Raw genomic sequence first — 956,010 nt, 5'->3', positions numbered from 1 at the left:
GCCAGCCTGGGGTTGATGCACGCATATAGAGGCGGTGGCTGAGGCGCCTCGTCGAGGCTCAGCCGCTGTTGGCGTAGATACAGAAAATCACAGCATCTCCAACAATTTCCTTTCCGAATGTGGCTTGCAACAGACACTAATGACGAGGCGCCCATGCGAGGAGAAAATCAGTCTCGGGGTAAGCCGGAGCTACCAACCCATTGTAGCAGTAACTGACTAGGCGAATTGTCACGTCACTTTGGCGCCGTCACAAACTTTGTTAACTGCAAGCTGGCATAGTGTAAGGCTTTCAGCTGACGCCACGTATCGCGGCCCAACCCCAGTCGTGCTACCCTCACTCAAACTTGAACTTCTTGATACCCATCTTCAAGAGCCTGAAGTCTCCTTCCCTTTCTATTCCTCCATCACTTCACCTGCCCTCGTCGAAATGAGCACAGAGATGTCTCAATCAACCATCGGGGCGCCGGTTAGCCCTCAAACTCACAATGTTGAGGATGACTACGGGATTACGGATCCCGCCCGCTTCGACATTGATCTGTACGAAAATTCACCCCTGTTTCTCTACACTCGTCTCGTCAGTTACATATTGCTAACAGTTAAGTGATTATGATGCATGGACTAAAAACTATATTGTGGATTTTGAAAAGAACAGTTTATGGCATCAAACATGCATCCAACAGATCACCGCAAAAGAAAATGAACTGAATTCCCTTGGTAATTGATGCCCTGGCTTTCACCCTTGATATCGCTTTTATTAATGGGACTTCAGATGTACAAAGTTTATTCCTACATGAAAAAGAGGCCATGGAGCTCGATGCATCGAATGTAAGAAATGTTTCCCGACCTAGATACCTACAGGAAGATGAGTCCTAATTGACCAGTAGGGGGCAAATGCCAATACTTTCGAGCTTGTGTAAATCCCTTTGCATTTCGTTCCACTAAAGACCGTGCCACTAATCACATCTTTTGGCAGCTCCATATCCCGTATTTTACAAAAAGAAGGGGAAGAAAAACAGCTACCCTTGAAGGAGTTTGGCTTGCTTCGCGTCAGCCCCAGAGTCCTCAGGCACCTCGCGTCAACGTACCACGTCCCGAGTGCCTTTCTTGCATCTGTCTCTCGCCCGGGTGCTGTTTTTGGATCGGTTTTCCGACGTCAGTCCAAGCACGAGTGGGACTATTGGTGTCTACTCCCCTGCAGAGCCGCAATTGAGACGTTAACAACGCCACTCAAAGTACCATTCGAACATCAGATGAACCCATTCAACCACATACTTTTCGAAAGCCAAAAGGTGACTATCATGAGCCATACAGTTGCTCTCTACATCAGCCGGGACTGCAAGACCAGGAGGTTGCGCGTCTTTGTTGTGGACACGGCCAGTCAATTGGGGAGGCCCGTGATTCAACCGCCTCTAGCCCAGGTCCAGAACGCTCTGAAGCGAAGATCCAGCAAGGACCTAGACAACAGTCCATGCTTTGTTCTGCTCGTTTACATCGCTTTCATACTACGATGGTGGAACATCGTGTTGTTTGACTTCGACCGCGAACTGATCCGCCATGTACGTATTTCTTGATGCCTTTGATCAGTGGATTGACATGCTGCAGGAAATAATGATCCAAAAAGAGATTGCGAACGAGACAGAAGGGTTTCTCGACACGAGCAAACTTCTCAACGCGGACCTACACACCATGGCTGCCCACCTCCACCGTTACAAGACCGAGCTCCAACGTGTCGACCTAGTCCTCTCTGATCTTCGCAAACACCGTAAGGAGATGACGTACAAGCCGAAACCATTGCCCAGGGGTGGAGTAGAAGGTAAAAAGCAGGAAGATGAAAAAGATGAGGAAGGGGAAGAATTCCCACCCATAGATCGAGAGCTGCAGAAAATTGAGCACTTGTCGTCGAAATTAACAGCGGTATCCAACTTCTCAGACGAGATGGAGAAGAAGGTGCAGAACATCCTGGCCCTGGTAAGTCCACACTTTACTTGTTTTATCCACCGCGCTGACTTTCTCATTTAGCTCTTCAACCAAATCCAAGCCATCAACGACAAGACGTTGCAAGCCATTCTCAGCGCTTCCCAACAAGAGAACCGGATCTCGCAAAGATTATCATTGGCTTCTCACATGCTGTCGAGGAGCATGAAGAGAGACAGCATCGCCATGAAGACGGTCAGTCCCTCACAGATCCACACAATATTGCTCACTAAGATCAATGTCCCGTGTAGATTGCCATCATGACCCTAGTGTTTCTCCCAGGCGCCACATTCGCGGTACAAAGACCTGTCTTTAGTCGTATCGTCGTCTTAGGAACTAACCAACAAGATTTAGGCCGTTTTCGCGATGCCATTCTTTACTGAGAACAAATACCTATCTTCACTGTCCCAAGTCTGGATTTGGGTTATTCTCACTGTTATTTGTACCGCTTTCGCGTTCGGTGGGTATGTCCACGTCGTAAAGCGTGGGGAATCGACTCTTGGCGATCCTGAGGATGATAACGACACCACCGTATCGTCCGCGGGTACCACTGCTTCGAATGCACCATCAGCGGTCGGCAACGGCGAGAACACATCTTCTAATAGCAACAAGCAACACTGGTGGCAACGAGTCTCTCAGAGAGCATCCCAAGGCGGTATTGGACTGAGAGCTCGTAGGGGATCGTAGCGGTGATTTGGATTACCTGCTGAAGAGGGCAGTAGCTGTATCTGGGTATATTAATATCTACAAGACTGGTGTTAGAAGTTTAATGTCCTGAGCGCTCCCTCATTATCATGGTGTCTTCGGAAGACCTTATCACACACCATACCCGTCGCTATCAGCATCCACCTAAGTTGTGTCCAACCCAGTCCAACCCAATCCAGGCGCCAACTATCGTTAGAGGCGTCAAGGTCCTGCCCCGGAATGGGAGAAATACACAAAGCAATAAGACATTGCTCTGGGATGGCCTCCCTTCTCAGTCATGGTCATCGTCATCGTCATCCATCTCGGCATAGACGCGGCCAGAATCGTAATTAGTCCAACTACCATCACCCCCCTTCAACTTGCCGCTCTTCAGCCAGCAGTTGCCATATTGTGTCGTCGACCCGTTCATTCCTATCCTGAAGAACACGCTGTCGCAAATGGTGTCGTTGTTCTTCGTCATTTCCGCACATGCGCCTATGCAGTCCTCGAAGTAGTAGGCCCAGATGGACACAATGTCGTTAATGTTTCCGTCTCCTGTGTCGGGCGCATTCACGCCGCAGTATGTGCTGAATCGATAACCGTTTGTTGTCCTCACTGTCCCGTTGGCCCCGTTCTTGGGGCAGTTCAAAGTGAGGTTGGCGACTTGTGCGGCTGGTATCGGGGCATAATTGATGCCAACAGCGTCGTCGGTGCTGTTTGACTGGCTGCATTCACTTGTTTCGGTCGGGGTCGGAGCCTCTGAATTGTCTGAACTATCCGAGCTGCAAGAGACAGGTTTCAGTATAATGTCCTCCAAATGAGACGAGGAACCGATGCTCACCTTTTGCAGTTTGCCAGAGCTCCTCCCAAACCCCCTCCAACTGCTCCTCCGACAATAACAGCCGTAACAAGCGCGACGAGTAAACCAAAGCCAAGTACGCTCAAGCCGAAGGGAACCTTTTGCTGTGGCGTTGCTGCTTGGTTTCCAGCATTGTAGGGTTCATCCTTTGCTGCGACCGCCGTGTACTGATGCTGGTTGTACGCCTCCGGGGCACTAGCTGCCTCTCGATCGTAGTCTACCTGGAGACCCTCGGCGTCTCGTGTCGACGCCATCACCGAATCGCGATATGGCGGCGGGTTTGAATAGCGGGTAGCCGGAGACTCCAATGAGCCCATCCGAAGGAAGCAGATAAACGAGAACGCTGGGGGCCAGCGTCTGGGAGGATCGACTTGAAAAGGACAAAACTTGCCTGGGCGGGAAGTGGGAGTCGATCGGCAAAGTAATATGGGCCTTTTCACCCTTGTATGTCGTACGTGTTGGTCAGAATCATTCGTCTCAGCTTGATGCAGTGAGACTTGGGTATTTCCGGCTGCGCACCCAATCAGAAAACGATTCATGCTCTGATCACCACCAAAAGTACGGAGACTCCCTAAATAATATGGACGATCAACCTTGCAGTTGCCCGTGCGAGAGTGCTGCGCCGAGCTTCAATGGCCAACCACTCCGCAAATTCAATGATGCCTGACCAACCATCGGCACAATTTACACGTCAGTGCACCAAAAGTGCCTCGATTGTGCAGGGTTCAAAGCCTTGGTTCCCTTCGGCACCTAAAATGGGTGATATCGCGCGCTATGCCTGGACTGTCCCAATCTCCTTGCTGTCCTGGGCGGGAATCTAAACCAGCTACGGTTAGTCTCCTCTGCAACCTTGCATGTATGATAATGCAGTAACAGTCCAATACTAAGATTCTGGTGGAGTGTGATAGGGCTCTAACAGAACAGGGCTGAGCAGGAGGGGCGCACGTCGGTTCACTGGGCTGAGACCCATGCTGCGTCGCGGTCCATCCCAAACTTGGCTTGTAGGGCAATACGTTGCGATGCCCGAGCCATCCTGAAATTCGTGTTGCATTATATCCTCGCTCGTAAGTGGGATCTCGGTCACCTCAAAGGTTGCTGTGATTGACTTACTCCCTGTGAGTACTAGCAATACAGGCAATTACTTGATGAATAGGCTTCATAGCTATCAGGGATTGTATTCTTACAATTCTCAGTTCAGGATGCTGAGATCTCTGGTGTGGTGTTTGTCTTGGTCGCCACACAGAGTGTCGATTCCCAGCACATCACGTTGGATCATCCACCAATTAGATTTCTCATGCACCAGATGCGAAACAGTATCAGCTTACGTTTACAATGCTGGATCTCTCAGTTTTTCTTGCTGAAATACCTACACAAATACCGAAAAGGTTCTCGCTACCCTAGAGGTACAGACGTTGCGAAAGGAATAGACAACATCGGCGCTGACTTGTCTACCCTAAAACCGTCATTATAGCACTTCTAGTATTTTCCAACTGTCTGTTTAATACATGGTTGTATGTCATAGGCTTCCAAACGAGGGATTGTGCGGACCGGCGTGCCGTACCTGTTCTGTCTATGGCGAAATAGCACGCCTGGGGGTCTTTCGGTAGGAAACATTACGGTTGTCGACGGTTGAACCAGATAGTTAATGGATTAACTGCATCGGTATATACCAAGGTATTTAACTTTTGTCGTCTACGATATTGATGCAACTTTCACTATAGTTGTAGTGAGGGCGTTTCTCTCAGCACCAAAACATGACGTCATCACAATGTTGAACAATAAGGCCTAAGCAGCTCATATAATCTCGTTGACGCCTGCTAGAGGCCGAATAAATTGAGGTCCTACTAGGGAAAGAAACGGAACTGTCACAGGTTGAACTGCGACTAAGAGTCAGGCCAAAGATCAAGGTTCCCGACCTCGATCCTTCTGCTCATGCCGGTTAAGCGGCTTCAGCCCCCACAACTCGCCCACTCTAACAACAGAATTTCTCCTGCCCCTCTGTAACTCCTGTTCCTTCTCCACGACCATTTCCGTCTCTGTTGGTAGTGATCTCGGGATACACCTTGATGTACTCGGAGTAGCTGGGGAACCCATTCTCAGTGTCGGGAAGCGTGACTTCATTGCTGACAACACCAACGAGCAGGCCCGCGAGGTCATCTCGACGACGCCTGAGTCTCTGACCGTTTTGATCAACGACCTCCCAGTGGAGATTCTTCGTAAGATACGCCTTGACGTCCTCTTCCTCAAGACTGGGCAGCTGCCCGGCAAAGTAGCGTTCAGCTAGAGCAATCGTGAGGGGGATCTGACCACTGATCTCAAGACCGGCGGCCTGGTCCTCCTTGCACTTGCCGCACGAGGTCTCTTCATCCTGGCCAAAGGGAGAAAAGGTTCCGACATGATACGGCGATACGACGTAGAGGGTAGTCGGCTCCTCCTCCGGCACATCGCCAAGGAAGACGTGGACCCCATACTGGCCCGCGAGGGCGTGCTTTACCGCCTTGATGTTGACGAGCCACTCCAGGTAAGTTTGGCCTTTGACTAGGTCGGCCACGGAGCGCTCTTTGGGGACGCTGACCTTGGGAACCTCTAGATCCAGAAGAACCGACTGCAGCTGTGCTGCAACGGCAGGCTTCGCTGCATGAGCGAGAGACAGTGCAGTCAATGCGGTATTGGGCGCCTCGACTTTTTGGACCTGCTTGAGCCTCGTGGCGCGCTCCCTCAGCGTAACATCTGGCTTCTCATTTCCTCCCCTCGTGGCCACGACCATGTTTGCCAGTGACCCGGATGGATAGAGGGAACGAAGCTTGTCCTTGATGTTCGCACGGTAAAGGGCAAGATCAGCGAAATTCCAGTGCTGGGTTTCTGGGTACGCGTAGCCAAACGTTGCCGTATCCCGGACCTGGCTGGATTTCCAAAACCTATCCGGGCCAGGGACAGTCTTGTCTGCCGTCCTGTAGAATGGCAAGAGGGGTGTTTGGTTTCCCTCTTTGCCCCCGGTGGGCACGGCCCAGTTTCCATCCCCTGCTATCTGGTTTGTGACCCAGGCGTCCTCTTTGTCCGGATTCTCACGCAGGCCCTGCCAGATAGCGAGAAGGCGGTCGATGTTCCTTTGTAAACATCAGTCTTGTGGCCCTTGAGGTGCATCGCATGATACTTACGTGTGATGGAGCCAGAAGATGGGATCAAAAGCTGAGTAGGAGGTTCTTCCCATATGGCCAGATCTGTCGCCAGTACCGCCGCTGAGAACGTGGACGGTGTTGTGGACATCTTCGAAACTTCCGAAGCCGCGGCCTTTCCTCACGGTCTCGTCTTGTCCCTTGCCCGGCTGCACAACCCTAGAGGGGACCTTGTTCAGACTTACCTGCTCGAAAAGCTCGTAGGATTGGAGAAGGTAAACCACTCGCTCGCGAAGGTTGACCTCCATTCTCAAGCCGTCGTCGACTCCCTTGGTATATGGCGTGATGGACTCGATGAGGAGATCTCGCTTGCTCAGCGCTGACTCTTCCTCCTCGGATTTGCCGCGTTGATGATAGCGAGTAGTTGTTGACAACCTGTCGACCTACGTAGTATCCGAATGTCAGGTTAATCCAAATGCGTTTGACGTGGTTCCTTGGCTTACCTTGATATTCTCCTGAGTGCCTGGTTGAAACTTGTATGAATACAAGGGGTTGGGGATTTCGACGAGTTTGCCCGCCGGGAAGTTGTACTCCTTCCTCAGGCTATCTGGCATCCTGACTTGAACGACCTTGGAGCTAGAAGCTTCGGTGGGAAACACTGGGAGGTCTGGACGGGCCCAATCTGGTAATAATAGTGTTAGTTAAATAGGTTCAGTTTGAACAGTGCTCGAAAGAGTACCAACCCCAAAATGGCATCCGGAATGCCTCAGCGGCGGCCACATACTTCTGTTGGCCTTCTTCCGGGGTGAACTGCTTCGCCACGTGCATCATGGCATCCCGGAGGACAGACTAAAGCGATCGATTAGAAATTAACTACACCGTTAGGTGTATAAAATATTTACCTCAAAGAGGGCCAAGTAGGGTCGATGCCAGGTAAGGAATAGAATAGAGGAATGGGTGCAGAATCCTCCGAATCCATCCTCTCTAGTCCTTTGCCTCTCCAGTTTGAGGAGCTCGGGGTCATTTTCAGGCCATCCCTTGTAGGGCAGACCATGAATTCCTAGGCACTATCAGCTGCTATACATGCATGGGACACAAGGGATCCTTACCAGCGATCTGGAAGTACGACAGCAGCCTGTCCTGAGGAACTAGTTGGAACTGCCAGAGACCAAGCAGGTAGAGGTTCCACGCGTCCTCATTCTTCTTGAACTCTCGCAGTTCTTGGCGGATTCCGGACTTCTGCCCAGGCTTGACATCAATGCCTTTGACCACATAGGGCTCATTTGGACTAGGCTGGGGAGGGTTGAAGGGCGGCATCTTGAGAATACTGAGGGATGCCTTGAACTAAAAATTGCAGGAGAAAAATTGCAGCTGAGTATGGTAGGCTATCAAGCACAGCAAGGGGACAGCATTCCTCTTATAGGGTTTCTTCCCCTCAGCAATATGAAGAACATCAGCTCTGGTGTGCCTCAAAGTTCAGGTGTGCCATTGTTTAGCTAGGAAAAGAGGCTGTGGCGACACTAGTGAACAGCACGCAGCCTGCCCATTGGTGATGTTCGAGGCGTCTGCTTGGAGGCTGAAGACAAGTACATAATGTGACGGATGGCTTTTCTTGGCAGATACTATGTCGCGGACTGAATGGCAGCGGAGACTAGCTCTCATAACTGTCACCTGTGATACGGCCGTGTGTCTCAGAACTGCCACCACCAGTCTGCGATCTAGACCGCGGTCTAGCGTCAGCCTACTTGTGTGATATCTGAGCACTCCAGCCCTGCCGTATCGTCTGAATATATTTGCGAGGAGCTATAGATCTATAAATATTGATCCTGGCCATCAACTGGCCATGGGGTCGGCTATGGTGGGCAGGGCCCCATGAACCAATACTGCGCACCTGGACAGGCAAGCCGAAGGTATGGAAGAGCTCTTGAGAGCCGTAGCTCCTAGTAAGTTCTGTTGAGCCAAGAGGAGAAGCAACTGCGGGGTAATGCTGATGAATGCTCAAGACAAACGCCAATCGAAACACGCATGTGATGTGATGTCTCATCAGAGGGTGAATTGCAGGACTTCCCGTGCTGTGCCGCAGCAATCACCAATATTTCAAGCAGTAGTCTCTGGTCTAGGCTATTTTGAAGCGCTGTGGCGGCTGAGTGGCTGACTGAGATGCTCTGAAAGAGAGAAAAGCCGCAGCCTTAACATCTTAAATGGCGGGCCATGACGGCGATCTGACAGATCTTACCAGTCTCGGCCGGGTATGGAGGGTCTTTGACCTTCCCTTCGGCTGGCCAAGGGTCTTTAACTGTGGCCAGATGCAGAAATAAGCTACAGATGCAGGCAGCCTAAAGAAAGATTGGAGAGCTTGTTGTCTGCGTGGAGTGCAACAATGCTCAAACCGTTTGATCTCGCGTCCCTTCCGATATTCAGTGTGCTCCAAGTACAAAAAAGTGCCTTTATTTCTTCACCACTATTGACGCGTGCTTGTCCATGTAAATACGTTGGGAAAATGTCGGGGCTGACCAAGTGATCGGCGCGCCGATGAGTCAAATGTCTCAAAGCCACAACGGGCCCTGTAGAATCGCGAGCCGGTGATGCACGCAGCAGACGCAGCGTTGTACGAACAGTAACGGCTCATCCCTGAGGCACAATGTACTCCTCTTTCTCTCTGTGGTGGATTTGCATCTGTACTGTCCTGATGGCTGACAAGCCCCCACGCCGAATCCTGGGTGCCAGGAAGCACTGTGTACATACGTTTGCACGTCTCAAGGGAGACAAGGAGACCGGAAAACAGGTCACGGAGGCTGAGCCGTCACCTGCAAGAACGCACCTCCACCTCACTTGGATTCACTGTCTTAGTGTCAAGATAAGAATCGTGGAAACATGTTGGATTGGACAGATTGCAGTCTCATCACTCGTCAGCGAGTTGAAATCAACTTCGCGTGGTAAACAACTCAGTACTTAGGTGTCGAGGACTGCGTCCCAAGTCCTAACACATACTGGTGTTAATAGCTATCTTTGATTTTGGGTTATTCGGCGTCGGGTGATGTATTTATTTATTGTTTCTGCCTGTTGTAGTTCCCTGAGGAACATGTTGCTGGGAGAACATGATCAGCGGGGTCCAGGAGTTCCCATATGAGGGAAGACATTCAGTAGTGTTGGTGAAGTTGCAAGACGAGTGTATGTGTTGCGGCCAGTGAAGCACCAAGCGACTGTGATGGAACACGGCGTTGAGAATGGTGCGACAAGCGATCGCTCGGCGGTCGTCCGGCCGCCTAACCAGGATCTAATAGGGGTCAGAAAGGTCCCTACTTATGTTATAGGCCCGTTTCAAGTACCAGCTTTGGAAAGATATTCAGTTCCACGGAGTCTGCTTGTACCGGGATGAGCATAGGCGGCACAGGAATGGCAGGACTAAGACTAGCGATGTAACAGTGGAAACACCGGAGCTATCAGTCAGTATCTTGATAGATGAGTGACTCCAGTGTGTTCGGTATGAAGGACCAGCCCCGCGATAGCAATGAATATATTGTACTGTGGGCCAGATGTAGAAATGTGAAAATAATTAGATAATCTAAAGAAATATTACGGGTTGGCCTCCAAAATGATCCACGAAGACGGCACTCGGCTATCCCCAGCACGGCTTCATCGGTTAGAGCCGTCAACGGCAAGGCCTTATTGCAGATCACGTCTACTAAGCTGGACAATTGCTGGAATATGGAGCCTAGGTATACTTCAAATGGGCAACCTTTGGACTGGCTAAGTTACGGGAACCTCTGTGATCGTCTTCTCTTAGCTCTTGTCTCTACACGAGTTTGTATTGACAGGCAATGCACGCATACCCAAACGCCATATTCGAAATCCTTGAAATGACTGATCGAGCCACCCTGATCATGACCTCGGAGTCGTTGCTCGCTACCTCGGCTCGCTTAAATACAAAGGTGCTGTCAAGGTATCGTATTGGATCATCCGCGACGTTGACTGACTCAACACCACGGAGAAGGCGTCCACCCCGTGATTCACTAGCTCACTGTCAAAGCGCTAGAAATTGGTGCGGAACGCCACCACGAAGAAGGGGAAAAGGCCCGATAGTAGTTAGTCTCGGCCCGCCGAGCACGGCATTGCCCGAGAAGAGAAGCATATCCGTCCCAACACAATGGGAGGTTCCCAGTTTTTGGGTCCAGATTCTTTCCCCTTGCTTGCCCCTGACCATGCGCAGATCATTGACCTTGCAGGAATAACGTCGATCAAACGTGTCTGCATTGCCATGTGGCCCTCCGCAATGGCATTCGTTATTAGCACGTACCCATCCACACCACCTCAAACCACACCTCCTCACGCCAAGGTATTAGTATCCGTAATAATAACGGCCTTGGGAACTAGATTGGCAATTGTCGCACCAACTGAGATACAATAGCGCAAGGGGGCTTTGACCCTGATTCAAGACTGTGTAGACTTTTCTCCCCGGCGCCAGACCGTTCCTGGTGCTCCTCCGCCATGTGGCAAACCAAAATCTCGGTGGGTCTTCCGAGCGTGTCAAAAACATGGTTATAAACGTGTCTGCCCGATGTCAGTTCCATGTGCTTAAGCTTTCTCCTTTTGGAGGTTTCTTTGCTTTCTTTCTTTCATTCTGTGAGGAGACGTTGATCATTGCACCATGGCGTCTACCAGTGACATCAAGATCGCCTCGCTGGCAGCCGGCTTTACGATCGGCTTCGGCTTGTTGACGGTCTGGGAAGCCATCAAGCAGACACGACGAAACCGCAATCCCCTGCGAAGCGCCTACATCTACATGCTTTGGGGAGAAATCGCCGCCAACCTTATCATTGCCATCATCGGCTGGATCTTTCTGGATGGTATAATATCTCCGACGTAAGATCTCCTACGCCATTGGCTATTCAAGATGACAGCACTGACCATTCTATAGCGTCCCGGTCCTCTTTTTCATCTTGTTCTTCTGGGTCTTTGAGGTCCAGCTGCTCTTGCAAATCATCGTCAACCGAATCTCCATCATCGCCGAGCATCGATCTACAATCTTTAAACTCAAATGGGGCACTGCGCTCATCATTACCTGCATCAACATTGCCGTCTTTTGTATCTGGATACCCGCACACACGGTTCCCCCAGCAAGTCAACTGTACGTATATCGCTTAAGACAACTACTTGGTTAAGGTGCTGATTGTTGCAGCATTGTTCGTATCAATGAGTACTGGGACCGAGTCTCCAAAGTCCTCATCCTGCTGGTTGACGCCGGACTTAACTGGTACTTCCTCCGAACTGTCAAGAAGCGCCTTCTTCAGCAACATCGTCTGAAGAAGTACGAGCCTCTCGTCGGCTTCAACGCAAAGCTCATGATTGTTTCCATTGCCATGGATGTAAGTGACCAATGTTTATACTGGTCGCACACCTACTGATGTGTACCTACAGGGCATGCTCATCGGACTCATGTCATTACCGAACCAAGTCGTCTACATCCAATTCCATCCTGTCGCATACATGGTCAAGCTCAACATTGAAATGTCAATGGCCTCGCTCATCACTCGTCTCGCCCGCGGTGAAAACGCCGACGATTACTACCCCTCGATGTCACACTCCAACCACGGCACGAGCGGACATGATCCCAGCAACAACCGAACGGGAAACAACCCTTGGCTCACGGAAATGGCGTTCAAATGACGAATAGGTCCAAGGTGGTTGCTGGAGATTCTGACGAAGAGGCCGGAGGCCCTATCAGCCGAGCTGGTCCTGGGTCTGGCATTCATCGACGAACGGATATTGAAGTCAAGGTGGAGGCCGATACGAAGACATATAAAGTCAGACGAGATGGAGGAAGAGGACGAGGATCGGGGAGGGTTGAGGATGAGCTGCCACTGACCTCGGATACTGGGCATCCCAGGCAGGTCATTCAGATTCAGGAGACCAGTCGTGATCCTTCCATGACAAGCACTGATTCGGGACCTTGATCAAGAAAATAAGATAGCCTCATACAACGTAATAATAATAATCGAACCATACAAACATGCATATCCATGCAACGGATACCGGCGATAGCAATAACATCGGACAACCCCGCGTGAGGCTGTTAACCCCGCATGTCAACTTGCCATTGACAAGGCGTGCCAAGAATTGACTCACAAGAGCATCTTCAAGCCCCCAATAACACCAGGCTGCAGCTGGTTATATAAACCTTATAGTTATCTCTTAGCCTGGCCATTGTGATTGTCAGTTGACCCTATCCATTAAACCCTATCGTGAACCATGGCCGGCGCCTCCACCATCACCATCGAACCGGGATACCGTCCCGGTTTCCTCGCCAGGTGCCTCGAGATGCACATAGCCTTCTACCATCCATCTGTCCATTGGGGTCTCGCCTTTGAAACATCACTCGCCAAAGACTTTGCCGGAATCATCGAGAGACTCGAGAAAAATCCACGCAATCAAGTCTGGGCAGCCGTCGAAACCCCTCCGCCAGATATGAACCCTGGCGTCTTTACCCAACGCATAGTAGGGACTCTTCTTGTCGACTCAGAAAGCTTGAAGACTACAGGGGCAGCACAGATACGTGGATTCATCGTGGATGAGCGAGTTCGTGGTCTGGGGATCGGAAAGAAACTTTTGGCGGCGGCGATGGAGTTTATTGACAGCAACAAGTTTGACAAGGCCACACTCTATACGAGTGATACCCAGGACACAGCGGTTTATCTGTACAAGAAAGCTGGGTTCGTGGTTGAGCTGGACGAAGAGAAGATAGTGTGGGAGAAGCCGTTGAGGGTGCTGCAGCTCACCTGGAAGCGGCCGCAGGTGGCGGACCGGGAGACCAATGGTGTTTCTGAGGGCAAAAACAGCTAACCCTGGATCTATCATGGCTGAATGAGACCCTTGATTTCATCTTGTATGTGCTTATCTTCTGCAACTGGCCCAATCTGGACATAGATACCCTGTGGGCCTGTGATGAGCCTTGAAAGCCGTCAGAAGTTTTGACAGGTCACAGGTGCCAAACAGATTGCAACGGTGTAAAGAAAGTCACATCGCTCACTACCTATTTGATTGCAAAACGCTGTCGTGCTTAACACTCAGCGACTGCGCGCCTCGGCGATAGCATGTGAGGAAGATATTCACCGCCAAGAGCCGTTGATGTTGTGCTTTGACCGTTTCGATCGGCTGTCCATCCCGGGACAAATCTCCCGGTGAGATGCAAAAACCATGGTTCGCATCAAAAAATATGCCGATCCCGGTCTGGATTGCAGGGTCGGACAGATGTCATCATGTCATAACTCACACGCGGGGTTGGCAAAGGGTGTGCTCGGTCTGGCGGTGGCGCCATTCTTCGCCGTTTAACTCGTCGACTCTTATCTTAGCACTGAGGGTTGACATCACAGAGGCTTTTTTGGATGGGTTTCATATCAAGCTCAACGTTGGGGATAATGGGGATTTTGGGGGTATTTATAGCGAGTTTGCTCTGTTACTGTGCTTATCAAACTTTCTACAATCCTCGTCTTTCTTCGCCAGGAGCCCTCTTTCCTACAGCTGTAATGCCTGACTCTACCTCTTCGGCTGTCGATATCGATGGCGGCTCCAGAGGCCGCCGTCACTCGATTCTATCCGACTTCCTCCCCGGCAGTTTGACCTTCCCTTCATCGTTTGTGGCTACAGCTCCAAGCGTCCAAGAAATCTTGAGCCGAGATATTGAGGACTGCTCTTCTGACGAAGAAGAAGAAGAGGACGAAGAAGCTCATGTTGCCGCTGACGAGTCTGATTCGAGACACGTTGACTCCGCCGACGTCCAGCTCGCATTCCATCCCAACGGCGTCGCATACGGCTGCGGCTTTTCTACTATCCCGCTTCCTGGCATAGATCTTCCAGTTCCCAACCCGCACGAGCAAGATGAATCCCTGCAAGCCGAAATCGACTTGCTACGTGACAACGACATCCTCCCTCCCAAACACCCTCGTGCGCGAAGAGCCAGTGTCGTCGAGCGTGCCTACCGAACTGTCTTTAGCACGAGAGTACAAGATCATCATGCTGCTGCCGAAGAGCCCACTGAGGAGACTCGGCTACTGCCTGAAGTGACAGCAGGCTTCGAGAACGGGCTTGCGACGCCGCCTCCTGACGAAATACATAAAAAATGGGAGCAAGCTGTGGCTGCACATGATATCGAGACCACCTGGCAGCGTGAGGCTAAGACGCTGGTACAATATGCGGCGCCGTTGATCGCAACGTTCTTGCTACACTACTCGGTTACTGTGGCCAGTGTGCTTACAGTCGGTCGCCTTGGAATGGAAGAGCTTGCAGCAGTAAACCGTGAGTATCAGCACCGAACATTCCTCGGATCAGACAGCTAAAAACAACTAGTGGCCACGATGACGGCTAGCATCACTTATTACGTCCCCGTGCAAGGCCTAGCAACTTGCCTGGATACCCTTTGCGCCCAAGCTTATGGATCTGGCCACAAGCATCTCGTGGGTGTCCAGGCGCAGCGCATGACCTGGCTCCTTTGGATTCTAATGCTCCCCATTGCCGTGGTGTGGTGGTTCTCGGAGCCAATCCTTTCAGCTCTTGTTGGCAAGGGACAAACAGCAACACTTGCCGCTCTCTATCTGCGAGTCTTGATCGCCGGTATGCCTGGAGTCGCGGCATTTGAGAGTGCAAAGCGTTTTGTGCAGTCGCAAGGTCTCTTCCATGCGACGACTTACACACTGCTAATCGGCGCTCCATTGAGTTTCCTGCAAAACTGGTTGTTCGTCTTTAGAGCTGGCTGGGGTTTTGCTGGAGCTGCAACGGCTATGGCAGTCACTCAAAACTTGCTGCCAATTCTAGTCATTTTTTACGTCATGCTGTTTGAAGGCGGGCAATGCTGGAAAGGGTTCAGCTTGAAGGCATTCAGCAACTGGGGTAAGTTTAGCTCGACTTCGATAACTCGGCGACTTGGAACTAACAAGACGCTCCAAAAACAGGCCCAATGATAAGGCTAGCCCTCCCTGGCATGATCATGATAGAAGCTCAGTTTTCCGTCTTGGAGATCTTAACCATCGCCGCTGGTCGTTTTGGAACTGCTCAACTGGCAGCACAGAGCGTCCTTGTTACCGTGACATCGACGTCATTCAACATACCGTTTCCGTTGGCCATTGCAACATCTACTCGAGTTGCCAATCTGATTGGAGCGCATCTGAGTGATGCTGCCCGTACAACTGCAAGAGTGGTACGTCTCTATCTCATCCCTCACAAGTCCAGAACTAACATGCCGCTGTAGGCCATTGTTGCGGCCTGCGTAGTTGGACTCTTCAACCTGACAATATTCGTGACTCTTCGCAGACAACTGCCACGGATCTTCACAGAAGATGAAGAGGTCGTTGATATTGCCTCACAGGTCATCCTCGTCTGCGCATTAATGCAAATTTTCGATGCCATGGCCGCTGTATCGCACGGTCTTCTCCGAGGAATCGGCCACCAAGCAATCGGAGGTTACGCCAACTTGTTCTCCTACTATCTTGTGGCATTACCTATCGCATTGGGAACAAGTTTTGGTCTCGGCTGGAAGCTAGCTGGTCTCTGGGTCGGATTGACCGTCGGCCTTGCCGTGTGAGTTGAGACAAACCATGCAATAGGTCACCTCACTAACCACAGCTTCTAGTGTCTCTGGAATCGAAACTCTATATCTATACCTGACTGATTGGGAGACTGCTGTGGCTCAAGCTGAAGCTCGAATGAGATCAGAGACACGGAGGATGTCGGTGGTTGCATGAGTGCCACTGCTTATTAACCTGGGGCCTAAAGAAGTTAAGCCATCTAACTTCTAGATGTGGCGTTTTGTGGCAGTGAAAGCAGAGAAATTACATTTCGAGCAGAATAATCATCATCACTGTACTGGCTAGAGAAGGTTCTTCGTGCCATGGTAGAAGGTCCATCTTGGGCGTCACCTCATCGCCATCCAACTTTATCGAATCACAATGGTCTCAACCTGCTTCCCTTCCTTTTCCGCTAGCTGCTGAACCTGCTTTGCAGATTCCAGCCCTTGAACGAAGCAAGTTCCAACAAACTTATAATACTCACCTACCTTCCTGAGTACGGCGGGACAACGCAAGCCGTTCACCACACACACCACATCGCCGGGTTGGACGTAGAGAGGAAATATGCCAACGTATCTGCGACTCGTCTCCGCCAGTCTCTGCACCTTCTTGAAGCAGTTTTGGAGGAGTCCATGCGATGCTTCATTTACTTTGTTCATATCAAGCTTAGGCAGCCGCAGGTTAGAACACGATCGGTTGTTTCTGCAGCTCTCGGAGTACTCACCGGGACGCCCCTTAACAAACAATCTAGATATTCAATCTTTGGATCAGGTTTTCTCGCATCGATGTTGACTGATTCCTCATGGACCCTGCGCTTGTAGCATGCTGCGATCCACCAAACGAAGCCCATGAGGTCCGGAATGGAAAGCGCCGGTTCACCTTCCTGGATATTTGATTCGAAATTAAGTAGTGAGTGCAACACAGCTAGTGGATGACATCCAGTAACGTATTTCTGGCGGCTGGCTGCAATGTCCACAACCCAAGGGAATACCCCTTGCGGCCCATACCAAGCCTCACCATCACTAAAATCTCGTCGCTCGGGGCCCAATTCTTGAATTTTATCGAGAATCAAGACTGTGACCAGCATATCAGACCCAGTAAACGAAACCTTCTCGGAAGATGGGAGAAACAACTCCTCGAAATGGCTGAGGCGAGAGGAAAGGATGGGCGACCCTTTCCCCGTCCTTTTCCCTATCCCCGGAAAGTTGGGGGCCCAGGATCGCGTATCAGGGTATTCGTACCACCCGTGGCCTACACCAGCAAAGGCGAGAAGGTCTAGCTCGCCAGATGTTGTGCCGAGTGTGCCCTCTCGAGATGCCCTTACATACTCGACCATAAAGTCGCGACACACCATCCCCACAGACGTATTGGAGCTGTAATCCGGCACCAGGTCTAGGCAGCTCAGGCTTAGAAACCCGTAGAAATAGTCCTTGGGATTACTCGTCGATAGGTTGCAAGCCATGCCCCAATGTGATTCCAGGCTGATCTTTCCATCCCGCGCTTTCAAACATGGTAGTATGGGATGACCCGCAGCACGTCGTGCCTCAAACATGGGATCTAGCATTCCATAGATACGACGGGAGGCGAATTTGGGTAAGTTCCCATCTCACTCGTTCTATGACCCAGGGCCTGACAATGGTAGTGTCGTCCATCAACCACTGGGCCCAGCGTGTGAGTTGAGCGAGAGAGGCCAGAGATACAGAGCGAGTACCGCAAGCAAAGATGGGCTTTTTTGCAAGAGCTACCTCTTGAAATACCCATATGCGAGTCCAGTATGGTAATCGGAACGCATAGGGGAGGTCTTCTATGTTGTGTTTGCTATCGCAGAGTCTCTCATAGAATGAAGGATAGTTGGCAAGCCACGCCGAATTACCGCTCTCTGGAGCCGGAACCCGTCTTTTACTCAGCTCTTGAAGAGGCTTTTGATATGAAGCTAACACATCACTTGCACCGGGGTTGTCGGTGGTCGCCGTCTCGTTGAGGTCTATATCGGCATCCTCAGACCTTGTCAGGTTCGGTGCACTGGCAAGATCGGAACTTTTAGAGTCTTTCTGCAGACTAAGATCGTGAAGGGTATCTTGGGGGATTCTCATCGTCGTCTAAAAATGGGCATTCTCGGGCTATAACTTCGATCCAGTCCATACCGCGGTGAATCTTGTCATTCGGCGGCCTGAGCCAGCAAATCACAATTTCCGCTTGCGAGTAAATGTCCTTCATAAAAGGAACTTGATGGTTCTTCTCGTTGGGGTCATCTTGATTGATACAGAGCGCGTCTGCCCACAGTCTAGGGGCCACATTGGAACCCTCTAGGTGCTTGGGAGCATGCTCCAGCGCCGATGCGAGATTAGTCGTCACATTGACGCGTTCGCCGTTGACGAGTACGGTTCTGGTGATTGCAGGGTCACCCCAGACGTAGGACAAGGCGCTATATGCCGGCTCATCTTCAAGGCTGACGACTTCGAGCCTGCAGACAATTTCAGGCTTGGTTGAAGTGATTTGGAGCAGTCGAATCTGGCGACCGCTCATGTGAAGATTGGCGTACAGCGAAGACTTTTGAGGTGCAGAAGTCGGCGACGACATGTTGCGCTGCATGGCTGGGTGAGTGTCAAGGCCCTGGTTAGCTCGGGGTTTTACGGACCAGATTAAAATGTCGGTCGTCTCTTAACGGCTGTCGGCACATGGGTTCCGGTGCTTAAAGAACGACCTCGTCGTCCAAGTTTGAGAAGGTTACCGGGTTGAAGTTGGTGGTTATGAAGCTGGGTGACATCAAATACCACGACAACTGCACGAATGCCTGAGGCAGAGCACTCACCAAAAGTGTAGAAATGAGGCTGAGCCGTCGACAGGCTGGCTGACAGGCATCCCTGTGGGCTGACAGCCGGCTCCCTGGCCAAGTGAACAAGTATTGCAAAGCACGAAATTGTAAAGAGTAGGTTTTGCCCGTCGAGAGGATGGACATTGGTTATAGAATACCTACCGACTCGACCCATGTCCCTTTTGTCTTGTCTTTGCTTTCCATCAACGATGTGTCGAAAAGAGGCTATCAGCCACAACAGCAGTCCCTTGTCACTTGTTTGTACTCATGTGCTAACTCACACATTACAGAAATAGAAAGGTGCCAACCGATTACACATTCTGTGAGAAGAAACAATATGCCTTGACATGCTCGCTCAGAAAAAAATCGCCTTCTAATATGCTGATGCGCGCTCCATGCAATTCTAAACATAATTAGGAAAGCTTTCATCAACCAGCTCATGGAACCCCAGCGCTGCATCGTTCGGGTTCTCCTCGAAATTATTCCCTTCTCCCATTCCCCCTTCTAAACATGTCAGACAAGCCACGATGAGCTGAGACAGCGAAGTGCCCATCCTTGATGGAACTTCCTCCCTTGCCAGTTTGACCATGACTTTCTGGGCCAGGACCGCAGCCGTCAGTTTCCTAAACAACCTGGCTGGATCCATGGTGCTTGATGTTAGGCCACCGACTTCCGTCGCAGTGTCTCTGTAACGCTGTGATATTTCGGGGGGGTCTTTGGAGCTGACAAAGGATTCCCACAGAGCTATCTCTAGAAGAGTGACCCCCAAGCTGTATATATCGTGCCCGAGGTTGTATCGAGCCTGGGGCTCAAGACTTTGTCGTTGGGGGTGTCTATAAATATTCTCAACCCAATCGTTGACGCCCCGTCGGCTTGAGAGGTCGTCGAAAGAGCGAAGCATGTACCAGTCTGTCAGAAACGGCACCCCCAGCTCTTCGCAACCAAACCCATTCGCGGTCTGGGTGTTGATACTGTTTCGAAAGAGGAGGATGTTTTCGGGTCGGATATTCTTGTGAACAAAGTTGGACGTATGAACAGAGAGAGCGGCACGGCAAAGTTCATGACACAACTCTAGCCTGCTCTCGAGAGGGTACGGGATTCTCTTTCCGTTATCAGTAGTGCCGATTATCTGATTCAACGGCCGAGGATCGTGAAGATAAGATGGGATGCGAAAAAGCAGCTCAATGCCATTCTTTTGTCGGTAACCGATACATGCCAAAATTCCTCTATCGCATTTCGCCCTGCTGAGTCTCGAGGCCACACGTGCCACCGATATTTCATCAATGGGGAGAGGGCGTCTTTCAACGAGAATATCGATGGTGCTAATGCCACCGCCGTGATTCTTGAACTCTCCCTTCCCCACAAAAAGACGGCGAGAGTTAGGAACCGGCGATAAATGTTCACCATCGCCTTTGCTGAAAATCATGAGCTGGTCGCTTGAAAGCAAAAGATCTCGATGAGTAAGACTCTTTTCCTTTTCAATCAGCTCAATCAGTTGTACGAAATCTTCTTGCCAGCGATGAAACTTCTTCGCCGCCCTCGTAACTCTTCTCTCTCCAACCGTTGAGAAATAGAACCTCTTTAGCGACCCATCTTTGTCGTAAAGTCTCTCGATAGCCGCAGAAGTCTCCACCACACTCTCTTGAAGTCGCTGTAGGTAGTCGTGCAAGCTGTCTTTGAACTTTGGGTTCAGGTCCTCGAGCCGGCTAGCCCACTCGGCAAGGCTAACATCGAGGGTCAATTTGCCCTGGCCAAGGTCTCTTGCAAAAACAGAGATCTCTTGCACTATCTTTGGGGCGTTTTTGTACTTTCTCCCCATATCTGCGAGGTAGTCGAGGCTCTTGGTGACAGTCTTGGCGAACTCAGGAATGGCGATGCCGACGCCAACGGCTGAGAGGATGAGTTCGGCCATACTGTCCTCTAGCGGTTCGCAAATGACAATCTTAAGTTGGGAATTGTGGCCAGCCTGAAGAAAGGAAAAGAGTGAGTAGGAGGCCTTTTGGGGGCGAAGTAATGGCCGCGTCAGAGCTCGTTGAGGGGAATTCAGCCCAAGACAGCCAAACCGCGAAGGATCAGTGGTCACATGACCTGGAGATGTGAGGGGGCAATGCTCAAGGCAGACTACCTACAACCCCTGGTGATCATTAGGTAACTGTAATGAATTGTAAAAATCCCAGGGATAACTATCCTTTCTCTTAACTTTAAAAGCTTACCTCTCGCCAATCACGGATGTGGCTAATTGAAGTGAAAAGTGTCGCGTTTCGCGTCTGCGCCACTTCGTCACTGTTCATAGCCACTACCTCAGGGTGCTACCCTAGAGCAGCCCATCATCGACAGAATTGCCGCATCTTAGGCAATTACATGCGACAAGATTTTCTAAAGAATGAATGCATATGTTAATCGTGATTTCCTGTAAAGGTCCTGCTATTTTTAGGTCCTGAAATTATCACAGACGCGTCCTGTTGATGGGACGTTAGAACTAGAGATCTATGCACGCTCCAAAAACTTCTGAACTCACTGCTACCAATCCCGTAGTTCTCATCACGTGTATAGTCACGTGTAAATCAACACCCTATCGCCTAAACTTCGCCTTATCAAGCCCACGCAGCTAAAGGCTATCTCGTGATAGCCTCACTATGGCGCCAATTACGGCACCAATTGAGCCCTCAACTATGGGGTCAATTACAACATCATTTATAGCAAATTTTAGGTCTTAGCTGAACTCGCAGGATGGCATTATTCATTATATGGCATCAAGGCAATTACTTGTTATTTCGACTTCCAAATCTTCCACCCCGACTCCTTCATCTTGGTAACAGGCTCCAATATCCGTATCGCCTCTTCAGATCTTGGTTCTTGTTTGGCAATGTCAAGAGCCGTCAACCCAAACAGATCCCGCTCATTAGGATCAGCGCCATACTCCAGCAACGCCTCAAGAACTTCTTTATCCCCAGCCGCCGCCGCACTATGCAGAGGTGCTCGCCTGCCGTCCCAAATATCTGTCCTCGCGCCGTTTTCAAGGAGAAGTCGTGCTGCCCCTTGGCGCGAGTATGTTGATGCTATGTGGAGGGCTGTCCCTCCTTCGAGCCAGTTGGAATTGACGTCTGCGTTGTGCTTGAGGAGCAGCTGGATGCCATCTAGCCAGCCGATGTTGACGCAGTAGGACAGGGGGTTGCGGAACTTGGTGCATATGCCACTCTTCTTGCCGTTGTTGACGGTGGGAGGGTACACGTTTGGATCAGCTCCATTCTGAAGGAGGATATCCATGAGATGCTCGTTCTGCTGGATAATTGCAAAGTGCAACGCCGTCTTTTCCGCATTTGCGGTGGCAGGGTTGATGTCTACTTTCTGCTGGATGAGAAACGTCGCAGCCTCGATGTGTCCTGCGTCGACCGCCAGCAAGAGAGGTGTCATCTGCTCCTTGTTTGTTGATGCAATGTCTGCTCCGTAAAAGTGTAGGACTTGCATGACCACCACATGGTCTCTGAAGGCTGCGAGATGCATAGGCGTTGATCCAGTTTCGGGTTGCACAGCGTCGAGTTTCGCACCTTTCTGGATCAACAGTTCAGCTACCGAGTCGTATCCATGCAACGCGGCAGTGTGCAACGGTGTGTTGCCATTGTTGTTCGTCCCAGTAATGTCGGCGCCTTCCTCTAAGAGAACCTCCGCGATCTCCCTAAAGCCATAGAGGGCAGCGATTTGCAGCGCGTCGTCACCATCCTTGTCGCGAGCGTGTAGGTCGGCCTTGTGCTCCAGAAGAGCCTTGACAATAGACTTCCAGCCGTGGGAGGTAGCAGCTCGGAGGGCGTTCCAGTCTTCACCGTCGCAAGCCTCTACATCAGCACCATACTGGAGGAGTATGTTGATCGTTTCGAGCAAGACCTCTTCAGACTCCTCGACTGCGGAAAGTGTCTCAAGAAGGGGAGTAGACTTGTCGTTGCTGCACTGGTTCGGGTTGGCTCCCGCTTTCAGCAATGCTTCCATGACCTCGAGTTCACGTTCGCTCGTGGCGTGAAACAAGGCTGTCGATCCATCCTGGCTAGAAACTTCGTCGACGGTGGCACCAGCTTCGACCAACGCCTCAACCACGGCCAAATGACCGTTTTCCGCGGCAAGCGAGATAGGACTGTTGCCCTCGTTAGACTTTTTGTTCAAGTCTGCTTTCGATTGAATCAAGACGTTCACAACCTCGAGCTCCCCTGTTGATGCCGCAAAGTGAAGAGCGGACCAGTCATCCTCGTCCCCTCGATCAACTGCAGCCCCATGGGACAAAAGCGTTTCCACAACGTCGATAAACCCATCCTCGGCAGCTATGTGTAGCGCTGTCCTTTGGGTGCCGTCACATGTCTCTTGATCAACGTCTGCATTGGTCTCGGAAAGCAGCTGACGCACGAACTCCCCATGTCCATTGAGCGCGGCAGCATGGATGGGCAGATATCCATCTGATCCTTCAAAATCGATGGTCCAACCGCAGATGCCCGTCAGAGGCCGGATGTAGTCGGTGAGACCTTGATTGGCAGCCTGTCTCAGGGCCTTGGCTAGCTCGTCGCGTCCGCTTCTAATGGTGTTCGGCTCCGAGTTTGACCGTTGCACCATACTCTTGCCATATCGCCTCTTTGTCTGTGACTCCCAAAAGTCTGCTAACCGCTGAAGTAGGTTGAGGTTTTTGTGTGCCACCGCCGCCGCCACAGTCTTGTCAAAATCGGCCGGGATCATCGTGCTTGAGCTCTCCAGCATATTCTCGACCATAGTCAGGCTGCTTTTCCCATCGCAAGTCGAGTCATCCGTGTCCTCAGCTTTCGGACCATCATCGCGGGGTATATCATCTGGCGTTATTTCGATCCGGGGTACTGAAGGGGCATGTCGTGAGTCGTCTAGCTTCCCAAGGAGGGCACCAGTCACCCTCACGAGTCCCTTCACAGCCGCGATATTCAGCGCGGTAATTGTGGAACCGTCTTGCATCGTCCAAGTAGTTTGAGCTCCTAGGTAGACGAGCTCCGCGGCTAGCCCCTCAAATCCTCTGTTGAGCGCGAGTAAGAGCGGCGTGGTCTGGGATTGTTTCGATGCCCTGTCATTGTCTGCGCCTTTGCTGACCAGGAGGTGGAAGGCGGCTGACTGATGACAAGAGAGGGCGACATGCAACGGCGTGAAACCATAATCGTCGTGTGTGGGCTCGTTAATGTTTGCTCCGGCCGCAAGCAATGCTTCCAACGCTTCCGTTGCTCCTCGAGCCGCAGCGATGTGAATTGCCGTCAGCATCCAGGGCGGCTGATCATTCTCTATCTGTCCCGTTTCAAAGTTGTGGTACACCTTTGATGTCCAAAGCATGGTTTCCTTCCCTCTCTGGAGGAGTTCCCGAACAACACTAACGTTGTCAGTAGCGACAGCGTCATGCAGCGCAGGCCATCCGAGGTCATTAAGGGCCGTAACATCAGCCCCATGTTCCAGAATCAGGAGAGCAACCTCGGGGTTTCTATAGGCAGCCTCATGAAGAGGCGTCGAGATGGTAGGGTGCCCTTCTCCCTTTGGCTTGGGCAGCTTGAATGCCCGCGAGGTCAGGTCGGCGAATGTCGATATCACGAGACTGACACAGGCTGCGCTTCCTCCAACGATTGCGAAGTAGAGCACCCAGCTCTTCGAGTCCATGTCCAGGTCCGTCATTTTCTCCAACAGGAACTCAAGGTGCTCTCGTTTGCCGTTTGCCGCAGCAATGTCCAGGGCATTCATGTTGTCGGTCGCTCTGCGATGTGCCGAGTCAACCGCAGCTGGGTATAACTTGAATAGCTCCTCCACCGCGTTCACCGTGCAATGCACGATGGCATTGTGAACCACGGTTTCGTTCACATCTGCCAGTGTAGTAATTTCAGCGCCGTGCTCTTGCAGCAACTTGAAACGAGCTTCATGGTCACCATCAGCTGCGGCAGCAAAGTCCAAGGCGGTGCATCCTTTCTTGTTGCGAACACTCACGTCAACACCTGCTTGGAGCAACATCTTCATGACGCTAATACTGCCTTGAATGGAAGCGTGCATTATCGAAGTGCTGCCCTCATCGTCTAGTGCATGGACATCTGCTCCGTGATTGAGAAGTATCTCAGTCATCTTTTCGTTGGAAGGTGAACCTTGCCACACGGAATAGTCGAGAGGGGTACATTGACGGTTGTCTCGGGCATTGACGTCGGCACCGTCTTTTACGAGGAACTCAACTGCCCGTTCTTTCGTCTTGTCATCGGCCGAGGACTCGGCCACCAGATGCAATGCAGTGCATCCATCGTCGTCGGTGGCTTTAGTGTTAACCCCTTTGTCCATGAGTAGCTTCATGGCCTCGAGATCACCGTTGGCAGCCGCTAGCAGGAATGGCGATCGGCCTTCGAAACCCGGGAACTCTCTCGCAATGTCCCGGTCTAGAAGCTTTCGTAGGATGGTATGGTGCTTGGAAAAGGCCGCGTCGCTGAGAACTCGCTGAAGGGGAAGCTCTTGGTCCTTGGCTCGATTGCTCTCTGGGCTATTATCGATGCAATCAAGAAGGATAATCTTGATCGCTTCTTCTCTTGTCCAGGACATCGCGTTTAGAGCAATCGGCATTCCGTTTGCCGCCAACCGTGCTCCAACGCCTCGTTCGATGAGGAGCCTGATGATGTTCTCCGACAGTCCCATCTTGACGGTGAGGATAAGAGGATTGAGAACGTCAGCCCCGAAAGTCAGTGAGGGATCGGCGCCAGCTTCTAGCAGCTTCTTGATCATCCACTCATCGCCCAGTATCGACGCGATCATCAGGGCGCTGATCTTGAGCTTTGGAGTGGTGTTGAAGATCGCTGCAGCGTTCATGTCAGCGCCGGAGTTGACGAGAAGATCCAGGACGCCTCGGTTACGCTGTAGAGTGGCATGGTGTACAGGCGTCATGAGGAGATCAAGGGCCTGCTCTCCATCCGGATGCCTTATTCCTAGAGAGGACATGAGGCCGAGGATCTTGTTGTACGCCTCGAAGTTGTTTTGCGTGAGGCGGTCGATTTGATGCCCACTCTGGTCCCGGAACCACACCTTTGATTCGATAGACGGCCCCTGTCCGATGAGGAGCCTCACCACGTTCCAAAGACCGTGTCTGATGGCCCATCTGAATGCAACTTCGGTCGAGAAAGAAGGACTTGAGGCATCGAATCCGCCGAGTTGGAGGAGAGTCACGATGCCATGTTGGCGAGCTGCTAGTGCTTCATTCTTGTGACTTGGCTGGTTCAACACCTGCATTCCACCCTTGTCTTTCATTGGCCAGGCAAATGTTTTCCCAAGAGACTCTGCAAAGGGCCTGCTGTCGATCCAGAAGTTCTGCTGGCTTGAGATCTGAACATGGACGACGGGTCTCGCGGAGAACTCTGAGAAAGACCTGACACCTTCGAAGAGTTGTTGGTCAAGCAGTCCGATGGTTGAAGGATTGGCCGTTAGCGACTCGACCATCTCTCCTGGTGTCGTTGCTCTGTTACCGCAACATCGCGACGCCCATTGGAACAATTCGCGCGCATCAGGTCGGTGGGAAGGTTCTCTGGATAGGCATCGCCCGATGAAGCCTCGTACACTGTCGGAGTACACGGCCGGTATTCGCTGGAAGTCTGCCTTGATACTATTCAGGAGTAATTCGAGGGTGCAAAGTTCGTATACGATGCCTGTGTGAGTTAGCAATGACTCTGTGGCGTTGGGGAGTCATGGCATACATCCGAGAGAATAGACGTCGGAGTGCTTAGTCCACTTGACCCGACCGGTGGCCTCGTTCTCGACAATCTCCTAACTTGGTTTAGAATCTGAGGGTCATCCTTGGCAGAAGAGGTCACTAACCGGTGCAAGGTATGGTCGCGTACCAGCAAACGTAGACAGAGTATGCTCCAGGTCCATAAATTTGGCAAGACCAAAGTCACCAAGCTTGACCACGAGAGGACCGTCGGTGGAAGAGATGAGAACTAACGTCGAATGTTATCAATGCTCTTCGCGTCGTCAAGGGAGTTGAATAAGGCCTACCATTTGCAGGCTTCAGATCGCGATGTAGAACTGTGCGAAAATTGGGAGTCATGGACGAGTCCATCTCTCCTCCAGTTGGATTCCATCCAAAGTGGCAATACGTCAGTGCCGATGTTAGCTGGAGGATGATGCTCCATAGCGCGGGTTCTGGGAGGTAGGAGTCTGGCTCCTTGCTGTATCTCAATCAGCGATCGAGGGCAATGGGTTAGCAGGCCGTCGGATCGAACCTCCGTGCCCTTATCCAGTCTTTCAGATTCCCTCCGCGACAGAGCTCCATATATATCTTGGCCTCCTGGTCGGTTCGTTCAAAGTCGACATACTCGACAATGTTGGGATGGTGCAGGACTCGAAGGACTTCGTACTCGTGTTTGGCATCGTTGACGGACGGATCGTGGGGACTCTGGACGACGGTAATGACTTTACAGGCGAATTCCTTTGGAAGAGGTTAGTGATGGCTTGCCGGGCTAGGCTAGGCTGCCGTGTCTCACCTTCTGGTCCATCCGCCTCTCGACCTTCTTCACAACACCAAACCTCCCCCTCCCGATCGTCTCGATCTCATCGTACTTGCACGAGGTCGCATAGTCTGCCATCGGGGCAAGCTCTCGAGGTCTTGACATTTGCTGATTGCCTCGAGGGTCAGCATGTCGTTATTAGGTAGCGACATTGTCAGGCTGGGAGGGGTAGACCTCGAATTGCCATCCTCACACAGCCACGACAGCCTCGTTTCCCTTGCGCGCTGGGCATTCTCGGCGGTTAAACGGAGCGTATCTTGTATTTTCCGGGCTGGGCAAGGTTGATTCTGCATCGCTTCGCCATTTTGAGGTAGGATTGGGATGCTGGCTGGGTTGAAAACGAGGTCACAAGTGTGGGGTTGGCGGGTTGAGTTGGGGGCCGTTTAATACAGCTTCGTTCGCGCCTGCCGTTACCCTGTTTTAGCTGTGTGATTGCATATCGGGGATAAGAAAATGATGCTCCTATTACCGAACGACTCATCTAATTGAGAATCATCTCAAGATTAACTTTCCATGATCGCCTTTTCCCCCAGCTAATGCTCCATCTGCCCGCCCAAGCTACCATCCCAGCCCCTTGATACAGCCCTCATCTCCAACTTCGCCCGGTGGCTGGTATCCCTGCCCTGCATCTCAGCCCATGTACCATTGGCCCCCAAGCGGATAACGATGCCGATCGTTCCCTGTCGCACGACGTCTCATTGGCATACAAGCTCAGGGATCATGTCTCTCTGTGTGGCCGAAGGGGCGTGCGCGAATTATTTCTACTTCCATCATCCCCACGCGAGCGGACCGCATAAGTGACCGTGGATATTCACCTTCTTTCAATGGAAATCATGACATCACAGGTTCCGGCTCTTACAACAACCTTTACGCCTGCCAAGACATGTTCGCAGTATTACAAGTATAGGTATACGGGCGACGAGGTCTAATGCACCGACAAGGATGGTGAGCCCAGCGCATGCACGTACATGCAGCTGGGACCTTCGCAGAGCGAGGCGGACTGCTTCCCTAGTAGCTTAGAACTGGGTTCAACCTTTTATTACTCCCCCCGGTATATGTCCCAACGGATATCAAATTGCGTGTAGTTCGACTTCGGGGCGTGAGACAAGAGCCACATGCTGTCCAAGGTGCGAACGCATGGTTGTGGTTTGGAGAAGATGGTGCTAACAGACCCAGCTCATTCTCTTGCCAAACCGAGACAGGTTGGCCTTGGTATAGTACTGATCTCTGCACCATCGTGATCCCGGATACAGTCGAAGTCATTTATTCCGTGTCTACCGTCGGTGGGGATTGGGAAAAGTCAACATCCAAAGGAGCTGCAGCCAACGCCATAGGAATTCCTATCCGGTGGCATTCCTCCGATTTTGCGTCCACCACGTCCGAGACCTCAGCGGCTGAGGCCTCTGGGACTTCTGGAACTTCCGAAGCCGGTACTACAGAAACTGGCAGTGCGACTGAAACCTCTTCTCCGTCAGGTGGTGGGGGATTAAGCACTGGAGCGAAGGCAGGCATTGGTGTCGGCGTTGGAGTTGCGGCTTTGGCTGGACTTGCTGCCTTGTTATGGTTTGTGCTTCGAGCGAGGAGGGCCAAGCAGGCCAATGCTGCAGCTGGAGGAGAAGGGTTGAAGGGGCCTCAGCAGCAACAGCAAGCATGGGAGCTTGATAGCTACCAGCCTATACCGCCAGCAGAGCTACCATCCGAAAGTGCGGGTCATGGAGGAAACCGGGCATAATGGGGAACCCCTCGAAGTCGGATCTATTTCAAGGTTAATGATATCCATGGAAAGGAAGAAGCAGGAAAAGAGCTAGGTAAGAAGGAATTGGAACCCTTTGAGGTTTAAGCGAGGGCGTCAGGAGAGCATATACATACACGAACTATTTTATTCCTACTCTATGATGCCGAGTTCTCTCCACTACCTGGAGCATCCCTTAGATGGCGACTGCGAAAGCATGACAGCCAGTCATCGTTGTCGGCAATGGTTTGATCCCAAGGATCCACCGAGTCAAACATGATCCTCCTCGCCTCTTCTTGAAACATCCTGTCCGTTGGAATGATGCCGAGCTTCATCTTTTCTTGGGCGTAGCGGCCGAGATGTAGGGCTAGAACATCGGGGTACATAATTGAAGGTGTGCTCTCGTGGATGCCATCTAATGAACCTTGCTGGGTGCTGGACTGAGGGGATGGTTCCGAGCCACTCATTGCCATAGCACCTCCATCGTCCCACTGTCCTAAGCTCTGCTGAGTTGCATGCTTAATCTGGGACAGGTGATCCTTGGTGCCTGGATCAGTGCTGGAGAACGGTACTAGAGCTCGAGACTCGGCTGCGATGAGATACGGCGGGATAGCGTTGGTGACCTGGGCGGCAATCGAAGGTTCAAAACAATGCTCTCCCTTCCAGCTATCCATAGTTGCTCCAGCACGGAAATGCTTCGTCAGGTGATCAACACGCTCTTGCCAAGTATGCAGTTGGATACTGCAAAAGCCACATCTCGATGACACAGGTGGTCCCTCAACCTTCCACGAGTCGATGATGGGCATTGTCTGAACGTGATGGACAAGCCTCAGATGCTGAACAAGATGGTCCTTGCGACTGAAGAAGTGAGTTGAATCCGAATTCTGACAGCTCTCATGATTGTGGGAACTGAGATGCTCTGGCGTCGGATCAAGAAGGCTGCAATAAGCACAATGACTTCTCCCTGTGTTGGGAGACACAACTGTTCCCCCAAAGGGGGTACACCGCCAACCTTGAAGGTTAAGATGAAGCGATTTTTCGTGTCTTGCCCAGTCATACTTGCTCTTGAAGGAATCACAGCAGAAGGTGCAAGGAAAGACTCTCTTCCCCGATTCTTTGCCCTTTGCGGCCGGCGTTCTCGTTCGTTTTGTAACTCGCCCGCGGGATGAATTTCGGTGCGTTACCGAGCTGGCGGATGCAGCGGAAGCTGAAGAGCAGCTTGTTCCGCTTCCAAAACTGACTGTCGAGGCAGCTCGACTGCCAAAATGTTGGCTGCCGGGGCTTCCAGCCGAAGAGCGACTCCGCAGTGGTGTCTTTTCCAGTGCATCGACTATGGCGGATAGGGATGCTGGCTCGACCTCTGGTGGCGAGTCTTGCCATCTTTGCATAGGATCCAAACCACTATCTGTTGACTTGTTTAGGGTGGGTATTGCTATCGGCTCGGTGGAGGTTTGGGGTTGTTGACGGAGATATCGACTCCTTCGTCGTGGAAGGCCAGGTTGCTGATACGAGTTGACATAGGTTGAGTGTCGTGTTGATCTTCCAGATCTTCCCCTGCTTTCTGACCGTGAGGGATCTCGCACGAGGCTTGTGGATGATAGGGCGGGATCCAACGGTTGGAAGTCGAGGGATAGATCCTGGGACACTGTAGGTGGAAGGGTTCCTGGAACGGACGGAGAAACCAAGTTTGTGATATTCTGAGTCAACAAGCTTGTGTTTGATGGCTGTCGATCCGGATAGGACGGTTGTAGGGGAAGGAAGTGGTTCTGCTTATCAGCACCAAGGGGGTATTTGTTGAGCTCTGTTGCCAGCCCAAGCCTCGCAAAGTCCAACTCGGAGAACCTCATAACTGATCATGCACATTAGTATTAATGACTTGAAACTCGAAAACGCTTCTTACTATCGCCCTCGATATCGTCTGCGAGTGGACGCCCTGCAGCTGCAGTGTCATCATCGTTTGGCGCCATTGTGGACCTACCGGTTTCTCGAAGGACAAAAGGCTTCTAGATGGTTTCCAGAGCAGTTCGTGTCGCAAGAAGCCGACTCGCCCTCACTCATGATCTTGGGAAATGAAAAAGTGGATGGGCCATGGGTGCTTTGAAGAGGGAGGCGACCAACGAGTTTGCGTTTCCCGGGATCGGAGTCGGCTCACTCCACCCTGCTATTCCGTAAAGGGGCTAGTTGGAAGCATGTAAATGGCATGCGAAGGGCGGCCAATAACTAAGCTTGAATGTCCTTCCTGTGATTAGACTTTCATGAGATGGAGTTTGTTGATTCATAATCACAGGGGGCTAGTTTATTCTACACGAAATAGGAGGTCCTTTGAACGAACTGCGTAAGGATGTCTACGGTTTCTAAGATCTAGTTCCACCTCTACTTCTACCGGCGCCATATCAAAGCTTCACCTTGCCAGCCGGTCCTGAAGGTTTAACCCTGTCGGCCCAATGCTCATCGATCGTGATTTGCTCCCGTCTCTTCTTTCCGTTCCAGAATTTCTCGAATTCTTCCTTCTCTCGTCTCCATCTCTCCATCTCGCCTCCAAGAAATGTCGCGATGGAGTCTGCGCACTCTTGAACCTTTTCCATGGCTACAAGGTGCCCGCAGTCAAGAACCACCTCTTTGACTCGGCCGGCAGCAGCGCCACCACTTCCTCCGACGCCTGTGCCCGTTCGTGACATCTTTGCTTCGCGCTGTTCTAAAGGTGACAGTTCTGACTCTTCTCCAAATATGTACAGTGTGCTGGGGCGCAGTTCGGGGAGACGGCGGAAGACTTGGAGTGGTTCGGGACGGTAGAACGGGTAACCGGGGTATTCATGATCAGCAACTGGATCTTGGTCCCTGTACTCCTCCCCAGGGATACCCCGATATGTCGGTCTAAGAAACATGAACAATTCCTGGTGTTTCGAGGTCATGAGGGTAACTCGCTTGTCAAGCTCTGCCCCTTCTGAAGGGTAAAGCTCTGTTGGGGCTTGCCGAAGACCATGCTTAATCCAGAGATCAAGAACACGAGGATCCCATGACTGGAAAAACTTGCTTCCTCTGAACCGCTCTGCCGCGGCTTCTCTGGATGGCCAAAGGTCTCGCCGAGGGGTTGAGGCCATTGCCGGAGGGATGCTTCCGTTGGGTGCCTGAATGACAGGGTCAATCAGGACTAGGGACCTAAGTAGACGTGGGTGGTTGAGAGAGAGGAGGGACCTGCAGACGTGGTCAGAAGATATCGATGGAATAAGAAGTGGTCACTTACAGCTGGGTGCCGCCCATGCTGTGGCCTATTCCCACAATTGGGTGAGGTATAGAGTCTTGCTTCTGGTTGATCAGATTCATCAGATCTCTGGCATGATCCGACCAACTAGCTGCGAACAGTTAGTGTTAAGCTTGCTTGGGCGAGAGGTACTCACGATCATTTCCGAGTATTCTCTCATTGATAACACCCGATTGGCCTTGATTCCACACATCCGCTATCCAAATCGACCGGATGCGCAAGCCATTCTGGGCTGATCGCTGGTAGACTTCATCCCAAAGCGGTTCGTATAGTTCCTATCGCCAATTAGAGATAGTCTGTTATCAATTCCATGGGATTTACCTTGGGAAAGCCATTGGCATGAGCTCCAATGATGGTGACGTCACCCGGCTGTGGATCCGGGTTGTCGAGAGGAATGTACTGCTTCACAGCGAGCTTTGGGGTGTCAGAATCGCCATGAGCTGTTGCTGCGACATGCTCTCTTGTGTGGCAGGCGTTGACCGTATGCTCGACAACTCGGTAGAATGAAGACATTCGGACTGATGGATTTCGCTTTCCAAGTTGTGCAAATGGACTGGGACTGAGACTCTTCCACTGCCGTGCAAATTGGCGATGTGTTCTGATCATGGCTGATGGGAGAATGAGAGAGGGGATGGATGGTGTCTTATTGCGATTCTTAGGCCCGGGAATGAAGCAAGTTATACCAACCATCATCTTAAATCCGACCTCGGCGTTTTTGATGATCCCGAGTCTCATGCAAACGGGCCCGCCGCAAACCGACCCCATCTCAAATGCCTCGGCTGAAAGTCGCAGTTTCTCCAATATCTCCAATCAAATGTGATGTTGTTATGATATTACACCAAATGTCTATGTGTCTATCTTTACCCCATTTTCCCTTGCCCAACCATTGCTTTTTTTTTTTTTTTACTGGTAATTCTTTGCCAACTCTTCATCGCCCTGTCGATGCAGTATCTGCCTTACAAGATCATCATTGATTGGTGTTGGCACACCGACCTCTCTTCCCCTTCGACACCAATACCCATTGATGAACTCTATCTCCGTCTTCTGGCCTCGCCGTAAATCCACAACCATTGAGCAAGTTGTCTCTGCCGTTTTCTGGATGATGCCATTCACGGTCGCTTCCAGTCTGTCCACTGAGAATCGCTCTAGTACGCCAGGCACCCCGCGCAATTCAGGAAGCGCGTAGACAACTCGGGATATCTCGGTGAGGATGGCTCGGCGTGTCTCGGGAATGGTGAACAGGAACCCGTTCTTGGCATCGTTGAGGGCGCATAGAGGGTTGCAGAAGGCGTTGACCGTAAGCTTTTCCAACTGGATCTGGAAAGCGTCGAGGAATGCGTACGAGGTGGCGTTGAGTCGTGGCACCAGCGGTAGAGCTTCTAGAAGGTATGGGGCAGGGCCTGTGTTCTCCACGATCTTGCCGCTTCTAGGAACCAAGCCCAGGGATGTCGCTGCAAATCCCGTGTGAACAATGTCGAATGGAGAGTTGAGTGTGACACCATGTGAAGTGACACCTGTGATGTAACTCGGCCGTGTTTCCCCGTCCGTAAAGACATACTTGTTCACATCTTCAATCATGCCGGATCCGTTTTGGAGGAACAAGACGTATGAAGACGCATTGAGTCTGTGCTTGAGGGGCCTCAAAGCTGATGCCGTCTGAGTGGCTTTTGTTGAAACGATGAGGTTGTCGATAACGTCGTCCGTAGGAGAAGAATCTAGCTGTGTCGATTGATGCTGATGCCATTTCCCATCTTTTAGTACTTCGAGATCATATTTGCCGTGGTCAACAATTTTACCTTCTCTCGTCTCCAATGTTATCTTGCTTCCACCTGCAATAAAGTTGTCGACGAGAGAGGCTCGATGAAGCAAGAGCGTGACTGATGGTGTAAGAGGATATGGAACCTCGGCGAGTGAGTGTGCGGCAAATGTGCCAATACTCCCCAGCCCAAGGACATGGACGCGAGGTTGTCTAGCCTTGACAGTCATGGTTCTTGTCCAAGTAAAGTGTTTTGGTGTACAATTGTGAAGCCCACGCAATGAGATTCGCCTATTCCAGGCCATGATCAACACTTCTCTTTAAATCCAGGACCTGGTAAACATTGCAAGATTTAATAAACATGCGCATGAAAAAATGTCAAGTGAAAGGCGTCCCTGAATCGCACAGCTGCTGGCAGGTTCGCGGCGAGTCCGGCCCCATCGCAACACGCCTTACGCCCATGGCTATGGAGCACAAGGCGTGATTCTGGAATCTCGAGGTCTATATGGTTGTGAATAGTAATCAGTAGAAATGCACAAATGGTCTCATTTCTAACTCTCTCTGTGGTTATGGCGGTCACGACAAACAGGCTGAGATGGCGTATGCGGTGCTCGACTTGTAATAGGAAAACAATTACAATTCACGCCTGTGATTCTAGAAGCCTTACTAGACCTGGCTGCAACTGTTCGACATTCACTGTGGATTCACGGCAGAGAGCTAATCTCGGCATCTGATAGGCGCGGGCGTAGGGCGCGAGGCGTAGGGCGTAGGGCGCGAAAATAGCATTTCTCGGCCCCAGATCGGAACCGAGATTTCGGGCCTGGCGCCGCGCTGTGAGATCTCTGCCGAGGCAAAAAGGGGGGTTGTGATAACACATGGCGATTCCTGCCTGCCAATGAGGTCTTTCACGGATGTCCTCTCATCGACCCTTCACGATACCGTAGTTGGAAATATGGCAGTGTGTCCTGAGTGTTGGGAGATATGTGAGTGTTTACTTTGAAGATGCGAACGTGTATCTATTCTATTCCTCTTTGTCTTCCTTTACGCAATCTACCTGAATTATCGAATGCGACAGTCCCCCGCTAGAGCTCTTCTCAACAACCATGGCCGATAGCTGGTTCCCGTACACACACCCCGAGTCAAGTCCAAACGCATACCGTTGTCCCTTGACCGTCTCGCCGCCTTCAGCCGTCTTGACTTGAATATCTATCTCGGGCTCAACCTGAAGCCCAACCTTGGCGTCATGGCCGTACACAACGATGCTCCTTTCTTGGGGAGCTTGGATCGAGTTTTGGGCTCGACTCCAAGCGACGCACCACCAATCGCCCTCACGACTTTCGAGGGGCCACCCGACGAGTCCATCTCGATAACGACCAGTGTACCCGCGTCCCTCGTTGAGTGATTCGTCTAGCTTCTTCCATTCGGCCTTGATGGCCTCATCTGTTGTCTTCCGCAGGGCAATCTGTCTGCGGATGCGAGATCGAACCCCCTTGGTGACATCAGCTCGAATCTCTTCCACATCAGCGCCTGGATCAGGGTACACGAGGCCACGCATATTCATAACCGCCCAGTGATCTTGTTTCTCCAATGGTATATAAGGTACAAGACCAGCGTGCGCAATGAGGAGTGTTCCAGCATTCCAAGGCGCGGTGACACCGCCATTCAAAGGGATGCGGAGGATCAATGGCAGGGAGGATATCCAAGAGATTTGCTCCTCAGTCAACAAAGCCACTGTTGCAAAGTCCTTGTCGGCGCTGTACCTCTTGAGGCTTTGGGGATCGTGAGGCTGGGTAGAAATTTCCTCCTTCGCAGGTGAAGCAGTCTTCTCACCAGACGTAGCCTCTTCGACGGGCTTCTCAATCTCAATCTTCAAAGTCGGGTCCCTCTTCAAAGCCGCATGAGCCGCGAGAACCCTGTCCTCGTTGTTCCCCCTCACGGCACTGGCGCCCAGATCCATGGCCAGTTGGACAACCCCTGCACTGTCGGGACCCTTGTTGACCAAGTCGCCGACAAAGATGAGATGATCGCCATTGCCTCTGTCAAACTTGACTTTTTCGAGTAACTTCTTGAGTTCTGAGAGGTGGCCGTGAACGTCGCCAACGATGATGAGCCTTTTCGCAGGAGGCTCATGCTCCGGGTTTGCTGAGGGGATATATGTGTCGTCTAGGTCCATAACGACTCTAGATATGAGATGCCATGATGATCCATGACTCTCTTCGGAGTTTAGAGCCGGTGTTGAGTGTTCCATTGGGAGAGACACTGCTGTGTTTGAGACTGTTGGATAAGGGAAAAAAGCCTCAGTGAAGCTGGACAAATCAGCTTGTCGCCTTTGTCATGGCCTCCACATTAGCTTCTGCGACAGCGCCACCAAAATGGCGACATAAACTGCTGCCTAGTGAGTTTGGGAGGGTACCATGAGTGGCTAGACTTTAATGCAAACATAGATATAGGAAAGAAAACCATGGGTGTGCCAAATATTCCCAACGGCAAGGGTCTTAGCGAGGGGTATTAAGGGAGTATGCTGGGCCAGTTGCCCCGAAGGATTAGCCCCTAACAAGAGCACCAAAGGCCGTAACTAGATAAGAACAGTATCCTGCTCTTTATCTTCACCAATGCGAAAAGGCGTGGGGACTTGGATCTTCCCGTCCGCGCTGTTGGAATACAAAAAGGTGTCAATCCGTCTCCAACGCTCCTCTCCCCCAGGACTTCCAGCAGCTGGCACCACCACCAACCCTGCATAATTCCACTGCGTCTCAACATTCTCATCACGGTCATCATCCTGCGTAATAGGTATCTGATATTCCTTGATCGTCTTTCCGCCACTTCTGGAGGCCGTGAATATGGACAAAACCATGACCGAGTCAGTCGGGAGCTGAGAGCCTGGCAGGATGGAGCCGTCGTCGTGGGAATACAACATAGAGTGCTTAGGCCCTAGCTTTCCGCAGTCTTGGAAGGGATGGTTTCCGTTTGAGGACAGCCTGATCTCATTCCCAACCCACTCCAGTTTGCTTGCAACCTTTCGCGTTCTGAGAACCAACCTCATCCCTTCAAACTTATGAAGCAGTGCTTCTGGGCCGTGGAGGTGATGCCAGGAAAGTACTTGAGCCCTATAGACGACAAACCGAGATTCCATGGCCATTGATGTACATATCGAGAAGCCAACCGAATCGGCCGCTAAGCGTGACTCCTGAGGGAGGGTAGCGATTGAGAACCAAGACCAGGATGGGGCTGCTAGCCTTTGCTGCTCGGATAGTTTCCTATTCCTCTCGTGTGAGAGAGCTTCGGGTCGACGAACAATCCAGAGAAGTTCAAATTCTGCAAATTCTTTCCAGATCCCAGCGAGATACGTCATGTTGGTCTGCCCTTGGATCGCTCTGGCGATACCGGCAAAGGCAATGGCCCGGTCTGTCTCGTAGGTCAGGTTTTCGGTGCGATAGTCCTTAACTAGACGAGTCCATTGGGTCTCAAAGTCACTAGGAAAGTCCCTTGTTCCGGCACCAGATGCGGCGAAGAGGGCGTGTGTCTGCATTTTGGATTCTGGGTTGCGCTTCGCTTGGCTGTACAGCTCGTCGTCAAAAGTCTCACATCATTCTCAGATCAGCCGAGAATGTCCATAGTAGATGTTTCGTGGGCAAAGAAGTCGCTCTTGAAATACCCACGCCCGTGATAGTATGGGCCATTCTTCTTTGTGCGATGTTGGTGACCAGTACTCCCTTAAGAACCCTGGAAAGTATTGAACCACCAGCTCAGCGGGACCTGGATCATCTTTTGAGGTCTGAGGATGTGACAGACGCAACTTGCAAGGAAGATCGACTCTCGGATCTCGTAGATGCTGTCCTCGATCACTTGATGGGGGACAAATATAGGAGATGTTGCAGCTTGTGCGTCCGTAAACACTGGCCATCTTGACAGCCTCTTTCTCCCAGTCCTCCGAAGAGTCCTGGATGATACACATTGACTCAATCTATATATATCGAAACCCCAACGCTCTGGCCACTTGGATAGCATCTAGGTACTTCCCAGGCAGCTGGTCCTCTGGTATCCGGAGCTTGAACTCTTCCAAAGAGGCTTCCTTGAGACGAAGGCATGCTGTAGGGTCTGGACCCCACATGTGACTGAGTGTTACGTACTCAAAGTTTGGTATGTTTTGAACCGAGCACTCGAGTCTGACTTTTGAGTTATGTATATCAAGGACTCGTGAGGGTCGCTGGTTTTGTGGAGCGACTAGATCAGAAAACCTGCGACAATTGTCGTGATTTTTGGTGCAATTGTGAAACCAAGATCTGATCTGTTCTAGCTTCGAGTCGTGCTTTGATGAGACAGAGTTACTTGACATGCCGAGAGTTACTGGGTTTAACTTTGGGGCTAGGAATCACTGTTAGGGCTGACTGAATTGACGAGATTCATTGAGCCAACTCACAATTGGAAGGGTATATGTAAAGATTGACGTCTCCAGAGCCCCTCATCTTATTGTTGGATCCCTTACCAGTGCGTCTATTACCTCGCAGAGCTGGAATATCCATCACAATCACCCCTTCATCACCGCTAAGCTTCACGATCAGCATTCGAGGTCTCTATAAGGCTAGGGAAAGTTTACATGGCAGGCGGAACGACTTTCCAGCAGCGGACCCGGAGGCTTTGCGGCTCATCCCACATTCTGCGTTCAATCTCCCAGTTTCTTGCTGTGAGTTTCACCTCGATCATGCCACCAGAAGCAAGAGACCTCTTTGTTGAACATAGCAGATGACCTCCTGCGCGATCCCATACTAGAGCGCAGAAGTGACAGCCACCGAGGTAGCCTGCCCGAAGCTGGTCCACAGAGCAGAAGGGCGTGGCCTCAGACGTTGAGAATCTAATTTCACTGCCTCGCGACAACTTCTTTAGGAGAACAGAACGATGGACGAATTGTTGGCAAGTACGGCAAAGCTGGTGGAGTGCCAAGACCGTGTCTTCTGCTACTGTGTGCTCATATCGCGGCTGGGGATTGGCGGGGGTCATTGTTATCCGGTGATGTATCGAGATGTGAAACAATACATACAAGAATGTCCTGTCAGCGTCAAATGCATGGAGTTCTTACAGAGAGACCACATGTGAAGGAGTGAAAGGGCTGGAAGAGTCTCAATTCTGGGGCGGAGGCTGACAGAGGACCAACGAAAGCCAGTCAGGTGACTCCATGGATGAAGAGCGCTGATCATTCGCAGGACATTACCCTGAAACCTTTCCATTTGCAATACCTTTGGTGTGTTAAGTAAATAAATAGCCTTATACGTTCTGGTTTTGTTGTGCCACTCCAAACCGCCCATACACCTTTTGATTCATTTATGTCAGAACCCAAGTTCAACTCAACTCCATAACCTATCCAACAGATTTCCCCCTTCCTTCTCGGCTAAACAGCATCGTATCACTGCTGTGATAAATGATTTTCCTCGTTTATCCTCGTTTGTCTGTATATGAGGCGCTAAAATGTCTTCCCCGCAACTTCAACGTCTTGGGAAGTGAGTCGGCATCCGACTCGGGATATTACTCTAGGGTGTGATTACATGTCCGTCGGACTTCTCCACTCCGTGCTACCATCTTAAACCCAGGCCCTCCTTTTTTGTTGACAGGTCCCATCTCACCTTTATTGTTGACATCCCCTGCCCAGTTTACTCGTAACTCAATCTCTACACGGTTGGGATTCGGATTATAAATATCATCGCCGAACGCGCTCTTATTAATCGACGCCAGCAATTAAGCAAGCTGATGATCGATACGAAAATGTCGTTAACATGCACCGCCCCTGTTCTTTCTACCCAGATATCCTCTCCTTCGACCACTTTCGTGCCACTCCCTCCCAAAGACGTCGTTCTCAGCCTCAGAACAGGCAAGATACGAAATCTCGGAACCGCCAAGATCCGCTCTGCCATCATCAAGCACCCGCGAGAAGGAAAAGTTCTGCTCAACACCTTAGGATTCGATGGGGATGAGCAAGCCCACGATACGCACGGAGGCCCAGACAAGGCTGTTATGCAGTACTGCTCCCGTCATTACGAAACGTGGAATGAGGAAGCCCCCGGTCGAGCGCATCTGTTTCAAATTGGAGGATTCGGAGAAAACATTTCGTCGGCGCACATGGGCGAACACAATGTCTGCATTGGCGACACATTTCGTCTTGGAAGCGAGGTCATTCTCCAGGTCTCGCTACCTCGACAGCCGTGTTTCAAGCTCAACCACCGATTTCAGTACAAGAAAGCCTCCAGCTCGTCTCAAAACAGTGGACGGACCGGCTGGTATTACCGCGTTATTAGACCTGGGCATGTTGAAGTGGGCGACGAGTTGGAACTGGAAAAGCGTATCAACCCAACATGGTCGGTTTCTCGAGTCCAGAAGATATTATACCATGACACGAACAACAGAGAGGCGCTGCTCGAGCTCTGCCAGCTTCCAGGACTTGCAGAGGAGCTTGTCCGCCTCTTTATCTCACGGCTTACAAAGGGGGTTGAAGACATGAGTGGTCGCCTAGGCGCTATTCCCGTGGAATGGCGGCCGTTTAAGCTCATTGAAAAGACAGCCCTTACATCAAGAATATGCAAGTTCGTATTTGCGGAGGTGGACAAGGATCCAAACCAAGACGTCTCTTTGCCCCCGTTTCCCCATGTGCGGCTCAAGTTTGGACCCGACTTTTGCTACACCCGAGCATACTCGGTCGTGTCAGGCGACTTGGGGACATTTGAGCTGGGCATAGCCCACGCAGACAATTCTCGGGGAGGGTCTCGTTTCTTGCATCAAGAAGCCAAGGTTGGCGATGTTTTCGAGGTGGCCAGTGGTAAATCATCATCAAAACTCGACTCCACACAAGACCTTCGGGCAACAAGGCACATCTTTATCATTGGTGGTATCGGAATCACCGCTTTCGTGTTGACGATCAAGTCGCTTTTGGATGCCTCGGCCTCGCTGGAAATACACTACGCCGTACGCAGTCGACGCGACGCCGCCTATCTGGATCAGCTACCTAGCCACTACACAACGGTCTATGCCAAAGACGAAGGTCGACGACTGAATTTGGATACAGCTATTCCGACATGGAGTGAAGGCCATTTGCCCGTCAAGATTTATTCATGCGGGCCGAATTCATTGCTCAGGGCTCTGAAGCATCGCACGACGGCATTGGGCTACCCTAGCACTGCTTTACACCTTGAATCATTCGACGGGCCTGAAGAAGGTCCCATGGAACCATTCGAAGTTAAAATCAACTCAACCAAGCAAATCTTGCCCGTTCCAGCAAAAAAGTCATTACTGGACGTCTTGAAGGAGGCAGGCTTCGACATCGAATCATCATGCCATGTTGGAAATTGCGGAACATGTATGGTGGACCTGGTCGAAGGAGACGTTGACCATCGAGGAGTCGCGCTTGATGACGAGCAGAAGAATAGTTTCATGCTGAGCTGCGTGAGTCGTGGAAGAGGGAGAATCGTTATCGACTGTGATTAGTAACGGAGTAGCTTTAGCGCCCCCGTTATCTGGAAATCCTTTCCCTTTTCGGGATGCGTCCAGGATGTCAACAAAAAACAAGAGTCGAGCGGGTCCTTGCGTCAACATTTATTTCGTCCAATCCTCAGATCTCACCCTCGTCAACGTTTTCCCTTCTTACCAAAATTTCCCTTCTTCTGAGCGCCATGGCCAAACGCGGACGACCATGCCTTCAACTCTCAGTTAGCGACAGACTCGAACGAAGACGAGCACAGCTTGCTCGCTCTCAACGCAAATCGAGAGCGCGAAGACGAGACCCTGGAGGTTGTCGCTCCTCAAGTTCTCTACCGCCTTCATCACGCCAATGCGTTTCTCCGCATGAGATATTGCCGTCTTTCTCAGAAGATCCCACAACTGGCATCGCAGCCCCTACAGCGGGTACATGGCAACAGCCTGGCGCTGAATCTCCAGCCATGAATCCACAGCCTCCTGAGTCTCATCGAGACGACTTCTCGTGGACGGAGGCTGTGCTTGATAACTCACCGGCAAGTCCCGATTTAACGATCCTGGAAAGATCAGAGGCTCATCCTTTAAGCAGAGTACTAGAGTCGCCCGAGTACGAGTGTCACACGCCCCTTGAACTCGACACAGCGGATCCCTCAGTCTTTCTTCCAAACTTGGACGACTCTGAATATCCGAGTTGCTCTATGCTACCAGGATCGGATAGCGTATTTCCCGCTATGCTCGACAACAGTTTCTGCACATCAGTCAGCACCTCCACAAACGCCAAGGAAGCCACACTCCTACCTTGGTTGGTCCCCGAAGGGAATCCTCCCAACTCATTGCCGTATCCAGAGACGGGTTTGGACCCCCTCTTTACCACTACCCAGGGCGAAAACCACCACATCTCTCCGGAGCAGAGCTACCACACGGCGCAAGGATCTCACAGGGGCGACCTTATCAGCGACAACTGGGCGTCTTCACCTTTCATTCCGTCATCAGGTAGCTTCGCCTTTGGTGCCCCCCTATGGGAGGGGCAGGAATGGGACACGATCTTGCAATCTACTGCCCGTCCCTTTGCCATGCGAAGAGGCTTCGACGATTGCCGTACTGTCCGACTCATATTGACATTTGCCGTTTGACGAGGTCAGTTTCCAGGCCACAGTAGACTCGCTGCATTCCTTGCTAACAACTCTTTTCTAAGCAGGGGATATCCTTTTACTTGGTCAAGGCAACATGGATGGGAAGCCATGCAATGAACAGGACGGTCCATACGAAGAGAAGAGACGTTTTCCATTCTGATGAAGACGTGGAGGATAAGTTTACCGCGACATTGAGCTATTATGAACATTACTAAGACTCTTTCCGGAATCATATATTTCCTTTCAACATGCGAGAACCAGGGTGTATAAGCCTACACTTTGATTAACCCGGGATCGTTATATGCGTTTTCCACTCTACTGCAAAACTACCCCGCAACCGTACCGTCGATTTACCCAAAGGCATCCACAGATCTCACCTCAGCCTGCCTACCGAGGCCTGATCAACGCCTCTCTGAAAAGTTCCCAAGAGTATAGCCATCAAAAATAGCAACACGTACTTGCTCATCTCTTAAGGGGCCGACCTCACTGATGGAGCGGCCAAGTCCCCTGCCTGAGACGACCAGTGAGCATCTTTGCGCCCAATGCGCGTCTCTCGACCTCAACGCCTTACTACAGTCAGGGACCGACCGGCGTGAAGATGATCGACCATGGCTGGGAAGCACGATGGGTTTTGCCTGTCCTCTTTGCCAGTTTCTGGTGACAATAGCACCTGTCAGACATTCGTCTCCGCCGCCAGGTCCGGGGACCAAGATTGAGTACCGTTTCACCACACGACCATTTCACCTCGCACTCCTCTGGTTGTTCGGACTTACTCTCCCAAAAGCCTACCTATATCACTTCAAACTTTTGGGAGTCCGCACGGATGAGTCCTATTACCCTGACTGCTACATCCTCCCGGTTGGCCAAACCTCGCAAGATCCCAAGCAGCCTGCTCTTCGAAAAATCGAACCTGCTTCGATTGATTTTTCCATCTTGCGAAACTGGCTTCTTCACTGCCAGACTCACCACTCAGCCTCATGCGCACCCCTGGGTCAAGTCATCTTACAAGAGATTCGTGACTTGAAGCTGATAGACTGCCAAACGAGACAGGTCGTAAAAGCACCTAGAGAAGCCACCTATGCGGCTCTTAGCTACGTGTGGGGAAAATACCATGCCGCCGAGGTGACAGTCTTTAACCGGTCCTCTTTGCCGGAAACACTGCCAAGAACCATTGAAGACGCGATACAAGTGGTGCTACGACTTGATCTCCAATACTTATGGGTTGACAAGTATTGCATCGACCAGTCCAGTGAGACCGAGTTGGCACAGCAAATCTCCACAATGGACTTGACCTATAATGCTGCGTTTTGCACCATCGTAGCAGCCTGCGGAGAGGATGCCTCCTTCGGCCTGCCTGGAGTTGGTTTGACAAGGAGGCTAGAGCAACCCGCGATCCATCTGAACGGACAGGTTTGGGTGTCAAGCCTCAGGGACCCTGGGCCTATGATCAAGACGTCGACGTGGGCTAGTAGAGCCTGGACCTACCAAGAGGGGCTGTTTTCTAGACGGCGTTTGATCTTCACTGAGGAACAGGTCTATTTCGAGTGTAACAGAAGCAAGCGTGTGGAGACAGCGAGCTATGACTTCAACGAGATGGAGTTCGAGCCAATGACCCATCTTAGCGCGATATTCAACGGCGGGATATCCAGTAGCAGTTTCGAGGACGGGATACACGGCAACCTGGATAAGCACATCGAGGCATATACCCGACGGACATTGTCGTTTCAAAAGGACATTATAAATGCTCTCAGCGGCGTTTTCCGAATATTTTCGTGCATGCCGACTCCGACCCGTCACTTTTGGGGTGTTCCCATGGACTACAACTTGCACGGTGACTCTTGCTGGCCAACCAACAATGCCGTCATCGAGCCGGAGCCTTCCCACCGGTTCGAGGGTTATGTTGACGCTGCTTTCGCCCGCGGCCTCTGTTGGTTCCTGGACATGCCTTGTCCTCGGAGGCCGGGATTCCCTAGCTGGTCCTGGAGTGGTTGGATAGGGCCACTGGCACCCCACGCTTGGGGCTTGTTGGGTTACTTCAGGGATAGCGAAGTCAAGATTTGGCTGCAGAGGGCCAATGGGGAGTATGAGAGGCTGAGCGAGTCAGTCGTTGGCAGCATTAGCAAGCGTGGCCCAAGATATACCGGCTACACTCCGATGCTTCGCATAGAGGCATGGGTGATCGAAACAAGCCTCACATATATCGCTGATGGCCCCAGAGACGTCTATTTCCCCCCTTAGGAATGAATCCTGATCCACTGTACTTCGTCTCCATCGAGGCGCCGTCAGCGGGGGGCATTCACAGCACACTTCGATGGCCTGTCGTGCTCTCGGTGCAAGTGGAGGAGGGTGATGAATTGCATGGAGAGCTCTGCCGAGGAACTTTCACTTGCGTACTATTGAGCAAGGAGTCGGATTTTGGGCTTCTCGTACGCAGGCAGGCGCAGGGAATCATGGAGAGGATAGGGCATGTGAGCATTTATCGGTCACTTTTTGATGATATGGAGGATGATGATATGGAGGATGATAATGCGGAGGATGATGATGTTCAACTTGAATTCAACATGCTTGATATCTTTCCCCTAACCAGGCGCACAATCCTTCTAGGCTAGGAAAATGGGATAAGATCAACGTCTAAAGGATGGGTTCAATGAGGCTAAGCTAATCAGTCAAGCATCAACGCCTCCCGACTCAATGTCAAACATGTGGCCGTCAATAAGACTAAATAGTCACAACTAATAGGTTAAGAAATAAATATTATTTAAATTAAAGGGAAAATAACCCAAAAGAACTGAGGCTCGTGTGAAGTTCCCCACAAATTCCCGATTCCTTGCAGGGGTTTCTCTGCCAAATAGCGTACAGCGTACTCTTCAGCTAGAGAAGCACCGGTCGGAGTACCCGGCCAGGAAGAAGTGTAAACGCGTCGATGCGGAGAAGCAACAAGGCTCTACAGTTCCCGCGCCCAATCTATCATATGTCCGTACGTTTTAGCTGCATTCAAATGTGTGTTGAGGTTGTAACTAGTACCGGGAACCACGCGGGCCTCACTTGTCTCTGGGTTCACGTTGATGAAGATATTTCGTAGGGTGGCCTCGACAGGGTTGCCTTTGCCACTGCAAGAGAAAACACAGACGCTGTAGTAATTTTTACCAGTCAAGACCATGACAGGGCCCGTAAGTGCTTCCAGTACCGTTACGTTGCCAGCTACAGCCGCGTCCGGGGTGATGAGCATCTCGCCCAATGTGGTAGTCTGCAGAGAAGCGATGCTGGCTTAGAAGACTAGAAAGCCAGTGAAGTTAGCAAAATCTTGCTTGAACGACTCCCTCTGCTGGAGGGTCTGTTTCCTCTCGTCTCTTGAGGTCACTCACCGGCCGGATCAAAATTCGGATACTTGAAGAAGACAAGGTGAATGCCCTCTGGGTACCGTGACATGACATAATCATCAGGTAGATGGCTGAAACGGGGATCGTCTTGGGCTCGCTCATATCCGGCGTCTTGTAATGTGAAGTGCACGAAAGAAACCTACGACTTGGAAGCGGCCAACAGTGGCCAAAAGTCTTGAGAATTATCTAAGCTTGTCTCTTCATGTATAAAGGATTCCATCACCACCCTTCCTGAGCCCGTCCAACTCAGTATCAACGCAACAATCCATACATCACGCCAATACTTCTTCTTTCTCCGGAACTATTCACTTTCATCATGCCTGGAAGACTTGAGATAACCCCCAGCACCAAGCGAGAAAGACCTTCTCATGGAACGCTTGAAACTTCGACTTTCATCAACGCAAACAACCCGTAAGACCTTCATGCCTCTGACTCGCCTTGAATGTTTCACCCCACTTCGCTAACGTCGTGGCTTATCAGCACTCTGGTGGGTTTGTGGGACCTCAATGACCCATCCCTCTCAGACACTGAATCTGCACCCATTAGACTTCGGTTGTCTGGGCCATCTGAGAGCCTTGTCCCAGAAGGTGATCACCGAGTGAAGGCTTCGGACGGGAAGTTCAACCCACCTGGACAATACAAATGTAAGTTGGAAAGGCTTTGTAACAAACCCCGGCTGACTCAACTATAGCAATATGCAAGCTCTTTATGGGCTATGAAAATAGTACTGACGAATACATTGGCACTGGCTGGCTCTTGAGCGACGATATCGTTGTAACTGCTGGCCACTATCTATATGAATGGAGATACAAGAGCGGCTTTCTCAAGTATATCAAATGCTACTTTGATTACAAAGGAAAGGGCTCGGCGCAGTCGTAATTTTATGGTGTTACAGCCGCTGCTCCTGCTGAGTACCTCAAATGTGAATCTTTAGTTCACGACGTCGGCTTTGTAAGACAACCATACCCTATTGTCACGGGCCCAAGTGGACTTACATTAAACGTCACAGATTCGACTCAACGAGAAGGTCAAAGGTATACAGCCTCTTAGCTACTCATTCACTCCCATTGCAGCTACAGCTCAGCTTGGCGTTGTTGGGTTTCCCGGAGATCTGGATTACGGAGAACGGCTCTATGAAGACTGGGCCGAGGTGAACATCGACCTGGAAATGACAGGCACGCTCCTGTCATACTTCATTGATACAACCCCAGGTAAGTATTGAATGCATGTCGCGACATGTTTCTTTATTGACTGCCATAGGTCAATCCGGAGCCCCGGTCCTACGTAAGCTATCGCATGGCAAGGTTGACGTCAGTAAGTGAAATTAACATGACAAAAACTGCTCGGTTACCTCGACTGACGGCTTTGGACTAGTTGGAGTTCATATCTCTGGCGGATACCCCAACGTCGGATCCGTCATCGGACGTTGTGGAAACAGTTTCGATGAGTACATTCTTGCAATGGATGTAAAGGGCAAAATCACCAAGTCATCATCTGTCACTGTCTCCCCTGCCAAAGGGCTCGTACCAGGATTTCAGCTGTTTATCCCCTCTATATTCTCTAAGATTAAAGAGATTATGAATGACAAGCAAGTGAAGCAAGGCATGGAACTTCTTGAAGGAAATATTTTGGACGTTAATATCCCAGCAAAGTGACATTATCCAGAAGGAGAAACTTTATACTTACATGGTATTGTTCAACACAATGCTATACATTGAGGGACTGAACTAAATCATTCACCATGATTAGATGCTACGGTTTTTAGGATCTACTGTGGGTGCTGTTGAGATTGTTATTCTTAGGTATTTTTTGCTCTTTCGAGCTATAATACTGTCTTTGCCATCTCAAACATTACTCATTATTATTCCATATTAATCCTTTGACTTGTAACACAACCCCAAGACTGACAAGCTAACCCCACTTGAACTGTGCCATCCTCTCGTCACTATAATCCTCAAACCTCTCCCCATCCACAAACTGATAAATCGTGGCATCCTTGACCATCATAGTAAGCGCCATACAATCCACATTCGAAACCTTGCCCTGCTTATGCAACCTCTTCAAGAGCTGAAGTAGCCTCTCATCAGCCTCTTTCATTTCCGGTGTCTCAAGCCAATTCTTATCACTATAAAAACTGGCCTCCTTATCTGGAAGAGGAACCACATTCATAGCTGCCACGATACTGCTTGGTTCCTGCTTGGGGTCCCGTACGACCATCAGACGAGTGTCGTTGTCTAATGTCTCTGTGCCGTCGGGGAGAATAGTAGGGAACGGACCCTCGTCCGAGACTTGGCAGTTGGGAAAGTTGACCTCGAGGATCATTCTTGCTGTCATTGGCCCAATAAGCATAGCCTGAGCTCTGAGCTCCTCGGGGGATTTTCTCATGGCTTTTTCTGTTATGTGCTGCTTGATGGCTTGGAACTGGCTCTCCGAGCCCATCAGCTCATGCTTCGGTCGAACTTCGACAGCCAAGTTGAAATCTCGTTCAAGACTCTTATCCGTCATGGGATCTATAGTGGGAGAAGCTGCTGCGAGGCCTGCTGGTGTTCCTAGTTCGCTCGGAGGAGGGAGGGCTCTGGTCCTGGCTGTAAGGCCAATGGGATCGCCGACAAATTTGAAGAGGGACTCATCAGTGCCCATGTACACACGAATAGTGCAGCGATCCAGGACACCCTTCGCATGTAGACGTTTGGCATACTCATGGACAGCCTTCTCACCAGCCTCCATCGTCGAGGTTTTGGCGTAGTCGCCAATCTTTGGCCAAGTGATATCCTTGTTGATACCGATGATCAAGGAAATTCTGACAATACCACCGGGCTCCTTGGTCGGATCAGCTTTCCTGACCAGCGTCACCGTATCAGACGGCTCAATCTCTGTACCCGGGAACGGAGGCGGTGTGGCCGTAAACGACACCTCTTCAACACTCTCTGTCATCTTGTCATAGACCCTTGTGACGAGCAATCTCGTCGGTTCCTGATACATCTGTCCATTCGGGAGTCTGAGCGGCAATGGTCCTTCGTCCCAGACCGTACTTCCCTCCCAGCCATTACTGCAATCTCTCACAGTTTGTCTAAACCAATGCGGTGCAAAGAGTCCTCGGAAGGCATGGGGCGCCTTCTTGGTGTCTTTCACGATGCCGTTCATTGCTTGGATGAGCTCTTTTGGTCTATGGATGGGACGACGGTCGATGGTTGGTGGTTTTGGTGTGGCGTCGAAGCGGCAAGTGATAAGGTCTGCGCCGATGAAGATGTGGATGAGGGCGTGGCTGACGTTGGTGTCCTTTGCTCTCATGATGGCGACGCGAGAGAGCATCTCGTGCTTTGCGCCTCTCATCTCGGGGCTGTCGAGCTCGGCGCCTGGGATGAGCCAAGGTTGTTGATCTTGGGTGTCTTTCTCAGTCATCTCAGTTTCGCTGGAAGTTGCTGGCTTGGTGGGTGGCTTCGCGATCATCAGAGCAAACGCATGAACAATCCCGCTATAGCACGCGTCAAGGACGAGGAAAGTGCTTGTAGGATGCTTGCACCTGTCATCGCCTGAACAAACACCTGCACCGGTACAAACATGTGTCTCTCCCATATCTTCAATCGTTCCAACATCGTCGCATTCAGGATACATCTCGGCGAGATGTCGACGAGCGCCATGGAACATGAATTCCTTGTACACCCTCAAGAAGTCATCGTGACGTCCAGCTTCAATCGCTTGCTTTTCATTCGCGCAGAACCACTCAGTCCAGGCTTCGTCCTGTTCCCATGTGACTTCAGGAAGGACGATGCTACCGAGGTCTATTTCTTGTTGAGGTTGTTTCTTTGCTGGGCGAGGAGCTCGCGAGTCGTCGCCGACTGGAGTTGAGGAACCACAACCCATGACGAAAATTGGTATAAACGAGAGACTTGAAGTTTGGGATAATTGAAAGAACAATCTATGAAGCAAAAAGCCGGGCATTCTGCGATATATATCTAGCCTTGAATGACCTTCCATTTCTCTTACCGGGTGACTCACTAGAGTCACTACGCCGCAGAGACCAGAAAAGGTAACGTAACGTCCGATGTTGGCTCAGCCCTGGCCGTATTTCAGTGCCTGTGCCCCAGTTTTGCCGCAAATCCTACAAGGGTTCAAGTCTAGAACCCCAAGTTTCACCAATGAGCATGCACTCTGATCAATAAATAACACCGAATAAGCTCCATGCAACGTCGAGCAAAGAAATTCGTGTTGTTCTAGGATGGTCAGACCGCCCTGTATTTGAATATGCGCTGAGATAGAGCATGTTCGTTATCTGTCGGGGCTGTGCATTTCGAGCCCCTGACAACGCGACAGATGACACCCCCTGCTGACTTGTCGTGTCGTCCTTAATCCAACATACTACTAAATGATCGGATTTCAATGCATTGATCAGGCCAGGCCCTTTTTTATGGACGACCTTGCCGTGTCAGCTCCCTAGATGTTTAAGATGCTGCGATGCTTGGTGTCTGTCCGCCTACCCTTGAGACGCCCAGAAGATCGTCAAGATTTACTTACGTTGCTGATCAAATCACTAAATAATTTAAGAAAAGAATAATTACGTTCCTCCAAACATTTCGAGCTTCAAATCGTGCAACTACCTTTTGCTTGGCTTGGCATGCTATTCCGAGTTATCATCCCGTGTCCTCAGTGTCCCATTGACACTTTCACGAGCTTTAAATCATATATATCAGATCTCCAACATGTAAAGCTACAAAACCAGTACCCAGCCGTCCAGAGCGCATTTACAGGGTCTAGTGAGACATGGAGCTCTGTTGAAAGTCTATGCGAGGCTTGCCTTACTATAAGCCTCGGCTGCTGCTACCATACGACGATCGTGGGGGCAGAAAGCTTGGCCAAAAACTGAGTAAATGAGAGCTGAATCGCCTTCTCAGAGCATTCCGAGACTACGCTGTCTTTTATTAACTAATTCCTGTTTAATTTTGACGACGCCTCTTCCAGCTCCAAAGAGCCCAACGCAGCTCTCGGTGTGTACAGAGCGTCAAGTCTTAGTGCGCCGAAGCTCCAGCAAGAGCTCATTCCCTTCTGTGATATTTGCTCTGTCACAATGTAGTGGGATGTTCAACTTGTGAGTATTTAGACTTCTCGCACACTGCTCAAGCATGCCTAGCTTTTTTTGTAGTATAGATCAACTGCTCGCCACGAGCTGTGGTGAAACCCCCGTCGGATGAGGTCCAGACCGAGGTGGAGAGCTTTGACTATTGGCCACCTGCATGTCGGTGGCTAGCTGATGGCCTAGTCGCGGCCCGCCGCGTGCACATCTTTGTCTCGGATGACGAATGCGATGGCTGCGATAGGTGCAACGGCCGCTCATCTAGATTCGATAGTGTTAGTTTTATTAAAGCCGGCCTTGTAAAACAAAAGTATATATATTGAAGGATATCTTTATGTTCTTCTATCAATTTTCAACTTTCTGCCGAAACCTGCACTCTATTGTCGCCATGGCAGACCCCTCCCAATTCAGCGATCCTTTTTGGAGCCCTCTATCAGATCCTTCTTATGAGCTCGCATCATCCTCTGTCTCGTACAAAACGTCCTTGTGGAACCTTGTCCGCAATCGCTTTTCTCGCCTGGCCACATCAGACGTGGCCTCGCCCAAAGGCGCGGTCTCGCACGCCAACTCTTCTTTGTCATCTTCGGATCAAACAGTCGGAGTTAATTTCAGGATCGGAGGGCTAGGCACTATCTCTGTCAAATCCGAGCTGCCTGAACAGAACCTGACATTCACCATCCACCCCGAGAACCCCGACACGCAGCCCACTCTCAAGCTTGAAATCACCAGAGACGACTGCATTTTGAAGAAGCGGGAGAATGACTCTGATGTGTATGAGCGCATCCCTGAATGTCTCAACCTTGACCCAGAGGAGAGGGACAGGTCCAAGTACTTCAACCAAGTCATGTTCCTTAAAGGCAAAACATCTGCCCTTCTCGATGTGTCGTCATCGGACAAGACAACCTACTGGGTCTCGGTGGACCGGAGCAATGCCCGAATTCGATATGGGCAGCATCTTACCAACAACTCAATGACGTTCATGGAGGTTCTATTTGACCCAGAGAAGGCCGGCTGGATGGATCACCTTGCTTCAACGAAGGTATCCCGGGATAACAATGTGAGACAGCGGACCTTGTTAGACTCGCATCCAGGAAGCTAACCCGCTTTACTCAGCCCCTCCCTTCCAACGACGTTAACTTCAACGAGACGCCAGTGACAACGGATTTCCCTCCCCTGGTGGTACCACAGGACCAGATCACGTTGAAGCAGCTCGAGGAGTCCTCAGCTATGACCTGGGCCAACCTGCCTGAAGGCTGCCAGAAGCTGTATCACAACATTTCTGGTCCCAACATCACAGTCCAGTCGCCCTCGTTCCCTCAGCTGCCCGAGGCCATCAATCAGAGCTGCAAAGACCCCAACAAGGTGTGCGGTCAGATTCTGAAAGAGAAGGCGGAGAAGGGCGATTTTAAGGACCCTCTAGAGACCTATCTCCGCATAACTGTCGGTGACAACCTGGTATGTCCTCGCAATATGCCGTCCAATCACCCGACTTTAGCTGACATCCAGGCAGGCCAACTCCCCCGGCATTCCTTATGTGATGGAGATCTGGCCCCCTGGCCACTCTTCGCCTATTCATCAGCATGGTAACGCCTCGGCCATCATCAGGGTCCTGTACGGCAGCATCGATGTGACATGGTTTGACGCTCTAAAGACGAACCGCATGCCCAAAGAAATCAACAACCCGGTACGCCTATCAGAGGGCAACATGACATGGTTAGGGGAGAAACAGTACCAGATTCACCAGCTCAAGAACAACTCCGATAAGGTGTGCATCACCCTCCAGTGCTACCAGTTTGAGAAGCACGACATCATCCACGACGAGGCCTTTCACTGGATAGACAAGCACCTCCATATCAACCGTTTTGTCCCCGACAGCGATATGGCTTACGGGCTCTTTGTCCAGAAGATGAAGGAGGAGTGGGACGCGGAGAATCCGAAGGCCGCGGAGCACCGTATCAACTCAACACATTGGGTAGCGGTTGCGGGCTTTTGCACCATTGCTTGCCTCTCTTACGCAAGGTACGGCAGCTTTCTTAAGAAGCTAGTCACCTAATGTTGTATGTATGCTTCTAGGAATAAGAGTAGTACTTTTACATCGCCAATAAGCATCCTCTTGACAGGTATTGAGTCGATACGGTAACTTTCCCAGAGGTGGACCTAAGATCGGCGGGCTTTGTATGTAGGCGCTGCAAGGTCTCGTCGACTAGGTATGGCGTTCTGCTCATGTTACAACTTGGACAAGAAAGGCCGCGGTTAGAAAGGAGGTGGTTAATGGTGCTGTGCGGAGTTGGATGGGTTCCAGTATTGGGGGATAAGGGGACCCTTAATAATGACAACTGGTCCAAGTACGTCCTTGTCCCTCAAGCCTTTCGCGGGTTTACCCATCTTCCAACAGCCTCATCATCTGTTGATTTTGATAAAACCAATCCCCCAATTCCACACTCGATAGATCCATCTCCCTGCCAAAGTCATCAGGCCTGTCATTCATATGATCATGAGAGGTATCTTTCGTCATTCCCGACTGCTTTGTCCCAACCAACGCAGAAGGTGACGCCTCCACAGTTTCCATTCCGAGTCCGGTCGCGGTACAGCTGGCTGATGGATGTTGTTGATATATCTTGGCCTTGGCCTCGATGTATTTCGCGGCGACATCATATAATGATCTGAATATCGGGAGTTGTTTACGACAGGCGGCCGAGTAGCGTGGAATGGCAGAAGCTAGTTCGAGTGCTCCAACAAAACGTGCTAGAAGTTGGAGGTCAGAGGACTCGCATGTCTCAACAATGTTGCAGAATAGAATGTTGAAAGGTATGAATGGCGAGAGCAAGAGCGACGTGTTGATCCAGAAGTCGAGGATAAGATATTCGGATGGCTGGTCTGCAATGAGGGAGATGCAGGTTGCATGCTCTTGGAGGGCGATCCTCGCAGCCGAGATGCACTCTGGGCATGAGGAACTAGAATTATCTTCTGGTGGTATGCTCTTGTAGATGGAAGCCAGGATAGAGTAATCGCAGACTACGTTGGCGTGTCTGAGAAAGTCGAGCACCATGGGTTCGATCAACTGGGCTGGAGGTTCTGGATGCATCTGCGACTTGTTAGTTGGAGTAGGTAGAAAATCTTTTGACTGCCGATGCACCAGTAGAAGGCAAGGATCTAGAAGGATTGATGGTCTACTTACGTCAGAGACGGCTCTTGAAGCTATTCTTTGCTCGATTTTGGTGGACAGGACTTTTGCACGGGACCTCCGAACAGAAACAGGCTGCACAAGAGCGCTAGGACTAAAAAGCTCGTCAAAGACAAGGCCAAACAATCTGCATAGTTCTACGCCGTCCGGTAGACTGTTGAACCAGTCTGGAGAAGTCCTCTGCTCTCTCAATGGCTGAGGGATAGTAATGTCGTGGTCCCGGATAGTTGAACATCTACCCAGACGGAGTGTGATGGACTTTTCTAGGCAGTAGAGCCCCCAGAAAAGACGAGTCTTGTATTGCCTCTCCTCTGAAACTTCAGAGTTCATTGCAGTACTGGTATTCATGCCCATCGCCTGGGCAAGGAGTGAAGCCTTTGACACGAAGGCCCACCCCGCATTTGGCTTGTTCATCTGCAAGCAATACATGGCCTATCCAATGGACTATCAGCCAACATTCTTTCGAGCCGCGGGTTCGAGGGCTAAAGCATGCTTACCGCTACATACATTGCATGCACGTAATCCACCGTGGCAGGTGCATGGAACGAAAGGTTCGACAGAACAATCTCAAGGCTGTTCTTACAGACAGATGCCTGCGCGGCATAGTCATGTTTTGTGCTGATGTCTATTGAGACGCCAGAACACTCATAAAACAGCCAATAGAGACCCAGGTGAACAATGATCAACTCAGCATCGGTCATCGGTCCTGGAGAACATGCCTTGACCACGTACTCGGTGAAATGGCCAAGAGACTTGAATTGGAGAAGAAAATGGGATTGGACTCTCGAGTTCTCTGGACGCAGGTTAGCCGTCAAATGCAGGTGGAGCACGTAGGTTTGGACATACCCTTAGCCAGTCTCAAGCAGGCCATGATTTTTCCGGTCGGGGGAAGCGGGAGATCTCTAATCGTGTAGCCTGGCGGGAGAGTCTTGGAGAAGGGGTTTGAGGCGTCGTACGAGTTGTTGCGCCGCTGTTGAGCTTCAACAATGTCTCCCAAGGACTTGAGTGCGGACGTCATCTCGGATGCAACGGGTGAAAAAATGTCATGAGCTAGAACAGCTTGGAGAAATTTAGTAGCGAAGACGGCTTGGGAGAACAGAGAAGGCTCGATTGCATCCGCCTCAGTAAGCACCTGGCGAGCCCCCCTTTCGTGTGCTTGAAAGTTGGTTTGGGGGAGTTGGGTCAACGCAGGTTGGGGCCAATGGCTCGGTGGTGGGTGAGGCCTGCTTGTTGAAATGGTTTCACCGATGCTAAGATGAGTAGGACTAAATCGACTCATCATTTCGGTCAAGTCGTCAATCTTTTGATTAATTTCATCCATCCTACTCTCGCTGGCAGGACAAGTTAGTGGTCGAGTGAATGGTCTGGGGGCATAGTCAAACACACTAGACGCTGGAAATCATGACCCGCTGTCGCTTTGCCCTCGGCTTCTGGCCCAAGTCGTAGGTGCACTGCAACTTTGCCTTGATACAGTGGGCGCACGGGTGGAGGCGATCGCATTTGATCTGGTGAAAGGCATGTTAGCTACGACACCGGGATCCTGATTGCTGAAGTATTGATCGAACCTTTCGCCTACGACAACGGTCACACTGGGATGCTGTTAATGATGCTCAGGACAACCATAATGGAACGATATTGGGGAGTATACAGCTAGTCTTTCTGTCGCGGAAGTCTCATGTCTATCTCTCCCGTCATGTGGGCCCTGCTCTTCATCAACAAAGGGGCTGTCGCTGTCAACTTGGGTGGTGTCTTCGACGGTGGGAATACCACCGCTGTAGGCGGGAGTGAAGGTCGCCATTTCGTCACGAGTGGATCAACCAGTGGTATCGAAGATCCAAAGCAGGCTTCTTCCCTCGATGACAGTCGTTGGAAATAAAGGAGAACCATGGAAGACCCATGGCGCCTAATCCAGAAGTTAGAGAAAACGGCTTATCACGTGCATGCGGATCGAAGAACGTGCGCTCCGCTCCGAAAAATGACGGAGTTACGGAGCTCCGCATCCCGCTCCGGACGCAGCGACGGAGGCTCTTGGCGTCCGCTTACCCTGGATTTGCGGCCGGACAGCTCCCTCCGTAAGGAGTCTTGCCCACCTCTAACACTTCTCGCGTTTGTCGCATTTAAGATGGATTTTAACTTCTTCTTGCTTCTCCTCGTCAGGCCCTATTCGTGCCTCCCCTTCTAATCTCTCCTTTATTCTTTTGATCTTTTATTCTGTCACTCATTCGCAAATCGAAACAATGGCAGTTTCTGAGAAGGCTGATCATGGGCAATCCACCCAAGACGCCTCTCTTGTAATACCCCAGGGTACTTCCACCGACGATGCGCCCCCTTCTAAAGAGCCGTCGGGCTTCAAAAGTTTCCTGGTTAGTATGGCCCTTCAACAACGTTTAGCGTATGGTTTGCTGATCTCGACTGCGACGCTAGAGAGTCTTCCAATACGGTTCCCCGACGATATATCTTCTCCAATCGATCGCGATACTCGCAGCTATTGCATCTGGTGTTGGCCTGGCCATGGTCAATGTCGTCATGGGGCGATTTATCACTCTTCTCGGCGATGTCTCGGTTTCAGGCACATCTAATGGATTCATAGATACCGTCAGCACCACTGCGTGAGTTGATCCCAGACTTCCTGCACTTCTAGGACAGAACAACCTAACAAGATGGATAGGTTGTACTTTGTCTACATCGGCATTGTGCGGTTCGTGTGCACCTATCTCTATTCTTCCCTCATGACCTACAACGCCTACCATTTCGTGAGGAATATTCAAAGAACCTATCTACGAGCCGCTTTCAGCCAGGAGATTGGTTTTTACGACACTGGGTCTTCTGGTACCAACTCTGCTGGGTCAGTTTCCATGCAGGCCACCACCAACGGCAAGCTCATCCAGAGTGGCATCGCAGAGAAGCTGGGCCTCTTCATTCAGGCAATTTCGACGTTCGTGGCTGCTTTTGTTATTGCCTTTATCAGCCAATGGAAACTCACCTTCATCATCATCTGCATCGTCCCTACCATCCTCATCGTCGTTGGCGGTGTCTCCATTTTCGACGCCTTCATCAACAACGACCTCTTTCGACTGTACGGCCAAGCGGGAAGTTATGCCGAGAATGTGCTTGGCGCTACACGCACCATCCACGCTTTCAGCTTACAGGAGAGGGTTGTTGGCAAGTATTACTCCTTCTTACAGGAAGCATACAACCGAGGCATGAAGAAGAACAAGCTTTACGGCGTCATGTTTGGCGGGCAATATTTTGTCATTTATGCCGGAATGGGTCTTGCGTTCTGGCAAGGCTTCGCCATGATGGATAGGGGCGAGGTTCAGGACTTGGGTACAGTGTTCACGTAAGACGTTCCCCTGTACATCGGCGACTCTCATCTAATGCATTTTCTAGGGTCTTGCTCTCGGTCGTTATCGCAGCAACAACGATGATGTCCCTGGCGCCTCATACTGTTGCCTTTGGTCGTGCAGCTACTGCGTCGGTGGAACTCTTCAAGCTGATTGACAGAGAATCCGAAATAAATGCCTTTGACGATTCGGGGGTGAAGCCGGAACAAATCACAGGGACCCTCACCATGGAAGATGTGTCTTTCTGCTACCCCACGCGCCCAGAGGTAACTGTTTTGGACAAGTTCTGCTTAACAGTTCCGGCGGGCAAGGTTACGGCTCTTGTGGTAAGTGATTACTCCCCAGCTCATAGATGCCAGATGAACACATGCTCACAACGTCAAGGGACCCAGCGGCTCAGGGAAAAGTACCATCATCGGTATACTTGAGCGATGGTACAGCACATCCGCCGGCAGTGTCAAGTTGGACGGCCGAGAACTCAAGGACGTGAATCTGAGATGGCTTCGGACCAATGTCCGTCTCGTGCAACAGGTGAGGAGGCATCATGGATTTCTCAATGGTCTGGGAAAGGGCGAAGGCAGTGGCTAACCTTGACATGTCCAGGAACCCGTCCTTTTCAACGGCACCGTTTTCGATAACATCTCCAACGGTTTAGTCGGCACCCAGTGGGAATTCGACACACGCGAAGAGCAAATGGAGCGAGTTCAACACGCAGCCAAGCTCGCATTCGCACACGACTTTATTGTTGACCTCCCCGGCGGCTATGATGCTCGAATCGGTGAGCACGGAGGCCTCTTGTCAGGTGGTCAGAAACAGAGGATTGCGATTGCGCGAAGTATCATTTCCGAACCAAAGGTTCTTCTCCTTGATGAGGCTACTAGCGCTCTTGATCCCCACGCCGAAGGCATCGTGCAGCAAGCTTTGGATCGCGCAGCACGAGATCGCACGACCATCGTCATTGCACATAAGCTTGCCACAATTCGAAACGCTGATAACATCGTGGTTCTCTCACAGGGGAAAATCGCTGAACAAGGGCGACATGAGGAGCTACTTGCCATCGACGGGGTGTATGCCAACTTGGTCAAGGCCCAAGACTTGGCTCCAGTTGATGGTAAGGGAGAAGTCCTCGGCAGCTCCTCTGATGATGATGAATCGACAGAGTTGGTGCTGGAACCCAGCAGGACCCTCAAGAAGCTGCAAACTGCCGAGGCAGAGAAGCTCTTGCTCCTGAGAGATCGAGAAGACTACGAAAAGAGCCCCAAGAGCGGACTCATCCGAAATATCGCTAGGCTTGTGAGGTCGACCCCACAGCTGGTGCCTTGGTACATACTGTCACTCTGCACATGCATCGGAGGAGGTATGATGACTGTGTTCTGTCCCCAGAACTGAGAGTTTGGTGCTAACGGGATCTTAATTAGGCGCTGTCTATCCTGGCCAGACCCTTCTCATAGGTAGAATTGTGAACCTCTTGGGGTCTGATGACGTGACGAAGGAAGCCAACTTCATCTCTCTCATGTTTTTCGTTTTGGCTATTGGTTGCCTTGCCGTGTACTTCGCCATGGGATGGACAACCAATATTGTTGCGCAGGTAAGTGGCCTTTAGTCTATTTTTTTCAAGCCCAGTACAGTCCCTTTGCTAACCTCTTTGCAACACCCAGACGCTCAACACCTTGATACGAAAGGATATGCTCGAGGCGTTTCTCCGACAAGATCTCCGTTTCTTCGACCGCCCCGAGAACACTGTCGGTGCCTTGAACAGCCGTCTCGATGCACATCCGCAGTCTATCTTGGAGCTGATGGGGATCAACATATCCTTTGTTCTGGTATCTGCTATTAGCGTGTTGGCCTGCAGCATTCTGTCCTTGATTGTCGCCTGGAAGGTCGGCATCGTCGGCGTCTTTGCCGGAGTTCCGCCACTTGTCTTTGCAGGATGGGCCAGAATCCGGCTGGAAACCAGAATGGACGGAAAGATGAACACGGCCTTTTCTCAAAGCGCTTCCATCGCGTCCGAGACCATCATGGCCATAAGGACCGTCTCTTCTTTGGCAATCGAAGGTAAAATCCTTGACCGGTATACTGATGAGCTCGATGGTGCCATTCGTCGCTGCACACCATTCCTAGTCCACATGATGGTTTGGTTTTCCCTCACGCAATGCATGGAGCACTTTGTGCTTGCACTTGGATTCTGGTAAGTTTGAACCTCCAAGCCAACCGGTATCAGCCGTTTGGTCTCTGGCTTTTGCATCCAGCTAACTGAATCAGGTGGGGATCTAAGCTCGTGAATGATGGAGAGATCAATTTTTACCAGTTCATGGTTGCGTTTATGGGCGTCTTCTTTTCTGCCTCGGCGGCAGGTACAATGTTCAGCTTTGCAAGCAGTAAGCATGACTAGGACATGGTCTCGGTTGAGTTTCAATCCCGCTAATGACTCTTCTTCAGGTTTCACCAAGGCGAATGAGGCCGTGAACTACTACTTTTGGCTTTCGGGGCTGCAGCCAACGGTCGACGAACGACAGAATCCAGACAAGGAGCCTGCTAATGCTTGCTCGACCTATGGCTTGGACAATGTTCAGTTCTCGTACCCTTTGGCTCCGGATAACAGAGTTTTGAAAGGGGTGTCAATGACGGCAAGTCTCTCTTACACGGCCCAAAACGAGGCTTCAGCCTATACCATTACTTACATGATGACAGATTGAGCGAGGCGAGTTTGTAGCTTTTGTGGGTGCGTCCGGCTGCGGAAAAAGCACCATGATTTCCCTCCTAGAGCGTTTCTATGATCCGACGAGCGGGACCATCAAAATCGACTCAACTCCGCTCACCGACATCAACCCAGTCTCCTATCGTCAACATGTTTCACTAGTCCAGCAAGAGCCGGCTCTCTTCCCCGGGTCCATCCGCGACAACATCTCACAAGGCGCGGCATCCAACTCGGTCTCAGATGCTGATATTGAAGAAGCATGTCGCGCCGCTAACGCATGGGACTTTATCTCCTCACTTCCAGAGGGACTCAATACTCCTTGCGGTACGAGGGGAAGTCAGCTTTCTGGAGGCCAAAGACAGCGTATCGCAATCGCCAGGGCGTTGATCCGAAAACCTCATGTCATTCTACTAGACGAGGCAACAAGCGCCCTGGATACCGAGTCGGAACGTGTCGTCCAGGCAGCTCTGATGGAGGCTGCGACTGGGGATAGGATCACCATCGCCGTTGCACACCGTCTATCGACTATCCGACAGGCAACGCGGATCTACGTCTTCTATGACGGAAGGGTTTCCGAGGTAGGCTCCCACGAGGAGCTTATTCGGCAGAATGGGCTGTACGCCAAGATGTGCGAAGCCCAAAAGTTGGATCGTGGGGTATAGGGCGTAAACATAGAGGTGGGCAAGCAGTAAGAAACAAGTATTTTGCTATTACAATTAGTCTATAGAGTTTTCTTTCTCAGGTATTTACTTTTATTAATTCTTTTACCATCAAGATGCCATCACATTCAGTGCACATCACCGTTAGTGACGTATCCTTCCTGGAGTGATACTGCCGGTTGTGGGTAGAGGAGCTGTCGGGTGTCGTGACCAGTCTGCTGCAATGACGACGGTTCTGATAACCAGACAACTTCGTCGGGCCGGGCCGGGACACGTGACGCCTGGTTGATGGAGTCATATACAGCTGGGGTAAGAAGTAGTTGGGGTAGAAAGCACGCGGGCCTAACGTTTTGATTTCTAATAATTCTGATTATAGTGATTTGTCAACTGACCGCGCCTAGGTAGGTATGGATCTTAGTAGCCGAACTCGGCATCTCAACTCAGGTCCCATAAACAACATCGTCAAGATGTCAAACATATCAAGCGTAACTTCTTCCGTCCCCGGGGTGTTATTGATACTATTTGACCGAGCGGATGTGTTCACGTCTTTTCAGGACAAGTATCTCATAGACCATCACGCCGTATCATTGAACGAGCAACCATGGGTGTCCCGGAAACTTTACAATGGCAAACACGTCAGGATGGCCTGGAAAATCTCGTGTTAGCCAGAGCTCCCATCTCTTCTCTTCGAGAAGGGGAAGTCCTTGTGGAAATCAGAGCCGTGTCGCTCAACTATCGCGATCTTGAAGGTCTGGCAAGCTTCTGACACTACCCGAAAATAACTGACGCACTTCTCAGTTGCCCAAGGGCTGTATAGTCATCACAAGGCTATTGCATCTGGTCAGCCTGATGCGCTGGTCCCCTGTTCCGATATGTGCGGTGTCGTTGTTGCGGTTGGCGAAGGAGTCGCATGGAACATCGGTGACCGCGTCGTTTCAACGTGGAACCAGGGACACTTTACCGGAAGGATCAACCCCGATATCATGAAGACGGGTCTCGGCCTGCCACTGGACGGAGTTCTACAGACCCATCGAGTCTTCCCGGCAGATGCTCTTCTAAAGGCGCCGAAGTACATGTCAGATGAAGAAGCGTCTTGCTTGACGATCGCCGCCGTCACAGCTTGGATGGCAATCAATCAGTTTCGGCCCCTTGGTCAGCCGGGAGGAAAGGGAGACATCGTTCTTCTACAGGGCACAGGTGGAGTGAGCATCAGCGGCTTGCAGATCGCACATGCAGCGGGTGCTACCAGTGAGTATTACGCCTTGAGAACCCCGTCCCGCATCCTGACAGCATTGCAGCGATAACCACGTCATCTTCTGACTCCAAACTGGCACGGGCAAAGGCTCTCGGAGCGGATCATGTCATCAACTACAGGGATATACCCAGCTGGGACGAAGAGGTGATGCGAATCACGAACGGTCACGGAGCCGACATCATCTTCGAGACTGGTGGTGCCAAGACTGTCCGAAATTCCTTCAACTCTGTCGCATACGGCGGCATGATTGCGTGCATTGGCTATGTTTCTGGGAAACAAGATGACGCCGACGACAGAACCAACATCAACGTTCTGGCGCTGTCGCGGACCGTTACTCTCAAAGGGATCATCAATGGGCCAAAGGATCGCTTTGAAGAAATGCTTCGATTTTACGAGCAGCATGAGATCCATCCTGTCATCGATCGCGTCTTTCGTTTTGAGGAGGGTAGAGATGCCTTTGCTTATCTTGAAGGAGGCTCCCATTTTGGCAAAGTTGTCATTAAGGTGAAGAGCTCGATCAAGAGTGGGCAATGATTCAACGATAGACAACAATGGAGTAAAAATCTTGAGCTGATTCTTGACAACTTGCATAAGACTCGTAAAGGACATAGATAGTGAACCCCCTATAGGGGCGGCGCGTACGTAAATTTTGAGGCCAGTTAATGACATACACGAAGTAATCCTTTCGAGCAAGGGGAATCCTAGGCAGCCGATGAGCACCTTTGACGTTAGAATGACTTTTGAAATTTCATTGTGCAAACTCCTTCAAACCAGGTCCGGCGGTGTTTTATGATCAAGTTTCATGAGGTGGCAAGGTTAGTGTAAGCAAAGAACTCGGCTACTCGTCAAATCTTAAGAAGCCGATTTAGCTAGTGGTGACCCCAACATGTTTAGTCAGTCTGATGGACCAGGACCGGGACACCCGAGGGTGTGAGTCTCCAAGATTTGTCAACCAAGAGAAACAGAAATGAAATGGATCGGGGTCGATAACTAGGATGGGTAAAGATGGTGATCGGCTTGACTACCCAAGCGCTCATAGAGCTATATAGATAGCCCGTCAGTGGAAAATGCATCAAGAGAGTATCCCACACATGTTCACCTTGTGTCAAGTAATTCCTCCATTCCAATAACTTCATTTCAATCACTCACAATGTCGCCGACATCCAAGCTCTTTCAGCCAATTCGGCTAGGCAAGATGAAGCTACAGCACCGGATCGTCATGGCCCCATTGACTCGATTCCGAGCGGATGAGGATCAAGTTCCCCTTCCGCAATGCCTCGAGTACTACATCCAAAGAGCTAGCTCTCCCGGCACCCTGATTATTACCGAAGCAACCTCCATCTCCCCGCGTCATTCTGCAGGGCCACATGCCCCCGGCATATGGTCGAAGGCCCAGATCGAAAGCTGGAGGAAGATCACCGATGAAGTTCACGCGAAGGGGTGCTCCATGTACTGTCAGATCTTTGCTCCTGGTCGCGCGGGCCACAAGGAGGAATATCCTCTATACAGCTCCAGTGCTGTACCCATGACCCATGGCGACTCAGACGCGGTTCCCCAAGAGATGACCGAGTTTGAGATCTGGGATTGTATCGCTGATTTCAAAACGGCTGCCCAGAATGCCATCAAGGCCGGTTTCGACGGCGTAGAGCTGCACGGGGCAAATGGATACCTCATCGATCAGTTCAGCCAGAACACGTGCAACATCCGAACCGACCGTTGGGGAGGGTCTGTCGAGAACAGGTCCAGATTCGTGCTCGAAGCTACGAAGGCCGTGGTCAACGCAATCGGACCAGATCGGGTTGCTGTTAGGCTCAGCCCCTGGAGCACGTTCCAGTCCATGAAGATGGACGTAGAGCTAGCAACTCGGCAGTTTTCCCACATCATTCGGGGACTCAAAGAGCTGCGCCTCTCTTATCTCCACCTGATCGAGTCACGGGTCGTCAACAACATGGACTGCGAGAAGAAGGAGGGCCTGGAATTTGCATTTGACATATGGGGCAACCAGTCTCCCATCTTGGTTGCTGGCGGATTCAACAGTGAGTCTGCAAGGGAGGCGGTGGACCAGGAATACCGATATCACGATACTCTGGTTGTGTTTGGGAGATATTTCGTCTCAACACCTGACTTGGTATTCAGAATCCGGGAGGGCATAGAGATGAATCCATACGACCGCTCGACCTTTTACACGCCTGTAGAGACTAAGGGATACACCGACTACCCCTTCAGCGAGGAATTCTTGGGCAAGGCATTGGTGTAACTAGAGAGACACGGATCTAGGGCAAGCTTGGGTGAAACGGACCACGGGGTGATTATGTAGATAGCACAATCTGCTACAAATGCCTATGAAAGCCGCCTTAGTAACCGCCTACCTGACGTAACCGTCTACCCGACACAACAACACCATGACGAAAGGTGCAGATTACGCAGCTCACGCTCAAGACTGGTGAATAGAAAGATAAATCCAGGTTCTTACAACGTATTACAGCATTGAGTTTAAATGCTGACATGCGTTTATCATTGTGTTCTTTGATATTTGCCCGGCGGAGACGTCATTAATACCAACAACAATTAATCCATGTTCCAGATGCCGTTGGGTGATATGCTTGGCAGGCTTTAAAAACCAGCTACCGACTCAACACGTCCGCCTATTTTCCCTCTCTCAGCTTCAGCCCTGCTTCAGCAGGTAGAATAGCACCTTGCTCTGGAGGATGCTTTGCCTTGAAATCATCGCACACCTGCTCCATGGTCATGAATTCAACACCTTCGAACGTCTTGAACCACTCAATCAACCTTGTAGACGGTTAGCCCGTGTCCTAGTAAGAAAGGTTATGGTAGGCTTACCGTTCATGCATCAGGGCGACATGGGGGCGACCAGATACATCAGGATGAATACTAATAGGGAAGACGAAATCATCGTACTCCCGATAGTAGTACTCAAAGTGGTCTTTCCAGATAGCTTCGACGTCCCTTGGGTTGACATATCCATGACTGTTGGGGGCGGACTTGATGAACATCATAGGAGGAAGGTCATCAATGTACCAGCTCCCCGGAATCTCAACCAACCCGGTCGGCTTTCCCTTGACGAACGGCTTCATCCAGGTTTCAGCCTTCTGGGAGTAATCGATCTTGGTATAGGTATCGCCAATTGTAGGGTAGTAGCATTGGCAATCGTGGTGCCCGAGGCTGTGGTCGTACTCAATGCCGTACTCTAGCAGCAGCTGAGTTCCCTCAAAGCTAGTCTCCCACCTTGGTCAATGTTAGAGATTGGTCTGCGGTGCGAATTCTTCGGGTATAAACTTACCAAGGTGCCACCATGCCACGCGGGGGCTTTCCAGTGAACTCGGTCATCAGCCGGTAACTCTTATCAAGGACGTCTCGCTGCTGCTCGACGCTCATGGCGTTGGGGTTCTCATGAGTGTAGCCGTGCAGTCCAAATTCATGACCGGCGTCTAGAACCATCTTCATGTGTTCCGGGAAGGTCTCAAGGGAATGGCCAGGGACAAACCAAGTGGTCTTGATGTCGTATTTGGCGAACACCTTGAGCATCCGCTCTACACCGACAGTACCGCCAAACCAGCCTGTGGTAGTTCAAAAGATCATGTTAACACTGTGCTGAGCGGTTTTCGAAGGCAGGAACAAAGATTTTGCTGCTCACATACCTCGAGCAATGTCGCCAGCTGAGTCTTGGCCGCCGTAGGAACCGATCCAGCCAGAGATGGCGTCGACATCGACTCCGTAGGTGATGATGGCTCGCTTCTTGCCCATGGTGACTTGTTAACAGTTGTGTGAATGATGATGACAGGGGCTAATGAAAGCTTTGAGTCCGGAGGAAATAGAAATTCTCTACGTAGGATAAGATTTTGAGTCCCAAGACGACCGAGGCCTTCATATACATTCCTACCCTGTGACCTCGGGAGGGGTTCCGTTCCCAGATCTAGAACCCCGCGATAAGGCCAAACCACCTCCACGGGGATGACCCCGCATCTGTCAAAGAATCAGGGTCGTTTGGGGCCTCAAGTTGATGTCATGGAGGTTGTCGGTTTGAGTGGCGTCTATGCGAACGTAGACAAGCTCTCAGCTTGCAGCAACATGATTGGCCAAAGACAAGGAGTAGCCGACTCACCTCACCAACCAAATCGGCTATCTCTTCAACGTCGAATCGGCATTTGGATCGGCCCGCGATCTCACCTCCAAGTCTCCAAGAGGTCGGGGTATCGACTGAAAGTCTCCAAGTACTTTTTGATCTGCTAGAGATAACTTGCATTAGACCAAGGACGTGTTCCGTGGTCTCTGCGTCCAAATACAGAATCTTTACCCCGAAGGGATCAGCCTCGCTTGCAGTGTGCCTCGTGGTCAAGGTGACGTCATTTTGAAGGTCCAGGGTAGCTGGAAAGAAACCATCCCAGCGTCCTAAGGACCTAGATTTCATAACAATCTGGCTACAGGAATGACCATTCGTATACAAAGTATATTATTGAAATATGACACTGCCTTACTCTTCACGATTGAAGTGCCCATCACGGCAGAAATTGCAGCGCCATCTATGGGCCCAATAGCAGCATTTAGGCCTATGCCATTGAAAAGCTTTCTTTATCGCATAAAAGACCTCCCATCATGGAATTAAGACAGAGTTGAGCAAACATTTGAACGCTTCTGCGTATTATAAAGTCCTAATGCCTCATCACGAGGAAGTTTTTTGATTAATGATTGATTAATGTGGAAGCTAGAGATGGAAAAGCTAGATTCGCCTTCGACAAAGAGAGGATCAATTTCGAAGTAAACCGTCGCCCTCACCATGTCCGGATGAAGCTAGAGATGCGTATATGGTTTTGCTTCTAATAGGAAGTACCGTATACTTGCCAATCAGAGGGTGTACAAGTTAGGTGAACCAGGTCCCGTCCAGCTATCAAGCAGCTTCCTGTTATCCCGACGCAACACCCACTTCATCAAACAGCAGCCTACAATACTGGCCCCGGAGAATGCAATCATGAGTATCATAGCTGTGGTATATCTGGGCGACTCATGGGGTAAAAAGAAATAAGGACTCCAGATGTTACCGAATTGACCAGTCAGGTTAATAATCGCGGTAGCACAGGCTCTCTTCTCCGGGGTCTGGCTCGTAGATGATGCCGCCCAACTGTAAACAATTGCGTTGGCGGCAAAGCATCCCGAGATGTATAGGAATGATGCAAAATAGCGAACGGGAAGGTTGAGGACCGAGACTGAGATGATGAAACCGACGATGGCGACTCCCATCGGGGCGCTGATATGCCAGCCGCGCTCACCTCGGACATCGCTGGAGTAGGCGACAGCAAAGGAAGCGATTGCCCCGACAAAGTAGGGAGGGCATGTACAAAGGAGAGTGATTGTGCGACTGCCAAGGCCGAAGCCTTTGACAATAGTAGGGTAGAAGTTGTTGAAGCCGTAGGCAGTATGGTTGCTGGAGAGAATGAAAGCCTGAGGTGGAAAGGTGTTATTTGAAGTCACGCGTAGAGAAGACGAGACAAGATACTCACAAATACCCAAACGCGAAAATCCATCGCTGCGGTCCTCAGCCCATGCCATATGGACCTGTTAGACTCCTGGTTGGAAACCTGGTCCCGAGCAATTCTCTCCACAGCCAACTGTCGCTCGTCGTCACTGAGCAACCAAATGGCCGAACCGGACTTGGAGGAGGGAAAGTCTGGCAGGATAAAGATGGCCAGGACACCAATGAAGAAAGTAGCGACACCTTCGAGGAGGAACAGCCATCGCCAGCCACTCAAACCTCGGGCACCGGACAGACCAGCAAAGATACCCGCAGCCAGCAAGCCGGAGAAGGCAGTTGCCAAGACAAGACCAGAGTATAAGACTGCTGTACGGAGAGCAAGTTCCTTTTTCGTATACCAGCAGGAGAGTAGATAGAAGGCACCAGGGAAGAAAGGTGCTTCGCAAACCCCAAGGAAGAACCGCACCGCAACGAGGCCCTCGAAGTTATGGGTAGTGGCAGTAGCTGCAGAGATGCAGGACCAGGCGCAGATCCAGAATGGCATGAAAAGTGAGGGTCTGACGCGAGTGAGGATCATGTTACTGGGCAGCTGACCAAGCATGTACCTGTCTAAGAAGTCAGTCAAGAGCTGGGTTAGCTCACTGGAAGCGAGTTGCATACCCGACATTGAGGATGGAAACAGCAATGTTGAACTGATTTCCTTTGAGACCGAGGTCATTCTCGAATGAGTCCAACTTGGCTTGTCTTGACACTGCAAGTTAGCTTTTGGCCATCTTGTGCGGTCAAGATGACACCAACGCAATATTGTTTCGGTCCAGATAGTTGAACAGATACAAAACCCAGACCATAGGCATGAGTGTCATATCCAGCTTCCTAACAAGCCGTTTTTCTCTGGCCTTCCAAGCGTCATCGATGGGCGGGTATTCAGGATCAGTCTTATTATCCACGTTCGCCATGTCGATGTGCTCGATTTGGTCCTCTTTCTGGTCAGGAGACATTGTTTCTTAAGATGGGTAACACTTGGAGCAGGATCTTCGAACGATGATGTTGAGGGAGTAAGAACTTGCAGAGATAGGCTGTGGTTCATAGAGAGATGGGCTGGTAATGGCAGACGCGCAGTTATATAATTTGTAGAGCTAATTGGCAATTATGACATTGATACAGCCATTGAATCCATTCCATTCTTCCGAGCAACAGGAAAATCCGGGGTAAGGTCCTCACCCCACAACTTCCCCAGATTCCATTCCCCTTTTCCCAGAGCCTCTCCCTGGGTCTCGACTCGGCGCATGTGAAGATTAGAGAGGAGCCAAAGCTAATAGTTGGAGAGAAGGGCTTCCCCAAGATGTGACTGGCTCGTTGGGTAAATCATCCTCGGTAAAGATTGTGTTTCTGTTGGAGGTGGCACCGGCGTGTTGGAGAGCTAGGCTGCCTTAGGCAAGATTGGCAAGGACCAAGTGAAGCTTGGTCGCCGAGACATCTCACCGTCTGGTCGCGCTGCAGTTTGTAGGATGTTAAGCGTGGTACCTTCTTGGAAACGGCCGGGGGCTCAATTCCTAGATGAAGTAATGTAATGGGCCATTTTCATCTTCTTGGCAGTTTAGTCCTGTAGGAGTTTTATGAAAGAGCATTCAGGACAGTCCTAGGCATTTGAACAAGACACGAGGGAACGTAAATCTTGTGAAACGGGCAACGTAACACCATCAAGACATCAATGTTAACTACCTAAGCAATACGGCCATCACAGTACAGGATCCTCGCCGCCCAGCCACTTGTAAATGACCTTGGAATCCCTGCCTTGGAACCTAACATCCTTGGCAGCATCACTAAACGCATCTAGCATGGGATGGCCCAAGACCGTCTTCGTGCCCAAGTCGTCGGCAGCCTTGACACCGAGCTCCAGCACCCCGAGGCAAAGCTCAAGCGAGAACCCACCTGCGTAGCCTTTGCTTGCCGCGTTTCCAGGGGTCAGGCCTGGGACAGGATTGTTGATCTTGGAGTTGAAGTTCATGCCTGAACTGGCGTTGATAACACTGTCGAGTCGCTTGACGTCTAGGCCGCTGCGGATGCCGATGTTGTAGGTCTCGGCGGTGGCCAGGGCCGTCAGCGAAGAGAGATAGTTGTTGAGGAGCTTTGTCTTAAGACCGGAGCCGAGCTTGCCACAGTGAAATATGGAGTCGTCCTTACCCATGAGGCGGCAGATCTCCAAGACTCGTGGCCAGATTGCATCGTCGCATCCAACCATGAAGGAGAGTGCTCCTTTTTCAGCCCCCATCGCGCCACCCTGTGAACTGTAAGGATCAGGATGCAAAGTCATAATTCCATATAGCTTACCGAGCAGGGTGCATCCACAAAATCTCCCCAGCCTCCATCAATGACCTTCTGAGCCACCTCAGCCGAAACACCGGCGTCAATAGTGCTGAGCTCCAGAAAGAGTATGCTGTGGCCTGGCCTCCGTTCTCCAGCCAAAAGCCCCCTATCCTCGTGTAAAAACACATCACGCACGTGGGGGGCTTGCGGGACCGATGTCATGATTACGTCCTGAAAAGTGTGTTAGGTATTATGGGTAGTTCTCATATAGAGCTGGGTCGTGATGGACGTACTGCCAATTCGGCGACTTCCTTGGGCGAGGAGGCTGCTCGGACACCTGTGCCATTGTGTTCGTCGATGAACCTTTGTACCGCTTCCTGGTTCACGTCGTATACCACGAGCAGGGACGAGTCGGGAATACGCAGACGGATATTCTTGGCCATCCCGTGGCCCATCTGGCCGAGGCCTGCAGTTCGATGTGAGTAAAAGAAATGTGTCTTGATTTAGTTGTATAGGCCTTCTTACCAATAAAGCCGTAAGTTGTCTGCGAAATGCTACCCATGTTGAAGAGATGAGAGTCCAAGGGAGTAAAATTGAGATGTGAAGATTGTCTTCTAGCGGTCTAACTAGAAGCGGACCAGGGTTTGGTCAGAGTATTTAATCATTAGGATCCTGATGTTGGATTGACACTCCATCCTTGACCACGCCAATGCTCTAGACATGCCAACCTCGGGCAGTCTTGGAGCCGGGGTACGCTTGATGGAATGCATTAGGCTGAGCGCGATGGCACTCACGTAGCAGCAATGAACGTACAATAACCCCAGTGGGTCTGCATGAGGTAGCATTTTGGAGAGTGCTTTCGCCAGACAAGAAGTCGAGGCTGTGGAGGGTAACTGTTATGCATGGTTGTGGAGGTTGGAGAGAGTTGGAGTTGCCACACCCGACACGGCCCGCTTCTCCACGCGGTAGGGATCTTGGAGAGATTGTCGTGGTGACCTCAATGCCGGGCAAATCTCCAAGTGTCGAGGAAACACGAAAAACATATCCGTTTGCCAAAATGTTAGTATTTAAAGACTCTGATGTCGTAATATTCCGTTATCGTCATCACATCATCACTCAACCACTACCTTTGGATCCTCCCTCCTCTACAAGTCGCCATTGGACTCAACCTTGAGCTTTTCAACTTCAACAGAGCAACATCTACCTTTTCCTATTCTAACTCCATAATTTCACAATGGCGGGACAAAGCAACCGAGCCGAGCTCCAAAAGGGCCTCTATGAAGTTGGCATGCCCATCCGCCGCTCCGTCCTCAGCGACGCATACGTCGACAAAGCCCTGAAGAATGGCAGCACCGAATTCGCCAAGGCCATGCAAGAATTCACCACAGCCTTCTGCTGGGGCGCAGTTTGGGATCGTCCCGGCCTGGACCGCAAGCAGCGCTCGCTCATCAACCTCTCCATGCTGGCCGCCACCGGCAAGGTCCACGAGCTTGCCGTCCACACCCGGGGCGCTGTTAACAACGGCGTGTCGGCAACCGAGATTCGGGAGGTGCTTGTGCAGGTCTGCATTTACATGGGTGTTCCAGCCGGAATGGAGGCTTTCAAGGCGGCGGAGAAGGTTCTGATTACGATGGAGAGCGAGGGTGCCACTATCAAGCCATGAGCGCCTTGATTTTGAAGTCAGTATGGCATGGGAGATGGTGTCGGGCTACATGGAACAATGGATGGATAGCATAGCATATCGTAAGCGTGCTAAGACGCGGATTGATTTATGTTGACCTGTTTAGTATAGACTCGACCTATTGCCCCAAGGATAGCTTGCACCAATCGCCTGTGTGAATGTGTGAATCTGTATTGCTGCCAGTGGGCAGTATTCATAAGAGACTATTAGGCATAATGCGGTAGCCACCTCATGGCATCATTAAACACTACACTCGCCAGAGGTTGGTATGGATATTCTTCATCTCGAGGACCGCACCGAATACTCGCCCCCTCCCATGTAGTATTAGAAAAGGAACCACTGCAGTACACCGTGTACGCGCACTAAAACTGGTACGAAAGACAGGCCGGCCCGTAACCTTCCCATCTTCATGTCATTGTATCTGCATACAGAGTCAATATCCTCGCCATCCTCGGCATGATACCCCACACCGTCGTCGTCCCAGTATCAAGCAGCTCGGCCCATCTCATCAGGACCAGCGCGGAGAGTGGCCTCGAAACCTCGCCCCTTGCATGTTCGCCACTCGCCCCCGTTAGCTGCTTCAGCAAGCGAAGAACCTTTTGCTCATCTAAAGACAAGTCTTGAATACACGAGACTGATTGCGCCCACTTGGACAGAAACAAGGCACACTCAAAGTAGCTCAGCGAATGTTGCACGCTCCAAAACCAAAAGCTTGTGCGCGCCACAACCTGGAATCCCAGTTGAGTAGGCGTTCGGAGGGCAAGACAGGCTTGCAACGCTGCCCGCGTGGTCGCCGATCCACGGCTGGGGGGCCGCGTGGACCTAATCAACTTGACAACCTGCTCTTCAGAGCATACCCCGAAGCTCCTTCTCACGTGGGAGAAGTCCGAGGCAAGTCGGATGTATGCAATTCGAGATATTGCGGTACTGTTGAAGAGCATAGGCTCCCGCGGGTCATCAGGTGGCGACCCCAAGCTTGAAATGTGCTTGAAGATTTGCTGCCACCGGCTTAGGAGCTTGGCAAACTCGTCTCGCGTCGACAATTCTTCGGTCCCGTTAGGTATCTGGGCTCGATGAGAGAGGATAATCTTCTGGAGCAGGAAGGATATGACCAGGTGGCAGGCAAAGGTGCCGATGTTTGGCGGAACAGGGGACGACTCATCGGCGAGTTGGTCGATAATAGACCCCATAGTCTGAGATTCTGTGCAATCTGTAGAGCGCTGGCATGCTTGTATCCACTTTTCTTCAGCCTTGTAGTCCCATTTGTCTTCTTTCGACGGCAGCTCGTGTTCCTTTTCGTATAGAAAGGGCGAAGGCACATCGTAAGCTACGTTCAACAGAGTCATCAAGGTAAAAATGCACCCCGTTACCCTATTTCATAACTTAGTGAAGTCTAGCAAAGCCACGGAGGGTCTTGTTTTTACCTCTTCAATGTTTCTAGTTGAAGCCATTCTCTCCAAGATGGATTTGCTGGAAGCCCGATTCCTTGCATCCTGGCCCACTCCCGCCGCAACAAAATCGTCATTGGGCCGTAGTATTGGAGTGCTTTGTCGAGGTCATCGGGTTCACCACCCCAAGCAGCAAATGCTGTCAAGACCATCATGCCCTGCAGTTTCGGCAACCCGCCACCTGAGGCAGGCATCAGTGCCGTCGCGAACTCGAACAAGTCTCGGGCTGTTGACCCCTCCAGGCTGTACAGAGCGCCATTGGCACATACGCCAAAGATGAGAAATGCGGGGGCTTCGCTAGGTGTCCAGGTTGGCTGGTGGAATAACGGCTGGTGACGGTTGAAGCTGTCAAAGTAACGATCGATGTAGCTGCAGAGAACATCTCTGCCTACCAGCACGTAACCCGGCTTCAATCTTTGCGCTTCTTGTTGGAGATGGAGCCAGCAGGCTTCCGTGATGGCGAGCTCGGCGCCGGCAAGTGAGTTGCCCGGTGAGGCATCATCAAGGGGTTGCAGCTCAGGAGACGGCGGGAGAGAGAATAGAGATTGTCTGCTGAGCTGAACAGTTCCAACGCCGGGGCCAAATTGCACACCGGGCCCCCAATCACACGAAGGGAAGGCAGCAAAGTTAAACTGGTCCAGTGCGTTTGGACCGAGTTCGTCAAGAGTCTGGAGCCATTGCACCTCGTCGGGCATGAAGGAGTCCTGGATTGACACATTTGTCCCAAACAATGATGACGAGGAGTCTTGCGGGTGATGGCTCAGCCACTGCTGGTCCTGGCCATGGTTAGAACCTTCTTTCCTGCTTAATATGACGGCAATTTCAATGCTCACCGGTAGATTTATAGTTGGCTGAATCTGGGAATGACTTGACGGGGACTCATCTTCTGGCGAAGCCATGTCCTGTCTTTGCATGCCATCTCCGGCTCTTCTCGTCGCCCTCTCGTTGCCCTTTGGCGGCCGTCCACGTTGGTGCGCCTTCCACTCATGTCTTCGCAAAAGATCCCTCCTGGAGAAAGCTTGGGTGCACAAGTCGCAGCCATATGGCTTTTCTTTCGTGTCTAACTGTAGCATTAGCATGGCAGGATGACAAGGTGAGGGAATCGCGTCGTACGGGTCCGCTCGTGGCGTACAAGATGCTCGGCTCGGCCAAATTCTCGGGAGCAGTGCGAGCACCTGTGAACAGGGGCAACAGTGGTCATCCTAGTGGAGGTCGGCGCAAGGTCAAGTAGAGATGCAGCGAGGTTTGAGTGTCATATTTATTCATACGCGGGGTGATACTTTTGACCGAATATGAGTGCCTCAGGCATACGTTTTTCAATTCTTCCCCTGGCAATGACTGACACCAAATAGTTCGAATTAGCCGTGTAGATTCCATCCAGTCGATAGCTCATATTGACGCGCAGATAAACTATGGACTCTTTTTCACGGAAAACGCAACTGGATGGAGATTTGTTCCCTACCTGATGTCTTGTTGCGATTGTCTGAAGCCAGTTTGGTCGCCTACTAACTCACCATATAGGCTAATGCCGCCTCACCTAAGCTACAATCCGTGAACCCTCTGGCCCGTCACAAACTATCGCCAGCTCTTAGCTCCTTGATGCTAGAATTCTAATCCAGGAAATAACTTTCAATATAATATCAATGCGGTATTCCTCATTCTATAATCCAAATGTGATACTCTTGACCTGGGTCGGTGTTAACTCAGTCCGCTTTTGTTCAAGTGGTGGTGGATAAGGAGTCTTACCTCAAGAAATTCTTCAATTCCCAATTTGGAGCCCTAGTAGCGAGTCTTGTTAGAAATTTCTGCCAGGCATGGGGAAAAAATCCGGCAATGGCTTTTCCAGCTGGGAAACTCACCTCTCGACCTTGTCCGCTCTCCTTGACGCCACCGAACGGCGAGGCGACATTGCTAATAAGCCCAGTGTTGACTCCGACCTGTGAGATGCGCACAGTCATGGTTAGCTGGGGACTCATGATGCACAGGGGACAAACTCACCATGCCCACCTCCAGAGCCTCGGCGACTCGCCACGCACGAGCAATGTCCTGAGTGAAAAAGTAACCCGCGAGACCAACTGAAGGAGCATTCGCAAGCTTGATGACTTCTTCCTCATTTTCAAACTTGAAAAGAGGCAAAAGGGGTCCGAATGTCTCCTCAGTCGCACATATCGAGTCCGCGGCCACGTCGACCAAAACTGTCGGCTCGAAGAACGTTGCTCCAAGTTTGGTCGCTCGAGATCCTCCCGTCAATACTCTCGCCCCTCGTGCCACGGCGTCGCGGACATGCATGTCGACCTTCTCCACGGCAGCCTCGGTGATGAGGGGTCCAAGAGTGATCTCTGGGTCATGTCCAGCCCCGAGCCTGAGCTGGTTGACCCTGGTAACGAGCGTAGCCGCCAGCTTGTCGTATATCCCGGAGTGAACATAAACACGGTTGGCACACACGCACGTCTGCCCTGAGAGGCGAAACTTGCTCGCCATAATGCCCTCGACGGCCTTTTCGCAGTCTGCGTCGTCAAAGACAATAACTGCAGCATTTCCACCAAGCTCCAGGCTGACCCTCTTCATGGTGCCGGTGCATTGTGCGGCAAGCACCTTGCCCACTGCCGTAGAGCCAGTAAAGGAGAACTTCCTAATGTCTGGATGCTGGGTCAAGACCTTGCCAACCTGCACCGTGTGTCTCCTGGTCGTCACAATGTTTAAAGATCCTGCTGGAAACCCCGCCTGGTGGGCAAGATGAGCCAGAGCAATTGCGCTCAGAGGTGTCTCGGGTGCCGGCTTTATCACACATGGACACCCCGCTGCGAGAGCTGCAGCGACCTTCCTTGTCACCATGGCGGCTGGGAAGTTCCATGGTGTCACGATGCCAACGACACCCACCGGTTGTTTGATGGTGACGATACGGCTATTGTGATTCGAGGATTGGTAGACCTGAAATATCTGAGCTTCCTTACTCGTCCGAACGAGTTTTGAGTCCGCTTACCGCTCCATCAAATCTCTCTGCTTCACCAGAGAACCAGTCGATAAAGTCGCTGGCGTATTTCACTTCTCCTTTCGCTTCTGCCAGAGGCTTCCCATTTTCACTAGTGATGATGTTGGCAAGATCACCGGCTGCCGCCTGAACCTGATCAAACCACTTCCTCAGCAGCCGGCTTCTATCCTTGGCAGTCAATAGGGCCAGCTTCTTCTGAGCCTCTTTTGCAGCGTCCACTGCATGCTCACATTGTCGCGAGTCTAGATCAGGGACATATGCCACGGGCTTTGACGCGGCCGGATCTGGATCGTATCAGCAGGGCTCACATCAGCGTTGTTTATATCACGTACCATAGACGACAAAGCATTGATCCTGGGTAACCGTCAACCAACCTCCCTCTATAAAGGTCGAGTTGGGTACGACAAGTGACTGTTCTTGGAATAATGTCATTATGGTTTAGTGAGGATGTAGAAGTGAAATTTCATCCAGGGCCGTCCTTTGCGATTACCTACTGTCCCCAAGATTCCGCTGTCTATATATTTCTATGGCCTTAGTGGCCTAGGCCGCTGCGTTCTCTCCACTCTCCTATATCCAGTGCTTGGTCAATATGCAATCTTGATCCAGGTTGACATCGAGCGGCTGTCCCTGTGCCTCGGCTATTTCATCGTTGGAGATGTCGTGGAGAGTTGGTGTCAGCGGGTCTCTCCAACTCCTCTCCACAACCTCCACAACTCCGACCTGCCTCCAACGCATGTTCTCCCTATGGCCTCTTCGTACTCTCTTACCTGTCATTCCATAGCCATCACACCATACCCTGGCCCTCCATTGCACCACATACCTCGGAAACGTCTACTTTCGCTCTCCATTAGGCCTTCACCCAAGAACGACGAGCCGTCATGTCCGACTCACCAAGGCAACCGTTCTCGTTTCCACGGGTGTCTTTACTCCCGAGCGGGTTTCTCACACTCCCCGAGCACTTCTTCTGCGCCGACCAGCGAGATAAATCTATCCGAAATACCGTTCCATCCATGTCATTTCTGATCCATCATCTCAGTCCAGACTTTAAGCTGGTCTTCGACCTCGGCATGCGGAGGAACCTGGATGAATACCCTGCAGACATTCAACCTCACCTATCCACACGATTACCGATCCACACATTTCCAGATGCCAGTGAATCCTTGCGACGAGGTGGTTTGACTCCATCCAGCATCAACGCTGTTATTCTTAGCCACGTTCACTACGATCATGTGGGCACGCCTAGTGACTTCGAGAAGGCGCATTTCATCGTCGGATCTGGGACCCAGGATCTTCTACAACATGGGATGAACTATCATTCCGCCGCCAAGTTTGAAAAAGATCTTCTCCCAATCGGTCGCGTGATTGAACTACAAGGACCTCGGCGCCCAGGTTCAGAGAGCGATGGTGGATCTGCTCGGCCAGCAAATCCACGACTTGCTCAACTGGTGCCCGGTGTTTCTCATGACTGGAAACCACTTGGACCATTCGAGAACGCAATAGACCTCTTCGGCGATGGCCTCATCTTCATAGTTGATAGCCCTGGCCATCTCATTGGGCACACAAATCTTCTCGTACGCGTTGCAGAGGATCAATACGTGTATCTTGCTGGAGATGCGTGCCATCATCCAAGAATTTTGGACGGCCTGACAGAGATGTCTGAATGGGTTGAGAATGGTATGAATGTTTGCATACATATGGATAAAGCGCTTGCAGCCGAAACAGTACAAAAGATTAGACAAATTCGCGACGAGGGGTTGGGAAGCGTTCCCAAGGTCGAGGTTATCTTGGCGCATGACGGCGAATGGTTCGATCAGCACAAGGATGCCATCTTCCCTGGGTGCTTTACGGCTTGATTTTATACCAGGGCTCTCAGGTTAGGTAGATTATTAACCAATATCATTCTATAAAAGCTACGTGGATTTTCAGCTACTTTTGTGTTGTTCAGTGAATCGGCGTTATGCCTCGGCTATTGGCCATCTCCAATGCATGGAGTGACGCACGCCCTCACCAGAAAGCCTAACTATTTAAGACAGTGGCCATCCCAACCCATTCGCTGGGGCTGTTTCTCCACTCCATCTCCAAACACCAAAATCGTCCACGGCCTATCGCAATGTCGAAACCACGAGCTGTCGTCAAGGCCCTCGATCATCTCGTCCTAACCTGTACCGATGTAGGCGCCACGGCCAGCTGGTACTCCAAACATCTCGGCATGAGGGTTGAAACATTCAGGCCACCATCTGACCCTACCGTTGCGAGGACTGCGTTAAAGTTCGGAATCCAAAAGATCAATCTCCATCAGAAAGGGAAAGAATTTGAGCCAAAAGCAGAGACTGCGCTGCCTGGCACCGCGGATCTTTGCTTTGTTGTCGACGACAGCGTGAAGCTCGATGACCTGCTCAAGAGTTTCGGAAATGAAGGGATCGAGGTTCTCGAAGGGGGACGGATTGTGGCTCGGACAGGGGCCCAAGGGCCAATACAGAGCCTTTACGTTCGTGACCCAGACGGAAATTTGATCGAGTAAGTTGCGTCTCTTCGAGTACCATGGCGATTGCTCATATAAACGTCGCAGGCTGTCATCCTATGCCAATCGGGAAACCGACCAAGTCTAGGTGCCTAGGAACCCTACATAGACGGGCACGTCAAGACAATACATAGTTTTTGGTCGGTCGCCACAATAATCTTCCCAATAGTGCCTTCTTCTTCTTTGTTTTTGAATGAGAAAGAAATGCAACACTCTCTGCCTGATCCGCCTGAGACTCGGTGCCAAGACCACGTCATCAAAACCCTGAAACAAACAAATATGGCAGGCCTGTGCATCCCCGGCGGCAAGCACGCTCCCCAAGCCCCTATAAAAGCCCTCCCCACCCCCGGGCCACTATCAGAGCCAACCAACCTCATCTCCGACAGCGCGTCCATCACCATGTGTGCCCAAAAAGCGTTTTCTGAATGGCCTGGATTTTCCACATGGACTAGGTTCAAAGCTTCCGATCCTCTTGACGACACCATCTTTGAGCCGCTTTGTAGCTGGAGTGGCCATATCAACACCCCAGCCTACGGGCGCATTACAGACTCAGACTCTCCCCAAGACTACGTCCTGGCTGTTGGCTGGAACTCGCCCACGGCCTATGAGGAATTCAAATCATCCCCTCAGTATCAACAGTTGATGGATAACCTGGGAGTCCATATCACACATACCCAGGATATCATCTTCACCAATAAAATGTTCGGACGCGGATTTACCCCCAACACCGAGATTTTCACTGCCTACTGGCCTGCCTCGCTCTCCCTCGAGACTCAGCAAGAGGTGAAGAAATCAAAGATGCTCGTCCATACCGGGATACCCAACCCGCGCTGTTATTCAAAGGCTCCGGTCTTTGGATGGATCGATGAGCTGCAGACCTGGAATGAAGAAAAGGTACTGGCAAGCGTGTGGTGTCATCATTGGAAGAGCAAGGAACTGGAGGATAAGTTTAAAAGCACCGAGAAGAGGATTGTTTATGTGGGCAGTGATCTCGTCTATCCGCTCGCTGTAGATGATTTCGAGCGACACCTGAAAGATCTCGGCGCTCTCGGTTGGGAATCGGTTCATGTGGATTTTGTGCCACTCAACATGATATACGACGACGACATAACGCGAAGTCACAGGCGTGAAAGGAGGAGACTTAAAGATGTAACTAGCGGAATGGGTACTCTTTGAAGCATCATGGACTACGCAACTTTACGTTGCCCTGAGGTTCCTCCATGATATTCATCTCCTCGGACTCAGTACCCTCCAAGATGTTGAATATACCTATATTCTCCACAACTAGGATTGCCTAAGCTTGGACTTGGTGCTGGCCCAGGTGTAATCTGGGAACCGGGTCCCAAGGTAGCATGCCAGTGCAAATAGGGTCCATGACTCGGGATTCGCGATTGCCTGCTCCTGCGTGATAGCCGCGCCATCCGCGAGGACATCCGACCCGACGATCTCGCCCAGTAAATCTAAAGACACAATGTCAGTGCTCTCTTCGACACCCTGAATGCTCGAGACCAAACTCACATGCCGTGTCTGGCGTGTTCTCGTTCTCCAACGCAAAGTGGAACATTTCGTGGAGAAACGTCAAGGCCTCAACGGTATATTCCTCCATCGACACGCCTTCCGCCGTCACATCAGGAAACTGAAACATGTTTGGGTAGCGAGCAGCATTCCCCCCAGTTTTGGGGACAAAAGGTGAGGGTGTTTGGCTGCAGGTTGTCGTCGGTGGCGCCCATGTTGGTCTTCTGCTTGCCGCGACCCTTGGAACAGTAGTCGCCCGGCTCATCATAGCGGAAGGCCTTCAAGTCGTCGCACCAGAACGGGACTGGGGGCCTCGTGTTAGACTTTTTGCTGCGGAATACGGCATGCTGAAGAGGGAACACATACCAAAGGGCTGGGGCATCTTCGCTCTTTCAGTCTTGGACGCCTTGTCTCTCTTCTTCTTGACTTCCAAGTAGTTGACCTCGTATATATCTGCATAGACCTTCCTCATCTGCCTTTTGTCCGGATCCTCGGCGCCTGTGCCTTCGATCAAAGCTGTGGCAGTCCATTTCATCTCTGCGTCACGAGATGTCAGCGTGTAAGAGACAAGAGTAAGGGGAAATGGGGGGGCTTACCAGCTTGAAAGGTGCTGTCACAAAAGATCCACGGCTTGTCGTCTCCATCTTCGCCCTCCGACTCATCGTCGATGGCGTCGCGCACCTTTTTCAAGTTGGCTAACGTTTGGGGGTTAGCCTTTGCTCCCACAGGAAGGTAACACTTCGAGACATACCAATCATGGTGTCAACAGTAGAGTCGAAAGAGTCGTCAGCCGCATCGACCTTGAAAAAAGTCCATAGGTGCTTTTGACTGTCGGAATTCGTGACACCATTAGCTTTGGAGGTTCTGGCATTCCTCAGAACTTGGTCTGCAGCGCCAGCGAGAACGCGCCCGTCATTCCACCACTGAACTACGTCGTAGTCATCACAGCCACCCTTCTCAGTGCCCGTCTTTATGTGGAAGACGTCGTCGATGGTGCCCGCGCGCGCAGAAATGGTACCCTGAATGGTTGGGGAGACGAAAGCGAGAAGAATAGTTAGCCTCGCCAGCCAAGGGGCCAACGAGGGCGAGAACTTGAACGACATGCTGGCGGATGCAGCAACCGTCAATGGCATCAAGAGAGGGAATGAATAAGGGGAACGAATGAATGATGGTGGACAGAGACAGTGAGCCTGAAAGCCCCTCATATAACATCAAGCATTGGACCAGATGGCGCATCGGTGATAATAAAGCATAGAGCCAATGCCCGACTGTCATTTTATCCGCGTAATTAGGAATTAGGAGTATGTACATAACATGAAACCCCCAAAAGGATCAGGATCAGCACCGCCTTGGCCATTGTCTGACCATCTGGTCACCAGAATAGAGCGGGTGCATACTCGCGGAGCTTCTGAGTTCAGTTGAAAGGAATATCTGTTTCACATAGATCTGGAGATGGGAAACAAAAGAGGAGACTCGACAGGGGATGGAGATTAGCGCATGTGGCTATACGGATCGGATCGAAGCACCACCGCAGCACCGTTGCATTTATTAAATATAACTGACACGAGACGTCAGCCAAGAAAGTCACACAACAATATCGGGACTCAATCTCCGCTCGTGTAGCATCGATAACCAATGATCTGCTGCAGTGGGCTGTGCTGGCATCGGCCCGCCTCCGCACGGGTATTCCCTCCGTCTGATATGCAGCTCCTGTTTCAACATGAATTAATTGCGCGTTGGTCCATCAGATGAACGTGGGCAGGATCATGTTGCGTCTCCCTGGCCCGGCAGATCATAGCATAGCCACGGGTGAAGGGCTTTGGCCAGCCGCCTATAGTTCTGTCTCAACAGTTATATACATCTACTAGCAGGACGCCGTCTTGACAGATCGGACAGCAGCTCATGTTAGGAGCATCCCTTCTTTTCTCTGACAATAGCTTGCTGGCTCTCCATTCGTTCACGTCATTATCGCTCCTTCATGATACATCCTCCTGGGCCATCTGCTTGCCAACATGAGGGTTTCCACCGTCGGCCCAATCCTGCTCTTCCTTAGCAGCCACTTGGTTTCGGCGTCGAAATATGGCCATGAGCCGGACTGCCAGGCTGGATTATGTCTCTGCGGCCATCAATGCCAAGCTCTTGAGCAAGATCAAACTTGTTGCCCAAAGAGGGGGAGACATCCTCAACACATCTGTGGCCCCGGTACGTTGCCATCCGTCTGCATATGTGGACTATTGCTAACTCTTTCGCTTCAGGCAGGGAGTGCTGTGGCGCAGGTTGCTGCCGTGAGGGATGGGGCTGCGGACACAATGAAATGTGCTACCCGCGGGTTACTCGCACTTCTTCGCGGCGGCCCAACTGCATCCCTACTATCATCACGATAGTCAAGCCTACCCCTGAACATCCTACCACTGATTCCGAGATATCCGGCACTCTTACTACAGCCTTGAGTGCTTCTGGCCATTCCTCCGGGAATCATGCCTCTACTTCCGAGAGACCAGGAGAGCCCACCGGGGTTGTCTCGGGAGGCGGTTCCTCTGATGGAATCTCTAGCACTGCTGGTGCATCAACCGCGTCCAATGGCGACAACGACTCGACTACCCCCGCCGGCACCACCGCCTCGGGTGAGACCAACCATGATACAGGATCGGTTACCCCCACAGTGATTACCAACTCAGACGGAGAAGTGCCGACAGTTTCCCACCACGAGAACACCGAGTCAGCTGTTCCTACAGTCGTCACTGGTTCTGATGGTGTCGTTTCAACCATCGTGCCACCTGACAGTACCGTCTCGGACTTTCCCACCGTCATTACCCACTCTGGCGGCCAGTCATCGATTGTTTCCATTCCCGATAGCACCGAGTCAAATACTATTGGCCCATCCATCATTACGAGTTCGGATGGTCAAGTCTCGACTATCCTTCCTACTACTGGGGACATCGATACAGCTGTTCCAACTGTTGTTACGAACTCAGACGGCCAACTCTCGACCGTTTCCGATGGCAACGATATCACTTCCGCTGTTCCAACCGTTGTTACCAACTCGGATGGCCAGGTTTCAACCGTCTCTCCCACCACTGAGGATACCGACACATCTGTCCCAACTGTTATTACCAACTCGGACGGCGAAGTCTCGACGATTTCTGGTGGGAACGTCGTCACCTCAGCTGTTCCAACAGTTGTCACCAACTCAGATGGCCAAGTCTCAACCATCCTTCCGACAACTGAGGATATCGATTCGACTGTCCCGACCGTTGTTACGGGATCTGACGGCGAGACGTCAACCATTGGCTCTCAGGCTGCGACTGACTCAGACGTAACCGTCCCCACGGTGATTACAGAGTCTGACGGGCAAGTGTCTACCATTGTCCCTCCAGAGACAGAGATTGGCTCGACTGGCTCAGATGGCCAAGTGTCGACGGCCGAAACTGATTCAGCCACCTTGTCTGGTATTGAAACTACCAACTCAGATGGCCAAATATCAACGATTTTCCCTACTAAATCTACCGTATCAGATGAGAGCTCTTCCACCTTCGCTGGCAGCTCAGATGCCCAAGAAACGGGCACCACTGCCCAGGAAACTACCGAGACCGGAACTGTTGGGGATGAGACTTCCGCCACTGAAGCTACTGAAATTCAAACTGCAAGCGACAGCTCTTCTCTCCCTACCGGTACTTCCGATGCAACTGAAGCCACATCCACTCCGCAGGAAACTACCGCAACTGAGACCGCTGGGGAAGAGTCTTCTGCAACTGACGCCACGCAAACTCCCGGGACCGAGACAACAAGTGAGAAGTCTTCTCTTGCCACTGATGGCTCCGACACAACCGAACCTACGTCTACTGCTCAGGAGTCAACCGTAACTGCGACCACTGCACCCGATACAAGTGACTTGACCACCACCGAGTCCACAGGAAGCGATGCAGAGACTACTGCAGCTGAGACTACGGAGTCAGGCGCTTCAGATACTGAGACCACCGAACGGGAAACGACAAATAGCCCCAGCACAGTTCAGTCTACAGAAAGCAATGCTGAGACCACCGGACCTGGCACTACTACATCTGAGGCTACCGAGTCTGACAATCCTGCTACCGAGACCACAGACGCTGAGACTACAAGCAACCCTGTTACATCCCAATCTACAGAAAGTAGCGATGCATCCTCGGAAGAGACTGTGGGATCGGAGACAAGTGCTGAGACCAAGACCGGATCCGATACCACGGCTCCCACGACGCCCACCTCACAGACGGATTCCGACGAAACCACCACTAACCCAGGCGACGCGACAACTCAAACTGAGCCAGAGCAAACAGAGTCAGAGGGCCAACCCACAACAGGGGATAGCCAGGTCACATCCCGTGATGGTGATGGCAATTCATCTCCATCGACGCAGACGACCCCTCCTCCAACTACCACAACCGATGACAATGTTGTCATCCCAGTGACAACCTCAGTCGATGAACCTAAGCCGACAGATGATGGTTTCGTCATCCCCTGCAACCTGTGGTTCTTCAACATCTGTATCGGACCCATCTTTGGGTGGAAGATGATCCGTCCGCCTGGCATTTATCCGCCGTAAGAGCCTTCTTCTTGCTGGTTAGGTACTTTTGCTAATAACATCCCAGGGGTCCCCCACCATCGATCTCCATCCCCCCGGGACTTGGTATCGAAATCAACATCAAAGGGAATCTCCCGGACTGGCCAGAATTCACGTAAGTCACACATAAGACAAACACGCATGAGGGCCTCGGATGCTAATACGTCGCCTCTAGTATTGGGGAAGACAACAATCCAACCTTCTCTGAGGAACCCACAGATTGCGAGACCGAATCAGCCGAGTTATGCATGACGAGCACCTCCTACAGCGTTTCTGTCGATGCTACGACGACCAGCACTGTGACGAGCCAGGTTACCGCCATGTGCGGAACCGTTTACGGCTGCAACGTCCAAGGCGCTACTGAAAGCTTGACGGAAACAGAGATAAGCACTGCCTCGCATTCCCCAACAGTCACCCCGTTCCATCCCATGGAACAGTGGCCAGACATGGTAGAGAGCCAAGAAGCTATCGACGCGGCGGCCGATCATGCCCAATCCGAACTTGACTCGATCTTTGGCACCAGAACAACTGACGCCCCAACCTCATCTGCATCGTGCCCCATCATGGCGACTTTGGACGCCGGACAAGGAGACGACGGACTCCAGCGATGCCGGACTGTCTGCGAGCTCGAGCAGTTCAAGCCATTCAAGATGTACCCCAGGAAGCTAAACGACGTGATGACATCCACCTTTTGCAACGGCAGTACAGTGCCGATCAACGGGACTGCGAATCGAGAATTCATTTTCAGCGACACAAGTTCCGTGACGGTGCAAGTTTTCACGTCCTCTAGCCAAGACGGCTGCAAACCACAGGCCGAATTCACGCTAGACGACTACTGCCGCACATCTCTAGGGCTCTTGACTGAGTGTGACTCAGACAGCAGTGTTAGCGGAGGTGGTATATTTTTGGACAAGTCTGAATACGGGTGTCTTGTGTGGAGTATCGGTGCTAACAACAGCTCGGACCCGGACTTAGCTATTCCAAGGACCAATATTACGGATATCGCCAACGGGGCTGGGTCGAGCAAGAGGGCAGTGGCCAGGTCTATCGACTTGTGGTCTATGGGCTAAACAGGACTGAGAGCTAGCATGTCCGTCTCTGGGCCGAGGAGTTAGCCTCGATAAGAGGTATTATAGACTACAAAGTAGCTGAACATGTCGGTCAATGTTAACGCTATATGAAAGAGGGATCACACCTGACAAGGCAAGTCGCTCGGAACTATCGTGAGGGTAAAGATCAAGCCATCTCACCACCTACTGATTGCTCGTGGGCTTGCAAGCTAGGACCGGAATTGGGTTATCATGGCTTCCATACCTGGGTCGGTTACGGTCCGGCATTAGGATCTATAAATCGAGTATGGAAGCTATAATCTAGTTAGGCCAGAGCCTCGATACCCCTGTAACTGCCTTGAAACTGAGCATGAAGCCCGCTTCACTCCTTTCAAAGTCATGCCGTGACCGTTGCAGGCCATGGCTGAGGTGGTAGCATCATACGATGGAGTATTGCATCTTCCCCGCGCTCGCAAACGTTTCGAGAATCAGGGATAGGGCAATGGATAGAATTCAGTCCTTAAGATTGAATGAGAACCGCATTTATTCTTTCTTATCGCGAATAACTTCTCCCACAGACACCCATCTTCGCAATCTGACCCAATGTCCCCAAGAGTATCCTCTCTTCCCTAAAGCACCCGTAGTTCAGCCTGCTGCCATCCATCATAAATCGGCGGGCATGTATCATCCTCCTCATCGACCAAGTCCCCAAGTTCCACATCGTCGTTCTTGACTGTCTTCTTCGGATTCTCTTGGTACAGGTGGACTAATTCCTTTATAAGGCCGATCTGAATCTTGACAAGAGAGTAGCCTGCACAAAGTACGAAAGCCCAGCCCAGTAGCATAATAATCAGCATCGGAGTGTAGACCAAGAATGATAGCACCCGAGGTTCCCACACTGGAAAGGTCATTTGGAGGTAGAAGATGCTGAGGCGCCATGCTGTGACGAGAACCGCGCCGCCCTGGTAAAAGACCAAAATGTTCATGAGAAAGCAAATTTTTATTGCCAATGCAATCCATAGTCGGGACTTCAAGTGTCGCTGCATCCAACAGGGAGCTTGTGGTTTGCGCTGATGGTCAGAGTTGGATGTGGAGAGTGTTGAATTCGCCGCGTTGGTGAGTGATTCTTGTCTAGATCTCATGAGACAGCCAAGCTGACCGCCGCAAAAGATAGCATCGATGATGATTATGACTCCAATGATCCAGAAACTCTCCTCAGCTAGGCTTGAAAATACGCATGTGCCGAAATCGGGGAAGTAGCGGCTCCGGTTGAATTCCTCCCAAGTCCAGTTCATTTGGTCGGCGGACGTATTACACGCCAGAGGAAGGCGGTTCAGGAATTCCAGCGACATTGTGAGATTGGTGTCTCCCGCGTAAGGTTCTTGCTGACTTTCGAAATCCGTGTTTGGTTTGTGAGAGATTGCTTGATGACAGGCGAAACTGGGGGCGTCGTGAGCTTTTATGGCTGACAGATTCGCGTTTTGAGTTGTTGAATTTGTTTTGATTCAGGCTCTGTTAGCTTTTTGATGATATGCAAGTGGTGAACTCTTTTTTGTTACCTAGCAGGATCACTTCAAACGTTGTGTGGCCGTTGTAATTGACCGAAAGTTTCATGTTTAAGTGATTGCTCGAATGACTAGTTCGATCTCTTTTGTTAAAAGTATTGCATCCCATACCAGCCTTCTTATGTGCTAGCTACCGCTGATAGCGGTAAGTGCTCAATTTGAAGAGGCAAGCTGTTGTATCCGATCGCTCGCAGAGTCTTCAGTCGTGTCCCAAGCACGTCGCGTATGTGTTGCCTGTCAGGTGGCTCTACCCTATGCATTAAGTTCGTGTCATGCAGACGTTGAACTTACGGCATCGCCGTCACCAAAGGGAGAAAATAAAAACAAAGGCTTATTCGTGCGAGATCTACCTTTCACACTTTGTATTAGGCGAGGTTGCACAACTGGTGGTCTCATTCGCATCGTTGGTCACTTACACCCAGGCGTCTAGACGACTGTGCTTTACCAATGACTAGTGAATTAATTCTGATATTTCGATATCCACGATTGTTTGCCTGCTATCTTTTCACTCTTCATTCAGCATGATCAACACGGTGCCTGTCAGGTTCATCTACCTCGCGAATCAAGGCAGAGGTCAGGAAGAAGCTAGGTATGCCTTGCTCAGCTTAGACGCCGAACTTGATGCTGGCTACAACATTTTTTCGCGTGGCCCACATAACCCCGTAGATTTAAAGACTTCATGAATTCCGACGACAAAAATACGGTTCTGGATGTGTATCATCCCCTCGAAATGCATAAGGTGTATTTTAGGTATTGTGCGCCAATTGCCCGCCGTATCTATGCGTTCGCTGGGGAACCAAAGTGAGCGCCTTTGGCTGTGTTAATAGTCATGTTGCTGTTCAGCTATGAGAAATTGTTAATACTTTGCATTAGGCTAATTTATCTAAGGAAGCTTACACCTCTTATCTTTTTCTATGCTCATTGAATCATTCTTTATCAACACCTAAATGCACCTTACGCATTTCAAGGGGATGAGGGCAACTATCAGCGAGCGGAGTGTTCGGCATCTGGGTTCCGCCCCCTCCATGGTCCAGTATTATCAATCAGACCAAAAGTTGGCGCACACTCCAGGAACAAATCAATTCGTGGAAAAGTCATCCTCCCCGCAAGTAATAAGCCTCAATCCCAGCCATCTTGTCATCACCGCCCCGGTAAAGATGGGATCTCTATGGCGAGATTCCTTGGCATCAGGTGCTTTGTCAGACGCCTTTGCCCTAAAGGAGAAGTGACCTTTGCTCAATGGAGAAGCCGGAGTTTTGAGCCTCAAGCGACTCATCATCATTCAGACGACAGTAGAGTAGAATTTGCTTATAAAAACGGGCGTATCCCGTCCAAGGGCTTTGGCAATCTCAACAGGGTCATCCTTCTCCAAACTAAAACTCCAACTTCAAGATGCGAGCATTTCAGTTTGCCCTCTCCGCTCTCGCCTTCCCGGCAGCCCTAGGAGCGATAAACGACTTTGACACCTGGGAACATGGCCGCATTGCCTTGAACGACGTCAGCATACACTTTCGATATGCTGGCTCTGGTCCACCAGTTCTGCTCGTTCATGGAAACCCTCAGCATAGCTTGACATGGCAGTTCATCGGTCCTATTCTCGCCCAGAATTACACAGTTATTGCCCCCGACAACCGGGGCGCCGGAGATTCGAGCATTCCCCCCGACGGAAACTACAGTGCGGCAGCATCAGCTGCTGACCTCAAGGGCGTTTTGGATTTTCTGAATGTCTCTTCGGCCTACGTTTTTGCGCACGACAAAGGCGTCGGCATGGCCACGGCCCTCGCCATCCAGCACCCAAGCTTGGTCAAGAGACTTGTCCTCGCCGAATATCCCCTCCCAGGATTCGGATATGAACAGAGCTCCAATCCGGCGCCCTATTGGGATCTTTATCAGAACTGGCAACTTGCCTTCTTCCAGGTCCCCGACTTGGCAGAGTTTCTCATGTCGGGCAAAGAGAAGCAGTTTCTGGAATGGTACTTTTTCCACGGCAGCTACTCTGGCCCTGCAAGCTTTAGTGAGGATACGGTGAACAGATACACTTCAAGTATCTCAAAGCCAGGATTCCTCAAAGCAATGCTTGGCCCTTTCTCAAGCGCGACTGTGTACCAAGACTCTCAGTTTTTCCAGTGAAAGCTGAATGGAAGCCGTCTTAGGGTGCCTCTTCTCGGAATGGGAGGTGAAGCAAGTCTGGGAATTAGATCTATTCTTCGTCAATCTTTCGAACCAATTTCCTCAAATCTTGAGCTCGACATTATTCCGAAAGCTGGTCATTGGATCGGTAAGTTCTTGGTAACTCGCTGGCTCCGTACTTATTCTAACCATGCCAACAGCCGATGAGAACCCAAGGTGGACTGCACTCCGTGTCGCCAAGTTTTTTGAAGAGGACAATTCGACACTGGCTAGCATTGACTTGTCATATTTGGAGGATCTGGTGACGCTTGATGTTGGATTCTTTGGTACACGAAGAAACTTTGCTCTTGGCCAACAGTAGTGAAACGGCGGCTGTGGGTCAAGGCCTGTGAGAATGGATTTGAGTCGAGCGCAACGGCTACCCCGATTGACCGGCCATGCGAAAATAGTTCCAAGAGCTAGGCTGCGGCTCAATAACTTTAATAGTTCCACGTGTTTTAATCCTTACTCAAATCGTGACTTATCGCCGCGCACGTATTGACGGGGCAGTGCAGATCCCAGCCCAGGACTAACACGAGGGCTGGGAGGCCAATTTCGCAACCAAGATTACGCGTCTCGGGGATCGCCGAGCGCTGAGCCACTTGTCATTTTATATTTTAAGCATATTTTCTGCAGACGTTGAAAATGTTGAGGCTCCCAATTTAATTCTGTTACCACGTTCCACCAAAAGTCACAAGAGCAAAGCCAATATTCCAGTTTCTCTCGATACTTTTGGCGTGCATTACAACAGCCAAACGCGTGACAACAGACGCGTACGCGAGTCCAAACTCTAAATCACGACAATGTGTCTCCCAAACTTTTTCTCAAGAAAACAAAAAGACGACAAAGAAGAGACAGAACCACAACCATCACCAGCCGAGCCCACAGGCCGCAGAACAGCCGAGGCCACCGCTCGTCTAAGCAACAGCAAATTCAGAACCGACGCCAGCCCAAGGCCGTCATCTGATGACCGACTTGGCCCGGGCTACGCACCAGGCGGGTACGCCTCTTCGCCATCGGGAGGTGATGGGTCGAATGGGGGGTTATATGGTGGTATCCATGGAGGAGTGTATTCGGGTGTAAATGGAGGACCAAATGGCGGCGTGTCGGGAGGTGTATATGGAGGCGTCTATGGCGGACCGAGTGGAGGAGCGTTGGGAACGGCGGCGGGAGGAGGGTATGGGACATCACCTGGAGGAACATCGTATCTGTAAATTTCAGCGTGAATTATTTGTGATAGATACCAGAAACTGCCGAGGGTTTTTTTTTTCCCCTCATGAAAGGGTTATTGCAGTCCCTTTTACGAGATGACAGAAACGATCGATAGACCTAACTACCGGCTCCACGGGCATCAAAGATCTACTCAACTCAGTCCTTCAAGTGTTGCAAAATCCAGTCCACCTCGTCCTCCGCCGTTTCAAGGATATGCTCCGGCTCATACTGAGCTTTCCAGCCAATCTTATTTCCATGAGCGGCAGTAAAAGTGCATCTGGATGAGTCATGTCAGTTTAATCATTACCATCAGTGTCAAAGGATCACGACTCACTTTCCCCCAAGCTGCACGGCAACAAAATCCCTGGAGCATTTGAGAGCGGTAGCCATGCCGTTCAAAGCCTCATCATCCGCATCCCGGACCGTCTCGTCGTCAACCAGGCCCCGCTTAGCGAGAGCCTTTGCGAATTGGGAGTAGATGTGGTCCCAAGCGACGCTCCCCGAAGATGCAAGGTAGTATCCTCCCTTTCCGTGGCCGATATCATTGTTCTCTAGAATTCCGCGGAGAATCTCGATGTATAGGTTGGTATTGTCAGCTACGTGACAGACAGGCCAGGTCTAATTGTTCAGATTAGCTCAGTCATAGCACACTAGTTGGTGGGATCATACAGGAAGGCCTTGATCCGTTCGATACACTTGCCGCATTGCCTTAGCTGCCTTGACAATGGCCACGATCTGAATGGAGATCGGATTACCAAAGCCTCGACCTTTACCGTCTATATACACGAATATGATCAGTCAATATATCTCAAAACACTTCATGGGGAGAACATACAAACGATGCAGGGTACAAATATATAGCTGCGGACTTGGTTGGCTTCAGCCAGGTCAATGATTTTCTTGTTAACTTCAACCACCTGTGACTGCATGAGTATGATAAATGAAGACAGCATTAGAGACCAAAGACTAACTGGTTTAAACGCGTCAACATTTGCGCGCTGGGCCGCCTGGATGTCATAGAGACTTGCGTCATCATCAAGCAGTGCACGATCTGTAGGAGCGCCGGCATGACTCGAGAACAGCTTAGCACCAGAGGTCTATCGAGCCATGTCAGTCCCTTATCCTTCAAACAAACAACATTTCGCTCACATGCAACAAATGAACCTCGGAGCCAGTCTTCTTCTTAACTTCACCAAGAGCCTTGATAAATAGCTCCTGAGAAACAGAAGACGTAGCGTCGATCAGGAAGAAAACGATGGTGATTTCGTTCTCTAGAACTGCACCACGAACAGAAGCCTCGTCTTTGACGTCAAAGATCAACGGCTTTGCGCCATGCTGCTCCACAGCCTTGGCTTGCTCCGGGGTGCGAACGAGAGCGTAAAGTGTTCCATATGGTGGCAAATTTGCGTCAGAGAGACCTGCGAGGAGATCTCCTCCGAGATAGCCGGAGGCGCCAGTTATAAGAATGTTGTGAGGCATTGTTATCGCTCGTGCGTTTGGTTTGACGAGATACTTGGCAAGGGCCTGTTCAGTGCTAAATAGGAGGCCAATCAGTTGGGATCCATCACCTGGTGGTTTGTAAGCAAGTCTCGGTCGGATTTAAGGACCGAAAGATACGTTATTAATCCCTCCCCCGTCAATTATTCTCCGCTCCTAGTTATTCATTTTAACGTTATCTCAAGAGCCGGGTTTTAAGTCTATGACGTGAGTGCCTAGTTAGGTGCCAGAAAAAAGGTCAGACCAAATCACGAGTGAGGTGGGAGTTGTCAGCACCCCCGGCCCAGCAAAATACAAGACGGGATCTCATGGTACTTTTCTAACTACCTTGGTTGAACATCCTCTTAAATTCTAAACAGAGGTCTTCACAGTATTGGTAATCCTGAAACGATACAAGAACACGACTGCCGAGTCGGCTCCGAAACGGGCCGCGGTCGGCATACATGGGAATTCCAGAGAACAGAGCCGAGTCTGTTTGCAACTATCTACCTATATACGACCAAGGATGCGATGGGATCTATGATGAGTTTCACTCGCATTCTTCAACCACATCTCACTATTAGTGAGCTCAACTAAATAATGGTTACAATAATGCTCCTTGATTTGTGCCCATTACCTGGCAGCATCAAACACCAGCAGCTCCAACAAGGCTTGCATATCTCAGCGAGTTGAGAGTCGCCGCGTACTGATCCTGCGCAGGCGATAGCGTCACAATAATAGTAGAACTCCCCGTGGCAATAAAATGCTCCCGAAGCACCATCGTCAAAGTCGAAGATCTGAACGGGATCCTGTTTGACCCCTTGGACCAAGCCCTCATCACCTCCTTCAATGCTAGCAAGTCGCTGTTGATTTGCCGGCCCTCTTGGCGTTCTTGGGGACTCTGCTTCAAGGTTCGCATTCGAGCGGCATTGTCTTCCGAGTACTCGGCGCCGGCGAGATCAACAAATACCATCTTCGCACCCAAACACGGAGAGGGGCTGGATTTGAGGATCGCTTGGACCTGCTCTTCCGCGGCTGCGACACGACCCTCAAATAGGGCCTTCTCATCCTCGACTGCTCTGATGCGAGCTTCATCCTTCTGGTAGTCGGGGTTGGGTGCCCACCCTCCCTCCTTCGTCTGGATGACGCTCTTCATATCCTCCTCGATGCTGACGTCTATGGCGCGCTTTCCCACGGGCACAAGCTCGGACTGGCGATCGACCAAAGCCATTCTCGCATCAATCAAGGACTGACTGACAATCTCCAGTTCCAGCACAGCGTGAGTCCTGGAGCTTTGGTCGTGCACGCTCGAAGAGCCTGTTGCACGTTGACCAAGGGCGTGGACAAGCTCTTGTTGGAAGGTCTCGAATTTCCAGCATGGCCGCTGAACAATGGGTTGAACCCGGACTTTGCCTCCTTCTAGCATCTCGGTCTCGCCGCGGATGTGGACTTTCCCGTCAGGACCTTGTCTAACGTGGCATTCAGACCTGTTGTTAAGAAGATCAAAGGCTGACTTCTGGCGCAGTTCAAACAAACTGAATCCGATACCTAGCTCTTGCCCATCGTTCCCCGTCTGAAGGTGCTCGATCTCTGCAAATAGTTGCTTGGCGGCAGCGAGACACAGCCCAAGCTCCTGGCTGTGCTCAAAATCGTAACCGAGAATGGTGTGTGTTTTTCCACTACCCGAATGTCCATACGCGAAGAAGCTGCAGTTTTCACCAACGAGAACCTTGGAGATGTTGGGCACCACAACAGTATTGTATACCTCGGAGTTGTGGTCTTCGGGACCAAAGATGGTATGGAACGCGGAGGGACTCGTCCATGGGCGATCTTTGGACGATGCTTGAGGTTTGATAGAGACAGAGTAAAGCCCTTTGGAGTCTGGCTGTTTGCTGTGCCGCATCTCGCCCGACTTGGTCTCATCTGATGCGAGTGGCCGCCATCGTGCAAACACGTTGATGGATTTAGCCTTGGGGGAGGTGGTGGTCATGTTGGGAAGCCGGTAAAGAAGACCGTGAGGAGGATGATTTTGAGTATTCAAGTGAGAGGAGTCCAACATGTCGCGGAAAACAGCTTTATATAACAATAAATCAGTCCATCCCCCTTGATTTACCTCTAAAATATTCTAGGCAGCTGTTTAATCCCTTGGAAACCAAAATACGGCAACTCGTAAACATCCAAAAGAGGAAAGGTTTAAGAGAGCGGTGAAATAGTTAATCCGAAATTACGGCTTGACTAATCCCCCCAAAGAGGTTCTGATTCGCCATCACACAAGTCGTCCAGGCTCACTCTCCACGGACACATAACCATCACCCAAAATGCCAACTCCCAACCTCTTGTGTCTTCCTTTGCCTGGCTCCTCCTGAACCACTAGGACGTAGAACTTTTTCTGACCGGGTTTTGTATCACCAGCCCCAACGACGACACAGTGCTTGAACTCGATGCGGTCTTTCATGTCGAACCATAGTGTCCCAATCTTTTCGCTTCCATCGGAGACAGAATAGCCACCACCTCGCTTGGCTTCTCCTAGTTGGCAATTTTCGAATCGCCGGACTTTGACGTTTAGTTCTTTCCCATCTTGAGCGAATCCAAGGTCCGCGTCGCGAGGTATCCTCAGCTCGTAATCATACATGATGATGAACTCGATGCTTCCGTCGTACGCCATCCAAGACCATGACGGCACGGCCCGTTGTCCAAAGTCGGTCGGGGGCGTCAGTTCCTCGGCAGTTCGCTTCCACAAGAGGAGACTACCCAGAAAGCAGCGAATAACGCCATATCTTACCTCTGTGTCGAGTTCATGGCTGATGCGGTTGAGCAGGCTTAATATTGCCGTGTCTCTGTCGGACTTGTATGTGAGCCCGGCTAATGAGTATTCCCGAAAAAAGGACTGCATAAAATCAAGAGCGCGAAAATATGATGCGTCCTTGAGTCGCGCTGGGAAGTAGGGGTCACGAATAAATGTGTCTTTGTAGATCGGCCTAGAGTCATGTCAACCTGACTTCATCCTCGGCTCGGTATTCTCATTGCAAACTCACGGGCTCAGCTTTGAAAACTACTGGCAGCGGATTCCACCGCCACATTCCCAATACGTATGCCCAGGTCTTTCATTCGAAACCCCCGACGTAAAATGAATGATTCGCCGTGATAACACGCGTTCCTGGAGGACCCAGGCTCTCTGCATCAAGGGCGCCTCACTGACTTCTGAATCAAACAAACATTCGCAATCCATGCTTTCTGGGTTGATTTTATCCCAGAGTCCTGACTCCAGGAAACCGTCCTTCCACCCTTTGGCCGAGTTTGCGGCGATGGTGCAGTAGGCGTTGGCAAAGACGTGTTCCCTCTTCCCAGCTTCGCTCTGCCAGTCACCGTCGGGCCCTTGGATGATACAGAGGGCATCAACCCAAATGTATTGCTTCCCGAGCTCTCGCGTTACCATAATCACGTCCTGAAACGTCTTGGGCAGGTCATCACAACAGAATCCGTCCAAGCGATGGTGATAATTTTGGGGAGTGGTACAGAAGTGCTTCCATTCTTCTTCCGTCGGCTTACCCCGGCAGTGAGACACTACAACATAGTCTTTTTCGTCGTCCAGTTCTTCGACGAGCCTCAAGTTGGGGTGGTCTCCAACGTAGATGGCTCTCGTCGGCCAGAATCCGCGCCCAGATTGTCGCAATCGGCACTCGTCATGGCTTTCGTCGCAATTCAGAAGCCACGTTCGGCGGACTCGAAAGTACAGATATCGAGCTTCGAAGTCTAGCGGATTGGCATCAGCCAGGACTCTCTTTGCAATTTCATCATCACTGTAATGCTCCCAATCTTCGAGACCCCGCGGGAGAGGAAAGGATGGCCATGTTGTTGGTAAGTTCGCGCTGAACCGCTCAGACTTCGACATGTCCCGAGGGAAGCGCAGCATCAGCTCCAACTCGAAGTCGTGGTCAACGCCGTGAGAATGTAGCTCCATCATCTCCGAATTGACTTCTGAAGTGCGACCTGTCAATGGTGTGGTTGCTGAGCGTCAGCTTTAGCGGGGTTGAGTTGAAAATATCGCAATTGATATCAGATCTCGCATTCCATATTACTAATGAAGGGTCTCTCTCCAACTAACTCGTCCCAAATTATCAAGCCATAGCATATCTTTGGGTCGTTCGCGGCAAGGCCAGTGCCACCAGTCCCACTAAGGATGCGAGCAATATTTACCTCTATCTGCTCTCAATGCAACTCCTCACAGCCACATTTCCCACCCAGGGCCCAGGAATGCAGAAACGAGATTTAATAGATATTCTCCAGCGTCCTTGATTTGCCATAACCTTCGTCCCGCTTGTAGAAGAATAGCATAGCGACCTAGAATGGCGATCGCTTCAGGGACGCGCTGTTCCAGAAGGCCGATAAAGCCCTCGGGTAGTAAGATGGGCCAGACAAATATCATCCGAAGGCCGAATTTGTTCCTCTCCGGGGATTCAAGATCATCTAAGGCGCCCTCTATCATCCGCAGGGCTTTGTCGCATGCAAGCTTGCCATCTGCGTCAAGTCGAGTTGCCTGGGATATCAGTGACTCGAGGTGTGGGCGAAGGGGACCTGGGTCGTGAAAACCAAGAGGATCGATTCCCTTTGTTATCAGAGAGCCAATCTTCGAGTTAAGGAGAGGCTCCCACTCATACGCTGCCATTACCGCTTTTGTACCCCGGTGAACGCGCATACCTTGTATAAAGCGGTCGACAAACTGGTCGAACTCAAGATCACGGCTGACAAGCGTATCAACGAGAATATGGCGGCCAAGAATAGAGGAAAATAGGAGCTTTTGCACAGATTCATCTTGGGCAGCATTAGTGTTGAATAGTTGGATGGCCTTCGTTTGCAACTCAAAGGCCAGGTCAAGATACCAGGCTGCCTTATCTGGACGGATTGCTGATAGGTGCCGAGCCGATAGTGCCAACACCTCAAGCATCAGGTACTCGGCATTGAGAGCTGCTTCTAGAACCAACTTGGTCGCATCATGGTCTTCTTCAAGTTCTGGAACGTAGATGGCGAAAGAGAAATGAACCAGAAGCTCTAGTTGATGCATATTGAGGTTGGCTACGCCAGCGCCTGGACTGAGGCCCAGGGTGGCCAGTGGGGGGAGCCTTGATGCAACATCCTGGTCCTAGGGTCCAATTGTCAGCTAAAGACACAAGAGAGTGACAAGCGGGCGCGATGCCCACTCTTGGCAAGCTTGACAAGGGAAACGTCACCTACCGAGGCGTTGGGCTTGCGGTACTCGCATTTCCGCCGGGCACTAATGCAGTTTGCGCAGATAGGTCTTCCCTCATCACACTAGATGCATGTGTCAAAAGATGTATCAAAAGATTGTATGGAAGTTAACGAACCCGGATGTGTCGTCGCTTGCATTCGAGGCAGCCTTTTCGAGACTTTTTGTGTCGGCAGCGTTGCATGACTGGACCTTGGAAAAAACACCCCGGTTGATTTCTCTGCTATTGTGGCTGAGATGGCCTCGTCACTGATAACAAGAAAAAACAGACCAGTCAAGTTATGGAGCTCTCGGATCTGAACGATGTTTCGGTTTCGGTTTCGGTTTCTAGACGGATGGCTCGGCTAGGAGACGTGTATGCGAAGGATAAGGGGAAATCGACTCGTATTTGAGGCAGCCTAAACAGGCCCCATCTTGCAACGATCCACCCGTAAAAAATACGGGTGGGTCCTTCGATCTGAGCTCGGATGTGAGTGAGCTCAGAACTCCGGGGCTTTCATCCTTTTTGTGCAAATTCCTCAGCTTGCAAAGCAGAAAGCTTGACAATATCCGGGTGAGCCGGCATCTGATAGTTAATAATAGTGCGTATTTGATCGTATAGAGGGCTTCAAGTACGAGAGATCGTGCATTGGTGCTCTCAGGCTTGGTCTTCCGTAGCTCTAAACCAGGGGTCTCGTTCTGCCAAATCGCCGCGACTGGCACCCGCTTGAAGGTCTTTAAATACTTAACCTTGGCATCTTCTTACCTAAATGCCAATTCTTAATCATCTCTACCCCTGTCTTTCTCTACTGCCCTCTTTCTTTTTGTCTTGTAATTAACATCCCCACCATGACAGAGTTCAAGTTATACCACTACGATCCCTCCTTCATCGCCGCAGTGATCTTCATAGCTCTCTTTTCCGTCTCCGCACTCGGCCACCTTTACCAGCTCGCTCGGTCGAAGACCTTCTTCTTTATCCCGTTCTTTATTGGATGTGTCTGTTAGTGGCCCAGGCACCCGTCCCCAACTGACAAGCTAACCTCATCGCCAAAAGTCGAAGCAATCGGTTATGCCGGACGTGCGATATCGGCGAAGCAAACTCCCGACTGGGCTGTCATGCCGTATGCGATGCAGAGTCTTTTGCTACTACTCGGTCCGACCATGCTCGCGGCATCCATATACATGACGCTTGGACGCCTCATCGTGTTCCTTGACGCCGACTTCTACTCGCTGGTACCGATCCAGAACTTGACAAAGGTGTTTGTGATCGGCGACGTCATTTCTTTCCTGGCACAATCTGGAGGTATATATAATTGCTTCGTATCTGTTCTTAGTGGCCGTGCTAAGCATGCCTAGGTGGTGGCATGTTATCCCAGGCCAAATCCGCCGCAGATCAGAAGAGAGGCCAGAACATCATCATTTTCGGCCTCGCAGTTCAGCTCTACTTCTTCGCGTTCTTCATCACCGTCCTCCACGTCTTCCACCGCCGCATCAACAAAACCCCGACCCGGAAAAGCCTATCTGTCACGACTCCGTGGAAGCGACTCATCCTCGTCCTCTACGTGGCGAGCGGCTTTATCATGGTCCGATCGATCTTCCGCATTATCGAGTATATCACGGGCGCAAATGGGCCGCTCCAATCGACCGAAATATACATCTACGTCTTTGATGCCGCATTGATGTGTATTACTACGGCGCTCTTTAATGTCTTTCATCCAGGGCGTGTGATCTTGCCTTCCAAAGGCCCTGAGATCCTTGACACCTATGACGACTCGTCAAGCATCCCCCTACAGCCTACCACAGAAAGAATCCACCAAGTTACCGAAACGCTGCCATCCCCACCCATTCAGTATCAGCGCCGCTCTACTGCGTCATCGACGCCAGTTCAATATCATCGACAGAGCCATACACAATCTTCTCCCCTTCAGTATCACCGCCAGTCTCAACGCTCTTTCACCCCGATGCATCAACAAACCCAGGCCTATAGAAGCGTGAACTCATCAATGGGCTCAATGTCTGACTTGAACAGAATGACGGGAGGGTATAATCCTTATCCTAGTAATTAGGCGGGATTCGCTGAAGTAGAGACAAGAGGTAGAGAATGAAACAGAGAAGACGATAGACATAACATCGGAGGAGTAGAGACGAGAATCTTTGGGTCTTACCTATAATATCAGAATTAATAATAACTATTATCTGTTGATAATTATATATTTTGTTGTGACTAATGGCCTCTTTTGGAGACGTCGTTGATGACAAGGAGAAATCATAAGTGTCCAGGGTAAGTTAACATGGAAGGACACAATATTTGTCAAACTGCCTCAGTAATTTGAATTCGAAGCCCGGTTTAAGATAATAGTAAATACTTCATTTCTATCAATTCAGATGGGCTCTCGCTTCAATGTTTGAGTTTACCGCGCCCTTGGTTCATCAGTCTCGGACTCACAATCTCGGGAGCCCTCGGACTAGGATTCATCATTGTTTTTTGAGTTGGTCAGATTGATGCTTATGAGTGAAATAAGCTTCATGGAGGAATTAGGGCTGAGATCATGGCAGCCCTCTCAACTATTTAAACAACCATGTGAGCACTTCACCAATGCCCGTGACATGATCTGCACCAATGCGAGCAATGATGAAACACTTTGAAGCTTATTTATAGGACATGTAACAGTCCTAAGCACGAATAGGTTAGGTTGAGGCGCAAATCGACAGGGTTTAGCATCCTTCATCCTTCATTGGAGTCCGAGTCCGAGCTTAGCCACCCTAGGCTGACTGCTAAAGTGTCCAGGAAAGTCTCCGACAATCATAAAACATCGGCATTTGATCTCTTGGCGGATTCTTGCTCTTTTCAAGAAATCCCCGAAGCCATACAATTTCGTCTTCATGGTTCGTTTCCCATGTTGAAAGTCTTCAAACTCATGTCATGGAGGGCCTGGGGCTCAGAACTGTTGGCAGTTCTGGGCTCCAGCGCGTCCCTCGTCGCCATGGTGGTGCTCCTATCCAAATTTGACGGCAAAGCTCCCTTCACCTGGAACAGTATCACCCTAAACGCTGTCGTCTCAATTCTATCATTAGCGATCAAGACTAGTCTAGTCTTTGTGATTGCCGAATGCATAGCTCAGTGGAAGTGGATCCTTTTCGCCAGGGGACCACGTTTGCTTGTCGATTTTGATCGCATCGACTCGGCTACCCGTGGCCCGCTGGGTAGTATCAAGGTGCTTCTTGGCACAAGGGGCGCGTGAGTCATGAGAGCAACTGCCTGGCTTTCCATGTATACGAACTGACTTTGGCCTGCGACTCACAGCTTGGCGGTTCAGTTTGGCGCCATCTTGACCCTCCTAGCTATCATTCTTGATCCTCTGGCGCAGCAGCTGGTACAGCTTCAACAAAGCGTGGTGTTTGCACCGAAAGCTTTTGGAGAGCCTGGACTATCCGCTCTCGCATCTCGGACAAGCGTTTACGAGGTGGGAAGCTCGATGAGGGTTCAGGTTGGGAATGTTACCTACCAGACAACTCAACTACCTCTGTCGATGCAGGCATCAATCTTGAACGGCTTTTCTCGATCACCCTGGGAGGCTGCGCAAGAGGCCCTCTTTCAATGCCCGACAAGCAACTGTACCTGGGACCAGTTCGCTACGCTTGGTGTTTGCTACAGGTGCGAGGACCTTAGCTCCAAACTGAAGCGTGTTGGTGGCTTTGGAGAGACACTTCTCACCATACATGACGTGAGCTACGGTACCAAGAGTGTCAATGCGACCGCCTTTGCTTTACCCAATGGCCACTTCATCACCAATGTTGACGGGTGCCCACTTCACGACTATCTGTGGAACCGTTGTGTGAATGAGCAGTCGCTGGGGATCTACTCTGAGAAAAGATATGCTCTGACCTCTTTCGGCACTGGCAACCCAAATAAGACAAACTCTATGAAGGATATCGACACATTGATCTGGTCAATGAGCTTTATCTACCCAGACGTCAAGTATCTCAACAACGCATCACTCGACACGACGTCAGATGGAGATTTAGACAAGGGGCTCTACTGGCCGAATATTCCCATGAAAGCCGAAGAGTGCTCCCTTTACTACTGTATCAAGATGGTAGACTCTGAGGTTCAGGGAAATCAGCTCTTTGAGAACATCACCGAGGCAGATGGTTGGATCCGGGACCCCGAGTCATGGGAACGACGCAACAACGACGAACTGACAAAGATAAACACGCCGCCAGATGATGAGATCGACAGCTTGGAGTTTAACCTCTGGTACTCGGCTGCGTATTACTCAGATCTTAAGCTCAGAGGCCTAGGAAACTTGTCCACGGAACCGATGAGCGTTTCGTCGGACACGGTGATGGCGCTGAGTCATCACATGCAGGACCTCTTATTAGGAAACTGGACAAACACCACTGACATCAGGAAGAGCATACAGGAGAAACTGGGCAAAGGCGCTGTTGGGTTTAATGGAGTCTCGCATGGTCCCAACGGCAAGGAACTCACCGTGGAAGCTGAGCCGCCGGGAATCGGAGGCTTATGGACCTGGACGAGTACGAACATCACGAGGAGATTCGATGCCCTTGCGACGAGTATGACAAACGAGATGCGAAGAAACCCCAATCCTAGGCTCGACAATGTCGAAGGGCAAGACCAGGATCGGTACGAAGGAAAGCTGAGTTTCGAGGGCAATGTCGGCACGGACAAGGTGCTATACGACATCCAATGGCCTTGGGTAGCCCTTCATGGGGTGATGCTCGTCTGTGTCTTGATCCTGTTGATTATCACGGCAAGAAGCGCTGGAGACCCGGACTTGACGCCACTGGCGCGTAGTAGTACGCTCGCTACTATTCGCCAGGGACACCGAATCGGAGGTATTCTGGAAGACGCAGATACGATGGAGCGCATGGAGAAGGCGGCACGGAGATCCTATGTCAAGATCAGTAACGGGAAGGAAGATCAGGGCATGACGTGTAGGATTATGCGCGGAGAGGCGACGCGGGCTGCTTCGGACCAGGGAGAGAGTCAGTATTTGACGAGCATCGAGATGGAAAACAGGTCTCAGAAGTGAGGCTATCGTTGCAAGTTGAGGCGACTGGAGTTACGCATAACGTATAGAAGATATTAGAAGTGAACAGCGCAATGTTTTTCTTTGCTGAGGCACTTCTTTTTCTGAAAAGGAATCTGGCTTTCGTATTCGTAGTTCGATTGTTGATAGCTACGCATAATTTTGGCGTAAAGGATTGCTCTGTTTGTTCTGGGTTGATGGTTGGTGTGAGAGGACGGTCCTTGTCGCAAAGATCTCAACTACTGGCACAGTAAAAGTGGGCTCCTGGGCGGTGTTGTCTACAGTATCCACCTCTCAAAGACACCAAGCACTGCGCAACCTTGAATGCTTCAAATAGGCAGTTTACCGATGAGGGATCTGTCCGATCAGAGTGGGATGGAAACCATGAGATGGGTCTGGATGTCGTCTAAGGGACGGCTCCCCTCGTCCGGGGGGTCGGAGATACAAAAGTCAAGGTGGGCGTATTCTTGTACCGCGAATAGCCGCAGTCTCGTGCAATTACCAATGCCTAGGCAGGTACGGGATGGGAGGATTCGAGTTTGGATGGGTCGGTGATCATAGTCCCAAGGGTTCCGGAGGAATTAGATATCTCTGGTTACGTTGCATCGACAAATAGCGTAAGCTGATCCCCAACTAGGAAGCCAGAAAAGGCACGGGCCAATGCCGTTTGCCCAGTGACTAGGTTCTCCTCAAAGCACTCAATCTATAGCCCCGATGGCATCATCTGGGCGGACCCGTGCCCTCTCTATTTGGTGGATTCGAGCGCTCTTGGCCCTGTATTTTTCACCCATTGAGGCTCTAGGCAGCATTATATCTCACCTTGTTGTCGGGCCTTTTGTCTTGGGGTTCTTCATGGAGAGGCGATACAAAGCGCGTGGGAGTCGTGGTCTAGCGAGATGAACTTGGCAAAGGATTCAGGCAGAGTGACGCCTCCAACATGTGATCCTTCCATCACAGCGTGTATTCTGGCCAATCGGTGTCATGACAAACCCGATATCTCCTGTTGTGGAGAGAAAAGGCGGGTGAACCCCGTGGAGTCGAGGGCTTCAAACGGTCGGAGGGGAGCCGGTTTACGAGTCGGGTTCTGAGCCGGTCACAAAACAAGGAATATGCTTAATTTAAGGCATTTTAGACTTAATCAACAAGGCTGTCCCCACAAAGCGTCAAACTCGTACTTTATCGCAATGTGTGTGATGCAGCCACGGTGACCTCACCACGACTCCCCACGAATGCGGCTCAATCTAAACTCCAAAGAGCGAAGGAAAAGAAGCCCTGCTTCTAGAAAAGAAACCATTCCTCGTCGGTTTGTCGGGGCGTGTCTCTTTCGTAGGTGCTCATCCCCGGCCTGGGGACTCCTTGTCATGTAACACTAGCTTTGGCGTCATGGCTAGTATCCATGACGTGCTTCGTACAAGGTCGCTCAGACTGGAAGGTCGCTTGCCATCACGCAATCAGGAACCAATCTTGGTATTTCGGTATAGTAAGGCCCGATGCTTGGCAGATCGACGTCTAGTGCCAACAGTCTAGCAGGGAGGTACGTTACACAGGTCGTATTAAAGCCATGGCCGTCTGTCTGTTCATTGCCTGTGATCAGCATCCCATCGTCCATTTGCTTTCCTGCAATCCCCTGCTAGAATGGGCCTCTCACTTGGCTGGCGAGCAAAGCCAGAGGCTAAACCAGCCGTAACTACGGCTGGCGAGAGTGACCTCAACTACACGTCCGACAGCTCAGACCCAGCCCTTCTCCGTGATGGAAACCTCGCCTTTACTCGAGTGCAGGGTGGAAACGACTCGAAGCCGTCATACCAAGAGGCGATTGGAGCCCCTGTCGAGTCCAATTCTCCGCTGGGCTATCACGTCGGATGGATCACCATCATCTTCCTCAATGTCAACCAGATGGTTGGATCTGGAATTTTTTCATCTCGTGAGTAGCTGTCATATCCACTCAATGAATGAGCCGCTAATCCTTTCGTCTAGCTGGAACCATTCTGAACAAAACCGGATCGATTGGCCTGGCCCTGATTTACTGGTTCATTGGCTTCCTCATGGCCCTCGCGGGCTTTGGTGTTTACCTCGAGTTTGCGAGTTACTTCCCTAACCGATCAGGATCAGAAGTGGTATATCTCGAGCAAGCATATCCACGACCAAAGCATTTCTTCCCAATTGCTTTTGCTGTGCAATCTGTCATCCTGTCCTTTAGCAGCAGCAACGCTATCGGTAAGCATGAGATGGAGGTTGGCCTTGGCTTTCTTTGCTGACAATAACGTCTTTCAGTCCTCTCTCGATATGTATGGAGAATTGCTGGCAAGGTGCCGTCTGACTGGCAGATGAAGGGGGTGGCCATTGCTGCTTACTCTCTTGCTGTAATCTGTATGAACTCACCCTCGCGATGAGTGACTGTATACTAACTCTCCTAGGCGTCATTGCCCACAACAAGTACTCCCTATGGGCCACCAACTTCATTGGCTTCCTCAAGATCATTACCCTTGTCTTGTCAGTATGAGCTCTGGTAAAGTCATACATTTTCTAACATCTTCTAGCATATCCATCACCGGTCTGGTCATTCTTGGTGGCAATGTTTCCAGCATCCCTGACCCCAAGGCCAACTTCCGTGACTCCTTTGCGGGTACCACCGATAACGGCAACGACCTTTCAACAGCCCTGGTAAACATTGTCTTCTCATACAGCGGCTACGCCAACGCGTTCAACGTGGTCAACGAGATCAAGAGGCCCATCCCAACCATCAAGAAACACGGTTTTCTATCCCTGCTTGTGGTCGCAATTCTCTACATGCTTTGCAACATTGCATACTTTGCAGCTGGTATGTCATTTCATAGATCAAAAGATCACTATGTTAACAAAATCTTGGACAGTCCCTAAGAAGGAGTTTGCGGAGTCTGACGAAATCGCCGCCGGCGTCTTCTTCACCACCGTCTTCGGAACTGGCGGTGCTGAGACTGCCTTGAATGTTCTTGTGTTGCTCAGCGCCTTTGGCAATCTGTTGGCCGTTCTGATTGGACAGTCTAGAATGATTCGTGAAATCGGACGGTGAGTTTTGATGGTCTCGAGTAGGCTACCAGTACTGACTGTGCGTAGACAAGGAGTGTTGCCTTTCACCACTTTCTGGGTCTCAACAAAGCCATTCGGAACGCCTCTAGGACCGTACCTCCTGAAGTGGGGGATGACCTTTATCATGATCGTTGCGCCTCCAGCGGGCGACGCATTCCAGTTTGGTAAGTCTAAGTGATTGTTGCTGGGTGTTGTTCAATAAGGCGCCCACCCATGTGTGTGCCCAACGATAATGATTTTCGTCTAACTTTGCTCTAGTTGTCAGTTTGAAGACGTATCCTGATGGTCTCTTCCATCTGGCCCTGGGTATTGGATTGTACCTTGTCCGACGTCATAACAAACGTGTCGGCAGAGGACGCCGAGACTTCAAGGTCTGGGACGTCCTCTTGATCTTCTTCATCCTCATCCAGGTCTTCATCATCGCCATGCCCTGGTGGCCACCGAAGGGCGGCCCTTACGCTGGTGAAGTGAGCTTCTGGTACGCGACTTATTGCGTGGTCGGTATTGCAATGTGCGTTGCCCCTTCCTCAGCTCGGATTCGCTCTCTTACTGACGAATTGTTTAGTATGATTACATGCTACCTCTACTACGTTGTCTGGATCTACTTGATCCCCAAGTGGAAGGGCTATGCTATTCGAACGGAAGTTTTGGAAGTCGACCAGAACGGCGCTAACACGCACCGCTTGGTCAAGGTTCCTCTCGCAGAGGTGGACAGATGGGACTCTGAACATGATGACGCTGGCAATCTCAGACAGAGGCACGTTGGGAGTCCTGTACAAGAATCGGTGACGACCGAGGAGAAGGTCTGATGCCACGGTCGGACTCATGTGCAAATGCACCACACAGTAACAGAGATGGTTTGCATTTGAAATGGCACCTAGCATATTTAGTCTCCCTAACAAAGCTCGAGGCGTGTACGAGACACTCAAATACCAACTTGTCATTGTTGTGGGATGCGACTTGAGACAGGTGTGATCGATACCGCGATATCCATTTTCATCGATGCAGATCGTCGAATATATTGCCAATAAGTTCAGACTTTGAGTTATACACGTCAACTTTCGCCGGACCCGATCGAGGGAGATAACTAACGCCTTGTCTAACCCCAGTCCAACATCCGCTGCGATTCGGACGGGCCGGGATGTGTGATCGACGCTTCAACTCCGTCATGCAGGCCTTGTGTGGGGGCATCGCCGCAAGTCGCGCATTCTCGCCTATCCTCAGGATCCCGTGTCGCAATATTTCGAGGTCTAGGAGCCTACTTCGGGTAACCATTGCGAAGATTATATTTATACGGTGACAGAAAGACTGATAGCGGGGCCGTTTATCCGGCGGTGACGGAGCGAGGCCGTCCTCGCGACGGAGGGTTCGGAGGTTTTGTCGTCGATCAAACCCCGTTTTGAGCGGAGACGAGATAAGCATGAATCAGCCACCTGCGTAACCGGTTGGGATGATGTACACTGTATTTATTCCAGAGGTTCAACACATTCCATCTTGCAAGAGACAAAGGGCAACTCATCAACATGGCAACGACGTTTGACATCTCGCCCGAGTGGAGGGCAAGTCAACTTCATTTTTACTACCGCCAACTCTTTATCACGCCCCCATTGGTTTCACGTCGCGATGCAGATCTAAGTGGAAAGACGGCCATAGTCACAGGCTCCAACACCGGGCTAGGACTAGAAATAGCACGCCAGCTTCTCGACCTGGGCTGCAAAGTCATCCTTGCGGTACGAGATGAAGTTAAGGGCGAAAGGGCCCTCCAAGAGCTCATAAATGGCTGCGATCTCCCATCAGGTTTTGTCGAAGTCTGGAAACTCGACATGTTATCCTACGAATCCATCATGACCTTTACAAAGCGCGCCGAAAACTTGCAGCATCTCGATATCGCCATTCTCAACGCCGGGGTACAGAAAGCAGAGGAATCATTCACGGCAAACGGTTTTGAGGAAGGCTTTCAAGTAAACGTCCTGTCCACTATGCTCCTGACAATATTGTTGCTGCCTATCATCAAGGGAAAGAGAACCGGAAGCAGTCCTGGCCAGATTTGCATTCTATCATCCGACATGGCCGCGTGGTCCAAGTTCGAAGAAAGAAACACAACTCCTGCCCTTGGATGAGTTAGTATGGGCAATTCGAGGTGTGAAGGTTAATATAGGTGGTTACCAATAGTCCGTCGTGTTGGAGCTCTGGTAGGTCCGTCCTTGTATCTTTCGATACTCATAAATGCTTGGGGGGGCTGATGCCGTGGATGAGTAGGTGCTGGTCTCAAGGTCAGTTCATACTCTCCTACCATACAACAGGGCTTTTGGACCTCTCCACATCATCACCGGTGTCATTGCCATCCCGACCAGTGACCTCGGGGTCCTACACGGATTAGCACATGCCGAGGCTGCACTGGATGCCCACGAGCCAGGTGCATACAATGGCAATACCCTGGCGGGTCTGTTCCTCGTTGCTCATTTCGGATAGTATTTCCGTACGCTCTGGAACAGCAATGGAGATGGAAAAACCACGCACAATACGACCGAGATGTCTGGTGAGCCATATAACCACGTCATGCTCCGTATAACCCCTCAGCCAAGGCTCTACGCGAAGAACCGGCCTCATTTGTGTTCAATAGCAAGGATAAAGTCATGTAACCCAGCAACTTTCTAATGGCTCTGGTTGGTTGAATGCAATGCTACCCTAATCGATGACTTGATTTGTCGCTCTCTTCGACATACAGAGCACCTTCCCCCTTGAGAGCACGCAGATGTCGGATCTCTTCCGTCGCGCAAGTTTCCTAAATCACGGTTAATAAAGGCGATCGATGCGTTTACTCCCGTGACGGCGATACCCCTTAGCGAACTGGGCATTATGCGCTGCGTCGACCTCTGAAACTTGTGCCGATGCTGACTATACCCGACATGCCCGACTTAAGACATTTATAGGTTGTTGATAGTATCCCTTACGCCCGCGAACGAAAGCTCATCAAGAGTTTCCTCATAGAGCTGCTTCGCAAAACGCAAGCCTTCACTCTTATATACAATAGGCGCCATTCTGGGAAGAGTAAGTTAGGTAAAGCAAGGCAAGACAATAAAGTAAATGTGGCAGAAACTCACGGCTGAACTTTAGCATCTTCGATATACTGTCCATGGCCCTGGTCACCGAGGGTGGTGACCGCGTTCACAATTGTGCGAGCTCCAACGGAGCATGTCCGACTGAACAAGAAGGAATAGATGTTGAAAGCAAAGCGTAGTGTGCCCTGAAACTCCCGCGAAAGCTGTGAGTCGCCACAAAGTCCGGGATTCGCGCAAGAGACGGTGGCCTCGGACGGAGAAACATGCTTAGAGAGCTCAGACAGAAACAGCTGTCCGAGAAGCTTTGTTGTGCAATAGCGATCCATCAAATCCCATTTAGGCATCTTTTGCTTAAACGCCGATAGAAGACCTAATGACGAAAAGCATGTTGAGGCATTTGACGTAGCGCAAGTCTCACTGAGCTGTTCACACAGGTCGATCCGTTAACTATTGTGTAGGCACGAGTGGCTCACCATGATGTTGGACGACAAATTGTATGCTGTTCCACTCGGCGACAACCCACAGGTGAGAAAGGTTCATGCCGAGACATGCATGTTCTGATCGTCAAGTAGCGCATCTTGGATGTCGGAACGGGAACCGGAATATGGGCCATGTCAGTCTCACCCTACCCTGATCCAGAGCCCGATTGACCGATCAGTGATATGGCAGACAAGTTCCCATCTGCCGAGGTCATCGGCGTTGACATTTCACCTACTCAGCCTTCCTGGACGCCTCCGAATGTCAAGTTTCAGGTCGACGATGCTCAGCTGGAGTGGACCTTTGAGCCTGCCTCGTTCGACTTTATCCATGTTCGCTATATGCATGGTGCCTTTGATGACTAGCCGAAGCTGTATAGGCAAATGTTCAAGTTTCTGAAGCCTGGTGGTTGGTTCCAGCATATCGAGCCCAATATCCACTTGAAGTGTGAGAACCCCAAGTCGGTGGCTGAGAACGAGTGAGTACCTGTGTGAAAGAGTGTAAATAACCGAGCTCACTTCTTCAGAACCTTCAAGCAATGGGCCGAGCTCTTCTTCGATGCCGGCGACAAGATCGGCCGGACCTTTCGCGTCACCGATGGCATTATGGAGGAGTCGGCCCGAGACGCAGGGTTCGAAGACATTGTACACAAGATCATCACGATTCCTCTCAGCGGCTGGCCAAAGGAGGAGAGGCTCAAGAAGGAAGGCCAATTCGTTGGGTTGTATATGGACCTGAGCTTGGATGGCTTTGCTCTGTACCCGATTGGACAGATCCTTGGCTGGAGTCGCGAGAAGGTGGACGATATTGTGTCCAAAATGCGGGCCATTATCCGAAATCCGAAGCACCTTGGCAGCGGAGACATGTGAGTGCACCGGGGCTGTGACTAAGGGCAGTACTAACCTGACATCTGGTAGGCACATGGTGTATGGCCGAAAGCCACTCAAGACGGATGAGTGAGAGGCGCCGGAAGACTCGGATTGAGGGAGATATGGGTCGCGGGGTGGCAGGGTAGATTGCCTCTTTCACTGAAATTCCCAGTTTCTACTTCGATCAAGATCTCTCTTTTGCATTGCTATGTATCTGATCTCTTTGAACTACTTCCTGCAAGCTAAGCCAGAGCCAACCCAGCTCGCAGATGGTGGATACGGGTAGTATTTAACAATTGGAAGCTTCCAATTAAGCCTTTCCTTGCTCCCTGTTGTCGTTGACCAGCGCAACCTCGGCGACATACGACTTGAACTTGCGAGCAGGAACGCGGTTCTCGAACATCTCCTGGACCTCGGCGTAGTTGCGGCCCTTGAGTTCGGGAAGGCAGAAGTAGAGGTAGACGCACATGGGCACTGAGAGACCGAAGAAGACGAAACAGACCTTGCCGCCGAGGTTGGCCTGGTCGGTGTTGATGAGGTAGGGCATGACCTGGGAGACGAGGCAGGAGAAAGCGGTCGAGACCATGATGTTGATACTGTAGGTCTTTTGTCGGAGTTGGACACTGGGACATGTTAGTTTTGCTTCGTTGGGTAGATGGAGAGATTTTTACCTAGCGGTTTCACCACCGACACTGTAGGCGACAGCACCCAGGGTGGCCTGGTATAGGAAACCCCAGATGACCATGAAGGCGACAGTCGCGGACAGACTGGGACCAGAGCCAATCGTGCTGATTCCACCGATTACGAGCAAGAGAGCCGTCATGACGAAACATCCACCAACGATCAGAGGTCGTCGTCCCAAGCGATCGATGAGCGGCCAAGAGCACATGTTTCCAACGAGCTGAATAGCATAGGCGATTTGACCGATGGCCAGAGGATCGTTGACACCGGCGAGACGGAAGTAGTATCTGTTAATTATCAGCCGAAGTCTCAACAGCTGGTTAGTGGGTACTCACGTAAGATAACCGTTGATGAAACCAATGCCAATGAACTGCTGAGAGAGGTACACCATGATAATAATGGTGGTTCGTCGCAGGTTAGTGCCCTGGAAACACTCAAGCCACTTGCTGTTCTCCTGCGCCTTCTTGGCCTCCTCCTCCTTAGCAATGGCAACGGTCGCAATAGCCATAGCAGCATCCACATCAAATCCATCACCGTTGAATCGTCGGAAAGCCTTGGCGGCATCATCGCGGCGGCCCTTGATGATAAGCCATGTAGGAGACTCGGGAAGGAAGAAGAGGTTGAGGAGAAGAAGTCCGGGGGGGATGACCTGTGTGATCAAGGGAATACGCCAGGCCATGTCCGAGGGATCCTTCTTGCAGGCAAAGACGACGAGCGAGTTGAGCCATTGGCCAAGAGTGATCATGGTGTTCTAGATTTGTTAGTACCACACATAGAACACTTGGCACTTGGCATTCTCGAGAATACTTACCAGCAGAGCCAAGCATAAACCTCGCATCTTGATAGGCGCAAGCTCAGCAACGAAAACAGGACCCAGCGAATGACCCAGACCAAATCCAAATGTCGAAACAACCTTGCCAGCAAACAACATCAGGATAGACTTGCTAAAGTACTGGACAATGATTCCTCCGAGGCAGATGACACAGGCAACGATGATGGTCTTCTTTCGACCGATAAAGTCGCTGACAATACCAGTCACAAAGGCAGAGGTGAAGATTCCAACGGTGGCGGCCGCGTTGAGAATTTGCTGGTCGTGAGCGGCGACAACCCAAGTCTCACCAGCTTGGTATCCGAACTTTTTGGCGAAAGGAGTAACGGCGAGGAGTTTTCCTGTCATGGACATTTCATAGCCAAAGTTGACGGGAAGAAGGTAGATGATCAAGCCTTGGCGGTCAGTTTTGATGAATGACAGGCGTTTCTGGTGAAGGTCACTTACAGAACATCAGGACGCGTCGGTTCTCCCAAAAGTCATGCCAGACGAGGTTCTCGTTGGCCCTGCTGGGAGGCAGAGCCGCAACCGCGCTCTTGGGCATCTCCTCCAGCTGGATGGCCTCTGGGGCCTTTGGCTCAATGTCTTTACTCATGGTTGATGCTGCCGTTGCTCAGATGAAGATGCAACCTTGGATGATGATGGCATCAACATCGACGCGCAGATCTTGGTGATATATAAAAAAAAACATGCAAAGTCAAACTTAACCCCAGATCTTCCCCGCAAGTAAGAAGCCGACTCCTGGTAAGCTTGTTTTCGGGATGCGGAGAGAGCAGGTTTTGCCTTCCGATTGGGTTCTCACCTCTCGCCTTCAGCCCCTGGAAGGGAGCGGGTCTCGGTTCGTCCAATGCGAGGTTTTCGTCTCCAACTGTTGGAGTGAATCTAGAAGCTTGAAGCACCCTTCGTGTTGGCCCTAGTCATGAACCTGGATCTGAAACTCCTAGTCGGGCAAACCTAAGCGCTTTTGCTGCTACCCTTGCACAAGCGAGCCACAGACCATTCCTATATCTTGCTAGCACGTGGATCCCGAACCTTGACCTTTCGGGGCAGACGCTATTTGTGCGTTCCGGATTGCCTGATGGGTTCCGAACATTCAAAAAGGCATCTTCTCCTCCGCCAGCTCGTCCTGATTTATCACACCACGTGCGGAGAAGTCTTCACCAACCCCATGACCGTAGCTACCCCCCGCAACTTAAGAGTTCCTTTCCCCATGGGCAGCTATGTCCGTTCAATCGGGTCACTCTTAGTCAGGCAAAGAGACCTGCGTCGGTCAAGCTGACCCTGGCGTACCTGGAAAAGCGGCAGTTAACCTCGGCAAATGGGGCGAGCAAGGTTAAGCAAAGTCAACGTGATGCGACAAAGACCACCACTGGATGGAGAACCGATCGATACTACGCTCATATTGAATATGACGTCCTTGGAAACCTGTAGCGCCTTCTCCGCAAATTCAAGTCGAGTGTTATGGCGAGAATGGCTAGCATGCTCCATCAATGATCTTCAGCATCACGCATTTGCCCGGGGATACTCGGCTACATTAATCCGCAATCCTAGTTATACTCGGATTTCCAGGATTGTAACCGCGGAATATGGAGACAATAGGGTGCATGTCATGAAGCTATAAAGTAGCGGGATCCGACTGTTTGGAACTGGGAGCTGCATCCTCACACCGGGGTAGTTACACGATGGCTTCTCTTCTGAAACTTGTCACGGCGGCCCTTGTGCTTGCCGAGAGTACCGTTGGTGCTGCTACCAGGCAACCGCCCACAGTGCAGGTCAAGAACGGTACCTATGAGGGCAAATACGTCGCTTCATATAACCAGGATCTCTTCCTCGGTGTTCCCTTTGCCCAGCCTCCCGTGGGGTCTCTTCGTTTCCAGAACCCCCAGCCCTTGAACACAACCTTCAAGACCAGGAAGGCAACCGAGTATGCTGATTCTTGTGTCGGATACGGAGTAAGTCATCATCACCATAGCCATTAGTGAAATATTTACTGACATCTTACAGAACAGCCCTGCTTGGCCTCATACCCTCGGCGAGGACTGCCTGACCCTGAACATTGTCCGCCCGGCAAAGTCAGGACGTGGCAAGAATGACAAGCCGCTGCCCGTCGGTGTCTTCATCCACGGTGGAGGTTGGTCGATGGACTATAGTGCCAATGGCGTCTACAACCTGAGCTTCATTGTGGAGGAGTCTGTGAAGATGGGAAAGCCTTTCCTTGCTGTCTCTGTCGACTGTAGGTGTTCTGACCAGTTTCCAGTAGCTTGATGGCTAATTCTTGGCAGACCGACTCTCTTTCTGGGGCTTCATGGCCAGCAAGGACATCACGGACGCCGGTATCGCCAACCTCGGTCTGAAGGACCAGCGCATTGCCCTGCACTGGATCAAGGAGAACATTGCTGCCTTTGGCGGCGACGTTGACAAGATCACCATCTGGGGCGAGAGTGCAGGGGGTGGTAACGTCGGCTATCAGGCCACTGCTTTCGGAGGAAAGGATGAGGGCCTTTTCCGTGGAATCATTGCCCAGTCAGGGGCTGATGGAACGGACATGAAGAACTTGACTAACCCCCAGAAGCGCTACGACACCATCGTCAAGGCCGTCGGATGCGACAAGAAGAAGGATAAGATTGCCTGCCTGCGAGATGTTCCTTTCGACAAGCTCAACGCGACTAGCGCCCTCGTTCCCGGTAACTTTTACCCCGTTGTTGATGGAGATTTCATTCCCGACTACTCGTCAACGCTTCTTGAGGAGGGCAAGTTCACCAAGGTGCCCATCCTTCTTGGCACCAACGCCGACGAAGGCACGCTATTCGGAAACTGGGGCCTCAACACCGACGAGGAGGTCAGAAACCTCATCGCATCAGCCGGTCCGGATGCTAAGACCATCGACATCCTTATGGCTCTGTACCCCAACGTTGATGCGCTCGGTCTGCCCGCTGCGTATCGCGTGAGGCCCGATGGCCCTGTCGGAGCCCAGTTCAAGCGTGTCGTTGCTCTGCAGACTGATCAGCTCTTCACTTCGTGGAGGCGCTTGAGGACTGACGCTTGGTCCAAGTATGGAGCTACTGCGTACTCGTACTTGTTCGAGTCGCCCAACACCCAGAACTGTAAGTGATAGCCAAGAGTGCTCGCTGCTCCAAGCTGACAACATTCCTGTAGTTGAGTTCTTCGGTACTCCTCACTTCACCGAGATTGGCTACGTCTTTTACAACAGGATCGGCCTCGGCTATGCCAAGGGTCAGAGCCCTCTGACTGGTGCCTCCAAGGAGGTTCTCCAGCTGGCCAAACTCGTCACTCGCATGTGGATCAGTTTCATCAACGATCTCGACCCCAACAGCCACGGCAGTAAGATAGCATCTCCAAATCTCCCAGTTGAAACAATTTAGCTAACCAACCAAGTCCGCGGTGTTGAGAAATGGCCTGTGTACAAGGCGGGCGGTGGCTACGGAGAGAACTTTTACTTCAACCCCAATGGCTCCAGTGTGCAGCCTGACACTTTCAGACTTGCGCAAACAACCTTTATGAACTCTGTTACGAGGGAGCAGTATGGACGGTAGAGCTACTAGGCGCAGCAAGCTCTTGTTGACAACTTGATATGACTTCTATGATCGGCCTTGTGTAGCATACATCTTGGCTTTTTTCTTCATGACAGAATAGATTTGCTCACCTTTCATGATTCAGTACCCGTATCGACCCTAATAGACTCTTATGATATCCATATCGTGCTTTGTAGTTGAATCTCTTCTTTCATGGGGTGTTCTTGGTGAGGTTTTAGGAGTCTCGCATCTCTTGAGAGTTTTCAACATTGCCAGCACTTATCTACACCAAGATGAACTCACCAGTGTGAAAACATCGCAGGAATAAAAACGTTCATAACTTCTATTACTCAAGTCCTATGAAAGGCCATTAAGCGTATAATTCAAGAGATGCCAAGTTATACGGCCAGCCAAAGACCCATCTGGCATCTCCGTGACGCAAGAGGCCAATCCGACGGTAAGCGATACGACAAGCAGGGTCCTATCACAGCTGACAATACGACCCTATCACGTTTCCTGCCGACAACACACGGACTATCCAATGTGCACATATCATGGCACTATTGGCAGACATCTGCAAGCCTCAGCCATGTGGCGTCGGTCCAAGTGACAGCGGGTGCATGACCACTCTTGCATCGAAGATCAATCAGAAGACTGGAAAATCATACGATATCGGTCAATGACATGGCTGGGCAACAGTCATTTGGCCTTGATTTATGGCCTCTTATCGCTTTACACGTAGCCTTTCTTATGCTGCTCTGCCTTAAAATGTCAGTGCATCTCTGGATGTTGAAGCAGGGAGCTATTGAACTCTAATGACGACCATTTATCGATGACCGATCTACGCAGTCCGAGTCTTCAATTTCCTCACCGATATTCTGTCTGTGGTAACATCCACCTTCGTTGGGTAGGCACCTTTGCAGTCGGCCCAGCAGCATCAGCCCCGATTGACAAAGGTGCGATACGGAGAACATGGCCCGCCTCAGCCCTAAAGCCGATATGATGACGCAACCCATTTGAGGAAGGCGAAAAGACGGCGAGTAAACTTAAAGTCCAGAAATGGAATTCACGTGAAGAAAAGCCGTTATTCTCGTCCATTTCGAGAAATCCCGAGGGCTGATGGATGGCTGATGGATGGCTGATGTCTGTTCGCGCGCTCGGACGGACAGCTGTCTTGCTGCAACCTTTACGAGGCTCGATGGAAAGTCATTGCTTGTCACCAGTACCTCGAGGGACATGGAAGGCCTGACTTCTTCTAGGTCTTGTTTTTCCTTGATTAAGGTTTTTACCGAGGCAAACAATCTCTTATTAGCCGTGGCTGGTTCTATCGGTGAAATGGGCCGAGTCCAATATGAGCCTGGCATGACTGGCTCTCATCTTTTCTTGAAATCCCACTTACGATTATCCTTCTAATCTTTTTTACTCTCTCTATTCTAATACAGCTGAAGAGAATATTGAAGTCATCAGCAAGGAGTGCGGTTTTGGGTATAATATGAGCATGACTTGAGTCCAACGTGGCGAAACAAACTTCCGGCATCGCAACTTCAAAGACGACCTCGTGTAGAGCTAGAAACACGAAAAGTTTCCTTCGAGGCTCATTTACATAATTCTTCCGACCACAGGGCTTCATCTCGCGATGTGAGGAGACAACGCTCAATTTAAGGGCGCCTTTGACGACATGCCCCACTGAAGCAACCCCACTCGATGCATCAAGACGAGGATATAAAGATAACCGAGCAAGCTTCAAAATAGCCTCGTTCATCAGCAAGAAGATCACATCAACGCACTCACCATGGCGCTTTACATCCGACAGCTTAGCATCAACGACCTCGAACGGTCTCTCGTCGTCGAGACGGCAGCATTCCCTCCCGCAGAGGCGGCCACTCGTGAAAAGGTAGCGCTCGACCGATGACGTGTAGAGTCCTTCACCAACCGTGTTCTAGATCGAGTACCGCTTGACCGTCTGTCCCGAGCTCTGTGTCGGTCTTTTCCTTCGCTCTGGAGCAGAGTTACCCGCTCAAGCCCCTCAGGACATCCCCATCATCACCGAGGGTGCTTCAGACGAGGATGTCCTGATTGGACACGTCATTTCCACAATGTCGACAAACAAGCCTGTGCGAGACGAGGACATGGCTTGCCCACCCGAGTGGAAGACCAACCCGCAAGCCGACTACGAGGTTGGTCATAAAAAGAATGGCACGACGATTGCACTGCACGCACTTGCGGTCTCGCCCAAGTACCAGAGGTCTGGTTTTGGTAAGGCGCTCATGACGGCGTATATCGGCCAGATGAAGAAGGCTGGCAGGGCTGAGAGAATCTCGATTCTCACCTATGACCGCCTTGTGCCTTACTACCAGAAGCTCGGGTTCGAACACTACGGAAAGAGTGAATCGGAATATGCCGGAGTGGCCTGGCATGATCTGGTAAGTACACGCCCAGAACGATTCTTCCAAATGTCGCTAAGGGCCATAGTCATACGTTTTCTAATCCAAATTCCTACCTGTATCAAATGGAAAGATTCTGATGCGGATATGTCTCGGCAACAGGAATGTGGATGGGCTGATTTGACCGAGGTTGATGGAGAGACTAGATATGGGTTTTGGTTTCTGGAACAAATAAACGTGTGAAACATTCCATGTATGGATGAAGCCGGGAAAGGGGCTATACATAGAAGCGAACTCAACGTTGATACTCTCGAGTTCAGCATCAAGATTCGAGCCGGTCAGTTGTGAAAAGGGAACAAGCCCGAGTGCTCAACCGCAAGTGCCTAGCCTTTTTGACCAAGCAGCAGGTGATATAGATTTATTTCCAGTGAAATTTCCGTCCATGGGTCGCCGTCACTTTTGATTCGTTCAAGCAGCATGACACAAAGTCTCTTTTCACGTGGGCCAGTGATGATTGACACGGTAATGTGCCATCAAGGTAGCCGCACAATGACGACACACATGGGCCCCCAGTGGCGAAATAACAAGCAAAGCGATGACGAGGCAGGCTGCTAAATGGGGGCATGTGACACATGTTTGCTGTTAAAACAAACTTCTTGCGGGGCTCGAGGAACGACACCTTTGTCCGTTCCCACTAAACCAGGACAGTATATTCGCCCAACCATTGCCGGCACAATGGGATTCGAAGACAAAGTAGACTCGGAGGTGGGTTTGCATGGCATCTCCCATCACCTGAATGGTTCTAACCTCCCAAAGGCCGCGCGGGCGGCTAACGCCAAATCGTCGCACCTCCTCGCAATGTACGGAAAGAAACCAGCCAAGAACCTCTTGCATCACCAACTAGACGTAAGTACCTTTTGAACAATCTTCCTTTGTCCACGATGAGAAATGAGCTCGACTAATCTAATTTCGATGGTAGGAAAGAAAATACTTTGACTCGGGAGACTTTGCGCTATCGCAAGCTCACCGATCATCCGACATTGGCAGCGTCTCGACCGGCAGTCAACATCCACAACGGGAGGATATATCCCAGCCTAGATCCTTCGTGCCAAGCTCTAGCAATGTCGACGAGAGCGCTAACCAACGTCGGCAGGATGACAACAGCGGTCGCGAGATGGACAAGGAGAGCCAGCTCCATGGTATATTGTACCCCGAGCATGACATGTCAGGGCTAACCAAGAAAGAATCCTCGGTAACCGCTCAAGAGAAGCCGAGAGATGAACATGGCTAGTAACCTCCGAGTAATGGGTTTCTGGCCGGATATTTTTCAGGCCAAGTGTCGTGCTTATTGTGCAACGAGAGTTTATGTGCATTTGAATCAGTACTAAGGGTTGGAATTAGGGCGGCACGGGGGAATGAATCAAAAGTGCCAAAGATTGCTACGGAATGAGGGACCAACCGAGATAGAACTGTCATTGAAACATCCAAGGCTACCATGCAAGTGGGCCCCGAACCATCAGTTCTAGACAAGTCAGCCGGGTTTACAGGCGAACCAGTGATGCGAGGCTTGAGAAAAATGGCCAGGAGGAAGCTATGAACCCCCATCTGAATCATCACGAATGGGACGCTTTATTGATGGCGCTTGTCAAGAAGGCCCGGTCTCGGCCTTTTCCACTCCATCAGCCGTGTTCTAGCGTCCACTTGCCTCGCCAACCAACATGGACTGTGGGGGACCAAGTCTTGGGTCCGACTGCCTCCAAGCAAGGCATCGTGAAGCAGCACATTGCATTTCCAAGGCAGAGGCCATGTTCAATATCCATATGAGGTAATGCGTCGAATCTATTATACTCCGAGGAAGTATAGACAATTAAGGTTATTTGCCCGAACGCAACGTCGCTTGATTTTCCTAGTGTTATCGCATCGGGGACTCGGGACACGGTTCCGACGGGACGCGCCGTGCCGCTTCGAAATCAAGGCTGTTGAAGATAATGCTATGCAGCAAAGAGATAAATGCTACCTACGCCATCAGGGCAGATGGCCTCGTGCAATACCACCTTCCATTCAGCCGTATATCTCCGCGGCTTCTTCTTTAAGCAATGGTCAGTGCAACTCCTGGTTACGACCAGATACAGGTTATGGCCAAAGTTTGTTAAGACCTTCCCAACAGGGACCCTTCCGATGCCACGGTCCCTGGTGACGCGTTGCATCAAACACCAACGGAACGAGCATGCACCTTGAACCTGGGCATTGACGTGACATTCAGACAGAGATATCCCGTCAACCCCCACTCAAAAAGCCCATTACTCATTGTGTGACCGAACAAAAGATCCTTTCAAGTATCAAAAACAAGACCGAAATAGGCTACTTGGACTTCCACTCGGGTGTCCTCTTTTCAAGAAACGCCCTCACACCCTCTTCCTTATCAGCCGTGCTAAACGCAGTGTAATACAAGCTCCTCTCAAAGTCGTGATCACATCCAAGATCATCCGCTAGGTACCGTGTCAGCGCCAGAATATCAAACAAGGGAGGGGACCGGGTGCTGTGCCGGGTACTCGCATTTGCATATCGCCTCCTTGGCAAAGGACAGAGCCGTGGGGCTCAGCGCGGCGAGGCTCTTTGCCGTCTCGAGTACGTTGTGCAACACGCTCCCGCTGTCGTAGATGTCGGCAATTAGTCCAGCGGAACGGGCCTCGTCTGCCGAGATGGGCCTCCCGAGGAGGATCATCTGCATTGCCTATAGTGGAAAAATATCAGCTTCCCGTCCCGGAGCCAAGAGATGCAGTGCCAAAATACCTTGAACTTGCCCACGGCGTTGGTCAGTCGTTGGGTGCCTCCGGCGCCAGGGATGAGACCAATCGTGACCTCCGGCAGACCGAAGCGGCTATCTCGAGCGGCAAAGATGAGGTCGCACTGTGACGGTGGTGGGCATTGTCAGCAAGCATCATTCGTGTCTCTCTGCATGTCTTGGGTTGGGACGACGCCTCAACGTCAGGGTTCAGCTGTCAGCTGTCATGGGGGGCTCAGATCACGACTCACCATCAAAGCGACCTCGAAGCCTCCGCCGAGCTGTCAATCATCAGTACGTGGTACTCCACATTAGATCCGAGGCTAGTCTCTTTGTTCTGTCTGTTGAACAAAAGATCTGCTCTCGAAAAAGGGTATTTGCCACTCACCGCCATTCCCTCAACTGCCGCAATGACGGGCTTCCGCACGGATCTCATGCCCGTGCATAGATCCTCCAGATATCGACGACCCCGCGCGGCCTCCGCATCGAGAGCCGAGATCTCGCTGATGTCGGCTCCCGCTACTCGCACGTCAGTCAGCTATCGCAAGTGCCGGGGTGGTGGTACCCCTGGTGTGTGGAGCAGGGCATGGCATGGCATGGCAGTGTAGATGTGCATGGGTGGGATGTGGGCTCTTTACCGCAAAAGAAACTTTTGCTGCCAGTGACAACAATGACTCGCACGCCACTATCCCGGGATGCTTCCTGCAGCTGTTCCAGAAACACGGTAATCAGCTGCTGGGAGAGGGCGTTGCGCTTGGTTGGCCGGTTAAAGGCGAGGACTCTGACTCCGTCAACCGGAGTTGAAGCAATGACCAGATCTTCGCTCATTGTGTAAAACAAAGGTGTAGTAATCACAGACAGACAAGAACTTGGCGCAATCGACTTGAAAGGTCGGGTCCATCCTGGGCGGTGTTGGCTCAAATAGTCGCGTACGCCAATAACGCGGTTTAGCTGCGTCGATCAATGTGGATATGGGCCGCGCAGCGCAGGCTCAACTGAGACACCTGAAATGATTGTTCGGCCAACAAGACTCGCAGGCGTGCTCGGAAGGGAAAGTGTGTCTCGGTTCGCTGAATTGAGGCATTTCTGATTAAGCGGTGGTTGGGGGTGCGTGGATCATCAAATCTGCACAACCCGCGTCGGGCAATTGTCGATGCAAATCGTTTCTTTTTCGGCCGTCGACGTCGTGTCGATCTTCGGGCCTGTCAATCCGTCGGCTCGGTGTCAGTTCAAGCGGTGATGCGAACCATTTACAGAAGCTCAGAAGATCCTTGTACTTACGGTTGGCGGTATGCTTTTGGCCGTCAGTTCAGAAGATGTCAAAGTTGAAAGATGAAAAGACGCGCAACTTGCAAGGTTGATCCTGCTTATATGGGCTCCAACTTCCAAGCCATAATTCCCACTCGACAACCCAACAAACAGTCAACAAAACCTCAGCTTGCATCTCCCTCCCCGAGAACCCCACTGAGACAAACCACACCCCTGCCATCCCTCGGCTCATGTGAGATTCTGCAGCTGCCGGAGCACGATCCTGCAGTTCCCGGTCTGCTGGAGAATGCTTGGCAACCCTTGTATCCGCGGTCATGGAACCGTCTCTGGCCTATGTGGGTGTCGTCTTGCAGGGGGGTTCCACAAAGCGGGCGACCTATACACACACACATCTTGGGAGGCTTCCATGTTCAGGTACTTGTCGGGAACAATGCTCAGCCATCGAATGATTTTCCACAGCCATCCGCATTGTCATGTGGCATACCCTCCAAGCTAGTTAGTGCCCTCGACGCTATTTGGCCCGCGTGCGCTTTAGCCTGGCGTAGACGTCTCCCCCTCCAACACCACTTACCCGATCAAGGCGGAGCAAAGGTCCCCTTTCGGTCATCAGTTTTCACAAATCTCGATACCAACAAGCCCAAAAAAAAAGACGCATATCCTCCCCCGGGGGGGCGGCTGGAGCTGAGACTCGGACCGCGTGCAGCTGACTGGTCCAACGGCCTGGCCCTCTTTTCCCAACAGTGTGTGCCAAGTTCATGGCGGGAGGCTGGCGGGAGGGAAGGGACACATCAAGAAGCGGAGAGGCCTGGCTATTTAAGGAACGGGCTTCTTGTGGTGTAGGGACATGAGCACTCGATTAATTTTAAATCATCAACACCAATCTCCTCCTCCTCGACCTGCACGTCGAGCAATTTGAGTTTCTTTGATTATTACCCGGCGTCGATCATCATCTTGTTGTATGAGCACTTCATCAAAAGTCCCACCCCCAGCTAGCATGGAGCCATCTATGCCCTCAGTATCTCTCGGCTCGGCCGTACCCATCTCGTTTACGAGAGGTACCTCGAGCAGGCCTAGCTTTTCAACCATCACCGAAGCCTTCTACCACCATGCCTCCTCACAGCCCACAGCAGTCGCGGCCCGAGACCTGTCGGTCGAACCTCCTGCAGAGATCAGCTATGCAGAGTTGGCTCAACGCAGTGTCAGGTTAGCCCGACGGCTTCAGAACCTTGGAGTTGTTCCTGGGGATAGGGTGCCGCTTGTTGTGAAACGTGGTGTTGGCATGCTTGTTGGTATCGTCTCCATCCTGTCATGCGGAGCTCAGTACGTTCCTCTAGATGGATCTGTTGTGGCAGACGAGACACTACAGTTTGTCTTGAAGCAAGCCGGTGGTCGCACCGCTTTGGCTTTGAAATCAACTGCCCATCGTATACTCGATGCTGGAGTCAACAATGTCGTTGTCATTGACGACATGGACGAAGTTGAGCAAGACGCCACAAGTCTCGAGGACTTCAAGCCCTTGAGTAACCCAGATGACGGATGTTACGTGATCTACACATCAGGTATAGTTTGGCATATCTCATCCAGAGGTGCTTGGTTGCTGACGAGATGTAGGCACTACAGGGACACCCAAAGGGGTAGACGTCACCCACCGCAACATAACAAACCTCGTATGCCAGTCACCTGGAAACCTGGGCATCTCTACTGGAGTATGTGTAGGTCAAGTACTGAATGTCAGCTTTGATATGGGCAAGTAATTCAAATCAAACTTGGGTGAGGGTTGGTGGCTAACTTGGGTGAAGCTGCTTGGGAAACCCTTGGCTGTCTGTCAAACGGCGGCACGCTCATCATGCGTGGCTCTGACTGGTCAAAGGCATTGAAACAAGTAAGCATTCTCCCGTCTTTTACTGCTCAGCAATCACTAATCCATGTGTAGATTGAGGTCTTGATTTGCACACCCAGTATCTTGGCCAAATACAACCCCTCAGACTACCCAAACCTCAAGGTGGCAGCCACCGCGGGTGAGCCCTCTAGCCAAAAGTATGTTCTACCTTTTGCATCAAGATTCTTCGTCTAACTGGTCTTTAGACTTGCCGACCTCTGGGCATCTCACCTAAAATACTTCAACTGCTATGGCCCAACTGAGACAACAATTGTCAACACCATGCAACCTCACCAAGCCGGACAACCTCTCTCCATCGGAAGGCCAACACCAGGAAACAGCGTCTACATCCTCGATGAATTCCTTTCTCCTGTTGCGGTTGGCGAGGTTGGCGTTGTCTGGGCTGGAGGTGCAGGTGTTGCCCGCGGCTATGTAGATTTGCCAGAGAAGACGGTTGAGAGATTCAGACTAGACCCGTTCGCTCAAGACGGGTAAGTCTTCACAAGTCTGCCTCTTGATGCATCTACTAACACACCTTGATAGTTCCAACATGTACAACACTGGAGACCTTTGCCAGTGGAACCACGACGGAACCCTCCACATCCTCGGCCGCGTCGACGACCAAGTAAAAGTAAAGGTGTGTACCTATAACCAACCAACCAAACAACCAATACTAACCACCAACAGGGCTTCCGCGTTGAGCTAGACGGCGTCGTTGCAAGCCTCAACTCATGTCCTGCAGTGGATTCTGCATCCGCCCTCCTCATCGACGGCGAGATACACGCCTTCCTCACGCCCCTCGGCTGCCCTCTTCCAGAAGTTCAGAGCCACTTGAAGAGTCGCCAACCTTACTACGCCATGCCGACAAAGTACCACTTCTTTGAGACACTGCCCATGACGCAGAATGGAAAGATCGACAAAACGGCGCTGAGGTTGACGGCATCGTCTCCCGTCAAGCACATGTCAACAGACAAAAAGACTTCCTTTGGTCTTGTTCGCGCTCCTCAGCCCGTTCATTTGGGCCATTCTCGGTCCGACTCTTCAACGTCAAGTGCCACGCAGTTCAGCACATTCTCCGACTCATCCGATGCCACTCTTATCGATGAGCATCAGGTCGATCTCGAGAAAGCTCTCCCTGAAAAGAACTATGGCAAGCACACACGCGGTCTTCGCTATAGAGCTCTCATCATCTACCGCCGCCTCTTCTCCCTAGTTGGCCTGTTCAACATCTCGGCAGCCATCGCCCTGATCCTCACCGGAATCAGCCGAGAGTGGCTGGGCAACATCACGGCGATCAACCTGGCGACTGCTGTTCTCGTCCGCCAAGAATTCGTCATCAACGTTCTCTACACGATCACCTGCAGCGTGCCCAAGTCTTGGCCCCTCTGGATCAGGTCTCGCTGCGCCAAGATCTATCATCTTGGAGGTGTCCACTCTGGTGCGGCTGTCAGTGCTGGGGCGTGGCTGTTGGCGTCCAACATTGCCGATATCGCCTGTATGTATGGAAGCTGTGCCAACTGGGGTACGCAGTCGATTGAGTCCAAGACCATCTCGTGGGTCCTCTCTGCGCTGTTCGTTGCCATGATCGCGCTTGCGTGGCCCTCGATCCGGAAGCGCCACCACGATCTGTTTGAGAAGACGCATCGATTTGCTGGTTGGACCATGCTTGCTCTTTTCTGGGCTCAAACTGTTCTCGTTACCCGAGACAGCGCACCAGCTGGTACCTCTTTGGGTCAAGCTTGTGTTCGATCGGTGCCATTCTGGCTCCTGGCTGTAGCTACCGCGAGTGTCGCCTCTTCTTGGATGTTCCTCCGTAAAGTCCCTGTTCAAGCCGAGGTTCTTTCCAACCACGCCATCAGACTGCACTTTGACTACACGGTTCCCGTCAATGGATCATTCACTCGACTGTCATACAAGCCTCTGATGGAGTGGCACTCGTTCGCCACTATTCCCGCTCCCGAAGCCGTCAACGGCAGGCCGAAGGGCTATTCGCTCATCGTTAGTAACGCTGGCGACTGGACCAAATCGACCATTCAAAACGGCCCCTCCCATATTTGGACTCGCGGCGTGCCAACCTGCGGTGTCATGCGTATCGCCACCCTCTTCAACCGAGTCGTTCTCATCGCAACCGGTTCAGGCATCGGACCCGTGCTTGGACACATCCAAAACCCTAGCTGCGCAACACAACTTATCTGGTCCACCAAGCAACCAGAAGAGACATTCGGCAAAGCTCTCTGCCAAACAATCAGCGACCGAATTCCGAACGCAGTAGTCCACGACACCAAGAAATCCGGCCGTCCGGATCTGGTCAAAATGGGCTACAACCTAGCCAAGAGCTTCCAAGCCGAGGCCGTCATCATCATCGCAAACGAGAAGATTACGAAGAAGGTAGTGTATGGTTTGGAGACGAGAGGCATTCCTGCTTATGGCGCAATTTGGGATAGTTGAGCATATTTTTTGAAGTGTAAATGTCCTGTACTTGTTAGAGCATGAAGCATGAGGGACTGGAGTTTTGGGGGTTAATGACGCTTTGAGAAGCCGGAATGAGAATTGATTCATGATTTATGGTTATTTGATACCTTTTGACTCGAACTCTGGAATTGATGATTTGGAATACCCTCACACGCGTTATCTCATAGGCTAGCTGTTAAACTCTGTCAAGACCTGTCAGATTAAGTTTCAAACTCTGATCGCGGTTCCGGCTGTGCGGTAACTTTCCACCCATGTCACAATGCTACCAAAAGGGTCCGGGTGTGTAAATCAAAGGTAGACGCCCTGGGTGGAGAGTTTAACTTTGATGCAGCGGGTGGTGTGCTGCTTCAACGTTTGTCAGGGTACATGAACTGCTCCGGTAAAACATGTCTCAAAGAGCGCATGAAGCCTCGGACCGCCCCTGCAGGAGTTTATGCGCAATTAACAAGACTACAACTGTTGATCCAGTATAGAAACCATCAAGATATCTAGCTATCTGTCGAGGTTGTAGCAGGTCGGGTTGCCAAGATAGTGGTGATAGTCCATATCGTGCCGCGGAAAATTATACCAACCACCAACCTTCATCACGACCCAAGAGACGCCGGATCCTGATGAATATCCAACATCCCAATCATCAAGCCGTGTTTTTTTCCAAGGTCTGCGCATTTTTCCTCGGTCTTTCCCCGCCAGATAACCATTTTGTTGGCGGCCGTTGTATCACGACGCTTGAAGTTGGCGCATCCAGCAGATTCACGACAACACTGAGGAGACATAGACCATCATTGATAAAGCATTCGTGATAGGTACCTCACATAAATGTGTAAAATGTGTCAAATGTGCCTTCAAAGTTACCGTTGTCAGGTGAAATGACTTTTCAGCTTGTCAGCGGGCAGCGCACAAATCCTCATGCCCGTGATGGCTGTACTCTCATGAAGTAACCCAGAGCATGCTAGAGATCTGTTTGCGGGAATTTCATCATTATTTCACATACGCTTGCCATTGCACCGCTCTCAAAAAGCCTATTTTCTTCCCTAAGTATTCCAGTACCACCAATGGCCATGCCGCTGACTCTGCGGTTGAAATGCTCTGATAGGGTTAAGTGTACATGGAACATTTCTCGGCGATTATAACTACGCCTTTCGATTGTGTATTTTGGTAAAATCTTGTATTTAAAGGAGCACTAATAGCCTAAATGCTATTCTGAATCATTGGCAAAATAAAGGCTCCTGACGAAGCATACTGACTCGGTTCGTGTGAAGATCGGGAACGAGACAACCCACGCTACAGTGCAGAACCACTACAATTCCCTTCTGGAGCACGAAATTTAGACAAAATGGGGCTATCTATAACTTGAATTTTAAGAACGTTATCCCACTGGATTTGAGTCCCCTGGAACCCATCGCGAGGCTCTCGAGCGGACGCTTCTTGATGGTCTAGGGTGGCACGATGGTGCTACTTGGTGGTTGTGTCATCTTTGGCATGTCCTGGGGGACTCAGCCTTGGCTGGGGTAGCAAATAACGTGTTGCACTGTTAAACGAGTATCAACTGCGCAGTAAAACTACACCTCGAGTGATATCTCTCACCGACGTCACCATCACGAGCTCCTTTGTTCACGCTGTGTTTGATCACGGAATCTCACGTGACTCGGAGACGGTCGGAAATGAAGTCTCCACACCGCGGCGACTTTTTCAAAAGTCTCCGCTCCGCGGTCCGGCACGGCACACGCACGACTGGAACCCGCACTGCCTACCGACCTGACCTGACGTCGCTGGAGGGCCTGGGGATATCCTGACATTATCAGCCTTTCTACCTTGATGGCCAACCTTAGAACCCGCCTTGTAGCGGCCTTCTCAGCTGCGTGACATGGACCCCCGCACAAATACCGACAAGTCCCGCCATCGTGCCTGTGACCCCTGCAGTCAGTTCATGTCCCCCCACGAATTTTCCCCCGGGCTCGCAGACTAACAGGGCTCCCAATAGGGAAGCGCAAAGTGAGGTGTTCGCGACACATTCCGCTGTGTGAGAGATGTTCGCACTTTGGATTGGAATGCGAGTATTCGCCTGTTAGGACAATGGGGAGACCTCGTGTGCGGCAGCCTCGTCACGATGTCAACTCTACTACTGCTTCGATGCCGAACGATCTCATCAACATGAGCACCTTTGACCAGCCAATGGGTGACATCTTTGGAGACTTTACTGCTCAGCTGCCGCCTTTCAACATGGACTTTGGCGGTGGTCGAAACAGTTCACCTGGGCACGATTTCTTTCAGTCCCGACCGATAGACGAGGACGAGGCTCCTACTTCACCGCAAGATCATCAAAGCCCTTGCTTGCTTCATCATGGGCCAGGAAAGTGTGGGCAAAAGAGCCCAGATCGCGACACGACTCCCAGCCTCTCAACAAAGAAATGCAGTTGCGTCGAGTTGGTGAATCAGCACTTCTCTTCAGTTGAAGATTCCCTTGAGACATTCCAGGTTCTCAAGGTTCTACAACAATCAATACAGTCGGCAAAGTCCATCCTAGAGTGCAACACCTGTTTCGGATCGTGGGATACGAACCCCGGGACGTCTAGAAACGTCTACCTTCTCGGCTCATTAATGTCAAGCATCAGCTCTTCATACGGCGACTTTTTCCTCCACCAGAAACGCATCGCCGCCGAGTCAACGAGCAGTGGTAAACCTATCAAAGTCCTACTTGGCCAGCCACCAGATGAGGCCGCCACGGTGGAATTGGCCCTTGATGGTCAAAGCTATGGGGACTTCATACGGGCAAGCCTGAGACAGGAGCTGGGCCGTCTTCTGAAGTTGAGCGATGCGTTTGCGGAAAGACAGACTCGGTTACACAACCAAGGCCACGAAGGGTGCGAGCCGGGGAAGGACTGTACAAACGTAGAGTTTGTGCCTGACGAAAAACATCCGGCAGAGGTGTGTCCTAGAGATGTAGACATTACCGAGGTCTTTTCGTGCTTCCGCACAGTTGACCAGGTGCGGGCCGTTATGATGGAGACGCAGAAGATCATATCAGCATAACAACAGCGAGGGTGTCGGCGTTTAGCTCTTGAAGCATTTATGGTAGCGTGAAATATTGTTGGCACAATAAACGAGGGAATGGAATCCGGTTCTGAATCGTTCGCGAATTATGCTTCACCTACGCTCCAACCAGTCTCTCTATGACTATCGCATCTGATAGATGCCTTTACGTGCCTCAACACTGATAATCTCTGCTGGAAGGAACATGCGCATCTAAATGTGTATTGTATTGTAGTCCTCAAGACATGTCTACACCGCCTATCTGAGCTACTAGCACCACCTGCCCCTCTCCACTCGCTCAATATCCTGATCAAATGTCCTTGACCTTGGTCTTGAGGTTCAACAAAAACATGGATACAGCAGCCAGGATCACAGGAATAACACTGACCATCTCGCCCAGACCAGCATACGCGGGCGGGATGCGGAACTTGACCCAAGCGCCACTGGCCATGGTGACGGCGAGGACGTTGTACACACCAGACCAGATGAAGTTGAAAGCCATCCTGTTGAAAGACGCCTGACTGACATTGAGCAGGAAAGGAATCCCCTCAAGGCCATTCATGAGAACCACATCAGCCGCACCCTGGGTGACGTCGCTGCTGGTCAGTCCGCCGCCCATCTGAACGCCGACGTTGGCCTGAGCAACAGCTACAGCATCGTTGGTTCCATCGCCGCAGAAGACGACATACTTGGACTTGTCTTCCATGAGAGCGGCGACATAGTCACGCTTCTTAGGCGGGGTGCGTTCACCGACGGCATTTTCCGGGGGGATGCCAACTGTGGCTGCGACGGACTTGACAGCCATGGTCTGATCACCGGACACGAGGTGAACGGCAATGTTGCGGGCTTTGAGATTGGCGATGACGCGGATGGCTTCAGGGCGGATTTGCACCTTGAGACCAAAGACGATGAGAGGGATGGAGTCTCGGGTGATCACCAGGGTAGTGAGGCCAGCTTGCTGAAGACGAACCACCTCTGGCACATTGTCGGTGCCAGTCCATCGAGAATTTCCAGCTTGGAGTCTGGATCCTTTGTAGTCGGCCTCGATACCGGCACCCGGAACAACCCGAATATTGGACACATCAGTCATGCCCTTGACGCTCTGCTCACTCAAATGTTTCTCGACTGCAGCCGACACAGGGTGCTTGCCTCCTGCGACGAGGGCCTTTGCCAGACCAATAATCTCATCTTGATCTGTTCCAAGGATCACTTGCTCAACGACACCAAGTTCACCCTCGGTGATGGTACCAGTCTTGTCGAAAACGACGTCGGTGGTCTTTCGAGCACGCTCAGTCGTCTCGGCAGATTTGATGATGACACCGCCCCGGGCCGCAATACCGCCGGCGACAACTAGGACCATGGGGACTGCGAGACCGAGGGCACAAGGACATGCGACAGCGAGTGTGGCCACGGCATACGTGATGGCGTTTCCGATGGTCTTTCCTCCGCTGTAGCCACGGACCTCGATGCCGACAGCGACCCAAATGACGAGGGTGATGGCAGCGACGACGGCCATGGTTGGGACGAACCAGCTGGCGACCTTGTTGGCGAGATCTTGAAGCTTGGGCTTGGAGTTGGCAGCCTCTTCGACAAGCTGGGCAATGTCGGTGACAGTGTTCTTTCCAGGAAGACGAGTGAGCTGAGCGACGACAGTACCATCTCCATTGACGGTGCCTGCAATCAAGTCGTCTCCCTTCTTCTTGAGGACAGGCAGGGACTCTCCAGTGAGCATAGATTCGTCGACTTCGGTCTGTCCCGAAACGACAAATCCATCGGTAGGAACACGCGAATGCGGAAGAACCTTGAACTGGTCACCGTACTGAAGCAGTCGAGCGTCAATTTCGCGATCACCATCTTTAGCGACAAGGACAGCGGTGTTGTTCTGCTTGGATCGCAACGAGACGGCAGCGACGGCTTGGACTCTTGCAAAGGCAGCAATGAGGCGTCCGACGAGAATCAAGGTGACCAGCATGGTGCTTGTCTCAAAGAACTCGTCTTCATCCAGTGGCTTGCCGGCCATCTTGAAGCTAAAAGCGATGACAGAGTAGATGTACGCTGCGCTGATGCTCATGACGACAAGCATGTCCATCTCGACAGCGCGGCTGTACCAAAGGGCGCTAATAGCTGGACGGTAGAACTCGGGGATAGCGATGATCTGGACTAGGGTTCCGAGCACAAGACCGATAATTCCCTTAGTCTTGCCGTCAACTAGACCCTCGTCCCAGGAGACAACTGCAACAGGGATGGTGAGGGCAGCTGCCAGGGCAGTCTTTGTGAGTTGGTCCCAAAGTCGGCGACGACTGTTCTCAAGTTGAGGGTCGCCACGGGGTTGGGCAAGCCCTTGACATTGGCCCTCGAGTGAGGCGAAGAGATCGCGGGCACCAATGACAGTTGGCTCGTAGGAGAGACGGACGGTTGACTTGTCGAGAACTTGGACGTCCGTCACGCCTCGAGGTGGCTCATCCACCAATCTCTTCCCCTCCGCTGAAGAGACCAAGACATCGACGAAATAGTTGCCGCCAACCACCTTGCTTAGAGTGAAACCACTAGCCGTCGTGGCAAAACGAATAACTTCATCCGCATCCGTGATGGAAGTGTCGACATTAAACTCTCCATTCCCCATGACAAAGTTGACACGAGCTCGAGAGACACCAGTCATAGACCCAAACACACGCATCAACTTGTCAGCACAAGTAGTGCAATCCATGCCACTGACCAAGAAATTGACAGTCTCAGCACCATCCGCCTTTTCCGGGTCGCTAGCTTTGACGCCGCTACCGGAAGGCTTGAAGGTCGGGATCACGGGGCGTGGCTTGTGCTTGTGACCGGCATGCTTCTTCTTCGGGGTGGGCTTGTGGCTCTTGCAGCAGGTATCAGCGTCGCGGTCGATTACGCTTCGGCAGATGCAGCGGAGCTGTTCGAGATAGCTGCTGTACTGGTCGAAGGCGGCTTGGAGGTGGGTGTTGCAGGCAGCTCCGGTTCTGTGGCCGGTCGTGTCGTGTTCGTGCGGATGATTAGAGGATTCTAGACTTGAGTTAGCCCACACCCTGAGATGATACGGATGGGTAGGAGGATATGGACTCACTGTCGTGGCTTGGATCACCTTCGCAAGCCTTTGCACACTCGTGTGCTGCTACGTTTTGGATGCACTTTTCTAGAGGGACGTGTTAGAGGTGACACGGTGGAGTTATAGGTGGCACAGCTTACCATCACAGCGCTCTTCAGAGCCGCAGCAAGTAGAAGCTGTGGACATGACGCTGGCGCAGTCAGAGTCGTCACAGCACCCAGCGTGGCCATGATCGTCGTTGTGAGACTCATGGTCGTGATCATCACCACAGCATCCATCGTGGGCATGGCCATCATGATCGTCATGGTCATCGTGATCGGAATGGTGACCATGATCATCACCGCAGCATCCCGAGTGCTCGTGACTGTCATTGTGCTCTGCAGGAGGCGAGACAGGGGATGGCTTATCCCCATTAGGGTTTGAACAACACGATGCACCCATTGTTACGCTCAAAGATGCGAGATGAATAAAAGAGAATAGCCTGTACTTAAGATACCACTGATAAGATACAATAGAGGAGAGAATTTCATCCAGACTGTCCACGTTTCTTATATAACCCACAAAGGGGCTGTTTGCTTCAGGGCGGTGTTTATCAATCTGTAAAGTCGCCGCGCGCCGCGGCCCCGCTACAAGCGACAACAACTCTCCGCTCCGCGCAACTTGTCGGTGAAGCTCCGCTCAAAGGATACGCAAACCAAACAAAAAAAATCGATTAATTACCGGGTATCTGGAATAATCCCGCGACGCGGACCTGGCTTCAGGGTATTTGTCTTAGATATCCGCGTTCCTCGGCGACATTACGTCAAGTGTTGGCTTCGTCGTTATGATAGGAATTCCTCGGCCGTATTAGACAGATTTGACGGATGGAAAAGAAGAGCTAGATTAGTGAGCTCGTCTTTTGATAGATCGGATATCGGCAGATCCAGAAGCCAGAAGCCGGGTTGGAATGGCCGATAGTGGCAGGATCAGCCGGAGAGTGTTTGCCGCGGAGAGCAAACAATGAGCTCAAACTGCCAGGTTGTGCGAGAAGGCTAGAAAGCTAAGGATCTTGAGAATTGCTTGGTACAAGGCATCACTGTTTGGCTGCTTGAGGTGGCGTAAAACATGTGTCATGTGAAGTTTAAGTAAACAAGTGCATGATATGACAGCCCAGCGAGACAGAGCCTGACCAGGGTTGGAAACGTGAGATTGGGAGACAACAAATCCATCACCACAAAAGAATTGGCTACTTTCGTCTCTTTATAACCTAAAGCCTGAGAACTGTTGGTCTTGTTGGCGGGCGTGTGACTTCAAGTTCTTTTTGCTAAAAGGTGATCAATCATTTTCCTCAAAGAGCACAGCTTTATGAAATCATGCATGGCGCTCAATAGTCAAGCTGGGGGCAGTCAAAGGGAAGAGAAGAGACTCAAAAGAAAAGAGAAGAGGTTGGATAAGTAGAAGAGAAAGAAGCTAAGCTTTCCCTATCCCTGTGAAGGCGACAGAGTTGTCAACATGACAGCCTTGTAGTAAAAGCTAGGCTAAGAAAAGTCACGTCCCGTTGGCTGCTGCTGTGACATCTTCATATAAGCGTTCCTGGTCGCCACTCTTCCCTTCTTACCCCAAACAAGCAATACCGCAGGAAGGAGGAGCACCACAAAGCAGACGACAGAGATGAAGATGTGCAGCCCCTGAAGGCCCATGGCTTTAGTCCATGGGGTGAGGGCGAACAAAACCACCACGGCGAGGACGTTGCGAACAAAGACGACACCAACCAACGCATTTCCGACAATCTATGGCTCATGTCAGATTCTCTGTCTGGGCTCTGAGGGGCTGAGTACCTACATCGTGGTAGCAGTCCATTGAGTAGGAGAGTGCAACGTCGCCGGCAACTGTGAGACCAAATGCAAACATGCCGAGGCCGACGGCAAGGACAGGCCATGAAGCTCCCTAGGTCGTAGAATAAGCCACTGAGTAGTAACATGACCGTTGGGAGTTGAGACTTACACTGTTTAGCCCTAGGCCGAATGTGAGAATGCCGGCCGGGGTAATGATGGCCATCGGAAGAGCAAGCCAGAGACGCATCTCGGGTTCGTAGATACCGTTGTTCCGCTTGGCTAGCCACACAATAGACTTGTCGTTGAGGTATCCGCCAAAAAAGACTCCGGGGAGCGAGCCGACGAACGGGGCGAGGTTCATCAACCCTACGCCGACCGCAGTGAAGTTGTAGGGCGGAAGAAACAGGTAGGTTGACTGCGTAGAGATCAAAATGGCAAACCACGCCAAGAGGGTACCAAATGTGGCAGCCGTGTAAGCAACTGCAGGGAAGGTGAACAGGACCACCACGGGCTGGTAGAAGTCGTGTAGCATGGAGCCATCAGTTTTGGTGACCCACGCAAGGCGCTCGCGGTACGACTTTTTGCGAGGCTGAGAGTCCAGCTGAACAGCAGAGCTAACCTGCTGCAGTTGGGCCTGCTTATCTCGAGAGGTGTCTGTCGACTCGTTTCTCTCGCCTTGGTCAGGGTCAACCTCGTGTGAGCCTGTAAGAACACGAGTAAACTTGGTTTCCTCAAAGAACAGAAGAATCAAGACAAGGTTGATCCCGAAGAGTATAACACACCACCACCACATCCATCGCCATCCTTGGCTCTCGACGATGTATCCCGAGGCCACGGGTCCAAGGTAGGCGCCGGTGAAGGTGGAGAAGAGGTACCATCCGTTCATGGATGCGTGATCGTGAACGAAGAAAAGGTCGGCGATGGTCATCTGGGCAATGGTCTCGCTTATGGCGCCCCCGAGTCCGGAAATCAGGTTGCTTCCGTATGAATCCCCTATGTTCTTTGTCGTTGCAAACCAGATGCAGCCGACAAACTGCAGCAGTGCGCTGAACAGGTAGACTGGACGCCGTCCATACTTGTAGGCGAAAGGAATGAAGAGAATGCAGCCCACAGCCAAACCGGCATAGTTGACAGCGGCGGATCCATTGAGCTGATCAACTGAGAATCTCAGTTCCCCCTGCATTTGCTCCCAAGCTGTGAATCCAATGTCCAGCTGAACAAAGGTGAGCAGGACATATAGAGACACTAGGGCGAAGTTGACGGCCTTCCGTAGCGTACTCCAGTTCAAGGGGTCATTCGGGTCGTCTGTCGGAGTTGGATGCAGGATCGCGCCGTTGATGAGTTCATCGCCTCGTAAATAGTTAGCTGATGGATCGAGAGAGCGCGCTGAGAATAGGGTGCTCACGATCTGCTATGATTACCGTTCCCGGAGCCCAGAAGTCAGGGTTCTGGTCGGGTTGACTCGAGGGCGCCATGGTGATGAACAGTTCAGTGTTGCTTGACGAAGTGCTTTCGCCCATCATCTATGGTTCTGGGAGAAGCAATTGATCCAGAGCCGCCATTCATCTGCAATATTAATATTTCGAGGGCCTCAAACAATCGCAGGGTCTGCAACAATCGCGAGCCGGCGGATTACGTAGATAGCATATCAGGGGGTTACGAAGTGTGACCTCCACGACCGGTAGTTTGAGAGATTACTTATCAGCTCGCTTCAGCCTGGCCAATCACACGCCAAAGAATAGGCCGGCCGGCTTGACAACGTTACCCCAGACTAACCATCCCATCTAATCGTCCGTGGATTCTTGCCGCGCGAAATTCGATCTTGCGGGGTAAAAGAGCACTTTTCCGAAAGCAGCTAATATTTTGCAATCGCGGTGCAGAGCGAGCCGGTAGATTTTGGTAGATACCGTGAAATGGCTTGTCGCTTGTAATGCCCATTTGTGGTTAGCTTTTGTGGTCGTAGAGGGCATTCCCAATGCTGAACGAAGCAACACACAACTTAAGAGTAAGCGGCCAACAGTATCGGCATTTGTTGCTATATCGTAGCAATCTCAATCATGGTCGTCATCAACTCCCCCCAGCCATCTGAAGCTCGACGCCTCGGTGAGATTTACGTCTCATCAATGGCCGACAACCCCGTTGTTGTTGTCCAATTTCCCACACCCGAACGTCGACAAGAATTGCGAGCCTACTTTACAATCTCTATTGAACATTCTATACAAAAAGGTTCCGACACGACATTGGTTGCCAGAAACGACGATGGGCAGATTCTCAGCTTCATCCATTGGGATGTGATTGACCCTGATACCGCCCATCAAGAGGCTGAAGAATCGAGCATTCCACCGAAGGCTGATCCTACCGCCAGCGATAGTGTTTCTTTTAACAGCGAGGCCCTTAGCTGGCAATCGAATTACCTTGCTATCGCGGAGGAAGCCCGGGTCAAAACCATGGCTCAACGACTGTACATCCGTAAGAATATGCCCAGGTTTGGTACGGAAGCTCTCCAACTAATGAACATTTAGATCTGGTCTACGTTTCCACGGATCCCAATCACCAAGGCCATGGCGCTGCTAGTAGACTTCTGAATCGTCTGATGGAGGTGGCCGTGTCCAAGAGGTTACCCATCTGGCTTGAGAGCACAATGAATGCGGTGTCATTTTATGAAAGGAAAGGCTGGAAAAAAGTGTGCAAGATTTGTACACCGGCGCCTGGAAATGCTGGAGAGTTTCATGGAGGTGTGTATGAAGAACAAGGTATGCTATGGGAGGCCCCTTCGGCTTGAGAAGGCAGTCCCATATCAATTAATTAGCTGGCAACAATGGAAATTCATCATGTCTACACTCTTACCTAGTTGCCTATCGTGCCATTTCTCGTTAATGCATCAATGCTGTACTGTTGGAACGCATGTGACTATGTTATTGCGCCCAGTGAAGAGAGATGCCGCCACTGGCCAAAGCCAGATGATCCGGCTGTGCTGTTCTGACTCTCGCCGATTATGAATGCCCAGCCTTGCCTCGGCATTCACTCGTTTTATGTTATTTGCTGTATTATTGGGGCAGTAAGGTCGTAAAAAGGTGATTCCGATGAAAACAGTTGTTACGAATAGAGCTATGGCACAGATACAAGCAATAAATTGTTTTTTCTTTTTCAAACATACTAGCCCAAACAACAAGTATAAAACATCCCCAGAGTGAAACAGTCAACTTCTCTCAAATCTTGGCAGAGGCGTCGACAAACGTCTCCTGGAACAAGGCCACCGAAGCGTCCAAAGTGCAAGACTTAAGCCTCTCCGAAGTGAGGAGGTAAGACTTGGGGAACCACGAAGGCACTTCCTCACCCAAGGCCATTCTAGCAACAGCCTGGCCAGTCAACCAACACTTGTCCATACCGTGGCCATTGAACCCGGCTGCTATCCACTCGTTGGAGGCCCGCCCCGTGTCGGATTGCCCAAGATTCCCAACCATAGGCAACCAGTCCGTTGTGAAGCCCATGATTCCAGACCAGACCATCTTCGTGCGAGCATCATCAGCGCCTGAATACATCTTTGGGATGATAGATGAGATGTTATCCTTGGCAGATGTCGCAACCTTAGAGTCATCACTTGTCAACAAGTTCTCGACTTCTTGACTCTCCCCCTATGTAAATATCCCCAGTCAAGGTGTTTTGCTGAGCATAATAGAGTCCAGTTGTGAGGCGCTTCGTCTCGGGATCATAGCGGCTTTGGTGCATCTGTGTCCACGAGTATCGGTCGCCGACTCGAGGGAAAGCAGTCCCAGGATCTTGCACCGACATTGTACCTCTCAATGGGTAGAGCTTACCAGTCAGGCTTGGTAGTAGATGAGACGCATAGCCATTCGTACAGTGGATAACTGTTTTGGCCTTGATGGGTCCTCGTGTTGTCTGCAGTAGGTATCCAGGTTCATCCAGGGATGTGCCTTGATAGGAAACTGAAGTGACGGCCGTATTCGTCTCGAGGGAGAATCTACCGTGATGCAAGTCTAGTAGACGCTTCTGAAGAATAGTGACCAGTCGATAAGGCCAGAGGGCGCATGCGCCTTCCTGAGTAAAGCAGGCAATGCCATCACGATACATGTATTCGTTCTGTCAAGCGAGAACACGAGTTAGCTTCTGATTAAACGTTTTTCATAAGCCTGCTCTCATCAGGCAGCGTACCTTGATGATGTCTTGATCCTCTGTCATGCCGTATTTGAGGATGGTATCGGGTATCGTAGCTTGCAGTAACTCCAGGGAACGTTTGGCCTCCTCCAGGGATTTTTTATCCATCACAACATCCGTGGCATTGACTTCACGGAGCTGTATAAACTCACGCTCCTCTGGTTCAAGCTGGCTCACCAGTCCCTTGAGCTCTGTGATATTAGCCTCACTAAAGCGCAAAATCCTTGTAGCTTCCTCGACCCCCAGGGCATTGACGAGATCCTCGAATCGCCCACAGGTGTCGGAAACAAGGTGGCCACCATTGCGGCCAGTGGCACCGCTGCAGGCATTTCGAGCCTCCAAGATAGTTATGCGTAGCCCGGCGGCAGAGGGGTGGTTCAGCATCGTATGGGCGACACTTGTACCAGTGATACCCGACCCGATGATGGCAACATCAGTGACTGGAGGAAGAGTGGCCGATTGAGCTTTTGCAATGCCGGCAGGAGGATATTGCCACGCAGACGAGGTGGGGTTCTCTGAAGGCAGACTAGCAGGAAGGCTGATGCGGTCCCTGACCTGCTGGGCGAAGGCTATGAGAATCTCATTAGAGGTGGAATCTAGAATGGTACTCTGAAGCTTACACTGTGGTGCCATTGGCGTCAGTTGTAAGTGTGTGTGTAGTTTTGATGGTAGAAAATGAGTGATTGTTAGTCTACCAATGTATTGCAAGCAATCATCAGGTGCACAAATACTTAAGTATCCATAAATGCAATACCTCAGCAGCCCAGCCGGCCTATTTTGGTTGGTGGGCGATCAGTGCCGGCTTCAACGAGCTACTGCAGCAGCTAAGCCCATCCGGGGCGTTAGATTGCACGGAATCATGGGTTATTATCGTTCCTTGCCATGCGGCGTGACGCATCGGACCCCGCAGATCCCGCTCCATCTCTTGGCAAACCTAAGCTCGCTTGGGTGTTGGCAAACAAGATCCTGTCAGAAGAGCATCGACCAGGAGGTCGCTAGAGGTGTCTGGATGACCGAGGCAGGCTTGATTGGCAACAAGTTGATAGGTGCTCGACCGGCGGATAAAAATAATGCACCACCGGCGTATTTTCTAGGTTATTATTCACCAGCTAATCTTGTGGCTGCCATCCGTCAGAAATGTGACGCGAAACCTGCGAGGCACTTTTCTCGGTGCAGGAGATAGTCTTCGTTCAAGGTTTCAACCTCCCTCTAGACGCTAGCATTTCTGGACTTCATGTCTTTGAATGAGTTCCATCCTGACGCCATAACTAAGAGACTAAAGTATAACTAATTCTCGCCGTGGTATATGTTCATGCCAGCCAGGGATGAATTGTAAATGATGAATCTTGGCCAGTCCGAGTCTTTCAAAACTGTCATGTTGCTGGCTCGATCTTCCCAAGACCATGAATCCAAGCCTCCCGTTGACAAAGGAGGTCACCAAAAAACACCAAACCGTCCCAGAGACTGGAAGTTGGAGGTGATGCTTATTGGTGTTGGACCTCTGCAGAGTCGTAAAAATTTCCCCGTTGTTCAGTTGGAAAGATGCTGCTTCTAGAGGCACGTCAGGGAAGAACCTCCAGGTCGCTGAGTCCATCAGTGGCCCTAATAGTGAGAATGGGGCATTCAATCCCTGGCTGGTCTCTGAAGCGAGGCTAGCTTCAAGGGTTGCTTCGAAGCAAAGACTTTCTGCTCTTATGTACCCAGATGCGGCCCTTTCGGGGTCATTGGCGCGTGGCCCTTCAAACCGCGCGTCGAGTATCCTCGCGTCGAAACGTAGTGACGGAGTCACTGGTTCGGAAATAATGGACGACGACTCTATCGATGCCCAGGACCATGACGGAGCACGATACCTATCCGGAAGGCAGCCCTGCTCTGGTTGCCCGGCGCTAGACTTGCACATCCACAGAAGACCACGGTGTAAATCGTGTTTCCATAGGCCAGCAAGATATACATCTCCCGTCCTCAATCTAACTTCTTCAGCGATGGCTGACAAAGCCGGTAGCTTATCGTCTTGTTTAGTAAGTTTCAGTTTCGTGTACGCCGGGACGAGGGCCTGATGCCACCACTCGTATATCGCCGATGTCTCGTGTTCTTTGTGTGCAGCGGGCTGCGAATTGGAATTGTTGGCAGCTATTCGAAAGAAGTCTCTCCGATAGGTTATCTGTGTGTCTTCCGGAGGCGAATGCCCAGTTTCCGTGAATGTCGACGCGTTGCAGTCCCATCTTAGCTCTGCTGAGCCAAACGACAAAATCCTCGGGGAAAGCAACCGTTCTTGCAGCACCCAGCCTCGTGTGTATAGTGGCTCGCGAAATTCAGCGTGTCGACCACTACCTGCTTCCTCTGAAACCTCTCGAACCATCAGGCCTGCAGGGAGGCCTGGTATTGGAGGTAAATCCCGAACGCTGGTAGTCTCCTTGGGACCAAGGAAGCCGGACTGATCGTCCATAGCTGAAGCCGCAGCGATAGTGAGAAACGACTTATTGTAGTTATCACCCATTTTCGCCAATTCCAGCTCCCAGTCCGACCTGAAAATCTGAAGTCAGCCCAGTGATCTGAAGGATGAGTAGATCAATCTTGCTGTACCTCTTGTCTTGTATAATGCACAACGAGTCTATCCAGAGGAACCTGATCCTCAGGTTTCGTGTGATCAAAATTGCATCCTGGAATGTTTTCGGAAGCGATGTCCAAGGGATTTCAGCTCGCAGATTTTGGATGTTCTCAGATGTGGTCACGAAGTGTTGAGATGTTCCCCAGCAGTGGCTGAGCGTTATGTAGTGGGCTCTTTCGCCATGAGGCTCGTAAAGTCTTGGTGGGTAGCCGACTTCGATGACGCGGGATGGAAGATATGAACCTGCCAGTCCTTGATGCGAGCAAGTTGGGTGTTGGTTCTTGCAGCGGAATATCCACTCACGGATTCGCTGAATGCATTCGTCTTGCCTCGTATCTAGGATTCTAGTGGGTTAAAATGCTAGGGCCCCTACCCGTTGAACCTGGTACCCATGGTTTACAGTGGCATCGATTGGGCCCTCCAGCATCCAAGAATTATCTCTTTCAGTTCGTGTCAGCGTGTCGTGATCTACATAATAATGGCCCCCAGTAAAACTTCTACCACGTTATGCACGCCTCTTCGCCTCCACGACTGAATAGGAGTGTGAAATGTACCTTGCAAGCAAAATGTGAATACTTTCGACGGTGCTCCAGAACTGAGTGAATATCAGAATCGAAGGGTAAACTGGCGTTGATCCAAGGTTGGAACAGCAATAGTCATGACGCGAAACTTGTCATCCTCAACGTCGACTTGAAGAGCCACTAGGCTCTCTCGGAGCAGCCTGCAAATTGTGCGGCCCTTCTTAGCTTTCGTGTTGATGCTGGAGATTTCCCGAGAGTCCTCGAAATAGTCTCTCCGCCAGTACTTTGGAATGAGTCGCATCAGGCGATGGTTACACCAGTTACAGATGTTGCTCATTGGATAGGATTTAATGGATACAGCTTCGTCGGTGGGCCAGGGAAACGTTTGGCAAGAAGAAGTTCTGGAAATAAGAGCATCCTCGACATTCCGTATTATTCTCATCCGCATGGAATTGATGCCCGAAGGAGCCTAACGTGGTTGAGGAGGCTGTAACCATGGGTTAGACACATGTTTGTAGTTATGCTCCAGTTGCCGAGCAGTAGTTCACAAGGATATTTTCAGAGAAAATCATTTCCATCCCTATAAGCTACATTGACCACTAACATATCTGGACAGAAAGAGGGACTCTCCCCGCCGAGATGTTGGTGGAGAATACGGACCAACTCATGAGCCGAGTCGGGTTAACTCGTCCTCCTAGAAGTGAGGAGAAGGTGGAAACGGAAGAGTGCAAAGCTATTGATTGGTTTTCCACCATGGAGATATCGGATATAAACTCCATGATGGTATGATCAACCATGCCCTGAGTGATATAATAGAACCTGAGTGTGCCACAGAGGACCTGGCATGGCCATGAAACACGTCTTTCACTATCCCTCTCAATGTCGACTATTTTCCTTCACAACTTCGCGACATCGCCATTTGGTGAAAAAGTTCGGCTCATTCTAGGGCTAAAATCACTACAATGGAAATCCGTGGATGCCGAACTGGTCATGCCCAAGCCGAATCTCACTGCGCTAACTGGAGGATACCGCAAAAACACCGGTTATGCAAATTGGAGCAGATATCTACTGCGATTCCAGATTAATTGCCGATGAACTAGAAGAGCGGTGCTCTCACCCAACTATATATCCAGGTGGCAACCGAGGCTTGTGCGTCGCCTTGTCAGAGTGGTCTGACAGGCCTCTGCACATCTCGAGTTCTGGTCTCGCCATTGGAGTCAATAAACGAGACTTTCCTACGAATCTAATGGCCGATCGAAAAAAGTTCTTTGAAGGATTCATGGATATAAAAAAGATTGAAGCCGAAATACCGCATTTGAAGAGTCAACTACGAGCACACGCCGCATTGATCGAAGAGCAGCTCTCGGATGGGCGTCGCTTCTGGCTGGGTGAAGAGCCAAGTCTCGCCGACTTCCACGCCTACGTCGAGATTTGGACAGTTCGAGCATTTGTCCCATCCGTGACCGAAATCTTACGTGGATTCTGCAAGATAGAGGAATGGGAGAACAGAGTCAAGCAAATCGGCCATGGCGAAATGAGTCTTGCTACTGTGGAGGAAGCCCATGAAGTCGCGCAAGTGAGCACAGGCTTGCCAGGACGGGGAGTCGAGGTTGACAATTTACTTGGGCTCTCAAAAGACGACTTGGTCACTGTGATCCCCGATGACTATGGTAAAGAGCCTGTGGTTGGGCGTTTAGTGACTCTGTCACTGCGCGAGGTTGCGGTGGAGAGGGACGATGCCCTGGTTGGTAAAGTGACGGTTCATTTCCCAAGGATTGGGTATCGTATTATCAAGGCATAGCTAAAGCAAATTTTGAGCTTGGGTTAACCTGCTAGCTAGAGAAATGGTGCATGGTAGCCGTATCCTCTACGAGTAGTTTGGGACAAGTCCGTAGAAAATCCTCAATGTTCAGTTCAATGACTCAAAGTGTAGGCTCTCCCCAGGACTTCTGCCATGCAACCTCCCATTCTCCCTTGACTTCGTCCAGCCATTCCTGGAAAGAGAGCTCTCTTTTCTGTCCACCCTTGATAACCATCTTGCCGTCTCTCGTTCCACCCCAGTCGTCGCCACGGGCTGATACATACATGTGCTCGGGTCGACATGGAGGTTGCAGTACGATAGCATCTATCTGTTCATCAGTGGTCTTGCTGGATCTCAAACATTCTTTGTTGTCGTAGCAGCTCTTGCATGCGAATGTGTTAGTACAATAACAACACAGATAAACGGCCTCAGTCTCGACATCCCCGCCGACATGCTTCTCGCAGTAGCTGCAAGTCACGGGGGACTGAGTTTCTCCCGTAAATAGCTGGTCATCGATGACGTAGAACTGGCAGGAGGCCGCAATCTCTGCGTGCTTCTTTAGCCCAGGCACCAAGCACAAGACCTTGGCAAGGACCTGGAAGCTTGGCGCGTCGTTATCCTGGTGCTCGTCCGTCAATGTTGTGACGCATCCTCTAAAGGTCTGATCGGCGCCCTCGAAGAAGCTCAAAGCTGGACTGAGCTTGCGTCGCATGATAGACAACGGGATGCTGATCTGGGACTGGTAAGGCTCAAAGTCGGCCTGCAGCCCCTGCAACTGAGACATCAGGCCTTCCATCTTGTCCAGGGCAGCCTGCTTCTTGGCCAGAGTATCTTTCAACTCGGCAGCTTCTTGTTTTTCTTTCTCAGAACCCAAGAACTGCTCCAAAAACATGTCTGCCAGCCGCCACCCAATGCGAATCGTAGTATCGACGCTACCAGCAACCTTGACTCGGAGGGCTCGACGGAGAATCTCCTCCGCTTCCTCTGCTGCATCCGCTTGGAACCCTGCCCACGCGAAGCGCACGTAATCAGCCCACCAGATCGACAACATCTGTGCCGAAGAATCCTCCCCTTCGATCAGGCGGTTGACGGCCTCGGCGTAAGTCTTTTTAACATTCTCAGCGGCTGACTTGCCCTGTTTCTTGGCTGCTTTGTGGATTCGCCGGTGTGTTTCTGCCATGAAGCCCTTAACGAGCTGGGCGTGTCCCACAAGATCCAGGAGTTGAAGAACGTTCTCAGGTCCGTTCTGGCCTTTGCTTAACTCATAAATCAGCTCATCGAAAAAGGCAATTGTGGTCTCCTCTTCGCTCTTTTTGGCAGTCTCGACAGCTTTCTTGGCGCTCTCCAGAGCACGCTTGTCATCCCGGAGGAGTGCTTCGACCTTGGCCTTCAACCAATAGGTCCGTATCATATTCCGGCCCTCCTCCTTCGTCCCAAGCGCCGTGACGAATGCCACTCGGGCAGCCTCGAGATATCCCTTCTTCTCCAACTCCTTTTCCGGGAGGGAATTAGCACCGGCCTCGACCGCCAAATCGGTCTTGTCTTCTGACATTCCATAACATATTCGCCCAATCCGATTGTAAACGTCAAACCTAAGCTTAGCCTCTTTGCTTCCCAAGGAAAAAGAGTTTCCGCTTTCCATGAGTTGCTGCAAACTTGTTTCGTAGTCACCGATGCTAGTCTTGGGCGTTGTGTCTGATTCGCCGTCTCGCGCTCTCATGGCCCCGTCGTAGGCATTTTTGAAGACATTGAAGACTGCCCTGCCATGTCCATCCTGTCCCTCAATGATCTTGGCCGCGTTGAGAGCCTCTGCCAACGCTGGCTCATAGAGCCCGTCATACCGCAGTGCCATCGCGATGGCAACACTGGCTGTGGCAGCCTTCAGCCTCTCACTCTCGTCGTCCCGCCCTCTCAGCCTTGCTCTCAATCCTTCTCCCACTTCAAGGATTGCTTCTGTGCGTGCTTCAGGCTCGGAGTGCTGGGGGTAGGGTCCCCGCCCTTGCGACATGTAGGTATCTCGATCGCGCAACGCTTGGTGGGCGAATCGGAATGAGTTGTATGCGCTGCTCGGGAACTGCGCCGCTCCCCAATTGTCGTTATGGCGCGCCGCCAACTGTTCGAGGATGCTGCAGTGGGGCTCTGGGTCATCCCTCTCTGGCTCTATCGCGTTGAGCCAGTCTCGAGGTCCTTCAGACAGGAAGGTCAAGTCACTCTCGTCTACTAAACGCAGCCAGTACGAGAGTATCTTCAATGTTCCACGGATCTCATCGAAGTTTGTTCCTAGCAGAGATTGGCATTTCCCCCAATCTACTTCGGGTACATTGACCTCCAGAATCTTCAATGCACCATTCTCGTTGCTGAAGACGTGAGCTATTCCTCGTACCACGGTCTTTGCAACAATAGCAGCCGGTCGACTCTTCTCGTTGGTTGGAACTTCGGGTCTTGAGAACGTGACGCGTTGCGGTCCCGACACCTCGTGCTCTGAAACCGGTGCGCGTTGTGACCTCCTCACTGGACCTTTCCGGGGGGGACTGATGTGGTCGGCAACACTAGTTCGAGCCGAAGTCTTCTGATTGCGGGAGATTGGCGCGATTGCTCGACGGCTCGTCGCGAGGCCCGCCATGATGCTGCGCGGTGGTGTAATCGCCATGATGCTTCGCGGTGGTGCCATTTCTGGCATCATTTGGTGGGAATCCATTGTAGAATCAACATGCAAGTATTGCGATGAAGCTGCCCGTAAAAACTTGAACCAAAGTGTGGCAGCTTGATACACAAGCTGCTCATGGTTCTTGTCCTTCTGTTCCCTGACATCGGTCTCTTCAGTAAGAACATGAGAGAGCATCTTGAACATGAGGACATTAGCCGGAAGACTAGCCCATGTTGTTGTTGGCCAGTATGCCTGAAGCGCAGGATGTCGGAACTGAATCAAGTCGTCGTCGCCCGCTTGACCACCATTTTGACCGTGTCTGGACATAGGGGCTGACCGGGAAAGAAGGCTAGATATTCAATCAGCATAAGCACTTCCACGCGAGCTGCTGGATGATGTGGTTGACTTACAGGGACAAGTTGCCGGCGAGTTCTACTTGAAGCCTATTCCCAGCTGCAAGGCCGACTCCATCACGGGACTTGGTTTCCCCCTTTTCTTTGCTGCCCTCCTCCGCGTCCGTGGTGATATTCCATTGGGAAACCAATTTTAGCAATGCTTTTGCTGTACCCAGGCACAGTGGTTGGTCATTGCAAAGAGCCAGCCAGGTGAAGAGACAGTGAAGCTGAGTCTGTTCTTGCTCATTTCGATGATCGATGCATTCATGAAAGAGGTCCCCGTATATCTCCACATGATTCGTTTTGAGTGTGTTCAATGGAGACAAGTCACTGCCGCCAAGGACGTTGAATCGTCGAAGGGCATAATCCACATACAAGTAGGCTGTGGAAGTGATTGTCAGCACCGGCATAATGAGTTGGGTCATCGGCTTTTTACTTACTGGTCGCTTTCTCACACACGCCATTGACTAGGCTTTCTCGTGTTTCGGGTGCAAGGTCATTCAATGGGGACAGGTTCATGGCGAGATGCTTGGTGAAGCTACGTAGGTCGTGGTTTTCAGCATTTGTGTTACCGGCCCCCAGAACAATCTTCGACTCTTCCGGAATGTTGATCTCCATATTTGAGCTTGTGGTAAGGACGAGACTGATTCTCAACTTTCTCTTTTTGATACTTGTCTGGAACTTCAGCAGATGGTCCTTTGACTCAGAAATGTCGACATCGTCAAGAACTAGGAACAGCCAGGGTTGATGTGAGTTGCCCTCGGATGGTTTAAATCTGGCCACAAAGTGATCGTCCCATGTTGGGTTGGTACTCTCTCCTCGAGACTTCTGCGCAAGACAGTGATCCATGGCCCACCTGCGATACGCGGCGTCTTGTTCGACGATTTGTACAACGCAGCAACGAATCATGTCGTCGATAGAGTTCCTGCCCCCAAACTCTTGGCCGAAACAAAAGTAGGCAACTGATATGCCCGCAGCTTCGGTATGAGTTCCGCTCTTGTTGATGGGAAGTTGTTGCTTGGAGGTCTTGAGGTGCTCAAAGATAAAGGAAGACAGCATGCTTCTCCCGGTGTGACGGCCACCTTGCAGGAGGAGAAACTGAGAGGTTCCATCAAGGAGGGTGTGATAGGCCTGTTGGTGATGAATCCACTCGCAGGTGCCGGGGAGACGCGAAGATAGCATCCGGGTCAGCCGTCTCTGGTGCATGCTTTCCGTGTCTCCAATGTTGAATGATGCCCTGAGGGTTCTCAGAACGTTTGATTGATAGCTCGCGTGATCCACCGTGACGGCATCCGAAATCTGCTTGCTGGCATCTTCTGTCTTGGGTTTGTGACGTATCTCGTGAGAGAAAGTGCTAAAGTCTCGCCTGAAACTCCCAATTTGCAGCTGCAGGTCAACGATATTCGTGCCAAGTCCGTCAATCTGCCCGACTATGTGATGGGTATCGTCGATGACCAAGTCCACCGAGGCGCGTAGGTCGGCGACGTTTTTATTAATGTCGACCGAAATGCCCAAAGTGCAGTACAATGCCGCCTGGTCAAGTCGAGTGAGCTGTTCTTGAAACAAGGCATGCGCGTCGGACAAGGGCGTTGATGGCTTGGCGAGCTCCTTGAAGAAGTTCATGAACTTGCCCCGGCCGACAAAGATCTGAGCGTCAACAATAAATCCGAGAAGCCTGTCAAACACATCAACGAGCTGCTGACCAAATTGGGGTCCATCTGGCAGTCTTCCCTCAAGCACTGACAGACGCCTGAAGAAGTTTGCTGTGACTTCAAAGAACTTTTTGATCTCGTCAAGTTGACCCGACACTTTCTGCGTGGCACTCAAAACAAAGACCAAAGCCTCCGCGATGATCGGCGCCGGCGCGAACACACTACCTGCGATGGCGCCGATGGTGCTCGCGGTACGAAGAATGACCTCGGCCGCCCCCTTTGCAACCTTGAGCGTGACTTGAATAGGACCCTTGATGCGATCCGAGAAATGTCCAAGTGAGTCGCGCTCCTTTTCGAACTCGGCAGTCAGCCGGTTCAAGGTGGCCTGCATGGTGGTACTGTTCCATGGCGTGTTCATGGCCTTGGATTGATCGAGTTTGAACTTGATCCCGACTTTTTGGTTGTGTTTGGCCACTGCCGCAGTCCAAAGTGTGCCTATATCGGTGCGCCATGCCGAGTCCATGGCCGGATCGATCGCTTGGGAGTTGGACATGTTGAAGCTCACAAAAGCACGGTTTGGTGAAAGTGGTAGGATTCGAAGAACTGCTCACTGACCCGGCAGGTAGTGGCAGGCTAAGGCGTATTTAAAGGGAGATCTCCGTCACATGCTGACTTTCTCACGGATCTTCCATGTAGATGGCGATGTGGATGGAGATCTACGCGCCGGAATGCGGCGGGTCGAGCCGAACCAGAGTGGCGGCGCTGCGGGCGCATCAACACGATCGGGGCATCGAACCAATGCAGCTGTTTACAGACTGGCCCCTCATAGAAGTGCCTGACGTACATGAAGCTCTCTTAGTCCTCGCCCTGTCTTCATTTCACACACTGTCCTTGGAAAGATTACAGGCGCTGAGCTCCATCCTCATAAACTCTCCCAACAGGCAATCCCACTCTCGCTGAGCAGTGCCTCCTGTTAGACACAAGATTAACTTTCCACTATTTAAGCCCATGGCAACAGCCGTTCTAGGCCCCAGTGTCTAGCGCCATTAGGCTCAATAGTGCCAATACTGTACTGTAACTGCGCTTAGTGTCATTGTGGCTGGGCTTGCTTTAGAGGCTTCACTAACATTCGCAGATCTACCTAATAGTTCGAAAATTTGACGGGATTCGGGCCTGTTTGCTCAATGTGTCCCAAAACAGCTTGTCGATAAGGCACTCTAGCATGGAAACCGGTCTGGGGCGTTGCACTATGTGGTGCCACTCAATTGGCAATTGTCGACTTAGCCCAACCCTCCACAGGTAGGCTTGCGGAGACAACCCCTGTTTGCCTGCTGTGTTAAGTCGCAAAGCCGATCGTATCATTTTCGATGCCCATTGCTCCTCAATATAAAGCTAGAGAATAACCATAGATGAGTCCCAGATTGGCATTTCCTTGCTTCCTCATCATTCTTATCTACAATAATGACAAGAAGCCATCAGCCAGAACAGCAAAAGACACAATGGCATCAAAACCCAATCGTAAAACACCGTAAACATTGCTTCCTTAGGTGTGGTGTTTTGAAAAATTGGAATTTCAGGCCTGTGGAATTGTGTTTTTTGTCATTGTAGTTTTTGTAACTGTGCTCTATTAGGCTAGCCGTTAAGAAGGGGACAATCAAACTTACCCGAGGGCATTTGGCCCATTAGGAGCTCGCCAAATGTGCAAATCGGTGGTGGCTGTACAGCAACCCCCATTTCCGGCGACAGCCTTGCTTTCAAGCCAACGGCAATTAAAATGTCGGTTGGGGGCTTCCTCGGTGGCCTCGGGCGCATCCTCTCTTGTGTCACCCTCTTTTACAGCTCTTGGTACCAGCAATCAGTCGAGCCAAATGAGTGGCACGTCATATCTTGATTTCGTCAGGTTTCGAGCCAAGGCCAACCCATGTATCTCCGGCTTCTATGAACACCTCCAGGGTGAATCTCACGCCGCAAGCAAGATCGTATACCTCGATTATCCCCACAATGAGCCATCTCAGTTTGAGCCGACGCCAGTTGCCGCGGTAGAGGACGACCTTTCCCACGTCGTTAATGGAATCACGCCGTATACAACGCGGTTTCTTTTCGTCGAGAACATTAATTCCATGGTGATCAGCAAGCTGGGAGAGTCCCTGGATATTGACCCCATCTTCTTCGCCGACTACATTCATTCTCGTGGAGAACATCTGCCAAAAGCAGTGTCGCCGCCTTCGCTCGCAACTCTGCCGTCTCTGATCGCTACAAGAAGCCACATCCACCTTCATCATTATCAATTTGTGTCTTTAAAAATCACTGGCGGACGCTTTAGTACTTCACAGATGTTTAAAACAGACTCCAATGTTCCTCGAAACGTCCGGTTGCTGGCGCCTATCTCAGGCACCCAGCTTGCTAGGGTTCGGGCATGTTGCTCTTTCATGATCAAGACTGTCAACAGTTCTCGCATCTGTGAGTATATTCTTCTAACTTAAGCAACGGGCTGCTTAATATTCTAACCAGAAAAGGTTTGTTTCTAGTCGATCCCCCCATCAACTCCGTCAAAATCCTAGAGACTACGTCAAACAAGTCGTACGAGGCGCTGGTTTTGCATGGTGGATTTGAAGACTTTCAGTCACCACCGCTGTTCTCTTCCTTTATCCACGGTAAAATAAGCCGCTCAGTCAACAAAAGCTCGATCCTGGATTGCATCATCCGCTATCTTCAAACGCAACCGCCACCTGGATTTCTTTCAAGGTCACCTAGCATTCTAAGCGTAGGATATTACCCAATACGCATTGTCCTTGCCGAATGGAACTTCTACACGCACTTGATCTGTCGAATGCAGTACTCCATCCGGAACAAACGCCGACTGTGCGACGAGGACATTGTTGATCTCCAACGCTGGCGACGGCGCAGCAAGAAGAATCAACAACGATTGGATACACTGGCAGAAGTCATCATCTATCACATGGACCACGAAGACGACAAGGAACCCTGGATGGATATCCTCAAGGACACCAACTGGCTCCGGGCACAACTACAAGACTACTGCCAATCCTTTGAGCAGATAGTCACGGTGTCCACGTCATTAGTGCAACTACTGGACTCTCGGCAATCTATCCTCGAGGCGGTCAATATGAGACGCTTGACCTATATTGCACTGGTCTTCATGCCATTAGCCTGGGTTGCCAGTCTCTTCAGCATGTCTGATGCGTACTCGCCTGGTCATGAGCTCTTTTGGGTTTACTTCGCAACCTCATTGCCACTGCTGGCCATTGTCCTTCTTCTTTCCGCTCTTCCGTACGACCAGATACGCAGAGCATTGAGACATGCTTCGGAGAGAAGGGGAAGGATTGAAGATATACGCAAAATGTCTCGGCTCCCACTAGGTGCGGTATAATACACATGTAAACTCGATTCTTAGAATGTGTGCTTTAGAATCTTTTAGAAATCTGAACTTCTGCAATGCTTGCCCTTCACACATGTTCAGCTCTGACTTCCTTCAGCCTTGCCCAAGAGCCTTAGGAGTTAGTTGAGAAGTGACATTCTTTCCGACGAGAATCTAAGGGCTAGTAGCTTAGTAGTCTCCACTGCTACCTAGGTAGCTAAGGTGGTTAAAGTTCTGTCCAAACTTAAATCACACGACGTTCTTTTACCCTTGTTTATTTTCTGTCAATATCCACCACTGAGCCCACCGATTTCCTGGCACCATCCGACACATATAGCACCCACTCTTCCCAAGTACTGTGCCATTCAAGAGGCAAACTCTAGCCAGCCATGAGGAGCTCTGATGGTTGTTGGACCTGTCGCCTCCGCCGAAAAAAATGTGATGAGATCCGGCCTGTATGCGACACCTGTTCGGCTCTCAACATCACCTGTTACTACACGGAAGACAAACCGGAATGGATGGATGGCGGCCCAAGACAAGAAGAAATGGCAGAGAGGTTGCGAAAGGACGTCAAAGAGCAAGCCCATCGTCGCCGTCCAGTCCGAGAACGCTTGCTGCATACGTCTCTACCACAAATACCACCTCGAGACATTAGCAATGCACAATCGCATTCCCAGCCATTAAAAGAAGCCAAATTATGTCCTGAGGTGACTCCTGAGCCTCAACGGGGAACCGACTGCATCCTCACCGCGGGCAATCTTAACAACACTATAACCTTCAGCAGGCCTGACACTTTCCTCCTTACCTTCTATCTCGATAACCTACTCCCTTTCTTGTTCCCCTTCTACAATCCTTTGCTACTCGAAGGTGGGAAAGCATGGATATTGGAAATGATGATAAGCAGCCCAGTGGTACGACAAGCAACCCGGTGCCAGAGTTCATACTTCTTCTCTCTTGCACAAGGGCAAGATGCAGATTGGAAGACTGTTCTTGAACAAACAAGGGATGCTTTTAGCATGCTAGGAAGGTCCCTGCAAGTCATCCAGGGTTCCAATATCATGGAGCATGTCCATGGGGCTATTCGTATCCTAGCGGGCATTATGCAGCTCCAACGGTACGAGACTTCTCTTCTGAGCTTTGACAACTGTCAGGCGCACCTTAACGGAGCCGTGGCTCTTTTCAAGCAACTGCTCGACAACGTTGGATCATCTGATCGCCGGTCAAACTTCTCCGTGGTACTCAGTCGCCTGGGACCATCGTCACAAATTGCAGAAAGGCTTGAGGTACCAAGCGCCGAACAATCCGCATTTCGCTTTTCTTCAGCTCTCCTGCTTTTTGACGATATCGTTGCCAGCACGGTGCTTCAGCAGAAACCAAAGCTTTACGAATACCACCAAAGTCTTCTCGATGAAGTGGACGAGGCTGGCCCTGCGGTTGACTTGGCGACTGTTGTCGGCTGTCAAAACTCGGTACTCGCCCAGATGGGAGAAATTGCTTCGCTGGACGCATGGAAGCAAGATTGCAAAAGAGCAGGGAATCTTGATATGATGGAAATGGTTCGTATCGCCAAGGCGATCAAAACCTCCTTGGAAACCCAACTTATTGGGCTCGAAGCGAACGAAACCAAAGGTACAGACAAACGTCAAATGCAATTCAATGTTCTCACGGGGTATGACGAGCAACAGTCAAAGACACGAGCTGCCCAGAGCTCCCTCGTCACCAAGGTCTGGGCCCACGGAGCGCTTATCTACCTGTCTGTCGTTGTATCCGGCTGGCAGCCAGCGAGTGTCGAGATACGCCACAACGTCGAAGGCATACTCAAACTTGTCGAGAGCCCAATTTTACCACGGGCTTTGCTGCGCACAATGGTATGGCCATTCTGCGTCGCAGGCTGCCTCGCCGAGCCAGCACAAGAGCGTCGTTTCCGAGCGATCGTCGAGGAACTGCAGCCACCAAGAGTTTTTGGCACTGTCTGCAAGGCACTCGAACTAATGGAAAGGGTCTGGGGAGATGGACATGATACGGGGCGCGATCTGGCCACGTGTTTCAAAGGTCATGGTGATTTAGTGTTGCTTGTTTAACGAGAAGTCTGCGGATTCTCTAGAAGGATTCAAGGAGAGTAGTTTATCTGGTTTTATGCTCCAATTGAAATCTTTCTCTAGGCCTCCGCACATCAGTTGAATCCAACGTACCCCTTGTTCTTTACAAACGTCGCCTGGGACGGGATATCCCCCTCCTGTCTCGCCAACTGAGCGTAGAATTCGGCGTGCGCGGTACCATCCACATCCTTTCCGACAATCTTGCCATCTTCGGTACGTTCGTCGGCATAAAAGAATCTAGATATCCAAGCATTAGAGGCAATCAAAGGTTTACCTTGTGCGGGACTACATACCGGAGACCTCGAGCCTTGTAGAGGATATCGGCAGCCCCAATCCAATACGCCGAGGCTGACTTGCCAACTCCAAGATCCAGCATCATTGCAACAGGGAAAACAGAGACGTTCAAGATGTTGCCCGTGTAGATGAAGGGCTTCTTGCTCTCGTCGGGCAACGTCTCCCACCCAGCCACGGCCTGCTGCGCCGCGACATAGGGGCTCACAGTGTTGACGTTCAAGTCAGCCACAAAGCTCTCAACTGGAATTGAAAAAGCAGAGTCTTTATCCGGCGGGTACGTATATGCCGGGGCGTTGTAGACAACGACGCTAGGAGCAGCATGAAACTCGGCTTCGACGGCGTCAAAGATGGCTGGGATGGAGTCGGGCTTGCCCAAGTCTGCCTTGAGTGAGAGGAAACCTTTTTCGTTCTTGGTGTCTGTGCCACTGCGACTTGCAATGGCGACTTTGTATCCGTCGAGGGCGAACTGGTCGGCAACAGAGGCGCCGATTCTAGGGCCGGCTCCGAGGATGAGAAGGACAGGGTTGGTAGCCATTGTTGTTTCTTGGAAGTAGGATAGAGGTTTATGTGCGAGACGAGATGTGAAGATGCGAGACGAATGCTTTTTTGGAGAAAGGGGCCATCTACTTATAGCCCGAAACGTGGATATGTCGATATACCAACCCGTGAAACCAAGCAGAGTGCCCATGGACTCCACAAACCGCGCGGGAACTCACCTCCCAATCAAGAAATTCGAGGTGCCAGCATGGGAGAACCGTGGCTCACCAAGGGAGCGTAGCACTAGACGAATTCACAACCCCAAAACAACATGGATCCAAACATGGCCGCTCGCAAGTCCATACGAGACCCATAACCCGCGCGGGAAAGCTCAGAGCATGGATCACATCCAGTGAAACTGACATCCGGATGATCCGAACTAGCCATCCCCACAAAGCGCGCGGGAAAGGCATTCGGGTGTTGAATACGACCGGGATAGAATCGCCTCGTACTGGCTATCATCCAACTGGACAAGTCGTCGTCATGCGAAAATTCGTAAGCTTTTTATTCCATCCGGGAGAAGCGTTAAGTTGCGGTTCATAAATTCTGGACAGCTTTTTCCTGATTCAAGTCTAGCCATACCACTGTTTTACCCTTGCCAGCTCATTCCGTACTCTTCAGCATTGATCTCCCGCCAATGGCTTTTTCTGTTCCCTTCCTCTACCACTTCCACCCTTGTTCAGATAACAGCGGTCAAGCTAGCACCATGACGTCTCTCTTATCGTTCCAGAAACCAGCTCGCACACCGGTCTACTTCCTCGGAATCGGTGGACCCAACTTCATGGAAGAGACAGATCACCCTGCTTATTCCCAACTTGTTACCGTCGGCAGGGAGATTACGACCAAAGTCAAGCAGAAAGCAGTTGTCGTCTTTTCTGCTCACTGGCAAGCTGGGCCATCTACAATTCAGGTCAATGCTGCTGAAGAGACAGATCTGATCTATGATTTCTACGGATTTCCGCCTCACTACTACAAATACGACTATCATAACAAGGGGAGTCCTGAACTTGCTGAAAAGATCATGGCAAAGTTACACGATGCTGATATTGATGTCGAGAGAGTCGAGAGAGGCCTTGATCATGGAGTCTGGGCGGGGTTCATAGTTGGTGGGTAGTCTCCTAACTCTTCTGTGACTGTTCTTACTAACAGAGCAGCTTTTAATCCCATCAAAAACCCATTGAATATCCCAATCATTCAAGTCTCGCTCTTTGGAAACGAGGATTGGAATCAGCATTACCGCATGGGACAAGCCCTTGAAAGTCTCCGGGATGAAGGAGTTCTCATCATTGGTGCTGGAATGGCAGTTCACAACCTGCGTGACTACAGGGCGATGAGAGCATCTGGGAGGACCATGCCGTAAGTCAAGTCATGAGCAATATAACACACTGCTAACCAAGTTCAGGTACGCGTATAGCTTTGACGAGGCGCTCAAAGACGCTGTTACGTCGGATCCAGATGAGAGGCGGGCAACCATGTCAGCCTTGATAAGAAGCAGCGAAGCCAGAGAGGCACATCCAACGCTGGAGCATATTCTTCCCCTGTATGTTGCTGCAGGCGCTGCAGGGTCAGACCGAGGTGAAAGAATCTGGACTTTGCCAGAGAGGAGTTTGAGTTGGGCACAATATCGCTTTGGAGCCGTTGAGTAGAGTAGAACTTTGTTCAGCATGCATGTATCGTTTATTCAATGTTTGTCACTTCTTGACTGACTGGCTGCTCTTGTTTCACCTCTTCTTCATCCTCCTTTGCCTCCGCCACAGGTGTAATCCATTTATTTTGCATTGCCACCATCCACTCCAGATCCCTAAAGTGCTGATCTGCCGGCTGATACCGCCACTCGTCCTCTTCCTTTTTCCAGATCCGATTTGGCAGATACGTCTGCAGTGAATAATACGTATCGCGATGTAGAGGAAACTCGTAGCTCGGAGGCCCATCTCGGGCACAAAAGGCGTCAGTCTCAGCCGCAACATCATCATCGTCGAGGCCAAAGCCCGCCTCTCCATCCTTGGACGTGTACCGTCGGATCCCAAAGACAGTGGACTGCAGATGCCGCTGCAGGAGGAGAGCGTACCAAAGTGGAGACTTGAGTGCCCTTCGGACAACATTTGCGTGCTTTTCGACGAGTTCCGCGTTCCATTCCGGGTTCTGGCCACGCGGGATCATTGGGATAGGTTTTCTGTGTGCGATGGCCGAGTTTATCCAGTGTGAAAGGTCGACAATAAGGCAGAGATTATTCCAAGCCAAGACGCACGTCAGACACGAGCAGAGTATTGACGCATCGTGGCTTGCAATGTGCGCATATGGCTTGCGATGAATGGTGAGAAGCTTCTGGCGGCGCTCACTCAACATGACGTCGTGATATTTGCGGTCAACCGTGTCCAGAAAGACGGGTCTCGGAAAGCACCGCGCAAGGACAGAGTACCGATAAGAGATGATGGATCTTGCGATAGACGGGTCGTGCTGCTCAACAAATGCCTTTGCTGAGTGGCAAGTCTGCTGATATGAGATGATATCCGAGGGTCGCAAATGGGTCAGAATCTCGATGATGAGCTCTGGGTAGAGAGACAGCAGATGAGGCTTGGCAGCTTTTTTCTTGGTTTTGCGCTCTAGTTTCTTCTTTTGACGATCTGTCTTTTTGGAACGAAGCGTAAGAGCCTCTGTGTTGTCGATCAAGACCTCGTCATCCGAGTCATAGTCCGTAGCGGGGGGTTTCATTATGTCGTGTTGGGTTGTTCGCTCACCAGGACAGGAGAGCGTTAAGAATGTCGCTACCAGTGGCTCATTCGTCTGCAGTAATGGTATCGAGTTGATATCAGTGCTACAGGTCGCAGGCTCTTTAAATTTTGGTGTTGATGACGAAATTGAGATGCTTGTCGGTGCCTTGGTGTATCGTTTCTGCCCCGTCTCACCGCCCTCCGAGGAGCACCTCATGCAGGCTGGATTGGACCTTGAATGGAAGCCACTATTCGTATGGTACTAATAGTTGCGTTTCCAACTTGCAAACACGTTGCTTGAGGTATCAGATTAGAGCATGGACTGCTTACAACAGACCGATTGAGTATCGCACGAGCTACCAAATGGCCCAAGTTGAACAAGAGATTTGTGCTGGCCAAGAAACCAAATTAAAGGGCCATGACCCTGTAATTAAATCTTCGTCGCCGAAGTGACTCAACACCGCATCCTTCAACTGAACAAACCCACAAAACCAACTTCAGCCAATAAACACCACTTTATCGAGTGCACAGACAAGGCAGTTTGGCGCGTCAGCTCAACCATATAACACGACCAAAACATCATCACCAATCTCATTCAAGCACACTCACTTGCTACCTTGGTCACATCACCATCACAATGACTACTCAACGCAACACCAAGACCCCTGCGTCTCTTGAAACACTACCAGATGAGCTCCTACAACCCATCCTCCAAACACTCTGTCCCCATTGCTACGCGACCCGCGACTACCAGCATAGGAGAGCCCGCGAAGACGGCTTAGAGTCTCTCACCCTCACCTCAAAGCGCCTACGCTCCATCGCCTTACCCATCATGCTTCATATCCCCGAAGATCACATGTCGAATGAACGCCTTCACAAGCTCCTCGACATTGACCCAAGCCTGGGGGGTTACATCAGAGAGTGGGAGCTGCCGCACTACTCACGCGACGAAGAGATTTTGAACCCTGCGGTGGAAACTACCCGCAAACTACTAGCCACAGCTGGTCAGGACTTTGACTTGGTGCAAGCTCAGAACGAGGGCCTGAGCCTTGAACACTCTCTCGTGGCTGAACTATTCATGTCGCGGGCTCCCAAGATAGAAAAGTTGACCCTTGAGAGATTCGACTACAACGATTGGCCAGGAGCAGACCTCAAGTATCTCGCCCGACGCCTGGGAAAACTTGGCGATGGCACAGGCTTCGAAAATGTCCGCCACCTGAGCGTGACGCGACCATGCAGGACAACCACCTCCCTAACCGATGACCACGTCATGGCCCTGTTAGGCGTCATGCCAAAGCTAGAGCAACTAAACTTGGACTCAATAATCGGCTTTCCAGAATACGAGCGCTTCGATATCAACCCCATCAAGCCTGCTCTACGCAACCTCACAACGCTGCGACTCCAATGGTGCACGTTCGAGGGCACTACTCCAAACTCCCACTACGGCGACCTCTGTGAGATGCTTAAGCATACTCCAAGCTTAAAGTCGTTTTCCTTCTCTGCAAATCCCTCTTCTGGTGCCCCTGGATTCGTCGACCACGATGTTTCCATCAAGGACTTTCTCCTAGGACTGCAGCCAGTGGCGAGTCACCTGAAGCATCTCGAGCTGGACTTTTCAGATACATGGTGTGAGACCGAGGAAGTCAAGGCGCCAATGCTAGCCAGTTTCACGGCTTTACAGTCGTTTTACGTCAGTCTAGAGGGCATCTGCCAGTGCGATCCGCGTTACGGGAACGTCAAAGAGCCCACCGTTCCGCCCTGCACAGCAGACATCATCCCTCCCTCAGTCAAACATCTCAACCTCATCTTGCAGAAATCAGACACGACAGGATGCTCAAGATGCATCATAGGTATCGGAAAAAAGGTGGCGGAGGGGGTCTTAAGAATCTCGAGACGGTCAAGATTGTTTACACAGGTTGGAAACCGCAGAGTTTCGATGAGCCGTATAATAGTGATAGGTACGACGAGGCGGTTCAGAACCTGCAGGACTGGCATGAAGCGTTTGAAGAAAGCCGGGCGTCTCTCCGCTTCAAAAGCAGCATTTACGATTGGATGCGATATCACAAGGGGGATGAGTTGGCGTGGATGGAGGGGACGATTGAGGAAGACGACTACGACTGGTAGACGTATCATTTCTTGGGAGATTTCTGTGCCGAGAAGCTTTCTTCCAGTATTTCTCCCCTGGCAAATCTCCGCACTTCTTATCTCGTTGGTAAAGGTAAAGTGTTCTTCCTTGTCATCAATGACGGCCTTAAAGAGGCCAACAGCCACAACAGCATAAGACACTTGTCAATACATGACGCCAGGCGCAAAATGCCAAGGAAAAAAGCAAGCAAGTTTTTAAAACTACATCAGCATTATTAAATTTAATGCTACTCTTTCCCGTTGCTCCTCATGATGAATGTCAACTGTTCTTTCCTATGATTCCATATGCAATAGTGCATCAATGCTAAATCCTGACTCCTAGACGCTATCAACACTCAATCAGGGCGGCTACGCAGAGCGGGGAAGCGGAATTGCAGGCGCCGAAAGTGCATTTGTGACGAAGAGGGGTCCAGTAACAATTATCAGTCAGCGACAGATGCAGGCCCTGTCACAGCACTGGGCGACGTGGCGGTATTTGAGGTCATGGCCAAGCATCAATACCCCTCAATTGAACCGGGCTGTGCAGTCTTTGAGGCCAGCTGGGCCCCATTGAGATTTCAGAGGCAGGCGTTGGCAGAGCAAGTCAGTTGAAGTGGTAAAAGACACAAGCAAGTAAATCGACGATATCAGTTGATTCCAGCAACTATCTGTTTTTTACTCCCACTTCCCTCAGTATTGCCAATCGAGAAGCGGGTTAGCGAGAATAGAGAAACAAGACAAGTTAAACCAGCATTCATGGCTGGACGACCAACTTTTCCGTATACCTCTCCTACCGAGGTATTCAAACATACCAAACCTATTCCCACAAGTTCGTGCCACCGTTTTCGGCGTTTCGCGCGTCCTCCGAGTCCATGGAGGGCGACATCATAGGGGAGTCGTTGGCTTCGACGTAGTTGGTGACAGAGTATTCTCCCAAACATGTTCTGATGGGGAATCGGCAGTAGCCTTTGCCACCTCGGTGACGGCAATCAGCCTTTTGGCAGACGTGCCCGTATACGCAGTTAGCCTTTCGGCACCCGCCTCGTCTAGAGCACGGGACTGAGCGCGCGAGGCACTCGAGGGCCGGTTTGAGCTCATCAGCGATTGGGGTGTGGTCGTACTCGCAGGCGTCATTGTCGCAGGCGTCAAACAGCTGCTTATTGTTGCAGAATCTCTTCTCGGCAGATAACGCCTTGAGCTTTTTGATAGAGTCGCCGGAAGGCGTGGGCAAGAAGGCGTCGAGACGTTCGTCGACATAGTTGACAGCGACAAAGCCTTCTGGGATATCTTCCTTCCTAGGCAGTGATTCGATATTGACCTTGGAGAGGGAGTTGCTGGAGCCACGGCGCCAGTCACTGTTGAGGTTTCTATCTGGCTTTGGGCCATTACCGATAGAAGGGGACGGGGTGCTGTTCTGGCTCGTATGAGACGGAGTTTTGGTGTCGATATGGGCGAGCCTACAGCTGTTTCCATATCTGCATTTGCCGAGGTTGTAAAACTGACAGACGGCATCGTTGCTGGCGGAACCTCCGTTAGACAGGTTCGTAGATGCCAGGTTGAGTTTAGTGGATGAGTTGTTGAGCTTGCTCTGAGACGGAGCAGCGTACGTGAGGGGATTCTGGCGGAAGACGCCGTGGAGATCTTCAATGTTCATACCGAGCTTCTCAAACTCCTTGTGGAAGAGCAAGCTTGGGGTGCGGATCAGGGTAAACCTATCTTGGTTACCCCTAAAGGGAGTAAGGTCGGAGACATAGCCCACGTCGTGGCAGGCGGCAAAGTAGATGTGCTTGCACTGGGCATTGTCGGCGTAGAGGCGGAGGATGGCCTTGAGCTTGAAGTCGGCATTTTCTTTTAGTTCACCGGCGTCGATAAAGTCGGCCAGGCCATAAGATCTGTTGAAGCCTGCGACAAAGGACGCGAGGGAACGCTTTTCGGCGCCGCAAAGCCCGTTCTTACAAAGAGACTTGGACAAGCCCACGAGATTAGCGTAGACGCGCACCATGACCTCGCAGCTCTCGAGTCCCTTGCGGCGGAGGCTGCTTTTAACGCTGTCGATAAGTTGTTTGGCGGCTCTGCTACCTCCCTCCTCTCCCGAGCCGACAAAGTGGTCGTCAAATATATAGCCGTCTCCGTCGATGACGACGAGGGCAAAGGGATTGCGCTCCTGGCCACGAGCAAGCTGTTTGTATCGCTCTCTCCCCTCTCGTTCCTCTTCGTAATCGCTCTTCAGACGGCGGTAGTTGTCAATAAGGACCTGATACTGGTCCAGGATCTCGGAGAGGACATCGTTGCTCCGATACGCGGCAAGCTTCTCAGCCGCCTTGTCGATTGTCTCATCAGGAAGCATGGTCGCGACAAAGGGCACTTGGCGATCGGCCCCGCATCGCCGATTGATGGTCTCACAATCTGGACGAGATGAGATGAATACTATCGCAAGTATGTGCCGGAAATGGTATGTGCCGCCGATGACTCTCTGCTAGAAACACTCAGAAAGAGAGACAGGATGACGCTGCTCGTCGCTGCTGAGCTGATGCAGAGTGCGGGACAAAGACAAAGAGTGCCTGACAGAATGAGGCGACAATAGCAGAGCCTGCCTGATGAAGCTGACTCACCCTGTCACGTGCTAATGCCCAGCACTCAGAGTCAGAGGGGAACGCCGTGCCCTGATCAAGCTCTGTGTGACAAACTGATGTACAAAAAGCAAAGAGCGCAAGAAAAATGCCACGTATTTCTATTCAGCAAATGAAAAGCCAAAAGGGCTTGGCTTGATGTTACGCGGAGGGGGCGGTGCCTCTGCCCAAACAAAGCGCTTGTTCACCAACTCCGCACTGTACGTGCCAACCTCACGCGATCGGGCTACCCGAGAGCAAACGGTGTTTCGCAAACGGCTTCATCGTTTGATCGTAGATTGAGTAAAATGGTAGTGGGAATAAATCCGCAATGTTTTTTGGGGGGGTTTTTTTTTTTCAGTTTATCATGAGATACTGTCCCTTTGGGGCTCATGCCACACACAGAGGGGATGAAAATTGTTGTCCGATGTGTGATTGTGAGATTAAGTCTAACGTTTTTGTTACTTGTCCTCATCTTCGACAATTGAGCTCACACTGAATGAACTTTCGAGCCTTGTTCCTTACATTTCAGGCTCGAACCTTCTCACACCATCAGTAAGATGAAAGAGACGAGATCGTTTTTCGCGCTTTCTATATTAGCATGCGTCGTGCTTCACTAAACAACCCCGCGCGTTTTCATGTGAAAGACCCCGCACCTTGATCAAAGTCACCCACGTGCTTCCCCTTTCGCCAAGTTAGAATTCGGCGATTGATGTTGCTAGAGTTCAATCGTCGAGGCGATAAGAATGATTGGCCAAGGTAGAGGAAATAGGTTGAGTCAACAATCCCCTGCTTCGACAGGCGACCGAGCGATCCTACGTGGTAGGTACAAGGACTTGCTGCTTCGCCCCAAACAGCCAGGACCAGAGTGTTGAGGGAAGGCTTCTCGGTCCATCCCCACAAACTAATACTGCTAGGATTATAGTTCAGGAGACCATCGATCCCAACATCTCAGTATCTACTTTGACGTCCAAGTCAAGGCCCCAAAGATCCTGGTCCGAGCGTGGGTTCAACCGTCCCGACGATCTCGGCAGTGGGACCGAGATGGTGGATACGACATGAACCAGCCCAACCTGTTTAGAGTTGAGACCCTGGAACTACCTATGTAACATTAATAATCTATATACCCTGGTTCTAGAAATGTCAAAGGGCGGCTCTCCCACGCCTTTCCAGTGGAGTTGTGCTTACGTTTTGTTTCCACCAAAACTTGAGGCACTTCCGAGCTCGCAAGGGCGTCCACTTCTCCTTACGCCCTACTGAGTGGAGTAGTTTCGGTGGGCAGATCGGAAGATGGACCAGGAACAAAGGTCCATGGAAATTTTTGTTGTATCCACTGGCGGCTGAATGCGCTTTGCATAGGGTGTTACTGACGACAGTTGCGCGCTGGGTGTGAAGCAGTCATCCAGGATAGATACATCAACCAGCCACTGGTACCTGATGTTGAGTCTCGAGAGGCAGAGGAAGGTTTAGATCTTGCTGTCGCAAAAAGAAGATACTTCCTGCTTGTCCTTTTCGCTCTAGCATTGTCGGTTATACGATTCGGGAGTGCAATGTTGCGCAATTCCTCTCGGTAATTACTGAACCCCCATCTATCCACCAGATCTCGGCGATTCGATCAGCTGCTCCATTTTCTGGACAGTAATGGCATGTTTACGAAAGAATTGACTCCACGTTGCAAACGAGAGATGATATTTCGGTTTTATCTTCACTTTCCGGCCCGTTGTTCGCTGTCGTCCCTCTTCCGTTGCCAAGTGAAGGGCGCGTTCCATCCAACCGAGCTACCTTAGTATTCGAAGACCCTGCATCATGCTAGAGCGTTAATGATGCCTAAAATAGTGTGACAGAACCTAATTAATCAACCCTGTTGATTCATCAGCTCTCCTTTCCCTCGTGTCAATGTCAGGGCGCACTCGATTAGAAAAAACTGGGCGATAAGTCTGCGGCCGGCCATCGGCTTTTCCAACCAATCAAATCGTGCCATTCAATCCGCCGCGCTGTGGCTTCGGCCAGAACCACCAATGAGAGGGGTAGTGACCTTGGCGTCTTGGATGGGGTCATGTGTTGGCCCAGAGGGTGACGGAAGATGTGACGGAAGAATGATCAGCTAATGCGAGGGCATCTTTACCCTTCCCTCTTCATTAAAAAGGGCCGGTATCGCTGTTCTACCGTAAAGTTCAAGGTCCCTAGAATTTGTTTTCATCTTTACTGGACGTCAAACGGTCTCTTTCTCGTCTCTACGAGCTTATCAGTTGCCGAAGCCATGTCGCCTCACGCTCTCGCCAAGCCTCGGGGGAGGAGTTGGGTGCCCTCTCTGGTGAAGACGGATTCTCCCATCGAAATCAGCGTCAATCGACACTTCGAATCCAAGGTCTACACATCCGGTTCATCTGTCACTGGAAGTGTAACCATCACTCCCCCAACGGATCTATCCTTTGAGTCCCTCGAGGTTGTGTTCACCGGCTCTACTTCGACTGTGGTTCAGATGCTTCAGCGGGAGGCACCTCGCGCCACACACACCTTCTTGGAGCTCAAGATGCCAATTCCCGAGGACTCACTTCCTGAATCTGGAGTTCTCCTGGCTGGATTGCCTTACACGATCCCATTCTCCTTTGTGATTCCTTATCAGCTTCCTAGCGCGTCCTGCAAGAACAGAAACCCGGTGATCAGGGATCGACATCTCCAACCGCCCCCCACAATTGGATCTTGGGAGCACGACGACCTCTCCATACATTCGATCACAATCGACTACGCCGTGAAAGCGAAAATAACCTTGAAAGACAAGCTTGGCAAGAAAGGCAAGCCGGAAACGATCCAGGCTCGCCATCCTGTCAAGGTCATGCCCTTCTTCCCCCGAACAACCGCCTCTTCACATTCACCCCGCAAACCCCAATTACCAGCTATCGCAAGAGAAGTTAGTACGAAAAGACTTACTCTCAGCCAAAATTGGTCACCTGAGGGTCACAGCTGTCCAGCCAGATCCTGTAGTGCTCTCCGCCGATAAGCTTCAACCGTCGGAAGCCTCCGTGGCCGTTGAGCTAGAGTTCTGGCCAGCATCGTCAAAAGCGACACCGCCCGAAGTCTACGCCAAGGCTGCATCTCTGCAGGCATCGACCCATTATTCCACAGGGCACATCAACTTCCTGCCGGATCAGCACAAGCACCCTGTGGGAATGCCCAATCCGATTTTGACCTACTTCATCGACGATGCGATTGTGCTGGACAAACAGGAGAAGTTGGAATGGGAACAGCATCCATCGTCGGGAGAGAATTCCCGAAGAGGCTCCGAATACTCCAACGACAGCCAGGAATCAGCTGGGGCATCGAGCAGTCGATCAAGACGGAGTTCCCGAAGCGACGACATCATCAAGACGGCATCTATCAAACACAAAGCCACGCTCAAGGTCCCATTTGAACTCTCTGGTCCCGACAAGAAGGTCCTTCTTCCGACGTTCTTTTCGTGTCTTGTGTCTCGAACCTATACAATCCGGATTATTTTGACTACCGGGCCTCATGGGTCAAGCCTTGCCCTGACCCTCCCTCTCCAGATAGCAGTTGAGGGCTGCAATTCACCACAATTAGATGGAATTCCTCATTATGTAAGTAAAGAAGCATCACAGTCGAGGCTCATGGAAACTAATGCCGCGACCAGACACAAATCGATGGTGAGCAGGATGTTGGTGACTACATTCTTCCACCTTATGAAGTCGACCTGTAGCGAATACAATTCCTTTGTTTCTTTATGGCGGAATGATAATCGGATACGACATTTGGGATTTTTGATAGGAAAGGTTCTGGAAGAGAGATGATGGATGCAACGGAACAGTCATGACTTGGACGCCTCGATACCCTGCTTGCTGTTTGAAGTTATTAGCTTGATACCTTGCATATTTGGTTCGTTTCATAGGCGCTCAGTGTAGTAAGGCAATGATGTTACTTTATCAACTCGCTGTTTTTCCTGATTGATCAAACAACTACCGTGTTATGTCGTGGTGGGCTTGGTACCAACGTTTTTGTTAAACCATCTTTGCTACTGTGCCAAGCATCTTTCTGCGAATGGGGATTTGATAGGTTAGGAGTACTGAATATCAAGGAGCTACTGGATATATTTTTCGCATATTCTAACAGAAACGTTGGATCTGTATTCTACCTCACGTACCATGCGCTGATGGCGTACTTAAAGAGCTCTCGCTATCCCCTTCTCTTGGAGAGTCCTTGGCATTTGCCCTCTTGTCCGCCAATAGAGCTGCGACAATGAAGAGAGTACCAGTAATAGTCACCACCCCAGCCCATATTTGCGCCCCCAAAAAACTTCCCTTCATGTTCTCAATCATTCCGCCTGCGGTGGGCGGCCCTGCCAGCGTGCAAAAGCCAAGCACCGAAAACACCATGCCAAACCTCGTTCCCATCTTTGATGGATCCTTCGTCAGCGATGCCAAAGCCCCAACAAAAATTCCCTGAGTGCCCCCTGTGGCTATTCCGTATATCACAACCCAAGCGTACATTCCACCAAGTGACTTGACCGAGATCCAGATAAAGAGCATGCACGCCAAGAATGTGCTTGATACCACGAGTGTTGGAAGTGGGCCAAACCACCTGTCGGATAAGAAGCCCAGCAGAGGGCGTGAGGGTATTCCGACGGCATTGATGATCACCAGCAGGTTGGCGGCTGTAACGCCGGATACGCCAATCTTGGAGGTCGCGTACGTGTTGACGTAGAAGAAGGCAAAGTAAAGAGGCCAGAAGATAAAGAACATGCCGATTGTGAAGAAGGAGTATGGTGGCTCCAAGAATGCACGCAGTTCCATTAGGGGGCCGGATTTTCGTGGTGGTAGACGGGGTTTGAGTAGACTGATGATGATGATGGAGAAGAAGAGGGCGATGAAGGCTTGGACACGAACGGCCCATGCGAACCCTGTTGATAGTTAGTCAATGATGAGATGCCAAATCGGCTGGAGGAAAAAACCTACCAATCTTGGTCTGCAGGTTCTGCACCACTAAAGGAAACACGATGCTTCCAACCCCGCTTCCGGAAGCCGAGGTGGTTAAAGCCAAGGCCCGTTTCTTCTGAAAGTAAGAGCTGATGACAGCTACCGTAGGCATGTACATCAGACCCATGCCTAGACCAGTGCATAACCCCTGCGCGAGGAAGATTTGCCAATATGTCGTTGCGAGACTCGTCATGAATGTTCCAAGGACCCCCATGAAGCAGCCAAGTAGGACCGTCTGCTGAGCCAACCCAGCGTCGGCCGACCTGCCAGAGAGCACTCCCACGAAGAATGTCAAAAAGACTTGTATCGAACCGACCCATGAGACTTGAGATGGGGGAAAGTCGAATTCTGTGGTGTAGTAAAGCTGGTATACGCCGAAGGATGCCGAATATCCCCAAGTGAGGGCGTTGATGAGACATCCAGCAACGACCTGGAGCCAAGCTTGAGTGCCGCCATCAGGGGCAAGGCCTGGATCGGATTTGATCTTGTGAAATATCATGCTGGTTCGACAGATGGGGGCTAAATGTGTAAACACTCAGGTCGAAGAGGGGTTTGAGTATTTAAGTAGAGGACGGTGATAACGAAGCCACCATCATCGTTAGGTAGCTTCTGGCATCGTTAAGTTTCCGACGCTATCGATTTGACGCCCTTCGATTGTCAATCACTCGTTGATTCTATGAGCATTCGGCTTTCTTGACCAATCAGCGGCTTACCGGCCGTACTTCTCAGAATTCCCGAGTCGCTCTCGGATTTGAAACCCAATGGAGTTCAAGGTCCTGCCGAGCAGTCCCAGGCCTTCTGGGCTCTGGGGGATGCCAGATTTCTATGACTTGCATGAATATTTAGTGGCAAGTGACTCGGAAGTCATAGTCAATCCCAAGTGCTGCATTTGACACTATTGCATCGCCAGGCTTGGTGCTCGAGCAGACCCAGAGACGGTGCGGGGAACTATGCCACCCAGCAGCGCTGATAAGATATCTCAGCTCACATAATGGGTAATTGAGACAGGTTCACTTAACAATTGCACAAAAGAGCGTGGACCAGAAAGTCCTGATCATTAGACGGGTAGATAAACCCGTGTTGTTATGTCCCCAGGTAAGCCATGGTTTCCTCCATGTCTCTGCCCAGCTGATGTCCCATAAGTTGTATGACACGATGATGTCTTCGGAACACTACCTGAAAAAATGAACATATATATTCACTGTAGCAAACGGATCATTTATAGCAAGCTGCCTCAGGATTCTTTCCACGTGACCTGTTGAGTGGTTGCACCAACTCCCTGGCTCACAACAAAGAACGCTTTTCAAAGCATCAACTTCCCACTCTCCTTCTCGCCCACGCCTATCTGCTTCCATGATCATTCATCATGACCGAGATAATGCGTCTTAAGAACGTTGGCCTCTCTCCAGATAGCATCTGGGGTGATAAAACCGAAACGGTTGTCTACGCCCAAGTCCTCAAGCTCCACTCTGGGAGGGCGGCCATTTTCCGCTTCTACAGGAATCCCCGACAATCGCCGAAATCACTGGCAAACCGTGTTGTCAGCTGCTACCACGATATAAACGTTCAGGACGACACATTGAGCTTTCGAGATCGAGCCGCTATGCGAAGTGCCATCTGGTCCTCTATCGCTACCGTTTGGCACCGCTGTGTCAAGGACCCCAACTTCTTTGCGCCTGGCACCGTTATCGACCTCTCCTCTGATGATAACGAAGGACTTATTTGGTGTGTTTATCGGTCACCTCTCTTCGATGGATACCTTGGCCTCCTTAGACATATCCAGCGAAGCGACCTGGTACCCCCCGACAACTCTGCTCGTACCATCGACCTCACTCAGATCTATTTAAGCAAGCCCATGGGCGGCAGGGGATGCAACAAGCGAGCCCACGTCCAAGACATTGGGCACTCAATCGCTTTATTTTTCAAAGGTATTGACTTTGCGACTTATTTAAAACTCCATGATGATGACAACGAGTTTATTCGTGCCGTGGTGGAAACCTGGCGGCGATCAAGCAAATTAGTTGCCGGCATGCCAGGACATCCCTACTTTCAACAACCCCCCAAGATCCTGGTCTCAATTCGCGACTCGAAGGGTAACGAAGTGCTCATGGGTCACTTGTCAACCTTCTGCGATCAAGGCGACCTGGCTTTAGTAATCGAAAAAGAGAATTCAGGCAAGACACAGATTTCGCTACAGGAGAAAGCCAGATGGTGCTACGAAATGTCTCGAGCGGTCGCACACACGCACCGCTTTCTGCATACCTTCCACATGGACATCCACCCTGGAAACTTTCTTGTTCGTCCATGGGGAGGGCTAGTTCTCATTGATTGGGAGCAAAGCGGCGCGTCCGCGGCCACGCTTGCCCCGGAGGCGGACGGAACTTGGGATGTCAAGGAGGAGGCTACGGATGAACGCACTCGACTGGTGTACACCAAGTACACTGGCCCACCGCGTTGCAACATGCCTAAAGGGAGCGGGCCAGCGACCTTCCATGCATGGAATGTGTTTCCGGAATGGCAGGCCAACTTTCCCAGAGCTACAGAGCTAGCTGAAGTGTTTTCTCTGGGAAGAACCATGTGGATGCTCTTGACGCAGACTGTCAGCGGGTTTGACGAGGTCAAGCACCCCAACGATGCTCGAGTAACTTGGGATGGCGAGAACAACATACCTTCTCGCTGGATCGACATGGTCGAGCGATGCATGGAAAAGGACCCGAACGAACGCCCTGACTTGGAGGATCTTGTGAAGTTCTGGACGGATGAGAAATCGCTCCTGGATGGGAAACCCTAGAGAGTAAGGCACTGGCAGATACGCGAAGAGAAATAGCTGGCGAGGGATTGAGAATACAAATACCTTAGAGACCTCGCAAGATTATACCTCAGATACTATCGCGCTGGATCTTCTGGAGCATAGTCCCTTCTTATCGAACCATACCCTGGTCAACGAGCATATTTGAAACACCATACTCTGCAATATTTCAAAACAAGTACTTCTGTCAGTATGTACATGCTACTGTTTGATACAGTTGCAACTTTCACCCCCTACTGCCAGTGTCCCGACGATTCACTCGAACCCAACTCGTTGGAAGCGGCCGCCACGGGTGCCACAATCTGTTTCTTTGGCACAAGCCAGAACTCGATGTTCAACCCATTCTTCACCATCCATATTTCCTTGAGCTCTTGGGATATGACCTCGGTCCTCCCTTGTTCGGTGGTATAGTTCGTTGCAGGGTGATAATTGTAGTTGGAGGCGTAAGTTTCCAGAAACTCCACCAGTCTTGCCATGGGGATCGAGTTAGAGACAACAACGATGACTTTTCGCCACCGGTGGTCGAAGCTCTCCGATTTCACAAATTCCAGGAATCTGAGAATGGCTTCTTGCTTGGCGCACATGACGGTTCGAGGGAGGTGAGAGTCCAGAGTCCCAGAGAGGTTGTGGCGTGACGTTGGTGCAAACGTCACGGTCCAAGAGAGTGGAGCCGTTGATGGACCTGTTGATCGAGGACGAGCTCCGTTAATGAAGACGACTAGAGAGTGAGGGTATGTCTCAATTATTTTGGATGTATAGTTGACATTCCGGAGCTGAGTGATTTGCTCGTTTTCGTTGGGTACGGTCATTTCGCTTACGCGGAGCTCTTGAGATGTCTCGAGGCAAACGGGTAGGAAAATGTGTCGCTTCTCCCCCTGCAGGTCCACCTAGTACCGGCCGGGCTTTGGGTGGTCGTCGATTTCGATGGGATGGGGAGGATTCGACATTGTTCGTTGCTCGTGATGGTTGATAATGTCGGAATAAACTGCGCGTTGGGACCCTGCAAAGACTGATGGATGATGATGTGTTGAACCAAGATGGAGGATTGCAAAGATGTGAAGAGAAGAGAGAAAGGAGGAGTTGGGCGCCCAACAGAGGATGGGCGAAGTGAAGGCGCGGTCATTGGTGAAAGATTTCTACGATGTGAAGGTGCGTGGGATGCCACACGGCGGCAAGAACGAAGGAACCAGACCGGCTGGACTCAATTCGCACACCGAGGGCATTAGCAGGCATTTCGAATCATGAAATCGAGTTGAACCGTTCGTTCTCCATGTCTAGAGGGAAGGTTGGAAGATCTCCAACGCAACACCTCGATTAACCTGACAAGGAAACTGTATCACACGTGTTTCGAACATCATTTGGAGCTCGATAGATGGCGAAAGAGATTTGAGTCCTAACAAGAAATGTGACTGTTTTTGGAGTTGCTAAGTAAACAAGATGTTCTTCATGAAGCATGAATGAGAGAGTCGCGAATTCGTGGCTTATTCCCAAAGGTATGGATGGCATGCTGAACAGCTCCCAGGGCCATAAATTCAAGAATTTACGAAACATGGTCGGTGTTTGTAGGTTTAAAGCCGGAGAGTCCGGATCCCATCCAACGAAGATTTGGTGTTGGGTAGCAATGGAGGTTGCGAGTTGGAGACTCACTTATTAGATTTGAGTCGCAGGATTATCATTCACACAACTATATAGGTAATCGATATTTTGATAGCCTCGCCAACGTTGAATGGTGAAGGATTCGCAGACCTGCAAAAACAGAAGGCCCCAGCGCCACGTTTCAAATCACCCGCCAGCACAGCCGCCTATCAAACCCTCAAAAAACGCCTCCGGGCTCTCCAAAACCCCGACTCTGGGGTAAGCAGAGTGGAGGGCTCGTCTCCAATCAGCCAGTAGGACCCTTGTAGCCATGTACGGCGTCGGGATTATGCCTTGCACGTGTGGAACTAGCGGTTCCAGCTGAAATGCGTGGACCGGTCTAGACCCTCCACCACTGGGAGCGGCATATTTATCTGTGAATTCCTTCTTGAGGAGTCGTGGCATTGTGTTCTGCTCTGACTTGGCAGTGACGGTCGGTTATACGGCTCTGTCGCTGGAGGTTACTGAGTCTAGTCACTTTCGAGCGGATAGCTTCCGGTCGACACAATGTCGAATCAACCCCAGTACAACTACTATCCGCCTCCTCCGGGACAGGAGGCTGGTCAGCCACCTCAATCAGCTCCATATGCTCCCCAACAGCATCCCGCGGGCTATGGACAACCCTACCAGCCGTCGCCCTATGGACAGACACCTGCCCCGGGCCAACAGCTTGGTCAGGTTCCTCAGCCAGCCCCGTATAACCCTCAACAGCACCCAGGAGTCCCCGGACAGCCCCTGCCATATGGACAGACACCTACCCCAGGGCATCAGCTTGGCCAACCTCCTCAACCGTCCTCGTACAGTCCTCAGCAGCACTCCGGTGTTCCTGGGCAGCCCCTACCATACGGACAGGCACCTCCGGCGCAAGTAACTCAGCAGCCTACAGGCCCCGTCTACTCTGCCCCGCCGTCCACCCCGGCGGCTATCCAGTCCACTGCCAAATCATTTTACAAAGTGGGCAAGGGTCTTCTCGGCGATCTTGCGAGCAACATCAAGAACAAGTACCCGGGCGGCGCTCCTGGTGCCTCCTCTTCAGCTTCGGCCCCGAGTGCACCTCCTTCCGCCGGCACGTACTCAGCTCCTCGTCCGGTTTCTACCTATCAACAGCAGCAAGGTCATATCAGCGCACCTCCGCAACCCCAGACCTACAACCCGCCTTCAAAGAAGCCTTCTCGCACTTACTATCATCCACCAACTCCACCTAATCAGCACACTTCTCTTCCAGGGACCGCCCAAGTGCCTCCGGCAGCTCAGCAGTCGTACAACCCGGGGCCAGCCTATGTGGCTGGTCCTTTGGTTCAGTCGCCTCCAGATACCTCCTCTCCATACCAGCAGTTGCAGCATCACAACAGCTTCCCTTTTCCACATGGCACGGCGGTCCAGTCACCGGTTCAATCGCCACCTGGTGCTGTTCCCGATCAGGGACATGTTGCCGGGCAGACTCCTCATCCTGGACAGCCATATCAACCATCGTATACTGCGCCGCCAACTCAGTATGCCAGTCCCGCTCCGATTCATCCATCTCCATCTGCGCCTCCTCAGTATCAGCAACAACCGGCTTCCCAGCAGGGCGGCTATACGAGCCCACAGCAGCCAATTGTTCAGTCGCCAGTGACTACATCATCGCCTCATGGTGTTCCCCCTTATGGTCAACCCACTGCGACACAACAACCTACCCAACCAGTCTATCAACCGCAGTCACCAGCCTACCCAGCCCCCCCGGTTGGGTTGGCGTCACCCGCTGAACAGGGAAACCCTCATGCTCCCTATAGCCCGCAGGCCGTTCCGCAGCCGCCGCAAGCCCCAGGAATCCCACATCAGCAGGCAACTCCAGGTACTCCAGGTCATCATGCACAAGCTAGTGTCAGCCAAGTGGCTCCTCACGATGCTCAATACCCTCCCCAGGCAATCCCACCGCCATATCAGACTCCAGCACCGTTGCCTCAACAGACCCCGACGGCGTTGCCCCAGGAAGCTAGTCCCCATCCACCTCCAGCTCAACAACCCGCGGTTCCCTCCCCAGCACAAAACCACTACTATCCTGCTCATCAAGATCCAGCGGCACAGGCCCAGGCTCAAGCCACGCAGCCTGCACAACACACCAGCCCGGCTGCTAACCAGCATCACTACTACCCACCTCCGCCGCATGGAGGTCCTCCAGGCTCGACTCCGATTCCAGGTGCCCCTGGGCCGATATCAGCGACAACGGTAGAACCTAACTCTCAGGTCTACGGTGCCCCTGTCTATGATCCAGCCTCCCAGACACCGCAAACACCAAGCAGTCAACCAGCTCACCAGACTAATCCAGCAACGAATCAGCATCAATATTACCCTCCTCCACCTCCCGGCAATGGAGCTCCTGTGCCAGAGCAAGCTGCGAACACGCAACATGTTGGCCAAGGCACTCCTGCTTCGAACTACTACCCTCATTCTCCTCCGCCAATCGGTGGAGATCAGCCTGGTGCTGCCTCTACTCCAGTGGCTTCTGTTCCTGTTCCAGCTCCTGCACCACCGAACGATTTTGGAGCTAGCAACCAGCAGAGCGCGCAGCCTGTCCCGCAAGCTGCTCCTTCGCAGAACCATGAGCACGAACAATACTTCCAACCTGTCCCTCGCCCACCGCCTCAGCCGATTGAGAACCGACAAGAACATGAACAGTATTTTCAACCTGTTCCTCGACCGGCGCCTCAGCCGATTGAGAACCGACAAGAACATGAACAGTATTTTCAACCTGTTCCCCGGCCGGCGCCTCAAGCTATTGAGAACAGACAGGAGCACGAGCAATACTTTCAGCCTGTCCCTCGTCCACAACCCGAAGCTCCTGCTTCACGGACCGAACATGAACAGTACTTTGCGCCTGCTCCTCGTCCGCCCATCCCATCAGCGGAACCGCCTGCGGCCACCACGACGGTGCCAGGCTCAACCGCTCCAGCAGGTCAATACTACGCTCCACCACCTGGGCAGCCATCGTATGTTCAACCAGAGACGGGAGTGCCTCCTCCACCTCAATATGCCCCTCAGCATGACCCTGTTGCTGCACTGTCGAATCAAATGAACGCCCTCAACGTTCAAGGAGGGCAGCAGTACCCAGCAACACAATATGGTGGACACACGCCTTCTCAAGAACTTCCACGAGGGCCACCGGCTTATCAAGCCACCGGTCCTGACTGGCAGGTGATGCCATACTGCCCCGAGAACAGAGTTGTGGGATACTCGCTCGACTGGTACCGCCTCCCAGATGTTCCCGAGTTTTTCGTTTGCACCAGATGCCATGCCGATCACATCACAGCAACGCATCTTGCAGGTCAGTTCGAGAGAGTCAAGCAACCTGATGGTTCTGCGTCTAGTTGTGGCTTCTACGTCCCTCGTGTGAAGGAGGTCCTCTGGCCACAGGCTCTTCAGAGTAATGATCTGAGCGCCCTCCGTGCTTACATGAAGAAGCGTCAAGAGGTAATTGCCTGCAAGGGGAAAGCCCAAGTTACCGGTGCCGAAGGGCTCAAGTGGTACCAAATGGCACAGAACGAGATCAACGGCTTCGTTACGTGTGAAGCCTGTTACGAGGATCACGTTGTGGGGACACCCTTTGAGCGTCAATTTTCACCTTCTCGGCCTCATCCACAAGAAGAGAAGTGGACGTGCGACATGGCCATCCCATACGTCCAGAAAATGGTGACACAAACGGCAAAGCAGAATGACTGGCAAGGCTTTGTAGCCGCCGCCAAGAAGCGACTCGAGCTTCCAGTTTGCGAGGGCGAGGTTGTCGAGGCCAACAGTCGCACTTGGTACCTCCCACGCCGCAAGATCAAAGACATGTACGTCTGTGAGGCGTGCTACATGGACAAACTGGCTTTGACGAGGTTCAGCGGCGAGTTTGAGCCTTATCAGCGACCAGCTGGATTTGACGGCTTCCTGGCACAACTCGGCGAACGATGGACCTGTGATTTTGCAGACAACAAGATTTCTATGCAGTTTGCTCTGGAGGGGGCGATCTACCAGCGCAACTTTGACGTCCTCTGGAACGCTGCTAATGCCATTCTCAGTCTTGTTCCTTGTACTAAGCATGGTATTATACGGGGCAAGTGGTGGACTGTGGCAGGCGGATGTCCTGACCTGAATATCTGCGAAGCGTGCTACAACGCTATCTTAATACCTGCAGGCGTCGGTCACTTTTTTGAGCAGGCGGAGCGAGACCAGACCATCGACATTGTGTGCAACTTTTGTCCTTCAGGCTCGCGCTTTGGCGTGTTCCTTCTGAAGTTTGCTGAGGCCCTTGACAAGGGAGTTTTCAGTTATTACTCGGACTACGTCAAGAAGTGGGCTAGTGTGCCTGTATGCCCTGGTATCAAGCATAGAGAGAAGGGAAGATGGTGGGGATATGGCGAGGCCCTCTTCTGTCCGGATTGCTACCTGAGCTTCGTGGCCGATACACCCCTGGCAGACTCTCTTCCCGTCAAGGATGTGTACGATGAGCGAGCCCTCGTCTGTCAGATTTGGTCACCGAGAATGCGCAAGATGTGGCTCGAAGTCTGCGCAGCTGGACCCCCTGGCTCTCCAGAATCCGAAGCAGCGCTGAACGAGTTCAGAGCATTCGGCACCAAGCGCATGGAAGTCTACAACGCAACGGTCCCCCAGATCCAGTTTATCCAGGGCATGAAGATGCTCAAGATGCAAAACGCCATGCACCAGGGCCAGTTGAGTCTCATGTACCAAGGCATGAACTCCATGGCAGCTATCTCGGGAACAACGGATGGGTATCTACATGGGAACAGCTCTCTTGGGTATTATGAGACTGAGCACGGTGCAACGGCTGCGCAGATGATGAACAATATGCATGCTGGTATGGCGGATGCGAATAGCGGGGGTGATTGGATGCAGATTGCGAGGTTGCAGGCGATGTGGATGGAGGTGGAGTGATGAAAGGGAGAACACGAGATGATGAGTTTATGTTGGGATTGTCTTGCTTGTCTGTTAGAATCTATTTTGTAGCGTACAATTTCTCATTCTGTCACGTTGGACTTGTGTCCCCCCTATGCTTAGTCCCTTGTAAACACGGGCATGGTATCGAGGGGGCACTCCACAGACACCGTCTTGCCTCGAGGGGGCTTCGTAAACTGTCCCATCTGCACCCTTCCACCGAATGCCCTCACCAGTAAACTGTCCCATCTGCACCCTACACCGAATCCCCTCACCAGGAAGATCACATCCCTGTCTTCTGGGTGGGTAAGGATCGGTGCTACCAGATACTTGGGCCCATACATGTACTGATCCTCAAGAGTCCAACACTTACCGTCCCCTGGGAAGTCATAGAAGCAAGGACGCATCAGAGGATCACCATTTTCATGAGCAGACTTCATCAAACCCCTCGTGTACTCCCTCAGCTCTTCACGGATGTTGAGGTATTTCTTGCAGATCCCGTACACCTCTTCACCGTAAGACCAAACCTCGTTAGGACCACCAGAGAGACAGAAGCTTCCTCCTGTGGTGCCCAGTCTCGGCTGCTTGGGTTCTCTGTCTCCATGTAGTCTCATAACTGGGCAAAAAGTTCCCCACTGGAACCATCGGACAAAAAGTTCTCGGAATGCTGGCTCATCGGGATCACCACCGTGGAACCCGCCAATATCAGTAGTAAACCAGGCCAAGCCGGCAATACCCATGTTCAGCCCAGCAGCCAACTGGTTACGTAGACTGCCCCAGCTCGACGCAATATCCCCAGACCAAACAAGGGCACCAAACTTTTGACTTCCAGCCCAAGCACATCGAAGCAGGTTAACGATGTTCTCTTGACCGGCTTCCTTCTGGCCTTCGTAGAAGCCCTTAGCGTAGTCGTAGGGGTAGATGTTGCCAATGGACAAGTTAGGCCCAGCTGCATAGCGGTAAATGTCAAAGTCGTAGACAGTATACTCGGGCTCGGCTTCATCGAGCCAGAACACCTTGATACCCTTGTCGTAGTAGTTGCGCTTCACTGCGTCCCAGACGAACTGTCTTGCTTCGGGGTTGGTAGCGTCATAGTGAATGGCATATCCGCGACCTTCCATGGCTGCCCGAATACCCCTGTCTTGTCGAATGAGAAGACCTCGTCGAAGCATATCGTCGTAGTTCTCCGAGTCTTTCTCTACGGTGGGCCAGATGGAGACCATGAGTTCGATGTTCAAGGCCTTTAGCTCGGCAACCATGGCATCTGTCTACTGTCAGCGAAAGACCACGTCATGAGATAGATACAAGTACTCACCAGGGTCAGGCCAAAACGTAGGGTCAAACTTCCAGTCTCCCTGGTTTGGCCAGTGGAAATAGTCGCACACAATGAGGTCAATCGGCAACTCTCGTCTCTTGTACTCGCGTGCGACCTCGAGTAGCTCCTCTTGAGTCTGGTAACGAAGCTTGCACTGCCAGAATCCGAGTCCATACTCAGGCATCATCGGCACTCGGCCAGTAACTCCCGTGTAGGCCTGGATGATCTCAGCAGGCGTGTCACCAGCGACAACCCAGTAATCCAGCATGTCGGTCGAGTATGCCTCAAAAGTTGTTGTGAGCTTACTGAAGACGGCTCGGCCAACTCCTGGGTTGTTCCAGAGGAATCCGTACCCGAGACTTGAGAGTGCAAAAGGGACAGTCGCTTGCGAATTCCGTTGCGCAAGCTCCAGATCCGCACCCTTCAAGTTAAGGAACGGTTGTTGGTACTGACCCATGCCGTAGATGCGCTCATCGGGGTCTTGGGACTCGAAACGCATGGTCAAGTGGTAGTCGGGAGATCCCAGACGAGGCTTCCACTCGCGAGCTTGGATTCTGAGAGAACTGCATTTCGGGTCGAGAATGTCTAGGCGATGACGGGCGAATTCTTCCAGAAGGACCTTGCCCGTCTTGGTGTTTGATATGACAATCTTGCCACGGCGGCTGATGTCGGCCTTGATCTTGCCGTTGGTGATCGAGGCCGAGTTGCCTTGAATGTCAATGACTGGGGTTGACGTCGACGGCTTCTCAGTCAGAGCCCATTCTCTCTCAGGTAGAGTGGCTAGACATGTCGCCCGGATTCGAAGAGAGTCAGGACCCCATGGCTCAATGTAGAGGATCTCGGCGTCGAAGCGGAACCCGAGCCGACGGTTGCTTTCATTGGTGAAGGCAGGGTCGGGTCTGGTGCCGTACTCTTGGTTGCCGGCAGTGGAAGAAGCCATGGCCAGGGTATAGTAACAAGGGTTGAAACTGCTGGTGTAATGATGCTAGAAAGGGATGGCAATCTTCTCGAACGGGAATATCCAGGGAAAGGTTTAATACCACCAAGAAATGGACCGAGTCATGATATGAACCAATAGCAAATGGGCCATAATATTAGGCAGAATGTCCCTGAAGATCGACATTGCAGTTCGGAAGCGGTCCAAACAGAGATCGATACGAAGCTTCCCCCAGCTTATGTTATCAGCTGACCACGACTCGGATGGGATAGAAGAGGGGTTATGCGGGGGAAGTGATACGATTGATACCCGATGCTACCAGCCAAGACGATCGGTCGAAGGAAGGCAAGCGATGGATGATTGTAAGTTGAGGTTAGGGTCCGTTTCTCGGAGTCCAAACATGCTAAATCATGTTTTTAGCGTTTCTTCGTCATCAAAAACGTTAACGAGGCTTGCTGCACCTTCGGCCGACCGCCCCTTGTAAGGGGTTGGCTATTTTGCATCCCGCGAATTGACGGTCAAGTTGCGTGGGGGTTACGAGAGGAGGCTCGCTTACCTTTAGTCTTTACAAGAGTCATTTAGCCTTAATACAATAGTGTAAGTCCTAGTCAAACACAAATGTGACTGCGTAGCTGTGGGGGTGGCATATCGGGAACTGAACGCAATGAGGGCCTTGTCCAGATGCTTCCAAGTATGTTGCCTATTACGTACAGTTGACGTGTACAACTGTCAAGTCTTGGTCAAGCTGAAGCGGCTTTCAGAAATAGCCCCCCTGGTATTCCATCGGAAGATTATCCGGTATGGCCTTGGCATCCACACCTTCGAGGCGGAGGCTCCGCCTCGGCTCTCTCGACTGACCAGGGTCGACCTTAACCCCGGATCGGCACCCTTAAACTTAATCAGACTAGCTAAATTCCAGCAAAAGTTGGGGATCCAAGGTCAGACGCAGCTTGCAAGAGCCGAGGGTATCGTGTATGTCCGGGCACCGTACCCATATAAGTACATAGCCCAGATCCCGAACAGTAACACAAGCAGATATCATCCATCAGCCGGACTACCTAAATCTTTACTCCAGTCATGAATCCAACCACTAGTAAAGACGATGCTGTCGACCACCAGCTCGAGCATCATGACGATGACAACCCCAAGGCCCAGCTGCACTCGCTGGAGGAGGCTCAGGCTGCGTCAGCTGCGGAGCATTCCACCACCCTGCGGCAGGCTCTGCGTGAGAACTGGAAAGCAGTCTTGTGGTCTGCTGTGATCTCGCTGACTATCGTTATGGAGGGCTATGACCAGAGGTTTGTCTACTCAGCAGCGGTTTTGACTGTGCTAACCTCTCCTTGTTAGTCTCATGTCAAACTTCTTCGGTTATCCAACCTTTCAGCGCAAGTTCGGTTCATACGTAAGGACCCTTCCATACTACCATTTTTCTTTAACTAACTAGTGGTTTAGTATCCGGAACAAGATACTTGGCAACTCACCGGAGCTTGGCAAGCCGGTCTTCAGAACGGCACCAACTCCTGTGTGGTGATCGGAGGCTTCATCAACGGGGTGGGCATCCGCTCGCTACGGCTACAAGAGAGTGCTTCAAATCTCACTCGCCCTTATGACTGGCTTCATTTTCATCTCTTTCTTCGCCGTCCGCATTGAGATGCTCCTCGTTGGCCAAATGCTTTGCGGCCTTACCTGGGGGTGTCTATGCGACCAGTGGGCCGGCCTATGCCTCCGAGGTGGCTCCCCTTGCTCTGCGAGGTCATTTGACCGTCTACGTCAACCTCTGCTGGGCCATGGGTCAGTTCCTTTCAGCTGGTGTCCTCAAGGGTATGCTTGCGTATACATCAGAGTGGTCCTGGCGCGTCCCCATTGCTATCCAGTGGATGTGGCCTCTTCCCATTATCATTGCTGTCACGTTGGCTCCTGAGTCTCCTTGGTGGCTCACTAAGCGAGGCCGGTACGAAGATGCCGAAATGTCTCTGATGCGGCTCTCTAACCGATCTCGTCTTGACTGCCGAGCTACTGTCTCTCAGATGCGCCATACGATTCAGCTTGAGTCCGATATTCAATCTGACTCGAGCTATCTCGACTGCTTCCGAGGCGCGAATCTGCGACGAACCGAGATCTGCATGATTGTCTTTGCCGGCCAGCAACTATCGGGCGCTGTGTTTGCTTATACGCCGACCTACTTTTTCATTCAGGCCGGTATCAGCACCGACAATGCTTTCAAGATTGCTATTGGTAGCACAGCAATGGCTTTCCTTGGAACTTGTGTCTCTTGGATCTGGCTTTCTTACTTTGGCCGACGAGTGTTGTATACACTGGGCATCACCCTCACAAGCTGCTGCCTCATTATTGTGGGTATATGCTCAGCCGCATCATCTACCTCAGGCGCCCAATGGGCTCAAGTCTCGTTCGTGTTGGTCTGGAAGCTCGCCTACTCCATGACGGTCGGCCCCATCTGCTACGCCATCATCTCCGAGACATCCGCGGTGCGCTTGCGACCCCAGACTGTGGTAATTGCAAGGAACACGTACGCCATGGCCCAGATTGTGGCCAACGTTCTCAATCCCTACATGCTCAACCCCATCGAGTGGAACTGGAAGGGCAAGGCGGGTTTCTTTTGGGCGGGAACTTCGGCCATTACTGCCATCTGGTCATACTTCCGGCTTCCCGAGACAAAGGGGCGGACGTACGAGGAACTTGATATTCTGTTTGAGAAGCGGGTCAATGCGAGGAAGTTCAAGGAGACATCTGTGGACGCGTATGGTCTGGAGCACTGAAGTGAGGGTGACATCAACATGGTTGATACAGTACTGAGGCCTATATCTTGCTTCTCGATCCGGAGCATCTATCTAGCGAACCAAGCAGCCTTGTGCGAATGCATGTGTTAATTCTCCGCATCATTCTAGTTCTTCACTATCCACTTTCCAGGCGTTCTATCCTGAGTTTTCACCAAGGTCCCTCTGGTCTTGAGAAGTTGACAAGAGTGCAGACTTCGGTATTCCAAACTCTCAAAGCCTTCTGTCAGGAAATTTCCCTTAACCATTGTTTTGCCTTCTTCAATTAGCATCCATAGATCACAAATATTCGCATGAGATCTTCTCACATTTAACAGTCTCGAACCAGTCCAAGACCAGTTCCATCGGCGCAGGCAACACACTTCTGCTTTCCGTTGACGCAGGGATCACAGAAGAAGCCATCGCGAGTGCAGTCGAGCTGAGGGGCGGGGGCTGCTGTGACAACGGCGGCAAGGCCAAGGGCAATGATGGCGAAGAACTTCATGATGATAGATGAGCGTGAATGATAGTTGGAAGAGGGTGTTTAGGAGATTGTTTGCTGTTGTTCCTCTACAGCCTTTCTTCACGCCCAGCTTGCTTTTATATCTCTAGAGACAAGCAACCCGCGTATAGAGTCCAGTACTCAACTTCCATTCTTGTCAACGGAGCATCATCTTGATCCAAACTGAAAGCGGCTCCGCTCGAGGTGGCATTCATGATGCTATGCTGCATTGCCGATCTGTATAGATACAGATTCAGATACTGTCATGAGCATAACGAGCAAGTAGTTACCTTGACACAATGGTAGATCTAGATGTCTTCCACCAAAAGGGCCTGGGTAGCATGCGAGTTTCCGCATTGGGCATATCGGCCGGTGCATCCGAGATGACGAGATAATGCTATTGCTGGAATTTTTGAGGCCACTTCGGAAGTCGGCTTCGGATAAGTTGATAACTCATGAAATATGTCAACACGGAAAAACGACTGACTTTTGACTTGTCATTCATACACATACGGAGCGATAGCCCGGGAAGACTTAAAAACGCACCAGTAAGGATCTTGCGAGGGTTTTGCTCGTCAGTTCTCTCAGCTGCAGACGGATAATGCCCCTCCATCTTGTCACGGAAGACTGCCGAGTGGTCACCATTTCGGCGCTTGTCAAGGCAAGGTTGGCTGCATGGTTGACTTATCCGTATTGAAGCCCATTTCATCTATAGGGACTGCAACAACGTTCGATATCCTAACTTCTTTATTGCCAAGTCTCAGGACCAACTACAAATCTAGTTATCCACAGGCTGAACAATAGCACCTGCGCGTCCCTGATCAAGCCCATTCAGAGCACTCATATCCTCATCATCAAGATCAAACCCAAACACGTCCGCATTCGCCTTGATACGTCCAGGATTGTCGCTCTTTGGCAAAGGAATCCACTTCTTCTCAAGACAGAACCGGATCAGAACCTGGCTTGGAGTGACGCCGTGCTTCTCGGCAATGTCCACGAGGGTCTTGTCATCGGCCTTGGTGTTTCGCACGAGAGGGCAGTATGCCTCTACGACGATGCCTTTCTTTTCACAGTATTCGACAATCTCTTTCTGCTGCATCCAAGGGTGTAGCTGGGTGAAAAGTTAGCACAGCCATCTCTTCTAAATAAGAACACTCACCTCGATCTGGTTCGCATGAGGCGGCCACACTTCAGCATATTCCTTGAGCTCCTCGATGTGTTTGATGCCAAAATTGCTCACACCAATACTCTTGGCCTTTCCCTCTTTGTAAAGCCTCTCAAGAGCTTGCCACATCTCCTTTCTCGCAGCTGCACCACCATTGGGGCTGTGAACCAGAAACAAGTCCACGTAGCCAGTGTCTGGATCGAGCAACTTGACGCTCTCCGCGCACTGCGCGTAGCTCTTGTCAACAGAGCCGCCGGGACTCAGGATCTTGGTAGTGAGATAAATTTCTTTGCGGTCAAGACCTGACTTCTTGACAGCTAGGCCAACCTCCTTCTCGTTACCGTAGTACTGTGCCGTGTCGATGTGGCGATAGCCACATTCCAATGCAGTGAGGCATGATTGGATGCACACATCGGTTGGGGATCTGTAGACACCGAACCCAAGCTGTGGAATCTTGAGCGAGTTATTCAGCGAGAGAGTGTCGGAAATCGATCGTTTGGCCATTTTGTCACTCGATTGTGTCACAAGGTTTGAAGGAGAAAGTTGTGAGCGTCAGCGCTCGGCAGTGGCAGTGTGAGCTATTTTCCAAATGTCGGCTGTTATCTCCGATGTATGAAGAGGGGTAGTTATCGTGCTACATGAACTGAGATTTGGCTTGTTGTTTTCCATGCAGTGTTACTAATTGAACAATGACGAGCGCGAGGCGCGTCGTGAAGCGCCAGTAAGAATCGAGGGAGCCGAGTCAATGAGCCGAGTCAATGACGTTTCAACTCTCTCTTCCCATCGTCCTCTCTCCATGCATACGCGATGGCGGAGTCAATGATATCATATCATTCCTAGACAACATAGTTCACCCACTAGTTGCTTTTCGGAGAAAAGGCTTTGAAGCCAAAGACTTCTAGACAGATTATTGTTTCCTATCCGCCTCTAAATATTGGATCTTTACAATCACCGTCATTATGGCTCACGTTGAACCCAACTACTTCACCTGCACACTTGGGGAGGCTTTGAAGCTGAAACAACAAGCCGTTGGCCCAGTGCAGTCGTATAAGACGGTGATTGACTTGATCGACACGCAAGCGAGGAATAATCCCGAATCTCCAGCTCTTGGGTTTGCATCGCTTGACGATGAAGAATCTACCCGCAATCGTGAGGTCCACGGCTGAGGTCCACAGCACCGTTGGATTTACTCACTAACATCGGCAGTATTTCCCCGTGTCGTCTCATTCCAAGAACTTCGCGAACTATCGAAGTGCGCTGAGCGAGCATTATCCCGCTGGGTGACCTCATCCAAAGATGCCGGCTCAACAGTCGGATTACTCTGCACCAGCAGTTTCGACTTTGTGTTCACTTGGTTGGGTCTTGCGCGCTCGGGATATTCGGTTTTGCTATTGGCGTAGGTCAATCCATGCGGATACTCTCGACGGAAATCTAACAGCCCTTGGTAGGCCACAACTCGAGCCCCAGGGAATCCAACATCTTTGCGAGACTTTGGGCGTCACCAAGATATTCACCGACATGGCGCATCGAGATAGAGCTTCCGCAGTCTCTAGCATCGACTTCTTGAGGACCTTATCATGCCAGGAACTTCTCGGATCTGGGCTTTCAAAGGAACCTCAGCGACGGTCCGGGAAACCTACAGACTCTGAGTTGCCTGGAGCCACCAAGGTCCCCGACATTGCCTACATATTCCATACTTCAGGCACTTCATCTGGCCTTCCAAAGCCCATTCCTCAAAGCCAGTTTGGCGTCGTTGGGGCGCTGCCGATCTTCCCAGGCGAGAATAAGCCTGCCACCTTCTCAACCACGCCACTCTATCACGGAGGCTTGGCGGATTGTATGAGAGCCTGGACGAGCGGGGCAATGATTTGGTTCTTTCCCGAAGGGCAAGCTCCTATCACGGGAGCTAACATCTTGAAAGCCATCAACTTTGCTTGCAACAAAGACGTCTCCCCCGTCAAATACTTTTCGTCAGTGCCGTACGTCCTTCAGATGCTTGCTGAGGAAGCCCAAGGGATTCAAGTCCTGAAATCCATGGATCTGGTTGGTGTGGGGGGTGCCGCTCTACCTACTGCCGTGGGTGACAAACTCGTCGATGCAGGGGTGAATCTCCTGTCGCGAATGGGAAGCGCCGAGTGTGGGTTCCTCATGTGCTCGCATCGAGACTACGCCAAGAATAAGGAGTGGCAGTACCTCAGAGTCATCAACGACACTCAAATTTTGGAACTTGAGCCTCGAGAAAACGGGCTGTCAGAACTTGTAGTGAAGCCCGAATGGCCCTTCAAAGTCAAGACAAACCGCGAGGATGGCTCCTACGCTACCTCGGATCTTTTCGAGCCCCATCCTTCCAAACCAAATGTGTGGCGATATCACAGCAGAGCTGATGCTCAGATCACACTTGCAAATGGCAAAAAGTTTGATCCCTCGCCAATGGAAGGCAGCATCTTAACCTCGACGAACATGTTAAAAGACGTGCTCATATTCGGGAGCGGAAGAGACTACGCCGGTGCTCTCTTGTTCCCTGTTTCAAACAAGGTTTCTCAAAAGAAAATCATTGACTCTATCTGGCCACATATCGATCAGATGAACAGCGCCAGCCAAAGTCACGCCCGTATCACCAAGCCTATGCTCTTGGTCGTTCCCGTTCACGACGGAGAACAACCTCTTGAAAAAAGCAGCAAAGGCACGATCCTCCGACGCCAAGCCGAGGAGAGATATGCCAAGGAGATTGAGCTGTCGTACAAACTAAGCTCGAGTCGATCAGCTTTCAGTCAGGTCGTAGACGAACAGCTAGCGGAAACAGTTTCGGACTGCTTTTTGCGAGTTCTGGGTCGCAAACCTGATCCTGATCAAGATCTCTATCGTCAAGGCGTCGACTCTATTGCCTGCATCCAGATACGAAAGCTCATCGAGTCGAATTGTCTGTCTCCGGGAATGACCCTTCCCATGAATGTTATTTACGACCAAGGTACCATCACCGCACTGGTAGAGTACTTGAGACGTGTTCGGGGAGGGCACAACATCGAGGAGCGAAACGGAGAAGAAGCGCAACTACAGTCCATGCATCAGCTTGCTGAAAAGTACAGCGATTTTGGAGATATCGAGACACAGCCTCGCATATGGCAAGGCAATGCTGTCGTCCTTACAGGGGCCACTGGCTTTCTGGGAGCTCATATCCTCCATCTCCTTCGGGGAGATGCCCGAGCCAACAAAGTCTACTGCCTTCTCAGGGCTGAATCCCCACAGTCTGCCCATGAAAGAGTCTCCAAGGCCCTTACCGACCGCGGCATGCCTGGCTTGGAGAACTTCGAAGAGTCGGAGACACCTGACGACAAGATTGTTTGCCTCCCGTGCGATCTAGCGAGTGGGGATCTTGGGCTGTCAGAAGAGCAAAGAGAACGCATCATGGATGAAACTGCCATTGTCATCCACTCAGCTTGGGCAGTCAACTTCAATCTCCAGCTCAACTCATTCGAAGATCAGATTGCCGCAACGCAGAACTTGCTCAAGCTAGCAGCGGTAGCTCAGGCACGCTTGATATTCGTCAGTTCAACAGCGGCTGTCAGCAGTTCGACTTCTACTCCTATCCCGGAGAAGATCTCTCAAGACCCCTCTCAAGCCTCGCCGATGGGTTACTCTCGTTCAAAGTGGGTTGCTGAACAGGTTTGCGAGTCTGCAAATAAACAATTCACGAGTGACGGAGACGATCTCGCCACGGTTGTTCGTATCGGTCAGCTGTGCAGCAATGATGTTGGTATTTGGAACGCAAGCGAAGCGTATCCTCTCTTGCTGTCAACTGCACGAGTAGCTGGGTTCTTGCCCGACATTTCACATGAGATGCTCAATTGGCTACCTGTGGAAGAGGCTGCTCAGTCAGTGATGGATATTGCCTTTTCCAGTCATGTTATGAAGCCAGAGAACGGCGAATCACTGTCAGCCACGGAAACCCGGGTCTATCACGTTCTGAACCCACACGCCAACCCCTCTTGGAGTCAGATGCTGAAATGGATATCAGACGGTGAAAAAGAACTTAGCTTTCAGATCGTGCCTCCCCGAGAGTGGATGAGCCGGTTGGAAGAAGCGCTGAAGGGAAAGGAGGGCAATCATCCATCTCAAGTTCTATTAGGGCTGTGGAAGCAGAACTATTGCCGAGATGAGGGTCATGAGTGCAAGGTAGGGGGACCCCCGCGAAGTCCTGTATTTGACCTGTCTCGCACCCAGCAAGTCTCCGCGGCAATGCGCGAGGTGAAGCCATTGGACCGTGAGCGAGTTCTGAAGACGTGGAAGTGGGTGTGCGAGGCGATCAAGCCCGAGAGGTAGTCGACTTAGATGACACGAGAAAAGATGAGGTTGATGAAAACTATTGCTCTGGTATTTCATTGCTATAAATGCGAGGTTTTGGACTAGTATTTCCCTTGAAAACAATTTGATATCAATGCCGCAACACATCCCAACACATGACAGATCGCAGCCCTAACAAACTCAAGAAACTCCACCCAGACATACCCTCAAGCAGTTCCATCATCCCAAGGCTCAACCTTCATCTTGAGTGGAAGATGAAGCAAACGATGTCCCGACTCATTCGGGGCAGGGAGTTTTCCACCCCGAATATTCATCTGCAGCGACTGGTGAAGCAGTCTTGGAGCGGCCAGGCTCGCATCTCGCTCATTCCGCAGAGCGACAAACTCGTCTGAGGTGATGCCGTCCTTGACGTGCTTGTTTTGCTCTCTGTGCTGTTGAACTGTCATGAACGGCACGGGAGCGCCTCTCTCTTCTGGGGGGTAGTCGTGGCCTGTCCAGATCTTGACGTGGCTGGGCATGGAGAGGAGTTTTCTTCCTGATTCATACAGGTCACTTGCACTGCCGCCGGGGAAGTCGCAGCGGGCTGTGCCAATGTCTGCGTGAAAGATCGAATCACCACAGAAGACGTTGTCTAGCTGTTTGTTAGTCGGTGCATGCCAAGCTCACTGCATCGGTACTCACCTCCAATCTTGTAGCCCAAGTGGTCGGGGGTGTGGCCAGGCAAGTGAATAGCCATCGCCTTCAAGTTGCCAATATCAAACGTTTCGTCATCATCAAAGAACTTGTCAAAGACACACTCATACTCCTTGGCTAGGACTCCATATCCCTTGCCGAACCTCGCCTGCACCTGATCGATGCGCTTCCCAATACCGATGAGAGGCTTGTGCCCTTGCGATTGGGTGAGGCGCTTCTGAAGGTACGCAGCTGCAGTGATGTGGTCGGCATGGGCATGTGTCTCGAGGATCCTCTCAACCTTGTAGCCCTTGTCCTTGACCAGGGATAGAATCAAGTCGGCGGTTTTGGTGGTGATGGCCTGAGTAACGGGGTCATAGTCCAACACTGGATCGATAATGACGGCGGTGAGGGTAGATGGGTCAGCGACCACGTACTGCCATGTCCCTGTGACGGTTTCAAACAGGTCATGGACTGTTGGTTCACCGACGGCACTAGCCTGAGTCGTGTAGGACGCATGACCTTGAGTGGCAGTCCGGGACATGGTCGCTTGGGTAGCCATTATTGGTCTTCTGTAGGGTATTTGGCGCGTGATTGTTGTTGATGTTGTCAATGGCCGAGAAGCAATTGCCGTCTTTGCCACTTGTTGATGAAAAGGGCGAATGTGTCTGACTGAACCGTTCAAAATGGATGCTCTTGGAGCTGTGAGTGGAGTCAAAGGTCGGAAGGACTTCATGGTGTCTTTAATGTCGCGATGGTCGTTGATTGATTAACAATTGAAGGGCGATCAAGAATGTTTATTTGCAATCAAGTTCAGGTGGCGATTGATTGACGATGATGTTTTGCGGCTGTTGGCGGCTCGGGTCGTCGGGGACCTGTCATCAGCTCGCCGACCACCCGGGGGAGGGATAGCCGACCTAGGATGCCCGTGATTGGACACATACGTCATTGTGATGGGTAGGGGGTTTTGAACCTCTTACGATTCTAAAGAGTGTCTGAGATTGCATTGATCTTGGTAATACGGGCTTTCTGGACATTCCGGCCTTTTCCGCGTTTGACACTGCAGGGTAGTTGTCGGGCTTTGAAGAGATTGATGCTCAGCTGAAGAACCGTTGAATGCAGTGGCGTGATGGCTTAATTGTGAAACGATTCATTATCTTGCTTTGCAATGTTCCTTTGTGGGAAGGGGAAGACGAGGAGGGTATCTGTCATGGCCGTGATAATTGCATGCATTGGTCGCCGCAAGCTGTCAAATGGCTGTAGATTACACTCGACCAATAAGATTACGATCCGTCAGCGGTTGAGCGTCCCGAGAACAGACCCTGCACAGTCACCGACAGCCTCTCGGTGAGCGCCCCTCGGTGAGTTCTCTCCACGGATCTCGTCTCAGGGTCCAAACCCAATCAACACAGCAACGACTCATTCACCCTCACGAGCCAATGACTCCCTCTCGCTCCAGCGGAAGACGCCGCCCAAGAGGCCAGAATCATCAAGACCGGACCATCGGCGAACAACCCCTGGCATCACGCCATCGCTGAAGTTTTTCCCGCAACAACTAGCCCGCAATCGGCGACCAACCGTCACCGCGCTTTTGATAATCCGGCCCGACAACTCCCCGAAACGGCTAGCCGGGCACCTCGGGTGGGTACGTACCTTGAATTGATAATCCCGGCTCCACTCGACCCTTTTTAGCTGCCTCTTCTTGTCGATTTTCTTTGATCACCAACAACCTCATTCTCAACTCACAGACAGCCCACGATGCTCCGGAGTCGCGTGACATTGGCAGCCCGTACTGCTGGGCGATCTTTCGTCCTTGCTGATGCCCGCCGGGGTTTTGCTACTGCCGCCTCGACTGACGCTCCCGCTCCCAAAGCCGCTGCTCCCAAGGCCAACGCCGCTGCTGCGCCAGTCGCTCCCGCGAGCAGGGACCACAAGGTTGTGGTCATTGGTGCTGGTTCTGCTGGTATCTCCATCAGCCATCAGCTTCTCCGGACCGGCAAGTTCGCCCAGGACGACATTGCCGTTGTTGATCCCGCCCAATGGCATCACTACCAGCCTGGATGGACCCTGGTCGGCGCCGGTCTCAAGAACAAGGAGGAGCTGAAGAGCTCGCTCAATGAGCTTGTCGACCCCAAGTTCAAGTTCTACAACGTCAGCGTTGAGGGCCTCGCCCCCGAGGAGAACTCTGTCAAGCTCGCCAACGGCAAGAAGATCAGCTATGATCACCTTGTCGTGGCCCCCGGCATCAAGATCAACTACGACAGCATCAAGGGTCTGCCTGAGGCCCTTGCTGCCCGAGATTCTCCCGTCACCTCCATCTACGGTTATGAAACTTGCGACAAGGTTTTCCCCGCCATTCAGCGTCTGCAGAAGGGCAACGCCATCTTCACCCAGCCTGCTGGCGTCATCAAGTGCGCTGGTGCTCCTCAAAAGGCCATGTGGCTCGCTCTGGACCACTGGAAGCAGACGGATCTGTACAACCCCGAGGACGTCTCCAAGTCGCCTATCAAGATCAGCTTCGCTACCGGCCTCCCCACCATGTTCGGCGTTCCCAAGTACAGCGCTGCGCTTGAGAAGCTCCGCGTGGAGCGAGGTGTTGAGGGTCTGTTCCAGCACGATCTCGTTGCTATTGAGGGCAACAAGGCCATCTTTGCCCGTCCCGACGGTCAGGAGAATGTGACCAAGCAGTTCGACTTTTTGCACGTTGTCCCCAAGATGGGCCCTCATGCTTTCGTCAAGAACAGCGCTCTCGCTAACGAGGCTGGTTATGTCGATGTTGACGACAACACCACCCGCCACAAGAAGTTCGCCAACGTCTGGTCCGCTGGTGATGCTTCTAGCCTGCCCACCTCCAAGACGGCTGCTGCCGTCACTTCTGAGGCTCCCGTCTTGGTCAGCAACCTGCTGCGAGCTATGGAGGGCAAGGAGCCTGAGCCTGCGTACGACGGCTACACCTCTTGCCCTCTGCCGACAGAGTACGGCAAGTTGATGCTGGCCGAGTTCAAGTACGGAGGTGTTCCCAAGGAGACGTTTGGAGATCTGCTTGGCATCGACCAGGCCGTTCCCCGCCGCTCTTTCTACTACCTGAAGAAGGACTTCTTCCCGTGGGTGTATTTCAAGTATATGGTCAAGGGACAATGGGGCGGACCTAAGGGCTGGATCAACTAGAGAAAAGTCTGGGATAGCGTGTACATTACTGCATAGAAATATATCACGGAGTTGGAATACATGAAGTAGTGAGCCATGATGGTCGTGAATCGCAGAGCCTCATTAAGAGTATTTAAATGTCTTGGCTCGGGGAATGGTGAACACATTTTCTACGTACTGCACAAACGCCTTGTGACCGAAAGTCAGCCTCAATATCTGCAAGGTCGCCGAAACCATCTGACTCACCTTGCCCATATATGGTCGCCGACCCCAACATCGGGAATCGGCGGGCTGAAAAGGGCTTTTGGACGGCCACCGGGATGATATAATGCCTGTCTCCCGTCGGTCACCACCATTCTATCTCGCCGAAGACTGACGCGTCGAATGATATCAAGTCTTTGGGTTGCCTTGTGACGCAAGGGCAAGGTCTAATCAGTCCATCTTTTGTCACTGCTGACTTTTGACATCTCACCCAAGATCCGAGACCCAATCGCGGTCGTTCTGGTTATCGTCGTTCTTTTCGGGGTATTCGAGTTGCCTGATTCCTGCGGCAGGATGAGCAGCGCGGCAGTGTCAAGCGAGACGGCAGTTGGAGTTTCGGCGTCGAAGATGGAACGGAAGAAGAACAGCCCTATTCGGTACCCCTTCTGGTTTGGCGGGAGTGCGACCAGCATGGCTGCATGTGTCACGCACCCCCTGGATCTTGGTATGTTGCAATGCTCCTTGTCTATTTTTGGTGCTGATCCTCTTTAGTCAAGGTAAAATCAGAACAAATAGTATAATTATGATTGATGCTAAGGAAGGAATAGGTCCGACTACAGACCCGAGGGCCTGGAGAGCCAAAGAGTATGTTTACGACTTTCACCAAGATCATCAAGACAGAAGGGCCCCTTGGCGTCTACAGTGGAATATCTGCTTCTCTGCTCCGACAGATGACATACTCCACAGTTCGCTTCGGTATCTACGAAGAGATGAAGCAGCAAGTGGGTAATGACGCAAGCTTCCTCTCGCTCATCGCAATGGCCACATCGTCTGGGTTCGTTGGGGGTATTGCAGGCAATTTTGCAGATGTCCTCAACGTTCGAATGCAAAATGACGTGGCGCTTCCAGTCCACCAGCGACGGAACTACAAGCATGCCGTAAATGGAGCTGTACGGATGGCTAGAGAAGAAGGGCTGGCAAGCTACTTTCGAGGATGGCTTCCTAACAGCAGTCGCGCGGCGCTCACAACAGCCAGTCAACTAGCAACCTATGACGTTGCAAAGCGGCTGCTCATAGAACACACGCCCCTGGGAGACACGCTGACGACACAATTATCGGCGTCGTTTATCGCTGGGCTGACGGCTGCTACTGTGACGAGCCCGATTGACGTCATCAAGACAAGGGTCATGTCTTCGACGAGTGATGTTGGAGTTTGGCAGATGGTGAAGAGTATATCTCGAAGTGATGGCCCTGCGTGGGTATTCAAGGGATGGGTCCCCAGCTTTCTGCGTCAGGGGCCGTGAGTATCTTCAGCCTAGTTTGAGTTGAGTGGAGTGCTAACTTCTTTAGGCACACTATTTGCATCTTTTTCTTCTTGGAGATGCATCGGAAGGCTTATAGAAGACTAAAGGGGGTTGATGAGAGCAGTGTGTGAGAGAGGGCTATGTTCCTATCTCTTGTAGGTGTTGTACGATAGATTAGGTGTGCTTTCACCAACGGTAGTATCCGTTATCTTGTGCCGGGAATTCAGAGATGCAAGAATTCTGAAAAGATTTGTTGTCTTAAGAGTATATAACACCGAGGTGTCGATCAATTGCAGTGCTTCATTAACGGTATCTAGCATCCGCATAGAGGTATCCAATGTCATTCATTATCCGTCATGATGGAATTACTCGTAACTCCTCCACAGCTGGAGACATATCCAGCAGACCATTCCAAAGCACACAAAGGTGCCTGTTTATAGAACATAACGGAAGTTGGGGTTCTCCTTGTCAGTCAGATCCTCAAAGGCGTGAACCATGCGGTCATCGGCGGCTTCACGAACACCAGCGGCGGCCATCTCGTCACGTCGCTTGTTCTCGCGGCTGAGGTGCCAGCGGAAGTAGATGAGGATGATGACGAGGGCGGCGTAGCAGCCGAGGTGGGTGGCGAAAGCAGTGTGGTACTTGGGGGCTTCCCTGGCCTGTTGGCTAGTTAGTAGATATTCAATGATTCCGTGTTCAGAGCAACTTACGAGGAAGACCTGGCTACCAGCGGCGTTGCCAGCACTCCACCAGATGAAGTTGTTGGCAATGACAAAGGTCTTCTTAGTCTGGCCAGCGACGTTACGGGACATCATGCTCAGACCCAGGGTCTGGGCAGACCAGAAAGAGAGGGTGATGTAGTAGCAGATGAGGAGACCAACAGAGGTACTAAAGTTCTTGTTCGGAACAGTCTATTTCACAGGTTAGTATCGAAGTGAGACTATTCAAGGGCGCTTAACTTACCATAATCAGGATTGTGCCGATGAAAGAAGGTACGACAAAGCCCAGCATGATGTAAATGTTCTGGTTGAACTTCTTGACGAGCCAAACGGAACCAAGCAGAACAATGATGATGTAGAAACCAAGAACCATGGCAAGGAGCTGGGTCTGAAGGGTAGAAAAGTTGAACGCCCCCTTGATGATAACGTTGGCAAAGGCACCGAGTCCACTGGTGGGGAAAGTGGTACAGAACTGGATACCAGCATAGCACCAGGTCTGAGGATCCTTGAGAGCCTCGATGGCCTGCTCCTTCTTGAAGGTCTTGTTCTGGATACCGGTCTGGTTATCTCGCACACGCTCGATCATCAGACGCTTATCCTCCTCGCTGAAGCACTTGGCTCGCATAGGAGAATCGGGCATCCACCAACCGACGAAAATGCCGAAGATGAGGGAAACAATGGCATAAGACAGGAACAGCCACTGCCAGTTCTTCAGAGGTCCAGAGCTGATCAGCGTGAAGCAGTAGGCGAGGAGACCGCCGACGATCTGCTGGGCGCCGTTCATCATGTACCAGTATGTCACGCGGGAGGCCTGTTCTTCGCGGCGGTACCACATTCCTGAGAGGACGACGAAGGCGGGTTGACAGGCGGACTCGAAGATACCGAGGAGGGTGCGGACCGTGATGATGCCGGCCATGCTGCTCGTGGCGGCGTGGCAGCCGAGGACGATGGACCAGGCGATGATGCTGAAGGAGAGGTACTTGGCTACGGGGACTCGAGCGATGATGTAGTTCTGGTTGTTGTGAGTAAGAGGGTGGATGCGGTTGAGGTTAAGATTCTTACCTGGGGGTATTCGACAAAGAGGATACCGATGTACACACAGGTTGTGAGCCAGGGCCAGTGGGGACCAGGCTTTCTGGTGATTGTTAGAAGTTGACGTATAGATTTGGACATGTTTACTTACCCATCAGGCAGAGCCATTCCTACATCCGCAGGCATGTTCATGATGGAACTATCAACAGTCAATTTCGAACCACTCATTCTTCGGCACAACAACATACGCAAACGACAAAGTTCCCTTGTCGATAGCCTGCAAGAAGTAGGTCATTATCATGACCAGCAGCACACGCTTGTCAATCATCTTGCGCAGACGAGTGCTCTCCTCAGGGGAGATGTGGATGGCCTCGCCTCCAGCATACTTGGCCAACTCCTTGTCGATCTTGTGGTACTGGGTCTGGTCACCCTTGGACACATCCTCAGCAAGAGAGGCCTTGCGCTCAATGTCCTCCTTGTGCGTGGAGGCGGCCTTGGGCACGCCCTCGGTCTCAGGAACGTTGGACATGATGAAAAGACAGTTTGGAGAAGGTGTGAAGAGGAGCTGGGGGAAGAGAGAGGGGAGCGGTCGGGTTACCTTTTAACTTGGTCTCCTCCCCTCTCGGAGCCTGTCCATGTTGGGTTTCTCCAATGGAGTCGCGAAACCCTTGTTCCCTCGAATGGGGTGACATTCCGTGGCAGATTAAGTGTGATGGGGCTCCACTCGTTCACGAGCCCTCTTTTTTTTGTGTCCCCACGGGGGAAAGGTGATTAGACCGAGTCAGACTCGTCTGGGGGCGGGGACGGTGAGGAGAGAAGTTCTGGGGTATCTACAGAGGTTATCAGATGGTTTTGGGTCAACATCTCGGGGAGGGGATTATTATTCGGTGGCGATAATGATTTGCTTATCTGAATAGCATCATTCGAGGTAGCAACAACGCCATGTTCATCTGCATGAACGGTCCGACGCTTGTCAACCGTTGGCGTTCTCTCTCATCTCTCCCTTCTCCGCCCAAAAAAAACGAGGTCACCACACCAACACCCCCAACCCCCAACTCGGGGTTGATTCCTTGGCTGGGGAGTAGGTGCCTTAGCCGCTCGACTAAGGACCTGCTCTCCGCTCATTTCGGCGCATAGCCCACCGAATGCTATGGGCTCGGGGCCCCAGGTTCTCACTTTGCGGGGGGTGGTGCACACTCGGTGAGACATGGACCGAGGTACCTGTTTTTTCCACCAGAGAAAGGGAGGGTCATCCCCCGGTTCAAATGCGACCCCGTTTGGCGGAATCAGGCAGTCTTTTGTGCGGATCTGGATAGTAGGCCCGACGGGATGTTCGTATGATTTGGGTTGCAGTTGATGGGTAGCATGCATGACAGGATGGGTCGATCAAGACTTTTGTTTGTCAATGTCTTGATATGCAAACGTGTTCCCAGGTTTCTTTCTTGCGACATTCGACCGTCCAGACCACCACGATCGAACTACGACGCGTCGAGACCCGATAGAAGCCATCGAAATATATCTGCACGGTTGCTACCAGCATCGAACGAACGAGCCCAGCGATGCGAATACACGAAGTTAAGCCATATCCAACTGTATTCCTGCTGTGAGTCGCGACAAGTGTCGCTCGTTGTCGTATATCGTTTGTCGTCTCCAAAACGCCACGATCGGAAAATACTGAGGCTCCCGCGCTTGGCGATGCGGCGTCTGCATCCAGACCAACGAGATCAATGCATCAAGGCCAGGATACTCCAAATTCTCATAATTTTGAAGGCCAAGATGTCGGAGCGGCGCGAAGCCACCAAAGGATGCGATTCCCCAAGGCCAAGATTGGGGAACGCCTTGGCGGCGTGCACCACCAAGACTACTTTCTTACGCCCTCATTTTCCGTGCTATTCCTATTCTTCTCATTTGGGAAGCTCTCCGCTTTGGAGACGCATCTGCGCGTTTGGCAGCGATAGCCTTGGTTGCAAAACACGATTTCCATGCATTATGGCCCTACCGTTAAGCTTAAATCAAGATTGTGGGGATAATATGGATGCTGAGAAAATCGCGCATTGGCCCTTTTATTTGAGACGCTGTAATCTAACGCGATTACTTTGCTCTGAACTTTGAGAAAACAAACGTGAGTCGATGTCCTGCGTAGTCAAAGGCGCGTTCGAGTGCCAAGTATTCGCCAAACCCCAAAGCCAAGAATCGCGTTTTCGGCGTGTGTTTTGGCTGGGGCTCTAGGGTAGCTGATACTCTCTAATTAAAAGACGCGTTTGTGAAATTACCTTCAGAAGGAATTGAGCCAAGAGACTACGGGGATAGGCGGAAATAGCTAGGTCTGGTTTTTCACGTGTGCTCTTCTGTTACTGGATGGCATTTCTTTGTTAGGTGATAATATGCCCACATATAAATGTGACTGTGCTAACACGAGGGTATCCTCAGCAAGAACCTGAGATTTGTCCCATTTATTATGCTTCGACCACACTTAAAGTGGGCGCAGGCCGACAGTGACAATTGACAACGTCAACCATCCTATGCCGTAAAGGCCTGGATAGCCTCAAGCAAAATGGCGGCAGTCTCATCAGGCTTGCTTAAAAAAGGCGAATGACTGCTCGCAATCTCCCGATACGTAATATCTCCCCCTCATCCCTAGCCTTTTGCGTAAACATCTTCTGAACCTCAGTCGGATGCGACCTATCCTCGGTCGTCGCGAGATACCAGACAGGCACCTCCTTCCAGCCAGGATATCCATATTCGGCACCTGTAGTAAAGGCCTTGAGTGACTGCGGTTGGATTTTGTCGACCCAGTATTTTCCTTCCTCCTCGGGGAGGTCGTGGTAGAAGAGTTCTCTCGGGTCGACTGTGAGCGGCGCGAGGCCCTTCTCGTAGTCGGCGTCCCAGATGGGTGGTGGCTTACCACCGAGGGCGTCAAGGAAGGTGACGCCGCCGACCGCGAAGCCAGTGGCGATCATGAAGAATCCGATGACACGTCCAGTCGCTTCATCCTTGGGCTTGGCGGTGAAGCCCTTGAGGGCACTGGCTCCGACGGCGCCGCCGTAAGAGTGGACTACAACAACTACGTTGCGTCCTTGGGTCGTCTCTGCCCGGATTGCGCCTTGGATCGCATTGACATCGTCTCCAAAGGTGGCCTCGGTGTTGGAGGAGACAGTGGGGAGGGCCACAGGAACACATTTGAAGTCCTGGGCTTCCATGGCCGAGACAATCTTGTGCCAGCACTCAGGAAGATGCCATGCTCCGGGGACAAAAACGAGAGTTGGTTTCTGGGACATGATGTTGTAAAAGTAGAATATGGCTGTGAGATGTATCGAGAACTGTGTAATGATGAGTGAGTCTCTGAAAAGGTGGCTTGGACATTTATTTATATGCATAAAATCTGACACGAGCCTGTCGATCTAATTCCTAAAGTCTGACGCCGCGGACCCTTAACCGGGCCTTTTTCGTCAGTTGTGAACTAATAACTATCAACCTCCGACGACTATCGCCAACTCTTGGGTTGGATGGCGGAGTTGTGCTCGTTTATTCTTCTGAAAAAGGTTTAGCTCCGAGACTTTGACCTTTCTGCGAGTCACCAGACGGGCTGACGCTTACTCGGCCCCACACGGAGCTGAGGGCGGCTGTGTTAGTTAGTGGAGGTGGGTGAGCTCCAGTGAAGAAATAGCGCACTAACATATACGGACATAATTTAAAGTGTGACTCTGCTAGTGAATAATCCCAAAACCCTGGTCAGCCACGGATCCATCCATCCCGTTAACAGCCGTCCTAGTCAACGGGACACCAAAAACGAGGCTTCCCGTCCCGACCTTGTCCAACATTCCAAATGCTACAAAGTCCGTCGTTCCTCAGCCCATTGATCCCTGAACTCTACGCGCAATGACCGAGTCTGGAAAAGAGATGAACACAAGCACCAGGTGCCGAAAGCCGCACACGCGGAGCCGAGCCGGATGTCTCACGTGCAGGAAGCGTCGCGTTCGATGCGACGGGGGCCAGCCAATCTGGTGAGTCGATGGACAAGAATGGCTAGGAATATGGCCCCGTTAAGTCCGCTCCGCTAACGAGGAGGCAGCACAAAGTGTACCAAGTCAAGAAGGGCTTGTGAGTATGGCTCAGACCTGCCGCTCCGAGACCGCCGGGCGGAATGGCTCCCTGGTGAGCACCAACCGTGGACGGTGGATACGCAAGTTGCATTGAATCCTGGATCATCCATTTCCAATTCTATGGATCCATTTGACTGTCTGGGACTTGACATGTCATACAAGTCAAGGCAACTTCTGCATTACTGTAAGCGACTGCCGCGCACTTTACCCATGCAGTACTAACCCCTTCAAAGTCCGCTACGCGAAAGGCTGCACTGACATGCTCTCAAACACAACGGGAAAAGACCCGTATGCTCTTCTAGTCCCTCTTTAGTCATCGAGTTACTAATCGCTCCCGTGTGTAGCTTTTCTCTACTCTCCATCCACCCCGACGCGCTCAGGGACACCCTACTCGTTGCCGGATTACACTACGCCTGGACTGTTGGAGATATCCACACTTACCAATCCACACTCCTATTCCACAAAGTCGCGACGATTCGTATTTTGAACCAATGGCTTCGGAATATCAACCAACCAGGTCTCATGACTTTCGTCAGACATGTCTCCATTCTGTGCTTTGTCGAGGTATGTCATACATCTGCTACCTGATGTCCGATATTGACCATTTCGTAGGGCTGCCATGGTAATGTAGCGGCGGCAGAAACTCACCTCAAAGGACTGGTTAACGCTGTGGACCTACTAAGCCCAAGTGATGGCAACTTTCCCAACAGCTTGAGTGTCGGGGAAGAGCTTGCCAATCGATATCTCATCTTGTTAGTCTTCCAAATCACGTCCCTGCGTATTTACTCACATCACCCAACAGTACACACTACTCTTTCCAGGGATTCAAGGCAAGAATCGTCAGCAGCGCTGCCCTGCAAAAGATATTCACCCAAGAAAACGTGGCAGAGTTTTCCGACTTTTTGTCCTTGGTCTATGACTGGCGAGAGCAAAGGATTGGCAATCTAGAGAAGAGATTAGGCGCCATGAGAATGATGCCCTTCTTCTTCGCTGTCCTGCCCCCTGACGCCAAATTTTACGACATTGATGCATCGCCCATGGTGGAATGCCTCAAGAGCCTCACGGCTACGATACTGTTCACCAGCGATGACAACACGGCTTATGACCCGAGTTGGGAGTGGATTGAGGGATCTGAATCGAGGTTACTCTATGAGACAGTCAAAGCACACTTTGCCTCCCTTTCAGAACCGCAAGATGAGGATCCCCCAGAGACCCCTAGACTCAGCACCTCGTGGTCCAGCATGTGCGTCGCTACTGGTCTCTACCTGCACAGCGCCTTGGGAATCTGGTATGCTGGAGAGTCATTGGAACCACGCATGTTCCGCCGCTTCCTGTCCATTCTGATGCGCGACGTCGACCGAAATGTCCACCAGATACGATCACCTAGCTTGTCTGATCTGTGGTTCTGGAAAACTTTTCTCGGAGCTTACAGTATAGCAAAGCTTCAATCATGTGCTCTTCAAAAGGACGTGGGTGAGTTTGAGAGGTGTTTTGACAGATTGATCGGTACTTGGAGTCGAGTGTGTGGCGTCGATAAGTGGGAGGACGCACAGGCGAGGTTGGTTAACATTACCTGGCCTTTGGGACAATCTCAGGATTTGGCGGAAAAGGTATGGAAGAAGGCCACTCAGTGATGGTAGAAAAATCGGTTCTTGTATGATATTGATGCTTGAGGAGACGACACTATGTACACTAGGAGAGATTATTCCACTACACCTTGCGCCCTCAGGGGCATTTCACACCATTTCCCCCAGACATGTTCCTATTGATACTGTGCAAGCATCAACGACTTACTCCAAAACCACCCGAATAAACCAATAATATCATGTCATGTGACATATCCATGCATGCCGTGGCTGCCTGACGAGGCTTGAGTACAACCCCGCTGCTGTGCCCCAGCCGCAGGCCTTTCATCAACTATCAACTCAGCGCAAGATAACCTGCGCCATCATGTCCCGGGCTCAGATCATCCCTCATATCTATCTGCTATGCCTCGACCAACAATGCAGCACCGCCTTCCAAGAGGCTAGTCAACAACTTGAGCTTGGCTCCCCAACTCAAGTGTCTATCCTCAACTGCGAGCTCACGGGAGTGCCATCCATAGTTCAATTCGATACCATCGTATCTCCTGCAAATTCATATGGCCAACTAGATGGTGGCTTCGATGATGCCATCTCCCTTACCTTCTCACCTGGCGACGACTATATGGCGCTTACTCGTGCAGCTCAGGAACAGCTGTATGATGAATGGCGAGGCTTTGCGCCCCCGGAACCTGCACCATAGTTCGGATCCCGGAAGCCTTCCGTCAGCGATCGATGAACGTCTGGGGCACAAAATTCTTGGCGCTCTGCCCTACGATGCGTGTCCCCATGGACGTTAGGTGGGATAGAGAGATTGTCTACGACGCTGTGTGGAGCTTGCTCTGCGCCATTGACAAGCACAATCGTGCAGCATCCGATAACGACAAGATCTCAAGGATACTCATGACTCCCATGGCGACGGGCACAGGCCTCGTCACTCCAGAGAGATGGGCGGAGCAGACAATCTTGGCGATTAAGCATTTTCGCGAAGCGGTAGAGAACCCGCAGAAATGGAGTGCGATGGAGTGGCCTGACATCTTTGAGGTTGGAGATGACATCGAAGACACGTGGAATTATGATGATGAGGACAATCGCACGCCTGAATATCAGGTTCATGGTCAGTAGGTACTTCAAGTCGATGGTACAACGCTCTTAACGGGCGCTAGCTACCAGTTGACCGGCACCGTATCGGTCATTAGGCGGTGTGCTATGCATCATTGGGTTTATTGTGTTGAAAACCGTGTTTTTGATGATATCGGGTTGTTGAGATAGAGTCAGCGGCTAAGGTTAGACTTCCCGTCTCTGCACAGAGAACCCTGATATCCTATGATTGTCATCTAAAGCCTCTCGCGAATTTTGCGCCCACTGAAAAAATCGAATGCTGAATGCGAATCTGATGTGAGGTAAGTGGCTCCTGACCACCTAGGCTGTTGAAATGCTTCTAGACCACGGACATAGATACCCCTTACAATAATACCAGGTCAGAATCTGTCTTGAAACACGTAATAGACAGTCTTGGCATCATTTCTCAAGCCCGGGGCCCTCTTTCGCCATGATGGAAAACTTTATATGATGGAGACTCGACAAGGGCCGGCCCCATTTGTAGAGTCCACTTTACAAGCACGCAATTAAGCTCCGAGATGTCGATTCTGAGACAGAGAGGGAATTTTGGCACGGTTTTTCGGCAGATAGTTTTCTATGGGAAACAACTCCGCACCATAGGGAGGACAAGGGGAGGTATATGTGGTAAGATAGGGGCATGTCCGCAGGCAGTGGGCAGTAGCTTGCAGTGGAATCGGAAGCACACTCGACTTGAGAAGATCATTACGAATCCCATGCAGAAGATGTACATCATCCAAGGATCTCATTCCGGCAATCTTCCCGCTCAGACCCATCAGTTCTTGCAGATATTATGCCCCAGCGTGGAGCACCATCGGGACATCCGTTACTAAATAACAACCTGCACCCATGGTAGAGCCCCATACCTGATCTCCCCTTGGAGGATAAACGTGGTCACCTTCTGTTTATAGACTTGTGCCAAGGTAGCATGTTCCACGTAGTTGCTTCTGCGCCCGAGAAAGGGCCGCGAAGAAGGCTTAATGACTGGGTGGCGCGTTGTTTATATAGCCAGACACACGCAGCTCGAGGAGGGGCGTTCTCCCAGCATCAAAAAATCTGCGTCAAAAGATGGCTGCTGTCACGGAAAAGCCCGCCTCGGGCGATGCTGCGGTGTTGACGGAGAGACAGGATGATTCTTCAAATCGGCCGTCGACGAGCGGGTCTGTTACTGATCGAGCAAACTTGCTGGGAGCTACTGCTGAGGAATTTCTTGAGGCTGAGGAGTATGGACGGACGATTGATCTCGACGAAGCGAAGAGGGTGAGTTGTTTTGTCACGTCGAGATCTCAGATCTAACCTAAGCAGCGCGCCGAGACGTTGCTTTACTTTCACGAACATGATCCCAACTTCAACACGGACTCCATCATTCGCCTTCAAGCATTTGTTCAGAAGGAAGATCTCTTTGAGAACCCCGAAAAGCACCATGACCTTATCACAGACATCAAGACTGAGGTTGCCCTCCTGACCATGAACTCGCCCTACGCCGAAGTTCGCGCTGTCGTCAGTAACAAGGACGACCCATCAGCACCCGCTGGCACGATACGGGCCTGGATTATTGGCCTATTCTTTGTCGTCGTGCAGAGCTTCGTCAACCAGCTCTTCTCGGTTCGACAGCCATCCATCAGGCTTCAAGCCCCGGTTATCCAGCTTCTTTCGTATCCTCTGGGGAAGGCCTGGGAGAAGTGGGTGCCCACCGGGCAGTTTACCTTGTTTGGCTCGACACACATGTTGAACCCAGGCCGTTTTAACCAGAAGGAACACATGCTGATCTCGATTATGGCCAATGTCGCATCAAGCTTGCCTCACTCACGATACATCATCTTCACGACTTGGTTGAAGAAGTACTTTGACATGCCCTTTGCAGCAGACTTTGGATTCCAAGTCTGCCTCTCGGTTGGTTCCGTTCTTGGCCTACCTCGAGTTACCTGCTGACCATTATAGCTGTCGATGAACTTGCTCGGTTTCGGACTCGCGGGACTTGCTCGGCGATTCTTGGTTTATCCATCGTTTTGCATCTGGCCTCGTTCGCTGGCCACCGTTGCACTCAACCAGAGTCTTCATAATGGTACGGGGCACCTCATTATCTCTGGACTACAGCTATTGACTATCCACAGAGAGTAACACAGTAGCGCGAGGCCCCTTCAACAGGAATTACAGCATGACCCGGTACAAGTTCTTCCTCATGTCATTCGGCGCTATGTTTGTCTGGTTCTGGTTCCCTGAGCACATCGCCTCTGCTCTCTCGCTGTTCAATTGGCTGGCATGGATCGCACCCGACAACTTCACTCTCGCGGCGATCACTGGCGTCAAGAAGGGTCTCGGCCTCAACCCGTTCCCTACCTTTGACTGGAACGTCGCTACTTATAACGTCGACCCCTTGCTAGTCCCGTTTCACGTCACCTTCAACATGTTTATCGGCTGTGTCCTGGGTGGAATCACCATTGCGGGAATGTACTGGACAAACACATTCAACACAGGATATCTGCCCATCAACACGAACACCATGTTTGACCACACTGGAGCCAAGTACAACGTTTCGTCGATCCTCGATGAGAACGGACTGTTGGACGAGAGCAAGTATCAGGCTTACAGCCAAGTCTACATCGCCGCCTCTTCAATCACCTATTAGTTAGTTCTTCTGATGCTTTTGAGGAACTTTGAACTGACTTGGCGTAGTATTTATTTCTTTGCTGTCTACAGTGCTGTTATTTCTTATGCGGCTCTGTATCACTGGAACGACATCAAGATGGGCTTCAAGTCTCTGTTGGGGAGCATGAAGAAAAGCGGGAGGGTCGATGACTTTAAGGATATTCACACGAGGCTCATGGAGAGTTATACCGAGGTTCCAGAGTGGTGGTACTTGATTCTGAACGTGAGTTTCTATTTTGTGTTTCTGGATCCAGCTAACAGGTTTCATAGGTCGTTGGAATTGTCCTCGGTATCATCGCTGTGGCAGCTTGGCCTACAAACACAAGTGTGGGAACAGTCTTCTTTGGAATAGCACTTGCCATTCTCTTCACCATCCCCACTGGTATCATCTTTGCGACCACTGGCATCGAAGTCGAGTACAATGTGCTTGCCGAGTTCATTGGAGGAGCGTGGCAACCAGGCAATGCCTTGGCGGTAGGCTATCCCAGGCGTCAATACAACAACAGGACTGACTCTGTTTAGATGAACTTTTTCAAAGGCTTCGGCTATGTGACTGTCGCTCACGCCCTGGACTTTGCCAATGATCTCAAGCTTGGCCACTATCTCAAGATTCCCCAGCGACAGACATTCTGGTGCCAGACCGTTGCGAGTGAGTAACTGATCTACACTGTAGCTCATAATTTAACCTCTTCGATAGCTATCGTATCCGCCTTTGTCTGTACCGGTGTCATGAACTTTCAGATCACCAGCATCCCTGACATTTGCGAGAGTAACCAAAAGGACAAGTTCAGCTGCCCAGGCGTCGAGAGCTACTTTACTGCTGCCGTCCTTTTTGGTTCCCTCGCACCCCGCAGAGTGTTTGGATCAGGAGCTCAGTATACTGCTCTGCTCGCTGCTTTCCCCGTCGGCCTGGCTTTCCCCATCATCTACTACTACGCCACTCGCAAACTCCCCAAGAAGCACTGGCTTACCAAGATCCACCCCGTCGTCATCTTCAGCGGTGGTCACGTTTGGTCGCCTTACAACTTGGCATACATGTGGCCCGCAGTCATTCCAGGCTGGTTGTCCTGGGTCGTCATCCGCAAGAGGTATCTTACGTTTTGGTCCAAGTACAACTATGTGCTCTCAGCTGCTTGGCAGACAGGAATTGCGCTCGCGGCTCTTGTGATCTTCTTTGCAGTGAGCTATCACGGTGCGGATATCAACTGGATTGGAAACAGTGCGGACAGTGGTTGTGAGGTTGACGCTTGCACTCGACTCAAGGTGCCCGAGGGTGAGTTCTTCGGGCCACAACCGGGGACTTTTGCGGGATAGATAGCTTTCGGGCTTGAGATTTGAAGTGCTCTATAGCTGTTGGGAGTGATTGGATAGTTTCAATAACGAGCCTGAATACCAAAAAGTTCGGAAATGAAACTGCAACACGCTGAAATGTCTTCCCGCTTCGAGAGCTAACCTCCTGCCGCTCTAAGCCAAACTGACACCGAGGTCGAATGAATGTGCCTGGGCCCTTTCTCGGATTTCAGTGTCTCCGAGATAAGGACACGGAAACGTGGATGAATGAGATAGGAGGCCATCGGTAGAAGACTCTAGTAGGGATTTAAAGACGTCCAATGATATCTCAGAGACCACAGCCTGATTATTCTCTCCACCAAAGTGCAGTATGCACTGCTGACAATGTGACAGGCGTTCGAGTCGCTTAAAACTCAACCAATGGTCACTCAGAGAGCGCAGCCTGATCAGTATTGCTGACCATGAACAATCATGAACCTCATCGTGGCCCCAGGTCTGTAGGTCTCTCTTGTTATGTCCCCTTGTCATTCTGTTTATTACAACAGTATCTTATATACTTTGATAGTTATGCAGTGATACCACTCCGCAATTGTGGCCCCCAATCTCGTTGTTGGTCTCGCTCAACTCCGTTGGTTGACTCGGGTCCTCCGCTGCAGCATCCCTGGGGTGGCGTATTTTCAGCTCTGGGCAGTCAGAGAATGTGATTTTGATATATGATAGGGCATCGCTTGCTGAGAGTCTGTCCCCCCTCTACTTCTCTCTTGTCGTCCTTCCTGCAATTCTATTGTAATCCAGACTTGCCGACAATTGTATCCTACACAAAGTTTTCAACGGGGTTTCTACGAGGCATCTTTGGCCATGGGTCCCCATTCGATTATCCAACTCGCCAAGAATGGTGATGTTGAGCAATTGAAGGAGCAGCTCCTTGGAGAGGTCGACCTGAATCTGCGGGATGGGCTGTACGGCCAAACTGCGTTATCATGGGCATCCGAGAATGGCCACTTAGAAGTGGTCAAAATTCTTCTTGGAAAACACGCCAAGATCGATATCGCGGATGGTGGCGGCCTACTACCATTGTACTGGGCCTGCAGCAGTGAGCACAATGAGATCGCCAGGCTTCTCCTCAACTCAACCACCAAGCCGGAAGACATACTGCATCGCGACGGGTATGGGCGGTCAGCTCTGTCTTATGCCGCCATGTGTGGTGCGGAAGATGTTATTCAGCGTCTTCTCTCTACCCCGAACATCGAAATAGATTCACGAGACGAAGAGGGGCTGACTCCCCTGATGTTTGCGGTCTCCCATGGGCATGAGGAAGCTAGCACACTCCTGCTGAATGCTAACGCGAACCCATCTCTCAAAGATGAAGAGGGCCGAACCGCCCTATATCATGCCGCTTCAAAAGGTCATGTAGCCGCAATGTAAATTCTCCTCAAGACAAACCCAGATCTTATTCGCTCTAATGGTGAGTAAGTGACTCCTCTTGGATACGTCATTGATACCAACAACTAGCTTCTAAATCAGATGATCCCGAGATGATGGTTGCTGCTGCCTTTGCCGTGGCAGCGAGCGGCATTGATGACAGCTGGAAAGCCCTTCCGAACAGGAGCCAGTATCTGGCAGCTCAGGACAGTGCAGGCCTTACTGCCCTTCACCACGCAGCAAACTTTGGCCTCTTGGATGCAGCGAGGCGCTTGGTCGAAGATGGCAGTAAGGTCAACGCTCTTGACGGGACGGACAGAAGCCCACTCATTCTGGCGTCTATCTCTGGTTCCCTACCGACTGTCAAGTTTCTCTTGGATAAAGGAGCAGATTTAAACTTGCGAGATGGCACCTACAAGCAAACACCACTTATGTTTGCAGTAGAGTACGGCCGTGAAGATGTTGTGCAGTATCTATGCACTCGCGACGATGTGGAAGTGAACGCCATCGCAACCGGTTGGAACGAATACACGGCCTTGATTTTTGCAGCTGTCTGGGGGCATTCTGAGATTATGAAGAGCCTTCTCAAGCATGAACCGGATCTCGAAAAGGTGGACTCTGAGTCTGGACGATCTGCCCTCGCTTGGGTCACCAGGGATGGGAATATCAACGCAGCAAAGCTTTTGATCCAGGCTGGTGCCAACCTCTACTCATCTGACCACCATGGACGAACCCCTGTTCTTCATGCAGCAATGAGCAGCATCGAGATGCTCAAAGTGTGTATTGAAGAGCCAACAGGGCCGGGTATTGCAGACACCGAGCCTATACCGCGGGCACGTGCAATAGAAATGGGTTTGCGTTATGCTTGCGAGGTCGACAGCCAAGATATCCTTGACTTCATTCTTAGGTCTGGTAAATATCTCAACGCGCAGGATGGACATCAGAGGAATGTGTTGTCTCTTGCATCAGAGCACGGCAACAAGACTGAGATGGAGAAGTTGTGCAAAAAGGACCTTGACTTCAACCTGAGAGACAAAAACGGACGTACCCCACTATCCTGGGCTGCAGCAGATGGCGGAAAAGAATGTGTGAGCTTGCTGTTGGAACGGGATGCCATTCCAGACCGCGCCGACAACAACCGCAGGACACCTCTGTCTTGGGCTTCGGGAAGCGGTCAAGCCGGAGGCGTTGCACTCTTGCTGGAGAAGGGGGCCCAAAATGATTCCAAGGACATATCCAAGAGGACACCTCTGTCCTGGGCGGCAGCAAACGGCAGTAAAGAATGCGTCAGCTTGCTGTTGAAGGAGGGTGCCGATCCTGACCACCCCGACAACAGCCGCAGGACACCTCTCTCCTGGGCTGCTGGCGAGGGGCACCTCTTAGTCGTCAAACACTTGCTCGCCTACAGAGTGGACAAGGAAGCGCCGGCTTCAACTGCAACCAGGGATGACATCAAAGCTATGCCAGAGTCAGTCATTGGCAAGGAGTCCCGACCTGCTCAGGACGCGGCAATTCGATCCACAGCGAAGACCACCAAAGGAAAAGTTCAAACAATCGAGGTCAACTCCCTGGACACCAAGTCGTGGACGCCGCTATTTCATGCGGCATACAACGGACACAAGAATGTCGTCGACATCTTGCTTACACACGGCGCTGACCCGACGATCACATTTATGGGAGACGGTGGCAACGGCACAATAGTTGAACACTTAATTCACATGAAGCAGAGCCTTGAACGAGATGTTACAACAGGCTCGGCCTCGACCGTTGATGAGTCGAAACCTGAGCCGGCAGCGCTTGATGCTGTGCTGCAGACTTTGATCTCATCCGAGTCGCTGCGGACGGGGCCCTTGGAGGAGGCTGTGGCGGTAGACAGCCAGTTCTCGGTGACGGTGGTAAAAATCCCCAAAACAGAGGAGAGCGACATGGTATTCGCAATGCTTCCAGTCGATACGGTACTGCGACAAGGCTTGCCCAAACATTTGAGCGACGATGACTCGTGCCGGTGGCTGCATCTTCCTGCCAACAACGTGAGTCTCTTCTGACCTTGAATACCGCACTGGGCCAAACTGACACCTACTGCAGATGGCGTGGGTCGAGGTATGCATCTGATTTAACCAGCTGTCGTAAATAAAAGCAAGCTAACTTCTTCCTGCAAGGCTCTCATGGCAAGACACTTCGAATCAGCCGGAGAAGAGGAGAAATGGAAACGAAACATCGTCCTGAAGCCGAAACTCTGGTCCGGACAACAGCACACGTCTTGGGACAAGACTTACCATGCCCGATTCATGCGCCCAGCCTGCCATTCATTTGCCCTTTGTGCGTCGGAAATTTTGTTGCAAGTCATGATCCTTCGTGCTAACAGGATGTCCTAGCGAAATCAAGAGCCAAGGCGGACTCATTACGATCGAAACCTCATTCCAAAGGGGTTGTATTATTCGTAAGTCACATGTGGTTCTTCCACCCTATGTCCTCTGATGCATGAGAATAGATGCCCTATCTACACTGGGATTTGGAGGATGAAATCCAGAAGTTGAAGAAGATTCTGAGGAAGAAGTATGGCTTTCGCAAAGCTCCAGAGACAATGAAAGCGCAGGATGCAAAAGAAATGATCAAAAAGCCAGGTCTCAACGGAACCGAGAAGCTTTACTGGATGTATTTGGACCAGAAAAGTCCACTGCACGTTCGCAGGACTCTCGACCAATTTTACTACCACACGTTGCCAAACACTGACGAGCGAGACAGAGACCAGACAGTCCTTCGGCACTTCAGAAAGCAAAAGCCTTCGGAAGAAGATTTCAGGCCGGTTCTGACCATGGTTGATCAACTGTGGATGTGGGTGCTCCCAGAAATTGGGCGATCGCCTCCCACCGTCATCACCGCGTTCCCACAGAGGTGCAACAGAATGACTTCGTCAACGTCCAAGAACATGACTGTGCTGATAGCCAACATCATTGAGAGGGCTCGAGAGTTGGCGGTCAGAACACATGGGGAACTGGCAGAGGTGATTGCTAGCGAGTGCTCCAGGATCTACCTTGATGCCACGAGCGACCGCAAACCACCAATCCAGTTTCTGGAGATCTACAACACCTCAATAGGAGAGATTGTGAGCACCGTATTCTTACCAAGCAGCCATCATACTAATAGTATCATTCTTCAGACCGACCGAGAGACGGAGCGGTTTAAGGATTTTCAGCAAAACATCAGGTCGAAGGAGACCACTGGAGTCAAAACGCCACAGGAACGCGATCCAGAGGCTCTGAAAAAGATGATCGACATCGAGAACGACATTGAGGATCTTCGCCAGATCAAGGATATTAGGGAGGAGCTCAGTATCATGTCCTCCCTGTTTCATGTTCAGAAGGAGGTCCTTGAGGTCATGGACCAAGCGATCAGAGACGAGATCGATCCAGTCCATCGGCATCCGCATCTATTTCCGGATTTTTCTGACTCAACGCCATCCCTTTCGAGCTCGGGCTCACCCGCATTTGATGCCAAAGAACGAGCATCCCAGTCACACATGCTCATGGCAGTCAACCGAAATATCGAAACCGTGCAGAGACTAGAAGAATATGCAGAGCGAGCAGCTACAGCGGTCTTTACCCCCGTTCCCATACCCATGTGTGCCGGACTAATGTGTTACCGACAAACAGATCCAACAACTACTCGACCTGAAGAACAAGCAAGCGACCCTTTTGCAGGAGCAGCTGGCTCGAAAGCTCACCGTCCAGACCGGCAAGCAGGGAAATACGATCATGTGGTTTACCGTTGCGACAATAGTGTTTGTAAGTTAAATCCCGTCTGGCGGCAATGGAGTATGGCCACTAAGTGCTTCCCAGCTACCGCTCTCTTTCATGGCCTCATTTCTAGCTCTTGAGGTATCAGAGTTCCCTTGGTCAAATGAAAAGCTGTCGCTGTCATTTGTGCTCGAAATTCTCTGTAAGTAGTTTTCCCTTGAGCACCGATACAGCTATGGTGACTCTTAAAGCACTCGACACCAACGGAGACTAACTGATCACGTAGTTACCGTGTCGGTGGTTGTTTGTGTTCCCGCAGTGACCTTGGCTTTCCATTTGGACAGCGTAAAGGCCGCGTTCAGATATGTCCATAACAATATCAGGTTGGGATATATACCTCAACTTGTGGTGGCGCTGAAACGGAAACACAACCGCTTTTTGGAAGAAATGAAGGATGCGCGTTCTAGGGGACATGAAAAAAACCCAGTTTGACATGAAGAAAAAAAGGAGACAAGAGGGGGGGTTATTATAGGAGGATTAAACCAGGGATGATATTGTCGGAACCCATCCTTGTATGTGACTTCAATCTCTGTATCGCTTGTGTTGTTCTACCTGAGGCTACCGTCACCTTCCTTTACAGGTAGCAACGTGGTCTTCGTAATTGACCAGTCTACTGGAGCCTGCTCTGATCAATTAGACATTATCCCACCGGCCTTCAGAGAATCATGGTTTGCTTTGCGGTTGCCTCCTTGAAACTCAAGACCCTCCCTTGTCCTTCTGCTCCTTGGCTAGTCGGCATAGCGGACACATCTCGCTCTTGTTGCTCTTCTGTACATAGTCTATCTTCCCACATGAGCCCATCACTTTGAATTTGCCCTTTGCTTGGCGCACCTTAGCGCACACGTCGTGGTCTGTTGTTTTCTTGTGGGGATAGTCACACTGTTTGCAAGTGTATTGGGTGACTGTTTCTGTGCACATCTCGGCAATGCTTGTCTTTTTTTCGTTAGTTGATTTGGGACACTTAGAAATCTTGGGTGTGGAGGTTTTAGGAGATTTGGGCGCTAAAGGAGTGGTTGAGTTGTGCTGGAGGAGGTCTACTTATAGTTGAGATGAAAAGTAGTCACGGCTGTTGTTTACGTGGTGGTAATGAACTAGGGCTCCATTAGTTGAATGAGTAATTGTCGTAGAAGACGGGATTATACCATGGAGGGTATTCAATGTTTGTAGAAGAGTTGAAACCTCAACCTGAATCACTAATGGTTTACATTCTGACATTTGTGTCGGCCTATGTCACGCTAAATAAACTTTCTAATCGACGGTGACACAGCTGGGGAGACTTCTTGGTTTAACCTTTTCGCCCTGGGTATATGTTGGAACTTCAGCCCATGTTCATGGTCTACTAATTGTGCAACACCATGATTTACTTTGCGGCTGGCTTAAATTCAGCACTCAAGGTCCTTGCTTTCCCTCCTTTACCATTACAGATCATCCATATAGAATATTCCCTCCTCAGCGGGCATCCCCTTTTCCTCCTCTTCGCGTTGACATCTCTTGCACAAGCCATAGTGCGTAGATGAGATGGTAGGTTGCCACCTAGTACACGAGCGAAAAACCCGAGTCCGTGAGAGCACCTCTTCGCACAACTCATGGGATTGATCCCACCGATAGACAACCTGACATCGGTTGCACCTGTAACCATCGTAAGTCTTTTTGCACATCGTGGCGTAGTATGGCTTCCTAATTGTTTTCAGTTGTCTTGGTTGCTTTTGACTGTTGAAAGGTGAGGCGAGTGGCGACTTGAGCACTGGGGAAGTCCTCGGGAGGTCTTATTTATAGTTGTAATGGAAAGTACATCACGGCCGGAGTTACTGCTGTGGAGTAGATATAGTGTGTGGTTGGAAATTAGGGATGACTTGGACCTGGGACTGTGGTACAGCCTTGCTTCGCAGTTCATTCGGAAGGGTATATGGAACTATGAATTCATTTGAAGTGATGGTATAGTCCAGGAGTTGGAAATCAGTGTCCTTGCTGTTATGCGTGGCTTTCTCGGTGATTCAGCTTACCAAGGTGTTGTCCATACGAATCACCCGCCCAAATGGCCTACGCCGACTTGCTAGTGGACGAACATGCTTGAAGTAGCGAGGACTATCAACCACCTGAGCTTAAGTTCATGTGGGCCAGTCTCTCAATGGATATGAGAGCCAACTGGGCTTGTAGAAGCTTCTGGCCATCTATAGCTTCACACACAGTTGTGAATAACAACAGAACAGCCTCAACCATGTTCCCGGTCTTTACACAGCCTGCTGCAACGATCAAGTCATTCCTCTATTCACGTACGAGGATCGCCGGACCCATCAGACCCCCTTCAAGCCCGAAAAAGATTTTCACGTAAAAAGCACACGGAGTAGGTGTCATGATCCAAGTGGCCTCGCGACTCTGAAGCTGATGTTGAAGATGGTCATGGTAACGGCGGGCTTCGCGACTGTACCCGTGGCCGTCTGTACAGGCTCTTGTCCCTTAGTCGCGGTGAGGAGGCAAGCTATGGTGGTGAGTCAGGTCACATTAGAAACAGACATTTAAGAGATGAGGCTTACGGCATTCAGTAGGTAGCTGGGCACGCTTTTGGCGCAATTCACACTTGCTGCCTATGACACGTCTATCATCGCGCTCAGGAGGTGACCAAGGGTCAGTCCTTGTCTTCGTCTCGGTTCTGTAGGACAGTTAGCCAGGGCAGTGAAAGTATGACGGCTTCTCTAGAACAAGTCAGGTGAGACCATAGCCGCAAGGAACATATGAGGAAAGCAACATATTGTGGGATCTCGCAAGGTCAGGACTCTTGATAGACTCAGGAATCAATTCCCCATATATCGTCTTGCGGCTATCAATGGCAGCACTTCTACCACCATCGACTCGCATCGTTCCCATGTCTAGTATCGCATCTCCATTGGTCCAGGAAGTTATGACCGTTGGCCTGGTATGAATATTCTGGAAGTTGACTTCATCTAGCCCAATTGTTCCAAAAGATCGTTTTTTTATTCCATTGAGCGCCTTATAGGTTGGCAACTCATCAGTCTTGATCTCTAACAACCCCCAACAACAAAGTGTCTGTAAAATTGGTTGTCCATGAATATTGCCTCCAAACCTCCTATTCTCTCTACCAAAGGTCATCGCTGGTTGAGGGAGTCGACAGCTCAGCCCTCTTTGCGCTCCTTGTCGAGGCCATGGCTTGAAAAAGAAGGGGGAAATCTGTGCAAGATGGCTGGACGTGCCAAGTCGATTAAAAATTATGATGGTCGATCGCTGCTGATCTTAGCCACGAACGCAATTGTCAACGTTACCTTTCGACACCTAGACGTGTCTTGCAGCAATGCACGCCTGTCTGTCTCACAATCCCAGCTTTCCCACTAAGACAACTTCTAGGCCAGGGGATCAGAGTGTAACGTTTGAAATCAGAATTTTACATGCATTTGATCGCTTTAATTATGGAATTCTATCACATGCACCCTCGGTATGGAGTTGACCCTCATTCACATGGCAGTGACATGGGTATACCCTCACGCTTGACTTACCCTACAACAGCGGCTGTGTCCATATTTTCTGGAAACTAGGTGCGATGAAGACGAGCCAAAGCCTGATTCTAGTGCTCACAATACTTTATTGGAGAGAAATAGATTGTAATTGGACGCTATGCTTCACTGTGTACTTGGCTCTGCACCACTCCCTACTCCTCAGTGCTATCACTCTGCCAGCAGTCAGTCTCCCACGGCTTTATAGATTTCCCTTCCACATAATCACCACCAGCAGGCCTCCACATCTGCCAAAAGGTCATGGGCTGTAGCTCCTTCTCAATCTCCATCCACTCCTCGCCGGGTTCTGCCTTGGTAGGCTGCAGCCGGTTGACGTTGACGACCGTGAAGCCATGCTTTTTATAAACGGGCACGCCAAGCTCGGTCGCGTCGAGCCACATCTCGACGCCCATCTTGTCGGCCTTTTTCTTGCCCCAGTTGAGGATCATGTCGGCGACGCCTTGACGGCGATAGTCTGGATGCGTATAGAGGATGTTGAGGTCTTCTAGGGTTAGCAAAGGTGCAGATCGATAGCCAGTATAACTTACAAACTTGTGGTCGCGCTCCCATCTTACTTCTCGGTAGGTCAAACTGCTCTAGGCATCTGCTGACATACTCTCTCCTCTCCCCTTCAGGGTGCCAGTCGGCATCTTCATGGGCGTTATAGTCTTCAAACGGGTTGGTCGGGCATATCTTCCAAAGACAAGCACCAACAATGGTGCCGTCGTCATCCACAACCTTGCCCCAGTAGCTTGTTGAATCAGTGTCGTGCCATACCAGCTGACGAGCAGTCGATTCCTTGAGTGACTCTTCCCTGGCAGAAGGTCCGTCACCGAGAAGAGGGCAGAAGAGTCGGAAGAAGGGTTGATAGGGCTTCTCGTAGGAGGCCCATTGGCACTCAATGACTTGATCAAAGTCGCTGGCAAGATCGACTTCAAGCAGCTTGAAGGTCATGACCGATAATTCTACTTCTTTTCACAAACAAAAATGCCCAACACAGCATCAAAGGTGGCGATTTTGGGGCGAAGAGAGGGTTGCAGCGCTGATATGAGGTGAGGCACAGATGGCTCGAGAACACACCCACCAAAACCGAGAACCTGGAAACCACACCACCACCACATTCATCACAGAGCCCCAACAAGGTCGTCCGTTTGCGCCAATTTCTCCGTTCGCTAGTGACGATGCCGGACGCCACCGAACGGCAGGGATGTGATCAGGGTGATGCGGCGCCACACCGCACGGGATAATGCTCCTAGATATGCAGGAGAAACTTCATTCACCCTTATCACTGTGACGAATTGTGACTGTCAACTCGCCTTTTTTCCCCGGTGTCTGTTGCTGATGAGATCTTGCGAAGCGAAGGATCCTTCAGCTCCTTGCGAGTCGGGCCTTCAAACTGTTATGGAAGGTGATTGCACGGACACTGTTCGGGTCGATCTACCGACAGTGCCGCTGCGGAAGTTACCTGTTGGTCCTGGACATCCCTGTTTGGATGGGGTTGCAGATTTGCAGGGGTGTCAGACCTGTGAACAGCGTGATTCTGTGCCTCAGGGCATCATTGGTCTACCATGCGTGATTATGGCCTCTTTTTTTGTTTCTTTCTTTCTCGAAAATGCTTTTTCTGATATCAAACGTCTCGGATGCTACTATAACTGTGAGTCCAACCACGTCCAACACCTGAGAAGCCTTGTATCAGGATCAGCACAAGATTTCCTAAAGCGGGTTGCAATACATGGGCCGTCCAGCCACTCAGTTCCGGTAACTCCATCTGGGCTGTTTTAAGATCTCGCAGGGGTCGAGAATGAGCTGAGGCCTTCATTCTGTGAGGACAGGGCTTGGGACGCCGAATAGGACACTACAGGGAGTCAATAAGACCCTTAGCAGAGCTGAAATCCCGCGCTTCGACTTTGGCTCTTTTTCTTTTCCTTCCAATTCAGTGTGTCGGAGGACCCGGGGGGACTTCACATGACGAGTGGGAGATGCAAGCCGTAAGACGAATCTATAGGCCATGAATCTGTGCCGCTTTTTCCAAGATGTGACCGTGTTTCGCCTGCAGTGATCCCTTTTCTTAATTGCCTTTTTTCCCTCTCAAGTGTCGGCGCTGTCATTCTTTTTCGTTTCTTCGTTTTCTCCTTTTTTACGCCATGTTACTGTTGCCGCTGGATCGCCCAACATGAGTTCTACGCAGAGAGTCATTACCGACTCCAACAAGTCTCCCCTGGTCCAGGTTTTGACCATGATGTTTCTGGTCGTTGCCATTCTCTCGTGTTTTGTGCGCATGGGGACAAAGATCCACATGATCAAGGCGCTGAGGGTCGATGATATTCTCACCATTGTCGCAACTGTGAGTAGACCAGTCTTGGGCTCGGCGTTCGTGGCTCACTCTGTGTTTTCCAGGTTCTCTCAGTTGCCCAGTCTGCTGTCGTCTTTGTCGCATGCGACCATGGCCTTGGAAAACACTTTGACACATTGAGCACTGACGATGTCGACGTATTCTTCAAGGTAAACGCCCCCATCGTGACCTCTCTTGCGCCACTGACCAAGTTTGCGACCGTAGACACAATATGCCATCAACGCCATGCTGATTGCCTCACTCTTCTGCTGCAAGCTCTCAGGCACAATGAGTCTCCGCATAATGGGTCAAAAGAGCCAAAAATGGATCTTTATCACCTGCGAGGCTGTTGTCGGCCTCTGGGGTCTCACTGCCCTCATCGTCAGCTTCTTCCAGTGCAGCCTTCCTACTCCCTGGCTGTACGACGACGACGAAAAGTGCATTAACCGTACTGCTTTCTGGACTTATTACTCCATTGCCAACATCATCACTGATCTTGCTATTGTGGTGGTCATGTGCGAGAATGTCATGAAGATCCGCACATCACTGTCCAAGAAGATATTGGTGATGAGTGTCTTTGGCAGCCGCATCCTGTAAGTCTCACCCTGCATCTGCCAGGTGCCTTGAGCCAGAGTACTGACATCGACATTCAGTGTCACACCTGCTATTGCTGTCCAGATCTACTACACCAACAAGGCCATCGCTTCAACAGACTTTTCCTTCTCCATCTGGCAAGCCGCCATCACCATCCAGCTGGTCCAATGCCTCGCCATCCTCACAGTCTGCGTCCCCAACTTCAAGCCCTTCCTCGACAGCCTAGAGTCGGGCCAGATCCGGATCGACGATCTCCGCCGGCAGGGTAAGTCGAGCAGCAACGGCTACCCAACCAACCGGGCGGGATACGCGGGCTACAAGTCAGCCGAGAACAGCGCTATGGGCAGCCGATCACGAACGGCAAAGGAACCCCCCACGACCCAATCGCAAGCAAGTCAAGTCTTTGAGATGGTTGACCTGCCCAAGCACAGAAACAAGGCGGCTGGGGATGCGACGTGGGATGGGCAGAGTCGAACGAGTCACTCGAGCCAGACGATTCTGATTCACCAGACTTGGCAGGTGGACGTGGAGAACATGCATGAGAGAGCAATGGAGCGGGACTAAAAAAGACACCGAATTTTCTTTTCTTTTCTCTTCCCCTGAGGGGAGGAGTGTGGCGCTTTAGGGTTTCATAGATGCGTAGACGACAAGAAAAAAGCAATTAAACATGCGGGATGGTCTGAATTTCCCGACTTTGTCACCTTAAAATCGTCTTCTTTTCATGTGAAGCCAAGGTATATTCTGCAGGAGGCTAAAACGGTCTCCACTGTGAAGACGAACCTGCGGGATGCTCTCCCGCAAAAGACAGGGGGTCACTGAGGGGCGACTCCATTTTGTTGGTGGTCATGGCGGGCATGAAGCAAATGCGAGTGTCTTGCGTGTACATTGCATCAGGTAAGACAAGAAAGGACAAGCAGGATGAGAAGGATGAAACACATCCTGTCCCGTCTGGTGTGATGTGGCAAGAGACGACAAGTCAAATCTGGCACTGCCTCGTGGCGTCTCTCTTCACCGTGATCACAGCTGAATCCTCTCTACGCGAGCTTATTCACAGTCGATCTTGTTCTATTCAACCAAATTGCGCAGATGATAGCTTCCATGCGTGGTCCATTCAGATCGCCCCCAGCGCCCATGCAAAAGTTCCCTCCGCCGTAACCGAGGAGTGCAATTCAAGAAAAAGAAAGTAATGACAACGGTCCCCCCATGCTCGCAAAAAACGGTCCTGACCTTCCATCTTCAGGTTGTCACTTTATTCTCGGTACACGGCTTGCTAGGGTCCCCCCCTGACCTGGAAAATTCCCCTTGAGCAAGTGCGCCAAGATGCGACCGGGCGCATCGGGGCAGGATCCGGTTACGTTAAAGACTGCGTCTGGATGTTATAGGTAGCATTCTACTTTCTGCGGCTGCATGCCTTGGTTGTCTACCGTTGACATTGCATCCAACGTGCATTCTTGATTACTTTTTTTTCTGGGAGCTTTTTGTTGCCTACTTACCTGTTCCCTTTCTTTTCTCCTCCTCAATTCTTTTCCCCATTCCTTTGGTGTTTCTGCTTGATTGTGCCGCACCACCACCGCAAACATGGGTAGCGATAACTCGTCCACCTACGAAATGGGCAATTCGGCGGCCGTCAAGGCCAGCAACGCTCAAGTCGCCGTTGAAGCTGAGCCTAATTCTTCGTCTCGATCAACGAGCACATACGGCGATAATGATCACTTGGCCCGACTGGGAAAGAAGCCAGTCCTCAAGGTACACCAACCCCCTTCGACACTTCAAGCATCCATACTGACGAGATACAACAGCGCAACTTTGGTTTCATGTCCATTCTCGGTTTTAGCTGCACCATCCTCATCACCTGGGAAGCCGTCACCGTCCTCTTCGCCCAAGGCCTCAACAATGGTGGCACGGCCGGCGTCATCTACAGCTTCCTCATCGTCTGGATCGGCAACTTTAGCGTCTTCTCCACAATGTGCGAGCTGGTCTCGATGGCGCCCACGGCTGGAGCGCAGTATCATTGGGTTGCAATGTTGGCGCCGCGATCTTGCGCCAAGTTCCTCAGCTACCTGACTGGAATGTTGACTGTTGGCGGTTGGCAGGGCTCGGTCGCTTCAAGCGCGCTGCTGACAGGCAACATGATCTTGGGTCTCACCTCTCTGAATGATGATGGCTTTCAGCCCAAGCTGTGGCAGGGAACGCTGCTGTTCTGGGCCATCTTTATCTTTGCTGTGTTCATCAACACTCTTGCCAGCTCGGCGCTGCCTAAGTTTGAGGGTCTCATCTTGATCCTTCACGTCTTGGGGTTCTTTGCCATATTGATTCCCCTCGTCACTCTGGGCCCCCATGGAGATGCCAAGGAAATCTTTACAACTTTCATCAACAACGGTGCCTGGCCATCTCAGGGATTGTCCTTCATGGTTGGAATGATGGGCAATGTCTTTGCCTTTGTTGGTACCGACGCCGCGTTTCACGTATGATCCGCCACTTCCATGTTTGTAGCCACTACTAACCCTTGCCTAGATGTCTGAAGAGACCGTCAACCCATCTGTCGTTGTCCCCACCTCCATCCTCCTCAGTCTCGTCATCAACGGCGCCTGCGGTTTCGCCATGATCATCGCCATGGTCTTTTGCATGGGTAACTTCGACGAGGCCATTGCCTCTGGTCCTGGAATGCTGGGCTTCCCTCATATGTCCATCTTTAAGCAGGCCACCAACTCCACCGCCGGAGCCACTGTCATGGCTAGCATCATCATGATCCTCGGAGCTTGCGCAACTGTGGGCATGCTGGCTTCGACTTCTCGCGTCTTCTGGTCCTTTGCGCGTGATCGTGGTCTCCCCTTTTGGCGCGTCCTCTCGACGGTTGATGAGCGTACTACTGTTCCCGTCTGGGCTGTCGCTGTTACTACAGGCATCGCGATCCTTCTGTCCCTCATCAACATTGGATCTCCCGTTGCCTTTCAGAACGTCACCTCCCTATCTATCTCCTGCCTCTACGCCTCCTACCTCATCGCCGCCGTTCTGCTCCTCTATCGTCGCATGACGAAGGGCTTCACTATGCCTTCTGGCTCAGACCTTCCAGCCCTGGCAAACACTGCTGGAGCTGAACTGGTCTGGGGCCCCTTCCATCTCCCCGGCGTCTTCGGCATTGCCAACAACATCTTTAGCATCTGCTATCTGGTCGTCATTGGCTTCTTCAGCTTCTGGCCCCCGATGATCAACCCCACTGTCGACATGATGAACTATAGTGTTCTTGTCACTGGCTTTGTTGCCATCTTCAGCGTTGTCTACTACTTTGTCCGGGGACGAAAGGAGTACAACGGTCCCATCGTGGAGACTTAGAGATCATATGGTGCTGTCTCACGAAAAGCGAACTTGTTTTTGAGCGATGCCCCCACGGGCTTGTTACCATATTGTAGAGGGCGGCTACCATTCATTCTACCGCTTTGTACAATACTTGATGAAAAGGCGTTTTAGAAACATAGTAATCCACGTTCTCTTCTTGCTCTACAGCCCCAAGTTATCTGTGCGTGAACCTTCAGAGCTATCTGGTCCATACTACTATCGAGATGGAACCTTGTAGTCTAGGAGCGCCAGAGCTTCCAGATATTGCGCAGAACAGTCTTAATCTGCTCGCGACCATCCCAGATTGGATAAAATCCCACTGCAAGCAATGTCCACCACAGCCATATGAGAGACACGACGGTCCACGCAGTGAAGAACTATAGAAATGTTAGACACTGTAAAGAGAAGACAAAAGGGGAGACGCACTGTTTTGCTGAAGACGTAATTCGCAGCATACATGGGAAGTGGCCAGAGAACCCAATGACCGAGGAACGTAGCAATAGCCCACCAAAGAGCATACCTTGCCCATCGACGTTGGGTATCATCCTGTGGAATCTCAATCGTGCTGCTGCTCGTAACTGACTTGTCTTGGGAGGATTGCTGCTGCTCATTCTCGTCCGAGTCAATGACTAGCTTCTCCTCTTTGAAGTCGTTCCAGTCGTAGTTCTCGGGGCGGATCAGCGAGATGATGATGCTATACAGCATGGGACTGAACAGTGAGGCAACCGTGCCGTACATGCAGGGCAGAGTTCCTCCGGTTGATGCGACTGATACCTCTCCAGAGAAGGCGTACGCAGTGCCGAGCCAAACTCCGAGTCCTGTTCCCATGCCTAAGAAGGCAGAAGTGATGACAGCAGTCTTGCATTGTTTGCGCCAGGTGATGGTGAAGATGACGGGAATGACACCAGGACATGTGAGAACACCTATAAAAGGTTAGTAGTTAAACTCGACTGGGCTTGGGGTTACTTACCCAGCATGTAAAGTGTCCACCCCATATCAACACCGATGTAGTGAAACATGGCCGTGAAGGCAGCTGCCACGACACCAAACAGCACGACTCCAATGTGTCCCCAGCGGATCACCTGCTCGTTACTGGACTCCCTGTTGAAGTAAACGCGATAGATGTCAAAGGTCAAGATGGAAGAGACGGCGATGATTTGTGCGGACAATGTGGATGTGACAGCCATGAAGGTCATCAGGAGAACTGCAACGGCACCTCCTTTACCAGCGACAGCGACGGCAACGTAAGGCAAAGCAAGACCATTCGTTACCTCGGTGGCTGTCATGGCCTATAAAGACTGTTAGATCTCACGTGGAGAGAAAACGATGGATTGCTTACCCTCGGGTATGTCGGGAAAATGGGCAAGGCTTCAAGCCCGAGCGAAGCCATTCCGACCACTGTGCCAAGACACCAGGGAACGCTGAAGTAAGAGATACCTCCAACGACGTATCCAGGCACAACAGCTTTAGGCGATGCAGCAAAAGCCTTCAAAAAGTAACCCGTATCCATCTGAAAAGAAAGGTCAGCTTCTGCCTCCTCCCCTGACAAGGCAGACTTACGACTACTGCTCCAAAGTTGGAGACGAGAAGAATGATGGCGAAAAAGATGCCTTGCTGGGATGTCATGGTGAGAAGGGAGCCTCTGTAGTTGCCTTCGATGACATGTGACTCTTGTGCAGCAACAACAAGATCGTAAAGGCCACCGATAGATCCCACGTATTCGGAAGTAATAACCTTGGCCGTGAGCCAGCAGCACAGAATGAGGATAATAAAGGTGTGGATATAATCGGTTAGGAAACTATGATCGTCAGGTTAGTCATTATTAAGAGGGAACTGTCCAGGGTCCACCTACGTAGCTTTGATGCCTCCAACAAGTGTATACAGAACCACACCAAGCGGTAGCAAGAATGTTGAAGCCATGATGTGCATTCCAGTTCTGGTTCAAGTTGTTAGCTTCGGGTAGCTTTGAACGAGGCTCAAGAGACGCTTACAGAAACGAAATGGCAGCAGATGCGCCCAGAATCATGTTGATGGTGTTGAGGAGGTTGTTGACCACCGCCAGAAAGGTGAAACTGAGATGAGCCACGGTGCCTAGAAAAGGGTCAACTGAGAGAAACCTAATCAAGTTTGCTGGACATACCATATCGAATCCGAATGACTTCCAGGATCGTGTGCGCTTCAGGAATGCGGCTCTTGCACACGACACCGAGGTACCCAAAGAAAACGATGATAGTCGAGCATCCCGCACCATACCAAAAGGCACCGCTTATACCATAGCTATAAGTAACAAAGACACAGCTAAGCAATGCTGTGCTCCAGAGCCAGGACTGCCCATGGTTAGATATCTTGACGCCGCGAGACGGAAATTCGACGTACAGATACAACAGCCGATGCGACAAGGCCGGTTCGGACTCGACGGTTGGCAACCATAAACCTGCAATCAAATATTCAGCATGAAGATTTATTGGGTGATGGTGGCGCGTCATACGTCTCGGCTTTGGAGTTATCTTCGTGGAGAGTCTTCTTCAGAATAGCCGTCACTCCGATCATGCCTATCTGGTTAGCTCGCGCCCGATACAACTCTGGTAAAAAGAAAAGAAACGAACCAAAAGCAAAAGCAAGTCCAGCTGCCACCACGACGCCATATCCAACCGATTGCGGGAGTGGGGATGGGATTTCGGGACTCTCGTCCGAGCGATGACTGAGCGCCATCTTGACTTTGCTTGACTTCAAGGAATGAAGATGCGATATAGAATCCAAGTAAGGAGCACCATAATGTTGATCGAGCAGAAAATCCCCTCCTTATAGTGTTTCACGGGGGTCGCACACGGACACCGTTAATGAGGTAGTGCTCACATCAAAGACAGATGACGAGATCGCACCCTTGCAGTCATTTCTGCGACACGGTAGAACCGAGACATGATGAGGCTATTATAATTCAGAATGTCGTCAAACAAGAGATCCAATGAGATATAATTGCAATCACATCTATATCCTGAAAAGACAGCCATCATCCCTTTTATTGAAGATAGCGAAATCTGGGGTTTCGACAGGGGCCGCGTCTTGGCTTCCAAATGCAGTTTAACGCCGATCGCACCATCGCCAACTTTCCCGGACTACCGGGTTAAAGAGAACTTCCCCCCTGCCTGCCTGCCTCTTCGAGTTTGCATGCCTCCTCGTGGCAAAGAAACCTTTCGATTTACGGCTATGCAGGACGGCGGCGCCCACGCGCCAAACTCGTGTCGGACGTGCCGGCAGAGGCGGGTCAAGTGTGACAGGCTTCTTCCGACGTGTCAGCGATGTGCGGACCTCAAGTTGCGGTGTTTGGGGTATGAGCGGAGGAAGAGGTTGGTGTGGACGAACAGTATGGCCAGCAGAGGCAAGATGATGGGGAAGGCCACATTCGACACAGCTGATGAATTCAGCAAAAGGTCTGACTCTGAAGTCCGTTTACTATTCCCAGAGCCACGGTCAGGCGAACATGGTGAGCGAGAGGCGCGTCCCTCCCCTGTGTCAGTATCCTGGTCGCTTGTCGAACCTGGGCTGCAAGACCTGTCACAAGATTGCCGGCAGTACATACGCTACTGTGAGTTCCCTCCACTCCCCCTTTCGCTCGCTGAACTGACGAGTCAGTCGATCTCGAGCTGTCAAAAGAATGCGTCGTGTACAACAATCCGTCAGCGAACCCCTTCCTCGCACTGATGCCTCTTATGCCTGGTAGTCACGCCTTGTCCCACATTATGGTCTCGATATCGGCCTTCCACTTTACGCATCGGATCGTGATTAATCACATTCAAACCCCTTCGGGCAGCAGCAGGTTTCCCACCCAAGTCTCGGAGGATTGGTACTCGCCGGAAGACCATACCTGGCAAAAGAACCAGCCCAACTATGGCAACTCACTCAGCACGGCCTTCTCGCACAAGCAAAAAGCCCTTGAGTATTTAAAACACGAACTGCAAGTCCACCCGGAGAGAAACAGCGACGCGGTTATTGCAGCAGTCATCCTCTTTATCTGCTTAGATGTGGTCGAGTTTGGGGGCCGAGGGTGGAAACATCATCTGCGCGGTGCTGAAGAAATGATTCGGAGCCGCAAGTCAGCATCAAGAGGAGACTTGGACTCCGCTAGGTGGCTCACGTACTTTGACACAGCGTGCACGACGTAAGAGAATGGCCCTGATTGATCGTTTCTTTGCTAATTTGTATGGCAGATTTGGAATCATGGGATCGACACTGGCGCCAGCAAACCTCTCCAGCCGACCACCAGCCTGTTTGGACCCTTCATTCCTACAGACTCTTCGACACTCTGAACACCAAACTTGGGTTGGCTGTCCGGCTGAACTTCTCTATTTGCTCTCGGTTATTGATTCGATACGCTCAGTCCATCACTCAGTCCCCGAACGAGAAGATACGATTGCCAGCCTCTGCAGCTGCCTTGGCGCCTTTTCGCCCTCAACATGGGCCAAGGATTTCCCAGATCAACAACACTACCAGTCACGATACCACCTTGCCTGCACCTATAAGGCAGCGATTGAGGTTTATGCTTCTCATGTCATCGGAACATCCTCCGAAGACCAATATCTATCTGAATCCTACATCCTCGATACAACGCAACGTGGAATAGCCCACATGCTCTCGATACCACCACACGACTTTCATATCAAGAGTTTAGTCTGGCCGGCGTTTGTTCTTGGGGCAGAAACCGAGCGTTCAGATCTTAGACAAGCAGTGAGGGCGACTTTTCGACATATCTGGGTATCATCGTGCTGCTATAATGCAAGAAATGCAGCGAGGATGCTGGATAAGATATGGGCTTGGGGCGGCGATGGAAGCGGGGACAAGTCGTGGTTGGAGTTTGTTCGGGAGAGGGAAGAAAGCTGGTTGTTCCTGTAGATAGTTAGCGTTGTGAGACATGCAGTTGGCGGAGAGGTGTCACCACTCAGAGGAAGAAGTCACATGGTTGACGGCTCAAGTCTTGGAGACGAGTGGAGGCTTAGCCGAGCGGTAGCGGGCCGGTGAAGATAGATAAGAAAACAAAAAGGTAGACCATGAAACTCTTCCTTTTCTAAATCCTTCTGACGGCCACAGCTGAACTATCTCTCGAGCGGCTTTGATTCCGGCATGTGCGGCCCAGCAGGACAACCAGCCAAGCCAATACCTTGAAGATAACCAAGCGAGGATCCTTACCGAGAAAAGTAGCTATCGCGCAGTTTAAAAACCCGTATCGTCACGCTTATCCGTGTCTGGAAGTTTGGCGTCGACGGACCAATCATCGATAATTGCGCCATCACCATGACCAAATGTGGATATTTTGCGAGACGCGGAACGTTGAGGAGGGGTTGGAGGGGGAACGTGGAGGAGATGTCACCCACGAGATCAGATCTGCCTCTGGGGTTCAAATACCGTCTCCTCGGCTTCAATTGTTGGTTCTGATCACACCATTTTCATCTTCATTTTAAGTTTCCGCCCTAGAGGCCCTATTGTTACATCATGTCTAGCCCTCCTCCCCATCCTCTTTGCCCCCTCTCCGCCTCCGAGATCCAAGCTAGTGCACGCCTAGTGCAGGGTGCGTGGCCGGCATCGGTATCTTTGAGATTCAAGGTCATCACCCTCAGCGAGCCTCCAAAGCAGCAATTGGCGCCGTACCTGGCAGCCCTTGAAAAGGGATCGCCTTCTCCGCTCGATCGCCGAGCTTTTGTCGCATATTATATCCGCAAGACTGTAAGATTGCCCACCGCCGATTTCTGGATAGGTACTAAACGTTTTAGGACATTTTTCATGAAGCCGTTGTCAACTTGACAACTGGGACCGTCGAGAGCAATGTTAGGCTCGGGCCCCATCTGCATGGTAATGCGGACTATGATGAGGCCCAAATGATCGAAAAGGTCGCTCTGGAGGATCCCAAGGTGCTGGCCGAGCTTGAAAAGCTCAAGCTACCAGAAGGCACTGTCGTGTGCGCCGATCCTTGGATCTATGGTGAGAAAATCCATAACAGAAGCCTGACATGTACTTACAACAACAACAGGATCTGATGGTATCGACGATGACCAGAGAATGTATCAGGTTTTCCTGTACATGCGGGATCCGGCCAACTCTTCAGAGCCCGACTCGAACCACTACGCATTCCCACTGCCCATCTCTCCAGTCATTGAATGCACAGAGTACAAGGTGGTTCGAATCGACACCATGCCCACTGGCGCAGACAATACTATCAAGCCTCCTGCTCCGTATCAACCAACGCCTGCCAACGAGTACATCCCAGAGGCCCAGGAACTACGAAAGGACCTCAAGCCTCTCCGTGTCCTGCAGCCTGAGGGTGCCAGTTTCACTGTGACACCCGTAGGCGAAACCGGACATGTTTTGCAGTGGCAGAAGTGGAATTTCTTTATCGGTCAGTTGTCGCACACGCTGGAAAGTTCATGTTGAGTACTCACATTATCTAGGCTTCAACCAGCGTGAGGGCATGGTGCTATACAACGTCAAATATGACGGTCGTCCTCTGTTCTACCGACTCTCTCTCTCCGACATGACCGTACCCTATGCTGATCCACGACACCCCTTCCATAAAAAGTCAGCCTTTGATCTCGGCGATGTCGGAGCTGGTACCACAGCAAACAACCTCCAACTAGGCTGTGATTGCCTGGGCAGCATCCAGTATCTCAGCGGCGTCATCTGCGACGACAAGGGTGAGCCCGTACCCAAAGAGAACTGCATCTGCATCCATGAGCAAGATGCCGGCATTGGTTGGAAGCATGTCAACTACCGAACTGGTCGATCTGCTGTTGTCCGGTCCCGTGAGCTCGTTCTTCAGTCCATCATCACAGTCTCCAACTACGAGTACATTCTCATGTTCATCTTCAACCAAGCTGGAGAATTGACATACGAAGTACGAGCTACAGGCATCTTGTCGACGCAGCCACTCGATCACGAGTTGAACAAGACCGGTGTGTCCTTTGGAACGGTTGTGCACCCTGGTGTGCTTGCTTGCCTTCATCAGCACATCTTCTCCCTGCGCATCGACCCTATGATTGATGGACATACAAATCAGCTTGTGTATTCGGAAACTCACAAAATGCCACGAGACCCCAACTGGAATGCTCACGGCATCGGCTATGAGCTTGTGGAAAAACCTGTTGAAAAGACGGCAGGACTTGACCTCGACTTTGAGCAAAACCGAACCTTCAAGATCACCAATCCCAACTCACTGAACCCCATCAATGGCAAGCCAGTGGGCTACAAGATCATGGCGCCCCCATTCCAAAAGCTGATGAGCGACAACGAGAGCTTCAACTTCCGCCGCGCCGAGTTCGCAGACCACAACATCTACGTCACCACCCACCGCGACCGGGAGCTGTTTGCGGGCGGCTGGTACACGAACCAGTCACGGGGTGGCACAGGCGTACGCAGCTGGGCAGAGAGGAGCGAGACACTAACCCCAGAGTCTGACATTGTTCTCTGGGTGCAGTTCGGCATCAACCATGTGCCGAGGATTGAGGACTTTCCCGTCATGCCGGTTGAGATTCTCAAGGTGCATCTCAAGCCTGTCAACTTCTTTACCAAGAACCCTGCGTTGGATGTGCCGCCGAGTGAGCAGGGTTTCAACCAGAGCACGCTGATTGAGTCGAAGAAGGCTGCAGAGGGTACAGATGCAGGATGTGGGTGCGAGTCAACAGTCTCTTCCAAGTTGTAATTTGAATAGACCGTCAAGATATGCTCTGCTTCAAAAGTTATATTAGTAGTACTACTTCCCTACCTCTGTAGTTACCACGCTGTGTGATGCATTTCTGTGTCGGACCTGACCGGCACTGACAGCTGCCAACCAACACCAACCTCAGATGATGTTGGTAACGCGTTGGCTCTACCAACAAAACATAGTTGAAACAAGCGTTAACCATGTTTCTTTATCCACTTCATGTCCTGTAATAAGACCTGGTACACCGACTCTTTGACATGGCTATCTACCTACTTCATGATAGCTACCTGCCGGCGAACCCCTCTGTCGCTCGTTCTCTCACCCTAAGTTGCTTGACAATCCCCCCCCCCCCCCGGATCAAGATGGTTCAAACCCGGCCCCAATCGAACAACGACGTCGCAGGCTTTTGCAACCTGCCGCCAGAGCTTCTAGCGCCCATTATTCAAACGTTCTGCTTCCACTGTCGCGGAGAACCCGATGCACCTTACCCTAAGGCAAAGTACGTGCAAGAGGCAAACCAGTGGCCACACACAACTTTAGACCGCGATGATCGCAAAACCCTCAACTCTCTCTGCCTCGTTTCAAAGCGAATTAGAAACATAGCACAAGACATCATGTATCATGATGTCCGCCTCGAGCGGATTGACGACGACTTTATGCTCCCTGCAGATCGACGCCTCCCCTCTCTTCCACAGACGGTCGTATCACGCCCAGACCTTGCTCGGATGGTCAAGAACCTCCGCGTACACCGCCACTACAAAGTAGAGGTTCACGTCGACAGCATCCGAGAGATTTACCACATGGCTTCTGAAGCTTTGGGTCTCACCCTCCTGGACATCTGGGAGCGGATGAAGGATGATGCGGGAGAAACCTGGTCTGACTCTATGACCCCCTTCCTCCTTGGGAAGATGGACCACATTCACCGATACCAGATGGAAACGTTTAGTGGCTTTTTTATGGCTGGAGAGCTTGTCACTATGCTGCTTGCCCTATTGCCCAATCTGGAGCATGCAAATCTGGACATACACAAGCCTCCAACGCCAGAAGCCTTGAGGGCTCTGGGTGTCACCCGCTTGCCCTTGCGAGCATTCACCACTGAAGGTCAAGACCGCCTGATCAAGTTGGCAAAGAATCTTGATACTTTGACATTCACAAAAGAGACAAATCTCATAATTCCAGCAAGAGTCAAAACGGTCTGGATCCACCACCAAGAAGGAACTGTCAGGATCGAACACTACCTCCGGAGATGCAAGGCCATCACATCCTTTTCGTGGCAGACATCAAGCACCAGGGTATTTTGCTATGAGTGTGGGATATTCGATGTCGAGGTCAGCGAGATAATAGCACTCCTCCACAAGACTCGCAGAACCTTGAGGTCCCTCTATCTTGACATCCGCTTCCCTTACTACCAGTACCCGATTAAAACGGAAAAGCCGGTCGGTAGCCTCAAGCAGTTCACGGTTTTGGAACATCTTCTTCTCTGCACACATTCGGTGTGCCCAACGACAGGGCCGACAAGAGACATGCCTAGCGACCAGGCGTTGGTCGACATCCTCCCTTCAAGTCTGGCTAGGCTTAGTCTTGTGACTCCTCGTGGTAAAATAGATGTGAAGGTCAAATCGGCCTTGTTTGAATTGGCACATTACCTCGAGCACAACAAAGTTCAACTCCCCAACCTGAAGTGCATACGATGCGACTCCAAAGAGATATTTGAGGGCGACGATGGCGCCATAGCAAGCGCATTTAGGCAGGTTGACGTTAACATTGTATATAAGGAGTTCCCTAGATTTGACTGGAGCTACGAGACGGACCCTGATGCTGGTTATTTACCTGTAATCAGGTGCCATACGTGTGAGGAGTACGAGGCTGCTAGGGCACGTAGAGGTAGGCATTGAGGTGATACATGAGGTAGTCGAGGTGCGTTTGGAATTTTATGGACATATGTATCTATGGACATCTAACAGCTAGATCTGGGGGGCGAGAATAGAGTCAAAAACGTTGGCTTGACCTCAGCTTACTTCGGTGCCAATTTATCGTCACTAGTTCAGGGCCTCGCGACAGGAAACAACGACTTGAGACTGTTCCAACTTCTAGAAACTGCCATGTCTGCTATATCTACGCCTTCTTGCTGTGCTTCTTGATTAGATCTGCTGCATACTCCGCTACTGCGTACACCGTAGCCTGGGTATGCGCCGCAGGAAGCAAAGGCATGACACTCGCATCCACGACCCAAAGTCCCTCAACACCATACACCCGGAGATTTGTGTCAACCACACCTCCCCACTCTCGCGGCATCATAGCAGCCGTTCCAACAGGGTGGTCCAAACTGGGACTAAGGAATGTCTTTCGCATGGCGGTCTGAATCTCAACCTCATCTTGGAGAGCCAGTCCGGGAGAGACCTCGACAGGTTCAAGGGAGGCGACGCTCTCTGCGGCCATGAATTGACGGGCTTTGGTGAGAGCGCGCATCACGATGTGCATGTCGACTGGGTTGGCGGCTGTGTTGAAGTCGATGAGTGGCGAGATAGAAGGGTCGGCGTTGGTGGTGTTGATGAAGATAGTGCCGCGGGATAGAGGCTTCTGAAGAGCAACCGGTACGACAATCGCACCGCTGAAGACTATTTCAAGAATTCCAGCTTCAGGGTTGCGGAACTGCGACTGCAAGACTCGACGCTGCTCGAGGAAACCCTTGACGAGAGAGGGATTCTCGGCGTAGATGGCAGGTAGGTGATCTAGCGGTTCTTGTTCTGCGAGACTATCGGCAATCGCCTCGAAGTCCGGATCAAGGTCTTGAAGGGATGAGAAAGAGATGTAGTTTCCCCACGCGTGCGAGAAAGGGCCGGTCTTGTTGGCGACGTATTCCTCCCACGCGGCGTCATAGAAGTCAGGGTCGTCCATAAGGTCACGAGTCGGAACGCTCTTGTTGTTAACTTGATTAAGTCAGTTAGCCGTCATCGGTTCAAGAAAGCGGTCGCGTTCACGTACACTCATAAATCATGTTAAAGGTTGGATGGTCCTGGAAGTTGGCCCCAACTCCAGGTGCATCGACAACAACGTCAATGTCAAGCGAGTCGAGGAGCTTCTGAGGCCCAATACCACTGAGCTGCAGAATTCGAGGGGTGTTGATAGCTCCCGCGGCGAGAATGACGTTCTTGGACGAGATGCACCTTGATGGTCCCCCATCGCGACTAGCAATCTCGACGCCTGTCGTGACGTTGCCGCTGAACTTGATACCAGCCCCGTAATGTCGGACCAGCAGATGGAGATTCGGGCGATGGCTGGCTGGTTGGTAATAGGCCGTCTCTGCGCTTGATCGTGTTGCTTCCTTACCACCCGAGTTTTGGGGGATCCAAGCCAAGCCGACGTTCTTTCCATCAGCGCCATCGCGTAGGATATCTGCGTCGAGATCTTCGGTCCATGCTTCCGCTTGCATAGCTGCAAGAGAAGAATCAGCCATCTGGACCATAATTTTTCCAAGGCAACTCACCTGCTCCTGGCCATTGCCAGGATGGATATCCAACTTTGATCGGGCCATGTCCATATGATTCGGGAGTCCATGTATAACCATACTTCTCAACGTACTTCTCGGCCGGAGGCGAGAACCTCGACGACTTGCGAAAATACTTGAGCAGACTCTTCCATCCCCAGCCGGGATTTCCCAGCTCTTCCCAGGAATCGTAGTCTATCGAAGAGCCGCGGTCCCAAGCCATGCCGTTGATGGTCGAACTTCCTCCCACTACGCTTCCGAGACGCATCCTGCTGGTGCGACCGTCCAAATGCACCTGAGGGACGGACGTCATGTTATAAAGCCGAGGTGTTTGATCCAAGGTGGTAAAGTATGGCACCGTAACGTTGATGGTGTTGGCAAAGTCGCCATACTCGACGACCAAAACAGTTTCTGTGATCTCTCGTCAGCCCTTCCTGACAACAGCTGCGGGGGTAACCTCACTGCTCGGGTCTTCACTCAGCCTGTTGGCAACTACCAATCCGCTTGTCCCACCACCAACAACAAGATAGTCATATTGATCCAGGACAGACTCCATACTGTGCTGGGCATGATGCTCTGGCTTCTTCAGACCCGACACGGATCCAAAAAGAAGCATCAGCCGCAGCAGCCCCGTCGTCGAAAAGAGTGAAGTCATGGTGTCGTGGAGGAGGCGATAGAGTTTAGCTTAGACGGATCGGCCATGGTGTATCCCTGCGTCGGCTTTTATGCTTATGAATCTCTCTCGGATCGCCCTGTCTCGAAGAAAAATACCGCCAGACCCCGCACGGAGGGGGGAGTGTTCCAGTTAAGATTGCTCGTGTATGCATCACGGCATCCCGCTGTGAGACATGCAGGTCGCATCGGGACAGGGGTTGAACTTGGCGTGACTCCATCATTCAAGCTGCTGTCGATAGAGGATGTGCGAAATCGCTTCCAGAGGATCCGCTTGAGGTATATAACATTGCATATGTGTGATTCAGATGCAAGGAGTGTATGCTAACTACAGATCGGACCACTTGCGTCATGCAGCCCCGTCTTCTTTCAGCTGCCGAGTCTGTGAAACATGGATCACATGGTAAGATTGCAAGGTTTTGAGCTCCGCACTGGAGCTCCCTAGGGTATGTGAACTTGGCACGGGAGAATAGACCTCGGCTATCAAATGACATAGTATCGTCCTACTCGCTATGTGGTTGTTAATAATGTAAACGGCTGGGTTTGCAACTACACCTTCGTCATAACATAGTATCCTCAATTTGGATAGTCATGTAGATCCTGATCGCATGTAATATTTGCCCGCCTTGATATCAGTGCAGAGATGACAATCCAAGTAACACTAGCAGTAAGTGGCCCGAGTGTTTCCATATTAGAATTGAGGATAATTCTGCTTTTATCAACACCCGGGTTGATGGGCGAAAGGTTCTATACGCAGAGGGCATCTACATCGGCTACAGATGGTACAAGAGGACTAATTGATCGGTACTATTCCCCTTCTCCCATGGTTTTTTCTACATGACGTTTGGGCTGAGCGACCTCGCTGTCATTGACGAGGGCCATAATAAGAATCCTGTCGTGGCCGTCGGTGTGAAGAATGCGGTGTGAAGAATGCAGGAGACCTGGGCAACGCTGGGGTAGTACAAGTTCACGTATTGCACGGGTCGTAGATTACCCAACAATCACCGGAGGAACTACAGGGATTCACTGAGGTTCAGACCGCCAGCGTTCAGACTGTCACAGCGCGCGTTGAAATCGAGAAGAACTATGCCACCGGCATTTGTGATCCATTGGAGGGGCCTTTGCTGATGTAGAAGGGCACGTAAAATTTTCCACTTGGTTAAAGCAGCCATAATATTATTCTTGAAGGCATGTTTGAGATGTCAAACTCGAGGTGGTGGAAGGGATCTAGCTTATCTATTTTTCCAAGAAAGAGGAAGGATGATGGAAGCTGAGATTTATGAGACAGGACACCCTTAAAGAATAGAGAGACGGAACAGCGCATTTAGTTCCAAGTATGAGAGAATACCCATCCCTTTTCTACACTGGGCTCATGAACAGGCTCGCCCACTCTAGACCGACAAGGAATGGGGTTGGAGGGATGTCAGCATGGCACCACCTAGGCATTGTTGAAGACAAATTCATCGTGACTAAGATTCCACCCTTGATTAACCCGAGCCGACGGCATCGGTAGGATTATCATCTCGCCCGGGGTCAAACTCCGCAAGAAGGCGGCCCCGCATGCGGACATTGACGGCGCGGATCTCGGCCGCCCGCCGGCGCCCGCGGGTTGCCGGACTACACTTAACAATTAGAGTTGACACTCAGAAGACTATATAAGCTGTAACGATTCTCAAAATCTCTTAATACGAAAACACCATCATCAATCGTATTACCACCATCAATTCTATTACCATCGTCTCACTTCAACGCCACCAACCAACATGACTCTCCGCATCACCGTCCTCCCCGCCTCAAGCAAGGCCGGAAAAGAGACCATCCGCAACTTGCTCGAATCAGATGCCAAGCCCTTGATTCACGGTATCTACCGCGATCTTTCCAAGGTTCCTGCTGAGTTTGCAAACCATGAACGGTTCGAGGCTACCCAGGGCGACGTGGCAGGCGGAACAGGGCTCGACTTTTCTCCCTCTGATGCCCTCTTTTACGTTCCACCACCGACCTACGATGGAACCGATCAGGGAGAGTGGGGTATCAAAACCGCGACCAATGTCAAGGAGGCCCTTGGGAAAGCCCCTAATGTTAAGAAACTGCTCTTGTTCTCTTCCATGGGTGCCCAGTACGACCATGGCATCGTAAGTCTCATTTGATAACACCATGTCTTTAACCAACCAGCCTAACAATATCACAGGGTCTCTTGCGCTTGAACCACATTTCGGATAACATCCTCAAGGGCTCGGTGCCCGAGGTCGTCATTGTCAAGCCGGGATACTTCCAGGAAAACTGGTCTCATGCCTTTGAGACGATTCAAGCGGAGCCGCCTGTCATCTACTCCGTGATCACACCTCTGGACCACAAGATTCCTATGGTAACACTACCTTTGAGCAAAAGCTTCTGAGAAGTCCAAGCACACTAACATTGTATTCTAGGTGAGCATCAGAGATATCGGCCGAGCCTGCGCAGACGCCCTGCTCGCCGCGCCCAAGGACGCCAGCCCATACTACTTTGACCTCTATGGCCCAAGACACTACAGCGCACTCGATGTCAAGGAAGCAGTCGAAGAAATCACAGGCAAAAAGGTTGAGGTCGTACCTATTGAGAAAGACAATCTTGCAGAGTTCTTTGCTCGGGAGATCCCAAGCGCTCATATCGAGGACTTTGTTGGGATGACTACTTCTGCTCTCCCCGGTGGCATCATGGCGGGAGATTTTGGCACCAATGAGAGGACTGTTCAAGGAAAGGTTGAGCTAGTCGAGGCGTTGCGGCCCTTGTATACTCAGTAGATATTCCTCGGTGTCTTCGGGCAGGCAAGGGGTACTGCGCACATTGGCTTTGCAGATCAGTGTGTCTAAATAGCTAGTTGTCTCATTTTTCCACGCAACTTTCATCCAAGGCGAACCTTTCTCCACATCCTAAGACACTCTTGCAAATCCATCGAAACCGTGCCCTCCACAGCCGTTGACGTGTCCCTAATCAGGGCAACCAACAGTGTCGCGTTCGCGAACCCAGGCTTATCATCTTGAACGGCTTGATAGTCCGACTGCCTCATACCTCCAACATCACCCCAAGCCTTCCACAAGTCCAACATTCGGAAGATGTTGGAGGCAAACTCTCCATCGAGGACCATTCTGTGCAGCATGAAGCCCACAACGTCCTTGAGTGTCAATGAGGCGTCCCAGTGCCCGTTAGCCTTGAGCCACTGGAGAGAGTGCTCGGCGACGAGCTTTGTATCCCATTTGGGACTTTGAAGTGCCTCCATCATGCGTTGGTCGCGCCGTTGTTGGTCAGCCCTCATTTTGTCACGCACTAGTTGTTGTCAGTGAGATTCAGAGGCAAGCGAAGGGCCAAGTACTTACTATCATGCATGCTTTGCTCCGTCTCTTTGCGCATCCTCTCCCGCACAGCTACCTCCCGTTGAGCAGGAGCCATTCGCGCCTCCGCAGCCATCGCCGCACGTCGTTCCTGGCTCCTCCTCGCAAACTGGTCAATCGATGCCCCGTAATCATTGTGCTTCGTCGCCCAATCTGGTGTCTCGGATTCATCAACCATGCCCAAAACCACAAGAACTCCGCACGGTACCGTCTCTTTTCTGGCGAAGTAGAGTATCTCATCTGGAATCTTGTAGTTCCAGAGAATAGTTTGGCTCGAGGTTCCAAAAGCCGTAGCCGCACTGGCAAACCACACTCCATCTGACTTTACGGGATGAATGCGCAGGTGGTCGACGTACAAGCTGTCGAGGTTGAAGTTGCTCTGGTTTCCGTAATGCGTTTGCTCGGTTAAGGCCGTGACAATTCCGGACATGGCAATCTGACAGGTGATGGCCTTCTTCGATTGAGACGAGTTCTCTTGGTGAATTGAATCCAACTCGATCGAGTCCATTCCCTTGTCCGGTTTTTCTGGCTTGGCGAGTCCTTCCTCTGATCCTCGTCGTGACGAGCCTGCGGCCTCAGAGCTTGCACCTTGATCTGGAACTTCTTGTTTCTGGGGCGGAGCCGGTAGTCTCACCCAGTATGGTGGCAGATTAGAGTAATCCCTCGTGATCCATGAGCTCGACCACGCCACGGCTAAGGAAAGGTTACCATCCGAGTCATTTGAGAGGGCGACTGTAAGGGCGTCCTCCCGGCCATCTGGAGACATCATGAGAGAGCACCCTACCGGGGTCCAAAGTCCTGTCGAACGAAGCAATTTCCAGCCATGGGGGTTGGGGACAGCTCCCAAGTCCAGCAGATAACAAACCAGTTCATCAAACGAAACCTCAACCTGAGGCTGACGAACTTGATCTGCATACTCGACGCGCTGAGTCTTCATCCCGATGGAATGAGTTTTCCAGTTGAAGGTGGTCCAGCTACCGCCGGGTATGGAACTGGGATGTCTTGAAAGAGTCCAGTACTCGGAGCGGTCCTGGAACCTGTCCAGCGGCATAACGGCATATCGAGGTAATTCAATCTCGATGACACGATTGACAATGTCACTTCTTGTGAGCGCAGTCAAGCGACTACGCCGGAGCATGCGCTTTATGCGCGACAGAGAGACAAGAGTCGCGAACGTGTTGTACAGAATAGGAAGCACTTTAACACGTTAGCCCGGAAGTCTTGGCAGTCACTGGTGCGGAAGAATGGTACCTCCCAAAACTGCCAACGGCACGCCGATGTACGTGATGATATCAGTTGGTGAGTGGCCATTGTCGGCCATCTTGGCGACCTCAAATTGAAGCAATACAGAGAAAACAAAAAGGGGCTTCAGCGCGTTCAAAGAGCTGAAACGCGAATAGTGGCTAGTCCGGATTTGGGAATGGCTTCAGCTTGCGACGGGGCTAATGCAGCCACGCCTCGATATAACAGTAGCGTTCGGAAACGGCCAATTTCAACTCCGGGCTCTCATGGTTGAATCAACCTGTTGTAAGATGACAATTGACCACAGACCAAGATGAAAAATTACCTATTCAGGGTCCATGAGAGGTGCCGTTTGCGATGCATCGTATCCTGTACCAAAATTTGCAGGGATATATCATGGTTGCGGCAACAAATGCCACAAATCACACACCAGGCCACCACACAAACAATATACAAACTGGGATCGGGTGTTTGAGTAACGGAAGAGAGTCAGGTGCTATAGTAGAAACGAGCCTTCATTTCCAGGTTATAGCTGAGCTCAGATATTCTCTAATTACTTGCTGCAGCTTTCCCCCAGATCCTTCAACCACCCTATAGCCCTCCGCCTCTGAACCTGTATCCAATCATCGGCAGCATGATGCGACTGTGGCCAGGGCTATGGTTGATCGGTCCTCTTTCGGAATTTGCACCGAGGCCTCTCGACGCCGGGATCCAGAAGATCGAATCAAGGGTCAAGGTATCAATGCAAGCATCGCAACACCCACAGGGGACATCAAGTCACGATAAATGAGCAGTATTTCCCCGCTTCCTTCTTCCAAGCCTGATAATTGAACGCACATTGACCACTCAGCCATTATTGTGAAAAGCCACATTAAACCATGCATGAAAAAATTGTAACGTCGGTGAACTAAATCAAGCAATAGAGGCTAACAACACGCAGGCTGTGGACCCCGACTTTGAGTCAGCCCTTGAAGTGGTACTATCTCCAAGACGCCCAGAGTCAATATGGAGCTGATCGATAACAGCCTCTCGAAGAGCCTTCTACTTCATCGCTCCGCTCGAGTCTTCTCCAGTTTCAGCAAGAAAATGGTCGCACTTATCATCGCTTGAGTGAAGGCAGTAGGTACTTGAATCCTTGCAGGAAACTTTGCTAAAGCCGCAAAGAATATGCCTTCCCCAACGACGACGTAAGCTCCCCTCAGTAATACAAGGCCGACACTAATGTTCGCAGGCTGAAAACGATAGACTAGGTGCAAAACTTCTCACCGTAGCATGATTTCCACTGACAGTAGACAGACTTGCAGGACAACCTGTACTTGATCACACTCAACGGGAAGAGAGCTCTCAACCCGGGAGCCGAGACCGCCAGGCGGGTCTTGGATATGGGAACTGGCACTGGACTCTGGGCTCTAGAATTTGGCAGGCTAAATATTTTGATGTTTATTCGCAACTGCTAACACTATTGCAGCTGATCAGCACCCAGAAGCTCAGGTAATCCACCACACTTACCCTTGTTTACATCATTAACCTAACAGTGGCACATATCATTGGAGTTGATCTAAGTCCCATCCAACCCGCATTGTCCGTATGATAACTCCCTCAATTTGGCTGTAAGCTGACGCTATTTAGCCTTCCACCGAACTGCGCGTTCGAGATTGACGATCTCGAAAAAGAATGGACCTGGAAAACACCCTTTGACTTTATCTTCTGCCGTATGATGACAGGCAGCTTTGCCGACCCCGAAGCAATGGCCAAAAAGGCTTTTGAGTAAATCTTTCCATTTTCGTATCACGCATCCTTAAAAGCACACTGACACAAAATAGTGGTTTGAGCGCACAAGGCTGGTATGAAATTCAAGACATCCAACTCCCTGTCTTTTGCGATGATGGAACTCTGGATCCCAAAACATCACCCAACATGAAATGGCAGGAGGGCCTCATTGATGCATCCAAAAAGCTCGGACGACCCCTTGATCCTCTGATCAGTACAAAACCATTCTCGAGTGCACAGGCTTCCGGAATGTCCACGAGACCATCTTTAGATGGCCCACCAACAGTTGGCCCAAGGATAGAAAGCTCAAGGAACTTGGAAAGTGGAATCTGGTCAACTCTGATGCTGGATTGGAAGGTGTGAGCCTTGCCTTGTTCACCCGCGTGCTGTCGTGGAGCAAAGAAGATGTCATGGCCCTCTGTGCCGATGTGAGGAGGGAGCTAAGAAATCCCAAGGTTCACGGGTATTGGAAGATGTGGGTTTAAATTCTTCAAGTCCTTATATGTGCTAACAATCCGTAGTTATGTCGTATATGGCCAAAAGCCTCAAAGCGGGGGTGCAGAGTCGGTGATCCGCCTGGAGCATAGAGAAACGAATTGATCCGACACCTGCTTTCCATCCATCAATGCAGCCATCAAGTTATGCAGAACTCGGAGCCTAGAGCATGCAAATAGGTATAAGATTCCGGCTCTAGGGCTTGAAAGCAAACAACAGCGTGAAAATCGGTGCACTTGAGGGCAACAAATATCACCAAGTTGATAGCAACTGGCTATTGCACTGTATTTCCCGCCTTTGAATCATGTACACAGCTCACACGGTTGCCATTTGAAACAATCGTATTAATAAACTGTAAATCGGGATATACCCCTCAAAGAGTCCCATCACAGCTCTGCAACAGTCGGGCCACCGCGCGGTGTCCTCTCACCATGGCCCAATAGTATGCTGTCTTGCGACCCTCAACCATTTCGTTGATACGGATGCCCTCTGTCCCCAGTAACATCTCCACAATCTCAATGTGTCCGTTCTTTGCGGCATTCACAAGTGGCACGGTCCTTTCCTTTCGGATTTCTTGGCCGCCTTGAACCTCGGCGTTGGGATCAGCGCCGTAGTCAAGAAGAAGTCGAACCATAGTCTGGTTCCCCTGCTCCGCAGCAATCGCGAGCGGTTCTCTCAGTGAGATGTTCCCTTGCGTGGCTCTGGGGCTTATGTCGGCGCCGTTATCAAGGAGGAGCCTGACAACTGCCTCTTGGCCCCTTTCCACAAAGGACAACAGCAGGGTCCATCCCTTGGGGGTTGCGGCGTTGATGTCGCATCTCCCTGAAATGAGAGCACGCATCGATTCTTCGAGTTGAAAATGTGCCGTGAGATATAATGCCTTGGATTCGGGCCAGTTGAGATATTCGTTTAAAGCTGTGCAACAAGTCTTGGCCTTGGCTTCATTGCGGAGAAATCTCATGACCGAACCTTGGTCGATGGTGGAGGCTGCTTGAATGTGGTGTCCCCAGTTATTGGCGGCATAGTCGTAGAAGCCATATCGCTGGTCGGACTGACGTATTGGAAGGTCTGGCTCCATGTTATCGAACAAGAGGTAGTTGAGGCAAGTCTCTGCCAAGTGGTCCTCCGTGTAAATGAGATATTGACTTCCCTCATCTTTGAAGTACTCGGCAACCGTGAAATGTGCTAGTCGAACTGTTTTGTCTTGACCGGTCAATGTCGGTTCCATGGTGAGGAGCCCGGCCGTAAGCGAAGCAATCAGAGAATCAAAGGGTATAGACTCTGCTTCTAGGTCATTATCTTCGGGGTTGAGAGCAAGTGCAATGAGTAGCTCGCTTAAGAGGAGCGGTCGACGCGCCCTAACGACCCAGCTTAATGTTTTCAACGCAAGGTCCTTGTCTTCTTCTGGCTGCCTGTTGATTCGCTCCATGGCACCCTCATAGAGGCTGTTGATCTTGCTTGGTCGAGGCAAATTATTCAGGGTTTTCCTGACGTCTCGTATGTTTGTCTGCCTCCCAAGTTGATCGACATGAAGATGTGCGAGTAGGAACCTGTTGTCAAGTAAGCCCAGAGCAAGAAGGGCGGTGTTTACAGAGAGACCAACATTCCTTGAGCTTTCTCTGTCAGAGTCTCAATAATCGTGTCGGCGAGGTCTCTTTGGCTCTCCCGTAGGACCCTTGCACATCTGAAGCTGTTATCAGAGATGCGGGACCTCACTAAAGCGCGAATATCTGAAGCCAGTGCATTGATGTTGATGGAACCGCATCCATTGAGATGATCCCGAATCGTATCATTCCCCCTCGACGTCACGAAGAGTCTCATGCGACCATTCGTGTTGTCTTGTCGTTCAACTTGCCGTAACCGGTCAATGAACTCCATGTTGAGGGAACCATCATCCTCTTCTCCAACATGTTCGTCGAGACCATCAACAATGATGAAGGTCTTGCTGAAAGAGGCGACAAGTTGCGAAAACAGAGTGGAATACTCATCCAGAGATGGAAAGGTTTCCTTTTTTGCGTGCTTGTCGTAAAGGTCCTTGACCTCTTTTGGCAAGACCTGTTTTTGCCTAGCGAGCTGTTTGACGAGACTGGAGAGTAGGTTGCTCGGGGTCTGGTTGAGCCGGTCTTTGTAGTCGCAATATACGAAAGCTACGCCGATTGTAGCATCGTTGAACTGCCGCCGTAGATGATCAATGACAACTGAGCTGGAATCTATTAGTTCTGTACAAACGTAGAGTTGAATCTCTACCTTATAACTGTCTTTCCGGCTCCGGCTAACCCATATGTTAGTACTCGTCACTCGGCACAAAATGAAAGAACTTCAACATACGCATTCCAGGACACCAAAGTGCCGAAGTCGTATTGGACTGACTGTCTCGCCACTGCTTGAATTCATCCTTATCCAGGAACCACTGTCCTGTATTGGGATGGCGCTTGGTGAGGACAGCTCGGTGTGTGTCCTCAAAGCTCAGACCAGATAGCCAGGCCAGCACTTCTTTATTCTCTTCGCTTTGGCGCCAGTCTCGCTGCTCCTCCCGTGTTGCCTTGACGTCATTATACGTCGCAGCTTGAAAGTTGATTGAGACCATTTTGTTCAAGATCTCGCATCGGCGGTGAAGATCCTCAATCTTGTCTCGTGTCGCTTTGGCGTTAAATGCTCCTTTGATGCGTTGCCATCCAACGCGGTGGCCTTTTTCGCACTGCCTTAAGACTCTGAGGAGATCTTCGAGTCCTGCCTTGCACGACGATACCATTTCCGCCGTGTTTGTGCTGGGGTCAGCGATGCCAGGATGGGAGAGATTCACTGCTCGACGACCCAGGAAGGCATCGTACAAGTCATCATGAATGAGGATGTTGATATGTGTTACCGATAGCACGGCTTTGAGGCCCTGGAGTTCGGTGATGAGTGCTCTTGTATCCTCAGGTACGTCTTTCCAGTCGCGGCCAAAGTCAACGGCAAGCTGAATGAACTGGGCTGCGACGCCTAGAAGGCCAATGACGCTGAACGGTTCGGCCATGATGCGGGATGAAAGGATGCTGAACGCTGGCAAACATGACTTCTACGGGTAACCCGAAGAGCAGTTATTCTTATTTGTGTCTCATAAAGAGCGATCACAAGACACAGCATGGGCGTTTGCATTCCGTGGTCCGCCATGGCTTGGTCTGAGGCGTTGAGAAGGTTACCGACAGAACCGAGCAATGCCTCGCTGCTGCTGCTGGTCAGGATGTGTCGGAAGGAGAACTGAGGCGCATGTCGCCAAAGGATCTGGAAGGATTCTAGCTCCTCGTAGGATACGAACTCTCGCAACAGGCAGCATGGGTTGAAAAGCCGAACTCCAATCAACTCCAGGATGATTGACAGCTGAAGCCAATAATTCGATAAGACGCAAGACAAGTGGCTGTTCTCATTGGTGTTTGTGCTCTCCATAGCCCAGTCTCGATCAATAGTCCGCCCCGTTGGCGGACGGTCTATTCCCATCAAGGAACGCTATCAAGCCACAATCTTGGCCCAGAAGCAAACACGACACGTTTCACGGCATGGTTGTTGAGGTAGCCTCGGCACTTTTTGTTGAGGGCTGAAATTCCTTTTCTCGGTTGGCTATTTATCTCGAAAACTTGACTTTTTATACTATTGCGTGTGGCTGTAGAGAACTCGAAAAATGGCGTATCACGACCTCACCAAAGCCGTGCGGCTTTCAGGCCCCATCGACACGTCCCTCCCCTACGACGTTTTAACCGTCGCAGGCAAAACCATCCTCATCACCGGCGGCTCCCTCGGTCTGGGAGCCAACTTTGCCCGCCATTGGGCATCTCACGGCGCAAACTTGATGATTGGCGACATCAACGATGAAGCAGGTCACAAGCTCATCGCCGAGCTGCGGACAAAGTACCCAAAGGCTAGCCATCACTTCTTCCACTGCGATGTGACGGATTGGGACTCGCAAGTGGCGTTTTTCAAGGCTGCAGCGGCGGCTTCGCCTCATGGAGGGATTGATGTCGTGGTGGCTAATGCTGGCATCGTCGACCCCAAGTCCAATCGCAGATTTGAGAACCCAGAGGCCATCCCCACGGATCCAGATGCGCCTTACAAGCCCAGCACCAAGATTCTGGATGTCAACATCACGGGAGCCATGTACACGGCAAATCTCGCTCTGTTCTGGCTGCCTAGAAATGGATCCGACAAGGTCAACTCTGATGAAAAGCCTGAGGCTGATGGACGCGACCGATGCCTGCTTTTCTTGGGCTCTTACGCCGGTGTTTGGCATCTCTGCGGCCAGTCACACTACACAGCCTCAAAACACGCCATCACCGGTTTATTCCGCGCAATGAGAGGCACAGCCTGGAAGCACGGTGTCCGAGTGACAATGCTGTGTCCCTACTTTGTCAGCGAGTCGAGCATGTTCCCTCTCGGCGCAGAAGCAGCTTTCCTCACTGGCACCGCCGGACCCGCCCAACACGCCGACGTTCTGGACGCTGCGACAAGACTGATTGCGGATGAGTCCATCGTTGGAAGGGCACTGCTCATTGGACCCAAGGTGGCCATCGACGATCCCGATGTGGACGACGCCAAGAAGGACGAGAGGGCTGTTTGGGACTGCTATGCCGAGGACTACACGGATTCGGAGGCTTTTGTCTGGCGATGGGTTCGTGCTATGAATGCCGTTGAGAAGAGCCGAGGATGGCTTGGGCTTTTCTGGGATGTTTTTGGTGTCATTGTGAGAGGTTCTAAGAAGAAGACCAGCTGAGATTGCGGGACAATGAGCGTAAAAACGACGCGAAAATGGAGTCACATGTGGGAAATTAAAAGCAGATGATGCAAGCATTGGGATGGGATGTTTGAGGTCACGAAGATTTGAACAAGGATATGACGGAACATTCATTTCTTTAGATGAACTTCCGTACGAGAAGCCAGACTCCAACTACCTAGTTCAAAGATGGAAGACGTTGTAGTCCAGCATACAACTCCCTACGCAATCGTGGCCATATCTAGCTTGACAACTAAATAGTCCAGTCGAGCGATATAGCGCAGTTTCCACTTAAGAAACAAAGCGGAAATCAAGCCGCTTGCTTCCCTGGTCAGTCGACGTCTCAAGATACCGGATCTTTTCCTCCGTCGTCATGCTATTCCACTTCTTCTCCTTCTGCTTATTCCTCCAGGTATAATAAACCTTGACGAGTATGTAGAGGACAATGTTCAGACAGTTGATGCCGATGAGAACCCGGTTTCCACGGCGATACTCTGGCCTGTCGTCTTCTCTATAGATGTTGGAACCGATGATTGATTGTAGCTGAACGGACATGTTGTAGAGCGAGGCTGACAGGGCTCGTGTGCGGACCGAGTTGGAGTTGTGTGAGCACCAGGCTGTCTGGAGGGGGTGAGGGTTCGGATATGAGAGGAGCACCGTCACCAGGGCGTACATGGCCCATTTGTTCATGTCGGCAGGCAGGACAGCTAGGGCTACTATGCACGGGAGGAACCAAAGCTGCGTGAAGAGTCCGATGAGAGCCCTCTGCCCAATCTTGCCAGAGATGTAGGTGACCAGCAACATCTGGGGTTATATGTTAGCTAATCGAAGGGAAAGAAAAACATGCCTAGCATTGAGACGCAGGGGAAAGGACATCCGTAACTCACATTGATGGTCGTCCCCAACTGTGCCGGAATAGTCAACAGGTTGGTGCTGAGCGTGTCAAAGCCAATCTGACGCAACGTGAGGGTCAAGTACTGAGCCGGTGGCATAGACGGCAAGACAAATGTCAGACCCAAGAAGTACATGGGCCAGAGGTCAAAGTCGCAAAGAGAATCCCAGAACAACTTAAAGGTGATGGGCTGTCTGTTGTGCATATCGCCCTTGGATGGGTCGTCGCGAAGGATGCGGTTCACGAGGATCTTTTCTTCGCGCTCGTTGAACCAGCCGTCTTTGCGCCATGGTCTCTTTGTTTGGGTTACCGAGGGTACCATCATGAAGATGGACCCAAAAGCAATTACAAAGTTGAGCAGGCCCTCCGTGAGGAAGAGCCATCTCCAGCCCGAGTAGCCGTGGACACCTCTCAACCTGAGAACACCATAGGCGAGCAAGGGAGCAACGACGCTGCTCAGACGTGTAGCCGTCCAGAGGATAGCCATTCGAATAGGAAGTTCCGTTGCCTTGAAGAAGTACGAGAGGTAGAGGACCAGGTCTGGGATGAAGCCTCCCTGGAGAAGACCCATCAAGGCACGGCAAGCGAGGAAGGACGAGCGGCCGCTGAGCCAGAACTGGCAGATGGCTACCATGGACCAAGACAGCATCAGGGTAGGGATCCATTTTTCGGGGCCGACTTTCTTGCTGACGAGCTGGGATGGGATTTCGGCGAGAAGGAATGTCACTCTGAAGAGGGTAACACCAAGGTTGTAGTCTGGTGAAGCGTCAATGTTAGCACCATCCTATGAAGAATGGTGAAAAGGGGGAAGAGAACGTACCATTGGTATCCAGCTTCAGGTCATCAAGAAAGTTGTCTGCATTGGCCTGTCCCAAGCTGGCCTGGTCCATGTTCAAAGCCATGAATGCAACCCAGGCCCAAAACGTAACCCTCAAGTCCAGCTTCTTGACAAGAGGCTACAGACACAATATGTTAGCAGTGTGCTCAGGGCATCTCTTGTAAGTACTTACAGTCTCCTCGCCCCACGTCCAAGTAAACATTGGGTCAAACCGGTGAAGGTTCTCATACTTGGGATGCGGCTGGAAGTGCGGGGCTTGCTGAGGGTCGTCAAAGACACTGGGCTGAGTAGCAATGTCATCGGGGTTCTGTTTCTCGGCGCCCCGATTAAACAAGCTGAACAGGGTAGTCTGAGTCGTCTCGCCCTGGGGCCGGTCGAGCGAGACGATGGCCGCCCTCTCCTTGGCGTCGACGTCTTCTTTCTCGTCTCTTGGATCTGCCATGATGGATGCTGCGGGGGTTGATGCAGAGTTGAGTTGCAGGATGCACCTGAGAAAGAGGGGATGCAGTCACCTTTATCAGATCGTCGGTGCGAGTTCCGAAAAGAATCGTGTGTGTCACTAGCGCTATTCAGACTTGAAGCGAGCTTGATGATCCCCTCTTGTCAAGGGGGCCTTATTGGTGCTCTTGACCCCAATACGAGGGTCACCCTGCACCAACGGTTTTTCTCATACTTGGCTCAGTCGGCTCCGCAGTTCATGCCTGGAAGAGTTTGCGCCAAGCAGTCGGGCATGAATTACTGGTGGAGAGTAGAGAATGGGACTCGGCCCATACTGCTTTATGCTTAATCGACATAAGCTTGACGATGGTGTTGAACTGCGATTCCGACTTGGCGAGCATCAAGAGTGATGGCGCGGACACTGCCAAGAGTCCGGTGAAGAGATTCTAGAGACCATTTTCTAGATCCCACATGACCATCAAACACTTCAAGTAATGATCAACAAAGCTTGAGCCATTTAATGCTACCATGTCTCTTCGGTAGCTTGGCCCGAACTAGTGGATACCTTTACCCTCGATGATAAACTGTCGGCTATGGCATTGGGGACATGGATGGATGCCGAGTTCACCTACGGCAGAGCCAATCTTAACCCGCTTAGTCAAGAATTCCCCACGAGCCAAGACAAAGAGGCCCACGTGGGGGTGGCATGTCTTGATCTTATCTGATCTTGATTTGTCGATGCCGCGGCATTACTTCCCACTTGGACCCTTATAAATGGTAAGGCTGGTTTTTAACCGGAGTGGGTGACAAAGTTCCATGGCCTTGGCTCTCGTATCATTAACCTTGAATCCTGGGTTGGGCGATTCTAGACTCGGTTAAGTCCCATGCCTGGTTGAAGAAACTCGAATTATTACCGCAAGTGGTTTGACCGATATCGGGGCCGACAAGCGTCTTTAGTCGGTTTTCCGCGGGCATGCTTCTATATCATTGTCTCTAAGGTTTTTATTCTGCTGTTAGCAATCTCGCGCAATGACCGTCGATCATCGTACGAACCGCCCGCAGCGGATTCTTGTTGCTGGAGGTGGTTTTGCCGGTCTAAGTTTCATTGGGAACCTACTCGACTTGTGTCAAGGACGGAAAGCCCGCTTCGACCTCGGCAAGGCTACTAGTGATGATGATAACGGCAGAAGAGTCGATGTGTCCATCACAATAGTCGACGAGAGAGATGGATACTGTAAGATTGCGAGGCTTCCTAGGCGATCTTTGGACTGATCTTGTAAAAGTTCATACCATTGGGGCACCGCTTGCCATGGTCAGTGAAGAGTACAGCCAAAAAGTATGGACAGAGTACTCAGCCCTAGAGATCCTGCAACATCCAAGTGTAAAGTACATTCAAGGCAAACTTGCTTCTGTTTCGCCAGAGTCGAAAGAGGCTGTGATCCTTCCATTCAACAGCGAGACTCCATCTACAGTTTGCTACGATTTCTTTGTCGCAGCCACAGGGCTTCGTAGAGCTTGGCCGGTTGTCCCCCAAGCTTTGACAAAGTCTGAATTTCTAGCCGATGTGAAGAGGCAGGTGAAGGCTATCCAGGATGCTAAGGATGGAGCGGTGGTGATCGGTGGCGGTAAGTTTTGAAGGCTGTCGTTCTAAAATATGTGATGCATCTTCTAATATCTTGTCCTCTGGAAAACAGGCGCCGTGGGAGTTGAGATTGCAGCCGAGATTCTGCACACCCACCCTGATACCAAAGTCTCGTTGCTTCATGGTGGACAAACCCTCTTGGCCTCGGAGCCATTGCCAGCGAACTTGAAGAGTTTGATTCTTCAAGCACTCCGCGACCAAGGTGTCAATGTGATGCTCGGGAAGAGAGCCAAGACGGTCAAGTCTCGAAGCGAAGGCAGAAACAAGTATGTCGTGGAATTGGCTGATGGTGACGAGATCACGGCAGGCCATGTCGTTTGGGCAACTTCCAACCCAATTCCATCTACAGAATATCTTCCGTCACGTTGGCTATATCAGAGTGGTTACGTGAGAGTGACCACTACGTGAGTTCTTTTCTCTGATATCAACAGCTCCCGCTGACTTGTATTAGGCTAAACATCAAGGATGGCGACTCAACTGTGGCACAGCATTTTGCTGTCGGAGATATTGTCTCTTTTGAGGGCATCCGACGCTGCAGTCCCGCAATGCAGATGGGGTATTTTGCCGCTGTCAACATATATGAGCAGATGACAGCAGACAAGCCCGACTTGAAACACTTTGAAGGTTTCCCTGAAATGTTCCGATATGCATTCGGTAACCAGGCGGTACTCTGGAGCCCTGGTGAAGAAATCGTCTTTGGCGAGGAGCCCCGGCGGGCTGTGTTTGAAGATGATTTGTGTTTGAGGAGTAAGTTTAGCAGGATTCGATCCCCTCACCGCTTTTGCTGACGTTGTAAATAGAATGCTGGAACTACATGGGCCTGGGTAACGTGAGATGAACTAAGTATACATTTTGCGAGACAGACGAGAAAATCTTGGCGGCATGACGAAGGATAAGCACTAGCATTCCTCAAGGTTTACCCTGCGTACGTGAGATTTGGTATTTAATGACTTTCTTCGGGTCGTCGCTTCATTTCTCCTTCCAACCCAATAAATTTGTCAAAATGCGCTTCATCACCGACGACAAACCGCGTCAAGATCAGGGCAAAGAAGTGCCGCTCATGGTCATCGGAGCTGGCCTCCCTCGAGCGGCGACATCATCCTTACAAGCAGCCCTCGAAAAGATCGGTTTCGCACCATGTCTTCACATGGCAGAAGTCATTCCTCATGTGGATCGTATGCAGCTCCTTCTGGAGGCAGTGCGCGAAAAGGACACACAGGTTCGCCACAAAATGCTACGCCAACTCATCCATGGACATTATGCCATTTGCGATCTTCCCGTAGTGTTCTTCACTCCCGACCTTATGGACATGTACCCCGACGTCAAGATCGTCTTGAACGGACGACCTGACCCTGACGTTTGGGCACGCAGCGCCGCCGACAGCTTCAGGTTCATCTTTTCGCCATGGTTTAAGTGGACGGGACTGCTATGGACGACAGACAGGATCTGGTACCAACTCAACCGAGAATCGGAGAAATATTGCCAGGAACTTTTCGGCGACGGCGACATCTTCACTGGCAGGTGTTACAGAGAGTACTACGACATGGTGAGAGCCGAGGCGAAGAAGCGAGGGAAAGAGGTGCTCGAGTTCAAGGCTGAGGATGGCTATGAGCCGTTGTGCAAGTTTTTGGGAAAGGATGTCCCGGAGGAGCCGTTCCCAAAGTTGAACGAGAAGAAAACTTTCCAGATTGTTCAGGCTATTCTCATTGCAAGAGGTTTACTTGCTTGGTCGGCTTTGGGTGTTGGATGCTGGGGTGCTTGGAAACTGGCCGATCACTTCCTGCGGTGATATACGCATTGTCTTGTCTGTATCCCAAAAATGAGTATGTAATAACAAGTTACGTATCTATGCAAGGTTTCTTTCTCTGTGGATTATTTGCTTGAGCCAGCATGGCGTGCCAACAACTCTCAATTTACGGAGTAGTTCACTTGGATGAAACTCTAGGCCTGCAAACCCCTGTTAATACTCGCAGCTGCCTAGGGCAAGCACTAATCAACCAACGCGTGTTGGTCAGAGCTCTGTTGGTCAGTTAAAGCCCATAAATAGTTCTTATTCCCACTTCTCACGGTCAGCAAAACTCTTCTCCTCTTCATCTCTTTCAGCTGGTTCAATATGGCCTCCTCCGAGCCGACATCTTTTCTACATCTCCCCCCAGAGATCCGCAACCTCGTCTACGATCTGGCCTTCAACCCCAATGTCAAAACCAACATTCTAGACCCGGCGCATTCTGGATACACCAGAGACGTCAGCACTTTGCTCTACGTTCACCCAGTCATCTCTGCCGATCTCAGACAACGCACTTATGGTGGCGATTTCTCCCTGGTACTCCCGATTCAAGAACCTAGCGAGTGGGTGAAGGGACGAGGACTCGATAGCGAAAAACTCGAGACATGTCTTAACAACCTACCCGATGTGATGAAGAAGAAATGCGAGAGGCTCATTGTTGAGGCATCGCAGTCAGATGAAGTAGAAGACGATGACTACGAATTTTGGGATAGTGAGGATTTCCCTAGTTACCTCATCCCACTACTCCTACAGATTAAGGAAGGAATACCGGCATTAAAGAAGATCAAATTTATATTTTGGTTTGGAGAATGGAGTGCACCAGTGGACGTCTGGAAGAAATCACTTCGACTCCTCTCGCGACGATGGAACAAAAAGACCCCGAGCCAAAATGGGAAAGAAAACCGGGACAAGGGCCTCACTTCCAAGTGTTCCAGAGCCAAGCCATCGATTGAGATGCAGTTCAACCTCTTTGACTATTACGATCAGGATGGGGGCGACGGTGGAGCAAATGAATATCTGATGTGGTATTGCTTTGCTGGTCACGAGAGGTCTGGATCCGGGGATGAGGGCGGATCTGATTTGGACGACGACGAAGATGGTGACGGCAAGAACATTGGCGATGGCAAGAGTCAGGGCAGCGATGAGAGTATGAGTGAAGATGAAAACGAGGACGAGGACTACAACGATGATGAAGCGACCGCCAAGTCTCTAGGCTTGAAATTCACCTTCAGAGCCATGGACTTGCACTGGGACGACCACGTCAACGGCAACTTTGAGGGCAAGGAATTTGACCCTAATGTCTGGGACGACGGTTACTTCCATACCATGAGCCCCAAGGAAAGGGACAGGGCTGCTCACAAGTACTGGCACGTCACTGAGACGTGCAAACCCCTCTTTATTAAGAAGGCGGGCGGTCCATTGTCATGAGTATGGCGTTTCCCATAGACTACCTGATCTAGATTAGATTAGTCAGAATTGAAGCCATATTCGCTGGATGTGAGCAACGCAACGCCTTGAGATCCTTACAGTTTAACTGCACCAGCGCAGTGCAATTACCAAGAAAGTATACAATACCTAAATACTCCGGCTAAGTCCAAATCAATTACTATTTCTCAGCCGTGATGGTTTGCCTGCCCCTCGTTCAAAAATGGCGAACTGTAGGCGAACCACCAGCAAGGCAAAGGTGGCGGTCACTCAGCCCCCCTCTCTGCCTTCCGACCCATACATCCTGCCAATACCTGCTCACCCAGTGATAATGGAATATGCAGGCGTGACGTGGCCAGTAGCTCACGATCCTCAAGCTCGTAGCCTGACTTTGCCCATTTCAAACACTCTCCACCTGCCCATCGAAACTCAGACAGTTCAAATTTCTGCATCTATCGTCATGTCGGACCAGAGAGTCACCTCACTTACTACAGAGGGCCGCCCCGGCGAGGCTCCTCATACCAGGAGACCCCTCCAGCAGTCGCTTGCTGAGGGCCCAACGAGTGCTAGAACGCTGAGACGCAATCCACCGCCCACCCAAGGAATATTTGCGACTCCGGAAAACGATGCTTTCTATAAATTGTACTCCTACAGCAACTTGGACTCGACACAGCAAGATATTAGATTGATCCATGTCTTCAAAGACGAGCACTGTGATCTGATTCAGTGAGAGTTCCTCCCACAGTCAAGCCTTCAAAAAGCCCGTCGGAGCTACCACACTATCTCTTATTGTGCAGGCAACCCGTCGAAGACGAAGCCCATCCTCTTGCAAGGTATCAAGTTCAACGTATTCGCCAACTTGAACCATGCTCTTGAGAACACTCTAGCGGCTTGGAAGTCCAATTATGGAGGGAAATGCATCCTCTGGGTGGATCAAATATGCATCAATCAAAAGAGAGACGCTGAACGATCGCACCAAGTCGGCTTCATGCGTGATATCTACAGCTACTCCCTAGGAACCTTTATATCGCTTTCAACAGCCGATAAAGATAACACTGTTCCGAATGGATTGAGCTGGTTGAAGGAACTTGAAGAAGCCCATCAATCGTGTTGGTGGGCGAACAAGGACAGGTTCCCTAAATTCGACAAGTCCGGCCCTCCATATTCTATCACCGAGCATATAGTGCGACAGAATCTTTCGGATCCTACTTTCATGAAAGGTTGGGCTTCCTTCTACGACCTCGTTCAGAGCCCATGGTGGAGACGTGCCTGGATTCACCAAGAATTCATATGCTCATTCGATGTCATCTTCATGTACCACGACAGCACTATTTCCTACGAGGACACTTCGTTTCTCTTATTTTTCTGTCAAGTTTTGCAAGACCTTCAAATCGACAACTATCTCTTCCGCTTCATCGCGAGAACGCGAGAGAAAACTGGAGTGACGAGGGGTGAAGGAGAGCGCTTGATGGAAGTGTGCAAGAGAAACAAGTGTGCGATAGACTCGCTCAAAGCCATACAGCTGCTACTAAATAGTAGGAAGACGTGGAGGGGTGACGAAGATCTAAAGAAGATCTTGGTAGGAGCTCGACACTGCAGAAGCTCTGATCCCAGAGATCGAGTCTTCGCTTTCCTAGGACTCGCACACCCTGGATATGGTATCAAACCCAACTATAGCAAGTCCAACACCCTCGATGCTACCCTTATACATACTGCCAAGAAAATCCTCGAGTTTGACCTACACTTGGAGATGCTGGCATTCGCCATCAGGGTGACCAAGAGAAGGGCGCGCACATTACCGTCATGGGTGCCAGATTGGGCATCAACTAAGATTTTGGACGATGGCAACTTTGCACCGCTTCAAGGGTCGGACGAAGATTTCCGGTATGACGCCATCCGTTTATCAGCTATCCATGTTTCTATTCGTGGTAATTATGCCGTCCTGAGCGTCCAGGGTCTACAGATAGATACCTTAGACCAACATCTTCAGCGAGGGAGCCCACCGTTTTACGACTGGGAGTTTGCAACAGCCCAGGGCCATTCAGTCAGATGCAGAAGCGTTGCGCAACAAGGAGACGAGCTCTGGATGATCATGGGTTCAAAGTGGCCTTTGATTCTTCGGCGATGTGATAGAGGATACATGGTGGTGAGTGAGGCCGAGAATACTAGGTTTCAGTGGCCGGCGGGGATGATAGACTTTGATCAGATTCTTAGCGGGATGAGAAACGACTCCGAAAGAGTGCACACCATCGACCTGTATTGAACCAGGTGGTAAGTAGGAGTTGATAGACCAAATTTTATAAAATTGACAGCCCAGAATTATTGTATACTCATTTTTAACAGTCAGGGACGAGCCAGAACCCGTATCTAACTCCGTCTACTCAATGTGCAGCGCAACTAAGCCGATTTTGCAACTCGCTCCACCAACAACCCACCACCGAGATGGATCACAACATCTCAACAACAGCGTAATTGGTTTAGTGGTAAAATTCTCCGTTGCCATTCGAGTAACGTCGGATACTATAAATAATATTAAAATGTTTTTTTTTTTGTAATTTCTTTTAAAAAAATTAAAAAGTTTTTTATATATACTTTATGGCATCCCCGCTGAAGCGGGGATACCATAAAGAGCCCTGGGTTCGATTCCCAGATTACGCATCAACTGACTCGTTTGAGGCGTGGTGATGTTTTCTTTTTGGTGTTGTGAAGTTCGGTGATGGTGTCGTTGAGATGGCGTCGACGTGTTTTTGTTTTTGGCGTTGTAAGCACCGATTCTATCTTAATTGGGCAATTAAATGGAAGATGTTAGTCACCTAACGAACTATCAGCCTAGTCTTACCACGTTTTCTTTGTCTTGAATCAAATGTCCATGTCTTCGTTAGCAGCTGTCTTCTAGCTAGGAACCTCAACCCAGCCAGCACCTACAGTCGCCTTGACCTCTCACACCTCAAAATGAAGTCGACCAGAGAAAAATATCCAAAGGATTGAGCAGGACCTTTCCAATCGTGTGTCTTCATACCTACCACCGATCAAGGATTCCATCACTAGCGCATGCACATCTCAGCTCCGCCTCCATCCTCACCATTCAATGTATGGCAAGTGCTTCTTTATAGCATGGGAGCCAATATCGACAGACCTTTCACGTCAAAATTGTGTTCTATAGACTTCACTGAGCTGATGCATGTTCAGAATGAGCTGTTGGATGAGCTCAAGCCGTCTCTTCTTTCAACTACCTCAGCTTGTTTTTTTCTGCTGGTCAAGAAGGACCAAAGTCTCATAACTAGGTACGCCTGGGGAAAGATTGTCATGTGCTCTTGACTACACGTGCGAGTTGCATGACATCTCCAAGAGTGTCTTCAAGTCTCTGATTCTTCCCGGGCCCACCTACGTCTATGTCTTTCCAATAGTTTCAGGTGCGGCCCAGGCATCAAGGAGAAACAGAATCGAGAGAGGTCAGCTGCTGTATAGTAGACCACGGATACAAGGGGCCTGCAAGCGAGGTGCTGTTGGTCATGGCATCGAGCGAACCTGAATCCCAAAAATGTTTCATAGAACTGTTTATCCGTGGACACGGAGTGAGATGTTAGTTAAGTCCTTTGGGTAGTGATTTCCGGTTTCCGAGTGGGGGTCATTGATGTTCCTAAGATCAAGACATGAGACCATCTTCACCCCAGCTGGTCAGTGTCTTTCAGCTCCGGCCATTAAAGACAGCGTTTGTTGATATGAATGTTTCCATCACTTCAAACCCCATCATACGAGTATTCCCAGATAACGGTCTGACAATCTTCAGCTCCTGCGGGTCCTGCCTCGCTCCCGTTCTCCCTTGAACCCCCTTTGAAGTGGAAACAGACGTTCAACCGCAAAAGGCGTCATTGCTCGATATCCTGGGTACTCCCCCTCAAAACGTGCGATTCGCGCAAGCGAGGAGCGGAGGCGTTTGGATCTACTTCCCTGTTCCCAGCGTCACGCCACTATCAGGGCTGGACCCTGTAGATCCTGCGGCCGACGCGTTTGGTGAGCCGGCCCGCGACGCTTGGGGCAGTCAGTCACGCTCGGGGCAGCCGAACTAGACTCCTTTCTCGGAAGCCTGTTTGGTGGGTTGTTGACGACGATTTTTGTTTGTTAGTGGCGAGACTGTGGGTGGTGAAGCCATGGCGTTGATCGTCAGTTTCTCCGTCGGCACATTGCCAATAGACTCGGTATTCTTGGCGGGAGATCTCCCTATCTCACTGCTAGCGTGTCCGCTAAGATTGCCGGCTTGGTGACTCTGGGCAAACTCCAAAGTCTCAAGATATCAACCATCTAACACAGTCTACACACATGCACCCTAGCCAGGGAACAGATACTCCTACCCTCGACCATCAGATTGCATGCGACGTGATTCCCCTTTGTGGTGTTCATCCAACCTTGAAAAGACGATATTCCAGCTACAAGCACCATCCTTGCTCTGTTAACATGGTCACAGCTTTGTTATCCCACCAGGATTTCAGATTCAGCCTGCGACCGGGGGTAGAGATACGAAAAATGGCAATAAGCCCACTGTGGAAACGAAATGGGCACATCAAGGGTTCTTTAAAAAGCCGCAATCTGCGCTGTGCAGCATATCACACTGGCCTGACATGTGCATGAACAAAATGACGCGAATGCAAACTGCAGGAGCAAATCGTTCAAGGACGTAAAACTGCATTCAGGGTCCATTCCAGGATCTATCTATGATACGCGTATTCTAATAAGTGTACCGGAAGAACTTGTTCTCCTTATCGGTCATGGTCGACCAGACCTCCGGGGACATGTACGAATCCTCCAGGCCCTTGCTGCGGTCGTCGCGTCTCTTGTTGGCCCAGACGTAGTACAGGAATAGACAGAATGTGGTCACGGCGCAGCCAGCCTGGGTTCCCATGACTGCGAGCTTGGCAGGGCGGAAGTCGGGAGCATCCTTGGCTTGGAACGTCTGGGGTCCGATGATGTTTCCGAGCGAGAATGAACCGCTGACGATGGCGGCGGCAAAGGCTCGCTTGGTAGCACCACCAAAGTTGGCAGCAGTCCACTGTTTGTCGTTAGTGAAAGCGGTGGTCGGATGCTCAGGAAAACTCACGTTGTAGAAGATGGTCAAGGGAGCGACGACGGCGTTGACGAGGTAAATGCCCACGAGGCATCCGGCCTTGTTGGTGGCAGGGAGGAAAGACATCAAGGCGCCACCGATGATGCTAGAAAATTGTTAGCAGATGCTCAGAGGTTCCCCCAGAGTAACTCACGCAGGGATGATGCAGGCGATGATCCATGCCCAGCGGTGGGACTGCTTCCGGATTCCAATTCCGACACCAAGGGTAAAGAAAATGCTGACGACACCAGAAGGCATGTTCATGAGAGCGGCCTTCTTGGGGTTGTAGCCCAGGTTGCGGATCAGAGTGGAAGAGTAAGTGGTGACAACACCGCTCGAGACTGAGAGCTAAAATCAAAGGTTAGCAAGGTGCAGGATCCAAATGCTGACAACAATCTTACCAAGACGACAGAGACGAGCATGAGATACAGCTGAGGATCACAAAGAGCCTCAACAATCTCCTTGGGACGGAACTTGCGGTTCTCGATACCAGTCTGGTTGACACTGACGTGCTTGAGCAGGGCGACCTTCTCGCCAGGAGTCAACCACTTGGCCTTCATGGGTGTGTCGGGCAGGAGCAAGAAGGTGCAGAGACCGATGAGCACAGTGATGCAACCTAGAGTCACAAACATGATGCGCCAGCCAGCAAGAGAAGCGCCGGGGCCAATGTGCTGGAAGCCAAACGACACGGCACCTCCGATGATCTGACCCAGGCCCAAACCGAGATACCAGAAGGAGAACCGAGGAGCCTGCTCAGACTTGGTGTACCACTGGCTGCTGATGAGCATCAAGGAAGGACCGATGGTGGCCTCGAAGATACCGAGAAAGACTCGCGATACGAGGAGTGTGGTGTAGTTGTGAGCGGCGGCACCACAGGCGGTAGCGACGCCCCATAGGATGACATTGGCACCAAGCCACTTGGCAGCGGGAAGAACCTGCAGAAAGTAGACTTGATCTCGTTAATCGCTTATCCTCTTGGAAGAACTTGGCACTCACTGTTGGGGACCTCAAAGCACAGCAGTCCGACAAACAGGAACGTGGCGACGTTGGAGAACTCGTTGCCCTTGAGACCAAGATCTTTGTTCATTCCCATGACGGCCGAATACTGGAGAATGCAGTGTTAGATTACGCACATGCACGTCTCATCATGGACAGGGGTGTGTGTGTACTGACATTGAGGATGACCTTGTCGAGGAACTGCATCGTGTAGCAGCAGAACATCAGAGGCACGATATGCCAATCGATCTTGCGCCTCAGGCGGTCGATATCGACGGGCTCACTGTTGGCCGCCACCTCTCGATGGTCGTCGAGGAACTTCCACGCGCCGTCGACATTGCTCGCGCTGCTCTCGGACCCGTGCGATGAGTGGGTGACGTAGACGTCCTTCTGCTGATCCTCCAGGGAAGACATGTTTGACGCGTGGGACAAGGGGGAGTAGACAAAGGAATTTGTGATGTTGAAGCGCATAAAATAGAGGGAAAGAGCTAAACGACCAGCGGTTATTAAGTATATATATCCAGTACAAAGGAGGAAATGAAGTAGAGTGAGAGGAAACAAGTCTAAGCCCGAACGACCCGTCGACCGAAGAAATAAGAAAAAAGTGGCACAAGCGAGGAGGGAAACGTCCAGGAACAGTTCGATACGAGAGGCGAGCAGAGACGAGCTTGCAGCAGAGAAAAACGCCACTCACTCGACTCGACCTGAAACCCTTGAACTGGGCAGTGGTCCCCAGCTCATGCACATGCAGCTCCATACCCCATGCTACATTATGTGATTGCCACAACGGGCATCTACTGGTAATCTAGATATTCCTCCGGATTCTCACTGGGGTGATAACGCCCGTCGACACACATCCCTGGACCGGGGATTCTCGTCAAACATCCCTGCCGCATGGGACCAGATACGGTCCGTCTTTTGCCTCCCCCTGCAAAGATCTGTTGGTTCTATCCGACCTGGTCCCTGCGCGAGACATGCAAGCCGGTGATGTCTGCAGTACGAGTCTGTTGGTTCTGTCGCGCGGGAAAGGTCCGTCCTCGGTCACATCATGTATCGCACGGTAACGAATAAGGTGGCCAGGTCAAGAGTCTCTGCATGATCCGAGACCGCCTTCGAGAAGGAAAGGGGGTTATTTTTCTTTTTCTGGGTCTCATATCAAGACGGAGGAAGTGTAGAGAGAAGAGAGTTCGTCTACCGAGAAGGGTCATGGGTAGGGGGGTCAATCTCTCGCCTCATATTGGACCATGGCGAGCTTCAGAGTCGCTCCATTGACAGGTCAGGGTTAATCGACTCCTTAATCCTTTAGAGTAGAGACCTCAAAAAATATGTCTTTGTTAAATTGATGTCCCAAACCAACATGTCTCTCTAAATAACTTGACCACCGTATGCCACCTTCTTCGACTCGACAATGGGCTGGGTTCTTCACGCCACAGAGGAAGCCGAGCGCGTCTCGGAATGGCGCAAGATCATTGCCATCTGCGTGGCTCTGGGGGTGATTGCCAGCGCAGTGGTCATATCGCGTCTGTATATCCGGTACAAGAACCGTGGTCTTGCCAGCGATGACTGGGTGTCGTTGGTGTCCATGGTGTTTTCCATCATCTACTCCGCCATGTGCATTGCGCGTATGTATCTCGATTCCTTTGGGATTGTGGCTTAGACTCTGCTAATGGATATAAATACATAGAGACGAGGTACGGTCTGGGACTTCCTCTTCGTCTTCGCCCGAAGAAGGACCTCGTCACGTATACGCGCATCAACTATGCTGGAAGACCATTCTACCAGCTGGGCATCAGCTTCTTCAAGATAGCCCTCTTGATCAGCTACCTTCGTCTACTCAACGGCACAGACCACAGCAGGTACAGAGCAGTCGTGTGGTTCACCATCGTGGCCGTCTTCCTGTCGCACTTTGCTTGTACCCTCGTCCTCATCTTTGCATGCAAGCCGGTAAGTCAGCCACGTCAACAGCCAAGATGTGAGGCTCATCGTCACTGCCACAGGTCGCCAAGTCATGGAATCCGTCCATGGATGGATCGTGTCTGGCTCCTGGCCCGTCATTCACAGGCTACGCAGTCGTCACCATCGTCGCTGATATTGTCGTCGCCGTGCTACCGGTCCCCGTCTTGTGGAAGCTGGAGATACGACTCTCCAAGAAGCTTGGTCTGATTGGCATTTTCGGTCTAGGAATCTTCACCACGGTATGCGGCATCATGCGATACACGCAGATCGATCGCATCACGGACCCAAACGATGGAAATTCGACCATGTTGGTGCTCTGGGGCACCATCGAATTCAACGTCGGCGTAAGCATCACCACAACACATCGCAGTGCTTCTACTGACCATCTCCAGAACATGGTGTCGTCTCTACCATTTCTTGCGCCCATCTTTCTCAAAAAGGCTCGCCAGTATCGCTCCAAGCACTCTGACGAATACAACACACCCAACACAAAGAGTCGCAGCCATCACGGCTTCAAGAGCAGTAACGCATACAAGCTCAAAGATATGAGCCACGGGCGAAACACGACCGTATTCACGTCAGCGGCGAATAAATCGCGCAGTGGGAGCGAGGAGAACATCCTGCAGGGGTCCAACGGCATCATGAAGTCTGTCACATACACTGTCGAGATGGGGACGGGCGGAGCGGGCAAGGATACCAGCACCAGCAACAGCGTAGGATCAACCTACACGTAGAGATGACAGGTGACAGCTTCTCATTCGGGCAGCGGGCCGGGGTTGCTACCATGTTTCCTTTTTCCTTCCCAAGGCATGAGCGTTTCGATTAGATAAATGTACGACGTGTAATTACTGGACTAGCCAGGAATATAGAGGCAGAACCAACAGATAAACCGTTGAAGACAGGGATAAAGGCCCTTGCTCCGGGACTTCGACGTCGCATTCCACGACCCTTGAAGGCCACCTCTGCGGGTAGCCCACATTTCACTGGGCACTAGCAAGCACGCAAGCTATTCTTATGTCACCGAGCCGGAGCGAAAAAGTCCGTGTGTTGGTTCTGGGGAAAAGATGGCTCGCTACCGCAAAGTGGCCTGAGAGTTGACGAGAGTGGTGTGAATCTGCATGCAATCATGTATAGCCACGCGGAGCCCCCCTCAAGATCAATGCCTGCGGAGCAGATGGTAAAAACTCGAGTTGTTTCCGATCTATTAATGTCGATCAAACAAAGCTCGCCACACAAAAACAGCACACCATGACTTCCTCACCACAGCCCGTGCTCATCATCGGCGCCGGCATCAGTGGCCTGCTCCTCGCCCAGCACCTCCGCCAGCAGGGCATCCCCAGCCGCGTCTTTGAGCGAGACGCTGATCTCGCCACCCGCGGCGCCGGCTGGGGCCTGACGTTGCACTGGTCCCTCCCGGCGCTGAGATCGCTGCTGCCCGGCAACCTGGTCGACCGTCTCCCGGAGGCCTATGTTGATCGATCGGCTGTCGCCGAGGGTCTTTCTTCGAGCTTTCCCTTCTTCGACATTAGCACCGGAGAGCTCAAGGCCTCGACTCCCAAGGCCCCCGAGTCGGACCGCATCCGTGTCACTCGGGAGGGTCTGCGGAACATCTTGGCGACGGACATCGAGATTGAGGTATTTACCCACCATCGACCCTGTCGTAGTAGAATAACCTCATTTTGACGCCCTAGTTCTGCGTATAGTGGGAGAAACAGCTCGCTCTATTGTCATACGGCCCTGACTCTGTTACCGCCACGTTTGAGGATGGCGAGTCGGCCACGGGACGGCTTCTCGTCGCCTGCGATGGCGCTCAGTCCGTCGTCCGCCATACCCTCTTCCCGGACAACGCGGAAACACATAAAATTCCCGTCCGCATGTTGGGAGTGAAACTTGACCTACTAGCGGAGCAGACCAATTCACTCCGGGAGCTAGATCCCTTCTTCATGCAGGGTACCTCGTCCGCAAATGATTCCTTCGTATACGTTAGCCGTAAGTTTGTGTACCCTCATTCAGTCGCCGTGATTTTGACGAAACAGTGCTCGATACACCGGGTAACCATGGTGACGTCTTCCACCCATACGTCTACCAGATGTGCGTGTCTTGGCCTTATCGCGAGGGCTTCCTCGACAACCCAGCACCCACCGAGATCCCACCCACAGATGATGAAAAGCTCAAGTTCATAAGACGCCTCGCCGAGACATGGGCTGAGCCTTTCCGAACTCTTGCTCTCAGCGTTCCTGAAGATGCGGAGCTCAAGCCTCTCGCTCCTCAGGACTTTCCTCCGCCACAAGGTCTCCGTACGACCGGTCGAGCAGTTCTGATGGGAGACGCCATCCACGCTATGGCCATGTGTAAGTTTGTCCGACTCATTCTCACTGTTGTGATGTCTGACATGCATAGATCGTGGTGAGGGTGCAAACCACGTCATCCTTGATGTCGCCGACTTTGTAGAGAAGGTACTACCAGCTCTGAAGGAGAACAAGGGTATCGAAGACTTGAGGTCGGCATTAAACGAGTATGAGGATGCTGTTGTGAAAAGAACACGTCCTGGTGTGTTGGCTTCCCGTCAAGCCTGCCTAGACGCACATGAATGGGGACGAATCAACAACACAAGTCCGCTGCTCACAAGGAGAGAGCCCCAACTCGAGCTTCCCGCGGGCTATTAAATACTTTAGACAGTTTAAAGATATCCACGCAATTTAACTCTTGACGCCCATTCCGGACATGATCTACTCGCATCAGCCCAGTGTTGGTTCCACGACGTTTAAAGTGCAGCACGGTCATCAGGGGCCGGGGTTCGGTTCCATACACCCTCTTCCGTAACTATGGGTGTAGAGGTATGTGACAGGTAATACGGCGTAGTTCGTCTAGAAGTGCCGGTAGTTCTACCGGCAGATATGCGGTTGTTCCCGCTTTGTTGGTGATATCTAGCAACTGCCGGAAGGGTCCCATGACCACCCAGGCACACCCACCTGAACCTTGTCCCAGGTCTACTCTCTACAGGTTCAACACTGCATTAATATTCCGGCACTTTTACGTCGTAATTATTCTGTAGTCGGTAATGATCATCGAGCTAAAGGCGGACAACGTGGTCTGGATTTCAAGCTCAGACTAGTGAGACACATTGACATGGATCACACAACCTACGCAACAGAATTTGGCTTGAAGAAGGGAGATTTCGCCATGTCTCATTAGAGTCGGTGACACACGATGGATAAAGTCGATCCTAAATATCACAATATACCACACGTCATTGAAAGAAAGGCACGATGTGCCGCAAACACCCATCCGTTGGGTCGTCATGGTGGTTTTCGAAATATCCAAACAGAATGCACCCTCCTATAGTATTTCAACGCGTGAAATTTCACAACCAAATAAATGCCATGTTAGGTAGTTCGCGGGCGAGCCGCTCAGTTGGGTGTTTTTGGCGCGCAAGGATGCTGCCTTTGGCGAGCCGTTCCTTAAGGCCTACCTTGTCATATCTCGATTTAATATACATGGTTGACAGATTCCCGGGCTCGAAGATCGCTACACAGTACTGTTAATGCAAGGATAAAAAAATATTTACTGTCTATGGCTCTGATCGTTTCTTGTTTGCAGTCAGTTGAGTCCGAAACCCGCACATGGCTCAAGTTGACAAGGCGAAAATGGCATGGACAGCTTAGTCTCGGGAGTAAAACGACAACACATTCTCTTGAGGCGCATAGCCTTACAACTTACTACTCTTTCAAGTATCGCCCCCTTCTTTCACGTTGGAGTGTCCATGGTCTTCGCCTCAGCAACCCGGTAGTCACGTGTTTTACACCCGGGATGCTCCAGCACCCAGAGACTTCATTTACCCTGTAGGCCTGAATGTTGATCGGTGTTTCAGCACGCACAGTAGGAAATAGTACCAGATTGTCTGAGTAAGAGAAGCAATAAAATATTCTCTATGGTATTTCCTAATTATTCTTACAAACGATAATTGTGAACATGGTTGTCAGTGAACCAGCCGGAATTCCAACTGGGTCTGTAAGATTCGCGAGTGAGCAGCTGGAAAAATGGGTGACGGATAGGGTTTAAACAGATAAGCCTAAAAGCAAAGCCTTCTGATGGCTTATCTGCTATCAGAGTAACATCTCCAGTTTTCCCCACGAAAGTGACCAATCATGAGCAAGCAAGTGGGACCCAGCTACAGCCAATCATAAGCCAGAGGGGAATCGAACCCACCCGTGGACGGGATTGTGAATTTGGACGCGTCGTGGGGTGGCAACGCGACATTGGACTTGGTGATGCACTGGGAGCATCATCTCGACACCGCTCGGACACCGATCGCCTGCCCCACAGGACTTGAAAGTCCGTCGGCACTCATTTATATCTTGCTCCATCGGATGCCAATCACGCCCTCCCTCCGTCAAGACGCGACGCGCTGGATCAGGTGCCTTGGTGGACTCGGCGAGTCTGGGGGAACAGCACCGGCTCGGAAATATTAGAACGTTGCATTAGCAGGTGTGGAATTATAGAAAGAGACACTTCACCGATCGCTGGCTTGATGGATAAACATCCGTCATGGACAGAGGACAGGTGCTCCCGTAGCAACCCTCTGGTAGCGAAGCTATGGAATGGAATGTCGCTGAGTGTCCTGGAGTCCATGTTGCGCCAGGCCCAACCTGTCCATCGCTGGGGCTGGGCTCCTAAAGCGCTTGTGTTGTTATCCCAAGCAGTCGGCGTGTATTCATTTGATGGTTGCGAGGTCTCCTTATGCTAAATTCACTATCGACACCCATGCTATTCTTGACTGACCATTTCGGCGGAACATCACAGAGTCAAGGCACCTGGTTTGATGCATGTTGGTGCCTGCTTTGCAAGCTGGGTCCTGACGACTTGCTTGGGAGGCCCATCAACAGCGCGATGCCTTCTTTCCGAGGAGACACCCGAAGACCCCCAAGGCGCAAGGTCTCTAGTGAGGCAGGATTCCGATGGCCACCTCGGAAAGCAAGCCGAGAAAAACATCGGATCCCTTCTTGAGTTCCTCCTTTCTTTTTGTTGCAAAGTCTTTCATATTCAGATGCTCTTTCGGCGTGGCGGTGGGGGATCCTTAGAGGTCTGTGAAGGAAGCCCAGGCAGGACTGAGACTCAGCGACGGCGAGACCGAATCTATGAAGCAGTGAAAAATGAGGTTGAAATATTTTCAAGTGAGATGCATTGCTGATCGGGATCGTTGTTAGGGCCGAAATGTGGTGTTTTTGAAAGTGATTCAGGTCAACCTTTGCACTCGTCCATTCTTGCTCTGGCTATCACTTTGAGCTGACTATGATTGTCACTGTGAACTGTGACTCTGACTACGGCTATGGATCTTGATCTTCACTGCCACTGTGCCCCAACGCCAAGCTATGCCAGCCAGACAGGCCCATCCCATCACCACTGGCCACTGCTGTTGGTTCATAAGTCACCACTTTCCTAATGCGACATGTGGACTGATTGTAACTATTCACTTATTTCTGTTTCATATACTCACTACAGGTGTTCGTGATCTAGGGATAAGCGAGCAACATTGAGAAGTAGCCGGCTCAGCTGCCTTCTCCTGCCCTGCCGGTACCTACCCGAACTATTATCACCTGCCATGCACACTCTGTATGGTTCACAGCGCAGGATTTGAAAGAGGTAATGCTCCCAATGTGACCAACCAAGTCCATCCAATAGAATCACCACAGCAGACCCCAACTCACCCCAAGAGGCAAGTTTCCCACGGTTTTGCTGAAACCTTCAAAGTACCGGATCTGGAGCTCGGCTGAGGGACCCGAGGGTTCGCTTCGGCTTCTGCTACAAGGGCGCTAACAACGTGGAGCAAGCCACATTTGACAAGGGTCGGGAGCCTCATCGATGACCATGTGACACACTTGACTTCCGAGAGTCTGACAAGAGGACTTTTAGAAAGCCGACTGTGGTTATCGGATGGCTGGCCGACTGATTGAGGTCCGAGACCACCTCCACGCTTGCTCATGACCGGAAAACGCGGGGAAGTGTCTGGGGACTTGGTCTACCACGACATAAATATCCTATGGCTATCTCTCCTTGGTGGAATTGATCCCTAATACACTACAGAGCTTCTATTATCAGATCAAGTCTCCAAGCTTCTTCCCCAAGTCTCCAATTCCCCGAATTTAAAATGCCTGGTCTTATCTCCCACCCTCCCCCTCCCCACGTCGTCGGCCCTGCCACCAAGCGGGCTACCAGGCCATCTAAGAAGCTTCCTCAGTCTCTGATTGATGGGGCAAAGCTCACCAAGAAAGAGACATGGGACGCCGAGAAGCATCTGGCTTTCCAGCCTCCCTCCAAGATTCTCAGCATGAAGGAGATTGGTCTTGAGGGCCATGGTATCTCCCCCAACGCCTGCTCTGAGCCTTTCCCTCTCTTTAGCGAGGAGGCTATTAAGCAGATGCGTGCCGAGATTTTCAGTGAGACTGTTCTGGAAAAGTGCCAGTACGCTTCCACCTTCAACGCCAACATGGTCCGAGGCATGGGTCACGAGTAAGTTCTCTATCCTCTGTATCTGTACATCCACTGACTTGACCAGGCTGGCCCCTTTCACCTACGACGCTTGGCACTCCCCCGAGACCCTTGCCAAGATTTCTCAGGTCGCCGGTGTCGAGGTCGTCCCCGCCTTCGACTTTGACATTGCCAACATCAACATCTCGGTCAGCGGCGACAAGAATGCCGAGATCTCCATTGGCCAGAACAAGCTCCGTGACGGTGCTGACAACGACAACCTGTCCTCTGTCGCTTGGCACTACGATAGCTTCCCTTTTGTCTGTGTCGTCATGATGTCTGATTGCACTGGCATGGTTGGTGGCGAGACTGCTGTGCGCAAGCCCAACGGTGAAGTTATCAAGGTTCGCGGACCCAGCACGGTATGTTCACTCTTGAAGCTTGATCAAGACTATTACTCATGAAAGATAGGGTACTGCTGTTATCCTCCAGGGCCGATACATCGAGCACCAGGCTCTCAAGGCCCTCGGCGGTCGTGAGCGTATCACCATGGTCACATCCCTCCGACCCAAGTCCCCCTTCATCCGCGATGAGAGTGTCCTCACCGGCGTTCGCGGTATCAGCAACCTCGACGAGCTCTACCACCAATACACTGAATACCGCCTTGAGATCCTCGAGGAGCGACTCCGTGCCAAGTCCAAGGAAGAGCGCAAGCTGGCCCTGGCCAAGAAGAAGTACGACATTCCTGCTATGCGACGCTTCTTGGAGGAGCAGCGTGCCTTTATTGATTCAATGCTCACTGAGATTGTCGAGGTTGAGGATGATTGAGTGATGGATGAAAATAATGAAGAAAAGGGATAAAAGCATTTGTGGTGATGGCTGTACATGGAATTCATGGGTCTTTGAGTTTCTTGTACTTAGCAGCGAAGCATAAGCGATGTCTAGTGTCTTTCAAAAAATTGGTTATTCATATTAACTATTTGACCAAGAGATGCGCTGTTGGATCAGATGGATATGGTCTAGACCGAGAACAAGACATCCTTGTTAAAACCTGAGGTTGGTGTTGCGAAAGCTCGCGCTGGTTCAAGACTAGCCCGTCTTATAATGGTATATCTCATCGAAGGAAACTTGGATAGCTCATAAATTCATACCGGTATTTACAGTCTAGAGTGGTTCTATCAAAAAGTTAAAGCTCACTTCCTCAGTCTTGACTAAAAGATCCTCCCTCACACCAGGACCACATGCTGCGGTTCCCACACCAGCGACCTTGGCATCCAATCTGAAAAGAGTGGCATCCTCCTCAAAGAGGTTATGAGGGTGCTTGGCCTTCTGGATAGTGTCATCTCTGTGACGTGACACGACGAAACTGAAGTGTGATTGTTCGCCAGTTCCCAGGCGAGTTGCCTTCAATCCAATGCTGGGAGACTTGGCGTCTCTGAGGGTTAGCCATCTGGCTTCCATTCTGTTTCCGTTCTCTTGAGGAACGTCGTAATGAGTGTGTAGGTCTGAAACGGACTCGACGCCCCAGATGCCCACGCGCTGGGACAGCTTCTTATCAGGATAGCTCTCTCCTGGGCCAAGACCGAACCAGTTGACATGCTCCAGACCCTTGTTACCATAGACGTTCAGGCCAATTCGAGGAACATGCTCTGGGAAGGATCCAGTAGGCGCAAGGCGGGCCACGTTAATGCCGAGGGCGCCTGTGACGTGAACTGTGTACTCAACCTCACAGTTCCAGCCCCAGTCGAGCACCGGCGGGGAGATAAATGTGTGAGCCTTGATCACGGTCTTCTTTGAGTCAGAGGAATCCACCTTGAAAGAGCGCAGCTGCGATGTAAGAGCATCGACACCGAATCGCTTCCAATATGGTAGGGAAATAGGGACGTCGTTATCAGTCTTGGGACGCCAGAACGAGGGGCTGATGGCAACACCAGTTGTGGGGTCTGCCTCTAGTAGGGTGTGGCCATTTGCTGTCCAGGTCTTGAGAGCACCACGAGCCCGATCGAATGTGAAGTTGAAGCCAGTTCCGGCCACGGTAACAGTGGGTCCTTCTTGAGACACAGACAGCTGAGAGGTAAGGGCGTTGGTTGCAGCGAGGGTCTTGGTGCTGGGGCCTTGGAGTTGATGCTGGAACCATGCGATTTGGTGGCCAGCGGGGGCCCAGGAGGTCGCCTGCTTGAGGGTCAGGGTTACCGTCAAGTAGACTTCGTTCTGGCTACCGTATCGGCTTGCATCGAGAGGAATGGAGATGGATGCCTTCTCTCCGGCAGGGATAGATGGAAGCTCTAGAGAGCCTGCTTGAAGCAAGGTAGATCTGCATCATGGTTAGTTGAGCTTCAAGTGTAAGCAGTATTGAGAACAACTTACGTCTCTCCCAGGGATTCCACCTGGAAAGTTGCTCCAAGGTGGCTTAGGTCAGCAAAGTCATGCCAGTTCTCGACGATCAAGTTGCTACCCTCAAGAGAGAACCCAACAGGCTGGATGACCTTTTTGTATTCAGTCAAACCTGGAGTTGGCTGATGAGTGCTGCTGACCAAGCCATCCATGACAAAGGTGCCGTCATTGGGCTCATCGCCAAAGTCACCACCATAGGCATAGAAGCCCTGGCCATCCTCTTCCTTCCACAGACCGTGGTTGGCCCATTCCCAGATGAAACCGCCTTGAAGACGTGGGTAATCGCGGAAGGCCTGCTCATAGTCTTCGAGCCATCCTGGACCGTTGCCCATGGCGTGGCCGTACTCGCATAGGACGATGGGCTTGTCGAACTTTCCGTCTTTGACGCCTTCCTCCTTGCAAGATTGGATGAGCTTCTCGACGCTGGGATACATGTAACTGTACATATGTGTTGTGACAGCCTGCTCGTCTCCTTCGTAGTGGACTAGTCGACCTGGATCAACCTTTGTGGCATATTCGAACATGGCTTTGTGGTTGTCTCCGTAGAAGGCTTCGTTACCAAGACTCCAAATGATGATACTGGCGTGGTTCTTGTCGCGGTTGATGACGGCTTGGATACGATCGAGGTAGGCATCCTTCCACTTGGGGTTGTTGGAAGTGAATTGTGCAGCTTGAGGGAAGGCAAGCTTCTTTCGCTCTCCGTAATCCATCTCTTCGGGAATGTCGAGAGGACGAGCAACAGCATCGTAGAAGCCGTGGCACTCGAGGTCAGCCTCTCCCATGACCCACAGGCCAAGTTCATCGCATAAGTCGAGGATCCGGGGGTCGTGAGGCTGGTGGGCGCATCGCAGAGCGTTGATGTTGTGCGTCTTCATCAACAAAAGGTCCCTCTTGGCGAATTCAAGGGGAACGGAGCGACCGAGTAGTGGGTGGTGTTCGTGACGGTTGACTCCTCTCAAGCGGATGGGCTTTCCGTTGACAGTCATCAGGCCGTCGATGAGTTCGACCTTTCGGAAGCCAATGCGTTGCTGCACCTTGTGAAAAGTCTTTGAGTCGGCAGACTTGAGGATGATTTCAGTCTGATAAAGATATGGCGTCTCGGCTGTCCATTTGTTGGGCTTCTCGACCTTGAGGTTGAGTTCGGCCTTCTTGGTTTCATGGTTGACAGAGACCTCAGTCTTGCCAATCACGGCACCACCATTCTTGTCAAGCTCAGAAAGCGTGAGCTCAATGGTGCTAGGGCCTCCGGTGAACACGTCGACAGTTGCACTAAGGGTAGCGTTCTCATAGGCAGCATCGAGGTCTGTTCGAAGGAAGAAGTCTTCGATCCTAGACACTGGGAAAGAAATGAGACGAACGTCTCTAAAGATACCTTGGAACTGTCAGCTTCTGTCAATTGGCGAGAAGTGCACAGAGTAGTACTCACCTGATAGCCACCATTGGTCTTGATCTTCGATGTAGGTCGCATCAGACCATTGGTAGACCCTGACAAACAGCTCATTTTCCCTCTCTCGGTCGACAAATGAAGAGATGTCAAACTCTGATGGGTTCCTCGAGCCCTGGGCGTATCCAACCAACGCGCCATTGACCCACACATGGTACGCGCTGTCAACGCCCTCAAAGCGAAGCCTCAGCTGAGAATCCGCGCCCCAAGCAGGAGGAACATTGAACTTTCGACGATAACTTCCAGTGGGGTTCTCAGTAGGAACATAGGGAGGGCAGACTGGGATGGGGAACTGGACGTTGGTGTACCAAGGCTTGCCGTGCCCTTGCAGCTGCCAATGACCCGGCACTTGGATCCCTCCCCAAGCGAGGCCCTTTGTCGCGGTCGGCTCCGGAGCCTCGAGCGGTGTGGAGGCCAGGTGAAAGTCCCAAGTGCCATTGAGAAGTAACGAGGTGTCGGGGATATGATATGATCGGGTGGGGAGGCAATTTCTCCTAAAGACGGCCTCGTTGGTGTAATCGGGACGAGACTCGTCCTCTTGGAGGGGGATGCCCTTGGGCTCTAGTCTGACGCTCTCTCCCATGTTTGAACAAACGTTTGTCTGGTAAATGACTTGAAGTTGCGGATTGGTAGCGAGGAGGCTCGTTGAGCTTTTATCCTGTGTTGCAAAGCACAGCCCCTCTGACACTGTGTCCCCTCAAGATAGGCATCCGTCGTTTCCCACTTCATGATGCGTGTAACATGCTACAAATCAACAGGTGACCGGGACTGGCTGAGGAGGAGGAGTAAACTCCACCGGCCCGCATGACAACATGGCTTGACTTTGATGATCTTTTCCATCTCCTCACCGACTCCGACACACGCGAGCCAATCACGTTGGCGGGTGCTACCCCAGGTTTGGCACTCGGGGATACCGGAGCCGGATGGAGCACCACCACCTTTACCACGAGAGGACGGCACACTCGTGACTTGAAGAGCCGATTGTGGCTTGATAATCCTGGAAGCTAGATCACGGGAAACCTCAGTCCATCCGACTGCTCACTGCCGTCAGCCGTTTAAAGTTTGGCCCTCTCCCGTTACCCCAGGTTTCACCCCGGGGGTACCGGAGCCGGCCCAGGATCCCCCCTGTCTCGGAGGGTTGCAGGGAATAATAGCCTAATGATCAGGAGGTGTCGCCGATTCGGCCCTGCTGAACTAAACCAGACAAAGTCAGAACACTCTTCAGGGCACGCGCAAATCCGGGGACGACGTTGGGCGGGCAGGCTAGGCCGTCTGGGGCCAAGGTTCCGCTTCCATGGAATTGGGGGGGCAGGAGAGTCTTCAACATATATAAAAAGAGTCGAGGATCGAGTGCGACGCTGTCACCAAGTCTCTTCTTCAACTCCTCTGCATGTCTTTTGCAAACAATGGCTTCTAAATCTCTTGACAAGACCAAGGTGGAGCATGGGGATGACATCCACGACGTTGATGTGGTTGTTCAGCTTGCCCATGATGTTGAGAACCAGGACCTTTCGCCGTGGACTCCTCGCATGTTTCGGCTTTACTTGGTTCTTGGTTGCGCCTATCTCTGCGGCTGTCTGGTATGTTGATATGACTGAATTAGTGGTAGAGATTGAGTAGCTAACATGCTTTGCCTAAACAGAATGGTATGTCAACTTGCGACACCACAATCCGCAACCCCACAAGCAAAGGTTTGGCATTCTAACGTGTTTCCCTTAGGATATGATGGATCGCTCATGGGTGGTCTGAACGGAATGGTGTCCTATCAGAATTACTTCGGAATGTAAGTAAGCCCATCAAAGGTGGAAGCGCCTGGCTAATGCCGCCTAGGTCTATGGAGGGCTCAACCACCGGCATCATCTTTGCCATGTACAACATCGGCTCTGTCGCTGCCGTCTTCTTTACAGGTCCCGTGAACGACTACTTTGGTAGACGTTGGGGCATGTTCACAGGTGCTGCCGTCGTCATTATTGGCACAATCGTGCAGGCGACCTCGTCAGGCCGTGGCCAGTTCCTCGGTGGACGCTTCGTCCTGGGCTTTGGCGTCAGCTTCTGCTGTGTCTCTGCGCCCTGCTATGTCAGTGAGATGGCTCATCCCAAGTGGCGAGGTACCTTGACGGGTCTGTACAACTGTACCTGGTACATTGGCAGCATCATCGCCAGTTGGGTCGTTTACGGATGCAGCTACATCGACACTAACGCGGCCTGGCGCATTCCCATTTGGTGCCAGATGATCACCTCTGGTATCGTTGTTATTGGCGTCTTTTTCTTGCCCGAGTCGCCCCGTTGGCTCATGGCTCAGGATAAGCACAATGAGGCTGTCAAGGTGCTTGCCACCTACCACGGCGAGGGAGATGAGAACCACCCCATGGTTCAGCTTCAAATGAAGGAGATGATGTCGCAGATTTCGGCCGAAGCGACCGACAAGAAGTGGTGGGACTATAGTGGACTCTGGAAGACGCATAGTGCGCGACGCAGACTCATCTGTGTTCTTGGAATGGCTGTCTTTGGACAGATCAGCGGAAACAGCTTGAGGTGAGTATTCCTCTGGCATTCAAAGGCAATGCACTGACTTGGTATCAGCTCGTACTATATGCCCGTCATGCTTAAGAACGCCGGCATCCACCAGCAACACAAGGTGCTTGCTCTGAACGGCATCAACCCTGTTCTCTGCTTCTTTGGCGCTATTCTCGGAGCCCGACTTACAGACGTCATTGGACGACGCCCTCTCCTGCTGTACTCGATCGTCTTTTGCTCATGCTGCTTCGCCATCATCACGGGCACCAGCAAGCTCTCTCTCGACGAGCCAGACAATAAGAACGCTGCCAACGGAACCGTCGCTATGATCTTCATCTTTGGTATCGTCTTCTCCTTCGGTTGGACGCCCCTTCAGTCTGCATACATCGCTGAGTGCTTGTCCACCGACATCCGCGCCAAGGGCACAGCCATTGGCAACTTTGCCAGCTCCCTCGCCTCGGCGGTCATCCAGTACAGCAGCGGTCCTGCCTTCGAGCACATCAAGTACTACTTCTACCTGGTCTTTGTTTTCTGGGATCTATTTGAGGCGGTCTTTATCTACTTTTTCTTCCCCGAGACCAAGGATCGTACTCTGGAGGAGCTGTCTGAGGTGTTTGAGGCGCCTAACCCTGTCCACAAGAGTCTCGAGAAGAGGGATGCTACGACTGTCATGAATACGCTCAATCTTACTGGAGATGGCAAGCTTGAGGCTTAAACAATTACTTGACAGAGCTGATTGGACGGCGATTTGTAGGGCTGAGAGTAATGCGGGGGGTTGATGTGGGTAGTTGAGTTATTGACTGTCAATATGAAGTATGAAGCATGATTAAAAGTAACAAATTTGCCATTGTTCCAACGTGAGTGAGTAATTATTAACCATGTCGATTTTAAAGAGATTCAATTCTCTGGTTTACTTCTCATTGCCAACGTTAAGTGAATGGCGTATGCGAGCTGCGACTTGGTTGCGATTAAGATGAAGGACTTGAGCGGAAGGGAGCATTCTGCAATGACATTACTTGACTAAAGCAACTACCCTGTCTTCACGGGGCGCGCAAGAACCACGTAAAACTCGAGAAAATTACGCAGTAGAAGGCGGCTTCAAAAGTGGACAGCAACACAGGGGAGACACGAGAAGCACAAGTGTGGTGGTCGCCCATACATGAGACCACTCACTCAGGGCCATCACCAACACAACCCATCGCGACAACCCATCACTGCTCGTCTAGCACCTCTCACGAATGCCCTCTCACGAATGCCCTCTCACGACACAAGAAACAGAAACGAAATTCCCCTCCGTCGCATGACCGTCAAACTTTTGTCAACTCCCTCGGCTCTGAGGAAATACGAAGCCGAGCAACCAATCGTCTCGCCGGCTTCAGACTGGGGTAACGGACCTGGGGCCGTTTTCACTGCCGCTCCAATCTCGACGCTCAATTGACGCCGGTCCGAGCATCCCCGGTTTTCTCCTCATTGTCGATCCACTCACGTCCTTCACATGACCTTTCCTGTTATTATGCGCTTCGTTCCCCGCGTTTTCTCATCGGCCCGTGGCGGAGCGAAAGCGGATTTTGACGCGATGGAGCAAGTTGACGACGGATTGAACGACTCTGGCAACTGGCCTGCAAGGAAGAGACTTCGGACTTCGCATGCGGTACGTTTTGAGTTTATAGACTGTGTGCTGATCTGAGCTGATGCGACACAGTGTGATGGGTGTCGGACCCGTAAAACAAGGTCCCTGAACCTTCCATCCGAGACTCCCGTTATCAACGTATCTCTGACTCGGTTGATAGATGCGATGGAGGCCATCCTTGTGCCACGTGTGCCGCTGCGAATCAAGAGTGCGCATATGGGTCTGAGGCAAACTCGTAAGCATCGAATGGACACCGTTCATGTCGCTGTGTAGTAATAATGGCACCTTAGGAGAAGCAAGACCGATGTAATCCTGGAGAGCGTTCTTCGAGTGGAGAGATCCCTCCACGAGCTCAAGTCTAATATCGTGAGTCGAGCTTCTGTTATCAGCGCGTGCATCCTCTGACCCACGTTGCTACTACCTAGTCGTCGATCAATCCTCAGGTTACCAGTCAGCCCCAGTCTCAAGCTTCGCCGCAGGATCGTCGCACCAATTCTTTCTGTGGCTCAACACCAGACGCGAGCCTACGACGTAGGAGCTTTGCTATCCATACCCCTACCAGTCAGGACTATCGTGAGAATGGCAACAACTTTGAGAACGCCGTCTTGGACTCGATGCACACTTCAACAACAGAGTCTGTCCTGCAATGGCCGCACTTTGACGTCTTTCCACAACTACGGAGCGACGGAATGTCGATATTCCACCTTGAGCAGTCTCGCACTCCGTTGGCAGTGACATCGAACCCGATATATCCGTATGTTGATGCCGATGCTATCGACTCAATACTCGACTCATTCGAGCACAATGTGAACTTCTGGTATCCCACAATGTCACAGAGTCAGCTGCAGGCGATAAGATCGACAATGGAGAATGGCGTGCCAGCCGAGGACACCGTTCACTGCTGTCTCTGCTTGCTGACGCTAGCGCTGGGATGTGCAAGCCAGTCCGTCGCTGGCCTACGATTTGCGACTGACTCTGAAGATGGAGAGAAAGAAAAAAGGCTTCGGAAGCGTAAGATGGGCGACGTCTACTTTCAACTAGCTTTGAAGAAGATACATGTCGCCCATCTTCAGGTTGACTCGGAAACGACGCAATGTCTATTCTTTGCTGCGTGAGTTGGATTTCATGCCCTTTCAACTCGAGACTAATCTTTTACAGTATTTATTTTGCCTCGCTCGTTCGGCCTCTTCAAGCTTGGGAGTATCTGAGCGCCACAGCAACGAGATGCATGCTTCTCTTGTCGTATCCCTCGGATAAGCCAGATGTTGAGAACGAGGAACGGATCAGAAGAATATTCTGGTCTTGTTACATCCTCGAAAGGTACCATTGAAGCAACAAAAATAAAGACCTTGGCTAACACTGCACGTAGCGACTACATGGCCGAGTTATCAGCTTGCCCCCCTTCTGGAATTGCTCGGGTCGAATCCTCTGTCCAACTCCCCAGCGTCTACCACACACACACTTCAGACAAGGAAGAAGAGGAATCATCGCTCTACTTCCTCGCTTGTATCAGCATGCGGCGTCTTCTCAACCGAGTGCATCAGCTATTGTACGCACGAGACTCTGGTGCCGCATTCGACCAATCTCGATTTCCGAGGATCGTAGCTGAACTACAGCGTCAACTAGACGATTGGCGTGACGTGTTGCCAGCATCCTTTTACTTCAGCATTGACGCGGAAGAGACGACTACTGAAGCCGGTGGTTTTCTTCGACAACGTTACTTGACATGCAGGGGGGTCATCTACCGGCCGTATCTGATGTGGATGTTGAGTGACAGCCACGTGGGTGCAAACGACAGTGGTCTCGCTATCCCAGAGGCTTTGGCCAATTCCAAGGCGTGCTTGGATGCCTGCTTGCTTCATGCACTCAACCTACGAGGCTTCTCACAGACGGTCATGATTGACACCTGGATATGCTCACTGTCGTAAGTATCTTCCAATCACTGCCTTTCTCGCCATGTTTGAACAGTGAATACTGACCAAGCTAGTATGTCGGGGGCAATGCTCATCCTCCTCGCAGCCTGTCAAGTGCCTGCTTTGAAGGATCTTATCAGCCATCGTGTCACTCGTGTGGGCGATCATCTCCAGCAGCTGTTCCACCACTGGCGTAGCATCTCTTTCGGAGCAGATTCGCCGAGCGTTGAACGAAGTTTGGGGCTGATCGAGAAAGCGGATGGGTATATCAAGGAATCATGCTAGCCTTTCCTGTTTCTATACGCGCACTAGCACTTTGAGGAGTGAACATTGGCATGCTTAATAGAAGTTGATGCCGTTCAGAGTTCGGACTTGTGAAGGACAAGTCCCATGTTTTGGCGATGGGAGAAAAGAGGGATTGTAAATTAGCCTTGTTGTATTCTTTCTAATTTTTCTCATACCTGGAGAGTGTGAGCTCTGAAATTCAAAGTGACACTTGCCGAATCGAGTGAAGGTGTCAACTGGCTAAGGGGTCCCTTTTCATCAACGGATTGTAGTCAATGGTTCCGTGCCTACCTTAGAAGAATCTGTGATTCGAGAGACACTTGAACAGCGTCACGGAGCAACTTCTTAGGCTGTTGTGAAAACGCCAATCTTCAGCTAAAAAGAGAATGTTTCAATATCGTCATGAATTGGATGTAGGCTAAGGGCCGCTTCTTGCATTGAGTGCTGTGACACCATGGTCTGTGGCATAACACATAAAGGCGGGCTCTGGAGGCAAGATTTTCTCCTAGAATAAATCACTAGAAAATATTTTGGCGTCGCTTTGAGAGAGATTTGCCCTTTCAATTTGCCAATTCACCTGAAGATTGTTGGTTGTGGCCTAGCCTAGCCCTCGAAGCGCCGGATCTCGATGACGACAATGACATCATCACCTTGGACTCCACATTCTTGCAGCCGAACTATCGACGTGAGACAACCTTTGTAATGGATTGTTCCCTCTAGACCTCGACATGTTCGGTGGACGCTTCCCAAGAAAGCTCCAACTCGAGTGTTGTACCGTGCCATCACAGCGCTGTCGAGTCTCACGGCCCTTCTCTACGCAACCACTACTGCATCACCGGTCGCATCTACGATCACCCAAGATGAGCTGGATGGACAGCTGGAGCCGGCCATCCAAGTCCCAAGCGACGCCTGCACCCTTTTACTTACTTCCCGGTGGCGAGGCGACGCCATATTGTCACTCATGTGGGAGAGTCATCAGCGATCGACGGACAACGGTAAAGGCCAAGGCCAACGACACGCCCGTCAAGTATTGTTCAAGCCGGTGCAGGACGAACAAGCCAGGGAAACTAGACCGTGAACTCGAGACGACGTTTGTGCAGCTTCTATCCGCGGAGGACGGTGGCCAAGCGGAAGTGAGAGGAAAGACCAAAGGGCAGGGAGGAGTTCGATCGAAGAAGAAGGGCAAACAGAGCAAAGGCGATGATCGAATCTTGGTACCTTGCAGCGCTGTCGAGGACCATGTTTTCGGGCCTCATCGGTTGTCGATGGAAGAGTCTGAGCCCGAGCCCGAGAGCAAAGACGTGATGGTCGATACAACAGTCCCTCTCCCACAGGGACTGCCAGGCGCGGCCTCTGCTGGAGAAGACATGGACCTTTCAGGAAATATCGAGGGCGACAGCAGCGTTGACGGCCATGTATTGGCACGTATGGCAGTCCGCAGTGGAACACGTATTCGGCCACCACAGTCAGTGTCCGAGGTCAACGGGAGCGTTGGTGGCGAAAAAGGGCGCGCAGAGAGGATTCAAGAGACAGAAGCCATGCTCGAGAAACGAAAAGAAGGCCAGAAAAGAGCAAAGGAGAGGGAAATGACAAAATGCGCGGCGCGAAGAGGTGTCGTCTTTGGGTTTCTCGTTGGTGAAGAGAGACGACTCTGTGAGGCTGTTATGGCGGGAAAGGTCGTGGAGCCGAGCTTTGCCAAGGGAGATTGGAGCATCAGATGGAGAGAATGACCTGGGCCAAGAGGGAAAAAAATCCCCTGACGAGGTAAAGGGCGCGGCAACTGGTGGCTTGGCAACGGCGTGTCAATAGTCTAGTGCGGAATGCAGGTCATGAATGAGGCTGATTCAAAAGAAGAAGGTCCTTATCTTTCCCACAGCCGCCGCAGCCGCAGTGATCTACTAAGAAAGAGTCTAGAAGGCAATCAAAGAAACGACTGAGTTTGAGAGCCGCCTTAGCAACGGACATGGCGTGCTTCATGTGCCAACGACTCAGGAAAGCCTCGGCTGTAAATACCTCATCAGCTCTATCGAATTCATGCATGCGACCCCTGACCCAGCTCAAAGTCCGGACGCATTCCGCAGAGCAAAGATCGCTGATAAGAAGCGCGGCTCCGACGTAGATAGCGGAGGGACCCGCCGCGGGATGAACTAACACGTGTAATGATCGATCGAACTGGTTCGTCTCATGTTCATTGACTCGAAGGAATGAAGAAATTGTGATCGGAAGCGGCCGCTGAAGGAAGAGTCGTGAACCAACACTTTGAAGCTTTGGGCTAAGAAAAAGGCGTTGCTAGCCGATCCAGGGGTAGAGAAAAAAAGTGGTGACATTTGGAGAACTCGGTCCTTTCTAGACAAGGATCAGGGCTTCTAGGATCATGTCAGGGCTTTGGCTGTCAGCCGATTGATGGCTTTTGACGTTGCAGAGCCCCAGCTGTCAGTTCGAAGCCCAACGGTCCACGATGGGCAGAGATTCGTGATGGAGTATTTTTTTTTTCTTTTCTGGTGGGTTAGAGTCCACTCATGATGGTATGGGGCCCCAGAATCTGGGGTTTGACGGTTAGAATCTGGGGGATACACATCTAGAAGGAAGCGATTTGTAAAAGAAATGTCTGAAGACCTCGTAATGCAATGTCATCTGAGGTTCTAGTATGTAATGGCTTGCTCGATCGGGCAGGTCAACGCTTTCCGCCCAAGCCCGTCAACGCCTCATGACGCCAGGGTAGGACTAACAGTAGCATGGTTATCTGTTGGTCCGGATTGCACATCAGGTACCCGGAAGGATCGTCGAACCAGGCACTCGGGTGTTGGCTGATGACACCTCCCTGGCCTCGCCTGTGAAAAAAGCCAGGATTCAAGGTCTTCATTTCGATTATCAGTGGTTCAGGAAATATCGAAGCGTCGTTCCGCCGTGGCTTGCCTCGTCAGACGCACGCTACGGATCGCCTCCCGAGATTCTCGGCATCCACTCGAGCCCCTGGTCCTCGCGCCACCTTTTCAGCTGAGATGCTGCACCACACTGCATGATCCCCAAGCCGGGACCTGTTGTTCTGGGCCGAGAACAAGAACGCTCCCGTCGGCTTCTAGAACGAGACCGGCTCCTAATTACCACCCCTAGCCGCCGCCCCCAAAATCAGGATATTTGGCGTTTGAGGCTTCGAGGCGTTTGTCGACGATCCGATTGTCCAAAGCTAAGGGTGACGGACGCGTATGGCGGCAGCCTCAATGTGACTGTATCGAGGGGTCGAGAGGTTACGCTAACCTTCTGTCATTGTGGAGTTTTTTCGAACCGAACTGTATCTCTGTCATTATCTCTCTTGACGATTTCAGCTTGATCTTTATCTCCGAAGATCATGTCTGAAAACAAAGCTTGATAACGGGGAACGTCCGCTTAATAAAAAGACACTTGGACCTTGGGGACCCTCTTCTGTTATCGGACCTTGCTGGACGGGGACGCCGGATACCTTCTACACAGGGCTTAGCTGGCCCCAAGCGAAACGGACGTTAGCCTTGGCGTGATTTAATGCCCTTGGCCAATAGACTACCCCAGAGCGATCAGCGAGTCAGTCGAGTTCTGGAATCCCAGCATCAACCAATGATGCCCTCAACGACGACCCTGGGAACCTCCATCAGCTACTGCGGAGGCTTGCTCCCCGGATTTTTAGCAAATGGCGCATTGTATCAGTGAAAGGGGCCTTCTAGACCCTCCCCCACGGGTGCACCAAGCTGGGGGTGCAAGCGACTGACAGGTATTGCCCAGGGGTTGGTGGTCGACGTTGAGGTCAAACCGTCCCTGCGTTCAAATGCAGATCATCCCCGTCACTCAGAGAAGCGCCGTGCCTCGACGGCGTTCATTGCGATCACCGTTTTCTATGTCACGTCAAGTTACATGAGCACCAACCTTACGGGGTCGCCATCGTCGTCGCCATGGCTGGATACCAACTCAACACTTATCTGGCCGTCAGCATCACATGGGTCGCTGCGCTTCTTGCTCTCATTGCGAGAGTGTTTGCACGACGCATGACAAAGATCCATTGGTGGTGGGATGACTACCTCTGCTTGGGGGCCTTTGTAAGTTGCATCGTCACTTGTTGGGTATTGACAGAGGCTAATGGACTCTAGGTGTTTTGCTGCTTCTACTGCATCGTCTTGATAACATGTAAGGCCTCTCGTAGGAAGTGGGCGCCCTCAGATGCTAATGGTTCTTAGGGACGGTCAAGTGGTACATGGGTCAAACACTTGAGCCATGGCTGAGCGAGGAGAAGAGAGAAGACATTCTGCTTCACTCGAGATTCATGCAGTTCCTCGTCTCGCTCAGCTACAGCTACGCCATCGGCCTGTCCAAGCTGTCGATTCTTCTTTTCTACTGGCGCATCTTTAAGCAATCCGCCATCCGAATCCCCATCCAGATTATGCTCGTAATCACAGGCATCTGGCTCGTCCTCCGTACTTTCATGGTCATCTTCCATTGCGTCCCTGTGCAAGCATACTGGGACCATTCTATTAAGGATGCCACCTGCAATATCAACGACACACAGTTCTTTTTTGGAACTTGTCTGACGCATTTTGTGATGGACGTCATCATCTTGGCTCTTCCCGTTATCGAGGTCTTCAAGCTGCGTCTTCGACTGGGGCAAAAATTCGCCATTACGGCTCTATTTATTGTTGGTTTTATGTAAGTGCCTTTGTTCCATGTTGACGAAAAAGATGCTAACGTCTCAAGTGTCTGCCTCGCTTCCATGTTTGTTATTATTGAATCGATCCGATACGACACAAAGACAACACAGATGCCGCGAGATATGGCCCTCAACGACATTTGGGGCTGCGTCGAGATTAATATCGCCATCGTCTCCGGTAACTGGCCCCGAGCTAATACTTCACCCATGAACTATGCTAACCTTACATATCTTAGGTTGCTTTCCTTTACTCCGACCCATCTTCCGCCGTATCCTACCCTCGTCCTTCCTCAGCTCTACCGGCAGCAGCCATCCCATCAGCCGATCCACACACGCCATCCGCCTCACAACCCTCAACAGAACAAACAAAGAAAAGGAGATTGACGAGTCGAGTTCCACACACAACCTCGCAGACCCAGAGCACGGGCTGGCAGGCACATCAGAGTTCGAGACGATCGACAACAAGGAGGGCATCCAGACTGTGATAACAAGCCAGATGCAGGGCTCCCGTCTGTCCCGAGACCATGGCGATGCGGGCATCTACGTCCGAAGCGACATGGTGGTGGTGGAGGAACATACTTATGCGATGAAACGATAAAAGGGTGGTTGCGAGAGCCGTCTCGGATACTACGTTTTTTCTAATCAGTGACTTATTAATTATTGACTCTTTATTAACTGTCAGATTCAGGCAGACCGTTCCAAAACTCACTAGAAGAAATATCAGGCGTAATAGGGGAGGGTGAAGTTCAGGGCCCACAGGTGAGTACTTAACAACTTTACATAGTAACTGTAGTCTTTCTCGTAGTATCCTTGCCAGTCCCATGGCGCCGCCCCTTTCTGTGTGAAGAGAGCGTGTGCCTCGTCTTTCAAATGGTTGTGCATGTTGCTGTTGATTCAATGACTTGACTTTCAGAAGCGGTTGAGTTATTTCCTCGTATCTGTTCGCTACTTTTGAAAGACTATCAAGCCTGGCCAATCTGAAAATGCCGTCGGCCTTGTTCATCCCTCTTCAACTCCTCCACGACAGTTCCATCAACACATCGCACCACTCGACCATCTCCAGGAGGCAGGATCACATGCAAACTCCTCCAAGGCGCCTTAAAACCCGATTCCTCATGCCTGACAAACTTGACCTTGACCTCTGCACTGTCAGCCGCATAAGAAACCTCATACTTGGATATCCTGTTCTTCGCCACAGCCGAGACGCCATCGTCTTCATACCACGCGTTGTCGTACCACTTATCACCAAGGCCATCCTTTGGTGGAAAGATCTCAACGGCTCGGTAGTCGTCTAGCGGTAGTTGGGCAGGGTTTGTTGTTTCACCTGGTGATAGTACTTGGACGTCTTTTCCAATCTGGATAGCTGAGCCGACTTTTGCGAGGACAGGGATACCGGCACCATGCCACTCGGCATCCAATGTAACCCACTGACCCGCTGGGAGGTGTTGATAAGGGGCGTTCAGGTTGGTAAATCCGTCGTCGTTATCAGAGGCCTTGGGGAGGTATACTTGTGCTTTGGACGCACCGGGTTCAAAGACACCACCGATCAGCAGACAGTCACCGAACCAGTATTGTGTCTCTCCATCCATGATCTTCTCCGTCCAAACCTCTGGATCAGCTTCATAGCCCCAACCGGTCCAGCGCTGTGGTGGGATTGCATGCTGATGACTTTCCAACATGAGAGAGTACAAATACGGCATCAGGGCATACCGACGCTTGATCGTCCTTCGAACCAGGTGTGTGATCTCGGGATACATCCAAGGCTCAATTACATCGCCAACTTGGTTGTCATTGCCGGTTTTGAAGCAGTTGATGGCGAAGCGAGGTGAGTAGATGCCCTGTTGAACCCAACGGACAAGGAGCTCAGGGGATGGCTGGGGTCCCTCGAAACCACCGATATCGTGGCCATAGCATTGCATAAGAGACATGCCTGCATTCAAAGACAAGGCATTGGCGCCCTTCATGCTTGACCAACTCGTAACGTTGTCACCGCTCCAGGAACTACAAGCGTATCGCATGGTTCCAGCCGTGGCGCTGCGGGTGAGAACGAATGGCCTCACATCTGGATCCGCGTCGACCAAGGCATCATGTGAAGATTTGCCATGTAGCTCGGTTTGAAGACTCCGGCCCCAGAGTCCAACTTCTGGGCGATATCTGGCGGCTTCTGGAATATTGAGAGATGGCTCAGTGAGTGCGCATCTCCACTCATCGTCGGCGATGACGTACTCATTGTTATCATTCCACATGCAGTCGATGCCCTCTTCGCGTAGCTTCTTAATGCCCTCGTACCACCACTTGAAGCCAGCTGCCGAAGTAAAGTCAATATGGCCACCCAGACCGCTCTCGCCTCCTCCGGCACTCCATAGCCTGGCGATGGCGCTCTGGTTGGTGTGCGGGTCGGTGAATAAGGCGCCGGTATCCTTCAGCTTCTGATACTCGGGGTGGTTCTCGAGAACGTAGGGCTTGACGTTGGCAATAAGTCTCATTCCCAGCTTGTGGTATTCTTCGATAAAGGCCTTTGGGTTGGGAAACCGGTGGTGGTTCCAGGTGAAGACGTTTCGAGTCTTGGGAGGATGCTCGGAGACAGTGTATCCAGAGGACATCTGATAAGCGGAGCAAGGAATGTCGTTCTCTTTCATTTTTCTGGCGAGGTCGAGAAGCGCCTCGGATGCTGGAGGATCGTCAAGCATGGAGTACTTCATGCCTCCAGAGAGATAACCAAAAGCCCAGCGAGGGACCAGCAAGGGATACCCGGCAAGTCTGGCGTATGTGGCAACGATGTCCTTGAGAGTCTTCCCAACAATCATGTACTCCTCTAAGCCTCCGTAGTCCTGACGAAGGACCTTGTAGTGACCCCACATACCATCCATCTCAGATCCGATCGAGTACTCGCCTCTGGCATGGCTGGTTGAGAAGAGCGCAACGCAGCCCTGAGGAGTAGCATTGATGAGAAGGGGGATGTTCTTGTATAGGGGGTCTGTCTTGTAGTTGTCGTAGCCAAAACTGTCAGTGGCGGAGAGTTGGAATCTCCGGCCAGAGAGATTCATTGGAGCCGCCTTTTCTCCAAGCCCGACATGAAGAGTGCCGCGGTTGTATCTGGAATAATGTCCCACTCCTCCGCCGTTGACAACATAGGCGCGATGAGGGAGATCCTGGTGGAGGGGTGCATCGTTTGAGTCCCCGAGAGATACGCTGACCAGGGGGCATGAATCACTCCAGTCCACTCTCGCGCTGATGTCTCCAATGCGAATTTCCTTGTTTGTTTTTGTTGCCTGGGTGTTTACTTGGGCATTTGACAGGTCTTTGGTAGGTGTTGGGATGCTGGGATGAGGCGGCAGAGGGTGACTGTCACTGATGTAGGTTGTTCGAAAGACATTGGGGAAAACGGCTTCGAAAGAAAAGTTGAATGGGAGTTCTGGGTCTTGAGACTCGAGGTGCACAGAAGAACTTGTTCCATTATCCTCGTCAGGAACGGGACGTAGAGTCCAAGACGAGGGGACGCGTTCGTGCTGAGGCATATTTGCGATGCTACCTTGGCTTGAGGAGTAACTGTCTGCCGCATCACGCCTGGGCAGCCCCCTGCTTAAGTAGCATTCGTACTGCTACACGCATCCTCTTGAATAATCGGCCCTCTCCTCACTGCCGAGCGGCCATTAAATGGTCGTCTGCATAAACGTGTATGAGGGATTGGCTGCATAGCGACGAACCCCGCAGACTGTGGAGTTGATGGCGTCGATTGCAGCCAAATCCGAGCTGTAGCGTGAGGGGAACGTTCCATTGATACCGAGATAGCCTAGCATGTTTGACGCTCTATAGAGCCGGGGAGATGTGTTGAGTGGATTAAAGCAAGGTATGTAGTGACGAGTTAAGATACATGAGCAAGGATTTTCTTTTTCTTTTTAAAGACCTATGTCTATAGCAAGAAATACGAATACTGCGTCTATAGGGCTGGGTGTATTTCTACTTGCGAAATGAGAAGGCTTCGACCTCTTTCCACCATCCGCGATCATACCTCCAAAGGTTCAACCCGTTGACCGTTCCTCGACTGTCTTGGAAGCTATCCTGCAGCCCCTTCAAACACTCGAGCACCTTTGACTTGTCATCTTCCTTGTTCATGATGGTGTAATGCCCCCTCCATCTTTCCTGCTGGTCCTGTCGACTGAGAAAAGGCTCCCATTTGTCTCTGAGCTCGGATCTTAGCTTTGCCGCTTTCCTCTGTCCCTCCGAGATTCTGATTCCGACTCCCTTGCCCATCTCATATATGCCTTCTTTCTTGACCGTGATGTCAAATTTCGTGGTGTATTGTGATATCTCCGCAATGTCTTGCTTCAAATGGTACAGCTTGGAGCCAGGTAAGGCGTGAAATAGCGTGACATGGGCCTCTACCTTCAACAGCCGTGTGGGAAACCACTGTCTTCGTAACGCCGTCATTGCCTCGTGGTGGGCATCATCGATCCAGAGTGTTAAGACATAGTGGTCCTCCTCTTCTGTTGCAGTATTGGGCCGGTGGTTTTCGCAACGTTCATGTTGAGGGTTGCTTTGGTGTTGGATGTTGGCTCTGGAGCTCAAAGTTGGCAATTGTTGTCTCGGCAACGACTGCATTGACGCGGCATCTTTGGGGCATGTCATGATTCTGGCAAAGAATCGATTAGATGGACAAGAGGTTCGAAAAAGTGGCATGCTGATGTGAAAAATCGTGACGGATGCTAGCTGGTCTTTCATACCGGGCCCGAGAAACCCGCTTTTTACGCGTACGAGTCCTGACGTCAACGATCGGAGTAGCCAAGCCAGAAGCAGACAATGGCTGGAAATCCGGGGGCAAGTAATGGCACCTAAAACTAGGTATCTACGCCAGATATCTCACAATCCACTTGAATATTTCACCCGCTTACTTTCATGTGGGTATATCATAACGGAACTGAAGCGAATGCCCTATGCTCTACCCAGTAGATCGCTAACACGCCACAACTAGATACATTCTGTTGTCGGCCAAATAAATCCAGCACTCTCAAAAAACACCCCTAGAGCCTCGAATCAGCCGTGAGGATAGGCCGTTGCCGACCTATCACTACCTGGAGACGGCCGCCATAGCCTTGAGGAGGTTATCCTCTCCTCCATAGCGCGCCGAAGGTTGTTTTCTGGCCAGGTTGACGTGACAACAACTTCATCACCAGGCTCAAGTAAAATGTTTGGCGCTGGGCCTACAATGTCTGTGAGGGCCTTGTGAAAAATATCCTTGTCTGCAGGTTTGATGTTACTGAACCTGACAATGTAGATGGGGGGCCCTTCGTTTGTTCCAGGCATGTTGCAAGGCGGTGGAAAAGATTGGTAAGGAAGGCAATTGTCGAAGTGAATTGAAAGCTGATATTATGTGAGGGAAAGTCTTGTTATCGGGCTTCCCAAGTAGAAGCAAAGAGCAGGTGGTGACCTGGCTTATATATCTGGTCATACTTGTCTTTTGTTGGCCTTAATGCCATTTGTAGTGCGACTCACTGCTAATATTACCACTGAATCCGTTTGTAGCGAAGCCGCTCTGGAAGGATGAACAAGAGGTTGTCACAGAGGAAAACATGAGCCCTGAGTAAAGCCCATTACTTGAAGTAGCTGTGATGGGTTCGTAGTAGATCTAGACGGGTTTCCATATTCACTATCTTAGGGAGGCATAGCAATGTTGAACCACAAAGTACACTTTACTTCCTATTTGAGTGACTTATTCGCATAGATGGAGAAAGTGATTGAATGTGTGCGCTTTGGAATTTCTGCCTAGTGGATGGCTAATACCTGTGAACCACCAAAGATGCACATGATTGTTGACCGAGCCAATCGGACACTCCCAAAGCTACCCCGAGATTCTTTGATCAGACCTTTGGAGATAGGACTTTGTCCCGTCCACTCCTTCCTGGGTGGGGTGGATGTCCAAGGAGAACTACTTGAGCTTCTCCTTCAGAGAGCGCTTGAGCTCCTCGGATTCCTTGTACGAGGAGATGATATATTCTTTATCAACCACATAGAAAGTCCACCACGCCTGGGTGCCCAAGACTTCTCGTAGTGCCTTGGAGAGACGATCGTCATTTCCCACCTCAGTCGTGCTGAGGTAGACTGTGTGGACAGGGGCGGGCATTTTGATAGATGGTAGAGAAAGTGGTGAAAAGTCGAGTATCGCGATGAGTTGAGGATTGATCTGATGCGAAGGAAAGTTGTTTTGCTTGTAGAAGGAAAGAGCAAAGGCATCTGGGCTTGCGGTTTTTATATCTGTTCATTCTAGATCATCTCTTGTCACTGACACCCGCCGGCAATGATTGATGGCCTGAAGATTGTCCCTGAATCCGTTCATAGCCGGGTGCGGCTGTGAGGATGTCTTATCACAGAGCAGAAGATAAGCTCTGAATAAGGCAAGTTCCTTAAGGCAGCTGAATATTAGTTGTTAATAGGCTGCTATTAGTAGTCTTACTGGTATTTCTCATAGAGGTTATAAGCTAGTCTTATTTATATATATTTATACAGGCACCTCTCTTCAATATTTCTCCTTTTCCCTTGTTATCTTTTTTAACCCCAGTATTTACTGCATTTTTAACACGTATTTTTTACGCTTTGCCCATTAACGCAACTCGTAAATGCTACGCGCTCTAGAATTCTACCTTCCAATAACTAGTACGCCTTTACTAGTGCACACATAGCAAGTAGAGCAAGGATCAAGATCGCCACACCTCATTACAAACCTGCACGCAGCCGCATGGCAGCTTGGCCTCTTCATTCTCTTCTGCACCTTTTGCCCCTGACAGGTGTTCACCATTGGGGGCGATGTTCGGAGTGTGAAACTCATTTGACCACTAACATTATGTATTCTTCCTTACATATGTAGTAGGCCCTGATCCCCTTACTTCGACCAGTTTCTGAGTTATCAGCTATGGTAGCTGCGTTCCTCAGCTTTTGCTGTGCTACCCTGAGCCGGGCTGGGATATTTGCTGATCGGGAGGCTCATGACAACACCCTCGGGAGGAGTGACCTCACCAGCACCACCAGTCTTTTGACGCTCATCCATGACGCCCTTGACCTCTTCAAATGTCTTGTACGTGTAGGTGAGATAGTATCCTTTGTCAAAATTTAGATGTGTAACACACCACACGTTGGGCCCGGCGAATTCCCGTATTTTCTGAACGAGGTGGGCATGATCTTTAACCTTGGCTGTGCTGATCATGAAAAGTGTGGCGGGCGTTGGGGTCGTCATTTTGCTGAATAGTCAGAAGAGTCGGTCAAGAATGTGTGTTAAGATGAATTGCGAAGTTGATATAGTGTAAAGGGGTTGCTATTGCTTGAAGAAGGAAAGAGATGGGGGGTTTGGCCTTGTGGCTTATATACCTATTGATGATCAGTCTTCAGCTGGTCACCAATGCTCGTTGGTCATGATGCATTGCTTGAATAGTATCGCTGAATTCGCTCGTGGCCTGGCGTAGCCCTGAAGAGATGAGTAGCGGCTTGTGAAATGAGATAAGCTTCTGAATCAGGCAATTTTCCTTTAGTGACTATCACCATGGTACATCCAAATAATTCTGTGTTCACTCACTACCTGGAGAAAGCACGGCAGTGTGGTTGAGCTCAATGATGTCCCGGATAGGTCCATCTGTCACAATATCAGAGAACACATTTATCAGCACATCACGATATGATAGTCCACCACCGTGACATACCGTAACATAGCGAGGCAAGGTGATCACAGCTGAAACATCGTAGTGAAATGCTATATCACATTGACTTGAAGGTGCTGTCTTCACTCGGACTCTGTTAGACGGGATCGGACACTGGCATGATTCGACTCTCCGATTCTCCAGGAAGAAAGCCAAGCAAAGTTTGGGCAATTAGTAACATACACCCTGTGAATCCAAAACGCTTTATAAACAGTCTATTATGATCTAAGTCAGTCTACAGCCTCCATTACCAACCCAGCAGTGTCCAGATAGCCTTCCTAACCCAGACATGTGTCTACACTTTCTGCTCCTCAGGACGGGTGGAAGGTACATCGGAAGTGCCCTGAGAATATTGGCGTGGTCTTTTGCTTCGGTTGCCTATGTAGGGTTCGCATTTGTGAAGTCGGCTTCTTCCTCAGCAATGAGCTTCAGAACGGAGGCCTTAAGCTCCTCCGGGTTCCTGGTTGAGTAAATGATGTACTCGCCCTCCCTTTCACAGGTCTGCACGCACCAAATTTCCTTGCCCAGGAGAGTATTTATTGCGTTCGAGAGCCTCCGTTCAGATGGAACCGAGGGAAAAGAGAGCCTAAAAGACGTAGTCTCAGCCCCGAAAATTGGGTGATGCATTTTGCTAGCCGGCAGAAATAATCGGTGAAGAAAGAAGGTGATTAGGTGAGTAGTCAAGTTGAGAGGTTCGTGTTACGTAAGAGATGATGTTGTTTCTTGTCGAGGGAATGGCCGAACGGGGACTTGTCGTGATATATAGGTATCCATGCTTGAGTCATTAGGTCACTGACTCTCGCTAGAGACGATGTATTGTAAATCTGTTTGAAGCAGGTTGTGCCTCAAAGGCTACGTAGTAATTTGCCACTGAATAGAAGACAGGTTGCTCGAAGTGACTCAGTTTTTAGAACACCAAAAGAGATTTCTCTTTCCTCACTGTCTGGCGTAGGTAGGGTAATCACAGCTAAATCATCATCGCAAAATGCTGCTTCCCACTCAAACTCTGTTGGGCTTGCCTTAAGGGCCAGATTCTGGCATTAATTCACCCCTTAAGGGAGGAAGAAGGCAGGGAACTAATCCCTCGGGTAGAGGAAAGGTAGCGTCTTGAAACAAAAAGGGGAAAGGGAAGCTTTGTAATATTCATTAGTACAACAGCAACCAGAGGGAATCTCAGATCTTTACTTTCATAGTGGTACCTGCGAAGAATACTATTTTTTGCTGTGGCAACCAACTGCCTTTCGAGGCCTCATATAGAAACATAATTTCACAATCCATGTTCGCATACACAGAGATTGAAGTGAACATCACGGGCTTATGATTTCTATCTAGTGGATATTTGACGCGCCTGGACTAGATACACAACCTGTTATAAGCCAAGTGAATTCAGGACTACCTCATGAGTCCCGTATAGTCATTTCAAGATAGATCATTATCCATCTGAACCATTTACTTCTTGGGAACAGCAGAGGGCTGAGGGGTAGGGGGCGGCGGGGGAGGGGGCGGGGGCAAGGGTGAGCTTTCCCGTCTTGTTCGTGGCTGAGCCTGCGGCTTTTGGCGTCTGGCTCGCTTTTGACGCCTGGCTTCTTTTGGCTGAGACTGCGGCTCTGGACAGTTGGATTCTTCCTCAGCGATGAACTTGAGGATTCCCGCTTTGAGCTGCTCTGGATCCCCCGTCGTGATGATGACGTAGCTGTCGCGCTTCCTGACATAGGAGATCTGGTATTGCAACACCTGGGTTCTCAGGCCTTCTTCGATGCATGATTTGCATGAAGCCTCGCTGGCAGGGAGTTCAAACGTTACAGTCTTGGGCCCGAAGATTCTGCTGCTCATCTTGCTGGATGGTGGACACAAGTAGGAAGTGGAAAAGTTGAGTCTTGAGATGCGTTGAGAAGTTAATGTGATGCGAGTGGGAATGTTGTTGTTTGTAGAGAATGCGAGACAGAGGGCGGGGGCTACCTCGTGCTTTATATCTTCATACTTTGAACTTGCTGCTCACTGACGCTTTGGCGATGACGCATTGGGATCCAGTTTGAAGCAAGTTGTCACTCTGAAGGGCCTAGTGGTGAGTTATTCTGGGGCAGGGACAATCCACTGATTGGAAGGCAAGTTGTGTAAAGTGAATCTTGGTTTGGGAATCCCTGAAAGGTTCTCTTTACTTCTTGCGGTAGGCAGGCACGGGTGAATCGGAGTTGGAGCATCATCACCACTGTCACTACAAAGGTCGCCCTTGAGAGACAGGTGTTAGCTTGATTTCATCCTTCAAAGAGGAAGATGGGTGCAGGACGTTGATCCTTCTTTAGCAAAAGGGAAGATGGAATCTTGAACTGAATATGCGAATAAGGTTTATGTTATTCATGCCCCTTTCGGCTTCATCCTATTGAATGATTGAATCCTTTATTCTCACATATGAAGATGGTCGAGTTCAAGTAAAGGTTTCGTACCGGTAAATTCTCCCCAACGAAGCGTCAATACGTCTCGACATATACAACGGCCTCCAGCTGGCCGTTCTAGGATAGGTCATTATCCATCCAACTCATTCACTTCTTGAGGGAGTTAGAAGGTGAAGCGGAAGTGGGTGAGCCGGGCTTGGATGTCGCTGTACCCCGTGCCTCGGGCAATGGCCTTAGACGGACGTCAACTGCATCAAAGCACTTCTGGAGAGAGGACCTGAGCTTTTTTGGGTTCTCGATCGTGTAGACGGTGAATTCTTCGTCTCGCTTTGAATAAGACCATTTGTCGCCGAGGAAACCCCCTGAAAGTTGCAGTGCCCAAATTACGTAGAAGTTGGACAGGCCAGATGGCACCTCCTCCAAAACGAACTCGAAAGAAGCAGCTTCAGGCCGTTTGGACAAGGGGACTTCCATGTTGCTAGATTGAGAAAGACTCGAGAAAAAAGGCAAGTATCGAGATGAAGTGTGAAGTTCATTCATGTGAGAGGGTATGATGGTGCTTGTGGAGGGAATGACTTGAGGAGGTTCTGCCTCGTGATCTATATGTATTACCTAGGAGGCATCTACACTCGGATCTCTGGTTGGTTACTGGCACTCTCTGTCGATGATGCATTGCTCCTACATTTGGGGCAGTGCTTGGCTCTGAAGGGCTGAGTAGTAACTTGCCGCCGAATAGAAGACAAGTTGCTTCAAGTGAATCTCGGTGTTGGACTGGCTAAAGGGGTTCTCTTTGCCTGCCCCTTAATCACAGTTCAAGCATCATCGCCAAGTCCATCACCCTGGGTCAAGGACATGTTTTCCTGTCAGACTCTAAGACACTCACCCTCGGGAAACAGATATTGGTAGAATGTCAAACATACGAAAACCACACAAGGCTGTACCAACACCAGACTCGTCCCATGGTTGCATTGGCAGCTGACACACTCCTTATGCCCGAAAGCGGGATGTGCATTAATCTGCCGCGTCTCACCGCCCAATGTCACTGGAGCCCCGATAAGCCACGATGCTAACGGGCGCGCCGAACTCGCACCAGGACATCACACACACCATCATCAGCCTATCTCCCGCCAATAGATAATGGCCGACAACCAACAGTCCTCGGGATCAGCTCCCGAGGCGTCTTTCGCTCCCTTCCAAAGACTGCCTCCGGAGCTGAGATATCGCATCTGGAACGATGCGCTGGCCGTCACCGCCGAGCAGCGTCTGATACGCCTTAATATCCACGACCGGCGTTATAAGACGCATCACTCGTGCATCGCCGTTCATAACCGTTTCTGCGGGCAGCATACTCCATGCAAAACGTATATCAACGGTCAACCGAGTCGCATCTCGAATTGCATGATCAACGGGTACTTTGCGTATGATCGAGAGGATTCCCATGGCCCTGAAGACCCAAAGAGGAGGGCAAATCTCAAGAATATCGGACTTTCCTGTCGCGAAGCCCGGTCGACGGTTGTCTCAAGTTATCCTGAGACCGTGAGGGTTTATCGCGGCAGCTATCTCCAAGGGGAGGGCACACGCTTTATACGATGCGACCCAGCAAGCGATGTTCTTGTCATCACCAAGATGCCAGTCCATAACTCCCACCCGCATCCCTCCCCGGGCGGAAATCCTTTAGTCATTATGGAAGAGCGTTCCCTTTCGATGAGATATCCTCGGGATTCCAGGCTCTTTGCTGAGTTTCGTCGCATGCTCTCCAGTTTCCAACACGTTGCATTTCTCCATCAAGGACATCGCCGAAGATCATTCCCCTTGGATCTTGCGAGGTCAGAAGACTTTATCAGTCTCTTATTCTACTTTGAGTCACTAAGGTCTCTGTACCTCTGGCCGGATCCTGATCTTTGGCCCGACGTGTACGAGAACGTGGTCGAGGTGGAGAACATTGAGGACCTCCGAATCTTGGACTATGAACCTCGGTGGGACATAGAAAACACGGCGGAGGACATCATGAACAAGTACAAAGCGCGAGCTGAGACTCAGAATGCGCATTTTGTTGAGGGCGAGGAGCACTGGATCCCGAAACCAAAGCCCCTTGAGAAGATTGGGTGTTATGCTGCGGCAGCTTGGTTACCGAAACGGATTACGGAAGATGAGCTGGAAATGGGGATTATGCCGGGTATGCCGTCGGAGGGTGATGACGATCCTGCAACGTACGACTTTTCCACGACTACATTCTAGATAATACAGGGGTCTCTGGCGTTATGGGCGTTGGATACGCTACGATGACGAAATTGAATGTAAGATTTGTTTGCTATTGACGCCGACATCCTGGGAAACATTCTATGAATCGAAAAAGGTGACTCCATGCAGCCCAAGACTAACCCAGGGCCACTCTACCTTGACTATTTGCGGGTCTCCTCTGTATTTGAAGAGCCATTTACACCTGGAAGCATTTCCTGTTCTCCCCTCCAGGTAGCTCGCCTCGTCGTGGTGACTAGATGTGAACTCTCGTCGATCTTCTTCCCTCTGACCCAAGACCAAAAGAAAACACCTTGGTATATGACATTTAACTGTTCGTCTTCGTCGGCTGAATCCGTACTGATATAGACATTGCCAAGAAAAGCCGAGGCGATAACACACTGTACATTGTCAGCAGGTATCCAGGAGACAGATTTGTTGCCTGGGGGCTGTACCAGCACCATGAAGGGGAAGATAGCAACAAAGGCCAAGACGATGCCTTTCTTCGCCCGCTGTCGTAGATCCTCCATCTCTTGCTCGCCCATATCAGAGAATTCTGTAAAGTCATAGCCTGCCGAGTCTCCAAGGTCGCCCACGCCAGCCACGTTGTTCAGCACAGTTGTCATGATCGTCAAGCCCAGCGTACCACCAAATGGGTCTGAGACTTCCATTAACGAGATGACAGCTGCAATTCTCTTGGGAAAGTATGCCATGCCGTGGAGTGGAACTGGCATTAGTCGAATGCCTATACCAACACCTGTCAACACCATCATGCCGTAGACCGTTGGATCGTGCTCCTTCCACAATGCCCATGCTAGTACGCCAAGGCCTATGGCTTCGACAACGGCCCCAAGCATGATGGGATGCCAAGTCTGACGAGGGGAGTAGTTGCACATGAGGATGGCAATAAAGACGCCAGCTAGTAAATGTTAGTCTCAGTGTCAAGTTCGAGGGGGGGTTGACCAAGATTGAGTCCAGACTCACTTCCCAATCCTGGAACGAAGAACAGCAACTGACGTCCTGCCTCGCTCGGAAGCAGCTGTTTAACCATGGTGAAGTACAGAGTGCAGAAGTAGAGCACCGAGTACATGGCCATCCCGGAAGCAAACGAAGTATAAAATAGCAAGCCAATGTCGCGATTCCTGAGAACCTCCCACGGGATCATGGCCTGTTGTTGTGGGAATTTCCTCTCTAGTATTCGACCTGGAGTCATGTAGTATTGCCACAGCACGAACGCGCCAATAATGAGACCACCAAAAACCAGGGGTACAATGATCGCTGGACTGTCCCAGGCATATGTTGATCCTGCCCAGGTGAATGCGAGAATGAGCAAGCCGAAGCCGAAAAGAGACAATACTTGACCTCCAACATCGATTGTCTTGAGGCGCTGCTTAAAAGTCGTTCGGCGGCCGGTCTCTGTCGTTTCTTCGAGTTGTGGGATGGGTTGAGGTCCAAGAAGCTCCTTGCGGAGAACGACAAACGTGATGATGCACCCAGCAACTCCGATCGGCAGTGTTATTCCGAAACACCATCGCCAGCTGGTGTTAGTCAGGTAACCTGCATGCTCATATCAGACACTATTCTTTCATGGATTATGACTTCGTACCACCAATAACAGGCCCGACTGAGTATGAGCTGCCTGCCACCATGGAAAAGATGGACCAGTTCTTGGCATCCTCTTGCAGTGATACCTTATCGGCCACGATAGCTCGAACAACTACGTTGATACCAGCACAGCCTATGCCTTGAAGGGCTCTCCCAAAAAGCAGCATTGGAAATGCGTTGGTCGGTGCGCCTGTACACAGAGCGCCGCCAACGATGGCGATAATCATGCAAGCTTGAATAGATGCGTGCCGACCGAAAATGTCAGCCATCTGACCCCAGAAAGGAATGAAAGCGGCCGCTGTCAAGTTGAAGGACGAGATGATCCAATTGAGCTGAGACAGTTGATTAAAATCATCGGCGATCCATGGCAATGCGCTGGCGATGATGGTGACGTCAAGGGCCGAAATAGCGAAGGGTAGAAAGAGTCCGAGAATGATCTTCCATCTGTACTTGAGCTGCTCTCGCCTTTCAGTCTTGCACGACTGACAAGACTCGACTGTTTCGTTACCATGGCGGCATTTTCGAGCTTGATCTGACATTGTGGCTGAAACCGAGGGTACTGAAAGCCAAATGCTGTTCCTTTCAAACCTGTGGAAGTGGCATTGGGATAGCCAAACAGCAGAGTGGTTATGACCTTTGCAAAGGGCCTATGTGAACCTCCAAAAGTCAAGTGTTGTGAAGTCGCGGACTCTTATGCCCCATCCTGGAAATCACCATGCCGTCAGACGGAAACAAACACTGTCCCCTTGAATCATATTTATCTAGGCAGACGTAAATTGGCAACAGCTAAGGCCCTTCCGGCATGTTTGGTGGTGGCTATGCTCCCAGACAATCAGAAGCCTACAGCTGCCACTATTGGCTGACAGACATCTGCCAAGTGACCAAGCTCTGGGCACAGAGGAGGTGGTTGGCCCCTCGTACGCATCGTATCAGTCGCCAAGCTCTGAGACGGATGGTTAAGGCTCGAGCTGACAGCCCTACTGCAACATGAGTGCAAGGCCAAGACGGCTGATGTGTTGGGGGATGAGGCCTCCGTATTTCGGATTCAATACGTATCAGTGGTCTGTGACAGGCACCTTATGCTTGCATTTTCTAAACCTCATTTCACACATTCTTTCCGTCTCCTTAACGTGCATTCGACTCAAAAGCGTATTCAAGCACTGGCTCACAATGATCGATTTGAGCTGTCTATAGGTTCATCTGATACTTCGGATGCGTTCTGAGCCTCTCTCCGTACTTCATCGTCAGCCAAATCATGGGCATCACTCCCAACGCGATTCCGGCGAGCAAGGTATTGCCCCAGCCCTGATCAAGCTTCTGATACATCTTGGGTCCTGCCAACGGCAAAAGAGCACCGCCCATGCTTCTAAACACCGTCGTCGCAGCCGTCGCACTAGCTGCATGAGCTGGATATGCATCAACTAAATACGACGCGACGGGAATAAAGACGGTGATGACTCCCACTCCGACGAAAAACGTTCCAAGCAGAGGAACAAACCAATGCACGTAGTACTGCGCCGTCCAGCCGTAGATGATCAAGCCCAGAGGAATCATGGCTGTTCCGGGGATCATGGGAGGGAGTCGATATTCAGGCTTCATCTCTCCTCCCTTGGCCATTCTCTTGACGATGGTGTCTGACGCCGTGCCAAAGACGGCAACACCCGCGATTTGGCCAACACCTAGTCCGAAGTATACCAGCATACTTGGGCATTGTAGAGTAGAGTGGAGCCCGGGTAGAGTGGGTAGAGTGGTGGGTAGAGTGGGTAGAGTGGTGGATAGAGTAGTGGGTAGAGTAGTGGGTAGAGACCCACTCTACTCTACAATGCCCAAGTATGTATACCAGTCCAACGTTTGTGACGATCCCGTAGCGGGTCTCGAAAACTTCCGTCAGGGTAGTGAATAACAGGTAGAGGACGCCGTATGCGACGGCAGCCAGCAGTGACAGACCCTGAATTAGGGGAGACAGGGCGAGCATCTTAAGTGGCCTAATGATGTTCATGAAGAAGAACTGAATCGGAGATTGGCTTGGTTCGTTGTTGAGTTGAACTTCAGGTAGGCCAGCCAGTTTTCGTAGCCTCTTGGCTTTCCATCTAAGAACAACAGGGGGATAGGTTTCTCGCAATGTCAACAGGCTGATTCCAAAAGCGACGCCGGCCTGTTTCGTAGTCAGCATGTATGAGACCAGACAATGAGGAGTAAGTACCGACCATGATGGTAATTAGCCAAAAGTCCCATCTCCAACCTGCTGCTCTTGACAGATAGGCGCCAACTGCCGGTCCCATGCATGGTCCAAATAAGACAGGTAGATTCATCACGGCCATGGCCTTTCCGCGCTCTTCTTGCTTGAAGCAGTCTCCAATAGTACTTGGACCGACAGTGAAAGCACATGCACCCACTGTACCAGTCAGAAAGCGAAAGGCAATCAGCATGGGCATGCTATTTGCCATTGCGCACCCAATATTCATGACAGCGAAGAGGGCAGTGCACGTGTGATAGACGACCAATCGACCGTAGAGTTCGCTGCATGGGCCAATGAGCAGGGGACCGAATGCGTAGCCTAGGAGATAGATCGACACGGCAAAGGAGCCAAGATCCCGATTTGTTGTCTTCATTTCTTTCATGACTTCGTCAATTGCTGGGGCCATCATCGAGGAGGCGAATGGTCTATGAGAGGGCAATTAGTCTTGGCAGAGAAGCACAGACTGAGGAGAACGAACGTCATGAAGCTCAACATCGAAACAGTCAGAGTAATCCTCCATTTCTTCGTCTGCGGCCAATTGACTGGCTTGTCTGGGTCATCAGGGCCGTCCCAATCGATTTCCTCAGACTCGGTGACTTCCGGTGATTCGCCCTCGCTGGAATCTCGGCCTGCCTTTTCAACATCATGTTGGGGGTCCGCTGTCGGGATATTATCTTCCGAAATAGAGAGTCTTCGGGACGTGACAATGGTGATTGAGTTTCTAGTATCGGATTTGAACAACATGCTGGGCGATTGACATCTCAATGGCTCTGGAACGATTGGAGATCTAAACAACAAAGGAGGAAAAATTCAAGATCAAAAGAGCCCCAATCGCTCGGCATCGACCCCCACGAACCCCCATAGCGGAGTCCTGATCCGTAATCAACGAGATAACATTGTCGGTACTGGGTGTGATTGTGGTAATTTGCGGGGATTGGATGGCGCAAAGAGGGTCTGAAAGCACAACAGGCCCGGGGATTACGCCGCCATCGGATCCGGTATTTCCAGCCGGCAGAGTTGTTTCCGAAGTTATTTGTCATTGTTTTGTTTGTGGATGATGATGTGCTAGTATTGAATTATCACGGGGTCCTGTTTGCATTCAGCCACACAACTGTCAGCCTCATCTCACTCTCCCGGGAGAACTGCAAAGCAACGAGTTAAGGCCTTTGCATGATTTCTGTGATATGTTCCTAAGGGAATAACCATCAAAGCGCTGGGGACCCTTGCCTTCTAACAGTTTTCATATCTTAGGTAGGTAGCTAGATAGGTATCTTGCTTTTACCGGCAGAAGTACTGTTATCGGTTGAGCCGTTCCACCCAGCATAAGTCCTTGACCATCAAGATATATGGAAGGTCTTCATTTTCAAATTCTCAAAGTAAAAGGTCTTTTGAGAATCAAAGATATTAAGGGTGCCGAGTTCTTACCCTCTCGGTGTTGGTTCAGGCATCGAGGACACGCTCAATGCGTGTTACCAAGCGTGAGGATTAGCCCCAATCTTGAAATACTTGAATCTTTACTTGCTTACTTACATATCCACAAACGAATAGTTTTAGTCTTTATTTGCGTGGGTCTATTAGACTGGGGTGCAGTCATTGTCCCATTAATCGGCCACCCAGACACCAAACGGATGCAGGCTTACATTTCATAGTCTGATTGCCACAAGCTATCCAATGGGCAAAATCACGTCTCGGTATCGAAATACGTAGCTTGGCGTCAAATCTAATCATCATATTGTTCATGCTAAAGGTATCTAAGAATAGGTAACGAGAAATAACAAACGGATGGCCACCTCCCATGGCCCATCTCCGAACCCCAAAAGCCCTCAACCCTTCATGAAATGGCAGAATATGGAGGTCAAATCACCAATCACTCATGTCGTCCTGGTGCCAGCATCCTTCACCTTCCCGACTCTAGCTCCACCTCCTCTGAATTTGCCTTGATAGCCCGCTTGAGCTGGCTCGGGTACCGCCAGAAAAACCACGCCATTGTAAGAGTCATCAATGCCGCGTCAAAGACATAGACTCCCCATTCCACGCTCAAGAGATATCCATCGCTTCCCATACCGTACTCGACCACTCGGAAGATGTTTCGCACCATGATCATCATGGATGTGACGTAGAGCATGTTGAGGCTCTCTTGCCAAGGGATGTCATAAACAACGGCACCTCCTGCGACGTGCCTTCGGAATCTCGAGTTGAATATCAAGGCGGTGGCGATGAAGACGCCAAAAATCGCAATCTGGAAAATCAGGCCGCCAACGATGATGTTTGAGCCGAGGTTGGGGTCAATGTCGGGGTTGTTGCCAGCCTGAACACGCAGACCAGCACCGCTAGCCTGGACGATAAAGCTGAAGACATCGCCAAAGACGAAAATGCGAGTGAGCCATCGGGGCGCGATGATCGAAAAAGGTGCTCCCTTTACGGCTCGTACGACTCTGGCGAGGGTCATGTATAGCGAAGCAGCGAACAAGATAGGAGCCAGGAGCAAAAGAGCCGATTGGAGGACATAGGGCATAAGCGCGCCTGTACTGTTATATGCAACAGCTCTGGCTGCGTAGCCAATGATTTCAACTGTGGCAGGTGAGTGTCGTGTCGGGGGACGGGGTGGTGGAGAACCTACAGATACCTCCCACAACAAAGGGGATGCAGAACCACATGCGGTGGCGAAACATTTTCCAGGCATGGCCTATAGTCAAGATGCCGAATATGACGACAAAGACGATTGCGGCCGGCAGCGAGGGGACGTACCGCCATAGCGGGTAGCCATTGTGGGTTTCGAGCTTTGGCATGGTGAACGAGGTTGCAAGCGCTTGTGTCGAGTGTCAGTTTCGTGAACGCAGGCGCCACTAGAGAGCCAATGAGAATAATGAGCTTCCACCGGTTTCAATGTCCATGGAAAAGGGGTTGTAGGACTTTATACCACGACCGAAGGTTATCACTTAAGCCTAAACAGATCGCGCGGGGTACGCTGACGCGTATATTGCGAAAAAGAGCACCATTATCTGGATTTACCGCCAGTTACATCAGATTGTCTCCTCGTGGGTGTGCCCAACCGGTGACTTTAGTCGTGGCCTTGGAGGCTGGATACGTCGGCTGGTCGGATACGTGGAGCCGTGTCCGCGTATAGCATCCCTGTATACACGTATAGCCCTACCCTACTTCCACCATCCAATCATCCACGAGATCAAAAGTTGCTGGGAGAAACTCAAACATTCTTTGCGCGTTTGGACAGTGTCATGTATTTGAACGTGACATTTGAATCTGCAGGAGTGCATCAGAGCCCCTTGTTGCGCGGCCTATTCGTAATCTCTCGCGAACGACGGTGAAGCTGTGACACAGTTGTAATGCCTAGAAAGCGTGCAATAACTTGTTCCAACGGCTACATTTGGGCTCTTCATGCCTTCTGTAGGACGTGGAACATCCAACAAGAGCCACAAGGCGTATCTTTTGCAGTGTTGAATGATAGAAAGCGCTGCATACTCTGCGGCGGCTTAGGCGCTTCCGGATCTCGCAATGGCATGTTTGAGAATGGAGCGTTTCACGTCAAGCTCAATCAAGACCCATCAACGACACTCCAAACGGGCATTGTGTTCCAAAAATACCCCAAAGATGAAGCGCCGAGAATGACGAGGCCCTAATTCGATCTTAGCCTGTTAGATGTACGAATATGGGGTGGCGGAATGGGCCGAGTGCCATGGCCCACTCAGCCCAGGGGCTCTTCCGCGTACGTATTGTGCAAAGCTTGCTGCACGGCAAATTATACGATAAGCCTTCCCCTAAGTAGGCGCATGTTAGCCCACCGTTATATGAACGGCCTGGTCCCTGGAGTTCTAGATTCGTGCTGTGCCTTGCAGATTCACTTCATTCATTATTCTTTTCTGCCGATCTGCAATCCCCGTCTTGGGCACTGTCACTCCTTAACCACCCCGCCAACCAACAAACAATTAACTTTCAGATATTCTTTTTCCACTTTCTTTCACGACTCAACCGTATTCAGTAACAATGGCAGGCGACGAAGGAGGATCTGGTGCGAAGCAGGGCTTCACTTTCTACAACTATGATCCGTCACTTCCGGCCGCCGCTGTATTCGTCATTCTCTTCGCCCTTTCCACACTCGTACACATTTGGCAGATGTTCAAGAGCCGAACATGGTACTTTATCCCATTCTTGATCGGCTGTCTCTGTAAGTGTTGCACAACGCCCTAAGAGCTTGACCTTTCACGGGAGCTAACCCAAGGCGATAGTCGAGGCGGCCGGCTATATCGGACGAGCACTCTCCGCAAACGAAGCACCAGATTACACAAAGAACCCCTACATCATGCAATCGATCCTCCTGCTGCTCGGCCCCGCCCTCTACGCCGCATCTATTTACATGGTCTTGGGACGATTAATCGTTCTTCTGGACGCAGGGCGGCTCTCTCTCATCCCGCCAAAGTGGTTGACAAAGCTCTTTGTCCTTGGCGATGTGCTGTCCTTCTTCGCCCAGAGCGGCGGCGGTGGCATGCTCGCCACAGCCAAGGACAAGGATAGCGTCAAAAAGGGCGAGAATATCATCGTTGGCGGTTTGATGATCCAGATCTTCTTCTTTGGCTTCTTCATGATCGTCACACTCGTTTTCCACATGAGGATCCGGAAAACCCCCACGAATCGATCGGCCACTATCACGACGCCGTGGAAGAAGCTTCTCATGGTTCTCTACGCCACGAGTTTGTTCATTCTGGTTCGATCGGCATTCCGTGTTGCCGAGTATGTTCTCGGAAAAGAGGGCGCTTTGCAATCCAACGAGATTTACATCTATCTCTTCGACGCTACACTCATGGCCTTGGTTTCTTTCTTGTTCAACTGGTTCCATCCCAGCCGGGTCATTAACCCACGGGCTATCATCAAGAGTCCCTTCGACAACGACCAATATCCCCTTGAGGCGCAATCATTTTCATCTCATGAGAACAACGGTTACCAACGCTACTAAGTGTTTCATTACGGAATTCCGAGGGCTTATGGAGTTGATGAGCATGGCAAGCAATAGTTCGACGGGCTGGATAGAAAAGTGTGGATAATGGATTTCGGCCAGATATTGACTGAAGGGCACGATACTTGGGCAACTAGACTTTCAGGGATTAACAGGGTATTTTCTTTTGTGTTGTGGCATTAGCAGTCCTATTTCTAGACTTCATTGGCGTCCTTGGTAGATCAAGCGTGTTCATGTTCCCCACACAGGCTACGTCTTCCATTCAACCACTATGCATAGTATCGGGATTGAGCATCAAGTGAAGGAGAAATGTATTATAAGTCTACGAACCAGAAATCGGAGATACCTCTTCTTCTCTAAGGGGGAATATGCATTGGGTGCTGATTAGGGAGCCACGTGACGCCAATACGAGACATGAGCCAGAGGCGACTGACTGGTCGGGGTGGATTAAAAATGCAGTGAAACAGCCGTCATGTACATTATCTTAGCGCCATAGCTTATCGCACTGGTTTTAGCCAATCAAAAACTCCCGTCGGGACGACGGCGTGGTGTGCGCCCCTCAACACCACCATCGCGCCGAGCAGTTGGACACAACCATGGAGGGGATAATTGTTCACCATCGAATTCACGTTTCTAACATCACACAAAATAGAAAAATAGAAAGAGGTTATTTCAAAAAAAATACTACCCTGATGCCTAGAAATAGTTGCCTAGAACGCATGCCTCGAATTTATGGCAATTATTTTCAGGGTATAAAGACCTCGTGTCTCGCACTACCCTTGACCAGCAATGCTTTTCATCATTCCACACTTTCCTTTCTTCATTGCACAATAAGTTTTCACTTTTACTCTCTTCACCAAATCATGTCAAAGTCCACGGCCGAACCTCAGGTTGACCATGATGTCGCCTTCAGGCATGAGGTCCTGGAGGGATTCCTTGCCGACCTCCATGACGTTTCCAGTCCCAAAGATAAACAAGAACTCTTAACTTCTATCCAAAGTTTTGCGTTCCAGTTTCTAAAGGACGCTTCCAACATAGCGCTGACTCCACACGAAGAAGTTGATCAAGGTCTTCAGGTCCTCTGGCGCATGTTCATCGAGACGGCCAAGGTCCTGGACAAGGATGACCCTTTTCATGACAAGCTTGTGCTTCTTCTACTTTGGACAAAGGAGTTCGACCAGCTTCACAAGGGCTTGCATCTTTCCGATAGTGCCAAGGCTTTTTGGGAGTTGTACGGGTTTGCTGATAGTCTGCAGGAATCGTGGGAGCATACCCTGGAGAGCGGCACGTCCTCCCAATTGTGCAGCCTCGCCACTTTCTCTACCAAGGCGTTATCAGCTGGGGCCTGTCAAGACTCTCTAGCATTGACGGCTCTATGGTATCTGCGCAAGGCTCTCGAGACGGGCGATGAGGCGGCGACCGCAAGTCTCCTCCCAGCAGCCGTGATTTGGATGGACCAATGTCGTCACAGGCTTCTCACGTTCTCTATTCTTAATCGTTCCTATGAGGCTCACCCAAAATTCGATTTGTCCGCTTGTGGAGCACTCGCCCAAGCTCAAGGCGCCAACCAGTCTGGCTTCAGTCTCAAGCGATGGCTTTTCTGGAGGGAGCGCTTCCAGCATCTGTCTCACAGTGAAGATTCTGCTATTGCCAAGGAAGCCAAGAGAGGCTTCATGGCCATGATCAACTGCGGTCGCGATTTGGATTACGAGGTGCTAGGTGAAGCTAGGTTTGCAGAGAGACTTCAGAAGGCCATGTGGGAAGCCCTCGTTGAGAGCGGGAAGGAGAGTCTAGACGGTGATGAGATTGACATCAAGGTCGACTGGGCGGATTAGGTAGCCTGGGCGTGGACGAAGGCTCACGTTGCTAAGGCTGTCAAACTGATTGCTGACTACTTTCTCTTCGTCCGAGTTTTCTGTTGGGATTTCACCGCTTCCGGGCATCTCGTCATCATTAGAGTGCATCGCCGTAGAGAAGTTAGTGACTAGATAACGAGAATAAATTGAATTTTCGTATACATCATTCAGAATGTCCCTTGGCGGCCTTCCACTCCTTCAGCACTGCCAGTGGCTTCTCGCATCCATGGTCCTTGGCGACGTACTCAGCGTCAGCTCCCTCCATGTTCTTGATATTGGGGTCTGCTCCCTTCTCCAACAACCATCTCACCACTGCCTCTCCATTTGACTTGGACGCTGCATAACATATCGGAGTACCCAAGTGATAAGCGTGGTGCGGTATGTCAGTATCCATGGCGTTCACGTCCAACTTGACTTCCTCAACAAGGAAGCGAAGCATCTCCAACTTTGCCCTTTTCCGTTCCGCTTCCTTGCTTCCTGTTGATCCTGAAGCGTCCACAATGCTATCGTCTTCCACCTTTGGGTCCACTCCAAGGGCCGCAGCTGCTCCGGCTGCAAGGTGAAGAGTTCTTCTGCCGAGACGGGCACCTCGTTCCTGAAGATATTTGAACGTGGAGACAGATCCTTGGAGGGCACAAGTCTCTAGTAGAGGAGCTGGTTGGGGAAAGATTTCGTATTCATACTCCCCACCGTCAACGCGAGCGCCGTGGTCGACAAGCCAAGTGATGATGTCCTGGTCGTGACAGGCCAGATCAACGAGGCGTCGACATCTGCCGGTAGACCCACGTAGCGCTTGCTGGTTAATGTCCCATCCATGGGCGGTGAGAAACTCAACAAAGGGAATAGAAAACTTGGACCAGACTTTGGTAGGGGATAGCGATGTCAAAGGAACAGACTCCTGCTCCAAGAGGTGTTTCACTAGATCAAGTTTCCCATCTTCAACACAGGCGGATAGTGCGGAGGCCAGGAATTTCTCATAAGAAGAATTTCGTGGAGGGTTTGAGCGCGCGATCTGTACAGCTTCGACTAGTTGAGAAACGGAGTTGTGTTCGATGGCCTCATCCAAGATATCGCGCGGGTTCGGTGGGCGCTGGTGTCGGGAAGACATTGCAGGAGCTGGTGGTAGTGTTGGGCGGTTGTGTGAACCAACAGTGGCCGTGTGCGAGGGTGTAGGTGAGTGATCTCAGTTCTGTGAGATGAATTTTTCAATGACAGGTGCATTCAACCAGAGCTGAAGCGATGACGACTTGTCGATAGCGTGCATTCGAAGGAAACAGCGGTGCCTGTCGATCGAATCGGGGAGGATGCACTAATCAGTTAGCGCTGACAGGCCAAGATTACAGGAGAAAGCAGTGCATCTGTGAGACGTTGCAGATTAAGGCTCAAGTCAGCCTTACGCGTTCACGTCAACAACTTGACCAAGGCGTGTAAATCCCTGTATCTTAATGCTTCAGCCCTAGGGATAAAGTTGGGGTCCGGATGCTCCGAAGGAGCTGTTCCGCGGCGTTGTTCGACAGGATACAGTGCGCCCACCCAACTGCATTTTGAAAGCATGAGTTTGTTGCACGGAATGACGGAATTGGCAAGTCAGGAAGATGCGCGGATTTGGGCCTACTCCCAGCATGCTGACCTCCGCCGAGCCAAACCAACGTTCAAGGCGAGCAGAAGAACATGCCATGTCATTAAGCTTGAATTCAAGATTCTGTCTCTCAAAAATCCCCTAGCCTTCTCTCAACTCCCGCAGACAGGGCTGTGCCGCGTTCTGTGGGGATGCCTTGCTCAACATGAAACAGGAGGAAGCTAGAATGCAACCCCAAACCCAAGCTGAGATGAAGGATGGTGAGATCAAGAGTCCGATCTGATGCTCAACCAACCCTGATCGTCACTTGTGATTTCCGGCGCTTACGGAACGCCCAGTGCATCATAAGACGACTGCCGGTGGCACACAGACGTATTGGGATCATCTCTGCAGGATCCTTGAGGTCACAGCTTATCTTTCCCAAGCAAGCTGGTTTTTTCGGGGCTAATTAAACAGTTCCACATAATCTTCTCCGCAGTTTGATATGGGCGGCTCACCAATTCATATGGTTGGCCTGTGTCCATCAATCAAGAGGAAACAAGGCTGTGCCTCGAAGGATCCGATAGAGCATAATGTGTTTAGAAAAACAATAACGAAAGTCCCGAGACCTAGGGCATGGGTAAACTGAATCCTGCGGAGTAAATCCCCGATAAATACAAACGGTTCGCATCTCGGCCTGTTGGTTCGTCCCTTTCTTGGCCAGGCCTATCCATCGAGGAGCGACCAACACATTCCTTTCAGAGCGCCGGATCTCGCTCTTCACAATGGCTCCTCTGTCACTCATTTTGTTATCGCTCGCTGCCTCGACCCAGGCCAGTCCTCTTTGGGGCTTGGCTAAGCGTCAGGATAACCAGCAGCTCTGTGGTAACCCCGATGTCACGCCTGCTGTGAGTCTCGTGGTGCCTGGTGCCCAAGGAGACGTAATTTTCACTCCGTCCCAAGTTGAAGACACTGCTCTCTGGACGATCCCTACGCCAACAACTATCTCGGAGACTGAGACTATCTATCCCTTTGGATATGTCTGGGTTCCCTCTGATCCTGCGGCCCAAGAGGTCCCGGCTCTGCCTACAGTCGATGTCCCCTACCCTCTGCCCGAGGGTGCTTCGGATACTCTGTGCAATGCTGAAGTACCTACCACTACCACAGTTCCTCCAGTCATTCCCACCACCTCTGATGGTCCTGTTGAAGACTTGGTCGAGCCTCAAACCCCTGTCACCCTAGTGGAGGAGTCGAGCACCATTCCTCCGATCATTCCTTCCTCGTCCGAAGCTCCGGTTGAGGATACGGTTGAGCCTGCAACTCCTACCACTTCCGTAGAGGAGTCGAGTACCGTCCCGCCCTTGGTTCCTACTACAAATACCGAGCCTGTCGAGGTCCCAAACACACCTAGTAGCGCTCCATCCGAGGAAGAGTCGACTACTGAGATTCCTCCTGTCCTGTCCACCACATTTTCCGACAACACCGAAGTGGTGAACACACCCGTGTCAACTGAAGAGACTACCACAACCGAGGATCCTGCCAATGCCGAGACAACAACTACTGAGGGCAGTTCTACCGAGACTACGGAGGAACCGGCCGAGACCACAACCACAACCACGACCGAAGGGCCTGTGACGAATGAGGAGACCACTACAACTGAAGTCACGAGCACTGAGACGACAGCCGAACAGACTCAGGAGACCACGACCACTTTGGTTGACGAGTCCACCACTGAAAGCACCACAGCAGGAGAGACTACGGTAGAGACCACTACTAGTGAGGAGCTCAACACCGAGGGAACCACTACTGAAGCATCCACAACCCAGACCCTCGTCGACGAGACCACCACGACTGACAAGTCGGCTGAGGAGACCACAACCGAGGGAGGTGTTACCACTACCGAGGAACGCCCTGATGAAACCACCACCACTGAGGAGAGTCCTGACGAGACTACCACTGAGGACCAACAGCCTGGCGAAACCACTACTGATGGTGAACCCGTCACCACCGACAAGCCGGATGTAACCACTGGATTCCCTGAGTTTGATCCACCAACCACAACCGTCAGCGGCCCTGAGGCTACTGAGGATGCAACAGATGCTGGTCCCATTATACTTGCGCTCTGGTCGAACCGAGACATGATCAAGGATGAGGAGAAGAAAGAAGAGTACATCAAGAAGACAGAGGAAACTCGGGACGATATTGTCCTTCTCTGGACCAACCTTGACGTCAAGCCCGAGATCCCTGAGGAGTGTGGCAAGACAGCTCTGAAGAAGAGAAGCCTTATCTCGGGTGTTCTTGACCTTCTTGATGATGCTGCCAAGCTGATTGGTTGCGCGACCAAGGTCGTGGAGAACTTGGTTGAGAACGTCAAGCTGCCTGATCCTCCTATTGATGTCATCGAGACTCTCACCGATACTCTCAAAGAGATCTCTGAGAAGCTCGAGGAGGAGAAGGAGGAGGAAGAGAAGGAAACCGATGAAGTTTCCACGACAGATGAGGTCCCTAGCACAACCGAAGAGCCTACCAGCACGACTGAGGAGCCTACAACTACCACTACCAGCTGCGTTGAGACTGGAGTTGAGAGCTGCACTCAGACGGTCTACCTCTCAACTTCATTCTTCAAGGATGGTGATGCCGATACTTCTACCGTCAAGACAGTCACGACTCAAGACTGCGTCACCATCACCCAGTGCGATGCTGAGCCCACCACAGAAGTCACCACGGTGACAACGGCCACCTCAACCAGCGCATCTGACATTGTTTGCGATGTCAATTGCTCCCAATGCAACCCTCAGAAGCGATGGGAGCAGCCCACGCTGACTCCTCAGGAGCGTCGTGATCGACGATGGCTGGTCAAGCGCATGGATAACATGGACCAGCCGAAGTATGACACCGATGAGAAGAAAGATTCGTACATCCGTCGACAGACGGGGGAAATCTCTGAGAGATTGGACTGGAACACTGTGTCTACTAATGTTGTGTCTGTTGATGCAGCTTGGGAGGATTTCCCCTTTGGTCTGCATGTCGAGGGTCTCATTGGGTATATCAATCTGAAACTGTCTGTTGGCTCGTTACTGACTTGGTCCTAGCTGCACTGGAGTAACCATTGCCTCTGATAAGGGTGGATGGCTTGCTCATTTTGTAAGTGGATCCCCCACAGCATGACGAATGGCAACGAGAAATGAGGAACTAACAAGATGTATTAGATGGAGCCAGGATTCTTCTACGACGAGAAGAAGCCAGAAGATGACAGTGTCAACAATGGCCGGAAGGACCTCTGGGACGAGATGATGGACCAGCTCCGAGACCAGCCCGCCGAGGGGAGGTCAGTTTCTCCCAAGTTCACGCCCCCGTCTCGTCTCGCTGGCGATGACGGTATCCTCTCAGCCGACACCAACGTCCAAATCTTTGTCCAAGTGCCACGAACTCGAGATTCAACTTTTGAGAACCCGACTCTCCTGTACCAGAGCCGTGTCGATGAGCTTATTGGCTACTTGAACGGCGATGGTGCTCCTTTTGCTGGCGCCGAGGTAATCATCAAGACTTATGTCAAGCCACCTCCCGAGGACGAGGAGTCTGATGAAGATCGTGAGGCGCGAGAGAAGTCTGCTCGTGGTATCATGTTTATCGAGTATGATGATATGCAGATCAACTGGGAGACCAATGAGATGTCTGATCCTCCGGACCGCATGTGGCGTGTCTGGTCAGAGCGCAGCTACTACGAGCGCCGCATGACTGAGGAAGAAGAGGCTAGTCCTACTTGCGCCCGCCATGAGGATGAGGCTGCTGGCATGGATCCTCAGTTTGCCAAGGACCTGGCCAAGAAGTTCTGTGAGGGCAGCGATGTCAACTTTGACGAGAATGCCGAGCTTCAACTTGGAGGAGGTGACTTGGATCCTACAAAGGACCTTGATGCCGACATCAAGTTTACCTTTGAGAAGAAGGACGGACAGTGCTCCAAGACTTGCACTGAGATCTACGAGCAGATGGTTTCCAGCTGTGAGTAACTGCACTGAATATGACCCCGATCATTATACTGACACTCCCAATAGGCCAGTACAACAGTCATCTCTACACCGGCAAGGCCGAGTTTGATCTGGGCTGTGGCAAGTATACCATGGATACAATCCCAGTCGAGAAAGAAGAGCCCGAGCCTGAACCTGAGCCCGTCCCCGAAGAAACCAACAACTGCGCTGATCCCACCGTCTACACCAAGTTCTCCCTTGATCAGGCAGAGGAAGCCATCAAAGATTTCTGTGGCCACAACATCGAGCTCCCTCCAGTCGCTCAACCCGTCTTCAAGACTTACAAGATGGACGGCGTGACACTTCAGCTCATCACTCAGTACTCTCAGCAAGGTCAGGATGGCTGCAACAAGCCCGCGGACGGTCAACGACACCCCGAACTATCGCAGTCAGACTGTGAGGCCAAATTCAGCAGCGCCGTCAACAACTGTAACACGGACACCACGTCTGAGAAGTTTGGACAGAAGCCGTTTGTATGGAACAGTCCCAACGGATGCATTGACTTTTACATCTATGGTGATGGAGAGGACTGGGACTGTGAGGGTCTGGGAACGATTCCTGTGCAGTGCCGGACTGGTCCTGGACCTATCAAGCTGGACTAAGCGCTTGAGCGCAGCTTAGAACAGTTTAAGCTTCTTGTATATCAATAATAGTTGTATTTTAGATCACCAAGAATGGATTATTCAAAGTCATTCGGCCTCTTCCCATTCTTCGCTCCGTGATTCAATGTGCGACAGTCGATGCCCTGTACATTTAGTATAATGTGTAAAAACTATCGGTCCTTCTTCGCAACACAGACCCAAGCAATCATATCAATCGCCCCCGTCTCCTTCTGCAACGGAGTCAGTTGTCCCCTCAAGGCTCTATGCCACTTCGACGTCGCCTCTGGGCTGCCATCATGCAACGGGTTCCAGAACGACGAGCTGAGAGCTTCCACAATCCCATCGGCACTTCCCTTTCCCCAGGCCGTCTTCTCCATTGTAACTTGGATGTCACCAATCTTGAAACCCCCAGCTTGTACTGTTGAGACGAGCTTCTCCTTTGCGTCCCACCCATTGTCTGTAGGCGAGAAGAAGTGGGGAGCCCTAACGGCCGCAGTTGCATCTGCCACGAGCTTTGGAACACCAGCATGGTTCCATGTTGTGAAGACGGCACAGCCTCCTGATTTGAGCACTCGGTAGACCTCCTTCGTACAGCGTACACCATCGGGCACGTACATGAGGCCAAAGTTGATAAAGACCAAGTCGAACTGACTGGCGGAGATGCCGCTGAGATCTTGCGCGTCCTGGACTCTGGAGAACACTGTGCTCCACGAGTTGGCATCTGCTTTGGCCTGGTAGAGCTTCACCATGCCGGCTGCGATGTCTAGGCCGAGCACAGTCGGTGGGGGATCATGGCCTCGCGAAATGGCATCTTCAATAATGAGGCTCGTAACTTCACCGCTTCCACAGGCCAAGTCAAGTACTCGGCTTTGAGAGTTGAGAGGGGGGATCTTCTTGAGTGCAGCGGATGCTATGTCGCGGGTGACAGCGTGAGCGAGCTCAGCATACTCGGAAGCTCCATGGTCGAAATCGCCTTGAGACATGATGTGATGCTTTCCTTGCTACAATTCGGTGACTATTGCGTATTGGGTGTGTCCTCTGTTACCTTATGTATACGAGAATACGGATACTAGTCTCACAATTTCATGAGGTCAAGTCTCGCTTCACAGCTTGCATGAAGACTTGGCCCAATATGGATGCAAAACCCGACCACGGGCCAACTCCATCGATGCGCGGAGGACGAGACCGCGCCAATGATGAAGGCTTTGACAAGGAGTGATTTGATAGGAGTCGGGCATATTTAGAATTATTCCGAGGGGATGCTACAAAAGCAGTAACTCTGCAGAAATTCTCGAACGCCAGCGGTAGTGAGTGTTGTTGTACTTACAAGGAGGATGTTTCTCACTCTTAGGCCCTGCCATCAGACTCTAGCCATGAAACCAATAAAAAATGATCAAAAAGCCTAGAGTGTAATCTACAATGCAATCTTTGTCAATCTTTGGCCTATATATACGGGGTATATCTACTATTTCTAGGCCATGGCTACTAGGTCAGCCTGCTCAAAGGGAATTCTACCTCTGTGCCAATTGCCGATATTATATCATTACCACAGAACTGCTGCAGGGGAATAAACTCTTCCCCCTCCATATCCGTAAAAACGCCCCCGAACTCATCCTGGAGACTCCTGTCTGTCGGATACTCTCTCGCAGGCATCCATACCCTCCCGTCAATAGGTCGAGGGCCGATAGGTCTCTTTTCGCGAATCGCCCTGGCGGCTGATCGTAGGAGAGGTCGGATGAGGGGGAAGAACCATGAGTCGTGGTACTTGTTGACAAAGCCAGCCTTGTCGCATGTGTTGTGGTAGAAGGCGTAGATCTTTTGTGTTCCGATGTTTGTGCCGAGTTTGAGACTTTGTACCCAGTTGCGAGCTGGCATTTGTGGTCGATCATCCGGGGGCAGGGATTCGTAGACTCTGTACAGAGCTTGATACAAGGCAGCGGGCATCTGGATCTTGTATGGCCGAAAGGTGTCGCCTTCCTCCAAAACATCCTGCCCGATATGGGCCGTAAGATCGTAGTTGTCGAACTGAAGCTTGTGAATGAAGCGATTGTTATGACATTGAGTCTGGGTGAATGACGAATCAAAGTCCACGACGACGTGGTACTCAGTCACATCGTCTTCGCCTTCTTTGCTCTTCGGTAGACTGCGGTCGCCAACCTCCTCTGGGAACCGTCCACCGTTCAGATCGACAGCTCTCTGGTATTCTTGACGAGCGTACAAGGAAGAGATGTAGAATTGATCCGAGTCGCGAAAGAAGTAGTCTTGGTCCCAGTTGTCCTCAATCGCTGACAGGGCAGCTTCAATAAAAGTGGCGAGATCACCTAAAGGACCAATGACGGTTCCAGAGTTGAGGAAACGAGAGTCGCTGTAGATGAGTTCGCCGTTGTTTGTCCTGGGGCCCCATTTGTAGCGAGGGAGAGTCGAGAAGGGAACGAGCCAGCAGCGAGGATCGTTGTCGCCCTCGGGAAAACAGCCTTTGTCGGTTCCCCAAAGAAGAGTCTGGCGGATACCGCTTGCGTGAAGCTCCTCAACCGAGATGCCGCGTTGATCGGCCAATTGTTGATCCTCCTTAGCCATTACAGAAAAATAGCGTTCGATCATGGCTTCAGCAGGCAACTGGGCCATGACATCGAAGCCGTCGACGATGATGACCAAATCGTCCTTATCCCCTCTGCAGGTTTGCAGGTAATGTCGGATGGCGCGCAGTTTTGCGATATGCGCCCTCTGGGCATCCATGAACCCCTCTCCCTTGTAGCCTAAGATTGTAGGAATCGAGTATCGATTTGCGAGGGCCGAGCCCACGACGGCGCAGACGTGGGGGTTGACGACATTGGCAGGTACGAGGTAGTGAAGTCGGGAGACCTTGTTTGAGGTGCTAAGTAGCTGAGGGGGGTATCGAGTATGCGTGATGTCCTAGGAACAGGTCAATACCACTGCGCTGATTGAAGGGGAATGGCAATACATACACGATACCCAAAATTAAAGAACAGAAAAGCAAGCACAATAGCAATGATGAAAATGCGACCGCGATTCCTTTGGCCCTGATGGCGTTGATACGATCCCCCCTGCACAGCCATCCTCACCGGCACCGTCTTTTGGTCCGCAAGCAAAGGAGAGCAGGAGGAAGACTTGGAACCAGGAAGCTTCATGAAAACCTACAGACAAGAAAAAAAAGTGGACTACCGAAACAGCAAAAAAGGACGCGTGCTGCCATGTTTGACCTTATAATGGGACCTCAAGGGGTCAGGCAAGTGTGTGCCCTGGACAGAGACACTGCTATGCGAGATTCGTGTGTAAGGCGAGGTGAGAAATGCTTCCCTTGCATTGACATGGTAACTCGGTATGGAGATGAGATATGAGACATTTCAAGCCTCTTTTCGGGCAATGGCTGTCTCAACAACATCTGGCTTTGCCGCAGAAGCGCATCATGTGTCTTTAATCCAGGGAATAGGCTTCTTGACTAACGGATTGAAGGGTCGTTAGCACCAAACAGTCGGTCTAGCCAGCCCAAAGGAAGACATGGTTGGCGATTACCGCCAAGATTAAGCTGAAGCCATCCGTACGCTAAAAAATGTTGCTCCCTTGAGCTGACTACCACCAACGAATAGAAACTGCATCATCCAAGACATTGACAGTCCATTTGCTTCCAGGTCTCTTCTCCCTGGAACGCGCTGCATTCTACTGCCCATACAACGTCCCGACAACAGCGTTCCCCTGCACAGAGGCACCATGAGGCGTGTCAGCTTGCATGCTACTCGGTGATTCTCAATGGTTGAGAGTCTCCCTTCAGATTCACGCATTTGAGACAGCGAAAGTCGGTAAGCAGTCATTTCTCGTATGCTCCGCTGTCGCATTTCGCTTCGTTCGATGCCGAGAATGAGTGAAATGCAATGAAATAAGGTTCCCGTCCGCCTGTGTCCGAATGACCATTTTGCCCCTTCTCCCCCATTCCGGGGTCTATGGGGTTCTTATGCACGCACGAGACGGCCCGCTGCATCGCTTTATATTCTGCGGATCTTTCACCTGTAGTATCCATCTGTGATGCGTGCCGTCTAAGTAGCGCCCCTGGGCAGACTTCCCTATCACTCCAGCTGAAATGTCAATTCACTTTTCCTTAGCTCAGAGCCTGGAAGTACGGATGCTTCAGAGCTTCTTCAGCTGTGATCCGGTCCTGAGTTGATGACATTAGCTTAGGAGAAGGTTCCAAGGAGAAGATGAACTTGCCTCAGGCTCAAACTTCAACAACTTGTCCACAAGATCAAACGCCTCGTCACTCACCAAGTGTTGATTATCTTCGTTGACGAAGCTTGACCAGGCTCGCGGGGGGCAATAACCCAGTTGCTCAACATCCGGCCTCCAATAGTCTGACCCATGGTTTTCAATATAGTCGTTCATAGTTTCTGTCCCAAGAACCTGGGAAATCTTGCGCAACTGATCCTCTAGGCTGACACCATGGAAGAAGGGCTCTTGTCTAAAGATCATGGACGCGAACATCGATCCGAGGCCCCACATGTCGAGCCTGTACTCGTAAAATCCCATCTCGAGAAGAGCCTCTGGAGCCTTCCAGGGGCCTGTGGAGATTCTGTCATCATCGTTTCCAGGTTCATAGACCTTGTGCGAACTCCAGCCGATAAGACGTAACTGTACACTATCAACAAGATGTGCTGATACTTGACCCAACTCGGGCTTACCTTTCTGTTTTGGTCATCAATGACCACGTTGTGAGGTCGAACGTCGCAATGAATCAACCCACGGCTGTGTGTGAACTGCAACGCTTTCAAGAGCTCGTGAATGTAGTATCGGATGTCCATGGCGTTGAAACGTGGGTACAGACTTCTAAAGTCTATGTTGTCCACGAATTCAAGCACCACACCAACGTTCACGTCCTACTCGGCGTGTTAGTGATCACTGTCTGTCTGCAATAACGCACGCTGAGGTTTCTAACGCTATCGCCCTGCACGGCGTCGATGAATTCGATAATGTTTGGTCCTCCACGAAGATGTTTGAGAGCCTCGATTTCTTTCTCGACTTTCTTGATGCTGTCCTCTTTGAACAATTTCATGGCGAATTTGCGCTTGTTGGAATCGAGGCACTCAAAGACAATAGCATGCCTTCCTTTCCCTTCGTTTACATGTGAGTTTTCTTACTTGCAAGAGGGTTCTGTCTATTGATCGTACCTATACGACGCGGCGGACTCAATTCATAGTACTGCGCTCGTTCTGGAGGATAATCTTAGCGTGTGGTATTTTCTGAAGTTGGGAACCTTACCAGACGCGGTCTCTGGGTTGATTGGTGCCATTTTGCGTATCTGGAGTGTGCTTCGTGCAATGCATGTAACAGACAGATGATGGAGCTTCCTTGTCACAACACCAAGAAACGTCGTTGGTGGATGTGCATGAGAGGTGGAAAGGAAGAGTATTGAAAGTGGCAGGAAAAATCCCTCAGTCAGCGGCTGTGTGGCTGTGCTTGAGGTGTCAACGTCATAATGAAATAAGGCAATCAAACAAAAATTGGCGTCGAAAACGTCAGAATGTCAAACTATTTACTTGGTTTAGGCATTCACAGTGGATATAGAACACTTGGGCAAACTCGCCTTCGAGACTCTTTCTGAGTTGTCAGTCTCCCTTGACCTACCCGAGAGAGCCTCTTATGACCATTGATGGGTGGTAGGAACAGTTTCTTTTGACCTAAGACCATCACCAGACTTCATTTCTATGAATAGTTGCCGGATAGTTCCGGTATTTCATATAATCAGGTCACAAAACCTGACAGACGAGAGCAGGTCGTTGCACTGTCGCCAAACATCTCAGAACCGTTCTCCACTCCATGGCGACATGCGCCGTCTTACCTTCCCCGGGACAACATTAACATGCACGTTTATGAGCATAAAACAGTCCTCAATAATAACCAACCATATCCGTAACTTTCCGCTCAGTTTATATGCCAAAAGTCATGATTTAGCCCGGTATTCTCAGAGCCGATATGCCGGATGTCGGAGATAACGGGATTTGCAACTCTGATTGGACCGGCCGTGCATAAGCGTCGGCGCTAATGCAGGAGCCACGGACATAATCGAGAGGCTCGCGACTTTGGCCCGGGATAGCTTCATTTATATTTGACAGGCGGAGTTAAACTTCGTTGTGTAACATTTTGAACGTATCTGACCTATTTGCTGACCCCATTCTGTGGCGAGGTAATGACGAAATTTGGCCATGTTGGAAGGTATAAAGACAATCGTGGTCTTCTCTAGAAGCCACTCTTCTCACCAAGCATCAAACATTCATCTCCTCTCCTATCAAACACTCGATCTCTTCCACACGGTTTCTTACTATCATCAATTGCAATGTCCAAAGTCTGGTTCATCACTGGTGCCGCTCGAGGACTCGGTCGTGATCTGACCGAACAAATCCTTGCCTCAGGTGACATCGTTGTCGCAACCGCCAGACAGCCAAACCGCCTTGAGGACCTCATCACCAAATACGGACCCCAAAAGATTCTCGCCATTGCACTCGACGTCTCAGATGTCGCTCAAGTAGAGGCTGTCATCAAGAAAGCTGAAGATACATTCGGCCGGATCGACTATGTAATCAACAACGCTGGATACGCTTCCATGGCATCAATCGAGGACATAGACCACAAGAGCTTCCGCGATCAGATTGACGCCAACCTATTCGGAGTAGTCAATGTCACCAAGGCTGTCCTCCCAATTATGCGACGCCAAAAGTCGGGTCACATCATCCAAGTCTCCTCAGTCGGTGGCAGAGTGGGATCACCTGGCCTCGCTGCCTACCAAAGCGCCAAATGGGCAGTAGGAGGCTTCTCCACTGTACTCGCCCAAGAAGTAGCTCCCTTTGGAATCAAGGTCACAGTCGCTGAACCCGGCGGTATTAAGACCGACTGGGCCACCAGCGCCGCCGAGGGTGTCACCATTAGCGAGCCCTACCAGCAGACGGTTGGCGAGATGATGAAGATGAGAGAGCTTTACTCTTCCAACTGGTCTGAGCCTTCCGACATTGCCAGAGCCATCATCCATCTTGGCCGAGTCGACGATCCACCTCTGCGTATAGTCTTGGGTCCTAGTGCTGTTCCTCACGCTCAAGCTGCAGCCAAGGCGTTGGCTGAGTCGGATGAGAAGTGGTTGAAGCTGTCCAATCTGGAGTTTTAAACGGAACTTCAGGTTGTACATCCCTCTGGAGATAGTGCTTAGTTTATATGTTATAATATTTTAAAGCTCATTTTATGGTTCTTTGGAAAGCCTAGTCACATGTCGTGTCTGCTGCCTCGAAGCGTGTCGATCTAGATTAGGTGCGCGTAGGCAGTATCTGTCTAAGAAATATCACCGACGCAGAAGAGCTCTATCCCTCCCGCCTCATTCTTCTCGGCCACCAAAGGATAGCGGTCATTGATATACATGGCATCAGCACGGTTGTCGAAAGGCTTTGTATTCGATGCCCGTTGGCGTTTGTCTTTGGGTGCGAACTTTCGGATGAAGGCGGAAGCTTTGAATAGGTAATCCAGGCTGATCTTGATGGCCGACATCAACTCCTGGATCTCCGAAGTCGAGCTTGTGGCCTGTGGGACATCGCCGAAACTCGATGTGGATGATATCGCCGAGTCGGAGTCGGAGGACGAGATATCATACTCGGCAAGGTCCGTGTCGGAGTCAATTATGGGACCGGCAGTTCTGTTGCTGCGTCTCCCCGTGGTTATGTCTGTTGCTAGTGATTCATTGTAAGCTAACAAGCCATCAGTTTCAGAGTTACGGGTTCCAACCAGATTGAACCGAGTCATAGAGGTCCGCAAGCGTCCTTAAAATGACATTTTTGACCATGGGACTGTTTCGAAGCCGATGTTCAAGAGACAGAGGCGATTTGGGAGCTTGCAAAGCACCGAGGTTGCCAACTCACTGGTCAAACCTCTCTTGCATCTCTTCAATCTCTCTCTCGTTCACCAAGTCCTCCACATGGGAATCATCGTCTTTGGTTGCGGCAAGAAGAACTGCAATGGCGGTTTGACAACCCTTGGCGATGTTCCGTATTTCTTGATCGCCCATCGCTATCCTCTGGTTGTTGCTTGCAAGGGAAATGGTGCTCAGTAAGTGTAATGAGAATCTTCAACATGGATATGGCTTGGTAGATGTGGATGTCAAGTAAGCCTTCTTCAGCCTTGAGGGGTTGGTCACAGATTAGGGAGAAATCGCCAGGCTGTACACCCCGCTGCTGCATTTCAGCCTCCTGTGGCTGCTTGGCGGAACATTAATGCCTCTGCCACATGATATGATCCCTGTTGGGGCAATACTAGACAAGTAAGATATTTGGTGGAATTGGAAGTGTTTCATAAACGGTCCAGAGACTAGTCTGTATTATCATTAACCACGCCAGAGTTCAAAATGCTGGCTTTCCAAGTGAAATGTTCATAATCCAATTCAAGTGTCTGCTATACACTACTACATAATTACTGCCCAACACTTATTGCTGCCTAATGCTCATCTGCAGCCAGAAAGACACTATCCAATAAGATGGCATGCAATCCCCGCGCTCCATGTTCAGCTGAGGCTGAGTTGTCTCAACAAGGGCGCCTGAAAGAATTGGACGGTGCATTAAGCACCAGATGGACTTTTGTGCTACTCGCATTGACCTACAAGCAATGTCCTCCAGTGGCAGGCTCTCTCTTCAACTCCCTCATATCAGACCACTTGCGCGAACACTTACTCAATGTCCGGTATCGAGGTTGCTGGTCTCGTCCTGGGAGGCTTTCCAATCCTCCTCAACTGCCTCGATTACTACCGGAAGGGATTCGAGCCACTAGAAGAATGGTTCAGCTTCCGGACTCACTTCATCGCGTTTGTCGATAATATCAGACACCAGATGATGAGATACAACGAGTATGATTCGGCTCCTGGATCCAATCATCGGTGACAACGAGAGCCTCGCCAAGTTGGTTGGAGATCCAACTGACTCACGCTGGAATGATCACAGTCTTGATAGCCTCTTGGAACAGCGTCTATCCAGCGAGCTTGATAGATTTCTCAGGATCGTTCACAGGATGCACGAGGTTATGCTTGACTTGAACAAGCTCCTGCAAATCGAAGATGGACAGGTATGACTTCGCCCCTCCTACCCTTTCTCTATCGTTGAAGCTGCTTCTTCCTCTATAGAGGCTTCACTTCATGTTACATCTTGATACCCACTTTCTGACACTCGGTCAGGTCTCCTGGGTTGGTTCATCACAACATAAACCCTGGCAATGGCACTTCAAACGGGTCCAGATTAGCTTTTGCAAGGGAAAGCATAAAAAGGTCAAGAAGTTGGCATCTCATAACCAAGAACTTCAAGAGATTCTCGGTTACAGTGAACGTATCATTCCCATCTCCGACAAGCGAAAGGCTTCAGAGCCAGTTGGCCGCCTCGAAAAGCTCCGCCAGCACGCCTGTTCCGTGCACAGCGCTCTTAAGTAGCAGTGGAAGTGCAACAAATCGTGTCGTCGCCACGAAGCCCATCTCAGCTTACGTGCCGAAGCCGTTTCTGTCAGCATGAACGTCATGTTCATTGTACATAGCGGACAAGGGACACCTTCCAAACCCATAACGCAAGAGGTTATGACCCAGCCAAAGGAAGTATTGCCGCCAGCGCTATCAGACGTCAGCCGTGTGCCGCAGTCGGCTCTCTTCACGACAGTTCAGCAGACTGTTGTCGAGCAAGATACTCTGGCGAAGACCAAACCAAACCTCATCTACCGGCTGTCACAGAGACTACATGTGAAGGAGTTATCGCTGAAAGGATTATCAGGCAAAGCAGGAACCCAAAACTCTCCTTCTACTAAAAAGAGCGTGAGATTTGGATCACCTGTGCCTGTGATTGCGATAAGTCCTCCAGGCAATAGTGGCCAGGCTGGAGCTGGGCCGGCCCATTCTTCGAATGCAACTCCTGTAACGGCTAGCCCTATTATTGGCAACCCTTCAGCTCCTCTCCCCATCGCAGACCTCTGTTCGTTCTTGGTCAACAAAGAACCAATCTCGGGGGTTATCCGAGGCGAATCTGATCGGCTTCTCGAACTTTGCAAACCCCCCAAAGGTCTTCGAATGGTCATCTCAAAGAGAGTGAGGCTATTTCCACTCCCTGAACTCCTTGACGCCTACCACCAAGCTACCATCGACCTGTCAAGACAACACCGGTTTGAAATGGCCACGCATATTGCGTCGGCACTGCTTCAGACTCATCGATCGCCATGGCTTTCTGCAAGGTGGTCCAAACGCGATTTCTACTTCCTGGCGGACATGGATTCTCAATCACTTAGCAGCAGCCACCCTTTCGTCTCTCGCAATTTTCTCTCCAGTTCGAGCGACAAAGAGGAAGACACTGTACATGAAGCCCCTAATATCCCTAGAAATCGGCAGGCTTCGGAAGAAGACACCCGCGCATGCCTCTTCACCGTTGGCGTCATGATCCTCGAGTTGATATTCGGGCACAATACTGAGGACTGCAGTTTCCGCAGAGACTACTACAGCAAAGATAACAAGCCCAACGATCAGACAGATATCAGCACTGCGAGGAAGTGGGCGACGAAAGTGCTGGGTGACAGCGGTGCCAACGTTGCGGATGTAGTAAGGAGGTGTTTGGATTGTTCCTTTGGCCCAAAGCCGAGCTTTGCAGATGTGAGATTTAGGAACTCTGTGTATGAAGGGGTTATCAAGCCCTTGGCGAGCTATTCAAAGGTTTGGCCGGAGGCTATGCCATAGCTAGGGTTGTCTAGTGGTGGGCTTTAATGCCTGTATTCCAACTTGGGTCAGGCCAAAGACGAGGTAATAAGAACCGTGGGCTGGTGAAATTACGATTAGGCTCTCAGGTGGCAATGACATAAACCCAACTGTTCGACAGGTATTACCGGCGTTTATTGACGAAGCTCAAAGTTTCCCTCTAGCCTTCTCCTTGGACTGTGGTATCATTGCACACAGATGAACGCAGGACGCCACAAGATTTTCTTGTTCGTCATACATCTGAATCTTCATGTCGAATCTTCCCGCATACAGTCTTTCCATTGTCGTTCGGGTCAAAAGCCATTCATCTTTGTTAAGCGGCGCATGAAACGTGATCTGCAAGCAGGTAGTCGGAACTCGATAACGAGCGGCCATCAGTATGCCGTCCTCGGCGTAGTTGAGCGGCATAATCGGAACCTTATGAGTAGGGTGAAGTCAGCCAAATATCTCGGCTATAAACTTAAGGAGCCCTTACCAAGTCTGCAAGAACCGGAATGTGCTCCAGTCGGAACGTGTCTTCATCGTCCATCTTGGTCCATTGGTATCTCACGTTCTGGCCGCCGTACTTTTCACTCCAGAGTGGAGTACCGCTGTCTCTTGGCGTATAAACTCGGACTGCAGCAGTTGGTGGGTTGAATTGATAAGTAAGAGCATCAGTCCATCTGGCGCACTCCTTCTCCCGATCGGGCACCGGCCCAATCGGAGGCTGAATGTTGTGTACGTAGCCCTCGTCCTGGAGGACGCCAAATCTTATGATAGCAATGCTGCATGTCTGTTGCTTTTGACCTTTGCCTGTCAAAAGTTTTGCTTGAATCGTTGAGCCTCGGTTCCCAGCCTGGAGAGTTTCGAGGCCAACTTCAAATGGCCCTGCTGGCAAGGGATGAAGAAACTCGACAAACAAGTTAAGCGGTTCAGTGTGTGCTAGCTCTTGGTGTTTTTCTCGGTTGTACTGACGTGCCGTCGTCATCAACACAGTCGCACAATACCCCCCATGGGCAGACAATGTCCTTCCGGCTGGAACAGTCAGCAACCGGTCTAGAGGCTATTCAGGTAACCCACCGTTAGCACACCAGACCAGGGGAACACTGCCACTGTATTTATCGCCATTTGACCCTTCCACAGGTTTAGTCTTGATCGCTTCAGGAAGTCCAGTTCTCGGGAATTCGTAGTCCTCCCATCCTGGGGTGACGTCGGGATGCGAGTTGGGAAGATGGGCGTCCGACATGATGTAGATTGAGGGCCAAACACAAAAGAGAAAGGACTGAAATGACCGGGGCGAGTCATTTACTTGTAGATATACCAAGACCAACAACCCGGTCATCCCGAGATAGCCGTGCAGCTCTGTCCAGTCCGTGGCTCAGCGTCAGCACTAGAAACAAAACCATTGCATCCCCGGCGTTGTATCGACCCAGTTACTGCAACAATGAAACATATGCCTCGATCGGCATGACTCCACCAGCTGGCGGCGCAGCGCAAAGATACAGGGTCAAGCTTACATGTGTGCCACGGCTGTCGCAAATTAGCCGATTCTCATTCGCGTAGTTATTTTGCGATGTGTCCGAGCTCGCAAATGTGACCATTTTCAGTGAGCATGAATATGTTGGCTCGACACCCTTGAATGCTGCATTTGGTAAATCCATGCGCCCGGCGGCCGCAGAGAGCCGTCAACATCACCTTGATTGAACCAATTGTAGATGCAATGAGTTGTCTGAGTTGGTTTCAAGGATGCAGGGAATTGCCTGTCACGACTGTTGATCATGTGGGGATTCATACCCAAGCGCCGTTGGACCCCAGACTCATCACCCAGGCCGCAGTTGCAGAATGACAATCAGCATATGCCACATCTTGATTGTAGGGTAGAATTTCCTTTCTGGGGCTACTTGACGAGTCGTTTGCGCTTCAAAGCCAATTTTCCGGTTTTCCTTGCACTCCTTGTACGCCTACATTTCTTGCGTGCAGAGCTATAATAATCAAAACATGCATGCCATGAGACTTCTAGATCATAGCATTTTTGTATACTTCGGCTGGGCCGAATCCTCTTAAGGGGATAGTCAGCAAAGACCATCGACGATCATGAGTGAGTGAGGCAACCATCCACAACGTAGTTCGCCGTCCAAGTAACAACCAGTGATTAATACCCAGAGTCTTCTGCTTTCTATGCTTTCCAACTCTTAATTTGGTTCAAAGATAGGCTAACAGAAAATAAACGGTGAGCATCTGTTGACTTTTTTCTCTGCCTGGTTCCATAGACCTAGCTCACAGCCAATCGGGTATCATCAATGAACTAACACATCAGAGGAACATTACTTATGGTATTTTTCGACTTGGCTTTAATGCTGACAGGTGTCAATAACTGTGTTCATTGCTATTGTGGCTGATGGCTTCTTTTGGAAGCGTCACCAGGTTCACAAAAGGGGGGACATCGCAGCTCCCTTCAAGACAGAGAATCTTCAATTAGCAGAAGGCTCTATGTAGTAAACCTTTTCTTAGAACTTAGTAGTCAGATGACCAAAAAGTATGCAAGCTCCCAAGCCTCAGAGCGCCCTGTCTTCACCCATTGGCTCCAAAACTCCAACTCTATGACCGGTATACCCATGCCGCCCTCCTAATTTGCCCTTTCTTTTCACTATAACTGCTCTTACACGATTGGTATCAAGGGATTCACAGCCAGCCTAAGGCTTTCCTCGACCAACTCCAGGAGCCTATCTCGTCTCCGACGTCACCGAACTGCCAGATGTATCAGTGAAAGCTGTGGTTTAGTTGAGCGATAGGGTAAGCAACACCAAAGACGGCGTGACAGCCCCCGCATTGTGGTGTGACTTTACCCCTTTCTTGCTGCGGGCTGTGTATCCGAAGGTGGTGAAATTTGACTTTCTGGCAGTCTAACGGTTTTCATCCTGAACAGAATGGAGCACAAGCCTAGACACCCAGCGAATACCCAGACTGGTATGTCTAGAGGTGCATCAGTCACTAAGCAAAAGTTCACCAGGGGAAAAGAAGTCTAGTGGAAACGACAGAGGCACCCGGTTCTTCCCACTGACTCTCGGGCATGGATGTCCTTCAAATAAATTTCTAGCTTATATGCAAAGGCAGGAGGGATGCAATGAGGCGCCTGGGGAATGCTTAATGTGGTTCTACATTATTATTGTCTGCAATGATGGCAAGAAGCCATCAGCCACAACAGCAAAAGACACAGTTATTCATACATAACGGCATCAAAGCCCAATACCGTAAAACACCGTGACTGGTTCTACACGTCCGAATATGTTTCTCCATGACGCGTTCTCGTCGCGTTCAAAACCCTCTACACAATCCTCCAGTTACACATAATTCTCGCGCATCTGTTCAGGGTAGTTATGCGTCACAGCCATTCACAGGCAAGCCCTCAAGCCACCAGTTTCAGCTCGTAACCCTCCCTCGATGCTCCAGCCTGGGCAGTGTTGGCAATTGTCAAGTGTCTTCAAAATGAGCGAGTAACAGCCCGATCTAGTAGTACTCCTATTATCGGAATAACACCCTCTTGAAAATTTTCTCAGTCAGGATCATGCCATTGAAGCTGATCACGTACAATTGCAGCATCCCTCGATTCACAAACCTTGTCCCGTCTCATCGAGAAAGGCATAGCTCGGAAGCCCCGTCTTCTAGCCGGTTCTTGACACGCTCCCATTCGCCGACAGGGACGCTAATGCCCCTGCCACCCCCACCGGAAACTCCGTGATAACTGCCCAGCTCGGTATTCCAAACTGTCGGGCCGACAGCTCGCGATCTTTCACTCAAACCCCCTGAAGAATCGACGGAAAGTCTCGACCGAGCTCTTCTCGGTCCGACAGCTAGCACCAGTTCGCCCCAGCCCCAGAAACTTTGTCCTTCTCCTGAACCAAAACCCCAGATTTCCTTGGCCTGTACCGATACTTGATCCTCCAGAGGACCAATAAAGACGTTCTAGAGCTTGCCGACGCCCGTCCGCCTCCACAGGAAACAGCCCTCGTGATCCCCAGAGAGACCCCGTTTTTGGTCAAGAAAACCTGGAGAGATGACGCTTGCTCCCGACGCCTTACCCCGTGGCATGAGCTGACCCTGTTCACCCTTCCGGAGCTAAGCCTGTTGTTTATGCCCTCACAGTTGACAGCCGGCTATTCGTGTAGGCCACGAGACATTCGGCAACGCTTGGACCTTTTTTACAAAGAATCTTGAACCGAAAAAACATCTACTTAAGCTTACCCAGATCCCCAGGTTTCGCCTCCTCGGAGCGATTGCCCTCAGGGTATGAACCAGGACAACAACACCTTTACCTCATTCATATCACGCTACTCCATCACTTGTTCAATCTTTGCCATGGCGTCCAAGCTGTCTTCAGCTGACGTTGAAGTCGTCCACGACGATGAGTTCAAGGGCCATGCCCACCATGCTGAGGCCAGTGCTGCCACGGCCAGAGAGCATCAGCTGAGCTTCAGAGATTCTCTCCGGCTGTATCCCAAGGCCATTGGCTTCTCCCTGCTGTTCTCTACGGCTATTATTATGGAGGGTTATGATCTTGCCCTCATTGGATCTTTCTACGGCTACCAACCGTGAGTAACCTTCCATGCCTCCGTCACAGCACGGCACTAACATGTACTCAGATTCCGAAACAAGTACGGCAACGAGTCTGATGGCGAAGGCGGCAAAGTCGTCTCAGCCGAATGGCAGACATACATCCAAGTCGGAGGCATGTGCGGCCAGATCATCGGTCTCTACCTCAACGGCTGGGTGTCTGATGCCATTGGCTACAAGAGATCCATGATTCTCTCTCAGATGCTCATGATCGCCTTAATCTTCATCGTCTTCTTTGCCAAGAACATCGAGATGATCCTCGCGGGCCAGATCCTGCTCGGTATCCCGTGGGGCGTTTTCCAGACTCTTACTTTGGCTTACGCTTCCGATGTTGCCCCCGTCGTTCTTCGACCTTACCTTACGGCCTATGTCAACCTCTGCTGGGTTATTGGCCAGCTTATCTCTGCTGGTGTCCTCCGTGGATTCCTCAACATGGACAGCGAATGGTCCTACCGTATCCCCTTCGCCATCCAGTGGGTTTGGCCTCCTTTCATCATTCTCGGAACTCTCTTCGCTCCAGAGTCTCCATGGTGGTTGGTCCGTCAGGGTCGCCATGCGGATGCCAAGCAGGCCGTCCTCAAGCTTGTCAGCCCCAAGCCTGATCTCGAGTTTGATGCCGATGCCCAAGTCGCCATGATCCACGCCACCAACGAGCTCGAGAAGGCTACCTCTGCGGGTACCAACTACTGGCACTGCTTCATGAGAACCGATCTTCGACGAACTGAGATCGCTTCCATCACTTATATTGCCCAGGCTACTTGTGGCAGTGTGCTCATGGGTTACTCTGTCCAGTTCTACGAGCGTGCCGGTCTCGACCCAAACAGCTCGTTCACCCTCAACATTGTGCAGTACGCTGTTGGAGCCGTCGGTGTTATCCTCTCTTGGTTCCTCATGGCCAAGCTTGGACGCCGAACCCTCTACATTGGCGGAACATGCGTGCTCTTCATCATTCTTATCGTTGTCGGTGGCCTCGGCTTTGCTGATTCGAGCAAACCCGGCCCCTCTTGGGCAGTCGGTAGTCTCCTCATCTTCTACACATTCATCTACGATATGGCGGTTGGCCCCGTCTGCTACACCATCGTGGCTGAAATCCCTTCCACTCGACTCAAGGCCAAGACCATCGTCCTTGCACGCAACTTCAACAACATGGCTGGTCTGGTCAACAACACCCTGATGCCCCGCATGCTCGGCGTCAACTCGTGGAACTGGGGTGCCAAGACTGGTCTCTTCTGGGCGGCTTTCTGCCTCCTGATCATGATCTGGGCCTACTTCCGCCTTCCTGAGCCCAAGGGCCGCACTTACGGAGAGTTGGACGTTCTGTTTGAGCACAAGGTTAGCGCGCGGAAGTTTGCTAACACTCGTGTGGATCAGTTTGGAGACGACAAGGGTGCCGTGGAGGTTGACGCGCATGCCAAGTAGGACTTGGTCCGAAGCTACTGCAGCTTGGCTACGGGGGGCTTGCGGGACTTGTGACTCGATAGTGAGACTGGGGTTGTTGCTTCGTATTTAGAGGAGGCGCAGTTGTAGATAATCATAGATCAAATGATCTTTCTTCGTACCATGCTTGTGCCTTTTAGTGAATCAGTTGGCGTCATGTCTCACCGCTATAGTGCCCCCTCAAGTCAATTTCCAAATGAAGGGAGAACGTAACATCCCCTCCTTTGATCGGCTGCTTATTGAGGTACTGTACGTAGGATTAAACAACGACAATTACCTAGAAAGGAAACTAGAGCCCTTTTGCCGGACCATAGACTCCATCCTCTCACCCCCTGACCCCAGCATCCCCAAACCACGTCAAGATTTACCCCATTCTCGACAGGTATCGGTACTGCCAAGGGTCCCACCGAAAATCCGTTGGGCTCGTCAGATGATTGGAATGAGGCGATCCGAATCTGTCGGACCGACAAGACTAGTGAGCGCCGGCAACGAGTGACGGCTGGGGGAACAAGTCTGGGGCCGGAAGCCCGGCTGAATGTACTTATAGGCAGAAAAGAGCTTAAAAGGAAATGAGCTGTCAGTTGGGGGAATACCTGCTTTCTACAAAACCGCCACCCGGGCTTGGCCGACCTCACTTCTCTTCCCCGCGTTCCATCTCTTCTACATCTGTCATCATCTCGAGAAGCTGTATTCGAATATTCTTTATTTCTTTTTTCAAATACATCGACTTGTTCAATACGATATGACGGTGAAGAGCTGCGTCCCCCGCCCGCGGTGGCACCCATCTCCGACTTATCATCTCAAAGCTCCTCAAGGCTGGATCAACGACCCTTGCGCTCCGGGTTTTGATACCTCGACAGGCACATATCATTTATCATACCAATGTAAGTATCAGCCGCCCTTCGGTAATCATTTCAATACTAACACTACCATAGGGAACCCGAACTCGTGTGATTGGGGTGATATCGCCTGGGGTCACTTTACAAGCTCGGACGGACTGCACTGGAAGCATAACGGAGATCGGCCGGTCCTGGAACCTTCAGAGTCTTACGACGATAAGGGAATCTTCACAGGCTGCTTCTATCCCACCGGTCTGCGGGGAGAGAAGGGACAGTTGACAGTGGTGTACTCATCCATCACCAACCTTCCCATCCACTGGACCCTACCATATACTCGCGACTGCGCCGGCTTGGCGGTTGCAACATCGGACGACAGCGGTAAGACTTGGAAGAAGAGCGAACAAAACCCCATTCTCCGCGGCGAGCCTGAGGGCCTCGATGTTACAGGCTTCCGGGACCCTTTCCTTACAGAATGTCCTGCCCTGGACGAGCTTCGGGGAGAAAAGAGCTTATACGGATTCATGTCTGGAGGCCTTGTTAAGGGCGGGCCCACAGTATTTTTATATGCTGTTTCACCGGACGACTTGACCAAGTGGACTTATCTCGGTCCCTTTGTCGATGTTCCAACTGGCTTCCGCCCATCTGGGCGCTGGAGTGGTGATTTCGGCGTCAACTGGGAATGTGTCAACTACATGACACTCCACAATGAGTCTGAAGAGGCTCAGTTCCTTCTCATGGGAACCGAGGGTGGAGAGAAGCCTGGCATCAAGGACAGAAGCGGTGTTTGGTCCTTGTGGATGGCCGGCGCACTCGAGAACACCTCGGAAGGTCCCAAGATGAAGCATGACTATAGTGGTATTCTGGACCACGGTTGTCTGTATGCACCAAACTCATACGAACACCCCGTTACCAAAACTAGGATCGTTTGGGGATGGCTCAAGGAAGACGAGTTGACCTTGCCTCGTCGAGAGTCAAAGGGCTGGACTGGTTACTTCTCTCTCCCGCGGGAGCTCTTCTTGTATACTGCCGAGAATGTCACCAGAGGGCTCAATTCGTCCTTGGAAGACATTCAGTGCGTCAAGATAATGGACAACAGCAGTCAAGGAAAGGCAAAGAGGGTTCAAACACTTGGGATACGGCCACTTCCCAACATTGAATCACTCAGACTGGGGGAACCCGCCTTTTGGTCTCGCTTGGCTACCAAGAACAAGAGCGGAAAGCTGCTGGAAACGCAGTCTGTCAGCTGGGAGTTGGAGGCCACCATCAACATCTCGGCAGCCCAACAACGTCTTGGCTTCTGGATTCGTCACGACAAGGACGCAACTCAGAAGACTGCCATCTACTTCTCGCCTGAAAAGGAGGAGATTGTCGTCGACCGGACTGAGTCCAACCAAGAGGCAGACATCAAGAAGGATGTAGTCTCAGGACCCTTTACTCTGTTCTACTTGGATAGGAATGGATCCGAGGAGCTTGAGAAGTTACGACTTCGCATCTTCTGCGATGGCGATATTGTTGAGGTTTTTGCCAATGATCGTTTCGCTTTGTCGACTATGGTGTATGCCGACTCGAAGGAGTGCACGGGTATCAGTTGGTTCGTTGAAGGTGAAGGCTCAGAAGGAACGGTATTTGAGTCTATTAAGCTGTGGGAGAATATGTCTGAGGTCATTGTGCCGTAGATATCGGGCAAGTGTCAAGGAGGGAACTAATAATGATCATTGGGCACGAAGAATGGGCAAGTGAATCCATATAGAATGTGTTAGAAGAGATATCGAACTAGACTTTGTTTCTTGACCTCAACTTCCCACGGACTAGTTTGATGTAGTTTGTATTCTCGTACCTATGTTCGAGGTCGTGGCCATTATTTATTTACTTCGCCGTACGGGCCCCTCGTGCCGAACAACCCCTGTTACCCAGGGAGGAACTCGTTGTAGTACCTGTTTGGGAATTAAGAGAAGGAATAGCATGATGTCATGTGGCTTCTCATTCGAGGTCAGCGGTCGAGGCCCATTTTATTGGCAAGTTGGCATGTTTACCGTAAAGGGTTATAGAAAGCACTTCCCCACCATCTCCAACTCGATGATTCGTGCCCTCATTGACGTTTCCATGTGTCATCCTTGTGCTGCTTACACCATGTGATTGTTAGTAATGTTTGATGAAGAGCTCGTATGTTTCCTTCGTGCAGTTCAAGATGAAGTCTTTCCCTCAAAGGTCAAACTTGCACTGCAAATGCGCGATTTACTCGATGCCAGTGAATCACACAGACGATAGACATCCAAGATGAAGATCATTGCAGTTGCAGGTGGAGCTGGAAACGTGGGAAGCACCATTGTTGATGGTCTCGTTGAGTATGGCAAGCACAAGATCTACGTTCTCTCTCGAAAGGTAAACTCTCTTTTAACGCTGTCTTGAGTTCAGTGGTCTAACAAGAGCCCCCAGGATCGACCCTCACAAGGGGCTGTCAACTATCTTCGAGTTGACTATGACGATCCCGACGCTATCGCTAAGGCATTCGAGGAGGCCGGGGTCAATATCATTATCTGTGCTATTGCCGTCGTCAACCCAGAGGCCAATCAGTCTCAGAAGAACCTCATTCGTGCGGCCGAGAAATCAGCTACCACGGAGCGGTTCGTCATCAGCAGCTTTGACATGCTGCACGTAAAAGAGTAATGACTACATCACACAGGGACAATGCCTTGATTAACTATATATCAGGGACATTGAACTATCTCCTTTGGCGAGGTACACCTTTGAAGCAATTGATGAACTCGAAAAGACGCAGCTCACCTACACCCGCATCGCCAACGGTTGGTTCCTCGACTACTATGGCATGCCACACTGGAAGACTCACCTGGAACCATGGATCAACGTCATGAACGTGGAGAAGAAGTGGGTAGTCATCCCAGGAGACGGAAGCGTCAAGGCCAGTTTCATTACTTCTCAGGACATGTCCAGATTCGTCGCCAGGTTGATGGATTTGGAGAAGTGGAACAAGGTCAGCCCGATTTTTGCAAACACGTTGTCCTTTAGTGAGTTGGTGGAAATGGCAGAGAAGGCTCGAGGTAAGCCAGAAGGTCACACTACTAAATCTTGGTACTCACGATATGTAGGATGCAAGTTCCAGGTGGCAAACGATAGCCTGGAGAAGCTACAGTCCGGGAAAATCTCCTTCCACGAGGACTTTCCGCCGATTGGGTACGGCGAAGGTGACCAAGCTTTCTTCGCCATGCTTCACTATCAAGCCGGCATTGGACGATATCTTGTTCCAAGGGACTACCCTCCTCTAGACGCAGAGTTTCCCGATCTCAAAATCACCACGCCTCTCGAAGTCATGGAAACTGCTTGGAAGGACAAATAGTCCTGAGGCGTCTTACGTGGTAAGATTACTATGTACCAATTACCATCATTTACCCTGCCTTTCGTGGGTTCTTCTCCCAAAGGAAAAACGATGTGATCAGTCCAAGTGCAGACATGACCGTCATGAAGATGTTTTGAAGGTTGTATCCTTCGGCAAATGCCTGCCTGACAGCCGCCTTTTGCGTCGAATTGAGGTCGTTGACGGCTGATATAGAATCGTAGATGGCTGCCGCCTGCTCTGGGGTGACGACTCGGTCCAGCTTGGGTGCTAGTTGGTTGTTGAGAATGGTAGCACTGTGAACTGGTCAGTCTCTGTCCTTAGCTTCTGCTTCGTGGGGATTACCAGATTGCAAGCGAGACTGTTCCTCCCAAGACACGGATCTGAGTTAGGGCACCCATCATGACCGCTAGGACTCGAGTTAGCTATCGGATTGTCATCGAGCTGGATAACTCACAAAGGTTTTGCTGGGAGACAACAACTCGAGCGAATGTCAAGAGTGTAGTAAGACCAAGGCCAAACCCAATACCCATCAGGACCTCGTAGCCATACTGCTCTTTAGGTACGCTTTTAGAATCGGTTGGCAGTGAGCATGTCAAGCCAATACCAATGACCTGCAAGACCGAGGCGACGAGAACGAGGTAAAATGGAGGCACCTTTGCATTGCCTGTCATGAATCCTGAGAAAGCAGTTGCCAATGGAGAGGTCAATAGTAGAGGAAGCAAGGTCAAGCCGCCCTGGACTGGGGATACGCCATAGACAGCTTGTGCTCTCTGCGGAATGTTGACGATCATTGACACGAAAGGGAACCCAACAAAGCAGGCAGTCCTACAAGTCGTCAGCAAGCTATAGCGGCAAAGAACAGCATCGTTACTCACAGAAGCATAGCGGCAGACAGTCGGTCCTTGCAGATACTAGGAGGAAACACCGGCTCCTGTCTCCAGTTTGACTTTTCGAGAAATACTTCCCAAAAGCCAAACGCTATGCTAAGCACAATTGCCAGGACGAGGGTCGAGATAACGACGGCGCTTTTCCACGGATATCGAGTGCCTCCTTCTTCCAACGCAAAGACGAGAAGAACTGATGCGGCTAGCAAGAATACCATGCCGACAATGTCAACCCGTACCCAGTTGGAACGTTGGACTTTGGAGCGTAGGACCTGCCGGAGAGGAAGTTGTGCAGAAGCTTCGGAGGGTGGGAGGAAGATGGCGACGAGGACGAAAGCCACCGCACCTCCAGGAATGCTAAAGAGGCCTAATTAGCAACTCTCCAACCGTATAAAAGGCATTGGCCACCAACTTGAGCAAAAATACCCAGCGCCAGTCAGAGTGCTGGCTGATGACACCACCCAGTACCGGGCCCAGTACGTTGGCGACGATGAAGAGGGTCGAGAAGATGGCCATGTACTTTCCGTATTGATTCAGCGATATCAGGGTTGGTGCTAGAGTCATGATGATGGAGAAGATTCCGGATGCGCCGACGCCTTGGAAGGCTCGGAGTATAATGCTAGAGTTGCGAGTTAGCACAATCGATGACTTGACAAGGCAACGGGGTCAGTTACAGTTCTACCATGCCATTCGCCGCTCCGCAAAGACCGGAGAAGACGGTAAAGATGGCAATTGCCAGCAATAACATGGTCTTTTTCCCAAATATGTCGCTCAACTTGGCGTATATTGTAAGGAAGCCTGGTCGGCATCAGCATCAGCCGCTGCGAAGGCGCGTTCCATACCTACCAGTGTAGGTCAGGAGATATGAAGTGACGATCCAATCGCGCAGGATAAAGCCATTGAGGGCATCGGTGATGGATACTAGCGACGTGCTAACAATGGTCGTCTCGAGAGTTGATAGGAATAAGCTGATCCACAGGCTTTCAAGTGTCAGCAGTTGGTACTACATTGAAGATGGCACATACGCAATAGTCAATGCCCATAGTCGCCAGCCTTGTAGATACTTGTCCTGGTCTTCGGTGGTAGGGCTGGAAGCGGGCTCTGGTTCAGGTTCTGGAGCAGCTTCTTTGTTGCCGCTCTGCTGGTTCCCTCCAGGCGGGTCGGCTAAGCCCGAAGCGCCCATTGGTGATAGTTGCACGTCACGCTCTATGGGTTGATCACCACTTGCACAACGGTCCATGGTAAAAGCAATGGATCAATCTGGAGTAACTAATCGAAGAGACATGTTTACAAAAAGAGGGTAGAGTTATAGCAGCCGTGCGGGAAATGATGGATGGATTTAGAAGTGAACAAATTGCCTGATCGCAGCCACGCAAGCAAGCGAATCCTTCAAGCATCCTCCCCTCCCAAGCGAGGTACGGAAAAGCAGAGCGACAATGAGTGTAGATCGGGAATAAACGCATTTGTGAAATGGCCAGGGGGTCCCCTGTCGAGTCAAAACATTGGCAATCTTGTGGGGCATCCCTGGGCGAATCCATCTCATCAAACGTTTCCCAGGATAATTGCAATACATGACCAAGGAAATATATGGCATAAAATGGCATAAATCATGGAACAATCCTTGTACGGGGATGCTGAAACTTTCCACACCGTACACGTGCATGCGAGCTACTCAATACCTGTCTCATCAGTGGGCTACCTTCACCCACAAGACTCCCAAGGCCAATTAGCGACGGCCAGTGCGCTTGGCAGCCTCGGACAAGACAACCGAGAGTCTGGTCAGGGTGGCAGGGTCCATGTCATTGAACACCTCCCAGAAGTTGTTGGTGTCCTCTTCCTCTTGGGCCTCGCTCTCCGACTCGGGAGCGGGCCTGCGCTTGGCACGGCGCCTCGCTGCGACCGGTTAGTTAATTGCACAGCTAACGATAGGCACCAGTTGTAAGCACTCACCACTGACGCCGCCGCCCAGGGAGCATTGCCCTCCCGAGCGGTTCCAATCACAGTTGGCGCAGTTGGGGACAATGTCGGGGCAGACAACGCAGCCGATCAGGGCTCCCTTGGAGTCCTTGCACTTGGCGCACTGGTCTTCCTCGTCCAGCTCTTCGCCGTACAGGTGCCTGATCATGGCATCGCAGTTCTGGCTGTTTCTCAGGTTGATGTTGTAGGGAATCGGCTTGAGCGACCGACTGTCGACCTTGGTGCGCAGCTCCAGCTGGCGGACAGGCTTCAGGGCGTGTTAGTGAGAGGTCCACCATGGACGATATGCAGTGAGAACTTACGCGACCCTCGCTGAGAAGCTTGATGACCTTGCTCGAGCAGCCATTGATGGCATGCATGAGCACCCAGACCGTCAGGTCCGGGTTAGCGGTCGGCAGAGGCGAATTGTAGTCAAAGGAGCTCGTCTCCACGCCAAAAACAGTGGCAGGGACATAGCGAGCCCTGGCAGAGGGGTAGCCAGGGATCTCCTCAGCGCTGCCACGGGGGAAGGGCTTGGGGTGCTCAGGCAGGGAAGACATGCTTGTAGCCGGGTTTTGCGTATTGCGCAGTACGGTCACGTACGGGTGTATACTTTTTGTGGGTTCGGCCCGTAACGGGTCGTAGTGCTCCGTAGTGTTGCGTAATTGGATGCGGCAGATCCACACCGACGAGATCTAGGCCAAAAAAGGCAACAAGGGTATGAATACGACCGCAAAGGTCGAGATAATGGCAAAGAAGATGTGAATGAATACCAAAACAATTGTTTTGGTTTGTTTAATCGAGTTTGAATTGTTTGTCGCGAGCGGGGTAAAGGTCCAAGTGAGGGAAAAAAATTGCCACGTAGTGGCCTGGTTAACCCTACGCCAACGAACACCGGCAGCGCACGTGACAGTAGTCATGTGAAATGTACCAAAACGGAGCTCAACTAGCCAATAAGGGGGGATAATGTCACTAACGGGGTCGTGAGTCTTGGCCAGGCAGTTGTTGGCGACGGCTTCAACTTGTGATACGTGAGATGCATGTTATATAGGTTGATGAGGTTAATTGACGTTGCAGGAAGGGTGGACCGTGAATTTCTCTAGTTGTTGACTATAACTTAGTGTAATTGTCCGTCGTTCTACTCGTCGCTCCCTCCATCCACTGGTTATATGACCATTCTACACCGGTTGGCTGCTTGCTATTGCTAAGCATCTCCAATGAAGACCTAGGCAAGGAAAATGATGTTTACAAAGGTCCAGAGCTTCTTTATAATCTTTCATCGTTCTCTGCTTCCAGATTGCGGCAAACAATGCCCCTAACAGATGAGATCTGGTACATCAAATGCAAGTTCAGGGTAGGGGTGACACGCATTCCCCGCTCCTTTGTGCTGACTAACCTCACACACACGTTGCCCAGGCACGCATCGGGGCTTGTCTTTAGACACGATCAGCCAAAACACCATAACAACTATCGTGTCGAATCTGTCGATGCGCTCTTTGCGCCGAGCCTTTAATCAAGCTAAATGCCAATAGTCTCATGTAGACTCACAAGAACCGCGCCATCCGCCGCTCACATGACCCGTCATATCTCACTAAAAGCTGTTCCATCTGTCGGCAGTTCTCCTGACACTCATCCCCCACGTCCTCTAAGATGAACCAAGACCTTTCCAAGTACACTACCACCTTTCGCGCATCGCAACCTCGCCGCATCAAGCGCAACCGGCAAACAGTCTCATGCTGTAATTGCCGATCGCGGAAACTAAAGTGTGACAGAGAGCAGCCTTGCGGGGCTTGCCGGAAACGGGGTGAGGAGAACGCGTGCCGCTTTGGACCGGCCCCGAAACGTGCCTCTTCATCTGCCGGAAAAGATGAGCTCCGGAAGGAATTGAGGCATATGACGCTTGTTCTTGACGCCTTGGCTGAAAAGTCTGGAACCGGAAGGGATGTCTCGCACAGCCAACTGGCCGAAAGCATCAACCGCATGCAGAGGGTTCTGGATGCGGACGAAACCACTGTACCTGCAGAACCTGCAAGCGCACATCATGAAATTGATGTGGTATTTGGATCAATGTCGCCCACAACTCTCCCCGAGATCTACAGGGCGTTGCCGGATCGACAAGCCACGGACAGCATGATCGCTGCGTATTTCAACGCACGATATCTGACTGCTCCGTTTATCCATGCTCACCAGTTCAGGAGGCAGTATGACCTGTTCTGGAACTCTCCAGAGTCTGCAAATTTCCTCTGGGTCAGCATACTATTTTCCATCTTGGCAATCGGAGCTGTTGTGACGAATGCAAAGGGGACCAACGCCATACCGGTTGACCCTTTGACATATCTGAACATGTCGGCGAGGTGTCTCTTGGCAGGTCAATACCTCGAGGCTGAAGAATTCTCGACCGAGGCCCTGGCTATGTATTCCCACTCGAGATTTACTTTACGGGGAAGCCAGGATATTGCTCTACACTCTTTATGTGGCTTGACTGTTCGGCTGGCTCAACTACGAGGTTATCATCGCGTCCCGTCTGATCCCTCGCTTGCACTCACCCCATTTCAAGCCGAGATGAGAAGACGTGTGTGGTTTATCATTCAGCTTTATGATGTTCTCTGCGCTTTTGGGCGAGGATTGCCGTCTCTTATACACGAGGATACCTGTCATACTGGTCACCCAACAAATGTCACCGACGACGACTTTGATGAAGACAGCATTTTGTTATCCCCTCGGCCGTTGACGGACCCTCAGAGCATGGCCGCATGTGTTTACCAATCCATGTTGCTCCCAATCCTGCGCCGCATCATCCGTCATGCTCTTGGGCTTAAAGCTTGCACTTACCCAGATGCTATACTCCTGGGCCATGAGCTGGAAACGTGGTACCTGTCGATACCACCCTACTTACGTGCACGCTCGATCCGGAGCACCGCCTTTACCGACAAGAGCCACACGGTCATGGATAGGGTCATGCTGGAGCTTCTGTACTCGATGGGTAACAGCATACTCTATCGGCCGTTTCTCGATCTCACCAAGCCCCAAGACCAGCTGTCTCAGGTGTCCCTGGCTATCTGCCGAAGGATGGCAATGAAGGGTGTGAGGGCATATATCGAAGTAGATCGAGAGTTGCAAAGGGGAGGGCGACTGCACGAGGATCGCTACATCGCATTCAATTTGTCCAGCAGTGACTTTATGGTCTGGAAGATTCTGGCACCCCTTGAATTCGCCGACTGCCCAGATATGCCGTGAGTTGGACTCCCGCCCTTCAGGACAAGAGTTCTAATTGTTCTCCAGTATGCAAGAAAGCAGCAATGTCAAAGGCATGCTGGAGACAGCTTGTCAAATGTGGTCTGCCAGAGCAGCCACTTCCATGCATGCGTCAGAAGCCTCGAGGGTTCTTCGAGTGATTTCGGGCCAGATTCAAATTGCCCAACACTGGGTGATTGAGATCCCCTTCGACACCTCGAATTTCTATTGTGCGGATGACATAAGGAATGATAACCAAACTCAGCTGGCTTCTCAGCATGGGGAAAATGAGGCAGAGCCATCGGAGGCCTTGGCCCTAAGCATCCCAGAGGCCCCATCATTTGACGCCTTGTTAACCGGCCTTGAGGACATTGACTGGGTTTGTTCATGTCTTGATACTATTCGAGCCGATACTGACAACAAATAGGGTGCTATCGATGATTGTCTCCGGTACAACTTGTCAAGTGAAACGACATCAGATCATTTGCTTGCCAATTAACTTATGCGGGCGGCCGCATCTTGTTGCAATCCGCCTCTAAGGTGTCACCGTACATGCGGCCGAGAGGATCCCTGACCTCCGGATATATCGGATGTAAGCCTTGCCTTTTTAGGAAACGAGAAGCTCCGAAGCTCCGACAGAAGGATCACCAACCTTCCGATCTGTGATCAAAGATGTATCAATGGAGGAAAATGTGCCATGACTGGGTATTGTAGGGGAGAGGTGAAATTTTGCAAGTATATAAAGGACTGGGGGCCCAGCAAACCTATGACTTGACACATCAACAAGACGCAACATTCTACCCAGCACTTCAAAGCATCAACCCCTTCATCCTCACGAAAATGGCTGCTCAGGAGGCCTTCCCGGAGATAACCAAGTCCCTCATCGTCCCTGCGTTCAACGAGCCTCTCGTCTTGGAGAAATCTTTGACCCCAACCGTGACAGCCCCAGGAACCGCCTTGGTGCGTATTCTGAGCACCTCTGTCCGACCTCACAACCGCAATGGCTTTGCAGGAAAGGGCTTTCTTTCCTTCACTCTCCCCTTTGCCCCAGGAGACACTGCCGTTGCCCGAGTTCTCTCCGTCGGAGATGGTGCTGTCGCTTTGAAGCCAGGCCAACTCGTCTTCATCAATGGCTTTGTCGCCGCGAGAGATGATCCTGATGGAACTAGAGTCTTGATCGGTCTTCATGACGGCGGTGGCAAGGCGCGAGATGTCGAGATCTTTCAATTGTACAAAGGTCTCTGGAGAGATACTGCGACCATGCCGATTGAGAACTGCTTGGTCCTTAATGAGGCGATCCTGAGGGACCAGATGGGCTACTCTTACGCCGACTTGAACTACATCCAACGTCTGGCTGTTGCATATGGCGGAATCAGTGCTGCCGATCTCCGTCCCGGAGAGACCGTCATTGTTGCACCTGCGACTGGTCACTTCTCCGGCGCTGTCGCTGAGGTCGCCGCACAGATTGGCTGTCGAGTCATTGCACTCTCTCGCTCAGCTTCTAAGCTGGAGCCTCTTGCAAGCCGCTACCCTCGCATAACCGCCCTTGAACTCACCGGTGATACCGAAAAAGACCTCAAGGCAATTCGAGAACTTTGCCCTGAAGGCGCAGACGCGTTCATCGACATCTCGCCCTCACAAGCAACTGCATCTCCGCACCATCTCTCCGTCTCCCTTGACTCGCTCCGACCCTTCGGCCGGGCTGTCTTTCTTGGTGCCATGCTGGGTGTCAGCGTCAACTACGTGGGAATTATGGCTCGTAACATCACCATCAAGGGTCAGTTCATGTTCACGCGGGCGGAGCTAGTCTCACTCATCAAGTTGATCGAGACTGGGGTCTTGAAACTCGGCAAGGATGCCGGACATGAGACCGTGGGCGGGGGGTTTGCGCTTGAGGATTGGGAGGAGGCGCTTGTTGTTGCGGAGGGGGCTGCGGCATGGGGTCAGCAGGTCGTGTTCACTCCCTGAAAGGAAGGGTGATGAACTCCAGTATCACTACTGTGTAGTGAGTCTACTGGATCGAGTGACATCTAGTTAGAATGAAGATAGTATACAACCAATATCACTTAGTCCCTATGCTTGACATGGCTCTAGGAGTCGTGATGCCAAGGTGGAATGCTTTTTCGAACAGCTTCGAGGCTGTGCAGCATCAAGTGAACCCTCTAGATTCTCTAAGCTCCCTTGTCACCTTCAAGTCTTGGCAACGGCATGTGAGTCGCGGAGTCGGGCACCTCCGCCTTATGGACTAGACATATAAGATATCTGATCTTGATGGATGCAACATCAGCCTTGGCGATATCTCACAAAAGGCATGAGGGAGGATTGCTGGCATCGAATGGGATGTCTGCTGAGGGGAAGCTACTGCCGACTGCCGGTTGGTCATGTGGCTGCGACCTTGGTGAGACCAGCTAGGTCTTTTTTTTTTTTTTTCGGTATCTTTTTGGTGTCTTTTTGGTGTCCTTTAAGAGCTCAAATGAAAGAGATGTCACGTTTCTTTGAAGAATTCGCTCAGTGGCGGATTATCAAGGGCGACATGCCCCTCGCGGATAATTCGACCATGTACGCCATCACATGGGTTTGGAGCAATTGTTGAGACCAGAAAACATCCCGACTTAACCCAAATCGCAAAATATATCTTGAGCTATCGAAAGCAACGAGTGATGGCACGAGGTTCGAGAGGGAGGCAACTCTTGGCATACAGGTACGATGTCACCAAGCGGGAGAACCCGAGCGATCTAGTGCCTCCTTTTTCTCATTTTGGTATTCCGTTGTCTAACGAGTATGTAACAAGTCTTGGAGATCTGGAATGCGATTTGACTAGAGATCGTAAAAGTGATGGATTAGGTGTCTGAAACCGGGGGGCTACGCCCGCTTCCCCCGTTGAGTAAGACATTCAAGTTCAAGGGATGCGTTCTCTGCTATTTGCCTGCCGAAGATGTTATTCGTGGAATGTTTGTTAATATTCAACTCTTTTAGGTCATCGACACGAGTCTAACCTGAAACGCAGCGAATATTCGTTTCTGCCCCTGAAGTCTTGGTAGAAAGCTTTCGAGTCCCGCAGGTGCCTCTCGGATACTGAACCGAGTAGACCAGGCAACTCTCCACATTGGACACGGGTCTGTCCAAGCCTCGATCATGAAGTCGGTCGGTATTTTGACCCTGTGGGCGAGTCTTGTTCACCACTGCATCGGTTTCGGTGTCACGGAGAGTGGTGATGCCAACACGCTGGCCAACGCCATCTTCTCGGGCCCGGGCATCACCATTATCCAGGCCTCATTCAGTGGAGCTTCAGTCAGCTCCGGAACTTTCACGGATGGGCCTTTTGGAATCGGCAGCGGCGCGATATTGACATCGGGAGCGGCAGTGGGTGCCCTCCCAGGCGGAGACCACTATGTCAATAACGGAGCACCAGGGTCGGACACATACTGTGGCACCAACACATTCAACGCGGCCATCTTGACTGTGGATGTTCTTGTTCAACCTGGTTATGCTGGAATTGATTTCGAATATATCTTGGCTTCGGAAGAAGTGGGAGGGTAAGTGAACCCGGCGTCGTACCTACTAGGAGTTGTTGCCAACTACCTATACGATAGATCTCCCGACCCAATTGGTATCTTTGTTGGCGGTACTCAATACGCTATTGATGAGAACGGCGACCGGATGACAGCAACGAATGAATGGATTTCGCCGAACGGAGGCCGGGTCATTGTACCGCCAAACAGTGTCACTTCGTACCCTGGCTCGTCACCACCATTTTTACAGTCGGTTCTGGCGACCGGGGCGCAGACAGTCGTCATAGCCATCTGTGACTTCAGCGATACGGAATGGGATTCTGGTCTCTTGATCAAAGCTGGAGGCTGCGTAGACTGCGACACTGACTTCCGGCTCGCCTATGTCACCACCACCGTGACAACCACAACGACAGGTACATCGACCCAGACGGCGTCTGGGACTGTATCAGGGACCATCTTTGTCTCTGTCATGGCAGAGACGACGACGACTACTGCTGAAGAGACAACCACCGCCACAGCAGCTGAGACCACTACTACGACTGCTGAGACAACAGCTGCGGAAACGACCACCACTACTGAGATAACGACAACGATGGACATGACAACAACCACTGCCGAAACCACGACGGAAACCACCATAGCTGAGACGACGACTACTAAAGAAACGACGACTACTAAAGAAACGACGACTGAAGAAACGACGACTATGGCTGAGACTACCACTGAGACCACAATATCGGAGGAGCTAATAACCACCACGACCGAGGTGACAACTACGACTAAAGAGTCTACCACCACGACTGAAGAAACCTCGATAACCCTCGAGACAACTACCGAGACAACTACCTCAGTTGACACAACTACCAAGACCTCTACCGAGCTGACCACAACGGAGACGACTACAGAATTGCCGACCACGAGTGATGAGGCTAAGAGCACAGAAGAGTCGACTACTGAGACTACCTCGGCTCAGTTGACAGAAACAACAACAGGTCTGACTACCCAGCCTACCACAAGCACTGAACTCCCAACCACAAGCACCGAGTTGTCAACGACAGCTCTCACAAGCACTGAATCATCGACTACGGACATTCAATCATCTACCCCCTTCAATCGTCTGAAATCTGGAGTAACCAGCCATCAGATACCACCTCTCAATTTTCTACCACATCTATTGAATCAACGTCCATAACCCCCGACTGGTCCTCAGTTTGGAGCACCGAGTCATCATATACAACCACTCAAGAATCAACCCTTCAAACCACCAGCACACAGACATCTTCCATTATTCTTCAACCGTCTTCAGACGAGCCATCGTCAACAGAGACCCTTTCATCCACCAACGCTGAACTCCCAACCGTTATAAGTGTGGAATTATCCACAACTGAGAGCAGCCAGCCTCCACCGACCACAAGTGCCGGGCCATCTCCTTCAAGCACCGAAACAACCCCAGCCACAAGCACCCAGCTTCTGCCCGCAATGAGTACTGAAACATCCACCACAGGTACTGAAGAGTCGACCAGCGAAGTCATTCCACCTGAATCTTCGTCACTGGAGCCTCCCATCCCGACTCCGGAACCCAGCACCTCAGACTCAATGTTCACTGTGCTACCAACCCCTCCTCCGCCCTCCGAGAGCACCACCTCGACTGAGCCAATCGACGCATCATCCGCTGAAACCCCAAGTCCGGAGCCCTCAGTCTCGGAGACTATCACTATAGTTGCTCCTCTACCCCCTTCAGCCTCTACAGCATCGGAAACCTCTACAGAGGCTGTCGCAGCTTCTAACTTGCCATCAATCAAGAATTACGAATTCATTGGCTGTCTCGGCTCTCGACAGGGTTATCCTACCTTTGAAGAGCTGCTGACAGACCCAGAGATGACAACTGCACGATGCATTGAGCTAGCGGCAGGCAGAAAATACGTCGGCCTCTACTTGCGGTATGTTTGAACCAGCCTACTTGGGAGGTAACTCTAACAATGTGCAGGTCATGCTACGCCGCAGACGAATTGACCAACACGGGCCTTGTGCAAGATGGACAGTGCAATCTTCCTTGTCCCGGAGACCCTGGCCTCTTCTGCGGTGGTAATGTCGTCAACCGACGTCGTGCCGTCTCCGCAGACAGGTTGTTGACCCTCTATGGCCTTATCCAAGCCCTGGATAGTTCATCCATTGAAGTGATACCCTCGACTTCAGAACCATTCATTCCAAGTTCCCTTGCCCCCAGCCTATCTCCAACTTCTACCGTCGACATCGTTCCTAGCCTCAATCCTTCTTCTATCGAAATTCCTTTCAGCATCCCCCCTTCAGATGAAACTTCAGCAAACAACTTGCCCATTCCCTTCCCCACCCAAGACCCTTCTCCTCCTAAGGGTTACACTTTCAACGTCACTCAGACGATCGAGGCCACATATGCAAATACTGTGACAACAGTCGTTTACCAAACCATCAATCCACAAGACCCAGAGTACTTGACCGTTACCGAGGTTGTCGTAACTTTGGGTTACTACCCATGTGGCCGATGCGCAGTCCAACCCATACCACCAGTGGAGATGACGACGATTGTTCAGCCGTGCAACGCTTGTGGCTGGCAAGGGGCGAACAGCGTCACCCTCACAATTCCCAAGGCTGCTTGTACCCCGGCTGCTTGTACCCCGGCTGCTTGTACCCCGGCTGCAGGCCATGAGGCGGCAAACAGACCCAACGCGTGGCCCCGTCCGGTACCTCACAAGGCCGCGGGTGGTGTCATTTGGGGCCCCGCGGCCAAGGCCACAGAGCCAGCAAGCCGCCCAAGACCAGACCACGGAATACGTCCCGGAAATCAATACTCCCCACCTGCAGGGAACGATCGTTATCCGGCCGAGCATGACCAGCCAAGGCCGACTCGGCCTCATCAAGCGCCCAGGCCGCCCGTCCAGCAACGGCCTGTCGTGACACACCAAGCGCAGCCCGCCATGCCAAAGAAGCCGGCTCCGGATGCCTCCTTGCCATCTCCGTCACCAGCCAAAGCAGAGCCTATAAATCTAGAGGTCCCCGCAGATTCAGAGCCGACCCAGCCAGAGCACTACGTCTGGGACGACCAGGACGAAAATGACTCCCCACAGCCTCCTGCGATCAACACTCAAGCAGCTCCGAAGCCTGTGGGTGGATCAGATAATTCTAATCCTCCTGCCGAAAACCACCCTTGGGGACCCCCAACTGAGCCAATAGTTGTGGTCGCGAAGGGTGTGGTGAATGGAATCAACGGGTTCATGATGGCTGTGTTGCTATTACTCGTTACCTTCTACTAGTACATCTTTTATAGTTGCTTTAATGAGTAATTCGAATAATGGTAGCGTAAAATAAATAATTCAGGACCATCCGAAGCGAGTTCCTTTGCCAGCTGCGTTTCGCTTTTGTCGATGGCCAGCATCAACCCATGAAAATTATTTGAGAATGGGCCCATGTTTTGCTCCCAATGTCCAATGATGTAACAAGCATACAGTACTATGCGACTCTTGAGGAGTTCTATGCTTGAATATGATGGCTTATTATGTGTTATTTATGTTCTTGAAACTTCTCGCGGGGTATGAAGCATATCATTCGACGTAGAATACACCTTTTCAATGCAGTTTTTAGTATTGAACGTAGTGCCTATATCCCAACCCTAGAAGACGAATTCCTTTTTCTATCCCTCTATGACTTTTTCCCTCTGGACAATACCTGTCTCTTACTCCGAATCTATTCTTTTATTTGCCGTAGGTTATGCTTGCCCACCTGTGCCATATCCGCCATTCGTATTAGATAGAAGTCGTTCCCTCTCATGGTCCGCCTCCATCTCTGCCTTTTGATCAACAAACACTCTCCCTTTCACAGCAACGAAGATGGTCAGAGTCAGGCCAATAACCGCTCCGAGACCTCCCAGGGTGGCGTTGATAGGGACTGGGTTCCCATCTAGGGGCCCATGTGTAAGGGCATCAAGCCCAGACTGGGCGAAATTGACGAGTCCAGAAAGACAAGTGATGGTTCCGTAGATGCGCCCAAACGTAGCAAAACCAAAGACTTTTGTAGCGTAATCACTACATAGCGGGTCAGCAATCATAGGTAGGTTGATCGTGAAGGGCTCACTTACGAGATTGCGGAGTAATAAAGAGGCCGGAAAATGACGAATGCAACGACAGTAGCATACCCAGCCCAGAGGAATGACAAACAGTTGAGAATTCCAATAACAATGATGAAGATGGTCAGCACTCCAAAGGTGGAGGGCACGCTCAGATTGTTGAGCAGCAGGCCAATGAAGGGAGTCGAGGCAACACCACCCAGGGGTAAAGCCACGTCAAAGAAGTCGTTGATCCTCTCTGCCTTGATGTCTGATCCCAACATATACCTGTACTGCGCCCTGATGCTTGCAATGAAGTAGTTCATTCTGAGCATCTGGAGCACAGTCAACAACAGGATGAGGATGAACCAAGGCGATAGCATCTGGCGATGAGCTGGGACGCCGTGAAGAACTCCCCAAACACCACTTGTTTCGTTTCTCCCCTCTTCAATCTTGATACGCTCTTCTCGTTCCTCACTGTCTCCCGCAAGCTCTTCAATCTTTTCAAGCTTGGCTACACGCCTATCGGCACGAGCACTTCGCACTCGGGTCAATTCGGCAGTGTCGGAAATTTCTTCATCCGAAGCATGAACATCGCGAGTTCGATCTTGCGCTTGCTCAATTTTCTTCTCCAATTCTGGCAACGTGTGATATGCGTGTGAGGGCATCCAAAGCAGTTCGGCCACCAAGATCAATACGGGAATGGCAATGTATCCGAAGAAGAACTTTTCAAGCGAGAAGCTTCCACCGGAGGCCTCATAAGCCATGCGGTAGAAGAGGAAAACAGCTGCTGAAGCATCAAAAGCTCCGGTGACGAGGGCGACAATCAGGCCCGAGTTCTTGGGGAAGGCATTGGCGAGTTGGAAGCTGGAGACGAAGAGAAATGTTCCCCCAACTGCAAGAAAAACGTTGCCAAGGAGATAACCGTCGAACTTTGGAATGGCAAAAGAGGAGCCCATCAATAGGGCGCCGGCGATCAGGAAGAGACTGGATACTATCCAGCATGTGCGACGTCCATAACGGTCGAGGACAGAGCCGGCGAAGAGGGACGAGACGTTTGCAGAAATAGATGCAGATATGAAAAAGAGATTTAATCGCATATCCTGCTCGGCACAGGGGACATTGATGCTTGGATCATCGCCTAGACGCGACGTGTTGACCTGACAGAGCTCTTGGTATACGCCTTCAGCGATCAAGATTGGTTTGAGAGCAGCGAAGCCGAACACGATGCCAGATGCAAGCCAGCATGCTATCACGGCGGTTGCAACTTGCACTAGGGAATTGTTAGCGATATTTCAGCCATATCAGGTTCCTGCATGTACTCACTAAATCGCTTAACCTCTGAGACCTTGTAGGCCGCGATGTGAGCCTCATCCTGTGTGATGTCGACCGGGGCAAAGCTCAGCCGTCGCCATTCAGATCTGTTTGTATCGTCTCCGACCCCGGGACTCAGGATATCGGGCGCGCCAAAAGGACCTTGAAAACTTGGTGGTGCGGGACATTCATAATTGGGATTGGCAGGGCCTTCGTAGTCAAACCCTTCAACCTGAGTGACGTGCTGGGCAAGAGACATTGGCAGCGGACAAAGAAAAGGACGATACGAGACAATACGACAACGAACTGCAACGATATCAATGCAGGAGAGAAAGATGGAGGGCAGTTTTGCTTGCTCTAATATATCATCACGTGGGCTCTCGTTCCCTGACTCGTAGCAAAGGTGACGTCAACGAAACCTCATCGTCACATGGTCGAACAGGCCATAAATACCCTAAGGTTAAAGATCGCACACCCTCAGATGACTTTGTGAATCCGGTCACAGCCGCGGGTATTTGCTACCGTTAAAATGGGGCCTCGGGCATTTCTGTAGCGATCGGATGCATGTTGGGTGAGATGGAAACTTCTTGAAACTTCGCCACTTGGCCAAGCGAGCGGGGGATGCTACCCTTGAGCACCACCAAGATAACAACAGGGGGCGCAACGAATTCATATCATGATAACTGATAGAATTGGAAGATTCTAGTCATTGTGTACAGAGTTCCTCACATTCGGAGTATATGGCCCGGAGGAAACTCCGGAACAAGATCCGATCGCATTGTTGTGTTACTCATGTTCACCGCCAAGAGCCGTTTCGAGGTGCAATCTGGCGGTGTATCATCAATCCAACGTGCTTCGCTCATTGTTAGGTCGCTCAATCAAAGGACCCGGCCCCTTAAGGATGAAAGTGTCGCAGAGTAGTCGCACTCGGGCACCTTGGTTCAACTCTAGGGCACACAAGGACCTGGATCGTGAGTTGGCAAGGTGTTTGACGACATGGAGCGGAACGAACGTAGTAATTGAACCATCAATGTACCTACTATTTCTTGATTTAGGAGTAAAACATCGCACAGCAGGTTTAAACGCTCTGCATACTCAAATCTGTCGAGAAAGCTGGTCTATTTCAGTCGTCATTTGCAGGCACCAACATTAATGCACAGAATGGAGAGCATATCCAGCTGAAAACTAGATTGGGCTACAGGTACCGGTGAGTACATAAAATTTTATTGATGCCCATAGATTCATGTTTAGATGTATTGGAAAAGACAACAACTCATTAGATACCCAGAAGTGGAATGAAGCAGCTCGCTCATCTGCAGACTGCACACAAACCTCTTATCGCGACCTCATAATCGGGCAGCACTGATTGGCTCGGAAATGGCTTGCAATGTGAGGCGAACGAGATGATAACACGTGGGGTCAAGGGTTTTTTGACTGGACGGTTCATCTCATCTTGCATCTTGATCTCCACTTGGCATGCAGGGAGACAACTTTGCCGGCAATGGCTTCACGAGTTCGAAGCCTTTGACGGATGATCGAAGCTGTGAAGAGCGTGTGTCTGAGGAGAGTTGGGCGGATTGTATTGAGTCTTGTGCATATATTCCGGTTCGAAGATACCTAGCAGCCGGATGGCCCCTTGTCGAAGAATAAACGGTGGCTGTTTTGTGGCTTTGAAGCCGCACTAACGGGGATTCTAACCGCAAAGAAATCTGACGTCAAGAACCACAGTTAAGCGAAGATCTTGAGATAACAGAGCAGCCACAGAAAGCCATTGTCTTTTTCTGCCTAGAAGAGAGCATGGCAATGAATAAGGGTATTCTTTAAGAAAGCGGGATGCTATGATCTGCGTCTCCAAGTTCCATCAACAGACTCAAGCTCAAAGGTTGATAGCCAGACCAGACATGACTGGTTTTGTTGAGCAACCTTATCACAGCAACGCCCTTGACGTGCCACAGATCCTCAGCCTCTGAATCACTCCGTCTTGTTTCTGCCGCAGTGATAGGCTTAAGCCACAATCGGTTACGGCGACACAAGTTTGCCTTCACCCAACTAACCGAATTGGACCCAGCTCCCGGCGGTCCAGACCTTCGTTTCTGAGGCTAACCAGCGTTGAGCAAGACCCTCGAATTTCTTCCCTTCTTTTTCCCCGTCTTTTCCATTTTCCCATATTTTGTGCTCCCAGATCGAAAATCCGCGCCAATGAAGGTCCAACAGATCCTAGTCCCCAAGACAGCTCCGAGGAGCAAGCTCAGACCCTCGAATACCTTTGACTCGGCCTTTTACATCCACCCTCACCTTGCCCCGGATCAGGATCCCTGCAAGGGCCGACTGCTCCGTGCTTCAGCCGCCGTCCGGGAGGGCACGGTTCTCCTCATTGACACACCGTATGCTATCGTGCCTTCAGTGAATTCCGACAAAGAAGACCTCATTTGCAGCAATCTCTCGTGCTCGCGACGTGTGCCCAGGGACGGACATGGTGTCCGGTGTCACCGGAATTGCTTCCAGGATGTTGTGTGGTGCAATACTGCCTGTCGAGCTGCCGATCACGTTCGACATGGCTTCGAGTGCCTGTGGCTCAAGGAGAAGGGAGAACTCATCCGTGACCGAGAGGGCCAGTACAATTTCGTCACCATCTGGCATGTTGTGCGTCTACTTGCTACATGGAACATGGAATTGAAGAGCGGAGCTTCAATGTCCCGCCATCGATATCCTAGAGACGATGAATTCAGCCGTGGCTGGAAAGCTGTGGAGATGTGCTGCTCATACCTCGACTCGTGGCCAGAGTCGCAAATCAACCACTGGAAGAGACTGGCCGAGGAGTACCTAAGTGATGCATCAGTGCTACCGTGTGTCCTGAGTCCTGACGAGATGCTGTCGCTCATTTGCAAGGAGGAAACCAACACCTTTGGACTCTACCCAAAGGTGACAGGTCCTCTGTACATGATTGATCATCCTACTGCGAGAGGAGATTCGTATGGGTTGAGCTTGTACCCTAGGGCTGCAATGTTCAACCACTCTTGTCTACCTAATGTGAGTATTCTTCCTTGATACTGTGTACTACTAAGGACTAACGATATTGCAGGTCACACACAAGCCTGATGCCCAAGGACGAATGGTCTATACCGCAGCGCGTGATATTGCCAAGGGTGAAGAGTGCATGATCACCTACTTTGACCTCACGGTGCATGAGGACGTTACAAGTCGACAGAAGCATGTGCAAGAGCAGTTCCAGTTCAAATGTACTTGTGATAGGTGTTTGAGTGAAGAGGCAGAGGAAAACTTGGAAAATATGGACTGTTTACCTTTTGGATTCTGAACTAGAAAAACAGGAGGATGGGATATCACCATGTCGGTTATCAGAGGCATGGAAAGTTAGGGTGCATAGGGATTTGTCAGAGTAGCGAGGTCGTCATTAACCCAAGTATTCTGCAAGAATTCTAGATAAGCCTAGACGGCTGGACGTCAAGGGGCTGACCCAATTTCAATGATTAGAGCCATGTAAACCTGACATGCATCGCAGCATGGTTTACGGATCGCCGGCCCGTTCTGCCCTGGACATTCAGACCCTGGAAGCCAAGGTACCGCCATGACGGTATTGGTAATTAAAGTTCCCCAGATAGTGCTCATGAGCTGGACTAATCGATGCAAGGAACTTACTCCCCCTGACTTGACGCACCACTCGCAACACAATCCTGGGTGCAGGGATCGGACCCCTCGGCTAGGCAGATGACGAAGAGTTCATGTGTGCTAATGCAGGGTCTGGGACTAGTAACCGAAGGGGGTGAGATACTAGAGTCAATTTGTCAACTGTGTACTCCGTACTGCAATCTAACGTAACTGGAGAGGATAGCTGTGACTAGCAACCAAGCTGTGAGTGATGCAAGAGGCCTCGTAGTCTGATGCGAGATGGCTTTCATTTCATCAGTGTAACTGTATCAAGGATCAAATTTTGGTACGAAGAGGCGTCAAGGTACAAGATGAATTGTTGTATAATCTAATTTACATGAAAAAGGCTCCTATGTGCTTGTTGCGAAGCCCTCTAAACGATCAAAATGTCTACTTGCGGCAAAGACGACCAGTCTGCTTGGTCACGTAGGCCTCCTGGCCAGTGATATACCAATCCTCACTACCAACAGCAGTAGGAGCATAAAACACACCATAGGGGTCAATCTGTTGCTTCAGCTTGTAAAGAGCAGGATAGTTGGAACCAAAGAACGACTGTCCAAAGTCAGGGTCCATGACATCGCCTTCGTTGCCGTAACCACCACCACCAGGAGTAATCGCCTTGAGACGCTCCATTACATCGTGGGTGAGCTTGTTGTTTACATCGGCGACTTCTTGTTTAGTGGAGTTGGCGGTCCAGCTTAGGCCGGTGATGGCAAACATGTTGGCATCGCGCCAGGCAGGGTTGGCCGAGTTGGAGGGAGTGCCCTTGGGAGCAGCAGCGTTGATGTTGTAGATAATCAGAATAGCACCCTCAGATCCAATGCCCTTGAGAGTAGAGATGGTCTTGTTCAACAGCTCGGGATCTTCCCAGTTCTTTCGGGGGATCAGACGAGAGCCCGTGCGAACGTAGGGGTTGCCGACGCTTTCAGCAGGGAAATGTGTTCGCCAAGCGGGCAGGAAGCGGTCATGCTCAAAGAATGTGGGCTTGGGATCAACGCCAAGAGCCTTCCATTCTTCCAGAAGAGGTGTGGCCATCTTCTTGAAGTCGGCAAGGGGCATGCCGGGCACCATCCAAGGGTTCATGGTCCAGAGATAGTTGCCGGGGCCGGCAGGGAAGAGGAAGCTGTACCCGTAGCTCTTCTTGTCCGAGTACTCGGGGAAGCGACGCCAGTAAACATCAAGAGCCTTCCAAAGAGCCTCTTCAGAGATACCGGCGTCCTTGGTGGTGACACTCCAGGTCATGCCCGAGAAGCTCATCTTGGGGTAGACCTTGACGGTCATGGAGACGACAACACCCCAGGTAGCAGGGCCGCCACCTCGGACAGCCCAGAAGAGATCAGTGTTCTGTTTCTCATCAGCTGTCACGAAGCGACCATCAGGAGTGACAATGTCGACGCTCAGGACTTGGTCAGCGCCAAGACCGGCGATGGGACTCAAGGGGGAGTGACCACCACCAGGGGTGTAGCCACCAGTCACACCGACGTCCTGGTGATCCTTGTTAGCATCTTTGAACCTGGTCTGTATCAAAGATTTGTGCTTACCCGACATTCTCCACCAACGGCAGAGTACCCCTCACGGTCGGCAGCTTCATACAGATCCTTGACCTGAATACCAGCACCAAGCTTGAAGGCAGGGCCGGTGTAACTGCCAGCACCGCGGTAGCTCTTTGTGAACTTAATGTCCTTGAGGTTATGAGTCCAGATGGACAAGGCGCCGGCACCGGTGCTCTTGCCAAGGAAGTCATGACCTGTATTGTGAATGATGAGGCGAATGTTGAGGTTGCGGGCAAAGTTCACAGCAAGCTGGATCTGAGCAACGTTGGTGGCCTTGACAGAGTACAAGGGGAAGCCACCGAGTGTGCATTGGCCGCCCTCAGCTGCGTTGGCAGGTTCACAAGTCGCACCCTCGTAGAGGGGCGACATGACAGAAGTTGGGTCACTGATGCTGTGAGGTGTTAGCGGATGCCATCGAGACTTGGTGGTATGGACTTACTGGGTGGTCGAGTTGGACCAGTTATCCAAGAGAAACTTGCACTTGGCCTCATCGTAATGCTCTCCCTTGTAGCAAGCAGAGCCAAGGGGAATAGTGTCAATTAATGCACCTCCAGAGAGGAGATCAAAAACCTTCCAGATGAGCTTGCCAGGGAAGAGCTTGTCACCTGGGAAGGTCTTGCACTTGGGAGCATCGGCAGCAGACCGCTTGGACTTTGTGTTTTCAAAGTAAAAGGCGTCGATGTTGCTCAACTCCAGATCAGTGAGGTTGGCAAGCACGGCGTCAGTAAGCTGAGGAGTCTCCTCAACGAATGAGAACCTGGAGGACGCAGCTGCCGGCTCGGCCCAAGCAGGGGCGACATTAGACTCGTCAGCAGCTATGACATGTTTCAGATTAGCGATGGTTCATCACGAGGATGTGTCAGTTTGATCTGCACGTACGGACAGCCTCGCCGTCGACATTGATGGTCTGGCCGAGGGCGGCAGGAAGGACAGCCGCGGCAAGCAGCCACGAAAGTCGAGAGGCCTGCATCTTCGTATTCTCTTTGCAAGGCAGAGAGATTGGGGGTGTGCGGTGGGATCACGATTCGCCCGCCAAGAGAAGAGAGGGATGAGGAGAAGAGGAAAGATCGTCTACAGCCACATGGCTCGCCATGCAGTCTATATATTTAGCACTCTTCTTGAAACCCCCGACGTTACCTTGCAGAACGCTCACGTTGAAATCTCGCTTGTTGGTCGTCGACTGCCTACGACGCATTAGGTAGGATTCATCTCTTTGTTATCCGGTTCCTGCGGGATAACGACTCAGGGGCTCAGATCCATGCTGGATGCAGGAGAGACGGCCAAGCTTGAAGCGGAATTAAAGGTGGGATCGGGATTACAGAATCCCGTCTGTCGACCTTTTGCAGCTGGACACGCACGCAGCTTTGGACGCGCCATTTCCTCATGCACTTTCGGGACCGCACGAAGGATCTACAGGTGGAGTGCATCGTCTTGGCTTAGATCCCCCTCCGGGTTACAAGGTTAATCCAAGTCCACTTGCCGCGGACAGCGGATGCTACGTAGCAGCTCTGACACTGACAGGGCGGGAAGGGCATCAATTGGAGCGGGAAGAGAGTCGATCGGATCAACTGCGATGCTGGGACATTTGTACCGACAAACTTTGTTACCGTCGGACGTGCTGTCAAGCGAGAAACTTAATCAGAGCCCTCGACTGGCTCGAGTGATATTGCCAACCCAGGAGGAGCAGTGATCTACGGGGAGTTCTCTAGCTGAGACGGCGCAGCCCATCGACAGGGAGAGTTGCTGGCGGCCAAGGCTGAAATCGCTCGCCAGGACGGCATTCTCCCGCTTATTGGCCCCTCACCCCGGCAGAGATGTCTTGGAATTCCGGGGTAGCGAGCAAAGATCTCGTAAGCTCATTGGAATAGGTTTGGCTCCGGCGTGTCAACCCCCCGAAGGTGCATATTGGGCGGGACTGTTTCCCCGAAACCAAGGGTCAAGGCGAAAAATCGCGCTGATGCAGATCTTGGCTGTTGGGGGAGAGGCCCGCGAGCCGTAGCGCAAAGTCTGTTTTAAAGACGTCAGTCCAACCGAGGGATCCGCCAGCAGAAAAGAAGAAGGACAGGGAACCCTTTTTCAACGACAGTTTGATGATTCTAGATGAATACGACTCGAGATCTAGAGTAGGATTTCTAATTAAGTGGCATCATTGATCATCGTCTGTTGGCTCGAGCAGCTGTCAATCATCTTTCAACAGGCGCTCGGGTGCAGTAGTTGGCTCGCTTGGGCGTCAAAGAGGCTTGCAACGTCCCGATCATCCAAATCTTTCCCCATTCGACAATCAACAATCTCGTACTGCATCTGCTAAAGCATGGCAGACGCCATTTATGCAATGGCTGGGTTCAAAACGCTCTGTGGCGTGAAGACCCCGGCTCTTCCTTGAAGGATGCCGCCATTCTCTGATCCATACTGTAACTGGCTGGCATACCGGGACTTGTGCGCAATTGCCTTTATTCTAGAACCGGAAGGCTTTTGTTGAAGGGGGACTCGAGAGAGCCCCGGTGATCACTTGCCGCTTCAGTATCAAGCGTGTTACCAGGAACCAGGAACGTTGGAAGAGATGGTTGCTCAGCTGTCGGCCGCCCATGGGTTCATTAGGCAGCATCCACGAGGGAATGCCACATGGCGACTCCCCCTTCCCACGAACTCTGTTGCTTTTTGGTTGAGTTCGACGAGAAACCTGTCAGACTGCAGGTGTCCTGCTTTGCTCGCGTGGACTCGGCAACTTCCAGCCCCTTATCATTGTTGGCTTTACATAAGACTTGACTGGATCCCAAAGGATCCATCCGTTTACATTACCTGCATCTCTTTCACGCTTCCGGATCAGCGGTGTCCCCCCCGGCACTGGACGACGATCGCTCGGTAAGCTGTCCCCTTGGGCCGCTCGGGTATCCGTGACTCTGGGAGAATCTTTTCAACGTCGCTCTTTTCTTTTTTGCATGTTTTTCAGACACTCACGATGGATTCATCTCTGCTTTGGGCTCGTTCAGGGCCTCCGCCATATCCAGATGTGATGAAGATTCCCACGCCTCCTCTGCAGGAGAAGGGTCTTGTGGTAATGTTTCTTTTCCCATCTCTGGCCATCATAATCGTGGCGATGCGGATGTATATCCGTGTGACCATGCGGCTGGTTGGCCTTGGTAAGTTTGAGCATGTTCAACGATTTCGTCGACCAACAGCTAATCCAACGGTTTCAAGATGATTACCTCGTGTTGGCTGCTCTCGTAAGTCCTTGCTCTCACTCAGCCACGCCTTGGGCAAGCCCTTACGGCAGGGTTGACCAAATTATCGTCCCAACACGCCACTGACAGGTCTTGGCAGCTTTTTGCTTTGTTGATGGTTGGACCTCTGTTCATGTGCAAGTTGAAGCCCCAAGATATCTGCTGATAGATATACTGACCGATCTATAGTCATGAAGCTCAACTATTGGGGATGGCACAAAAAAGACGTCCCCGACTTCGACCCAAGGGCTGGATACTGGTGGAACTTTCTCGTCCAAATGTTCTACAACCCAGTCCTCGCCCTCGTCAAAGCCTCGATCCTCGTTTTCCTCCTCCGCCTCGGTGGTCACAAGCGGTCGGTGCGATATGCGATTCACGCCCTGAACATCTTCAACGTGCTTCACGCCGTCGCCATCTTCTTCACAGCTCTGTTCCAGTGTATTCCACTGGCAGCAAACTGGGATTTTTCGCTACGAGAGGACCCTGACACGAAGTGCATTCACAACTCTTTCCACGTTATTGCGTCTTGCATCACGATCCTTACCGACTTCTTGGTGCTTGCGCTGCCTTTTTGGATCTTCCTGGGCCTCACGATGCCCTGGGCAGCGAAATTTGCGGTTATTGGAGTGTTTGTTATGGGTTCTGTGTAAGTTGGCTTTGCTTGTTTTCGGGCTGATTCCTTCTTCCGCGTCTCCCCCTTCTCAAAGTATCATTCTCTGGAAGATCGGACTAACCCTTTCTAGTGTGGCCATCGTCGGTATCATCCGTGTTGTGGGCATTTACGATCTCCTCCTTAGAACCCACGGCCCCGAAGAAGATACAACCTATAGTATCTCACCCGTATGGTCCATCGTCGAAACGAACCTTGCCATTATCTGTGCCTCGATACCTGCCCTCCGGGGTCTCTTCCGACGATGGTTCCCCAAGCTATTCGGCGGAAGTTCGAGAAAGACAACCAGCGCTCCTTACGGAAACACGTATGGCAGTGCCACTCGGGGAACCAATGGAATGCGGTCAGTTAACTACGATGGACCGGGCGACATTCGGTTGAAGGACCTTCGGGGGTCACGAGCCCATCATACTGAGATCCGGAGTGTATCACCGAATGGATCTGAAGAGGAGATCATGACATACAACGGCATTATGCGGACGACGAATGTGGATGTGGCTTATGAGAGTCCTTCCAAGCATAGTGTGTCGGAACCTCGAACGTCGAGCGAGTTGAAATTTGAGAGCAAGGAGCCCGAAGTTAGGTTGGGTGTATAAGGATGCGTTGGGTTTGAATGATAAAAGTGCGATTAATATCTATATAATTGGGTTCTTGCGAGAAATTTATGTCCTTGGGAAAGCATTCTGAACTGGCTCGACCCAAGTTCGCCAATGCGCCTCTCCACGCTGCTCTGTCTGGTTGGCGATTCACTTTCCCTTCGTATCAAAAGAGTGCATTCCTAATGTCCTATTCATGTCCTTCTCCTGAGCGGATCTCTCCGTGGTAAGTTGAGTATCCTGTATGGGTTAGCAGCGCCAAGCCATCAACTTAGCCGACTGGTTATCTCATACTGTGGTGGCAGATTAACTTCCCTTATCGGTTGTAGTTTGGATGAAGTGGCCTGATTTCCCATGCCTAGGGCTTCCCCTGCCAAGACACACTAGTTTCCCTGCTTGCTTGCCAAATCAGCTTCTTGGATAACATAGAACTATCTAGGGTTGGAAGATAAGAGATTTCGCGTATTTTGAGAGGCAGACGGGAATGTATTTGAGCCTGCTCCACCTGATATAAAAGATAGCTGTAGGATACGCGTCATGAAAGAATATATTCACCTCCAATGGTTCGCTGGGCCAATCCAGGACTAACCTTAGTAACCATCTTAGAAACGGCCAAGCTCCTATATCCACTTTAGAATCATGACATTCTCGCGATTTAGCGGGCTATATCCTAAAGAACTACCTAAACCATGCAATAGTCCCTTGTATCTTTTTGCCACAGGACCCAGAAGCTGGGCTAGTGCCTCGCCCACTGGCGTCCAAGACCACCTCTCTGAAGAACAAAGGTTGGCGGAGGGGGATTTTCTCGAGCTTGCATACCACCGGCATGCTACATACTTCTGTAAATCTAGCCTCTATTTGATTCTGATGCCAAAGGGGCAAATCCTGATCTGGTTTGTACTCAATGGCATCTTTAGTTGAACTAGAAAGGTGCGGAGACTTCAGAGCCATAACAATCATCTTTAAACCTCACCATCGCGTAAAATAACAGCCTTGAAAGGGATTTTTCATCCTTAAATGCCGGAGAACTCTCACAAGAGGTGCACGTGCTGTTAGGCTCGCTCATATATCTTCATAGATGATGTTGGCTACTAGATGAAAGGGAGTAGCTCGTAGCTAATGGGCTGTTGTTAGACGAATCGAAACTGTCATAGATCGCCAAGATATGATTCTATATTATTATGATGCGCTGAATACTCTATTTTTAAAAGAGTAAGCGGATGTATAGGCGCGTCTCGTTTGGCTATTGACTGTAGTTCAGATGCCAGTCGCTTTCTCAACATCGTCTAGGAGGTGGGCCAGCACTCATGAGTGTGAGTTTGGAGCATCTCCCCAGACGAAAGACCACGAATTGACGACTGTATGTAATAGAAACCCGAATAAGAGATTAATAACTAACCCTGCGCTTCGACATTGAGGTCTCTGCGCTGGGTGCGTGCGTTACTCTGTCACGCGAGACGAGATGATGGCCAGAACCATTGACATTGTTAGGAAAGCCGTTTAACCCGGTCACGAGAGTAAATGGTGATGAATTGTGTAGAGTAACGGGCTTCGGAACGAGGCATTTTCTATATAGAGAGGACAGATCAGAGCACGAGGCCAATAACTATCACGTAAAGGCGTCTCCTGATGTCCCCAGAGATCAGTCAAATGACCCAGTTATCAGACTCATTCGCATTAGCAAATTCATTCTATAAACCCCACAGATAAGCGATTGTTGGGGAACAAAGTTTCTCTCCCCAGGCACGAAATCTTGTGAGGTGCTTTTTCGGACGGACCGTCGCTCACGAGATGTCGGCCTGCCGCTTAGCCGACATGACAGCCAACGGTCATAACAACAGCAGATTCAACGCCTTTTATTTTGTCAAAGTTTGTACAACAGACCTGATTTCTGCCTCATCGATCCATTTGATCTCAATCTCGAAACAGAGTAATGTCGCTGCCTGGCAATCATCTGGGGCCGGTGAGCGGAGCGAAAAAAGGTGCACCCTTGAATTCCTGTTAGGAAAACATGACATGATCAGATCCACCGCGAGCGTCTCAATGAATTTCCATTAAAAACCAGACCCGTAGGGCACATGACTCTTGGCCAATCCGGCAGTTTCGACGACGTAAAAAAAGGCAGACCGGCAATAAGACCCTAGTCAAGCGGATGCAAAAACTCTGACGGACGAGCTTCTAGCGCTTTACGCCTTGTGGTCAAGCGCCATGCTGAGAATGTTCCATACGCTACGCCACGCCGATGCGGCTCTTGAACGCCTTCGGGCCTTTTGCGAGAATTTCGGGACGGGTAACGACACGTGCGGTATTGGTTTACGAAGAGGCGATACCGGTAATTTCAGCTGTTCGATAACTGGTCTGGACGGTTGGATACTGACAATTACGAGTTTGAATGGATAAAAGAGACCCTCATCAAAGGACAGGGCATCCCCCAGGAAGGACATGACCCCATGGAGATGCAATGACACCCCCGACTCCGAGTTGACTCCGTTACGTTTTTCATCGTCGTCCGTGTGGAGCCCGGGTTCCCCGACCACGCGCCCTTTGTTTTGTCGTGTCGTGTCGTGTCGTGAACCCGGCCGATCAACCGTCGAAAAGCAGCTCTAACCGCCACCCGCTGCATGATCGTACTTTAATTCTAGATAAAATCTCTCTCTGGGGTCGTTGAGTTTGTTTCGGCGTCGATCGTTCCTCCTATTTATCTCTTAAGTAGAGGGTGCCTGCCTTCAAGTGCCTCCTCTCAACCTCTTGATCTCCATCTTTCCTCCCACCCACACTCATCACCATCATCAATACTCGATCAAGATGACAAACGACAAATCTAAGCCCGTATCCAATATGATTGACGACAATCTTGTCGGAAATGCTCCCGACGACGTCGAAGTCTCGCAACACAAGCAGCTCGCGGCCCAAGGAAATGCCCACTTCCATCGTCTGGGCTGGAAGCGATTGGCCATCGTCACCATCGTCGAGGCTGTCGCCCTCGGTGCCCTCAGTCTGCCAGGCGCCTACCACACGCTCGGAATGTTCCCCGGTGTCTTCTTGACCATCTCGCTCGGCCTCGTGTCCATCTTCACCAGTTATATCGTCGGCCAGGTCAAGCTTCGGTATCCCAATGTGTCGCATTATGCCGATGCCGGACGACTCTTGTTTGGTCGCTTCGGCTACGAGGTTTTCGGTGCTGCCCTGGTTCTCGAGCTTGTCATGGTTGTCGGTTCTCACGCTCTGACTGGTAGCATTGCCCTGATCGACATCGCCGACGGTCGCGTCTGTTCCATCGTCTTCTCGGCCGTCTCAGCTATCGTCCTTCTGATCCTCGCCATTCCTCCCAGCTTCACCGAGGTCGCGATCCTTGGTTACATCGATTTCGTCTCTATTATCGCCGCCATTGGTATCACCGTTATCGCGACCGGTATCCAAGCCAACGACTCACCCGGTGGCCTCTCTGGGGTGGGGTGGTCAGCCTGGCCCAAGGAGGATCTTAGCTTCTCCGAGGCTTTCGTCGCCGTGAGCAACATCATTTTCGCCTTCAGCTTTGCCATTGGTCAATTCTCTTTCATGGACGAGATGCACACGCCCACCGACTACATGAAGTCCATCTACGCGTCCTGCTTTATACAGATCTGCATCTACACCCTGACCGGAGCGCTCTGCTACGCCTTCATCGGCCCCTCGGTTCAATCGCCTGCGCTTCTTTCGGCCGGCCCTCTTATTTCGAAGATCGCTTTCGGAGTCGCCTTGCCCGTCATCTTCATTTCGGGTTCGATTAACTCGACCGTTGCTCTGCGATATATCCACGGACGAATGTTCAAGGACTCGATTCTCCGATACATCAACACCCCCAAGGGTTGGGCTAGTTGGATCGTGCTGGTCACCATCTTCACCATCGTCGCTTGGATCATCGCTGAGGCTATCCCCATCTTTTCTGACCTTCTCTCCCTCGCATCGGCTCTCTTCGTGTCCGGTTTTTCGTTCTGGATCCCAGCCGTCATGTGGTTCATGTTGCTCCGCGAGGGCAAGTGGTATTCCAAGAAGAACATCTATATGAGTCTCGGTAGCATTCTTGCCTTCGTTATCGGTGCTGTCACTCTTGTCGCCGGAACGTATGCTACGATTGAGGATATTGTAAGTAACCCGCTTCCAACTGCACTTCTCAATGCTAATCTTGACACAGATCAAAATCACGTCCGATGGCTCTGCTCACGCCCCATTCACCTGTCGTTCTAGTTAGAAGGGAGGCGTATGTGTGGTAGGCAATTGCACTGTTTCGTAATATTTAGAAGTAGATCAGAGAGAGGGCTTTAATAGGCCCCAGCCAGCTATGATTAGAGGCTTGGCTAATAATGTTTACAAGAAAGACATGTTTACTATTTCAACATCGGCGCGGCCAAAACGTGATGCGCAGCAACAGACAACAGATCGCCATGTCAGGATATTGGAATTCATGCTATAATTGGGTCGTAAACAGTGAATTGATAAGAAAGTCGTTATTAGTAAATGTAACGGACTATGTGTAGTTGAACAATTGGATCCTGTCCCAGAGCGCACCAGGTATTACTCCCAAAATGATAGCTTCAAGCACTGTTCCGACTGATAGGGATAGAATGTACAATCTTGGCCATCCCATTCTGCCACTAGAATCATGTAATTGTGTTTGTCTTAATAGGCAGGGCGATTGATCCAATTCTTGACCATGCTCCATCTTCGTTGAACCTCGCCTGCCGAGCCCTCGCTCGTAGTGCTCATGCGTCGGGTGTTGCTGTCTCGTCGAGTAACCATATTGACGTCGCCGGATCCCATGGGATTCTTAGTCGCCATGACTCTCTGCTTGTAGCCTGTTGATGCACACGTCAGTCCTTGTTTGTCTGGTATGGATGGGAGGCGTCTACCGCTGGCGTCGTTTCTGTTGGGGTTGTCGAGCACAGCCTGGAGCTTGGCCTTGGCTCGTTCCGATGCCTTTGATGGTGCCATATTTCTTTGCTGAGGATGTAGCGTGATTCTGGTGATGGAATGCCGAGTAGTTGAAGCTATGTTGATGATCAAAGACTTCTAACGTCACTTTGACAAGTGAGGGGATCCCGCATCTTTATCACAACTCGACCACTTCAACCTCGTGACCTTTCGTCATTTGTAAATGAGGAGAAGGTTGTTTGTCATCTCTGCTCTTCACCCGGGTTTCCTATTTGAGGACAAGAGGGGAGCCATCTTCAACCGCCGGGTAGCCATCAACGTCAGAACGCGGGGTAAGCTACCCTCCTTCAGCTGCATTCAGCAACTCACGGTTTAGCATTTGAAAGGATTGTAACCCTCCGATTGAATAGCGTGAATGATGATTGGACGCCGCCAAAGGTTCATTGCAGTGTTGTGAGAACTGCCGAATCGGACGTCTCGGGAAGGGCCTTTGATGCGGCATCCTCGCTTGACCTCTGAAGAGCTTGCCAATGGCGGGTAATCCCGTGAATAAAGGGAGACATTGGATTTGCTACTGTACCGTATCGAATCCGTGTCTTCGTGGGCTCTGGTGCCTGCTGTTCCTGATCGGCACCATGGCTGACAGAACAGCAATGACTCTTCATCCAGGTTCGGAGCTCAAACCGTGACTCAGAGCCTGCCTCACCCAGGGTTTAACAGGCAGAACGCGACCGCCCGCATCAGTGTTTGCGTTTTCCATCACATTTCATGTCTCTAAGAGAAGGGAGGACGTAACTGGTGTAGTAACTGCCTGCCCTTAATCGCTTCGCCTCATACTTCCTGAACCTAAACATCTTTGTCCAAGAATGGCGGCCCAGCCGTTTGATCTTCGTCCGGTCAGACCCGTGGAAATATCTTGATAGAAGTTCTACTCACTCAACACCCCAGGTACTGGATAAGCTGATTCGTACGGAAGATAATTGCAGCCCACTCGTTGTGATGACTTGCGGAATCTCGGGTGAGGACATCGGTTGCCTGTCATACCGGTCATGTCTGCTAATCTCCATGACTATCAGGCGCCGGAAAGTCAACTTTAGCGAAACAAATGATTGATCGTTTCCCTAACTTTATAAGGCTCTCTGTCGATGAAATCATCTTCAAGACTCATGGGCTTTACGCCATCGACTACGCTCGAGAAAAGTACCAAGAATATCAGACCGAAGCACAAGAAATCTTGATCACCGAGCTGAAGTATCAGCTTGAGGAGAAAACGAGAGACATTGTACTCGATCTATCTTTCTGGAACAAACAGTATAGAGACGAATTCAAGGCCGTTATAGAAAAGTTCGGCGGCCGATGGGTTCTGGTTTTCTTGGATGCTGATAAAGAACTTCTCTGGAAACGCATCACCTCGCGAAAGGCCCAGAGAGACGGACAGGATTTGGCCGACAGAACTGGAGATTCGGCATTTGATGTGGATAGGGAAACCTTCGACTCGTACTGTGAAGGGTTCGAAAGGCCTTGTGGAGAAGGAGAGTGTGTCATCGAGGTCGTCTGATGGACGGGGTACCTATGCGAGGATGGGGAAATAGGCATCGGTTTAGTCGAGTTATTAGCAACAGATAGCTTTGAGAGGTGCATGAGAAAATTTAGTTACTCATCAACCGGGTCTTTTATCCTTGAAGCAACTATAAACCTATAGCTCACCTTGAATTCATTGGGTCCTTATCTACGCCTCATGAATTTTAACTCTCTACCTGCTCAATGCCTTCTCCTCGCAACTAATCATAGATCCTAATTGATGTTTTCATACACTGTTGGTTTATAAACTTCATAACTACAGCGTTGAGACTGTCAGGTCCTTCCCCCTTGGCATCGGGAAAGTGTAATGTCAAGGCTTAGTCTTCATAAACTTTCGCTTTGCATCAAGAGCAAGACAGCGGGATTTTTCTTTGTTCACGGAGTAACAGACCGATTCTGTGGCTCCATAATGGCTCTTGAGAGTCCGTATTTCGATCCAGTTTATTTTATTCCACACGGACACACACACACACACACACACACACACACACACACAGTCTCTCCCCCTCTCTTTCTCGGCTCACACCTGTCTCAAGACAACCACCAATAACCTGGCACCATGATTCCTGTCACTCTCGACATACTCGACCAGCTCATAGGGCGACCACCTGTCTTGATGCTCGACCGAAATTCCATGGGCGTTGCCTATGTTGATTTCCTAGTCCGCCTTTCTCCACGACACATCACCTCGAAGGAGGGCCGCAATAAGCTCCCCATCGAGCTTTGGCTTACAATACGCGAATTCGCCCAGCCCGCTCTCCAACCGCGTTTCAGGGGTCTTGACAGACGGGGAACCTGCGACGTGGTGATACCGCGTGCTTTGGGAGTGAATACCGACGGGATACCCGCCTTGTTTTGTCAGCCCTTGAGCAGACCACAGTTTGGCTTGTTGAAGCACTGGGATCTAGCGAGGCTGTGCAGGTACTATCTTAAGCGACCGCACCTTCAGCTCTCGGAAGCTAAGAACCCGTTCGGCGAGCCATCAACCCCGGGGGCCACCTTCATAGAACTCCCAATGAGCTGCCTTGCGTCCAGGATACCGACAATTTTCCAACGTCAAAGTCCGGGACGTCATCTGGTGCGTAGAGGCTGGCGACTGCGGGCTCTGTAGGGGTAGTCGAAAGCTGCATGTCCGTGGTGACGAATGACGTCTGCTTTGTCGATATCTCGACATCTCGGTTTACATGTGAGAAAATGAAATATTGCGTGGCCTATGCCCTCTCTGTGTTTGTGAGAAGTATTTCTGGGAAAGCGTGGAATTGCAGGAGATTTATCCTAGCCATGAGTATCTTTCACCTGACGAGCACGATGCTTGGGAAAGAAGACGCCTCGTTAAGTTGGGTTTCGACGGTTAAGGTCGATGCCCATACTTGATGACATTCGTCACGCCTTTGCAGGTCGGCCTGGGTAATACTCTCCTTTGCAGAGCCCCAAGAGATTTTGACGAGATTCGATGATAAGACGCGAGTCTCCTTAGACACGAGCCTCTGCCCTTCGACATCACTCTTCTACTCGTCAACCTTATGGACGCCCTCGACGATAAAATTCGGGTCTCCCTCGTCCACTTCCACAATAGCCTGTTCAGGCGTATGTAAAACCAAGAAGACCGACTCAAATATCTCGATAAGGAGCAGACAGGACTCAAAGAATTGGCAAATAAGCTGTCAAAAGGCGAAAACCTCGGTGTTGATGAGTCCTTCCTAGTCGATCTCGCCGCATATACGGAGTGGCTGAAGGAACAGTCTTCTGGCTTAGTTATCCCATCGAGGGCCGGGCTTCAACTATAACAAAGAGCACATTAAGCTGAAGGAACTATTGGATCTAATAGAGGATCAATGGCTTTGATGATGAGGAAGGACGGTTAGTCGGGCCGTCATTGAAGACAATAATGGATAAGCCGGATCAGAAAAAGTATGCCAATCCTTCCTCGCTTAAAATGAAGGCATGATAAGTTATGGTGTTTTATGGTATTGGGCTTTTATGTCGTCATGTATTGACAGCTGTGTCTTTTGCTATTGTGACTGATGGTTTGTTGTCATGATTGCAGATAATAATAATGAAGAGATAACTAAGCCATTCTCGGCCCTTCAACGTACCCAAACCATGCAAGTCTACTTAAAAATTGGAGAAAGAAAATCTAGAAATGCTGGCAGATGTGTGCTAGTATGGGGCATGGGGGTCATTGGTCTCTTGAATCTTCTCCTGCCAACATGATGAACGACGGGTGGGAGTGCTAGCGATTCGGGGGCGGTTGATTGAGCTATTCATGGCGATGATTTGGTCCGAAATGACGCAAGGACATACATTTCCCTCTCGTCTTCTATGACAGGAACACAAGCCGAGCACTCTTGGCCCTGGGTCGTTGATTTAGGCACACAATAACTACCCACCACAACGGGTGTAATAGTCCAATTCGTTCTAGCTTACAATTTAGGCTTCGGTGCTTTAGGTGAACCTCGGCTGCGATTGATGATCAATCCAGTGCCAATGTTGCACGTTCGCTCTGGGCATATTTCTCATGGCCGGGGTTCAGTGGTGTGATTGACACTACGCAATCGACCTACCTATTTAGTCACCACTGCTCACCTTGACCATAATTTTTAGAAACCTTTTCAAACCTCTCAATCGATTTCGGACAGAATATCGCCGGATTGCACAGCCATGTCCGACTCAGAGATCAAGGCACCTGGCGAAACCAGCACCGCCGAAACCCCCAAACAGGCTGGTGAGTTTGCGTCTAAAATCTCGATGCCGTATTCTAACTAAAGCAGTGAAATGGTATCGCACACCGTTTTATAATGCAACCATCCTTGGAATCTGCAGCTTCGCGGCGCCGGGCTTGTGGGGTGCCATGAACTCGTTGGGCGCGGGCGGCGCTCAGAAGCCTTATCTCATCAACACGGGCAATGCCCTCACCTTCTGCTTGATGATTATATCTTGTTGGTTTACCAGCGGAATCGTCAAGTATGTCGGCATCAAAGGCGCTCTTGTCATCGGTACCATCGGCTTCGCCCCGTATAGCGCCGGTCTCTATCTCAACAATCGGTATGGAGTCGAGTGGCTTGTCATCTTTGGCGCGGCGTGTTGCGGTGTTTCGGCTGGAATTTTCTGGGCTTCCGAAGCTGCTATTGGAATCTCATATCCTGAGCCGCGGAATAGAGGACGGCTTGTGGCTTACTGGCTGTCTTGGACACGAGTTGGCCAGATCCTAGGTGGCGCTATCAACCTTGGTCTCAATGCGGACCGGAACGAAGCTGGAAAGGTCTCGTACAAGGTTTACCTTATATTCATCGCTCTTCAGGCTTTGGGTCCTTTCGCAGCCTTGTTGCTCAATCGCCCTTCCAAAGTCCAGCGTTCAGACGGCAAGGCTGTCGACTTGACAATATTCGACCAACCATGGCAAGAGTTCAAAGCGACAACCCGAACTTTTCTCAAGAAGGAATTTCTCTTGCTTGTCCTATGGATTGGACAAGGCGTGTACTCCGAGTCTGTCTTCTTCACCTACATCGCCCTATGGTTCAGCGTGCGCGCCAGAGCGCTTGGCTCGTTCGTGTCTGGTGTCGTGGCTGTCATTGCCGGCAACTTGCTCGGCGTCTGGCTGGACCAAAATCAGGTCGCCCTCAAGAAGCGCGCTCGATGGGCGTACATCACCATCATGACGTTGCAGGGTGCATGGTGGATATGGTTGACCGTTAACGTGACCAAGTACCGCAAGGAGCAGCCAATCTACGACTGGAGCGATCCTGGGTTCGGCCGCGCCTTTGGCGTTTTCATCTTTCTCGTTTCTGGTTTCCAGCTCAACTACAATTTTGCCTTCTTCATCATTGGCCAGATTTCTACGAGCCCACAGGAGACAGTTCGACTTTCGGCGCTTTTGAGAGGAACGGAGTCAGCATGGCAAGCTCTCAGTTACGGACTTAACGCTCTGCCCATCTTTGCGACAGTCGGTAGTACATATCTCAACTTTGTACTTTGGGGATTGTCTTTGTTCCCAGCTTGGCTGGTCATCAAGAAGCTGGGGACAGGCAACGAACAGTTTGATGCGGAGCCACAGGGTGACAGCGAGGAAGGTCAAACAACGCCCAAGGATTCAGCTTAGCCAATGAACAATATGGCCTGGGGGTAATTTGACTGAAAAGATAGCCGCGGGCCCTTTACCGACGGGCTATCTCAAGGGCTTCACGGATGCTTCTCACTTAGTCTTCAGGTAGCCCGGACAATAGAAAGAACCATGGACCCTACGTTAGCCACTCTCACGTGCGAACACCATTTGTCTGGGGACAAGCAGATATAGGTCAACTGAAGTCGAAAGCTCTGCATCTGTGCAATAGTTTGTCATTGATAGGCAAGTAACACGATGCTTTTACTGTAAAAGCACTTTTGACACCCTCATCTCACGAGATCATTCCACGTTTACGGAGCATCGGTAGGATCCCTAGTAAAGGTTAGCGACAGCTCACTTGAACCTAACAGGGATTAATCTGCTGTAACTTACCAGTCCGTAACCAAGTGCTCATCGAGAGCATCCAAGACGGCCATGTCACTTTCCGAGATCTCGAAACCATCGACACTCGCGTTCTCAAGCATACGGGCCTGCTTGGTGCTCTTGGGCAGGGTGACGAAACCGTGCTGAAGACCCCACCTGTGGCATGTTAGTACTGAGCGCAGAAATAATGTGTCTTGAATGAACTCTTCTTACTTGACAAAGATCTGGGCTGGTGTGACTGAGTACTTCTTGGCGAGGCCGTTGATGGTGGGATCACTCATGCGCATGGCGCGAGCGAGAGGAGCGTAGGCCTCGATGGTGATGTTGTGCTTGGCGCAGGTGGCCCTGATGTCCTTTTGGATGTTGAAAGGGTGAACCTCGATCTGGTTGATGACAGGCGGGATGCGAGGGTTCGAGGCCATCAGCTCCTCGATCTGGTGGTTGTTATTGATCAAACTTGAGCACCACTATACGCCGAGAGCACTTACATGAGCGGAGCCGTAGTTGCTGACACCGCCCGATCGAATTTCTCCATTGTCAATGGCATCCTCGAGGGCCTTCCAGCTGGTGAGTCTGGCTTGCTTGCCGCCATAGGGACTGTGCAGGAGGAAGAGGTCGATGTAGCCCAGGCCGGACTCGTCAACAGACTCCTTGATGGATCGTCGAACAGCGTCATACGACTCATCACAGCTGGCAAGCTTAGAGGTGTAGAAAATGTCCTCGCGCTTCAAGCCAGTAGTGTTCTCGCTGCTACCGAGGAAGTCGCTGATGGCCTTGCCAGCCTGACGCTCGTTGCGGTACATCTGGGCGCAGTCAAAGCCTCGGTAGCCACTCAACAATCCTAGACGGACAGCCTCGGTAGCCTCCTTGGTTGACATCATGTACAGTCCCAACTGGACGCGAGGGATTGTGATGCCATTGGCTAGCTACTGGGTCGTTAGTCGCGCAACCAACAGCATGAGGGGTTCGCAGTACCGTAGCCTTGGAGGCCAACAAGGACGGAGTTGATGATGCCATTTTTCTCGAATCTGAGTCGCTCAATGTCTTGAAGTGCCGAGGACGTCTTTGCACTGAGAAATGCCGCGTTATCAAGAAGAGATCAAAGTCCGATCTCGCAGCGGGGTCGGCAGTTGTATGCGTGGGGTGAGGGTTACATAATTATTGCGTCGTAGATTATGAGACGTTTGCTTCCCACAGTCATTTTCATGATTGGTTATCAATCAGCTGGCTCGGGTCAGATCTCCGTCGGATGAGGTATAAAGGAACGACTATTGACACTTGTGGCTGCACGGGTGGGACGATAATCGGGATGGACGTTGCGCTACCGAGTGGGAATATGCCTCGTTACGGGAGAAGACATGGGGCTTGTTGATGAAGATAACTATTGTTCAGGCGAGTGACGATCCATCATGATATATTTCGCATTATGAGAGCCTCACCCGTCGCCGAAGACCAACAGCTTCTGTGCCATTGCTACCAGCTCGGTAGCGGACCCGGGCCAAAGATCTGGAGACCCAGCGCAAACTGTTCTAAAACGTAAAGCCAGTCATTCTTTCAGCAGCGTTCCACAACCTATCGGCAACCTCCACATCCTGCACATGGGTAGATGCAATCTCGGCGACCTGGCAATCATCGATATAAACACCACCGTGGGCTGTGATCCGAGTTAGGTTTCAAAGGAGACGACTCGATGCCATGAAAAGCTTACCATCAAGAGCAGGATCCAGGGAAGCAACTAGAAAGCTAGCTGCACCTTGAGAGGCAGACTTGTACTCCATGGTCGGGTTGCGGAATCCGTTAACGTGCCTCTGCAACTCTGTCACAACGACTAGCAGAGGGTCAGTCTCCATAGTTCGAATAGAGTATTTTCTCACGTACCTCCTGGGGCTGCGCTGATAGCCGTGACGCCTTTACTCTCGAATCTTTCCTTCAGCCCAACGGAAAAGAGCATGGAGGCGGCGTTGGAGTGCAGATAAGCCAGCATGCCATTGTACTCTCCAGCGTTTGCTAGGGAGCCAAGCCCCAAGTTCTGCACCAGGTTCATGTTTGGCTCTTCCTCTGCCGGCAATGGCTTGTCGCCCTCCCATTCGAGATCATGAAATCGGATGGGGCAAACCATGTACCCTCCAGACGTGACATTGACGACTCGTCCACCGTTGGTCAACTTTGATATGAGGAGGTTGGTAAAGAGCCAATGGCCAAGGAAGTTGGTTGCAAAATGCATCTCATATCCATCTGTAGACAAGGTACGGTTGGGCAACGCCATGACTCCAGCATTGTTGATCAAGATGTCGATGCGCTGGTGTTGTTCAAGAGCCTCGGCTGCAGCTTGCACGGAAGCGATGGAAGACAGATCCATCTGCACAACCTCGATCAATGGAGGATTGGCCATGCCTTCTTTGATGGTTTGGGCAACGGTTTCAGCCTTGGCAATGGATCGCGCCGTGAAGATCAACTTTGCGGGCTTCTTTGTTGAAAGAGCCGGTGCCACCGCCTCGCCGAGACCATTGGGCGAGACTCCGGTGATGAGGACTGAATATGTCAGCATATTCATGTAACTTGTCTCTGCTCTGGATTGTACCTGCTCGTCTTGCCGACAACATTCTCGGCAAATGCTTCAACCACCTCTTCGCAGGTGGTCGTTTTGTTGAACTCGAGGTACGTCATCATTGTAGAATACAATGTCTCAAGTGTTCACCAGACCCAGATAGCATGAACATCCCTAGGCTTTCCGAGTCAGCGTATATATAACTTCCATATCTCCAGAGTTATATGATATGCATGGGCCCTGGATTTAAGACCTAGACTCGGAGACGGTTGGATAAGCCCGTCAAGACGCATAAGCGCGAGTCAGTCTCGAACTAGATAGCTTCTTGATACTACACTACTTATTCTAACAGGCATACTAGAGCCTTGATCTCGGACATAAGGGTAAAGCTCCGAATACTAGTGGCTTTGGTTGCCGCCTGCATTATCCCCGATGATCAACGGTTCAATAGTGCTTGCTTACCAACACAAGAACTCACATGAGGAGAATAGAGTTGGTAGAACCATTGGTCTCCTTGATAGGCCAAGAGTCAAGAATGGATAGTAAAGCCATGAGAGAGAGGCCTATGCGGCTTATTGGGTATGTTTTTACTTCATTTTTTTCGTTACCCACAGGGGTGAGGCAGTGCATCCCTTGCCTTGGCTTCGATGAGAGCCAGATAAAGTCTACTCACATTAGAGTCTGCTCACCACACTTTTAGAAGTGCTCCCTATCGTGGCTTGCCTAGAACCATAGCCTTGGTTAACTCGAGCCCCACAAGCACTTCCTTCCTGGTGCTTCACTGCAATTTTAACCCCTCTCGAGGGACTGCGAGCTCATGGGTAAGGGCTGATAACTAAGAAATCCACAGATGATGGGAACCTATACTGTCAGAAAGTCACCACTAAGCCAAAAAGCATGGCGCGCCACTTTAGTTAGTGGTGCAACTTCTTATCGCAGCTTATAGCCAATTCAACATCTACACATTCCTTAAGGATCTAACTATTGGGTGAGATGCAGCCGACCCTCAGCGAAACATTCCAGCGCTTTCTTGCTGGCTGGTCTGCTGTCCATTCGCTCCCACCACGCAGCCAGATTCTTCCTCCCAGTGTCGTTCAGAAAGGGTACCGGAGTACACATGGGCTTCATAAGTCCGTAGAAGTGAATATCTGCTGCAGAAAACCGATCACCGCAAAGCCACTTCTTATCCTCCAGCTCATCATCAAATCGATTCAGGGCTTGGCAGATGTTGACTTTTTGCCATAGCCTCGCTTCAGGGCAGGGGATCCGGTTTCCACGGTAAAAGTCGACGGTGTCGGGGTCGTTCCGGTAGTAGCTAGTGACAGGCTCGCAAATCTCCAAGTCTGCGCGCCGCAGCCACATGCGCGTCTCAGCTCGTTCAAGAGCGGTCGTTCCAAATAGTGACGCGCCGCCACCGGCAATCTCGTCGAGATACTCGGCAATTGCCGTGATTTCGGTAAGAACAAAGTCGTCTGAGATGCGCAGCGCGGGTACCGTGCCACGAGAGTGGACATTTTTCACATAAGCAGGCTTGCGGTTCTCCATGGTCATGATATCGATCTGCTTGACGTCGAGTGAGACATGGCCGCGTTCGAGAATGAAGAGGCGAACGGCGCAGGTGTTTATCCCAGGAGCGTCGTAGAGAAGCATGCTTATGAGCCTTAGAGTTTAGACGAAGCGATTATGAGCCGGGACTTGAAGGGAAACAATAGTTTTAATGGAAAAGGTCACAGGCTTGGGGTCACGTCTGCATACATGGTAGTTTTAAAGATATTGGTGTTAACGTTATGCTACGTCACGATTCTGCACTGTCCGGGCTTTGACTCTTATCTCCGTCCCCGACAGCCTATCCCCCGACATCCTAACTCCAGTTGCTGTGTGCACTGCCGAACACGAACTCGACGACGGCGGCATTGACAGCTGTGATAATGAAGCATAAACTTTGTTACAAACTAAACCAGTCGAAACGTTGCCCAATACGACCAGAGGAACCCGAGCTCATCAACCTCCGACTCTGGCGCGAGCTTACCCGCCCGTTTAGCTAGAGGAAGCCAATCTTGCCAACTTCCGCCAGCTGACTCTGACATGACTGACTTGAGATAAGTTTGCAGCTCTAATAGAAATGTCTTGTCACTGTTGGGTTGTGATGAGCCCTCAGGCTCGGCACGCTGCTGCATGCCGCCGTCTGCAATGGTATGGACAATGAATTTAGACAAAATACCATCATCCAGGTCATCTCGGAAGGTACCGAGCCGCTTCACCGAGTATGCGGCTTGTTTCTCTTCCCCATTTTGTTCTGTAATCTCTTGCACGATCAAGCCTTGTACCATGTTCCCCTTGGCAGTCCCAAAAAGAAGGAGAGGAGCAAAATAGATGGAGGAAGCGATGTCTTGCTGCGTGCCAAGCTCGTGGTCCAAGGAAAGCTTGGTGAGGTAACATGAAAGATATAGACATCCAGGATCTTTGTCTACAACGACCGGGGATGTCGATAATATGGCCTGGTTCTTATCGTCACTTTTGGTGCCTGTTCCAAACATGTGGGCGGGAATGAGGAGACACTCCATATCGATGAAGCCGGATTTAATGGACCCAAAAAGATCCTCTCCAACAGGTATGATAGAAGTGTTCTTGACTTGGGCTAAAGGCCGACCCGGCTTGAAATTCCAATCGTCGTGAGCCTCGGAGCGGGTATGGCACCAACGGGCGTGTGTGTCATATTCGACAGGGCCCAATGCTGAAGCCCAAGACCATGAAGGGGCCATCCACTTTCCCTGTGCTGGAGGATTAGTTGTCGGAGACGCTGTGTCAAGCTTGTCCCAATGAAGTCCTGGGAGTAGTAACTCTTTCCATAGCCCAGCAGCGTAATCCCCAGGGCCTCGCTGGGATAGGAGCTTAGCCACACCAGAGAAGGCCACAAGTCGATCTGACTCGAATGTCAAGTCAGTATGTGTGTACTTTTCTATCATGCCCGGCCAGAGCTCGCGATGGAAGTAATCCGCAAGCATTTTCTTCGCTGGGCGCATCCTTGCGCGGACGACGCCCGTGCCGAAATTGTGACTTGGCAAACCATCCGGGAAGGCCTCAGAAGCACGGGATTGGTCACATTCCCAATACAACTGCTCGTTGCCAAGATAGACGATCCTCGATGAGAGAATTCTTTCCTGGTAGACCCACCCTCGACGATTGATGGGCGACTCCAGAACCGCCTTGTCCCACTCCTCCAAGTCAACTAAAAGGGCCTTCTCCGGATCTCCATGCTTTGTGTAAAAGTCATGAACAATTTCAGCATAGCTGCCATGCATGAGCTCATTAATCTCGGATTCTCGGAAGCTCATGCGCCTCTTGGGAGTTGGTAGGCTTGCGTAGGTGTCGCTGATTCCCTTTAGTCGTATATCGTTCATGTAGATATCCTTGGACGGGATCTCCACAGGAACAATGACTTCAGGGTCTCTCTTGGGAAGGCAGCCATTTCCCGTACCACCCCAACAAATACTAAAAGTGACAAGAGAGTTCATGTATATTCCGGCCATCATTGCAGCCTCGTTCCGGAAGTCTTCGGGCGAGTCTTGAAAGATGCATAGGGAATCAATCCAGATGTACTGTATGTCTAGGGTTCGACATAGGAACATGACATCCTGATAGTCCTGTGGAAGGGTAGAGTCCGGCTCGCCACTTTGAAGTTTGGCAAAGTTCTCTCGTTTCAGCTGGGGAACATGTTTGGTCCATCGGTGGCTTAGAGCTGCATAGGTTCGATATGTCGGTTCTCCGTTGGTGACTACCAAAGACCACTTCGAAGATCCTTGACCATGCAGGTCAAGCAAGCGAGTGGGGATCTCTGCTTGTCCCTTTCCTAGCATAGACGTGCGTGATCGGCATCGTTCGTGGCCATTTGAACACTGAGATATCCAAGACCGGATTTGACCAATGTCCAAGCCAGAGCCCAACGCATTGCAGTCTTGCCTGGTACTACCGGCAAACGGGCTTTTAGAAGAGCTCCTGTACTGCGAGAAATAGGCGACTGGAAGCACAGTAACGATCTGCTCTGGATGAGACTCGTCCTTGCAGCGAATCTGAATGGAGCTCAGCGGAGGTTGATCTTGGTCCGGACGGAATGCCCGCCATAACTCTCCATAAGAAGAGAATCCGTCCCTCTCCTCCTTTCTCGGGACCGCCGAAGGCGATAATCGGAGGTGCCTCCAAAGCATCCAACAGATGGGGCAGGCAAGCTCAAGGGAAGAGCACAGTGAGTCCCAGGAGTCGTGCATGCGAAAGTGGATGATCAACTCCATGTCATTGGAGTGACTGTTGAGGATGCTCTGACATATTTTGCAGAGCCCCATCTTCAGAAGTGTCGTCCACCAACTTCTTTCCGGTCTCTCAGCTGGTTGTTGAATGAATATTAGCGCAGGTTGAGCACAGCGGAGACGTTGACAGCTGACATGCATTGGACAGGGACTGAGTAAGCCAATGACAAAACGAGTAATTCCGTGATCCCTCACAGCGAGGTCAACGAGTTGGCGGCCTCATGCTGATAGAGCCCTCGTCCCACAGTTCCGTTCTTGGCTGTCAGATTATTATGCACGATAATTCACGATAATTGACAGAACAAGCAATGAGCAGCCCGTTGTGGCTGGCGCACCTCCAGGCGAAGCCCAAAAGCCTACCAATGCCGAGATATTCGCGGGGCCCCCTGAAGCCCTCTTCAGCTGGCCACCCAGCAGCTCCAGTCAGAGTCTCGGTTAGCGCCCGTAACCTCGCAACGGCCCGCAGCGGGTGGAGTTACAGCTCCAGCTCAGCTGGTCTAGTGTTCAATAACGTGGGAATAGTGTCCCAAAAGAGGTATGGGACACCGCTTAGAGAGTCTTGGACTATGATCTATGGCTTTTGGCGATGGAAGGAAGATGGGTCTTTGTCTTGAGTGAAAAACGATATATTTCTCAGTCTGCATTGCCAAATTTTCTTCAAGCAATTTCGCCCTTCCTCTCTTAACCTTTGCTTCCCAGCGAGCGACACACCATGGTCTACAGCCCTGCTACCAAGCATCCCAACGGCGCCCGCCTTCTTGCCCTTGATGGAGGTGGTGTCCGAGGTGTCATGGCCCTAGAAGTCCTCGCCGAAGTCATGGACCGGGTAAGGAGAAAGAAGGGCCTAACTGAGCCTTGCCGCCCTGCCGACTACTTTGAGCTTGCGGCTGGAACTAGCACGGGCGGCATCATCGGTATCATGCTCTTCCGGCTTCGCATGACTGCTGAGGATGCCATCAAGCAGTACGACGTGATTGCATCACAGGTCTTTAGCCCAAGGGTCTACGGCTGGAACATTGGCTGGATGCCCACGTTTCTTTCTTCCACCATCAACAACAGCAAAACTCTCGTGCAAAGCAGCCGCTTTGATGATGCTTCGTTGAAGAAGGCTGTCGATGGTGTCGTCGAGAAGTTTGGACTGGATGAGAACGACAGGAAGCTGAAGGGAGATGCACCACTGCAACATCCTGGATCTGCAAGAATGTCAGTTGGCCCCATCGTGTGCAATGAACTATCGCATCTAACCAAAGGAACAGTTTCTGCTGCACAACCGCCCAGAACCGGGCTGAGACTGTGCTTCTTCGAACATACAAGGATAACAACATCTACTGCAGTTCCAAGACAAACGACACCATGGCCTTGCATCAGGACAAGGTAACAATCAGCCTTGCCACTCGCGCAACTTCTGCTGCACCCACATACTTCCCCGAAGTCACCTTCCCCGAGGGCACTCCCAAGAGCAAGGACAATGAGCGACTGGTCTTCTGGGATGGTGGCCTTCTCAACAACAACCCCATCGACCAATTGTGGTACTCAAGATACGAGCTCACTCAGCCCCACGAACCACCACCAGCCATTTCGTGCGTCATCAGCCTAGGAACCGGTTACACAAAGCCCGACTCCCCCTCAGAATCATGGTTCCAGCTCGTTGGTGTGGCAGCCGAGGTCATGGAGTTCTCAACCAACACCAACGCCAAGGCCAAGGATTTCACCCGCCACATGACTACACTCAACCTGCGAGGCGAGCACAAGGACACCAAGTACGTCAGGCTCAACCCGTCTCTTGGGAAGAGCGAGATTGGACTCGCCGATTACACGAAGATTAAGGAGCTGAAAGCCATGGCTCAAAAGTATCTCACCGACAAGAGGAATCAGGAGTGGATCAACAAGGCTGTTGACGCCATCTGTGCTTGATTGAGTTGATGGATTGTATTATTATCCCCCATATGGACAAATAAAAGCGCATGCTTTTCTCGAATGGTTATTTCGCTTGAAACACTCGGGCATTTCTGTTTTGGGCTGGCAGGCCAGGTGTGCAGGACCAACACCAATAGGCAACCCCCTGAATTCAACCATGACCCCTGTCAATTCATGGTCAATATTTATAGCTTGGGGGCCCCTTGTCCATCTCAATCTTGTCCTTCTTCTCATGTCATACTCTGGCTCTCGGCAAAATGTTTCGCGTAATCGGGATAATGTTCTGCTTCTACCACGGTTTGCGGTATTTGTTTCGCATTATCAGATTCACCCGCCGCTTCCTCTATGCTCTGTGGCGTTCCACACGCCCTTACCTCTTACCCACCATTCTCGCTCTGTTCTTGCCAATACTTACCGGGTGTGTGGATGGAGTTCTCATTAGCACTGACTTTTCTGATTGGGGGAACCAACTCTTGGTTTTGTTTGAGAAGAACGTCCAGGATGCTCGAGAATTTGGGTCACCAAGCGCCCACGACGTTGGTATTCCTCCTTACCACGTCCCATGGCTTCTAGATCCGACCAACTGGTGGATAGAGTTGGGGATGGTGGGACAGAACGACACCAGAGACTTGGGCGATTTAAACCTTCTATATCGGAAAACGAACCAGACAACACCAGGCAAGCCTTGGCATCATTGGGTATACGCTTCGAACAACCCTTTTCAAGATACAGATCTCTTCTTGGATGAGTGGGATAAAGCATTTGATCAACTTGTACAACACCGATACGTTTCCCCATCCGTCGAATCGGCCAGCTTCCACTACATCGCTTGCCCCTCGAATTTTCTCTGCTCCAGCTGGCACATTGACGGTCCAGCCTTTGTGCACTTCACCACGGCACCCGAGAAGTATTCCAAAAGTCCCAAAGTCTCTGGTTGCGAGGCCGTCACTGTCCGCATCATCAACCTACCCCTGAAGACTCCGGTCGATGGCCCCAGAATATTTCCGAGTTATTTCGACCAGATGCGAGCCGTCACAGACAACACGTCCCTTTGGTCAACCTTCCCAATATATGATGAGAATACATATATGCTACAAACGCTAGCCAAGCGGCGTGAAATCTCAGAGACCTCCTACCCGTGGACGTATGGAACTTTGGTAACGCTGACTCGATGGGTGAACAAGCTATACACTACAGAGTACTCTATATATCTAGAGGAGATTCGAGTGCTGGTCACCTTTGTAACTTCTGTATTAACTCTGGGGGCTCAGATGTATTGGAAACACTTGGCCCAGTTGTTTAATGGGAAACAAAATGAAGGGCCATAAAGACGCGTGGAGGCATGGGCTTGTGTAGAGACGGAACAGACATTTAAGTGGCTATCTGTGAACTACATTCTAAATAAGAACTACATCGCGATCATTTGTGGCCATGAGGAAAGCTGCCTTAGTTTCCACACAACCAACCCTCTGGAAAATTCCTTCAGCGCTTTCCCTAAGAACCAAGCCAAAAAGATGACCGTCTTCAAGCTTGGGCGGCATTTTACCCGGCACCCAGTCTCCTGAACCAGTGGTTTCAGCAAGAGGGAGCAGGTAGAAGAAGCCTTCGACGATACCATCGGAGTCGTCTGGGAAAACATGTATAGTGACACGGTCGCGTTGACCTGAGCTCGCAGCACAAATATGCATCCGCCAATGGTTCGTATCATCATATTGGTGCCGTTTCTGCCGGTATTTTGGCCGGCTCCTCAAACCCTCAGTTACGGTGACTAGGTCCATGTAGTCATCTTCTTTCCCTCTCAGATACATATATCCACGAATTAAACCACCCGAGAGGGTGAGTTTAGCGTTGGAAATGTTGCTTGACTGATGCGGCCCGAGGGTCTCACATGTGAGGTCTTGTATTTGGACGCGCGGTATGATGGACGTGGCCTCGAAAAACTCGAAGCGTCTTCTGCTATTTCTTGGGGCTTTGTTAGTGTAGCACAAACTTGCCCAAGACCATGTTGGTGCGCCGCATCCCTTCGAACGAACGGGCAAATGATTCATTGATTCATTCGAAAGCCCCCACCAGAGACAGTCGGGAAGATTGCTCCTCCAGACCCCTACCACATACTCATCGTGGAGGATCTGTGACAGTCTCACTGCTAATGCAGATATTGCGTGCAGTCGATTGGACTCCATTGTAAGGTCTCGGGAACAGTATTCTGTGAGAACAGTGAACCACATACGAAAAATGTCGGTGCGTTTTGCCTCATCTTTGACACAAAAGGCATGTGTTAGCTCAGGAAGCAACGATATTATGCTCAAAGGTTCAGATCATCCACATACCTAACTGTCGGCCATGAGAGACTTCCTTGTATCGTACTCAATGAAGCGTCTCGTGAGACTATCGTTGCTATGTTGATCTCGAGCCGGCTCGAGATTGTCCCTGAGTCTTTCGTGAGACCTCGGGGGCAGCTCTCAGAGGCACTCAACTCCGCACATTCAAAAGAGACCCAGTATGGGTCAAAAAAGATTGTCCTTCGCGGGAATATCCTCTCTTGCAGGATCCACCCCTCGACTATCAAGATGTGAGACAGGCGTTCGCAAAACCGGAGACAATTCCAAAACCACTCTTTGTGTCTTGACTGGAAAGTTAGGTGTATTGATGGTGACGGGAAGATGCAATGGTCGATTAGCTTCGCCATCGCGCTCGTAAAATAGTCCGGCGTCGGTGCTTTCAGTTGCTTCTGCGATATTGACATCTGCATTTTGGTAATAGTCGGCCATCTTAGGTATCTCGAGTGCTTTATCATCATCAAGATCTTGGACGATACAGAGCGAGTCAATCCAGAGGTATCTCAAGCCAAGTTTCCGGGTCGTAATCGCGGCTTCTCGGAATGTCCTTGTGAGCGTACTTGCCGGGATGCCGTCCTGGACGTATTTCCGTTCGGCGGAGGAGTATGTACAGCAGGAGTGGCCAGGCTTCCAGCGATGACTGAGAGTCGCATATGGCGGTCTCGCGTTGTGCAGATTGCTTTGAGCTGACAGGACTAGAAAAACTAGGCCAGATTGCCCCTCGACCTTGGACACATCAAGAAGGCGTTTTGGGTAGGTGAAAAGTGACTCAGAAGCCTTCTTGCCGCAAGTTTTATGGTCGTTTTCGCACATTTTGATCCATGATCTTATCAGCGCCATGCTAGCATCGCTCCCTGTAGAAGCGTCACTGCCCACAGCCTCGAGTGCCGGATGGATGTGCCCCCGGCCATCCGTTGGGGCTGTCGTTTCTGCGTCGCCATGGCGGAATGAAGACCTTGAAATAACATGCCGATTCTGGATCTGAAAATGGAGGCCCGTTTTTTGGAAGTCAATCCAAAGAAATGGGGGAGAATCGCCATGATTGAACCCGATCTCCTCGTCGATGAAGAAGAACTCCTGGTCTTCGGCTTCATCCATGTACTGAAGTGCGAGGGATATTTTTCGATTCGCATCCAAAACACCTTTTCCGTCAAGCTGAATCATGCGGTAAATCGCAAGGCAGAGGCTGCAGGCTCGCGATTTCGCCGAACGTTCCAATGAGGAGAAGTTCGGATGTAGCACAGCTTCGAGCCTGAGCAGATTGTCACCCACCGGATCAAAGGTGACGTTCTGACAAGTGTTGCAAAAAGTCATGGTGTGTTGTTTCTCACTTTGACTTTGTCTGGAAAGCATACATCCTGTCGGGATCTGACGATGAACCCTTTTGGCGCAGGGGAGAGGATCTGAGAATGCTAAATTGTTGAGGGGTGATCTGAAGTGTTGGACCTGATTTCAGGCTTCAACCGCCTCATGCCCGAGTAGCTTGGCACCAACCAACGAATCAGGACCCTCCTTCTTTTGCATTGGCGAGGTACTGTACGCCCATTGGGTGCCTCTCATTGAGGGTCATTCAGCTGCCTGGCAGCTGTTTCACATTAGGACATCTAGGCGACTGAACAGCAAGCAGGGCACTATGATCTCGTGCGCAATAAAGGAACTGCGAACACGAAGTCTACTCTCTCATGATGGTTAGAGCAGTTAGATACCCCCTGAGAGGTCTAACCTTTTATGATGTAGCTAAGTATGAGTCTTTTACTATAGGTAGTAAAAAGACTTGAAAAAAAAAAGGCGACTATGTTAATATTAGGATGTGTATGACACTAAATCCTTTGATCCAAGGGGGAAGTTTCAAGCACTACCTCATCAACGTAGGTATACTAAGTATGGGTCTGTTTCCCTCCCCCAATCCCCATATCCTCCAGACCAATCAACTTCTCATCAACAGCATCTCTATTTTATCAAGGATTCGCATCCGAAACCTCGGCCTCAAGCGTCTTGCCTGCAACAATAGGCGCCTCGGCCGCCACCATGACCGCCACCGCCCGCGCCGTCTCATCAGTCGGGTTCTCCCAACTGTGCATCCCTGCCTGGACGACAGCAACGTCGCCCTCCTTCAGAGTTGACCTGGACCCATCATCGAGGTGAAGCACCAGCGTGCCCCGGTGCAGAAACAAATAGTCGACGGTCAGGCTGCGGTGCAGAGGCGTCTTGGTTCGAGGAGGGAAATCGACGGCGTTGAAGACTGTCCCTGGGGGAGATAGGCCCCAGTTGTGCAGGGCTTTGTCATTGTCTGAATCGACGCTAGCTGGATGCTTTGCTGTTGACCAGAGACTGGCGATGTTGATGCCGAAACCAGCTGGCTGTGGTGGGATGGCGTCCAGGCGGGTGACGATTGCCGTGCCGTCTGGGAGGTGGCCTGTGACGACGCGAGTGATGGGGGAAGAGTCCATCGTGATGAGTTGGGGGGAAGCAAGCAGACTGTGGTAGTTGAGAATGCTTAAAGAACGACGGGAGGATATCAACCCTATATAAGGATAATTAGGAATAACACATAGTGAGTGCTGACGCATTAATGTCCGATAACTCCGATCGTCTTGCAACCGTGCGGCTTCAGGTGGATTCACGGATTGCTTGCCGAGCGAAAGGTACGGAACTAGGCCCTGAAACTACTAATAGTTGGCCACTTGGTATACAAGATATAATTTGGCGCCTCAGTAAGACTCTTTTAAAGATCACGATATGGGTTAGGAATGGTGTTGATCAAGAGATCATCTGGGCAAGATAAATGCTCGTTCCTCTACTTCCACATTATTAACATTATTGCTCTACATCAACACAACTGCATTTTCATTCATTCTTGGTTGAATAATACATAGCAGAACCTCGGCAAACCTCCCTCAAAATCGACCATGGCCTCGTTGGCTTCAGACATTGGTCGCAGCTGAAGCCGCGGCCTGACGTTCCTGGCAACCGCCAGGTCCAGCATGTTGCGGATCTCTGCCGGAGATCCAATTCTCGAACCACACAGGTTCAATCCATTCTGCATCAAAGGGAAGATAGGAACTGGGACGGGATCTTCCGGGGCGCCGAGCAGCATGAAATTTCCTTCAGGGCGCAGGATGGAGAAGTAGTCGAGAATTGGCATCTGTAACAATTTACATGGGACGTATTTTCATCTCTCTATCTCTCTAGAGAATCTCATCGACAAAAAGCACCTTGGAGGACGAGACGGTGGAAAGGAGAATGTCAAAAGCCCGGCGGCGTGGCTCTGTCCAGGCCGCCCAATGGATGCCGCAGACGCCGACTCGAGCCCGTCAGGTATCTTGAAGACGAAGTGGAAGGCTGCCCTGTGATACAGGGTGTGACCCCGCATGGTAGTATCCCCGTTGCGGTGCACGCCAGCGAACGTGAAGGTTGCTCGGGGGCAGTAGTTCTCCTTACCTTGGAAGCACCACTCGCAGGGTCTGTCTCGGCCGAGGCAGGCGTCCGCCTGGGCTCCCACTCCGACACGGTCTCCTGGAAGAATGCCACAAGACACGTACAGCAATATGGACCTTCATTATCCTATCAGCACCAGACATACACTTTAACTCATAGCTAGCGAATGCACTGTTAAATACAAGAATATTTGGGTGTAAGTTTCGGCCCTCCTGTGTGGCAAGGACAGGCCCGAATACTACATGGCCAGCAAGCGCAAGTATGTTTCAAAGAATCTGCCAACACCTTAATCTCTGAGGCTCAATTTCACTAGGATGATTAGTACGTTATTTCCTGAAGCCAAATAGATGCCTCCCTTACGTTAGGCAACCAATGAAGTCCCTGCCAACTAACTGTGCTGGCCCCTTGGGTGGCCGCAATAGCAGTTTCCGCCTGGGTCACAGGCACTGGCGGGCGAGAATCCGCTACAGCCCATGCACTGGTTGCAACATCCCATGATTGGATGAAATATAGGACTTGGTGGTTTATCAAGATGAGTCGTATCTGGTGTCTCGTCGTGCCTGTGTCGTAGATAATGAAGATGAAGTGATGGGGAACGAACTTATGAGGCAGACGATGGGAGACCACCAGCTTAAATAGTTCTAAAGAGCTAACAGATTTCTACTGATAAGCACCAACCTGTGAGTAATTCTTGGAATTGATCATGCATTTCAGCTATTACACCATCCACTCCCAACGCAGAGCCTGCCAAGCTTGCAAGGGATGTTCGAGGCTGCTTATCTGTCCGTGACACACGTTGGTACAACAAAGCTAACTGGCCTAGCACTTTCCATGAGGGGATTTGGAACAGACCATATGATCAGCGTAATAGGCCAATCATTCACTTTCCATGGGTAACGTGGTAGATCAAGGCCATACTTCCCCTCCACAACCTTTTAGGTATGGCATCTGTTTATGGGCAGCGGCATCACGCCACACGTTCACTCCCAGTGAAGGGGGCTCCGGCCACGCGCCCTGACCCTTCTCATGCACATCGCTGACCTAAACGCCAGGAATGCTTGAAAATAGGGACGGAGTCAATCGTGGCTGGCAGCTGACAACTCGTAGAATAAGCCAAATGCCATCGTGGCCGAGAGTCTTGTCGTACTGCTATTACTTCACAGTGCAAGAGTTCCGAAAACTCTTGTAGACGAATGGTATATAGCATGATGTCCCAGTGCTGAGAATTAACCTTAGCCCGTGTAGCACTTCTACACCCTTCGATGTCCCCTCCTACATCACTCGCTACTGAATTTCGAGGCCATCCCCGAAGTGTGTCTTATGACCCCACCCTGTCTGACGCTTAATTTGATAGGGATCGACATCTTCACAGTCAGGCTGAGACAACAAGAGTTCATACCAGCTGCTGGTCCAAGATGTGGGCAGCTGTGACTCGTTATATTCCGTCGGCGTTGGCCGAGAATATGCAACCGTTTCTGTTTCAATCCATCCTCAATGCAGCTGAAGAGCCAGCTGAATTCCGATGAGGCATGATATGACTGCTCTTTCCACGACAAGGGGAAAGGAGACAACATGGACGGCCAATTAACGACGCAGATGAGATTGTCACGGCACAGCCTGATTCTAGAGATAAGACCTTATGACAAGATGCAGAATTGGAGTGGGGAGGTGTAGGGATGAGCGAAAATGTGAAGAAAAGCTCGACATCATCGAGGCCTATCACCGAGAGGGAGGCAAAGATGAAGATAGCCCGATATGGGCCACCGTACAACTGAGTTGTGATAGTGAGGACGCAATACCCAGGCTATCTCATCCTCCATGCATCAGATTATCTTCAAAGTGCGTAACTTCCACTCCCCAATGACCTCATGTTTATCAGGATATGTCACAAAGTAGCCAACCCGGCGATACACATCCTCTCCTACTACTTCCCTGGCCTTCTCAAGGATGATGCAATGCACCCTATCGTTCTTCCACTCCTTTGAAGAGGGTACCCAGTTGGTTGGTCTTCTCACCCACAAGACTAGATAGTCCCTCTGTTCGTCTCTGCCTAGAAACTTCTGATACTGGCTCTCCAAGCCAAACAGCGGTCGATCTGGGCCAACGCAGATCGTGGGGTCACTTTCAGAGGCACGGGGGATGTAGATATGAACGAGAACGCCAGTCCTGCCTCCCGCCATTTCATGGTCGTCAAATGTGACCCGGCCAACATGATCGTCGGACTCAATCTTCTTCCCGTGTATCCTGCGGAGCTTCTGAGTCAAGCCACGGAGGAGGAGATGTCCTTGCGTGACCTCGGCGAATGGGGCACGCTTATCTTTTGGCTCAGCCTCAGCCTTCAAGATCTCAACATCATTTGGATCTGAGGCCTTGTCGTTTAATTCCCTTCGGAAATAGATGGGTCCGTTTCTGGAAGCCCATGACCATGATGGTGCACGATATGGCTGCACGTACTCGAGGCTTTGCCCCTTCTCATAGGCGCCCCAAAGCAAACCCTGCCTGATATCTCCAGCCCACAGCCCTGCAAGGTAATCATATCCGATCAAAGGTTGTAAGCGTTGAGCCAATCCCGAAAAAGCAGGTAACTTATCGGTACTGAAGGTCAGTTTACGTCGTGAATAAGAGCTGACGGTGGCGTAGTAGTTCCAAAGAAGCTTTCTTCGCATTGCTCCTTGGAAGGGAATCTGAGACGTGCTAAAGTCTTGGAGCAGAAACTCGGCAAGCGTGTTGACTCCTGCGCCAGACTTTGGGAACAGGTTTGGTCCAGGGACTCCATTTGCAGCTTGAAACCCTTCTCCGCATTCCCAATAGACTTGCTTATTGCCGTAGTAGAGGACTCGTCGTGAAAGAACGGACTCTTGGAAACACCATCCACGACTAGTCAGCGGTGCGTTGTCAAACAAATCCCGAAGGTCTTCGTCCTCATCCTTCATGTAGGTCTGAAGAGTAAGAGCCGAACCACCAGGCCCAACAATGCATGCCGCATTAGCAGAGTTTGACTGTTGCTTCGCTGTCCGGAGGATTCCATGGGAGCTGCCAGGAGAACAAAGGGCGGCAATTGTTGCAGCGGCGTTCTCGTACACGGCCGCCATCTTGGTTGACTCGATCGTCCAGTCATCGCTCGAATCTTGCATGATGCAAAGAGAGTCGATCCAGATGTACCTAATTCCCAGATGCCTCGTGATGTTGATGGCGTCTTTGAAGTTGAGCGGAAGTTGATCGTACGGAAGGGCTTGACAGAAGTCCTTGATGTTCGTCGTCTGCAGGACAGTGGCGATTGGACCTCCCCAACAATGACTGAGTGCGATATAGTCTCCCTCTGTACCCTGTGATATATACAGCTTCGTTTTGTCGTTCCTGCTGCCAACGTCAATGACCCTCGTTGGTAATGGGAGGTCACCCTTGTGAGCCCCGCATGAACTCCCATGCTCATTACAGCACTTTGATATCCAGCCTTGTGCTGTAGCGATATTCGACTTGGAATCGAGGATTGGGTCTGTCTCTTTGCGGCCAATCACGTAATTGCCGCAGTAGACCGAATTTCCTGGACAATTTTAGAGATTAAGAAAGTTTCGATAGAGAGAAGCTGAGGGGAGGAAGACTCTGCACGGTATTGGCAGCCTAGACGCACCTTGAGACGTGATAAGTAACTCTGCCGGGTGCAGATCTGGTTGCATGATCTCGTAGTCATCACCCCCATCTGACAAGGGATCATCAACTTCTTTAGGTGGGCCAACTTGGACAAGAAGCACTTCCAACATCTTGACATCTGATAAGGGACTTTTCCAGGCGACGTGCATCGTGTTGATGCTTATCCGAATAGCAGTATCGTAGAAATCTGCCAGACACCGGGCGGTCGCCAGAACAGTGGAATCCTGAGATCGATCGAATCCTTCGAGCTCGAATTCAAAATGAGCATTGTCGGTAGTCAACCCCAGGGCTTGGACGATGAGTTGACACAGGTCGCAACCTTGCTCAGCAGAAGCATCGAGAGCAGCGATGGAAGGTTGGTGTTTGTAGTAGGCATTGTGAGGAACGACCATGGCCCCAAACTCAACCTCTGCCAATTCAACGAGGCGCTCTATGGAGAGCTCTTTACAGAATTTGCAACGCATGCTGGGCGGGGAATCGAAGGTTCGATGTGGATGAGGCAAAAACAGCCAAGAGAAATCAGGCCGCGATCTCACGGGTCGAATGTTCACGTGATATCATGCAGTGCAGTGGAGGACACCAATGACCAGTATTTCCAGGGGTCTTTGGACTTTTAGTTGATCCATTGAGACCATATATTTCGTAGTGGTGATTAGAGACGTGGTCGCGGTCTTACGTAGAGGTAGATACCACGCCTCCAAATCTGAGATAACTGTCTAATAAACATAGAAATTTGTAACCTCGGGATGATTCCTACGCATCTTCTTGTTCTGCCTTTGAAGCGTTATCCTCATGGCCCATGCAATGACAATGACACCAATCGAAAAGGCAATGCTGGCCATCCATGCCTTCAGATATCGAGGACCATCTGACTTGGGCCAGATATAAGGCGTGTAGACGCTAGCCACATTGCCAAAGGTGTTACAAATGGCGAGGGCCACTGACTTCTTCTCGTTTGTCTGGCCCAAAGTCGCGCTAATCCAAGCGAGGAGAAGATTGTTGATACCAAAACTGAAGCCAACAAAGAGGAAAATGCCAAACATTCGCGCACCGAGGTTGTAGGTCGCGGCAGGGATAATGAAGCCAGCCATGACGATGCACTTGCAGATAGTTATATGCCAGGTCCGTTCGTTCCAACGACCCGAGGTCCAGGCGATGACAATTCCAACCGTGGCTGCGAGAAGATATGGCGGACATGTTAGGACCAGAGTGATAGTTCGGCTGTACCCCAGAGTTTCCATGACAGTTGGGAGGAAGTTCTGGAATCCAACTGAAGACAGATGCAAGTTGTACATAAGACACATTGCCCAGGTTCTCCAGTCAACAACGGCTTCACGTAGGCCTGTCCAAACACTGGTTCCCTCCCGTGCGTCTGTCGTGTCGGTGAAGATTCGATTATGGGCCAGTTGTCTCTGTTCTGGGGATAGCCATCGGGTCGTCAAGGGGTGATCTGGCAGAAAGGCAAAGGCCAGCAACGCGGTAACAATTGATAGAGCTCCTTGAATGATGAAGAGCCTAATGAGGCTATTAGTCGGATGTCGGAGCAATCGGGATCAGCTACATACCATTGCCAACCGGCGAGACCCTTCACTTGGTCGAGACCCGCAAAGATGCCTGCTGCAATGAGGCCAGAGAAAGAGCTGGCAAACATGTTGCCAGTATAAAATACTGCGAGCCGCACGGCAATCTCCTTTCGCGTGTAGAACATGCTTATCACGTAAAGGGCGCCGGGATAGAACTAATCGTGGTTAGTTATCACCTGTTGAGTGATTCGAGCCACTCACAGGAGCCTCAGTGACGCCCAGAAAGAAGCGTAGGACGACCATGCTGCTGTAGTCCTTGGCCAGGAAGGTCAGAAGACTGACGATGGACCAGGCCAGACAGAACCCGGCCATGTACCAAGAAGGCTTGACTCTGTTGATCACCATATTGCTAGGGATCTGTCCTGCTCTAAGTGGCAAAGTTAGTTAGCACGCATAATAAGCCAAGTTCGCTGCCTGGGGACATACATGTATCCAACAAACAAGATGGACACGCAGGTGTTGTATTGAGTGCCCTTCAGGCCGAGGTCCTCTTCGAGGTTGTTCAGCCTGGCATTGACCAGAGCATTGCGATCGAGGTAGTTAAAGAGATACATGAACCATAAAATTGGCTTTGAAATAAAATGTCAGCAAGTCATCTTGGAGAAAGATGCGGATAGTTGGCGCTCACGATGATGTAACGGTCAAGCTTCTTGACGAGAGCTATTTCCCGAGGGTCCGTTTTAGAGTGTGCACCAAACTCGTCCACTTTGTCCATCCGGGGGAACTTGGCAAATAGTCCATCATCTTGGGCTGTTTCGATGCGTTCAATCTGATTATCCAGTGCGACTTCATCTTGCCCTGTCTTTGCGCCGGCTGGACCAGCTGTATTGGGAGGCGAGGTAGACATGATCGGAGCCCGAAGCTGAAAAGAAGCTGAAAAGAGATGGTTTGCTTTAGATCAAATGAGCATAAACACCCATAACGGCGGTCAACACGTTATAAGTGCCGATGAATGGGCCTCGGTTGTCCTCTTGCAGGGTTCCCCAGAGGCATCAAAATGCGGGGGACGAATAGATTAAAAACAAGGTTCACGAAGGATGATGTCGTTCCTGCACAGGAAAGCTCTGCTATTGGCGCTCTTATAGATAAAGTCGATGATCTTTCTCGGAAAAGCAGCTCGCAACAGCTGATCGTCGCATCCCCTACCGCAACACGACCATACCCCGCGTCGATTTCCATGGTGGTATCGGAAAAGGTCAACAGTGCTGCTTGGCGAGTGGCCATTTTCCACGTTATTGAGGGGAAGTCGCATGATAGATAAGGGGGTTTGATTAGAAATAAAAGATCGCAGAGGGGAGAAGACCCAGGTTGCCTGCCAGATGCCAGCTGTCAGCGATGTGGCTTGGGCTCGGTCCGGCCACCAGAGCTGTCTATCACAATTAGCCAGGAATATGGTAATCTCATAGCAAGGCACCCATCAGCTTCATCATAGCAATGTAGTAGAGAAAGATTTCAAGGCACTGTGTCGCCTGGACTCCTCTTCAAAATAGGTCCATTGACTATTCAAGAGCCAGGTTCATTACCAATGAGGTGTGCTCTTCAGCTGTACCTCCTCCTTAGACACGTTATCCATAGCTACCCCATTGTTGAGAGGCCATGAAACAAACAAATATTAGAATCCCAAGCCAAATGATAGCAATACTGCAACAAGGCGGAGAATGTGACTGCGCTCAAGGCAGCACAGCTTCGATGCGCAAACCCACAAAAGAAGACTGGCGGAGGTCCGACTCAAACGGCTGAATGGCTTTGAGGTGTTTTCCCTCACACACCTTGACGGCTCCGGGTGAGGGCCGAGACAATTCCTTCGTCAAACGGATGCTACCTCATCGCCTGACAAGCGCCGTCAGTCAGAGCGGGAGAATGAAGCTACAGAAATAGGACTAACAAACACGAAGAGAGTATTGAGGGATGAAATGCATATGCGCTATGACCTTTGAGCTTTGACAAAGTAGTTACCCACCTTCTGTATTTGGCTACGGTATTAGGAGGTCTGCTTGTGAATGGCTTCAAATTGGCGACGAACCTTTGACGTGATTGGAAGAGTCGCATCAATCTCCTAAAAGGATTGGCCACATCAGCGCGGCTAGTTATTAATCCATGACCAGGGCACTCTTCACATGAAAATAGGTAAGCAGCCACTGGCAACCCCTCCAAAGACCAATGTCAAATCACGTCTTGTGACATTCCTCGATAAATACCTAGCAAAGTCGGTATGACGTGTTCGCAAAGCTTCTTCTTTCAACGCACTCGAACTCACTGATCCACAATATCTCGTCGAGCTTGTTATCTATTTTATCTTATCACGCCTCGATCGTCCCCGCATTGCGATATCCAGAATGGCGCACGTCACTCCCGAGGTTGCTTTAGCCATCACACGCCAAAAGGCGCGCTACGGCAGATACGCCGACACGAAACAGTGGGACAAGTTTGCCCAGGACATCGCCCTCCCCGATGCCCGTTTCAGCTTCTACGACACCGAGGGAAAGCTTCTCGTTGCGGGCCCGCAGTCATTGGCTTTCGATTCTGCCAAGGGATGTGCCGCCTTCTTCCGCAAGTTCTTTTCGCAGTTCCAAACCCAGCATAATTTCGGCCCCGGAGACTTTGAGCAGGTTGGGCCTGACGAGGTTAAAGCCGTTTTCGGCATAGAGGATCAAATCATGTCCAAGTATTTGGGTGCCTGGGTTGAGATCAGAGGAGGCGGCTTCTACCACGAGACCTGGAAGCTTGTCGATGGGGAGTGGTACCTTCAGGATCTGAGGCTGGAGCGTACCTATCAGAAGGAGACTGTTCTCGTCAAGATTGGATTGGCCGTTGCAGGCTTGCTTGGAATTTCTCTCTAAAGGTGCTGAAATGGGTAGCAAGGTATGGGGAAACCATCAGATGTGGATGCTGTTGGCCAGAATGAAGTATCAAGATTGGTGTGATTGGCATCAGCAGAGATACCCTAGCGTGCAATATGCAAGCAAGCACTTTCAGGAACATTATATGAAATCAGTCCCGAATAGGCATTTGCTGCCAGAATAGCAGATTATTTAAACCCCAGAAGCCTCCCTGCAAGTGTCGAGGGTTCATCTCCAATCTCTCACACTCTCGTGTCCCTACTCTGCATACCTAGGCTAGCTCAAAGCCTGGCCGTGTGCAAGCGACAACATACAAGATCTTGTTGTTTGTACTTGGGACATGTAAGGAGGTTCTTTTCGTGAAAATATCTATCACTAAGGTGTCATAGCACAGAGCAATGTGTTCCACGCGAAATGACAGGCCTTCAAGACAGAAGGACTCCTTTGACCAGCAGCCTAAGGTTTCGGTGTCGAGCCCCGGCGTTCAAGTGGAAGAAAATACCGTGAACAATTACCAAATCATGCGACAAATACTCAGTGAATCGCTACACTCTGTTGTCGCATTCGCGACTGTGGGCGTGGGACGTGGGACAGCTCGTTGAGGCGGTGAATTTCATGTAGGGTAGCTATCTCTGCGTGTGTTTCCCCCAACACCAGCACCCAACCAAGAGACTGTCGCGCGTCTTATCTCTCACGTGAGCTTCATAGCTGCATTCTCCTTCATTACTCGTGTCAATGAGAGCAGTCGGTGCAGGGGAAAATGCGAAGTTTTGCCCACATTGGGAAATGCCTCGCGAGCGCGAGACGCGCATCTTACCAAGTGGGGAAATAGTTGCCTTGACTGCCGCTTCTGGCAGTTAAGCGACATGCCTGTTCCGACCCGGTTCCGAGTGCATTTGCACCCACAGCTGTTTAGTCGTGTTACCGCTGTAAGATTTCCGCTCTGTTCCGAGCCACATTCGCACTTGAAGCTAGCCCAACCTGGAGTATCCATCCGGCAGAAGATTGTTGCTCACAGTACAAAAGAACAGGCGAGATGTGCTGGAAAGATCGGAAAGGGCCCCATGCAAGCCTATGATAATTATCTACAGCCCAATGTCTCGGCTCATGAGGCAACCGGGATTCACGGAGACTGAAGCTGAGATTATAACTGCTTTGAGAAACCTGGGGGAATACGTGCGCAAGTCCCTTATCGGGCAAGACCTCACGCAGTAGCCAAAATGGGCACCACCCTTGAAACCGCCCTAACAACGGTTAAGACGGGATCCTCCCCCAATAACCATCTCAACCTTTTCCAATTACCAACCTCGACGTCTTCCCCGCGATTTTTCTTTATGGGTTGAGTAGAGAGACATGGGACATTCTTTCAACAAGACGAGTATTGGCTGAGCGAATTGCTAGCTTTCACGATGACAGAGACAAGGTACAACGGGCTTTACTCCTTATCAGCGTCCCCTCAGCATCTAACACCTTCAAGCACAGAGCCACCAGCCCCCGGGCAAACGACTTCTCTAGTGACTCCGCAAAATGCAGAAATAATAGAGTCAACGCCTGCCCCTCCTGAGAAGAAGCCTGCTGGGCTCAAGGCACCTGTGGCTATCAAGAAACTGGATGGCTTCATCTCGCACCTGAACCGCCTTATTCACACCCGCGACGGCCATGACTCTGTCATCCTATTCGCGGCATACGTAACACAGTTGGCGGCAGCGACACTCGAGACTTCAGGCAACGCTAATCTACAAAAATGGGCGAACAAAGTTGTGGCGTTGGTCCCGAAAGCGCTGGCATCGAGGGCTTCATCGTGCCCGCTGGGATCCAAGTTATTCTCGCTCCTTTCCGCGGCACCGAGACTCCAGCTGCGACTTGCAGAGCGGCTTAGGGCACTCGTGGATATGCTTGACGACTGGAGCGTCATGAGTCGCTTGTGGGGTCTGTTGACCATGTGGATGCTCACAAAGGAATTCATCACTACCCCGAATACCGACGACAAAGAACCTCGAGTACGAAAAGTGAAGACGGCCATTTCAGCCACCCAGATCGTGTCTCTTATCGGATTCTTCATTCTGGAAAATGTCGCTTGGCTGTCGAGGCGCAAGGTGCTCTCATGGTCGGATAAGTCGCAGCCCAAGCTCATTCTTTGGTGTGTGCGCTCATGGGGCGTCTACGTCTTTGCCGAGCTGGGACGGCTGTTGTTCGAGCGTGTTCGCAAGAGACAAAACGAAGCCGGCCAAGAAGATGCAGAAGCGCGGACGCAGTGGAATAAGCAATTTGTTGAGAACCTGGCATGGGCACCTTTGACTGTTCACTGGACGACGCCTGGGGGCTTGCTGCCAGAGTCTGTTGCTGCCCTCCTGGCGTCCTATGCCCAATTTATATCAGTTCAGGGATTGTGGAAGGAGACTGCTGAGACTGCCTGAGAGCTATACTATGTATGGACCTACCTGTATCTATGAATAACTATTAATCACTCTGGTTGGGATTGGATATTCGAAGCGAATCCTCTCACGCAACCAATTCAAATCTACAACGTGCACACCCACGCCTCGGCTGACCTCTGCCCTCTGCCAACCTAGAGAAGCCACTTTCAATCTACATTCCGGACATGACCAATCACGTTTTGCTACGTGTAATGTCTAGGAATTATGGTGTCTACCATCATAGACGCTCGTCCTACTTCTAGCAGAGCGATAAAAACGACCCGATCAAACAATGACGCACCCTTTCAAAAAAGAATCCAGCAAGTGTTGATGCCTTCATCATGTCGGCATCCTCCGCTATTGAAATGCCGGTGACCTTTCACTACAAGCCTCTAGATACCGGAAAATCTGAAATTCGAGTGCTCAAGCTTCCCGCAAACAGCTCGGAGAACTTCGAGTTGATCACAGTCTCACTCGATGACGATCTAGAGTATGCGGCGCTTTCATACCTCTGGGGCGACCCTCAAGATCAAGAGATCATCACTGTACAAGGCCACGAGGTCAGGGCTACCAAGAATCTCGCTGTAGCCCTCTCTCGCCTCCGCCGGGGCGAGTCTTCATTAGGGACTGACAGGGTGTGGGCCGATGCCATATGCATCGATCAAACACACCTCGCCGAGCGCTCTGAACAGGTCCAACTGATGCGTCGCATCTACTCGTCAGCTCTGGTGGTCTACTCGTGGGTTGGGCCAACCGACTATACCCTGGCATTTGAAGCCTTAATGGCACTCGCGCGTATAATAAAGGAGAACCTCAAAGACTATGCCAATAGCGAAACCTGGGCTGAAACTTTGTCTGGTAGAGTGGTAGTTCGGCTTGACTGGCTACGACAGCATCGCAACCTTTGCGACCCCAAGGATGAACCAGAGTCACCGCACAGAGGCAACCCATGGCAAGCAATTGCATCTCTGGTATTAGAAAGATACTGGAAACGGGTTTGGGTTTTCCAAGAGGTAGCCCTTGCTCATCGGCTACTCTTGCTGAGCTCAGGAGACACAACATTGGGCTGGGAGGATGTTCGTCTGGTGACGGTCAGCATCAGTCGGCTCACATTCGAAGGCAATATAATGGGCCAGAGGTTACCAGACTTTATATCTCATCAAGCCTGGAGATTGATCGAAGAGGTTAATCGCAAGAATGTGTTCAAGCTCGTGGAGATCGGAAAGCGCAGAATGAAGCTTCCATCGCAAGAACTGGGAAACTACACTGGCTGGATGACATCTAGCTTTGCCAGCCATCTGGAGGCGACTGATCCAAGGGACTACATCTATGGCCTTCTCGGAGTCACCAGGATCCCGATATCACCCGACTACAGACCTGAGAAACCGCTGTCAGAGTTGTTTGTCGAATACGTTGCGGGATGGTTGAATGCCACTCGCGGGGAGACCGTGGATATTTTTGGGCCACTGTCGTTTTTGTCAATTGCTGGAATCGGGCTCTTTAGCCCTTCTGATACTCTTCCATCTTGGGTTCCCAACTACCCAGAGAATGCCCGCCGCAATCACCCAGTAGGGTTTATGTCAGACTCCATTGATGACATCCCGAAGAATCACAACAAGAAGCCTTACGTTTTCAAAGATACTCAAAGTCTTTTTGTCTGGGGAAGCAATATGGGACCCATCAACACAATCTCAGAAGAATTAGACTGCAATCACCCCCGAGACTTTTGCTCATTCCTCAAGTCGTTTCTTTCACGCCATGCACATTACGTGTCTGGTGTCGCCTCTTTGCAGGCCATTTGTCAACTTCTCCTCACAGAGAAGAAATCAAAGCCCGTTACTACACAGACGGTTCTGCTTGCCCTTGGTATTGCTTCTCTCGTCCTCGATTTCGAGAAGGTTGATCAGGAAACCGCAAAAGAGCCTCCTTGGCATCACGAATGGGGGACTAGGCTTTATGAGTTCGTTTTTCCGGGTAGTGATATGCAAGAGCTCGGTTTCACCCGCACCCCGCAAGAAGAAATCTTGTCATGGTGTAAGGATAAGCGCAGCCAAATCCTATCAGCCCTCGATCAGGAACTGCGGAAGTGCAATTGTTTTGAGTCCGAGAGTGGCTATCTCGGCAGGGCACCTTTGGGGGCGAAGAGAGGAGACATTCTTTGTCTTCTTGATGGTTATGACCTTCCTGTGTTGTTGCGGGAGACTAAGGAGGGTCATCACGTTTTCGTGGGCACAGTAACTGTACTGGATCTAGACATTCACAGCCTCCTCCGCAATATGGGGTCCAAGGCCCAATGGCTTGAGCTCAGGTAGAGAGACATTGCCAAGAGAGAGGGAAACGTCGCTCAAGGCCCCTTCGGTTCAGTTACCGAGACTCTTCCCCTGCAATGCTGGGGCTTGGGTAAGACGTCAGGGGAACAACCGTGGGACGGTGATGCCGTTGAATATGAGATAGCAAGCACAAGTAATTAAAGTCTGCAGCCATGGAGGAGGATCCACTCAGCCTAAGCAGTATGGGTGAACGCACTGAAATTTCATGTTGCGATGTTTTAGCGCAGGGGACTAACGGATTGAGGCTGATGATGATTCACTCAATCAGGCAGGCGCCTTAACATTTCCAGTTCTTCATGGCAATACTTTGACAGTGAGTGACCTTGGTGTAATCTCTCAGTGAAACGATGGAGCCGCGCTAAATAAAAAGCAAGGCGCCTTTGACCTCCAACCGAGACTTATTAATTCCAGGGCTAATCCACAGAGAGACGGCGCTAAAGACGGTGAGATGCAACGCTGGAGTTTCGGATTCAACGTAATTCACTCAACCCTTCACTCTTCTCCTCTGGAAACTCACCATGTTCATATACAAGCCCATCAGCGAAGCCAACAAAGAATTCAGACTCATACGAATTGCTTGCGACCCTGAGGCCGAGGTCATCAATCTTGAGCTTTGTCATGCCTCGGCCAACGATCAAGTCCCCTACCATGCGGTGTCGTATGTCTGGGGCGACCCCAAGGACACGGCTCGAGTCAGCGTCGACGGCGAAGAGTTCATTGTCTCCGAAAACCTCCTTTCGCTTTTGCGACAGCTTTTACGGGCGGGAGTCACCTCTTGGCTTTGGACTGACTCGATCTGCATCAACCAGACTGACCTGGAGGAGAAGACGTGGCAGGTGAACGCCATGGACCAGATTTACGGCAATGCAAAGCTGGTATATCTATGGCTTGGCCCTGGAACTCCACGAACCGACAAAGCGATGAAGCTGTTGTGCGAATACGGGCGCGAGTTGGTTGATGAACTGGGGCCCACGGATGACTGGGACATGGACGAAGTGAACCCCCAGCTCTACGAAGCATTATCGACTAAGAAGAAGCCCCGGTCCAACGCCCATCCCGTGGCAAAGTTTCTATACAAGATGTATAAAGAGCCTGGACTTCATCGCCGCGATGACGTGCGGCCGTTGAGCAAGTACCCACTGATGGATGGCCTCCGAAACCTCCTCGAAAGACCGTTTTGGCGTCGCGTATGGATCGTTCAAGAAGTCACATTGGCCCAAGATGCACTCCTTCTCTGCGGTGATGAGTCAATGCCCATCCAATACTTCATCGAGGCTATAGATGTAATCCGGGAATGGACCGAGATATTCAACGAACTATTCAACTTTTCCTTCTTATGGGGTCTTGGCCAAGCCTTCTTTACCACCTCGACACTGATCCTCCGGAAACTCCGAATGGCTGGCCGAGAACCAAGCCTTGTTCATGTGCTTCTCGGTATCGGCACCCTTACCAGACCCCGATATCTTGCCTCGGAGCCCCGGGACCTCGTTTTTGGATTACTCAGTGTCGTCAGAGAACGTGATTCTTTCGGGCTGCACGCAGATTATACCGAACCGGTCGGTACTGTTTTCGCCAGAGCAACCAAGGCGTTTATCGACTGGTGGCGCCCAAAAGGAGATGGTGACGATAGTGACTGGGAAGACCTGCCAGCTTTGGACGATTTGCGCCCAACTAATACGCCTGGAATGCCCTCATGGACACCTGATTACGAAACTATTGGAAAGGACGGGTTCGATATACATACCATCAAATACAGTTGCTTTGCATCTGCCAGCAAAGGAGCACCAAATCCCCAACTAATAACATCGCCGGATGAAGATCCCATGGTCCTCCGCCGACTCGGATGCGTGGTTGACACCGTCACCCAAGTAATGCCTCCTCTGCCGGATGTCTCGTGGGTAGATGAGACTGACGACGCAAAGGAAGTAGCTAGGGCCTTTGCTATGATTGGACATCCCGTGATTGACTTTATGGGCCTTGGCCCTGAGTCGACGCCTGAAGAAGATTACATCTGGAAGACGGTGATGCTTAGCTTTCAAGATCTATTTGATGAGGATGAAGGGCGACCAGATGACAAAGATATACCCACAGAAATGTGGCAAGTCATCCGAGCGTTATTCCGCGGCGAGAAAATAGATCCAAAGAAAGCAGAAGCTGTCCTAGAATTTCTTGGCGATTCAGACGACCAAGATGAGTGGGAAGACGTGGACTCTGAGGGTGAAACGTCGGGCGACGAGTCAGGCTCAGAAGATGACGATTCATCAGATTCAGATGAGGAAGACTCTGCTGCGGACAAACTAATCAACAACTTCTGGACTGCTCAGCCTTATTTGAAGGGGCGGACTCTGTTCAAGACGGCAGATGGGAGGCTTGGCATGGCACGCACAAATGTCAAGGAAGGCGATATTGTTACAGTCATTTGGTCGGTGCCGGCACCCATTGTTCTTCGGGCACAAGGAAGCCAATATCGGTTCCTTGGGGATGCTTATGTTGAGGGTATCATGAAGGGAGAGTTCCTCGATACGAAGCCCGAAGAAGTGGTATTGGAGCTCGTTTAAACGAGTTGGACAGACTATACCTCCAAGCTAAAAAATGCAGAAAAATAGCAAATCTCAGGATTCAACATGAAACTGATTATGCTCGGCGCCCATATGCGCAGGAGGAATGTGTCAACATGAATAGCACTCATCAAACTGGAACAACTCCGATATTCTCATCATCTCATGCCTCCCGGGGTTGTCTCGAAATGAGACTCAGGTATTTACAAAAGAAGGGATCCAGTGATCATGCGGTAGTCTCGGGCTTCTGGCTGTAAATGATGGTCCTAGAAAAGGCGTCAGGTTCATATATCTAGCGGGCTGTGAGGATTGACATACACTTCTCCGTAAGAGTGGACGGCGGGGTTCAAAAGTTCATTTCGCATCTCGACTAGGAACAGCTGGGCGTCGTCATACGTCCACTAGAACAGTCAGTCAAATGTCTAGATGAAGAGATGAGTGGCACTCACCCCGAGAAGTTCAGTGAGGCCACGAATAGAGAATCCCTCAAGAGCCTGCAGAAGGAACTGACGGTTCCAGGCGCCCCAAGTCTTAAGTCGCTTGTCCTTGGGCCATGGTCCGAGAGGCATCTTGAGCCTTCGCTCAACGAGGTTCTCAAAGCCAGCCTCGCGCTGGAAGTCTGCTGCCTTGTGGCCGTAGAAGAAGCCCTTGCCAGTGAGGGCACCGATCTTTTCGAAGACTTCCACCCACTTCTTAAGCGGGGAGTTGTCCTTGAGAGATCCGTCGTCGGACTTTGTAATGCCCCAGAGCTCGACGTGCTCTACCCAGCCGCCGGGCTTGAGGGCCCTGTAACGTAATCAGTCCCCCGCATTGTAACCAGAGGCAAGAGACCAAGAGGCTTACTTGAAGGCCTTCTTGTGCAGCTCGACCCAGTCTGGGATGCAGCCAGTCATGGCCCGGATGTGGACAAAGTCAAAGTTGTTGTCTGGAAATGTCCATTCTTGGTTGATATCGTCAACCTCGAATTTGCAGTTGGGAGGAACAAAGCCGGGCTGGATGGGCGAGAGATCCACACCAAGGACATCAGCCGAGGGATGTTCATCGGCGAACTCACTATACGGGCTATGAGCTAGTTATACGGCTGCTTGGTCTGATGGATAACTCACATGGCCCAGATTCCTGTACCACAACCTACATCGAGGACGCGCTACATATCATGTCAACGGGTGTCTCCTAGGGATGAACGGCGAATACCCACTTGAGGGTTCTCTCCAAGAGGGGCAGCGTAGAGGTTGCCGTCCAAGATGATACGATACATCTCGTGCCTGCATAATTAGATGCCGCTTACGTATGCGATGGAGTAGAAGCTCACATGAGATCCTCGGCTTCTTGTTGGCGCTCGTCATTAGGTCCCCTGTGATTGGTGAGTGATGCACAGGAACGACTCATGTGAAACCTCTAACCAGTATGCGCCGTCATTATAGGCGTGGTATCTGCGGCCATTCTCCCACTTGTAGTTGAGGATCGAGGTCCGCAGAGACTCGGTATCCGTCACGCGCGTGCTGCAGTTCATGTAAGGGTCCACAGATGGCTACACTAGATGTTCACAGGGAAACCTACGACCCTGAGTACGTAGAGTCGGCATCGTCGTCCTACTTGGGTGAGAAGGATTGGCTGGAGACAGAAGTGGAGGGCTGCATACCACTTCAATTGGGCCATTGTCTGACCGCTCGGTTGTCTCAGGAGCGTGGTCCGCGCCAGTCTCAGCCCCCTTGGCTGGGGAGGACGGCGACTTGGGCGAGGAAGCTTGTTTCGGCGACGACATGGCAAAGACACGGCCCAACAGCGTCGCTTCTAGGTGTCGAAAGAGGCAGCAGGTGAAGAGATTTGCCGTACGTGAGGGGAAAAGGGCGACCCAGAAGGAATCACTCCACAGCGCTGAATTGACATGTTTCACAGCCTTATTAAGCCCTGGTTAAGTGAATTAAGCAGACACAAACAAGGGCCCGTTGCATACGTGTGTGGAGACGGTCACTCAAGGGGCCAACAGTTATGAGGATAATGGGTGTTGGCTGCTACGCTGGCTGCATGACGTGGGAACCCGAGCCGAGATTTGGGGGGCTTTTTTTTCGCTTGCAACCGTGCACAAGAGCATAAATGACCTGTCAATATTTCATTATTGCACAAAAGAATGCAGTTTTCCGGTCGAGAGAAGAGGGAACAGCTTGGTAAGCCATTTGTTGACGAGATGATATGACAGGTTTGTTGTCTCTGCATCGTCGTCGTCTTGGAAGTTCTTGGCAAGTGTCACGATATTTCGAGACGAAACGGTTGTGCCCGCATGACGCTGAGCCGAGGCAACAAAGCATGTGCCCATACGAGCAAATGCCAGGGGATAATATCATCTCCATCCAAGCTTCATTCACAACAAACATATTCCTTCCAGCTCAATCTTTGATATGAAAGACGTCTGTCCGTGCATGTCAATCTCATCCCCGCGTATTTCCAGTCCAATTAAGCTCACGGTTAGGGCAGGCTAAATTAGACAGGGTTAGGCGGCCGTTAGCCAGCGGCTCTAGCTCAAACCATGATGGGGATCCTTGATAAGGAAATGGAGATCATTGTGTACTATGTATCTTTAATAATATTCAGAATCGCTTACAGGCTCTGCTAACATGCCATATACGCTCAAATCAATCATTGTAGACGGCCAATCCTTTGCATCGGCTCCTTGTCCATCGCTTGCTTCGCTTACCCTATCACACAAGATTTATCCACTCCAGCTCCCGGCCTTTATTCATAACTTGCCCATCCATGATACCATGCACATAAGCGTGTGTAATATAGTCATAAAATACCTCTTCTTCTTCTTTAGATGCTTCCTTCCGACGCAGGATGAACGGCATCTTGCCTCCCAACAAGACGCACACAACATCTCCAACCTTGACACCCGGGTTTGAAAGCCCAATCATGCCCGACTGTGTGATGATACCCTTTCTGTTATGAACAACCGAATTCGCCGGATCTTCAATAGAAGCCAAGAGGCTTTGAGCTAACGCCCCTGCATTTTCATCTGACTGAAATCTATGGTGACCGGGGTTTCCATCATCGGCAAGCGGCTTGAGGTCTCCAAGTAAGGCGCGGTGGGAGGCTTGCTCATATGTCCATTCCTGGCTGTTGAAGGTATCGGAGTAATATCTTGGATCTTGCCACTGACTGACAATCTCTATCAGCCTGTATCTATTTTGGAGAGTTCTCCCGACATGTGCATAGTCCAGTACGAGTCCTTGGAGACTTAGTTCTTTATTCGAGGCCATGGCCCTGATCAAAGGTCGAAGGGAGCTCGCTGCGGAGAATTGGTGGAAGAGTCGTATCCAGATAATCTCCGAGTGACGGCTACGGGCACCGCCGTTACACCAATCTGGAACCCATGTCGGTAGGGCAGGGCTTCGTTTCGTCTCGGGATTCTCAACAACGGGCTAAGGCTGTGACATTCATCGATCAAAGACCGGGTTGAGAGCCTATAGATGTCTTCGAAGGAGGATGAATAATCAGCGGTGATGCTGCTTTTTAGGCCGAGGAAGGCATTCACTCGGTCCCTCGGGTCGGATGCTTGCCTCGATCGGAAAAGGTTGAGAGCAAGCGGCATCAGGGTCGGTGTCTTAGAAGACCGCTTGATGTAATTGAGGCCACGAATTTGGGCATAGAGATCCTTGAAGGGACTAAAAGAGCCGCAGCAGCCTTTATGTCGATGCCTGTAACCGTTCTTTCATACCTGCGCAAGCATGGAGAACGGAAGCTCTAGGGTGCCACACATCAGCGTGGCTTCGGGTGGTATGACCGCCTCCTGCACCGTCTACACACGATACCACCAAGAAAGCTTGATGAGGGAAAGTATTGCGGCGACTCCTTGCCCTATGAGGTCTTGGCCCGGCTCTTCGTACTTGATGTCGTAGTGGTGATCGGCAGCCAAGACTTCGAGGAATGTGAAAGCCGCCATGACTATTTGCTCGGGATTAAGTTCTCGTTGGTTCTTGGCTTTTTGGACGCCAATCGGGAAGAATCAGAGTCCTCGGCAAAGTCGCCCAACCAGAGAACAGCTTGTGTTGTACGAGAGTAGGTGTCCCTCATTAGGTTGACCTGGTGTGATTTCTCGACGTAGTCAGCCTGATTGATGCACAGGGCATCGACCCAGAGGCGTCGCTCATTGTCGGGTAGCCGAAGCCTCTGGAGGGCATTGAATAAATTGACAAAATTGACAGTGACGTTGGTTATCCTCCCATCTACAGTGATTGACCGACAATCAAGAGGGTTGCCCCACGCATATGACAGAGCCTGGTAGGACGGGTCACATGCAAGAAATGCGGTTTCCAACGTGCAGCGGATAGGGCCTTGGCTGTCTCCCGAAAGCAGATGGAGTATCCGGATTTAGCGCTGATTCAGCTTTAGTTGGTGATACTGTGGAGGTGGCGGTGCCGGTCACAGAGGGAGATCCCACGTGTGCCCATTGAGAGTGTGTTCATTACTGATAGGGGATCCCGACGGGGTCACAGTTGGAGATGAGCTACTGGACGCCATTTGAGACACAATCATAAAGTTGAATGTGCAATCCGGCCGTCAAGAGGCGGAGAGGCGGGGAATATTGGGCTTGACCATGTGGAGTGGCTGTGCAAACTGAGGGTCTAAATCCGCCTCGTTGACTTTGTTTTGAGCTTTATCTTATGCCTGGACCAGTCACCGACAGGGTGGTTGGCATGTGTGTGCCTCACGAGGCAGAGTCTGGGGGCCGTAGTGTGAAGGAATGCCTGCCACACGGTGTGAGGGCGATCACTCTCCACATCCAATATTGATGGTGTGAGAAAGTGTTTTTCAGCTTTCCACTTCGGGACCTGCCCTGTCGCTCTCGCAGCAAAGTCACTCGCCATGAGCCAAAGTCGTCGAACAGGTCCCCTCAAACCGGGGTAATGGAGCCTCGAGGGAAGGGAGGAAACTCAATTGAGACACCAGCCGACGGCAGCTGAACGACGCCTCGAAGCCTAGAACGGGCCTCTGCAGAAGCGGCTTTCAGCCTCTCAATAGTGGCTGATCGTCCCAGCCAACATCAGCGATTGTAGTGGAGGCCGACACCACAGCTGGGCGTCGATCCGAGTCAGGCTAACCATCGTAGGCCGTTGGCTCAATCTCCTCTTTACGAGAGGGCTGACCTTGTCGACAGATTGTGAATGGTGCAGCTCTCTCTTGGCTGCAGGCTAAAGGAGCGCCACTGCACATCTCTAACGCCATCATGCCCAATATCCTTGAACAAGACTTTTCAGCTATTATTAAACCCCGAGGGAGAGGAAGCATTTGGGGGCTCCGCCTCCTCTGTTGTGCTGCAGTTTCGTCCGCTTTGATCCGCTGAAGAAGCAGCTTGTTTTGTTCCCCTCTCATGCACCGAGTGTTTCTCAACGCTCAGCGGCAGACGACCTTTTCACATCAACAACCCATCGATCCTTTGACCGTCAGCAAGCTGTGCGACTATGGCTGAGATTCAAGCTACAGGGGTCGCAGTCGCGCCCGCGTTTGATGTGGCTGGCCCGGCTGTGACTGCTCCTGCGACGCTTCATCAACGCGATCTCTTCGGCCGCCAAAACAACTACGATTCCTGCGGCTACTACTCTCTTTTAAACAGCGGTATGGGCTTTTGCTACTTATCATGCCGAGCTTCCCATGAACTAACACAGTTGCATAGGGTGGGCTACCTGGCAATGCGGCGAAGAGGGCGCCTGGACCACGACCTGCAAGACCATCGGCTCGCACTTTGGCTGCTTTCAGAACATCTACACGACATGTTACCCCAGGGCATCTAGCTGTGATAGTACCAACCAGCGTGCCCTTTGCTGGTTCGTCTGATTGATGGCCAAATGACTGCAATGAGTCGGCTAACGAGTGACTTTAGCACCGAGGATATCAACTTTCCGTATTGCGCGACAGGCATCAAACCCCTCGAAGACGGCGACGGCGACGAACTATCCATATACCTCTGCGGCAAGACCGAACAACAGGTTCCCTTCTACGAGTCAACCGTTGTCAAGGTCACGACGGGTAGTACGACCGAGGAGCAGACACTTACCAGTATCGATACCACCAGGGGCGTCGTAATTGTCACCAAGACGGCTGAGCCCTCTCCTGAACCGGATAAATCCAGCACTCCAGTCGGGGCCATCGTTGGAGGCGTTGTCGGCGGCGTCGCACTGATCGCCATCTTGGGATTGGCCTTTTGGTTCCTTCGACGCAAGAAGCCGCAAAACAGCAAACAGGTTGCGACGGCGCCTGCGGCTCCTGCACCTGCACATGGATTTCCTCCCCAGCAACAGCAACAGCAAATGGGCTACCAACAAGGCGTGCCTCCTCCGGTCGTCTACGACTACAATAACAACAACTACGCCGGCTATCCAGTTCAGGGCTCCCCGCCTCCTCCCAGCGATCCTCGATACAGCCAAATGCCCGTGGGCGGCATGAGTCCTCCACCTCAGAGCCCTCCCATCGAGCCTTACAAGACGGTCGCGTCACCCGTTTCTGAACTGCCCGTGACTTCTTCCCCCCACGACAACACGCCCGTGTCTGAGCTGCCCGCCGACATGGGGAATGTAAGTCACACCACGCCAAGGTAAAACGACCAAGAGGGGAAAAGAAATGAGAGTAGGAAAACACCAGAAATGCGGAGAAAGAGATATGAGGCTGGATAAGGCTGTCAACCTAATGGAGAACTCGGTCGGGATAGAGGCTTAATCGGCTGGATGGCTAACACGAGCACATAATGAACTTCGTAGTTGCCGGTCATATCGTCATTATGAGCGAATGCCTGGATTTAAATATTCCCTTCTTTTTCATTCAATCTTCTGTCACTTTAGAGCACCTCTGCTTTGGGGATTGCCCTTCTCGACTTGCCCTCTGGTCGAAATGTGAAGATTCACCAATTGCGCAAATTCCTTGCCGCATATTCGGTATTTATTGGTAAAAACTTTGAGTAAGAGCTTCTTCTTCTCTCACCTGAGCTGCTCGTGCGCCCGTTCCATCTGGTACCCCCGTTGTGTTCGCCAATGGTGGCTGGCTGATGTGATTAAACATGCTTTGCTTTCAGCCTCAAACCGTCCGCTCTCGTGGCAACTTCCGCTTGGAGGGCTTCCTGAATGTTTCAACGGTTACTCATTTTGGGGACTAGTGATCCTGGAATTCTTATCAACTCAATCTTTCACTACGGTGCCAATTCCGAGTTCATCAGAAGAAGCAAATGCGCATTATGAGCGGCAAGGGAAATTATTATTCTTGGGGTTTGGGTAAGCTTACTTTGTGGCTGGGCTTGGGAGAGTCTAGACCACGTTCAACCAAGACAGTCGGTAAGGCGTAAATGTCTGCATGATCCGGCTGACCAGTTCCTGCGCTTATATTGGCTGCCATGCACAATAAGCTTACCTGACAAGTTCGCATCGAGGCATGCTAACGGCTGAGCCCCAACTCCAGAGAAACAATATTCATTAGAGATACGACTGCATTTTTCGACTATTTTAAGACAACAAAGCTGACAAAGGGGGCTTATTCTGTATGTTAAATGGAGACTATTTACCTATCTTCTGAAACGTTGCATGCCTCCCTCTATGTTAGCAGCAATCGCCAATCTCGCTCGGTCAACGTATAACTTTAATATTAGAACAATAGAAACTAAAACAAGCCTCTATCCATTGAGTTGGGGAAAAGGGTGCTAAGCCGCTTTGGGCCATTGGGCAATTTCCTGTACGTAGAAAAGGGTCGGAGGCCAAGATGCCTCCAACCATCATCATCATCTTCGTCACGGCCAAAGAGAAAGGAGCAGCTTTTGGGCTCTTTCTCTGACTAAATCTTTGTTGCTATCAATTGATCAATTACCCTTACTATTTTATATTATGTTTACCTCACCGAGAAGTGAGTGAGATCCCTCTTTGAAAGTCCCCGAGAAAAAGTCGAAGAACGTTCAGCTCTGGGCTGTGGTTGGTGTGTTCTGTTTCTCCAACAAACCATGTGTTTGGATTTATTATATATTAAAGTCAGGTCTCTTCCTATAAAGCGTGTTTAACTTTTCTAACCCCCTGTGACTTATGTTATAAGCCTTATTATTTTACTATTAGGTTTTTATAGCTATAAAAGCTTAATTTTATCTCAGGTTTATAATATTTTATAACATTAAGTATTAATATTATTATATATCTTTATAAACATTTTTTAGTTATTATTTTATTACTTTATATTACTTAAAATAAAAATTAATATATTTTAATTAATATCTTAGTAATTTTAATAGTAAAGGCTTTATATTGAAAGCTTAAGGTCTTAATAGGCTAAAATTAATAAGGTTGATTTATATAATTATTAATAGCTTTAATAGTATATTAAAATTATTATAGCCTAAAGAATCTTATAAATATATAACCAGAGATTAACCTATTATATTAACTAATTACCACGGGATTATAATAGATTATACTAAGATACTATAATCTAGCTATAGTCTAAGAAAGACTTATACCTAGATTATAGCCTATAGCCTATAATCTATTATAATCTAGCCCTAAGACCTTAATATATAAAACATGTTTACTTATACATTCTTATATATTAGCTACCTTGGCTATTAATATAACTTAGTTATACTTAATACTCATAAGTACATTACTAGACGTGACTTATATCTTATTTAAGATAACGCTAATATCCCCTCTACTAATATAAACCTAGCACGACCGGTTTATCCCTTAGGAACCTTCACGATCGTCACAGGAGTTATTAGATCGAGGTGAATTAATCTAGACACGCCAGCTACCTCGGCTGCATCTGAGAGAGGAATTAGAACCGAGAACGTGGAAGGTTTGAGCGATTAGATGACCACGTCAACGTCGGACAGATGGTTGACAAACTAGTCATCGAATCCATCCACATTCGCGACAACAACCTTGGTTCCGCCGTGTTGGAGTTCAGGTTTGTGAGGTTCCTTAAGGCGCGATGGGCACAGTTTAGTCAAGATTTGAAACGTGCTCGGAGTTAGGGTGAGACACTAATAAATGTCGGATTTGATAGCCCCTATAGTTGTAGCACTGATCCTGGCCTAGAACTAGGTATTCCCCAGTCGATTGATGAGGCAACCAAACTTTGAAGTCATTTTTAATGCCTATATCATAGTCTCCAGGTCTCGGCCCTTTATTTAGCATATATGTCAGCCAGATACTGCATATCCGTCAGGGCCCTAGATCTATTAGTTAATCTCTCCTCTGAACGTCATAAAGCTCTTACTCACAGATTCCTTGTCTCTCCGTTTCCTGGATAGTGGGCTGATGATAAGAGGTTGAAACGGCTGTGATAGGGTCAGATATGAGCGTGGAGAGGGAGAGCGAATTTTAACCCACATTGAGGAGAGAATATTTCGGTCTTCCCAATCTTCTTGAGGCTCCGACTTTGGTACGTGCCGGTGGTATTCGTCAATGAACTTCTTTCCCATCTTGAATCTTGCAAGCCTCCATTTGCCGATGTCGCCTAGTAGGGCGTCAATCTTTTGGCGGTGATAACAAAACGGCCTTTCTCACACTTGTTGTGCCCCCAGAACGATCCTGAGTCGAAAACTACCGGCTTTCCTGTCGTGGAACCTGTCCATTGTGTTTAAAGATGATGTATGCCAACCATTTATACAATTCTGTGAATAGCTTTACATCGATCTGCGGCTACTACCTTCCTGTGCATATCAAGGATGACGGCAGACCTTTAAGAGTCCAGAGTCGCAATTTCCGTCAAAATGAAAGTCATCCTTAAAAGGGATATGCTGGCGCATAAAACAAGCTTTGCCGTCGTCCCGTACCGAAATCTCGTTATGCGCAAGAAAAACGATGTCATAGATATCAATTGAAACCTCCTTCGCGGTGCTTTCTCTTTTGACGACGAGCCTGTAAGATCTAGACCTTACTGATCGAGACCGAAACCGGCGTGGGCGTGATATATGAGTGTCAACGTCATTTTGATAAGAGATGTAAATAACGACGAGCTAAGCTCTTATCCGCTGCTGGGAGTAGTGCTAGATTGAGAACAGCGCGTCCTGATAGGCATCTATGCAGAAATAGTTCTCGGCCTTCATTTTGACGGAAATTTCGACTCTGGACCTAAAGGTTTTGAAAGTTTGCAGAGAAGAAGGGCTTAGTTATCACTATCGTTGCAAAGGTTAGAGCATGTTCCCGAAATCGATCGTGCGTTCTATTCACCTGGCGAGCTGAAAAAGCTGGTACCTTTGGGAAGATAGACAAGGGTCATCGAAGCAGTCTCTGTAGCTACGCTTGGATGTTTGATATTATTTCCTACTCTCTTAGCCGTATCAGCCACATGGTACATCGACTGGAGGCTGAGGAAGGCCGCAGTTAAAGGTATCATAGTAACGAGCGGAAACCTGTCGCAATGGCTTCTGATTTCTATAAGACTCACTCTGCGGTCGATGATTTCCTGCTTTGTCTACTAAGCAAAAGCTGGATCGAAAAGACAGAGGGGCTAGAAAAGTAGCTGCTACAGTGCCGTACACGATCAGCTTCTCCGGTCCACAATCGCCGATTTAATGTCGTGCCATACCTGCGACTCCCTGTAAGGCCTAATCTACCTCTTGTGGGGAGCACCGAAGAGTTGCAGGGGTACACTAAACATGTACGGGACTGTATAAGAGCATTTGCATTTTCTCCTGAAGCAGTTACTGAGTATAGATGACGATCATGGGTTTCCCTCCCTGTCGCGGGATCTTGGACAATTGCGATTATTTAGTAGTGCCAAGTGAAATAGCTCCTCAGGTGTCGTCGCAGATGGCTGTGGCCTCGACATCGCCTCTTTTTCTTACATCGTCAGGGCGTTCACGGAGTGGTTCCCGAAGCTAGATATTCCCTCTCCGCGTGTATTTAGGAGACCCGCGAAGCAAGAACTTGTTGCTTAGGTGAAAGGGAAGAAAAAGAGTCCTTTGTAGTTAGACATGTGTGATCTCGACAGTGGTTTTCGGGATCTTATGAAGCCGTGCCTTGGATAATGGATGCTCTCCATCCAAGTGTAACAAACTGTGGGACACAATAGACTACAATGCCATACCGCAAAAAGTAGAAGATACCTTCTAACAGGTACCGAGGCAATCGGTCATTTATGCTGCTTCACACAAACATACCTATCACCGACCCGAGAGGGAGTGTTGAACTCGTGGCGCCTAACCTCCTGATCTATAGCTAGGTCGTCCCTACTTCGCCAAGTTAAACCCACTGTTCCAGGAAAGCCATGGTGGAGAGGCTCCTTTGCGTATTGCGTTCAGGCGACTTTTTTTTTCTTTTCGGGGGTTGGCTGGATATGGTCTATAAAGTGGTTATCCAGGCGACTAAAAGAAAAGAAATAGTGCAACCCCAATTACCTGCGACAACCCAAGCTGAAGTGAAAGAACTTCATCTAGGTTACGGTGTTTTTCGGGATTGGGATTTAATGCTAGCACATGTTAATAATTAAACTCTTTGTTATTGTGAGCGATGACTTTTGGAGACTCAACTTCGTGAGGATGCATCACGCATGGGTGCCATCATACCTGACAAGTATTGGTTTAACCTCGGACGTGGAACCTGCATGGAACCCGCGCGAGGCTTCGCGGGACCAACTAACTACTACGTAACTAGAAAAACCGTTTTTGTTTTCCAGCCGGCTAACGTTAGTCTGAGCCTGACTTGGGCGGCTCGAGCTAACGTTGGGCTAGCTTGAGCTTCGCTTCGAGAAGACGCCCGAAGCTGACTCGCGGGGTGGGCGGCTTGGCCCCCGTAGCAGCGTTTGAAGTTGGTGCACCTCCTATAATTGCTCTAGTGGTGATCATGACTCAATCTTTTGCTAGGTGGCGCAGCGGTCAAGGTGCCTGCAGCGATAACTGCCGTTACAGCGCCGGTGCAGCATGAGACACGCGCACGCTATTGACTCGGTGGAGTACTAACTAGTCAGTGACCCGTTAAGCTACCTACGGATCGTCGAGTTGAGCCTCTAGCAAGGTGCCCTGGCAACATAGGGGAGGCGGATGAGGTGACGGATAGAGACCTGTTCGTCCACTGTCTGTGTGTATCTGCACGTTTGATGTGAACTGCCGGCTTGGCGCTACTCTTCTGGAACGTTGCACCAGTAAACTCTCGAGGTATCTTGTAACACTCCTCGGAGGAAGCGACCTAGTTAAACGGCTCCGACAGTTGGCCATCTTTCTAAACCGATACCACCTCGGGAAACTCGGCGTCCCAGAAAATTCCGCTGACAATGCTACGTACTCTGTCCATTCATACTACCGACCTGGCCTAGCCAAGTTGAGCCACTAAGGTAGCCTAGCGAATCTACGGAGTACAGTACTACCTACTACCTACCGTTGGGCCCTTCATTCATACTGGGGCTCCAGAGTCCCCTGACTGGGGTAGGGGTCCCGCATCACGGAGCGGCCATCATACACCGGAACCGGCCTAGTAGCCCGCGGGGATTGACATTTTGTGTCCATTTATTTTTCTTTTGGTCTCCATTATTGAACTTGGAACCACCCTTGACTGGATCTATCCGCGCATAAACGTCTCAGATTGCGCCCTCCTCTAAAACGAGATGCTACCAAGTCCCGGTAGATCATTGCTACATGCGAAAGACCTAGTTTGGTCCACAATGGGTGGGTGGATGTTGGCCGGAAAGTCAAGATGAACTAGCCAGGTCCAATGCACCTCTGTTATTATTGTGATGACTGAGCCAGAAGACAGACAGCACATCTGTTACAGTTCTACTGCTTAAAGATCAACTGCATAAACACACTGCGCAAGTTTAACGTGTCCCTGGGGTTTTGTTTCTTTCTTTCTTTCTCGCCTTTCTTTTTTCTATCGTTTTTCCACCAGCCGTCTGTCTGTGCCTTCTCGTCGAAACAAATATGCCGGGCTTTTTGGTGCCGGACCACTACCAGGTGGTCTCGCCCGGCCTCAATGACTTATTGGTCGCCAGCATCATCTGGGGCTTTACGCTCGCGACGGGCATGTTCTCTGGCCACAAGGCCGTCAAGCAGACATATGCGCAATGGAAGCGCTCAGGACGCGCCAAGCCATATGTCATCATGGTTTGGGCTGAGTGGCTTGTTTCGATCATCATTAGTGTGCTGTCGTGGTGTTTCCTGCGAGGGTTTATCGAGCCAAGGTGAGTACCGAAACTCTATCAATCCCTCTAAATCTGACAGCTGACGATGCAAAATGTGATCAGCTTCTGGATCTACTTCACTTTCTGTAGGACCAACCCCCCGCGCAGATCTATCCATCTATCGAATGAAGAAAGCTGATTGTGACATGGGCAGTGGCTCTCTGGGTCGTTCAAATTCAATGCATCTGCGGCATCATCATCAACCGAATATCGCTCCTCATGGTGGACCGTCGGGACGGAGCAAAGATTCGCTGGGCGACCGCCATCCTACTTGGCCTCATCAACATCAGCGTCTTTGTCATCTGGATCCCCGCGCAGCTGCAGATCTCGTCGACATGGATCAACGTTAACCACATCTACGACCGCATCGAAAAGGGCCTGTTCCTCATCATTGACGCCGCTCTGCACTCCTACTTCATGTACCTGATCCGCGTCAAGCTGATCGCCAACGGTTTGGACAAGTACAAGCCACTGCTGCGCTTCAACTTTGCCATGATTGCAGTCTCGATGAGTCTCGATGTAAGGCTTCAGCTGTCACTAGGTTGTGAAAGGATCAAGCTAATACCGTGGCGTCAAGGTTATCCTGATTGGCAGCATGTCGATTGGCAATGGCTTCATGTAAGTACCAAATCCCTCCGATTCCTTCCCTGTTCCACCACTAACGGAAATGATGCAGTTACGTCCAGTTCCACCCACTGGTCTACATGCTCAAGCTGCATATTGAGCTCAACATTTCTTCTCTCATCGTCAAGGTCGTCCGCGCGACCGGCGACAACAGCTCGTACCAGAACGACTACTACAACCAGGGCACTGAGCTGCAGTCCAAGCCCATGGGCGGCGGCACAAATGGAAACGCAGTCTCCAACAAGGGTCGATCGGGTACAAATACCGGCCCGTTGTTCACGAGCACAAACGAAGCACGCATCGACACAGACGGAGATGGCCTGAGCAGGGTAAACATGTCCCGGGGTATCACCAAGATAACCCAGACGCAGGTGACGGTGTCGTCACGACAACCCGAGGACGACGACGGGAGCTCGCAGTCGTCGACAAGGCAGCTGAAGGGAGCCGGGAACATGTACCGCGATCCATTCCCGTGAAACAACGTGTAACGACAATCTTTGGCTCGGGAACGGGAATATTGGCTGGACTCGGGAAATTAGACCACAAAGCAAATGCATTATAATCATCATCATTATTATGAGAAGCGCATAAAATTATAGACATAATTTCTCTCTAATTCTGAGACCAGGCCCGGCCAACTACTTAGAATGCCCAATTCAGATCGCCGAACTTCTTCAGCCACCAGAAAAACCCAGTCAGAAATCTGTTACGCCAGGCCTGCAACGTGGCCGTCACATTGCTGCCTTGGTTCGCGCGGAAAAGGCCTCGGCCTGAACTCTCGCCCAAAGGCTTTACATGTGGTACCAGGCACAACGAGAGACGGTCCGCGACTAAAGCAATCCAGAACGTAGAGATCAGCGCTGTTGGTTACTGCTCCGGTGGGGTTTGTCTGTGTCATCCATGAGCGCCAATAATTTCGCCCAAGTGGCTCTCCAGGACCCCCGAATGGGCCCCGGAATGGGCCTCCGTACCCCCGGTCCCACGGAGCACACGCAAGTACGAGTCGTCGTCGCAAGGGCCTCTCTGCTGGATCCAAGCCCAACCAGCCACTCGCTCCGCAGACCATCTGTAAAACGCTGAGCGATGCTACCCCAAAGCTCCGGCTTCTCCTCAGAGGAACCATGTTCGCCCCCTGAAAGAGTAAGGGAGAGTGTTACAGGCAGGAGAACGGGACCGGAGGTCAGACCAGGAATGGATACTCGCACGACCGGAGCTTGGCGACCTAGACGACGCATGCAAGGGGGAGAGACAAGGCAGATGCATATAACTTTACAAGAGCCTCGTGAGGGGAGACAAGAAAATACCACACAATCCCCAAGGAATACTCAACTCTGAAATCCTGATCTACATATCTACATAGGAGAGCCGCGTATTAGCCATGGGTTTCTACACTAAGCTTGTCGAGAACATCGACGAGGTCGACGTCATCATCGCCGGAGGTAATCCTCGTCTCTTACCCCAATTACGATCCCTGAGTAAGCTGACCCTTCCACAGGTGGCACGGCAGCTTGCGTCGTAGCTGGTCGTCTAGCAGAGGCGGATCCTAGCCTGTCCATTCTCCTTATCGAGGGAGGTCCGGATAACAAGGATGTTGCCAACATTCAGCATCCCGTCTTCTTCCTGGACCATCTCCTACCCACTTCCAAGACAACTATCTTCTATAAGGGAAATAAGTCTGAGAAGCTCGCCGGACGAGAATGCATTGTTCCCTCAGGTGGTACGCTCGGCGGTGGCTCATCTATTAACTTTATGATGTACACTCGGGCGCAACGCGAGGACTTTGATTCATGGAAGACACCCGGATGGTCAGCCGATGAGATCCTGCCTTTCCTCAAGAAGGTGCGCCATTAATTATTCATGACCAAGATGACCCTTCATACTGATACTTCTTTCCTAGCTTGAGACATATCATGGCCGAGGCGACCCCTCTGTGCATGGTCATGACGGCCCAGTCCACATCAGTGACGGTACATTCCGCTCTACCGGTTCCGAGAGCGACTTCATCAAGGCTGCATCTCAAGTCGGCTGGCCTGAGATCCAGGACTTGCAGTCGCTAGACCACAACGACGGTTACGAGCGCTGGCTTCGCTCTGTCTCGAAGGAGGGCAGGCGGCAAGATACTGCCACCGTCTATGTCCACGATAAGCTCATGGACACCAAGTACCCCAACCTGCATGTGGTAGTTGAGGCCAAGGTCGTCCGAGTGCTTCTTGATGATGATAAACGCGCTGTTGGTGTCGAGTATATATCTAACCCTGCCTTCCAGGCTGAGGTTGGCCCTACTCAACATCCTAAGTTGACCATTAAGGCCCGCAAGCTTGTCGTTGTGTCGTGTGGTGCCTGTGGCACGCCACCCTTACTTGAGCGATCTGGTCTTGGCGACACTAGGATTCTTGAGAGGGCTGGTGTTCCTGTCAAGGTTGACTTGCCCGGCGTTGGCCACGAGTACCAGGATCATCAGTTGATCTTGTATCCTTACAAGACCAATCTCCAGCCCCACGAGACCATTGATAGAGTTCTTCGACACCCTGAGAAGCGCCAGGAGCTCATCGACTTAAAGGACAAGGTCCTAGGCTGGAACTCGATTGATGTCTCCTCTAAGCTCCGACCCACAGATGCTGAGGTTGCAGCTTTGGGTCCTGACTTCCAAAAGGCATGGGACAAGGACTTTAAGAACACTCCTAATAAGCCGATTATGCTGATGGGTCTTGTTTCTTGGTGAGTTGTCTGATAGAAATCATAAATGCAAAGCTAACCAGAAAACAGCTTCTTGGGTGACCCCTCTAGTGTGCCAGAGGAGCAGTACGTTACCGTAGGAAACTACACAGCGTACCCCTACTCCCGAGGTCACATGCATATTACAGGGCCGAATGTTGATGACCCCTTGGACTTTGACGTCGGTTACCTCAACGATGAGAACGACATTGATCTCAAGAAGCAGGTCTGGGCTTATAAGAAGTCCCGAGAGATTATGCGCCGCACTGAAATGTACCGTGGTGAAATCGCCCCCGGCCACCCGGCCTTCCCCGAAGGCTCCCCAGCTGCCTGTGTGGACCTTAAGCAGCAGTCGTCGCTCTCTAACGTTAAGGACGTTGAGTATTCTGCCGAGGACGATAAGGCTATTGAACAATGGGTGCGTGAGAACGTTGGAACTACATGGCACTCCATTGCCACCTGCCGGATGGCTCCCCGTGACGAGTTCGGTGTTGTTGATGAACGTCTGAATGTCTGGGGCACAAGGGGTCTCAAGCTTGCTGACTTGAGTATTGCCCCGGCCAACGTCGGTGCCAACACAAATAACACAGCTATTGTGATTGGTGAGAAGGCGGCGGATATCATCATTAAGGATCTGGGACTTGGACAGTAGACCATTATGAGTAGCAAGCGCTGTCCACATAACATTTAAAATTTCATAGGAGTGGTCAGGCCAAGCACGGCGTGCTTGCTGGCAACATATCCAGGAATAAATGGGAATCCTCGGTAGGATGAAGTCGATCCGATATTGACGATGCTGGTGTCTGGCTTCTTTGCCGTGGCGTCTTCTGCATTGACGACACGCATAAACTCTGTGGTGACGTTCCAAGTGCCGCCCAGGTTGATATCCAGGACCTGCTTGAAAATTGCGTCGTTTTCCACAGTCGCGGGGTGCTGCCTCACAATACCCGCACAGTTGACGAGGCCGTGGAGCTTGGGTGTCCTTTCAGCGATGGAGTTGAATGCCTTGGTAACATCCTTGCGCTTGATGACATCGACGGACGGATAAAACCAGACCTTGCCTTCCTTCGCACCCAAGTCCTGAAAGCTGTCGGACCAGTCGATGACATGAACAGAGGCTTACATCTGAACAAGCTTGCGGACGATGGCAAGCCCAATACCAGAGGCACCATCCGTGACGACAAAGGGTTTTCCAAGCATGCTCATGGTAGCGGGTTGAAGACGGAAATCGGCTTGGTGAAGTGTGTTGTGTCTGTTTGACCGTTCAAGGGAGGACGGTGGAGTTGATTAGATCTGGCTTGAAGTCAAAACCTATTATAGGAGGGGTTTATGTACTTTACGATCTTCTGGCTCAGTTATCCCATCAAGGGCCGGGCTTCAACTATGACAAAGAACATATTTCCACTACATCATAGCATCATATCCCAATGCTAACATAGTAGCTTATGTACTTTACGATGAGCTAAGCTAGCCCGTGCTTCGGATAAACCTTTTATTGCCTTGGCTTAAGAACCTATAAACAAAGTACCTTTATTACTAGCTTCTATCGGCGGAGACTTATTCCGACAAATGCACGTGGCTGTCGCAGCGAAGGCTGTCGCTTACATAGAGCGTGATATTGACATAAAAGGGTGAAAATTGGTGAGCAAATCGCAAATTACTTACTGTAAGCGGCTGTTGTCGCGCCGTGATGAGACGATGAGAAACGATCCTTGGTCATCGTGGAATGCTACGCCCGCACCTTGCCAGTCTTCTGAAGAATCAGCAAGATTATTGCTCATCCTCTCTCTCTTTGGATTCCGCTCTGCCCCACATCCATCGCAACAGTCATCAAAAGGTCCAGAGTCCGACCTGCTCAACAGCCCTTTCTGAGAACTCACGCTGCGAAGTCGTCATTCAGAACCACGATTCACACAATGGCTACTTCTGTTGTTGTCTCCGTGGGCAATTATGAGTTTCTCGTCGTTCTGCCGGACAAGCCTGGCGTGCGCGAGGAGCGTTTTGAAGTCTGAGAGCACGCTCTTAACCTGTCTGCTATGCACTGTTGTCAGTATGACCTCACATTATTTCAGAATTCATTTCCGGGATGCGGCTGCTTTTAGAGATAAGGGCACTTGGAAGACGGGCGGTATGTAACCTGACCGAGACTCTCATCTAGAAGGAGGGAACTAATGTACGTTGTGTCTTGAAGGTGCCCTGCTCAATGACGTCCCTAAAGACGACAAAGCTGAGAGCCTCGACTTCTTTGGCAGCGCCTTTGTGGTCGTCGCTGAATCCGTTGATAAGGTCCGCGAGCAGTTTAGTCAGGACGTCTATGCTACTGCCGGCGTGTGGGATATGGAAAAGGTGACATCGCTGCCTAGGTTATGATAACAACTATGCTAATAAGGTTTATCAAGATACAAATTTACCCTTTCCGAGCTGTTTTCCGGGACCCCTAATAGGTTCTCAGAGGGAATCGCCGTGGAATAGACCGCTAGTGGGTCAATAGCCGAACCCGCCATTTGCTCCAGCTCATCATTATACTTAGCATGAAACATTGAAAACGTGACATACGACTTTGGACCTTGACAAGATGCCTCTTTGTGAAGTTGCCGTGTGTTTCCATCCCTGTGGCTACGGCTGAATGTTGCCACGGGCGTTTTAGAACCGAACCTCTCCTTGCCGTTGAATCTATTCATCGAAAAAACTCCTCGGAAGCCATTTGATATACTATTGAACTCATTTGCACGTTTTATTTACCCAAAGGCCTATAGAAGTCGGTGTGATCACCAGACTTGAGCACATGTTTGGAAACCACAACGCCAATAACACGATTGATGGGATGACGAGAACAAGAAAGCTCAAGAAACCAGCTTAGAGGGTATGACGTTAAATGTTCCATTACACATAATTGACATCGCCGATGCCCATCTTCGATGCGCGAATCCGGCCCTCCATTGTTAACTCTAATGGGTTTCAACACACGGAGACTCATTGATGTTGAATGAGAGCAGAAGGAAAAGTAATTTAGCCATTGCGTCATTCTAAGAAAAAATTCTTGATAGCTTAAACAGCTTCATAAATAACATCTTAGGTCTCAATGTCTCGTAAATCCGGTCTCTAGCCCTCGACCCAGTGCTCTGTTCTTCTAGCAATGGATAGCACCAACACGGCATCACATCCCAGGGTATTTCATCACAAGATGCATGGCCTTTATGCCATAATATACATCCTTGATCATCAAAAGTCAAACTCATGAAAAACAGAAACAGGGCGGCATTCCAGCCAGCGTTATCTTTGACAACCATTGCCAATCCCTGAAAAGCAAAGACTCTAAAATAGCAGATGAAAAGCACCAGGAACCTCTCCTTCAGGATCTTCATGCATCGATGTGCAGGCATAGAGTAGCTTGCCAAGCAGCCATCAGTGCATCGTTCTGAGCTGCCGAGCCGATGTCATGCAGGAATGTCTCCTTGAGGCATTCCGGATTCTTTGGGTATGGTCAGAAAATTGCAACCCCGCAATGATTCAGTCGGATGTCGAAGATCCTTCCCCGAGGCACTGTCCAATCACATCATGGCCAGGCCAACGGGTGGCGCATATCGTGGGTGGCCTCAAAACGCACTCTGGGGGCTGACACGAACACCGCTGAAACCCATTGAGTTTGATGCAGAAGATTTATGTCTTCTATAGAACACATCTAAGTTGATGGTGGTTATTTTCTCGTATGGAAGCCCTCATTCGACATCTAGGTATGAATTCGGCGTGAGATGCTTTGAGGGCTTGAGCTACACAGGCCTTCACCATAACATTCCTCCTCATCAATTGAGTGGCTTACCCGACCAATAGCAGCACGGTGATCTCCCCGTGTCTTTGGACCTGATCATGTTTGTTTACTTTGCGAGGACTGACGATCAAGGTTGTGTCACCCCTTGTACGTTCACCGGTCGAAGCAGCAATCCATTCTAGGAGCTCAATCATGTCGGCAGTTCACATGTATGTAACTCTTCCCTAGACACCCTCGTATTCTTAGACAGAATCTGTTTTTGAGAGCAGAGACATGCGTCTTGGGCGTTATGGAATGGGATGACTTGTGTTACGTTGTAGTCACACAGCATAAGCGGGGAACCAGCTTGGGTGACACTGATTGAGCCATAATAATCGGCAGCTCGCTCTTCACTACGATAGTAAGCTCCCCTCACTCAGCAATCATTCATTATTCGTACACTTCTTCACCAGTGGTCAACATGGGTGAATTTGAAGCTACCAAGCTCAGAGACCCCTACATCTTTGTCAAAGCCGATGACTTTTTCCAAGGTCTTGACTCCCCCTCGGGCGGAGTAAAGCAGCCTGCCACTGTATCCTTTCAGCCATCAGATCAATTGCTGGACGACGGCAAGCCGAACCCTGCCGTCAGCCATGGAGCCATCTTCCGCTTCAACGATGATTCCTTGCTCTTGGTTCAGTTCATGCGCCCTCAAGTCTGGAGAATCCGGTTTGATCCCAACAATCGAAAGGGATCTGAGTTCACAGACTACAACAGGTGAGCTATTAAGCCCGTCCATGTAATTGGCCTTTGAAATGCCATGCTGACAATCGGAAGTCGTACGATCATTCGAGATACCCTCAGCCTCCTCATCAGCACTCTCGATGCCGTTGAGAATATTGACTGGGCTGTTGAGATCATCGAAGATCCCAAGTACTACATCCTCCAATCTGTTATGAACCCCAAGACAGATCAAAGACAGGTGAAGCTTCAACTATGGGTTCAGCGGGACCCCTTTCAAATCACCGCTGTCCGGGTCCTCAAGAGCCAGTCCCCGGTCGAGAAGCTACCAGTGTTGCAGAGTCTTGATGCCACCACCAGTGACAAGCTGAAGTTGCATACTTCTAAGGGTGCTGAGGCTGCGGTCATCTGGAAGACCAAACCACGGGGTCTACAGTACCAAGGCAATGCAACTGTTCTCTCTGTCGAAAAGTCGGTCACGGCGGATTTCATGGGATTCGGAGAGCAGGGAGGCAAGCATCTCTTCAAGAAGAAGACATACATGAACTACTTCAGTGAGTGACACCGCGCTTTGGAAACTATGGTTCTAACGCTACCAGACTTTGACAATATGCGATATCAGAATGTCTATGGCCAAGGACCTCTCGATGACCGAGAGCCCTTATACCACTCGGAGCCTTTCTGGATCGAAGTCGACTCTCATCCAGGCTACCAGTCTCAACTTGCCACTTTCATCGACAACTACTCTCACATCTGTGTTGATGTCGGCGTCAAGGACCAGAACGCTATCCGCGTGGCAACCAGATTCAACAGTTTCCACTGCATCATGGTGGCAGCTGACAGCATGCAAGAGCTCATTCAGTCGTACACCTCCATTGTCGGCACTCCAAGGCTCAAGCCGCGATATGTGCTGGGGTACCACCAAGGCTGCTACGGTTATGACAACCAGGAGATGGTCCTCGAAGCTGTTGAAGAATACCGCAAGTGCGGTTTCCCGCTCGACGGCATGCACATCGATGTGGACATGCAGGATGATTACCGCACATTCACTATCGACAAGAGAGACAATCACTTCCCTGATCCCGTCAACATGTTCAAGAAGCTCCGAGAGAAGGGTGTCAAGTGCTCTACCAACATCACTCCATACATCAACTCTCTTCCCAACCAGGAGTACAACACTCTCGACGAGGGTCTCCAGAAGGGATACTTCATCGCAGACAGTCGAGACATTGATCCATCAGCTCCCCAAGCCTACCAGCAGCGCTACTTGGGATTCAGCGTGGGAAACCAGATCTTCAAAGCTCCCCAGTACGAGAAGCCACCGTACTTCCAGTCAGACGACTACGACTTTTCGCAGGTCTTCAACAGCGGTAAGCCTTTTCATGGCGGCGTCTTTTACGGATGGGGAAATGGCCACCCAGGCCACTATCCAAACCTAAACAACAAAGATGTCCGCAAGTGGTGGGGGAAGCAGTACCAGTACCTCTTTGAGTGCGGTCTGGACTTTGTCTGGCAGGACATGACGTCTCCTTGCATCGCCGAGGAGTACGGAGACATGAAGTCGTAAGTCAACAGTAGCATTCACCTCTGGACGTACTGACATAGTTCTAGTCTACCATTCCGACTCTTGCTGGACTCTGATGGCTGGTCTGGAGATCCGGATCGCGCAAAGCAGAGAAAGGCAATTGAGATCTGGTCCTTGTACAGCTATAACTTGCACAAGGCAACCTACCATGGCCTTGAAAACATCCACAAGCTCAGCCCTGAGCTCGCTTGGAGAGAGAACAGGCGCAACTTCATCATCGGAAGAGGAAGCTTCGTTGGCAGCCACCGTTTTGCCGGTCTCTGGACAGGAGACAATGCTTCGACCTGGGACTTCCTTGACATCTCTGTTGCCCAAGTCTTGGCTCTTGGTATGTCTGGAATCACAATCTCTGGCCAGGATGTTGGTGGATTCGAGTTCATTGATGCTGAACGAGATTATGCCAACCCCGAGCTCTTGATTCGATGGTACTGCGCGTACTCTCTCTTGCCTTGGTTCAGGTGAGGCACTTGACCTTTCTCCTGTTCTTGGCTCACAGTCTTTTAGAAACCACTACACCAAGAAGCGCTACTGGGCTGATGGACCTAAGCAGGGTCAAATGAGAAAGGACGGAAAGCAGTTCCAAGAACCGTATGCTTACCAGAAGCATTACGACGAGAACAAGGACAAGTACCAGGGACGAGAGGCCATGCTTTACAGAGCTGTTCTTCCCGTCTGCCGATACTACATCCGTCTCAGGTATAGTCTCATGCAGCTGCTGTATGATGCCATGTTTGAGAATGTCATCACTGGCTTGCCCATTGCTCGAGCAATGGTACGCTCCCTGTTCCCATTCACCTCCAGAGACTGAACAAACTAACATTGTACAGGTGGTCACGGATGATATTGACAGAAGTCTCTTCTCGGCAGACGTAAGTTCCCCCTTTCTAGATATACGACATGCTCACTTTTTGTATAGAACCAGTTTTTCACCAGAAGCCAGTACATGGTCAGAAATGACTTGCTCGTTGCGCCAGCTCTTTTCCCTGAGAGCAAACGTCAGACTCGCAAGCTCTATCTACCATATCCTGACAAGTGGTACCCCATGAACCTGCGTCCAGATGACCCCATCGGTGTTGCTCTGCCCGCTGCTGCCGATGGTGGAAGTCGGATCGAGTACAGTTGCCTCATTAGTGATCAGGACCCCCAGCTACCTTACATCACGCCCATGTATATTCGTGAGGGTAAGTCATCGATGTCAAAACTCTGGCGGCAGTTACTAACAAGGATTAGGAGCCATCATTCCCAAGATCCAGGTCAGAGACTACATTCCCGACCCGTCTCTCACTCAACAACCGGCCAATCCGATTACTTTGCATATCTACCCAGGGAAGAACAGTGTGGGTTTAAGCTCAAGATTCCCTAATCCGGGTCGCCTGTCTAACGCTGCACAGCAATACAAAATGTACCTTGACGACGGTATCTCCAGAGAGAGCGCCCCAGAGGCACCTGTCCCGGGGTTGAAGATTGGGGACTCGAAGGCGGCGGGCAAGTACTGCGAAGTCTTGATCGAACAGGCGAGTCATATGAGTTTCTCTCACATAACCACGAAGCTAATAGTTCTTCAAGGCAACCGAGATTTCCAACCAAAACTCCTCCGTTCAGTTTGCGCGCACAGTGACCATCAGCTCAAAGTGGAACAAGTACGGCGACCTGTCAGACATCGTGGGCTCCAAGTACACACTGGTCTTCTGGCACGACCCGTCTGCAAATCTCAGCTCGGTCAAAGTCTCATCGGCCAACAACAAGGTTGCAAGCGACACCAACAACAATTATCGTGCCACTATCGTCACTCTGCCTGTTGCTGACGCTCATACTGAGCATGGAGTCACTATCCAGTTGACCCACGGAGCCCTGGGCTAAGGAGTAGAGAATTTTCCTCTTTTTCATCTTCCTTTGTGTCTTGGATGTAACAGATTGCTCAAGCTTGGAAACCCGTCTTGTCAATGAGCCTCTGAGTGGTCTCTCTTTCATGGTCATACTCACCCATCATTCGACACAAGCCTTAATATGTGAACTCGCACCTTTCTACCCACCTATATAATACAATCAGACTGAAAGATTTTTTTTTCTTTACTCTCAATTTAGCCCATCCACTGATATCACTGCCACTGATCTGCCGACACGAACCGATGCTGAGACCTATCAATACACCTATGGTATCCATTCTAAGCCGTATTTGTGTAGATTTGCGATTAGGTTTTCGATGCTCTCTCGGATCAGCTGATTATGATGCTATATCATGCTGCCTCTGATAGCCTATATGTCCCCTTCTCCACTCAGAGATGCGATCTCAGCCTCGCCTTCTGGTACCATGGGTTACACAGCGCTGAGCCAAAGTACTCAACCTCCTAAACCCGGACAAGCGGTCACTCGGCTAGGCGGCATCTTTGTCTTGAGAGTAGGCGGTGGTACAAGATTTGTAGGCTGATACTTGCATCAAAGTGCAAATGTCGCTTACGATCGTCACGTTCATCACGCGGAGTCCATTGCCCAATATGTCTCAACTCAGCCGCACCTCGACAGAGTTCGGGGCTGCAGAGGCCCCCCGCATCCCCCCATCAGCTCCGCCATGGCTTTAGAAAGGCCTAGATCGCTCAGCGAGTGCAAGTTGACTCAAGCTGACCCAGGCTGAGACTCGTGGGAGGTAACTACTTGAGCTCGCTAATACGACGTGTCGACTCACTGCTAACCTTTTAGGGCCATGGATCGCTTGATGCTACTGGAATTGACTTTTCACACCTTTCGTTTTGGGCAACTGCAGTATTGATCATCGCAAATGGGTAATATCATTACAAATGGCTGAAACCTAATTACAAAACAAGTATCTATAGCTCCGTTTCAAGAGCTTGTAGGGAGTGATCATGAAGTCCTCATCCATCAATATTCGTGCCTCTCGTTATGCTCCATCGGCGCCTCTAAATGATAGCCAACTCGGAAGTTGGAAACAGGTATTAATGAAAGTCGTGAAGGGAAAAGTCATGCGCCGCCAAACTCCAACTTTTTAAGTGTAGATGATGCGAGGGCCAGCAACATCGGGGTTCCAGGAGACCACGTCGTTGTCGTAGACCCCAACAAGCTCAAAGCCTTCAGTTGTGCCGGCAGCCTTGCAGTCTGTCTTCTCAGTGAGGTAGGCGTTGTAGGTGGCATCCCACGTGGCAAATGAGCCGAGATCAGCACTGAGACGACCGAGGTGGATGTTGCGCTGGTTTCCGGGGCCCCAGCCGGAGGTAGGTCCGGGAGCTGGGCTGTTGCTGGTGAAGACATCGAGCTTCTTGCTGCCAGTGAGTGTGGCTCCGTTGTCGAGGTAGAAGGCAAACTGGCACTGCTTGCCCTCGGCCTCGGAGGGGTAGGTAAAGGTCAGGAGTGTGGTGATGTCATTGCCATTGTTGCTGGTGGACTTGGAGACCAGGCCCTCGGTCGCAGAGGAGATAGCACCGTTGCGGACATTGTATTGCCAGATGGCAGAGGGGGCGAAGAAGGGATCATCCCGAGCCGTGAGAGGAGCTGCCAGGCCAGATGCGGCGGCGAAGACAGTAGCGACAAGAGTCTTGCAGAGCATCTTGAACTTGATGGAGAGGAAAGGATGAAAGGTAGAGATGTGTATTAAAGCAATTGCTGTGTTGATTGTTGAGAGGCTGTTGTCTGAATGATGAGTTTCTATCGAGGACCGAGGTCGTCTCTTATACTTGACGATCTTCTAGAGGAAGCATAACGTGCAACAAGACTCGATATCCGACTCTGCCGTCTACCATCGCCAAGACAGAGTACGCCCATCGCTTCCAGGGTCAAAAATAGCGCTCGCGCAGCACATCCCTCGCATCGCAAGAAAGGCGTCGAGCACAGCCAGAAACAGGCGGCTCCGCCATCAGCCATGGCAAGGTTGAGATCGCAATCGAAAGACGGGAAAAGGCGGGGAAGCGTGATATCACCAAAAGGCGACCAATAGAGAGGAGGCGGCGTCGAGCTATTGACTTGAAGCCATCCGCTGGGGGACGGAGAACTCGAGCAAACCACGCTTGCCTGGAAATAGCAATACCTGTTAAGCCACGTTCTAGAGAGCTGCCTGTCCAAACTGTAGTGTGGCATTGCCCGGATGCTACTGTAAAGGCATCACGAGGCCTTGAAAGTGGCTTGCTTACTGCCGAAAGATGGCGGGACGTGCAGACATGCTTAACTAAAATGAGCCCTGTCGGGTGCCCATCTGGGAAAAGAGGCTTTCAGCTGAGGGAATACAGCTACGTAATTGAATCCTAGGACTGTTGGTCAGTGGAAAATTGAAGAGCTCAGCAAGGCAGGCATCCAATTAGGCGAGCGGTGAATAATGAGAGCTTCGGTGTCAGCCTCAGCCCAATCCTCGGTGGCGCACTTCGGGTGCTATTGTGTCGCCATTTTGTGATTTTCTGCCTTGTCTCTCATTCAGCTGCAAGCCATCTTTTCTTATGGTCAAGCGGAGTGTCTCTCTGCTCCCGCAAGTCCTATGAGGGGTTTGTTGGAACTTGGGAGAACCAGACAGAGCCTGGAGGATTCTCGTACTGTCATTTTAATTCGATTGGGGAATGTAAGCGTCTCTCCAACGCGTATTGGACTAAGTTATTCCACCAGCGGAAGCTTCGCTTGCACCAAGTTGCAGGCATAGCAAGCAGGTAGGCTCGCAGAGGTCAACGGCAAAATGACTGAATTTTGCCCTTGCCTCTTGATACTACCCGAGACCCATTGCGGAAACGACAATGCTTTCTGTTCTACTTGGAAGTTGAACAAGGCCAGCAACGCTTCAACTCTTCGTGTTGGATACATTTTGTTGATTCTCTTTGCTGGCGTCGGACTTGGGCTCATCAATGGCTATGTTCGCGAGGTCAGATCCCAAGACAAACTGCCAGGTTCAGATTTTCCACCCAAATACGTGCCTTTTGGATGTTGAACTCTTTGCCTTCATTTCTCATAACCATGGCGATATTCATATCACGACTTCGTCGGGCCTAGGTATTGGAGGCTTCATTCTCGGTCAGCAGCCGGAGGACCTCGTCATTACCATTACCAGGGCATGACCCAGTGCAAGGCTCCAATCTATACTACTGGTTTACTGTTTTATCGGTTGCAATGTAAGCAAGCGCCATTGTTTCGTAGTGACCAAATTCATTTCGTTCTCTTCTTATAGCTCTTGTTCAGTTTCGCTGCGCCACGCCTTTGTCGTGTTTCGACGTTGTTCACGGTTCCCCTATTGTCCTTGTGCAGTTTTTGACTTCTCCCTAGACAAGAAAGTAATTAACAAAGGGCAGTAGATGCTACTTAATGTTGTAAAATCCTCAGCATAAGCCAAGAGTCAATCTCCTCACTCTGAATCCTCAACTCACTACGATTTCCGACATCACAATCTCATCTACCATGTCAATCTCGATTGACCAGCGACTGCGAGTGCGCTTCGGTTGGCACACTGTGGCAGTGTTTGCATGGAACACTGCAAATTCATGGATGGTGGTAGGAGCTACCATGGCAGTGCCACTGCTTTGTGGTGGTAACTATGGCCTCTTCTGTGCAGTGTTTGCAGCTGTAGCAATCATGACCATTATCCACATGGGCTACATGGAGCTGGCTTCGGCCTTCCCTTCAGCAGGTGGTCAGTTCAGGATTGTGTACAAGGTCTTCCCACGCTCATGTCGGTTCGCTTCGTTCTTGACTGGATGGTTCACAATTTACTATTTCGCGGCAGCCATTGCATCGTGCGGTTGGTTCATGGCGAAAATGGTTCTCCAGCTGGTTAGTCTTTGGCACCCCGATTACGCCCCAAGCGTGTGGCATGCCATGTTGATTCACCTTTTGCTGTGTGCAATTGCCTTGATCTCTAGTACGCGTTTCCCTACTTCCATCAAGTTTCTGGATGTTTTCACCTTTGGCCTATCGGTATGTGGCTTCCTCACTTCCTTGATTCTTGCCGCCGTCGGGCAAACCAGCTGGTGGAAATCTGGCGGCTTCCGGAATACCAGCGGATGGCCTGATGGATGGGCAATGATCATTGCCATTACTTCCAGTCTAGCAGCTTTCTCTGGTCTCGATGCTCCAGCTCATCTAGCAAGAGAAATCCGAGATCCTTGGTTCATGGTCCCCAATGCCATCGGTTGTGCTGGATCATTGTCTGCAATGGCGGCCGTAGGATGGGCCATTGTTCTGGGCCTTGGTATCACGGACATTGATTCCGTTGCACAGGCCGAATTGCCTATCCTGGAAGTTTATAAACAGACATCCGAGGCCGTGCCAAATCCTAAGGCTCTGGTGACCTTCTGGGCGGTCCTGTATATTGTGGTCTTCTACAACATGCTCCTGAACCTCTTCATTTCTTCAGGCCGCGTCATTTGGTCCTTTGCCAAATGTCGCGGCCTTGAGACCTCGCATCTCACGAGCCTCGACTGGGGCAGTCCTCTCAGGGCCTCCGCCCTCATGTTCGGCCTACAGATCCCAGCTATCTTCCTATTTTATATCCCAGGTTTCACTCATGCCTCTTTGGCTAACCTTTCAGTCTTCTTTCTGAACATCACGCTCGCCCTTCCACAAGCAGCGCTATTCTTTCGTGGGCGTGGGCGTCTAACCAGTAAGCGGTCGGGTTTCAGAAGTTATGGGTACGCCATCAATGCCGCTTCTACTTTGCTTGTGGCCTTCTTTTCTGTCACATTGCTTTTCCCCACCTCTGTGCCGGCTACAGGACGTAACATGAACTATCTGGTTGTGGTTGTAGCCGTCCTTGTTCTACTGGTTCCTCTTCGCTGGTCGTACTTCGGCTACAACAAAATTTTTAGGCCTCAGAATAAGGAGCAGGAAGAGGGACAGGAATTGGAAGAGACCCACGTCCAGCGAGAGACCCATGTCTGGCAAGACACTCAGGAGGCGCAATCCGAAATGGTTTGAAGTTGGAACAGAAAGGTTGATATCAGGCAGCTTATCTTCATTTTTGTATTATGCTAATTAAGTTTATTCATTCTAACCGAAACTACCCTGTGAAATTGATTACTCCGGGACCCCTTTGACAGCCCGGGCCCACGAGTATAAGGTGTACCATAATGAGCCCTTTGGGGTCGCTTGTTCATCCACACCTCCTGTTGTGCCAATCAGCGTTCGAGGGAATTGAGTTCTCGTAAACCGTCAGACAAACACCAGTAGCAAGCAGAGGCTGCCTGTGTTTTGCGAACTGCAATGAACAGGGGAGTCCTTGTTGTTGTCACAAAGGGTCGCATTAAGACCAAAACTTTGAAGCGGCCAAACATATCAAAATCCTTCTTCCACGGCAGTGGCCTTGGCTCTTGGGTAGCAAATGTTTCTACGCTTACCTCCAGGATCCTCGCTCTTGATGACTAAAGGTTCCAGAGAGGTGCATGAATCTCCAGCTATTGGTTTGGCCATTAGAGGCGCTCGTTTGGTCACATTCTCTGCTTCTGACTCAGCGGGTTCTTTTTCTCTCCGAGTGCCTGGATGCTCTGGCCTAAACACTGTTGAAACCGGCTGGTTCGTGTTGGAGGCTAGCTACATTAGCCAATGATACCTTGCCATAAAGTAACGGTGTTAGTTCGGACATTCCTCCTCAGGGAGTCATCCATTGCCAATCTCAGGCCAGTTTGAAGGTAAATAATGACTGTGTAAACGGGTTCCTTTCGCCCGCTAACTCCATCCTCAATCCGGCCAACACAGCCAAACTGCTCACACAAGGTACATGAGGCGCTCTCTTAGCCCAGAAGAGACCTGCACCGCTCATTTTCACGCTAATAATACTTTGGAGCTACTACTTTCCCCGGCTAGATGAAATATATAGGCGCGTGCTACCAGACTTGGCCCAACACGGCATGATGATCAGTCATGGTTTCCCATCAAGGTCCGGTCTCAAGGTATCTATGGGGCTACCTTACCACGGTGAAGCAGCAACAAGCTTCCCATTCACTGCGGCATCTACGAGGTCTTCTCTTATCTGTGCGTATTCGCAAAACATCAAGACGATGCCGAATACTGGGAGATTCATGGCCAGGTACACGACGGTTTGCGCCTATGCTTACTCTGGTCAAGGCTGCATCTCCAATGTCCATCCCTTGATTCCAATTTTAGTTAGACAAGAAACCCCCCAGCATTGATGATTGGGCTCAAGTTCCGACCCCGGAAACTATCGGCTGCATGATGCCCCGGTTGGGGAGATCAGAATCATCTCGCTAGTCGTTCATAATTCTGGGCACCACAGCACATGTACCGCGCAAAGCCGAGCCATGCAAGCTCACCGATGCAATTCTTCAAGTTGGGAAAACGGCCTGATTGGCATGACAAACTGTTCATACATTCAGTAAGATAGGCGAAAGACAGACTGGAGTTCAGCCTTCTTTGACACACACACCAGCCCTCCCTGTTGAACCACGCCGATCAGCGAACAGGACGAGGTTTATTACTTATGAACCCCAAGGAACTTTTGACTACAAAAGGAAAGGCATAGCTTCTCACACACAGAACCCGAGTGTGTCCCGTACCCCTGAAGCTGAATCCGGGGTTAGCTCGGTGAGTCGAGATTGCTATGCCGAGAACGTGGGGTAGCGCGGAGAGGCTTGCGGCCGTCCAGGTGAACACACCGAATCAAATCTTGAAGATCTTGCGTCTGTACGGTGAGCATCGGCAGGGCTGTTGTGTTCCCCGGGCCTTTGAGAGCAACTTTCATCTGATAACATGTCCCCAACAAAACCCGAGCTTAGCCGACCCAGCCACGTAATAGCGACCTTATCCCTGCCCGGTGAGACTAGGGTCACCTAGGTGAGTCAATCTGGCCCTCCCTAAACCGACGCAAGACGACTTCGAGGTTAGCGTCGCCGCCCTCTCTGCCAACCAAGACAAGAGGCGACCCCACAAGGTCAGCTTCCATTGGCAACGAATTTCGTGATTGTCGTTCTGAAGCAAGCCCTCCACGCGGTTTATTGGGGAACATGGCGCTTGATATCACGCCGCCGGCGGGATCTGGCGGCGTCTTAGTCCGCTGTCACGCCCAAGGGGGCTGACACGGAGGGAGAATCCGCCCACTTGATAGTTTCCAGAGAAACTCGCCGTCAGAAGCCATGACTATCACTAGAAATATTTAAGAGTCAATGTGCAAGACGTCTTGCTTCTCTCCTGCAACTCTGTAGTCATCGTCTGTGATCATCAACTTCAAAATGGCCGAAGTTCTGAGCGTCAGGGAGCAGCAGCGCTGCACCTGGGAATATTTCGCTGTTGACCTCGCAGCTGCGGCTTTCGCATCTGCCCTGGTCACTCCCTGGGTGACTGCAATTGACAAGTGAGTTCTTCAACGCGTCTCTCGATCAATAAACGATGGAGATGCTGTGTATTGCCACTACAAGCCTTATGTTTCATCATGTCGAGGTTGTCTAACCTTGGTATGAGCAGGATCGTCTTCAACAAGGCCACCACCGGCGCTTCTGTCATGTCCTCAGTCCGCAAGTGGACTTCCAAGCCCAAGGCAACCTTTGCCTCGCTCTTCATTCCCTTCCTCGTCTACTTCGGAACCTACGCTACCGCCAACCTCTTCGACTCGTTCAATGCTATCCAGCACGACCTCGATCCCTCCATCATCTGCTCTACGCCCGCCAAGTTTGCCGCCACCACAACCGTCAGCTCTAGTCTGTGCATCTTCAAGGATGCATACTTTTCTAGAATGGCCAGTGGTTCTCCTGTGCCTCTGCTGAGTTATGCCCTCTTCTCTCTCCGGGATGCTGTGACCATATACGCTTCGTTCAACCTGCCGAACATGCTCGCTCCCAAGCTCGCCGAGTTTCCGTTCTCCTCCATCACGCCGTTTGCCGAGATCTTCAAGTCGGAAGAGTCTAGGTTGAAGATGGCACAGTTGTTCATGCCCGCGGCGTCTCAGATCGTCAGTACCCCGATTCATCTTTTGGGCCTGGACCTCTGTGCTCGTCGATCCTGGATGCCGATTCGAGAACGCCTGAGTGTCATCAGACAGTACACTGGCTTTGCTGCTCCTCTTCGAATGATGCGTGTTTTGCCATCGTTTGGAATTGGCAGCGTGGCCAACACGGGGTTCAGGAAGTCCATGATGACTCGGGTGATGTGACCTGTCTGGATCGTTTGAGTCCTTGACTAGCAAGAGTTTCAACACGAATACTCCATGATAGCCTCAACGCGGAGATAGACGAAAATAGATGACATTGAAAAAGCACACAAGACCAATAGAGAATAGAGTGAGCAACTGATTTATCACAAGAACTGCAGCGGACTCTCCAAAGCTTCCTGGTGAATTTGAGCAACATAGAAATCATGTGCATGCCATGGCAGCCCTTATCAAGACATGAGTCCATCCTTTGGTCTCAGCAGTGACCAACTTGGGGTCTCCACAGCGCATTGAGGTTGACATTGCCCGAACCACCGAACGAGCAGTGGATATGGTGATGATGAAAGTGGACACGGCGAAGTTGCCACGTGCTGCTCCATACCCCGGGGAAGACAAGCGCTGTCGCAGTCCAACCAGGCTCATTGAGGATACGTATTTGATCTTGATGACTATGAAATTGAGAAATTCTAGCCTCCAGGCTCTTCATGTTCTTCCTTGCCAATCACAAAACCGCCGTTGGTCCATTGCATCCAGAAGTAGGATGAGAGAACGAAGAACCCGAGCATACCGAGGTACATTTGGTAGCCTCGGCTTCTGATCCCCAACGTGGACAATGCAAACCAAGCCTTAATTTGCACTAACAATTATTGAATGCAGTTATGCGTCAACTACTAAGTGCAGCCGCACATGTGTTGGTGGATTTCACACTAGCATCCCGAAGGTGGTGAAGGTACAGGGTGAGTGGTGAGACAAAGGAACACGTAACCTTCACTCAAAGTCAGAACTCGATAACACGAAGTCTCTTTAGCCATCACCTTTTTCCAATAAAGAACTGCGGGTGTGAAATTGTCGGAAACCTCGCCTCTGTCTCGAGGCTTTGTGGGAATATGCATGACGATATTTCTCGCGATAATCTGGCAATCATGCACATGACAGTCCTCTGCTCTGCATTCACTGGGCCCAAATGCTATGGTTGTACACGCATTAACGGCTGCATTCACGAGCGTTTGTATAGAACAGGCGTTGGCCCCCGTTGTCTGCATAGGCATTGCATTGCAGGGCTTGTAGCCTGCCTCCCAAACCCTGGCCGGGGTGGTCACTGCACGCGCGTCTGCTTGACGATCCGGGGTATGTCTGTCAATAGCTTGCCTTTGATTGGCTTGCACAACCTGTCAACTACATAGTAAGTTGCCTATCTTGTTCAACCTGGTTCGATAGAAGCCCAGTTTCAACGGTCAAGCCGTGACAACTACCGAGGCCGTTGCAGTACCAAAGTAGCGTTTCATTTTCGACCAAATGGGTCAGATTTTCGCACCCGACTCAACTGCCATTCTCCTTGAGCCGTACATCCGGATCATTGTTTCTAAGCTAAGCAACTACGTGGCAAAGCTCTGCTCTCACTGAATAACCTGGATGAGGTGTATCCCGAGTGGCGTCTGGAGAGCAGCGAATCGTACGACTCAGAGTGCGGCAAAAAACCACGGCAATGCCCACCACTACAAGCTCCTGCTTAACTTGGAGAAACAAAGACCCGTCGGTACTGAGCATCGGGTAAGAGTATTTCCCCCGCCTGGCAGTTCGGTTCGGTTCAGCGACCCCAGCTTCTCGTACCAATCACGTCTCGCCGTTTGCCATTTCTGGGGAGGCTACTGGGCCGCCGTTACCTAGCCGACTCCAACTGCCGCCAATGGTTACGGCCCCGCTGAAGCCGGCTACCATCACGGCAAAGTATTCCCAGCCCTAAGCCAATTAGAAGACTGATCTGCGCCTTTACGCTAAGCCTGATCCTAATTTCTCCATAACTCGCCCTCTTATCGTTCCCTATCCATTGGTTAAACTCTTTCAAGTGGAGTCAGCTGACATGGATGGCGGGAGCACACACTCCACGGCTTCCCCCAGTTCCCGGGAGCTTCCAGATGACGATATATACAACGGCATGGCCCTCTCGAGTTTGGACTCTTGCAACTCATCCAACGGTCACAGATCACAGAAGATACTAGACTACACTTCACAATGACTCCCGCTCCCACCGGTACAAACGGCACTGCCACCAATGGCACAAACGGCCACACCAACGGCGCCAACGGTGCCTCTGCCTCCTCCTCCAAGTTCGACCCCCACTTCACACAACATGTCATCGACCTCATGAGCCCCGAGACCAAGCCCAGACACCGTGAGATTCTCACCTCTCTGATCAAGCACATGCACGACTTTTGCAGAGAGGTCGAACTCAAGCAGGACGAGTGGATCCTCGGTGTCAACTACATCAACTCTCTCGGCCAGGCTTACAAGAAGAACCGCAACGAGACATGGCGAGTGTGCGATATCCTTGGTATTGAATCGTGAGTAAACACTCTCTCCGCTATATGGCCTCAGCCACTAACACTCTCAGCCTCGTTGATGAGATCAACCACAAGATCGAGACTGCGGATGGTCGCGCCCCCACATCGTCCACTATTCTGGGTCCCTTCTGGTCCCCTGAGACTCCTTTCCGTGACCTCGGCGCCAGCGTAGTCCAGGATATGCCCAAGGATGGTCAACTCACCTTCTTCCACGGTGTCATCCGCGATGTCGACACTGGCAAGGGCATTCCCAACGCCGTCTTCGACATGTGGCAAGCCAGCACCAACGGCAAGTACGACGCCCACGACCCCGAGAACCAGTCTCGTCACAACCTCCGTGGCAAGTTCCGCACCGACCAGGACGGCAAGTTCTGGTTCTACTGCCTCAAGCCCACCGAGTACGCCATCGACACCTCTGGTCCCTCCGCCGAGCTGCTCAAGATTATGGGACGTCACCCTTACCGCCCTGCTCACATCCACATGATGGTCACACACGACGACTACATTGGTGTCACCGCTCAGCTGTACCCCAGCGACGACCCTTATCTCGAGACCGACACTGCCTGCGCTGTTAAGGATGATCTGCTCCTCACCTTCAAGCCCGTCGAGAACGAGCCCAACGGTGCTATCCTCGACGTTGAGTACAACGTCCGCTTGATCTCCAAGAAGTACAAGCCCGACTCCACTATGCTGATGGAGAATGCGGATCAAGACAAGTTTTAAAAAATGAAAATCACGACCGATGGGATGACTAGAGGAGGTGTTGGATTACGATATAGCTCCATGCATGTACATAGCGTTGCGGATGAGGGTACATACCAGCGTTGAGGCAAGGAGACCTTTACGAACAGTGTAGCAATGAATTTAGCGGTTTATGATCAAACTCGGCAGTGCAATATCTGAGTAGTGAGGCCTGGTCAACGATGTCGTCTGATGCGCCAGGGGAAACTATTCTCAGTGACATATATGTGTAGTTTTCTATACTTCCGGTTTGGATATCAGTTTGGAACATTTGGGAACGATCAGGAATCCTGTATCAATGCAAAGTTCGCATAGTGCCCGCGAATTTGGTGTTAGGATCGAGTTTGTTAATGCCAATGTTTTCCACCCCGATCAAGTTTAGATGTCAAAGAAATGATACTTTGAGATTGGGGCAAATTTGACATTTTGGAGACAGGATTTTGATTTTGACATGTGCCCGAATGCTATGAACGAAGAAAGTCAGCCAGTCAACTTGGTCAAAACGTACAACACATACTCCCGAAAGCCACAATGTGACCTGAGTGGTATTATAACCCTCCCCCGACGGCCAGACATAGAGAGAAGCCGGCCTTCAGGCCTTGCTTATTTGTTCTATTTCAGATACAATCTCGAGTAGCCATTGTTAGACCATATTCTAGAAAGGTTCTTGATAGAATTCATATTGGGAAGAACTCCGCTCAGGTCTTTCCAAACTTGGCCACCATACTACGACAAAAGGCGCATTTGTAGAGCCCAAGTGCAATAATCAGGAGGAAGATGATAATGAAGCCATGGCCCAGAAGTTGGGCCCAGCGACTTATTGCACAAATTTGCGTGAGAAGTGGTTGTCCAGTTGCATTCTAAGACTACCGGAAAACCTTGGCTATGCTAATAACACTCCCCAGGACCACAATTATGAATTGCATAAGAATTACTATTAGGGAGGGAAGTAGGGTTGAGTTTTTGTGCTAGGAGAGATTGACTTAAATCTTCATCTGTGTCTTGGCGATCCAATTTAGCAGTGCAGCATCATATCTTATTCCCTATCAAGCTCCAAATGTAACTCTTCGCTGCCTTCAACTTGGAGTTGGAGTTTTAACAGTTTCCTTCGCTCCGATGAATTGGCAGGAGTTTTGTTGGTCAAAAGAATTCCTGGTCACAATTCATGGTCACTGGCTGCAACAGGGCAATGCCATCATAGGCAACAGTTCTTCGATGAAAATCATCACATCCTCATTATCATCTCGCTACGCTATCTATCATCACTACAAATATACATGCCATTATTCCTCCACATGCTTAATGCCGTTGTGAGTAAGAACGGGCTCATCACGGTCCAGGTCGTACATCTTGTCCTCATCCTGGTCGTAGTGGCGGAAGATGACGTAGAAGATGATTCCAGTGATGAACGAAGAGCAACCGACACCAGTGTACATCCAGAGGTACTTGGGGTTGACGGCGACGGAAACCAGAGCCTCGGAGATGGCAGCACCGAAAGCGTTGGTGAAGAGGTACAGAGACTGCACAAATGACTTCATGGTAGGGGGAGCCTTGGTGTAAGCATACTCGAGACCGGTAACAGAGATGAAAATCTCAGAGATACCAATGAAGATGTAGGCAGGAGTCTGGATGGCGATGTGGATATTGTTGGGCAGCTCAGTCTCGCCGTCCTTTCCAGCAGGACACTGTCCAGGATACTCGTAGCAGGGTCCAGCGTTGTAGATGAGATGCTGGACGATGGCAGCGTAGGCGAGGCACAGAGCGGCGAACCAGAAACCAATAGTAATTCGCATAATGGGCTTGAGCTCGATGCCAGCCTTTCGGAGGATGGGGTAAACGATCTTGTCGAGGACGGGGGTGAAGACCAAGATAGAGATGGGGTCGAAGTTCTGCATAAAGTCGTTGGGCATACCGTGGCCCTGCATCTGGCCGGCCTGGGTGACAAAGTTGGTCGAGAACTGGCCGTAGCAAACCCAGAAGATAGGGTCTTGACAAGGTTAGATGGAACAAATCAGAACTTGGTAAGGAAACTTACAAAAGACAAAGACCTTGCAGGCTCGGAGGGCACGCTTGAGCTCGTCGATGAAGTGATCGTTCCAGGGGACAACCTTGGTCTTTCCGTGCTCAGCGCGCCAGGAAGGCTTGGCAGCATCCATGTTGCGCTCCCTGATCATCATGCCAAGGGCCTTGAAGGCGTCGGTGATGACGGATCCCTGGGGAGGACGGTTGACATAGGTCTTGCGGCGCCAGACGAGGACGAGAATTCCGACGTTGAACATGCAGAAACACATCAGGTAGGCAGTCCAGAATCCCTTGTACTTCTCCATGAATGGGGTAGCCATCAGAGACAGAGCACCGACGTTGATGCACCAATAGAAGATCATGTAGATGCGCTGGTAGGTGATGGCGGGATCAATGACGACACGCTCGCCATTCTTTTCCGTCTTGATGGCCATTCTGCGTCGTTGATACTGATCGGCAATCAGGGGGGCAATGTTGGACTTGATACCACCGGTTCCGAGACCAATGACGATGATGGCGACGATGTATCCAGCCTTTCCAGCGCCGTGCTCCATTGCTGCAGGGAGCGAGGTTGTCCATAGAATGACAAGACCGACCCAATAGAAGCAACAGAACAGCAGGATAGTCTTGTACTTGCCGAGATACTGATCGGCGATTATGGCACCAAGAATGGGGGTAACTATAGAAATTAGCAACGATGAGTTATAGGCATTGCTGAATACTCACCATAACAGAACCACTGGAAGAACAGGTTGAGACCGGTAGCCGCCTGGTCGGTCATTCCAAGACCCTTGGGTCCATCTGCACCAGTCTTGCTGTGGCTGATGTAGTTCTGGAACAGACCCTGAGCACCATAGTAGGTGAATCGCTCAGTAAGCTCCACCACGGCAATGAGGAAAGCCGATGCAGGGAGGTTCTCGCCTACACGGCGAAGAGTAGCCTTCTCGTGGTCGTTGGGTTCCTCGCCGTCAGGGGTAGTACCATACTCGGGGTCAGACTCAGGAGCAGTCTCGGGCTCAACCTTCTTCTCAATATCATGCGGGGCGATGTAGCCGCCAGCAAGATCCTTTTCGCCATTAGGCTTAGGTACTCGCTCACCGAACTCCTCGTGGAGTCTAGTTAGACGACGTCAGCAGGGGGCCTTCTCCAGAGGTTGCATACGAGCTTGACACATACTGGGCGGCCATGTCCTCGTGATTCGTTGCCATATTGCGATTGGGGGACAATGTGCATTAACGGGGAAGCGTGAGATGGAGGAGGAAAGACGGGGAAGGGGGAAATCATAGGGTAATAAAAACAGCGGAAAGTCTGGAGATATTTGACGTCTGGAACCGAAGCCGTCCATGCCATCGCCACATGGAGGTCGCCCTTTGCCCAAGACGGGAAGCCCATCCGAACGAGCGAGGGAGCCATCACGACAGGAACCTTTGTTAGCAAGAGGGGAGGAACCTTTGTAAACGGGCCGTATATGGCTGGAGAAGGGCCACTTTTCGACGGCGATGGCTTCAGGTCTTGGCCAATCGCTTGGCGTGCGGCTCCAAAGGATTCCGCAAATTTTCCAGAACATCACCACACCCGCAATGCCGAGGACCCGAGCCTCGTACGAGACATGGTGCGGCTCTATGACTGGAGGGAGCCGGCCATGCTCCCCACAAAAGTCCGAGGAGACAGGGGAATAGCACGGAGGTGACGGGGATGGAGATACGCGATAGCCGCGCCTCGGACACGCCGCCGGTCTCTCTTTTTTCCTTCATCGGAGCGATATTTTGCTGTCTGAGTGAGTCAAGCTTGAATGAATCATACAAAGGCGATATCGCCTTGTTCTCGATTTGCGTGATCTTTGTCAGTTCAGATGCTGCACCTCGTGATGTCATGAGATCGCCAACCTCTTCCCCATATGTGGCTACAGCTTCCGAAAGCGTTCTAGATTCGATTTCCCCCTTGATTGTTTCAACGTGCAACCACCCACTGGCGCTAGGGAAATGGCGCTTCCACGGGTCGTAACGTAGCACCTGGGATCGCCAGCACAACATCCTATTTCCGAGCGTCAAGCTACCCACAACTTGGTCAAAAGGGGACTTCCGCGTGCTCCGAGCATGACGGGTATCTGACGCTTGGTTAATTGTAAGCATCTTAACTGGGAAGGTCCTTGATTGCCCACTCTCGAATTACCTCAGTGAGATAGAGTAGATTAGCAATAGCCAATTCGAGAGGCTCTCTGGCCAAACAGAGCTTTAACGTTTGTCATTCAATGTCTTCAACTATCCAACTTTTCGACCCGCAAAGGAAACTGCCAATTTGGCCACCACGAGTCGTATGTGGCGATACGAGACATCAGCCAAAAGACGCAATTTCTGTAAGCTGATCTTATCTGTGGCCACTTTCTAACGCCACGGAATGACATTTCGGAACATGTCGCTGGTGCGCTAGGGAATTGCCTTGGAGGATTCAGCCACTTGCCGACGGTCATTGCCGTTACGGGAGGTTTATGAAGCATCACATAATTTTTTCATGTACGATAAGAAGACAGTTTTTGATAAGAACATACATGACTCTTGCTACCTATGTTGTATCTAGATGGCCTGGCCATATTCACATTCAAACAAAGTTTTGCTTTCTTCCAGGGGCGCTTGCGACAGACGCGTCTACACTTGAGCCTCCTTGGCATCTACCCGCCCCTTGTCAGAGCCGCAAGCCACCAGAGGCTGTTCAAGGACCTGAATATCGCCTCGGTATCTCATGCGACCAGTCAACCCGGGCTAATGCACGCCTGGCGCTCCTCGGTATCCGGGGTACCGGGTGCAAGCCCCCGGATGCACTTCATCGTCGCCTCCTTTGATCTCTGGGGTTACGAGTCCACATGCCAGAGAGAGCACCAAACGGTTCGTGCATCAAGCCAATGAGCGGCCTCAACCATCATGGAGCCCGAACGTGGTGTCTCTGGGGTCCCCGGGTGGCCTGTGAATTGCTTCTGGTTTTGGCTGGGGCTCGGCAACGCGGCACGGAGAACCTTGTAGAGTAAGCTCAGGCTCTTGCTGGATTTGGAAGCTGGTATTGAAATGAAGATTCCCATGCAGCTTTCCTATCTATGATCGGCAAAAGTTATGCGAGTTTGTGAGACCGAAGGTAAGCGCTCTTCAGCCGAGGGACTTCTGGATGCTTGGTAAGGGGGTTACTTTAAGGTGCAGAGCAGGGTTATTGATCGGCGACTTCCCAGGGGAGATATTGGAGAGGGTTTTCTTTCTTTTGGGATGTTCAAGTCTATCATTTGTCAAATGTTTGCCATATAGGGAAGTTGAATGTGGTTGCCAGCGCGAGATATTCCCACCTTGCTGAGACAACATGACTGTCTTCGATGTGACCACATGGTATTTGACAATGACATACTGGTCAAATACACATGTCAACTGACATGTCACCTTGTTTCCTCACTTCTACGCCCACTTTGGTTGTTCTTTTTGAATGTCAGGATCGGGTGATGCTGCTGTCGCCCACGCTCCCCACGCTCCCAATGCGTCTCATGACCTCAACATGCGACAACTGCTGAGGGTTGCAAGTCAGCATATGTCCACAACTACAGGTATTTGCTTTCTTCCTCATGATTGAAAATTGATCTTGACAAAATGGCAGTGTCGATGTTGCATTGGTTTCTCGCCCGAGGATAACATTCGCATCCTGTTGGACTTCAGCCGCCCAACTGGTTGAACCGTCATCTATGCCTCAACCCCCGACTCAAGTTATCCAACCCTTGAACAAGTCACGTTCTAAGTGACTTGTACTCTCCAGATAATGATTCTGTATGTTACCCGGTGGAAGCCTTGCAACTCAAAACAAGTCAGCGCCAACATGTTTACTGGTGACATTGTGAAAATTACCTCAATCTCGTCGACTTTTTCATCCCAAATGCACCCCTACACTCGAATTTCTTCACCATAAACAGCCATGGACCTTATCACGCCTCCTGCCAAGATGCACCCTCGGTTGTTAGTCGATATCCCCATTATCGGAAGGATTTACCCCGCATCTTGATCGTCTTCGGCTAGACCAATCATCAAGCCAAGAGCTCGATAACGGTATCAACGGTATCTCGATCATGCGGCGTCCAAGATACCGGCCTCTTTCTCGGATGCACGTCCTCATCCGAGACGCCATAAGCTGATAATTTGCCGTCTTAACCATGGCTGGCTCTACCAAAGCAAAACTGCGTACCAAGACGGGATGCCTCACATGTAAGTCTTGCTTGAGCCTCTCTTGCGTGGCGACTCTGACTCGCATTGACCAGGTCGACAGCGTCGTAAGAAATGCGACGAAAAGTCACCTGTCTGCGGCAACTGCGCCTCTGTCGCGCGTGAATGTCAATGGCCGTCGTCAAAAGATATGATCGACCGCCGTCACATATCCCACGACAGGTCGCGTTACAGGGAATCTCGATCCAAGTCTCCACGTCAACAATCACCACAGCCGCTTGACCTTGAGCTGGCACGAGCTGGGTCTCCTGAAAGCCCCTGTAGTCCAGCTCTTTCCGATGTCTCTGTCTGCCTTCACTCCGAAGTAGCCATCTCTCACAGCGTCATCTCCCGAGACCTGGAGACCTGTCTGTCTCATCACTTTGCCAACAAATACTACTCCCTTCTCCTACTACCCAGCTCTCATCCGGGGTTCCACGATGGATGGCTTGCCGAGATAAAGGAGCTCATGGTAAATCATAAGAGCCTTTACTACTCCGTCTTGGCATTGGCTGCGTCGCACATCTACCTGATAGATGGCTCCTGGTGCATGCACGACCTCACGTTGAGGTACTACTCTAATGCGCTGACCGAGCTTGCGCAACTGGTGGCCAACGTGTCAGAGTTTGAGAATCATAACGGGCTGCTAATGTCTGTCATGCTGCTATACATCCATGGAGTAAGTTGGTCCGGTTCATCAAATTAGCTAAAGCTCAAGATCAACTAACCCATCACAGTCCATGAGCTGGGACACTGATATCGATGTCCCGCAACACATCAGTGCAGCATCACGTATTATTACACTGCGCCTTTTGAACCGCCCCGTGGGGATTGGCCGGTTATTCGATCGACTGGCAGTCGAGAGCGTCATGTACCACACCTTCTCCATCACGACTGGCCTCTGGTCTGAAACAGAGAGAGTGAGCTATGATTTTGACCCTGACTTTTGGGATCGAGCCGAGAAGTTACTGGATCGATCCTTGTTCTTCCCAGGCGCACCCAGAGGTCTAAACAGCCCTGTACTCGGTGTACCAGTATCATTATTCCGAATCGCCTTGTTTCTTCGACGATATTTCTCAAACGGTTATCCTCAGTCAGCCGAGTTTGAGCGACTACAGGGCGAAGTCGCGTCATGGGAGGCACTCTTACTCGATGACAAGGAGCTTCGCTCTGGGTCCGTTAACGAAACAGAGAGTTTGACCTCACGGGAACGATATTTCAGAGACGTGAGCTACTTGTTTGCCCTCGCGGCCTCGTTACTGCTAGAACAGGCGTCACAGCATGGGACAACAACTCCTCCGTTGATGGTACCCAGCAACTGCTGGCAGATTCAGCTGACCAGGAAAGTCCTGCGGCAACATGTGGGTGACGACGGGTGGGCAAAGTGTTTTATAGGGAACTGGCCTATATATACGCTCGGACTCTTCATGGAGTCCAAGGCAGATCGAACAGTAGTTCGAGCAGAGCTTAAACGGCGATGGGAGTTGACGAGGTTTGTCCAAGCGGCCCGGTTTGGTCGTGACTTGGAAGAAGCATGGACATGATCTACTCAGAACGGAGCAACAACTACCCCGAAGTAACGATTAATTTTGAACGTTATTAATGCAACCTGGCGTTGAGATGTCGCCATCACACGCGTTTTTGGGGGTTTCTCGTGGCCATCGTAGGCGCGTGGTAGACCGCGTCGCGATGGTTGTTTTGTTGCCTACCTACCTACCCTACAACGAGAATAGAAAAATGCCAGCTTTGACTTGCAATGCCCCAACATGGCTTTGGGACTGACTGACTAGTTGGAATACGATGTGCCTTTGTGAAATTTGGCCTTGCGGATCCCTAAGGCCCAGTCACAGTTCTTTCACTGCATTTTTAACACGCGCTGAGAAGTTGTTCAACATGTGATCAAGACACCTGTCAACGTTTACAGGAATGATCAGCACTGACAGCTGCAAGCGCAGGGGGCCTCTTTTGCACCAAGTGCAAAACTGGCCGAGGTCGAGTGACGAAGATGCCAGCAGCTTCAACTGCAAGCAGCAGCATATTCTCAGGGACATTGAGCATCATCAAACACCACTTTTCTTGTTGCTCGATACACCACGCACAAATGACATCTGGTCTTATCTTGTCACTGAAAGGTCAAGACGCGATGCGAATTAGCGGTATTGTTTTTGGCATGTCGAATTAATGGTTTAGATTAATATGTATAGTGTGTATGAGTCGCTGGCCTCTCAGTAAAATCACAATTTTTTGCCAATCAAGTACGCCTCGCCATTCCCATGATGCATCCTTTGTTCATCAAATGTCTCCGTGATCCCCTTACATAAACAACATGGCAGCGGCCATGGCAGCGACGAGACCGACCATGCTGGTTGCGGCCTTGGACCCGGCGGAATCATCATCGCTAGAGCTGGAGTCAGAGCCCGACCCGGAGTCGGAGCCGGAGCCGGATCCGCTGGAGCCCTTTCCACTGGAGCCCGAGCCCGTGCCCGAGCCCGAACCAGAGCCAGAGCCAGAGCCGCCGGATCCGCTGCCGCCGGAGCTGGAGCCCAGGCCGTTCTCGTTGGCAACCTGGACATTGTTGACAGTCAGGGGCGCAGGTGTCTTGCCACACTTCTGGGTGACGTCGATCTTGGGCTGGGGGTCTGAGGACTGGAGGCCGGTACTGCTGACGTCCTGCCACTTGCCGTCGGTGGTCTCGAGAGGCTCGTCGTAGACGGTCTGACCGTTCAGCTTCATTTGGAGGTTACAGTCGGTCTTGCGGCCGCGTCGTCGGAGCTTCGCGCTGTTGGAGCCAGAGGGTTCTCCGACAAAGATCGAGGCGACAATATGGATCTTCTCGCCCGCGTCGAAGTCGTCGTCGGTGTCGACCGAAACGCTGAAGGTGGCTTCGCCATCAACGGGGGCGCTCAGCTTGCTGCACATGCTAGATTAGTCTACTGCGGTGTCCTCGATCGTTTGTACAACTTACACAGCAGGCTTGCCCTCAACCTCGACGATCTCGGCATTTTCGCTGACGGTCGCGTTCTTCAAATCGGCCTTGACAACGGCAGAGGTGGCGGTAGGTACTGAGCTCTCGGTCTTTGTAGCGCTGGTCTCTTCTTCTTCGGTGGCAGTGCCAGTTGGTTCGCCGGTAGCAGTAGCGGAATCGTCATCGTTGGCGGTAGCGGAGGCTATTGACGGTATTGTTAGCAACTGATGCAACCAAGCGATGCATCATGTCTTCATACCTTCTTCAGCTGTCCCTGTAGCCTCGGGAGCTTCTGTGGGCTCGCTGTCGTCGTTGGTCGCAGTGACTCCTGCTGAAGGCTCCTCCTCGGCAGCTGTGGGTTCATCGGTCGATCCAGTAGCAGCAGGCTCCGATTCCTGGGGGGCAGCGGCAGATTCCGCGGGCTTTTCGGTGTCGGCGGTTGGCTCGGGGGAGCTGTTGTCTTGTGTGGGTTCCGCGACGGGAGCAGCTGCTGAAGGCTCCTCCGCGGCGGGCTCTGAAGGGTTCTGGGGGGCAACGGCGCTTGGCTGCTCCTCAACAGGCTCAACGGCTGTCTGCGCCAGGCCGTGTCCGACCAACAGGCCCAGGAGAAGGCTTTGAGCAAAGCGCATATCGGGCGGCGGTGATTAAGTGGTGATTAGAGTAGAAGCGAATATGACGTTGTAAAGCTGTAAATGGTAAATAGAATCGAATAGACTGGAATTTAGAACACGCAAAGAAGCTGGACCCTAGAACAGCTTGGCCATGGTTTGTTTATATAGGTACCGAGCAAGCTCCCTCCCTTTTCTCGGGGACCACTAAAGGCCGGGGCTGAGGGGACCTGGTGGACACCTTCAGGTGGTGGCACTGCTCGTGGCTGGGCAGTTCTAGGCCCTGGCGCTTGGGGGAATAGTTCTAGACAGAGGTCAGCCACTGGACCTTAGCGCCGGCTTTTCAAGGCCCGGGGCAGTGCTTCTTTGCTGGAGCCAATGGCCTCCTGTGACATAAATAGCTGCCGAGGCCCGTTGACCCGGACAAGTCCGTTTGACGTGTGAGACAGGGGCGTTCCCTTCCAACGGATCACTCGTTACTCGTTACAGGAGAGACTGGCGAGGCAGGCAGTTCTAGTTATGCCAGACACTGACCTGACATTTCTTGCAAATGAGCGAGCAGCTAAGCTTAATCCCCTTCCGGAACAGTGACAGAACCCTCCCTGCCAGGGCTGAAGATGGCTTCACTAGTTTCGACGCCACACCAGGTCGCCTTATGAGCAGCTGAAATGCTAACCAGCGCCATGGAAAGCTCCCTTCCAATCGACTTTTGGTCATTCTCGTCCCTGTGGTCATGCACATTTCCACAAACCGGCTTGACCGCCCCACCCCCTGCAAGACACATTGGCCGTTGCTCTGGCTGGGCACACGAGCCATCTCGTATTTTTCAGGCATGTTTACGCAGGTCGACTCGCCGCTGCTGCTCCACGTAAATCTCGTCAAATCGAGCTCCATCATGCAATTCTCGTCAAGGGAGAGGCGAGTACGATAAAATACCACTATTGCCGGCCTCATATTCCCGTGTCAAATCACCACTTTTCTCCTGTTGTTTACCAACAACACACTCGCCATTCTTGCATCAAATTTTACGCATACAAGCCGACATACCCACTAATCTTGCCTCTTGTCAATCTTGGGCAAACACAACCATGAAGCCAACATGATACCCGTTATAACCATGACCGTGGGTTGCAGCACTTGCACGCTGGCCAACTGAGCCAACACACCGACTGAGAAAGGCAGAAGTGCCGCGCCACATCCTCCCATTGCAGTAGCAAACCCAATAACCCTAACCTTGAGGTGTTCTGGGAGGAGTTTGCTGGCCACGATGACCACTCCCGGATAGAGAGGCCCCAGGAAAAAGCCTTGGAGAGCGACGACGATGGCGGAAACAAGGAAGCGAGGGACGAGCACAAACACAAGCCCCAAGCCAAGAGCAGTCGTAATGTACACCTATCACAAGCCATCCTGTCAGCAACAGGCAACCAAGCCAAGCAAACAAACTCACCGTCAGCGCAATCTTGACGCCTAGCCGCGGAGTCGCAAAACCCAGCACTATTCGCCCAAGCGCTAGTCCAAGCCAAAACCATGTGGCTGTCAGACCGCTCTCAAACGCCTCGCCTCCTCGCGCCGTTGCCATAAACAGCACGATCCAGCCACCCAAGGCATTCTCGATGCCCACGTAGCAAAACATCAAGAAGGCGCAAAGCCACGATACTCGAGCAGCCGGCATCCGGAAAAGGGCGGCCGTCAGCGTATTCTCGCGCTCTGCTTCGCTCTCGTTGGGCGTGCTCCGGTGACCAAGGTCAGTGGCATTCCAGAATGACCATGTGAGGCTGACGAGCTCTATGATGGACATGCCGAGCTGGGCCGTTAGCTTGGACAATGACCACGGCAACATCACCTACCATGACGTAGAAGAAGGAGTACCAAGGTATTTGCGCCTTGGTAATCATTATCGTCGCAATAAGAGGGCTTAGCATAGCTCCGACGGCATAAAATGCACCCGTAAAACTGAGTATTCGCGTAGAGTTGGCCAGAGTGCTAATCCAGCCGTTGAGGGCCGAGTCGAACAGACCATGGCCAAAGCCCGCGACGATAAATGCCAAAACTGTCACCATGTATGGCGGATGAAACACTATAGTGAGATGAGAGGCGATATGACAACCAGCGCATAGCATGGGGATGCCGCGCAGACCTAGCTTCTGGTGAAAGTAGTCGTTGAGGGTTGCCGAGGCGATGTAGCCCGCGAACCGGGAGAGGAAGACAATGGACAAGACAACATAGTCGACGCCATAGTCTTCTTCAATCTAGTAATATTGTTAGTGAGGCGATATAGATGCCTGCGCGGGTAGGGGCAAATACATAAGGGATGAGTGCCTATTGGTTGTGTCCTTCATTAGCGAGTGTCTTGAGCAGACAATATTCGATGACCTTACTCCGTATACAACATCATTCGCTCCCATAACCAAGAAGCCCCAAGAGCACGCTGCGACTCGGAAGACGTTGATTTTGGGGTCGTTCCATTTCTGCGTTACTTCGACGACATTCTGCGATTGGCCAGAGTCAAAGATGCCGTTCTGGGCCAACGTTCGACGTGAACTCCCGAAGCTGGGACGATCCTCTGCTGGAACATCACGTCTCAGAGGCGGAAGACGCGCCTGAGACTCGATGGGAGCCAGCTCAATTGTCTCACACAAGCGTGTCGCCATGACTGTTGGTATCACGAGGTTATTGCGTATCCTCGCTGGAGTTGAGTTGAGAATTCGTGGAGAAGGCAGGTCTCCACAAGACGAGACCACGTGGGGTTTGAAGATGCGTTCAATGACTAATGGATGAGAGCAATAATCTCACCTGATCCCACCGTTACGAATCCTGGTCTCTTGAGTGACTGGATACGGGTCTTGGCATCGTTTGAGGCCGATGTGGAGCGTCATTACAATTTCCTAATTAGGTATTTGTAGGAGAAAGAAGTATCAAGTATGAAGAGAGGAGAATATGATCATGTGTGGTAACTGTCTAGTTTATCACTGACTGATGGCTTAGTCTAGAGTTGTGCAGCCTCAAAAACAACGACTGCAATGGAGAATATCGGTGTTGCTTAGTTGCTGAAAAGCAAAGGACGGACGAAGTAAATCAGTTGTGGTATATCTACTGGACATGCTATCTAGCACCAATACACGACTACCGAGTGAGTAACAGTGAGAGAGGAAGCGGGAGTTTTTTTGGGGATACAAGATCTCGGGCAAGAAAGTAAGTCTCAATCAAAATAGCCTGCGTCTCCATGTGCTCCTAGACTACGAAAATATGGTCTAGTTGTTCGTCCTCCCAACACGACTTCAGTTTTCCTCCTTGCCAGGGGCCACCCTCAGCCCAAGGTCATGGTCCGACACAATTTGAAGTGGGCATCGGGGCCTATTCGCCCTCTCTTCAAGCATCTTCCTATTCTTCTCCTTGTTAGCCTCTCCGAACCTCCGTTGCTCATCCGTCAGCGGCAGTGGTGGTGGCAGCAGGCTCTTATCGGGGTGGAACCACTGCTCTTGTGGAACGCCTCGGCCATCGACGCCGCGGAACTTGGTCTCGTTTTCCGGGTTGAAAGGCATGCGGTCGAGAAGAGCCTTGATCTGGCGTGGCGAGAAGGGGACAGCGTCAACGACCTCCCGGTCGGCGGTGAGGGAGCGGAATATGCCATCTGTGCCCAGGGACACGACGCCGTGGAGAGTGAGGTCACGTTTGAAGTTCCTGAGGAGCTCGCTCAGCTCGAGCTGGTCTTTGGCGGTGTCGAATGGGTAGAGACTCTGGTCGAAAGTGCTGGTTTTCTTGACGGCCTGGTCGGAAGCGCATCCCTTCTCGATAGGCTGCTCAGCAGGCTGGGTTTCGGACTGCATGATGGTGTAACTTGACGGTAAACTCAATAATTTGACTTGGTATGATAAAACAGATAAATGTTGGTGAGTTCAACAGAGGCGCGGCAGCTTCGAGTGTTATATAAAGATCTACAACCAACATCGTTGATGCTGAATCAGCTAGCAAACAGGGGTGCAATCGAATTAAATCCGAGCTATGGATGGTGATCATTTCAAGCCAAGGTGTATTGGCGAGGGTCTCCCCCGCCCTCCTTCGAGGTTGATCATCCCTCTACCCCCTAGGCAGCAACGTTGTTGGTTGTTGGACAAGGTGACCGACATGGGCCTTGCGCCTTGTGGCGAACCAGGCGAACTGGTTGGGGGCTAAGAACAGGAAGATGACTCCCCAAATGCTGTAAATGGTAAGGTGTTGAAGAATTGACAGCGCCTTGGGCAAAAGTGAGTCATTTCTTGTTAGGAACTGGCAAAAGTGTCGGCACTGCCGCGTTTTGTGGTCCTGACTCTTAGTTTCACCATTCTGTTCAAAGTCGTGTTTTGTCTGTTGTAGATCCTTCTCTCTGTATATGAAGATAATTGACTGAATAGTCAATGCCGGAATATTCGAGGTCATAGAGGTTTGCCTTTCAATAGGCTACCTTCCCTATCGTAGAGTCTCATCTTTATCAGCGTCTTCAGCACTGGCGTTACTGATCAGCATGTTTGACCTTCACCATCATTCCATCAACTGGCTTGATTGTTACTTGTAACATCTAAACAGAGTTAGCTGCTTAAACCGCCTCGAACTGCCTGCAAAGTTTGACTCACAGGATACAACTCTGACTTGACTTTGTACTGATCCTTGTCGTTTAGAATAGGCTGCCCATTGTCATCCAAGTCGAGTTCGCCTAGACCAACTTTGACAAAGTCAAACTGACGCGCAACAATGGCAATGATGACGCGGGCCTCAATATTTGCAAGCTCTTGGCCGATGCAGTTGCGTGGGCCTCGTTCAAACGGTCTCCAAGCACTGGGTGTAAATCCCCATGCGCTAGTATCACCAAGCCATCGTTCTGGAACGAAATCGTCGGCCGAGGCGCCGTAGACGGTTGGGTCACGGTGAATAATGTGCTGGCAGTTGTATATGATGGTACCGTCCAAGCAGAGTTCCTCTCCCGTCGATGTACGGACTGTGAAGCCAGACCCAGGTTCTGCATAGCGACCAGTTCCTGCCGGAGGATGCATCCGAAGGACTTCCTTAATCACAGCTGAAACGTATGTCATGCGGTGAACAAGATCGTCCCCGTTGGCGTATAGTCTGGATCTCACAACAGACGGGTCCGGATCAGGACCGAACAGTTCGTCCAGTTCAGCACGAACTGCTTTTTGAACTCGGGGGCTCCGAGAGAGCTCGTAAAAAGTCCAGGAAAGGAGGATGCTAGCTGTATCGTGGCCGGCGAAGAAGAAACTCTTCATTTGATCCGAAGTATGGCTGAGAAGTTCAGGAGTGAGATCGTCGATGTCCTGGAAACTTAGCGACAGGATGCTGCGTGACTTATCCCCTCCGCCAGTTCTTTGATACTCGTCAAACTTGCGGCGCACAATATCTCGTAGCATCTCATCGACTTGTCCAGCCAGCCGGCGGCGCTTTGCTCCCAAGCTGGGGGCTAGCCACCAGGGCAGATTATGTCTGCTTGAGTAGGTACTTAACAGCTCCATGAATAGGCGGATGACCTGACTCTGACCAGATGGATCAACGCTCTGAGCTCCAAGGTCCTCGTCCATGGCGACAGTGCTGATAACATCAATCGTGAGGTTGACTATCAAAGACAATAAGGAAAACTGTTCACCTGAACGGGCGTAACCCTCAAGGCGGTTGATGAACGGCTCAGTTTTATCCAAGATACAGGGGAGGAGGGTCATCAATTGGCTCGGCGCAAAGCCAGGCGCAAAGCGCTTTCGAAGTTTCCTCCAGTCCTCGCCCTAGAAGGTGTGTCAGTATGGGAGTGGATAATTCATCATAAACGAATCTTACCTCTGCACTGATTAGAGATGACGGACCAAGAAGATGTATAATATCCTTCATGGTAGGCGTCTTTGGTGTGCTCCATGGGAATAGAGTCGAAGACTTGACCACTTGTTCAGCAATATCATGGTTCGTGATGAGGGCCACGGGCTTTGAGACGGGCCGCATGTCAACGAAGATCAACGGCGGCCTTCCAAGTTTCTCGTACATCTCGGCAAAGATGAGATCTGCCAAGAATCAGTGTCGGATGTTGTTGAGCAAGGGGGTGCTGTTGTACCTGGATGCCTATCCCTCTGTGCATGTTTGGAGATCTCATCGTACACGAGCATATGCCCCCATATCAAGGAGGGTGGCAGTTGCGGAAGATGCGCGTACTGCTTGAACCGTTTGAACCGTAGCTTGGTGATGAGGTACGTGATGAGTAGCGACACGGCCGCAAATACAAAGGGCTTGAGGACCATGGCGACCCAGACATTGACGTGCTAGTCGGTCAAGATGGAGAAAGAGAAAAGTGCAATCTACACATGTAAGCTCGGTTAAGAAGATAAAGCAAACATGGAGCCATGTCGCGAAGCTGACCCCATCTGGACTGTCAGCGTTACGCTAGAGGGATCGCGGCGCAGCGAGGTGGCGAGCCAGCCAATACGGGCGCTGTGAATCAGCGAGGCCTGATAAATTAGCGGCCTGTACCCCCTGTCGTGCCGTCGCTAAAATATTTCCTCTTTCGCTGCTCGAGACTCTTGACGCCGATGATTAGAATGGGTGAACAGTTTCGTTGCGATAGTCAATTAACTGAAAGATCGCCGGCATCGTGGGTTGGCTCTGATACCTTGTTTAATGTCATCTTAGAGAGAATTAAAGCGCAAAGTATACACAACGAATGTGAACTGAGCCCGTTCGGCTGCTCGTCAACAAAGGTGTTCCTGCAGAAGGGTGTCCCTATGCCTGTGCCAAAATAGCTGCCTATCTCCAAATAAACGTACTGAGAGGAACGAAAGAGTCAACTATAGAGGATGGAAATGAAGGTAGGAATAAAAATGTATCATGATGCTCTGCTGGGGAGAAGATCCTAGGGCCAAGTGCTCAAGCACTCCCTTCGTCTCCCCCCATGCCTGGCCCTGCCAAGACATTCCGACACCCAAGGTCACTGATTCGAATCCTGAACTCGTGCAATGCAAAAGCGAAACCTTGACGTTGTCATTATGCTTCCTGCAAGTATAAGACGCATTTTTACAATTGAAAACTCCTGAAGCACATTCTTCTCGCCAAGCAACATGAGTCTTCGACGAGACTGAGCCATAATGCTCACGTTATCTGTCTCCCCCAACAGCACTCCCTGAGAGCGACCTCCATTTTCTGAACTTACGCCGCGTGTTTGAATAGCATACAGTCGTTCCGAAATTGTGCGATCCGTTACAAGTTGGTTCGATCGACACGAGTGTCGCCTCATCTATTAGCCGTGATGGACTTCCTGGCTTACTAGCAATACCCGTTTGACGACGATAGCACAGGTGAGGCGGTCAGCAACAAGACACAGTATCAGGCATGGCATGTTGTACCCCTGTATGGTACCACAATATCACTGGAGGACCCATGAGTTGTTCATCTTTGGCTGAGTGACCTGAGCAACGTTGTTTTGTTACATGGAAGTACCAGTACCACAAAACCCCAGGAGGGGACTGTGCGGAATTGAGACCACCTGTTAGCCGAGGGGGGGTTTCGTCACGATCAGATTCGTCCATCTGATTTAAGATCGCCTGAATCTCGCCCCAATCTCTCTTCATGCATATGCAGGGACGGGCCGTATCGTCGCCCACCAAGCTGAACCGAGCCACGTCATTTATGATAGAGCTTCGTATTCAGCCGCTGATGACGCTATCTCTGTTTGAGCAGTGGGAATCGTGTGCAGTATGCACAGAGGTACAAACGCATGATGGATGTCAAGCCCGCCATGATGTCCTACATTCTATAGCATAGGATGAGGTCGGACAATCAAGTTTAGCAAGATCAGCGTGATATCTCCTTGAACATGCCCGTACTACATTTATACTGAAGTTTGTTAGATGCTCGTTTTCTTGCCTAGTCCCATCACTCGGAATGCCTAAGCCGAAGTTGCGCGAATTTGGAATTGGCCATGCCCAAAGCCACCTGGTTTCTGTGTCTCAGTGTTGCAGGGAGAGGAAAGGTTTCACCCGCTCGGTCCATCGAATCAGTGGCGAAAACATGAAGTCAGAGACACCTTCCCCTCTTTTGAGGCCTTTCACTTGTCCAGCAGCTGGAGCTTCCCGTCTGACATCTCCACTCTCCCCTCAGCTTCGCCATCTGGCCTCCACCTCTTGTCTCACATCTGATAAGTGGTTTTGCCCGTCTGCTTCTGTCGGTAGTTGGTATTGGTGGTTGCCAAGATGCAGAGGGCATGAAGGAGTGGCTATACCAGGCACGCTGGATCTCAGGTGTGCAACCGTGGAGGCTGTGCTAGTCTTTCTGCAAGATGAGAGCGGAGAGCAAACTTGGAAACAGAGAAGCCTTGACGTAAGGCAGTAGAAGAGAGGCGCATAGCAGTATAAATACCCCTAGAGTCCCCCGGAAATGGCTATCTTCATCACAGCACAGCTTCTTCACCCAACAAACTTGAGACATTCAGAAACACCATGGAATCTCTTCCCAGACCCTTCACCATCACTGTTGACGGCCAGAAGGTCGCACCCCCAGTTGAAAATGGCGACGATCGAATTCACGCCACAACTGGCAACGACGCGGCCGTCTTCACCCTCAATAACTGTCACCTCCAGTCTAATGGCTGGTTCCTAGGCCGCTACCAGGTCGAGGATCGGAGCCTTTTGCCCAAGCGTGTCTACTGGTTTCGGGCTGGACAAGAGGATAGAATCCAGCCAGTTTTTGCTGCAGAGGAGGGGGACTCGGTTGTTCTGAAATTCGGAGGTACGTATGTTAGAGGCTTTGTGTAGCCCTGTATGTTGACTTAGAACTCTCCAGGATCGCCTCTCGTTGCTATCGAGAGTCTCCTCTTTGCAACCCTTCTTGACGGTATGCTATAACATGAAGAGTGGCTGTTTAGGAGCTAACAGCAATGATAGAACCCAAACAGAAGGTCGAGATCAACTACCAGTAGTTGGACATTGGGACCTGTATCCGGGCTGCTGTTGGACTCATCCACATGCCTACTGATGATACCCAAGTGGATTCCGAGATGGGACGTTGGTGCCAGTGGAAGCTGACTTCACTCGCATCATGAGATTTCTCATCGAGACAAGGCAATGCCATTACCTTAAGTTGCTATGTTGTGAAATGGAAATCCTGCTTGGCTTTTGTCGTTCCCACAGTCTGATTGCACTCTCCATGATATTTCTTCGTCAAATAGGCCCCGTGATTGTGATGCCAGGGCTTTCAACCATAGCCCACAATGTGTGAAGACGACGATAGGGATGTAGCAATGTAGTTATAGGTTCACATTCTACAGAACCGGCACTAATAGAAGCTTAGGAGTGAGATGGTAGATGATATCTGGACAAAGCTCAATTACACAATTGTAATTAAACGCCTCTGGAAAGCGTCCCAGGTTAATTTGTGTTGCCCGTGGGTGCCTAATCCTCGATCATATCCTGTCTCTAATCCCTGGGCCCTTCGAGATGAGTGGTACCCGATTCGTCGAAACCTTTCAGTACTTGTGCCATCCGGTACAACCATCAGTCCTGAGAACATCAAGTAGGCAGCTGGTGGTATATCCCGCAGCATCCAAACAAGCCAGATGGATATAGGCTCCCCCTTCTCAAGCTCTGGGTCTGTGGCATCCAAGTCCTTCTCATCGATCACCTCCCACCACCCAGTTGTCACTATCAGTATCCGACGGTGATGGCCAGGTGACTTTGCACTGAGGATTGCTGGCGCAACCCAACCCAGCAACGTGAGATAGGCGGATTCGATGGGACCGTGCTTGGCCTGAGGAAACCGTGGTATGACCTGACAGTCAAGAATATCTACCATACTGGTGTAATCTTGATGCTCTTCGGACCAAAAGATTGGCCCGTCCACAGCTGCCCACGACCAAGACGGAGCGCGATATGTTGCAGGCCGTGGCTGGATAGGGGACGACCTCACTCGATTCCAACAAAGGTTGTGGGCGAGTGTGGATTCAAACAATCCCGCCACGAATGAAGTGTGATTTACTCTCGCAAGCTCTTCGCCAACAGCCGAGATTGCAGAAAGTCGATCCATGGGATTTGTCAAGCCACGGGATAGGTAAGAGCTAAGAAGGTCTTTCCAAAACAGCTCCCAAGATGTTGAAGCTATCGCAGCCCGACCCAGGGAGAAGCTCAGCATGGTCACGTCGAAAGGGCCTAGCTCAGTCTGCTCTAGGCTTAGCCCACCGTCGCTGGCTCTTGTCCCTTTACAGAACCAGTGCAATTGTTGAGAAGAGTAGTATAAGATTCTAGGAGACAGTACGTGCTCTTGCAACGTCCATGCTCTGTTGTTGATAGGATCTGGAACCCAGTCTCGGTACGGGTATCCGGACTGGTGAAGGAGCAGGAAGACTGTACCCGATTTACCATCAGAACATGTTAAAGGAAACTTGAACTTTGGCTTGCTTTGTACGTGGGCTTGACGAGTATTCAAAAAGCCATCACGGTAACATGATGAGCTCGCCGCTGAGATGGTGACTGTTGTTCCCTGATATATGTCGTCCATCTTGTCGATCTCTCTCGCAACATCCTCTGGATCATCTTGGATGATGCACAAGGAATCGATCCAGAGATAGTATATGCCGAGACGGACTGAGACTTCGATGGCATCCACGATGGTCCCGGGAAGAGTTTTGATGTCGATATGAGTCTCATGTTGCGTGAGTCGCGCTTTGATCAGCTTGAAAGGCTGATCACCACCCCAGCAGTAGCTCAATGTCGCATAGGGACATCTGTTTTGAACCGTAGTAACCCGGAGGCTCGTGCAGATGTTTCCTTGTGCGCTGAGCTCTAGAAGTCTCATCGGCATGCGTTGAGCGGCCGACTCATGGCATGCATTGTGATTTGTTCGGCACTGATGAAGCCACTCCTTTGCCTTTGAATAGCTTTTTTCTGACCCGGGTGATAGATTGGGCAACCTTCGATGCACCAATTCGCTTGCTGGGTCATCTACATGGGTGCACACATGCATCAGCATTTCAGGCCGCACAGTTCCTGATATCAGTGAGATTATACCTTGGACACTGCACAGGAGATATTTGGAGAGAAACCGATCATAAAAGCCTCGTCTCGTGCCATCGTCGCCTATTTTTTCGTAACCGAAGACGAGTGAGCTGAGGCCGAATTCCGGGTTGTAGGAAATTTCCACCCCGAACTTGGTATCAGGGTTGGGGTCAGTGATATCTGAAAGTTCCTCATCGTCTACGAGACTGCTGAAAAACACACAACCACGGCCTGCGCGGTCAATAACGTCCTGGGCTGTGATGCCTGGGTAAAAGGCCAGCTGACCGTCAGGCTCAATTAAGGCAGCAGAAGGCAAGGCTTGGAGTAGGTCGGCCACAACATCCTCACATAGAGGGCATGAATGCGCTTCAGCCAGATCTTGGCTCATTCTGCCTAGCTAATCAGTAGTTCTGCAGCAGTATGTTACGAGTCGACAATGTAGTGTCATCTCGGCGATGAGAAGAGAAGTGACAATCAGGCAGCATTTCGTTTGAGCTTGGCATGGATTATGTAATGTGGTCTTCGAGATGCAGCCATGTCTAGAAGTGAAAGGGATGAACAATGTTCTTTTCAACTCAGTGTATTATGACTCAGGGGCAAAAGTCCGAGATAAACTATTACGAGCGTCCCCGTTTGGTGTGTTGTTCCCTTTTCGGGTCGCCAGAATTGTGTTCTTGCTTTGCGATATGAAAGTCACGGCAATGCGACATCCTGAGCAGCGAGTCGCTAGGAATAATAGCTGGAACAGTATGCAAAAAGAAAGGAACAGCAAAAAAGAACGTTGAGTAGCACCTACTCGCTTCGATCGAGTGCTGATTTGTATGTTAGATGGGATCCTGTGGGTGGATGGTTGAGTGTTGCTTACACCTCCGGGTTATGAGCCCGGCTGTTTGAGGTTAGTATGAGAAATTGAACCTTGGAGATTGAGTGTGAACATACCGCGCTGCCGCTGCGCCAAGGTGCTTTCTTGGATGGAAAGCCGCCTTGCAATTTCAACTAGCATGACTGCCTCGTTGTCAAGCGAGAGGGTAAGCCCTGAGTGGATCTGGTTTCTGTAGACCGGAGTCTTCGGATAAGATCTCGGCCCAAAGTGGTCCTTGTGAGGCTGGGGAACTGGATCCGTTCAGCCCTTTATCCCCCGCCTGAGACTTAGAGTGCCTTTGAAGAGCATTTATTATAGGTAATGAAACCTAGGTACCGAGGAGAGTGCAACTCGAGATGGATGGCGGCACCTATCTCTTCTACGAAGGAGGTTTCATAGGAACCTAGCTAGAAATGGACATTAGAAATGAATTTGATTGCAATTTGATTGAAATTTGATTCGAATCTGATTCGATTTTGATTCGATTTTGATTCGATTTTGAGTCAAAGTAATGATAATGGCGTAGAGACCACTCCCGATTTGGCAAGTCGCCGAATTCTTCTTAGCGGGCTGAGGAGGGCTTGGGTCGACAAAAGCTGAAGCATTTAGTTTAAATGTTAGTAAAAACAGTCTTGTGAATTTCTTTTGATTCAAAATGTGGTAATATTTCATGTCAAGAAGCGTCTTAGTTGAAGTGATGAATTCAAGGCCTCGACTTCAAACAGAAACGGATCCCGCAAGTTGCAACGTACCAGTTGTTAGATGACGTATTCATCTTAAACGCATACTCCTTATTGGCTAGTTCATATACCCTGCCTTTGCCTGATTCCTGAACGAAGCGTCTCTCCGCCAGTTCTTCGCCTTCATCTTCACACCCTCCTTTCAAGGTTACACCCAACATGTCGTCCAATCAGCTCTTTCAATACTCTGTAGTCTCGGCTCTCATGGATGGCGTCGCCGAGACTGGCATCACCATCTCAGACCTCATTGCCCACGGCGATCACGGTCTCGGCACGTTCCGACACATGGTGGGAGAAATGATCATCCTCGATGGGGTCATCTACGACATGAAACCCGATGGCTCGGTTGTCGCTATTGATAGCACTGCATGTGCAGAGCAATCGGCGCCTTTCGCTATGGTCACGCGGTTAGAACCCACAGCTACGATCTCGAGGCCGCTGCAAAACAAAGACACGTTGGCACAGGTCCTGTCACAACTTCTTCCGGGAACCAAAAATCACTATGTGGCTTTCAGGGTGGATGGCGCCTTCAAGGCAGTGACGGTCCGTACCGTTGGCGGCCAGAAGTCTCCGGGGGAGAGGCTTGCCGAGCTCGGGAAGCGGCAGGTCTCCCACTCGTTTGAGCATGTTCGGGGCACGATTATTGGCTTCAGGTCACCAGCGTTTATGCAGGGGGTCAGTGTTGCCGGTGATCACCTGCATTTCATCTCGGAAAATCGGGACTCGGGTGGTCATGTGTTGGCCTTGGAAAGTGACGATGATTTAACCATTGCGGCAGCCCCCATCACGGCGGTTCATTTGCAGCTACCCTCAAATGACGAAGACTATAATCAGGCTGAACTCGCCAGGGACGACAAAGGGATTGCTGCTGTTGAGGGGTAATGAAAGCGTCGAGTACCACCGGCTAAATACAGGATTCTTCTCTTAGTGTCCTAGTAAACGTACCTACCTACCTATGTAATACATGCTGCTCCTCATATGTTTTGACTCTAGGAGTTGGTGGTACATTTGTTCGCTTGCCGATATCCTTCAACCTCAGCTTGCTCCATTGTGAGCCAACCAATACTATAAGTATGTGACAGGAGCTTGGCTTTGGTGAAATCTCGCCCCTAGCTGGTAAGGCTGTCAGGAGGTGCCTGATACCGAGGCCCAATTCTAGACGCTGTCCCTATTTAACCAGAAGCATCGGAGTCTCCACGAGACCGACAACGCCGACAATGAAGTTCTCGGCACATTCGTTCTAATCAGATCCCCTTGATCCTCTACTCGAAACGGCTTGGCGCGAGGTGTGGGTATTAAAGTTAACCCTGGCAATCTCGTGTCAAACTTGCTACTGGAGCTTAAGAGATCTTAGCCTAAGTTGCTTCTTCTACTCCATTTTAGCCACCGGCTGTGATGGTAAATCTCTTGAATGATTGGTGGCAAGTTGCTGGACGGACTACCGAGATCGACTTGGGATTCCGGGAGCTTCGGACCATGTCGAAAGGAAAATGTCCCAAAATTGACACTGATGTAACCTTGTCGAGTCTGGTGACGATAATGGGATCACTATTCGGCTCAGGGCCAAGAGTATAAACTCATGAGACCTAGAGGCGATTGCTTGAAGGGGTAGCCGGAGGATATGCCCGTGGCTCGACAAGGCACTTCATCCCGTATGTGCTGCATCAGGAGATCTATCCATTTGTCAACATTTAATTAGGTGGGAAGATTGGCCCTGTAATTTCGTCCGAACCTACGATCAAATCACGGAGCTTGGCCAACTTTGGGTCTCAGCCCGAGCCTAATCCCCCAGGTCAGTGCCTACTATCCGAAACATGGCTACAAGGGTAGGAGTCTATGCGGATTGATCACGGAGGTGGTGTCATGAACTTGTTTTATATATATGCTCTCTCCACGGCGCTGTTCTCCCATAGTTGTGTCCATCAAACCATCTGTCCTGCATCTATCGGCTCTTCAACCTTCAACCATGAAGGTCCTTTCCCTCATACTCGGTTCCGCGAGTGTTGCTTTGGCGGCACTCGATTGGAAGAATGTTCGCATCGGCGGTGGCGGCGGCTTCGTCCCCGGCATCGAGTTCCACCCGAAGGCCAAGGGCGTCGCCTACGCGAGAACCGATATTGGTGGCCTCTACCGGCTCAATTCAGATGATTCTTGGACACCTGTGACGGATACTACCGCCACCAACTCTAAGTGGTATGGATGGACTCACGTTGTTCAGAGAGAGTCAATGTTAACACTCGCATAGGAACCGCTGGGGTATTGATGCCTTGGCCCTCGATCCCTCAGACCCCAACAAGGTCTACACAGCCGTTGGCATGTATACCAATGACTGGTGAGTGACAAATAAAGTGTGGCATAGTATACCTAGTTAATTCAAAGTGAATAGGGACCCAAACAATGGTGCCATTGGACGGAGTAACGACAAAGGAAAAACCTGGACATTCACCGACCTCCCTTTCAAGGTTGGTGGTAATATGCCAGGCCGAGGAATGGGCGAGCGTCTCGCAGTAGACCCCAAGAACTCCAACATCATCTATTTCGGCGCCCGCAGCGGCAAGGGTCTCTGGAAGAGTACCGACGGTGGTGCCAGCTTCAGCAAGGTTACGTCTTTCACCAACGTCGGAACCTTTGCCCCGGATCCCAACGATTCGTCTGGATATAACAACGACTTGCAAGGTCTCACCTTTGTCACCTTTGACTCGACTTCATCCACTCTTAATGGAGCAACTTCGAGGATCTTTGTCGGTACTGCCGATAACAAGACCGCATCCGTTTATGTGTCGACCAATGCAGGCCAGACCTGGAGTGCTGTCCCCAACCAACCCGGGAAATACTTCCCGCACAAGGCTAAGCTTCAGCCTGAGGAGAAGGCTATGTACCTGTCTTATAGCGATGGCACTGGCCCTTATGATGGCGGCTCCGGTGCCGTCTACCGGTACGACATCTCGGCTGGAACCTGGAAGGACATCACTCCACCTGGCGATATCTACTTTGGCTTCGGTGGCCTGGACGTTGACCTTCAAAAGCCTGGAACCCTGGTTGTTGCGTCACTCAACTCGTGGTATCCCGATGCCCAGATTTTCCGATCTACCGACTCGGGCAAGACTTGGTCGAAGCTGTGGGCCTATGGTTCGAGCGGCAGCTTGGAGTACAACTATGACATTTCTACGCCAAAGGCTCCATGGATCTACAAGAACTTTATCTCGATTGACACGAAGCGCTTGGGGTGGATGATTGAGGCTCTGGCCATCGACCCCTTTGACAGCAACCACTGGCTTTACGGCACAGGCTTGACCGTCTATGGTGGACATGACCTCACAAAGTGGGATTCTAATCAGAAAATCAGCATCCAGTCACTGGCTGATGGCATCGAGGAGTTTGCAGTGCTGGAACTCAAGTCTGCCCCTGGAGGCAGCGAGCTCTTGGCGGGTGTTGGCGACGACAGTGGCTTCACGTTTGCGACCAAGACTTCTCTCAGCACAGCTCCTCAGTCGGCTTGGGATAACCCCATGTTCACTGGAGCGGTGGGTGTTGACTACGCAGGCAACAAGGTTGAAAACGTGGTCCGAGTGGGCAACACTCAAGGCACACGACAGGTTGCTATTTCCAACAACGGAGGCGTCTCCTGGAACGTCCACAACGGAGCCTCGACTTCCCAATCTGGCGGCTCCATAGCTTATTCTGCGGATGCGGATGTGATTATCTGGTCTTCTGGCAACCAGGGCGTCCTCCGATCTCAAAACCAGGGTTCCTTTACTTCTGTCTCTAGTGTGCCATCAGGAGCTGTTATCGCCAGCGACAAGCGCAACAACAAGTACTTCTACGCTGGTTCTGGTTCAACTTTCTACGTCTCCACCAACCAGGGGTCAAGCTTCAGCCAGGGTGGTTCGCTCAGCTCTGTCCAGTCAGTTCGTGACATTGCTGTGCATCCTACCAAGGCCGGAGACGTTTGGGTGTCCACGGACGCTGGAATCTTCCACAGCACCGACTTTGGAAGCTCCTTCAGCAAGGTCTCATCTTCTTTGTCGAACACGTATCAGATCGCCCTCGGCCGTGGCTCGGGTAGCACCTGGAATGTGTATGCTTTCGGCACTGGCTCTGCTGGGGCTAAGCTGTACGGCAGTGCTGACCAGGGCAAAACTTGGAGTGATATTCAGGGCTCCATTATGTTTGGAGCCATTGACTCTTGCAGGCTGGAGGGCAGTGGCAACAATGCAGGCCAAGTTTACGTTGGAACCAACGGTCGTGGTGTTTTCTGGGCCCAGGGGTCTGTGGCGTGATTGAAAGAACGTGTTGACGAGGATTTGGTAGGGGAGCTGCTTCTATGTACATTATTTTTGTAGGAATCTCAAGTACTTTCTCTCGAACGATGTTCTTTCAACTCTAGTATCCTTCCAGCTGCGGATAAGGTTCTGCAGCTCTGAATTTCATAACGGTTTCGCTTATTAGCAATTCTACACACCTGCGTTGACAGATGGTTCTTGAAACGATGCTCGTAGTGTCCTTCTACCCATAAGAGACGGGTTTATACCATTGATACACGTGGTGCACCGTAGTTCTTGCGATGCTGCATCCAACCATTAGCGCTCCTAGTGGGAAAGATGCATCTCACTGTTATCCATGCAGTTGTGGACCGCGGGACATTAACTGAAGATAATAGAACTCTCCTCAAACAAGTAAATTTTCGACTGTGGCATTCTGTTTATATCTGAGCAAACTCAGTTTAACGCATGGATGATTACCATTTGGCGGCACTTGGTTAACCCCTCTGTTACCTTTTGTCACCTCAGTAATTGTGAAAGCTATCATTCTACATTCCTCGACGATGCTATAGAACTTGGGCTACTATCCTCATAGAATTGTGTTTTCACGCTGTTACGGGCTGGGAACCGTCCCCTGACACTCTCTGGCTATGAGAAGTGAAGCATTCTGGTTGAACAACGAACCTATGCTTCGTTGCGAGTCTTGTTGGTTGCTCAAGCTTTCAAAACTCCAAGATTTCTCTCGATGGACAAATTCAATAACCAATCAAGTATAATTCCCTCTGCGTCATCACCGCATGATCCCCTTGTCAATCTATCAAAGTCCACGTCTCACCGACTGTTCTTGACACCTACAACAACAGGGAATCAAGGACACTGGCTGGCCAATGCACCAACCTCGGCATTCTTATAGCTGGCATATTACTCGCCTGCAGAGCTCAACCCTGTAAATAATTCCTCACGATGCATGACGGGCTCAACACGCGAGAACAAACCCCGCTTCGCTTCGGACATCAGGCGCTTCCCCAACCGAGTTGTTGTCGAATGGTATGATGGCAAGAAAGGTCTCCTACCAACCGAAACTGAGAAATGATGAGAGTAAGGGTCTGTGCGATATCATTCGTTCAAGGTTGCATGAGCATACATACTGCCCACTTTTATCTTCTGCAGTTGAGCGAATTGGAGCATCCTTGAGGTTAACAGTTGAATATTAAAGAGGCGCCTCGGTACGTCGCTGCTGTCTTCTCTTCTTCGCTCTGTCTCTTACGGTCTATCATTCATAGAAATACGTTGAAGTTACGCACTATGGCAAGTGAACGAGACTCCGCTAGTCCCACGACAGACGCCCCAACCGCTCCGACCCAACCACTGCATCCAGTGCAACACTGGGAGCAACTTGCTGAGGTATTTTCACCTATCAACTAAATAGGAGCTTCGCTAAGTCTCGGATGACTCCAGCAACCTGAAGAGGGCGGTACCGAGGCAGACTCGGCCCTTGGGTCCAACCCCCCGGAGTCGACAGAATCACTGACCTCAAGCATCCTTCAATACCGTACTATTAATGGCAGGACATTCCACTCGGAGAGAGGGAACGCACGATATTGGTACATGATCTGATAGTGGGGTCCCGCGGTAGCTTCTAACCGGGATTATTAGGGCATCCAATGACGAAAAACAGAACGAGTCGATGGACATTGTGTGAGTTCACGCCCATATTTGTCCCAAAGACGTGTGCGTTGACCAAACAGCCACCACTTCCTGTCCCTTGTGTTTGACGGCAAACTCTATCTGGCTCCCCTGGAGAAGGATATTCAAGTGCGCCGAAGATTACCTGAGACAACCTTCTAGCTAATATCAGTGGTAGAAAGTCGTGGATATTGGAACTGGGACAGGTTAGGTAACCCTAGAGCGGGTGATGCTTATACATATGACTAACAGGGCCGAACGTGTAGGCATCTGGGCAATGTACGAGAACATTACTTCTCGCTGCACCGAACCCTTGACTGACCCGAGAACAGCGACTTTGCCGACGAGTTCCCTAACACGGAGGTTATTGGAACAGACATCTCGCCTATCCAACCTTCTTGGATTCCACCCAACCTGAAATTGTACGTGACTGCAGCCTTTGCATTCTTACAATGGTTTCCTCACTGCTGTATCTGCAAAACAACTAACCATACGTCTGCAGCGAGATCGATGACTGTAGTCAGGAGTGGACATTCGAGCCAAACTCCGTGGATTTTGTACACATGCGTTTCCTCTACGGAAGCATTAAAGACTGGCCGTTCCTAATCAACCAGGCATACAAAGCCTGTAAGCCAGGCGGCTGGGCTGAAAGCCTAGAAGCCTCGGCGATGATGCAGAGTGATGACGGTACTGTAACAGAAGACAGTGCCATGCACGAATGGGGAAAATTCTTCATTGAGGGCGGAAAAAAGATGGGCCAGACGTTCACGATTCTCGAGGACGACGTGCAACGGAAGTGTATGGAGGAAGCTGGCTTTATTAATATCCACATCGACAACCGAAAGGTAAGTGTTCCCCTATCAACAACAGTAAGGATGTATCAACAACAGTAAGGATGCTAATAAGGCTTGGATAGGTGCCCATTAGCGGGTGGCCGAAGGACCCAAAGAACAAGGAAATCGGCCAGTTTGTACATGCTGCCCTTGAGCAGGACCTTGATGGTTATATCTTGTACATGGCAAGCCAACTTCTTGGCTGGACGATGGACGAGGTCCGCGTGTACTGCGCACAGCTTCGACGAGAGCTCCGGAACAACAAAAAGTATCATCCGTTTTACTGGGTGAGAAAGGTATACGGTCAGAAGCCAGAAGCTTAGAGAAGGTATTTTGATGCATCTCTGTCCATGACAACTTCACTCCTTAGATAGACAACATGACTTTGGACATTATCTGGATCTCCCATTCTCCGAGAATAGTTTTGCTAGTTAAACGGTATGTATCGATTAGGAAGGTACTTAAACCATTATAGTGGACACATTAGTCGTCATGCCTGTGTGTTTGATCACGAGGGCTTGGTAATATGCGTAAGTGAGGTAAGGGGCAGCATGTTATGCAACTCAACTGAAAGAAGCCGCCTTACCACAATCCTTCTCCATCTCACGTCTCTCTCTACTCCAGGGTCCTTGGGGCCTTCTCGCCCTTACGGTTCGTTGCAAACTGGCACGATTGAGGCCTGGAAACTGGCGAATTCTGCCCCAATGACCTTGTATCCCCCGCAGTCGATGTTACTGACACCCCCCAGTGTTAGAGGTTAACGAGTCCAAGCCCACGAACAACACTTCTGATTCTTATTCAACTAGAATCCCGGCGTAGAAGTAATCAGATATGTAATAATACATCCCATTTCTAGTCTGGCATGAGTAATAACTGTATCTACAAAGGTATGAGTAAATGCTCCTATGATTTGGGATTTGTCAAAAACCCGCCGTCCACTTCCTTGAAACGCCGAAGGGTCGCGGTAGAGGATGTCCACGAGACTAGGATGGCGTGCAGATACAGTGATTTTGCGCCCTGCTATATCATGCAAAGTAAGCCCAACTAGCTTACCTAGAATAAGATTTAGGTAGATCACAAGGCTGATTGCTATGATTAGAATACATAGGGTTGTATCAGTGAGATGCCGTCACTGCGAGCTAATCACACGGAGTTTTCACGGTCCAAGCAGAGCTCATGAAATGCCTCACAGGGCAAGAGCTATTCCTTCGACTGGAGATTTCTGGATAAATATCTTCCAAAGGATTGTTAGTGCTGATGATACGCTTTTTAGGGCATGTTGCAACAAGGATGAAACTCGGATCCTTCTGGGGGCTGTGTCATCCTTGGTCTCTTATATAAGTCCAAAGGGTTCTCAGAAGGCTCATACCTACAATAAGATACGAGCAGCACTCTAATAGCATTCGAAAGTCAGTTGTCCAGGAGCCCTGAAAATGGCTCCTATCACGTCTTTCCTGGCAGCGGCCATCCTTGCCTTCGGGGGAACTAGCTTGGCCATTCCCACCAACAATCCCGTCCAACGCCGCTCAGGGTGTCTATCCATGACCAATCATGCAAGAAGCTCGGAATCGCCGGTTCCCAAGGTCAAGACCTTGTCTAGAGAAGACCTCAAACCTTTTAGCGGCCAAAGTCCCAAGCCGTCCAACATTGCCGATCCCCTCAAGATTCGAGCCATCATTGGACCCGATGATCGTGTTCTATGGGACTCTCAACAATACCCCTACAGCGCCATAGGCAGAATCTCTGGATCTGACGGTGGGAGCTGTAGTGCTGCCCTGGTCGGCCCTAGGCATGTTGCTACGGCCAAGCATTGCGTTCCACCTGAGGGCGTCACCACGCGCTTTCAACCCATGTATTTTGATGGTGAGAGAGCCGGGGGCTCTGATTCCATTGAAATAATTGATATGGAACAAGGTGACGGGCCTTGCTTTCAGATGGAGGATTGGGCCATCTTCATCCTGGCTGATCGCTTGGGTGACTCGTTTGGGTACCTTGGAGCCACAACCATCGACTGTGATGCTCAAAAGAATAAACCAATCTTTGTGAGAGCTCCCAAACATTCCTTTCCGCTGGCAAATTGCTTGGTCAAGGTTCATTTCTAACCTGTACTAGCTCCATGTGGGATACCCAGGCGACAAGGGGTCGTCAAAGCCTTATCGCCAAGAGGGTATCTCGGTGGTTCGATGTGCTGATTGTGCCCTGGGCGGCCCTCTAGAGACAGATGCAGACGGCATTCCGGGTCAGTCAGGAGGCCCGCTCTGGCTTGAGCAGGACGGGTCCCCTTATTTGTACGGCGTTCTGAGCGGAGTTGGCGAGGAGGGCACCGGCTTCGCATCTGGGCAAAATCTGGTCAATGCTATTAGCAAGGCGAGGGCCGACTACCCATGAGAGAAGTTTTTCTTCTTCTTTCTTCCATTCGGTTGAAAATAAAAAATAACATCTTAAACATAACCTCGATATTCTTCGTTCAGTTACCTCTCCTCCCACATCGAGTGCAAGAAACAAGAACCTTAACTGCTCTACCTGACAATGGTCTCCTGTGTAACTATAATCTGCCCGTTGCTAGGACTCTCCGCTCTAGACCGCCTGTCGCTGCTACCATCAGACAACGTGGTTTGAGCTTGTATTGTAGTCCGTTGCTCGCCGCCTTTCCCCTGCATGTCTCTTAGCTCCCAGGCCAAGTGCTCCTCGCTATCCGTCATCTGCCTGAATCCCTTGTGATGGCTTATTCGGCTTGCATCGTGGTAGCCAGCGGATGCGTGATGGCGAGAAGCAGAGGGCCCGCCTGTAGGATTGCTACTGGTATTCCTGCCGGTGCTACGAACAGAGACGCCGAGCCAGTGGAGAATGGTTCGATCGAAGACGGGTCGGAGGATCGGGGAGCTTGCCACCATGAGGGCAACTCCTGCTTGTAGGATGGAGGAAACGGATGCGACGGCGAAGGACTTGGTGACGTTATCGAAGTCGATGTTCAAGGCGTATTTAAGGCGGACACAGGAGAAGACAATTGTGCTGCACGAGAGATCGTGTCAGCGTTATAGACTCGAATGACAGCAGGGAAAAGATGTGATCAGTCGTAACTTACACGATTCCGGCGCCAAAAACTAGAAAGAGGCCAATCTTGTGTGGTCTCGCAATATGCAGCCCAGACAGTAGCCTCATGGGGAGAGCAACGATCATCACCTCGGAAATGATGTCAATAACTGCCACCGCTGAGTATGCAACAGTCTGGTTTCCACAGCTCGTAGGAGTGGCAGCCCCCCACGTGGCTCCCACAGGCAAGCAAATGAAGAAGCCGAGGAGAATGGTGTAGAGAGCCCAGCAAATAATGACCACAATGGTCGCCCAGCTAGCGATACGAAGGGTGACGGACGTGGAGGCGGCGAAGACACGTTGGATCATAGCAACTAGACTGATCTTGATGAAGCAAAGCGTCGCGGCGTACATGGTCTGGTTGGCGATCGAAATTCGAGTATAGTGGTACATGTGGTGTTCGGACAGACGGCCAATATCGTTTCCCGCTCCTCCTACACAAATGGCTGCGATATGTTAGCCTTCCCCCTCTAGCAGATATTCCAGAGACTACTGTACCAAGCACGTAGGTGATACACAAGCCATTGAACAACGCCTGGACAAGTGCTGGTTAGATTGTGAGGACAATCATCCATAGTTGACAGACGACTTACGAAGCCGATAAAGTAGAGGTGATCTTCAGCGTAATAAGCCGACTTTCTGATGTGTCTTGAGATGATCCGCATGCCAGTCCAAGCGGTTGCGAGAACCCACATAGCTACCACAGCTGCGAGAAGCCCCTTTCCTTCGGGCGACAAAGGAGGGAACTTTTCTTTGAAGGGCGACCCTAACGCCGATCGCGCCAACATATTCAGGGCTGCCATGATGGCTGTTGGTTCAACGTTGTGGGATCAACGCTGTTGGCAATGAAGAAGATTCAGACTCGACTCAAAATACATGGCGATGCCGTCCTCTTCGGACAGAATTACCACCCACATCTTTTCATCAGCCGCAAACTTTCAACCGCCTCTCCTTCCCCCTTGAAGGGAGGACCGAGAGGATTTTTGCAAAAGAAAATTTCACTGCAACCCTATTCAGACCTGGGAACCAACAACCAACAGGTGGCAAACCGTCGGCATTTCCCTATGCAGACTCAAGTCCCGACCTTGGCGAACCACACTGTCAAGGTTCGTCACCAGGAACCTTTCCCTTGGATCTTATCATCCCACCAGGTGGTCGGTAATCAGCGATACAGTTTTAGAGTTCTGCATGTCGCCAGAAAGAGTCGATGAGGGTGGGCTCGGCTATCCTCCTTTCATGGGACAACCCCTGATGCCTTCGTGCCTAGCGAGAACGGGGATTAGCAAGGATGACAGATCACCGAACCAACACAGACGTTCGGCAGATCATCCCCCAGATGGGACGAATAGAGCCTTGGCAGGGGATCCGGGAGCAACACCCGGATCAGCTGATGCCCGCGGAGTCTGGGGAATCCCGAAGGAACGATTACATGGCGATGGCGAAATCAGTAATTTAGACATCTCAGGGATTCTGCATGGATGAAACCGTCCCTTGCAGACGGTCGCCTTGATAAATCCGGTATTAAGGCCGGTTAGTACGGAGTACAAATTTCATGAATCCTTCTGCATCGGAAGTGCTTAGAATGTGTCCTTGTTCCGACGGGGTACGCGTATACTAGGGGACATGGGCAATAATGCCTCAGCTGATTACTCAAGACCCCAACCATGGATCGCTTCGTAGCGAGCAGGACGAAGGAAGCTGACGGGCTGGTCACCGTTTTTAGTTCCAGTTCTCCTCATCCTTGGCCACTCTGCGATGGAGACTTGGGAGCTGCTCAACCTGGAGGCCACGCGTACTGAACCCTGTATGGCATTTCCGGATCATGAATGTCCCGGAAATTGAGCCTTGAGCAGTGGAGATGACCGCGCCATGGTGCTCTCATGCTTGCAATCGGTTAAGCAGCCCGAGCGATCCGGCCTACATGCGATTCCGCGCAGCAATGCTGCCGTTGCGAGAGTAGATATATCTTGGATTTCCTCTTGCTGAACTCGAACGTGCAGATCTTTCACCATACCCTGACATCTCCCCACCTTGGTACCACCAGTCAACAATGCTCTGGGATTACATCGTCGTTGGTGCCGGCCTATGTGGCTCGGTCCTGGTCCATGAACTCCTCGAGAAGGATCCGGATCTCAAGATCCTGGTCATTGAGGCGGGCATCAATGCGAACGATCGACAGGATATCGTCTGGCCCAACTCAACCAACGGTCAAGGCGGCGACTTTGACTGGAGCTATGCGTCTGTCCCGCAGGCGCATCTTGACGGTCGATCTATCCCTTCCAACGCGGGCAAGGGCTTGGGTGGTGGCACACTTATCAACGGAGGTGAGTTTCGCAAAGTATTAAACTAGCCAATCTGCTCACTGGTTTTCGTAGCTGCCTGGGTTCGTGGGCACTCCGTTGACTACAACCTCTGGGCCAAAGCTGTCGGCGATGAGAGGTGGAGTTACGAGGGTCTCCTGCCCTACATGAAGCAGACTGAGTCCTTTTTCACCCAGGACACGGACAAGAGCCAGCATGGCTTTGAGGGTAACATGAAGGTTCAATCCATCAGCTCCCTCAACCGCACCTTTCCCATGCGCAAGCCCCTTATCGAGTCGTGGGAAGAGCTCGGCATCAGCCCCGCCCCGGATTTTGACCACAATCGCGGCAATCCCATGGGTATCGGCGAGATGCAAGAGAACCGCAATCACGGCCGCCGCCAGCAGAGCTCCTTGGTGTTCCCAATCGACAAGGCGACTGTATTGACCGAGACACTGGTCCAGAAGGTCATCACTCAGAAGTCTCACAAGGGCCAGGTGGTGGCTCAGGGCGTCCAACTCGCCAACGGCACCCAGATCCGCGGCAAGGAGGTTATTCTCTCTGCTGGTGCTTACCGTACGCCACAAATTCTTATGCTCTCTGGTCTCGGCCCCAAGGAGCAACTACAAAAGCACGGTATCAAGGTTCAGTTGGATCTTCCCAAAGTTGGTCAGAACCTGCATGACCACGCCGTCTTTGTTACAGCATGGGGACTGAAGGACCCTTCCAAGGGGTGGGCTGTTGAGTCTGGAAACCCTCTTTTCAAGCAGCCGCAGTACGGTCTCGGCCTGTACCTCGACTTTGTAACCACTGTCGACGTGCCCAAGGATGGTTTGGCCAAGGCAATCGAGAAGGATACGGGCAAGAAGCCCAATCCGAAGACGCATCCCCTTCTTAACCAGGAGCGTGCCATGGCTACCCATACCATTCAGTATGCTGGTGCATCTCAAGATGGCTCCGCTGTGATAAGCATGACAGTACTGGTCATCGATCAGTCTCGTGGCCAAATTAGTCTTTCATCCTCCAAGATCAAGGACGCGCCCCTTATCAATGCCAACTTTATGGGCGCTGAAGTTGATCGCTATGCCATGAGAGAAGCTGTGAAGCACGATATTGAACTGCTCACAAGCAACAAGACCATTGTTGGCCGAGAAATCATCAGCGGAGAACTTGGCGACAAGCCCCTAACTACGGCTTCAACTGACGAGGAGATTGATGCTCGTATCCGGGCTGGACTAACGTAAGTCGTGATATCACAGGGCTTTATTGTTTTGGAGACATTGCTAACATTAAATCAGTGGCATCTTCCACCCAATGGGCACCGCCGCCATGGGCCGTGTCGTCGATAAGGACTTGAAGGTCTTAGGCGTTCAGAACCTGCGTGTCGTTGATGCATCTGTTATCCCTCAGTCTATTTCTGGAAATATCCAGGTTGTTCTCTACGCAACAGCCCTGCAGGCAGCTGACATTATTGGTAAAAAATAGAAAGAGTAGGCACGTTACAATACCTAGTGATGAAATAATTCATTTATTCACACAGACGCCCAGGACTCATTATATGCTCCTCGTTATATGGCGTTTAGTTAATATACGTATCCAAGAAGCATAAACTTCTTTTTTGCATTAATAATAGTGAGAGCAATATAGTTTTACTCTCTTTAAACATATCACTTTTATCGTTGTATTTTTCTGCCTCCTCGATCAATCATCTCCGGTACTTCGTGGTACTAACACGGTGCTTTTGCACACCCTGTAGTTACAGGGGGACAGAATTCCGTCCACGTCAAGCCGCCGAGATCGGGCGGGGTGGCTGACGAGGCCGCGAACCGGCTCTTCCCGCTCGGCTAGTTGCGGCTATATTTTCGTCGTGGGCAATCACCACATTGGATCAATCAATCCACAGCGCAGATATTACAACTCCCATTTTCCAGTTGTAGAGATGGTACCATTCCATAGAAACCGCGAATCGAAATATTATCATCGATGGACTTCTCAAGAAATACGAAGTGACCGTGTTTATCCTGACATTCTACAAATCAGTTAACAACTCTATCACTGTACCGAGTGACATGAAGCCTACGGAGCAGGAAGGAATGTTGCGAAAGGATTTCACATCGTTCACTTCCGATACATAATAAACAATCAAAGCAACAGAAGTTAATCCAAGAAGGCACAGTATCAGACTACCGATCCTTGAGCAATTACTAGCAATCATCTTGGTTAGGTTCTCTAACACATCAAGGTCAGGTGCACCGAGACCTAGTCCCCAATGGCCGCATTTTAGCTGTCCACCGCCTGGCATCATAGATCTCGATATCAGAGCGTTGGGGACAACTTCCTATCATGGGGCATGAGTCTAGTACTCTGTGCAATTGTATCACAATCCAGGTTCCTTGTCAACATCGTAAAGTAGACGGTTTACACAGTCAAGGTATCATATGCCTTCCATATGTCAAGGTTCATACAAAGCAGTAATAGATTGTAGGTTTTTAGTTAATCTCTGGTACAGCATTTCTCGTCACCTATGGCATTGAAAGTGCAAACAGGGTCCCTTCTGGCTTGGTTAAGCCATTGAAAAAATAACCGTAATGAAGATGTGGTGAGTTCACTACCAGAGTTCCCAGTCTCCGCCCTTCGTTCATACGTGCAAAGGAGGACAGACGCCAGCTATTCCACTCACAGATATACGATTGAGCGAACTAGAATCCTCTGTATATGTTGCTCGAGCTCCGGCATATACGGGGCTTTCCTTGGGTATGGGTCCAAAGTGCTTCCGAGGGTGCCGGCAGACCCATGCAAACTGGTGAATTTCAAGTCGAGTCCCGGTGTTCAAAATGGCCATGTTCACAAGCTTCCTATATAGTATTCAACATGTGAGTTTTAGCTTTACATGTATTCTCCGGATCACACCGCCTTATCAAACCGAAAGAGCGGCCTCGTCTTGTCGGTCAAAGCCCCAAAGGACGGACCTCGGCGCTCATGTTCCGGACAAGTTGTCCAAACTTCTACACTTCCAGACATCGATGGGTACTGATAGCATGTGTGAAATTGTTTTTCCGTAAAGAAGCCCAGCCTACCGACGCGCTTGTAGGGGTTGAGTGCTAAAGATGGAACCGCATCTCCATAAATCGTATGAATGGCGGTGAACTGGCCATTTATGGTTTCCGGACCAATTCGCGGCCACTTGTTTCCTCCAATCGCATCGGACGGAGGCGTTTGCTCCATCACGTTAGACAGCCTTGCGTGTAGATTACAGGATCATACAAGAGGAGTGCCGTTTTAGGTTGTTCCCGAGTAACCACACGACTTGACGGATTCTCCGTCGGTGCCGGTCTCATCGTGAGAGGCTGAAAGTGCCTATGGGCGTGCCGAGATCCGGCCACTATCTGGCAGTCGAAATGACTGGAGATATATGAGGGAACTGGTTCCCCCTAAACTAGAGGCAATGAGATTGGGCCTCTACTAGAACACCTCATAGTCCAATTCCAGCCCAGTTTGGTAACCCACCGTCAAAATGGTCAAGCTTTCGTCCTTCCTCTCTGGACTGACTCTGTCAGCTGGCCTGGTCTCCGGCTATGCCAACCCAAAGGCTTGCTCGGGAGTGTGCAACAACTCACATGATCCCACCATAATTCGACGCTCCGATGGCACATATTTCCGTTTTTCCACTGGTGGACGCATTGCTGTTCACACGGCGCCGTCCATCGAGGGACCATGGACCTACAAGGGTGCCGCACTTCCTCAGGGCTCCAAGATCAACCTGCCTGGAAACCAAGACCTCTGGGTTTGTACTTACCCATCTGAAGGCTACACGTATGGAGCAGGCGTCTGACATCTACTAGGCCCCGGACGTTATCCGGATCGGCAACGTTTTCTATCTTTACTATACAGTTAGCGAGTTCGGAAAACAGAACTCTGCTATCGGCCTAGCCCGATCATCATCCATGGATGTGGGCACCTGGACCGACGTGGGAGCTACAGGCATTCGCTCTGATGGTACTAAGGCTTATAATGCCATCGATTCAAACCTCTTCAAGGATGGAAACACCTGGCGCATGTACTTTGGCAGCTTCTGGAAGGGCCTGTTCACCGTGCCCATGAAGAGCACTCCCACCAGCATCGCCAGCGGAGCGGGCTCGTCCAACGTTATCTATGAGCCTGTGACTACAGCGGTTGAGGCTCCTTACATGTTCAAGCAGGGCAACTATTACTACATGTTCTTCTCAAAGGGCAAGTGCTGTGGCTTTGACAAGGACAGACCTGCTGCTGGTCAGGAGTACAAGATCATGGTCTGCAGATCCAGCTCTGCCACCAGTGGTTTCGTTGACAAGAGTGGCAAGTCTTGCACCAACGGAGGCGGTACTGTTGTGCTTGAGTCCCACGGTTGGGTCTACGGACCTGGAGGACAGGGCGTGTATAACGACCCTACTCATGGCACGGTAAGTGTTCTTTGACAATGCAAACTGCTCTCCCAGCTGTTTTTTTGCTAACATGAATATACAGGTCCTCTACTATCACTATGTGGACACAAGGATTGGCTATGGCGATGGACAAAAGGTCTTTGGCTGGAACACAATCAACTGGTCCGGTGGATGGCCCACTATCTAAGCATACTTTTGACCTTGCTTTACGAACCGCACAGTGAATTAGCTCACCTGTTTCGTGATGGAACTTGACACAAGTAACAGTCAAGGTCATGACTGGTGCCTTATGATTCTTGGAACATGATTTATCGAACGAATATTGTACATAGAACATCAAATCTGGATTAACGACAGTTGCAAGGGGAAACTCGGTCGATTTGCCATTGCTGTTCTCTCTCACCAAAACCTGTGATTATCTTGCGGCTGAGATACCATCTTTAAACAGCTGCAGATATCCCACCCACGATCCCCCGAGAGACATTGCAGGGAACAGCGGGACACGCACAGAAAGTCCAGCATTAGACTTTCCAAAAAGGGAGCCGTCACCGTGTAGCGAGGTGGAAAACCGAATTACTGGTCTTGTTCGTACTTGACCAGGCGCTGGGTTGCCGTCTCGGTCTTGTGGAATCGCCAAGGCTTGACCTTTCGTTCAAAGAGTTCGTCCAATTCGGCAGCCGATCGACTAGTAACTCTTGTTAGCTATGAACTTTGTCAAAGTGTTCTAAAGACATACCCAGCGACTTCAGGGATCAAGAGCCACATTCCAATGACGAATGGAAGGCCAATGCCGGCGTAGAAGAAGCCAGTCTTGAAGCCCCAGTTCCACTTATTAGCATTCACCATGTACGGTGTAAGAACAGACATGATGAGTCCTCCGAGAGAGTTGGCAGAGGCAGCAAAGCCCGATGTGTAAGGACGAAGGCGCTGTGAAGAGATCTCGCCAACAAAGCCCCAGCCAGCGGCACCGTTGGCAGCAATACCAATGTCTGGCACACGGAATTAGCATCGTGACTAACACAAAGAAAAAGGAGCATGACTTACTCCAGAAGCATGTGAATACGACAAAGATATATGTAGTGGCTCCGACTTGGGGGGCAACTCCAAGGATGCCGACAACAACACATGTCACCCACATCATGGTTGTCGCGATACAAGCCATCAGACGTCGACCAAGCCAGTCAACCAGGAAGACTGCAGCGACGACAGTGACGATTTGGAGAGACGTAGTGATGGCCTTGATGGAGAAGGGATCTGACAGACCGGCCTGCTGGAAGAAGTAGGTACCGAAGGTGCCAAAGAGGGCAAGGCCAGTGAATTGCTGTGTCATAATAGTCCACAAGGCAGTCAAGGTCCGACGGCCGTCAGTTCCGTGGAAGATGGAAGTCCAACTCTCCCTGCGCTGCTCTGCAGCAACAGTTCGCTCGTGCTCGATGGCTAGTTCGAGGAGGTGATACTGGTGGTCCACATCGTAATCCTCGACGCCTCGATGAAGCCAAGTGAGGACCTTCTTGGCTTGTTCCTCGCGGCCGACGGTAGCAAGCCAAGCCGGAGACTCTGGGAGGATGAGGTAGATGATGAGCATGAGGCCAATTTGACCCCACTGAGTGTAGATAGGGGTCAGCCAGTTGTACGGGTGAACCTTGCTCATGCGTTGAAGAGCAACATGGGTGAGGAAGGATCCAAGAGTCCACCAGAAGCTGTAGCACATCAGGAGGCCACCTCGGATCCGAACAGGGGCGACTTCGCTGATGTATCCAAGTACAGTCGCCTGGAGACAGCCGACCCCATATCCTGCCAGCATCTTTGCCACCAGCCACACTCCCCAGTTCCTGGCCAAAGTCTCGGCAAGAACGCTCGTGAGGAGTACGAACCAAAGCCAGTACATGCCAACCTTTCGGCCAAACCTGGCATTGATGAAAGACACAGTCGTCTGGCCGATGATTTGACCGACGTTCATACAAGCACCCCAGCCGCTAATGATGGGAGCGTCGAGATACTGTTTGCCCTCGGCATCGACCTTCGTCGCGAATTCTCGAACGAAGCCCTTGTTGGCAATAATACTAGCGCTCATACTATAGAAAGGTTGGCGGCTGTACATATGCATCAGGGGCTTTGGGTATAGGCACTTACGCGACTTGGTATCCGTCAGTAGCAGCACTAAAGGCGGCCAAGAAACAGATCAGGCTGACGAGCTTGAACTTCTTGACGGTTTGCCAGTTGGTCAGCGTCTCGTAGCCGGAGGTGACCTGTCCCTTGGCGACGGCATCTTCAACGATTTCACTGGGCTTGATGGGGGCTTCGATTTGATCGTCGTGCTCGACAGTGGTGTTGGCGGCCTTTTCGGCCGAGGGCTTGGGCTCCGAGTTGTTTGCCATGTTGGAGATGGGGATGGTAGCTTGAGTTGATGAACAGAGGTCCTGAGAATGCAGGCTCTTTGCCTCTTTTTGTAGTTGGCGTCTAGAGCCTCTCCGAACAGTAGTGTAGGCCTCGCTAGCCCAATTCTGGATGGGCTGACTCTGGCCTGGGGTGTCGATCCGGGGATACGACCCACGGGGTATGGTGGTTGCAAACTGCTAGCGCTTCAGCAGCCGGTGGGGTGCTTCCCCATGGGACGATGGGACGTCCAGACCAGTCCATCGGGTTCATTTTGGTGATATGCCAAGCCGTCGCAGTGATTCTGTTGGTGTAGGTAGGGATAGCTGAAGACATTAGTCTCGGTCCATGATATCCCGAGGTTAAAAACCACATCAATTTAGGACCAGACGGACATCTTTCCGGACAAACTGGAGGAGGAAAACTCGCGAGAAAGGAGTGCGAGTAGATGCCGATTCGCCAAGAGGGTCGTGTGATCAGCACCACTGTTGGTTGCTTGGCTAGACCCTGGTAATTAACCAAAATGCTGTCCTGACGAGCAGAAATAAGGTAAGTATTAGAAAAATTCGACATGTCTTTGCAACTTGGTCGTGAAGGGCAAACGACGTTGAGGTAGCTGCATTGAATCCCTTGGTTGACGAGGCACTGGGGCTACCAGCTTGCAGGCTACCCGTCGGCCATCTGAAAGATCGGTACCTCTGTTCATCTCTACATTGTCCTCCCACTGAGCCCACATGATTAGAGTCTAGTGCTCCTATGCGATTGACTCAAGGATGAGGGACAAACCGAGCAGATGTGACCTTGTCAAGGCCAGTTTGCGGGGAAGCAGGTGAGGATCGTGGAAAGAGAACCCTGTTGGCTGAAGAGGAGGCCAACCGCTACTGGGGTTTTCCGACAGGTTCTCCGACAAGCCGAGTACGCGGGTTCGGTATGCAACCCTCCATCACGAGTCGTTTCCCGACGGTTTCCCGACAGCTAAACCTAGCTAGGGCCAGCGGTTGGGGGCGGAATTGGAGAGCGTAACTCGTTGTGGCACCTCAAGCGAACGCTTGGCTTCATCCTTCGGCAAGAACCTCTCCCTGGACATCGTCTCGACCAACTCAGCTCTTGTTCTCACTACGGACGATTGCGGGGAATGACACCATCATGATTTTCGTACAAACGAACTATAAGTCGTCCAACCCTACCCGATGACCCCCTTGACACACATCGCCCACAGCGGATGTCTAAACTCCCTGTGTCATAATGCCGACGCCACGTGCAATCAATCCCATTATACCGGGCTTCGCTCCGGATCCTTCCATTGTCAGTGTCTCCGGCTGGTACTTTCTCGTCACATCCTCTTTTCACTTGTTTCCGGGGCTCCCAATTTACGCCTCTGATGATCTTGTGTCATGGAAGCACATCGGTCAGTTGCATTACCCCTCTCTGCTGTTCTTCATGTTGACTGATGGAACCAGGCAACGCAATTAATAGACAAGCCCAGTTAAGTCTCACCAAATCATCAACGAGGCTCTCTGCCCCAAGTCCATCGACAGGAGGCAAGATTCTTCCAGCCACCGCTGGGTTGTACGCTCCGACAATTAGGCACCACGATGGAACTTTTCACATTGTGTGCACCAACGCCGTCTTCCAGAAGGAGACTGGAGTGGTAGATAAGCACAACTTCGTCATCTCTACTACAGACATTTGGAGGAGCACCTGGAGCGACCCCGTCTACTTTGACTTCGTTGGCATCGATCCAGACCTCTTTTTCGAAAACGGCACGACATACATCACGGGATCCGCAACCCCTGGGCCTTGGACTCGCATCAACTGCTTCGAAATTGACATCGAAACTGGCAGGGCCTTGTCAGAGGAGCGAACTATCTGGAGAGGTTCCGGAGGCGTTTACCCCGAAGGTCCGCACATTTACAAACGCAATGGGTGGTACTATCTGCTCATTGCTGAAGATGGCACCCACGTTACTCACATGATCACCATGGCTCGGTCAAGAAGCATCTGGGGCCCCTACGAGCCGTGTCCTCGCAATCCTGTCCTTACTGCACGAGATACCGATGAGTATATCCAACACACTGGCCACGGTGACCTGTTTCAAGACTATGATGGCCATTGGTGGGCTGTGTGTCTGGGCGTCCGAAAGGACACTCAGGGGAGATATGCCATGAGCCGAGAAACATTCCTCACACCTGCTGAATGGGAGGGTGAATGGCCAACCTTGGCGACCGTCAAGTTAAGTGCCGATGCTTCGAATCTCAAACATGAAAGGTTTTCACTCTCCGTGGAGCCAGGCGTGGACTATGTCTACATCCGAGATGCTCTTTTCGGCCACTACAACTTCGATGCACCTAGCTCCGGTATCACACTAACAGCGACCTCTGTAGATCTCTCTGACCCTCAAGCCTCTCCTTCATTTGTTGGAAAGAGGCAGAGATTGTTGCAAGGAACAAGCGGCGTTGTGGTTGCCAATATTTCCGACGCCTGGGCATCTGGCAACCTCAAAGGCGGCCTGGCTTACTACAAGGATGAACATCGACACTTTCGCATCTTTTTCGACGCCTCCGATACTAGCATTGTCTTTCAAGAGAAGAATGAGGCCCAGGAGGTTTCTAAGACAACTCGACACGCTTTGGAAAGAGTTCCCGAGAATGTCTCGTTGTTGATGAAGTACACGGAGCAAGAATTTCACCTGCTGTACGCCCTCAACTCCGAGCCGGAAAGGTCTTGGATAAGACTCGCCGTTGTTGATACGTTGGATATGACAGACCCAGACTTTGTCGGGCCGGTCATTGGGATTTTTGCAGTTGCTGATACAGAGGGACTCGAGGTCGGATTTCGAGATTTTCACTGTGATTGAAGTCCAGGAAGATGGGACGAGGCTGCAAGTGGACAATTTGACGGCATTCTGCTATTACTCTTATAGCCACTACCTTGGAAGATTGGATAAGGTGAAGCAGATGGGCACTTGAGGAAACCCATCTTTTTGTCTTGGAATGCAGTTATTGGTGGGTTCACCCTTTGATGTTGAAGGAAATCAATCAATTGATGGCAATGAAGATTGTCTCAAGCAAGGAGCCTAAAAGCTGCACCTTTTCCTCATGACCCCTGAAGAAGATGAGAGTGAGCCATCAACCCAACACTCTACTCAAAGGCCAGGATAGAAGATCGCAACTCTGCGCCCTGTTGGTCGTGCGTCTTCTCACCATTGCTTTGATGTCTTCCAGTACGCTGCGACCCCAGCCGCTGGTGAACCAAGCGACCGAGTGCGCTTCATGCAATAGAACACAGTATCGAGCAGTCACAGCAAGCGCAACCTCGTCTAAATCTGCCAACAGTAACAGAAATTCATGTGAGAGGACAACTGGCCATGATGTGACAACCCGCCATTCATACGGCGTGGGGGCGTATTCAACAGCGTGCTCGACACAAGCAATGAGGTCAAGAATTGCTCGCTCAACAATGTGGCTTGACCTAGGATCATGCAAATGGCATCGCCAAAAGTGCCGTTCTAGTTCGTGTAGGCTGTCTAGCAGTTGCTGCAATCGGACCGTGGGTTGTCTTGAGTACTGCCGTGGATCGAACAGCGGTGCCAGGCGACCCTGGTGAATGACGTCCTCTGACGACTTCAAAACAGCGTACATGCCGCGTAAAACGTGGAAAATGTCGACAAGATCCTTTAGAGTGGGTTTGGGGCCGTCTTGGTCGTCGTGAAATACTGCCAGTGAAGCGAATGAACCAATTCCCAGGAGAACCCCGGCTACAAAACAGGCGTGGCTGACTTCGGGTGTGAGGTGCACCAGCCGAGAGCTGATACCGCGAGCGGCTTCGGTCTGATGTTGCAGACCTCGTGTCCAATATGCATGCCTCTGGCTTGGGTTGAGGTAAGCCAGGTGGAAGGCCGCCACGGCAAGGACCTGGTGCATCAAGGCGTCATCGTGAAAAGCGAGTCGGGTATATTCGACCTGATGAACGTGACGAAACTCGACAGATCCTGGCAAAGTATATGAGGCCGACATGTCGTAGTGATGCATCAGTTCCATGTCGCTGGTCCACGATTGTGGCGGAGGCGGCTCGCTTGCTTTAGGAATCATGAAAAAAGGGGTAAGATGCGGGGATGGGCCTTGCCAGGGAAACTTGACCAGTCGGTCGTCATCGCCAGAGCTCTGGTTCCTGGAGTGAGAATACATCCCCGGCATTGTTGCATGATGGGCCACCTCGGTGGTCGGCACATGGTCGTCTGCCTCATTCGACCTTGCTGGAAGCTGTGGTACTGTTGCAACTAGGCTACATGCCCACCCATGCCTCGCACATGCAGCACAGGGAACTGCTTCGTCGCACTTGCATAGCCAAGTCAGTTGCTTGTCATGCTGAGACACTCAATGAGCAAACCAAGAGCGCGGGGGCACTGACCTTGACACGTCGTCTCTTACATTTCGCGCAGCCCAGACGAGATTTTGAGTGACCGGGACGCATTGTGAAGGCAGACATTTCAAACGCCGCCACAGTAGGTATTCAACAATAGGAGTATCTGAAAGGAGATGGTTTTCGCTTGAGGAATGATGACACTCGAGGAGAAACTGGCCTCGAAGCTCTTGAGCGACCGATGATGTGCTACAGATCCAAATGGCGTGCTCAAGACCGCCTCGGACGGCAAGGTACTAAGAATCGCCCTGTTTCTACTACATAAATATTTCATATAGCGGGCGTGTTGATTTGAAACTCTTATATTTGTATTTCAAAGCTACCAGAATGTCCAGTCTCAGCCACACACCCAGCTGTGACGCTTCCCGCAAACCCCCCCGTCTTAGACGATTCTCACAGCTTGAGCTTCGCCAGTCCCTTGCAGCAGCTGGCTCTACTCTCGCCTCTCCATGTCCTACAGATACCTTCTGCTATTTGGTGAATGTCCCAAAATTCGTTTAGAGTTTCCATTTGGATCCCTCAGGTCGCCTTCCAGTGCGGTTGAGAATCAAGTACTGGAGGTTCGAGACCAGCGTGGCAACGACAGCAGTCGCAACCAGGGACAAGATGACTGTCCAGCCTCTCGGATAGAAAGGCGGACTATCGTCTGACCGGAAAATCTGGGCGCCCACGATGCCGGCCACGTTGGCACCCATGATGTGAATCGCCATTGTCACGGACCTCTCGGCCTCGGAAATACAGTTCATCGAGAGCCATGATCCATGAACAGGGTCTACCCCAGTGAAAGGCATGCTGATTAGCACTCGAGTCATCGAAAGTGTGAGAGGCGAGGGAAGACAACTCCGGGGAGGTGGTACGTACGCCAACTGGTGGAAAAGAAGTTGCCTACAGCAAGAAGACAGAATCTCGCAATTCCGTCTTGGCTGTGGATCATGGATCGATTGGCAATCTGGAGGGTCTGAGGTCAGATTCGAGCCCTATCACCCCAGCGGGCAGCGTACCATGAATGCAAGGTTACAAATCAAAGCAACGAGAACGACTGGACCGCGCGATTTGAGCTTATCCCTGAGGCAAAAGCTATTAGTGCCAAGACGTGGTCGCTTGGATAAGATTACACACGAAATAAATCCACAACTGAGATTGCCGATCAAAAGAACCCATGGAGGGACAGTCATCATGGCGATGGCGCTCAGGTTACTGAATCCCATACCGGCAACCAAGGATGGCGAATATGTTCCAAGACCCTGGGCTGGAGAAATAGCTGCTATCGTGGTTATGACATGTGGCAGGAGTCGCCAATTCGTGAGCTGTATGGTTGGGTAGTGTCAGTGTCAAGGTTCCCATTGCTCGATCTAACACGTGTCAGGGTTGAGGTAGGCGTCCACAGAACATACCACACGGCGAAGCTCCCCCCACGTGACATTGCTACCAACCCTGACCCCTTTAGTTGGATCGTCGAGGATGATTCTTTGGCGAAGGATCTGGCTTTCACGCTCGTCGAAGTAGCGCCAACCGAATATCGAGACTGGATCAGTTGGTGACCTGGGGATAAAAAGAATGAACAGAACTCCAGAGCAGAAAGACATGAGACCCTCGATCTAGTAATGCCGTCTGTCAGTACAGAACAAAGAGAATGTGCCATGAGGAGATTACAGACAATGAAGAGCCACCGCCAACCGGACAATCCACCATGACCATGAAGGTTACCGATACTGAAGGGAAACGTATGGGTCAGAAGAGTTTGTCCTTAACGGTCAGAGAGAGTACATACACCCCAAAGGCGATGAGGCCACCGAGAGCAGCCGCTGCCATGGAACCGGCGAAATAAATCGAGAAGCGTTTTCCCGTCTCAAACGTCTTGTACCAGTTCGTCATCAGATAGAGACCTGCAGGTATGAATCCGGACTCGCAGATGCTGAAGAGATGAGAGAGCATGTCAGTTTGGCCAAGATCAAAACGGAAAGGTGATATTCTAACCCCAAGAGTAAACGAGTTGCAATAAAGGCGCCCAATCCAGTTTGCAAAGCCTGAAAGGTTCCAACAAGCGACCTGTGCAGACCATGTTGTTAGTTGGCAATTTCTGCTGCCGATTTGGAGGGCCTCACCATGCAATGATCTGGAAACCAATCCAAGTAGCTGGTCCAACTCTGTATAGAATCATGTTACTCGGAATCTGAGCATGATTCTGTCAATGCTTGTCTAAGAAGAGAAGGGGGCAGTGTGTTGCGCATAGGTACCTCAAAGATGACAATGCCCGCAGATAGAAGCTGCTGGCCCACGTTGAAGTCATTCTGGGTGATGCCGACATCTTGCAGAAACCCATTGTTCAGAGAGAAGGCTCTATGCAACCGTCAGCGCGACTGTGCGATATGAGAAACGAACCATGGCTATTGTTCCGTACATATTTGACCGGTTGAGTGTTAGTGTGGAGAAGCCAAAGACGAGAATTGGCAGAATCAACCAGTCGACCCTGTTATCAGTTCAGCATCATGGTCAGCAGAATGGCCTAGAAGAAACCGGCTTGGCCATGGATGGTGAGCCGGTAGGACGACTGACTTTCTGAGCAATGCTGCCTCCTCCTCTTTGCTCCAGAACGAGTTGGAAGAATCCCCACTCTCTCCATCTATACCGATGGTTCCTTGAGACGCATAAGTATGCTTCTCGTCTGAACTTTGGCGTGGATTCTGTTCTGCTGTCATGGCTGCAGAGGCTTTGCGACGAGACTTGAGCAACTAGCTAGTGTAAAGGGGTGAAAGATCAACATAGACTTGGTTGGTGCTCAGGGGGCAGTGTTGGATGTCAGACTGAGGTGGAGTTTTGTAGGTCTTCCGAAGACGACAATATATGTCTTCAAGAAAGCACAACACATTGGTCCATGTCTAGAAAATGATACCAGCAAAGCGCAAGATAACGCCATTCGATACCCTGCAACAATTGTTCAGATGCCCCACAGCGGTACGAGGTGCATTAGCGCGGCAGCTCCATCGCTTCCCCTTGCTTGGTTGCAGGCGAAGCATCCAGTCCATAAGTAAAGGTGTGCGCGGCAGCGCCATGAGATTAATCCCATCAACTCCAACCATCACCTCATTACAACAAGAAATTCTCAATTCCTGCTACTCAAGGACTATCCTCAGCTCGGCGAGAATGCATCTTCGGAAGTCTCTCGTTGCGGCAGCCGGGCTTACACAGTCCTCGCTGGCCCTGGCAATTCAGGACCAGAGTCCCTTGGGAATTCATCTCTACGGCAACTCGGAAGTGACAATTGGTCGACGGCCTAATGTGATTTTGATCTTGACAGATGATCAAGATCTGCACATGAACTCCTTAGACTACATGCCCCTGCTTCAAAAGCACATGGCAGATCAAGGCGCCCAATACAAGAAGCACTTTTGCACCACTGCAATCTGCTGTCCCGCGCGTGTCTCGCTGCTTACTGGAAGACTCGCTCACAATACTAATGTGACTGACGTCTATCCGCCATACGGTAGGTCTGAGCGTTCAGTTTGGATCTGAAGATGCTAAAAGGTTCTGTTCTGCAGGTGGCTACCCCAAGTTTGTGAGCAACGGTTTTAACGATGCATACCTGCCTGTCTGGCTGCAAGCCGCGGGCTACGACACGTACTACACAGGAAAGCTCTTCAACGCCCACACAGTCCAGAACTACAACAAGCCATGGCCGAGAGGCTGGACCCAGTCAGACTTTTTGCTCGACCCCTTCACGTACGCCTACTACAACTCAAGCTTCCAGCGCAATCGTGACCCTCCACGAAGCTACGAGGGCCAGCACAGCGTTGACGTCCTCGCAGAGAAGTCCTACGCCTTCCTGAAGGAGGCCGCCAAAGCTGATAAGCCCTTCTTCCTGGGCATTGCGCCCCCCGCCCCCCACACCGACGTAGAATTCAACTGGGCTACCGCTCGTGATAGCTCGGCCCTGCATCTGGGAGGCGTCAACGCCACTGTCACCTTTCGCCCGCCAGTGCCTGCGCACCGGCACGAGCACTTGTTTCAAGACGCCAGAATACCCCGAACGGAAAACTTCAACCCCAAGACGCCGTCAGACAGTGCTCGGTGGATTCAGCAGCGGCCCCCAGTCTCCTCTTCGGATCTGGAGCTGTACGATCATTTCTACCGGCAGCGCCTGCGGACACTGCAGTCCGTAGACGAACTTGTTGATGGTCTGTTGGATCGTCTAGACAGACTGGGCTTGCTTGATAACACCTATGTGTTTTACACGACGGACAATGGCTTCCACATTGGTCATCATCGCCTCCCCCCTGGCAAGGAATGTGGCTTTGAAGAGGACATCAACGTGCCACTACTCGTACGCGGACCTGGTGTCCCTGCTGGCACTCGGACAGATGTAGTCACAACTCATACGGATCTGGTTCCGACCATCCTCAAGCTGGCTGGGGCGGCTCTGCCGGAGGATCTGGATGGCACCGCGATCCCGCTGTCTCGAGAAGACTTGTATGAAGCGCAGGCCACACGCCACGAACATGTGACGATCGAGCACTGGGGTTTTGCGAATTACGAAGGAGGGGAGCTTGATATTGGGTTGCGCATCCCTAACAACACATACAAGGCGGTCCGCATCGTCAGCCCGGACTACAACCTTTACTACTCGGTATGGTGCAGCGGTGAGCATGAGATCTACGATCTCAAGGTAAGACAACCTTCAAGGCGTGCAGTTGAACCAGACTGAGACTAACCACGCCCTGGGCGCGAAACAGACCGACCCCTATCAGCGTCGGAACCTTGTGTCTGTGGAGGGTAGCAAAGTTGACGGCGTGCCCCTGCATCGCCTTATCTCGCGCCTGGATTCGCTCATCATGGTACTAAAGTCTTGCAAAGGGGCGACATGCGCGCGGCCCTGGGTTGCCCTTCATCCTCAAGGCAATGTGCAAACTCTGCATGACGCACTGTCGCATCGCTTTGATGCGTTTTACTCTCTGCAGCAGCGTGTTGGTTTCGATCGCTGCGAGCTGGGCTACATTGTTGACGCCGAAGGACCGCAGTTTGACAACGACGGTCTGGTCTACCAGGATGGAGTTAGGGCTAGCGAATGGGTGTGAGCCAGTTGAGTCGGAAGACGCAGAGAGCTGGTGGGCGGATCGCAACGCTGTAGCAACTGTAGCTTGCCACCCAGCTTTCATAGACACTATACCAAGTCTGAATGAAATACACCATGTCACTCATGTCAAACAGTGCGCATTGTCTCGTGTCAGAGTTCCACATTGGGGTCTGCTGCTTAACTGTTTCATTCGCTGTTTCTGTAGCCTGCTGCTACAGCCAGGCCTTGGAACGTGCAAAAAGAGCAAGGCCATGCCGCCAAGCGATATCTACCTTGGATGAGGCAGCCGAGAAGATCAAGCTGGAGGGTTATGACCCGCCAGACACAGACAATCTGTTGTCTCCAACCAATCACGGATGGAACGGTGCGAGGTGCAGAGTTCATGCGACACGATGGGCCTCCGCACTTCTCTAGTAAACCCTTAAAGCTCAGTCCACCCCAGCAAGGAGTGGTGACCAACCATAATAGCAGCGGTGCGACGTGCAACCGTCTTCCGGGGAGGCTCTCCAGAATTTCACTCCGAGTGGGCTCCTACTGGTTGGCTGTTGGTCCAAGCAGGGTTCCCTGTCTGTCACCAATGATTGCGACATGTCCACTGTCGATGAGATCACCTCCGTCTCTGGCACAAACGGCGAATTGCCTCAGATCAACAACGGATAATTGAGATAGCTGAAAGCACTGCGCCTATTCAGAGGCAGCGGCGCACATGGCGCCCTTTCAGAAACCAAGGTAGTAAAAACCTGTTTAATCTCGCCATCGATTCTCATTCTGCATCCCAGCTTACACTTTGAATATCAATCCAATTCTGTTAGGCCCATCAACGCTCGTCCCTTGCCATGACAACAGCCAGCTCTCAGTATCACAATGAAAGAAGCCCCCTTCTAGGCAGGGCGCCCGTCAAGGACGCGACTGGTGTCAAGTCAACCACTGCAGTTGCCTCGCCATCCTCCCAGAGGTACCAAGATGAGGCATTACAACAGGAGGTCAACACTATAGCCAACACCCACGCCGCAGACGAAGAAGCGGCCGCGGATGCCGAAGCAGCCACTCAGAACAAGTCATCAGTCGCGAAAAGAGTCATCTTGGTTTTGATGATCAGTAAGACACAAAGCCATATCCCCTTTATCCTTGGCAGATGCTGATGAGCATGGGGCGTTTGGCATGCTGACAATCAAAGGCACCTTTCTTGGCAGTTCTGACAACTCGCTCGTCATGGCAACGCACCCAACGATTGCATCCGAGTTTGATGCTCTTGGAATGTCAAGCTGGCTGTTGACTGCTTTTTCCTTGGGGGGCGCTACAACCCAGATAACGGTGAGGTCAATACGTCGACTCAGTTTCGTTTACAACGTTATTAGAAGACGCACATACTGATGACTCCGGCGTGCCTCTTAGATCAGTAAACTCGGCGAAATCTTCGGGCGCAAACAGGTTGTGCTGACGGCCCATGTGGCATTTGCTCTTGGATGGTAAGTGTCGATTTCCTCGGCGACAATGATCGCAGGACGCTGACTCTACGCATCAAGTGTTGCTGTGTATGTACGCTCGTCCCTTCAGATTTTCCTCGAAGCAGACACTTACTCGCCATATCTCGGCAACCAGCGGCGTTGGGCAGTCGATGTGGCAGGTGATCCTCGCAAGGTTGCTGTCTGGAAGCGCAGGCGCAGGCCTAGGCGTCTTGACTTCGCTCGTCATCACAGATCTAGTACCGCTGCGAGAGGTTGCCGTCTGGCGTAGCTACGTCAATGTCGCTAGCACTCTTGGCCGGAGTGTCGGCGCGCCGTTGGGAGGCTGGCTGGCCGACGCCATCGGTTGGCGTTGGTCTTTCATCGGCCAAGGTCCCCTGATTCTGCTTGCTGCACTCTTTGTCTGGATTAGCTTTCCAGGTCAGCTATCTCAGGGTGAGCAGCGTCAAACAACCTTGGCACTGTCGAGAAGGTTGGCTCGCATCGACTGGGCTGGTGCTTTTCTTCTCGCCCTCACCATCGCCTCGGTATTGCTGCCACTCGAAATAGGCGGTGTCAATGTCCCTTGGAGTCATCCCATCATTCTCTGTCTCTTTGCGGGTCATCACCTCTTTCTCGCAGGGTTCATCTACATTGAGACTCGTTTGGTCCAAGAGCCTATCATTGATCTCAGCATCTTCAGAGACAAGCACGTACTTGGTTGTTTTGGTATAATGTTTCTACAGATTAGTGCACAGATTGGGGTAAGGTTCTTCCAGAGTCTGTCTTGAGAGGCAACTGTCAAAGCTCTTATGGACTCCCACCACTGACAGTCGTTCAAATTGCAGCTCATGTTCTCAGTTCCGCTCTACTTCAAAGTAACCGCGGGCGCCTCTAACGCTGAAGCTGGAGCTCGCCTGTTCCCAGCTGCCTTGGGAAACACAGTTGCAGGTATCATGGCCGGCATTTTTATCAAGCGGTAAGCAGCCAAATCATGCAACTGGCCGGGCAATTTGAGTTAACCCGTGGACAGAACCGGGAATCATCAAGCTCTGCTCATCACTGGAACACTTCTTTCGGTTTTCGGCTACTTGCTAATCATTTTACGATGGCACGGAAATACCAATTGGCTAGAGTCTCTATATATTCTCGTCAGGTATGACGTGGCTCCTTGCTCTTATCGGAGCGTTTCGTCGTAGCTTTCCTGACATGGTTTCTAGCGGATTTGGGACAGGATTCGTCCAAAGTGCCGTTTTCATTTCTCTTCAGTCCGCTGTGGAAAAGACCCAGCTGACGGCAGCAATTTCATGCCTCTATCTCTCTGTTGCGCTGGGCTCCACGCAGGGCCTAGCAATGATTAATGCTGTGCTCCAGATGGCAGTTCGCCGAAACTTGGGAAGACGCCTCGCTGATATTGGCCTGGACCCCGTCCGGAGAGACAAGGTATCATGCCGCCGTCTTTTTCTTTGCGCTGCTGGAATGATTGGGACTGATGTGCGTCTAGATTATTGCCGATGCTCTCGACGACGTGAGCTACATCCGGGATGCCCCAGCGCAGATTGCCAAAGCGATTACCACCTCGTACGTTCATGCTCTTGAATCGACTCATTGTAAGTGAATTTATCGCAGTCTGATCTGAATTTGGTGCTAATGTCGTTTTACAGGGGCATCTCTTGGTTTGGTCACCATTGGCTTCATTCTCATCCTGTCTCTGAGACAATACAGGGCATGGAGCAGTTCTTTGTAAATGGAATAGTGGTGCCGACTTGGTTCGTGAGCAGGCACGGCAACGGATGGATTGGCGTGGCAGCCTCCCCCAACACGTGTGCAAATCTCAATCTTCCTGGTGCACTTGGGCGTGCTTTTAGGAAGCAGAGTGGCACGAGCAGGCCACTTCTTCAGTCTGTATGTAGCTAGGGAGAATCCTAGAAGCACAGCGAGTCCTGGTTTTGTTCTGTTGACTGAATCAGAGTGAAAATTAGCACAGGCGGTCTCTGATACTTCTAGAAGCTGCTTTTCAATAACGTCTACTCACCAGATTCTTCCGCGTTATGCTTGGAGCCAGCTGATCAAACCCTATGAGGCAACTCTACTCGTCCCTCACATCCCACGCCCTGATGTCTTGACCGGTGTAGCACGTTTTAATTCAAGTGAACTCGCAGCCATTTTCTCAACCCCGGTTTCCCCGCCTTCAACACCGACCTAGTCTTAGCGAGAAGCCTGAGAATCCCTTCAGCCTTCCGGAAACCGACCCCATGTTTTTTCGGATGCACTGCCATGTGTTTGACCTATCATCGAGTCATCCGAAACAAACACATGATTGACAGCTATCCACAGCAGCTCTTGTCCTTGCCCAAAGCGGGTTTACGGTGTGGCAGCCCACGCGCGAGCTGCACCCCGGAGCCCAGCAATGTGGAGAAGTTGACGCAATTCTCCCTTCTAAAGCCGACAAGCCCGGAGTTGTGCCATGAATTGCCTGTCTGGACCTAGCAGCCACACTCTAAATAACACCACTATGTGCTTAGACATGCCCAAAACATCATGGTTTGCACTATTTAGTCTTTGAGCCTCCGCATCGTCAAGTCGGGCTGTCAGTTGCAAAACCTACATCTCGGGGTCCGTGATCATCATTTACAGCTATTGAACAAGTGCGACGAAAATGGCTACCACAGGCAGATCCTCTCTTCTTCCCTTCCCCTCCAAGCACCGAGTCTTTATCCTCACCGACATCACAAATGAGCCTGACGATGCCGAATCCTTCTGCCGCTACCTGACGTACTCGAATCAGTTCAAGACTGAGGGTGTTGTTGCCGTCACTTCAGTATGGCTTCGAGATACGGTTGCGCCGCACAAGTTGCAGGAGATCGTCGATGGCTATGAGCAGGTTGTTGGCAACCTCAATGCCCACGCACACCCCGATTTTCCTTATCCCTCAGCCCAGGAGGTCCGAGGCCTCATCAAGTCCGGCCCGCCGGTATGTTTCCCATAACTCCATATCCAAATTTGAAAAACTAACCAGCTCTAGGTATACGGCATGGCCGCCGTTGGTGACGATATCCCACTTAGTGAGGGTGGTGAGCTGCTCCTCGAGCGACTGACCTCTCCCGACCAAGATCCTCTCTGGGTTATCGTCTGGGGCGGCGTCAATGTGCTGGCCCAAGTCTTACACCGTATCCGCAACCGACCTGACGCTGCCGAACTGCGCTCCAAGCTTCGCGTTTACACCATCTCTGATCAAGACGACTGCGGTAGCTGGATTCGACAACAGTGGCCTGACATCTTCTATATATGCTCCGTCCACGGCTGGAACCAATACGGAAATGCTACATGGGTCGGCATCTCGGGAGATGTCGATGAGGGTGGCCCTGATCCCAGCAAGGTCACCGCTGACTGGGTCAAGGAGAACGTGCAGCTTGGCCCTCTCGGAGCTGTCTATCCCAAGCCCGCCTTCATCATCGAGGGAGATACGCCCACGTTCCTCTATCTCATGCAGAATGGACTCAACTTCCCAGAAGAGCCTTCATGGGGTTCATGGGGAGGCCGATATCTCCCCGCGAATGTGAGCGACAGGGGCATTCCTAACAGAGGCCACTTCTGTGATGCCGCAGATGGCGTCACCGGTTTGAATGGTACACAGTTTAGGACAAACAAGGCCACTATCTGGCGTTGGAGAAACACATACCAGAACGACTTTGCTGCAAGGATACAGTGGACATTGACTCCAGATTTCACAAAGGTCAACCACCAGCCTGTTGTTGCTGTTAACGGAGAGTTTGGGTACAAGCCTTATTACATCGAGGCTGATGCTGGATCAACCATCACCATCGATGCATCCAAGACATATGATCCCGACGGTGATAAGCTGTCCTATAAGTGGTTCCAGTACCGAGAGCCTAGTGCCACCCAGACATACCACGGCTATGAGGTGTCGGAGCTTGACATCAAGGAGGTTGAAGGCAGCGATGGCAGCAAGGTTGAGGTCACCATCGCGCCCCCAGAGAAGTCATGCATCGTTGTTAGGGAGCAGATCTCACTTGAGAAGGGACTAGTTCTGCACCTTATCTTGGAGGTTACAGATGCTGGCACACCGCCCTTGACCAGCTACCGAAGAATACTGATTCAGCCTATCAACCGGCAATACAAGGGACCGGGTGTTGCTAAAAAGTTGGACGATGAGGAGCTTGCAGCTATGATGAAGCCTTGATTGTGTGGTCTAAGATAGAATAATTCGCCGGACTTGGCGACAAGAAATAAAAACGCCGATGATAACTAATATCTCGCCAGTCTATAGTTACATGCCATTTTCTTGAGAAACAAAAGAGTGATGCTCAATCTCCCACATTATTGTACCAATCTAGATCCCCTCTCTGCAAAGTTCTGTGTTCAGTCTTTTTAACCTTTCTTACCCTCTCGCCTTTCTGCTTCCAAACACCCTTCGAGCCAGGTTGTCGTTCTTTGTAGCTCAATGGAGATGCAAGGTATGTCCACCACAGTTCACCTCTTATCAACAGGCTACTCCTCGGCAGCTTCATGGTCCTGGCGGTTTCTTCTCGCCTCCACCCTCTCGTGGTTCTTGAACAGGGCAAGGAAGCCCAGATCGTAGCTAGCCTTCAGCGTACCAGCCATGATGAACGACACCCAAAAGTAGTCTGAGTCCGCAAGCAGTCCAGTGATGAGGGGTCCCAAGCTCTGGGCACCGGTCTTGGCTACATTGATAAGCCCGGTGACCACGGTTCGTTCCTGAGGCAGAACGATGGCAGCGAGGAATGCGGATCGTGGCGCAACGTCCATGGACTGCGTGCAGGCTCGAAGAGTCAAGAACAAGACAGATAGGTGGACTTCGTCTGGGATGGGAATGAGAGCCAAGAAGATGGCAGATGGGAGATGAGTGAAGGCCATTGTCTAGAATATCTCGAGGTCAGGAAACAGAACAGACATTGAATAGCATACAGAACTTACCCGAACGTTTCCAAAGCGCTTCGCGAGAGAGGATGCCACAATCATGGATGCGGCGGCGATGATGCTCGTGACGAAGAAGATGGATCCCAGCTTTCCTTCCTCGATATGGTAGTGCGACTTGAAGAAGTAGGTAATCCATGAGCTGTTCCAACCATGAGTTTTGACACTGATAAAGGGGATAGTCGACATTGGTACTTACAGAGGAGCGAGACCTGAAGCAAAGCTATCAAGGGCAAACAAAGCGCAAAGACAGACGACGATAGGAACGCTCTCGTGAGAGATTCTTGCCCGAAGTTGTTTCTTTGGAGCAGTCTCACTGGTACTCTGTTGGGAGTTATTACCAGGAATGAGAGGCGTCTGTTCATCATTGTCGGCAGCTGGCACAGGCTGTGGTTCGTGGTGGATTTCCACATCGGAACTCAGCACGATAGCTGCGACCAGCTTCAGCAGACCAAGAATGGCATATCCGTAAAAGACTCTGCGATAGACGTCGACAACGTCCATGTGGAGGCTCACGCGCATGTAGTGAGTTACCCAGCCGCATGTCAAGATGCCAAACGCAGCTCCCGCAGTGCCGAAGAGGCTGTACCAAGCATAGACATCGCTCCGCCTTTCAGGATCCGTGACGTGAGCAATGATGCTCTCCTCGAGGCCTCTAAAAGGTCCGATCTCATTGCCACTAAACAAGATCTATCAGTGCAAGCCACAACACACAAATGAGATGATCGTACCCAGGACTGATGACACCAAAGATGGCAGCAGCCAACAGTATCCAATAATTGCCAAAGGTGGCAAAGACAAGTCCACTGCCAACCATGAGGGTGGCTCCCAGCGCGAGAACGGCTCTTCGGCCAACACCATCAGCGAAGAGCGCAAGCAGGAAGCTAATGACAATGTCGCCCGTCAGGGTCAGCGTCATGAAAAGGCCAATATGTGTCTGAGAAATTCCCAGCTCCCTCAGATAGGCAACCAGAACAAGTGTCGATGAACCATAGGCGAAAAGTCGGATGAACCTTTGAGTGCAAAGGATCTTGACGTCGGTGGTAGAGTTGTAAAGAGAGACAAGGCCAAGTTCTTCAAGAACCCTATGTGCGGTATTGTACCAGTGCTTCGGTTCGTCGTCTGTCGCCATGATTGATTGCTGAAGCCAAAAGTCTCAAATAAAGAGTCATACAAGTTCAAGTTTTTCAGTCTGGCGAGCAACGGGGCTTCTACTTTTTACATTGCCTCTTGATATCGGCTCCGAGACGGACATATTACGAATGAGCAAAACCATGCTATTTTTGGCCCTGTTTGGAAGTGGATAGTCGTGTCATGGCACCGTGAAGCACAGTTTTAACTCCGACCAGCCGCCGATGCTCCGAGCCGAATTGCTCGGCTGTCTAGGGTAGTCCAATGAGATGACAGAAAAGGTTGATGATAAACAATTAAATGAAGTACCTAGGTAGATTTTGTACATCGGTGGTGGTTGTAACTAAGAATACTTGGTTTATTTTACAAAATTGAAACGGCTTCTCCCTCACGACGCGCGGTGCACGGGCGAGTCACCTTGATGTTTTGCCGTGATACAACCCGCTCACTGTTAACTCCTCTGATCTTTGAAAGCAGATTTTACACAAGAGATGTTACAGAGGATACGGCATCAGATCAATAATGTTTTAGAACAAAAAGGCCCATCCTCTATTCCCGTGAAAGCCATTCCTTGAACGATCGCTTTCTCTTGACCTCACAGTATGCGTCAACCTGTTTTTCGGCATCGACCGCGTGGTCCCCGCTAGGGCAAGGGATATAGCAGCTGTAACATGTTAGGAATGAACAATATGTAGAGGGAGACTTGGGCAGACTTACGCTGAGATCTCCTTATACACTCCACACAAACAACGCTCATTATCCTCGCACCCAGCAGGCTGTAGACAGTATTCGTTAGGAAGTTCTTACTCAGATTCCAGAAAGAAGAGGTACCTTGGCCGCTGCCTCGAGACATCGAGCAACCTTTGTCTGATCTGCGCACCCCGACGTTTGGGCACACACTCCGGCCGCGGCCAGAAGAGCAAGGACGATGGGGTATTTCATGCTGTATAAGTGCCTTTGAAGCAAATGACGTGTAACGTCTAGATAAAAATGAAAACAAGAAGCCACTCCAAGGATCTCAAACGGGGGCAGGACAGATATATACGTGCAAGATCGATTTATTCGCACACGCTAGAGGAACCCAGACTCGACAACCTTTGCCCATTTGGCTAGACAATTCCGGACCCAAGAGTCTTTCGCCACACGATCCGACTGCTTTCAGTCTAATGGAATTGCAGCCACCATTCCCGGCTCGTCAGGGACGACTCGAAGTGAAGCAACGGAATGCCATCGTGCCTGGTTAGAGCCGCCATGACGCCACAAAGGGTCCACGCCTCCTCGTAGCCCCTGATATGGCTTGAGGTAGTCTTACGGATCGACCCGGGCTTCGACTGCCAGAAATGAACAAGAAGTCAAATGCAATAGGGGTCCCAAAGACAAAAGTTTGGAGTGCCCGGTGTGTGCTGGTTGGACAGTCTGACGTCGTCATGTCTCGGCTCATCGCTAGCTCCGATTCGCACTGTTCCCAAGACTTAGAGTGGGGGCGTATCAAACCTTTTGAGTAAAGATCGACACTACGCGGATGGGGCTTCAAGGAGAGAACGCGCATCTGAGAAGGGAAAGCGGTGAAAAGACTTGGCTGTTGAGATTTTAGTCGGACTATCTACCTACCTACAGCGTTACTCTTAACCAACACCTACTTGATCGTATAATGTTACCAAATGTGGGTTCTTTGGCTGAGCGGTGACGCGTGAAAGGGTGCACGTGACCTACATAGGCACGTAACCTCCACCCATCTTTGCGCGCCTCGCGACACTGCAGCTAGCCAGCTTTATCACCACAATACATCGCTTTTCACCCTTAGGCCTTCTTTCCGCACCAGCGGCCCATAGTTGGTATATCCTCGCCAAAACCAAACCGTTCTATGACGACATCACTTTGGATGGAACTTCTCTCACATCGGAATATCGGAAGCCTGCTCAAGACTGAAAAAAGACTTGCAACAACATGTCTTGTCACTTGAGACGGACCCTGACAGTCCCAAGAACATTGTCACTCCTCCATAGTAACTCTATCTCCCCCTCAGCCCCATTCTACTGTCGACTTAAGGCGATGAAACGTACCGCATGCTCAACAACAACAAGACCTAAGACTAAGAGGCGTCGTGCTTCCAGTCCTGGTCCAAAGCTGCCAGAGTATCATTTAACACCCTCGCTACATGATGAGAAGGGCGAAATTATCTGGCCAGCACCAAAGAGTAAGCTGGAGGCAGCAAGGAGTTTCATTCACGAGTGGTGCGTTGTTCATTCTTCGAGACTTTGGTGTTGATACGAGAGAATTATTTGGGGCACATATACTTATTGAAATCTTCCACAGCGTTTCAGCCAAGCAACGAACCCTTATCATTCCTGATAAAGACGCTGACGGGCTCACCTCCGGAGCCATTTTGGAGCGGGCCTTAGCGCTCCTTGGCCTTGACCAGGATCTAATATCAGTCCACACTACCCGAAAAGGCGGTAGTATTCACGATGACGTGTCTCGCAAGGCCATGGCCGCTTACAAGCCTGCTTTCATCTTCGTCCTGGACCAAGGCTCACAGCAGTCTCGTCCTCTCATTGAGGCCCCCCATAGAGCGATGGTCATCGACCACCACTACGCGGAGGAGAAAGATCATCCTCGGGATGCCCTTCATGTTACGGCCTGCAACAGTCCTCCCGTCGCGACAAGTTCACTGCTGACTTATCTCATCTGCCTTGGCCTGCACGAACGAGTAAAAGAGACATGCGACTGGCTCTGTGTCTTGGGCACACTTGGAGACTTGGGCAACAGCGTCAAGTGGGAGCCACCCTTTCCAGACATGAAGGCGACGGTCAAGATGTATAAAACACACATAATCTATCAGGCAATATCGCTCATCAATGCTCCTCGCCGGACCGCATCTTGCAATATCTCGGCTGCATGGAAGGCCCTGAGGGCTGCCTCCTCCCCGAAAGAGCTCCTCAGCGACAAAAATCTACTCGCAGCCAGGGCCGAAGTAGATGCAGAACTTAGGCGATGCAACAAAAGTACTGCGCCCAGATTCTCTGCTTGCGGGAGAGTAGCCGTCCTTCACATCAACTCGGCAGCCCAGGTTCACCCCCTCATCGCCTCGCGGTGGGCTGGTCATCTATCTTCCGACAAGCTGGAAGTCGTCCTGGTCGCTAATGAAGGATACTCACCTGGCATGGTCAGCTTTTCCTGTCGCGTTCCAAAATGTGCTAGGGGCCGAGACCCGCCAGTCAACATCATTGAGTTTCTTCTTGAAACCGCCGGCCGTGCGGCCGATCCGACACTCAGAGAACGACTGGGGGAGTCCTTTGCTCGCGGACATACGGTGGCTAGCGGAGGAAAAGTACCTAAGGCCGAGTTTGAAGAGCTCATGGAAGTGTTGCAGCTCGGGAACAAAGTTAAGGGTTACTAAAGAAAGTCGTGGTCTGGTATGGAAAAGGCTGGGGTCTTATCAAGGAGAACTTGACTATGCCATTTACTTCTGTTCCCCCGCCGTTTGACCTCTGACCCCCCCATGTCCAGCTAGGCAGGATTCGACTCATCTCCGGCTGACAATACGACCCTTGGCGCGCAGGGGCCAATGAACTCTCTTGGAATTTGGCTGCGAACTTGTCGATCCTTTCCTGTTTCATAACGCACCTGTGTGCAACCCTGGTCTTCAACTCGGGAGATGAGGTGGTTGCTCGGCAGGTCGCGGAGGAAGAAGTCGTCATTGAGGCCAAAATGGGAGATGTATATGGCAGAGTTGGGTATGATTGAGTAGCTTGAACTTCCAATAATCGAGATTTTACGCGAAAACACTCCAAAACACCATGTTATCATCATCAAGCCGCGCCGAAGGGACGAAAACCTGATTTATCGCTCGGGTGGGGTAGCCACACCAAAGTGTCTAAGATCGTCCACCTAGGTCGGTAACACCGAACTCCATCTCGTAAATGTCTCTTGTTTATGAAGGGAGAAACTTCGGCTAGCTCGGTCTCAGAAGGTATAAGCTCTCCAGGGAACCCTTGAGGCCGTTATCTTGGGTGGCTTTTGCTCTTCCCTCACTCCGCAGCTTCTTCCTCAGTCGCCCTCGTTCCTGTCAAACTTTACACAATGAGGCCCAGCGCAACCACCTTTGCCAAGGCATTCTGCCTGGCAAACATTGGCACTCTCTCCGTCGCCATTCCTACCTATGGCACCCGTGGTCCTGAGCTCAAGCACTGGCCTCCCAAGGCCGCTAAGGCCCTTGAGCGGATGATTGCCGCCAATGCCAACACTGGTGCCTACGCTGTATTTGACATGGACAACACCAGCTATGAGTTCGACCTCGAAGAGTCTCTGCTGCCCTATCTGGAGAACAAGGGCATTCTGACCCGAGAGACCATGGACCCGACCCTCAAGCTCGTCCCCTTCAAGGATACGGATACGCACAACGAGACCTTGTACAGCTACTACAACCGCCTGTGTGAGATTGAGGATGCCGTTTGTTACCCATGGGCTGCGCAAATCTTCAGCGGCTTCCCCCTGCGCGAGCTCAAGGGCTACGTCGATGAGCTCATGGCCCTCAATGAGACAATTCCAACAACCTACTTCGAGGATGACAAGGTGACGGCCATTGACGTGTCTCCTCCCAAGATCTTCGAGGGCCAGGTCGAGCTCTACAACAAGCTTATGGCCAACGGTATCGACGTGTACGTTGTGAGCGCTGCCTCTGAGGAGCTCGTCCGCATGGTGGCTTCAGACCCCAAGTACGGCTACAACGTCCCAGCTGAGAAGGTCATCGGCGTGACCCTTCTCATGAAGGAAAAGAATGGCAATCTCACCACCGCTCGCAAGCAGATTGAGGACGGAGAGTACGACAAAAAGATTCAGCAGCAGAACCTGGATGCCAAGATGACCCCGTTCCTATGGGCCCCGGCTACTTGGAAGGCCGGCAAGTGGGCGGCCATTCTCACCTACATTGACGAGTGGAAGAAGCCTATCTTGGCTGGCGGCGATACTCCCGACAGTGACGGACCAATGATCTTCCATGGTGTTGATGTCAAGAAGGGAGGCATTCACTTGTGGGTTGATCGCAAGGAGAGCTACAGCAAGCAAATCCGTGGCATGATTTCGGACTTTTCCAAGGCTCAGAAGAAGGAAGGACTTCCTGTCACAGCAGACAAGAACTGGGTTATGGTCAAGCCCGCGGACCTCCACGGAGAATAGATTCTAGGCTGGTCTTTGGTCTCAGCCAATATTTGCACAAAGCGCCTAACTGGTTCTCAAGTATCTATCTGCGAATACCACTTAATCACGCATACTCCAGTCTATCCTTTGTCCAACCCGGGCGGAGATACTCGCTGTCGAACTTCACATCAAAGCTCGAAGAGTGAACGTAGTCAAGCTCCCACTCAACCTTGATCTCTCCTCCTTCAGCGCTTTGGCTCCAAACCGTCACTGCAATGGTGTTCTCTCCGTTGTAGTTGAGCACACCAGGAGGAACAGGGAAAGAGGTTTGATGGCCGATGTATGGGTTGAATCTGCCGTACTGGTATCCGTTGACAAACAGTAGGGCTCTCACTTGGTTGCTGTATCCAGACTTGGTAGGCGAGAATGTCGAGTCGGAGGGGGCAGTCAGCTTGAAGGAGATGGAGACATCAAGACCCTTGGGGACATCCAAGTCTGCAGTTGTTCGGTACACCCGGACGCCTGACGAAGGGTTCTCCAGAGTCGTCTTCTTGGAGTAAGACGTCCACTTGCTGTCCGGGAAGCCAGGAAGATGCATGCCAACACGCTCAGCGTACAGTCCACCTTCGTTCAGCGGTCCTCGAATGAGGTCAAGAGAAGGTTCACCGCTTCCCGCAGTGCCTGCAATCTTCCACTCGGAGAACTCGTAGCGCTCCTTGCGTGGGCCAAGCAGTGTTGCGTTGGTGATACCTCGGGGAGCCAGTGCAGCTTCACGAAGGTCGTGACCTGAGTTGTCCATCAGAACGACCAAGACGTTCTCTTTCTTGGCGAGAGTGGCATTCTTGAATGAGAATTCCTGTCCCTGGGCGCCGAGCCAAGATCGTCCAAGCCAAGAACCAATGTAGTCCGAGTTCAGCCAAACTGAATAACCAAAAGCGAGACCGCCAGTGAGGTTCAGGTAAACACCAGTAGGTGGCGAGTCAGTTGTAGGGAATGTGGCTCGGTAGATGTGGTTGCCGTAATGAATGTCGTACTCGTCAACGTACAGGACGGGGTTGTTGAGATCAGGGACCACATTGTTGGTAGTGTTGGTCCGGTTCGCGACTATAGTAGGTCAGATAGAGGAACTAAGAAGTTGAATACGAAAGAACCCACCAGTCCAGGTTGTAGAAGAAGTCTTGTAATCGGTCTTGATCTCGGGCAAGCTATCCGTGTACTTCCATCGTTCCAGGCTAGGAAGCTTGAACTTGGAAGGCTTGTCAAGCTTGATAGTGTAGAGGTTTCCCTTCTGGGATGTGATCTTGACCCTCTTGTCGTTCCAGGTGATTGTCTTCAGGGACTCAGGTGCAAAGACGGTCACTTGTGTTTCCTGGTCCAGGTCTCCGTAAATGCTAAGCTTGCGCTTCTTCTCGTCGAGAGAGGCTGAGCGGACAAGGTAAGGGCCTTGAACCAAAACTGAAGACATAAAGCCATTAGAAGTCATTCTTTCAGAGCTTTGTAAAGCATACCGGTATTGTTCGCATCCACAAGCGGGTGGTTGTCCAGAGCAGGGGCCCAGAAATGGTATGCTGTTTCGCGGTCAACAAGGACAATAGTTGACCCATCTTCCAAGCCAAGGGTGAAAAGTCCCTTTTCTTGAGTGTATGTCACAGTGACATTCTCCTTGCCCGCCCTGGCCTGGAGATCCTTCAGAGCTTTGCTGGTGGACTTGACCTTGGTGTGCTCCTGCAGAGTAAATTCGCCAGTCTCACCCTCGGGAAGCCAGAGGACAAGGACTTCCTTCTTATCAAATGCCGAGTATGTCAAAACCTCAGCAGTCGAGTAAAGCAGCTTCTTGTTGCCAAAGTTGAAATCGGTGACAAGGATCTTGGACTGGTGGCCGTTAATGGTGATCTGGTCAGCGTACTGAGGAATCAAGACTGTCATCGTTAGCATCTGAACGAGCGCTTTTCAAAGAATCAAAAGCGCTCACATTCTCCCTCAGAGGTCTTGACCTTGACCTTGAATTGCTCCTTGGTACCGGATGGAGAGTAGCTGTGTCGGGTCACGTAGAACGCGGCATCATTGTCAACATTTCTCAACTCCGAGACGAGAATCTCTTTGTTGGTAGAAGCTGATGTGTTCTTATTGGGTCAGTATGCGTCTTAGTGATGCTGGGAAACAACTTCACTCACATTTTCCACTCGCTCGGTCTTGGTCAAGTCGTGCGCGGCTACCATCCTGTCAGCAACCTTATGTTAATGCTGTCTTGGAAATAGATCTCACCCCGAGTGAAAAGAGTGAGCAGCTTGGTCTCGTAGAACTTGTCCCAGATGAAGCGGTTCTCCGAGATGGGCGAAGAATAGTCATAGCTCGAGGCTAATAGAGTCAGTCGAAGGCTATCTCAAGGTATGACCAACACTTACCAACCACAGGACAAGCAAACCAACCCCAGTTGGTGCCACCGTACATCATGTAAAGGGAGATCGCCGTAGCTTGTTGAGCCACAAGGTCACGGTAGAAGAGATTGGCAAAGTCAGGACCAATATCACTGGGACAACCTCCTTCAGGTCCACCCCATGGGTTGTAAGAGCCGCCTTGGAACTCGGGGAGGAAGTTCGGCTGCGATCTTGGGATTGTCAATGAGAGAGCCAAGACTCGAATATAAGAGAAACTTACGGAGATTGGACATTGAAGTACGAGACGTAGTCTTGAGTTTTCTACACAGTATCAGTGTTTGGCCAAGGTATGGAGGACTCTGGTCAGACTCACATAAGGAATGTATTGACCATTTGTGCCAGTGCACTCGCTCAAGTTGCAGCTCCAGCAAGAGGGATAGCTGTCGACGCCTACAACGTCGACGTTGCCCAGTGCATTGGGCTCAAAGTCGTTCGACCAGGCAAATGTTCGCTACACATGGTTAATCTTTCAGCCCAGACCACAAATGATGAAACTTACAGTGTTTGGAGCGTTGTGGAATAGTGGCACGTCGATTCCAGCATCTCTGGCAGTGTCTTGCAGCAACTGCATATAGTTGGCGACAGGCTTATGGACGATTCTCTTGTCTTGGTTGTCCCACTGCCAGCCTAGTTCATTTTCGATCTGTCTCGTTAGTCTCGCCGCTTTCATGAAGTTCGAGGATATGTTACCTGGAACATAGCCACATTTCCACCGTTTGTAATAAGATGGGGCTTGATGATCTTGGAAATCTCGGTCCAGTAGTCCTTCCAAGCTGCCGTGAACCTGGGATCATCGTCGCGAAGACCTCCATACTCTCCTGTAGTGACCCACACGGGGAATCCGCCAGCGTTTGCTTCGGCATTGACGTAAGGTCCAGGACGGATAAGTAGGTAAAGGCCAATCTCCTGGGCAAGCGTCATGATGGAAGTAAAGTTATGGGCACCACTCTCAAAGTCGAGGTGACCGGGGACGGGTTCGTGATAGCCCCAACTGTTGTAGATGGAAAAGGCGTTGAAACCAGCGGCCTTCATCTTCTCCAAGAGATCCCTCCATAGTTCGGGGCTGGTGGGTGTTAGTGGGGTGACGAGATGACTGGGGGGGATGCTACTGACACTGGCAGACGCCAATAATGGAACTATTCATGTGTTAGATGAGGATGGCAAATCAATTTGCTCAGTTCTTACCTCGCCCGAGAAAATAAAGAGTCTTTCTCCATTGATGAAATAACTGTGGGTATCCCTGGGAACAATAAGTCAGCTAATACCATGCCTCTGGCAACTGTATCTTCCCACCATTGGACAAGATCAGTGAGCCCATTGTCCTGGATTGGATCGCTCGTCTTTTGGCAAGTTGATAGATCGACGAGGCCCCCAAGGGTGGTCGCAAGCAGGCCAAAGGCCCCAAGCCTAGAAATTGAAGGGAACTTCATTTTGAAGATGTTCCCCACAAACAGAGCAAGCCTCAGGTGTGCTGAATCCCCTCCTCGCCCTTCATAATCAGGTTCTTATAGCAACTGACCTGACCTTACACCTCGGTCCTTCTTCTCCCGTGACACCGTGACGCAATGCCCACTTGACTGGCGGGCTCTAGGGCCGAATGGGCCAAACCCCAAAGCCAAGGCCGGGGTTCGGCCAATTCACACCGATATTGAGGGGTACATGGGATGATGCTGGAACTGCCGGACATTATTTGCATCAATAGGAATTTTTCCATGTGCGGGAATTAGCCGTGGATGGACATGGGGTTGCATTTTGGGGGGGCAGACCATCCTATTCAGGCGATATAGCGTGTGTTGATCAACTGTCGACCACCACCACACGAATTCTCATTGATGCGGCTATTGATCATATTGTAAACTTTATTACACCTATTCACGGGCCGAGGAACCTAATTCGTCATTGCTCTTGCCAGATTTGCATCAAGCCTTGATGCATCACGCATCGACGTTGCATCACCGCCTGTCAAGACATCATCTGCTGTGCGCATCAGTCAAATGACAAAATTTTTATGGTGCCGTGATGTTATGGGGAAATTACACATCATCTGAGCTCGGTCGCCTGTATCTTTCTTATTTCACATGCCCTAGAGCCACAGACTGGGGAGGAGAATGTCTACTCAGTCGGACAATGGACCGTGCTTGATCGGTAGCATCGGGTTGCTACCTAGCAAGGCCCGCTCCCTCACTTGAACCCATGTTCCATATTGAGAAGGTCGGAAGACCGGCTAGTCACTAAACTTGCAGACAAGCCTTCAATAGCGACCCAATGAGCCGTGCCTGCGACAGGAAGCCAAGTTCCGAGGTGATGGTGAAAGTTCCTGCATGAGCGTGCTTTTAATGCATGCGAGGTAATCTCCCATTGCAACCACCTCTGAGAACTGGTTTTTTGGTGTTGTACTTGATGGTGTTTTGTATGGGGAAGTATGATCAACTGCTCAACCATCACCTTTCACTTCTTCAGGCGGACCAAAGCCAAGAAAGTTTTTCTTTCTAGGCATGGATGGATGCCAGAACTTCTCTTTCAAGCCCATGATCCTGGTCTGGCTGCCAGACAGCGCATGTTTAAGCTCGTTAAATTTGGAAAAATACTTGAAGATATTCTGTTATAGATCGTATGAGCTACCCAAGCCAAGAGCTGCATTGCCAGTTTTCCTTTCAAGATCCGTACTGACGAATAATGCAATGAAAGCTAAGAGCTAATGTATTTCAAAAACATAATGCGTGCCTATATATATAAATACGAGACCTTGACACCATATCGAATTTGAAAGCTCGCATCGTGGCTTTTGGTATGATATCAAGTACACCCGGTGTGACACCTCTCACAACACCGCAATCTGTCAAACCCTCTTCAGGGCACTCATCCGGCTCTCCTTGGCTCTTTCATACCAGCTGAGATTCAGGAAGCCGTCGAACCCATGTGGCAGACCAGGCCAGAGGTGAAACTCAACCTCGACATTTTCCCTGGCCAACCGATTGGCATACTCGATGTCTTCATCTCTAAACAGATCCAGAGTCCCGACCTCGATATAAGTAGGTGGCAGGCCGCGCAGGCTGGCGGCTCTAGCCGGCACTGCATAGGGCAAGATGTCGCTATTCTTTCGAGCTTCGCTAAGATAAGCGTCCCAGGCGATAACATTTGCATCCGGCTTCCAGACCATGAGCTCGATACTGGGGTCGTCATCTTTGACCTTGGTCCGGTCATCGAGCATGGGATAAATCAGAATCTGCTTCGCCAGGGGAGGTTCAAGTTTGCGGTCTCTAGCCAACAGAGCGGCGCCAGCAGCAACTCCTCCTCCAGCGCTGTCTCCGTGGACAATGATCTTGGCAGGGTCGATGTTGAACTCTTGGGAGGACTCTGACAAGTGCTTGATGACCGCGTAGCAGTCTTCAATGGCGCAAGGTGCAGGATGCTCGGGAGCCAGTCGATAGCTCACAGCAAAATATGGCAGGTCAGAGTCGTGTGCACAGCGGGCGATCCGAGGTGAAAAGATTTCAACGCTATTGCAGAAGAAGCCGCCGCCGTGCAAGTAGACCACGGCAGGTGTCGGCGTTTCCGACTTGGAAGCCGCCTCGGTGGCGAAGCGTGTGACTTTGATATCGACACCATCATGGCTCTTTACGATAAAGACGGTCTGCGGGACAGCGGGCGGAGCAGGAGCAAAGTCGTTGGCCGCCGTCATGATCATGTTCATGGTCGCCCGCCTGCCATAGATATCATTGGACTGTTGGGGTGGCTGGGGTCCACCGATGAATGGCTCAATGGCCTTGAGGTACTCGGAATCAAACTTGAGGCCGGACATGGTGAGATAACGGTGAAGATGAGACTGGTGATGGTGAAGTCTTGAGATATGGTGATTCTTTCTGGAGGCTGCACTTTTCATACTTATATATGTTGAACTCCTTCTATGACTTGCTGACCATGCCAAGCGTTTAGTAATATTCCTTCTTAAGCTCGGTCAATGACGGTTTCCCGAAGGCCGTCAGACGAGGCGTAAGATGGGCCAAAAGTGGGCTCTGACTGCATGCTTGGTCATCACACACACAGAATTGCTAGCCTCGCGAAAGAGCATCGCGAGAAGCGAGTTACAGGGAGCAAGATGGCCTCGATTAACGATGTGAGTGAAATACTAGTGGATTGTGACTACACGCTGCAACGAGAACCGTTGGCCACCTTGATTATCGCCCTGCCGCCCTGGTTTCTTGCTCTAGGTCTTGGGCTTGCCAGCCAGTCATCGTATGGTTTCCTTTTCTGGCACAACCATTTAAGTCGATGGTTACTACGCAAGTATTGGTCTGCTGCAGCCTCGTAGCTGGGGTTTGCGTTCCTTCGCTTGAAGACTGCCTACCAGGGCTCAACCAATTAGGTTGCAAGTCACGCCTCGGATCGACCAGTGAGTTGGGAGTGCGAACAGGCGGAAGGTTTGTGTGGGTAAATTGACTATGGGCTATATTCCTTCTATATGGAAGAAGGTCATCTTAGTCGGCGAGACTAGCTAAGTAGCATTGCGTTCATACGTCTCAATCTCACTCCGCCGAACCCAAGCCTCTTGACGTCGAGTCTCAGCCCATGCATTCCACCAATGACGAAAACTCTGAACTAACCTCCTCAAGGTCAAAACTGTATTAGTTGATTCCAAACCTGTATAAATTGCGGATCGCCGTTGTAACCAGTGCAGTACCAACAATACCCTTCGCTTAAAAATCTAGCCCCCGTACAGGTCACGATCCTGCAGTGGTTTCTGACTCCAGGTTGACGGCAGTATTGGTAGCCTGTGCGAGCTGTGATAACACGGAGGCATCTTCTGCAGTAGAAGATGTACTGTGTGATGATGCACACCGTCGTTGAAATGGTTCCCTATGGGGTGGATAGCGACGTGGTAGTGGTAAAAGACTCGCCGTTGTCTGCAATAAAGTGGGAGGAGTGGTTTTGGTATCGAGGGATAGGATGGAATTTATACCTCACATATTCTAGTAGGACCACTTAATCAGTCAATAGATGAAATATGCGGCTGGCCGTGATGCAAGAGCTCTCTGATAGTATCATCAATCACCCACGAGATGTTGAAACACGAGGATAAGTACATAACTGATTTGTAGTCGGTAAGTTGATCACTTGATTGATACTGGTGCGTGGACGGCTAGTCTCATTATGGGATCTTGGGTTCGTGACGAGTTATTGGGGAAGAATGTATCCTTGCGTTTGCAGTGTCTTAATCAACAGCCATCTTACCTATTGTCATAATCTTCTAGACGTTAACCGTTAGTCATATCTGGCCTTAAAGCAACTGCAACGTACCAATATGGAATCACGTTTACTAATCGCCTTCGTGTTGTAAGCTGGCTCTATCTACTTATTGCTTCACCCTCTGAGGGATCATATTCGACTGGCCTCAGGGAGACCTCCTCGTCATGACATGCTATTGAGCTAAATTGTGGTATGTGTGTCAGTCGCCCACTTATCTAGCCATCCAGTAGCATATTAGGACTGATGAGACGAGGGTGTCAGTAAAGAGAAAATCATCTAACAAAAGTATATCGTTGATGTTTCTACCCGGTGGTGAGACGAGGCCTCCTCGCACTGGTCTTCCGTTGTAAGCCAATAGACAAAGTATCCGATCTACGGAGACTGGATTTAATACAAATTCCTTCCATGATATAATGCCTTTCATTTTATTTTAAGGAAACCGAATGCCTCTAGTCCATCCAAAAATTTGCGGCTATGAAGGGTCCGACCTCAATGAGGCCCACCATCGGGCTACCAGTGACGTACACGCTTGACCGGCGAGTTGAGAAATGCAAGCCGGCGAAAATATCCCATATAACTCACCAAAGAAAGAATCTTGACCAGCAAATTTGGCAGCCTCAACCGGCCAAGTTAAGCTTGCCAACCAGGCAGGCAAAGTCTGTTGACCGGACAGTTTAACGAGCGCAACCAGCCAGACAGTATTCCACACAAAACTTGAATATATTTCAAGTGGTCTCGGTGTTACTATCTGTTTTACATTCCCTACAGTGCGGCTTTTCCACCGGGTCCAGAATCTCTACTTGAGGTACCGCAAACAGAAGCGCCGTTCCAAGCGCCTACTAGCACCTGTAAGCCATGTATCACCTGCGCAAGCCCTTGTCCAAGGTACGGCAGTCCTTGAAGGCAAGCATATTGTAAATTTAAGACTTCCTGTCTAGCAGTCCAAGATCCATTTCGATTACAGGCAAAAGTACAAGCGACAAGACTCCTACGATGACAAGGAGGATGTCAGGGCAACAACAAACTGCTTCAACACGGACTCTGAGCCCTTCGATGGTGCGATGAGAACCGCAAAAGAGAGACGCAAGAGAAGGCTACGGCTTGCGTTGATTGTTCTTGGGCGTATCGGCCTTGTTGTTCTACAGCTTGGTGCGATATTCGGGGCTTAGATAGAGGAACAAGTGTAAATAAGGAAAACTACCTGAAAAAGATGTTGGATACAGAAGACTTAAGAAAAATGAACGGAGTGTAACAAGGTATAGCCTCTATTCCCAGTATCCTGCCAACTTCCTCCACCCCGCTGCGAAAAGACTAACCGCAACCTCCTCTTTGATCTCAAACTCGACCTGTATGACCCATTTCCATACACAGCCACTCATCTCAGGCATGTTTTTGCGATGCAGCTGCATCAACCGCACGGATGGGTCGGGGTAGCTGAACCCATTCAGACAGTGTACGCAGCGACTGATGCTTATCCGGAACATGCCACGCCTTCTTAGGCTCGATGTACCCAAGGGAAGAAGCCACAGGCCAACTGTCTTGATCTTGGAGCCAGAGCCGGAGCACATGTCGTACCTCGCCAGACACTACATCGTCAACAAAAGCGTCTCTAGCGTGCATGATGGAGAGGTTGTTGACTAGAACAAGATCGCCTGCTTTGGCATCAAGCTGAAGACTGTGCTTCCTTGCTGTGTCAGAGAGGACCTTTAGAGCAGCCTCTTGTGAGGGGGACAAGGATGGCGAGCCCTTGTTCATAGGGTACTTGGGGTCGCCAGCAACATATGCCTTGGCAAAGTTGATCTGCATTCTTCCATCCGCTTTACCAATGATTGGTCGAGATGGCAGGACGATGTTGGGTCCATCAAGATTCTCTTTGTCTGGCATTTCCCAGTGCCAGTTGGATGCAAGCTCTCTGATGACCTCAGGAGACTCTCTAGCAAGGGAATTGTAGATAGTCCAGAAGCTCGACAGGTGTTGGTTTCCACCAGATTTGGACTTCTTCTCCATAAAAAGTGCGAGAATAGGTCCCGAGTCCACGTCAGTGTGGAAGTTCTGCAATGGACAAGAGGTTAGCTAAGCAGTTCACGATGCAGCCTTCTCAAGTCGACTCATACCATGGAAACTGGCAACTCCGGGGGGCGCAAGTTGACGCCAGCCACGTCGTCCTGTCTTTCATGCCGGAGATGATCTTTAAATTTTTGTCAGAAGGACTTCATTGATACTTGGTAACCTTGATAAACATACCGATGAACCAGTTTCGGTGGGTAGCCACATGGGCGCAGATGCCAGCAAAGATGAGGATGTGCTCTTCCTCACTGTAAGAGGTTGGGTCGATCCCGCGCACAACTTGAAAGCCCTGTCCATTGTTCAGGGTGTCATTGATCTGCCGGAGCTTGGTGGTGAGGTCCTCAGGCAGGGGAAAGTTAGACCGATCCACGGAGCCTCGCGGCAGGCCAAGGCCTAAAAGACAAGAGTGAGCGGCTGATAGAAAACCGGATGGTGAGATGAGCTTACCCTTCAAGTGGTTGACGGCTTTTTCTATTGCCAGTAGGTCACTTTTAGTCAGTGTCAGAGTGTACGCCTCTGGGTTCTGGTCAAAGTCAGATGCGTCCCAGGCCATGGGGCCCCTGAGCTGTTCTGGGAACCCGGCAGGAAGGTCCATTGTTATGCTGTTGCAGTAGAAGGTCGAATTCAATATGAGACTGAATGTTGTAGAAGAGATGGTCTATCAGAATATTGCCCGTAGGTATCCGAGTTTTTAAACCTCCAAAGTGGCAATGAGGCTCTTCGAAGGTGCAACTTGAAAATCCAAGACTAGCCCCCCCCAACACAAGTTCCAACTTTTCAATCCCAACGCAAATAACACTAGACAGACTTGACACATCCATTTTACTCAGAAATTACAATAAGCCATCGGCTGATGTGTTTGTGTAACGGGACAGAGCCTGCTCATAGTGGCTTGCCTTTATCTGTCAGCTAAGACAATGCCTATTGGTAGCGTACGAGGAGGTGTGAGCCTTTGCGAACGTGCAATTCCACAGTCAGATGATTCTCAGCGTTTCATCTGACACTTGCCAAGGGCTGGCAATGCTGCCAAAGGTCTGAAATCACAAATACAGCCCTGCTGTCGTGTGGATGGCAATGCCACTGGACAACTTGAATCAGTGCCTCGCCGGGGTGCGAAAATGCATGAGCAGGTGTTCTAGATTTAATCTAGAAAGAGTTCAGAAATCCACGACAAAGGTTTCACTGAAATGTTATCAAGGTCTCTATCCCTGAGGGCATTCAACTCCACCTCTGAACGAGCCTTGTCAGCGGAAAGCGTGAACAAATAAGTTGAAGAAGCCAGGAGGACTGCACCTCTTTCGCGTACCAGAGCAGCCGTTTTTCGAATGTACTTCATAGCCTCGGTGTCCAGAAGTGCATATCCTTCATCCTTCAGCTTGAAGGAGGCTGAAAATGGAAGGGTTCCCTTCATGACGCATCGATAATGATACAGAAGGTACTTGGCCGACGCCCTCCACAAGCCAAGCATGTAATTTGTGACAGGCGAGGCTTGGGCAAAAATGTTGACTCCCTATGGGGGGCCTCAGTGCATGATCAACGTGTCAGGGCATATGAAACCCACATCGTTTGCGATGTTGGCGTCCCTCAGGTACTCGCATTGCGTCAAGTAGACCTGTTCTATCGAAACGAGTAGTACAAAAATGGTTAGAAAAATCTCGTACCAGCGAGACTGCCTCTCTTTGGAAAAGATGACCTTCTTGAGAGCGCGTGACACAGCTTTCATCAGCTTCTGCATGTGATGGATGCAAAGCGTGTCTAGTTGAAAATCCAATACAGAGGGGACCGGGTATCTCCCCTGAATGGGCGATCTCTTATCCCTCAAGATTGGCACATTGAGTGTATCGCCCACCAGGATGGGAGTATCAAAGTTTAGATGGACGCAGGCAAGTATCTCGAGTGCTTTCTGGAGTATAGGGATCGGGTTCTAACCATGGTCAGACATGCATCAGGCCGCTTTTGGACAATTCCTCACAGAATCAAGAGAAGCAAGGCGGTTTGCTTCAGCGAGTCCTTGACGGTAAATCTCGTCTTTCGAGGTAGCTAGCATCTCTCTTACCGCAAAGGGCCAGATTTCTTGCATGTATTCCTCAAGTGCTCTCTTTGTCCTTTGAGTTGCGATATTAATCTGGTGGTTGTTTTCAGCGATACTCTTCAGGCTGGTCTGGGAGTACTACTTACACATGCGACAGGGGGACATTCAACCACCATAACTTTGCCATCTGCGTCTTCGTAGTGTTCAAACAAGACATCGTCCTGTGTCGGGGAGAATTGTCGGCACATGAGGCTCAGCTTTGGGAGTAAGGCTACGTCAACCCCCTCAACGAAGTGGGTGACGGAGGTAATACAAATGGGGCTAGCGACAGACCATAGGAGTTTCGGGAAGACCGAGTTTGTATGGCCCATACGAGCGTTTCCGGTCCGGAAAGGAATGACATCGGTGAGATCAACCCTTTGGCAGGGCTGCCTGAACAGCTTTACGCTTCCAGCAACCTGGATGCAACGGCCACAGGGCACATTGAGGTCGCACTGCAGAGAGGTCAGCGTCACCAGACCATGCATACAGGTCTTGGCGGGTGGATGGAACCTTTTCCTTGTAGATCCTGCATCTCAAACACGCCCCCATGTCTCGAACCTTTCTTGTCTGTGTGCGGCTCTGCGCATCGTCCTTATCACGCTTGCGCTTAGCTTGCTGGCGATCCTGTGTCCCCAAATCGGGGAGCATCCCCAGCGGAGCCTGATTGAGAGACGGTGGTAAGCACACAGGGATCAACAAGGAGGATCCCCTGGTTGTAGAAGCAGGTGCAGAATGTGAGGCCTCTATGGCCTGTTCTGAGGGCACAAATAGGAAGGAGTTGTTAGGCTCATTGGTGAGTGCCTGCACTCTAGATTGGGCATCTGTGAGGCCAGTGTCTCGCAACCATGCCCAAGGTGATTCTCCAAGCTCCTGCTCACTGATATCATAACTTCCCATGACAGTGCTAGTGTCAGCCGAAAGAAGTGAATAATCGGTGTGGGATTCGTTCTCTGATCTTGGCGCATCAAGGCTCTCCATTCCCCGAGTGCTTAATGGGAAATTATGGGGGGCAGGATGAGGCTGGAAACTCTCTGAGCCACGGCGGGCAAAAGTCCAAAGACTGGCTGAAGATGAGCCAGGCGTAAGATTCAGTGTGCTACTCGGGGTGCTACTTTCACGGCTGATGCTTGAATCTGAGTGTGATTGGACAGTGACTGACGGGCGCGATTCTTCAGGGCGAAAATCATGTGCCAACCCTACCAAGTCGGGCGGCTCTTCGGCTTGTCTCTTGGGAGTCTGTGTATTTTCATGCTTGGCTGGAGCCTCATCATTCGGCTGCAATGCATTGACCAGCTCGGAGTCCAGGGTTGTGTTGGGTGATGCTGCCAAGGCAGGCTGGTGGTCGCTTTGATCCTGAATCAGGTGATCTGGCCAATTGAAGCCGAGGTCGTCAAAGCTGATTGTGCCCCATTCTTCCGGTGGGCGCCCAACTTCGAACGGCTCGAGTGGATGCCATGAGCCGTTGTGACTCTCGTCCAATTGGGCTATTGGGGAGACGTCGTTGTCGTCTTTGACCATGGTGAATGCTGCTGGAATGGAGCTTGAGCAACAAGCCCTGAGGATCGCATCGAGGCCAATAACTGGACGATGCTCGGCGTAGGTGAGGTGAGAGCCTGATCCCGACCGGTGACTTGCAAACGGTTACACAACTGCCAAGTCCCGACGGTGAAAGAAGAAGTGCACGTTGCAGTGCCGACAGGGCTCGGTCTGACCGGCGAGTTGAGAAATGTCGCAGTGGTGCACCATCAACGCGTCATGAAATCACAAAGGAGTGTGTTTGTGGTGACACAAGTCAGAGCCTGCTTTTTGGAACGTAAGACAGCCTGCTTTTAACCACCCACTCTCAACCGGCGAGTCTGAACAGCCTGCATGTCTCCATGAGCCAATCGCAAGACGCTCCCTTCCACCTTCCCTTCCGCAGAGCCTCAAATCAAGGCGCCTTCCGTGACATATGATCCGAATAGCACGCCCATTATTTGAATTTCATGAGAGCCTCGTCTTGTTCTTCAGATCAAATCTTTGCCAATTGAACCAGCCATGGCTCCATCTCCTGGTCTTTCTTCTCCTCCTCCTCCCCTCGGCCGTTTGCGCCTTGCCTCGCCGGCCGATATCCCGCGCATCGGCATCGTCGCTGCTTCTGGATTTCCCTATTCTCCCGTCTTTGACTGGGAGCGCCCAAATCATGCCGAGTTCCCCCAAGATACCCTCCTTTCGTATCGCCACGAGTTCTCATCCGTCATCAAAAGCCCTGAGCACATCGTCCTTGTCGCCACCGACAAGTTTGATCCTGACGAAGGAAAAAAGACCAAGGCAATCATCCCGCACAACAGTGGTTGGCCTACACCCAAACCTCATGATGAGGTGGTTGTCGGTGTGGCCTGTTGGAAACTCCAGCCTGGGTCAGACAGAAAAGGAGCCTTTCAAAATGATGACGGTATGTATACCCATACTTTTCATTCCTCCCCGGTGTCTAACTTATTCAATCAGCCCCTTATCCTGAACTCCTGGGAAACCCAATGAGAGACATGGACAAGGACCACTGCGACGCGCTTGACGAGCGCTGCGAGGCGGTGGAAGAACAGTGAGTCACAACCTGAGCCTGTGTTAACGCATATCTCCATCAATGAATACCTATCAATCATCTTAGGTACTTCCAGGGTCTCGCAACAATGGAGATGGTTGTCGTACATCCCGCGTACTGGAGACGCGGCCACGGAGGCCGTCTAGTTCGGTGGGGCATCGATCTCGCCAACCTAGACAAGGTCTGCCAAGGGGTCATTGCCGCCGAGATGGGCAAATCGCTTTACCTTTCACTAGGTTACGAGGAACTCGAGGACTTGCACCTCGGCGGCGACGAGGGTATTCATGTGTCGGCCATGCAATACCACGTCAAGTCAGGCTCTGCTGTGAAGCGACTCTTATCAAGGGTTGCGCGACTGAGACCACACATTCCTATGCCAGTGCCAGCTGTAGTGCCACGACTTCTTCAGGTCTGCCAGAGGGTACGGCAATCCTTATTATGCTGTGGTAATTCAACTGGAAGCTTCTTTGAGAAGGAGAAGGACAGCAGTGTATTGGACCACCAAGATAAAGGAAAAGCATGGGATAGGTCAACCCTGTCATTGGCGACAGGGATGCGATAAGCACGTCCGAGACGCATTTATCAGCTTCGACGTTGAAGAAGATTGAAGCAAGTGGAAAGGCAAAAAAGGGGGGATCCAAGTCTATATGAATTCAAGACAGGCCCCCTACGGGTATCAATAACCTAAGACACGAAAATTCTTCACAAAGCCAGCCATCTCAACTGGCTTGCTGCTATCTCGTAGATAACAGACCAACCCCGGCTCACGAGACTGTCGCCCCATCCTTCCTATACAGGACTAGCCTCTAATTTGGTCTTATCGCCGCTTCTTCCGGTGGGGACTATATATTTCCCCGCCTTTTGTCTCTCCAAACTCAGTGACATAAGACATACATTGGTCAACACCCTAGCCACCTTCTCCCTCTGTTCTGCCTCAAAAGTGATGCCTCCACAGCGTCGTTCATGGGTCGGATGCTCTCGGTGCAAGCGTTTCAAGAAGAAGTGCAGTGAGGAACGGCCTACCTGTCAGCGCTGCAAGAGCGCCGGCGTAGCTTGTGAGTATGGGGTTCACCTGAGATGGGGCGGGAGACCCTTCAATCGCTCTGCGTTTGGCAATTGTCTATCCCGGAATGAGTTGAGTGTTCAGAGGCTAGGTGCTTTCTATCCAATCAACCTATACGAGCTGAGCTAACCCTGGTCTTAGATATCAACCGGGATAACTTCATCTACGTCTCTCCCTCTACACCTCAACCAGGCCCAGCTGCTGTCGCTGTCTCTACTCCTCCCCCTTCATCCTCTCCCTCATCAAGTACCCTATCCAAGGAGACAGAAAACTATGACACCTCTTCCTCAACCTCTTCAGAAGTCTCTCTGTTAAGTCCAGCTAAAACCTATGACCTGGTTCCTCGGCGGCGACAATTATCTCTACCACTTCCTGTCGGATACTTCAGCCACCTATCACCCCTACACATGTCCGGTCTTCAATATTTCACAGAAAGAACCGTCAGAGCTCTCGCCCCTCATCCTCAAATATTCGATGAGTTATGCGAGTTGATTCTTCCCATGGCCGTCTTCAACGACGCTCTATTACAGGGCATCGTCGCCCTCGCTGCCGTACACAAACTGGCCAGCTGCAAGACAAGTGACGAGCAGACCGCACAATGTCTCATCATAGAAGGCTTCCAAGCCCTCAGTTCAAGGTCTTTATGTCAAAGACTCTCCGAGTGCGACGATGACCGGCAGCTCGTGCCGCTGCTAGCTGCAGCAAGGACCTTGTTCGTCTGCGAGGTCTTTGCTGCCAATCCCAGCCGTGACCGATGGAGCATACACTTCCGGGGCGCTCGGGGGCTTATCTCTCGACTCCAAGACAAGGGCCTCTCACAAAATCCGACAGATGAGCTGCGCTTTTTGTTGCGCTGGTTCGACATGACCGAGTCATTAGTTTGCCACGCGGCCAGTGATCTGGTGTCTGAACAAACAACGATCCCTACCCCCTCGACGCAGTCCTCCGATAGCGAGCCTGTGTACATTGACATGTACTTGGCGCGCACAAGAGATCTACTAGGCGTGTTCAAGGAGATTGCCCGGCTACAACATCGCAGTAACAAAGCCACAGAAACAGAAGATGCCGAAGTTTCATGGCTTCTGAGCTATCTTCAGGGCATCATCGACCGAGACCGAGCCAATCCACCACCAGTTCTTTCCATTCGAGGTCGCGTTTTCTCACCGCATGAGGTGAACGAGTATCGGTTATCAAATCAAGTGTGGCAGCTAACGGCTTTACTCCTTATTCAACGGCGCCTTCGTCGTTTACCCAGGTCTTCATCTACAATTCAAGACCTAGTCCGTCGTATCCTCGAGGGCGCTGAGCGGATGACACTTCGAGATGGCCTCACGCCCGTTACTCTTCTCACACCTCCGCTGTTTTTTGCGGGCTGTGACGCCCTCGGTCCTCATCGGGAGAGGGTGCAGCATCTATTACATGGTGTCTCCAAGTGTCTTGGACTACTCAACACGCAAAAGGCCCTCGACATCCTGGAGGATCACTGGGCGGTGGATGATGGCCATGATGACGAGCTAGCTGATATGTCATTGCCCAAGATTAGCGAGTTTCTACCATACTGAAAGGGGTCGACAACTTGTACTACTACCGCTTATCATGTTCGGTCTACAATTACGGCAGGGAGCTGGTCTTTTACTTCTGGGTCAGTTGGAGTTTTTGTATTTAGCGTAGTCACTTCCACAAATATACAAGTCCTCGTCCCGGCGTGGGTCGAGGCACTCTTCACAGAGCTTAATCATTCCGGTCGATGCAGTGATTTCCATCACATGAAGCGAGGCGGTACATTTCCAGAGGGACCGCCGATTTACTCGAACCATTCATTTCGGGATTGATGTGAGCTGAGATGCCTGAGCGCCTATCAAAGTACATACAACGCAGCACCCTAATCTTGGTCCACTGCAGGCACCTGTTGTGTTGCACAGTGAATCCCACCACCAATGATGGGAAGAGCGTTAATATACACCTGCACCACCTTGCGGTCCGGGTACAACTTCTGAAACAGCTCCAAGGCCTCCGCATCCCTCTCATCATGGCCAAACTTGGGAATGATCAGACCCCCATTGACGGGAAGGAAGTTGACGTACGAGGCGATGATGTCCCCGTCGACCACATTCTCGAGTTTCCCCAAGTCTGGCTCTGTGCAGTCAATCAGCTCGATGGGTCTGCCCTTGGCGTCGGTAGCACCAGTGAGCTTCGCCTTGGCGTCGTTGTATGCCTCGACGTATCTTCCGGGGTTTTTTGGTGAAGGTTTGCTGAGGACGACCTTGCCTGAGCCGACAAATCGAGCAAGGGCGTCGACGTGGCAGTCTGTAGTGTCCTTGTCGGTCTCTCCTGAGAGCCATAGGAATTTCTTGACGCCGAGAACACGCGAAAGCTCTGCTTCGACCTGTTCCCTGCTCCGGCCGGGGTTACGGTTCTCGTTGAGCACCGCACTCTCAGCCGCCATGAAAGTACCCTCCCCATCAATATCCATTCCACCGCCCTCAGCAACGAGATTCACAGCCAGAGGCTCAGCACCCGTCATCTGCTGAGCCGCAATGGGCGCGATAGCCTCATCTCCGGATGGTCCGCGCTTGCCGCCCCAGTAGTTGAAGTTGAAGTTCACACCACGGACAGTCTTTTCGTCCCGCGACTTGACAAAGATGGGGCCAAAGTCTCGAATCCACAGGTGGCTCGTCTTGGGCTCGCTCACGACAGAGACACCTTTGCCTGCCAGAGCCTTGGCTTCCTCGAGGGTGTCTGGGCTGGCAAAGAGCGTGACAGGTTCAAACTCAGCAATGGCGTTGGCGATGGACACAACTTCCTTCTGGGCTGCCAGCAGTAGGTCTCCGCCGGTGACACAGGTGTTGTTGGGATAAGCCATAAGTGTGCATTTGTGAGGTGTAGTCTCGGCTGGCTGGTACCAGTCGCTGGTGTAGGACGTCATGGTTGTATAGGCTGTGGGGATTCTATCTCAACAAGCGGGGATGGGGTTCAAGGTAGGATCGTTTTTGGGTATTGTGGGAGCTTTTGACATGCTCCAAGCTGAGAATACTCCCTCTTTTGTAGTTCTTCGTTGGTAGATAGGGACATTAAGAGCGTCAACCCAAAGTTCCCAAATAGGAAGGTTGGGGCGACTTCAACATCAACCCCGCCCAGATCAAGCCTGTCACGATGACAGGGACGCCACATGGTGTAAAGAGAGCGCCTTACGGTGGAGAGCTAGTGAAGGACAAGTCAAAGGGCGTTGTTCTTGGTTGGTTGTTACTTTGTTGTGTTGGAAGAAACAGGCGATCGACAGCATCTGACCAGTTCGCCAGGCTAGATAGCCAATAACTCGAGAGAGAATAGAGTGCTGCTTAATGGATTCCGTTTGGCCAGCAAGCCAAGCATTCACGTGCCAAGAAGGTTAGACTGGAAAGCCAACTACTAGGGACTACGTAGAGGCCTTCACCTGAGAGGCACTCTTTCTTGCCATCTTAGCAGCAAGCCATGGATGACACTGGTACGTATTCATGGAGTTTCGGACTTCAGCCCCCAGGGTCTGCTTGAATATCCTTTTTCATAAACGCTTGTTGTGATTGCACCTATGGGCACCCTCAGCCAGCTACATATCTCAGCCAGCTACAGATGAGTAACTCCGTGACTCAGGCACAACGTCAATAATAGCCAGCCACCTCCGTTGTTAAAGAGACAAAAGAACTTGTTGCTTGTCTAATCCATACAACTCCAATACAAAGAAAAATGCAGACAATTGCTGTTGATGCCATGCACTCGCGTCGCTTGCATCACGCCGTCAAACCCCCGAACTCCAACTGTAACAACGCAAAACTCTCCTCACTTCCTCATAGCAAAGATGCTCAAGAATATGCTCCATCCGAATCCCACACACACAGCTACCAGCACTCTCGATCGTACCGGGACCCAGAGGAAGTTGCAGACGGCCACCAGTGGCCAGATATGCCAGCCCGCCTTGACAAGAGGCCATAGCCTATCGCGGATGACGAGGAAAACCAGATTTGGGTGCGGTACGCGGGCGATGTTTGTACAGATGAGAAAGACGGAGCCGCTGATGGCGAGACCAATGGTCTGGTCGAGTACCAGCTTGGCCAGGATATTGCGCCATATTATATCAGGGCTGAGGTTGAGGCATGACCGCTTCTTTTCATGGACCACGGTATCGTCGTCCTTCTTCTCTTCCAGCTGCTTCACGTCGCCTTGGATGCTGGGCAGCACCTCGCCGCTGGGCTGGGAGCTGCCAGTAGGGAACCAGTCCTCGAGGACGAACTGAATGATGTTGCCGATCTGAGAGCCGATGAATCCATAGATGGCAAACTCAAGGACCTGCTGCCAGTCAAAGGTGGACTGGCCAGGGGTGCTGTAGTGCTTGATGAGCTGGACGACCAGGTTGGCCGAGACCTTTATGGCGGTGGCCTGGAGGGCGAGGCGCAGGTTGAGGGCGCGACGCATGGTGACGAGATGTAGATTATGCAGCCATGGAGAGATACAAGGCCATGGAGATGGGGGCCTGAGAGCGTGTGGAGGCCAATCGACGGGTCGTGGTGAGTGAGGCTGATGTGTTGTGATTGATTGTGAGTGAGATCGAGACTGGCTGTGCAGGGGCGCTCCCGGACGAATGAGAACAGCTGTCCCTTTTACGGGTCTGTCATGCTGAAAGTGGGCCTTTTATTTCCTCATTGGGTAACGCCCGATCCCATTGTTCTTCGCTTGGAGGAGGTCAAGCGCGTCAAAAGATTAACCGCGAGGCGCTGCAACAGGAGAAGCTTGGCAGAGGAAGGGGAAATGCATGATGTTCACGTGTTTGACGCGTTTTGGGTGTGATTGAAGGGTGCCGGGGCTCATTTGGGAGAATGCCATGTGAGGCGGTCGCGCCTAAGAAATGATACATCACAGCAGCCACATGGAGACCGAGACAAAGCAGAACAATGAGCTGCACAAACATCTTTGATGTAGAAAAAAAAAAGAGCTCAGGCATTACTGCTTGACAAGTCAATTCTTAGCAATGCAGGAAGTCATTCAGAACGAGTGTAGGCCCCGTACTACACAATAGCTTTGACATGCAAAAAAAAAAATCTAACAGTGTCGGGTAGCTCAGCTGCCACAAACGCTAAAAAATGTGGACAACAGCGGAATTAAACCACCAAATTTGGACGAACAGGGAATCGAACCCTGGACCACTCCCAGACTAGACAAGTTCTTGGGAAGAAACATGCTAAGGGAGTATTATACCACTAAACCATTCGCCCGAATGGATGATGATCGGCTTTCCAAATGGAACTTAGGAGGGACGTTGAGCACCGCCGACCATGATTCATGCGCAAGGACATGATTCAGCTAAACCGTAACAGACGAAACAAGACATAGACGGATAGTAATTGCCGTTGCTTCATGAGGAAACTCCAGCAGACAAGTAATAAGCAAAGACAACGTGCTACAAAAAGCACCACCAACGCTCCTCAGCCAGATAATACATCAGCAGTCCTTGACTCTTCCTCCTCAATCCCAAAACCTGACCAACTCATCGTCCCAAGACTCATCAAAAAAGCGTTGGAGAGGAGTACTCAGCCCTCTTTCAGGTCTGAGTAAAACTCCCCAGCGTCGCTATTTGGAAGCCGATCAACTCCAGACCGGTCGTCATGCCACTTCTGAGATCTCCGTTAGGAGCGAGGGAACAGAGGAAATATCGCCTTCTTATGAAGGAGTCGACCCCGGAGTTGGAGAGACTCTATTGTGGGGAATTGATGTTCAGGATACAGTTTCCCTTTGTCAAAGAGTGCCCATGCTCGCTGCCGATAAATGGAGCGTTGAAGATGGGCAAACTCCTCAAAAGACTCCTCCTCGTCGATGTACTCTGACGGGCGAGAACTTCCCGTCTGAGCTTCTCCCACTGCCCTGGACCGTCCGTCTCATTCTTGTCTGACACATCTGGCGTTGGGATAATATCATCAATTGAGACTGGTTGGGAAATGTTCTCCTGCTCTTCCTCAAACAGGCTGAACCACTCCTTCAGTTGAAGATGCTGGTTCTGCTCTGTTGAGTTGAGCGGATTGGCGACCAGGTCGACCCCAAAGAGGGCTAGGCGGTCGGTAATCCTGGGGCTTGTCTTTGCCCCGTTCCCCTCCATATCATTGAAGTACGCCAAGTGGCTGAAGCAACAATTGTCCGGGAACATCAGGCCAGCGGGGTCAGAGTTGGCTGAGGGGAGGTCAGGCAGCCAAGAGCCGGCACAATGGGCAAACATTGCACCATACAAGCTCTTGACTTATTCGTGAACGCAAAGAATCCCCTCAATCTCCCGAGGATGGAGGCGGTTGATTGCCTCCTTGAAAATCTCCTCGCACTGGTGTGATGCCTGCTCAAGATTTTGGAGACGGGGGCGGAGAACTTGGCACATGATCTTGTACTTCAAGAATGCCGCAGCAAGTCCCTCTCTTTCAGGTAGGGAGAGTCTCCAGAAAAGGGTCTTGTCGTGGTCGACGAATGTCGTCTCTCCAAGAACTCTGTTCTTCAAGTAAGGCCGAGAATGGCCGGGAGAAAGACTTAGGAGAAAACTGTAGGCTCTTGTTGGGGTGAGAGAAGTAGCCTTTGTGATATAGTCTTCGATGAAAACCGAGAGACGATCTAGTAGGGCTTGCAACTTGGGGGTGGGAGGCTCGTAACAAGGCCGTTTCAGGCTTTGTCGGGTGTCGATAGAAGTGCTCATCCTGGCGAAATCCCCCAGGCGAATTGTGTTGATGTGAAAAGAAAAAGTATTCCGGTGAGTTAAAAGTCGTAGATCAAAGCTCGAAGGAGAGGAAGGCTCAAATCTGTCTCCCAAACCGCTTCGCCGGCAGGAGGTTTGAAGTCATTCTCATTACCCTACCTTTGCCTCCGTTCTGGGGCTCAATACGTTTGATAGGCTGGTTTACGCCATACGAACAATGCCCACGTACTTGAAATAAGATCTTTTGCCTGCCTACCCGCTTTAGAATCCATGTGGGTGGCTGTGCAAGGTGTCGTGTATTGTCATCATCAACCTCTTCAGGCACCGATTGTGTTGAGGAATGGCGGCTAAAGGCTCCAAGGCCTGGAACACCTTCACCGTTCTGAACTATGCCGTAATCGAATATCATGCCAGGCACAAGCGGCGAGAAATCGAAACTCTATCTGTGCAACTCATGCCTAAACCGGCGTCTTCATCATACCAGCCCAGACATATATCAATTGCTTTTCCATCATCTTTTTTTTTCTCAATGACCCTTGCCTTCAAAAGATCCCTCAGCATCAAACCCCAGTAAATCCAACTCAATTATTCACAATGAAGCCCCTTATTCTTATCCTCCTCGCTGCTGCTTGGGTGTATGCCCAAGACCCATCCTCTACGGAATGCAAGAGCAAGGAAACTGTCGCCAGTTGTCTCGAGAACATTGATGTATGTATCACACACACATTTTTACCCTGTGACTCATAGCTCATGCTGCTCTAGCCTGAAAAGTGCAACGACGACATCCCCTGCCTCTGCGCAGTATATACAGAGGCCAACAAGTAAGTTTGGCACCCCCAACGCGAGCTCAGTAATAACCTTGGTGCCTTTTGCAGTTGCTTTAGAAGTTGCCCCGACGACGTTGAGGCGAAGACATACGCCGAAACCGCAGAAGGCTTTTGCAACTGGGGTACCGATGGTACCGATGATACACCTGAGTGAGGGGAGCGTTGAACTCTTGGTCGCTTTCTCGTACTGCTGCTGGAGATCCAAGTACGCAGGCTATCCGAGCTCCAGGGACCGAGGTGAATGTGCCGTCGTTGATAGTACCTCTCATAGACCCATCATTTCAAGCCCCCTTCTCTGTTGCTGTCCCATTTCAAGGCTGGATTATCCAGCTTAGGCATTCAGGGTGGCTGCAAAGTGCCTGACAGGACTGCATCCTCGTTCAGTCACATGCTGTGGCCAGGATTGTGAATCCGCGTATAGGTACTATGTAAGCATAACGTGGGACTCTGTGGCCGGTCTTGTCCTCATCGCCGACGGCGACAATTTCCTTGGGAAGCTGAGGAGCCTGAAAGCTGGTGTTAACAATGGAATTAGCTAGCGTTAAGAGAGGGCATTCTTATAGGCATGATGGGTGGGCGTAGATTTTGGTCTTGAGGAAGGCCTTTGGTTGAAGTAGAGTGGGAAGAAGGTTGCGAGTTGGTAAGATGAAAGAGGACAGAAGTGCTGGTGATGGTTGTAGAGGTGGTGAGGGATTCCGATTCTGAGTCGAGGGAAACGCTCGACTTTATACTTCCGTCAGAAAGAATAGTTTCACTGGCCCGCGAACGCCAACGAACGAACCAATATGACCCTCGTTGCTGCAAGTGGAGCTTGGATAGGGCTGAAACTTTGGCTGGGTGTCATTTCGGACTCTTACGGAGCGGGCCGCAAATCGCACAGGTCGAGACCAAGTTCTAACAAGGGCAAGCATCAAGTGAGCCAAGTGTTGAGATTTTGGCGCTTCCTGGGCTGGCTGGTCGAAAACAGTGGTCACCGCACTAGCTCTCGTTCCCTTGCGTGGTCGTTTCCTACACTGTGTTGTAATATCTCATGTATCGTCTCATTCTGTTCCGAGACACGGATTCGTTCTTGTCCAGAACTTGCCGGAACTCGAACTCTGCCGAGAGAATAGGAAAGACTCCGCTTCTTTCCAAGATTAGCCAATCAGCCGTATTACGTATGACATGATCAATCCCATCAAGGCCCAGTGGCGTAGTGGTAGGTTCAAAGGGAGCTAATCGTAACGTAGGATGTGAGACATAGCTGCAAGCTCGCTTTCCTGAGGAAGCAGGCTTTTTCAAAACGGCAAACACCCCGAAGCTCAGCTCGCCCTTATTGAGATGGCGTCAATATAGTCTTGTATATGCAGGCTGCCACATATCACTGTCACCTGTTCTGCGATACCGGCTTTTGCCCAACACGCCGGCATCCTACGTGGTGCCATGTGCCAAGCAGTCTGGATCTACAGCATGAATCAAATTTGGCTCAATGCAATTGTAAAGTGGCCGGCTGGCATAGGTGGAAGTATTAGCCTTCTGGTCTCTGAGTGTGAAGCAGGGATATCCAAGGCGGCTGAGACAAAAGCTCCCTGCTTCATCATTACCTGTGGACAGGGCATGAGACTGATCGGTGAGGTATGCTCTCCGAATTGATATCGACAAAAACACAACAAGCAGGCGTTGGCTTTTAGGTACCTAAGTACGTCGGGTATGACATGCCATAACTCACAAGCAGCCTCGCTCTATCTGATGGGGCCTTCTGACTTGAACGCGGACTCTTTCATGCCTGAAGACCTAGACTGAACTTCTTGAGCCTTCTAGACGCAATCCTTCCTGAAAAAAAAAACTCCTTTTACACACGGCTATGAGAGTGATACCATCCACCCCTTATTGTGGGCAAGGCAGTGATGTTTATCAACATAACGTCCGTCCAGTCGTACTCATGTTAATCACAATCCAGAGGCCATGTTACTGTTCATGTGGGCCACATTGCAGCGCCACATCTTTGCATTCGTACCGAGTTGAAGCTGAGGTTGAAGCTGGAAGTTGATGTGATTGCCACTATTCGGGTGTAGGGTTCTTGGAGACTAGGAAGTCTCCCAACTCTATCTCTTTCTGTAAAAGAATTGAGCTTTAAGGTATTAAGTGTGATCTTTTGAGATATCGAGATATGAGTGACGATTTTTTCATGCCATCTAACGTTAGCTGCGTTCTGCTCACTTGAATTGAAGTTGTTCGGCAACCATAACCAGTTCCAAAGATGTTGTTCAGTCATGCAGAAACGAGCGTAGCGAAGGCACATTGAAACTCTCCACAAGAAATATTATAGCTAGATATCGGAAATAGAATGCTCTTGAGCCTTTGCTATGGGCAAGGATCAGATCGGGGTCTCAGGCATCCAAGATGTATGACATAGGACACTCCCATGCAGCAACTTAAAGCCTTGGGATGTTAAACTTCCCAGTTTGAATAATTGATTAGAAATCCATGTCAATTCCGTCAATTCTCATGTTATTTTTTAGCGACAATTCAGATGGCTATGCCTACCTTGCCTTGTGATGGGAAATAAGACAAATACAGAAGCACACAAGCCCACTCGGTGACATTTCTTATCACCTCTTCAAGCAGTTCTGGGGCAGCAGAGCGGATTACATCTAATGCGATCATCTATGGTAGTGCATAAGTATACGCCCGGTAAGTCATCCGCTCAACACGGTCAAAATGGGAAACAATGCTTCAATTGCTCAGCGTCCCACAGATGGCGATCCCGAGTTTGGCGTTGAAAGCCGCTCGCGTTCTCTTTAGATAATTCGGCCCATAGATGCGGCTCACAGTGCAAAATAGCCAATTAAGGTTTAAAAAGCTGTAAGTACATATTATTTGCTTATGAATAGATAAGTCCGTGTGCGCTAGGAGAGCTGCCCTCGTTGTTTTCCGGGAAGCCGCAAACCGTAGGGCCATGCCTCAGTCTTTGTGACTATTTTCAGACAATTTTGGCAATTTATTCATCTTGAACATTGATAGGTAGCAACTTGGAAGCGGTTTCGTAGTATCAAGCTATTGAGCCATAAGACAGCTACGGTTTGCTCCATGATTAGGCCTTTGGAGGCTGAAACTGTCAGTAGGAACTATATGTGAACAGGCAACCATGTAGAACACTGCAAAAAGTATATCATCACCTCATGGACCGCGTTCTATCAAAATTCATGTTACTACGGGCGTGTCCTCTACCCATCCAAGATTCTGGTCCAGTCTATCTATCTCCATTAACTTTCTTCAAATGGCCGTAGAATCCGAGCAAAAGGTCTAAACCCATCGAACCTTTAGGGTAAGGAGGTTTACTGCCCCAAGTGAGGCCGAAACCAGCACTGACCCTTCCTATCGTGAGACGCGGTGGCTGGTTCTTCATGTCCGGCACAGAGAATAGCCGAAGAGACGGGCCGGTTTCCGCATCCCTTGGCGTGAAGAGAAAGCATGGATAGTTTGACTTTATCCTGATCTCCTCCCGCGAGGACGTGCACTTCCCCTTCCGTGGTTGGAGGTCGATCTAGGTTGAAGAGCACCCACCCAATAACCATGGCAAGCACCGTGATTTGAACGCAATTGAGGGCAGTCACAAGGACCTCGTGATCCCTCAGAATATCTAAAAGGGCTTAGTAGTGGACGGGAGATACAAACCCACATTAGATACAATTCCACATTCATCTTGTGAACACCGGATGTTTCCCTCCGTCGGCACCGGCCTTATTACTAGCCTTAATCTCTCTCCCATATTTACCGTTTTAAGACTATGGAACGGACCAAGGGATGTTTTCTAATTACAATAATAGCGAAAAGGGCGAGCGGCTAGAGTCGGGCCGAGTGTTGAGGAATGTGAAATATCTACGGTAGACGGCACGCGCATTAGCTTCTTGGGCCGTGTTGAGCGGGTTTCTTTATTTGGAAGCGGTGAAGAACCCGCTCAACCTTATTCGTTCATAATTAGAGATCTATTTGATGGAATAGATGTGAGGAAAGGAAAGATTTCCATTCTTCTGTTCTTATGTACTCCAGACGCGGAAAACGAGACCATATTTACCCAAGTAACTAGTGATCATGAAAGACATCTGTCTAGCATCTTGTCCAGGGGAGGTTTCCTCCGAATGCGTCAAGACCGTTTTTCTCTAGTAGAAAATCCAACTTACCGCTTCTCATTCGGGGTCCAAGGGTCTAAGGGTCCTATCCTAACTGAAACCTTGTCGCAAAAGGGTTGAGAGCGGGACTATGCTTTGTCGGCAGGGGACTCGGTCCGACTTCAGATGCGGTCTAGTTGGATAGGAATGCCAAGCCGTGTAGAGATGGATAGGATAGATGGTTTCTGTGTTTCTGTTGTATAGTAGTCTGCGAACGGAAGGGCCAAGATCGTTGTATAAATATCAACCTTCTCGCCTCCCAAGTCTATCTTTCCTCATCAGCATCAGCACAGCAATCATCTCAACAATCATTCACCTTCACAACCTTTCAACACACCCAAACAACCACCCCAAATCATCAAGATGAAGGTCACCGCCGCTATCACCATCCTGGCCGTTGCTGCCAACACTGTCATGGCTGTCCCCGTTGTAAGCTACCTCTGCAGCCTAGAGCCCATCAACAACACTGACAACCTCACAGGCCCCTCGTGAGGAGGCCGGCATCTTTGATGTCGTCAAGACTGGCGTCGATACTGCCACCAACATCTTCGGAACCGGTGTCGACGCCGCCACCAGCATCTTTGGCCAGGCATTTGACGGTGCGACCTGCTTCGTCACCGGCTTCTTTAATATTCGACGACCTACTTGCCAGGGACGCGCTACCCTTGGCAACAACGGTAGAATCACTACCACTACCAAGGGTGACACCAAGGGCAACTCCAACACCAACATCAGCCACGAGAGCAACAACGACAGCTTCAGCTTCACCTACTCCACCGAGGAGGACGGTCGTCTCAAGGTCACCATCACCCCCGATGCCAAGGGCAAGTCCCAGTGCGTCACCATTGTCAAGAAGGAGGGCGAGATCAAGGATATCATTTCCCGCGAGGCCAAGAAGTGCCTGTAGGCGCTTACCAATTGGGCTCAGTTGCTGAGCACGACATAATCTGCCGATCATGGTAGGCTCTCTGAGCTGAACCATTGTAGGCCAAGAGTTGGGGGCAAAAGGAGGTGCATTAGATAGTCAGTATTTCTTACGATAAAACCATTCAGAGGGACTCTATTGGTGCCAAGTGCATGCCACAAGGCATATTAGTGAAAGCTGAACTGCAGTGTCACCCATTTTCCCTATCCAAGTGGCCAAGGAACAGGGATCGCCCAGTTTATCCGCAAAGCCACTAGGCTGTGTTTCAGCCTTGCTTACGGTCAGCCCTGAAATGACGCTTACCCTTGACAGAGCCAATAGACCTGCAATCTTGGATTCCCCGCTCCATGGTCTGACGTCGTTTAATAAGCTCGCTTGGGCGCTTAATTAAAACTGTATCGTCTGCTCAACCTTCCACTGACCAAAGGTTGCACACCCAAAATGTTGGGTAACGGGAGACTAAGGCGTCTAATCGTCCTGGTGGACGGCTGTGAGCCGCAGGACGGCAAGAGTGAATAGCTTCATCCTCTGGTCTTTACACCGCTCATTGCTGACTTTTCACTAGAGGACACGAACCCTTCAAGTATCCAGAGGATCAAGGCTCTGGTGAGGGAGGGTGTTTGCCACGTTGGAGGAGTTGAGATCGCCCAGATCCCAAAGTACTACACCGCTACTGCCAGTACTCCCAAGCTAAGCGACAGATGGAAACCCAAGAGCTCCAATGCCGATACGACTCCTGAGCTCATCAAGGCCATTGTCAAGGACATCTCGTCAACTCTCGAACGTCCTGAAGATGAGCTCTGGCTGTACGGATCGGGCCACGGCGCCTTTGTTGCTCGGGCAGCTGCTGGCATCGTCCAACGTCTTGGTTTGGCCAAGACAGCGTCGCCCGAGATATTTGACGACCTCTATGACGCAGCACTTGCACTGATCAAAGCCCAACTGGAGGACGACTTCAAGAACGGCCCCCAACTCATCCAAAAGATCAAGATTCACGCTGATGAGCCACCTCGGATACGGTTCGTCGGTCTCTTCGACACGGTCATTCGCACACCGCCAAAGGCCAGCGCATACGACATCTCGTTTGGTTCCTCCATCGAGATTCTTCGACACGCCCTCGCCATAAACGAGACCCGCACCAGCAGAGCGCTTCAGGCTTTCAGTGCTCCAGAAGAGGCTGAGATGGCCACTCGCTCGTTCATTCAGGCTTGGTTCTTGGGCACGCACGATGACTTGATCGGTGGCACAGCCCACGATGGTCTCTCCCTCTACCCGCTTCAGTGGATCATCCTGGAGAGCTTGTACGCTGGGCTAAGCTTACTCTCCACGGAGAGCTCAACAGCCGCTGATAATCCAATGTCACTTGTGTTTCCTCAGTTCGCTGGCAACTTGCCAACACTAGATGGTTCCGAAGATATCCAGTGGCGACTGCAGTTCGCAAATGGCATCCGACTCAGCATGTTTGACATCCAGAGCTCTCATGGCAAGCGGTCAGCTTCTGGATTGGATGTCCACAGCTTAAAGCTTGACTCGGATCGATACAAGCACAGTCCTACGCGTAAAATCTTTGGAACTGATGGAAAGCTCCTAGGATGGAGTGACAATGGTAAGGCTGATGTCATCTTTTCACTGCTCCCTCTAACATCTACCAGGTCCATATGGCACAATGATCCATCCATCCCTCTTCTGTGTTCTTGACCGTTACCCCCGATATCTTGAGCTTCCCAATCTCAAAGCGCTCAAGGCTCAGATCACCAACTTTCAGGACACGTACCTGGTTGAGGACCCCGAGTCGCTTGCCCCTTGGCTTCGAGATATGCAGCTCCAAGCCAGTGGTGTCAAGGCATTCCGAATTTTAGTCTGCGGCAAGACGGGAGTGGGAAAGTCGACACTCATTAACAAGGTGTTTGGTGTTGAGATGACAGACGAGTCTCTATCGTATCAGCAGGGTGTTCACGACATCAACGTGGCGTTTGAGTCGCCAAAACATCCTGGACTGCTCATCCACGACTCGAGGGGTTGGCAAGCCGGCAGTGATACCGAGCTTGACTTGATTGCAAAGTTCCTTAGACATAGAGCGTTTCAAGAGGATCCTGCAGAAGCTCTTCACGTTATTTGGTAAGTCTTGCTTCACTGCTGCTCTGCTCACATATCTCACCCATCTTCTAGGTTTTGCGTTGATTCAGACGTGGCTCGCATTGAAGAAGCAGACAAGAGAACCTTTGCGACTATTGCCCAATACTCGCATCAAGTTCCTGTGTTTGTTGTTGGAACAAAGAAAGATAAGCTCATGGGATACCGCAAGATGCAGCTTCTAGAAGAGATTATGGAAGAAACAGGAAACTACAAAGAGGCCAAGAAGCAAGCCGAGGAAAAGGCCAGCACGATAGCTGAGGCTCAGTTCGCCGAGCTTCGGAACCAGCTCTCACAGATCGAGCATTACAAGGCAGATGGCTTCTGCTGTCTTTCCAAAGGTACGCTCAGCCTCAAGCACTGACAGTTCTTAGATTCTAACAGCTCCCAGATGACGATGCGGGTATCAAGGATCTCCTTTCCCAAACTATCGGACTCATCGCCGACGAACGCGTACGTCTCTTCTGTGTTGCCGCTCAAGTAGTTGATGTTGAACAGAAGATCAACTCGGCGATTACAGAGTGTATGAGACTTGGAACCCACGCCGTCCGCACCGCAGCCGTCCCCCTCCCCTTCACCGGCATGATAGGAACACCTACAGTGTCACGGCTCATTTGCGAGCACGTGCTGCAGTGCTTTGGCTTCCCCAAGACGACACCTGCAGAGGTTGAAAAGATCATGTCGGACGTGGTCATGGGAAACATGAGGGACTTTCTCAAGGTGTCTTTGACGCAATTTGCTAGCGTCAGTGCTGTTGCTGTGGGTGTTGCGGTGCCTACCGTGGGAATAGGCATTGTCGTTGGTGCTGCTGGATGTCTTCTTGGTCTCCCTCCCACGGCGCGGATGCTCCTCAAGTGTTCTTGCGACATGATCCTGATTCTCGAACGGTCGTTCCGCTACGATGGCAAGTACGTTTCCATCAAGCAGATCGAAGACGCCGCCAAGTATTACTCCAAGACTACCATCACCTCCTTCTCCGGCAAGGAGAAGCGGCTTCAGCAGCAGGTCCACGACGAGATCAACCAACTCATCCCTCTCAAGAAGGTATCGGTTGGTTTCAGATTCAACAAGCTGCGTGGTTCCATCGAGGAGATTATCTACAGCAACCGCTTCGACAACGTCCCGAGGAACGCGTCTCTGAGAAGCTCCTCAAGCGTCGCGCTGGCACACAGTCACAGCGCGCCTTCGGAGCTATCTGCAGCTCCACCGCCCATCTGCGAGCTGCCCGGAGATGAGGTTCAACTTCCTACGCGATCTCTGACAGACTCAGACGGCTACCTCAAGGCCGGCGATGAAAAGCTGAGACCTGTGGTTGAACTGCCTGTAAACGAGGAGGTTGTGCCCCAGAGCTTGGTGGTGCCAGTACAAACGAACTCTTCCGAGAAAACTGCCACACCTTCTCCAGCGCCTCAGGTTCGGCCTGCCGAGCTGGATGCGAATCCCCAGGCCAATGACCCTTCTGAGGAAGCAGACGGTTCCTCAGGCAAGACCAAGTCCGGCCTTCGCTGGAGCAAACCCTCAACATGGAAACTAAGCTCAAGAAAGTCAAAGATCAAGTGAGGATGGACTTAGGGTTTTATTGGATTCACGCGAGCAATAAGATACCAATACCGGATGTTTTGCGTTATTTCTCATGTACTACCAGACATACTGCCCAAGTTGTTACCATAATGTCAAGAACCTCCATTATCTCGAGACATCATATCATTGCTTCATCCCCTAGTTCCAATGTCTCTTCTTCTCTAGCATATTCTGCGAAAGCCGCTGATGACTATTGCCATGTCATATCTGGCTTCCCCCCTGGAAGCATCACCCGGAACGGCCACCCTCGTTCCTGATGGATCGCCCCAACAATTTTTTGCAGCCATGAAGTTGCAAGTATTGGAACAGCGTACTCGTATCTTTCGTTCATGGATATCTGAACGGCAACATCCCATGACTGTCTTGCCCCTTCACCATCGCCCAGGCACAGTTGAGCGTGAGCCATGGAGAGGTAGATGACGGCCAGAACCCAACCGTGTCTGGTTTTGAAGGTTACGAGACTCTCCATTCTTTGTAAGGTAAACTTCCACAGCCGCAAAGTCTCGTCAAAACGCAGTTGCTCGTGGGCAGTACGGGAGACTAGGATGAGTCGACGCATATGTAGCATTTGGTCGTTGATGTCGTCCAGCTCAGGTGGCTCAACATCGGCCAACTGCTTAATAATGGACTCTGCGGTGTCCAGCATACCAAGTCCTAGATAAGCTTCTATCATTGCCATTGACAACCGTCGAAACGGACGGCCCTTCTTTTCAGTGAGGCCCGCAAGCTCTGGCTGAAGCACCGCAAGAGTCTTTTCGAACTCTCCCAGCTCGCAGTGAATTTCTCCAAGTCGAGTGACAATGAGAAGTCTTGTGTTGAGGCGGATAGGCTTTGTAGAGTTGAGCCATAGGTGTTGCTCCAAAGATGCCTTGGCTGTCTGAAAGTCCCCTATAGAATGGAAATATCTCGCCGCTGTGCCCTGAAGCCTGCGAGTAACCTCAATCTCGAACGTCGAGAGCGGATGAATCCCCTCCCATTTATACATGAAAGATGCCACGTCGTTGTCGTAACGATGGATCTTGTTTTCAAGGTGAGAGATGTGAAGCCTCCCTTGCAAAGCATTGTCGCAGCGGGTACCTGTATCGTGATCTTCAGCAAGGAAGTCGATTATCCTAGCATCTGATCTCTCTAGGTTTCCATCAAGGCGAAGCATGATGCTATCAAAAAGAGCAATCGAGGCGTGGTAATAATATGACATCGACTTGCGCAGCAGCGACTTGGCTCGTTCAATGGCAACACGACGGATCGCGAAAAAGTCCCTCTCAGTGAAGAACATGAGGGCGTCTATGACGTGCGTCTTGAGGGACATCGGTACTCGCTTTTGGTTCGTGGCATTGTCCAGCAATGCCCAAATCGCCTTTTTCATGTGGGGAGGCCTGGAGGACTTTAGCAGGTGACCCAGTATCGCGACGAGGCACTTACCAATTGACTTTGCCCTCGTAGACAAGAGGACATGCGAAACAGATCAGTTTTAAGGCTGTAGTAGCCAGATCCTCCTGAGTCTGGGGAGACAGGCGACTGGTAATAGATGCCATTGCTTCAGGGCGAATCGACCAAGTGAGCGTCTTTCCATCTTCCAACATTTGCTGGGCGATCTCAGGGCGTTGGCTGGCTTGATCGAGGCACTTATCATCCGATAAGACGTTTACCAACCCTCGAGGAAGATCAAAGTCAACGGCATCTGTACTGTCGATTTCGCCGTCATCGGTCCAATGCCTATGGGGAACCCGTACGCTCTTCAGCAGTTCAACGGGAACCGCAGAACCCCCGAAGGCGCAAAGGATCAAGACAACTTGATCAGAGATTGGGAAGCAGTCATCGTAGGAGAGAGCAAGATTGTAAGGTGAGAGTTGAATAGAAGAATCTGCGGTTCATTAGTCAAACAATGGGAACAGGTAGGGATGCTGCTGACCGTCGAGTTGACTTGCGATTAACCGCTGCACAAAGCTGTCATAGTTGGGAATATTTGACCCGATCGACCGCAAGTGGTCAAATACTTCTTCATCATCAATGTTGAGATATCTCTCCCATCTAGATCGGGTAAGCACTCGACGACGTAGGTAGAGGGGTAACTCACGTTGACGAGGGTACCTCGAGTGGAAGCCAGAGGATAGATCCGATACCTCCTAGTTTTCGTGCAATTTTGATATACTTGTTACCTGCGTAACGAAGTTCGGAAGGTTTCTGGCCTTGAACAACGCCGGATACTCCAGCCGAGACCCATGCCTCAGAGTCCAGCTTGGACCTGAGGAAGATGGTCACACAGGCGAGTCGTCGACGCAGCTCTTGGTGGAAGTTATTCTCGGAACAGCCCCAGAAGTCTTGTACATGATCCTTGAACCTGTTATAAAGCTGATCCACTCCCCCAACATCGACGGACTGTACCGAAAGAATCTTCATTGTGCGGTGATTATTGGGCACCACCTGATATCGGACCTCCCGAGCGAGTGGCTTCGACTTGGAGAGGATAGCTCGGACAGCCGCTAGATGCTTATTTAGGTCAGAGACAAGGCCCATGGCCTCATCCGGGTCGAATTCAACCGCCAAGTGGCGGACGGTGCTGCATAAGCACATGGTCTTTTGGTGGCAACTCTTGACAAACTATGGGGCAAGATAATCTCGAAGGTCCAGATCCGAAATCTTTATTTCTCTCACGGTGAGAGGAAATGGTGCGTTTACCCCTGTCTGTGGGGCTGATCCTCTCACGGTGAGAAATTTGATGCTCCTGACGGCTCCGATATCACGCCGACCGGACGAGCTAACCGTTCTTGTGAGTTTGATGGCACTTGGAGATGTCAGTTGTCTTATCTGATCTGTTGAATCATGTTGATCTGGGCCTCATATTCGCAGCGAAAGGTGATGTATTTGGTCTATGACACTTGAGTAAGTCAAATGAAACATGATAACAATTATTCCTACTGAATTGCGATACAACAAAGACACATTCTCTCTCTGTAACATCGAAAAAACCCACGTTTAATGCCCCACGATCCGAGCGTTTAAAGCGTGGGAGACCATCGACTCAGGCGCCCTTCCAGGGCCTCGTCCCCCCCGTCGGCCGCCGTCACAGGGTGGGACTGACGCGTCTTTATCCAGCTGGAGGGCATCGGCTAGTGACTTTTTTTGCTAGTCATGGTTCACGAAACGAACCTTGTTCATGATGGCTCCACAAATTTTTGATCTGATAAAGGGCGCCATCGCCGACTTCAATCAGATAATTCTTTCCTCCAGCGCATCAGTCTTTTCTTTACTTGCATTCTCTGGCGTTGATCCTCGCTCATATCGCAGCATGGATGTCTCAAAGGAAACCAAGGACCCCGAGCATGTCTCGGCCAATGCCTCTGCTGTCGACCGAGACGACAGCGACTCGGAGCACAATGGCAAGAAGCCTGTTCCTCTGAGCATGAAGATCCTATCGGTCGTCGTCGTCAGTATGATTGGCTTTGGAGGTCATTGGAGCAGCGGAGTCACAGGAGCTCTCAAGAGTACCTTGAAGAAGGTGAGTTGTTTGCTTCGCCTGGAAATTGAACCATGTCTAATTGACTCTCCAGAAACTGCACATCACCAACACGCAGTATGCTGTTCTTGACACGAGCGAGAACTTCATCAAGACCGCTTTGATTCTGGTCAGCGGCATTCTCACAGACCGCTATGGAGGTGCAAGCACCATGCTCTGGGGCAACGCCGTCTTCAGCGTCGGTGCCATCCTCGTCGCAGCAGCCACCACAGTCCGAAGCTACAAGTTCATGATCGGCGGCATCGTCGTCCAAGCCTTTGGCGACGTAGCAACGCAAGTCGCCCAGTACAAGATCTTCTCCTCCTGGTTTCCCCCGTCCTCCGGCTTCGCCTCTACTCTCGCGTTCGAACTGGGCATCGGCAAGATCGGTTCCTTCGTCGGAAAGGCTACGGCAAACGTCATCTCCAAGAACCTGGGCGACTTTAGCTGGGCTTACTGGATGGCCGTCTTTATGAATCTCTTCACCAACGTTGCCACCCTCTTCTTCTGGTGGTTCACCCGCTGGTGCGAGAAGCGCTATGCTGGAACCCGCGATCCGGCTACTGGAGAGAAGCTCACCGAGAACAACAAGAAGTTCGAGATTGGCAAGATGCTCCGTCTTCCTTGGACTTTCTGGCTCGTCTGCTTGTTCTCCCTCTTCCAGACTTCGACAGCCAACATTTTCTCTTCCAACGGTACCGAACTCGCAGAACAACGTTTCAAGATCTCGGCTGTGAAGGCAGGATGGTACTCGGCCATGTCACAATACTTGGGCTTCTTCTTTGTGCCACTTGTCGGCATATTCGTCGATCTTCTGGGACAGCGTCTCACCGTCATGCTAGTATGCGGTCTGGGAATGCTCCTCTCAATGTGCCTCGCAGCTTGGGGCCCAACAGTCGCCGGAACAGCAGCCAGCTTTGGCATCTACGCTATTGCTTCTTCATTCGGACCTACCGTCATCATCGACAGCATCCGTACCAGCATGTGGTATCAAGAAGTCTTTGGATCCGGGTACGCCATCAAGATTGCCATCAACAACAGCATGACCATCATCGTCGGTGTCATCGCTGGTGCCATCCAGGATCGCGACAACGACAGCTACAAGAACGTCACAGTGCTATACGTGACTCTTGCAGCTGGTTCAGTTGTTGTTGCTGCTATCATGATGATTATTGGGCACATGACCGACACTATTGGCTTCTTGCAATGGAGCCGCAAGAAGAGAGTCAACAACGGCCACATCATCAACACCAAGAAGGAGGAGTACGAGTCCTCTGACCGTGCTGAGTGGCACCGCAAGCTTGGTGTCATCAACTTTGGGGCTGTCATTGTGCTTATTCTTGGTTCGTGGGCTGCTTACTTCTGGGGATTGGCAACTGGAAACCACTCCTAGAGATGCTCCAGCAGTGAGAAAATGGCAGGGGGCTCAAGAGGGAATAACTCTACCTAGCTTCATATCAGAGGCTTTTGTCAACCACCCCTTGCCTCAAGGCGGCAGAGTTAACCTTGTAAGCCTGAGTGATATCTAGAAAAGCATTATCATCATTTCAAGTATATCCTATGTAGAGCAAGTTATATACAAATCCCAAGCATGTTCCTACTATTCAAGTTCATTTGATCATGGTCATTCATCCGCAACCGGATATATCTCGTCAAACTCAGGATAAGCCGGCACTGGTAACGGAGAACGAGCAACCTTGGCCTCCCTCACACCGTCCTTCTTATCCTTCTCAAACAGCTGCAACACACTCTCGTTCTCAAAAGCAGCCGCTACATCAAGAGGCGTCTGCTGGGCATCGTCCTCCAGCATCGTGTCCAGACCCAGTTCCATCAAGTCACTAAAGGTCCTGACGCTCCTACTCGCAGCAACGTGCAGCAGTCCTCGACCCTTGGCGTCCTTGGCAAAGAAGTCGGCACCCACCCTCCTCAGCATCTTGACTGCTTCTCTTTCTCTAGTTATCCCGAGTTCTTGCGGCTTCCTCTCCAAGATGGGAGAGTACGTCGGCGACGAGGGCGACCTAGGCGACCTGGATGAGGCGGGTGATGTGGGTGAGTAGGGAGGTGAGTAGGCGGGCGACTGAGGAGACCTCATCCCATCATCACTCTCCGGATACCTTCTTCTTTTTCCTCCACAGAACAACTCTTTACTGTCCGCACGGCCATAGAATGCAAACAATGGCGTGTCTCCCATGTTGTTTCGCTTGTTCACATCCAACCCCCTTCCCACCAATTCCTCAAACAGGTCGAGTATCTCCTCAACCTCGAGATACGGAGCAAGTACGTGAAGAAGGTTCTCGCCGTTTGTTGCAATCACCGAGGGATCGGCTCCTGCTAAAAAGAGAGCCCTTGCTGCACGAACACCCTTTCCACGACCTCCCTGGCGGATTGCGTAGTACAGCGGCGTCCAACCGTCGCCATCTGCCTGGTCCATGAGATTTGGTGCTTTGTCCAGAACATAAGCAAGCGAATCTCGGAACTGGCCAAACTTTTTCGTTTCATCGTGATCGTGAATCATGTGATGCAGGACATTCCGACCAAAATCATCCCGGGCCTCAAGGTCGGCACCGAGGGAAAGGAGCTTCTTGAAGATGGTCGTGCCATCGGTTCGATATTCATCCTCCTGACGGGATAACACGCCATAGTCGGCCCCCTGGCGGCCCTCACATGCCGCGTGGAGTAGAGTACGGCCTTTGCTATCTCGGCAGTTGACATCCAAGTCCGGAACGCTAAGCATCGGTCCAACCAGCCATCCATTTCGCAGAATGTGATGCAGAACCGTCACTTCGACATAGTACTTGGCATCAGCCTTTTTGGAACTCTTTTCCACTTGCCGGAGCCTTGCGAGTGGGTTTGCTCCATGATCCAGTAGAAGCTGCATCATCCTAAACGCTTCATCAGCTCTTTGTTGACCTGCGAGGCCATGCCGCCCAATCCACTTGTTGCCCAACTCCCTGGGGCAGCGCATGAGAGGGTAGTATTCATGTTCTTCCGTTACTGCCGATGTCCAGCTGGCATGAAGATCCTGACTTGGCTGTCCTTGTTTCTCATCTGGCTTCTTGGGCCGGCGCATGTTTGCATCAACATCCCCTGAAAGGAACTCCTCCAGGCCTTCAAGGTTTCCATCCTGGATAGCAGCAAACAAAACATCCGCTGTTACAGTTGCGCCGTGAGACCTAAGGAGCCTGATCAAGTCTATATCATTGTGGGCTAGTGCGAGGCAGCTGGTTCCCTTGTCGTCGGAGGCGTTGACATCCGCGCCAGCCTCAATCAGCATCTTGGTCGCATCCATGCAGTATGGCCCATAGAGGTAGCGGAAGCCAATTCCTCCCAGAGATATGAGGAGCGGAGTCTGCCCGTTCGAGTTTCGAATGTTGATATCAGCACCTGCTTCGAGCAGGTAGGGCAAAGCTTGGTGAACATGCCACCATGCTCGGCCAAAGGCGACAAGATGAAGGGCCGAGGACTTTTCAATATCCATTGCCGATACGGGAGGGAACGACATTTCATTAACATCGACTCCAAACTTTTCGACCAACAACCGGACCACGTCCATGTTAGGCAGTTGTCTCCGGACAGCCTCCATGATGAAGGGTTCCATGGAGTCATGGCGTTTCTCAGATGCAAAGAAGCCCCCCTCTGCATTCCAAAGACCAGGTCGTGTCTTGTCACCAAACGCATGCCAATCTCCCTTCTCCAACCTCGACTCTGCCTCGAAAGTGCCGATCTTGTCGACGAGACGAGAAAACCCGTAGCGGATGAGAGTCGACAGGTTAGATCTCAAGCCCCAGTCCTTGTCGCGGTTCGGGAGGAAAGTTGCTCCCATATGGGCAAGCCTTTCCACGAGAAAGTACTTCCTTCGGGCCAAGAGGAAAGACACTAGCTCATGATTGCTTTGTCCTGCTTCTAGAAGTATCAGATCCGTTATGATACCGATTGAGGCTTCATTCGTCAAGGGCTGCAAGACCTTGTTCCAGTCTGCAATGTAGTGTTCATGTCGAGGTTCCTTCAGCCTTCCATGCTCGGTCAACACCTCCTTCAGGCACGCAGCAAGGTAATGCTCCTCCCTTTGGATAGCCTGTCCGATGGAAAAGCTTCCATCATCAAAGCCATCGATTCGATAGACCTCGGCGCCGTGTTTGATGAGCATGTCAAGAATCTCCTCCAGTCTGGCCGCGCTTTGTTCGGTCAGTCCGTGTAATCCATGAATATTTGGCACCCGACGAGATGTGTCCTTGATTTTCACAGCAGAGACACCCTTTCCATTCTCAGGGACTTCCGTCGACGGGTGAGGGTCCTTCCACAGTTGGTCCTCACCCTCAAAGCCAATGCAGGCTTCGAAGGGCTTTCCAATCTTGACATCGGCACCAGCTTCAAGCAAAAAAGCCACTGTTTCCGGTCTCCCCGACTGGCAAGCGTAGAAGAGCGGCGTGGACTCTTCTCTATCAAACGTTTGGGCGTTGACACCTGTCACAGGCTTCGTCGTGCCGTATCTTTTTCGAAGCGCGTCGAGCAGACGGCCGACCATATTGCTCTCTCTGCAGCGTGCAGCGATGTGAAGAGGAGTCATGCCTTCATAAGTAGCTAACTTAGGGTCACCACCGGCGTCCAGAAGTCGGTTGGTGTAGAACTCGTCGCCTGTGGCTGCAATGTGCAAGGGGGTAATGCCATCGAGGTCTGCACAGTCGACCTTCTTCATTCGCGAGATCACATAGTCGATGGGCATGAAGCTCCGTGGGTCAAAGTCATCATTCTTGCGATGGTCACCAGGGGCGCACAGGATGTGTAGCGGCGTACGTCCAGCATGGTTCTTGGCCTCTACGTCCAGGCCTCGTTCGATGAGTTGTTCCCAAAGAAACATCATTCTCGTACGCCACTCAGTGTCCGAATTTTCCTCGCGGAGAGCAAGCTCATGAAGAAGACCGTTTCCGTAATGGTCAACAGCCTCGAGGTTGAGGCCACGACTGATCAAGGAGTCGAGGCGTGCCAACATATCACTCTCTGACTGTTCGCGATCTTCGACGTCATGATGTTTAATGACTTGATGGAGCAGTGTTCGGCCCTTTCGATCACGGGCCAAAATAGAGGCGCCTCGATCAACGAGATGTTGAATTGTGTGATTAAACCGCTCTGGGCTCAGCCTATCATCGTCTGAAAACAAGCGAAATAGGTGAGTCGCCCCATTTCGGTCAACGGCGTCGATGTCAGCGCCGGCGTCAACGAGAAGGTCAAAGAGCTCTGAGACGCCTGACTTGAAGTCGTCCAAGTAAGCTAAAGGGGCCAAGCCTTCCTGATTCCTGAGGTTTGGATCAGCGCCTGCTGCCAGGAGAGCCCTGATTCTGTCACGGTTGAACCGCCGTTGTTGTAGCGCAAGATGCAACACGCCATTGCCTTTGTGGTCAACCGCCTTGCAATTGGGGTTGTATTCCAGAAGTTGGTCGAGGGTTGGGGTATTTTTTCCGGCATCACCGAATTCATAAAAGATGCTTGAATTATGAGACCTGTCTAGCATGTAGAGGAGAGGAGTTTGTCCAGATCTCGTTCGAGCTTCGATGCCGGCGTGGCCATTTTCGATGAGAAGTCTCATGACATCTTGATTTTCCACAACATGTAGCGGCGTACAGCCATCGTTATCAGCGATATTGGCATCAACTCCAGCATCAAGAAGTAACCGGGTCATGAGAGCCGATTTAGCTGTGCGATGAAGTAAAGTCTTCCCCGTTGCCGTAAGTTGATGAACGTCAACGCCCGCTTCAACCAGGAGCGAAAAAAGGGTCGACAAAATCTCAGGATCACCTTGTGCCGTATAATCATCCAAAGTGGTTGCCCAACGGCAAATTGAATGTAGGCAGTTGAACTTGGGCGTCGGCGCGTTCAATGTCTCCGAGGCAGAAACGGACTCAGTATAGTCGGCTCCGGTTCCTTTGCACTTGACGTTTGGGTCTGCTCCCGCCTCTAGAAGAACTCTGATCGTCTTGAGATCCTGAGGCCATGCGCAAGCGTGGAACAGCGGTGTGTTGCCCTCGAGCGTGTTGTTGACATCAACCCCAGGAACCTGGAGAATCCTGGCAACCACTTTCCATCTGCCGCGCTCTGCAGCCCAAGCCAAAGCATGGTGAACAGTGTCAATCTCGTCGATGAACGAAAGAAACACTTCGACTGTCTCCAGGTGCCCGTTGTTACAAGCACACTCAAGAGCTGTATCTTGAGTTGGAACGTACCAGAAACCAGAGTAGTCGTCTTCCGGTGGTTCCGTGCGTGGAATAGGGTCAACTCCCGCCTCCAGAAATGCCCTCACGGCCTCAAAGTGGTTTTTTGATGCTGCTTCGACAAGTGGCTTCTCCCCTGATCAGGCCTTTGGGGATAGAGGTCTGCCCCAGCAGCAGCCAAGACACGAATGATATCTGCATGCCCGTTTGCAGCTGCCATCCAACTAGGAGATGACATGTGTCAGCTTACTGCTTCTGATGGGGATTCTTACTCTTGAAGCATTCTGGAGAGTACTTACAGTGGTGTTTGGTCATATTGGCTGGGTGCGTCCACCTCGGAGGTTTTAAGCACTTCCTTTGTATATGAGATCAGCCCTTCCTTGGCCGCTATATGGAGCGGTGTCAAGGACTCGTAGCCAGGGGCTTCCATCCGAAGCCACCGCCTTCGGTTGTCGTCATCACCCAGCAACTTGCCAATTTCCACGTTCAACGCTGTTTGGTCATGTCCAGCAGATTCAGATCGGTTGGCATGGTGAGCCCAGTTGTTGATGGCATACTCAAAGAACGGATGCTTCAGCCTCGATTCTAAACCCACAGGGCGATCCGATTCCTCGTGTTGCCAGCGTGAATACCTTTGGGGTTGGTCCAAGGAGACCGACTCAAGACAGCCTGCCTGCAGGTATTGTAGACAACTTGCAGCAAGTGCGGCATGGGTTGGGCCCCTCTGCAGAATGGGATATCCAGGGTCGTCTTCGGACCGTGTCGTGCCCTTGAGGTACTCAGTGAATGAATGGTGAATCACTGAGACTGTCTCATCCGCCAAGATCTCCAGAAGTGGCCCACAGGCAGCCCGGATGAGGCTCTTTGTTGTTTTCAGATCCCGTGTAGAGCCATCGGGGCTGATGACCTTGATCAGCTCAGCAAGCTCAAGCAATCGCAGAGGGCGGCTGGCGTGGGTAACTGCTTGCAATATCAGATGCTGGATTTCGTCGGCTACACCAGATCTGCGGGCATGCTCTTTCAGCAGGTCTGTATACAGGACGTTCAAGTCTGCGGGAAGCCGTGAGATCACTTCAGTGACATCAGCACCCTGCTCCAGAAAAGCATCCATTGCCAGCTTAGCGTAGAGAAACAAGCCATTGGCTCGACCAGGAACCGCATTCATAATGACTTCCCATTCGCTTTGGGGGATGGCCGAGTTGGACAGCGTGTACTGGACGTATTTCGAGATGTCTGCATCGACCATCTTCTCCTCCAGCCGAATATGAAGGTATGGAGTTAGCCTGAGGGGATCTTCGACGGTTGGTACTGGGCGACTGGTGATCAACACCTTGACTGTTTTTGGCCGCCACGAACCGAGATCTCCTAGGGCTGAAAGAAAGTCGTTGTTTCCTTGATCCATCTCGTCAAGTGCATCAGCGATGCAAAAAGCGTTCCCAGGAAGATTTTCCAACGCCATCTTGAGATCTTTCCACATATCCTCCATTGAAATCGATTCAATGGTCCGGCGCAAGTAAGTCTTCAGCTTCTTCTGAAGGGGAGGACTGTAGTCCAGCACCTGGTCCAGCCAGTCCCGCAGCAGGGCTTTGGGGTCATGATTGGCATCGATGATTTGGCGAAAGAAGAAGAACAGAACTGGACATCCGGGGTTGGAAGCGGCTATCTCGTTGACAAGATTGGCCGCCATTACCGACTTTCCAGACCCTGGGATACCCTTGATCCAGAGCAAGCCATGCTCTTCGCCCTGTAGCCATTCCTGATATGTGCTGCTCGAAATGAGCCAGACACCTGTACCAGCTACATGAGCGGCTTGATGCTTGCGAAACTCGCCGCCAACATTGTCGTACGAGGTGGGCTCCAGCCAGGAGCGGATCTTTTGTATGTTTTCCGGAGACTCCGGAAGTATCTGCTCAGGGTTGTAGTTGCTGATGTCATCGCGATCGATCATCTCGACGTCAACGTCGCTGTCAACCGCAACAGGGTCATCGTAGCTAGCCATGGACGACATGATGCTGCCTGGTCGAGGCAGGCACTGGCGCCTGGGGTAAACGCAAGCCGCGCCGAGTGAGTAGTCAATTCAGTTGAACTAGAAAAGATTCAGGAACTCGACTCGCCGAGGTTGATAAGAAGAAACCAAGAGATTGAAGAAGACACATCCGACGAGTCGTGTGTTGCCATCATTGGCCAGCTCGGACTTCGCAGAAGAGGGGCCAGGCAGAGCGCGACGCACTTGGCAGCTGACGCGCATCAGCTTCCTGACAGGGGGCAACGGAGGCATTGTGTTGGCTCAGAGTGATACAATTGAAGTAGCAGTGCATAGTTATTGTGATGCTTGCTATTTCTGCCTAATTCAAGCGGCTCGAGAACAGCCTCAAGCTGTTCTTTCTCTTAACACTGAGCATCTCGAGTCGATAGGCGTTGCCAGGCTTGAGTCGCGAGAAATGATGCTGACTAGCCTTGAATCTGATAAGATAAGCTCCGATAAGATAACCGGCACCGGCGAACAGCACACAACAACCTACTGTGCCGAAGTAAGAAATACCACCTGTCTAGCAATTAATGACCAAAATTTCACGAATCAAGTCTTGAGCATTATGCCACTTGAATAATACGCAGTACTAAAAGAATTAATAGGCTACTACAGTGTACACATGATAATTGCTGAGTGCCTCTGTTAACTCTGACTTGCTCGAGCATTGATGTGTACGAGGCAGAGCTACCCTACAGAAAGTGCTGGACCCTGCTGACAAAGGTACCATGATAAGATAAGAAGTCTGATTACCGGCTAAGATAAACCTCAACAACCCGATCCTTCCCTGACATCTGGAGTCGGTCGGGTAATTAGCGCGGAGACATGTTGGATTGCGAGTTTCATCAGATGAGCTTGCTTGCTTGTGCATGTCAAGGCGCCGGTGACAGGCATGGAAGTGCATCGAGAAGGTTTTCATTCAGCTCATCTTCCATTGGCCGGCGTTTGTTCGTGTGATCGCCAGCATCGGCCGCTGGTTGCTTTGACGCCAGGCTCCAGCTTTGGGGCTGTGCACGACAACAATGAACACACGAGAATGCTCTGATGCTGAAGCGAGTGAATAAAAGCAATATCGATTTCCTTGAGAGTCGCTCTGCATAATATTCGACACACAGTGGAAGTAAGGGTGGGACGTGGCTTAACAACCCGTCAGCCCCTATGTGTGAAGGCCTCAGGGGTGTCTCAGTGCTGACTCGGGTTCTTATTAGCTACCCTCATGAGGGCATACATTGCGACGCCTGCTTCAGTTGATTGCCTGTTAACTGCGCGACGTTCGCTGGTTGTTGACTCGTCTGTCAGAGCCTTCTTTGCCGGTGCTAGACCCCATGTCAAGTGCCGTTTCAGTGGCGACATCTCCACGGCTTTTGGCGTCAATTCCTTCGCTCCTCGCTAGACCAGATGCAAGTACCGGCGGTTGCTTGCGTGCCAAGCACGGCTGCCAACGCCAAGAGGCATTTACCAATCCCCACTGCTGCTTTGGCGAGGTGAAGCCACTCTCATAACCCGGGCGGAGCACTGCATTTCTGGGGAAGCCAACCATTGCCGCATGGTGCCGGCTGAGTCTCCTGTGGCTTGACCACTACTCAAGCCATCCATCTTGAGGTGCACATTCGACTTTTCAGCGCAAGATGACCAAGGGGCCATTTGCGCATGATTTGGAACTTTGGACACTGTGAGTGATGCAAGAAGCTCCGTTTTTCATTCCCCTTTCCCATTTATTACGACGTTGTTGGTCACTGAGCCCCATTGTCCGCGGCCGCCGTGTCCAGGGGCTGCACGTCTTTGCTGTTCCTGGCGACCCGAGTTAGCCGCTAGACACGTGACAGGGCTGATCGGCAAACTCGTTCTGGCCTCCTTCTGTGGCTGCATCTCTGTTTAGGCGGCTGAGCAAAGCTGAATCTCGAAATGCCACCTTTTGCATTCACGCTCCGCTTCTCGACGGATACAGCCATTCTTGTCATCGCCTGTTTGCTATACCTTCAACATGATTGGATTACCCTACTGGCAAACGGCGGAGGGGAAGCAGCCTGGACCCATCGAGGCCAGGCGTCTCCCGCCAAGCCTCGCTGATCGGGGCGACCAAGGGTTCGGGACGGAGCCCAGACCAAGCTCATTAGCGCCGACTGGGGGCTCTGTCGATGAACACCGGGGCAAGACGAATCATGTCGCAGGGTGACATGCTGCCACTGTGAGAATCTAGAGTTTGGTCTGTGAAACCAATGCCCAAGCGGCCACAGAATATGTGCTTGTGCGTGCGTGCGAATGGGTGTGCCGTAAAGGGTGCTTGGGACCTGGCACCAAGAGAGGTATGCAGGTACAGATCGTCACGGCGAACAGGTGTAGTTTGACCATCGGCCCTACCTGACATTACACCAGTTGAGTGAACCCAGTACTCATCGTCGAGGCTAACGAGGTATCTCTCATTAGTAGAGATACTTGAGACAGGTACAGTTTTAGCCTTGCTGTCGCCGGTATCGCAAAATTCCTTGTATAATTCTCCAGTGCCGAACAGTTCACGTTCACCCTGCGTCCTGCACTTCGACCTTGCGTCCTTCTCCGACAGCCTGGTCCATCCCTTGGCTTTTTTCTCGAGACAAACGTTCTGGCCATGCTCCGCACTGGATTGCGAGCCTGAAAGACGTGCTTTTTCCTCGGCGTTTGCCCCCTCCTCAAGGTCCTCCCAGCTGCCAGCTCAACAGCACCTGGTGTCTCAGAGAAGGACCAAGCAAGGGATTAACGGCCACGCGGCCAACTCCTTCGCTCCCATCTTTTCCTTTGTGCTCCCTTTCTCTGTAAATCTTTTATTACATCATGCTCCGGATATCGGCAGTCTCCTTTGAGGCGCCTCTACGGGTTGCCCTGGCCCTCTTCTCGCGCTTCGCGAACCGGAGGTTCTTCTTCACGTTTGCTGCTCTCGCTGTTTGGAACGCCAAGATCACTCACATACATGCTCATCTCTCTGCCGTGCCCGCACATCAACTGCGACAATGGGGCTATTCGTTCTTTGCCCAAGATGTCGCCATCCTTGTCTTGATACGGCTCCTCCTTGATCGCTGGGTGGTTGGCTTGGCTTTTGTGTCGCGGCTGGCGATATACTTCTTGACCAGCATCATCATCCTTTACAACGCCGCTCTTGGCATTATCGCAGTCTCTTTTTACCTCGTCGCAGGCTCCGAGATCCACCTGCGAAACGTTTCTCTCCCCACCGATCCTTCGTCACGAGCTCTGATCCTGTCAGGAAGCTTGTCATTTACGGCCGTCCTTTCTCTTACTCTCCTCTTCAGCTGGCTGCTACAAGAAGTTTGTTACAGCTTCTGGGGCTACGCTGCCGATGTCGCCAACTGGCCCTTTGCGACAACATTGCGACTCTTCCGCCGGATTCATCCCCAATCTGCCTACTCCCAGATCCCCCAGCTCGATATCGAAGACCCCGCCAAGTTCGTGTACGATGACGAGAGTTCCTCCAGCAGCATCTTTGACGATGATGCGCAGCGCCAGACGCCGTCCGTACTGCTTCGAGTTGCCCAGCGACTGATCGAGAGATTGGGGCTTGATGTCACGCCGTCGAAGCTCAAGTCCTTCCTCAATATCTCTACGTATACCCTCGTCACAATCGCCCTCCTCGCACTTGTCTTCTCGGCTTTTGTGCGACCCCACGACCGATCGCTCATCTTCCTTTCATGGACAACCGCATTGCTGCCATTCGTCGACTTCTCAGCCTCGTCGCCGATGCTCGAACAGCTGCCTTCGGTATTCGGCACTGGCATTCAACGTACCTGGGATCATCGAACAGCCCTTGCCGGCCCGACGCCTCTAGATTGGCTGCCCAAGGATAATAAGCTGACGGGCTTTGAGGACTGGTATTTAGGGAGAGAACACTACAGCGCAGACGCCGATCCCTTGAAGATTTCGAACCTCGATGACGATGTGCTATCCGAGCTGCGCGACAAGTTACAAGATATCCCCGTGAAGCATGTGCTTCTCTTCTTTCTCGAGAGCACGAGGAATGATGTCTTTCCCATAAAGAAGGACACCGTTCTGTACGATCGCCTGGTCGATTCTTTCCCCGACAAGAAGCTCCCGAAGGAGGCAATGGATCGGCTCGCGACACTGACACCGACCGCCAATTACATCACTGGTGACTACGACGATGGTTTCGAGCGAGACGAGGCGTCAAAGGCCAAGCGTGGAGGCCTTCACTTCACCAATGCACATACAACGGGTACATACACGCTCAAGAGCTTGGTTGGTACGCTTTGCGGTGTCGCGCCCTTGATGGCCGACTTCAACCTCGACTACCGGCACCATGTGTATCAGCCTTGTTTGGCGCAGGTTTTTGAAGCCTTGAACCAGCTGGGAGACTCGGAAGAGGACGATGCGCACCCATATAATGCTTCAAAATGGCAATCGTACTATTACCAGGCCGCTACCATGCTATACGACAAGCAATACGAACTCGTCTCTGGCCTCGGATTTCCACAGGAGCACATCATCAGCCGAGAATATCTGCGATCGCCAAATGCCACCCACGGACCCGTCACATTGCCCAATATCAATGCCTTTGCTTTCGAGGAGGATCCGCTCGAAGACTATTTCCGCGACGTCTTTGTTTCGGCCAAGGAGAATGACGAGAGAGTCTTCTCACGCATTTGACCAGTACAAGCCACCACGCCTTCAAGATGCCCGAACACGAGCAATATGTGCCCGTGGCAAACGGTCTCGATATGTTGTCGCATTATGTCAACTCGGAGGGTTACGACGACAAATGGTTGCGCAAGGTCCTGGACCTCTTGGATGAGCAAGGCGTCGCTAATGAGACTCTAATCGTCTTTGTTGGAGACCATGGCCTTTCGATGCCCGAAAACGACGTCGTTTCACCTTATTACAACCCCAATGTCGGCATTGACCGCGTCCCTCTTGTCTTCTCTCATCCTCTGTTGCCCGCCTTTGACGTTCACAATGCGGTGCATTCGTCACAGATCGTTCCAACCATCTTGGACTTGCTCGTGGAGACGGGATCACTGAACAAGGCGAGCCGCCAAGCGGCGACGGATTTAATGCGCAACTATGAAGGACAATCACTTATTCGTCCGATGCAAAAGTTCAATAACGAAACTGGCCAGGGAAACTGGCAATTCACGGTTGTCAACCCCGGAAGAGCTGTGATAACTGCTCGTGATGCGCGTTACCCCGAGAGACATCTCGTGGTGCCAATCATCGACAACGTCGAGTGGCGACTCAGCAACCTCACAGCCGACCCTGCTGAGCATGACTCCGTGCAGGGCTTCGACTTTATTTCATTCCTGGACAGTGTTGAGCGAAAACACGGTACAGAAGTGGCACACTGGGTGGAAGAGGGGGCATTCATCAGCAGGTGGTGGGTAGAAGAGAACAGCAAGCGCTGGCGTTTTGGAGCATACTCAGATCAAGAGCCTTGATGTTGCATTGAAAGTTTACTTTTGTTATAGATTACAACTCATTGTTTGGCGTTGGAGGGCTTTGGTTGGCATCACTGGAGGTTCTACGGAACAGTACTGGACTTGGTAAGACCTTGTGTTTGGGTTGGCGTATGGCCAGGCATTATAGCTTCTGTTTGAATCAAGGCACGATGCCGTTAACGTTGTTCAATTCTCTGGAGACTGGCCTTGGATATCATGATATTCGCCTTTGCGCCCTGCTAAGGTGGCTTCGACGCCTGCCCGGAGCCCGACTATCCGATGCTAGTTAAGCATGGGAGAACTCAGCATAAGACATATGCTCTACTCTACCTTCTCTGAATCTTTCTCTGCTTTATCAACGCCATGACTATCATTTTCCGAGATGTCTCTTTTCTTCTCTTGTTTTCCTTCACCCGCCTCTTCTTCGTCATCAGACCAGTGCGTATGCCCATCAGCAAACCCCATGTGGTAGGCAAACAAAGTGCGCTTCGATTTCCCCCGGCCAAAACTAAAATCCCCCTGTGCCGTGACCAGCGTTCCGCAGAATCGGGGTGGTTTGCTGTCTTCTTCGGTAACCATCTGCCAGTCGTCATCATCGCTGGGTGCTTTAGAAAGCTCGGTGCCTAATCAAGTCAGGATCCATGGCCAAAAAGGTGCTTGGATGATCAGATCTACCCTTGTGGGCTGGCTCGCTTGGCTTGTCATTCAGGGAGTCTGTTGATGGCTGTGTAGGCTTAGGCATGATGAATAGACGTTAGTCTTGATGTGAGACGAATGCGTGGGAGGAGATGGAACTCGTAGCTTTGGCAATGCTATCAGGCGAGAGTGATCGTGATGACGCAGAGTGCGTGGCAGTGCTGATCAACATGCAGGACGCTGGAATAATACGGATAATTTTCATGCCGGAACAGGGATTAAATCCTTTTCAAACTGAAGACCAATGGCGATAGTAAAGAGAATAGAGATGGAAGGTGAAAGACTAGAGTTCAAGAGCTTAGAATGAATCAAGGAGCCCTCCAACTATCTCCAAACTCGACCTCATCACAAGTCCAACAATGACCCCGGGTTCCGCTTCCCCTTCTCCACCTTGCGACCTCCTCTCGAAACAGCAGCTTTATACACGCTCTGTATATCATCCTGCCACTTCTCAAGCTGCGGCCGTAGGAACCGGCGATCATACGTCACCAAACCGTTGACCTCGCCCTCCACGTCTGTGGTCTGCGTGTAAATGGCACCGCTGCAGGCGAAACGCTGTGTCTGCTCGCGAATGTCGCGGAAGAGAACGCTGGCGCGGTAGTTGTACGATTCGAGGTTCTCGTTGATCTCGTAGGTGTCTTTGATGGTGGCGATGGCTTCTTTGACGTTCCAGAGACTGAAGAGCGGTCAGATGTGGATTTAGTTAGGGGATGGGCGTTGACTTACTGTTCAAGGGAGACGTTGTGACCAATACCGCCGTATTCGCCGGCGATGCCGATTCGTTCGGGGTCGTATGGCGTCTTTGGTTGTGAGTAGAAGGGGGTACCGCACTGAGGCTCAGCATAGTTGTGGTTATCCTGGGACATTATTAGTCACTATCTCGCGAGTATGCGAATCTCAGGGATCTCACATGGTAGTCACCGAAGCCATGATCATCCCACCCACTGACAGAGTTGATGAGTCTCGTTTTGTCCAGTTGGCGGACGAGCTGTGTCAAGTCTTTCTCGGGCGGTGGCGAGACAGTTTGTTGACCCCAGCCTTCATTGTAGATGACCTTGAAAGATTAGCTTCGTAAGAATAGGGGCTCTTGGAATGATGTTTCTTACCCAGGTAACAATAGAAGGATAGCTTTTGTGCTGGTTAATGACCACCTCAAGCTGCCGCTTGAACTCGGCTTGCTGCTTCGAGTCAGGCTTGCGGTCGCCGCTAGCGGGAAGACTGGGCATGTCCTGGATAACCATGAGGCCGAGTTGGTCGCAAGCCTGGTAAAATAGATCCGGCTCGACTTTGATCTGTGTAACACCATCAGTCATATGCCGTTTTCTGACGGTCAAGCCCACCTACATGCTTGCGGATGGAGTTGAATCCAAACTTCTTGAGAAGCTGCAAGTCATAGATCATAGCCTCGCGGTTCGGAGGCGTGTACAAGCCATCAGGCCAAAATCCCTGATCAAGAGTTCCAAACTGAAAGACAAACTCGCCGTTGAGAAGCGGTCGAGTGACACCATCCACCTTTCCCTTGGAGATGGTGCGGAAACCCGTGTAGCTGTGGACCTTGTCACCGCTTTCTAGAGTGACGGTGAAGTTGTAGAGAGCAGGTGAGTCGGGCCACCATAACTTGGGTGATTCGACGGTAAAGGTGAACTCTTGATTGGTGACTCCAGAGTGAGATGCTTTTGTGCTTCCATCTGCCTCAGTGAGAGCAAACTGGAAAAATCCCTTGGCCTGCTGTGAAGTGTGCACAGTCACGGAAACTGGATCAACGCGTTAGATCTTCGCCGGGGATAGTTTGCATCTGCAACTCACCCTTGCCGTCAGCGCCTGCAGCGATGTCAAGGTGCGTGATGTGATCCCCGGGCACAACTTCGATCCACACCTGTTTCCAGATCCCCGAGCAAGAACGATAGAAGATGTGACTAGGCTTCAAAGTCTGCTTGCCAATGGGGATGACATCGGAGTCTGTCGGATCGTGGACAAAGACGAGCCTACTGGAGTCAGCTGTTGCTCAAACCTAGATTGTCTTGAACCAACAATTCATTCGAGGCACCAAACTTGATGTTTTCGGTCACATCGATGGTAAACCGGTCGTATCCGCCAACATGAGTCGTCTTCTTGGCTCCATTGACAAACACAGTCGCCTTGTAGTCGACACTCTCAAAGTTGAGCAACACCTTTCGATCCTTCCACTCTTCTGGAACCTCAAACGTCCTTTCATACCACATGTCCCGCACATCAAGAATCTGAAGCCCAGAGAGAGCGCTTTCAATGCACGATGGGACAAGTACCTCGCGCTCCAATGCTCCAGCTTTCGGGAGGTTCTCGACGTCCTTCTTGCCATTGGCGGCTTTCCATGTCCAGATGCCGTTGAGGCTCTTCCATGCATCGCGGCGGAGTTGAGGCCGTGGATACTCTGGCCATGGGTTTGTTCCGACCTTGTAGGTCCAGTCTGTGTCAAGAGGAGGCTTTTGAACTTTGTACTTTGTTTGAGCGGATGCCATGCTGGCGAGAAGTAGGAGAGAAACCAGCCTCATAAAAGAGGCAAAGAGTGTCCAACGCATCGTGCTAGATGATCAAGATGAACTCAAGGGCTGTTCAACTGCGTGTTACCAAGCAAAGTTGGACCTCGAGGCTCTCCCCGCACCACAAAGTTACCATAACAATGTGTGATAGTATGATGTCAGCAAGAAGGCACAGGGCAGGAGTTGTCACCCCGCATTGCAACGTGATGGCGATCAGCGGTTGCACATTGCTTTAACAGCGACCCTGCTTATTTTATTCCTGGGATAATTGCAGAGGATTAAACTTCTGATGCATGGGCGAGAGGGTTTAGAAAGGAAATTACCATGGGTGATCCATACCAGCGTACCATGATCCCCAAAACTGGCTTTGCGCCGTCTTGCCTTGCCGTGATGCGTTGAGCTGCACGTATGCATCATTATGCAACTCACCTGGACGGGTTGACAGTTCACAGATCTGGAGATTTAGATAAAATGTACCATTGAATATGTTTTTATTCAGTCTTGTAATTGTTTATTCCCAAACACCCAAGTCAAATCACGCTCGCAATCATCATTGAGTTTCTGTCATTATTGCCATTTCATCAAACAAACCAACACCCCAAGTCAACCAGAAACTGCACTTCTCCCTTACTCGAATCGGCCCTCGTAGAAGGTGTTTCGAAGAGGCAGCTCAGCATCATACGCTCCCGACTCCTTCTTCATGTGGCGATCGAAGCTCTGAGTCGACATCTGCACCTTCTCGAACCAAGTCCTATCCAGAACAGGCGCGACAGGAGCACGCTGGCCGCGAGAGTGAGCCAGCGCCGCCTGGTTGGAGTAATCGTGGATGGCAAGGCTGGATGCGATCTGGAAGGCGCTTCGGATCTGTCGACCGTTCCAGCAGCCGGTAGATCTGGCGAGCTCCTCGTAGTGCTTGGTGGCAAAGTCGATGATATCGCCCTCCTTGATCACCAGGGCGGGTTCGCCTGTCATCCTGCTTCGCTCCGACTCGATCTCCTTGAGCTTGGCGATGTTCAGGCGGAAGATCTCGCGGGTCTGCGTCTTATCCAGAGGAGGATAGTACAGGGACAGGTGAATACGAGACTTGAAGGCCTCGTCGATGGTGCCGACTCGGTTGGTGGTGAGGAACAACAGACCGTTGTAGTACTCCAGAACTCGAAGGAACACCGAGACAAGAGCGTTGCGCTTCATGTCGAGCTTGGAACGCTGCGACAGGAAGACATCGGCCTCATCGAGGAGGAGAACACAGTCCCAGAGGTGGGCGAGACGGAACACGTTCTTGAGCGAAGACTCAACCTCGTGAGGCGTCAGACCAAGGTCACCACAAGTGATGACGAACAGTGGCTTGCGGTTCTCCATGGCGACAGCTTCTGCCGTGGCTGTCTTTCCAACACCAGGAACACCGTGTAGAAGGACAACAAGACCACGACCCTTGCCCTGGATCAGATCCTGGCTGGGACCCTCAGTGGCGATGTCTGCATACTTGCGCTCCAGAGCCTTCTTCTGGAAATGAGACATGACCAGACCACGCACGACATCCTTGTAGTCACTCTGGATTCGGAGGTTCTCGAAGACTCCGGGCTCTCGGCGCACTGGCTTGAGGAAGTTCAAGTCAATTGGCCAGAAGCGACGCTCACGGAGGGCATATGCGAACATGCGCTTGGGAAGAAGGACCAGATCTTCGTCACGAAGCTCCAAAGCCTTGGGGTCCGTCTCAAAGGTTCGGCTGCCCTTGATACGGTAGCGCAGGAATGAATCGGCGGCGAGGTTGTCACGTCGCTGGCGGGTCTCAACTCCGTCTGCGTGCTGGATAATCTCAGACTGTGAGTACGCGAGAGTTCCGCGAGATCCGTTGAGCCAATGCTGGATCGGCATCTCATCATCCTTGATCTCACACCGGATTGACTTGTTCATGGTCAGCTGATGGAATCTCGGCATCCAGTCGGGCATCTTCTGATACGCCTCTGTGAGATCGACGATGAGGTCACTCTCAACGAACTCGGGGTGGCGCATCTTCTGGTACTCCTGATCGTCCAGAATCTCCTCATCTGGCTCCGTCTGGCCAGAGGGCGGGTTCCTGGTCAGGGTCCAAGCGCTGTACTGCTGGTGGCGATCCTCAAGGTAGTCCATGAACTTGCGGCCCTGCTGCTTGAGCGACTGAAGGAGCTGCTGGTGGTTGTGGCGGTATCGAATGGGGAACACCTCCAATGACTCGATGGAGCGTTCTCCCACGAAGGACTCAATCTCGAACTTGCGCTGCACAGCGCCAAAGTTGGAGCCATCGTGATCGATATAATAGGCCGAGATCTTGAACTTGGAGTTCTCGTTGATCTGGTGTTCATCCTCGAAAAAGTCCCATCCAGTAGTGGGATACGACGTCTCGGGGTCAGGGGCCCTCGTCTTGTAGATACGCCAGACCTCGTGGTAGCGACCACCAGTCTCACCGGATGCGGGCATGTAGATGAGGTCGCCGACGCGAAACAGAGACCAGAGGTCATCAAACTTGACCTTCTCGGCACCGGTACCATCGAAGCGGGAGTGCAGAGGGAGGATTTCGTTGTCAATGAACTCGACATAGCATCGCATATCTCTCAACGCCTCAGGGCTGTCCATGAGGCCCTCAAAGTCTTCGTCAGCGTTGGAGTCGACAGACTCGAGGGATTCAGTGTCAGCGCCGTCGTCTTCCTCCTCTCCCTCTCCCTTGACAGAGCCCATGTCTTCGGCCTCCAGGACCTCGGGCTCGATATCAACTTCCTCGCCAGCAGAAAGCTCAACAGCCTCAGACTGATCGCTGTCGAGCTCCTCAAAGTCTGCCCACTTCTCCTCCAGAGTGGCAAGAATCTCCTTCATCTTGGGCTGGAAGTGCACCAAGGCCTTGAAAGGCCTCATGAAGGTGCGGGGAGTTGATCGTTGATCCGTGTCGTTCATGAGGGCAGTCAAGTGACCAAGGACTGGCTGAGACTGGATACGGATGCGCTGAATCTCATTTTCAGATAATTGAAGCGCATCGCCCTTTCTCTCGCGTCTGGCCTTCTCATAGGCGTCGATCTTGTTCTGGGAAGAGCCAGAGCCGTTGTTCTTGAGGGACAGATAGCTCTGTCGAAGACGAGCAATCTCCTCACGGCGACGCTGTCCATGCTCGCGGCGGATCTGGGCCTGAGTGGTAGGACCGCCCATGAGAACGTCAATGGCATAGTCGGGTTCATCGACATCCTGGAAGCGGTTCTTGAAGTTCTCAAAGTTGACCTTGCGGACCTGAGGGATCTTGGGGCGCCATTTGGAGGCGACCCGGCGTCGATCAGCGAGGATGCGTTCGCGACGCTCGGCTTCTTGCTTCAGAACCATGTACTGAAGTTCTCCATCACGAGGAGGACGCGGAGGCTTGGCAGCGCGCGGCGGGGGAGGGGGAGGAGGGGGAGGGAAGTGTCGTGGAATGGGTGGGAAACGACGGCCACGACCACGACCACCTCTCCCTCTTTGTGCTGTGCGAGCCATGGCTGATTGTGGTGAATGAACTGTAGGATGTGTTGTTACTCCAAATGGAGATTTGTTGATGGATCAAGTCGGGTTTCAACATCCATTCTTGAGACTACTTCGACTCTTTATAGGCAATAGGTTCGGAATAGGCCTCTGCAGATAAGATCAGCCTCCGCATCGATAGTGTCGCGCTCAAGTGCATCGCGATGGCCTCTAGCCTGCCGACCTGAGTCACCGGGTGCGCTCGTCCCCTGCACGTCGGTAGGCAGCAGGGCTGGGCTCAGCCTCTGAGCACCACACCAGCGGCCCACAGTATGCGCCGGCGGAATCTCACATCAGCCCAGCCAGGCAGCGGCCCAATAGAATGGCGAGGAGCATCGGATCGCACAGCCAAGGCGTTTTGGCGACCGTGAGGAGATCGTGATTGGGATACAGACTGGCTGCAGTGAGTGTAGCGATTCGTTGATGCAGGTGAACCGACGCGGGAGCTGAGGCACCCAGGCAGCCAGGCAACAATGCGCACGGGTGACTAAGCGGAATGATCTGACTCGCACAGCAGAGAGACGTGCTGCCCTGTTGTCTTCCATCAAGACAACGTGGAAATCAAGATGAAAGACGGCAAGTCCTAGCTTGGCATTGGGTCATTTGTACTTTGGTGAATCAAGATGCCATGCAAATCGCAAACACTCGGAAGCCAAGTGCCATTTTCAGCCGCAATTGCGACGCAGTTTGGAACCCCTCACTCTAAAACACAGCGCATGCAGCATCCCGCCAATTATGTTGGTCGGGATAAGAAAAAGAACATGAAACGCGGGTACGACGAGCCCTCCAGTAATATTTCCTGTAGCTGTCGACAGTTAGGCAGTGTATGCTGTGATGCTGTCTTGATACGGCTGATGCATAGTCGATCGCTGTTGTGTCCCGCACAGCCTCACTTTTAGTGTCGCGTAGAGTGGTGAAGAGGGGAATATCGTTCCACGGCTCTTCCTATCATATGCCAAGGCTGACTCCTAGCAACCCCTTAAACCATTGGATCTCGGGATTTCCCGCACTCAGATCTGCTTTTACTGCAATGAGCTCGAAAACAGGATGTTGAAGGCACAGATCCACCTACGTAACCTGTAGTGCTGCTCCTGAAGCTTGTGGCCACTCGGCGAAAAGGAAATCGCATCGAGCCGCAACCACATCGTTTTGTGTATTTATTGTCTTCCGACCATTGAATGCTTTCCCTCTCTGTTGAATTAATCGAGAAAAAAATTGACCGGACCTGGAGAGGAATTGTGATTGTTATGGGAACATGTTGCAGTATGAAACTGAGTGGGAACGAAAAATATCTAGAGAATATGCTTGAGCTTAAACTGCCCGATGAACGATTTACCCATAAGGCAAGACCAGTATTGGTGGTTGAGTTTTGGTTTGCCGATAAGGATGCGTCCTTGGTTGTACCAGAGAAGTATCACGTAATGAACCCCCTCCTTATGTTTTGCTGTGAGAGGTGTATTCGCCCATTCTATTTTCTTCCCAGAAACCCATAATTCGTATTGCGGTAGAAATATAGCTCTCTAGCCTGCTCGTTGAAGCTCGAGTACATATTGGAGGAGATGTCGTCCCGGACAAGGATCAAACCTCCCCGGACAACTTCCGGGTTACTAACACTTCTCTTCCAGTATTAGTGCTTGGGATGAACATCGATGTATGGTCATGAGAAGATTCCAAGAAGGGAATCGTATGTAAGGACGTCGACTAGTAAATACATGGGATTGCTGTCTGTTCTATCTCTCTCTCATAAATGACTAGAGCTTTCGAGAGGCCTGCGTGAACATCATTAGTTGAATACCTATTCACTACTGAGAGTATAGGATTGAAGTATGAAGTAAATATTCAACACTCTCATATAGTGCGTAACGCATATTCATGCTCATATCTCAGTGTAAATGTTAAGCACGTACCGGGTTAGAAGGGGCTCTAGAAGCACGATTGTCTCAGATCTGTTTCTCCTTACCCTTAAATTGCTCCCTGAAGTTGAAGAAAAAGGTTAGTTTCTCCCTTGCTTGTGGTGTTAGATTATATGTCTTACTGTCTTGGTGCGGAAAGAGTATGGGCCGTTGGGCGCTCACTCTCCCTGCGATAGTGGCAACGGCTGGGGCAAAGACACACATCAATAATTAATTTTGCCATGCAAGTGTAGGGGGGCCAATGCGACTTTACAGGTGCATTCTGGCTTATGTTTTGAATTAAAAGAAGCATGAACCCAAGGTTGATGCAGGTTGCAACTGATGGTGTCGAACATATCCCCGCCGCCTACTTTTTACTCACTCACATCGCGATCTTCACTCATTCATTCAAAGTTGGGACTTTTCTTGGGGGAATATTAATATTGTCTAGTGATGTATTGAAGGTATGACATTAAGTAAGCCAGATGGTTGTGAGATAACGCTCGTCTCTATATGTAACCCATCGATTCCAAGCCAACAATACAATGAAATGAAGATGATACAGTATCGCGAACAGAGGATGGTGGTACAGCCAGTCTATTAGAGGGCGAGCATGGCGACAACGCCAACAACACCGGCGGCGCCAATGACGTCGGCCCGGAGGGTAGGGGCAGGGCCCTTGGAGGTGGAGGTGGTGACAGCCTTGGTCTCGGTGGTGGTGCCAGTAGCGGTGCCAGCAGTGCCAGTCCTGACTATGGTTAGTTCTTCTGTCTTCGATTGTGACATGAATAGGATACGGACTTGGTCGAGGTGTGCGTGGTAGTACCGGTGTGAGTCTCGGTCGTGGAGTCGGCAGCCATGGCGGGAGCGGCGATGGCAAGAGCCGCAGCGAGGAGGAAGTTCAGCTTCATGGTGAAGGTTGGGTGAGGGTGTTGAAATTTTTTGAAAGATTGAAAAAATGAAAGAGAGTTGAGCGAATGTTGTAGAGATGAGCGGGATGAAAAGTAAGAACTGCAGGACGAGGACACCTTTTTGTACCCAAAAGTCAATATGAATCCAAGTCAAGGGAGAAGAAACATCATTCCATGGCATTGCTTGTTTCTCGTTGGCTACCCCGTACCCTTCGGCAAGACGTTGCCGGAGAGCGAGCTAGCCCCTGGCGTGGTCAGCCACACGACCCCAAGATGGCCATGTCTCGAACCGCGGCCCAACACCTGTGGCGTGGGCAAGCTTCAGAAGGAGCAATACGAGACGGCTAATTGCGTAAAATCGCAATCATACGGGCCGCTGACGTGGCTCAATGGCAGCTTGGAAGGTCTAGATTCTAGCCCGCATTGACTGCGCCTCGCTGTGGGAGATGGCCATCCGAGGTTGCGAGATGCCGACTTATCCAATGGATCTGCAGCCGGGTCAAAAATAAAGCCAACGGTCCTGTTGAAACGTACGAGCTAACTACCATACGGATATGCCGGGATCTGTGGCCATCGTCTAGCGAGTATCCACCGTATTCTGTCCAACACCTTTTGACACATTGACAAAGTAATCCGCCTCTCTTGTTTGGCTGCCTATTCTGGGCGATCGAGATGTTGCACGGCATCAATTGGCCGCAGGGAAATTGCCCAGACGGCCACCGTCGACCACTATAACGGCGCCGTTGGTGTATGCCCCAGCGCGAGATGCAAGGTACAGGAGCGTGCCTCCCATGTCCTTCTCGTCTCCCATCCTCTGCAGTGGGACCATCTCGCTCGGAACGGCACCTGGCTGCCCTGAGGCGCTGGAGTAGAGCTTTACGATTGGCTCGGACATCTCGCTCGGGAACACTGGAACAAACAAGCTTTAGTTGGACCCTCCTACCTGTCAAGGGGCATGGCGTGCACTTACATCCAGGAGCGATGCAATTTGTCCTATGCGTGGCTTAGCAGTCTACTACCTGAATAGCTTCACCGGAACAACTTACCGAATTCCCCACTGTGGGAGAGTCACCGCAAGCTGCTTGGCCGCCAGGATGGCTCCGGCCTTGGATTGGCCATAGGCCCAACCTCCAGGGGCCTTTTTGTTGTATCCGGCGATTGAGCTCGTAATGATGACCTGAGAGGTCTGATCCACATTTTTCTTTTCATTTCCCTTGCCGAGGAGCCCAAGGAAGGCCATAGTCGTATACCATACTGAGGCTGTGTTGACGGCAAAGGTGTTAACGTAAGCGTCATAGTCAATATCGAAGTTGCCTTTTGCCCATTCTTCCAGGCTGGTCTCGGCTGTAACTTGCTTGACCTGAGGGCCACCGATGCCAGAGTTGCAGACCAAGAGGTTGAGATATCCGGTATCTTTCTCGATAAATGAGGCGGCCTCTTGAAGTGCCGACTTGGAGGTGACATCGCATTGCACGGGAATCACATTTGGGCCAAGCGAGTTGGCCACCTCGTCCAACATGTGCTTTCTTCGGCCTGCTATGTAAACCTTGGCACCATTTTGAACAAGGACTTTGGCGATCATGAGTCCAATGCCTGGGAAACCATTAGAGATGGTCTTGCTGACCGTTGTCTACTAACCTGAACCTCCGCCTGTAACTAGCGCAACGAGGCCATTGACATTGAACAAGGAGCCAGCGAGGAGCTCGCTGCTATTCGCGTTTTCGGAAGCCATTGTGTTGATATTGATAGAAGTTAAGTTACTTGGGGAAAGATTATCTTTATGGCTGGTGAAGCAGAGAAAATCACGCTCTTCTTGGCGAATGTAGTCATTGACTCATCGCGAAACTCCTCCGCTTTCAACGCTACACGTGATCAAATCCTGCGTGATAAGCTTGCGATGCCGAGGTTGACTAACAAATTCTTACTAATGCGCCCTTTGCTGGACATGAAGAGGGGTTACGAAGATCGATTCCCCAATCTTTCAGATACGATAGGCCGGAATGTCGCGCCTTTTCGTCCAAAGATAAGGCGGTGGGCCATGGTGTGTCAATGAAATATCGGACGTCTGTTTTAACGTAATAACGTTGAGACAAGCCATACGCTTTACAGGGAAATTGGGTTCTAGAAACAAACTGCAGGTCCAAAGGCGAGAGGCGGAATTGACTTCTTGACATGGGCGCTGGGGTTCGCACAATACATCGTTGTACTGTATGCAGGCCCTTTGCATACGCAAGATGCCAGGAGAGAAAGAAGGTTAAGACAATTATTTGCCCTGGAAATAAATCAAGGGAGAATACCAATTCACTAGGCTCAGAAAGGCATTGGGCTTGGCTTCGTGGCTTGAGCTGACTGTCTGACTGAGTCTGCCTTGGCTGAGTCCTAGGCAGCCACAACCAAGTCCATCATATGTCTAGACCGTCCTCCCTGAGACCTGACTTGAAATAATTTTTGCCTCTCATTGCCCTGTTCTGTTCATATTCTAATACCAATACTCGGCGGTTTATGGCCCGATTGCGACCCCCGAGATTATTCAACAAGACCAACGTCGCGATGTTAGAACTCGACCCCAATAACTCTCAGTCGCCAGAAGCTTCAGCAAAGTCTTCGGCAGTCGATCAACCAACAAACAAAGACATCTTGCCCTTGCTTGAGAGAGCTAGCTGCAGATGCGGCGCGATTGATCAGGATAGAATCGAGGAACTCAGCAAGGCGGCGAAACAATTCTACGACGAACAAATGCGAATCAAACGTGAAGCTAGGAGGAGAGATATGATCTTCTTTGCGTCTGTTGTCGTGCCATGTTCTGTGGTGGCTGGGGCGGTTTACTGGCTGTTTTGGTGATGCGGGTGTTGTTCAGTTCCGGCAAGCGATGTTTGTTTTGACCTCTACTTCGTGTAGAGGTGGTTGCACACGATGGGATGAAAGAGGGTCTTCAGACAGATCGATGGATGCCGACAAGATAACGAGATAACTGTGCTGTGCCAAGGTCTTTGCGCACGATGATCACGCCATATTGACCCCGCATGAAGGAAACAGAACTTCTGACCACTGTAGTCAACTTGCGCATTCATTCTACATGCCGCAATCCCAAAGAGTGATATATCCTTTGTGTCTTCTCCAATACGCCACAAATCCTTCCGCTATGAGTTCTTCAGAGTCTATATCTGCCTCGCAACAGGCGGGCGACGCCCTCGCGCATCAAGGCGATGCCAAGATAACCCCCAAGGTCTTCATCATTGCCATGGTGAGCAACATTCTCCAACTTGACCTGAAGCATCTCTAATACGCAGCAGTTCCACGAAGAGTCGCGAAACTGGCTGTCGCCTGAAAGCGCTATCCAGTTCCCGCGCAAGGTGCAAGTTCCTGGCCTCTCCCCTGAATACAAGGACGTCCATATTACCGAGGATGGCCAAGTTGGCCTATTGGTCGTCGGCATGGGCCGTGAGTACATCCGATTAACGCTCTGCATTTGGCACTGACAAGGTAATAGTGATAAACGCTAGCTTGTCTATCAGCGCGCTCATATCTTTGCCACTCTTCGATCTGTCCAAGACTTACTTTGTGCTCACGGGCATTGCGGGTGTTAATCCGAAGCGTGCCACTATTGGGTCTGTTGCGGTCGCAAAATTTGCCGTTCAGGTAGATATCCAGTTGGAATTCGATGCCAGAGAGATCCCCTCTGAATGGGGTTCGGGCTACGTTCCCATCGGCGCGGATTCGCCTGACGAGTTCCCCAAGATCCTTTATGGCACTGAGGTCTTTGAGTTAAATGGCGAGCTCAGAGATTATGCCCTGTCTGTTGCTAAGACTGTTGCTCTCGAGGACTCTCCAGAAGCTGTAAAGAACCGCGCGTTGTGGGTTGGCTCACCCGACATCTTTCAGGCGGCGAGCCAACAGCCCAGCATTATCGAGGGTGATGTCCTCTCATCAAACACCTTCTGGCATGGCCATCGTCTGTCGGACGCAATGGAAAAGGTCACCAAAGTTTATACATCTGGGCAAGCTGACTATGTCATGACGGCTCAAGAAGACAACGCTCTCCTGGCAGGTCTCTTGAGGGCGTCACTCCAAGGCAAGGCCGACTTTTCCCGCGTCACATTGATTAGATCTGCTTCCAACTTTGATCGTGGCCACGAGGATAAGCCACATAAGCTTCCTTTTGTCATGGATAATGGTGGACTGGAGCCTTCTACACGGAACCTATATCTTGCAGCTTTGAAGGTAGTGCAGGGAATTCTGGACAACTGGACCACCAAGTTTGAGGCTGGGCTTACTCCGAGTAATTACATCGGGGATGTCTTTGGATCGCTAGGTGGTGTACCAAGCTTTGGCCCCAAAGAAGTTCTTAATTAGATAACTATTCTAGAGAAGGTAGTTTGTTCCTCCGGGTAGACATTAGACAAGAAGGATCACATCAAGTGAGATAGAGACCTGGCCGTTTGTTTTGCCATTCTCGGTATCAGTATGCTCGTTCGATTGGGGTACCCTTGTCACCCCCTTGAGCGCAAAGGGTGAAATGAATGGACATGAATACATCCACGTGTGCTGACACCTCCATGTCATCATCACCGTGCGTCGAGATGACATCAGCTTACCAGCGATGACATATAAATGTTGACAATGGATGCGGCGTTTCTGAAAAATAAAGAACGCTATAATCATGTTTCTCTCACCAAAGAATCTTACTACTGCCCTGGGCGCACTTACTGCCCTCTGGACAGCTGCAAAGCTGTCTAGCTTCCTCTGGCTGTACATCCGTCCCTCCTCATTCCACCGTTATACCAAGACAAAAGAAGGCTCGCCCCCTTGGGCCTTTATCACAGGAGCTAGCTCTGGCATCGGACGTTCCTTTGCACTGGAGCTCGCATCCAAGGGCTTCAACGTCGTGATCCATGCCCGCGACAAGTCCAAGTTGGACGCAGTCGAGGCAGAGCTACATGCCAAGTTTCCATCTTGTGAGGTCCGCTGTCTTATCGTCGACGCCTCTGCTCCATCGGAGTGGAACTTTGAACAGATTGCAGCAAGCGTCTCAGATGTATCAATAAAGGTCCTGATCAACAATGTTGGAGCGACGATGCCCCTCGGCCACGAGTTTGATACGCTCGACGGCTACACCTCTGATGAACTACACGCGAGCATCAGTACCAACGCCGTGTTCCCCATGCTACTCACCGCCGCCCTCATGCCAAACTTGCTGAATAATCAGCCGGCTCTCATCCTCAACGTGGGTTCGTGGTGTGATAACGGATTCCCCTTCTGTCCTGCCTACGCCCCATCAAAGGCATTTGTGAGGGCGAGTTGCGTTCAACTGGGGTTGGAAATGGCATTAAAGAAGCGCGACATTGAAGTTCTGGGCCTCAGACTCGTGCAAGTTACCGACACTGGTACCATATTCTTCCCCCAATATCATGCTTCCAACGCCGGATGTATGGGTCAAGTCGGCATTGGCGAGAGTTGGTTGCGGTAGACCATATGTCATGCCTTATTTCCTGCATGCTCTCCAGGAAGCACCTCTTGATCTGATGCCAGCATGGATGAAGAAGAAAGCACTTCTCGCCCTGGGAGGCACACTTTTGGGAACCGATCCGTTTGGAAGATTGGCAGCACAGGCAGCCGGCAACGAGGCGGCGAAGAAGAAGGTTTGATACACAAGGGATATGGAGTTGGGGCACATGAGGTTTAGTGGTGAGAGGACTCGGTAATTCCATGCCTGTTGTTCCTTTCAAGCGCTTTTGGCAACTCGCTGGCCGTGAAGTTGATCGATTTATTATATCTGGGGCCGTAATTTACACGAAGTATCATTAATGTACAGTCCCATCCAGGTTCAACCCTGGGCAAGTGGTGTCTCTAAATCAGGGCATCTCCTCACCAACAACCCTAACGCTTTGAGAGTAAAGGTGAACTTGTAGTTAGGGTAAGAAAAAGTACCGAAATTGTGGAAAGAGCCTGGAATAGCCTCAGTGAGCCACTCCCCGTTGCTCTGTTGCCGGCTCATCAGGAACTTGGCTCCCTTCGCTAGAGCTTCGGTACCAGGGTACTTGGCCTCAACTAGACCGATGAGAGCCCACGCTGTCTGGACCACGAGTGATCCGCTGGGATCTTCACAATATTCCATTGTCTCGCAACCCTGTCATGAATGTCAGCAACTATCAATCGGCCACAGCTGAAGATTGGGGATACGTACCATGAAGCTCTCAGACCAGCCGCCGTCTTCACGCTGCTTCGAGATGAGAAAGTCACAGGCCCGCTTAGCACTATTGCTCGTGTTATAGTACTCGCCAGCACTGGCCAAACTTTCGAGAGCAAACATTGTCGCGTACGTGAAACAGATTCCCCAGCTCCCGTACCAGCTGCCATCGGGTCTCTGAGCTCTCTTGGTCCACGCTACACCTTGCTCAATGAAGCTGTCGATTTCCTTCCTCCTATAGTCGGGCCAATGTTCCCTGAAGAGACAAAGAGTTGTGACGCATGATGATGTGCATTCTGGGTAGTCGTGATCTACCATGTGGCGGCCAAAGATTTCGGTGATGTTGAGTCCTTCCAGCCACTCCCCTCCTCTTCGAGCTTCAAACGCGGAAACACCACCGGTGTCATTCTGATAGAGCAAGATCGAGTCAACAGCATCGTATATGCGTTGGTCATCAAAGATCTTGGGGAAGTTTCCGGTCTTCTCCAGCAGCATGACGGCCCTCAATGCCTCGGCGATGCAGTCACTCACAGCGAAACCCTGATCCTTGTTGCTGAACGCCCAGGCACCCTTACGGGGTTGACGATAGCACCTCTCCTGCTCGACACAATTTTCTCGGATCTGCTGTCGTTCCAGAAATTGGTAAGCCTTAAAAAGCATATGACGCCATCGTTTCTCATTTTGAAACCCGCAGTGGCATACTGCTTGGATCAGGAAGGCTGTGTCCCAACACTGACTCCCGTTGGTGGCGTTGATTTGCATGCCACCGGATGTCATCCATAGAAACTCCTGTAGTCTGTCAAGATGTCTCTGGAAAGCGACGGAATCTCGGCCATATCGCAGGTAAGCGATGACGGTGTTCATAGGAGCATCCGTCGCTGCGATGCCACCATAGTCCGTGTTGGTATCTTGCATGTCAATGAGTTGACTGACCCAAGCCTCAGCTCTTCTTTTGAGAAAATTTGGTCGTATGTATGGCTGCCAAATATTGACAAAGGCCCAACTCGCACCTTTGAGAAGCCATGTTCTTGGCTGCTTGTAATCGACCTTGGCGACGGTGTTGCGGTGGTTGGTCCAGTTGATCTTCTCAAAAGGGTCGAGAAGAAGTTCTTCTCGCAGAGACTGGACCAAGTCCTGGCTCCCTTGATACTGCCATCTTGTAGTGTACAGATAACTCATCGGCTGAGCTACGAGGCGCATCTCGGCGTAAAGCCTCCAAGGAGCGAAGGGCACCCAGTCAGGGAGCAACCACATTTCTGCCGGAATGGGATTGACAACATCCCAGTTCATGACTCCAATAATTGAGAGCCAAAACTTTCCCCAGATGGAAGAGTAGATGGCCCCTCCCATATCCTGTATGAAACTTCGAGCCCTCGTGAGGACTGGGTGGTCTGGGTCCATGCCGAGGATTCGAAGGACGCAATAGTTGACTGTGGTTCCACACACAGTGCTCTCTCCTGTTGAGTGAAGACCCCAGCCTCCCTCAACAGGATCGAATAGGGAAAGGAGATAGTTGGTGAGTTCGATCTTGGTTGACTCTGGAATTGGTGTGTCTGTCACGAACCAAGCCATGACAATGCCGGCACAAAAGATCATCGGTCCGCCACTGTCACATCCCCAGTGGCCGGATGGCAGTTGTAGCTTCTCGAAGAAAGTGAGGCCATTCCGAGCAGCCTCCAAAGGTGAGTCGGCTTTGGGAAGAGATGGCAGGTCCTGATGTTACAATTAGCCATTGCAAGGCAACGAGTGATGAGTTCTGGAGCTTACCAAAGGCAGGTCCAGGAACCACTTTTCCGCGTAGGTTTGTGGCCAGTCTCGGGCAGCATCTTCGTCTGGAAGTAAGTGCCAGGTGTGACGGCTGTCATCGTCATTCAGACGCCATAGATTTCGGTCTGTCTTTTGGCCATATGAAGGAACGTTGGAATATTTGAGCGAACTGAGGGAGTTCTTCTTTTCTGTGCCATGCATTTTGATAGAACTTGAGAGAAGAGGGGGACAAGATGAGGGTATGGCTTTGTCTGTTTGACCATACACAAGACGGCCATCTCTATCCATTCATATATTCCCGCATCTCGGAAGTTCGGAAGCTATCACGTTGATTATAGAGATAGAAAAGGGGGCCTTGGCGATGATGCATGACGGGAAGCAACTTCCGCTGTGGCGTTCTGAGCTGGCCCTCACTCCGCCTCCGAGGGGTCAGAACAACGTACTAAAGGGTCGGGAAGCATGTGACGCCTTTTCTTTAAGACGGCCCGTACCGCGACTTATCGGCCTTGTCCACCTCGACGTGTTGATAGGGAGGTTAGGGGACACACGTCACCGTGTCTTAGAGTTAGTCCCTGCTCCCCGTCGAATGGATGGACTTTGATAGGCGCTGCAACTGATAAATATGGAGTATCGGAAGAATGCGCATGTGAAAGACGGCTGGATCTGAGACATGTCAGCAAGTCCATTGGGGGCACACTGGGGGCTGACAGCCATAGCCTGCGTTGGATGATAAATCAGGGTCCTGGAATCCTGCCTCAAAACCAATCACATATCTAGCAAGGATGCTCATGTCTAGAAAGGACCGCCTTTGGCGATATGCCGCCATCCCGGTAGGCATGCAGAGCTGAAGCCGGGTGTTAGACAACCAGTGGAGGCTAGTTGTGAGAGCGGAAGTAACATAAGCTGAATGGTGGAGACAGGCATTCCCATATGCCCGCAGGATCGACATCGTAAATCTTGCATTGCCCCGTAAGCGACCAGGTTTCAGACGGGGCGGACTGAGAACTCCGGCACATGCCTAAGCGCCGTTGGGCTGGTTGGTTGAGTTACGGCCTGAATCACAGATTGAGGGATTATCAGGCTTACGGCCCTCAGTGGTCCCAACGGCTGTTGTGATGAGAGATTTTGGGCTCCCTGATTTCTTCATTTCTTGCTTTCATCTGTCTTCTCGCCCTGCTTTCCGATCCAAGAGCACTCGTCGTTTGACACTCTAGCGGTACGACGAGTAACTTTGGTGAGAATTTGGGATGGCCATCGTTCTAAGCAGCCTTGCGGCTCTTCAGTCCAAGGCAGACAGCATAGTTGTTGCGGTTGCGATCCTTGTTGCTTTGGTGGCAGTCACACCTCTCGTTGGTCGTCTAACCTCTCCTCGAGGGGCCCCTCGACTCTTCAGAGGATACGCCGGGCTCAATTCGCCAACCTTTGCCAAATCTCGAAACGATTATCTTCGACAAGGAAAGGAACAGAGTCCAGACAGTCAGTTCAGCTTCTGGCATGGCCCCCACCACATGGTTTCTGTTTCTGGAGAGGTAGCAAGAACTGTCTTGTTAACATCACGGAAGCTGAATGCCCTGGCCGGGTATGGCCACTCTTTTTAATATTGCTCCAACTTTATTGACGGTTCTAATTCCTCCATGTAGATTCGCCACTCTGTTCGGCAGCTTTCTCAAGATTGATAGCCTTACCAACAGCTATGCTCGACTTGCACTGCTCACGTTCAAACGATGCGCGCAGGATGAGCACATTGAATCCAACCTGCCTCGGCTCATCGACGATAGCCGCAGATTCATCGCATCCCTAAACCCCTCTGAAGCATGGGACCCTGTAGACAAACTGGGCTACCTCATGTATCAGCTGACTCACCGCATGGTCGGGACTCACGACATTGCCAACAACCCAGAACTGGTGGTCAGCACGAGGGATATCTACAAGCCTCTTGATCACTCTTCTCTTTTCGAGATATGGTTCCCTTTACTTCCGACGCTGTCCAAACTGAGAAAGGCCTGGGCGTACACAAGACTGCATTGGTTGGTCCAGGGTTTCATCACCGACCGGCGCAAGACTGGGAGGCAGGAGAAGGATGCCATGCAGATGATGATGGACCAAGAGTTCAAAGACGCGGTCATTACCCTTGTAAGTGTTGGTCTTGGCAAGTTGAAGGGGAGCTCACTAATATGGGGTTTCCAGGCAGTTATCGGTGCCATCCTAGCAGGCGTGCTCAACACCAGCATTACCGCTGCATGGAACGTGTGCTACTTGGCTCAAAGCCTCATCTGGCAATCCAAGCTCAGAGCCGAAGTCGATCAAGTGATTGTCAAGTATCGACGCTCACCTGGCGAAGATGTGGCAGAAGTACTGCAGCGTCTTAAGCTCAAAGACTGGGAGACCGAGTTTCCTCTCTTCGAGTTCATACTAAAAGAGACAATGAGATTTGTCATGGCAGGACAAATTGTGCGAAAGAACATTAGCAACAAGGGTGTCGCAGTTGGTGACACGGATTTTATTATTCCACAGAACAGCTTCGCGGTAGAATCACTACGGTCTTCCAACTCGAGGGTTTGCTGATAGTTCTTAGGTTTACCCCGTCGAGGACGTCCATATGGATCCTGCCATATACAAAAACCCTCTTGAATGGGATCCTAGCCGACATGATAAGAACGTAGCCGAGGGCTCACAGTCTCCCCATTCATTCCTTGCATGGGGCTCTGGAAACCATACCTGCCGTAAGTACATGGTCAACTAGAACTTGAAAAGAATGCGCTAACTCCCGGGCAGCAGCTATGAGAGTAGGAGGAACATCTAAGCTATTGACAGAGCCGCAAAGCTAACACCTCTTAGTTCTCCAAACTCAACATTTTGGTACCTACAGTAATGCTTGTGGCTTTATATGACTTTGAGATGTGTAATGCCCAGGGCCAAACATCCCATGAGCCCCTTCCAAGACTGAGCTATGATGGGATTGGAGCAGGGCGCCCTACGGGCAAAGTGTACGTGAAGTGCAGTCCAAGAGATGATGCTTAAAGAGTTGGTTAGAAACGGCTTGGTCTAGCGACATCCAGCATAATTAATCGTGCCTATCAAGAGAAAATACTAAAGATTCCTGGAATTAGATCACTTTAGTTCATTATTCACCCACCACCTGCCCCCGTCAATCGTGCTTCCGTGTCTCACTGCCCCTAGCCGACATGCTTGTCATGCAAGATCTCTGATTGCCTCGCTATCATATGAGATGGGATGAGGCCTACTGGCTAGCCTACGCTAGGAAATTCGTGTCATGACAGCTCCATCATGTTGTGGGTATTTCGAGATAAGACAAGACATTGATGGTCCTGCGGCCTACCCCATATGAGACAGCTATGGGCACGGCAGGAATGCACCAAGGGCATAGGTAACACAAGTGAACTGGGTATCAAGTCACTTTAGGGACTCATCACCAACACATTCTCAAGTGGAGATGTACCCAGAGATGCATAATGTCTCACTTGGATCCCTACGGCTCGGTTCGACAAGCTATGCCATCCGTTGTCCCGGGCCGCGAGTGCGTCGATCTTGACGAGCTTCACCGTCCCGCTGGAGATGGACCAGAGGGCTGACTTGAGTCATTTATCAGATTGTGGAGCCGTGTGGTGGGTGAGACCTGCAGATCCTGACTGTAACGAGATGGAGAACCTTGGGTTTGGAATTCCCAGGGACGCGTAACTGGGTGCTCCTATCGCTTGGGAATTCACCCACTGAGGATCCTAGACATTTTGCACATACCCGGTCGTTATCTAGAGTATGCCACCAAGATAAGCTACATATCTTCTTTGCGTAGATAACCAACTGACTGAACTTGCCTTGGTGTTTGGCGTACCTACGCGCCAATTCTGAAGTTCATGCGCTACTAAGTGGCTGCTCCTGTGAGGATATGACAATTCCTGGTCCCGGATGATATTCATCGAGCAGGGCGCCACGCATTCCCGTCCCAACTGGTTTGATCAGTTATCAGATCTGAATATGGCCTTAATCCGATAGCAGTAGAAACAATACTGTCAGTCACCAGCAATCTGAAGACACGCATTTTTCATCATTTTCCCGTTATGCTCATTCCTCGAGCTTCATTCTTTGCTATTGTGGCTAATAGCCTCTTTAGTAATGATGCCGGTTCTGAGACTCTTCATTGCTCGAGTGACATGTTGATACTGCCAACAAGAGTATGTAAGTGATTGATTTTCATGTTGTCTAACCTGTTTTCCACTCTAATCAAGGTACCATTATCTAACACTACACTCCAAGTTCATTTGGCGAGCCTTGAATTCCCCTCCTATCTTTGGCATCCAGCCGTATCCGAAACCAACGTTCGATCGCAAACACCCTCTCAGCTTCATTCTTCAAGATATGTTCGGTCACTCCGACCTTTGGCATATTTAACTTGACTCGATCTCTGAACAGGATAACTGAGCCAATCAGTTCACTATTGTTTTCATCTGCCAGGAATCTCTGCGCAAGAACGTTCTGCGTGAAGAGACTCTGAGGACTGGTCATGGGAAAATGATTCATGACTTCAAAGTCCGTAGTCAGGCATTCTTGGTCAGTGAAGCAGTATCCTTCTGCCCATGGGGACTCATCATTTTCCCTGTGAGAGTAAACCCACACCCGCTGGGTTTTATCTGTGTGCTCTGGTAGGCTCTTGTACTCGAGCCTAAGCTGTTGCTGGTGGATACCAGAGATGACGGTATTTGTTACCAGCGGTATGGGCTTCGTTGGGCATGCACTTCCATGTCCGACATCGACGAGATATTGTTGTTCCTGAATGGTAACCAGGACAGCCAAATGGCTCCTAAAATCAAGGTCAGCATATACGATATGACCCCTGTTCAACTCATAACATACCATCCGAACCAGTTCGATCCTTTGGCATCCGGTGCCGGCCGCTTAACACGAGCCGCAACGTAAATGCAATCAAACCCCAGGCAACGCAGGATGTGACCGAAAAAGTTGTTGTTTTCCAGACAATAACCGCCCCTAGAACGGCAGGCTATCTTGTCAAATAGATCATATGGGTCTAAAGAGAGCTCTCTTTTGGTCGAATAGTGCAGTGATAAGTTCTCGAATGGTACTCGCTCTAGTTGCCGTCTTTGAAGTTCGGTCAGAAACTCCAAGCGATCAGCTGGATGCCTGTCGTAGGGGAAGCCGATGTGGGCGAGATATTGTTGGATCTGGTCTTCACTATACATGATAACTGGATGATAGACGCGTCTTGATTCTGGTACCTGGCTATAGAGAAGGATATCGTCGAGTGAGTGAATTATTTATTACACCATATGTCGGTGAGCAAAAGTCCTTAGCCGCCCCCTGCTCCCGGTGGAGCATTCATTCTTGGTGTCGTAACCGCTTTTGCAGAGACAGCGCAATAATGGTCCAGATGACGGTGGAAATATTATCGAAGCGAAACCTTAAACTCACAGGGCACCGCCCTAGGGCAGAAATTTTTGCCAAGAACAATGCTTAGAACAGCGAGCTTGATCGCAATATCTGAAGCACCCGTTCATGTCAACCCAAGGCATGAACCCACCTTGCTTGCGACAAGTCAACTACTTAGAGACTTTGATATGCCGAGCGTATTTGTTCTCAAAACTATCATGTCCCTTGATGATAAGTCGTCAAAGCAAGGGTTGTGCCTTTTCCGGCCCACAGCCGAACACGCCAAGTCCCATAGCCGAAGACGGATGTGTGTTCGGATATGGGCGCCACGTGATAGACCGGCCTTATGAAGCCGATGGACCAGAACGCCCTTTGCCTGATTACTAGACTTCTCATGACCTTTGATGGTTAAGTTCAATAAAGATGCATTCCAGGAAATATCCTAGAGATCTCTTGGATTGCGCTGAGGATACCAGGCATTGTTCATCGACATGTAGTATGTGGTAAGAACACGGTGGACAGACAAATTATCATGGTTCTTGAAACCCATGAATTACAGTATTTGACGTGTTTTGTGAATCCAAGTTCTCTCTCTTTGTTGAGTTCAGGTCGGGTACAGGCAAGTGGTTTGCCAATTCCTCCGATATCTTCTGTAGTTTGACAATCAAGCTTGACTTGACTCCAAAGACGGCATCCGATGTCAGGTACGGATCTGGGTCGATGCACAGAGCCCTGTCCACTGAGTCAGCAACATGTAATCCACCTAATTGAGGTCGCACTGCATTATCACTACGTTATGAGATCATACCAGCCATCTTTCACAAACAAAAAGTGCATATGGGCTGGTCGCCAGTAGTGACGATGGAGCCTCGTCAACAACTTTCCGACGGGCCCACCGCTGGGGATCGGATAACTAACGGGAATAATGACCTTGGACTGGAGCTTACCGTCTGAATTAGTACTCAAAATAGCACGACCAGCTGGCTCCAACCTATCAGAGTGCTGTACGTCGTAGAAGCCACTCCCAAGCATCCACCTTGACGCTTTCGATGGGGTCTTCTTGGCAATCCTTGACCGTGCAGAGGCAGAATAGTGGCTGTTCCTTGTCATCCGAAGATATGGGGTCCCCATGGGGAACCTCTGGGGCATCATGAGTGTGGAACGGGCCAAGAACCGATCCCTAAGTCGAATTGTCGGGTTTGGGGTGATCTATCGAGTAGACGAGCAAGGACAGACCCAACACATCCGACAGCAAGATGGATTCCTGTGCAGTGTTGGTGGCGTCTCGGGTTAATGGATGAGCTAGACTCAGTTGTTGGTTCGCATATTGTGATTTGACAAACTTGGACCAAAAAGCCAAGTCCGGCTTTCCATTCCTCCGTGCTGAGACGCGTCTCGCGCGCGAAATCGGGGACATGCGTGATGAGCGCTCCATCACACAGTCAAGGCGCTTATCTCCTGCACGGGTACTGATTGCGACTGCATTGGGGATGCTGTCGGTGGTCAAGTCAGCCATTGCGACGCCCACTTTGAGTTTGTCGACTATGTCTGTTGATATAGTATGGAGAATGACTTCAAAGCAATTGAGCAATTGACAACCAAGGTATAATAACCATTCAAACCAAATAATGTCAATTTACACCCATCAACACGAAAACCTGGGACTCTCCTGACACGCTCTAATGCAAGCGAGTCGAAATGTCTCAGTTCCCCCAATTAAGAACCAACAAGTAGTATCGTTACCCCTCTCTCACGGAAATCTTCTTCCCTGCCAAACCTCGAGAAATCCGACGTCGATCCCCCCCGTTCCCGATGTCGTTATCGGTTCTGGGGAGCGAATCGCTGCAATGGCATTGTAATTATCCCTGTTTAGAGAGATCTACCGGCATCTTGTGGCGGTTTTTACTCCGCACCTTGGGCTAATGCACCCCGTGTTATGGATCACTGGGGGTCTTTGTGGTGGCTTCCCCAGAGTATATGTAGTCCGGGAAAGACTTGAACGGGAATAAGAATTTCTCGTGTGTATACCAGATTACTTCTTTCGTATAATAGAGTTTTATACTTGCAGTCCCTTGCAGTCTCTTGAGCCCGAATAAAGACTTGTCCTCCTCCTTGCGGCCGCCGACATCAGACGTGCCAGCATGGCCAACACATCTGAGATGTTTCGGACCTTTGTCCAGTTTCTTACTCCTTTGAACCTTTCCTTGTTCGCCGTCGCTGTATTCGCCCTTCATTCAATCAAAAACAAGTTCCGTCGCGGGCTGAGAACTCTTCCTGGACCGACGTTAGCGGCATACTCTGGGCTCTGGCGCTACCTGGATGTCCGAAGTGGACAAGCCCACAAGACGGCGATCAACCTTCATCGGAAACATGGATCCCTTGTTCGAATTGGCCCGAATCATGTTTCCATCTCAGACCCTCGCGAGATCAAGAAGATCTACGGTCTCAAGTCTGGCTACACCAAGGTTTGACTCTCTGGGATTGGGTATTGCTTTCCATGCTGATGACGACAGACTGCTTTTTACCCTATTCAATCCATCACTTGGAAGGGCAAAGTCGAGGTCAATTTGTTTGGCACCCGAGACGAAGACTACCATCGCGAGCTGAAGAAGCCAGTCGCCAACGCCTTCAGTCTCACCACACTATTGACGAACGAGCCAGCTGTCGACTCCTGCACCAACTTGCTCATTGAGAAGTTGTCTGCCTATGCCGACGCATCGACTCCTGTTGACTTTGGGGAATGGCTTCAGTTTTATACCTTTGATGTTGTCGGCGAGATCACCTTCGCCAAGAAGCTAGGTTTCCTCGAGAAAGGCGGAGATGTAGATGGGATGATCCAGGCCATCGAAGACTTGCTGGTAGGTATATCATTGCCTCTCTGACGGACACCACTAATCCTTTGAAGGTCTACGCCAGTTCGATCGGCCAGGTTCCAGTTTGGCACAATTTCCTAATGGGCAACCCCCTCCTCCCCATCCTCTTCCCCTCAATGGAAGGCTGGAACAAGGTCCTCACTTTCACGCTCAAGGCTGTGAATGCAGTTATTGGTAATGTGGATGAAGATTCGAAGTTGAAGAAGGATGGAGAATTCAACATCGAATCCCTCGACAAGCAAGGAGATATGCTCAGCAAATGGTTCGCTGTTAAGCTTGCAAACCCAGAGAAGATGTCGACACGTGACATTGTCGTTCACCTAAGCACCAACGTGTTTGCCGGATCCGATACGACAGCTATTGCACTGCGAGCTGTGTTTTACAACCTTCTCAAGAACCCGGCAAAGATGCAGAAGCTGGTCAAGGAGATTGATGATGCTGCTGCAGCTGGACTTCTCAGCTCACCCATCTCTTTCAAGGATTCTACCAAGAATCTACCCTACATGCAAGCCGTGCTGAAGGAGGGTCTTAGAATCCACCCGTCAGTTGGTCTTCTCTTGGAACGCCACGTGCCCGCCGGTGGTGCCGTGATCTGCGGCAAGCCGATCCCCGAAGGAACCATCGTCGGAATCAACGCCTGGGTCACACAGCACGACCCTGAAGTCTTTCCCAATCCCGACCAGTTTAAACCAGAGAGATGGCTTGACGCCTCTGAAGACCAAGTGAAGATGATGGAACAGTCGTTTTTCGCCTTTGGTGGTGGATCACGCACGTGTATCGGAAGGCACATTGCCATCATGGAGATGGCCAAGCTTATCCCTGAGATCTTGAGGAGGTTTGAGTTGTCGCTGCCGAGTCTGGATCACGAATGGCATACCAAGAATATTTGGTTTGTGCAACAGGAGGGATTGATTTGCAATTTGAAGCGAAGACAATAGGCTTGAGCATGAATTCAACAGGATACTTGGTAGAGAGTGCCCGTCTCTTGTCTCCAAAACAACAGAGGGGCTGTAATGGGTAGCCATTCAACGCGCACAAGCGGCACAACAACTCATCAATTGAGAACTGCTTCAATTATTAGTCATTGCCTTCCAGATACTTGTGAAACCAAGGTCATGTGAAGAAGTGGTCACCACAGGAACAGCCGCTGTAGTCTCGCTTCTCCTTGGACTGACCACTTCGGCGGAGCCCCCTGGTGAAAAAAGAAAATGCCCAATCATATGATTGAACCACCTTGGAGTGTTCACTTATTCTCCGGATCTGCAACTCTGCATGGGAATTCTCACAATAGAGTTCTCTGTATCTTATCTCACCCAGATACGACCCTGGCATGCCCTGCAGGGCAAGGCTGAACTAGGCCGAGACATGCAGATCTCACCCTGCACAAAGTTTTCGATTCAAGAGATCGAAAATCACTCAGCTTCAACCTTGAAACCGCTGGCAAAGCACTCCATCCGTGTGGCCTGTCTCTTGTGGTCCTTTAACTTGGTCTATACCCATCTCCATGCGCCCAGTTCTCGTCGCTTCCGCCGCGGCTGCGGTAGCGGTGGCAACCAAGCCCCAATGCGGTCTCCGAAGCATGACCAACCTCGTCACATTCGGCGACAGTCTCACAGACGAAGCTCGAATCCTGTACTTCATGGAACACGATGGCCAGGCGCCTCCACCTGGAACAAGATTCCCTCCCAACAACCAGACTTTGAGCGGCGGCTATGCCTGGGGACGACTCGTGGCCAATCTCAGTGGTGCCGAATACTACAACTACGGTGTCGGAGGAGCTACCTGCTCGTCCAAAATTGCAACGAAAAGCTTTGCAGGCTACAGCTGGACAGTCCCTACTGTGCTTGAGTACCAGGTTCCCGCCTTTCAACAAGACCTCGCTGTTGACGGCATGTTTCCCGACCGACAGCCAGACAACACTGTTTATGCCCTGTGGATTGGCACCAACGACCTCGGCTGGGACGCTTTTCTCTCGGACTCCATGGCTCCTGGTGCTACCTTACCTGATATTGTTGACTGCACGTGGGATTCCTTTGACGGAGTCTACAAGGCCGGAGGACGTCACTTTGTCGTACTCAACATGCTTCCATTGGAGCACGCGCCTGTTTATGCCCTTCCTGAGTTTGGTGGACCGGAACACAGTCAGTACTGGCCCGGAAAGTCCGAGTACAATGTTACGCAGTACAACTCCAAGCTCCGCCAGTTTGCAGCTAGTGTCAACACGATGCTCGAGCAAGGTGGACTGTTAGAGCATACAATCAAGAAGCGTTGGCCTGGGGCGTCGCTGACTGTGTTCGATGTCAACGCATTGTTGAAGGATATCCTGGAGGATCCAGGCGCTCACTTGAGCTATCCTGCCAACGTTACTGGGATATATCACTCTTGTCCAGGTGAGGGTGTAGCGCCTGAGGATTGTGTTGACTCTTCATACCCGCTCTCAAGTTTCTTCTGGTAAGTCAACAGATGTATTGATTAGCTGATGATCTGACTCGTCATAGGTATGATGATCTACACCCAACTGAGAGGGTTGTGAGGATTATTGCCGATACTTTCATCAAAGTTGTCAAGATGGAGTCCAAGTATGGGCATTACTACGGATAGAGATCGTCGAGCCTACCCAGCCCCAGGTTCGCCAGTGAAGAATCGTGCGGCTTGGGGCTATAACTGTTGGTGTTATCTAATGTAAAAATATTACCAACAGCTTCGGCAGAGATTCAAGATCAAGATGCATGAATTTCATCGAGTGCAATATGTTTCGTAGAAAGCCTCCCAACTTCATATCTCCCTCCCTTTCTCGCCTCTCATGAAAGCGCTCAAGTCCAAGCAAAGAATGAAGCACCCGCAACATACATGACACTATCCCACCAACTCTGCAAATGCCAAGTGATACCCGTGTTGGTAACCGAAGACGTGCTCAGCCTCACACGCAGATTCTTGTTGTGGTCGTAGTCCAGCGTGTCAATCGCCATGATGATCTTGGGCGCCTTGGAGAACGGCTGCTGGAAATTGAATACACCAGAGTTCTCGTTTTGCGGCTTGTCCCACGGGCGCACATCCTGCGTGCTGAACCTGCCGCTCGCAACACCCTGCTGGTCGGCTGGGTAGGCGAGCCAGGTCACGCCGGCGCTGTAGAGGATCGAGTCGGCCCATGAGTCGGCGTGGATGGTGAAGCCCTTGGCGTCAATGTCGGTGGGGTACACCTTGATGCGCCAGTTCTTCTTCTTGTCCATGTCGAGGGACTGCAGCCAGGTGATGACCTTGGGGGGACTCCTGAAGGGTGTCTTGAAGTTGATACGCTTGGACTGGGTCAGCTGGGGCTGGTTCCAGGGACGGGTCTCTTCGGTGTTGTAGACGCCGGTCTGCATGTAGCTGAAGCGGGAGCTCTTCTCCAGGAAGGTCATGGAGGCTGAGTAGAGCGTGGTGTCTGCCCAGCTTTGAAGAGAAGCCTTGAACTTCTCGGTGGTCGGATCATTGGCCAGAGCTCTGATGCGGATGTTGGCATCCTTGCTGATGTCAAGAGACGTGATGCCAAGTGGGATCTCGGGTACAGCATCGTACTTCTTCTGGTAGTAGATGACCTTGTCGTTGTTCGCCTGAGGCTTGTCCCAAGGACGGACCTCCATGGTGTTGAACTGCCCAGCATCAAAGGCATCAGCAGGATACGAAAACTTGGCGTAGGCTTTGTCAGTTGCGGACAAGGAGTTGTTCTGCTTGGTGCCCTTGCCATCGATGGTCCAACTGGCAGGGAAGAAGTACAGCATGACACTGTCCGGATCAAAGTCGCTGGCTTGAGTCTCATCAAGCGAGTAGAGAGTGAACATGTTGTTGTCAACAGTGGCTCTATCCCAGCGGTTGGGAGGGCCACCAAGGTCCTTGTAGACCTGCTCCTTGTTCCAGGGGATATTAGCATAAGGACTCTCATGCTCATGGATGGCACCGATTGCGTGGCCGAACTCGTGGAGAATGACGCCCTTGATTTCATCCTCGGGGGTGTTGTCGTTGATCCAGCCAAGGTTCATGGATGGACGGTTCTGCGAGCTGAACCAAGAGCTGTCTGTCCCGAGATACGACCAAGATCCTTGACCGGGGTTGAAGGAAATGAGGATGTCGACTTCTCCCGAGTTGACAAAGGTGAACTTGATGTTGGCGTACTGGCACCACTCTGGGGCATACTTCTTGACTTTGTCCTGCACTCTTGTTAGTGATGTGACGGCCAATAATCTACAGGCGAGGAACCAACCTTCTGCCAAGTAGAGCCTCCCTGGAAACCAATCTTCAACTCACGACCCGCCAACCAGAACTTCCTAGTCACCATAGCAAGACCAAGCGGTCCGCCAGGTGCAGTCGGTGCTGGAGGCAAAGTGAGCGAGCCATTGCGCGGGTTCTCGGAGACTGCATTGGCCACGCTCTCCTTAGGAGGAATATCGTCCTTATCATGCACACCAAGAATCTTGGTGAAGCAGATGGGTCCGTAGGAAGCCATGGTGGGAAGGAGGGGCTTGGGGCAAGTGATTTTGATGAGGTCTTCTGGTGGGCTTGTAGAGTCTCTCATTGTGAACTACTCTGTTCGGGAAGTCGATCTATTTATCTTGAGATAACAAACTCCAAACCTCCGTCAAGATACGGGCAGTTATATCTTGGCAATCGTAGTATCACATAGCAGATCATATGCCCAAGGCCCAGAATCACAGCCCGTCAGCGTCGTGGCTGCCTGGCTGAAAAACCGGTCAAGATGCTGTCTCAGTCTATGTCAAGAATCATAGGATAATCAGCGATCGAGAACCATGGGTCTCAGCCATCAACTGATAGTGGTGGTGACCTCTACTGGGTAGGACAACATGCAGCTGAACGCCGTGGCGCTGGCAGCGACACCACTTCCCCGCAGTAGATGAGACAGGTCACTCAACAGCGTACCAGGCTACTCTCGAAGAAGAAACGAGCTGAAAAAGATTGATTTATTTTCAAATAGGATGCTTCGTGCATCTCCCCGTGGGTTAATGGTGGATGATCAAGGGCTGTGGCTCCAACTGTCTCAAGCGCCAGGCCTTAATTCCATCTGCCGAGACTAATGGCCTGCTCTCTTTTCAGCCGCTGGTTGGCAGCCCTTGCCAAATATTCTGTAATGTCAGTTTCATCCTCTAGCACACCTTCTTGACGAGGACGCCGCTTACCTACCGTCAGCTCCCTTGCGTCGGGCACCACGACGGTACACCGCAGAATGGCGGAGGTTTCTAAGGTGTGGCAGCTTATCTAGCCTGCCATCACACATGCGAAAAGTGTTGCACGAAACAGGAGCCGTGCTGGTTGACTAACCGTTATTACAAGTCACACAACTTCCTCCAGCCAAACCAGGCATCAGCTCTATTCCCTACTCTCGTTTTCAAGGTCATTCAACGTGGTATCAGGTGATTGTTGCCTCTTCTGGAAGCCCGAGACTCACTGATGAAGCTCATTTTGTGTATCAGTATCACCATTGTGCCATGTAAGCTTGTGACGATTGTACATCTACTCATACAGAACAAAGCCTTCTCAAGTGACCACACTGTCAACTACCACAAACCCCAACGGCCATGCAGCTTGTCAGGATCAGGGCCCTCAACATCAAGGCAGCATGCCATACTGGCTTATGGTGTAATGGTCAGCCCAAGAAGGGCTCATGGCGTCGCAGTCCGGCAATCTCTGCGGGAGCCTCCTCCACGCCATCATTTCCTCCTGTTCGATTCTTGAGAGCTTCTCTAACCTTCTTCCTATTCTCTCTAGTTCTTCTCTTCTTCGTTCCATTTGTTTCCTCTCCTTATCTCCTGGAGTTATCCTCAACGGCCCTTCTTTCCGCATTTCTTCGAGCCCTGGCTTGGGAGATCGAGCAACTGCTTCAAAAACCGGCACCCAGCCCGGTAGCTGCTCTCCACCCAGCTTGGTCCGGACGTGCCGTACGGCGATCATGAGCAGGACCCGTAGTATGAAGTGGGCGTCATTCCCGGCATAATGAAGGTTCCGGGTCCCATGTGGAATTTCATATTCCTTGAGAAGAAACTTTAGATTGGTTCTTTGGAACAGATGCTGCACAGCTGTGCTAGTGTCGATAGTGAAGACGGGGTTCAGGTTGATATTCAACCTCTTCAAGACTGAGACCTCTGTCGCAGCCCCGTGCATGACAAGCACCACGTCTCGGCCTTCTACTTTCCCCTTGAGCTTTTCTCTCAATCTTGGCAACGACATGACCCTGCAGCCTCCAAACGAGAATTTTGTCCGTCTATCACTGTCATGCTTGGGATCCTCGACGATGTAATGGCGGGATCTAATAAGATGGGCCGCTAGGTTTTTGCCAGGGTTCGATGGCAGCCTCAGCTGCCTGTGGACCTGGTCAGCGTCAAGGATGGATACGCCAATGTCAAACTGGCGGATGCCCGCCTTGTCTTGGTGCAGCCCGTCAATGTCGATGCTCAGAAACCGCACCCTTCTGAGCGAGAGGTTGGCATTTTTCAATACCAGCTCGGACAGGTCAGGCCACGGAGCGCCCGATGGCTGGACTTGGTCGCCATATCCCAGTAGCCATGCCAGAGTAGCCGGTTCGTGTGTCTCTGACCGACCTCTTACGGAGAAGTTACGAAATCGGGTCGTCGTCTGGATTGGCCGCCATGCTAAGGTGCTTGAGCATTTGCATTGGCGGATCGCATTGGGACGTGGCAAGCGAGGCCTGGCGAACATGATAGAGACGGGTGTCGCATGATTGTTTTGAAGAAAGAAATTGAAGTCGTTGTGATTGGACAATGTGCTCCGTGGCATTCAATGCCTCATTAAGTGCATACATCTTGCATCTTGGGGGAGAGGCAGTTGAAGTGGGTAATAATTGGGCTAAACCTTTTCGCTACTACTATTAAGCGCATAATTGCGATAGCTTTCAATCAGAATACCGTCTATTGAGGGCATGTACCGAGTATGCAATTGGGTAACTATTTGATTCAAGTGCCGAGCTGTCATCAAAAATAAAAGTTCTCATACTCCTGCAAGAATTGCCCAAGTTCTGGAAAATTTGCAAAGCTGAGCCCTCCAGCTTCCTCCAAAGCTTCAAAGCTGTCAAATTCTTCCATCAAATTAGGTGCTGGCGGAATGGCAGTGGCGACCATCATCATCTCAGTGGGAGACATCGACCCAATCGCCACCGTTGCTTCTTGTTCCACCATGCCAGCCTCGTGAGGTTCCTTGTCGGCTTGGCCGCAGTGTGATGATATTTCGCCAGACAGCTTAGTCTGGATATCCTTGATGGCTTCCTTGATGCTTTGCATCTTGCACCACATATTTTGCATAATGGCAGACTGACTTGCAAGCTGCTCGACCAGCTCCAATGCTTCGACAACATCGGAAAGGTAGGAAAACCTCTTCAAGTCCTCCGTAGAGCACATTATCAAAAGAAGAGACGACAATGCGGTTTCTAAAAAGTGGTTAAACGTCTTTTGTTGGGCAATATAGATGTCGGTGTCTCGGGCCAGCTGCAACAAGACGCGGATCGAGTCTCGAGTAATCGAAGCCATGACATTCGCTTCAGTGGCATCAATCGTGTTCATTTCTGAGCGCGCCATGAACTTTCTGTGAATGATGATGCGCATTTGGTTGGCCCTCAAGTAAAGAGCTAGGCGCATCTTGTACTCGCCGCGCTTCTCCTTGGCTGGGTCAAACTTGTCGTCGATGCCGGAAAAGCAAAGACCCTGTGGTAGGTTTTGTTGCCATTGCACGACTCGGAAGTTGAGAAAATCGCGTTTAGACCCTGATACGATAGACTGCGGTGTCTCAAGGATCGATTTCTGGACCTCGGACGAGATTTCGCAGTACGCCACCATCGACTTCAGGTAGGCACAAGAGAGGGAATTGTCCTAGATGTCCCATAAGTGTTACTTTTCGATCCCAAATCCAAGTGCTCGGTGATAAGAAAGGCAGACGTACCTTTAAGCTTGGACGATATCTGACATCTGAGTCTTGGACTGCAAACGGCAGACCGGTTCCAAAGCTCCATCGTCGGTCGAGGGTATATACCGACCAGTAGAACTCGGGACTTATCACTCCTTTGTCGTTTGGTAATACACGAGGTTGTAACCTGTCGGGGGTGTCTTCCAACTCTTGGAGCAGTCGAAACACCATGCCGATTCCTCTCCAGGCCAGAATCTCTTGATCCCCGAGAAAGAAGAATATGCTCTGTGCTCATGTTAGTACATGCCTTGTTTATAGTTTTCCCATCACACGATCAGCCTTATCTAGACTTACCACCAAGATTATCAAGACCAGATCATCTTCGTTGAGGTTTCCAAGCTGGGAGCGAGCAACAGCACCTCCGTAGACAGACTCAACAGAGGGCTTGGACCTTTCAGCTGAAGCAGGGTCGGCCAAAATCGATACAGTATAGAAAATGAGACTTAAAATGTCATCAAGTCGCTCTTGATATCGACGCCCCGAGATATGTACGTCAAGTCTTTCAGAGCGCCCTTGCGTGGTCCCTTGTTTTGTAGAACGTATGGTCCCTTGTAGTTCCTGGATATCGAGAAACGGGTATTGAAGGCCAATTTCGTCCTCATAGACTTGAATGATCTGCATCCAGTCACCCAGTGAGAGTGTAGACAGAGGGGTTCCAGTGGTGTTGATGCATTGTTGAACGAGGAACTTCATGCGGACCATTCCGGCTGGCTCGACATCATGGTCTTGTTCTTGTGGGACACTTCCATCTGGACTGATAGCTGTGAGGCGTTGTCGCGCAAGGGTCAAGTAATAATCTGATGCGCCAGGCCTGGTAGGCGACGCAGGCGATGGAAGGCTTTGGGATGTTCTGTTGACTGGCCCATCAGTTCCTTGGCTAGCAGGGCTCGGCTGGCTCTCTTTGGGTGATTTCCGCGGTCTTGTGTATTTTACTTCGACTCTAGGTGCAACTGTAAGCATAAGGCCAGAGCATGAGGCCAAAGCAAGAGGTCGGGACGACGCGACGGACGAACCAGAAGTCGGCGCCGATTCGGAATCTCCAGAGACATGGGACGGGCACTCACGGGCTACGGCCATTGGAGCGGAACCGAGTCGTACGCTCATACACGCACGAGACACCACTATCTCCACAGCTCTTGCAAGGCTTGCCTCCGCTGCATTTTGTTTTGCGACGCTTGCAATTGTCGCTTCACGCCGCCAGTTAGCACAGTCACAAGGATTGAAGCATGAGAGGGCCACGGACCAGGCGACTGACGTGTACGGACAGCGCCTCTTTTTGGATTGAGAAGATGCTGAAGACATGGAGACTGGGTATGACGCGTTGGAGGATTGATGAAGGAGGATCGTTCAGTGGAAGCATCCCCAGGGATGGTGGCTGAGGTTGCAATGCGGGCTAGCTCACCCCGGCCCCCTGACGTAGGTTGCGGGAGAGGACGAACAAGTGCCGAGGATGGGGCCAATCTTTCCTCTCGATAAGCACCTTTTGATAAGCACCATTCTGGGCCTCGCACATTTCGTGCGGTCGCATCAATGCCGTAACAAGCCGGAGCAAAGTGTTTGGAGCAGCCGTGCCGTAGCAATGAGGAGTCACAGGTGAAGATCATAGTTTACCATCGGCATAGTCTTGAAACGCATAAAAGTACACATCCAAGAGATGCCTCTCAGTACCGGGTTGGCTTGAGGAGCAACCCGTGAGTCTGCGAACCGCCATCTTCATCTTTAGATACTGCTTCTCGCCCCTCAAAAGTATTTCAAGCGTAATTAATATCCGGATAATGAGAAGGCCATGTTAAACGCTTCACTCCACAGTAGATGCATGACGGAATCGGAATCGGAATCGTCGGATTCGGGTCTCGGACCCATCCCCGCATTTTCGGCCGTCCCCGTATTCCAAGATCTGGGGATACCGTATGCGTGACGAATGAGAGCCGAGCAATAGGTAACATTATAACTCTGTAGATGAAGTTGGAGGTATTAAAAGGGCCGTAAGCTGGCCGTAAAGATGTCTCATTCGTTCCAGCAAAGTCATCGTGTTTACAGCTCTTCACCATGTCTTCTCTAGTTCTCTACCTCGCCGCAGTCGTCGTCTTGTACGTACTAATCAGACTGCTGAACTCGACGGATATCCCCAAGATCAAGGGTATCCCGGAGATTCCGGGTGTTCCAATCTTTGGAAATCTCATTCAATTGGGGACGGACCATGCACGAGTCGCTCAGAAATGGGCAGCCAAATATGGCCCGGTCTTCCAAACACGGCTTGGAACTAAGGTGAGTGGTCTTTTTTAAGCTAGGCTTTCTCTTGTTCAAGGCGCATCACTAACTCTCACAGCGCGTCGTCTTTGTCAATTCGTATGACTCGGTAAAGCATTTCTGGATCACCCACCAGGCCGCACTCATCTCTCGCCCAACCTTTCACACTTTTCACTCCGTCGTGTCGTCATCCCAAGGTTTCACGATCGGCACTTCTCCGTGGGACGACTCTTGCAAGGCCCGTCGAAAGGCTGCCGCCACCGCACTGAACAGGCCCGCCGTCCAGTCTTACATGCCAATCCTGGATCTCGAGTCCACGGTCAGCATCAGGGAATTACTTGAAGATTGCGAGAACGGCAACCGTGACCTGGACCCGTCCCCATACTTCGCTCGGTTTGCTCTCAATACGTCTTTGACGCTCAATTATGGCTTCCGTATCGATGGCGACGTCAACAGCGAGCTCCTTCACGAGATCACCCACGTGGAACGCGAGATTTCCAACTTCCGATCTACGAGCAACAACTGGCAAGACTATGTTCCACTGCTGCGTCTCTGGGGAGCCCAAAACTCGGCGGCTGGAGAGTTCCGGGCGAGACGTGACAAGTATCTCACAGACATGCTCAACGATCTGAAGCAGCGGATAGCCAACGGTACCGACAAGCCTTGCATCACCGGCAACATTCTCAAAGACCCAGAGGCGAAGCTGAACGAAGGTACTGCTATGACCCTATCATTGGACTTTGTGCACATTACTGACCAGAATGTTCCAGCTGAGCTCAAATCCATCTGCTTGACCATGGTTTCTGCTGGACTCGACACTGTTCCCGGAAATTTGATCATGGGTGTCGCCTATCTCGCAACTCCCCAAGGACAAAAGATTCAAGCCAAAGCTCTCAAGGCCATTGAGGAAGTATATCCTAACGGCGAAGCTTGGGAGAAGTGTCTTGTCGAGGAGAAGGTTCCCTTCATTACTGCCCTGGTCAAGGAAACTCTCCGCTATTGGACTGTCATTCCAATCTGCTTGCCGAGAGTGAACATCAGAGACATTCCGTACAAGGACACAGTCATTCCCGCAGGCACAACATTCTTCATGGTAAGTTCTGTCTTCTGATCAATTGCGAAGACTCCACTAACTCCTTGTGACAAGAATGCTTATGCCGCCGACTATGACGAGGCACGGTTCAAATCGCCTGACCAGTTCATCCCAGAGCGGTTCCTTGACGACAAGGAGATTGGTACCCCACACTACGGATACGGTGCAGGATCGCGAATGTGCGCTGGCTCACACTTGGCCAACCGTGAACTTTACACCGCCTACATCCGCATCATCACTGCCTTCGAAGTGCTTCCTCCCAAGGACAAGACCGACTTCCCCGTTATGGATGCCATCGAGTGCAACGCCAATCCCACGTCCTTGACCACAGACCCCAAGCCGTTCAAGGTTGGCTTGAAGATCCGGTCCGAATCCAAGTTAAGAGAATGGATTGCTGAAGCAGAGGAGAGAACGAGGGGCTTGTAGAAGCTAGACAAAACATGGCTCCAGAGAAACTGGAGGGACTGGGAAGGAATTTAAATGATGCTAAACTGCTGTTTTCGGGTTCAGGTTCTGCAAGGTTTCAGTAAATTGTATGAACATTTCGTCTCACTCTTGTAGTCTACACTTCTAGGAACAGTTTTCAACACAACAATAAACTCGGCTTGACGATGCCATGAAGTCATTATTATTATTGTCTGCAATGATGACAAGAAGCCATTAGCCACAACAACAAACGACACCGTTATTAATACATGACGACATCAAAACCCAATACCGTGCCATAAAGTCATACATATGCCTTTTTATTATTATTATCTACAATGACAAGTCCAATAATACATACTCTTTATCACTATGCCCAATGACCTCTCTATCCCCGTGGAAAAGGAGTAAGAAAAATTCCAACCAAGGAGTCACTACATCAACAATGGTCCATTATCTTAAGTTCCGTCTTGCACGACTCCACTTGCAACTTCTTGTCCACTTCCTCGGGTGGATTGACTGTTTAATATCTTAGTTGCAACATCGTCAAATGCCAAGTCTGGTCAGAGCTTTCTCCGAAGGCCCTGTCACTACCCTGGCAAGCAGTATGGGGGCAGGAGGCCTTCCAAAAGCTTGGCAATGGTTGCCTCTGTCGTTACCTGTTTGGCAATCATTTTGTTCCCGTACATGATCCTAACATCAGGATGCTCTCAATTTCTAAATCCCGAAAAGTCCAGCGTCAACATCTCGAATTCTTTCTAAGACACACCATATCTATCGGGGGGAAAAAGCTACAATTGTCCGGATATTCCATCAAGATTACACACGAGAGCCCACGGGGTACAAATCACACGTTGCAACGGTCGCATGCCTGACTTCGGAATAGCACAACAGGGATTGCCGGACAATAAGAGCAATAGGCACGAAGACCCGGCCGTGTTCTGACAGCGATAGCGCACGATTCGCGGGAAATCCTGGCGGGCTGCGCAAGCAGAGTCTCGACCGTGTTGTGGACCAGTCTTTTGAGGATTCTCGATGGCCAAGGCAAAGCATCATGAGGAATAACGGCCCATGACCGAGGCTTCAAGCGCGGCAAAAGCCGTCCATCCCTTGTTTCCCCAGGCACGGGCCGGCAACTGTGGGCATGCTCTGTTGGTTCTGTGCCTGTAAAATAACGCATAGGATCTCCATTCTGACCCAGTTATGCTGATCCCTCGTAAAATTCTACACCGAGGTCAGAGACAGGCTTCTCGCTCAGACACCCCGGCAGTCATCTTGTTGTCCAAGCTTGTCTATCCTTTGCCAGTCCCTAGAGCACTGCTTAAAACACCATGGCCTATGTTGGCTCATACTTCCAATAATCTTGGCCAACGCTCAGCAGGCATGCGTAGGGAGATGGCAAAGGAGGATAGGTGCTAGCAATATGTATAAGCAGAACTATCTCCGAACCCCCTGCGAGGTACTAAAGCCAGTGCCCTTGACGGTCAAAGGACGGATAGCTCTGTCCGCACTGCTTTAAGGACGTAGCATCAATGCTATTAGGATCGGGCTGCATGCACTTTGTTGCTTGGCACAATAGGATTCAACGCCTGGGAAACTATGTTGGTCCACGTTGACAACACATGACAACATCACCCCCACGTTATACCCCATTCGCGGTTGAGGAATTGTCCTTCTTGCATCAGTGATGCTATTGCATATCACATTAGTAGAAGGCCTTTTGTTTTTCTAGGTGTATTTCATGGATCAAATGGATATTCAGCTTCATGAAGCTGGAGTCAGAAACCTTGAAAAGCAAGCGAGGAATATCGCCTTCTGTTCACAGCATTCAACACTTTTACATTCCCACAGGTTGGTACATGAGCAACCTCTATTCCAGGAAACTCCAAATCCCATATTACCAATGCCGGGCCGTCGCCACCTCGCATCGCTCCCCTAGTTTCCCACCCATTTGCCAAGAGCGAGCATGAGCCAATTCTGCGGTCCCAGTTACATCGGGAGAGGCACAGCAGGCATGAGTGGATGAGAAAGCCCTATGCAGGGGTACCCAGCCAGTATAGAACCAACATACACTACCATACGGAGTGGGCTCGGGCGATCTAATCCATCAGATTAGATAAAAAAGCTAGCTCACCTCTGACTTTCAACCCCAGGCAGACCCCCACCAGAGGATCAACCGGGCCCTCGCCCCAGAGCCATAACCAGTAATCAGCCTATCAGTTCGCCTGAGGCATACAAGGGACTATGTGGGAAGACCAGCGATGTAACCTGTTGGTCCTTTGTGCAGCAGGATGTTAGCCCATAATGGTTGTTTAGACCCACGAAGCCACAACCACTATGGCCTTGGTGATGCTACGTACCTGTGTTTATGAAAGAGCCTCTGAGGTTATGTCAGTTCAGAATCAAGTATATATAGCTGATCATCTTCTTAGTTTCAAGAAAGCATCCTCTCTCATCATCCCAACACTCTCGATCTACTACATCAATCAACCTCCTTTCAACTCTTCAAGATGCTTTCCCCCGCCGTAAGTCACACGTCTACACCCTCAGAATACTCCCCGGATCTATATACTCACTTCTTTACAGAAGCTCTTCATCGCCACCATGGCCCTCGCCTCCGTTGGCGTTGCCGCCCCTGAGCCCGAGAAGCTCAACAACCTCGAGGCCCGCGCTTGCCCCGGAGGAAGCTACACCAAGTGTCTCGCCAAGCAGGTCGGTCAGTGCCAGGGTGAGCCCGCCGCCGGCCGCCAGCAGTGCATAAGCATCTGGCAGGCCATGTGCCAGCGAAACTGCTAGATGCTCTGTGGAGGATAGGATCTAGATGGGTGAATGGGTTGATATAGAGACAATCTCAATTGCAAATGGACCTGGTTGTTATAGTGGTACTTCCAATTAAATATCGACCTGTTGGAACTACTGTGTCCTCTTTTGAAGTGATCTCAATGCGTTGAGATCAGAGACAAAGCCATATCTCATTGTGCTTTACCACACCCTACCCCCTTCTTAGCACCACGTACCCTTTCCAGATACTTCTAGCCTTCTGAAGAACATATCGTGAGTCTATCACAGTCAAGCTAAGCTCAAGGAGTCGATCAAATCACAACTTGCGAATCCTTGACCCGGCTCTACACGTACAATCTGTGGAGCCCCAGAGCCGCATTCAAGACATGCATGGCTATGCTGTGGAAGTCGAAGGCAGCACACAACGATAGTTTGATAATAACGAGAATATCGATCAAATAAGCTGAGTACTGAAGAATATAATCACGCGGAGAAAGCCCAGCCAAACAACATTGACATCACTTACTCCTGGTGGATCAACTGTCCGGTGTTAGGGATTGGTTAGAAAGATCAACGTCTAGCCCATGCCTACAAGGTGGTGCTCTCCTCATGCTTCGAGGCCCATTTATCCTTGGCGTCTGTACAACGTCCCCGCATGCACATCGGTATATCTCGCTTCATCGGAGCACTACGCTCAGACGCGCGGACGTGTATAGTGGCATTGGATGAATGATATAGTGGAGACAAGTTATTTGACGGCACTTCAACGGCCCCATAGGCTGAGCTGACAAAACACATCTGAATGGATGAGCGAACCTGCACGAGAGTGGTCCGGCAGTTGGTGAGAATGGTTCGACGTTCGACGTGCAGCGGAATACCCCAGACAGGGATGCAAGCGAACACGGTTAACACGCAGGGTAGCCACTAACAAGAAGAATGAAAACGAGTACAAGGCATGTTACCGTTCTGCCGGGTCAACCATCTACAGTCACGGAGTTGAAAGTCCTCGGAGAGTCCGGCTTGCAACATGGCCATGGCCTTCAATTTCTGCCGTATCTAACCGCCCAAAGCCCCGATACCGCAACACGACCCCTTAACGAGGACCCATAAAACGGAGCCGAGGGAGGGAATTATCAGATGGTCCCTCCTGTTTATCAATCAGCTGCGGCAAAAATATGCAACGCGCCCTCCTTCGGATCCGGCTTCATAACCACCAACGCCTCTTGTCCAAGTTTAGTAGAAGAACCATGACGCAGATGACTGCAGTCTCTCACGCTCGCGTGCCCAACACGTGCGAGTGGATTGCTCACACCAAGAGAGGTGATTATCTCGTCCAGGTCGCTTGGCCTTTGTGTTGGGGAGAGGATCGGGTCGCGCCGGAAAATGAGGTTGTCAACACTCTGTGAGTGACGTCTCGCCAACAAGCCTCAACCGCAATATCTGACCATCGACAGCTATCTCGTAGACGGCAACGCCTACTTCTTCACAGCAGTCGATGTCACCCGCCGCCTGGAATTCACAAACAGCACGCGCACTGTAGTTGTAGGCGTCGGCTATCCCCCCGGCAAATACGTCTACGACTTCCGTCGGGGGCCTGATCTCACTCCTCCCAGCTCCGACGGCACATATGACCTGCCTCTTGACTCGAATGGAAACCCTCGCACCGACATCGAGTTTGGCGAGGCCCATGATTTCCTCGATTTTATTCAGCACGAGGTCATGACCCACGTCCACGACAAGCTCTTCCCCAAGGCGTCGCTGCACACTGGAAAGAAGGCACTGTTTGGACATTCATACGGTGGCATTTTTACACTCAACACCATGTTTACCAGGCCTGACCTGTTTCACACATACATTGCCGCGAGCCCCATCATCTGGTGGAATAACCACTTCCTCGTCAAGGAGCAAGAAGCAGCATTTATCGCCCGCGACAAGCCCGTCGAGCCACCTCTGTCGCTGATTGTCACCTGGGGCACGGGCAAGCAGGATCTGGTCAAGAAGCCCGGCGAGTCAGAGCAGGACTTCAAGAAGAGACAGGACTGCTCCGAGGATGAGCAGATGAGGGACTGTGCCAAGGAGTTGGCGGAGCGTCTGGAAAAGTCACCGAGTGTGTCGAGTATCTGGACGCGCGAGTTTGAGGGAGAGGATCATGGAAGTGTGGCGGTGACAGGTCTTCAGCATGGTATCATGCAGTTTATCCTGGGGAAGGCCTGAGAGGATGGGAGTGAAAATAGAATGTGAGCTAGGTAGACTATATGGTGTTAGATATGCGAATGCTTTGAGTTTATAACATATTAGCGTCAAGCTTCTTGCTAATTGATGATTGAATGAGACCGTCTTGGGAATTTCAATCACATTAACAAGTGAATCACCTATTCATGTCGTGAGGATAAAAAATCGGTCAATCGAGTGAACATGGCGCAATTCCAGAGGCAAAAGATGTAATAGGCGACTCACTACAATACTACAAGGCTCAAGGAAAATTGCGATCATTTCACAACAACTTAGTCACAATAAAGACACAAGAAGCAAGCAAACAATTACATGAGACATGTGAGGTGCTGGGAGCGTGCAAGTCCGATATCTTCACGCGGTGTATTTAGGGTAGATGGGTAATGGACGCAGCCACCCATTATCAAGGACACAACCGTAGCGAAAGACAACGTGGTCAAGTGACCTGGTCTCTTGGGTGGGAGTTCATATTAAACGATAATCATGTTTCAATGGATATATACCCTGTTCAATTCTAATCTCATCACAGCCAAGACAGCTAACCAAGCCCCCTCCCGGCCTTGATGGAGACTACCACCCACCACACCTCGAACGGTTTGCCAAGAATGAGCAGCCGATCCTCGGATAACGCAGCCGTCTTAGCATCAAGGGTGCCTGTTAGCGCCATGCACAATAAATGCCCGAGGCAAAAGGGCTGGCAACGACTTCTCTTGGCATGGTTGGGACGGCAAAAGAGATTGAAACAAACGAGGCAATCCAATGCCCCCTCCTGTGGGCGCGATAGCTGCCCATGGTTTTATTAGGTGGTTTTAAACTAGCTACTAGGTAAATTTGACTTTGAACAGCTTCGTCCTCCCAACCGGACTTTTTACAATCTGGAAATTGTACGATACTTCTGCAAGGCTACGCTGAGCGCTCGCCTCTTAGAAGATCATACCCTTGGTCTGGCGAAGCTTCCGGAGGTCGTAGTTCCTGACCAGGAAGATGGTAGCAAAGGCAAGGACCATGATGCTGGTTCCGGCAGCAAGCATTCTAGCCTGGCCGTAGCCGTAGGCGCGCTGGATAGCCAGGCGTTCGGGAGAGCCCATGGGGTAGGCAAGCTGGTATTCGATGATGCCAGCAATGTTCTCGGCCTCGGGGAGGGCGCTCTCGGGGAGCCACTGGAGAAGCTTGTTGTAGAAGGTGTTGGTCCAGATGGTGGCAGAGATGGTGCTTCCGAGGGCACCGCCAATGTTACCAGTGACGCTCAGCACGGCGAGGGCGGTGGCAACGTGCTGGTGGTCAACAGCGGCGAGGATACCAATCTGCATGCACAGAATGAAGACGGATCCAGCAATGGAGATGAAGACCTCGCACATGATGAGGTAACCGATGGACTGACCAGGACGACGGAAGTGAATCATCAGACCCTGGGAGAAGATGTACAGAGGGATACCGACGCAAAGGAGCCACTTGAAGCGACCGGTCTTGCGAATACCCCAACCAACGATGAACAGGAGGAAGCCAGAGACGATGTCGAAAGTGTTGGCAACATAACCGGCCTCGGCGGGGGCCAGGTTGTTGACGACCTGGAGGAACGAGTTGAAGTAACTGGCCCAGCAGTAGTAGCCGATCATGTAGATGAGATCCAACCAACAGACACCGACGACGGTTCGGTCAGTGAGAAACTGGTACTTGAAGAAGGGCTTGGGGGCCACGAAGCGCTCGTAGAGACCGAAGATGACGAGGACGACGAAGCCAGTGATGATCATGGCGATGATATAAGGGGTATCCCAGCCTTGGGGAGCCATGCTGGCAATGGAGAAGGGGAGCAGGAAGATGACAGCACCAGCGGCGAACAGCAGGGCACCGGGAGCTATTGACACAGTTAGTATTGGTAACGCGTGAAACTATCTTGATCACTTACCGTCAAACTCCATGATACCCCAGACGATGGCCTCGGGCCAGGTACGGCCGCTGTCCTCACGGACGAGGAGACCAGCCTTCTTGGCCTTGTGGAGGTGCCACTTGAGGAGGCTGTACATGGGCAAGGCGACGACGGGGAGGACGATGGAGAAGCAACCAAAGCCCCATCGCCAGTCAACGTTCTCAAGGAACTTTTCGGCCGACTTGGGGGCGGCGAAAGCAGTCACCATGTAAGGGGAGGAGGTGAAGGCGTAGGCGAGACCTCGGTTCTTGAGCTGGGTGGAATCGGCCGTGATGACATCGATACTGTAGGTGAGGCCAGACCAGCCAACCTGCCAAAAGACCTAGAGGCGAGTTAGAAGTGAGACTTGAAGATCGGATAGCTTGCTTCTCTTACAGTGGCAGCGCAGTAAGTGGCAAAGTTGCGGCTGGCAGCCATCATGGCCATACCAATGGTGGCAAAGACGACCATGAGGAGGAAACCCTCAGCTCGGCCCCAGATGTCGAGAATTTTGGACAGGGGAATGTAGACGGCAGCAGTCATGATGTAGGCGACAGTGCTGATGACGGGCATGATGGAGTGAGACTCCCACTCGCTAGAGGCGTAGGGAGTCAAGGTGTCGAGAACCTTGGACTGGAAACCGTTGACGAGGTAGATGAACCACATGCTACAAGGAGGGTCAGCATTTCCAATCCACCAAAACAAACAGAGTCAAACTCACTTGATGAAGACGGCAACCAGCGACCACTTGGTCCAGGTGAGGGTGATGGCCTCGGCGGCCCTCACACCATGCTGGGCATTCTCAGTGGGAGCATCGCTGAGGTCGACATCCTCGGGAGGGATGCCGTCGTGGGCCTTTTCGTCGGCGGTCGCATTGGCGACTGTGACGGGGTCCTCAGCGGCCTCGTTGTTGGCCTTGCGCCCTATGACGGCGTTGAACTTGTCCAGGACTGCCATTGTCGGAGCTTTGTCTAGAGAGACTTGTGTGAAGATTTGCAAATACAAGGCAAGACTGAAGAGGGAAAGGAAAGAAAGAAGCTCGGATGCGAGCGCAACAGTCAATCTTTAAACTAAACTGTAAAACCACCCGCACGTACGGCTGAAAGAGACCTGGGCCACCTGTACTACGGCAGGCTATAGGGGTCACTGTTGCAAAACCCCAAAACCACCGGAAGAGAGACAAAACGGGTTAGCGAGATGGGCAACCCGACCCGCAGTACATTGCTACGTGTACCTCGGCATAGATTCTTAGATTTTTTTTCGCGTTACAGAGGATGTAATCAAAGCTGCGGGGTCGCTGCGGACCAGCAAAGCAGATTTCTATCTAGTCCTACAGACATCGGCCGCCACCATGACGGTCGAACTGGACAGCACCAACACTCAATTGTCCTCTTCCATCTCTTCCTCGTCCGATTTATTGAGCTGCTGCGCATCGAGTTAGTAGTGGAAATGTATCTGACGACTTGATCACGCTCACAATCCAGAGCCGAGCAGCCTCAGCGATGGACAATATGCCCCCTTTGTCACAGCGGATGAAGTCGCTAGACCCATTTAAGCACGAGGTTGCTACGCTAGTCCGCTGCTGACCAGACGCGGGATTACTGCGGTAGTCCTCTGCTACCTCACTGTCCCGCTCCTCATTCCAAGTTTGGGGGGACGTTAAGATGAAGACCGTACACAATGGTCATGGCCAGGACGTAGAGTCGAGACTTTGAACCCCAAATTTCAACCAGATACCATCATATAGCGAAAAACATCAGGCCCTCAAAGTCGTTGCCATATATGTATGTTTTTTTTTCTTTATGGGCGTCGACATTTACACATTTCCAGCCCCATCAGGGTAGGGACTGGGTGACGGCTTTCCTTGTTTCTGGAACAGGCGCGCTTTCGATCAGGACAATGGCAAAACTAAAGTTGTTTGGTGAACTGGTTTTGGAAGAATCAATTCAGCTTGTCGGGACCAAGTTCTAGATATCGCGTTTTGCGCATCAATATGGTGGCAAATGGTTTGCAAACCGACTACCATTATGGACCTGATGCTGCGAACTGTCAATTGGACTGGCAGAAGGCCACCGCGCGGGCCCGCTGCTAGTCCGCGGTACATATCTCATGCTCACACGAAGTACTCGGATGACTAAGGACCAGAGCGCCTAAGCCCAAAAGGAAGTGACAGGGAGTTTTGCAACAGTGACCCCTATCGCCCACCGTACTGTACCCCGGCTAGTGCTACATGTCTCCACACAAGGTCCTTTGGAAAGAGTGAAAAAACAGAGTAGACCCATCAGATAAGATCAGGCTTTCCCGCTCAGGGCTCCCCAGCTTGCGTTTGTTGCGTGGTGGCTAAAAGAGCCAGCCCACCGAAATCGGCTGTTTTGGGGTGAACCAACAGACAGACACACATTGGACTGGCGAAAAAAAGCTGCTGCAGCCACTTACGGCCTTGGGTTTAACATGGTCTGGAACGCGCGGGCAGCGAGATGCCCGTCGTGGGGTGGGGGGGTGAGGGAGCTAGGGAAGAGGGAGGCTTGAGCCGAGGGAGGGAGAGTCGAGTCAGAGTGAAAATTTTTTATCTAATCTGATCGATTAGATCGAATGAGCGTGATGGTCTGTCTCTTGATGAGCTTAAGGTACCGTGAATTTTACTTGTCTATGTGTGAATCACGGGCTCAATGAATGCATGTACAACGCTGCATGACAGCTTGGAGGTCGAATTTGGGTATACAACGCGAGAGTCTTTAATTCCCAACTCGCTTGACTGCGGGTCTTGAATGAACCAACAAAAGGCAATGATTCGGCTCTTCTGCATCTTTCTCCTCTTTTTCTTATTTTTTTCTCTTCTTTCTCGCGTGGGGTCAAAAGCATGATCAAGACACTTTCAAGACAAGGGTTCATGATCAGGCGGGCCATGTGTTCTTTCGCACCCAACTCACCGGACCCTTGAGGACATCCCTGCCGAGAGTCCGCGCTTGGCGCAACGAAGGCCTCGAAATCTTGGCGTGGCTCGAGAGGTTCCCGAACGTGGGGACCTGAAATTTGCTTTGGTCCCGGTAGCCCTATGAGCTATTCCCAGTTCCGGCCATGGCCGCATAACGAGGCTTGATTATCACGTTTGGGAAATGTCACCAACGGCATTCTGGATGGCCAAGCGCTACAGGGGATTCGGCTTCAGGGGGGTTTGTTGGTTGTTGGTTGCTGGTCAGCCGCTCCATCACTCCACTCGTCGCTGGTGAGCCCACTGTCCACCCTTGTTCGCTGTTTTTTTCACTGCTGTTTAGCGATGGCTGCTGCGTACCTGAACCACACGATTTGAGTCAAAAACAAAGTTGGAAATAAAAAACTCATGGCGCAAACAAGCTTAACTGGTGGTCAAGGGCCGCGTAATTTTCCTGCAGAAGCTTGGACAAGCCACCAACGTCGTCCATGGAAAACACAACATGTCAATATGGGAGAATGTTCAAATGCCCCCACGCGGCTCCCTCCGTTGCTGGGCACATTTCCTCGGCAGCAGACAGTAAAACTGCCCTGGCTGCCAAGATGGACAAGAGTCTGGAGCGTCCAGTCAGTGGCGAGATGACAGACGTCAAGCACAGCGATCGACGGTGCTATATCCTGAAGCGAGTTTGGACGAGAAAAAAAGACGTTGCAAAAGGATTCGATTGATCGGTTCGATCGGAACTGAAGATCAGTCTTGGTAAATGCTACGCTCTCCGCTTGCCAAGCAGAACAGACATTCTATCTAATCAACACCCTGTCCATACATACACAATTTTTTTTTAGAGCCAGGTCCCCATTCATACATGACATTATTCCCAGGTTACTTAATTAGTAGCAGCAACCATTCGTCCTCCCTACAGCTTCGGCTCAAAGCCAAAGGTGGTGCCCGCCACGCGAGGCTTGCTCTGGTTAAAGGGGCACAGCTGGAAGAAGCGCTCCCTCGAGCACTTGACCAGGTTGGACCTCTTATGGGGCAGGTCCATCCACTTGTCCTGGTGAAGACCAAAGATCATCTCGTACATGAGCACCTTCTCGCCCGACAGACGCGGCTCTCCCACCACGTTCTCGGTGCGGTGGTCGTCGAGGAACTCGTAGTGCATCACGCTGGGCCACCAAGCCATGACGCGGTGCTGGCCACGGAATGTGGCATCTCCCACAAGCGAGTGCCTGCCCCGGTCAAAGTCGAGGCACGCGTAGTGCTGGCCCATCTTGTCCTCCTTGGCCCAGTACAGCTCAAAGTAGGCAAACGGCGTGTCGTTGAAGAAGCCCAGCACGGCAAACTGATGGGGGTCCTCGTGGATCGCCCGGAGGTACGCCCGGTGCTGCTCCAGCGTGCCCGTCTCCATCCAGCCCGCCGCCACACGGGGGTCGTTCTGCCACTTGTTGAACAGGGCCAGGTGCTCCGGGTTGAGGTAGTCGAGCGCCATGAGGTTGAAGTGCTCGTCCAGCGACGGGATGTACCGGCTGTAGATGAGGCTGCCGGGCGCCGGCTTGGGCACTCGGCGCGGGTGCCGGAGCAGGGTGGACTCGGACGTCGGCGTCATGACATACTCGACGTGAGGAACCACCTTGCCCGAGTTCCAGGTGGGAAGCCAGATGGGCTGCTGACCAAGAGGTGATGCGCACCCCTGCCAGAAGGCGCTTCGGAGGACGAGCACCTCGACCTCCTGGCGAGGAGCTGGCACGGGCACGCTGGGGGGCTCGGGGATATCAATCGCCACCATGGACTGGACCAGAGCCTTGGCGAGGTCCTCAGCGCCGGAGCCGCCGAGGCGGAGACGGAACTGCTCTACATCGAAAGTATGTGTGAAGAAGGTGTAGAAGAACATCCAGGCCTGAGCAAGAGTGGCGGCCTCGTGACCGTCCTCCCAGGTCAAGGACCAGACGGGGCTGCGGCGTGCCCTCGCCCAGGCGCGATTATCAGATTCGGGGATCTTATCAGATTCTGCAGGCGGCACTCTGGCAAAGACTAGGCCTTCTGCGTGCAAGGCCTGGGGAAACGGGGTGCCATCCTCCTCGGGCGAGTCGGCCTTGCGAAGCCGGAACGACTGCTTCTCGGCGTCGGTGCGCTCGAGGAAGTAGGTGGTGAGGTAAGGATGAGGAAGCCGGATCTTGATTGGCGACTGCTGCTGGAAGGGATCTGAGGCGGCCATCTTGAACTTCTGTTGGTTTGCTTGGGGGTCTGGAGCCAACATCACAAAGAACACTTGATCTCCAGATTTTATTTATACCCCGCCTCGTACCGATCTCGGTGACGACGAGCAGTGTCTCTCCTTGAGCCAATTAGAAAGGCTGGAGCTGCTGCACATCTCTTCCTGTTTCTCTCATGCCGAGCTCTGCCGACGTGTTGGAATCTTACGTGGCTGGCAAGCCCTTTGGGGATGGGGACCAGAGATTTGCGTCGCGTCCTCTGATCCACGATGGCTTCCACACGGAGAACAAAGCAAGCCCCCATCTTCCGAAGCCCAGCGTCCATCCATCAGTAGGGGAGTCTCTGTATGTAAGCGTGGAACTACTGGCCCTTGCCCCCATGCCCACCCACGCCCGAGATGTGCCGATTACCCGTAGCCCCTGAAGGCCAAGACGGGCATCTGTGCAAGAGATGGCGCCACCTGGACCCTTTCACTCGGCGGCGCCAAGACTGAGAGATTCGCGGTCGGCGCGGCTACGAGGAGCGGAGCGGGCCTCGAGCCTCTTTCGGGGCATCCATAGCCAAGGAACATCACTAGCTCGATGCAACTGTGGGCACCCTCTGAGTGATTTCTTCGGGCGGGTGGGTAAACGCTTGTCCATGGATGCTGATCTCGAGGTTACAGCAGGTACTGTAGGATCGCTCTAGGGTGACAAGCAACACGATGCACTCGTGGATTCAATGAGACGTCAAAGCTCGCGAGTACGAGGTTTTCTCTCTTTTTATTATGGAGCAAGACCGCGCCGATTGATAACTAGCTGTCTATGCTTAATCTTAGCTAAACCCACGCTCGGGACGCCTCGTGTAATCGTCTTGGGCTCTATTCATGATGGCTCTCCACAGCGAGCTGTCACCGAGTCAATCGACGTGCTCCCTCACAAGGTATCATTGACAAAGCCACGGCTTGAGAGTCGAATCGAGAACTTACCCATAGGATCAGTATCCTAGCGGAACCGCACCCGCCAAGTCTTCTCTGCTACGGGGTGTGGCAGGCACCTCGTTCGGGGGTCATGATGTTAACAAGCTTGCAGCCCTCGGCGACCTCAACCCGTGTTAGATGCCTAGCGCGAGGTATTAACAGACGACGCCTAATGCTCCGAACGAAACACTGGTCGAGAAAGAGCCTCTCAAAAACCCTTGGCGCAAATCATGGTCTCCCTGTGGCGGTCAAGAGCGGGCGCGAGGGTGTCGTCGGTTAGGTGGGAGGACGGAGACGACCTACGTATTCCCGGACCGGTGGTACATTGATGCCTCTTTGAGGCGGCGGGCCGTCCTCGGCATCTATGACGGCAACGACAAGATTGGGGGATTAATGGGTGTTCAAATCGAGGGCTGAGATGGTTGCAAGAGTAGCGAGAAGCTCACGCGGTCGATTGAAGCCAGCAACGCTTTACCATTGCGCCTTTGACGGGCAGCGACGCACCAGGCTGATACCCAGGAATTCACTTTGAACAAGCTTAATGACGTCTTTACAGCTTAGCTACTTGCTACGGGAACGCTGCGCAAAGGTGCCCAACGAGGCGTGCTCGGTGTCCACGGTTCATGCAAGACGATGACCAGCAGGATACTGGCGGCCATGTCGATATGGATGGAGAGGACGGTTTCTTCGACCATCCACCTACAATGCCGACTCTACTTATGCCAGCGATGATCTATGAAAGCTTGGGGAAGCGCAGTGCTTAGACTGATGGATGCCACATGACTGAGATGTCACCCGACTAACATGATTGAGTGAGAATAACCTCTCACAGCAATTTGACGACGACAACCCTCAGAGAGCCTGCCAACGTAATTCAGCCACGGCTTTCTTTGGCGGGAAGGACCGAAAACAATCGCCAACGAACGTCCGAAAGCGATCGCGAGACCGAGGCGACCCGGAGTCCTCTCACCAGGCTCTTGTCAGACATGACGAGTGATGCGCCAAAGACCTGCGGGCAGTAGAGCGATGAGCGACAGGACGAGCCGAACGAACAACAGGCAGCGATTGAGAACTACCATCACTGCGTCGCCATTGCATCTCATTCTTGATGTGTCCGGGTGCTTGTCAGGTACCCGAGGCCCCATTAACAGAGGCCTCGGCTTCATGCTTCTCTCAGCGCAGCAGGCGTGGGGCCCGAGGATCAGAATCACCACACATCCGACTGTTTGATCCGATACGTAGGTCTTGTTTGTATTGTCGGACGGCGAGGTGTCGGTCATGAGGTTCGAATGGGTCGTGGTGAAGGAGTGTAATCGTCATTCACTGGAGGTGGCCCTCATCTGCTCGTGGGAGTGGTAGTGATGGAGAGCCCTCCGCAGTTCCAGAGTCATTGATGAGTCTTGTCCTGATCTCTCGGAACGATTCCGAAGAGTGTGATATGTCTTGCACCGTTTGAAGCTGCCTGAGTACCTAGGTAGGTAGTAGGCACGGTCTTATGCTCTCTTTCTCGTCGCGTTTCCGACCGCAACAGCTCTCATGAGCCTTGAAGTGGGAGAAAGTTGGTGTATGTTCTTGTGTCGGTTCGTAGGTATCTCGATGAACCGTCGCCGGTCGATGAGTTCTCAGTATGAACTGAACAGGCAGCCACATTCTTGCGCCTGTGAGGAGCTTGAACATGTTTGCGACAAGCTGGTTCTTGTTCAATCGCGACTGGCGATCAACATTTGGGGTCTCTCGTAGTGAAACCAGCTACCGTAGAGTGCGCACTTGCCCGCGAGTGTCGCCATCGCTGAAGATAAGACGACTCGCCGCGTCGACTTGAAGCTGCGACAATGCGACAAGCACTTGGCCGCTGCCTCTTGTTGCGCTTAGGCTTCCAATAGCTGCGATGCCTGAGCGTGCTCTTGAGGCCACGAGTACCGTAACAGTAGGCGATAGAGAGTTCTTGGTGAGTGTCGCTCAGCCAAGTAGAGCATCACCGCCACGGCAAAGGATGGCGGTCGAGGAGAGACCAGCTCTCACACAAGCTTGGCGGTGCCGAGGCTTCTCGCGCGACAGGCTGAGGCGATCTCTGACTGCCAGTTCACTCGGCGACGGTCGCAAACTCGTGAATCGCGCTCCAGGACAACATGTCGAGGGTGCTAGGGGCGGATGAGTCGGTGAGGCATCGTAGATGAGATCACCGTTCAAGGATTCGCCGTCGCGTCTCGGCGTCGCAGCTCGTCGCCGCTTAGTCGTTCGCCTCCCAAGACCCCGACCGAAGCCATTGGCGCTGATCAACATGAAAACTTGCTTCACAGCGCTCGGCCTTCCATCATGACGGGTCTTGGGAGTAGTATCCTTGGCCGACGACATCGGACAATGGTTTCCACTTCAACAAGCAAAACAAATGTCGGGATCAAAGTCGAACATGGTCGGGGTCGCTCGGACGTCGGTCGCATAATCAGCCAAGGGTGATTTTTTGTTTACCCCCAAGTGCCGACGGAGGCGCGTCAGCCAAGGTAAGCCACCTTCTGCAATTACCGGACTGGGCTGCATGGGAGGGAAGGGAGAAAAAGAAAGCACCAACGGTTGCCGAGATTCGCGAGCCAACGGCCCGAGTGAGAATGTGCCGTACATGCTGCAGGTTGGTGATGGTGGTGGTGGTGGTGGTGGTGGTGGTGTTGCTGAAAGTCGGATATGAGGTTATCCAGAACCTTCAACTTGTCTCACGAGCTTCAACAGACTCAAATTTGGAGATTCATTTCTCTCTCAAACTTCCCGCTAACTCTGCCATGACATCCGAGAGCAGAGTTTTTGCTGGGTCCGGATCAGCAGCCCGATCTCGGGCCCTCTGCTGTGGGCACGGAATGCACGATGGATGTAAAGTTGGGTCGGTTTTTCCCCTTAGATTGCAGCGCATGACGCATCTTGCCTGGATTATCAGATGTGATTGATTAGATGATCAACGGTTTCCTCCGTAGCTCGAAGCTATCCAGGAGAGGCATCTGTCGAGAAGGGGGCGTGCGTCTACTACTCAGAGTGACATGTGAGGACTTGGATGGAGACTAGCAAGGTCCTTTGCTTTGGATGATGGGACCCTTGCATCTGGTTCATCCAATAGGAGTGAATAAACCCTTTGCTCTGCCCACTTCCCGTCGCCCAGGACATGGGCCTCCGCGCGCCATTCTCTATGCGGCAGGCTGCTTTTGTCCCTGCCAAGTCCCTCGGAGTCCACCGGAGCCTGATGCCGGCTTACGTAGCATTTGGCGTTCCTCGGGTCTGATTGGGAATGAGGCGGTATTTCTTAGTGAGTTTCGGGCTCTGCTTCACAACCACTGGCATCACCAAGACTTCATCAGATGGACATGCCACGCAGCCACCAAACTTGATCCCACGGCATCTGTGCAGCAGAGTCCCGGCATCAATGTTATAAGCCTCTCCACATTCGCCTGTTGAATGCCTGTGCCTAGCCCATCCTTGCCACCAATACAAGCTGTACCACCACCACCACCTACGACATGGCGCAACAACCCCCATTCAAGCGACCGCCCCCGACCCAGGGCTACGGGATGGTGTCGTTTCCGGCCAGGCACATCATGCTGGTGGTCTTCAACCGGCCCAAGATGCTCAACGCCATGACCAGCAAGGGAGAGTACGAGCTGGATGCCCTCTGGGAGTGGTACGACCAAGAGCCCTCGCTACGGTGCGCCGTCGTGACGGGAGCAGGCCGTGCCTTTTGCGCCGGCATGGACCTCAATGAATGGAACCAGATCAACCAGAGGAGGAGGGACGGCATCCCAGAGGAGCGGCCCATGGACCCGCCCGTGAATGGCTTTGGCGGGCTTTCGCGGCGGTACGGAAAGAAGCCCATCATCGCCGCCGTTAATGGGATTGCTTTTGGTGGAGGCTTTGAGATTGTGGCCAACCTCGACCTCATCGTCGCAGCCAAGAGTGCTACCTTTGCGCTCCCAGAAGCCAAGATTGGAGTCGTAGCCAATGCCGGTTCTCTGCCGAGGCTAGCCAGGACCATTGGACGACACAGGGCCACGGAAATGGCGCTTACGGGGAGGCCCATCACGGCCCAAGAAGCCAAGGAGTTTGGCCTACTCAACGCCATCACCGACGACGCAGCTCCAGACTGCGACATCCTCGAGCGTCCAGTAGTGAAAAAGGCCCTCGACTACGCCACGGCCATCGTCAACAACAGCCCTGATAGCGTCATCGTGTCCCGTGCCGGCATCCTCTCTGGCTGGGAACACGGCAGTGCGGAGAACGCGGTCCGCCTGCACCGAGAAACGTGGAACGCTACGATGGACAATTGCCACAACTTTCACGAGGGCGTGCAGGCCTTTGTGGAAAAGAGGGCCCCTCGATGGGTGGACAGCAAGCTATGATGGGCTTCTGGGAAGCGAGTTACAGTGGGAAAATGCCTCATCTCATTCTCTTCCCACTCATGCGTTTTTTCTTCTTGTAGAGTGGAACCTTGGACGGATAATTTGACCCTCAAACGGCATAGACTGATTTACTCAGCGGGAGCCGTTCGCATGGCCAACCCTGCGGCGAGAATGTGAACGCCACGGAGTGATGCAACGCTGTGCATTATTCCGGCAAAGCTTGTGCCCTCTGGTCTCTGTGCGCGCGTGTGTGTGGACCTCTAACCCCTGTCAGTCAGATCAGATAATGGACTTATCAATCACCCCACTGCCAGGGACCGACGGCTTCATGGGGGTGAAATGGGCAATGGCGCCGTCCCTTGGCTGACCCGCAAAACACGTCGATTATTACTCCTTCTCTGTAGGTGCTTCATGTGTATGAATGATGGGGAACGAAACAAGAAAGAACCCTGTTCATCTGAGTGGTAACCCTGTTACGTAAATGCGGGCTGCCAGATGCTGCAGCTCTCCCAGAAGGAAAAGAGGTGCCTATGTGGGAAGAGAACGTGGGTTAGAGAGTCCTAGTCCTCTTGGTGAAACAGACAACCATCGAACCATCAACTGAATGGTTATAGTAGGTGGGGGAAACTTGGCACCAAATGCCTGGTCAGCCTTATTCCCAGTGCCATCCTTCGTTCGAGGCCCCCCTGGAAACCATCTCGCCTCCCACGCGCGCATCTTCGTGACCACCACTCCGAGCTCGCCTCCATGTCGCCCACACTAGCCCCATAGTTCCTCACGCGGAAATCCCAAGCAACGTGGGGCATCCATCCCATCCCATCCTGCCAGTCGATTCACGTACGGAATAGCGTGCCGGGGATCAGCACTGATGAGCAGGTATCCCAACGCGGAGATGCTCCGAGGTCGCCCTCATGAGATCCATTCTCGGCTCCTCACAGACGTCCTGCGGGCAAAGGAACTCTCGGGCAGCGAAGGAAAAAACAAAAAAAAAGACCACCTTCCTGTCGTGGCCCGCCTGTCTGGATCACCTCGGCGCCATTTCTACAGCACAAACCCCCACACCAGCACCAGGCAACACGGGATGGGAGCTCGGATCCTCCTTTTTAACGTAATCAGGTTCCTGCATGTTTGCTGCAATCCTTCAATAAAATAGTGGAGGCGTTCATGTGAGTTCTGCCGACTGTTGCGTTGCACACCAGACGTTGCGTCCAACAACCGCAGATTTGAATCTGTATTGTATCCCCAACCAAGTCTTTCTCCTCTCGTCTAGGCCTGTTCTGTTGGATCGACCCTAGTTCACTTCTCTTCGATACTCACACACTACTCTACTATCCCTTCATCATGGCGGAGGACACTCAGCGCTCTGCCCAGCAGACTCCACACAAGAAGGGGGTTCGCTATGACGTACCAGTTCTGCGTCAACACCAACAAGATAGCTACGAGGTCGAGGCCCTGCTATTAGCATGGACCCTTCTCCTCTACCGTCACAGTCATGGCAACCACGTCCAGTTCTCGTGGGGCCTCAGTGAGATTGGCTCACAGACGAGTCGCACCTTTGAGCTCAACACCACCCGCCTTCAATGGAGCGCAGACAGCTCTGTGGCAACAGAACTTGATGTCATCCGAGATTACCTTCGTCAACAATTCAACAATTACAATCAGAAGAACCCATTCAAGCAGACAAGTACACGCTCTTCTTCAACGACGAGAGCGCAACCGGTGACGCTGTCAGCCACGTCACCGAGGAGGGCGACCTATCAATGAGTTGGGTGAGTGTGCATGAGACTTGATGCGAGATGAGTGACTACTGTAGCTAACACAAGCGCTTACAGGGAAATGTTCAGCTTCAAGCCGTCCTAGAAGACGACGTGCTCTGGCTGAGGCCCTTCTGGCGGGAGCCAGTGGGCGCAGAGTTCCTGGCAAACCACTTTGCCCAGTCTCTGGTTGAAATCCTCAACACCACCCTCACAGACTCTTCACTACCCATCAGCTCTGTACTTCCAGTCGGTGAGCTGGACAAGTCTGTGATATGGAACTGGAACAAGGATGTTCCCCCTGCCAGCAACGTCTGCATCCACCAATTGATAGCCGAGCAGGTGAGATGGCGGCCAGAAGCCCCGGCCATCTGCTCGTGGGACGGTGACTTCACTTATGCAGATGTTGACAAGTACTCTACACTACTTGCTCACCATCTCATCAACCTGGGAGTCAAGGTTGGCGACATCGTGCCTCTTTGCTTCGAAAAGTCAAGATGGACCACCATCGGTGTCATGGGCGTGATGAAGGCCGGAGCCGCCTTTGTCCTGATGGACCCCAGTCAACCTATCCAGAGACGTCAAGTCATGGCCAAGCAAGTCGGCGCCAAGCATATGCTCACCTCTAAGGACCAAGCACCATACGCTAAGGAGATTGCCCCTGAAGCTCAGCACGTCATTGTCGACCCCAACTCGATGGCTGAGCTGGAAAAATCTATCGAAGATCCCACCAAGAAGCTCCCCGAGGTTCCCTACGACTCCCTTCTCTACATCATCTTCACCTCTGGAAGTACCGGCACTCCCAAGGGTGTTATGCTGTCTCACGCTACATACACTGCCAGTGCGTTGGCCCGAAGCACAGGCATCGGATACTCCAGCACCTCACGATCCCTGGATTTCACTTCGTATGCGTTCGACGTCAGTGTTGATAGCATTCTCTGCACTCTTCTTCGAGGTGGTTGTCTCTGCATTCCCACTGACATGGACCGCGTGAATGACCTTAGTGGTGCCATTCGCCGTCTCAGGGTCAACATGGTCAACATTACCCCTTCAGTCGCCCGAATTCTGGATCCTGATATTATCCCCTCTTTGAACAGTCTTGGAATCGGTGGAGAGTCTTGTTCGGCGGGAGATATCGCCATCTGGGGTCAACACACTCGAATCGTCGTTGGATACGGCCCTGCAGAGTGCACTATCGGATGCACCGTGAACCCCAGCGCGGCGGGCAAGCCATACGTCAGTATCGGATCTGGTACTGGCGCCGTTATCTGGCTTGTTGACCCTGAGGACCACAACAAGCTGGTCCCTGTGGGAGCTGTTGGCGAGCTGCTCGTTGAGGGTCCTATCGTTGGTCAAGGATATCTGGGTGACCCTGAAAAGACGGCTGCGGCCTTCATCCACGACCCTGAGTTCTTGCTTGCAGGCGGAGGCGGCATTCCTGGACGACGAGGACGTTTGTATAAGACAGGCGATCTTGTCCGCTACGACCCTGATGGAGAACGTGGATTCGTTTTTGTCGGACGCAAGGATACCCAGATCAAGCTCCGTGGCCAACGTGTGGAACTGGGTGAGATTGAGCATCACATCAAGAACCTTCTCCCCAACGGATCAGAAGTCGTCGCTGAGATCATCGCTCCTCGAAACCAGAACAAGGAGTCCATGCTCGTGGCCTTCATTGCGGACCGAGAGGCCAAGGTGGAGGGTGATGTTGAGTATATTGCCGACTACCCCCCTCGTCTGCGCGAGGCTATGCAGACGCTCAACGAGAAGCTTTCCAAGGTTCTCCCCGTCTACATGGTTCCGGCCGCCTACATCGGTCTGTCCAAGATTCCCTACCTAGTCTCTGGAAAGACAGACCGAAAGTCGCTTCGAGCTCTTGGCGCGGATATCTCGGCTTCTCTGCAGGCTTCAGCCGCTGCTGCAGAGGATGAGGTCCTTCGTGAGCCCGAGTCGGAATCAGAGCTTTTCCTGCGTGACTCTTGGTGCCGTCTTCTCGGTCTTGAGGCCAACCAGATCGGCACCAATCACAACTTCTTCATGCACGGTGGTGACTCTGTCCTCGCCATGAAGCTTGTTCCCATCGTTCGGGATTGGGGCTACACTCTCTCTGTTGCCGACGTCTTCAACTACCCGATCCTTTCCGATATGGCCAAGGCGATGACGAAGGGTGATGCCAGCAAGAAGGTCGACATGAACATCCCTGCCTTCTCTCTGCTCAAGTCAGACATGGACCGTGATGCCGTGTGTGCCGAGGCTGCTGAGCAATGCGGTTGCAGCGGCGATTCCATCGAGGATATCTACCCCTGTGCACCCATGCAGGAGATTCACATGGCCTTCTACACTCGATCCAAGGAGAACTACATTGCCCAGCGAATCGCCGATATTCCTGCTTCTAGCCCAGTCGACAAACTCAAGGCCGCTTGGGATGTCGTGTACAAGGAGAGCAGCATTCTCCGCACTCGCATCGTCGAGTTCAAGCAGCACGGCTTCATGCAGGTTGTCGTCAACGAGAGCTTGGAGTGGAAGGATGTCAAGTCCAGCCTGGACGACTTCCTCCAGGAGGACAAGAAGGTGCCCATGTCCCCAGGCGTGCCTCTGTCTCGCTTTGCTATTGTCGAGGATGAGGAGCTTGGCAAGCGATACTTTGTCTGGACTGCTCACCACGCCATCTATGACGGTTGGTCGACTGATCTGATTGTTGAGCACGCCAGAGCAGCCTACAAAGGTCTTGAGGTCTCGCGCCCTGCCGAGTTTAAGCACTTTGTTCGATATCTGGCTGAGGACTCGCGAGAGGCTTCCAAGGACTACTGGCGCACACAGCTTGCTGGTGCTACTGGTCCTCAGTTCCCTTCTCTGCCGTCTCGTTCGTACATCCCTGAACCTGACTCCCTGGCGGAGCGATTCATCACCACTGGTGGTAAGTCTACCAGGTCTGATATCACCATCGCCACCATCATCCGGGCTGCTTGGGCCCTGCTCGCTTCTCAGTACTCTATGAGCGACGATGTCGTATTTGGAGAGACCTTCATGGGACGAACAATCCCTCTCCCTGGTGCTGAGCTGATCGAGGGTCCTATCCTGGCTACTGTCCCTGTCCGTGTTCGTCTTGACCGCACAACCTCTGTTGGAGAGTTCCTCCGCTTTATTCAAGACCAGGGTGTCATCAGAGCCGCACACGAGCATCTTGGTATCCAACATATTCGCCGCCTGAGCGATGACGCTCAGATTGCTTGCGAGGTCACCATGGGTCTTGTTGTCCAGCCCCAGGACCCTGATCCGTCCGAGACTGAAAACGATGAGCTCCCCTCGTTCCGTGGCGGAGACGCTGCCCTGGAGGCCCTGCACTTCAACTCGTACCCCCTGATGCTTGCTGTCTCTCTCCAGCACAATGGCTTCCGTCTCTTGGCAAGCTTCGACTCCCAGCTCCTAAGTCCCGTCCAGGTTCAGCGTGTGCTGGCTCAGTTTGAGTCCGCCGTGTCTCTGCTGCGTGGCGACCTGACTGTTCCCATGAGCAATGTCACTTGCCTGAGTGAGGAGGAGCTTGGTCAGATCTGGGAGGTCAACAAGGAGGCGCCTGTCTCTCCCCGCGACATCTCTAGATCTCTTGCTAGCGGAGACAAGTACCCTACGGTTCGATACATTCCTTGGATTGTTAACCCCGCCAACGAGAACGTTCTCGTCCCTATTGGAGCTGTTGGCGAGCTTCTCCTCGAAGGAGCTTCTGAAAAGGAAGATGAGGATGTGGTTGATGCGCCTGAGTGGCTCAAGGAGGGCACTGTCGGCTACCCAGGCCGCAAGGGCAAGCTCTACCGTACTGGTGATCTTGTCAAGTACGCTGATGACATGAGCTTGATTTTCGTTGGTCGCAAGGATACTATGACCAGCGTCGATGGCCATGTCATCAACCTCACCGAGACCGATCTCGAGCTCAAGCGACTGCTTCCCGCAAACACTGAGGCCTCAAGCCAGCTTGTTCTCCCCCAGGGCTCGAGCAGCCAGACTCCCATGGTCATTGCCTTCATCCAGGAGACTCCTGCCAAGGATGCTACCATGCTTGATCTTGGCGTTGACCGCAGCGTCGCTCATCTTCCCCTCTCTGGCGCCATCTCATTCGAGCTTGCCACCGCCATCATCGGTCTCAACAAGGCCATGGTCGAGACTCTCCCTCCCTACGCCATCCCCTCCATCTGCATCCCCGTTTCCAAGACCACGGCAACTGGCGAATTAGTTGACATCAGCACTTTGGCTGAGAAGGTCACCCTTGGATTGGTCATGGAGCTCCGCAAGGCCTTTGGCACTCTCCGCAAGACCATCACTGAGTCTACGCCTTTGACCACCAAGGAGCGCGTGCTTCGTTCTCTGTGGTCCAAGTTCTTGAACGTCGAGGAAGAGAAGCTGTCGCTGGACGACAACTTCTTCCGTCTGGGAGGTGACTCGATCGTCGCCATGAGAATGGTTTCCGCACTTCGACAGCTTGGTTACCGTCTGTCCGTGGCGGCCATCTTCCAGTACATGCAGCTTCGGGGTATGGCCAACTCTCTTGTCGAGATCCCCACCGAGCCTCAGGAGACTGTCAAGGAGTACGCTCCTTTCTCGCTTCTGAGCCAGACTGACGTTGATGGCTTCCTGGCTGAGAAGATTCAGCCCCAGCTTGCGGACTCAACCTGGAAGATCCAAGATGTCTTGCCTGCTACTGACCCCCAGCAGCGAGATGTCAAGTCGACTGTCTTTGCGCCAAGGAGCTCTGTTCAGTACAACATGCTCTACTTGGAGAAGTCTATCGATACCGCCCAGCTTGTCGATAGCTTCCAGTACCTGGTTTCTCGTCACCCTATCCTGCGAACTGTGTTTGTTCAGCAAGATAGCGAGACCCTCCAGGTGGTACTTGACGATATGAAGGTGCCAGTCACTGAGCTTGATGTTGATGGATCCATTGATGCTGCTAGCAAGGAGCTCGCCGAATCCGACATTAATGTCGACTCGGCCTTCAACTATGGATCTCCCTTCCTCCATCTCTTCATTCTCAAGGGTGAGAACGAGAACGCCCTGATGATCCGCATTTCTCACGCTCAGTACGACGGTGTCTCCCTGCCTGAACTCCTCCGTCAGCTCGAGCTCCGATACCGAGGTCTCGAGATTCCTTCCTCGGCACCTTTCACAAGCTACATGGAGCACCTGCAGAAGACCAAGTCCGACAACATCACCTTCTGGCGCAACACTCTTGAGGGATCTTCCCCCACTGAGATTGCTCCGGCTGCTGATCCTGCCCTGAAGACCGCTTTCATGACCAAGGATGTCGATGTCTCTGGAAGCTCCCCTGACACGACTCTTGCCATGCTTCTCACTGCTGGTTGGGCCAAGGTGCTATCTCAGTACCTCAATGTGACCGATGTCACCTTCGGAGGCATTGTTTCTGGCCGCGACGTTGATGTTTCTGGTATCGATAACATCATGGGTCCTTGCTACCAGTACATGCCCGTCCGAGTCAAGTTCGAGGAAAACTGGACTGCCACTCAACTCCTGGACCATGTCCGAGCCCAGTATCTCGAAGGTACCCAGCGAGCCACCCTGGGCTTCCAAGAGATCCTCAGCGAGTGCACCAACTGGCCCGCCTCCACACCTTTCTACGGCTCCTTCACCAACAACCTCAACAAGGAGTACTTTGATTCAGTCCCTTTCGCTGGCACTCAATGCCGCGTCGACTACACAATCCCCCACCCTGAGCCCGCCACACCTCCCCGCATTGTGTCATTTGTCGAGTCTGGCAAGACACAAGTTGGTATCGAGGCTGATGAGGAGCGCCGGGAGTTCTGGGAGGCGAGACTGGAGGAGCTTGCCAGTGTTGTTGAGGGATTCGTCAAGAACCCTGAGGCTTTGATTTAATTGGTTTTGTTTTATAGATTGGGAAATTGAAATTACGCGTTAGGAAATGGGTTTGGGTTTGGGATTGGGTTGGGGGATGGATTTGGGGCATAGAATGGGTAATGTTTTGCTTTAATGGTTTAATAAGTCTGCTATTTCAACTTGCCCGATGCTTTGCTTTCAATATGTGATGCTATGAACTTGGTTTTGAATTCTAGGGAGATACAGTTTCTAGTACCATCTTGTTGCAAACAGTGAGCTTTGCTACTCGTGATGGGAAGACTGATCACTGGGCCAACAATGCGGAATGTCTAACTTGGCGCTCTCATGGGACTTTTTAGTCAGTCCCTAAGTATCACAATATTCTGCATCACCAGAAACCTTTTTCAACGTTCTTATCTTCAGCTAATGATAGTTTCAAGTTTGTGTCACTGACATACTAAGCAGAGTGAAACGTTTTGTGAGAAATGAAAACCAAACCCGTTATCATCAATGATATCTGTCTAACTACAATGTTAAACAAGATGATATCTCGCTCTTCAATCTATCCATTAATCAAGCAAGGTCAGCCAAGACACTTGCTGATGGCACAAAGAATGTTGAGCCCGTCACTGGCTTTGAAAAATCAAGAATGCGATCATGCAAGCCAGGAGGATCTCCAACAAACATGCGCTCCATCATCTTTTCGACCACCCACAGCTTCTTTGAGTATCCTATAAAGTAGGTTCCAAACTCGCCGTGGGCCGGGGAACCAAAGGGCATGTTATCTCGTAGAATGTCATGCTCACTTCCATCCTCGTCTTCGATCGTGGCCAGGCTCTTGTGGGACTGTTGACCGGACTCGGCATCATCGAGCTCAATGTTGTCGAATTTTGTGCGGCCAATAATGGCTTCTTGCTGTTCAGTTGAAAGAGAGCGCCAGGCTTTGAGGTCGTGGAGATACTTCTGAACGACAACGTAGCTCCCACCTACACCGGCGTAGTCGTCTTGAGCAGTTACGAGGACTGCATCAGTAACATCAGGGCCAACTGGGTTCGCCGTTCCGTCAACGAAACCGAGGACATCGCGAGTATCAAAGTATCTAAACCCGATAGTCTCGTCCTCAACTTTGACAGCTTCTCCTAGGCGATCCATGAGCTGTCTCTCGAATTCGAAAGACAAATCCCTTCTTTCAGATCGAATGTGGAAAAACAAGTCTCCAGGCGTCGAGACAGCCGTGTGTTTCTTTCCCTCGATTTGCTTGAAGGGGTGCAGCTCAGCCGGGCGTGGAAGGTTCACGATCTTGTCCCAAATTGAGCTTCCGATGCCAACGGTACATGAGAGATTGGCTGTCTGGTGGCGGATGGAGATGTTCTTGGTGATATCGGCTATGCTGGATAAAGTTGCACGGATGGTATCAGAAGCACCAGGAGTATTCTTGGCCGAGAGGACGAGAAAGGTCGCCGACTGGGACAAAGGAGCCTCCACTGCTTGAGGATTCATTTGGAGACGGGGCTTGCGGGAGGTTGAGAGGAAGCGGGGGCTGTATTGAGAGGAAGCGGTACTTCTGTGTACCAGGTGCTTTTGGAGCGATAGAAGGGACAAGAATGGTGCGACTGGTATCCTAATAGACTTGGTGACCTGAACAACATTCATATTGGTGTCCAGTCTGGTGTGAGAAGACGGACTCCAAGTACTGCTTTTTGTTCTGAAGAAGGTCACATCGCATCGTACGAGGCTTCGGTAACGTCATTCCTATAGCTTCTAACTGCATATCATCAATTGTTAAAGAGCTTCTTTCACTCAATTGGGACACACTGTCTTGGGTAAGTGCATGCTTCTGTTATTCTACCACGGAAGCATCGGTGTAATTATGACGCGACGGCTTCGCTTTTGCCGAATGCGGTAGCACTATTCAGCCAATTGGGGCGCTTTCAAAGCAATTACAAAGATTGTGACTTGTCAAGGAAGTGCTTACTCAACTTGGGTGGTATGCCGTCAGCCGGGCATAACACGCAAGGATAAATTCAATATCAAGCTGATAGGCCTGCGTGAATTGATGAGAACTCCGGTGCAAACTGCTTTCCGCCTTGAAGATGGACTCTTAACATCTAGTTATCCCCCATTGGACATCCCAGCCTCCAGAATACACCAGCGACTTCCTCGGCCCAGAATTCCTCTGCTTCGTCCGAGCCACAGGCCTGTCTCAGAACAACATCATAGACGTACAATATGGCAAAGCAATCCTTCAGATACTGCCGCAGCCCGCTTCTCGCCTCCTGGTGGATCTTATCATCCTCTTGAGCAAGTGGATCAACGACATCACCCTCATGGTTGGCAGCCGAGCCCCCGCTTAGGTTCAAGACTCCAATGGAACTCCAGAATGCGCGATGAGGGATGTTTTGAGCGGGGTAGTCATAGTCCTGAAGTGCATCTCTGTTCAGGAAACCCATAAGAGGCTCAATCTTCAAAAGTGAGATGTGTTCCTTCTGGCGACATTGAACGGCCTCTGTCAAGTTCAAGAGCACGTAGATCTGCAGTGCTACACCGGCAACAAGATTCGCCCCAAACGCATGGCCCCAGTGTATGTTCCGCAACGTTGACAGAGGGGTTTCCGAAGCAAGTCTCAAGAGAGCAGCCAGGGCTTCAATGCGAAGGGGCTTCTCCGGAGCCACGGCTGCTATCATGACGAGCATCTTGACAGCATCAGCCAGGTCGCCATCCGAGGAGGAAAAGTTTCCTCCTTCAGCTCGTGTTTGCCAATACTTGACATCTTGGTGAGATGTTGACAACGGATTGTGCAGAGCCGAGTTGGTGCTGTGCGGGCCAAGGCCAAAATGCCGCTCCGGAAAGCCAAGCATATCATCAGAGAATAGCTTATCAGAGGATGAAGCAGATGGAACCTTGGTAAGCTCAGTTTCCGAAAACTCTTTGATGGTTGCTGAAACCACGCGACTGAAGTGGCCAAGAGTGGATGCTTGAGAAGGTAGGCCGAGAGCGAGGAGATCAAAGCGGCCCTCTGTATTTGACGGCACGAGGTTGAAGTGGGATGCAGCCGTTTTCCAGGGAATCTTGTGATCGAGATGCATGTTGGTATTAGATTAGATTAGTCCTAGGAGGTGCTGAGGGTGACTAAAGCGACGTCCGGCAGATGGCATGTTTCTTGAGAGCTCGTATTTGAACACCTATTCGAAAGCTCCGATGCCCTCGGTCTTTGGTACCGCCGACCTCCGATACGTCCGACAGGGGTTGCCAAGCGTTGAGACTCGAGGTTTGGCATATCACACGAGGATTATTCTCTGCGAGACTTGTCGGCTCGCGGTAGGCCTCGTGCTCTTAAGTCATGTACAGAGATCGTGGCAAGGCTGACTACTATGAGTCATTGTTGAGTCCGGCAAGAGTCATATGGAGAGCCGATGACGAAGCGAGAAGGCGTTTATGTCTTTGTACGGCAGTGATCATGACAGAATACAACGGTGTATTAAGTGGCCTGAAGGCGATAAAGAAACTCATGGTTCGTGTCTGATCTTGAGTGAGGCTGAATGCTTTGACAGAGGCAGCATCATTCGAATCCATCATGTTCAGGGCCAGTTAAATCTACAATTGGCAGCTCACAATGGCAGCCTTCAAGTCTGGCAGGTTGGCCCTCCGTGTTGCTGTAGCCTCTTGCCAAAATTCCAATCATTACCTGGGGGTTAGACAGCTTAATTTGGTAGCTGGATCACGATCCAGGGTATTGCAGCGTGGTGGTGAGAGGGATGAACCACTCCCTTATGCCGCGACATCGAGGCGAGAATCTATTCGAAGTTGAGCTGAGTTCAATATCGCTTGGCTATACCGCCAGTTGGACACCGCGGGCTCACAACACTTTCCAATGGACGGAACCTTTGCCTCTAGGGACGCCAGGCAGGCTTCAGTTCTAACGGTGTAGTTACCCAGACAGCTGGCTGTTGGGGACAGTGTTTCCATTTTCTAAGGCCTGTCTTACAGGTCCGTCTAAAACGTGGCGCTTGGGATGGCAAGCGCGGGTGACATGGAGGAGTTGCTGGCACGGATAAAATCATACCAAGGACGAGCAGTATCAAGAGTGCAAAGCAGTCACCGGTAGCAGAGATTTTGCTTGAAAGAGCAGCAATAATTTGAGCTGTACTTCGTGCCCATACTCCGCAGTGCTTGTGGGTAGCACCAGCCAGTCCTAAGGGTGTCAATCTGTGTTTCATGGCTGTTATTGATCTTCCTGTCTGCGACCCAAGCCAGACGACGAAGACGACCAGATCAGAAGGCCCTCTTTGCTGAACAGACACTGATGTCGGTCTCTTAGCCAGCGACTAGGACATGAATGCCAGGTGACAGGCCTTTCAGTTCAGCTGTGGCATGCTTGCCAAGAGAGACGGTTTCAAGTGATTTGCCATGTGAGGATATTCTTGACCGGTGGCCCTCATCAAGCCTCTATCCTAGGCCGCTAGAAGACACCCCCATTCTTTCGGAATTACTCGTTTCTCAAGGACAAAGAGCAAACCATGGTGGCCTTAAGGCTCATGAAGCCAAGAACTGCTAGCGATCGAGTGGTCAGTGATCCCCTCTCCCCAGATTGTCTTGTTTGGAATTGGCAACATGACTGGAGGAGGGAGCCCATCTGGTTTAACCCAGACAGACAAAGACTCGTATTGGCGGCTAGTGCCAATCATGTGAAGAAAGGGGGCTTGCAATTGAAATGAATATTGAAGTCAAGCCTGAGCTAGCTGCCTAGTGTGAGCCGTAGGGGTCACCTGTCAGCATCATCGTAGTCTGGACCACGATAGTGTCGGCAATTGATGAAGGTCGTAATTGTTTCACCGTATTTGCCAAGGGCCCTTGCGGACGAGCAAATTGCTGGAGAGAAACGTCTTCTTGGCAATGTTGGGTGTTGCGCGGCCTTCTGGTGGCTATGTTTGGCATGCTTGGCGTTTCCCTGAAATTGTGCAGCAGGTTCTGACATGTAATACAATCCTTCATCGTACCGGCTTTGACATTAATGAATTCATCTCATCCCAAGTAGGCAGGTAGGGTTCCGGCATTACGAGACAGACCCATCATGACAAGTAGGGCGTTCATGCAGTCTGACCCGTTCAGTCTGACCCGTTGCACGTTTCCGCGCCGGGTTGTATCAAGTAACGCACGCGTGGAGAATGTCCGACGCTTCCGCGGAGAGAACTTGTCGTATTGTCATACGAATATTGGGCTACGGCTTCCGAAGTGCCCGTGTACGCAAGAGGCTTACTGCTGTGTTACAGTTTGAAAGGCTTCGGAGATTGCTAAGCATAGGTAATCACGGCAGCTGAGGCAGAACATGGAAACCATCCTTCAGCCAGCCAAAATGGGGAAATGCAAGGCGGTGTTGGGTAAAACAAGGTTGCTCCACGTCAGGAGTAAGCCAGGAACCTGGCTTCAACACGTGAGGCAGCAAGGGCCCCGGACAGTGGAATTCAACGAAACCAGGGCCTGATGTGCCAATGGAGACCGTTGAGAAGGTGGTAGAATCGATCAGTGTGGGCATCAAAGAAAGATTCAGTACGCCGATCCTGAGACCTCACTTTGATCGCCACTAGCCCGCCTCGGCACTGGAGACGGGATCGGCGGTTCAGCTCAGCCAGCCAGCCTGCGTTTTACAGAGGCGCTGCAGGTCCCGTAAGTTACAGCAGGTTTTGGAACAAAACAAAAGGAAAAAACAAGCGCTGTGGCGTCTAGCTCGCGCGCCTTTGTTTACAGAACGCCAAAGACAAAAAGGGGGCCGCGTGTTTGGCGACCTGCGAAACCAGTGGCTTGTTTCAATCAAACGCTACCCGTTCGGCGGTTCTTATTTTTCTTTGAGTTGGTCTTGTTTCCCCTTATTCATTGTGCACGACTTTTTTTCCACGGCATTCTGGATGCATGTGGATGGCCTGTTAGGCCTCCATCTCCAGCGCCGCCGAGCCCAGAAACCAGACGACTGACCCTCTGTCAGCCAATCGTTTCGGCACCTCGGATCCCTTGCAGTAGTCTGTAACAAGCCCGAGTCAAGAAACCAGCAGACTTTCTTCCAAGGCTGAGAGCGGCCGATCCGATCGGAGGGCCCCTTTGCAGGGAGATCAACAGAGACAGCGAAGCAGTGCAGTGCATCGAGAAGCAAAAAGACCACAGGTACAGGCGTCAGCTGCCAGGGTCAGAGGAGGGGGAACGAGGGCAATTTAACAAGGTCAAGGCTTTGCGCCTCTTCCCCCATGTCTTGGGCAATAATACGAACCGCAAGCGATATTGGAAGCGCCTCAACGCCTGCTAGACCGGGATCGAAACAAATAAGCTACGCTCTACTGTCTGTGAGAGATGATGGGGCCTCTTCGTCCCGAACACATCACCAGTCCGAACCCTCGCATGGTGGCGTTAAATGCCGCGCTCCGAGTGGAAATGTCTCCCCCGGCATGTCATCTCGTCTCTAGTCTGCTTTGGCGAGGTGCAAGAGATGAAACCACTGGCCAGATCTGGTCCCCGGCCAATATTAAAGGACTGGTATACCGAGTTTCAGTGTGGCAGCCCCCACACGCCAACTCGTAAAGGGGAGTTCCGGAGTCTCGGGTTGATCATGAAGGACCCAGTTATCCAGGGACACAACTCCAGACGAAAAGCTTTGGCTTTCAGGGGTTCTTGCATTCTCACGCCAACAATCAACCTTACCATGCACTTGGTTTGAGGCCATCGTAGACAACAGAACAGTCTCTTTGTTGTTGACCCACACGCAGCACCAGCAGCCCCTGGCTCTTTCATCCCCGCAACCTCTCGATTATCCACAAGTGTGCATCGGGGCTTCAACGGCTTGAAACGTGCAGACTCCGCTTTGTCAATAAACTTGAAGGACGTGGCTTACGTAGCCAGGGACTGGTCATGGCCATGGCACCACGGTCCAAGTGCCCCAGGGGAATTGCCCTACCTACCACTTGCCGAGTGGCGTCAACCTAGGCGGCAAGGGACAGTTGAGGCGGTGACTTTTGAGCTCTTCTCACCCATGGCGAGCCAAGTATAATATAGTCGATCGATCCCATCCCTTCCTTTGGATCTTTCCTCTCCAGACTCATCCAGTCTTGTCACTCCTTTACAGCCCGTTCGACTTCGCTCACTCGTCCCCGGCAGGATCTATTCATTCATTCATTCTTTTTTCACGATTTTACAGTCCCGGTGACCAAAAACAACAAACCCAAATCTTCAAGATGTACTTCTCCAAGCTCGCCATTTCCATGCTGGCTGCCACTGGCGCCGTCGCCCACCCCCACGCCCGCCGTGCCGCCCAGAACGACGTCGTCGTCGTCGAGTACGTTACCAAGGTCGTCACCGAGTACGGAAGCAGCCAGCCCACCTACGTTCCTCAGCGCCAGGGCAAGCAGCACAGCTGGTGGCAGTGGAAGCCTTCTCAGCCCGAGCAGGCTGAGCAGCCCGCCCAGACCACCGTCGTCGTTGAGGCCCCCAAGGCCACCTCCGCCCCTGCCGCCTCCGCCCCTGCCGCCAGCTCCGGCTCCGGCTCCTCCGGTTCTTCCTCCGGCAGCCTGAACGCCGACGAGAAGGGTGCCCTCGACGCCCACAACGCTGCCCGTGCCGCCGTTGGCACCGCCGACCTTGTCTGGGACGACGAGCTTGCCGCCGGCGCTCTCGAGTACGCCAAGCAGCTTGTTGGCATTGGCAGCCTCGTCCACTCTGGTGCCGACGGCGTCGGCGAGAACCTCTACCAGGGTGGTGAGGGCGAGGAGACCCCTCTCACCAACGCTGTCAACATGTTCAACGACGAGAAGAAGGACTACAGCGGCCAGGCCATCTCCAGCACCAACTACATGAACTTCGGCCACTACAGTGAGTACCTGTATTACATTCATCAAATATCATTGTCGCTAACTCCCTCCCAGCCCAGGTTGTCTGGAAGTCCACCACCAAGGTCGGTATGGCCAAGGCCGAGGGCAACGGCAAGTGCTTCGTCGTCGCCCGCTACCAGGAGCCCGGCAACATGTAAGATAACCCACACTCGCTTGAGACATCGCACGTGCTAACATCTCACCTCAGGATCGGCGAGACTGCCTACTAAATCGTCGACTCGCGCGACATGGTTGGGGGTATCTCTGGGTAGCTGGTTTAACCGGACATGGCTTCTGATCTGCATCTTTTGACTTTTGCCCTGCAACACTTTTGAGGGCGATGCTCACCAGGGCTTGCAAACTGTAAAAGCATTGTTCTTATTCATTGTGAATAACACTTTAGTTTTGAGCCGCACATACTGAACAGCGTGTGATGATTGACGTTACCTTGGTTTGCGCCACGTACCTGTGCATGTTACCCTTGACGCTCCGATGACCGATGCTGTGGTAAGAGATCTGCCTCGGCTGTTTCATAGTAGACGGTATATGATGCGTCCCTTAATGTATGTATTAATGCTTAATGTGGGCGTTAATCCTCGCATGTCTATGCCAGACACTTCACGTCTCAATAGTGTGCTCGCTCATATAGGGTATTTCGTCAATATTAGATCTCGTATTAACCTTCTTACTATCCCGTCTCAAACCACTATCTGAGCCCTCTGTCGTTGCTTTTTAGTTGGAATTAATCCCTGGCAAGGTCAATTGATAGTTAGTTCGTCATTTTGTGCGTTGGCGTTCTCGAGCAGTTAGTTCCATGCTGAACGAAGGATTCAGGAATCCTGCATCCTTCCCGCAACGCTCTGAAGACTCAACAACCACGTACCTGGGATTTGGTGGAGTGCTTCATTTTTCCATTTTAATGTTAGAGTCTGCGCTAGTTCAGGTCCTGTTCCTGGCGATGTAACTGTTCCTGCATGCGAGCCCACAAACTCTCAACTGCCACTTCTCGAATACGAACCAAGTGGCCGACCATTCTGGAATGCTACCTGGTCAATGTCAACAGTCGCTCCTTACTAGCTTCTCGTTGAAGTCCACTTGACCGGAGAGTAGTCATTGCTTTAAAGTTAAGGCTTTCCGTTGACTGGTCATAGTTCAGGGAGACAAGTAATTCTTGCCTCCGATACCAACGCACCAAGATCTGCTATACGAAGTGTAACCTTTGACTGCAGATATAACTTTCGTTACTTTCACTACGACCTCGCTCTATTAAGGTGATGTTACTATGCAGGGGAGCCAAGTCGCGTTGGGAAACTTTGGACGACCACCGGTTTCGGTCTTCTGCAGCATTAGGTTTGATGCTATGCAAATGTTGTATTATGAAGTATGCCGTGAGCAACTATGCCTGATACTTCAAAGAGAAGACTAAATAATGCCAGTAGGTCAATAGCCATCTAAAGTTTTCCCACGATGTAACTACTCGGTTAAGGTCTCTTCACGCGATGTCAGTTCGAGGTGGATGCTATCTGTCGATTGAATATATCGCAATAATCACTTATCAGAGCCCTGCATTCATTCATGTCTCAATGGTACCGATATGTCTCAGACCTAAACATTCAAGTTCCCTTTCTGTATTGAGTGGTAACTGTTTAGGGTGTACCTGCGAGAAGAGAGATGTCTGACACACACAACAACCCCAGTGACAGTGATGCCGGACAAACTGTAATCTGAAGAGGCATTATGACTATAAGCCTTAATATTTCTAATTCAGTTGTTAGTCGCAAGGTGTCTTGTGCGTTCCATGTCTCTTGTGTATCAGAGTCATGGCTATGGGGTTGCCACGTTCCCACGTGATTCTAAGACACCATAAACATACTAGGCGGTTAGAAAAGCCTTAACTCTGAGATCTTTGTTGTAGTGTCTTGAGAAAATTAGTTGATATTTACCTACTATCTCATTGTACATGGATGAGACTGATAAGTATCGCAATCGGGAGCTGAGATATGCTCCGAGTTTATTGGGAGGTGAAGGAGTCCAGTTAGAGGAACGAGGGGATCTTGATATCTGCAGTAGGGGAGTAGTGTTGAAAACAGCTGAATGATCTCTATGTGGCCGGCATGCCGACTTATGATGCGACGAAAAGTCATTAGCGACTGTGATGGATGAATAGGAACAAGGCTCGAGTTCATATTACAAGAGCACCGTATTCCCTTCACTGAGCAGAAACATTCAGACTATTGCCCAGGCCTTATTTTGTCAGTTCAAGTTGACACGGCTATTCGCAAATGGCCACCGAGCGATGCTTTTGTTGAATTCTGGGAGTAACTGAACCGCATCTGAGGTCAGAACAAATGTGAGTACTTCCCACGGCAAAGAGCAAGATGAACGTGTCAATAACACTCGAAGAGAATTGCAACGGCCATGGGGCACTGATATTTCTAAGCAATGAGCTAGCTCGGTGTGACTCTAGCGCTCCCGGGATCGGGAACACTGAAGCCGGCATGAACTTCCCGGGGTAGGATGAGCTTTGCAAGGTAGAACCACATTATATTACACACCGAATAAGCGATAATGCTGACGTGTTGGTATATGCTCGGTTGTTAATCACTCTGCGTGCACTCCTCAGTGCATAAAGACGCCGATGGGATTAGGGATACCAGCAAAGAGCAAGGCTTTCAGCAGAGTGATAAGATCCAAACAGAACGTTTAGAACATCATACCTGATTCCAAAACGCTGTCTTTGGTTGTAGAAGGCAACAAATCTTGAGTTTGCTAGTTTCAGGGATACTATCTCTCTTGCTAGGTAGCCAAGGCAAAGCGAGTCCCCCTCTTTCTCAGTTTGCTGCCGTTAAGACATCGATCCTAAACTTCTCCTTCTTTTATGCCACAGTGATGTATACCACAATCGAGGGCCTGTCTTCTCACAATGGGCTTTGGTAATTAGTTGGCTGCTACAAGCCCACACCTCGACCAAAGTCCCAGCGAGTAGGTTTGACGTCGTTGCATTTATCTGGAGCTGACCAGGACGTTAATCGAGCAGAAGAAGAGCCAAGATATGCGCCTGGTTGAGAGGCAATGAATGTTCGTAGTTCACACCATGATTATCTGCAATGACAAGTCCGCGAGAGACCATAGTTCACACCATCATGTGGCCGACCTTTTCGATGCCCATACCCAGTTAATTACAGGATCAGCTCCAGCTGTGCATTGTGAGAATCCTCCTTCCATTTCTGTGAGAGCTTGGACTTATGCGAGATTATGGTGTGTGCTCGAGTGTTGGTTGATGCCTGTCAGTTGAAATGCAGGGATGCCTTCGGGAAGAGGAGGCTCCAGCCGGCTTTCGTAACGCAAGCCCTTGTTCAAAGCAAAAAAGAGACCGAGGTGACATGTGAGCTACTTGATTTACCCCAGCAGAGTCCACAACCTGAAGCCAGGGATGATTTGCTTTTTCATCGTGGGGGCCTGTCATGCACCATCTCGGTCCGTACTCCCGAGAGAATGCAAAAGGCAAGTAGCTCAGGTGAGAAATTTGCCATTTTCAAGTGTGCATATTTAGTCTCAATAGCTTGTTGCCAGACATGTAAGCTGACTGTGATGGTGGGCATTGGTGGCTGGTTCTGGCTGATAACGGCGTTTGGATTGAATTGTATAATATCGTGATTGCAAAACAAGGCACTACGAGACACTAAGCCGATCATGGTGACAAGATGCCAGTTTTGACCCCTGGTCTTGGTGGGCAGTGGTGATGAGTAGTGCGACAAACCCTGGCCTCGAAGCGTTTTCTGTCATCAGGAAAAACAACTTCAGTGAACATCGCTCGTATTATCGCATAGAGACAGTAGAATATGACATAAGAAAGGTCGTAACTTAGGCTGATCTAATATGATACCATCTATTTTCCCATAACCGTCCCAAATCCTCTATATCCGTATGAATCACCATCCACCTGGTGGGTCTACACCGTACTTGCTTGTCCGACCCTCCTTGTTTTCGTGTTTTATCTCGACAATATTCGACACTACAATGCCATTGAAGGGATTGTTGTTGTTGCTGCTGGAATCCGGTGATGGGAACTCCCTCAAAGTGTGTGCCTCTCCCTTTACGATGCGCTCCTCGCTATCATTGAAAGAAAGGTTGGCGGAGATGGGGTTTGCGGTCGGAGGACCACGACGGCTTTGGCTCCGGCTTCGACCGCCGCCGCCACCAATGGTACGGAACCCTGATGGCGTTTGGTACGTCTTCTGAGACGACCGTAGCACACTTCCGAAAAACGGGGTGAGCCATATCCTGAAAAGAGGGAAGAGAACAGGAAGGTTGGTCGTGATGACGGCGACAAAGGTTTCTCGTGTACCCCATGCTCCGGCAAGCTGTGCTCCATGGACAGGGTCCTGGTTTCAAGGGTCAGTGAGGTTAAATTAGAGTGACAGCACGTAGACTTACCACCAGGACGAAGACACTCTTCAGAATGGCGCAAACAAGGACAAAGATACCTGCACCTAGAATGAAGGTGGATGCAATCTTCTTTATCATCTTCAAGCTGGATCCCCACAGCATGGGAAGAGGAATGGCGATGAGGTATATATCGGTCGAGACGTTTGCGGCGAACGACACCCACACGATGGGCCTGGAGATGGCGGCTTGACAGGAAGCTGAAGTCGTTGGTTAGCTTAGGCAGCTTGATGATGGAAGGAACAAGACGTACTGCCAGGATTGGGGTTGATCTGCCAGTACTTATCGAAAGGCCGGCATCCTCCAAACACGGCGATCATTGTTGCGACAAAGGTACCGATGACGAGGGCAAATCCAATGTAAATCCGAATGACGTATCTCCGACCGAGTCCATCCTGAAGCACGTTAGTCGTCGAGTTCGAGTGGGATAATCGGGAGGTCGTACGGTAAGTCGAGTGTAGAAGAACAACATTGACAGCTTGAGGCACCAGATCAGAGCCGAGTAGATGGTCCAGCCAGCGACTTGGATCTTGGAGCCGATGACTCTAAAAAGACGATTAGTTGTTGCATCTCTACTCTTGGTCGGCAGGATACAAACCTGAATTGGTATTCGGGGTCGTTTGGTGACAGGGCTGCACGCTCAGCGTCGGTCATGCCATTGTTGGCCAAGCCATGTGCAAGGCTTCCGATGCAGTAGGCCAGACTCGTTTGGACAGTATAGAAGCACTAACAAAAGTCAACAGCTGTGGATGGGAGTTAAACACAGGGAGGCAAACAATAGCAAGGATCATGAGGTAGTCCTCAGTCTGGAGACCTCTGAAGCCAGCAACCCTCATGCGAGCATAAAATCGGAGAAACGTCGAGAGAACACCAATGGCGTAAAGAGTCCAAGACTCAATGGCCGAAGCTCGAAAGGCTGCTGCAGCCGCAGCCGCAGCTTGAGCCGCCTCGGCAGCGTTAGACATGACAACAAGGGAAAGGCAAAGAACGAATAAAAACAACAAATCACGAGCGTCTCCAAGAAACGAGAGAAGTTAAAGAGGAACGGCCCGACGCCTTGGCTCCGGAATGGGGCCCCCATATGTATTTGCTTGGCCAGTCTGCAGAGTCTTCCAAGGCTCTCGATCCTCCACGACTCGAAACCAAGGAAACGGACTCGTTGACGCGATAAGTCTCTAACGTCCAGCCTGCTGCGCCCCTGGCCCTAACGGAACAAGGGAAGAGTGAATTGTAAAAAATAAATAAATAAACCGAGTAAGCCAAGGCTAGAGAGTTCTTGGTTTCAGCAGCTTCCCGAAGGAGAACTTGCTCAAGCTGAGAGGGCACCGAATCACAATAGCTGGTCGCTGAAAATGGCGCGCCAAGGTGCTGCGGAAGTTCGACAAGGTAATGCAGCTAGAGACGCCACTTGCGCAGTGTAACTGTACCATTCAGGAGGGGGAGACGTCTTGGTGCAAGCCACAATCGTTCGATTCAAGGGGCTCTTTACATCTTTACAGGGTCCCCGGGGGAACGGTTCCTGGCGCTGAGATGTTCGAGATCCCGTTCTGTGAGATCTCGTCTATCTCTACGGGCGCCAGCTGTCATACGACTTTGCTCGATTTGAAGCGGAGCGATTGCTACCTCACTTGTCGATCCGGCTGGTCCGGGTTGGACTTGGACTACAGTTGACGGACCCGTTGATGATCCTCCTTAGCCGTCAGGCCGTGGAGGACCACCCGGTATATCCCTGTTCCTGACTCAATCGGAAGGATTTCCGCTGGACGACAATAGGCTTCATTTGCCGGTCCACCCGGGTAGTCCGCCCTAGCATGCCTGAACCATTTCGAACCGTTGCGGGCTAAGGCAGCTAAATCTGCATCTAGACCGCACAGACGCGCAGGGTTCAAGGTGGCTTTGAGCTTTTTTTGCTCTCACCGGAAAGAAGCATGGGGAAATTGACTACGCTAGAACCAGGGGAGAATTTGGGCTTCTTTTAATGTGATCATGGATATCCTTGATGCAGCGAGTCGTGAGGCGACGGTGCCAAACCCCGCATGCAGGTTAAATACTCGTTCAGCCCAGACTAGACTCTTGTTCCTGCAGCTGAAGTTTTTTTCTCCTCCAAAACGGCCGCAGACACTCCCACACTTCATCCCCTTGAAATTGATCCGCTCCCTGTGGCGTCTCTGGTCTTGCAATGCGTTGGTTTCAGCTCGAGCTCCTGACGGCTCTCGCCGCCTGGGCGACCACCTCTGTCTGTGCCACGACTCCTGTCAGCGGGAGCTTGGGGGGCAAGTGCCCTGGTGACATTGGAAAGCTTGGGGAGAAGCTGTCCAAGTCTGCCAAGATTTACTTCCCTGGTTCTGATGACTTTGTCAAGGCCACCACTCGATGGTCGGTTCTGGGTGCCCCCACGATCAATGTTGTTGTCGTTCCCGGCACTGAGAAGGATGTTTCCGAGACGGTAAGTTCTTTGCTTGGCATTGCGTGGGCCTGTAATAACTTTGCTAGGTCAAATATGCCAACAAGAAGAACCTTCCCTTCCTTGCCTACAACACTGCCCATGGAGCCATCACCACTTTGGCTCGTATGGACCATGGCATCGAGATCTACCTGAACCAGCTCAATGGTGTTACCGTCGCCAAGGACGGCAAGACCGTCAAGATCGGTGGTGGCGCCCCCTCCAAGAAGGTTACCGATACCCTCTGGGCCGCTGGCAAGCAGACTGGTGCGTCTACCTCCCTTCCATCCGACACATGGTACTGACTCTTCACAGTGACTGGCACTTGCGAGTGTGTCAGCTACATGGGCCCTGCCCTTGGTGGTGGTCACGGTTGGCTCCAGGGTCACCATGGTATCATCGCCGACCAATGGGTGTCCCTCCGCGTCGTCCTCGCCGACGGTTCCATCAAGACCATCAACCAGAACTCTGACCTCTGGTGGGCTATGAAGGGTGCTGGCCACAACTTTGGTATCGTCACCTCTGCTACTGTCAAGATCTATGACATTGAGCACAGCGACTGGGCCATCGAGACCATCGTCTACAGTGGTGACCAGGTCGCCGAGGTTTACCAGGCTGCCAACGACCATCTCCTCAGGAAGCAGCCTGAGGGTGTCATCAACTGGTCTTACTGGCTCAACAACCCTGACGCCGACCCCAACAACGTAAGTCACCTGCCTGTCTACCATCATGGCTGTCGCTAACGCTTACCAGCCCATCATCCTCTTCTGGATCATCCAGGAAGGTGTCAAGACTGTTGATGCTGCTATCTCCAAGCCTTTCCACGACATTGGTCCCCTCGCTATCACGCCCGACTCTGGTGACTACCGTGACCTCGCCAAGTGGACTGGCATCAGCCTCGACGCTGCTCCCTGCCAGAAGGATGGCCTTGTCAACCCCCGCTTCCCTCTGTACCTCCAGTCCTACGACATCAAGGCCATGGAGAAGGCCTGGAAGCACTTCGCCGCCAACGTCGGGTCTGGCTCTCCCTTTGCCAACTCTCTCTTCATGTTCGAGGGCTACTCCACCCAAGGTCTCCGCGCTGTCGACAGCAAGTCGGCCGCCTTTGCCTTCCGTGATGCCAACCTCCTCACTGCCCCTCTCATCACCTACAAGCCCGCCGGCGCTGATCTGGACAAGAAGGCTGCCAAGCTCGGTAACCAGCTCCGTTACATCCTCCACAAGGCTTCTGGTCTGCCCGAGAAGCGTGCCTATGTCAACTATGCCTACGGTGACGAGACGCCCAAGCAGTGGTATGGCAGCGAGTCGTGGCGGCAGCAGCGTCTGCAGAGCCTGAAGAAGAAGTACGACCCTAGTGGCAAGTTCAGCTTCTTTGGTCCTGTCGCCTAAACAAGCGGTTAGAATAGCTTGCTTTGTAAATAGAGTAGTTGGATGCCCGTAAGAAAGCGAACTATATAGACTTACCTATACTACCTTAATGCATGTAATATGACTATAATTGACTAGTATGACTCGTTTGGTGGGAGGTCTCGAACCTCACGATCTTGGAACGAAAATGGTGTCTGATGGTGTGAACCATGATTCAAGCACTTCCTCGCGGAAAAATCACGGTTATTCAACGGAAGAGTTCGACGGCATCAAGAACAGTGAGCGAGTTGCATGGGTGCTGGCGGGCTATTGAGGTAACTGGGCAACGAGTTTCTCCCAGCTATCTATTCATGGATCCATTTGATTCTGTCTTGCTGTGTGGGACATCGTTCCCGTTGCGGCCTGCTAGCGAGTACTTTTTCATGCCAGCTATATGTGGCTAATTCCCAGGTATCTTTTATCAGCGAGTAACGCCGCTGATACGCGATTGGCACTCGTAACCCCAAAACCTCAAACCGGTGAAAGGGATGTGTCTTTGCTCTCGCGTTCATTCTCTGTCGTAAGAGTACAAATCAAATGAGGCATTCCAGCTCTTTTGCAGGGCCCACGTAGTATGTCCGATGACACACTTACACGAGTTCGCTCGAGGCGACCCGCCAGTTTGTATGGATGCCTCCAAAGCCGACACGGAGATCTGGGTGACCTACCCTATGGCAAGATCAAAAATGATTTCAATTGCCCTGCTTACCGGGCTTTTACTGGATACCAGACCAGCATGAACTTTGACCAACAGTAGTCATCTATATTCATCCGATTTTCTTGCGTCAAAGAGTCCATCAACTAGGTGGTCACGCCTTTATTCTCCTCTACTCCAATGAGACAGGACTCAGCTTGCAACAAGCCATGTGATGCTTGCCATATGCCCATGCACCTTTGTTCCGTCAATAGCTAAGTAGATAAAAAGAGTAAAAGGTGGATGCCATCAATGCAGGGACCAAATGCCACCGAGCATGTGCTTCCGTTTCAGTTCCAGAACAGTCCGGATCAACAAACAGTACATTCTCGACGCCCAGTCAATGGCTGAATAATAAGGGCAAGATGAAGCCACCAATCAAGTCTAAATGACGAGGGAACTCTGATTTCCTTGCAACAATCATGCACCGAGCCCGTGCGCCCAGTGACGCGTCGCTCGGCGCCTCCAAAGTTTTGGCACTGAACTATCGACGCGGGCAAGATTAAGCTCCCGATAAGGCTGTAACCGAGGCCGAAACTCTGTCCACTGGCTTATCCCCAGCCATTTCCAGCAGTATTTCCAGGGGTAATTCCCAGAGAGATGAGCCCAAGCCCTGCTGTGACCCCGAGATATTACTCCAGCGATAGAACACCTCTGCTTCCAGGCCGTGGATGCCAGTCGGGGATGACTTTCATGCCTGTACTATGCTGATATTCACACTGATGGGATGTGGAATTGTTGGTAATGCTGATGTGATGCGCATATGAGAAGCCACAGCATGGCGTCGAGATATCTGTGAGCTTACACGAAACTTGAACGGACGAAGCTATTTTTCTCGAATTGAGCCCCTGCTCTATAAACCGAGTTGCCCTTGCTATATCCCTAAGCCAGACGGATACTTCCATTCTTTGTTCTGATCACCCCCAGCTAAACATGGTGTGGATCATTTGAGAATATCTTCTGCTCATGGTAAAACCTCATCCATCCTCTGCTCCAACTTCGATCTAGCTTCATCCCCAGCCTCCACCAGCTCGTCCCATGTCTTGCCCACATACTGGGCGATACCCAAGGCGCCCTTTGCTCTTCCTGTGCGGGTATGTGTCCACGTCATCGGGTCTGGATCCGCCCCGTTGAGAATGAGGCATTGCATGAGTAGGGCCGCTTCCTTGGTGGTCTTTTTGGCCGCTATTTGCAGCGCCGTCATGCCTGTTCCCCTGGAAGGTTGCGGGTAGTCGATGAGAGCTCCCAGGGCTAGTAGCTCCTCGGCTAGGGAGAGAGAGCAGCTTGACTTGGCGATGCCTACGAGGAGAGATCCTAGTAGAGCGGGCGTCATCCTATCTGCTAGCTTTCGTAACGTGTGCTTCACTCTGGCTTCCTTCAGAGGGTCGTTCTTGATGCCAGTAAAGAGTGTCCGGTTGAAATATATCTCAACCACGCCCTTTTCGTCATGTTTTGATATCCCGGGCACGCCTTTTAGCACATTGAGGAGGTGATCTTCCCACAGGGTGTATATCTCCTCAGATTTGGAACCAAGCGCGACCTTCATGATTTTGACACGGTCCAGCGGCTGGGCCATCGAGATGGCCCACCTGGCGAAATCAACGTCTTCGCTTTGGATGGCAGACGTGACGATGGCGTGGGGTACTCCAGTCTCTCCCGCCGGCGCAAGGAGCTGTGTTAATGCCAGGGAGCCTTCTTTGGCCGCAAGGCAGCGGGCAGAGTCGATGACTTCGGCCTTGAGCTGTTTCCCGCCCGGGGCCGAGAGCAGGCGCCTGACACCGTCGGCATCGCCTTTGGCGACAAGGAAGAAGAGGATGGGTTGGGCCTCGACCACGTCCAGGCTATCGAATTCGTTGGGGCCTGTCTGGAGTTGGTCTAGATTGGGTAGATGGAGTTTCAGCCAGTGATTGTCACGCGTCGCCTTGGACGAAAAGCCAATGGTGGAAAAGTCGCAGTTGGGAATGGTGCATTTCCACGGCCTTCCGTGAGTTTTGATGTGATCTTCTCGATCCCGGCTGGTTTGGAAGCCTCGGTAGCTGTGCTCGCAAAACGCAAACCTGCATCTGAAAAGGCGGGCGCCGTAGTGAGATTGCAGTGATGTCACACGCGTCGGGTTGAGTGCCAGAGCCTCATGCTGTTCTTGGATCCGTACTAGCATTTGTGAAGTAGTCAGGGGATCGAGGTCGACCCATGACTCGCCTAACACGCTGTTACTTTGTGCCAGTAATGGTATGCACGTAGGAGAGTATCTTACTATTGCTCCAGTTCCAGTCGAATCGCTTGTCGTCCAAATGGAACTGCAAGGCCTCGCAGACCATCGCGAAGGCTTCCGGGGACTTTTTCTGCAGATAAGAGTTGTTGAAGAGTGGTTTCGAATGCTCCGCGGCAGTCTTGAAACGATAGTTTCTTCCCCGTTGTATCAGCTGATCTAGCAACTCTCGACGCTGGCTTGAACGCCGATCTTGGCCATTTGTCTTGTAGATCAAGGTGCACCAGAAGAAGGTTGCATAATGAAAGAGTCGGTATTTCCCGGCGAGAATGTTCTCTTGGATATCCTCGTCGTCTAGGTCCACATCCATAATGCTTGAGCCAAGGTAGGCCAGGAATGTCAGAGCCAGTTCGTGGGCAGAAGAGTCTATGTCAATGTGGTTCCGAATGTCACTGCTAAATATATACCTGTTTATCGTTGAATTAGCCAAATAATCGCATGTGACCTAGTGGATGAAGGTCTAGCACATACTCATGGACGGTGAAGTGAACGAACTGTAGCTTCTCATCGACAACCTCAATGATGGGGCCACACATCTGGACGAAGCTGACATTTGTGACGAGCTGTGGTGGTTCACTGAGCTCTTCTTCTGGGTTTGGATCAATGGATAACGCCTGTTCCATCTCAAGCGCCGTTAGAGGGACTGGAGCGCTTCCAATCCAGCCCAATATCTTTCGGCACTTGGCTCGAAGCTGGGGTCTCAGTTTGTTAATGCGACGGAAAATGCGGTGGTATCTACCATTAAGGGTCAGAAACTGTTCTGGCGTCACATCGTGGACTAGCCACATCCAATTGACTCACGCGCCCTCCAAGTCATTGGGAAGTGCTTTGAGCTCGGATCGAATCTCTTCAATACTGTTCATCTGCTCCAAGTTGTCTAGAATAATCCGTGCGTACAAGAACATGCCTAGACGCAAGATATGTTAGGATATTGTTATGGTATTGGATACAAGAAGAGACTTGCCATTTGCCTTTGCCGATAGCGGTGAGATGAACTGGAGGAGCTCTTTTTTTGTAGCTGGGTTGAAATGCCGGCTGGCCATCCAGTCTTGACACCTCCGATCCACATAAATCTGAATGCTGCCAGAGTTTCTATCGTCGACTCGAATTGTGGTAGCCTTCTCCTCGAGCCTCCTTGAGATGTCGTCTTCGGATCGGCTCGAAATGAGAAGTCGAAGATCCTTGCACTCATTGGAGATTTCGGTTAATCGGTGCAGAAGGATCTGGCGTTCACACTCTTCCATTTCGTCGAGCCCGTCAATGATGATGTACGTAGTTCCCGAAGTCCCAAGAAACGTCTTCAGCAAACCCACAACATAGCCAGTGTTTCCTCCAAGCTCACGCTCTTGTGATTCAACCAAGACGGTCTGAAAGTCCTTGTCATCTTCAGCAGCCTGAAACATGAGGGATTGAAGAATCGAAAACGCCGACACGCTGTTGTGATTTGCATGGGTGGCGAACGCGAAGAGGGCTCGATGCTGTTCTTTCGTGTGCTCAATAGCTGCAGCAGTCAGATACGTCTTTCCCGCTCCAGGAATGCCCTGTAGCCAGAGCCAAACGATGGTGCTTTTCGAGGCGTCGAGCCATTCGCAGAATTTCTCATCCTGGAAAAGCCATGTCGCGCAGCCAGAAGTCCTTCTATTGCGCAGCCAGTCCAGCCGATTGTCGTACATGCTCGGAGACAGGCGAGATTTCAGACCAAGATACTTTTGGAGCTCCTGAAAGGCCTCTGTTTTTGAGAAGTGTTCTGATGAACGAAGTCGGGCCTCTCTTGCTTCTTTGATGTCCCGGACAGTCACCTCATTCCGCAGTAAATTCGAATGCTTCTGGAAGTTGCTGATTACGACGTCCAGTTTCTGCTGATGTCCAGGCCATATCACGTCAAAGAACTTCTTCCAGCCTATCATCGAAGGGTTAGTCGATTGACCCATATAGACCACCAATTGCACTCTGCCTAATGGTAAACTTACGAGTCTTGCGAAAGAAATCAAATATGATGCGATAAAAGTCCATAATGTCCAAATAGAACAGGGCTAATGCGTCCTTGACAACGTCATTGGAGTCAAACGTCTGCGCCAATACCGCAAACTGTGGCAGGGCGTGTCCGACGCTTTCCAGCGTATCGGCGATCTTGTCGAGGACGTTGCTGATTTGACTGGACCATAGCAAGATGACCTTGATGGGGCCCCAGATCAGGGCAATCACATCAGGTTTGACTTGCATGAAGACCTCGATCACCAATGCATACTCTGCTAGCCGGTCGAGCAAAGGCTTTATTTTGGCCAAGTGTCGCATCTTGCCCTGCGGCGCCATCTTTGCTTGGATGTCGGATGTTGCCTTGTAGACTTCATCAATTGTCCTTGCCGTCAAGATATTCTCGTACAGCTTTGGATCGCCACGGAGGTCCCTTTGGAACCTCAGCTGCGCCTCCTCGAATGACTGCTCTACTGGATTATCGGTTGACATTTTGGATATGAGAGGGAAAATAGCAATTGTTGTGAATGTTGTGGACGATGAGGTTCGGTCATGATACGTGGTTGGAAGATGAAACCTGGAAGAAACTGTAAGCATCCTTCACCAGCCAACACCTTGCAAGCTGCGGATGCCTGGCAAGGCCGCAACCTCCAGGCAAGATCAGAATGCCCGAAAAGGCCTTGCCATGGCAACTCGGGAGGCAGACAACCGCCCGCAGCGTCTCAGGTCAACCAACAGGCTAGCCAATGATCGACATGAAGGACCCCCGAGTATGTGGCCGTATATGCGGCCGCGACAACCCCGCCACTCTGTTGGTTACAGGGCCTTCAAAAGAGGCCAACAGCTGCGGCACAGTTCAGCTGATGCTGTTCCGTCTAGATAAGCCAAGGGTCCGGTTGGGTCATCTTTTAGCACACCATAACTCCAAAGTTGACGCTTATCACTGTCTGTCTTTTATGATCGACCCTTTGAACCCTAATCACGAGCTTCGTTGTTAGTTTTGGAGGGTTAACTATCATCGCCATGGCGCGAGTGCGCGACAAACGACCTCATTCACCAAAAGGCAGAGAGGGGATTACTAAGAAGACCAAGTTGTCCCACGGTGACTCAGGCGAGATAACATCAGAGAGCGGTCATCGACAGCGTGCCAAGGACGCATCAGTCATCGACGGCGGATCTGTGTGCGGGCACAGCATTTCGGAACCGATATATATTTCAAGTTCTGATGAAGACGAAGAACTTCTACCGCCGAAGACCTTAGCGACAAATACCCAGGGCACTGCAGCCCCACGGCCAAAATCAAATGCTGCCGCTTCAGGGCCCGTTCTTTCGACAGCTACGACACCTGCCAAACCATACGATGTATGCTTCGGGATGGTACGGTACTGCTTGCATGTGATTTTCAGAACAAAGAGAGATCTAACAAACACAAGCTTTTAGTGCAGGCTACGTGCACTGAAAATGCGACTGTGCCTTCTGAATGTTCGCCAGTCACGCTGGGTTTCGAAGGGAGACTTCTGAGAGTTTACTCAAAAGACTCAAGTGAGCGCATCGCGGTCGTATTTTCTCACGCGCTGTTTCGCTTGGTCAACGAGTTCGCCGTCACCTTGACTGCCACCGCATGCGGGAGAAGGCAGCGAGTGTTTGATGCTCAAGAAGCCTCAGAACGAGCCATCGCCAAGATAGCCGGCATGAAAGTATGCTCTCTCAGAATCATTTGTTATGGATTTCTTCAGCAGAGCCACGATGTTGCAGATATACTCGCAAAGGGTGATCTGTTCCTTCAGCACCCCGGTCTAACCGAGGTCGATAGAGCAGTGAAGTACCTGAATCCCCAGTATCTCCTCCCGCCTGACGAAGATTTCCCTGATATTGAGAAACTCTCTATATACAGCTGCTGTTCTGGACGGGGAGCTAAATCCGGCGCGTCGCGGGACGAACTTGGGGAACACGAGCAAGGCCAAATCTTCAAAATCTTCAACACGGCCTACGAAGAGAAAGGAGTGATGGCGACGATTGAACCAAGCCCACGGTTGGTAACAAAGTTAAAGAGGTATGCCCAAGTCTCTAGCCTGATGGCATAATTATGCTGACCTCGCTGCATTAGACACCAGATTGAGGCACTTGTCATGATGGTAGAGAAAGAAGCGGGCGTGTATGAAGGTGCTCATTTTAAATCCATATGGAAGCCATTCAAAGCACCCAATGGGGAATTCCGGCATGTTTTTGCAAACCTTTCCCTGTCCTCTGTTTACCCATGTTTCTAACTCAGTGTCCCTAACTAGTTATCAAAACATCGTCACAGAGCTGTTCGTTATGACGCGCCCTCAGCCAATTGCTGGTGGAATACTTGCAGATGTACGGTAGAGCCCTCAATGACACCTCCAAGCATCCAAATTGACTTGTCGAAGGAAATGGGCCTGGGGAAAACCCTTTCGGCTCTTTCACTCATCTGCCATTCCCTGGATCAATGGGAGAAAGACCCGAGCTTGACCCAGGGTATGCCAAAAACTACGCTCATCATCACTCCCAAGTCAAGTACGACACCTATGATTAATAAGATCCAACTTGGTGGGCCTCATATTGAGCACGCTGACCACTGGCAGCTATCTACGGGTGGGAGGAGCAAATCAAGACGTATGTAAATCTATTCGAGCTGTGCCGCAGTTGATTTAACTTACACTGAGGCGGTAATAGTCATATTCGCCCTAACAAGATCCGCTGGATCACGTACCACGGGTCGAGGCGACATGAGGTCTGGGACGATGTCGATTCATACGATATAGTTTTGACAACATATGACACAATCAGATCTGACAGGGCTAAGAGCTCGCCTCTATTCGAAAAAGATTGGGCTAGAATAGTCCTGGACGAAGGTGAGGACTTATCTGTCAACTGGAGGCATTCTGCGATGTTTTTTCCCCAAGAGCTGACCACTCGAGAAAAGCCCATAGGATTAGGAACCGAGGTTCTAAGATATTTCAAGATGTGTGCAAACTACAGGCTGAGTCCCGGTGGTGTCTCACGGGTACCCCGATCCAAAACTACCTCGATGATTTCGGTTCACTCTTGAGCTTCATCAGAGTGCCTCCCTTTGAGAACAGGGATCAGTTCGATAGCCACATTGCTGATCCAATCAGGCAGAGAAAAGGTAAAGGCCTAGTCATGCTCAGAAAAGTCGTCGCCGTGACTTGCTTGCGCAGAACAAAGGCAGACCACGCGGAGATGCTGAATCTGCCGCGGAAGATGGAACATATAGAGAGGGTCGAGATGGGCCGCAATGACAGACGGCTTTACGAGTTCTTCAAGCGCTTCTCATACCACACCGCCGGTCTCGACAAGACTTATAAAAAGAAGGCGGCTACAAATATTCTGGTGCTTATTTCCATGCTTCGGCTCATATGCGATCACGGAGATGCCCTGCTTCCAGACTCGGCTCTCACGGCCTGGAAAAAACGAGATGAGAACGCACTCACTTGGGAGATGCTTGAGTCCACTACCAAGCGGTGTGTCTCCTGCGATTGCCAGATCGAAGAACTCGGTGCCGCAGAATCGCTTACCGAGGTGCTGGGATGCGGCCATTTCTTGTGTGGAGACTGCGCCGCAAAGTTACGAGGCTCTGCTAGCCAGTTGCCGTGTCCCAAATGCGGGATTACAGCATCCATGTCACCTCCAGCCGGGAACAGCTCTGGTTTGTCGCTGTCTCGGACTGCATTTGGAAGCCCTTTGAGACCACGGTACCCTCCATCTGCCAAGGTCGAGGCGCTCCTTCGGAACATCTCAGAGAGACAACAGAGACCCGGACAAAACTCAAAACCCAATAAGAGGTATATATACTCACACATCGGTACCAATTTCGAGGTTAGGGCACCGTATTGACTACGCACAGCGTAATATTCAGTTTCTGGACCAAGATGCTCGACCTCATCGGGGTTGCTCTCGAAGATAAGGGCATGAAATTCTGCCGTATTGACGGACAGTCATCGATGTCTCAGCGTAAACAGGCTATAGAAACATTTGGAAATGATCCAGAGTGTAACATCATGCTGGCGAGTATCGGGGCAGTCGGCGAAGGGTGCGGGTTGCTTGTCATAATTCTTTGGATCGATCATGCTGATCGTCGAATAGGATCGATCTTGTCTGTGCAAACTCGGTGCACATTATCGAGCCCCATTGGAACCCCATGGCAGAAGCCCAGGCCATCGACCGTGTCCACCGCATCGGGCAGCAACAGGATGTCGACGTTGTGAGATACATTGTCAACGACTCGATCGAATTGGTGACGCCCCCGAGCCATGAGCGACTCATGACATTCAGAGAAGTCGGTGCTGACTTTCGTATCGCCAGTACGTTAAATGGATTCAAATGCACAAAATGAAATTGATCGCCGAGTCTCTCTCGACGGCGGAGGCGAAATCTGAAAATGTTGGCGAAGTTCGGTGGAAGGCGGGTTTCTTGCTCCCTGTCAGTGGAATCAAGCGCTAACGACTCACATAGAAACTCTTGGAGTTCCTGGAATGATAGTTTGGGGTGGAATACAAAGATTAGGTAGCTCTACCGTGTCAGTTGCATTGCTGGGAGGGATATTATCCCATAAAAACTGTTGAGCATTGTTGTCGTTGTCACCTTGACGCTGTTGTCGACTAGCACCGCTAGAGGCGTGTACAATAAGAATGGGGCTGTTCAACTTCCATTACCGTACCGGTAGTTTGAGTGTTGAGGATCGATCGTCAATTGGTGGGAAAAGGAGGTTCGTATCATCCACCTGACCCTGGCACGGCCCAGACCAGTTGGCTTCATGCACGATATTAATCAAGAATGAAGTCGGCATGCCAAAAGCCGGGCTCTCTCTGGTTGCTGGGCGGCATACTACTCAGCTAAAGGGGGTGAGTAGATAAGGGGTCAAGGGGCCAAGAGGCATTGAGAGGTGCTGAGCAAAGACGCTCTAAAAAAAAATCATGCGTCACGTCAGTATAACACGGCAAGATTGTGGCCAAGTCATTATTAAGAAAGGCGGCAGTTTAGTAGTTTCCCGCAACACCGACACGGAAGGAAACCGGGTCTATCTCCGTCGCGAAGGCCGAGATACTAAGATAAATATTTGAGACACGATTATCTTGAGCTGTCAATGTTTTCTTTAGCTAAATATGGGGCATATGACGTAAATCCATGCTTTGCAGGGGTGCACGTGCTTACACACACGGAAGTCGCTCCCACCCACATCCCGTGAACTGCCGCTTAGTAAAGCATAACAACCAATCACGCGCAATATTGGCTTTGACCCGACAACCCAGAGCCCATCGCTTGGGCAGCCCGAGTGGTCTGCTTTAAGCTACGATCATGGATAGCTAAGCCTCATTGAGGCCCGGGCTGACTTCCGAAGACCGAAGAGGCGAACAATTCATGCGGCTGCCGAGATTTACAACCAACACGGGGGTCGGCGACACGGCGACTATAACCCCGATGCCGTCCAGGGGCGAACCGCCGACCTCAGTCCAGATCCTTTACATATGAACTCGTCTCCGCCGCTTGAAGATGGATGGATTACTCGTGTTAACAATCCCTCAAGAAACAAGTCATCATCAACTTGCAACTCACAAACCGAAACCACCATGACGATAATACCTCCCCGATCCACCAACCGAGAGCCCGCGAGCTCTTCGGCCTGGGCTGGAAAATTGAAGGCCTACATCATCCCCGTCATTATGACTGGTCTGTTGATACAACTCCTCTTCCTCGGGAACATGTCGTACCTGTTTGGTAGCATGTTCAAGTCCACCTCGCGCCTGCATAACCTCAAGATCCTCGCCGTCGACTACGACAATGGAGACATTGGCAGGTCCATTTCTGGTGCTTACGGTGCCTTGCAAGCGAAGCACTTTCCCACTGTCAAGTTTGCCAAGTCCTCCGATTATCCTACTCCCGAATCGCTTCGAGATGCCGTCTGCAACCATGGCTACTGGGGTGCCGTCTATACACACTCTGGCGCATCCGATCGACTCCTGAGCACCATTGAAGGCGACAACACGACCGCTTACAACCCCAACGATGCTGTCACCTACATCTACAACAGCGCATACTACCCATCCGCTTTCATGTCTCTCTCAAGGGTAGCCTTCAGTCTCTTGTTGCCGCCGCGTCCAAGTTTTATCCGCTATCCAACCCCGATGTGCTGAAGGGCGCCAACTTGACGAGCCCGGCCTCAGTCTCTGCGCTTCTCAACCCCTTCACAGCGACCGAGTGGGACATCATGCCTACCAACCAAGGAGCCCGAATGCTCCTCAACACCGTGTCCATGGTGATGCCTATCATCATGCAATTCTTTTTCCAGATGGGTCTGAATGGCATCACTGGCGGGGCCAAGATGCTTGCGGGCCAGTCCAAACGGGACGTGTACGTCTTCCGACTCTGCACTGGAAAGATTTTTACCTTTGTCTCCTCTTTGGGCATGGCCGGATACATTTGGGCTTTCCGCGAGGACTGGGGTGTGACAGCCGGCCAATTTGTTGAGACGTGGATGTGCATCTGGTTCTACATGGAAATCAACTACCTGACTATCGACAGTGTAGTCGGAACTCTCATTCCTATGCAGTTCTTTGCCTTCTTCCTTCTCACATGGATCATCACCAACATCGCCTCCGTCGTTTACCCCTTCGAGCTCACGCCCGGCTTCTACCACTGGTCATGGGCCTTGCCATCGCACAACGCCTACCTTTTGCTTGTCGGGATTTGGTCTGGCTGCCGGGCCAATATCGGCACAACGCTCCCCATCCTCTTCTCCTGGTGGCTGGTCACTCATGTAACCAGCGCTTGGTCCGTCCGCAAGAGGTGCTTGTTGGCTGAGGCGGAAGCACATCAGAACGAGCAGGCGCAGCATGACAAGTTTGTTCGTTTCAGTACTGAGCAAAGCGAGCAGTTTGTGCTTAACCAAATCTCTTCTCGGGCTGCAAATGGCCGAACCTCGTCTGACCGTGACCTTGAGGCGAACCGACTTGCAGTTGGAGAGAGCCTACCTAACGGTAGCGAGAGTCGAACTATCATCAGCACACCTGCTGACCGCGACGAGGGAAAGGCGGGTAGGGAATAGGCACTTAAGCGGAGTTTGGGGTCATTCTAGAAATGGGTATAGATATTGACATTGGCATATAGACATGGTACGGTATGTACTGGGAGCGTTTTTGATTGACAGCGACTTGATAGATATCCTCTGATCTGGTAGATCGGATTGACTTGGACTTATTCACTTTTCATAGACAAAAGAACAATCTCCTACATCTCTTTATACTAACAGCAAACACTCTCTTGGATTTCCTTGCGTACTTCTAACAAATACTTAATACTTAATATAGGTTACATGTAACCAAACTTGAGCCCCTGACTGAAGTGTGACGAAGACTTTTCTTGTCTTTCCTAATTTCTAAGGCAAGAGCCGAAGTAATGATTTTGCAGACGAGCTCTGCCTTACAGTGCAGCTACCATATGCCCACAACACTGATTGCAGGACAACTCAATGCTTCCATCATATAATTTCTTGTAGCCTTAACCTTCCAACAGGCTTCCGTAGGAGGTGAGCTACCAGTCTGGCCACAAGCCAGCATTGTTTCCACGTCCCATTCGAAAGAAGTGGCATTGGACAGAAGACTCAAAGTCATCAACCACCTCAACACCTGTATTTGCCAGATACAAAGCCTTTGGCTTTTGTGTCGTGTACCTGGGCCACTCGGGAACATAACGGCTGTCAGGACCAAGACCGTTTGGTTCATGGAACATGGTGAATGAGAGAATGTATTGTCTCAAAAGGGTGGCCACAGTGGCATTGCCGGGAATTTGGGCACCCTGGGCGATGCGAGACCCGTCAGCTGTAACAAACTGTTAGCGGGACAAAATGGTTGAGCGAATGGGTTTTCACGAACCGTTAGTGTAGTTACTGTAGACAAACTTGTCAGTTGCCGAATGGAACTGATATCCAGAGTTGAAGATCAGCTTGTAAGCTGGTATGCCTGCTTTAGCCACCGCCTGGGCCATGTACGTGGTGGGACAGCCAACAAGTGCATCACCGAAAAGCGCTGATCGTCTGATGAAGCTGTTTGTGAGGGTGTTGTTGATGGCACCCGCCTTCTTCAAAAGGTCGTAAACCGGCAGTTTACTGAGGTGACAAGTGTTGTAGCTTGACTCTGGGTATAGACTCCAAACAGTATCAGCGTAATAGCCAGTGTCATCATGCCACAGAGCTGCAAGATCAGACATGGCGTCTTCATCAGTGGTGACGGACGTATTGGAGAAGATGAAGCCTTCGTCGAAATTCCGGTCTACGAGGATAGGCACCTTTGTGAAGTGCCCCTGCCGGAATTCTTCCTGAAGGTTCGCCTCGATGATTCGGCCGTCAATTGTTGGACCCCAGTAAAAGGTACCGAAGGCGTATTTCTTGTCGGCATATGCCGACTCGCTGGCAGTCCGAGTCGCTGCTTGGATTGTTTCGATTGGTAGCTTTCTTAAGCAGCCGATCGAATCACAGTTGGCAGCTTTCAGGAAACGTGTGTATTGGTCCTGGACCCAATCATTTCCATACATAGGTGTCCACCAAGGAAACTCTGGTAACGTGTTAGCAGAGGAGGGTAAGTATGGTGGAGGCCATACCTGGGATGGCTGCTTGAAATGGGGGATTGGTTGGTCTGCCGCCGTACATGACCATCTGCAGGGCTACAGAGCCTCCGCCAGCACTGCTGCCTGTAATAGTAATTCTGGTGGGATCGCCGCCAAAGTATTGGATGTTATCCCGAACCCAGTCGAGAGCAAGTCTCTGATCGAGCAAACCAGCGTTCCATGTTCCTTGGGTTCCGTCTCCTCGCAGCTCATCTCCACCTAGGAAGCCTAGGGCACCAAGACGATATTGAACAGACACATAGATCACGGACCCGTTGGACTGGTGGACCAGGCTGTCTCCTGTTGTAAACTGCGTACTTCCGGCCAGGTAGCCTCGGAAATGTTAGCATCGTGTAGATCCAAGCCGAAGAGGGAACTCACCTCCGCCATGGATCATGACCAACACAGGTAGCCGGTGAGGTGCTGGATCCATCGGTGTCTGGATGTTAAGTCGCAGGCAGTCTTCATCCTGCCAGAGATCAGACTGTACATCGGGGCGCCAGGCGGGCGTGCTCTGCCAGCAAGCCGGGGGAGGTTCTGTCGCCCTGACGTGCCTGACACCTCGCCACCTAGTATTGAAGGGGACTGGCTCCCTCCATCTCAACTCCTTGACGGGAGGCTCAGCATATCTGATACCCCAAAAGGTGTTGATCCTATAGAGAAATCTTAGTCAAGGCAGCCTTTGATGATGGTGATGAGACGCTTACCTGGACGTGTAATTCTGGACGCCTACATATCTGACTCCATTTGCATGAACGGTTATAGACTCAACCACTGAGACCAAGAGCGAGATACAGAGAAGCAAGCCCTGAAGGCGATACACGCCTGACCACATCATGACACGAGTAGCAAAGTGACAGAGCAACACATGAGAATTCTCCAAGTCCGCACGCCCATAACCTTATTATACCTGACCTACCCCACGACCCCGCAAGCTGTCAAGAAAACCGTGGGGTAAAAATCTCGTCTTCCAAGGTTTTGTCGAGGATCCCCCACAGTGGGTTTGAGTTCCGGGTGGCAGATGCGGTGAGGGCATCACCTCAGCGGCTGGGGTCTGTTTGGCGCGCATAAGGATCTACCTCGGCTTGAGGTCTGAAATGGGACAAGGTGTGCTTGGCTCTGGGGTTGTCTGATCGTCGAGATTATCCGCGAATGGCAACATTGGGGGATCTCAGGAACGGCACTTGGTCAGCCTGTGTCGTGAGGATTCTATCAGAGTAATATTTCATCAAGAGACATTATAGTGTTTTTTTACCTTGTACGTACTTAATCTTACCTTTAATTTTCTCGTGGGAAGGAAATTGGCCGTCACTCTCTCCTTTGCAACGTCGAATCTCGGTCTGTGCTCAACCGAAATCACCGAGAATGAGTGGGCACGGGCTATCAAAGACCGAGCATCGAGAACTTGGACGATGGAATCCAAGGGGATTCATCTTTATGCAAGATGTAAAACTTCAAGAAACAGTTGCAAAAGCCAGGCTGCGAAGCTGTATTAGCCGCGGAGTTACTCTTACTTTTTGCTCAACGCCACATGGTAGCCTCGACTTCCACTTACCGACAAATTCGCCGAACTTTTCCTTCCTCACCGACTGAGACCGTTTTGCGGGATGATAGGATCATACGTAGACATAGGAGAGAGAAAAGAAAGAAAAAAACCACCGAAAAATAATCCCGGGTGGCTTCTGTACACTATCTTGAATCAGGTTTGGGATTTTCACTGCTAAATGTTTGGACTCATAGAAAAGCGTAGCGACATGGGAGATTCATCATTCACCCAAGGCTGTTATAATGCTTTACGACATCTGGGCTTCATATCGCAACTATGATAAAAAAAATCGGTTCTTTAATGTTCAGCCCGAGAGTCCTTTCTAGGAGCAGAATCTATGAGCATTGGAAGAATATTGACAACTATTAGACCTGACTCTAGCATAAGTTCCCTATCAGCCTGAATATGAAATATTTCTCAAGGCGGAATATTTGTGTGTGTCAATGTCAGCGCAAAGAAGTTCTCTCCTTGGTTATGTGGCATTCCAGTAGACCTTCTAGTTACTATACAAATGTGTCATTCGCTTTGGATGTGAGTGTCTCAATAATGAATCCTGATGCTAGTATCCCGATAGGCCTAAGCAGTAGCGTTCCGATTTTTGGGTACTAGTTGGAGTGATGCTTAGATCTTTTGTTCACCTCAGGGGTAGCAAGGTGCCTAGCATCAACGTCTAATAAAGATATCACACGGAACAACTACCTCGAGGGCGGTCATGCCAATATCTGAACACCAAAGAGCTGGAAGATTTGTTTTAGAGTTATAGAAGAAGTATTTGTATGTGTCCTGGGTGCTTTCCGTACAACAATGCGCAGCCCTGACAAAAAGTCCCCCATCCCTGACAGACTAGGGCGACCTGATGAGGGTTTCTTGCTGGCCGTAAGCCTCGTTCCGTTGCACCGCGAGGAGCCTTGTCGGACGTCTGTGGCGACTGAACCCATCTGATTTTAGTATGGAGAGGTTTTTCTGCTGACTGGAAACCGACGATTGGGTAATATGGATATACGCACTACCTAGCGCCGTGGAACATAGGACCAACACTAGGTGGTGAGTACGGCGAGCGGCGGACGTTAGTTTGATGCATGAAACATCGAAAAGAGAAGTTCATCCACAAATTTAAACAACTGAAACGTCCGGATCTAACTTGCACGCTGAGCCAATCGGCCATCCATTAGCTAGACATCGACAGTTGGAGTCTAGGTTAGTTAGTTCCGTCCCTCTCACCCTCGTCGTGAGGGGTTGGGCAGCTGGATAGAACATTCCAGCAAGTGGTTTCATACTTGACAAGGGAAAGAACAAGCTGTTAACCTGTTTCGGCCACTATGTAAGTTTGAATTGCACGATCGATCCCACGCCGCAGCTTTGCAGTAGCGGCCGCCGGCCAACCATGTGTTCCACAGGGAGCGAGTATGACTCCCACTATCCTATTCGCTGTTGCACATGGCCTTTGCTAGACAGTTATCGATCAATTGAAGTAACCAAAAGGGTGTTTTATCTTTGAGCGGACAGACATAGGAAGAACTCTGCTCAGAAACTTGCTCGTCGCTGACAGGTAAGCAGCCAGCACAACTCATCGGGCGTCTGGCCTACGAATCAGCTTACCTACACATGCTGAGCACATGACCCTTCCATGCGCCACTGCGATGGACGCGGCGATGATACATCTTGTCCTTCGTGGTTCCAGACTTTTTGTGTCTTTCCTGGTATTGCCCTAGATTCAGGGTCAGCCTAGATGGGTTTCGCTGGTACCTGAGGCTGGGAGTATGCAGGTGTATGAAGAAATGTTCAGGCTTGACATGCCGTTAGCTCGCTCGCTTGTTTGTGGATAACCTCGCTATTGGCCGAGCCCTCAAACAACGAGATCGGTGGCGTCGGACTTTGAACCTTGCGGCCACATTTTGACTCTGTTTGGCCCCCAAACTGCGATTGTCAGAACTGCCAGCTGCTGTAATTATCCGAGCAGACCACTAACACCGTCATCGTGGTTCATGTCAGAATCATGCAGACACCATTACCATGGTTGACCCCTACACACCCCGCTGCGAAGCGTGAGACACCTCCCAACACAGTCTGCGCAACCCTGGACCATGCGCTTCCAGATGCCTTTGACGCGCTTTTCTTCCGTCAGCCAATCATTAGCCCAAGCGAGTAACGGTCGTCAGGGTCGCAACGCTACAGACAACTGGATTCTGTTCCCTGGTCTGCAGCGATCACACCCTCCACCGTTGGCTTTTGCCTGATGCGCCCAGCCCGCGGAGCTCGGGAATGGGGCGGGGTTGGTTGGGCGACTTTGTTGGTGGCTCACCCAAGAACGCGAAATATGCAGCCATGGGGGGCTAGTGGAAGACAGGGGTGGGCAGTTAGAGGTTCCCTTGGAGTGGGAATGGGGTTGAAGGGCAAGTTGGACTTGATCAGTGGCTATTCTACATGTTGTACCTCTTTATAGACATCAAGAGCATCAAGGTCCAACGCCAACAAGCTCGTAACCTCGCGATAAGGACGTGGTAGCCAGAACCTAACGCGCCAAGGATCACCGCTAGAGCCAGTCTAGCAGGCGGGAACGGTTTAGCGCAAGAACCATCGAAGCGGCCCGAGGGAACCAACTGAAGAGACCCATAATATCCACGTAGGAATGCTGTGATAACCCATGTCTCGGTTCGAAGGCTTGCTCGTCTCACCAGCTCATTGGCCTAGCATCCCATGCCCGTTGGCCCTCGTCGCCAAATCGTTCATGACCTGACGCGTTATGTAATATGGCCAGAGTGAAATTTTGGGTCAGATGACAGAAGCGGGGAGAAAAAATGGCACCCACATACCGAGAGAGTCAAATTCCCGCTGGTATTCCCCCAACTTGCTCCTCTCAACCAACATCCATCACGTACCTATTTCCTCCAACCATGTGTCCGGAAGACGAACAGACGACCGAGTTGCAGCAGGCCCTCGCTGAGAACCCTCTGCAGGCGGACGTAAGCATTGATGTCGACAGAGGAATGGGATTCGTTTTGACGTGCCTAGGACGCCCGACGTGACGATGATTCCGTTTACGCCTCCTCGTATGTCTTGACGCGTCTTGCGTAGTAGTACAGGTCTGACCGTTTTGATAGAGCAGGCTCAGGGAGCTTCAAGACGTCCCTAGCTTCGAGTGTTCTTAACTACAAGTACGCGACATGGGGATTTTGATGTTGAAATTGTTACTGACAGGCCGGGTTTGTAGATACGAGGCTCGTGAAACATGGGACCATTGATCCAACAAAGACTAATCCCACAATAGAATGGCCGCCGATACCATGCTTTCCGGGAAGGTTCCTACCTAATGGTACGTATCTACTCGGCACTCCACGGAAACAAGGCTGAGACATGACAGCCCAATGACGAGGAGGAGCAAGATCGAATGGACCTGTTGCATCACATCTACAACCTGGCTCTCGGAGGTGAACTCCACCGTTCTCCTGTCAAGGACCCTCAACGCGTGCTTGATCTGGGCACTGGTACTGGAGTTTGGGCTATGGACTTTGCAGAGTATGATGTGATATCTGGCAGCCGACCAAGCATATCTGACGGTTGATAGTGAAAACCCTGGCGCGGAAGTTATTGGAACCGACCTGAGCCCTATTCAGCCTGGATGGTATGGACACCCTCACACTTGAGGGTCTAGTTCTCAACTTACCTGACTACAGGACCCCTCCTAACTGTCTCTTCGAGGTCGACGACTTTGAAGCCGAATGGCCCTACTCGAGACCCTTTGACTTCATCCACGGCCGTGAGCTCGAGGGCTGCATCGCCGACGACGACAAGCTCTTTGCCCAGGCTTTTAAGCATCTGAACCCCGGCGGTTACTTTGAGCTGCAGGCAGCTTATACGCGTTTCCTCTCTGACGACGACACTGCCAAGAAGGCTGCGGATGTTCACTCCTGGTGCAGCCAACTGGTCGCGGGAATTGAAAAGTTTGGAAAGCCTATAGATGGTGCTCCTACGTGGAAGAAGAAGTTGGAGGAGGCTGGATTCCAGGACGTTCAGCAGGAGATTCTCAAGGTTTGTGACTTGAAATTATTTCCCCTATCCACAGTGGCGGATTCAGGTACTGATATACCCCCTAGCTACCCATCGGCGGCTGGCCCAAGGACCCCAAGCTCAAGGAACTCGGCAAGTACCAACTCATCCAGCAAATCCAAGGCGCCGAGTCATATACGCCTGCCGTCTTCTCCCGAGTCCTCGGCTGGAGTGACGAGGAGATCCAGGTGCTCATCGCCAAAGTGCGCAAGCAGTTCAACGACCCAACCATCCACCTCTACATTCCGGTCTATGTTATCTGGGGTAAGAAGCCTGAACAGAAGGAGGATTGAAAGGGCAAGTTTTTATCATAGCATTTGGCGCGCGTTTATGCATTCTATATGTTTGTGTTATTATATGTAAATGCAGACATTCAGTCATCGGCGTATAGCATCAGTGTGGTCTCGACCACCTCAATCGTATACTATCCTACACCTTCCATCCCCTTAAGATATGCATTGCCGTCGTTGGTGTTGGTTACCCTTCCACTGTTCTCGCAAGAGAGTGCCATGCACAAAAGCAAAGAACATAATGACAGCACTGGACACTAAAGCAGCAACAAGCTATCCCCAAAATATGCATTCCATGTCCTTTACTCAACCTGCTGCGCCAAAGCTGCCTTCAAGGCCTTGGGGTCCCGGGGCGTGAAAACGGCCTTGTAACGGCGAGGCATAGCTACCAGACTTGTAGGATCCAAGTTGCCTGTGATGGGATCGCAGTCGATGTCATCGTGCTTCTCAATCTTGAAGCTGTTGAGAAGTCTCATGTACAAGAGATAGAGCTCTCGGTTGGCAAGCAGGGATCCAGCACACATGCGATAACCAACACCGTATGTGAACAAGGGGGCATCAGGTTGCTCCAGCCAGCGCTCTGGTCGGAAGACCTCGGGATCGGTCCAGACTTGTTCGTCTTGGAGGTGTTAGCTATAAGTATTACGTATTGATGATTGGTTACTTACCCATGTTGCAAGCCCAGGCGTTCAAAAAGACAACAGTTCCCTTGGGAATGGTTACTCCGTTGTAGACAACGTCCTTGATAGAGGCGCGAGGCAGAGCAAGTCGAAGCACGGTAAAGTATCGCAGAGACTCTCGCACGAGGGCAACGATGTACTGGCACTTCTGATCATCATCCTCATCACACATGGGCTGGTTGGTTGCATAGAACTTTTCAATCTCCGCCTTGGCCTTCTCTTGGATTTCAGGGTGCTGGGAAAAGTAGGCGATGGACCAGGCCACCTGCGTGGTAATGGTGTCGAGGCCGCCAGAGAGCATGGTCAAACTGATGGATGTGAGTTCGTCCTTGTTGAGCTTGGCCTCCTTGTCCATGATGACGTTGGCTTGGATGCATGGCTTGTAAGTCCCGTTGGCGATTCGCTCATCGAGGCCGCGGTTGAGATCTCCAAGGTACTTGTCGCGTCTGTCACGCATGGAGCGAGCCTTGGAGGATGACAAGTTGAGGGGGTTCAGACGGAGGAGAGGGATGTAGTCTTGCAGGTTTCCAGTTGTAGATCTGAAGCGGCTGATCTCTTCCTCGACGTGGGTGATCTCATTGAAAAGGTCATCCTCCTGGCTCTTGAGTCGAATGCCCCAGTTGAGTGTCAAAGCGAGGGAGAGCGAGAGGCGCTGGATCATGGGCATTGGGTCGACGGGGACCTTGCCAGCCTCTCCATAGTTGTAGAGCTCCTTGATAAAGTCTCGAGTCTCGATATCGAGGTGATCGACGTAAGTGGCCACAGATGGTCGGTTGAGGGCAGAAGCAGCGCCCTTGCGACGACGCTTGAGAGAGTCGCTGTAGGGAGACGTGCCTATTGTGGTTCCAGCCGTGTCAGAGAGGACCTGACAATGAATTAGTAGTCGGCTTATAGAGTATGATATTGTGCACCTACCTTGTGGAAAGTATAGAACTCGGGACGTGAACTTAGGGCTTGGGCGTTGGCTCCAAAAATGGTCCTAGCAGCGCTGGCCGAGTTGACAACGACAATGGGGATATTGCCAAGCTGGATCTGATACACCTTGCCATACTTTCTAGACCATTCGCGATACTTTTCAGCAGCGTTGATATGAATATCCCAGATATTCCCGATCAACGGAAGCCCGGAGGGTCCTTGGAGATTGCTGATGCGTGCATTGTGTCGGACGAGTTCGTTGATAAAGAGGTATATCAATGGAGCAATGACAAGAGTTAGAAGAACAGACTGGCCCTTGTTCTCTTGGACCTTGTCGTTTAGAGACACGAGGAGGTTGGCGATGGTCATGTTTGCAGGCGTTGTTGTCCAAGAAGGCTTGATTGTCAGATTTACTCATCCTCAGAGAGGACTCTCTATATACCACACAAGGCCCGGAAGCATGTCATTGCATATCCGCGAGTAGCCATGACTCTCCGCACCTCAAAGTTACTTTGTCTGGCTTCAATTGCCCTTCGGTTGATGCGGGGGATCGACCACATCCGAGGCCCCGACTAGTGTTGCTCGGAACTGCGGAACATTTCCGAGTGAGGTCCCGGCCACTGGCCATAACCCCCAGGCAGCCCCTCCCCTCTCTTGCTTTCATCTCGGAACTCGACGACACAGAAGAGAGGCAATGGAAATCGAGGCTGAGACTGTCGCCCCTGCGGCCGAGTCGGCTTCCAAGCCGCGCAAGCGGAATCCTACCGGCTCTGAGGCTCCGGCAGATGGGTCGGCAGCCCGACGCGCCAAGCGGGAAAATACACGTCCATGGCATGGTGAGTGTCAGAAGCATCGTACGGTTATCGACGATATTGACGCCATTGTGCAGCGATGAATGCAAGAAGCGGAAGCTCAAGTGCATTCCTTCGGGTGATTCCAATTGCGAGAGGTGTATTGCTGGTGGGTTGACCTGTGTCTTTGCGGCGGCTGCCAATCAGCCTCCCAAGGATGCTAAGCTTGAGCAGTGAGTGGCCCCGGTTGACTCGGTAGTTGTTGCAGCTGACAGGGAATAGGAGCCAGCATCTACAAGGCCTTACTCAAGAGTTGTATCAACTTCGCCAGCAGGTTGCCGACCTTGTAGGCGTCGTGAGAGAGCTCAAGGACCAGCCTCAAGAGGCACATACCGTGTCGTCGCATTCTCGCGAGACTATCCATATCCAGTCGCCTCTCAGCACTTATCGTGGCGATGTACCCAAGCAACCTCAGTTTGTCGGACCTACACGGTCTGCCTTTGGTATTCTTGTTGGAGAACGGTCTTTGAACCGTATGGGCATACCAACTTATGAGTCATTTCCTCCAAGCGGTGCGCAATCTCCTATAGAGTCAACAGCTGCCGCCAAGATAATCACCGACTTGGGTTACTGGGATCAATGCACTGCCAGCGAGATCAGTAGGTTCCTCATCGTCTTCCAGGAGGAAGTCGAGTCAGTCCATCCCATCATCGACATTAGCGAGTATGTCGTTCGGTCACAGGAGATCCTTGACGCCATTCGCAGCGGTAACGCTCCCGAGTATACCGCCCCGAAAGGAGAGACACCGATGAAGGGTCTGTCTAGGAAGGATATTGATATTGTCAAGATTGCCGTCGCTACTGGCATGGTGCTGGAGGAGCATGAAAAAACTGACCTGAGCGCCGCTATCATCGATTCTGTCGAGGGGACCGTCTCATGCATGCTATACCCTGAGGTTGATCTGAAAGAGATTCAACTGCTTTGTATGCTGGTAAGTCGACTAATCCCCAAACAAGGCTGTATTACTGACATGCACAGAGCATCTACCACTTCCATTGCGACGAGGAGCTGATATCTTGGCGCCTCGTTGGCATTGCTGCACGTGAAGCCATAGAGATGGGCCTTCACCGAAAGAGAAGTCTTCTCGACAATTTCAAGGACCCTGATTGTCGTCGTCTTGCAACCCGCGTCTTTTGGTGCGTTTACGTGCTTGATCGGCGATGGAGCTTTGGCAACAGCTTGTCTTTTGCTCTTGTGGACAAGGATATCGATCCTGAGCTTCCCAAGCCAGTGAGTCCCCCTGTTCAACCAGATATAGCAAAGGTCAACTAACTGGTTTGTCTCAGGACGATGAGTATTCATATCTCAGGTGCATGGTCGGCTATTCTGAGCTCTGCTCCAAACTCTGGGATGCCATCCCGCCCTTTGGATCTGCCTCACAGACTATTCCCGATGATACTGCAACAGCTCTTGATCAATGCGCTCAAGACTGGCTGGAGACTATTCCTCCTCATCTCCAGCTGCGGCATCCCCGTCTTGGCCTGGCACCGCGCTCACAGCCCCAAGTACTACATCGGCTTCGCGCCCTGTTGTACCTCCGTGGGAACTACGTGAGGATCTTGATCTACCGACACCACCTGATGAGTGCGGCGAGTATTGCTGCTAGTCCTCGCATTGCGTGGTTGGTTGCCGACATCGCCCAGGACTCCATACAGGTCCTTGTCCACCTTCACAATACGTCGGATATCTACTCGCGGCAGCAGAACGCTTTCAACAACTTCCTGCTCAGTGCCTTGGCGGTGTTATTCCTTGCTGTTTGTCACGCCCCTGAGACGTTTGCTGGCCCTTGCCGAAAGACCTTCCTTGACGGAGCGGACCTAGTAAGAGGCCTCTCTCGGCACAGCATCATCAGCCGCAGACTATGGAAATCCATTCGTGGCCTGATACCGCGTATGAGAAGCCTGGCGAAACCTCATTTGGGGGAAGACCAAACGAGCGAGTCACAAGCGGGAGACAAGGAGCTTGAATCTCAAGACGTCAACGGTGAGGAGTTCCAGGAGCATGTCCACTTGCCGGTTCACGATCACGTTGACTTTCCTTTGGGGGAGATGATGCTTCCTGATACCGATATCAACCATTCCGTCCCGGATATGTATCAGATGAGGGACGATCTACTGAGTCTCTTTGACGCGCTTGGACAGGGGCAGCCGCTGTTTCAACCCATGACGGGCCAGTATCCTGAAGGGCAGGAGATTACGATTGCAGAGGAAGAAGGCGAAGAGATATCACGGAGATTTCAGGGCTTGATATGAAGTTATCTTGTTGTCTCGATTGCAACTCATGCGTTGTCATGACTCATTAATTTGTATCATCAACCTTTCTACACGACCACATTCTCAAAGAACACCATGGCAACTCCTTGATTGACCGTCTTGGCAAACTGCTTTAGGTCCCCATGAGCAGCGCACTCCGTGTCGTAGTAGTTGAAGTCATCTATAGAGCTAAAGGTGGACAAGGCAACGACGGTGAAGCCCTGGGCGCGTTGATCAGGCGCTGCCTTTCCAGCCTTGACTGAAACGATGTATGGCTTCCCATTCTACTTGTGCCCTTGATTAGAGAACGGTTCGATGTGTGAAATGGGATCACGAACCTTCGTTGCCTTTTGCGGCATCTCTTTGTAGAGATCCAGCAGCCGTTGCTGGTCTTCCTCCTTGGGGATCTTGAACAAGGTGACACGTGTGATTTGTCCTGCCATGGTTGATAATGTGTGAAAGAATGACTTGAATTGTAGGGGTCAGAGTAAGAAGGAATCGGCATTTAAATAAACCCTACAGATCAAGTTCGGAATAATCTGCATCCCCTCTGCATGTACCCAGTTTTAGGATCAACGGACTCGGAATCCCAACAGCCGATTCCGCGCATAAGTGTGCATGACTCGAGAATCAACGAATAGCATTGAATGCGGACTCGGGTCCCTCAACTCAACCAATTGATCAAGGTCTTGATTTTTTACATGTTGATCAGACAGGTTTTCATTGACTTTCTGTCTTCTGTCTTTTACCCAGCTGTTGACCATACAATTAGCATTGCCATGCAAGAAATAATTACAGTGGTAGCACAAGTCACCTGGGAGCTCCAGAAATTTTCGTATGTAGTCCTGGGCCCGGAATACGAAGAGTCTCACGTCCTATGCGCCAGAGAGTCGCGTTTTAGCCATGGAATTTGAAGTCTATTGAAGTCTCATTGTTCTATATCATTCCATTCATTTCGCTCTAACCGCGTTGGACAGCCGATAGAATCGTACCAGAGCATTCCCCAAATCCAATCAAACCATCCTCGGCCTCTCCAGCCCATCCCTTGATAGTAATAGTGTCACCGTCCTGGATAAACTTTCGTTCCTCGCCGTTCTCCAGCTGAACCGCAGCCTTGCCACCCTGAGTCTGCTCAAGCAGACTGCCCTGTGTTCCGGCGTCTAGCCCAGACACGGTACCAGAGCCTAGAAGGTCTCCTGTTCGCATGTTGCAGCCAGAGATTGAATGGTGGGCGAGCATCTGAGGCCAAGACCACAGGAGGTTCTTGGAGCTTGTCCGGGTGATGGTTGTTGTGTTACCCTTGGCGGCTGTAGTTATGTTAACTCTGCTCCTACTATTGTCGATAGAGGTGGTGTTGACTTACTGGTTAGAGATACTTCCAAGTTGATGTCGACAATGTTGTCCTGTCGCTTCTCTCGCAGGTATTGTTGCAGGTCAACCTCATTGACAAGACCAGCTGTCTTGTGAGGCTCCAACGCATCTGCGAGAACCACCCATGGGCTAATGGTCGTGCCAAAGTTCTTTGCGTTGAACGGGCCCAGCGGTACATATTCCCACTGCTGAATATCTCGGGCGCTCCAGTCGTTCATCAACACATAGCCAAAGATATACTCCTCGGCAGCATCAACGGGGATTGGAGCTCCCAGGTCATTGCCTTTACATACAAACATGCCGAGCTCCAACTCGATATCCAGTCTGTTGCATGGCTGAAAGACTGGCTCTGTCGCCTTCGGGTTGGGAAGAACTTGTCCCCAAGGCCGATGGAGCGGAGTGCCTGACACAACGACGGAGCTGGCGCGTCCATGATAGGCAACCGGAAGGTGGTTGTAGTTTGGCTGCAGCGCGTTGGCAGGGCCTCGGAATAAGGCGCCTACAGTTTGAGCGTGGTTGCGGCCAGCAAAGAAATCTGTGTAGTCGCCAATCCTAAGAGGAAGATGCGTTTCGACCTCAGAAAGTGGGATCAAAGCCTCCTTCTTCAGGGCTTCGTTGTCCTTGAGGAGTTCTGGGAAAGACGTGTCCTGGCGGAAAACATCTCTGAGATAGCTTCGGGTAGCCTTGTGTAGGGGTCTACCCAGGCTGGCAAAGTCATTCAGTGTTGACTGAGAAAAGACGCTGAGCTTGTCCTTGGGGAGATCGACAAGCTTGGCGAAGCCGCCTTGGCTGGCAAAGACAGACAGATCAAGGACATGGTTGCCAATAGCGATAGCTGGGCGTCTGATTGGCTTACTGACTGTTGAAATAATTCCAAAGGGAATATTGGCCAGAGAAAAGTGACTTCCCAGAGGAATGGGTAACCAAGAAGTCATATTGAGGGAGGTAGGGAGAAATTGGAGATGTAAGGGATGGGTGAAAGAGGATGGGTTCAATCAACAACGGGCAGCCGTGGGATTTTGAACGAGAAGGGATATGATCATTTGTTTATTCCTCAATAAATGTTCTTCAAGATAGATGTGATGAGAAATGCTCGTCGGTTTGTGTTCCGAGTTGGATTGCGTCAAACAAAGTTCCGAGCATTCCGAGTTCACAATGTCGCAGACCTGCATGACAAGGCGGGGAAGCGGAAACTTGCGGATATGGGGAACGGATAACGACAATGAACGAGTGATCAGATGAAGATCTGAGTATTATAAGATCGCTAGCTTTGAAGCATGTTTTGGGGCTGTTATCGACAACACCGTGATCAGAGCGACTCCGTCATCCCTAGCTCAACATGCCTGTGACCAACTTTGTAACCCCCGAGAAGTACACGTACCTCAACGGCTTCAGGTCTTTTCACGAGTAAGTTATACCCTTTGAATGATGCTTAGCGGCTACTAATTAGACTACCACTAGATCTGAAGCCATCAAGGGTGCGTTGCCAATCGGCGCCAACTCTCCCCAGAAGCCACCCTATGGCCTGTACGCTGAGAAGCTGTCTGGAACCGCCTTTACGGCTCCTCGACATGAGAACCAACAGTCATGGCTATACAGAATTCTCCCTTCAGCTGCGCACTCGTCTTTTGAGCGCTTTGACAAAGTCTCTGAGCCACTGATCAACGGCAAACTGGACTTTGTGCCAAACCAGCTGCGATGGGATCCCTTTGAGATTGATGACCAGGTCGACTGGGTTCGAGGCTTGAAGCTCGTCTCTGGCGCTGGGGATCCTACTATCAAGGTTGGTTTGGGTATCTACATCTTTGCTGCTGGACGTGACATGGACGCAAACACAGCTATGTACTCTTCCGACGGAGAGATGCTCGTGGTAGCGCAGCACGGTGTGTTGGATATCCAAACTGAGCTAGGCCGGCTGCTTGTTCGTCCTAACGAGATTGCGATCCTTCCTCGTGGTATCAAGTACCGCGTGACGTTGCCTGCAGGCCCTGTGAGAGGGTATATCCTTGAGTTGTATCAAGGACATTTTACCCTGCCAGAGCTGGGCCCAATTGGATCCAACTGTCTGGCGAACCCAAGGGACTTTCAGATTCCCACAGCGGCGTTTGACGAAGACACTAACACGACTTGGACCATCATCAACAAGTACAACAGTCAGCTGTATGTGGCTAAGCAGGGCCATACACCGTTTGATGTGGTGGCGTGGCATGGAAAGTGAGTTATCCCCTGTGATGAAACTTCTATGTGACCCAGAGCTAACACATTCGTAGTTGTAAGTGACTTGGAAACGAACCCCGGCTGAGAGGGAAAAACTGACCACAAGATAGTTTACCCGTACAAGTATGACCTGGGCCGCTTCTCTGTCATCGGAAGCATTTCCTTTGACCACCCTGACCCATCCATCTACACCGTCTTGACCGGTCCATCCGATCATCCCGGCACTGCCGTAGCAGACTTTGTCATCTTTCCTCCACGCTGGCTAGTACAAGAAGACACATTCAGGCCCCCATGGTACCACCGCAACACTATGTCTGAGTTCATGGGCCTCATCTGCGGCGAATACGACGCCAAGACTGGTGGAGGCTTCCAACCAGCTGGTGCCAGTCTTCACAATGTCATGTCTGCTCATGGACCTGATGCCGACAGCTTTGAGAGGGCGAGCAATGCAGAGCTGAAGCCACAGAAAATTGGAGAGGGGAGCATGGCGTTCATGTTTGAGAGTAGCTTGATGTTGGGTCTTACGGAGTGGGGATTGAAGACATGTCAGAAGGTTCAGGCTGAGTATAGTGAACATAGCTGGTCAGGGCTGAAGCCGCACTTCAAGAGGCCATCTTGAGGGAAGCGATGCTTGGCGGCAGGACTGAATGAAAGCGTTTTATTGTGGCTTTTTGGTGTTCTCTAATATCCGTTCCAGTCGAATGAAGGCGCTGGCCGGTCAGGAGAAACGCCCTTTCTCGATGGTGGAGGGGGTAAGTATTGACCAAAGTCTGGATCTTCGATTTGGACTTAAAAATGCCAACCGTTCAAGGGGACACCGACAAATAAGAACCCTGGCAATGCATGCCAACACTTCAGTTGCTCCTTGGTCACGTCTTGGCTGTCACGGCTGGGTGGCTAAGACCTAACCTGGGGAAAACGCTGATGTGAAAATGCCGTTCAAGGCTCAATCTGCCAATTCCCGGATCGGGAAACTCAACTTGCAGGCATATTTCTTTCCTATTGATAGATCTGCCAAGATCGATGTAGTCATGAGATCCCATCATCTGGAGAAGCGAGCGCCGAATGCTCGGAATGGCTTCCGAACGCCGAGGATGGCTAGTCTCGGGACTTGGCAACTCCCCGAGTCGCCCGCGTCTCGGAAGTTGTCGCATTTTCGAGCATGGGTGTTAGCAATTTGACTTACTACATATGGACTTAGCCGATTGCTGCAGGGAACGAATGGTTTGGTCAGCTGTGAGTGTCTCTCTTCAAGAAAGACATCTTGACAGTGTGTACGAGGGCAGGAAAACGTCAGGATGGACGCAGAAAAGCGCCCGAGTACTTGTAAGGCCTGCTCTAGCAACAGCCATCATTTCGACCATCCAACACCTCAATGAACAGCGTCCATCCTCCCCGTCTTCTGGATGAAGCCACCCAATAGCGGAAACTCTATTGACGATCTCGACCCCGTGGCGTTGCCCACATTCCGGGGTAATGGCTGCACTCCACACGGGGTTCGCGGAGAAAGAAAGGCGGGGTAGAGAGGCAGCGGACAAGGAGGAGGGATGGGTAAACTCGTGCGCGTCAAGCCGAGTTCCGCTGGTGATTCTATCGTTGCAACGGCTTGCCGGATGTTGAAGCTGAGAAAGGGACATAGCAGCTCTTGTACCGAGTCTTCTTACTCCAAAGCAAACTCTCGCGCATAACCCTCTCTGTTGCTAAGAATGACCCCACGAACTTCACAGGCAGACTTCTTGTGCGAGACGTGCAATCTGCCGTTTCAGCGCAGGGAACACTACCAACGCCATCTACGCACTCACACAAAGGAGAAACCATTCTCATGTTCTGAATGCGGGCAAAGCTTCGGCCGAGTGTGAGTTGAACTTGACTTCTTCTTTGCCTTATACTGACAAGACCTTCGAGGGACTCGCTTGCTCGTCACCATACAGCCCTTCATCTGAGTGCAGACCGCCAGGACAACCGTGACCGCCAGAATGACCGCCGTCGCGTGTCTCAGGCCTGCAAACCCTGCAGCGCCTCCAAAGTGAGGTGTGATGGAGAGCGACCGTGTCAACGATGCCGACGCCAGGATAATGAGTGCTACTACGAGCCCTCTGCGAAGCGCAAGATGTCAGAGGCCGGCTCAGACAAGACAATGGCCAAGCGGCACAGAAACCACAATACCAATTCGAATGCCGCCACCTCAATTGCCACTCACTCGCCGCTATCACCGCCCGCGACTGTTCACGATAATTCGTATGAGATAACGCAGTCGGAAATGCACGTCTCGCCTGCTCAAGCGCAGTTCGCTGAGCCGCCCAAGGCCGACGATCTCACCATTGAAGTCCAGCCTATCGATCCGCTTCTCGAAATGACGACAGATTCAGCGCCCGAGTATCCTGTGAATACCATGGCTCAACCGGATATGCCATTTGGGGGAAATGACATGTTTCTCGACTTTGATCCGACAAAGAACATGCCCACACCCTCGCTGCTTTTTGGGGATGCCTTTGAACCGACAAGTTGGCTCAACTATGGCACTGAGCAAGAATTCACACCATTCTTCCTTCAAAATGAGCCCTCCATAGGCGCCATCAACGAACTCTGGCTCGATCAAGCAGGACTTAGGATGCAGCAGCCAACTGTTCTGGCAAACCCAACTCCTACCTCCATGATCGATCAATCAGCCGTGGCAGAGCTCTACAGCCGCAGTCACTCGCCAGCCATTGACAGAGACGCCGTCGAACCGAGACAGTACCATCCTATCAATATCGAAGTTGACGCCCAACTCGCATTCCCCGATCTGTCCCATCTGACGGCAGAGGAAATCGACCAGGAGAATCTCGCTCACGTAGACGAGGTCCCTGAAGAAGTTAGTAAAAAGGCGGCTCAAGCAGCTCTGGACATGCAGAACAGCGCCAGCTATCCTCGGTTCAGACACATAGCCATTCCGCCTGCTCCGGTGCTGAATGCTTGGGTACAACTGTATTTTGAGTTCTTCCACCCGGTGCTGCCGATTCTGCACAAGTCAACATTTTCTGCGTCAAAAAGACACTGGCTGCTTATCTTCACGGTGGCTGCTCTCGGTGCTCATTTCTCCGGCATTAAGGGGGCGCATGAGTGCTCCAGGGCGATGCACGAATTTAGCCGTCGACAATCTGCTATAATGGTAAGTGCCAACACAATACTCGAGTCCACGATCATACTGACCTAGTTCCAGTGCGAGAACCAAAACTCCAACGGCAGAGAGCTCTGGATGGCGCAGACCATTCTCCTCAACCACATCGGCATCATGTACGGCGGCGAGCGAAGATCTCTTGAGATCGCCGAGTTCTTGCAGGCTCTGCCTGTAACTCTTGGAAGACGAAAGAGGTTGTTTACAAATATGTTTCCCATGGAAAAGTTTGCCCAGCTGCAGCTTCCGCGGACGCAAAAGTGGCAGATCTGGCTTCTTGATGAAGAACGAAGGAGAGCGGGATTCGCAGTCTGGGTTAGTTCGAGTTGGCCTACCTCTCGATATGCCATTGCTAACAGGACCGCAGCTTATTGATTCGGCCTTTGATGCCCACTTTGACCTCAGTCGTTTGATGAGACTGTCTGAGCTGCAAATCTCCTTGCCACAGCCGGATGATCGTTGGGGTGCTTCAACTGCCCAAAACTGGGCAAGTTTCCCTTCTATGCTCGGTAAGTTTTCTGCAAGCTTCTCTTCCTTTGAAGAAATTCTGATTGTGTAGAAAATAATGGCTCTGGTGGGCTCCCAACCATGGAGAGAGTTGTCGCCGACGACACCTGGAAATCTGTCTGGTCAAAGACCAACACGCTTGGCAAGCAGGTTATGCTCCAGCATCTGTCAGACGTCATAAAAGACCAGAGCTCAAGCCAGTTTGGCGTACCGGGCTTTTCCTATCATGATAAGCTATTAGCAGCAAACGTCCTCAACGAGCTCTTGACCTTGACCGAGAACGAGCAGATTGAGCAGTCCATAGATGAGGTGAAGGCTGCGACAACCCACCAGATCATGGCCCTGAGCGCATTAATGACCCACAATACGCCCACTGCAAACTTGCTTCCCACTGTTGTGCGGTGCATCTACGGCAAAGTGGACGATGCAGAGTGGGCGCAGATCGGAGAGCGGTGGAAGAGTTCCTCAAGTCAAGGGAGACTGGGGTGCTTCTATGCAGCGAGGATACTCCATGTCGTACGATCAAGTCACTGTACACACTTTGGCACACCTGTAAGCCTTCTCAGAGCCGTGCTGGTTCTCTGGCTCTACTCTGCACTGTCTGAGCGCTCTCAGGAAGGGTTCTTGTATCCGCGGCCGGCGCCGGCTGTGGTACTGGGGCCGAAGCCACTGGAGGGCATGGACAACAATAGTTGGATTGGTATTGGGTGGAGCCGAGTCAAGCTGCCGGGCATCGGGAACCTGCTCTGTGCTGAGGGACGGGGCAAGTTACTAGATGATGGGGTTATGCTGATGAAGTCGTTGAAGGGATGGGGTATTAGTTCTACGTATTCGCAGATTCTCATGAGGCTTCGAGCGAGTGAGGCGTCAGCGTTCGAAAGGACAAGGTAGATAAGGTTGAATGCTTTGGTAAGGCTTGGTTCATAGCGAACGCATAGGGTTTAAACTCAAGAGATCTAATCTGATAGCTCTACTCTGATGTTTACCCTTGGCCAAGATCGTGTTGAATTATGCAAAAGGAAAGTGGGTTTAGGTAGAGAGGCTGACTTGATTTGATAGCCGTTGGACTGTGAAGAGTTCTTCATTTGGTATGTGCAGCCACATTGCATGCTCAATGATGGCGCAGGCACCTGAAGCGATAACAATCGTCTCATTGACGTAGCAAGTGAGGTCTATCTGCGAGGATTCATGGCCCAAATATGCCACTATTCACAAAGCACCCCATGCCGAGTGGGAGAGGTCAGGATCTGTGGGATACCGAATGCCTAGGATCACCATAGCCGACCTCAGGCCTTTCCGAGATTGCACAAGCCGGCTCGGAACCACCGGCTCCACGACTTTCCGACCAAACCCCATAGCCGGAGCTCACGTGCACGTAGTAAACATCGACGAATACAGGTAATTGTCTTCCATGTATATCTAGGTTAATGCTTCATATTAGGTTTGTATATTGTCCGGTCAGCCAAATAGATCTGATTTGCAACCACCACTTGCCCATACAAGGTTTACTCCAGCTCCTTCACGATGTCACCCACCGTTTACGGAAACCTTCCCTCTACCAGAGCTCGCAGAGTCTTGTTGCTTCTCGAGGAGCTGGGAGTTGAGTATAACTTGAAAACCTTGGACTTCGCCAAGGCAGAGCATCGGGTTAGTTTATCTGGAAAATGATGCTTTTGTCAAGAGCTGGAGGCTCACACGTACTCACAGAGCTCAACTTATGTTGAGGAACACCATCCATTTGCCAAGGTGCCGGCATACGAAGATGGTGATCTGAAGATCTTCGAGTCACGAGCCATTTGCCGATATCTCGCCAACAAGCACTCGTCCCCTCTCGGCCCGCCATCCAACCCTGAAGCGCTAGCAGCATTCGAGCAGGCTGCCAGTGTCGAATACGCGTATTTTGAGCCAAGCGTTTCAACTCTTGGCTTTGAACTGATATTCAAAAAGTATGCCCTCTTTCTCCTGGACTTCTGACATGGACTCACTGACGCGACCAAGGGTGCTATCGCTGGGGGAGACAGATCAGAAAATCGTAGCCCAGCATAAGGCTCAGCTTGCCCAGGTTCTCGACTACTACGAGAAAATCCTGGAGAAGCAGGATTATCTTGCTGGCCAGGTTGGCAATCCCCAGTCTCGGTGTTTGACATCAATACTGACTCGACGACTTACAGAACTACAGCTTGGTGGACCTTTTCCATATTCCTTGGATTGGCTTCATCAAAGACCGTCTCCAGCTCCCAGACCTGATTGACTCGCGGAAGAACGTGACAGCATGGTGGAAGCGAGTCAGTGATCGTAAGGCATCAAAGGTTATTGCGGAAAGACTGGCCCAGTTGCAGCACTAGACGAATCTCTCGAAGTATTCTCGCAAGGAAGATTTGATTAAATAGAGTTACTAGATAGAATAAAACAATTCTGCATCAAGGAGAAGACCAAAACTTCTAATTTACAGCTATGGCGTCCTGTATGTAGATGACTCAAAGCGTTCGGCCAGAGGTTTCCCTCTAACGATTTGTCAAGGGTTCTTGGTGATGCCGGAACTATACTATGATGACAAATCAATACTGGAACATGATAATTAGGTGGGTTTAAGCATTAAAACTACCATGAACCAGGGGAGCTCTTGCATGTAGGTGGTGAAGGTTTGGGAGTCGTTCTATAGGTAGTGAGGATGCCACATAGATGATTGACAAGGATGCTCATAACCTCACGCTACAAGAAATTGTGGCTGACCAAAACTATCAAAGTGAAGGTAGAAATAATCCAAAAAATATTCTCACAATCTTCATCACCTCACTCTAGTCAACCTAACATTAATATGCTTCTGACGAACAAACCAAGCGTTACACGTCTCCCACTCCTTCTCAGGCTCATCCAACTCGATCTATTTAGAAATTATGTTAGCTGGAACTAGCATAAGGAAAACTTTGGAAACGAATACTTGCCTTGAAGAGATAGAGAAGAGTCGGTATGGCCTTGTAAATCTCCAGCAAACTAATGTTCTTGCCAATGCAGGTACGAGATCCCGCGCCAAACGTGAAAGTAGCACCAAGCATCTCAGACTTTCGGGCGTCGTATTGCTGCTTTGTCTCTTTTGTACCCTGGAGCCATCTCTCAGGTATAAAGGAGTCCAAGTCCTCGCCAAAGATGGGAGAGTGGTGCATGACCCAAGGGTTGATGCCGACCACAGCTCCGGCGGGGAGGAAAGGACCATCTGGTAGCTGGAGACCACCCTCAGGTATGATTCTTTCCAAGAGCAGTCCGACAGCAGGATGAAGACGAAGAGCCTCCTTGATGACCGCGTCAAGGTACGGTAGCTCTTGACTCTCCTTCCAGGTCACCGGGATAGAGAACTTGCCTTCGTTGTGCGCGTGCTCAATCTCCTTGTACACTTTTTCGAGAATAGGAGGATTCTTCAACAGGTAGTAAAGAACGGCTCGAAGTGAGATTGCAGTTGTATCAGATCCAGCATTGACGTTACTAAGGGTGTACGAAAAGACCTGTCGATCGGTGACGACTTGCGGATGCGTCACCTTGGCCTCAAGGAAGCGAGTCAGAAAATCCCGTCGAAGAGGTTTCTCAGACTTTGTATCACCGCGCCCCAGTCGTTCGTCCAGGCATTCGCGGGCAAATTTGGCAATGGCTCCAGTTGCACTACCGCCCATCATGCGTCTGATGGGATTTTTGACGATGAGATGGTCCAGCCAGGGCATCTGTCCAACCTGGAAGACTGTTAGTGGGAGGGCAAAGACATGTGGCGGAAAGAGGCCTTGTTCACATACCATGCCTGCATAATCTAGGTTTCTTTCCAGCGAGAGCATGATGTTGCTGATATCCTTTCCTTGTTCCAAAAAGCCGAGAGGTTTGCCAAAGGTGAGCTCTCCAATGACATCGAAGGCATCTAGAACGACATCTTAGCTTCCGGTCTCTTTAACTAAAGGGTCTTTCATACAGTACTGCAGCCAAGTAGCCATATCGCAGACACGACCATCTCTAGCAAACTCATCGAGTCTACCGATCATGGTGTGGATAGTCTTGTCCACAAATACTTCAAACTCAGTTAATGTGCTCATGGAGTAAGCCGACGAGATTGGACGCTTGATCCTGGCATGAAAGTCCTCATCCAGGGTCGTGAAAAGAGTTTGCGTGGGATTTCCATTGAATAGCTGTTGCTGCGGCTCATAGAATTTCGTCTGGGAAATTGTCAATCAACGATTCGACGCCAAGACATGCCACATTACCTTTGTGTGTCCTTTGTTGACTCCGTAGATGACCTTCAACGCGTCCAAGTTCTGGACACTGACCAGGTTAGGCCCAAGACGTACGTATTGTCCATATTTTTGGTGTAGCTTGAGATGCGTCTCCTCCGCCTTTCCTCTGGCTACATCAATGAACCTCCATAGGTTAGAGAACCTAGCGAGGAATGGTCCAGGAACTTCAGAGACGCCTCGGGTGAAGCAGTTGCGGGCAAGATGCACCAGCACAAGAACGGCGGCTATGATGGGGAGGTGTTCCCGGATGAGACCTGTGATCTCTGTGATGATCGCCATGGTGTCGGATATCCTCAATGCTAGACTGTCCTGTTTCGTTCGAAAAGTCCAATATGCCAGACAGGTTTCTTTTCTACAGATTAGAGCGATCTACCTTCCCCGCACGATCGAGGTCATCCCTGCGAATAGGTAGCCTCGGGTTTGATCTCTCTTGCACATCCCTGGCGTGGAGCCGAGTGTCGATGCGTTTGCCTGTACCCCGCGCCATTCCGACATTCCGACGCTATAACCGGTTGAAATGCCGGTTACTGATCATTTTTCTCGCTATTTGGCATTGAGGCTTTGGGGTGCTGGGAAATAATGACAGTCTGGGCCTCTTGTGACACCCCGTATGAGTAGGCGATACCTCAAACTGTCTCGACCAGGTTTCCCTCCCCATGAGGCTTCGTTGCCCCCTGTTGTTGAACTTGTTTGGTTGGGAAGTGTGAGACTGAGAGTATAGCACGGACTCAAGTACAAATAGGGATTTGGACAAGTGTATCTGAATGGCGCTATTCTATTGTCGCGTGTTTCTAATCAGGCTCTACTTGCATCCACGAACATCTCCCATAATGAGTCGCCGCCCATCTCTGCTTAATCGTTCCTGGGGAGGTCAATGATCTGAACCTTCTCTACCATAGGGCCCAGCTCATCCACGACAGCGAGGTGGACGGGGTCCTTGAGTGCGTAGTAGTCCCTGTCTTCGGTCCCTGCAAATTGGATGACGAATGCATGAGTGATTCCTCCCTATTCTTACCGTGTCAGCTACGTAACTAAAAGATCATGATAAGGAAGACCCAGAAAAAGTGTTCGTTCGTACCTGAAGTCCCTCGGGGGAGTTGTCTGCGCCGCCTTGGATGGACTGGATGTACGGTTTCTTGGATTCTTGATGGAGACAACCGTCCTTCAGCGCTAGGATCTTGGATGAAACCTAGGTTCAACTTTGTAAGCCGTGGAAAATCGTAGACACTCAGGATGACGACTCTGTACCTTGTCAATGGCATCATTAGTGACATCAGACTTGAACTGAAACTGAACAACACGGTTGATGCCCATCTTGTTAACTTGGCAGCTCTGAAGTTCGTTGATGTGTAAATGTTACAAAGAGAATGCCCGATTCGCGACAAAATTTGATGGGGATGGCTTCTTTATCGTAGAAATAACATCAAGGCAAAAGGGCCTAGTACTGCATTTAACGCTGAGAAATAAACCCGCCTTGAGACCCTGCCCTGTCTGTCTTCGGAACAGTCCCGGCGGTGGTGGAGCTTCCCCGCGACAGCCGTTGACGTGGAGCCGAGCGGCTTGGCCAAGCATGACCAACTCATGGGGTCAGATTGCGGGGTGGGACTGGGTAGATCATTGCTTTTGCGGGTCTGCTGGCTTGCAACAGAATGGGTTCTCGGTTGAATGGCGACGGCTGGTCCAGGTGTGTCTGGCTGTTGGGCTTGGCTAGTATGATGTACGACGAGTAGGGGCAACCATCCTCGATCTCCTCTGTACTCTTGCTACCCATCATCTTGGATACAGTCCAAAGAGCTTATATTAACATGAACAACAGGATATAGTTTCCCATCTTTGGGATCGTGAAAATAACACATTTACTGTACTGACCACCAATGTGTCTCCTCCCATGTGCCTTATCTTACCGCATCTGATACGTCCCGCTACCCAATATCTTGGGCTAGCATTCGCTGATGTCAGAACTTATAGCTTGATGAGGCATTTGTGCGCCTTCGGAGCAATCAACGTGTAATTCTCCAGATCCATGTCACCTTCTGTCAGAGATGGATGCACGGCCGCGCCTCGAAATTTCCGAAAGAAGGCGGCTGTCATCAATCGGAGCTCCATGTATGCAAGATGGATGCCAACACAAACTGTGATTATCAGTAAGCGGCCCCTTAACCTTGAAAAACGTCCGCTTACTTCGAGGTCCTCCACCAAAAGGAATGAAAGACCCTTGCATCTCGGGCGTAGCGTTCAGCCAGCGGTCGGGATCGAATCTTGAGATTATGTCAACCAATCGGTTTGTTAGAGGAAAATACGAGAGTCAGCTTACATATTAGGGTTGGGGAATATCCCAGGAAGGCGGTGCAGCGAGTATGCTTGCGTAAGAACTGTCGCCGTGTCTGGGATCAAGTAGCCTGCAACCTCCCAACCACCACGTGGAACATCTCTCGAGTGTGAACCAGAAGCAGCACCGTACATCCTAAGGGACTCCTGAACGACAGCGTTCAGGTAAGCCAGCTTAGAAACGTCAGAGTCTTTATACTTTGGAGGTAGTATTTCAATCTCTGCCTCGAGCCTGTTCCGAATCGGTGGATCCCTGAGGACCGACCATACCAAGTAAGTCAATGTGTTTGACGTCGTGTCAGTTCCAGTGACCATGAGCTCCGCAGCCTCTTCCTCCATCTCCACATCGGTTAAGGCGTTTTCCTTGTCCTTTAGGTTCATGATCTTGTCAAAGAAGAATGGCGTGTTCAGCGTTCCGGACTGCTGGGCGAGCTGTAGGCGACGGATGGACTCTCTCCCGTAGCTCATAATGCGTTCAAACCTGGCAGTGACCTGTCGGAGCTGGGGAAGCGGAAGCAAGAAAAGCATGTCAAAGAATGGTGCAAGCTCGATCCGTTTGTGAACTGTGGGCATGACAGCTTGGAGATCTTCCACGTACTGGCTTCTCTGTTAAGGATTTGTTAGTTGAGTCAGCCATATGTGGAATAATGACACTCACTCTTCCTTGCTCTAGCATTCTGAAGGAACTGCCAAAGGTCAGGTCACCAATAATATCCGTAGCCATAAAGCTGAACCATTTATGGACATCTGTGTACCCTAGCTTTCTGTTTTCAACTTCCATCTGATCCATGGCCAAGTCCACCTTGGCCTGGATAAGCGGCTCAAAGGCGGGCAAGGATGAGTTGCTCAGAGGATGAGCCAGAAGCCGGCGCCGTCGCGAGTGCTTCTCACGGTCTCTCATACCAAGCATGCCTGGACCAGTCATATCGTACCAGGCAGACTTGTCAAAGCCACCGGATACTTTTTGTATGATCCGGACTGCATCGGGGCTATTGATGCCAACTTCATTGGGACTCACCCGAACCACGGCTCCTAGATAACACACGTTTAGCCTTGTGAATCAAAACGTATCTTCCCATGATCAACGAACCGTAGCGTGAAAACAGTGAGTCCAAATACTGTATACGGCGACCCCTCAAGGTGTGGTATTTGAGCACCAGGTTCGTCCATCGTGCAACGATCGGTCCTGGGACATTAGATAACGGCCCGAAAAGAGAAAGCTTTGCCTTGGAAATAATCTTTAAAAATTTAGTAAAGCAGTATGGGGAGATACGAAAGAAGTAAAAGGCCTCTGCAAACTTAGACATACGTAGACAGCAGACAGGGCGATGCCTAGAGCAATACTATAGCTGAGGAAGAACTGGAGCATCGCCATTGGGGCTTGTTTTCCCGTTTTCTCTCGGCTCCCAATGGTTGTTTTTCGCAAATTATCCGGTCAAGTGGCAATCTCAACGTAATAGCATTGAAAATCACACTTAACTTGGGAAGAGTGTTCCGTGTCGGCTTAAGAGGACATCTCCAGAAGCCGTCTCCACACCGGGCATCGGCAAAGCCGGCCCCACAGTTTCGGCTCGGCGCCAGTTGGCTTACCCTATACCTTCTTGAGAACCCTGGGGAACGACGTCTTTTAGACCAAAAGTGGTGGTAAATGACAATGAAAATCTTAGTGATTATGATGAAAATATTTGAAATACGAGATTTTAGCTGTCGTGGATCGCAGACACGCAAAAGCACTAAACCTAGGTTCGGTAGTTTAAGGATCTACAGTGTTTGCCAATTGAATTGAGGAGCATCATCTTCGGGGATTCTTCACATCCCACTAATAGCCCTCTGGTGATGACCCTATCACTTTGAGGGTTTTCTCCTAGCTATGTACTCATAGGAAATGAACTTCGAGTTCATGGACCAGGCCTCGATACTTAGATATTCAATGGGTGAAACCTCAAGACCAACTGCTCCCCAACCGGCCTCGCCGTATAGGCGTCCTCTTGCTCAATTCCATCGTCATTTAAAACAGTTGTCCGGAAATTGGAGTAAATAGCAGCAAGAATGACCTTCATCTCATTCAGAGCAAAGTTGGATCCAACGCACATACGACCTCCACTTCCGAAAGCCCAGAATTGCCGATGCATTTCACGATGACTGGTTTCTGTGTCCTTGCCATCTTGGGGCAGCCATCGCTCCGGTTTCCATGACTCGGGTTGTGGGAAAACTTTTGGATCGCGATGAAGGCTGTAAGCCATTGATGCGATTCTTACACCTCCAGGGATGTGATAGCCCGCTATGTTGCAACCGTCCTTGGGCGTGTCGCGTGGTTGGGGTCCAGGAATAGGTGCATGCAGACGAAGAGTTTCCATAACGATTGCGTTCAAAAGTGGCAGCGCGTCCAGGACCTTTAGGTCTGGCAGGCTTGGGTCGGATGTTGTATTTCCGGAATTGTTAACCTCGACTGTGGATGACCGACCAAGCTTAAGTGAGGGCCCGATGGAAATGATCTCAGAACGAAGTTGTTCTTGTAGATCCGGAGATCTTGAAAGATGCCATGTTGCATATGTGAGAACCATCCCCGTAGTCTCATGACCTGCCAGCGAGTGATCCATGAGCTCAGAGGCTACCGCAAGCTCACGCTCGCAAATACTGGTTTTGTACAGGATGCTCTTCTCTCCGTTGGTTCGCCATTCGCGGTCGATCCCATATTGCAGGGCATTGAACACAACAGGCTCTTCGCATGGTTCCGTGCTGGACTTTGCTTGATGTGATCGGCCTTGCGTCGTATCTTTCTCTGCTTTCTTGGTCACTCCTTGGCAGAGATTCAAGTTCCACTGGGAGAGCTTGGCGTTTGACTCGTCAACCCATTTCGGATACAATCTGAGCCAAGGGAGCCAACGCGCACAAGCAGCGGTCAAATTGGGTACCTCTTGCGTCCAGAACGGATAGTTGGCGCGAGCAAGGTACATCTCCTGCCAAGATTGACGGTATTGTTCGTCTTGAATGAAGTCTGTGCCATTGGACAAGCCAAAGAGATATGCAGTGATGACATCCATGGCAAGGGCGAGGAAAAGACCAAAGACTTCGACATCTGCATGAGCTGCAGTTGTGACGTTCTCTGAGCTGCTAGACGCCAACTTGTCTTTGGATGAACGTCCAGAGAGCGCCGGTAGGAGCCGTTGAAAGACAATGTGAGTCATCTGAGCCTTGCTCGCTTGTGACGACTGAAGATACGACTTGGAATAGACGTTTGCAACCATGCGTTTTCGGGCCGAGTGGTGTTTGGACGAGCCGGTGGAAAACATATTGGGGACGCTAAGAGCCAAGTCAGATTATCTGTTAGGAACGGAAGTCCTGATGATAGTACTGACCCGTAATTGGAAAAGACGCTGTACCAAAAGCCCTTTTCGAAACCTCCTTGGTATATGACCCTCATACCCTCGACACCGTCGACGCTGACTTCTGCAGGCCCGATTCTGACAACGGGGCCGAGTTTGATATGTGCCTCGTGCAGAGATCTGTTCTCTCTCCTGTATAACCGGGCTGCTAGGATCCAGATGGAACTGAAATGACATGTCCAATGTGCTGCTGGCAGCTTTCGCAAGGGTGAGATAAAGGCTGGGTGCAGGACATGATGATAGAGGAGCAGCAAGGCCAGGGCCCCAATTGCCGTCGGAATGACGAGACCCATACTGAAAGTGTCACTTGAGAGTAGAATCCGACAGTCGACAAACTTATGGGAGGATCTGAAAGCTGCAACATCTCAAGACATCTGGCGGGGTTAAATGCGCCCTCTTTGGACGTCACGATGAGGGGTTGACGTGGGGCTTGACATTTTGACATGGTGACAGGGCGTAAAGAGGCGTCGAGGCGCCACTATCAGTTATCTGCGGGCTTGGCTCTGCAGGAACATGACAATGATAAGCATTGTGCCGCATAGGATGGATTGACCGTGCAGTATCTAAGATTATGCAGAGTCCCAGAGGGTGAAATACTGCCCGAGACAACTCAATTCTAAGACATAGAATTCTATGATGCTTCTAATGTGAATAAGAATCTCTTGAAAGAAGATGAATTGCTGCGGTGGTCTGCTCCGTACTGTCTGTCTATTTACTGCCGTTGATAACCGGGAGGGTCAACCAACTCGCTTCCCCACCGACATGCACAGTATTCAGCCCATCAAAGACCTTGGGGCTTCTATCATCCTCGTGATCGTGAGAGAAATTGCCCACACCCTGAGTATCATGGCCTGCAATCTCCAATACCAGAGTCTCTTCGGGTTCCAAGACAACGTTTGTCGGCCAAACTTCGACATCGACTTCGTACCTTTGGTTTTCCTCCACAGGCTGAACCTCGCTCTCGTAGTAATTACGATAGGGCAGGAAACTCCTGTGGAACTCGTTTTCTGTATCCGCTTTGCGGAGAGAAACGCGGAGCCAACCCTTGACGATGGGGACGGGGTCTCCCATTGTGCCCGTGTAAAACACTTCCTTGCCTCCCTTGTTCAGCTTACGAAGGGTGACGAAGAGGTCGATGTCAGATGGTGGAGCAGAGTCTGGTGATTTGCGCGATGCCGACACAGTCAGGTGGGCGACAATGTGGCCGGTAATCTCCAGACTGGACTGGGTGGTGTACTTGAACGTGATAGGTTCGCTGTGAGAGTGACCATTAGCTGTAGATTTTTAGAATCGTCTGTGTAGACTCACCCCTTCAGTGCATCATATTGGATGGATCCAGACTTGGCTGATGGCGACTTGCTGAGCGCATTCTCCGGCGTCAAGAAGAACTTGGTATACTCAGTTCCAGGCAAGGGCCAGTCTGCCTCGTCTCTGCTGGGGAAACTCCTCTCACGCTCTGGGTCATCGACACCAGCCTCTCCCTTGCGGAGGCACAGACGAACTCTCGGCTGCTTCCCCGTCTTCCAACCATCTGTGTCGTTATCCTTGAGGAACGAGTTGAAGAAGGAGAGTTGAAGCTCAGCTGACTCGGGATAGTAGAAGGGAAGGTCGTGTCTTCCGACGATGAAGTGGAGGAACTTGTACTTGGAGCTGGCGCGCATCCAACCGAGGACGTTTCCTCGTAGATGCAGTAGAATCCCACCCTTGACACAAGTATTAGCTGCAATTCTTCCAAGTATGAAAAGGAGAGCTTACCCAGTTGGCCACACTGAGCAGGGGAGTTTCGATCGCCTCCATGTCAAAGTCCCGCGTGCGATAGTATTCCTTGTCGCGGAACTTGTGAACTGCTGTATCTATCGTTTGATCTCTGCGGTTCTTGAGGAGTGTTTCTTCATCGAGGTCACCTTCCAAGGTATCCTGGCCCCATTTCCGGGCCGCACGGCCAGGCTTGCCATACTGGTTTGGGCTGACGCCGTTGTTCCACCAGAACTCTGCAAGAGTGTTAGTCAAGGTTGGTGGTAACGCGGCTGAATGAACTCACTGATGAATCTATCGGATAGAATGCCACCATGGCGGACCCTATCACGATAGTAATCACTCATGCCCTCCCAAGGAATAATAGCAGCTAGCCCCTTTGGCTTTCGAGCAGCAACTCGCCACTGAGTACCGGCATAGTAACTAATACCCAGAAGTCCGACTTTACCAGAAGACCATTCCTGTTCAGCGCTCCACTCAACAACATCAAAGAAAGCTTCGCTGGTACCGCGGGACATGGTGTCAAGGAGCCCTGGGCTTTGGCCTGCGCCTCTCTCGTCGGTTCTCACGACGATGTAGCCCTTGCTTGTCCAGAACGCCGGGTCAGGGGTCTCCCAAGCTGAGTGGGCAGATTTCATCTCGGGATTGACCTGTTCCCAGCTCTTTTTGTAGAATGAGCCATATGGAACATCCTTACCATCTGTTCTTGTCAGTCAGTTGGTCACAAGTCTAGCCCACGACTATCGCTTACAAGGACCGTAGGTGGCAATGACAGGATAAGTCTTTGATCCGTAAGGAGCGGCATCCTTGGGTAAAAATACATTCGCCCTAAGGGCGCCCTTTTCGTATGTCTTGAGAGGAATGTCCACATTCTTCATAAAGACATAAGGAAAGCTGTCCTTGTCGATCTCTAGGAACTTGTTCTCAGCCATGTTGTTAAGTAAAGTCTAGGGCTGTCGATGACGTAAATATTGAAAGATGAATTGGTATCTCGTATCAAATTCATCGTTTTAATATGATTTACTTATGCTGTAACTACTATGTTTCACGGAATTGCCGGTATCGAGAATTTGAGGGTTGCGTGGGCAATGTCGGCTCGGGACCACACGCAGCCGAGGCATCCGTTGACGATGTAAACAAAGATGCTTCAATAACTGAAGCACGCCATCTTTGCTCATCGCGAGGAACGGAAAGACCAAATACTGTTCCGATTCTCTCGAATTTCCTTTGTTCAACCGTGATTCACTTACTCGCGCCTGGCTACCACCCGCGATATGGCGACCGAGACAGCGACGACTGCCAGTGAGGCGAGACAACTTCGACTGGACGCGGCTACCAGTAGATTACTGGAAGACTACGAGATTCACCATTCCTCATCACCCGCAAACCGTCAGAGAGATGGGGAACCTGGGACAGTGATTGTCGCCGGCAACATTCGACGCGAAGCTCAACCAAGCGACTTTGATTCCACTTTGGCTCCCCATCCTCCAGTCCCGTACCCAGTCTCCAACCCCGAATGGTGGCCAGGAAACTTTAGAAATGTTCCCGAGTACCGACCAGTGAATCGAAATCTCGACTGGGACGAGCGACGGCAGTCACCCTTGTTCACAGTCGTCGGCGGGGTCATGGTCTGGGGATGTTGCTTCATGGCGGTACGTGACAATGGAGATGACCTGGTGACAGTGGCTGACAGTGATTTACAGAACTGGGCCCAGCTTTGGAGGAACACTGCTGGAAGAGTTACGAATATTGGGCTTTCTAAAGTTGGAGGCGAGTGGTAGATTTGGGCGATGGAGGGACGCGCACTTGTCACTATAGACATCAATAAGTGACCGTGGAAGGCGGATTGACCGTTGCGGACGAATTTATTCTCCAATGCGCATTTTATTATGTTCTTTGGCTACTTACTATGTGTTCTGACCTACAGTACACGACCGCGACGCAACGCCAATGGCACACATGTAGAGAGAAGTTCAGGATGGCACCGTCACCATCATCACCATGGCTGGAAAGTGCGAGTTACGCCCCGAGATATCATGTCAAGAAAAGCGAAAGAAAAGAAAAAAAAAGATGGCAGTTTTGACTAGAACAGCAAACATAAATTCTCGCTTCGACTCTATCAAATGACACTTTATATCGGATTTACACGATGCCCCCTGACTTGAATGCACCCTCTCTGACCTAATCCCATGACCCGAGCTGATACTGGCTATTGCACATGTTGACCAACTCCCAACACTCCCCCATAAACGTATTCGGACCAACGTCATCCTCAGTTCCCGCAGCGCCGGCAGCAAACATGGTGGCCATGAAATGATCATCAGTTCCATGGGCCTCCTTGTAGCGCGGGTGCTTCATCAGCCTGGTGACAGCTCTTCGCAACGTGGGGCCAGTGTTCTGCGTGACGGCATCCTCAACAGCTTGCCGGAACTCCAATGCAAAGTCACCTGGGGGAACAGGTTGGGCAAAATTGTCCTTGAAGCGTATCATCCACTGCCAGTGATTGCGGTAAAGATTGTGGACCGAACCTCCGCTGCCTATGATGAGGGTATCTTCAAACCGCAAGGGCCGTAGTGCGGCTCCAATTTTGAGATGCATATGTGGATCGTATCGCGCATTCATGGAAACAATCGTTGTCGGCAGAGGAACGCAATGTGGGAACATGCGGATGACGATGAGAAATGTGTCGTGGATCCAGTCAAATTTGCGGTTCGCTCTGGCGTTGATGCCGGCTGCTTGGAGCATGTCGATGACTCGTTGGCCGCCTTCGAGGTCTGGCACCATTTTGTAGGGCATGTATCGCGCTTCTGTGACGCTGCCCACGGGGTCCTTTTGCGCGTTTGGGTTCATGCTGACTTCTACTGTGTCGTAGGGGGCATCCCAGTGAGCGCCCTGTGAACGTTAGTGGATGGCCTGGCCAATTGACAAGCTGTGCTCACCATCATGACGATTCTCTTGATGCCCCGACGCAGACACTCATTGCCCACCCCTTCCCAAATTTTGGCCGGCTCTGACTCCTCGCCCAGCATCATGGTCGAGCCATGGGCGAAGAGAAACACCGGAGTTGGCGCTGCTACCGCGTGGTTAGCTACATCCTCCCTGGCAAGCATCGTCGCAGCTCACTTTTAGTTGTTGGTAGACTTCCCATTTTGACAGCTTTCAATCAAGCTTCAATGGGTAAAGATGATACAAAAATTTCGCCATAGCCCATGAAAGGGAAATGATTTTATTCTTCACGAAGCTCCGTCGCATCCGCCAACTTTGAAGTCAATCCATGCGAGATTGAAGACGTTCAATGCCGTCCTTCGGTCCCGCTGTGGAGCCGAGCCGAAGGAAGCCCTCCTCGCTGTCGCGGAAGTTTCGGGCGTGTTTTGATCAAAGCACGCATCAAGAGTCATATCAAAAGGCATGTAGATAGCTTCTTCGTCATGGAGACTCGTCGTTCATAATCGTTTTGCGTGATACCGAGTCAAAATGGCTTCAGCATTGGACTTGTATCGCACCGTTAGCGCAGCGTGGACTGAGGGCCGGCTTGAAAATGTCCTTCAGCGACAGAAAGAACTTGCTTCTTTGCATAGCAACGTCAAGAAGTCATCAGCTAGCTTGATTAGAGCTCTTACACAAGGTATGCGATAGCCAATCACATTGTTATGGCGGACATTGCTGACAGTCTCTAGATCTGCAAACCACCGACAAGAGCGCGGCCGAGGAGCTTCAACTGACGCTCGATACGATCAAAACCCTCTACGATAGCCTTGATTTCCCAAAGTCCATATCCCAGGAGGTCTCAGTCAAGAGAGGCGCCAGCGCAACTGACAACTTGGTCGCATTGGGACCGACTCTGATTGATCCATCTCCCTACTCCCCTGTTGCCAGCACCCTTGCTCCACTGGCCGCAGCCGTCGCCGCTGGAAGCGCAGCGGTCGTTCTGGCCAACAGGTCTGCTCCTGTGGTCACTGTCGAGCTACAAAGACTCGTCAAAGAGAGCTTGGACATTGAGGCCATCGCCGTCATGAACGATGACTCGGCCGACACGCGACATCAGCTCGGCACCAAGTTTTTCGGCGTTGCCGTTCTGCAAAACTTGCCAGAAAGGGCCAACATGCTGAGGCAGCTGTACCAAAAGAACCCACTCATCAAGATTCTGTCGCCACCTTCTGGAGTCTCTGCCGCGTTTGTCGATCGCAGCGTTCAGGACTTGGAGGCTGTCTCGACTCATCTCTACCACGCAGCGATCGACAGTCCCCGCCACAATCCGCTGAGGGTCCCAAGGCTTTGCTTTGTCGACGAAACACTCATCGCTGAACTTGAAGGACTACTGAGCCGCGCAGGCCCAAAAGCGAATGAGTTGACCTTGACCACTGGGCAGGACAATGTGCAGGTTTTGAGCAAGGCCTTGAAGTCCAAGTTTCCCTCCGTCGCGAAGCGGGCAGCTACGAAATCTTCTGGCAAGCTTCCTGCCGTTATCGCATTGAGCAGCTCCGAGTAAGTCAAGCCCCGACATCCCTCATATGACATTTCTAACATTTTCGTGTGTCGTTAGCCCATTGACTGTCGAGTCCATCTCTCCAGTGGCAGATTTGCTGACTGAGAGCCACAACGGCCTTTTACTGGTCCCAACTCGAAGTTTGGATCACGGTATTGATATACTGAGCAAGCTGTAAGTCTCCGAGGAGAATGGTGCATCTTGATTTCAGCTAGTCCTTACACGACAGTAACAGAAACGACAATGCTCCCTCTCAGGCGACATACATCTTTGGTGCAGCCAAGTCATCCTTCTACGTCGCAGCCTTTAGCAAGACTCTCCAAGTCTTCATCAACACCATCCCCCAGTGGTCACTTGGTAAGAACCGTCACCAGATGATACGACCGAAGCACCACTAACCGCTATTCCACTCTAGTCGCTGTTACGCCGTCCTCCTCATCAGTCTCTGACAGCCTGTCGCTGTATTCTAGGGAGGACTTTTCCGTGAACAAGCCCATTCTTCAAGAGCCACTCCGGCCTGTGCGAGAGCTTGCTACCCGCGCCAAAGCTCTCTGGCCCTTCATGTCCCAGACTCTACGGCTCGGGAAGATCAAGCAGCCCAAGGGAGGAAGACTAAGCTACTTTGAGCGCGGCCTGATTGTTGGGTTGGCCTTGACGTTGGTCGCCATTTCAGGGACTTCGATGGGCATTCATCGTGCGAGTCAGCATTTCTTTAAGCGAGTGTGATTTCCTGGTTCTATAGCCCTTACCTTACACTGAAGATATCATGAGAAGTGCTTTTCTTAGAATATTGTGTGATATACATATCAAATCTCTACCCAGCGTTATGCAGTCACCTTCAATAGATTTTGGGTTTCTTTACGTCTAAGCTTAGAGACAAATTCTAGAAGTTGAGCGGCCCTCATCTTTAATCACCTTTGTGTCTCATGGAAGATGGTTGCTGTTGACCAAGAATTCGAGATGTATCCCAAGATTAAGGCATTACAGGCACCATTCTACAAATTTGCAATCCTTTTTAAGCCCTCAAAATGAACCTTCGGAACAATAATGAGCAACATCGAAGATGAAGGAATGAGGATTGAGTAGCATCGGTGACGAAGGGCGTCTTTTCGCGTCGGCCCCAACTTTTTGAGGGAATATCCACAGCAATATCCCAATTCCGAACTCTGAAATAAATAGTCTAGGCGCAATATATGAAGCCCTTTCGTGCCGAGTAGCTGTCTTCCTGTGTGGAGCCGTGTGGACAAGCCGGATGCTGTGGTCTGGGACGGCTATCACACTCCACACCATAGAAACACTTCCTTTGGTCGGGCATGGACTAGACATATATCTAGATGGTACGGAATAGTCTCAATAGTCAGTGAGGGACCAACAAACACATACCACAGTAATAGTAAACATCTGACAACATGGGTCTTGGCGCCAAAACTCCTCTTCGACGAGTGGTCACCTACCACAAAGGTGCCACCTCGGCACTGTTTTCCGACACCGAGCTCCAGCCCGTCTCAGCCTTTGCCAGTGACGCAGTGACTCTCTGGCAGAATTCGAAGTATCCAGCTGAGCTCGTCGACAAAGACCCAGTTGGCCCCACCCCGGTCATCTACACTCCTGGGTCTCTCATTCGGGTTGTGGATTTCCCAGCAAACTCCAAGGGGCACAACCATAGAACTGCGTCGCTCGACTACGGTATTGTGTTCGAGGGAGAACTGGAGTTGGTTCTGGAAGACGGCTCGCGTACCATCGTCCGAGCGGGAGATTTGGTCGTACAGCAAGCCGTAAGTGGTTGCACTTCTTGATGTTGTCGATGAACTAACTTAGCATATTAGACTATGCACCAATGGAACAATCTGACTGATAGGCCCGCTCGGGTCATCTTTGTTCTTTTGGCGTCTGAAAGGACTGTCAACGGCGTGGACGTGGGTGAAGTTGGTGTCCCCGAGAAATATCTTCCTCAGCATTAAAGAGGGAATTAGATAGTTAGAAGATTGGATAATCTACATATAAATTATCGAATACTAGATGATTTATGTGATACTGAGAGCCCAACAATTTCGCCAAAACTAGAATGGGGGCTCGCACTAACAGAGACATGCGCCTGCTACGGTTCCAACCTTGCACGAGGTAGGAACAAGCCATTGAGGAATTCATGGTGAGACATGGCCCAAAATTATCAGTTGACTTGAAGTTTCTAAGACCATTGAAGCACTGCGAGTATTGGGCACACCGATGTGCTATCTTGGACATTTCTCTTTCGCTCATCCACCAAGGAAATGCTCAGGTCACAGGGAACGCAAAGGCACATTGTATCGCAGAAACGGACTCAATTCTATGATTCCTTTCAAGTCTATAGTCCATCACCCATGTCGCAGGCCAACCTTGCCTCAACCGGACTTCGCAAGGAAGCCAGCTGACAGATCCTCATTGCCATGGCCCACATGCACCACCTATGAGTTCTTTTCGATAACACGGGTCACAAGGTCCCTGAAAGGCCAAGTTAGTCTTCAAGAAGGATAATATCGAGAAAAAGGTCTACTCACGTGTCCATATAAGCTCGAACAGTCGCGATCTTGCCATTGTCGTTGAAACCAAGGACCCATGTGTACTCGTTAGGAAACGGATCTCCGCTCTTGGTTGTCGTATCCACGGCCTTGAGCTCAACCGCCGCTTGGTTGCCGTCAACAATGATGTTTTGAACAACCAAGTGCAACGGCCCAGCCCATGTCGAGGACAGAGGCCTCGTGCCTTGCTGGAACTCTGCAACAGATTTGTAATGTCCAGAGATCTTGCAGTGAGCGCCTAGCAATTTTGCTGTTAGGACAACGTGGGAGGACGCGGGGTTGGCATCAACTCACCCTTGACGGTCCAGTCCACATCCGGTTCAACGTGAGGCCAGAAAGATGCCATATCACCCCGAGCGATGGGCTCAAAGATGGCACGAATATGATCGGCAGTAACCATATTGAATATTTCGAAAGTGTCGACGGATATGAAGAGAAATTTTGAGCTAACAATGAGTTGCGTAGATTGACTTGTCGAGCGGGGAAGAACCAGACAGTTGAAGTAACCTAGGCATTTAACAGAAAGCTGACAACAGACACAACCAACTATCTCGGAGCATAGTTCCGAGCCCGCTCACGTTTCCCCAGATATTTCAGCTTATTGGCCGTGTGGAGAAGCCGGGGAAGCTCAACCACCCGGTGGAGCCGAAGAGCTGCTGTGGGAGTGAGAGCCTCGGCAGCATGTCACCGAGCGATTGTGGCGTCTCAAGCCACTCCGTAGAGCAAGCCACGGTTGACGGGTTGGTGACTGAAGGATGGTATTGAAAGATGCTGAACGGAACGGGCAGAGGTCACAAGGCCTGCTCGATGTTCATATATCGTTAGCTCCCTTCGCCATCGGCACGCGAGAATAACCTCCTTCAAGTATCCTTGCAGGCTTTACCTTGACTTTTCAAACCATCCAACATGCCTCTCAAAATCATCATTGTCGGCGCCGGTCTGGGAGGCCTAGGTGCTGCCATCGCCCTTACTCGCGCCGGCCATAAAGTCGAGGTTGGTCGAAAGATTGTCAGTTAAGGATGAGCAAGAACTGACTTGCCAAGGTGTTTGAACAATCCAGGTTCCTCAACGAGATTGGCGCCGCGATTCACATCCCTCCAAACGCCACGAGGGTGTTGAAGTCGTGGGATTGTGACTTTGATGATCTACAAGCCGTCTTCTGCAATGCCATCAAAGTATATGACAAGACAGGCAAACTGATTTTTGTGCCAGTGGTACGTTTTGACACAAGGAGGACGGTCAGGCGCCTGCGCTAACAGACTACCCTCAGGCAACAGACATCGTTCAGAAGAAGGTAAATACTAAGGATGAATGGCTCCTCACCCACCGCGTCGACTTGCACAATACTCTACGAAAACTGGCTACACATGAGACGCATGGAGATAATCTCAAGATCCATCTTTCGAGCCGTGTCATGTCTGCGGTGAGTCTCGCCTGGTTTCGCCAACTCCACTCCTGTTGTGACCCTACTTCTAACATTCTTGCGCCAAGGATGCGGAAGCCGGAGAGATCGTCCTCGAGGATGGAACCAAGCACAAGGCTGATCTTCTCGTTGGAGCCGATGGTGTCCACGTAAGTATTGGCTCGTGATACTCTAGCTCTATACGCCACTAACCTCTCTGAAGTCCAAGGTCGTCACAGCCGTGACGCAAGAGAAGACGGTACGCAAGAGCACAATGCAAAACACTTTCCGATTCCTCGTCCCCATCGAAAAGATCAACTCGAACCCTCTTACCGGGCCCTTCTTTGCCAAACTCGGTCTCGATTGCCAACACGTTTTTACTACCTACGATCGTCGACTCGTTGTATACCCTTGTCGTTATGGCAAGCTCCTAAACATTGTCGCCATGCACCCATCAGAGAATTCTGGACTCGAGTCCGACTCTTCGTGGCTTGCGGGTGGCAAATTGGAAGATCTCCTTAAGACATATGCCGAGTTCTCGCCCGAGATTGTGGAGATGTGCAGTCTGGCTGAGGACTTGAAACTCTGGAGCTTGGCCACGAGAGATCCACCAAAGAAGTTCTACCGCGGAAAGACGGTTCTGATCGGCGACGCTGCTCATCCCATGCTTCCTCGTAAGTGGTATATCCTTGAATAGTAGTAACACGTCTCCTGACAAAGCCAGACCAAGGACAGGGAGGCGCGCAGTCCTTGGAAGACGGAGCTGCCCTCGGAGCCCTCTTCCCGGCAGACACGACAGTCGACCAAATCCCGCAAAGGCTGGAGCTCTACAACAAGGTTCGCTACGGAAGAGCCGTCACGGTTATGCTCATGTCGAGGATCAACGATGAGAGGCGAGGCGAGATGATGGACGAATTGCGATCATACGTGCCTGGTGCCGTTCTTCCAAACGATATGTTTGAGTATACTTGGAGCTCCCATGTTGTCAAAGATGCTCAAGAGGCACTGCGAGCGGCTGAAAAGAATTGACTGCAGGGTCGTGAGATGGACTGAGAAGGGCTTATTGGCCGACCCCCAAAGTGTCGATTGTAGCATAGCATATGTCAATATGGACTATTTCTTTGGCAACCTGTATTCAAACTCAAGTTTACACATCATACATTCTTTTATTGCATTGGAATCCATCCAAAGCAATGACCTCGTCGGTTGGTCCACACCTATGTAGCATCAAACACATCGTGCAACCCTTGATAAGATCACGTCTACTCAGGAACATCTGCTCGCCGCTTGTCTGACAAATTAGAAACATACAGCATAGGACGCAGTGCAAACCCGGGGGCGTTAACTCAAGCTTGGGTTCAGATAATCGATCTGTGTCAGCTCTAGGGATGGCTCCAGAAATCTTCAGCTGACCCATCGATGAAATCCAGCGTTCGGATGCACCTTGACGTGTTGAGGAAACCTCAAGCCAACATCTTCATCCTCCCCGCACTCCGAGCCCATCGGAATGGTGTTAGTTGCTCTTCCGGCTTTTCGGGTCATCGGTACCCCACCGGATATTAGGCAAGGAGAGGCCATCCTGTGGAGGTGGTGGCTCTAGCCAAGTGTGTGGGTGGGGGAATTGTCGTGAGTTTGTAAGCTGCTTGATGGGTTGTTATCATCACGCTTCCTATATCTCATAATTGATGCTGAGTATAATTGCTGCCGAGATCAAATCATCACATATCGATTGTTGAGCTGTAGTACAACCCTTCGAACACAAAAACGCGAAGAAACAAGACAATCACAATGGCCGCCAATGCGCGTCAAGTCGACGAGACGTTTTCGTCTTCCAACCTGGAGAAGGACAAGTTTACCAAGATTGACCACTCCGATATTCCCTTGGAGAAAGAAGAATGGCCTGTCATCATCATTGGCTCGAGTATGGTTGGCAAGACTCTCGGCCTTTTGCTCGGATATCATGGGTAAGTAAATGACCTAGGCCCCTTAATGAGCGGTGAAGCTGATTCCTTCAGTATCAAGTCAATGTCGTTTGATCGCCATGCCGCTGCCGGAACTCATCCTCGCGCTGCTGGCTTGAACTTTCGCACCAGCGAGATTCTCCGTCAACTAGGTCTTGAAGAGTTTACTCTACAGCAAAGTGGAAAGGAGTTTGATCTCAATGCCGGCATGCTCCTAGTGGAGAAGCTCGTGGGGGGAAGGTTCTCAAGCATCTTCAGGAACACGACCCCGAGAAGGTCAAGAACATTACACCATCAAGCTGGGTCTGGATCTCGCAGCGGATGTTTGAACCCATTCTCGGCGCCAATGCGGACAAGTACGACAGTGTTCAACTCCATGGACACGAGGTGCTTCTCTATGAGGAACAAGAAGATGGAGTCATTGTCGTTGTCAAGGAACTCAGCTCTGGGAATATCAAGAAGTTCAAAGCAACTTACGTCGTCGCTTGCGATGGAAACAGAAGCCCAACCCGACAAAAGGAGGGCATCTCCTGGGAGGGGCCAGGTATTCTGCGAAACAGCCTGAGCGTGAGCTTCAAGTCCGATCTCAGTCCATTTATCGGCAAGAGGATGGTTCATGGTGTCATCTACGTTGCCAATGAGAAGATTGGCGGAGGTTTCCGCTTAGAGAATGAAGGCAAGCAGGGTCTTCTCATGGTCAACAACGTCGGCACGAAGGGCGATTTCCCACCAGGATCTGTCTCTGTGGAGGAGGCAAAGCAATATTTTTACGACTGCTCGGGTCTCACACCGGATCAAATAACTCCCGAGCTCCAAACCATGAACTACTGGACCATGGCTGCGTACACCGCCGGCCGGTTCAATAGCAAGGGTGGGCGAGTCTTTCTTGCTGGCGATGCTGCTCACATTATGCCGCCAACGGGAGGCCTCGGCGGCAACACTGGAATTGCGGTAAATATTCTCGACTTCTTCTGCGTTACTTTACTGACTTGTTTTGTATAGGATGCGCACAATCTTGCCTGGAAGCTCGCCTATGTCTTGACCGGAAAGGCCTCGCACTCTCTGCTCTCTTCATACAACTCTGAGAGGCAGCCCATAGACGAGTTTACTGTTCTTCAGGCATACAGCCGGTTCCAGAATCGAGTTGTCGTACAACAGCCGGCTGCCCCCGAAGCCCCAGATGTTGCTATTGAGCTTGGCTATAGATATCCCAAAGGTGCCTTCGTTCCAGAGGAGGGCCATCAAGTTCCAAAGGAGCTGTACGACGATCCCTATCAACCAACTGCTGTCCCAGGATCCAGGTTCCCACACGTTTTTCTCCGGGACACTACCAATCCTGGGAACAAGATCTCGACTATCGACCTCGTCAAGAGGAACTTTTTGCTCGTCACCATCGACCCTGATTCCCCTTGGATCCAAGCCGCCAGTGAAAGCCCCATTACGCTCGATGTCCACACTCTGAACGCTACCTCCGCTCCGTACAGAGACTTGGAGGGGGCTGTGGAGGAGAAGTGCCGCTTGAAGGTTGGTGAGGCGATCCTTGTTCGACCTGATGGCTTCATTGCTTGGAGAGGATTGAGGTCTAGCCAAGGACATGGAGAGCAGCTGAAAGCAGCCATTGAAGCCATTTTGAGAAGCTAGTTGCATACATTTCATGTTGCATTTGGAAGAGATATATATAGTCCGAGACGCGTTTGAAGATTGATGTTTCCCTCAACTCATACTCTTAGGTACCTTGGATAAAGTGATTTATGGCTAGATTGTGTGCCAGTGTGGAACACGCGCTACTTGAAGAGAAAGACATGAACTTTCCTTGGACTCAACTTAACCAAAAGAAATAAACTCAAGTCGGGGAGATGAATACTTCCAATAGAGTTATGCTTCTCTTTCACTCAGGTTTCTGCCCGTAGACCACATTCCTTCATGAAGTCAGCACACCCTCTTCCATATGGGCTTTTCCTGACACTTACACTCGCCAATACCCATGAAGCTTCTTATCGCACAAGTCCTTTCGAACGTCGACCAGAAAAACTTCGAGCTCCTCCGGGCTCCATCCCAGCACCTTGGTGAAGAGAGCCAGGCTTAGCCCTTGAGCTCCTCCCACAAGGTTCACATTCCCCCAAGCTCCTGATCTCTATTAGTATGGACTAAGGCTTTCAAAGCGAAAGAGGTAGAACCTAGCTCCTTGATTTTCTTATCCTTTGGCCAAGTGTTCATTGGCCATTTGTACGGCGTCTCCACGACATTGACGAAGCCAGCTTCTATGAGCTGATCCTTGTAGCGCAGACCGGAATCAAGGCCGCTGCCCATCTTTGTAGCTGCCTCATTCATCAAGCTACTCCACTTGTATACGGCAGTGTCTTTTGATACCGTTTCATCGTCGCTGGTTACGGGATAAATAGGGTCCATGAGCTCAATGAACCCACCAGGAGAAAGGTTCCTTCGCCCATTTAGTCGTATTTATATGATAGTTCTTCAAGAACACTCACTGATAGGCCTGAATAAAGAACTTGGGCCAGTTACGAATCGACCCTGTCATGGCACGGAGGTAGATAAAGTCAAATGGGCTGGCGTAGGTCCACTCTTCTTCAACATCATCGACGAAAAACGAGACATTCGGTGGAACACTAGTTGCGGTCAGCGTCTCATATCTCATTTGTTGAGCCCAATGTCTCACAAAGTTGGCTGAATAGGACTGAGGTCGACACCAAGGACCTGGAGTAGATGAGCGATGAGCCAGACTCATGGGCATTATACCACAGACCTCGGCTTCCGGGTGCTCATCAGCTGTATTTGTTAGACCTAAAGCTGACCAGTGCGATAAGGGGCCTACCAAAGTCCATTGACCAGATTCCAGTACCGCATCCAACGTCTAAAACGCGCTTCATCTTCTTATCTTTACCCACAGGTGAGATAAAGAGCTGGCCGTTCAACGTGAGGAGAGCTAGGTGGTGCTGCTGATCTAGAAATTGTTAGACGTCTCAATCAAAGGGTGAGCTAAATGAGGGTTATACCAAGACGGTCGTTCTCTTGCTATGATCCAAGAGTTAACAAGGTATCCCAGAAATTCTCAACAATGAGATTCACACATCGTCATTTGGGAGGATATAAGCTAATAGATTCTGTTAGTTTTGTATGAAGACGGTGACAAGGCCATCTCACATCCAGCCTTGTAGGCGTGATACGTGCGGCCATTCTCAACCCGGTACTTGACGATACTGGATGCAAGAGATGCGATTTCACTAAAGGCGGAGATCTAGGCGGCCCCGTTAGCTCAGATATCTTGTCACAGTCTGTATGAGCTATGTTGTGCTTACCCCGTCCAATGCAGAGTCGTGGTCGTCGGAGTCAACCTAAGTCGTCAGATTAATACCGGATAACCCGCAATGCTTGGCTTACATCGACATTGGTGTTTGCGGGTCTTTCCTCTGCCGATGGAGTCGGATCGGATGTGGGAGGATGTTCAGCCATGGTGAAGTTGACCCTAGATCTGCGTCAAGTAACCCTAAAGACTCGAGAGGCGTACATGAAGCCAGAGAAAAAGCCTCGTGGGGAAAGAGGGGGAGAGTTGATGAAGGAGAGGAATGGGGTTTGCAGTGGGCGGATATCATATCACATCTTAACCATGCGGCCTGGATTCAGCCGGGAGCAAGACGGACGAATAGCGACTGCTCGCTGAATGGCAGGGCACGCCAAATGTTGCATTCCCAGCTTCAAAGTTGTGTTTGATTGGCCCATGGTGACTAGGTACGGACCAACAGCATGAGGGTTGCATGCTGTGCCCCTGGCATGAGATAATGCCGAGGCATTATGAATCATGTGGCTATTTATGAAACCCTCAATTAAAAATTTTACTAGCCTTGTATCGAGAATGTTGTGATTGTTGCTGATCACTATGATAGTACTCCGAACGGGGACATGAGCCAAAACAACATCATCCGTGTTCAAGTTGTCCAGCTGAACCGGTGACTATCGCATAGATGGATTCCAAATAGATTGACGGTATTTTCAGACCATGTCCCAGCCCACACCAGCATCGATCACTTCGATAGGCCCATGGGCTAATGGGGAGTGGGACGCACAAAGCAATTCAAGGCAGCACTAAACTCGTAATTCAAGTGGCAATCTATCTTTAGTATTCTATGGAGTCTCTGTTCCGGATATGCTTAGTTGATAGGGTCAAGCAGGGGAACAACCAGATGGCTGTCAAACTCTGCACCAAAATGAACAGTGTGCCGGCCCTTGTTTCTGTGAGAAACTCCATATAGGAAGTCAAACTCCATGTAACTCATGTAGTGACCAGAAATCTTGAGCGTGAGGTATTCACCCTCGTCAAAGATAATTCCAGTGGGCCAAATCGGGACCTCAAGTCGAGTGACGGTCCCAGCAGGGATGGGCTTTCTGGTGGTATGCGTGTAGTCAGGCCAGTCGCCGGTGAATGTTCCAGGCTCAGGAGTCACCTTGCTAACAGCGTGACTTCCGCGGAGAGAACCGGTGGGTCCCGAGTACTTGAGGAAGCATGTGTCCGCAGCCTCAGAGACCTCCTTGACAGGAGGAATGAGTTCTGTCAGAGGAACATTCATGTTGATCAGCTGATTTCCGGAAGCGTCTGCCTTGCCAAGTTGCACAAACACATCAATGTCGTCGTGGCTATCGTTCGAAATGTTGAGAACAACCCATGAGTATCCGAGGAGCCAGGTCTGTTTGGTGAACTTGTGCTTGAAAAAGAGCTCCTCGCCGCCAAGGATGGGATTCTTGGGGACAAACGAAGCGTCGTAAGAACCGGTTCCAACTGTTGAGACGGGGCTGTGGGAGAACTTCTCGTCAGGGGCGAGATAAAGCTTGGTAAACTTTGGCTGGGGGATGGGGAAGGATGGGAAGGGCAGGTTGGTGACAGCGGGCTATGAGACTCGGTTAGACTGCCGGTTCTAGAGTATGCTCTCTATGGGTAGGACTTACTCGGTTGAAACCAACAAGCGAAGCCCGGACCTTGGGTGTGCTGGGCCAGTCGTTCTTCTCTCCCCTGACATAGTAGTCGAAGAACTTGGTCAAATCGTTGACGTTATCAGGGTTGTAAAGATCAGACCACTCCTGTCGAGCATGGATCCGGAGCCTGCAAAGTCATTACAATCATCTCTTTCAACGCACTTCCTGGCGAACTTACCACTTATCCTTGGATGCAATCTTGTTGTAGGCACGAATAGAACCCGTCGTGTGAAGTGAGCTGGAGTAGCTCGCAAGGATATAAGCAGGAACATTGATGTTCTCAAGCTTAGATCGTTTGTCCTCCCAGTACTCGTTAAACAGTGGATACTTTTCCAACATGGGAATCGGAGCCTCTGTGACATTTCGGCCAACCATGGTATCTTGGAGGAGCTTCCACATAGTGTCGTAAGGATAAGGGATTCCACCACGGCAGAGCGTATCGCGGTAAAAGTCCGCAGCACCCTCCCAAGGAGCGATAGCAGCCAGGGAGGGAGGCTGCTGGGAAGCGATGTACCATTGCACCATGGCGAGCCAGCTGTTTCCAGCAAGGGCTACCTTGCCAGTGCACCAGGGGAGCTTGGCGACGTACTCGATAGCATCGTGGCCGTCTTTGCCATCTTGTTCTCCAAGCCAACTATATCCAGTTAGTCAAGTTCTTGGGCCGAAACGGAAATACTCACGCAGTGGTTCCCTCAGAGTCCCACGAGCCTCGAAGGTCAACGTTCACAATAGCATAGCCTCTGGCAGGCCATACAGCGGGATCAAGACCTTCAAACTTCTCGTAGCCGCTAACTTCGCTCTTGGGGACGCCAAATCGGCCAGGAATCATGTCAAGGCCATGAGGTCCTAAAACACTAGTTAGCTATCCGGGACTCGTTGAGACATGGAACCACAGAAACTACTCACCATTGCCTGTCTTTCCATAAGGACTCCAGATGATAATTGCAGGAACCTTGTCAGCACCTTTCGGGCGGAAGACATCAGCATACAGCTTGACACCGTCGCGCATAGGCAGCGTAATGTCCTTTTCAAAAATGGTATCCGTCTCAAAGGCCTTGTTCTCTGGAGTCCGCTGGTGGCCCTTGGGCAGCTCCCTAGTTGAAGGGTTGAGAGGGTCATAAGGCCCACTCTCCTTGGTCCCTGGAGTGATGACCGGTGCGACCGTTACGTCGAGGTTGGCGATACGAAGAGACATCTTTGCGTCTAGGTTGTAATAGTGCTGATGTGATCAAGATGGTATGAGACCTATTGTGATACTGGAGTTGTCAGCCAGCGAATTGAGTCTTTAAGAGCTACTATCGCGATGTGCTAACTCCGTTACTTCCGTGACTCTATTCAACCCCTCTGATACATCTCTCCCCGATTCCGCGTGGGGCCGGGCATCATTGACTCCAACTCTGGGTGGGTGAAATATCACGACTCAACTCCAGCCTCACTCGGCTCGGCTCCACATCGACCACCACACCCCATGACTGAATCACGTCGGCTCGATGCTGCATTGCAGTAATTAGCTTGGGCCTGCGAATTAAACTCTGTAGCTAAGTGAAGATCGCATCTAGTTGAAGTGGAAATGTTCCGAGCCCGATAAATGGTTATTTGATCTTCCGGCCAGACAAGCCGCGAAAAACCCAACTTGATTCTGCAACAGATATTCACCCCACAGTTCAACCATCCCAATCCAATGTCCTCTTTGATCACAAGTGTCGGATGGATTCTTGGCCAGATGCGGTATGTGGAGATATCCGGACGGGGATAACATCCTCGAGTCCCTAACTCCATCTTTGTCTACTGTGGTCGATATAAGTCAGGTTTATCATGTGCCAGCTCTCTTAGCTAGTACTTCACCAACCTTTTATCGGTTATCTCCAATACTCAAGATGACTATCGGTGAATTGAAACAAATTGGCTTTGTTGGTCGAACCCTCGACTCTTCATCTCCAGACTACGATGAGTCTCTGACCCGAGCCAACGTCGCTGCTCAACGCAAGGCCAAGTTCATTGTCTTCCCGATATCCACAAAAGATGTTCAGGCTGCTATCAAGTTCGCCAGGAAGTCAGTATGGACGGTAGCGAACGCTAGAGCAAGCTCTCTAACAGATGTGTAGATCAAATCTGGAGATTGCAATCAAATGTGGTGGCCATCATTTCTCGTCTGCTAGTAGTGTCGAGGGTGGCGTTGTCATCGACATGAAGGCTCTCAATAGTGTTGAGGTTGATACAGAAAACATGAGGGTAACTATTGGTGGCGGCTGCCTTTGGGGCGACGTCTATACCGCGCTGAGGGAACATGATCTCGAGTGTGTAGGAGGCGGGGTGCATGTTGTCGGTGTCGGAGGCCATCTAACAGGAGGTGAGAATCCTGAAGCTATCAATTGTTCTCTCTCTAACTTGGATCTTTCTAGGTGGCTATGGACCGTTGTCGCAAAAGTTTGGCATGGGTATGTCCATCCTTCTGTCAAGCTAAGACGAGGAGAAGAGGTACTGACGGATTGAACAGCATGCGACAACATCATCTCAGCCACTGTAGTCCTCGCGGATGGACGCGTTGTGAAAGCTAGCGAGTCTGAAAACTCGGATCTGTTTTGGGCCATCAGAGGTTCGTCAATCTTCTGTTGCCTTGTTCGTTGCTGACATGGCTAGGGGGCTCTTCATCGTTTGGTGTGGTGGTGCAATTCGTCTTGAGGACCTTCCCTCCCCAGATGAGTTCGTAAGCATTATTAACAAAGCATACACACTAAAGTCCAAAAGGGGCCCTATTTCTTCCGCTCCTTGAGTTATCAAGGCGAGGCGCTGCCAAGGGTTCTCCCAAAGCTCAAGGTAAAACAACCCCGAATTGGCCAAGCAAACTCATGCTGATAACCCACATAGGAATTCCTCAAACAAGATTTTGGAGAAAAGACAATCATGGCGTTTCTCAACTACGTCCGTGGGCCTGGACCCGAGCATAAGGTTTGTCTACATGGCCAGTTGTCTGCTACAGAGCTAATGTCGATACTAGCCTCTCTTTGTGGTAACCTTCTTTGGCTTCGGGGCTGTTGGGGATTTCAAGGCCGTATTTGACGACTTCTTTGGGGCCGCGAAACCATTTCATGACCACTCTGTTGATTGCCCAACCCTGGTAGAGTTTAGTCATGTACAAGACGAAATCCTCTTGCAAGGCTCTCCCAGGAAGGCTGTTGGTGGCACTCCCTTCACTGGTCTTTGGCCTGGAATGGCAGAAGAGGTTTGGAAGCGATATGTCGAATACACAGATGCGAATCCCGACGCCGTTGACACCAAGTACTTCTTTGAGTTTCACAACAGCAAGAGGTTCAGGCCTGCAAGTCTAGAAATCCCACGTGGTTCTATATGTTTTCAGCTTCTAACAATTATTACAGGAAACCACGTGCATCCCCATTCATGAGCCGAAGCACTTCATATGCTTGGCCAGTGAGGAGTAAGGCAGAACTAAGGTTCACCCTCTTTCAGCAGCTAACATCTTCAAGACACAACGATATTTCTGGTGACGAACGTGCACAATCATGGGTTCATGATATGATTGAAGTCGCCCGGTCATATCAGAGAAAACATGCCAAGGATTTGGGTGTCAACGGCAACGCCTGCTCCTCGAAAGAGAAAAGTGAAGATGTCTGGGGCCAGAATTATCATCGGTTGCAGAGAATCAAGGTAAGCCTGATTTGAGATCAAGTACAAACACCAAGCTGATTGGGTTCTTTAAGGCCAAATACGACCCAGGTCGTGTCTTTAACCGATACTTTGCCATCGAGCCAGTTGGAGCTAAAGCGATGTTATGAGGTTGGAGGACGACGCTGTCAGTGGACATGACGCTTGTTTGCACCAACTCAGTCACGTGAAATCAGATCACCATCTGATCATCACAAGCGGGTGTGGCTCAGTTGGTTAGAGCGTTGGTCTCATAATATGACTTGGCCAAAGGTCAGGGACATCCAAAGGTCGAGAGTTCGAGCCTCTCCACCCGCAAATCTTTTGCTCTTCAGACATCTCTTTTTGCCTTTCCGCCTTCTCCGCTTATTTCCGGGTCTCCACCGAGTCACCTTAGAGTCCAGGGTAAACTGCTCAACGTGGCAGCGACTAAGTACACTCAGCTGTACCTTTTGGCTCAAAAGTATTAACCTGGCTCTATTATTCTTGCTTTGAGTATATAACTGAGCACAAGCCCATCTGTCAATGCACTTTGGAGCATGGTTGTGCAAACGGGAGACAGTTCACTTGTGCAAAATACTAGCGACAAGTTGCTGTGGTTGTGACAGCACTGAAGTTGTGATTCAATATCGCTACCTTTGCGCTCATAGTATAAATCTTTCCCTAAATCCCGGAACCAAGGCATCTAGTCTTCCACATTATCGACATGACCAATGCTCATCTTCTTCTCCAATGCCACAGCCTGGGCCGGGACAGAATCCTCTCCATCAAAGACAACCGCCATCTGCTCAAGGGTGTGGCCGCGTGTCTCAGGGTACGTGAAATAAACGACGATGAGAAAGATAAACAGGAGTACAATAAATACAATGTAGTACTTCCATGTAATGGCTTCGAGGGCGATGGGGTTGACGAATGAGTTGAAGAAGATGGATGCGACGGCTGTGCACCATGCCACGGTGAGACCGCGAGAGCGGAGACTGAACTGCCAGATTTCGCAAGGGTACGCGACAAGGAAGGGGGTCCTGGAGGGCGTGAGTTAGTAACGGGTCAACTGCTACAGTTCGTGAATAGACTTACAATCCAACGTCGTAACCGGCAAAGAAAATGAACAGGAATGGGACCACAGCCAAACCGACCGAAGAAGACCCTGAGTTCGCAAACGAGCCACTGAGTCCAGTAACAATGATGAAACTGACAAGCATGACGCTGGCAGACGAGAGGAACAGGAATCGGCGACCAAGGCGATCGACGCTGAAGGCTGCTGCGACAGCCCAAAGCAGGTTCCACACGTTGAGGCATGCGGAGATGAGAGTCTGCTCCGTCACCGTCTTGAGGCCAACAGAGTCTAGGACCAGAGGGAGGTAGTAGGACACGACACCGTTGCCAGCCCATTGCGAGATGAAGCCCAGAGTAACCGAAATGAAGAGTCTGTGGCGGTTGCCCTTCGTCTTGATCATGTCACGGTACGAAGCGCTTCCCGAAGCCTCCTTTTCAGCTGTGATGGTTGCCTCAATCTCCAGCATCTGCGTGCTAACAATGGGATCGTCCCTGTTTCCTCCAGCGTGATACTTGGCGATGATTTCGGTGGCTTCATCTACACGACCGACACTCACTAGCCAGCGGGGACTCTCTGGAGATAGGAAGAGTCCGGGTAGAGCACAGAGAGGGAGGAGAACCTGCAACAAAACAGGGATTCTCCACGACCAGTCCGAGGCGATGTTTCGGCAGCCAAACGTCACCCAGCCGCAGACCGTGCCGCCGACATACCAGCCGCACATGAAGAGAGAACTGGCAATGGCTCGATGCGATGGATAGGCGACTTCGTTGATGAGGACGGGAGCTGAGTTTCCGAGCCATCCCGAGGCGATACCGATGAAGAGACGAGCGTATGTGAAGGTCTTTTCGTTTTGGGAGCCTGCTTGCATGCCGATACCGACAAAGAGGAAGAAATATCCAAAGTATAGACCGAGCTTTCTACCCCAGCGGTTGGAAACCCAGGCTGCGATGGGCGTAGTGAGGCCGTTGCCGAGCCAATAGATCGCTGTGATCCAACCCAGGTAGGCGCCGGCCGGATGATTCATGAATTCGTTCCATGAATCAAGAGCAAGGATTCCACCTAGAAGGCCACCATCGTAGCCATTCGCGGAAGCTACAGTTGAGACTTGTTAGTTAATGCGTAGCTGGGGCAGGGGGTTACGTACAGAACAAGATGAGCGATAAGACGATGGAGTTGAGCTTCAACAGGTGAGTCTGCTTCCACCACGGCCTCTCATTAGAGGCGGCATGAACGATTTCGGCCATGTTTGACAACTGTGCGAGTTGTTAAGCCAGTATGTTGAAAGTGTTGACAAGTGGAGAGGAGTGATGATCAAGATCCTTGTGAGGATGAGCAAGAAGGTTAAATATCTACCCCAAACCCCAGCAAAAAAGGTATCCGCCGATCAGTGTCACCGACTTTGGGCCCCCGGGACTTCAAACTGGGGCACCCATGGGGAATCACACGTTGTTGATGGATCCCCGGTAAACCTCGTGGTGCATGCCGCGAACTGGGCACAAGCGAGGATTAGTGGACCTGTTAGCGGCGGAGAAATAGAGGGACGAATCAGAGGACAGTTAGGACCCGTTTCCGCGGCAAGAAATCAACGGCACAGAAGAACGGCTGATGGCGTTTTTCAGAGACATCGGGATCCTGAACCACAACACCAGAACAGCAACGCCGTCTAAGTCTTCTCGAATGCTATGGCTTCTATCATAATTATATTCGCACGAGATATGCCAATAAGTAAACAAAAATGCTGTTAAGCGCTCTAAGAATCCGAAAGCCAGTATCGATCCCCATGATTTTATTGCATTTTTATTCTTCTCTTTTGACCAAGATGATCTGATAACACCTTTGTACTGGCGTCTTACTTTTTCTTTAAGCCGCGTGCCGTCTCAAGATCCATCAGTCACGAGACGTGCTTGATAATGTCGCGTAATAGTCTTAGCGCGTTCTAGAATCCTGGATATCCGAGGCGGAGAAATAAGCACGAGCTGGCTCAGGGGTTGGTCGAGATTCTCCGCCTCGCATCTCCGTAAACTCCCACTTTTCACAGTCAGGTGCATAATGAGATATTGTCAACGGCCCGTATTGTCTGGCGTTTATTACGCACTCGTAAATGCGAAAATGTTGCGGAGAATTAAATCTTATGAAGCGGATAGTCATGAGGACGCTTTCAGTCCTGACTAATTCACGCTTTGGCACCATGAGCAGCTCTCCTGACTTGCTCCCTTGATAAATGGGCTTTTCCTAACAGTCTGATTCATTCACTAAACGAAGCCATTGGCATCCTTCACAATCCCCCGATTCTCCTCTTCATCAGACGCATAATTGAACGCTAAGATGGATGTTGAAGCCCTCCTCAACCAACTCACCCTAGAGGAAAAGGTCCAACTCACAGCCGGTAAGTCGGCCAACACCCTGGTCCCCATCGTAGCCACTGCTAACCCTCATTTGTCAAAAAGGTGTTGGATGGTGGCACACAGCGGCTATTGAACGCCTGGCCATCCCTCCAATCCGACTATCCGATGGACCCAACGGTGTTCGAGGCACCCATTTCTTTGACAGCACGCCATCTGCTTGCCTACCATGCGGAACCGCATTAGGCTCCAGCTGGAATGTGGATTTGATCCATCGTCTGGGTCAGCTGCTTTCAGATGAGGCCCATGCAAAGGGTGCTCATGTCCTGCTTGGACCTACTGTCAATATCCAGCGTGGTCCTCTTGGTGGAAGAGGCTTTGAATCATTCTCTGAAGACCCTCTCCTCTCTGGAGTGTTGGCTGGCCACTATGTTCGGGGTCTGCAGAGCTCAGGCGTCTCTGCCACCATGAAGCATTTTGCCTGTAATGACATGGAAAGTGCACGCATGGCTGTGGATATCCAAGTCACCGAGAGAGCCCTTCGAGAAGTGTACCTTCTCCCCTTTATGATTGCGGTGGAAATGGCCAACCCAAGGCTATTCATGACAGCCTACAACAAGATCAACGGCACCCATGCACCTGACAATGAGCATCTTCTCCAAGAAATCCTCCGTGATGAGTGGAAGTGGGATGGTCTGGTTGTCAGTGACTGGTTCGGCAGCTATAGCACCACCGAGGGTATCAACGCCGGCCAGGACCTCGAGATGCCAGGTCCCAGCAGATGGCGCGCTGGTGCCCTTGTTCATGCAGTTACATCGAACAAGGTCAAGCGTTCAACATTGGATGAGCGTGTACGGAAGATCTTGCAGCTGGTCAAGCACTCTATCGAGAAGACTTCTATTCCACCCAATGCGCCCGAGACCCAGCTCAACAGCCAAGAGCACATCCGTCTGCTGCGAGAAGCCGCCGCAGAGTCTGTGGTTCTTCTCAAAAACGAGAACAACATCTTGCCGCTGAACCCTAAGAAGAAGGTGGCTGTTATTGGCCCCAATGCAGACATGAGCGCCTACTGCGGAGGTGGAAGCGCCAGTCTTCGAGCTTACCACACTGTCTCTCCACTCGAGGGTATCGAAGGTCTCGCGAGCGACGTCGTCTTTTCCAAGGGTATCTACGGACACCGATCACTGCCTCAAATTGGCAAGATCTTGCGGACAGTTGACGGCAAGCGCCAAGGATTCGCTCTGCGAGTCTACAATGAACCAAGGCCTAGTTCCGGAGATGACACAAGGCGTATCATTGAGGAGAGATTCCTTGATGATGCCAACGTTTGGTTCGTGGATTACGAGAATCCAGAGTTGGCCGAAGTCTGGTATGCAGAGATTGAGGGTGTCCTGACTCCTGAGAAGTCTGGCGTATGGGAATTTGGCCTCTCCGTTCACGGCACCGGCGAATTCTTTATCGACGGCGAGTTGGTTGTCTCTAATGTTACTAATCAGACACCAGGAAGCTCATTCCTTGGCTGTGGTACCATCGAAGAGACAGGTGCTAAGGAGCTGGAGGGCGGCAAGGAATACAACCTTCTTGTGCGCTGGGGATGCGATAAGACGTCCGACCTGAAGGTGTCTGGCGTTGTTGACTTTGGACAAGGAGGTCTGCGGCTGGGAGGTTGCCCCAGACTTGAGCAGCCCACAGCTTTGAACGAGGCTGTTGAGCTCGCAAAGTCTGTGGACCAGGTTGTACTGTGCGTGGGAACGAGCGGCGAGTGGGAAAGCGAAGGACAGGACAGACCCAACATGTCTCTTCCTCCCGGTAGTGACGAGCTCATCTCCGCTGTGCTTGCGGCGAACCCTAACACGGTGGTTCTCATCCAGAGCGGAACTCCTGTTTCTATGCCGTGGGTTGACCAAGCCAAAGCTATCGCGCAGGCATGGTTCGGTGGCAATGAGGCTGGTAACGGAATTGCTGACGTGCTGTTTGGTGTCGTGAACCCGGTAAGTTCTAAGACCCTGATTTTGACAACAATTTGAGCTGACGGTTCCCTTTCAATAGGCTGGAAAGCTCCCCATCACAATGCCCCGCCGCGTTGCCGACAACCCTAGTGCATTGAACTTCCGCTCAGAAGGTGGTCGCGTCCTCTACGGCGAGGATGTGCACGTCGGTTACCGTTGGTACGACACTCTGGACATTGAGCCATTGTTCCCGTTCGGCCATGGTCTGTCGTACACAACTTTTGAGCTCTCTCAAATCAGTGTCATCCCAGACACAGAGAAGCAAGAGGTTGTTGTCTGGGCCAAGGTAGCAAACACTGGCTCTCGAGCAGGCGCCGCTGTTCTACAAGCCTACGTCAAGCCGCCATCAGCAACCCCTCTCACAGCTTCGGCCCGCGACGCAATTACGAGGTCAAGCAAGGAGCTCAAGGGCTTTACCAAGGTCCATCTCGAGCAAGGTGCCAACACCATTGCGGAAATCAAGCTAGATCTGCTCCGAGCGACGAGTTACTGGGACGAGAGGGAGGATTGTTGGCGCAGTGAGGCCGGGGATTACACGGTCCTTGTGGGGACCAGCAGCCGATGTGATTTCCTAGAACAGTCGTTTACAGTTGAAAAGTCCACAGCTTGGAGAGGACTCCGGGGATAATAGGGCCGAATAGGGTCAACTATCTGGGGTATGCATCCATGCGTATGGATTCTATGGGGAGCCGGCAACGGAGGACGGCATGTAGACTAACGGAAAAAGCTAGAAACGGATATAGATCACCAGATGAATCTGACGTCAATCTAATAGAGTTTCGGTTCCGTCCGTCGGACACAAGGAACAGAAAAAGTCAACCACCACATGACTCGCATCCTTGTCGTGACCCGTCTCCACAGCCCAACCTATTTCTCCGCCTCGTCAGCCCCTAAAGCGTTTGTTCCCCAGAAACTCATGAACCATGACGGACGTTGTTGATCCTAGCACGCCACGAGACACTGGGTTCGGGGAACAACCCAAGGCCAGGGAACTGGCTAGTCGGGCTTGCGACGCTTGTCGTGCTAGGAGACGTAAGTGTGTTTTCCCCAGAGTCGATGGGACTACAGCGTCGCAGTGTGTTGGCTGCTCCAGACTCCATATTCAATGTAGCTTTGCGATACCTACAAGACCGCGTGGGCCAAAGAGGAAGAGGTAAGTTTCTATCTCTCTTCCCCAAACTTATCTTGTTTTAACTGAGGCCAGACCGCAGCCATCAATCCCTGTATCTCCGGAATTCCAGCCTGATAGTCCATCTGATTATCAGCGAGTGCAAGATCGTTCCAGCCATGACGATGTCACCGTTTCACACAATGCCCAGCTTGGCATCATATCAAATACACCACACACTAATCCATCGCCAAGCCGTTCAAGTATCTCAGCCCCAGGTGTTTTTCTGGCCGAGGATGAGTCGGGGTTCTATCACCGTTCGCTTCTCACAGATGAGCTGTGTCCCCGGGAACTCCTGATGTCCATCATGACAGATTTTAGTGAACGCATCTACCCACTCATTCCTATTATCCATCTACCAACATTTCATGCCGACCTTGCGGCAAACCGCGACGTCAACGACCTGGATTTTTTGTGCCTCATAATAGCGCTATCAGCTCTGACTGTTGGGCTTCTACCTTCAAGATTCGACGCCTACCACGCTCTTGCCAGTCGGTTCGGAACTCGCACCGCGATGATCAACTACTGTTCTCAGATGTGTCTACGCCTTCGGCCAGCCGACTACTGGGACCACCTCAGTCATCGAAAATGGGCCGTGGCATTTGCGCTCTCCATGGGTGTCTTCCAAACCGGTCAGACAAACCAGAGTCGGATGTTTGAGGCCGAGTCGATGCAGATAGCCCGGCTGCTGGAACTTCATCGCACTTCGGAGTACGAGGACCTCAATGCTGTAGAGACCCAGCTACGAAAGAAGGCTTTTTGGCTTCAGCTATACACCTTTGCGTGAGTAGCGAACGTTATATCCTTCTTTCAGGATACAAGACTGACCGGTACCAGGCATTCCAAAATCCAGCCTGGGCGGCGCAACCACGTCACCTACCTAGATAATTACATGCTACGAGAAGTCGATTTTGATGCTTTGGAGCCTCTCAACCTCCTCGACGAACATATCTTGGAGACAGGAGCTGCAGGCTGTTCACCAGCTGTCCTACCTGCCAGGCTGCACAATAATGCGGAAGACGAATCATTCAACACTACCAGTGCCTTTATCATCACCTCTCGCGTTTTTCTTAAAGGCATGAGAGAGTCCATGTTTAACGATGGCTGTGACTGTGGCTTTGGAAGAACACCAGAAGAACGTCTCTCGCGACTACGAGACTTACTTGATGAGCTACGATATCTCCTCGACGGTCTTCCTCCACATTTGCGCCAATGGGGGCCCGGGGATACTTACCACTCATCCGACAAGCGATTCTACAACAGTGTCAATGACGGTGGCATTGATCAGGAACCCTTTGGGGAGGTGCACCTTGTGCATGCCCAGAATGAAGTCACGCGGGTAAACTTGCACATCACTCACCTGTGGCTCCAAAATTTTCTACTCGACAGGATGGACGGTGTGATTCAAGAGATGGATAGTTCTCGCTTGCAGCCCTCGACAGCCATGTCTCATCTTAAAATAAACTGGAGGGAACGCGAAGACATCTGTCGCCAGCTACTTCACATTCTTCACAGCATTCCACATCCTTATCTGGAGCCGAATGGCTTATTTTTAGTAAGTAGAGCATCCAGCATTTCGTCATATCTTGAGCTAATCGCCCATCAAGATATACAAAGTCCGTGACGTTGCCAGCTCGCTTCTCAGCTGCCCCTTGGCCATGGACGAGCACGTCTCGCGCCGAGCTTCTGAATTCGTCCAGGAGTTCACCAAAGTCTTGTCTTACCTTGATCGGAGCGAGATCGTCAATACGGATGGTTTGAAGAGTTGGATAGACGAGGGGAGGCGAGGCAATAAGGATGTTTAGCTGGCAGGCAGGACAAGGACGGGGTGTCAAAAGGCTGATAGCTTTGAGGACAGCTGACCCGACTCTGTCGATAGTGGTATACCGACGAGCCAAGTGGGTGCTTCGACTAACCGCCCCTTATTGTGCTGGATCTCCCTCAGGTATAGAAATCAGCCCGAGCGTGCTTTCGGTTTCGAATCTCGCCGCATTGCTCCAGATGCTGCCTAAATGAGGCTGTCGTGAATTGCCGTCTATAATGAAGGGGTGGTCGGCTCAACTTTTCGCAGCCAACGCAATGAAAGCCCCATTCCAACTGTTGTGACTCTTTATTCAACCAAGGCATACGTACGATTGCCACAAATCGAAGTGGGTTACCCGAACGACCATCGATAGGGACTGCTTGTAAAGGTTGAACTCTATCGGATCCAGCTTGCTGCCCCGCTGCCCGGCGTTCTTGAAGCTTGCGGGCCTCCATGTCTGACACGTATTTGCGCATGGCGGTCAAGGATCCGTGCAACGCGATGGCCGATCGAGGCAAGATTTGTGGTCTACCAGGATAGACTTGACGGCCTTCTTCTCAGTTGGCGAGTATATTCCAGGAACGACCCTCATCCAAGGCAGTGGTTTGGCAATGTCACTGCTCAGGCCAAATTCACGGCAAGCTTTTCGAGGGGTGACAGGTAGGTAAAGTCTGTTCTCTGACAGACATAGGAAGCAAACGCGCTTGCAAGTGATGAGATAGAGATAACCGCCAAAGTCCCTACAGGTCTCGCATCTGTCTAGGCAAAGTTTCTCGTACAAGGTTCTGCAGGTAATCCAGCTCCCTGTCTCAACGCTAAGGATGCCGCGCAGGGCGTGGGGATGCGGGACTGGCCATTTTCAGGCTTAGGCTAGAGTAGAGGTAGATTGCCGCTTAGCGTATGATCATTGAGATTCAGACGAGCATATGCGTCGTCACGGAATTGCGGCGGAACTTCCCAGTCTTGTTCCATCGTGATGATTGTCTGTTGTAGATGATAAGACGCGTCAGCCTCGACGAGATAGTGGAACCGAATCAGCTGACAGGCTCGCAGTCACATGATGAAGTCGGCTCCTGAGACACGACACGAAACACCGTGAGTCAATAAAACGTTCAGTCTGATATTACAACAAGGTCCATAATCATCAAGTCGTTAACGAGCCTCACAGCCGAGAGCTCACATAATTACACAGCTAGAACCGTTATCCTTCTTGTCATCTCCACCCCCACAACACCAAGAGTCACCACAGTCACAACAATTGTCGCACTCGCAACAATATTCCTCTCCCCGACCTTTTTCATCAAAATCATCAGCACTTCCAGAATGCTCACCTCCTGCGAAGCCTCCCCTATGGGCCTCATATTCCTGACTCAAGTGAACCTGGCTGTCGTCTCTAACATCCTGGTTCGTGTCATACCCATCACTCCCCTCATATCCACCACCAATATAGCCTCCGCCCTCATAGAAGCTTTCGTCTCCACGCCCTGAAACCCCCTCATAAGATGGGGCATAGGCCTCATCGCCATCCCACTCCACTCTGTGTCTCTCATACCAGTCTTCATCCTCAACTGGCTCTCCTGGAGCGAACCCATCATCGCTCATTTCCATCTCAGTGCTGATGCTTTCTGTTTCCTCGGTGACCTGTGAGAGCCCATCAGGGTCCAGTGCCTCGTGGCCCAGATACATAAAGGTTCCACCAAGCATTGCGCCCGCTACTACACCGCCTACAGCAGCCTTTTTATTGATCTCATGCTCTTCATCGCGCCCTTGTTGGTATCCATGGTGATAACCGAAATGTTCACCTCGAGAATAGCCAGCGTGTTGACCCTTGTAGTAGCCGACATGTTGACCTTGATAGTAGCCTTGCTTTTGCCCCGAAACATGGCCTCTTCTCTGTCCGGCATCGAAGCCTTGGCTCTGGCCTTGTGCAAAGCCTTGTTTCCGGCCCTCAACATGACCACTTGCGTGTCCAGCGTCGTATCCTTGACTCTGGCCCCGAGCATAGCCTTGGTGTTGCCCTGTAGCCTGGCCTTTGTTATGTCCAGCGTTGAAGCCCACGTTCTGGCCCTTGGCGTATCCTTGTGCTTGTCCCGAGGCATGACCACTCTTGTGACCTTGTGTGTAACCCTGCTTCTGCCCTTTACTGAAGCCTTCGCGGTTTCCAGCTGCTTGACCAACCTTTCGGCCATGCTTGTCACCCGCCTGGTATCCATGAGCTTGCCCGGCATGGAAACCCTGCGCTTGGCCGGTTTTGCGCCCCGCCTTCTGGCCTTGAGCATATGCAGCTTGTTGGATGCGTTTTACATCATCCATTTGCATGCCTTTGTTCGGTACAGGTTGCTTCTTGACAACAGAAGAGCTAGGTGTGGCCTTTGGAGGGGGGACAGGCTTGTATCCGGCCGGTTGCTTGGTTGGCTGTGCTGTAGGGAGCCGGCTAGGGCGAGGAGGATTTGGGAGAGGACGGCTGGGGGCCGGTTGAGGAGGCCTTGAAAGGTGTTTTTGTGGGACTTTGGGGTGTTGAGGTAGGCCGACGGGGCGCTGGACAGGGGCAGCAGGACGTTTAGGCATCACAGGCTGAGATAAAACTGCGTTGTTGCAGGGGACGGGTCTCCTAGCAGCAGCGGTTTTGGCGGCTGGCGGTGGCCTGCGATTGCATCGTAGTCAGAATAGTAGTCATTTTTGATGAACAGTGGAATTTATGGAAGACGAGTAAAGTTGAAGTGTCGGGCGAGAAGTGGTACATACCGGACCATGGCTGGAGGCTGGTTCTTGGCCATCTCTAGATGAGGTTCAAGGACGGTGTTCGGTGTTGAAATCGGGGGTGAAACAACGCTCAACTACCAGCTACTATTTTATGCCAAGGGGAACAAACAGAACAAGCTTTCGGGCCCCAGCCAGGGTTTTAACTCCCAAGATGCCCGTCGCTCATCATCTGATAATCGACCCAGCCCCCAACTGACGACCCAAGTTAGCCCAGCACTTGCATCGTAGGATCCATCTCGCGGCTAATACAGTGGTTTACGTTTCTCAAAAAGCATCTAAGCTGCAGTCCTGAGAACCAATGCTGTTGCTTAGCGCGCGGTAGATATGTCTGTCGTGGCCTGCGGGATTATGTCCCCACTGTTGGGAGGCATGGATTTGTTGTGAAAGACAGATGCTCATGCACCTACAAGGGTGGTCGTGCCAGTAAGCGCCAGGCCTACCAACATGCAGATGAACAGATTGAAATAGAAAAACAATTCGAGCTGCTGTGCTTCGTCAAGACAAGCTTGCAGACGTGGCTTGGCAATGTAGCAAGGATTCGGTTTCAAGACAACGCTGTGCTGATCGTCAAATGGTCTCTATGGCCCGGAATTAGTATTGCTGCCTGGTAACATCGACACCATTTCTAGTGGTCGGGTTAAGCGTTAACTGGATTTTGAGGCCTTCTATGCCAGTTCAAAGGGCTATATCTCACTAGAGACCTCATTTGATCGTTCTATAGAAGCTATTTATGGGCGATCATACGTGTCGAGCCTGGAGTCTAGGGTGGCTCTACTTTCAGTGTTTGATCAGAGCCTCGTCGGCCTACCAGCTAACTGGATGGTAATAGACAAGCGGGAAAACATGAGCAGATATAATGGGAAAAAAGAATGAACTTCATACTATCTTTCGCCAGTGTCTTTGATCTCCGGATCCGATTCCTTCTGCTGATACCGAGACAGGAGCTGGGGAAAGCCGATGTGGGGCCGAGCCGCCGACCGGACTTCCGACGGAGCCCAGTTTGGAACGTGACCACAAGAGGCGTCGGGCTGAAATAAGCTATAAGGCCCGGAATAAACTTGTGGTCAGATTAAAGATGAGCATGTCACCGTCCGTCATGTTTTCCAGCAATCTTCCGTGCGTTTCGGCGAAGCAAGGGGCCACTGCGACATGGCCGATAAGGGGTTATCAACTGAAACATCTTGGCCGTCTCAAGGGCTGCAGCCTAAGCCAATTATAGCAGTGACGTGACGTGCCCGGAAAATTAAAACCCGGCAGTTAAGATCTCGTCTTGAAGATGGCGGAATTCATCGCCTTGGGGAGAATGGCCGGATGACGCAATAAAAAAATGTTGGTGTCCGGAGGGATCGTCAGAATTGACGATGCCGAAGAAGGTGTTCATAAATTCCATTAGAAATGTCATCCGTCGCGCAACACTGGCCACCTTTTAAGCATAATGTGTTTCAAGGAAGCTTATTTGCAGGTCATCGCGCCTTCGGTTCCTGAATGCCTGGGGAAGCTCTTGCAGGTTGCCTCAGGTCTTGTTTGGAAACAGGTCATCCCCTGTTCCTCGCCTAGAATGGCCGGGGCTCTACCATTCTACACCCGACTCTCCCGCAACGACGCTGTCCCCGGATTGGTGCAGAATTAGAGTTGTTCTGGATCAACGTGATCCTCTAATGCCAATGTTTGTTTGAGAGAGATCATCGGTTTAGGGGCATCGCAATATGCGTCCCCAAACAACATAAATAGCTTGTCCCCGTTCCTCCATCTTTAGAGGAGCAGGACTGTGTCCCATTCCTTTATCCCCACATCGCCCAAGATAATTGCAACCATGGTCCGAGCCTTGATCCCAACCGCTGCCCTCGCCCTCATCGGAGGCGTCCAAGCCCAGTGTGGTGCTGGCACACCCGACGCCCAGGTGACTGGCTCCGACGGCTCCTTCACAGCTACCAGCGGGTCTGGAGAGGTCTACTCGGGTTCCGACTATCTCGCCGCGATCCAGGCTGCCATCGACTCCATCAGCAGCGGCCAGCGTGTCTCTGTTATTGCGTCGGGTTCGATTGGTGCGGGCACCATTAGCATCGACAGCGGCAAGATCTTTGAGGGATGTGGTACCATTGACGCTACCAACCGGGCTGGACACGGCGCTATCGAGTCCCTCGATACTACGGATGTTCAGATTCCTTACCTCACCATGACTGGCTCTCCTTACTTTGGCCTCCGATTCTACGGTACCAAGAATCTGGTGCTCGGAGAAATCACGATGAACCTTAGCGGAGGCTTGGGTATCCGCTTCGACCGAGACAAGGCCGCCAACTCGAACGTTAAGATGGGCACCATCAGTGTCACCGGTGCCGGCAGCCACGCCGTCGAGACTTGGAATATTGATGGTCTCGAGATCGACCAAGTTATCGCCCGCGATGTCGGCGAGGCCGGCCTCCTCATCCAAAAGACCACTAACGCCAAGGTTGGTCTCGTTGATGGTAGCAACGTCGGTGCAGGTACTGGATACGGTACCCTCCGCTTCGCCAATAACAACGGCCAGGGCGCCAACGGCGAGTATGAGACAAACATTTTCATCGACAAAGTCGTCTCCCGTGGTGGTGGCCGTGGCGTTTTCTGCGTTTCCCAGTCCGGCGCCGCTGAAATCGAGACTGTCGACCTGGCTGACAACGGCAACAACGCCATTCTCATCGAGAACTGCTACAACGTCAAGATTAACGGTGGCACTGTCAAGGGAGGCGGTGAGGTTCGTCTGGCTGCTCGTGACGAGTTCCCCCACAACCGTGACATCTCTGTCACCCTCGAAGTCAACGACAACTCAGTACGCGAGTCGCCTTGCGGTGAGAACATTAGCTGGTCAATCACCGGCAACGCCAAGCAGAACATCTGCTAAGCAGATAGCCACCGTTAAAGCTGGGGTGGCAACGTCGAGAGTGGTGTTTCTCGGCCATTGTCTTTTTGCACTATTCATCACTGTATATACTTTGCTTTCGACCTGTACTATAGTTCTCAGCTGGCTTGAAAACTGCTCTAGGTTGGATGCAGCGTGAGGGATTGTTAATACTTACAAAAAGGCACAATAGTTGAATCAACTCTTTAGGCACTTGTTCAAATGGCATTGCTTGTGTGTAATTGTGAAAGTGGTGTTGACGTAGAGTTATAGAACCTCGAGTCTAAACTGATACTGAGATGTAATGAGAACGTGAAAGATGAATTAAGTTTGCTGAGTCGAAGTTATTATGGTAGAACAAGCCGGTCTCATCAATTGCTCTTCCTTCAAGCCCGACCAGCCGTACGCCCTGCTGATCACTCATCCTGGTTTAAGTCTTATCCTGCCTACGTATCTATGCAAGGGGAAGCTTAAGAGATAGGAACAATGTTTGTTGAGGTTATGAGGACACCCCTTCAATGGAGACGATCTTGCTGCATCCGCTGCTGGCATGTTAAGTGTTGTGACTCGGACCGGGCATCACCATAGTAACAAAGAACACAGTTCCTAATGCATGACTACATTACAACCTAAATAGAAAACACTCCGAATACAACTGATACGAATCAATGCAAGTGGTGCACCCTACGCCTTGTTGGTTTATCCAACGTTTATGCCTAGTCGTTATCTGCAACGGCAAAGGTAAATCACAAGAACAAGCTTTCTTGAGCTCGCAATTGCTCGCCTCAATACAGATGTAACTTAGTTTAAGCACAAGTAAGGTTCTAAAGAGTCGTCCTCAGCCCCATTCGATTTTGGTGACTCACTTTTGCCTCACAGGGACATCTAGGTGAGAAGAGTTGGAAGATTCTGGTGGGAGATGTTGACGAGAATGAAAAAGCTTAACATGTTTTCATCCATAAAAGAGTGCCGCCTCTCCTTCTCGTCTCTGTTTTCTTTTTCCCTCCTTCATTAACATCAATCAAAGTGATAAACAAACAACAAATACCAACGTTCATCACATCTTTCACTTATCACCGCTTGCTCATCGAAGCTTTCGCTCATCATCACTTTCAACCATCACCACTTCCCACTTTCAAAAATGTTCTTCAGTTCTGTTGCCCTTTCCATCATGGCCCCTGCACTTTGCCTGGGTTGGCCAGTAGACTACACCGCATTCAAGAAAGCATCCTCCAAGCACAAGATGGAGCCCTGCAAGAATGCTTCGTCTTTCAACCTCCTCACCTACAACGTGGCCGGCCTCCCAGAAATCATCAACCGCAACGGAATTGAGGACAAGAAGCTCGCCGCGGCCTATATTGGCCTGCATCTTCGTGAGGAGGCATACGATGTTGTCCACCTCCAAGAGGACTTTCATCTTCACGACCACATCACTACCAACGACAACCACACTTACCAGACCTTTTCTTCTGGCGATGTCATGGACGGCGACGGCCTCAATACACTTTCTTGGTACAACTGTTCCATCTTTGATCGCTACACCTGGAAGGAGTGTGCTATCAATGGCGGCGACTGCCTGACTCCTAAGGGTTTCACATACATGACATCTCACATTGACGGTCTGGAGGTTGATCTCTACAATCTCCACGCGGACGCTGGGTATGTACTTTGCAAAGTATTAGTGGATAATGGCTAACATCACCTTAGAAATCAGTGGCCCGATCGATTGGCTCGCTCTGAGGGAATCGACCAGCTTCTTCGCCACATCAAGAAGCACTCAAATGGCCGACCCGTCATCCTTGCCGGTGACTTCAACGACGTGTGGACCCACCCCAAGCGCACCATCAACAAGCTGACAGATGCCGGCTTCACCGATGCTTGGGTCAAGCTCCATCACAACGGCACCATTCCCGAGAACAACGGGAAGAGCAACGGGTGCGCCCACCCACCCCAGAACAACTCATGTGAGGTTGTGGACAAGGTTTTGTAAGTTGCTGCTTAAATCATGATGTCATTGAGCAAAGATTAACTTTTTCTTAGCTATCGATCTGGCAAGTTTGTGAACCTAGACGCCGTCAAGTTCAACTACGAGTCTGAGATCTTTGTCTCGAAATACAACTCACCCTTGTCGGATCATGCCCCCGTCCGTGTTGATTTCGCCTGGTCCCGTAAGGCGGTCAAGGATCCTAAGGAGGTTAAGGAACCCAAGATGCCTGAGGAGGCTGAGGAACCTGAGCAGTCTGAGCAGCCCGAGGAGGCTAAGAAGCACAAGGGGATGAAGAAGCCGAAGGAGGTTAAGAAGCCTCAGCAGATAGAGAAGATGGAGAAAAAGGAGAAGACTAAGAAGGTTGAAGAGCCCAAGAAGTCTGAAGACCCCAAGCCAATTCTATACCCCATGGCCCGAGGAGCCTAAGGGTCCTGAGAAGCGAGGGGGGTTGAGAGGTATAAGAAAGCAAGGCGTTTGGAAGGTGTTTTCGGGTTTTCATCACCCAAATACTCCATGAAGTTGTCAAAACAGCTGATGTGATGATGGGTTTGGGTTAGAAATTGATTAAGAATGGGTCAGGGGTGGTGTTGGGGTTTTGGTGTTAGTTTTATTATTCAATCAATTCTTTACTTCTCACTGACGCTCTTGATTGTGAATCTCTTCAATTATCGGAATTCAGGATATCTACCGAGCCCAAGACCCGTTATCCCTCGAATACGAGCATCTTTATCCTCAATGGGAATCACGCATGGAATAGCGACCAAGGACACCCATCGCGGCCCGCTTGCCAAATACAGTAACCTAGTCCTTGACCGAGGCATGGGTCATGACTACGCCGTCGATTATCCGGTTCTAGCATTTGTCGAATGGATTAATCGCGCTTTTGCACGTGGTTGCATGATATCACTTCTCCTCTTTTTATCGCCGTGAACGCTCAACTTGGCAGTGGTTCCCCAATGGTTCGACAAACGTTCCTCAGGGTTGTTTAGTGCTTGGCGTCGGCGAACGAGGGCTTAACATGGCATTTCATTTCCGCTCCTTGCTAGTAGACAAGTAGTTATATATCATGGTAGCCATTGTATTTGTTCGCATCGTGGAAGCCGGCAGCGCAATTCCTTCACTCCTCAACCTCGGTCTTGTCAATTGTTGAGTGTCTTTCGACTCATCTCATCATGAAGATCCAAGGTCTCGGTCTGGTTGCCTTGAGCTCCAGCAGCTTGGCTCAGTACATTGATGTTGGAACTTTGCTTGATCCAGTTCAGCCTGTGCTATTTCCTGATGCTGAGAGAGCGAGAAACCCTCTGGCTCATCTTGGAGCCAATGGGCCATGGCACATCGGTGAGTAGCATCTGATCATCATTTGCGCAGAAGTCTTATCATTTGACAGGCCCTGATATTACTGGCATCTCTTCTGAGATCCCCGACAGTTGCGTTGTCGACCAGGCTGCCTACGTATCCCGACACGGATCCCGTTACCCAGATTCGGGCGCTCACAGCTCATGGGTTGAAATGGCTCGTCGTGTAAGTCGCCCCAATCTCGGCATATGCTACACACTCTGACAATTCAAAGTTCAAAGAGAGCAAATACACTGCCACCGGACCTTTGGCATTCTTCCACACCTGGGAAACCCCCCTGACCAATCCTGACATGCAAATCGCTCAGCTCAGCAAGACTGGCTACAAGGAGCTGTTCGATATGGGATACACTCTGCGCATCAGGTATGCATCCAAGCTGTGAGATCTTGTTACTATTCTGACTGGTGTAGATATCCTGACCTCTACCAAGAGGGCGACAGCTTTTACGTCTGGGCTAACAACTACACCCGCGTTCTCCAAACCGCCAAGCTCTTCGTCCACGGCTTCCTTGGAACCAACTCCTCTCTGGGAACAGTCGTCTCCGTCACTGGCAAGGGCATGCCCGCCCACCTCGGTGACACGCTTGCTCCTTCGGATATGTGCCCAGCTTTCAAGGATGACAGCGACAAGCAGCAGTCCGCCTGGCGGGCTACTTGGCTGCCGTCGTTCAAAAAGCGACTTTCTCAGTACATCAAGGGAGATCTTCAGCTGGATGACGCCCATTGGAATGACTTCCCTTACATTTGTGGTTTTGAGTCACAGATTACCGGTCGCCTGTCGCCCTTCTGTAACACTTTCACTCAGAAGGAGCTTGAGCAGTATGAGTATCAACAAGACCTAAGATACTACTACGGCGTGGGCCCTGGAGCGAATGTGGCGTCGAAGATGATGGTTCCATTCCTCAATGCTTTGGTGCAGCGATTCGTTGCTGGTCCTGATGCCGAGGGCGTTGATTTTGAGGGCCGTCCTTTCAAGCTTCCCAAGCTACTGATGAGCTTCCTCAACGACGGCCAGTTGAACGAACTGGTTGTAGCAACCGGCGTCTTTGACAAGCAGAAGCCTCTTCCACTCGACAAAGCCCCTAAGGATCGACTCTGGCGCAGCTCCAACATCTCACCTATGCGAGGCACCATTGCTTTTGAGCGGCTCAGCTGCCCAGTGCAGGGAAACCCTCACAAGCCCAGCAACAAGAAAGACACTTTTATCCGAGTTCGTATCAACGACGCTGTCTATCCTGTGCCCTCATGCCAGGACGGCCCGGGAAAATCTTGCTCGGTGAAGAAGTATGCTCAATACTTGGAGAAGCGACTCAGGAAGGACGGAAACTTTGCCAAGATCTGCAACGCTACTGATGCTGCTACGCCTACCAAGGTTCTTGGAGCCAGTTTCTTCACTGATTTGGCTCAGCCGCACTTGCAACCGGTGAAGCCTTAGATGGGGTGCAGTCGCGGGGATGACATACAGTCTCATGGCTGGTTGGGCACGATTTTGTAGTGTAGTTGCTACCACACCGAGGTCATGGGCTAATGGGAAGTGCTCTGATTCTTGATAATATCATTCATCAAAGTTAATACAATGGTGACGTGCCCAGATGCTTGATTGGCTACCTTGACGCATGCATGCAGGCCACGAAAGTTTATCGACACCATAAGCCACAATCCATCCACCGTTCAAAACTTTATCCAAACCATATCTACTCGGACCCAGGCTCAGCATCATCCTTGTTTGTACCAGAAGTCAGCTGCCCTTGCTTCTTGGCTCGCTTCTTCTCCCATCTAAACCCGAAGTAAATGGCTATGTACAGGAAGACGGCGAATGTGGCAAACCCGACGTAGAGTTTGGCACCGATGCGCCAGTTTGGTGCCTCAGATGCAGGATAAGCTGCGAGAGGGACAAAGGCGCTGAGAAGATAGGCAAATAGAGTTCCAGATGCGAAGAGCACTGTCCGGACTTGAGGTTCGTGGGGCAGGTTCTCCGAGGCCCAGGAACATAGCAGCATCATCGACACCCTGGCTCACGTTAGTAAAGAGGATTCAATGGTCAGCCAATGGTGATACTCACGCTCCTGTATAATTCATGTACCAGCCAGCCATGTACAGGTGTTCGTTCTTGGGTCGGACGATGAGAATCGCCAGGGACGTAATATTGACAGTCTCCCATAGTCAGACGAGGTTCGCGTCAAGATTAAGCGATGTTCACTCACAGAATGTACGAGCAAGAATGGTAGACGCTTGCCAAAGTAATCGCTCGCACTGCTATAAATGACCTCAGCAGCCAGCTGGGCCGCTTGTCCAATAATGGGCAGATAGTTCAGCATCGCAACAGTACTTAAGCCATGTCAGTTTCAAGTTTGCGATTCTCAAAGGCGCACCAACTATTTCTTAGTCCCGTCAGGGTTCTTGAGAGACTTCAGCCAGAGGTTGTAGTAGTTGGATGGAGTGAAATTGCCACCAATGGGCCACGCGACTGAAATTTGTTAGATACGGGGTGAAAAGTGCCCATGGGTAGCTTACTCCCGATCGCCCACAGTTGCCAGAACGTGAAGCATCGCAAAAAGCTCTTTGGGGTAATGCCTATCTGAGGCTTTCGGTTGACTCGACGAGCACGGGCAAGGGCGATTTCTAGGAAACGTTAGAACATCGCACCACGGATCTCAGATATAGGAGCTTACCGATGTGGCGAGGCTTAAGATAGAACTTTGCAAGACGATTTGGGCTCTCGGGCTATTGAGCTGTCAGTGCCGACTCAACTCCAAGCTTCTACCTCACTTACGTATCCCGGGAGCAGAAAAAAGGCCACCAGAGCGACAGCAATCGTGCAGACTCCCTAAGAAATCAGTCAGTCGATACGAAATCATTCATGCTGATGTTATCTCACATTGATGATAAAGGCCCAACGCCATCCCGCACGGCCCAGAACGCCCTCCATGTTGGTTGACAGCCCTCCCTGCATGGCGCCAGAGATCATGGCACCAGCGGGTTGAGCGATGTTGTATAGACTCATCCGTAGAGCTACCTCGTGCGGGAGATACCATTGGCTAGAAAAGGGTTAGTTACGCAGAATTGCAGAAGAGGAAAGTGAACATACCTGATCATGGTGAAGTACGCAGGCCAGGTAGTTCCCTCGAAGAAGCCAATGAGGAACCGAAGGCCATAGACCTGGTACACGGTTAGTTGTTTGCAGGAATTTGTAGATTGAAAGATTATCCAAACCTGGTTGTGGTTGGTAACTACCGATAGACAGCATGTCAACATTCCCCAAATCACCTATTGTTGTGTTAGAAGGGAGCAATAGGCAATGGGCTGATAGGCGTTTGCTTTCGTACCTCACAGGTGGGCAGCCACTTCGAAGGACCGATATGCGAGATGATAATGCAAGATGGCCAAAGCATTATGATATAACCGATACTAACGACGGTCAGTAGAGATCTTGATGACCATGATCTTGTTGATGAACCTACTTGAAATAGGTGGTGAAGAAGTTCAGCTCATTCCCATAGAGGGAAAGATCCTCCTTCATGCCCGAGACATAGGCATTGCTCTGAGATGTGTTAGTCTTCAATGAGCCTTTCAAGTTCGATGCCACTAACAATATTGGTCTGGTCAATGTACTTGAACATGTACCCCAGAAACCCGATGACCAGGAATCCAAGATCAAGTCTCCAGACAAACGCCCTTTCTTCTTTTGGGTCGACATAGCCGCTGTCCTCAAGTACCGTCTGAACTGGCGTCTTGCTGTCGCGGTCATAGCTTGATGGAGACGAGGCATCGTGTGCCTGGATAATATCGGTCGCCATGTTGCAAAAGAGCTGCAGGTGATGTCCCCAAGCCGATGCAAAAGCCAATAAGCCAGTACAAGACGCAGCCAAGGTGTCAATAAAAAGGAAAACCAAAGCATGGTCAGGTTTAGTCGGGGTTTATCCACCCGAGGCGATATCTGATTGCATCAGCTCCAGGACTGAGTGCGTGCTCATGAAACATGGGTCAACAAGGGGGCAACTTGAGCCAACTCGGCCAGAGGTTTGAGCACGCTATAGGAAGCCTGTATCCGAAGGAGCATGGATACTACTAGTTCGAGTACCCTGCATGCTGGCGTCGGGGCACTTCCGATCTTTGGGGATTTTGCCTTTTCTATCTTGGATGTGTGGGGGTTGATGACGATTTATCACTTGGATTGAGCTATTTCCGCACGCAAAATCCGTCAAAATCTTTGAACCTCAAGCTCTTCGACAAAAGATGCATTGTTTAACATGTTCAGGCTATTGGACAACAGTCGCGGGGTGAAGTGCCAACACGTAATGTGGTGCTGACCATTTGAGATCTGAGTTGACATGTTCGCTTATCATGAAAGGTGCCTGTTAGCCAACAGTGACGAGTCTACCTAGAATACGACTAAGATTTCTACGTAGCTAATGAGATATGGTTATAACGTGGAGGTAGAGTGGACAGCAGGAAACGGAACTGTTTCGTATTCAATCCCGGGCAACCCAGGTATTATCTGTCGTTTAGAACTTCAGTTGCAGGAATTCGTCTAGAGGTATCAACGTCTTGATCTTGCCTTGCCGGAACAAATTTCTCCTCTCCTTATATGCTCTATGAGTTGCAAGCCATTCCTCCGTGTGGCCCTGCATCGGCTCAACATCTGAACCCGTCGCGGCCCCATTCACAGAGTCCACAAGATCTTTGATGTACGCAAGCTCAGCACCCTCTTCTGCCAAACTATGGAAGTTTCGTCCTCTTCCTCTCAGGCTGATCCTCTTGTTGTAGGCGTCTTGGAGAGCTTGTTTATTTGGTAGGCGTGTCTTCCCCGTGAGAACGCGTGCAATGGCTTGTGCTTGAAAGTCAAAGACGGAGAAGGTGGAAACATAGTACGGAATTCCGACAAAGCTTAGAGACGGATCTTCGATATAGAAGATATCTCTATGTAAGTTATGCACCATGTTTGCTTCCGAGGTGACCAACACTTCTGGAGTAGCATCGTCGGGGCTCACGTTGTCATTGTGATATTGGGGTAGAAACGGGAACGAGGTGAGATAGCCCGTAGCCACAATGACGTGATGGATGTCTCTGAGGGTTTGCCCATCCTTCAAGACAATCTGGCCCGGGATAGGTGATTGTTCCTCGAGACCACCTTTGGGAATAGCGTTGGAGTCCAGTGTGAACCCCGTCACACCGCCGACCCTCTTGACGATCTCGGGTAGAACCTCTGTCGGATGATCAAACTGACCTCCTCGAGTGCTTTGATAGACGCCTGTAGTCACGTCGCTCAACTCTCGACAAACATCGAGAGACGAGGTACCGCCTCCGATAACCAAGACATTCTTATCTCTAAAGCGGTTCGGGTTGCGATACTCCTTCGTATGACTGATCCTGTCCTTGAACAGCTCCTTCCACTGGCTCAGCCCTGGGATATCAGGAACGCGAGGGAGATTGTAGTGACCAGAACAGACGACGATGGCATCAAAATCCCATGACCTCTCAACAACCCGCGGCGTACCGTCTTTTGCGAGCAAAGTGATAGTTCGAACGATCCACGTTGATCCGTCTAGCGACTTTGTAGCACTCTCGACTCGGGTATTATAGAGAGTGACCTCGTCAAGGCCATTTTCGGTGCTGAGGTTTTGGAGGTATTTCGCAATCTCCCAGTGGCTCACGTTTTCGGGAGTCCCCTTTGGCCAGGGCTTGAGGTTGCTGTACAGCAAACTGGTCGGGACATTGTTCTTTAACCCAGAGTATGCCGGTCCAGGAGGAGCAAAGGCGACCTCGAGGGCATCCCCATCAGAGGTGTTCAGTGGATGGTGCTGCTTGCTCAGTTGTTGTGGGAGAAACTGGCCAGGGACCGACGTCGCATAATCCCCTAGCGACGCTGGCTTGCTGGGGTATACCACACTGTTGGAGTCCGTTCTCGGATCGAAGTTCCAAACACCAGATGATACACCTGATCGCTCAAACACCACCACGTTGGCCCCTTGCCTGAGCAGGTGAGCACCGGCGCAGATACCGCTTACCCCGGAGCCAATGACAGCCACGCGGGTGCCTTGACCAAAGGTCGGTGCTTCAGTTGAAGGGGCGGCTGTGCCATCTTGCGGTATAGAACCCATTGCAGGGGAGAGAGCGGTATGATGGCACAGGAAAAGGGAGAGGGCTGCCAGCTATTCGGATGATGTGCAGGGAGCCGTGGTCAGATAAGAACCACTCCCATCGCTGTGCGTGAAAGCTCAGAATACTTTCCTATCACGCTTCGAATGCCCGCGGAGATTAGGATTAGCTGCGTATCTGCGAATAACCCTATACCGGGTGGGATAGCATCTGAGCGGGGGACGTCCGACATAGCAATAACCCCTGTTGAGCTCGTTATCTCCAGTTTGAGAGATTCCACTCCACCTGGAGAGGATATAATCATCTCCTCGCCTAATCAGATGGTGTCAAGGTTCAATATCCTAGCACGCGTAAGGTAGCATCTATCACGCAATGGATCCTGTGCCGTGTACCCGACACAACGTTAAGCTTGAAGATAAAGTCCCGCAGAAAATGTGCTTTCTTCAGACTAGGACAGATGCCTAATGTTGCTATAAACGGGGACGGGATGCAGATCGGCAGGCATACTCATTAGTAATCTTAGCAATGGCATCAAATGATGCTTGAGTATGCGCCAGTTGCGCGATCAGGGACCACTATTCCATCAACGCCGAATCTATAGCCGAGGATTGGTATGGTGCGCTTGGGACGGAAATAAGCCGTGGATGCCGACCCCAGGATTTAGTCCCTTTCGAAGGCCTTGTTCCGGTTAGAGTTGTCGGAGTATTGCGACTACAGGGCAGGTTGAGCTCCGGCGACGAGAATTGCGCGCGATTTCGGAGGACTTGAGGCTTGACATTGAACTACAATCTTGTGTTACTTATTGTGAGTGCCAAATCGTCATCAAGATCCGAGTGCTGGGTCAGAGAGGGGCATCCCACGACTATTGCACAACCATCTCGTCCCAGGTATACACATTCCACCATGGGTCAAGAGGCGCTAAACTCCAGCTCGGATATTCCCCCAGCTCTAATGGGGCACCCAAACTCAACATTGCAATTGCAGGTGGTGGCATTGCCGGATTTATCACTGCCATCGCCTTGCGTAAACATCCCGGAGTCGACGTTCAGATCTACGAACGTGCACCGGAATTGACTGAGATCGGTGCCAGTATTGGACTCGGGCCCAACGGCCTGAGCTCTTTAGACAAGCTCGGAGTCGAAAATGCTCTTACTGGAGACATCCTGTATCGACAGAAGTCCGGCTGGCCGATGATCTATCGACATTGGAAAACTGGAGAGATTATCGATCACGACGAGCATCACAATGTCAAGGACAAGAGGCACTTCACTACGCGCTATCACAGAGCCCATCTTCACAAGGCTCTCTACGAAAACCTTCCAAGCGAGATTATCCATTTTGGCAAGAAGTTGACTGGCATCAAGGCGGACGCGCGCGAAGGTTAGCAGCTTTCCCAGTGAATACACGGTTAACATTGAGACTAACTGCTGAGAAGGCGTAACTCTATCATTTGAAGATGGTACAGTTGCGAAAGCGGACATTTGCATCGGCTCAGATGGTGTGCATTCTGTAAGTCCTCAATCCGTCCATGAATTGGCCAGTGTGTTGATAATTGCAGCGCGTACGCAAGACTTTTGTACCATCGCATACACTTCGCTGGACCGGATGGGTGGCACTCCGGGCCGTCTACGACGCTTCTTTGCTAGATGGTATTGATTACCCTGAAGACGCTGCTCACTGGGTGAGTTCTACAAGACAAGAGCTAAATAGACTAATGACTTATTCACCCTGCACAGATTGGTCACGGAAGACACCTTTTCCAGTCTCCGCTAGGTGATTGTTCTGTATTTTGACTTACTACTCGATATTTCTGCTAATAACTTCGTAGGCAAGGGACTCTTCACCGTGGTAGGGGGGTATAACGCTGATCCCAACGACCCCAACACACCAGGACAAGGCGTCAAATGGGATGACGTGGGTGATGTTGAACAGTTCAGGGGGTTGTACAAGGTAAATGGCTTATTACCAAGCCTGGAACACTTTAGGTTGATAACCTCTTTCCTAGGACTGGCACCCTGCTATTCGTGCCTTCACCCAAGCTGCTCCCTACATCAGGCAGTTTCCCAACTACACCGGCGACCCCCTTGAAACCTGGTCATTCGAGAATAGGGTTGTCCTTGTTGGCGATGCCGCACATGGTCACGGCGGTGCTTTTGCAGCTGGAGGATCTCTAGCCATTAATGACGCCCACGCCCTGTCCCTAGCTCTTCTCCACGTCTGGCCTCCTTCATCAATCCGGAAGCCCTCGGTAGCCGAGATTGGCAGGATATTTGAGCTTTATGAGGCGACAAGAAAGCCACAGGTGAACAAACTTCTGGGTGCTGTTCATAAGGCTGTTGCAGGCAAAAAGCTCAAGCTGGAGGACGGGAAACCTGAGACAGATGAGCAGCTTCGCCAGAGAGTACTTGACAGGATGGATCCATACTGGATTGCCGAGCATGATGTCGTGGCAGCATTTGGGGAAGTTATTGCCAAAGAGAAAGGAGATGGTGTGAAATTTGGAATAGCAGCAAGCTAAGAGACTAAGACGAGGAGAGTGCACTCAGCGGAGTGTTTTTGAGTGTCACGTCTCTAAACGAGTCAATCCATGGTCAGTGACATCTCGCAGTAATGGGAAAGCAATGAGCTCTCATACTTTGAGCCTCTGCAAAGAGCCTCCGTCGCCCAGCACGGCGTGTCCCTCGAGCCTCAACAGCGCTGTTCACGGGAAGTCCAGCGGTGGCCTCTTTCTCGCTCATATCCGACCGCCTCCCGGCCGCTTCCGCCGCAGAAATCTATTAGCCCTCGACAGCGGGTCGCTCTTCCTATTAAATGACTCTGTTCAATGAGTTGTGGCGCAGAAATGAACCTGGCGTCTCCAGTTGCTCAAGAAATCTCATGCCATCGTCAACCGAATCATGAACGGTATGGTTATTTTACCCAAGCTTCATATCTTTCCCAACGCTTGATATTTTCAGTACCCAGGTGTTGGCTGGGCAGAATTATCCAGCCAAATCTGTAAATCAACCAAATGTCCTCGCCGTCGGGAGTTGAGAGCTGTTGGGTGCCGTAGGAAGCTCAAATTAGATACGCCGCTCCTCCAGAAATTTCCTCCTAGTTGCCGGCGAGCGGCTGACGGCGACTGTGCTGCCCTCCGCTTCAACCAAAGCTCAATACGATACGCAGGTGGCTGAGAAGGCGCCCAAGCCTTAGACCGGAGGCCCAAACCTGGGCATTAACTGGGGTGCTGAGAATACTACCTTCACCCGCCCCCTGCTGCATGGCTTTGACCCTACACTAGCACGACGTATACCAAGGCTAGCCTAGTGATATAGCAAAGGCAGGCCGCCATGGTGAGGTAGTCGCCCAGGCTGAACGGCTGTCTGGCGACTTTCCTCCAGACGAGCCTCGTCCCTATGACGAGGAGGGCGAGGCAGCTGAAGAGTCAGAGGTGGAGCAGCGTTGGGTTATCCATGGCGAATCCCATGTGGGAAGAAACGGACGATCAAAACTTCATGCAGGGACAGAAGCCGGGGGATCTCATCCCGTCTTTTTATTGAGAAACACGCCCACCCTTCCTCCTCGTTGCTATCTGATCGGACTGGGCCTCCGTCCAGGCCACTCTGTAGCGCACCCTACGTAGCCGATCCCTAGGTTTTCTTTCCAACGGCCGTTTACTATCATTTGCACCAGCGACTTCACTAGTAACACGGGGACAGGGTTTAGTGGGTTCAGCTGGACTTTGGTGCACACCACCTCGAAATACGCCCTGTTCTTCTTCTTCTTCTCAGAGCAACCGCACACAACCACCAGGACATTGACAGCCAACAACGGACACCTACAGCAGCGCCTCGCTCATCGGCTTTTCCGGCTTCATCCCCAAAAGAGGTTCCCCTGGCGTCCAGGGCTGCGCACGATCTTCTCCAAGCCATGTTCAAGCAACCCCGCAAGCCCACCAACCTGTTGGAAACGGCCAGTATACATGTCATCGCCAACTAGGCCTTCTGGAAGAAGCATATTCTTTAGCTGATCTTGGTACGTTAGGAACCCGGCATCTTCTAGGAACAGGATTGGACTCCTATATCCAACACAGCTTGTCAGGCAATTATCTAGCTAGCTCCACCTGTCTATCGCGCCCCTGACCACACCTTGGCCACCACCCTTGCCGACCATAGAACTTTAAAGATCGGGGGATGGGCTTAGTTTTATCGCTTAGCTTCCTTCTTTACCGGATTGCAATCCCAATCGAGGTGCGAGATGCGGTAAAAGGACTCTAATCGCTACGACACTGAACGCATGCGCAGCTGTCCAAGAGGCTTAGGATGTTCTTGAACCAGGTTTCTTGAACACGGAATGCTACGTTGGAATAGCTTCAATTGACAAGGCTGACTCGCGGACGGTACCTCGCGGCCTGGGAAGGTGTACTTCTTCCCCAACCCCCTTGTCAGTGGGTCTCGAGGATATACATAAGCTTTCTGGCTACAACCACATTGATGCGGGTTCCTCATGGATGTTGTAGCCATTGCTCATTTTTCAGATGCGCATTGGGGAAGAAATGCTGCTGAGGACAAAACCAGACCCCATCACTTGGTGATATCCCACCTCCTTCCCTCGTCTACCCTCACGACGATCACCTTCTAACATCACGACAAAGTCCGATAGAAACCATCTAAGTGTATGCTCACGAGCCCCTCGACAATGCCTAGGCCATCACTTCCTTCTTCAGGGGTTAATAATTGCCTTGAATCTCAGCTCCGGGTCATATTTCCTCCTAAGCTCGACCAACTTATCCCAATGCAGGGCATATGACTAGCAAGATTAGTACATGGAACAATATTTCCAAGGGCAATTTGGAATGAGACTCACCTTCTTGGGGTCCTGCAGGTCATCCAATCCGGGGGGCATAACCATGGCATCAGCTTCATGGTCCTTTAGAATCTCCTGCGGCGCGTTCAGGATCAGGTCCCGGGCCTTTGCCTCCTGCTCATCAGTGCCATTTGCTGGGCAGCCAGTGATGATCAAGAGGTAATGCTTCGCGTCCAGCGGACGAGGCCAGGCGACCTCGGAGATGCCGCCAATAGGTGGAGCCTGACAAGACTGTTAGATCGGTGAATTTCCTAGGAAAGGGGACTCGTCTTCCACAGAACTCACAAAAACAAGAAGCTCCAAGACCGTCATCGTCAACCCGTGAATCTGCGGGTCGACATCCCGCACCCTGTCATGCCACTCGATAGTGCGGACAATCGTGTCCTCATCTAGGTCTGCCATCGCCAGAGGCAGAGCCCGGAAATTGGTCATTGTGCTTCGAAGGGTGGCAACATTTTCTGAACAGAACGCATTTCGTCAGAGAACCGCAAGGTCACCGGGGCAAATTGGGGGAACAAACGTTGCATGTCAACCACGCCCTTCATGTCTGTCACGGTGGTCAAGTCGACGGCGCCAGGCATCTCGAGTGCCCACTTGAAGGCTTCACGGCCATGAGCTTCGCCGCAGCCATCGAATACATGGACCCCGAGCATATCCCCGGTAACAGACCGGAGCTGGTCCTCGTCCAGGATCTTGGAGAGCATGAACTCTTGGACCAGGTACGCGAGGCAGTTCACCTTCGGGTGTTGAGGCTTGGAAATGAAACTGAGGATCTGCTGTGCCAGGGTTCGCAGGTCCTTGCGAGGGATCAGGATAATGCCGGACCAGATTGCAGTCGAATACGGGTGTGCACGGAGCACAGCCTTGGTCATGACTAGATAATCTGAGTCAGCTCGTTGGCCCATCATTAGGAAGGGGACTTAGTTTGCTTTGGCATAAAAGGCTCTGGGCTTTCCCACGTACCTCCAAAGCCTCCACCACTTCCTCGAAGGGCCCAAAGGAGGTCTGGCTCGGTAGAAGCCATGACAATCGTGCCATCGTACTTGACGACCTCTGCGTCGACAAAGTTCACAGGGTCAGAGATGCATCCAAACTCGCTAGTCATCCAAGAGTATCCGCCATGAAGGATGGAGCCGCCGACAGCGACACTCGGAGTTCTCGCAACAGCCACTGCAAAAACATTGTCTTTAGTGCTCTGAAAATTCCCGCGACGAGGGAAGGCAGGCCTGTGCCGCTACGACGTACCACTGTATTCTGGATCAACCTCCCGCATATTCTTGGCGACCTCGATCCAGGTGACCCCCGTTCCGATAGTTGCCAATTTTCTCGTCGTGTCATACTCGAAGCTGGTGAACCGGAGCAGGCTGATCATGACATCCTGAGCGGACGGGGAGCCAAAACCATGGCCTCGAATGTGAAAGTCTAGCTTGGACTTGTAAAGAAAACGGATGATCTTGGACAGTGCCTCGGTCTCGGAAGGTACAAAGACTACTGGAGGGCGAAGATCCTTCTTGGTCGAGAAGGTCGTGACATGGACACCGTAGTCCGGGTGAGACTGAGTGATGACATCCTTGGGATCCAGCTGGCTTGTCAGAGGTTCAAGCTCAGTGAGGATATCGTCAACGGAACGCCTGGACATGGTGAGGATGGTGGTGATGAGATAGATGGTCAATGCAAGGGAAGAAATATTGGGCTTGAGGGTAATGAATGTAGAAGGACCGCGCAAGCCACGCCTTTTATAGATGGGTTGCCCTCGAGCCCCATATGCCGTTTGTCCAGTCCACGGGTCTCTGTGTATGTAGGGAGGTGCCAAAGTTCGGCCTTACTTGCCCACTAGTAAGTTCAGCGAAAGTACACAGGGGCTCCAAGGCAACCCTAGATAGATCACCATGGCCCGATACCATCCGTCCAGATGGACCGGCCCACCTAGTGCATAGGATCAGGACGCTTCGGCGTTTTGTATCAAAGAATTCTGACGGCGTGGGGCGGATTCGAACCCCCCGGGAGAGTCGGCAGTGGCCCGTGAGATCGGGTGGCTGACACTGGCCCCTCCCCGAGGGCAGGATCCTCGCTTTCGGGCTTCGGTGCTCGGTGATCCTAGTTTGCCGAGCTGCGGTTCGATTTAACGATGTACTGGCTCATCCCCAGCTCTTCTGATGCATTCTCGTTCCCTTCTGACATGCTGCTCTCAGATGTTCCAGCTGCATAGAGGCTGCTCCCCGCTATCCTAACTAGAAAGTGGGCACGGTTGTGATTCTCCGTCACTGACGAGTCTCATAGAAGGAGAATATCTCTGAGCCTCATCTTCCCAGAAACAATCTAATGGTCCGTGGAGGAACTAGACCATGGCGACTGAACTGATACACGGCTTCAATATCCCATGCTCTCTACTGCACAAGGATTCTCCCCCTCTACCTTGACCATGAGGCATAGGCCCTAGCTGTATTCCCTATGTTGATGCACCGTCCCTTCTTGAACGTGTCACTCCCACCATCCGCCCACCAATCTCAAATTCTACCTAAACACGAATTCGAGTTGTAAAAGTAAGCCCTCTGGCGATGACGCCCGTAGGCCAATACTTGGAAGGACTGGGTGAGGTAGTTCGGGGTAGCACAGGTGTTGTCCCAGACATTGAAGACCTCGGACTCGCCGGTGCAGCCTCGGCGTTTGAAGGAACGGATCTTGAATGAGGAGGTTCCCATGGTGAGGCAGAGAAAGGTGATGACTTTTCCGATTCGCATTTTGAAAGATGAACGACGGTTCAGTCCTAGAAGAAATGGCGCGTGTTGTTTTAGATGGAATGATTTCCCTGGACGGGATGGAGAGTCTCTCAAATAGACTCGGGCAAGATGGCTTGTTTGTACTGCGTTTTTCTACCTTTTGGTTTCAACTACGTACTATATAGTGCTCAATCTTGTAAAGTAAGTCAGTGCTACCTTACAATAGGCTCAATGCTGTAAAGTTAGTGCTACTACCTACTAAGCTTACTCTAATAAAGTAACTCAGTGCGACCATCCAGTGAGCTGTATCAAGGTTCTGCAGCGAGTAAGGGGAGAGAAGAGATATTTCTCACCTGAATCAAAGACGTAAGAGAAGTCCTTGGAAGTTTCACGAGCGAGCACAAGGATCTGGGCTGAGTCTGCGTGATCTATCAAGGGATTCATACAATCTAGGAATCCCGGGCATGAAGTCATGGCATTGAGTCCGCATTAAATGATGTAAATTGAGGTATCTCGCTTATAGTTGACAACGTAGACGTCTATTTTGTAGAAGTTGTGTAGAAGAAGCCAACGTGTCGTGTTTGCTTCGTACTTGATAGCTTCAGATCTCTCTAGTCACCGGCTACAACTCGGGGTTGAATCACATGAAATATCTTCCAATGAGTTCTTGCTCAAGTGACCCACTAGGCACGAACGCAGGTTGCTGAACGAGTCCTATTCTTCAGTTACCTCTCCATCAGGTCGAAAAGCTGCGTGTCATGTTTCCTCCAAGTGGCAGCGTAACACATCCAGGACGAAGACCTTGTGAAATGTCCGCAACACTACATCTGTCCCATCCAGGGCGTCGTGCAGCTCGTCTACATACAGGGGTGTCTTGACTTTGTGCAGGGTGCCTCAATGTAGCTGCGACCGGGGAAGTCTGATCTTTGCCAGCCAACAAGTGCGGAGTACAGGGCACTGTGGTGACAACTGTGGCTGTTAGGTGATCATCCCTCTTCCCGGCCGCGTTTCTCGTTTGCCAAACCAATTTGCATCTTCCACCCGAAAGTGCCCTCACTACGATCTTTCCTACTCTCCGATCGCCTAGCAACACGACAAGACATAGCATTTGCCATCCAGAGAAACCAGAAAGGCAGCACTGCTATCGTTCAGTCTTTCTAGGACCGAGGTACGACCTGTAGATATGGATCCTTTCAGTGCGTTAGCTGTCGCTGCCGCCGTCGTCCGGTTTTTGGATGTTGGAGGCAAGGCGTTTGTCGGCTGCTGGGATAAATACCAGGAGCTCCAGAGGGTGAAAGAAGAAGAGAGGATCAGGTGTGAACTGCAGAAGAGAGTGGGTAGGCTCACCATTCTCTCTGAGGCCCAACTCCCTTTCACAGAGCGTCTTGCTTCGCATCCTGCGACGCCCGCCCAACAGCAATTGACCAACGCAGCATCCGAGTGCTACAAGATTAGTGCCAGGATTGGTCAGATCGCCGATCGCTTTGTCGCTGAACCGAACAGTGAGGCTAATCGCAAAGCACGTCGGCCACTTCCACTGTTTTGCCGTTAAGAGCCCAAGGTCCCCCGCTGGGTGACGTCCATAGAGATTCAGAAAATGGAGAATCGACGTGAGGTTGTTCGGAGCCAGGCGATGGGCTCGATTCTTCTCTGTCTCTGGTAAGTTCACGCCTCATTTAACGTTATTCACCACACGACGCTATTTCGAGTAGCGTGTCGCTGATGGAGTGACTGCCATAGGGAGAATTCCAAACAGGCCAAGCAACGGGAAGTTCATTTTGGTACCCTGCTGAACACGGCTATCAGCCTATTCAAGAATATTGAGAAGCAAACAACATCCTCAACTTTAACCAACCAGACAAGATTACCGGAAGGAGACAACAGCGGCCTTGTGGCGGCGGCTCTTGACGGCCTCCATAACGATGCTGAGATCAGCGTCGACAGAGTCAAGGTTCGAGACGCCATCTTACTGCTGATTGAAGTCAGACGATCCGTTTCACTTGTGGAACTTGGAAAAGACATTACCAAGACTCTCGGCACCGGGATAGGAATCCCGCAAGTCATTCGCAATGAGTTGGTGGAGGTCATATGGAGACAAGACTGGGAGATGGACATATCCATACCAGGTGTCTCCGCAACTGGGACTTCACCCAACCTTGACACCGCCACTGTTGCACACGGGATCAGCACCAGTGCCCGATTTGATGGCACCGATACACGTGAAGCAGCCATTTCAAAACCCTATGGGGACACTTACGGTTGGATTCTTGACTCCCAACCTCCCCAGCAAGATGGCAAGCCCTTGTGGGGAAGCTTCCCGCAATGCCCTGCCGAAGGTTCTAGCACTGTCTACTGGGTCACTGGCAAGCTCGGTTCTGGCAAATCAACCATGCTGAAGTTCTTGCTTCAGCAGCTACTTCTACGCAGCCACCTCTCGAGGGGGCTTGGGAACCTGCGTCTCCTCATCGTGAGATACTACGCCTGGAACGCGGGAACAACTCTTCATCAATCCTTCGAGGGCCTCAAAAGAACGGTGATGTCACAAGCTTTGGATCTCTACCCCGAATTAACGCTCAAGCTGGCCCCAAGGCGATGGTTTCTGTGTCAAGTCTTGAGGACCACCTCTTCTCTTCCCCATTGGGACACATGGGAAGTTGAGCAGGCGTTCAAGGCTCTGTTATCCCAATGCGGCAAGACTATTAAGCTCGTTCTGTTCATAGACGGCCTTGGCGAGTTCGACACGCCGCCCAAAGACGTTGTACATCAGATTCGGGAGATGACGGCGCTCTGCCCAACTAGGCTCAAGGTTTGTGTGGCAAGTCGGCCCTGCAACGCGTTCAACGATGAATATGGCCAAGGCCCCGTCCTTAAGATGCATCTGGTCACTCACGATGGCATGATCAACTTTGTCGCTGGAATTTTCCAAGAGAACAAGGCTTGGGCCGAGCATCTGGCTCTGAATCCCCAAGCCACCTCTCAGCTGATTAGTGACATTGCCACAAAGGCGAATGGGGTCTTTCAATGGGTCTCTCTTGTTCGGCTCCTGTTAGATCTCCTCACAGATGGCGAATCGCCAACCCAGGCTGTCGACATTCAACAGGTACTCCAAGATCTCCCCTCGGAGCTGGGAGCTCTCTATGAGAAGATCTGGGCTAGAGTTCAGCCCAATAAGTTGCCAATGGGTTCCTTCATGATGCGAATTATGAGGGCCGTAAGGGGCCCCGTGTCATTCTTGACCATGTGGCTTGTTAAGTCCTTGAAACAGTGCTCGGTCCAAGTTGAGCCATACTCAACTGAGCTACCGCCAAGATATATTGACGGATTTCAAACAAACACTAACGCCAAGATTCTTCTTAAGCTGCAATGGAAGAGACAGCTTGTCGACTGCACCAAGGGCATCTTGGAGCTAAACTCAGAGGGGAACGGCTTCGTCGACTTCATCCACCGCACAGCCCGGGAATGGGCATCAAATCCCGAGACATGGGGACGCATCTGCAATGCATCACAGGAGACTTTCGATACTCATGTTTATCTCCTTGAGGCAGATACACTTACCTTGTCCTACAGGAGTCCCACATGGTCAGAGTTTGACGCCCAACTGCGAAATGCAGTAATGGATGCTTTTGGCACGCCAGCAAAGTCTCATTCACCCCACAGAATACTAAAAAGGTCATTAAATGTCTAAACTCACTTGGAGAGGCATGCAGAGAGCTAGGAGGGGAGGACCGCTGGAAGAAAAGATCTTGCTGGGCCCCAGCCCGATTCGACGCGGACAACACGTTCGCGGGGCTGGCTGCTCAGTTCTCCATCCTACCATACATTGAGTGGGCTTTGCTGTCAGGCCATATTCGCCCACATAAGAAGCCTTCACAAGGTTCACTGGGTCTCCTAGAGAACGCCATCTTCGGGCCGTTATACTACAATCCTCCGGTAGTGCCCCTGGGGAGCGGCGAACACCCAATTCCCCGCGACCAGAGGTTAGCTACTGTTAAATATCTGTTGAAACATGGCTTTTACCAGTCTGAGGTACATACCTGGAGCGGCGTGCGAGACTTGAAAGATGAGCTGCAAAACACGCCTTCAACCGATCCCGAGTACGAGTATTATGCTGCTGTCGTGGCATGTCTAGATGACATGACCAAGATGGCGCAGATGAAGGCTACATTTACGTCGGCGTCAGAGTGCTTAAGATCTCGCGTCGGGTATCTTTTTGGCAGGGATTGAGAAAGACCAGGAGGTGACTGCGAGAGCTGGCAGTTTTGTAATTTCATGATAGATTATCTCGCAAGACAGGTAGTAAGGTCTTAAAATAGAATCTTGCGAGTGAACTCGCTTTACTATAGCCAATCTCGTAATACGTGTAGAGGGCGCTAGTACCGAATATGTACGCATTATTCGACATGCTGCAACGACGCAGGAGTAAAAGCCAAGGTGGCATAAAAGGTCGCAACCTATGGGTAATTCGCCAGAACTGAGAGTTAGATCACTCCTAGATCTATCCAACAAGGCTCTTGCAGGGCTGCCCGAAGCGGTAACTGTTATGCGATTGGGTGGTCAGCAGAGGCGGAGTTGTGAACTCAAATGAATCTTGGTAGACTAGCCATCAATGATGGCATGACGACCCAGTCCGCCCGCCAAGGTCAAGGTTCTGCATCCTTTGACGGCACAGGTGTCTATTTTGAAGAGCGATTCGCTAGGTTACGGCGGTAAGGCGGGTCGTATTAAAGTCCGCGGCAGCTGAAAACCGATTCTCACGAGGGTTGGGATGTGGTTGCGGACTTGAAGTATCAGCGAGCGGAGTTGGTGCGGATTTGTGCGGACCATTCAACCAGCTGAACACAGTCCCATTATTCTGCGACATTGAATTCACCCGATCTTGAAAGGATGATTAAGCAGTTCCCCCGGTCCTTGAAGGATGTGAAATGAGTTTCCCCGACCGTGAGTTATAAAAGTCACAGGGTATCCCGTGTGTTCTCCCAACTGCCTCATTACACACCTGTCATCATCATCCATACTCCTCTCCCCCGACTCAGCAACAATGGCTCCTCTTGACAACCTCGCCGTGCCAAAGGGCTCCACTGTCCTTGTTACGGGAGCCAATGGTCTCCTCGGCTCTCATATTTCCAAACAGTTCCTCGAGTTCGGTTACAACGTCCGTGGAACTGTTCGTAACCCCGAGAAAAACGCCTGGCTCAAGGCAGCCTTTGATAAGGAATATGGGCAAGGACGCTTTGAGTTCTTTCAGGTTTCAGACATGGTCGCTGAGGGCGCTTTCACTGAGGCCGTCAAGGGTATGTGAACAAGAGGGCGCGGAGGTAGATCCGGTTGCTGACAACTACTCCAGATGTCGCCGTTGTCGTGCATTCAGCCTCCAACATGTCTCTGGACCCCAACCCCAACAATGTCATCCCCGGTGTAATTGCCGGAGCTGTCAACGCCTTGAAGGCCGCATATGCGGAGCCGAGCGTAAAGCGCTTCGTTTACACATCATCCTCGTCTGCTACCGTCATTGCAGAGTCTTCCCAGACTGGCATCAATGTGACAGAGGAGACGTGGAATGAGGATGCTATCAAGAAGGCCTGGGCTGATCCTCCGTATACCATGGAGCGAGCCGCCGATACCTATGGTGCTAGCAAGGCTCAGGCAGAGCAAGAGGTGTGGAAGTACTATAAGGAGCACCGTGACAAGCGCCCTGACATTGTCGTCAACACCGGTAAGTTGGGTTTATAGTATCTAGTACGCTATCTAACGTGTTTATAGTGCTCCCTAACTTCAACTTTGGGCGATCGATTGATCCAGTAAACCAGGGATACCCGAGCAGCTCTGCCCTACCTGTCCTTCTTTACAACGGCCTGGTGACCGGTGTCCACCGCCTTGTGGTTCCTCGTATGTGATACTCCATCGCCATCGTTTCCAAATGATACTGATATTTCAAATAGAATATTTCGTCGACGTCGACGACACCGGCAGACTACATGTCGCAGCCGGAATTTTAGACCACGTCAAGGGTCAACGCATCTTTGCATACGGCGGTCGATTTAATTGGGATGTAGTTTTGGAAGTCCTCAGAAAGAATGAGCCAAGCAAGACGTTCCCCGAGAACTTTGCTGGAGGCCGAGACGCGAATGAGTATGAGGGTCGTGCCAAGGCGGAGCAGCTACTGCGAGACTTGGGCCGTCCTGGCTGGACTACGCTCGAGGAGACAATTGTGGCAACCGTGGAAGGCCTGCGAGAAGCTGGCGATAAGCTCAAGGTTCGAGACTACGCGGAGCTTGGCTTGTAGTATAAGTTTGATAGACTTCATAGATGATCAAGGTTGCTCCCTTGCGATGGTTGGGAACTCTGCCTACGGTGGTGCCTCTTCAACATCAAGTGACCATGAATACATATGTTGAGCTTTTCTCCTATTAAATCTGGCTGGTAGGAGCTGTGCCACCCAGCATTATATGGTCCATCAGCGTCTCCGCTGCCTTCTCGGCAGTCCAGGATTTAATCCTCCAGGCAGTCAAAAGATACGCCCTTGGAAAGCCAGGAACCACTTCCTCTCCAAGAACCATCCTAGCCAAGGCCTCTCCACTAAGCCAGCATTTATCCATTCCATTTCCATTGAAGCCAGCTGCAATCCACTCACCGCTACCTGACCGGCCAGTGAGGCCCGCTGGGAGACGGCCCACAAGGGGCATGCCGTCCGCCGTAAAGCCCATGATTCCAGACCACACTTTGAGCGGCTCGGCAGGTGCAGCATCCTTCCAGATACGCGGTGCTGCCGAGGTCAGAGTATCGCGTGCATCATTACCAACGAACGAGTCATCGCTCGTCAGCAGGCCACTTAAACTTTGGGACTCTCCGCCAAGAAACATGACTCCTGTCTTGGCATTCTGTTGAGCGTAGTAGAGCCCTAGGTGGATATGACCAGTCTCACCGTCATACGTCCCTTTGGATATGTGAGACCATGACATTCTGTCGCCGACATGAGGGAATGAAGGCCCTAGTTTCTGTGTCGACATTGTTCCCCGTAGAGGGTAGAGTTTGCCCACGAGATTAGGTATCAGGTGACCCGAGTATCCATTCGTGCAATGGACCACGTATTTGGCGCGGAGAACTCCTCGATGCGTACTGACAGTGTAAGGGAGTATCTGAGATGTTTCTTCCTTGTGGTTGACGGAGAGAACCGGTGTGTTTGTTTCGAGGTTGAAACGGGAGGGGAAGTCTTTCCTCAACGATGCCAGGACTGCCGTAACCAGTCTATATGGCCACAGGGCTGCAACGCCATGTTGCTCCACGACACCTGCAACATTTTGAAAGCCAAAGATCTGTAGTTTGCGCGGTGAGTATTCTGTCGAATAGATCATCTATTTACGCACCTTGCTTGCATCTTCTTTCTTGCAGACTTTGTAATTGATGTCGCCATCTGGGACAGCCTTGAGAAGCTGATTCAATCCATCAACCGCTTCCTCGAAAGACTCTTATCCTCAAGACCAGTTGTCGATATCACGTTGCGGAATTCGACGGCTTCCCTATCTTCAGGGTTGAGCTGAGCTGTCAGGTCTCGAAGGCGACGAATATTTGCTTCACTGAAGCGGACGGTTTCAATGGCTTGATCGATGCCAACCTCCTTAACAAGGCTCGGAAATAGTGAGTCGCTATCAGAAACAAGGTGCCCGCCATTTCTTCCAGTTGCGGCGCCAACAGCCGTGCGAGCTTCCAGCATCGTCACCCGGAGATCTCCGCCATGATTCAAGAGGTAGTGTGCGACAGCAGTACCTGTGATACCAGAGCCGATGATGGCCACATCAGTCTCCCTTGGCAACTCGGGAGACTGCGCATTGGAGACGGTTGAATGAGGGGGTTCTTGCCATGCCGTTTGAGTGGGGTTTGGGCTTGGTAGTCCTGGACGAGCAGTGATAAGCTTGACAGCGTCTTGGATGAAGTCTGCGATTTTTTTAGTGCATGATTTACGAAGAATGTCTGGATGGAATGGATCACCTGACTGGGGCATGTTAGACTGTATGAATGCGATGTTAGTGAGGTGCTCGACGGGATGCTATGAATTAATGCTCGAGATAAGCGGTCCTACACGAATGGCCGCTTTTATTGCTTCTTTCAGCCCGGATTAACTTTGGCCGAGATCTTTATCAGCCCCCTCGGTTGCCTTCGGTTCTCTTGACATTGGGCTTTCCTTAGACCTCCGTTTCCGAGCCGCCACTGTTAGGTGTATCGTATCACAAAGTGCGTAGTATATGAACGTCTTGATTCTGATTTATTGGACGGAAATTTCGAAATTTGTCTGATGATAGTTTTCTTTTAGATACATCTATTGGTCCCACGCCTCTATCATTATAGTCTCTTCAGCTTCTCAACAGCCTCTTCGGATCCAACTCCAAACAAAGGCTCGGCCTCCAGAGCCCTGTGGACAACGCCGTATCTAATCCGCCTCATCTTCATCAACTTTGTCCAATCGAGGCCGTCCATTTTTGCCGCCTCTGGTGGTGTATCAATGTGCTTGGAATCACGTACAACAGTCGAAACAAATCCCAGCACATCCGGACTAGTTGCCAAGTGAACAAAGACAACACTGAGGGTACCACCCGCAAGAAACACAATACACGAGAACATAAAGGTCCCTGTCCACGCCCGAGAAACATGATAAAGCTCCGAGAGGTTCGTCACCTCCACCGCGACTGTAATATTTGGCTCGAAAACAGCATCGGGATCACTATTTCCGCTCAAGATACTGTCAAAAAACTGTCCGATCAGGAGATAAGAGTTTATCAGTTGACCTAGACGATAGCTGAACAGTTCTTGGGTGACGTTCTCCAGCGCGGGCAACGGGTCGGAGCCCATGCTGGCAGTGGATGGATTTTGGAGGTATTTCAGCGAAGGCTCCAACCCATAGACTTCGCTGTCATGTTGTGCAACCCCTGGCATCTGAAGAGACAGCTGTCGGAAGATAATTGGAAACGAAAGGAATGAGATATCCTTAGGCGCGTGTGCTTTTTGCGAAGGTCGTTGCTCAACGAAAGTGCAATTTCGTAGAGCATTACGGCTGGCCAGAGAGCAGTTGATGCGAGACTCGACGTAATGCTGAACCACGCCACATTTTGCAGAGAACCAGTCTGACGGCCTCATGCCGCTTCTTGGGTACTCAACTTGCATAAGTAGGGTAGTTGGGTTGGCTTCCACACCAACCTCGTTGGTAAACATGGATGGTCGGTTGATTTGCGAACGGTTGAGCCCGCGGCGCTCGTAGAAGGAGTAATTTTCCCACATGATGTCGGCAAAAGTATCAACAGCAAGAGTCCAGCTTGCATCGTTCGACTTGTAGCCTTGCCAGGTGCCGTTGGGTAGTGAAGGCGACAGGCCTTCAAGTGACGTGTTCTTGATGTCGATGAATTTTCCGTTTGGGGATAATGTCTTCTTCAAACTGAAACAGTCGAGATGTACGTAGGTGGTCTCAATGGGAAAGCTTGAGTTTCCTACCGAAATATTGTTGATAGGGATGCCGACCAATGCAGAGTATTCAAAGGTGGGAGAAGAAGGGACTCTCTGCCATCCAGAGTCACCAAGATCGCCGTATGATGGGAGATAGGTATCTTGACGTTTCCCCAAAGATCCTGGCTATCATTCCTGATGGAGTCTGGTGAGAGGAGAGCAGCGTTGTACATGGAATGAGGTGTGGCAACGATGCTCCGTCTATGTCTGGTGCGAACGACGGATACCTCGTACCAGGCCTCAAACTGTGGCGCTGCATCTGTGTCGAAATGAACGACCGTCGACGGGCTAATAATGGTGTCTAGCCTTGAATCAAGCATTCGAAGCAGGGCCTGACCCCCAAGTGGTGACCAAATCCAAGTGAACACTATGACAAGACCAACAAGGTTGAAGGCACCGAGCTCAGCTTGCGTTAAGAAAGCTGCGCCGAGGGTCCGACTGCCCATTAACTGTTCAAGCGTCACCATTGTAGCTCCGCGCTCGAGCATCCAGCGCGACAGCTGGTACATCAGACGACCCATGATGGCAGCAAAGATGATAGGGAACGCGGTAGCAAGCGAGATCAAAGGTTAGCACTTCGCATCAACATATCATATACAACTAACCGTTGTTATGGCGTTCTGGTAGCTGAAATATGTCTCATCAATTGCGCGACCTTCTGTCTGCAGAATGACGATGCTGAAGCCGAGGAGTGCGAGAGGGCAGAGTATACTGGCAAAATCGGCTAAAATCGTCGCCGGCCCGAGGTTGCTTCTCCTCATGACCGCAGAGTGGCCATGAGAGTCTTCGTTGGCGCGTTTTCTGGGTGGCGTCTCTGACTGTGCTTCATCTGAACTCGAGATGCTCAAGGCTTGATACTCGAGGGCATGAGGGGTAGACCTGGAGGGGATCTCCATATCGAAACGTGTTTGTTGCGTCTAGTCAAGTTCTTGGTGTAGAATGAATGGGTGAGGCGACTGCGTTGAAGGGAATCGGCCCCCTCAAGTAGGTACTTATTTTCTACGACACTACCTTCCAATGGGTGTTGGAAACTCAGCGGCTGTACAGCTTGGCAGATCGACTTGGCTGCAAGCCCCTTTTCTACAGCCTAATTCTCTATGTAGTGTGCACAGCCTGGTAATCGACATAGGCCGTGAGATTTGTATCACATCGGTCCCTTGTGTCTTAAAATAATGAATGGTCTCAAGATAATTTTGAGAGCATATAAAATGATTCAAACTAGAACCGTCGGGCCCATATCATTATCCATTCTCCTTTCTGGCTTGGTAAACACAAACTCAGTCAGCGAGGCATCTCGCGGCAATGCTCACCGAGTCTGAATGTGGCGTTGATCCTGCATTTCAGCTGAGAATCCAAGCCACGTGCCAAGCACACACCTCTGATCACGGAAGGGGGAGTTTGCTGGACTGTTGGCACAGACGCGGCGACTGGGCATAATGTGCAACGATAAGTGCTGGGCTGAAACAAGTGGGTTGAAAATAGAAGGTTGCATATTGAAGGACCGACTACCGTTTAGTATTCTACTCGACGACGGCGTTGTACCCCCTCTACGCCCCGTACGCCGCGTGGTGGACGAGGTAACCGCGCGTCTAATACGCAACTCCATGATAACAGTAAAAACCTTCAACCATTGTCAATATGGTAAGGCTTGGGAAATTATCACGGCCAAATACCTTGAGGATACTGTCGCCGATATCCACAGAATCTGTTACGAGGGATCCGAACCGCTCGATCCACTCACTGAATGGATGTTATACGAGTGTGAGGTCAACATCGCAAAGGTTGAATCGACTCTTCAGGAGCGGAAAAGCTCGAGGGACAGGTTCAGACAGCTCTATGCGGTTCACTGGAGAAGCCAAGACATTGATGTGGTCATGTGTCCTATCACCTGTGTTCTATCACGCCGTTTACCGCGCCTCCAACTGGCACCAGCAAGTATTGGGGCTACACAGCTATTTGGAACTGGTTGTGTATCCTGCTGTTGCACTTCCAGCTGCATCTCTTGTGGGTGAGGGCAACATGGGCGGGGAGTTGTTGGGTGAGCTTTACGTGCCCAAAAATGAGATTGAAGCCTACTCACCTGAGACTTCTGCAGGGATGTTGGTTGGAGTACAGGTAGGTAGTTGCGCCCCGGCTACGTGAGAATTTGGTGATGGCGGCTGCTCAGATCATTGAGAGAGCTCGAAAGGGATAAGATGAGGAGCCGTCTTGAGAGGTCATTTCAGAAGAAATGTACCTTGGTGGGATGAGAACCTTCCACGCCTTTAATAATGAGATCCATGATATTGGTCAAGTTCCAGGGCGGGCGGGTACGCATTCCCCGCTATGCCGAGGCAGCGGACCGCTAAGATCGCCGAACGACCCGCTGTGGTGATCGCTTGTTGTCGCTAGAAACAGACACGACGAGCAGCAAGCGACAAGCATCGGAACTATGGATGCCGACATCGATATCTTATCGATCTCAATCGCGATTCTAACGTCTGACTGCATCTCCATTCAATGGAAAGATGGAAAAAGAGGCGTCGTCACAAGACGTCATCGGCCATCTGGAACCCCTCACGGCGTGACGATCCAGTTCACTTTCGGAAACCTCCTTTAACCGTTTGGCCGTGTGACCACACCCTCACAAAGACCAGACGGGCAAAGACACCCGGGGAACCAAAAACTGCACACGTGATGATGAGATGTGATGCCGACATCAAGCTGAGGGGTAGAATCTTGGGCAAGAACACACTCTGTGCTGTCGTCAGATTCGATCACGGTCAGCAAAATGGACGTCTTTTCAACACTGCCGCCAGAGCTGCTGGCTCCTATCCTCAGCGACTTGCCAGATCTCAAAAGCCTTTATAGCATTACCGTATCATCGCCGTATGTATTCCACTTTATGGGGAGCACCCTCGGTGCCAACGTCCTCGAGTCCGTCCTCGACCATCCAGTGTCCAAAGACTTCACATCAACGACATGGATCCCGTACATGCTACGCTTAGTCGCCCTCGCCCGGCAAACTGCTCCATCAAATCAGCCCGCAACTGACCTCGGGTCGTTCATTGCAAAGTATTTCCTATCCAACCAGGGCCTAGGTATTCCCGATCTTCAGTGTGAAAACATCCCGCTTATCCGGCTTCGCGATGTGATGCGGGCCGAGCCTTCGTGCTTCTCACCCAGAGAAATGATATTCCTCGCCCGACGTATCGAAAACCTCGCAGGCTCGTGCTTCGAATTCTTCCATGATCGCATCAAATCCTGCACTCCATCCCATCTTCTTGACAAAGTCTTCCAACCTACGCCGCTCCCGTGGAGCCAGCGACCAGATGGGCTTCCCTGGGGTCAACCATACACCATCGACGTTGGCGGAGAAGCATCTTGGTACGAGATGCAGCGCATCACTCTTGGGTTCTGGAGTCTGCAGCTCAGCTACGAGCTCAGCAATGCCGCATCCGAGGGTCGTCTTAACTGGACGGACAGCGATGTTGCAGCCATACGCAACATGGGATCTGGAACATGTCTGGGGAACTTTGGCAAGTCCAATATCTGGGTTGCCCAAGAACCCCTCTGGGCAGCCTTGATCTATATCCGACACCTCGAGGGTGTGTTGGATGGTTGCCCTTGCGCGAGCGACACGAGCGGCATTCACAATGAAATGAGCGCCTTCTTCAACACGGGATTCAGACCGCTAGGAGATGAACACCTCAGTCTCCCGCGACTGATCAACGCGGAAGGGGTCAGGCCAGCCTGGCCATCACCAACACCTCCTCCTCCTCATTTTCCCTGTATCGACAAACGAGATGCATCCACGTACCATCGGCATAAAGTCCTTGTCGGCTGCAAAGGCTTACGCTGGGCGCAACCTCTACTATTCCCAAGGGGACAAGCTCGCGTAAGCCGAGGCTTAATGTTTGGTCCGTTCCGGGCTCTCGGCTTTGGTCTTTGGGACGATGAGAGGTTGATTGCGATGGAGATGATTGACGATCCCACAGGGCAAAAGCCGAAGAGGTTCGAGGTTTGGTGTCAGGATCAGGTGTATACGTGGATGAGTTTGTTGAGTCAGACACAGATGGAAGAACTCGTGGCGCATCAAGATTTAATGGGAGAAAGGTCACCGCGAGTGTAGGGCAGTGGAGGGTCACCAAACCGCCATGGCCCTCGAGCGTCTGCAGACATGCCTTCCAGCCTCATTCCACGCTCGTCTTGAGTGCTGAATATCAGAAGTCGTCATTTCTCGCAGGCTGCGGCGCCTGTTGTACCGCAACCAACTCTCTTTATCCTATTTCTTTTGGTCTACGATGCGTGATCGTTTTCGTTTGTTGTAGGATAAGTGGGAGGTAGCATGAGGGTTACCAGTGCACTTATTCGAGCATATCCTAACAATTTGACCGGCAATGTGCACCTCTTGATTTCGAAGTGAGGATATCAAAGAGAGTTGAAATATCCAGAAACAGTGCTTCCAGTCACGAGAAATCACAATCTGCGTATCGGACACGATAAATAGCTTACGGACGTATAGTTATTTCAGAGTCATGCTCATACCTCCTTCTCTTCCTGCATGGCCTTTTCCAAGCCGACACGAGTCAGTTCCTCGACGCGCTTCCGGTCCTCCTCCTCCTCCTCCCTCTTTCCCATGGCAACCCTTCGCTTTGCGTCGAGTCGGGCCTCGAGCCTCTTGAGGGTCTCCTCCTCCTCCCTGATACGCTCTTCCAACATCTGCTTCTTCTTTTCCTCCACAACCCTCAGCCCTACCTCGAACTTCATTCAGGCCTCCTTCTCCGCTCTGACACGCTCTTCAGTCTCCTCCTTCCCCTTTCCGATGGCAGCCTTCAGCTCTAGCTCGTAAATCACCTGAGCCACCTCCGCCGACCTTACACTCTGTTCCTCGTCCGCCTTCCTCCTTGCCTCGGCAGCCCTCAGCTCTATCTCAAGCATCAATCGAGCCTCTTCTTCAGCTCTGGCTCTGGCCTTGGTCTCAGTCGTTCGTTCAGCCTCTATCCTCTCGCGTGCGGCCCTTTCAGCGTCAATTCTTGCCTTTTCGATCTCCTCCCTGGCCTCTTCTTGAGCAATTTTCATTGCCTCCATCCGGCGACGGAAGACCTCCTCGGCCTCCTTGCGGATCTGAGCCTCAACTTCTTTTTGCTTCTCTATAGCCTTTTGCTTTTCCTCCATGGCCTTGAAGGCGGCAATCTCATCCACCAATCGGATCCTCTCGAGATCCTCCTCCCCAGGAGCCGGGCGCGGGGACTGTGCAGGCCGATGAGTCCAGCGGGTGACGGATGGAGGCACCTTGTCCATCGGCCACATTGTCATAGTGATGGCCAAGCCCGGCTGAACAACCTTTTCCCAGGCAGGGGGAAGGATAATATAGCCATCAGCGCCGATCAGGTCATAATGGCCGTCTATGACACGGGGCCCTAGGACATCAACTTGTAGGAACGCTTGCTTGATGAGGTCCTCCATGCCCTGTGGTAGTATTAGTTATGTCAGTTCAGTGATCTGCCAGAATCCATTTAGTCCATACCTGCCAAGTCGCGCAAAGCCGGAAAGGGAAGGAAAAATTCCGACCGAGAGCGTCCTTAAATCTGATCGGGGCCTGCTCGGCCTTCTCGCTCTCCTCAAGCTTGGCCATGGCCTCGGCTAGTGCCTCTCTTTCTCGCTTGTCGGGGGCTTCAGCCTCAGCCTTCAATTGTTCTTCAGCAGCTTTGCTTCCAGGGTCGTCCGTTGCAAGCCAATCCTCCTCCTCATCTTCTTCGTCCTCGTCATCCTCATCTCCATCGTCGAGCCCCTCGTCCTCCTTGTCTTCATCCCCCTCGTCGTCTTCATCGCCTTCCTCCCCTGTGTCGGGCAAGGTAAATAGTGCAAGGTGCTCCAGATGCTGCCCAACATGCTTCTCATACTGCTTCTCGGACCCGACTTGGAAATCATAACACAGAGGGCATCGACCTTTGGCCTTCGCTACGTCAGCACGGCTGCTGAGACCCTCTAGTGCGTGTATCTTTTCGAGAGATACATTCTGCTCGTGGGCTGTCTTGATGTGATTTTGAAAGCCCTTGGCGCTGTCGAATTCTGCATCGTATCCAAATGGACAGTGCCAGCTCTTCCAGTGCTCCCGCTTCATGTGCATTTTCCAGTCGTTGCGGCGCATATAGAGGTGGTCTGGTGTCTGACAGGCCGCTGAGAGACAGACATATGGTCGAAGATCCCTAAAAACGTGCTTCCTATTGAACGGGTCAGGTTGATCAGCCACTTTATATGGGAGGGAAGCATACTTCCAGGCATGCCTCGTATCTATCGAAGCTATCATGTGGCAGAACGGACACTTGAACGACCCGTCGATGTGCTCCTTCGGTATTGGCGGGACTCGCAGCTGGGTCGAATCAGGACTTGAGGTGGCATACGACGTCGCCGAGGCATCAGAACGGCCATCATCAAGTATGGCAAGCTGAGCCTCGCTAGCCTCGGTGCTCTTGCTTGCCTCCTTTAGATGCTCGGGGAGAGATGAAGCGATTGTCGTCGCTCGCCCTCCGAACTCGGCCTCATCCTCGTCCAAGCCCTCGGCCAGGCGGCTCTTGTGCTCCTCCCGATACTTGAAATACTGCCGCCTGCGGGCCATAGCCCTTCCGAGTCTATCTGCGAGGTCTTTTTCCACATTTGGGAACTTGTCCTGGACGTGCTTGGCATCCCAGTACACGAATTCCTTGACGAGGCCCTCCCCCGCCCGAGACAGGAACTGGTCGTGAGGCGCTGGATTGCGTATCGTGACAGATAGCCGGAGAAGACAGTCTACCACGTGAGCAATCTCATCGAGTGTGTGCTCAACCTCGGACCTGTCAGAGTCTCCATCCTCGTTGAAGTAGTCGACCAGGTCATCTTCCACCGCATCATGGCCCTCACTGATTGTGTCGAGAATGCTGCCTCCGTTGGCGACGAGGATGCCTGGCTTGTTGTTAACGCTCTACTCTCAATAGTGGAAAGGGCGGCTGTGCCTTGTTCGATGGAGCTGCAGAGATCCTGGAGCAGGGAGATGACCAACTTGCGGATGTTGGACGCGTCGCGTAGACGGTACTCAAGCGAGCGACTCCCGGATTGGCGATGGGCTCCTAGGTTGCCAACCCACAGCTTAAATCTCGATAAGCAAGAACTAGCTTGCGATGCTCGGGCATGGTCATCTTGCAGCATCGAGGTGAGCGCCTTGAACGAAGTGAGGCTACGAGCAACCAAGGCGGCGATTTGGGGCTCCGAGACGGCCCGAGACACCTCTGCCATTCTTGACAATGTGAAGGTAAAGGCCAAAGTAATCTCTAGTGAAGATTGAAGGTGTCGGCTGCTGAATTCATCACTTTGATAGACGGGCAATAGTCAGCAAAGCAAGCCCCGCTCACCAAACATCAGGCAGCTGGCAGAGCTGGTCATGGGAGTGGCCTCCAGAGGGTAGGGAGCACCGTAAATGGCTCACAGTTCCATTCATCGATATATCATTGGTCCTCGCAGCGTGGATAATATAGTCCCTGTTTTCAGCTGTGAGCGTGCGGGGCTCGCATGCTGACAGCCTCCCTCTTGGCCTTATTCTCACGACGAGCTCACAACTCCCGAGTGAATCCTGCTCCAAGAGTGCTTTATTCTCATCAAACGCACGGCTTAGAGAGCACGTCATGTCCGGCATCGAGGTCGTGGGCCTCGTCCTCGGCATCCTGCCACTGGCCATCAAGGCCCTCCAAGGCTACAGGGCCGTGCTATCGGGGGTGCGAGGCGCCGACCGCGACCTGAAAGCCCTCGTCCAAGACCTCGAGACGGAGCAGGTCCGCTTACAAACCACGTGCGAGGTGCTCCTCGACGGCATCGCGCCGCTGTCCCGGATCGACGACATGGTTGAGAAGCCTTTCGGACCCGAGTGGGAGCAGTTCAGCGACGACATCCGGGAGCGACTGTGGAAGGGGACGGGCAAGTTCAAGGAGCATGCTAAGGAGATGCAGGAGGCGGCCGAGGAGCTGAGGGAGAAGCTATACATGGAAGCAGATGGCAAGGCGAGAGCCACCACACACTTCAAACCTAGATGTACTAGTCTGCTAACGCTCTATCAGACCAATATAAATAGCCCCGAGGCAATAATGAAAGAGCTTAGAAGAAAGGCATCCTTCTCGCTAAGAAAGAAGGACTACGAGGGCATTATCGCCCGAATCAAGACAGCCAACTCGGTCCTGCGCGACCTCGCCGGGCAAAACCGCGACCTTGAGCCCAGCCGGCGCCGGCGGTCACAGGCCAGGGTCACCAAACTCATCCGTGGCCTGTCGCGGAGCATCTTCGACGCCCTTAGGAGTGCAGCAACGTGCCGCTGCGTCCAGTCGCACGACGTGTGTCTCGAGCTGGTGCCGAGGAAGGCTGTCCTGGTGCCCAGCGATGTGGAAGACGAGGTGGCCAAGAACCTCAACTTTCACGTAGTTCTAGGGTCGTATGAGAGCCCTAGTGCTGAAACTGACTGCTCGGGCCAGGATGAGAAGAGAGTGAAGCCTCTAGAACGACCGACCCGGTGGGACAGTCTCAGTGTCCAATTTGAGCCCAAGAGCGAACTTAACATGAAGTCGCCTTCGTCGTTGAGTGTTCCTCTTAGCAACCCCAGGCCTCCATCTCCACGCCGGAGAGTCCGATTTCGTGAATCATTGGGTTTCATATCTAGGCGGGAATTGACGTCTTCATCAACAGAGACTCTGACCATCGTCTCAGGGAAGAACCTGGTCGTCACGACAACGCCAGTCCCCATAGAGGCATTGCCCCCCGTCCTCACGTCGGACCTGTGCCAAGTGATATTCACATGGCACGAAGAGCCCAGGGAGCCGGCGACAGAGCGCTGCGGGTACATCGCCGACCCGCATCGCACGTTTAGTCTCTACCCACAGCATCGTCATCCAGAATCCAGCTCGGCCGTCACGCTGCGGCAGATGTTAGAAGGAAAGAATCCCGAGTTTCAGGAGCTTGACCTCCTGGAAAAGCTGAGGATCGCGCTGGCTATCTCTATGAGCATCCTCCATCTATACGACACTCCTTGGTTGGCGGGAATCTTGACCTTGGACGACGTCATGTTCCTTCGGGAAAGCCAGAAGGCCACATCCCATCCAGACTCTCCCCTTAGGCCCTTCATAGCTAAGAACTTCGTCAGAAAATCCGATGCGGCAGCACCTGTAGAAGCCTCACAGCAGAGCAAACCGCGCAAGCCATCCAAGGCCATGAACCTGACGGTGCTGTCTCTTGGCGCGATGCTGATCCAGGTGATGATCGGGCAGGCGGTGCCAGTGCTCGACATGGCAGCGGACTCGAACATGGACCTCAACGCGATGCTAGAGAAGCACGAGGCGGGCGGCACGTTCAGCGATGAGGTGCTGCAGAGCGGGGGGTGGAACTACATGGCGGCGGTGAAGTGGTGTCTGGAGACTGAGAGCGTGCTAGGGATCATGGGGCTGGAGAACGAGGACTTTTGCCAGAGATTTTATGAGGCGGTTGTGGCGAGGCTGGAGAAGGATATACAGCAGTTGAGTAGCCGATTTTGGGAGTGAATGTCGCTGAGACCAATTGACTCTGTGATTAACTTGATGAGTAGGGCACAGAGGGGCTTGAGGGCAGTCTCCAATGAGTCAATGACGGACCAAACCTCCACAGTGGCAATGCTGTCCCTTCCGAACATTACTTTGCATGGAAAATGAGTTCGATGAACCTCTCATGCCCACGAGTGCTATATGACCAGCGCAGCCTATGCATCACTTCTTCGGCTCTGGCTCGTCGCCCATATCCACGGTAGGTTCACACAGTTAGTTATATGTTCCGAAGGGGAGAAACACCCCTAGCTGTTATCGCAAGACACGGACAACGAATGAGAAAAGCTGGGCCCTTAGAGAACGATAAGAGGCCAGAGCGGGTCCTGCACAAAAGCAAATAAAGGTACTTCTCGTTCTGTGCACAGGTACTTTGGTTCTGCCACGCGTTGATTGGGATAACGCGTCACGACGGACGTGCCGTGTTACGCGTGCGCGACGCGTCTCACCCACTACGTTGAGTCACTGAACATGGGCCGCGAACCAGTCACATCCAACACAGACTGCACAGTAAAAAAAACAGGTGTACAGTCAAGGGACACATATTTGCACGGTACTGGTCTCTTTGCGTGCTTATCAGCATGCCTAGGCAACCCTACACAACGGGAGGCATAGTGAGAGCTGCACCTTCACATGAGCCATGAATAACGCGGTTTGAGTGAACACTCTCTTCTGGAACCGTAGGATCGTGGTTTCTAGTTCCATGAAAAACTATAACGGAGAATTAAAAAACAAATTTACCCCCAAAAGTCATCTATATGAGCCGTAGGTATTCGTTGACGTGAGAGGATGAACTCCCACTTCGCCTTCTCATATCTGACTGTCGTTGAGACCGTCAGGTTCATGAATGTCTATCACCGAAGAAAATATCTCGTCATCCTCACGCCATTACCATTGCAAGCTACACCCGATGTCTCCCTATCCCAACCCAAGCACCAATATCCAAACATACGCCGTTAACCAAACCAGGTGTTTAGCTAATGTCGAAATCAGGAAGCGAGCTAAATAGTGAAGAACTGTAGCATAACCGGTCGATGAAACTCGGGTCTAGTTCTGGTATTGTCGTTTCTTGTGCCCCTTGGACTACCGTCGAGTCCGCAGGTCTATTACTCGCCTGTCCAGATTCGCTCGGCGTTGATGTGGTCAAGGCGATGGATTTTGACAACGGCTCAGAATTCCACCTGTCCATGGACTCTGAGATGAGAGTTGCGGCGCATGATCGTACACGGTGATATGCAGAATCTGCCAGGTTCCAGGTCCGCTTCAAGTTCTTTAGACATCCGAGAATCAGTGTGATCCGATTGTAATGGTGGTCGAAGCATTCGTCAGAGTGACTATTCGAAGTAGCCAGCTGTATCAATCCGCAAAGAACCAGCGCTGGAATGATGCAAGGTGTGTGCTTCTGAATGTTCGGACAAAGCGAAATGTAATCCGATATTCGCCTTGAAGCTTCAGTTGCTTTGATGCTGTGCACCAAACGAGTCGAGCTTGACAACGACTGGGCTTGCGCCATAGGCCAGAATGGGTCCTCGTTGCTGCATAGATGAGGGTGATAGCTGCTGCGTGGAAGATGTAGTAACATGCCAGCATACGCAATCATTGCATGTGCTTGGAACATGATCTCGTCGATGTTTCCGTACGAGTCCACGATATCCAGCTTCTTGGTGGGTAGGTGATTTGACCAACTGACCAGCGCATTCTCGACTGCTTGGAGATGATCACGATGATAGTCTCGTAATCGATTCAGCACGAGGACTCGGCCCAAGATGCTGATGGCCTCGATCCGATAGCTGAAAGACGAAAAGATGATATCCTCCTCAAACAGAACCCGGCGTTTGAAGTCAAGAATCTTGCGTGGTTCGGGAATGTCATGTGTGCCCGTGTAAAGCGACTCTTCACACGGCAAAGGCACTTCTGGGCAGACAGCACTGCAGCGAAACGAGATGGTCTTCTGAGGAAGCGCCATGATGACGTCGGTGATGAAGAGTTCCCACCACGTCCTCCGTAGACTCTCGGCTTCGATGGATCTCTCGGGGTGTTGAGATGACGCGTAATCAGCGCGATGTAAGCCGATATCAAAGGCGATGGTTGTGCAGTGTGAAAAGGCGTCTTGTGCCTCGGTAAGGTCGCCCCGTGAGAATAACACAATCGCGTAGATCAACCATGCTTGCACCATACAAGCCGACTTATCCGTACTAGAAGAAAGCTCGGTAGCAACTTTTGTCTTAAGCTGCTCGGATGGGCTCAGTTGGACAAAGTGAGATCCCGCAAAGTCGACCACGAGCTGTAGATAAGTGGGATATGCTCGTGAGGTATACATGGATGCCGGGACCAGGATCGGGTGAGCATTGTGAAAGTTCTCGTAGTACATCCGAATGAACCGCTCACTGTCGGTTGGGGGTCTGCTTATCGATGATACTTGTCCCTGGTTGCTAAAGTCTTTGGGTCCCAGGCCTGGCCAGAGAAGGTGATCGGTGCTTATCCCGGAAAAGTAGGAGAGAACATTTCCATCCGATGGAGCATCATCCGTCGCTGATAAGCGAGACGGTTCTGAACGAGGAACCTCTGGCACAGTCGGAGAAGAAGCACTGACACTCTCATCATCTCCAGGTCCAATCGAAGGCCGAAGCGGTTGAAGTCCTCTCCCGGCGGTAAGATCCCTTGGCTTTCTGCGTCCCCCGCGTCGCGAAGGCTGATAGTTGCACGGTGTCCCATTCTGGACGCATCGCGAGCACGTCGGCTTCTTGCCGTCGCATTTGAGATGTTGTTTCCTGCATCCGGTGCAAGCGAGGGATGCGAGCCCGGTGCTTTTGGTGATCCTGGGAGCTGCCATTGTGTCTGGGGATGGTGATGGAGTCGTGCCACCTGGTGCGTTCGGGGTTTGAAGGGTCTGATCGGGGGATCGGGGACTTGGCGGGTGATTTGGTCGCCGGAGCGATGTGATTGGTTGACGGATCGCCGATCAAGCATTCACCGGGCTGGTCGAGAGATAAGCCTCGTTTCTCAACCTTGTGCATCATGCATTCCATTCTTCGTTTAACTTTATATCCTGCATAAGATATGCCAGCCACAGTCCAGCCTCATCTTGAAGGATATGTGATGTCTTTCGGCTACTTCCTCCTATCCAGTTGAGAGCAGCTAAGATTCTAATCACCCTTCCTGAACATAACCCTCGTACTTCCAATAAGTCTCAAAGCCCAACTTTTCATAAAAGCCCCGGATAAAAACCGAATCAATGTAGATCCCTTCAATTCCTCTCTCTCGTAGGTTCTCCATGGCTTTCACAACCATGGCCAATCCAACGCCTTTGCCTCTTGCGGACTCGCTTACGCCAACGGCGGCGATCAGCCCTGTCTTGTCCTTTGACGGAAGTAGCGGCATAAAGGCGTAGGTGTCGCTGATAACAGAAGAGAAAGAACACATGAATGTCCATCCGATTTGCTCGTTTGTCTCTGGGTCAATGGCCACCAGTGCTTCGTGGTGCTGCTTGTAAGCAGCAAGGGCTTCGTAGCCTATGTACCACCTCTGCGATTGTATCAGCCTCCGTGACTATACGTGATAAAGCCATTGTTACTTACAAAAGTGGCTCGCTGTTTGGTGAGGCATTCTTCCTCGAGTTCTGGAGACCATGTACAGAATTTGACATTGACCTTGGAGATTTTCTCCATGACTTCGGGCGGTGCGATGGGACCCTCGCGGATGTCCTTGAAGAGATCTATGGCTGAGTTCTTTTCCATTCGACTGAACCCTATAGATCGGTGAGTATTCTATTCAAAGGCGAATGTGTGTGCATACCTCTATGGATGAAAAAGTCCTTTACTTCCTGTGGGAAATCAACTGGCATCTGCGGCCAGAATCGAGGAGTCTGGCTTCCGATTTGCAAAGACTTGAGATCCTCTCCATTGGCCTCTCTCATCGCAGTCTTTGCTTTCTCCAACAGTGCAGTACCGAGTCCCTTTCCTCGATGCTCAGGAAGCACACCAAGGACGTCTATCTGGCCAACATCGGCTGAGAGATAGGCAATAACAAAGCCATTCTCATGGATATAGTGATGGCCGGGAATGATACGCAGAAACTTTTCCAGTCGCTGTCGCTCAACTGGCCAAGTTGGAAAGATGATGTCCCACATGTGAGACAACTTTTTAAAGTCTTCATCGGAGTTTGAAAACTCCCTGATGTCATACTTAACAGGGTTGTCGGTTTGTTCGGCCATGTTGAAGAGTGGGGGTCTTGATCCTTCGCGCAAAAGATGTTAAAGTGATGAGAAAGCTAAAGCCCGTTTATTTGACTTTATTCAGGGGAGACTGGAGATCTATAATAGCCTAATCGTATGGATCGTCTATCAGATGTTAATTGACCCAGAAGGATAAGGCAGAAGGGGTTGGGACGTGGCCTGATGATCCTGTTGGTGCGTAAGCGAACGTGGCGAAGTGCGTACACCGCCGCGCGTTAGACCTCGAAGGATCCAACTGCTGGTCCTTTTGCACATGTGTATCGCATTCGCAATCATGCCTGACTTGGGAAGGTAACTGGACTAGCATACGAATGGCCGACAATTTCGTCATTGTTTCTTATTATCAAGGCCATCTAATCTTGCCTTTGACCCTCTTAACCCTTCCATACGGTATTCCGGTGTCCCATTGGGCCATTATCGAAAGTTCAAAAGCGCCAAGTTACAAATATTAAATCCCAGACAATCTCGCTCAGTACCCTACCCAGAACCAAAAACCCATTACGCATCAAAAACCGCGGATGCATTATACAATGTGAAAGTCGTGATGCGCATGCTCATCCGCCACTTCGGTCTTCTCCCGGCATGAGCCAGGAGGTCGAATTGGAAGTATAACCTGAGCCGAGAGTAACTGGCTAGTCAAGTCGTCCGTCTCATTTGAGGTCACCGCAGTGTTTTCGACGCCACTTGATGGTGGAAAGGGGAGATCTCTCCCGTCGAGCGGGAAAAGATTATTCGCCTTGAGCCAGTCGTCATTGGCAAACTTGGACAAGTAGTTCCTGATGCCGTCTGGCATGACAACAACCACTTTGTCACCCTCCTTGAAATCAAAGTCCTTGACAGCCTTAAACATGGCGGCCATCGCTGCGCCGGAGCTTCCGCCTACCAAGAGTCCTTCTTCAGCAATAAGGCGTCTCGCAAGATAGAAAGACTCTCGATCAGTCGTCTTGTACCACTTGTCCACGATGTTTCGATCCAGGACACCAGGGACAAATTCGCCGCCGATGCCTTCAACCTGGTGCGGCTCGTGTAGATGATCTTTGTTGAGAGAATCTGGGGCTGCCAAGATGCTTCCTTGTGGGTCAGCACCGATAGCTTTGATGTTCTTGTTGTGTTTCTTCAAACCCCTCGCGAGTCCGGTGATGGTGCCTCCTGTTCCTGCACCGGCGACGATGGCGGTAACTTTGCCCTTCGTTTGTCTCCAAATCTCTTGGGCAGTTGTCTCCTCGTGTGCTTGGGGGTTCTCGGGGTTTCCAAATTGTCCGAGGATATGGGAATTTGGAAGAACTGATTGGAGCCACGCGGCGAGTTGATGATGTGACTCAGGACTATCCCAAGCTGCGTCATCAGGTGTCCGAATGATTTTGGCTCCCAGGGCACGAAGAATTGTCACCTTTTCAAGTGACATCTTGCTCGGAAGAGTAATAATGGTCTTGTAGCCCTTCAAGACAGCGATAAGAGCCAATCCGATGCCACTATATCGAGTTAATAAGCCGCGGAGAGCTTAAGGAAGGGTCACTCACGTATTTCCACTAGTCGGTTCAATCAAGGTATCACCAGGCTTGATCTTGCCAGCCTTTTCGGCCTCTTCGATCATGCGAAGTGCCACACGGTCCTTGGTGCTCCCTCCCAGATTGAAGAACTCGGCCTTGACCAAAACCTCACATTTGATGCCCAAAGCTTTCGGTAGCTTGTTGAGGCGGATGAGGGGAGTTTCTCCGATCAAGTCGATGGCATTGGAGATGCTATTGGCGGGTGTGGTATCTTCAGGGGCGAGGGACGACATCTTCATGGGTGAGGGTGGTATGACTGGCTTGTGTAAAGATGCAGAACGAGAGGGATATCGTTTTTGATAATGAGAGAAGGATTACAATGAAATCAGGGAGTTTAAATAACACAAAGACATCACATGTTGTTTGAATCTTGATGTTGCTAGGTGCGCTCAGTCGCCGACGGAGCATTCGCCGATGGTCGCCAAGCACCCCGGACGGGGACGGGATGGTCCGAAAGAGCGGTCGCTGAACTCAAATAGCCTGACAGCCGGCCACTTTTGACTATCACTCCGATGTAGGATTACTAAGTTAGTTAGTTCTGAGAGCCAAGACGCGGCATAAAGGCGTGAATATCATGGCATTCTAGTGAAGGCCGACTGTTTTGCTCAAACTTTTCCGTCTTGATGCAAAACTTGCATTGCAACATGGCCCCGTTGCTATTGTGACTAGTTCCCTGCAATTGGAGAGGCTGGTGGATCGTCAGATCGATAATAACTCAACTTTATTCTGACTTATCTCAGAGAGCTCAGCTAGTAAAAGCAAGCCGTGAACATAAAGCATGTTATATCAATGCTGAATTTGTGGAAGATTAGACTTTGATAATTTATGAAGAAACTTAATCTACCTTCTACTTTCACAAAGCATCTGATGAATTGAGTACGCAATGTATGCTTGAGGTGAAGATGGGATCCAGTAAGCTCAGCCACCCTGTACCTACCCAAGGAAAGATGAGCCGGATTTTTCGTAAATCCGTAGTCTGGAAGTAGGACATGAATTCAACCACTGCTGGTGAGATCCAAGAAAGGCATAGCGTTATTGACTTGGCGGCTCCTCACAGCCAAGAGACTTCTGTTTTGCCCAAACTTGGACCTGCGATACCAAAACTTGCTTACGTTTTAACCCCCCAGCACCAAGATGACTGTGTTTGATATCGACGAGGAAGATAATCTTGCCCGTATGCGGCGAGGGGATCTGTACTATGCTTTCACGCCACAGCTTGTGGCTGCTCGGAAGCGCTGCAAGCAGGCCCTTGCGCGACTTAACACAGCGGGGGAGTTGACCCGTAGAGAAATTGCAGAGCATTGGAAAGAGTAATTGACTTGTAACCTTGACAATTGATGGCGCCTCTGACAAAGACCAGTATCACGAACGATAACCGTCCTCTGCCTCCACCTGCAGCAACAGAGGACGAAGACGATGCAGTCCTACACGAATACCCCTGGATAGAGCGTCCCATTAACATCGACTATGGGACAAACGTCAAAGTTGGAAGCGGCGTTTTTATTAACTTTAACTGCACTATGATTGATACCTGCACTATATCCATCGGAGCCCGTACCCTCGTTGGCCCCAACGTCTCTTTCTTTAGTGGCACTCACCCCCTTGATCCTGATCTGCGCAATGGAACGAACGGGCCTGAGCTGGGCCGTCCCGTGATTATCGGCGAGGATTGTTGGATAGGAGGAAGTGCCATGATTCTACCTGGTGTCACGGTTGGAGATGGATGCACTATTGGAGCTGGGAGTGTTGTAACAAAGGCAAGTGAGACGCTTCTTAGCAGCGAAGCTCATGTTAATAAGTTTCTCTAGGATGTTCCGGCGTACCATGTTGTTGCCGGAAACCCGGCCAAGATTATACGCAAGATAGAACGCAAGCACAAGGCGGAACAAGAAGCCAAGCAAAAAGCTCAGGGGGCGTAGCATGTCTTATCTCAAGGATCAGGCTCAACGAGGAGTATTTAGGCAACTTTGAGACACTACTGCGGTGTAGACTCTCGGGTGAGGGCGGATTCTCAGGGAATGGATGAAACTAGCTTAAGATCCCATGTTTCTCCTCGCTCTCCGCAGATAGTAAACAAGGGCTAACTCTGTCCACCGTCAACGTCCCTAGTGTTCAATGAGAAAATTGCCAGAAGGAAATTATAGAAGCTATAGTAATTTTTAATTAATTCTATTGTATATGTTTTTTCAATTAAATAAGATTTGCATTCATCACTGGTTTTATGCAAATTTGATTCCCCAGCTATAACCTGCATGCCTACCTCACTTAAGTTATCAGGATCCAATGCCCTCCAATAGCATCGTCAGTATTATTATTATTTTTAATGACGAGTCCGCAAGAGCCCATCAGTCAGAACGGCAATAAAGACAGTCATTAATACATGACGGCATTAAAACCCAATATCGTAAAACGCCGTAACCTAAGCATTATCATTATGAAAACTTTCCATGTGGCTCTTAAGGTTCGATCTTCGAGTGAAGCTGCGCCCGCATGCTTCGCATTGGTACACAAGCCTGTCGCTATTTTTATACATTCGATGGGTTTCACGCTCATGTCTCAAGAGGGAAGCGGTGGAAGAGAACACAGCGCCTTCGCACGAGGCGACTTTGCATCGATACGGATTCAGATGAGAGTCCATGAATTTGCTACACATCCAAATCAGTGATCACTTCAGCTAGACAATCGCTTCAATACCGCTTACTTGTAGTTTGCTTTCAACTTGTCTGGCTTGTGGTTACAGTCTGGCTGACCTTCCCACGGGCAATGGTAAAAACCGTCTTTGTGAGGAGCTGCACCCGGGTATGGATCGTAGTCCCTTGGGTTGACGTCGGAAAGGTCGGTTGGACTACGTTGGTCAAGTTAGCTTGGGAGTCAATGAAGTACACCGAGGGGAGACAAACGCCGAAAAATCAACGGATTGCTCATCAGCTGTCACGACAGCACCAGCTGCCAGAAGACGTTCCACAACTTGAGAGACTTCGGAAACTTTCACCTGAATAATCTCGCCATTTGCATCCTTCTCCCCATCCTCGTCCTCGTCTTCGTCCTTATCTTCGTCCTTATCCTCATCATCGCTCTCTTCAAGATCATTGTCGGAATCGTATCCACTAGGGAGAGCCGCAAGTGAGATTTCTTCCATATGGCGAGCCAAATGATGGATTATGGCAGTCTTTCCCTTGCCAGTCTCCTCGTGGCAGAGGGGACATTCGAAAGAACCCCACGCAAGTTGAAAGCCATGATCGAACTCGAGGTGTTCAATCCAGTCTTCGCGAGAAGCGAAAGGCTCGTTGCCAAAGTCGCACGCACTATCGTGGCAAATCCAAGGTCGGAGGTCTCGCCAAAGATGTTTCCTGATCATCACGCATTAGTAAGATTTGCTGAGACTATCAGTATCAGTCGGAAAGACCTACTTCCATACAGAGTTGTTTTTTATTGAAATACTACGACCGCAAGCCAGGCACTCGAACGGCACACCAGACTTAGCCCCCTCAGGAAGTGGCGGCACGCGAACGGCGAGATCCTCGCTCTGACCATAGGCCATAAGTGTCTCTGCGTAGACGCTACCGGTTCCCAGAGAAGTCCCAAGGGCTGAGTCGCGATACCTCACGCTGCCTGAAATGCGACTGGCGATTTTGGGCGACGCTGAGGCCAAGATCTGTCAAGATCTCCTCTGCATCAGGCAGTATACAAGGTGGTTCTTGGTGAGCTGGATCGCCTACTATGGCTTAAGGAACAAGAGATGAGCCCGATGCAGGTCTCAGATGAGAGTGATGAGCTGGGCTATCATAAGGCATTTAGTGGGTGCAGTACGGATACGGAGGTGACCCAATCGCCTCGGCCTACTTAATTACATACCGCTAGTAATAATCTCGCAAGAGGTAACTAGCTGACCGTGAGCTCATAAGCCCTCTAGATAAAAATAGTCGTTAAGATCGTTTAACTTTAACATTCCACAGCAACGCAAGGTGATGAAGTAGGATCTAGGAACTGAACACGTATATTATAAGTGATCCCTCTATTGTGTATTTTGTTGGAGAAACAGAACACACCCAACTAAAGCCAGAGGAAAACGCCTTCGCAATTTTAAGGGAAGTTTCAAAAGAGAGATCTTACACACTTCCCTGTGAGGCAAATACAATATAAAATAGTAAGGGCAATTAATCAATTAATAGCAATGAAGATTTGGTCTAGGAAAGAGCCCAAAAAGCTGCTCCTTTCCCGTTGACCGTGACGGAGGTGATGATGATGATCAGAGACGAGCCCGCCTCTGACCCTTTTCTACGTACAGGAAATTTCCCAATGGCCCAAAATAGCCTAGCACGCTTTTCCCCCAACTCAGTATCAACTTATGTCCAAAAACTTGCGTGTTGTACTGAAGCCCAGTCGAGATAGGACAGGGGCTTGGAGCAGCTCCCTTCAACAATCTCCTCACCCTCACTCATAGACGTAGCAGAACATCCCCTCTGTCGTCGACATGAGCTCATCCAGTGCCACCTCCTTCCCTTCGGCCACGTAGCCCAAATTCTGAAGGTCAAAGATGGTTGCGTTCTGATGCGGCTCGTACAAGTCATACATGGTTATCGGGCCATTCACCGCAGTCGATACGTTCGCTGCACGCACGTCCGGGTCCAGCATCTGCCACATCCACCAGACTCGATCAATATTCGTATGGTGCGCCCAAAAAGCCGGCTCCCCGGGGCTCACCCAGAAATCCCGGCCTGGGTCGCCACCCAGCGAGTGATGCGCGCCTGGGTGGATTCCGATCTCGCGAGTTCCCCACGCACCCGACATTACTGTCTGGAACGTCCATATATCGCTATTCTCCCGGATGAGCGTGAGAACGCTCGTCTCGTTAACATATCGATGCAAGATTTCGGAGCTGAGGTCACGCTTCAGACAGCGGGGGTTATACTTGTATCCTTCGCCAGAAGTATCGGTCTTGTTGCCGATAAGGGCAAGTCCAACGGGGCCGAGGTTAATGGTGATGTTGGCAAAAGGCCCACTGGTAACGCAACCGCCGCCTGAGCCGTGAGGGAGAACTAACATATACATGTTAGTGACCTTTCTGAGCCTCCTGTTGGTCGAGGGAAAGGGGGTAGTTGGGGATGTGTTCGACTTACCGACTTCCATATTGTCCCATTGCCAATTAACAACAATCACATCCGAGTCTGTGTAATTAAGCGGCGCTCCGTTGCCTGACAGCGAGGTTGCCGACCCGTCGAAAACCTCTGACTTCTCAAAGGTCTCCTTCTCCGTTTTCGACCAGTCCCCTGACCACCTTTTGTTAGCAAGCTCGGTCAAGGAAAAATTCCCGCGGCCACCCTGAAGAGTTTCTCTGGCTCCTGGATGAATCTCTCAAGAGCTAGGCCATTTCTTATGCAGAGGAAAGAACGTACAGTAAGGGAAGGGGCCGGTGTAGCCGCAATCGTTGCGTAGGGCCTGCTCCATCTCCCAGATATACCACCGGTGCCACCCGAGGAAATTCGCATTCAAGTGAATCGTCTCGGTCTGGTTAATGTGCGTTACGACCCAGTCATCGTATCGCGACTTAGCCCCAGGAGCGAGATCCGACGGAGTCTTGGCTGGCAGGTCCATCAGACACTTCAACGCATCCGTGTAAGCGATCTTCTCATCGCTGGTGAGACTCTCGAACAACTTTCGAACCCTCACGTTGTCCTTGGTGCATTTAGTCGAGTTGCCAATTCGCGACAGGGCTACCTCGCGCGCATGCGAGTTGAACTCAGCCAGTGTCGCGTTGCTCGCGTCGAAGCTAGACGTGACTGTAGTTTCCTGCCTCAAGCTGAGGGCTCGATGGAAAATACCATGGTTGGTAGCCGCTAATCCGGGAAGGATGGCGTAGAACAAAAGTTTGAACTGCATATTCAACTTCCTTCCGGAGGAAGGGGGAATAAAATGGGGGTTGAGGGTAGTTTAACTTTTAAGAAATGTAAAGGAGATACTCGTGTTGCAAGATCAAGATTTCCTAGTGGCATTGTAAAGGATTTTATATTTGCGAACCTCTGCAGAGCGGTATTGCGATCCTCACTTCATCTTGCAAGTTGAGGCTCGTCGCGTGGTCGGATTATCCGAGAGCGGAAGCAGATCCAAAATTCTCCGTGTTTACTAAGTATCTAACATAATCAACCACTACATGTTTAATTTTAGCCAAGTTTACCCACCCTAATACCGTATTCTGAGACATTGGTATGTAAGCGGCGCTTTTCAGTATTCGCCGAATAGTCTTTTTAACATTCCTATTAATGCGACGTTGTGAGGGCCGAGGACCAGGACTGGATCTAGATGGGGCCTACAATGTTGTCAGCGGAAGATATGATGTCCAAAGTTCCGACCCGCAGAAACGAGTCAAGCCAGCTACACGGTTCACCGCAATTCCATCCAAGACTCCCGCCTTTGCCTTGACTTAAAATTGCATTTTGACTAGATTACGTATCTCCCTGTAGACTCCACGCTGCCAAGTTTAGCCTATCATCACACAGGTCTCAACAATCAGATCTGACCGGCCGGGCTGTTTACCTGAGAAATTACTACCTAATATATTATCCTTACGATTTAGTTTCCTGAAGCAGAAGGTTGTTAGAAAGGCCTAGTGGATGAGACATAGATTTATAATTCATGCTAATTATAGTATTAAGAATGTAGGAGATTAGCGTTGCAAAACAGGTTGTGGTTGAATTACTGGAAAAGAATTCGTCGTCTAATTACAACCGAGGATATGTTCCCCCTTTGCCAACCATTTGCAAAGCATCCTTGACACATTCAGCAGCATCCAAGGCCATGCCATAGCCTGCCTGAAACCCAGTCCCGCCAGCACCGTAATTATGAACAACAATTCGATCTTTTCCCGCGATGGACAGATGCTCTCGCTCCACCCGTGCACCACCTTCGCGCGACGGCCTCAAACCAGCAAAAACAGCCAACAGTTCAGGATTCCTTTGTCCAAGCTCTTGACTCAGTTCCTTTGTTCGTTCCAAGATGGAATCCGTTTCATACGAGTATCTTGAGCCATCACTAAAGAATAAATCAGCATACTCCCAGGACGACACTCTGGTAGCTGACCTACCTGCAACCCTTCTGCATATAACCGCCTAGGATAACATTTCCATTCGACTCAGGTCGAGGAATCACGTAGGTCTCATAGTTCTTTCCATGCCTCATGATATTTGACTGTACCCAGGGTGCTCTCGTCAGCAAGACCTGCCCTCTTGTTGGGTAGCATTTCGTATCTTGAACCCCGGGAAGTGACAAAGCCGCATTGCCAATGCAATTGAAGACAATGCTCGTGTTTAAGCTGCTAAAGCTAGCGTGGATAGAGGGTAGCCTTTGACGAAGAAAGCGCACGCCATACTGCGACTTGAGCCTCTCAACAAGGTACTGTAGATGTCGAGGGGCATTAATCGTAAGAGTCGTAAATGAGACACCAGCTTGCACTCCGGCGGGAAGATCCTCTTTAGGAACAATTTTGAACTAAATCGGAAGTCAGAAAAGTCAGGACAGCATAGGTATCGGCTGTAGGGTAACACACGTCCTCGAGGTATTCCGACATGGCCTTGATCTTGTCATGCGGCACAGCTTCATCCCAAAGCTCTGTAGATGGCGTGCGATGCACGAATGTCTCAGTTGGATTGTCCGCCAACTTACTCAAGTAAAGATAGCCGGCATGGTCCCACTTGAGAGCATTGAAATCGGCGCCTGAGATGGCGGAAAAGTTGCAACCAGCCCTAGTCATGTGTCAGTGCCATGTGTCTACTTGATCGAAGAAGCAAGAAACCTACCAAGGGGATGTGTATGTAACAGAGGTATCGCCAGGGAGGTGCTCGGCCACGACCGAAATGTGCTTGCCATATCCCTGCTCACTCAGCACCAAAGCCGTGTCGAGACCGATGATACCAGCGCGACGCGCCGTCAGTTGTGGCGATTGACAAGGACTTCTTACACTCACCCGATGATCACAATGTCGTCTACACCCATGATTTGCTTGTTTTCCTTGGAACAGATCAACAGGCTGACTGCAATACATAGCATCAAGCGTGGATTTATAACAACTGCCAGGGCCTGGAATTCATGACCGGCCCGGTTCCCAGATGCCGAAGCCGGCTTGCAACAACAGTACCGATCCCTCGACCAGTTCTCAATCAGAGCCTACCCGGCAAAGCAGGTGAACAAGAGTGCGGCTTCATTCTCACCTTACCGACCTTGGTTAAGCCACCCCGATCAATCTCTGAGAGATACGGTCTGGGCGGCGATCATGAAAATGAGCGGCAATGGCCATTTACAGTTAGTACAGACTGGCGTCACTGAGCCATTTGCAGGACTTGGTAGCTCACCGGGTTGCCGGCAACTATTTCCGAGTTAGAGATAGCCCCTGACTCGCCATAGCCATGTCACACGTGGCGGTCACGGATGTATGCATCCTACCTGTCACAGAGGTTGTGCGTCCTGCTGAAGCGCGAGAGACCAGATGACACTTACGGTGACTTGAAGGAAACTTTACATGGTGATAACTGACATGGACTTGGATTTGCTTTTCTTCCTGAGCTGGATAGTCTAAGCTAGCTCGCAGCAAGATACAGCAAGCATTCAGGTACTCTTCGCAAACTCGAATTTCCGAGCCAGCCAACACCCAATTGTGACACTGCCTACGGTCCCATCACATTTCTGGTGGAAGCACACGGTCCAATCCCCTGGCGCCGGGGCGTCTAAGCCACGCGGACATGCCAAAGCCCAGACATGATCCCCGAGATGCCTCATCATCTGGGCTGGCCCCTGGCCCAGGAATCCATCGAATGAGCCGAAGAGCAGGCCACCTTGGGTGTGACAGTGAAAGCACGAGTCGATCTCTGTACATCGATAAACGCCCTGAATTGTGGAGGTCTCAGGTTCTTCGGTTCGGGAAAGCCGAGAGGCTCTCAACGTTCGATTGTCCTCCAATCGTTGAATTGTGAGCGTGTCATCATTGACCGCCGCAAGCATATCCCGAGACTCGCCATGGTTTGTACCCGTGAGACTAATTGCCTCGGGATAGCCTGCATATGTAATGAGGAGCTCGCCCTGTGAGCCTGGTGCCACGGTGATGGCAAGTTGAGTGCTCTCGTCGAGGAATGTGCCAAGCCAAGCAGGTGACGGATTAACGGCTGCACCTGAGGGCTTTGGCAAATCGAGAGTGTAACCAAGCCATCTCAGATCTCACTTCGTGTTTGCAACTTGGATCAACGAAACTGGCTGGTCCGACGGCGTCACATGGTTTACTGGACTCGTCCAGGCCGCCTACGGCCTCACAGCATACGATGCCGTGATTCATATGGTGGAGGAGATTCCAGACCCTCGTCGAAATGCCCCAAAGGCAATCTATCTCAGCGTTGTCTGCAGCGCTGTTTCTGGCTTGATCTTTATGATCATTTGTCTCTTTTGTATTCAGGACATTGACGCCGTCATCAACACCCCAACCGGCCTCCCATTCATTCAGCTCGTCCAAGACGCCGTTGGTCTTAAGGGCTCCGCCATCCTGATTGGCCTTTTTATTTTCAATGGACTGGGCCAAGGCATCAGCGTGCTCACGACAGGCTCCCGCTTAACCTGGGGCTTTGCCCGCGATGCTGGTCTCCCCTGGTCGACATATTTTGGACACATCGATACCTACTGGAAGGTTCCTGCTCGCGCTCTATGGCTCCAGTGTGCTATTATTACTGCCATTGGGCTGCTGTACCTCTTCGCAAATACGGTCCTTGAAGCCATCCTGTCAGTTAGCACCATCGCCCTCACGGTTTCTTATATCATGCCCATCATGTCCCTTCTGATTGTGGGACGCGATACAATGACGCCCGGTCCCTTTCATTTGGGCAAATACGGACTGCTGGTCAACACCATCGCGGTTATTTACTGCTCAATCACTATCGTGTTTTTCTTCTTCCCGGGGACACCGAATCCCTCGACTGGCGACATGAATTATGCAATTGCCATTTTTGGTATAATGCTTGTTGTTGCTACTGCCTTTTGGTTTATCAAAGGCCGCAAGACATTCTTGCAGACTGAGGATGGAATTGAGCGGATCATTCTTGCCAGACGGATGGGAGCAGATGAGGTTTAAAAGGCAATGCCACCATGACAGATGCAGAAACCTGATAGCGAGGAAGAAGGCTTTTAGGTTGCTGGGGAGTGGTACTTGGGTGGGAACAAGGTTGTGCTTAACTATTTAGGATAGAAAAGATTCAGACACGAAGTAAAAGTAAGAGCATAAGAGGATCTGATTATTAAATAGTAAATAATATTTACTTCTGACTCTCCTTCAACTTAGCCGCTTGCTTTCCTTTCTGAGCGACCCATGACTTATAGTGATCGTCCAATGTCTCGGTCAGTGGGCGGTATGATATTCCAAGCTCCTTGACACCCCGTTCATTATCAACGGAGAACCGTATTCCAAGATTGGCGCGCATCCATTTGGGTGTCAAGCCGAATAGAGGCCCTACGATTCGCACCAGTGGAGTTGGTAGCAAGTGACGGGGAAGGGTCCATGGACGCTCGGCATGCGATCGGACGTGCTTGGAGATGTCGATAAATCTTGCCATCTGATTGTCAGTGATAATATATCTCCCACTCGCAGATGCGTTCTCTGCCGCTCTGATATGCGCTGTGACGACCTCCCTCACGTCAACGGTGCAGAAGTTCAAATCGGGCACGCCAAACCAAAGCTGTCCGCTAAACAGTTCATCTAGCAAGAAGAGACTCCCAGAATCGGACCCAGTTGTCAGTGACGGCCCCAGAACTAGTCCCGGGCAGATGACAACCATATCCCAGCGTGATTGAGCCTTTTGGATTTTCCACGCTTCCTTCTCGGCAAGGACTTTAGAATAGTGGTATGGGTTATGAGTAGCAGAGCTTGATTCATTGAAGTAGCTCTCATGTAGAATGTTATCCTTCATGCTTCTTACGTCGATATAATCCCCAAAAATTGCGCCAACTGAGGTCTGTCAGTAAACTGAAACAACATTAGGCTTGCAAAACTTGGCTTCTTACTAGTCGATGTCAAGACAACCCTTTTGACGCTTTCCGTGCTGTTCACGCTGTTCAACACATTTCGGGTTCCCTGTAGAGCGGGCTCGACCATCTCTTTCTGTCCATCCTTGATCTTCTCGGCCATCAGAAATGGGGAAGCAACATGATGAACTACCGAGCAACCTTGCATGGCAGTCTCAAACGAGCCTGGCTTTAGTAGATCTGCTTCGAAGAGCTCTAGTTTTTTGGGATATTTCTCTTGCAACCCTCGCAGCGGTTGGGCTTTTGGGACATTGTTCAAGCTGCGTACAGTAGTACGCACCGCATATCCGGCTTCCAGGAGCTGATGGACGAGATGGATGGCGATAAAGCCGCTGCCGCCGGTGATCAAGTGTGTCTGTGATGCCATTCTTCCCAAGTATAAGTGTCGTAAAGTGTCAAAGAGCCACCTATTACATCTCTTTAGTGTCAGAGAATCAAGACATATCAGCAGATATATGAGGCTGCCATACGCTCGGTGTCCGCGGGACAAGAGTGGAACGCGCTAAGATTTTATTAATCGGAAGTTGAAATCAACCCAGGCGTCCGTCGGCCATTCTAATTCGCCAATTCATACAACCGACAGGGGGGTAATCCAGCTTTAGCTTGCGTCACAGTGAAACCCCAGTATTCTCAACATTCAACCCCGCATCTGCGGCGCCCGCGGATGGCCGTGCTAGGTTAGGCTCTAAGATTCGAGGGGTTTCACCTGGGGATAAACGTGCTCTAATGGCTAATGTTTAAGTGTTCCTCGGCAAGGCGTTACGTATTCTCCAGCCAGTCAATCCGTTATAGCTTAGGAACAATCCCTAGAGGTCTAAACAAAAGTCCAAGACAGTTTAAGTATAGCCTATCTGGCTAGATGTGCCCTTCCCATTCAGCTACTCCACTTTCTACGCCATGACATTAAGAGGACATCCCGGATTTGGTGCCAGGGCCTCTGCAGTGAATTTGTTGATAGATAAGCCACGAACTCACAGTATTACTGTAACAATCACAAGGAGAAGGCCTCTGAGTAGTTGATGCCAGCGTTATGCCTTTGCTTCCTGCTGTGCATACAATGGCAACTGTATATGCTATTGCAGAGAAGGCAAGTGAAAACCTTACGCATTATTGTAAGCTTATTAACAACCGGAATAGGCAGCAGATACTACCAAGCTCTCATGGCCCAGTCTTAGGGCTCACTATCACGCCGTTGTTCACCGACGTGACAATCACCACTGTGTCGGTTTGCATCGTGACTGGAGACACCATGTGTTGTGACTTTGGGTAAATGGTGTTTGAACACAGAGGCATGGGGACACGTTTCATCACTTGCCATGGTCGAGAGGAACTCGAAAACAAGGTTTGTTGAGGCCACTGGGATTGTTCAAGTGACTTTAGGCTACAGCCGCAAACGTCAGCTGTCAATGCAAGATTGGTATCGCAGTGAAGCCAAGCCTACGGTATATCACATTAAAGTCATGAATTAAGGTGTAACTGTGCCTCTGCTGGCTTCGCCTGGCTCACCCGCTGGGTCTTTAGTCTTTACTCTTGCCTACAAACCTTCACCACGCCTGGCTTTTTCTCATTGCATCTGCACGTTCAATGTAAACTGACGCCAAAAACATTCGACCGGAAATCATTGAACATAAATAAGCTGAGAGGCCCCATGGATGTTCAGTTTCCAATCCAATTTCTACCTCAACCGCTTCTCTCATACCGCGCAACTTGCTTCTTTCTTCTACCTCTTCACCAATCAAGATGACGCTTCACGGCAGAAAGGACACTGTGCCCAATTTCGCAGCTTTAGTTTCCAACACCAAGACGACGGCCTCTAGCAGCCATGGATTTGAAAACACGCCGGTCTCGGCCCGCCAGAGTTCTCAGTCCCACCAAGCGCCCCAGATTGGCTGCCAAACGACGGAGAAACGAAAACAGCAAGACGACGACTTCTGGTCTATCATCGCGCTGGTTCTTGCTCTTTGTGCATGCGCAGCCTTTGCTTGTTTTGTCACTCATGACTCCATGAAAACGCCTCCGAGATGGCCCACAGCCAGTGCCGTCAGCGATATTGCCACGTCTCATAGCAACTGGCAGAAGGCCTATGGCATTAGCACTGAGCATGGAGACATCCCAAAACTTCTCAAATCTTGCGAAACGACCATGACGCACATGAGGGCCGCCATTAAGCATTCAGACATGCACAATCGCCAAAGTCTTGAACACGAAATGCAGGCCTTTTCTTTCGATACCGACGAAGTGATCAGCAAGTTTGTCGCGTGGGACAACGTAGCTCAGGTGGCAGTCGACGAAGTTCAGAATTTGAACAATCATGTCCTAAAAACCACGGCTTCAGGGAAGGATGTGGGCGACCTCATGGGAAAATTCAGACAACTACGCGGGCTGTTAAGCCAAGAAGGTCGCAGGATTGGCGGGCGTCTTCAACATCTCAAGGAGCAAAGGCCATGTCTTCTGGACAGTTTGGACACGGTCGGCGCGCACCTGCGAACCATTGCAGAACTCTTGCGTGATGAAGAGACGAGTCTTGATCGCGAGGACAAAGACTCCACGGAACGGGCAAAGGTACTTGAGGGGATGCTTCAGTTGGTAACAAGTACTCACAGGGTGATTAACCACCTGCAAATTACAGTCAAAACGTCTGGAAGGGGCTTGGAACGACTACGCCAGGCAGTTTGGGGAATCGAGGACAATTCGCGTTGCGACACCAGGGACATTCCACTGTGCTTGTACAACGTCCAAGCTGCCATCGACGGATTGGGGGATGTGTGGAAGCCTAATAAATCTGGATCCCAGTGAGGGGGAATGCAAAAGAGGGCGAGGAAGTAGGGGGTTGAGAACTGGGCAACCTCTCGACTGCGTGAGCTGCAACTTTGCTCGCCGTCATCATCGCTTTACGATATCCCGCCTGAGGAGCGGATAAGATTGGACTTGGTTAAAATAGAAATGGAATTCAGTTATTCAACTTAGTATCTCAAAGTCTAGAATGCAGTGATAACCGTCTATGAACAGTTCCATCTATTCAGAGACTGTTGAGCTGTCATCGTTGTCATCGTTGGCCGGCATCTCAACACCACGCTCAGACAAATACTTGGCAATCTCTGGCTCTTCTTGTGTACACATTTCGAGAGCTTCTTCATCAACGGTGCTGATATCCGCACCATACTCAAATAACAACTTAACAGACTCGACGCTCCCCCACACAATCGCCAGAGACAGTGGTGTTTCGCCATTCTCATCCACGGCAGACACGTCGCTGCCACAGGCGAGAAGAGCACGGAGGGTATTGCACTCTCCCTGGCTTTGTGCAGCGATGTGCAGTGCAGTTTGGCCATCATTGTTACGCCCTTCAAGCTCCCCCCTCGTTCTGCCAAGATGTGGATCAGCGGTGCCGAGTCTGATAGTTGCACGGCGAGGTGGAGAGGTCGAAAGCCGCGTGTGAAGCAATTCCAGTATTCAAAACTCTCTTCCAGTTCGTCGTAGATGACTTTGTCCTGGTATGGCCAAGCGTTGGCTGCTTGTAGATACGAATCGATTGACCCCTGGTTGGATGAAAGTACCATAAATTCGGATATGAAGGATTTGGGGATGTGCTGATGGAGATTGGGAGCCAACATCCTTGCGGCGTACCAGAGATATCTGTTGTTTGTCAAGCGATCTCGGAGCTCATTCGAGGATGCACAAGCTCCGTTGAAGAATTCAGGCTTGCATAGATAACGCATCTGTGCTGCCGTGCAAGGCTCTTCGTATTCTCTGCCAAACTCTTCATGCCGAAGATAATGCTCTAGAATAGGAGACCGAATGCGAATAGTTTGGTTGTCATCGCTAAAGTAATAAAGCCCAGCGCAAATCTCAATGATTTCCAAGGCGGTGTATGAAGATCCGTCTTGATGGAATATCTTCCAAGCGTTCAGGGCGTCTATTGCCATTGGTATCGTGAACTCATACCCGAACTCGCTGATTTTGACCAGGTGGTAGAGGACACAGCAGATCATGTCTCCCCATTTGCTTGATTTGATTTGTGCCATTATTCTGCGGCAAACTTGCTGCATAGTATCAGAAGTCGACTGCCCGTGAGCTGACGCGATCATTGTAGAAAGACTCTCAATCGCCTCTGAGGGTCTGGCACACAGGTGAGGCAGAGGCAGAGGCGGGAAGCTAAGAGAACCATGAGCATATGCAGTGAGAAGTGGCAGGGATACTTACACTCCGTCACAGGTGAGAGAACTCTCGGCCTCAAGTAATGCGTTTATCTTGGAGAGCTCCAGGGGAGAGAGCTCTTGGAAGGCATCTCGCAATTCAGAGGTCACATAATCTTTCAGGTCAACACTATCAGCCCCAGCCTCCACGATAGAGATCTCGAACTGAGCCATGAAAGCATCGGGAGGTGGATCACGACTGGTTATCAACACCTGGAACGAAGCCCTCTCTTCGTGGCCTCCACCAAGGACACGCATTAGTGCCTTCAAACTTTTGGTGGTTGCCTTGCCAATTCCATCCAAGACAACGAAGACGGTTCCAAACTCGGAGGCCAGTGTCCTCAGGATCGAATGAAGTTCGTCGTCATCAGTGTCAGAGAACTTGGCCAGGGCCCTTTTTAGAGTAGGGGAGGAGGTTGGCAGTTGAGATGCGAGCTGCCTGGCAACGGATGACAGTCGGAGGTTCCAATCGGCGATATTGCGGTGTTCGTAGCTTTTCTCGGCGTAGACGACAGCAACTGCAGAATTGTTTGCTCGGAACTTCTCATTTGACTGAATGTGGTTGACAACTTTTGAACTGAGTAAAGGTTAGCGATGCAATGCTCATATTAGACACCCGCCTCCGATGACACACCTCAGGAACGTCTTGCCAGTTGCGGCTGTCACATGTCAGTACTATCAGCCATAACCATCAATCCTGCACTCTTACTTGGACCAACGAGCCAGAGGAGCCGGGGACCCGTTCCATTCAGCCAACCTCGTATCTCTGAGAGGTCAAGAAACCATGAACACACTCCGGGAAGACGTGCAGAATCGAGTGCTCTCTGTCTGCCAGCAGCACGATCGCCGGGGTTCAGCTGTCTGATGATGCGATTGATGGCGGCGTCGTCCATTGTAGCAGCCAGTGCAGAGTTTGAACAATTGTTTGAGCGGCGTGCTGATGTATAATTCAAGTCTTGTTTCACGCCTTCAAAAGGGAGCGTGAATGAGACGGACAAGGGGATCTGCTGCCTAGAAAAGTGGGCTGCTCAATGTCTGGCATGATGTTGGGCCCGTGAATTGAGCACTTCTACTTTTGGACCAACACAATGGTCTTGACTTCTAAACGCAAAGGTTGCCCATTTAGGACGGGCGCGTGGGTAGTCGTCACATCCCACTAATGACTGCGTCTCAGATGTTAAGCCACCACGTCAATCCAGCTGGGAATAGCTTCATTACTCAAGCATCTTATCAATCGTATTTCGCAATACACCCCACGCAACTTTAGTTCCGATCACCACCGGAATTTGCTGACAAATATTGACATGTGCCCAACCAACATCCAATGAGCAAAGATATCCTTACCAAGAGTCTAGCCCGATCTACCCCTCACGTCAAGATAAAACGTGCTCAAGCCTCACGCCCTCCAAAAACAGGACGAGTATAAGAAGCTGAGAACTGTTCTCATACTTGTGACTATTCGCAGACTCAAGCAACGTCATCATGTCTCCTCCAACAAAATATGCCGTCGCTCTCTTCCGGGGCTTCCAAGCCCTCGACGTCTTTGGCCCTATAGATGCCTTGAACTACATGTCGAGGAACCAGCCACTCTCACTCTCCATACTTCACACTTCACTCGAGCCCGTCACGACGCTAGTTGATTCGACTCCTGGGCGAATCGGACAGAGTGTAGTTCCAACGCACACTTATGACACCGCGCCGGAGGATATTGAGGTCCTGTTGGTGCCTGGCGGCATGGGAACGAGAGACCCAGAGAACATCACCAGAGTGAGACAGTTTATCAAGGAGAGGTATCCGAAGTTGCGATACCTTCTGACGGTTTGCACGGGAAGTGCTATCGCCGCACAGTCGGGCGTCCTCGATGGCAGGGAGGCAACGTCAAACAAGAGATCGTTCTCTTGGGTAAGTGCCCATACTCTTTCGTAGGGCCTCTTCACTAACCTATCAATAGGTCGTGTCTCAAGGACCAAACGTCAAGTGGGTAAAGGAAGCAAGATGGGTTGTGGACGGCAACATCTGGACATCATCCGGCATTTCGGCCGGCATCGACATGATCTTCGCCTTTATTGCCAAACAGTACGGACAGACTGTGGCGGACGATACGGCGATCGGCTCGGAATATGTACGCAACACGGATTCTACGGCTGATCCTTTTGCCAAGTATGCGGGATAGGCGACACGGCAAGGCGGCAATGTGGAGGCCCAACACCCCGTGTTGTACGCGGGCTGCAATTATCGTGGAGATACCAGCAGTGCCAAGACACAACCTCCTACTTCTGTGTGAGAGCTTCACGCAGTTTCCTCATTTGTACAAGAGAAAACACTCCCCCAGTCGGACCGGCTTCCTTCGGATATGCCGTGTCACATAGCAAGTGGATATCACAAATTCCTGTCTCACCCATCCCGCGCAATGTCTCGGGGAAGCCGCTCTCTTTGCCGTCTTGGTATGTGATTTGCAACGTGTTGGTTCAAGTGCTTATCAGAAAATTCTACGCGAGGTAGGCTATTGAGAAGTCGAGAACCAATATCTGACACCAATGTGATTCAAGATATCGGCAACGGGGTGGCAGTTGGGCTTATTGGTTCGCTTGGCGTTGTGGCTGGCTGTCGTGCCTTGAACAGGCTAGACACGCCAGGGTCATCCACACCTCAGCTCAAGGGATGTGCTTGGAAAGGGACCTTGGTAGGTGGGGGCAAGGTGTTGGTGGACAGAAGGTTGTGCGACAAGGGGCGGATAAATACATTGACGGCCCTCCCGTCTCTCACTTCTTGTTTTCGTCGGCTGTGCTTTCATTACCTCGATTTAGCCCTGCTTTCCGCTTCAAGTCAAATGCCAAGATGCAGGAATCAACCATACACAACATGTCTCGGGGGCTGTGTCGCCTTCTACAGACGCTCTTGCGGCAAGGACGCGGGATCGCTGACGTTATCATGGCTTCCATCCCGCAAAATACAGTACTCAGACGTATCCTCGGACCTCTAGCAATCATTGGCACATGCTACGGCCTTAATAGCCTTCTCAACAGACTCGTCCTTAATACACGAACAGGCGCCCATCTATGGGACTGGAAGAAAGAGATAGTTCTAATCACGGGAGGCAGCGGTGGAATGGGATCTCACATGGTCAATCAGTTTGCTCGAAGGAACGTCCAAGTTGTATCGTTTGACATCCAACCACCAAAGCATGCTCTACCAGCCGACGCACGCTTTTACGAAGTGGATGTTACTTCACCAGATGCGATACACGAGGCGGCAGAAAAGATCCGTCGGGATGTTGGCGAGCCGACTGTCCTCATCAACAATGCGGGAGTTGTACTCGGCAAGGATATCCTCAGCTGCAGCAAAGATCAGGTCAAACACATGTTCGATGTCAACATTCTTGCGCATTTTTGGCTTTCACAGGAGTTCCTACCGTCAATGATCAAGCAGCAGCACGGTCATGTTGTCACCATGGCCAGCATCGCGAGTTTCATCACGATTGCTAGCAATGTCGACTACAGTTGCACGAAAGCCGGATTGACAGCATTTCATGAGGGTCTGGCGCAAGATTTGAAGCATAGATACAACACTAGGAACGTTCTTACGAGGTAAGCATGACGCTATTCCTTCCCCGCGTCTCCGCTCACGGCATTTCAGCATCATTTACCCCTACTGGGTCCGCACACCTCTCATCCAAAACCTCACCGCGCACCCAACTTTCCATGACCCCCTTGATGAGCCAGACAAGGTTGCCAAAGTTGTTGTCGATCACGTGATGGAATGTAAGAGCGGACGGGTCGTGCTCCCTGCCTACGGCGTTTTACTAGCCGGCCTCACTGGATTTCCTTTGTGGCTGCAGGAGTTGATCAGGGACAGCAAAGCAAACGTTCTGCGCGATACCACGTTTTAATACATGATTCTGTTTTAATGTCTAGTGACAATGAGATACAGGATGAACTTAGTCGAATTGTGGTGAATTACGTCAATCAGTGGTCGGTTCGGCCGTTGACAGTGCCAGCGCTTTGTTGCCGTGATGCAGCTGCCCACCGAAAAAAAACAAACACGCAAACATTCACCGGAACAAACCTCTCTTTTCTTCTCTCTTTCTTGTCAGGCTACTTCTGCATCTCATCTCCGCACTCTCACGACACACAGCAGCCACGGCTCTTGACATGGCCTCCGCCGAGAAGGACGCCTCGCCAGCGGCGCTCGAAAAGCTCCCTGCAGAGGTCTTGTTGGAGATATGCAAGCTTCTCTGCGATCACTGCAGTCTCGAGAAACCCGCAACGGACCTATCGAACCCATCCGGAATCAGAACCCGATCGCCCCTCGCTCTCCACGCCTTGTCACGAACATCGAGTCGCTTGCGCTCTATTGCCCGGCCCATTCTATATCATGATGTCGGCGGCACTGTACCCTTTTTCGAATGGTTCTCCAGTATCTCCCGCGACCGGGAGCTCGCAGAGTCTGTCAAGACATTGCAGTTGGGCCACGTTGGGCGGTGGGAATCATCTCAGGTAGTGCACGCCATACAGGTCTCCCGCGGTCTCAACCTGGGTATTCACGATGACGGGGACGTCAAATTTGCCCTCGAAAGTCGTTTCGAGCTCTCTCTCGCCATTTCTCAAGTCTATGACGAAGTCACGATGGCCTTGTGCCCCAACGTTGAGACCATGTTGTTGACCATTACCGACTGCAACGGGGGCGGCGAGGCGACAGAGCTGCACCATTTTGCGAAACGCTTGGGATCCCTTGAGGATGCTGCCAAGCTGAAAAGGTTACAGCACCTTACTCTCTGCAGCTATGCAGCAGATTCCTTCAGTATCCGCAACCCTGCTGTTCGGGTGATTCTCAGCGCAGCACCGGCATTGCGCAAACTCGTTCTCGTGGGAACGTCGTGGACCGGGAATCGTCATATTCCACGCCCTTTCTACATCAACAACTTTGTGCCAGCACTGCGCAATCTCACCACGTTGGAGCTTATCAACTCCAAGATCGAGTACGACTGGGATGGCCCCGAACAGAACTGGAATGGCCGTGAATACCGGACATTTGCGAAGGTGATCGAAATGGCCGAGAACCTGAAGCACTTTCGGTACCTTTCGTGCATCAAGGATGATGGAATTGATCATATACCCCCAGCCTACCTCCTCAAGGCGCTCAGCCCCCGATGCGAAACCCTGGAAGCCATCGAAATCAGCACCGACGACATGACAGACTATGGAGATAGCAACCCTACGTACCCATACCTGATGGTTGACAGATCCAAGCTCGAACATTTTCACAGCCTTCACACGCTCCGGTTGGACGAGACCTGTTTCTGCGAGCACGTTGATTTTTATGATTTGGACACCCCTGAAGATATTGATTGGTACTGCATCCATCATATGCTTCCTCCCGCTGTCAAACACCTCACCATCGGAATGGATTCCGATCTTCGCACGGTGCTGAACGATATCCTCTGGTTGGGAACTGCAGCAGTAGATGGGAATTTCCCAGCCCTTGAGACTGTCCACGTCATTTTACAGTACGGCCCCGACAACGAGACAGCCAGGCCTGCAGTGCGGAAAAGGGCGGCTTCTGTACTGGACTTGTTGGAGGAGAGCTTCGAGGGCTCTGGAGTCAAGGTATCTGTTGATCCGGTACCAAAGATTTGCTCGGAACATGGCTCAGACAGTGAATGGGAAACAGAGGTTGGCTCGGATGATGAATGATTGTGGGACAGGCTTGGTAGTTGGTCTTTGAGTTCGATCATGTTGTTTGGGAACGGGGACATGTTGTCGCTGGTTTGTGTATGAGTACATGGGCAACGGTCACGCCTATCACGGGTATCACACGATGGACAGAGGGACTGATCCTTGAGGGGTGTTGTATAAGTAAATGTATTTAACTTCTTCTACATGGACTACCCCAAGAGGCTTCATGGGATCTTGACTTGTGATCTCGTTGTTTTTTGCACATACCAAGGCCTTGTCGCAACTCTATGGCACGTGAGACATCCAGCCTCTATGGCAATCAACAGGGAAGCTCTACTACTGAAGACCGCTTGTGTAGCTGTGCTATTAAATGGCCAGCCTATAAGACATGGATGACAAGGAGAAGTGGTTTTGGAAAGTCACAATGCTACCTGTTGGAGAGATGAGTTTGCAGGGCGAGGCTTTCTATTCGCTTCCACGTAGCCATTTCCGGCAACATACGATTCTCCTCACATCTCTCAGGATCTTCGGACCAGTCATACGGGCCAAAGCGGCAGTTTTGACAAAAGTCGGAGTCCGAAATGCGGCTCGCATCGCCAACCTATCGTCCAGGCTGCTGACACTTTGCTTCGTACTCCTTCTATGTCAGGCAAAGCGCAGGATTTACTGCAGGGGTCTAGATCAAGGTTATTCCGGTAGGGCCGTGTGCAGAATCTTGCCTAGTCTCCGAATCGCCGCTTAATTGCTAGAGATGCAGTCAGCAGCCAGCTTGGTGATCCCTGCTGGCGAAAGGCGAGATTTGGCGGATCTGCATTCCATTGCGGCACTGAGATCAGGTATTCAGCGCCCTGTCCTACCTCATGATGGCGACGATAATGCCAGTCCAGCTGAATCAAGAAGCTCACATTTTTAAGTGACACCAGCAGGTAAGCCTATCCCTGTGTAACAATTCATTTTCTTCATCGAGCCAGTTATCGTCGATGCGGAGCGAAGCTAGCGGTGTGGCGGGCTCAACGGTCGACCCGCCAAGCCAAGCCGGTGCTTCAAGTTCTGCAGGGCTTTCGGAGCTCAAATGGCGAAGACCCGTCATCAGCTTTACCCCGTATCCGTACTCGGACAGATTACCGTAGGGCTGGCCAAGGGATGCGCAACTTTCCTACGGAGTATCTAGGTTCCATGGCAATTGGCCCCCAACTCACCCAGGCAAAGCAATTACGTTTCGTCCCTGGGACAATTCCCGCATGTCCTTGGCGATCTTAAGAGAGGCATTGGGAAAGCGCTTGGGCCACAAATCTGAGTGGCTTTTCTGTCTCCTGCAAGCCTTCTGGGGCATTGCTACGCTGTGAGATTAACCAGGTCCCGGCTTGCTACCTGGATTGTTTCTGAGAGAGGATGGTACAAAAGCCATGGATGCCCTATTCTTGGGTGTTTGTTCTAGGCCCTCAACTGCCATTCAGCCAACATGATTCCTCCTTCCGCTAGTTCTTTGTTGGCTTTCGGTGCCGTGGTGTCAACGGCTTGGGCTGCCACTGACCCTGTTCTGGAGCCTAAGAACTTTGATGTTGCTGATGCACTTCTTGATCTTGGCGTCGATGTGAATGAGATCCCTGCCTTGGCAGAGGACTCAAAGCGATCGACCGCTGGGTGTGCTGCTGCTGTAAGTATTAAAAGTACCACGATGCCCGTCTTATCTAACTTCAATAGTGCAAATCACTCAAATTCCTCTATGGTGATGCGGCTGTAGAGACAAAAGGTGAAGTCGCGTATGAGGCTTTCACAAGCTCATACTGGTCCGCAAACCAAGGCGATGTCGATCCCCAATGCATCTTCAAACCATCAAAAGCAAAAGATGTATCCGTCGTTGTTCTGCTGTCCCGCCTGACACAATGTCCCTTTGCGGCCAAGAGTGGTGGCCACGCAGCCATGGCTGGCGCGTCCTCGGCTGAGGGCGGCATCACCATTTCATTCACCAACCTGAAGGGTATCAGCCTCTCCAAGGACAAGAAGATTGCTTCTATCGAGCCTGGAAACACCTGGGGTCCCGTGTTTGAGAAGCTTTCCGAGTCGGACGTTACTGTTATCGGAGGACGGCTGTCCAACATCGGTGTTGGAGGGCTCACGACAGGAGGTATGGCTCTTCGCGTCTCTATGTCGGACCTTGACTAATCTCTTGCAGGTGGTATCTCCTACTTCTCCAACCTACACGGCTGGGCTTGCGATAACGTTGACAGTTACGAGGTAAGAGGCCCTGCTTGCTCACATTAATACTGATTCTAACCGATCATCTAGGTTGTCCTTGCCAATGGTGCCATTGTCAAAGCCAGTGCCAAGAAGCACAAAGACCTCTACTGGGCCCTCCGCGGGGGCGGCAACAACTTTGGTCTCGTCGTCAAGTTCAACCTCAAGACCGTTCCCCTTCCCGGTGGTCAGATGTGGGGAGGCAATCGAGCCTTCACCGAGGACAAGTTCCCTGAACTCACCAAGGCCGTCGTGGGCCTCGTCAACAACTCTCCCAAGGATCCCAAGGCTGGATTCTGGGCGGTCTGGGGAGCTTTGAACGGCACAAAGCTTGGTCTTCCTACTCTTTACTACGCTGAGCCTGATGGTGGTGACGCAGAGATTTGGGATGAGATTGATGCAATTACGCCTGTTTCTGATACTACTGGGAACAAGGATCTTGGTGCGTGGGCTAAGGAGAACATGGAGGGTGCGCCTATCGGTCTGCGGGAGATGTACTATGTCATCTCTACCAAGGTTGACAGCGGCATCGTCGACTTCTTCAAGGATCTCTTCTTCGACAAGCTTCCTGAGGTCGAGAAGATTCCTGGAATTTTCCCCAACATCGTTGTTCAGGGCATCACCACTCCTCAACTCAAGAAGATGCAGACCAACGGAGGGAACGCACTCGGTCTTGATGTTAAGGATGGACCCGTTCTCATTGTTCAGCTCTGCGCCATGTGGCTGAACAAGTCCGACGATGAGGCCATCTACAAATGGATGTCGGATATTATGAGAAAGACCAAGGAGGAGTCCAAGGCTCGAGGTGTGGACAACGATTATCTCTACATGAACTACGCGAGCCAGTTCCAGGATGTCGTCACCAACTACGGTGCAGAGAATAAGGCCAAGCTCAAGAGTATCTCGAAGAAGTATGATCCTCAGCAGGTCTTCCAGGTGTTGCAGCCGGGATACTTTAAGCTGGAGGGAGCTCCAGTGCCTAACTCTAAGTACTTCTCGCACTAGATAGTCTTATTTACAGCATACTTTGTAGTTCACCCTTGTTCAAGGGCGTAAATATCACATTCTTGGTCCATAATTTTCGCTTTATTCCACTTCTACGACAGATTTGTGCGTACTCCTGCATCACCAAGTCCGGGTACCTACCAAGGTTCTCAAAGAAGAGACAGATTCCAAGGAAAAGGTTTGACATTAAAGCAGCACGCTGGTCTATCTAGACATTAAGTTGTGTGAGTACTCGATGACTGTGGTACCTGTTAAGCCACAGCCCCTGTATCCTTCACGGCCTCTTTACCCAACCTTTGGTGGTCATTGCAAATACTAGCGACAACACCCAGACCAGCACCTGCAATAGCAATAGCAAATGTGAGCTTGAGGCCCGTCATGTACGAAGCAACTATGCCAACGACTTCAGAGGAAGAAAAGACGTCGCGAATCTCGGTTGCTCCAGTTTGGACGACGGTTTGAACACCGATACCAGGGACATCGCTAGGGAGGGTCCTGATCATGCTGTTCACAAACGCAGCCTGTGCGGCAGAATTGAACATGGTGCCGCCAAGGCATTGGAACACTGAATAAAGTTAGCCTAGACCTTCTTTCTTTGATGTGGTGACTTGCGTAAGATCATTGCTGTGACTGATGATATATCCTGGGCGGCCACACTGGCCTGGGAAACGATGATGGGGACCTGAAGGGCGACACCCCAACCAATGCCCCCGAGAATCTGATATCCGATCCACTCGCCCATGCTTGAATCAACGTCGAGAGTATACAAGAGCCCGGCGCCAATGACAGCCAGAGTCGAGCCAAAGATTATGACCGGAACGCCATGGCCCGTGGCACTTATGAAGATGCCAGAGACAATCATAGAGATTGTGACTGCGAGAATAAGAGGTAAGTTCTTGACTCCCGACATAATAGCAGTCGAACCACCCACGCTCTGGAAGTAGATTGGTAGGTAGTAGATGGTCAGATAGTATGGGCCACCGAAGAAGAAGATGAACATGGTGCTCATGCCGATAGCTCTCTTCTTGAACAGACGAGGGACAATCATGGCTCTCTCGTCCAGACGCCATTCCCATCCCACAAAGGCAGCTCCGATGGTGACAAAGCCGACAAGTAGACCAATGACAGTCTTATCGTCCCAGGGGAGACTCTGTCCACCGTACTGAAGGGCCAAGAGATAGCAAAGCGTCGCGCCGACAAGAATGCAGGCACCAACAAGGTCCATCTGCAATAGCCTCTCTGGCCAGCTCGCAGCGACAGGGCGCGCACTGCTGGGGGCTTGGAAGAACAGGACGATGATGGCGGCACCAAGACCTCCGACCGGGAGATTGATCCAAAAGCACCAGCGCCATGATACCTTGTCGGAAAAGACGCCGCCAACCAATGGTCCGATAACAGAGGCGATACCATAAGAGGCACCAATAATACCCGTATAGCTAGCACGTTTTTGAGGCTCAGCGACAAAAGCAATGATGGTATAAGCACCGGTACCAATGCCAGCGGCCCCGAGGCCGTTTATAGCTCGTCCGATGATAAACGTAGTCGAGTCGCGGGCGACGGCACAGATCAGGCTACCGAGCTCAAAGACGAAGACGGACGCGAGGAACGTGAACTTGAGGTTGAAGTACTTGTAGGCTTTTCCCCAAGAGGATTGGAAGCCACCGTTGGTCATAAAAAAGGCGGTGCTGTACCAGGAGACTTTGTCGAGGCCGCGGAATTCGTCCGTGATATTAGGGATGGCGGTTGCGACGATTGTCTATGGAGGTTAGCTAAGGTTGGTTACTGGGAGGTGGAGTAATGTACCATGTCAAGAGAGGCTAGAAAAATGCTGAGGCCGAGAGCAAGAAGAATAAAGAAGAGCCTGAAACCCGTAGGGTACTCCTCTGTAGTCGTGTCGTCCTTTTCGCTCGTCGAAGATTCATCGTCGTCTTTGGGAGTGGCTCCATTTATGTTGGTGTTGGAGGTAGATCTTGTAGAAGAAGAGTCGCTGGAGATGATATTTTTCTCGTTCGTTTGTTCCATGCTTTTAGTGTCACCAATTGTTTTGTCGCCCCCCGAAGGGGTTTGCGAGCGTGTCATTGTCGAGCCTCAGAGCAGAATATGCTTCCAAGCTACGACTGAGGCCTCTGATGGATAATGCGATGATCTTCTTGTGTGTTCCATGGCGATGAGGAGATTCCATATCTTATAGAAAAAGTTGATTTTGTTGAAAAGAAGGGGTAGTTGAATATCTCGAGTTGAGGTTACATTTCTGTGGCTGAGAGTAATTATGAATGCATAATCCCCAAGGGCTAATCATATCGCGAGCCAACGCCAAGTTATGCAAAGCAGATCAACCCAAACGGGACATGGCGTCCATGAGTCATTTCGATTCACACTTGATGTTGAACTGCGAGATGAGGAATTGACGCAGGATGAGTCGAAATGGCCAAATATACGTTTTAGAAAAGAATCAAATGCGCAAAGTAACGCCTTGGCACCGAGTCTTCATGTTGGCCTTTTCCATCATCGCGCATCATACAGCAAACCATCAGTCTTAAGCTGATATAGGTTAGGTCCTCATTGCCTGCAACAGCCTTTCTCAACAGCAGGCCATTCAGCACTACATGACCATCAGGTAAACTTGGCTGACTGGCCATCTCTTTGCTTGCACAAGCAGGTAATTCAACGAGAATAATGGATAGCAACAAGTTTACTGAGTTGCTTCTTGCATTCTTTGGTCCTGTGCTTGACACTCTCCTTCGCTGAGAAGAGAAATCCAATCATTTTCAACACCAACCGCGTCTATCCCTTGCTGTCTCTTCGTCGCCAACGACAATGTAACCTGTGTCAAAGAGGTTTCGATATGAAATCATCGTCGATAAAGCTCTATAGCCTGCCCTTGTAAGCCGGCATAGATACGAAAATGCCCAAGTTTGATGACGATGCGGAGATAAGCAGCCATCCACGTTAGCATATCCACGATGCTACCGAACATAGGGAAATTAAATCAGTAATCATTAAAGTCGAATCTGGTTGGTAATCACCACGGGCACCCATGCGATTGAAACTCCGATCTACTTTGTGGTATGAGACCGTGGTTGCGGACTTTTAAACTCGGGCGGAGATTACGCCATGACGAACGATGCCCTGGCAGATCCTCTCTTGATCATCCCACAGCTCTGTTCAGCTTACGTTTTAGCGAGATAACACTTATCATACAAAAGCGATAAATAATTATTCAATTGACGTGTTTAATGGGAAACTCATTCCATTAAACCTACCTATGCTGGCAGAGACACTCGGCCACCATGCGCTGCGGAGTTTCATCTTCAACACCAAGCGCTAAACATGGCGGAGCAGTGACATTGTGGCTGGGTCAAACCACAACATCGATCGTAAGCAACGAGTTTGGAATCAATTTCCAGACTGTAATAAGCTAGAAAATTGCAAGATATAAATCGCGCCAAGCCATAAATTGCCAACATGTGGTCAATATAGGTACAGTCAAATCGACTTCACCATGGACAACAACATTCCCACTACCATGCAAGCTTGGACTTTTAGCACTTCTGGTGCTCCAGAACAGATCTTGTCATTGAATTCTTCATTGCCAATGCCTCCCAAACCTAAAGGGTCCCAAGTTCTCGTCCGAATCTCACATGCCGCCCTGTCATCTGCTGGCAAAAGCCTCATGATGGTAGTGCCGTCCGCACTTCGAAAAAACGCGATCCCAGAACTCGACTTTTCCGGATGTGTCGTCTTGGCCGGCCCTGATGTCCCTCCTAGACTTGGACCTGGAACGCCAGTCTTTGGAACAGTATCCAAGTATGCCACCGCTGTGTTGGGTCACGGGACGCTGGCAGAATACCTCCTAATCGGCTCTGAATGCATCGCTATCAAGCCTACCAACATGACATTTGCCGAGGCCGCTTGTCTAAGTGTTCTTGGCCAAGTCGCTATGGGGATGATTCAAAAAGCCCAGGTCAAGAGAGGAGATCGCATCTTAATCAATGGAGGTAGTGGAGCTGTTGGGACTGCTGCTATCCAGTTGGCGAAACATCTCGGGGCACACGTCGTTGCTGTGTGTTCGGGATCGAAAGCGGGTATTGTCAAGAGCGTTGGCGCAGACGAGGTGAGTGGTTCTTTGGTCACACATTGCAATCAAGACGAGCAACTGATGGTAAACCAGGTTGTCGACTATCGTCAAGTCAAGTCCGTCCCGGGTTTCCTGACAGAAACATATGGAAAGGGCCTGTTTGATGCCATTTTGGACACAGTTGGATCACAGGAGTTGTTCACAAAGTCACCTGGATACCTCAAGCCAGATGGAATTGTTGTCAACGTTGGTGAGGGTAATGAAGAGACAGGACAGCTTGGTTTCGTTCTCCAAGCTCTCAGAAATACTCACCAGCCTTCGTTCTTGGGCGGCATTCCCAGGAAATACATCACATTTAGTGCTCCTCTAACCGGCGCAAATGCAGAGCGGTTGGGCTCGCTTGCGGAAGAAGGGAAAATGCGCGTGTTTATTGACTCGTCATTTCATTTCAAGGATGCTCTCAAGGCAAGTCCCCCGTCCATCTCCGTGCTGTGTGAACCCACTAACATTGCAACCAGGCTTATGAGAGGTTCAACAGCCCAGATACAAGAGGAAGGGTCCTCGTGGCGATAGGAAATTTCGACCAAGTATGAAATATAGGGAGAGTGATAGATAATCGTTTGCAAGTGTTTTTAAGTAGTTGCTAGCTTGGGTTGGGGGAGGGATGGTGGGATAATGAAGACACACGTTTGGATGCCTCAACATTGTTCGTGTCAATGATTCACGCCCTATGCTGCATTTCTCGGCTTCCAATGCTCACAAATTTATCAAGCCCTATCAAAAATTCCCACTAAATCTCTAAAATGCCGGCCCTGAATCCTCTTCTCATGGAATCTGCCTTGTCAGAGCGGGTCACGTGACGGTCACACGTGTGCAAGCCACCTTCAAACCCCTCCCTTCTGCCTAGCCTCACAACCTGCCTGGAGATCCTCACGCATCTCAACACCAGAGAGCACATCATGGCTCAAGAAGTCGATTCTTCGGGCTGGAAATTTGCGCACCTCCCCAACCTGCCGATTGAAGTCTTACAGCCACTTCTCTCTTTCCTCCCCAAACAAGATGTCAAATCCGTCAGACTTGCGTCTCGCCTGCTCGCCGACAAAGCGACTCCTATCCTATTCAATAGCATCCGGATATCCACTCTCAAGGCTGATCGCGATGCCTTCTTCAAGATTGCCGACTCCCCTCACCTTGTTCGCCATGTTTGTACAGTCGTCTGGGAAGAATTGAACGGAGACCATACAAGATTCGAGGCCCAATATTGGGACCGTTCCGGGGGGTATTCACCGTTTTCTTCGGACCAATTGCCAGTCTTGGCTGGGATAGTGGCTCAGATGCGAGATCTCTTTTGGGTCACAACAAAGGGCGAGCCAGATGACTTCCAAGAGGCCTTTGCCGCTTTCCTGCCTCAGTTCATTACCGCGCTTGACAGAATGCCAAACCTCCATACCCTTGTCTCGAAGCCCATGCACGACGAACGTCAAGTACAAGCAGTTTCCTCCGGCTACCCGATAACCGCAAGAGTAATCAAACGCCTCATTCATCATGACCAAGAGAGGTGCACGTTCAACACGGGATTTCTCGCTGCTCTGGTACCAGCGCTTGTCCATATGGCAAGACAGCCCGGCAATAGGGTGACTCGGCTCCTCTTTGCTGATGAAACCACTACCAAGGAGACTGCTCTCAGATTTCTCCCGAGCGATGTGCCCTTCGCCTTTTCCAAGTTGGAATATCTCGACTTTTGCATCTCTGGCGCCGCCCCCTCCGAGTCGCAAATGAAAGGGTTCAGAGCTTGCCTCGAGGGTGCGACCAACGTATCTTATCTTCACCTTTGTCGAGAAGCTGCCTACCAGGAGGACGAAAGGTCTCCTAGGTTGTTGCAGATGATTCCAAAGCTGCCTCGTCTGACGGAAGTGCGCCTCGACGATATCATGCTTGGGGAACAGGAGACCGATTTCGTTTGGCCAGAGGAACTACTTGATGATGACAACTCGGCACTCGTGAAATTTGTTCGGCTCCATGCGAATACCCTTCGCAAACTTCGCATCACTTCCTCAAAGGTTACTAGAAGGATGCTGCTGAGTTTGCACAAATTGAACTCGTTGCAGCTGGAAAGATTCATCATTGTTCCCGGTCAAGATATGGAGGAAGACAACCCTTGGCCAACTAGTGAACGAACCATCCTGGGCTTTGTCAACAAGAGAGCCAATGGAAAGCAGCTCGAACCCGACTTTGGGCCAGATGACCAAGATCCGGTGTGTACGCATGATGCCGTTTGGGGTTTTGATGAGTGGCCGACCGCAGCGGTATTTGACACGCGACGGCGAGGATGGCGAACACGCGGCTATGAACCTCTGGAAGTAATGGATCTCGACGACGAGGCTGATGAGCGAAGAGACGAGGATGGATTCACACATGAGCTAGGCCCATGCCGAGTGCACGACCATGCCTCAGGTTTGTGGGTTGACCGCGATGGAGTCTGGTATGATCCCAGGACGGATGAGGAGATCTTGCAACCAGAGAGACGGAGCTATGAGAGCGAGCGGGAAAATGAGCACAACCCCTGGGCTGTGAAGAACGAACGAGTGTGGGACTGGGAGTTGGGTCTCCGGAGAGACCTAGGCACCGCCTCAACTGGACCATTGCACAGGTTTGCAGTTGATCGAAACGACACTTGCGAAGTACTGCCTGAGAGGATCATTGACGACGACGCATTCTCAGATGAGGATGATGAAGATGTCGATATGCGGCCATTCTACGCACGCGAAGATGATGATCACGTCATGAGACAACTCAGAAGCTCTAGGTGGGGTTGGGGTCGTGACGAAAAGGGTCGCATTTGGTACTGGGAAGTGCTTGGAAACAAAGGCCACGGCTTCCTCACCGAGAAGTGGCACTTTCGTCATCGCAACGGAGAGGAAGCCTACGGGGAAGATCCTCTTGAATTCTGGTCTGACTGGCAGGGCAGCGAGGCAGGTGATGTAGCTGAAGCTACACCCTTTGGGTGGCGTTTTGAGGCATTCGTCGACGGCTGGTCCCGTGACACGTCGAGCAGTGACCTTCCTCCCAAGGAAGAGACCGGTCAGCTCTATGGGGAGCCAGTGCTCTGGGAAGGGGATAGGGGACAGCTCGGGGTCTATACGGCGCGGTTGCCTGCGGACCTTGATATGGATGACATTTCTGAGATCACAGCTCTGCCTATGCGAACGGGCTGAGAGAATCAAGATAACCAGGTTGCCACAGAATAACTTGTCTCGGTCGGTAGCGGCGTCATGTTTGGCTAGCAGTGGCGTTAGGGGGTGAACTTGCTACTGGAAGAACGATAGAGAAGTCGATTGACCGATACTGTTTTTACTGCATGAGCCACAGAAGCTCCCTTGAGTGTCTTGAATCCCCTTTCTAGACGGCGATGGCACCAAGGGATTGGATGAGGGCGGTCGACGGGCTTGAAACGTTGATACCCCGGAGATCATGGGTCAAGGAACGGATCGCCGTCGAACTTGGGGATTTGGCCTCGCCACATGAACGTCATGTGAGCCCAAGATCTGGGGATCTGGTCCGTTAAGTCGCGAGATCTTAAACTTGAATTGCAAGTGGGGTTAGCCTCGCCGATTCTAGTCTCAAATCTGCCCCCTGAGAGTCTAAAACCCAGGAGGCCCAGGGCGCTACTGTAGGTTTTAGCGGTGACGAGCTTGATAATTGCGCCCGGTCTTTGTCTCGTTTCAAGAAATGAGTATGAAGCTCAACTTTACTCTTTCAGCTTGCTCCGTGGGCTTCTGGAACCAGTATGGTCGATGTGGCTGTGCAAGCATTATGTGAGCCACGATCCAAAACCTAATGCTTCACCGAGCACCTGGTTATAAACGGGAATGCATTGAGTATAACCTGACAGGAGTGGTTCGACCAGAACTTGACCAGCCAATACGATGGCAACTCTACTTTGTTCGGTAAGCCTAATCTGGAAGGACCAGTACGCTCACCCCTGTTTGACGCTCTCGGCGATACCGCCATCCTGAGGCGGCGATGGTTTCATAATCTATGGCACGGTGTAGGGGACTCTATCCTATTTTAGAAATAGAAATAGAGTTTCAGGGGCTACAGACGTAAGATAAGACAAGTTCCGGACGATCCGGAATATATGAGTTTTGGTCTCCGAGTAAATTATCGAACTTGGACAATACGAGGTTGATCTAACCCAAGCAGACTGTTGAATCAAGGCCGATGAGAAAAAGACTAGTTAGGAGTAACACAATTACAAAGATAACTCTTTATAGTTCATAACCAAGCTGTTCCATAGCTAAGAGTTCCAGCTCGGTCTATCCAGACGTGATACATGCCATACAATCGTCGCGTAGTGCTAGAAATTCTAGACTCTTTGGATATCGAAGCTACGTACGGCTAGTGCTCTAATCCTGTTTTAACCTGCAATTCGATGACCAGGCTCTTTCCTGACCTCGCTGCATGTGGAAGAATCCATTGTTATCTGCCTCCAGTAGCCACTCACAGGCTACTTGTCCGTCGGCCACACTTCACCAACATCCCACTTGCATATCTATTAGCTAACCGAGATGAATTGAAAAAGTCAGGTACACTTACATGCTCAACAATACAGCCGGCCTCCCACCGAAATCGGTCGATGATTTCTCCGGCGGCAGAGCTATTGTAGTTCACCCACCCCATATCGCCCCTGAAGAGCTTCCGCTGGAAGGTTATATTGGTAGACGGCCAGATGGGTGCCAAAAAGTCAAAGGCAGCTTGAGAGCCGTTCTGAGTAACGAATGGATTGTGGTTCTGTTATGCAAAGCCAAGTAAGCATTGTGTGACGGAATATACCACAGGGGCAAGATAAATTGTGTCATAGATACAAAGCTAGGAAGCCGGTTCGAATGTCTAAGCACTTACAACATAGCCCTCGGATATATACTGGAATGCCTCGGTCAAGTTCTTGGTGACAAGGAAGGCGTGAGCGAAACAACTGAACCGCTGTTGGGTTTCAAACTCGCTTGGCAGTGGATAAATCGGTACGCAAGGCGGCGGCGCGACTAAGGTCTGTCTGGTGGTAATTCCTTGGCTAAGGTGTCGAGTTGTTGCATCGTTGGGCATCGACAACGCGGAGCTGGTGGAAAACCAGATGGCAGGGATCAGCAAGACCGCTAGAAATCGAGTCATGGTGAAAGAAAAGCTATAAGTGATAGTACTGTGATAAAGTCGTCCATGGAACAACGCGGAGACCATGGCTTGATATTTATTCCGTACTCCTGACCCGCTTTATAGGGGCTGTGCATCGTACTGTCTCGACCCTTTCCTTGGATATTGAAGAGGCCAGGTCTACACCAACTATGGAAGTCATCATTAACACCAGGGACATATTGCCGTTTTCAACTGCCGGATCCCTGATAGTGTACTCAACTTCCCATTTGAGACAATGAGCCGCGCATGCGCTTATCAATTTCTATCCCACTCGGCCGCCAACCTCGAGCTTTAAGGTTTCCGTATTCTCAGTCTCAAAAACCACGCCATCGCATGATATATACCAAACAACCCAGGTTTACAAGGGCCATCAATGCATAAGGGGATATAGTGCATCAACTCAGCATAGTTCTCTCAGAAAAGGTGTTGATGTTTCGCGCCCCTTGAGCTAAGCTGGACTACCACTTGCATGGTGACAGCGAGACACTCTGCTAATACGCCAAGTCTGTCTAGTGCAGAAATCTGTTTGGTAATGACTTTGGCTTGGCATAGGTTCTACAAGGCACGGGCATGGTTGAACACCAAAGAGGGGCCGATCAACGCGTGTGAGGTCACGCAATTTAACCGCCTCGAAAAACGCCTTGGCAATGCTACTGTCAAAGTTCTTGCCCATGGGAAAATTGGCATTCTCCCAATCGACAGTATCCAAAGTTGGCGGGCTGCTGCAGGCAGTGATTCCCGCGGGATGGGAGGCCGAGTATTCCCTTCGTTGCGTGTCGTGTCAAAACTGTGAGTCCCAAATACTTTGATCGGTTATGGAAAATCCTACAAGTACTTGATCTTGGGGTGAGTGTCGGCGAAATTTGGGCAGTCGTGGTATTTTTGAACTTCCCATGAGCAGATGTAGACAGCGCTAGGCCTAGGCACGCTTGGGTTATCAACCTAGACCACAACGCACTCCCAGTCGTCTTTATGACCTGTCACGGTTGTTCCAGGCGCGCCCTAATTCACGCCATGTGAGCCCAAGACCCGGAGATCTGGTCCGCAAGTGAGATCAGCCTCGCCGATTCCAGTCTCAAATCTGCCTCCTGGCAAGAGTCTAGAACCCAGGAGGCCTTGTGCGCTAGGTCTTAGTGGTGACGGGCGTTCAATAACCATAAATTAAAGCTTCTGCGGTGACCTCTTTCGCCAATCACGGCTGTGGCCCTGGTTCAGCCCTACTAAGCGGCGTCATTTCTAACCCTCTTTGAGTAACCACAGGCGATGTCGATTAAGGGGCGGGATGCCTGGGTTTTGTTCGTGGCGGTGCGGTTTCGCTATTCTACCCAATCTCGAATCTTTTCTTGGACGTGTTCCCTAGATCGTCGCTTTTCTAGCGCTCGTTATGTGATGACTTCTGCAAGGCGTAGATAGCGCGAGTCTGGACTGACTGTGGCTTGATAAACAGGGGAAAACGTCGTTGGGATCTCCCTTCGGCTTGGCGTTTAAATTAACCATGCCCCCCCTTGTGCCCATTTTCAGTGTTCAACATTCTTGGCATTACCGTTGCATCGATCGTCCATTCGCCATGCGGTCCTCTTCATTGCCCATCCTCCTCAGCTGGATAGCACAGCACGCTGTGGCCGTGCAAATGCCCATTGACAAAGCCTGCGGCGGCGTCTACGGCATCACCCAGTGCAACTCTCAATTCTTCACGTACCCAACAACCACAGAAAGGATCCTATGCAAGTCACCCTACCGACTAACGAGGGTTACTCACCGCTGACGGGCAATAAAGGTGGTTTCGGATGGCAGTGCGGAACAAAGGTCATCACGGAGAGGATCGACGTGTGCGAGGCCGCCAAAAGAGCCCTTGGCAGCGGCGACTTTGCGAACCATGCTTCTAGGAACTGCCAGTGCTTTCCTCAGGCTATTGACCTTCCCAAGAACGGTCTCTACAAGCCTTACTATGAAGGTGCACTTATTGGATCCTTGGGCGATTACTTTTTCCGATCCATATATAGCCTTGAGAGAGTATGATCTACTAAATTGTCTCTGAGGAGCAATAATTGACTGACTGAATTGTAGTGTATTGCCGATGACGGGATTACAATCAAGACCGACCGAGCGACCATCATTCAGAACCAAATTTCTAATACACGTGGCTGGACCGTCGCTCGAGGACCAGATGTAGGCACAAGGACACAAGCCAGTCAATGTGCGTGGCTGACACACCTCAGGTTGGCATGCCCCTGTATCGCCAGCTCGCTACAGCTATGGAGCCCTGCCAGCTAGACGGCTGCGATCCTGTCAAGCTCCGCGAGTTCTTTTCGGGTTACATTAGCAATGCCGAGGGTATTACTGATAGCGAGTTTGTTCGCATGCTGAATACTTGGGTGTCCATCTTTGAGACCCTCAAGAAGCAGGTTGCTGCTGTCAAACAGGCTTCCAAGCTTGTTCAAACCCGTCTCGCCACTGTTAATGGCAAGGTCAGTTCCACCAAGGCGAGCGTGTGTAAGGGAACAGCTTGCAAGAGCCCGACTGTCACGGCGCACTTTGGCAAGAGTATGTTCAACTTGCAACCATGGCCTATACCTGCTTACATGTTTAGTCTCTACCATGCTCTCGACCGTTAAGGGCCTTGGGGCCGTCACTGGTCTCTCGGACAAAGGAACCACGAACATCCCCGGCATGATTTCACTGACAAAGAACTCCCTCTCGTACACCAAAAGTGCCGCAGAAGGATCCTACTACGCCGATCTGTTCCAGAACTTCAAGATGAGCACGCTCCGTGACTTTGCAAAGGCGTTCAAGGTGACTGAATACTTTCCCCCGGCTGTAGAAAAGATCAAGAACTCGCTGGTTCCCATTAGCGACATCAAGAAGTATGCTGCACAAGGCCGAACGGGATTGACACAGATTGACTATGTGCTTGGTGTTCAGTGGTCCAAGAACAAGGAACTCGCCAAGACTGCAGCAGGTCGAAAGGTGCGCGATGGGTTCATCAACATCCGGAAGAGCGTCAAGAACGACCTCAGGACGCCAGTGTACAACCTCATCAAGGCTATTGACGCCCTACAAATCACCCTTGACAAGCTCCCCCTGACCACAAAGAAGCTGGAGTGGAGCTTTGGTGCTGCCCCATACACCCGATGGAGCGAGCATGAGATGAAGGTCCCCTGCGCGCAGGAAAAGACACAGACCTTTACGCTCAATGGATGGCCCTCAGCTCCCTTCACGTGGACTGAGGTCACGTCTTGCGAGTGGGGACCTACCAAGATCCAGTACTCCAAGAACTTCATCCCTTATATTAAGTACCGCTTTGTTTAGTAATTCTTTTCAGGCGTTACGTAGCCCTTGCAATGTTAGACTTTCGTTTATCAAATCGCATGATCGAGATTCCCAACGCTTGAACCGGAGTTAACGTGCTAATTTGCGAAAATCTTGCATTGCTCCATGGAGTTCCCGCGGATAGTCCGCGGAGAGATGATCTTCCCCACCACCGACGCAACAGATCAAGATATTAAGATGGCCTCAGAATCCGACTCGTCGTAGATAAACGTCTAGTTGCTGACTGCATTAACCAGCTGACACACACAAGAACACACGGCCTCGCTGTTAAAACACGCCGGAGTTTGTTGTGTAACGGCCGAAATGGCCGACACGGACCCGACTCCGGAGATTTAATGGAGATGGGAGCCGTAATCTGGGCCGAGGCACAGATCCAAACCGGTTAGTAATGCAAGCTTTTTGTCAGTAGCGGCCGGGGTCCTGACCTATCACGACTCGAGCGCACCGAGTAGCCCCTGTCAAGTGGCCACCGGTGATATCATCAAGGGCCGGAATTCATGTCAAGACCCTCCGACCTTGTCGGTATCGGGAAGTCGGCGGGCCCGACAAAAGATTTTCTTTACGAGGGTGTTTTCTAGAATCTTGGCCATGCCGAGGCTCCTTTTGTTTAAATAGTTCCCGTTCCCTTGTCATGGATCTGATCTGTCCTTGGCACATCATCATAGTCGATCTCAATTCCATCCAAAGCCACTCCCACAATGGCTGAACTCGACAACATCGAAGCCCCTGCGAGGGCCAACATTCCTTACTGGCGTCTAGTCATCGACCAAGCTGGAGTCACCCCTGCCGTCGCCGAGTTCAAGTACGAAGGCTCCGGTACCGAAGAAGATCCTTACCAGGTGAAATGGATTCCCAACGACCCCCGAAACCCCATGACCTTTAGCAACTTTACAAAATGGTTCATCACAATGACCGTCGCCATCGCTACCCTCGCCGTCGCCCTCGTTTCATCGGCTTACACTGGAGGTATCCGCGAGATCATTACCGAGTACAAGATTAGCCAAGAGGTTGCGACGCTCGGAGTGTCGCTGTTCGTGCTTGGTTTTGCCATCGGTCCTCTTCTCTGGGCTCCTCTCAGCGAAATGTTTGGTCGACAGGTTCTCTTTATCGGAACATATGCCGCTCTTACCGCGTTTAACGCCGGATGCGCTGGAGCCCAGAATGCGTGGTCGCTGATCATTCTTCGTTTCTTTGCTGGTGCTTTCGGCTCGTCGCCTTTGACCAACGCCGGTGGAGCTATTGCCGACATGTTCCCCGCATCTCAACGAGGTCTGGCCATGGCCATCTTCGCTGCCGCTCCCTTCCTCGGCCCCGTCTTGGGTCCTGTTATTGGTGGTTTCCTTGGTATGAATGCTGGTTGGCGCTGGGTCATGGGCTTCCTGGCCGCCTTCTCTGGTGCTCTCTGGATCCTTGGCTCCATCCTTGTCCCCGAGACGTACGCGCCTGTTCTTCTTCGAAAGCGCGCTGCAAAGCTCTCCAAGATGACGGGCAAGGTCTACGTCAGCAAGATCGACCATGACCGTGGAAAGGTTACTCTCGCCGAGTCGTTCAAGATGGCCTTGTCGCGACCTTGGATCCTGCTCTTCAAGGAGCCCATCGTCTTGCTCCTTTCGATTTACATGGCTATTATCTACGGAACCCTCTACATGCTCTTCGCCGCATTCCCTATCGTCTACCAACAGAACCGCGGATGGAACCAGGGTGTTGGTGGCTTGTCCTTCCTTGGAATCATGGTCGGCATGCTCTTTGCCATTGCTTACACCATCCCCGCCAACAAGCGATATATCAAGATGGAGGAGAAACACGGAGGCTTTGCCCCGCCTGAAGCCCGTCTCCCTCCTTGTCTTGTCGGCTCTATTGCCCTCCCCATCGGTCTGTTCTGGTTCGCCTGGACCAACGACAAGCACGTCCACTGGATGGCCAGTATCGCCGCCGGTGTACCCTTCGGCTTCGGCATGGTCCTCGTCTTCCTCAGCGTCATGAACTACCTCATTGACGCCTACACTATCTTCGCAGCCTCTGTTTTGGCCGCCAACTCGGTCCTCCGATCCTGCTTCGGCGCTGCTTTCCCTTTGTTCACATCCTACATGTATAAGGACCTCGGAATCCACTGGGCCTCTTCCATCCCAGCCTTCCTCGCCCTGGCCTGCGTGCCCTTCCCTTTCCTGTTTTACAAGTACGGCGCATCCATCCGCGAAAAGTGCAAGTTCGCCGCCCAGTCCGCCGCCTTTATGCGCAAGCTCCAGAGCGACCAGGCTCCTCCCGCCGAGGAGACCGAAAAGGACGAGACCCGTCCTGGAGAGCAGGAAGACTTCAACGACGATGCTTCTACAGAAGTTGATGAGCCAGTCTATGCTCCTATTTCTATGGCCAGGACTCGGTCTTCGACACATACGACGCATACTCGGGCTTCTCAGAGGAGGAGATCGTATGAGGGTAACCCTTACGATATTGACCGCGTCAACACGAGGCAGTCGTTTACATAATTTGGGAGATGCCTTCAAAGTGAAAGGCCCATAAAAGTTGTTTGAGATTAGCGACATTTAATTTGATAGACTTTATTTCTTTGATATACTCCATTTGACCCCCTACCTGATGAGCGAGTGACTGTTTTGCAACTCCCTAGGCGAAGCTGATTCTCTGTCATGTCCCCGTCCGTCGGTGCTTTCGGCCAATTCACTTGCCAGTAATAAGAGTTCTATTTGGAGAAAATCATCCCAAAATCCCGGCCTTCAGGGGATCAATACGTAGTGTTGTCTCCTTTTGCCCTGCCATGTTCCCACTTCTAGTACCACGCATCCATGCCCCATCCTCCCCCTTTTTCTCTCGCACTTTACCCTATATACTTATGCGACACTGTCAACTCGTAAAGCGCATACCGAAACGCCACTTACATGTCATACACATCCGTAGGGTTTATGCAATCTCGCCAGAAAGTACGCCACAGAGACCAACTGGAGTCAATGAGCCGTCGTACGTTTGAGAAAGGACATATATGCTTGTGCAAAGGCTCAATGTATCTCTTGTGCTTGCTTTATAAATGACGAACTGTGTTGATGATATAATAACACTCATCAAAGCTAGCTTTTGCTTTGTCGGAAGACACAAAGCTGATAGCTACGACTACCCAGGCGTTGAACATCACTCTAAACAAACCCAAAGGTATCCGTGTCGAAGCTGGCTTACAGTACTAACTTCATTACGCGCTTCTATGTAGGAAAGAGGTCGGAAGAAACTATATCTTCCGGACAGGACTGTCGTGGGCTCACCAATAACGCTTCAATGCGGAGTCCAGTATTGCCTTCAAAGCCCTGTTCGGGAGACAATGCCGGAAGAGCATTAAGACATCCAGTCTCTCATCATATCGTCCTGATCCACTACGTGCCGTCACGAGACAGGAAACATGCGCGAACGATGGGGACAAGTGGTACCGTTACTCACCCGGAGATGAGCGGAGTTTTAAGGGGGATACACGAAAGTATCAGGACATGAGTGATCGACACAGGAAAAAACAGGCTTACCACGGATCTGGAGACATGGCGTTTGTGGGGTGGTACTTGGACAAGGGATCGCTCGCTGACAGCTTCTGTGTAACCTGGTTGAACGAATCCCCAGGTGAGGCCGCGACGATCAACGACTAACGAGACATTGATCGTCAAGAACTTCCATACTGTACGCCTCGTGTATGCTCTCTCTTCGTTCGGGCAGAGTGACTCAGACGCGTCGAGGTAGGCTGTGTATTCTCTCCCCTGCGCAAGCCACTGTCGGACAAGATCTCCAGAGGGAACAAGAGGGAACACCAGAGTGACATCTCTCATCTTGCTGTGCACATTTAGGTACGATCGAGATGAAAAGTCTATCATTAGCTCCCTCCCCCCTCGGTCACTGAGCACTCTCCTGATCCCCGGTCCCCTCGAGACCAACTCCGCGTGTCCCATCCATCCGAGTCAAACAAGAGACATGGCAGGCCGACTCGACTTACTTGTTTAGACATACACGTGTGTTGAGATCCCACTTGTTTAGCATAACCACGGCTGCCTGTCCGAATTAGGAGCCGTCAGCAACGCCTTGTGGGTAGAGCATCGGGAGATTATCCATTAAAGTTGAGTCTAGCCTTTCCGCCAAGGAGGCTTGACATTCTCCGAGAAGCAAACGTCTGTGGAGTCGAGAAAAGGTTGAAAGGTGGAGAGAAACGCCAACGATGAGCCGTGTCTTGGCATATCTGAATCTTGTCTGTCTTCAAGTCACGCGGGGGCTGGAGATGCATCTTCTCCCCTGCCACGGAGCTGAGTGAACTTGGGGGCGAGTAAACTTGGGCCCGAGCGTAATGTCTCATTGAAGGACCCTGACGGACTGTCGTCATGGTTCCCTCATGCTGTGCTCGTCAAGTCATCGTAACACAATGCCCCCATGCGTTTCTCTAAGTTTGGACTCAAGCATCCATCCTTCGCGTCAACTTTCAAGTGATCTAAACCCTGTTGAGCATGCGACAGAAAGCGTGCGTACAATAATAGCCTTTCACATCACAAGGTTTAGCGAAGGGGCTGAATCAACGTGTTCACGCGTTTGATTGAGAGCCCTCCCACTTGTCAGAGTTGCCAGCCGCAACCGCTGTCCATCAAACGGCCCGCCAGGGATGACGGGGGTGGCATTCTGACAGGCCAATGAGTCCCGCACGCCTCGGGCCGCTCGATCTAGATCGACAGCTCTTTTCTGCAGTCAGATTTGTCCTTTCCCCCCGACGCCAAGCTGCGAGTTCCGGGATGCCGCAAGGGAGCTTCCGGGGCGGACCGACATCCGAGCCACTTAAAGTGTTCTCAGTGAGACATTGGGGTCTGGCCTGTTGGTTTGTCCCACTGGGGAAACAGGCACTGTACAGCCTGCCATGTTAATTGTTGCCTGTTTTGACTTTCAAGGCATGAGCATCGTTTGACTGATATGCAGTGACGAACCTCGCAGCAATGTGATGTGACTCGGATGAGGGTTCCGTGCCTTGGCCGTGGCATTGCTTGAGGGTCTGTGCAACACGGAACCTGTCAAATCGAGCAGGATTTCATCCCGTCTCAAGTCGGGTGCCAGGGAGGTGGTTGTCATGTCGATCTTTCGAGATACGTGGAATGCAGGGTACAGAGATGAGGCTGTTTGTACAACGAGCTTATTACCCTGAGCTTTGACTGTAGATCATCGCTCTAGTATGTGTCGCAACACAGACTAACAACCATTAATCTGAGGGCCGTCCCGTTCCGTTCTCTTGGCCTATGAACGTTTATGCTGAGCGTAACTAGTTGAGGAAACAACACGCCAACACGTCACGCGAGTCATGCCGAGGATTCTAGACTCTCGGGTTAGAATCAAAATTCTTCGTAGAGGCCTAATGCCGCGCTCCTTTAGACTTGGCATGCGGCTGGAGGGCAATAAGGAGGGCAGGCGTTTGTTTAAGCGCACTGTCTGATGGGGCTCCGCAATGTGCTCACTCCAGAGGTGCAGCTCAATATGCGGGCGGGTTGCCAATGCTGTCATGGTGGCTTATGAGAGAACTCTGAAGATCAACACCCGAGTGCGGCTTCCGAGACAACTTGGCAAGTGAACGAACTCTCTGGCGAGTATTCCAAGTTTTGAATCAGGGCGAAACGATCGGCAAAACTTTCATGCCGTTCAACCATGGTATCGGAGAACAGGGAGGATTCATTGCTGAAAGCGATGATCAGTCAAGGTCCGAGACATGGCCCTCCAGTCAGAACCAACGCAGTTGACGCGCCGTTGCAACTCGATCTCCTGTGTACCCCTCTCGAACATGGCACAGCCTCAAGTCTCAGAGAGTAATTACCATTAGTAACCGTTGCAGAAGCGGGACTATCACATACCAGACGCTTCTTGTCTCTGCCACGTAACGTTGAGACATGACACGGACCAGAACGTTGGAGGCGTGGACGGTCAACACTGTCTGAGGGGGTTATCACATAGGAAGCGAAACAAACTTGATAGAGACCAATGATATATGTGCCTCATAGTGAGGACGGGGGAGGATCGCATCATGCCAAAGGGTGGTTGTCTGTCTTTGACGAGAACAGCACATCGCACAAGCCGTCGACACGTCGTGATACACTCAGTATGCAACATGCAGCCACTGAGGAGAGGCCAGAAGAGAGGCCGGCAGAAGCATCAGTCGAGCTGACGATACTCTCGCTTCCAAGGCTCGAAAATCTATATAAGGCCCCCTTTCCTCCTTTATCACTCACTCATCATCACTCACTCACAATCATCCTCATCCACCAAAACAACACAACAACCCTTCACTTCAGATCATCTGAACAACCACCACCACCAAAATGAAGCCCGCTACTCTTCTCGCTCTCCCCGCTCTCGCTCTCGCCGCTGCCACTCCTGCCAAGGTTGAGGAGCGTCAGCTTCCCGGCGTTCCCGTCGACCCCACCTGTATCCTCCGCATCACCGGCATCACCGGCTGTGTCCCCAGCCTCGGCGGTCTTGATCCCACCAACCCCCCCACCACGCTTCTTCTGAGCCAGCTGGTTGGCCTGGCTACCTGGTAAGTTACCATCGGCCCTGGCCTGGATGGTTGAATGACGAACCGTTGCTAAATTCTCATGGTACAGCCCTATTGGCATCATTCTCGATGTTGTTGACTGCATCCTTTAAGAGCCAGGTTAATGAACAGTGCTCATGAACATGAAATGAAGGCATGACGATGAATGGGCGGTTGGTTGGTTGGATAAAAATGTGCCTCCTGAGACAGAACTCATCCTCAATTGACAAGTATCAGGCAAACCTGAGTGCAGCCCAACAGTGACGACCTAACTCCTAGCTTGCAATTTCCATCATTGTCCTGTCAATAACATCTTAGGATTCAACCAACAATTCAAATCCTCAGCGTCTACGCTAAGATTCCATTCCCTCATCCCACTCCCTCACTTGAACCAGATCATCAGCTATCAGAATGTGCCAATAGCCTCCTTCTCTTTCCACATAGTCCAGGACAGAGCACAGTAGTTTCAGGTCACTCATTCGTTGAACCGACGGAAGGTTACACGTATCTGCCCTGTCTCTGACAAGAGTGCTGATCGCCTTTGCTATTGGCCAAGCAGTAAATGTCGCTTGAATCGTGAAGAGGTTTCTCTGTGGAGGTTCACGTGGTCAGCTTCCAGATGTAATAAACTTTTCGCTAGAAGCGTCCAATTAAGGACTTGTTCCTACCTCAGGAGACGGGTTCTCCCACACAGCTCGGACAGTGTCGGCTATTGTCTGAGCCGCAACTTGGCAGCTCCGTTCATTCTCTGCAATCATCGACGGCGAAAGATCATTTACACGCCCCTTGACAACAGCTGTTTCGTGCACCATGATCTTAATAGCGCCCAAGTTGAGCTGATTCGATAGAGAAACAGGGTCATGGACCGCAGCCTCTTTGCTTGGATTGCTCCCCATCTTTGCGGAGCATTCTTGAATCAGTTTCACCATGGCGAAGTGCCGATCCCAGTACCCCTGAGCCTGTGATTGTGACAATTCTCCGTGTTCATAAGCCCGAATTGCGAGATCTACCATGATGACACAGGCAGCGTAAGAGGAGAGTTCCTCGTCGCTCTTGGCCATATCTCGCAGAAATGGCATGTCGGTTGGTGTGAGCCCTCGATTGAGCAGCCCAGGCGACGGTAGGTTGACGTCAAACGACTTGTTTAAAAGACCAGTCAGTGAAGCATCTGCCGGGTTAATTATCATCGTACTTACTACCGCGTGACCCAGTTGACAGGGCATTCCTGATCGAGTCTTGACGTACGTCTCGAGTATGAAAAGACACCAAAATGAGCGCCTTCGCTCTTCTAACAAGACGGAATCCTCTGTTTGGGGGAGTTCCACGTGAAGACCTGGGACGATTCCGCCTGCAAGGTCTCGAGCATCCATCTTTTGAAGGTTCAAAACGCTTGCAAGTCTGATTGCTCGGCCGAGTGTCATCCAAGCCCTAGTGATCTGACTTGCCATGATCTCATATCTCAGCAAGAAGAGCAAGGCTTGGAAGATGTTGAGGTTAGCAAATTCTGCCCCATCCCCTTCCATTTCACATTCCTCCAGCAGCTTTCTCGTCATGGCATAGTATGCCTTCTGCAGATGCTGATGGGGTGATGAGATGGCCGCACTCACAAGGGCTACTGCATAACCCAAGGCGAGTAGAGGGCGGGGATGAGGTTGCATAGCAATTTCTTCTAAGAACCGATCTTGATAGAGAATTGGGAGCGAGTGATAGACGAACTCGAAGAAGAGGTGATGTCTACTGGAATGTTAGCCCCCCTTGGAGACGGCACTCGGATAATGCCTTACAAAACGGCCCATTCCTTATCAAGGGGTTCTAGCCCAAATGCCCCACGTTGTCCGTTGCCACTCGTCGTACCATCTTCCATAGGCCCTGAATCGACTGGCAGAGATCCCACCGGACTTCACTCAGTTTGTTAGTCGAGTGTCACTGGGCGCAAAAGAGAGGGGATGTTAACTCACCATTGCAGTTCAGACATGGCCGCTGCAGTCTCAGCATCGCGCATCAAATCGAATTGCCTTTGGCCAATATTCGCTGATGATGCCTCTTGAGAAAGGCTCTCTGCGTTAGGCTGTGTAAAAAGGTCGAGAAACCCTGTCGGGGCAGGAGGCTGCAGCTGGGCATCGGAGTTGATGTCGGCCAAAGGCACAAAGGATAGGAAGTCAATATTCTCTGTAAGGGGCATTAAGGGTGGTACCCCTGATCCCGCTAACGGATTTCCAGTCTCCAGGCTGCCTTGTCTGCTTGCTGATAATCTTTCTTCTGCTCTCTCTTATTCGAACGTCAGTCCTTTATCTACATCGAACCAGACGCTAGACTTGTACCTAAACGAGCCTGGAGCTCCCGAACTTGACGTGAAAGATCCGTAGGTCCAGATGAAGAGTCATAGCTGCATCTCTCGTGAAGGCGTAGACATCTCCCGCAGCTTGGTTGGACCCTATCGCATCTGACCTTGCGGTCTCGACACACCGTGCAGGCTTGTCGAACGCGCTTCGATCCCATGCCGATTACTTCTGTCCACTGGTTTATCCCATCTCAATGAAGCCTGATCAATGATTATTGGGGGGCAGAGACTGATGCTGGTGTCAAAGCAATCGACTGCTGCTGGCAAAAGAGTGTGTAAGTGGAGAGGTCGACATCTGAGGGGAGCGAAGGATCACCCTCTGCATGAGGAGATGAGTCAGCCGTCCCCACGGAGATTCCACGTGCTCTGTGGCAGAGAGAAAGACTTGGATAAGTACCTCGACATGGAATTGACATAAACTATTGAATCGATGCCCGCCATTGCTCTTCTAAAATGAACCTACTCAAGTTTTAAAAAATGAAGATAAGAACCCTTCTCTTCCAAGCACCACTACCGCCAACTTTCACTACCGACACATCCTTTTGTCCTTATATCCTATCCTCTGAGAAGCACCCCCGGCCATGGACACTCAGATGATGACACCAGTCCTCACTCAAGGCCCAAGTTTAATGCATCATTTCTGGTGGGCTCCGAGGCGGACCCTCTGCATGGGTAGATCGGTCAGTTGGATCACGGTTGATTTCGAAGAAGAAGAGCTTACTGCAAGGGGTAGAGACAACGCAAAGCTCAAGGCCGCAGTAACGAGAAACAGCAACCAGACGTTCCTAATGGCAGAAGTAATATTCATAACAACGATGGATTTCTCTGAGGGAGATAGGGTCTGGAATGCTTTGCTACTCGTCCCGGCAACAAGCTCGGCAATTTCGTCAGAAGACAAATGGGGAAGAGCCTGGCCAACCTCCTTGGTAGCGGTATTCTGGAAAACAGTGCCACAGACAGAGAGAAACAGAACCATTCCCATATTTTGTGCTATTAACGATCAGCATTTGTGATGTTAATGCTATAAATGGCCAGATGCTGCTTACCAATTGTCATGGCCGCGACAGCGTTCGCAGTATCTCTGGCTGGCACAAGGGACTGAACGACAGTAAAGCCAGTAACGATATAGCAGCCAGCCCCAACGCCGATCAAGATGTTATATCCATAGATATTGGCGTTCTTGGTGGCTTCATTAACAGTGTCTAAATAAATGATTAGCGTCGCTTATTCGGCTGATCCGTCATCGATGAAATAGACGTACGCATCAGGGCCGTTCCGATCAAGACCAGGGCACTACCAACGATATACCATGGTGAGAAGCGCGGTGTCTTCGGCAATAACACCCCGCTGACCATGCATGTTACCACCATGGCGATGATCAGTGGGAGGAGTCGGACACCAGCATCCAGAGCGCCATCTCCCTAAGAAGTTCAGTAGTGTTTTCAAGTACTTGTCACTTTACTTACACGGATGAACTGGAAGTACAGGGGAATATAATAGATGATTGTCTATAAAGGGTCAACACCGCTCACATCCCCCCGAAATTGACTCACCAGAATGACGCCGCCTGACAAGAATATTTGCAGTTGCATATTCATCACCACCGGCATCCTGAGAAAATGGGATGGCCAAAGCTGGTGTTCCTTGGAGGCGCCGGGATGGTACTTCAGCAGAACCACAAAAACAACGAGAAACACGCCTGACAAGGTCCAAAACGCAATCTCTGTCGCAGAGTGCCAGCTGTAGAGGGTGCCGCCGAAAGAGATGGCCACGATGAAGAACGCCGAGCCGGCGAGGAAGACGAAGGTCATTGGCCAGTCCATGTTTTTGAGCTTCTGTTTCGTAGACAGCTGGGGTTGCGGATTGAGCGAGGGAAAGAGGAAGAGGTACGCCGGGGCAAACACTGCTCCGACGACAAGATTGATGTAGAATCCCTAGATAATTAACAAGAGTTCAGGAGGCTCGAAGTGATACTAACCCATCTCCAAGTTGCGCTGCTTTCCGCAAATGCGCCTCCAACCTGGAACTTGATCAGCATCCACACAATCTTCAAGACGGGACCAACAAACGACAGGGCCAAGAACTGTTCCAATGCCCCAAACAACGGTGCTTCCAGCCATATACAACGCTCTCTCTTTCATCGTTGTACACACCGACACGTAGGTCAATGTCCCCGAGTACATTCCCGATCCGCCAACACCCGCGATGACTCGGCCGAGAATCATGGCATTCATGTTTGGGGCTGCACCACACAGAGCGCTCCCAATCTCGAATAGGAGGATGTTGAATAGGTAGATCTCTCGGATGGAGAATATGCCGTACACCTTACTCCAGGGCAAGACTGCCATAGTGCCGAGGGCGAAACCGGTTCCGACCCATGGTAGAAGTTCAATGGCGCCGAGGTCTTTGAGGATCGCAGGTTGGATATCGGCGACCTGAAATATTCAATTATTAATTTGGATGCCAGTACTTGCTTGGGGAAGAATTCACGTACAATAGTATTGTCCAGAGCAAAGAGGAAGGTAGTGGAGAGCATGGCCGTGTAAGAGAGAGCCCACTGCACTCGTTAGCTCGACGCAGACAATAAGATGAATGAGCTCCAAACCTTCCACCCGTGGATATCCCTTGGGCTTTTCTCGACTTCTGTCGTGGAAGAGTCTTCATTCCCCACCGTCGACACAGCCTTCTCTTCGTCCGACCGGGGCTTCGATGGATCGTGAGGCGGTACTTCAAAAGAGTGGTGCGACATGTCGAAAAGATTCAAGTTCAGGTTTTCTCGGCTGACTGCTTGCCATGTAGACAGCAGCTCAGTGACTTGTGACTTGACAAGGGGCGGGGCCGCAGAGAGCTCACAGGGGTTGTAAGTGCACTCACCTCAAGAGCTTGATAACGCACAGAATCCGACTTGACCTGGCAAAAGGGGATGAAGGGCCGATATTTAAATACCCAAGAGCATCTTCTCCATCGCTTGGAAGACGGACATCTCGGCCGATGGGCGTCGTTGATTCGTCTGATGCCTCCGCTCCGTCGGCCGAGGGCCGCCCCTGATTGGTTGGCGACATCTTCATCCCGGCCGCTTCCTCCGTGTCAACATCAGATCTGAGGGTACTTTACTGTCACTTAAGCCGTGTCAAGAGCATTATGGGCTTTACTAAATATCCGAGGTCTATTACTGCTTGATATTAAAGGATATCTACCAGATCGTTACTTGTTGCCGGAAAAAGTACCTGCCAACTCCAAGAGCTCTCCCCATCGCGGGTCTTTCTGTATCTTGATGGTTCCCTCCGGGGTCATGACTTTGTACTCGTCTGGCTTTGTCGTTCCATATTGATAGCCTGCTTCACCTCTGACGAAAGCGCACAAGTCCCGAATCCAGTCGTCCATCAGTTCACGCTCTGCGGTCGTCGGGCCGTGTGTGATAGAATAGCTATGTTTCGTCAACATCATGCCAGGGGCAAGCAAACAAAAGGATTAGAGAAAGCCTTACTTCCATATAGGTCGATCCATAGCATGGCTTACACCGAATGAAGCTGGAGCGACCTCGGTGGTGATGAATGAGAGACGGTACGCTATAAGATAACGCCAGACATTCTGAATATCAACCCCGTTCTGTACGAGATTGTTGACGAGATCCCGAGAAGGGGCTCTAACTTGGCCATCAGCGACGATGCGCCCAAACATCTGCTGCCAGTCTCGCTTGTTTTTCGTTTGAGGTAAAGAATAGTGCTTCAGGAGTCGGTCGGTCGTCTCGGGTGAATAGTAGTTGGAAATCTGCAGTCGAAGAGATGCAGGATTCGGGTCTGGTGGGTTAGTAACGGCGTATAGAGTGTCTTCATCTAGAACCTCGCCGATGAGGATCTTGAGACCGCGTTTCTTGAACTCGGCAGCAAAAGATCCGTCTCGGTAGTACTCAAAGATTCCAGGATGGATGAAGACATTATCTGTGACGGGGCGGAAAGTGTGGTTCTTCAGCTCCATGATGGTTGCACAGAGATCCTCGGAGCTAATGCCTCGTAGTTTGCGCAGTCTCTCGGACCCGTCGGCATCTGTTGGTACACCGAAATACTCGCACAGTTCATCAAACTGTTGTTCGCAATCTTCTGGGGTCTTGGGCTGCGTAGGAATAGCATTCGAGTACATGACTAACCGCCGGAAACCGTTCTGTGACTCGTTGCCTCGGAAATCATACAAGACTTGGGCAAGGACGGAATAAGCTCCGGCACTTCGTCCTGCCAAGGCAATGTTCTCTGGATCGCCGCCAAAAGCTGCGATGTTTTTGTACACCCAGTCCATGGCGAGACGTTGATCCCAAAGCCCGTAATTGCCGACAGCTTGTCCGCCAGATTCCTCTAGCAGGGCGCGACCGGCGAGGAAGCCAAAGACGTTCAGTCGGTACCCAACTGCCACAAATACGGCATTGAGTTTGCCAGTAGAGATGAGCTCTGTTGGATCCATGCTCTGCTCTTGGCTAGGGTCTCCGACCTGGAACCAGCCACCATGGAACCAGACCATTACGGGCCATTTTTGGTTGGGGATGTTGGGATCCTGAACTGGCGTCCAGATATTGAGTCGGAGGCAGTCTTCACTATAGATGTGATTGGGGACATGCTCGCTGACTGTCTTGGAGTAGTTGGCTTGAGGACACACTGGGCCAAAGACGGTAGCATCGTATGGTGCGCCGTCTGATGCCGAGTACTGGTGGTGCTTGGGGAATGGTTGAGGTTTGCGCCATCTCAAATCGCCCACAGGAGGTTGAGCATAGGGAACTCCAGCAAATCTTCGGGATTTGGAGTCAAACTGAAGCCCTTTGAGAGTTCCGGCATTATTGAGAAGGTCGACTTGACAGTCGGAAGTGGTGTAAGAGATGGAGTTGCCCATAGCGACTGATAAGGTATGAATGAGCCAACAAAAGGCGAAAGAGGAGAGAAGTCTGGGAAAAGGAAACAAAGGGACAAACGAGAGGAGGAAGATCCGCACAAGACCCTTACCCGACCTTACTGACCTTTTGGACTCATGCAGTCCGCCGATATCAGGTGCCCCTGACAACATCTGTGCGCCGAAGGTTGATAGCGTCTCGCCTCTGATTCGTCAGTTTAATCGACGTGAGTTTGGTCGGAGCGGGGGAAAGATCGGCGCTCGTTCCGCCGGACCGCCCAAGGAACAAGAGTCTTTCGCCGCCCGCAACGAACAGGTCATCCCTCTCGGATTTGCAGGTGGTGATATGGAAGATCAATCGAGAACCCAGCCAAAGAAGCGCCGACGTATTGAACGAGGCGGGCGCTCCAAGAAAGGTGAGTCCAAGGCCAAGCGCGCGCCCTTCAATTGTGTCCCTCCCTGCTAAGTTCATGTAGGCTGCCAGACCTGCTTGACAAAAAGAGTCAAATGTGATGAGAAACGCCCAAACTGTGGTCGCTGTATTCGCCTTAATCTCGAGTGTGAATGGGCTTCTTCGAAACCGTCGCTTGCGTCCAGAAGACGGGGGTTCGGGCCCATCAAGGACCGACCCAGTTGGAAACCACCAAATATCGTTGCCAAAGAAGTTGAAGAGAGTACACAGGATGTTCCCGAACCGCCCAGCCAAGTTGAACTATCACCTGCTGCTCTGCTAGATGGTGAGCCTCTAGATCATCCATTGGGAAGTCCTGGTTCAGATTCGGCAGGCCTGTCACTCATTCCATCGCCCATAGTGCCTTTCGCGCCTATTGCCGACCTCTCAGATCTTGTCCTGCTGCCAGATGATACTATCGACGTCGGTCGAGAGCAACAGAACCACCAAGACGAAATTGATCTGAGCACTCAACTAACATTATTCCCATTTCCCTCATTCAGTCTATTCTCGGCCTTATCGTCCATCTCCTTCACCCTCCCCATGGATCCAGCGCCTTCAATCGGCACCAGCGATTCCCAAGCAGTTGCCTTCCATCGAACTGTGCTGGCGCCCATGAAGTCAACACAAGTGGCTGCAGTATCATCGCACACGCTCTTCCTCGATTTCGCCATCCAGAACAGAATGGCATTACACCTTCTCCTTGCATTCTCTCACAGCGAGTTAGCGATTCATCAAGGCTATAGTGACCGGCCTCCGCTGGAGTCGTACCTTCACTTCCAACACGGCTCCCAGTTATTCACCCAACAACTGGAGGCATTCGCACAACCAAATCACATTGCCATGATGCTCTCATTCTTGTATTTATACATGTTTTGGATGCGACGTCATCCATTCGACGTGCAAAGGTTAAGAGAGCTGAGCGCCTCAGCCCTCGTCTACGTAAGGGCCTTTGCTTTGGATGAACTGTGCGCCAGTGGGACATCCGATGGCAGGACATCCGAGTCGGTTATTTTATCCCGGATCTTGACTTACATCTATGATCGAGATGTATTTTGCGGCTTCTTTGGATGTGGGGAGGTATTCGCCATCTATGTGGATGAGAACCATGAGAAAAGGCAAAGGATCTGGCAGCTTTCGAGGCTGCCTTTCTCTAATGACCAGAGAACCATGTGGCCAGGGTTTCAAACCTCGTCAAGGAACCCTCACAGGATGATTCTCGATGTTTACTTTGCGCTTATCACCATCCAGCGCGAGATCAACCGGTACAGCCAAGGCAGTGAAGCCCAAACACTGGGTATGGATCTGGGCATCAAGCGGAATCTCGACCGTATACGGGAAGTAAGTGATCATTCCCTCAATTTTTGAACGGTGCACTGATTCATGGCCATAGGAACAATCTTTCATTTTTGAATTGGCGGCCAAGGGAGCCCAGCGTGCTTCAACCACGCCACTAATGGCACTTGTTGCCGTCACAATATTCCACGCCCTTGAGATCTACCTGGTTCGTAGTAAAGATTCAGCTTTTGGGGAACTTCCATCCCCTCCGAAGTACAAAGGGCTCTAAAGGACTTATTAACGACGGCGTATTACACGGTGGCGACTGGGCCTGTGCAGCTCCTTGAGCGGTTCCAGTGGGCGCTCCTGATTGCAGGGATCGAAACGCATGATCCCATTCATAGAGATTGGATCTCGGCGAGTATTTCAGATCCCGCAATCAAGGGCATCTTTCAGCTTGTCCTGTCGGCTAAGGGGTCGTCGGGAATCACCATGCAGGCGGTCCGACGTCTAGTCGGTGGCGGACATAATGATATCTAACTCTCCCTGTACCATATGAACGTTTTAATGTGAATCATGGTCTGAATAAGACGCATAATCGCTGATAACCGAGGTGTTGATAGCGGATATCGCCCCTATCCTGGTATCTCGTCTCGTCGATTAAACTGGCCAATCAAGAGGCGGGTCAAGTCTGGGGTAACGAGTCAAGGACCCCAGATTTTGAACCGGTGATCAGACCCAGATTCGAATCTAGCGTGGCCGATGATAAGGTTCATGCTTTCGTGATGGGCTATAACTACTGGTGTGGCCCCATCGGTTGTCTTGAAGGATCACTCAACATCAACATTGCTCTCTTGACTACTCGTCGACAATTGCAACATGGACGACAAGGTTGACACCAAGATTTCTCCTGGTGATTACGAGATGAGTGATAAGCATGGTTGTGGTACTGTGGACACACTCAGTCCAGAGGATGAAAAGAAATTGGTTCGCAAGATCGACTTGCGGTAAGAAACTTCAGTCCTTTTGAAATCGCCTCGGGCTAACGGTGTTACCAGACTCATGCCTCTTCTAATTGTCAGCTATGGCCTTCAGTATCTCGACAGTACGTTTTTAGCCGCTATTGATCCGTCATGGTGACTCACATTTTGCAGAGACCAGTCTGGCATACAGCGCCATCTTGGGACTACGAAGAGCTGGTGAGTTATCTTCCTTTCACACAAATGGCGTACCCAGTTGACACGACAAAGCACCTTAAGGGACAGCAGTTCAGCTGGGCTTCCAGTATCTTTTACATCGGCTACCTTGTTGCTTCTTACCCCATCTCCCTCGGCTTCGTCAAGTTTCCCCTTGGCAAGTATCTCAGCATCTTAATGTAAGGGAACCATGCCGGAACCCACTTGACTCGATAACACTGACCACAAACAGGCTCATTTGGGGCGTTGTTCTCACACTGCACGCTATTGCGTCAAACTACGCAAGCCTGATGGTTCTTCGACTGTTGCTCGGTGTTTTTGAGAGCGCCATTAGCCCGGGATTCTCTCTTATCACCGGCATGTGGTATACGCCTCACGAACACGTCTCTCGCCACTCTTTCTGGTTTGCCGGAAATGCCTCGGCGAGTATTATTGGTGCTATGATTGCGTATGGCATTCTGGGCTATGAGGGACATTTTGCGCAGTGGAAGGTCGGTCAAGTTTCTCGACTCGAGTTGATGCCTTGCTAACCTGAACAGATGCTATTCCTCATCTTTGGTCTCATCACAATTGCGTGGTCCATCTTTCTTTACTTCTTTCTCCCAGACTCTCCCTCTAATGCCACGTTCTTGACACCCTCCGAACGCGAGTTTGCATCCCTCCGTCCCAAGAAGTTCCAGAGAACGACACAAACCAAGAAGTGGGACCGTGATCAGTTCATCGAGACCATGAAGGATGTCAAGGCCTGGTGGTTCTTCTTCTTTTCCTTCGTCATCTGCGTGCCCAACGGAGGAACGACCAGTGTAGATCCCATCAACCCTACTGACTACGTGCTGTTAATCTGACTCTATAATAGTTCAGCACCATCGTCATCAAGAGCTTCGGCTACGATGAATACCAGACCATCCTCATGGGTCTCCCTGCTTCCGCCTTCCAGCTCACGACCGTGCTCCTGGTCGCCATCTTCACTTCATACGTGCGCAAGTCTCGCCACATTGCCCTCGTCTTGACCTATCTCATGGCCATTGGCGGTATCCTCATGATCAAGCTCTTGCCAAACGAGGAGAAGCTTGCTCGTCTTGCTGGCTTCTGGCTCATCATGGCCGTCGCACCGGCGTTCCCGCTGATGATGTCTTTGTCTGCAAGCAACATCGCAGGCTTCACCAAGAAGTCAACTGTCATGGCCATGATCTTCTTGGGTTATTGTGCTGGAAACCTGAGTGGACCCCAGTTCTTTATCAGCACTGAAGCCCCAAGCTACCACGTAAGTCCGGCTGCTCAATCTCACAGGTCAACGTCACTGACTCTCCCAGACTGCATACACGACCATCCTAGCTTGCTTCGCTATCACCATTGTTCTCGTCGTCGCCATGCGATTCTATCTCGCTTGGGAGAATAACCGCCGAGACAAGGAGCAGGGCGTGCAGAGAGACCCAGAGGAAACCCGACAGGTGGATCTCCATACCGACGGAACGCTGCTTGATGTTGATGAGACGGATATTCAGAACAGGAACTTTAGATACATTCTCTAGATGGGTATCTCTGAGCTTCCTTGTTGTCAACTGCTCAAGAATGTGTTGCTCAAGTGCAGAAACAATACAGACACGGATCAATCCTTCGGGAATTATCATACAGTCAGTCTCCTCGTACAAACAGTTCAACTCAACCAAGCCCAGTTCATCCCTACCACCAACAAACTCGTCAACCTACCCTCCAGACCACCAACATAGTACACACTTCAGGCATTCTCCCTGGCACAACTGACAGAGTTGTGCAATCCACTTTTCGAAATTACATCAGGTCCCAGCCTCCGCCAGCGCTGGGATTACAGGTTAGTCTCCAACACGAATAATCATCGATGTTATCACGTACTCCAATGAATGCCTCTTTCTCTCAGCGGCGGTTTTTCTAGTAATGTCGTATTGGTGACCTCCAAAATGGGTCTTTCCGCCGTGTTTCAAGGTGTAACCTCTCAGCTGGCATGTGTCAGTCTTTGCAACCTCACCGCTCAAGTGCACTCACCTTGGTGGCCCAGTTCACATTGTTCCACTTCTTCATGGCCTTGGCCTTGCGGTCCCTCTCGTCGATAATCTTCTTGATAGCCTTTTCGTACCTAGGTGGCCCGGCGAGATCAATCCCGGCTTCATCAGCCATGTCAAGGAGCTTGTATGCCCACGAGCAGTTCTCTTCATCAATCCCGTACTGTATCTCCCCATGGCCGAATTGGATGAACATGGCGAGAACGAGGCCGAGGTTACGGATCTCCGAGTCTGGTTTGAAGACTCCCTCCTTCTTGAGGGCTTCCATGGCTGCGACGACCATGTAGCCGATCAGTTCGATGATCTTGTTGGTGCGTTGACCGTCGTCGCACACTATGTATGGTGAGCAAAGGAACATTGAATGAGTGACTAGGTTTCTCACTTTCGAATTCGAGAAAGGTGCTGTAAAGACCCAGGATGAGACCCTCGACCTCGGGCCACCAGTCGCGATAGCTCGCCTTGGGCTTAAATGCGGCGTCGAAAGTTGAAATCTATTCCATACTTCAGCAGATGGGCGAAGCCAATGAGTGGACAAACTTACAATGGCCTCGACGACCTCGAGCGCACCATACCAAGTAAAGTCGTTGTAGAAGTGTAGTCCAAAGCTGTCCTGGTCACGCTTCGTGGCCTCTTGGATCCACCATCTAAGCCTGTCCCTACCAAGCACGGTGAAGACCCATGGCCATTCAGGGTGAAGAGAAGCAAGCTTGTCAATGGGCTTCTTTTCGGCGTCCTTCTTGCCCTTGCCTTTGTTTTTGCCTTTGCCTTTGCCATTGCCCTCGTCGTCATCTTCTTCTTCCTCATCGTCCTCCTCCTCCTCATCATCCTCATCATCCTCGCTATCCTCCTCCTCTTCCTCGTACTCGTCTCGTCGAGATTCCAAGCTGGGCTTAAAACAGCAGATAAAATCCCAATCGTCATTCCCTTCATCGTCAGGGACGGGCTCGGGGTCTTTCTTCAGGGCCTCGTCCTTCTTCTTCCAGTTGGCAGCAGAGAGCTTGAGCTTCTTCTTGTGCTGCTCCAACCAAGGTCCGAACTCCTCCCACCACTCGCGAGAGTTGAGTGTCATGGACCGATCGGGGATGGCATCAATGCCGCGAACCCAGCCCCCAGGCATGGGGATATCCTTGATGACATTTGCGCACTCTTGTGGCATGACTTCAGGCAGGAAAGTCTCTCCTTTGGGCCCTCTCGCGATCCGGCGCACCCGGGAGGGCTGTTGAGTCTGAGCACCCTCGCCATTGTCGTTGGGAGGTTGATCGCCGGATGTCTTGGCAGTCTTTGCGGTCTTGGACCTGGACTGACGCGCATTATCGTCTCCCTCCTCGAGAGGACGCTTATTCCTGGCTCTTGTTGTCTTGGGTGGCATTTTTGAAAAGATGTTGAAGACGAGGTAATTGTGACGCGTCTCGATCGTCGCGACCGAGGGGGCGACTTGATATACAGGGGAATGGAACTTGATTAGCCCGACTCTACGTCATTTTAAGCCACGGAAAAGCAATTCTTGGTGTTTTGATGACGCACAAGGGGTAGAAGGCTACCCTAGACTTGAACGTATTTTCACAACAACAAAGAGAAAAGGGGCGATAAAGCGCGTTAAAATGAGTCTGGTGGACATTTTGTGAGCGATTAAACGCGTCAATCGTAAAAAATGGCCTAAAAATTGACTTATCGGGTGTTGTCTTCTTGTTTGTTGGTCAACCTGTGAATACCGTGAGAAGTCGTGCGGAATGGAATCGACTTCATGACAAACAGCACAGACAGATGATAGAAAATGGACATCATGTTTTATCTTTGCATAAAAAACAGGACTACAGTCGTCAGAGAACAAAAGAACTCTATTTGGACCCGCCGAGGACTCGTGAAATTGACTGATTATGGCTGTTTTGAGGGGATAACGCTGGCGACGGTGGGCATCGCGCTATGGATTTGATGGGAACCAGCACACTGCTAATTCGCGAGGCGATTACCTTTGAGAATGATGGATACAGAGCGGAGAGAGTTTTCCGAGAAAGAGAAAGATATAACTTAACATGCTTCGGGCCATGATTGCCACGACCCTGCATCCCGGCTGCTTGGAGAACAGAACTCCAAGCTACCCCGAGGTTACGGTAACAATGGCTCACTTCGGCCGAAATGAGGGACCTGCACCCCAGAAACAATGTGGAATTCTGGGGTCTCACGATCCGAAAATCCAATGCTTCTCGTCAACAAGGTTGCCCGACCCCGCGTTGATCCGCCACGTCAAATGGCCAAGAGCGGGGATCTGACAAGTTTGGGGGTTGATGTTGGGGGCCGGGATAACAGATACCGAGCTTCTCCTCTTCTTGAGGGGGGAGGATTGCTTCTTATTTGCTTCGGGTATCCAGTGCAACGGCCGTTCTTATTCCCGTTCTCTCCAACCACCTGGGCTTGTTGCAACCTCACCACAACCCAGACATCTACATCCACCAGTCTCTCATCATGGCGGACAAGAGCGCAGCCAGGAAACGATACGCCGTCGTCGGCACCGGAGGCCGATCCAGCTTCTATTATTCGGCCATCGCCACCGACTACAGCGCAACCTCATGCATCGTTGCTTTCTGCGATACCAATCAGACTCGCATGAACTATGCCAACTCGAAGCTCAAGGCTGAGGGACACGGCGAGGTCCCGACCTACTTGGCTGCCGACTTTGACAAGATGATCCAAGAGACTAAACCTGATGAGGTTCTTGTCACGACCATGGACAGGACGCACAACACTTATATCGTTCGAGCCTTGGAGCTGGGCTGCAATGTCATTACTGAGAAGCCAATGACTATTGACGCCCCGAGGTGCAAAGAGATCTTCTCTGCTGTTGAAAGAACTGGGCAGAAAGTCCGTGTGACGTTTAACTATCGTTATGCGCCTCACAACACCAAGGTCTTTGAGATCCTGCGTTCTGGAGCCATCGGCAAGGTTACAAGTGTGCACTTTGGTGAGTAAACAAGGAGCGCACATACTTTCACGGCTAACCTGAGTGTAGAATGGATGCTCAACACCAGCCACGGAGCCGACTACTTCCGCCGATGGCATCGCGACAAGCGCAACAGCGGTGGCCTTCTGGTCCATAAATCGACCCACCACTTTGACCTCGTCAACTTCTGGCTTCAGACACGTCCCCAAACTGTCTACGCGACAGGAAACCTCGCCTTCTACGGTCGCGAAAATGCAGAGAAGCGCGGCGAGACCAAGTTCTACTCTCGTGCTCATGGAAGCGAGGCCGCAAAGTCGGATCCCTTTGCGCTGCACTTGGACCAGAATCCTCAGCTCAAGGCCATGTACCTTGATGCGGAGCATGAGGATAGCTACTACCGCGATCAGAGCGTGTTTGGCGATGGCATTAGCATTGAAGATACGATGAATCTTCTGGTGACTTATCGCAACGGCGCGAGCCTCACTTATTCGCTCACAGCATATGCACCCTGGGAAGGATTTCGCGTCAGCTTCAACGGCACAGGTGGACGGCTGGAGGTGGAAGTTGTGGAAAACAGCTATGTCAATTCCGGCGGGGACCAATCCCTCGAAGGTTCACTCGAGAGCCGCAAAATTGTGCTGCGACCGCTGTTTGAAAAGCCCAGAGAGATTGAGATTGAAGAGAGCGTGGGCGCTCACGGTGGTGGTGATGCGATTCTGTTGAATGACTTGTTTGGTGAGCCCGTGTCGGATGAGTACATGAGGGCGGCGAGCCATGTGGACGGTGCTGCGTCGATTCTCACTGGAATTGCTGCGAACAGGTCCATTGCGACGGGACAGGCTGTGAACGTGGATGACATTCTGGTGGTGCCGGAGCAGTGAGTTCATTGATCTTGTAGGGAGTCGAGGTATGAATAAATACCGAGATTTACAAATGAATGACCAAGTCTTTGTTGACCGATTTGTCTGGCATCAAAGTTGAGTTGGTTGCGAAAGTGCAGTTGGGAGACCTAACCAGTCGGCGCGGGGTGGCATCAACTGCTACCGTCACATGGAGGATGCCGGCGAAGATCGTTCAAACAGAAGCGAGGGAGGCGGTGGACATTATAGACCAGGATCATCAACCTTGGATGCGCGTAAATGCCGCTTCCAAGATGGACATGGCTGGCTGAACAATGTCTCTTATCGCATCGCACTGGCTTGACATAATCACCCCTGCTTTCATAATGCTGCTCCCAAATGCATCTTGTGAATCCAGCTAGCGCACCATCTGCAGTTCAGCACTCGTTATGAACGGTTCATAACGTGGGTTCGCTTGTCCCTGTGTGCCAATTGGCCAGACGCCAGCCCCGAGAGCCTGGATAACGAACCAACACGCAGAAAGAGATCGACCGCGGCAGCACATTCCACACTCACCGAATTACAGAGCCCGGGGAAGTGGTCGGTTGCGGGACGAGGCGTGATCTACATTCCAGTCAGAGCGTGCATAAATCGCCAAGACCCAAAGAGTACATGTACTACCTAGTCAGATGATCTGCGTGGGGTGACGGGGTGCGGGGTTTCTGAAACCGCTTCTTTGTCCCAAAACAAACCGTTCTCCTTCCCAAGATCCATCGCTGCTGAACCCTCGTCTCGTCTGGCCCTGGAGACTGGAACCTGGATCATGGATGAGAGAGCAGACGAGACGCATATCGAGGTTGACAACACTGTCAGTAAACTTCTCACCGTGAACGTGGTGGATCGCTAATCAGGCTGCAGCCATTGGCTGACGATGTCGACTCGGCCATTGACATTCAGCTGTGTGTGACACCTGTTCCTCATCCCCGGGTCCGGGACATGACCTGATCTGATCTCATTGTTCAACATGCAGTGCGGCTTACACGCCATCCTTGACTTCGAGTGTGGTCGACTACCCCTACGAGCATGGCCGGCGTTATCATGCATTCCGCGGTGGATGTAAATCAGCAAGGTTCCACTCTGTGCAGGTTCGTATACTGACGTCTCACAGCTTACATACTACCCAACGACGAGGTGAGAGTCTTGGCTTTTCTGTCATGATCTGTTGCTTATAGATGCAGTCTGAGATGGAGAGGCTCGACTTGAACCATGCTACCATGACAAAGGTCATTGGCGACAAGCTGTATCTTGCGCCGGTGGATGGCCCCAGGCTCCAGCGGGTCCTTGATATTGGGACGGGAACAGGAATTTGTAAACTAGGCGTGTTGGCAAAGCTTGATTCATCCACTGACTCATTTAGGGGCTATCGAAATGGGCGAGACATATCCAGGCGCTGAGGTTAGTTGAGTTGCCGTGTGAAGTAACAGTTGCTAATGGATGCAGGTCTTGGGCAACGATCTCAGTCCCATTCAGCCGATGTGGTGTGTTACACGTTACCAGTCTTTATCTCGCCATAAGTACTGATGACTTAGGGTCCCACCAAATGTCAGATTCGAGGTCGACGACGTCGAGAGTCCGTGGACGCATCACCATCCCTTCGACTTTATCTTCTGCCGTTACATGACATGTTGCATCCTGGACTGGCCTACATTAATCAGCAGGATATACAAGTTAAGTTTACACTCAGCCTGCTAATGATCGTACCAACTAATCATCTGGGCATAGTAATACAAAACCAGGCGGCTGGGCCGAGTTCCAGGACTACGACCTACAATACTACTCAGATGACGGCTCATTAACCACAGAACACAAGACCCTCGAATGGATCAATACTCTCATCGGTGCAGCGCGAACTCTTGGACGTGATCCATGTCCTGGTCCCCGACAACACCAATGGGTGAAGAACGCGGGCTTCCAGAACGTGAGACACCAAGTCTTTAAGATTCCCATCGGACCTTGGGCGAAAGATCCAAGAATGAAGGACCTCGGCATGTGCAATCTTGCACAAACGCTAGACGGTCTTGATGGCTTCTCGTTGAGGTTGTTTTGTGGGGTGCTTCGATGGAGTCAAGAGGATGTTCTGGATCTTTTGGCAAAGGTCACGAAAGAACTCAAGAGCATGGGATTTCACGCACTATTCAATTTGTAAGCTCACTCGCCCTATTTTTAAACTTTGCTGACTTGTCTAGCCACGTGACCTACGGTCAAAGACCGTATGTATAATAAGGGAGCACCTATCAGGGAACTACTGGCAAACATCAAGGCGTACAGTGATGGTCGGGAGTAGAGCGCATTGGGTATGGTTAGATATCTTTTGGTTTCTCTAATGTCTATTGCAAGTATAGGTCGCCCGCTTTTAATTCAAAAGTTCGTGTGTTGGCTGTTTTGAGGCGATTATATAACCCTTCTCACCCGGTGGTAACATCCTGGCAGCGACGTGAGGCCATCTGCACTCTGGTCCACGAAGCGGCGCGCATCTTAGCTGGGGTAAACATCAACGTTGATTATATCGCGAAGATGACCATAAATAACCGCAGGGACGGACACCACCCTGCCTTTCAGAAATGACAGTGTTTAGTCCGCCAGCTTCGCCTTGTTCTTCTCCTTGTCTACCTCTCCCTGCTCATTGTTCTTCTCGACCTCGTCCCACTCCTCATCATCAACCTGCTGAGCAACCTTCTCACTCGTCTTTGACGGCACACTCAACTTCATCTCGTTTATGTTGAGAAGGCAAATGAACTGTGCACCGATAATAAACAGGCCTGTGAATAGAAATGCGGCCCATGTAACCAGTATGAGCAAGGTGACAGGCGAATAGAGAATGAACCCGAAGAGCCGCGGCCTTATCGAAGGATATGTGGCCTTGAAAAGGGCAGCCGTCCAGCGCCAGAGTGTTCTGAGCACCCAAGACCCATGGAGGAGCTGAACCGGGAAGACGAGGGTGCAGATGGCCATTGCGAGGCACCTGCGGGGCTCGGATGTGATTTGTGACTTGAGCCAGACATGTCGTGAGGCGGGGGACTTTGGTGGTTCAGTGCTATCTGGCTCATTGAGGACCTTATCGGCCTCTTTTTCTGCCTTTTCGGGCTCTTTTGGATCACTCGCAAGCTCGACGGACGGTTCGAATTGTTTGTCCACCCACCAGCAGTTGACCATGATAGCAATGGCCATAAGCCAAAAGAGGTCGCTGGATGTGAACTCGTACAGAGCTTCATCCTTGTACCAAGCCTGCTGTGGCGGTGGACATTCGGTGAAGCAATATGAAGACATGTTGGCGGTGAGAAGGATGTTGTGTAGTGAATGAGAGTGGGACGAGCGAGACGCTGGGATTTAAATGTTGGCTCTGTGTCTATTTATTCTTGTTGGCAGCGCCGACATGGCCGTGTGGCAATGCATGATGCGACGTTCTTATAGGTCATGTGGTGCTGCCTGATCCTTGAAGGCTGAAACCAACAGGCTAAGTCTTTGATGGCCGCGGGAATAACAAGGCTCATTTTCCACGCAGATCGTGTCATGCGGCATTTGGTTTAATACCAGAGCACCTTGTCGACTATTTTTAATGAGATCTTTAACAATCTGTCTCACCGAAGCTGTAGCCGTGAGAAAAACAAAACCCCCAGATCGACGTAAAAAATGTCGCTGCCTGAAGGATCACCACCCCTACTCATCATACGAGATACGAAAGACCACTATTGGCCCAGCTGGCCAACCCGCCAATCCCTTACCCAGAAAGCAGACACAGCCACTGGCATAATTCTCGTAGTGAGCCTTGCCAGTGGGTTCCATTAGGGCGCCCGATGAGCCCCCTGTGGCTGAATGCGCATCGTGGAATGATCTGCGACTACGAGAGATCAGTGGAGAAGATATCTCACAACAGGTCCAACATGAATACTAGATGAATGAGAAATATGGATATCAAAGGGCTTTTGAGCAGTTGATTTTCTGAATTGAAGCTACCCCAAAACTCCTACTCTTTGACAACTCATTAAGGCGAATTCTCCAACGACTTATCCACGTACTTATCCAAGCGCCTGCTCTTATCACAACTCTAGCCGTCGATCATATCCCCCAAACCGCTCGCTCATGTCACTCATCCAGTCAGCCAACGTCATTTATGCTACCATTCTTCATTAAGCCCCAGCATCGCCCCAAAGCGTGTCTTGTTTCGCCTCTTCGAGGAGCCAGTCTCGGCAAATGTAGTCAACCCTCGCCTTTGTTGTATCCGCGATAGGTACATCGAGGGATGAGACGTTGATCAACCTCTGAGGGTCGTGGAGAGCATCATCAGTTGTATCAATAATTGGGGGACTGAACTCATGATTGGCAATTGTGATGCTCAGAGGCCGGGCATAGGTCAAGTTGCCTCCAAATACAGGATCCCAATGCTCGTGGATGGAAGCCTTGATATTCCATGAGTTTAAACGGAGCAAGAAAGGCTGGGCTATCACCAACTGCTCTAGACAGTGTGATCTAGCAATATTATGCCACAGCCCCTGCTCAGCCAAGTTGACTTGGAATGCCGCCAACCGCCGCAGGTTTGACCACTGCTGACAAAGATGATGGACATGGCTCCAACGGTCCACGGCTGGCAACCCTCCAACAGCGATGAGCTCTTCGATTCCTGTCAGGGCTGTGAAGCTCTCCGAAAACATGTGATTGAGCTGCGTGTTGACAATGTCGTTTGGGGGAGTTCTGCCCCAGGGGAGGTCAAGGATGAGGCGGCTAAGAGATTGGCTGAGATGTTTAAAAAGATCCCCGACAAGTGAGGCAATCTGAGGGGACTCCATGTCTGCTCTGTCAAGTCCCAAGTATATGGATGAGACGGATGACAGGGGCATAGTTGGTGGGAGGGTGGACTGCTCCAACGTATTCGAGTCGGCCACACATTGTAGAAAATTTCGAAGACGAGTTAAAGAGTCGATGTAAACAAAATGCTGTCGGAGAAGACGTGTTGCAGGCTGATATGTAGCACGACAAACTTGAGTCCAGGCGACGAGTAATTGGCCATCTGGACAAGAAGGGTTGAAGACTCGGCCTGGGCCTCCCGGGGGTAAGGAAGCCTCCAGGATTTGCAGGATGAGCTCCAAAGGGATATAAAGTATGCGGTACATGCTGAAAACGGGTTTGGAGACATCTGAAGCCGCGTAAGCTGTTCCGTATTTGTATGAGAGGAAATATTGTTGCCTGTTCTTTTTATTGCTGCCTTTCAGACCCAAAAGTCGAGGCGGCATTCGTTGCTGTCCGAGCCCCGGTGGAGATAAGATGCCAAGAAGTCCGAAGTCAGCAGAAGTTCTCACTGGTGGAATTGGCTGAGTCGCTTATCGTGGTTGGATACATGAGGGTCATCACAGCAAGCGAGGATAATTGAGGTCTTTGAAGGAGAGCATAATTGGCGACATGAAACCAACGCAAGTTGAAAAAAAAAAAAAAGAGGGTAAGTCTAGATTCACTTTGCAGATTAATAGTTGACTAAGATATGTTGTTTACACTGTTCAGATGGATATCCTTGAACCAAGCTGTCGTTGATGCTCATGCCTACTTCAACCTGGGGCCAGTGGAGCACAGCAGGGACCCTCAATGGATTTCGCCAGTTGATAGTTCTTAGAAAACCAGTGAAGGGTCGATTAGGATCGAATATTTGCTCTGGAAACCTGATATGGGATAAAACTCTCACTATCACATGGAGGAAGCTCTGGGTGTTGATAAAAGTAGTATATGGAGTGAATGTTTCTTGAGACAAATGGCAGAATTTTGAACATCCTATCGATAAATACTTGTTAGAAAGCTGCGAGCCCTATGTTAGCACTTGATGTAACCACCTATTTGAGAAAGCCCAGCTTCTTGGCGCCTGCCTCCGCCTAATCGACTGAACATGGAAGTGGAGTGATACAGCACACGACAAGACAGGAGAGAAGAGCAATAGCGGCTCTTACATCCATGTGCTCTATTGTATAGACCATGAATATGAGCTCTATGATGTTCCGGCGGCATATATATTTGTACGATTCTTGTATTGTTGATGATTGCACTGTTCTTCTCCTGATGATAGTTATCACAAGCTTAGTGCTGAGGGTGTGCGGCCACTGGCTGCTCACACCCTCAATGCATTTTTAATGAACCTTCAGACTCCTAACCTCTCACGAAAAAGCCCAAGGCTGTATTTATTTCTTTATCTCAAGTCCAGGCCACAAGGATAAGGTCATTAGATCTGTTGCTGGAAAATCTGTCAGGCCCCGAGCCGTACATCGCTTGTGATGTTGGCCAATATGACAGACCTCGGCTTCCCTCACTTAATGAGACTACCCAGCTTCCGAGGTGCACCAAGGCCGCATTCTCGGTCTTTGTAGCGAGGAAGCTTGGTAGGAAATCATATGCAGCATGGAACAATGATTGGACACCTACTTATCTTACGTCCACAGATTTGCGAAGTCCAACTGCTTCTCAACTCGTGACCATATGCAATGCATGTGAGCCCGACATAACTGAAGTGCATCTCACGTCAAACAGCTTCAGTGTTGTCTTCGCATTGCATAACAGAAAAAACAGCATCTGCAACACCGAATCCTTCCTCCGGTCCGGCGCGGAGTTATACCCGCTCGGCTCCGGCCGGACGAGGCCCGGACCATGGAAGAATCCGGGGAGTTTGAAGATCGGCTTGCAAACGTTAAAAATCTTAAATAAGATAATGCGGAGCCGTTTCCCAATTTTCTAGTTCTTCTTACGTCTTTCCCTGCTCTTCCTTTCTTATTCTGTCATCTCAACATTTTTTCGTAATCTCCCTTCAGAGTTTTCACCCTTGTCAGACAGACCTCAACTGCCTTTACCGCGGCTAAGCAGAACCTTTCCGCACCGCGGTTACACACAGTTTATGTAATGATGCGTTTGTAGAGACAATGCGGTACGTAATAATTGTCCTGACGCCGTTAGTGACTGGTTAGACCTTCGCATGCCGTCGGCACTTGTGGCTGCAGGCGTCCCCCAGACGGAGCCGGTGCGGGACCGGCTATAGCAATGTTGAGCTCGAGGTTCCACTCCGGGGGATGCAAGGCATGGCCGTTGATGGTTGGAACGCGGAAAGATGCAAGGTAAATTAATGTGGATGAGAACCAATGTATGTGTCAATATGTGACCATACTTGCAGTGGCCCCAGCAGCCGAGGACGGCGTGCGGTGAGAAACGCAGCTTGCGTGTCACAGCTGTTGAACGACAGGCTGTCTTACTGCTAGGGCCATCTCTTGGTTCACCGAGTTTGTGGAGGCATGTCGATCTCTGGGGCTGGTTCATCACCACTGTGTAGGCGTTCACGACAACACCGCACGTTCATTCATCGGCCGTTGTACGTATCAATTGTAAATGCTTGAGATAGAATTCTAGCCAGCTCGCTAAATCATACGCTCCCTGGTATAATCCTCCTATAATTCTGTAATCATTTGCATTCATTCCTGCATTACCCATTGTTGGCCCAAAGTACATAAACCTCGGAGCCCTCGGTGACTCTGTTCACTGCCCTCACAGGGGGCCTGGTCTGATTCCAGCTGCTACAGCTGTTTACAGGCTCTTGTGGTTCTTCTTGAAGAAGCGCGAAGTGTCACCAACGGGAAGGGTGAAAGGTAGAGCATCCGCACACATTCCTGCGGCGCAGCTGTAGAAGCCCAGGAGGCCGGAGATGAAGCCAAATGCTCCTCCCGCCTGCATCAAGCCCTTGGCGTTGCTCTCGTGGCCGTCAGCGAGGGCAAAGTTGGAGGCGGCGTCGAAGAGGAAGCAGAAGAAGATGGTGGTGAAGATGCCGAACGAGACCAAGTTGCTACGGAATCAGTATTTGATCTATAGTCCGTGGAGAGGGAAGACTTACGTGGGTGCAGATGCCAGCATGAAGAAGAGGGATAGCACCGCCCAGACTACGCCACGCATTAGCTTGTCGTTCGGAGAATATGAGGGTCTTGATCTTACTGAGAACATAGAATCCGAGAGCATTGTGGTACTCTGCGGTCGCTCCACCGTACGACTGGAGGACGCCAAGCGATGGGCACAGGATAACACCGTAGCCGCCATAGAAGAAAGCTGTATAGCTGTTAGTCGACGGCTCCCCCACAGTCTACGCCCACAAATAGGGCAGAGGATAGCAGGGTTCCAACGCACCGTAGGCACTCAGATAGGCATAGCCAAACGAGTTACCCCTGGCAATCTCCCACTGAGCGGAGATGAGCATTCCAAGTCCAGCAGCGAAACACAGATTGGCAATGAAGACGGTCTGTGTCTCTACCCCACGGAATCCCATCATGGATAGGGACAGGGTCAACAGGGTCGTGGCAAACGTTCCCATAGCCATGGGCGACTTTGGCACATTATCATGTAAGTGAGTGTCCTCTAATGATTCCTCTGGAGCTCAAAGGCGTGGGCAGCTGTTGCTTACAGGGTTTCCGATCTGATGGACCATGCTGGGAGCGTGGGAGACGGGAGAGTGAAGCTCTTCAACACTCTTGGTGGCCATGATGAACGAATATGCTTCTTTGCTTGGCTTGAACGACTCTGAGACCAACGACGATGCTCTGCTCTACAGTGGGCGGGAATACTCGTCCTGGACTTGGCACCCTCGCTCTTCTTATAAATTATCACCCATCTGGCTCACAGCGGCATTTTCTCCCGGCGCAGCCGTCGAGCTGTTAGGTAATAGTTAGCCCATGGCCCTCGGCGTAAGTGTAAGAGAGAAATGAGCACACCCCAGGTCTGGGACCCCCGGAGTGTACTTTTTTGTGTCTGTCTGCCCACTCGTCACCTCTGCAGCAGCTTGAGGAAGAAACGGTTGACTTGCAGGAAAAACAAAGAAGGTGTTGGATCGTCGCAGGACTGGTGTGAGACGGGGCATTCTGTTAGCTAATGGAGTGCATGGGTCCAGGGATCTAGCCTTTAAGTCTATGGTTAGGGCCCCGATTTCCCCCGGGATCTTTGGCTGCAGTCTGCGGGGTTGGGGTTTGCATGGAGTAATAGGGTTGCTCAGGTGACGTGCGAAAAAAAAGAAGGAAAAAGAGATGAGAAGGAAAAAGGAAAGATGATAGTAGATATGGGAAGTCGAGAGATATCGCCCCTCGGTCGTTATCTATCGCTTCCCTCTCCATCTTCTCGCTCCCCCACAGTATCAAACCTTGGGGACTTCAGTTAGGGGGTGCTCGACAGGGTTGTATAAGATTGACAAAGGAGAAAGACCCCAGCAAGTCTTGGCACTCACATCACGGTATTGCCTGTGGAATGTTTGTTATATTCGAATGATGTGACACCTGCTTCCAAACCGGACCACGCGTCGCCCATCCAATCTCGTGAGAGGAACCAGAGTCGATCTGTTGGGCTTTTAACGGCGAGCCCCCATTGGCCACTGCCGAGATCGAGATCTGATTTACCTATTGTCGGATTGTAACACGTTTGCGCCATGGGCATTTATTCGTCAACATGGACATTCCATTTACCTATTGTTGGCTTGTCACGGCTTTCGTCCACCACATCGTCATTGGCCATGTTGCCGCCCTCGCCAATGACCATGGTTACTGATAACGTTTATTACCCCGTGTTGAAGAAAACATGTCATGTTGGCCTCTCTCATCATCAGTGCGCGAGAATCCTCCTCACAGAGGTCATCTCGGTGGGTTAAGACTTTACTCCAAACAGCTCAGAGTCGTGTGCTTTCCGCCAACCGCCGTCATCTCGGCTCGCCTTCCTTACACCGAGTACGTTCTTAGTAGAGGCTGTCTACGTCAACATACCACCAGCCGTCTCGCGATGCAAGGACGCACAGGACACTCTGGAGTCAAGGTCAAGCAACCTTTCCCCCACAACTTTCCCTCACCGAGGGGTTTTTTTTTTAGTCAGTCGATTTAGACGAGTGGTCACTGCGCAAGACGAACACGCCAGTTCTGGATCCGGTGTTCGGAGGCGGCTTCACCCTCCTCCGCGTCGCTCAACTTGGCGATGCTCGAAGAAGAGGAGCCCGCTGCCGCGCCATCTTGTTATTTGGGCATATTGCCAAGTGGCTGGTGTCGTACTATGATTCAATTTGTCTGCTGCAGTTGAATGCGTTGATGCATCTCACCCCACGCTCGTCGGCTTCTTCGGCATATCCTTCGGTTAAGTTGAGAGATACTCTCGGGGGTGATGATGCCTGTCCAGCTCAACACGGTAAATGCCAAGACCAAGTCGTTACGAGATGTCGTGTAGGCGATGATGCAATTTCTCTCACCAATTCTGGGGTGACTACTCGCCAAGAGGTTTGTGCATCACAACGTATCTAAGCGCGTAGACAAAAAAAGTAGTAGGTATATATAGTTGTGGTGAAGTGTATCTGTCTACCAACTACCCTGCATCGGCGCATATCCAGATTTTACCGACAATCCTGGAGGTTCAATAGGCTTCAATCCAATCTTGCCGTGCTTTTATATCTTGGAGCCGCGTGTAAAGAAAAACTTCTGGGGATTGACCCAGAACAGGCTGAAAATCACATCCTGGTAAGGCCAGGCAGGCCCTTGACCGAGGCGATCTAGTGTGGCGAGACGGAGTCCCTGTCAAGTTGTATTATGACTCTTGAAAACTTGGATGAAGAATTGTGCTATTGCTCATCATGTGCTATCTTTATTTACCTAGCATAGCACTCCTTCACAACGGATTGCAATATCATATCCCATTGTCCGCTGATACAACCACCTCTCTCAGGGCTTGTCCTTTCCTCTTTTCTGCCTATCCTCCCAATCTACTGCACCCTCATAGTCGCAGTTGTACTTGAGAAACTGAGCCGGATCTAACTTCACCTCTCTAGAAGCCCCATCCGTCGCTGGCCTTGCCTGTTCCCGGCTGAATTTCTGTATCAGCGACGCCCGCTCGGACCTGACATCAAAGACCCTGTTCAAGGCTGCTCCAACTTGGTCTCTAGACTGCACGTCTGATAGGAAGGCCTGTAATGCCTCTGCGTCTTCGATGCTTTGGGATGCTCCTTGCCCTTGGGTAGGGAGCATGGCATGCGCCGCATCGCCGATGAGGATGGCCCTTCCGCGTACCCAGCGTGACAGAGGGTCAATGTCACGGAGCTGCCATAATGCAATGTCTGGTGAAGCTCGGAATATGTTGTGTAGCCAAGATGGAAAATCCGAGTAGGCTTCCAGAAGCTTGTCAATGCTACCTGCAGAGACCCAGCTATCCGAGCTCTTCTCGGAAAGCTTCTCATCTGGGACCAGAGCGACGATGCCGTACAGCTTTCCTCCTCGCCCAGGGCCCATGATGACACGTCGGTCGTGGCCCATGACCATTGCGGTGTAGGGATCGTGAGGATCAAGTAGCTTTTCAGGAGCCGAGATGCCTTCAAGCTTCTCGATGGGGATGAGCATGCGGTATGCAGACGTCCCGGTAGGCAAGGCTCCCCTCTCCTCACCTAGAACAGCCGTTCTCACGACGCTGTGAATACCATCTGCGCCAATGATCACGTCGCCATAGATCTCCTCTCCAGATTCCAGTGTGATGATTCCCTCTTCGCAATCGACACTCACAACTTGACTCGCGGTTCGAATATCTGCTGGCTTCCCAGGAAGATGCTCACTTGTTGCTGCATCTCCAAGAGCTGCTTGTAGGTCTTGTCTGTGATAAAGGATGCGATCCGCACCAAACTGAGATGTCTCGAATGCAAGCTCCCTCACACACTTGCCATCAGCATCAAAGATCCGAAAGCCTCTATCGATTAGTGGCTCTGTCTTCTGGAGAAAGCTGTCCAGACTCCACTTGCTGACGATCTTGCTAGCATTGGGCTGTAGGGAGAGTAGAGCACCAACTTCGCGAAGCATGCGAGAGCGTTCCAGGACGGTAATGCGCCGGTTTGGATGCCGGAGAGCAATTGCCTTGTTGTTGGATTAGCTATGGGTGCGACTGGGCGCCGAGGCTTGGGCGGAAGGGACTTACGGCTGCTAGGCCAGCAATGCCACCACCAACAATGACGACGTGGAGTTCAGGCAGGCTCCCCATAGTTCTGGTATCTGGAATGTATGTATCCAGAGATTAATGATGGTAGTAAGCCCTGTACATGAAATGGGGACATCCTTATAGGCTGGCTTGACACCACACTCTTGTCTCGGAGTCGTTCCCCGCGAACCGACCCGGCGGCCCCGAACCGAAGGCTGAAGCCGTCGGAAAGTGGTCATCCGCCAAGGGTCGCTCTGCTCTCAAAAGTCCAGACTCGATTTCATTTCCGAGTGCCTTTCCGATGAGAGTACTACGGGAGGGATTCATTCACCGAGAACAATGGCTTCTGTGGCTTGAGTGGGGCCTTGAGAGCCGGCAACCGATACCAGGTGTGACCATGGAGGTTTCTCAATTTTACCCCTGGGTCTTGCTACTTGTAGACTTGTTGGTTGTTACTGTTTAGTCATTTATGAGGCTTCTTTGGAACTGGTCGTTTTTGGTTGGATTGAAAGTTATTGCCTCATGGCTTGTTCTGCCTCCCTTACTAACAGCGTATCCTTGATGTTGAAGAGGATGGATCTTGGGACCTTTTCGTCGAATCCATGCCAATTTTTTACGTTTCTATGCTGAGACTTAAACAAATAAGGCTCGGTTCTGTATCCGCGCGTCTTGATATCACACAAGAAATAGCTCTTCAGTGGTAAATCACGTTTTGTTAACGAGTGGCTTCCTATGGGCGCTACCGAATACAACAATTGCAATGTCTCAAGTTCAAACAACTTTCCGTTCCCACCACATGTCACTATACAAGAGTATAACTTCTCCTTCATCCAATTTCCCCCTCTAGCTAGTGGTAGCCTTGATGTAGGGAATTCCAGTCAGCTTGAACGCCCTCTCGCTCAGAATAGGCTCATGAAGAGGCCGGCCTCGAATGATGTGGTCAGGCTTGCCATTCCTCTTTGCCTCATTGCTGCCAAGGTGCATAGCGTTCGGCCAGTGGGTAGTTCCAAGACGGTTTTCAAAAGCCTTCTTCTTGCGCAGCAGATCTTCCTGAGAAGCTTCGGAAACTGGCATGTAGCATGTGTAGACTGCCATTCTGTCTTGGTTTGAGGACACTGGCACGTTGTAGTGAGGAGTCCTCGAGTCCCAGACGATCAGGTCGCCGGGCTCGGCTTCGACCTTGTACCACTCGCAGTCGTGGTCCTTGAGCCACTGCATGCCCTTGTCGGTGAACCCGTACCACTCTCTGGTCCACGCGGGGATCCTCTCCTCCGTTCCCCGAATTTCATCATGGAACTGCTTGCTCAGGTTGTGGCCTCCCTTGGCGACAATGAGGCCACCGTCTTTGGGGCCGTTGGGAAGGAGGTTGACAAGACCTTGCAGACATCGGAAGCCGGGAACATCAGGGTCCTGATCCTGGTGCGGCCAAGGTTTATTGGCAGGGAGGTTCTCTCGGTTGGCGAAGCCATAGTTGATGGCGTCGAACGACACGATCAGGTCCTCAGTTCCAAGAGCCTTCTCGAAAGCGCCAACCACGCCTGGCTCGGAGCGGATAGCCCAGACAAAGTCCTCATGGGCTGCCCCGTAGTTGAGCAGCATGCCCTTCTCGTTTATAACAGGGAGCTTGTCGGGGTGGACTGAGGACGGGTCGTTGCGGTTGTATCCTTGCCCGCTTGACAGCTGTTAGCACAAGCTTGGAAAGAAATGAGCGAGGTGTACTTACAAACTCTCGACAAGGCCATACATGCGGTTGGCGTAGCTCAGAGCGCGCTCCTTGGGAATAGCGCCCCTGATGACTGCGTATCCATCGCGGATCAGGTCGTCTCTCCAGTCACCGTAACGACGGTCAGTCCCGTCGAGCTTGATTCGCTCGAGACCATCCGATCGAAGGGTAAGAACAGGGTGTTGTTCTGTCGTGGTCACAGTCGCTGATGGTGCCATTTTGGTTTTTGGTCGTTCTATTGTGTCTTTGTGTGTAAGTGACTGGAGGTTACTGGTATCTGTGATGATAGGCAGTCTTGTCTGGTTGAATGTTCAAGTTCAACTCGACACCGCTTCCGAGACTGCCTGCTCTTATCTGTCTCTAACCCATAATGAAAGGATGGCTGGTCCACAAAGTACATGCCGTCTCGGTCCCGCTCGGTCGGAATCTGGGGTAAAAGTGGCCAAGCTAGATCTGGTGTAGGATGGTCGATCGGTTGGGTGTTGCCCTGACCGAGCCGAACCGAACCGAGCTCGGTTTCGACATCAAGTGAATTGCCAAACAACGGGGACGCCGGAGCGTCACCCGGCTAAGTAGTACGAATAGTTTGCCGAGAAAGATAATGCGGTGTCATCACTAAAAGCCGGAGCTAAACACCGAGTCATCGACATTTGTTAGTTCCACTTGGCTGGTCTCAACCCTTCGTGTCCAGAAACAAGCACTCGGTATTCTGGCTTAGACATACACGATTATTGACTCTTCTTGTTCCTCGATTGTCAGAACTCCAGTTTCGGCCAAACAAAGAGGGCTAGATCCATTACTATCTCCCCGAACCCATCGTCTTAGTACAGCTCCTGTTGGAGATGCAACCTACACATACATTAACGATGCACCTGGGGCGAGCAATGTTTACGGCCTGGGAAGCCTCGAAAGCTCACAAGAAGCCACCTACAAATGCCTCAGCAGCGCAACCATTTCCAAGCTGCACGTCCCCAGAATGCTGTTCGAGGGGAGACGCGCGTTCAAGGTGGGACGCGCGACCGTCAACGAGTGGAAGATGATCACGTCTGAATACCAAGGCTTTGGAACAGTATCAGAAGAAAGGAGCGGGTAGAAATTCCTTGGGTGAGTGAGATATTGGAAATGTAGCATATCTTTGTTTGGAAGTATGGACTGTGTTTGCATGAGGCGTGGAACGTTGGGATCCGGTCTTCAAATTGGAATATATGTAGTCTAGTGGAATGGAAACGATGAGTGCTGTGTACTTCATTTCATCCAATACAATTTGGAAATATAAGTATGGAAATCTGTCACACTACCTATACTGAAGGATGAAGTCCTTAAAACTCCGTCACCTAAATCTGGAGTGCCTCCATCTGCTTCTCAAACGAGTCACCAACATCCATCTCCTTCATAGGCTCAATACGATAGGCATCTTGAATGCCCCGTAACTTGGTCATTAAATCCGCGCTGGGTACCCATCCTAGTAAGGACGTTACCAGTTGGCGGGTGTTGTAGTTGAGGTCTACCAAGCCACTATTGGAATATGCCCCAGGCGCAAAGTAGGCAATCTGGAATGATGGAGGTTCTGGAAGAGTCTCACTGTGAAAGTCCAGATTGCATACAAGCTTGGCCGAGACGAGCTTTGGCATAACTGATAGCGCATTGGCGTAGGCTTCAATGAATGGGGCCAGAGTCTTCTCGTTAACTCGTCCACGGAACGCATCAGCTGGTCTCTGGCTAGCGTACGATGCCTCTCGTCGGAAGCTGAATTGTTCTTGGTGGAGATTCTTGTAGCTAAACTCGGACGAAGGTCTATCCACTGGAGGCTGGGACGGGGGCTGGCTCTCGAGAAAGTACCACTCTCCAGACGGCGAGATAGGCTCAAGCTCGATGGAGAAGGTCTGGAGGTTCGGCCATGGAGCTTGGCTTAGTGGCCGAAGCAGGTCGGGATCAAAGATGCCCGCCACTTCGAGGTTCACGAGGCTCATTGAAAAGTCACAGACGACTGCACTCAGCGGATCTGGAATGTTTACACCGTGGAGATGTGGCGGTACAGTGGCTTCATTGCGGTATCTCCGGTGCCAGAAGTCAAGACGAGCGCTCTTGAGCTCTGGAAGAGACACACCTTTCATGGCATCTGCAGCTTCTTGGCGGTTGCGTCTCCGCAAGTCAAGAAAACGCTCTTCAGAATCATCCACGGAGAAATCAACGGTTTCAAGGTTTGGCATTTTGGAGGCCAACATGAACGGCACCTTGGGGCAAACATTCCGGTGGATGCGTTTCTCATCCGGACGTATCATGACCAGGTGATTCACTCTATGGACCTCTGGTAGCTGCTCCGGGCGTAGGAGATCTATGTAAGAGTGTAGGTAACGGCCCTCGTAGATGCAGTTCCCTTTGGGCAGCAAGGCCTTCCATTGAGGAAAGATGCCTGGCCAGACACGGTCACTGCGGGACTGTGGAACGTTGATGGACAGCCTCAGACGGTAATTGATCGAATGAGGATTCTCTTCTTCCCAGGCCTTGAGTGTTTCAAGCAAAGACTGCACGGCTCGCGTGTAGCTCTCATCATTGGCAGCGCGATCGGCTGGCGATTCAGCTCGGGCGCTAGCAGCATCCTTGTAACGTCGAAGGATAGGAACGAACTCGAGACCAGCGAGGAATGTGCGTCTCGCAGGCGTGAGCAATCCGATCAACTTTTCCAACTCATCGCTGTTGATCCTGATGTCTCGGAATGTCCATCTCTCCACGGCCGTTTGCAGGCGGCGTGAGACGGTCGCGAGAGCTGCGCGGGATAAGCGAGGGTGGAGGTAGGCGTAAGGTTGTCGGGGCTTGGACCCATCGGCCAAAAGATACGTGACGATGTGGTCGATGATGTCTTGAGGTAGAGTATCCATGGCTAAGGTTGGAAGTTGGGGAGGTCAATGAAAGGAAGAAAGGCGCCATTTTATTAGGGGAAAAGGGTCACCGCCTGAAACCATCTCCAACAGGCATTCCCAGGCAACCAACACAACAGACAACAACGCAGTATGATTGGAGGACATGACATCAACAAGATGATTGTATTGGCTGTCTCTTTAGGCAGCTTTTCCAGCACTACCCAACCACAACATGTACCTTTCAATGGCCTTTTGCATGGCCTCGGTCCCTGCCTCGATGATGCTCGTTAACGGCTTATCCAACATTTCCTTCATGACGCCCAGAAAGTGCCTGTTCATGCCCTTGTTGATGTTGATCTTGGTGATGCCGGCTTTGATGCATCGCTGGAATATTTCCTCGTCAAAGGGATCTGCGCCGTGGAGGACGAGGTAGACTTGGTCGCCAACAGCTTTGTTGACGGCTTCGAGGCGGTCGTACTCGAGGTTGATCCCACGAGGCCCATATTCGCCGTGGACGTTTCCAAAGGCGGGGGCCAGCAATTCAATGCCTGTATCGACGAATTCTTGGGCCTTTTCGGGTGTAGTCAAGATGCCTTCCAGATCAACCGTGTCGGCGACACCATCCTCACCACCTTCAATGCGACCTGGCTCGGCTTCTGTCGCGATGCCTTTCTCATGACAATACGCAACCAATTCCTTTGTGAGAGCCAAGTTATCGTCGTAATGGCTCATGTCGCACATGATGCTGTCAAACGCATTCTCCATATCAGCAGCCCGACGCACCAGCTCTGGCGTCTGACAGTGATCGAGATGCAATGCGACCGGGACCTTCGCGTGTTGACAGGCATCGGCTGCAGCGCGCACAAGTGACGTGCCGGCGTATGTGATGGCCCATGGAAACAAGAGGACCATGGCAGGCGAGGATGAAGCTTCGGCTGCTCTCACGGTCGCGAGGACTCCTTCGAGGTTGTAGCAGCACATGGCGGGCACTGCGTATCCTCCGGCTTTGGCATCGCGGAGGATGCGGAGCGTCTTGTTGGAGTCGGCGGTAGGTGGCATGGTGTTTGCTCTGAACAATGCTTTGATGAGATTGCTCTTGGAGTCTTGATCTCTACTGAGGGGTAAATACAGCTTCTGCAGGGATCTTCATCAACTCCACGACCTGCAACGCTCATCTTGAATGCTTTCCCGTATTCTCGGCTTACCCGTTCGGGCTTCTCCATCTTTTCCGGCCGGGACCGGAACCCCGGTTCGGAAAACATCTCGGTGATATGCCCGATGACGGTTCATCCCCTCAGATTCGGTCTTTTAAGTACCGAACGTAGTAGGAGCGGGGTGGTTCGGCTCGGTTTACTCTTACGGGGTGATGGGTGCATTGATGTGCATGTAAACAGTTGAGATTAACCGGCGATCTTGGAGTACAAGATCAGATCACCTTTTCATAGCTATCACAGGTACTCAGTTCTCAATTGCAACTTCATTTTGATACGCATTCAATACACGATATGACTCCCACAAAAGAGCCCGTCGCTTTTATTGGCTTGGGAGCCATGGGCTTTGGCATGGCCACCCAGCTCCTCAAGCAAGGCTACCCATTAACCGGCTTCGACATCTCAGCTGCAATTCTGCAGAAGCTCCAAGAAGCTGGCGGAAAGATTGCATCGAGTCCGGCCGATGCTGTTCGCGATCACCAGTACTGCGTCTGCATGGTCGCCACGGCGCAACAAGCTGAGCAGGTCCTCCTTGATGGGAACAACCCAGCAATTCCTGCGCTGGCCAAGGGGGCTGTCTTACTACTCTGCTCGACCGTGCCGTGTGGCTTCGTCCAGAATCTACAGAAGCGCATTGAGAAACATGGGCGGGGTGACATCCTCCTCGTTGACTGTCCCGTTTCTGGGGGCGCAATACGAGCAGCCGACGGCACACTATCCATCATGGCTGGAGCTTCAAAGGAAGCCATATCAAAGGGCTACGACCTACTCCAAGCTCTCTCAGACCCTCAGAAACTCTACATCGTCGACGGAGGCATTGGAGCCGGCAGCAACATGAAAATGTGCCATCAGGTGCTTGCCGCCAACCAGATCCTCTCAGCGAGCGAGGGTCTGGGATTTGCCCACCACCTGGGCCTGGACTTGGCCGAGGCGGGGAAGCAATTGGTTTCTTCAGAGGGATGGAGTTGGATGTTGGAAAATCGCTTGCCTCGCATATTGGACGCCGCGGTGCCTCTTGCCAGCGCGGTCACCATCATTTTGAAGGACACGAGCATCATCACTTCGGAAGCTAGACGGTACGGATTTGCGACGCCCATGACCAGCACGGCTGAGCAAATGTACTTCCTTAGTCTCGGGAAAGGTCTCGGAAGCCATGATGACGGCCATTTGATCCAGCTGTATCTCGAAGGGGGTGCAAGGCTTGGTGTGCTCGAGAAAGATATAGCGGTCGATGCCAAGGTCCAGTTGGTCGTCAACCTGCTCAAGGGCATCCATACATGCGCAGCAGCGGAGACCCTGTCCTTTGCCCACCATGTCGGTCTAGACTTGGGCCAGGTCCTCGAGCTCTGCGTTAACGCTGCGGGAGGGAGCGTTATGCTCAAGGTCATCGGTGGTGACATCATCCGCGTTCTCCGTGGCCAGCCAGCGGAAGCAAAGGAAGGACTCTGCGCGCTGGCCAAGGATTTAGAGCAAGCAGTTGAAGAGGGCCAGAGGCTGAAACTTCCCTTGCCTCTGGGAACTCAGGCACTGAATCTTTTTCGCTTGGTGTTGCGGCATAAGCCTCAAGATCCTGACGATGTGCCGGTTGCTTGGATCGTCAAGGCCTGGACGTAGAATTCTCGTTCATCATCAAGGCAGGGGTATTACTTAGATAATTGACTTGTTAAATGACTGCCTCCTTTCAGGGAAAATTCTGGCCGCTGACAGTAGTAAACTCTCCCTCCATGATCGCCCAGAACTGATCCAGTGGCATATCCTGAAAAGGATCTTGAAACTGGTCATTTGGATCAAAGGTAAGAGGTTCCATCCCATGATCATAGAACTGACTCGGGGACATCGCACTCTGCACGGGGTTTGCGTCTTGGGCCTCTTGCAAGGATACTCTCGGTGCTTGTTCTGCCACAACCCCCTCTCCAGAGAGCACCTGGTTCATCCTCCGCGAGAGCTCCAGAACTCCCTTGACAAGCTCCTCACTTTGTCCAACTCGGCGGTAGAAATCGGCCACGTAATCCGAGGCTGTCCTGACAAGCTCTCCATCAGAACGACCCATGCGCTTGTGAGGCTTCTTCAAAGTGTGGAGCGCAAGAGTGACGGCAGCCAAAAATGTTTGTGTTGGCGTGAGAAGCATAAAGTGAGCATGGGAGTCGGCAAACTCGGCGACCTGGGTGATGATGGATCTTGCAGCTTCCACGCATGTGTTTTGACCTTGTAGTAGACGTGCGGCACCTTTGAGCTTGGATCCGTGACTGTTGACCTCTCTGGTAAACGAAGCCTCTGGGAAGATAAGTGATGCTCTGAGAAGAGTAATTTGCGCCTGCAATGGTCAGTGATGAGATGTCGGGGGTGAGCAGTCAGCGCCCACTAACCTGATGATACTGCAATGATAGAAAGAGGGCAAGTGGCTTCTCCTCTTCGGTCACTCTCGAATCCCAGCCAGCCCTCTGTGCCGACTTGGGTCCTTCTGAGCCTTCCTCGACCCAATCCAGCAGCGCTTGATCTAGCCTTGCAATCTCGGACAAGAGACCAAGAGAACTAGTCGCCTTCCTTCGGTAGATGTGCTCTCCGATTTGGCCGACGATCTGAGATAGAGACACCCATCGGACAAAATATGGGCTGAGGCCACTGCTTCTATCAGGAAAGGCCTGATCACAGTCAAACTCTTCTATAACTGATGGTCGTCCAGTCTCGAGTTGCATCATCTTCTCCAGAGCATAGCATGCCCACCAGATCCTGGAATGCAGTCGCCGGTCTGGATGATTGGTAGACTCTGAGGAGACGATCTGCCGATGGAAGCCGAGTGAGTGGCCGATCCGTATAGCCTGACCCAGGAGATGCCAACTTTGTCCCTCCTTGCCTGTGAGAGATATCAGAATAGTCTTCCGGGTCAGTACGCAACTGCTTACTTCTTGCACGTAACGCGATGGCCAACATAAGCAGACCTTGTACTGAGCTCGTGTATGGGAGGCTGAGACAGTGACTGGTCAAGGAGTAAGCCGCAGTGAGGTATGGTGTAGCCGTCGCTGATACCGTCCCTTCAGAATCATCCATGCCAAGCGCCAGGACGCTGTATATCGTTACCAGAGCTGGAGCGTCTGCAGAAGATATGGCAGCCTGTAGCCCATTCTCATGTGCCTGCTGAAGCTCCAACAGCCGCGTTACCTCAGCCACAAATGACGCCCGATCCAGCACGGGCACGAGAGGATGTGTGCGGTTGAAGAAGACCTCGATCAAGGGTTCCATCAGGGGCATGTCGGGCAAGTCGGGTAGATAAGCTATCAAAGGTAACTGAAACTCTTCGGTGAAGCTCATGCCCCATCGAAAGTACGGGCCTATTGCTTCTAGGCCTTTCCTCTCGAAGCACAGGTCTATGAACTGGCAGAGGCACTGCATGCTGCTGGATCCCATGTACTAAAAGTCGTCAGCAGCGCGGATCAATGGCGCAAAGAATCGCTAACCTTGACCCGGTGCGAAGTGTCGTCAGTGTTCATCACCACGTCTGGGCTGTCGTTCGTCTGGCCATCGGTAACGTGATCAGGAGTGGTCTGACTCTCCTGGTACGCCCTCTCAATCCACGACGGATGCCTCTCTTTAGGACCACTCCGTGCTAGAGACGCTGCTCGCTCATGTTGAACACTCATGAGCGAGCTTGGAGAGCTATGCTCGCTGATGGAGCTGTGCCGTCGCGCTGTTCCCCCTGCGGCGCCTTAGCCGGCCATCTCCTGACCGCTGGACCATTAGGGCGTCGAGGATCAAACGTCTCGCAGTCATCGCCTCGTAGAACGCAGTTGCGACACTTTGGTGTAGAGGCATCGCATCTGACTTTGCGCTTGCGACACTGGGTGCAGGCGAGGGAGAGGCGGTTGCGTTTAGAGCGCGGTGGGCGAGGGGTGAGGCGCCCTCGCTTGCTACACCGACGTTGCTCATGATGGAAGAGTCGTATGGAACTGAGATCACCGGGATCAAGGGTCAAAGGGTAGTTCTGGTCAATAAAGGTACAAGGAAGCGTCCGCGACAGGAGTGATGCAGCAGAGAGGGCCCCGACAACGCATTTGTACCCCCCACGGACTCGGGCCTAGAGCTCAAGTGGTCTAGAGGGTCATGGGCCATCCGGGGTATTGGGGATGCGGCCAATAAGCATCGAGATGATTCGTCTTGTGCGGAGTTCCCCCACATGGTGGCGATCCCGGGACCGGTTCACGGCTATGGACATGGTTTTGGTCAGGGCCAGAATGGGCAACGGCTGAGGGTAATAAAGCATTATAAGAAGTTATTAGTTGTCAGCCTGGGCGGTACCACTCAAGGAGACTTGGGTGAGAACGACGAATTGCTTGCGGCCACATCCTGTCTGGGCTGTCGAGCTGATTACCCTCGTTAGCCGTAACGTGGGGCCGATGGAGCCGTAGGCCGTGGGAAATGGTGGTCGGCTGCATGTCACATTGATGCATATATTGACAACGGGATAAGAAGAAGGTAATAGTAGATATAAACAGGTAAATCTACATCTTGGGCTGATACCATACTCGGTTTTGTAAGAGAATACCGCTTGGACGTGTGGATTCGACGCTGGTTGCAGAACTCGCTAATAATAGCGATATCGGAGGGAATATCGGCCACACATTGGCCATTTCTCATGTTATTGAACACAAACAAGGAAACAATGTGAAGCAATAGTTTCAGTTGGTCAATATTTCGTTAATCATGGTGTTCTATTTTGCGAGCTACTATTCTGCAAAGGTGGCAGAACCCTCCATTCGTTCGTCAATAAGGCAGCTGGTGGTACCCTAGACCTGAACGGGTTCGAACCGTCAAGACAGGGGTCGATCCGAATAAGCGGGTGTCGAAAGCAACTGCTTCGATGCAGTCTGACCACCATTGTACTCCATCGATATCTCCTCAGCATCTTGGTTGATCCTTCTTCTCCCACTCAAGTCAACGTGCTGAAACCCAAGGCCGGGGTGGCCAACGAAAAGACAGCACACGGCAACATATATCATGCTGCTGGAGGTCAGTTTGTTATTCAAGACGCGAGGAACAATTCAGCAAGTTAATACTTACACGCCCTCCAGCCCGATAAAAAGGCCTTCATCGGTGATCTTGTCCGAGTTGCTATACCCCTGGCTGAGCTCGTCGACACGATAAATGCAGCGCACTAGAATCAGCAAGATAGCTGCAGCAAGTCCCCCGAAGAATATTTGCTGGCGAGTAGTGATGGCCGCCTTAAGGCTAGAACCTCGGGATCTCTGCAGTTGGGCGAAGCGGATCATGTAGTCGGCAAAGAAGCCGCAGAAGATAACGAGAACAATGACTTGCAGGATGAGACCAGCCATTGCAAGATCGATACCCGTTTGTGAAGCACCTCTTGAAGATGAGGAGAGTGCACCTCCGGCGGCTTGGAGGATGAGACAGGTGATATCGGCCGAGACGAAGATCCAGTAAAACATCTTGGCAGGCAAACGGGAGATCTCGGCAGCGAAGAACTGGATGCTAATATGCCATTGCTGTTAGTCTTCGTCTTGGTGAGTGCGAAACAGGGCACCTACGCTCTCGATAACGTCACGTAGATGGCTGCCGTGTAAAAGACAGGTCCTCCAGTGACACAAACCATTTGAAGCATAAACCCCCCAAAAGACCAAGGATTCTTCCAGAGCACGACTCGTCCCGCGTAACCTATAATGGCGTAAAGGCAGCCAGTGGCCATGAATGCCATGAACCACCAACTACGCCATCGAACGCCTAAGTAGACGTGAATACTGAGGGCAATGACATATAAGGCCATAAAAGTGATGTTGGCTGGTAGGCTTGGGCGGTACTGATAGATGGTCCATTCGATGGGACAGAGATCGAGTGTGCAGTTTGCCCCAGGGCCGAAAGACTGGAACATTCCTCGGTGGACCCATGTTCCATTCGGCAGTTCATGAAGGTATTCCGGGTTGATACCCGACTTCATTGCTGTTTCGTAATCCATGCTATATCGTGTCAAAGGTTAGGAATTACAAAGCAGAGTGAAAAGGCTGAGAACTAAGAAAGCGATGAGGAATTGGAGATGGCCATGTTGTCGGTAATCTGGCAAGATTCTTATACATCTCGTTTCTTTTCGATATCTATGCCAATGCCCCAGCCATCAACCACAAGTTTCTATTCCGATCCTACAGATGGAGGATGCGTACTCTCTTTCGCTCCATCCTTGGGTGGCTTATGCTTAACGAAAGAGATGAAGCATCATTGGCTCGTTCCTGGAGATGTTACCAGCATCATGATCCTTCAACCCTGTCTCATTGGTTCAACGGCCAACAAGCGAGTGAGGCGCATGGCCTGGTCCGTGCGGTGAGAATGCGAATGAGGCAGTTCTCTCTCGCTAATGACCCATTGACAATTGAACTTGGGTTCCTTCATCTCTCGATAGGCGACGTATCCTGACCATTCCATGACCTCCATCTCATCCCTGACTCCAACACAAGATGGAGCCTCCCAGCGCCGCCAACATCGTGGCGCGAAAACCCTATCACACTAAGAGGACCCATACCAAGTCGAGAAATGGCTGCAAGGTCTGCAAGACGCGTCGGGTCAAGTGTGACGAGGCTCGGCCGGCATGTCGGAGCTGCGTCATGCGCAACGCCGTCTGTGTTTACCCCCAACAATCTCCACCTCCACCTCCCCGAGCTCCATCACCTATCTCGGATATTCCTTATGAGCCCCTCTTTGTACAGTCTCCCGTGCGGGATGCCGTCGACATGAAGCTGCTGTGGTTCTACACCAGTAAAGCATGCAGCACAACGTTCATCATTGAGCCTGCGAGAGAGGCGCGCGTCACCAACATTTTGAAGGTTGACATTCCACGCATCGCCTTCTCGTCCCCGTTCTTGATGGATTGTCTACTCGCCACTTCGGCACTGCAACTCGAGCTTCTGGGTCAAGACGTCGACATGTGTCGCGCAGTCCGCTATCGCTCTCACGCGTTCCACGGTTATCGCAAAGCCATCGCAGAGGCAAAGCCAGAGACGTTCCCGGCAATTATTGCATGCTCTATACTTCTCACGAACCTTGCATCTCACATGTTTCGCGAAGAAGGGGCTGAGCAACTGTACATCATCAATTGGATGACCCTCTGGAGAGGCATCAGTCACGTCATAGATCTCGTGAGCCCGAGGAGAATTTGGGAGTCTGGACTGGCTGAGTTATTCCTGAGGCCTTGTGTCGACCCAAACCAATCCGCCTTTTACATCCCCAGCCACCTGCTCTCCGTGGTGGCCTCGATTGAGCCTGGGGATGAAGACCATCCAAGCATTGGCACCTACTATGCGGCCCTACGCTATCTCGGTTCCCTCTACTTCAACCTGTCTAAAAATTCTGAGCCTGTCATGAACTTGAGGATCCTTACTTGGTTCACCTACCTACCGGAGTCCTATGTCGAACTCTGCCGCAAACGGAGACCCCGTGCCCTCATTATACTCGCCCACTATCTCGTCTTTATAAAGTTGATGGACACAATCTGGTGGGCAATAGGCATCGGAAACCGCGAGATTCGTGGAATAATCTCCTGCCTCGGAAACCAATGGTCTTCCAAGCTCACCATACCCCGACGAGCCCTGTCAATAGAGGGACGACTTGAGATTGCCCGACTCCTGCTTGATGACCAGAATTGGGAGTTCCCGGTCGTTATTGACGAAGACCTTAGCTTTGGAAGACCTATACCGGCTGGCCATTCGCCTGGGTTCACGCCGCCAACGACGGTTTCTCCGCCACAGGCTGATACTCGGGGGTTTCAACAAGACAAGATCACGCTCGCTGCCATGGCGACAAATTCATGAATGTTAAACGAAGCGTCAAGTAATTAATGTGATTCATAGAAAGTTAATAAAGCAAGCCAATTCAAACATCATCCTGGCCCTTCTCAGCAGCCCCTTAGTTCTCTGCGTGCAATGAGATACCTAGGCAGTTCAAAGCCACTCCCGAAGGCTTCACAGCCACACATCCGAGAGCGATCCCAACACGGGCTCGCCAACCCCTAGCAATTACTCACCCTTCTCCTTATCCATGCAGTACCGTCCGGTGATCCTGCGAATCTGCTTGCCCCAGATGTAAATGGGAATGCCAAGAAGTCCCAGGGCACCAGTCAGACCTCCAAAGGTTCCAAAGGCCCCATCGTAGCCATTCTTCTCGATGAACGGGCTGATACCGTAGCTGACGCCAAACGAGATGATGCCTCGGAACGCGCAGATAATGACAAGAAGCGGGCCGGCACGCTGGGGGTAGCTGTCCAAGAGGTAGGTGATGGCGACGATGTTTGCTCCAACAAAGGTGAAGAAGTATGCAGCCACTGCCCAGACGTAAACGAACCAGTGATACTGAGTTGGATGAGCGGCTCCTTGTCCATACAGCACTGCGGTGAAGATGCCGACAATGATTGGAAAAATGAGAGGGATAATGCGGATCTCAGGCTCATGAATGCCACCACGCTTCTTAGCAACGTAGGTGATGAGCTTGTCAGAGCCGTGACCAAGGAGCGGCAAGGCAACCAGAGATGTGGCGATCTGTCCAGCGTTGACGTAGCTTGCCGAGGTCTGCGGCCAATTGTAGGGAGGGCTGGTCACGATGGTTCCGTAGGTCGTTCCAATAGCGATGTTGACTCCGATGGTGAGACCGTTGAGGCACATAGCCCAGAGAACATTAGGGAAGAGGAGAAGCCCAAAGGTTTGCTATTGATCATGGTTAGCCACGTGTACCTTGGTGAGAAGGAGATACTCACGAGAAGGATCTCGGACAACTTATTCCACTCAGGCTTTCCAATCCAGAGTCTCAGGTCGGATTTCCAGGTCCGCGGCTCAAAGTTGACAAAGTCAAGCTCTGGGCGTTCCGTACAGACCGTCAGAGTCTTGCCATCCTCCGAGGTTGCAGTGTCGTCACTCTCAGCCTCCTGGAATGATGATGCGGGGCGGTCATACTTCGTCTCGGGGACAAAGAAGACAGCCAGGATAAAGCAGAGCCCAGCAAGACAGGTGCCGAGACCATACCACCACTCAGGAGTGATGGCACCGGCAATAGGACCAGCAAAGAGGACAAAGACGGCTGTGGCAATGGTCTGGATCGACTGTTGGACCATCAACCATCGACTTCTCTCGTGCAGAAAGAAAATCTCCTATCTAGGAGTTAGTTCCAACCTGGAAGTCACATGTTACCAGGTTGTCACACACCTGCGTGATCATGGGCACGAGAGCTTCGCTCTGGCCAGCAGCCAGCCCAAGAACGATGCGTCCGCCAAGATGCCATTCGTATGTTTTCGCCCCAGCGCACAAGCCGGCGCTGGCTACCATGATGACTGTAGCTCCGAGGAGGACGATTCGACGGCCGACGGCGATACCGAGGGGCATTCCGATGAGGTTACCGATGCCCCTGAAGCGATTAGCGATGTTAAAGTCAAGAAGAAGCGAGTTTCTTACATGAACAAGGTCGGATATGTCATCAAGTGCGTGATATCATCGTAGCCCTTCCCGACGGCCGCGTAACCGGGGATGTAGAAGCCCAGGAGACCTCCGAATCCGGAGACGAGTGCCAGACCGATTGTTGAGACTTTTTTGTTGTCAACACTCGCGGTGCGGATGGTTTGTGACTGTGAGGCGACTTACAGAGGGAGATGGTTACGAGAACCATGGCTTTTTGCCACATCTTCATGTTGAGAGGATCTCCAAATTGTCAACGCAAGTTTTCTCTTGTCAGAAACTGTATTTACCTCGAGGATCAGCTGTAGGCGTGGGAATGTAAACAATCTTTCCCTCGGTGAGCTTCACTGTCCCGCTGACAGTGACCTTGGACTTTGTAACATGGACAGCCTCGAGGTCGTCAACAGTGACGTTCTCGACATGGCTGGAATCTTGCTTCATGTCGATGGGGTGAGATTCGCTACCCATTGTAAAAACCTTTGTTGCGTCGCGAGTTCGTTGTCAGTGTGTGTCTTGTCCTGAATCCCTCAACGATGCCAACGACGCTGGCTTTATACACGAAATGGCCAAGTCAAGGCCAAGGCCAAGGAGGTGAAAAAGTCCTCTCCTTGGCTTCGAATCTGTTGAAGCCCCCCTCCGCCCTTGGCTAGGTGGCATTTAGCCCGCCACAACTCTGGCTTCCCCGCATTGTTAGGGGGCCACATCCCGAATGGAGAGGGAACTAAGCTTTGTTGGTTGCTTGATAAGAGGACGAACCGAAATTGCCACTAGAGAATCCGGGGTAGCAGAGCCGAACCGAGCACCGTTCGGCTGACGAGTTGCGTCCCCCGCGTTTTTGGTGTCCCCATGTTCGGGTTGGCCTATCCAGGACGCTGCATTTCTAATGTCATGATCAAATTTCATCAGCATCTTATCGAATGCGAGTGGCTGTAATCTCTTGGCAGTCGTCAAAACATCACGGACATGCCCTAAGTAGTGCACTCCGTGTCGGCCCCATGGCAGATGGCTCACAGCTGGATCGGCTTACTCTTGAAAGTTGAGAGGGACGAAGACACACAGAGAGAGCGAGTAGTTTAATCAAGACAGAGTCAATTTGCTTTTCTAACTAAGCAGCTGAAGATGCATTCCTCTATCCTCCATCACTCCGTGTAAGGCTTGACACCCGCCAGTCGCAGCACCTGGTCCGTCACAACAGGCTTCTCAAAAGGTTCCGTCCTGTACTTGGGACAGACCTCGCCATTCCTCATAGGCTTCTCTTGAGCAATGCGGATGTTGCTGTGGCAAATATTAGCACGCAATCGAACTGGAGAACATGATACGTACCAGTGAGGCCAGTGGGTGGTGCCAACAAAGTTCTCAAAACAGTACTTCTTGGCCGCGAGAGCCTCCTCAGTAGCAAATTTCCTAGGAGTCATGCAGATATACTGCACATGTCGGATCTGATCACCCTCGGGAAATCTCGCATAGTGCATCGTGCGCGAGTCCCAGAGGACAAAGTCACCGGGCTCCATGTTGACCTTGATCATCTCACAGCCCTTGTCCGCGAACCACTTGACGTCCTTTTCACTAAAGATGAAGAGATCCATGTACTTGATCTCGGGAGGAGGAGCATCCTCGTGGTCAGCTGACTCGCGCTTGTGGGCGAAAAACTCGTTGAAGAGCTTGGAGGAGCCCTTCATTAGCATCAGACCGCCGTCCTTGGGTCCGTTGGGGGCAAAGTTCAAGAGACCCTGGACTGCTTGCATACTATTTCACACCTAGTTAGTCTTATCCACTGCCGGTCGCAGTCCACTTACCCCTTGCGCTCAGGGTTCTGGTCGCAGTGTGGCCAAGGGCTCCAAGAGATGTCCTTGCGGTTAGGCATGGACACGTTGAGGCCGTCAAACGAGCAGAGCAGCTCCTTAGTATCCCAGAGCTTCTCAAAGATCTCAACAACCTTGGGCTCCGTTCTAGCCTCCCAAGCCATCTTCTCATGCGTAGCACCGTACGAGTAGTACATGCCACCCTTGAAGCTGACGGGGAGGTGTTCAGCGGTCCAGGTGCTGGGATCCTTTTCATCAAAGCCGAGATCAAAATTCTTGAGCCACTCGATCTGCTTGTCGCAGTAGTACTGAGCTCGCTCGGGGCTGATGACGTTCTTGATGAGGACACAGCCGTGCTTGTGGAACTCATCTCTCCAGTCGCCGTATGTGACACTGGTGTCAAAGTCGACGAGGTCTTTGGTCTCAAACCGCGCAGCGACGGTTTGGGTCATTGCCATTGTGGTCGACATGTTGGGAGAGATTGAAAGACGAATGGTTTGGGGTAAGTGCAAGCTGAAGATGGTGATGTTCAAGATGTGTGGAGGTGTGTTGATGAGAAGCGAAGAATATGCAGGTCATGAGGCTCAAGGTAGTTATATCTCGGTCGTGAAACCCAAGAAAGTCAAGATCTGAGGCTAAAGATGCCCCTCCGATGTGGCCCACTCGGTTCGGGGCTCTCCAATGTCGGTATCGGCAAGCATCCTAGGGAGATAGTGCAAGGGTAAGCTCAACTCCTCCTCCTTCGGGTCGTTTCCGTTCGGTTCGGATTTCGGTTCGTGATCGAACCGAAAATGAGTCTTACACACCCCGCAAGTTCCCCCTCACTTTACCCCGTGGGGATAACTTCAACCGAGATGACACGGCCAAACAATGATGTTTAGTTGTAATCACGAGGCGGGATGTGGAGAGGTCTCGACTTCTTCTGGTCTGTGTAGTCGGCATTAGTGACACGGCAATTGATGCATGATCATCAACTAATTAAAGCCAACGTCAACTCCCACCCAGGTACCACGTATCAATCGACCGAACCTCATCCTGTCCCTCCTAGTTTACTTTCAGATCCCTCATCAGCCAGTCACCTAGTCAACTCAACCTCTAGGCTGTTCTTATTCTTCCCCCTTACTCATCCCTGTCATTCCACCTTGCAACAATGCCCGTTCCCGTTCAAGTTGCATTCAAACCCCTCACCAAGCCAGAGGTGGGCGTCAATGGCTACGTTGAGCCAACTATCGGCAAGTCAGAAGTCCTCAAGAAAGGCTCAGCGCCATTCAAAGCCAGGGCACTTGACTCGGACATCCGCGTTGACCACGACGTCGAGATCACTGTCCGCGATGGCTGCAGGCTCTACGCCGATGTTTTCCGTCCTACCGGTGATGAGAAAGTACCTGTCATCATCTCATGGTCTCCTTATGGCAAAAAGTACTCTGCACTCGACATGATCTTCAATGTCTGCGTCTGGGCATGCTGCCTCAAACGCGAAGATGTCAGCGGTCTGGAAAAGTTTGAAGGCCTCGACCCTGCTTGGTGGGTGAACCAAGGCTACGCCATAGCCAATGTTGATGCCCGTGGCGCTGGAGACAGCGACGGTGACGCTGTCTGCATGGGTGCTCAAGAGGGTGAAGATGCACATGATGTCATCGAAGCTCTCGCGAAGCTGCCTTGGTGCAATGGAAGCGTGGGAATGGCTGGTAATTCTTATTTGGCCATTATGCAGTGGCACGCCGCCGCCCAGAAGCCTCCATCCTTGAAGGCAATTGCGCCTTGGGAGGGCTGCGGGGACATTTTCCGAGAGCAGTTTTGCCGGGGTGGATGGTTCACCATGAGCAACTTTGACCTCATCACAACGCTGGTGATCAAGGGCAACCATGGTGTGGAAGACTTTGCTGAGATGTATCGCCGCAGCCCCATTGCCAATGCTTACTGGAACGACAAGCGTGTTGATTTCAGCAAGATTGACATTCCTGTCTTCATCACCGGGTCCGACCTCAGCCAGATCCATACTATGGGCGCTGTGCGAGGCTGGATGGAGTTGAAGAGTGATAAGAAGTGGATCAAGTGGTGTGGTCATCAGGAGTGGTTTGAGCTCTATGGCGAAAGGGAGAGCTACCCAGAGCTCAAGGTAAGCATTCTATGCCAGCATCTCTTGTCAAGACCGCCACTAACATCGTCTCAGAAATACTTTGACAAGTATCTCAAAGGCATCGACAACGACTGGGAGAAGACGCCCCGAGTCCGTTGGGCGACCCTCCAATATGACCAAGGCCGTGTTGAGGAGAACATCGAGTTGGCCGACTTTCCTTCGCCAAACACTGACTACCGTTCCTTGTATCTTGGATCTGATGGCAGTCTTCTCGACGAGCTCCCTTCCACTGGTACTACCTCTCACGATTCTGAGGACCGATGGTCTATCTCCAAGTTCCGATACACTTTCGACAAGCCCACACGGATTTTGGGCATTCCTAAGGCAGAGTTGTACATGAGCTGCGATGCTTTAGATGACATGGTTGTATTTGTTCAGCTACGCAAGCTTGACAAGACAGGCAAGGAGCTGAGCCACCTGCAGTTCCCCATCGAGAGGACTCCCGTCAAGACAGTTGAGGAAATGTCCGAGAAAGAGCGTATAAGCCTCACACTGCACAACGGCTCAATGGGAATTCTTCGAGCCTCTCATCGCAAGATTGATTCTACCCGCTCAATGCATTCACAGTTCCCTTTCCACCCACACGATGAGGCGCAGTTGATCCCAAAGGGTGAGGTTGTCAAGCTGGAGATTGGTATCTGGGCCATGGGTGTTGACTATCAGGCCGGGGAGAGCATCCAGTTCGATGTTTTGGGGCAGTATCCCGGGTTCACAGAAGTGACTGCGTTTTCCAAGCCCAGGCCGGATAGCGAGAAGAACAAGGGCCGCCATACTGTTCACTTCGGTGGTGATTATCCTAGCAGAGTCATTCTCCCTTTTGTTGAGCTATAGATGATAGTTAATAGACACAGGCTTGACATCCTTAGAGTGAACGCGGCCATGAATGAAAGTCCTTGACTGGTGCCCACATAGCCTTCTCCATACTTGATCCCTGTCGGTCATTGTGGCTCCTGAATGGAGATTGGTATAGATACAGCTATCGTAACTTTCCTAAGACTTTTCTATGCGTCGCGAATAGAGTGTGACGCTTTTGAAGCGATGTGGCTGGCCCGAGTGGTCATACTCTTGAGACGCGTTACGGCGACGTTGCAGTCAATGACTAGCCATTAGAATCGCTCAGGTATGCTGGCGCAATGGTAGCGCGTAGTCCTCCTAAGACTAAGGCTCAGGGTTCGAGTCCCTGGTGTACCGTCAAAGACCAGTTTGATAGTTACAGTTGTTGTGATTCTTTTGCTGACCTGGCTTGGTATATTCTTTTGCTGGTGGTAACTCACTCTCGAGATAAGGCTAGTTGGGCATTTCTTTTTGCCACACAACTGTCGTAGGATCACTCAAGTAGCTCCCTGAGTGTGGAGCCCTTCATCATTTTTGTTCGTTTAGACGAACTCGATGAGTCCACCGGGACTTTAGCTACCTAGCATCGATACGGTATCACCTAAGTCCTAATGAAGCTGCGTTAGCTTGGACCCCTAGACTCCCTCCCCCCTCCCTCCGAACATCTATCTCGATGGTCTTACCCGAGCGCGACAAACTGGGCGTACACATCAAACCCGAATGCGTCAAAACAAAGCGAAAGTAAGAATACAGTTTTTCCTGAGTCATTGAATTATATCACGATCGTCTGTTATTGCCAGCGGTGGAACAGGCTCGGTTGGCCGAATCGCAAGACCCTCCTTAGCCGAACCGAAACGAACCGAAGCTAGAAAACAGGGTCAACAGACCGATCACCTGCAGCTTTTCTAGCATGATCCATCGAGGTTTTTCGTTTCATTGTCAAGCTCACGATAATCATGGCGGACCATTCACAACTTCAGCAGGAAAAGGATGTGACAGGGGCCTGTCTCGAGCCGGTCGAGACTGGCACCTCGTATCAGCCCCCCAAGATAGGGACATGGAGGCGTCGCCTGATCATGCTTTCGCTCTGTCTGACACTCTTCCTCTCAGCTCTCGACATTACCATTACTTCGACTGCACTGCCGACTATCGCCAATCAACTCGGTGTCACCGCTCGAGAATATGCCTGGATCGGTAGTGGCTACACCCTGTCCACGACGGCGTCGACGCCAGTCTGGGCAAAGCTCTCAGACATTTTCGGTCGGAAGCCCACCATAATGGTCTCGACGGCAATATTCATGGGAGGCAGTCTTGTCTGTGCCCTGGCCCATTCAAGTACGACACTCATCGCCGGGAGGGTGGTCCAGGGACTTGGTGGTGGGGGCTCCACTGTGCTCATCACCATCATCATTGGCGACCTCTTTGCCCTCGCAGAGCGTGCGAAATACTACGGCCTCACAGGTATTGTTTTCGGAATTGCCAGTGCTGTTGGACCTGTGCTAGGTGGCATCTTTGCACAAGCCGTTAGTTGGAGATGGTGCTGTGAGTTACCTGTTGACCTAATACCCCGACTCGAAAGCTGATGTCAGACTAGTTTACATCAATCTGCCGTTCGATGCCGTCGCATTGGTCGTCCTCTTCTTCACGCTCAAAATCGACATCGAGAAAGAGTCCGTTGTGGATGGACTGCGCAGCCTTGACTGGATGGGATTCGTCCTCATCATCGGGGGCACCATCTGCTTCCTTTACGGACTCGAGGCCGGATCTGGTGGCCTTGCGCCCTGGAACTCAGCTCTAGTCATTTGCTTGATAGTCTTTGGAGTCGCCCTCTTGGCTCTATTCATGGCTTGGGAAGCCAGGTTTGCCAAAACGCCCATCATCCCCCTCCGCATTTTTCAGAGCACGACGAATATCGCCTCGTTCACGGTTGCGTGTTTACACTCGTTCATCTTTATCTCTTACGACTTCTTCCTCCCGCTTTACTTCCAGGTCATTCTTGGATTTAAACCCATTATATCTGGAGTCACGCTTTTTGCCCTTATCCTTCCGATGTCCTTTGTAACGCTGCTTGGAGGGTATATCGTCCGCAGGACAGGCAACTTCAAGATTCTCATCACCATTGGAGCTGGCCTGATGACGTTAGGCACCGGGTTATTCATTGATCTTTCTCAGACTGTCCAGTGGGCCAAGATCATAGTCTTCCAGTTTATCGCTGGTATGGGATCTGGAGTGCTGTTCCAGAACCCCATGATTGCCCTGCAGAGTCATGTCCACCACAAAGATTTGACGGCGACAATGTCGGCATACACGTTTCTACGAAGTCTCTTCACGTCGATTTCTATCGTTGTGGGAACAGTGCTGATCCAGAGGACTGTCGGTGGTGGAAACTTGACGTCCGTCTCACGCGACGAGGGATCTGCTACCACTGATAAACAAGACTACATGGACGGCTTGCGTATCATGTGGGCATTCTACACATCCCTAGCGGGGGTTGTGTTTCTCGTATCTTTCCTCATCAAGCCCAAGAAAAATAAAAAGATGGATCATGTTGAGCCAGGCTCAAATTAGGATAGGTGGAAGATGGTGGAGGGCATAGGGCGAGAGAGGAAACTTGAGAAAGAGGCGCTATGGAACACATCATCGAGTAGAGCATTGTTGACTGAGAATCTACGAATCATTTGGGAGCCTATGTTAGCTTGTCAAGACATAGCTCAGACTCTAGTCTCGGCCCTGGCACCCAATTGAAAGAATAAGCCATGTCATAGGGCCCTTGTTTTTCGAAAGACATAGATCCATGTCCAGGTCCACGGGTCTAATGTCCCACCCTTTCACACCATGAGCTACCAAAAAGATGTTGATGTCCTCCACAGCAAATCAACACTTTTGATCTTTTCACACATTCCCTATTGTTTCTCTGTGTAGAATAAATACACCCCATTGCGACTAAACACCGTGACAGGGCCTTCCCACTCCACCTATCCTCTTCTAGTAGCAGACATATTCGGGGAAGCTTGCCCTACCAGAATGCTTCAGCATGGGTGTTGCAAGTGCTGAGTGAAATGATCAAGCTGCAACACATGAATCCTGCAAAATGGACATTGCAAGCGACCCATGGGGTCCATGAAGTCTCTGGGACTCGCAGGAGCAGGCGATCCGCTTGCTAGTTGGAGTTGTTCCGCGACAGGTTGGGTGAAGCACGAAAGCCAATTCCAGCGGCGGAAAGAAGTCGCTTGAGGTGTGAGCTGGGGCGACGTCATGACCGATGTCGGATGGGCTGGTGTTTCATCAGGGCGCAGATGATTGGGGATAGAGGATCCCGGAGTGTATGGGCTTGGTGGCATCATTGGGGACTGGATCGCTTTTCCGGGCTGACTATTGTCCAAGCCACCCATTTGAGGGCCTTCAAGTAGATTCTGAATTGATGGCAATCGGCAGGCGGACTTCTCTTGGTGGTCCGTTTGGACCCTGAGCTCAGGCAACTGACCTGAACTTGGACCCACGGTCTGTGGCCGAGGGATGGGGTGGACTGAATGCGCGTGTCTCGGCCTGTCCTGGATAACAGTAGTCATAGCATGGTGTCTTTGATCCCTGTGGATATTAGGCGAGCTCTGCGTGATGTGGGGGGTTTCTTGAGGTCTCTCTGGGCGAGAGTATTGCAAGGCCAGCTCTGCATCTGCCTGTGTCGGCGTAAGTTGAGGCTCGATGTTCTTGTCTCCCTGTTCCACCATTCTGCACGCGAGCTGCGCGACTAAAGTCGCCTCCGGAGTCATTGAGGGTGTCGGTTGAAGGCCAAGGATGCTTTCCTGCTCAGCAACTGGCGACTGACCCACCACAGGTGTTGGTGGATCCGTAATTGTGCTGTCGGTGCTGGGCGCTGTGTCCATGGAAAGATCCCTATCTTCAGGTTCCGCTTGAGAGTGGTCTTCCGCAGCTACTGGTTCCTCGTCCGTAATAGCTTCGTTAATAGCAGAATCTGCCGACCGTTCCTGATCCGATGGGGTATCCTTATCCAGGACAGATTCTTCGTCCTCCTCTGAGTCTTCCTCAGTCAGGTCAATGACTATGGGTGCGGTAACTCTGGATTCCACATTCGGGGCAGGTTGTGAAATTTCTGCTTCCTCTTCTTCCATGGGGACAGTCTGAGCTGACGACTGGAAGGATCCATCTTGCTGGATTGTTTGCCGAGGATCTTGTCGTGTCAGTAATGCTCATCCAGTATTGCCCAGGGGTTGCTTACCATCTTCTTCCCCAGAACTTGTTCTTTCTGGCCCCTCTTCAACACCTCTCTCTTCCGACCACTCTTCGACACTTCTCTCTTCTGACTGGTCTTCGCCAACTCCCTCTTGTTCAGCCTCTCTAGCCGCCAGAAAATCCAGAACCTGCCTTTGAACAGCAGGCTCCAGCGCGCATATCTCAGGAGGTTTTAAATCCTTGGCTGGGACCCAAGCAACCTCGCTCATGTCAGGAAATGGGGCGCCATTGAAGAACATGACGGGAAACTCTCGCTTAGAGATATATTTACCGTCGGTCTCGTACGCTTTGCTCCACCGGAACGTTTTGGCCAAGGAGTCGTACGTATAACATGAAGGGAGGCTCTTGAGCAGCCCGAGGCTTTCGATCGAGTCTTCGACACCAAATCTTTCGAGGTTCTCAAGTGGGAGGACAATCGCCGCGGTCCATTTTTTCAACATTCTCCAGTAGACTTGGTAGACCTCCCCGGGTGTCGGGTCTGTGATTACCATGAAGCTCCGACGTCGAGTTGAGCTGCTGGTTTCGAGTGTATATTCACCGCCACCTTCTTCTTCATAATCGCCATCATCATCGCGAAATGGCCTCTCGGGCACCGGGGCGATAGTATCATACCCCACCTCAATGCTATCTGCAGAGCGAGGTTGGCTGCGAATTCCAAACGCCTCTCTGGCGACAGCATTGTTCTGCTCAGCGAGATCCTCATCACAATCCAAAACTTGATATCCCATCGTCTTGATGACTGATACATAGTTCCGTGGCATATTGGGATGCTTGCTCTGGCAGATGTGGCGTGATGCTGCTTTGAGAGGGTTCTCCTTGAAGTTGACATTGTGCCTCTGGCATCGTATGATGTACCACTTACCGTAATCGGGAGGATATTGCACGATGATGCGTTTGACTGGTGCATTGCCGTTACGGAAGACCTCGGCAAATGTTATCGTATTCTTCTCTCGCCCGCGTCGTTGTCTTTTCGGAGCAGTTGGGCGACTAGGACTCGCCTTTCTCTTGTTGGATGGCTATAATCGTGAGTTTCGGGTCACAGAAGGTCATCCGGAGTATGTCACTAACCTGGTCAGCAGCAAGGATGGTGGAGGCGGTGGATAGGCCTTGCGCTTCGTTGGTCTCAGACACCGGTGTCGCTGGCATTGTCGGTGTACGTGGGCTTGCAATTTGATCAACCCCGCTGGGGGTGTCGGATTGAGTAGTATCACGGCTACTCTTGGCGACGTGAGACTCAATTTTCCTTAGAATGGGTTTGAGGATGATAGTGACTAGGTCCTCCACGACATCATTAGTTTCGTCGTGCCAGTCCCTTGTCGCTTCTTCCAGACCTGACTCTCTCTCGCGGACGAGTCGTCTCCTCTCCGCTCGTAAAACTTGGCATTCTTCTTCTGTGTCTGCCGCGGCGAGTTTGGCCTCAACAGCGTGCAATGCGCGTGCGTTTCTTTGGGCCGGCCGTGGTAGTTTGTTAAGGACTGTCAAACATCTCTCTGTCTCTATGTTGATACGCTGGATTAGGGATCGTGACTGGGGTGATTGGCCAGTCATTTTTGCCTGATGGGATTGGGTGAACAAGCTTTAGATAGTTGAAGGAGGAGGTGAGATGGATGGGGGTTCTGGGTGCAGCCACCTTATGAGTCGATGGTTGAGAGACCACAGCATATGAGAAATGCTCATCTGTCACAAATCATGCACGCTAGAGTGATTGTAGCGGCAAGGTGCTCTGGAGGCTGCACAAACAAACAAGCCGACTCCACCAAAGGTTACACAACATCCACCGGCCCTCCAAATTCTAAGGGGCTTCCTGGGAGTGTTGAAGGAGACTTTAGCCCCGTGAGAATCAGTTTCAATATAATTCTTTGCGTCTTCGAGTTCGTCGATGTCCAATTTAACTCCATCGTCTCATGCTCCGTGGGTATTAGGGATGGGTTGAAAGCAAACAGGGTTATGCATCCCAGCATGCGGGATGTTGTGGCGTTGATGGTTGCACCCACCGCTTTTCAGCTCCTCGTGTAAGCACCCTGCTGACTGGCCGTGAGATTTGTTTGCTACCAGCCATCTCTCCCAACATGTTTGCTATAGGCTTTCAATACGTGTGTGACCGCGTCTGCGATGAATTGGCCAGGGTCGATGGGTCTCCTATCCCTGCCTGACTAGGTATTATTGGCTTGCTCATGCTTCAATGCCCAGGGCCGATGTCGCGTTACTATGCGGATAGGTACGTAGCCGTAGCCTAATATCGATCCTCGCCCCTGTCGCAGTCTGCTCTTCGTTTGCCGCCCCCAGTGATGCCTAGAAAATATCCACTCATCACCAACATCGTTATGTCTTAGTGGACCGTCCATGAACAAAAGTTTGGACGGATGCAAACGGCTGAATGAAATCTTTTGAGGGCGTCTAAAAGTAAACGAGAGCTTAGTCGGAAAAGAGCCAGCCGGTGTCTTAGTTCTTGCTTTTCTTGGCGTTTGACTTTGAACGCCATGTTTTGGAAAACGTTGTTCATTTGCATGGGGTCTGGAAGAAAACCTCCTAAAAGCGCTCAGGCTGGAAGCCATCTCATCGCGCCGACACATCGAAAGGCTATGAGCTATGTATAGGATTAAGTAAGAGAATATTGTATGGCGTGGTTAGCAGTGCTTATGTTTGATCTTCGGATTGCCAATAAACATGGGATGGCTGTGTATCAGTAAGGAGACACCACAAGGCTGTGCGAGAGGAGTTGAGGCTTCGGAAATCTCAAGCTCAGCCAGAATGATTATTAAGTAAGGTATCTATATCAAAGGATTGAAAGTGATCAGAGCTGCGAGATCCAGTCAAGGCTTCACCGTTCATTGAAAGGCATGCCAACCAAAGCACGGCCAGTCAGCGTCAGGTTTGCAAATAGCCTACTCTGAGCAGAACCTGGCAGTCTCTGTTCTAAGCTCTGGTCTGCTGGTTTCTCCCCCAACAGAGCTGTTGCATAAGTGTGCGCGACTGTGAGACACTGCTGGGGGCGAAAACGGTGCGGAAGGCAGATGATTAGGATCTACAGCAAGCCTCGTTACACTACCAGGGTCTGGACCGACGTCGTATCACTACCTACCACAAATTGAGACAGAGATGGCTTTGGAGGCCTGAAGATTCACCAACGGCAGGGATCAACTTGAAAAGATGCAGGCTGTAAGAAAAAGGGTGGAAACCTGGCGTTGCGCCTGCAGCCAGCCAATCCAAGCGTCCAAAACTTGCAGGCCTCTCCAACTCCCTGCAGGGCCTCGCCATTGCACAGCCCCCAGGCGGCCGTTTACCTCTTTGTTCAACTTTGCGAACGTTGCGACAATAAATCGCTGCTCTTGTCGATGGAACCGCTTCATCAGTGATTCTCCGCAGTTCTTCGATCCACCACAGCTCTACGTAACCCCAATCTAGCAGCCCGGACACTCAAACTTGACTGGGAGAGACAGCTCATCAGCATGGCAGAGGCACTTGGAATCGTCGGAAGTGTCATCGGCATCATCCAAATCACTGCGACAGTTGCACTCCGACTCAACTCCCTCGTCCAAGGCATTCGCGATGCCCCAGATGACATCCTCCACCTCCAAGATGACGTTGCCAACCTTGCCGCCGTTCTAGACACGACGCATGAGCTGTCGGAACAATACCAACATGTTGAAGCCCCATCATTAACGAGGGCGCTGAAGGGGCAACTCGGGACCTGCGAAAAGTCTATGCAGGATATTCGGACTTTCCTGAATCCTCTCGTCCAGAAGGCATCGGGAGGAAATAAGTTTATCAGAATGGTTGAGTGGAATCTGAAGAAGAGCGAGCTTCGTGATTTGAGAGGAAGGCTCAGTGAAGGGAAAGCTGGTTTGAACCTGACGATAACTAGTCTGCATGGGCAAGTGAAGAAGACACTGAGGGACGATGAGATTTTTCGCTGACACTCATTCAGGTACCTCGAGGGGAAGAAACTCGACGAAATCAAGTCCGATATAGGCCAGCTCTACGAGAAAATCATGTCTGACTTCAAAGATATCGTCCGGGGAGAGGAGTTCCGAAAACAGATCGAGAAAGATGTCGACAATGACTCGGTCAGAGATGGCCAGAGTGACGCCGGTTTCGTGATGAGGAACTTTATGGATCAGACACCTGGTATCGAATACCCTGGTCAGGGAGCTGGGGCATCTAAGTAAGTGCAGAACAACCAGACGGGTAAACATCATGCTAACCAACTGAAGCACTTCCGATACCCTAGCAGGCGGTGATGATCTCTTCAACATGGACAACCCCGAAGCCATGCTCGACGCCGTACGCAGCCAGAATAAGCAATATGTCCGTGCCCTCATTTCTAGAGGCGTGGGTCTCACGGGGAGGTCGAAACAAGGATTCACCGTCCTTCATTACTGCGCCTTTGACAACGATGTGGCCATGGGACAACTCCTGATCAAGAATGGAGCCCAGCTCAACACCAAAGATTTTCACCTACGAAGTCCACTCCGATTGGCTATGTCATTGCCCTCCTATGAGTTTGCTGAGTTGCTTGTCGACAGTGGATGTGATATTGGTGACTCCGTGGAGGAGCTGAGGCGACTACTAGCCGGAGAGGGCGAAATCCCTGGGCGAACTGGTCTCTTTCAAGCACTTTCTAGGACACTCAACCCATCCGATCAATGCACTTTTCTGCATCCGGCGATTCGAGCAGGGGATACAAGAAGCCTCCAAATTCTTTTTGACTCGGGGTTTGACCCGAAGTTCAAGGACGAGACTGGTAGGTGAACCCAAGGTGGTCATTCAGCTTCAAAACCTAACAGTATCTAGGGCTGTCGCTCTTCTTTTACGCATTATTACATCAGAATGTCCCTTCTTTACGATTTCTTTCGGAGCAAGGGGCCGATCTAAACGAATGGCTTCTTGCAAGCACGATACCGAAACTGAGCCCCAGCTTACCAAGGCAACAAGAGATACAAAAAACCCTTACTCAAGGGGCTACTCCACTCCATCTAACGGCGAGAGTCATGAACGATGCCGAAATGATCAAGTTGTTATTGGAACTAGGAGCCGACCCGAATCACGTTCTCAGCACCTCTAATCGTAGGTACACCAACATGGAGCTTCCAGCCGTCACTAACCCTTTTATAGGTGAAATCGTATTAATTGGCGTTTGCGCCAATCACTTCCTCGGGGTGGCCAGAGAACTTCTCAAAGCAGGCGCCAACCCAAACCATGCTAGCAATGACGGCCGAAATGCAATGTACTGGGCATTGTACTGCGGAAACGCGGAGCTATTCAAGTTGCTCGTCCAGCACGGTGGCGATGTCAACTACCGCTGGCAACATGACGAGTGTACGCTTGTCATGATGGCTGCTGAGAGAGGAAACATGGACATTCTTCGCGTTCTCGTGGATGCGGGGGCTGATATAGGAGGGCAAAACAAGAACGGGGAGACTGCGTTGGATCTCGCGCAACAGAAGAACAAGAAGCAGGTAGTGGAGTTTTTGCAAATGGCTGCTCAGCAAGGGGCAGGAAGGGATGAAAAAGGCGCCGTTGCGATGTTGAAGCTACGGCGGATAAGATTGACACCAGAGAACAGCGGCTACAGTCAATCTCAAAGACTGTGAGCAAGATCTTGAGTTTTGTGAGTGCTATACTCAACAAAGATAGTAGCATGCAGGATACACAGGCAATTCTCTCGAAATGGGCAGCATTGCCCAATCGCTCTCTTGTATTTCTTTCATCTATCTTCATACATATCAGTTAGGTCTAGGCCTCGATCACCTCAGCTTTCCAATCGCTGATATATATAGACTTGGGCTTTGGGGTCCCGGTCACTCACCGACATATTCCTGGTGCCACTCCGCGACCGAAGCCCGTCCTCTTGAGAGCGTGTGATTCCGTCCGGTACAACATGTTCACCAACTTGGCACGCTCGTTCGATGGGATGTTTATCGCGAGCATCGTCGCTATCAAATGTCTGAGAGGGGGTTTCTTGTGGGCACGTGAGATATGCTGTATGACACGGCTGATACTGGTGAGTTTGCGGCAACGGCACTCCTGAAACTTGGTTGGCCTGTATTTGAAAAAGGGACACGCCAAAGCGTCAGGCGAAGTACCTCTATTTGGCCTCTGACGCTTGATGACAGGCTCATCTGGATTTTCATTGACATCGTCTTCTGATCCATGCCTAGGTCGCTTGGAGATTGGGCTCATGGTTCGTGCCCATTGACGGTGGCTCGGGGTCTCCGGGGGCATCCTCCCCATCTTCCGTAGAGTTGGTAGCAGAATTTCCGTTGCAATCGCACAGTTCCGGGTCTATTTTCGGATATTCCCAGTGTTCATTCCAGTCCTCGAAGGAACAGCCAGCCGCGTTGAGTTCAGGATAGTCGTTGGCGTCAGTAGGCTCCAAAGGTCTGGACTCTCCTTCGAAATTCAGGAAACTTTCGAGCGTTCGATATCTCATCCCTGGAGTAGGCCAAGCCGCTGGTCTGCTAGGAGCCATATCTTGATGGATCCTGAGGCGGCCCCTGGTCGCAATCATCATATCGTTCATCCTAGAGTCGTCCATCGGGCTTGCAAGTGCAACGGCCACGCGCACATCTTCTACCCCGGCTCCCTCCATCGGGGCTCTTGGAGCCGCCTGATACGGCGAGTATCTGTTCTGAATATCCAAGGGGAGGGTGTTAATAGTTAACATTACATTGACTTCTAGAATAGGTATATTGTTCCCCCTCAGTATAAAGGGCTCCTATGCTATCGGTTCGTTTAGTACATTCCACTCGGTGACGGCCACCTCAAACTACTTGGGTTTGACTGGTTAAATAGAAGGCAGGCTTACCAGCTGTAGCGTTCGAGCAAGTGGGTAGCTTGGCTGAGGCTCTGCGGGTTGAGTGAGGGCTCAGAACGTGGGCAATCCTTCAGTAGGTGTGAGATGGCAAGCAAGGACGAAAATGAGCTGAGACAAGCACGAGGCAGCAGTCATGGATTTTTTTCTTTTTCTTTTTTTAGCCAATCCCATGGCAATCAACACTCAACCGCATGCACAATCTTGGGGTTGCCGATCAAGGGAGGAGGATATGGCCACGTCGCCTCCGCCCTTCGAGCCTTCGAGGGCTGCTAAAAATGCAGTGAAGCCAATAACAAATGTGATCACATGCCTGTGTTTACTTTCAGGAAAGTGTTTCAACACAACTGTGATGGGCCGCACAGTATGCTCCCTCCCACTGTGGACGCAGTGGCCTCTCTTCAATACAAGAGTGCCAGGCACAACAGCAATGAATCTAGTTTCGCTTTCATGCTACTTCTTCACTCCCAAGAAGTGCCCCTGATCCATTTCGTTTTTACTTTGAACTAGGAGACCGCAGCACGACGAGCCGTTTATAAAGCAACAATACCCAAAGCGCCAGTTTTCCCCGGTCGAAGACACACTGAGGTCGGTATCAAAGCCGGTTTCAAATCAGGTCAACCAGGTCTGTCATGCATGCGCAGTCACAGTAAACACGATACTGCAACAAAGTCCCAGTTCTTTTAAGCATCGCGCAAGGAAATCTCTAGCAGTCAGGCACGCTGACAGGAATATTAATGTGCACACTGGTCGCCAACCCGCTCAGACTCGTCTCCTTGAACTCATTTCTCATTCCCTTGGCCGTGAGTCGCATGGCCCGGATGGCATCGTCGAGCCTCACTCGCTGGGTTCCAGTCTCGCTGCTCAGAGCCAAGTTGGCACTGGAGATGGCCTTTGTGGCTCCCAAGGCGTTTCGCTCGATGCAGGGAGCCTGGACCAGACCACCGATAGGGTCGCAGGTGAGTCCGAGGTTGTGTTCGATACCAATCTCGGCAGCTTGCTCAATCGTCTCGGGGCTTGCACCCATGCATGCAGCAAATGCACCAGCAGCCATTGAACAAGCCACGCCCACCTCAGCCATACATCCACCTTCGGCAGCAGAGATGGTAGCTCCACGCTTGTACAGCATGCCGATGGCAGCAGCTGTGAGCAAGAACGTGGGAATGTCTCGCTCCAGGTCATCGCTGATGAACTCGATCGTGTACTTGAGAACAGCGGGAATGATGCCTGCAGCACCGTTGGTTGGGGCGGTGACGATCCGGCCGCCACCTGCATTAGTCTCGTTCACAGCAATGGCATACACAGCCAAGTAATCCATGGTCGGGAATGTAGTCCGGCGTGATGGGGACGGGGCGATCGGATGGTCCAATGAGCCGTGAATACGAGGGGGTGGCGTTTGCGGATGCCTATGCTCTTCACTTGCTCCGGTGTATTGGAAGAAGCAGATGTCTTGGATACAGCTGTCGGGGAAGGCAATGCTCCATCATCACTTTCTTGTGGCTCGGGTGATGCCCACTTGCTTTGGAGACGAGCCGCTGTCGTGTCGCTGGCAGAGGAGGGATACAAGCCCCTCGTCAACCGCTGGTACAGTGCTGGTGCTCGCCGATGGAGCTTGAGAGAGCCAGGCAATTTCGAGCCCGCGGGCGCTTGAACACTCTCCAGGATACTGGCATCCATAACGCCCCAAATTTTAAACAGCTTCCGGTAGATGTCCTCATCTGTGTAGCCGAGACTCTTCTCATTCTCATACACCAATTGCGCAATGGTAAGGTTGTGTTTTCGGCATAATGACAGCAAGCTAGCGGCATCCCGGAACGGGTACCGCGGATGCGGAGAAGTGGTGCTCTTGGTCTCGGACTTGACGTCTGTCGAAATGTCTGTCTTGGCCTCGGAGGTGTTTGTCGAGTCATCGCCGAGAAGCGCGGCCGGCTCAATAACGGCAGCATCAATGGGCTTGATCTCGGTACCCGTCTTGCGATCTCCGGCGGCATCAGAGCGCCGAATCTCCTTGTAGTACATGTTCTCGGCCAAGTCAGCAGGGTGCCTTCCAGCCGGTTCCGCCTGCGGATCGGACGCTTCGAGCTGAGCTGGAGCATTTGGTGAGAGGGTTTGTTCTGGTGCGATGGAGAGTGCACCGTTGACGACAAAGCCACCGCCAACACTGAACATGTCGTTGGTCGCCAAGACGTAGCCTTCTTTGTCAAAGACGGTGAAGCGCATGCCATTACTGTGCATGGGCAGCTTACGGCCCCATTCCCAGACGAATTCGCGTTCATAGTCGAAGTCGATCTCTTTTCCCTTGTTGCCATCTTTCGCGAGCCAGCGGCCCAGATGAATCTTCTTGGTGTCTTTGATCTCGGTGAATCGCGTGGGCACATAGCCCGTGTTGACAGTCTCGACATCAGCACCTTCCAGACCAAGGAGGAGAGCGGAGGGCGTCATGTGGCCCTCACCAGTCAATGCAAGACTCCCGTAGATGGAGACGCGAATCTTGTTGACTTTGTGCAACAGGTTGGCTTCAACCAAGTCATTGACGAAAATGTTTCCAGCGCGCATGGGTCCGACAGTGTGAGAGGAAGAAGGGCCAATGCCGATGGAGAAGAGATCGAAGGTTGAAATGACGGCATGTTCGTGGTCAGCTTCGCTGTATGAGCCCGTCTGCTCATCGTCTTGACCGTCGTTTCTGAATGGTGTCGTGGTGCTCAATGGCCTCGCCCTTAGCACCCGCGAGAGAGACGGAGCGGGCCCTGTCGACGCAATTGGCCATCTTCTGGTTGTGGCAAGGGATACAGACGACAAGACGCGTCGCCCGGACGCCTGCAGCAGCGAAAGCCGCCGCATCCCCACGCGATTCATTGCAGGAGGTTGAATTGAACTGTTTTTAAAGTTGAAGACAGTTTTCGATAACTTATCTTGGAATTATACCACAAAGATAAGCAAGCAATCGGCGGTGTCAGGGGGTGTCGCGGCACATTTCTAACAGGTCGAAGGTTATTGGCTGCGTCGGCTGCTGGTGCTTAGTGGCGTCGGAATATTGTTTGACCAGCCAATCAGAGAAGCTTAGCTTGCATGGTTGTTCGGTCCCGGCTCCGAATGGAGTCGGGCAGCGGTCTCCGAACCGGTCACGTGGCCGAGATTTCCCCATAATTTCGCCCAAACACCCCGGATGCCGAGACAACCCGCCCCATACCGCTAGAACGTCATGCAGCAAGCGCCCGCTAGAAAACATCCCAACAAACACAAAGCATGGCATTGAGAGCAGCATTCGGCACAGTATTTGACACCTCTAGCAAAATGAGAACAATTGTAATTGTGTTTGTGTGAATCCCACTCACACCTTTCGCGTGGAAGAGCGAAACTCTTGGTTAAACTCACCGCTCTCGGGGGCTTGAGGTGCAAGGAAGTCAAGCTTACTCATTGTCCTCGTAGTAATGCAGGGAGGGGAAGCTCCATCACACCTTGATGAGCGTTTCACGCGTCGCTCAAGCACGTCACAGCAGAGCCAAGCCTTTTGATCTCTCACCCCACTACTCAATGGCGAATTTAGAATGCAATTGCCCAGCTTCGTGCTCATTTTTTGTTTGTTTTTCTTGTGAGCAGACTCGGGCATTCGTACTCTGTTTCGTCCTGCCTCTTTGCGCCCACAAAACATGGTATCAACACCGTTGGCGGATCCTCACCCCACACCCCACAACACTAACCAACTAACTTGACAAATATTTACCCGTTGGCTCATGTGGGGCTATCGCCCCAGGCGAGCTAACCTAGCAAGCTAGGTTGGCCACAAAATTGTGATATGGCCACAAAATTGTGATATAGACCCCGCACTTGGTAATATCCTCATTTACATGCAATTACTACCTATTTTAGCCGTTTTTTATAATACCAACTAGTAAAAAATACCTCTCTTCTATCTATCTTCATTATGCCAAGTGATATAAATCTTAAGGCTGCCCGGGAAGTCATAGCATCATATACGCGGTATACCCAGGGCCTCTATCGCAGCACCTCTACTAGCATAACTTAACCTCTCTCACTTTATGCCGCTAATGCCCGCCACCCTAGATCCTCCTTTGCCTCTATTTAGAAGATTATAAGAAGGCTAGAGACTAGATCTATGCCTCGTTAAGTTAGTAAACCGTAAGTCCTTATAGATAAAGAGGATAAGGTTATTATGGCTTTTATTATATAGATAGAAAGGTTTAGATTTCTTACTTTTAAAGCTAAGATTAAGGATATCGCTATAACCCTCTATTAATATAAGAATCCTAATGCTAATCTAATTAATAAGATATAATATTCTTACTTCTATACTAATTATTTTAAGCTTAAGTAAGTATTTCTTAAGGTAATAAAATAGTCTTATAAGTCCTAAGAAGCTAATAATCTTTATAACCTTTAATAATAATTTAAAAGCCTAATTAAGACTATTTAGAGTTATAAGATTAATACTTCTAAGTGCTAAAATATTAATTAGGCTAATATTAAGATTAGGATCCTTAGGGAAAGTATTAAAGTCCTTATTATATAGATAAAATAAAGAATAAAAAAATAAGTTTTTTTTCTTTTTAACTATAAGACTTATACCTTTATTAATATAAGTAGCGCTATAGGTAATATAATACCGCTATAGCTTATTTTTAAGATATTTCTTATCTTAGATTAAGTATATATAAAGACTAATCTTAATATTTACTTTACTTAATTAAATATAATATTCTTTAATAATAAAATAACTCTTAAGTAAATAATATATTTTAATTAATATTCTTAGGCTAAATCCTTTATAATATAAAGTTATAAAGTAACTTTTAAAGAGTAATTTAATTATAATAAGTTCCTTAGAGATCTTATTTATAAGTATATTTAATATAATATTCCTCTTATTTTTTATACTTTTAATAAGATAATTTAATACTTTATTATTTTTAATAAGTTTATAAGATATAAAGTTTTTATTATTAAAAGATTTTATATAAAATTTTATATTATTATAGCTTCTTTACCTCTTTATTTTATATATATATTATAGCTAATAGATATTAGAGTCTTTTAGCTATTAAAAAATATATATTAGAAGTATCTCACTAAGTAGCTTTAAAAGAGAAATATCTCTTTCTCTTATACTAACTTTATTTATAGCTTTTAGGCGAGTTATAAGTCTCTTTTAATATTAATATAATTACTAAATTAAATTATAAAATAATAAGTCTTTAAGGAAAGATTTATTATATATAATATTATCTTAGGGTTTAAGAAGTTAGGTATTTATCTATTAAATCCTAAGCTAGTAATAATATACCTTCCTAAAAAGTAGCTTTAATTAAAGCAAGCTATTAACCTAGCCTTTGCCTTACTCTTTCCTTATAACTCTTACTTCTAGACCGCCGTAAATATCACTAAATACCTCTTAGAGCGCTATAGCAATACCTTTAGCTCTTTAATATATACTAAGCTCTATTAGATATATAAGGTTATTATAGAGGCTATAATCCTTAAGTCTATAATCACTACTTATATTAATAACCGCTAGGCTTAAATTAAGAAGAGATATAATATTAAGAAGAGAGGGAAAAAAGTAAAACTAATTAGCGATTTTAGTTATAATATTAGTCTATAAGAGATCTAAGAGTAATAAGAGGAGGTTATTATAAAAACTTAGTAGAAGGAGGAAAAGGCATAGGTCTAGTTTACTTATAGCCTTATTATATAAGAGATAAAAAAGATAAAGGATCTTTAGCGGCAAGATAAAAAGATTATAATTAATAGCATAAAAAGAAAGATATTATAGGCTTAGTGGCTAAAATATATAGGGAAGGATATTAAGTATTATTCTATAGAGATATAACGCTTAATTATATATTAGATCCTCTCCTAAAAGCCTAATAGTTTTATAATAGATACCTAATTACCGCAAGAAATTAATGAGGCTATTTATAACGCTAGTTTTACCCTAAAACCCCTTAGCGCGATAGACTAGACCGCTCTCGCAAGAAGTGATAATAGTATTACTTTCTAACTTAATCTAGCTCCTCCTAACAAAGAAGAAGAAAAAGAAGAGGAGAAAGAAGATAATAATGACCTCCCTCTATTTAAACCTCCTCTATATCTGCCCGAGATACCCTCGTTACCGCCGGTTATAGCCTCATCGCCGCGGCTGCTATCCTTGCCACCTGAACCCCCCTCCACGCCGTGCCCAATACGGCCTCAACACCACATATCAGGAATACAGAGGATCAAGAGCATCATCACAGAAGCAAGAGCCGCACGAGAAGCCAGCCCGGGGGGCTAAAGAGACGGTCTCATAGCCAAATTTATATGGCGAAGCATCTAGAAAGGCGGTAGCCTTAGAGGCTCAGGCGCCGGCTTCTATCATAGATATCATCAATATCATCAATATCATCAATATCATCAATATCATCACATCAGGCATCGCCAATTGCTTCAACCCGCTCTTTTTGACCTTTAAAAATCACTCTCGACAGCTTCCAAAACTCAGAGGATAAAAAAAGCAGCTTTTCAGGGGGAAATCAGGGCCCCACAATGTATCACAATTTTGTGGCCAACCTAGCTTGCTAGGTTGGCTCGCCTGGGGCGATAGCCCCACATGAGCCAACGGGTATGTCCATTGTGTTTGCAACGGGCATTTATTCGAAACCATTAGTCACTCGAGACTTTCGCTTTGGGCTGGACACGTTTCATCTTTGGAATGAGACACGGGAATACCTTGGTGAGGGTGTTTGACTACCCTAGACTTGGACAGGATGATTTGCTGGCAGTAACTTCGAATGTGCGTGGGTGTTCATCAATCTCGTCGACAGGTAGGTCAGATGACCGGTCATCTTATATACCTTCTTTAAAAGGTTATATCCGGACAATAGGATAGGGAGTTGTAAGCAACTGGGGGCACTGCCCACAGGTTTGTCGGTTGTAACTGTCATTTCGTGGCAGCGGCCGTGACGGAAATGCTCTAAGGTGTTTGTCAAAATACCGAGACGGGAGTTTTCTCTGTAATACTTATATCACTTGATATGAGTCTTATGGCTGTACCATTGGTCGTGAGTAGATCATGACTAGCACGTAGGTTTGGATCACCGACAACATGGGAGATCAGGCATAGAATGAACTTGGAATGGATAAACAAGGCTTGTCACATTTTCTACCGCCACACCATTAGGCCTTGGCCTCCTTTGCCTCCCCCTGTGGTATCAAGAAACCAGAAAAGAAACCATCAAGAGACTCGTAGTCATCAAGCTCGCCGATGTACGACACATACTGATCCGGCCTGAGAATGGCCACGCAGCCTTGATCGGGAGAGATGCCGAATGTCTCATAAAGACGGCCATAACCCTCATGGTAGGATTGATCGTCCGCAAAGATCTTGTTGTAGTCCCAGCCGTCCACCTCGTCATATGGTCGTAGAACCTCGGGGAAATCGAAAATCTCGTGGTCTTGACGCTTGGCGGCATGGACTGTCAGGACTTCGATGACAGAGTCGTATCTTGCTGATGGTGGTGTGAAACGCTTGAGGAAGGATGATGGGCCCGAGAGCTTGTCGCAGAGGCTGTTCATTCGCTTCTTCTGTCCTTCTTGGTCAATGTTTCCGGGGAATACAATGACTCTCCAAGTGCCATTGCTTCGGAGAAGTTCCTGAAGATGCCAGGGTCTGGCGTCAGACTGGTTGAGGACCTTGACGCTTGGAATTCGCATGCCAAGCTTGACCTCGGATGCGAGAGCCTGGAGTTTGGCGGCCTTAGAGGCCTCGTTATCCGGGTCCGGTTTGGAAACGATGTTGCTTCGACCATAGTCAACAGCTATGGGTATACCGCGTCAGTTTGTGTTTCTGAAAAGCATTAAAGATGTACGTACCAATGCCACTGGCAAACATGTTGCCCTTCTCGAAGGCCTCCTTGAACTTATCCATGCTGATGCCCTCCTCATCCATAATGTCCTTCGCTGGTCGACCAGAGAAAAGTCGTGAGAACTTGTGATCAAAGTCGATCAAGGCTTGCGCAATACCCTTCCTTTCAGACTCGTACGTCTTCAGAATCGAGCGGTTGGCAAGTCCCTTGACGACGGTTGCAATCTTCCATCCAAGGTTGAAAGCTGTTCAGCGTTAGTTATGTCTGTTGTGGAGGGAAAGGTATCCTACAATCCTGCATGCTCACATTCATACCCTGACCAGCTTTGGGGCTGCACAGTAACTCGTTAGTGGCCTGAACGCGAAAACACTTCGGGAGACGAACCTGTGAGTATGAACAGCATCTCCAGCCAAGAACACTCTCTCGTGGGCAGAGAAGCTTGAGCCAACACGCTGTCCGATCTGGTACGCTGTCCACCAGTCCAGCTTTCGGTAAGATAGCTTGTAAGGCGCCATGATTCGCTGGGCAGACTCAAGAATCACGTCCGGCGTGATCCATGAGCGATCCGCCCGAGAATCCTGGTCGCCAATCTTCTCCGTCGTGGTGAGCTGGATATACAGACGGACCAGCTTGTTCTCTCTCGGAATGACCATGACACTTCCAGAGTTGGCGGAGTGGATGGCGCAGCGCATACGAATGTCGGGAAAATCGGTGATGGGAACAATGTCGAGGACACCCCAGATGTAATCGGTAGACTCGCCCTCGAGCTTGAAGCCAAGTTCCTTGCGGACCCATGAGTGAGCACCATCTGCTCCCAACATGTACTTTGCCTTGACAACCTCTACTGTGTCAGCCTTTTGGTTGAGCTCAGCTGCCTTGATCATCTCGGCAGTGTCGTCGGGAGAGAGGTTGCTGCGGAACAGGCCGTCTTGGATGACTGTTCCGTTGACGGAGGTGGCCGTTTGCTTGGGTCGGGCTTCCTCCTCACTCAGATGACGCAAGTTGACAGTGATGGGATAGGCGTCAGCGTCCTCGACAGTCTTTTCGTCAATCTCCAGACTGGTTGGGATGACGCCACGCTCAACCGAAACCTTGCCTTCACTGAATTCGTTGATGGCATCGAGAAAGAATCTTTCGATTCGGCCTTGGTGGAGGACGACTTGCTGGAAGCGGCTGATGCCAGGGATGGTGTCAGGGATGCGTGAAGATCTTCGAAGGACGCCCTTCTCATCGGGGTTCCAAAGACTGATTTCCAACATGTGGTTGGACTCAATCCAAGCTCGATGAGCGAAGCCAAACGAATCGAAAATTTCCAGAGTTCGACATTGGAGGCCATCTGCTTGGCCATTGAAGACCTGTACTCTGGTCAGAAAACGGATTGCAGTGATAGTAAAGAGCGAGATTGTACCTTTGTGCCACGCTTGTCCACGATTCGAGTCTTGACGCCGCACTTGGCGAGCCATGTCGCCATCATCAGGCCGGCAGGTCCGGCACCGACGATGAGGACGTCAACATGATCAGTCTGTGCGCCAACGGCCATGATTGCGCAGGGGTAGAAGAGGGTTTTGATGTGCGTTGAGTGGCCTGAAAAGACTTGTATGAGCTGAGGTGTTGAGCTTAGACCAGGCCGTGGTTGTTCAACATCTTATAGGTAGTTGTGGATGTGAGGCTGATTGAGGTCTGACTAACTAGCAGGGCTGTAAGATCGCCCATCGGTTACTGCTTCGGAAGACGGGCAACCCTTACGTTTGTATCACCGCCTCCAAGCGTGCTTAGTACCTTGGCGAAGATGCCGAGTCATATTGACAAACTCGTGGCCACTGAGTGGATCTGCACTCTCCAGTGCGTCGGGATTGTGCTAGACCCCGCAAACTAACCCGGGGTGAAGGCGGGGGAAACCACTGGGGCCAGCGGGGGACATAAAACACGAGACTCAGGGAGGTGAGGGCACAGCCAATTCAGTCTCGTGTATTTTGTCCCCCGCTAGTGGGGGAAGGGCATGGTGTGGGGAGATCCCTGGCCTCGACACGTCGGCAGCTTGTTTCGGAGCTTTCGGATGCCTGTTGGTGGGCACCTTGCTCCTCGCCTTCGGTCCAGTGGAGGGAACTGGCTGATCCTCAGAGCTGTCAGCGACCAACTGGCGAAGAGGCGTATCTAATCCCCACGAGGGGTGAGGGCCTTCGGGTTACAGGGTTGACCATCGGATATACCTCATGGCGTCTATTACCTAATTCAGTTTCGGGTGCAGGTTGATGATGCCCGAGGTCAGAGTCGGACTGGGAGCTCGACGTAATAATCCCGCCGGCTACGCGGATGCAGGGCAACGAAGATTTTGCATCAGCCGTGATCTTAGATAACTTTGTGTAAGAAATGAATAATCACGTAAAGCATAGCCATGAACGGAGCGAAGATCGGTCCAAGTAACGTCCAATGAAAGCGTACGTATTGTTGCAGATTGTTGTGGTGAGCTGTATGGAGGTTCAGAGATTGGTTGTATCTGCATCAGCACTGGATACTGCGCCTGTGTGGATCGAAGTCAAGACATGATATCAATGAAACCCTGCAATGGAACAGTAACTTCCACTGGCTGTAGATCTTAGGGATCCTTCTGTGAATCGTACGGGGCTTTCTACGATATTTCCGTGTTATCTCTGTTGGACTCCTCTGGTTCTTCGACTGGGATTAATCAAGCGATTTCTAAGGATAATAGATGAGATGATATTATTAGCTAGTTTCCTAATGCGGTAACTATTGGCATGAGATATTATTACTATAATGATGTTAATACTCTGGTTGTGATGAAAATTGTGTCCTTGCGGCTGCGCCGAGTTCTCTTTGGCCTTTCGAGTAGGAAAACATATTCATAGAAAACAGAACCCAATAGATAAACTAAGGAATATGAAAATGGGACTGAAAAAATATCCACGGTAATGGCTGAAACATATCACACATATTTCAAGTTGTCAGTGAGCATCATGTCGAAATTCTTAGAAGACGTGAATTGCATTTTCGCTAGTATCTCATGGGCACAACTACTAAAACAAATAGCCTTCTCACGCAGTCCCGAGGCTCATGTTATACTCAAGCTCCCAGTTTGCTTGAGGGTCTCCCTTTCGTGGCACGAAATCCACTGTCAGCCCATCCTTGACTGCAAACACACTGTCGTTGTCGAGATACCCCGAGTCGGAGTCGAAGATCTGTGTCACGACGGACTTGTATCCCTCGGCAATGACCTAAAGACCTTCTTAGTGATACATCTTTTGGGTTTGAAGAATGGGAAACGTACCATAAAGTGGAGATGCGCAGGGCGGTAGACGTGTCGGTCGAGAAGCTGGAGGAGCTTACCAGCAGGACCGTCATCAGGAACCTAATCATCAATAGTTAGCTCATTATTCGAATACCCAGAGGTAAGGAAATACTCACAGGGTACGGTGTAGGCCGCAGGCAGTAGAAGGAGAATCGACCCTGAGAGTCTGTGATGAACTTGCCACGCAGGTTGTGCTCCTGCTGCTTCTCATCTTGTTGTTCGTACAAGCCTGAATCACGTGTTAGTTGAGGATTTATACAAAAATATCAGAAATCATACCGTTGGTGGATGCCTGCCAGACTTCGACAGAGGCATTGGGGATAGGGGCTCCGGTAGCAGCCGAAGTCACGGTGCCGTAAAGATAGGCGACGATGCCGTCCTCAGGAGTGTCGAAGGTGATGGTGGTGCCGTTCTCTCTGATAGGAGTGTCTGCTCGCCAGAAAGGGCCAAGAATGGCAGTGGCAGTTCCTGAAGCGGCATCCTTGGCCGCTGCGCGGTGTGTGATGTCGTCCACCAAGCTGTGACTGTCGTTAGCGAGAGCTGTTTAACATAGAACAGGGCAAGTTACCTCTCAAGACCGATCACATCGCACATGAGCTGTCCCTCGTTCCTCTTCTCGTTGCTCATTTGACCGGCCCAGTTGATCATCTTGACCGCCGTCATCCACTCATCGACGGTGAGCTGAGTCTCACGAGCAAAGTCGTGCATGTGCTGCACAAACGAGGACATGACCTCGCGGAGTCTAGGGTCCGTCTTGGGGCCAAAAGAGTCAATGACCTGCTGCGTAAAGGCCTGGCCGAGGCCCTCCTCCTGAGGAGCACTGCCATTCTGGCCGTTGGCCTTGGTGGGCTTGGTCGTCTCGGTGGTGGGATTTGCCATTATGATCTTTGCGTGAAGGTTGATGGGATCAAGTGGCAATCGGACTGGGCGCTTTGAACTTATTAAGACAAGATAAACTTCAAAATCTACTACCAATCGAATCGATGAAGAGTGTGGACTGGCCGTAGCTCTTTGCGGAGAAATCTCAGACTTCTTTATAGCGCCTACTGAGCTCGGCGGCAGCAGATGACTTAGCCCCGCATAATCAGGAGTCAGCGACCACGTTTCACTCGGATATACACAATCGCAAGAGTCTTGAAGCGAACGGGCGGTAATGGAGCTCCCGGACAAAGGCAGTCGGCTCACTCCCCCGCCCGCAAAGAGAATGGGTGGCATCAAGGCCCATGGGGAAGACGGCAGAAAGTCCGGAGGGCAAGCCATGATGCGGGGGGATGGAGTCGAACCAATGCGAGGCTTGGTAATTACGCCAGAGGGTTTCGGGTCCTGGGGAATATCGGCCCACACACCATCGGATGCCGGACAGCCCCGGTCGGATGTGCACCTTGTGGAGGGGCAGACCCCTTCTCCGATAGCTCCCCGCGGTTGAGAGTGTCACTGCCGGTCGTGAGGAGGTCGTATTGCCGGTGAACTCCGACACAAACCCGTTACAACCGTGGAGACTGCGGTTTTTGAGGCAGGTGAGGGTGATGCCCAGCTTTGGAGGGTTCATGGCAGGCATTGGCAGGCGGTCACAACCTCCATGTCAAAGACGCTGCTGTGTGACCTTAATGATCGGCAATGACAGGGACAAACTGGGTAAGAGTATCGATATTCGTCGCTACTGAGTACGTGGCCACTGCTACATCTCGACAAGATAGAAAGTGAATTGTCCAATTGGACACTGGGGATTATAAAAAACAGTGTGCTACCATGTGTATTCGTTTCAAAGACCTAATGTATATAAAAACAACAAATGCGATCATCAATCCGACAGCCTCCGGTCTGGCTCATCGCCAAAGTCCCAAGTAGGCTTATCTGTGCCGTTCGGGCGGCTCGCTCGTTTAAATCCAACCTCTACACCCTCAATGTTCACCACAGGCGGCACGGCCTGAACCTCCGCCTTGTATGCCGTCGAGTACCACTTCTCGACGTATTGAGTTCCCTCAAACAGCTCGGGGAACTTCTTCCTCATCCTGAGCAGTGCGGTACCTGAGATCTGGTCGACGCTGTGGGCATGTCGCAGTGCAAGGAAACCAGGACCGATATCCTCTCTCAGCTTCTGCTTGACCTCCTCTGGGTACTGTCCGACCTTGAACAGCAACAGATCGTAGTGGAGGAGGGATGCCTTGCCGTGCCACGATCCTCCTTGAGTGGCTCGGTGATAGAGACCAATCAATGCAGTGATAGCACCGATACACCCTGTGCCATAGTCCGAGATAGGAAAAGGTGGCACAACAGGTTCTGAGAGTCCCATGAAGCGACCTTGCTCCCATGCAATGCCACTGACCTATGACAAAATTAGTTCCCGCTTTTGGTGCACTTGGGGTGACAATGACTTACACAATCGGCAATCTGCTGCCATCCTGGGCGACCTGCCCACTCTCCCTCGTAGCCAAAGCAGTTCTCGTTGACATAGACGAAGCCCTTGCCACGCTCCTTGGCGATGCGTGTCAGTGCCGTTGCGCCGTAGCCGAGTTTCTCGAGGGCTCCGGGTCGATATCCATCAACGACCACATCTGCTTCCGCAAGGAGACGCTCGAACTCTTCTCGTCCTTCGGGAGACTTGAGGTCCAGATCCGCGGCGTGCTTTCCCATGTTACCGTCAACCTGGAAGAAAGGAACATCGCTCAAGTTGGGACTCGTGATCTTGAGCACGTCGGCGCCATATTCGCCAAGGATACGTGTGATGATAGGCCCAGCAATGATGCGGCAGAGTTCAAGAACCTTGACACCGGCCAAGATTTTAGTTCGCTGCCCTGAGCTGGGGGTCAAAGGGCATTTAGGTGTCTCGGTCTCAAGACTGTGCACCGACCATGGAGGCAGAGCAAAGTTCGCCTTTCCCTATAGACACCCGACACATTAGCCCTGAACATGATCTTAGAACGGCTTTAAAATACTTACATGTTCAGTTTGCAAAAAGTCTTCGTGCTTCAGGGCAGGGATGCCAGCCTGGCGGTTCTTGGCGTTGAGGGCCTCAAGCTCTTGAATAGAAAACTTGCGAACGGCGGGCTCAATGGCTGCGACGATGTCTTCGTGGGATTGCAACTCAGGTCTGAAAGGTTCAAGGCCAATCATCTGCAACGTGGTAGACGCCTCAAGAGATCCGTGAATATGATAATATTCTCCAGGAACCTTGGTCTCATACAGGTTTGCCGACATGCGCCGATAGGGATTTGACTGAGCCTGCAGCAGATCCGTATCTAATGAGTGTAAGTCCCAGTCACAACGTCTTGAACCGTCTCCTGTCCTATCACTCACCCTTGAGCTTGGCCTTGACACCGGGGTCAAGTTTGCCCAGTCCACCAACCTTGGCCAAGTAAGCCTGACAGAGGAATGCTGTCGTCTTTTCAAGATTGACAGTAATTTTCCGTGGGCGAGTTTCACCCTCGACCAGGTCTGCTAGGAGGTTTGCAACACCTCCTTCAACAGCCTTCAGTGCTGCGCTCGTCTCCGTCTCCTTGAAAGGTATGGGGAAATAAGGGGCATCGCGTGTTGATGTGAACTCGACATGTGATTTGAGATCCTTGACAGCTGGTGGCAGAGAGGTTGCATCAAATTGGGTGCATAGGTAGTCGAAAATTCGCTTGGTCTCCTCAAGCGAGGAGTACTCTTGTGGCTGAATGCTACCCATATTCATCGACTTTCACCTTTCTTGGTACCGAAATACTTCAAGTTCAAGGCGCCTGTCAAAAGCAAGCTATTATGTGAGTATTTTATACAATCTGTGGTCGATTGCGTATAATTTCGGGGAAATCCCGAGATTGGGCTTGTCGGGAATAAGGAATCTTTCCAGGATCTGACCTGATTCACTGCAGGAATCAAGATGCTTGCTTGCTTGCGTGATATACCAGGATAACCAATTCGATAAGAATGACTAAAGTATGCGTGATATGGCTGCATTAATGTCCATCTTTTCTACGGAGCTCCGAGGCAGGCAAATGCTGTTCTTCTTGCTGTGAGCGGTAAGAGCCGGCCAGATATGGCTTTAACCCTGTAGCCGATGCATCCGAAGCCTCCACCGACCGACTTCCGACACCGTAGCATCCGCTCCCGCCACCGGCTCTTGTCCGACCAAGCCACTTCAAGGTTGGAAGCACTGATCGTACTAGAATGAAGGCAGATGCTGCATTGCGCGACCAATCCGCATAGCTTCAGCCTCATCTACACCCTATTCATTAGACACAATGCCCTGCCTGGAGATCGAGAAGAAGCGGCTTTTCTACACCCAGGTGGAAGCCGAATCCCCTCGTGCAGGATCGCCAGTGTTGGTTTTCATCCATGGACTCGGCTCATCTCATTCGTTTTATACGCCCGTGATGGGCCATCTTGCGGCTGCAGGATATCCATCTGTTGCATTTGACGTCTATGGTTCGTGCTCGTCTGTCTGATACTATGTGATTCGAATCGTTGACAATGTGATCAGGAAGTGGCCTCTCTGAGCTGGTGCCAGGCACTGATGATCCAACTTTTGACTCGATAGCTCAAGATGTCGAGAGTATCGTTTCAAAGCTGAACATCCCCGTCGAGAATGTCGTTGCCGTCGGTCACTCAATGGGTGGTATTGTTGTAGCCAAACTTGCGTCAAGGAACAATCTTCGTGGTGCAGTCCTAATTGGGCCAGTTTTGCCCAAGCCGGCAATGGCAGGCATCTTCAGCGCTCGAATTGAGACAGTGAAAGAACGTAAGTCACATGTAGCCAAAGCGAGAGACCTATCACTGACGGGAGGTGCAGATGGGATGGAGGCAATGGCCAAGACAATTCCTTTTGCAGCCACAGGTTCCAAGGCCAACTCGACACAAAAGGCTTTTATTCGAACGCTACTCCTTTCTCAAAAGACAGACGGATACATCGCTCTGTGTGATGCCATTGCTAAGGCGGAGCGACCATCATATGCCGACGCGCACTCACCTTTGCTCATCATTGCAGGCGAGGAGGATAAAACAAGCCCAGTTCCTGACTCCGAAACGATGTTGGCCAGGTGAGTTTCATGTAGTTTCATCACAAATGTTGTTACTAACATTCATCCAGCTGGGGATGCGATAACGCGGCCAAGAACATTCGAATTCTCCCCGGTGTTGGACATTGGCATTGTATCGAAGCTGCGGATGAAGTCGGTTCAGCTCTGGAGGACTTCGTCTCAAAACTGGGTTGAGCGATTGGAACTAATTCACCACTATTCGCGATCAACTCAACTTGACAGGTCATCCATACCGGTTGACACGATACCTGCTATAACAGCCTTCATCTCCACCATTTAGAATACCCTACAATAGAGAAATGATCGCTTGACCATCCCCTGCTTCACCTGGCGCCAAACCCCTCCAAGGTGGTGTCGCTTAGCGGAGTCAACGCCAAGTCACCGTCGGCAAATGCCTCCAGCGTCGGCTAAGGGAAAAGTCGGACCGAACGTTTAGCCCCTCTCCACGTCAGCCATGACCTGACAGTCAGCCCCATCACACGCCCAAAGTTGACCAATAAAGGTAGGGCCATATCCGACAGGTTGCGGCCCGCGGTCAACGAAGCCCTCAACTCAAACAATGCCTACCAGGAGGGTCCGGGACTGCGACCGAAGGCGATGCGCCGAGGCCTGCGATAACTGCAAGCGCCGCAAGCAGAGATGTGACGGTCGGAGGCCTTGTGCCCGCTGTATCAAGCGTGGCCTGAAGCTCGATTGCCAGGAGTCAACGACCACCTCTGGTGAGAGACGCATCGTCGCGTCTTCTTTACCCAGTCCTGATCCAGATCGGATAAGCAACACGACAGGACATGCTACCCCAGAAACTTCGGGTCCGATATCTGCCAGCGGAGCGTCGGCCCTGGCATCAATAGATGAGACCTACGCTGGCGATGGACAGACGTTACAGCTCCTCTCAAACACACAACCAGAGCGATTGCCTCGGATGTCACGGCTCATCCAAGACACGAGAGGAGAGTATATGTTCATCGGGGACTCAGCGACACTATCATTTCTTCAAAACATCCGTCGCATCGTACGACGCAGCATAGGGGATTGCTCCCTCGTTGACGATCCTTTGCGACATGGCATTGTGGAGGCATCGCCTGAGACACGGCGAGGATGGATCTTATCGAGCGCCCAAAACCCGCCCCCGAGGCAGTCTGCGCCCGAGGTGGACTATCTTCAGAGATGGTACATGCAATCTGCCAATTGTGTGCTACTCTTGTTCGACCAGAAGGAACTAGAGAGTGGCATCCACAAGTGGCTGGAGGATGGGCAGGACATGGCAGATCCTGCAAGTTCTGTGTACTATCTTGTCTTTGCCATTGGAGCGCAGACCGGACCTGAAGACAAGGACGACCTCGCTGAGATCTTCTTCAACTATGGTCGCTACTTGACAGTCGAGACTTTGATGGAAGATCCCGGTATCACAACAATCCAAGCTTTCGCCCTGATCGCCATGTACTTGCTCGGTGCTTCACGTCGCAACGCTGCCTTCATGTATCTCGGCATGGGCGTGCGAGCTGCCTACGCAATTGGCCTTCATCGACACGATATTTCGTCCCTCTTTCACCAGCCGAGTGTCGCACCAGAGAACGCCTCTGGAAAGCAATACGGATTCTCGACCTGTTCATGAGCGCATCGCTTGGTCGTCCACCGTCAACATCAGAACTCCGAGACACTGCGAATCCCCAGGACTACTCCGCTTGCAATGACCTCTCCATGATATTCGAATCCATCCTCACAGATGTCTATGCTAAACGCATGATTTCTCCCGAGGTCTTGGAACGCATCAGCAAGCATCTACGCCGCTGGACGGTTCAATGTGCTGATGGTCTTGCGAGCGATGGCATCGAAGAAGATGAGTTTATCGATGACCAAGCTGGAGGCAAGCAGCCTAACATTGGTCTCATCCATCTCAAGCAGACGGGTTACTGGACCGTCATGTTGCTATCCCTCCCGTTTCTTCACAAAGCGGTATCTCAGCATGTCGAGGCCAACGAAACATCACTCCGTGGAGAAGAGAGGCAGCCATCATCGTCATCTTCCAACGAGGTTTTGGTGCATTCTTGTCTCGAATCAGCGGTACGAACTGTTGACATCCTTCAAGTGTTCGTCAAGACCGACACGATCCCCAAACGCTTGCCATTCGTTGGAAACTCGGCGTTTGTATCTGGACTTGTGCTGGGCGCAGCCATCTTTGGCGATTTCGACAACTCGTTCCCCCTTCAGAAGAGTCTGACTGCGACGAGGAGTATTCTTGAGCGCTTCAGTCGATATGATGCTGTAGCGAAGCGTCATTTGATGATTCTGGATCATCTACAGAGTGCCTGCGACATCTACATGGAGAACCGAGCGAGGCTGAGGATGGAACGCCAAGGACATCTTGTCAATGGTCTTTTCGGTAGCATTCATGCCATTGGAAGATCGCCATTTCACAACCCGTCCCAGTTGGATCCCGTTACGCGGCTCTCGTCAATTGGGTCATCTCAGAACGTCCAGGGACAGATGCCAGCACCGGAATCAGCTATGAACCATGAGATGGTTGACGCGACCGGGCAGCCAATCAACCCGGCAGACGCACAAGAGCAGGCAGAGATCACGGTTGCAAACGCCACCGATCAGATCCTCGGCATCTCCCCCAACATGCTCTGGTTCGACTCGTTCGATACCACCATGTCTCTCTTCCCAATTGTTGACACACACGTCATGGGCAATGATTTGACATGAAGCGAGACGTTTCTCTGGAAAGACCTGTCTTCTTTCGTTTCCTAACATCTGAAAGCCTGAAATTCTTCTCTTACTGTGCGCCTGGCGAATGGCCTAGTATGGGAAACGGCTGGGTTTGACGATGCCACGCGATCAAGATATGACCCCTTGAAAGAGCCGCAACACCCGAGCGACGTGATCACATGTAATTATTCCACCAACTAAGACCAATCACGCCATTATCTTCTCCTTTGACGATGAAGGATTTTGAAAAAGGCGGAGATAACAAAATCCGACTCCTTGAGCCCCATTATGCGTCGTCGTGGCATGGGTTCGAAGGGCGTGGTTGACGTCGTATAATCCTCTCCAGATGGCCAAACCCCTCAATCCACAACCAAGCCTCAAAAACTACATCCAAGAGCCTTGGCGCCGAGAAAGTTACGTACTCCGACGCATTCGACTATTTTTCCAAAAGTCCCAAACCTTCCTATCACTACCATCAAGATGCCATCGCCAGTTCTCGCCAAGTCCCTAGAGCCCGGCGCAAAGATCGCCTTCATCTCCCCCTCGGCACGTCTCAACGATGCACTTCCTGATGTCATGTCGCGGGCGACTTCAGTCCTCACTGAAAAGGGATACCAGGTGAAAGCCTTCTTCAGCAAGGACACAGGCATCCAGTCGTCCATCAACAACCGTCTGAGGGAAATCCGAGAGGCCTTCTCAGACCCAACCATCTCTGCCATCATCACCACCATCGGCGGCACACACTTTACCGAACTGATCCCTGCACTCCTTGCCGATACGGAACTGCACAGCATCATTCGCAACAACCCAAAGATCGTGGTGGGCTTCTCGGACATCACTGGTCTGCATTGGTTCCTGCATGCCCTCACCGGCTTGCGCACCTTTTACGGACCCGGTGCCATCCCTGAACTTGGTGAGCCCAACTCAGTTGATGATAAAGAGACACCGCTGGCCTTTTGTGTGGATAATCTCTTCCGCGCCATCGCGTCCCGTGAGCCTCTGGGCAACATTCCAGCAGCCGCCCTCTACGCCCCCAAGGCAGCCCCATGCTTTTCCGATGCCGCCTCGACCAAAAAGCCCGAGCTTGTTCGGAACTCGGGCTGGACGTGGCTTCGGCCCGGCAAGGCCCAGGGCCGCCTCTTTGGCGGATGTCTCACTGTTGCTGTGCGCTTGCATGGCATTCCTGCGATTGTTCCAGATTGGCGAGGCAGAATCATCTTTCTGGAAACCACCATTGGTGAGGACGACGCCTCGGGCCCTCTTCTGCCCCGTATACAAGCGGGGTTTGCCGATCTGATCGCCTACGGAGCATTTGAGGAGGCGGCGGGACTTGTCATCGGACGTCCTTTTGGGTATGACACCCCGGAGCAGAGGGAGAAGTTTACGGGTGTTATTAAGGAGCTCTTGTGTGAAGGGCGTCTTGCTGAGAGGAAGTTTCCTATTCTTTTCAATGTTGATATTGGACATACGACGCCGATGGTTACTCTGCCGTTTGATACCCTGGCTGAACTTGACTCGGAAAGTAACACTTTCCGTGTCTTGGAATCAGCAGTCTTGTAAAATATTTGACGAATGAATTTATTCCATGTCTCCCTGGAACTGCTGTGCCGCCATACTTCTATGATATCCCTCATCATGCTAAAAAGAGAAAGTATCAACGCCCATTCGCGCATCAGGTCTACAAAGCAATTGTTTTATACTCTGCTAGCATCTATCTATGCCAACCACTAAGATAATTAAGCGTTTCTTGACCTTGTTGAATCCACACGGAGCAGCTCGGACAAGGGAAGGCATATTTGGTGAAAAAAGACCAACAAGTACCTCTTAAACCGGGTCGTATTGTTGTTAATGGTGGCATTTCTGTGTTGCCAGAGAGAGTGTTGGCTACAGTGGCAAAGAAAACGGTGATTATTACATATCGGTGTTGAAACTCAGTCGTAACATAGCGTAATGGAGCCAATGATATTGCGAAAAGTATGGCAGCACATCACATGTGCAAGAAAAGGCCGAGACACTGGTGATTGAGGGCGGGAGACTAATGAGACAAGAGATTAAGAACCGCGATCCGGGCCGATAGGACCCTTTCTTCCATATGTTTCACTTCATGAGTTTCGAGAAAACGAGTGAACAACGGCTCCTTGAAAAAGGGATCCAAAGATATAAGGAGGTGATGAGGTGCCATCCTCGGCCTACAATCACCCAATTCATTCACTCCTAGCACACTCCCTATCTGTCTAGCATTCTCATATGTCACGATGAAGAGTTCAGTAGTCTTTTCTATCTTTGGCCTCGTCCTAGCCCCGGCTGCTGCCGTGCCAGCTACGACCAACGCAGGTAACGGCGTCGGGAGCGTCGCCAATACCTTAGATAGTTTCTTTCCCTCTTTAGCGAGACAACAGGTATCATCGAAAACATTGATTTTGACAGTGCCCAACCGACGGCAGAGGCAAGTTTACATGACCCATCCCCTAAATATGTCTATCATATGCTAACCTTTCGGCTTGTGTTATAGGTCATTGGAGATAAGTTGAATGAAATGCTGGATTTGTGCGTCCTTCTCGTAGAGAGGTTCTATGAGAAAAAGGGCAGCGACAACATCAAGAAGCTCAATCAAGACGAGCAAAAGGAGGTTTGCGACAAGTTCGACCAGGTCTGTGTACCACAAGAGCTCCGCGATCCATTTCTCATCCGCTGACTCGGTCTCAGTTTACTTCCGAGTTTGACGACTTTACCACCAGCTTGCACATGGTCGCTATCGGAATTGATGCCAATACAAAGGGAATTACGAAGCGCGTCCTCTACGTCATGGAGCAGTTCTTCTTTGGCTTTGACTTCATCCGCCATGGACCCCTCAGGAGGCTAGTTCCTATGTGCAAGGACAAAGCGGAAGGCAATGCTAAAAAGATTCTTGAGGATCTCAAGATTCTGATTCGGGCTTACGGTGGAACAACGGAGTGCTCTCGACTTGGGGGTCCAATGGTGAACAGTAGGAAAACTTGCGCTGGATCAGGACATAGCACGTGGGAGCTTCCCGGCGGGATCCAATTCTAAAGGACGAGTGAGCAGAAAAATGTAGGCCTGTAGCCTGTATTTCATCTCTATCAATCATAGGCTTCATTTGGCTTGACACGATTCTCATATGGCACTGGGTCATGCGTCGGTCGAAGTCTCAAAGTTCCTCCGTCTGCTGAAATACAATAATTTTCTTTCATAATATCGGTACTCTTGAATCCATCGTCTTCCAATACCCTAGAGCCATTGAGTGGCTTCCTGTCAGCAAGTGCCAGAGCGAGAAGATCTGGAACTGACTCCCAGGATGACGAAGTGATGCCAGACCATATCGACCAAACCGAATACACTATCACAAAGAGTGCGTAGAAGTAGAAGACTGCCATGGCCCCTCGCATCGTGAGGCTGTTGTCGGCAAACGCGAATCCAGTCACCCAGGTTTCCATCTCGGTCTTGTAGAAACGGGCCGCATCCTCAGTGGACACTGCGTAAGGGCTTCCACCGGGGCCAAACACGTTGCCGTCCTGTGGCATGAAGCTCTTCCACCACTCTCCTTTGGGGTCGGCGAGTGCTGTGATAGGGGTTGCTCTTGGAGTTGATCGTGCCAGACCGTTTGTAGCCAAGCCTCCCAGGATTGCTTCCAGGTGCTCCGGAGACCTGGACCCTTTAACATCGGAGGTCCAGACGCCACTGCTGAGGATCATTTCGTGGATAATGGTTCGCTTAGTTCTCGAGTCCTGGGGATTGAGGTACTCCGCAAAGCTCGGCTCGATGCGAACGCGCTGGCCGTAAGTAGGGTTACCGATCCAAGATCCAGCCAGGGAGGTGGCGATGGAGTCAGAAAATGGGGCGTATCCCTTGCTGAGAAGTGCAACAGCGTCGCCTGACAAAGTAGTCGTGATTCATCGGGCATCAATCATGCAGCCGTAAACATCGAATGAGCTGTCTGACTGGTTGGAAGGCATCGCCACCACCGCACCGACTGAAGTGTTTGCGATGATGGGACCGGAATCAAACCAAAACACCTCGGGCTGCTTCAGGTCGGGTAGTGTCTCTGACAGCCAGTCGTTGATGTTATCATCGGTGACATTGAGCGTCGAGGGAGGAAAAGACACAAAGTCAGGGAACAGCACCGTCTTGGGCTTGTCCGAGTCTGTCGAGATCCTTTCACACCTGGTGTGGCTGATGGCCATGGAACTTTCCAGGCGATGTTCAATCTTGCTATAGAGACTGAATCGTGTTTGCTTTGCTTTAGCAGAGTTACCCGCGGCCTGTTCCCAGTGGAGAGAGCTGACAACACAGGCCTCAGCGGGTGCAAAGTGAGGCATCATGGCGACTGTGTGGTTGGGGCTGTTCAAGTTGAACCATTTCTCTCGGATATCCACAATAAGGTTGACCAAAGTCGTCAAGGGGCCGGAGACATATATTTCGCGAGGAGGTCGTCTGGCGAACAACCCATCATCCACCTGGCCGGATGAAGGAAACTTGGAGATGATCTGGGTGTTGAGAACTTCCCACTGCCAAGAAGGACACAGCTCGTTTCCCGTGACTTTGCAGGCATCGCCAAGGGTGTTGTTGTCTGTGAGAACTGCCGGGAAAACTTCGTCGTGAGTAGCATTGATGTAAACGACGCTTCCACCGGCGTTCCAGTCGCCTTCCTGCGGCATCATTGCCACGGCACTGAGAGATGAAGCGCCCAGTGCCATGATGGTGCAGACAAAAATGGTAAAGATAAAGATCAACTTCTTCCAGCCTCTGGAGAACTTCCCGGTCAAGATGCTCTTAAACTCGTCCGACCAGAGAAAGCTGATTTCCGAAATCTGTTGACCGGCCACGAGAGCACCATAAGGAACCGATTGACCAAGGGTGAATTCGTGTCGGACCATTGCAAATACGATGGCGTTAAGGGAAAGGACAATAAAAATTTCCATGAGCTTGGAGGCAAACTGGATGCCGAGTTTCTTCTCAACGTCGTAGCCTGGCTTGCCTTCTAGTTCCTTGCCGATGTAGTAGTTCTTGAAAATGTAGAAACTGAGGGTGATGATACCAGCAATGGCTGGTAGATGGATCATCGCGGTGAGTGTGGCAGTGAGCCTGTCCTTGACGATTGGGACTTGCCGTTCATCCTTCTTTTCAAAGGAGGCCAGGATAGCCTTTAACCGCCATTTCTTTGAAAGCGTCTTGAACCGCCACTTCGAGGGCTGGACAGAGCGATGCTTGTCTGGAGTTTCGAAGCTGTATACACCAACATTGGTCTTGGGTTGATCGGGGGAATCCGAGTTGAAAGAGCCGCCATATTGGTAGTGTTGATGATAGAGTGGGTTTTCGTCAGGGCTCACAGGCTCATAATGAGGCTGTATGTTTGGGTTCGACTTGTCCGTCATGATGAACAGTCCCTCCCAGCGGAAAATACTTGGTCAACCTAGGGAAATTAGAGAGTACGGGAAGTGGATGGACAAGTTGTTTAAGAGCCACAGCAACTCAGTGCCCGATCACCTTCGGAGTGGGGGCAAAAAATATGGTCGAGGGCGGACTTGTGACCTCTTCGGGATAAAGTGACGGACAGGGGGCTTATGTCCGTATTGACAAGCAAGAATTGAGGAGTTTTGCCTTGTCTTCAACATGATACGGGGCTTGACGTCCTCGTCTGACAGGTTTTTCTTTTATCACTCTGGGGATTCTTAGTTCTATACTATTTGACGACGTCGGAGATTCTTTCTACAACCATAGGCATTTGTCCTGATGCAAAGCGAAAACACATCTCAGGCTCATTGTGTCTCCGGGTACAGTACCATTCCGTGATACGGCCCAGCCTTGGAGCATAAAACAGCTCCAGCCGCAAAGGCCCATAATGAAGGTAACATTCGGTTAGAGAACCCTGGTATTTGCCAAGTCTTTCCCAGCCTTATCCTTTTATCTACGATTACAGATTGGCGGAGGACGAAATACCCTTGCTCTTAGGGCAGAAAAACCCGCTTGTTGAAACAGCTGGTAAGCGCTAAGGAAAAGGACCCAAGGATTCGCCAGTTCAAAGCCTGACCAGCTGATAAATACACACAAATTATCCAGAGAAATCTTGCATCATCGGAAAGTGGGAGAAGGTGTGACAGTTACCGGCCACCGAAAGGCTCTGATCAGCTGACATTAACCTTTGTTACATACAACAGAGTGCGAAGCGAGTCCAAAAGCGTACTCAAGATATCTAGTGACGTCACCCTCTACCTTCCAGTTAACTACTGGCAGACTGGCTGCGCATAAGCGGCGTCAGGTTGACGATCAGAGGCTCCTTGTCCCACAAGGTCTATACCTTCTGGCGATCAACCCAGTCCTGGCTCTCTTCGGCCAAGGACAAATCAAGATTCCATATAATGCGAGCCAGGATGACTCTCATCTCTACATAAGAGAGGCTGCTACAAAAGGTTAAAATCATGTAGAACCACATGGGTTTGGTTTTGGGCAACGTACTTTCTTCCAAGATCAAGGCGTAGGGCGGCCAATTGCGATTGGAGGAACTAGCCATAATCAAGAATGGCGAGTTTTCAACATTTGCCGGAACGGACCTTTCCATTATTAAATCCAATTGAGATACCATGAGACACAAGAGAGATGTAGAAGACGATGATAGACTCAAATTCTGCTCGAGAATGCTACACTAGGGGACATCCCGACGCCTTGACAAGATATCGTGCTCTAACTAGTCAGCTCCAGACAAAACCACCCAGACGTGGCAACAAACGCCTCTTCATGTTGCAGTCTGGCAATCATCCCATCCATTGCCTGTGGACTAACCTTTTTAAATCCAGTAAGTACTGCGCAAGTCGGAATACGCCATGAGATCTTTCTGCTTCAACAAGGTGAAGAGAAACACAAGCCGACTGCCTGGCGCTGAATTTTCAAGTCAAGTCCATTTCAGTTATCACTTGCAGCACCTTTTGCCCATTTGGGCAAGCACTCGGTTTCGTTCTTGCCTCATTCACCCTTGATTTGATCGAGGCTTAGTTATCAGTGTCAGCGGACCCTCCAAGATCATGTGTGAGGCACCTTACAAGTCGATGAGCATAAGGTGTAGGACCAAGATGCTCCAAATAGCGCATTCCATTGGGACAGCACCATATATAAGAGGCATGGAAAGCCATGAAGGCTGGTTTTCTGACTTTCGTATTATTAGAAGGACCCAGCCTAAGCCGAGCATGCAGAGATGCGTTGGAGACAGGCTCAATGGACGGGAGATGTTGGAAGGCATGACGACGGTTGACCGGTCGAGCTGTGTGTCCTAGTATGGAGACTTTTCAAGGAATTGGATATAAGACTGAAGTCGGGGGTTCAGGCTTAAGGTAAGGCAGCCTAGATAAGATGATGAGCGTCAAGGAGATGGGCACTACATATTCGTGGAGTCTTATAAATTAACAGGAGGCTGTTAAACTACTATTCTATCAACTCAACGCTGCATAATATTATACGCTATCCAAGAGAGGCTGTAGATTTACAAAAGGGGAAAGTTGTTCGAGGACGCGCGTCCACACGGACAGTTTATAGTTATTCACTGCCGCGCCTCGACACCGCATTAGATTCGCATGAAAGGCCAGCCGCGCGATCCAAAACATCGAACCCGGCTTCTATTTTAGAAGTCTTGTTGCTTAACCTATCATGAGAGCCCAGTCCTGCATGCATGTCGGTTGCTCGACAACCCGCGCCTTTGGTACCCACCACGTCAGCTGTGACGTATCTCGCGACCAATGCATGAGGCCGATGTCTGACAACCGTCATCTTTGAGGCAGGCCACGAGATTAGTCCAATCGTAGCTGTGCTAGATATTGTTGGCGTGATTGAAAGTTCAAAAGACGGGGGAATATTGAGTCCGCACTTCAAGAAGGACGCGTAACTGTAATCTGACTTGCTTGAGGGTGTTCAGCTGTCAGCTAACCGACTGGAACCAGTTGACCATGACTCTGCAGTGACAACAGTTACAACACGCCTAATTAATTACTTACGACGCAGCGCTAACACAACATCTACTTCTACTCCAATCAGATAATTAAGCAAGGTAAAAAGAGGGCCTTGTGAGGGAAGGGGAAAGGCCAGGCCTTGCAGAGAATTAGTGGTGTACCTGCACTGGAATGCAAAGTGAAGCAGTCAGGGGCTGACATTAAGGTTGGCCAGTAAGCTTCATCTTTTCTATTTCAATTGCCCCTTCTACCGAACTTGACCCTGCCAGACTGTGACACGAGTTTGTTGTGATATAGTGAGGCCGCACCAGGAGCATGTTACGCCCTACACCCCTGTGCGTTTCCTCTCTCACCTTTCATTTCCGGGGTAATTCGGCTACCACAAGCCCTCGTTGAATTTTCGAATAAGGTTTCCATCTTGATATTGAATTCATGTCTGATCTCATTTCTTCGTCCTTTTAGAAACGGAGTTCTGCTCTTCACGGTATCTCTATAGAGATGGTGGGAGAGTGAGGCGAAGCATTTCTTCTACTAACAGCTACTCGCTCAACCTTAATATGATATCACAACTCCTTCTGTTTTCGATTTCCTTCACTATCTTCAATGGTCAGTTTTCCATGGCCCGAAGACGAGATCATTCCTGAGAGGTTTGCAAAAAGGACCGCACTTGTGAACGCTTTTGGTCCCAAGGACCTATATTTTTCAACAACATTAATTCATGGATGTCTACCCATTATACAGTATTCTATATGCACTGAGAATCATAATGTAAAACATAGACGCGTTAGAAAAGGAAACTAAAGCTACTCAAGACCATCAAACCAATCAGTAGGGGCTAGTTAAATCACTAAGAATAATTAGGATTACTGAGAGTTTGTCGTTAAACCATTGCAGCAAGGTTTGAAGATATCTTCCAACAGATACCTACCACAGCTGCAGGTTATATCGTGCTGAGATCACTCACTTCCTTGGCCCTTCGGATGAGATTTGCTACGGAAACAATTGAAGGAAATCTAAAGTCATATTAAATGACACCATGCTCCTAGGATTTACGCAATCTTTTATGCCGAAATCCAAGTGTTGACGTCTAGCTTTACGGTATTCCTCACCAACACTTCTTTGCTCCAGGGTATAGTGGTAAGTCTCGACCACATGAAAAATCATCCCTTTGGGGCCTATCGTCTCGGCTTTGGCAGACAATCTAGCCTCTCTTTCACGTCTCTTTTCCAGAAGCAGCTTAGGTTCGACGACAGGAGGTGTCTCCATCAATTGATGTTCTAAGCCCAACACTATGTCGTGCGCATCTCTTCTTATCATCATCACAGTTTGGCCTTCACGCTGAGCGCCTAGACATTACCTACCCTGCGACTCGGAATGCACTGGTTTCTAGTCCATAGCCCTTGCTTTTGCAGTGAACTTAAGAAGTCGCTCAGTGACAATGATCATCCGCCGCTACGCTACACTAGACCATTCCATGAGACGATGATCCTTCTGACTCGCACTCCCACGGCACATTTTGACGGTGAGAGCAATATCAATATGTAGATCACCCCATTGTTAACATGTGGCTGACATCATCACGAGGCCTTTTGACCGACGCTTGGTGAACATGGGGACGCACAAGGCAATATTCGAGACCATCAGCTCGTATTCATCTGGGGAATGGTCATACCCTTAACCTTTCTTGGCAGCATTTCCGCCCGTTGAGACAAACGGGGAAATGTCTAAAAATATCATGTGCCCGATTGGCTCAGTACACACTTGTGCTAAGCTTGGTAGGGTTAGATGCAAGGGGTTGACGGCCATCGCCCATTCTCGAACGAGCCATTGCTCAAAAGTAAGCCAGCACTTGTTTGGCAAATTTTGGTGTCACAGTGCCGTCTTTTATTGTCTGCCCCAGCAGATCGTTCTAGGCCCTGAAAATCCCCGGAGCAGCACTTTTGAGGCGTTCGTATTCTGCTTAGAGTGCCGCTACGGCGACGGCGAAAGCGAAGAGGTAACTGAATCTAGTGAGGTCATTCACAGTTCCGAAGCCGATGATCCGTTCCTGAGTTCCTGAGTGAAGTCATGGTCCTATTAATACATTTCTGCTACTCATTGAAGAACTATATAACCAGAGAGTTGCGGCTGTTGAAGGACATCATCATCACTCATCAACACACTCATCTTACAACAACTTCCTCTCTACATCATCCCTCACCCACACTTGAATAACACACCAAAACCGCATCTCCAAACAACGACATCCTTCAACCATCACAATGAAGTTCACCGCCGCTTTCGTTGCTCTCCTCTCCGCCACCGGTGCCATCGCTGCCCCGGCCGCCTCTTCCGACAGCGTCTCTATGATGGCTGCCACGCCTCAATGGACCATCCAGGGCCTTAGCCGCTCATGCGATAAGCCCGACACCACTTGCACCTGGAACTTCAAGATCAACACCGGCAGCGGCGCTGCCACTGCTTGCAAGTACGTCGTCAAGGGCAAGAGTGCTTCTAAGGCGAACGGTGGCCCTGCTAAGTGCGGCACCTTCACCATCACCTCCGGCTGGAGCGGCCAGTTCGGCGCCGACAAGGGTTTCACCACTCTGTCTGTTGTCAGCAGTAAGAAGCAGATCATCTACCCCGCCTACACCGACAAACAGCTGGCTGGTGGTAAGGTTGTTAAGCCTGACCAGTCCTACGCCCCTGCTGCTCTCCCCTAGACGACACCTGACGCGAATGCACACTTTGGAGTTGGGATAGAACACGACTAGATTCTAGAAGAGGATATGATTTATTGGGAATGGGGAATTCATAGCCAGACTTTGAGCGTTGTTTAGAATATGAACGAATATTAATCACATGAAACGCAGGCCTCTGTCTTGACCACATTTTGCCAAGTGACCAACCTACCTCCGTAACCGATCATCACCACAACATCGTAGAGATTGTCGCCTAGTGGAAGCTAATCTCAATATAGAGTCATTAAGCCATTAAGCTGTTTCTCCTGTGATGGGCTCAATCCTGCGCCCTCAGGCAAGCCGGCTGTGGTGCTGTCATTCATGGTGGCCCTGTTGGGAAAGGTGACGAGGCAATGTACTCAGCTAAATGCGTGAAAGAAACCATGTTCGGATTCAAGTAGAACTTTGTGTTGGAGCGAAACATACGAAAAACTTCTATTGAGTCTCGGAATCGACCTTCACAGTCACATTCCGAATCCTACACCCAGTAGTGGATGGCTCGTAAGACTCATCAAACACACTCCAGAGCCACTTATATGCTCTAGGTTTCCCATTCTCAATCTCGGAAACATGCTCTCCCACCGTGTTCCTTTCGTACGTGATGTCGGCACCCCCACGGCAGAACCGGTCCACTGTCGCATCTGTCTGGCCCACTGGACAGAACTGATCTGCAATGGCCTTGTACACAAACATTGACATCTTTGGCACTCCTCTATAGCCAAGTTTGACATCTTCGTCATATATCTTTCTCAGAACCGGGTTCTGCAGATCCGCGGCCCCTCCCTTAAAGTAGGCGTAAATGTCCTTGCCTGAGAACTGTCTCACCGCGTCTGCAACGTTTATGTGGCGCACTGATAAGAATTCTTCTTTCGTATCTGGGACCAGGCGGCTCTCGAGATATGCTGTTGCTTCAGGATATTGCGAAGTCACGCCCAGTAAGAAGGCGATCAAGGTCCCGGCAATGGGGCTCTTGTTCAAGTTGTCGAAACTAGCCGAGATATTATCGGTCTGGCCACCCAGAACTGTTCCGTCAATCTTAACCTCGGGAGCATACTGTGCTTGCAACTCAGCTGCGGCCAAGGTAGCGTAGGAACCACCGCTATACCCCCATATAGCAGTGTTGGGTTCAGTGTGGCCGTGTGGGTTTATCAAACCCAGCACCGCACGTAGGCTGTCGAGAGTCGCATGGCCCGCTTGTTTACTCACGCCAAACGACGCCTTTGGACCTTCGAAGTCGGGCGTGTTGACAATCCAGCCCAAGGAGAGCATGTAATTGATGAAATCAGCGTTCGATTTGATACCAAGATTTCGCTCCCTCTGGGCCATTCTCCAGTACAGGCCAATGGATGGGCTGGAATCGAGGTTGGCTGAGTTATAGGCGAACTGGTAGGACAGCAACGCCGCCTTGCCTGAATGCGAGAAGTAGAAAGATGGAGGAATGAATAGTGTGGTCACAGCCCAAGAGGGCTGGTCTCTGGAGTCGGTAGTGCGGTAGAGGATATGGTAGGCTGCAGACGGATTGCCAATAACGGCTGTGAGGTTTCCTGGTGCAGATCGTATACGAAGAACATCGCCGGGTTGTTTGGACTCGAACCCAGAGGGTGCCGTGTACCATGGGTCCTGGCTAGGAGGTAGGGGCTCCTGGCTAGACGTGTTGGCTTCAATTATGGCGCCACTACATATTTCTGGCGCAGCGCAAAGATTGAGTAACCAGTAGAGAGGATGCATGCTCTCCGATAGATTAGACGGGGGCTTGGGGGGTGTTGGATGTCTCACTCCGTCGGTCTTGTCTGTATCATGAGATATCATAGCAACGGGCGTAATGATTCAATGAAGGGGTCTAAGAGGGCCTTATATGTGTCGTCCTAGTATTCATGAACCAACTCAACGTTGAATAGTTGTCTCAGTTGTGCATATTTGTACTCCAAATTGATTGCCAATCGGCCCGGCTGACGTGATATCAGTGCATGAGATCTGAAGCGGGGTGATTTTCAATTGCCCAGACAAGGACTGATCGTCTCTGCGTAATGCACGAGGTTGGCCGACTTGGTCTACTAAAGGTGACACCCTGAGGCGGCACCGCTTCCCAATTAGTACACATGTCGCGACTGATGATACAACGAGCATCGTCGCTGGCGCACAGCGAGGCAAGGGGAAAAAGGAACCGCCGTTGTCATGACATTTAGCCTCCCGGTACGCTTTTGGACGTGTCGTCTAGACATTCTGCTCCCAGCCCCTTCAAGATGCCAGCCTTCAACTATGGACAAGCTGGTGCCAAATGGAAAGATACCTCGGACCACATACAAGTTAATATGGGGACGATGTACCCGACCGTAACCCAATCTAGAGTTATTAAAGAGATACTTGCGATCAGGTGGAGCATCCTACTAAATTAAGGTATCTTCCTAATCAACCCTCCTTTTCCTAATCAATGGTCTCTGTCATGTCTCGAGAAGCATTAACGGTACTCCTTAAGTCCTAGTAAGAGCAGGACGTACTCAGGATGAGTATTGAACTGCCCAGCTTGTTATGCACTCCACGCACGATTTGCCAGGGACCTCCAGGCTGGCTCGTTGTCGAACATAGCTACCCCGCCACGGTTTCACGCAGTCGCAAGCGTACGTCAGCATCGTAACATCACTCTTGCTTCTCCCAGACTCATCTTCTCACTGATTTCTGCGCAAGATGTCACATTGGTTGTCTTCATCAGAGCCTCAATCCGGTGCGATCAGGAGCCGACTCCTTCTTGCACCAGCCGAAATCCGCCACATCATTTATGAGCACCTGTTGCCACATGGAATCCATGTCTTCAGGCAAGGAGCAGGGCTATGCTGCTCCGCTTGTGTCGGAGCCTCAGGCGACGATGAAGACGGCTCCGAAAGACAGACGACGGGTGACTCAATGTCTGACACTGTGTGGGCGCGTCGCCTAGCGTCCTCATGGGGTCCTCACTGGCTGTGCGAAGAGCTGGCTCTGAGCATGGACAAAGCTCAAAGGCCAGTCTCTCGTGTAGACTTGGCCATCGCTTTCACTTGCAAGCAGCTGTGAGTCAATGATAACTAAGATCCAAAGGTCTGCAATAACAAAAATATGGCTTCTTCTAGTTACTTCGAAGTTCTTCAACTTAATATCCACAACCGGGTTCTTCATGTTACCGACCTAGATGTCCTCATCCAGGTGCTACAGAAGCCAGACGGCTTTTTCAAAATCAATTCTCAGTTGCTGAGTCCTTTGGCATCCTCGATTCTCTGCTTTAGAGAGCTCCATCTCACACTCCGGCTTCCGCCAGTGTTTTGGCAAAACTTGAGGATATCATTGAGACTAATACCGCTTCTGAAACATCTCCCGATCTGGACGAGTCCATCGATGCTTGGGGAACACAAGCAGCTGCATGGCTGCATTTAGCATCACTTCTTTCTCCACCTATAGAGCTACGAAGGCTTCATATCTGGCTAGATCATCAGAGCGACATGTTCTGGTCTATTGTCGACGAGCGCACAATCATGTCGGTCTTAGAGCCGTTGACAACAAGGGCTGACATGGATATATCCGTCAGTCTTCCCAAGATTCAGCATGGTCTAGAGTCACATCGACACTTGCTAGAACAAGAGGAGATAGCGAATTTCGGAATCAATCGAAGGGAAATGCAACGCTACTACGTTGACCAAAATCTGGATGAGCATGATGAGCCTGTTGTCGGTTGTCAAGAGATAGTGACAACTGTGGACGATGATATTGCGGGGTTGGTAGAGTTGGAGCGGCTTTGCTACAAGGGACAAGAGGAATTAGCAATGGAGTTGAGTGGTTTATATATTCACCAGGGCTATTTCTAGCTAGACACAGGCACAATTTTTCTCGCATTCTTTTGACATATTTAACTCGTTCATGCTACGTAACTAGTGATCAGTGTAACTTACCACTGGACTATTCCTACATATGACGAAGGAGGAACCAGATATGCGTTAGTATGGAAGAGAGTCGTCTACATCTAGCCAGTGCGCAGTCTGCAAAGCGAGATTAGGTGCGTGTGTCATCTTATACCCAAGCCAGGTATCACTAACTAGCACATAACGCCTATTCCGTTATTATCAGAGCAATATCCTAATGACGACATCTATTTCACTCTGCAGGTCCAACGTGTAATACACTTTCGCCTCCATATTCAGGCAATAGGAACCCTGGGTCGTTACGTTGGCAAAGGTCCGTATACTCAGCTTATTGCTTTTTATCTTGAGTCAAAATTCTGAGGGGAAGTCCCGACGCATATGTCTTGGGGCCATTTCTATTTGACACCTTGATGCTTGTGTCGAGGCCTCTAAGCCCGACACCTCAGCAAACTGCCTGCGTAGTACTTTCTGACCACCCCTCTCTCTTATCCCTACAGCTACCATATTCTCACTCTCGGCCTGTTTATTGGATTTTATGTTACCACATTATTCCAATGGGTGCACGAAACATGGTCCAGCAGCTCACAGCACACGAGCGATAGGCGGCAGTATGGCAGTCTACTGTAGTGACAAGCGACACCTGAAACATTCCGATGTCGAAGAAAATGGCGATTGGATCGGAGACATAAGCGGAGAGATTATAAATGCGGTCTACGTGCTAGTCCTGGAAATTGAGTTCAAACCGTTGAATCAGAGGCGAGTAAACTGCCTTCACCATACCAGGTAGTAAGCTGACTGTGCCATACCACGCCCGCAATAAGCGACGATCATACTCACTTACACACTATGGTAATGGTAGCAGCATATTTACGAACGTGTGTAGCAACATAAATAAGAGAAAGCAATATTCGGCCATTTCGTGAAGCCTTGCAATCATTCCTACAAAGACCAACATGTCAGCCTCATACGGACAGTTAGTTCTCATTTCCATCGTGGGGTAATCTCCATCTACGCCTTTCGTGTTGCCTCTACCAGGCGGCGAGCGAAAGGCGCGAAAGCCCCTCCAGGACCCAAAGGTGAGCGTTCAAGTTCCATACCTTGAAACTTACCAACGATCATCTCAAGGGTGGCCGGTTGTCGGCAACGCCCCTGAGCTCGCCAGCTCGGATGGAAACCTCATTCCTATCTTCAACAGATGGGCCAAGATCTATGGAGACATCGTTCAGTTCAGCATTTTGGGCGAGAAACAGATTGTGTTGTCTAGTGACAGGATTGCACACGAGCTGTTTGTGAAACGAGGCCCCAAGTACTCTGACAGAGGCACACCTCATGCGATGGCGTACATCACCAGGGACCTCAACCCAGCATTGATGCCCAAGAACGGTACCTTTAACTCCATCTTTCTGACCTTGTCACTGCTAATACCCCATCAGAGGCTTGGAGGCGAGAGCGAAAACTGATTCATAGCGCAATCTCCATCACTTCCAACGACAAGTACTTGGAGCTGATGGAAGAGGAGGCCAAGCTTACCATGCGTGATCTTGTTGATGACCCCAGTGACTTCGATAACCACATGAAGCGCTATGCCTTTGGTGTCCTTACCAGATCCATGTTGGGCTTCCGTGTGTCTTCGGCAGACGACCCGTTCATCACCGAGACTGATTCCTTCATCGACGAAGCAATGAAGTGTTTCCGCCCAGATGAGTATCCTGGAAACGTCTTTCCGTTTCTGCGCTACCTGCCAACCTGGCTGGCCCCATCACTTGGCAATATGGAGCGGATCAAGAACAAGGCGTACGACGAGATCTTCAAACTTCAGAAAAAGATCGAGCTTTCCGTCAAGAAGGGCACAGCAAGCCCCAGCACTTATCGGCATTTCTTTGAAAACAGAGATGAGTATGTGATCAGTAATGAGGAAGCTGGGTACGCATTCGACAGTATGATTGGTGGCGGAACCAGGTCACCATACAACGCATTGTTGACTTTTCTGTGCCTCATGATGGAGTTCCCCGGGTGGCAGGAAAAGCTGCAGAGGCATGTTGACAAGGTCATCGGACCTGATCGACTCCCATGTTTTGCAGATATCCCCAATCTTCCGATGGTCAGGGCAGTCGTCAAAGAGGGCATTCGGTATCGCTCGATAATGGCAGAGCTTGGTATCCCTCACCGACTTGAGGAAGATGACATCTATGACAGCTACTTCTTCCCGAAAGACACCGTGTTTCATGCGAATTATGCGTGAGTTCATCCTCTTGCCCATAAAGAACCCAGCTAACCACAAAAGCGCCATTCTCATGGACAAGGACACATACCCAGACCAACAACCATTTAACCCAGCCCGTTGGCTTGAACCTTCGTATCCAACATACAAGGAGCCACTTACTGTGCACCCCAACTGTCAAAACTTCACTCCTTTTGGGTACGGTCGCCGAGCATGCCCTGGGTACGACTTTGCAGAGCGCACGTTGGTCATCTTGGTGGCCCAGATCGCATGGGCTTGTGAAGTCAAGAAGCCAATCGATCCGGAAACCAACAAGCCTGTTGTCATCGACATGAAGTACGAGCCAACACCGAACCCACGGCCTTTGCCCTTTCCGTGCGATATCAGACCCAGAAGTGCGGATAGGTCGAAGCTGGTGAAGCTGGAGGCTGCGAGATGTGAAGTTGCGTGAGACTGATTTGCCTGGATTGGGACAATGAGAGTAATAAAACGCCTATATCGTTTACTGCTCTTAGCTATTCATCAATAATACGAAAGGAGTTTCATGTTTGTTGTATCTTTCGGTCACAGCTGGCCTTTCTCGAGTGGAATGTTGCACCAGTTTGAGTGATTATAGGATCAGGCCGCTGAAGGATTTGGAAGATGACCGGGATCGCCCCCGTAATAAATCCTACTTCGGTTGCCGACGTTGACATCCTTTGATATCAACTCACTTACCCCGCATCTGTCGCTGATGGCTTCCTTTTCTGGTTATCTTTGCCGTAAATACGGATATGGTATCGGTATTTAAAGCCGGTGATAAGACGGTCTCGTCTTCTGCAAGCCATCCCAATCAAACCTCACGTGGTGACGAGACTGTCCGTGTTTATTTCAAGACTGTTGTGTTTCATCAACGCAACTCGCCATGATTCAGAGGATTTCTCGAGAAGCCGGGCTGGATGCGTTTATCCGAGCCATAGAACAGGACGGCTGTGTGATCATCAAGGACTTTGCAGATTCAGAATCCCTAAATGAGGCACAGAGAGAGGTCCAACCCTATCTTGACGCCTCCAAGGCCGCAGCCGGAAGTACCGTTGGCGCCTTAAATGGCGGCACCGCGATATGCACACGTCTGATCGGGAGGAGTCGAACAGTCAGAGAGAAGTTCTTTTCGGACTCCTTGTATCAAGTATGTGTTCGTCCGAAGATTAGCTCTTGAATCCATATCCCGGCTGACCAGGGCAGGATATTGCGGAGCATTTCATCTGCCTCGAGACTACGTGTTGGTATGGAAGTGAGCCGTCGGTCACCAAGTCCCACCCGTTGCTCTCCATCTCCATCACAATGGACTCGCAGCCGGGAACAAGTGCACAAAAATTGCACCGAGACGATAAAAATCACCACGCAAGACATGAAAAAGCCGAAAAGTACTCCAAGGGGCGAGACATGCTATTGGGTCTGTTTGTCCCCGCGTGCAACACCATCAAAGCCAACGGAGCGACTCGTGTGGTTCCAGGCTCTCACCTTTGGGGAGATGACAAACCCGATTTCGGACCAAACGGTGATACTGGTGTTGTCGATGTTGAGCTCAAACGTGGAGAAGCTTTTGTCATGCTAGGAAGTCTCTATCATGGCGCGGGAGAGTACTCCCTGCCAGCCGGTAGCAGAACTGTGCACATCATGTTCATGTGCAGCGGCGTACATCGTCAAGAGGTGAGGAACAAAAATTGATGCACGGTGTGGCTTCGCTGACATTTCCAGGAAATTCCTTTTCTTAGCTATCCAATCGAGGAGGTCAAAACGTACTCGCAACTTGTTCGTGACCGACTGGGTTGGAAACAATCTGAACCAAACCTGGGATGGGTTGATCTCAAATCTCCTGAATACCTGCTGGAATAAAGCCAGAAAATCAACGGTCAGGCAATTGTAAATAGATAGTTATACAAAGCAAATATAACCCATTGTTCTGATGCTTACCTGCATCCCCTGCCGCAAAGGAACTCGGAATCATGTGTTGGTTGACGTGGTGTTGAGGCGCTAGCGCTGCAAAAAGGGGATGTAGATGATCCAAAGTGCATGAAAAGCCAACGTAAACTTGGAACTTGCTATCCGCCTAAGAGGGTCTCGATTCGCATCGTCTTTTCTACCAAGGTCTCCTCCAAGAACGATTCCATCGGACAAAAAGATCCCCACACCAAATCTGAGTGGACAGCAAAAAATGTGGTTCCGCCCGGGATCGAACCGGGGACCTTCTCGGTGTTAACGAGATGCCATAACCAACTAGACCACGGAACCCGTGTTCGATGAGTGGCATGCCGCCGTGGACGGGTCATGTCCTCAGAATTCGGAAGGGTCCGTGGAATGCGAGAGGCTTGAGGAGTCAAGGCAGATGGGAATGAAGGCGCCGCTCCACTTTCATGGAGAGAGCATGGGTTGCGTGAATGGCTCTGGGAGCACGTCCTCCCTACCCCCATGACAATGCCTCTCTCCTGGCTCCTTTTCTGACTGCTGCTTGATCGTCATCGCACTCGCTTGCTTTGATTGTTAACTCCTCAAAGTGGGGTGAACTCACACTTCGTTGAGCTGACTGGTGATTCCTTACTGGCCACTGGGGTATGACTGCTTCCGAGCAGCCATCTGTGCACGACGGGGCCAATAATTCCGGTGGGAAATCTGAGGGCGACTTCCCACCGCAACGCCAGCATTCTCGCTGGTCAGATGAGCGCCTAACATTGGGCAAGCAGGTGGGAAATCAGGGGGCTGGAAGATTGTGGCTTGCGACTCCCTGTTCAGCTGCTCCACTGCCCCGTCTTGTTTGCGTGGCTTGGTTTCTGTTAGGCGAGGAGAGGTTGACGTGGGCCAGCACAGTATGGAACTGTCTTGAGCGGTTCTCGCGGATCTCGGTGTACATCTGGGATTCCTCACCTCGGGTGTTTATCCACGCTCCAGGTTAGCAACGTTCAACGGTGAAAGCATGTGTACTCCGTACCCCAGCTGGCTTCATATGCATTGCTGTTGATCGACCGTTAAGCAATCAATTATCTCAACTTCAGTATTATTGAGTTAGCTAGCAGTGATGTGTCATATAAGTTTAGGATGCGTAGGGGAGCCTACCGTGGATTTCTTGCGAAGGATGTTCGAGGTATGCTCGAGCTGTGTAGAAAACCCGCGACACTCCTTCCACATCTGCCCTCATCCAACACGACACTCATAACGACCTCCCCCATTTGGAGAATAATAATAATGATCTAACCCTCGGGCAAGAATTTCGCCCCTTGTCTTTAGCGCCAAAGACGAGCAGCGTGAAGTATCGTTGTGCTGGGAAAGAAGGAAGTCTGCTATCACCCTTCTGCATATACTCAAGTTCTGCAGGGTTTCTGGTACATACGACCATACCCACCGGAGAACTCGGGATCCCGTCCGCTCTCCCATAGATAAGCCGGTGAGGGGCGGATTAGTAGTTGGGTCGGTGACGACCAGCGAATCCCCGCTGTTGTATGTCTATGCTTTTTGCCTCTATAGAAGAAGAACGGGGCTGTCTTTTTGGCCCCGGTTGACCCCTTTTGAATGCTATCCCCAGCCCGTTGCTGGGGTTTCTGTTTTGTAATCGGGGCCGGGACACCATTTTTGTTGGGTTGTGTTCCGTCGCTAATGATTGGCCAAGCTCGTGCAATCACTGCACCCCTTCACCGGGACGTCCACTCCAACCTACTGGCATGGGACCGTCATGGAGAATAATCTTTCACGACGCGTCTTCCCCCGTGATTCTCTCTCGGATTTTAGGTACTGTATCGGTCCAGGGCAAGCAAAAGTGATTGATCTCTTTTTGCGCACAAAGTGTTATCCTGGACAGCGAGCTAATCCAATTACGGCTAGTGTGTCTGCTCTGATCAAGTATCATCGGGTTTGCGCGGAACCCCAGTGCTCCTCCGTTAGTGCCCTAACATCGAATCGGCTCGGGACAATGGCTCAAGGACGGGCAAAGAACTTGTGTGATTACTCAATTACACAGACATTTGCAAAAAGGGCCGGCCAAGCCGGTTCCTTGCCCTTACAAATACAATCTGATTCAATCAGCGCCGTTGAATGTTGGGGCGAGACTAATGGCGCTGAACTAGGGACCTAGGCAATTGCCTAAAAGAGTAGGCGCATTTCTTGGCATCCAACGATGATTGCGAGCACCATACCTAGTCCGAGATGCAGTCTTGGGAGACTGTTGTCTGGCATGAGTATGATACAATCGAAGCATAAAAGGCTCTCTAAATCCTCGTAATTCCTCGAACCCAAGCACACTGAAAATACGCATCATCCTCTTGAAATCTCTTCCTCTCAACGTTCTTTGGCAATTATCCACAGTTCCCATTTCTTTGTCCATCATCTCAAGCACAATGGCTTCTACTGGGGAATCGACCATCAAGCTGGTACTTGGGACAGCAAACGTAAGTGGTCACACGAAAAGGGGTATGCTCAGATGATATCCCTAACGAACCTCACAGGTCGGTGACACATCGATCGACCCCATGGCTCGTTTTAATACTCCTGATGAGGTCAATGGATTCATCAACGCCTTCGCTGCTCGTGGCTATCATCAGCTTGATAACGCACGCGCCTACTCCCCTCATGCCCCGGGCAGTTCTGAACCCAGGTTGGGGGCAGTTGCTGCGGGGGACAGATTCGTCATTGACACCAAGGTCAACTCGCTTCAGCCTGGCACTCACTCCAAGGCAAACATTCTGAAGGAGATCGACGAGTCCTTGGAGGCATTGAAGATCAAACAGATCAACATTGAGTACTTGCATATGCCAGACCGGGCCACCAAGTTCGAGGAGCCTTGTGAAGCTATGGATCAAGCACACAGGGAAGGGAAGATCAAGCAATGGGGTCTATCCAACTACAAGGCCGAAGAAGTCCAGGCCATCCTCAAAATTTGCGAGGAACGCGGCTTTGCCAAGCCGACCGTCTACCAAGGCCAGTACAACCTCATTGTGAGGGGTGGTGAGAAGGAACTGTTTCCTATCTTGCGAAAAAATGGCATCGCCTTTTATGCCTACAGTCCTGCCGCTGCTGGATTCTTTGCTGGCAATCACAAGAAGGTCAAGGCAGGCGGGCGATATGATAAAGCGGTGCGTTATGCCCACCAAGCGGAATTTCTGAACTAACCTCCCCTGTTTTTCTGCAGCTTATTCTGGGTGGCATTTATTCTCAATTCTACTTGAAGCCATCGATCATGGCCGCCACGGAAAAGGCACTTGAGATCGCATCTGGCCATGGAATTAGTGGCCATGCTGCCGCTCTTCGGTGGACGGCGTATCACAGCCAGCTGAACAAGGCCCACGGGGACGCCATCATCATCGGAGCTTCGAGCCCGGAGCAGCTTGAGTCAAACATTGACATGATTGAGCAGGGCGCGCTGCCTGATGACGTGGTTGCGGCTTTGGAAGCCGTGTACGAGGAAATTGGCGACCAGGTCTCGTATCATATGTAAGCCAGGGTTGGTCTGCGAGAGTGAACTAGGCCGTATCTAGTAGGAGCAAGTCTTGGCAACTTTGCCGAGAAAATCTTAGTCACTTTTCTGTCTGAAGAGCGCTGACAAATGGCGTGTTGACGAGGACCCAGCAGTCAGTGTTCTCATCTCAGCAGATATGTAAATCGACTGGTTTGAGGTAGTGGTTAAACATCCACTGTTCGTGACCTAATTCTTTGAAACGATGGAATTTATCAACGTTCGACCCCCAGTACAACCCTCTTCGTCTGCGGGCTCAAGCCGACAAATCCACTCTCATGCTGCGCGAACCGCCCATGCGCGAGCTAGAAGGCTACGGATGGCTAACTACATGCGCGAAAAGAACAACGCAAAAGTGTCACAGGAGATATCAGCGGTTTCTACTAAGAATAAGCACTCTTCAGCTAGCTTAGATGAAACAAGGCCGCAGGTCCCGAGAGTCATCCCTGGCGCCTTCGAACATGAACCCCTGGCAAGTTTTATTCGATCGCTGGATTCCAAAGAGGTTTTTATGTTTGACTACTGTGAGCGACCCTTCTTTGTGTTACCATTGCTGATTTTTGGAAGTGTAACTCCAAGCTAACATTGCCTCAAGACGTAAACGTCGTCGTTCCCTATCTGGATCTTCACTGTCCAGTGATGAAACACCTCGGTGGAGATTACCACTACAGGAAACAAAATTGGATACTCTTTTCCTCAACCGAAATCGAACTTCTCAAGGGCTTTCTTCTCGCAGCATGTCGTCACTTATACATAGTCCACTTGGAGAAGGAGTTTGGACCGCTTGCGATCCAATACAAGCTAAACTACGTGCGGAGCCTCCGGGAGACGATTTCGGCAACAGGACCAGCCTCAGGCCGCATGGCGGTGACAAAGGCATTGGTTCTGAGTATTGATGAGGTAAGGCCTATGTTTAGATTTCAAGCAACGCATACAAGTAGAGCCACAGACTGATTTGGCTATGAAGATTATGCTCGGCGATCTTTCAATGGCCATCAAGCACGTCCTAGGAGCTGCTGAGATTGTGCAGGTAGGAGGGGGACCTCAGGCTCTTGGGTTGAGTGGTATTGTCCAGTATATTCTTGACCGCTGTCTTCAGGGTCATCGACTCGAGGATTGGGATCCATTGATGGACTGCGACTCCGCTTTCATGAAGCCAGAAACGGCTTGGAGCGTCGTTCGTTAAGACATAATCAGCGACCAGTATCGGGCATTTAATCAAGACTTCATGCTAAAGTGATGCCAGCCAGTTCACCTGGTAGATTGGAGATGGTGAATGAGAGGACAAATCCTTTTGGCCCGTGGAAGTGGGCGGGAAGGCTGCCAAAACAAACGGCCCATGTCTTCGCCCCCCAGGGTTAATAGTCTCAAACAACATGGTTAGATAGGTAAACAGAGACGTGCCGAAAACAAAATTTTAAAAGACAACCCCGAATCTAGTTCTATTCATCGTCGTGAAAAGGATGATAGTGTCCTCATCGGCATCGTTACAGCCACATCTGTCCCTTCGTTCTTTCGCTCTGTGGACGCCACTCTGAACATTTCGCAATCGGAGCCGTTGTTGTCAAACCTCCGCGTGCTCGACTCGTTATCTTCCTTGCTAACGCAGCCTCCGTTCCGTAGAGCTCGAACAAACCAGGGCTTTCTTCCCGGCGCCTTCCAAGTCCAGTACTCCTTGAGATCGTACTCACGCGGCTCTATTCTTCCGCCAGATAGCCGCACAGTTAATCCGACCAATCCATTGATGGCGGCGTAGAGGAACATGCCCCTTAAGATATTGTTAGTTGAGTGCCTAGGAAATAATTGGTGTCAACTTACGCAATGAGGCCATATGCGACACTGTATGAGAATGGTATAAAAGCGATTACGACGAATGAAGGAAGGGTATCGCCGATGTACCGCCAATTAATCTGAGTCATTTGTCGAGCCATCATGCAACCGACCTGTAGATTCTGTTAGAATATGCGCAGAGGGTGAAAGTCTCCTCAAGCCACTTACAAGAATCAGAGTTGGACCAGTCGCCCACGGTGGGATAGAGGCAAAGATTGGGACGAAAAAGACGGAAACGAAGAAACAGAGACCAGTCACCATAGAAGTTAGCCCAGTAAGCCCTCCTTCAGCGATGCCGGCACCGCTTTCGATAAAGGCGGTGACTGGAGAGCAGCCGAAAAGTGCGCTGATGGAGATACAGATGGCATCGCAGCAATATGCGATAGTCGAGCGAGGGAAATCACCATCCTCGGCGTCAACAACGCCGCAGAATTTAACCATAGAGTACAACGTCGCGGTGGCATCGATGATATCCACGTAGAGGAAGGTGAAGAGTGCGAGCGCGAACTGAGACCCATGGGCTGCGACATCCCACTCGAGAACATTCAGGGTGTGTCGTATGGGTTGGAAAGAGACGACCTTTTTGAACAGGTCAAAACGCGACTCTCCTTCTGCGGTATGCGGGAAGTAGGTAATGCTCGTCCCGCGTCTAATGGCTTGTTAGTAATGTGCTTTGGATCCGGGAGAATGGGATATCCTCACGGCCAAGAAACGATAGAGACCAGAGCAATGCCAACGATAAAGGCGTATTTGACGCGAAAAGCCATGAGATAGGCCGTCAAAATACCTCCTGCGAAGATGCCTGTCCAAAGCTGTGTTGTCGTCAGTAACTCGCATGTATTTGGAAGCTTCAGCAAGTACCTTGGGACTTGACATGAGTCCGCCATCACACATTTGAGTCTGAGGGTCAATCATCTCAATGGGGCAGCCTGCGATAGCCAAAGGCGTAGCCTTGTAGCCTCCGGTGATGGCACCGATGCCTGCCGAGTAGGATAATCCGATCTCAGTGAGAAATAAACCGATGCCCACTCCTGTTGCTGTCTTAATGGTGGCTGGGATGAGTTTGACGAGCCATTGTCGCATGCCCGTCATGGCTAGGAAGACGAAGATGAGACCTTCAGTAAAAACGGCTGTCAACGCCACGCCGTATGGAATATGGCCAGATCCATTGTAGCCGACGACTTGAAACGCGAAGTAGGCATTCATGCCCATACCAGGTCTGTTTCCCATTAGTGTCCGGTTTTACTTGTCGCATCAAGAGACTCACGCCAGGGCAACCGGGAGGTTGGTGCAGAGACCAAAGAGGAAACTGGAGAGTGCTGCAATCGCGGCTGTTGCAGTAATGAGATCCCTTCTGACCTCTTGATGGATGTTAGCCATTTGAAACGCATACTGGACTCATAAAATGTGGCCTCACCTTCCTTGCACGCCATGTAGCTGACGCTATTATCGCAGTCCACCCGATTCTCCTCATCGCATGGGCAAGTGCCGCCAGTTTGTGAAAGAACGGAGGCCTGTATACCAATTGATTAGTGCCTGGGCAAGCAATTGCATAATCGGTCGGATATCGTACATTGACGGCAATGATGTATGCCATCGTTGCGAAAGTGGTTGCTCCTGCGCGGATCTCATTGTACAGCGATGAGCCAGGGATCTCCTTGGGCTAGAGAAGCTGTCAGCAAAACAAAGCAAGGAATATGGCAGAAAGGGGCCAAATAACGTACATGGCCACTGCCTTCCAACCTGAAAAAACGGCCAAAGCCTGAAGATGAGACACGGCTATTGAATCCGTCGAGTGCCATTGACAGGCCATGGAACTTGGGCTTGACGCTGTCCATGATGACCAGGAGCGCGCATCAACACCAGACGTCAGCGGTGGCTCTGAGTTTCACGGCGTTTTACTTGGCAAGATGAGCTGCCTAGAGCACAAAGACGGCAGAATGCCTTTGTGCTAAGGGGAGGCTTGCAAGTTAAGGACAGAGAGGTTCGGATGGCCAACAGGGATGGACCTCTATCGCGGAGGAACCCATCCACGGGTCGAGTTAGCCGATCGGCCGTTCCAGGTCTGAACCTTAAGCCACGGCCCTGCAGAGGCACTAAGCTAATCTCTCCCCGTCAACGGAGAAGCACCAATAGATCGCCTGAGACGGGCCGCACTGGGGTCAAAGCAGCGGGATGCGACACGCGACTCGAGCCCCGTGCACGAGAAGGGGCCGGGTAGAATCGCTGCCAGGTCCGATTGACTTGAGCTTTTGGCGAGCTTCTTGCCAGCTGAATCACCTTCAGCTAGCCCCTGGCACTAAATAGCTGGGCAGCTGGGGCTGTCAAAAGCAAGACGATTGCCACTAGCTCAGCCACCTGTCAGGTACGTGACGTGGATATGACACTTCCCCAACAAGAGACTGTCCTCTGCATTAGGGAAGGCCTTGACGGTCTGCCTCGTGCTGTGTTTGCCTTCAAGTGGCGATAGGCTCGCTGAGTGTCGTAAAGGTTGTCTGTCTGAGCACATATGAAAGCCACCTCCCGCACGAGCAGCATCTCACACATTATTGTCTGACTTCTGCCGCCTGGTTCTAGCCTCCCTGTCCCTTGATAAGGAGGAGGTCGAGATGCCGAGAAAAAAAGCCTTCAATTTCTCACCCTCGTAATGCACTTTCGGCGGCTCCGACTGTTGGTCCTGACGTGCTGTGCTTGATGCTTGCTGACAATTCAAGAAGAAAGCAGGCTCGGCCGCTGGGAGCGAATGGGAACATTTGTTTGCTTTTCTTGTTACCGACGCAAGCGCTAACAGAGTTTCGAAAGCTAAGACAACTCAACCTGCAGGCCACGCGTTTTGCTTCTCCGCCTCGTGGGTTTGGCGACCCGGTTGTATGGAACAGCATGTGGTGATGCATCAAGGGGCTGAAAGGATAAGACAGCCTGAATAACCCCTTCCGCGAGTGGCCCAGATGCTTTCAATTTAGCTGAGACCAATCGAGATCTCAGCCTGTCAAGGGTGTTAAAAATCGATCAATCTTCATGTGGGCAAGGGAGAGTGTTCCGATGATCCCCGCAAACGGTCTAGAACCAGCCACGGCATTCGAGGCCATCCCATCAGCTACCGACCAGGACGCCACAGTTCCGCGTTGAAATGTTCCGCGGCCGTGGCATCGGACAATGGTTTTCACCTTTCTTTTTCCGTTCCTTGGAACTGGCCACGTCGGACGTAGCTTTGGTTCTGGACGAACTGCGTGCATGTTTGTGGGCAGAGGAGCTTCTTGGTTGCCAACTCCGAGGGCGCACGTCCTCTTGTTTGCCAAACCATGGCGTTTGCCTTGGTGATTGTATTAAGCAACAATCGCCGCCAGTGATTGCCACATCGTGGGTGCCCATCTCAGGAACCGTAAACGGCCGTGCAGAGGGAGTTCATGCAGCTGCTATCAAGCCCTCAACGTTACCGAGTAGCCTTCCTCTATTTAGGAGCGAGTATCCGAGGACAAGCACACAAAAACCATGGGCAAGGGCCGTGTCCCCCACGTGAGCAACCAACCAGCTGGTGATGGCGTCGATAGCATCAGCCACACAAGTGCCGTGGCTGCATCCAGACCCATGCATGGTGTGATGCCGGCGAGCGGGGATGTCTTGTCAGGGGCCTGTTGTAAATCTGATCTCTGTGACAAGGGCATCGGCTCACGGGAAGGAAAAAAGTGAGGTCAGCTGGATGGACCCAGGAGTCCGGCGGGAGCAAGATCCGGCGGTGGTGCTTTGACATCCCCTTGATATATGGCATGGCGCTCAACTCCATGAAATTGCCAATGTTGGTGCCGGGTTCCCGCCCTTCTGCCACTCTTCCCCTGCCTGTTCGTTCTCGACGGGATGGACGCACCACCCTGACGATTAGGTTCAGCCTTACATTCGCCAGCCTGCTAGAGTCAATAGCCATGCCTTTTGGTCGCCGTGCCCTCATGTAGGGGGCCGTCAAATAAAAGGATAGGGCATTGTTTGCTCAGGGCCCCTACACACCCAAACCTTCCGGCCCTCTTCTCCGCTCTGCCTCACGTCATCCTCGATCGATCACACAGTTGCACTCTGTTCCGATGACACGGTCCCCATCTCCACAGCCAACTCCCGATTCACCAGGCCCTCTCCCGAAAAGCCGCACATTGCCCAGATTTCTCAGACCAGCAACAAGTTTTGCCTACTTGCGTCGTCTTCGTCGGTCTCACAAAATGTGGGACGTCGTCTGGACAGACCCCAAGAGGGAGTCCAGAAAGGAACATCGCGAAAGGAAGGCCAGACAGCCGCGCAGCGACAAGAGTTCCACCAAGGCGAGATCACTCTTCAGTCGAGGCTCGACATCATCCAGCGACGGTCCTTCATTTGTTGGGTATCCCGGACGCAAGACCAGCAGCAGGGACTTTGCAACTCTGTCACCTACGCCATCCTCCATCCACACTACCACCTCGACCAACAACTATGACATTGAGGCTGACAGAGCCTCAAACTTCACCCTCAATAATTACGAAACAATATCCGACACAGTATCTCACAGCTTCGAGTCCACCACCGATCACACTCTTGTTCACGAACAGATCCTGGAATGCTCCTCAGGTTCGTCGAATCTGTCAAAGCGAGACGCAGGTATCTACGACTTTGACCTGACTCGACTTACTGACGGCCAGGCTCCTCCAGAGCTTTACAACACCAACTCCAGAGGGGATGACGACCAGTATCCTCTGCCTCCTTCCCCTCCATGGGACACCCAAGTTATCGAGCGGGTGGCATTAGAACCATGCCATATCGTCCAGACCTTTAGTGAGGGCTCCTACATAGCTAGGAGCACTGAAGTCACAACCTCACTACGCACGCCCTCGGACCCTCAATTTGGTCTGAGCTCCGAGGTGACCATCACCGCTAACACAGAGAGCAAGTCTCTCAGTCGCCCACGGTCCTCGGGTGGCCAGTATGTACCCAAGTGTCATTGTTGATCTCATCTCACCATCAATAGGACTTTATCCTTGCGGGCGCTCAAGAGCAAGTCCCCAAGCGCACCTCTACCACCTCTACCCAGCACACCAAGACGAGTGCCATCATGCAATGCCTTGTTGAGGAGTGAGCCAACTGATGGCTGGAAGCCGCCAGACACGTGGGCCTGCACCCCAACAACGGAGACATTCTCGTCAACCATGGAAGATCCCGTTGAAGAGCCAAGCTCACCAGAGTCAACTTTTCCGATGGAGCAGAATGCCATGCAGCGTGAAGTAACACGCTTGGCGTCTGAATCCAACAGCATCCGCCTTCTCCGCCTCAAGGGAGTATGGGGCACATTGAGCAGCCCCAACTCATGGAAAGACTTGGAGGTGGAGAAGACTCAATGGATGCTCTCCGCGTTATACAACATGGACCAGCCGGCAGATCAAGAGGAGGATAGACCAGACACTGCTCAGGATACGAACTCAGATAAACCAAAGAAGGTTCTTGCACTTTACGAGACACCAGGTAAGTCTCTTCTGGCCGGATTCTTGTCATGCCCCGTTCACTAACATCGACTCGTAGCTGCGACTTCATATTTAGCAGCTGTGCACCACAACAAGCAGGTTTACCACCTGTCACCAGCGCCACTCTCTCACACTCTCTTTCCTAATATTCATCCGGTCCTTGTGCCGGTGAGGTCATCATCAGCCTTTCCTATGGCGCCATCGTCATTTGAGGCAGTCTATTCGTTACGTCTTCCTTTGTCAACACCATCCCAGGAGATTCCTGGCGTCCTTAAAAACATACACCGATGCCTCAAGCCCAACGGTGCTTTGCATCTCGTGCTGGTCGACCCGCTCCCCCTTACAAGCTCGCTGGGGCCATTGTTACGAGCGTGGATCGAGCACAACTTGTTATTAAACTTAGAAACAAACTTTCGCTGCATGAACCCGAGCAGATTGCTTCCGATCTGGTTGGAGAATGCATCATTGCATATTGAAGGTAGAATTACGAGCACACAGTTCTCTGCTGTGCCGCTCGATGAGCAACAGCTCACACCAGCTGAAAACAGCCATCCGTCGGAAGACACCATCAAGCAGGAGCTCCGAAATATAGTCGGTAGGATGCTCTGGATGGAGGTTTGGGGAGAGTATATCACCGTTGATACATGGTGGTGGGAGGATCCTGAGATTATAGAAGAGTGTGTCAGGTTACAGACTACATGGGAGTGGCGCCTGATCACGGCTTGCAAGGATGGATGAGGGCTGGGTATAGGGTTCTCAGTGGATAGGAAGGGAATGGATGAGACATGAACAGATATCAGATATAATCACCCTTACCTTACTAGATTTAATACACTTTCCTTGAGGATTTCATTTCTCAAGAACATGCCGACTACCTTTGGCACATGTGACCCTCATCTCGAGGCTTCATGCCGTGAACGCCACAGCAAGTGGCTTGATTATGAGTCGGCTCCGAGGCACTCAAGAGCTTGGGTACGTTTGAGGAGGGCCTAGAAGGTGCAGCTCATCTATAGCGGCAATATCCGAGTATTGAGACGGACCTTGCTCTCACCCCTTGGGACTTGACGTTTACTTCGTCAACGACATACCCTCGGATATATGTCTTGTTCTCAACCCACCTCATTGATTTTAACACTATAAAGATTGCCTTGGCTGATAAAATCTGTAATCATGTGTTCGGGACTTGTGTAAGTCCCAAGTAGGCTATTTTGAAGTTATTACAACTGGATATTTCGTTCTTCAGGGTAAGTCGGTAGCCACTTAATGCTGGGCTGACGGTGGAGTACGCACTGGACAGAAGCAATCAGAATACGAATGAGACACAGTGACAAAGCATTCGGTGTTCATTATTTAAACGATATTGAAATGAGTTGCAAACAGGTGTGTTGTGGGGAAGACACAAGGGAGCAATACTGTGAAGGAGAGCAATAGCTCACGGCCATGCCAGGTCCAGGATTGACCGACCAGCAAGAACCACCTCAAACGAAGTACCTACTCAAACATGAAATCCTCATCCAATAAACTCATCAGTTGCTGATTATCATGGTACCAGCCACCAAGGTCCAACATGTAATCCCCATAATAATCGGGGCCTTGCATCGCCATCCCCGTTTCCGTCATGATACCCATGGGCTCAGTTGATGCCAGAGTAGCTAGCATGTTAGGATCAAGAGCATCGCCGAGTTGAGATGAGAGCGTGTTGGAACTGATATGCAGACGACCAGCTTTGCAAAGGAGCTCGTATAGTCGATGCGGGTGTGTGAGTGGCTCGGTATCAGCAGCCTCAAGTTTCAACGAGGCAGCGAATCGTTCTAGGCGAGCGAAGTCGTCCATGTCAAGTTTCTCAATAGCATGTGCGAAGAGGATGCTAAAAGGAACGAATGGAGTGTTTAGAAGCGCCCTGAAGAATAGTTAGTCTTTCATGACAATGACCTTGGCCTCGAGAAGCATCATCGAATACAAAAAAAAACTCCAATCCACATTCCACCAGGCATTCAACTTACCAGTTGACATATTTCCGGACAAGCAACGGGTCTTTACAACGTCGCATCCCTTCCATGCATGTTTCATGCATATCCAAAGTGCTGCGAGCAACTCCGATGCAATTGTCGGGAATATCTGTATACTGCCCCGGAGGAATTGCCTTGAGGATCAAGGCGAGAAGTGAGGACTGGCAAACGAAGTCACATTGAAGATAGATGACTCTCATAGGATCTACATCAGAGTCACCAGCCTCGGCTTTACTTGTCGCCTCCTTGAGATATTTGTCAGCAAGGTCCAAGGAGATACGGGCGTTGGATCCATACAGATAGTTCGACATGGGTCTCGTCGATTGTCTCTCGCATCTCCTGAGAGAGTGTTTGACAGGTTTGATAACGGTCTTCAGCACTTGCAGAAAGACTAGCTGGACTATATAGTCGATCATAGACCTGTCTCTGAACTCGTGCAACTTTGATGAAGCGTGGCTCATTCGGATTGATAGGTGTTACAATATCACCGTCCCGAATACCCGAAGACCGTCCAAGCCTGAGAGACAGCCCGCTTTCGTAACCAAAGACGGCCCAGAAGAGTTGTTTCTGGGCATCTTGGGCTGCACCTGTGCCTCTTCTTGAGTTGCAGAGGCGGTGGTACCCGAGAGTTTGGCAGAGACTTAGGGCATTCGAGAGCAAAGTCCAAGCCCTTGAAGCTTTGGAGTCTTCAACCGAATGTAAAGCCTTTGAGATGTTTAGCTTGTGAATTTTGTCCTCTGCGTTTCTGAAGACTTACTCCTAGTGTTAGTGCAGCAATCATTTCCATAGAGGCGGGTAGGAACAGAGGGAGACGCGATATCGCGTTGCCGAGATTTGATCGGCATAGATTACAATACTCTTGCGAGGTAGCATCCCCATGTATCACAGCATGCTCTGCAAAGATGTATGATAGGAAACTATTGGCGATAATGAACTCTGCTTTGGTGTAATCGTCGACTGCAAAGTATACTTTGCGACAGATCTCTTCAAACTTGTCAAAAGGAAGAACTTTACAGATCCAAGAAAGTCTGTGAGAGTTTTGATGCACTGAATCATCAGCAGAAATCCAAGTTGTTTACTCACAGGGAAACATACCCTTGGCCCATCGCAGTATGCCTACAACAGACTCCAATGGGGGCATTGAAGCGCTGGCTTGTTGGTCTGCAGTTTTAGAGGCATCTGGATGTGAGTTTCGAGTGATACTGGGGTTCTCTAGAGCATCAAGCAGATTTCTCAGTGACGAGATCACCTGGCTTGACTCGGAGTCTGGCCCTGGCCCATCGCGGTTCATTCCAGATCTGTCCTCGACAAGGGCTCTCACAAAGTCGATGACGTGCGAGGAATGATCCCATTGTGCAATTGTGGCTGGAGCAGCTGTTGTGATATTCAAAGGTATGGGCTTATCACGACTATTTGAAGTCGCTTGTGGGAGGGGCTGTTGGACTTGGGACGCGGATGCTGGTTGTTGTCCTCGTAGGTTGAACTCTCGGAGAAGAAGTTTGATGTCGTCAATATCCCGAGCAATGCTGTCAATTTTGCGCTCGCTACAAATGGTTCTTAGATCACCCAGTGACACGGGACTCTAGTCATTATTCCTCACTATTGAGTCGAAATCAATACCCTTTGCTTGCCAGTAGCCGGCTTCGAGGTGACGGCACTATGAGTACACTCGACACGGGCAGATAAGCAATTCGAACAAGGAGAGCCTCTATCACAGCCGACCTAAAGACATGGCATTAGCCAACGCCCATCGTGTAGGCTTAGGTCATGGTCAGTCACCTTTCGTACGCGGCATTGGTCACACTAACACGCACATGTCAGCATCCTGGCAATAACAAGTGTCACCGCGAGGACGTACTGAGCGACGAGTGATTGCCGGGCGACTATAGGACTTTCCGTCGGCAGGATTCCCGCGGGTTTCCATCTTTGTGGCAAGTTTGTTAGGAAACAGTGTTCCCATCTACCCTGGGCGTAAGATCGAGGGTTGTTCTGGTGAGATTACAAATTCACCGCAAACGCGCGGGTTTCCGAAAGGATTGAGTGCGGGTCCACATCGATTGAAGCAGCCAATCAGCTTTCCGAGGCGATTCATCCTCCCCTTTACGGCTCGAGTAGATATTAAGTATAAGTAGGACTGTTCCTCTCCTCTACGAGAAGGGAGTACAGCAAACAAACATCTTACACCTATTTCATACTCTAGTTGTTTTCTCATACCCATATCAACATCATGGTCCAGAACGTTCTTATCACAGGCGCTGCCGGTTACATGTAAGCATCCCTGTGCCCCTTCCACACTGTCACTGACATCCTACAGTGGCGGCTCTGTTCTAGCAGATCTCCTCCTTCACTCTAATGATTCTTTCAAGGACGCAAAGTTCTTTGCTGCCGTTCGGGCACAGGACCAAGTCGAAAGCGTATCGAAGCTCGGGATTGATGCTGTCAATGTTGACCTCAACGACAAGGCAGCAGTCGAAGAAGCCGTGCTTCGTAACGAGAGTATGTGCTGCCCCGGAATATTTAAGATAAGGATATTGACGAGATTTTGAGTCAATATTGTAATCCACACTGCGGGTTCCATGTACCCTGCCATGACCACGAACCTCGTCGCCGCTCTTGGTCAACGCCAGCGAGACAGTGGAAACAAGACTTACTTGATTCATGTGAGTTAGTAACGCCTAATATTGAAAATCTCACTAAACTTGGCATAGTCATCTGTGGCAACCATGTTCACAGAGGAGGGTGGATGGCCGTCCGGAGAAGTCAGGGATACCGACCCTCTCCTCAGCAAAGAGAGAGAGATTGGCACTGAAAACCCGGTTAGACAGGTAAGTATTCGGGATTGGTTTTTGAAACGAGAGGGATGCCTAATTAAAGTACAGACAAACATCCTTCTTGCAGACGAGGGCAAGGCACAGAATGTGACGACTTTGAACGTTGTCGTCCCTGTGGTCTGTAAGTGTCGACGGACTGCAAAAAGTTAAACATCGAAAGAAGATGGTCTAATTATTTAACAGATGGCAGAGGCACTGGTGAGTGTCGAAAGCTGTCTGTCAACATCCCCGCTTTCGTCAGAACTAGCATCAAGCTGAAGACTGTTTACAAATTCGACGTCGATGGCGTAGGTTTCACCATTTCCCTTCCCTTGTTCTTTTTTCCCCCAACGATCACTCGACGGGACCCTTCTCATATTGTGGACTCAATTTCTCATTGGCGCAACACAGAGCCCAGCTGCAGTTCATATATCTGATTTGACTTCACTCTATCTCCTCCTCCTGGAGAAGATCTTGAGACAAGAGCCGGTTCCAAGCGATGAAAATGGTTACTACTTCGCCCTGGCTCATAGATCTCCTTGGTGGAAGGTGATGGATGGCCTCGCTAAGGGTCTCTACTCCCGCGGGCTTGTGACTGAACCAGAGGTGCAGGTATGGCCAAGTTATGACGAGGCCGCCGAAACCATGGGGTTCCCGCGCCTGTATATGCGAGCTATTGGCACTTCCAGGTGAGCTATTCCCCAGATGTGATAAAATTAGCAAACTAACTGCTGGAAGTGGGCACCTTATCCCCGAGAATGCACTGAAGCTTGGGTGGAAGCCAAAGTGGGACGAGAGGCGATTCCTGGATAGTCTGGATGATGAGATCGAAGCTGTGCAGCAGCTCGATACAGTCAAGATGTCTCTTTTTGACTCACTGAAGTGATTGCTGGGCCTTGCAGGACTGTGGGGAAAATACACAACCTCGTTTTTCTGATGTCTTTGGTTTCAAGTTAGACAAATCATATTCTGCCTCCTCTCGCCTCGAAAGGAAGGATTTAGGGTTTTTTCTTGGGCAAGAAAGCTGTATGTATGTAAAGATCGAGACACATTATAGATCTAGGTACTCAATACGGATCAGATGATCAATCTGCTTGTATGATGTCGACGTCTAGGGTCAAAATCGACAGGTGGTAAATGGAAGCATCATGTGTCTATAATATTCGTATCTATCATTTAGCTAAATCTATTTTCATGCCAAGACCAGTTTTAGCTATCGGATAAGTAGTATGATCGTGGTGGGTAGACCAGATCCTCATCGGATGCCGTTCTTTGTTCCTGCGTGACATCCACGTCAACGCTTTTCGTAATCTTCCCCGAACTATCCAGACTTCTCAGGTGATGCGAGGATACCTGACGCTCAGAGTCCTGGTTTGAACCCTCATGTCTATAGTAATCGCCAGATGGATAACTGTTCTTGCGAGTCGTGCCAAAGAACCTGGGCGCGAGTTTGGAGAGAACCGATCGTAAAGCGGGTAAGCAGGCGCAGATGATGAACATATCACATTCGAGGACACTCCAGTAAATGGCCGGCGAGTTGTCATCTGTGTCATATTTGTGAGCAACGGCTTGCCAAGTGCGCAACAATGGAAGAAGGGTGGCTTACAAGTGGGATTGGATGTCTTAGCAAACTGGATGAGGGATTGTAGGCGCAGGATGCTTACAACGGTGATGCTATACACAGGTTAGACTCAGACTCTTATTTTGTTCTGGAGCCGGCAAGGCATAGCGCAAGATGACTCACACAAAACCAAGGGCAAGCATAAGAAGGACTTGAGCTTTCTTCTTCCAGCTCATCTGCAACTTGAAGACACTAGGAAGAGGTAAGGAAAGGATCGCGACATCGATTGCGATTTCGATTGCGGCACGAATCCAAGAGAAGAGGTTGATGTCAATGCATTTGCCAGTCATCTCACCAGCCCAACCAGACCAGAAGAAGGGGATTGGGATGCACTGAAAGATCATTGTGCAGGTGTTTGCGATTCCGAAGCACGCGACAATGGCGATCAGAGTCCAAGACGATCGTCTCACGAAGAGGGAAGCCTCTGGGAAGACGCGGATGTAAAATGCCAAAAGGGACATTTGTACTAACATCTCGGCAAACATGTAGAAGATTTCGGCAACGTAAAGCAGCTTTATAATGCGATTAGCTCCAGCTTTGACTTGTGTCGTGTTAAAATCGTACCTTGAGTGTCATATCGATGTCAGGGAACGGGATCGTCCAAAAGTCCTTTCCCATTCCAAGATGAGCCACTATTTGTTTGTTAGCCTGAAGTTAGGGCAGCGACAGAGAGTTGGCTTACTAGGATAGCAGACAAAATTGAGTACCGAGGCAGATATCTATCTAGTAGTTCAGTATGCGGTTCAACGTGGCAGCATGAAACGCCGTTGCGGACCAGACTCACCACCGCGAGGACAATCAAGTAGTCATCCCAGTCCAAGTCGACCTTGGTAATCCAGAGACGCCCGAATATACGAATCAGGACTAGAAGAATGGCGAGGGAGCCGAAGGATGCCGGAATGCCAACGATCGTGGCGGACTGATCCCCTGGAGGGACGCCACAAGCTGCTAGTGTTGCGTTTGTTGATGCTGGTACTCGATCAGTCTGGCTGAGAATACGCACTTAGGGAGGTGCTACATACTCAAGACCTCCTTGATGGTACAACTCTGGGCCTGGCAGCCCTGGATCGCCCCCAGGAATGCCTGATCACCGCAAAGGCATGGAATATCTGAAGGCGAACAGGATGTGTTGGAAATGCTCGTCTGGAAGCATTGGACCTAAGGACGGAGCGTCAGTTTGTGGAAATGATGCTAGCGCCATCAAGCGCTAACCTGCGTATACGTACTGTACAGTTTGGGAGGGTAGCCAGAAGATCAGTTTGAGCTGCTGCCCTGCCTAGCATGGCAGCAGCGAGACAAAGAATCAGGGAGATTCTCATGACGGCCTCATTCGTCTCCAGGTCGAAGGATTTTGAGAGAGTCGTGAACTTCTAAGCCAGAGGATCGGACTTCTCAGCTGCGGTTCGAAGAGGTATGCAGGACTCATTGATTATAATCATGCAGGTCCGATCGAGATCCGGATCACCCGTGGGGGCGCCGTTACCGGCTTTATGGACCACGGCACAGTACAATGAACTTGTGGCCTGCAACCCAGGACCTTGAAAGAGGTGGGGATGAAACGATCGGTGGAGTGAGGCGTGATTTCACAACGACTGGTTCAGATGGCTCCCCAAACATGCGGCCCTGTTGACATCAAGGGGCTGGGTTTCTACATTAGAGAACGGTCACATGAAGTGTTTGATCTCCGGTTCATCTATCTACCTGAACCGTTTTAAGAACCAACTTCAATGAGTGTCATAGTATCGAGGAGCTTGGGATCCGTATCTGTGCCGTAGGCAGCCTCTGTCCTCAGTTCCTCTGACCACAGAGGCATTGTGAATTTTTCATCTTGTGAGCAATAATAGCCACATGTTCTTGGAAGGGCCAAACGGGCCGTACTTGACTAGGACAGGGTTTCGAAGGTGCCTTTAACCCGTCTCGAGAAAAGAGACAACATGCCGCGCACCCCGCTTGGTTGGTGGTTGTCGCTGGGAATCCCCGGCAGGCCGTTGTCTAGTGTATAGACTACTGCAGGTGAATCTTTCTTTGGAAAGCCTAGACCTCTCCCGTTGCGGGTCTTTCAGCCCCATTGGGCTTCTTCAACGGCGACTGGGTGGCCAGGCAGGTTGTATGTAAAAAGCAAAACTGCAGCCCGATGGCCCTGGAAGACAAAGTCGTCGTTCGGAGCGACTGTCGGCAAACAACCCGGTATCTCTCCTCTCCCATCATTTTGTTTTTGACTATTGTAGGGAGGTGGACCTTCACTCAATTCGCCTATTCTTCAAATGTCTCATATATAATATGTTCATTGTGTGACGAGACCTCGGACTGCTTGAACTTGGTGGCGATAGTCTTGAAGGTCCGGAACGAGAGCTGATCAGCCTGGAGCCACCGAATGATTGCTTTTCTACGGTCTATGAGGGGTGCTCAATACAACTTAATCTGGGGTTTGACTCTGTATGTTTGCAAGTTCAGTGTCTTCAACGGCTTGAATTTGGCAGTGACTTTAGTTGTTGTGTAGAGGCGATAAACGAATTTTAGCACCCCAAACGTGCGGAAGATGTAGCGGGGGCCTGGGGCGTGGGGGAACAATCTGGGTTCCCATCAGCCCTGAAGGAGGTGATATATCATGAAGTTGACGAAACGCCATCATCAGACCATTTCTTCTTCGTCATCCGTTGTAGAAAAGCAAAGAGATGCAACACAAGAGTCTTTAGCGTTGCAAATTCTGAAATGATTGACCAAGAACCAACACGTCGCAGACAAAGGGCCTTGCAAGCTCGGTGCTAAAATCGAGAGGGTAGCATCCAACCCCCAGACTTGCTTTTTTTATCCCGTCGATCGCGCACTTGTCGGGTTTGGGGGTACCATTTTCTCCTGAGCCATGCATGCCGGCGTCCTGTTAGCCTGTTTCGCTCAACGGTGGCACTGGAGATGATGAAAAATGCCGCGCGTGAACTTGAGAAATGCAGAGAAACCTACAATCGTTGCGAAGCCGACTCCGTTCTGGGAAAACGTTGCGTAGATGCCTCCGCGGTAGCTAATCCACCACCCCTGATTTGATAATGCGAACGGAGTACGTCCGAGGCGCCTGCATCAGTCTTGTGGCTCCAGCAGGGATTCAAAACGGCCTGGAGCCCCAAGCATGATGGACTTTTTGTGAACGAAGGCGAGGGTTGCGTCCTTCTTCATGCTCCTCGACTTCTCCATCTTGGGCTTTCCAACGTTCCTTTTGCGAACGTGTCTCTAATGCGACCATGACTGACTTCTCAACGCTTATTCTTGGCTCAGCAATCGGCGTCGTTATTGTGGTAATCCTCAAACGTTCTTTTAGCACGGCGAATGGAAACCCTCCCTTGCCCCCAGGGCCAAAAGGCCTTCCTCTCGCTGGGAATCTCAACGATTTGCCCAAACCCGGTGTCCTTGAAGCTCACCATTGGCTGAAACACAAGGATCTATACGGTATGTCCAGCATTGACTCCCGCTCACATGAAGGTTCCCCAAGAAACCTGACCCGCGCAGGTCCAATCAGCTCTGTCACCGTGATGGGACAAACTCTGGTAATCATCAACGACGCTCAAATTGCATTTGAGTTGCTCGAAAAACGATCTGTAAAGCACTCTTCTAGGCCTCGACAGATCTTTGCAGGTGAAATGTATGGCTCACTTGACATCCTCCCTCAACATGTTTTGCGTGGGGCTAACAACGCTTGGAACAGGCTGGGCTGGGAGAACTCTCTGGGCCTTTCACAATACAATGGCCGTTTTCGGACCTACCGCAAGAATATGAGCCGGATAATTGGTTCCAAGACAGCAGCAGCCCAGTACAACACCTTGCAGGAGGCTGAAGTTGGGCACTTTCTGCTTCACGTGCTGGACAACCCCGAGGATCTGGTGAATCAGATAAGAAAGTTTGTTCCCCAAACCCCCATCAACATCTTTTCAAGGGACTGTGGCTGACTGAACTGTAGGGAAGCCGGTGCGGTTATTCTCAAGATCGCATATGGATACACGGCGGAGCCCTTCAAGGATGATGTTCTGGTCAGCATGGCCGGCGACGCCATGGACAAGTTTGCACGTGCCGGTGTTCCGGGTGCCTTTATGGTTGACATGATGCCATTCTGTAAGTGCCCTTTGGCCTAAGTCGCTGTGATGACTGATGCTCATGACCACAGTGAGATACCTTCCAGACTGGGTGCCCGGAACTGGGTGGAAGAGGACAGCTCGTCAATGGGAAGCCGAGTTGCACAACGTGACAGAGAAGCCCTATGCCTTTGTAAAACATCAGATTGCCCAGGGTAAAGATGACAATTCGTTTCTTGCACGACTATTAGAGGCTGGTGACTCGACTACTGAAGAGAAGTTCACCAACAAATGGTCAGCCATGTCGCTTTACACAGCGGGCGCTGATACAGTAAGTGCTTCCCCCCTAATTTTGGCGCCATGCTGACGAGTATAGACTGTATCAGCTCTCGCATGCTTTTTCTTGGCAATGTCCATTTCTCCAGATGTTCAGAGAAAGGCGCAGGACGAGATTGACCGAGTCATTGGTAAGGACCGCTTGCCAACCTTGGCAGACCGCCCGAGTTTGCCGTACATCGACGCAATCGTCAAAGAAGTTTTACGATGGCATCCAGTGGCACCCATGGGCTTGCCTCATACGAGTACAGCGGATGATGTGTGCGAAGGGTACTTTATCCCGAAGGGTTCCATGCTCTTTGCCAACGTCTGGTAAGTGCGCCTACGCTGATGCTTGCGACATGTCTAACAAACGTCTACGCTTTAGGCACTTTACACATGACCCTGAGGTCTACGACCAACCGATGTCCTTTAAGCCAGAGAGATTCTTGCCAGATGAAGGAAAAGAGATTGCACCGGACCCTCACACCTTTGTTTTTGGCTTTGGACGTCGCATTTGTCCTGGTCGCATCTTGGCCGACAATTCATTGTATCTTAACATTGCGCAGTCTCTGGCCGTCTTTGATATCACCAGGGATGATCAAGTGGCTCAGCCGGAGATATGGTTTACACCGGGCGTTGTTAGCCACCCAGAGCCCTTCAAGGCTACCATCATGCCACGGTCACCTCACCATGAGAAGTTAATTCGATCCATTGAGAAGGTGTTTCCATGGGAAGAGAGCGATGCAGGGATTCTAGAGAGTATGAATTCCTGATTTATTGCTGTTTATTTGAACTACTTCTGGTCGATCAAGATATATCTCCGACTTCGAACAGTGCCTAGGCTTCTCAGACAACGTAGTTGATAATGTTAGGTTGGGTTGCCTTGTACTAGTAACGCACAAACGTTTCAAGAATAAACTCAAGTGCCCAAGTGAAAGTCGAGGCCGGGCTTCTGAGATTGGTGAATCGTGCCGAGACCCGGAAGGCGCAGTGACTAGACGCTGTCAAAAGTGGCTGTTTGATGGAGGCCTGGGGATGGGAGTTCCGGCGTTTGCGGACAAAATGTACGTAGTAACGCGGCGCTTTGAATGCATTGCAGAGCCTGAAAACATCGCCGGGGGAGATCTCGAGCATTCCTATCTGGGCTATTATCTCCTGGGCTTGTCTTACTTCATGCTATATAGCAACGAGTCCAGGTGAACCGCCACGACAACATTCCAGGGCCCTCAGATCCCTAGCGGCATCTAGACTTCATCTACCTTGCTAGGAATGGAGGACCATACCTAAAATTGCCTAGTCCAGCTTTTAGGTCAGATATCGATTTACGAATGCATTTCATTTCTCAAGGCACTCATCCCAACTTGAGCCTCCCCTGACGCGTAGGCTCCGCATCCCACGCGACTTTTGCGATGCATCAACAGCAATGACCGTCGCACCGCCGTCCGGGTCAACCGTGATTGTAAGTGTCGAGTAGCCCACTGTCCAGAAATATTAGTTCGCCTTTGTCTAGCGGACACGTAGGTTCCTCGAGAATATCTCAAATGCTAACAAAGGCAGGCTACTATCTACAGCCTCATCGGGCTCGCAGCCGTAATTATCGGTGCGCGGATCTATCTGAGGTTGAAAATTCAGAGACATCGCCTCCTTGCAAGCGATTATTTTATGATAGCGGCATGGTGTTCCGCTGTTTTGTGTGCATCAGTCAATGTTGTGATGAAGGTCAATGGCGCGCTCGAGCCTCAGCGGACATATGACTTTACGACCTTGGACAAAGACCCGAAGGTCATAGAGTATTTATTCAAGGTATGTCTAGCTCACAGATTGGCCCCCCTGAGGACACGTTCTATCCCCGTTGGACTAAACATGTTCACACATTCTTCAAAGGTGTCATGGCTTGGCGATTTCCCTTTTTTCACGACATTCTATCTATGCAAAGCATCATTGCTCACGACATACTTCCAAATATTTCCAATTTTCATGGCCAAAAGAAGGGCTCTTTTGTGGGCTACTACCGTCTACTGCCTGTTGGCGTACATCACTACCTTGGGGTTGCAGCTCTTTTCATGCCTCCCCCTTGAAAGGCACTGGTTGGTTTAAGCATCTCCCATGCTGGCATTCCGCTCATTGTGTATCGAGGGTTATCACAAGACCAATTGAAGAGTGTGACCCTAAGTGGCTGCCTATGATCTTTCAGATCGCTTGGGGGCTGCATTTCTTTGGGAGTCTCCAGTGTAAGTTCAATCTCCACTCGGTAATTTCGAAACATCATCTTTGCTAAGCCTACTTTCAGTGTTCTTACTACCATTCTCGATTTTCCATGACCTCAAAATGAATAGAAGAACGAAAAACGGCGTTTATGGGGTCTTTCTAATCGGCCTCATCGATTTGATCTTTTCCCTCACGCGTTTTCTCAACGTGCAGCTGGGAGACCGTAACGGTTTCAGATCTATAACTATGATCGGTAAGTGCTTCATATTTGTCGGGAAATTCTTGTGGTAACCAGGAGTTATCGGCAGAACTATGGAGTGCTCTCGACGCTTACATTGGTCTCATTGTTGCGTGTCTTCCTTCATTGCGCCCACTTCTTCGACGCAACGGAGGGTCAACGAACAAGTACAGTGGTGAATCCTCGGGAAGAATCCCAAGGCCTGTGAGGACTGATGACAGCGAGTTCCACGAGATTCATGACATTGAATCAATGCATAGCAGGGGCGCCATCTGCACGACAGAAGTATCGCAACACAAACACGACTCGCAAGCCGTTGAACCACATGGTAGCTCCACAAATGACCGTGCAAGGAATAGAAGTGAAATTGAGCTTCTGGGTCTGAGTGGGCAGCCGACTGATAGGTAGAATACTCGGTTGTATTAATTAATGAATGAGTGTACAGCATGCGAAGGAAACTTCATAAAATCCAACATTGTCAATCCGGCCGTTGCTGGTCAATTACCTGACCACTATACTAAGCACAGCCGCCAGGACTGTTAACCCCATGAGTCTGTAATCCATCGACATCCTCAATGATTGGGCGCTTGACTTGTTGTTTGAACTTCTGGCAGGGGCTCCATACGTGTAGTGTAACCGGACCCGAGTATCGTCATCATCATCACCATCATCAGGAAACAGGCCTTGAGGCACATCCTTTTGGTGGAGATCACCTGTGCACCAAAAGGTATAACTGCTGGCTTCTTCTCCTCCCATGTCAATACAGGTACTTGGGGAGTTGGTCGCCATCATGCCCCTGTCCATTTCCTTGAGTTCGATGGGGCTACCTTTGCAACCTCTTCCTCCGAAACGCGCGAAAAGTGCCTCGGTACCGTTCGGACACAAGGCGTTCCGGTAGATCTTAAGTCTGTGCTTTGGGGCGACGTTGACACACACATCGGCTTCTGGTCGTTGGAAGATGAACTTGGGAGCGCCGGCCATTCCCATCCCAGAAATGTAACAGGCTGAATCGGAGACGGAAGCTGTTTTGGGTCTCGGACGGGCAGGCTCTGGCTCGGCCTTCGCGGGCGGTTCGGGAAGTGTGACATGGAGAAATCTCATGGGCTCGTCGCTCTGCGTGCCATCGCATCGAAATTCCATCGACCATTGCCCTTCTGGAGGCGTGATCTTGCTTCCCCAAACGGCTTTGCCGAGACAATAACCGGGACCATTCAGTGCGACGCGTCTGTCGTACCAAGTTGGGTGGTTGGATACACCCGTGCAACTCGGGCTTGGGTAAATAGATATGTAGGGGCTTTTGTTGCCTCCTGGGCATAATCCTGGGGACATGAGGTGGACATTGCTGTCGAGAGTGAAGTTCGCAGAGACGCAAGTGTTGAGGGGAACGTCTAAATCAACCGAAGGCTGGCCTGTCTCTGGCACACAAGGCCACTTGGGGTCATTGAAGATGGTGATTTCGGCAGGCCGCGCTTCTGGATACGCATCGTGGTAGGTTCCTCTGGTAGCCTCGTTGAGCGGCTGCTGCTCGCCTTGCCCATATGCCGGAATCGCGTGCAAGGCTGCTGCGAGAGCAAGGACGCTGAACAGTGATGGGGCCATTAGGCCGAGGAGCTGGTGGACAGATCTGATGTGGCGTCAAGATTCGAAAAATAGCGAAAGACAGGATATTGAGGGTATTGTCAGGTGGAAAGCGCGCAAGTTGCATCGTTGCCTGGTAGCCTTCTCATGTTCTGTGCTTATGCGGCACAGCATGCTCAGCCCACTATGTCATCAGAAGACCAACAAGAACACTTGGCATTATCCACAGTTCCATTGGAAAAAGATGATACTGCATCCACCAATAGTGGCCAGTGATCGGGGTCTTTGCCCAATTTTGTTATCGCCGGGCGGCTGGTACAAATCTACAATACAGGCTTAGATAAGATGCCTAGGTGTACGAAATGGCTAGCCCAAGACATCAAAGAAAGAAGCCTTGTCGGATATAAAAGGCTACTTTGACGATAGAGAAGGGCACTAGATGTGCAGGAGGATATATGTATTCCATCACCCCGTGAGGTGAGGTCTATGTAGCAATTCAGAAGAAAGGGAAATCGTTCCTAGGCGACCGATCAATGTGAGAATGAATTCAATCATACCATAATACAGAGCTATTCGATAGGATCGTAAAGGTCGTCTGAAGCCGTAATAGGACTATCTGCCTCGTAAATAATTTCCAACGTGAACCCGGGTATCGGGCATCACTCGGGTTTGGCTTCGCGTTTGAGAGCCGACGCCCCTCGCCAAGTAGCTCTCACCCTCGGGTTTCAAACCCTCTCCTTCCGAGCTCCACTTGCATCTTGGCCTAAGTGTATCTCAAATCTGGGGATTGTGGAGGGATTGCGGAGAAGCTTGGGGCCTATCAGGCCCGAATCTTCACTTCGAATTGCCTCGGAGGGCGCGGGAAGCCTTGCCGCTCTCAATTCCCGATGCAACATCCCCGCAAATTGATCATCTTAGTCAGGGCCCTTGACTCAGGGGACGCACCTGGGGCTCTCTGAGTGCCGGCTGAGACTCTACCCGCTTACCGACTCTTCATAAGTATCGCATAGACCTTTTCGATTGCTTGCTTGGTTTTCATCTCCAATCATCTCCATCGAGCCCCCCCCCCCCTGTTGTCTCCTGCTACGACGTAATTTACCCCATCACGCCCGCGCCCAAGATGGTCTTTACATCCCCAGAATGGGTGCCTCAGCTCTCTATCGGTATATTATCTCACAAATGAAAGGATCATCGTTGGTTGTTCTAAAGGATGAATCAGACCCTCCCGATTCCATATCTCTCCACGACTTCATGGCAACCGAGAATTTCGGCCGGCTACCATTTTCGCAGTCCAGGAACCCATTCACTTGCGGCCTCACTGGCAAAACGTATTCTGCCTCGGAAGCAGGTCAGCGTGCTGACTTCTTGGCCCGCGCCATTGCCAGGAAACTGGATTTCTCGCCCAACGAGGGCGTTGAGTGGGATAAGGTCGTTGCTATCTTTTCATTGAACGCTGTAGGTCGACCGCTCCTCAAATGGCCAAGAGAATCGCCTTACATCTCTTAGATTGATACGTTTTCCGTCACACAAGCTGTTCATCGACTCTCTGGAATTGTCACACCTGCTAGTGCCGCTTACTCGGCAAGTGAACTTGAGCACCAGTTGCGATCGTCTGGTGCCAAGGCGCTCTTCACTTGCACCGCTCTCGTAGATCGGGCTGTCAAGGCTGCTGAAGCTGTCGGTATCTCCAAGGATCACATTTTCCTCCTAGAGACTCCAGGGGGCAGCAAAGGGGTGAAATTGACCACAGTGGATGAGCTCATTCAACAAGGCGTGGCTTTACCAGCCTTAGAGAGTCTCAAGTGGGTGAAAGGTCAGGGTGCTAGACAAGTTGCCTACCTTTGCTATTCCAGTGGAACTTCAGGTCTTCCCGTTAGTCTGTCATCCCCGTTGTATCTGACTCGCCTACTGATCTCTTCCCGACAGAAAGCTGTGATGATTTCTCATCGCAATGTTATTTCCAATGTCCTACAGATTTCAGCATTTGATAGCGTCTCAAGACAGAAGCTCGGCATCAAAACCCAAGCCTGCCTGGGTGTGCTTCCTTTTAGTCACATCTATGGTCTCCTCATCATCTCTTACGCCAGCACTTTTCGAGGCGATGGAGTTATTGTCATGCCTGAATTCGACTTCAAGGCGGTTCTGGCTGCAGTGCAAAAGTACAAAATTGCCCTCTTGTTCGTGGTGAGTCTTCATCATCACAATAGCTGCCGCATAACCTTGGATCTGACTGTAAAAGGTGCCACCCATTATCATTCGGATTATCCGAAACGAGACTCTATGTGCCAAGTACGACCTAAGCTCAGTAAGATATGTCTATACCGGCGCCGCACCATTAGGCTCTGAAGTCGTAGATGAAGTTCGAAGGCAGTACCCAAAGTGGCGCGTTGGTCAAGGATACGGTGTGTAGAGCAATACTATCGCCGCCGGACGTTTCTAACAGTGGCAGGCCTCACAGAAACTTGTACAGTAGTCTGTACGACTAGCGAACTTGACGTCGATGACGGCTCTTCCGGTTCTCTAGTTCCTGGGACAAGAGCCATGCTCGTGGATATTGAGACTGGCCAGGAAATCACAGAGTATAACAAGCCGGGGGAGCTCCTCGTGCAAAGCCCATCCCTAGCCTTGGGATACTTGAATAATCAAAAGGCAACTACCGAAACGTTCATCTGGCGGGCGGATGGTCGATGGATTCGGACTGGCGATGAAGTCTTGGTACGCAAGGCTGCCTCCGGAAACGAGCACCTCGTTATTGTTGACAGGTTGAAGGAACTGATCAAGGTCAACGTGAGTTTTCCTGTCTCGTTTCTCCCTCATTTTCGCTTCGCTACCTAATATACGATACTCATGCATTTGCAGGGCCATCAAGTCGCGCCCGCTGAGTTGGAGGCTCACTTACTTGGACATGACCTTGTGTCAGACTGTGCTGTCATACAAGTCTCGGATAATAGGACAGGCGAGGTTCCCAAAGCATATGTGGTGAAATCTGAGAAATGTGATGGGCTTTCGGATGAAAACATTGTTGGTGCCATTTGTCAGCATGTTGAGACGCACAAGGCAAAGCATAAGTGGCTTAGAGGAGGTGTCGAGTTCATCGATACCATCCCAAAGAGTCCTAGTGGCAAGATTCTACGAAGGCAGCTCAGGGACAAGGAAAGGGAAGCAAAAAAGCAGTCGCAAGCCAAGCTATAGACAATGACGGCTGTGCCCGCCTCAGAAACACCCTCAGAGCCAGCCTGTCGAGGGATGAGCAGCGGACGGTGCCCACGAAAGTTTATGTTTCAAGGTAGCTCATATGGGGGTGACATCATCTCACTGACCCGATACGTGAGACTTGGGGCTTTGCCAAAAGACATTGCCTCTGCTTTGTTAATCGATCTTGTATAGCCATTGCTACATCCCCGAAAGCCTAATGTCAGTTCTCACAGTGTAGACGGACTCTAAGATTTTACAAAACGGTCTGCCACGAGAATAGGCTTGGTTTGGATTAAGAAGTGCTGATGGAATCGCGCGGGGTTCATGCCCTTTGACCGAGAATATCATATCCCAGGCATCTCATGCGAGTTCGATGAACACTTGCTACACAGGCCGTGAAAAAGGAACCGCTCTCCCGATCAGGACCATGTTTTTGTAGCTTTGATAAAGCCTATAGTTGCGAAAAGATGGGCAGGAACCCCGATTACTACCAATATGACGTGATAGATCGTACCAAGTGTGGGAAGTGCCTCGCATCCGAACCGAATAAATACCACCCAAGAGTCGCTAGCAAGTTGAACGCGTCAGCAAAATACAATCAAATTAGATGTTGCCCAGCCACTATTTCCCAAGATTGGAGAACGCGACCGCAAGAATTGGCTGAGGAAAACCCCAGTCGGCTGAGATGTGCCGTCTCGGCACGACGTGCCGATCTTAGCGCAAACTGTGCCCTGGCGATCGCGATGAATGAGTACGTAACGTTCTGACAATGATTGCCGCACGGCACAATAAGCCGTGGGTTTGGTGCCTGGGGGCAAGCTAGCCATGCTGAACGTCCATAGCAGGTTTGTTCCAAGGCGCAATGACGCTTTCATCTCCTCCCTGCTGGCAGGAACCATGATAAAAATGTGAAAGTCTGCCTTGGCTGGATCCAGGTCGGATATACCATTATCACCAGTCTCACACAAGTCGCCAGATCATCCACAAGGACGAAGAAACACCAACACGATGATTTCCAAACGCGTTTTCGACCTTTGTCAAGTCCATGAGACCGTAAGCTCTGCTCTGGCGAAAGACCCGTCTCAAGCTCCAGGAGATATCGTCAAACGGCTATACGGCCAGGAGGATGCTGGACAACGTACCGATGCTTCTGATACGAATGATCCAGCGGCATCAGTCAATCCACTGGAACTAGCTCTCAGATGTGGGCGATGGGGCCCAACAGAGCCGAGCACCCTCTTTCTGCAAGCCTTTGCTGATGCACTGAGCTGCCTCGACAGTAATCCCATGGCAGGGGTAGTCTCGCCTCCGTTGATGGGATCGCATGGGATAGTGCCTCTCACGATTGTCGCACCTCTGCAAGACATCGTTCGCCACTGCTCCAATCTCATTGTCCGCGCAGAGAAAGAGGTTTTCTTCATTACATGCTCTTGGTCGCCATCGGTGGCACAGAGACTCATCAAAAATGCTCTGATTGAGCTTTCAAAGCGCGCGGAAAGGCGAGGACAACGAGTCATGGTGAAGATCATGTATGACAAGCCTTCCTTTGGGAACATCTTCAGCCCTCATCAGCGGGTGAAGGCGAAGACCTTAACATCCCACTCTATTCAGCTTCCGTCGCCTGAAGAGGTGCCGTTTCTTGACATGGAGGTTATTAGCCTACACAGATTGGTACTGGGGACCCTACACGCCAAATTCTGCATCGTTGATTGCAAAATCGCGGCCATCATGAGCAACAACATCGAGGACAATGACAACATGGAAATGATGACACACCTCGAAGGGCCTGTGGTTGAGAGCATCTACGACACTGCATTGATCACTTGGAACAATCCACTGGTCGCAAAGCCACCCTCACCCGACAGCCTGGTGGCTGAGGGTGGTTCGTCAGCATCCACACAAGACCTCCGGCGTCTCGAGATACTCGATCACGAACAGAGGCATAATGGGAGCCAGATCGTGTCACAAGATGGAACCTGGCCTGAAATACCAGAACATACTCCTGAGAGTCCCCATTACGATGATGATATTGCTGGAGAGATTGCAAGAATGCAGTCATGCTACTCCAACAAATCAGACGAGACCCGGCTACAAGCGACAAACCGACAGCTCAACCTTGCGGTCAAGAATCCTATTCAACCAACAGGCCCCGACAACCAAGATGGGGACGAAATGACACCATACATCGAGACATTCACTACGGAGCCTGTCCCAATAGCCCTTGTGTGTCGACCTCCCTATGGCCCTATAAACTCGAAGAGTTTGCATGTCCCTCAGAACGAGGCGTGGCTTTCTCTAATTCGGAATGCCAGGAGGGAGATCTTCATCCAGACGCCAGATCTCAACGCTGGACCGCTGATGACAGCTTTGGCTGATGCTCTGAAGCGTGGCGTTGAGGTTACGTACTACGTTTGCTGGGGGTATAATGACACAGGAGAGATGGTTCCCGGTCAAGGCGGAACTAACGAGCAAGCGGCGCGAGCTCTTATCAATGGTCTTCCACCGACCGGACCTGAACGTGACCTTTTACACATTTACCACTATGTCGGGAAGGATCAGGACCATCCAATCCATAACTCGTTTAAATCCCGATCTTGTCATGTCAAACTACTGATCGCGGATGGAGTGGTTGGCATTCAAGGCAGTGGGAATCAAGATACACAATCATGGTTTCATAGCCAGGAGGTTAACATCATGGTAGATAGCTATGCGATCTGTCAGAAGTGGAGAAAGGCTATTGACCAAAACCAGAACACAGGGGTATTTGGTCGGGTTATTGTATAGACACTAAGGAAGATGTGTCGGAAAGTCACGACTGAGCTAAAAAGCGTAGCGCGCCACTTTGGTTAGTAGTGCTTCCCTTATTGCTTATTATACTGCTAATTGAATTAGATACTAATAGCAGCTTATTATTAAAGCCTAGAGAATCTAATTTTAATAATATAAAATATTTAAATAAATAAGTATTATATTAAGTTATTTTTTAATTAATTCTTTTATTTAAAACTTTATTTTTATTATTATTTATTTAGTCTTATTATTTAAAATAATTATTTAAAACTATTTTATAAGCTATTACTAAAAGCTATAATAAGCTAGATATAAACCTTAGGTATTATAATTTTATTACTTTATATTACTTAAAATAAGAATTAAAATATCTTAATTAATATTTTAATAATTTTAATAATAAAAGCTTTATACTTAAAGCCTAAGGTTTTAATAAGCTTAAATTAATAAGATTTATTTATATAATTATTAATAGCTTTAATAATGTATTAAAACTAGCTTTATTTATAATAAATAACTTATATTTTAATTAATTAAAGTAATTAAAATCTTTTTTATATAATAGCTCCCTTTTTTTTTATAACTATAATATATACTAAGCAAGGAAGCCTAATAGAATTACTTAACTAAGCAAGGGACTAAAGGGATTATATTTTATTCCTTTTAATCTAAAGACTAAAAAGTAAAAATATTAATCTTACCTTGGACTAAATTCCTTAATTATTAATCTAAAGGTTAAACCCTAAGTATATAAACTATACTTATTAATATTTTCTTATATATTAATTACCTTAGTTATTAATATAACTTAGTTATATTTAATACCTTTAAGTATATTATTAGATATAATTTATGCCTTATTTAAGATAATATAATATTTTCTTTTATAAATAAAAACTAGTATAATTAATTTATTCCCTTAGGACTTATATAATTATTATATATTAATAGCCTTTATTTAAAGGATTATTTATATTACTTTAAGTAATATTATATTATTATTAATATATTAAATAATATTTTTATTAATTAACTCTTAGCTTATAATATATTACAAAGTATTACTAAAATAGCTACTAAGGTTTAATAGCTATAAGCCCTTATAAATAAATTTTAAGCTTAGGTTAATTAATAATTATTATAATAAGTAATACCTTAGATAGCTATACTTATAAGGGATATTAATAAAGTTATTAAACCCTTAAATTACTATTTTTTAATAGGGATACTAAGGATATTATTTTATTTCTTATGTATTATAAAGGGTATTTTATCTTTTTTTTAAATAAGTTATTTAATAATAAGGTATAGGCCTTATTTATAAGATAACTTTTAAAAGGTATTATTATAATATAAATAAAACTTATTATAAGAGACTTTTTATTAAATAAAGAAGCTAATTAAGACTAAGATATTATTAATATTTTCTTATATTAAGAAAATTTTAAAATTATAATTAAAGATATATTTAAATTTATTAATATAAAATAATAAGCTATTATATAGCTATTTAAATTTACTTAAAATAAGTTATATATTATTTATATACCTTAATTTAAATAATTTACCTCTAAGATAAAATTTAAAGATAAATCTCTTATAGAAACTTTTTATAAAAGATTAAAGCCTAAGATTAAAAATAAACTCTATAAGGCTAATAAACTTAATAATTTTAATAATTATATTATTATAGCTATTAAGATTAATAAATAATAATATAAAAGATATAATAAAAAGCTATTAAAATAAAATAATAAGTTAAAGGGAATTATATAATTAATAATATTATAAAAAAATAACTTTATAAGCTTATTAAACCTCTAAGGGCTTATTAATTATATTTTATAAATTATATTAGATAGAAACTCCTATTAGAGCTAATTAAGGCCTAGGAAGAAATAGCTACTAGAGAATAATAAAATATTATTATTACTTAATAATATGTATAGTATAAATTTATTAATTATAGCAAATACTTAAAGGGCGCATAGATTTAATAAGAACTTAATATTACTAATATAATTATTATATAGCCCTATAAGAAGATAATCATAAAATCCTTATTAAAGAAGAAATTAATTAATAATATTAAATAAGTAAAGCGGCTTAGTATATTTAATTAACTAAGGAATAATAAAATATAAATAATATAAAAGATATTTATATTTAAGCTTATTATAAAGAGATTATAATAAGCACTTAAGAATTAAAATTATAACTTAACCTCTTAAATAATTCTTATATTATATTAATATATTTATATTATAAAGAAATCTTATAGGTATTATATAAAGATTACTAATATAATATATATATTATAAATAAATAATAAAAGAAGTATTTCTTAGTTTAATTATAATAATTAAATATTAGGCCTTATTTAGCGTATAAGACCTTTTAATATAAGGTAAAGAAATAATATAATAAAATTAATATTATTATCTTACAGTTATATTTTATAAAGGAAAGGGCTATTAGCCTTAAATAATAATTTATTATTACTACTTAGCGAATTATAATAAAATAAATTAAAAGACTTAATAATAATTACCTTAAGATAGAAGTAATATTAAATTATAAAGAAATATATTAGTAATATAGATAATAACTCTTTATTATATATAATAAGATAAAATATATACTACTAAAAAGATTAAAATTCTTTATATATTAAGATAATAATAATAATAAGAAATAATAGAAAGAGATCTAATTATACCTTAGAAGAGACTATAGATTAATTAATAAAGTCTTATAGGAATATATTAATTATATTAAATATAGAGACCTTAATATAGCCTATATAGAGTAATAATAATAAGGAGAACGTAGTAATACTTAGTATAAAGAAAGTAAAGTAATAAAAAAAGCTATTAATAATAATAAGATAGCTTAAAAGATAACTATAGCTATATAGCATATATAGATAATAAGTATAAATTTATTTACCCTAGTTATATTATAGCTATATTAAAAAACTAGATATCTTATTAAATATAAAATAATAAATAAATATATATAAGAATATATTACGCTAAAAGGCCCTCTACTTTATAAATAAAATATATAAGTAATAATACCTAGAATTAAAAGTATAAATTAAAGAAAAATAATTAAATACTTTAATAAATAATAGAGCTAAATGAAATTATATTAGCTTAATAATAATAAATAGGCTTAAGTTATTATAGAGGCATAAATAAATACCTTACTTAGTTATTAACCTAAAAGGAATATTATTTAATATTATATTAAATAAGTACTATAACTTTATACTTAGGTATTTATAGTTATAATAATATACCTTATATTTTAATTTAAGAATTAATTAAATACTCTTTTTTAATAACAAGGCACCCTTTATAATAAACAATAACTTAGGATATGATATAAGATCTTAAACTTTTATTAATAATAAAAAAAATAAAAAAAGATAAATATAAAATACCTCTTTACTCATAGGGATAAGATATAAATATTATAATAAATAGAAGTAATAATATTAAAAAATAATTATATAAGTTATATAATACTTTTATAAACTTAAGAATAATCTTAAATAATTAAAGAAATTATATAATAACTTAAAAATATACTATAAAAGTATTATATTTATAAAAAAACTCTTTATAAAAGAATTTAAAATAAATTTATTAAGATATATATATTATAACCTAGGGATTAAGCTTATTAATAAGAAATAATATAGCTTTATTAACCTTTAGTTACTAAATAAAATATAACTTATAATATTAAAAGAATATATTAAAAATATAATATAAAAAAGATATATTAAGGAAATTAAGTTATTTATTAAATATCTTATTAGATTTATATTAAAGAAAAATAAAAAGCTTTAATTTTATATTAATCTTAAAATACTTAATATAATTAAAATTAAAGAATATATATTTTTATTTTTTATTAATAAGTTAGACGATTAACTTTTTAAAATAAAATATTTTATTATATTTAATATTATAAGAGCTTATAACGTACATGATAAGCAAGTGCACCGGACAAGTGAGTGCACCAGCATACTGTATAACCTAAAATCACAAAATCCTAAGTCTCTAAAAATAGCTATAAAATAGCTATGAAGTTAAAAAAAGCATTTCTATAAATATAACTCTATATAATATCTAAAAATGATTTTTTAATATTTTTAAAAAAATTCGTTTATAAAGAAATAGCTATATATACAGTGCGAATATGAGTTTTTCTAAACTAGCTTACTAAGGGATTTTTAAAAAACTTATAAAAAATAATAAATACTTTTCTCATTTTATATAATCAAAATCTAAAATTATAGCTTTTTAAGGTTTTTCCTTAATTTTAGAGAATTTTTTAAAGAGATTAAAAATTAAGGTGTAAATCCTAAGAACTTTCAAAGTGGTGCACTGACTTGTCCGGTGCACTCGCTTATCATGTACGTTAATCTTATTTAAATTAAGAAAAGATATAAATAAAAAACTATATTTTATATTAAATATATATTATTTAAGTACCTTATTATATCTTTTAGACTTATAAATATAATTATTATATTTTAATAAATAATTAATATTATATTATAAGAATATTTAGATATATTTATTATATATTATTTAAATTATATTTTTATTTTTTATAAAATTAAAAAAAAATATATAAAATATATTTATAAGATATTATTATTATTATTAAAATTATTATTAAAATTACTATTATATATATATTTATATAAGCTAAGATATATATATTATATATTTAATTAAATAAATTTAATTAATTAAACCTATAGACTTTTATTTATTGCTAAGTTTAGCGCTAAGCCTTAGCGCTAATACTTTTTAAGTTTATAAAACTCTAATGCTAATTCTAAGAATTAATCCCTCTAAAACCTATAATATTAATAACCTTTATTTCCTGATATAATTATACCTATAGATATATAGCTAAATCTTAATTAGCTATAAGATTTCTTTAATCTTTTTATTTAATATTATAAAAAGTATTAATATTAATAATAAAAGTTATAAGCTATGCCTTATATAGGTATATATTATTATTATTTCTTAAGTTATTAAAGAAATTACTTTCTTTTTAAGCGAAATACTTATATTTCTTTAGCGTTTTTCAAAGGCCTTTGATAAAAATACTTTTTTTTAATAAAATTAAATTAATTATTTATATTATAATTAATTTAAAAAAAACTAAGTAAAAAAAAAAAATTTATACTTAGAGATTATAAATTTAATTTAAACCTTTTATTTAATAAGCTATATACCTATTATAATACTTTAAATAGCTTTATATAATATTATTTCTTATAGCTTATTATAAGTATTTTTTATACTTTTATAAAGCTTATAGACCTCTTTAATAAAGTTATCTTAGTTATATAAAAAGGTATATTAATAAATATTTGCTATATTACTTTAATTTATTAATTAATGGTTTTTATAAAAAATAACTATTATAATCTTAATAATATATTTATTAATTAATTAATTAATTATAAATTAATTAATTTATTAATTATAATTATTATTAATTATAATTAAATTTCTTTTTATAAAGATAATAAAAATAATTTTAATCTCTTTTAAGCTATTAATAATTATATAGATAAACCTTATTAATTTAAGCTTATTAAGACCTTAGGCTTTAAATATAGAGCTTTTATTATTAAAATTACTAAGATATTAATTAAGATATTTTAATCCTTATTTTAGGTAATATAATGTAATAGAATAATAAGGTATTAAAAATACTATAAGATACTAAGTTATTAATAAATCCTAAGAAAAATAAATTTTATGCCTTTAAAGTAAAATTTCTTAGATATATTATCTCTTATAATAAGAGATATATAAACCTTAAGAAAGTCTTAGTAATTAAGGATTAAAAAGAATTAATTAATATTAAAGAAATATAAACTATCTTTAGATTTATAAATTATTATTATAAGTTCCTTAAAGTATTTAAAAAATCACTTATATTATTAGTAAAACTTATAGAAAAATCTTTATAATAAAGAAATAAGCTCAAAGTAAGTATTTGAATAAATTAAAGACTTTATCTTAAGTAAATTAATACTTAAGATATTTAATTTATCTTAATTAAGTAAACTTAAAATAAATACCTTAAACTTTACTTTAAGTACTTAGATTAAATAATAAGATATTAAAAAACTCTTATACCTAATAGGATTTTATTCTTATAAGTTATATAAAATACAACTTAATTATGTTATTTATAATAAAGAATTCTTCATAATTATTAATACTTTTAAGGAGTTTTAATACTACCTTTTAAGAAATAAATATTGAATTAAGGTATATATAAATTATAAGAATATCTCTAACTTTTAAAAAGATTATTAAAAAAAAGAGTTTATTAATAAAAATATTATTATTTTATTCCTTAAGGACTTATAAAATAATAATTAATATTAAGTACAATATATAACCCTTATTATTAAGATAAATATTATATATAGTATTAAAAATAAAAATTAAAAAAAGTATTATTATAATTCATTAAGATTAAGCTATATAGCTATAAATAAAATTATATTAAGAAATAATAGTTATTAATATTATAGGTTTATTTAGAAAGAGTAGTTCTTAGAATTAAGATTAGGGTTTTATAAATTTAAAAAGTATTAATACTAGACTTAATAATAAATAAATATATATAATTAATTAAATTTCTTTAATTAAATATATAATATATATATATCTTAGCTTATATAGATATATAAATATTAATAATTTTAGCAATAATTTATAAGAAAATATATATTAATTATAGACTTTATTTTAATTATCCTTATAATTCTTAATTACTTAAAGAGGCTAAAATTACTTTTATTATTTTTATTAAAAGAGGTTTAAGTATAAGTAATAATACTTAATAAATAAATTAATTTATAATTAGCTAATTAATAAATAATATATTAATAATAAAATTATTATAAATATTTTTTATAAAGACTTTTAATTAAATACTTAAAATACTTTAATTAATATATATTAATATAACTTTTAATATAACTTTAATAATTTTAGTAAAGTAATTTATAAGCTTTATAAAGGTATTAAAAATACTTATAATAAGCTATAAGAATTAATATTAAATAAAGCCTTTTAGAGTATTAAATTAAATATAAAGCTTAATTAATATAAATTAAACTTATAATTATAAGTATAATTTTTTTTTCTTTTTAGTTTCTTTTTGCTTAATTATAATATTAATAAAAGGTTTAATTTTTAATAAAAAAAGGTATTTTTATTAAAAGCTCTTAAAAGAAAGCTAAAAGAAAAAAAAGATCTTATTAATAGAAATATTATATTTCTTAAGGACTTATAAGATAATAACTAATATAAAATATAATTTATAAGCCTTATTATTAATATTAATATTAACCTTTTATAATATTGATTAAAAAAATTAAAGAAGTCTTATTATAATTAGCTAAGATCTAGCTATATAGCTATAAGTATAATTATATTAAGAAATAAAGGGTATTAATATTATAGGTTTACTTAGAGGGATTAATTCTTAGAGTTAATATTAGAGGTTTATAAACCTAAAAAGTATGAATATTAAACCTAGTAATAAATAAAAGTCTATAGGTTTAATTAACTAAACTTATCTAATTAAATATATAATATATATATCTTAGCTTATATAAATATATAAATAATAATACTTTTAATAGTAATTTTAATAATAAAGAAAATATATATAAATTATTAAAAGGTCTTAATAATAAAAATAAAAACTATATTTTAAGGAAATTAATAATTAAGATATTTAACTAATTTTAATAAATTAACCTAAGAATAAATGCCTTATATATTTACCTTAGGCGCTTAAATTATATAAAGAAATACTAAAATACCTTTATACTTATTTATATTTTATTTTTATATATTATATATAATAAAGCTTAATTATTATACCGATATTAAGAAAATCCTTATAATTATTAATACCTTTAAGGAGTCTTATAAGTACTATTTTAGAAATCAATATTAAATTATAATTTATATAAATTTTATAAATATCTCTTATTTTACTAAAATATAATAACTTAATAAATAATAAGGTAAATATATAATAAAATATTTAAAATTTAATTATATTATTTTTTATATTAAGGAACTAAAAAATACTAAAGCTAATATAAGTAAAAAATAACTAAACCTTAATATAAAACGAATTAAATTTAAAAATATAATTATTATATTATATCTTAAAGGAATACTTAAAATAAATATTAATATAAAATATATATATTAAAAAGCTATTACTTAGATATCTTATACTTATTAAGAAGTATAAGAATTATATTATAAACTTTATTAAGTATATATAAAGATATTAGTACTAAAATAATACACTTTAAATATATAAGTAAAAACCCTTTATTCTTAGTAACATAGTTTAAACGACTATTAATTGTTATCATTATTAAGCTACATATTATAAGAACTTAAAAGAAATAACCCCCGCTATATAATAATATTATAATAACTACTAACTTAAACATAACATATACGAATATATATTTTAATATATAAAATACTAAGAAAGGGTAATTTATAAATTGAAAAGTAATAAAGATACCTTAAAGCTACTTATATAATAAACCTAAATAATTAACTCTTGTAATAAATTAAGAAATATAATATATTACTCTTAGTTAATAAGAGAATAAAAAATAATAGTAAATCATAGATAAACTATAATATAACCTTATATAGGATTATTATTTAATTACTTTGATTTAAATTAAGACTATAATTAATTTCATTTAGTCTAATTAAGCTAATAACTAATTCTTTTAGTCTTAGTTAGAGGCTTAGTTTAATTAAGGCTATTCAGTCTTAGTTAGACTATGACTAAGACTAAGACTTTTTAATCTAATTAAAAAGTTAGCTATTTAGTTATAAAAAATATAGCTAAATACAAAAGCAATTAATTAATTTTTTATTAACTAAGCTTATATAATTCTATGATAAAAGACATATTATAATATTAAATACTATTTAAAAAATCTTATATAAATTTCTTATGTAGTTTTAATATATTAATTACATATAATATATAATAAAATAGATATTTATTTTTAAAAGGTAAATTAAAGCTTTTTTATCTTAAAGGTTTCTAGGTAATTTTAGTATTTTTTTATTAGCTTAGCTTATATAATTATATAATAAAGAAATAATTATAATATTAATAAAAGTTTATAAAATCTTATATATACTTTTATATAATTTTAATAGGGTTATAATTTAATTACTTTAGTTTAACTATGCTAATAACTAATTCTTTTAATCTTAATTAAACCTTTAATTTAATTACGCTATTTTAGTCTTAGTAAGTCTAAGACTAAGTAAATATAATAAAATCTAAGAATAATTAATTATAGTATATTTTTTTTTTAATTTCTTTGTATTTATTTATCATATTAATCCTTAATTTAATTTTATTAAACAAAAGCTTTTTTTATTAAAGGCTTTTAAAAGAAAGTTATAAAAAAATCTTATTAATAGAGATATTATATTCTTTAAAGACTTATAAATTAATACTTAATAATTAATGTAAATTATAACTTTTATTATTAATATTAATACCTTTTATAATATTAAAGAAAGAATTTAAAGAAATATTATTATAGCTAGCTAAGATTTAATGATATAACTATAGGTATAATATTACGAAGTAAAAGTTATTAATATTATAGGTTTACTTAGAGGGATTAATTCTTCAAGTTAGTATTAGACTTAATAATAAATAAATATTTAGAGGTCTAATTAATTAAATTTATTTACTTAAATATATAATATATATATACTAGTTTATATAAATATATAAATAGTAATAATTTACTATAATTAAGTAATAAATGCTATAAAATTTAATTATAATTCTTTTAAATAATAACTTTTATACAAACTTATTATTAAACCTTAAGGTTATAAATATATTATTTTTTATAGTTCTTATATAAATAAACTATTTATATAAGTAGGTAAAAAAAATCTATATTAAAATATTTATTAAGTATATTTTACATAATTATATTAAGGATATAATTAATATAATAAATATTATAATTAAATTCTTAAATAAAGTTTTTTTTAAGAAATACCCTTAGAGGTATAATAAAAATAATTATAATATATTATATTATCTTAAGTAATATTAATAAGTATTTATTAAGTATTTTTATATATAAAAATACTAGTTTAATATTTATTATTATTTAAGTATATAATAATAATAAAATATATATTTTAAAAAAAAAACTTAATAAAATCTTAATATTTATTTAAAAATAGTATATAAAGTAATAAAAAGAAAATCTTCTAAGATATCTTTAAATTAACTATATATATATAACCCTATATAAGTCTTATCTTGCTTATTAAACCCTATTAATTATTAATATATATATAATTCAATTAGGGTTATTTAATTTATTTATAACTATATATTTATAAATGAAGTTAGGAAAAATATAAGCTAAAATAATTCTTAAATAAAAAATTTATTTATTAAATAACTAAGTATTAATAATAAAAGAAAAAGTCTATAGATTTTAATTATATTCTTTTAATTATATATTATATTAAAATTAAATTATTTTAAAAGTAGCTTTTAAAAAGCTTAAAAAAATATATAACTTTCTCTAAGTAAGTCTATTATTAAAATATAAATTATTAAAATTATTATTAAAATTATTATTACTTATATATTTATATAAGCTAAGATATATATATATTATATATTTAATTAAATAAGTTTAATTAATTAAACCTATAGATTTTTATTTACCGCTAAGTTTTAGTCTAATACTAAGCCCTAATACTAATACTTTTTAGGTTTATAAACCTCTAATATTAACTCTAAGAATTAATCTCTCTAAAACCTATAATACTAATAATCTTTAATTCCTAATATTACGCCTATAGCTTTATAGCTAGATCCTAGCTAGCTATAAGACTTCTTTAATCTTCTTATTTAGCGTTATAAAAGGTATTAATACTAATAACGAGAGGTATGTTATTATCTCTTGAGCTATTAAGGAAACTAATTTCTTTCTAGGTAAGATACTTATATTTCTTTTATTTCCTTTTAAGGGCCTTTAATAAAAAAAGCTCTTCTCTAATATAATTAAATAAATTATCTATATTATAAGGAAGTAAAAAGAGGCTAAGTAAAAAAAAAAGAATATTATAACTAAAGGTCGCGAGTTTAATTTAAACCTTTTATTTAATAGGCTATATACCTATTATAATACTTTAAATAGCTCTATATAATATTATCTCTTATAGCTTATTATAAGTATTTTTCGCGTCCTTATAAAGCGTATAAATCTCTTTAGTAAGGTTATCTTAGTTATATAGGAAGGTATATTAATAGGTATTAGCTATATTACTTTAATCTATTAATTAAAGGTCTTTATAGAAAGCTATTGCGATCTTATTAATATATTATTAATTAGTTAGCTAATTATAGATTAGTTAATTAATTAGTTATAATTATTATTAGTTATAATTAAACCTCTTTTTATAAGGATAATAAAAGTATAATCTTTTAAGATTTTAATCTCTTTAAGTAATTAAGAATTATAAGGATAATTAGAAGGTTAATATTAGAGGGGAGCCGCTATATAAAGGGGATTTTATCTACTTTAGCTAGTTAAGATATAAGCCAGCTGTTTATTATAAACAGAGCTGGCTTTAGCGCGTTATTAAAGCTATTAATAATTATATAAATAAACCTTATTTATGTTATTAGATTAGGCCCTATATAATAGCTTAAAGGGTAATTATATGCCTTTAAGACTAGGCTAAGTAATCTCTAAATTATTAATATATTAGGCCTAATTAAGAAGGCTATATTATAGCCTAAAAGGGAAAAAGGGGATTCTTATAATAATAATAATTTAAGTAATATATATAGGTTTACAGATAAGCCTAACTTATTAATAATTAAGAGTTTTATATATAAATTAATAATTATTAATTAAAATATTAAATATAAAAAATACTTATTAAGTATTTCTTAAATAATAATAATAAATATAAATATAAAATTAGCCTTTAATTATAATTAAATTATTTAATTTAATATCCTTAAGATAAAAAAGAAAATTTAAAATTTATAAGTTTATATTAATTTATTAATTAAAATTAAGCCTAATCTCTTATTAAATCCTCTTATAAAGCTAAATATATAAAATATAAAAAAAAGGGCTTAAAGATTAAAGTAATAATTATTAAGGGAATTCCCTTAATATAAGGCTTAAGTATTACTCTCTAAGAAAAAAATCCTTTTCTTAGGGCTAATATAAATAATAACTAAAGGGCTAATAAAATCTTAGACCTCTTAGTAATTAATCTCTAAATATATAATTCCTTATAAACCCTTTCTAAATATCTCTTATCTAAGTATAAAAAACCTTAAGAAAAGAATTATAAAGGTTTAAGTCCTTAAAATAATTAATAAGCTTTTTATTTATTATTATTACTTAGCTAATAATATACTTATAAACTAAGTAGAATCCTTATATAAAGAATTCTTATTAACTATAATAAATAAGAAATAAAAAGACTAAAAGATATATAAGAATTATTTAATAAAGCCTTATTAAAATTATTTACTTTCTTATTAAGCTCTTAATAAGTAAATTATAAGGTAATATAATATAATTAATAAGATAAAAAATATAAATTTCTAAGAAACTAAAGAAATAAATTAATAAATTTTAAATCTTCCTAAAGTATTTTATTTATTACTCTTTAAGTTATAAATCTTTACTTATAATATAATAAAGAAAAATAATATAAGAAAAAATAAATTCATAATAGCTCTTATAATTATAGATATATAAAAAGCTCTTAGTAACTTTAGAGAATCCCTAAAGAGAGAGAAAATAATATATAATGCCTTTATAATAATTAATAAAATAAAATTAAAGGAGGCTCTTAAACCTAGATAATATAAAAGCTATCTTCGAGGAATTTTAAGAAAATAAAAAAAAAGTTTAAGAAACTAAAAATAAAAATATATAGCTAATATACCTAATATATAATTACTTATACCTCTTACTTAATTATTATAATATATTCCTTAAGAAGAGATATAAAAAACATAAATTAAATATCCTTTAAGAAAAAATAATAATAAAAAAGATTTTTTTTAATATTAATAGCTTAAGTAAGTAAATATAAAAAATAAAGCTAAAAAGGTTAACTTAATTATAACTTATTAGCTCTTAGAATTAAAAGGTAGCCTTATTAATTACTAAGTATTACCCTCTAAGTAATAATATATTATTTACTTTTAAGGCTATATTATATATCTTTAAAAATACCTTAAAGCTTAAGAACTTATAAGTTATCTTAATAAGAGATTTCTTTTAATTAAGAATAAACTAAATATTAATAAATAACTATAAAGATATTATTATTACCTTAAGAGAGGCTAATAACTTAATAAAAAAGTTAAAGCTCTAAGATATTATTTTATATATTAATCTTATTATAAATTATATTTCTTTTATTAGGCTAAGAAGATAAGGCTTTTAATAAGATATAAGACTAAATAAGAATTACTTAAAAAAAGTAAATAATAACTCTCTTAAAGAAATAAAAGAAATTTATAAATAATAAGTCTAAAAATATTTAAAAATAACTTAATAAAGCTAGCTTAATTAAGCTATACTTATAATTAATAAAATAATAATTTTCCCTCTTAAGGTAAGGCATAGATATATAACTTATATAATATAAAAATTACTTAAGGGAAATTCTCTTATATAATATTAGCGCCTAAGATACTTAAGATTAAATATTTTTTAATACCTTATAATTACCTTATGAGGTATTAAATTAAGGCTAAATAACCCTTAAGGCCTAAAAAAGATTATTATAATTAATTATAATATATATAATAACGTACATGATAAGCTTATGTCCCAGATAAGTATATGTCCCAAAAATCTTTGCCCTTTATGATAGAAATCGCTATAAAAACACCACAAACCATTTGATCAATTAAAACTACTCACTATACTCTTCCCCAGATGTCTCAATCACTACCTGACAGGTCCTTGCATTATGTCCGGGCTTGCCGCAGACACCACAATGCCGAACTCCCGGTCGCGCCGACCTTCCTTGACCACCACTTCTCGACGATTCGGCCACTACCTGCGCATCAACATCCATTTGATCAATTGCCTGCCTTCCTTCCTCTACTGTCATCACGCCTCTTTTCTGTAGTCGGGTCCTTTTTGCCCTCCGGCGCCGGCTTAGTATCTCATTCGCCTGTTCAAGGTCTTTGACCCTAGCCTCGAGTAAGGCAAGCTTATGCATAACTATCTTTGTTCCCTTAGAAGAAGACCGTATAGCTTCTAGAATTGACTCTGGAGAGCTACTTTTGTGCCTTTTAACTCGTGTCTCAAGGTATTCAGACTGAGATTGGGCCTCAAGCACGGTCTTTGGGGTCTTTGAGACCCAAGGGGTCGACGGTTCAGCCACCTCCTCAGCCGGCGTTGGAGTCCGTAGCTGCACATCAAGCTTCGAGACCACACTTTCCGGGTCAAGAGGAACAAGCCCGGCTCCTCTGAAGGCTGACTTGATATTTTTTTCCGTCATAGTGGCCTGAAATGCGGCGTGGAAGGCCGGAAAGAACTCGGTCTTTGAAACGTGGGTTATAGAGCATCTGATCAGATGCTCTATTTCTCGACCGTAAGCATTCTTAAGCACGCTAAAGCACCCGACGTCAAGTGGCTGAAGCAGATGAGACGAATGAGGTGGCATACAAAGCCTGATGATCTTGTTCTCCTCGCAATATCTCTCGAATTCGATAGAGTGGTGACTTTCGTGGCCATCGAGGATTAGAAGACGATAGCGACTATTTGATCGCTTAGCTGTGCACCGATCAAAGTGCTTTAGCCACTCGAGCCCGGTCTCGTTATCGGTCCAGCCATTTTGGGTCGTCGCAATAGCCCAATCGCCCGGGAGGTTACTTTCTCGGTACCAGTTGGCGAGGTGATATTGGCCCGCACCGATGATGAACGGCGGGATCGCTTGGCCATCCGCATTAATCGCCTGGATGACCGTAATCCATTCTCGGTTTCCAGGCTGCACCGATTTTGGCTTTCCACGCCTATCTGTGCCTGTGACAACCATTCCGCTCTGAATTATGCCCATCATAAAGCCAGTCTCGTCAACGTTATAGATATCATCTAATCGGACGCCGTACTTCGCGATTGTGTTCGCTACAAGCGTAAACCAGTTACGGATAATGGTTGGATCTTCGCACTTGGCTCTCTGGTAGTCGTATTTCCGAAAAAAACGCGTCTTGAGGTCTGGGTGCCGCTTGATGAAGTTGGAAGCCCAGCGCTTGCCGACGGGTAGCGAGTCGCGGTCGGCGAGCAATCTGTTAGCCATTTCTTCAACACCACGCAGTCGCGGGGGAAATCCTCGCGAATCTAGGTCGAGGATGAACTGAATAATGATCTGTTCCTCTAGATCAGATAGTTTGCGTGATTTAGGAATCCAATCGCGTCGAGATTGCATGCCTTTCTGGCGGCGACCTAGCTTTTTAGGGCAGACATTGTAGATTGATGCAGCGCGTCGGATGCGTAATTTTGGGTTAGTTTGAAGCGCTTGAAGGGCAAGAAGTATATTACCCTCGCTATTGAATTCAGACATGTTTAGTGGTTGAGAATCAATTGATCAAATGGAAGAGAGAGAGATTGAGGGATTTTTGGGACACATACTTGTCTGGGACATAAGCTTATCATGTACGTTATAACTAAGGCCTAGTAAATAATCTAAAAAGCCCTTAGAGAATTAATAAAAGAAATAAAACTAAGGGAATATATTATTATAAACTTTTATTTAGTAACTTAAAGCTATAATAATTATACCTCCATTTAGATCTTTATAAATAAAGCCTTAGGTTACTTATAAAATTAGTAAATTATTAATTATTATATAAATATTATTTTTTTAATATTAAAAAAATTCTTAAAGCTCTTAAAAGTTTAATATTTCTTAGTAATAAAGGTCTTTAAATATAATAATAAAATTATAGAAATTTACCTCTATATAATTATATATCTCTAAGAGAGAAAGAAATATACTATAAGCCTTTTATATTAAATATTTAAATATAAATAATAAAACTAAGAGAATTAAAATAATTATTATTTAAAGAAATAAAATAATAAAATTAAAAGCTAAGCTCTAAGAGTAATATATATAATAAGTAAGTATAATAAATAAGTAAGTATAATAAAAATCTTAACCTTCTTATTAGAAATTATTATAAAAAGACTATAAACTATTTAATTAATTAAAATTATTTACTATATTCTTTCCTAGATATTTTAATTATTACTTAATAAGTCCTTATATTATACCTAGGCTTACTATAGATATTATAGCATTAAACCCTTAGTTACGCCGACCTTTCTTAATTATTACTCCTTAATAATTTTATTATTACCTAAATATCTATATCTATTTAATTAATTACTTATCTTTCTTCCTTTATTATTATTATTTCTCTTTTTTATAATCTAATCCTTTTTACCCTTTAGCGCTAACTTAATATCTTATTTACCTCTTAGAGTTCTTTAATTTTAGCCCTTAATGATATAATCTTATATATATTTCCCTTTATTACCTTTATAAGAGACTTTATAGCCTCTATAATTAACTCTAGGGAGCTATTATAATACCTTTTAATTTATTTTTTAAGGTATTTAAACTAAGATCTAGCCTTAAGTATAGTCTTTAAGGTCCTTAAGACCTAAGGGGTAAAAGGTTTAACCCCCTCCTTAGTAGGTATTAAAGTTTATAGCTATATATTAAGCTTTAAGATTATAGTTTCTAGGTTAAGGAGAATAAAATTAGCTCCTTTAAAAGCCCCCTTAATATTTCTTTTTATTATAATAGTCTTATATATTATATAAAAGGCTAAAAAAAACTTAGTTTTTAAAATATAAGTAATAAAGTATTTAATTAGATATTTTATTATTAAAATTACTATTAAAATTATTATTATTTATATATTTATATAAGCTAAGATATATATATTATATATTTAATTAGATAGATTTAATTAATTAAACTTATAGACCTTTATTTACTACTAAGTCTAGCGCTAATATTTTTTAGGTTTATAAAACTCTAATATTAACTCTAAGAACTAATCCCTCTAAGTAAACCTATAATATTAATAACTTTTATTTCTTAATATTATGCCTATAGCTATATAGCTAGATCTTAGCTAGTTAACTTTTTTAATCTTCTTATTTAGTATTATAAAAGGTATTAATATTAATAATAAGAGTTATAAGTTATACTTTATATTAGTTATTATCTTATAAGTCCTTAAGGAATATAAGCTTAAATTAATAAGGTTTATTTATATAATTCTTAATAGCTTTAATAACGCGCTAAAACTAGCTCTATTTATAATAAATAAGTTATATCTTAATTAGCTAAAAAGATTAAAATCCCCTTTATATAATAGCTCTCTCCTCTAATATTAACCTTTTAATTATCCTTATAATTCTTAATTACTTAAAGAGGCTAAAATCTTAAAAGATTATATTTTTATTATTCTTATTAAAAAAGATTTAATTATAATTAATAATAACTAATTAGTTAATTAATCTATAATTAATTAATTAAGTAATATTATATTAATAATAAGATTTTAATAGCTTTTTATAAAAACCTTTAATTAAATAATTAAAATAATATAATTAATACTTATTAATATAACTTTTAATATAATTAAGATAATTTTATTAAGGTAATTTATAAGCTTTATAAAGGTATTAAAAGTATTTATAATAAGCTATAAAAAATAATATTAAATAAAGCCCTTTAAAGTATTAAATTAAATATAAAGCTTAATTAATTAATATAAATTAAACTTATAATCTTTAATTTTAATAATTTTTTTTCTTAGTCTTTTTTTATTTAATTATAATATTAATAAAGGATTTAATTTTATTAAAAAAAAGCTTTTTTTATTAAAAGCTCTTAAAAAAAAACTAAAAAAAAAGGAAAATCTTATTAATAGAGATAATATATTCCTTGAGGACTTATAAAATAATAACTAATATTAAGTATAGCTTATAACCCTTATTATTAATATTAATACCTCTTATAATATTAAATAAAAAGATTAAAAAAGTCTTATAGCTAGCTAAGATCTAGCTATATAGCTATAGGTATAACTATATTAGGAAATAAAGGTTATTAGCGTTATAGGTTTACTTAGAGGGATTAATTCTTAGAGTTAATATTAGAGTTTAAACCTAAAAAGTATTAGTGCTAGACTTAGCGGTAAATAAAGGTCTATAGGTTTAATTAATTAAACCTATCTAATTAAATATATAATATATATGTCTTAGCTTATATAAATATATAAATAATAGTAATTTTAATAGTAATTTTAATAATAAAGAAAAAAATATATAATTATATAATACCTTTATTAAAGCCCTTAAATTAAAACCTAAATTAAAAAATTAGAGATTAAATTATTAAGTTATTAACCTTAAAGGCCTTAATAAAAGGAATATATAATTATATACCTTTAATAAGAGAAAATTAATTAAAGCTTAAAAGAAGTTATAAAAACTAAGTTATTAAGAAAAGAGGTATTAAGTAAATAAATAAAAGATATAAAATATATTATAAATTTAGTATAAAAAGAATATAAGATTAATCTTTATTTATATTAATAAAGACTTATTTAATTACTTAAAGTTAATTTATATAGCTAAAAAGGATTAAAAAGCTATTATTCTTTTTTTAATAAAGCTAAAGGCCTATAAAACTAATAAGCGTAGGCTAAAAAAAATATATATATATAATAATTATAAAAAGAATTAAGTAAATAAATAAAGATATACCTAATTATTATTAAATAAATTATTACTTAAGGAATTATTATTATTACTAATAAGATACTATTACTAAGAGAGGTAGCCCCTAAGAGCTAAGCCTAAGGTAATTTATTTATAAATATTATAAATAAATAGCTTTTTAAAATATAAAATAATATAATTAAGAGCTAAGTTTTTATAATAAGAAGATAAAAATTATAAAAAATTAATATTAATACTTAAAGCAATTTAAGTAATATTAATCTCCTTAAGATAAGAGGTATCCTTATAGTTATTAAGCTATAGAATAGCCTCTTTAAGAGTATAAATAAGGGAATTATTAATAATATATAAGAGTATAATAGTTATTATATATAATTAAATCTTAGAGAAAAAAGCTTAATACTTATCTATAAGATATATAAGTTTATTATAGAGACTTAAGGGAAAAAAAATATATATATTTTAATTATATAAGAAAAAAGATTTATAATTACTAAGAAGAAATAAGCTCTTAGAGTATTATTTTATCTTTTAAGATAGCTTTAATAAAGGCACTTAGAGCTAGCTTAATTAGGTACTTAAGGATTAAGTTTTAAGCAAAATTATAATTAACTAAGGTAATAGCTATATACCTAATTTAATAGCGAGACTAATTATTATCTAAGTTATTATATTATTATTATAGGTCTTTTATAGTAATTTAATAAGCCTAAGCTATACCTAGAAGCTCTAGGGGTATTTATAAGAGATTAATAAAAATAAAAAGAAATAAAAATCTTAATTATTTAATATATTTTATCTTATAAAAATTATAATTATAAAAAATATAAATCTTTAACTTATTATTAATTATATATAATAAAGTAAGATCTTAGTAAGCCTAAATAATATAATAAAATATAATATCTTATTAATTATATACTTAATAAAATTATAATTAAGGTTATAAAAGAAATATATTAACTTAATAATATATATTATAAAAAAAGATATAATAAAAAATAATATGAATATTTAAATAAAAAATATAATAAAAAGAAATTATTTTTAATTAAAAATTAATACTTATAATATTAAAGCTACTTAGGATTAAATATTTTAAGCTCTTAATAAGGATTAAAATATATAAATTATTATAACTATAAAAGAAATAAAAGTAATTTTATTTATACTTAAGTAATATAAAAACTAAGGAGAATATATAGAAATATCTAAGCTTTAATTAAAGGCTATCTTTATAAAAGAAGCTATTTTAAGATAACCTTAATAATATTAAGGTAATACCTGTATAGTAATAAGATATATTAGATTAGACCTTATATAATAACTTAGAGGGTATTTATATACCTTTAATATTAGGCTAAGTAATCTCTAAAGTATTAATATATTAGGCCTAATTAAGAAAGCTATATTATAGCCTAAAAGGGAAAAAGAGGATTTTTATAGGAATAGTAATATAAGTAGAATATATAAGTTTAAGGATAAGCCTAACTTATTGATAGATTTAAGCCTATTAAGACCTTAGGCCTTAGGTATAGAGCCTTTATTATTAAAATTACTAAGTTATTAATTAAGATACTTTAATCCCTATTTTAAGTTATATAAAGTAATAAAATAATATATAAAATAAATATATAATTATATTAAAGAATAACTTAATTTTTATTTTTATAGTATATATTTTAATTATGTTATTATAAAAACTATTATTATTTTTATATCTATAGAAGTTAAGATATATATATTATATACGTAATTAAATAAATTTAATTATTTAAATTTAGAGATGTTTATATATTCTTAAGTCTAATATTATTACTTTTTAGGTTTATATAACTTTAATATAAACTCTAAGAATTAATTATTTTAAATAAACCTATAATATTAATAGCTTTTATATCTTAATATAATTACATTTATAGCTATATAATTAAATCTAAATTAGCTATAAGATATTTTTTATTTTTTTATTTTACTATTATAAAAAAATTAATATTAATAATATAAGTTATAAAATATATTTTATATTAATTACTATCTTATAAGGCTATAAAGAATATAATATATTTATAAATCATAAAAAGTTTATTTTTTAAATTTTTCTTTAAAGTTTTTAATAAAAAAAGGGGTTTTTTAATAATATTAAATCATTTATTAATATTATAATTAAATAGAAAGAAGGTAAAAAAATAGTATAATTAAAAACTATAAGTTTAATTAATATTAATTAATTAAGCTTTATATTTAATTTAATATTTTATAAGGCTTTATTTAATATTACTTTTTATAGCTTATTATATATATTTTTAATATTTTTTAAAGCTTATAAATTACTTTAATAAAATAATCTTATTTATATTAAAAGTTATATTAATAAGTATTAATTATATTATTTTATTTATTTAATAAAAAACCTTTATAAAATTTTATTAAAATTTTACTATAAATATATTATTAATTATAATTAAAGCTCTTTTAATAAAGATAATAAAAGTAATTGAAGTTTTCTTTAAGTTAGTTAAACTTATAAAATTAATTAAATAGTTAATATTAAAGAGGAGAGTTATTATATAAAGGGCTTAGATTTTAACCTTTTTACTTAATTAATATATAACTTATTTATTATAACTAGACCTAATCTTAGTATATTATAGATAAACTTTACTAATTTATGCCTATTAAGCCTTTAGGCTTTAAGTAGAGGTTTTATTATTAAAATTATTTATATATTAATTAAGATACTTTAATTCTAATATTAAGTGAAAAAAGTCTAAGAATAATATATAATATATTATATATTTTATAATTATATAAGATAAATAAATAATAATCAACATATATATACTTATTTATATAATTACTATTACTAAAATATCTAAAATAACTAAAATTATGTATTTATTAATAAATATAATTAAATATAATAAATTAGTAATTAAAAATTAAGTAATTAGTTATTTATTAAAAAATAACTAAATTAATTACAGCTTAACTAAGAGTAATTTTTTTTAATTAATTAGCTAGTATAAGCAAATACGTTTATTTATGCTATAACTAAGACTAAAGTAACTAAGTTATAACCCTATGAATAATAGCCTTTTAAAGAAAAGAAAAAAATAGTATATAATAATAAAAGAGCTAAAGTATATAATAATAATTTTCATTTAATTTTAATGAATTACTTTTTCATATATTTTATTATTTTTACATAAATTCTTTTTAAACCCTCTATTAATAAATATATAATATACCCTATAAGTAAGATTTTTATATTTATTTTTAAGAGATATACTTAATTATATATTATACTTAGCATAGTTAACTAAATATTAGTTTTATTATACTCTCAGTATATTATTACAAATACTTTAAGTATTTATTTAGTTATTTAAGATATATAATCTTAGTTTGTTATATTTATATATATGTTATTTTTTAGAGTTATTAAAGAAATTCTCAGTTTAGAATATATATATCTTAGATATTATATTACCTCGTTTTATACTTATTAGCCCTATGCCTTTTTTTATAATCATAATAATATTTAATATCTTTCTGATTTTTTTAAAAGGAGTTTAAGTTTTATAAGTCTAGTATAAATAGGGTTATAATGTAATTAGTAATGAATTTAGTAATTAAGTAATTAAGCTTAATTATAATTAAAAAGTAAGTATTATTTTAGTCTTTATTAAATTAATTTATTATATAATTATACTTAAAGAAAATTAATCTGATTAATTTATAACTTCTTTTTAATTAAGAATTTTTAATTTAATTATTATTTTATTACTTTATATTACTTAAAATACGAATTAAAATATCTTTATTAATATCTTAGTAACTTTAATAATAAAAGCTTTATACCTAAAGCCTAAGGTCTTAATAGGCTTAAATTAATAAGGCTTATTTATATAAATATTAATAGCTTTAATAACGCGCTAAAACTAGCTTTATTTATAATATATAGCTTATATCTTAATTAGCTAAAGTAATGAAAATTCTCTTTATATAATAGCTCTCCTCTAATATTAATTTTCTAATTATCCTTATAATTCTTAATTACTTAAAGAAATTAAAATTACTTTTATTATCCTTATAAAAAAAGGTTGAATTATAATTAATTAATTAATTAATTAATTAATAATATATTAATAAGATTATAATAATTACTTTTTATAAAGACTTTTAATTAATAAATTAAAATAATATAATTAATACTTATTAATATGCCTTTTTATATAACTAAGATAATCTTATTAAAGAGGTTTATAAGCTTTATAAGGGCATAAAAAATATTTATAATACGCTATAAGAGATAATATTATATAAAGTTATTTAAACTATTATAATAAGTATATAGCCTATTAAATAAATAATTTAGGTTAAACTTATAATTTTTAGCTATAGCCTTTTTCTTTTTTTACTTAGCTTTTTATTTACTTAATTCTAATATATATAATTAATTTAATTTTATTAAAAAAAAGCTTTTTTTATTAAAAGCCCTTAAAAAAATTAAAGAATTTTAAATATCTCACTTAAAAGGAAATTAATTTTCTTAATAACTTAAGAAATAATAATAATATATCCTTATATAAAATATATATTATAACTCTTATTATTAATATTAATACTTTTTATAATATTAAATAAAAAGATTAAAGAAGTCTTATAGCTAGATAAGATCTAGCTATATAGTTATAAATATAATTATATTAAGAAATAAAGGTTATTAATATTAGAGGGTTTAGAGGGATTAATTCTTATAATTAATATTAGAGTTTTATAAACCTAAAACGTATTAATACTAGGGCTTAGCGCTAGATTAAAACTTATTAATTAATAAAAGTCTATAGGTTTAATTAATTAAACTTATTTAATTAAACATATAATATATATATTTTAGTTTATATAAATATATAAATAATCATGATTTTAATAGTAATTCTAATAATAATTAACTTAAATATAAGTAATTAAGTAAGTATATTTTAATTAAGATATATAATAAGCTTTAAAATACATTATTTAAATATAATATATAAATTATAATATATATTCTTATTACTCTTTTATAGTTATTAAGATAATCCTAAATTATGTAAATATAATTAAGTTATAGGTTTAAAAAAGCTATATATAATATTATATATAAATCTTAGCTACTTTATATAACTATATAGTATTATAAATATATATACAAAGCTTATAGCCTATATTATTTAATATATATTCTTTTTAATATTTTTATAACTTTATTAATAGAGTTATAATTTTATTATTAATTAATTCTATTAAGTAAATAGCTAAGCTTAGTTATAAATAAAAAGTTATTAATTTTTTATTCTTAGGATAATTAAATTACTTTAAATTTTTAACTAGAGAAAATTAGCCTAATTGGTTTATATAGTGTTTTTAACTAAGACTTTTTAGTCTAACTAAAAGTACTTAAAAAGTTAGACTTTTAGTTATTATATAATTAGCCTTTAAAGTAACTTATTAAAAGAAAATTACTTAATTATTTTTTAACTCCTTTAAGAATATAAATTATATAATAAAGAAGTTATTAATATAGATTAAAACAATTACTTAACTTATTTTATATTTCTATTAAATTTTAATAGTTAATATTAACCCTAGAAGAACTTTTAATACTTTATTTTTTAAAAGCTAGAATTAGAGACTTTAAAGTAACTTACATAAAAAATTACTTAAGTATTTTTTCTTAGCTTTTTTAATAAGGCTAATTACTTAATAAAAAGGTTACTAAAATAATATAAATTATTTATCTAACTTATCTTATATTTTTATAAAATTGTAATAACTAATACTAACCCTAGAGGATTAAAATACAAGTAATAATCTTAGAATGCTTTAATTAGGCCCTTTAAAGCTTAGATATTAATAAAGCTCTTTATGTTAGTTTAGAAAATAGATTTAAGTAAATAATTAAAGATATTTAGCTAATGATTTTTAATATATATTTAAATATAACTAAGACAACCGTATTATAGAGGCTAATAAGCTCTATAAAGGTATTAAATATACTTATAATAAGTTATAAAAATATTATTAAATACAGCGTATTAAACTATTAAGATAAATATATTACTATATAATTTTATTTAAATTATACTTATAATATTTAAGAATATTAATTATATTTTTTTTAATTAGTTTTTTATTACTTAGTTATAATATTAATACAACGTGTATTTATATTAAAATATAACTTCTTTTAAAGCCTCTTAAAAAGATATAATAAAAAGAAAAATCTTATTTATATAAATCTTAAATTCCTTAAGGACTTATATAATAATAACTAATATAAAGTATAGCTTATAACCCTTATAAGAAATACTAATACCTCTTATAATATTAAATAATAATATTAAAAAAGTTTTATTATAACTATCTAAGATTTAGCTATATAATTATAAGTATAATTTTATTAAGAAATAAAATATATTAGTATTATATATTTACTTAGAGAGATTAATTCTTAGAGTTAGCATTAGAGTTTTATTAAACTTAAAAAATATTAGTATTAAGGATTTAGATTTAACTTAGTAGTAAATAAAGCTCTATAAGTTTAAGTAATTAAATTTATTTAATTATCTTATATATAATTAATAATATTTTATTATACTACTTATTATTAATATAGAAATATAATTTAGAAATTTTATTATTAAAATTACTATTAAAATTACTGTTATTTGCACATTCACACGAGCCAAGATGTACGCATCATGCATTTGACCGGATGGGTTTGATCAATTGAACCTATAGACCTCCATCTGCCGCCGAGCAGAACTCCGACGCCGACTCCAGGAACCGATCCCTCCGAGTAAACCTATGACGCCGATAACCTCCATTTCCCAACATTGCGCCTGTAGCTACGTGGCTAGATCCTGGCTGGCCACAGCAAGACTTCTTCGATCTTCTTATTTGGCGTTGCGAAAGGTGTTGACGCTGATGACGAGGGTCATGAGCCACGCTTTATACTGGTTGTTGTCTTATAAGTCCTCGAGGAATGCGATGTCTCCGCCGACGGGATCTTCCCCTTCCTCTAGCTTCCTTTTGAGAGCCTCTAATAAGGAAAGCTCTTTTTTAATGAAGTTAAACCTTCCATTAGTATTATAACTAGGTAGAAAAAGGCTAAGAAAAAGAAGAAAGATATTATAATTAAAGATCGCGAGTTTAACCTATGCTAGTTAGCTAAGCTCTATGCTTAACTTAATACTCTAAAGGGCTCTATTTAATACTATTTTTTATAGCCTATTATAGGTATTTTGAGCGCCCTTATAACGCTTATAGATTACCTCGGTAAGGTTATCTTAGTTATATTAGAAGTTATATTAATAGGTATTAGCCGCGCTACTTTAATTATTTAATTAAAGGTCTCTATAGAAAGTAACTATCGCGATCTTATTATTAATATATTATTAATTAGCTAGTTATAGATTAGTTAATTAATTAGTTATTATTAATTATAGTTAAACCTCCTCTAATAAGGATAATAAAAGTATAATCTTTTAAGATTTTAGCCTCTTTAAGTAATTAAGAATTATAAGGATAATTAAAAGATTAATATTAGAGGGGAGAGCTACTATATAAAGGGGATTTTAACCTCTTTAGCTAATTAAGATATAACCTATTTATTATAAATAGAGCTAGTTTTAGCGTATTATTAAAGCTATTAATAATTATATAAATAAACCTTATTAATTTAAGCTTATTAAGACCTTAGGCTTTAGGTATAGAGCCTTTATTAGTAAACTATTAAGATATTAACTAAGATATTTTAATCCTTATTTTAAGTAAAATAAAGTCTAAGAATAAGTAATTTAGAAATTAATTACTAATTAAATAACTAACTTTAGTTATAGGTAATTAATTACTAATTTTTTAAGTACTAACTAATTAATAAGCAAATAATTACGCAGCTAACTAAACCCTTATTAAGTAAAAAAGGCCCTAATAAATTTTATTTACTTAAAGTAAATTTTATATTAATTATTTAATTACTTTAATTACTAAATAATTAATACTAAAATTAAATTAAAGGATTATAAGTTAATAAGGGCCTTATATAGTCTTCTTAGCTTTAATATTATATATTAATACTCCTTTTAAACTTTTACTTATTTTCTAGAATTTATTATAATGATTTTAAAATATGTTTTTTTTAAAGAGCCTTTAAGAAAAGTAATCTTATTTAATTACTATCTACCTTATTAAATTAAAGAAAACTATAAAAGAATACAATATAAATTACACCTAAGCTCTTATTGTTTCTTATAATTTTTATATTATATAATTAAGCACCTATAAGCCTATATGCCTATATTTAATACTATTTGTTTTTATTTTCTTAGTAATTAAAAATAACTTAAATCCTAAGTATAATATATAATTATAAAATAATATACTTAACTAATTATAAAGTAAAAGGTAATTAAATAAATTAAGGCTATACTAAGTTTAATTCTTTTTAAATCAAGTACTATAACTAAACTACGTTATATATACTATATCTTAGATAAAATAATAACCTTAATTATATATAAGTTCTTAGAGGCTTTATAAGAGGTATTCTTTAAATTATTAATCAAGTATTTATTTTAATTTCTCTTACATTTGTAGCCTAACGTATAATTATATATATTAAGTAATGTATAAAACCCTTATATATAAAAATGAGCTTATTAATAATAATATAAAATATATTTTTATTATATATATCTTTTTATATATATAATTTAGTTTTTATAAGAAGTTATTTATTATATTATATTATATAATTCTTATATTACTTTTATTTGTCTTACTTAGACTTATAATAAATATCTCTATAATTAACTTTATATAAGAAAAAGCATCTAAGAAAAAAAACCTATATATATTTTAGTATTATAATATATATATATTAAGTGTAATATTCTTATTATATAATTAATTACTTGTATCTTTATAAGTGTAATTTAAGAAAAGCTTTAATTATTTTAAATATTTATAAATACTCTTAGTTCCCTAAGCATATATATATATATACTTAATTATTATTAAATTTATTATTTAAATTAGTATTATATATATATTTATATAAGCTAAGATATATATATTATATATTTAATTCAATAAATTAATTTAATTAGTAAAACCTATAGACTTCCCTTTATCGCTAAGTCTAGCGCTAAGCCTTAGCACTAATAATTTTAAGTTTATAAAACTCTAATATTAACTCTAAGCATTAATCCCTTTAAAATATATAATAATAATAACTATTATTACTTAATATAATTATATTTATTATTATATAGCTAGATCTTAGCTAGCTATAAGTCTTTTTTAATCTTTTTATTTAGTATTATAAAAGATATTATTATTAATAATAAGAGTTATAAGGTATGCCTTATATTTATATATTATTATTATTTCTTAAATTATTAAAGAATTTAATTTCTGTTTAAGTAAAATATATATATTTCTTTAATTTCTTTTTAAAGCCTTTTAATATAAAAAGATTTTTTGAAAAAAATATTAAATTAATTATATAATAAATATATAAAAAATTATAAAAAGAAATATATAATTAATAATTATAAGTTTAAATTAGACCTTTTATTTATTAAATTATATATTTATTATAATACTTTAAATAGCTTTATATACTATTATCTCTTATAGCTTATTATAAATACTTTTATATACTTATAAAGCTTATAAGCCTTTTTAATAAACTTATCTTAGTTATATAAAAAGGTATAATAATAACTATTAGTTATATTACTTAAATTTATTTATTAAAAGACTTTATAAAAAATAATTATTTTAATCCTATTAATATATTATATATTAATTACTTAATTATTATTAGTATTAATTATAATTATACCTTATCTTATAAAAATAATAAAAATATAATCTTTTAAGACTTTAATCTCTTTAAGTATAAAGTCTTAAAAAAATAATTAAAAGGTTAATATTATAGTAAAGCTATTATATAAAGGGGATTTTAATGTTTTTAGCTAATTAAAATATAAGCTATATATTATAAATAATATTAGTTTTAATATATTTTTAAAGTTATTAATAATTATATAAATAAACCTTATTAAGTTAAGCCTATTAAGACCTTAGGCTTAAAGCATAATGTATTTATTATTAAACTTATTAAGACATTAATTAAAATACTTTAATCCTTATTTTAAGTAATATAAAATAATAAAAGAATATATATCTTTAAGGGATATGTTTTATTCAAAGATATATACTTTTCTTATATATTCTTTTTATAAATACTTGTTTTATTATAGTATTTTTTACTTTAAGATACTTAAAGGTATTAATTTATAAATTTCATTAATTATTAATTATAATTTTTTTTATTTTCTTAAGTAATAATAAGGTTAAAACCCTATCTCTTATTTTTCTTCATATATATGTTTTATATATATACCTTTATTATCTTATTATTTTACTCTTTAATATTTTATTTTATTTAATCTCTTCTAGGTTTAATATTTATTATTATTATTAATACTATATGCCCTCTTATATCTTTACTTCTACCTAGGGGTAATAATAAGTAAAGGCCTTATAGGTATAATACTTTAAAGATTAATATAGCCTAAGGTATAAGTCTTTTTTAATATATATTTAGCTATATTTATTAAAAGCTTATTAATAATAATACTTAATAGTATTATTTTATTAATAATAATACTAAATATATATATATTATTCTTAGACTTTATTTTACCTAAAATAGGGATTAAAATATCTTAGTTAATATCTTAATAATTTTAATAATAAAGGCTCTATGCCTAAAGCCTAAGGTCTTAATAGGCTTAAATTAATAAGGTTTATCTATATAATTATTAATAGCTTTAATACTGCGCTAAACTTAGCTCTATTTATAATAAATAGGTTATATCTTAATTAGCTAAAGAGATTAAAATCTAATCCCTTTATATAATAGCTCTCCCCTTTAATATTAACCTTTTAATTATTTTTATAATTCTTATTTACTTAAAAAAACTAAAATTACTTTTATTATCCTTATTAAAAAAAGTTTAAATATAATTAATAATAATTAATTAATTAATTAATCTATAACTAGCTAATTAATTAATAATATAATAATAATAAAATTATAATAATTATTTTTTATAAAGACCTTTAATTAAATAATTAAACTAATATAATTAATACTTATTAATATAACTTTTAATATAACTAAGATAACCTTACTAATATAATTTATAAGCTTTATAAAGGTATTAAAAATATTTATAATAAGCTATAAAAAATAATATTAAATAAAGCCCTTTAAAGTATTAAGTTAAGTATATAGCTTAATTAATTAATATAAATTAAACTTATAATATTTAATTATAATATCTTTTTTTTTTAGTCTTTTTTTACTTAATTATAAAATTAATAAAAGGTTTAATTTTATTAAAAAAGAGATTTTTATATTAAAGGCTCTTAAAAAGAAGTTAAAAAAAAGAGAAAATCTTATTAATAGAGATATTATATTCCTTAAAGACTTATAAGATAATAACTAATATAAAGCATAGCTTATAACTTATATTATTAATATTAATACCTTATATAATATTAAATAAAAAGATTAAAGAAGTCTTATAGCTAGCTAAGATCTAGCTATATAGCTATAAGTATAATATTAAGAAATAGAGGTTATTAGTATTATAGGTTTACTGAGAGAGATTAATTCTTAGACCTAGTATTAAATTTTATATTCAAAAAATATTAGCGTTAGACTTAATAATAAATAAAAGTCTATAGTTTTAATTAATTAAACTTATCTAATTAAATATATAATATATATATCTTAGCTTATATAAATATATAAATAATAATAATTTTAAGAATAATTTTAATAATAATAATAATATATATTTCTTTTATATTTTCTTAGTATTTTATATATTAATTTATTTTTATTTTTTATTTTATTATTTTTTATTTTCATTATTATTTTATTATTTTATGCTGTTAAAAATATGAATTAAAATATCTTAATTAATATCTTAGTAATTTTAATAATAAGGGCTCTATCCTTAAAGCCTAAGGTCTTAATAAGCTTAAATTAATATAGTATATTTATATAATTATTAATAGCTTTAATAATATATTAAAACTAGCTCTATGTATAATATATAATTTATATCTTAATTAAAGTAATTAAAATCCCATTTATATATAATAACTCTTTTTTAATATTAACCTTTTAATTATATTTATAATTTTTAATTACTTAAAGAGATTAAAATCTTAAAGGATTATATTTTTATTATCTTTATAAGAGCAGGTTTTTATATAACTAATTAATTTATAATTAATTAATTAATTAATATAACATTAATAAGATTATAATTACTTTTTATTAAAACCTTTAATTAATAAATTAAACTATTATAATTAATACTTATTAATATTTTTTTTATATAATTAAGATAATTTTATTAAAGAGATTTATAAGCTTTATAAAGCGTTAAAAAATATTTATAATAAGTTATAAAAAATAATATTATATAAACCTATATAAAGTATATAATAAGTATATAGCTTATTAAATAAAAAGTTTAAATTATACTTATAATTTTTAATTATAACTTCTTTTTTTATTTAGCTATTTTATATTTAATATATATAATAAGTAAGTTAGGCATATAAACAAGTTAAATATTTTTCTTATTCTCTTAAGATAAAAACTATAATAAAAGTATTATAAATTATATAATTAATTAAAACTATTTATTATATACCTCCCTAGATATCTTGATTATTATTTAATAAGTCCTTAAACTATACTTAGGCTTATTATATATATTATATTATTAAATACTTAGCTTAATTAACTTTCCTTAATTATTACTGTTTAATAATTTTATTATTACTTATATATTTATATTTATTTAATTAATTAATTTTTTTTATTATACCTAAGGTGTAAAAGGTTTAATTCTCTTCTTAGCGGGTATTAAAGTTTATAGTTAAATAGTAAGCTTTAAGATTATAATTTCTAAGTTAAAAGAAATAAGACTAATTTCTTTAAAAGCCTTTTTAATATTTCTTTTTATTATAATAGCCTTATATATTATATAAAAAGCTAAAAAAAACTTAGTTTTTAAAATATAAGTTATAGAATATTTAATTAAATATTTTATTTATGTATAATATTTCTTAAAGTTAATAAATTAATAATTTTTATAATTATTAAAGATTAAAAGATAATAAAAATTAATTAATTAATTAATTATATATTCATTAAACTACCTAAGTTACTTAAGATTAATCTTATTATTAATTTAATTATTTTAAGTTATTATAATAATTTAATTTCCTAAGAGGTTATTTTTTTAATATTAATTAATAAAATAATATTAGCTTATATTAATAATAAATAACTAAATTACTTAGCTGTTTATATTAATTACTTATATAATTATAATTTACTCTTAGTTTTTAAGTAATATTAATTTTATCTTTAAATACCTTTTTAAGCTTATAATAATTATTTTACTTATAATTATATTTATAAGAAAGCTAATCTTATTAAAGTTATAAATATTATTTAATTAGATATTAGATTTTATAATTATATTTATTATATATTAAAATTAATTATACATATCAATTAACTTTTTATACTTAGCTCTTTAGTAATTATATTTTTAAAAAAAGAATTTTAATATTTAAATATTACTTAAAAACGTTTAAGGCCTAGTATATATTAAGTATTAATATATTGTAATTAATAAGAAATTCATTAATTCCTTCTTTTATATTATAAAGCTAAGGGGGAAATCCTTATAACTCTAAGTTAAGAATAAAATAAATAAGGATTTCTTTTTTTAAATTAATTAATATTATTAAGAGATAATATTAGCTTAGGCTTATAAGCTATTATAGCAATTAATAAGAGTATTATAATTAACTTAATAAATCTTTATAATATATTAGAAACTAAGTTTTAATTAAATTTAATAAGCCTAAAGGGTAAAAAAGATTTTAGCCTTATAATTATATTATAATATATTAAGTTATTAAGAATTATATAATTAAATAAAGAAAAAACTAAATAAGCGATTTTTAGCTAACTTACTTATATAGCTAACTTACTTATTATATATATTAATTATAATATAAATAATAAATTTAATTTTATTAAATATACTTTTTTTATTAAAGGCTCTTAAAAAGAAGTAAAAGAAATATAAATATTATATTTAAAAAGAAATTAAGTTCCTTAATAACTTAAGAAATAATAATAATATATATTTTTATAAGGCATTGCTTATTACTCTTAGTATTAATATTGAGACCTTTTATAATCTTAAATAAAAAAACTAAAAAAATCTTATAACTAGCTAGGATTTAGCTATATAGCTATAAGTATAATATTAGAAAATAAAGGCTATTAATATTATAGGTTTCAAAGGGATTAATTCCTAGAATTAGTATTAGAGTTTAAATTTAAAAAGTATTAGCGCTAAGGCTTAGCGCTAGACTTAGTAATAAATAAGAACTTATAAGATTGATTAATTAAACCTATTTAATTAAATATATAATATATATATCTTAGCTTATATAAATATATAAATAATAATAATTTTAATAATAACTTTTAAAACTTATTTTATATTTTAACCCTATTTAATAAGTTAATACGAAAGAAAATAAATATTAATTATTAATACTTACTTTCTTTAAGCTTTTATATTTTATATAAAGTCTTAAGCTTTACTTTAAAAAAAAAACCTTATATTTTTAATAATGTATATTTATTTACTTTTATTATATTATTATTTTATATTACTTAAAATAAATAATAAAATAAATTAATTAATATCTTAGTTATTTTAATAATAAACGCTTTATACTTAGAGCCTAGAGTTTTAATTACCTTAAATTAATAAGATATATTTAAATAATTAATAATAATTATTATTAAAATTACTATTAAAATTACTATTATTTATATATATATATAAGGTAAGATATATATATTATATATGTAATTAGATAAGTTTAATTAATTAAACCCATAGACCTCTATCTATTATTAAGTTTTAATTAAGTATTAATGCTTTTTAGATTTATAATACTCTTATACTAAGTCTAAGAATTAATCCCTTTAAGTAAACCTATAATACTTATAACCTTTATTTCCTAATATTATACTTATAGCTATATAGCTAGATCTTTATTAGCTATAATAAGACTTCTTTAATCTTTTTATTTAATATTATTAAAGGTATTAATATTAATAATAAGGGTTATAAGTTATATTTTATATAAATTATTATTTTATAAATCTTTAAGAAATATAATATCTTTATTAATAAGATTTTTATTTTTATTTCTTTTTAAGCGTCTTTAATAAAAAAAAGCTTTTTTTTAATAAAATTCAACTTTTTATTAATATTATAATTAAATAAAAAGAGATTAAGAAAAAAGAATATTTTAATTAAAGATTATAAGTTAAATATATATTAATTAGCTAAGCTTTATACTTAATTTAATACTTTAAAGGGCTTTATATAATATTATTTTTATAGCGTATTATATATATTTTTAATACCTTTATAAAGCTTATAAATTACCTTAATAAGGTTATCTTAGTTATATTAGAAATTATATTAATAAGTATTAGCTATATTATTTTATTTAATTAAAGGTTTCTATAAAAAGCTATTATAATTTTATTATTAATATATTATTAATTAATTAGCTAATTATAGATTAATTACTTAATTAATTATTTTTTATTATAATTAAACTTCTTTTAATAAAGATAATTAAAGTATAATTTTTTAGGATTTTAGCCTTTTTAAGTAATTAAGAATTATAAAGGTAATTAAAAAGTTAATATTAGAGGGGAGAGCTATTATATAAAATAGATTTTAACCTTTTTAGCTAATTCAGATATAACTTATTTAGTATAAATAAAGCTAGTTTTAATATATTATTAAAGCTATTAATAATTATATAAATAACCCTTATTAATTTAAGCCTATTAAGACCTTAGGCTTTAGGCATAAAGCATTTATTATTTAAATTATTAAGATATTAATTTAAATACTTTAATCTTTATTTTAAGTAAAATAAAGCCTAAAAATAATAATTAATAATAATATTAATTATATATTAAAATTAATTATATTTATAATAAATAACTTATATCTTAATTTATTAAAGAAATTAAAATCCCTTTTATATAATAATTATAATTAATAATATATTAATATTATAATTATAATAAGTATTATTATAAAACCTTTAATTAATAAATTAAAATATTATAATTAATTCGTATTAATATATTTCTTTATATAATAAAAATAATTATATTAAAAAAAATATAAGCTTTATATAAATATAAAAACTATTAATCAAAAGCTATATATGATTATATTAAATAAGAACTTGTAAATTTAAAAGTTATATATATTACTTAATAATATAATATTTATTTTCTTTATAATTTTTAATTATATTAATTTTTTTTTATTATTAAAATTATTATTAAAATTACTATTATTTATATATTTATATAAGCTAAGATATATATATTATATATTTAATTAACTAAGTTTAATTAATTAAACCTATAGACTTTTATTTATTACTAAGTTTTAGTCTAGCGCTAAGCCCTAGTATTAATACTTTTTAGGTTTAATAATAAAACTTTAATATTAACTCTAAGAACTAATCCCTTTAAACCTATAATATTAATAACTTTTATTTCTTAATATACTTATATATATAGCTATATAGCTAGATCTTATCTAGCTATAAAACTCCCTTAATCTTTTTATTTAATATTATAAAAGATATTAATATTAGTAATAAGAATAATAAGCTATATCTTATATAATTATATATTATTATTATCTCTTAAGCTATTAAGAAAATTAATCTTTTTCTAAGCGACATATTTATTTTTCTTTAGCTTCTTTTTAAGGGCCTTTAATTAAAAAAAGTTTTTCTTTAATAAAATTAAATTAATTATTTATATTATAACTAAGTAAAAAGAGGCCAAATAAAAAAAAGAAAATTATAATTAAAGATTATAAGTTTAACTTAAATCTTTTATTTAATAAGTTATATACCTATTATAATATTTTAAATAACTCTATATAATATTATCTCTTATAGCTTATTATAAATACTTTTTATGCCCTTATAAAGCTTATAGACCTCTTTAATATAGTTATCTTAGTTATATAAAAAGGCATATTAATAGGTATTAATTATATTATTTTAATTTATTAATTAAAAGTCTTTATAGAAAACTATTATAATCTTATTAATATATTATTAATTAATTACCTAATTATATATTAATTAATTAATTAATTATAGTTATTATTAATTATAATTAAACCTTTTCTTATAAGGATAATAAAAGTAATTTTAATCTCTTTAAGTAATTAAGAATTATAATAACAATTAAAAAATTAATAATAGAGGAAAGCTATTATATAAAGGGGTTAGACTTTAATTACTTTAGCTAATTAAGATATAAGCTATTTATTATAAATAGAGCTAGTTTTAGTATATTATTAAAGCTATTTATAATTATATAGATAAATTTTATTTATTTAAGGCTATTAAAACCTTAGGCTTTAGGTATAAAGTCTTTATTATTAAAATTACTAAGATATTAATTAAGATACTTTAATCCTTTTTTTAGGTAATATAAAGTAATAAAATAATATTAATTTTTTTTTACTTAGTTTTTTTTTATTTTAATATAATATAATAAATAAATTTAGTTTTATTTAAATAAAGCTTTTATTATTAAAATTCTTATAATAAAACTTAAAATAAAAAACCTTTTTATTAATAAAAAAGATTTATTTCTAAATAACTTAAAATATTATAAATATAAGATATATATTATAATACTTATAATTAATATTAAATTCTTTTATAATATTAAATAAATATATATAAAGTCCTATTATACTTAGCTAAGATTTAATTATATAACTTTAAGTATAATATTAAGAAATAAAAGTTATTAATATTATAAGTTTATATAAAAAATTAATTCTTAGAGTTAATATTAAAGTTTATTAATATTAAAAAGTATTAATATTAAGGCTTAATATTAAACTTAATTATAAATAAAAATTTATACTTTAAATTTATTAAAGTTATTTAATTAATTATATAATATATATATCTTAGCTTATATAAGTATATAAATACTAATAATTTTAATTATAATTTTAATAATAAAAGTCTTTATTATATATAAAATATTAATTTCTTAAAACCTTTAAGAGAGCTTAATATTAAAATTTAGTATTAAAATATAATTATATAATTATAGCATAAAGTTTAATTAATTACTTAGTTTTAATTTATTTTTAAATTATATTTTTATAATATAAAATACTATTTGTATTTTCTTTTACTTTAGTATTTTCTTTATAATAATTCCTTATTTATATAAAATATAATATATTTAAAAAATATATATATTAAAGTATATTTAATTATTATTCTATTACTTTATGCCACCTAAAATAGGGATTAAAGTATCTTAATTAATATCTTAGTAATTTTAATAATAAAGGCTCTATACTTAAAGCCTAAGGTCTCAATGGGCTTAAATCAATAAGGTTTATCTATATAATTATCGATAGCTTTAATGACGCGCTAAAACTAGCTCTATTCATAATGAATAGCTTACATCTTAACTAGCTAAAGTAGTTAAAATCCCCTTCGCGTAGTAGCTCCCCTCCGACGTTAACCTTCTAATTATCCTTATAATTCTTAACCACTTAAAGAGGTCAAAATCTTAAAGGATCACGCTTCTATTATCCTCGTGAGAGGAGGTTTAACCACAACCAACAATAACCACAACCAACTAGTCAACCAATCTGCGACCAGCCAACTGATCAACAACACACCAACGAGATCGCGATGGCTTTCCGCAAAGACCTTCAACCAGCAGATCAAAGCAGCGCGGCCAATGCCTATCAGTATGCCTTCCTATATGACCAGGATGACCTTACCGAAGAGGTCTATAAGCTTCGCAGGGGCGCGAAAAGCACCTATAATAGGCTACGAGAGATAATATTATACGGAGCCATTTTAGAGCGTTACGGTAGGCACGCGGCCTACTAAACGAAAGGTTTAGGTTAAACTCGCGATCTTTAGCTATAACCTTTTTCTTCTTCTACCTAGCCTCTTTCCACCTAGTTATAATATAGATAGTCGATTTAACTTCATTAGAGAAGAGCTTTCTTTATTAAAGGCCCTTAAAAGGAAGCTAAAGAAACATAGGCATCTCGCCTAGAAGGAAATCGGTTTCCTTAATAGCTTAAGAGATAATAATAACACGCACCCATACGAGGCGTGGCTTATAACTCTCGTTATTAGCGTTAATACCTTCCGCAACGCTAAATAAGAAGATTAAAGAAGTCTTATAGCTAGCTAGGATCTAGCCACATAGCTATAGGCGCAACTATATTAGGAAATAGAGGTTATCAGCGTCATAGGTTTCGGAGGGATTAGTTCCTAGAGTTAGCGTCGGAGTTCTATAAACCTAAAAAGTATTAGCGCTGGGGCTCGGCGCCGGACTAAAACTTAGCGGTAGATAGAAGTCTATAGGTTTAATTAATTAAACCTATCCGGTTAAACGCATAATGCGTATATCTTAGCTTATATAAATATGCGAATAATAGTAATTTTAATAGTAATTTTAATAATAAATATTTAATTATATTTATATTAAAAAAGGTTTTTAAAGAAATATTTAAAAAGTATAATTATAAATATTTCTAAATAATATAAATATAATATAAAATAATAAGAATAATTAATTATTTAATAATATTAAGATTTAATTAATATAAAGGGTTAAAAGTTATTTTTTTTTAATTTAATTATTAAAAACTTAATATTTAATTTATTAAATAAATAAATTTATTACTTATAAGTATTATATTTATTATAATTTAAATAAACTCTAATTTTTAAAATAATTATATAAATTATATATATAAATTAAAGCTATTTATAAAAATAATTATATTATATAATATTTAATAAGTTTATAAAATTATATTATATATTTATAATTAAAAAAAATAACTAACTTATTATTAAAACCTAGTATTTAAACCTTAATATATAAATTAAAAACTCTATAAAATATTTACTTAATAATAATATATATAAGTTAAAAGAAATCTTAATTTAATAACTTAATAAGTAATAAAAAAAAGACTACTAATCAAAGTAGCGCGCTATGCTTTTTAGCTTAGTAGTAACTTTTTAATACTTCCTAGTAAGTAATATTTATACACTTTCCCTCCCACTTCTTTATATCTCCCTCTACTAGCTGCTCAAATATCCATCTAGCCAAGTCTCCTCGACTAATAGTATATCCAACCTCTACGCCTCGCTCCACTTCGTCTGCATTCTTATACATCGTCTTCCCAAACCCAGCCCACTCGAAGGGACGCTGTCCCTTTTCGCGACCATGAGTCAATAACGGTGGTCGCAACATTACGTACCCACCAAGCGGTGAGTTGTCTTGCGTTGCTGCTTCCCGTACCACTCGCTCCAGTACTGCTGTGTCGGCCTGCGCAACTGGTAGAAGCCATAGATACAGTGGGATTAGGAGCAACGGCTGGTCTCGCTGTTTACCATGGCCAGTAGACGATATTGGTACCAAAATTGGTGAATTCGAAATCGCGTTGCTCGCTTTTAGCTCTCGAAGTGACTCCACAACAGTCGCCGCCGAGTCTCCGGTAATAGTCGAGTCTTGCATTGAGATCGGGCGAAGAGGGTTCCAATGGAAGCTTGGCAGACTCGTGATGCCAGTGAAGATGATGTCTGGCTCATGTCGAAGAAGGTTACTAACCGCAGTTACATCGCGGGAAGAGCCCTCAACTATGACCAGCTGGGCTTGCAGGATCTCTTCCGAGACATTGTTGCTTGTCAAGATCTTCCTGAGCTTGGAAGCATCTCGGACCACTGGGAACGGTTAGCGGGAGACATTCATCCATTTTAGCCGAAACGTACGAGCTGCCGCGTTGTGACCGGCGAGCAATGTCCATGTAAGAACATGGCTGAGTGTTGCGCCAGCGGCTCCGATAAACGCAGCTTTGACCCCCATCAGGATGGAGTCCCACGATAGGTCGAGGGCGCTTTCAACGGCGGTTGAGAAGTCAAGAGAAGAATTGTCCTTGGGGTCTTTGGAAAGGCATTTGTGATATTGATCAATTCACTATGGATGTATATGTCTTATATAGTCCAAACTGCGGGATGGGTTTAGACCGACGGAGACGGCACGGAGGAATCGCAGATGGAGGCTTGAAGACACTCCGCCAAAGTCCGCAACTCATTTCATCTTGCGCATCCCGCGGACGCCCGGCCTCAACTGGGGGCTTCATCAGGGCGGGACAAGTCCCAACCCACCACATACGACCATACCCACTGGAAAACTCGGGATCCCGTCCGCTCTCCCATAGATAAGCCAGTGAGGGGCGGATTAGTAGTTGGGTCGGTGACGACCAGCGAATCCCCGCTGTTGTATGTTCTTTTTTGCAGCCTTTTCCTCGCCCCTCCTCAATCTATTCAGTACATCACCCATCCACCACTCGCGCTCAGACATTGGCCCGTTACCCACCGGCTTTCTTCTGATGCCAACCACGCAACGATTTGGGCAACATCATCGACGGAACCCAGTCTATTTCCCGCTGGTGTTTGTGCTTTTTGCATCGCGACAATATCTTGTGGAATGTTATCCAACATCTCGCTCTGCACAGGCCCTGGGTTTACTGCGTTGACAGTGTGTCCCTCCTCACCTAGCTCCGCAGCCCAACAGCGCGTCATGCCTTCCAGTGCAGCTTTGGATGAGCAATACAAAGAGAGGTCTTTAAATCCGTATCGTGCGCCAACAGAAGAGATGTTGATGATACGGCCACCGCCTGCAGAAGGGAGATAAGGTTTTGTAGCCTGGAGGAGCAGCAGTGGAGCGAGGACGTTGAGGCGATAGATGTAGTCAAAGTCGGCGGGTGTAATATCAGTGTGACGCTTTACCAGCTCGGCACCTGCGTTGTTGACAAGAATGTCGATGTGAGGTCCAAACGCGCTGATGGCTCGCTCGATTACCTTTTTAGCGCTGTCAGGTTCTCGGAGGTCTGCCCGGATACCAACGCATTGAGACGGAGGGTCGAGTGAGGCGATCTTCGCTGAAAGCTCCTCAACGAGCTTTTCGCTGTTTGGAGATGTATATGTTGCCACAACCTGTGCTCTTGTCAGAATCCCGTTGCTCTTCCTCTTCAGTATCTTAACGGGAACTCACCTTGGCACCTCTCCGGGCCAACTCAAACGCGAAACCCGCACCAATCCCTCGGGAAGCACCTGTGATGATGGCGACTTTGCCTTTGAGGGTCTGGAAGTTACTTTGCGAGGAGTCCATTGTAACGGCGGTGAGTAGAGAGAGAATCAATTGGTGGTAGATGGAGGTCAACGTTTGTCATTTATTGGACGCTGTTGAGTAGGTCGAATCACCTCTATATAGACAGTTACTGCTCCAGCTCCAACTGGTTATCGCCGATGGCGATAAGTATCTTGTTCTTCGGCGATAAAGCTGGGCTCGCGTACACTGACGTCACTGATTCATGGCCCAAATATCTCCACTTTGCCACCTTGCCTCAAGCTTCTTTCCGATGTCTTCACTATTTTCTGGTGATGAAGTCAATTGGTTAGATTCACTGGATGGGAAAGGACCGGGAAAGATGTAAATTGAGGCATGAAATTCGTTGCATATCTGGGTATCTTGCAAATAGTCCCACCAAACTGGTCGCGCTCCGAGTTTACGGTAAGATCACTAAATAATAACAAATCCTGGTTTTTCATCACGAAGCTTATGGCTTCTACCAGAGACCGGTCATTAAAAAATAAGAACGAGTATATACGAGATATTAAAGATTCTATCTAAACGTCTATAGGATTTACTACGTGTTATGGTTGATATGAGCATTGTTGGGGCTTGAGTCTAATGTTTACATAGACATCCCTCTGAATACGGACCGATAAAAGTACCCTAAGAACCATCTTCCACATCCAGGTCTGTCTCCATAGGTCATCTTCGCTATTCATTCGTTGTAAAATCATGGCTATCGTTGGTCGTTTCATAAGCCATTTGGACTAAGCATGGCGGCCTACCAAACCAGCCATGTCCTACCCACCGCCGTGTTATTTAGAAGTCAAGGCGCGGCACAACTGAGTGTGGTATAGACGGAGACCTATCCTCCTGGAAGACTACCTCATTCGAACTATCTTTCCTTATGCTGTTCAGAGCACTGGACTCTTTTTTAACCACCGACAAACGCCACGCAGAAGATCAAGGCGCCAGAACACTGCGAGGCTTCACCAAAAGGCGAGTCACCAAGTATCTGATATTCAGGTATTGACTGGCACATCGTCCTGAATGTGCACGACACAAGAGCTACCGTCCATCTCATCGCAAGCGCGGTTCGGTCACTTTGAAGACGTCATATTACCTCCGTTGATGTCACTGGTAATTGATATTGGGATACGCGCCATGGCTTAAGGAACTAATATCGCCATCTTGCGTTGATAAACACGAAGCTACCCTGACAGGCTGTGATAGCTCAACGTAATTGCTGAGAATGCATTATCGAGAATAGAACGTCGTAAAAGAAGGGCGCTGATAACTCGCTTAACTAGAGGTGGCAGTAGTAGCATGGCGCCATCCACGCTGAAAATTGAACATTGACCGACATTTAACAACAATGTTTGGACGCTTAATATTCACATTGTCGATCCTCATTAGAGAGTTGTGCCTTTGTTACCGTATAAAGTGCCCTCGACTTACCACCCTTGCATTCGCGTCATCTTCTCTGGTGTAGTGCCTAACTCAGTTTGTGTCTTATGGCCGGCCATCTCGGAAGATAGCAAGCCAGCAATTGCCGATAGAAGTGATCAGACTCCAAACCATTGTCGATCTTTTGTGGTTATGTCTCAGACATTATGAGCCCATCGACTCCAAAATCACGTCGAAAGATCACAATACACGAAGATTTGAGTATTCAACTCTAGGAATGAGGCTAACATGTCGATCTGTTGCGGGGTGGGCGCACAACTTCCATCGAGTCTCCCAAGACAAGGGAGCAATGTGCATTATAAAAAGGACAAAAAATGCCATGAAAGCCAAGATCAAATATTCAGAGCAATAGCATATCCAATCTTGTCTCTTCTATTCACTCCCAAAATGCGATTCAACCCTTCCGCTTTGGTCCTTGCCGTTCTGGCGGGCACCGCCATTGCTGGGCACTCCCGTATGCTATACTCCAACACGAGAGAAGACATGTGAAGCTATGGACTTGCTGACTTTTGACTTCGACTTTTTGTTCTAGATATCGAGGCTCGTGTTCCTCAGGCGAACGATCCTCTTTCGTTTCTTTCTGGGCTTAGCTACGCTCCGATCACTGATCTGCTGAACCAAGTTCTCGGCCCTTCTCTGAGAAAGGTATGTTTCTCTGTTCAGTTCCTTTTGAAATATTGCCCCTTTTGATCGAGACTTTCCTGTTGGCAATCACAAGCTAACCATCATGCCATGAACCTAGATTGAAGATGCCCTGAACTTTACCCTGACTCAGAAGCTTACGGAAAGCCTTCAAGGGGGTGCTCCGCTGAGTGTTTTGGTTGCCGTCGTTGAAGCTGTTGGAGAGCTCCTCAATGGAGCTGACATTGGTGCTGTTGACAAGAACCTCGCTGTCAACAGTAACGGCTACTTCGATTCGCTGGATAGCGCTTTGGGTGTTGTTAACATTGGGCAAGTCGCCAAGGGCATTTAGTCACCTGATATTGGTGTCCTGATTACGTGAGGAGATTGTATGGGACCTTTGTAGGCTACATTTTGGAGGTATTTGGGTTGGGTTGAAGTGAGTGCTGCCTGAAACTTATTAGCTCAGAGGGTTATAATTCGTTATGAGGACTTATTATATATTACACAAATACTTCATGATGCCTCCTCCTCATCAAGGAGCAACTACAAGCCGGAGGGAAGACTCATTGCCGCCAGGATAGGTTGACCGTAGAAAAGGACCAAACACGACCCATTGTGGAAAATTCGAGCCACACCAGGTCCTCAACGTGTGCTATTGCGATTCCTCCAAAAAGTCGAACC

The 956,010-nt window shown here is 49.6% G+C and overlaps 356 protein-coding genes across 356 annotated transcripts; 181 read left to right on the top strand and 175 right to left on the bottom strand.

Annotated features, from left to right (window-relative positions):
- Positions 1 to 1,298: 1,298 nt before the first annotated feature.
- On the top strand, positions 1,299 to 2,661 carry MRS44_015753 (uncharacterized protein; the record flags this gene model as incomplete). The annotated part of the gene is made up of 5 exons (XM_046282112.2): positions 1,299 to 1,556; positions 1,603 to 1,968; positions 2,020 to 2,169; positions 2,226 to 2,270; positions 2,329 to 2,661. 5 exons carry the CDS (start codon positions 1,299 to 1,301, stop codon positions 2,659 to 2,661), a joined length of 1,152 nt encoding a protein of 383 aa, XP_046130101.2.
- A 289-nt stretch (positions 2,662 to 2,950) lies between these two features.
- On the bottom strand, positions 2,951 to 3,771 carry MRS44_015752 (uncharacterized protein; the record flags this gene model as incomplete). Its single annotated transcript, XM_046270327.2, has 2 exons — positions 2,951 to 3,440; positions 3,500 to 3,771. 2 exons carry the CDS (start codon positions 3,769 to 3,771, stop codon positions 2,951 to 2,953), a joined length of 762 nt encoding a protein of 253 aa, XP_046130102.2.
- Positions 3,772 to 5,489: 1,718 nt separating this feature from the next.
- On the bottom strand, positions 5,490 to 7,950 carry MRS44_015751 (uncharacterized protein; the record flags this gene model as incomplete). The annotated part of the gene is made up of 6 exons (XM_046276777.2): positions 5,490 to 6,624; positions 6,676 to 7,076; positions 7,137 to 7,315; positions 7,377 to 7,482; positions 7,536 to 7,693; positions 7,743 to 7,950. The coding sequence occupies 6 exons, from the start codon at positions 7,948 to 7,950 to the stop codon at positions 5,490 to 5,492; spliced, it is 2,187 nt and encodes a 728-aa protein (XP_046130103.2).
- A 3,331-nt stretch (positions 7,951 to 11,281) lies between these two features.
- MRS44_015750 (uncharacterized protein) lies at positions 11,282 to 12,587 on the top strand (the record flags this gene model as incomplete). The annotated part of the gene is made up of 5 exons (XM_065619336.1): positions 11,282 to 11,496; positions 11,552 to 11,761; positions 11,813 to 11,999; positions 12,052 to 12,209; positions 12,308 to 12,587. The coding sequence occupies 5 exons, from the start codon at positions 11,282 to 11,284 to the stop codon at positions 12,585 to 12,587; spliced, it is 1,050 nt and encodes a 349-aa protein (XP_065475408.1).
- A 295-nt stretch (positions 12,588 to 12,882) lies between these two features.
- MRS44_015749 (uncharacterized protein) lies at positions 12,883 to 13,473 on the top strand (the record flags this gene model as incomplete). Its single annotated transcript, XM_046276778.2, has 1 exon — positions 12,883 to 13,473. One exon carries the CDS (start codon positions 12,883 to 12,885, stop codon positions 13,471 to 13,473), a length of 591 nt encoding a protein of 196 aa, XP_046130105.2.
- Positions 13,474 to 14,156: 683 nt separating this feature from the next.
- MRS44_015748 (uncharacterized protein) lies at positions 14,157 to 16,367 on the top strand (the record flags this gene model as incomplete). Its single annotated transcript, XM_065619335.1, has 5 exons — positions 14,157 to 14,925; positions 14,977 to 15,516; positions 15,579 to 15,823; positions 15,875 to 16,203; positions 16,256 to 16,367. The coding sequence occupies 5 exons, from the start codon at positions 14,157 to 14,159 to the stop codon at positions 16,365 to 16,367; spliced, it is 1,995 nt and encodes a 664-aa protein (XP_065475407.1).
- A 191-nt stretch (positions 16,368 to 16,558) lies between these two features.
- MRS44_015747 (uncharacterized protein) lies at positions 16,559 to 18,782 on the bottom strand (the record flags this gene model as incomplete). Its single annotated transcript, XM_065619334.1, has 5 exons — positions 16,559 to 16,635; positions 16,675 to 16,855; positions 16,915 to 17,733; positions 17,801 to 18,267; positions 18,335 to 18,782. The coding sequence occupies 5 exons, from the start codon at positions 18,780 to 18,782 to the stop codon at positions 16,559 to 16,561; spliced, it is 1,992 nt and encodes a 663-aa protein (XP_065475406.1).
- Positions 18,783 to 19,408: 626 nt separating this feature from the next.
- MRS44_015746 (uncharacterized protein) lies at positions 19,409 to 20,917 on the bottom strand (the record flags this gene model as incomplete). The annotated part of the gene is made up of 1 exon (XM_065619333.1): positions 19,409 to 20,917. The coding sequence occupies one exon, from the start codon at positions 20,915 to 20,917 to the stop codon at positions 19,409 to 19,411; it is 1,509 nt and encodes a 502-aa protein (XP_065475405.1).
- Positions 20,918 to 21,774: 857 nt separating this feature from the next.
- Positions 21,775 to 27,599, bottom strand: MRS44_015745 (uncharacterized protein; the record flags this gene model as incomplete). Its single annotated transcript, XM_065619332.1, has 6 exons — positions 21,775 to 26,660; positions 26,709 to 26,778; positions 26,830 to 26,951; positions 27,010 to 27,182; positions 27,237 to 27,442; positions 27,498 to 27,599. The coding sequence occupies 6 exons, from the start codon at positions 27,597 to 27,599 to the stop codon at positions 21,775 to 21,777; spliced, it is 5,559 nt and encodes a 1,852-aa protein (XP_065475404.1).
- A 755-nt stretch (positions 27,600 to 28,354) lies between these two features.
- On the top strand, positions 28,355 to 29,253 carry MRS44_015744 (uncharacterized protein; the record flags this gene model as incomplete). Its single annotated transcript, XM_065619331.1, has 2 exons — positions 28,355 to 28,428; positions 28,698 to 29,253. The coding sequence occupies 2 exons, from the start codon at positions 28,355 to 28,357 to the stop codon at positions 29,251 to 29,253; spliced, it is 630 nt and encodes a 209-aa protein (XP_065475403.1).
- Positions 29,254 to 29,411: 158 nt separating this feature from the next.
- MRS44_015743 (uncharacterized protein) lies at positions 29,412 to 31,220 on the bottom strand (the record flags this gene model as incomplete). Its single annotated transcript, XM_046282114.2, has 2 exons — positions 29,412 to 31,102; positions 31,154 to 31,220. The coding sequence occupies 2 exons, from the start codon at positions 31,218 to 31,220 to the stop codon at positions 29,412 to 29,414; spliced, it is 1,758 nt and encodes a 585-aa protein (XP_046130112.2).
- A 426-nt stretch (positions 31,221 to 31,646) lies between these two features.
- MRS44_015742 (uncharacterized protein) lies at positions 31,647 to 34,501 on the bottom strand (the record flags this gene model as incomplete). The annotated part of the gene is made up of 5 exons (XM_046271169.2): positions 31,647 to 32,448; positions 32,498 to 32,606; positions 32,652 to 32,790; positions 32,837 to 33,319; positions 33,476 to 34,501. The coding sequence occupies 5 exons, from the start codon at positions 34,499 to 34,501 to the stop codon at positions 31,647 to 31,649; spliced, it is 2,559 nt and encodes an 852-aa protein (XP_046130113.2).
- Positions 34,502 to 35,292: 791 nt separating this feature from the next.
- Positions 35,293 to 36,519, bottom strand: MRS44_015741 (uncharacterized protein; the record flags this gene model as incomplete). The annotated part of the gene is made up of 1 exon (XM_046279568.2): positions 35,293 to 36,519. One exon carries the CDS (start codon positions 36,517 to 36,519, stop codon positions 35,293 to 35,295), a length of 1,227 nt encoding a protein of 408 aa, XP_046130115.2.
- Positions 36,520 to 36,846: 327 nt separating this feature from the next.
- Positions 36,847 to 37,800, bottom strand: MRS44_015740 (uncharacterized protein; the record flags this gene model as incomplete). Its single annotated transcript, XM_065619330.1, has 1 exon — positions 36,847 to 37,800. One exon carries the CDS (start codon positions 37,798 to 37,800, stop codon positions 36,847 to 36,849), a length of 954 nt encoding a protein of 317 aa, XP_065475402.1.
- Positions 37,801 to 38,864: 1,064 nt separating this feature from the next.
- Positions 38,865 to 39,269, bottom strand: MRS44_015739 (uncharacterized protein; the record flags this gene model as incomplete). The annotated part of the gene is made up of 1 exon (XM_065619329.1): positions 38,865 to 39,269. The coding sequence occupies one exon, from the start codon at positions 39,267 to 39,269 to the stop codon at positions 38,865 to 38,867; it is 405 nt and encodes a 134-aa protein (XP_065475401.1).
- A 759-nt stretch (positions 39,270 to 40,028) lies between these two features.
- MRS44_015738 (uncharacterized protein) lies at positions 40,029 to 42,862 on the top strand (the record flags this gene model as incomplete). The annotated part of the gene is made up of 3 exons (XM_065619328.1): positions 40,029 to 41,699; positions 41,964 to 42,158; positions 42,206 to 42,862. 3 exons carry the CDS (start codon positions 40,029 to 40,031, stop codon positions 42,860 to 42,862), a joined length of 2,523 nt encoding a protein of 840 aa, XP_065475400.1.
- Positions 42,863 to 43,486: 624 nt separating this feature from the next.
- On the top strand, positions 43,487 to 45,100 carry MRS44_015737 (uncharacterized protein; the record flags this gene model as incomplete). Its single annotated transcript, XM_046282118.2, has 1 exon — positions 43,487 to 45,100. One exon carries the CDS (start codon positions 43,487 to 43,489, stop codon positions 45,098 to 45,100), a length of 1,614 nt encoding a protein of 537 aa, XP_046130119.2.
- Positions 45,101 to 46,558: 1,458 nt separating this feature from the next.
- Positions 46,559 to 47,897, top strand: MRS44_015736 (uncharacterized protein; the record flags this gene model as incomplete). The annotated part of the gene is made up of 6 exons (XM_065619327.1): positions 46,559 to 46,653; positions 46,789 to 46,886; positions 46,934 to 47,016; positions 47,252 to 47,453; positions 47,503 to 47,556; positions 47,617 to 47,897. 6 exons carry the CDS (start codon positions 46,559 to 46,561, stop codon positions 47,895 to 47,897), a joined length of 813 nt encoding a protein of 270 aa, XP_065475399.1.
- Positions 47,898 to 48,153: 256 nt separating this feature from the next.
- Positions 48,154 to 50,106, bottom strand: MRS44_015735 (uncharacterized protein; the record flags this gene model as incomplete). The annotated part of the gene is made up of 1 exon (XM_046276779.2): positions 48,154 to 50,106. The coding sequence occupies one exon, from the start codon at positions 50,104 to 50,106 to the stop codon at positions 48,154 to 48,156; it is 1,953 nt and encodes a 650-aa protein (XP_046130122.2).
- A 1,595-nt stretch (positions 50,107 to 51,701) lies between these two features.
- On the top strand, positions 51,702 to 53,366 carry MRS44_015734 (uncharacterized protein; the record flags this gene model as incomplete). The annotated part of the gene is made up of 3 exons (XM_065619326.1): positions 51,702 to 52,370; positions 52,427 to 52,768; positions 52,824 to 53,366. The coding sequence occupies 3 exons, from the start codon at positions 51,702 to 51,704 to the stop codon at positions 53,364 to 53,366; spliced, it is 1,554 nt and encodes a 517-aa protein (XP_065475398.1).
- A 324-nt stretch (positions 53,367 to 53,690) lies between these two features.
- MRS44_015733 (uncharacterized protein) lies at positions 53,691 to 55,779 on the bottom strand (the record flags this gene model as incomplete). The annotated part of the gene is made up of 4 exons (XM_065619325.1): positions 53,691 to 54,398; positions 54,492 to 54,911; positions 54,995 to 55,290; positions 55,344 to 55,779. 4 exons carry the CDS (start codon positions 55,777 to 55,779, stop codon positions 53,691 to 53,693), a joined length of 1,860 nt encoding a protein of 619 aa, XP_065475397.1.
- Positions 55,780 to 56,734: 955 nt separating this feature from the next.
- On the top strand, positions 56,735 to 61,201 carry MRS44_015732 (uncharacterized protein; the record flags this gene model as incomplete). The annotated part of the gene is made up of 11 exons (XM_065619324.1): positions 56,735 to 56,860; positions 56,922 to 57,106; positions 57,166 to 57,837; positions 57,888 to 58,167; positions 58,226 to 58,372; positions 58,445 to 59,198; positions 59,260 to 59,429; positions 59,500 to 60,029; positions 60,104 to 60,219; positions 60,281 to 60,456; positions 60,533 to 61,201. The coding sequence occupies 11 exons, from the start codon at positions 56,735 to 56,737 to the stop codon at positions 61,199 to 61,201; spliced, it is 3,825 nt and encodes a 1,274-aa protein (XP_065475396.1).
- Positions 61,202 to 61,799: 598 nt separating this feature from the next.
- On the top strand, positions 61,800 to 62,987 carry MRS44_015731 (uncharacterized protein; the record flags this gene model as incomplete). The annotated part of the gene is made up of 3 exons (XM_046282120.2): positions 61,800 to 61,947; positions 61,997 to 62,446; positions 62,497 to 62,987. 3 exons carry the CDS (start codon positions 61,800 to 61,802, stop codon positions 62,985 to 62,987), a joined length of 1,089 nt encoding a protein of 362 aa, XP_046130126.2.
- Positions 62,988 to 63,603: 616 nt separating this feature from the next.
- On the top strand, positions 63,604 to 64,710 carry MRS44_015730 (uncharacterized protein; the record flags this gene model as incomplete). Its single annotated transcript, XM_046278720.2, has 1 exon — positions 63,604 to 64,710. The coding sequence occupies one exon, from the start codon at positions 63,604 to 63,606 to the stop codon at positions 64,708 to 64,710; it is 1,107 nt and encodes a 368-aa protein (XP_046130127.2).
- A 388-nt stretch (positions 64,711 to 65,098) lies between these two features.
- On the bottom strand, positions 65,099 to 66,218 carry MRS44_015729 (uncharacterized protein; the record flags this gene model as incomplete). Its single annotated transcript, XM_046280142.2, has 4 exons — positions 65,099 to 65,243; positions 65,295 to 65,699; positions 65,755 to 66,031; positions 66,113 to 66,218. The coding sequence occupies 4 exons, from the start codon at positions 66,216 to 66,218 to the stop codon at positions 65,099 to 65,101; spliced, it is 933 nt and encodes a 310-aa protein (XP_046130128.1).
- Positions 66,219 to 67,316: 1,098 nt separating this feature from the next.
- Positions 67,317 to 68,939, bottom strand: MRS44_015728 (uncharacterized protein; the record flags this gene model as incomplete). The annotated part of the gene is made up of 4 exons (XM_046278721.2): positions 67,317 to 67,910; positions 67,970 to 68,546; positions 68,602 to 68,685; positions 68,740 to 68,939. 4 exons carry the CDS (start codon positions 68,937 to 68,939, stop codon positions 67,317 to 67,319), a joined length of 1,455 nt encoding a protein of 484 aa, XP_046130129.2.
- A 740-nt stretch (positions 68,940 to 69,679) lies between these two features.
- Positions 69,680 to 70,810, bottom strand: MRS44_015727 (uncharacterized protein; the record flags this gene model as incomplete). The annotated part of the gene is made up of 4 exons (XM_046281392.2): positions 69,680 to 70,222; positions 70,273 to 70,479; positions 70,542 to 70,714; positions 70,774 to 70,810. 4 exons carry the CDS (start codon positions 70,808 to 70,810, stop codon positions 69,680 to 69,682), a joined length of 960 nt encoding a protein of 319 aa, XP_046130130.2.
- A 672-nt stretch (positions 70,811 to 71,482) lies between these two features.
- MRS44_015726 (uncharacterized protein) lies at positions 71,483 to 71,911 on the top strand (the record flags this gene model as incomplete). Its single annotated transcript, XM_046273997.1, has 1 exon — positions 71,483 to 71,911. One exon carries the CDS (start codon positions 71,483 to 71,485, stop codon positions 71,909 to 71,911), a length of 429 nt encoding a protein of 142 aa, XP_046130131.1.
- A 504-nt stretch (positions 71,912 to 72,415) lies between these two features.
- Positions 72,416 to 76,801, bottom strand: MRS44_015725 (uncharacterized protein; the record flags this gene model as incomplete). Its single annotated transcript, XM_065619323.1, has 10 exons — positions 72,416 to 72,525; positions 72,597 to 73,300; positions 73,354 to 74,441; positions 74,491 to 74,552; positions 74,840 to 74,879; positions 75,124 to 75,156; positions 75,237 to 75,314; positions 75,376 to 76,308; positions 76,361 to 76,653; positions 76,702 to 76,801. The coding sequence occupies 10 exons, from the start codon at positions 76,799 to 76,801 to the stop codon at positions 72,416 to 72,418; spliced, it is 3,441 nt and encodes a 1,146-aa protein (XP_065475395.1).
- A 446-nt stretch (positions 76,802 to 77,247) lies between these two features.
- MRS44_015724 (uncharacterized protein) lies at positions 77,248 to 78,222 on the top strand (the record flags this gene model as incomplete). The annotated part of the gene is made up of 1 exon (XM_065619322.1): positions 77,248 to 78,222. The coding sequence occupies one exon, from the start codon at positions 77,248 to 77,250 to the stop codon at positions 78,220 to 78,222; it is 975 nt and encodes a 324-aa protein (XP_065475394.1).
- Positions 78,223 to 78,479: 257 nt separating this feature from the next.
- Positions 78,480 to 78,978, top strand: MRS44_015723 (uncharacterized protein; the record flags this gene model as incomplete). The annotated part of the gene is made up of 2 exons (XM_046270335.2): positions 78,480 to 78,886; positions 78,939 to 78,978. 2 exons carry the CDS (start codon positions 78,480 to 78,482, stop codon positions 78,976 to 78,978), a joined length of 447 nt encoding a protein of 148 aa, XP_046130135.2.
- A 191-nt stretch (positions 78,979 to 79,169) lies between these two features.
- Positions 79,170 to 80,066, top strand: MRS44_015722 (uncharacterized protein; the record flags this gene model as incomplete). Its single annotated transcript, XM_046270336.2, has 1 exon — positions 79,170 to 80,066. The coding sequence occupies one exon, from the start codon at positions 79,170 to 79,172 to the stop codon at positions 80,064 to 80,066; it is 897 nt and encodes a 298-aa protein (XP_046130136.2).
- A 108-nt stretch (positions 80,067 to 80,174) lies between these two features.
- MRS44_015721 (uncharacterized protein) lies at positions 80,175 to 81,508 on the bottom strand (the record flags this gene model as incomplete). Its single annotated transcript, XM_065619321.1, has 6 exons — positions 80,175 to 80,350; positions 80,409 to 80,644; positions 80,700 to 80,709; positions 80,772 to 80,942; positions 81,002 to 81,100; positions 81,157 to 81,508. 6 exons carry the CDS (start codon positions 81,506 to 81,508, stop codon positions 80,175 to 80,177), a joined length of 1,044 nt encoding a protein of 347 aa, XP_065475393.1.
- Positions 81,509 to 82,484: 976 nt separating this feature from the next.
- On the top strand, positions 82,485 to 86,072 carry MRS44_015720 (uncharacterized protein; the record flags this gene model as incomplete). The annotated part of the gene is made up of 5 exons (XM_065619320.1): positions 82,485 to 82,607; positions 82,661 to 82,721; positions 82,790 to 84,980; positions 85,031 to 85,117; positions 85,178 to 86,072. The coding sequence occupies 5 exons, from the start codon at positions 82,485 to 82,487 to the stop codon at positions 86,070 to 86,072; spliced, it is 3,357 nt and encodes a 1,118-aa protein (XP_065475392.1).
- A 608-nt stretch (positions 86,073 to 86,680) lies between these two features.
- MRS44_015719 (uncharacterized protein) lies at positions 86,681 to 87,403 on the bottom strand (the record flags this gene model as incomplete). The annotated part of the gene is made up of 1 exon (XM_046281394.2): positions 86,681 to 87,403. The coding sequence occupies one exon, from the start codon at positions 87,401 to 87,403 to the stop codon at positions 86,681 to 86,683; it is 723 nt and encodes a 240-aa protein (XP_046130138.2).
- A 1,605-nt stretch (positions 87,404 to 89,008) lies between these two features.
- Positions 89,009 to 90,107, top strand: MRS44_015718 (uncharacterized protein; the record flags this gene model as incomplete). Its single annotated transcript, XM_065619319.1, has 3 exons — positions 89,009 to 89,718; positions 89,770 to 89,894; positions 89,947 to 90,107. The coding sequence occupies 3 exons, from the start codon at positions 89,009 to 89,011 to the stop codon at positions 90,105 to 90,107; spliced, it is 996 nt and encodes a 331-aa protein (XP_065475391.1).
- Positions 90,108 to 90,588: 481 nt separating this feature from the next.
- On the top strand, positions 90,589 to 90,999 carry MRS44_015717 (uncharacterized protein; the record flags this gene model as incomplete). Its single annotated transcript, XM_046276780.2, has 1 exon — positions 90,589 to 90,999. The coding sequence occupies one exon, from the start codon at positions 90,589 to 90,591 to the stop codon at positions 90,997 to 90,999; it is 411 nt and encodes a 136-aa protein (XP_046130140.1).
- A 154-nt stretch (positions 91,000 to 91,153) lies between these two features.
- On the bottom strand, positions 91,154 to 92,476 carry MRS44_015716 (uncharacterized protein; the record flags this gene model as incomplete). Its single annotated transcript, XM_046282123.2, has 6 exons — positions 91,154 to 91,274; positions 91,332 to 91,615; positions 91,667 to 91,773; positions 91,833 to 91,914; positions 91,969 to 92,094; positions 92,147 to 92,476. 6 exons carry the CDS (start codon positions 92,474 to 92,476, stop codon positions 91,154 to 91,156), a joined length of 1,050 nt encoding a protein of 349 aa, XP_046130141.2.
- A 643-nt stretch (positions 92,477 to 93,119) lies between these two features.
- MRS44_015715 (uncharacterized protein) lies at positions 93,120 to 94,463 on the bottom strand (the record flags this gene model as incomplete). The annotated part of the gene is made up of 1 exon (XM_046276781.2): positions 93,120 to 94,463. The coding sequence occupies one exon, from the start codon at positions 94,461 to 94,463 to the stop codon at positions 93,120 to 93,122; it is 1,344 nt and encodes a 447-aa protein (XP_046130142.2).
- A 276-nt stretch (positions 94,464 to 94,739) lies between these two features.
- On the bottom strand, positions 94,740 to 97,902 carry MRS44_015714 (uncharacterized protein; the record flags this gene model as incomplete). The annotated part of the gene is made up of 6 exons (XM_065619318.1): positions 94,740 to 95,437; positions 95,690 to 96,463; positions 96,553 to 96,647; positions 96,700 to 97,613; positions 97,706 to 97,783; positions 97,837 to 97,902. 6 exons carry the CDS (start codon positions 97,900 to 97,902, stop codon positions 94,740 to 94,742), a joined length of 2,625 nt encoding a protein of 874 aa, XP_065475390.1.
- A 644-nt stretch (positions 97,903 to 98,546) lies between these two features.
- On the top strand, positions 98,547 to 102,754 carry MRS44_015713 (uncharacterized protein; the record flags this gene model as incomplete). The annotated part of the gene is made up of 5 exons (XM_065619317.1): positions 98,547 to 98,697; positions 98,752 to 99,000; positions 99,054 to 99,738; positions 100,486 to 100,935; positions 101,002 to 102,754. The coding sequence occupies 5 exons, from the start codon at positions 98,547 to 98,549 to the stop codon at positions 102,752 to 102,754; spliced, it is 3,288 nt and encodes a 1,095-aa protein (XP_065475389.1).
- Positions 102,755 to 104,386: 1,632 nt separating this feature from the next.
- Positions 104,387 to 106,629, top strand: MRS44_015712 (uncharacterized protein; the record flags this gene model as incomplete). The annotated part of the gene is made up of 9 exons (XM_046271161.2): positions 104,387 to 104,675; positions 104,729 to 104,968; positions 105,026 to 105,121; positions 105,169 to 105,244; positions 105,292 to 105,572; positions 105,625 to 105,799; positions 105,848 to 105,984; positions 106,079 to 106,331; positions 106,386 to 106,629. 9 exons carry the CDS (start codon positions 104,387 to 104,389, stop codon positions 106,627 to 106,629), a joined length of 1,791 nt encoding a protein of 596 aa, XP_046130147.2.
- Positions 106,630 to 107,343: 714 nt separating this feature from the next.
- MRS44_015711 (uncharacterized protein) lies at positions 107,344 to 107,940 on the top strand (the record flags this gene model as incomplete). Its single annotated transcript, XM_065619316.1, has 1 exon — positions 107,344 to 107,940. One exon carries the CDS (start codon positions 107,344 to 107,346, stop codon positions 107,938 to 107,940), a length of 597 nt encoding a protein of 198 aa, XP_065475388.1.
- A 169-nt stretch (positions 107,941 to 108,109) lies between these two features.
- Positions 108,110 to 109,358, bottom strand: MRS44_015710 (uncharacterized protein; the record flags this gene model as incomplete). Its single annotated transcript, XM_046278725.2, has 6 exons — positions 108,110 to 108,187; positions 108,245 to 108,356; positions 108,547 to 108,605; positions 108,775 to 108,862; positions 108,925 to 109,304; positions 109,356 to 109,358. The coding sequence occupies 6 exons, from the start codon at positions 109,356 to 109,358 to the stop codon at positions 108,110 to 108,112; spliced, it is 720 nt and encodes a 239-aa protein (XP_046130148.2).
- A 186-nt stretch (positions 109,359 to 109,544) lies between these two features.
- On the top strand, positions 109,545 to 110,319 carry MRS44_015709 (uncharacterized protein; the record flags this gene model as incomplete). The annotated part of the gene is made up of 4 exons (XM_065619315.1): positions 109,545 to 109,691; positions 109,752 to 109,837; positions 109,886 to 110,224; positions 110,277 to 110,319. The coding sequence occupies 4 exons, from the start codon at positions 109,545 to 109,547 to the stop codon at positions 110,317 to 110,319; spliced, it is 615 nt and encodes a 204-aa protein (XP_065475387.1).
- A 219-nt stretch (positions 110,320 to 110,538) lies between these two features.
- MRS44_015708 (uncharacterized protein) lies at positions 110,539 to 112,333 on the bottom strand (the record flags this gene model as incomplete). The annotated part of the gene is made up of 5 exons (XM_046272187.2): positions 110,539 to 110,851; positions 110,900 to 111,196; positions 111,245 to 111,660; positions 111,721 to 112,133; positions 112,186 to 112,333. The coding sequence occupies 5 exons, from the start codon at positions 112,331 to 112,333 to the stop codon at positions 110,539 to 110,541; spliced, it is 1,587 nt and encodes a 528-aa protein (XP_046130150.2).
- Positions 112,334 to 113,420: 1,087 nt separating this feature from the next.
- Positions 113,421 to 115,292, top strand: MRS44_015707 (uncharacterized protein; the record flags this gene model as incomplete). The annotated part of the gene is made up of 5 exons (XM_046270339.2): positions 113,421 to 113,690; positions 113,743 to 113,971; positions 114,021 to 114,842; positions 114,895 to 115,080; positions 115,135 to 115,292. The coding sequence occupies 5 exons, from the start codon at positions 113,421 to 113,423 to the stop codon at positions 115,290 to 115,292; spliced, it is 1,665 nt and encodes a 554-aa protein (XP_046130151.2).
- A 1,771-nt stretch (positions 115,293 to 117,063) lies between these two features.
- Positions 117,064 to 118,946, top strand: MRS44_015706 (uncharacterized protein; the record flags this gene model as incomplete). The annotated part of the gene is made up of 5 exons (XM_065619314.1): positions 117,064 to 117,165; positions 117,215 to 117,694; positions 118,364 to 118,420; positions 118,472 to 118,561; positions 118,635 to 118,946. 5 exons carry the CDS (start codon positions 117,064 to 117,066, stop codon positions 118,944 to 118,946), a joined length of 1,041 nt encoding a protein of 346 aa, XP_065475386.1.
- Positions 118,947 to 120,170: 1,224 nt separating this feature from the next.
- MRS44_015705 (uncharacterized protein) lies at positions 120,171 to 121,268 on the bottom strand (the record flags this gene model as incomplete). Its single annotated transcript, XM_046276785.2, has 5 exons — positions 120,171 to 120,389; positions 120,449 to 120,565; positions 120,692 to 120,721; positions 120,829 to 120,959; positions 121,079 to 121,268. The coding sequence occupies 5 exons, from the start codon at positions 121,266 to 121,268 to the stop codon at positions 120,171 to 120,173; spliced, it is 687 nt and encodes a 228-aa protein (XP_046130154.1).
- A 1,435-nt stretch (positions 121,269 to 122,703) lies between these two features.
- MRS44_015704 (uncharacterized protein) lies at positions 122,704 to 126,036 on the top strand (the record flags this gene model as incomplete). The annotated part of the gene is made up of 7 exons (XM_065619313.1): positions 122,704 to 123,268; positions 123,321 to 123,415; positions 123,580 to 123,591; positions 123,643 to 123,746; positions 123,795 to 124,079; positions 124,132 to 124,225; positions 124,276 to 126,036. The coding sequence occupies 7 exons, from the start codon at positions 122,704 to 122,706 to the stop codon at positions 126,034 to 126,036; spliced, it is 2,916 nt and encodes a 971-aa protein (XP_065475385.1).
- A 2,097-nt stretch (positions 126,037 to 128,133) lies between these two features.
- MRS44_015703 (uncharacterized protein) lies at positions 128,134 to 129,090 on the top strand (the record flags this gene model as incomplete). Its single annotated transcript, XM_046276786.2, has 1 exon — positions 128,134 to 129,090. One exon carries the CDS (start codon positions 128,134 to 128,136, stop codon positions 129,088 to 129,090), a length of 957 nt encoding a protein of 318 aa, XP_046130156.1.
- A 310-nt stretch (positions 129,091 to 129,400) lies between these two features.
- On the bottom strand, positions 129,401 to 132,598 carry MRS44_015702 (uncharacterized protein; the record flags this gene model as incomplete). The annotated part of the gene is made up of 3 exons (XM_046276787.2): positions 129,401 to 132,114; positions 132,176 to 132,244; positions 132,298 to 132,598. 3 exons carry the CDS (start codon positions 132,596 to 132,598, stop codon positions 129,401 to 129,403), a joined length of 3,084 nt encoding a protein of 1,027 aa, XP_046130157.2.
- A 1,076-nt stretch (positions 132,599 to 133,674) lies between these two features.
- MRS44_015701 (uncharacterized protein) lies at positions 133,675 to 135,446 on the bottom strand (the record flags this gene model as incomplete). Its single annotated transcript, XM_065619312.1, has 4 exons — positions 133,675 to 133,926; positions 133,979 to 134,083; positions 134,141 to 135,336; positions 135,377 to 135,446. The coding sequence occupies 4 exons, from the start codon at positions 135,444 to 135,446 to the stop codon at positions 133,675 to 133,677; spliced, it is 1,623 nt and encodes a 540-aa protein (XP_065475384.1).
- A 582-nt stretch (positions 135,447 to 136,028) lies between these two features.
- Positions 136,029 to 136,753, top strand: MRS44_015700 (uncharacterized protein; the record flags this gene model as incomplete). The annotated part of the gene is made up of 2 exons (XM_046273998.2): positions 136,029 to 136,440; positions 136,494 to 136,753. The coding sequence occupies 2 exons, from the start codon at positions 136,029 to 136,031 to the stop codon at positions 136,751 to 136,753; spliced, it is 672 nt and encodes a 223-aa protein (XP_046130159.2).
- A 427-nt stretch (positions 136,754 to 137,180) lies between these two features.
- MRS44_015699 (uncharacterized protein) lies at positions 137,181 to 140,644 on the bottom strand (the record flags this gene model as incomplete). Its single annotated transcript, XM_065619311.1, has 4 exons — positions 137,181 to 137,606; positions 137,728 to 138,072; positions 138,145 to 138,768; positions 139,709 to 140,644. 4 exons carry the CDS (start codon positions 140,642 to 140,644, stop codon positions 137,181 to 137,183), a joined length of 2,331 nt encoding a protein of 776 aa, XP_065475383.1.
- A 1,271-nt stretch (positions 140,645 to 141,915) lies between these two features.
- MRS44_015698 (uncharacterized protein) lies at positions 141,916 to 143,077 on the top strand (the record flags this gene model as incomplete). The annotated part of the gene is made up of 3 exons (XM_065619310.1): positions 141,916 to 142,059; positions 142,111 to 142,318; positions 142,410 to 143,077. 3 exons carry the CDS (start codon positions 141,916 to 141,918, stop codon positions 143,075 to 143,077), a joined length of 1,020 nt encoding a protein of 339 aa, XP_065475382.1.
- Positions 143,078 to 143,198: 121 nt separating this feature from the next.
- Positions 143,199 to 148,324, bottom strand: MRS44_015697 (uncharacterized protein; the record flags this gene model as incomplete). The annotated part of the gene is made up of 3 exons (XM_046272188.2): positions 143,199 to 146,073; positions 146,135 to 146,501; positions 146,560 to 148,324. 3 exons carry the CDS (start codon positions 148,322 to 148,324, stop codon positions 143,199 to 143,201), a joined length of 5,007 nt encoding a protein of 1,668 aa, XP_046130163.2.
- A 1,221-nt stretch (positions 148,325 to 149,545) lies between these two features.
- MRS44_015696 (uncharacterized protein) lies at positions 149,546 to 151,287 on the top strand (the record flags this gene model as incomplete). The annotated part of the gene is made up of 4 exons (XM_065619309.1): positions 149,546 to 149,616; positions 149,672 to 150,231; positions 150,288 to 151,062; positions 151,269 to 151,287. 4 exons carry the CDS (start codon positions 149,546 to 149,548, stop codon positions 151,285 to 151,287), a joined length of 1,425 nt encoding a protein of 474 aa, XP_065475381.1.
- A 252-nt stretch (positions 151,288 to 151,539) lies between these two features.
- Positions 151,540 to 153,231, top strand: MRS44_015695 (uncharacterized protein; the record flags this gene model as incomplete). The annotated part of the gene is made up of 1 exon (XM_065619308.1): positions 151,540 to 153,231. One exon carries the CDS (start codon positions 151,540 to 151,542, stop codon positions 153,229 to 153,231), a length of 1,692 nt encoding a protein of 563 aa, XP_065475380.1.
- Positions 153,232 to 153,323: 92 nt separating this feature from the next.
- Positions 153,324 to 154,078, bottom strand: MRS44_015694 (uncharacterized protein; the record flags this gene model as incomplete). Its single annotated transcript, XM_046271153.2, has 2 exons — positions 153,324 to 153,486; positions 153,543 to 154,078. 2 exons carry the CDS (start codon positions 154,076 to 154,078, stop codon positions 153,324 to 153,326), a joined length of 699 nt encoding a protein of 232 aa, XP_046130166.2.
- Positions 154,079 to 154,786: 708 nt separating this feature from the next.
- MRS44_015693 (uncharacterized protein) lies at positions 154,787 to 155,726 on the top strand (the record flags this gene model as incomplete). Its single annotated transcript, XM_065619307.1, has 3 exons — positions 154,787 to 155,175; positions 155,230 to 155,436; positions 155,483 to 155,726. 3 exons carry the CDS (start codon positions 154,787 to 154,789, stop codon positions 155,724 to 155,726), a joined length of 840 nt encoding a protein of 279 aa, XP_065475379.1.
- A 31-nt stretch (positions 155,727 to 155,757) lies between these two features.
- MRS44_015692 (uncharacterized protein) lies at positions 155,758 to 156,792 on the bottom strand (the record flags this gene model as incomplete). Its single annotated transcript, XM_046272189.2, has 1 exon — positions 155,758 to 156,792. One exon carries the CDS (start codon positions 156,790 to 156,792, stop codon positions 155,758 to 155,760), a length of 1,035 nt encoding a protein of 344 aa, XP_046130168.2.
- A 636-nt stretch (positions 156,793 to 157,428) lies between these two features.
- MRS44_015691 (uncharacterized protein) lies at positions 157,429 to 158,915 on the top strand (the record flags this gene model as incomplete). Its single annotated transcript, XM_065619306.1, has 2 exons — positions 157,429 to 158,641; positions 158,707 to 158,915. 2 exons carry the CDS (start codon positions 157,429 to 157,431, stop codon positions 158,913 to 158,915), a joined length of 1,422 nt encoding a protein of 473 aa, XP_065475378.1.
- Positions 158,916 to 159,732: 817 nt separating this feature from the next.
- On the bottom strand, positions 159,733 to 161,262 carry MRS44_015690 (uncharacterized protein; the record flags this gene model as incomplete). Its single annotated transcript, XM_046276790.2, has 1 exon — positions 159,733 to 161,262. One exon carries the CDS (start codon positions 161,260 to 161,262, stop codon positions 159,733 to 159,735), a length of 1,530 nt encoding a protein of 509 aa, XP_046130170.2.
- A 2,522-nt stretch (positions 161,263 to 163,784) lies between these two features.
- Positions 163,785 to 165,239, top strand: MRS44_015689 (uncharacterized protein; the record flags this gene model as incomplete). Its single annotated transcript, XM_065619305.1, has 3 exons — positions 163,785 to 164,439; positions 164,489 to 165,120; positions 165,174 to 165,239. 3 exons carry the CDS (start codon positions 163,785 to 163,787, stop codon positions 165,237 to 165,239), a joined length of 1,353 nt encoding a protein of 450 aa, XP_065475377.1.
- A 433-nt stretch (positions 165,240 to 165,672) lies between these two features.
- MRS44_015688 (uncharacterized protein) lies at positions 165,673 to 167,011 on the bottom strand (the record flags this gene model as incomplete). Its single annotated transcript, XM_046282125.2, has 2 exons — positions 165,673 to 166,436; positions 166,492 to 167,011. 2 exons carry the CDS (start codon positions 167,009 to 167,011, stop codon positions 165,673 to 165,675), a joined length of 1,284 nt encoding a protein of 427 aa, XP_046130172.2.
- Positions 167,012 to 167,878: 867 nt separating this feature from the next.
- Positions 167,879 to 169,303, top strand: MRS44_015687 (uncharacterized protein; the record flags this gene model as incomplete). Its single annotated transcript, XM_046281395.2, has 1 exon — positions 167,879 to 169,303. One exon carries the CDS (start codon positions 167,879 to 167,881, stop codon positions 169,301 to 169,303), a length of 1,425 nt encoding a protein of 474 aa, XP_046130173.2.
- Positions 169,304 to 169,554: 251 nt separating this feature from the next.
- On the bottom strand, positions 169,555 to 170,130 carry MRS44_015686 (uncharacterized protein; the record flags this gene model as incomplete). Its single annotated transcript, XM_046273999.2, has 1 exon — positions 169,555 to 170,130. The coding sequence occupies one exon, from the start codon at positions 170,128 to 170,130 to the stop codon at positions 169,555 to 169,557; it is 576 nt and encodes a 191-aa protein (XP_046130174.2).
- Positions 170,131 to 171,463: 1,333 nt separating this feature from the next.
- MRS44_015685 (uncharacterized protein) lies at positions 171,464 to 175,870 on the top strand (the record flags this gene model as incomplete). Its single annotated transcript, XM_046278728.2, has 1 exon — positions 171,464 to 175,870. The coding sequence occupies one exon, from the start codon at positions 171,464 to 171,466 to the stop codon at positions 175,868 to 175,870; it is 4,407 nt and encodes a 1,468-aa protein (XP_046130175.2).
- Positions 175,871 to 175,989: 119 nt separating this feature from the next.
- On the bottom strand, positions 175,990 to 178,125 carry MRS44_015684 (uncharacterized protein; the record flags this gene model as incomplete). Its single annotated transcript, XM_046280145.2, has 2 exons — positions 175,990 to 177,134; positions 177,186 to 178,125. The coding sequence occupies 2 exons, from the start codon at positions 178,123 to 178,125 to the stop codon at positions 175,990 to 175,992; spliced, it is 2,085 nt and encodes a 694-aa protein (XP_046130176.2).
- A 1,074-nt stretch (positions 178,126 to 179,199) lies between these two features.
- Positions 179,200 to 179,772, top strand: MRS44_015683 (uncharacterized protein; the record flags this gene model as incomplete). Its single annotated transcript, XM_046284183.2, has 3 exons — positions 179,200 to 179,420; positions 179,470 to 179,524; positions 179,575 to 179,772. 3 exons carry the CDS (start codon positions 179,200 to 179,202, stop codon positions 179,770 to 179,772), a joined length of 474 nt encoding a protein of 157 aa, XP_046130177.2.
- A 137-nt stretch (positions 179,773 to 179,909) lies between these two features.
- Positions 179,910 to 180,899, top strand: MRS44_015682 (uncharacterized protein; the record flags this gene model as incomplete). The annotated part of the gene is made up of 1 exon (XM_065619304.1): positions 179,910 to 180,899. The coding sequence occupies one exon, from the start codon at positions 179,910 to 179,912 to the stop codon at positions 180,897 to 180,899; it is 990 nt and encodes a 329-aa protein (XP_065475376.1).
- Positions 180,900 to 181,024: 125 nt separating this feature from the next.
- On the bottom strand, positions 181,025 to 181,401 carry MRS44_015681 (uncharacterized protein; the record flags this gene model as incomplete). Its single annotated transcript, XM_065619303.1, has 2 exons — positions 181,025 to 181,173; positions 181,233 to 181,401. The coding sequence occupies 2 exons, from the start codon at positions 181,399 to 181,401 to the stop codon at positions 181,025 to 181,027; spliced, it is 318 nt and encodes a 105-aa protein (XP_065475375.1).
- Positions 181,402 to 182,176: 775 nt separating this feature from the next.
- Positions 182,177 to 183,067, bottom strand: MRS44_015680 (uncharacterized protein; the record flags this gene model as incomplete). Its single annotated transcript, XM_046282126.2, has 2 exons — positions 182,177 to 182,509; positions 182,558 to 183,067. The coding sequence occupies 2 exons, from the start codon at positions 183,065 to 183,067 to the stop codon at positions 182,177 to 182,179; spliced, it is 843 nt and encodes a 280-aa protein (XP_046130178.2).
- Positions 183,068 to 183,522: 455 nt separating this feature from the next.
- MRS44_015679 (uncharacterized protein) lies at positions 183,523 to 186,883 on the top strand (the record flags this gene model as incomplete). Its single annotated transcript, XM_046278729.2, has 3 exons — positions 183,523 to 183,712; positions 183,770 to 183,959; positions 184,012 to 186,883. 3 exons carry the CDS (start codon positions 183,523 to 183,525, stop codon positions 186,881 to 186,883), a joined length of 3,252 nt encoding a protein of 1,083 aa, XP_046130179.2.
- A 188-nt stretch (positions 186,884 to 187,071) lies between these two features.
- MRS44_015678 (uncharacterized protein) lies at positions 187,072 to 188,099 on the bottom strand (the record flags this gene model as incomplete). Its single annotated transcript, XM_046276791.2, has 2 exons — positions 187,072 to 187,496; positions 187,547 to 188,099. The coding sequence occupies 2 exons, from the start codon at positions 188,097 to 188,099 to the stop codon at positions 187,072 to 187,074; spliced, it is 978 nt and encodes a 325-aa protein (XP_046130180.2).
- Positions 188,100 to 189,295: 1,196 nt separating this feature from the next.
- MRS44_015677 (uncharacterized protein) lies at positions 189,296 to 190,705 on the top strand (the record flags this gene model as incomplete). The annotated part of the gene is made up of 1 exon (XM_065619302.1): positions 189,296 to 190,705. The coding sequence occupies one exon, from the start codon at positions 189,296 to 189,298 to the stop codon at positions 190,703 to 190,705; it is 1,410 nt and encodes a 469-aa protein (XP_065475374.1).
- An 827-nt stretch (positions 190,706 to 191,532) lies between these two features.
- On the top strand, positions 191,533 to 192,189 carry MRS44_015676 (uncharacterized protein; the record flags this gene model as incomplete). Its single annotated transcript, XM_046271157.2, has 1 exon — positions 191,533 to 192,189. The coding sequence occupies one exon, from the start codon at positions 191,533 to 191,535 to the stop codon at positions 192,187 to 192,189; it is 657 nt and encodes a 218-aa protein (XP_046130182.2).
- Positions 192,190 to 192,623: 434 nt separating this feature from the next.
- MRS44_015675 (uncharacterized protein) lies at positions 192,624 to 194,469 on the bottom strand (the record flags this gene model as incomplete). Its single annotated transcript, XM_046276792.2, has 6 exons — positions 192,624 to 192,848; positions 192,900 to 193,100; positions 193,153 to 193,920; positions 193,971 to 194,043; positions 194,092 to 194,139; positions 194,189 to 194,469. The coding sequence occupies 6 exons, from the start codon at positions 194,467 to 194,469 to the stop codon at positions 192,624 to 192,626; spliced, it is 1,596 nt and encodes a 531-aa protein (XP_046130183.1).
- A 2,050-nt stretch (positions 194,470 to 196,519) lies between these two features.
- On the bottom strand, positions 196,520 to 197,218 carry MRS44_015674 (uncharacterized protein; the record flags this gene model as incomplete). The annotated part of the gene is made up of 1 exon (XM_046276793.2): positions 196,520 to 197,218. One exon carries the CDS (start codon positions 197,216 to 197,218, stop codon positions 196,520 to 196,522), a length of 699 nt encoding a protein of 232 aa, XP_046130184.2.
- Positions 197,219 to 198,302: 1,084 nt separating this feature from the next.
- On the top strand, positions 198,303 to 199,677 carry MRS44_015673 (uncharacterized protein; the record flags this gene model as incomplete). The annotated part of the gene is made up of 4 exons (XM_046276794.2): positions 198,303 to 198,331; positions 198,388 to 198,607; positions 198,656 to 198,795; positions 198,846 to 199,677. 4 exons carry the CDS (start codon positions 198,303 to 198,305, stop codon positions 199,675 to 199,677), a joined length of 1,221 nt encoding a protein of 406 aa, XP_046130185.2.
- A 316-nt stretch (positions 199,678 to 199,993) lies between these two features.
- Positions 199,994 to 200,326, top strand: MRS44_015672 (uncharacterized protein; the record flags this gene model as incomplete). The annotated part of the gene is made up of 1 exon (XM_065619301.1): positions 199,994 to 200,326. The coding sequence occupies one exon, from the start codon at positions 199,994 to 199,996 to the stop codon at positions 200,324 to 200,326; it is 333 nt and encodes a 110-aa protein (XP_065475373.1).
- A 74-nt stretch (positions 200,327 to 200,400) lies between these two features.
- On the top strand, positions 200,401 to 200,800 carry MRS44_015671 (uncharacterized protein; the record flags this gene model as incomplete). The annotated part of the gene is made up of 2 exons (XM_065619300.1): positions 200,401 to 200,740; positions 200,790 to 200,800. The coding sequence occupies 2 exons, from the start codon at positions 200,401 to 200,403 to the stop codon at positions 200,798 to 200,800; spliced, it is 351 nt and encodes a 116-aa protein (XP_065475372.1).
- Positions 200,801 to 201,810: 1,010 nt separating this feature from the next.
- On the top strand, positions 201,811 to 204,705 carry MRS44_015670 (uncharacterized protein; the record flags this gene model as incomplete). The annotated part of the gene is made up of 8 exons (XM_065619299.1): positions 201,811 to 202,002; positions 202,048 to 202,635; positions 202,684 to 202,807; positions 202,857 to 203,370; positions 203,419 to 203,614; positions 203,662 to 203,865; positions 203,914 to 204,040; positions 204,089 to 204,705. The coding sequence occupies 8 exons, from the start codon at positions 201,811 to 201,813 to the stop codon at positions 204,703 to 204,705; spliced, it is 2,562 nt and encodes an 853-aa protein (XP_065475371.1).
- Positions 204,706 to 205,539: 834 nt separating this feature from the next.
- On the top strand, positions 205,540 to 210,114 carry MRS44_015669 (uncharacterized protein; the record flags this gene model as incomplete). Its single annotated transcript, XM_065619298.1, has 10 exons — positions 205,540 to 206,086; positions 206,129 to 206,146; positions 206,206 to 208,133; positions 208,189 to 208,203; positions 208,263 to 208,422; positions 208,479 to 208,543; positions 208,595 to 209,698; positions 209,757 to 209,888; positions 209,943 to 210,042; positions 210,092 to 210,114. The coding sequence occupies 10 exons, from the start codon at positions 205,540 to 205,542 to the stop codon at positions 210,112 to 210,114; spliced, it is 4,092 nt and encodes a 1,363-aa protein (XP_065475370.1).
- Positions 210,115 to 212,251: 2,137 nt separating this feature from the next.
- Positions 212,252 to 213,432, bottom strand: MRS44_015668 (uncharacterized protein; the record flags this gene model as incomplete). The annotated part of the gene is made up of 3 exons (XM_065619297.1): positions 212,252 to 212,379; positions 212,435 to 212,550; positions 213,410 to 213,432. 3 exons carry the CDS (start codon positions 213,430 to 213,432, stop codon positions 212,252 to 212,254), a joined length of 267 nt encoding a protein of 88 aa, XP_065475369.1.
- Positions 213,433 to 213,561: 129 nt separating this feature from the next.
- MRS44_015667 (uncharacterized protein) lies at positions 213,562 to 214,360 on the bottom strand (the record flags this gene model as incomplete). Its single annotated transcript, XM_065619296.1, has 2 exons — positions 213,562 to 213,881; positions 213,955 to 214,360. The coding sequence occupies 2 exons, from the start codon at positions 214,358 to 214,360 to the stop codon at positions 213,562 to 213,564; spliced, it is 726 nt and encodes a 241-aa protein (XP_065475368.1).
- A 1,219-nt stretch (positions 214,361 to 215,579) lies between these two features.
- MRS44_015666 (uncharacterized protein) lies at positions 215,580 to 216,896 on the top strand (the record flags this gene model as incomplete). Its single annotated transcript, XM_046284184.2, has 4 exons — positions 215,580 to 215,750; positions 215,804 to 215,908; positions 215,964 to 216,331; positions 216,392 to 216,896. The coding sequence occupies 4 exons, from the start codon at positions 215,580 to 215,582 to the stop codon at positions 216,894 to 216,896; spliced, it is 1,149 nt and encodes a 382-aa protein (XP_046130190.1).
- A 1,014-nt stretch (positions 216,897 to 217,910) lies between these two features.
- MRS44_015665 (uncharacterized protein) lies at positions 217,911 to 219,665 on the top strand (the record flags this gene model as incomplete). The annotated part of the gene is made up of 3 exons (XM_046272192.2): positions 217,911 to 218,078; positions 218,132 to 218,797; positions 218,847 to 219,665. 3 exons carry the CDS (start codon positions 217,911 to 217,913, stop codon positions 219,663 to 219,665), a joined length of 1,653 nt encoding a protein of 550 aa, XP_046130191.2.
- Positions 219,666 to 219,907: 242 nt separating this feature from the next.
- Positions 219,908 to 222,380, bottom strand: MRS44_015664 (uncharacterized protein; the record flags this gene model as incomplete). The annotated part of the gene is made up of 10 exons (XM_065619295.1): positions 219,908 to 220,045; positions 220,095 to 220,591; positions 220,639 to 220,957; positions 221,008 to 221,178; positions 221,229 to 221,466; positions 221,521 to 221,604; positions 221,660 to 221,759; positions 221,809 to 221,995; positions 222,045 to 222,102; positions 222,157 to 222,380. The coding sequence occupies 10 exons, from the start codon at positions 222,378 to 222,380 to the stop codon at positions 219,908 to 219,910; spliced, it is 2,016 nt and encodes a 671-aa protein (XP_065475367.1).
- Positions 222,381 to 223,052: 672 nt separating this feature from the next.
- MRS44_015663 (uncharacterized protein) lies at positions 223,053 to 224,558 on the top strand (the record flags this gene model as incomplete). The annotated part of the gene is made up of 3 exons (XM_046279569.2): positions 223,053 to 223,254; positions 223,302 to 223,827; positions 223,877 to 224,558. The coding sequence occupies 3 exons, from the start codon at positions 223,053 to 223,055 to the stop codon at positions 224,556 to 224,558; spliced, it is 1,410 nt and encodes a 469-aa protein (XP_046130193.2).
- A 597-nt stretch (positions 224,559 to 225,155) lies between these two features.
- On the top strand, positions 225,156 to 227,355 carry MRS44_015662 (uncharacterized protein; the record flags this gene model as incomplete). The annotated part of the gene is made up of 4 exons (XM_046272193.2): positions 225,156 to 225,386; positions 225,434 to 225,641; positions 225,691 to 226,056; positions 226,109 to 227,355. 4 exons carry the CDS (start codon positions 225,156 to 225,158, stop codon positions 227,353 to 227,355), a joined length of 2,052 nt encoding a protein of 683 aa, XP_046130194.2.
- A 365-nt stretch (positions 227,356 to 227,720) lies between these two features.
- MRS44_015661 (uncharacterized protein) lies at positions 227,721 to 229,253 on the top strand (the record flags this gene model as incomplete). Its single annotated transcript, XM_046281397.2, has 1 exon — positions 227,721 to 229,253. One exon carries the CDS (start codon positions 227,721 to 227,723, stop codon positions 229,251 to 229,253), a length of 1,533 nt encoding a protein of 510 aa, XP_046130195.2.
- Positions 229,254 to 229,473: 220 nt separating this feature from the next.
- On the bottom strand, positions 229,474 to 231,500 carry MRS44_015660 (uncharacterized protein; the record flags this gene model as incomplete). The annotated part of the gene is made up of 4 exons (XM_046278731.2): positions 229,474 to 230,288; positions 230,344 to 230,793; positions 230,846 to 231,256; positions 231,308 to 231,500. 4 exons carry the CDS (start codon positions 231,498 to 231,500, stop codon positions 229,474 to 229,476), a joined length of 1,869 nt encoding a protein of 622 aa, XP_046130196.2.
- Positions 231,501 to 233,280: 1,780 nt separating this feature from the next.
- Positions 233,281 to 234,297, top strand: MRS44_015659 (uncharacterized protein; the record flags this gene model as incomplete). The annotated part of the gene is made up of 3 exons (XM_046282129.2): positions 233,281 to 233,649; positions 233,706 to 233,882; positions 233,944 to 234,297. The coding sequence occupies 3 exons, from the start codon at positions 233,281 to 233,283 to the stop codon at positions 234,295 to 234,297; spliced, it is 900 nt and encodes a 299-aa protein (XP_046130197.2).
- A 101-nt stretch (positions 234,298 to 234,398) lies between these two features.
- On the bottom strand, positions 234,399 to 236,206 carry MRS44_015658 (uncharacterized protein; the record flags this gene model as incomplete). The annotated part of the gene is made up of 3 exons (XM_046270386.2): positions 234,399 to 234,820; positions 234,871 to 236,082; positions 236,137 to 236,206. 3 exons carry the CDS (start codon positions 236,204 to 236,206, stop codon positions 234,399 to 234,401), a joined length of 1,704 nt encoding a protein of 567 aa, XP_046130198.2.
- Positions 236,207 to 238,765: 2,559 nt separating this feature from the next.
- MRS44_015657 (uncharacterized protein) lies at positions 238,766 to 241,408 on the bottom strand (the record flags this gene model as incomplete). The annotated part of the gene is made up of 3 exons (XM_065619294.1): positions 238,766 to 239,942; positions 239,996 to 240,611; positions 240,721 to 241,408. The coding sequence occupies 3 exons, from the start codon at positions 241,406 to 241,408 to the stop codon at positions 238,766 to 238,768; spliced, it is 2,481 nt and encodes an 826-aa protein (XP_065475366.1).
- Positions 241,409 to 242,050: 642 nt separating this feature from the next.
- Positions 242,051 to 243,136, top strand: MRS44_015656 (uncharacterized protein; the record flags this gene model as incomplete). Its single annotated transcript, XM_046282131.2, has 1 exon — positions 242,051 to 243,136. The coding sequence occupies one exon, from the start codon at positions 242,051 to 242,053 to the stop codon at positions 243,134 to 243,136; it is 1,086 nt and encodes a 361-aa protein (XP_046130200.2).
- A 291-nt stretch (positions 243,137 to 243,427) lies between these two features.
- On the bottom strand, positions 243,428 to 245,308 carry MRS44_015655 (uncharacterized protein; the record flags this gene model as incomplete). Its single annotated transcript, XM_046270392.2, has 4 exons — positions 243,428 to 243,940; positions 244,024 to 244,784; positions 244,849 to 244,984; positions 245,039 to 245,308. 4 exons carry the CDS (start codon positions 245,306 to 245,308, stop codon positions 243,428 to 243,430), a joined length of 1,680 nt encoding a protein of 559 aa, XP_046130201.2.
- Positions 245,309 to 246,333: 1,025 nt separating this feature from the next.
- Positions 246,334 to 247,784, top strand: MRS44_015654 (uncharacterized protein; the record flags this gene model as incomplete). Its single annotated transcript, XM_046270411.2, has 5 exons — positions 246,334 to 246,538; positions 246,588 to 246,929; positions 246,999 to 247,350; positions 247,398 to 247,693; positions 247,747 to 247,784. 5 exons carry the CDS (start codon positions 246,334 to 246,336, stop codon positions 247,782 to 247,784), a joined length of 1,233 nt encoding a protein of 410 aa, XP_046130202.2.
- Positions 247,785 to 247,949: 165 nt separating this feature from the next.
- Positions 247,950 to 248,735, top strand: MRS44_015653 (uncharacterized protein; the record flags this gene model as incomplete). Its single annotated transcript, XM_065619293.1, has 1 exon — positions 247,950 to 248,735. One exon carries the CDS (start codon positions 247,950 to 247,952, stop codon positions 248,733 to 248,735), a length of 786 nt encoding a protein of 261 aa, XP_065475365.1.
- Positions 248,736 to 249,059: 324 nt separating this feature from the next.
- Positions 249,060 to 250,160, top strand: MRS44_015652 (uncharacterized protein; the record flags this gene model as incomplete). Its single annotated transcript, XM_046279570.2, has 1 exon — positions 249,060 to 250,160. One exon carries the CDS (start codon positions 249,060 to 249,062, stop codon positions 250,158 to 250,160), a length of 1,101 nt encoding a protein of 366 aa, XP_046130204.2.
- A 220-nt stretch (positions 250,161 to 250,380) lies between these two features.
- MRS44_015651 (uncharacterized protein) lies at positions 250,381 to 252,629 on the top strand (the record flags this gene model as incomplete). Its single annotated transcript, XM_065619292.1, has 4 exons — positions 250,381 to 250,870; positions 250,955 to 252,303; positions 252,372 to 252,428; positions 252,501 to 252,629. 4 exons carry the CDS (start codon positions 250,381 to 250,383, stop codon positions 252,627 to 252,629), a joined length of 2,025 nt encoding a protein of 674 aa, XP_065475364.1.
- A 2,254-nt stretch (positions 252,630 to 254,883) lies between these two features.
- MRS44_015650 (uncharacterized protein) lies at positions 254,884 to 256,668 on the bottom strand (the record flags this gene model as incomplete). The annotated part of the gene is made up of 6 exons (XM_046282132.2): positions 254,884 to 255,204; positions 255,253 to 255,364; positions 255,413 to 255,606; positions 255,660 to 256,207; positions 256,255 to 256,363; positions 256,432 to 256,668. The coding sequence occupies 6 exons, from the start codon at positions 256,666 to 256,668 to the stop codon at positions 254,884 to 254,886; spliced, it is 1,521 nt and encodes a 506-aa protein (XP_046130206.2).
- A 994-nt stretch (positions 256,669 to 257,662) lies between these two features.
- On the top strand, positions 257,663 to 260,876 carry MRS44_015649 (uncharacterized protein; the record flags this gene model as incomplete). The annotated part of the gene is made up of 8 exons (XM_065619291.1): positions 257,663 to 257,876; positions 257,939 to 258,198; positions 258,252 to 258,554; positions 258,603 to 258,923; positions 259,345 to 259,845; positions 259,914 to 260,199; positions 260,247 to 260,561; positions 260,611 to 260,876. 8 exons carry the CDS (start codon positions 257,663 to 257,665, stop codon positions 260,874 to 260,876), a joined length of 2,466 nt encoding a protein of 821 aa, XP_065475363.1.
- Positions 260,877 to 264,358: 3,482 nt separating this feature from the next.
- Positions 264,359 to 265,506, top strand: MRS44_015648 (uncharacterized protein; the record flags this gene model as incomplete). The annotated part of the gene is made up of 3 exons (XM_065619290.1): positions 264,359 to 264,720; positions 264,767 to 265,100; positions 265,150 to 265,506. 3 exons carry the CDS (start codon positions 264,359 to 264,361, stop codon positions 265,504 to 265,506), a joined length of 1,053 nt encoding a protein of 350 aa, XP_065475362.1.
- Positions 265,507 to 265,842: 336 nt separating this feature from the next.
- On the bottom strand, positions 265,843 to 269,099 carry MRS44_015647 (uncharacterized protein; the record flags this gene model as incomplete). The annotated part of the gene is made up of 3 exons (XM_046272875.2): positions 265,843 to 266,992; positions 267,046 to 268,444; positions 268,499 to 269,099. 3 exons carry the CDS (start codon positions 269,097 to 269,099, stop codon positions 265,843 to 265,845), a joined length of 3,150 nt encoding a protein of 1,049 aa, XP_046130210.2.
- An 823-nt stretch (positions 269,100 to 269,922) lies between these two features.
- MRS44_015646 (uncharacterized protein) lies at positions 269,923 to 271,748 on the top strand (the record flags this gene model as incomplete). Its single annotated transcript, XM_065619289.1, has 4 exons — positions 269,923 to 270,096; positions 270,208 to 270,299; positions 270,347 to 271,051; positions 271,100 to 271,748. 4 exons carry the CDS (start codon positions 269,923 to 269,925, stop codon positions 271,746 to 271,748), a joined length of 1,620 nt encoding a protein of 539 aa, XP_065475361.1.
- Positions 271,749 to 272,546: 798 nt separating this feature from the next.
- Positions 272,547 to 274,861, top strand: MRS44_015645 (uncharacterized protein; the record flags this gene model as incomplete). The annotated part of the gene is made up of 8 exons (XM_065619288.1): positions 272,547 to 272,684; positions 272,736 to 272,764; positions 272,824 to 272,898; positions 272,954 to 273,029; positions 273,089 to 273,774; positions 273,822 to 273,983; positions 274,033 to 274,587; positions 274,651 to 274,861. 8 exons carry the CDS (start codon positions 272,547 to 272,549, stop codon positions 274,859 to 274,861), a joined length of 1,932 nt encoding a protein of 643 aa, XP_065475360.1.
- A 728-nt stretch (positions 274,862 to 275,589) lies between these two features.
- MRS44_015644 (uncharacterized protein) lies at positions 275,590 to 276,591 on the top strand (the record flags this gene model as incomplete). The annotated part of the gene is made up of 1 exon (XM_046271151.2): positions 275,590 to 276,591. One exon carries the CDS (start codon positions 275,590 to 275,592, stop codon positions 276,589 to 276,591), a length of 1,002 nt encoding a protein of 333 aa, XP_046130212.2.
- Positions 276,592 to 278,784: 2,193 nt separating this feature from the next.
- MRS44_015643 (uncharacterized protein) lies at positions 278,785 to 280,131 on the top strand (the record flags this gene model as incomplete). Its single annotated transcript, XM_046276798.2, has 5 exons — positions 278,785 to 278,928; positions 278,980 to 279,016; positions 279,067 to 279,532; positions 279,581 to 279,711; positions 279,770 to 280,131. The coding sequence occupies 5 exons, from the start codon at positions 278,785 to 278,787 to the stop codon at positions 280,129 to 280,131; spliced, it is 1,140 nt and encodes a 379-aa protein (XP_046130213.2).
- Positions 280,132 to 280,495: 364 nt separating this feature from the next.
- MRS44_015642 (uncharacterized protein) lies at positions 280,496 to 283,051 on the bottom strand (the record flags this gene model as incomplete). The annotated part of the gene is made up of 1 exon (XM_046282134.2): positions 280,496 to 283,051. The coding sequence occupies one exon, from the start codon at positions 283,049 to 283,051 to the stop codon at positions 280,496 to 280,498; it is 2,556 nt and encodes an 851-aa protein (XP_046130214.2).
- A 442-nt stretch (positions 283,052 to 283,493) lies between these two features.
- Positions 283,494 to 284,213, bottom strand: MRS44_015641 (uncharacterized protein; the record flags this gene model as incomplete). Its single annotated transcript, XM_046271173.2, has 1 exon — positions 283,494 to 284,213. The coding sequence occupies one exon, from the start codon at positions 284,211 to 284,213 to the stop codon at positions 283,494 to 283,496; it is 720 nt and encodes a 239-aa protein (XP_046130215.2).
- Positions 284,214 to 285,459: 1,246 nt separating this feature from the next.
- Positions 285,460 to 286,761, bottom strand: MRS44_015640 (uncharacterized protein; the record flags this gene model as incomplete). The annotated part of the gene is made up of 3 exons (XM_065619287.1): positions 285,460 to 285,764; positions 285,818 to 285,853; positions 286,476 to 286,761. The coding sequence occupies 3 exons, from the start codon at positions 286,759 to 286,761 to the stop codon at positions 285,460 to 285,462; spliced, it is 627 nt and encodes a 208-aa protein (XP_065475359.1).
- Positions 286,762 to 288,667: 1,906 nt separating this feature from the next.
- MRS44_015639 (uncharacterized protein) lies at positions 288,668 to 289,051 on the bottom strand (the record flags this gene model as incomplete). Its single annotated transcript, XM_046274000.2, has 1 exon — positions 288,668 to 289,051. The coding sequence occupies one exon, from the start codon at positions 289,049 to 289,051 to the stop codon at positions 288,668 to 288,670; it is 384 nt and encodes a 127-aa protein (XP_046130216.2).
- Positions 289,052 to 289,758: 707 nt separating this feature from the next.
- On the bottom strand, positions 289,759 to 290,085 carry MRS44_015638 (uncharacterized protein; the record flags this gene model as incomplete). Its single annotated transcript, XM_065619286.1, has 1 exon — positions 289,759 to 290,085. One exon carries the CDS (start codon positions 290,083 to 290,085, stop codon positions 289,759 to 289,761), a length of 327 nt encoding a protein of 108 aa, XP_065475358.1.
- A 663-nt stretch (positions 290,086 to 290,748) lies between these two features.
- Positions 290,749 to 291,849, top strand: MRS44_015637 (uncharacterized protein; the record flags this gene model as incomplete). Its single annotated transcript, XM_046276799.2, has 1 exon — positions 290,749 to 291,849. One exon carries the CDS (start codon positions 290,749 to 290,751, stop codon positions 291,847 to 291,849), a length of 1,101 nt encoding a protein of 366 aa, XP_046130217.2.
- Positions 291,850 to 292,013: 164 nt separating this feature from the next.
- Positions 292,014 to 293,993, bottom strand: MRS44_015636 (uncharacterized protein; the record flags this gene model as incomplete). Its single annotated transcript, XM_065619285.1, has 4 exons — positions 292,014 to 292,250; positions 292,305 to 292,768; positions 292,834 to 293,406; positions 293,456 to 293,993. The coding sequence occupies 4 exons, from the start codon at positions 293,991 to 293,993 to the stop codon at positions 292,014 to 292,016; spliced, it is 1,812 nt and encodes a 603-aa protein (XP_065475357.1).
- A 649-nt stretch (positions 293,994 to 294,642) lies between these two features.
- On the bottom strand, positions 294,643 to 296,437 carry MRS44_015635 (uncharacterized protein; the record flags this gene model as incomplete). The annotated part of the gene is made up of 4 exons (XM_065619284.1): positions 294,643 to 295,156; positions 295,266 to 295,609; positions 295,662 to 296,118; positions 296,172 to 296,437. 4 exons carry the CDS (start codon positions 296,435 to 296,437, stop codon positions 294,643 to 294,645), a joined length of 1,581 nt encoding a protein of 526 aa, XP_065475356.1.
- Positions 296,438 to 297,590: 1,153 nt separating this feature from the next.
- On the bottom strand, positions 297,591 to 298,482 carry MRS44_015634 (uncharacterized protein; the record flags this gene model as incomplete). Its single annotated transcript, XM_046272194.2, has 2 exons — positions 297,591 to 298,264; positions 298,314 to 298,482. 2 exons carry the CDS (start codon positions 298,480 to 298,482, stop codon positions 297,591 to 297,593), a joined length of 843 nt encoding a protein of 280 aa, XP_046130220.1.
- Positions 298,483 to 299,695: 1,213 nt separating this feature from the next.
- On the top strand, positions 299,696 to 300,662 carry MRS44_015633 (uncharacterized protein; the record flags this gene model as incomplete). The annotated part of the gene is made up of 2 exons (XM_046284185.2): positions 299,696 to 299,876; positions 299,938 to 300,662. 2 exons carry the CDS (start codon positions 299,696 to 299,698, stop codon positions 300,660 to 300,662), a joined length of 906 nt encoding a protein of 301 aa, XP_046130221.1.
- Positions 300,663 to 301,525: 863 nt separating this feature from the next.
- Positions 301,526 to 302,497, top strand: MRS44_015632 (uncharacterized protein; the record flags this gene model as incomplete). Its single annotated transcript, XM_046282136.2, has 1 exon — positions 301,526 to 302,497. The coding sequence occupies one exon, from the start codon at positions 301,526 to 301,528 to the stop codon at positions 302,495 to 302,497; it is 972 nt and encodes a 323-aa protein (XP_046130222.2).
- A 184-nt stretch (positions 302,498 to 302,681) lies between these two features.
- Positions 302,682 to 303,626, bottom strand: MRS44_015631 (uncharacterized protein; the record flags this gene model as incomplete). Its single annotated transcript, XM_046282137.2, has 1 exon — positions 302,682 to 303,626. The coding sequence occupies one exon, from the start codon at positions 303,624 to 303,626 to the stop codon at positions 302,682 to 302,684; it is 945 nt and encodes a 314-aa protein (XP_046130223.2).
- Positions 303,627 to 304,861: 1,235 nt separating this feature from the next.
- Positions 304,862 to 308,706, top strand: MRS44_015630 (uncharacterized protein; the record flags this gene model as incomplete). Its single annotated transcript, XM_046282138.2, has 4 exons — positions 304,862 to 307,119; positions 307,169 to 307,220; positions 307,286 to 308,078; positions 308,132 to 308,706. The coding sequence occupies 4 exons, from the start codon at positions 304,862 to 304,864 to the stop codon at positions 308,704 to 308,706; spliced, it is 3,678 nt and encodes a 1,225-aa protein (XP_046130224.2).
- A 170-nt stretch (positions 308,707 to 308,876) lies between these two features.
- Positions 308,877 to 309,689, bottom strand: MRS44_015629 (uncharacterized protein; the record flags this gene model as incomplete). The annotated part of the gene is made up of 1 exon (XM_046282139.2): positions 308,877 to 309,689. One exon carries the CDS (start codon positions 309,687 to 309,689, stop codon positions 308,877 to 308,879), a length of 813 nt encoding a protein of 270 aa, XP_046130225.2.
- Positions 309,690 to 310,191: 502 nt separating this feature from the next.
- Positions 310,192 to 314,005, bottom strand: MRS44_015628 (uncharacterized protein; the record flags this gene model as incomplete). The annotated part of the gene is made up of 6 exons (XM_065619283.1): positions 310,192 to 311,619; positions 312,985 to 313,347; positions 313,398 to 313,592; positions 313,637 to 313,827; positions 313,884 to 313,925; positions 313,975 to 314,005. The coding sequence occupies 6 exons, from the start codon at positions 314,003 to 314,005 to the stop codon at positions 310,192 to 310,194; spliced, it is 2,250 nt and encodes a 749-aa protein (XP_065475355.1).
- Positions 314,006 to 315,049: 1,044 nt separating this feature from the next.
- Positions 315,050 to 315,871, top strand: MRS44_015627 (uncharacterized protein; the record flags this gene model as incomplete). The annotated part of the gene is made up of 1 exon (XM_046271134.1): positions 315,050 to 315,871. The coding sequence occupies one exon, from the start codon at positions 315,050 to 315,052 to the stop codon at positions 315,869 to 315,871; it is 822 nt and encodes a 273-aa protein (XP_046130228.1).
- A 161-nt stretch (positions 315,872 to 316,032) lies between these two features.
- Positions 316,033 to 316,759, bottom strand: MRS44_015626 (uncharacterized protein; the record flags this gene model as incomplete). The annotated part of the gene is made up of 2 exons (XM_065619282.1): positions 316,033 to 316,390; positions 316,614 to 316,759. 2 exons carry the CDS (start codon positions 316,757 to 316,759, stop codon positions 316,033 to 316,035), a joined length of 504 nt encoding a protein of 167 aa, XP_065475354.1.
- A 661-nt stretch (positions 316,760 to 317,420) lies between these two features.
- Positions 317,421 to 319,444, top strand: MRS44_015625 (uncharacterized protein; the record flags this gene model as incomplete). Its single annotated transcript, XM_065619281.1, has 4 exons — positions 317,421 to 317,590; positions 317,685 to 317,805; positions 317,915 to 318,159; positions 318,211 to 319,444. 4 exons carry the CDS (start codon positions 317,421 to 317,423, stop codon positions 319,442 to 319,444), a joined length of 1,770 nt encoding a protein of 589 aa, XP_065475353.1.
- A 165-nt stretch (positions 319,445 to 319,609) lies between these two features.
- MRS44_015624 (uncharacterized protein) lies at positions 319,610 to 320,687 on the bottom strand (the record flags this gene model as incomplete). The annotated part of the gene is made up of 3 exons (XM_046282141.1): positions 319,610 to 319,879; positions 319,938 to 320,476; positions 320,522 to 320,687. The coding sequence occupies 3 exons, from the start codon at positions 320,685 to 320,687 to the stop codon at positions 319,610 to 319,612; spliced, it is 975 nt and encodes a 324-aa protein (XP_046130231.1).
- A 3,110-nt stretch (positions 320,688 to 323,797) lies between these two features.
- On the top strand, positions 323,798 to 325,471 carry MRS44_015623 (uncharacterized protein; the record flags this gene model as incomplete). Its single annotated transcript, XM_046271159.1, has 2 exons — positions 323,798 to 324,030; positions 324,082 to 325,471. The coding sequence occupies 2 exons, from the start codon at positions 323,798 to 323,800 to the stop codon at positions 325,469 to 325,471; spliced, it is 1,623 nt and encodes a 540-aa protein (XP_046130232.1).
- A 760-nt stretch (positions 325,472 to 326,231) lies between these two features.
- MRS44_015622 (uncharacterized protein) lies at positions 326,232 to 328,004 on the top strand (the record flags this gene model as incomplete). Its single annotated transcript, XM_046272195.2, has 2 exons — positions 326,232 to 326,373; positions 326,425 to 328,004. The coding sequence occupies 2 exons, from the start codon at positions 326,232 to 326,234 to the stop codon at positions 328,002 to 328,004; spliced, it is 1,722 nt and encodes a 573-aa protein (XP_046130233.1).
- Positions 328,005 to 328,605: 601 nt separating this feature from the next.
- On the top strand, positions 328,606 to 329,683 carry MRS44_015621 (uncharacterized protein; the record flags this gene model as incomplete). The annotated part of the gene is made up of 4 exons (XM_065619280.1): positions 328,606 to 328,710; positions 328,765 to 328,952; positions 329,041 to 329,387; positions 329,436 to 329,683. 4 exons carry the CDS (start codon positions 328,606 to 328,608, stop codon positions 329,681 to 329,683), a joined length of 888 nt encoding a protein of 295 aa, XP_065475352.1.
- A 49-nt stretch (positions 329,684 to 329,732) lies between these two features.
- MRS44_015620 (uncharacterized protein) lies at positions 329,733 to 331,807 on the bottom strand (the record flags this gene model as incomplete). The annotated part of the gene is made up of 8 exons (XM_046271127.2): positions 329,733 to 329,976; positions 330,026 to 330,089; positions 330,138 to 330,508; positions 330,559 to 330,924; positions 330,980 to 331,186; positions 331,242 to 331,365; positions 331,414 to 331,547; positions 331,593 to 331,807. 8 exons carry the CDS (start codon positions 331,805 to 331,807, stop codon positions 329,733 to 329,735), a joined length of 1,725 nt encoding a protein of 574 aa, XP_046130235.2.
- A 486-nt stretch (positions 331,808 to 332,293) lies between these two features.
- MRS44_015619 (uncharacterized protein) lies at positions 332,294 to 333,083 on the bottom strand (the record flags this gene model as incomplete). Its single annotated transcript, XM_065619279.1, has 3 exons — positions 332,294 to 332,460; positions 332,518 to 332,791; positions 332,847 to 333,083. The coding sequence occupies 3 exons, from the start codon at positions 333,081 to 333,083 to the stop codon at positions 332,294 to 332,296; spliced, it is 678 nt and encodes a 225-aa protein (XP_065475351.1).
- Positions 333,084 to 334,173: 1,090 nt separating this feature from the next.
- MRS44_015618 (uncharacterized protein) lies at positions 334,174 to 337,725 on the top strand (the record flags this gene model as incomplete). Its single annotated transcript, XM_065619278.1, has 4 exons — positions 334,174 to 335,756; positions 335,806 to 336,136; positions 336,185 to 336,221; positions 336,545 to 337,725. 4 exons carry the CDS (start codon positions 334,174 to 334,176, stop codon positions 337,723 to 337,725), a joined length of 3,132 nt encoding a protein of 1,043 aa, XP_065475350.1.
- A 1,167-nt stretch (positions 337,726 to 338,892) lies between these two features.
- Positions 338,893 to 342,559, top strand: MRS44_015617 (uncharacterized protein; the record flags this gene model as incomplete). Its single annotated transcript, XM_065619277.1, has 4 exons — positions 338,893 to 339,293; positions 339,351 to 340,398; positions 340,545 to 341,209; positions 341,257 to 342,559. 4 exons carry the CDS (start codon positions 338,893 to 338,895, stop codon positions 342,557 to 342,559), a joined length of 3,417 nt encoding a protein of 1,138 aa, XP_065475349.1.
- Positions 342,560 to 343,011: 452 nt separating this feature from the next.
- MRS44_015616 (uncharacterized protein) lies at positions 343,012 to 344,920 on the bottom strand (the record flags this gene model as incomplete). The annotated part of the gene is made up of 3 exons (XM_046270510.2): positions 343,012 to 343,327; positions 343,381 to 344,620; positions 344,674 to 344,920. 3 exons carry the CDS (start codon positions 344,918 to 344,920, stop codon positions 343,012 to 343,014), a joined length of 1,803 nt encoding a protein of 600 aa, XP_046130239.1.
- A 1,940-nt stretch (positions 344,921 to 346,860) lies between these two features.
- Positions 346,861 to 347,977, top strand: MRS44_015615 (uncharacterized protein; the record flags this gene model as incomplete). Its single annotated transcript, XM_046279571.2, has 2 exons — positions 346,861 to 347,691; positions 347,744 to 347,977. The coding sequence occupies 2 exons, from the start codon at positions 346,861 to 346,863 to the stop codon at positions 347,975 to 347,977; spliced, it is 1,065 nt and encodes a 354-aa protein (XP_046130240.1).
- A 740-nt stretch (positions 347,978 to 348,717) lies between these two features.
- MRS44_015614 (uncharacterized protein) lies at positions 348,718 to 350,850 on the bottom strand (the record flags this gene model as incomplete). The annotated part of the gene is made up of 4 exons (XM_046272196.1): positions 348,718 to 349,812; positions 349,869 to 350,271; positions 350,320 to 350,695; positions 350,760 to 350,850. The coding sequence occupies 4 exons, from the start codon at positions 350,848 to 350,850 to the stop codon at positions 348,718 to 348,720; spliced, it is 1,965 nt and encodes a 654-aa protein (XP_046130241.1).
- Positions 350,851 to 352,839: 1,989 nt separating this feature from the next.
- MRS44_015613 (uncharacterized protein) lies at positions 352,840 to 354,367 on the top strand (the record flags this gene model as incomplete). Its single annotated transcript, XM_065619276.1, has 3 exons — positions 352,840 to 353,020; positions 353,291 to 353,747; positions 353,845 to 354,367. 3 exons carry the CDS (start codon positions 352,840 to 352,842, stop codon positions 354,365 to 354,367), a joined length of 1,161 nt encoding a protein of 386 aa, XP_065475348.1.
- Positions 354,368 to 357,172: 2,805 nt separating this feature from the next.
- On the top strand, positions 357,173 to 358,598 carry MRS44_015612 (uncharacterized protein; the record flags this gene model as incomplete). Its single annotated transcript, XM_046272197.2, has 2 exons — positions 357,173 to 358,492; positions 358,542 to 358,598. 2 exons carry the CDS (start codon positions 357,173 to 357,175, stop codon positions 358,596 to 358,598), a joined length of 1,377 nt encoding a protein of 458 aa, XP_046130243.1.
- A 428-nt stretch (positions 358,599 to 359,026) lies between these two features.
- On the bottom strand, positions 359,027 to 359,338 carry MRS44_015611 (uncharacterized protein; the record flags this gene model as incomplete). The annotated part of the gene is made up of 1 exon (XM_065619275.1): positions 359,027 to 359,338. The coding sequence occupies one exon, from the start codon at positions 359,336 to 359,338 to the stop codon at positions 359,027 to 359,029; it is 312 nt and encodes a 103-aa protein (XP_065475347.1).
- Positions 359,339 to 360,383: 1,045 nt separating this feature from the next.
- MRS44_015610 (uncharacterized protein) lies at positions 360,384 to 360,836 on the top strand (the record flags this gene model as incomplete). The annotated part of the gene is made up of 1 exon (XM_046284186.2): positions 360,384 to 360,836. The coding sequence occupies one exon, from the start codon at positions 360,384 to 360,386 to the stop codon at positions 360,834 to 360,836; it is 453 nt and encodes a 150-aa protein (XP_046130245.2).
- A 2,684-nt stretch (positions 360,837 to 363,520) lies between these two features.
- On the top strand, positions 363,521 to 364,958 carry MRS44_015609 (uncharacterized protein; the record flags this gene model as incomplete). The annotated part of the gene is made up of 2 exons (XM_046282145.2): positions 363,521 to 363,584; positions 363,631 to 364,958. 2 exons carry the CDS (start codon positions 363,521 to 363,523, stop codon positions 364,956 to 364,958), a joined length of 1,392 nt encoding a protein of 463 aa, XP_046130246.2.
- Positions 364,959 to 365,272: 314 nt separating this feature from the next.
- On the bottom strand, positions 365,273 to 367,893 carry MRS44_015608 (uncharacterized protein; the record flags this gene model as incomplete). The annotated part of the gene is made up of 8 exons (XM_046278735.2): positions 365,273 to 365,294; positions 365,355 to 365,501; positions 365,559 to 365,779; positions 365,834 to 366,271; positions 366,785 to 366,869; positions 366,918 to 366,999; positions 367,054 to 367,173; positions 367,224 to 367,893. 8 exons carry the CDS (start codon positions 367,891 to 367,893, stop codon positions 365,273 to 365,275), a joined length of 1,785 nt encoding a protein of 594 aa, XP_046130248.2.
- A 981-nt stretch (positions 367,894 to 368,874) lies between these two features.
- MRS44_015607 (uncharacterized protein) lies at positions 368,875 to 369,543 on the bottom strand (the record flags this gene model as incomplete). Its single annotated transcript, XM_046282146.2, has 1 exon — positions 368,875 to 369,543. One exon carries the CDS (start codon positions 369,541 to 369,543, stop codon positions 368,875 to 368,877), a length of 669 nt encoding a protein of 222 aa, XP_046130249.2.
- A 302-nt stretch (positions 369,544 to 369,845) lies between these two features.
- Positions 369,846 to 372,233, bottom strand: MRS44_015606 (uncharacterized protein; the record flags this gene model as incomplete). Its single annotated transcript, XM_046282147.2, has 1 exon — positions 369,846 to 372,233. The coding sequence occupies one exon, from the start codon at positions 372,231 to 372,233 to the stop codon at positions 369,846 to 369,848; it is 2,388 nt and encodes a 795-aa protein (XP_046130250.2).
- Positions 372,234 to 372,909: 676 nt separating this feature from the next.
- MRS44_015605 (uncharacterized protein) lies at positions 372,910 to 374,111 on the top strand (the record flags this gene model as incomplete). The annotated part of the gene is made up of 2 exons (XM_046282148.2): positions 372,910 to 373,400; positions 373,454 to 374,111. 2 exons carry the CDS (start codon positions 372,910 to 372,912, stop codon positions 374,109 to 374,111), a joined length of 1,149 nt encoding a protein of 382 aa, XP_046130251.1.
- A 260-nt stretch (positions 374,112 to 374,371) lies between these two features.
- Positions 374,372 to 375,442, top strand: MRS44_015604 (uncharacterized protein; the record flags this gene model as incomplete). Its single annotated transcript, XM_046276801.2, has 1 exon — positions 374,372 to 375,442. The coding sequence occupies one exon, from the start codon at positions 374,372 to 374,374 to the stop codon at positions 375,440 to 375,442; it is 1,071 nt and encodes a 356-aa protein (XP_046130252.2).
- Positions 375,443 to 376,621: 1,179 nt separating this feature from the next.
- MRS44_015603 (uncharacterized protein) lies at positions 376,622 to 377,767 on the bottom strand (the record flags this gene model as incomplete). Its single annotated transcript, XM_065619274.1, has 1 exon — positions 376,622 to 377,767. The coding sequence occupies one exon, from the start codon at positions 377,765 to 377,767 to the stop codon at positions 376,622 to 376,624; it is 1,146 nt and encodes a 381-aa protein (XP_065475346.1).
- Positions 377,768 to 378,411: 644 nt separating this feature from the next.
- Positions 378,412 to 379,598, bottom strand: MRS44_015602 (uncharacterized protein; the record flags this gene model as incomplete). The annotated part of the gene is made up of 2 exons (XM_046282149.2): positions 378,412 to 378,977; positions 379,346 to 379,598. The coding sequence occupies 2 exons, from the start codon at positions 379,596 to 379,598 to the stop codon at positions 378,412 to 378,414; spliced, it is 819 nt and encodes a 272-aa protein (XP_046130254.2).
- A 2,116-nt stretch (positions 379,599 to 381,714) lies between these two features.
- MRS44_015601 (uncharacterized protein) lies at positions 381,715 to 385,972 on the bottom strand (the record flags this gene model as incomplete). The annotated part of the gene is made up of 8 exons (XM_046282150.2): positions 381,715 to 383,435; positions 383,523 to 383,972; positions 384,219 to 384,245; positions 384,300 to 385,057; positions 385,108 to 385,280; positions 385,327 to 385,492; positions 385,552 to 385,694; positions 385,754 to 385,972. 8 exons carry the CDS (start codon positions 385,970 to 385,972, stop codon positions 381,715 to 381,717), a joined length of 3,657 nt encoding a protein of 1,218 aa, XP_046130256.2.
- A 1,489-nt stretch (positions 385,973 to 387,461) lies between these two features.
- MRS44_015600 (uncharacterized protein) lies at positions 387,462 to 387,965 on the top strand (the record flags this gene model as incomplete). The annotated part of the gene is made up of 1 exon (XM_046276802.2): positions 387,462 to 387,965. The coding sequence occupies one exon, from the start codon at positions 387,462 to 387,464 to the stop codon at positions 387,963 to 387,965; it is 504 nt and encodes a 167-aa protein (XP_046130257.1).
- A 1,409-nt stretch (positions 387,966 to 389,374) lies between these two features.
- MRS44_015599 (uncharacterized protein) lies at positions 389,375 to 390,382 on the top strand (the record flags this gene model as incomplete). Its single annotated transcript, XM_065619273.1, has 1 exon — positions 389,375 to 390,382. The coding sequence occupies one exon, from the start codon at positions 389,375 to 389,377 to the stop codon at positions 390,380 to 390,382; it is 1,008 nt and encodes a 335-aa protein (XP_065475345.1).
- A 341-nt stretch (positions 390,383 to 390,723) lies between these two features.
- Positions 390,724 to 392,694, top strand: MRS44_015598 (uncharacterized protein; the record flags this gene model as incomplete). Its single annotated transcript, XM_065619272.1, has 1 exon — positions 390,724 to 392,694. The coding sequence occupies one exon, from the start codon at positions 390,724 to 390,726 to the stop codon at positions 392,692 to 392,694; it is 1,971 nt and encodes a 656-aa protein (XP_065475344.1).
- A 536-nt stretch (positions 392,695 to 393,230) lies between these two features.
- Positions 393,231 to 395,270, top strand: MRS44_015597 (uncharacterized protein; the record flags this gene model as incomplete). Its single annotated transcript, XM_046279573.2, has 1 exon — positions 393,231 to 395,270. One exon carries the CDS (start codon positions 393,231 to 393,233, stop codon positions 395,268 to 395,270), a length of 2,040 nt encoding a protein of 679 aa, XP_046130260.2.
- Positions 395,271 to 395,496: 226 nt separating this feature from the next.
- On the bottom strand, positions 395,497 to 397,035 carry MRS44_015596 (uncharacterized protein; the record flags this gene model as incomplete). The annotated part of the gene is made up of 9 exons (XM_065619271.1): positions 395,497 to 395,536; positions 395,589 to 395,671; positions 395,720 to 396,056; positions 396,114 to 396,332; positions 396,377 to 396,417; positions 396,469 to 396,535; positions 396,583 to 396,624; positions 396,674 to 396,801; positions 396,913 to 397,035. 9 exons carry the CDS (start codon positions 397,033 to 397,035, stop codon positions 395,497 to 395,499), a joined length of 1,080 nt encoding a protein of 359 aa, XP_065475343.1.
- Positions 397,036 to 397,969: 934 nt separating this feature from the next.
- MRS44_015595 (uncharacterized protein) lies at positions 397,970 to 399,210 on the bottom strand (the record flags this gene model as incomplete). Its single annotated transcript, XM_065619270.1, has 3 exons — positions 397,970 to 398,689; positions 398,803 to 398,932; positions 399,080 to 399,210. 3 exons carry the CDS (start codon positions 399,208 to 399,210, stop codon positions 397,970 to 397,972), a joined length of 981 nt encoding a protein of 326 aa, XP_065475342.1.
- Positions 399,211 to 400,729: 1,519 nt separating this feature from the next.
- Positions 400,730 to 402,223, top strand: MRS44_015594 (uncharacterized protein; the record flags this gene model as incomplete). The annotated part of the gene is made up of 4 exons (XM_046276804.2): positions 400,730 to 400,883; positions 400,942 to 401,092; positions 401,149 to 401,839; positions 402,104 to 402,223. 4 exons carry the CDS (start codon positions 400,730 to 400,732, stop codon positions 402,221 to 402,223), a joined length of 1,116 nt encoding a protein of 371 aa, XP_046130263.2.
- A 5,930-nt stretch (positions 402,224 to 408,153) lies between these two features.
- On the top strand, positions 408,154 to 409,513 carry MRS44_015593 (uncharacterized protein; the record flags this gene model as incomplete). The annotated part of the gene is made up of 5 exons (XM_046272878.2): positions 408,154 to 408,413; positions 408,477 to 408,499; positions 408,568 to 408,932; positions 408,991 to 409,031; positions 409,090 to 409,513. 5 exons carry the CDS (start codon positions 408,154 to 408,156, stop codon positions 409,511 to 409,513), a joined length of 1,113 nt encoding a protein of 370 aa, XP_046130266.1.
- A 902-nt stretch (positions 409,514 to 410,415) lies between these two features.
- MRS44_015592 (uncharacterized protein) lies at positions 410,416 to 412,404 on the top strand (the record flags this gene model as incomplete). The annotated part of the gene is made up of 4 exons (XM_046282152.2): positions 410,416 to 410,476; positions 410,533 to 410,876; positions 410,935 to 411,755; positions 411,804 to 412,404. 4 exons carry the CDS (start codon positions 410,416 to 410,418, stop codon positions 412,402 to 412,404), a joined length of 1,827 nt encoding a protein of 608 aa, XP_046130267.2.
- A 35-nt stretch (positions 412,405 to 412,439) lies between these two features.
- Positions 412,440 to 412,958, bottom strand: MRS44_015591 (uncharacterized protein; the record flags this gene model as incomplete). The annotated part of the gene is made up of 2 exons (XM_065619269.1): positions 412,440 to 412,832; positions 412,896 to 412,958. The coding sequence occupies 2 exons, from the start codon at positions 412,956 to 412,958 to the stop codon at positions 412,440 to 412,442; spliced, it is 456 nt and encodes a 151-aa protein (XP_065475341.1).
- An 846-nt stretch (positions 412,959 to 413,804) lies between these two features.
- MRS44_015590 (uncharacterized protein) lies at positions 413,805 to 414,122 on the top strand (the record flags this gene model as incomplete). The annotated part of the gene is made up of 2 exons (XM_046271150.2): positions 413,805 to 413,880; positions 413,944 to 414,122. The coding sequence occupies 2 exons, from the start codon at positions 413,805 to 413,807 to the stop codon at positions 414,120 to 414,122; spliced, it is 255 nt and encodes an 84-aa protein (XP_046130269.2).
- A 1,859-nt stretch (positions 414,123 to 415,981) lies between these two features.
- Positions 415,982 to 419,686, top strand: MRS44_015589 (uncharacterized protein; the record flags this gene model as incomplete). Its single annotated transcript, XM_065619268.1, has 10 exons — positions 415,982 to 416,277; positions 416,338 to 416,795; positions 416,841 to 417,804; positions 417,853 to 418,284; positions 418,331 to 418,598; positions 418,654 to 418,695; positions 418,743 to 419,007; positions 419,057 to 419,163; positions 419,218 to 419,325; positions 419,384 to 419,686. The coding sequence occupies 10 exons, from the start codon at positions 415,982 to 415,984 to the stop codon at positions 419,684 to 419,686; spliced, it is 3,243 nt and encodes a 1,080-aa protein (XP_065475340.1).
- Positions 419,687 to 420,827: 1,141 nt separating this feature from the next.
- MRS44_015588 (uncharacterized protein) lies at positions 420,828 to 421,385 on the bottom strand (the record flags this gene model as incomplete). Its single annotated transcript, XM_046276805.2, has 1 exon — positions 420,828 to 421,385. The coding sequence occupies one exon, from the start codon at positions 421,383 to 421,385 to the stop codon at positions 420,828 to 420,830; it is 558 nt and encodes a 185-aa protein (XP_046130271.2).
- Positions 421,386 to 423,208: 1,823 nt separating this feature from the next.
- Positions 423,209 to 424,723, top strand: MRS44_015587 (uncharacterized protein; the record flags this gene model as incomplete). The annotated part of the gene is made up of 1 exon (XM_065619267.1): positions 423,209 to 424,723. The coding sequence occupies one exon, from the start codon at positions 423,209 to 423,211 to the stop codon at positions 424,721 to 424,723; it is 1,515 nt and encodes a 504-aa protein (XP_065475339.1).
- A 2,267-nt stretch (positions 424,724 to 426,990) lies between these two features.
- MRS44_015586 (uncharacterized protein) lies at positions 426,991 to 427,907 on the top strand (the record flags this gene model as incomplete). The annotated part of the gene is made up of 2 exons (XM_046272198.2): positions 426,991 to 427,112; positions 427,223 to 427,907. The coding sequence occupies 2 exons, from the start codon at positions 426,991 to 426,993 to the stop codon at positions 427,905 to 427,907; spliced, it is 807 nt and encodes a 268-aa protein (XP_046130273.1).
- Positions 427,908 to 429,917: 2,010 nt separating this feature from the next.
- On the top strand, positions 429,918 to 430,969 carry MRS44_015585 (uncharacterized protein; the record flags this gene model as incomplete). Its single annotated transcript, XM_046272879.2, has 2 exons — positions 429,918 to 430,246; positions 430,297 to 430,969. 2 exons carry the CDS (start codon positions 429,918 to 429,920, stop codon positions 430,967 to 430,969), a joined length of 1,002 nt encoding a protein of 333 aa, XP_046130274.1.
- A 1,301-nt stretch (positions 430,970 to 432,270) lies between these two features.
- Positions 432,271 to 434,217, bottom strand: MRS44_015584 (uncharacterized protein; the record flags this gene model as incomplete). The annotated part of the gene is made up of 4 exons (XM_046270572.2): positions 432,271 to 432,974; positions 433,023 to 433,688; positions 433,736 to 434,124; positions 434,186 to 434,217. The coding sequence occupies 4 exons, from the start codon at positions 434,215 to 434,217 to the stop codon at positions 432,271 to 432,273; spliced, it is 1,791 nt and encodes a 596-aa protein (XP_046130275.1).
- A 2,969-nt stretch (positions 434,218 to 437,186) lies between these two features.
- MRS44_015583 (uncharacterized protein) lies at positions 437,187 to 438,779 on the top strand (the record flags this gene model as incomplete). Its single annotated transcript, XM_046270579.2, has 3 exons — positions 437,187 to 437,238; positions 437,292 to 437,914; positions 437,973 to 438,779. The coding sequence occupies 3 exons, from the start codon at positions 437,187 to 437,189 to the stop codon at positions 438,777 to 438,779; spliced, it is 1,482 nt and encodes a 493-aa protein (XP_046130276.2).
- Positions 438,780 to 439,548: 769 nt separating this feature from the next.
- On the bottom strand, positions 439,549 to 440,829 carry MRS44_015582 (uncharacterized protein; the record flags this gene model as incomplete). Its single annotated transcript, XM_046276806.2, has 3 exons — positions 439,549 to 440,146; positions 440,201 to 440,402; positions 440,460 to 440,829. 3 exons carry the CDS (start codon positions 440,827 to 440,829, stop codon positions 439,549 to 439,551), a joined length of 1,170 nt encoding a protein of 389 aa, XP_046130277.2.
- A 1,029-nt stretch (positions 440,830 to 441,858) lies between these two features.
- Positions 441,859 to 443,459, bottom strand: MRS44_015581 (uncharacterized protein; the record flags this gene model as incomplete). The annotated part of the gene is made up of 5 exons (XM_046281401.1): positions 441,859 to 442,200; positions 442,256 to 442,612; positions 442,656 to 443,057; positions 443,113 to 443,127; positions 443,187 to 443,459. The coding sequence occupies 5 exons, from the start codon at positions 443,457 to 443,459 to the stop codon at positions 441,859 to 441,861; spliced, it is 1,389 nt and encodes a 462-aa protein (XP_046130278.1).
- A 627-nt stretch (positions 443,460 to 444,086) lies between these two features.
- MRS44_015580 (uncharacterized protein) lies at positions 444,087 to 444,635 on the bottom strand (the record flags this gene model as incomplete). Its single annotated transcript, XM_046276807.2, has 1 exon — positions 444,087 to 444,635. The coding sequence occupies one exon, from the start codon at positions 444,633 to 444,635 to the stop codon at positions 444,087 to 444,089; it is 549 nt and encodes a 182-aa protein (XP_046130279.1).
- A 662-nt stretch (positions 444,636 to 445,297) lies between these two features.
- On the bottom strand, positions 445,298 to 447,077 carry MRS44_015579 (uncharacterized protein; the record flags this gene model as incomplete). The annotated part of the gene is made up of 4 exons (XM_046272199.2): positions 445,298 to 445,363; positions 445,419 to 446,573; positions 446,626 to 446,843; positions 446,894 to 447,077. The coding sequence occupies 4 exons, from the start codon at positions 447,075 to 447,077 to the stop codon at positions 445,298 to 445,300; spliced, it is 1,623 nt and encodes a 540-aa protein (XP_046130280.2).
- Positions 447,078 to 449,267: 2,190 nt separating this feature from the next.
- MRS44_015578 (uncharacterized protein) lies at positions 449,268 to 449,746 on the top strand (the record flags this gene model as incomplete). The annotated part of the gene is made up of 3 exons (XM_046281402.1): positions 449,268 to 449,556; positions 449,611 to 449,661; positions 449,712 to 449,746. 3 exons carry the CDS (start codon positions 449,268 to 449,270, stop codon positions 449,744 to 449,746), a joined length of 375 nt encoding a protein of 124 aa, XP_046130281.1.
- A 407-nt stretch (positions 449,747 to 450,153) lies between these two features.
- MRS44_015577 (uncharacterized protein) lies at positions 450,154 to 452,205 on the bottom strand (the record flags this gene model as incomplete). The annotated part of the gene is made up of 1 exon (XM_046280148.2): positions 450,154 to 452,205. The coding sequence occupies one exon, from the start codon at positions 452,203 to 452,205 to the stop codon at positions 450,154 to 450,156; it is 2,052 nt and encodes a 683-aa protein (XP_046130282.2).
- A 1,373-nt stretch (positions 452,206 to 453,578) lies between these two features.
- On the top strand, positions 453,579 to 454,301 carry MRS44_015576 (uncharacterized protein; the record flags this gene model as incomplete). Its single annotated transcript, XM_046276808.2, has 1 exon — positions 453,579 to 454,301. One exon carries the CDS (start codon positions 453,579 to 453,581, stop codon positions 454,299 to 454,301), a length of 723 nt encoding a protein of 240 aa, XP_046130283.1.
- Positions 454,302 to 455,385: 1,084 nt separating this feature from the next.
- On the top strand, positions 455,386 to 457,699 carry MRS44_015575 (uncharacterized protein; the record flags this gene model as incomplete). The annotated part of the gene is made up of 3 exons (XM_046284187.2): positions 455,386 to 455,612; positions 455,665 to 455,751; positions 455,806 to 457,699. The coding sequence occupies 3 exons, from the start codon at positions 455,386 to 455,388 to the stop codon at positions 457,697 to 457,699; spliced, it is 2,208 nt and encodes a 735-aa protein (XP_046130284.2).
- A 1,287-nt stretch (positions 457,700 to 458,986) lies between these two features.
- Positions 458,987 to 460,523, top strand: MRS44_015574 (uncharacterized protein; the record flags this gene model as incomplete). The annotated part of the gene is made up of 7 exons (XM_065619266.1): positions 458,987 to 459,085; positions 459,140 to 459,285; positions 459,338 to 459,379; positions 459,620 to 459,646; positions 459,700 to 459,789; positions 459,870 to 460,212; positions 460,284 to 460,523. 7 exons carry the CDS (start codon positions 458,987 to 458,989, stop codon positions 460,521 to 460,523), a joined length of 987 nt encoding a protein of 328 aa, XP_065475338.1.
- A 1,110-nt stretch (positions 460,524 to 461,633) lies between these two features.
- On the top strand, positions 461,634 to 462,588 carry MRS44_015573 (uncharacterized protein; the record flags this gene model as incomplete). The annotated part of the gene is made up of 2 exons (XM_046282154.2): positions 461,634 to 462,242; positions 462,313 to 462,588. 2 exons carry the CDS (start codon positions 461,634 to 461,636, stop codon positions 462,586 to 462,588), a joined length of 885 nt encoding a protein of 294 aa, XP_046130286.2.
- Positions 462,589 to 462,719: 131 nt separating this feature from the next.
- On the bottom strand, positions 462,720 to 464,096 carry MRS44_015572 (uncharacterized protein; the record flags this gene model as incomplete). Its single annotated transcript, XM_046272881.2, has 4 exons — positions 462,720 to 463,212; positions 463,286 to 463,739; positions 463,792 to 463,828; positions 463,887 to 464,096. The coding sequence occupies 4 exons, from the start codon at positions 464,094 to 464,096 to the stop codon at positions 462,720 to 462,722; spliced, it is 1,194 nt and encodes a 397-aa protein (XP_046130287.1).
- A 1,247-nt stretch (positions 464,097 to 465,343) lies between these two features.
- Positions 465,344 to 467,078, top strand: MRS44_015571 (uncharacterized protein; the record flags this gene model as incomplete). Its single annotated transcript, XM_046270628.2, has 3 exons — positions 465,344 to 465,617; positions 465,669 to 466,833; positions 466,892 to 467,078. The coding sequence occupies 3 exons, from the start codon at positions 465,344 to 465,346 to the stop codon at positions 467,076 to 467,078; spliced, it is 1,626 nt and encodes a 541-aa protein (XP_046130288.2).
- A 2,029-nt stretch (positions 467,079 to 469,107) lies between these two features.
- MRS44_015570 (uncharacterized protein) lies at positions 469,108 to 470,201 on the top strand (the record flags this gene model as incomplete). Its single annotated transcript, XM_046282155.2, has 3 exons — positions 469,108 to 469,377; positions 469,436 to 470,032; positions 470,097 to 470,201. The coding sequence occupies 3 exons, from the start codon at positions 469,108 to 469,110 to the stop codon at positions 470,199 to 470,201; spliced, it is 972 nt and encodes a 323-aa protein (XP_046130289.2).
- A 386-nt stretch (positions 470,202 to 470,587) lies between these two features.
- On the bottom strand, positions 470,588 to 472,392 carry MRS44_015569 (uncharacterized protein; the record flags this gene model as incomplete). The annotated part of the gene is made up of 4 exons (XM_046272200.2): positions 470,588 to 470,699; positions 470,751 to 471,003; positions 471,059 to 472,089; positions 472,148 to 472,392. The coding sequence occupies 4 exons, from the start codon at positions 472,390 to 472,392 to the stop codon at positions 470,588 to 470,590; spliced, it is 1,641 nt and encodes a 546-aa protein (XP_046130290.2).
- Positions 472,393 to 473,635: 1,243 nt separating this feature from the next.
- MRS44_015568 (uncharacterized protein) lies at positions 473,636 to 475,247 on the top strand (the record flags this gene model as incomplete). The annotated part of the gene is made up of 2 exons (XM_046272201.2): positions 473,636 to 473,798; positions 473,851 to 475,247. The coding sequence occupies 2 exons, from the start codon at positions 473,636 to 473,638 to the stop codon at positions 475,245 to 475,247; spliced, it is 1,560 nt and encodes a 519-aa protein (XP_046130291.2).
- A 271-nt stretch (positions 475,248 to 475,518) lies between these two features.
- On the bottom strand, positions 475,519 to 476,586 carry MRS44_015567 (uncharacterized protein; the record flags this gene model as incomplete). The annotated part of the gene is made up of 1 exon (XM_046271131.2): positions 475,519 to 476,586. One exon carries the CDS (start codon positions 476,584 to 476,586, stop codon positions 475,519 to 475,521), a length of 1,068 nt encoding a protein of 355 aa, XP_046130292.2.
- Positions 476,587 to 477,309: 723 nt separating this feature from the next.
- On the bottom strand, positions 477,310 to 479,511 carry MRS44_015566 (uncharacterized protein; the record flags this gene model as incomplete). The annotated part of the gene is made up of 10 exons (XM_065619265.1): positions 477,310 to 477,584; positions 477,674 to 477,761; positions 477,814 to 478,119; positions 478,207 to 478,354; positions 478,584 to 478,727; positions 478,790 to 478,861; positions 478,918 to 478,985; positions 479,050 to 479,152; positions 479,214 to 479,282; positions 479,369 to 479,511. The coding sequence occupies 10 exons, from the start codon at positions 479,509 to 479,511 to the stop codon at positions 477,310 to 477,312; spliced, it is 1,416 nt and encodes a 471-aa protein (XP_065475337.1).
- A 352-nt stretch (positions 479,512 to 479,863) lies between these two features.
- MRS44_015565 (uncharacterized protein) lies at positions 479,864 to 481,884 on the top strand (the record flags this gene model as incomplete). Its single annotated transcript, XM_046282156.2, has 3 exons — positions 479,864 to 480,296; positions 480,352 to 481,475; positions 481,543 to 481,884. 3 exons carry the CDS (start codon positions 479,864 to 479,866, stop codon positions 481,882 to 481,884), a joined length of 1,899 nt encoding a protein of 632 aa, XP_046130294.2.
- Positions 481,885 to 482,719: 835 nt separating this feature from the next.
- Positions 482,720 to 485,075, top strand: MRS44_015564 (uncharacterized protein; the record flags this gene model as incomplete). The annotated part of the gene is made up of 7 exons (XM_065619264.1): positions 482,720 to 482,981; positions 483,410 to 484,092; positions 484,162 to 484,307; positions 484,362 to 484,484; positions 484,549 to 484,771; positions 484,833 to 484,938; positions 484,993 to 485,075. The coding sequence occupies 7 exons, from the start codon at positions 482,720 to 482,722 to the stop codon at positions 485,073 to 485,075; spliced, it is 1,626 nt and encodes a 541-aa protein (XP_065475336.1).
- Positions 485,076 to 485,987: 912 nt separating this feature from the next.
- MRS44_015563 (uncharacterized protein) lies at positions 485,988 to 487,532 on the top strand (the record flags this gene model as incomplete). The annotated part of the gene is made up of 2 exons (XM_046270647.2): positions 485,988 to 486,302; positions 486,354 to 487,532. 2 exons carry the CDS (start codon positions 485,988 to 485,990, stop codon positions 487,530 to 487,532), a joined length of 1,494 nt encoding a protein of 497 aa, XP_046130296.1.
- Positions 487,533 to 487,840: 308 nt separating this feature from the next.
- MRS44_015562 (uncharacterized protein) lies at positions 487,841 to 489,419 on the bottom strand (the record flags this gene model as incomplete). The annotated part of the gene is made up of 4 exons (XM_046279574.2): positions 487,841 to 488,230; positions 488,288 to 488,429; positions 488,487 to 488,966; positions 489,019 to 489,419. 4 exons carry the CDS (start codon positions 489,417 to 489,419, stop codon positions 487,841 to 487,843), a joined length of 1,413 nt encoding a protein of 470 aa, XP_046130297.2.
- Positions 489,420 to 489,967: 548 nt separating this feature from the next.
- MRS44_015561 (uncharacterized protein) lies at positions 489,968 to 490,360 on the bottom strand (the record flags this gene model as incomplete). The annotated part of the gene is made up of 3 exons (XM_046281404.1): positions 489,968 to 490,082; positions 490,136 to 490,194; positions 490,250 to 490,360. The coding sequence occupies 3 exons, from the start codon at positions 490,358 to 490,360 to the stop codon at positions 489,968 to 489,970; spliced, it is 285 nt and encodes a 94-aa protein (XP_046130298.1).
- Positions 490,361 to 491,470: 1,110 nt separating this feature from the next.
- On the top strand, positions 491,471 to 492,818 carry MRS44_015560 (uncharacterized protein; the record flags this gene model as incomplete). The annotated part of the gene is made up of 2 exons (XM_046276809.2): positions 491,471 to 491,652; positions 491,735 to 492,818. 2 exons carry the CDS (start codon positions 491,471 to 491,473, stop codon positions 492,816 to 492,818), a joined length of 1,266 nt encoding a protein of 421 aa, XP_046130299.2.
- A 683-nt stretch (positions 492,819 to 493,501) lies between these two features.
- MRS44_015559 (uncharacterized protein) lies at positions 493,502 to 494,596 on the top strand (the record flags this gene model as incomplete). Its single annotated transcript, XM_046270692.2, has 1 exon — positions 493,502 to 494,596. The coding sequence occupies one exon, from the start codon at positions 493,502 to 493,504 to the stop codon at positions 494,594 to 494,596; it is 1,095 nt and encodes a 364-aa protein (XP_046130300.1).
- An 85-nt stretch (positions 494,597 to 494,681) lies between these two features.
- MRS44_015558 (uncharacterized protein) lies at positions 494,682 to 498,425 on the bottom strand (the record flags this gene model as incomplete). Its single annotated transcript, XM_065619263.1, has 13 exons — positions 494,682 to 495,661; positions 495,713 to 496,012; positions 496,066 to 496,476; positions 496,530 to 496,680; positions 496,732 to 496,769; positions 496,823 to 496,915; positions 496,963 to 497,165; positions 497,216 to 497,256; positions 497,309 to 497,446; positions 497,495 to 497,638; positions 497,686 to 498,058; positions 498,109 to 498,131; positions 498,261 to 498,425. The coding sequence occupies 13 exons, from the start codon at positions 498,423 to 498,425 to the stop codon at positions 494,682 to 494,684; spliced, it is 3,060 nt and encodes a 1,019-aa protein (XP_065475335.1).
- A 1,409-nt stretch (positions 498,426 to 499,834) lies between these two features.
- On the bottom strand, positions 499,835 to 500,797 carry MRS44_015557 (uncharacterized protein; the record flags this gene model as incomplete). The annotated part of the gene is made up of 1 exon (XM_046279575.2): positions 499,835 to 500,797. The coding sequence occupies one exon, from the start codon at positions 500,795 to 500,797 to the stop codon at positions 499,835 to 499,837; it is 963 nt and encodes a 320-aa protein (XP_046130302.2).
- A 2,300-nt stretch (positions 500,798 to 503,097) lies between these two features.
- Positions 503,098 to 503,411, top strand: MRS44_015556 (uncharacterized protein; the record flags this gene model as incomplete). The annotated part of the gene is made up of 2 exons (XM_065619262.1): positions 503,098 to 503,127; positions 503,184 to 503,411. The coding sequence occupies 2 exons, from the start codon at positions 503,098 to 503,100 to the stop codon at positions 503,409 to 503,411; spliced, it is 258 nt and encodes an 85-aa protein (XP_065475334.1).
- A 211-nt stretch (positions 503,412 to 503,622) lies between these two features.
- Positions 503,623 to 504,904, bottom strand: MRS44_015555 (uncharacterized protein; the record flags this gene model as incomplete). Its single annotated transcript, XM_046276810.2, has 4 exons — positions 503,623 to 504,294; positions 504,357 to 504,430; positions 504,487 to 504,702; positions 504,757 to 504,904. 4 exons carry the CDS (start codon positions 504,902 to 504,904, stop codon positions 503,623 to 503,625), a joined length of 1,110 nt encoding a protein of 369 aa, XP_046130304.2.
- A 546-nt stretch (positions 504,905 to 505,450) lies between these two features.
- MRS44_015554 (uncharacterized protein) lies at positions 505,451 to 507,901 on the bottom strand (the record flags this gene model as incomplete). Its single annotated transcript, XM_065619261.1, has 5 exons — positions 505,451 to 505,819; positions 505,871 to 506,233; positions 506,282 to 506,434; positions 506,488 to 506,835; positions 506,942 to 507,901. 5 exons carry the CDS (start codon positions 507,899 to 507,901, stop codon positions 505,451 to 505,453), a joined length of 2,193 nt encoding a protein of 730 aa, XP_065475333.1.
- Positions 507,902 to 508,420: 519 nt separating this feature from the next.
- On the top strand, positions 508,421 to 511,589 carry MRS44_015553 (uncharacterized protein; the record flags this gene model as incomplete). The annotated part of the gene is made up of 5 exons (XM_065619260.1): positions 508,421 to 508,817; positions 508,871 to 508,964; positions 509,031 to 509,385; positions 509,920 to 510,019; positions 510,169 to 511,589. The coding sequence occupies 5 exons, from the start codon at positions 508,421 to 508,423 to the stop codon at positions 511,587 to 511,589; spliced, it is 2,367 nt and encodes a 788-aa protein (XP_065475332.1).
- A 320-nt stretch (positions 511,590 to 511,909) lies between these two features.
- On the bottom strand, positions 511,910 to 512,953 carry MRS44_015552 (uncharacterized protein; the record flags this gene model as incomplete). Its single annotated transcript, XM_046276813.2, has 1 exon — positions 511,910 to 512,953. The coding sequence occupies one exon, from the start codon at positions 512,951 to 512,953 to the stop codon at positions 511,910 to 511,912; it is 1,044 nt and encodes a 347-aa protein (XP_046130308.2).
- Positions 512,954 to 513,843: 890 nt separating this feature from the next.
- Positions 513,844 to 514,476, bottom strand: MRS44_015551 (uncharacterized protein; the record flags this gene model as incomplete). Its single annotated transcript, XM_046276814.2, has 1 exon — positions 513,844 to 514,476. The coding sequence occupies one exon, from the start codon at positions 514,474 to 514,476 to the stop codon at positions 513,844 to 513,846; it is 633 nt and encodes a 210-aa protein (XP_046130309.1).
- Positions 514,477 to 515,752: 1,276 nt separating this feature from the next.
- MRS44_015550 (uncharacterized protein) lies at positions 515,753 to 516,268 on the bottom strand (the record flags this gene model as incomplete). Its single annotated transcript, XM_065619259.1, has 1 exon — positions 515,753 to 516,268. The coding sequence occupies one exon, from the start codon at positions 516,266 to 516,268 to the stop codon at positions 515,753 to 515,755; it is 516 nt and encodes a 171-aa protein (XP_065475331.1).
- A 21-nt stretch (positions 516,269 to 516,289) lies between these two features.
- On the bottom strand, positions 516,290 to 516,730 carry MRS44_015549 (uncharacterized protein; the record flags this gene model as incomplete). Its single annotated transcript, XM_046281406.2, has 1 exon — positions 516,290 to 516,730. The coding sequence occupies one exon, from the start codon at positions 516,728 to 516,730 to the stop codon at positions 516,290 to 516,292; it is 441 nt and encodes a 146-aa protein (XP_046130310.2).
- A 594-nt stretch (positions 516,731 to 517,324) lies between these two features.
- Positions 517,325 to 517,711, top strand: MRS44_015548 (uncharacterized protein; the record flags this gene model as incomplete). Its single annotated transcript, XM_065619258.1, has 3 exons — positions 517,325 to 517,438; positions 517,493 to 517,551; positions 517,606 to 517,711. 3 exons carry the CDS (start codon positions 517,325 to 517,327, stop codon positions 517,709 to 517,711), a joined length of 279 nt encoding a protein of 92 aa, XP_065475330.1.
- An 8,826-nt stretch (positions 517,712 to 526,537) lies between these two features.
- Positions 526,538 to 528,921, bottom strand: MRS44_015547 (uncharacterized protein; the record flags this gene model as incomplete). The annotated part of the gene is made up of 4 exons (XM_046271152.2): positions 526,538 to 527,723; positions 527,770 to 528,211; positions 528,260 to 528,378; positions 528,425 to 528,921. The coding sequence occupies 4 exons, from the start codon at positions 528,919 to 528,921 to the stop codon at positions 526,538 to 526,540; spliced, it is 2,244 nt and encodes a 747-aa protein (XP_046130314.2).
- A 586-nt stretch (positions 528,922 to 529,507) lies between these two features.
- MRS44_015546 (uncharacterized protein) lies at positions 529,508 to 531,236 on the top strand (the record flags this gene model as incomplete). The annotated part of the gene is made up of 2 exons (XM_046281408.2): positions 529,508 to 529,846; positions 529,899 to 531,236. The coding sequence occupies 2 exons, from the start codon at positions 529,508 to 529,510 to the stop codon at positions 531,234 to 531,236; spliced, it is 1,677 nt and encodes a 558-aa protein (XP_046130315.2).
- A 231-nt stretch (positions 531,237 to 531,467) lies between these two features.
- Positions 531,468 to 538,057, bottom strand: MRS44_015545 (uncharacterized protein; the record flags this gene model as incomplete). Its single annotated transcript, XM_065619257.1, has 2 exons — positions 531,468 to 536,133; positions 536,349 to 538,057. 2 exons carry the CDS (start codon positions 538,055 to 538,057, stop codon positions 531,468 to 531,470), a joined length of 6,375 nt encoding a protein of 2,124 aa, XP_065475329.1.
- A 2,832-nt stretch (positions 538,058 to 540,889) lies between these two features.
- MRS44_015544 (uncharacterized protein) lies at positions 540,890 to 542,731 on the top strand (the record flags this gene model as incomplete). Its single annotated transcript, XM_065619256.1, has 1 exon — positions 540,890 to 542,731. One exon carries the CDS (start codon positions 540,890 to 540,892, stop codon positions 542,729 to 542,731), a length of 1,842 nt encoding a protein of 613 aa, XP_065475328.1.
- A 26-nt stretch (positions 542,732 to 542,757) lies between these two features.
- MRS44_015543 (uncharacterized protein) lies at positions 542,758 to 543,516 on the top strand (the record flags this gene model as incomplete). Its single annotated transcript, XM_065619255.1, has 1 exon — positions 542,758 to 543,516. The coding sequence occupies one exon, from the start codon at positions 542,758 to 542,760 to the stop codon at positions 543,514 to 543,516; it is 759 nt and encodes a 252-aa protein (XP_065475327.1).
- A 239-nt stretch (positions 543,517 to 543,755) lies between these two features.
- On the bottom strand, positions 543,756 to 544,258 carry MRS44_015542 (uncharacterized protein; the record flags this gene model as incomplete). Its single annotated transcript, XM_065619254.1, has 3 exons — positions 543,756 to 543,788; positions 543,847 to 544,139; positions 544,192 to 544,258. The coding sequence occupies 3 exons, from the start codon at positions 544,256 to 544,258 to the stop codon at positions 543,756 to 543,758; spliced, it is 393 nt and encodes a 130-aa protein (XP_065475326.1).
- A 299-nt stretch (positions 544,259 to 544,557) lies between these two features.
- On the bottom strand, positions 544,558 to 546,710 carry MRS44_015541 (uncharacterized protein; the record flags this gene model as incomplete). Its single annotated transcript, XM_046279577.2, has 7 exons — positions 544,558 to 544,888; positions 544,939 to 545,069; positions 545,123 to 545,266; positions 545,319 to 545,504; positions 545,557 to 545,966; positions 546,019 to 546,197; positions 546,244 to 546,710. 7 exons carry the CDS (start codon positions 546,708 to 546,710, stop codon positions 544,558 to 544,560), a joined length of 1,848 nt encoding a protein of 615 aa, XP_046130320.2.
- Positions 546,711 to 547,358: 648 nt separating this feature from the next.
- MRS44_015540 (uncharacterized protein) lies at positions 547,359 to 550,226 on the bottom strand (the record flags this gene model as incomplete). Its single annotated transcript, XM_046276817.2, has 1 exon — positions 547,359 to 550,226. One exon carries the CDS (start codon positions 550,224 to 550,226, stop codon positions 547,359 to 547,361), a length of 2,868 nt encoding a protein of 955 aa, XP_046130321.2.
- Positions 550,227 to 552,742: 2,516 nt separating this feature from the next.
- MRS44_015539 (uncharacterized protein) lies at positions 552,743 to 553,053 on the bottom strand (the record flags this gene model as incomplete). The annotated part of the gene is made up of 2 exons (XM_046270798.2): positions 552,743 to 552,890; positions 552,944 to 553,053. The coding sequence occupies 2 exons, from the start codon at positions 553,051 to 553,053 to the stop codon at positions 552,743 to 552,745; spliced, it is 258 nt and encodes an 85-aa protein (XP_046130322.2).
- Positions 553,054 to 553,738: 685 nt separating this feature from the next.
- MRS44_015538 (uncharacterized protein) lies at positions 553,739 to 554,785 on the bottom strand (the record flags this gene model as incomplete). Its single annotated transcript, XM_046271177.1, has 4 exons — positions 553,739 to 553,962; positions 554,024 to 554,046; positions 554,100 to 554,646; positions 554,692 to 554,785. The coding sequence occupies 4 exons, from the start codon at positions 554,783 to 554,785 to the stop codon at positions 553,739 to 553,741; spliced, it is 888 nt and encodes a 295-aa protein (XP_046130323.1).
- Positions 554,786 to 556,195: 1,410 nt separating this feature from the next.
- Positions 556,196 to 557,406, top strand: MRS44_015537 (uncharacterized protein; the record flags this gene model as incomplete). Its single annotated transcript, XM_046271181.2, has 3 exons — positions 556,196 to 556,297; positions 556,347 to 556,494; positions 556,544 to 557,406. The coding sequence occupies 3 exons, from the start codon at positions 556,196 to 556,198 to the stop codon at positions 557,404 to 557,406; spliced, it is 1,113 nt and encodes a 370-aa protein (XP_046130324.2).
- A 307-nt stretch (positions 557,407 to 557,713) lies between these two features.
- MRS44_015536 (uncharacterized protein) lies at positions 557,714 to 558,698 on the top strand (the record flags this gene model as incomplete). Its single annotated transcript, XM_065619253.1, has 2 exons — positions 557,714 to 558,479; positions 558,583 to 558,698. 2 exons carry the CDS (start codon positions 557,714 to 557,716, stop codon positions 558,696 to 558,698), a joined length of 882 nt encoding a protein of 293 aa, XP_065475325.1.
- Positions 558,699 to 558,877: 179 nt separating this feature from the next.
- On the bottom strand, positions 558,878 to 561,208 carry MRS44_015535 (uncharacterized protein; the record flags this gene model as incomplete). The annotated part of the gene is made up of 3 exons (XM_046274001.2): positions 558,878 to 559,180; positions 559,238 to 560,953; positions 561,008 to 561,208. 3 exons carry the CDS (start codon positions 561,206 to 561,208, stop codon positions 558,878 to 558,880), a joined length of 2,220 nt encoding a protein of 739 aa, XP_046130326.1.
- Positions 561,209 to 562,254: 1,046 nt separating this feature from the next.
- On the top strand, positions 562,255 to 563,750 carry MRS44_015534 (uncharacterized protein; the record flags this gene model as incomplete). The annotated part of the gene is made up of 4 exons (XM_046281409.2): positions 562,255 to 562,586; positions 562,648 to 563,140; positions 563,195 to 563,533; positions 563,583 to 563,750. 4 exons carry the CDS (start codon positions 562,255 to 562,257, stop codon positions 563,748 to 563,750), a joined length of 1,332 nt encoding a protein of 443 aa, XP_046130327.2.
- A 1,520-nt stretch (positions 563,751 to 565,270) lies between these two features.
- Positions 565,271 to 566,223, bottom strand: MRS44_015533 (uncharacterized protein; the record flags this gene model as incomplete). The annotated part of the gene is made up of 2 exons (XM_046272883.2): positions 565,271 to 565,826; positions 565,880 to 566,223. 2 exons carry the CDS (start codon positions 566,221 to 566,223, stop codon positions 565,271 to 565,273), a joined length of 900 nt encoding a protein of 299 aa, XP_046130328.2.
- Positions 566,224 to 568,551: 2,328 nt separating this feature from the next.
- Positions 568,552 to 570,221, top strand: MRS44_015532 (uncharacterized protein; the record flags this gene model as incomplete). The annotated part of the gene is made up of 3 exons (XM_046272884.2): positions 568,552 to 568,875; positions 568,924 to 569,268; positions 569,316 to 570,221. The coding sequence occupies 3 exons, from the start codon at positions 568,552 to 568,554 to the stop codon at positions 570,219 to 570,221; spliced, it is 1,575 nt and encodes a 524-aa protein (XP_046130330.2).
- A 566-nt stretch (positions 570,222 to 570,787) lies between these two features.
- On the top strand, positions 570,788 to 571,884 carry MRS44_015531 (uncharacterized protein; the record flags this gene model as incomplete). Its single annotated transcript, XM_046278737.2, has 2 exons — positions 570,788 to 571,734; positions 571,782 to 571,884. 2 exons carry the CDS (start codon positions 570,788 to 570,790, stop codon positions 571,882 to 571,884), a joined length of 1,050 nt encoding a protein of 349 aa, XP_046130331.2.
- Positions 571,885 to 572,096: 212 nt separating this feature from the next.
- MRS44_015530 (uncharacterized protein) lies at positions 572,097 to 573,835 on the bottom strand (the record flags this gene model as incomplete). The annotated part of the gene is made up of 2 exons (XM_046271184.2): positions 572,097 to 573,470; positions 573,524 to 573,835. The coding sequence occupies 2 exons, from the start codon at positions 573,833 to 573,835 to the stop codon at positions 572,097 to 572,099; spliced, it is 1,686 nt and encodes a 561-aa protein (XP_046130332.2).
- A 513-nt stretch (positions 573,836 to 574,348) lies between these two features.
- On the bottom strand, positions 574,349 to 578,325 carry MRS44_015529 (uncharacterized protein; the record flags this gene model as incomplete). The annotated part of the gene is made up of 6 exons (XM_065619252.1): positions 574,349 to 574,400; positions 574,455 to 574,514; positions 574,904 to 575,980; positions 576,286 to 577,154; positions 577,225 to 577,473; positions 577,543 to 578,325. The coding sequence occupies 6 exons, from the start codon at positions 578,323 to 578,325 to the stop codon at positions 574,349 to 574,351; spliced, it is 3,090 nt and encodes a 1,029-aa protein (XP_065475324.1).
- Positions 578,326 to 579,297: 972 nt separating this feature from the next.
- MRS44_015528 (uncharacterized protein) lies at positions 579,298 to 581,017 on the top strand (the record flags this gene model as incomplete). The annotated part of the gene is made up of 3 exons (XM_065619251.1): positions 579,298 to 579,516; positions 579,578 to 580,591; positions 580,646 to 581,017. The coding sequence occupies 3 exons, from the start codon at positions 579,298 to 579,300 to the stop codon at positions 581,015 to 581,017; spliced, it is 1,605 nt and encodes a 534-aa protein (XP_065475323.1).
- A 2,510-nt stretch (positions 581,018 to 583,527) lies between these two features.
- Positions 583,528 to 583,813, top strand: MRS44_015527 (uncharacterized protein; the record flags this gene model as incomplete). The annotated part of the gene is made up of 2 exons (XM_046276820.2): positions 583,528 to 583,542; positions 583,604 to 583,813. The coding sequence occupies 2 exons, from the start codon at positions 583,528 to 583,530 to the stop codon at positions 583,811 to 583,813; spliced, it is 225 nt and encodes a 74-aa protein (XP_046130336.1).
- A 1,232-nt stretch (positions 583,814 to 585,045) lies between these two features.
- On the top strand, positions 585,046 to 586,012 carry MRS44_015526 (uncharacterized protein; the record flags this gene model as incomplete). The annotated part of the gene is made up of 2 exons (XM_046271183.2): positions 585,046 to 585,200; positions 585,253 to 586,012. The coding sequence occupies 2 exons, from the start codon at positions 585,046 to 585,048 to the stop codon at positions 586,010 to 586,012; spliced, it is 915 nt and encodes a 304-aa protein (XP_046130337.2).
- A 941-nt stretch (positions 586,013 to 586,953) lies between these two features.
- On the bottom strand, positions 586,954 to 588,893 carry MRS44_015525 (uncharacterized protein; the record flags this gene model as incomplete). Its single annotated transcript, XM_046271162.2, has 4 exons — positions 586,954 to 587,885; positions 587,937 to 588,279; positions 588,333 to 588,603; positions 588,658 to 588,893. 4 exons carry the CDS (start codon positions 588,891 to 588,893, stop codon positions 586,954 to 586,956), a joined length of 1,782 nt encoding a protein of 593 aa, XP_046130338.1.
- Positions 588,894 to 591,784: 2,891 nt separating this feature from the next.
- MRS44_015524 (uncharacterized protein) lies at positions 591,785 to 593,083 on the bottom strand (the record flags this gene model as incomplete). The annotated part of the gene is made up of 1 exon (XM_046271117.2): positions 591,785 to 593,083. One exon carries the CDS (start codon positions 593,081 to 593,083, stop codon positions 591,785 to 591,787), a length of 1,299 nt encoding a protein of 432 aa, XP_046130339.1.
- Positions 593,084 to 595,999: 2,916 nt separating this feature from the next.
- MRS44_015523 (uncharacterized protein) lies at positions 596,000 to 596,395 on the bottom strand (the record flags this gene model as incomplete). Its single annotated transcript, XM_065619250.1, has 1 exon — positions 596,000 to 596,395. One exon carries the CDS (start codon positions 596,393 to 596,395, stop codon positions 596,000 to 596,002), a length of 396 nt encoding a protein of 131 aa, XP_065475322.1.
- A 1,145-nt stretch (positions 596,396 to 597,540) lies between these two features.
- Positions 597,541 to 598,416, top strand: MRS44_015522 (uncharacterized protein; the record flags this gene model as incomplete). Its single annotated transcript, XM_046270858.2, has 1 exon — positions 597,541 to 598,416. The coding sequence occupies one exon, from the start codon at positions 597,541 to 597,543 to the stop codon at positions 598,414 to 598,416; it is 876 nt and encodes a 291-aa protein (XP_046130340.1).
- A 1,341-nt stretch (positions 598,417 to 599,757) lies between these two features.
- Positions 599,758 to 606,053, top strand: MRS44_015521 (uncharacterized protein; the record flags this gene model as incomplete). Its single annotated transcript, XM_065619249.1, has 3 exons — positions 599,758 to 600,052; positions 600,097 to 600,185; positions 600,249 to 606,053. 3 exons carry the CDS (start codon positions 599,758 to 599,760, stop codon positions 606,051 to 606,053), a joined length of 6,189 nt encoding a protein of 2,062 aa, XP_065475321.1.
- Positions 606,054 to 606,587: 534 nt separating this feature from the next.
- MRS44_015520 (uncharacterized protein) lies at positions 606,588 to 607,667 on the bottom strand (the record flags this gene model as incomplete). The annotated part of the gene is made up of 1 exon (XM_046276822.2): positions 606,588 to 607,667. The coding sequence occupies one exon, from the start codon at positions 607,665 to 607,667 to the stop codon at positions 606,588 to 606,590; it is 1,080 nt and encodes a 359-aa protein (XP_046130342.2).
- Positions 607,668 to 608,122: 455 nt separating this feature from the next.
- On the bottom strand, positions 608,123 to 609,100 carry MRS44_015519 (uncharacterized protein; the record flags this gene model as incomplete). The annotated part of the gene is made up of 1 exon (XM_046280150.2): positions 608,123 to 609,100. One exon carries the CDS (start codon positions 609,098 to 609,100, stop codon positions 608,123 to 608,125), a length of 978 nt encoding a protein of 325 aa, XP_046130343.2.
- Positions 609,101 to 613,231: 4,131 nt separating this feature from the next.
- Positions 613,232 to 614,094, top strand: MRS44_015518 (uncharacterized protein; the record flags this gene model as incomplete). The annotated part of the gene is made up of 3 exons (XM_046270875.2): positions 613,232 to 613,865; positions 613,919 to 614,018; positions 614,073 to 614,094. 3 exons carry the CDS (start codon positions 613,232 to 613,234, stop codon positions 614,092 to 614,094), a joined length of 756 nt encoding a protein of 251 aa, XP_046130344.1.
- Positions 614,095 to 617,796: 3,702 nt separating this feature from the next.
- Positions 617,797 to 619,275, bottom strand: MRS44_015517 (uncharacterized protein; the record flags this gene model as incomplete). Its single annotated transcript, XM_065619248.1, has 6 exons — positions 617,797 to 618,249; positions 618,302 to 618,510; positions 618,564 to 618,705; positions 618,756 to 618,855; positions 618,909 to 619,013; positions 619,052 to 619,275. 6 exons carry the CDS (start codon positions 619,273 to 619,275, stop codon positions 617,797 to 617,799), a joined length of 1,233 nt encoding a protein of 410 aa, XP_065475320.1.
- A 1,214-nt stretch (positions 619,276 to 620,489) lies between these two features.
- Positions 620,490 to 622,142, top strand: MRS44_015516 (uncharacterized protein; the record flags this gene model as incomplete). The annotated part of the gene is made up of 4 exons (XM_046272886.2): positions 620,490 to 620,756; positions 620,804 to 621,020; positions 621,069 to 621,457; positions 621,507 to 622,142. The coding sequence occupies 4 exons, from the start codon at positions 620,490 to 620,492 to the stop codon at positions 622,140 to 622,142; spliced, it is 1,509 nt and encodes a 502-aa protein (XP_046130346.1).
- A 1,676-nt stretch (positions 622,143 to 623,818) lies between these two features.
- MRS44_015515 (uncharacterized protein) lies at positions 623,819 to 627,589 on the bottom strand (the record flags this gene model as incomplete). Its single annotated transcript, XM_065619247.1, has 6 exons — positions 623,819 to 625,053; positions 625,109 to 625,530; positions 625,595 to 625,858; positions 625,925 to 625,986; positions 626,074 to 627,023; positions 627,094 to 627,589. The coding sequence occupies 6 exons, from the start codon at positions 627,587 to 627,589 to the stop codon at positions 623,819 to 623,821; spliced, it is 3,429 nt and encodes a 1,142-aa protein (XP_065475319.1).
- Positions 627,590 to 628,120: 531 nt separating this feature from the next.
- MRS44_015514 (uncharacterized protein) lies at positions 628,121 to 634,184 on the top strand (the record flags this gene model as incomplete). Its single annotated transcript, XM_065619246.1, has 12 exons — positions 628,121 to 628,459; positions 628,504 to 629,150; positions 629,205 to 629,252; positions 629,454 to 629,635; positions 629,704 to 629,734; positions 629,795 to 629,973; positions 630,084 to 630,924; positions 630,987 to 631,172; positions 631,226 to 631,443; positions 631,883 to 631,983; positions 632,446 to 633,150; positions 633,207 to 634,184. The coding sequence occupies 12 exons, from the start codon at positions 628,121 to 628,123 to the stop codon at positions 634,182 to 634,184; spliced, it is 4,455 nt and encodes a 1,484-aa protein (XP_065475318.1).
- A 485-nt stretch (positions 634,185 to 634,669) lies between these two features.
- On the bottom strand, positions 634,670 to 636,575 carry MRS44_015513 (uncharacterized protein; the record flags this gene model as incomplete). Its single annotated transcript, XM_046282158.2, has 5 exons — positions 634,670 to 634,956; positions 635,011 to 635,688; positions 635,735 to 636,073; positions 636,122 to 636,393; positions 636,448 to 636,575. The coding sequence occupies 5 exons, from the start codon at positions 636,573 to 636,575 to the stop codon at positions 634,670 to 634,672; spliced, it is 1,704 nt and encodes a 567-aa protein (XP_046130350.1).
- Positions 636,576 to 640,180: 3,605 nt separating this feature from the next.
- Positions 640,181 to 641,626, top strand: MRS44_015512 (uncharacterized protein; the record flags this gene model as incomplete). The annotated part of the gene is made up of 8 exons (XM_065619245.1): positions 640,181 to 640,249; positions 640,299 to 640,336; positions 640,388 to 640,441; positions 640,555 to 640,585; positions 640,648 to 640,802; positions 640,852 to 640,908; positions 640,961 to 641,315; positions 641,381 to 641,626. 8 exons carry the CDS (start codon positions 640,181 to 640,183, stop codon positions 641,624 to 641,626), a joined length of 1,005 nt encoding a protein of 334 aa, XP_065475317.1.
- Positions 641,627 to 641,925: 299 nt separating this feature from the next.
- MRS44_015511 (uncharacterized protein) lies at positions 641,926 to 643,587 on the bottom strand (the record flags this gene model as incomplete). The annotated part of the gene is made up of 3 exons (XM_046270948.2): positions 641,926 to 642,242; positions 642,292 to 643,168; positions 643,219 to 643,587. 3 exons carry the CDS (start codon positions 643,585 to 643,587, stop codon positions 641,926 to 641,928), a joined length of 1,563 nt encoding a protein of 520 aa, XP_046130352.1.
- Positions 643,588 to 643,912: 325 nt separating this feature from the next.
- On the top strand, positions 643,913 to 646,321 carry MRS44_015510 (uncharacterized protein; the record flags this gene model as incomplete). The annotated part of the gene is made up of 5 exons (XM_065619244.1): positions 643,913 to 644,007; positions 644,108 to 644,242; positions 644,292 to 645,000; positions 645,048 to 645,299; positions 645,356 to 646,321. 5 exons carry the CDS (start codon positions 643,913 to 643,915, stop codon positions 646,319 to 646,321), a joined length of 2,157 nt encoding a protein of 718 aa, XP_065475316.1.
- A 68-nt stretch (positions 646,322 to 646,389) lies between these two features.
- MRS44_015509 (uncharacterized protein) lies at positions 646,390 to 646,764 on the bottom strand (the record flags this gene model as incomplete). Its single annotated transcript, XM_046276823.2, has 2 exons — positions 646,390 to 646,605; positions 646,660 to 646,764. 2 exons carry the CDS (start codon positions 646,762 to 646,764, stop codon positions 646,390 to 646,392), a joined length of 321 nt encoding a protein of 106 aa, XP_046130354.2.
- A 517-nt stretch (positions 646,765 to 647,281) lies between these two features.
- On the bottom strand, positions 647,282 to 648,627 carry MRS44_015508 (uncharacterized protein; the record flags this gene model as incomplete). The annotated part of the gene is made up of 2 exons (XM_046284190.2): positions 647,282 to 647,628; positions 647,685 to 648,627. 2 exons carry the CDS (start codon positions 648,625 to 648,627, stop codon positions 647,282 to 647,284), a joined length of 1,290 nt encoding a protein of 429 aa, XP_046130355.1.
- Positions 648,628 to 649,031: 404 nt separating this feature from the next.
- Positions 649,032 to 650,528, top strand: MRS44_015507 (uncharacterized protein; the record flags this gene model as incomplete). The annotated part of the gene is made up of 4 exons (XM_065619243.1): positions 649,032 to 649,099; positions 649,154 to 649,906; positions 649,946 to 649,968; positions 650,020 to 650,528. The coding sequence occupies 4 exons, from the start codon at positions 649,032 to 649,034 to the stop codon at positions 650,526 to 650,528; spliced, it is 1,353 nt and encodes a 450-aa protein (XP_065475315.1).
- Positions 650,529 to 651,207: 679 nt separating this feature from the next.
- On the top strand, positions 651,208 to 654,464 carry MRS44_015506 (uncharacterized protein; the record flags this gene model as incomplete). Its single annotated transcript, XM_065619242.1, has 7 exons — positions 651,208 to 651,235; positions 651,293 to 651,405; positions 651,641 to 651,764; positions 651,841 to 653,060; positions 653,112 to 653,381; positions 653,434 to 653,575; positions 653,626 to 654,464. 7 exons carry the CDS (start codon positions 651,208 to 651,210, stop codon positions 654,462 to 654,464), a joined length of 2,736 nt encoding a protein of 911 aa, XP_065475314.1.
- Positions 654,465 to 655,097: 633 nt separating this feature from the next.
- On the top strand, positions 655,098 to 655,918 carry MRS44_015505 (uncharacterized protein; the record flags this gene model as incomplete). Its single annotated transcript, XM_046276824.2, has 4 exons — positions 655,098 to 655,220; positions 655,281 to 655,519; positions 655,572 to 655,689; positions 655,745 to 655,918. The coding sequence occupies 4 exons, from the start codon at positions 655,098 to 655,100 to the stop codon at positions 655,916 to 655,918; spliced, it is 654 nt and encodes a 217-aa protein (XP_046130358.1).
- A 555-nt stretch (positions 655,919 to 656,473) lies between these two features.
- Positions 656,474 to 658,123, bottom strand: MRS44_015504 (uncharacterized protein; the record flags this gene model as incomplete). The annotated part of the gene is made up of 4 exons (XM_046281410.2): positions 656,474 to 657,295; positions 657,356 to 657,474; positions 657,526 to 657,766; positions 657,815 to 658,123. 4 exons carry the CDS (start codon positions 658,121 to 658,123, stop codon positions 656,474 to 656,476), a joined length of 1,491 nt encoding a protein of 496 aa, XP_046130359.2.
- Positions 658,124 to 658,696: 573 nt separating this feature from the next.
- On the bottom strand, positions 658,697 to 659,158 carry MRS44_015503 (uncharacterized protein; the record flags this gene model as incomplete). The annotated part of the gene is made up of 3 exons (XM_046276825.2): positions 658,697 to 658,849; positions 658,923 to 659,033; positions 659,093 to 659,158. 3 exons carry the CDS (start codon positions 659,156 to 659,158, stop codon positions 658,697 to 658,699), a joined length of 330 nt encoding a protein of 109 aa, XP_046130360.1.
- Positions 659,159 to 659,806: 648 nt separating this feature from the next.
- Positions 659,807 to 661,547, bottom strand: MRS44_015502 (uncharacterized protein; the record flags this gene model as incomplete). The annotated part of the gene is made up of 6 exons (XM_046282160.2): positions 659,807 to 659,976; positions 660,026 to 660,102; positions 660,159 to 660,778; positions 660,831 to 661,204; positions 661,263 to 661,410; positions 661,482 to 661,547. The coding sequence occupies 6 exons, from the start codon at positions 661,545 to 661,547 to the stop codon at positions 659,807 to 659,809; spliced, it is 1,455 nt and encodes a 484-aa protein (XP_046130361.2).
- A 544-nt stretch (positions 661,548 to 662,091) lies between these two features.
- Positions 662,092 to 663,851, bottom strand: MRS44_015501 (uncharacterized protein; the record flags this gene model as incomplete). The annotated part of the gene is made up of 2 exons (XM_046279579.2): positions 662,092 to 663,475; positions 663,532 to 663,851. 2 exons carry the CDS (start codon positions 663,849 to 663,851, stop codon positions 662,092 to 662,094), a joined length of 1,704 nt encoding a protein of 567 aa, XP_046130362.2.
- A 415-nt stretch (positions 663,852 to 664,266) lies between these two features.
- MRS44_015500 (uncharacterized protein) lies at positions 664,267 to 666,245 on the bottom strand (the record flags this gene model as incomplete). Its single annotated transcript, XM_046274002.2, has 5 exons — positions 664,267 to 664,813; positions 664,867 to 665,261; positions 665,314 to 665,549; positions 665,600 to 666,013; positions 666,065 to 666,245. The coding sequence occupies 5 exons, from the start codon at positions 666,243 to 666,245 to the stop codon at positions 664,267 to 664,269; spliced, it is 1,773 nt and encodes a 590-aa protein (XP_046130363.2).
- Positions 666,246 to 666,587: 342 nt separating this feature from the next.
- Positions 666,588 to 667,094, top strand: MRS44_015499 (uncharacterized protein; the record flags this gene model as incomplete). The annotated part of the gene is made up of 2 exons (XM_046271170.2): positions 666,588 to 666,965; positions 667,017 to 667,094. 2 exons carry the CDS (start codon positions 666,588 to 666,590, stop codon positions 667,092 to 667,094), a joined length of 456 nt encoding a protein of 151 aa, XP_046130364.2.
- Positions 667,095 to 667,494: 400 nt separating this feature from the next.
- Positions 667,495 to 668,423, bottom strand: MRS44_015498 (uncharacterized protein; the record flags this gene model as incomplete). Its single annotated transcript, XM_046272889.2, has 2 exons — positions 667,495 to 668,205; positions 668,253 to 668,423. 2 exons carry the CDS (start codon positions 668,421 to 668,423, stop codon positions 667,495 to 667,497), a joined length of 882 nt encoding a protein of 293 aa, XP_046130365.2.
- A 364-nt stretch (positions 668,424 to 668,787) lies between these two features.
- Positions 668,788 to 670,525, top strand: MRS44_015497 (uncharacterized protein; the record flags this gene model as incomplete). Its single annotated transcript, XM_046272203.2, has 5 exons — positions 668,788 to 668,938; positions 668,991 to 669,798; positions 669,857 to 669,973; positions 670,035 to 670,156; positions 670,215 to 670,525. 5 exons carry the CDS (start codon positions 668,788 to 668,790, stop codon positions 670,523 to 670,525), a joined length of 1,509 nt encoding a protein of 502 aa, XP_046130366.1.
- Positions 670,526 to 671,208: 683 nt separating this feature from the next.
- MRS44_015496 (uncharacterized protein) lies at positions 671,209 to 671,760 on the top strand (the record flags this gene model as incomplete). Its single annotated transcript, XM_046281411.2, has 2 exons — positions 671,209 to 671,574; positions 671,626 to 671,760. 2 exons carry the CDS (start codon positions 671,209 to 671,211, stop codon positions 671,758 to 671,760), a joined length of 501 nt encoding a protein of 166 aa, XP_046130367.2.
- Positions 671,761 to 672,243: 483 nt separating this feature from the next.
- Positions 672,244 to 672,757, bottom strand: MRS44_015495 (uncharacterized protein; the record flags this gene model as incomplete). Its single annotated transcript, XM_046280151.2, has 3 exons — positions 672,244 to 672,280; positions 672,337 to 672,595; positions 672,652 to 672,757. 3 exons carry the CDS (start codon positions 672,755 to 672,757, stop codon positions 672,244 to 672,246), a joined length of 402 nt encoding a protein of 133 aa, XP_046130368.1.
- Positions 672,758 to 673,263: 506 nt separating this feature from the next.
- MRS44_015494 (uncharacterized protein) lies at positions 673,264 to 674,788 on the top strand (the record flags this gene model as incomplete). Its single annotated transcript, XM_065619241.1, has 6 exons — positions 673,264 to 673,350; positions 673,401 to 673,571; positions 673,628 to 673,780; positions 673,849 to 673,929; positions 673,983 to 674,433; positions 674,484 to 674,788. 6 exons carry the CDS (start codon positions 673,264 to 673,266, stop codon positions 674,786 to 674,788), a joined length of 1,248 nt encoding a protein of 415 aa, XP_065475313.1.
- Positions 674,789 to 675,547: 759 nt separating this feature from the next.
- On the top strand, positions 675,548 to 677,361 carry MRS44_015493 (uncharacterized protein; the record flags this gene model as incomplete). Its single annotated transcript, XM_065619240.1, has 4 exons — positions 675,548 to 675,723; positions 675,775 to 675,937; positions 675,979 to 676,671; positions 676,723 to 677,361. 4 exons carry the CDS (start codon positions 675,548 to 675,550, stop codon positions 677,359 to 677,361), a joined length of 1,671 nt encoding a protein of 556 aa, XP_065475312.1.
- Positions 677,362 to 677,608: 247 nt separating this feature from the next.
- Positions 677,609 to 679,191, bottom strand: MRS44_015492 (uncharacterized protein; the record flags this gene model as incomplete). Its single annotated transcript, XM_065619239.1, has 12 exons — positions 677,609 to 677,639; positions 677,691 to 677,847; positions 677,898 to 678,160; positions 678,210 to 678,347; positions 678,398 to 678,435; positions 678,485 to 678,507; positions 678,554 to 678,682; positions 678,735 to 678,753; positions 678,810 to 678,832; positions 678,883 to 678,976; positions 679,038 to 679,073; positions 679,120 to 679,191. The coding sequence occupies 12 exons, from the start codon at positions 679,189 to 679,191 to the stop codon at positions 677,609 to 677,611; spliced, it is 1,023 nt and encodes a 340-aa protein (XP_065475311.1).
- A 695-nt stretch (positions 679,192 to 679,886) lies between these two features.
- Positions 679,887 to 681,901, bottom strand: MRS44_015491 (uncharacterized protein; the record flags this gene model as incomplete). Its single annotated transcript, XM_046282161.2, has 5 exons — positions 679,887 to 680,621; positions 680,680 to 680,833; positions 680,885 to 681,340; positions 681,387 to 681,552; positions 681,613 to 681,901. 5 exons carry the CDS (start codon positions 681,899 to 681,901, stop codon positions 679,887 to 679,889), a joined length of 1,800 nt encoding a protein of 599 aa, XP_046130372.1.
- A 682-nt stretch (positions 681,902 to 682,583) lies between these two features.
- MRS44_015490 (uncharacterized protein) lies at positions 682,584 to 684,500 on the top strand (the record flags this gene model as incomplete). The annotated part of the gene is made up of 9 exons (XM_065619238.1): positions 682,584 to 682,759; positions 682,812 to 683,056; positions 683,109 to 683,144; positions 683,204 to 683,302; positions 683,447 to 683,523; positions 683,575 to 683,655; positions 683,705 to 684,015; positions 684,084 to 684,372; positions 684,426 to 684,500. The coding sequence occupies 9 exons, from the start codon at positions 682,584 to 682,586 to the stop codon at positions 684,498 to 684,500; spliced, it is 1,389 nt and encodes a 462-aa protein (XP_065475310.1).
- Positions 684,501 to 685,054: 554 nt separating this feature from the next.
- MRS44_015489 (uncharacterized protein) lies at positions 685,055 to 686,670 on the bottom strand (the record flags this gene model as incomplete). Its single annotated transcript, XM_046276826.2, has 3 exons — positions 685,055 to 685,391; positions 685,447 to 686,518; positions 686,571 to 686,670. 3 exons carry the CDS (start codon positions 686,668 to 686,670, stop codon positions 685,055 to 685,057), a joined length of 1,509 nt encoding a protein of 502 aa, XP_046130374.1.
- A 1,081-nt stretch (positions 686,671 to 687,751) lies between these two features.
- On the top strand, positions 687,752 to 692,750 carry MRS44_015488 (uncharacterized protein; the record flags this gene model as incomplete). Its single annotated transcript, XM_065619237.1, has 8 exons — positions 687,752 to 687,812; positions 687,874 to 689,759; positions 689,818 to 690,295; positions 690,724 to 690,809; positions 690,907 to 690,930; positions 690,989 to 691,728; positions 691,783 to 692,500; positions 692,553 to 692,750. The coding sequence occupies 8 exons, from the start codon at positions 687,752 to 687,754 to the stop codon at positions 692,748 to 692,750; spliced, it is 4,191 nt and encodes a 1,396-aa protein (XP_065475309.1).
- A 1,175-nt stretch (positions 692,751 to 693,925) lies between these two features.
- On the bottom strand, positions 693,926 to 695,526 carry MRS44_015487 (uncharacterized protein; the record flags this gene model as incomplete). The annotated part of the gene is made up of 2 exons (XM_046282162.2): positions 693,926 to 695,393; positions 695,495 to 695,526. 2 exons carry the CDS (start codon positions 695,524 to 695,526, stop codon positions 693,926 to 693,928), a joined length of 1,500 nt encoding a protein of 499 aa, XP_046130378.2.
- Positions 695,527 to 697,325: 1,799 nt separating this feature from the next.
- Positions 697,326 to 698,390, top strand: MRS44_015486 (uncharacterized protein; the record flags this gene model as incomplete). The annotated part of the gene is made up of 1 exon (XM_046272890.2): positions 697,326 to 698,390. The coding sequence occupies one exon, from the start codon at positions 697,326 to 697,328 to the stop codon at positions 698,388 to 698,390; it is 1,065 nt and encodes a 354-aa protein (XP_046130379.2).
- A 1,138-nt stretch (positions 698,391 to 699,528) lies between these two features.
- Positions 699,529 to 700,800, top strand: MRS44_015485 (uncharacterized protein; the record flags this gene model as incomplete). Its single annotated transcript, XM_046271126.2, has 3 exons — positions 699,529 to 700,046; positions 700,095 to 700,373; positions 700,428 to 700,800. The coding sequence occupies 3 exons, from the start codon at positions 699,529 to 699,531 to the stop codon at positions 700,798 to 700,800; spliced, it is 1,170 nt and encodes a 389-aa protein (XP_046130380.2).
- A 746-nt stretch (positions 700,801 to 701,546) lies between these two features.
- On the top strand, positions 701,547 to 703,164 carry MRS44_015484 (uncharacterized protein; the record flags this gene model as incomplete). Its single annotated transcript, XM_046280153.2, has 4 exons — positions 701,547 to 701,712; positions 701,762 to 701,895; positions 701,945 to 702,093; positions 702,141 to 703,164. The coding sequence occupies 4 exons, from the start codon at positions 701,547 to 701,549 to the stop codon at positions 703,162 to 703,164; spliced, it is 1,473 nt and encodes a 490-aa protein (XP_046130381.2).
- Positions 703,165 to 703,423: 259 nt separating this feature from the next.
- Positions 703,424 to 705,526, bottom strand: MRS44_015483 (uncharacterized protein; the record flags this gene model as incomplete). The annotated part of the gene is made up of 13 exons (XM_065619236.1): positions 703,424 to 703,739; positions 703,792 to 703,883; positions 703,934 to 704,057; positions 704,106 to 704,196; positions 704,244 to 704,351; positions 704,402 to 704,453; positions 704,503 to 704,556; positions 704,608 to 704,767; positions 704,818 to 704,888; positions 704,943 to 704,996; positions 705,056 to 705,137; positions 705,191 to 705,270; positions 705,320 to 705,526. 13 exons carry the CDS (start codon positions 705,524 to 705,526, stop codon positions 703,424 to 703,426), a joined length of 1,491 nt encoding a protein of 496 aa, XP_065475308.1.
- Positions 705,527 to 706,234: 708 nt separating this feature from the next.
- Positions 706,235 to 707,830, bottom strand: MRS44_015482 (uncharacterized protein; the record flags this gene model as incomplete). The annotated part of the gene is made up of 1 exon (XM_046278739.2): positions 706,235 to 707,830. The coding sequence occupies one exon, from the start codon at positions 707,828 to 707,830 to the stop codon at positions 706,235 to 706,237; it is 1,596 nt and encodes a 531-aa protein (XP_046130383.2).
- Positions 707,831 to 708,200: 370 nt separating this feature from the next.
- MRS44_015481 (uncharacterized protein) lies at positions 708,201 to 711,806 on the top strand (the record flags this gene model as incomplete). Its single annotated transcript, XM_065619235.1, has 9 exons — positions 708,201 to 708,216; positions 708,546 to 709,208; positions 709,285 to 709,337; positions 709,387 to 709,509; positions 709,565 to 709,601; positions 709,657 to 709,778; positions 709,834 to 710,317; positions 711,143 to 711,294; positions 711,534 to 711,806. The coding sequence occupies 9 exons, from the start codon at positions 708,201 to 708,203 to the stop codon at positions 711,804 to 711,806; spliced, it is 1,923 nt and encodes a 640-aa protein (XP_065475307.1).
- Positions 711,807 to 712,625: 819 nt separating this feature from the next.
- Positions 712,626 to 715,414, bottom strand: MRS44_015480 (uncharacterized protein; the record flags this gene model as incomplete). Its single annotated transcript, XM_046284194.2, has 6 exons — positions 712,626 to 712,895; positions 712,959 to 713,131; positions 713,194 to 713,547; positions 713,637 to 713,843; positions 713,919 to 714,463; positions 715,200 to 715,414. 6 exons carry the CDS (start codon positions 715,412 to 715,414, stop codon positions 712,626 to 712,628), a joined length of 1,764 nt encoding a protein of 587 aa, XP_046130385.2.
- A 1,162-nt stretch (positions 715,415 to 716,576) lies between these two features.
- Positions 716,577 to 719,617, top strand: MRS44_015479 (uncharacterized protein; the record flags this gene model as incomplete). Its single annotated transcript, XM_065619234.1, has 4 exons — positions 716,577 to 716,895; positions 716,980 to 717,052; positions 717,200 to 719,062; positions 719,101 to 719,617. The coding sequence occupies 4 exons, from the start codon at positions 716,577 to 716,579 to the stop codon at positions 719,615 to 719,617; spliced, it is 2,772 nt and encodes a 923-aa protein (XP_065475306.1).
- An 814-nt stretch (positions 719,618 to 720,431) lies between these two features.
- On the top strand, positions 720,432 to 721,676 carry MRS44_015478 (uncharacterized protein; the record flags this gene model as incomplete). Its single annotated transcript, XM_046271156.1, has 4 exons — positions 720,432 to 720,684; positions 720,738 to 721,106; positions 721,154 to 721,279; positions 721,333 to 721,676. The coding sequence occupies 4 exons, from the start codon at positions 720,432 to 720,434 to the stop codon at positions 721,674 to 721,676; spliced, it is 1,092 nt and encodes a 363-aa protein (XP_046130387.1).
- A 124-nt stretch (positions 721,677 to 721,800) lies between these two features.
- On the bottom strand, positions 721,801 to 722,745 carry MRS44_015477 (uncharacterized protein; the record flags this gene model as incomplete). Its single annotated transcript, XM_065619233.1, has 1 exon — positions 721,801 to 722,745. The coding sequence occupies one exon, from the start codon at positions 722,743 to 722,745 to the stop codon at positions 721,801 to 721,803; it is 945 nt and encodes a 314-aa protein (XP_065475305.1).
- An 83-nt stretch (positions 722,746 to 722,828) lies between these two features.
- MRS44_015476 (uncharacterized protein) lies at positions 722,829 to 723,392 on the bottom strand (the record flags this gene model as incomplete). Its single annotated transcript, XM_065619232.1, has 2 exons — positions 722,829 to 723,325; positions 723,380 to 723,392. The coding sequence occupies 2 exons, from the start codon at positions 723,390 to 723,392 to the stop codon at positions 722,829 to 722,831; spliced, it is 510 nt and encodes a 169-aa protein (XP_065475304.1).
- Positions 723,393 to 723,730: 338 nt separating this feature from the next.
- MRS44_015475 (uncharacterized protein) lies at positions 723,731 to 725,781 on the bottom strand (the record flags this gene model as incomplete). Its single annotated transcript, XM_065619231.1, has 3 exons — positions 723,731 to 724,817; positions 724,874 to 725,334; positions 725,491 to 725,781. The coding sequence occupies 3 exons, from the start codon at positions 725,779 to 725,781 to the stop codon at positions 723,731 to 723,733; spliced, it is 1,839 nt and encodes a 612-aa protein (XP_065475303.1).
- Positions 725,782 to 727,655: 1,874 nt separating this feature from the next.
- MRS44_015474 (uncharacterized protein) lies at positions 727,656 to 728,996 on the top strand (the record flags this gene model as incomplete). The annotated part of the gene is made up of 1 exon (XM_046270999.2): positions 727,656 to 728,996. The coding sequence occupies one exon, from the start codon at positions 727,656 to 727,658 to the stop codon at positions 728,994 to 728,996; it is 1,341 nt and encodes a 446-aa protein (XP_046130390.2).
- Positions 728,997 to 729,406: 410 nt separating this feature from the next.
- MRS44_015473 (uncharacterized protein) lies at positions 729,407 to 732,139 on the bottom strand (the record flags this gene model as incomplete). Its single annotated transcript, XM_065619230.1, has 5 exons — positions 729,407 to 729,601; positions 729,659 to 730,336; positions 730,395 to 731,091; positions 731,143 to 731,828; positions 731,903 to 732,139. 5 exons carry the CDS (start codon positions 732,137 to 732,139, stop codon positions 729,407 to 729,409), a joined length of 2,493 nt encoding a protein of 830 aa, XP_065475302.1.
- A 386-nt stretch (positions 732,140 to 732,525) lies between these two features.
- MRS44_015472 (uncharacterized protein) lies at positions 732,526 to 734,421 on the top strand (the record flags this gene model as incomplete). The annotated part of the gene is made up of 1 exon (XM_065619229.1): positions 732,526 to 734,421. The coding sequence occupies one exon, from the start codon at positions 732,526 to 732,528 to the stop codon at positions 734,419 to 734,421; it is 1,896 nt and encodes a 631-aa protein (XP_065475301.1).
- Positions 734,422 to 735,430: 1,009 nt separating this feature from the next.
- Positions 735,431 to 737,290, bottom strand: MRS44_015471 (uncharacterized protein; the record flags this gene model as incomplete). Its single annotated transcript, XM_065619228.1, has 1 exon — positions 735,431 to 737,290. One exon carries the CDS (start codon positions 737,288 to 737,290, stop codon positions 735,431 to 735,433), a length of 1,860 nt encoding a protein of 619 aa, XP_065475300.1.
- A 317-nt stretch (positions 737,291 to 737,607) lies between these two features.
- Positions 737,608 to 738,670, bottom strand: MRS44_015470 (uncharacterized protein; the record flags this gene model as incomplete). The annotated part of the gene is made up of 3 exons (XM_065619227.1): positions 737,608 to 737,982; positions 738,036 to 738,205; positions 738,253 to 738,670. The coding sequence occupies 3 exons, from the start codon at positions 738,668 to 738,670 to the stop codon at positions 737,608 to 737,610; spliced, it is 963 nt and encodes a 320-aa protein (XP_065475299.1).
- Positions 738,671 to 739,214: 544 nt separating this feature from the next.
- MRS44_015469 (uncharacterized protein) lies at positions 739,215 to 740,480 on the bottom strand (the record flags this gene model as incomplete). Its single annotated transcript, XM_046271133.2, has 2 exons — positions 739,215 to 740,163; positions 740,212 to 740,480. 2 exons carry the CDS (start codon positions 740,478 to 740,480, stop codon positions 739,215 to 739,217), a joined length of 1,218 nt encoding a protein of 405 aa, XP_046130394.2.
- An 895-nt stretch (positions 740,481 to 741,375) lies between these two features.
- MRS44_015468 (uncharacterized protein) lies at positions 741,376 to 742,160 on the top strand (the record flags this gene model as incomplete). The annotated part of the gene is made up of 3 exons (XM_065619226.1): positions 741,376 to 741,551; positions 741,602 to 741,989; positions 742,050 to 742,160. 3 exons carry the CDS (start codon positions 741,376 to 741,378, stop codon positions 742,158 to 742,160), a joined length of 675 nt encoding a protein of 224 aa, XP_065475298.1.
- A 778-nt stretch (positions 742,161 to 742,938) lies between these two features.
- On the bottom strand, positions 742,939 to 746,121 carry MRS44_015467 (uncharacterized protein; the record flags this gene model as incomplete). Its single annotated transcript, XM_065619225.1, has 6 exons — positions 742,939 to 743,086; positions 743,142 to 743,591; positions 743,652 to 743,801; positions 744,680 to 745,280; positions 745,362 to 745,511; positions 745,638 to 746,121. 6 exons carry the CDS (start codon positions 746,119 to 746,121, stop codon positions 742,939 to 742,941), a joined length of 1,983 nt encoding a protein of 660 aa, XP_065475297.1.
- An 839-nt stretch (positions 746,122 to 746,960) lies between these two features.
- Positions 746,961 to 748,230, bottom strand: MRS44_015466 (uncharacterized protein; the record flags this gene model as incomplete). The annotated part of the gene is made up of 5 exons (XM_065619224.1): positions 746,961 to 747,270; positions 747,323 to 747,726; positions 747,785 to 747,846; positions 747,901 to 747,980; positions 748,202 to 748,230. 5 exons carry the CDS (start codon positions 748,228 to 748,230, stop codon positions 746,961 to 746,963), a joined length of 885 nt encoding a protein of 294 aa, XP_065475296.1.
- A 1,017-nt stretch (positions 748,231 to 749,247) lies between these two features.
- On the top strand, positions 749,248 to 750,346 carry MRS44_015465 (uncharacterized protein; the record flags this gene model as incomplete). The annotated part of the gene is made up of 2 exons (XM_065619223.1): positions 749,248 to 749,250; positions 749,522 to 750,346. The coding sequence occupies 2 exons, from the start codon at positions 749,248 to 749,250 to the stop codon at positions 750,344 to 750,346; spliced, it is 828 nt and encodes a 275-aa protein (XP_065475295.1).
- A 181-nt stretch (positions 750,347 to 750,527) lies between these two features.
- MRS44_015464 (uncharacterized protein) lies at positions 750,528 to 751,660 on the bottom strand (the record flags this gene model as incomplete). The annotated part of the gene is made up of 2 exons (XM_046282164.2): positions 750,528 to 751,216; positions 751,273 to 751,660. The coding sequence occupies 2 exons, from the start codon at positions 751,658 to 751,660 to the stop codon at positions 750,528 to 750,530; spliced, it is 1,077 nt and encodes a 358-aa protein (XP_046130401.1).
- Positions 751,661 to 753,033: 1,373 nt separating this feature from the next.
- On the top strand, positions 753,034 to 754,089 carry MRS44_015463 (uncharacterized protein; the record flags this gene model as incomplete). The annotated part of the gene is made up of 1 exon (XM_046272892.2): positions 753,034 to 754,089. The coding sequence occupies one exon, from the start codon at positions 753,034 to 753,036 to the stop codon at positions 754,087 to 754,089; it is 1,056 nt and encodes a 351-aa protein (XP_046130402.2).
- A 219-nt stretch (positions 754,090 to 754,308) lies between these two features.
- On the bottom strand, positions 754,309 to 756,382 carry MRS44_015462 (uncharacterized protein; the record flags this gene model as incomplete). Its single annotated transcript, XM_065619222.1, has 5 exons — positions 754,309 to 754,587; positions 754,635 to 755,448; positions 755,497 to 756,066; positions 756,124 to 756,148; positions 756,199 to 756,382. 5 exons carry the CDS (start codon positions 756,380 to 756,382, stop codon positions 754,309 to 754,311), a joined length of 1,872 nt encoding a protein of 623 aa, XP_065475294.1.
- A 589-nt stretch (positions 756,383 to 756,971) lies between these two features.
- MRS44_015461 (uncharacterized protein) lies at positions 756,972 to 757,662 on the top strand (the record flags this gene model as incomplete). Its single annotated transcript, XM_046271142.2, has 2 exons — positions 756,972 to 757,391; positions 757,441 to 757,662. 2 exons carry the CDS (start codon positions 756,972 to 756,974, stop codon positions 757,660 to 757,662), a joined length of 642 nt encoding a protein of 213 aa, XP_046130404.2.
- A 758-nt stretch (positions 757,663 to 758,420) lies between these two features.
- MRS44_015460 (uncharacterized protein) lies at positions 758,421 to 761,182 on the top strand (the record flags this gene model as incomplete). Its single annotated transcript, XM_046278743.2, has 3 exons — positions 758,421 to 759,076; positions 759,126 to 759,250; positions 759,627 to 761,182. 3 exons carry the CDS (start codon positions 758,421 to 758,423, stop codon positions 761,180 to 761,182), a joined length of 2,337 nt encoding a protein of 778 aa, XP_046130405.2.
- A 1,444-nt stretch (positions 761,183 to 762,626) lies between these two features.
- Positions 762,627 to 764,407, top strand: MRS44_015459 (uncharacterized protein; the record flags this gene model as incomplete). The annotated part of the gene is made up of 4 exons (XM_046284196.2): positions 762,627 to 762,821; positions 762,869 to 763,292; positions 763,341 to 763,402; positions 763,454 to 764,407. 4 exons carry the CDS (start codon positions 762,627 to 762,629, stop codon positions 764,405 to 764,407), a joined length of 1,635 nt encoding a protein of 544 aa, XP_046130407.2.
- A 251-nt stretch (positions 764,408 to 764,658) lies between these two features.
- MRS44_015458 (uncharacterized protein) lies at positions 764,659 to 764,949 on the bottom strand (the record flags this gene model as incomplete). The annotated part of the gene is made up of 1 exon (XM_065619221.1): positions 764,659 to 764,949. The coding sequence occupies one exon, from the start codon at positions 764,947 to 764,949 to the stop codon at positions 764,659 to 764,661; it is 291 nt and encodes a 96-aa protein (XP_065475293.1).
- Positions 764,950 to 764,987: 38 nt separating this feature from the next.
- Positions 764,988 to 766,486, bottom strand: MRS44_015457 (uncharacterized protein; the record flags this gene model as incomplete). The annotated part of the gene is made up of 2 exons (XM_046284197.2): positions 764,988 to 766,163; positions 766,211 to 766,486. The coding sequence occupies 2 exons, from the start codon at positions 766,484 to 766,486 to the stop codon at positions 764,988 to 764,990; spliced, it is 1,452 nt and encodes a 483-aa protein (XP_046130408.2).
- A 1,423-nt stretch (positions 766,487 to 767,909) lies between these two features.
- Positions 767,910 to 769,058, top strand: MRS44_015456 (uncharacterized protein; the record flags this gene model as incomplete). The annotated part of the gene is made up of 1 exon (XM_065619220.1): positions 767,910 to 769,058. One exon carries the CDS (start codon positions 767,910 to 767,912, stop codon positions 769,056 to 769,058), a length of 1,149 nt encoding a protein of 382 aa, XP_065475292.1.
- A 386-nt stretch (positions 769,059 to 769,444) lies between these two features.
- MRS44_015455 (uncharacterized protein) lies at positions 769,445 to 771,700 on the top strand (the record flags this gene model as incomplete). Its single annotated transcript, XM_046276828.2, has 1 exon — positions 769,445 to 771,700. The coding sequence occupies one exon, from the start codon at positions 769,445 to 769,447 to the stop codon at positions 771,698 to 771,700; it is 2,256 nt and encodes a 751-aa protein (XP_046130410.2).
- Positions 771,701 to 772,461: 761 nt separating this feature from the next.
- Positions 772,462 to 773,654, bottom strand: MRS44_015454 (uncharacterized protein; the record flags this gene model as incomplete). Its single annotated transcript, XM_065619219.1, has 3 exons — positions 772,462 to 772,521; positions 773,082 to 773,276; positions 773,388 to 773,654. 3 exons carry the CDS (start codon positions 773,652 to 773,654, stop codon positions 772,462 to 772,464), a joined length of 522 nt encoding a protein of 173 aa, XP_065475291.1.
- A 1,588-nt stretch (positions 773,655 to 775,242) lies between these two features.
- MRS44_015453 (uncharacterized protein) lies at positions 775,243 to 776,984 on the top strand (the record flags this gene model as incomplete). The annotated part of the gene is made up of 5 exons (XM_065619218.1): positions 775,243 to 775,349; positions 775,388 to 775,688; positions 775,743 to 775,844; positions 775,895 to 776,219; positions 776,266 to 776,984. 5 exons carry the CDS (start codon positions 775,243 to 775,245, stop codon positions 776,982 to 776,984), a joined length of 1,554 nt encoding a protein of 517 aa, XP_065475290.1.
- Positions 776,985 to 777,703: 719 nt separating this feature from the next.
- On the top strand, positions 777,704 to 779,491 carry MRS44_015452 (uncharacterized protein; the record flags this gene model as incomplete). Its single annotated transcript, XM_046276829.2, has 1 exon — positions 777,704 to 779,491. The coding sequence occupies one exon, from the start codon at positions 777,704 to 777,706 to the stop codon at positions 779,489 to 779,491; it is 1,788 nt and encodes a 595-aa protein (XP_046130413.1).
- Positions 779,492 to 783,334: 3,843 nt separating this feature from the next.
- MRS44_015451 (uncharacterized protein) lies at positions 783,335 to 783,662 on the top strand (the record flags this gene model as incomplete). The annotated part of the gene is made up of 2 exons (XM_046281415.1): positions 783,335 to 783,552; positions 783,620 to 783,662. The coding sequence occupies 2 exons, from the start codon at positions 783,335 to 783,337 to the stop codon at positions 783,660 to 783,662; spliced, it is 261 nt and encodes an 86-aa protein (XP_046130414.1).
- A 537-nt stretch (positions 783,663 to 784,199) lies between these two features.
- MRS44_015450 (uncharacterized protein) lies at positions 784,200 to 785,731 on the bottom strand (the record flags this gene model as incomplete). Its single annotated transcript, XM_065619217.1, has 3 exons — positions 784,200 to 785,283; positions 785,334 to 785,447; positions 785,508 to 785,731. The coding sequence occupies 3 exons, from the start codon at positions 785,729 to 785,731 to the stop codon at positions 784,200 to 784,202; spliced, it is 1,422 nt and encodes a 473-aa protein (XP_065475289.1).
- A 793-nt stretch (positions 785,732 to 786,524) lies between these two features.
- Positions 786,525 to 790,768, bottom strand: MRS44_015449 (uncharacterized protein; the record flags this gene model as incomplete). The annotated part of the gene is made up of 12 exons (XM_065619216.1): positions 786,525 to 786,554; positions 786,612 to 786,880; positions 786,937 to 787,092; positions 787,152 to 787,311; positions 787,357 to 787,398; positions 787,444 to 787,824; positions 787,869 to 787,910; positions 787,960 to 788,325; positions 788,385 to 788,447; positions 788,496 to 788,764; positions 789,118 to 789,317; positions 789,378 to 790,768. The coding sequence occupies 12 exons, from the start codon at positions 790,766 to 790,768 to the stop codon at positions 786,525 to 786,527; spliced, it is 3,369 nt and encodes a 1,122-aa protein (XP_065475288.1).
- Positions 790,769 to 790,787: 19 nt separating this feature from the next.
- On the top strand, positions 790,788 to 793,034 carry MRS44_015448 (uncharacterized protein; the record flags this gene model as incomplete). Its single annotated transcript, XM_065619215.1, has 4 exons — positions 790,788 to 791,181; positions 791,242 to 792,557; positions 792,610 to 792,720; positions 792,834 to 793,034. The coding sequence occupies 4 exons, from the start codon at positions 790,788 to 790,790 to the stop codon at positions 793,032 to 793,034; spliced, it is 2,022 nt and encodes a 673-aa protein (XP_065475287.1).
- Positions 793,035 to 793,373: 339 nt separating this feature from the next.
- On the top strand, positions 793,374 to 795,222 carry MRS44_015447 (uncharacterized protein; the record flags this gene model as incomplete). The annotated part of the gene is made up of 8 exons (XM_065619214.1): positions 793,374 to 793,501; positions 793,553 to 793,599; positions 793,649 to 793,693; positions 793,731 to 793,869; positions 793,923 to 794,181; positions 794,230 to 794,493; positions 794,547 to 794,954; positions 795,004 to 795,222. 8 exons carry the CDS (start codon positions 793,374 to 793,376, stop codon positions 795,220 to 795,222), a joined length of 1,509 nt encoding a protein of 502 aa, XP_065475286.1.
- Positions 795,223 to 795,481: 259 nt separating this feature from the next.
- On the bottom strand, positions 795,482 to 797,098 carry MRS44_015446 (uncharacterized protein; the record flags this gene model as incomplete). The annotated part of the gene is made up of 5 exons (XM_046271059.2): positions 795,482 to 795,509; positions 795,563 to 795,666; positions 795,713 to 796,062; positions 796,112 to 796,220; positions 796,271 to 797,098. The coding sequence occupies 5 exons, from the start codon at positions 797,096 to 797,098 to the stop codon at positions 795,482 to 795,484; spliced, it is 1,419 nt and encodes a 472-aa protein (XP_046130420.2).
- Positions 797,099 to 798,192: 1,094 nt separating this feature from the next.
- On the top strand, positions 798,193 to 801,786 carry MRS44_015445 (uncharacterized protein; the record flags this gene model as incomplete). The annotated part of the gene is made up of 12 exons (XM_065619213.1): positions 798,193 to 798,688; positions 798,737 to 799,544; positions 800,275 to 800,374; positions 800,425 to 800,465; positions 800,537 to 800,622; positions 800,675 to 800,697; positions 800,745 to 800,874; positions 800,924 to 800,961; positions 801,007 to 801,044; positions 801,096 to 801,238; positions 801,303 to 801,708; positions 801,753 to 801,786. The coding sequence occupies 12 exons, from the start codon at positions 798,193 to 798,195 to the stop codon at positions 801,784 to 801,786; spliced, it is 2,343 nt and encodes a 780-aa protein (XP_065475285.1).
- A 351-nt stretch (positions 801,787 to 802,137) lies between these two features.
- MRS44_015444 (uncharacterized protein) lies at positions 802,138 to 802,833 on the bottom strand (the record flags this gene model as incomplete). The annotated part of the gene is made up of 1 exon (XM_046271102.2): positions 802,138 to 802,833. One exon carries the CDS (start codon positions 802,831 to 802,833, stop codon positions 802,138 to 802,140), a length of 696 nt encoding a protein of 231 aa, XP_046130423.1.
- An 860-nt stretch (positions 802,834 to 803,693) lies between these two features.
- On the bottom strand, positions 803,694 to 804,674 carry MRS44_015443 (uncharacterized protein; the record flags this gene model as incomplete). Its single annotated transcript, XM_065619212.1, has 1 exon — positions 803,694 to 804,674. The coding sequence occupies one exon, from the start codon at positions 804,672 to 804,674 to the stop codon at positions 803,694 to 803,696; it is 981 nt and encodes a 326-aa protein (XP_065475284.1).
- Positions 804,675 to 807,111: 2,437 nt separating this feature from the next.
- Positions 807,112 to 808,054, bottom strand: MRS44_015442 (uncharacterized protein; the record flags this gene model as incomplete). The annotated part of the gene is made up of 5 exons (XM_046276830.2): positions 807,112 to 807,367; positions 807,416 to 807,461; positions 807,514 to 807,624; positions 807,703 to 807,898; positions 807,977 to 808,054. 5 exons carry the CDS (start codon positions 808,052 to 808,054, stop codon positions 807,112 to 807,114), a joined length of 687 nt encoding a protein of 228 aa, XP_046130425.1.
- Positions 808,055 to 808,699: 645 nt separating this feature from the next.
- MRS44_015441 (uncharacterized protein) lies at positions 808,700 to 809,097 on the bottom strand (the record flags this gene model as incomplete). Its single annotated transcript, XM_065619211.1, has 3 exons — positions 808,700 to 808,802; positions 808,856 to 808,958; positions 809,025 to 809,097. The coding sequence occupies 3 exons, from the start codon at positions 809,095 to 809,097 to the stop codon at positions 808,700 to 808,702; spliced, it is 279 nt and encodes a 92-aa protein (XP_065475283.1).
- A 1,160-nt stretch (positions 809,098 to 810,257) lies between these two features.
- Positions 810,258 to 811,557, bottom strand: MRS44_015440 (uncharacterized protein; the record flags this gene model as incomplete). The annotated part of the gene is made up of 2 exons (XM_046271185.1): positions 810,258 to 811,433; positions 811,495 to 811,557. 2 exons carry the CDS (start codon positions 811,555 to 811,557, stop codon positions 810,258 to 810,260), a joined length of 1,239 nt encoding a protein of 412 aa, XP_046130426.1.
- A 780-nt stretch (positions 811,558 to 812,337) lies between these two features.
- MRS44_015439 (uncharacterized protein) lies at positions 812,338 to 813,435 on the bottom strand (the record flags this gene model as incomplete). Its single annotated transcript, XM_046272894.2, has 2 exons — positions 812,338 to 813,166; positions 813,218 to 813,435. The coding sequence occupies 2 exons, from the start codon at positions 813,433 to 813,435 to the stop codon at positions 812,338 to 812,340; spliced, it is 1,047 nt and encodes a 348-aa protein (XP_046130427.1).
- A 1,116-nt stretch (positions 813,436 to 814,551) lies between these two features.
- On the bottom strand, positions 814,552 to 816,096 carry MRS44_015438 (uncharacterized protein; the record flags this gene model as incomplete). Its single annotated transcript, XM_046272208.2, has 1 exon — positions 814,552 to 816,096. One exon carries the CDS (start codon positions 816,094 to 816,096, stop codon positions 814,552 to 814,554), a length of 1,545 nt encoding a protein of 514 aa, XP_046130428.1.
- Positions 816,097 to 816,276: 180 nt separating this feature from the next.
- MRS44_015437 (uncharacterized protein) lies at positions 816,277 to 817,137 on the bottom strand (the record flags this gene model as incomplete). Its single annotated transcript, XM_046276831.2, has 1 exon — positions 816,277 to 817,137. The coding sequence occupies one exon, from the start codon at positions 817,135 to 817,137 to the stop codon at positions 816,277 to 816,279; it is 861 nt and encodes a 286-aa protein (XP_046130429.1).
- A 446-nt stretch (positions 817,138 to 817,583) lies between these two features.
- Positions 817,584 to 818,903, top strand: MRS44_015436 (uncharacterized protein; the record flags this gene model as incomplete). Its single annotated transcript, XM_046271143.2, has 1 exon — positions 817,584 to 818,903. The coding sequence occupies one exon, from the start codon at positions 817,584 to 817,586 to the stop codon at positions 818,901 to 818,903; it is 1,320 nt and encodes a 439-aa protein (XP_046130430.1).
- Positions 818,904 to 818,970: 67 nt separating this feature from the next.
- MRS44_015435 (uncharacterized protein) lies at positions 818,971 to 821,213 on the bottom strand (the record flags this gene model as incomplete). Its single annotated transcript, XM_065619210.1, has 5 exons — positions 818,971 to 819,603; positions 819,656 to 820,143; positions 820,193 to 820,697; positions 820,745 to 820,961; positions 821,014 to 821,213. 5 exons carry the CDS (start codon positions 821,211 to 821,213, stop codon positions 818,971 to 818,973), a joined length of 2,043 nt encoding a protein of 680 aa, XP_065475282.1.
- Positions 821,214 to 822,094: 881 nt separating this feature from the next.
- MRS44_015434 (uncharacterized protein) lies at positions 822,095 to 823,254 on the bottom strand (the record flags this gene model as incomplete). The annotated part of the gene is made up of 3 exons (XM_065619209.1): positions 822,095 to 822,287; positions 822,345 to 822,773; positions 822,830 to 823,254. 3 exons carry the CDS (start codon positions 823,252 to 823,254, stop codon positions 822,095 to 822,097), a joined length of 1,047 nt encoding a protein of 348 aa, XP_065475281.1.
- A 493-nt stretch (positions 823,255 to 823,747) lies between these two features.
- MRS44_015433 (uncharacterized protein) lies at positions 823,748 to 825,097 on the top strand (the record flags this gene model as incomplete). The annotated part of the gene is made up of 1 exon (XM_046276832.2): positions 823,748 to 825,097. The coding sequence occupies one exon, from the start codon at positions 823,748 to 823,750 to the stop codon at positions 825,095 to 825,097; it is 1,350 nt and encodes a 449-aa protein (XP_046130433.1).
- A 204-nt stretch (positions 825,098 to 825,301) lies between these two features.
- Positions 825,302 to 827,194, bottom strand: MRS44_015432 (uncharacterized protein; the record flags this gene model as incomplete). Its single annotated transcript, XM_046280157.2, has 6 exons — positions 825,302 to 825,985; positions 826,036 to 826,425; positions 826,481 to 826,679; positions 826,727 to 826,856; positions 826,913 to 826,969; positions 827,017 to 827,194. 6 exons carry the CDS (start codon positions 827,192 to 827,194, stop codon positions 825,302 to 825,304), a joined length of 1,638 nt encoding a protein of 545 aa, XP_046130434.1.
- A 671-nt stretch (positions 827,195 to 827,865) lies between these two features.
- On the bottom strand, positions 827,866 to 828,986 carry MRS44_015431 (uncharacterized protein; the record flags this gene model as incomplete). The annotated part of the gene is made up of 3 exons (XM_046276833.2): positions 827,866 to 828,001; positions 828,050 to 828,472; positions 828,523 to 828,986. 3 exons carry the CDS (start codon positions 828,984 to 828,986, stop codon positions 827,866 to 827,868), a joined length of 1,023 nt encoding a protein of 340 aa, XP_046130435.2.
- A 692-nt stretch (positions 828,987 to 829,678) lies between these two features.
- MRS44_015430 (uncharacterized protein) lies at positions 829,679 to 831,499 on the top strand (the record flags this gene model as incomplete). The annotated part of the gene is made up of 2 exons (XM_046276834.2): positions 829,679 to 830,647; positions 830,702 to 831,499. The coding sequence occupies 2 exons, from the start codon at positions 829,679 to 829,681 to the stop codon at positions 831,497 to 831,499; spliced, it is 1,767 nt and encodes a 588-aa protein (XP_046130436.1).
- Positions 831,500 to 832,458: 959 nt separating this feature from the next.
- MRS44_015429 (uncharacterized protein) lies at positions 832,459 to 834,070 on the top strand (the record flags this gene model as incomplete). Its single annotated transcript, XM_046272209.2, has 2 exons — positions 832,459 to 833,044; positions 833,097 to 834,070. 2 exons carry the CDS (start codon positions 832,459 to 832,461, stop codon positions 834,068 to 834,070), a joined length of 1,560 nt encoding a protein of 519 aa, XP_046130437.1.
- Positions 834,071 to 834,531: 461 nt separating this feature from the next.
- Positions 834,532 to 837,301, bottom strand: MRS44_015428 (uncharacterized protein; the record flags this gene model as incomplete). Its single annotated transcript, XM_065619208.1, has 3 exons — positions 834,532 to 835,691; positions 835,740 to 836,769; positions 836,822 to 837,301. The coding sequence occupies 3 exons, from the start codon at positions 837,299 to 837,301 to the stop codon at positions 834,532 to 834,534; spliced, it is 2,670 nt and encodes an 889-aa protein (XP_065475280.1).
- A 1,901-nt stretch (positions 837,302 to 839,202) lies between these two features.
- On the top strand, positions 839,203 to 841,347 carry MRS44_015427 (uncharacterized protein; the record flags this gene model as incomplete). Its single annotated transcript, XM_065619207.1, has 6 exons — positions 839,203 to 839,560; positions 839,619 to 839,631; positions 839,682 to 839,918; positions 839,968 to 840,497; positions 840,548 to 840,820; positions 840,869 to 841,347. 6 exons carry the CDS (start codon positions 839,203 to 839,205, stop codon positions 841,345 to 841,347), a joined length of 1,890 nt encoding a protein of 629 aa, XP_065475279.1.
- A 563-nt stretch (positions 841,348 to 841,910) lies between these two features.
- Positions 841,911 to 842,420, bottom strand: MRS44_015426 (uncharacterized protein; the record flags this gene model as incomplete). Its single annotated transcript, XM_065619206.1, has 1 exon — positions 841,911 to 842,420. The coding sequence occupies one exon, from the start codon at positions 842,418 to 842,420 to the stop codon at positions 841,911 to 841,913; it is 510 nt and encodes a 169-aa protein (XP_065475278.1).
- An 853-nt stretch (positions 842,421 to 843,273) lies between these two features.
- On the bottom strand, positions 843,274 to 845,985 carry MRS44_015425 (uncharacterized protein; the record flags this gene model as incomplete). Its single annotated transcript, XM_065619205.1, has 3 exons — positions 843,274 to 844,027; positions 844,084 to 845,250; positions 845,903 to 845,985. The coding sequence occupies 3 exons, from the start codon at positions 845,983 to 845,985 to the stop codon at positions 843,274 to 843,276; spliced, it is 2,004 nt and encodes a 667-aa protein (XP_065475277.1).
- A 3,755-nt stretch (positions 845,986 to 849,740) lies between these two features.
- Positions 849,741 to 851,969, bottom strand: MRS44_015424 (uncharacterized protein; the record flags this gene model as incomplete). The annotated part of the gene is made up of 5 exons (XM_046280158.2): positions 849,741 to 850,381; positions 850,437 to 850,673; positions 850,720 to 850,760; positions 850,814 to 851,784; positions 851,838 to 851,969. The coding sequence occupies 5 exons, from the start codon at positions 851,967 to 851,969 to the stop codon at positions 849,741 to 849,743; spliced, it is 2,022 nt and encodes a 673-aa protein (XP_046130442.1).
- Positions 851,970 to 853,482: 1,513 nt separating this feature from the next.
- On the bottom strand, positions 853,483 to 854,615 carry MRS44_015423 (uncharacterized protein; the record flags this gene model as incomplete). The annotated part of the gene is made up of 5 exons (XM_046272895.2): positions 853,483 to 853,662; positions 853,716 to 853,796; positions 853,853 to 853,965; positions 854,016 to 854,254; positions 854,305 to 854,615. 5 exons carry the CDS (start codon positions 854,613 to 854,615, stop codon positions 853,483 to 853,485), a joined length of 924 nt encoding a protein of 307 aa, XP_046130443.1.
- A 922-nt stretch (positions 854,616 to 855,537) lies between these two features.
- On the bottom strand, positions 855,538 to 857,406 carry MRS44_015422 (uncharacterized protein; the record flags this gene model as incomplete). The annotated part of the gene is made up of 4 exons (XM_046272210.2): positions 855,538 to 856,062; positions 856,116 to 856,616; positions 856,677 to 856,975; positions 857,034 to 857,406. The coding sequence occupies 4 exons, from the start codon at positions 857,404 to 857,406 to the stop codon at positions 855,538 to 855,540; spliced, it is 1,698 nt and encodes a 565-aa protein (XP_046130444.2).
- Positions 857,407 to 857,959: 553 nt separating this feature from the next.
- MRS44_015421 (uncharacterized protein) lies at positions 857,960 to 858,928 on the top strand (the record flags this gene model as incomplete). The annotated part of the gene is made up of 4 exons (XM_065619204.1): positions 857,960 to 858,143; positions 858,199 to 858,456; positions 858,508 to 858,754; positions 858,805 to 858,928. 4 exons carry the CDS (start codon positions 857,960 to 857,962, stop codon positions 858,926 to 858,928), a joined length of 813 nt encoding a protein of 270 aa, XP_065475276.1.
- A 385-nt stretch (positions 858,929 to 859,313) lies between these two features.
- On the top strand, positions 859,314 to 860,369 carry MRS44_015420 (uncharacterized protein; the record flags this gene model as incomplete). The annotated part of the gene is made up of 1 exon (XM_065619203.1): positions 859,314 to 860,369. One exon carries the CDS (start codon positions 859,314 to 859,316, stop codon positions 860,367 to 860,369), a length of 1,056 nt encoding a protein of 351 aa, XP_065475275.1.
- An 86-nt stretch (positions 860,370 to 860,455) lies between these two features.
- Positions 860,456 to 861,463, top strand: MRS44_015419 (uncharacterized protein; the record flags this gene model as incomplete). The annotated part of the gene is made up of 1 exon (XM_065619202.1): positions 860,456 to 861,463. One exon carries the CDS (start codon positions 860,456 to 860,458, stop codon positions 861,461 to 861,463), a length of 1,008 nt encoding a protein of 335 aa, XP_065475274.1.
- Positions 861,464 to 861,946: 483 nt separating this feature from the next.
- On the top strand, positions 861,947 to 863,026 carry MRS44_015418 (uncharacterized protein; the record flags this gene model as incomplete). The annotated part of the gene is made up of 1 exon (XM_046271202.2): positions 861,947 to 863,026. The coding sequence occupies one exon, from the start codon at positions 861,947 to 861,949 to the stop codon at positions 863,024 to 863,026; it is 1,080 nt and encodes a 359-aa protein (XP_046130446.2).
- A 695-nt stretch (positions 863,027 to 863,721) lies between these two features.
- On the top strand, positions 863,722 to 864,517 carry MRS44_015417 (uncharacterized protein; the record flags this gene model as incomplete). Its single annotated transcript, XM_065619201.1, has 3 exons — positions 863,722 to 863,800; positions 864,031 to 864,116; positions 864,173 to 864,517. The coding sequence occupies 3 exons, from the start codon at positions 863,722 to 863,724 to the stop codon at positions 864,515 to 864,517; spliced, it is 510 nt and encodes a 169-aa protein (XP_065475273.1).
- A 50-nt stretch (positions 864,518 to 864,567) lies between these two features.
- Positions 864,568 to 866,859, bottom strand: MRS44_015416 (uncharacterized protein; the record flags this gene model as incomplete). The annotated part of the gene is made up of 2 exons (XM_065619200.1): positions 864,568 to 865,358; positions 865,455 to 866,859. The coding sequence occupies 2 exons, from the start codon at positions 866,857 to 866,859 to the stop codon at positions 864,568 to 864,570; spliced, it is 2,196 nt and encodes a 731-aa protein (XP_065475272.1).
- Positions 866,860 to 871,682: 4,823 nt separating this feature from the next.
- Positions 871,683 to 872,123, top strand: MRS44_015415 (uncharacterized protein; the record flags this gene model as incomplete). Its single annotated transcript, XM_046276836.2, has 1 exon — positions 871,683 to 872,123. The coding sequence occupies one exon, from the start codon at positions 871,683 to 871,685 to the stop codon at positions 872,121 to 872,123; it is 441 nt and encodes a 146-aa protein (XP_046130449.1).
- Positions 872,124 to 872,576: 453 nt separating this feature from the next.
- On the bottom strand, positions 872,577 to 873,950 carry MRS44_015414 (uncharacterized protein; the record flags this gene model as incomplete). The annotated part of the gene is made up of 1 exon (XM_046272896.2): positions 872,577 to 873,950. One exon carries the CDS (start codon positions 873,948 to 873,950, stop codon positions 872,577 to 872,579), a length of 1,374 nt encoding a protein of 457 aa, XP_046130450.2.
- An 876-nt stretch (positions 873,951 to 874,826) lies between these two features.
- On the top strand, positions 874,827 to 875,974 carry MRS44_015413 (uncharacterized protein; the record flags this gene model as incomplete). The annotated part of the gene is made up of 3 exons (XM_065619199.1): positions 874,827 to 875,185; positions 875,246 to 875,318; positions 875,399 to 875,974. The coding sequence occupies 3 exons, from the start codon at positions 874,827 to 874,829 to the stop codon at positions 875,972 to 875,974; spliced, it is 1,008 nt and encodes a 335-aa protein (XP_065475271.1).
- Positions 875,975 to 876,981: 1,007 nt separating this feature from the next.
- On the top strand, positions 876,982 to 878,700 carry MRS44_015412 (uncharacterized protein; the record flags this gene model as incomplete). The annotated part of the gene is made up of 5 exons (XM_065619198.1): positions 876,982 to 877,001; positions 877,064 to 877,104; positions 877,154 to 877,411; positions 877,462 to 878,266; positions 878,313 to 878,700. The coding sequence occupies 5 exons, from the start codon at positions 876,982 to 876,984 to the stop codon at positions 878,698 to 878,700; spliced, it is 1,512 nt and encodes a 503-aa protein (XP_065475270.1).
- A 453-nt stretch (positions 878,701 to 879,153) lies between these two features.
- Positions 879,154 to 880,127, top strand: MRS44_015411 (uncharacterized protein; the record flags this gene model as incomplete). The annotated part of the gene is made up of 3 exons (XM_065619197.1): positions 879,154 to 879,417; positions 879,474 to 879,941; positions 879,990 to 880,127. The coding sequence occupies 3 exons, from the start codon at positions 879,154 to 879,156 to the stop codon at positions 880,125 to 880,127; spliced, it is 870 nt and encodes a 289-aa protein (XP_065475269.1).
- Positions 880,128 to 882,616: 2,489 nt separating this feature from the next.
- Positions 882,617 to 884,917, top strand: MRS44_015410 (uncharacterized protein; the record flags this gene model as incomplete). The annotated part of the gene is made up of 6 exons (XM_065619196.1): positions 882,617 to 882,667; positions 882,725 to 883,351; positions 883,408 to 883,709; positions 884,155 to 884,255; positions 884,327 to 884,631; positions 884,681 to 884,917. 6 exons carry the CDS (start codon positions 882,617 to 882,619, stop codon positions 884,915 to 884,917), a joined length of 1,623 nt encoding a protein of 540 aa, XP_065475268.1.
- Positions 884,918 to 885,177: 260 nt separating this feature from the next.
- On the bottom strand, positions 885,178 to 887,399 carry MRS44_015409 (uncharacterized protein; the record flags this gene model as incomplete). The annotated part of the gene is made up of 9 exons (XM_065619195.1): positions 885,178 to 885,499; positions 885,550 to 885,674; positions 885,730 to 886,210; positions 886,264 to 886,373; positions 886,423 to 886,780; positions 886,829 to 886,922; positions 886,979 to 887,075; positions 887,135 to 887,224; positions 887,286 to 887,399. 9 exons carry the CDS (start codon positions 887,397 to 887,399, stop codon positions 885,178 to 885,180), a joined length of 1,791 nt encoding a protein of 596 aa, XP_065475267.1.
- A 2,370-nt stretch (positions 887,400 to 889,769) lies between these two features.
- On the top strand, positions 889,770 to 891,776 carry MRS44_015408 (uncharacterized protein; the record flags this gene model as incomplete). The annotated part of the gene is made up of 3 exons (XM_065619194.1): positions 889,770 to 890,503; positions 890,549 to 891,039; positions 891,097 to 891,776. 3 exons carry the CDS (start codon positions 889,770 to 889,772, stop codon positions 891,774 to 891,776), a joined length of 1,905 nt encoding a protein of 634 aa, XP_065475266.1.
- A 753-nt stretch (positions 891,777 to 892,529) lies between these two features.
- On the bottom strand, positions 892,530 to 894,971 carry MRS44_015407 (uncharacterized protein; the record flags this gene model as incomplete). The annotated part of the gene is made up of 6 exons (XM_065619193.1): positions 892,530 to 892,938; positions 893,042 to 893,418; positions 893,468 to 893,752; positions 893,805 to 894,055; positions 894,143 to 894,591; positions 894,856 to 894,971. 6 exons carry the CDS (start codon positions 894,969 to 894,971, stop codon positions 892,530 to 892,532), a joined length of 1,887 nt encoding a protein of 628 aa, XP_065475265.1.
- Positions 894,972 to 895,274: 303 nt separating this feature from the next.
- Positions 895,275 to 896,743, top strand: MRS44_015406 (uncharacterized protein; the record flags this gene model as incomplete). Its single annotated transcript, XM_046284198.2, has 8 exons — positions 895,275 to 895,315; positions 895,362 to 895,543; positions 895,595 to 895,707; positions 895,756 to 895,872; positions 895,927 to 895,999; positions 896,062 to 896,165; positions 896,269 to 896,546; positions 896,596 to 896,743. The coding sequence occupies 8 exons, from the start codon at positions 895,275 to 895,277 to the stop codon at positions 896,741 to 896,743; spliced, it is 1,056 nt and encodes a 351-aa protein (XP_046130459.1).
- A 323-nt stretch (positions 896,744 to 897,066) lies between these two features.
- On the bottom strand, positions 897,067 to 899,291 carry MRS44_015405 (uncharacterized protein; the record flags this gene model as incomplete). The annotated part of the gene is made up of 9 exons (XM_065619192.1): positions 897,067 to 897,401; positions 897,464 to 897,531; positions 897,602 to 897,990; positions 898,043 to 898,110; positions 898,161 to 898,197; positions 898,263 to 898,447; positions 898,501 to 898,636; positions 898,705 to 898,845; positions 899,202 to 899,291. The coding sequence occupies 9 exons, from the start codon at positions 899,289 to 899,291 to the stop codon at positions 897,067 to 897,069; spliced, it is 1,449 nt and encodes a 482-aa protein (XP_065475264.1).
- Positions 899,292 to 900,714: 1,423 nt separating this feature from the next.
- MRS44_015404 (uncharacterized protein) lies at positions 900,715 to 902,630 on the top strand (the record flags this gene model as incomplete). The annotated part of the gene is made up of 6 exons (XM_065619191.1): positions 900,715 to 900,919; positions 900,980 to 901,367; positions 901,428 to 901,579; positions 901,632 to 901,870; positions 901,916 to 902,187; positions 902,243 to 902,630. The coding sequence occupies 6 exons, from the start codon at positions 900,715 to 900,717 to the stop codon at positions 902,628 to 902,630; spliced, it is 1,644 nt and encodes a 547-aa protein (XP_065475263.1).
- Positions 902,631 to 904,804: 2,174 nt separating this feature from the next.
- Positions 904,805 to 905,902, bottom strand: MRS44_015403 (uncharacterized protein; the record flags this gene model as incomplete). Its single annotated transcript, XM_046276838.2, has 1 exon — positions 904,805 to 905,902. One exon carries the CDS (start codon positions 905,900 to 905,902, stop codon positions 904,805 to 904,807), a length of 1,098 nt encoding a protein of 365 aa, XP_046130463.1.
- Positions 905,903 to 907,021: 1,119 nt separating this feature from the next.
- MRS44_015402 (uncharacterized protein) lies at positions 907,022 to 909,073 on the top strand (the record flags this gene model as incomplete). The annotated part of the gene is made up of 6 exons (XM_065619190.1): positions 907,022 to 907,336; positions 907,388 to 907,753; positions 907,808 to 908,065; positions 908,121 to 908,283; positions 908,355 to 908,668; positions 908,741 to 909,073. 6 exons carry the CDS (start codon positions 907,022 to 907,024, stop codon positions 909,071 to 909,073), a joined length of 1,749 nt encoding a protein of 582 aa, XP_065475262.1.
- Positions 909,074 to 910,084: 1,011 nt separating this feature from the next.
- On the top strand, positions 910,085 to 911,860 carry MRS44_015401 (uncharacterized protein; the record flags this gene model as incomplete). Its single annotated transcript, XM_046282171.2, has 1 exon — positions 910,085 to 911,860. The coding sequence occupies one exon, from the start codon at positions 910,085 to 910,087 to the stop codon at positions 911,858 to 911,860; it is 1,776 nt and encodes a 591-aa protein (XP_046130465.2).
- Positions 911,861 to 925,932: 14,072 nt separating this feature from the next.
- On the bottom strand, positions 925,933 to 927,588 carry MRS44_015400 (uncharacterized protein; the record flags this gene model as incomplete). Its single annotated transcript, XM_065619189.1, has 1 exon — positions 925,933 to 927,588. One exon carries the CDS (start codon positions 927,586 to 927,588, stop codon positions 925,933 to 925,935), a length of 1,656 nt encoding a protein of 551 aa, XP_065475261.1.
- A 23,541-nt stretch (positions 927,589 to 951,129) lies between these two features.
- Positions 951,130 to 953,274, bottom strand: MRS44_015399 (uncharacterized protein; the record flags this gene model as incomplete). Its single annotated transcript, XM_065619188.1, has 5 exons — positions 951,130 to 951,824; positions 951,873 to 952,043; positions 952,362 to 952,423; positions 952,480 to 953,099; positions 953,158 to 953,274. The coding sequence occupies 5 exons, from the start codon at positions 953,272 to 953,274 to the stop codon at positions 951,130 to 951,132; spliced, it is 1,665 nt and encodes a 554-aa protein (XP_065475260.1).
- A 1,818-nt stretch (positions 953,275 to 955,092) lies between these two features.
- MRS44_015398 (uncharacterized protein) lies at positions 955,093 to 955,678 on the top strand (the record flags this gene model as incomplete). The annotated part of the gene is made up of 3 exons (XM_046279013.1): positions 955,093 to 955,159; positions 955,238 to 955,350; positions 955,448 to 955,678. The coding sequence occupies 3 exons, from the start codon at positions 955,093 to 955,095 to the stop codon at positions 955,676 to 955,678; spliced, it is 411 nt and encodes a 136-aa protein (XP_046126336.1).
- Between the last annotated feature and the right edge of the window lie 332 nt (positions 955,679 to 956,010).

Source organism: Fusarium solani, assembly GCF_023522795.1.
Source record: "Fusarium solani strain SB1 chromosome Unknown bctg00000011, whole genome shotgun sequence".
NCBI lineage: Eukaryota > Fungi > Ascomycota > Sordariomycetes > Hypocreales > Nectriaceae > Fusarium > Fusarium solani.
Note: the sequence above shows the minus strand (reverse complement) of the source record. Positions and strands in the feature narration are given on the sequence as shown.